At 44.3% G+C, this 1,152,798-nt stretch overlaps 15 protein-coding genes, 2 long non-coding RNA genes, 5 other non-coding genes and 2 pseudogenes across 39 annotated transcripts; 13 read left to right on the forward strand and 11 right to left on the reverse strand.

The window, feature by feature from the left end:
• Nucleotides 1-10,006: 10,006 nt before the first annotated feature.
• GCC1 (GRIP and coiled-coil domain containing 1) lies at nucleotides 10,007-15,213 on the reverse strand. The gene is made up of 2 exons (XM_058297326.1): nucleotides 13,731-15,213; nucleotides 10,007-12,872 (listed from the first exon to the last, which is right to left on the reverse strand). Exons 1-2 carry the CDS (start codon nucleotides 14,760-14,762, stop codon nucleotides 11,577-11,579), a joined length of 2,328 nt encoding a protein of 775 aa, XP_058153309.1. The 5' UTR covers nucleotides 14,763-15,213; the 3' UTR covers nucleotides 10,007-11,576.
• Nucleotides 15,214-17,885: 2,672 nt separating this feature from the next.
• ARF5 (ARF GTPase 5) lies at nucleotides 17,886-20,952 on the forward strand. Its single transcript, XM_058297327.2, has 6 exons — nucleotides 17,886-18,090; nucleotides 18,614-18,694; nucleotides 19,025-19,134; nucleotides 19,612-19,683; nucleotides 20,224-20,349; nucleotides 20,474-20,952. Exons 1-6 carry the CDS (start codon nucleotides 18,024-18,026, stop codon nucleotides 20,558-20,560), a joined length of 543 nt encoding a protein of 180 aa, XP_058153310.1. The 5' UTR covers nucleotides 17,886-18,023; the 3' UTR covers nucleotides 20,561-20,952.
• Nucleotides 20,953-22,344: 1,392 nt separating this feature from the next.
• Nucleotides 22,345-32,142, forward strand: FSCN3 (fascin actin-bundling protein 3). Of its 3 annotated transcripts, none has more exons than XM_058297328.2 (7): nucleotides 22,345-22,624; nucleotides 23,672-24,368; nucleotides 24,679-24,797; nucleotides 27,412-27,571; nucleotides 28,018-28,188; nucleotides 28,486-28,686; nucleotides 30,666-32,142. In XM_058297328.2, exons 1-7 carry the CDS (start codon nucleotides 22,481-22,483, stop codon nucleotides 30,941-30,943), a joined length of 1,770 nt encoding a protein of 589 aa, XP_058153311.1. In that variant the 5' UTR covers nucleotides 22,345-22,480; the 3' UTR covers nucleotides 30,944-32,142. The 3 variants fall into 3 exon arrangements, with proteins under 3 accessions (XP_058153311.1, XP_058153312.1, XP_004471715.1); XM_058297329.2 differs by having other exon boundaries at nucleotides 22,345-22,573; XM_004471658.3 differs by having other exon boundaries at nucleotides 22,346-22,624; nucleotides 28,481-28,686; nucleotides 30,666-31,150.
• A 3,639-nt stretch (nucleotides 32,143-35,781) lies between these two features.
• PAX4 (paired box 4) lies at nucleotides 35,782-41,023 on the reverse strand. Its single transcript, XM_058296549.1, has 10 exons — nucleotides 41,011-41,023; nucleotides 40,493-40,623; nucleotides 39,492-39,707; nucleotides 38,577-38,652; nucleotides 37,907-38,029; nucleotides 37,598-37,680; nucleotides 37,156-37,225; nucleotides 36,834-36,889; nucleotides 36,429-36,570; nucleotides 35,782-36,112 (listed from the first exon to the last, which is right to left on the reverse strand). The coding sequence occupies exons 1-10, from the start codon at nucleotides 41,021-41,023 to the stop codon at nucleotides 35,931-35,933; spliced, it is 1,092 nt and encodes a 363-aa protein (XP_058152532.1). The 3' UTR covers nucleotides 35,782-35,930.
• A 10-nt stretch (nucleotides 41,024-41,033) lies between these two features.
• On the reverse strand, nucleotides 41,034-103,202 carry LOC105747411 (uncharacterized). Of its 4 annotated transcripts, none has more exons than XR_011648859.1 (4): nucleotides 102,954-103,202; nucleotides 102,652-102,727; nucleotides 66,772-66,910; nucleotides 41,034-41,121 (listed from the first exon to the last, which is right to left on the reverse strand). It is a non-coding gene; the product is annotated as an uncharacterized lncRNA (long non-coding RNA). The 4 variants fall into 4 exon arrangements; XR_009185880.2 differs by lacking the exon at nucleotides 41,034-41,121 and adding an exon at nucleotides 63,542-63,966; XR_009185881.1 differs by lacking the exons at nucleotides 41,034-41,121; nucleotides 66,772-66,910 and adding exons at nucleotides 99,429-99,902; nucleotides 100,802-100,876.
• On the reverse strand, nucleotides 44,871-49,695 carry LOC101425316 (adenosylhomocysteinase pseudogene; annotated as a pseudogene).
• LOC111758682 (small nucleolar RNA U13) lies at nucleotides 96,856-96,958 on the reverse strand. The gene has a single exon (XR_002792867.1). It is a non-coding gene; the product is annotated as a small nucleolar RNA U13 (small nucleolar RNA).
• Nucleotides 103,203-103,381: 179 nt separating the features above from the next.
• SND1 (staphylococcal nuclease and tudor domain containing 1) lies at nucleotides 103,382-553,569 on the forward strand. Its single transcript, XM_058297330.2, has 24 exons — nucleotides 103,382-103,719; nucleotides 140,210-140,359; nucleotides 148,035-148,155; nucleotides 152,607-152,685; nucleotides 155,287-155,447; nucleotides 156,216-156,307; nucleotides 156,864-157,022; nucleotides 158,240-158,346; nucleotides 160,127-160,217; nucleotides 176,073-176,186; nucleotides 266,715-266,804; nucleotides 305,830-305,930; nucleotides 349,104-349,214; nucleotides 365,710-365,782; nucleotides 392,049-392,190; nucleotides 454,393-454,502; nucleotides 535,628-535,816; nucleotides 543,097-543,238; nucleotides 546,447-546,570; nucleotides 547,453-547,522; nucleotides 548,595-548,708; nucleotides 550,133-550,336; nucleotides 552,793-552,837; nucleotides 552,943-553,569. Exons 1-24 carry the CDS (start codon nucleotides 103,402-103,404, stop codon nucleotides 553,006-553,008), a joined length of 2,973 nt encoding a protein of 990 aa, XP_058153313.1. The 5' UTR covers nucleotides 103,382-103,401; the 3' UTR covers nucleotides 553,009-553,569.
• Nucleotides 254,222-254,702, forward strand: LOC139438980 (double homeobox protein A-like; annotated as a pseudogene).
• LRRC4 (leucine rich repeat containing 4) lies at nucleotides 456,305-494,701 on the reverse strand. 3 transcript variants are annotated; one of them, XM_023592632.3, is made up of 2 exons: nucleotides 491,938-493,799; nucleotides 456,305-459,543 (listed from the first exon to the last, which is right to left on the reverse strand). In XM_023592632.3, exons 1-2 carry the CDS (start codon nucleotides 493,703-493,705, stop codon nucleotides 459,488-459,490), a joined length of 1,824 nt encoding a protein of 607 aa, XP_023448400.1. In that variant the 5' UTR covers nucleotides 493,706-493,799; the 3' UTR covers nucleotides 456,305-459,487. The 3 variants fall into 3 exon arrangements, 2 of the variants coding, with proteins under 2 accessions (XP_023448400.1, XP_004471714.1); XR_011648860.1 differs by lacking the exon at nucleotides 491,938-493,799 and adding an exon at nucleotides 460,758-460,843 and having other exon boundaries at nucleotides 459,460-459,543; XM_004471657.5 differs by lacking the exon at nucleotides 456,305-459,543 and adding an exon at nucleotides 494,004-494,701 and having other exon boundaries at nucleotides 491,572-493,805.
• Nucleotides 553,570-726,062: 172,493 nt separating the features above from the next.
• Nucleotides 726,063-728,350, forward strand: LEP (leptin). Its single transcript, XM_004466467.1, has 2 exons — nucleotides 726,063-726,206; nucleotides 727,991-728,350. The coding sequence occupies exons 1-2, from the start codon at nucleotides 726,063-726,065 to the stop codon at nucleotides 728,348-728,350; spliced, it is 504 nt and encodes a 167-aa protein (XP_004466524.1).
• Nucleotides 728,351-766,582: 38,232 nt separating this feature from the next.
• LOC111766057 (U6atac minor spliceosomal RNA) lies at nucleotides 766,583-766,709 on the forward strand. Its single transcript, XR_002798219.1, has one exon. It is a non-coding gene; the product is annotated as a U6atac minor spliceosomal RNA (small nuclear RNA).
• Nucleotides 766,710-781,773: 15,064 nt separating this feature from the next.
• On the reverse strand, nucleotides 781,774-812,776 carry RBM28 (RNA binding motif protein 28). The gene is made up of 19 exons (XM_004485115.5): nucleotides 812,529-812,776; nucleotides 808,797-808,955; nucleotides 808,140-808,234; nucleotides 807,188-807,263; nucleotides 806,698-806,790; nucleotides 805,877-805,948; nucleotides 804,149-804,332; nucleotides 803,838-803,980; nucleotides 802,165-802,237; nucleotides 799,263-799,372; nucleotides 796,414-796,487; nucleotides 795,631-795,766; nucleotides 794,600-794,664; nucleotides 792,657-792,815; nucleotides 790,679-790,828; nucleotides 790,291-790,365; nucleotides 788,025-788,281; nucleotides 786,242-786,341; nucleotides 781,774-784,293 (listed from the first exon to the last, which is right to left on the reverse strand). Exons 1-19 carry the CDS (start codon nucleotides 812,644-812,646, stop codon nucleotides 784,159-784,161), a joined length of 2,274 nt encoding a protein of 757 aa, XP_004485172.2. The 5' UTR covers nucleotides 812,647-812,776; the 3' UTR covers nucleotides 781,774-784,158.
• A 3,894-nt stretch (nucleotides 812,777-816,670) lies between these two features.
• On the reverse strand, nucleotides 816,671-826,050 carry PRRT4 (proline rich transmembrane protein 4). Its single transcript, XM_004466451.3, has 4 exons — nucleotides 825,318-826,050; nucleotides 825,126-825,230; nucleotides 824,698-824,817; nucleotides 816,671-819,026 (listed from the first exon to the last, which is right to left on the reverse strand). Exons 1-4 carry the CDS (start codon nucleotides 825,967-825,969, stop codon nucleotides 817,201-817,203), a joined length of 2,703 nt encoding a protein of 900 aa, XP_004466508.2. The 5' UTR covers nucleotides 825,970-826,050; the 3' UTR covers nucleotides 816,671-817,200.
• Nucleotides 826,051-855,511: 29,461 nt separating this feature from the next.
• On the reverse strand, nucleotides 855,512-871,196 carry IMPDH1 (inosine monophosphate dehydrogenase 1). Of its 2 annotated transcripts, XM_058297331.2 has the most exons (16): nucleotides 871,005-871,196; nucleotides 866,960-867,058; nucleotides 864,636-864,684; nucleotides 863,098-863,199; nucleotides 862,831-862,905; nucleotides 862,364-862,570; nucleotides 862,123-862,210; nucleotides 861,165-861,364; nucleotides 860,362-860,452; nucleotides 860,046-860,141; nucleotides 858,632-858,775; nucleotides 858,388-858,532; nucleotides 857,651-857,794; nucleotides 857,452-857,535; nucleotides 856,911-856,927; nucleotides 855,512-856,247 (listed from the first exon to the last, which is right to left on the reverse strand). In XM_058297331.2, the coding sequence occupies exons 1-16, from the start codon at nucleotides 871,172-871,174 to the stop codon at nucleotides 856,147-856,149; spliced, it is 1,812 nt and encodes a 603-aa protein (XP_058153314.1). In that variant the 5' UTR covers nucleotides 871,175-871,196; the 3' UTR covers nucleotides 855,512-856,146. The 2 variants fall into 2 exon arrangements, with proteins under 2 accessions (XP_058153314.1, XP_058153315.1); XM_058297332.2 differs by lacking the exon at nucleotides 856,911-856,927.
• Nucleotides 871,197-932,504: 61,308 nt separating this feature from the next.
• Nucleotides 932,505-936,994, forward strand: LOC101421143 (uncharacterized). The gene is made up of 2 exons (XR_009185882.1): nucleotides 932,505-932,841; nucleotides 933,748-936,994. It is a non-coding gene; the product is annotated as an uncharacterized protein (transcript).
• A 32,128-nt stretch (nucleotides 936,995-969,122) lies between these two features.
• Nucleotides 969,123-988,657, forward strand: GARIN1A (golgi associated RAB2 interactor 1A). The gene is made up of 5 exons (XM_004466443.3): nucleotides 969,123-969,396; nucleotides 970,682-970,866; nucleotides 971,674-971,914; nucleotides 974,298-974,416; nucleotides 988,322-988,657. Exons 1-5 carry the CDS (start codon nucleotides 969,244-969,246, stop codon nucleotides 988,515-988,517), a joined length of 894 nt encoding a protein of 297 aa, XP_004466500.1. The 5' UTR covers nucleotides 969,123-969,243; the 3' UTR covers nucleotides 988,518-988,657.
• On the reverse strand, nucleotides 988,126-988,232 carry LOC111766054 (U6 spliceosomal RNA). The gene has a single exon (XR_002798216.1). It is a non-coding gene; the product is annotated as a U6 spliceosomal RNA (small nuclear RNA).
• Nucleotides 988,658-1,034,693: 46,036 nt separating the features above from the next.
• LOC139438932 (uncharacterized) lies at nucleotides 1,034,694-1,038,716 on the forward strand. Its single transcript, XR_011648761.1, has 3 exons — nucleotides 1,034,694-1,034,838; nucleotides 1,036,211-1,036,318; nucleotides 1,038,607-1,038,716. It is a non-coding gene; the product is annotated as an uncharacterized lncRNA (long non-coding RNA).
• A 504-nt stretch (nucleotides 1,038,717-1,039,220) lies between these two features.
• GARIN1B (golgi associated RAB2 interactor 1B) lies at nucleotides 1,039,221-1,052,810 on the forward strand. The gene is made up of 7 exons (XM_058298049.1): nucleotides 1,039,221-1,039,602; nucleotides 1,040,666-1,040,850; nucleotides 1,041,975-1,042,227; nucleotides 1,046,772-1,046,884; nucleotides 1,048,327-1,048,370; nucleotides 1,051,037-1,051,204; nucleotides 1,051,930-1,052,810. The coding sequence occupies exons 1-7, from the start codon at nucleotides 1,039,354-1,039,356 to the stop codon at nucleotides 1,051,941-1,051,943; spliced, it is 1,026 nt and encodes a 341-aa protein (XP_058154032.1). The 5' UTR covers nucleotides 1,039,221-1,039,353; the 3' UTR covers nucleotides 1,051,944-1,052,810.
• Nucleotides 1,052,811-1,058,473: 5,663 nt separating this feature from the next.
• Nucleotides 1,058,474-1,088,920, forward strand: CALU (calumenin). 4 transcript variants are annotated; one of them, XM_071215262.1, is made up of 8 exons: nucleotides 1,058,513-1,058,587; nucleotides 1,065,266-1,065,325; nucleotides 1,066,506-1,066,737; nucleotides 1,071,502-1,071,695; nucleotides 1,075,614-1,075,780; nucleotides 1,076,472-1,076,532; nucleotides 1,085,069-1,085,268; nucleotides 1,086,500-1,088,920. In XM_071215262.1, exons 3-8 carry the CDS (start codon nucleotides 1,066,517-1,066,519, stop codon nucleotides 1,086,602-1,086,604), a joined length of 948 nt encoding a protein of 315 aa, XP_071071363.1. In that variant the 5' UTR covers nucleotides 1,058,513-1,058,587; nucleotides 1,065,266-1,065,325; nucleotides 1,066,506-1,066,516; the 3' UTR covers nucleotides 1,086,605-1,088,920. The 4 variants fall into 4 exon arrangements, with proteins under 4 accessions (XP_004463259.1, XP_004463258.1, XP_071071363.1 ...); XM_071215261.1 differs by lacking the exon at nucleotides 1,071,502-1,071,695 and adding an exon at nucleotides 1,071,235-1,071,428 and having other exon boundaries at nucleotides 1,058,515-1,058,587; XM_004463202.4 differs by lacking the exon at nucleotides 1,065,266-1,065,325 and having other exon boundaries at nucleotides 1,058,474-1,058,587.
• Nucleotides 1,088,921-1,090,395: 1,475 nt separating this feature from the next.
• Nucleotides 1,090,396-1,094,374, reverse strand: OPN1SW (opsin 1, short wave sensitive). The gene is given in 11 exon segments (XM_004463203.4): nucleotides 1,090,396-1,090,525; nucleotides 1,091,916-1,091,965; nucleotides 1,091,968-1,092,024; nucleotides 1,092,027-1,092,114; nucleotides 1,092,520-1,092,666; nucleotides 1,092,669-1,092,696; nucleotides 1,093,537-1,093,705; nucleotides 1,094,018-1,094,059; nucleotides 1,094,062-1,094,131; nucleotides 1,094,134-1,094,344; nucleotides 1,094,346-1,094,374. Coding segments are annotated over 11 exon segments (1,011 nt in total). The 3' UTR covers nucleotides 1,090,396-1,090,405.
• An 18,286-nt stretch (nucleotides 1,094,375-1,112,660) lies between these two features.
• TRNAP-AGG (transfer RNA proline (anticodon AGG)) lies at nucleotides 1,112,661-1,112,732 on the forward strand. Its single transcript has one exon. It is a non-coding gene; the product is annotated as a tRNA-Pro (tRNA).
• A 7,685-nt stretch (nucleotides 1,112,733-1,120,417) lies between these two features.
• On the forward strand, nucleotides 1,120,418-1,147,189 carry CCDC136 (coiled-coil domain containing 136). 7 transcript variants are annotated; one of them, XM_071215263.1, is made up of 19 exons: nucleotides 1,120,418-1,120,515; nucleotides 1,121,221-1,121,328; nucleotides 1,122,964-1,123,215; nucleotides 1,123,310-1,123,384; nucleotides 1,128,492-1,128,815; nucleotides 1,130,970-1,131,081; nucleotides 1,131,583-1,131,751; nucleotides 1,132,021-1,132,161; nucleotides 1,132,503-1,132,661; nucleotides 1,132,932-1,133,102; nucleotides 1,133,461-1,133,646; nucleotides 1,135,412-1,135,606; nucleotides 1,136,102-1,136,329; nucleotides 1,137,724-1,138,230; nucleotides 1,138,631-1,138,852; nucleotides 1,139,860-1,140,144; nucleotides 1,140,825-1,141,142; nucleotides 1,143,017-1,143,123; nucleotides 1,146,856-1,147,189. In XM_071215263.1, the coding sequence occupies exons 1-18, from the start codon at nucleotides 1,120,458-1,120,460 to the stop codon at nucleotides 1,143,116-1,143,118; spliced, it is 3,612 nt and encodes a 1,203-aa protein (XP_071071364.1). In that variant the 5' UTR covers nucleotides 1,120,418-1,120,457; the 3' UTR covers nucleotides 1,143,119-1,143,123; nucleotides 1,146,856-1,147,189. The 7 variants fall into 7 exon arrangements, with proteins under 7 accessions (XP_071071364.1, XP_058153318.1, XP_058153321.1 ...); XM_058297335.1 differs by lacking the exon at nucleotides 1,143,017-1,143,123; XM_058297338.1 differs by lacking the exons at nucleotides 1,135,412-1,135,606; nucleotides 1,143,017-1,143,123.
• Nucleotides 1,147,190-1,152,798: the final 5,609 nt, after the last annotated feature.

A 1,152,798-nucleotide genomic window follows, 5' to 3' on the forward strand; every position in this document is an offset into this window, starting at 1 on the left:
TATATCAAATGTTTCATAACAATGCAAAGTATTGGTGGAGGGATGATGTATGAGACACCTGTATGATGTTATGCATGTTTGTTTTGCAAGCTCACAATTTTTACTGTACACTGATTGTTTATATATGAATGATATACTTAAATAAATTTTTTTTAAAATGGAAAAAAAACCCCAGAACCAACAGGGTATAAATAGAAGACATCTATTGTAAAGAACAGACTCATGGGACTGAGAGCTGGCAAATCTGGCAGAGGTGATGTTGAAGTCCTGAGGCCAAATTCCTCAGGGGAAAGCTGGCAGGCTGGAAATCCAGTCAAGACTCCATGTTGAAGTCTTGAGGCAGAAATTCTGACTTCTGGAACCTTCCGTTTTTGTTGTTAAGACCTCTGATTGGATAAGACCCACCCATATTAGAGGGTAATCTCCTTTTTTTAAGGTCAAGTGGTTGTAGAGGATAATCTCATCTACAATATATCTCCACCATAACATGGCCAGGATTTGACCTAACAACTAACCTAGCCAAGTTAACACATAAAATTAACTATCACAACAGCCCATCTATGTGGCTAAAGCAGTTGATCCTTGCCTTGCAAGGTGCAATCATGATACCCTGCAGACTGAGTTTGATGTCCTGTCCCTCCCTTGTACTCTTCGGTTAGGGCACTTATCACACTGAATTATAATCATCAATCTTTGTATCTGTATCATCTATGAAACATCAATCTACGTTTCTTGATTGGATGAATTAGCATTGATATAACCTAAATGTTCCAGTCTTCACCTACAGGTGGATTAAAATTTAGGTCCATAAACACTAGCATTCTTAGGCTGGAGTTCCTAGGTTAGTTACCTTTAATCTGTCAAATCACTAGCACCAACCTGCCAGGCCTCTCCCCTTTCTCTTTCTGTAACTCTTTAAAAGACCCAGAAGCAGCATCAGGAGAGAAGGAAAGTTCTCACATTGATGGAGCTAGGGCCTGCAGCCCTCACCATCACCCTTTCACAGGTCTACTGCTGCTCTGCTTGCCCAAGCCAGGGGTGCACAAATCTACTCTGCCCACTGTCCAGCCACTGCTCCGTCTGGGCAAGAGCCTCTGCTATACTCTTAAGCCACATTTTGTGGTAGTCAATTTGTCCTGTGTGGATCTTACTTTCCTCTTGTTAATGGAAGAGCATGACCAAAAATATTCATTTCCTAGGGTTGCTTAACAAAGCCCCATCACTTGGGGGTGCTTACAACAACACAAATTTATTCTCTAACAATTCTAGGGGTTAGAGGTCTGAAATTAAGGTCAGTAGGGTTGTCCCTTTTAGGGACTCTGAGGGACAATCTATTCCATGCCTTTCTCTTGGCTTTTGGTGGTGCTAGCAATATTTGGCATTCCTTGTCTTGTAGATGAATCACCCCAATCTTCATCTCTGTCATCACTGTTGTTCTCTTCTTTGTGTCTTCGCATGGCCTTCTTACAAGGACACAGAGTCTTTGGCTTTAGGACCCACCCTAATTCAGTATGACCTCATCTTAACTTCATTTCATCTACAAAGAACCTATTTCCAAAGGTCACTTTCACAGATACTAGAGGGTTAGGAACTGAACATATATTTGAGGGGGACACAATTCAGCCCACATTACCAGGCTCCAACATCCCTTCCAAATCAAACTTTCTATGATTCCAAGTCACCCTTCCTCAATATCAAACCTACAAGGCGCTTGAACAGCCAGGTTTTTGGTCCATGCTTTTCTTCTGTGTAGGATGCACTTCCCCACAAGCCACTTGATGAAGGTCATATCATCATTCACTGCCTTTCTTGATCACTGTGGATCATTCCCTGCTTTTCTGCCTTCATATGACCGATTGATTCTCCCATTTTTCAGTGTTCAGAGTCTTCCTGGCATTGCAGTTTGGATGAACTTGCTGTGTGAATTCCAACACGCTGGAAGCCACTTCAGGCAAGAAAATGTAACTCATATTGGAGAAGCAAGAGGGGTAAAGGAGAGACATGCGAAGAGAGAGGTGTGGCGGCAGCACCACTCATACAAGGTTAGTGAATCTTTCCTGGTTGTTGGCTCAGGTTCTGAATCCCTAGGCCTCTTGGCCAAGTCTGCCATCCCACCTTGGGAAAGATCACAGGAGTCTGGCTTGTAAAACATCCATACACGGCCTGAGCCACCCTGAGGGCTGAATGACCAGGAGCTACTGATGTGATTTTGACCCCAAGTATCTTCAAAGTATGATTCACTGTTAGTCAAAAATGGTGTTTCCTTTCATTCTCACTGAGTTCCGTCCATACCCACATACTGACCAAGGTGCTAGAAGGGACCCCAGGATGCTTCCCTGCTAAGATTAGGTAGGAAGAGAAAGAAAGAGTGCCACTCTTGACTCATCCCTCATGTAAGGCAAGGATGTCCTGGTTAGTTCCCTCTCCAAAATTTGGATGGTCTGAAGAACCAAGGGCCAATGCAAAGAAAGGAATCTGCCTTTTGCTTTATGACTAGGCTGAAGCAGCAGAGAGAAGCAAACTTTCATTCTCCCGGAACTCTGCCACAACCATAGAAGGATGTGAAGGCAGAAGAAAGGATCTTGACCCCCTTGAGAGGTCAGGCAATGGAGGTGCCTATTCTCCTACACACACACACACCCCACCTCTCAAGTACAGGAGCCCTCCTTCCAACCTCATCTCAGCAGGCTGAGGCCCCATGCTGGGAAGATGTTCCAGCAGAGTAAACATGACAGCAGGGCAGGGTGCCCCCAGAAGGCGTGTGAAATAACTTGGACTGAGGCCTCATTTTCAGAGAGCTGAAAAATACCCCAACTCTAAATATTAGCACCTCAAAAACTTTGACTGTGGACAACACAGCCTCAGATAATATAAAATTGATGTATAGTCTATATTTTTTAAAAAGCATATTAACATAAAGTGGTATCAGTCTTCTGTTCATTCCCTCTGACATGAGCCATGCAGACATGCCTTTTGGTCCCTCAGCAGTAGACCATGTGGATGGACAAATTTATACTGAACCAGAGCTGGGCTCCATGTTCAAGTCAAAGGACAGGCTTTTCCTCCTTATGGTCATCAGCCTCTATGCAGTGTTCACCTTTCTGGGCTCCTGAACCGTGGGATTGCCAGAACCTCTGATACTAAAGCTAGCCAAGAGATGTGGATTCTAGGAAAAACCAGCTTTCACTATCCTAACACAGACAATACCGACTTATAAAAAGAGTGCATTTCAAAATTTTCAGTGTGAAAGAGCTTTGCTAGGAAAGGACGCTTCAGAGAAATTACAAGGAAGTCAGCTGCCAAAGAGAAGACTACGTGGACAAGGACCTTTTCTTCCCCAGCCCATGCCAGAAACACAGCCCCATCCATTTTTCAGTGAACAACACTTTCTCAGTATTCCACGTTGCCCTCTGCTGTGAGACAGCACACGAGCAGCAAAGGGTCTGTGCCATTTGGTTTAGATAATCATGAGTCTGAATCCTGGTTCTGCCACTACTGGCTCCTAGCTTTGGCCAATTCATCTTGCCAGGCCTCACTTTCCTCATCTGCAAAATAAACATATTACCTACTTCGCAAGGCTGTTGTGAAAATAATGTAGCGAGTGAAGAAGTATTTCAAATCTATTAAAATTAGCAAAATTAAAGAAAAATTATAAATCCCAATGTGGCAAAACTATGTTAGAAATGTCTTCTCATGCTTAATATCCAATGGCTTTGGAGGGTGTGATGGTTAGGCTAATATGTCAACTTTTGTGTGTGTGTGTGTGTGTGTGTGTGTGTGTGTGTGTGTTTTACATGAGGTTTTACTATCTTATAAAGCTCCATGTTACATTTTATAACTTTCTGTCGAGTAATATACATGAACTTAGACTTTCCTTTTTTTTAATCTGTCTTTGCAAACTTTTTTTTGTCTTTATTTTTTTAATATTACATTAAAAAAATATGGGGTCCCCATATACCCCCATCCCCCTCACCCCACTCCTCCCCCCATAACAACAATCTCTTCCATCGTCATGAGACATTCATTGCATTTGGTGAATACATCTCTGAGCACCGCTGCACCTCATGGTCAATGGTCCACATCATAGCCCACACTCTCCCACAGTCCACCCAGTGGGCCATGGGAGGACATACAATGTCTGTTAACTGTCCCTGAAGCACCACCCAGGACAACTCCAAGTCCCAAAAACGCACCCACATCTCATCTCTTCCTACCCCCAGCAGCCACCATGGCCACTTTCTCCACACCAATGCCACATTTTCTTCGATTACTAATCACAATAGTTCATGAATAGAATATCAGTAAGTCCACTCTAATCCATACTCTATTCCTCCATCCTGTGGACCTTAGAATGCTTGTGTCCACTCCACATCTATATCAACAGGGGGCTTAGATTCCACATGGATGCAATTCTCCTGCTTCAGTTGCAGGCAGTCTTGGCTCCCTGGTGTGGTTGTTGACCTTAATATGTCAACTTGACCAGGTAATGGTGCCCAGTTGTTTGGTCATGCAAGCACTGGGCTAACTGTAATACAAGACATTTCATGGACTTTGATCATTAGTGAGTTGATTGCCATATATTGCTGATTACATCTACAATCAACTGAGAAGACTGCCATCAGCAATGACAGAAATCTCATCTCATCAGCTGAAGGCCTTAAAAGAAGTGATTTCAGAAGAGATTCCTATTTCTACTCTACTTCAGTTAGCCAGAGTCTCCTGGGAAACTCATCCAGGACCTTCATCAGAATCCCTGGATTGCAGCCTACCTATGGAATTTCAACTTGGGCATCCCCACGGTCGCATGAGACTTTATAAAATCTCATATTATTTACACATATCTCCTGTGGGTTATATTTCCCTACAGAACCCTGACTAATACAGTGGGAATGCTGGTGTGGCCACTGTGGAAAAGAATTTGGTGGTTCCTTGAAAAGTAATCATAAAACCACTGCATTACCTGGCAATCCCACTTCTATGTATGTGCCCCAGGGAGTTGAAAGCAGGGAGTGAAACAGATGTTTGCACACCAAAAGTCATGCAGCATTGTTCACAGTGGCCAGTGGGTGGAAGCAACCCAGGTGTCCTTCACCGCAAGAGTGATGAATAGAAGGTGATGTATCCGTATGGTGGAATATTGTTCAGCCAGAGAGGAATGAAGTTCTGATTCACATATTGCCACAGAGATGAGCATTGAGGACATCAGGTTGAGGGCAGTGGGCTAGACACAAAAGGACAAATATTGTTTAATTCCACCTACATGAAATACCCAGAATACGCATTTGCAGGATATGCAGATTCATAGCTACAGAAAGCAGTTAACAGGGCCAGGGGCACGGGGATTGGAGAGCCAAGCATAATGGGTACAGGATTTCTGTTTGGAGTGATGGAAAAGTTTTAGTAATGGATGGTGGTAATGTAATGTAGCATAACACTTTGAATGTGACTAATGCCACTAAATTGTGTGGTTGAGATGGGAAATTTTAGGTTGTATTTATGTTACAATTTAAAAAACTAAAGAGACAATGACAATTAAATGCAATACATGATCCTGGACAGGATCCAATAATGGAGGAGAAAATGCCCAAAAGGACATTAGGATAATTGAAAAATAGAATATAAACTATGTTTTACAGCAATGAACTTGATAACTGTACTTAATGTGGTTACATAAATAAGTGAATATCCTTTTTCTTAGGAAATATACATGGAAGTACTAAGTGTTAAAGGAACAGGATGTGTGCAGTCTACTCTTACATGTTTAGGGGAGGGAGGGAGGAGGCAAAATATTAAAAGTTGGAGGGAAGTGGATGTGGCTCAAGCAGTTGGGCACTGGCCTACCACATGGGAGGCCTGGGGTTCAGTTCCCAGTGCCTCCTAAAGAAGACAAGCAAGACAGAGAGCTGGTACAGTGAACTGATGCAACAAGGAAACACAATGAGAGACACAATAAGCAGGGAGTGGAGGTGGCTCAAGCCAATGGGCAACTCCTTCCCACATGCGAGGTCCCAGGTTGGGTTTCCAGTGCGTCCTAAAAAAAGTGAAGATGAGCACACAACGAATGGACACACAGAACAGACAGCAAGCACAAGCGGGGGGAGAAATAAATCTTTTTAAAAAAAGTTGGAGGGGGCAGATGTGGCTCAAGCTGCTTCCCACAGGGGAGGTCCTGGGTTCGATCCCTGACCCTGGCTCCTCAAAAAAAAAAAAGGTGGTAAATCTGGGCATCTGAGTAGGAGATATATTGGGCTTTCTATTATTTTTGTATTATTATTGTTGTAACTTTCCTGTAATTTAAAATAATCTCAAAATTAATTTTTTTTTAAAAATAGGGAAAATGCTAGCAATCTGTTTCATAGCAGGCATTTGATAAGATAGTCACTATTTTTCTGTTTACAGCAACATTTGTGGTTAAGAAATGCTGTGTATCACTTAACTATCCTTAAAAAATAAAAATTAAAAAAAACTAAGTTAAAATAAAGAAACGCTGAGCTTAAGTCCAGAACACCTCAGTTTGACTTCCAATTCTGCCACTTAATGTTTTTGGGATAAAAGGGTAAGGTATTTTAGCACTTACTTGGTTTCAGGTAGCGGGCTATCTTTTTTTTTTTTTAAGATACATTGATCACACAAAATGTTACATTAAAAAATGAGGTTCCCATATACTCCCCACCCCACCTGAACCCCAATGCTAGCTCTTTCTGTATTTTTTCTGTAATCTAAAGCTATAGCCCTGAAATAGGTATTATCCCCAGTATGAGAAAATTAAGTTCAGAGAGATTACATAATATAGCAAGGTCACACTGTGGGCAGGAGGTTCAACTGGGTTTTCATCTCAGAAGTGTCTGAATCTAGTTCCTATCTCCAAACAACATCAATCTCGGGCAAGCAGGCTGCCTGGGGAAAGCAGGAGAGCAGAGTGGAGGGGAAGAGTAAAGGTGCTTGAATACTTAGTCAAGTGGCCCACTCAATAGGGTTCTATTTCCAGTTCTTTACCACAGGTTAAAGTTTGAACACATTGTAGCAATAGCTGGTACCAGGCTCTCCTTTTATTCTGTTAGAATGATGTGAGTTCTAATATTAGCACACAGAAACCATAGGACAAAGAAGCTTTAAGGCTCTTAGGAACAAGGAGTGGCCTGTTCAACTCTTTAGTGTAGCAACTTTGCTTGGCTGCAATTGATAGCTGGAGACCAGTCCATTTCAGCCTGGAGATCGGATTTTCCATCACTAGAAATCACCTATGGAGACAAGAACTGAAAGATGCCCTGATCCTCCTGGATCCTGAGGAAGCAGGAGCACATCCAGATTAAGTGAGCTTTGGGCTTGGTGGGTCAGACCTGGTTCTGACATCTACTAGTTACATGATCTTGGGCAGATTTACTTTCTGTGTTCCCTCATCTGCAAAATGGGGGATAAGAGCACCTGTTAGAAGTAAGCAATCTAAAGGGTATAAGGGCTCACCATGGTGCCGGCATCCTTGACAAGCATTAAACAGCCTGTGGAAGCAGCTTAACAAGGCCTGAGAGCCTTAGTGTGCTGGGTAGCAGCTAGGGACTTACATCAGGGGAATGATATATGGACATGTTTATTCCCCAGACTGGAGGGACCTAATGGGGGGACCCCTTCAACTGAGTGGTCAGATCGTCTTCCTGCCACTTTCTCCATCTCTTCAAGTTGATCCTCCTTTGATGTGGGTGTTAAGAATTATATGAATAAGGTTCTGTCTCATTACCTTATTGACACACCTTATTTACTGTCTGACAGTCTGGATCTAAAGCCTAAGAAAAAATTCTGTTTCTCTGCTTCTGATCTCAATTCTACTTTCATTCTCTTTCCCTTTTCCTTTCTTAAGATTCTCTCTTACAGGCAAACCAGTCAAATGATTGGAAAAACATTTTGGGGAAGGGGTGCAGAGACAAGGAACTTTAAATTTATGCATGTCTGCGTTAATGATGCTGGTTTCTGGGGTCCAACTGTCTTTAAGGGTTGGAATGAACCACGTCTTCTAGTTTCAACTGGTAGCATTCACAGCCTTAATTACATTCGAATACTTAAAATTATTAATCAGAAGCTGACTTGCTTTTTTTTTTTTTTTGCCTGTCTGGTGTCTTTTGAAAAGTCACAAGTGAAATTTTCAGTACTAAAAAAAGCAACTGTGACTATGGATCTTTCTATTCTGGCCATACCACCCAGAAATAGCATAATCATGAAACATCTTATATTTAGGTAGATCAAGGTAAAGAAATTAAGGGAGGAAAGAGGATTTGGCCCAATGGATAGGGCATCCGCCTACCACAGGGGAGGTCCGCGGTTCAAACCCCAGGCCTCCTTGACCCGTGTGGAGCTGGCCCATGCGCAGTGTTAATGCGCGCAAGGAGTGCTGTGCTGCGTAGGAGAGCCCCATGTGCCAGGAGTGTGCCCCATAAAGAGAGCCACTCAGCATGAAAGAAACTGCAGCCTGCCCAAGAATGGCGCTGCACACATGGAGAGCTGAGAAAAGATGACAAAATAGGGAAACGGACTTGGCCCAGTAGTTAGGGCATCCGTCTACCACATGGGAGGTCCGCGGTTCAAACCCCGGGCCTCCTTGACCCGTGTGGAGCTGGCCCATGCGCAATGCTGATGCGTGCAAGGAGTGCCCTGTCACACGGGGGTGACCCCACGTGGGGGAGCCCCACGTGCAAGGAGTGCACCCGTAAGGAGAGCCACCCAGCGCGAAAGAAAGTGCAACCTGCCCGGGAATGGCGCCACCCACACTTCCCCTGCTGCTGACGACAACAGAAGCAGACAAAGAAACAAGATGCAGCAAATAGACACAGAGAACAGACAACGGGGGGGGGGGGGGGGGGGGGGGTTAAATAAATAAATCTTTAAAAAAAAAGATGACACAATAAAAAGAAATGCAGATTCAGTGCCACTGATAAGAATAGAAGCAGTCACAAAAGAACACACAGCAAATGGACAGAGCAGACAATTGGGAGGGGGGAGGAGAGAGAAATCAATCAATCAATCAATCTTTTAAAAAAAATTAAGGGAAAGTCTATAATTATTACTTAGTTATCTTGGTGTCCTCAGAAAGTTTTCCAGGATTCATGAACTCTGAGTTTAAGCAGAGTAACACATTCCTAAGGATCAGAGGTGGCTTAAGCAATTGGGTACCTCCCTCCCACATGTGAGGTCCTGGGTTTGGTTCCCAGTGCATCCTAAAAAGAAGACAAGCAGACAGAGAGAGCACACAATAAGCAGAAACAGAAAGCAGACAGCAAGCACAAACAACAGGGGGAGAAATAATTTTTTTTAAAAACATGCATAAATAAATTACTTTTAGAGTTTGAAGCAGTAATTATAAAAGTTTCAAGTCCCCCCACTAAACCATGAGAAAGCTTTCTCCCGTGTTGCTGCCTACACAAAACATATACATACAAAGGCTAAGAAATTTGTGCTGTGAATTGAGGCAGCTGAAGCACTGAGGTATTCCTCCCTGGATTCCCGTTCGTGGATTCATATACTTCCACCCTCACGTTCACCATTTACATTTATACTGTATTTGTGTTTAGATATACATACCATTAAGAAAGACAGAGGGGAAGTAGATGTAGCTCAAGCAATTGGGCTCCCGTGTACCAGGGTTCGATACTCAGGGCCTCCTAGTGAAGGCAAGCTGGCCCACACGGAGTGCTGGCCCCGTGCAGAGTGCCAGCCCATGCAGAAGTGCTGGCCAAAGTGGAGAGCTAATGTGGAAAGATGATACAACATAAAGAGATGCAGAGGAGAGACAGTAAGAAACATAGCAGAACAGGGAGCTGAGGTGGCACAAGAGAATGATCATACCTCTCTCCCACTCTGGAAGGTCCCAGGATTGGTTCCCAGAGCCACCTAATGAGAATACAAGCAGGAACAAAAGAACATACAGCGAATGGAGACAGAAAGCAAACAACGTAGGGAGGAGGGAGAAATAAATAAATCTTTAAAAAAAAAAAAAAAGAGGTCAAGTCACTCAGGGTTAATGATTTCATGGTTTATGTTATCATCATTTGCACACATCACTTCCCTTCTATTAACTCCGTTCACTGTTGGTAGATACTCCAGGTCACCTAGCCTCCCATTCTGAACACTTAATTAAAGTCTTCTGCATCCCAAACCCTCAGAAAATAGATCTCCATGGGGAAATAACAGAAAGACGTTAGTCAACTTAATGGAAAGGATCAATCTTTAGTATACAAAGATCTCTATAACCAGCAAGAGAATACAGGGAAAAGGAAAAGATTAGAGAACTGACACTGGTTGAAGTTTTCTGAGCCCCTCCTTTCCTTAAGAGCAGAATGAATCTACTTACAAGATCAAATAAAAGAGACCCCTGTGAAGAAGGAATAGTTACAGTAACATGCGTGGTAAGATGAGGACTGTAGACTAAAATTCTATTACCTCCCTAAGGGGTCGTGAAAGTCCCCTGGTGACAATAAACTAAGAGCACCCTGGAAGTGGAGATTTAGCCAGAATGTACAAGGCAGGATGTACCCCAGTCCAGCCTCAGCTGACTACGAGGCAGGATGTACCCCAGTCCAGCCTCAGCTGACCACCTATCACTTTCCTATAAAGACAGCAGCAATCTTTTGGAATACTCTGAAGCAAATCTCTCCTCTCTTGTCTCTACAAAGGCAGAATGAGCAGGTAGCAAATCTCTGCACTAATTCCTTGTACCTAGGCAGGATCAAGAGTTTACCAATCCAACCCTTCTCTGTAAGAAACAAGGATTTTGTTTCTTAGTGAAAGTTCAACACTGAGGAAAAGACAGCATGGTCATTCACTAATAACTTCAGCTCAACCTTAGGAAGATAGAAAAGGCAGAGCCAAGCATGAGAGGTCTATTTTAACCCTACCCAGGCCCAGAGCAGGTCACTCAGGAATCTTCTTAAAATCAAAATGGTGCTCAGGGACCTCTCTAGGATCTTCTCGAGTGTATGTTTTGTCTAGATTGCTTAGGTCATGCTCACGCTCTAATCAGACCAAGCTTTCTGGTTTTAACATGAACTCACTATTCCTTGACCCTCTGGACTAGTGGACAGTCTGTCACTATGTCAAACTTCTTGGCCCTTTCCAGCCTGGATTTATGTCCCCAGAGAATAGGGGCAGCAGTGGACCAGACTCGGACTCGGACTGTGATGAGATGGAGTAAATGGTCACTGTGCATCACAAAACCATGTTTAGAAATTAGTTGCCTGAACTCCCTTTGGAGTCACATTTACTCCTAGCTCTAAGCAAGGAGCATGATATTTAAACAATCTTTTTTAAAAGATTCTCACCACTTCCCCAACTTTTGTACCTCTCAGTCCTAACTTCTCCCCCAAAACCCCGACACATACACACACGCCACAAGAAGATGTCTCAACATTTTAAGTATCTCTAGGGTCCAGATGCATTAATGGCATCCCACAGTAAAGACTCCCCTCCTAGGTCAACACAGTGAAGAAATAAATGATAACGTAAGAGAAAAGGCAGGGACAGTAGAAACCATAGCCTGCTCCTTCCCACATAAGAGAGGCACAAAATCTCAGAAGTCATCAAAAACAGCATCATCTCTTGCCAGAAGGCCACCAGCTACCACTGGCTGGAAGCCGCATTATCACTTGTTTCTCCTCTGGACTGAAGTGCAAGATAGTCAGAATGGCTGTGAGTGTCTGCTGGCGGCCCAGCATGTCAGGCAAGGTCAGGAAGCGGTAGATGATGTTTTTGAGGTATTCCAGGTTGGCTCCCTCCCTACTCTGGTCCCTGATGTTCTTTTCAATGTGGCTCTGCAGAGCCCTGACCTCCTCGCGATGCCGTTCCCCCTCCTCCAGGAGCCGATCCTGCAGCTGATGCACCTCCACCTCGAGCCTGTGTTTCTGCTTCCTCAGCGATGTGATCTCCACCTCCTTACGCGCCAACTGCTCAGCATACAGGAAGAAAGTGGGCTCATTGGCTGCAGCAAGTTGCAGCGCTTGGGTCAGGCTATCCAAGGCAGATGTATCAGCTGGGTCCCCAAGACCCCCGCCACCCACAGGGCTTCTGCGCCCCGGCAGCGCAGAGGACAAGGCCACAGAGCGCAACTGCTCCAGCTCCAAATCCTTCTCAGCAAGCACAGCTAAGGCGCGGTCCCGCTGCTTGTGCAGCTCTTCCTCCAGTTTCAGCGTGCGGTCCCTGAAGTCCAGCTGGCTACGCTCCAGCTCCTGCCGGTGGAGTTGCTGCAGCCGGGCCAGCTCCTGCTTCCGGTCCTCAGCCTCCTGCTGGTGCTGGCGCTCAAGCTCCTCACAGGACAGCCTCAGGGAGATATACTTCTCCTTCAGCTCAGCTAGCTGTTCCTGGGCTTCCTCCAGTTCCTTTGCCAGGTTCCCATCTTTGGTGCTCTTGTTCTTGAGGACCACCTGGGCCCTCACCTTGTACCTCTCAAACTCTTCCTTCAGCTGTTTCAGCTCCTGCTGGTAGTAGAGCGCAGTAGCCTTCTCCCCATCGGCAGCCTCTGAGCTGGGCATTATCTCCAGGTCGCAGAGCTTCTCCACATCCAGGGTGATCTGGCTTTTCCTGGCTGCGACCTGCAGCAGCCTCTTTAGTTTCTCCATCTTATCCTTCAGGACATTGACATCCAGACTGGACTCCTCTCCATGGCTGTCTAGAGGGGACCGGCTAGAGGCAGCTAGAGCCAGCGTCTTATTCTCCATGTCCAGCTGCATAATGCGTTCCCTCAGCTTCTGGATAGCCAGCTGGTCCTTCTGCTTCGCTTTCTCATAGGTGCCCAGCAGTTCCGATACCTCGGATATTTGATTCTCCAGGGCTGCCACCCTCTGCTCTTCCACCTGAGCTTGCTGACGGAGTTGCTCCTCTGCAAGGGCTGTCTGCAAAATAAGAGAAGAGACAGAAATGTATCCAGAAAAGAAAGCCCTATAGCAAACTTTGAGAAGGCATGAGAGGGGACCAAAAAGGGCCACAGGATTGGGACGGCCTGGCAAGAATGGGAACAAGGGATTTTTCTGCAGATTCAGGTGCTAACAAAAGTTCTGGTAGCTTGCTTACATTCTGTTCCCAGAAAGATATTATACCAAACAATACTGGACATCTTTGTTTATTTGTTGCTCTTCTGCTTTAGTGCTCCCATTTTCCTCCCATCATACACCTAGCTCACATATAAAAAGTATTATCTTTGCTTAGTAATGTACCACCCCAAGTCCTACTAAGAAAACAATTTTACCATGAGAAAAACACAAAACATATTTTTCCCTTTTTCAATATTCCTAGAATATTGTTTCTAGAAGTTTCTAGAAGTTCAAAACTGAGTTGGAGCTCTCTCCACACTAAAAGGATGCACTGTGAAATAACACACCTTTCCAGAGCAGGCAAACCTAAACTGAAAGCAATTACAAGAGGTTGTTTCTTTGACAAAATCCCTCTATACCCCCTCAGCCTTCCTACACACTGCCCTTCACTTAACAGTTAGCACTATACTGCTTCACAAAGTACAGGCATAAGATGCCTAACTCCCACCCAGCCTACACTTAGAAATTCCACATCCTGTTGGAAGCTGGATACCGTCATCATGCAGAACAGGATTTCCCAAGATTAACTAAAGGAACTTTTCAGATAGCATCAAAAATGCCACTCTAGTCATTTAGCTCTAACTACCAAAGGAGGAAAAACCCTAATATTTCCCACCATAAGTTAAATGACTAATGTTTGAAAGAAACGAGGATAATTACCTTCCTCATTTCTTGCTGCAACTGAACCTGGAAATGGCTCTTGAGGTAGGCAGCCTCTTCCTGAAGTTCCTGCAGCCGGGGGTCTGGCTGATTCTTCTCATCTCGAAGAGCCTGCAGCTCACCCTTCAGCATCTCCACTTCCCCGGTCAGCTGCTTGGTCTGCAGTTCAAACCCTTCTATCTGATCAGCTGCATATGACCGTCCCACCAGGGCTTCTCGTGTCTCTTCCAATCGCAGCTCCAGCTCCTGGCGCTGGGTCCTCTCCTCCTGCAGCAGTTTCTGGAGCTCCCGCAGCATCAAAGCATGGTCACTCTGCTCTTGGGCCCTATCATGCTGCTGTGAGATAAGTCGGGCTTTGGTTTCTGCTATCTGCTCCTGCAGCCCCTTCAATTCCCCCTCCAGGAGGCCCCTCTCCTCCTCTGCCTTTTTATTTGCATCCTCCAAGTCCTGTTTCATCTTCTTCTTGTCAGCCAGGTAAGAAGCCTCCATGCGGGACTTCTCCTGGGTGACTGTAGCCAAAGAGCTGGTTAAAGTAGCCAACTGAGTTTTCAACTGGTGCAGTCGTTTGTCTGCCTCCCCACCGGTGGACGGCCCATCCCCACTACTACTGCTAACGCCACTCTCCGACCCGCTGGCCTCTTCGGACTTTGAAGGTGGTGGTCCACGGGCTGGTCTGTCATCTTCTACCCCAAACTCACCCTTGGCACTGGTGAGACTGGCCGCAGTATCCAAGCTGGTGGCAGTCCCAGTGCTATCACCGCTGTGAGTGGAGCACCGGTCATCAACAGGGTCAGGAAAGGTGAGGCCTGCTGGCTGGACATCTGCGAGGCCCAAATCCGCCTCATGGGACACCGACAGCACTTTAATGCTGGCCTCTAGAGCCTCTTTCTCCTTCAGGAGGCTTTTATAAGCGCGCACTACATCCTTGAGCCGTGCCTGGTACTGGAGAAGCTGCTTCTTCTGCGATTCTATGGTATCCAGCAGGTCCTTCTTGCTCGGGCCGCCCCCGAAACTCATCCCAAACTTCTCCATGAGCGTGCTGGGCGGGCTGCTCCACGTCAGCGTTCTGGCAGCCGGGGAGAGAGACTGGAGCTTACCGGAAGCGACGCGGAGAGTTATCCAACCGCGGGCCGCACGCCTGCTCCTTCCAGCTGTGCGGGACTGGATGCGGGGCGATGGAGCAAGCTGGCAGGGGCGCCCGCGGTCTTCCAGGCCCGGAAGTCCTATCCCCGACGCGGCGAGTCCTAGGCGCGTCCAGGCGAGTCCTATCCCCGACGCGGGCACGAGACGAGCGCAACGCCAGGGATCGCCCGCACTGGCACACAGTAGTCACTCCGCCTCCCGGCCCACCCGGCCCACAGCAGCCCAGGCCGACCCCCTCCCCTCGGCCGAGGCTCCAGCCAGGGCTCGCGCTGGGCGCAGCTCCATCCCGATTTCCAACTCCTGCGCGGTGGACAACGGCGCTTCCGGGCCCGCTGGAAGTGACGACAGGGCGCCGCCGCAGGCCCCGCCCCCAGCGGGTGCGAGGTGGGCGTGGCTACTTCAAACAGTGAGCGGGGGTCGCGGGTCGACGGGGTTGTGGGTAGAGGGCCAGTCTTGCCAAGGGCGGATTAAGCCAGGTCGAGGACACCAGGAAGATGTTTGTATGGTGAGATCAGGGTGCCTGAACTTGCCCCTCAGGCTGCGATCAGCGAGAGACAGGGGACCTCGTCGCACTGCGTTCCTACCAAACACCTGGGTGGGCGGCGCGCCCCCAGTATTTGGGACCGAGTGCAACACTCTGTTTTTGGCCACGGAAAATGCAATCCTTTCTAGCACAGTGCTTAACACCCAATAGTCATATATAATATAATAATTGTTAGCACCCTTCTTGAGTTCATTCAACGAATATTTACAGAGAGCATTTTACAGTTATGACGTCCATCCTGAGTGCCAACTATATGCCAGTAACCTCACAAGAGTTTTGTTACCGAGTCTTTACAATAATTTTAGTCCGTATTAACAGTTTTACAGACATGGAAAGATGAGGCACAGAGAAGTTAAGTAACATGTCCAAGGTCACACAGCTAGTAAGTTTAGGAATCCTATCCAGATCAGCCTGACTCTTAGCATACCAAGTGCTGTATTAGGTGAGAACACCGTGAAGGAACATGGTCCTCCCCTCAAGGAGCTCAGAATCTAGTGAAGAACCAGACATGAAAACACAAATCCTGTTATCATACCAGTATTTACAGATATATTCAAGCTAAAAGGGGGGAAGGCTTGTCTAGGGTAGGTGAAGACTCTTGGGGAAAAGACACTGATTTTGAAGGATAAGTACTGATTGCCCATCTAACTAGAGATGAAGGAAACCAGCTTTCCAGGCAGAGGGAAAAGATCCCAAGGACTCCAGGGGCATCAGAAATCCTGGCTCACCCAGGCAACATTAAGAATCATCTCAAGGCAGTAGCTTAGTGTATGTGAAGTAGGTGGCAACAGATGGGGATGGCACAATAAGTGGGGGCCTTGATAAGGCATTTCAATTTTCTAATGGGTGATAGGAAGACCTGAAAGGATTTTAGTCTCAATAGTAGTACCATCAAGACTTGTAAGCCAGGGTGGAGTGACCAGGAGCAGGAGATGGGTGAGGAAGCTCTTCCAGTCACAGGGAAGAGCTAGTAGTAAAATACCAACAGGGATGGAAAGAAGGGTTGATAAAAGACACAACTAGTTAGATGAATTCTAACTTGGTGAACACTAGTTGTGCCAATGTAATAATATTGATAGTCTTAAATGTACTGTTTGACCTTGTGAGAGCGTTATTAAGAATGGAATATGTGGCTGAAGAGTAAAGGAAAATCATGCCCTCAGGTATACCTGGTTCCCAAACTCTGTTATCATTCCAGACTTTGTGGGCCAGGATGGGGCAAGCCCTAGAATTGTGTTCAGTCCCAGTTTCTTTGTGGCAGATAGCATCCAGCTGCATAACACAAAACATTCATATACCTTACCTCATCATTTTAAATCTTCACCATAATCCCCTGAGATAACTAGGGCAGCTATTAGTGTCCTTTTATAAATGAGAAAATGACCGAGTTGTGAAGAGTGTTCAAGCCAAACTCTCAAAAAAAAAAAGGCAGAACAGATTGAAACAGAGACTTGGCACACTGCTGGTACACAGGAGGAACTCAACACATATTCGTTGAGTGAGTGAATGAATGAAGGTTCTGATTCCCAGCCCACCTAACCACGTCTAGTCCATAAGCAATTAATCCTAGATGCCCACTGAGAATCCAGAATAGATAAAATGCCTGCACTTATGCCAGCCATCTCTCTATCAGTCCAGTTGAACCCAACAAGCATTTTTTAAGCATAAGTTGGGTGCCTGGTATTGACCCAGTCTCTGCCTTAGAAGAAATTTAAGTTCATTCCTATCTTGCTAGTCCCCTCAGATGCTAAGAGGGGGGATTACTTGTGAAGTTCTTTGGGTCTGGGGAGGCAAGATCCCCGCAAATCCTGGACAGGTGTGCATTAATCTGTGTCCCATGGCTGCCTGGGCCCAGATTGAAAGGCAGTGTTCCCAGGGCAATCCAGGAGAAGACAGGGCTCTCGAGCACTCTAGGAAGGGGTCTGCGACCACCCCACCCGGGGCTGGGACTCTTCCACTGGTGCTAGTGACTGGGGAGCTATGAAGCAAGCATTGTAAAGAACCAGGAAAGCTAGCTATCATTCGGGCATCTTCTTCACCTCCGGCGCACTCCTCACGCGATTCCACAGCCACGTACTCACCCACTATGCGCAAAGCTCCTCACTAGAAGCGGAGGAGGCAAAAGCGAGGCATAGGAGCCCTTCGCCGAGTTTCCGCTCTCCTAGGGACAGTGGCGCACGCAGGCGGTGCAGCTAGAGTGGGCTGGAAGCAACAGGACCTTCCGTGCGCCAGCGGCCGGCCACAGGGGCCGCTGGCCGCGATGCCGCGTTTCCGCGGCCCTGCTCGGGCTGGTGGTTCGGCGGCCACAGGCCTGACAGGCGAGCTGGAAACAAGAGGCCCAGCCCCGTTGCTTCGTCAAAGCCCGCGCGGGGGGCACGTTCAGCTTCGGCTTCTCCCCGAGCCGGGGCCGGGGAGGCCGCGGGCGGGGGAGGCGGAGCCGGGCGGGGGCGGGCCCGCGTGACGTGGGGCTGGCGGGGACGCGCGGAGGCGGCGGCGGCGGAGCCTCCTGCTGCTGCCGCTGCTGCTGCGCCCCATCCCCCCCGCGGCCGGCCGCCTCCTGCCCGCACCCGGCGTCGGTGCCCGCACGCCCGCCCCCGGGCCCCGCCATGGGCCTCACTGTGTCCGCGCTCTTTTCGCGCATCTTCGGGAAGAAGCAGATGCGGATCCTCATGGGTGAGGCAGCCCGAGCGCGCGGCCCCGGACACCGCCCCCGCGCGGCCCTCCCGCCCCCGCGCCCCTCCGGCCGGGCTCACCCGCATCTCTGACCCCGCGTCACCCACCTCCTAGACCCTCAGGGCCGCTGCTCTCGGGCAGGTCCCGGTCTGCAGCACCGTCCCTGGGGCCTGAGACAGGGACGGGGTGGGGTGATGCTCCGTCCGCCCTGGCCCGACTGGTAAGAAGGGAGGATTCCACCCTTGGGGACGACTTTTACAGGAGCGCGGCCCTCCTTCCGTGCCCCTTACTCCCCTCACCCCCAGCCCCTGTTCTCTCCCTTCTCGCCCACTTTGGGGGCAGGAGTTGGCGCACAGCAGCTCGACTGCCCTCCAGGCCCGAGGGTAGATAACAGCGCACCTGGAGGCGCTCGGGCTCTCCTCTCCGCCCCCGTCACCACCCGCTGTCCTGACCTCTCCCGTTCCCTGGTCTCCAGGGGGCTCCCTCGTTCTCATCTCAAGCCCTCTGTCCCTCTCCATTGCAGTTGGCTTGGATGCAGCTGGCAAGACCACAATCCTATACAAACTGAAACTGGGGGAGATTGTCACGACCATCCCCACCATAGGTGAGCCCGGGAGCCGGAGCGCCGCGGGGAGCCTTCTCGGTGTCTGCTCGCCGTTCTGCGAGGCGGTTATCTCCCTACCCGGAGCTGCCCCTGACACCTGATATGGCTACTTGAGAAGTGGATCTGGGTATCTCTACTTGCCCGGGGATAGTGCCGAGGCGGGGTGGATGTGCTCTAGCCCCGCCGCAGCTGCGAACTGCTTCCCTCTGAGGTTCTTGTCCCCTGGATCTTGGTCCTTGCAGGTTTTGTGTCCCTGCTGACATCCAAGTAGTAGTCGTGAGTTCTTTCCTTACAAGACTTTTTCCCGTATTTTTGCCCAATTATCCGCAGGCTTCAATGTGGAAACGGTGGAATATAAGAACATCTGTTTCACAGTCTGGGATGTAGGAGGCCAAGACAAGATTCGGCCTCTGTGGCGGCACTACTTCCAGAACACTCAGGTACAGGGTTGGACTCCCCAACCCCAGGGAAGAGATATTAGGGCTAGGAGGACTGAGAAGGTAACCTAGGCTGGGCCCCCGCCCCCACCCCCATCCCCTGCTCCTCTTTCTTGGCCAGCCTGTGCTCATCCTTCAAAAGTTGTCTCAGCCTTCTGCTGAGATTTCCCCATCTTAGACTTCTCCTGAGAAGCAGGGTTCTGGGTCCACACTGCTTGGTTTAACTCTCATCACCTATCTTTATTGCCTGTTCCTTGGACGTCTCTTTGCTAGACCACTTGTTCCTGTAGAACACAGGCCATATCCTTTGCTCTGGTGTCTCCAGCTTGTGCTAGGACTTCTTGAGAGCCTTAGTGGAAGCTTAGTGGACAAAAGGGGTTTAGACCTGACTACAGAAAGGAAGGTGTGAGAGAGGAGCAGACTAGAGTACATCCCAGTTGAGAGAGATTGTTCCTCTTTCCTTTCTTTCTTCCCACCCAGGGCCTCATCTTTGTGGTGGACAGTAATGACCGGGAGCGGGTCCAGGAATCTGCTGATGAACTCCAGAAGATGGTGAGCACCCAGAGCCCTGGGAACTGAGCCCTCACTTTGGGGACAGAGACATGTCTGTGCTGATGTGGAAGTCAGGGAGCACCTCACCGACCTTGGAGGCCAGGAATGTGCATTTGTCTTGGTGGACACAGGCCTACTGTTTATCTCACCCTGTTTTCGGTTTGTAACAGGATAAAAAGCACAGGGCTGGCTTTTTTCTTGAATTCTCATACCTTCACATCCAAATCTGAGAAGTTGGTAGGGAGCGGGGATTTATATGTGGTGGGGAGAAGCATCATTCTTAGATTTTGGTGTTCCCATTTGGAAATTTGGTCATTTTGACTAGGGAATGTACTCAAATTAGAAAAAATGCCTTTCCTGGACTTAAGACCTTGGAGCCTTCAAGCTCATTTATAACTCTACATCAATACACTACAGGAAACTGTATTTTCCCAGAAATAAGGTAGAAGGTAGAAATGGGCACTCGCAGCACAGCAGGGAGGAGGGCCTCTGGAGATGCTGGTAGAATGACAGTTTCCTCCCCTTCTTTTCCCCTCTTAGCTGCAAGAGGATGAGCTGCGGGATGCGGTGCTATTGGTGTTTGCCAACAAGCAAGACATGCCCAACGCCATGCCCGTGAGCGAGCTGACGGACAAGCTGGGGCTACAGCACTTACGCAGCCGCACGGTGCGGGTCCCCCCTCCCCCACTGGATCCTGCCTCTCCCAAAGGAACCAGAGGCTGAGGCATGTGTGGAAAGACACGCCCTTTTCTTCCCTGCTGCTGATCTCTTCCTTTCCTTCTTCCCACAGTGGTACGTCCAGGCCACCTGTGCCACCCAAGGCACAGGACTCTACGATGGGCTGGATTGGCTGTCCCACGAGCTGTCGAAGCGCTAACCAGCCAGGGGCAGGCCCCTGCTGCCCAGAAGCTTCCTTGTGCATCCCCGGGATGACCAGACTCCCGGACTCCTCAGGCAGTGCTCTTCCCTCCTACTCCTCCTCCCCGACAGACTCGGGCCTCTCTCTGTTCCTGCTCCCACCTGCATGTTCTCTCTGTTGTTGGAGCCTGGAGCTTCGCCCTCTGGGCACAGAGGAGTCCCCTCTCCTGCCTGCTGGGACCTGTGGAAGGGGTTTCCAGAGGAGGAGCCGGGATCTGGGTTTCCTTTTGTTTTGTTTTGTTTTTTCTGTTTTGGGTATACCCTTGGGGCCAGGTAGGGGGAAGGTGAGGGCTCTGGGTGGTGCTATGATGTGGCACTGAATACTGAGTAATAAATTTGCTGTGGTTTGTACACTGTGTTGTCTGTAGCCTAGAGGGACATGGGGAGGGGTGGGCTGGGAGTCCTGGGAGAAAAGAGGCAATATGGGTGAGGCTCAGAGCAACTGAGGCTGCAGGGTCTCCCCGCTCCCCGCATTGCTGCCCTCATGTAGATTGGCTTCTCCCTCCTTTCCTGTTCTTGATGCTGGAAAAACTAGGGGTTCCAGTGGAGGAAATCCCCTTCCTTCCCCAACTCCAGGGGGCCTTTGCTGAAGGTAGCAGGAGCTGCCTTCATGATTCTGTAAACCATATAACTCCCCTTTCCCATCTACCTCCTGGACACTTAGAGTGGTGGTTCTTAATAATAGCTATGCACCTTAAAATTTGAGGGAGACAGACTATGCATTAGAAATGCACCCCAGGAATTGTGATTCACTGGGACTGGCCCGAAGCCCACTAGTGTCCCCATTCGCCTTATTTTAGAAAACTTTGACAGAGCTTGGGGGATTATGATCCCTTGTTCACCACTGAGACTTTCTTCCTAAGGGATGATCCCTCCTATGGGGAAGAGGGAGGCACAGGTAAGAATCCAGGGTTGCGGGCCATTCTCCTATCGTGGCTGACTCTGCCCATTTCCCTTTGGCTCCCAGCAAAGCTTTAACAAAACCCATAGTCTCACCACCATTTTTTTTCCTTTCTTCTGTTTTCTCTCATTTGTCAGTTTCTCCGGGTTTGGGGCTGGGTTTTCTGCACGAGCTTTTCAGGCAGTGAGTCTCAGAGGCTCTTAGTTAATGGAACCCTGGAGGGGGCTGGTCTCAGGTCCGTGGCGCTGTCTGCCCAGTCAGCTGCCCTCCCCACCAGCAGTGCAGCTGGGGGTGGTTGAGGGGATGCCCGCGGCTCTCTCCTAGGCCCTTCGCCTGGACCTGGTCCCGAGCCATCCCTTCCATTTTAGGAGGAATTTGATCCTCATTGTTCATCTATCCAGGGTTCCTCACTCCCTGAGAAATAACCTCTGAGACATTTTGGCCTCGTCCTCCCAAAAGCCTTCAAAGTTCATAGATTTTTCTCAGCTATCTTGAGCTAAAAAAAACCCACTTGCTCCCCAAGAGGGTCAGCTGAACCCATCCATGCTCTAGGGAGTTAAGAGGTTGGTCTTTATCCTGGTATCAAAGTGAGAAACAGGGCAAGAAGGGGTGGGACTTGCCTAGAGTCCAGTGTAGGCAATGGCATGGACCCAAAGTTCTGATTCGCAGTCCTACCTTACTGGTGGCATAGGAAAGCGAACGCCAGAGGCCCTGGACCCACCTCCTCTGGGACTTGGATTGATGTTGCTGGGTCAATGCCCTGTCCCCATGTGGTGGGATAAGAGGAGCCCCCACAGTCACAATGCTCCCGGGTCACAGAGGCACTGGGCCCTAGGCCAGCCTGTGCCTGGGTGGTTCCCTTTGGGAACATCTTCTGGTGGGTACTACAGGGCTCATTCCGGGCCCTATGGCCTGTGGACCCTTGCCACCGGGGGGAAAGCTGGGCCGGATCGAGTCATCATCTGTGGCACCGGCCCCATGGAGGAGGGGGAATGGATGCAAAGACAACCCAAACCCGAGGACCTGAGGGTTGGGCTCATCAGCTGGGCAGGAACCTACCTCACTTTTGAGGCATGTAAGAATACAGTCACTGCTGCTGCAAAGGGTTTGGGCAGGAGACAGGTAATAAGGCACACCTGCACTGGAACCAGTTTTCCAAATGGTCAGGCTCTCTTTCAGAGGGCCGGGGAGCACAGGGTACATGCTCAACCTTATCACTTTTCTAGTCTCTGCCTTAGCCAGGCCAAGACCCTCTACCCCAGCCTTTTGCCCATGGGTCTCCATGGCTCCATTTTCCCATCTCTAAACCCTATTCCATGAAGTGACACCTCAATTTTGCCTTCCGGCCTTGTCGTGCTCTGGTTGCTCAGAGTGGTTGTGTCATCCCAAAGAGGAGAGTTAGAGGGCCCAAGCTGGAATGCAGGATTGTGGGCATCCAGGAGAAGGTAGACCAGTGAGGGTACTGCAAGGCCCATATTTTTGTTCTCGTTGTAGATTCGGGAGAATGGGGTATGCTAGAAGCCCTAAGACAGTAGGTTCTTCGGTTTAGAGAAAGCCCTAGGCACCTCAGGGTGGATGCCTGAATGTGGCAGGATCAAAGTCCTCCCACTTAGAAGGTTTGACAACTGCTGAACCAGACAATTACATCTCAACTGTCCTGCTCCCACTGTTATCTCTGGAGACAGTCCCTCAGGGTAACCCAGGCCTGCGTATAAAGGGTCTTGCTTTCCTCCTACCTCAAGACGGAGGTGGCCCTTAAGGAGGAAGGTGTTGGTTAAATGTGATATCTGGGGTCCATAACAAGGACGGGAAAAGACGAACCACAGCGTTTCTTGGAAAATTTCTTGGAATGGGTACTGAAGGAAGAGATCAAGGGAGGGAATACGAAGTTTATCTTCTGTAGTTGAAGGGGTGGGAGGACATCTGGAACTTTTCTTTAGAGCTTGAGAGGTCCTCAGGCTCCAGTGGGGAGGGGACTTGAGCTATTCTGACTGCTATGGGTTGGGAGGGTGGAGGGGCTGACAGCAAAGAGGACAGCAGAGCTGATGTGAATGGGAAGGGGGATGGTCTCCACGAAGGTGTTGGGGTGATGCCAGGGGTGATGGTTGTAGGGATCTGGGAGCAGTCACCTAGCAGTACTGATTTCCATCTTCCTCCTGATTTCTCCAGACCTGGGAGCTCCTGGTGAGCAATGAGCAAGAGACACAGGCTGTGGTACGACTAAGAAGCTTGCAGGGCCTCTATCTTCTGTCCGAGGGGAATGGCTCTGTGTCCTACGGCCGGCCCAGAACCAGCCACCAGGGGTGCTTCCTACTCCGTTTCCACCGGAACTGCAAGTGGACGCTCCAGTGCATAATCACTGGTCATTATCTGGAGTCCGATGGTGAAGATGTATTCTGCAACTCCCGGGTCCTCTCAGCCTACCATATGTGGGCCCCCCGGCCAGCCCTCCATGTGCACATCATCCTCTACAGCCCTCTCACCCACTGCTATGCCCGGGCTGACCCCACTGTGGGTCGCATCTGGGTAGATGCGCCAGTCCCCTGCCTGGAGGAATGTGGCTTCCTGTTGCATTTCAAAGATGGATGCTACCACCTAGAGACCTCTACACACTACTTCTTGTCCCACCTAGACCGGCTGGTCACGCAGCCCTCATCACAGACAGCTTTTCACATGCAAGTGCGGCCTGGAGGATTGGTGTCACTGAGCGATGGAGAAGGGGGCATGTTATATCCACAGGGCTCGCGTCTGTTCCTGGGCTTGGGCTCCAGTCCCGTTAGGGGCCAGGAGTGGTTCAGCCTGCAGCACTGTCCCACCTGGGTCAGCCTCAAGTCAAGGGCTCGGAAGTTTGTCTCAGTCTTCTATGGCAAGTGCTGGGTCCAGCTCAGCCACCACAGAGGGAGGAAGGGCTGGTTATTGAAAAAAGGGAAATGATTTGGGATCAACAAGGAAGTTTCTGAACCTGCTGATAGAGAAAATCCTGGGGACCCAAGAGAATCTCTTGTGCCACGGAGGACAGAAAAGCAGGGAGATGGGCTGTACAGAAAGTCACTTGGGGAGAAGGAGGCTGAGGAGGGAAAGCAGAGGGAGGTCCCCAGCAATAAAGCTTGGAGGAGGGAATGAGACTGAGGGTGAGGCCAACCTCCAGCTTTCTCTGACCTGTTCTTCCTCTGCAGATGTTGAGGTGTGTGCTGCCTCTGAGCGCTTAACCCCAATGTCCTTGTTCCAGTTCGAATGTGACCACGAGAGCCCCACCTTGCAGCTTCGTTCAGCCAATGGCTGTTACCTGGCCCAGGTAAGACCTTGGATTTCTGAGCAACAGGAACCTGAAGCCCTGAGCTCTCCCTCTCTAAACTCTCTTTCCCCTTCCTCAAGGTAGATGACCAAAGGTGAGGTGAATTGTGGATGCCCTTATCAGTGAACTTTCATTTTCATCCAATGGGCCTATTTTCATCTAATAAGACCTCTTTTTTTAAAAAAAAATTAACTTTATTGAAGGATACTTTACATACAATGCAATGAATCCGTTTTAGGTGTTCAATTCAATCAGTTTTGACAGATGTATATATCCATGCAACCAGACCACAATCAAGCTAGGGAGTATTTCCATCAACCCAAAATTCCCTCTTACCCCTTTGCAGTCAGTTCTACACCACCCTTGACTCCAGACTACCACTGATCTGTTTTCTGTCACTATGGGTTAGGATTTCTTATTAATAGAATTATATGGTGTGTACAGTATGTATGCTTCTTTCACTCAGCATATGCTTTTGAAATTCATCTATGATCTTGCAGGTATAGGTAATTCATTCCTTTTTATGACTGAGTAGTATTCCATAACACTGTTCATAAACACAAATGTAATTTGTTTATCCATTCACTTGTTGAAGAACATTTGGCTTGTTTCCAGTTTGGGTTATTCTGAATAAAGTTGCTATGAACATTCATGTACAACGCTTTTTACTTTGATTTATCTTGGGTAAATACCTAAGAATGGAACTGCTGGATCATATGATAAATGTGTGTTAACTTTATAAGAAAATGTCAAACTGTTTTCTAAACTGTACCATTTTACATTCCCGTCAGTAACGTATGAGTCTTCTAATTGCTCCACATCCTCGTGAATGCTTCCTATTGTCTGTTCTATCCATTCCAGCCACTCTAGTGGGCGTGTAATGACATTGTAGCTTTAATTTGCATTTCTCTTGGAATTAGTAATGTTGAGCATCTTTTCATGTGCCTATTTACCATCTGTATATCTTCTTTGGTGAGCTGTCTGTTCAGATCTTTTGACCATTTTTAACTGAGTTGTCTTATTATTGATTTGTGAGAGTTCCTTATATATTCTGAATTCAAGTTCGTGACCAGATACATGTACTGCAAATATTTTCTTCCAATCTGTAACTTTACTTTTCATTTTCTTAGTTGTGTCTTTCGAAAAATAAGAGTTTTTAAGAAATTCAATTTTTCCATTTTTCAAAAGTTGTTAGTGGGGTTTTTGTTGGGTTTTATTTTTTGTTTTTTTCCCCAAGAAAGCATTGCCTACCCAAGAGTTGCAAAGATTTTCCCCTGTGTTTTTTCCTAGAAGCTTTCTGGTTTAGCTTTCACTTTTATTCGGTGACCAATTTTGAGATTATTTTGGAGTAAGTGTTAGTTGGTGTATTAGTCAGGCGAAGGTGTGCTGATGCAAAATACCAGAAATGGGTTGTTTTTTATAAGGGGTATTTATTTGGGGTAGGAGCTTACAGATACCAGGTCATAAAGCATAAGTTACTTCCCTTACCAAAGTCTATGCTCACTTGTTGGAGCAAGATGGCTGCTGACGTCTGCGAGGGTTCAGGCTTCCTGGGTTCCTCCCTTCCAGGGTCTTGCTTCTCTCCAGGCTCAAGGTTCCTTTCTTCCCAAGGCTTGCTTCTTCCTGGGCTCAGGGTTCTTCTCTTCCTTGCCTCCAGCTTAAGGCTTCAGCATCAAAACTCCAACATCAAAACTCCAGCGTTAAGAACACTTAACTCTGTCTTTGCCACGCCTTTTATCTGTGAATCCCCACCCTTTGGTGACCACCAAAGGGTGCCCTACTGGCACAAGTGGTTTACATAATTACTTAATGAAGTAAATCTATGAATCCAATATAATCTAATATGCCCAGAGGATCAGTTTACAAATATAATCCAATATTTCTTTTAGGAATTCATCAATGATATCAAACTGCTGCAGCTGGTATTTTTGTTTCCATAAGGACATCCAGGATCCCCCCCCTTTTTTTAATATTTATTTATTTATTTGTTTATTTATTTCTCTTCCCTTCCCCCTCACCCCCCTGCCCCGGTTGTCTGTTCTCTGTGTCTATTTGCTGTGTCTTCTTGTCCGCTTCTGTTGTTGTCAGCGGCACAGGAATCTGTGTTTCTTTTGGTTGCATCATCTTGTGTCAGCTTGTGTCAGCTCTCTGTGTGGGTGGCACCATTCTTAGGTAGGCTGCACTTCCCTTCGCACTGGGCAGCTCTCCTTAGGGGACACCCCTGCGTGTCAGGGCACTCCTTGCACTCATCTGCACTGCGCATGGGCCAGCTCCACACGGGTCAAGGAGGCCCAGGGTTTGAGCCGCGGACCTCCCATGTGGTAGATGGACGCCCTAACCACTGGGCCAAGTCTGCTTTCCCCAGTTCCCTTTTTAATGCTGATCCCTGAGATATAGCAGATTGGGGGAAGGGAAGAAGTGGTGAGTTTGTGGATGGGGAAGTGCAGAGCACACATGTTTTCCAAAAAAGAGCCGAAAGCATAAAACAGTCCCTGGGGGGATGAAAAAGGCTGATGGGTGGGATGTGGGGAAGAGGTCTAGAGTAAAAATAATAGGAAGAAAGCTGAGGTTTTTGGTCCTAGCTCCCACGCCCTGTTCCCGATATCCTCTCCAGAGGCACCACAGAACAGTGATGGCTAATGGACACCCAATGGAGTCTGACACCTTCTTCCGTGTGCACTGGAATTGTGGCAGAATCATCCTGCAGTCCTCCAGGGGGCGCTTCCTTGGCTTTGCAGCCAATGGCCTGCTGATGGCCAATGCCACCATTCCAGGTGAGCAGAGCAGCCCTTGCCTGGTCATTCCGAGTTAGAGATGCTTTTACAGGGAGCTAGAATCAGGCAGAGCACCAGTGTTGGGGGTCAGAAGATCTGGGTTTGTATTCTTGCTCAGCTACTGAATTTTAGTAGTCGCTTGGGCAAACTACCTCTTTGAGCCTCAGTTTCATGTTCCATAAAACATCTTCACCGGCTAAGCATCAGATAAACGAACTTATCTCAAAGGAAGGAAGATTGTGTATCTTTCTTGAACTCAGCACTATGCTAGGTACTTTCACAAACACCTCACAGGCTCCTACCATAGAGCCAGGCATCTAGGAGACGTTCAGTAAATGTTCAAATATTGACCACGTCCTTCCGCAATTAGTCTTTCCCCTCCTACTTCCATCTGGGAAGACATCTAGAGGCAGCCCCTCCAGATAACTCCTTCCCATTTCTCTCAGGCCCAAATGAGGAATTTGGGCTTCGATTAGCCAACCGCCCTTTCCTCGTTCTGCGGGGTCGGTACGGTTACGTGGGCACCTCATCAGAACACGACCTCGTGCAGTGCAACATGGATCAGCCCGACTGCATTCATCTGCTGCCCTGCCGCCAGGGTATCTACCACTTCCAGGGTAAGTAGCTTCTCCCCCCGCCCCCCACGGTCACAGTCCTGCCCCCGACTTAGCCCCAACTCAGACTTCAGGGCCGGCCACCCAGGCCCTGTCTTCATGAAAGGAGAAACAAGGTTTCTGTTTCTTTTCACACTTCAGGTCCCCCCAGAGTGGGCTGGCAGAACAGAAACCAGTAGAATCCCTGATGACCCTTGAGTTTCCATAGAGGCCAGTACGGCCCAGGCAGGGTGGCCAGGGGAGAGTGACATCCTGCCTGAAGCCGTCCTCACTGACCTGAACTCTACCCTCTCAGCACAGAGTGGATCCTTCTGGTCAATAACATCCTTTGGCACCTTTCGCCCTTGGGGAAAGTTCGCCCTCAACTTCTGTATAGAGCTTCAAGGGAGCAACTTGCTCACGGTGTTGGCGCCCAATGGCTTCTACCTGCGAGCCGACAGACGTGGCACCTTGTTGGCAGACAGCGAAGACATTACCAAAGAGTGTATCTGGGAATTTTAGGTAAGTTCGAGTGGTAAGGACCCAGGGGCTGTGAGAGCAGAAACTGAGGGACAAGAGGAGAAGAGGCATATGATAGTAAGACCACAATGCAGTCCTGGGCTGATTTCCGTCCCAGGACTTAATCAATTCCAGACATTTATTCCACTTCTTTGCCTTTCCTTACTAGGCATCTAAGTCTGGACTTGCTAGAAGGGAGAATAAATCATATCTGGTTTCTCACTATTAAGCCACACTGACATATGTGTTTGCAAGCAAGCCTAGAGGGAACAAGGCGAGTTGTCCTTGGGTATCTCTCTTCATGGAGATCCAGAATATAATTCCCTTTTCAGGAAAGAGAGGTGATTTTGAGGATGCATGCAGGTGAAAGATAATCATGTGGATGCTTTCTCTCCCTACCCATCTTGACATCTGGCATGCTGATGCCTCCCAGATATTTCACTCTGAACCTCCCAGATATTTCAGCTCTGAACCTTCTCCTGATGTCTAACTTCATCCCTTTCCAACTTCCTGAGAGAGGGTTTACTTGATTTTGTCCTGCCATTTCCTCAAAATCAGCATAGCTGAAATTAGACTACTTATTCTCTCGTCCAAAGGTAATTCTCTGCTTGCTGCTCAAAACCTCAGCATCATCCCCTATTCCTCCCTTTGGTGCCCTTCATCAAGCCTCGAAAAGTCTTGGGTACTTCCTTAACGATGCTCTTGTATATTTTCTCCTTCTTGATTAGCCTTGCTAGGACTTGAGTCCCAGCTTTTCACCAAAAGTTTGCCCTGTTTGCAGAGCTCCCCAGGAGCACTCCCTGCCATCAGATCCGACCCCATCCAATCTCTTCTCCACACTGCCACTAAATTAGCTCTCCTAAAACGTGGCTTCCATTCCATCATTCTCTTATTTACAACTCGTCATGGCATTTTGTTGCTCTTAGTCCTGCCCCTTCACAGGTGACTTCACTTTCTTGGCTTTAAGAGTCAAAAGGATGTTGTGAGTACAGTTTTAGTTTTGACATCATTGGACTGGAATCAGTCCTTGCATGTATGAGGTCCCAGGTTCAATCCCTGGTACCTCCTATTAAAAAAACAAAAAGTAAGGCTTCAGTCTTTATTAGCTCTGTAACCCTGGGCAAATTGCTTTAGCATTTCTAGGCCTCAGTTTCCTTACTTGTAAAATAGGAATAATATCTACTTCACAGGATGTTGTGAAGGTTAAAAAGAAAATCTGAATCTAAATTTAGATACTCAATGCATACTTCACTCCTTCATGTTCAACATTTTTTTCCTCACACCTCAAATACTTCCATTTCCTACCAATTTGCTCTACAAACCTTTACTGTGGCCAAACTGGGAAAAATTAAAATGAAATCACCCTGGGCCTCAATTTTCTTATCTATTGCATAAAGAGTTTGGATTAAACTAAATTTCTCAGGCCCCTTCCGGGTTATAGTAAACAATATTTTACAGTGGTTGAGCTCATTTCTGGATTCAGAGAAACCTGAGTTCTAATTAGGTTTTTATTCGTTAAACTTGTTGTTTGGCTTTGGGAAGATTAACCTCTCAAAGCCTGTTTCTCATGGGTCAAATAGGAACATAGTGTCCATCTCATAGGGTTGTTGTGACGATTACATGAGATGATGAATGTAAAATGCTTATAAAGAGCCTGGCAGGGAGAATGCTCACTGACTCTATTAGAAGTCTTTCCCAACCCAGCTCAGTTTCTTAGGAAATCTTACTTGTTGAATACAGTCTCCCTGTGAACTCTGAAAGCATGTTTTTGCACCATTAATTTCATTTTTATAATACTTCTTACTGCTTTCTCTTAAAAATTAACTTCATATATGTCTAGTTCTGATCCCTTATTGAGAATGGGACAAATCATTTTACTCTCTCTCCTCCCACAGTATCTTACCAAGTTTGCTCCCAAAAGTCAGAAATAAACAACTAGCTGGCTGATTGCTGAAGGTTTCTATTTCATCTTCCTTCCTCAGGTCAATGGGATGTCACCCACCGAAATCTGAAACCCCCAGGAAAAACTACTGCATTAATCAGAACAGGAACCCCAGAGTCGAGATCCACGAGAAGACTATCTGTTATACAACTTTTCCTACCCAGTTTAGCACAACACCTGTTTCAATCAACAATACATCACAACAGGCCACCCCCAAGATCCTTTTGTGAATCTGAGTTAGTACAGAGTAGAGATCAGGGTGAGGGTGGAACTAAGACCCCAGGCTGCTTTATGTTTTATCCAGAAGAGGAGGGCTGAATGGTAACCAGTTCTTCCACTGAGCCTCCCCATCGCCACCTAAACACCTAGACTATTCCCAGTGACCCAGTGAAGAGCCAGCCTTGCCCTGAGGAATTCAAAATCCAGACATGACTCTAAGTGTATCCTTTTGATCTGGAAAGATTGAAGGACTGATACTCCTTTGGGCATAGGTAATGGTAATAAAACCTTATGCCTTATAGTCCATCCCCCTGCATTTTACCACCCTTTGATCCAAGGGTGGGATCACAGGTTCCTCCCCACCACTTCCCACCCTTTACAGGGAGCTGAAGTGCTTTTCCCAAAGTCCCATAACTATCCACCTCAGAGCTGGGCCTCTGACTCAATTCTTCTGACTCTCATGTCCATTGTTCTTTCCGTGAAAGCCAGGTGCCACAGTCTTCTGGCTGCCAAAGCAAATACAATGCAATGGGTTGACTTATACGATGGGAATCTATTGGCTCATGGTTTTGAGGCTAGGCAAAGTCCAAAATCAAGGGGTCATCAAAACAATGCTTTCTTCCAGAAAACTTGTGTTCTGGAAATGGCTGTTAGTGATCCTTGGTCCTTAGCTTTTTTATCACATGGCAATGCACATGGTGGCTTCTCCTGGCCTCTCCCTTCTCTTCTATCTATGACCTTCAGCCTCTGGCCACTCCCTCTGTGGCTTTCTCTCTCTCTTTGTTGTCTTCCTTACAAGGCCTTCAGTAATAGGATTAAGACCCATCCTGAGTCAATTGGGCCACACCCTAACTGAAGTAACTTCAACAAAAGGTCCTATTTATAGTAAAAGGTCACACCCACAGGAATGGATTAAATTTAAGAACATGTTTTTCTGGAGTACATAGCTCCAAGCCACCACACAGGGCTTACAAAATGTCTGTGATTCTTGCACTATCTTCTTGATCTTGAGCCTTACCTACCATCTGCCCTATTAATGTTTTTATTGACATATACTCTGAAATACATTTATTTAGAAAGGAATATTTTTATAACTATCATAAATGGAAAACTAGAATCACTTGCCATACCTAGAAAGTGATCATAAAAACAAAAACAATGTCCACACAATAACCAACAAAATATTAAATTCCCATCCTGGAGAGTACTGCTATGTTCTCTAATAGAGTGGAAAGAATATCTAGTGTACATAGTCAGTGCCTAATAAAAGAAAACAGACCAATACACAAAGTCCTTGATATAAATACTTGTCCTTATAAATCTTATTCTTATAAAATTGAAACTTAGCTTAATAATATCTATTGTTTAAGAGCTACCTCCTGAAAATCTCCTTGCTACTCAAATTTGGCCTCTCCCTAAGCCAAACTCTGCAATAAACTCACCACTTTCCCTCCCCCCTGGCATGGGACATGACTCCCAGGGATGAGCCTCCTTGGCACTAAGTACCAACCAGTGATGCATTTGGAAAGAGACCTTGACCAAAAGGAGGAAACCTTAAATACAAATGAATTTTTACAGCTAAGAGATTTCAAAGTGAGTCAGGAGGTCACTCCAGAGGTTCCACTTATGCACATCTCAGACAGATCTCACTAATTGCCACAGTAAACAAAGCCTCAAAGAGGGGTGTTCCTGAAGGCTCTAGAGACATGTGGACACTATAGGCAAGGCACACAACCCCATGAAACCAGCACCTTGTTGGTAGACCTTACCTTAAAATATATTATAACCTATTTCCCCACTGTAACAGAGTTAAGCTCATTTATAATTTCCCTACACATGATTCTTCTACCTCTTTTATTTGAACCTTTTATTAGCACTACACCCATTAAATATATGTCCCAAAGCCTTAAATCGTTGGTCTGTTCATATGCCAGTTGAGCCCTGAATCTCAGGAGAGTTGCAGCCAACACCTACTCTCCAATTCATCAGGCTCACCCAGGACAATTAACAAAAGGATAATGATGGACAATGCCCATCCCAAAAAGCAAAGTGTATCTACAACTGTAAGCAGAACAGTTCTTTCCATCTGCCCTATAAGATCTAAGCCCCCTCTCAATATGAAGCAGAGCAGGTATTACCATTCCCAAATCCTCAAGAGTGAGGAATGAACAAGCATAAGGGGAATGCAACCATGGACCAAAGTAGACGTTATTATTGTAGTAAGGGAAGATTTATAACATTGATATAAATATAGTGGTTACCAGAGGTTCTGAGGGGAGAGGGAGGGAAGAATAGGTGGAACGTAGGCCATTTTTTAGAGCATTGGAATTGTTTTTGCATGATATTGACAGACCATTATATGTTTTGTCAAAACCTATAAAAGTATGGTGCAAAGTAGTAAGCCATAATATAAACTATAGACCATGGTTAGTAGCAATGCTCCAGAATTTGTTCATCAGTTGTAACAAATGTGGGGAGTAGGTGTGCCTCAAGCAGTTGAGTGCCAGCTTTCCATTTGGGAGGTCCCGGGTTTGGTCCCTGGTGCCTCCTAAAAGCAAAAAACAAAACAATAAGCAAAAAAAAAAAAACACAACAACTCAGGGGAGTCAATGTGACTCAGTGGTTGAGCACCAACTTCCCACATAAGAGGTCCCAGGTCCCGGGTTCTATTCCAGCTCTGGTACCTAAAAATAAGGGGGGAAATGGATGTGGCTCAAGCAGTTGGGTGCCTGCTCACATGGTAGGTCCTGGGTTCAGTTCCTGGTGCCTCTTAAAGAAGATGAGCAAGAGAGTGAGCTGGCACAATGGGCTGGCACAACTGGCTGGAGTGATGAGCTGACACAACAAGATGACACAGTGAGGAAAACACAATGAGAGACAACAAACAGGGAGCAGAGGTGGCTTAAGTGATTGGGTACCTCCCTCCTACATGGGAGGTGTCCTGTGTTTGGTTCTCAGTGCCTCCTAAAAAGAAGACAAACAGGGAAACGGACTTGGCCCAGTGGTTAGGGCGTCCGTCTACCACATGGGAGGTCCTTGGTTCAAACCCTGGGCCTCCTTGACCCGTGTGGAGCTGGCCATGCGCAGTGCTGATGCCTCACAAGGAGTGCCCTGCCACGCAGGGGAGGAGAGCCGCCCAGCGCGAAGGAGGGAGCAACCTGCCGAGGAATGGTGCCGCCCACATTTCCCGTGCTGCTGACGACAACAGAAGCGGACAAAGAAACAAGACCCAGCAAATAGGCACAGAGAACAGACAACCAGGGGAGGGGGGAATTAATAAATAAATAAATCTTTAAAAAAAAAAAAAGACAAACAGACAGCGAGCACAAACAGTGAGGGTGGGGTGGGGAGGAGGGTGTGAGAAATAAATAAAATAAATCTTTTTTTAAAAATTGTAACGGATGTACCCCACTAATGTAAGATGTTAATAATAGGAGCAAATGTGAGAGGGGCAGGCGTGAGATAAATGGGAATCCCCTATATTTTCAATATAACTTTTCTATAATCTAAAACTTCTTTAAACATAGTTTGAAAAAAAAGAAAACAAATACAATGAAAATAAAACTATGTTACCAAATTCTAATTAGATTTCCCTTGCCTGCTGAAAGTTCAGAACCTGAGGTTTCCTTTCCCTTTGGTAAAAAAAAGGAGATAAACAAACTTAAAGTAGGATCAAAATGGACTTTTTCCTTGATGCACTCAGAATCGAATGGGAGTTGAAAAGGGAATCATTTTCTCACTTCTGACATTCAGGTCCTTTCACTGACCTGAATGGCTCATTCTCAGACAGCACTGTGCAGTTTGTCACCCCACAAAACATCACCCATTTTCCTGGGCAGTTCTGTCCATGAGAGACTCCAGCTGCGGGTTAGGGAAGGCAGGGCAGGGACAATGCATGCTCTATTTGTCCTTGAAGTTTCACTCTAGAGCTGCACTGCCCATAGAGCTTTCTGCAATGATAGAAATGTTCTATAATCTTTAATGTCCAATAAAGTAGCCACGAACCACATGTGACTATTGGGCATTTGAAGTGTGGCTAGTGCAGCTGAGGAAATGAACTGTTCGTTTCATTTATTGTAATTACATTCTAATAGCCAGTGTGGTTGGTGGCTATTGTAGCAAATAGCACAGCTCCAGAGTATTTGATGATAAAAAGACCCATTAAAGGACACCTTCTGGATCAGTACCTCTCCCAGATGAGATAAACAAACTTGTGCCATCCTCCCCACCCTCTGCTCTGTTTTGTACCATCATCATTCCTTCCCCTGACCTTTAAAAGATGGAATGAATTTGGAAGGATGATTCCTTCCCCATTCAGGATATCTTCTTCTTCACCCCCTTTTCCTAACATTTCTCCCTTTTCCCACATCCCGAGATTTCCCAGGAGGAGCCTAGGGTTTTCTCTGCTGGGGGACAAAGTTGAGAAGATTTGGAATTTATTGTCAAGAAGAACCAAGCAGACATGCCCTTAAATGAAAAAGCAGAATATGAAAAGTGGCTTTTCCATTCTGTTTGCTGCTATGTCAAAAAAAATACCTATGCAATAATGGAATTGTTACAAATTTTCTTAGATATGATAACGGTAACGTGATTGTGTGAGAGAGGTCTTTATTTTCTGGAGATGCATGCTGAAGGACTTAAGGGTGAGATACCATGACATAGCAACAACGTGTGTGTGTACATATGTGTGGGCATATGAATATCCAAATACCAACACAGGTAGATGAGAGATTAGATAGCTAGGTAGCTAGATGATAGATAGATAGATACATACATACATGCATGCATGCATATATACATAGATGACAGAGCAAGTGATATGGAAAACTGCTCATAATTGTTAAATATCAAGGTGGCTGCATGGTGTTCATAGGAAAAACATAATGGACAACAGAAACTACTACCAATAAAAAATGTTTTATTCCTGCTGAGGTCCTCTTACATGAAAGTAGGTGGGCGTCACGTATCCATCCCTCCGGGCAGGCGACGCATAGAAGGGGCAGCAAGGCCCATAAATGAGGGAGCACGGCAGGCAGGAGGCAGGAGTGGTGATATGGGGAGGACAAGGGCAGGGCGGTATGAGAGCCTAACTACCCATCTCCTCGCCTCTCTGGCCCTCTTCCCTCACTCCGGGCATTACAGCAGTGGACAGCCAGGCCACAGCAGGGTCTGATGGGCACCAAGACTGGTGACAGGGGCAGTGAAGGAGGGGCAAGGATGGCAAAGCAGTACTGAATCCAGGAAACTCGGCTCTGGGGAACAGGTAGCCTGCAGAGACAGAGAGGGTGAGCTTGGCCTTGTTGCTCCCACCCCGACTCCTTAACCCTCAAAGTCATGGGAGGAGTGAGGGGCGAGACATCAGATCCTTACCCAGGATACCCGGATATACAGTACACACACTCGAATCCCAACCCACCCTCTTCTGCAGCTACAGCAGTGGGACCTCAGGCTCAGGGGTAGAGCCCCCACAACTTTGTGGGCCATGAAGGAGTGAGGAGGGCTCTATCCATGCCCTCCTGCAGGTCCCAGTGTCAGCCAGCCCTCCCCTCGCCCTGCGGGACGGAGGCCTGGCCCAGAGTCTTACCCCAGCAGGACTTGAGCCAGGCTTGGGGCGGCGTGGCATTCAGACAGCTGTCTGGTGCTGTGCCCCAGTACAGGTGGTAGCAGGAAGGACCCAGAGGTTTCGGGGCAGGCAGGGCTGCTGAGGGCACACTGCCAGGGGGCTGCTAGGAAAAGCAAGAGGAGACTCAGCTGCCAGTGCGGCCTCCTGGGTAGAAGGACTGGGGCCCGGGGCTGCTGCCACCCAGTCTGTATCCTGCACAGCTGCCAGAGCTGCCGTTCAGAGAGCAGACCCTGGCGCATGCTGCCCTCTGGAAGCGTGCACTTCGGGGTTCCTGGGGAGGGGGGAATGGGCTCAGGCCTTCACCAGGAATGGGAGAGGGAGGTGGTGAGTCTTTCAGCCTTCCCAGCTCCCTCCCCTCTTGGGTACCTGTGCAGAGCCGATCCCTGCGGAAACACTCGGCCCAGTCAGACTCTGGGAAGCACCTACAGGGTGAGAGTGGACCCCCTCAGGCAGGGCGAGGGAGAGAAAAGGGAGGTTAGATGCAGGGAGTTTCTAGGAAAAGCAGCAACTTCTGGCCAAGACGGGAGTAGATGCATAAGAAACCTCCAGGAATGGAAGAAGGATAAAATCCCAGGGATGGGAACGGGGACACTGCAGCCCTTAAGGACAGAAGCTGAGTGCATTCATTACCAGGCATGTGGGAGGTGCCAAGGAAATGTTAGGTGGATGGATGGATGAGAGAAATCACCTGGCAGCTGCGTTTCCCACTTGAGCTTCTCTTGCCGACGCCATTTGGCTCTTCGGTTGGAAAACCAGACCTGAGGGAGGGGCCCCAGAGCCGGCTGTGCTCTCTGAGGCGTGGCTACCTGTTGCTCTTTTCACATGACCCTGGCCCCGGCTCAGAGCGCAGACCTTTCCTCCAACCTGAACCGACATCCCCCTCCCTGCTCTGGCCTTTGCTCTATCCCCTTCCCCAGCTCAAAGCTGGGAATGCAGAAGAGAGGGGAGCCATGAGCAGGAGGGGGCCAGGCCCTGTTCTCTGATTTTTGCCCCAAACAAATTTGTGCCCTCCTTCTTGTCTCCCGTCCCCCTCACCAGAAGCCAAAGCCCGGCCAAGTTCCCACTCTTTCTGCAGGGCTCGTGGCCTGCTCCCTGTGGTTTGCACGCACCATGCCATGGAGGTCACTCACCCTCACTGTGTCCTCGGACAGAGAGGTGGCAGCAGCCAGCTTTCCACGGGCCACCGAATCAGGGTACTGACCACGCTGGAACTCTGTAGGGACCAGGGCTCACACGGTGAGGGCAGGGAGAGAGAGGCAAGGCATCGGGCTCCATCTCAGCTCCCCTACCCCCTGCTACAACCCCAAACTACCCTCCTCCCCAAGGCAGGGCCACCCCAAGCCTCACCTCTCAGCCTCCACCCACATGCCCCAGGCCTCAGGGCCACTGCCTCTTTCCATCACACCCGCGACCAGGACCCAGTGCCCCAGCCCCAGCACCTTTCTCCAGTGCCTGGGCCTGGCTGGAGGAGAAGATAGTCCGATTCCGGTGGCCGGTCCCTGGGTGGGGACCCCGGGGCGTTGCAGAGCCACTATGGGGAGTAGGAATTGGAGCCAAAGCAGCTGCAAAGGAGGACAGGGGTTGTAATGGTTTGTGAAGATCATTCCTTTAGGCACATTGGGGTCCCTGCATCCCTGCAACCAGGGACCAGGACAGCATGGGATAGAAGCAGAGTCATCGGATGGGGCATCCAGTAACTTGGTGGTGGCTGCAGGGGCTCGATGCCGTGATGGGGTGAATGCTTAGTGTTTTCAGGGAAACAGTAGCAAGGTTGGCCCAGATTTGGGTGATTCCACAGAACCTGAAGGACACTCAGGCTGTGCGCGAGGCAGAGTGGGGGAAGCGGGCCATCCTCAGCAGGTCCTGTAAACATGCTGGGAGTTTGGGACCTGGATTCTGTCCTGCTATCAACTACCTGGGGACCTAGAGTAAGTCACTTCATTTCTGTCTTCTGCAAGGAAAGAATGAGTCCCCACCATGCCCTCCTTACTGGGTGGCTGTGGGTGATCCAAGAGATCTTTGTCTCAAAGACAAGAGTCTTTGTCTCAAAGACAAGAGGTCTCTGAGAATTTAGCTCAGATTATCCCAGGGGGCAGCTCCAAGACCCACCTGGTGGCCTGAGCTGTGCCCAGGGCAGTCTCTGGTCCTCCTGTAGGGCCCGCAGGACTCGGTTGATGGAGGAGACCTGGGTGTGTCAGGGTGTTGAGTGGGGAGGCGGTGCCCCTGCGCAGGGTGATTTCCCCCATAGCCTTTGTCCTCTTCTGTCCCCACCCGCACATCATTCCCTCCTCTCTTTTCCCATGCTCTCTTCTCACTTCCTTTTTTTTTTCAATGTTAAATTTCTTTTTTTAATTGTTTTTTTAAAAGATAGACCACACAAAACGTTACATTAAAAAACATAAGAGATTCCCATATAAGCCACTCCCCATCCCACCCCCGCTCCTCGCACATCAACATCCCCTTTCATCAGTGAGGCACATTCATTGCAATACACCCTGGAGCCCTGCCACACGGCATGGACCGTACTTTACATTGTAGTTCACACTCTCCCCCAGTCCGTCCAGTGGGTTATGGCAGGGTAAACAATGTCCTGCATCTGTCCCTGCAATACCATTCAGGACTACTCCAAGTCCCGAAAATGCCCTATATCACAACTCTTCCTCCCTGTCCCTGCTCTCAGCAACTCCTGGGGCCCCTGTCTCCATGCCAATGATACAATTCCTTCCATTGCTAGACTCACACCAGTTCTATAGTAGAATACCATCTACTCACCTCCTTTACCACTGCTTTTCAGAAGGGAAATTTCTGGGACAAAAGAGATACCAGAATCCTGTATTTTATGCATGATTGTTCTGTAAACCCACAACTTCTCTAATAAAGAAAATAAATTTTAAAAATTAAAAAATATTGGCCAAGAGCCTTGATACCCAGACTGGGTTGCCCACATTACCAAGCAAGAAGGAATCTTCTTCTGCCCAGACAGCCTGTCTGCCAGCCCTGGTAGGGGTAGAGGAGGACACTTACACTGGGAGTCTTGTCCTGGGTGCAAAGCCCTTCAGCGCAAAGCTGGCGTTGGATCTCCCAGGCAAAGAGAGCAGGGCACTCCCCCTTCAGCTGGGCGATTCGAGCTACCACAGGCGGTGTGGCCAGACGTGGCTTACTTCCCCCAATACCTTTGGGCTCCAAGACGCCCGTACGGTGGTAACGCCCTAGGATCTTGCTCACACAGCCATTAGATACCTGGGTCAGGTGAAAAACAGAGGTAGAATACCAGTAAGTCCACTCTCATCCATATTTTATTCCTCCATCCTGTGGACTCTGGGATGGTGATGTCCACTCCACCTCTAAATCGAGAGGGGGCTTAGATCCCACATGGCTAATGGGTGTTATTGGGGTGGGGTATATGGGAACTTCTTATATTTTTTAATGTAACATTTTATGTAATCTACATATCTTCTTAAAAAAAGACAAAAAATAAAAAATTTTTTAAAAGAATGAAAATAAATAAATACATACTTGCATACCAAAAAAAATAGGATGAACGCCTCCTGGGTGCTGGGTAGCTAAAAACAACCAGTGTCCACCAGACGAGACTAGCTGTAATACTTTTCAACACAGTGACAGGGACATACAGCCAATTGAAAGATGCTTTATAATGCTTTTGTTAAAAAAATGTATTTATTGCCTGAAACTTGTTGAATTTTCCCTCAAATTCAAATAATACATTAGGTAACTTCATTTTAACATTAAAAAAAAAAAAAAAAGCAGAGGCAGCTAAGGCATGATGGACAGAGGGTGAGCGTTCCTGGGGCAGAAGGAGACAAAGCGTGACTTTCTGCAGGACCAGGCCACAAAGCTGAGAGTCCAGCTTCACCTTCGGGTGCCTGTAGCACCCCTTCCCCACCGTCAAGAGGGTCTTTTAGGAGAGCTCAGGACCCAAAGGCCCTGAGTCTGGAACAGTCCAACTCCTGCTTGTAACGGGGGTCCCTCCTTCCTGCTGCTTGTCCCCATCACTGGCACCCTACCTTAAGGCTCCGTGAGATGTCGCAGGGCCGCATCCCACTGACCGCGAGCCGCACGATCTGCTGCCGGAGGTCCTGGGGCAGGGGCCGGCCATTCACAAAGAGGCCCCCCAGCTGGTTCACACTGCTGATCCCTGGGCACGAAAAGGAGGCATCCGCACACCACCTTTCCCTCCTTCCTTGCCCATGTGTGGCAGGGAGAGCCACTCCTGAGAGGTTCCTCAGGCCCCTCCGGCCTGGCCTCCCCAGGATCCTGCTCCCCTTCTGCTCTCAGGGTCCTCAAAACATGCCATTTTCCTTGGGGGCTGGCTTAAGAGTGTATCTTTGCTCCTTGGCTATATGTGCTGACTCTTCTGATCCAGAGCATGAAGCAGGATGGAGCAGGGAGGAGTAACTAGGGGAGCACGTCCCCCAGCTCATTGGCCAAAGGCAAGGAAGCCATGTTGATGGAGGCAAAGCCCGGTGTGCTCCCCTCCTCCTGCCCTCCTCTCTGTTCTTCCCACTTCTCCTAGGCTTCTTACCGTCCTGCTGCATGCTCCAGGCTGGCCCGTCTCAGAAGGACAGGAAACTAAGTGGGAGGATCGGGAATGGGGTTCCTTTGAGGAGCTCCTTTTCCAGCCTTGGTACTGGGCCTGCAACAATAGGGGGTTATTTGGGTGAAGTCTACTGCTTAGGATGTAGTGTTTTGTGATAGAGGGACAGGTTTCTAAAATTTGCCAGTAGATTAGAATAAAAATAAATAAAAAATTAGAATTCTCTTTACTTAAACCTCTGTTTGATGAATGTAAAAATCACAGGGAGCCCCCCAAGGACTGGATCTCCCTGGATGTCCTGGATAAGGGAGTGGGAGGCTACAGAGTTCTTAGTTCCCACACATCCATTACCAGAGGTCAGGGAGGTGGGAAGGGAATGATGCTTTCCAGTGCCCAGGCTTTCCCTTTTCCAAATGAACAACTGATGTCTCTGACTGGCACCCTTGGGCCAGGGTTTTTGCCTTCTGGGCTCAGACTCATAGGGACAAAACCAAAACTTAAGATGTTCTTCCCAGCCAGGGAAGGCCACCAGTGACCAAAGATCAAGTTGTTTGGTCCAAGACTGGAGACCCTGAGGTCTCCAAGTTCAGAGCCTGCCTTCACCATCAGGCAGTTCTTAAGGTTATGTTCTCCAAACCACCAGCCAGAATGCTTCATTCTGAGCACCACAGGGGAAAGTTTTGCTCCTGTTTTTCATACTCCCCAGGAAGGTCCGGGGAAATACGGGGCTCAGCTCTCTCCTAGGCATACTGAAAGTAGAGATGAACAAAGTGGAGTCAGTCCTGTCCTATCCTGGAAGACACATCTCCTGACCTATAACCTGCTGGGGTTTTGGTTCCTGTTAACTCTGAAGAGTTCCAAATTTCACCATGAGACTCCATTCTCAGAGACCTACTCTCTGGGATCACTCATTCACTCAACAAACACTTAGGGAAGGCATATTGAAGGGAGGGAATGAGAAGCAGGAGAAAGCTGTTTGCTGACTGGCTTAGAAACCATCATGCACACAAGAGTTTCTGAGAAGCAAGGGACACAGATCATGGCCACCATGTCTTTCTTGCTTTCATCAGCAATTAGTAGTAGTCCTTAAATTAAAAGTGCCTGCTTTCATACCTGAAACCCTGGCCGGGCTGGAGGTCACCCCAGGGAGCCGCTTAGGTCTAGAACATTCCTATAATAACCATGCCACCTTGCAATTATTTACTGAAAAAGTATCAATCACAAGCACACTGCTGGTTGTATGGGATGATGGGAGTAAAAGAAAAAGAGACAGGGTTTTTGCTCTCTATGAGATTACAGTGCAACTGGGAGAGAAGACTAGCACAGGTGAAAAAATCATGAACTCCCAAAGACTGTGGAATCCAGAGCCTAGATCTTAAATTCAGTTGCTAAATTGGCTTTTACTCACTCTTCTCAAGCAAGTACAGACACGTTCCCCTTCAAGCTCTCATCTTTCCAGAAAGTTGAGAAGGGAGGCAAAGGACCTTTCGAATAAGAAAACTGGTGGACAAATTGGTCTCACTAGTCAGAGACCACCAAGAGAGTAAAACTCGGGGTGACTGAGAAGTTAGTTCTTCACCAGAAGATAAAATCTCTGGCTCCTGTTTCTGGGACTCTCTTTCTTTTCATGTTTGTGTAATTGCCACCAAAGCAATGGAGAGAAGAGAGTCAAACTGGGGCTAAGAAGAGCAATGCCAGCACAGGGGGAAGAGAACAGCCAAATATCAGCCAAACCCTGAGTTCTCAATAGGACTCAGCCCCCCTACGTGACCAGAGCTCAGAGGAGACTCAGGTTCAATATGTAAGCCCAAATCAACTCCATGTCCTAACTCACAAACAGAAACCCCATTCTCAATAGCCTCATGCACACTCCTAACATACATATTAATTTGTCTGGTTAAGGAAAAGAAGGATAGGGGTGGAAGGGGTGGAAGGCTGGGTAGCTGCAAGGATAGAGGGGAGAAGTTGGGCTTGGCCACACAAAGACATGGATATGGCATGAGAGGCAGAGCAGACAATGAGCCTGTGGGGAGAGCTACCTGTGTGGAGGCAATGAGCTGGGAGCTTCGGTGGAAGGATTCCGTCCCTGATGCCCTCCTGTGGGCTCCAGGGGCAGCGGTCTAGTCCTGGGAACAGCCTCCACTCTGATCCTGCTTCAGTCCTGCCAGACTGAAGGGGGTCAGAGCTACAAAGAGCCTGTGCTCAGGAACAGAGGGCAGCCTTCTGGGAACAGCCAGTGATGTCACAGGCCATGAGCAGGAGAGAGGAGGAGGGACGTGTGTATGGGGCTGACTGACACTGGCCCTGAGGCAGGGCAAACCACAGCCAATGACCCACTGTGTCCTTCCATGGGGAGTCCTCAGAGCTAACCCGGTGCCCACCTACCACCCTCTCAGATACAGAGCCCAGTCTCAGGCAGGTTCCCAGGACCTAGAGTTCACCCACTTACATGCCAGTACCCCTGAAAGGAATGGGAAGCATGGAAGACGGGGTACGTCAGAACGTGTCTCCAAAGCTGTGAATGCACAAAAAGCACAAAGAACCACAGACACAAATTCCTAGCCAGAACATATGACTTTTCAGTCAACTCCTGGGTCATGAATGAATGACTATAAAAGATAAATAGACACCTAAACACTGACCATCTCAGCTCCTAAAACTCAGAAAGAATGAGGGAACATGTGTAAGAGTATGTGTTACATAGCACCAGTTTTCCCCAGAGAGTGTATTCACCAGTTCTCCAACTGGCTCCTGGTAAAAGGGGGATCCTGGACTTTGTAGCACTGGCAAGGTTGGCAGGGGTGGGAATGAGCCTTTGGGGGTACTTTGGAGATGCATGTGGGGTGTTTATGAAGAGCTGTGTTTTTTCTTCTCCCATCTCTAGATGTCATCAGACATCAATTAATGTAGTATACCACTTTAATAGAACGAAGGGGGGAAAAAACTACATGATCATCTCAATTGATACAAAGAAGGTATTTGACAAAAATCCCTCACCCTCTCTTGATAGCTATCACCAGGCTCTGTCATCAATGGCACTCCTGTTCCCACAGAGGACACCACAGGTTATCTGGTCATTGGTGGGATGGGATGGGGAGCCGGGTAGGTGGCTCCTACAGGGTATGAGGCTGGAAGTTGAACACAGCCCCAGCATGTGGCAGCTTTGTGACCACTACCATCTTGGGCAGATTCCTTGCAGGTGTAAAGGAGCAGATATGGAAAATCGTCTGCGTTCATTCCATATCTAGGATTCTGTGGGACCCTCAGGCTGAATGTAAGCAGGATGTGGGGCAATAAGAGGGGAAAGAATGGATGTCATGCTTTGGCTTTCAGTGTGGGGGGTTGCCTTCAGCTCAGTCCTAGGGTTGGGGTCTCTTGTTCTCAAAGAAAGGCCAAATATATCAAGAAGTGGATTTTCTACTTTGCCCCCACATGTACTTCCCTCCTCCGCCAGCATCCTCAGGCTGGTTCAGGGCCCGGTGGCCCAGGGGAGGTTGCAGCAGCTGGTTTCAGCACCATGGGCAGGATAGCTCATGCTTCAGTGCAGACAATTCAAGCCCAGGGCTGCTGGGCACTTCTGGTCACTCTGCTCAGCCTTGCTGATGAGAGGAGGTCCTGAGGAAGGCTTGTGGTACACTGGGAGCCTTGTTCTTAGTCTCCCTTTCCAGCTGCATCCCTTCCCCTGGGTCCGTCCCTGGATATGGGGCCACAAGGCTCCATGCCCGGACCCGTTGTTCCCATAGCCAGCTGCATGAGGGTGGGGATAGGGGTGTCAGGGGAGAAGGTGCAAGCCCTGGCAGATGGTGATGGCAGCGATTTCCCCCATAAACCACCCCCTCCCCCCACCTTTACAACGGGCTCTCGGGTCTGAACAAACAGAGGCTTTCGACCTAGAGGTGATCAGGGGAGGGAAAAGGGGGAAAGGGCCCTGGCAGGGGGGCCTAGTGATCCCAAAGGCTCAGCCACTCAGCCCTCTGCCCAGCGCGCCAGACTGTTTGAGGAGCAAATATCTGCCTTCACTGTCTGATTCTCTCAACCGCCCCCACCGAGTTCGGGACTAATTGTCCCTCATTAACTGGGACCAGGCCCCAGGTTGTCGCCAGCCCCCGCCATCTGCTCACAATTATACATTAACTCAGAGGTCTTGCCACCCGCCAGCCTGGCTGTGCGCCCCTCTCTGGGGTTGCCCATTGCCATTCCATCCTGTCCTTCGCCCTGAGGTAGAACTCTGGTCGCTGGTTTCTTCTGCTCTTGGGAGCCTTTGGTACAAAGCCTCCTAGCTGTAGAAAAAGGTCTGTCTTCAGGAGAGGCGTCGGGAGTTCCCCTGCTCTCCTCTCCGTGGCAGAAGGCAATCCAAGCCTGTGCGTAAAGCTGGAGAGGGCAGGGCGCGGCCAGCGCGGAGATCCTGCTGGTTTTAGGCTGCCGCCTCTGGCTCTGGGCACCTGTTGGGGGAGGTGACACCAGTTCCAAACTCTTTCAATCCCTCCCTAAGCCTCCTTTTAGTGGTCTGTGGGGTTCTGATCCTCATCTTCCCTCTCTTCAGAGCCCCATCTCCTGCCGACCTGCAGCTTTCCAATGCGCACCTTCGCACCATCTCTCCAAAACCGCTCTCCAACCCCGTGCGCCTGCCCGTTTAAAGTCATCGCGGTTCCCTTCCTCCGAAAGCAGGGCGATTCTTCAAGTTCCCTGGGTAATCCTGAGCTCGGGATTCCCACCCTAAAGTGCCAGCACTCCCCACCTGTACGCAGTCACTTCACACGCCCAGCCCAGACCTGCTCTAACATCAAAACTCTCTCTACCTGCAAATCCCTGCGGTTTTTGGCTCCGCTTCTTAGAAGGCTGGTCACCCAGTTCCCTCCCTCTGAACACAGCATGGAGAGTGCAAAGACCACATCCTCCCAACCACGGCTATGAACTGAGGTGGAGGAAAAAAATCTTTTTTTCCTCTTTTTCACCATGAGCCCCCAACCTCTGAGCTCTTCTCTCAGGATTAGCGTGGGTCTGTTGTTGAGTCTGCACTGCCCTAGACAACTCCCAGCAGTCACGGGGAGGCAAGGCAGCTGGACCCAAAGGCCTAAGGAAGCCAGGAGGGGAAAGCCCCAGGGCAGGGTGGTCACATGATACTCTATAAGCTGCTGTGGAGAGTGCCTCCCGGTCTGTCCGTGAGCGCACCAATCTTCCCAGTGTGGGGAAAGTGCTCCCTCCTGGCTGGGTTTCCCAATATCCACGATGGTAACAGAAAACCTGAAATTCAGTCTGTTGACTGGGAACTGCCAGCTCTGCTTTCCTTATAGCTTCCCCTCTACACTTCGCATGGAGTGGGGGATTTGGGGAGGCAGATAAGTTTTCTTTAAGAAAAAAATTTAGAGCAGTTCTAGATTTATAGAGAAATTACAAAGATAATACAGAGTTCCTATATACCCTATACCCAGTTTACCCTATTATTGTCATCTTACATTAGTATGGTATATTTGTTACAATAATCAACCAATATTGACATATTATAATTAAAGTCAGTGGTTTATTCAGAGTCCCTCAGTTTTCCCTTAATGTCCTTTTTCTGTTCCAGGTTCCCATCCAGGATATCACTCGACATTTAGTCCAGCCTCCTTGGGCTCCTCTTGGTTCTGACAGCTTCTCACTTTTCTTGGTCTTGATGACCTTGAAGGCTTTGAGGAATACTGGTCAGGAACTTTACAGAATGTTCCTCAGTTAGAATTTGTCTGATGTTTTTATCACTACTAGACTGGGATTATGGGTTTTGGGGAGAAAGACCGCAGAGGTAAACTGCCATTTTCATCACATCATGTCAAGGGTACAGGCTAAACATGACCAACATGACTTATCACTGCTGATGTTGACCTCCATCACCTGGCTGAGACAGTGTTTGTCAGGTTCTCCACTATAAAGCCACTCTTTTTTTCCCCTTTCCATAACATGTTCTTCTGAGAAAAGTCATTGTGAACAACCCACCCTTAAGGAGTGGGGTGTGATGCTCCATCTACTTGAGAGTGGGCTATCAATGTAAATTATTTGGAATTCTTCTGCATGAGATATTTGTCTTTTTCCCTCATTTACTTATTCAACCCTTTATTTATATCACTAAAGACTTCTGAACATTTCTTTTATGCTTTGGGTTATAACCCCATTTTATCTTTTTGCTTGAATTGTTCCAGCTTTGGCCATTAGGAGGTCTTTCAGTCAATTCCTATATCTCTTGGCTTAAACCCACACTGTGGGTAGTTTTGTTGTTGTTTGACTACCTCCTTACTTTCTAGCACACCAGGCACATCTTTGTATAATCCTAAAATCAGCCATTTCTCCAAAGACTCCTGGTTCCTCTTATTGGATAATGGTATTAGAAACAAAGATCTGGGCACTAGGTGTGCTTGCTGCTGCTAGGGTGTTGTTGCTTCTAGGTCCTTTCAGTTGACAATGCAAGGAATTATATGTCTGTAGACTGACCACTGTATATATACCTATCTATATGAAACCATCTTTGTCTGTATTCAGCTAAACATGAGTTCATACTGATGTCGCCAACACTAATCCATTATTACATGGATCTTTTAGCCTCTTATCTGTAAACTCCCACTCCAAAGCCCGAAGCCGGCGGGGGCGAGTCCAGGGGCCTGTGGGAAGAAGCAGGGGTAGGGGCAGGAGTCGAGAGAAGAATGGAGGCAAGACAGGGTTCTGATCAAGCCTCGTTTATTGGGGGTAGAACAAGGGGATTTATACTGAGGGGAGGGAACGTGACCACAGGTGGCAGGCTGGTCTCACGGGTGGCAGACGTCCAAGGAGGGGATTGGCTGAAAGTTCGTGCCGAGTCTGCAGAGTTTCGCGCCTTGTACATGCGTGCTGCTGTGGTTACCAGAGTTGTGGCGGGAAGGAGAGAACAAAGAAACAAGGAGGAAGAAGAAGAAGGAAATGGAGGGGCAGGGCTGAGGTAGTTGTGAAATCCGCCCATGTTGTTGGAGGCTGTAAATAGATTTCACAGCGGGTGGCTCCCCACACTCCAACAGTGAACAACTTAATTCCTATCATCCATCATCCATTTACTTAATGGTTCAATTTCAGTATACATGTATAGCAGTATCAGAATTGTTAGCCTGTTCCCCCATGGGACAACCTTATCAATTAAAATGCAATGTTTATATATAATTTATTTTATTTTTTTAGGCACCAAAATTTTTAATTATCCACCTTCCTGCTCTCTTTTAGCACATTATAAACCAAATTATTCTCTTTTTGACTCAACATTGTGATAGGAACCATCATGTTACAAAGTGGTGGCAATCCTATGCGTGTTTTTTACATTTTTCTGGCTCTTGTCAACCTCTGGCTGTTGGTTCTCTTTTCTCCTTAACAGTTCATTCTAACCACTGTAAAATGGAGACTCAATACCAACTTCATTGTTCTGAGGTGTAAGAGAATGCCCAGCACTAAAGTAGGTCCTTAGAAGCATTCAAATTCCAACAGTTCCTATCTGCCCTTTAAGACTGCTTTTACTCATCTGTCATGGGCTGACAAACCAGTGAACCTATAAACTAAGCACATGCGTATAAAGTCCATAAGGCCCGGTAAAGACTTAGATGGTAAAGTGACCATCTGCTGCTGACTTCCAACCGAAGGACTGACTAAATGAGCAGTTCCGAGACTCCTGAGCTCATGGTTTCCTGTAGTTTCTCCCTTATACCTCTGTTGTGACCAGAACTTGAGAATTTCTCAATACCCTTGCCACACTTGAGGCCTAATGCCACACATGAGGGATGCAGTAGAGACCAAAGACTGAGTTACCAGCCCTGGGGAGTCAATGGTGGGGGGAAAGGGGGAGGATAGGATGGACAATGACCAACCACGTTCAAAGTTGGTTCCATTTGTTCTTGGATGGAGAGGTGGGGCCTGGACAGTAACACCAGATGGAAGACAAAGGGCAGGCCAGGCTCTCAGTAGTGATGATGATGACATGGGCACCAAAACCCTGAGGGCCTGGGCACAGCCCTTGCCCGTGTCGCCATAGCCCACCACCAAGCCATTTTGCCTCAATCATCACATCTGTGGCCTGCTTGATGTTATCTATGAGAGACTCCTTGGCAGCCATAGAGGTTGTCAAACTTTCTCTTGGTGACAGAGCCACTGACATTGATGGCAGGCACCTTAAGGATCCTGGTGTCTGTCATAGAGGTTGTGGACCCCAGTTGTGGTCTCCTCAGAGATGCCTTGGATGCTTGACAGGAGCTGTGGGTACTTGGCGTGGACGAGATTAGTGAGGTCACCACCATCATCCAGAATTATGTTGAGGGTCCTGTCCTTGAAGTACAGGGTCTGCTTGATGCACCACCAGTACTTCTCATCTCTTTTACCCTTTAGTTCCTATGCTAGAATGCCAGTCTTGGTGATGGCCACTGCAGCATGGTCTTGGGTAGAGAAGATGTTACAGCTCGACTACTCTACCTCAGCACCCAGGGTGACAAGGCTCTCAATGAGCATGACTGTCTCCGCGGTCATGTGCAGGCAGCCAGCCATGTGGGCGCCCTTCAGTGGCTTGGAGGCTGACTACATCTCCTGCATGTGCACCAAGCCTGGCATCTCTTTCTCTGCAATGTTCAAGGCCTTGGGTCTTTATGAGGCCAGGCTGACGTCAGTGACTTTGTAGGGTAGTTTGTCCGACATGCTGGTGGGGCTTCCACACGGAGTGATGGGTATGGACATAGGGGGCCGCCAAGCCTTGGACTGGGAACAGGAACAGAGCAGGTGGTGCTGGGCAGGGGTATACAATTTCTTTTATCTTTAGCCTCACAGCTCCACCTATTTCCAAATTTACTTAAATTAGCATTCCCCCCAACTCCTCAGTGAGGTTGTTTCATAAATTTATAATGCAGTTAGGCTGTTTTGTCTCATTCTGCATTCCTTTTTGGAATCTCCCTGGTTGGGACATTTTTTAAAAATTTGCATACATTAAGATTTACTCTTTGTGCTGTAAAGTTCTGTAAGTCTTGACTAAAATGCATAGTGTCTTGTATCCACAATTATAATATCAAACGGAATAATTTCACTGCTCTAAGAAATCCCTGGTTCTCCATCTATTCAACCCCTCGCCATCCCCCAAACATCAGGCAACTGCTGATCTTTTTACCTTTGCTATAGTATTGCCTTTTCCAGAATGTCATGTACCTGCAATCAGACTGGCTTCTTTCACTTAGCAATATGCATTTAAGATTCATACATGACCTTTCATGACTTGATAGTTCATTTCTTTTTATTACTGAATAACATTCTATTATAAGGACACAGCACAATTTATCCTTTCACACTGACAAACATCTTGGTTGCTTCCTGTTTTGGATGATGATGATTAAAGCAGGCTTTTGTGTAGACAAAAGTTTTCAAATCAATTGGGTAACTATAGAAAACGTGATTGTTGAATCTTCTGGTAAGACTATGTGTAGCTTTCTAAAAAACTGCCAAACTATCTTCCAACGTGGCTATACCATTTTGCATTCCCACCAATGAATGAGAGTTCCTCTTGCTCTCTACATATCCTTGTCAGCAATTGATTTTATCAGTTTTTCATATTTTATTCACTCAAATAGGTATGTAGTAGTATCTCGTTGTTGCTTTAATTTGCAATTCCATAATGACAAAACATGTTGAACATCTTTTCATATGCTTATTTGCTATCTGTATATCTTCTCTGGTGAGGTGTCTGTTAATATCTTCTGCCCATTTTTAAAACTGGGTTCTTTGCTAACTGTTGAGCTTTAAGAGTTCTGTGTATATTTTGGATATAAATCCTTTATCATATATGCGCTTTTCAAATATTTTCTCATAGTTTGTGGCTTGTCTTTTAAGTCTTTAAATAGTGTATTTTTTCAGAACAGAAATTTATTTTTAATAACACTTTTTTTATTAAAGTTAAAGATCACATAGAACATTACATTAAAAAAGCATAAGAGGTTCCCATATAACCCACCCCCCACCCCCATCATTTTTGTAAATTGTTTTTTTTCGAAGATACATACATCACAAAAAAGATTACATTATTAAAAACATAAGCGGTTCCTGTGTACCCCCCTTCCCCCCATCCCACTCCTCCGACACCAACGACCTCCCCTATCATTGTGGCACACTCATCACACTCAGCAAACATATTTTCGAGCACTGTTGCACCACGTGGATAATAGTTTACTCTGGAGTTCACACTCTCCCCCAGTACATTCACTGGGTTACGGTAGAATATATAATATCCAGCATCTGACCCTGCAATATCATTTAGGACAACTCCAAAGTCCCAAAAATGCCCCTTCATCACATCTCCTTTTCCCTCTCCCTGCCCTCAGCAACTACTGTGGCCAATTTCTTCCTGTCAAATGATACAATTTCTTCTATTATTAGTCACAAAAGTTTTATAATAGAATATCAGTAAGTTCACTCTAATTCATATTTTATTCCTCCATTCTGTGGGCCCTGGGTTGGTGATGTCCACTCCACCTCTATTTCGAGAGGGGCCTTAGATTCCACATGGATTCCACTCCTGCTTGCTGTTGTAGGCACTCTCATTTCCCTGGTGTGGTGATTGACCATCTTCACCTCCCTGTTAGCTGACCTGAGTAAGTCCAATGAACCAGCGAGTAGGAGTTGCAACTCTGCTGAGGCTCAGGGCCCAGCTGGCACATGACAGTCCAGAGATTCAAATCTCCTGAGTATATACCAACACTAGCACCAACCAAAGGTTCAATTAAAGTGACAGAAGAGGCATGTGAGAAAGGTCACATCTGAGTCCAACTCCATCACACTCAGGGACACAAATTCCAAAGTAGGACCCACTGACATGGTACTGAGCTCCAGAGCTATCTGCCATGACCATATCCCTGTGGGTCTCTGTAGCCCTCAGGAGAACCAGTACCTGGGGTTGTATCCACTTTGGCTGTTTCTGGGGTCTAGAAATTTTTTATTTTAATAAATTTTAATTTATTAACTTTTTCTTTCATGGACCATGCTTTTGGTGATGCTCTAAAAATTTACTGCCAAACCCAAGGTGTATTAAGTCAGCCAAAGGGGTGCTGATGCAAAATACCAGAAATCTGTTGGCTTTTATAAAGGGTATTTATTTGGGGTAGGACTTACAGTTACCAGGCCATAAAGCATAAATTACTTCCCTCACCAAAGTCTATTTCCACATGTTGGAGCAAGATGACTGCCAATGTCTGCCAAGAGTTCAGGCTTCCTGGGTTCCTCCATTTCCAGGGTGGGTTTCTCTCCAGACTCAACTGCTGGACTTTCTCCAAGGCAAGTTGTAGACTATCAGGTGAAAAGTTCTCTCTCTCTCCCAGGGGCTTCTGCCATGTCTAAGGAGCAGTCTCTATTCCTCTGTGTTCTTCTCCTATGTGTTCACTTCCCAGGCTCTAGCTCAAAACTGCAACATCAAAACTCTAACTAACTCCTCTGCTCTGCCACATAGTTTTATCTATGAGTCCCCACCCTGTTATCTGTGAGTCAATGTTCTACTGACCTGGTCCAATCAAAGCCCTAATCATAATTTAATCATGCCCAGGTATAGAACAGTTACAAACACAATCCAATATCTATCTTTGAAATTCATAAACCATATCGAACAGCTTCACTGTCATCTGGATTTTCTTCTTGCTTCCTTCTAGAAATTTTATAGTTTTGCATTTTACATTTAGTTCTACAATCGATTTAAAATTAATTTTTGTAAAATATAGAAGATCTGCACCTAGTTTAATTTTGATTTTTGCATATGATGCCCAATTGTTCCAGAACCATTTTTTTAAAGACTATGCTTTCTCCATTGAGATATCTTTGCTCTTTTGTCAAAACCAGTTGATTATATTTGTATGGGTCTATTTCTGGGCTCTTTAATCTGTTCCATTGATCTGTGTATGCAATCCTTCACCAATATCATACTGTCTTGATTACTGCAGTTTTATGGTAAGTCATAAAATCAGTTGGTGTGAGCCCTCTAACTTTGTTTTTCTTCAGTATTTTGTTGGCCGTTCTACGTGTTTTGTCTTTCCATATAAACTATAGATATTTACAAAATAGCTTGCTGAAATTTGGGTTGGGGTTGCATTGAATCTGTAGATCAATTTGAGAAGAATTGACATCTTAATAATATTGATTGTTCCAAACCATTTACATGGGCTATTTCTCTATTTATTTAGACCTTCTATGATTTCTTTCATCAGAATTTTTCCTCATATAGATCCTGTGCATGTTTTGTTAGATTTATTCATAAGTATTTCATTTCTTAGTGCAATTGCAAATTCCAGATTCCAACTGGTCATTGCTTGTATAAAGGAAAGCAAGTGACTTTTTTTTTAACTTTATTTTGTACATTTAATAATTGAAAATATGAACAATTAAAAAATGAAAAGAAAACACAGTTGAATAAAAATATACATTTCTCAATTAAATGTACTGAATAACTATAAAAAAATCTTTAAATCATACAATATGTTACACAATATATTTGGTTCATTGTAACACAATCATAAGGTAATTGTCCTTTTGTGCCTGGCTTGCTTCACTCAACATAATGTCCTCTAGTTCATCCACATAGTCATATGCTTTATGACTTCATTTCTTCCTACAGCTGTATAATATTCCATTGTGTGAATAGATCAGAGTTTGTTTATCCATTCATCTGTTGATGGATACCTGGATTGTTTCCAACTTTTGGCAATCATGAATAATGTTGCTATGAACATCGGTGTGCAGATGTCTGCTGTGTCACTGCTCTCAATTTTTCTGGTATATAACCAGTAGTGGTATTGCAGGTCATGTGACAAGTCTATATTCAACTTCTTTAGGAACTGCCAAACAGTTCTCCACAGTGGCTGTACCATTCTGCATTCCCACCAACAGTGAATAAGTGTCCCTATCTCTCCACATCCTCTCCAAAACACTTGTTGTTCTCTGTCTTTTTAATAGTGGCCATTCTGATAGATGTGAAATGATATTTCATTGTAATTTTGATTTGCATTTCCCTAATCATTAGTGATGTCGAGCATTTCTTTATGTGTTTTTTTGCCATTTGTATTTCTTCTTTGGACAAATGTCTATTCACATCTTTGGCCCATTTTTTAATTGGATCATTTGTCTTTTTATTATTGAGTTGTAACATCTCTTTATATATCCTGGATATTAAACCCTTACCAGATATGTGATTTCTAAGTATTTTCTCCCATTGAGTTGGCTGCCTTTTCAACCTTTTGACAAAGTCCTGTGAGGTGCAAAGGTGTTTAATTTTGAGAAGGTCCCATTTATCTATTTTTTCTTTTGTTTCACATGCTTTAGGTGTAAGGTTTAAGAAACCACCACCTACTACAAGGTCTTGAAGATGTTTCTCTACATTTTCTTCTAGTAGTTTTATGGTCCTGGCTTTTATATTTAGGTCTTTGATCCATTTTGATTTGATTCTTGTATAGAGAATGAGATAGGGGTCCTCTTTCATTCTTTTAGTTATGGATATCCAGTTGTCCCAGCCCCATTTGTTGAAGAGATGGTTTTGTCCCATCAACATTAACTTGGTAGGTTTGTCAAAAACCAGTTGACTATATAGGGTGAGGGTTTATTTCTGGGTTCTCAATTCTATTCTACTGATCGATGTATCTATCTTTATGCCAGTACCATGCTGTAGCTTTGTAACATGTTTCAAGGTCAGGCAGCGAAATTCCTCCCATGTCACTCTTCTCTTTTAGAACGCTTTTGGCTATTCAGGTGCACTTTCCCTTCCAAATGAATTTGGTAATAACCTTTTATAATTCTGTAAAGTAAGCTGTTGGGATTTTGATTGGTATTGCATTGAATCTATAAATCAGTTTGGGTAAGATTGACATCTTCATGATATTTATTCTCCCAATCCATGAACACAGAATGTCTTTCCATTTGTTCAGGTCTTTTAAAATTTCTTTTGGCATTGTTTTGTGGTTTTCTGCATATAGGTCTTGTAGTTTTTTGGTTAAATTAATTCCTAGATATTTGAATCTTTTTGTTGCTATTGAAAATAGAATTTTTCAAATTTCTTCATCAGATCATTCAGTACCAGTATGCAAAAACATTACTGATTTTTGCATGTTGATCTTGTATCCTGCCACTTTGCTGAACTCATTTATTAGCCCAAGTAGCTTTGTCGTGGATACTTAAGGATTTTCTGAGTACAGGATCATGTCATCTTCAAAGAGTGAGAGTTTTACTTTCTCTTTTCCTATTTGGATGCCTTTAATTTTTTTTTCTTGTCCAATTGCCCTAGCTAGAAACAATATTGAAAAACAATGGTAAGAGTGGGCATCCTTGTCTCGTTCCTGATCTTAGAGGGAAAGCTTTCAAATTTCCCCATTGAGTATGATGTTGGCTGTAGGTTTTTCATATATGCCTTTATCACATTGAGGAATTTTCCTTTAGTTTCCATCTTTTGAAGTGTTTTTATCCAAAAAGGATGCTGGATTTTGTCAAATGCCTTTTCTCCATCGATTGATATTATCATGTATTTTTTTTCCTTCAATTTGTTAATGTGGTATATTACGTTGATTGATTTTCTTATGTTGAACCAGTCTTGCATACCAGGAATAAATCCCACTTGGTTGTGGTGTATAAGTCTTTTGAAATGCTGCTGGGTTTGATTGGCAAGTATTTTGTTGAGAATTTTTGCATCTATCTTCATTAAAGAGATTTATCTGTAATTTTCTTTGTTTCTCTTTTTAATTTTTTTCCTTTTTTTAGTTGTCTTTTTCTTTAAAGATACATAGATCACAAAAAATGTTACATTAAAAAATATAAGAGGTTCCCATATGCCCCACACCCCACTCCCCCCACTCCTTCCACATCAACAACCTCTTTTATCATTGTGGCACATTCATTGCATTTGGTGAATATACTTTTGAGCACTGCCACACTGCATGGATTATAGTTTACATTGTAGTTCACACTCTCCCCCAGTACATTCAGTTGGTTATGGCAGGATGTATATTGTCCAGCATCTGTCCCTGCAATATCATTTAGGACAACTCCAATTTTCTTTCCTTGTGGTATATTTATTTGGCTTTGGTATTAAAGTGATGTTGTCTTCCTAAAATGTGTCGGGTAATTTTCACTCCTCTTCAATTTTTTGGAAGAGTTTAAACAGGATTGGTGTTACTTCTTTTCAAAATGTTTGGTAGAATTCACTGGTGAAGCCATCTGGTCCTGGACTTTTCTCTACTGGGAGATTATTGATGATGGATTCAATCTCCTTAAATGCGATTGGTTTGTTAAGTTGTTGTATTTCTTGTAGCATCGGCATAGGTTGGTTGTGCATTTCTAGGAATTTGTCCATTTTATCCAGGTTTTCTAGTCTTGGTATACAGTTTCTCATCATATCTTATTATTGATCTTCTCAAAGAACTAGCTTTTGGTTTTGCTGATTTTCTCTATTTTTTTGTTGTTGTTCTCAACTTCATTTATTTCTGCTATAATTTTTATTATTTCTTTCCTTCTGCTTGCTTTGTGATTTGTTTGCTGTTCTTTTTCTAGTTTCTCTAGTTCAGTTAAATCTTTGAATTTAGCTCTTCCTTCTTTTTTAATATAAATTTCCCTCTCAAGACTGCCTTCACTGTATCCTATAAGTTTTGATAATGTTGTGTTCTCATTTTCATTTGTCTCACTATATTTACTGGTTTCACTTGCAATTCCTTCTTTGACACACTGATTATTTAGGAGTGTGTTTCTCAGTCTCCACACATTTGTGAATTTACTTTTTTCCTCTCTATTATTGATTTCCACTTTCATCCCATTATGATCTAAGAAGATGCTTTGTATAATTTCAATCTTTATATTTATTGAGAGTTGCTTTGTGCCCTAACATGTGATCTATCCTGGAGAAAAATCCATGGCCACTTGAGAAGAATGTATAACTGCTGAGTTTTGATACAGTGTTATGTATATATCTGTTAGGTCTAACTCATTTATCATTTTGTTCAAGTTCTCTGTTTCCTTGTTGATCTTCTGTCTAGTTGTTCTACCCAATGATGTGAGTGGAGTGTTGGACAATTATTGTAGAGATATCTGATTTCTCCCTTCATTTTTTCCAGAGTTTGTCTCATGTATTTTGGGGCACCCTGGTTGGGTGCATAGATATTTATGACTATTATATCTTCCTGGTAGATTGTCCCTTTTATTAATATATAATGGCTTTCTGTATCTCTTATAACTTTTTTGCATGTAAAGTCTGTTTTGTCTTATATAGTATAGCTACCCTTGCTCTTTTCTGGCTACTATTCACGTGGAGTATCTTTTTCCAACCTTTCACTTTCAGCTGATTTGTAACCCTGGGTCTAAGGTGAGTTTCTTGTAAGCAGTATTGGATGGCTCATGGTTTTTTATCCATTCTGTCAGCCTGTATCTTTTGATTGGAGAGTTTAATCCATTCACATTCAATGATATTACTATAAATGCACTATTTACTTCCTCCATTTTATTCTTTGGTTTTCATATGGCATATCTTATTTTTGTCTGTCTTTTTACTCTTTTGGTTATCCTCTCTGCTATTCTCTCTTCTATACTCTCCTCCAAACCTGTCTCTCCTGTCTTTTTCTTTCAGGTTCTAAAGCTTCCTTTAATATTTCCTGCAAAGGTGGATTTTTTTTTGGCAAACTTCCTTAGTTTCTGTTTGTGAATATTTTATACTCACCTTCATATTTGAAGGACAATTTTATTGGATAAAGAATTCTCGGCTGGCAATTTTTCTCTTTCAGTATCCTAATTATATCATACCCCTGTCTTCTTGCCTCCAAGGTTTCTGAAGAGAAATCTGTGCTAAGTTTCACTGGATGTCCCTTGTACATGATGGTTTGCTTCTCCCTTGCTGCTCTGAGAATTTTCTCTTTGACATTTGACATTCTGAGTAGTATGTATCTTAGAGTAGGTCTATTTGGATTTATTCTGATTGGTGTATGGTGTGCTTCTTGGACATGTAAGTTCATTTCTTTTGTGAGAGTTGGGAGATTTTCAGCTACAATTTCCTTAAATACTCTTTCTGCCCCTTTTCCTTTCTCTTCTCCTTTTGGAACTTCCATGACATGTATGTTGTTGCATTTTGTGTTGTTGTTCTACTCTCTGAGCCCCTGATCAATTTTTTTCCCATTCTTTTCTCTCTGTTCTTTCCTCTCCATTTTTAGCTGTTTTGTCTTCAGTATCACTTATTCTTTCTTCTATTATTTCTAGTCTGCTGTTATATACCTCAAATGTGTTTTTGATCTCATCTGTTGTGTCTTTCATACCCATGAGCTCTGTTAATTTCTGTTCGGGATTTCAAATTCTTCTTTGTGCTTGCTCAATGTCTTTTATTTTTAAAGATTTATTTCTCTCCTCTTCCCCACCCCCCCAGTTGTCTGCTCTCTGTGTTGATTCACTGCGTGTTCTTCTGTGACCGCTTCTATCCTTATCAGCAGCACCAGGAATCTGTGTTTCTTTTTCTCGTGTCATCTTGTGTGTCAGCTCTCCATGTGTGCAGCGCCATTCTTGGGCAGGCTGCACTTTCTTTTGCACTGGGTGGCTCTCCTTATGGGGCGCACTCCTTGTACGTGGGGCTCCCCTACGCGGGGGACACCCCTGCATGGCATGGCACTCCTTGCATGCATCAGCACTGTGCATGGGCCAGCTCCACATGGGTCAAGGAGGCCCAGGGTTTGAACCACAGACCTCCCATGTGGTAGGTGGATGCCCTATCCATAGGGCCAAGTCCACTTCCCTCAATGTCTTCTTTTTTTAAAAAAAGATTTATTTATTTATTTATTTCTCTCCCCTTCCTGCTCCCCCACCCCGGTTGTCTGTTCTCTGTGTCTATTTGCTGCGTCTTCTTTGTCCACTTCTGTTGTCAGCAGCAAGGGAATCTGTGTTTCTTTTCATTGCATCATCTTGTTGTGTCAGTTCTCCATGGTGCGGCACCATTCCTGGGCAGGCTGCACTTCCTTTTGCACTGGGTGACTCTCCTTATGGGGTGCACTCCTTATATGTGGGGCTCCGCTACGCAGGGGACACCCCTGCGTGGCATGGCACTCCTTGCATGCATCAGCACTGTGCATGGGCCAGCTCCACATGGGTCAAGGAGGCCTGGGGTTTGAACCTTGGACCTCCCATGTGGTAGACGGACGCCCTAACCACTGCGCCAAGTCCTCTGCCCCCCTCAATGTCTTCTTGATGTCATTTATTTCTTTGACTATATTGCCTTTTCTTTTCTTTCTTTTTTTTTTTTTTTCTTTTCATTGCCTTTTAACTCTTTAATTTGATTTTGGAAATTTGTGTGCATCTCGCTGATTAGTCTCCTCAAATTCTGCAAGTCTTCTGGGGCTTCGATATATTCTTTTCCTTGGGCCATGTCTCCTATTTTCTTAGTATGCCTCATAAATTTTTGCTGAAATCTAGGCCTCTGATTAGGATGTAGTTTATTCAGATGCTCAATTTCTTTCTCTTCTGTAGGGACTTAGTGGCAGGAGGCTATGTGTTACCACTGCTCTTTGATTCCTAGCTTGACCTGGATTGCTAGGATTGTCCTACTGGTTGCTCAAACCTGGGCACTGGAAGTAGTCATTGGTTGTAGAGTCACTTCCTAGGGCTTGGGGAGGGAGGTTATTGAGGCCAGAAAAAGCCCCTCCTAATTATATTTAATTTTCTCACATGCACTTCCTTGGTCTGCTGGCAGATAGAACTCCTTGGCAGCTCTCAATTCAATGCCTGATCAGAGTATATTTGTTGCAACACAGACCAGATCCAAGTGATAGAGTTTCCCATATAGTGGCTTTGAGCCCTTTAATTCAAACTTTCTCTGCGATAGTTCTCTAACCTTCTCTGGAAGCCCCCTCCCTTTTCTGGGGTTGGAAATATTTCCACTCCCTCTGAGTCCTCAACAATCAAGTCCCTTTTAGTAGAGAGAAGGATATGGGGAGGATTTTATATCTTTAGCCCCTTAATAGCTCCAAGGCAAACAATGACACAGCCCCCCACCTGGCCTGGAGGTCTCCTGGGACACAGCAGACCAAATTTGTGAGTCAAAAGCTGGGTCAGGCTTAGGCTGTGTCCCTCTCTCTCCCCTTTCCTGGGGCTAGAAGAGAGGGAGGTTGTAAGGGCGGGATTTCTCCAGTCCTTCCCAGGCTCCCAGGACAAACCAGTGTGTGGTCCCACCTGGCCTGGAAGGGCTTATGGGACAGAGCAATACAAATTTGTGGTAAGAAGCTGAGTCAGCATTAGGCTGTGTCCCTCTCTCTCCCCTTTCCTGGGGTAGTAGACCCCTGGAGCCCCCTTTGTCTGTAGTCATAGGCTCAGAGGCCAGAGAATTCTGAAGTGTCTTTAGCATGGGGGATGGTGCTGGCAGCAGCAGTCACTGGTTTCAACTCACAGTTCTCTCATCCTGATTTCCTTCCTTTGTCCCTCTCTCCTCTGGGCAGAGTCCAGACTTTGCCTGCTGTCCTGAACACTAGAAGATCTTTTTTCCAGGCTGTTTCAGCCTGTCTTCTAGTTATTTTTCTGGAGGAGAAGAGTCCCATGTCTTTCTAGTCCACCATCTTCCCGGAAGTCAGCCATTGACTTTTGTATATTAACCATGTATACTTCAACCTTGCTATTCTTTCTTATTAGGTTTTGTTTTGTTTTGTTTTGTTAATTAATTCTTAAATATTTTGTACACAATCATGTCTTCTGTGAGTAAAGACAGTTTTATTTCTTCCTTCCCAATCTGTATACCTTTTATTTCCTTTTCTTGTCTTATTATACTAGCTAAGACTTACATTACAATGTTGAATAGGAGTGGTGAGAAAGGACATCCTTACCTTGTTCTAGGTCTTAGGCAAGAAGGAATTCAGATTCTCACCATGAAGTATGATGTTGGCTGTAGGGTTTTGTAGATGTTTTTTAGCAAGCTAAGGAAGTTCTCCTCTATTCCTAGTTTTAACTGAGCATTTTTATTGTGAATGGGTATTGGGTTTTGTTAAATGCTTTTTCTGTATCAATTGATATGATAATAAGATTTTTCTTTTTCAGCCTGTTGATGTGGTGGATTACACTGATTGATTTTTGAATGTAGAAAAATCCTTGTATAACTAATAAATCCCACTCAGTTTTCATATATAATTCTTTGTATACATTGTTCAATTCAATTTGCTAATATTTTGTTGAGGATTTTTGTATCTAATTTCATGAGAGATTGGCCCATAGTTTTCCTTCCTTGTAATGTATTAGGGTAACATTGGCATCATAGAATGAGTTAGTAAGTGTTCCCTCAAATGGCCATTTTTTAAAAAGATTTATTTATTTATTTCCCCTTCCCCCCAATTGCTTGAGCTGGCTCTCTGCTCTCTGTGTCTGTTCATTGTGAAACTGCCTTCTTTTTTTTTTTTTAAAGAGGCACCAGGAACCAAACCTGGGACATCCCTTGTGGGAGAGAGGTGTCCAATGGCTTGAGCCACCTCTGCTCCCACTTGTTATGTCTCTCATTGTGTCTCTTCCTTGCATCACTTCATTGCATCAACTCACTGTCTTGCTAGTCTTCTTTAGAAGGCACTGGAAACCAAAGCTGGGACCTCCCATCTAGTAGGCAGGGGCACAACTGCTTGAGACACATCTGTTTCCAGGCAGACACTTTTGAAGGTGAGGGCAAGTTTTCTCTTGCGGATGTGACTCAGGCTGAGAAACACACAAAGTTCATCTCCTGTATATCATCCAGGACAGTATAACAGTGACTAATAGTGAGACTTTATGCTTCAATTTTCCACATCTATAAAATGGGGATGACAATGATGGTATCTACCTTATAGGATTGTTTTAAGTATTATTTAAGTTTATATATGTATACATCTTTCTTCTCCCATCATGTTGAAACCTATGAAAACATGTTTTAGAGACTTGCCCTCCAAAAATTTAAACTTTCTTTTTCTTATTTGTGTTATTTAAGATTCCCTTTTTCCTAATTTATAGCTATGGTACTAAGGAAATCCCACATTTTAGGGAAATCTACCTTTTATTTCCAAAGTGACTTGAGTGAAGGAGATTCCTTATCACAGGTGATGGACTGGGACTAAGTGAAAGGCAGGCAAGCCAGTGATGGGAAGTGGATGTGGCGCAACTGATAGAGCATCTACCTACCATATGGAGGGTCCAGGGTTCAATACCCAGGGCCTCCTGACCCATGTGGTAAACTGGCCCATGCACAGTGCTGCCATGCACAAGGAGTGCCATGCCATGCAGGGGCACCCCCACATAGGGGAGCCCCATGCGCAAGGAGTGCGCCCCACAAGGAGAGCCACCCCATGTGAAAAAAAGCGCAGCCCACCCAGGAGCGGCACCACACACATGGAGAGTTGACCCAACAAGATGATGCAAGAAAAAAGAGATGCAGTTTCCTGGTGCTGCCTGACAATGCAAGCAGACACAGAAGAACACACAATGAATGGACACAGAGGGCAGACAATGGGGGGAAAGGGGAGAGAAAGAAATAAATCTTAAAAAAAAAAAATTCATGGAGTAGGAGAAAAAAGGGGAAAGTCTGAAGGAGGAAAAAGAAGGATATGGGAGGAGCACTAAAAAAAAAAAAAAAGACATGGATACTCCATTCTCTCAACTGCCTGCTGCAGCATCTATCCTACCCTAGGAAAGACAGAGTGGGAGGACACAGTTGAAAAGCCTAGAAAAACCGTGAGTTAAGCCAAACTCTGTCACTTATTTGCTGTGGAACTTCAGTTTTCTAATGAATAAACTAATGTTAGTTAGCTGTTTTCTTTTTGTCTTAGGAACTGATTCCATTGTTTTATGAGCACCTTTCCCATGGTAATCCCTAAGCACTGAGACCTAAAGAGAAATAGACAGGTCCCTCCCAAGCTGCATCCCAAGAGAGGAGCATCTTCTCTTCTGTCCTGACTGGGCCCTTCTTCCTGTCAGGGATCCCAGAGCAAGCGCCCTGCAAAGCAATAATTTGGCTACCTCCCACCAACATGTTATTTCTCCTTTCACCTTCACTGCAACCTCTTCTGGGATCATTTCACAGAGCCAACACCACTTTGAATGGGCCATCATGTTCTCATTGGTGTTAATGAAACCTGAGTCTTATTTTAGGCTCATTCCCTCTCCATGAAAGTTCTAGGCTGCAGTGTAAGGTAGAGATAGATTAAGCGCTGTACAGAGGTCCATTGACAAACACAGTCATCAAGTTAGCTGGCTGCCTCCTAAAACACCTGACCAAAGGACCAGATGCACTAGCCAAAGCACTGGGCCAAAGCACTGGGCATGTCCTGGCAGCAAGGCCTCTGCTGGGCAGGCAGGGGGCAGCATTTGGCCGCTGAGGACCTGGCAGGAAGGAACCTTTAAAAAAAAGCAATGGACCTGGGCTGGGACAGATACAGACTATTAAAGCAAACCCCCTCCTTAAAAACCTTTCCTAGGACTTCCAAATCTTTTCAAATATTGTCATTCCTGTCTTAACCCAAGAAAGAGTTTAGAGGCAATTAGAGGCAACTCCCTCTAATTTCAGATTTGTAGGAACAGAATTTCATTTTATTTTCTTTTTGCAGGAAAAAAGACAAACAAATTGGATAAAGGAGAAAAATAACTGAGGTCTTGATAAAAGTTTCTCTGGGAGGAACCAGAGAATTGCCACAATGGCTTACAACAGTGACTCATCCAGCCAATCATTTTGTTTCTAAGAGTGGGGAAGAAAAAGATCATTGATGAGAAAAATAAAAGATGGGTGGGGAGTGAATGTGGCCCAAGTGGTTGAGCACCTGCTTCCCACATGGGAGGTCCCAGTTCTATTCCGGTGCCTGCAAAAAAACCAACCAAACAAAAGCAACAACAACAAGCAAAACAAATGAAAAACCAACTCAGGGAAGCTGATGTGCAGTGGTTGAGTGCTGGTTTCCCACATATGAGGACCAGGGTTCAATCCCCCGCTCCTGGTACCTAAAAAAAAAAAGTGGGTGGGTAAGAGTTCTTTTGAGATAAGGAAAAAAAATGGGCATTTTCAGTGAATGTGATTAAATAGAGGAGGTCTTTAACACTGGCACCAGTACTTAGGAATAATTGTGTAGGGTGGACTGGTTCTCTAAGAGGCTTCCAAAATAATGCCCCATTGACAAATTCACTAACAGAAGTGCTAAGTGCTTAGACTTAGAAGTCAGACAGACCTGTGTTGTAATCCTGTCCTCCTTAGCCTCAATTTTATTGTCTTTTGATTTTATAATAGAAACAGCAATATCTACCTACCCCTGAAGTTATTGCAGCAATTTCATGAGATTTTATATATGTAAAAAACATCTGGTCCTGTACCTGCCCCATGGTAGATAATGAATAAATAGTAGCTACTTTTTAATATATTTTTAATTTGTTTTTAAAAGATAATTAGATTGCATAAAAAAATATAAGGGATTCCCCTATACCCCACTCTCCACACCTTCCACTTTTCCCTATATTAACAACTCTTTCATTGAAATTGATGAGCACATTTTGGAGCATTGCCACTAAGGTTGGGTTATATTTTAAATGGTAGCTATTTTAATTTTAATTTACTTGAGCACCAGTAGGGAGCAACAAGAAGTCTCTTAGCTTTAAAATATTACAGATACATGGACTATACAGGTACAATGAAATGGTACACAACAAAACAAGGTTAAACAAAAAAAAATTCAGGGAAACGGACTTTGGCCCAGTGGTTAGGGCGTCCGTCTACCATATGGGAGGTCCGCGGTTCAAACCCCGGGCCTCCTTGACCCATGTGGAGCTGGCCATGCGCAGTGCTGCTGCGCGCAAGGAGTGCCGTGCCACGCAAGGGTGTCCCCCGCGTGAGGGAGCCCCACGCGCAAGGAGTGCGCCCGTGAGGAAAGCCGCCCAGCGTGAAAAGAAAGAGCAGCCTGCCCAGGAATGGCGCCGCCCACACTTCCCGTGCCGCTGATGACAACAGAAGCGGACAAAGAAACAAGACGCAGCAAAGAGACACCAAGAACAGACAACGGGGGAGGGGGGGAATTAAATTAAAAAAAAAAAAAAAAAATTCAAACAGGATAGAGTCTTTGGCTGCTTTTCTGGACTGCTAGTTTATGACCACATGGAACTCTCTTCTATTCATTCTTTCTCATCTTTGTGAATTCTGATCTGGAGACTAGAAAGGTATAACTATCAATCACGCTGTCAGTGAAGAGAAGTTATTTGTTCTCTTTCCACTTTGCACCCTGGGTTGGTAGAACCAAGTCTTGTAGAAAAGCAGCAACACTATTCCCTGAATAACTGGTTAAAGCTGAAGTTCTGGGATCCTCCTGAGCATTGTACCACCAGCACCTCCTATAGGGAACTTCTCCTGAGAAATGTCCTTTTTGGAAGCTGGGAGTGTGAGGGAGGTGACAGCCTGTGAGTGCCCAAGCACTTCTGGGCTGCATTGTTGGGAAAAAAACCCACCTCTACCACCTACTTCCTAACCAATCACAATTCCTTTCTTTGAGCACTTACTACGCTCCCATTACGTTCTGACCCCTTTTCTATCTCTTGCATTTCTAGCCTTAGAAAATTTTTACACCAATATGAGGTGGAGGCTGAAAACCCTTAAGATAAATAATGCATGGGAGCGTTTTTTTTTTAATTGGAGGGGAGTGTGTTTAATTATAATTTATTTTTAGATTGAAGGAATATGGAAGAGAAGAAAGGGGAAGGGAAATGAGTGAATAATGGAATCTGTAGCTATAGACATTAGGGTAGCTGAAAAGAATTTCCCATCTGTCTGTCATGGACAGGAAGAAAAAATTGATCTCATATCTTTAGAGAAGAGCAGGCTGAAAATCCAACTTCTTTGGAACCCCATGGGTAGTAACCTCTGAGAAGAGAATTTATCCTAATCCTTCTAGGGGAACTAAAAAACCAAGATGGGAAGATCTACAGTTACAAGTAAAATACACTAACATCCTCATGTTTGCTCCCAAAGTTGGGAATCCAGGGTCCAAAAAAGATATTCCTCTTAATTACCTTGTCTTGGCCACAAGAATAGGATGGATGGGAAACGGACTTTGGCCCAGCGGTTAGGGCGTCCGTCTACCATATGGGAGGTCCGCGGTTCAAACCCCGGGCCTCCTTGACCCGTGTGGAGCTGGCCATGCGCAGCGCTGATGCGCGCAAGGAGTGCCCTGCCACGCAAGGGTGTCCCCCGCGTGGGGGAGCCCCACGCGCAAGGAGTGCGCCCGTGAGGAAAGCCGCCCAGCGTGAAAAGAAAGTGCAGCCTGCCCAGGAATGGCGCCGCCCACACTTCCTGTGCCGCTGACGACAACAGAAGCGGACAAAGAAACAAAAAGCAGACAAAGAAACAAGACAACAGAAGCGGACAAAGAAACAAAAAGCAGACAAAGAAACAAGACGCAACAAATAGACACCAAGAACAGACAACCAGGGGAGGGGGGGACATTAAATAAATAAATAAATCTTTAAAAAAAAAAAAAAAAAGAACAGGATGGAAGTGGGAAAGTTTAATTTTGTCTGACTATCACAATGAAAAGGGTGGCAAGCCTAGAACTTGGTTTGGAGGAGAGGGCTGAACTGGGAATAACCAAATGAATGGGTAATATAGGATGTTCTGTAGAGATTCAGTCCCAGTTTGGATTTGGCTGCTTGAAGAATACAATTTTAATCTTCAAGGCCTTATGATTTTGATTTTATCATTTGGTTTGCAGTTTAGAACTCATACGTTCTGGTAGTTAGAGGATATTCCAGATCCAGATATTCACTTACCCTTCTACTTCATTTTTTATAAGGATGGGGTATAAATAGCAACATTTCCAAAAGAAGACTTGAGGGAAGACAAGATGACATCATCACAGTACCTCCTGGAATTGCTCATATTAATGTGAAAGATAAGGCAAACAGGATCCTAGAAGAAAATATAGGAAAAAATATCTTTATGATCAAATGACTGATAAATGCTCCAATGACTGATAAATGCTCAACCTCATTGGAAATCAGGGAAATTAAAATCATAATAAACCTCTTGTGTTTATTGTTTTTTAATGTTTTTTAATGTAACATTCCTTGTGATCTATTAACTTTAATTTAAAATTTTTTTTAACAAATCATGAGATACTCCTACCCACCCAACAGAATGACTAAAATTAAAAACGTTGACTAACAAACGTTGATGGCAATGTGGACCAACTAGAATTATCATGTAATGCTGGTGGGAATCTAAATAAGTACAACCACTTTGGGAAAAGTTTGGCATAATCTACCCAAATTAAAGATATTCATAACCCATGACATCTATATATATATTCCCAACAGAAATGAATGCACGTGAAGGTTTATTTGTAATACCTAAAAAGCAGATGCAGGTCTGTCCTAGACACTACTGCTGTGTAACAGAACATTCCAACCTTAATGGCATAAAACAATAACCATTTTACTATGCTTATAGATTCTGTGGGTTAGGTTATGGAAAAGGCATAGAGGGAAAGCCTTGTCTCAGCTCCACAATGTCTGGGGCCTTTGCTAGTAAGACTCAAAGGCTGTGACTTGATGGGGAGGGGATGGAATCAGTTGAAAGCTTGTTCACTCATACTTCTGGCAGTTGATGCTGGCTGTTGAGTGGGAACTTAGCTGGGGCTTTTAACTCAGAAGGCATGTTGCCTTTCCATGTGGTGGCTTGGGCTTCCTCACAGCATGGTGGCTGGGTTCCAAGTTCAAGGATCCCAAGAGAACCAGAGAGAAGTACATGGCATTTTTATGACCCAACCTTGGAAAATACAATCTGCCATAAAACCAAATGTACAGAAAGCAGCAAGAAGGCAGCAGAGTAAGGAGCTCCAGGCGTTAGCTCATCATATAGAGCAGTTAGTAATCACGCAGAGCTATCTAAAGCACCTGTTTGGAGGACCCAGGAGACCAGAAGAGCATCCTGCAACATCTTTAAGAGAATTGAAGAAGGAGACTGCCTAACTGCAGAGAAGATTCATGAGTAGAGCACTATACGCTGCGGAGGCTGGTGCCCATTCTCTGCTGGTGGCAAAGTTGCCTTGAGATCTGTTCCTTGGCTGGAATTGGAAGGTCCATTTTCCAAAACAGGGTAGGAAGAGACAGTTGGGTACCAACTTCAGCTACTGATTAGTAAATTCAGCTGGCTAATGTATAATCCTAAGAATAGTTAAAATTCTGACCTGAACCTGTTCAAATCAGAACAGTGTTGGTAGCCATCATTTTAACTCCATCCCTGACATGAGGGGAAGTGCAGCAGACTGGAAATCACAGTACTGGCAGAGACCGGCTTGTTTCCATCCAGATCGGATTGAAGCTGTAGCCTAAGTTCCAGCCCCACTGCTGACAGGGAGGAAGCTGGGGGACCTGCACCAGCCTCCCTGGGAACTACAGGCCACACCATACTCTGACCGTGCAAGCTGCCTTTGGAACTATTCTGTGGCTAGAGTTGGAAGCTCCATTTCCCCAAAAACAGGGGAGGAAGAGACAGTTGTTATATTAGTCAGCCAAAGGGGTGCTGATACAAAATACTAGAAATTGGTTGGTTTTCATAAAGGGTATTTATTTGGGGTGGAGCTTACAGATACCAGGCCATAAAACATAAGTTACTTCTCTCACCAAAGTCTATTTTCACATGTTGGAGCAAGATGGCTGCCGATGTCTGTGAGGGTCCCAGGCTTCCTGGGTTCCTCTGGGCTCAGCGCCTCTGTTTTCTCCACAAGGTCAGCTGTAAACTATGAGGCTCTCTAGGCTTTGCCTCTCTCCACAAGGTCAGCTGTAGACTGTCAGGCAAACAGCTCTGTCTCTCTCTCTGGGACTCCAGCTTCAGCATAAGACTCCAACATTGAAACTCCAACATTAAAAACTCTCAACTCTGCCCTTTGCCATGCCTTTTATCTGTGAGTCTCCACCCAGCAAAGGGTGGGGAATCAACGCCCTACTGGCACAAGAGGTTTACATAATTACTTAATGAAGTAAACCTATGAATCCAATATAATCTAATATGCCCAGAGGAAAAGATCAGTTTACAAACATAATCCAATATTACTTTTTGGAATTCATCAATAATATCATACTGCTACAGTTGGCTGCTGACTTAAGCTACTAATTGGTAATTTCAGCTGGCTAGAGCATAACCCAAAGAACAGCTAAAGTATGAACCTGTCCAAGTCAGAAAGAGGCTGGTAGCCACCATTTTGACTCTACCCCCAGTGTGAGGGGAAGCTGGACTGATTGAAAATCACAGTGCCCTTAGGGACTGGCTTCTTTCCACCCAGATCAGATTGCAGCCCTTGTCTAGGCTTCTGTCTCACCTATGGCAGGGAGGAAGCTGGTGGGAACTACGCCAGCCTCTCCAGGTAACTGCAAGTATTTTGGGCCAACACAGACTGAATATACAGACACCTGGGGCTCCATCCCCATACCCCAATAAGATATGAAAGGAGCTGTGTTTCCTCACCTTCTCTGGGCAACTGCAGGCACTTTCAGACCACACAAACTGGTTTGTTGTGTGCCTTCAATTCCATCCCCATCCCTCCAACCTTACAGGTTAGGAGAGGGCTGGGGTTTCTTCAGCCTGTCTGGGAAACTGCAGGTGTTTCAGTCCACACAGACTGGATACTCGGGTACCTTTAGCTCCATCCATACCCCCCAATAGAATAAGAGGGAAGCTGTGTTTCCTCAGTCTCCTAGGTAACTGCTGTTCTTTCAGCCAACACAGACTGAATAGTCGGATACCTATAGCTCCATCCCTGCCCCCAAGTAAGGTAGAAGGGAAACTGTTTTCTCAGCCTTTCTGGACAATGGAAGGCACTTTTGGCCTGCACAGCCTGGATTGATGAGTACCTACAGATCCAACCCCAAACGCTAATAGGATAGGAGGGGGCTGGTGTTTCCTCAGCCTCTCCAGGCAATGGTGGGTACTTTCGGCCTACAGACACTGAACAGTTGGGCATTGTTCGTTCTGTTTCTACTGCCTCAATGGCAGAAGGGACAGTACTCCCTCAGCCTCTCAGGGCAACTGCAGGCGCATTCCACCCATATGAATTACATTGTTGGGTAGTCCAGACAGTCCCTGGCCAGAGTGGGGGGCACGATGTCTGTTTATTCAGGCAACTGCAGTCATTTCAGACCCTCATGGCATAGACTGCTGCCCACACTTGCAACTCCATATTCCTACTCTAGGCAGGGGAGCAAAGGGCATGAAGCTTCATAAGTCTCTCTGGGCAACTACAGACAGTCTTGTCCTGCATGACTTAGATTATTACACATGGCCGTGGCTCTGTTCCTACCCCTGACAAAGGAGAAAGGTAGAAGAAGCTTCATTGGTCCCTGGAGCAATGTGGGCAGTTTCAGCCTCCACAGCTTACAGCACCAACTACATTCTTGGCTCCTACTATACAACTAACAAGGGAGAAAGGACAAGAAAGCCCTAAACTAGGGAAACAGACTTTGGCCCAGTGGTTAGGGTGTCCGTCTACCACAAGGGAGGTCTGTGGTTCAAACCCTGGGCTTCCTGGACCCATGTGGAGCTGGTGATGCAGTGCTGATGCGCGCAAGGAGTGCCCTGCCACGAAGGGGTGTCCCCGCATAGGGGAGCCCCACGCGCAAGGAGTGCGCCCCGTAAGGAGAGCCACCCAGCCCGAAAGAAAGTGCAGCCTGCCTAAGAATGGCGCCACCCACACAGAGAGCTGACACAACAAGATGACGCAACAAAAAGAAACACAGATTCCCGTGTCGCTGACAACAACAGAAGCAGACAAAGAAGATGCAGCAAATAGACACAGAGAACAGACAACCAGGGTGGGGGGGAAGGGAGAGAAATAAATAAATAAATAAATAAATCTTTAAAAAAATACATCTAGTAAGCCAGATGCCAAGACACCAACAAAAAATTACAATTGATACCAAGAAACAGGGAGATATGACCCTATCAAAGGAAAAAGATAAGCCTCCAGATGACATAAAGGAGTTGAGACAACTAATCATAGATGTTCAAACATCCGTAATAAATTCAATGAGATGGCTAAAGATATTAAGGATATTAAGAAGATATTGGGTGAGCACAAAGAAGAATTTGAAAGCATACATAGAAAAATAGCAGATTTTATGGGGATGAAAGGCACAGTAAATGTAATGAAAAATACACTGGAGGCATATAACAGCAGATCTGAGGAGGCAGAAGAAAGCATTGGTGACCTCGAAGGCATGGCCTCTGAAAGCAAACATACAAAAGAACAGATGAAGAAAAGAATGGAAAAAACTGAACAAGTTCTCAGGGACCTGAATGACAGCAAAATACAGACAAACATACCTGTCATGGGTGTCCCAGAAGGAGAAGAGAAAGAAGAAGGGGCAGAAATAATGGTAAAAAATTTCCTGACCCTACTGGAGGACATAGATATCCATGTCCAAGAAGCACAACAAACTCCCATCTGAATAAATCTGAATAGACCAATTCTGAGACACAGACTAAACAAAACATCAAATGCCAAAGACAAAGAGAAATTTGAGAGTAGCAAGAGAAAAGCAACGCATAACATAAAAGGGATGCTCAATAAGATTAAGTGCTGATTTCTCATCAGAAACCATGGAGACAAGAAGCAATGGTGTGATATATTTAAAATACTGCAAGAGGAAAACTGCCAGCCAAGAATCTTACATCCAGCAAGATTTCTTTTTAAAAAATGAGGGCAAGTTTAGAATATTCACAGATAAACAGAAACAGAGAGTTTATAGCAAAGAAACTGGCTTTGCAGGGAAAACTAAAGAATGTGCTACAGACTGAAAAGAAAAGACAGGCAAGCAAGGCTTGGAAGAGAGTCTAGAAATGAAAATTATATTAGTAAAAATAACTAAAAGTGTCAAAAGAGTGGTGAAAATAAAATGACAGATAAAACCCAAAGGTCAAAATGGGTGAAATAAAAACTGCCCTTAAAATAATAACATTGAATCCTAATGGATTAAATTCCCCAGTCAAAAGCAGACTGATGGAATGGATAAAAAAAATATGAGCTACCTATATGCTATTTACACCTATTTACAAGAGACTCACCTTAGACCCAAGGATATCAATAGGCTGAAAGTGAAAGTCTGAAAAAAAAAAAGATATTCCACGCATACAGTATCCAAAAACAGCCAGAGTAATAGTCTTTAAAAGACACTAGAAATGTGCAGTCTGAGGAGGAAGTCAGGAAAAAATTTACAATAGTGACTGAAAGAATCAAATATTTAGGAATAAACTTAACCAAGGTTGTAAAGCACTTGTCTTCAGAAAACTACACTGCATTGTTAAAAGAAAATAAAAAAGACCTAAATAATTGGAAGAACAGTCCATGCTCATGGATTGAAAGACTAAATACAATTAAAATGTCAATTCTACCCAAACTGATATACAGATTCCATGCAATCCTGATAAAAATTCCACCAGCATTTTTTAAACAAATGGAAAAAAAATTATCAAATTTATTTGTAAGGGTGAGGGGTTCTGAATAGCCAGAATCATCTTAAAAAGGAAAAGCAAAGTTGGTATACTCTCACTTTCAGACTTTAAATCATATTCCCTAACTACAGTGGTAAAAGCAACATGGTATTTTTAAAAAGATTTTTTAAAATTAATTTCTCTCCCCTCCCCCCCCACAGTTGTCTGTTCTCTGTGTCCATTAACTGTGTGTTCTTTTGTGATCGCTTCTATCCTTATCAGCAGCACCAGGAATCTGCGCTTCTTTTTGTTGCGTCAGCTCTCTGTGTGTGCAGTGCCATTCTTGGGCAGGCTGCACTTCCTTTCGCGCTGGGCAGCTCTCCTTACGGGACACACTCCTTGCATGTGGGGCTCCCCTATGCGGGGGACACCCCTGAGTGGCATGGCACTCTTGTGCGCATCAGCTCTACGCATGGGCCAGCTCCACACGGTCAAGGAGGCCTGGGGTTTGAACCGCAGACCTCCCATGTAGTAGGCGGATGTCCTCTCCATTGGGCCGAGTCCACTTCCCACAACATGGTTTTGACGTAAAGATAGACACAAAGAACCGGCTTGATGGTTCAGAAACAGATCTCAAATCTATGGTCAAGTGATTTTTGACAAGCTTGACAAGCCATGCACCTTGGGCATTCAGTCTATTTAACAAATGGTGCTGGGAGAACTGGATATTCACAGACAAAAGAAAGAAAGAGGACCCTTATCTCATATCTTATACGAAAGTTAACTCAAAATGGATCAAAGACCTAAATATAAAAGCAAGAACCATAAAACTCCTAGAAGAAAATGTAGGAAAATATCTTCAAGCCTTGGTGGTAGGTGGTGGATTCTTCAAGGAGTTAAGAGGAGGGCTGAGAAGTACTACTGATGCTTAATGTATCTAGAAGTTTTAATTAACTTGACAATAAAAGTGTGGAAATGGATATAGTTAATGGTAATACATTACAGTGAGTAGCAGCTGGTTTATAAATAGAAAAGTGACTGGAAAGGGTAGTCTGGGGATATAATGTCAATTGAAAGAAAGCTAATCTAGGGACCAAATAACAGTAAACCCAGAGGTGGATGAGAACTGTGGTTGATGATACACATACAAGTGTGTCCTTCTGTGAGCTAGATCAGATGTATGTCACTATTGCAGGGTGGTGGGAAGGTAGAGAAGCATGGGAAAAATACATTTGGTGCGACCTATGGATTGTGGTTAACAGCAATACTATAATATTTATGTATCTATGCCAAAGATGGACTGTGTTGATAATGGGGAAGTATGGAAAAAATGTGCCACTTTTTGGTGGTAAAAGTCTGATGATATTATCTGATAATCTGTAACAAATGTTCCACCACAGTCTGATATGTTGGTGAAGTGATGTTGTATGGGAATTCTACACATAGAATGATTGTTTTGTAAGATCAGAACTTCTGTGAAACTATATTTAAAAAATAATAAAAGGATGGGTTGGGGGAAAATACACCAAATATAAGATACAGACTATAGTTATTAGTAAGATTTTTATGATATTCTTTCACAATTTGTAACAAAAGTCTCATAACAATGTAAGGTATTGGTAGTGGGGTGATGTATGGGACCCTTGTATGATGTTATATATTTTTTTGTAAGTTTACCACCTTTACTATACAGTTACTGTTTATGTACACTCACGTATGAATAATATTCTTCAATAAAAATTTTTAAAAAGTTTTTTAAAAAATGTACATCTACAGTGGAATAGATAGATTGTGGTATACTCATTTAACGGAATACTCTACTACAATGAAAATGAACCAACTATAGCACATGATAATACATTGATGACCTCACAAACGTAATGTTGAGAAAAAAAGCCATATGAAGGAATACATAATGCTTAATTCCAATTTCATAAAGTTTTTTAAAAAGTAAACTATAGTATTTCAAGATGCATGCTGCCTTTGTTTGCCAAGCAATTATGACAAATAGCATGCAATGGATTGGCTTAAATAACAGGAATTTATTGTTTTATGGTTTCAAAGGTTATAAATTCAAAATCAAGGAGTTGGTAAGAACATGCTTTCTCCCCAAAGTCTGTACCGCTCCAGTGCTGGCTTGCCACAGTCCTTGGGGTTCCTGGGCTTGCACCTCTGTCTCCTGCCCCATGGTGATCTCTTGCTTCTTGTGTCTGCTCTTCTGGTTTCCACTAATTTCTGGCTTTTGCTGCCCTCTGGCATTCTTGACTGTGTTCAAATTTCTTCTGCTTGTAAAAAAAACTCCAGTAATATGGATTAAGGCCCACCCTGATCCAGGTGGGCCACACCTACATAGGATCTTAGGAGATCCTATGCACAATGAGAGTACACACCTTATTTGATAACACATCGTCAAAGAGTACTATCTATAAATGAGTTCACACTTACAAGAATGAAGATGAAGAACCTGTCTTTGTTGGGGTACAGTATTCAGTCTACCACACATGCTACGATGGTAAAACTATAAAGGAAAGCAAGGAAATGAAACCATACAAGTCAGAATGGTTACCTTTTGGGGGGAATAGCTAGAGCAGCATGTAGGAAGGGGATTTCTTTGGGTACTGGTAATGCCCATTTCTTGACTTAGGAGGTTAATTACATTGATAATTATATTTACATTTGTGATAAATCATTAAGTTGTATATTTTATTTTGAGCACTTTTATGTGTCTTATATTTCACAATGAAAAGTTTAAAAAATGAGTGTTCTAGCATTGAGAACTAGTTTACTTGAAAAAGAATTCTTTATGAACTCTAGACATCACCCAGAAAATTAACTGAGCATTAAACTGTTTCATCTCTACAAATTCTGTTGGGTTATTTATTATTTTTTAGATGATCACATTATTGTATTTAGGTAAATGTCCTTATTTTTTTTTGGAAATGCCTGCTTAAAGTATTTAGGGGTGAAGTATTATGTTCATAATTTATTTTATTTTATATTATTTTTTAAAAGATTTATTTTTATTTATTTCTCTCCACCACCCCTTCCCCCCATTGTCTGCTTTCTGTGTCCATTACTGTGTGTTCTTCTGTGTCTGCTTGTATTCTCATTAGGCGGCTCTGGGAACCAATCCTGGGACCTTCCAGTGTGGCAGAGAGGTGATTACTCTCTTGTGCCACCTCATCTCCCTGTTCTGCCATGTCTTCTTATTTCCCTCTTCTGTGTCTTTTGTTGTGTCATCTTGCTGCACCAGCTCTCCATGTCATTCAGCACTCCTGTGTGGGGTGACTTTATCACGTGGGGCAGCATTCCCACGCAGGGAGGCACTCCTGTGTGGGGCATCATTCCCACATGGGCCAGCACTCCACATGAGCCAGCTCATCAGGTTCGCCAGCTCACTGCATGGGCCAGCTTGCCCTCACCAGGAGGCCCTGGGCATTGAACCCTTGACCTCCTATATGGTAGACAGGAGCCCAGTTGGTTGAGCCACATCCCTTTCCCTCATAATTCATTTTTAAAAGTTTTAGCAAAGGGGAGCAGATGTGGCTTAAGCAGTTGAGCACCTGCTTCCCATAGGGTGGTCCCGTGTCCAATCCCTGGTGCCTTCTAAAAACAAAACAAAACAAAAAACAAAGAGCAAACAAATAAAAAATAAAAAAACAAAAAACAACTCAGGGGAGCCAATGTGACCAGCTTCCCACGTATGAGGTCCCAGATTCAATCCCCAACCCTGCTACCACCAAAACAAAAAACAGAAAAACTTTAGCAAAATTACATTAATAAATGCACACATATTACGTATTTAAATGAAATAGGCAAAATATTAACAATGATTGCATTTCGGCAGGGGGTATATGAGTGTTCATTGTACTATTCTTTCTACTTTTCAATATATTTGAAAATGTTAGTAATAAAAAGTTTTTAAAAGACCTATACTAACCATTTATAATAATGTAACAGACAGTAGACCATCTGGAAGAGACTAATTCATTACCACTTAGCTGGGGTGGGGGGCACTTCTCTCTTCCTACAACTAACCTTATTGTACTCCTTCATGATGGTCTGCCCCAACTCACTTCAACTGTTGGATTATTTTTAATGTATACATGTATTCTAACCTAGAAGTAGTCAATACACATAACTATATTTCTGTCCTAGATTTTTATGTTGCACTATAAAGATAGTTTATATATATGTAATTTTGAATAGCTATCTAGTATTACACTGTTTTCAAACCATAATTTTATCAGCTATTTTAATATCTATGGGATTTTTAATATCTATGGGATTTTGATCTTCATCATCATCATGATTTTAAGTGAACTTATTAAGAACTCCCTACATCTCAGTCACTCTAAGTAGAACTTTTTGTTTTATCTCATTTACTATCACAACAATCCACTGAGATAGGCATTTTAAAGAGGAGGAAATAGAGACTTAAAGAGGTTAATAACATTCAAGTTTCACTAAGAATTTATATCTTGACAGTGCCCTTATACCATAATACTTCTTTTGAACTTCTCTCACCCTCCCTCCCACCCTTTCCTGACATTTAAAAAAATGTTGGGAGGTGTCCCAAGGTGGAATTGTCAGGCCAAAAAACATGAGTAACTTTTGAAGGCTCTTATATATATTCCAGATTATTCTGCATGTACCCTGAACCAATTTACAAGGATATCAGGAAGTTTTCTGTGAAGGGTTAGGGTCAGGTAAAGTTTAGGGAATTCAATTTTAAGGCTTCTATTTACATATTCCCTCATGAAGATGGTGTGTGTTGCTAAATTCCTGAATAGTATCTTCTGCATTTGACTCCATTAGTATCCTTGAAAAAGTCTTGTTTGCCCTTTTTTGAATATTTTTGTTGACTGTCAGTACCTAGAAGAAAGGAATTACATAGTTTGATCCTCTTCTCCCTCTAACTATTTTTCAAAGTCTTTTTCTACATATATTGAAATGATCATGTGGTTTTTGTCCTTCATTCTATTAATGTGGCATATTACAGTGGTTTCATTTCATATGTTGAACAAACCTTGAATTTCTGGGATACATTCCACTGGCCATAACGTATAAATGTTTTTATATGTTGGTATATTTAGTATGCTAGTATTTTGTTGGGGATTTTTGGAGCCAAATTCATAAGAAATACTGATCTGTAGTTTTCTGTTCTTGTGATGTCTTTGTCTGATTTGGGTATCGGGGTAACACTGGATTCACATAGAGGGCTGGGAAGTGTTTCCTCCTCTTCCATTTTTTGGAAGAGTTTGTGAAGGATTGGTATTAATTCTTCTTTACATGTTTGGTAGAATTAACCAGGCAAGCCATCTGATCCTGGACTTTTCTTTGCGGTAATTTTTTAAATTACTAATTGTGGTGGCTTGGAGCTATATACCCCAGGAAAACACATTCTTAATCTCAGTCCATTTCTGTGAGTGGACCTATTGTAAATAGGAACCTTTGATCCATCCACCTACTCCAGTTAAGGTGTGGCCCATCTGAATCAGAGATGGGTCTTAATCCTATTATTCAGTCCTTTATAAGCAGAATGAAATTCAGATACACACAGTGAAAGCCATGGGAAGAAGCTGAAAGTCAACAGAACCCAGAGAAGCCAGGAGAGGCCACCATGTGCAATGCCATGTGACAGAAAAGCCAAGGTCCAAGGACTGCCAGTTGCCAGCCCCAGAAAGCCACAGTCTTCTGGGAGAAAGCATTGCCTTGGTGATGCCTTGTTTGTGGACCTGTAGCCTCAAAACCATGAGCCAATAAATTCCCATTGTTTAAATGAGCCCACTGGATGATATTTGTTTTAGCAGCCAGGAAGGTAAGACACTAATTAAATATTTTTTCCTTGTCATAGTCCTATTCAGATTTCCATTTCTTCTTGAGTCAGTTTAAGTAATTTGTGTCTTTCTAGGAATTTGTCCATTTATTCTAAATTATCTAATTTGTTGGCATACGATCGTTCTATTTTTAAACATTTTTCCCTTTTATAATGATTGATTTTCCAACTTTCACTGTTACAATCGAATATTATTCCTTTAAGTTTTATGTGAGCTTTTCATAAGGAATAGTCACCTTTCTTTGTCTCTTATAAGAATCTGTTAAAAACACTGCCTAAGGGAGCAGATGTGGTTCAAGCAGTTGAGCACCCACCTCCCACTTGGGAGACCCTGAGTTCGGTTCCTAGAGCCTCCTAAAGAAGACAGACAACTGGCAGACCCATGAGCAGACATAGAACAAAACAAGAAAGCAAGACAACGAGCAAAAACAACAACAACAACAACTAGCAAGACAACGAGCAAACAACAAGCAGACAATGAGCAAAAACAAATGGGCAGGGAGTGACTGTGGCTCAAGCAGTTGAGCCCCACCTCTCACATGGGAGGTCCCGGGTTTGGTTCCCAGGACCTCATAAAGAAAAAAAACAAAACAGACAATGAGCAAATATCAAACAATCTATGTATCTTTAAAAAAAAAAAAGATAATAAAAAAATAAAAATATGCCATTAAACTAAAACCAAAACCAAAACAACAAACAGACAACTAGCAAAAACAAAACAAAACAAAAACAATGAGCAAACAGATGAGGGAGTCATCTCAAGTGGGAAAGATGTATTTAAAAAACAAACAAACATTGCCTATTACTCATTCTTTTTATAAAGAATCATGTAATGAAAATCCTCTGGAATTCAATGACAAGGGAAAGATATGTCTCATCTGATGAAATAATGTTTCTTTTGATCAGACAGTGAGGATTATATAAGCTTAACATGTCCTCTTAATTTTTTTTGCCTTGGTTGTAAGTATCTCTGAGCCAAATTTAAAGTTCAATCATCATAATTATCACATTCTGAATATTTTTTATTAGAAGGCTCTGACTATTTTATACTAGAAGGTAAGTTCCTGTAGGGCAGGGATTTTTGTTCATTTTATTCCCTATTATACATCCAGTGCTTAATACATAGCTGTTGGGGATTGAATCATGTGCCCCCAAAGACATGCCCTGTCATGTCCTGTCTTGTGGGTATAGACTCATCTGAGAAGATCCTATTAAGATGAAACCTAGAGATTCAGGTCTCCTGAGTATACACCAACCCCAGCACCAACCACAGGTCCAGTAAAAGTGACAGAAGAGGCATGTGTAGAAAGGTCACATCTGAGTCCAATTCCATCACACTCAAGAACACAAACTCCAGCTAACAGGGAGGTGAAAAAGGTCAACTGCCACACCAGGGAGACAAAAGTGCCTCCAACTGCAAGCAGGAGAATTGCATCCATCATCCATGTAGAATCTAAGCCCCTTCTCTATATAGAGGTGGAGTGGACATAATCATCCCAGGGTCCACAGGATGGAGGAATAGAGTATGGACTAGAGTGAACTTACTGATATTGTACTATGGAACTATTGTGATTAGTCATGGAAGAAATTACAGCATTTATGTGGAGAAAGTGGCCACGGTAGCTGCTTAGGGTAGGGAGAGGAAAAAGAGATATGATGTGGGGACATTTTCAGGACTTGGGTGGTACTGCAGGGACAGATGCTGGACACTGTATGTCCTGCCATGGCCCACTGGGTGGATTGGGGGAGAGTGTGAACTACAATGTAAACCATTATCCATGTGGTGCAGCAGTTCTCCAAAATGTATTCACCAAATGCAATGAATGCCCCATGATGATGAAAGAGGTTGTTGATGTGGGAGGAGTGGGGTGAGGGGGTGGGGGGTATATGGGGGACCTCCGATATTTTTTAAATGTAAAATTTAAAAAAATAAAGAGAGAGGAAAAAAAAAAAAGATGAGCCTAGGACTTCCAGGAAGATGGCAAGACTAGAAAGATATGGGACTCTCTTCTCTCCCAGAAAAATAGCTAGAGGACTGGCAGAAATGGCCTGGAGAACATCTTCTAGGTTATTCTCGGGCATTGGGGCCAACAGCTATAGACAAAGGGGGGCCCCAGGGAATCCACCTTCCCAGGAAAGAGGAGACAAAGGGACATAGCCTAAGTCTGACTCAGCTTTTGACCCACAAATGTGGTCTGCTGTGTTCCATGAGACTTACAGGCCAGGTGAGGCAGCACCACTGTTTGCCTTGGGAGCCAGCAAGGGACTACAGAGATCTGAACCTTTCAATCTCCCTCTCTACTGACTGGGACTAGTTGTTGAGGATGCAGAGGGGAGTGATAACGAGAACACAGCTTATCAAAATTTATGGGATACAGCGAAGGTAGTCTTGAGAGGGAAATTTATAGTCCTAAACATCTATATTAAAAAAGAATAAAGAGCTAAACTGAAAGAAAACTACACAGGAGAGGAGTAGAGTTGGAGTTTCAAAGCTGGAGCCATGGGAAGTAAATATACAGAGAAGCAGATACGTGAGGAAAGAGAGAAGGCTCTATTAGACATGGCAGAGGTCCCAGGAAGAGACAAACCATTCTGTCGAATAGTTTACAGCTGACTTTGTGAAGAGAGCAGAGCAGCTGAGCCCAGAGAGAAACGAGCCCTGGAAGAGGGATGAGACTTGTTCCAGCCCACAGCGATACTGGAAGAAGCTGGGACCACGGAGTCTTAAGAAGAAGGCTGGACCCTGCGGACGTCAGCAACCATCTTGCTCCAACATGGGGGAACAGACTTAGGTGAGAAAAGTAACTTAAGCTTTATGTCCTGGTACCTGTAAGCTTCTACCCCAAATAAATATCCTTTATAAAAGCCGACAGATATATGGTATTTTGCATCAGCACCCCTTTGGCAGTACTAATACACTACCCAAACTGAATTATAGATTCAATGTAATACCAATCAAAATTCCAACAGCCTATTTTACAGAAATAGAAAAGGCAGTTATCAAATTCATTTGGAAGGGAAAGTGCCCCCAAATAGCCAAAAACATTCTGGAAAAGAAGCACAACATGGGAGGACATTCACTGCCTGACCTTGAAACATATTACAAAGCTACAGTGGTCAAAACAGCGTGATAGTGGCATAAAGATAGATACATTGATCAGTGGAACAGAATTGAGAACCCAGAAATAAACCCTCACCTATACTGGTTTTTGACAAACCTATCAAGCCCACGTTAATGAAACAAAACAATCTCTCCAACAAATGGTGCTCGTAGAGCTGAATATCTATAACCTAAAGAATGAAAGAGGACCCCTATCTCACTCCCTATACAAGAATCAACTTAAAATGCATCAAAGAGCTAAATATAAAAGCCAGGACCATAAAACTACCAGAAAAAAAATGTAGGGAAACATCTTAAAGACCTTGTGGTAGGTGGGGTTTCTTGGACCTTACATGCAAAGCACGTGCAACAAAAGAAAAAAAATAGATAAATGGGTCCTCCTCAAAATGAAACACTTTCCTATCTCACGAGACTTTGTCAAAAGGGTGAAAAGACAGCTGACTCAATGGGAGAAAATATTTGGAAATCACATACCTGATAAGGGTTTAATATCCATGATATGTAAAGAGATGATACAACTCAACAATAAAAAGACATACGTCCCAATTAAAAAATTAGCAAAAGACTTGAATAGACATTTCTCCAAAGAAGAAATATAAACAGCAAAAAACACATGAAAAAATGTTCAACATCCCTAATGATTAGGGACATGCAAATCGAAACTACAATGAGATATCATTTCATACCTCAATATGGTCATATATTAAAAAGACAGAGAACTACAAGTGTTGGAGAGGATGGAGAGATAGGGACACTTATTCACTGTGCTGGGAATGCAGAACCATACAGCCACTGTGGAGGACTGCTTGGCAGTTCCTAAAGAAGTTGAATATAGACTTGCCACGTGACCCAGCAATACCATTACTAGGTATGTACCCAGAAGAATGAGAACAGTGACATGAACAGACATCTGCACACTGGTGTTCATAGTGGTGTTATTCATGATTGCCCAAAGTTGGAAACAACTCAGGTGTCCATCAACTGATGAATGGATAAACAAACTGGTGTATTCATATGATGGAATATTATGACACTATAAGAAGCACATGACAATCTGGATGATGGACATTACACTGAGTGAAGCAAGCCAGACACAAAAGGACAAATGATGTATGATTGCATTACTATCCACTAAATAGATTGTGTAACATGCTGTATGACTACATTGATATAAAATGTAAATATAAATAAAATTTTAAAGATGAAATTTGAGTAGTGGTTATGTAGGGTTAGGGAAGGCATGCTAAGGGCTGTGGAGTTTTTCTTTTTGCAGCAATGAAATAAATTTAAAAATTTGTTATAATGAATGCACAATATTGTGATTATACTAAAAGCCACTTATTAAATACACATGCCTTCTATTTTATTTCTAAACTGCCTCAAATCATTTTAAAAGGTTATGGAAAACAAGTAAATAAATGGGCATTCCTAGTCAAGACTATTTTATGTCAAAAAAAGAATTATTATTATTGAAATAATGAAAATGCTCTAATAATGATTGAAGTGATGAATGCATAACTCTGTGATTATACCAAATACCATTGATTGTATACTTTGGATTAATTGTATGCTTTATTAATATGTATCAATAAAATTGATTTATTTTTAAAAAATGAAGACACTGAGTGAGCACAAAGAAGAATTTGAAAATCTGAATAGAAAAATAACAGAGCTCATGAAAATGAAAGACATGATAGGTGAGATAAAAAACACATTAGTGGGAAGCAGATGTGGTTCAACCAGTTGAGTGCCTGCCTACCACATGGGAGGTCCTGAAGAAGATGAGCAGATGCTGCCCCCACTACAATGAACTAGACACTGCCCCCACTGCAATGAGCTAGATGCCTCCCCTGCCATAACAAGCAAACACCACAAGCCAGCAGATGCTGAAGCCTGCAGCAAGTGGATGTGACACAGGACATTGGGCACTCAGCTCTCATGCAGGAAGTCCCAGGTTCAGTTCTCAGTGCCTTCTGGAGAAGGAGAGCAAAGAATGAGCACACAGACAAGAGAACATTCGGGAGGGGGAATAAATAAAGAAAAATAAAGTAAATAAATAATTAAAAGAAAACTGAACAAACAAAAACTACTTTGTTTCTCTTTTTTTGAAATTTTTTATCTTTTTTTTTTTTAAAGATACATAGATCACATAAAGTGTTACATTACAAAATACGAGGTTCTTGGGAAGTGGATGTGGCTCAACTGATACAGTGTCTGCCTACCATATAGGAGGTCCAGAATTTGAACCCAGGACCTCCTGGCCTGTGTGGTGAGCTGGCCCATGCACAATGCTACCATGCACAAGGAGTGCTGTGCCACACAGGGGTATCCCCCAAATAGGGGTGCCCCATGTGCAAGGAATGCGCCCACAAGGAGCGCGGCCCCATGCAAAAAAAGCACAGCATGCCTAGGAGTGGTGCTGCACACATGGAAAGCTCTTGCAGCAAGATGATGCAACAAAAAGGGACACAGATTCCCGCAAGAATTCAAGTAGACACAGAAGAAGACACAGCAAATAGAAACAGAGCAGACAATGATGGGGGGAGGTTCCCATATGCTCCACTCCCCACCCCACCCCTCTCTTCCCACATCAACAACCTCTTTCATCAGTGTGGTACATTCATTGCACTTGATAAATACATCTTCAAGCACTGCTACACCACATGGATTATAGTTTACATTGTAGTTTACACTCTCCCCCAGTCCATTCAGTGGGTTACGGCAGGATATATAATGTCCTTCATCTGTCCTTGAAATATCACTCAGGACTACTCCAAGTCCTGAAAATACCTACATATCATATCTCTTCTTCCCTCTCCCTACCCTCAACAACTCCCGTGGCCACTGTCTCCACATCAATGACACAATTTCTTCCATTGCTAGAGTCAAAATAGTTCTATAGGACAATACCAGTAAGTCCACTCTAATCCATATTTTATTCCCCCATCCTGTGGACCCTGGGATGGCGATGTACACTCCACCTCTAAATCGAGAAGGGGCTTCAATCCCACATGGCTGATGGATGGGGTTCTCCAGCTTGCAGTTGTAGACTCTCTTGGTTCCCTGATGTGGTGGTTGACCATCCTCACCTCCCTGTTAGCTGACCTGGGTAAGTCCAATGTACCAGAGAGTGGGTGTTACAACTCTGCTGAGGTTCAGGGCCCAGCTGGAACATGGAAAGTCCAGAGATTCAAGTCTCCTGAGCATACACCAACCCCAGCACCAACCACAGGTTCAGTAAAAGTGACAGAGAGGCATGTGTAGAGAGGTCACATCTGTGTTCAACTCCATCACACTCAGAAGCACAAATTCCAAAGTAGGGGCCCAATGGCAAGGCGCTGAACTCCAGAACCATCTGCCATGACCATACGACCTGGGTGTCTCCATAGCTCTCAGTAGCACCACTATCTGGGGTTGTATCTACTTTGGCTGTCTCTGGGATCCTGCTGAGACATGCATAAGTGTGACCCTTCTGATGACCTTCCCACTTATTTTGAAGCCTCTTAGCCATATAAACTCATTTGTCTTTACCATTTTCCCCTTTCAGTCAAGGTGTTTTTCTAGTTGCATCACCAGCTGGTTCTTGGTAGTAATCCCTTGGCACCAGGGAGGCTCATCCCTGGGAGTCATGTCTCACACTGGGGGGAAGGTAAGGTATTTACATGCTGAGTTTGGCTTAGAGAGTGGCCACATTTGAGCAACATGGAGGCTCTCAGGAGGTAACACTAGGCACCCTGCAGCTCTAGGCCTAGTTGAAATTTCAAGCACTCAGGCTCATAAGCATAGTCATCAGTATCAAAGACCCATCATTGGACCATCTTTCTTCACTGGTCTTTGCCCTTAAACTAGGGGGATTGTTGCTGTTCCATTGGGGAATGTGACAGAGCTTCCCCAGATGGGAAATCAGCACTCCCTCAGTTGTCCTGTATAACTCTACATACTATGACAATACCCAATGAATATCCAAACATATTTATATACCCTATATGAATGCCCTGGAGAACTCCCTCCCACCTATGCATCCCCCATAATGACACCCCACACCAGTGCTCCTCCCCTGCCATGGTTGAACCCCTCCGTGATCCAAAATTTCTTCAAGAATGAAGCATAATATATTGCCAAATTCAATTAGTAGTAAAATCAAATAGTAATGATAGGTTTAAAGATTAGAAATAGAATTTTAAAACCCAAACAAACAAAAACTACATTGTTTCTTTAAAAAAACCTTTTAGAGGTATACAAAGCAGACTCAAAATGATAGAAGAAAGAATAAGTTATAACAAAGACAGAATAGCTAAAATTGAAGAGAGAAAAAACAGAGAGAAAAGAATGGAAAAAAAATTGAGCAGGGGCTAAGGGAGTTGAGCAATAACATGAAATACAACACATGTGCCATGGGAGTTCCAGAAGGAGAAGAGAAAGGAAAAGCAGAAAAAAGAGTATCTGATGAAATAGCCAAAAATTACCCAACTGTCATGTCAGAATGAAATTTTATGTCCAAGAAGGGCAGCATACCACAATCAGAATAAATGAGAATAGATCCCCAAGACACATACTCCTCAGAATGCCCAAAGATGGAAATTCTCCTCTAACTGCTGAAATTATTACTTCTTTTAAATTCTTCAACTGATTTTTTTTTTTTTTTTTTTTTTTTTAAGATTTATTTATTTATTTAATTCCCCCCCCTCCCCTGGTTGTCTGTTCTTGGTGTCTATTTGCTGCGTCTTGTTTCTTTGTCCGCTTCTGTTGTCGTCAGCGGCACGGGAAGTGTGGGCGGTGCCATTCCTGGGCAGGCTGCTCTTTCTTTTCACGCTGGGCGGCTTTCCTCACGGGCGCACTCCTTGCGCGTGGGGCTCCCGCACGCGGGGGACACCCTTGCGTGGCACGGCACTCCTTGCGCGCATCAGCGCTGCGCATGGCCAGCTCCACACAGGTCAAGGAGGCCCGGGGTTTGAACCACGGACCTCCCATATGGTAGACGGACGCCCTAACCACTGGGCCAAAGTCCGTTTCCCATTTCTTCAACTGATTGAATGAGATGTCTCTCATTGTTGAAGGAAGTCTCCTCAGTTGGTTCTAGATGTCATCAGCCATAGATGCAGCCAACTTACTGATAATTTAAGTATACAAAATGTCCTCAGTAAAAATCAGGCCAGTGATTGTTTAACCAAACAACTGGATACCATCACTTGGCCAAGTTGACACATAAATGGAATGATCACACCGGTCAACAGGAGAAGAGAAAGCACAGGTTCTTCTCTGATGCTCCCATAACCCAGATATGTGCCAGCACCTGGGTGCAGCAGAGCTTTACACTAGGGATCTGCATTCCACTGGAGAGACACTATCTCCTTGTCATGCTCCTTATAGATGACAAGTATCAGAAAAACAATCTTGTCAATAGAGAATTCCTTAAGCTCATTGGATACCAGGCAGTCTGGACTGGGTACCATCTCTTTATAGGGGTTATCTAAGAATACATGCTTTCCAGTATTTAGAGATCTGGGAATTTATAGGAAGGCTTCCTTGCCAGCAAGAGGAAGCCACCAATTCCATGGGAAGTTGAGCTTGGGAAGCTCCTCCTACTTGAAGAAGGGAAGCTCTCAAGTCTCAGCTAGCATGCTTTTTTCAAACAAACCCTAAAGGACCTCCTAAGTCACTTGCAGGTAATCCTGATCCTTGTCAAATTGGTCCCTTAAAGTACTGTGTGAGGCTATACATGAGCTAACTTACTCTTTGCCATGGCCCTGTGGGGTTAGTTTCATCCTTATTTTATGGATGAGGAAAATGTGGTTCCTTTTTGAAAGAAGGCACACTATAATTTACAAATAAATACTTACACATTTGGAGGACCAGCTATCTAGAGCTGACTCAGAAACTAAAGTCACTGTGTTTGGGGGAATCAGAGGGAATTTGAGTGAACTGATAACATATGCAGAGCAATGATGTGGCAGGATCCTACTCATAATGTGCAAATGACCTGGCTTCTAGAGTTACTCTGTCTCTCAGTAGTTTGGTAGTATTTGGCAAACCACTTATCAACTCTGTGTCTCACTTTTACTCATGGGAATATGAGAACACCACCATTCTTTCACTGATTTATTGGTTCCTATTTACAGGATGCCCACTATGTGGTGCTAGGTCACAGAGGTGAGAAGAATCAGACACAGACCCTGCCCTCCTGGTACTTATAGTCTAGAGCTGTGTTGTCCAATACAGTAGGCACCAGCCACATGTGCTACTGAGCACTTGAAATCTGGCTACTCCAAAATGAGATTTGCTGTAAGTCGCATATTGGATTTCAAAGACATAATGAGGAAAAAATGAATGTGAAATATCCCAATAATTTTTTACATTGATTATATGTTGGAATAATAAATATTTTGGATACATCGAGTATAATAAAATGTATTGTTATAATTTAATTCATTTGGCTCATTTTACTCCTTTTAGTGTGGGTTACTAAGAATTTTTAAATTATGTAGATTCAATTACATTTCTTTTGGACAACATTGGTCCAGAGGGGGAGACAGACATCAGTCACTCACACATAGAAATGTAACCCCACAAATAAAAATAAAACTTCAGCTGTTAAGAACTACAAGTGGTAGAGCATGGTGCTAGGAGAGATTTGGCCTGGTTAGGGTGAGGAAGTATTTTTCAGAAAGTGTTCTTACAGCTGACATCCACAGGATGAGTAGGTAAAGGGGAGGGACAGAGCTCCAGACAACAGTGAAGAGCTTGTGCCAAGGAACTGTAATGGGAAAGAACACTTTCTTTTTTATGTATGTAAATATCACATAACTCTATGAGTGTTTAGCTTGTTTCAGTTGCAGCATAAAGCAACATCCTCTCCTCTGAAGCACTCTTAAGAGAGCTAACACTTTTAACTGCATTCTATTGAACAATGGAGTGTAGTGTAATTTTAGAATTAACTTGCCATTTCATAAAATCACTTCTTATTTGAATTTATGCCACTCACAAATACATGAAATAAAGATTTTGAGTGAAGAGGGAAAAGATTATTTTCTGCTTTTTTATGTCTCTCGTATTTATGTGGGATATGGCTGAAACAAGGCATTATTCAACCTTTGGGTGAATTAAGCTGGAGGAGATCCAGAAAAGGGTACCTGGACCAAAAAAAAGCACAAACACTGCCTATCTTAAAATTCATCCTGAGAAGATGTGCTTCCCCTTCAAACTGCCACCTGAGGCCTGGCCTCCTATCTAAGCCCCACCCCTGCCCTTTCACTCTCAGCAAAGGACAGGGCTGCCTGGACCCTCTTCCTTTAATCCTGGCTGCCCCACCCCCACACATTCCAGTTACTCTGTCTCTGTGCATCAAGTCCAGGCCCATTTCTCCACTTCTTGCCTTGATTCCCAACCCTTGCCTCTCACTCAGATGCTGACTTTTGCTTTGCTTCTTTATTGCTCTGGTCCCTCAGCTCCAATAGCTGGCTCAGGCTGTTGTGGTAAGGTCCAGCCCACCCTCTCCAGAGACCAAGCCTTAGTTTGGATCAGCTCCTGGCTATGCCAGGCCACCACCTGCTTGGAAAAAGCCTTTTCTTCATTACTGAGGTCACTCTTCTCAAAGGATTCGTCCTGTCCTCTGACTCCTGAGTCCTTAGCTCCTACTTCATTTAGAAGATGGAGACCATCCGATGTGACCATCTCAACTTCTTTCCTCTCCTCCTCAAAATGTTCCTGCATTATTATAGGACAACTCTACTTTACTACTGACTTTAAATTAGAACTGTTCTTCTATTAGAATCCCTAATAATGGATAGGAAATTTGCCATCAGTCTGGGTCTTTTTTTTTTTTTAAAAACATTTATTTATTTCTTGCCCCCAGTCTGGGTCTTTGAATTATTCCATGTAGAAAGTCACCAGCCTGGAATATGATATGAGAAAAAAAAATTCCTCTACATTATTTAAGTCACTGACTAATGTTTGGTTCTTTCGATTCTGTAGCTGGCCTATCCTAAATAATACACAAGGGCAAGCTAAAGTTAAGATTTGTGGGGAAACGGACTTTGGCCCAGTGGTTAGGGCATCCGTCTACCACATGGGAGGTCCGCGGTTCAAACCCCGGGCCTCCTTGACCCGTGTGGAGCTGGCCATGCACAGTGCTGATGCGCGCAAGGAGTGCCGTGCCACGCAAGGGTGTCCCCCGCGTGGGGGAGCCCCACGCGCAAGGAGTGCGCCCGTGAGGAAAGCCGCCCAGTGTGAAAAGAAAGTGCAGCCTGCCCAGGAATGGCGCCGCCCACACTTTCCGTGCCGCTGATGACAACAGAAGCGGACAAAGAAACAAGACGCAGCAAATAGACACCAAGAACAGACAACCAGGGGAGGGGGGGAAATTAAATAAATAAATAAATCTTTAAAAAAAAAAAAAAGATTTGTGTAGACACATACAATTGTTGGCAGGAGTTAAATAAAATTCATGCCTTAAATGAACTATCCTTTATCTGGATCTGTCCAACCCATTACTCGTTTCTGCCCCCCTTTCCCTTGCCAGCCTAAATGCCTTCCCAGTCTCCCCTGCTGTGTGAGGCAAGGCCACATGACAGGGAATTCTGGAAAGACTTTTGCTTTCCTGATAAAAATGGGCAGACATTTCTGGCACTGGTCTTTTCCCTCTTCTTGCTATGATGTCTGGATCTAGAGCAGCTATCTTGCAACTGCAAGGGAAAAGTCAAGGGAATTGCAAAGATGTTCATCCTGATGTGGTTGAGCCTCAAAACAAATACTTCCAAATTCTTGATATGTGAAAGAAAAAAAAAAATTATCCTATGGTTAATCTAGTTTGTTGCTAGATTGGTGCAAAAGGAATTGCAGTTGCGGACCATGAATTTTAAATCATTATAACTAAGCTCAAACACATCTTTATTAATCAAAATAGGAACCATTACAATCAACACATTTTTGCTAATGAGAAATAAGTTCTTTTATTCCTGTAGCATAAAAATCCAAACTTCAGGATTCGACGAACTCTTGGAAAGCACTTTCCGCATCCTGCTGGTTGTGGAAGAGTTTTCCCTGCAAAAAGTAGTCAGGATGCTTGAAGAAGTGGAAGTAGGTTGGCGAGAGGCCAGGTGAATATGGAGAATGAGGCAAAACTTCGTAGTCCAATTCATTCAACTTTTGAAGTGTTGGTTTTGCGACGTGCAGTTGGATGTTGTCATGGAGAATAATTGGGCTCTTTCTGTTGACCAATGCTGGCTGCAGGCGTTGCAGTTTTCGGTGCATCTCATCGACTTGCTGAGCATACTTCTCAGATGTAATGGTTTCACCAGGATTCAGAAAGCTGTAGTGGATCAGACAAGCAGCAAACTACCAAACAGTGACCATGACCTCTTTTTGGTGCAAATTTGGCTTTGGGAAGTGCTTTGGAGCTTCTCGGTCCCACCACTGAGCTGGTTGACGCTGGTTGTATAAAATCCACTTTTCATCACACATCACAATCTGATAGAAATGGTTCATTGTTGTTACATAGAAAAAGGCAATACTTTGAAATGACGATTTTCTTTTTATTTTCAGTCAGCTCATGAGGCATCCACTTATCGAGTTTTTTCACCTTTCCAATTTGCTTCAAATGCCGAACGACTGTAGAATGGATGACATTTTCTTCAGCAACTTTTTGTATAGTTGTGTGAGGATCAGCTTCAATGATTGCTCACAACTGGTCGTTGTCAACTTCCGATGGCTGGCCACTATGCTTCTCATCTTCAAGGCTCTGTTTCCTTTACAAAACTTGAACCACAACTGCACCGTATGTTTGTTAGCAGTTCCTGGCCAAATGCGTTATTGACATTACGAGTTGTCTCCTCTGCTTTATGACCCAATTTGAACTCAAATAAGAAAATTGCTTGAATTTGCTTTTTGTCTAACATCATTTCCATAGTCTAAAATAAACAGCAAGCAATAAGTCATTAGTAAAAAAACATAAAGCGAGAAATGCACGTTAAAATGATGCATAACATAACCACGTTTATTTAAGAATGGATGCCAACATCAAACAGCAAATTTCAACAATGCAAAAACCACAATCACTTTTGCACCAACCGAATACTTGCTGAAGCATTCTGGATTCTGAGTCTGACTTTAGGATTCTGGAGACAGGGAGAAAGGAGACCTTAGGTTCCCTCCTAGCTCATCCGTCTCCATTTGTAGAAACGAATCAGAGACCTAGACCAATACACTATGCCATCCTGTAATAAAGCAGGTGCAGTTGGCTAGAATTTTTTTTATACTTTTTTTTCTTAGAAACTTGAGTGTGGTAGGCAGAATCCAGGATGATAAAACTTGATAGTGCTTAAAGACAATGGCAGTGCTGGAGCAAATCAATATACAATTATCTAAGGCCACTGAGAACCCAGAGGCACTGATTAATGATATTCAGGATAATGGATGAAAGTTGGTCTGGCTGTTAAATGACAGCAAGACAGGATTGATCTATTAATTAAAAGTTTTGTAACCATTGCTCATTTTGTATAGCTGTATAAATGCCTATCATACCTTCAGTTCCTCGATAGTCAATTACTATATAAATAAGGAAAATTGGTGTTCTGCCTTAAGGTTTGAGAAAAATTTCTAAGTCTCACAGATTAATTTATTTTTCTTTTCTGTTTAAAACAGGCTTTCAGTTCCACATAATAATGCCATAAAGTAAACTTATTTTGTTGTTTCATAAAATGGCTTTTATAATGGCATATGCCATGAGTAGCATTTTAATCAAGTTCAAACTAAACAAGGCATATAGAAATAGCCTAATTTAAAAACCTACATAGAAAATGATGGAATCAGATATGACAACAAGATTCAAGTTTAGTCACCTAGGCCTGCACTGTCGATACAACATCTACTAGTCACAGGTAGTTATTTAAATGTAATTTAAATTAATTAAAACAAAATAAAAAAATTCAGATCCTCAGTTGCACTAGTCACATTTCAAATGCTCATTAGCCTCATGTGGCTGGTGGCTACCATGTTGGATAGTGCAGATATAGAGCATTTCCATCATTATTCTGGATAGTGCTGCTCTAGACACCTTGAGTTTGTGAGGCTTTTCTTCCAATAAAGAGAGAAAAAATGAAGTAGCAGCTGAAAAGGAGATCAGGGCCAGAAGGTGAGGGCCTCATGTGCTATGTGAGGAGTTGAAACTTTATCCTGAAGCCAAGGGGGAGCCACTGTAATTTTAAGGAGGGAATTAATGTGATTTGGATTTGCATTTTAGAAAGAACATTAGGCAAACAATATGGAGAATGGGCTGAAGTTGGAGGCAAGTTGGGGAGAATGGAGGCAGGGAATTACTCCTCAGGGTTGTTTTCTTTTATTTCCTCAGAAGAAGCTTACTAGACCACTGAATATTCTTCCTTTGCCCAGCCTCTGGATTCTACAGGCACAGGTCCAGAATGAAAGGGGAATGTTTGGCTACTATAGAAGCAGGCTAGTCAAATAGTTAAGAGCAAAATATTTATGGTCAGAAAGATCTGGGTTCAAATTTTGCTCCTTATTGACTGTTGACTTAGAGGTAATTGCTTGTCTTTTCTAAGCATTAATGTCCTCCTTTGTAAAAAGAGATTAATTAGGGAAGTGGCTGTGGCTCAACCAGTTGGGCTTTCGTCTATCATATGGGAGGCCCTGGGTTTGCATGCCGGGGCTTCCTTGTGAAAGCAGGCTAGCCCGCCCAGCCTGCAAGTGCTGTGGACAGCTGACTCAGCAAGGTAACACACACAAAAAAGGGAGACAAGCAAAAACACAGAAGAGTGCGCAGCGAACGGACACAGAGAGCAGACAACACGCAAAAAGCCACAAAGGGGGGAGAGGGGATAAAAGAAAAGAGCTTAATTATATCTACTTCATCTGGTTGTACTAATGTACTGGTTGTACATTATATAATGTAGGTAAAGCATTTGGCACAGAGTCTGTTTAGCACTCACAATATTTCGGCCATTATTATTGCCAGGGACATATTTCCTAAAAATAGGGGTTTTATATATTTTTTTGTCTTTATTTATTTTTTTAATATTACATTAAAAAAATATGAGGTCCCCATATATCCCCCACCCTCCTCTCCCCACTCCTCCCCCCATAACAACAATCTCCTCCATCATGATGAGTCATTCACTGCATTTGGTGAATACATCTCTGAGCACTGCTGCACCTCATGGTCAATGGTCCACATCATAGCCCATACTCTCCTACAGTCCACCCAGTGGGCCATGGGAGGACATACAATGTCCAGTAACTATCCCTGCAGCACCACCCAGGACGACTCTAAGTCCTAAAAACGCCCCCACATCTCATCTCTTCCTCCCACTCCCTACCCCCAGCAGCCACCATGGCCACTTTCTCTACACCAATGCCACATTTCCTTCGATTACTAATCACAACAGTTCATGAATAGAATATCAGTTAAGTCCACTCTAATCCATACTCTATTCCTCCATCCTGTGGGCCTCAGAATGATTGTGTCCACTCCACATCTATATCAAGAGGGAGCTTAGATTCCACATGGATGCTGGATGTAATTCTCCTGCTTTCAGATGTAGGTACTCTTGACTCCCTGGTGTGGTGGTTGATCTTCTTCACCTCCATGTCAGATGAGTGGGGTAACTCCAATAAACCAGAGTGTAGGAGCTGAAGTCTGTTGAGGCTCAGGGCCTGGCTATCACATGATCAGTCCAGAGATTCAGGTCCCCTGGGTATACATTAAACCCCAGCACCAACTACAGTTCCAGTAAAAGTAAAAGAAGAGACTTGTGGACAAAGATCACATCCAAGTCCAGCTCCATCTCACAGAAACACAAACTTCAAAGTAGGGCCAACTGACATGGCACTGAACTCCATCTGCCATGACCATAGAACCTGTGGTTCTCTGTAGCCCTCAGAAGAACCAGTACCTGGGGTTGTATCTACTTTATCTGTCTCTGGGACTCTGCTGAGGTGTGCATAAGGGCAACCCCTCTGATAACCTCCCGGCTCTTTTTGGAGACTCATAGCCATATAAACTCATTTGTCCTTTCCATTTCCCTCTTTTCTTCAGGTGGAAAAGCATTTTTAACTCCTGGTATTATATGTAGATTGAGATATTTTGCTGGTCCGAGTTGACCCTTTTATTCAAGTCATTTTCTAGTTGAAAGGACAATCTTATAATTGTACTATTAACTATTGTCCATACATACAACCTAAAATTTCCATTTTAACTACATTCAAATATATAATTCAGTGCTGTTAATTATGATCACAATGTTGATCTACATCACTAGTATAGCAGTTTGGTATTATTTATGAATTCCAAAAATAGATATTGGATTGTATTTGTAAACTGGTCTGTTCCTCTGGACATAGTTGATTGTATTCAGTTCAGAGGTTTCACTTGATTAAGTAATGATTAAGACTTTGATTGGGCCATGTCAGTAGGATGTTGAGTCCCCTGGACCCTTGGTGGGCAGGGACTTACAGAAAAAACAAGAGGAGTTAGTTAGAGTTTTAATGCTGGAACCTTAGGAAGTAAATAAACGAGAAGCCGATATGTGTGGAAAGAGAGAAGCCTCTGTTAGACATGGCAGAGGCCCTGGGAAGAGAGACGAGCTGTTCACCTGATAGTTTACAGCTGGCCTTGTGGAGAGACCAGAGCAGCTGAGCCCAGAAAGAAACAAGCCCTGGGAGAGAGACGAGACTTATCCCAGCCATCAGCTGATATCGGAAGAGGCTGGGAATACAGAGCCCTTAGAGGAAGAGGAAGCCTGAACCCTTGCAGATGTTGGCAGCCATCTTGCTCCAACATGTGGCAACAGACTTTGGCGAGAGAAGTAACTTACGCTTTATGGCCTGGCACCTGTAAGCTTCTATCCCAAATAAATATCCTTTATAATACCCAACAGATTTCTGGTACTTTGCATTAGCACCCCTTTGGCTGACTAATACAACTACCATACACAACAAAATGTTTCCATCATCTTAAATAGAGACTCGGTACATTTTAAGCCTTAACTCTCTATTCCCTATCCCCTCCCACCCTGGTAACCTATATTCTAGATTCTGACTCTCTGAGTTTACTTATTCTAATTATTTCATATCAGTGAGATTATACACTATTTTTCTTTTTGTGTCTGGTTTTTTTCACTCAACACAGTGTCTTCAGGGTTCATCCATGTTGTTGCATTCTTTCCTTTATATGGCTGAATAATATTCCATTGTGTGAATGTACCACAGTTTATTTACCCATTCATCAGTTGAGGGACACATAGGTTGTTTCTCTTTTTGGGCAATTTTGAATAATGCTGCTATGAACATCAGTGTGCATATATCTGTTCGAGTCCTTGCTTTCAATTCTTCTGGAAATATACTAAAAGTGGGATTGCTGGGCCATATAGTAATTCTATACTTCCTGAGGAACTGCCAAAATGCCTTCCACGGCAGCTGCACTGTTTCACATTCCCACCAAGAATGAATATAATGTTCCTCTTTCTTCACATTCTAACACTTGTACTTTACTATTTTAATATAATTAGCCATTCTAGTGGGTGTGAAATGGTATCACATTGTGGTTTTGATTTGTATTTGTCTAAAGGCTAATGATCATCTTTTTATGTGCTTATTGGCCATTTGTATACTTTCCTGGGGAAATGTCTATTCAAGTCTTTTGCCCATTTTTACATCTAGTTGTCTTTTTGTTGCTGAATTGAAGGATTTCTTTATATATTCTGGATATTGAAATCTTATCAGATTAGTGGTTTCCAAATATTTTCTCCCATTATGTAGGTTGTCATTTTACTTTCCTGATAATGCTTCTGGAGCTGCAAAAGTTTTAAATTTTGATGAAGTCCCATTTATCTTTCCTTTGTCATTGTTGTTTGTGCTTGGGATGTAAAGTCAAGGAACCATTGCCTAACACAAGGTCCTGAAGATACTTTCCTATGTTTTCTTCTAGTGTTGTGGAATTTAAGAGAAGTTCAATTATTTGAGTATAGAGAGGCCAGGACTCAGGAATGATTTTGAGAAGGAAAAATGGTTTATTGACGGCCGGCCGGACTCGGGAGCTTTCAGTTTGAATCCCGAGCCCCGAACAAGATTTTCAAACGTCTTTTATACAGAGAGGAAAGGCCAAATGGTCCCTTTGTTTCAGTTCTCAATAGGCTTCAATTAGCATATATCTCTTTCACATCTTAGGTAAGCTTTTAGCAAGGACTCCAGACATTCTAGATAAGCCTTGGTTTTTGCATTTCCCCTAAATACTTAAAGTTTATAGCCCTTGCTTTGTTAAACATTTCCTGGGACTGGAGCCTGCTTGTCACTGTCCCTAAGGGCAGGACTGCAGCCCCCCACCGTTCCACACCCACAAGTCAAACAACTTAGTTATCTCTGAAGAGACACAGAGCCTTCCACCCATAGCCCACATCACTAGAAGTTTGATATTTCTGGCTCTTGCATTTAGATATTTGATCCTTTTTTTTTTCTTCATGTTAGATTGGTAATGAGCTGACATTGTAACAAGTTTGAGGGAGGCACATCTCACACAAATGTGTGAATACCCATTCATCATGCTTATGTACCACAAAAGGATCTATTTGATCCATTTTGAGTTGATTTTTTGTATATAGTGTGAAGTAGGGGTCCATTTTCATTCTTTTGCACAGAGATCCAGTTTACCCAGCACATTTGTTGAAGAGACTATTCTTTTCAAATTGAATGGTCTTTGCCCTCTTGTCAAAATTCTTTTTGGCCATAACTGTGAGGACTGATTTCTGTGAACTTAATTCAATTCCATTAGTCTATATGTCTGTTCTTGTGCCAATATCATGCTTTTTTGATTACTGTGGCTTTGTAATAAGTTTCAAGTTTGGGAAGTGTGAGTCCTCAGACCTCATTCTTCTTTTTCAAAACGGTTTTGGCTATTCAGGACCCTTTACCTTCACATATAAATTCGATGATTGCTTTTCCATTTCTATAAAGAAGGTTGTTGGAATTTTTTATTGGAATTGCATTGAATCTGTAACTTTGAGTAGAATTGACATCTTAACAATATTTAGTCTTCTAATCCAAGAACAGGGAAACGGACTTGGCCCAGTGGTTAGGGCATCCGCCTACCACATGGGAGGTCCGTGGTTCAAACCCTGGGCCTCCTTGCTCCGTTTGGAGCTGGCCCATGCGCAGTGCTGATGCGCGCAAGGAGTGCCCTGCCAGGCAGGGGTGTCCCCCGTGTAGGGGAGCCCCATGCACAAGGAGTGCACCCGTAAGGAGAGCCGCCCAGCGTGAAAGAAAGTGCAGCCTGCCCAGGAATGGTGCCGCCCACACTTCCCGTGCCGCTGACGACAACAGAAGTGGACAAAGAAACAAGACGCAGCAAACAGACACAGAGAACAGACAACCGGGGGAGGGGGGGAATTAAATAAATAAATAAATCTTAAAAAAAAAAATCCATGAACAGAGACTGTTCTTCCACTTATTCAGGTCTTCTTTAATTTCTTTTAGCAATGACTTGTAGTTTTCTGTATACAAGTCCTTTAATCTTTAGTTAGATTTATTCTTAGGTATTTGATTTAGTTGTAAATGGAATTTTTACCTTGACTTCTTCCAATTGTTCATTACTAGTGTAGAGAAGCACTGCTGACTTTTGTATGTTGACCTCATATCCTCCCACTTTGCTGAATTCATTTATTAGCTGTAGGAACTTTGTTTTGTATTTTTCAGGAATTTCCAGGATTTTCTGCATATAGGATCATGTCATCTGCAAACTGGGAAATATTTGCAATATTTCCTTTCCAGTTTAGATGGCTTTTATTTCTCTTTATTGCCTAATTTCTCTGGCTAAAACTTCCAGTAGAATGTTAAATAACAGTGGTGACAGTGGGCATCCTTGTCTTGTTCCTCATCTTAGAGGGAAAACTTTCATTTTTTTACCATTGTGTATGCCAGCTGTGGGTTTTTCAAATGTGTCCCTTATCATGCTGAGGAAATTTCTTTCTATTTTTAGTTTTCTAAATGTTTTTATTAAGAAGGCATGCTGGATTTTATCAAATGCCTTTTCTGCATCAATTGAGTTCCTCATGTGTGCCCCTCCCCCTTTATTCTGGTAATATAGTGTATTGCATTAATTTATTTCACATATCTCAGATAAATCCCACTTGATCATGGTGTATAATTCTTTTAATGTGCTATTTGACTCAGTTTGCTAGTATTTTGTCAACGATACAACTTTTGGTGTCATTATTCAAATTGAGATCCACACTAGGTAAGAGCAGGTTTAGGAAGAACTATATGGGGTTTCTTGTGAAACATACTTAATATGAATTCTCCAGGTGACAGCCATAGGCAGATAGCCAGAGAATCAATGGACATATAGATCTGGAGCTCAAGAAAGAGATTTTAACAGGAGCTATATATTTGGCAGTCGTTGACATGCAGCTCCAGGAGGGCATAAGATGCCTTAGGAAGAATGTTGAGAATTTAGAAAAAAGAAGATGCCTTGAAGAACATCACTATTAAGGACAAGCAGAAGAAAAGTCATTCACAACTAGGGATATGGGAGAATACAAGGAGCATGTGGTATCTCAGAAGGAGAAAGGAATTTCAAGAAGCAAATGGTATCAATTGCTGATTAGAAATCAAGCAAAGTGAAGGCTGAAAAGTGTCCACTAAAGGTAGTGACAAGGAGGTCATTAGTGACCTTGGAGAGAACAGTTTCAGTAAATTGGGCAATAGTCAGAGTACTGTTGGCAGAGGACTGAATGTGGGGTGAGGATGTAGAGGAAACTAACATAAAGAATTTCAATAAGGTTTGCTTGTGAAGGGAGGAGATGTCTGGCAGGAGAAGTGGAGTAAAGGAAAGGCTTATTTAATTAATTATTACAAATGAGATATTTGAGGATATTTAAATGCTAATGAGAAGAATCCAGGATAAGTTGAGAGGCTGTAAAACAAATAAACAAAACAAACAAAAATAAAACAAAGAGAGGGAATCATCTAAAAAGAAATGCCTTGCAATTGCACTCCTACGTATTTACCTAATGAGTTGAAACTCGAAAACCTGCAAATGAATGTTTATAGCAGCTTTATTTCTAATTGCCCCAAATTGGAAGCAATCATGATGTCCCCCAATAGGTGAGGGGTAAAATAACTATGGTACAGCCATACAATGGAGCAATATTTAGGAATTAAAAGAAATAAGCTATCAACTTATAAAGGCATGGATGAACCTTAACTGTATTTTGCTGTGATAGTTAGCCTAATGCGTCAGCTTGGCCAGGTAACTGTTGGCTCAGTTGTTTGTGCCCAGTTGCTTAGTCAAGTAAGCCCTGGGCTAATTGTAATACAAGGACATTTATGGACTTTAGTCACCAGTGAGTTTACTGCATAGGTAGCTTATTACATTTACATCAATCAGGGAGATTGCTGCCAGCAATGTGTGATGCTTTATCCAATCAGTTGAATGCCTTAAAAGTAGTGATTTCAGCATTCAGAAAGAATTTCCCAGCTCTTCTTTGGACAGCCAACTCTTCTGTAGTAGACTGTAATGGTGGATAAATGACATTAAGCATTTGTTAAAACACATAGAACTGTACAACACAGAGTGAAACCTAATGTAAACTATGGACTTGAGTTAATAATGATGTGTCAATATTGGTTCATTAGTTGTAACAAGTGTACCACACCAATGCAAGATTTAATAATACTCTGCATAATTTTTGTGTACTTTCTGCACAATTTTTCTGAAAACCTAAAACTGCTCTAAAAAAAGTCTATTAACAAAGGTGTCCTTGAAAAGGTGGAGGGGATGGATCAAAAAAATAGAGGGAGAGTTTAGCCTAAGCAGGAGAGAGTTTTTTTATTTGAAAACAAGGGTGAAGAAAAGAGAAACCAGAAGGAAGATCAGTTTTTAGATTTGGTGTTGGGAAATAGAATTCTTGGTGCTTCTATTGCTTCTATTATTTCTCTGAAGTGGGAGGCCTTACCACTATTTGAGAGTGTGGAAGACAGTGGTGTTGCAGTTAAGAGGAGAATAGAGAAGGTTTGAAACAGACCATTGTAATTGGAGACCAAACTGACTGAAGAAATAGAAGAAATTCCAGGCAATGTGTGAGGGCCCATGGATTCACTGTGGCACCAAACTGCACAGTTTGGTGTTTTCTCTAGCTAAGGAGGTAAGAATTGGGGAAGGCAAAGAGATTTACAGTTACAGTTTTGAAAGTTTGTTTGCAATGGAATAAAATCAATGGAGATTAGAGATGATGATACTGGTAAGAGAGGGGTTAATAATGGATGGAGTCTAACCAAGATTGCAGGAAAAGGCAGAAAGCACTCCACAAAGAGGGTAGAGGACTTCAGGGACTTTGAATTCCACTTAAAAATTAAAAATTAAAGAACAGTTTGGTAGGTAGCCTCTAATGTGACCTCCAAGGATTCTTACCTCGTGGTACTCATGCTGTTATCCTCTCCCCTTGGTTGTAGACTGAACCTGTAGACTGGACCTAGTGACTTGCTTCTAATGAATAGAATGTGGCAAAAGAGTGATGGAATATCTTTTTTTTTTTTTTTTACATTATTAGACATAAGCTTTTTTTATTGGGACTTAAGGACAGGAGAGGGTCTCAGAGAATGAAGTTAGTGCATTGCAAAGAGGGGGAAAATGAGGGACAATATATAGGATCTCAGAACAAAGACACTTCCTGACAGTTTCTGCTCGGGTCACATGAAGCACAAAAAAGGGGTCTGGTGATGTAGTGTAGGAAGGAATTGTACAGCTTGGAGAACATTACAGTCTATGATACCATCTGTACACTATTCTTCTGTGCAGAGGTCTGTTACATTTCAACTTGCGTCTTGGAGAATGCAGGCGGCTGCTTGATACGGGCTGAGTTTGCCTTAGGGAGGGGACCCACTGGACCCCACAGTGACACACTTGGAGAGTGAATGTAGCTCAAGTGGTTAAGCACTTGCTTCCTACGTACCGAAGTCCTAAGTTTGATCCCGATACCTCCTTTTGATTTTATATCGGTGAGACCCATGTTGGATTTCTTACTTGCGTGGCCACATGGCAGAGGAAAAATGACAACAGCAGTGCGCAGAGGGCAGGAACAGGGATCCACAGGTGAGAGGGTGCACGATAGTGGGACATCATTTCTGATGATATGTTTTAAAAATGTCTGGCTTCCATCTTGCTTGTCCTTTTTTGCTCTCACGTGTTTACTTTGACGGAAGCCAAACACCATGTTGTAAGCTGATATAACAAGGAACTGAGCCAGTGAGGAACTGAGACCCTCAGTCCAATACCCTTGAGAAACTGAATCCTGCCAACAACTACATGAGCAAACTTGGAAGCAGATCCTCCCTCAGTCATCCAAAGGAACATTTAGAGGAGCCCACAGCCTCCTGCTGAGAGAGATACCTTGATTGCAGGCTTATGAAAAACCTTGAGGCAAAGGCACCCAGTTAAGCCATGCCCAGATTCCTAACTATTGTAACTGAGACAATAAATGCTCATTGTGTTAATTCCTTAATTTTGGGATAATTTCTTATGCAGCAACAGACAACTAATACAAGGTAGAAGAGAAACAACTGAATTAGAAAAAAGAAAGGATAAAAATTGTGATAGAAGAATGGGTTACTTGAGCTTACAATTTCAGCCATGACGCAGTTATAATGGTTCATCTGTCCTGGAGAAGGTGGCCAACTAGTGCAAAGATCAAGTTTATTGAAAGTGTGGTCAAGGAACTGAGAGGCCAGGGTATTGAATATGTCATGTTCATAAATGCTGATGTCATCTAGAATGACTGGGTGGAGAAGAGTGTGCATCAGGTATGAAAACTTTCAAAGAATGACAGGATGCGAGCTGGGCAGGGACAACGACCCCAAAGAGATGGAGAGGGGCATAATCAGATGGAAGGAGCCTCAACAAAAACTTCTTTTTTTCCAAGAGAACAGCAAAAATGTGGTATGGAAGGGGCAACAGGATCTAATAAGATGCTGCCCCAGAACAAGAGCCTAGAATAGATGAGGAGTGGGAGAATGAGCAGACCACCTTTTCTTGACAGAGCTGCAGAAGAAGTGAAGTTTCTCGGCTTAGGGGCAGGTTTTATGATTAAATGACAATATCTGTAAGGCCCTTGGCTCTACATTGTGGGCACTCAACGAATATTAGTTCTCTCTAAACATTCACTTAAGATTTTTGTGCCCTGATTCTTCCTCTCGCCCTCTCCCCTTTATTTAAAAATGTGGGGCTATGGATGAGATTAGGCGGTTGGAGTCGGTGGGTCTCACCACAGTCGGTTCAAGTGTTGCCTCCTCCTCCCGGCCCAGGGAGAGCGCGCGGCCGGTCTCATTTCATCGCCATCAGCTGCAAGATGTAGAAGAACGAGGGTCAATCCGCGCCATGTACAGGGCATGTCACCCTTTTAAGAGAGATTTACTCCTTCCTTCAACAAACATTCCAGAGCCTTGCAAGCGCTAGATAAGACTGTGATGTACACGCCCGACCGTTCCGAGGGCGCGTAGTCGCGTTCTGCGTCAAGGCCAACAGCTGTAGGTTTCATAATGCTGACTTTTCCAAGTTCTTCCCTTACTTTTTAGCTTAGATAAAATGTCGGAAGTCGGTGTGCATCCCGCACTGAGATCTCAACTGGACTCGGACTGACGGGCCCGGGGTTACCAGCCCGCGCTCCCACCTAGGAACGCGCGGATCTCCTCCGCCCGCGTCCACGTGGACTCCCGGGCGGTCCGCTGGGTGGAGCGCAACGGGTGGGGCCAAACCCCTGCCGCTCCCATGGCCCCCCGCGCCCCGCGGCCAGATGCTGACGTGTCCTTTCCTTTCCACTACACCTCCCGACACTGCCTACTCCTGCTACCCCGGAAGTCCCGCCCAGTACTTAGTCAGTCACCGCAAATCAGCTCTTCCAGCGCTTCCCGGAGCTCGCCACCCGAGTTGGGAGCAAGGGGCGGGGCCCCGGGAGCAGCGTGCCTATTGGCTCGAGGTCCGGCGGGCTCTGGGATCTAATTGGCCGCAGGGCGGCGATGTCCTGGCACGCTTGCGCGGCGAGTAGAACGTGTGGCGGCGGCGGCGGTGATAACGTCTCTTCTTTTTCTCCCAGTTCTGCTGCCACTCTTGTGAACACCGGCGCGTCCGTCCGGTTCTTCGCCCGCAGCTTGCAGCCTGCCTGCTCGTCGCTGCGCCGCCTTTCACCAACACCGACACCCACATTGACACCTCCAGCCCGGTGGTCCGTAAGACTTGTTACCTTGCCGTCTTCACACATGGCCTCCTCCGCGCAGAGCGGCGGCTCCTCCGGGGGACCCGCGGTCCCCACCGTGCAGCGGGGCATCGTCAAGATGGTGAGAGCAGGGCCCCTGGCACCGAGATTTCCGCCCGTCTCTGGGCGAGAGTCGGGCACTGGCTCTTCTTCCCCTCCCGCCAGCCTGCATGGTCTCCTAGATCCTCTTTCCTCTGCCCCCTTCCTCACTGTACACTCAGTCTCCGAATCCTCTTTCTAGACAGAACCTGACATGTATTCCCCTTGATTCTTACCTCCCGGACACCCTAGCATCGGGTGTCACAGTGATTTTTTTGTGGTCGCGGCACTCGGATCTCCTAATTGCTTACCAGGACAGATCGATTACTGATTGACTAACGGAGATAATTCTCTGATGTCCGACCTCGCGTAGCTGCCCCACCACCCCGTCCATTTTGACATCTGCTGAGCAGTTTGCAAATTTTCGAGGTGCTTTTACGTCTCAAATCCTACCATCTGTTCTTCTCTTGGACCCTGGGAGTACTTGGCTATCATGAAGCTTCACTTGTTTGCACTTGTGCAGAATTACTTAGAAGTTTTCTTAACTTTCTGGCCCTCCGTTCTTATGTTTCCCTCCACCTCTTGTGTGAAGTCTGTAGTCCCGAGAGCTTCTGATTTTGTACTCCCACTTATTTTGACTCTTAAAGTGTTAGGCCATCAGGACTCCTAGCGACCATTATTGCTCCACCACCCCTACAGTTAAGGAGACACGTTTAGAGTGGGCAAGCGACTCGTCTAAAGTCACATGGTGCTTTGGATTTGGATTGGGGCCAGATCAGAGCCCAGTTTTCTGACTCCCAGTACAAGGCTTTTACCATAATAGATTCTGTCGGATTTAATACCCCCTCATTCCCTACATTCTTGGATTTTGAATTTAAAACCCCACTAGGTTCATTAAAAATTTACTCAGCTCCATGACAATTTTGTAGTATAATTTTGGAATAGTACCAGATTTTCTGGTTGTGATGACCTCAAATATCTAGATTTCATTTCAGACAGCTATTCTGACTTTTTGAACTGTAACTATCCTTTATGACGTTATCCCAAGTGCCACAGTTTTTTCTGTTTCTAGAAAAATTTTAAAACAGCCTATATTCTTGACCCATTGTCTTTCACAGGATTAAAACATTCTGCAGTTTGTGTTGTGTGTGTGTGCACTCGTGTGCACCCGGGTGCACATGAGTGTCAGATTTCAAGGTGGGTGTTTTGGTTATTTGTCCCACTAATTCTCATATATTCCTTTCTTTAGTAATATTCTGCTACCAGCATGGATACTTGGGGTTTTCAGTATTTTTTTTTTCCTGACGTTTATACAGAACAGAGAATCAGAATTTATCAGAACTTGAATAAGAAGGAAATTTCCAAGGTCCACATATTTTTTCCTTTTTGAAATATTGACCTGATCCATGAAAGGATTATTCTGAAGTATGGCTCCTTGTTCACTGTCTTTTTTATTTGCAGTAATTTTTCCCATCACCATAGGAACAAAGCATAGATGGGATGTCCGGTGGTGGGATTGGTAGCACTGAGTGGATATTTCTGAATTTTTCCTTTGCAAAGGCTTGATTTTTTTTCTTAGGTCCCTCTCACTTGTGGGGTGGGAGCAGAAATGAGGTTAACATATTTTTGCTTCTGTTAATGCTGGAGACTTCCAGAACATCTGGATTCTATGAGGGGAATGTTCCTGCCCACAGATTACCCCCATGGATACTGAGTATCAGCAGTAGCTTGTTTAAGTGCTGTGTCTTGGGCTGATTTTTCTGCTTTTATCATCTCAGCTGTAATACCTAATAAGTAAATATGATTATTGGCTACATTTTACAGATGTGTAAACTGAGATTTAGAAGAATACATAGTTTACCCAAGGGTAGGCTCTCTTTGTTAGTAATAAGAGGCAGAGTTGGGATTTGAACCCAGGCCTGTCTGCGAAAGCACATGCTTTTAAACATGTTATGATGCCTCTGACTCTAGGACTCCAGGATGTGACTTTTTAATGTGGAGGGCAGGGTCTGTGATGTATGGCTGCAATATGGCAGGAAAGTGAAGCTCCCTATTAATTGAGTTGAGAAAAGATTAGGCATTACTCCTTGTGTCATGTTCAGGGGGCTGTTATTGTGGTAAGTGAATTCATTTAGTTGTTGTGTGCATAGCAGTGTGGTGTGGAAGATGTGTGAGTTTGGGATGAGGCATTTAGAATTCAGTGATTTGAGTAAACTATGCTAATTTTTTTACTGCAGGGGGTGGGGGTTGGTTACAGGCAGGGATTAGAAGGAACATTCAAGGAGGGGAGCCGGACAAACTGCAGAGCAACAGGCAGATTTGTGCCAGGCCTGAAATCCTTGTCTAGAATGAAAAATCGGCCACTGGTAAATTGCTCTGTGTGAAGCTCTTCTGCTAAGCAAAGTTGTATTTTCCTGGAGAGTGACCATTTCCAGTGGTACTAGGAACTGCTTTGTAAGAACTCTACAAAGGAAGATGGAGCTCTATGACAGAGGAAAGTGAGAAAGAAATGGTTTGATGAATAGGAAAACACGAAGGCACTGCTTTTCTGCTTTTTGAGAGAGGAGCAGAAACTGGAACACTGACTAAATAGAGGTGTTTTTTTTCATTGTGAGTTCTGTGGATTTGTATGGATTCAGGCTGAACTGAGGACTGAAATGGTCTAGGATTGAGGTTTGCTACAATGGAGAGGAACAGTCCTTCCTCTTTTTTTTGGCAAAAGAGAGCTGTAGGACCATGGAAGGTACAAGTTTCTTCTGGACTCTGCCTTGGAATCCTAGGGAGTACATGTTCCTTTTTTAAGATTGAAGAAGGATCAAGTTGTAAAACTGTGTTTCACCAGTTTTTTATGATGGTGATGATAGAGTCGGTGCCTGCTATTGGGAGTGGGGGTAAAGGGACAGAATTGGTTCCGGAATGTGTTTAAGGAAGAAGTGGGCAGTGAGTTGACAGAAGCATTTTGGAGCTATTCTTTTACTGAAAAGGCAGTGAGGATGATGGAAAACGAGAAGGTGGATTTATATTTTCTGAGTTGGGAAGAGACTGGCAAGTGCGTGGGCAGACAAAATATTATCTGGATAACTGAATGTCTGTCAAATTGATCTAATTTTCTCAAAACTCTCAAGGATTTTAACCTCTGAGTTTCTCTGAATAATTTCCTAGACCTTTGGCTGCAGCAGAATATTATCAGTGAATGTTGAAAGAGATTGGAAGAAATCTTTGAATTTAGTGTAAAGTTCATTCACTCCACGTAGCAGCTACTTAGAGATGGCTATTTTCCATGATTTTACTGACCTGGTTCACTTTGTATTTTGGGGATAGAGCCCTTTTCTGTCACTTTCACCCTAACTCTTTTAACTCTGTATGTTTGAATGTCTTTTCAAGCAGGAGTATAGAGGTTGCATTTGTAATACAGAATAAATTGGCCACAGTTCTTGAATCTTCTGTGCTTATCAGAAGCAGCTGTGGAAGGAGCATATCCTATCCTGCCTATCATGTAGAAAGCCAGAGGGAAAACAATGCAAAATCCCAGTCCCCCTACCCCCAACATTTTGCCCCATTTAATAGCCACAGAATCCCAACTAGTCTTATGTTTTATCCTAAGAACCATGATACCCCTAAGGCAGGAAAAGGGGCACCTAAAGGAGAGGAGTTGGCTATAATCTTCTCCTTCAATAGTACCTGTGTGCCATGTCAGTTGGCCCTACTTTGGAGTTTGTGTTCCTGTGTAATAGAGTTGGACTCAGATGTGATCTTTGTTCACAAGCCTCTCCTGTTACTTTTACCAGACCTGTGGTTGGCGCTGGGGTTTAGTGTATACGTAGGGGACCTGAATCTCTGGACTGTCCATGTGATAGCCAGGTGCTGAACCTCAACAGACCTGCAACTCCTACACTCTGGTTTATTGGACTTACCCCACTGAGCTGACATGGAGGTGAAGAAGGTCAACCACCACATCAGGGAGCCAAGAGTGCCTGCAACTGAAAGCCGGAGAATTGCATCCAGCATCCATGTGGAATCTAAGCCCCCTCTTGATATAGATGTGGAGTGGACACAACCATTCCAGGGTCCACAGGATGGAGGAATAGAATATGGATTAGAGTGGACTTACTGATATTCTATTCATGAACTATTATGATTAGTAATCGAAGAAAATGTAGCATTGATACGGAGAAAGTGGCTATGGTTGCTGCTGAGGGTAGGGAGTGGGAAGAAGAGATGTAATGTGGGGGCATTTTCAGGACTTGGAGTTGTCCTGGGTGGTATTTCATGGACAGTTACCGGACATTGTATGTCCTCCCATGGCCCACTGGGTGGACTGTGGGAGAGTGTAAACTGTAATGTGAACCATTGACCATGTGGTCCCACAGTGCTCAGAGATGTATTCACTAAGTGTAATGAATGTCCCATGATGATGGAGGAGGTTGTTATGGGATGATAGGGGTTAGGGAGGTTGGGGGTATATGGGGACCTCATATTTTTTTAATGTAACATTAAAAAAAAGGAAAACAAAACAAAACAAAAGTTGTACTTGTGCTGCAGGTTGGTGTAAAGTGAGATGTAGACTTCCTAGTGAGTAGCTTAGTGGAAATTACTTCACTGAATGGTTGTAGGAAATGCTGTCTATTATTTAGTTCACTGTACCTAAGTTTTTGAACTAAGAAGTATCTGTCTTTCAAGAGTGTGGTTGAAAAAAAGAGTACATAAAGACCAAGAGTAGTCTATTGACCTCATACTGTTGAAAATAAAGTAACTTTCTGTCCTACTATTCAAAGGACGCTGAATAACCAAACAGTGTTTTAGTAGGGCCATTTGCAAAGAAGTAGTAAGAATAGGATGAAAGTGTTTTTTCTATACTCTTAAAATTGCTGGCTTCCAAGCAGGCAAGCATGGTAGCTTCCAAGTAAGTCTGGAAGAAAAAGGAACACTGAGGTTTTATTATATCTTAAAGATTTCCTGTCATTTTTCTGCGGGAAGAAGAAGAGTTTGTCTAGTTCTAGTTATGCTAACTATGACTGCTTCATATATTAACTAATGAAATAGATTGATAAGAAACCATATTTCTTTTCTTGAACAAATATTTATTGATCATTTGCAGTGTATCAAGCTCTGTTCTGAGCACTGAAGATAAAGTGGTAAAAAAAAATATATTCATGCCCTCATGACTCATGTAGGAGACAAATAAACACATAAATAAAACTAAGCATACTTTAAGACAGGGATTCTTTCATTCCATGGACCCCTTTGCCAGTCAGGTGAAAACCACGAACCCTTACTAAATCCAGACTATACTGCGTATTATTTAATAAATATATCACAACTGTACCAACATGTCCCCACAAAAATATTGTTTTTGAATTTCAGTTCAAGCTCATGGACCTCTGATTAAGAACCCCTGGTTTAAGATGATTTCAGGTAGGGTGATGGGGCAGAGTGGTTGGGACTAAGGGGGGTGGTGGCTCCTTTAGATCGGGTGTTTGGGGAAGTCTTCTCATAAGGTGACATTTGTACTGAGACCTGATGAACATTAAAGAGCCAGCTGTAGTGGAAGTGTTCTCAGCAGTGGGAACAGCAAGTACAGAGACCCTGATTATTCTTCATTGTTTTTACAGAAGCTGTTTAATTTCTTCAAGTTCAGTGCCCCACCTAATAGTATAGGCTTAACCTGGTTTATTAATATGTGTGTTTGGGGGTGATAAGGGGCAGAAAGTCATTTGAGGTGATCAATGTTCTGGTACCCTGGTGAGATCAATAACTGACATTAAATCCATTAAACAAATGTAAAAAAGTGGAGACTGGTAAGAAAAAAAACTTGCTCTTAGTCCTATTCATGTTTCTTACAGGGCCAAGACTAAGGTTTTCCGACTTCCTGTTAGCCGGTCCTGTGTGTTCCCAAGATCTTTTCTTCTAATGGAGGGGACCTGGATGTAAAGATAAATGCCAAGAGTGACGAGAGCTAAATGGCATCTAGAACTTGTCAGTGTTCATACTTCTGTTAACCTTTTGTGACTCCATGAAGTTTGCTGCTGCTCTGGCCTCTGGCAACATTTTTAGGCTAGCGTGCTTTAGCTAATATTGGTGAAAAGCAAAAGTAGCATGCTTCAGAACTCAAGCTAATGGTCAGGAAGGAACTAGCTCATTCACAGCATGGCTCAGTTAACATGAATGGAAACTCCTGGGGTCAGGTAGTGACATGTGTGATATTAAGTGGGCAGATGATTTGGTGAAGTCTAAGCCCTACTTTACTTGGAAAATGAAATTGGGGATATATGTGGAAATTTTAGTTCCCACCTGTAGGTCAAAAAGGAAAATTGGCCAGGTTTTAAATCCAAGTGCGAAGGTTCTAAGACCTGTTGTGCAGTCACTTGTCTGTGTGGGTGAACTATCCACCTGGCAGGTATAGTTCTAGCAGAAGGCACAATAAATATCCTTTGGGGACTGGCCTTTGGATTTATTTTATTTCATTTTTCCAAGGAGGAGCAAAGCTGAATATTCTAGGAGATTCTTTACCTTATTGGGGAAGAGGAATGAAGTAAAGGAACTCAACTCTTAGTGAACTTGTGTAGCTTTTCCTCATTTCTTTCTGGGAGATGGGTATATACCCAGTGTCTGTTGCCACTTCCTCTCTTGGGAGACTGACATATGCTTTTTGTTTTTACAGCAGAAATTGATGTGGAATCACAGGTTGTGAACATTTGGTGCAGATGGAGTGTTGTGGGATTTTACTTATTTTCAGTAAGGCTCAATATGATAAATTAATGTTATGTTTTTCTCACTTGGCTCTAATGTTTAAGGAAAAAATGAACATTGGTTTCAATTGGCATTTTTTAAAAATGAGGAATTTAAGCACCTTATAGGAAAAAGAAATCTAATGAAAATTTAGGTAGCATTTACAAATGGCATTTTTGAGATGTTCTGTCTGCGATATAACCTGACTTGACATGTTTTCCCCATGTATGTGCTTATAATGAAAGACTCTTAAAGTACTGTCTTCTCTCTTTATGCCTCAACAAATTTTGAAGTGCTTTAAGTTCTTTTTATGTGGAGAGAAGTCTGCCGGGGACAGTATTGTCATACCAACCTCATAGGTAATGGGAGGAGATATGCAAAATCTGCACTTAAAGTTAATCTAATTTACTGACATTTTCCCTGGCAAGTAGCCTGCCACGTAGCCTGCCACAGAGAGAGATCATTGGCCTAGGAGTTGGGGGACACGATTCCTAGCTAAGGTGCTGCTGTTCTCCATTGTGAGTGATATGGGGTAAGATACTCTACCTTTCAGACTCTTTCTTTTTCTCTAAAATGAGATGATTGGACATCACTGTCTTTTAACTCATTCCAGTCCTGAAAGACTGTTGTTCCATAAGAAACCTTTAATTTCATATCTTTTAGATTTGATGCAACAAAGCTGAGAAATCTCATTCCTTATGGCAGTCTTGACTTTGAATTGCCGTTTACCATGCATGAAGCATGTTTTTCTGTTCCCTCTGCTTGGTGGGTCCTCTCCTTCCCCTTCCCCAGAAGGAGGATTAGTTGAAATCTGGATTTCTAGTGTGAAAGAACAGACGATTTGAATTTGGATTAGACAAAGTGAATGAATGGTGAGCAGGTAGGGGGTGAATAGAAGTGAGGAGGGGTTTCTGACTTCCTCTCCGTGGTGGTATCAGGATAGACCAGTGGGAGTGAGACCAGGAGGAGCATGGTGCCAGGAGGTTTTGTTCACCCAGACCCACTTCTTCAGAACACCCTGACATTCCCCTGGAGCCACAGGGTCTTGATTCGGGAAGGGAAGGAATGACAGGGAACTCAGGGAACTTGTTGCTTAGGCATAGAGGCTATTGTGGCCCAGCTTTTGGCTGGAGAGATTCTGGCGGGAGGGCGAGGCATGTTAAGGTTTCATGCTCTGCTCTCTGTGCTTGCAAGCTAGAGCCTCTTCCTTCACATCATTCTAATCATCTCCAGAATGTTTCTATTTCAACTTAATGTACAAGAATGTATATCATCATCTTCTACTCTTGGTAGTTCGTCACATGGTTTCTTTCTTCCTTTCTGGGAGAGGATTTAGAGAAGAGAGATGGAAAGAGCCCAGTGATTTCCTGACCAGGTATTTCATCATGACTGCCTACAAGGCCTTTCAGAAACTCTAAGTTAGGATCTCTGAGAGTAGGGCCTGGGAATCCAGATTTTTTAAAGCACCCTCAGGTGATTCTGAGTGAGTCAGTTTGGGATTGACTAGACTGGCATTTGGGACCCTCTGATCTTGTTTAATTCCAGTATTACTTGAAAGGGCAGGAAACAAAGATGTGGGGGTGAATTTTATATTAGGGGAAGAGAGTGGTTTCTCTCTCTCTCTCTCTCTAGCTCTTTTGATGGTTCCCAGGTTGTTTTATTTTGCTTTTGTTTTATGGCTCGATATTGGTTTGACATTCTCAGGGGTCCATTTACTGGGCTGACATCCTTAGGGGCCCATTTACAGTGACTCAGATCCTATTCCTGGGTCATAACTGACAGCTGAGAAGTTGTTTTATCTGCCTGATATAGGCCATATGCTCATTTTAATACTCATCTGCCTCTTTTTCTTTTAATTTGCGTAGATTCCCAAGATCTTTGTATAATTTGGCACCAGTGACTTGGCACATTCCTGCTATGGAATTCTTTAGTGCTGTCTACAAATAGGAAGATTTCAAGTTCCTCACTTTATGTTTTAGCAGTCCTGAGGAGCCACACACTTTTGCCTTTTGATTTAACTGTCTATTTATAGCCATCCTGTTTCTTATTTATAAGCCCCATTTCTGACAACAAAAAATACACAGTGACCTCTGCCGTGGTCTTCGGGTTTACTTTTGATTCTACTGGCTTGTCTAATATGGAAATAAAGTTTACTTATAATTCCCAGTTCTTTGATACCCTGTGATTAGGGGTTATATTTGCAGGTGCTTTGGTGACCTTTACCTGATTTGCCCAACAGTTTTTTGGTTTATCCTCAAATTCCTTTAAAATGCTCAGGTGGAGGCCATCCAGTATTAGTAATTTAATAATTATTGATGTTAAAATTTTGACTTAATACTTTTAAGACTTCAAATAATATAGGAGGGAGCAGGTGTGGCCCAAGAAGTTGAGCTCCTGCTTCCCATATAGGAGCTCCCAGTTTGGTCGCTGGTGCTTCCTAAAAACAAAACAACAAAAACAACAAGCAAACAAATGAGAAAAAAAACAACTTCAGGGGAGCCGATGTGGCTTGGTGGTTGAGCTCTGACTTCCTGCATATGAGGTCTGGGGTTGAATCCCCTGTTCAATCCCTGGCCCTGGTACCTAAAATAAATAAAATAAAATAAAAAATAGTGTAGAAGTATGTAAAGTAAAATATGAAAGTCTCTCTCCCTCTGCCCTCACTGCCCCCAGTTTTCGACCATACATTCTCATTTCCCTAAGGAGATATTAACAGTTGGAATGTTTGCTTCCAGAAATTTTTTCATGTAGGTACACATCTATCTCCTTTTCTTAAGAGACAGAAATTTAGTCATACCATTAATATATTGTCCTGCAACTTCTTGTTTTTAAAAATTAACTATCATGGCTCTCTTTCTAGGCCATATTTATAAATCTGTGTCATTCTTTAATGGTTGAGTGGTATTCCATAGTTTGGGTGCATTATAATTTTTTTGTTGACATATGTTGATATGGTTTTCTACTATTTTAAACACTGCTGCACAGATTGAACATTCTTTTATACATATATTGTTCTTGTGCTAGAATTTCTGTAATACATAGTCCTGGAAATGTGTTTTAGTTTGCTGAAGGCTCCTGATGCAAAATACCAGAATTAGTTTGGCTTTTGTAATGGGAAATTTATTAGGGCTAAAAGTTTACAGTTCTGAGGATGCAAAAATGACCAAATTGAGGCATCATCAGAGGCTTCATCAGAAATGCTTTCTCACCAGAAGTTGGCTGCTAGCAGATCCTGGAGTCCTGCCACTTGGTGAGGCAAAGATGGCGGGTCTGCTGATCTCTTTCTACTTTTTTCTGGAGCTCAGCTCTAGTGATCAGACATCTCTCCCTGGGCCTTGTCTCCTTGTGCCTCTCAGGGCTTTTCTTTCCTACTGCAGCTGTAGGCAAACCTGGAGTCCTCTCTCTCCGGGTCAAATGGCAGAGCTCTTTTCTCTCTTCCGCAACCCTGCCCCTTCTTTCCTCAGTTTGCATAAGACCCAGAATCCCAGCAAGAGAGTGGAGACCTAACCTGGGTTATGCCTCACTGACCAATCAAAAGCTCTAGAACTGATGAAGTGATCTAATTAAGGGCCTCTTAACTGAATTTAATGCAATCAAAGGGCCCCACACTCGCAGGAATGGATTAGTTGAAGAACAATCTTTTCTGGGATTCACAAAATTCAAATTGTCACAAAGTATAATTACTTGTACTTCTTAATAAACATTATATAATTATATAGTTTCTTGTACTTCTTAATAAACATTATATAATTTTGGTGGTGGGGGAAACTTTACTTGCATTGTCACCTGCTTATTTCTTCCAAGTGCCATCTTAGGTAAAATTTAGGGCAAAATACAATGATGTAATTTTCATATTCATTTATTATTTCATGTTTGGTAGTTTTATTTCCCCAGTAAGAGTATTGAAAGCAGAGACCAAGCTGCTTTGTCTCTTCTCTGGGGGATCAGTGAATAATTTCTTTTTAAAGGTTTATTTATTTACTTATTTTTATTTATCCCCTACCCCCCAGATGTTTCTCTCGTCTGTCTGCTTGTTGCTTGCTGTTTGCTCACCTTCTCCAGGAGGCACTGGGAACTGAACCTGGGACCTCCTACATGGGAGGTGAATGTCCAATGGCCTGAGCCATATCCGCTTCCTGCGGGCCTTGGCCTCTGCTGGCTTGTGGCATTTAGCTTGTTGCAGTGGGTGTGGCGTCTAGCTTTTTGTGGTGGGTGCAGCATCTGCTTGTCTTCTGTAGGAGGCACTGGGACCTGAACCCAGGACCTCTCATGTGGTAGGTGGGTGCCCAATGAGCCACATTTCCTTCCCAAATAATTTCTTTTTAATTGCTTGGCGACCCCCCCACCCTTCCTCAGTTCTTTAAGTTCTGGGCAGTCTTAAGTACTGAAAGGCAGATTAAGCTCTTTTGGGCTTGCCTTTATCAGTTTTATTTGGAATCTAGAGAGTAATGTCCTGTGAGGTGAGAGGTAAGGTCATGTTAGAGAATTATGACTTTTTTCCCTACCAGCTGGCACATGGCTCTTCCTCTTTTTCCCTTTTCTTCATGGGTGAGAAGGTGAGGGTTGTAGGTAGTAGTGAGAGAACATCCTTCATGGGGAAGCACTTTATTGTAGAGTTGTTTGGACAGACTTCACTGAACTAAGGTAGAATTTGCAGTCTCCCAGTAGGGGTCATCCCAGCCCTGGTCTTGGTTTACTACCTGTTTCCCATGCTTCAGCTGTGTCTGTGCACCCCTGCCATGGTTTTGGCGTATTTGAACACTCATGGTTTTGGCGTATTTGAACACTCCCTTTACTTTTATTGATTTTTAAAAAAAATTTTTTGACAAGCAGCTTTTTTTTAAAGATTTATCTTTTATTTATTTCTCTCCTCTCCCCCTCCCCCCAAGTTGTCTGCTCTCTGTGTATTCTTTTGTGATAGCTTCCATCCTTATCAGTGGCACTGGGAATCTGTGTTTCTTTTTGTTGCGTCATCTTGTTGTGTCAGCTTTCCGTGTGTGCGGCACCGTTCCTGGGCAGGCTGCACTTTACTTTGCGCTGGGCGGCTCTCCTTACGAGGCGCACTACTTGCGCTTGGGGCTCCCCTAGATGGGGGACACCTCTGCGTGGCAGGGCACTCCTTGTGCACATCAGCGCTGCGCATGGGCCAGCTCCACATGGGTCAAGGAGGCCTGGGGTTTGAACTGTGGACTTCCTATGTAGGTGGACGCCCTATCCATTGGGCCAGGTCCACTTCCTGACAATCAACTCTTTAATTTAAATATTTGTTTGAAAGTAAAATTCATTTTGCTATTGAAAATGGAAAAGCCATTATTACTTGCCATAAACAGGAAGTACCTAACAAAAAAACAAAAACCACATTAAAATCAAAATAACTTGTTAAATTCCAGCTAGATACTGTTTTACAGAGTATCTGCACAAGTTTAGCAAGTGGTGGAGAGGTGCAAAAGGCTTCCTGGCACCAAACTGAATGAGACTTTCTTAATAGGAAGGACTGAAAGAGCACTGACAAATTCTTATGCATGAGCCAGTACTGTATTGTTAATTACTGGTACAGTACATATAGTGTTCATGTATCACCAAAAGGTTTTTATTTTAGGCTAATAAAATGAATTTATTGGGAAATGGGGGAAAGACATAGCTTGCTGAGAAATGGGAGAGAAGGATGGAAATTATGCACAGAGATTTGGTGTGGGCTCCTGTAGGCAGAGGGAGCGAGCTCTTCCTTGTGTGGTCACCTTTTGTGCAATTAATTATTCCTCCCCATGCTAATGCTAAAGGGAGGGGCCCCAGCTGTTACTGTCTACCCCACCAATGGTGGGGGCCAATGATGAGGACTGCCAAAAACAGTTGTTTTTTATTTTATTTTATTTTCAAACCAGGCCCACACTTTGGGAAATAGTGACCTGTGTGTTGCTGTAGCACTGACTGATTTTCTGGGTCGGCTGTGGTTGAAATCAGCTCCACTGGGCACTAGCTGTGTAACCCTCCGCACGTGTTTTACCCCTGAAAGTCCAGCTTCACCTGTAAACTGGGGATAATAACAGTATTCACCTGGTGAGGCTGCTGCTGCTAAGAGAGGAATGCATATAAAATGCTTAGTGTGGTGTCTGGCACATGCGGTGTTCAGTCATCTTTAGCTTTTTTGTCCTGTGGTGTCCATCTACCTACCTGTCTTCCAGATTAGACGGGGATGAAAACATTTTTTACAAGTAAAAGAGCCCTTTACCTGGCCTCAGGACCTTTGTGAGGCTGAGGCAATTGACATCCCAGTCTGCCTAGACTGTTGTGGTTCATCCCTGTTTTCCTAGCATAATTATCAGTGACACCCCTTTTCACTCTCAGAAGTGTTCTAATTTGTGTGATAAAATGTGTGCTTAATAGGGTTTAGTAAAAACAGATCTGGGAGAAAGATAGTGGAAAGTGACATGATTCATAGGGGCCAATAAAAAGTAGATATTCTCTGAGTCTCCCTGCTAGGATGACCTGAGAATCAGAGGCCTCACTGCTGAGAAGAAAGAGGCTGTCATGGAGAGTACACAGAGTGTAGGCTTGGGATCCCCAGCTTGTGAGCTTAATTGTGGGTAACACTTTGGGCTGGTGGGATTTTAGTCATCACCCTCATAGAACATTGCTGTTAACTGGAGGCAAGCAGCGGAGAGAGGATCTTGTATTTAAATGTTGATGGTATTCTTGAAGAATGGATGGATGGACTTGAAAAATCAGATATGACTTTTTAGATTAGTTTGTTTCTTTTAAAAATCAAAAGAGATTTTGAGGGAGGCAGTGGAATAAAATGGATGGGAGAAAAGCAGGAGAAATGGTGAAGTACAGGTACGAGTACTCAGATGTTCTTGAAAGCAGGTATGAGCAATCTGGATTCAGTGTGCAAGGTTAAGGCAATTTGCCTAAAATGGCCAAGGGTCGCTAGAAGTTTGTAGTGAGAAAGGGAAAAGAAATGAGGCTTGTAAATCTTTGTTTCCAGTCTCTGGAATACACTAATGGGATGTTTGTGAACTTTTAAACCTTTTGAATTCTTTTCCACGAGGAAGGCAAAATCTATTGTTTTACAGCCTGTAATATCAGGGGCAATTTTTTACATTTGGCAACAACCCCAAACAGTGAATCATGTGATAGTGAAATTTATCTGCTTACCTATTAGGACTCTGTTCCAGGTCTTAATGAAAAGATGAGTGTATTCTGCTCCTCCCCTTTACTTTCCTCTGTGTGAAAGGTAGAGGGAGACTCTCCGAAGTCTCTGGGGCCTGGAATCCCGCTGAGATCTATTATCCTGCATGCAGTAATTGCTTGTGTTATTACTCTTGGCGGGTGAGCCCTTTTGCAGCCCAGAGGCCAGGAGGCTTCTTCTATTACTTAAAAGCTGAGTTATCTTGTTAAAACTCCTCTCTTGTGAGAGCTTTAGAATCCTATAGGCTCTCTGCAGGGCACAGGCCCAGCTCCCGCTTAAGCCTGCCCTGCCCCTGTGTTAGTCATCAAGATTCCAGCTCCAGAGGAATAATTTCTGTTACACTGAAAGTTTAGGACTGCTAGCTCAGAGTGGTTGTTTTCCATTTAATTCTTAAGAGTTCCCCTATTGGTACTTTTGATGAAAGTACCTCTCTTATTCTTGTGTCCGAAGAAAATGTGTTTCTTTGCTTATCAACAGGAAAAGCTGGAAGGCACTGTAGAGAAAACAGCAAGTTTAGGACTCAGGTTATTTGAGGGGAAAAAACGCAGAACATTGATTTTTGAGAGTTGATAGCACAGGGCTATACATAGTAACAGTGCCCCATGAGTTTGCACCATCCATAAGCTCATCTGAAATTTCCTAGACTTTACATGCTGAAGAGGTTAATTTATTTGTTATTCATTGAAGAGAGTGCTTACCTCCAAAACTAAATGAGGAGAATCATAGAGCTGGGCTTTAGTCAGAGCATAGGGTAGGTAGAATATCACTGATGGGTTTTATAAAAATGGAAGAGCAGTCTCTTAAGGGTTGACCTGAAGTGAAGGTATTGCAAGTAAATTCCAGATTGTGACTACAGAGCCTTCTGTTCAACTTCTTTTTTTTTTTTTTTAAAGATTTATTTATTTATTTAATTCCCCCTCCTCCCCCGGTTGTCCGTTCTCTGTGTCTATTTGCTGCGTCTTGTTTCTTTGTCCGCTTCTGTTGTCGTCAGCGGCAAGGGAAGTGTGGGTGGCGCCATTCCTGGGCAGGCTGCACTTTCTTTCGCTCTGGGCGGCTTTCCTTACGGGTGCACTCCTTGCGCATGGGGCTCCCCGACGCGGGGTCACCCCTGCATGGGGGCGGCACTCCTTGCGCGCATCAGCACTGCGCATGGGCCAGCTCCACACGGGTCAAGGAGGCCCGGGGTTTGAACCCTGGACCTCCCATGTGGTAGACGGACGCCCTAACCACTGGGCCAAGTCCGTTTCCCTCTGTTCAACTTCTTGAGGAGGTGTGCACCTTACAAGGGAGGATGGAGGTGATTGGGGCACTGGCATTATAGTGGAGAGGGAATGACCAGTTCTTCTTACCTCCAGCTGTGTTAGGGACTTCATTTTTATTCCTTTATGATAGGCTCCCTAGGATTTAAAAAAAAAAAATTTTACTGACATAGTTCACAAACCTTATAATTCACACATTTTAAGTGTGCAATTCAATGTTTTTTAGTAATTTTTGCTCATTGTCTGCTCATTTTTTTTTTTTTTTTAGGAGGCATTGGCAACCAAACCTGGGACCTTCCATATGGGAGGCAGGAGCTAAACTGCTTGAGCCAATCTGCTTCTCTCCCTAGGATTTTTTTTTTTTTTTAAGATTTTAAAAAATTTATGTCCCCCCCTTTCCCTCTTTCTGCCTTGCTGTTTTTGCTGTGTTGTCTTCTTTTTTCATTTTCTCTCCTCTAGGATTTACCAGGATTCACTCCTGGAGACCTCTGATGGGGAGAGAGGTTCCCTGTCAATTGTGCCACCTCAGTTCCTGGTTTCTGCTGTGCTTCATCTTGACTCTTCCCTTGTCTCTCTTTTGATACGTCATCGTCTTGCTGTGTGACTCACTTGCGTGGGGCACTGGCTCACCCCACAGTCACTCACGCAGGCACTTGTGCAGGCACTGGCTCACCACGCGGGCACTCGAGCGGGTACTGGCTTGCCACGAGGGCATGCTTTCTCTTCTTTTTCACCAGGAGGCCCCAGGGATCAAACCCAGGTCCTCCCATATAGTAGGCAGAAGCTCTAACACTTGAGCCACATTTGCTTACCCCTCCCTAGGATTTTTTTTTTTTAAAGATTTATTTATTTATTTAATTTCCCCCCCTTCCCTGGTTGTCTGTTCTTGGTGTCTATTTGCTGCGTCTTGTTTCTTTGTCCGCTTCTGTTGTCGTCAGCGGCACGGGAAGTGTGGGCGGCGCCATTCCTGGGCAGGCTGCTCTTTCTTTTCACGCTGGGCGGCTTTCCTCACAGGCGCACTCCTTGCGCGTGGGGCTGCCCCACGCGGGGGACACCCTTGCGGGGCACGGCACTCCTTGCGCGCATCAGCACTGTGCATGGCCAGCTCCACACGGGTCAAGGAGGCCCGGGGTTTGAACTGCGGACCTCCCATATGGTAGACGGACGCCCTAACCACTGGGCCAAAGTCCGTTTCCCTCCCTAGGATTTTAATGCATCAGCTTGTTAAGGAAAATTCGGGATGGTACATTCAGGCAGCGATCAAGAACTCTGAAATGTTTACGGTAGATTTCTGATTTGTACCTATTTATTTTGACATTAAAATTGACAGCATTTCAAATTAGAAAAAGTTTGCAAACCAATTTGAAAAATTTAATTGGGAAAATTAATGCTTTTCATGTATAGCTTTGAAGTTGGCTTAAGATATTTTTGCTTCTCCAGTCCTGCGCATAAGCCAGATATTCTTTATGGGCATCTTTAAGGATGATTCACTGAATAATACTGAGTATTATGCTCAATAATCTAGCATTGCTATTGCTGCAGGTTACTTTTAATTAAAAATTTGCATGACTTTACAGAAACAAACACGAGGAACACTAAAGGAAGTAATTTCCATTTCTCTTCAGATTTTTTAAGGTCTTTGGTATGCTTTTATTTAGCTGTATCTCATGTACAGGCTCCCCTGCCCCCTTTTTATCATTTGGTTATGATTAGATATTTTGTACAGGACACATTTTCCTTACCAAGGGGTAATGTTGTGAGGAGGGAGGTAAGAGATGACAGCAGCTATAGTGACCGTCCTAGTAACACAATAGCTGCACTTTCTCTCCCCGCCCCGGGTCAGGAGCTGTGGCTGCACTTCTTTTTTCTGTGGGCATTGGAGCTGGGGAGGAGTAGATATATGAACCCAATTAACTGAGCAGCCCTGGAATGGAATGGGATCCCAGGACTCTCCAGCCTGCTTTGGCTACCCCTGCCTCATCCTCCTCTTCACCTGAAAGAGAGGAGGAAAAGACTCCTTCGCCATCAGGAATACTTTTTTCTTGGATTATCTTAACTGAAGGCTTGTATCTTTGGGGAGCTGTCTCCTCTATCTGCAGTGTCAGTACATAAATTTAAGAGAAGTAAGATCTTTAACTTCCTCTCACATATGTGCCACCTGCAATAGTTCTGATACATAGAATGGGCATGTATACAAAATGCCTGTGAATAAAACACCTTGTCACTTACTGAAAACCCTCAAAATGGGCTGAGGCGAGGTAACTTTGAGGTATATATTTTGAACTGTTTAAGAATTGGTATTTTAAAACAATATTTAAGTGCTTTCAAATATCTGTTAGTCCCAATACCGAATTTTTGGACAAGGGTTCCAGTGCATCATTGTTGCAGGTAGGGCATTGGAAAACACACAAGGCCCTTGGAATTGGCAGCCCTGCTCATGGCAGAACACAGAAACACCTCTAATACTTTGTGCACATATAGTGCTTAGAATAGACCTTTATATCAAAGTCATAAAGTCTGGTATTTGCTCTTTTTGGTCCTGCATTATAAATTGCTACATCAGCTTTCCTCACCTGGGATTGGGGCTAGGGTGGGAGGATTTTTGAGCCTATCAGAGATAGCTGCTACATGGCTTGATGGTAGGCTAAGCTTTTTAGTTAGTTAGTGCCTTTTCCATGGCACACTTCCCTTCCTGTCAGTGTGTTCTTTACCCATCCACTTACAGTTCTTATAGAACTTATAGTTCTCTGGGAGTTTTTCTTTTCCAGAGATAAAAGGAAATGATGTTGTTCCCTCATTGCTGTTGGTTGAGGCATTCAAATATGTTTTTGTTACCATGGTATTTGGTGTAAATCCAGAGAGAGTCTTGCCTATTAAACAATAAAGAATACATGTAAGAATCATGGAGAATATAATCATAGAGAGCATATGCTCAGACACAGAATATCCCTTTGGGGGGGATATAGGAAGTGACTTGAGGAAATGGGAAGACAACTAACAGTTAATTGGGAGACTCTCCAAATTGGTCTGGGATAGAGATTGGAGTGATTTCTGTTGAGAATAGAGTAGGCTTGACAGTGCAAAGGAAATAATAATCAACTGAGTAGACTTCAGTGAGATATTCTTGTAGGAGGGAACAAGGGAAATTCGACTACTCATAGTAATTGGACTGATGAGGAACCAGGCTGGAGAAAATGTTACCCAGAATAGCATGAACCTCCTAGGAGAGAATGAAATGATACTGAAGAAATTTGGAGATGCGCTAGAGAGGGCAGAAAGAATAGGTTGGGCAAGATATTGAACTCTGGGAATGGGAAATCTAGATGAGGGGAACACTAGGTGAGGAAATTTAAACTGTTATTGCCTGTAGGTCATACTGGAGGAGTGGACGGCCTTAGTGGAAGCCTGTGTTGTCATCTGCCAGGAAAAAAACAGAAAATGTAGCTGTGAGGGCGGCACATGCTCTTAAAAGGGTGGCTCTTGTTCTCTTCAGCAAATACACTAAGCTGCTTAGGGACAAGGATTGTTTCTTGATTGTTTTTATACATTCCACAGTCTAGTACTGTGCTTGATATGTAGTAGGGCCATTTATCGAGTACAAAAAAACAAACAACTTAATGCTTACTTAGTCTCGCCTATTGTTCTGGACTCTGGGTCTGAAATAGTGAACAAGAGAGACATGGTCCTTGTTCTTATGGAGCTTCCAGCATAGAGAAGATCGAAATCAAACAGTTAATTAGATGACTATTTAATATTGTGATAAGTTCTGTGGGAGAGAAGAACAGTGTCCATAGCACATATAGCAGAACAGTCTGACCTCTCTGGGAATCTGGAATGCCTGTGAGGAAACAAAGTTTAAGCTGAATTTGTTGGGGAGTTTGTGTTTCTGAGACAGGCAGGTGGGGGTGGGGGTGGGGGTGGGATAAAGGGTCAGGGAATTTGTGCACAGGAATCACCTGGTGGCCTTGTTAAAACTTAATGCAGATTCTGGGGTGGGGCCTGAGAGGCTACCTTTCTAACAAGCTGCCAGCTGATTATGACACTTCTCATCTGAAATTTCCTTCAGAGGCTTTCTGTGACTTCTTTCCCTCACTTCTAGAAAGCCTTTTTTGTTCTTTTGCCTCAATTGAAAGATGATAGGGGTTCATCTGGGTCATGTGCCCCCAGTCTGTAGCTATGGTATATGCAATGATGTAACACTATTCGTTCCTTTCAAAGTGTATAGTTGAAAGAGTAGAGACTCTTATTCTTCCTGCCCCTCCATGTGCCTACTGAAAATACTACTATACACATGGCTTTGCATTTTGATCTGGACAGCCTACATTGTAGAGAGGGCCCAAGGTATGAGGGGAAGGGGAAGGAAATCTTAGAGCTTGGTAAGGGAAAAAAGAAAATAAAATCCTAAATTCTCTATCCAGTGTCCTGAAAATTAAATAGAGAATTTCTCTTGGCATTTTCCCAGTCTTTCCCATAGTTTCTAGATTAGCATGGGGGACTGTTGTCTTTTAATACTCAGGCATTGTATTTTTTTTTTTTTTAAGGATTTGTTTTTATTTTTATTTATCCCCCCCTTGTGGCTTGCTTGCTGTCTGCTCCCTGTGTCCATTTGCTGAGTGTTCTTCTGCTTGTCTGCTTGTCTCCCTTCATTGTGTCATCTTGCTGTGCCAGCTCTCCATGGGCGCGGGCTGGCAGCTTTCCGCGGGCACGGGCTAGCTTGCCTTTACAAGGAGGCCCTGGGATGCTAACCCAGGGCCTCCCGTATAGTAGACGGGAGCCCAATCGACTGAGCCACAGCTGCTTCCCTCAGGCATTGTTTTTGATAATCTGATTCCCCTTTGTTAATAAAGCCACCTTCCAGGGGTAAAGGGTTTGCAACAAGATTATAAGACTTCGCTTAAACCAAAAGTATATTGCCTCATAAGAAAAGTGCTAAATTACTATAACTCTGAACTTCCACCAATTATTCCTCAAAACTTTTAGGGACATTGTTTAAGGGGTTACTGGCTTTTCTGAATATAGAACTTATTTAGATTATATTTATGTGTAATTTTTAGAAACTCCCACCAGATAATTGGCATAGAAGGAGAGCCTGGTTTCCCTAAAATCTAAGATCCTTTCTTGGCGTTGGCCTGTTTGAACAGCACTTTCAGAGGAGGTTTGAATTGTGTGAATTTGAGAGCGTCTAGAATTTTTTTATTTTTTGAGGTTCCGGTGCCAGGGATTGAAATTGGGACCTCATGTGTAGGAAGCTGGCATTCAACTACTGAGCTATATCAGCTCCCAGAACTGATTTTTACATTTGTTTGCTTGTTTTTTTTTATGAGGTATCCAGAACTGAACCTGGGACTTTCCATGTGGGAAGCAGGTGCTCAACCTCTTAAGCCACATCCATTCCCCTTAGAATTTTTTTTTAAAAGAGTTATTTATTTATTTATTTATCCCCCCCTCCCCGCCAGCCCCAGTTGTCTGTTCTCTGTGTCTCTTTGTCGCATCTTCTTTGTCCGCTTCTGTTGTTGTCAGCGGCACAGGAATCTGTGTTTCTTTTTGTTGCGTCATCTTGTTGTATCAGCTCTCCGTGTGTGTGGCATCATTCCTGGGCAGGCTCCACTTTCTTTCGCTCTGGGCAGCTCTCCTCGTGGGATTCCCCTACGCAGGGGACACCCCTGCATGGCACGGCACTCCTTGCGTGCATCAGCACTGCATGTGGGCCAACTCCACACAGGTCAGGGAGGCCCGGGGTTTGAACTGCGGACCTCCCATGTGGTAGGTGGATGCCCTAACCACTGGGCCAAGTCCGCTTCCCTCCCCTTAGAATTTTATTTGGAAGAAGAAAATGAACTATGGCAGATATTATCCTTGTAACATGGGGGTGGGGAGAAAGAAATTAACAGACCTAGTTCTAGTGATTTGTTTGTTTTGTCATTAAGGATCTAAAACAGCAGATAGTAGTTTTAGACCCTTAAATTAAAAACAAAACCACAGAAACTTTTTATTTTGAAATAATTTCAAACTTACAGAAAAGTTGCAAGAATAGTACACATATCTCCTATATACCCTTCACCCAGACTTCTCCAATTGTCTTATTATCCTCTTGGTATTTATTCATATTTATTTCTCAACTATTTTGAGAGTAATTTGCAGGTATGATGTCCCATTATCCTTTAATACTTCTGTGTGTATTTCCTAAAAGCAAGAGCACTTCTTTGCATGACCACAGTACAGTCATCAATCAGGAAATTAATATGGATCTGTTACTGCCATGTAACTCACAATCCCTCTTCACATTTTGCCACTTGTTCCAGTAGTGTCCTTTTAGACCCACGATCCGGTTGAGAATCATCTTTTACATTTAGTTGTCTTCTTTCTTTAGTTTCTTTTTCTTTCTTTCTTTCTTTTTTTTTTTTTTGAGGTACTTGGGCCAGGGATCGAACCTGCAACTTCGTATGTGGGAAGTCAGCACTCAAACCACCGAGCCACATTGGCTCCCCTAGTTTCTTTTAATTAAGAATAATTCCTCAGTCTTTCCTAGATTTTCATGACTCTGAAATTTCCAGAGATTACTGGCCAGTTACTTCATAGATGCTTCCTCATGATTAGATAAAGTTAAATAGTTTCGAGAAGACTACCACATAAATGATGCTGTGTTCTCCTTAGTGCGTAATAGGTAGGCATACCATATCAATTGTCTGTTACTGGTGGTGATAACTTTTACTACTAGTTTGAGATACCTGTGGGGGTTTCTCCAATATAACATTAGTCAAATTCATCTACCAGTTTTAGAGCCATTGATGATTATTGTGTAAATCAATTATTACTGTGACGGTTGCCAAATAGTGATTTTCTAATTCCAAATTGTGCATTTATTAGTTGTTGTTCTACTCATTCATTCATTCTCTTATAATCCATTGCTATTATTTATTTTGGTTTTGAAGTTGTCCTAGTTTTGGACAATGGGAGTTCTTTTAAATTGGTTCTTTTGTCATTTTGATGCATTCCCATCATTCTTTGAGCACTTTCTTACTCTGACACAGCAAGATATTCCAATTTATATTATTTTTTCCTGCCTTCACCCTGGAATCAGTTCTTTTTTTTAGGGATCCTAGTTTCTTTTAGTGGGAAATGGTATAAGCCAAGATTTGGGCACTAGGTGTGCCCATTGCCATTGCGGGCTATTAGTTTTTAGACCCTCTTAATGGATGGAGTTAGGAAATAATGTGTGTGTATAATGTTACACACACACCTGTATTTATATATGTGTTTTTAATTAGCAAAGTTGAGTGTTTACAAAACAATCATGCATAGAATACAGGATTCCCATAAGTCACTGTATTAGTCAGCCAAAGGGGTGCTGATGCAAAATACAAGAAATGGGTTGGTTTTTATAAAGGGTATTTATTTGGGGTATAAAGCATAAGTTACTTCCCTTACCAGTCTTTTTTCAAGTGTTAGAGCAAGATGGCTGCTGACGTCTGCGAGGGTTCCGGTTTCCTGGGTTCCTCCCTTCCAGGGTCTTGCTTTTCTCTGGGTTCAGGGTTCCTATCTTCCCAGGGCTTGCTTCTTCCTGGGCTTAGGGTTCCTCTCTTCCTGGGACTCCAGCTTAAAGTTTCATTATCAAACTCCAAAACCCTCAACTCTGTCCTTTGCCATGTCTTTTATCTGTGAGTCCCCAGCCACCAAGGGGTGTCATTAGGGAAGCCCTAATGATGTGGCTCAATCAAAGCCCTAATCATAACTTAATCAAGCCCAGGTACACACCAGATTACAAACATAATCCAAATCTATTTTTGGAATTCATAACCATATTAAACTGCTATAGCCACCCTATTAGTAATATCTTGCATTAGTGTGGTACATTTGTTACAATTGATGAAAGCACATTTTTATAATTGTACTATTAGCTATAGTCCATGGTTTAACTTCGTGTTCACTATTTGAGTTGTGGAGTTCCATGGATTTTTTTTCTCTTTGTTATAGTAACATATTTACAACCTAAAGTTTCCCCCTTTACATAATTCAGTGCTGTTAATTATAATCACAATATTATGCTGCCATCACCATCTATCACCAAATCTTTCTGTTGTTCCAAAATAGAAACTCTGTTAATCCATCACTCCCTGCTCCCTATCCCTACCCCATCTGTATCTATATTTATATGTATTTAAAAGCAGGAGTTCACACTGATACTTTAACTTCCAATCCAACAGGTCTTTTTTAAATCCTGCCCTTTCTGTATTTGTAACTCCCCTTTCTAACAGTGAGAAACCTGGCTCTCATTAGCCTTAATATATTATTTGCTCAGTTCCCCTGTATGTAACCAATTCCTTGATTGTACCAATTGAATCCTGAGCTTCCAGTGCCCTTGTCAGCCTGCGCTGACCAAGAGGAAGGGGAATTTAAAGCTTTTTGACCTGTTGGTAGCTTAAGGCGATTTGGTGGCAGAAATGTTCACCCTCAAAACAAAGACTGCCTACTCAGAAAACTGGCATCTTCTCTGTTTTTGGAGAAAAAAATGCTTTGCTTTTGGGCCTGTTTTCTTTAAAATATTCTTAACTTCCTTTTAAACTTTTCAGAAGGCAGTTCTTGAGCTGAGTTTATCATTATTTTCCTCCAAATTCTGTGTGATTTTGCTATGTGTCTGGTATTGAAATAAGGCACTTTAAAAGTAATTTCTAATTTTTCTGTGGTTTATTTAGCTAAAAAATAATTTTTTTCTAATTATAACATCTTGACTCATTAAAGGTTTATAAATCCAGCTATATATTATGTGTTTGAATCCTTTCTTCTGTGAGAATGTTGCCTTTGAGAGTTGTGATCACTGTTAAATGTAGGTTTTCACTGGCTATTCAGAATCAAGTCTCACTGATATATGATATCTACATTTACATACATGTATGCACCAGAGTTCTGGTTTCTCTGACCTGGTACCACCATTCTTCAAGAAAGTAATAGGTAGTTGTTAACCTTACTGTGTGTTTCAGTTTGGTGGTCTGTTTCTTCTTTATACTTTGTTTTTCCAGATTATAACACTTCAAGAAATTCAGACTTATTTCCCTTTTTTATCATAGCAGATGTATAAAGAACTGTGATCACTGCAGTAATCTTCCTTTACCTTTAATATTCTGAATTCTTGACACTAAACATTTGAGAGTTCAGAGTCCACTCTGAAGTAATATTCTTTTTATATTCTGGAGTCAATTAATTTTTGGTCTTTCTTTAGCTAATTGTCAATATGTAACTTGCCTACTCTGGAAATTTTTAATACCTGGAATGGATTTCTCTGAAATGAGACTTCACATTTGCCTGCTATTGATGGCTATTTCTTCCTGACCTCTTTTTTTTTTTTTTTTTTTAAGATTTTAAAAAATTTATTCCCACCCCTCCCATTGTCTGCTCTCTGTGTCTATTTGCTGTGTGTTCTTCTGTGTCCACCTGCATTCTCAGCAGCCCTGGAAATCTGTATCTCTTTTTTGTTGTGTCATCTTGCTCCATCAGCTCTCCATGTGCACAGTGCCAGTCCTGGGTGGGCTGCACTTTTTATCGTGCGGGGCGACTCTCCTTGCGGGGTGCACTCCTTGTGCATGGGGCTCCCCTGCATGGGGGACACCCCTGTGTGGCACGGCACTCTTTGTACACATCAGCACTGTGCATGGGCCAGCTCACCACACTTGTCAGGAGACCCTGGGTATTGAACCCTGGACCTCTTATATGGTAGACTGACGTTCTATCAGTTGAGCCACATCCGTTTCCCTCTCACTTCTTGAGTAAAATGTGTCTTGATCTGCTGGTCCTCGGCAGCAGCTTGGCTAGGTGTGTGGTAGTGAGATTGTGGCTCTGCAGAGGACCGTCATCCTGGAGACAGTTCTGACATTAGGTTTGAGGAGATCTGGTCAGTTTCATCACGGTGAATCTTTATTTGTGCAGCAGCTGAGCTGCAGGCCTGGTGTAGTTGTTCTGTGTAAGTCCCCAACTTTTGGTCCATGGTCCTCATCTCATATTTAGTATTTGGAGCTTATTAGCAAGCATACTTGGAAAATTTGTGTTCTAGCCCTGATGCCAGCATCTGACTGTGCCATAGTTTTCTCATTGGTAAATTGAGGATAATATTGCCTGTCCTGTGTACCTCAGAGCATTGTTGTGAGGATTGAAGAGGGATGAAGAGCAGAGAAGGGAAGAGGATTGTTACTGAGGACCTGCTAGGTGTGTCTCTAAGGCATCTCATTTAATGATCATTACAAGTCAGGGAAGATGGTAGCTTATTACCCTCTTTTATAGATGAGGTTGTATCACAATGTCCAGAACAATTTTCACTCCAGGTCACATAGCTTATATGTACTCAAGTTGTGCCCACACTGAAGTCTGTGTCTGATTTCAGAACTCTTGGTCATTCCACTTGACTATGCTGTCTGAGGTTATGATTGTCAAGACATTTTGTGAAGGATGAAGTTCAATACAGATTTAAGATAAGATACTTACTACCGTTATTTCTGAGGACAGAGATTCCGATGTGTTGGCATGTAGGTTCACTTTTCTAGAGAGTGGGTAGATATATCAGAGAAATTGGATTACAGGTTGTTTATCTAAATCTTTCTGATTGAAGTTAGTGGTGGGAGAAGTTTCATAGTTTCGATAATTAGTTTTATGCTTCCAGAGGAAATGTCTTTCTCCTCCATCTTTACTTTATTTTTTTTAAAGATTTATTTTATTGTTTATTTCTCTCCCCTTCCCCCCCGCCCCTGTTTGTCTGTTCTCTCTATTTGCTGTGTCTTTGTCTGCTTCTGTTGTTGCCAGCGGCACAGGAATCTGTTTCTTTTGGTTGCATCATCTTGTTGTGTCAGCTCTCCGTTTGTGTGGCACCATTCCTAGGCAGGTGCACTTTCTTTCATGCTGGGCGGCTCTCCTTATGGGGCACACTCCTTGTGTGTGGGACTCCCCTATGCGGGGGACAGCCCCGCGTGGCACGGCACTCCTTGTGCGCATCAGCACCGTGCGTGGGCCAGCTCCACACGGGTCAGGGAGGCCCGGGGTTTGAACCGCGGACCTCCCATGTGGTAGGCAGATGCCCTAACCACTGGGCCAAGTCTGCCGCCTCCTCCATCTTTACTTTAGACCACACTTCGCACCATTTCTTGTAACAACAATAATGGCTCTTATTTATTGTGTCCTTTTTGGGCTCTGTGCTAAGTGCTTTATTCTCTTCATGTCTCATAACGATTCTCATGGATATTCTTATATATTTATTTTATAAATGAGGACACCAAGGCTAATAGAGCCAATTAAGTAACTTTCATTGTCACTGCTGACATTGATTTGATTCCTAAGCTAAACTCTTATTGCTGTCCACTGTTCTTCTCTGATTATAAAATGAGCAGTTTGTATAATTTGAAGTGGTCTCTGGAGTTTATTTTTGCTGTATACTTGCTAAAAACTCCTGGGACTACCATATAATTACTTGGTATCTCAGCCCCTTGTCTTAAAGCTTTTTATCAGGGGCTTGCAAACATATACTGTAAAAGTCCATATTGTAAGTATTTCAGGTTTTGCAGCCTTTGGATCTCTGTTGCAACTACTTAACTTTGCCATTCCAGTGTGAAAGCAGACAATATGTAAACAAATGAGCATGGCTATGTTCCAATAAAGTGTTATTTATGGATGCTGAAATTTGCTTTTCCTGTTATAAGTCATGTAATAGTCTGCTTTTGATTTTTTTCCAACCATTTTTAAAAAACCGTTTTTAGCTCACAGGCCATACAAAAACAGGTGGTGGGCCAGATTTGGCCATTGGGCCATAGTTTACCAGTCTCTGCTTTGTATCATTCTGAGGTTTTCTTTCTTTGTGTCACCTTTTCCTGTTTCTTTGTAATATTGGACTCTTAAGTCTCTGCTTGCCTCGTTTGTGGTAGTGTTTAATATATGTTGGTTTGACTTAGGGCAGCCAGCTCGTGGAAGCTTTACTTGGTTAGTGACTTGGGCTCTGATACCTGCTCTGCTTGCACATATAAATGAGGATTTTAATTGCAAAAAGATGTAATCAGTAGATTAGCTCAGATACTATTTTAACAGAAAAATCAACTCCTCAACTGCTTGTTTCTACATATATAGTGGAATAGTGGGATTGGAAAGTTATAGTTCTTGTCCTTGCTCTACCATCAATACCATGTTATCTTAGGCAAAAGTCACTTCACCTCTCTTGCCTTTAAAATTTTCATCTGTAAAATAAGAGGGCCCAGATTGTATGCCCTCTTTAGCTGGTATCTCTCTATAGTTAATCATTATGGTCTCTGAGATTTAAACTTCCCTGTTTCCAAGCATGCCTAATTTGTGGTACATCTGACTCAGGAGGCTGGCTCTGGAGTAACAGCTTGGGCTTGTCTGATGGATGTGCCACCACACCTGGAAGACGTTGAAATAGGGTGCCACAAGGTCATGGGCTTTCAGTTCATTTTGTTTGAATGTTGGTCACTCTAATTTAGGCTTGCCTCTTGCTCTTGCCAGAAAAAGAAAAAAAGCTGGCTGTGCTGGAGAGTATTCTGGGAAAGACCTCCCAGACCATGCAGCTTATGTTCTTTGGAGATTGCTTGCTCTTTGTCTAAATGACTTTTTAATTCTCAAGAGATGATGCTTCCTGTGGAGGCAACCGTTCTCTCTGCCAGGAAGCTTTTTCCTGATATACTTTAAGTTTTCTCCAATATAATTTCACTTCATTACTCTTGATTTTATTCAGTTTCTTTAGATGTTTTTTGGTTCATTAAAGTGTAATTAATGTGTCTAAACCCTTCCCACCCTTTTTATAACAGTTTCTTTCCATTCCCTGATGGTGTTTTCAGGTATAGAAATCATCTTGTCTAGAGGAGAGTGTCTACCTGCTGCTTTGTCTCTCTGAAATACAGCCCCGGCACATGTGGCCCTTGGGTTGTGACAGTTGCAAGCTTCCAAATGGTATTTTTTTTTTTTTAAGATTTATTTATTTATTTATTTTTCTCCCCTTCCCACCCTCCAGTTGTCTGCTCTCTCTGTCCGTTCGCTGTGTGTTCTTCTGTGACTGCTTCTATCCTTATCAGCGGCACCGGGAATCTGTGTTTCTTTTTGTTGTGTCATCTTGTTGTGTCAGCTCTCCGTGTGTGTGGCGCCATTCCTGGGCAGGCTGCACTTTCTTTTGCGCTGGGTGGCTCTCCTTATAGGGTGGTCTCCCCTATGCAGGGGACATCCCTGCATGGCACAGCACTTCTTGTGCACATCAGCACTGTGCATGGGCCAGCTCCACACAGGTCAAGGAGGCCTGAGGTTTGAACTGCAGACCTTCTATGTGGTAGGCGGACTCCCTATCCATGGGGCCAGGTATGCTTCCCTCCAAATGGTATTAGGAATCTTGCAGCCTCATTACTCTCCTGGTTTCTTCTTTATAGTGAAATACACATTTTGTGCCTTTATCTTTTGTCTTTCCATAATGGGCTCTAAAATAATTTTTTAAATTTAGATATAATTCAGATACCATAAAATTCACTCTTTTAAAGTGTACAATTCAGTGGTTTTTAATATATTCATAAATATCACCACTATCTAATCAGAACATTTTTGTCACTCCCAAAAAGTCCTGTACCCACTAGCATTGATTCTCATTCTCTCTTCTCTCAGTCCCTGGCAACTACTAATCTATTTCCTGCCTCTATGGATTTGCCTATTCTGGATTTTTTATGTAAATGGACTCACACAATAGGTGGCCTTTTGTATCTGGCTTCTTTTCACTTAACATTTTTTTAAGATTTCTTTTTATTTATTTCTCCCCCTCCCCTTGTTGTTTGTGCTCGCTCTCTGCTCTCGGTGTCTGTTGTATGCTCTTTGTGTCTGCTTGTCTTCTCTTTAGGAGACACCAGGAACCAAACCTGGGACTTCCCATATGGGAAGGATCCATTCGCTTGAGCCACATCTGTTCCCTGCTTATTGTGTCTCTCATTGTGTTTCATTGTTATCTCCTCGTTGTGTCATCTTGTTGTGTCAGCTCACCATGCCAGCCCATCACATCAGCTTGCTGTCTTGCTTGTCTTCTTTAGGAGGCCCTGGGCCCAAACCTGGGACCTCCCATGTGGTAGGTGGGCACCCAACTTCTTGAGCCACATCTGCTTCCCTCCATTTTTAATCATACAATTTAGTGGTGCTAATTAAATTCACAATCTTGTACCACCATCATCATCATCCATAACCAAAATTTTCCTATCAATTCAAACAGAAACCTCGTACCAATTAAGCACTAACTCCCCATTCTGCACCCCACCTGGCTCCTGGTAACCTGTATTCTGTGAATTAGCATATTCCAGTTTTTTCAAATAAGTGAGATGATACAGTATTTTTCTTTTTGTGTCTGGCTTATTTCATTCAGCATCATTTGTTCAAGGTTCATCCATGTTGTAGCATGCATAAGAACTTCATTCCTTTTTATGGCTGAATAATATTCCTGTGCAAGCTTGCGTGTGTGTTTGTGGGTGTGCTTGTGTTTTGTGTGTGTGTATGTGTTTTGTTCATTCATCTGTTGATAGACACTTGGGTTCTTTCCATCTTTTAACTATTGTGAATAATGCTGCTATGCTTTTATTTTTCTGGGATATTTACCTAGGAGTAGAATTGCTGGGTCCTTTGGTAACCCTGTATTTAACTTTTTTAGGAACTACCAGACTTTTTCAAAGCTGCTGCACCACAGCAGTGTCTGAAGGTTTCAGTTCCTCCAATAACACTTGTTACTGCCTATCTTACTGATTACAGCCATCCCAGTGGCTATGAAGTGGCCAGTATTCCCTCCCATACTGTAGGTTGCCTTTTTTACTTTTATTGTTGTGTTCATTGAAACACAAATGTTTTAAATTTTGATGAAGTCCAATTTATATGGTTACTTCTACTTTTGGTGTCATAACTAAAAGATGCATTGCCTAATCCAAGGTCATGAAGATTTTCACCTATATTTTCCTCTAAGAGTTTTATAGTTTTAGCTCTTAAATTTATGTCTGTGATCCATTTTGATTTAATTTTTGTGTTTGGTGTGAGGTAGAGGTTCAACTTTATTCTTTTGTATGTGGATGGATAGCTAGTTGTCCTAGCACCTTTTGTTGAAAAGGCTATTTTTTCCCCATTGAATTATTGACCATAAATGTATGGATTTGTTTTGGGCCTTCTTTTTGGTATCTTTTAGTGTTCATCTAGCGATTGCCCTTATTTTTTATATTGTATCTTAATATTGACAGATACTGCTTTTCTACTCTTAATCCAGTTCTCCTTGCAAAGCCAATAAGGCCAAGATAAGTTTTGCTCTTGTGATGGGGCAAAATACTGGCTTTGCCAATATATTTGTGAATCTCCATACCATCAGGTTTTTTTTGCCCTAAATATAGGGTAGCTGGATTTTTGGATAGTAAGTTTTTTATCTTCAGGTATGAGTGACCTGTTGGTTTTAGAGTTAAGCACACCAAATCACTTATCAGAATCTAGTGAAAATTTAATGTGATTTTCCTGTTGCCAGGCAACATTTTAGTGGCTGCCTATAAAGTGTTTCAGCTTAGGTAAATTTCCCAGTAAACCTCTAAGTGGGTTTGAACAGTTTGAGTCCCCATTTTCCTCTCAGCTGGCTTGATTCAGCCTTTGTAAGCATCGATTTGTGCCCTGAAGCTAGGTCCTCTGAATCACAACACATCCCCCTGCACCCTTTATTGGCAGAGTTGAAAACTGTCTAATCCATAACCTCAGTCAAACTGACTCATTGTGACAGTTGTTTTCACAAACCTCCTGCTGTATCAGGTGGGTCCAAGATAGTTTTTCTAGACTGTATCATTTTATTAATATAATTGGATAAAGCAGTTACCATATGACTTGCTTTCTATGCTCTATAAATTAGCAATTAAGGATAATTACTGCATCCATCAGTGTTTGCAATATGAGTTCAGTATGGCTTCGGCAGAACAATCATCTGTGACAGTGTCCTCTCAATCTTAACATTCTTCTGAAATTGAAATTCCGATATAGCAGGGACAGATGTAGGACATTATATATCCTGCCATAGCCCACTGAATGGACTGGGAGAGAATGCAAACTACAATGTAAACAATAATCCATGCCGTGCAGCTGTGCTACAGAATGTATTCATCAAATGCAATGAATGTACCACACCAATGAAAGAAGTTGTTGTGGGAAAAGCCGGGGTGTGGGGAGTGGAGTATGTGGGACTCTCCTATATTTTTTAATGTAACATTTTGTGTGATCTATGTTCTTTTAAAAATAAATAAAAAATATATTATTTTTAGAAATTCTGATAAAGGAACAACGTATTTTACTTGCTCTGTTTTTTGTATGTCTGTCTCCCCCCAAGAGGATATCAGCTCCCCAAGAGCAAACATTTTTGTCTCTTTTGTTTCACTGCATATGCCAATTGCCTACAATTCCTGACACCTAGTAGGCACTTAGTAAGTTTGTATTGAGTTGCTAAATGAGTAAATGCATCAATCATTGAATAAAATTATAAAATAAATTAGATGTCAGGACTTTCAGAAAGGGAAAATAACTTATTCATGGTGCTCAATGAGATGTAAGTTAAGTCTGATGTGTAGACCCTTGGTTTTTTTCATATTTTACCTAAAGTCATTTCAGGTGATTCTCCCTCCACAACTGCAGCTATATCTCCCTGACTCCATTTGGTGGGGAACTTTCGATAAGGCAGGGCCATTTAAATTATTCTTATTAAGGGAAAATGCGGAGTAAAGATTGTTGAAAAGGCAGACGGGTGGAGAAAGCTTAACAGCTTGGAAGATGAAATGGAGATGACAGAAAGGAGGTGTTTGATGTTTTGAACAATTTCAGTTCCTATAGAGGGAAACTAATTTTTCCCTAATAGAAGCAGGTCTCTCTGTCTGTAATGGCCTAGAGACACTGGCCTTTCCTATGTCTCCACCTAACAACTTTCAAGGCCATGCCAAGTGAGGGGGAGAGTTACAGAGAAAGAATTGGACATGTGACCCTCCTTTCTTCCCGGAGGAATAGTAATTGCAATGCCTGTCACAACGAATATCTATTCTTGTTGCTTGGGTGGCTGAACTGGAGCCTGCTGTTTGAATTTGTATACGCAATAGTATAAAGGGTGTAGAGCAGCCTCTAAAGTAAAAGTCATCTCTCTCTAACACTACTTCAAGCATTGACTGCTGCCTAAATGGCGTATTTGGTGCAATAATGTGAAGAGGTTCTGAAAGCAGGCTTCGAAATAGCATTCGGGGACAGGACAGGATGTACAAACGAGTTCTGCAAAATTGCTATGCACAAGTTGTTTGCGAAGGCTCTTAATAGGGCCAGAATAATAGTTACAAACCCATTGTCCTCTAGGGATCTGGTTTACTAGGCACAGCTGTTAGAGGTACCCCCTTTCTTATATTTCCAGGGAGTTCTTATCAGTCACTCAGTTCTTGAGCTTTCACTGGCCTTTTTGAGGCATCAGGAATAAAGACGGCTTACTAGACCAAATCATTGCATACTTAGCATTTACCTTGGTCAGCCAAGGTGAGTTTTCTTGTAAATGGGCCTTAGCTTTTCCAGTTGAGCTTTACCAAGGGGTACTGTGGCTCCTGGGAATACTTTATTACATTTTTGTATTATTAATGAAACTGAAATTGAGAAGCAGTCATTGCCGACAGATACTGTGCTTTGCGTGCTGTGTACAGCCCTCTTTGGGAATTGTACATGAGTGATGTTAAGGGCAGGTATTCTACGGTATGGTGCTATTCTTGCTATATGTTTTGTTTCTGCCATGTGTGAAAGAGAATCAATTATAAATGAGTCAGAGCTGAATCTTCCCCCTTTTTTCCTGTAAATGCAAAGGGCTTTTTAGGCTTCCTTGGCCCTTCTTATTTCAGAAACTTCAAGTGTCCTCTGCCCTAGTATATCTGTTCTTTCCAGGCTTTGCTTTTTTGATAGCTTGTCTGTTTAGAATGTCAGTTTCCTGAGATGATGCCCAGGCCATGGGTTCTCAGGGGAGACTTTTTTTTTTTGAGGTACCCAGGCCAGGGATTGAACCCAGGACCTACGTTGTGGTGGGAATCTGGTGCTCCACTACTGAGCCACATTGGCTCCCCTGAGTTGTTTTTTTTCATTTGTTTGTTTGTTTGTTTGTTTTAGAAGGCACTGGTAACCGAACCCGGGACTTCCCATGTGGGAAGCAGTGCTCAACCACTTGAGCCCCATCCACTTCCAGAATAGACTTTCCCTCCACATCCCCCCGCCCTGCTGTTTTTGTTGTCTTTGTCCATTCGCTGTGTGATCTTTTCTGTTTCTCTTTTTGTCTTATCTTCTCATCTTTCTCATCTAGGATTCACCAGGATTCGGTCCCAGGGACCTCTGATGTGAGAGAGGTGCCCTGTCAATTGCGGAACCTCAGTTCCCGCTCTCTGTTGTGCTTCACCTTGACTACCCTTGTCTCTCTTTTGTTGCACCATCATCTTGCTGTGTGACTCACTTGAGTGGTCACTGGCTTTGTTGTATGGGCACTCAGCTCTCCACACGGGCACTGGCTCGCTGTATGGGCATTCATGTGGGCACTTGTGCGGGCACTTGACATGCCACATGGGCACTTGGCTCAACGTGCAGGCACTTGGCTCACCACGTGGGCACTGGATACCCGTACAGGCATGCCTATTCTTCTTTTTCCCACCAGAAGGCCCCAGGGATCGAACCTGGGTCCTCCCATATGGTAGGCGGAGGCTTTATCACTTGAGCCACATCTGCTTCCCTCAGAACAGACTTTTAAGGGGGTTGTTTAGTTGGAAGTTGTAAAGCTTATATGCGGCTAACACTTGATAAGAAAGGATAAAAGTGATTATATAATTTTAACAACAAAAAGATATGCTCTCTGACCTGAGTGGAGAGCTGGACCACGCCGAATGCTGGCCCATACGGAGAACTTCAGCAAGATGACGCAACAAAAAGAGACATAGAGGAGAGACAGTAAGAGAGACAACAGACCTTGCAGCTGCGGTGGCACAAGAGATTGAATGCTTCTCTACCACTCGGAATGCCCCAGGATCAGTTCCTAGTTCCACCTAAAGAGAAGACAAGCAGGCACAGAACACATGACAAATGGATACAAAGAGCTGACGAGGGGGGAGGCATAGATAGATAGATAGATAGATAGAGAGATAGATAAATCTTTTAAAATAAGGAAAGCCGTGCTGTCTTTGACTCGTGTGATGTCGCCAGGAGGAGCTGTCTAGGCCAAAGTAACTGGGCTTAACATACTGGGGATACTGAGACATTAATCAGAACAACTGTTTTTTTTTTTCTTTCTTTCTTTTAAAGTGGAATTTACATATTTTTAGAACATATCTATTTGTTGGACAGAGTTTCCATAAAAAGGTAGTGGAATAGATAAATGTATTGTGGCATATTCATATAACGGACTACTGTACAGTTGTGAAAAATCAATAAACTATAGTGTTTTACTTCTACATAAATAAGTTTCACCAAAGAAATGACGAAAAGAAGCAGTATGAGTCCACTTTCCTCAAGTTCAGAAATAGGAAAAACAAAACCATATTGTTTCAGGGTGCATATGTAGATGGTAAAACTACAGAGAAGCAAGGGCAGGATTATCACAAGGTCAGGATAATGGAGGGGGGGTTGGGGAGAAGAGACTGCAAGTGGAAAGGGGCAGTTCTTAACTTGGGTGGAGGTTCCTCAGTTGTTTGCTTTTCTTATTCTTTAACATGTATCTGTATGTTTAAATGCACTTCTGTATTTTAACTAATAGTTCACAATTTAAAGTATTGGTTAGAGTGGAGAGGTAAGGCAGAAGTGTCTATGGAGTGGCTGTAGATAGCAGTGGATTCGCTTTGTACTCCTTCCTCACTTGATTGTTTCCTTTCCTAGGATGGTTCCTTTACGGGGAACCCCAGGGTCTTGTCTACCACAGGATTCTGTGTTGGTAGAACCCGCCAACCTTCTGTCTACTAACCTGTCAGCTCTTCCTCGCTTCCAAGCATAGAATTGTGTCTTTCAGCTCTAGTGAAGTTAGTGTTAAACCCACCTGTTCATTGTATCTTACCTCACTGAGCAAAGCTCATTTGAATAGCTTGGGTGGTGTTTGTCATCTTTTCCTGTACTCCCCTTCTTCCCTTTTCCCACTTGAAATCCTTCCTTCTTCTCCCTGCAAACATTTAAAAATTAAATGTTAGTGAGCTTTAGAGCTTTTTTCACAGCTGCAGTATGGTCTATGCCTACCACCTTTGATTAGAAAGATGAAAGGAACTGCTGAGCTTAGGAGCCTTAAGGTGCTTATTAGATTCTTTTTTAATCATGTAGGTTCTGGGATTTTGCAGTTTACTTGTGTATTTCTCTCTTAGCCTAACCTTTGAGTTTTGGCCGTATAGCAGAAGCATAAACTCTGGGCTCTGAAGTCCTGGTTCCACATTAGCCTTGGGCATGCTCTGTTCCTCCTGGACGGTGTGTAGGGGCTTCTTCCTTCAGCTTCCCCTTTACTTAGACTTTCCATTGTTAGCTTCAGTCCTAAAATAGAATGTGTGGCTGGAGATGATAACTTTTTTTTTTTAAGAATTTAAGATTTTTAAATTTTTATTTGTATTTATTTCTCTCCCCCCTCCCCAGTTGTCTGTTCTCGGTGTCCATTTGCTGCGTGTTCTTCTTTGTCTACTTCTGTTGTTGCCAGTGGCACGGGAATCTGTGTTTCTTTTTTTTGTTGCATCATCTTGTGTCAGCTCTCTTGTGTGGTGCCGTTCTTGGGCAGCCTGAACTTTCTTTCGCGCTAGGTGGCTGTCCTTAGGAGGTGCACTCCTTGCACGTGGGGCTCCCCTACGCGGGGGACACCCCTGCGTGGCACGGCACCCCTTGCGTGTACCAGCACTGTGCGTGGACCAGCTCCACATGGGTCAAGGAGGCCCGGGGTTTGAACCACAGATCTCCCATGTGGTAGGCGGATGCCCTATCCATTGGGCCAAGTTCACTTCCGGATAACTTCTTACTAACAGAAAAAGAACCTAAGTGGTGATACTAGGATGGAATTACATTAGTCCCCCTATCTTCCAAGCCTCTTCACCCCAGTCTATTTTATGAGTTCTGTATCATTTGTTTAGTTCTTGCTTCTATTTCTGGGTCCATCATTTCAGAATTTGACCCAAGTTTTATGTAGGTACTTCTCTTACAAAATTGAAAACAATCCTGTTCATTTAATTCCTGTTTTATTTATTCCTTCAACAAATATTTGAGTGCGTCTGAGGCGTCAGGTGCTACTCTAGGAGTTGGGAATAGAGCAGTGAACAAACTACATTACTGTGATATTACCTCTAGATCTCTAATTTCCTCTTTTGTTTTCCCCCACATAGGTCCTCTCAGGGTGTGCCATCATTGTCCGAGGGCAGCCTCGAGGTGGACCTCCTCCTGAAAGGCAGATCAACCTAAGCAACATTCGAGCTGGAAATCTTGCCCGCCGTGCGGCCGCCACACAACCTGATGCAAAAGATACCCCTGATGAGGTAGGTACCTCCTGAGGTCTTCCTGAGGCCATGAACCAAGGTTTCAGCTCAGTTTCTTCCTTGACCGATGTGGTTTTGATGTGCTCCTTTTGTGTATTTTGAGTATTTTGAGATTGGAGGACTGATGCCTCTTGATATGTCCACAGTGGCTTGCATCTGTTCTTTATATATTCACCACCTTTAGCAGCTGCCCTAGTCTCAGGGCTTATTCTCATACCTTTTTTCATACCCTGGGAGCCTTTCTAGGTTTGTTGGTGTTTTCATTCCTTATTCTGTTGAATAGGTTAAGAACATTTCCTAGGTAGTCTCACCATGAGGTCACCATTGGTTGTGGCAGGGTTTCTTCTATATTTTATTAATTTATTTTTTTAATAGGTTTTTCATTCATTCATGAAATCAAAATTCTAAAGGATACACAATGAAAAAGCGAGTTCTTCTCCCCTGAGACAACTGATGTTACCTGGTGTCTTCGATCTGCTTCCAGAGATATTTAATGCCTGTATAGGCAGACATACATACATCGTCCCTGTCCCCCCTCTCTTCACTTTCACAGATGGTAACACTCTGTAAATGCTAAGCTCTGTTAGGGAGATTCTTAATTTAGGATCCATGTACCCTAAAGGTCATTTGTGAACTCCATGAAATTGCAAAATTTTGTGTGAACATCAATTTTTTAGGGGAGGGAGTTTTTATTAGTTTCTCAAGACAATTTGTGGCTCAGTAGTAGTCAAGAACTATTGTGGTATGGTGATATGAGAAACTGCTTCTGAGCTTTTGTCCTCCCTCCCCTCCCCTCTCCCTCGCTTTCCTGACAGTGTCTGGCCTCCATGCCTTCTTTTTGGTAGACCTTTGATCCCTGAAGTTCCTATCTCTCCAGGCAGGCAGCTGCTATGGTTCCTAATGTGGCATCTTTTAGTTGTCTTTTATTTAAGCAGAGCATTTCGTTTTAAAATCTGTAATAAATGACATTTTGTTTGAATTAAGCCAATATGAGAGAAAATTTAGAAAACAGAGATAGAGAAAAATCACCCATAATTCTACTACTAACAGGGATCATTTAGTTTCTTGGAAAAATGGCTAAGTACAGCTAAATCAATTCTTTTTTCACTGGTCCTATATCAGTGACCACAAGTCACTAATAAAGAGACTAATAATAGCATATACCTCAGTGTTGTTCAACGAGGCTTGAACAAGATAACATGAAGTGCCTAGCACATGCCTCTAAAGTGCTTAATAAATGTTAGTTGTTGTGATCACACGGCTGCTTACTTGTTAGTTACTGATACTACAAAGATTCCTTCTGCTATTAGACCATGCACTGAAAGGTGAATCCCTCTCAGCCTTTCTCAATTTTGGGTGCTAAGTTTTTTTGAACGAACATTTTGAATAGTTCTTTTACTTTCCAATTGTGTGTTATGTAACAGATTGCTTCTGCAGGAAAATTCTTGACCCCGACTGGCTAGAGTTGATTACCAGTTCATTTCTCAGAAGGAAGAAGCAATGTAGCTTTTCAGAAAGAAGGTTTGGGTTTTAATTTCCTGGTGGTGGATGAGAATCTAGGGCAGAGAAACACAAAGCCAGTTGGAACTTGTTCTAAAATATCTTAACTGTATCCCATGTGACAGGATAGTAAATCATCACCAGAACTATCCTAGATGAAATGATACCATGTAATAGTCTGGTTCTAGCACATTATAGTTCCATGTATTTATACAGTATAGAGCTTTTTGTCTGTCTTCCTGAGGAACTCAGTCTTAGTAAGTTTCTTCTGCTAATTAATTCCTCAAGGTTCCTGTGAGGTGATAGCTGTAGATTTCCTCCTTGCCCAGTCTCAATATTTCTCCTTTCTGATAATCCATTCTTCTCACCCTGCTGTGATCTGGTGTTTTCCCTATTCTGCCATCAAAGCTGTTGTGATGCATTACCAGTGAGGCCAACTGGTGGTAACTCAGATAAGAACCTGATTTCTGTTATCCTCTTCTCAGCACCCCACTCCCACCCTCACAGGTCTTTATCAAGACCTAGAGATTTTGCCTCCTTAAAATCTCCCTTATCCATCCTTGAAACTTCTTTATAACTCTGTTGTTCTTTTTACTGCTCTGATAGTGGGCTTAGAGTGTTGAAATGGTAGATTCTTTGCCTTCATTCTCCCTCCCTTTAATACTTCCTTCATATGCTGCCAGATCTTTTTATTTTTTTAAACAATAATAATAGGTAATAGTAATTGAATGCTTATATTGTTAACATTTTACATGGATTATCTAAATAAACACTCAAAGCAATCCTGTGAAGTGTATATTGGGATTATCTCCCATTTGTTGGTGGGGAGACTATTTATTTATTTTTAGTGTTGGACATTCATTGCCATTGTTGAACACATTTTGGAGTATTACCATGAAGTGTGGATTATAGTTTACATTGTAGTTTACACTCCCACACAGTTCTGTAGGTCATGGCAAGATATACAATGGCCTATATCTATTGTTGCAATGTCATTCAGGACAATCCTAACTCCTGAAAATGTCCCCATATTACACCTGTTTTCTCTCTCCCTGACCTCAGAACCATCAGTGGCCACTGCCTCCACATCAATGATAGAAGTTCCTTCATTGTTAGAATCACAATGAGTCTATAGTAGAATACCAGTAAGTCCACTCTAGTCCATAGTTCATTCCCCAGTCCTAAGGATTCTGGGATGGTGATGCACATTCAGCCTCTAATTGAGAGAGGGCTTCAGTCCCATATGACTGATGGATGGGACTCTCTTGCTTGTAGTTGTAAACTCTCTTGGTTCCTTGGTATGGTGGCTGTCCATCATCACCTCCTTGTTAGTTGTCCTGGGTGAGTCCAATGAACTGGAGAGTAGGTGCTGCAACTCCGTTGAGGCTCAGGGCCCAGCCACCACATGGACTTCCCAAAGATTCAGGTTTCTTGGATGTACACGTACCAACTCCAGCACCAACTATAGGTTCAAATAGAGGGGACACAAGAGCCATGGGAAACCACAACTGAGTCCATTTCTGTCACACAGGGGAGCACAAACCCCAAAGTAGGGCCCACTGGCAAGGTATCAGCTCCTGAGCTCTCTGCCATGATCATAGTGCCTGGTTGTCTCCAGAGCCCTCAGGAGTCCCAGTATTTGGGGTAGTGTCTATTTGACAATCAGTGAGATCCTGCTGAGACGTGCATAAGCGTTACATCTGGAATGACCTCCCCACTCATTTTGAAGTCTCATATCTGTGTCATTACCTTTTCCCCTTTTTGGTCATGGTCTTTTTCCAGTTGCATGCCTGATCTTTTTGAAACATAATTTCATTTTCCCATGCTCGCTGTTATTCCCACACACTTCGGTGGTTCCTGCCATTCCCAGATACTTCAGGGTTCCTCATTACTGCTGTGACAAGTCTAAATGCCTTACCTGGGATAAAAGCCCGTTTCTGATTTGACTTTCATTGTTCTCCTGAACTGCTCTAGGATACTAAACCCCAACCATGCTGAAGTGTACTCAGCTCTTTTAACAGGCCACCTGAGTCCTGCCTCTTCATGCCTCAGTTTGTGCTGCTCCCTCCAGAAGGAGTCCCCCGACCTCCCCCCAACTTCTATTGCTTGGTGAACACCTGTGACCTTGTAAGATTCAAGCTCCTCTTAGAAGTCTCACCTGAAATCTTTCATACCCCATCTTTGTTGCAGTTATAGCATATATTTTTCTGTTTCTGTGTCTTTCTCTACTAGATTATCTGTTCCTTGAAGGGAAAGGGATCTTTTCTCTCCTATCTTGGTAACTAGTAAATACTTGGCACAAAGCAGGTATACAGTGAATACACATGACAGTGACTGATGAGGGAAAGAACCTGAGAATCTCCTTTTTTGGAGGTCTTTGGAATATGCAGAACTCTTTGGCTTTCTGTTGCTTTGGAGGATGATGCCTAGTTTTTTTTTCATATTCAAGTAGGATCAAGGGCATTACTACTTATTAGCTTTCCTTTGTATTATTGTCTCAAATTTCATTCACTTGCTTATTCTTTGCCTTCCCTCAGGGTATCTTCTTTCAAAGAAATTTAGCTCTCTCCTAAATCCTGTGGCAATAAAGGCAGCTCCACTGTATGTCCTAGTTGTCGCTGCCTTGTTCCAGACTAATCCCCAGTGTTGCCTAGCTACTCTAGGCAGCCTGGATACTGCATTGATGGGCACTGTGGGAATTACAGATTTATTTCCCACAGATTTATTGAACTCTGCTGTGTGTGAAGCTCTGTGTTGGTTTCATGAGGAATATAGAAATGAGTGAATGTCATGGTTCTATGCTCAGTGAAGCGTTTGTGGATTGGGGTGTTGGGAGAGAGATGGCAGAGAGGAGTTAGTTACATATACAGGTGGTATGGCTGGGGTGATTAGGAGGAGGCACAGGAAGTATCGAGCTTTGGGCCACATATGAAAGGAGCTAATTTTCTGGTTTTACATTGTTTTGAGATCCAGTCTTGTTCCAGTAATTTTAGGTAGTACACCTGGGCCAAAGAGAAGATGGTAATTTAAAAATTCCATTTCAGTGTGGTAGATGTCAGAACCTTGCTTGGAGTCTGGAAGCTGAGATCAAGCTGCCAGGTTGCCTGCTACTGTGCATTCTAACAGGAAGATGTAGCTTGGAGTCTCAGCCACTTACAGGCCACTTTTGAGATGGAGCTCCAGGGCATCATTTGCAGAGACCACAGTTATTCTTCCCATCAGGCCATTCTGGGCCTTATGCGGTAAATACTCTGAGCAAATTTCCCTGTAATTGACTCAGAGTTGTTCTGGGAGGTCCTGTTGGGGCAGTTTCTCTGGATAGCCTTCTGCCTGGCTGTCTACCGTGTGGACAAATGGAGAACCCTGGCCTCACTTGTGCAAGGATTCTGTCCTGGGGTGCTCCGTTGCCTTTGTGAGGAGTGATGTAGTTGCTTGCTTTCCTGCATAGCTCCCTAAGTTGCCCATTTGCCTCTTTTCTTAGCTGATATCTTGTCTAGTTTTGAATTTTTACAAACCCAGATGGAACACAAATGAGAAGGCTGATTTAAGAAAGGAAGATTGCAGAAAACTGGCGGTTTTGTTTCGTTTTTCCTTTCTTTTAGAGTTAGGTATATTCTGTTTTAAGAGCTGCAGTTTGACTTTCTCTTGCTGCCCCAGTGACTGACCAGCTGTAAAACATGAGGTCTTAGGAGGAATGTGTTCTTTTGAGTCTTAAAAGTGTATAGAGACCTGCTTGGTTGTAGGAATTAAAGGGTTCCCCTCAGGACTTGGAGCTGCCCTGGATGGTGCTTCAGGGGCAATCACCGGACATTGTAAATCCTCCCAGGGACCACTGGATGGAATGTGGGAGAGTATGGGCCATGATGTGGACCATTGACCATGAGGTGCAGAGATGCCCAGAGATGTACTTACCAAATGCAATGGATGTGTCATGATGAAGGGAGTGAGTGTTGCTGGGGGGGGAGTGGTGGGGTGGGGGTGGTGGGGTTGAATGGGACCTCATATAATTTTTTTTTTAATGTAATATTTTTACAAAATCAATAAAAAATTAAAAAAAAAAAGAAGTAGGAAAAAAAAAAAAAAGGGTTCCCCTTAGAAGCTAGATGTTTTCCTGTGAACTGACCCTTGATAAATGAATTTTCACCAGTCTCTGCTTCTTTCAGGAGCCCATGTCTTGCCAGAGCTTTTAAAATTATTTGGGAAAGCAGTGTGTTACTGAATTTTAGATATTTGTGTGGTCCCCAGGTTAAATCCTAAGCATCACTATCGCAGGGGATGCTTTTAGAGTAAGTCGATCAGTGAAGGATCAACTTAAGCAATAAAAATTTGGGAGGCTCTATTAATTGGCTCACTACTGATTTCTGTGATGTGGTTATAATTCGGTTCATTTATCAGTCATTAGACTTTTTTGTTTTTTTCTTTTTTAGGGAGTGGTGCAAGGAGTAAAAATTGGACATAAAAATATGGTGAACTCTATATTGCCATTGAGTGACTGGTTCTTTTGCTTGTTTTTGCCTTGAGGAAGAGAACATCAGATGAGTGAGCATGAGCTGGTTTTTGTGTTTTTGAGAGCTCTTACTCAGGATCAGTTCTTCCTAGAACTGTTGACAATTGTTGCTATGTAACAATACTGTTTTTGTGAATGGCAGCTCAGTGGATTGGTGAACTTGCCACCTTTTGATTGGCTTCTGGTTTCTAGGAGGGTCTTAATGGGTACTTTTTTCCTACTAGAAAAAATTTTTTCTAGTAGAAAAAAAATTGAATAAACCCATGGAATAATGTTGATGGACTGGGAAAGGTAGCAGAGGTTTTCTTTCCAGGCCACCAATTTACTGTTTTGCCTCTACTATGTGTAGCCCAAGTTCTATGGCTTCAGGAATATATAATAGAGAATATGAGAGCAGAGGTGACTCAAGCTACTGGGTCCCTCTCTCCCACATGGGAGGTCCCCTGTTTGGTTCCCAGTGCCTCCTAAAAAGAAGACGAGCACACAGTAAACAACAGGGGGAAGAAATAAATAAACAAAATAAATCTGTAAAACAAGGGAATCTGTGTGTATCATTTATCACTTAACCTTTTTATACTTTGCTTTTTTCTGCACGTGAGCTCTTACTGACCATATATAAGCTCACTGAACTCTTCCTCCCTTCCTCGTCATTTCTGTCATAAGAGAACTTGGCATTGACCCAGGTCAAGACTCTTAAATTGGTGCCAGTGGCCACTGACAGGGCTGCTTCAGCAGAGACACCTCCCTTTGTATATACCATCCTAGAGGGGATGGGCTTGGGGATAGGGCAGCACCATCCCTTTGCAGATTGCCTTGAAATCACAGGGAGACTCTTCTCAGTGTGTAGATATATGTATGACTCTCCCCTTGGGCAGGGTATTGAATAGGTGAGAGAAGAACCGCAAATGTCAAGATAATCCCTTACCAGGTCTTGCTCTTGGTGTTCTCCTCAAGAGTCTGGGACTTGTAAAGGGTCCCACTGGTGCAATTTCAGAGCAGAAGTAGAAGAGAAGGCATTTGGGACACGTGGTTTTTGTCCTTCTCAACTCTGTTGCTATTCTTGAAATAGATGGGAAAGTGACATAAACAATTCTCTTCCTTGAGCTGAAGGCTAACCTGTAATAATAGCTCTGGAATCTTTGCCACCACTCAGCACTGTCTTGAACAGGTTTTGGGCACACTCCTGCTGTTTTAATAGTTAGTGAAAGTGCTCTGTACACTGGAAGGAGGTGAGCAAATGGAGGTGGTGGTTATTTATGATTTCCCTTGGGCTCAGTGGGTTCCTTAAGCCTAGACTCCCCATTTCAGGGAGTGGGTTGGTATAGATCAAGCATTTAGAGTAGTGGCTGGCACATGGTAAGTGATAGAAAAGTGTTGATTATTATTATTCATGAAGAAAGCTGTAACTCTGAATAGTGATTGGGGAGAAAGTATTCCTGCCAGTGTCTGGAAAACTGTTTTCAGGGTCTGTACTAGTCCCATCTTCTTTTGAGCCCACTAAGTATATGATCTGTGTTGTGTGCATTTCATTTTTATATTCGGTGTCTAGCACGGGGCCAGGATGTGTTAGATACTCAAACATTTATTGAAGGAACAAAGTTGCTTGAAGTGCTGATTGTGGTCTGGAACTAGGCTGCTCCCATGTGACACATTTGTTTTGTCTTTCAGCCCTGGGCATTTCCTGCACGAGAGTTCCTTCGGAAGAAACTGATTGGGAAGGAAGTCTGTTTCACTATAGAAAACAAGACTCCCCAGGGGCGAGAGTATGGCATGATCTACCTTGGAAAAGGTGAGCGGGAAGGAGAAGAATATGTATTTTTCTGAGAGTCTCAGGCTCCTCTGAAGATGAGTTTTTGTCTGGTGTAAGGCCAGTGTGGGTTCTGATGTAGGTAGCTCCAGGGCAATTGGCTGTCATTGTCATTGGAAGTACTTTGGGTGCTGGAACACAGGGCATTTAGGTTCAGAGGAACGCCCTCTACATTCCCCTTGTTTACTTCTGTGTCTGCTATCTTGGCCTGGTTTGGGTGTATGTAGTGTATTCTTGTATTTAGGCCATCACTCCTGGACCTCAGTGGCTCTGTGCTTCTAGATCACAGTGCTAATTGAATTCCTATAGATTTCCTATTATCTTCTATTTCCTGTATCCATCTTGTGGCTTTTCTTCTCCTCCTGGGGACTCTTTAGGAAAGAAAGATTTGTTTAGGGCCTCTGGTTTTTCAGCAACCCACATGTTTTGTAGAGGAATAGAAGGAACACGGCTTTGGAGTTGTATAGATGTGGATTAGAATACTGGCTCTCCTGCAATATATCCTTATTTCACTTCTCTAAAGCCCTAGTTCTTTCATTTGTCAAATGAAGATAATTCTGTTTTTTACAAGTTGTTTGGAGAGTTTAGATAGTATATGTAAAGCACCTAGCTTTGTGTAGCGTACTCAGTAAACATATTCGTATATGCATGCACACACAAACACCCCTATTGTTTAGGTAGGGAAGATGGCTCATGGGATGTTAGGTGTGCTGGTCTTTTGCTGGTTGTAGAGGGAAGATAATGTTGAAGAACAGAGTTTGAACAGAAATAGAACCTGTAAAAGTTGGTAGAATGTTCTCCAGAAAGCAGCCTGATGAACATAATCAAATTGTGTTCATATGGAATTACTTTGGGAACAGATACTTTCTAAAAGTTGCTGTGATTCTTTGATATAGCAACCTTCCTGATAGCTTATGTAACTGAATTGCTTTAAATAATCTGTTTGACTGGATAGGTAGTGATGATTGTAAGCAAACTGTAGAATGTGGCAAAGCTAATAGCATCTTTAAGATGCTATGATTTTAATTGTGGAGATCTTAGAAAAATGAGTTAGAAATGACCTTGGAGGCATTTTGCCAAATTTCCTACAATAGAGAGAGAAACATGTTTTTCACCCTCCCAGAAAATGACACTGTTTTTTGATTGACTGGAAAGTTTTATGAATACATGGAATCTTTTTGAAAAGGAACTAACCGAATTTGCCTTTTATGCATAATTTAGACACCATTGTAGGAAACTTAAGCATTACTGGCTAATAGAAGTGCACAGTTTTCAAAATGCAGTTATTGGGAAGTGGATATGGCTCAACCAGTTGAGTGCCCGCCTACCACGGGAGCTTCTTGGTTCAGGTCCTGGTGCCTCCTAAAATAAAACAAGCTTGATGCTGCCCCAGCAGCAACAAGCAAATGCCACAAGCCATTAGATGCTGCAGCCCACGGGGAGCAGATGTGGGTTAGGCCATTGGGCACTTGCCTCCCATGTGGGAGGTCCTGGGTTTGGTTCGCAGTGTCTCCTGGAGAAGGCGAGTAAACAATAAGCAGATAGATGAGAGAATCATCTGGGAAGGGGGGTGGGATAAATAAAGAAAAATAAAGTAAATCTTTTTTTAAAAAATGCAGTTCAAGGATAAGATTACCTAAAAAATTTCAGTTTCATAACAACTGCTCAATCTTTGGTTATCTCATAAGAGACCTCCTTGGAATATAGATAATTGCTGGCTCAGATGTTTCTATAAGGAGACCACCTCTTTAGAGTTCATAAATAACCTTGGTCTTAGATTAAAATGGCCAAATGGTTTATGTTAAGAGAAGCTGACATTTAAAATGATCTGAAATTGTTTAATAAAAGCTAGTTTTTAAAACTGACTCGAAATACAAACTGGATACAATTTAGTATGTTAATATACTAGTGTTTAGAAGAAGACTTGACACATGTAGGTGATCAATAAAGATGTACCTAAGAGATGATTGAAATTACCTACATCTTTCAGTTCTAAAGATAAAGAAATGGCTTAGCATGTAATATTTTCACCCATGTATTTTACCCAGCTCTTAATATTAATTCTAATGAAAGGAAACAGTGACTTATTTACTAGTCATATATTTATCCTATTCATGGCTATTTACTATGATGGGGGAGAATGGGAGAATTTGAGAATTTGTGATAACCTAGAATTTATTTTAAAAAGATGGTTAGTCATTCAACTTTTAGAACGAATATAGTCATCCACCTGCTCTGAGTACCATCCCCAGTATAAGGAGTGAGTCAAAATATTTGTGACTTGATCAGATTCATAATTTTATAAGTAATAATCAGATTCTTGGCCAACAAATTTCTGTTTTAGTTTTCTGTCCACCCCTTTAGTTGCCTTCTTTAGGAGTAGGGCCCAAGGGAATGTATATTCTCCTTTTTGAAGGAAAAGTCAGAACAACTCACTTTTTAGAAGTGGGCCTGTTGACAGCAGTTTGGAGTGCTTAAAGACAATGTCTGAGACCTATTGGATCTGCTATCAATGGGCTAGTTTGATGGCCACTTACTTCGTTTTTTCCTGGGCCTCCCTCTTTCTACCCCCTGGCCTCTTGGTACCATACTGTTCAACTTTTACCATACCTTTGTGGAATCTTTTCTTTTGACTTTCCAATCTTTGGAAATTCTGTTGTTTTGGGAAACCTGTTGCTATGATAGAAACAGTTTAGTGTTTACTAATGTCAGACAGGCGGCGGACTTGGCCCCAGTGGTTAGGGTGTCCATCTACCACATGGGATGTCCGTGGTTCAAACCCTGGGCCTCCTTGACCCGTGTGGAGCTGGCCCATGCGCAGTGCTGATGCGCGCAAGGAGCGCCGTGCCATGCAGGGGTGTCCCCCGCATAGGGGAGCCCCACGTGCAAGGAATGCGCCCCATAAGGAGAGCCATCCAGCATGAAAGAAAGTACAGCCTGCCCAGGAATGGTGCCGCACACATGGAGAACTGACACAAGATGACGCAACAAAAAGTAACACAGATTCCTGTGCCGCTGTCAACAACAGAAGTGGACAAAGACACAGCAAATAGACACAGAGAACAGACAACCGGGGTGGGAGGGAAGGGGAGAGAAATAAAATAAATAAATAAATAAATAAATAAAACAACTAATGTCAGACAGCTCTGCGTCAGTGTCTAGGCACAGTAGTAGCCTAGATGGAAAAGGTCATGTGATCCAACTCAGCCTCTGAACCTAAGCATTCTTTGAATAAATAGCATTCACCTCAAGTATTAGGAAAAGAGGCTTACCATCAGCTTCTGCAGAAATTTGGTTGTGCTGATGGTGAGGCATTTAGGATGTGTGTGGGGGCAGTGTGTGTACTTAATCACTTGCAGAAGTAGATGTATCATTTACTGAATATAAATCTTATGGAGTTTTATTCTGTGCTGATATTACCCATCAGCAACTGCTGTGTTTCAGTTTATCTAGGAGCTTGTTCTCTGCCATATGAAAGACTTTTATGCAGTGATTCCCTCATAGGAAGTTTCCCTTTATTGTTTTGGCTGACAAGCAAGATTTAGGAGACTACACAGAGCCTAAAGCTTTTTCAAGAGCATGAGAATGCAATTAATGTTCCAAGTGCCCGGGTAGAACCTCATCAGATTGGGTTTTATGTTTAACTTCATTTTGCTCGAATGTATGAGAGGCTAGAAATATAGATGCCGTTCGCTCAGTTTCTCTGTGAGAGCAAGAGAAAGTCTTTGTCAAACAATATAGCTCATCTTGGTTCTCTCCAACATTGGAGCAGATAATAGGACATCCCGGGACTGGATTGGAGCCCCTAGTGTAAAGTGGGATAGACAGTCCTAAATGAATCTATCTGATTGTACAAGGTGTGGGGCCTAATTTAAAAATTTTTAATTCCTGCTATGTGCTTGGCACTGTTTGATGATTTATAAACATTATTATTTAATTCTCAAAAGAACTCATCAAGACAAGTTCTGTCCCTATTTTATAGATGAGTAAATTAAGATGCTAAGAGGTTAAGTATCTTGTTTGTCTAAGATCACTGGCTGTTAAATGGTAGAATTTATATTCAGCCTCAGGCCTCTACTCCTTAGGCCAGTGCTCTTTATACTTTCCTGGACTGCTCCATGTGTCTTGTTCTCTTGTCTGTCTCCTTTAGTTTTTGAGATTGCCTTTGGCCTGGGAGATACACTAGAAAATTAGAAACAAAGTCCTGAGAAGATTTATTTTAGACCTTAGGGTCCTAGAGGCTGGACATTTTGGGAGAAAAGGTTTTCAGAAAATCCCAGAGCTCCATCTCTACCTTGTCCACTTCTTTCGCAGCATCGTTCTCTTTGAAGAGCTAAGGTCAAAAGTGGTCTCATTTGAGCTCTATTGCTATCAGAGGCAGGGTTGGATCTTGTATTTAATTCTCTTCTTTTGCCTCCTGCTTCTTTCCTCAGACACCAATGGAGAAAACATTGCAGAGTCTCTGGTTGCGGAGGGCTTGGCCACTCGACGAGAAGGCATGAGAGCCAATAAGTAAGTATTTATTACTCTTCTTACTCTCTGACTCTTACGTTTTACTGTGAGAGCTGTGGTTGCTCTGAGGGGGTTGAGTAGTCAACCACCAGGCTCTTTGCTGCCTTTTCATCCCAGCCCCTGGCAGAAAATGGGTAACTTTAGGTGCTGTCATGGCTTCTCAGACATTCCTTCCAAGGTGTGGGTTATTCTGAGGCAGGTTATCACTTAGCATCCATGAGTGATGTTTGACTTTTGTGACTTCTTTAAAAACAGACTGAGAATTAGGCATTTCTATTCTTCATAGTCACAGGAGTTAAATGGACTATGTTACATGTCATATGTAATTAGTTTCAGAGTATTTATTCATCCATCCATCCATTGCAAAATATTTTTTGAGCACCTGCTGTGTACCAGGCTGTTCTGGGCACTGAGAATATAGCAGTCAGCAAACAGATGTAGCCTCTGCTAACATTTTAATGGAGAAACAGACAATAAAACCAGTAAGTAAGTAGATATGGAGTATTATTCCATTCTCTTGTGCCACCTCAGCTCCCTGATCTGCTGCATCTCTTATTATCTCTCCTCCGTGTCTCTTTTTGTTGCATCATCTTGCTGCACCAGCCCTCCCTGTGGGGCAGCACTCCTGCATGGGGCAGCACTCCTGCATGGGACAGTACTCTGTGCACACATGGGCCAGCTTGCCTTCGCCGGGAGGTCCTGGGCATCAAACCGTTGACCTAATATATGGTAGATGGGAGCCCAATTGCTTGAGCCACATCTCCTTCCCTGGAGTTTTATTTCAGGTGCAAGAAATAAACACAGTGAAAAATAAGTAGGAAGGAAAAATAGAATACAAGGCAAAATCTGCAATTTGGAATCTGGGGACACTGACAAGGCCTTAGTTCTGTTTTGAAAGTCAGGGAAAATTTATCTTCAGAACCTTTGTCTGCTTTGGTCCATAAATCTGTAGATACTTTAGTAGGTAAAAGTGTATTTGATTAGCTAATGGCAATGTGAGCTTGTTAGAAATGAGTGTTAAGAATGTTAGCCATGTAAGGTTTCTAACACATGTGTCATGTTGGAGTTCACCAGCGTGGGCTCTCAGCAGGATGGATTGCTGCTGGCTTTAATTAACACTTTAGTTTCGGAAAAGTGACAGGCTACATCAGTAGCTTGGAGGCAAAGTTACTGTTAAATCCTTAAGTCCTTGCTATATTATATGTAGCTACAGAAAAGGCTTTAGTTAAGTTATGGCCTGAACTATTGCAATAAAGAGAATGAACAAAGGCAAAAATGTACCTTTCGCATTTTTCCTGCCTTCATAGCCCTTGGGCCCCAACTCATTCAATGTATACTTCTGTGGTCCTTTGTGACTGCAAGGGGACATTTGCCGGAACCTTCAATTGGGATGTTTGCATATGGGGATTTATTGAATTAAGACATTTATTTTAGATGGTGTTTTTGGAAGCATGTTGAAGTGTATCTCAAAGACAATTGCTGCATGATTACTATTGTAATGTTTTTAGGAATATAGTTTGCAACCAGAATGAAGAAGCCACAACAGGATTGTATCATCTCAGTGAAGAAATTTCTCCTGGAATACCAATTTCTCTTTTTTCTCTAAGGTTTTCTTGACTTAAGGGTTTTTGTTTGTATGTCTGTTTGTCTTTGTTTTGTTTTTCTCAGTTTCTACATTGGCTTCTATCTTTTAAGCCACATTTCTTCATCTAATTTTGACTGCAAATTTGGATCCTGGAGGATGTAGTTGTCTTTTTGTTTTTTTTGGGTTTTTTTTTTGCAGGGGGTGGGTGGGCGGGGTGGTGGTTTAAGATTTCTGGTGAGAAATTGTATATCATCCCTGCCTAGAAATTCTACTGATTAAGGTGACAGATTCAGTTTATTCATAACGCCATTGATAATACCAGGTATTTGAGTTGATGCAAACTCTGTTCATTTTAGTTTAAATATGAGAGAAGGAGACTATGTATGCAGAGTTTTTTTTTCCACTTGCTTTGATTCTGTCTACTCACTTTTTGGCTGCTTTAGTATGTAGTTTCGTTTCCTCTGTGATGAAATAGGAGTCTTCTGTTTAAGTTGCTTTTGCTTAGCTGGCCTTATTGAACGGGCAGTTAGTTTTGGGGTGATGTTATATGTAGTAACAGTATTTTCTTAGCACCCCCCAACCTTGTTCTCTAGCCTGGCAGAGAGTAAGGATTGTCCTTAGTTACCTTCCTTGCACCGAGTCCTGCTAAGCTGGTCCTGGATTCCAGTTCCTGAATCTGGGATGGTTAAATGAAGTTAAACCCCCTGGAGCAGCTCACCTCTGAGCACCACCTTGTTCTTGTCTAACTACTGATGATGGCAGTACTAAAATATGTGTTCTCTGAAGTTTTTCATCTAATGCTCTTATAGTTCAGGTTTGAGGGAAGAAGTCTAGAATCTGGAAATTGCGCTCATTGTGGTTTTCTGGTTTGAGGCTTGGGTTGTAGATCCGGGGGCGGGGGGCGAGTTTTGGTCTCCTCATGTGAAGAAGATGCCAAAGAAACCCAGAGTCAAAGAAGAGCCTCATATTTCTGTTGTGAACTCACTAACCACAGGTCTTTAATTTTCATGTCCCAGTCCTGAACAGAACCGGCTTTCTGAATGTGAGGAACAAGCAAAGGCAGCCAAGAAAGGGATGTGGAGTGAGGGAAATGGTTCACATACTATCCGGGACCTCAAGTATACCATTGAAAACCCACGGCACTTTGTGGACTCACACCACCAGAAGCCTGTCAATGGTAAGGTTGGAGGGAAAGGACAGAACTGATTCTGGGTGATTTCTTTCTATTTCCTATCCTTGCTTCTTCAGTTTTATGAAATCTGAAAGAGAAACTTTCTTTTACTTACCTAGTATTCACAGGAAACCAATGAGGTTAAAACAACACCGTAGTATTTAGAAAGAGATCTTGAATTCAGTTCATGAGGTTACATTAGATGTGTTTTGCAGAAGCTTGTCCCTTACTGTTGCATGGTAGTAAATCATTGGTATTTTAGTAAATCATTGGTATTTTGCACATTGGGGATCTTCTATTCTCTAAAAGATGGCTACTTAAATATCACCCCTGAACTTTGGGAGTAGAAGACATGTACACTGTATACAGATAAACGTGTATACATATTTATATGCTCTATAATTTTTGGCCCTACTTTGAGTCCTTGTTAGCTGCAGACTCAGTGAAATAAAATTATTACCAATCTTGAATTGTTTATTATTTGCCAGGACCTTCTGAGTACCTGGTCCATAGGTGAGCAACCTTGCTTACAGACAGCAAAGTTTAGGCATGAGCCCTGAGCTCCGAGAAGTTTCAGAAAATGTAGGTCTGATTTATATTCCCCAGGAATAGTTAGTGGAAAAGTCAATGTGTGAACACTTGTTTCATTAGTTCTTACAGGGAGGCTTTCTTACTGAGTGTACTGGGGACCTGAGTTAAATGTGAAATGATTGGGTGTTGTTTATCCCTGGCACAACTTTGCTAATGACTTAGGCTATTTCTCCTGTCATGCAGCGATCATCGAGCACGTGCGGGATGGCAGTGTGGTCAGGGCCCTGCTTCTTCCAGATAACTACCTGGTTACAGTCATGCTGTCAGGGATCAAGGTCAGACCACACGGGGCTGCAGGGTGGGTATAGGGTTTATGGAGGTGCTCAGCTATGGGTTGATTATTTACGTGGTCATTTTGGACCTGTTCTTTCTTCCTAGTCGGGACCATTAACATTGTTGAGGATATGTTATACTTGTTTTAGTTTAAACTTTGCAGAGGGACAATTGTAAATGGAGAAAATAAGCTTTTATTTTTTTGGTAATCAGGGTTTGTTTGGAGTGGGCTATGCTGAGAGATTGTTGACTCTATTAATCTGGAAAGGAGGGGTAGGAGTTCTAAAGTTTGCTGAGTGTGGGTTGTCTTAAAGTATCCCTTTTGTTTTTTGCAGTTTTTTAAACTTTTTTTTGGACATTATTTCAGACTTACAGAAATTTGTAAAAGCAGCCCAAATAATTTCTCTATATCCTTCACCCAGATTCCCCAAATGTTAACATTTTAAAAGGTTCTAATTTGAGACCTTCCTCAGCCTAGCTTTTGTGGTGCTTGCTTTTTTTGAAGTCTCAGTCTGATGTGAGAGGCTGCATTTCTCACCTGCCTTACTTTTGCTTTAGTGCCCAACTTTTCGACGGGAAGCAGATGGCAGTGAAACACCAGAGCCTTTTGCTGCAGAAGCCAAATTTTTTACTGAGTCGCGATTGCTCCAGAGAGATGTTCAGATCATCCTGGAGAGCTGCCACAACCAGAATATTCTGGGTACCATCCTTCATCCTGTAAGTGTGCCTGAGCAGGGAGCACTGCAGGGGCTGGGAGTAGGGGGGCCAGGGCTTCATCTGGGGCTTGAAGGGCTGCAGTTTGCTGTACTCTGTTCTGCTCTGTATTTAAGATCCATTTAATGGTCTTGGCGGGATTATCACCTACTGGTTTTGAGAATTTCATTGGGGAAGGTATCAGTTACCTGATAGAATTGGACAAATCTGTTCAACTTCTCACTTTCAGAAAATTAGTATCAGGTATTGGTTTATAAGGGAGAGGGAGAGCCCTGTCACTTATATTCCAAAGTATTGGCCTTAAAAGTTGCCAGTAGTGTTGGGAGGTTGCCACATTGATTAGTAGTGGCACTGAAACTTGTAAAATAGGATTGCATGTAGGTGTAAAAGTCAACTGTTTGGAGTATTAAAACTATTGTTAGGAAACTTTTCTATGGAAAACCTGTTTTTTACTTTCAGGCCTTATGCAGTGTCCTCCTAACTCTACTTTTAAGTAGAAAATAGGTTCTTTATATTCTTTTAGTTCTGACTATGGGGAGTTTTACCGTACTGTACACTTTGGTTGGTTGTCTCTTCTTTGGCAGGATATGACCTTGTTAAATGGATTTTCTTTCTTGTAACCTTATGTCCAGTTCAGATTTAAAATGGCAGTAGTGAGAAGGCTTGGAGGCTTGGTGTGGAACGTGTCAAGGTCTTATCTGTTTTTTCTTGAATGCTAGCTGTTTGGCTGTGCCCTGGCAGATGGCTCTGTGTTATAGTAGAATATGAATTGTAATTCATTGGGCAAAATGTAGTTTAAGTTATTCCCTACTCAGCCCATTCTTCAGCTTTCCCCTTTTGAAAAGGGGAGGAAGTGCTGATCTCAGGGAAGGGAAAAATAGGCATAATCTCTACTAAAGATTAACATCCTCCTCTGCCCACAAGAAGAGCTATTGAAATGTCAATTCCATTCAATGCCAGTAACATTTATCCTGCTCCTGTTAAGTGAGAGTTACTGAGCAGGGTATTGTGGGGATGTGAAGCCAAGGCAGTTGAGAGGAGCTCCAGAATGGAGTCTCTTGTGTTGGGGTTGTTACTTAATGAGAGCATGTACTCTTATTTTTTAAATGAGCTGCCAAATAGATTGTGGCTATGTTAATTGTTCCAGAAGTTGAGAGAAATGGGTTCTCTTGTAATAGAATCTAATTTGTGCCTAACTTCCCCTGTGCCTTGTTTTTCAGAATGGAAACATCACAGAGCTTCTCCTGAAGGAAGGTTTTGCACGCTGTGTGGATTGGTCCATTGCAGTTTACACTCGGGGTGCAGAGAAGTTGAGGGCAGCTGAAAGGTAAGATGTGTTGGGTGAGCTTTCCAATGAAGAATCTTGTTAAGGATCCTTAGGGGAAGAAATCCAGTGATCTCCTTTCACCTATCTATGACAGTATCTGTTTCAGTAAAGGATTAGAGAAATCCAGATGAAGCTAGGATTTCATTGAGGAATGTCTTACTTATTAGGCTTTTTTCAAGCTCCCCAATTAAGTTCCACATTTGAGGCATCTGAAATGAAATAAATTTGAAACCCACCTAAGGAAGATAAATTGCCTCACAAGTACTCCTGAACAGGCAGGCGAGAGCAGGTGTATGATGGGTCATAAGCCATTCAGTGTTGTTGTGAGATATAAGCTCTAATTTCTTGAAAGTGTGTTTTAGCTTAAGTGCTAACACACTGTGAGGTTCTTTTATCATGGTGTTGGGTAGTGCCCTGTGGTTAAGCAGATGTAGTTCCAGAAAAATGGCTGTGGAAATTCTAAAGCTCAATGGTTAAGGAAAGTCCCAGTCATCACCTCCCTAGCAGAAGGCAGCAGACAGCTGGTAATGATCTTCTACTCTTGGGCTTGTTATGTAGCATATTTTAATCTTAGACTTGTAATGGTCTTGATAATGCTTTACATTTTTGCCTTTGAGACTTAGATCTGAGGCATAAAAACAAGAATTAAATGATTGTTGGCATTCTTCCCTTTTCATAGGTCTTTTGTAGCCTGGAAGCAGAAATACTTACAAGACTTCATAAAAGTAGATACTGTCTGATGAAAAATGCAGTGATTGCTAAATAAGCAAGCAAACTTTAGCTCATTTAAGTTGTTCTGCGATTAAAGTAGAAAGATACAGTACCCTTATCAGTTGTAAGATATTAATGCCTTTCAAAGATAGTGTTCCAAATACTTCTGGTTACTCTCTGAAGTTCAATTTTGTTTTTTTTTTTGTTGTTGTTAAAAGATATCACCATTGTAAATTATCATTTTGCTTGATGGAAAAATGTACTGTCTACATTTTTCATAGCAAGTAGAAGATTTTAAGGGTTTTTTTTTTCACATTAAAAACAGGTTTAGACTAAGAAATGAAAATCATATTTTAGTAATTTGTGATTTTTAAGACAACTCTATGGATTTTTAAAAAATCTGCATATATCCCATTTCCTACTCAAAGACTGGCTCAGAAAATACCTCCTGGGCTTAAAATATTTAAAAAAAATTTTTCTGCAAACATGATTTTCTGACTCTTGTCAGTGAATTTCTCTTGGGCTTTTGTCCATTTTTCTTAGTCTTTAGATGTAATATAGTAGCAGTTGCATCATGTCATCCACCTAGGATTTGGGTGGCTGATAACTTTTATAATTAAGATGGGTATTGGGCAGGCCCATTCCTTTTTAAAAATGCTTGTTCATTGTTTTTTGTTGTTGTTTATTTAAAAATGGTTGTTTAGATATGTATGTGCTTCCCAGTTAAAAGAGCATTTGCTGTGTGTTTGTAACCCAAGTGCCTAGCTTTTGTCATAGTCACTCAGGATACTGGATGTCAAAGAGCTTATTTTCAGATGGACTTGTACTGACTCTGGGCTTGAAAAATTAAACACCCGGACCCCAATCCAAGAGTTATGTTGGATATTTCCAGTTGCTGTACACTTTTTTTAATATAAAGAACTCTTGTGGTTTGACTAGTGTTCTTTTTCCTGGGAGCCTTGTTAATGAGCTAGGATAGGATTCTGTATGCTTGCTCCCATAGTGATGGTGGATTCCATTTGCCCAACTAGTCTGTTTGAACGATCTTGCATCCCTTGTTTGTTGCCAGATTTGCCAAGGATCACAGGCTGAGAATATGGAAAGACTACGTGCCTCCCACTGCTAACTTGGACCAAAAGGACAAGCAGTTTGTTGCCAAGGTGAGTCATTCTCAGCATCTTGATATGCTTAGTGTATGTTGCCAGGCTAGTGAAAATACAAGGATTTGAGCCATCAGAAATGCTTCAGCTCTTGATTATTTCAAGGCAAGCCAGTAGTGTATGTATGTGTGTTTATTGTAAGGATTTGGAGACCATAAGAACTTCAAAATTTCTCACTGTGAATTAGAAGCTTAGGGATTGTGGACATTGCCATCTTAAAATATCTCATTTTTGGGGGTTCTTTTATCTGTTTAGCAGGTGACTTTCTCTATGCTCAAGTATATATGATCTTAATGTTTCTCTTCATTCTGTTTAGGGACTCTTGGGGTTTTGAAGTTTTTCTAATGTAATGTTTCTTTCCAAGAGTTCTCCCCAGCTGCTGTGTCCTGGGATGAGTTTCTAAAAGGTACTAGAGCTACTGAATAGGTTCCTTGTCATAATATGTTTTTCTTTAGTTGCACAGTTTGGTACACTGAGTGGCAGACCTGTTCTCCTTGCCTCCCCAAAATACCGTAATGTTTTCCAACCTATTTTTATGTTTGGCAGGAGATGCTGGAAGCTTTGTTTTTATGGGGCTAAATATGGCAAAATATCTGTATTCTCTGAGGAGTGAGTGTCTGGTCCAGTGTCCACTTTGAGTTTTGGATGCGAAGCCACTAGGTGGCACTGTTAACCTGAGAAATTCCGAAATTGTTTCTCTTAGCATGGTAAAATTTCTGCAAAGTCTCTGAGGAATTGGCTGAATTTCTTCTTCACTGTCTTTTTTAATGATGTCCAAAGCAGTAGGTCACAGAGTGCTCAAGTGGTTTCTTTTCCTCTTTTAGTAGGTGGTCTCCAAGTAGCTGTCACTTTAACCATAATCACCCCTTTTAGTGGGAAGGAGTGATAGTAGTTCCTGGTGGGATACTCCCCTATGCATTTTTCAAATCTTGACGTAGACCAGATTGGACCCCTTGATTCCTTTCTGTTTGAGGACTGGGCTAGCTTGGAAACATGGACATGGGCCACCCCACCTCCTTGGACCTCGCTTGGGTATAATTATGTTTTCTGTAATCTGCTCTGTATTTTGAGACCCAATTAAAAGGTGGTCATTTACCCAATAAGGGGCAGGCCTTCCATTTTTCATCATCATCTCTTAAGGGTCTTTGATTTTAGTGATGTCAGTGTAGGACTATTTGTTATCTGTTTTTTTTCCCTCACAGTGAGGTGTTTTTCATTCCAATGGGGTTTTAGTCATTACAATGCCAGAATAGAGGAGATTGCCCCTGGAAATCATCTGACTGAGGATTATGAAGAACAGTCAGTCTCTGGTAAAATCCTAAGCATAAATTTAGGTAACTTGGATATAGGTCTGCTTAAAGAAAAGAGAGAAAAATGTGTTAGGAGGTAAATGGTTTTAACAGCAATTGAGTTTTTAAAATCTTCAGCATTATTTTTATTTTTTAAAGAGAAAACAAGCATAAAGAAAATAAGGAAATACACCCATACTCTTACCACCAAGATGAACCACCATGACATAGCCTTTTTTTTTTTTTTTAAAACAAAGTTGATTGTGTTGTCTATAATGGGTTGGCAAACTGTGGCCCATGGGCCAGTTTCAGCTGAGAACTTGTGTCTGTATGACCTGCAAGCTAAGAATAAATTTTACATTTTTAAATGGTTGGGGAGGAAAGAAAGAAAACAATATTTTGTGGCACAAGCAAATTACATGAAATTCATATTTCAGTGTTATAAATAAGTTGGAACATAGCCATGTCTATTCCTTTACCTGTATCTGTAGCTGCTTTTGTGCTACAGAGGCAGAGTTGAGTTGTTGCAACAGAGATCATAAGACCTGCAAAGCCTGAAATATTTATTCTGTCCCTTTACATAGGTATTTGCTGATCCCTGATCTGTATCATTTCTTCTCACAGTACCTTGGAAAGTGCTAGGAAGTTTGTGCAGAATGTCAATTAAGGCACTGCTTCTTTCATTAAGAAGATCTGCCTATTAAAAAAAATGTCAGGGAAGCAGATGTGCCTCAAGTGATAAGACTTCTACCATATAGGGAGACTTGGGTTCAATCCCTGGGGCCTCCTGGTGAAAAAGAAGAAGAGAAAGCTTGCCTGTGTGGTGAGCCATTGCCTGCGCGGCAGGCCACGTGCTCTTATGAATGCCCACATGATAAGCCAAGCGCTCACGAGACGAGCCAAGTGCCCATGTGAGCGCCCACGTGAATGCCTACGCAGCAAGCTGAGTTCCCCTGTGAGTGCCCTTGTGGTGAGCTAGTGCCCACGTGAGTGCCTGTGTGGCAAGCCGAGTGCCTACATGGTGAGCCAAGAGCCAGCGTGAGCACCTTCATAGGGAGCCTAGAGCCAGCGTGAGCGCCTTCATAGTGAGCCAGGTGCCTGAGAGGTGAGCTGAGTGCCCACACAGCAAGCCGAGTGCCCGCGCAGCAATCCGAGTGCCTGTGCGGTAAGCCAGTACCTGCTCAGGTGAGACACACAGCAAGATGATGATGCAGCAAAAGAGAGATGAAGGAGATAGTCAAGGTGAAGCGCAGCAGAGTCCGGGTACTGAGGTGGTACAATTGACAGGGAACCTCTCTCTACATCATAGGTCCCCAGGATCGAATCCCAGTGACTCCTAGAGGAGAAAGATGAGAAGACAAAAAGAGAAATAGATACAAAAAATCATACAGTGAATGGACACACAGCAAAAACGGCAGGATGGAGGAGGGGGAAGGGGAGAAAATAAATACACAAAATTTAAAAAGAAATCAGAGTGCTTAGTGAAGTAGTTGGTTTATATTCTGGCACAAGTTCCTTATGTCATTGCAAATTGGCAACTACTTTGAGTAGCCCTGATCTGTATTCTTTTTATATAATTTTTACATTTTTAAGTTTTTGTTTTTCATACATAAAAGTTTAAAAGACTTCTATAGGCTTATTAAGAAATGTAGTAGTCTGATTTCTCTCTCCCTGGAGATAGCTGTTTTCAACTAATGACTAATCTTTTTGTCTGAATAAAATGTTCATGTTTCTATTTCTTAATTTTTATTTTTAGGCATTATCTCTTTCCTTCATGTCATAGAGGATGAGGAGTTAGTTTTATTCACTCAGACACATATACTAGTGGGTGCATGTACTCTCCCCCAGTCCTTCCAGTATAATTATATCCTAATTTTGGTTAGATTAATGTTTACTGTTTATGACTTTGTAAATGTTAGTTGCCACTGAACCATGTAGTGGTTATTATGATTACTTTTCATTCCCTGCACAATTTCTTGTTGTCCCTGCAGTTAATAATTTTAAAAAATTGTTGTGTTTTTCTGCATGCTAATTACTAATTCAACCCCCAAACCTTTTTGTCTGCTCTCAAGACCCTCATTCAGTCTGTTAATTTCGTCATCTTCAGTAGTACTTTCCTGGAGCCCCATGACTTGCACCAATCTGGACTGGTTCCCCTTTTTGCCTGACCCTTGGGATTCTCTTTGCCTTACTCCTAGGTTGGAACTGTGTTTACTGGATGCCATGACTTCCTCTTTATGGTTGATTGCTTCATTTTAGTGACACATACTCTCTTGCTTCCTGAGAAAGAAAGCTTGGGAGGTAAATATTTTGAGATTTTTTATCTCTCTTCTACACTTAGACTCGATTGATAGTTTAGTTGGGTGTAGAATTTTAAGTTAGAAGTCATTTTCCTTCAGAATTATAATGGCATTATATAGCTGTCTTTTAACTATTTTCTAGTTATTGGTTTACTTTTTAAAGAAGCTTGAAGCCATTCTGATTCTTCATCTTCATGTGATTTGTGTTTTCTTTCTAGGAGCTTTTAGCAAATTCTTTTGGATCTTAGCATTTTGAAATTTCACAGTGATGTACTTTGTTTATGTATGAGCATATTTCAGTGTTTAGTCCTTTAGTTCTGGGACTTTTTCTACAACTCTGTTGCTATTGGTTTACCTCTAGTTTCTCTGCTTTTTTTTTTTCTGCAACTCCTGTTATTTGGATGTTGGAATTTATGGTCTGGTCTTGTAATTTTTCTTCTTCTTTTCCATCTCCTTGTTTTTTTATTCTTTCATGTTTATCTTTTAGTCCTTCTACTCAGTTTTTCATTTATGATGCTGTATTTTTAATTACCAAGAGCTCTTTGTTCTCCGAATGTTTCTTTTATTATTAAAAAGCAAATAACATCCTATGTTTGTTTCATAGATGAGTATCATCTCTTAGCTCTCTAAGGAAGTAATTATAATTTTACTTGAAACCTTCCTGCACAGTCTCCATATTCTCAGGGTTGCTTTGGTTGTTTTGATCTCTTATCTTTCATATTAGAGGTTTTCCTTAGAGGTCTGCTGATCCTTGGTTATCTGCCTTATTTAAGAATGAGTAAAGAACCTGTGTATGGTATTTTGGGAGAACATCTTGAAATCTTAATTTTTGAACCACTCCTAGTTTTTGGCCATCTTTTCTTCCCTTCCCTTCCCTCTTCCCTCTTCCCTCTTCCCTCTTCCCTCTTCCCTCTTCCCTCTTCCCTCTTCCCCCTTCCCTTCCCCCTTCCCTTCCCTCCCCTTCCCCCTTCCATTCCCCCTTCCCTTCTCCCTTCCCTTCCCCCTTCCCTTCCCCCTTCCCTTCCCCCTTCCCTTCCCTCTCTTTCTTTTTTTCCTTTTTCATACATTTAATAAAGCATACAAATCACCCCAAGTGTACAGTCAATTGTATGTGGTATAATCACATAGTAGTACATTCATCACTTCAATCATTACTAGAGCATTTCCATGATTTCAATAATAATAATAAAAAACAGACAGAAAACTCCAAGAAAATTCTTCACCTATTCGTTACCCGCTAGTTGAGACACCTGATGTGGATAGTTTCTGAATCTTTTTTTTGGGTGGGGTCTGTAGAGAAAATCAGGTTCATTATTGAATTTTCTCACCACCACTAAAATCTGTGGAGTCAGTTACTGCTCATCCACCTTTCTAGCTTCCAAACTTCTGTTACTGTTTTTTTTCATTTTCTGTTTTCTTCTTTTGGGCTCGTGCCAAAAAAAAAAAAATCCACTTTATTTTCATTTAAGAAGGATTTGGGGTGGGAGCCAAAGTAAACATTTGCGTTTAGTGTTTTAATAGGTATACAGTATTCTATTGTGAGGTTTTGTCTAATTTATTTAGTGAATTTGCAAGAGGTTAATATTCATATAGTTTATTATTTTTCTGTTGTTTAGAAAATGTCTGTTTGAATATCCTTTTTACATAAATCTCCATGTAAATGGCGCTTATTTCCTTAGGAATGATTTGGAGCATATTATCCAGATAGCTCTCCAGAAATGTTAACCAATGTATACTAATAAGGTGTTTTGTTTTTTAACATGTTGTGGGACAGGGGTTGGCCAACTTTTTCTTAAAAGGCAATAGAGTAAATATTTTAGACCTTGCAGGCCACACGTTCTGCATTGTAGCTTTTCAGCTGCCATTGTAATGTGAAGATAGCCATGGACAATAACTATATAAGTGAATGGGCCTGGCTGTGTTCTAATAAAACTTTATAACAGTATACAGCTGGCTGGCTGGCGCTTGGCCAGAGATTGCCAACCCTCCTTGTAGAGCACTGGCTATCAGCATTAAATAGGAAAGGAAAAAATTACCTGCATCACTTTTTCTACCCTAGAACCCATGTGCAGTTTTGTAGGTATTTTACCTGATTTAGATTTTCTGTTAAGGCCACACTGCCTTTTGAAGGAACTTAAAAAGCCCTATGCTGTCTTGGTCCTTTATGAACATAGTTTGGCAGTCTTGCAAGTCTTGGCTGAAGGATTCTGTTCTGAGGATCATGGAATTATAAGACCTGGACAAATAGTCGTATTCTCTTGAGCAGTTACCTTATTTCTTAGTATTTAATTATACAGGACTTTTCAGAATAACCTGAAAAACCTGCAAAAGATGATATATGTCCTCTTTAACCGGGCTCCTCTGGGGCTTTATAATTGATTTCTTGAACTATTGCAAAACCCTAGATCAGAGACTGCCCTGAGACTCACTTCTGAGAAATTTGAAACTCAACAGTGCCTTCTCATGATATACATATGCCTGTTGAAAGACTGGTTTCCATCATCTGCTTAAAAGCAGTTTTACTTCTTAAGGGATGAAATGCAAGGGAGGACTCTCCTTGTCTCTCCAGGTTAGCAGAGATGCATGTTCACTTCACAGCGATTAGCTGAGCCTGCTTGAGACTTTTGTGCCTGTCATGGCCTGCCAATTTCCTGCCTGCCTTCCCCTTGGCGTTTTAGCTGTTCTGTGCTATTTGTTACCATATGGTCCCCTGAGCACGTGGCTTGGCTTCCCTGACCTGCTGCTGGATCCTTGGGTCTTGCAGATTTTCCAGTCCTGAATAACACCATGGAGTGAGGTGGCAGCATGTCCTCGAGGTGGAGTCTTCGCACTGCCCTTCCGGACTGTGGGGGGGTTCAGCCTGGCTAGCTGTACACATTAGGTAGCTGAACAAATGGTCCCTGAACTTTGAGAAGATGCAAAGAACTAGGAGTGGTTTCTGTCTTCAAGAAGCTTACCTTCTGGGAAACAGACTTGGCCCAGTGGTTAGGGTGTCTGTCTACCACATGGGAGGTCCGCGGTTCAAACCCCGGGCCTCCTTGACCTGTGTGGAGCTGGCCCATGCGCAGTGCTGATGCACGCAAGGAGTGCCCTGCCACGCAGGGGTGTCCCCCGTGTAGGGGAGCCGCACGCGCAAGGAGTGCATCCATAAGGAGAGCCGCTCAGCACGAAAGAAAGTGCAGCCTGCCTGGGAATGGCGCCGCCCACACCTCCTGTGCCGCTGATGACAACAGAAGGGGACAAAGAAACAAGATGCAGCAAAATAGACACAGAGAACAGACAACGGGGGGGGGGGGGGGGGGGGGGCAGGGGGGGTTGGGGGGGAATTAAAATAAATAAATCTTTAAAAAAAAAAAAAGCTTACCTTCTAGGGTTCTCTCTGGGAAATTGTCCTAAGTGGTTAATTTTTTGGCATTGGAGGCTGTGTCTGATTGTGGAATTCAGGATATAAGTTATTTGTGGATGTAGTGGATTCTAGAATTTATATGGGTTGGCCGTGCTCTTTTTTTGCTGCTCTTCCAGTCATAGCTCTGAATGTCTGAGTGGAGTTCAGTATCATATCTCTTTGAGATGGTTTTTAAGCAAGAATACTTTTTAATATTCTTGGTATCACTTAGACGTTACCAGTAGATTCCTATCTGGTAATATGGAGAAAACCAAAAAGTACTAGCCACTTTTTGGCTTTTTTGTTGTATGACTTTGAAGTAAAAAGGAAATCCTGGGATTGTCTAGCTAGGAAGGTAACCTCTGCCAGAACCTAAAAGTGGTTAACAATTGGTTTGCCGTTTAAGTTAGTCAACCAACTCGCTGATAAGAAAAAGAAAATGATTACATTAGAAAAAAAAAGAAATGTGTATCTGGCTTTTAAAATAAAATGACTTAATTTTTTAGAATAGTGTAAGTTTATAGAAAAATTGAGCAAATAGCACACAGAATTCCCCCCCACCACACCTTTCCTCTTATTAACATCTTACATTGTTAAGCCATATTTGTTACAATTAATGAACCAGTATTGATAAATTATTATTAACTAAAATTCACCTTTGGGAAGCAGATTTGGCCCAACGGATAGGGCTTCTGCCTACCACATGGGAGGTCCAGTGTTCAAACCCAGGGCTTCCTGAACCATGTGATGAGCTGGCCCACACGCAGTGCTGATGCGCACAAGGAGTGCCGTGCAATGCAGGGGTATCCCTTGTGTAGGGGAGCCCCATGTGCAAGGAGTGCACCCCATAAGGAGAGCTGCCCAGCACAATAAAAGTGCAGCTTGCCCAGGAATGGCACTGCACATACGGAAAGCTGATGCAGCAAGATGACGCAACAAAATGAGACATAGATTCTGGGTGCCGCTGACAAGAATACAAATGGGCACGGAAGAACACACAGCAAATGGACACAGAGAGCAGACGACTGGGGCAGGGGGGAAGGGGGCAGAGAAATTAAAAAAAAACTTTTTAAAAAATAAATAAAGTTCACTGTTTATTCACATGGCCTCAGTTTTTTTTTAATGTCCTTTTTCTGTTTCAGGATTCCATCTCAGAACCCACCTTACATTGGTTGATTTTGTCTCCTTAGGCTCCTCTTGGCTAGGACTGTTCTTCAGACTTTCCTTGCTCTTGATGACCTTATCAGATTTGAGAAGTACAGGTCAGGCATTTTGTAGGATGCCCTCTGTTGGGATTTGTCTAATGCCTGGCTTCTTTTTAAGTATTTATTATAGTATCTAGTCTGTTTAGTTGTACTAAGTGCCTAGAGGTGCTTGCCTCAGGAAATCGTTGTCAGTTTTGTGTCAGGAACACAGGGTGGCAACTGTACTTTTGTGGAACACTGAAACATTAGCTATAGGACATTACTTTTAACAGTTATGGCATAGTCCTTATTTCATACACTTTTGCTGTTGCTTCAACAGCTTTTCCAGGGGAGAATAGACAAAACGTACAGCCTTAGGCGGGCAGAAAAGAAGATAGCTATCATGATTTCAGAGTAGAAAGGGCGTTTTTATCCTATTCTCATTGGGCCTATCAAGGATACTCCCCTGGTGCTGCCCATAGAAGCCCATATGGGCTGATGGTCCTTTTGTTCTTACCTAGAACAGGTTATTTTGGCAGCTTTGGAACCATTGGGGATTGTGTCTGGGGGAGCTATTCTGAGGGTTGCTGTAGCCCAGGGGGCTCCATTGTAAGGCTCTTTTTGTTGTTTTATACATGCTGCAGGGTTGTAAGAACCTTAATAACAACAGCTCTTCCCCACCTGGTGAGTGCTGTGGAAGGGCTCTCCAAATGGGGGGCGAGAGATAGGATGGATGTCCCTTGTCCCTAACAGAACTCTGCATTTCTCTCAGCTTGTGTTAGCCCATAGGAAGCATCGTTAAACCACTCATTTTTCATTTTACAATTGGACTTCAAGAAATGGGTTAGAAATTGGGTTGCGTGTTTTGTGTCTAGTCAGTGACTTTTTGTATGTATTCCTGGTCTCGTGCCTTAGGGTATCTCTTGGTATGTGTGTGTGATATGGTGGGTATGTGTGGGTGGATTGATTATGGAGATGTGGAGAAAGCAAGTGGTGTCAGCATACTTACAGTTACCCTGATGAAAAGCACATAAGAAAAATCACTGTTATAAATGTGGTCTGTGTTGGTGCTGATGAGGAGGCTTTGGATAGTAATTGATTTTGCATTTTACTTATTGCATAGGACGTGACTCTTAACCAATATTTTATTGCTTATTCGATGGCTCTCCTCAGGAGCTGCTTGTTCTCTTGTCAGTAATAACACAATTTACAGAGGAATAGAAACCACAAATTCCACTCACATTCACACACACAGGTACATACACATGCACTTAGCCTACACTCCTTCACCAGAAAACCATACCTCCTTTACCTGGCAGCGTCAGAGTGTACAGTTCCTGAAGAGGAGGTTTCTAGTCAGGGAGATGTCGAGCTGAGAGTCTGCTGCTGTGGCCTAAAGTTTATAGCTTTGACAATCCGTTCACTGAGACTGCTGGTAATGCATTTTAAGGGGTGATGAATACCAGTGACTTGTCACTGGGGTATGCTTAGATCTTCACATTCTATAATCAGGGGGCAAAGGTGTGAGCACTGTGATACTTTCTGTCATTTTATTCCTTCCTGAGCTTGACTAGGGAGTGGAGAATGTCTAGATATATCTCAGGTCTTGATTATAGGCATTTCCCTGTTTCTGGTTATTGACAACTTGGTAAGAGTTAGTTGTGGTGTAAGAGGCATGTGTCGATCTGTCCAGCATGGGGACTTAGGGAGTACTGTAGTATGTGTGTGTTTGACCCCTGTTATCCTATTATCCCTTGGGCATTGGACCTGTACTTTTGTGGGAGAAGCCGTATTGATTTGCTATAGTAGCTATTTTGCTCAATAGCAAAAATTGTGGAATTTTTTATTTTCTTTGTCTTGAAGGTAGAATAGTAGAATAAGACAAACTGTGGCCACCCTGACCCCCCTGGTTGGTCTGTTATCCATTCTGTAATTTACCTCCTTTTTTCAGCCAAACATGGACTTTTGAAGGATGAAGAATAGCAGGGGTCTTTCTAATTTGGTTATTTGTTCAAACCCTACAGGCACCCTTTTAAGGAGAGTATGTATGGGAGATTCTGTTACAGTGGGCATTTGTATTGGCATTTTTGTGTATTGATGGTAATGGGAATAAGATCTTCCACTCGTTTTGTTTTTTCTTTCAATTACAGAATTTGTATTTTTGGTTATAACCTGTTTTTGTTTTTTTCTAAACTTGTTATGTTGAAGTACTTTCAAACTTAGAAAACAGTTGCAAAAATAATGCAAACTTCATACAGAGAACTCTAACATATCCATACCTCACCCCAAGATACCCAGCTCCACCAATTTTAACAATTTGCCACATTTGCTGTATCTTTCTATCTACCCATCCACCATCCATTTTCTCCATCCGCCCATCCACCCACCTACTACCCATCCATCCATTTTCTGAACACTTGAGTGTAGGTTGTATATATCATGCCTCTTGAACACTTACTACAACCACGTATATTTCCTAAGAATAAGGACATTCACTTATGTAACCATGTTAAGTGCATTTGTCAAGTTCAAGAAATTTAACATTGATATAATGCTTATATTATATATTCCAATTTTTTCCATATGTCACAGTAATGTCTCTTTGAGCCTGTATTCCTTCCTTGCTAGATCTCTTCCAGGATCATGTATTGCATGTAATTGCCATTGTCTCTTTAGTTCTTTCTTTTCTTTTTCATTTTAATTGTGGGAACATATATACAACATAAATTTCCCATCCCAACCACTTCCCAGAATACCATTCAGTGGAATTAATTACCTTCACAATATTGTGGTTCCCTCACTACCTTCCATTAATTAAACTTTTTCACCTCCCAGAAAAGAAACCCTATTCCCATTATGCATTAATTCCCCATTCCCCTTACTCTCACACTACTGGCAACTTGTACTCTAATTTCTGTTTCTATGAGCTTGCATATTCTCTGTTTTCTTTGTTGGCACCATGAGGCATAATTTTAATATCCTAAACCTGTTTCAGTCTCATTTGCTTTGATATCAACTTAACTTCAGTAGTATACACTAACTATATTCCTATACCCCTTGTCTCTCATACCTTCATGTAATTCTTGTCACAAATGACATATTTATATATTATAAGTAAAAAACACTGGTTTATCATTATATTTTTCTTTTTTTCTTTTCTTTTTTAATTTTTTTGAGGATACGTAGATCACAAAAAAGGTTACATTAAAAAATATAAGAGGTTCCCATATACCCCGCACCCCACACCCCCTCTCCTACTACATCAACAACATCTTTCATCATTGTGGCACATTCATTGCATTTGGTGAATATCATTACATTTTATGCATTTGCCTTTTAGATCCCATAGGAAATAAAAGGTAGGATTACAAATAGTGCCGGCATGTTTACCTATATTGTTACCCTTACCAGAGATCTTTATTTCTTCACGTGGCTTTGATCTCCTGTCTATTGTCTTTCCCATTCAATCTGTAGAACTGTCTTATGCATCTCCTATATGGCTGATCTAGTGCTGATAAATTCCCTCAGCATTTGTTTAACTGGGGATATCTTAATTTCTCCCTAGTTTTTGAAAGATAGTTTTGCTGTATATAGAATTCTTGGATAACAGTTTTTTGCTTCAGCACTTAAAATATGTCATTCCACTGCTTGTCTGCCTTCATGGTTTCAGTGAGAAATTGGCACTTATTAGTCAGGCTTTTTTCTATGTGACATTTTCTTCTTTCTTGTGACTTTCAGAATTTCTCTTTATCTTTGGCATTTGAGAGTTTGATTATAACATGGTGTGGTGTGGGTTTATTTGGGTTTATCCTGTTTGAGGTTCCTTGAGCATCTTGTACATGTATATTCATGTCTTTTGTTAAATTTGGGAAGTTTTCAGCCATTATTTCTTTGAATATTCTCTCTTTCTTCTCCTTCTGGGACTTCCTCAATGCATATATTGGGACATTTGATGATATCCCACAGGTTCCTCAGGCTCTGTTTACTTTTCTTCATTCTTTCTTCTTTCTTGTCCTCATTTTGAATGATTTCAGTTTTCTTATCTTCAAGTTCACTGACTCTTTCTTCTGCCAGCTCCAAACTGCTGTTGAACTTTTCTAGGGAATTTTAAATTTCTATTACTATGGTCTTTAGTTCTATTTGGTTTCTGTCCATAATATCCATCTCTTTCTCTCTCTCTCTCGATATCTCTTTGTGTTCATCTATCACTTTCCTGATTTCCTTTAGTTCTTTGAACAAATTCAGGAATTTTTTTTTTTTTTTAAGTCTTTGATATATTCTGGATTTGGCCCTCGTTGATGGCTTCTAATGCTTTGACGTCTCCTTTGCCTGGGCCATCACTTCCTGTTTCTTTGTATGTTTTATAATCTTTTTTAGTTTTGAACATCGATATTTTGATATTTTAATGAATTGTTCCTCGAAATTAGAATATGGAAAAATAGGAACACTCCCTCACTGTTGGTAGGAGTGTAAAATGGTGCAGCCTCTGTGGAAGACAATTTGGTGGTTCCTCAGGAAACCAAATGTAGATCTGTCTTATGGTATGGAAGTCCTGCTACTATTCAGAAGAACTGAAAGCATGGATATGAAGAGATATTTGCACACAAATGTTTATAGTGGCATTATTCATAATTGCTAAAAGATGGAAGCAACCTAAGTGTCTATCAACGAATGAATGAATAAACAAGATGTGGTATATTCATATAGTGGAATATTATTCAGCTGTAAGAAGAAATCAGTTGGGGAAGCTCATGACAATATGGGAGATTCTTGAGGACATTATCATGAGTGAAATGAAACAGACACAAAAGAAGGAATGTTGTATGGTCTCACTGATATGAACTAAATACAAGGAGTAGACTTCAGAATTGGGTTATGAGGTATAGGTTGGTTGGAGATGGATTGTGGGCCAAGAGTGGTGAGCTGATGATGGATGTATGTAGAATGTTCAGTAAGGTCAGATGTAAATATGCTGTAATGGCTGGACTTGATGGTAACACATTATTGTGATTGTGGCTGAAACAAGTAGTCTAGTACTTCCCCCACCTCTCCGCTGCCCCCCCCCCCCACCGCAATGGCTCTCCTGTTGGTTTGCTCATTGTTTGCTTATTGTCTGCTTGTTGTCTGTTTGTGTTTTAGGAGGCATTGTGAATTGAACCCGCATCCTCCCATGTGGGAGGTAGGCATTCAACTTCTTGAGCCATATCTGCTCCAGTCTACTGCTTTTTAAGGAGCCTTTTTCTTGATTTGGCACTTAACCCTGTTACTGCAGTCCTTTACCTATTTCCTAGAGCTTTGAGAAAGATGTTTCTGACAATTCTTCCTCATTGTTCAAAGCTTCTGTTGGAGGACAGAGCCCTGAAGCATCTCATTCTGGGCCTAAAGTGGACTGGGTTGTTTTTTAAGTTCTGTACTCATGGATTGCTTTTGTGATTGGGCTGCCTTTCAAGGGCTCTTTAATTTAGAGTATCCTTTATCATAACCCTTGGTGCTACCCATACCTAGGTAATCAGAGCAAACCTAGGTCAGTTGTGACCATAGATCAGGCCATTGACTTTTCTTGATCTGTACCATGTTTTTCTGGCCAGGTGAGGTTTGGGTTCTGGCTGTCTGGATTTTAGTGTTTAGGTTTTATGATTCTAAAATCTGTTAAAAAGATGATAGTGGAATTGCTCTAAGTATTTGAGACTGACTTTTTGCTGCTTTCAGGGTTGTAAGTTAGTCTTAGGTAGAGTAGAAAATTGTATTTAATTTTCCCACCTTTCCTTAATCTACTCAGTTCTTTCTTTCATTACTTTTCTGGCCACTGAGCTGTTCTTATTTACACTACTTCCATTACTTATGGTGGTAGACTTAGGGGTCTCTTCTCATCCCATCCACCAATCATAGTCACCCTTCTGTGAATTTATATCCTGATTCCAACTGTCATCTTACCTTTTTTTTTTTTAAGATTTATTTATTTATTTCTCCCCCTCCCTCCATTGTCTGCTCTTTGTGTCCATTTGCTGTGTGTTCTTCTGTGTCTGCTTGTATTCTCATTAGGCGGCTCTGGGAACCAATCCTGGGTCCTTCCAGAGTGGGAGAGAGATTATCGTTCTCTTGTGCCACCTCATCTCCCTGGTCTGCTAAGTCTCTTATTGTCTCTCCTCTGAGTCTTGTTTTGTTGGCGTCATCTCGCTGCATCAGCTCTCCATGTTGACTGGTACTCCTGCATGGGGCGGCACTCTGTGTGGGCCAGGTCGCCACACAGTCCAGCTTGCCTTCACCAGGAGGCCCTGGGTATTGAACCCTTAACCTCCTATATGGCAGACAGGAACCCAATTGCTTGAGCCACATCTGCTTCCCTCATCTTTCTTTTTCATCTATTCTGTATGATGGCACTCACACCTGCTATTTCCTGTTATGCTTACATTCTCCCGTGTTTTTGCTTTTCAGTTTTTCTTTATATTGTCTCTTAAAGCATTCTTTACACTTTTTGGAAAGGTAGGGAGTAGAGTTGCTGTTTTTGGAGGACCCTGCAAAAATGCATATGTTCTGTGATCAGAGGTTTGAGGACTCCCAGGAAATAGTGAGGCCTCTGTTAAGATACTTATCATTGTGATATCCATGATGGCAAAATAGGGTCTTCACACTGCTTTTGTTTTATGCATAAAAAGAGGGGGGCAGTTTTGCCAGTCTACCTTCATTATGTGGCAGTTAATCCTGAATTTTGTTCAGCTTCATGGTGGTTCCTCATGGGGCCTGTTGGAATCCCAGAAGAGATGATTTTGATTCTGCAGATGAAGTGGATTGTGACCGTGTTTTGTAGCCAGTAGCTTCCTATAGCAAAGTGTTGCTTGCAAAAAAACTAAACAGCCTTGAAACAACAGGCTCTGAATATAATTTGGTGAATTGTAGACTGTTGGCTGAATTATGGGTTCTAGTTATAATCCTGATGTGGTAAAAGCCTGGTTTGAATGAAATTTTATTTTATACATCTGATGAAGTGTTCTGATAACCTCCACAGTGGAATATTTGTGCTTTTGCTCTTTGAATAGATAACCTTGTGAGTTACCTCAGCCTGGAAGTTAATCTTACTCAGCTGAGAGTGAGGTCCCATATTTTCAAAACAACTGCAGTGGTGCTCTAAAAAAGTGACTTTCAGAGTAGCTGAAGTACTATCTTGGCAATTTAGTGTTTTTCTCTGTGAGATTAGCAGCTGAGCATCTCTTTTTCCCAAACTAAGATGACAGTTCTTTTTGCCCTTCACTTGCCTTTGATTTTTCTGGTCCCTATTGGTCTTCCCATTTTGTTTTTTTCTCATATAGTGCTGCTACCTTCTTCTAATTCAACCCTTGCCTCTTTTCCTAGATTCACATTGAGATAAGGATTTTATTTTTACTTGTTTAAAGGAAAATCTTCAATAGCATGTAAAGACTGGATTTCCAGTTCTTAAGCTTTGCAGTTAATCACATATTGATCATCCTTATGAATGATGTAGATTCAGCCTCATTGAGAAATCACAATAAAGTCTATGGTTATTGATAATTAGAGCATAGTTTTCTTTGATATTGTTGTGCCATGTAGGATGACAGTGGATCTACTACAAATGGCTGTTGATGTTACTTTTCGGCAGTGACTGTGGTGGATGGACCTTGCTCCCTAGCATGTCATGGGGCCATCAGAGTAGGTTTAAGATCTTTGCCTTCTTCCCACAGGTGATGCAGGTGCTGAATGCTGATGCCATTGTTGTGAAGCTGAACTCTGGTGACTACAAGACCATCCACCTGTCCAGCATCCGACCTCCAAGGCTGGAGGGGGAGAACACACAGGTGAGAAGAGGGAGGGAGCAGAGCCTCTTTTCAAAACCCATAGGAAAGAGCTGGAGAATTGGTTTAGTATGATACGAATGTGTAGGGATGCAAAAGGACAAGAATTTTAAATCTCCAAACTATGATTTCCTATATTTACAGCATAGTTACCACTGGATAAACCTCTGTTTTCTTCTGACTCACCAACCCCGTTTTTGGTGGTCACTTCTGATGCTCCTCTTCGGGGGGTTGAGGAGAGTTTTGGTTGGGATATATGTGGATTTATGAGTTTTAGTTGTTAACAGGGTCTTATTTCTTTGTAAATAAGGAGAGGAGAATATCTGAATCTCGCATGCATGGTAGTAGGGCCTGTTTCTACTGGTCATTTTGATTTGACAGTTACAGATGTTTTTGCTTTAGGAAGGAATGAATCTTGGTATATAATATATTCTCTGGGTTTTCCTACTCACCTTTTACAAAAGGTAACTATAATTATGTTATACTGTTTTCTACCATTTCATGGGTCTTTTGGCTGCAGAGGAACTTATCTGACCAACATGTATGATTGGGCATATCAATTTTGAGAAATTATGCTCTGGATGAAAATGTGGTAAGTCGGTATTCAGCTTGAGGGTAGGCAGCTTTGTTTTTGTTTTAAATTTCATGGTCATTTTCCATCTATATGAGTTATGAGGGACTGGGTTTAGGGGTTGAGGTTGAACGTTCTTTTTATTTGGTCATGTCTTATTTTATGCTCAAGTATCTTTTGCCCTCTAATAACTAAAGTGTGTAATTGTATTGAAGTTATAGAACTAGGTCTTCTATGAGAGCCAGTGCAACAGGCAACTGTTTAGGCTGTTTTGATTAATTACACAGTTTGTGTGTTATCTACCTTGTTTATTCTTTGTTAGGTCTATAGATGTGAAATTTGCTTTTCTGATGTTTTGCACATACACATGTCTTGGTACATTTGCAAGTTGAAATTAATGCCCTGTTTTCATTTATGTGAGAGTTTATAGACAGCCCATAAAAGTAAAATAAACATACCATGATTGTCTTGAATCAGATCTTGCATAAAAAACACAGGATCGGTTATTTGAATGTCTGGCCAATCAGTTCATTTTCTCCTTTTTTTTCCCCCATAGAGGAAGCAATTTGATGCAGCAAACAGTATTTTGGCAAGGTTGAGAATTTAAATGCATGAAAGCCCAGAAATGCCAAAATTAGGTTCTCTAAGTAACTGTAGCTCTGCCTCATTGCACAGAGTAAATATACAATCTCCAATTTTATCAGTATTGGGAGTAGTCCATAGTTCTGCATCTGTCCTGTACAGTTGGAATTAAGGTTCCCACAGCAACCACAGCTTTGAAATTCTTGAGCATTAATTTTTGTGCCTGCATCATCAGCCAAAACATTATGTTATTAAAACTCTATAGCAGAATTTTAAGCAGTTTTCAGGGGGTGGGGACATTATAGCTTAGGTAGGATAATAGTAGGATTTTTGGAGTAAAAACTAATCTACTGAGAATTTTTAGTTTTTCTAAGATATTTTGGAATGCCTCAGGGAGTAAAAAATGGGCTTTTCTTAGTCTAATGGTTGATGAGAAACTCTGTTAAAAAAAAAAAAATATATATATATTTTTGACCTAATATATTCAAAATATTATTTTAACATGTAATGAATATAAAAAATTAAGGAGCTATTTTACAGGTTTTTTTGTTTTGTTTTAGTAGGTCTTTGAAATCTAATATGTATTTTATACTTGTGATATATTTCAGATTGTTTTAAATGTATTTCAAAGGTTCAGTAGCCACATGTGGCTAGTGGCTTCTGTAATGGACAGCACAACTCTGGAAATTCATATTCATGTATTTACTGAATGCCTACTTTGTGCTGTGGGGATGTAGCTCATGGAACCACTGTTGATGGAATTTCAAACTCCAGAAGGGAAATACACAAGTAATTTTATTTATGCTAAATGCGATGAAAGGAAGACTTAGAATTCAGGAGAATGCGTACGTATTCTGGGAAAGCTTCTTGAAGTGACATTTAAGTTGAGGCCTCAAAAATGAGTAGGAGTTGGTGAGGTGAAAAGTGGGCAGAAGATAATTTCTGACAGAGAGAACAACAATGAAAAGAATTGGGGCAGTTTGGGGAATAGAGAAATGGCCACAGTGGATGATGCCTGAGTGCTGTGAAACCTGAGTGGTGCCTAACTATAGGCAGGGCCAGCTCATGCATGTCCTGTGAACATCTCAGGGTACTTATGAAGGGAGAGAGAGTATGGAGCCTATGATGAACTACAAATACTTTGTATTATGACTGGAATAGAGGACAGATAAATGCTAGGGAGTGGTAAGAAATGGGCTGGGAGTTAAACAGGGAATTCATGCATGTGTATCATGCATTTTGGATTTTGTCTTGAATTTCAAGAGACAAAAGTAATTTGCATTTATAAGAAAAGATCATACTAGACAAAATCTGATCTGCAGCAAGGAGTTCCTATTTTTCCTTTGGTGAGCCTCCTCGATCTTTCAAGGACCAGAGAAGGAGAACATTGTATGAATGAGACCTTGTGGATGTTGTGTCAGCACCCCTCTTTACACAGGTGGATCCAGGGTACTTGCTTTTCAACTTACAGAATTCCCCACAGTTCTTATAATGAGTGGAAAATTCTGTTCTATGCCTATCTTAAGTTAGCAGAGATTTGCAGTATAGGTGTAATAGGAATAAAGATTAGGCATCCTAGCATGGCTGGAAAGACTGGGCAATCAGACATTCCCTTGGAGACTTGGGATTTTAATTTCATTTACTATAGACCGGCCAGCTACTGGGGGAGCCCAACAAGTATTCAAGGCCTAGATGTTGGGATTATGACCTCTGTTAACCCATAAAGCAACTTTGTACAAATTAGACAAATGTATTCCTTTCTTCTGTCAGGGAAGCTCTCTGCCCTTGCCCCTTGTTCAAATGCCCTTGTGCAAGGCAAGGCTATGTGCCAGTCCTGTTTAGTACAGAGGTGATAGAATCACCAAAGAAAATGTCTGGGAATGGGGAGTGATGGGGTAGTTGCTGAAACACAGGGTACTTGGGAAATATTGGAGATGAAGGGGACAACGACACACTCAGGAGATTGCCTTCGGTCTAATGCTTCACATTTTCTGGAGGTCAGAAACTTTAAAATGTAAGGAAAAATAACCTGGTAGCTTGTGACACCAGAGCTTTTCCTAAAGAGAAGAACAAGGTGGGAGAAGGTGCAGATTAAGGAATTGGAGTAGGTGGAGTGGGATCGTCTTTGGCATAAGCTTCCTCAAGGGTGACCTGATGGTGTGCTGTCCTGCTGTGGCCAGGCCTTCCTGCTTGCTCCCAGATGATGACCCATCAGGGCAGGAAGGAAAATGGGATTCTTCCCCATACCCCATAATTTCTGCTAGCCTGGCATCAACTGATAGAGATAGATCTTCTAAGACATGTATGTGTTGTGGCTGTAGGAGGGTAAATATAATCTTTTCTTTTTTTTTTGGTACACAGCGACAAGTTCATTTCTCTTAAATTAAACATGAAGAAATGTGGTTTTGTCTAAGGGTAGCTGTTACTTCCACTCCCGCTTTTTGGTTATTTGATGATTGTAGCCAAATGGAGGGCTTTGGCTCTCTAAAACAGCGTGGTCAGAGGAGCTGCTTTCACCCCAGGCAGCCTTCTTCGCAATATTACCCAGGAATTCTTTGGTAGCCACTGCTTCTGGATTTTCTTTAGGGCTTGGTTGATTGCTGGAAAGCCTGACAGGAGAGTTAAAAGGCACAGTGTGTAATATTTCCCCCAGGAAGTTTCCATCTGGGCATGTCTGGTGTGGTGGGTAATGTTTCTGTGGCGCTTTGCTGCCGGTTGAGTCAGCTGAGCCCAGTGCCGCTCTTTGGAGATGTTAACACCTTGTGGCCGAGAGCCAGCTTGGATGACACACAGCACTCCAGTGGACCTGAACTTGTGTCAGGACTTCTCCAGAGGCATGGTTTGTTTTATCCAGTTGCTTGCTGGGAGGAAACAAGTATTAAGTCTTGGAGAAAGGCTATGGGTTTTCTAAGGTATGGCTTTAAGGGAGATAACACATTATGTAATCTAGGGACTTCCTAGAGGGTGTTTGCTTTGATCTGAAACTGGAAAGCCTAGTGCTGTGATGCCCAGGGCTGCTGTGGGCTTTGTGTTACACTTGGAGTGGTAATGACAAAGGAAAGACAGCCCCTGGGCATCCGGTGAAGGGACTGACTTATTCCCCCTGAAGTCAGCTCTTGCTGTGCTATTGTACTTGGAAAAGAGATACAGAGCTGAAATTTACCTTGAAAGCAGGTACATAATTTACCCCAACCCCTGGTGTAAGGTGTAGAAAATTTGCTTTCAGTTACAGGGCCTTTTCACTCAAAATCCTTTCCAAAGACCTGCCTTTCTCTTTCTCCCTCTCCTCTCTTTGCCTTCCCCACATGCTTGGGCCTCTGGGAAATGTGGAAACTGTAGCCCTGTGCTATCAGTTTCTATTCATTTCCCTCCCCCTCTCTTTCAGCCTCCTCCCTGTGAACTTATTTACGATATAAACTTTCTTCCACAGCAGAATTTCTAAAATGTTCACACCTGGATACTAAAGGATCAGTTTGGTTAAAACTGCAATCTGCCTAATTATCCAGTGTCCTTGCTTCCTTTGTTTTGGGTGTTTATTTCCCAGGCCTGATCCTACTGGATCTCCTGTTGTAAAGAGCTGAAGGTAGGTGCATTTTGGTGGTGCCCTGGGATTCTTAAGTGTTTTTTTTTTTTTTTTTTTTTTATCAGAGGCAGGACATTTTCGGGTGCTAATAACTCCATTCATTGTACAGAGCCCCAGGGTGCTTTGCCATTTAGACACGATTAAAAGAGGTTCTCAACCTATTCCCTCCAGTTCTAAAAGCAAGATGACTGGTCCCTGTGGACCCTAGAGCAGATGATGCTCTGCCACTGAGATGCAAACCAGCAGAGAGCTGTGGGGCTGCAGTCCCTAAGTGAAGTGGGGGCAAACCAATAAACCCACTGGCTGTGATCTCACGCTTGTAACTCGGAGCATAAGGCAGATAGCAAATTAGAGAGGGACTCCAGCCTGGTGTTAAGGACCTTGGAGAAAAGTGAAAGCTCTTTGAAATGGATATGGCATTTCACTGGTTTCCAATGGAGAGATTTTGGGACTGCTGCAATGTGATCAAAAGACATAGAATATGTCAGAGCTCTGGCAGAAGCATTCTGTACCAGTTTCAGATTTGTTTGATCTGGACATTTTTGAGAACACTTAAAACCTTCTTTATTAGGGGACTGAAAAAAATTTACTGTTAGGAGACTGTGGGTGGGTCTGACCTCATCCAAGATTTCAGTATGTATATATCCTGTTTTGTAAGATTAATGTCTAGCTTCTGCCACTTAAAACATGGTTGTGACCTCTTCCTAGACTGGAGTAGGTCAGTAACAGTCAGTGGGAGCAAGCCTGACTCCTTGTGATGAGGGCAGAGCATTTTGGTATCTGGATAGATAGCAAAATCTCCTAAAATGCACATTCCACTGATCTTCGTAACAGAACTTTAAACTGGAAAAGACAGCATGTGCCTTTCTTACTCTCCTTTGATTTGCTTTCCTTTCCCTATTAAAAGTGATATTTCCTTTAGTTCATGCATCCCCTGCCCCATGATCTTGCTTAGTCCCTTCAAATAATTTTTGTGGGAATTTACAGTTTACAGTCTCCTAGTGGGTCTTGGTGGTTAATCCTTCCCTGAACCATGTGCGTTTACCTCTTTAATCCGTCTCTCTCTCTTCTCTATTTATTTCAGCACCACTGTTACACAGTTCTATATTCTTTTCAATTTATCTAAATCTTCCTACCACTGGTGTATTCATTCATATTTCTTGCCTCTCCTTAGCCCCGTGAGCTGCAGTAATTCTCAGTTGTTTCCAGAGTTGGCAGCACCATGTTATTTACTGTCCTTTGACTGCCCAACATCCATGCTGTGCTGAGGTAACGTTTCTTGCCCTGGTTCTTGAGGGTCCTTTTAGCCAGACACCTCCATACATATAGCTTTCCCCTTTGCCCCTTCCTGTACCATCCTATCCTACAGGTGTAGTTTCCATTGTAAAGCCCACATTTCATTGAGGGCAGCAATGGAATGGTGTTCCCAGCTTCATAGCCCTTCTCAGAATCTAACAGAGCACTGTGAAGAAGTAGGTACTTAATAAATATTTAATTGAAAATATCAGCTGAGGCATAAGACCTAAGTCCATTGTTTTTGAGTGGCATCATTTTACCACCTACCAGTCTGTTGCTAATCTCCTCGACTGCATCTGATAGCCATTCCAACTTGAGCCCCAGTGTACTGGTGTCTAAAGTTCCCAGGAGGGAGGTTTTACACTCTTGTTTTTTCTCCCTGCTTCCTAATTGGATTGCTTATTTGGATGGCTAGGTCACACATGACTTAGTTTTCTGTAGGCACTTCCTCTTTTCCACTCCCAGTTTCAATCTAGTTGCTGTCACTGGGTTGACTTGCCCTCCCTCTCTCCTTGTGGTGGTTTTCCTCATAATGTGTATTCCATTAGCACACTGGAGATTGAGTTCAGTCCACCAGAGGGGTTAATTTCAGGATTTTAAGTGCTTTTGAAAATTGGTTCCCAATTGACTTTCTTTTTACACCTCCACTCTAACTAATACTTTTCTGAATATCTTTGTTGAATAGCAGCTCAGATATCTGGATTTATTGACATTTTTATGTTCTCTTTTTCTGAGGGATATATATATATATATATGTATGTATCTTTATATATCTTTTTTTTACTGTTGTCAACCTTTTTGGTTGTCAGATTATTTCTTCGTTTGGAACTAATTTTAAAATCAATTAGAGAGCTTTCCTCTCATCTTGCTCTCTTTATTTATGAGATACTGATTGCAGAGCTACCTATACTGTGTTTAGATAAATTACCTTTTTTTTTGGCATAACATTTATATTCAAGGCAAGTTTAGCACAGTCATCCAGTGCCTTGCTCTTTTGAGGGCCAGGGCTGTAGGTTTCAATCCTTGGTGGGTTTATTAGCTTTGAACAGGAAAAAAATTTGTTCAGTTCATAAACCAAACATCTAAGTTATTTTTATTAATAAGGTGTGTATAATTTTAGAAACAGTATCTGTCATCCTGACCAGTATGTGTGTGTTTGGTCACAAGGGGGACTTAGACTGGGTGATGGATTATGGATGAAGCAGCATCAGTTCATGTCCCTGCTTTAGCAAAGGCTTTTCAGAACCGATACTAGATGGGGAAGCTGAAGGACATAGATGCTTGCTTTTTTTCCTGGCAAATGACAGACCTATTGCTTAGGCATATTTTTGATTTCACTTTTCATTTTAGCCTTCCTTTAAAAATCTGCAGTCAGTATATAGGATCTTCACAATTTAATCCGTTAGTGTCACCATCTAGTATATCAGTCTGTTTTGGGCTGCAAATGCCTTTGCATGGTTTGGTGGTGTTTTTGTAGCCATGGTATATTGCTGGTTCACAGTAGGATTTCTACTTACTTCCGCTGTGAAGACTTTCTGAAAACTTTGTTACTTACCTTTTCATTTCTCTGCTAGAATTAGTTGATGTAATCTTCACCCATGTTTTACTATATTGGACACTTAGTGAGGCCAAGCAGAGATATCCCCTTTATGTGGAGCATTTGCTCCATCTTTGCGTTTACACATTGGTCCCCAGAATTTGGTCGAAATGACTTTCCTGCTGGTTTGGGATGACCCACATAATAGATGCCTTTTGTTTCTAGTTTCTGCTTTAAAATGTTTTTTCCTGCCTTTTCCCCTTCCCCTTTCTCTTCCCTTCCCTTATTTCCTTACTCAGTTTGATTTTCTAGGTCAAGAAAATTTCCCATTTCTTCACATTTGTTTCTCCCTCACTGACTCATTGATACTCATGTTTGTTGTATAACATCTCATTGGATTCTCATTGGCTATCTTTATGTATTGGTTGCTCAGCATCTGGGGGTAGGGGAGGAGCAGACAGAGTACACTGACACTTGACTTTCTGATTCTACCATTCTACATTCCTAGTACATTTTCTCATCATTGCTTGGGAGACTGGAGGAAGGCTTGCCTTTTTCATGTGCTGTTATAGTTTATAAGGTGGTCAGGAGTTAGGAGAAAGCCACATTCTTATTCATATGGTGCTGTCTTCAGCATCTGCTTATCCAGCTGGAGGGGCTTGTTTTAGAAAGACTGCCGAACAGAAGGCTGTAGGAGGATCTCTGCGGAGGGCTGCTGATGTGTTGCCTGCCCAGGGCTCCTCCCTGGACACCCTCGGCTGGGGCTTGAGGCCTGCTTCTAGGGTGGGGAGCAGACTGTACTATGCGCCCTGGACTTACTGGACCCTCTTTCCTCGTTACCTCTCACTATGTATAGCTGCTGTGAGTGAGTGCAACGTTCTGCATGGGAGGGCTGGCAGACAGTGTCATTTGCAGCTTCTGGCCATTGAAACAGCCAGCATTATTAGACCAGTTTATATTTTAAAATGAGGGAGACCTGATGTCACTCAAACCAGCTTATTTATCCCTTTCATATTTCTTATAAAGGGGAAAGAGTTGCCCCAGTCCTTTGCTCTTCCTTTCAGTATGTATTAAACTAACAGCTCAGCAGTTTCCTCAGGCAAACATCCTGGTCTCCTCCTTCCCATTTGAGCTGGGCTCTGTCTTGGCTTTGCAGATTGCTCTGTGACGCCCACCTCTTTGCTCTTAAAGCTTTTTGGCTTCCCTCTCCTTCCCTCATCCCCTCTCAGAGGAGTGAATGGTTCTTTCAGATGAGGCACTCCTGTTTGTATATCAAATTCTAGTTATTCTCGAGGTGCTTAGACTCAGTAATATAATAGTCAGAAAAATATATGCTCATTGAGAAGCCATTAAGCTGCTTGAGTTTGTAATAGCATCTGGGCCTATTGTTATTATTAGGTATCCCTAAAATATAACAGGTAGATAATAGTCTTTGGGGCTCTGTTGGAGAGATATTTCTCCATCCTGCAAGATACACAGTACCTGATATTGTAGATGGAACCTGACAAACTGAAAATTCAGCATAATAAAATCCTAAAGCCTTTCATCTCTCACTCTCATCACCCAGAAAGAAATGAATTTGGAGGGCAGAAGCTGTTAATGTTTAATATCTCTACCTTGTCTCTGGGTCTTGGAATGTAATCAGATATGCCCAGGTGGGAACATTCACTCTCTCTCCTTGCTCCTGTGCCCACCTAGGAGCAGGTGGATTTGGAGACTGGTGGCTTGATTCTGCCACCTTTTCCCAGCCTTGCACCTCACAGCAAAGTTTTTTATGCAACTAGGTACAAGTTCTTTTGTTTGTTTGTTTGCTTTTGTGTTTTGACTTGGGATTGTTTCTACAAGTATCTGAATTGTAAGAGTATAGATTTGTACTCCTGCTAATTGATTTTTCATTTGGAGTTCTTCGAATGGTAGAGTTCAAATGATCTTCCCATCGTCCATTGTGCTTCTCTCTATTCCTGTCTCCTATCCTCCCTCCAGGAGTGTAGAGGAGAGTTTGTAAACCTTGATTTGAATGATGAGGGTCACTCCTGGCGGTTTGGTTAGTCACTGCAGATATTACAAAGGAGATTGTTGCTCTTCAATATAGCTCTCATGTCTTGGGTGTTACACTTACTCTCTTTGCTATGCTTTGGGTGTTACAGGAGCTTGTGAATGAGTGCTTACCTTGTTGAAGTTCATTGTTGCCCTTTAGCTGTCTTGTTTTGTGTTCAGCCAGTGTTGGGAACTTTAACGTGAATTTACTACTTAAAAGCAACAACAAAAAAGTTGGATTGCTCTAGTTTTCTTGTGCAACCACATTTAAGCTGCTTATTAAATGTAATTTTATATTTTGAAAAACTGTATCTGCACAATTTAACCAAGACTAATATTTCCTTTTGTTACCAGAATTTATGTAGATCGTAATTGGTGAAAATCTTAAGATATTGATTTGAAGAAGATACCTGACCAGTGTCAAGGGGAGTCTTTGCCTTTAAACGGTGCTTGAACATGGGCAGCATGCAGATGGTGGGGCAGAGTTTTCCTCTGTCTGCCTTGTTTGTGATGTCAGGTTTCAACCTTGGTGTTTGTAAGTAATGGCGCAAAGTGTCAAAACTCTGGTTCTTTATGAATTGTAAGGTTTACTTCCTTGGTGCCTGTGAGAGAAAGTAGCTTTTAGACAGTTGCAGCTTCAGGATTTTTTGAAGCTTCTTTCTTGCTTCCTTTCGTTGCCATCTTCACACCCTTCCTCATCCTTCCCCTCTCCCTAGCTTGGTCCTTGTTAGTTACTATCTTTGGGGGTCATCAGGATTTATAAAAGGGAGTGAAGAATGAAGAAAATAATTTTATTTCCCTTTTCGCTCCTTTACCTTAAGTACACATTGACTTCGATTGTGTCTGTTTAGCGTAATTGGATCTGGTTAATTCAGAAGTGCAAAGATCTTCATGGTAGTAGAAGGAACTGAGTAAAATGCAGCAGGACATTTAGGAAGTAAAATCTAAGGAAGCAGTTTTGAACTCTTGCATCTGTATCCATGTATTTATATCTCTTACAGCATTGTAGTGATGCTAAAGTGACTTGGAGTTCAGAAACTGGGGAGTAAGGACTCACTGCTGCTTTTGGCCGCTCTTTGACCTTGGGTCATCTCTCTTCTACCTCTCTCCCCTTCCATGCTATGAAAATGATGTTCACATGTACTGCTTTGATAAGAAGTACTACAAGGGCAAGTCATTTGATTAACTGTTAGAGTCACTGCAAAGTTAGGGCTGCCAACATTGATGCTTCTCATTTACTACAAATGAGGCCTTCTGGATTTGCATAGGACTGCTCTGAGGATAAAGATTTAAGTGACTGTTGCTGCCATATCCTTTTTTTAAAAAATAGAACCCACTTCCTCATACCAAAGGAAACTTGAGCAGTTCATGGAATCTTTGCAAGCCTGTTTCCCCATCTACCCAACAGGGATAGGACACTGACATTGCCAGGTGGTATGGGGATTAAACAAGGAGGGGTAAGCCGGGTGCCTCAAACTCTGAGCAATGGCAGGTACTCAGGGGCGACCCAGACCTCCTCAGCCCCTGCATGGCAGGGCACTCCTTGTGCGCATCAGCACTGCGCATGGGCCAGCTCCACACAGGTTAAGGAGGCTGGGAGTTTGAACCGCGGACCTCGCATGTGGTAGGCGGACGCCCTATCCATTTGGCCAAGTCCGTTTCCCTTGTATCTCTTTAAGTCTTGCTTATTATATGATATTTTCCTGGTAGTAATCTCACTGAAACAGTCCAGCCAACCCTATGATGAGATTGGATTTTCCCTGTTTAATAAGAATCTCAGTATTAGTCAGTTTGTACAGGTTTCTTAAGTCCTATGAATACATCCTTCTAGATACTTCATTATCAGTTTAATTTTCATACATTATTTTCATACTTCAACCGCATTAGATAGATGGCTTAGGCTTCTGATATATTTTCTGCCTTAGAAAATTTTTCTTGATTATAAAAGTAACATTCGTTTTTATAAATTTTGGAAAATTTAACGAAGAAAATATGAATACTTAAATCCCACCACCCTGAGGCAACATCACCACTGTTAATATCTCATGGCTTCTCTGTGCTCATGTTTTGTAACTGAGCATTTCCCTTGGCCTTTAAATAATTTTCTAAAACATGATTTCCAGTGGCTATGTAATTTTTAATAATGTGGATGTACTATAATTTATTTAACCAATTTCCTCCTATTTTTAGATATGTAAGTTGTTTCCAATTTTTATGATTATTATATCTTCATTCTTAAAGGAGAAAATGTGCCTTGAAGTAGAAAGTCATTATTTTCTTAGCTGAAAAGGTTCATTCAGATCCGAGGAGGCTTTTAGGGAGTGGTGCTGTTGTACAATATATGAAATGCTTACCACAGTTACATGTTCCCAAAGGGGCTGATATTTAGTCCCGCTGGCAGTACACTTTCTAATCACCTAATTCTTTATCTATTTGTGTTATTTAGAAGCAGGCTGTGATCCAGGCCCTTTGTGTTTTGTTGCCAGGACTCCATCCCTCCCCCACGCCCCACCCCCAACAGCTGAATTATGTGGCTTCTGAAATAAAGATAGAGTAGATGGGTAAATCTTCTCCCAGGGGCCACTGCACTTTTCTTTTGCTCTGACTGAAATGTAGTGAGACACTTTTATGTGAACACAAAGCCTCTTTTTGTGCTCTTGTGAGTTCAGCCTGCGGTATTTACTTGTTTAGGCACCTGTGCTACTCTATAGTTTCCTTCCACAGTGCCGTGCAGTTGTGTTTGCACAATTACTATGCAGATTACTAAATTGCACGCTATTGTGATTAACAGAAATCATTCTGAAGGAAATGTATGTAAAACAATTATATTTAATTAAAACAAAACAGCATTAGTGGTCTGCAGATAGGAAAATCATTATTGCTAGTTGAAAGGAATACACCATGCCCCCGTCTTGAGGAGGAGGATATTGAGATTAGGATGCTGCCAGTTTTTAAGGAAATGAGCCTTTTCCACAGCCATGCTCTTTCTCTGTCTGTGAAATCTGAGCACTGGAAACATAGTTTTGATCTTAAGAAGAGGTATGGTATTTACAGGGAGTTAAGGTTCAAGTCATTGAAGGCTCTCACCTGAAGTCAGCATTTCAACTATACTTTAAAGCAAGAAGTTGAAAAATGCAGACCCAAGTACCTAATGCTGTCTGTGTTTCTTGTCTCCTCTGTTGATCTGTTGCATTTTCTTTGGTTTGGTGTCTTGAGAGCATAAAGCATAGACTATTATAGTAGTCCAAACCCAGAAGTTACTGTTGCTCTTTATATAGTTCATCTGTATGGTGTAATTAGAAGATACTCTCAGATCCTCTAAATTGTTCACAGGCACAATTTTGCATTCTTCTCGTTATTTCTTTGTGTCTTTCCTCTGATTATCAGTGTTTGCTTGGGTGTTCTTGTTCACTTTCCCCCCACCCAAGGATTAGGTCATTGACTATTGCGATTGCCTTCCCTCTGCCCCTGGCTGGCAAGCTCCCACTACACTGAAAGCCGTTTAAGGACCAGCTGCTTGTCCAGTAGACTCCATCAGCAGGTGAGAGGGCCCAATACCATCCTTGGCATATCTTGACTGTGTTTTACTCAGGCTCTCTTTCAGATTTCCCCTTTCCTCAGGGACTATCATTTCAACAGAGAAATCTGTTTCAGGGACTCCTGCAAGACCAGGGAGGATGGAGAGATAAGAGCTGAGTTCTCAGTCTCTGGCTTACTGTAGGAAGACTGTATGATCCAGGGCTGGTCTTTTGCTCTATTTCCCCCATCTTCCTGCTTCTACTTGATATATCTTCTTCCCACTCCCCCATACTAGCTAAGAAGAACTAGCTGTAAGAACCAGTAGAGGGCTTTGGAAGGACACTCCCAGGGATAGTTGTGTTGGATGCATGAGAAGCATGCGTGGAGATATTTTAATTTGTGCACAGGTGTGTAGCTTGGAGCAACATTGGCTCCCTCTGGTTTGTTTCTGATGAAATGGAGAGCAGTAGGTTCCCACTGAAATATGCCTGCAATTTCAGAAATAGAAGAAATGGGTTCAGGTGATCATTCAACAACACTGTGCATTTGTCCTTCCCCATGGTTCTGAAGAAGAAATTAGTATATTGGTCATTTTTGTAAAAGTAATCTTAGCTCATAGACTTCCTGCCACACTTGAGTAACTTTTAGAAAGTGTAATATTTTACCCAAATCCCAATAAATTGTAGGTGCTCTTTTTATATTCCCTTTACTGTCCGTTTGCTGATGAGTGATATATTTATGTGAACCCAGAAGTCGGATTTATTTATTTATTTATTTATTGTCTTTTACTACTTGCTTCTCCCTAGTGCTGGGTGCCTTCCGAGGTCTAGGCAACCCACTATGATTTTTCTGGTGGTAATCATCTGCCCTTCCTGGGCCTGCATCCTCAGGGACTGCTTTGAGTTTTCTTGGCTTTAATGAAACTTCAAGCTGTCCTTCCCCCTGGATGGGTGATAATAAATCCACCCAAAGTACCCACCAAGGGACAATATAACCCATTTTGGGGTATATAGCAGATCAGTGGATAAGAACCAGCATCCTGTCCCCCAGGTCCCAGGGACAACTATGAAAAAGGTATAGAAATGAAAATGTCAGGGAAACGGACTTTGGCCCAGTGGTTAGGGCGTCCGTCTACCATATGGGAGGTCCGCGGTTCAAACCCCGGGCCTCCTTGACCCGTGTGGAGCTGGCCATGCGCAGTGCTGATGCGCGCAAGGAGTGCCGTGTCACGCAAGGGTGTCCCCCGCGTGGGGAGCCCCACGCGCAAGGAGTGCGCCCGTGAGGAGGGCCGCCCAGCGTGAAAAGAAAGAGCAGCCTGCCCAGGAATGGCGCCGCCCACACTTCCCGTGCCGCTGACGACAACAGAAGCGGACAAAGAGACAAGACGCAGCAAATAGACACCAAGAACAGACAACCAGGGGAGGGGGGGAAATTAAATAAATAAAATAAATCTTAAAAAAAAAAAAAAAAAAAAAGAAACAAGACAGCAAATAGACGCAGAGAACAGACAACCAGGGGAGGGGGGGAAATTAAATAAATAAATAAATCTTTAAAAAGAAAAGAAAAAAAAAAGGAATGAAAATGTCAAATACCAAATTGGAATCAGTTCTTTTGCTCTTGGAACCTGTTTTCTTAAACCTCTTGGCCATGGTTCATTTGCTGGTCAAGGTACTCCAGAAATTCTTAACCACTTGCCATTGTCTGGGCAAGAAATCAGGCTGTTGCTGATGAGTATGGTCTCTGAGATGTTGCTCTTCAAATCATGGAACCCAGTTCTTAAAATCATGGAGGTAGAAGATTGGTCGTAAGAGAGCCTCTGACACACTTTGCACGAATGCACACACACACACACACACACACACACACACACATACCCATTTGCCAGCAGAAAGCAGTTGTACATCTTCATAGCAGATTCCCCCTTGGTAAGCCTGTGTTCAGGTTTCTTTCTATAATTAAATTCTCAGTATTGCCTGCAAGCACAGGGATCAGATGTTGTTTTAAAATTTGGAGCAAAACAGGTATCTATAATCTCTTTTGTTCTAAGGGTAACTAGCTGCATTTTTTTTTTTTTTTAGATGGACAAATGCCTGGCTTTTTGTGTATGTAGGGGGCGGAGGGGTCTTTCTCGTATTCTCAGAGCAGCTATTGAATGTGAAAGGCTGAACAATAGGACCTATTTTTTTTTTTTTAGCCAGTAGCTTGGTTATTTTTTTTAACATTTATTTTTTATGTGTTGATTAGGAATTACAGAATGAAAAGCACACACAACTTGGAACACAATAAAAGATTAATGAGAAACAAAGTCATGAACTCATCAGTATCTCAACTGCACTAAATTACTGCCCTAAATGAATCACAGTAACTCATCTGTGCATCATATAATGGAACTGTTTATTGCCTATTTCCGATCTCACTCTGTGGCAACATGGCTCAATACGCAGAGCAAGACAGTAAAAGTGTTGTTGATGCTTTTAATGCAGAGGTTCTCAACCTTGGCTGCACATCAGAATCACCTTGGGAGCTCCTATAAAGCATATATCCCCAGCACCCCAGATCTGAATCAGAATGTCCAAGGGATGGTCCCAGACAGCTTCTTCTGTAACCCTCCCCCCTTCCCATCAAAGCTCCTCTGATTCTTCTGATGTGCAACCATAATTGAGGACGATATGTTTGTGTGCTCTTGGTGACTGTGGTAGAAGTGGATATAGGGTGGGATAAGACTCTGGGTGGGGGCTTGTGATCGAACGTGATGGTGTCTAACTCAAAATCTAGTAAATGTTCTAAATGTTGTTTGGCTTGCCTTCAGAATTATATCAAGTAATCAAGTTTTGTACACTTTGGGAAATTTTTGCTTATTCCATAATAAAGATGTCAGAGCCACTCATTTCTTAGATGACGAGTTTAAATATTCCCCTTCTGGGCAGTTCTTTTCTTATATAACATTATTGCTTATTCTGTCTCCTCTAGAGATAGGAAGACAAAACCATTATGACTGTAATAGTATCTGACTTTTCTTTCCTGTCCTATGGTTTTGGCCAGTGGTTGCCTTTAAAGTCATAATGTGGCCATGGATTTGAAACTTATCTGGGAAACATTATTTCTTCCTTAAGAATGCCTGTAACACAGTCAGGATTCTTATGTGGGATTTCATCCCAGTCCTGGCTCATCCTATATATAATTAACTTTGGAAAGAAATAAAAACTGAAATAACTCCTTTAAATATTGAATGGGATTTTTTGGGGGAATTCTTCTTACAAGATGGTACCTTGAAATGACTCCCCATCCCCTTTTAACATTTGTTTATTTTTTGCTTTTTTATTTAATATTTTTTAACTATTAGAGCATTTCCTTCAAATCACCTGGGGTACTTAAAAAAAAAAAACGCAAAAGAAGCAAACCAATGTCAAGGCCTCAACTCAAAGAGTTGAATCAAAATCTTTGGGTGTGGAGCCCAGGCATTGTACCACAGATGATTCTAATTCTCTAGAGTATTGCTTGGTGGTGTGCTTCTTGGCCAGCCCTTCTGCCTCTTGCTGGCTCTTTCTTTACATTGCACTCAACAGTGAATCAGTTATGGACCCTGTGAGAAATACTAATTTCTCTACTGCAGATGACTTTAAAAGGCCCTCTTGGTAGAGTGGAGCACAGATTACTTGAACTTTGATTCTAATAAATGATAACCTGTGTGCTTATTTAGTTCTTTGTGGGGAGCTCAGCTCTCTTTAAAAGTCTTATTAGGGAATGGATGTGGCTCAAGCAGTTGAGTGCTCGCCTCCCACATGGGAGGTCCCAGGTTTGGTTCCAGTGCCTCCTGATAGAAACAAAAACAAACAAAAAGCAAAACAAATGAGAAAACCAATTCACGGAAGCCAGTGTGGTTGAGCCCAGGCTTCCACATACGAGGTTCTGAGTTCAGTCCTGGCCTCTAGTACCTCAAAAAATAAAAATAAAAAATAAAAAAGCCTTATTATTAATCATTGCGGTGTTTCTCTGGTGTCAGGTAAGGGATTCCTGGTTGGTAAATCTACCACCCTGAAATTGCTAGGCTCTACTATCTTGTTCTCAACTTGACCCCTCTGGGGTTGGGTTTGTAAATGCCTTTCTGATAACCTGAGCACTAAGATTTACCACCCAGCTTTTCTTAGCCAGACAAAGCCCTACCCCTGCAAGGACTTCAGAAAGGTTTTCTTCATAACCTTTGGGATGAGAACTACTTGATGGGCAGCTGGGTGCTGGATGTGTGGGTAGTCTTAGGTGAAGAATGTTATAATGTTAGGGCTAGTATATAAAAGAGGGCATAAAAGCTTGACCAGAATATAATATGAGCCACCAAGATGTGTCTTTGGCTGATACTTAAATTGCATCACATTAAAGGGTATTTCTCATTCTTCATTGTGATGTCACCAAGGGCAGAATAAGTGTTTTCAGCAGCTTTGATCTTTTGAACTTTCCCTTTCCCTTAGGGTCACTAGGGATAGTAACTCAGTGACTGTTTCACATTCTGAAGAGGCAAAAGACCTCTCTGTTGGTGGACTTCTTAGGAGAGTTACTGCCCTGGTTCCACTGTACTTTTCCTGAGTTTTTAAAAATTTAATTTAATTTTAAATTTGGAGTAAGACATTCATTTTAACCCCTTCTGTGTTATACTTAAGAGTAGAAGGTATGGAGGAGGGGGTGTATATAACAGAATGTGACAAACATCATATTCTTTTTCTTGTATGAATGTGCTGCACTAAGAATTGTTCATAGAAAGTATTGTAAGGATCTGGACATTTTCTAGCAGTATAGTTCTTCAAGTGGTTATTTAGTCCTTCCTCTGAATAGTGTATTGTGTTGGGGTGAGGATGGGTACAAAGTTACATGAGATGAAGCTCTGGTTATCAGAAATTTACCTTCTAATTGTGAGAACAACTCAGTCATTTCAAACAAGGCATCGTATGATAACATGCCACGAAGGATACAATCCAAATAGGGTTTAAAAGGACGGAGAAATCGCATCCGATTTGTTGTCCTTTGCCGCTTAGATTCAGGTGGTGTTCTTGTTTATACGTCTCATGAGAGAGAAACCACACATAGGCCATCCAGAGACCCATTCTCTGGGCTGAGTTGTGGAGGTAGCACATGGTAAACCCTTCCCCTCTCCCCAGTGTTATTCTTGCTGCAGAGATTTCTGCCTCTGTTTTCTTTTCTGAACCCTTCAGTCATTCGCAATATTGCAGGAGCCAATCATGTATCAAAACAAATAACGACTTAACTTTCCTTCTGAGGAAAAGAAAAAATAAGAAGAAAGATCCCCAGATTTTGGAGAGCTTGGTACCAGGTAGGGAACTGGACTGTAAGCTAGTCAAGAGCCCCATGAACCCACATTATATTGGTCATTCGCTGTATGTTTTAGCCGCTCAAATTTGAAGACAGTCCAGTTTCCAGGAACCTCAGTCTGCAACGTGTTTTCCTTTGAAGCTCTGCTTTTTACCTAGACAGTTTGTGAAGGCCACTCCTCAGGCAGCCCTTGTCATGTTGCTGAACGTCAGCAAGCATTTACTGTTACTACTCTGATGTAAGGGAGAAAGGTGATACCTTTACTTTCTAGCAAAATAGCCCCTGGCTTTTGGTAGCACTACATTTAAGGTGAGTGCCCTCTCTCTCTTTTTCTTGCCTTCCTTGTCCTCACTGTCATATTTATAACCTGTCCCTTCTGGAGGTTGCTTTTGTAAAAGGCAGTGGAACCATGTTTTGAACAGACTGGTGTTGATTGTGAGCTTGAGATGCTCACCTTGTTTCTTAGGAAGAAGTTGCTGATTGATGGTTTCTGGTTATTGAAAGAAAGTACTATTGATTTTTTTTTTTTTAAAGGGGAGATTTTGACTTGAACCATGTAATTATATTGCCTGTCATTCTTGGATTTTATCATAGCTTGAGCATATTGTAATTTTCAGTACAGTTGCCATATTAAAATTAGGCAAGACAATTATGGTAGTTATAATGGTAGAATTCTCACCTGCCATTGGGGAACCATCTCATTTCCCAAGCTCTGTACCTCTCTTTTATCAACTGGTGTGTAAATTGCACATAGATGCAAATATTTTTCAAATATATAATGCTGTTCTAATGGAGAACCTAGAGTTGTCATAAAAAAACCCTTTAAAATTGAGTTTATATGTAGTGATTTTTAATGATAGTAGATTATAATATATTTTTTGTGGTGATGATTAAGTTGTAAGTTTAGTCAAACATCTGTTTATTTAGCAAAGTGATCATGAATATTCCCTTTGCAATTAACACTGATTTAGGAAAGATCTATATTTGTAATTAATAGATATTGAAAGTGTGCTAAATATATTTAGGCGCTTGTTCTTTCCTATTTCTTCCATGTCTTTTTCATTTTATTTTTTTTGATGGACTTAAAGACATTCTTCTACTTTTGTTTACTTCCCTTTGTATATATAAATTATTTTTTTAAAAAAGGTCATACTGTATGATGAAATACTTCCTAAGTCAGTCACAGGTTTTCTTCTTACATACCGATGCATTGCCAAGGTTAGAGTTGTTGCATGTTTAGTGCATGGAGTAAATGCTGCTGCCTGAATGGGCACATCTCCTGGTCTGGCCTGGAAGATCACAGCACAGGAAACATTTCAGGATGAACTGGACCACTCAGGTTCCCATGAGGATACAAAAATGATGGTGTGCTCATTTCCTCTTTGTTGTTCTATGTTTCCTCTCAAATCACCTTTGTGTGATCCATCTTTTCCCTTTTTTTGTGGTCAACAAAATAATATACTTGATGAAGTGACTTGTCAGATGATGAACTTTAATCTTGACCCTCTTTCTCTAAATTAGGAAGTTCAGGTGCAGAAAGGGAAATGACTTCTGAAGGGTACAAAAGAGATAGTGGGAAGAGAGATTTTGGAGATGTAATAAACACCCCTAGTTACAAAGATATAACTCGCACTTCCTCTGAATGCTTAGTTTGCCACTTGGAGCAAGTTGACCATATCCTGCAACTGATTATTCTCCTCCAAGGGTTGTCTCATTTGGGTTTTGCAAGTCCCTGAATTAAACATCCTTGGTAAGTGGAAAGATACTCATGGGAAGTGATGCTCATTCAACTGTGTGAAGATTTGGGGAAAGGAGGGAAATGAGATTTGATTTAACCCAGAGATTCAGCATTTTAATTTGTGGGCAGCTTTAAGAATATTGCTCTGTCTTATTTCAAAATTCTACTGCTTTGGTTACCAGAATCTCCTTGGAGTGGTGTGCCTACCATACCATGCCATCTGTGATGTGTGATGATGAAATCTTAGCACACTGGGCATGTGAGGTTAGGTTAGGTACCTTTGAAAATCTGTAAGGATTATGAGTAGCACAAGCTTCCTGCTCTCCTTTCAAGTGTTGCCACAAACTTATCTAACCGTGATTTTAGTCTTCTTTTGATCCCAACTCAAGATCTGTGATCCCAACTCAAGAAGTCTTGCATTGTCTGATTAAATTCTGACTATCAATGATAGTCCTGGATTGGCTGAATCTACTTAATGGATGAATTTTTAAGGGAGGTCTCAGGCCTAACGGTCTCTATCAGAACTCCTAACTGTAACCACTGTCTGACTGGCCCCTCATATCGCTTACTTTAGAAAATTTTACGACGTTTTTTTTTTTTTGAGGTACTGGGGATTGAACCTGGGACTTCATATATGTGAAACAGGTGCTCAACCACTGAGCTGCACCCACTCCCTGAGGAGGCCGTTTTGGAGTACTCAGTTTAATCTACTGAGGAGGTTGTAGTATGTATGTATGTGTGCATGTGCTGCACTTATGTGCACACCTGAGTATGTGTCAATGTTTTATGTGTTCCCTTACTTATAAGCACCTATGAGGAGTGGGGAAGCAGTAGGCAGTTCCTGAAGGAGGTGTTTGTGGTGGTGAATTGTGCATCTTTAGAAACATGTTTGTTTTTTCTTTCCATAGTTCATAGAATGAACTCTGATCACCATTATGATGCATAGCAATTTTAAAGTCACTTAAGAAATTACATAGCTTTGGCCATATCATGTTATAGAAGCAGGCAGAGGTTTTAATTATCTTTTCTTTCCTTACAGAAGCAAGGTTCATGGTTAAAGATTTCATTCACCTCTTTTTTGCCAGCTAACCTGGGTTTTTGAGCTCTATCTATTGTGGTCTTATATCTATTTCCATAACAACCGGTTGTTGTGCCTCAAACTCTATGATTTGAGGTGAGAGTGAGTAGCAGCAGCCAATGAATGCTTAAATGAGAAACCTTTTCTGAGGAAGGTATGAGATATGGAAAAGCAGAATGGAAACCTAGACATCCTGCTGGTAGAGAAGTTTCCCTCCTCACTTTTCCGAGCCTTATTTCATTGGGAGATACTACTGATTGATTTATTTGGCTGGCCTTTTCATACTGTTTTTCTTTGAAAATTCCTCCTTTGATGTGAATAACCTGGAAGCAGCCTGAAATTTCACTTAAGTGTGGTGCTGTCATAGGCTTCAGGACTGATGTCTGATGTCGGTAGTACAAAAACACCTATTTATGCCCTGCCTTACGTGGCTTTATTAATGCCCAATCCCTGTTCCCCTTCAGACCATAGCAATGACTGGCCATTTTGAGCTTGTGGTCTGTAAGTTGGAGATGTGACCAAGTAAGGCTACGAACATTCCACATTAGCACCTAAAGTAGTCAGCTTATGCTACTAATGTTTGACTACATTCAGTTAGACTTGGAGGCCAGATGCTCTGTACTTTGGTAGTACATTTTGTTTTTCTGTATTTTCTGTATTATTAAAGTACTTTTAAAAACTCATGTTGGAGTAATTGTATAAATACCTTATGAGTGACTTTGGAATCAGTACACATAAGGTGTTTTTTGATTGTGTGTGTGGAGGACGTTGATTGGATGACAGAGTTAAGAGTTTATATATAACATACAGGGAAAATGGTATTTGCAGGGCTACTATCCAGTTTGGCCAAGTGACAAACACTTCTTTTCCTTTGAAAATTATGGACATGCTTGTGTGCCCTATCATTAAATGAACTGTCAAAGGCCTTGGTTCCTATGCTCTGGATATTAATAGCACATGTGGCTGTAGGCAGGCCTCTGTTAAGTGTAGTATTGCCTCTGGCAATTCCTGCCCTTGTCTGTCTGAGGAATCATGGACTTCAAATAATTTTTGCTTCTGCTTTTCACTCATGTAAATTCCCAACAGTTGCGCTAACATAGCAAATTACCATAGTACACTGCGTCTCTTCAGGGCTTGGATGGTACTGCAAGGAACTGACCTCAAGTATATATTATATGAGGGTTAGAATGCTTATAGTTCTTTTTTCTCAGCATTGGTTTTTGAGGGACATTTCTGGGAGGATGAGTTCTCTGGATATGAATGGTTTCTTCCTGCTGGAGTCAGATAATCCAAAAATTTTGTTATCCAACCTGGAAGATTCTGTAGAAAATATGTTTTTCAGCTGACTGAACCATTATCAGAGCTTGGTTATGACATATTTGACAACATTGAACATCAGTGCTTTGAGGAAGGACTGTTTTTCTAGGTCCACAGCATGGTGTTTTCTATTTTTTCTTAGGTACAGGGGCTGGGAAACGAACCCGGGACCTGCCTTGTGGAAAGTTGGCACTCAACCACTGAGCCCCATTGGCTCCCCTGAGTTTTGTTGTTGTTGTTTGCTTGTTTTTTGTTTTGTTTTGTTTTTAGGAGATACGGGAAACTGATCCCAGGACCTCCTGTGTGGGAAGCAGATGTTCAGTTGCTTGAGCCACATCCACTCCTGGTGTTTTCTTATAAGGACTAACTTTTTAGAATATGGCCACTGTAATATTTCTTACCAGTGTTTTAGCTAAAGCTACTTGAGCCTTTCCATGATCGTTGTCACTTACTTAGGCTCTATTTCCTTTTTTTTTTTTTTCCTTTTATTTGGCTAATATAGGAATGACCTCTAATAGACAATAGGGTACCATGATAATTGTTAAATGCCATCATTTATTTTTATATGATCAAATGGATGGTGGCCCAAATGTAGTTATTACTCCTCCTCCTCTCCCCCCCCCGCCCCTTTTCTCTCTCTTCTCTCTTTCTCTCTCTCTCTCTATTTTATTAGGAAGCATCTTGGTCTCTTACATCTTTTAAATTTATTTTGGTAGTCAGTTGTCTGAGTCAGTGTTGTGCTAGTCAGTTTCTTTGGCCTTGTTTCTGGCCCAGTGGGAACACAGGAGCTTACATGAAAACAGGATATTGAAATGAGAATCTGGCATTCATGAGAGTCATTCTTTCTTGGCTGGACCATGCCTCTGATTTTTTGTTTTGCCCTCCTGGCCTGTTCTCCTGTATCTTTGTGTTGACTGTTCAGGTGATGTCTCTGCGCCTTTCTTAGGATGTGCTGTGGAAGCAAAGCTGATGTACATGGTACTCAATTTCCACCCATCCTGATACCACAGCAGCTAGGTGTATGCTAGTGGTTGTTTGTCTGACGTGATAGCCATAAAGTCCATTAACCTCTGATGTATGTTAAACATAAATCCAAAAGTTTTCTTAAAGGTGCCATAATAATGTGTGTAGGCTAAGTACCTCTTGAAAGTTGAAAACGGATGAAATGTCTTTTTTCCCTTAAAGGAATTTTTAATTCTGCTGTGACAAGCATAAATGCATAAAAAAGTTTTAGAAAGTAAGATGGAAAATTAAAAATATATTCCCACTTCAGTAGAAAATAATTTCACAAGACTGCATGAATTGGTCTGTGAGTAATTGTTATAGTTGTTAAGAGGCAGGAGAAAATGTTTGAAGATTGGTTGGTGGAACAGGATGGCTCAGTAGAAGAAATAGCATTTGAGCAGGTCTTGAAGGATATGTCAGGGAATAAGAAGTTGTTCTAGATCATGGGTCTCCAAACCATGAATACTTATTGTAATCATGGAGAAGCTAGAGAGAGAGAAACAGAATGCTGGTACTGCTCTCCCCCTTCGAGTTAAAATAGAATATTTGGTTGCAAGGGGCAGGGGGAGATAGAGATGTGGAGATATTTCTGAAATCTCCCATGATGATTCAGATTTAGAGCTAGCCTCAAGAACATAAGGCTACATGGCGGCGGACTTGGCCCGGTGGTTAGGGAGTCCGTCTACCACATGGGAGGTCCGTGGTTCAAACCCCGGGTCTCCTTGTCCGTGTGGAGCTGGCCCATGCACAGTGCTGATGCACACAAGGAGTGCCCTGCCACGCAGATGTGTCGCCCACGTAGGGGAGCCCCACGTGCAAGGAGTGCGTCCCATAAGGAGAGCTGCCCGCGTAGGGGAGCCCCACGGGCAAAGAGTGCGCCCTGTAAGGAGAGCTGCCCAGTGTGAAAGAAAGTGTAGCCTGCCCCGGAATGGTGCCGCACACATGGTGAGCTGACACAACAAGATGACACAACAAAAAAAGAAACACAGATTCCCGTGCCGCTGACAACAGAAGCAGACAAAGAGGATGCAGCAAATAGACACAGAGAACAGACAACCGGGGTGGGGTGGGGATGGGGAGAGAAATAAATAAATAAATCTTTAAAAAAAAAAAAAGAAGATAAGGCTACAAAGGTAGCTTGGAACCAAATTTAAGAGGTTATTGAAAGCCTACCCAAAAAGAATTTTGGCTTTATTCTGTGGGCAGTAAGAAGTCGTTCAAGGTTTCTGAGCAGAGGATTGATATGATCAAAGGGTAATTTAGATGGCGGGCAGTAGGGGGAGTTTAGTCAGTGAGGATGTGTTTTGGTGGTATTAATGATGGGTGGAAAGTCTGAATTAGGTAGTGGGCATGGAGAGGAAGGAAGACATGCGAGAATGTTCGCATCAGGGAAAAATCAGCAAGGTTTGTTGATTGATTAGTTGTAGAACAACAGAGGTCAATTTGTTATTAGAGATTTAAGATTTTGAACTAGGTGATTAGGTGTTTACTTAATAAAAATAGATAAAATGAGATGGTTTGGTAGACTGGGTAACCTCGAGAAGTTCTTTTTCAGACATGTTGAGTTTGAGGCACAACCAGCAAATGGAAATGCTCACTCAGGGAGTTGGAAACAAGTGAGGCTTAGTTACCTCAGCAAGGTTTTGTGTGGCAACAAAAACTTTTGATTCAGCTGCATAGAGGTTCATTTGTTAATCTAGTAAAGAGTTACACATACTGCAGATGGGTTCAAAGACTAAGTATTGAGAATGTGGGAGGATTGGGTTGGAGGATTTGGAGGCATCCTGTGCTGGTTTCCATGAGTGAAGAGAGTCGGAGCTGGACTACAGGTGGGAGAGGTTGAGGAAGGTTATAAGGTAATATAGGTCCACAATCCCTTGTCAGAAATCCTCAGGGCCAGATATTTCTGAATTCAGTTTTTTGGGTTTTAGAAAGGTTATGTGGATATATATATATGTGGTATATTAATTATGTAATACCCCTTGTGGGGCTGTGGGTTAAACGTGAATATTTCTGCAGTGAAATGTGAATATTTACATAAAATGGGAAAGACTTTAAAGTAGCCAAATAATTTTTTGGTTTTCAAAGGCTTTTGGAATTCACAATTGTGGATAAAGGATTATGGACCTGTGGTTTGAGGCTTTTCTGTTAGAGAATCTTGACAAGGAAAGCCTCCCCCCTCCCAATATATATATATATAGAGAGAGAGAAGGGCAGGGTGTCAGATATTCAAATGTAGGAAATTTCTTCTTTTTTTTAAAGATTTATTTCTTTCCCCACCCCTCCACCCCTCCCACCTCCCCACTCCCCTCCACTCCCCTCCACCCCAGTTGTCTGTTCTCTGTGTCTGTTTGCTGTGTGTTTTTCTTTGTCCGCTTCTGTTGTTGTGAGCGGCACAGGAATCTGTGTTTCTTTTTGTTGCATCATCTTGTTGGGTCAGCTCTCCGTGTGTGTGGCACCATTCCTAGGCAGGCTGCACTTTCTTTTGTGCTGGGCGGCTCTCCTTACGGGGCGCACTCCTTGCGCATGGGGCTCCCCTACGTGGGGACACCCCTGCGTGACAGGGCAGTCCTTGTGTGCATCAGCTCTACGCATGGGCCAGCTCTACACGGGTCAAGGAGGCCCGGGGTTTGAACCACGGACCTCCCATGTAGTAGACAGACACCCTATCCACTGGGCAAAGTCCACTTCCCGGAAATTTCTTCTAAAAGGAAAATTTGTGCGGTGACCTTCAGACTATCTGTACCACCCCCTGTGTTTCTCCTGGTTATATGTATGAATTGGGAGATGGTCTAGAGGTAGACCTTGGAGATTTAAGATTTTGATATAGGTAATTAAGTGTTTACTGAATAAAAATAGATAAAATGAGGTGGTTTGGTAGACTGAGTAACCACGAGAAGGTGGTTGGAGAAGGCTTTCCAAGGCAGACTACCCTTTAAAAAAGGAGTTTAGCCCAGGGACATTCTTTCTAGAGCCACTGGCCTCAATGTACTTATTTTGTTTGAAAGATAATGGTGTGGGGTTCTGTGTGACTCACAGCAAATATCCCTACTAAAGCAAATCCTTGGCTAGGGGATGATTTGGAAAATAAGGAGTGCCCTTGCAGTTTTCCAGGATTTTTGTTGCGAACAAATGACCCTGTTGCATTCCCTGGTTACTCAGCACCCTCTGGACAGTGGCCTAGTCATGGGCAATTGGCTGTCCAAATAGCGTGTGCAGTTTTGCAGCCGTAGCTCTTAGTGAGGATGAGGCACAGTGCTTCCCCAGCTGACTGCTCGCAGGAGCATTACCCAGTGTGCAGCTGTTGCCTGAATCACAAGTAGCATTCGAATGTCAGGCTGGAGCTTGCCCCACTCCCGTTTCTTTCTACTTGCTGCTCTGCGAATATCTGATGGATAGGGCCCTGTGCTGGCTGGAATCCAGCTAAGCCTGCCATGTTGTTAGATGTAGCATTTCAGCCTTTCCCACCCTCCCCCTTCTTTTTGTCAACATCCTAGGATATTATCTTCTAATCGAGCTGGAAAGTTTATTCCAGTAGGGACTATACTATTGGCATCTTGTGGTTTCTAAAAATGAGTGTGTGGAAATTTGGAGGGATTGGGTGTGTCAGTAAACCCAGCGGTAGTGAGTTTTGTTGTGGAGCTTGCAAATGCTTCTATTTACCAGTCATTCAGCAACACACGGGTGTATTGAATACCTATTTTGTACCAGGTGTGGGAAATATAAAGATGAATATAACATTGCCTTTTTCTTCTGGAAACCCAGCTCTGACTAGTTATTCCAGTGGTGAGCTTTAGGATTTAGACTCTAATTATTTCCTTTGGTGAAGCAGAAGGGGAATTTAGAGAGTAGAAGGCAGGAGTTAGGTATACTTTTTCTGTAAAAGACCAGATAGTAAATACTTAAGTAAATTTTAAGCTTTGCAGGCCATAATGTTCCTGTCACAACTATTCATCTGTGATGTTTTAGTTGAAAGAAGCCATATATATTACCTAAATTAATTGGTATGGACACTGAATCTTATGTAATCTTCACTTGTCATGAAATACTCATCTTCTTTTGATTTCCCCCCCTAACCATTGAAGAATGCAAAAACCATTTATTAGTGCACTGGCCATACAGAAGCAGGCAGCAGTCCAGATTTGGCCTATGGGCTACAGTTTTCAAACCCCTGGTATAAGGTGTTGGGCACTGGTCTCTGTTTCCAACTTGGTTTCCTTTTCTTCCATTGTTGTCTTCAGGAGTATTTCTTCACAGACAGTTGCCTTAGCATTGATCAGGTGCTGTTTTTTTTTTTCTGAACTCCTGTTTGTGTAGTTTGGTAGTGTGCAGACAAACAAAGTATTGACCCAGTGATTCTTAATTCACTCCCAGCTTCTTTCTGTTTGTTTACTTTTAGGGACAAGTAGGGTCACTCTTCAGAGATGCTTGGGCCGAAGGCTCAGTGCCTGCTGCTCGGTAACGAATTCCTGTCAAGTGTCCTGACTGACTTTGATCTAGAGAAGACTGGGTTCAGACAGAGATGTTTTAAATTCTTACTGGAGTAGTTGTGCTTTAGGGAGGATGATCTGAATGGAAATTTTACTCACAAGCATAATGATAATAGGAACCAATGCACACTTTTCTCTCTTGAGAAGCAGAGGTAGTGTGGAATAGGCCTTTTAGAGCTGTGGATACTGGGATCCAGGTTTTGGTATGTTTGTTTGGCATGAAAATTCAGACGCTGACTTTTCCTTAACTTTTTTTCCCCCTTCTTCTCTCTCACCTTCTCATTTCCTCTTCCCTGCAGTCATATCCTTGCTTATTCTATTATTGGTTGCATAGCAGAACTGGGATTCGGAGTGAGGCAAGAGAGACTTAGGATGCCCGGGTGCAGAGTGCACATCTCATTTCTGTCAAATCAATTGATACTTTCAGAAAATCCGGAATGTGTAAACAAAGTAAAGTGGAGTGGTCTCATCTATGAATTTTCCTTCCCTCTTTATTATATTCATTGAGGTACTATTTGTTGTATCCTCGTATCTCTTAGGACTCAAACTGTTTTTTTTGTTGTTGTTTTTTTGGTTTTATTTTGACACTGAAGTAGGTATCAACTCTGATTATATCCTATCTCTTGAACCCTGTACAGCTGATAGCACTTTGCAGCAATTGGTAACTGTTTAAATGTTTACCTTTCCTTCACCATACATATCCAGATCACAGAGAATAAATTTTTTGACTCCAGAAAAACCAAAATAGATAGATTTCTAAAAATTAGCTTTCTTCTTAATAGAGCACCCTTGAACACTCAGAGATGATTTCTTCATATTTTATTCACAGTTTGCCCAAAGAAGATTATCAATTAGAAGTGAATCAGAACTAACAGGCTGATATAGCAAGAGAGGAACCAGAGAAACTGGACTCTGAATATGATTTGTCATTTTGCACCACAATATTTTGTTTTAAAAATAGAGAATTCTTTCACTGTTGGAATTGTATAGATTATCTTCTTGAGTGATGGTTGAGGAGGTCAGGTAGAGTAAAGGAATTTTGCTTTCTTAAAGTGAGCCATCATGCTTTTGCAGATCTTCTTTTGCCTCTCTGATTGAATGTTTTGTCCCTTTTCCAAATAGCATCAATATCCTTGATGGAATCAAATTTCCTATAGCCTTTGTTCAGTCAGTTTAGTCTAAGTTATGTTGCAGTAACAAAAGCTTGGCGGCTTATGACAGAAAGGCTTATTTCTCCTTCATAAATAGGCTATGGCTCTGCTTCATGCTATCTTCATTTTGGGACCCAGGCTGAAGGATCATTATCAGGGACCTTTCAATATCATAGTTTAGAGAAAAGAGAGGCATAGTAACAGAGCTGACTCATGTTGCTTCTGAGTTCCCTGGCCAAAGCAAAGTGGCGTGGCCACCCCCTAGGCAGAACATGTAAGTCACTTGGCCAAGCCTGACCTCAGTGGAATGGGGGAATAGTGTACTCTCCTAGGAGGGATAGGCAATATTTTGAAATGGTATAACATACCACAGACTTAATGGATGACCAGATTTATTCAGCCTCAGATGCGAACCCATATTCTTAACTTCAGGAAAAAAGCTGAGAACTACTCTTGGCCTGCACAAGTGTAAGACTGCAAAAATTTCACTTGTCTGATGGGTCAGTAATCATAACATTGAAAGCATAAAGGGATCTATTTGTCAAGTTGTGGGTCTTTCTTTCACTAACATTTTTCACTTTCTGAAAGCTTCATTTCTTTTAGACCTAAATAAATTCCTTTGGGTCAATGATCTTGTTCTAATTTGCGTAGCTGTACTTAACTCTGGAGCTAAGATGAAGGGTGATTTCTGTAACCTACAGAAATAATTGGCACATGTCTTTTGTCTGCCACCAATTTGAATTTTGGGTAGTTGACGCCAAGAGGTATATTTTGTAACTGACATCTACTTCTTGCTGCCTGAGGTAGCTGAGTAGATTCATACTAACTTAATTTGGTGCAATGTTGCTTATATTGGGTAGCGTGGAGCCCAAGAATAATGCCTTGTTCTTATATGTCAGAGGAATGACAACTAAATGCCAACCTTCGGGCATTTTTAATGTGTGGAAGCAAAAGGGTTTGTTTCTCTTCCTTCCTTCACCCTCTTTGGTGAAGGGGAATAACATTTAGTGGTTTGCTCATAACATTTAGTGGTTTGCCCTGCATAGACTGCTGATGCTGAAACCCATTGTGAAATCTGACCATATCTTTTGCCCTTGCCAGTCAGGCTGGGGGACCTCAAAAAGTTAAATCTGCCTGTGTCAGAGACTTCTCAAAATACAATCCTGCTGATGCTGGGCAGCCATAGGTGCTTTGTATTGGGGAGTGAAATTTAAAATGTCTTTTGCTGCTAGCAAGCCTAGGATGTATGCAGAGTATCTGTGTCTGTGCCCTTCAGAATGTGCAGCAGCCGCCTGCAAATGATTGTCTAATTTGATGTGGTGGCTCCGTTTGAAAGCGGAAGCTGCTCGTTTCAGACCGGCTCCCTGTAGGATAATGAATTGTCATGCCTCTGCTGATTATCTAACAAGTTTGTACAACGTGTAACACAAGCTGACAAGACAAACAATTTTATTAATTTAAGCCTGCTGCTAATGGGATTGCAGTGCTATATGAATGTAGGAGTATTATATACAAATTTGAGTGTGCTACCCTGCAAATACTTACAGTCTGGATTTGATAATGGGAATAATCTATAATTTTTAAAAACAATGTGTATTGTTTCCATTTGTCCTCAATAAAATAATATTCATTTGTATTTGCATTGAAAAATACTTAAGTGTTCAGGGATTTATGGAGCTCAAATAAAATGAGCCGTGTTTCAGCCTTTGAAGTATTAGCACTGATATAAGCAATTCTCTCATGCTCTTATATATGAACTGGACAACTTGAGGTAGTTGAATCTTGGATTGGTTGGCTATGATTGATTAACCATGTTTACAAAAGGAATTCACCATCCAAAAAAAACTGGACTAGTTTGGTAGATAAGAGAGAGTTTCCTATGAACTCTGTGTAATCTTATTCTGGGATATGAGAAGTGTGCTCCCTAGCATGGAAGAATGATCCAACAAAAGAACCAGGGAGTTTCAGAACCTGTGGGACTACATAAATGTTGGAATATTTCAGCAAGAGCGCTGAAACTTCAGAACTAGGACAGTAACAGTGGACGTCTGTTTTCAGGATATTGGATAAGGAATGGAGCCATGTTTTATAGCCTGTCAACATGCAGCTGTTTAGAGAGTACAGGCTATACATGGTGCCAAATTAATGCATCAGGCAATCAAGAATTTAGGGCACTGGTATTAAAAAAGTCACTTGTGTTCTTATTAGTCTTAGTAAATCTAAGTTAGCAAGCCATCCAGGCCCTGGCCTTAGTAGTGTCAGCTTTACATCTCACAGTATTTTGAGACTGTTCATCTCAACAATTGTGATGTTGCTGCATGTTAGCCTGGTACCTTACCTCCCTTATGATATCTGCTTTAGTAGCAACTTCTGACCTTTACAGTGTGTTTTGCTTTATGTATGTATGTATGTATTTATTTATTTATATTTTTAAAGAAGCCTTAGATTCCATAAATGATACATCAAAAATATAGGGGATTCCTTTATACCCTACTGTAGCTGTTTGATATAGTTATGAATTCCAAAAATAGATACTGGATTATGTTTGTAATCTGGTCTGTACCTGGGTGCGATTAAGTTACGATTAGGGCTGTGATTGGGCCACGTCAGTAGGACATGGCAAAGCACAGAGTTGAGGGGTTTTTGGTGTTGGAGTTTGATGCTGAAGCCTTAAGCTGGAGCCTTGGCAAGTAAGCTCACAGAGGAAAGAGAAGCAAGCCACATGAAGAGAGGAACCCTGAGCCCAGGAAGAAACAAGCCCTGGTACAAGAGGAACCTTGAATCCAGAGAGAAGCAAGACTCTGGAAGATAGGAACCCAGGAAGCCTGAACCCTCGCAGACATCAGCAGACATCTTGCTCCAACATGTGAAAATAGACTTTGGTGAGGGAAGTAACTTATGCTTATGGCCTAGTATCTGTAAGCTCCTACCCCAAATAAGTACCCTTTATAAAAACCAACCAATTTCTTCTATTTTGCATCAGCATCCCTTTGGCTGACTTATGCACCCACCTCTCCCCCTCTGTCTCCCCAACTTTTCCCCATTAACAGCATCTTTCATTAGTGTGGTACATTTGTTACAATTGATGAACACATGTTGAAGCATTGCTACTAACCATGGTCAATAGTTTACAGTATAATTTACACTCTATACTGCACATTTTTATAGGTTTTGGCAAAATGTATAATGGCCTTTATCCATCATTGCAGTGTCATTCAGAATAATTCCAATGTCCCCAAAATGTCCCATGTAACACCTATTCTTTCCTCTCCCTCCCCTCAGAACCTCTGGTGACCACCTTTATTTCAGTGTTACAAGAGCTTCCATTCCTAGAATAATAATACATCTACTTTAGTCCTGGTTGTATTTCCCCCCTTATGTTTGTTCATTCCTCAATCTTGAGGATTTTAGGATGGTGATGCTACTTTGTTTCTGATTGAGAGAGGGCTTAGATCCCATGGGGCAGATGGGTGCAGCTGTCTTGCTTGCAGTTACAGATATTCTCTGTATTTTTGGGGATGGGTGTTGTCCATCATCATCCTTGCCCTGGGCAAGTCTGATGAATTGAAGAGTGGGTCTTGTAACATTGCTGAGATTCAGGGCTTAACTGGCATATGAACAGACTGAAGACTTAAGTCTCTTAAATCTTATGTATTTAATGAGTTTAGTGTTAATTATAGGTTCAAATAAAAGGGGCAGAAGAGCCACGTGTAGGGAAATTATAAATGAATCTAACTGTATTGCATTGGGGAACATATATTCCAAGGTAAGGTCCACTGACAGGGTGCCAAATTCCTGAGATGTCTGCCCTGCCTGTAGTGTCTAGATGTCTCTAGAGCCCTCAGGAGCACCCCTGCTTGAAACACTGTTAATTGTGACAGTCAGTGAGATCCTGCTGAGATGTGCATAAGCTTAACCTCTGGAATGACCTCCTGACTCCCTTTGAAACCTCTTAGCCATAAAATCTAATTTGCATTTAATATTTCCCCCTTTTGGTCAAGGACTTTTTCCAAATGCATTGCTAGTTGGCACTTGGTAATAATCCCTCTGTGCCAGAGAGGCTCCTCCCTGGGAGTCATGTCCCACCCAGGGGTGGGGGGAGTTAGTGAGTTTATATGCTGAGTTTGCTTAGAGAGATGCCACACTTGAGCAAGAAGGAGTCTTTCAGGAGGTAACTTTTAGGCAGTTGTATGTTGTTTTAAAGCATGTATGGGGGGGGATGTATGTTGTGCAGATAAGTTTGATAAATGAATTTTGTATAACTTTATCACAAACTAGAGAATAGTTTGGGATTGTGGTGAATTTCCTGTTAACGATTGTTATTCTTCTGAAGTGAAAGATGTAGAACCTCTGGGCATATCAGTGAACTTACCCCTCTCCTTTTGTAGCCTCCTGCTTGTGTTGAATTCCTTCTTATCACCAGTCTCTGCTTTATGCTTTAGCCATTCTTCCAGGATTTCTTTCCTTAGAATGCATATTTCCTAGGATCAGTGGCAGCATAGAACCTAGGTTTCCTCAACTCCTATATGTCACCCAAAACAAATTAGATATGTGGCCTACTTATTTATTTAGTTTTTATTATGTATTAAAGTTTGCCACTTTTACCATTTTTTTTTTTTAAAAGATTTATTTATTTTATTTCATTTCCCCCCCTACCCTGGTTGTCTGTTCTTGGTGTCTATTTGCTGCGTCATGTTTCTTTGTCCGCTTCTGTTGTCGTCAGCGGCACGGGGGAAGTGTGGGCGGCACGGGAAGTGTGGGCGGCGCCATTCCTGGGCAGGCTGCTCTTTCTTTTCACGCTGGGCGGCTCTCCTCATGGGCGCACTCCTTGCGCGTGGGGCTCCCCCACGCGGGGGACACCCTTGCGTGGCACGGCACTCCTTGCGCGCATCAGCGCTGCGCATGGCCAGCTCCACACGGGTCAAGGAGGCCCGGGGTTTGAACTGCGGACCTCCCATATGGTAGACGGACGCCCTAACCACTGGGCCAAAGTCCGTTTCCCCACTTTTACCATTTTTAAGTGTACATACAGTGACATAAATTTTCACAATGTTGTACAATCACCACCACCATCAATGACTGAAATTTTTTCATTGACCCAAACAGAAACTGTATCTCTTAATTCTCCATTCTTCCTGCCCCTGATAACCTCTAATCTCCTTTCTGTCTTTATGAATTTACATATTCCAGATATTTTTTGTATAAGTGGAATCATACAATATTGTCCTTTTGTGTCTGGCTTATTTTGCTTGGTGTAATGTTTTCAAGGGTCACCCATATCGTAGGCATGTACAGGCACTTCATTGCTTTTTATGGCTGAATAATATTCCATGGTAGGTATGGAACATGTTTTGTTTACCCCTTCATCTGTGGATGAACAATGGATTGTTTTCACCTTTTGGCTATTATGAATAATGTGCCTATGAACATTGATGTGAAAGTGTCTGTTTGAGTCCCTGTTTGTATTTCTTTTGCATATATACCTTGGAGTGAAATTGCCGAGTCTTATAGTCAAATTTTATGTTTAACTTGAGGAACTGTGAAACAGTTTTCCCATCAGCAGTGCACAAGGGTTCCAATCTCTCCACATCCTCACCAACATGTATGTATTATCTTAATGGGTGTGAAAGCCTCTTCATTTTTATCTTCATTTTTAAGAAGTAGAATTGCCAGCCGCTACCAGGAGTAAAGTATTTGCACCGTGGTACAAACTTCAGGTCATCTCTAGATGCTACTCCCAATATTAATTAAAGCAATTCATTCTTTTTTTTTTTTAAGAAGGTACTGGGGATTAAACCTGGGACCTTGTACGTGGGAAGCAGGTGCTCAGCCACTAAGCTACACCTGTTCCCCTAAAGCTAGTCATTTAAATGTAAATAGTATTACTCTGCCTAGCTCTTGACAGTTTCTGAAAGCTTTTTAGAAAGAAACAGATCCCTTTTTTTTTGAGGTATACTGTCCAGGCCTGTGTGTAAGGGCCATAATCTTAAGTGTATAGCTTGATGAATCTCTACGTATGTAATATGTATGTACAAATATATCTACCACCCAGATCAAGATATAGACTATTTCCAGCATCCCAGAAGTTTCTCTTGTTCTCATCCCACAGAGTATTTTTCACTCTTTGAATTAACCATTATTCTGATACCAGTTATCAATTTAGTAGTACCTGTTCTTGAACTTCATAGAAATGGAGTCATCGAGTAGGTATCCTTTCTGTTTGGCTTCTTTCATGATATTGTTGAGTCACAAGGTAGAAGAATGTTTCATTTGATTAGATACTGCCAAGCACTTTTTCAATGTGCAGTATATTATTGTTTGGGTGCATTCATGCTGCTACTTGATATTTTTATATTTTCAGTTTTTTCTATTCTGATATGCTTATGGTGGGATCCCATTTTGATTTTAATTTCCCTGATTACTAATGTGTTAAACATTGTTAGACATAATGTTGTTGGACATTTGGATATTCTCTTTTGTGAAGTGCTTGTTCAAGTCTTTTGATAATTTTTTAAAGTGTGGTTGTTCATTTTCTCTTATCAATTGATAGGCATTCTGTATATATTTTTGATGATGCCACTCTTTAGTTGAATATGCACTATGAATATTTACTTCTAGTCTAGTCTACTCTCAGTGGTTAACAGCCTTTCTTGAATATTTCTGGAAACGTAGATGTCTCCTGTGTTCTTACTTTTTCCTTTTATTCTTTTCTTTTCTGCTTGTTCTCTTCTCTTTATTTTTGAGAAGCTTCCCTATTCTTGGTGCTTTCTTCAGGTTGAGTCAATAGTTATTATACAAATGTAGAATAATCGCTATAAAGCACCATCTGTATACAGCACCCCAGTGCAATTTATTTCCTTCTCAGGTTAACTTGAGGCTTCCTTGTTATGCACTCCCAACCCCACAATTTATTTTGGAGAAAGTTAAATTAACCTTAATACATGGAAGTGGTAGTAGTCACCATCTGTTTAGAACTATCTGGAAGATCTGAGTATTTTAAATACTTTAAAAAAAAAATAACTATTTCAAATTAAAACAAAAAATAACAGGCACCTCAAAAAGTTATGGAAGCAGAGAACCAGCAAGATGGTGGCAGAGTGAGGAGCTCCTAGAGTCAGCTCCTGCTACGGGGCAGTTAGCAAACACCAGAGCTCTCTGGAGCTAGCTGAAGCACCTGTTTGGGGGCTCCAGGAGACCAGAAAAACATCCTGCAACATCCTTGAAGGAATTGAAGGAGGAGACTGCCCATCTGCCGAGAAGACTCATAAGTAGAGTGCTCCACGCCCCGGAGGCCAGTGCCCATCTTCCACTGGAAGCTGTTCTGCGGCTGGAATTGAAAGCTCCACTTCTCCAAAATGGGGGAGGAAGAGACGATTGGGCACCAATTTCAGCTACTGATGAGTAAATTTAGCGGGCTACAGTATAATCCTGAGAAGAGCTGAAGTTTGAGCCTGTCCAAGTCAGAAAGAGGCCGGGAGCCACCATCTTAACTCGCGCCTGGCAAGAGGGGAAGCGGGGCAGACTGAAAATCACTGTGCTGGTGGGGACTAGCTTCTTTGCATCCAGATCAGATTGCAGGTCTAGCCTAGGCCCCAGTGCCACCTGCAGCAGGGAGGAAGCTGTGGAGGCCAGTGATTACCCTACTCTGGCAGCATGAGCCACCCCAGGAACTGCTCTGTGGCTGGAATTGGAAGCTCCATTTCCCAAAAACAGGGGAGGAGGAGATGGTTGGCTGCCAATTTCGACTACTGATTGGTAGACTTTGCTGGCTAAGATATAACCCTGGGAACAGCTGGGGTGTGAACCAGCCCATGTCAGAAAGAGGCCAGTAGCTGCCATTTTGACTCTGTCCCCAGCCTGAGGGAAAGCCAGGCTGACTGAAACTCTCAGTGTCCACAGGAACCAGTTTCTTTCACTCAAGCTGATCAGCCTGCAGCCTACCTAGGCTTCAGCCCCACTTCTGGCAGGAAGGAAGCTGAGAAGCCCTGCACCAGCCTATACAGGTAACTGCAGGTAATTCTGGCTGGCATAGACTGAAAATCAGAAGTCTGCCAGAGTCCTGTATGATATATGTTTGTTTTGTAAGTTCACAACTATTATTATACACTTATTGTTTATGTATGTTGATATATGAGTGATATACTTCAATAAATTTAAAAAGTTATGGAAACATTACTCCCAAAAAGTTGTGTTCAGGCACTATCTTGGACCCGCACTGCATAGATTGCTGCCCACACCTGCAGCTCCATCCCTGTCCTGGGCAGGGGAGAAAGGGATGTAAAGCTGTATCAGTCTCTCTGGGCAGCTACAGTCTATGCCTGCACTTGGATTATTCCACATAGCTGTGACTCTGTCCCTTTCCCTGGCAAAGGAGAAAGTTGGAAGAAGCTTCATTGGTCCCTGGCTCAAGGAGGGCAGCTTGAATCTCCACAGCTTATAACACCAACTACATGCTTGGCTCCTATTGCACAACCAGCAAGGGAGAAACAATAGGAAGCCCTAAACTAAAGAGAAAAACTGCACCCAGAAAAAATATTCTAGTAAACCAGATACGAAGACACGAACAAAAAATTAAAATCCATACCCACCAAGAAACAGGAAGCTATGGCCCAGTTAAAGGAACAATATAAGCCTCCAGATGACATAAAGGAGTTGAGACAACTGATCATAGATGTTCAAACAAATCTTAATAAATTCAGTGAGACGGCTAAAGAGATTAAGTATATTAAGAAGACATTGGATGAGCACAAAAAAGAATTTGAAAAAGAGCAGATCTTATGGGAAATAATATTTTGACAATGCTCTTTAATCATTAGTTTAAAAGGTTTAACAATAATGCAAGTTATTGGTGGTAGGGTGAGTTATGAGAGTCCTGTATGATATATATGTTTGTTTTGTAAGTTCACAACTATTATTATACACTTATTGTTTATGTATGTTGATATATGAGTGATATACTTCAATAAATTTAAAAAGTTATGGAAACATTACTCCCAGAAAGTTGTGTTCAGGCGTTTTCATCTCATCCATTTCCAACTACTAACTCATTTGTTCCTCCAGTGCTTAGAAAGATACAGATATGAACACAGATTAGCTAAGGTCTTATTAAATACATTTTTTCATTTGTCTAAAAACTGCATTATTGATTAGTTACTGTTATTGTCTCCATTTGACAGATGAGGAAATTAAAGCTTATAGAGGTTAAAAGATGTGTCCAAGGTCGGTTAAAAAAGAATGAAGGAGCACATATTTGAACTCAGGTCAGCTTGATGTCTAAGCTGCTGTGCTCTTCTTTGTCTGCGCGTCCTGTGGAGGGGATATAGGCATGTTGGTGAAATCTTAACACTTCATGCCCTCCCTTTGTTCATGGCTAGGCTCACCCTCCCTTCCATTTTCTTCTTTCCTCCCTCCTTCCACAGTTATTTCAATGAGCATTTACTATGTGCAATGTACATTGTAGGAAGAAAGTTGTAAAGGAAAAAGGCTTCTATGATCGTGTAATTTACATCCCATATCCTATTCCTTTTGTGAATTGCCTCTGTTGACTTAGTGGTTCATAGTATACCAAGGGACTTATCTTAAATTTTTAATTTAATAGCTTGCATACATAAATAAAATTGTGTTTCTCTAATTTTTTAGTAATCATTTAAAAATGTCTGATGTATATGGCAGGGTTTCAACAGGGTTGAAACTCCTGTTTGTTTCAACATTTATTGCTACCAAATTATGTAGTTTTGATAAATGTGAATTGCATTTTTGTAGTTAAACATTGATAATATGTTTTAATCAATATGAAGACCATTTTTATTTAATGAAAAATTGAAATAAGGAATTGTCAAAAGGAGACGCAGTTGTTAATTTCAGATTTTTAAAGTAAGGGATATACTCTGCTTAATCTCGTAGGGCCAGTTTTAATGAGTAGATAAGAATCATCTGAATTTAGTATGTGATTTAAGATGGTGTTTATGACTTTTCTTTTGTCAAGTAACTCGTTTCCTCTTTGTAATTAATATTTTGTGGGGAGGTACTTTGAAACTTTGTAAATTCTCATTTTAAAATCAAACTTTCAATTCATTTATTTATATCAGTATGGACTCATAGCTTCCTACTTTATTCAATGAGTTATAATCCAACATTATTATTTTTTGTTTTCATAAGCAAAATTGTCCCTGCCTTGACCAGTGAAAGCTCTTTTAAACTGCCTTCTGTTTCCTTTTGACATCTCTCCATCATTCTTTGATCACTTTATTGCTTTCTGGCTTAAAATATTCCAGGATTATCTTGTACTATTTCTACCTCAGCACTGGAATCTGCCATTTCACCGAGAAGTCTTGTTCCTTTCAGTAGAAAATGGCATTTAGAAGTCAAGATCTGGGTACTGGGGGTGCTCATTGCCATTGGGGTATTGCTTTTTCCTAGGCTACCTTAGTTGACAGAACTAGAGAATATTTGTATGAATGCACATACATACATTTATGTCCATATTTATTTATGCAAAACACCATGACTTCATACCAACACCTCCAATTCCAATCCAACCTCGCAGGATTCCTCTCATTTTTCCTCTTTCTGTATTCTCTCTTTCTCTCCAGTGCTGAGAACCCTGACTTTGTTATCTTTTACTTATTTGATCTGTCCCCCTATGTGTTCTATTTCTGCTGCTACCCCTCTTTTGGGTAGACACACTTTGGTACCCTATCAAGTTATGTCCCTTACTACATGGATACCCTGTTCAACATTCTTGGTCTCTTCTCCCCACCAAGTTGCCCCTCTTTGTGGCTGTGTTTCTTACCCTGTTTGGGCTCTGACTCATCAGAGCATGCTCTCTCTCTGGCCCCTGGAACTACATGCCTGAAGTGTGCTAGACATGCAACACTGGTCCACTTGCTTGTGTGGATGGATTTAGGCTTCTTTAACTTGAAAACTTCTTTAACTTGTTCTGCTTTTTTATTTCTTAAGAGATAGGGTGACAAATGGACAGGGAATGGACTTTCAAGGGTTGGTCTAGTTTATATCTGAAACCAGTTTTACTACCAGTTCTGAGACATTGAGAGCATAACTAAATTTTAATGTTTTGAATCTGTAGAATGGGCATAATAATGCTGACCTTTCACTGTTGTTGTATGGTGAATGAGGTTAAGTAAGATAATGTGTGTAAAGCACCTAGCATAAAAGACATCGACAAACATTTCTGTCTTTTCTTCTTTTCCAAAGAAATCCGATGTTTGTTCATAGTGAATTAAGGGAAAGTATTTGTTGGCCTTTAATGATACTATAATTATTAATAATTTTGAACTTATGCATAGATTATAAAAAATTAGTCCTGATGTTAATTTATAATTTCATAAGATTCTCAAAAGGCATCTCTCTGTTTTGTCTTTTTGTGTCTTCTCTTTGCTATTAAGGGAAAAGCCTCTACGTACTTTTTTTTTTTTTTTAACCTAATTATAGTCCTTTCAGGTGGTAGCTTTTTGCCTGACAATCCCTCCCATCATAAGTTCATTCATGATTCAAGCTTTGAGGCCCTGCTGCATGTCTAAGCATTTAATTACTTATATTATGAGAATATGAAACTGATGAACTAGAAACTGCATTATAATTTCAAAAAGTATTCTAAATGAATTTGTCGGTCATAAGATTTTGTTTATAACAATATTTTTATAACCCAAATCAAAACTATAAAAAATTCCAAAAATAGATTTGAAGTGGTTTATTGCTATCCATATACATCTTAACTAGGTCTTCTGGAAAGCACTGTTTTTAACACTTCTCCATCTGGTTTTCTAGGCCACCTAGGTCTGTCATTTTGCCTATCAAGTACAAGATTAGAATACTGAAGAATTTTGAATATTTTGCTTGCATCTAATTACAACTCAGCCTTCCTGGCTTCAACTAAATTAACCGTCCTCAAATCCAAAAATGTTTCTTTCTATGTGAGCAGTGTGAAGGTGTTGGGGAGGGGAATACTTTTCACACCTATATTTAAATTCCTATATAAAGGAAATCTCTAGATTTGATGGGGTTAATAACTAAAGCTAGATTCTTTTTGGAATCTCAGCGTTGGAAAGGTATGGCCACCATTTCATCTGGTATATTCATAATCTCTTCCATTCTTTTCTAGACTTTTCAGCTTTGAGAATCTGAAAGTTCTTGTTTTGATAAAATTTCTTTACCCATAGTTCAAAACCAGCTTCTCTCTGCTGGTCTCTTGGCCTCATTACTAACACCGATCTTTTCTTAAAACCTGTTAAGAATTAGCTTCCTCCCCCTGCCAGAAGCAAATTCCTTCCTCTTCTTTGTTCAAAGTCCTTGTGTCTTTTAAAAATACTCTGTTTCAGTTTATCTTTGAAGGCAAATCTTTTGTAGAGCAGATATGATTGCTGTAGCATTCTTCAAAGTTTTGTACCTTGATGCAGTTTTGTTCAAAATTAACGTTTTTGAGCATCCTCAAGAATTGTGTTCCAGAAATCAGTTAATTAAGATTAAATTGTGTATATTTGATAATGATGCTCAAAAATACCTGGAGCCCTCATTTATAGTTGTTCTTGTAATGTGGCAGAAAGAGTTTTGGTGTGAGAAGAGATCTGAATTCTGTTCTTTGATCTCCCACTTACTTGTTTTGTGGTCACAGGTGAAAAGCCTCACTAACCTCTTTGAGCTTGATTCCATTATCTGTAAATGGAAGGGTTTAGACTAAATCAGGAAGACATTGTGAAAATGTCCTCATGGGCGAGACTGGTAACATGAATGTATTAGGAAGCCAAGTTTATTAGAAAGAAGACTTTGCCCTGGACTTTATGTCTGAGTCTACAGTGAGCCCCAAATTAGGCTTGATATTTGACGCTGACTCTTACCTGAGGCAGGCTTGACATTCTAAGTAACTTATACATTAAACTCGTAACTGTCTCACTTTTGTAAAATCCTACTCATTTTATTTTTTCAAGGAATAATTATGAAAGAAATTATGTATACAATGGCATCATGTATTTGCTCTGGGGACCAAGCAGCCAAACTGGCTTAATAAATGGGTGGCTCCCTAAAATGAACATAATCTTTATTGGAGTGTCACTCTTTGGGAGTACTATCCAAGGAAGGAATTTAAAGGAAGAGTCACACTTTGTGCCTGAAGATGCTCACTCTAGCAAGATTTCTCAGAAAAATTAGAAATAGTTTAAATAGCCAGAAAAAGACTAGTTAAGTAAATTGTGTAAATATAATGGTCCATTAAGATTTTTGAGTTATAGCTTTTAGTAAAGTGAAGAAATCTTATGTGTACAGGTTGACTTTTTATATATGTATGTAACTATGTATTCTGATTGTGTTACTACCAGGATTATGAAGATTATATATCTCCCTAGAAGATTATGTAGAGTACAATGTTAAGTGATCAAAAAGGCAAAGATCATTTTTTATATTTTGTTGTTATAAATCTGTAAAAATATGTGAGCATATATGGTAAAAGACTAAAAGGAAAGTGTTTTAGGACAGATTTAAAAATTGTGTTCAGGTAAGGAGTTGAACAAATTTTTCAGTTTCCCTAAAGGTGTTTTTGTTTGTTTGTTTTTTTAACCAGATTTACTTATCTAAATGACTCTCCTATTCAAAAGATGATCTTTGACCAGGAAGCATTAACGCTCAGCATCTCTTATGCTCTTAGTAGCTGCCATCTCTCTCAGTGGCATTCTTCTGAAACAGTGGTTCTCAAACATTAGTCTGAGGCCCCTTTATGTTCTTAACAGTTATTGAGAACCCCAAAGAGCATTTGTTTATGTGGACTATATACATTGATATTTACTATGTTAGGAATTAAAATGGAGGAATTAAAAAATATTTACTTAATTCATTAAAAAATAATGATAAGTCCATTGTGTGTGAATACAAATAACACAGTTGAGAAGAGTGAACCTGTGTATTTTCTCAAATCTCTTTAATGTAGGACTTAATAGAAGACAGCTAGGATCTCATACTACTACTATATCATTTTCATTTAATATGTTAAACTGATTGAAGTATTTGAAGAAATTCTGTCCACATATATAAGTAGTTGGTACAGGGAAGACCAGAGACCCTTGATTTATACATCTAGAATGCTTCTCTACAGCAACAGTATTTCCCAATTGACGTTGTGACATATATATTGAATTAGCCACCGGGACACTTCAAAGTCTATTGACTTGAAGAGTTTGTGGCTATAGATTGTTGATAAACAATTCTTGATTAGATTTATTCCTAGATAATTCTTTTAGTTGCTGTCTCGTAAATAGATTTTTTTTCTTGGACTTCTGATTGTTCATTGCTAATGTATAGAAACACAGCTGATTTTTGCATGTTAATCTTGTACCCTACCACTTTGCTGAATTCATTTATTAGCTTTAAGAGCTTAGTTAAGAATTTTTCAGGATTATCTCTGTATTGGATCATGTCATGTGCAAATAGGGAATGTTTCACTTCTTCCTTTCCAATTTGGATGCCTTATCACTATTTCTTGCCTAATTGCTCTGACTAGAACTTCCAGTATAATATCGACTAATAGTGGTGACAATGAGCATCCTTGTCTTCTTCCTGGTTTTACAGGGAAAGCTTTCAGTCTTTTACCATTAAGTATGATATTGGCTATAGGTTTTTTATATATGCCTTTTACTGTCTTGAGGAAGTTTCCTTCTATCCCTAGTTTTTAAAGTGTTTCTGTTAAGAAAGGGTGCTAGATATTGTCAAATACCTTTTCTGTGTCTTTTGAGATGATCATGCTTTCTTCCCCTTCACTGTGTTAATGTGTTGTATTACATTAATTGATTTTCCTTATGTTGAACCACCCTTGCATACCTGGGTGAATTCCATTTCATCATGGTGTATGATTCTTTTGCTCTTGGATTTGTTTTTTGAGTATTTTTGTTGAGGATTTTTACATCTATATTCATAAGAGATATTGATCTGTAATTTTCTTTTCTTGTAGTATCTTTAGCTGACTTTGGTATGAGGATGATATTGGCCTCCAGAATAAATTAGGGATGCACCCTCCTCTTCAATTTTTTTGGAAGAGTTTGCTTAGGATTGGTGCTAATTCTTGGAATATTTGGTAAAATTATCCTGTGAGTCCACCTCGTCCTGGATTTTCTTTCCTGAGAGGTTTCTGACAACTGATTCAATCTCTTTACTAGTTATTGGTTTATTGAGTTCTTCTATTTCTTCTTCTTCTTTCTTTCTTTCTTCTTCGTCGTCGTCGCCATCATCATCTTCGTCGTCGTCATCTTTGTCTTCTTCATACCGAGGCCAGGGATTGAACCTGGGACCTCGTATGTGGGAAGCTGGTGTTTAAATTGAGTCACATCAGCTCCCCTGAATTGTTTTTTTTTCATTTGTTTGTTTTTATTTTATTTTTTCAGAAACAACAGGAACTGAACCTGTGACTGCCACCTCCCCCATTTGGGAAGCAGGCACTCAACAGCTTGAGCCACATCTGTTCTCCTTCTATTTCTTCTTGAGTCAGTGTAGGTAGTTTGTGTATTTCTAGGAACTTTTCCATTTCACCTAAGCGATCTAATTTGTTGGTTTACAGGTTGTTCATAGTATCTGTTTATAACCCTTTTTATCTCTGTGGGATCAGTAGTAATGCCTCCCCTCTCATTTCTGGTTGTATTTATTTGTATCTTCTCTCTTTTTTCATTGACAGTCTAGCTAAAGCTTTGCCAATTTTACTGATCTTTCCAAGAAACAACTTTTGGTTTTGTTGATCCTTTTTTTTTTTTTTTAATTCTCTTTCATTTATCTTTGCCCTACTCTTTGTTATTCCCTTCTTTCTGCTTGCTTTGGCTTTAATTTGTTCTTCTTTTAATTCTTCCGGTTTTGAGGTTAGGTCTTTGATTTGAATGCTTCTTCTTTTGATATAAACAATTTAGAGCTATGAATTTCACTCTCATCATGCCTTTACTGTATTCCATAAGTTTTGGTATGTTGTATAATTTTATTTTTATTTTACCATGTTCTTTCAGTTTTATTCTGATCATCAATGCCTCAGAAGCATTTACCATTTTAAAAACCAATTTAACATTATCAAAAGGTGATAGTCACTTTAATCCTGTTTGCCTTCCCACCACTGTTAGGAGCCTTCATTTCAGGCCATGTAGACAAAGAGGGCCAGCACCACATGGATGACTGGCTCCACCACTGCAAAAATGTCCTATTGGACGTCTCCAAGGCGCCTTCAAATAGGTAAGATTTAGTTGTGAAATATAACCCAATTGGAACATTGATCATTAAAGCAGTAAAGAATAGGCGCATTTTCAGTGTAGGTGCTAATGAACTTTCAGTTCTGAATTCAGGGTGGTCGAAACGCATTCAAGGCCACCTTATCAAAATGCTCCTTGGCGCCAGTGTTCCAGCAGCAGGAGCTTGGTGGTGACGGGCTGAGCTGGGCGCAGCAGGGTGAGGCTCCGTATGTTGTATTTTAATTTTAATTTTTCAAGATACTTCTTGACTTCTCTTTTGATTTCCTCTTTAACCCATTGCTTAAAAGCATGTTGTTTGAGTTCCACATATTTGTGAATTTTCCATGTCTTCCTCTTAGTGATTTCTAGCTTCATTCCATTGTGGTTGGAAAGATACACTGTATTATTTCAATATTTGAATTAATTTTATTTAATTTTATTTTTTTTTAAGATTTATTTATTTCTCCACCCCCCCCCCCCGGACGTTGTCTGCTCTTTGTGTCCATTTGGCTGTGTGTTCTTCTGTGTCTGCTTGCACCCTTGGCGGCACCAGGAAACTGCGTCTTTTCTTTGTTGTGTCATCAGCTCTCCGTGTATGTGGCACCAGTGTGGGGCAAGCTGTGCTTTTTTTCACACGGGGCAGCTCTTCTTGCAGGGCATACTCCTTGCGCGTGGGGCACCCCCACGTTGGGGCTTCTCTGTGTGACATGGCACTCCTTGTGCACGGCAACTCTGTGCATGGGCAAGCTCACCACACGGGTCAGGAGGCCCTGGATATCGAATCCTTGTCCCTCCCATTTGGTAGGCGGGTGCTGTATCAGGTGACCTATGTCCGCTTCCCTTTTTGAATTTATTGAGACTTGTTTTGTGACTTGTTATGGTCTATCCTGGAGAATGATCCGTGCACACTTGAGAAGAATTCTGTTGTTATTGGGTGAAGTGCTCTGTATATCTCTGTTGGTTCTAGTTAGTTTAGTGTACTGTTCATGTCTTGTATTTCCTTATTGATCTTCTTTCTAGATGTTCTGTCCATTATTGAAAGTACTATTAATGTAGAACAGTCTAATTCTCCCCTCAGATCTGACATTATTTGCTTCGTATATTTTTGCACTCTGTTGTTAGGTAAATATACATTTATACTTGTTACATGTTGTTGAATTGACCCCTTTATCAGTATATAATGACTGTCTGTCTCTAATAACAGATTTCTGACTATTTTATCTATTAGTATAGCTACTAATAGAAAAAGTTCTTTTTCTTTTTTTTTAATTTATTTTTATTTATTTAATTCCCCTCCCCTCCCCCGGTTGTCTGTTTTCTGTGTCTTTTTGCTGCGTCTTGTTTCTTGTTTCTTTGTCCGCTTCTGTTGTCGTCAGCGGCACTGGAAGTGTGGGCGGCACCATTCCTCGGCAGGCTGCTCCCTCCTTCGCGCTGGGCGGCTCTCCTTATGGGTGCACTCCTTGCGCGTGGGGCTCCCCTACGCGGGGGACTCCCCTGTGTGGCAGGGCACTCCTTGCGCGCATCAGCACTGCGCATGGGCCAGCTCCACACGGGTCAAGGAGGCCCGGGGCTTGAACCGCGGGCCTCCCATGTGGTAGACGGACGCCCTAACCTCTGGGCCAAAGTCCGTTTCCCTTTCTTTTTAATTAGAGAAATTAAAGGTTTATAGAAAAATCATGCATAAATTATAGAATTCCCAAATGCTCTCCCTTACATTCAGTTTTTCTTATTATTAACTCTTTCCTGACTATAGTCCATATTGTACTTTAGGGTTCACTGCTTGTGTTTTACAATTTATGACTTTTTAAAATATTTATTCTGGTAACATATATACAACCTAAAATTTCCTCTCTTAATCACATTCAAATAAGCAATGCAGGGGTGTCAATTACATTTATAATATTGTATTATGATTACTTCCATCTGTCACCAAAACTTTTCCATCATCCCAAAACAGAAAGTCTGTACTAATTAAACCTTAATTCCCCATTCCCCACCCCACCCTGGACCCTAATAACCTGTATTCTAATTCTAATTATGAATTTGCATATTTAATTATTTTGTATCAATGGCATCATACAATATTTGTCCTTTCTTGTCAGGCTTATTTCATTCAACATGTCATCAAGGCTCATCTATGTTGGAGCATATATCAGAACCTCCTTCTTTCTTAGAGTATATATTTCATTATATGTCATTACCACATTTTGTTTATCCATTCCTCTGTTGATAGACACTTGGGTTGCTCCCATCTTTTGACAATTGTGAATAATTGTACGAATGACATGGTGTTCAAATATCTTTTTTGAGTCCCTACTTTCAGTTCTTTTGGTTATAACCTACATGTGGGATTGTCTAAGCTTAGCTTTCTGAGGAACTGCCAAACTGCTTTCTGCAGCAGCTGCACCATTTTGCATTCCCTACAATGGTTAATGGTGAACAAGTGTGCCTATTTCTTCACATCCTTTTCAACACTTATTTTCTGTTTTTAATTTTTAAATTTTTTATAGTAGCTATTCTGGTGAGTGTGAAATGTTATTTCATGGTTTTGATTTGTGTTTCTCTAATGGCTAATGATGTTGAACATCTTTTCATGTGCTTATTGGCCATTGGTGTATCTTCTTTGAAGAAATAACTATTTAAGTGTCCAGTTTTGTTGTTTTGTTTTGTTTTGTTTTTAAGGCAAGGGAGTAATGAGTTTTTTAAGAAGTAGGAAAACGAGAAAAGTACATGGTCTGAGGCATGGACTGCGAGTGTGCTGCAGAGTGAGACCCTCCTGGGCCATTTTTTAATTGGGTTGTTTGTTTTTTTGTTATTGAGCTGCATGATTTCTTTTTATATTCTGGATGTTTAGCCCATATCAGATAAGTGGGTTCCGAATATTTTCTTCCATCCTATAGGTTGTCTTTTTTTTTTTTTTTTAAGATTTATTTATTTCCCCTCTTCCCCTTCCTTTCCCCCCACCCTGCTGCTTTTCCGGTCTGTATCCTTTCACTGTGTGATCTTCTGTATCTATTTCTCTTTTGATTTTCTCATTTTTTCTCCTCTGGGAGTCATTGGGATTCCATCCTAGGGACCTCTTGATGTGGAAAGAGGTTCCCTGTTAGCTGTGCCACCTCAGTTCCTGGTTTCTGCTGTGCTTCACTTTGACTCTCCGCTTCGTCTTTCCTTTGTTGTGTCATCATCTTGCTGCGTGACTTACTTGCATGGGCACTGGCTCATCATGTGGGCACTCAGCTCGCCACGTGGGCACTGGCTTGCCGTGTGGGCACTGGCTGACCATATGCATAATGACTCATCACGCAGGCACTGGCTCACCATGTAGGCATGTTTTCTCTTCTTTTTCACCAGAAGGCCCCAAGGAACGAACCCCGGTCCTCCCATGTGGTCCACGGAAGCCCTATGACTTGAGCCACATCTGCTTCCCTAGGTTGTCTTTTTTACTTTAATGATAAAGTGCTTTGCACAAAAGTTTTTAATGAAGTTTCATCTATTTTTTCTTTTGTTGCTTGTGTTTTTGGTATACAGTCTAAGAGACTAAGAAGCCATTGCCTAGCACAAGGTCCTGAAGATGCTTCCATATGTTTTCTTCTAGGAATTTTATGGTTTGGTTCTTATATTTATGTCTTTGATCCATTTTTGAGTTAAATTTTGTGTATGGTGTGAGGTAGGGGTATACGTTCATAGTTTTGCATATGTATATCTAGTTTTCCCAGCACTACTTGTTGAAGAGATTGTTCTTTCCCTACTAAATGGACTTGACAACCTGTCAAAAATCAATTGGCCATAGTTGTGAGGATTTATTTCTGAATACTTGATTCCATTGGCCTTTGTGTTTGGTAATAGTAATTTAATATTTGTTCATTGATTTATTGACATTTGATAGCAAGTGCTCTTTTTTATCAAAGAAAAATGTGGACAAAAATCCAAAACTGAGATACTCTATTTACTAACTTACTTTTTGGTAACATTGTTACAATTATTTTTTAAAATTGTTATGATGACACTTTTTCTACACTCTGTTTCAGAAGTACCATTGTTCTATAAGAGCATAGTTTCAGAACTGCTGAAATACGTTGTTAGGGCATATTCTAACTTTGTGTATTGATATGAATATTTACTGGATATCATACCAATCCAATCTGCATATTATAGCTTTTACAACAGTACCCTGAGGGTTGTTACTGACTTTTTACTTATTGATAATGAAAACGTTTTAACTTTCTTATGCCAGAGGAGCTCTCTCCCACCCTTCCTTTCTAAATAATGTGTGGTTTCATATTTCTTTGGGTAAGCTTCATGGGGCAAGTGCAGAGTGTGTGTGTGAGAGAGAGAAAGAGAGAGGGAGGGGGGAAAGAAAGGGAGAGGGAGAGGGAATTATTTTAATAGGGCGATTTGGCTTTTTATGGTCCTTAACTCTGGGAGAAACTCCACATCCTCATTAAGTTTCTAGTGTTGCTGTATTGCAGATGCTGCTGAAGGCTTCCTCTGCTCTGAGCCGCCATCTTCAGTTTGCTTGATGTAGAGTAGAATAACAAAACTATACCAGATCAGAACCTTGACTCATTTGACCCAGGTTATTATCAGATGCCTTTTAATGCTTACATATTTGAACTTGGCTTTGAGAGATTTTTAGGAATCTTTTTCCTTACTTACTTGCTGTTTGTATTTCTGTTTCAAAATGATGGATTTGGGATCTGAAAAGAATAATTTTTAAGTTGGTACTAAACGTTTCCAGGACTGGTTTGTAGGATCAAATATGAGTTTTTCAAGTTGAAACCTTTTCTAATGGGCTCCTGGGAAATGTCTTAGCTAAATTGCAACAGTGACTGGTGAAGTCAATCGAGGTAAATTGCTCCCGTTGCTGAGGGTTCAGAAATCAGGCAGTTGAAGCTAAAATTCCAGAGTAAATCGGGCAGAACTATTGCAGATGGTTTCCTCCTTGAATAGAGAAGGGGTCTGGTGTCACTGTTGATGAATGGAAGGATATTAAGGCCTGATTTTTGTAATGAATTGATAAAATGCTCTTTGAGAGGCTAAAGAGAAATTTATGAAAAGACCATCAGAATCATTTAGGTGATTCTTTTCAATATCGGCTGCAAATATAGTCCAAAAACACACGTGATAACATTGGACTATCTCTTAGTTTATATCAGAAACGTAGCACCAAGAAACATTTGGTAATGTTTATTCCCAGTGAGCTGAGTTATGTCTAGCTTAAATTCCTACTGTGTATTTGAGGAAGTCATTTAAGCTCTCTGCAAAATGAAAATAATAATACAACACAGAATTGTGTGGTCCGATCAAGTCTTTTGTAATTGGTAAAACTATATATACTAACAACATCTGTTCGTTATGCTGAATCTCTGGTAAGTGCAAGAAGTACTGAACTAAGGACCAGCTTTAAATCCTTAAATTAAGGATATTGTGCCTGGGGCCTTTCTGAATCATGGTTCACTGAGTTGGTGGGTTACACTGTGGAATGTGTCTAGGATTGCAACTTTTGGGTATTCTCTCAATAGAGAAAATTTCTTTTATTTTAGCTTTCTGTGTCTTGGAAATGGTTCCTTCCAGAAGTTTTTGAGGCTCATATCTTTCATTTACCTGGGAGGATAAAGGACATGATGGCCCCCTTAGCTGATGAGAATTGCCTAACCATCACTTGTAAGGGCCGAGCTTAATATAATCAATAGGTTTGCAGCTCTCCCAGGTTCATTAGAAGGTCTTATTTCCTTTCCTTCTTCCTTCATCTATAAGCACTTGGATTGTTTTTTCAACATTCACATTTTAATATTACGTACTTGAACTCCACATCATGTGATTAGAAAACCAAAATTCATGCTTACTGCCAAAAGTTGAAATTGCCGTAGAATTGCTATGATGATATCAATCAACTCTTTTGCCTTCTAAGATTTAAGAATCTGGATTGATGATGGGTTGATTTGGGTTTGTGTGAACTCTCCTTCTATAGAGCACTACTTAATAGTCCCTTTCTAAATTCTGCCTCCTAGAATTATTCTTACCACTAAATATTTTCCTGTTTTTTCCTACCACTCTGTCCATGTCTAATTTAGGCTGAGTTCCTCTGGACTCTAGTGCCTATGATCTGTGGTTTGAAAAGTGCTGTGTACTTTTATAGCCTCTATAAATAACAAAATATAGCTTATGGCAATAACACTGTGGCACCCTGCACATTCAGAATGTGTGTGTTAGAGGAAAAGTGGGGGAGAGAGACATATATCTTGGGTATGAAATGGCTGGCATGTAGAACTAGTCATTGCCTCATACTCATCAGCTGCGCTTCTGATTTTTGTTCATTTTTTTTAGCACATGACATCCCTTTATCTCTGGGACATTTTGTAGATAGAAACTAGGTTTGGTGATATTCCCCTCTTTCACTCCCCTTCTACCTTCCATCCCCCAACCCCGCTTTAAAAATAGCAGAGTTGTAGCAGGAAAAGTGTGGTTTCCATTCCGATGTTTGCATGCTAGGGGCCCAGCCTCCTTCCCGGTCTTCCTATTTATTTCAGTGGATTACCACAGAGGCCTCCACATATCTGGGCGATGTGAAGCCAGGAGTGAGAAGGTATTTCTATGAATCCTGTCAATAAAGTTTGATGAAATGCAAATGTTAAAATGATAGACTTCCAATTAAAAGGCTCCAGCAGGGAGTCTGTTTTGATAATGAACGTGATTAAGAAGGCTCTATTTTTTTCTTTTGGTATGAGTGTTCCGTAAAATAGCTTGTTTTTCTGTCTGTAATTGTACCCTGCTAATGAGGTTCTAGTAACTCCTGGGTTCTAATAATGATTCTAACAAATCTATTAGTTCTCTTCCATTGCAGTGATCAATGTTAGGGACCTGGAAGAACACAGTTTCTGGGTGGCAGTAGCATGGAGGGTCCTTAATGCCGGCTGTCTCCTTTTCTCCCTCATTCTAAGGAATCAACATGAGTAAATACGTCCTTTAAATTCTGTGTTATAGGTACAGCCTAGGTCTGGGTAAATGGCCAGATATATGGGGTTTATCAGCCTTCATGTCTGAAATCGCCTTCAAAACTTGCAAGTTATGTTAATAACAGGTCTAGCTACATTGGTTTTGGTGTGTAAAGGGTACATGCCTGAAATCGCCTTCAAAACGTGCAAGTTATATTAATAACAAGTCTAGCTACATTGGTTTTGGTGTGTAAAGGGTATAGGCAGAATAAACAAATCAAGAATTAATTGCCGACTGGGAATCATGTCGAAACCTAATATCTAGAGAATGAGTAGCTTCTCAGCCAACATAATCTTGGGCATATATTGAGCTCAAATAATTGTCAGTGATGGGCTGCCATGTTTATCTCTCAGCACCTCATTAACAGCCTGTCACCCTCCAGCTTTCCTTTTTAGATCAGTATTTGTCTTCTCTCTCATTTTAATAGAAGTCTTTCTTTTCCATGTCATTTTTCTACCTTGTTCACCGTTCATTCTCGAAGGACCTAGGTATTTGTTTTGCATCACTTTTCCCTTGTAACAGACATGAGCTGGAGTACAGCTGTAGAGTAAGAGGATTACAAAGGCGATAGTAACTATCCTGGGGGTGCTCAGTGACTCAGAATGGGCACCAATGTTGCTTGTTATTTTGGTTCATAATTATCTCTTATCTTCTGAATGTGGCCTAGTCAGTGTAGTCACTTGTGTGCAATCATTCGGTGCTATCATGGAACACAGGTTTTTCTATGATCTTGGTATTCGAGGAATTTTTTTTTTTAAATGAAGGGAAGAAACTAGCTTAAGATTTGGAGGTGATGAGACTTGTCATTGTGTGAGTGTTCCTGTGGTTGGAGGAGCCATTTTTCTCTGATTACAAATTTCTATAGGTGGTGTTCATATTCCCTGTAGCCAATCAAATAGGGGACTTGGGCTTTTAATTTGAATATCAGAATGACAAATTAGGGTGGCATTTTATCTTACTGGAGACTAGAGTCCAAGGTCAGAGTATGAGATGAAAATTGTATATAGTAAAAATCACCTTTGAAAATTCTTACAGTATCATTTTGCACAAATGGGGAGTGCTCAAGGACTCAGAATGGTCACCTGCACTGTCTTGGAACAGTTTAAAGTCAAGTCCTTCTCTCTGTCTTTTTTTATTTTTACAATTATTATTATTTAAATATATATATTTTATTTCTTTTAAAAAGATACTTAGATTACACAAAAATATAAGGGGTTCCCATATGTCCCACTGCCCACATCTCCCACCCTTCCCCACATTAACAACTTCTTTCAGTAGTGTGGTACATTCGTTGCAATTGATGAACATATTTGGAGCATTGCCAGTAAGCATGGACTGTAGTTTACTTTGTAGTTTATACTCTCTCCCACTCAATTCTGTAGATTACGGCAGGATATGTCATGGCATGTATCTGTCATTGCGGTGACATTTAGGACAATTCCAAGTCCCAAAAATGCCCCCATATTACACTCTTTTTCCCTCTTGCTGCTCTCAGCACCTCCAGTGGCCACTGTCTCCATATCAATAATGTAATTTCTTCCATTGCTGGAACCACAATAAGTCTATAGTAGAATACCAGTAAATCCACTCTAGTCCATATTTTATTCCCCTTTTGAGTGGAATTGGGAGGAAGCAGGGCTAGATAGACAGCTAGCAAATTTCAAATTAATTTTCCCTCTCTCTGTCCTTGAATAAGTTAAATATGTATGTGGGGCAATTTCTTTGTCTTCATTGTACCTCTGGAGTTCAGAATAAATTTCCCCTAGAGACTTAAGTACCATCTGATTCATACAGGTAGGTATTAGGAGGTATTGTCATCACGATACTACTGGGGAAAATGTGTTGGCTGTACATGCAGAATTAAGAGCAGTAAACAGAGAGGGCCTTGGTTTGTTCCTAGAGGCCCAGAAACATTAAGTTGAATGTTTTAAAGAAGTGGCAGTGCTGAACAGCTGAGCCCTGCTTTCTTGGGATGGTGACTAATCAGAAGCCTGCACTGTCTGTCCATAGGTCAGGTGGTGTATGTTCTTCTTAGTCATAGGGTCGGATGGCAACATATATGCCCAGTTCTGTTTAACTTTTTTTGCCATTACAGAGGGACTTTTCCTACCTAGAGTAATGAGCTATTGCCGAATTCTGAGGGCTGTTTTGGTTTCTCTCTTGTACCTGTCCAATTAATTCTGGTATCTCTTTTCTGGCAGCCTTTCCCTTGTATCTCTTCTGTTAGGTATAAACTGATCACTTTCTGTTCCTTGTCCAAGTCTATTTATTCTGTGTGTCTTGATCTTAAGTGGGGTCTTTGAAATGTACCTTTCCTTTTCCTTGCATAATGTTGGGAGAGTTTTTTCTTTAAAAAAAGATTGTACGTGTATATGTTTTAAATATGGAATTTCATATGTATGTGTCTTCTCATATCTTCTCTACTTCTTTTTCATTGTAGAGGCAGCTGTATTAACTGGAACAGTGCCCTTTTGTAGCCCACTGCTGGAGTGTGCATTACTTAATCCGCTGTAGCTTTTTAAACTCCCAGCCTGTAATGAATTAAATAGTTTTTGACTCCTCCTGATAAGGATATTTATGGGTCAGGCTGGCAGAATTCCAGAGAAGCACATTGGTTGTCTCCTTTGAGTTGAAGCTTTTATGTAGAGGCATCTTTTTGAATGGAGGGAAATGAAAATGTTTTAGGACCTCTTGCTGCCCCATGGCCTGCCAAGCCTTCCAGCTTTATTCCGTTTACCATCACCAGAGCGCAGGATGCCAGGCAGCAAGTGCTGAAGTCCAAAAGGTCTTAAATCCATACTATTATGTTCATTCATGCTTCATTCATTCATTGATCTGCAATACCTTTGTAGAATTAAATATTCTTCAGTACCATATGAGTTACTTAGAATATACAGAGATGTTTCAGAACGCACATGGGAGTGGTGGGTGAGTGAGGATAAAATACAGATAAATACAATGAAATCAGAATAAAAGTGCTTTAGGAGAGGCGCTGGATACCAAAGAAATTCACAGGGAGAAAGAAGTTTGAGGGTTGGGACATTAAATAGCTTGATAGTGTTACAACTGGTACTGATAATAAATAGTACATACCAGTATACCATTTATCATACATTTACTCTATGTTGTCTACTCTCATCAGGCACTGAGCTAAGGACTTTGCCTGTACTCTTTAACTGATTGCTCCCAAAGTCAAAGCCCTAGGAGGTGAGGCTTTTATCATCTTTACTTTACATGTTAGGAAACTGAGGCTTGGAAAGGTTAAGTTACGTGTGCAAGGTCAAACAGCTGGTAAGTGGAACCCTTGGGCATTGAATTCAGACTGTACATCTACCACTGCAACTTACTGTTTAAATGCTCTCGTTTTTTAATTTGGTGTTGTATCTAGGTCACCAGTCCCTCCAATTAAAAAAAAAAGTGCAGTGAAATGAATGTGTTGAGTAATTCATGTTGTGCTGAATGCTTATTGCTATTTCATACTATACACTTAATTGCTCCTATTTGCTTATTGCTTAATTAAATCAAATGCAGTGGTCCCTTTCTCATCTTTCTGCAAAACTGACCCTTATTTACTGTAACGTTAGAAGACCAAAAAGAGGAGAGTACATTAATTTAAAATTTTGGTGGCAAAAGTTCTCTGTGGTAATGCTTTCTTTACGAGTGCACTAATAGCTCTTTGGTCAAAGCATGTGTCTGGTGGGATACAGCTATTCAGCCGTGGAAGCATCAAACAGCTGTCACTGTGTAGCATCTTTTCCAGGTACTGGGATGACATCTGGAATCAGTATTTTAGTGTAAGAGAAATGATTCTTGCTAGTTGTGTTGTCACAGAATCATACATCAAATAGAGCTGGGGGCTGTGTCTCTGCCAATTGCCTTTTGATCATTATTCACCCTGAGTTAATACAGAGAAAACGATCAGCTTGGAGCCACAGGCTAATTCTTGACATAAACGTGCTATTGGTTTCCTAAAAGATCAAATTTAAGTTTCTCTATTTTCCGTGGATAAATATAAGTGCCTTGGATGGGTGATGTGTGGCCAAGCTGTAAGTTACCTTTTTGTTCTTCCATGTGGTTGGCACAATATAGTCTTAGCCATTTGAAGTCCACGTGCAGGTAGAGTGATCATACTTGACATGAACCATACAGAGTGAAATATAAGGGGTGGGAATAGCTATTTAGTAGTATTTGCCAAAAAGGGTTTTCAACTGTGATGGATGAAAAATAAAGCTTTACATATATGGAATACATCCTACCTTCTTGACTTTATGGAGTTATAAAAACTCTCAAAAAAATATCCCCCTCCCCCCTTTCTTTTCTTCACATTTTAACATCTCTGACTTGGGAATGAAATTTCCAGCCATAATTGACAGTACTATTTTTAGTAGCATATAAAAGAATAGTTGGTCTTACAATAAGTGGTATCTTAGATTTGATTGAATATGATAGCCAGCTTATGCATCATTATTTGGTTCTAACCCCTACTCTCATCTCTATTTCTATCACCTTGGTTGTTTGCTCAGCAAATTTGGAACACCTGAGTTCTTTTAGTTCTGGCTTGGCAATGTATTTAAAAAGATGTGCTATTCATTGTTCATCATTGGTGTTTTCCTACCCATTGGATAATTTATGTAACACTTCAGAATTATATAACATTCGAGAACTGTGGGTGATGGAAAAGCTGATGTCTAATTTAAATGCATCGGAAGCATAGTCTTCACAAATATAATCAATGCAGAGGGACATTAGAGGAGGGGAGTGGAGCATATATTTCAGGGAAAACTCATTTAGATTTAATGTTGTTTACCTTCACCAAGATAAATAAAGAGAAGTAACTATGTCCTTGAATCTTAGAGACTAAGACCTGGAGGAGACTGTGAGAGTGTGTGTCTTTTCTCACTAGTCAGAATTAGATTTAAGCACCACAGATAATGATTCTTTTCCTTGTTAACAAAGGTTTAGTATCTCTTCACCCATTCTGTGAGATAATTTTCCTTTGCTTGCAAAACTTCTACAGTAGATAGTGGACTTTGTGCCTTCAGTTCTAGAGAGATGGTTCTCTCTCTCTCGCTCCCTCTCTCTCTCTCTAAAAGCAGTTTAATGTCTTTGTTTTTTTTCCCCCATTTTAGATATTATTTTTAGGGTTGGAAGAAATGGAGCAAATTAGATCTAGTGTTTGTTTATACCAGATATCTTCATTCCTAAAACATAACCGTATTATTAGAAATCATCAGAAAATATTCCCCTAGTTTATTAAACACGTTACTTGTGTTTTTTTAGATCACCAAGTGATATACTTAAACAGACATCTTCATGCACTATCTGGCAATCAGATCACATGAGACAGAGACATTTGACACATTTGCGTTTATAGCAGAAAGAACCCTCAGTCAATTTTCACAAAAGTGACAATCTCTGAGCATTCACTTGACTCTCAGATGATGTATAACTGTCTTCAATTTCATTCTCAGCGATATAATAGATCTAATATTTGATTTCATTTAATAAGTATATTTAACTAATAATGAAATTTATTTTCTATTTGTTTTCTATTTGAAAATCTAGAGTGTGGGCTCTGACTTTTTATTGTCTTCTGAATTATACTAACTATATGATTTATAAAAATAGTTTGTGTAGATATGTAAATGAGTGTACATATACAAATACAAGTTATATTAAAGATCATAAAACATCTTTAAAATGATGGTGGCTTGTGGGAACAAGACTGATACCCTCTAGAGTTCACTTCTGACTTTAAAGACAGTAAAGCTCTGTTTTTTCCTTTGTGGATATAAAAGTAATGTCTAACCTCCCTGAATTCAAGCAATATATTTGAGGATGAAAATTCTTGTTAATGAAATTGGGAGTTATTGATGGATTTAAGAGTCAGGGCTGTTATGGAATATATATGTATATGTGTGTATATGTATAAGTCAAATTAAAGTAAACCCTTAAGGATAGTGTAGCAGAGGTCTTTAATTATAAGTGTTATATAAAATGTGTGATCAGGGTATTGTCTATATGCATATGAGTATAGTAAAGAAATTGAGAGAGTTTTTTTTCTTCTTTTTTCTTGTATAATTCCAGTTACTATGTCATTTAGGCCTCCAAGCACAGGAGATGATGGTGCAGAACAGTGGATATTTCTTTGTAACCAAGGATTCAATGCATTTATGATATCAGCCAGCAACAGGAATGAGGATGCTGGGGTTGTATTCACTTTCCTGTGCTAGTGTTTATGCAAAAGAGCTCCCATTTCACTTTGACTAGGAACACAGATTTCTGATCAGGGATCTGTTAGTTTTAGGAAAATGTTGGCCTTTAACCTTTGGTGGGATCTTGTGGGTTCAGGGAAAATGCACCATGCTCCCCTGCTAAAATTTAGCCAGTAGGGCCCTTTTGATCCTCCCCCACAAATACCGAATTTCATAACCCTTACATTAAGAAGTTATCCACTGACTTAGCTTGTTAAAAGGGAAGTTGCAGTTGTTGCAGCTTATCTGATGGTCAGGCCACTTACTGCACTCTCCTGCCCTCCTTTTCTTTAACAAGTAGAGAAAAATTCCTATAGAGATGAAATGAAGTCTTAATATGCCAAAGGGGTTGAATTTAGGGGGAAAACTATATTGCTGTGTGACTTGACATCTTATTATATGTAAAATATCATCTTAGCGTTGGCAGAAATGAGCATTGAAAAACTCAGGAAGAGCTGATAAAGTTTGGTGTTAGGGAGGATTTGTTGAGAGGGGGCCACTGTGGAAATCTAGATGCCTTTAGTCTTACAGCACAGACTTGGGTATCTGGTTTTTTCCTGCTATTGAATAAGTGCAAAGGGAAGTTTGGTTGTCCATATTTGGGGACAGGGTCAGGGTCAGGAATGGGCAGTAGGACATAGATTACTCCTGTGCTGAATGAAATTAGATACTACATTCCTGATTTCAAAAACACATAACTATTGTATACTGTAGATAGAAGATATTTCATGGTGTGGAAAGGTAAAGCGCAATATTTATTTGTCACTTTGCAAAAGAAAATTGCTTGATTTTTGAGATTTTTATACTATAGCATAGACATTTTTGACATAACAGAGCACGTAAGAAGCCTTCAGACGTTTCATGACTGAGAAGAAAGGCATTGAAAAACTGTGTTTTTGTTGTCCATTAGCTGTAATTCTGCCTTTTACCTTAAAGATGGCTCAGAGGCTTTGCTAAAATGAAATGACCCTCTTCCCTCCCAGCCGTACTTGCTCAGCCTAGTGTCTCTAGAGATGAAGTTGGGCTTTTTAAGAAGTTTACACTTGTTTTTACATTAAGCCACCTTACCATCCTCATAGTGATTCTTTTTTTTTTTTAAAGATTTATTTATTTATTTAAACCCCCCCCCTCCCCTGGTTGTCTGTTCTCTGTGTCTATTTGCTGCGTCTTGTTTCTTTGTCCGCTTCTGTTGTCCTCAGCGGTATGGGAAGTGTGGACGGCGCCATTCCTGAACAGGCTGCACTTTCTTTCGCGCTGGGCAGCTCTCCTTATGGGGCGCACTCCTTGTGTGTGGGGTTCCCCTACGCGGGGGACACCCCTGCGTGGCAGGGCACTCCTTGCGCGCATCAGCACTGCGCATGGGCCAGCTCCACACGGGTCAAGGAGGCCCGGGGTTTGAACCGTGGACCTCCCATGTGGTAGACAGACGCCCTAACCACTGGGCCAAGTCCGTTTCCCCACATAGTGATTCTTGACCCTTACTGGTCAGGTTTGTTCACCCCCTTGCCAATCCCATTTACATGTGCCTCTGTATGCTTGTGTTGTCATTGTTATGGTTTCTGAATTGAGTACTGTAGAAAGAGGACAGATTTTTGAAATCTGAGTGACCTATTTCAAGATAAGCTCTGTGTCTTAGTAGTTGACTAACCTTGGATGAGTTATTCAGCATCTTAAAGCTCTGGTTTCCTTATCTGTAAAATGGCAATTTTGTTGAATTTCTAATCTTTGTGAATATTAAATGAATGTCACATAGTGTCTGTACCTATTAGGAATTCAAATGTTATGTTGTTATTTAATAATTATTTTCGTCAGTCACACATATTTAGTAGCTCTGACTCATTTTGGATCCCTAAATAACAAGGTGGCTAAAAGCAGCCTCTAGCTTTTTCATTTATTGCACGTCACCTCACCAAGTTAAGAGCTGCTGGCCTCTTCCCTTGGGTCCAATGGGTTTCTCTCCTGTTGATAGACTTATAATAATAATCTTGGCTTTCATTTTGAATGGCCTATTCTCAAGTGTCATTTTAACTTGGTTTGTTATGCTAATGAGTTAACAAATAATGTGCTTCCTAATTAGTCCATATGTAATAAGGCTAGGTAACCACCTGAATACTTGCATACAAGATTTTCTACATAAAAATCTGTCGCTGAGCTTTGCACCATGGGGAGGAGGGGATTGTTGCTGCACATCAAGAAATCTATTCTCTCTCTAACATGAATAGTAGTAACATATTACACTAGAGTAAATCATGAAAGGTAGGGATACATGGTTGTTGGAGTCATTTAAAATTGGTTTAGACAATGTACTGTTGAACAGTATACCTTTTGAGTAGTTTTGGTTCTGATTGCATCTTTCTTCTCCCACTAGTTTCCTAACTATCCTCCTATCTTCACTTGTTTCCCCCCTTCCAGTTCTATATGTGACTACTAGATCAATCTTCTTGAAATATACCTCTTATTCTGCCATTCTCCTTATCCTAAACTTTTAAAACTTTCCCATTTCATAGAGAATAAGGGCCAAACCCTGAGGTCCCCTTTGGTGTGACCTCAACTTCCTTTCCATACATATATATTATGATGCCCTTTATATACTATTTGCTTTCAGAGTGGTTTTTAACAGGGGGAGTTTGGAAATGTGCTGGGCTGTTATTTTGTGTGCTGTGTCACTGGGGTGGGACACTGATGTCATTTACTGGGTGGGGGCCGAAAGTGCAAAATGAGACAGTCCTGACTACTGAAGATTTGACCTAGACAAAATGGCAGCAGTGTACCCATTGAGCATGATGGTGCAATTCTACCAAGATGGATCATGGTTTCCATATATGCTTCATGCTTTCTTCACTTTATATTTTTCCTAATCTGCTTCTAACCTGGATTGCTCTTTCCCTTTATCTATGTACAAATATTACTCATTCTTCAAAATTAAGGTAGATATGACCAACTCCATGAAGCTTCCTCAGATCCTTTGTATCAAAAATAATTTTTCCTGCTTAGCTTCCATCACATTTTATCCAAATATATGGTATCATTTTCCTATTTTGCTTTGTAGGTCCATGCCTTATCTTCGTTCCTAGACATTTGTTCCTTTGAAGGAGCTCATGTTTGATTCTTTTTTAAAGTACCAGGGCTGGGGATTATACCTGGAACCTCATATATGAGAAGCCAGTGCTCAACTGCTAAGCCACATAGGCCCCCCTGAGTTAGTTTTTATGTTTGTTTGCTCATTGTTTGTTTTTAGAGGGCACCAAGATCTGAACCTGGACCTCCTATGCGGGAAGCAGGTCCTCCTATGTGGGAAGAGGCTCGACCTCTTGAGCCTCATCCACTCTTGATTAAATTTTGAATCCCTAGAATGCAGATTGCTTTACAGGTCATAAATACTTGTTTTACAAGCATGAATGAAGAGGTCTGTTTCTGTCTTGAAGCAATGGCAGTTTCAGATATGTTTCTTGGAAGTTTCCTTACAAGGGTTGAGTCATTTTGTGGTAGTTTTGGTTATTCATGTTTTATGATAACTATAACATCACACTAGTTTTCTTGACTAAAGCATGGTAGCTTCTGCTTGTGAAATATAGCCAACCCTATAAACAATTAGAAGATGATGATAAGTAGGACCCTGTCCTTTGGAAGAAATAAGATAGGCGCCTGCATTCATTTCACTGGCTAAGATAAAGGAATATCACAATTATCAGGGTCTTTTTTAAAGTGCTTTGATCCAGTCTCCTGTTGTTACAGTTATTGTTTGAGGCCCAGTGAGGCTAAATTGTCCAAGAGCAACAACATGAATTGCAGTGGAAGGAACTTTAGCATTGTTATATTTCTATTTTCTTTGATATCTCAAATATGGACTTAGAATCACCTGTCTCTTCAAAGATGGCCTGTTTTGTAATTATTCTTCTTGACATAACGAAAGCCTGTCTCAGTGTTTGCTGTTTAGAGTTTAACTCACCAATCATAATAACACCATTAGTCTTTCTTATCTCTTGTGCTAAAATTGTTTCAATACCCTAACTGGCAAGTGAGACAATGAGAAAAAGAAATTCTTAATTTTAGATCTCCTTTTATCCAGTTTGGTCATTTAGAAGATCAGAGCAACAGTTGGTGAAGGATGGGTTTCACTATGCACTGTGGATTTAGTAGCCTAAACTGTGCTGTGGTTGAAAAGCAAGTTGTTAGTGATTCTGGCAGTTCCTGGAATCCTGCTGAGCTACAGAATACTCAAGTTTTATAACCTGTTTGTTAGGCTGCGCTGCAGAAAACTATAATATTTCCTCACCAGTGAAAAAGTTTATTAGGTTTGTTCTGCCTGACGTCAAAGGGTAAGATTAGGATCCGTGCATGTAAGTCATAGGGCACCGTATTTCAGCTTACTACAAAAAGGGACTTGCCACCTGTCAATAGAGAGAATGGGCTACACCAGGAGGTGTTAGGCTTAGACTGAATAACCAAATGGTGGGAATGTTGGGGGGTAGGGGGCGGGATTTGAACAGTGACTGGGGGGCTGGACTTAGAATTTCAAGTTCTCTTCCAGCCCATAGAGCCTATGATTCTGTGGTCTTTAATTCATGAAAATGATGAGATCAATTGATTCATTCACTTAAAAGTAATGCATCTGTAGTTATCTTTCTATATACTCATTTTAAGTAAATCAGCTGGTTCTTGTTGAAGCTGCCTGTAACACATGGCCATGAACCTGGCTACCCTCTACCCCCATCATATTAATTGATATGATTGAATTACAGAATTCATCAACAAAAATGGAAACCAGTTCATTGCCTCTGATACTGAATTTCCTTTATGTGTTGTAACTCATACCAATTATGCCAAGTCGTAGGGGCAGAGATAATAGCATTTGTGGCTCCTTAGAAATTAAGAAAGGAAGAAGAAAATGGTTTTGCTCTTTTAATTTTTTATTTGGAATAGAAATCAGGGTCTGAATCTTACTTCACATTTTGATTTATAAGTCCTACCTTTTATCCCAGGAATATCTTTTGGTTAGTCAAATTAGCTAGATGCTTATATATTTGATAGAGCTATTCCTTCTCATTAATAATTAACAGTAAAAGCAATCATAATGCAATAACAATTCAGTAGTAATAAAAGTATTCCAAAGCATGTTCTGATTTATTAATCTCATAAATTCCATGAAAATAATTACCTGGATTATTCTCAATAATCATTTCACACAGAGGAAAAACCAAGATACTGGAATTAGGTAATTATCTGCAGAAACTGTTGGAGATTCCCTTTTTCCACTTAAGACATGTCCCCACAAAATTTTATCCAGGTTACTTTAGACCAATTACTTTTTTTTTGGTCTTTATTTTTTTTTAATGTTACATTAAAAAAATATGAGGTCCCCGCATACCCCCATCCTCCTCACCCCACTCCCCCTACAACAACCTCCTCCTCCATCATCATGGGACATTTATTGCACTTGGTGAATACATCTCTGAGTACTGCTGCACCACATGGTCAATGGTCAATTACTTTTTGATGATGAGATCATCAGTAACTATTCTTAGTCCAATACCTTATTTACCTGTCTGATTTCCTCTTGTTTCTTGATTGCCTTGCCAAAGCAAGGAAGATTTAAACACAGTGACCTCCTTTGTGGTGGTTGAGGATGATCACAGTTAAGGTTTGATTGTTTTCTAGGAGGAAAGGGGAAGAAGTTAATTTAAAAACATCTTAACCACAACAGTAATTTCTATGATACATTTGTATAAGTTTGAAAACCAATCCATGGCCATACATTCTGAAATTTTGCCAGGGAAAAGATACTGGCCTTTAGATGAGATGTGCAATTCCTTTGAGGTTAAGACATTTTTCAAAAGCACTGGGAGTTTATTTTTCTATTTAAGCCTCATTCTGTCATAGGTTACACAATCCTATAGAGGCCAATATAGGTTCTTAGTTTGCTGAAAATAGACTTTAATTGACTACGGTACAGAATAATGATTTTTAATTTGGCAAGAGTCATAATTCAATCAGCCTATTAGGTCTTTAAAGTTATGTGGAAGTTAGAAAAAGTGACTAAAACACCACTTGGAACACTTTGTTCTTCCTCAGCAAACCAAGGCCATGGACCCCTGTATATGATTCTGGGACCTGTATACTGGAACTTTTGGTCATTTTGAGTAGGTGTGCATGTGATGGTGGGAGTGCAGATGGAGCGGTGTGCTGGCAGGTGCCCCACTTCTGAAGAATTCCAGCCAGTCATATTCAGTGGCCTGAACCGAGGTTTTCAAATGTCTGTTTGTTGTAGAAGACTAGAACTGCCCAGCAGGTGAGGCATTATCTTCCCCTTGCTGACGTTAGGGCCTCCCCACTTTGCTAAATAGGAAAGAGACCTTTTAGGGGTTGTGTAGTGATGTGTACATGACCAGTGATTTCCTCTATAATTCAGCAAAGATACTGCAGGAGAGTAGGCTCTCTTAAGAATCTGCTTTTAGGAGATTAGGGAGGGAAAATCAATTGCCCCTATATTTCCTTTAAATAGTTGTTATCACTCTTCCTTCTAAAGCATGCATGAGTCCAGTGTGGTATCATCCCTTCTCATTAGGATACGTAGAGCTATAGTTACAGTTCCCAACACACGTTGAGCCAGCTGTACCTGTTATTACAGAAGTGAAGTCTGACAGCTATTCCCAAACCTCTTTGATATCTCTTGTTCTATGTACTTCAGCCTTTTTAGATTTTTGAAGCCTTATTACATATTAGCAATTTTTGCTCAAAGGGAAAGGGCTTCTTCTTCCTGGTGATTGACAAGATACTGATCAGCAGACACTGATTAGCAGCATGCTCTGATTTGCATTTTCCCCTGATGAAAATTGTGCCAACAAGACTAACATCTGAGTGCTACAGAAAAGTCATTGGGTGTCATAGGGAGATGGATTTCCTTCCATTTTTAGCAATGATATGCTTATACCTATTATTATAGAGGTTGGGTCTTTTAACACATTGTTCATTAAGGTTGTCCAAACTTTAGGGAATGACTACAGGCCAAGTACATTTACACAGTCTTGGGGACCCTCGTAGCGGCCATATTTGGAGTTTAGCCTGAGCTTCTTTTTGCTCTTTTTCATGAAAAAGAAATCATTTCTCTTTAACCAGCAAGGATTTATTGAGCATCTATCTACCTAGGTCTTTTTTGACTATTGCCTTGAAAATTCTAAAATTTCCCCTGGTTTGGTTGTGACTTTAGCCATGTTATAAAATAATACAGTTTGGGCTTGGGTAATTAATGTTCACTAAGCTGGCCATATACACCAGCTATTTCATCTTGACATTTTTCATTGTGCTGACAGGAAATATGTTCATTTGAAACCTTTAGGTTCTTTGATATTTATGGTGTAATCTGACCACAGCCAGATGATAAAGGTTATTTATTGAAATGTAGAGTGTTGGAAGGGGATAGTTTTTGGAGAAAGCCAGGAGCAGTGAGACTGAAGAAACCTGGTAGTCATAAGAGGGGAGTTGATTTAAAGGATGGCCTTTTAATTGACCAGTGGAAGGAAGGAAAGGGAAGTGTAGTAGAAGTTAATTGAATTATGAACAGCATAGAGTGAAAGAGGTGGAGCACTAAGCCCTTCTCTAAGACTGCTTAATGATTACTTGGGTTTTGTGGGTTGGTTCTGGTTATACAAAGACAGAAATGATATTGATTCATCTTGTGAAATCTTATACATGATATTTAAAGAAGGAAAGAAAGAAAATTCTTTATACAAGTGTATTAATGGTGAGATGACCTTCTTTAAACCATTTCATCTACGATGGCCACTGGGGAACTTGAGCCATTTAAGACTTTTGGCCTGAAAGTAATTTAACAATGCATTATCTTTCTGGTTGACTATAATTGCTAGATGTTTGATAGTCATGAAATTTAGTTAGCATTCTTGCTGTTGAATTGATTTTTTATGTTTATCTGCAAAACCTCAGATGTGTGTCCAAAGCCTTGAATGCTTTCCCAGAGTTATCCATTGTATATTCCCTAGATTGGAAATATCAGTTTTACAGGCTAGCACAATGATAGTTAATGGTGGCAGACAGGATAGTGTTTAAGGGCAATATGTATTGGATACTTAAATTTTTCTATTATCTGACTCTTGGCACAGATCCTTGAATTTAAGTTCTACTGAGATTGCAGGGGATCTGGCTTCCTTAATAACCCAAGCCATGTAACATGTTTATTTAGTCCCAGACCTTCCTGTGCCTTTCGGCTTTCTAAACATGTACAGAAGATAATAAAACAATTTTGATTTCTACCTCTACATTTGCTTGTATTTAGAAAGAGGTCTAAAAAATGTGAGGGACATTCTCAGGGTGCTTAAGGCCGAAGCAGACCAGTTTTTTGATTTGTTGACATCAGTTTTTTGTTGTTTGTTTTTCTTCTGTGATGTTTGTCCTCTCTGATTATACTTCAAGACTCAGGGTTTTACCACGTTTCTACTTAAAGTTTGGGGCTAACTTTGGTAAATCTAGGACTCTGTAAAGGTTAGTCTGTTTCATACCCATATTGTTTTCTCTTGAATTTCATTTTAAATAGATCACTGTATATTTTAGGCATATGCAATGTCTTCTGAATGGCTTCTTGGATAAAATACATTGTTCAATTAGATTAGTAAATGAAATCACCTGGGTTACTGAGCATGACTCACTTAAAACCTCATTAGAACGCTTTCTCTGTCCACCCTTTCTTAACCATATAGTCTGCTGGTTTGTAGTATTTGAACTTTGTGCAAGTTATAGAGATCAGGATTTGGGGTAACAGCCCCCTCCTCAAGACAAAATATGGGGATGGGTTTCTTGTCTGCTTTTCCTTTGATCCTGTGCTGTAGGTTTCTTAACTGCATGCTTTTTTTCACCTAAGAAAAGAGTTAAACTACAAGGAGTTTTAGAATGATTAAGTAGATATTATGTCATATACATAATCTATATGGGTTGTCTGAATAAGAAGATCCTTTTTGGTAGGTCCAAATTTGCATATTTGCTTAGAGTTTCCCCATCATTTTTTCATGAGAAAGCTGGTATATACCTTAAGTTTCCTACCCTTGTCATGCACCTCTCTGCTCCTTGGAACACTTTCTCCTGGCCCCCTACCACTCACAATTCTTAGATTATGACCTAGGGGTGGTGGAGTGGGGAGGGATATAATCCGTAATCATTGAGCACAATATAAAGCTGCTGAAAAAATGGCATGAAAAAGGAGCCAAGTCCTCAGTGTTTTTTTTTTCAAAGCTCTTGAACACATTGGCTCTACTGGCGCTAAATTAAATAATGATAATCTGTTGAATTTACAAAGACACATTTTAAAGGCATGGGAGATACAAAGGGAAAAAGTATAGCTCATCATTATAATGTTGTTGGAATGCTGCTAATAAAATTGGCTATTGGTAAATCAATTTATGTTTTAGATGCACTGGGAAGATAACTGCATTAAAAAAACTTTTTAAAGTTCCAATGTAGAAAGAAGAATCTTCTCATAACACAAATAATCACTTGTAATGTTTTTCTGTTCAGTTGGGTTTTTCTTGCTGCAGTAAGTTTTTGAACAGCATCACTTGTATTCAGTTTGAATTGATCGATATAATTGGCAGCTGAATGAATGTTTGCTTACCTCTATAAGAAGAAAATAGACAGAACACAGTGTTGTAATTTACCAAATATGAACACATTGCCATTTGGGGGACTAGTTCTATGTTCTTAGAAAATGATCCTAGGCGAAAACTTTATTGCTAAAGCCTGTAATTTAGATATATTTCCTGTAGATTCAGGTAGATTCAATAGTTGTTATCTATTCTACCTGTTCAAAATCCATTTGGAGGGGTCCAGTTATTTCATATTTAAAATTCTATATTTATAGGTGAATAGAAGTTCTAGAAAGGGCTGGAAAGATTTGAGGGGCCAGGGGAGGTAATAGGGGTGGGGGTTGGTGGTGGGGATGCGTCAACAGCTTTGTCTTAAAAGAACTACAACCATTTCTGGCTACCGTTTTTTCCCCCCTAAAGTTATTAATTTTGGTGGTGGTGGTAGTGGGAGGTGCATAGGTTCAGGCTACTGCCTCATCAGAGTGTGGTTCTGTCTGGCATTTCTGGTTTATCACAGTATACTAGATACACGATGGTGGCTGCTGGGTGCGGGGAATGGGAGGAAGAGATGAGATGGGGAGGCGTTTTCGGGACTTGGAGTTGTCCTGGGTGGTGCTTCACGGACAACTACGGGACATTGTAGATCCCCCCAGGGCCCCCTGGATGGAACGTGGGAGAGTGTGGGCTATGATGTGGACCATTGACTATGGGGTGCAGCGATGCCCAGAGATGTACTTACCAGGTGCAATGGATGTATCATGATGATGGGAGAGAGTGTTGCTGTGGGGGGAGTGGGGGGTCGGGGCGGTGGGGTTGAATGGGACTTCATATTTTTTGAATGTAATTTAAAAAAAAAATGAATAAAAATTAAAAAAAAAAGTATACTGGATACAGTTACCTTCTAATTTTAAGGCAATATAACTTTCTTGATGATAAGAATGGGAAATTGGTTACTTATTTGATTGCTTTGTGATCCCAGTGCTGATGTCTGAAAGTCTCCCAAGTATTTCCTTTCTCTTAGCTCCTCTGAATTTAGGAGACAGCTCTAATTTTGAAATTTAGCTTTCCTTTCTTTCCCTTTTCTTTTTGTTCTTCCTTTCCTGCTTCCCTAGCTCTCAGTTTGGATTAAAACTTAAATAACTTAGACCTAGAAGACATAAGACATTTGCACAATTGCAGATTTATTACCTTTGCATTTTTAAAAGTGAACTTTTAAAGGTTTCTTTTACATTTTTTAAGATTTCCAAGTATTGCCATACTGACAATTATGTTGGAGGAGGGAAGGGCAAAAGAGATCTCTTCAGAACTGTTTTAAAGAGATCTATCTTCTATTTCCTTTCTGTGACCTCATTCAGTCACCATATTTCTACCTTAAAGGAGGATCTAAGGAATACCATGTATTCTTACTGTTAAGATTAAGGGATGCAGCTTTGATGTGCTCATGCCCTTGGTTGAATGTGAATGTTACAGCATAGCACATTTTTAAGGAATAATAGGAAATTGACCCATTTTTATAATAATATTTACAGACTTAGGAGCATTTCAAGCTAGAAGGAGTATGATTAGATCTTGCCCCCTTTTTTAAACAAGGGAGGAAATTGAAGCCCACAGAGATTAGGTAATTGTATTCAACAAACATTAATTGAGTGTGTACCATATGTCAGACCCAGGACTAGGTGCTGGGGGCTACAGAGATGAATAAATTGATGTCCCTGTTGTAGACTATGCATAATTCTCAGATCATACATTTTGTGATTAACAGGACAGGGAGTAGAATATTTATGAATCATTCATCATCAAATCTTTATGTTGCTTTGACAAAAATTATCTCAACCTTCTGTCTGTCACCTACCTTTTAATTTACTCATTCATTCAATAAAGATGTTTTTCTCATTTTTAAAACAAAATTCACTGTTTTCCCTTGGCCTTATACCCTTTTTGGCTATCACTGTCTCTCAAAATCTTAATGTCCCCTAACCATCTACATTTTATCAGCATTTCTACCCACTAAAATCTGACTGCAGCTGCTCTTGCTGAAGTTCTTTTTTTTTTTTAAAGATTTATTTATTTATTTAGTTCCCCCCTTCCCCCAGTTGTCTGTTCTCTGTGTCTATTTGCTGCATCTTGTTTCTTTGTCCGCTTCTGTTGTCGTCAGCAGCACGGGAAGTGTGGGCGGTGCCATTCCTGGGCAGGCTGCACTTTCTTTCATGCTGGGCGGCTCTCCTTATGGGTGCACTCCTTGCGTGTGGGGCTCCCTACGCGGGGGACACCCCTGCGTGGCAGGGCACTCCTTGCGCGCATCAGCACTGCGCATGGGCCAGCTCCACACAGGTCAAGGAGGCCCGGGGTTTGAACCGTGGACCTCCCATGTGGTAGACAGACGCCATAACCACTGGGCCAAGTCCGTTTCCCTTGCTGAAGTTCTTGACACCTCTGCTAGGCACATTTCAGTCCTGATGACTATGCCCTCTTTGAGTGTTTCGACTCTGTTGTCTCATCTTCCTTCTTAAAACTCTGTTCTCCTTTGGATCGATTGTGCCCTGGTTCTCCTACCTCTTCTCCTTTTTAGTGTCCCTTAGTGCTTCAGCTGCCCAAATCGGCCATGCTTCTGTACGTCACTGTAGCAGCTGGTTTTCTTTCAAGACTTAGTTCAGATATCTTCTCTTCATGAAGCTTAACTGACCTTTTCAAGAACTTGGGCACTTTCTTCTCTGCCCTTATAGCACCTTGTGTATGTTTCCTAATTCTGTAATTTTTTGGACTGCATATCAAGTTTCTCCTTTGCACTCTTTCTCCCTTGAGAACAGGGACATTTTTCTCCAGCGACTGTCATTTAATAATGTTTTTTTAAAAATGTAGTTTCACCCAGGATGACTTCACACTTGCTCAGGCAAATTTGGGTGAAGTCCTCTCTGCCTACCCCTCACTCCTCTCACCAATGTTCCATCCCTTTTGTCTCTCGCCCCCTCTCTACTGGATTAGAGGAGCTAAGCCAGTAAGTTGTTGCCAACAAGCAGTCTATGGTGATTCGCTGTTAATGGTAGATTTATAATTCTATCAATTGCCTGTCAGTATATTAATTCAGTTAAGAAGCTTAAACATAACCCTTAGTTATATTCAAATCGATTGGCAAGCCTTTTTTAAAATTAATAAATTATACATGCATAAACTTGAGCCTAGCCCTGTCTGATTAAATCTGAGTTCATAATTAGTGTGGGACAAACAATTGAAATCATTTACAGCTAAAATAAAGAGCCTCTACAGTTATCATCATGGGAATGAATACCCTCTACCACACTTACATAATGGTATTTACAGGCAGTAATTATTTCCATATGTAGTTATGACCTAAACATCTGTGGGCCCCAGAGTGCTGGGCAGTACGCCCAACATGTAAAAGACACAAGTTCTGCCTTTAAGGAAATACAGTGTACTGCAGTAAATAAAGTCATGCAGGTTGGTTTTCCCTAATGCCCAATCATTCATCTGCTTGTTGTGTGGTCGCCATAGTTCTTTTGAGCTAGAATGTTTTTCTCTTGCTTTCCCACTTCATTTAGTTGTTGACCCTTTTTCTTTTGCCGTGCACTTGTCCTTGATCCAAGTGAGATCAGTAAAGCCAAATCAAGGTTATGTGACTGTTAAACTGTTCAGAAATAATTATTTGTTAGTTTTGTTTTGTTTGTTTTTTAACTTCTCATAGCTTTTTATTTCTGATTAGTACTGATAAAAAGCCTTCAGATTATACCTTATTTTTTATCTGGTCTGGAGGCTGTGGTATGGATTTTTAGGCTGTTGGTTCTGAATTTTTTATTTGTTTGTTTTTTCTTGTAACCTCCTGATCTTGGGTTATGTTCAAATCTCTAAGATTTATTAGGTGAACATTCTGTGGCTAGGTCGCAAGATGTTCTAGCTTCTCATTAGCAGTGACCCTGGATAGTTTTCTCACATGCAGCAACATTTGTTAGGAGCTGCCCAGCATCCTTGTCATCATCTAGTAGTGAGGCAGAGCTTGGGTTCTAGGTGAGGAGGTGACCGTAGGCATATCTTCCCAAGGGTGAGTGCTTTGTAGTGATTGCTCAGACTGGCTCTGGTCTATAAGCTCTAAACTTGTAGGCCAAATAGCTTTAGGGCATGGAAGAAAGGCAAATGACTGGTTTTCTTTTGCTTTCAGATATTGGCTAGGTATCATAGTACAGTTAGATGCATTGGTACAGAATCCAGCAGCCATGGATTTTGGAGTCAGTTAGAGTTCAGCTTTTGGCCCTGCCATTTTCTACTGCTGTGAGCTGGGATTTAAATTACCTAACCCCCGAGCCTCTTTGTCTTCATCTGTAAAGATGAAGATAGTATTTGCTGACTGTTGAATTGTTTTAAGGATTAAGTGAGTTTAGTGGGATCAAAAAGGTGAGTAAGATGCTATTTCTGATCTCAGATAGCTTCTAATCAACTCTGGGGTACAGAAAGACTATCTACTGACTTGGTCAGATGTACTGTGAGAGAAGAGAGTAACTCTGATTCGCGCACTCAGAGAAGGTATCCTGGAAGGGTGGCATTTAAGCTTTGCCTTTCAGAAGGTTCAGTGTTTTACTAGACAAAATCTTTAACACTAAGAGAACAGTCACATCCAGGCAGAAGAAATAACGTAAAAAGAGGAATTGATGATTGAACCACTGGGTTGTTCAGGAAGCATATGGTTTGGAATATAGTTGTTGGAACCACACCTGGATTAGCATGCTTGGTTGTGTCTCCAAATAAAGACTAAATAATTTTTTTTTTGTCGTCAACTAAAGGATCAGGATTCATATTTGACAGTTCTCATGTTAACTTGGAGTTTGAATTTGATAGCATGACTGATGTGTCTCCCAGATTAAAGAAATCAACAGACTGTTATCCTGTATGGGCCCTACCTTTTTTGACAGCTGATTTAAGAAATGTGTCTGGAATCCGTTCAGTAATATTCCATGATAAAGATATACGATGGCAAACCTGGGGTGATTTTCCCATTTCTCTACCTTGCTATAGTAGAAAACTGACAATTTTTTTCTGGTATTACAGGCCTCCTGTGAGTTGTGCCATCCCCACTAATTCTCCCTTTATTTAGATCCCTCTTTATGCAATATAGTAACCACGTTGTCACATGTAAACTAACTTCTTTTCCCTCTTCCCCATGATCCTGAGTTGAGAAACCATGAATGCAGCCTGTGATTGATCTTTAAAACTACCAAATGGTTCAGTCCCCATGAGAGTGTCCAACAACAGGTCAGACAGAAAAAAAGTTATAAGCTACATTGTTCCCTTATTGTCCAGTTTTTATATGGTGTAAGAATCCATGATTAGATACATATTGGCTTGAAAGTCTCTACTTTGTGATTATCAGTTGTTAGATCTTTCCAGCATCTCCCTGTCATCAAATATTTTAACTTTTGTAAACTCACTCGTCATGTGTATACTCTTCCCAATTTTGGGGAGTCCTTTTATGCACATTTGTATACTGTAGGTGTTCATGTTCTGGGCGGCAGGCCAGGTGGAGATAGTCTGGAATTAGGTAAGAGGCAACATTCTCGGAGGAGACTATTGGTTACAAGTCTCCTTGGACTGCTGCTATCTGATGGCTGTAGTATTTTTGACCAGTTATATACAAAGGGTTTTTGCCACGGTATCAGGATCCAGACAGGTGACAGACACCATAACATTATTTTAGAAGAGAGAATTTAATAAAAAGAATTACTGAGCTGATATGAAAATACTAAATAGTAGCTTACTAAATAGAACCCTACAGTAGCATGGAGCTATTACAGGAAAGCAGCTACTATGTCTTGGACTGGAGGAATAAAGAAAGGGTATCAAAACCATGAAAACTTAGAAATTTGAAGATGGACACCTTGGAATTGGCATTCAGACAGCTAATGCCTATGTTGCTAAGCTCTGAGGAAGTAACTCCATGGAGCTGGACCACAGACTTTCTAGGAGGGGCTACTGGTTGACTGATTCTGGTGACCCCGAGGCATTAGGAGGCTGTTTCTGGAACAGCTGGGAAAACTACAAGCTATAGTCAACTACTGCTGGGAACAAACTGCCATTGCTGGGGAGAAGAAGCGAAGCTTTGGAGACGCTGTCAGGGATAGGAAAATGTTTGTCTCTCCTTCCTCTAGCTGTTCTGACTTCTTCTAGCACCCCCTGTTGGGAGAACCTAGCAGAGAACCAGCTGGCCAAGCAGAAATTCCAGCCCCAGTATCACAAAAAGGAATTTAAAAAAAAAAAAAAAAAAAAGTTTGAAATTGACCAACGGTAATTTCATAACTGATTCAGCTACTACTTTTTTTTCTTCTTCAGCTGCTAGTATGTCCAACTTATTTAAGCTTGGTTAACATTCCAGGAGCTTGTGGCTTTGGGTGGGCACAAATTATTTGATGTTGAAGTTAAGTGACTTTTTAAGGTCTGTGAGGGATTGCATGTGGGACAAAATGTGAGCAAAATGCCAATGGGTAATTTGTTAATTCTTGCTACCACTGTGGTGGCAAGGCATATGATATGGAGAAACTAGCATGGGCTTCAGGGTCAGGCAGATTTTTAAAAAATTAATTGTATTGATACATATTAATAAAGCATACAGTCCCTCCAATGTGTACAATCAATGGTATTGTAATACCATTACAATCATCACATAGTTGTGCATTCATTACTTTAATCTTTATTAGAGAGTGGTATTGCTGGGTCACTCTCTATTCAGATTCCTTAGGAACTGCCCAACAGTCCTCCACAGTGACTATACCATTCTACCTTCCTACCAACAGTGAGTAAGCATTCCTATCAGGTGGATCTTTATTGGTAACTTATGCTCTGACCTACATGGTCTTGGGCATGTGATTTCTCTGGCACCTCACTTTTCGGTTCCTTACTTGGTTCTCTGTGAAATGAACCTAAGAAATTTCTGCTTTATTGGGTTGTTGTATGAATTAGAATTAATATGTTTTAAGTGCCAGCATATTGAAGACACTCATATGGTTTGTGGTGTTTACATTGTTTGTTTGTTTTTTTACCAAAGTGTTATAGAAATTTAGAGCAGAGCTAACCCTTTGTTCTTGAAGAGTAAATTTGGAAAGCTGAAATAGGGAAGGTTTGTCACAATGGGACGGTGATGTGATTGAACTAAAAATGGTATTAAAAAGGCACAATTAAAGGGTATAAACTTTCATGGCTAGAAGGATAAGGAAGTTTCGAAAGAGGTTATATAAAGCAGGATTCTCAAACCAAGGCACCCATCTCAGGTCCCTTGACATTCTCCATGGGCACGAACAGCTGTGGGTGACAACCATGATTATAGAGTGAAAGGTTCCCTATTCTGTGCCTTCCTGCCTCCTAGTTCCACCACTCCCCCCAACTGTTATGGGGCCTGGTTACCTGCCTACTTGATTGTTAGGTGTAAGCAACTGTACAAAATAACTGCAGCACATTCCTGAATCTGTTTACTTCAGATCGAATAATATGACAGTCTAGTTTCTAGGAGTAGCCTCTAGAAGCTTCGTCGTCAGGCTTGTCGAGGTCGCTTCTTGCAGTAGGGCAAAGCATACTGTGTATATGAAATGAAATTGCCTTGGCAGCTGGGTGCTGAATCAGAGTGTCTGTGCTGTTTCCAGTTCTCATAACTTTGCCCGTATTTCTCCATGGTAGTAGTGAGTGATAAATATTGTAGTTTTCTGATTGATGACAAGTAGACTATATGATTAAAGAAAGTCATCCTCGTTCTGTAAATTTAGAATGATATCTGTCCTGAATAGGTACAGGCTTCATTTTATTGTATATTTAAGTACAGGTTGAGAATGCTTTGAATTTGGTGAATAAAATATGTGGTACTAGATTTGGCAGCCTGATTTAGACCTTGGAGTGATGCAACTGGCAAGGCAGAAACTCAGTGTCTATAGGGAGACCTTTCTGCCATGCACTTGCATAATTCAGCCTCATTCTTTGAATGCACAACAATTTATTGCACAAATTTGACTGGAAATCTGGCTCAACTGAAGGTTCTACTGGCATCAGCTAAATAATGGTGTCATATCCAGCATCATTTTCCCTTCTGGGTTGTTCCAGGAAGAAACTTTAATAATAATAATAATTTTTTAATATGGTGAAGAAAGGAAAACATTCACAAAGAAGCATTTCTGTAACAAAATGATATTATCTTCTGAATGCGTTCACCCGATCCTGCTGTTTTTTAAAGAGAAAATTGGTTTCCTGTTGTAAGATATTTATTTTCTTTTTCTCCTGTTCCTTCCTCCTTTTCTAGAACTATGGGAGGGCTTGTGGCACATCACCGTGCTGGATGGGTTTCATCTGGCTTGTAGCCTGTACTTTAAGTAACGGGGTTGTCTCTTCTGAGGGCATTGGCTCTCCATTTTTAGTTTGGGAATGAAGGGTAAAAAGTGTAGGAGAAGATTTCTCCATTACTAGAAAACATGATTTGGGGCCAACTGGTTAATTATGAGCTTCCAGTGAAAAGGAAGGGAGTGCCAGGAGGGCAGAGCCAGTTGTGATATACGGGTCCCTGCCATTGCCGGTTACCACAGTGGTTTCCATTACCTCGCAGATTTCCAGGCTTGCTTTTGTCCTTGGAGGATTCTTTTTCCCTGCTCCTTTTTCTCTTCTGCTTTAAAACTCTGGTTTTCTTATTTGCAGATTTTTTATGTGCATGGCCTTTCCAGTGAAGTTTTCCATTTACATCGATTCACATTAGCAATCAAACTTCAGAACTATTAGCTAGATAGCAAGAGACCCTTCTACAAAGACCCTAATTATTTTTTATTTCTTCTCAGCTCCACTTGCTCATTTGAACAGGATATGAAGAGTATGTTTTCTTCAGCAAAACTTCATGTGTGTTAGCATCATTGCAGATTAGCCTTTTCAGAACAAAGAAGGATTCTATAACCTTTCACTGCCCTTTCCTTTTCTTCTTTTCTTCCATCTTAAACACAATAAATACCACCCCAGCAAATGCCCTTGCTTAGACTTTGGTCTTAATTTCATGAGATTTTTGGGAAGCTGGTACTTTTGGTTCCACATTAGGAGATTACCTCCTTTTAGATTGTAGCTTAATATTGCACTTATTTTAGTAAACCATCCCAATGGAAATATTTTCATCTCTACCTGTACTCTGAATGGTATTATACATGTTCTGCAAGGATTTCTGATAACTGTTAGGTACTGATAGATTGGGAGAGGGAGATGTTTTTCCAAAGATCCTAATAGAATTAATTATGTCAAACCTATAGTTTTAGAGAAAACAGAAGGTTGCTTTAAAGTCTCACCCGGGTCAAAAGAGAACATACTGCTTATTTGTATTTTGTAAATTCAGAGTTTCCTTAGCATCACACAGTGAAGTATGAAGATTACTACTTTTGCACTAGTGTTTTTTATAAAGAGTGTAGAATTTGAAGTTGTTTGATGAGATTTCTAGTCTTGAAACTTTTAATCCATATTCATTAGTATACTTATATATAGTACAGAACCTTATTTGATCATAGTAGGCAGAAAAGGTTGAGACATTAGGAACATTTGCTTCTAACTAGTGTTGTGAAAGTGGCTCTTGTTTGATGCTTTTGCTAAGAATACAGTGAAGCTGCAATGATACTGCCTCCCTTTTTGATTCACTTTGCTGTTTACTAACCACTTCCATTTATTCCCTAATCACCAGAGCTGCAGTGTCAGTTTTCAAAAAGAAATCTTTTAGACGCCCCTAGTCACATGCTTGAACACCAGAAATCCCTTCCAGCATGGCTCAGGACAACTCCATAGACAAGGTCATAGCTAAATATCGAAGGTGCACCTGCACCAGATTCACAGTGGATCACTTCAGAATCCTCATTGACACTTTCAACCAAAAACCTTTTCCAGGTTATGCTACCAAATAAAAATCTGCTTTAGAAATTAACACTGAAGAGTCTAGAATCCAGATTTGGTTTCAAAATCAAAGGTCTAGACACCCATTACAGAAAAGAACAGAACCTGGAGAGGCTGGAGAATTGGCACCAAGACCATGGGGGAGAGTGCCCTGAAGAGAAGATTCAAGCTAGAGAAACCAGATGGTGCTGTACTTTCTATAGCTCTTCCCAGTTGTGCACTCTCATAAAGGCATTTAAGAACAGCCGTTACCCTGGGATTGATTCCAGAGAACAACTTGCTAAAGTAATTGAGGTTCCAGAGTGTAGAGTTCAAATTTGGTTTCAGAACTGAAGATCTAGGTTCCACGTCTAGAGAATAAGGGGGCCTGGTGAGGTCTTCATAGAACAAAGACAAGAAAAGAACAGGGTCAAAATCTCTGAGATTAGAGTGTTCACGGCATAGAAGCCATACAAAATGGCACCAACCTCACTAGTTATTTCTCTGGAACTAGAATGGGGTGTCCAGAAATAAGTTCAGTGTAAATTATATCATTACCCTGGGCCCCAAATCTTTCTTTCCCACTCTTGGTGGGAATACACCCTTCCTCTGAGACTCCAAGTTGAGCCTTCTGGAAATGGTATATAGGATTTGAGAAGGGAGAGACAAGTCCCAGGAGCACACTCTACAGCCCTACTACCCAGCCTGATTCTAGAGTTCAGCAGAGCTTGAGGTCACTGGAAATAAAATGCATACATATCATTTTGAAATCATCATTGTAATAATTGATTTAGGCAACAATCATCAGCATATGTGAATATTTTATGAAAGACATATTGTCTTTATAGGAATCTCCCCTATAGTTTATTAGTCATAAAAGGGAAACTGCTAAATTTTCAGTGGAGAAACTTGGCAGGCTCCACCTTAACCAGGTGGTTGAAATTCACTTCACTGGTAATAAGTCATACTGACATAAGGTGCCTTCTGATATGATGCACCAAGAAGGAGACAATGTCCCTTCTGTGGTATTATTGCTCAAAGCACATAAGCTTAATTTAATTATAAGGAAACACTAGACAAACAAAACTGAGTGACTGTCTACAAAGTAGCAGACCTGTACTCTTCAACAATGGATTGAATAATTTCAATAACAGTGGAGAGACAGTATGTTAACACAGAAAATATTTAGAAAGTAAATCTCCCCAAGAGTTATCTTTTATGCATAGCATGCGCTACCAGAAAGACAAATTTATAAGCAAAGATGCTCAAGAAACTGGTAACAGTAGTTATCTCTTAGGAAGAGAGGTGTGGAACTGGATTGGGAGACAGAACTGTTGTTCACTTAGATTTTCCCCCCTCAGCCATTTTCAGGTGTACAATTGGGTGACATTCCTTACATTCACAATGGTGTGCTACCATCACCAACATCCATTGTCCAAACTTTTTCATCACCTCAAACAGAGGTTCTGTGCCCATTAAATAATAACCTCACCCTCAGTCTGTGGTAGCCTGTCGTCTGCTATCTGTCTCTATGAAGTTTGCTTGTTCTAGGTGTTTCAGATAAGTGAGGTCACATACTATTTGTTTTTTTGTGTCTGACTTGTTTCATTTGCCATGAAGTCTTCAAGGTTCAGCCATATTGTGACGTGTGTCAGGGCTTCATTCATTTTTGCTTCTGAGTGATATTCCATTGTGTATACATCCCACATTTTGCTTATCTTTTCATTTGTTGATGGACACTTGGTTACTTCCACTTTTGGCTATTGGGAATAGGGCTGCTATAAATATTGGTATACACATTTTTAAAAAAAAGATCTTTAGATAGGCCTTTCTGTTTTCCCCATTTTATTCACTCAATATGTTAGCATTTGTTTGAATTTTTTTGGCTCTATGCTAAGCCCTTTCAGGAGACTATTCAGATCTTTTTTTTTTTTTTTCCTCTCACATAGATCTTCCTCATGTAGTCTGGTAGAGAAGATAAGACCTGCATATAAGTAATTAAATTATAGTAATACAAAGCAGAAAGTGATTAGTGCTATAACTTTGGCTTATCTCTTCTTCTGTCTCTTGACATTTTAGCTCTTGTTAACGTCTATGTTAGATAAAAAACGTAGCTAAGTAGCTTTGCTTTTTAGGAACCCTAAACCTGTAGATTTGATTTTCCCATGGAATTTATATTTGCTGGAATATTCCTTTACTTTGCAGGAGTTGCCTTATTTTGAACCAATAGATTTAGCCTTTTCTGATTTTTACAAGAGTTTGAAAAAATTTTTCTCAATTTTCACTGGAAATTACATATAAGTGAAAGAATTCTTAAATTGAGGATTCTTCGGAGGAAACTGAGGCAAGCCACCAGCTAGGAGGCCAGCAGCTGGTGCAAGAATCTCTTTCTAGAGCCCAGGCTTCTATTCTATTATTCAAGCTTTTCACTTATTCTTGATTATTTGTCACCATTAAATACTTGAAGAATGTTTGATTTCAAGATCCAGGGGCTCTCTTTTCATCTGTGACTTCAGGGATACTGAGCTTGAGCTTTGTTTTCTTTAAGGATCTGGTGCCCTTTTTGCCTCATTATCCCAGACTTAATAGCTAGAGCCTCACTTTTCTTCTAGGAAAGGTGGCACGGCATGGACTTTGTTCCACCTTGGAGCAGATTTTTATTTTCAGAGTACTTCATGGGCAGAAAAAGTTTTTGTCCCTTTACAGGTGGGAAGCCATCTTTTTTCAGGGGAAGGGAAGATGGGGTAGGACCCCAGAATCTTTTGTATTTTAGGTTTTCTTCATTGGGTCTGGGAGCAGCTTTGCTGCTGGCCACACAGCTTCCTACTTTGAGCCTTTGCTTTCTTTGGCATTTGGGTCCATGAGGGGATAGTGCTGTTCTTTTATTTCATTCTTTCTTGTATTCCTGCAGAAGTATTTGTAGCTATGTGAAGAGTCTGTATATAGTTTGCTACTTGGATAATGGTTTTGGATTCCTGAGAGCCTTTAAACACCTTTTTTATTCTTAAAGTCTTGACAGGGTCTTAGGGTAGAGAAAAGGCCCAGTAGTTGGCCCCTTTTATTTCTTCCCCCATCCTTATTGCATCTGAGCAATAAATAGCTAGTCTTTTGGAAAATATTCTTATTTGGCTAATGTAACTGTATAGAAGAGAAGTCTCCAGACAATTTTTTTTTCTTACATGACTGTCTTGAAAATTGTACTTTAATTTGGTGTGTGCAAGTTCCTGTGGAATATAATCATATGCTGTGCACTGGAGATAACGGGAGAGTCCCTTCAAGGACATGAGGCTGCCGAAATTTGCTTTGCTTCTTTCACTCTTTTGATGCTGTGGAACTGCTGTACTGGCAGTTTGCCAGAAGACATTTGGGATGGTTTCTTGGAATTGCCACTTCCTCTCCTATTCTGCTGTCACCATGGCTCATCTGGGTCCTGACCACTGGCTGTCTATGGCCTGGGGCTAGGCAGGCCAGGAGGATCTGCCTATTCCTGCTGTTCCCAGCTGGGCCAGGTTGGTTTTCTCTGTTAGATTCTCATATTCCACATTCAGTTTTCTACTAGTTGAAGTTAAGTTATATATGGAAATCTGTTTTACCATTGTAGCCCGATTTTTGTCTAGGTTCTTGGCTAAGCTACAAGAGATGAATTTTGAGATCATGAAGGATTAGTCAGACCAGTAATTTATTGAGGAATGGTGAGAAGAAAAATGGGAGAAAATAACAGATAATGGATCCCAGGTAGAGAGGAAAGGGGCTGAAAAGTAATAAAGAGGGCCAGTTTACAGACTACAGTTCCCCATTCTAGATTATAACTGCCCAGTTTTTACTGTGTGTTGATCCAGGCAGGGGGCGAAGAAGGCCACAATAGGGAGTTTTTGCTTTTGGTGGGTTTGCTTTTTAAACCATTAATTGTTCTGCCCATTTGCTAATGACGTGGAAGGAGTCCCAGCTGTTTGCTGTTTTGATTGGTTACCACCCATCAGTCCTCCCGGAGGGCCCAATGATAAGGCCCCTGGAGAATATCCAGGGCTTCTAGCTTCTGGAGGAAATCTGGTTCTGAACGGGAGAATCTCGCAGGTTCTTCTAGCAGCCATCTTGGGGGTTGAACGGGAGAATCTCACAGGTTCTTCTAGCAGCCATCTTGGGGGTACCGGAGAACACGTATTTAATGGCATGCGTTTTTCTGCCAAGTTCCAGATCTGTCAGTTGTTTCCATCTAGCCTGCTTCACTGTTACTAAATATTTCAAGTCATCTTTTCTGTATAGAAGTTTCTGTAGTAATGAATTACTTCCAGTAGCATATACTCACACCAACCCAAACTTGCTTATTTTTATGAAACTGTTTTGACATTAATCAAGCTTCACAGTGTGACTTTCCGACTTTTAAAAATTTGACCCTCTTTTTGTTTTATTGCCTCTGATTTAAGTAGGGCCAAATGCTTGAAATATTTATAGTAGCATTTCTCAAAATTTGGCCCACAGACCTCTTTGCTACTTATTAAAAATGCAGATTTGTAGGAATCATACCAGACCTACTGACTCAGAATATCTGGTTGTGGGCTTGTCAGTCTACATGTTTCAAAGCTCCCAGATAATTTTCTTTAGGCACACTAAAACTTGACAACCACTGACGTGGCAACTGCCTTTTGGCAATAATAAGCCAAGAAGGTGCAGTGTTTGGCCCACCAGGGATGAACCTCTGGTACATCTGGATCAAAACTTCAGCTCTACCATTTCTAGTTACCTGATGTCAGGAACATTACTTCTTTAAACCTTACTTTCCTTGTTATAAAACGGGCATAATGATCCTTACCAAATAGGATTGCTGTCAGTATTAAGCCTACTTGATACGGTTGTTGTCAGTAGCTCTTATTATTATGCCGCAAACTCCAGTGCTTTTCACACGTGTGATTCTTAAACGTAGGATTGGCAGGATCAAAGAGAGTTGTAAAAAAATGTGGAAATTTGAGGGTCATATAAAAGCAACAAAACATTTATGGGAACTAGTATCTTACATAACTATCCCCTTCCAATCCTACACCTATAAATTGTTAAAATTAGGTTTCAATTTTTATTTTAGAAATTTGATTTGAATTTTTATTGTTTTACCATTTCTTCTTTACTTCCCAGAAATATGTATGAAATGCATTGCATTGTGAATTTGGTCCTTACCCAGACTCTCCCTTTGCATTAGACTCTAGTTACCTTTAATCAGTATTTTGAGGAGGGAGGATGAAATAGAGCTAGTAGAGAAATATGCTTTCTTTGTAACATCTCTTAGAGAGGTGTTTGGGTATTTTGGACCTTCTGTGTATCACCCTTTAGCTATTGTGGTACAAGATATCTTCTGTTTGGCCTACTGTAAGGTAGTTACAGTTTTATAGCTCTCTAGTTAGTGGACCTTCGTTTATAGAAATGTGCAACTGTATGTGTTAAGGACCATAAAACAGCGGATATCCCTGCGGATTTTGTCTCCTGACTGCCAAGGGAATTGAAAGGTCCTTGATTGTAAATATGCTCAAGGCATGTGGTAATGTTCTTATTTTAAGTCTGTAATTCAAATGGAAATAGCAGCCTTTATTTATTAAAATGGCATGTGTGGCAGGGCAACTGGGACTGATCCATTATTTACTGTTTGAAATCTTATCCATTTTAATCTCATCATATCTGTTCTTATTTTAATTCAACAGTCAGTTTTAAGATCTTCTGGAGATAATTCTGCTTGGCTATACTAATTAATATATTACAGTTTGAGTCTCTTTTGAAAAACAAAAAGCAAATTAGTTTTTGACCCTGTTTATTTATGGGTATATTTGTAGTTAAATATTCCTTTCTGCCCAGATACATCTATGAAAACACCTTTTTTTTTTTGGTGTTGAGGGCTGGGGGGTTGGCAGAATGGAATTTAATGCATTTCTTATAAGGAAAAGAATGACCAGTCATTTTGTTGCTAAGAGGTATAAAAGTATGAGAGATGATTAGGAATGCAAAAAGTTGACCGAAGTTTGGGGATTTCTTTTCCCTAAACATTTTTGGCTTAAAAAAACAAAAAATCCAGACTTAAACATCTGGGTTCCTTTTTTCAGTCTTGATAGTATCCCAGAATTACTTCAGAGTTTTTTTTTGTGTGTGTGTGTTTTGTTTTGTTTTGTTTTGTTTTTTTGAGAGATAAACCTTTATAGATACATTTGAAAGTCCTTTGTACTTGTCCTGGACTTCATTTCTTTTCCCTCTCCTTTTCTTTTTCTACCCACAAAATATCAGTAAACATTATCTTGGCTTTCTGTGCATTTTTATACTTATATCTCTATAAATAATACATTGTTAGATCTGTACTTAGAGTTTTACTATCTCATTCTACAGCTTGCTTCTTTTTCTCAGTATTTTTCAAATTTGTTCATGTTGGTACGTTGCCCTAATTCAGCTTAACTACTGGGTAATATTGTATTGCATGACTGAACATAAACAATGTGAACATGAATGTTCTTATTCTTGTCTGGCTCTTGTGAGGATTTTCTAGGGTGTATGTCTAACTCTAAGTGGAATTTCTTAATGATAGGAATGCATATTTTCACCTCCATCCAGATGCTGTCAAGTAGCACCATGCCAGAGTGCCAACCAATGCGATTGAACCAATTTCTATTCCCATCAGCAAGTAAAGGGCATTCCCATTTTTCCCCCTTTTAAACTTTTGCCAGTATAATGGATGGGATGTAGTAGTCTCAATTTAAATTTCCCATATTATTAATGAAGTTATACTTTTTTTCTTCAAACAAACTTTTTTTCTTCAAGCAAGTATTTCTTTTGGGAAATACTTGTTCATTCCTTTTGCCCATTCTTCTATTAGATTGTTTCTCTGTTTTTTGTCTTGTTTTGTTTTTTCCTTACTGATGTGTAGGAATTCTTTTCTTCCCTTCTTTAGTGACCAAATCATTTAATCAGAAGAGAACTTCCACCACCTCTCCCCACCACCTCTCCCCACCTAGAAGTGCCTGTATCCACATACCTGTGGGTGAGCTATAAATCATCCTTATTTAAAGCCCCTCCCTCCATGCCTATTTAGGGACATTGCTTTAGCAGTTCTTGCCTCTCTTCTATGTTATTACCTATTTGCTCACCACTAGATTGTTGCCTGTTATTTCTACCATCTGAAATAAAAAACAAAAAAGTTTCTTTTCAGTTTGCTTTCCCTGCAAGCTACCACACCATCTCTTTGCTCTACTTTGCAGCCCAACTTCTAAAAGCATCTGTGTATATATGCTTTGTCTACTTCTTCTTTTCCTGTTCTCTCATATATCCATTCTGAGTTCCAGTCAGGCTTTTGCCCCTATTATGCCACCAAAACTATTTACTAGTGACCCACAATTTGCTAAATACAAAGGGAAAATTTCGGTCCTCATCCCCTCTGCCTTACTGTGTGGTGTTGATCACAGTTGACCATTCTCTTGGCTTCCAGGACATGGCACTCTGCTTTTCTCCTCCTCCACTCACCATTGGCTCGTTCTCAGTCTCCTTTGCAGATTCCATTTCTTCTTTCTTTTCTTTTGATGTTACAATGCCTCATTCCTTGGTCCTTTTAAGTCTCTTGGCTTTAAATATCACCTATATGTAAGAACTGCCAAATTTATATCTCCAGTTCAGATTTTTCTTCCAGACTCCACACTTGTATAGCCACTTGCCTACTTTCCATCTCCACTTGGCTATCCTGTAGACAGCGTAAACTCAGCATGTCCATAACTGAACTCTGGATCTTAACCCACTACCTACAGTCTATTCCCCTTGTAGTCTTCCCCATATTATTTGATGGCCATTTCCCTACTTTCCAGTTGCTTAGATAAAACATCTTGGAGTCATTTTTCACACCTCATATTCCATCTCTCTACTTTCAGAATATTTCCAGATTCTGACACTTCTTACCCCTACCACCTTAGTATAATCCAGTATCATCTCTTGCCCAAATTACTATAATAACCACCTCTGTCTGTTCTCAACATAGCAGCCAAAGTAAAATTCTTTTCCATGTCAGGCCGAACTGTCCTCATCTTCCACCACCCTCTCCTCGCTTACTCTGCTCTAACCCTCATGGTCTCTTTGGTTCCCTTGAACCCACCAGGCAATGCTCCTAATTTAAGGCCTCTGCATTGCATTCCTTCAGATGACTGTGTCCCAAATGTCCTTTGTTTGAGTCTTTGCTAAATTGTAATCTTCTCAATGAGGTCATCATGTTGAAAACCGTGATCCTGCACCACACCTCAGCCCTTTCTCATCCTGTTCTACTTTTTCTTTACCCATTTCACTTATCACCTACTTACAGTTTGTGCTTTGACCTTTTACTTTGTTCATGATGTCTTTTCAATGCAGAACTTTCAAAGTTTAATGGTTCTACATTTATCATTATTTTTCATAGTTTGTGTTTATTTTGCCTTTTAAAAGAAGTTCTGGGGAAACGGACTTGGCCCAGTGGTTAGGGCATCCGTCTACCACATGGGAGGTCCACGGTTCAAACCCCAGGCCTCCTTACCCCGGGCCTCCTTGACCCGTGTGGAGCTGGCCCATGCGCAGTGCTGATGCACACAAGGAGTGCCCTGCCACACAGGGGTGTCCCCCGTGTAGGGGAGCCCCACGCACAAGGAGTGCTGCCACATAAGCAGAGCCGCCCAGCGCGAAAGAAAGTGCAGCCTGCCCAGGAATGGCGCCGCCCACACTTCCCGTGCTGGTGACGACAACAGAAGCAGACAAAGAAACAAGACGCAGCAAATAGACACAGAGAACAGACAACGGGGGGAGGGAGGAAATTAAAATAAATAAATAAATAAATCTTTAAAAATAAATAAATAAATAAAAGAAGTTCTGAACTATCACCAGGTCATTACATTTCTTTGGTTAAAGCTTTTAAGGAAAGACTAGAAAAAGTTGCCTCTGAAAACAGGTTGAGAATAGGACCTTGATTGGCCTTCTAGTCCCTCCAAATGAGCATTGACCAAAGTCCCCATTGTGAGGTGCGATCAGCCAAAAATAACTTAACAGGAAAAATGCCAGGGGTTCTTCAGATGCTGAGATATGTGGGTGGTGGACCTCCCTCCCAAGCTGGTGAGAGGCACAGATGACGGAAGTTCTCTCTCCCATATCTAATATGAGTCATTGCAGGGCCTAAAAACAATGTCATTTCTCAGGATGAACAGTGATCACAGCACATATTGGCTTGTGTATTATCCACCCACCAAATAAAGCAAGCATTCTTTTCTATTTTTATTTTTAAAAAATATTTCCATGTAAATTAGAATCTAAACTAGACAGTCCTTTTTAGCAGGCAAGATTTTCAGCTAAAGTCCTGTTTTCTCAGAATACATTCCATACCTCAATTGCCTCTTAGAGATTTCAAAGGCTTTTATGTACCTGGTAATTTGGAGGAATTGCTTTTATTTTGTGGTTTTTTAGGGGCTTTTAATATCTCTCTTGAAAGATGTTTGTAGATGTCAATAGCTACCGGCTCTGTAGGGTTAGAGTAACAAGATCATTCTGTTTTCACTTGTGTTATCTTGTTTTCTGCTTGTACTATTAGTTTTTTCCTAGCTTCATGAGAGACATGTAATCAGACTCTGAAGTTGCCCTGTTTTTGATTGGGGTGTTTGTTGGTATAGTATTTATTTTCTTTCATTCTTTGGAGGGTATTTTGGCTTGGCGTAGTTCTGTGGGAGTATTTTAAAAACAGGATTCTTGTTTAGACAGCCATTTTCACACATTTAGTTGTACCTCATCTCTTGATCTTCATTTGAGTGCTCGTTGGAACTGTTTTCCTTACCTTTCATTCATCAATTTGGACTACCAGTCAACTGACATTTCCTCGCACCTCTATGGTTCTTCAGAATAAGGAGAGGGTAAAGTTCAGAAATTCAGTTCTGTAGAAAATTATGAAACTATATAAGACAAATGTCAATATTTTGTTCAATTCATTTTTTAAAATGTTCACTTAGACTGTGTAACCACACAGCTATTCTCTGTAAATGGATTGTCCTCTGATGCTTGGTGAATATGAACACACTGGCTCTTTATTCCTGAGGGCTGATTCTGATAACCATTGATTTTATCTTTATTAAAAATCATGTTCATTACTGGCACCTAGCAACTTCTATCTAGCAAGCATTCTTACTGTATGATTGAGTGTCTTCATAAGTTCTGTTTTAGGGCTTATAGGTTATACTAAGCTCCTCAGTAAGTTTCTAATTCATGGCCCACAATTTTCATTTGGCTTTCAGGATGTTTATAAAAGATCCATAACCCTGTCCATCTGTCTCTTAGGTTACCCAGCACTCTTCCTTGCCCTGACAACACTCAACACATCCCGTTTTCCTTGTTTATTCCTATAATAAGAAAACCTCAATACTATTTTGTTCCTTTAAAGAGTCTCATGTTTAGGGCCATACCTTGCTTATTCAAAAGTTGACATTAAATATAGGCCTGTCATCATGCCGTGGCCTCCCATACGACCTTGAGGAGAGCTTGGCCATACCAATTGTTCCCCTCGAGAGTATGTTGGTTCCTATGCATCATTTGGGAGAAGGAATAGAGACTTGCCTTCTTTTTGAAAGGTGCCTTGACTTCCTAGAAGGAAGAGCATTAGAATGAGGCTTCTGCCTTTTTTGTTCTGTTCTGTTTTGTTGTAACCAAATGGAAGAATGATAATGAATATGAAGTTGAGTAATGAATATGAAGCCAAAAATTTTCTTGTAACTGAAAGAAATTATCTTTGCTCTCAAAAGAAATTTTCTTGGTGATGTTTGAAATGTTTAAGTGATGTTTACTGGACACTAGTGCTTAGCTTGTATCTAGGACAAAACATCTATTTCATCCCTTGATCTCAGTATAGTCATTAGGCTAAGTTAATTTTAAAATGGGGTATTAAAATGATAAAGGTTCTTTATTTAGGAATAGGCAATTATGAACAAAAATCTTTTTGAGTATTGAATGGATTATTCAGAGATATCTTGTTTGTCAGATGGTAATATGTGGCAAACATGACGTTAGGTGAGCTAACCATACAGGATGAGGAAGGAATGGCATGGCCCTAGGTTTGGAATTAGTCCTTTTCTCCTTCCTTTCTGTGTGTCCTCCCCCCCCGCCCCCCCCCCCCAATATTATCTGGATCCTGGAGTTTCCCAAATCTGTAAATCCAGTCTTATAATCCTAACATATTTGATTTTTATATATCATTCACACATTTCTTTTATAATTTTACTCATCCTACTGTCACTTATAGTGTATATACTGAGAGAAATGTGTGGTGTTTGACTCTGGGTCTGGGATCATAGAAACAACAAAGTACAGGGTCTTTTCTCATGGAGTTTATAGATTAGTGGGAGAGAGACATTAAAGTGATCACACCAACTGGTCTAGTCAAGATCTCCTTATTTCCTAGTACATCTTCCACCCTTCCATATCTCCCACCAAAAGGCAAACTTCTCATGACTTCTTCCACCTGTCATTATGACGCAGAATCTTAGATTCCACCTCTTTATCCCTTCTATCTACTCTATTGTCAGTGCCTATTAATTCATTTCTTAAAATGGTTCTCATAGCTCTTAAGTTTCTACCCATTCCCATTCTTGTCACCTTTATCTAGTCCTCATATAGCAGTAGCCTCTTAGGAGGAACCAGGGGCCTGTGAGATGGTTAAGGAAGCATGTGTGTTTGTGTTAACACAGTGTTTATCCTGCTGCATTCATTTTGCTTGTTCTGTTTTTCTCAACTCTAATATTCTTCCTAGTTCTTTCCTATCCTGCAAATTCATGTTAAGTCCTACCTTGTCAGTAAAATATTCCCTGAGTACTTCTTTCTTTTCACTTCCTTGAACTCTTCCAGCACTTATTCCCCAGTCTATATCATATATTGACACTTAATCAAAATTGCTTTTGATTTCATATCTGTTGGATTTCTCTTATTACTATTTTAGGTTGCAAGATTACAGAGTGCTTTGTATGGGGCTAATGATTGGTAGGTGCTTAGTAAATGTGTACAAAATAATAAGATTCGATTTATAGAGTATCTATAAATATTTAAAGGGCCTAAACACTTGCTGAGCTACTTCTTTACCAGAGTTGATATGGCCATTTCCCTGTTAATGAACATTTAGATTATTTCCAATTTGAGTAATTATAAACATTCCTTTGTTTATTTTTGAGCCTTTTCTGTGAAAAACATAATCTTATTCCCTGCATTTCAACCAAATATTTATTAATCATTTACTATGTGTCAGGCACTTACTTGGTATTTGTGATTCTGGGAGCTAGAGAGCTGATTTCAGATACCATTGGCAGTATTGGTGTTTTTATTGTTGTTGTTGTGTTTTTGTTTTTTCCCCATCCCTGATGTGGTATTTTATTTTGCTTATAGGATAAGAACAAGAAACTACGTCCTCTGTATGACATTCCCTACATGTTTGAGGCCCGGGAGTTTCTTCGAAAGAAGCTTATTGGGAAAAAGGTAAGTGTTGACAGGAACATATTTGCAAGTGGTTGAGCTTGATCACTTCCTTTGGAGGGTATTATTTTTAAGCAAGGCCCTTTACTTGGGATGGAATCCCAGGGTCCAGCAGATGACAGTCCTCCATGGAGTCTGGCAGGATTACTTTGATATGAAGAATGGTATAGCTATATATCAGGAAATGGTGCCCCTTAGGAGGGGTTTAAAATTGGGGCCCTGATCACAGTGTGATTGCCAAAACTGTCACAACATATTCTTTCCAGGGTTCAAGCTCAATTCCAGTTTTAATAATTGCACATTGCCCTGAGCTGTAGTCACTTGGCTCTCGTTCTCTCTGACCACTTCCATTAGAAGTCTGATGCTAGTGAAGGAAGGTTTGCTGCTTTTTTCTGTGTCCCTTACTTTAGAGGGAGGATTGTAAAGGGCTCTCCTGGACTTGGGAACATGCTTACTGAAATATAGGCCATGGTGTGAGTGTCACCTCTACTTCTCTGGCTTGTAAAATTCAATACAGTTTCTACTGCAGGTACCGTGGGGACTTTCTTATGGGGAAAGCGTCATAGCTTTCTGGTAGTTCCTTTGGAGATTTTTGTGTAGCATATTGATTTTTTTGTCTAGTGTGACAGTTCAGAGGCCCCAGAGTACATATCTTTGAGTTCTTAGTTCTAGCATAATATTCTGTTGTTCCGCACCCACCTGCAGAATTTGCCATTCTGGGAGAATGGTAGTAAGCCTTTGGGTAGCCTCTTATCCAGCTCCCTCCCCGCCCACTTCATGTTCTGGGCAGCTCTTTGTGTCTGGGATGAACAAAGGAAATGATGGGCTGTTTCCTTTGATAGTAATTGAAGGAAATCTGTTCAAGGAGTGACTGTGATTCATGTTTTCCTTACTTGGCTTCAGTGGGAATTTTAGGGAAAACAGCATGTTTTGGGTCGATTTTTATTTACCTTTCTAAGGTAGGGCCATGCCGCTGTATGTTTGTCCTTAACACAGTTAAACCATGTTAGTACTCTTAACCTAAGTGAAGATTTTTAAACATTGGTGATATGACAGATTAGATAGGGCTCTAACTTTTGAACTAATGCCAAAATATGTCATAAATATAACCAGTTTTATTATACGCCATAGTCACGAGAATGATGAATTGTAGCAAGGGATTTTGAGGTTGGGCATAAGATCAAATTGCTAATTTTGAGTTAGAAAAACCAAACTAAATTCCCTGAAATGAGTATTATATCTCCTCAGGTTCCTTTAGAGAATAGACTCATTTGTCATTGTATAAAACTTGACAGAATGCTGTATTCATTCATGAAGTGTAGTGTGAATGATGGCTTTAAGCCTCTTTCAATTTCTACATCTCCTGTTATCTGATCTAATGTCCAAAACATCTCAATTTCACCAAGTTGATCTCATTTGCTAGCTCATAAACAATAGCATATAGAGAAACAAGGAATTCCCTCCCAAATGTAGATTTTTATTGAAATCCATCTAAAATCAGAGTGGAAGAAGGGACATTGTGAATTTTATTTGTAAGCACTGGGTTAACGGCATCCACCTGGTTTCTTTGAATATTGCCCTATCCTGGCTGTGTTTCATCCCTGGGACCATAGATCACAGCTTATTGCTGCAGCTGTTGAATAGTTCCAGAAGGTTAGCCCGGGGCTCTGCTCTCAAGGACTTTGTGCCAGGCCTTTGCAAAGTCCTCTATCTTGGGATAAAAGGACTGACCTCAGGTGTCAGATACTGTGGCAATTCTTAATCAATTAGGTACTTTCTTGGTGGGTGAAGCCTTGTTTACTGAGTTCCTGTTATCAGATTGGATTCTCTTAGTGCTGAGCCCAAGTGTTGTTCCCCTTGGTGCACTGTGTAAATGATGAATACTGTATCCCTGAGTAGGAAGTAGGATTCGACTCAGCTTTTCTGGGCTGGCAAGTTCCTGAAGCAAACTGCTTTTCCTGACTCACCACCTGAAACCACTTGCCTGTCTTCTGGGCCCATCAGTGTGACAGTGAACACCCATGTGCTCTTGCTTCTGGGAGCAGACAGGGCAGTTGCTGCCTCAGGGGGGTGGCTAGCACATCATTACACATTTCTGCCAATTCCCTTCAGACCTCTGCAGCTGTTCAGCGCGGCACATGGTGATTAAGAGGCGCTGAGAGGGAGCATGTGTGCCTATGTGCCTCTGTGCACGAAAGCTGATCAGGGCAGCCTGTCACAGCTTAAAGAAGATAATGGAGATGAAGCGTTTCCTTTGGCCACACTACTCTTTGACCAACATAGAGAGTTGACAATTTTGAGAGATTTCTAGAAGGTAGAGAGAAATGAGATTGAAGGTAAATCACAATGGCGTTTTGTTGGATTTGGCAGCCTCCATACCAATTGTACAGATTCACTTTGATTCTCCCAAGGTTTAATTCTGGCTAAATGCCTTTGTTGAAGTAGCCATTTACCTCTCTGACCCTTGCTTTTATCATTTGTGAGCTTGGAAAATTTTTTACCATCTCTCACATGGGCTTGTTTTGAGCATCCAGGATGACTATAGTCATTCCTGTTTTTCCAGATGCCAATAAAGTATGCTTTTTGTTTTGTTTAATGCTATTGTTTTTGTGTAGAATCTAGCATAACCCTGTTTTTTCAGTTATGTTTCATTACTGGCTCTGGAGTCAAGAAAAGTGAGTCCATGTGCAACTAATCTGACTGGCATGGTCACTGGGGTAATTTTCCATTATCTTCATTGTTACTGTTCTTTCAACCCATTGCATAGATTTGGGTGGTGGTTGGTTAGAAGTGACATCTGGGCTTTAGTTTCCACAAAATGAGTCTGTGCTCATGCTACTGTGTGTGTGTGTGTGTGTGTGTGTGTGTGCATGCACATGTACATGTATATTCTGAAAGTGTTTCAGGAAATATATGAACAGCCATACTGCTGGTAGAACACCCCATCCCATTTACCATATGCCATCTGTTTCACTAAAATCTTGACTATGGAATATTCTTGATAAAGAACTTTTTTGCTAATTGCTCCTGGAGTTCTTCAAGGCCCCAGTCTAATAAAGAATCCATCGTAACTTCAACACATCTTTCAATTTTCCAGAATGATAATATAGATGTATGAGTAGGACAGTGAAATTGATGCTTTTCCAAAAGAACCAAGGCTACAGTTTTGTAGCAGAAGTAATTTCTTTGTATATATATTTTACTTACTGCTTAGAGAAGGTCAACCCATAGAAGCAAAGAGTTTGTGTACCAAAGTCGTTTTGCACTCAGTGGAATAAGGTAGTGAAAAAAAAAACCAATTGTTATTTGGATTTTCCGCAATTATCTCATACAGTATTTAAAGTAGGGTTTTACAATATGTGTGTGGAGTGTGTGTTTCAGAGGCACCGGTGATTGAACCTGGGACCTCATACATGGGAAGCAGGCACTCAAGCAACTGAACTACACCCGCTCCCCGAGTATATATTTATCCATGTAATACAGCATTTGCAAATGGCATATGAATCACTCTTGTAACTCCTGTCTCTTAATTTCTATCACCATGGGAACCATTGTGTTCAAAGTTAGAATTTGTTTGGACAACTGAAGGGTCAAAAGTGGTAGATAAGATGCAATTGGAAAAAGCCAGAGTGCAGTGAAATTTCTTCCCCTGGGGTTAGATTCTCAGGTCAGGCTGTCCTTTCTCCACAGGGCCCTCTGACCAAAATAGATGCCTATTCCCTAAACGGTTTTTTTCCACCATTTCTGCTAAATAAGCCTAACTTTGGGTACGTGGCTCATTTGTGAAGCAGCAGCTGCTTTGCCTAGTTTTTGTGCCTTTCAAATGTGTTTTGTGATCCAGGCTGGCTCTTTTTTAGGCACTTAAAATTGGAGTAAATGCAGACATTTGGGAAGTTACGTGGCTATAAATCATTCAGTGAGTTATTTCAAATCTAGATTGCTCTTTTCAAAATCCCTCTCCCCTGAGGTATGTACTTTTAGGGTGTCAAGCACTTTAGAACAGTTGGGAATGACCTCCAATACCAGACTTAGGAATCCAGAATATCTGAGACTGAACTCATGATATTCCATCAGAAAACCTTACCTCCTTTAGTGTTCTGGGAGTCACAGCACTATCCATGCCATCTGAACATCTTTGACAATGCCCTCTTCCCTTTAACCCCTTTTATTCCAATCTTTTACTAAGTCCTGCTGAATATCTCTCTCAAATATTTCTTCTTCTGTCCATGGCACTGCTGCTACTTTATTTAATCTCTTCTCACTTCAGTTCCTTCTGTCATCTTCTTAATGGCTTTCCCAAGTCATTCTTTCCCATGATAGTCTCATGGAGTCCTTTCTCCATGCTCCAGCCAAAGGGAGCTTCACAAATGCAAGTCACACCTTAGGCAATCTCCTCTGCCTAAGACTTTGTTGGCCTCCCATTGGCCTTCAAGGCCCAGCACAGCCTGGTTCCAGCTGCTACTCAGATATAACCCTCCACCCCATCCCTCATCCTCCTGGCCACCTTTCTGGCCTTTATTAAGTGTCTGGAATACATTATACTCCCTCTCACCTTGGGACTTTCGCACTTGCAATTTCTTCAGCTTGAAATGCCTTTTGTTATCCGTATTTCCCTTTCCCCACATACCTTCTGTTTATCTTTCCGATCCAAGTTAAATGTAGCTCCCTTGAGGAAGTCTTTCCTGATCATAGCGTGCAATGATATATTTGAGAGATTGTATATTTAAAAACTGTTTCCCTTCCTAGATTTATTCCATTAGGCTGATTAGGGTCCACATTTGTTTTGCTCACCACCTCAGGGCCCAGTATAGTTTATGGTGTACCGTAGGTACTCAGTATATTTTTTACTAAATTAATCAACTTTAAAATGACGTTGGGCTAAGAGATATGGAGACGTTTGTGCACTCATGAGAACAAGAAAGGGAGAGTAGGACCCAGTAGATTTTCCCAGGGTTAGCCATAGCTACAAGAAGCAGGTTGAGAGAGCCTCCTCGCTTGAGGACACTCAAGTCAGTCTGGAAATGGTTGATACTATATGTGACAATATTGTCTCTATTCTGTGTTAATGTGCTTTTATGAGCCAGGTTGGCAACCCAATTACTGTGTATAGCCTTGTTTTTATGGGATAAAATAAAGTATCTAAATGGACTTTGGGAGATGTAGCTCATTTTTTATTTAGTGGCTGCCTTTGTATGATTTTTATGCCATTCAAATTTGTTCTGTGAACTAGACAACTTTTATTTTATATTAAACTTTGTATAATGCCTATTCTTTCTTAAAGGGTTAGAACTGTCATTAAGTTTTCTCCATGTGGTAGGCATTGAATTCCATGAACTTTGTGTTCATTTCAATTTTCATCTCCACCCTGCAAAATATATGTGGTTATTCTTATTTTATAGGTAAAGAAACTGAAGTGCGCCCAGATGCCATGCTTTTCTCCGTTGTGTATACTGAATTATATGCAGATAGCCAAGTTCATAACTGGGGGAAATGTCAGTTATTGTTTATAAACATGTACCTAACATGCTCGTAGAAGTTGATTCTCTTCAGCTGCCCTATCCTTGTTTGCAGATACCAGGAGGTGGTAAAAGTGCCATGTATCAGGCTTGTGGTGGTTTCAGCCCTTTAGACATTATCTCATTAGTCTTTGAGATGTCCCTATGAAGTGATGTTTCATGAAATTGTTCTTCAGAGAAGCCAATGTCAGATTATATGTCCTTCTCTTGGCTACACAGACAATGTGAGATCATAGGTAACATTGGGAAGCCAATGTTGAGGTTTAATTTTCCTCTCTTCAGTCTCTTGGTGTAGGTGAGACTGTCCTGGGATTTGGAAAAGGGAGGGATAGGTGTTGCCATGTTGCCTTTTTATCTTGTTGACCCAGAGCCAGGGAGAGGTTGAGGCTCACTCTAGGTACTTGTTTGCCTGTGCAAGGACAAATATGTGAAGATGCCAAGGAGGAACATTCCGTAGCCAGAGCTTTTTTATATATGTATATATAAATCAATCAATGTTACAAGTTACTCAGATAATATGAGATAAAAGCCACAGTAACAATAAATCTGCTTTGGTCAGTGGTTAACCACCTTCCCCAATTTTTGGCCCTTCCTCCATCTTGAGGGATTTGGCACTTTTTTACTCAGCTAGTGATAGCTCTTCAAGGGCATAGTGCTTCCTTGCGGAGGAACTCCTTCGCCCTTTTTCCTGACTGTTTAATAGGGTTGTCATTTTCCTTAAAAACACTTGTAGGGAAGCAGATGTGGCTCAACTGATAGAGCATCCACCTACCATATGGGAAGTCCAGGATTCGGTCCCCAGGGTCTCCTGCGCTGTGTGGTGAGCTGGCCCACGTGCAGTGCTGCCATGCTCAGGGAGTGCCGCCCTGAGCAGGTGTGGTGCTGCCCACACAGAGTGCTGATGCAGCAAGATGATGCAACAAAAAGAGACACAGATTCGGGGAGCCACCTAATGAGAAGACAAGCAGACAGAAGAATGCACAGTGAATGGACACAGAGACCAGATAATGGAGGTGGGGAGGAAGGGGAGACGAAAAAAAAAAAAACACTTGTTAAGTTCTGTCTCTCTCAGTGTGTTACTCAGCTGTGTTAAGTACAAAATTGGCAGTCTGGAGATTCTCGTTCTTAATTACCTCTAATGTCTTTTAGTTTAGTTTTTACATAGCATTTCCTTGGTCATCTCCACATTTTCCACTTCATATTAATTTGATTCACTCACGCTATGGAAAAATCCTTTACATTAATGATCAAAACAGGCCCTAGAGGTTGTGAATGCTTTGTGATTTAAATTGACAAGTTTTTATGAGGTTGCTTGGCCTTGCTTTCTCTGTGCCAGCTGTTACCATCAATTGTGGCTATAAATTTTTTGAATAAATGACTAAAGATACTCACCAAATTGAGGGATGTTTTGAATGACTTGTAAATTCTGACCAGGCCTTTTCCTAGTAAGAGTTCCCACTTAAAAGGGACAGGGAATGTGTCAGTATGGATTGAAGACCAGGATTCATTTTAGATGTTCTTTTTACCCTTTGAGTTTCGAGAATGATCCTAATCTTTTACTCTTTGAGTCATTTGTTCTCTTGTGTGGTAGGGGTGATTAATAGAAATAACTCTGAAGTAACCTGTTTTGGAAACCCAGTTGTTTGCCATCCTATTGCCACCTAAATGCCCTTTTTGATATTGAGTTCTTTGTTTTTGCCTGCAGATTGTGAAAAGTACCTCTGTGTTTTGGGGCCATCAGGATGTTGAACTGAGCACATAACTCTTTGGTAAAGTGTGGTATTTGAATGGTGTATAATGTAATATACTCTTCAGAAAGCATCTCTACATTAAATGAGCAAATAGAAATTTCATTTGCATTCCTGAAAATTTCTGTATGCTCACTTGTGGGAAATGATTTATTAGCTACTAGAATACTTGAGAGATTCTCCTATCTCTGGGTTAGGCCTCTTATATTACTTTGGTTATTATTAAAGACTTTCTCCCTTGGATTCCTAAGTTTCTCATCATTTCCTGGTGAAGTTCTTTCATTTTCCCCATGATTGGTGGTCAGCTTGTCTGAAGCCACCAACTCCTGATCTGATTATCTAGGGTTCTGAAATCTTGTCCTGGTTATTCTCTGCAAACTGAGATTTTATTTTAGGGGGAGATTCGTGCTAAATAAGCTCAGCTGTGTTTGTGGGTAGGCAGAAGACAAGCTTCCCCCCTTCTTCCCGCCCCCATTTAAAAGATAACCCTTTTGTGCCAAAAACCCTGTAAAATATGCTGAATTGCAAATCTTCCAACTTCCTGTACCTCCTGATTTATAGAGGATAGATTCTTTTTGAGCTTGGCCTCAGATGCTTGTGTGCAGAATATCTTCTGTTTTAGGAGATTGTAAAGTGAGACTAGGTACAGCTGTGGTCAGTTGGGGCAGAAACCCCACTCTTTTTACTTTTTCTCAATATTTTTTTCCCTGACCGTTTCATTTTCTAAGGGCCTCTATAGGAGTTAATGTTTATCATTTTCTGATAAGAAAAATTTTAAGGCCAATACTTCTTATCTGTTTGCAAACTAACATATCCCTCAGAGGTTAAGTCCAATTTGAGAACACACAGTTTCCAGGGTTTTTTTTTTTTTCTTTTCTGTGTGACCTTTGTTTTTATTATGTTCAGTGAAGTTAGGCTAATATTCAAGTTGTTCCAGTATTTCTTTCCAAATGTGTGAAATAATTTTTGGAGAAGGTAGCATATGCAAGGGTCTCTTGATTCTAAGGTTCGAATTCTCTCAACTCTTAACAGCTAGATGACAGAACTGATATTTTAGGGCTGCGATTTCTTAATTGAGGTCATGCAGTTGTAAATTAAAAAAACATGAGCTCCTTGTTGCAAATGTATTTAAATCTGAGGTGAAGCCTTTTGCTCTTATCTGAAACAAGTTCTTTTATTGCTACCTGGAATTCTCTTCTTTGCTTTTACTTTTGCATTTATCTCTTCTGCAGCAAATTCTCAGATATTCCTAAAATGCTGCAATTTTATCCCAGGAGAACTGCTGGATGAGACAATCCTTCCTAGTGTTTTCATGTATGGAGATGATAGTTGGAAAGCAATTTCGTTTCTTTATATATCTGACTGCTCTATTTGACTGATAGCTGGACTTCTCGTTTCTGGGTTTGCACATTGGTAATGAGCTTCTTTGCAGAGGTAATCCATGGGATAAGTAGGATTTGATGATGTAGATGTTCTTTCACCCCTAGTTCCCTGTCTGTCTTGTATTGTTTTCTTTGTGATTACTCCCCACCCCCCTTTTTTTCTGTCTTTATTCCTGGATGGTCATACCTTCTCTTCTCCAGCCCGGCTGACAGTCAGTGTGGAGTGATTGACACACTAGAGCACATACTTCAGCCCACACTCAGACTTGCCAGTTTTCACCTCTTTTCTCCTGCTTCCCTCCCTTGAAGGATGAATGCTGATATCCACTTGAGAATGCCACTGTCTAATGGTCATCCTAGTCACAGTGCCCCAATCACTTCTACTTCAATAATTAGCAATGTTTTGAAATATGACACACCTTGGGGGAATCATACCTAGCAATCACTTTCTAGGTTGATGAATAGAACATTAGGAATGGTTAGCACAATCCCATCATCTGGAGCACCGTCTCTAACATTTTGTCTGCTTCGAGTGAGTGTTATGTGGTGATACGCAGGAATTTTCTTCTGTAACTATAAGAATCCCAGATTTGTCCTTAATCTAGTCTTAGACTGGGCATTTTTCCTACAATTTTGCTCTCTCACCTCATCTAGCTTTTAACCAGTGGTTAAAAGGTAGCCTTTCTCTAGGACATGTGTCTTCAAATGTTTTTTTGTTTTTTGTTTGTTTGTTTTCTGATTCAAGTGCTGATGTTTGTTTTTCTCCACTCATCAATTCACTAAATTTTGAAAAAATAACTTTAGGAACCCAAATTCATCAAAATGATTGACTCCTCGATATCAGCAAGGTGCTTTTTGATGTTTTTCACCAGTTTCTCTCCATTGCTGGTGGTGGCCTTTGCTTGTTGCTTGCTGCTAGCAGTATGGAAGGAAAGCAGCATGCAGTTTGCACTCCAGGGCATGTAAGAGTTTTTGAAGATAAAATAGATGAGTTCTGTTGTTTTTCTTTGGTATTTCTGGTTTGGTGGTAGCTAAGAAAAGCTTTCTACAGGAAAATGGTAATAAGATCACCAAATCTAAACAGATTTATCATCTCTCCCCTTTCAGAGAGTGAAAGTGATATTGATAGTCTTTTATATACCCTCCTTAAAAACACAAATTGCTCTTCTTTTTTGTCTCTCTAACCTCCTTATTGTCTTCTTCCTTCACTTTCTGCTTATTCTTCCTGTTTTTCTCCCCTTCCCATTGCCTTCCATTTTTCATCTCCTTTCTCAAAGGTGCTTAGCCATTCAATGTGAAGCAATTTCAAACTTGTAAGTTTGTAGTACCTCTCATTTTCTAATGTTTACACCCCATCTGCCTTACTGTCTGACTTGGCTGTTGCAGAGGATCCCTGGGACCTTCCTGGCCTTAAGAGGAAGACAGTGATTTGCTAAATGCCATTTTTTCTTGTTTCTGCTCTTCCTCTCAGCAGCATGAAACTTGAGTCATTACCAAAGTTGATATAAAGTTAACTTCTCTCTCAACAAGGTCCCCTTAGTTTGCTTGATGGCTTCAGTTTTTCCTTGGGGCTTGGGTCCTCCTGGATGAACATATAGAATTTTCAAGGCCAGATAATATGATGCATTTAAAGCTCTCTGTCTGCTTTAACACTCCTTTCTTGCTGCTGTGGGGGAAGGAAAAGCATAGTTGAGGAAGAAATTGTGTCAGTCACCCCTTTTAGTTGGATTTCCTTACCCTTGAGGGATTCTAGTTGGCCAGTGTATGCATTTCCTTGCTGGGTACTCTAATGACATGTCAGCTTGATGCTGCCCCAAGCACCAGACGCATGTGGGCTGCTTGGACATTGTATCAGTGAATAAAATAACTGTTTGAATGACACTGTGACCTGCTTTAGAGTCTCTGAGAAGCACATTTTCCTTGCATGACCTTAGCCTTCTGAATTTCACATCTGGATTTAGTAGTTTCTTCATTCTGTCTCATCATCTCTGTCCTGTAACTTGATGTGTCAGGGTTGATGGGTAGCAGTGAAAGATTGATTTCTTTTTGGGTCCTCATATGTTATTTTTGTAGAGATTACTTTTTTGCTTTGATCCGATTTTCATGACAAGGCAAAAAGATCCTTTTTCTTACAGGATCTTTTTTTTTTTTTTTTTTTAATTTAAGTTTAAACAGCCAGGAAGACATTTTTTAAAAAAGAATTTTGTTTCGTATATCATAACATGTTCTTTACGTTTTAAAAATAGATGTTGATACCATTTTTGGAAAGAACATATGTGGCAAAAGCAGGGATTCTTTTTGTACTTTTTTCCTGAAGATTTTCAGAGCCTTATCAAGATACTAAATGGTTTGGTTGTTTTATATACTGAAGCAGACATTTTGAAGTCATTTGGCAGGAAAGCCAGCATTGAAACATAGGTTATTTTTTGACAAACTATAGTATAAAATGGGCACACATTTAAATTATTGAAAATATTTTCCTTTTCAGATATTTTTATTTACTAGGAAGCCAAAAATATTACTGTAAGTTTTTCTCTTTACATTTTTTTGTCATGTTCATTTTTTAATTATTATTTTGAATAGGTAATACATGCACTTGTTTTAAAATTCACCACTGTTAAAGAATATACAATTCAAGATATCCCTTAACCCTGGTCCTTCACCCATCCAGTTTCTGTCCCTAGAAGCAACCAATCTTACCTTTTCTTTGAGAATCCTTCCAGAGATATTTTACGCCTAGACAGGCAGATGTATTTATAGGTGGGTGGCTGTTTTAGTTTCCTAGGCTGCTCAAGCAAATACCATGAAATGGATCTGGTTAAACAATGGAAATTTATTAGCTCTCAGTTTTGAGGTTAAAAGAAAGTCCAAATCAAGGCATCATCAGGGTGATGCTTTTTTTTTTTTTTTTTTAAAGATTTATTTATTTATTTAACTCCCCCCCTCCCCCGGTTGTCTGTTCTCTGTGTCTATTTGCTGCGTCTTGTTTCTTTGTCTGCTTCTGTTGTCATCAGCGGCACGGGAAGTGTGGGTGGCGCCATTCCTGGGCAGGCTGCACTTTTTTCACGCTGGGCAGCTCTCCTTATGGGTGCACTCCTTGCGCGTGGGGCTCCCCTATGTGGGGGACACCCCTGCGTGGCACGGCACTCCTTGCGCGCATCAGCACTGCGCATGGGCCAGCTCCAAGGGTCAAGGAGGCCCGGGGTTTGAACCGCAGACCTCCCATGTGGTAGACGGACGCCCTAACCACTGGGCCAAGTCCGTTTCCCAGGGTGATGCTTTTTCTCCTGAAGACTGTGGTGGTCTGTTTTGGCTGCTGGTGATCCTTGGTCCTTAGCTTGTTCCATATTCCATGGCAAGGCACATGGCATCATCTCCTGGTCTCCCCCTTCTCTTCCCGTTTCCATTGATGTTCATCTTCTGGCTCCTCTCTCCATGGCTTTTCTTGCTTACTGTGGTTTTCTCTCTCCTGTCTGAGTTTCATTCTGCTTATAAAGGATTCCAGTAGTTGGATTAATCCATCCTGAATAAGGTGGAGCACTCCTTAACTGAAGTAAACTCATTGAATGGTCCTGCTTACAATGGGATCACACCCACGGGAATCAATTAAGTTTAAGAACATGTTTTTCTGGAGTGCATACAGCTCCAAACCACCACAGTGGGTGTTCTCCCTTTTTGCCCAAATCAAAATACAGATACAGTTGCATATGTACAGCTAAAAATACTTTCTTTACATTTTTATTTATTTTTTATGTGCTTAAAAGGACTAAAGGGTTATCACTGTTGATTGCACAATTTATGGAAAATTTACACTTTGCCTCCAAACTTTCAGCCTAATTTTCTCTATGGCCATAATTTTTCTCCTTGAATATACAATTATGAATTCTGCTAATGGTGGGGATATTCTCTTTCTATCCTTGTTTATGATACTCTGTTTTGTTTTGCTGTAAGTAACATTTACTGCCCACTTTGTCAATCACAAAAGCAATATTTGTTAATTCTAAAAAATATTTTTGAAAAAAAGAAAGGAAAACGACTCTACCACCCAGATAAAGCTTCTGTTTAATATTTGAGTATAGTGTATATTATTCCAATCTTTTTTGTTCATTTGGATATTGGCATAATTTTCAGCTTAGCTTATAACTATATGGTGCTTACTGTTTTGTAGCCTTCAAAATGATAATTTCTCTGTGTCTTTAGATCCTCTTGTACATGAGGGTTTTGTATCATTTTAATATCAAGTGCATACTTAATAATCTGTGGTTGGCTGTTTGTGGTGGTTTAGAGCATGGATTTGGAACCAAGTAGACATGAGTCTAGATCTCCAGGGCAGCATTATCCAACTCGAGGTTGTCATGTGCATTAAATGAGGTAATATGTGTATTAGTCAGCTCCAAAGGGTTGCTGATGCAAAGTACCAGTTTTTATAAAGGGTATTTATTTGGGGTTGAAGCTTACAATCACAAGGCTCTAAAGAGTCCAATTGAGGGTACCATAAGAGGTATTTTCTGACCCAAAATCTGTTGCCACAAGTTGACACAAGATGGCGGGCAATATCTGTGAGAGTCCAGCCTTCCTCTTTCCTGTTAAAGCTCTGTGGTCCTGTTCCTTCCGATCTCAGCTGTGGGCTGGAGGGCTTGTTTCTTTCCAGGCTCAGCTACTCTGGACTCTTCACAAAGTCAGTTGTAAACTATCAGGCAAATGGGTCATCTCTCTTCCTGGGGCCGCAGGATCAAAGTTCATTCCTCTTAATGTCTGGAGCTTTTTCTGTACCTCTGTGTATTTCTTCTTCTGCGTATCTACTTCTGTGTTCTCCTTGAGAGAATGTCTGTTTATATAGCCCACAACAGGGGCAGGGACTCAAACTGAATTGCCTTAATGACATGATCAAATCAAAGCCCCAATCTTACATAATTTCATCAAAAGAATCTCAGCTGAATCTAATACAGTCAAAGGATATCATGCCCAGAGGAACAGACCGGTTTACAAACATAATCAAATATCTTCTTTTGAATTAATAAATAATATCAAAGTGCTACAATGTGTTAAGGTAAGCACTTAGTGCAATGCTTGGCACATCATAAGAGCTCAATCAATGATAACAAACTTCTGAGTCAAGATATAGGAAAATTAAGAACAGGGAACAGTATATAATGACCAATAAAATGAACTATTTCTGTGTTATGTCCTGATGAGGTTGAGTGAGGGAGAAAGGGCTAAAATGAGTAGTGTGGGAAAAGGGGCATATCAAGTGAGCAGGAGGAAGAGGGTGGTGGCCAGCATTTTATATTCCTTAGTCCCTGTTGCCTACAAGAGCAATCTAAGAAGACTAGTCTGTGCTCAGTGTCCCTGACTTGGATCTGCCTGCATGATAGAGTAAGTAAGAATGGACCTAGGAAAGGGGGAGTTGGGAAAGCTCTTAGTATCTTGTTTTCTGAGATTCCTGGCATGTTTTTCACAGCCTGGTAGAGTTCCCATGGGAACCAGGAGGATATCTGATGAGAACTTAATTTACTTGTGACCTAAGGAAGCTAAAGAAAGAGCAGTGTATCTTCCATCTGGGACCTTTTTTTAACCCCCAGTCTCACTGAACATCTCAAATTTCGAGTTTGAAAGTATAGATTCTTGATCTCCTCCTGAACTTACCTAGCCAACTATAGCTATTTGACCAAAAGTAAAAGCCCCTTCTTTTCAGCTCCCCACGTGAATGCATATTTGAAAATATTATTTGCCAGTTTCACACATTTGTTTTTTTAAAATCTTATCCCCCCCACCCCTGCGGCTTTTTGCATGCTGTCTGCTCTATGTGTCCATTCGCTGTGCGTTCTTCTGTGTCTGTATTTTATTTTTATTTATTCACCCCCCCCCCCCCACCCTTGCGGCTTGCTTGCTGTCTGCTCTCTGTGTCGGTTCACTGCGTGCTCTTCTGCGTTTTTGCTTGTCTCTCTTTTTGTTGCATCACCTTGCTGAGTCGGCTCTCCGCAGTGCCTGGGCTGGCAGCTCTCCGCAGCATGTGGGTGAGCCTGCCTTCACAAGGAGGCCCTGGGACGCAAACCCAGGGCCTCCCATATGGTAGACAGGAGTCCAACTGATTGAGCCACTGCTGCTTCCCCACACATTTGCTTCTAAAAGCTAGATTAGTACTTGAGGAGTTGCTGATGAATTCAGGTATTTGTTAAATTTGAGGTAATACTATGAAGTGAATTTATTTCTGATCCCACAGGCAACATATTTTGTTTAAAGTACTTCATGTTGATATAACTTGTTATGGTTTGTATTATAGAGTGATGATTTTTGATTGCTCATGTCATAGTCACACTTAAGCAATTAAGGATTTACTTTGGGTAGTATGTTGAAAGCAAAATAAAGTACAAATGACGCTTTATTTTTAAATGTAGGCAAGCTAGTTATGCAAATACAGTGTTGTATTATTATGCTGTCCTTTTTCCATGGTATTACCTTTAGGTTTCCAATGATTTTAGATGCTATGTTTTTAAAAATTAAGTTACTCTTAACCAACATTTTGATTGAAATAAAGTATCTGATTTTATATTTATCCTCAGCCCAGAAAAAATTGTCTGTCAGTTCTAACAATTCTTCATAGAAAGGCTGCCAGTGCCTCATTTTAGGAAGGTTTTGAGCTTGTATTTTGTTTTTATAAACATGTAAGCTACTTCCCTAATGTAGATTAAATCTTCTTTCCCTCTTTGTTCATTGGAGGCAGAACTAGTGTTCAAGAATGCTTCTCTTATTTTCCTTCATGTTACTTGAAATTTTATCACCCATTTCTATTAAGGACTAAACCAACTTTTTGGCTTTAGAATTCACTTCAGCTATCATATAACTTGTAACTTAAATTTCTGACCTTTACCCATTTTCATTGTGACCATCACTTTGTTCTTTTTATCACTCTGGTAGGGATAGCATTCCAGGTGCTAGGAATAGATGGATTCCTTTGCAATTTGCACAGACACAGGTCTCCTTATGCATTAAGCTTGCTTTAAAAAAAAAAAAATTGCTGAGCACTGGAGTATCTTCATTTTTGTTAGTTCTAACCATCCTGCCACTTTTTACCATCCTACTACCTTAGTTCTTGACTGTGAAAAGTTTCACAAACCTCTAATTGTGACCTTTTCCCTTTGTGCATAGCCCTGTTGACTTCCATTTCAGGTTGAATATTTGCCAGAATTTTGGTCTTTTTAAAAAGACCAGTGCTGATCTTGCGCGCAGTGCTGATGCGCGCAAGGAGTGCCGTGCCACACAGGGGTGTCCCCCGCGTAGGGGAGCCCCACGCGCAAGGAGTGCACCCATAAGGAGAGCCACCCAGCGCGAAGGAGGGAGCAGCCTGCCGAGGAATGGCGCCGCCCACACTTCCCCTGCCGCTGACGACAACAGAAGCGGACAAAGAAACAAGACGCAGCAAATAGACACAGAGAACAGACAACCGGGGGAGGGGAGGGGAATTAAATAAATAAAAATAAATCTTTAAAAAAAAAAATATTATGCACAATCATAATAGTTTTGTAAGTTATCAAAAAATAAATAAATAAGGGAGCAGATATAGCTCAAAATGGTTGAAAGCCTGCTTCCCATGTACGAGGTCATGGGTTTGATCGCTGGTACCTACTAAAAAGAAAAAAAAAGCAAAGGGAAGTAGGAACATGCTTTCCTACATCAGTGAATAAAAATTTCCAACATGAGTGAATAAAAATTCACTGATTGATTACACAATGCCATGACAAGCCTTTTGGAGAACTAAGGGAATTTAGTCTCTGCTATTGTCAGGATATACCAGTTACTCCTATTTTAATAGACTTTATTTTTTAGAGTACTTAAAGATTTACAGAAAATTTATGCAGAAAGTACAGAGTTCCCATATAACCCTTCTCCCCTATAGTTTCTCCCATTCTTAACATCTTTCATTAATGTGGCACATTTACTACAATTGATGAACTGATATTAATAAATTATTAACTAAAGTCCATAGTGTACATTAGGTTTCACTGTGTGTGTGTGTGTACAGTTTTATGGGCTTTGACAAATACATAATGCCATGTATCTACCATTGTAGTATCATACAGAATAGTTTCACTGCCCTAAGATTGCCCTGTGTCCTACCAATTCATTCTCCCTCGCCCAGGTAACCCTTTACCTTTTTACTATCTCTATAGTTTCGCCTTTTCCAAAATGTCATATAGTTTGGAATCATATGGTATGCAACTTTTTCACATAAAAATATACATTTAAGGTTCCTCCATGTCTCTTGCTGGCTTGACTACCCTTTTTTTTTTTAAATATCACTGTATAATAATAATTCTCTAGTGTATGGATGTACCACAGTATAGTAACCTTTTGAAGGACATTTTTGTTGCCCCAAAATACATGAGGCAAACATTGGTAAAATAGATAGACACCTCTACAATAATAATTGCATGCCTGTGGGAACTAGAAAGAGACCAACCAACTAAATGCAAAGCAAGCAGAAGAAAAGAAATGATGAGAGCAGAAGTAAATGAAATTGAGGGGCAAAAAACCACAATGGATAGCATTAACAAAACTAAAAATTGTTTTTTTGAAAAGACTAATAAAACTGACAAACCATTAGCTAGACTGACAAAAAAAGAAGATACAAATAAATAAAATCAGAAATCGGAGGGAGACATTACTACTGATCCCACAGAAATAAAAAGGATCATAAGCAGATACTGTGAACAATTGTACACCAACAAATTAGATAGCCTAGATGAAATGGAAAAATTCCTACAAATACACAAACTACCTACACTGACTTATGAAGAAAGAGCTCAGCAAACCATTAACTAGTAAAGAGATTGGATTCAGTCATCAGAAACCTCCCAGCAAAGAAAAGCCCAGGGCCAGATGGCTTCATAGGTGAATTTTACCAGTCATTCCAAGAAGAATTAATACCAATCCTGGGAAAACTACCTAACTCATTCCATGATGCAAAAATCCGCCTAATACCAAAGCCAGAGAAAGATGCTACAAGAAAAGAAAATTATAGACCAGTATCTCTTATGACTATAAATGTGAAAATCCTCAGCAAAATATTAAAGTCCAAAGTTTACATTAGGAATTTAAGAAGTGTTAAGGGCAAAACAGCATCTACCTGTCGATAGATAATATTGAGTACTTTTTTTTTTTTTTAGCACTTTTAGAAAGAGTAGTTGGTCTTTTAAGAAGCCTAATAGGGGAAGCGGATTTGGCACAACTGATAGGGCATCTGTCTACCATATAGGAAGTCCAGAGTTCAAACCCAGGGCCTCCTGGCCTGTGTGGTGAGCTGGCCCACGCGTAGTGCTGATGCGCACAAGAAGTGCTCTGCCATACAGGGGTGTCCCCCGCATAAGGGAGCCCCATGCGCAAGGAGTGCGCCCTGCAAGGAGACTCGCACCGGGGAAAAACAAGCACAGCCTGCCTAGGAGTGGTGCCACACACATGGAGGGCTGACGCAACAAGATAGCACAATGAAAAGAGACAGATTCCCAGTGCTGCTGACAAGAATGCAAGCGGACACAGTAGAACACACAGCAAATGGACACAGAGAACAGATAATGGGGGGAGGGGAGAAAAATAAATAAAAACCAAATCTTAAAAAAAAAAAAAAAGAAATGTAATAGGTCATCCACCCACCACCACCACCACCCTTTTTTTAAAGGTACTGGGGCCAGGAATTGAACACAGGATATCCCTTGGGACGCAGATGCTCAACAGCTTAAGCCACACCTGCTCCCACCCTTTTTAAAAATTAAAATTATCTAGATAATTATAAATTATTTTATAGTGACAGCTACTTAGATTTTTAAGTATTTAACTTAATGTGGTATATACTTGATTTTGAGTCCCATGTATTTTATCTCATTTAAAAATTCAAAGCAACAAAACAACAACAAAATTCTCTTTTTTCATTGCTCTTTTTTTTATTTGTGATTTGCTTTTATATAATGAGCAAGAATTTTAGCTCCAGGGTGAATAGTTTTGGAGATACGACAGTCAATAACAGAAGTTAGAGGCCTCTGTCTCTTGGCCTTTTCATCAACTTCCCTTTCACCCACCTTCATTGTGTCCCCCATTTACTTAAGGCTAGCGTCTAAATTGTCTCAGACTTAGACCATCCTTGGGCTACAGCTAGACTGTAATTCTCTCCAGGTGTCTAACAGACTTGATTTACTAAAATGATGTTGATTCTGTTCCTTTTACTGCAGTTTTGGATTCTCCCACTAAAGATACTATTTTCTTTGATATTTAGGATTTTAGTCATAATTCTTTCATTAACTAGCTGTTTAAATTTGGGGAAGTCATATAAATTCTCTGAATTTTTTCTCTGTGATAATTGTATATGCTTCTCCTAGGTGATAAGTATGATCCTTTTTGTTCTGGTTTTAAATAAAACTTTTTTATTTTAGCTTTATCCATTAAGCTCAGTTAATTAAGAGTTGGAATAAAAAACGAAATTTTAAAATAATTATATAATAAAAATCTACATCATTAAAATAATTTTTACTGTATAGATATATTTTCTGTTTTCACTCTTTTTATAAACTGGCCTAATTCCAAATATTATGACTTTGCCATTTGTATTTCTGCTCTCAGAAGACCCCTGGACATAATTTTTGGGCAAGTGTTTAACCTCTGTGAAGCATTAATAGCTATTGTTATAGTTGTTGTTATGTCTTCCCAGTGTTCCACATCCTGTCTACTAAGCAGCTATAAAGAAAACTCCCAATGTTCAAAAGTGGCAAAACTGTATAGCAAAAAAAACGATAAAATGTTCCCACTTACAGATAAAGATTGATGATATATTATGAAGTTATTAAAAATTGTATATACACCTCTTTTTTAGGATGGGAGTTTACCTATCAATTCTTCTCTGTTCTCCTTTCCATTTGTTTCAGTTAGTAGACTTTCTGACATGTCTGGAAATTCCTCTTTACCCAGAGGTGTTTTTTCCTAGACTTCTGAGTCTCATACTTATCATTGACTATGCTAGTCATTTCATTGCTGAATTCTCTTGTTTATCATGATACTTATTCACTGGAAATATACTAGATGTCACTATAGAATACTCATTTTATTAGATTTGATAAAGCATTTTAATTTATAGCCTGTCATTTATACCATTTATTATGCAGGTTCTATTTATTAAGCACTTCATTTTATTTAATCTAAGCATGTACCTGTGTCTCTTGGTTTGTCTGAGAAAATAGAGATAATATATTATGGACTCCATGCTTCCTGTTTCAGCAGATAATTAATTATCCTGAAATTTAGTAGTTGTTCCTTAACACATTTATTTGCACTGTTATGCTTTTTAAAATTTCTTTAACATATATATTTATTTAACATTTTTATTTGCTCTTTTTTTTTAAATTTCTATTTTGTATGTATACCTGCTGTTTTTTTGTGAAATGTGTTCTAAGCAATTGGGTATTAGACTATTTTGATTTTTCATTTGAGATTGTCAAAGTCTTTCCTATAGGCAGTTTGTATGGAGATCTTGGCTGATGATTGCAACAAACCCTTGTCTAGAGTTGGAAACCTCATTTGCTGGTTTTCTAGTATTTGGAGGTGGTACTTCTGTGTGATCTTTGTTGTTGAATGAGGATTACCTCCCTTACTTCCTGGGCATTTTAACGTTACTATCTAGAGCTGCTGAAAGTTTTGACTTCATTCCTCTTTTCCTAGAGTTGTCTAAATTTCTTTCATATTTCTATAGTGGCAGATTATTGCTAGATATCGTCATTTTCTCCTTAGGCTTGGCTTTCAATGACCAGGATTATAAATGTATAACTCATTAAGTTATGTAAAGAGTAAACCAGCTTCCCTGTTCTTGAGATATTAATGCCTTATCTTGTGCTAAAATACATAGTGACTTTTCTTTAATAGTACAAAAATGAAAATTCTGTATTGCTAAGATATTTACTTTGGTTTAGGAATTTTCACAGAAATTAAAATCACTGATTACGCAGAAATTTCATTAGTAATTGGTGGAAGGTTGCCTTTTTGCTGCATTGTCATGCTTTTAAAAATTACAGAGCAGAGCTCATTGGGTCTTTTCTGTTTATTCTTCTATTGCAGTGTTGTAGAAAAAAATTTGTTAAGCAGTTTTATTGAGATTTAGTCACATACCATATGATCTATCCAAAGTGTATAATCAATGACTTTTAGTATAATTACAATGTTGTGCATTCATCAACACAAAAAATTTTAGAACAATTTCATTACTCCAAAAAGAAAAACTCCACACCTCTTAGCATTCCTTCCCTAGCCCCATATAGCCATTAATCTAATTCCATTTTTATAAATTGATTTATATTTACTTTTTATATATACAATATGTAGAAAATTTTATTATTAATTTTTGCACTGTAGACCCTTAGAGGTCAGGGGCAGGAGAGGAGTCAGGTTAACTGATATGAAGAGCATCACAGAGAAATTAGTGCAGATGACATATCAAGGAGAGATTCATTGCTGTGTATACCAAGGATAGTAACCAATATCTGAGAGGCCTTGAAAGTTGAATTACAGTCTGGTTCATTTTAAGTGACCAAGAGTGTGTGCAAGAAAATTTGGAAGCACATGCAGCAGGTGAGGGTAAAAGCCTATGGGTACTGTCAACTATCCCTTAAAATAATTTCAACAGGATTTTTCTGTAGTTTCTATCTATGATTTTTTCATCCTTAAAGGGGTTGTGCTGTTTATCCTGAGTAAATGACCTGCTGTGCGAAAGTTTGCTTTCCTGTGAAATGGCTGCTTGATTGGTTGATTATTTGGGACATCCCTTGAAACTTAGGCATTGAACAATTTCTTTCTCATTATGAGAGAGTGACTTTTTTTTTAATGGATGTGGTTGGCGTTCTCTGAAATGGAAAGATTAGGAGATTGAAATATTCCTATTGTGTGATTTGCCTTCATTGGCTTAGTTTGCGTTTGTTAATGATAATTCTTTCCCACGTGATTTCAGTTGTTCTTCGTAAAGCAGTGGATTACAAACTTTACTAAGCAAAAAAAAAAACAAAAAACAATCATCTAGAAACATATATGTTCCCAGCCCTCTACTCCTAGAGATTTGGATTCAGTAGTTATGGGACCAGGGCTCAGGATTCAGCATTTTAACCTGCATCTCATGTGATTCTGATTCAGATGATTCTTGAACCACATTGTAGAAGCAATTGCTTTTTTCTCAGTTTCAACTTCTTTGTGTAAGGACAGAAAATGTCTTGGTTTTATGTTGCAATCAGAAATATACAGGGGTTTCCTCTTTGGCCACAGCATGAATTCTTCCCAGCCTAGAAAGCTTTCACTTCTGCTTCAGTTTGAACCATCTTACGTGTTTGGTAGCTCTGCTGGTGTAGCAGGTTGAGAATAGAAAAAAAAGAGAGCGCTTCTCATAAATCAGAAAACATGCTTGCATTTAATAGCTTATTTTCTACTGTTCTGCGCAAAGGAGCAATATACTTTGTTTTGTTTAACTGTTCAGGAAGACACCTTTTTTCCTTAGGCCCATCCTTACTCTAGAACCATTTCAACCCTGGAAAGTATTCAGAATGGCATCTGCCAACTTTCTTTTTTGCTAGAATGAGGAGATGATTTTTCTTGACATATCGTCTGTTTTTGGTGACATGTACTTTTAAAAACAGCTTTATGACAAGTTATAGTTGGGAGGGTTGGTTAACCCCCCACCCCCACCCCCTGGGGCAATATTGACAGTAACTAAATTTAGGCCAGAAACTTGAGCTGTGGCTCTCATCAAAATCCATGAGTAAAGATGCCCATATTTTACTTATTAAAACCAACAGAGAAGCTCCTTTGTTTTACATACTTATTACAAGCTTTTGTGAGATCTTTATACCCTCTTCCTGTTTCCTTTCCTTGTGATCCATGACCCTTTGGAAAGTGATACTTGGACTTGGACTTACCTTTATCAAATTTCTTTCTCTTATTATGGCTGCAGTGTCAAAAATACATCTTCTGGGATAAATGAAATGTGTTATATCCACACATTGGAATAGTATTCAGGCATAAAAAGGAATGAAGTTCTGAATCTTACTACACAGGGATGGACTTTGAAAACATTAAGCTAGGTGAAAGAAGCCAGACACAAAAGGCCACATATTTTATTAATCTGTTTATTTGAAAAGTCCGAATAGGCAAATCTATAGAGATAGAAAGTAGGTTAATAGTTCCCAGAAGCTGGGGAAATTGGTGACATGGAAGTGACTGCTTAATGGGTATGGGGTTTCCTTTTGGGGTGATGAAATCTTCTGGAATTAGATGATGGTGGTACAACATTGTGAGTATACTATAAACCACTGAGTTGTACACTTTAACATGGTTAAGATAGTGAATTTTATGTTGTATGACTTTTATCTCAATTTTTTAAAAAGTACACCTGCATGTTGGTGGAGTGGCTGCTGAATGAAGGACAAAAAGTATTTGGTGTTCCTTGTTGTGTTGGTTGCATTTTATCCAGTGATAAGCGTGACGATGGAGTGGCAGTTGAAATATAGGAGAAGAAGCTTTATTAAGCGAAGCATATACTTGCTCAATGACTTGCTAATTCATGAAAAGTTGGATTGGATTATCACCCTTAAATTCTCATTATTAATGGGAATATGAGGGTTTGGTTAATATGCTTGATTTATTCCAGTCCCTTTTGTAATCTCTTGTCTGTTTATGATAGTTTTACTTAAACTTTTATTAAAAATCTCCTGTTTTTCCTTTTTTCGGAAACTAGTTCCTATTTGTTGACTCCAAATAGATAACAAACCTCATATATTGAAATTTCCTAATTGTTGCAGATACGAATGCATGAGTAATAAGAGTTCTTATACAAATAAAGTGGTGACTGTGGAGTCAGATTATTGGTACACAAAACACATTTTGCCCTATTGTATTCTGTTCCCTATATTAGCTGCTGCTTTTGAAACAGGGTTCCATCGGCACCTCTGCCTGACTCCTGGTTGCTTTGCTCTTTATTTCTGCCTTATGTTAGAGTAGAAAAGGAATCCCCATGGGCTTACATTGTTTTTATTGACTCTACCATGATGACTTAGGGAGACAAGTGAAATGAATCCAGTTTGTTGCAGTGGGAAGACAGGGTTTCTTTTCTGCTCTTTAGATGGGACGCAGGATCACGAAAGCACAAATGCGTAAGGTGCAAAGCCCTTCAAACATTAGCTTTCTATGGCCTTACCATAGAGGAGGAGCTGCTGGCTAGTCCACTGTAAAACATTGGGGTTTAGTAAATGATCAGTGGCAAAAGAATATTTTATATTCTTCACCTGCTTTTCTCCAGTGCTATTAAGGGCTGCAGCTTGTGTAACAAACAGCAACCAGTAGTATCAGACTGTCAGTGATCAGCATGCCAAAATGCAGTTCCTTAGTATGTGACAGGTAGAGAAAACATATGGCAGGCAGGTGGTGGTGGCAGCATCATTATCAGCTCCCAGTGAGATTGGCAGTTCATTTGCAGATAGTGATGCCCACCTGCCATGGCAGCTCTACAACACTGGACACCCGGAAGCCCTCACAATTGTGTCCTTCTCACAGTGTTTAGCCTGCCCTTTAGAATCCTTATTGGTTGGCAGAATACCACTGAGTGGTGACCCTGGGCTCAGCCTGGGAACCAGTGTGATTAAATAGATACTCAACATTGAAGACCCTGGTTGTGAGCAGGTCAGTTTTTGCTGTTGTTTTTTATGAAGCGTATCTTTTCTTTATATATTATACTCCTATTAACCATTTTTATTTTTCTTAAAACTTATTTTTTTCCCTTTCAAATATAATTAAAAAAAAAAATCTCAGAAATATATGGTGTGAAAAATTGAAAGTACCTTCTGATTGTACCTTCAAAGGTAAGCCCTTCTCATGGCATTGGGGATATTCCTCCAGTTCCCTTTTCTATATGTTACTGACTTATGTTCCAAAATAGGATGATAGTATATGTACCATTATGCATCTTGCTTTTTTCTTTTGGACATTTTTCCATAGCAGAGTGTATTATTGTTCTGCCTTGTTATTTTAAACAACTGCATTTTGTATATACTTAAATATATTTAGTAGTGCTGCTAATGCACTGGTGAGAAAAAATTAGACCTGGTCACTGCCAACTTGGAACTCATGATCCAGTTTGTAAGATTTAGATCACAACTTGTAATTATGCATTTATGTCTGACTGTCATGAATTCATTCCAAGGGCAGGATGCCTATACATACATCTTTGTTTCTGTAGGCTAAATTCCTTCAAATGGAATTGCTGGGTCAAAGGATATCTACATGTTAAATGTAGTAGAATTACCAGCTTGACCTCTAAAGATGTTTTCCCAATTTAGATTCCTGCCAGCAGTGAAAAGTAGCACTTAGAGGGACACATGAAAATTGAAGGTTCATTAAACAGAAGCATGGACAACAGTGATTAAATTCAGCAACTGGAGAGCTAGTTAGAGGTGGGGAAATTATGGTGGGAAACAATGAAAATTCCCCAAAAGTATAGATCTGCAGGTGACAGGTGTCCGAGGGCCATCTAGTCCTCATAGAGGAAATGTGTCAGAATACAAGACATTCAAAATAATTTGTCGACTTTATAGGAAAGCAGTGAGCTGAGGGTGACTGCAGAATACTCTTATCCTTTTTCTTTCTTTTTTTTTTTTAAGATTTATTTTTTATTAATTTCTCTCCCCTTCCCTCACCTGACCCCCCAGTTGTCTGCTCTCTTTGTCCATTCACTGTGTGCTCTTCTGTGTCAGCTTATATTCTTGTCAGCAGCACCAGGAATCTGTGTCTTTTTTTTTTTTTTAAGATTTATTTTTATTTATTTCTCTCCCCTTTCCCCCTACCCCCCAGTTGTCTGCTCTCTCTGTCCATTCACTGTGTGTTCTTCTGTGTCTGCTTGTATTCTTGTCAGCAGCACCTGGAATCTGTATCTCTTTTTGTTGCGTCATCTTGCTGCATCAGCTCTCTGTGTGTACGGCGCCATTCTTGGGCAGGCTGCACTTTTTTCACACTGGGCAGCTCTCCTTACGGGGTGCACTCCTTGCACGCGTGGCTCCCCTACACAGGGGACACCCCTGCGTGGCACGGCACTCATTACACACATCAGCACTGCGCATGGGCCAGCTCCACACGGGTCAGGAGGTCCTGGGTTTGAACCTCGGACCTCCACGTGGTAGGTGGACACCTTATCCATTGGGCCAAATCCGCTTCCCTGTATCTTTTTGTTGTGTCATCTTGCTGCGTCAGCTCTCCGTGTGTGCGATGCCATTCCTGAGCAGGCTGCACTTTTTTCACGCTGGGTGACTCTCCTTACAGGGCACACTCCTTGCCTGTGGGGCTCCGCTACGTGGGGGACACCCCTGCATGGCATGGCACTCCTTGTGTGCATCAGCACTGCGTGTGGGCCAGCTCACCACACAGGTCAGGAGGCCCTGGATTTGAACCTTGAAACTCCCATGTGGTAGGCGAATGCTCTATCCATTGAGCCAAATCCGCTTTCCTCTTATCCTTTTTCTATAACTGCCCCTGAGGGATAGCGAAGAAGGTACATTTAGTTAGACTTGTGATACCTAGACCTGCAGTTTGCAGTTTAGAGAGTTTGCTCTTCCTTTTAGAAAGCAGAAAAATAGTGAAATAAATGTTACTTTTCATATCCTAAGAAAGGTGGAGTAATTTTTCCTTCATGACCACCTGAGACCTCTTTTATAATGGCTTATTCATTGGACATGTCTTTTAATTGTTACTGACTTTGGGGAGCCATCTTTTTCTTGGGACTGTGCTGGAAGGGTCCTTTCGAAGCACCCAAGGGATTCAGGTGTTGGCTGGGTTTAATATTACGAGGGATGTCTCACCTCTGCCTGGCTCATGCTGCTAACTTGTTGCCTCTCGAATGGGTAGGCAGAATAGCCCAAGCAATATTTTTGCTTCATTACTGTGATAACTTAGGAATTGAAACTAGAGAACTTGTTTATACAGTTGCCCAGAGCTAGCTTACTTTGTGAATTTAAGCTGTTGGGGTAGAAGGGCTACCTTTGACCTAGGACTTTTGTTCAGTGCCCACCACCTAACTTCTGAGTGTGTATTTGGGGCTGGGAAGTTGGCTGTGTGACATAGATGCTGTTTTTCTAAACGGGGTTACAAGTCAAGAAACCTGAATTTGGACTGGACGTGGATGCCATAGAGGATGACCTTTGATCAGTGACTATGTGTCATTTCAGATTGACTTGAGAGCTTGTTTGGAGGTTCTAGCAGGGGAGCACAGCTACTCGTATACCTTGACTGAAGAACAGTTCTCCTCTAGTGGGGAAGGTCGTCCTCTTTGACTGAGCGCGCAGCTTCAGGAGGGACACACACGGAGCAGCGAGGGAGGAAGGGGACACCTGCCTAGCCAGCCAGATCAGCCGAATCAACCCTGGCAATCAGTGGGGTGACAAATGTCGCAGCCAGATCACCCTCATATCCTTGGAATGACTTTAGCTATTTATTTATTTTAATGTATTTTCTTTATCTCTTTCCCCTTCCCCCCATTGTCTGCTCTCTGTGTCCATTCGGTCTGTGTTCTTATGTGTCTGCTTGCATTGTCAGCAGCACTGGGAATCTTATTCTTTTTGTTGCATCATCTTGCTGCATCAGCTCTCTGTGTGTGTGGCACCACTCCAGGGTAGGCTGCATTTTTTTTGTGCTGGGTGGCTCTCCTTGCGGGGCACACTCCTAGCTAGCGTGTGGTGTTCCCCTCTGTGGGGGGCCACCCCTGCATGGTAAGGCACTCCTTGCCCATGGCAGCACCGCACATGGGCCAGCTGCACACTGGTCAAGGAGGCCAGGGGTTTGAACCGCGGACCTCCCATGTGGCAGACAGACACCCCAACCGCGGGGCCAAGTCTGCTTCCCCAGATTGACTTTAGGTGTTATTGTTCTGTGCATACTCTGCCTTTGATCAAGGACTTTCATTTCATTTAGTAGGCCTTCATCTTCTGCATGAGATACACGGAGAGCATGGTGCACATAAAAGAAGAGAGTCCTCTGATGTTGACACCTGTCTATCTTGGAATATCTTCTTAGCAACAAAACTGAGAGTAATTTATTTAACACTCTCCTAAGTGCTGTGTCCTTGGGCTATTTCTCTTTTGTGCTATTATCACCTGTTCCTTAAGAATTATTTTATTTTTCCTCATAATTCTCTGAGGTCAAGATAGACTTTATTAGACCAATTAACAGTGCTAATGTTAATTTACCTGAATTCTTATTTCCCTTGTCAGAGTAACTTCTAAATGTCAACTCCCAGACATGCTGGATAAATGGGTGTTCTCTAAACTGTAGTGAATGGAAGATGGGCCTTTCCACACTGACTTTGCTTACTCAAGTAATACCTAGTCCCTAGAGCAATAGGAATTTATTGGATCTCTTGGTGGAATGAGCACTTTAGTTTCCCTTTTTGTTCTTTTTGTTGTTTAGGTCTCTCGTATTTGGCTCCCCCCGCCCCAGTAATTCTTCTTTGAGGTCATTAAGCAAACTCCCCCTTTTAATATCCTTGTACCTTCCATCTTCGTTCTCTTACTGCTGTTGTCTTAAAGACTGGGTGGCATTGTGTGTATTCTGCATAAAGACACAAATATCTCCATATATTTGTGCTGCTCGTGTGGCTGGAAGTCCTCCAGGGAGAGTTTTTGATGAAGTCATTTAAGTTCCCCTGACTGCTGCTGACCTTGGAAATTTTGGATACAGATGACTGTGATTGACACGTGTATAAAGGAGAAAAACAACCCACACTTGACTTCTGTACTTTATAACAAGGCCATGAGAGATGGTAGCTCTGACGAGGAGTAAGAAGGGACACACTCACATTGGGGGAACAAGGGAGTTTCCAGCGGCATCTCTGGAACCCTCTGGCATTTCTTCAGCGTAGGATTAAAATCAAGTATTCAAGTGAGTTGTGCCAGTGATTTAATAGTGGGTAAGGTAATGGTTGGAACATTAGCAGAAACATAGATTACATTTTTTAGATGTATTTGTAGACGTAGAAGGACATTTAATGAAAATTCTGGCAGCTGAGGTTATTTTCAAATAGTGGTCTTTATGTTTTTCTCTAAGATACTCATAGATTTATTCTAAATGTTTTCAGTTGTCAAAACTATACTTCTCTAATGACTCCCACCCTGCCAAGATGGCTCCCTCATCTGTCTGCTCATTGTTTCCGCTTGGTGTCTGCTCACTCTCTGGTCCTTGTGTCCACTTGGTGTCTGTTCGTCGTCTTTAGGAGTCATCGGGAACCAAACCCGGGACCTCCCATGTGGGAGGCAGGTACCAGCTGCTTGAGCCACATCCACTCCCCCTGATGACTTTTATGTATGCCTATGCTTTACCTCTATACAAAAACTATGCAGTACATTTTCAGACCATTTTAATGTTTCTACTGCTTTTAGGTTATTATCACTACTACTGGAAATATTTGCCAAAGGCTTTCATGTGTGTTAGTGAATCTTGTGCCTGTAAATAATTAAATATTTATCAAACAGAATGTTTATTGGGGAGCACTTAAATCAATGCCTGATGTCACATAAAAACTTCTAGCATATTCATGGATCCATGAGTAAGCTGGGTTTTCTCTTTCTCCTCAAAACAGGTGGTACCACAGGTCTGTCCAGTAGGGAGGTTCATTTTGTCAGAAATGTATCAAATAATGTGAGAAAGCTGCTTGATGCTGTGCTTATAAAAGTTTGTAAGCACTATAGGTTAACATTCCATTGATGAAAATGAAATGTGCTCAAAATAGTTCTGTCTGTGTGTGGGGGACGTGGGAAGGGTGATTGTAGATGGGAGAGAGCAGCATAAATACATGTGAATAAACAACCAGCCTTAGCACCTAATTACAATGATTTGGAAAGGGGGTGTGACAGAATATATCTAGCAGCATTGGAGAGGTAGAAAGGGAGCATTGGCTTATGTATCTTTATCCTTGCAGTGTAGCTGAGATCACAAAATGTATAATTTTAAAAAATATGTATGTGAAAAGTGCTTTTAATTTAAGATATACCGAAGCTCAAAGATGTCTTAATGGAACATATAAATTTCAGCTTTTGATGTGATTATAAAAATAAGTAGTTTGTATCTACCAATTGTTCATTTTCTTTCTAATATCAGTGCTCAACAGAGGCATTAACTAAGAGCAGACATAGTTTTAAAATGGTTTTCCAGCCTCATTCCAGTCATTTTTCATCCTTAGAATAAATTCCATTCACCAAGTTAAAGAATTCTAGAATTATATTGGCAAATCAAGAATTAGTAAAATCTAGTCATTGAATTGATGGAAGTCACTGAAAAGGATCTTTTTTTTTTTTAAGATTTATTATTTATTTATTTATTTCTCCCCCACCCCGGTTGTCTGTTCTCTGTGTCTATTTGCTGCATCTTCTTTGTCTGCGTCTGTTGTTGTCAGTGGCACGGGAATCTGTGGTTTTTTTTGTCACGTCATCTTGGTGTGTCAGCTCTTCGTGAGTGCAACACCATTCCTGGACAGGCTGCACTTTCTTTTGCCCTGGGCGGCTCTCCTTACGGGGCGCACTCCTTGCTCATGAGGCTCCCCTACGCGAGGGACACCCCTGCGTGGCACAGCACTCCTTGCGCGCCTCAGCACTGCGCATGGCCAGCTCCACACGGGTCAAGGAGGACCAGGGTTTGAACTGTGGACCTCCCATGTGGTAGACGGACGCCCTAACCAAGTCCGACGCCACTGAAAAGGATCTTGATTGATCATATTATTAAAAAGAATGGTAGTTATAGATCAGAGGATTGTTTTTTCCTTTGTTCAATTTTATTCTCAAACCTGAATTTTTTTTTTTTTTTTTTTTGAGCTTAAAAGTATATGACTGGGAAGTAGATGTGGCTGAAGTAATTGAGCTCATACCTACCACATGGGAGGTCCTGGGTTTAGTTCCCAGTACCTCCTGGAGAAGGTGAGCTGGCGCGACAGGCAGGTGTGGCGAGGTGACACAGCAAGATGATGCAATAAGGAGACACAATGAGGAAAGACAACGAGAGACAAACCAGGGAGCTGAGGTGGCTCAAGTGATTGAGTGCCTTTCTCCCACATGGCAAGTCCCAGGTTTGGTTCCTAGTGCCTCCTAGAGAGAAGACGATCGCAGAGAGCATGCAGCAAGAGGACAGAGAGAGCAGACAGGGCCACAAACAGCAAGGGGAGAGGGAATAAATAAACAAAATAAATCTTAGAAAAAAAAAAGTATATGACTTACCTTTCTACAGTAGTTGGATAATAAATTTCTTTTAAAATGTAGAATAATACCTAGTTATTCATGCCATATTTTTCATCCCTAGTTTAAGAGAGTTTATAAAGATTCATAAAATAAAATCTTACAGGACAATAAAGGTGAAAGAACCAAAAAAGGTAGAATGGAGGAATGAGGTAAAGACTCTTATTAAGCCTTAACACATAGCCTAGAATTGTATAGGCCAATGTGGTGGCCCTAGCCCTTTGGAGTTACTGAGCACTTGAAATGTGGTCAGTTCAAATGGAGACGTACTGTAAGTAAAATACACACTAGATTTCAAAGATGAGGGAGGGAGGGAGGGAAGGATTATCTCAATACTTTTCTTATTTTGGTTATATGTTGAGATGATAATGTTTTTGATAATTTGAGTTAGGTAAGAAATACTATTAAAAGTTCACTTTTTTTTTTAGTATCTTCCAATATTGCTACTAGAACTTTTTTACATGTATGGCTCTCATTTGTGACTCTCATATTTCTATTAGACATTGCTCATCTAGATATATATCCCATATATTTAGAATAATTATGTAAGTGCTTTTAGGAGAGAGAAAAGATCAAGAATACATAGTTTAAATATTGAGGAATATTGTAGAAGCGCATATTAAGTCCAAAGCAAATGGAAACTTGTCTTTTTCATGTTCATTGTCTTCCTAATTTAATAAAGCAAGAAATACCTTGCCCCAAATATCTCTAGTTAACCTGTTAATTGAGATAGTGTTTCACAACATACTGCTTCAATTATGTTTGGTTGTGGGGAGCCACCCGCTGTGAAACCTATTTACAGCCTCCTACAACGGGCGGATTTCACAACTACTACAGCCCCGCCCTGCCACTTCCTTCTTCTTCTTCTTTGTTTCTTTGTTCTCCCCTTCCCGCCACATCTCTGGTAACCACAGCAGCACGCATGCGCAAGTGCGAAACTCTGCAGACCCGGCGCGAATTTCTGCCAATCCCCTCCTTGGACGCCTGCCACCTGCAAGACCAGCCTATCACCTATGGACATGCTCCCTTCCCTCAGTATAAATTCCAAAGCCCTACCCCCAATAAATGAGGCTTGATCAGAATCCTGTCTTGCCTCCATTCTTCTCGTCTCCTGCCCCCACTTCTTCCCCACAGGCCCCTCGACTCTGCCTCCGCCAGTTCTGGACATTTGGTAAAGGAAATATCCAATAACTGGTGCTTGCAAAGTTCATCTGGAAAATGTCTCAATAAATACTAAATAGTCCTGGGTGGTGCTGCAGGAATGGAAGCTGGACGTTGTGTATACTGTTGTGGCCCACTGGGTAGACTGGGGGAGAGTGTGGACAATGTGGACCACTGTCCATGTGCTGCAGCGGTTCTCCAGAATGTACTCGCCGGGTGCAGCAAATGTGCCCCAATGATGGAAGAGGTTGTTGATGTGGGTGGGTGGGGTGGGGGATATATGGGGACCTCATATTTTTTTAATGTAGCATTTAAAAGAAAATAAAGAAGAAAAAATATATTAAATAGGTAATCATTTTTTAAAGTAAGCCCTACTTATTTCAAGTTGGGATAAATATGTATGAGGTCCCTATTCTTGTTTGCTATGGCTCCTTAAGGAGAAAAGTATATTTGAAACTTTCTGCCTCATAGTTTAAGTAAACATATCTTATCTGTACATTAAAAATTTACCGAACAATATTTATTAGGGAACAGCGATCGTGTGTGTGCATGTATGTATTTCACAGATACTTACTTAGTATTTACTTTGTGCCAGGTACTGTTCTAAAAAAAAAATCAATACATGTTTATCTGAAAATAACTAACATTTACAAAGAGCTTTCTTTAAGTCACATTCTTTTATATGTATGTTAATACATTTCTTTCTAAGTGCATTAACTGTGTAAGATAGGTACAGTTATCCCTGTTAGTTAAACTGAAGCACAGAGAAATTAGGTAATCACCCAAGTTCACAACAGTTCATATGTAGAATTGCTGGGAACCAAACCTAGCAGTCTGAATCTTTCAGAGTATATCTCAATCTAGGCTATGTAAATATTTTTTTACTTGCTTTTGTCTCTAGGCTGCCTTAGTTGGATGTAGGCCAGATGAAATTTTCCGTAACTACCTAGAAATTCTTTCTTGAGAGCAAGGGGTCATATAAGAGCTAATTTGGAGAGGCAGGGTTTTATTGCTGCCATTTGTGAATTTATGGTTGACTCTAGTAGAATAGTGGGTAGTATTATGTGGTGATTATGCAAAATAGCCTCATATAACCATCCTAGTTATAGTAAAAACCAAACTCATGCTACAGCCTGAAAATGTTCTGGTTATGCATTTGTTTTTCTCCCTACCTCATCTTTTACACCTAGGTAGTTCACATTTGGGTGTTTTTATTATCATTAATGTCATCATAAAGTCTATGGAGTGCCTTTGGTGGTTTGACACTTTTCTAGTGACTAGCTGTGTGAAGAATATCTGTAGATTCCCAGAATTCCTTAGGTGTGGTCCAAATAGAATTTAGTACAATTCCATCGCACTAAACTGCTTCCAAACTTTATAAGAGGTTGAGATAACACTTTGGTCATGTTTTAAGTTCCCATCTTAGTTCCTCTGAAGTGTCCCTGAAATTACTTCCAAGGAACATTCCACAATCCAGTGGACCAAGGATGAATCAGATTGCCTGCTACCTTTTCTCAAATTTGAGAAACAAATAATATGAGAAATTATGTATATATCGCTTGACTAATCAGTCAAGGGCAACTCAGTTTACATCTTGAGCTTTATTCCAGTTTCAAAATACTGCTCCTCGCCCTAACACACCACACGATGCACAGCTGTGTAAAGCAGCAGAATGGTCAACCCACGTTGTCCTTGAATGCCTAGCCTTATAATTTATAAGGTGTCTGTGGCAGTTTGAAATTATTTTATGAATCCCCAAAATTGAAAGATTATGTTTATAAACTAATCTCTTCCTCTGGTGTGGTACCCTTTGATTGCATTAAATTCAGCTGAGGGGCCTTTGATTAGATTATTTGATCAGCTCACTTTAAGGCTTTTGATTGGACTAAGTCAGTGAGGCATGACTCAGGCTGAGTCTCTACCCCCTTGCTGGTTCTTATATAAATGGAAACACAAAGAGAGACAGAGGAAAACGTAGCTGCCATGTTTGATTCTGCCATGTGAGAGAGAGGATTTAGGAAGCTCCCAAGAGGTTCAAAGAGCTGAGGCTCAGAAATAAACAAGCCCTTTACCTGGTTGCTCACAGCTGAGCTCTAAGAGATGGTAGATTCTGGAGGGGAAGGCAGAGACCTCCACACTGATTGACTGCCATCTTGTTTCACCATGTGGCAACAACACTGGAATCAACAGTAGCTGACATTGGTGGGAAGGTATCTCTACTGATGCTTCGATTTGGGCATTTCATGGCCTTAACTGTATGCTGTAACCCCCATAAATTCCTTTTATAAAAACCAACAGATTTCTGATACTTTGTATTGGCAGTCCTTTGGCAAACTAAAACTGTGTCCTTCAGAATTTTACATCTGATGAAAGAGTTCCCTGATTCATATGTTCATTCATCAAACGCATATTTAATGCATACTGTTTTGCCAGGCCCTGTGTCAGGTGTTTGGATAAATAAATGACATGGTCTCCATTCAGAGTTAGATGATGTCCCAGAGTTCTAGGCTGTTGCTCTTGTTTTCCAGATGAAGAAACTGCAGCTGAAAGATGTGATGTGACTCATTTGTAAGGGAGGGACAGGTAGAACCAAGCAAGACAACTGAGACCCCTTGTGGTCATTGCAACAGACAGGATCAGGCCCTGGGTGGGTTAGATGGCCAGTGTGCATATGTGAAATACTTGGATACCAACTGTTTCGGGAATATCTTTGCTTTAACATGAGGAATACATCTATATCAATAATCCATTTTTTAAACTCATGCCTTTCCAAATGAACTTACCCACAAATGCAAAATCCAGTTCATCATTGAACCAGATGAAGACATTACCAAGATTTATAGTTTCAGTTGAAATTGTTTAAGCCGTCCCTTTTTTTCCAGTATATGACAGACAGGTCAGTGATGGTTATCTAGAGATGAAAAGCTCCAAGATAAGGGAACAAATCTCAGAATCCACAGGAGAGGGACATAAATGGGAATTACAAATTGATTTTAATTTCTGGTGTGTCATAGCTGCCTGCAGGTGTGTCTCTTGGCTGTAGGCTATTCTCGGGGCCTCATTTGTATTTGAGATTTTCTTTGATAATATTCCCTTCACTCAGAGCTCTTTAATCTCTGACTTATTTTCAGTTCCCTTCTCTAGAAATAGGAAAAAATTAATTGGAAAGCAGATACAGTTGTTGGTTCTTTCACTATAGAAGATGAAATTTTTGTTCTTCTCATTGATGTCCCTGAAGGACAGTTTTAGGATATTGCCTCATGTCAGCCTTCTGGACTGAAAGATGCACAGGTGTTCACTTTTGTTTGTTGTTGTCATTACTCCCCTTCACCTTCACTATCTGCCACTATTCATGTGGCCACCTTGGTGACTTAGCACTCTTTCTGAGAGAGACTGGTGTTCCTCTGTTCAGTGTGTCTCTGCTAAAGGACTGCTGTCCCAGCCCTGTGTGCATGATGAGGAGGATGTTTGGCATTGGTAGAGGCAAGGTAACCTTGATATTCACTTAGTTTATTTTTAAGCTGGGCATGATTTTTATACTCCTTATTAGCAGAATTGAGTACCTGAACTTCTTATGGATTGGGTGAACACATGAGGGTATGTGGACTTCTTTCTTCATCTCCACATATTTATTGATTTCCCACAAATGCCCCAAATTGGATCATACCCTGTGGTGCTGTCCTTTAAAACTTGGTCTTGAGATAGTCTACATTCCATGGTGTGACCACCCTTGCAGTTTAGATTTTGTACATTTTTTTCCTTTCTTCCCCTCCCCCTCCCCCACTGTCCTTTTTTTTTGCTGTGTCCATTCGCTGTGTGATCTTCTGTTTCTATTTCTCTTTTTGTCTTCTCATCTTTCTCCTCTAGGATTCACCAGGATTCGATCCTGGGGACTCTGATACAGAGAGAAGTTCCCTGTCACTTGCGCCACCTCAGTTCCTGGTCACTTCTGCACTTCACTTTGACTCTCCCCTTCATCTCTTTTGTTGCATCATCATCTTACTGCATGTCTCACTTGCACAGGCACTGGATTACCATGCGGGCACTCGACTTGTTGTGCGGGCACTTAGATGGCACTTGGCTCGCCACACGGGCGCTACAGTGGGCACTTGGCTCACAGAGCAGGCACTTGGCTCATCTCACAGACATGCTTTCTCTTCTTCTTTATCACCAGGAGGCCCTAGGGATTGAACCTAGGTCCTCCCATATGGGAGGCAGAGGGGAACCTTATCGCTTGTACTAGATTTTGTAAATTTTCGATTTCCTGTGTGATGTCACCCTGACTCCAGCAGATGTCCAGGTGCTTTCCTGACCCTCTTCCTCTTTCTGAAGCTGTAGGTTAGTTGCATTAGGGCAGGAAACTGAGGCTCTAAGAAGCAATTGACTTGCTGTGGAGGCTTGCCCAGGGAGAATTTTAGCATGTATGAGTTTATTAGTCAGAAGTCCTGGCGGATACTTCACCCCTTCTGAAGAATTTGAGTCAGCCTTGCCTCACAGCCCTCCCACTCCTTGCCTTGTCTGTTGCCTATGTTAGCTATGGCTACCTGTATATAGGGGAACTCCTTAAACCTCTTTGTTGGATGGGAAGTGGGTTTGGCTCAACAGATAGAGTGTCTGCCTACCATATAGGAGGTCCAGGGTTCAAACCCAGGGCCTCCTGACCCATGTGATGAGGTGGCCCACAGGCAGTGCTGATGTGCACAAGGAGTGCCGTGTCACACAGGGGTGTCCCCAGCATAGGGGAGCCCCACGTGCCCTGTAAAGAGAGCCGCCCAGTGCGAAAAAAGCACAGCCTGCCCAGGAGTGGTGCCGCACGCACCGAGAGCTGACGCAACAAAAAGAGACAGATTCCCCTTGCCGCTGACAAGAATACAAGTGGATACAGAAAACATATAGCAAGTGGACACAGAAAGCAGACAACGGGGGCGGGGGGGGGGGGGAGATAAATAAAAAATAAATCTTTAAAAAAGAAAAAAAACCTCTTAGTGGGAGATAAGTTATTCCACCCCATCTGATCACTTTCCTCATATTTATGTTTCTCCTTAGCTTTAGAGAAGTTGATATGACCTAGTAATTTCAATGTAGACAGCTGGCTTTAGGAGTCATCTTTATATCTCCTTCTTTTCTGTGTTAACGTGTTATGACAGTACTTCCTAGTGAAAGAGGTACCTTAACTTTAGCTCTTAATTGGCTTTCTCTCTGATAGGGCTCCTTTTCATTGCATCTAAAACATGATTAGATGGAGTGTTCAAGTGAGTGATTTGACAGTTGGAATTTTGAGGCAGCTGTCCTTTTCCAAATTTCCATATTCATTTTAAAAATTAGTTTTTGAGGAACAGTCAGTTTGAAAGGATTCTAATGGTGCTCACCAGCAGTGTGGCTGAACTTAATGCCTGCGCTACATGCTGTCTGTAAAGCTTATCGGTGGGAACTAAAGATATGTTTAGAAAGGGGAACTCTGGACTCAGATTTGGGGGGTGGTTTCAGGCTGCTTGCTAAAATGTATCTCTTTGGCCCAAGTATGTAAACATTGATTATGACTCAAGCCAAGCATACACCTTCATTCTATAAAGGCAGATTTCTTGTGACACACAGCTATGATTGTCTTAAAAGGCTTCTTAAAGAAAAAGCATTGTTTAGTCTGCCTATATTAATTTTTTTTGGTGTTCTCTTTTGTGTACCAGAATTGAACAGTTTTCCCATTTATGTTCCTAAACTCCTAGATTCTTTGTATGCATATCTTTCCCTCCCTACTAGGCTATTAGTTCCTTCAGTGGGTAGGCCATTTCCTACTTCCTGTTAGATAAATATTAGTCTTTCTTCAAACTCTTTGGGCAGAAGAGGACTTCAATTAGTTCTTTTTCTCCTTGTGTTCTTCAGTCCTTCCCAATCTGAGTTTAATTCCTGGAAAAAGAATCAATAGTGGTCTCTACTTTTGGCAGTAGGAGGCTTGCTGGAGAGAGAAATGGGACTTGTTCATTCAAAACTTAAAGGTTCTTCTGATCCATTTTAGCCTTGTCCCCTACCTCCACCCCCACCCCCAAAACAACAATAACAAAAAGCTGTATTAGTGCTCTCTAGGGAAACAGAACTGACAGGCGTTATCTGTAAATAATAGGAGATTTTATAATATTGTCTTATGCAACCTAGGGGATGCACAAATCCAAATTTCATAGGGCAGGCTGCAATCCAGACTCTAGTGTTGAGTTCCCCAGGAGACACTGGCTATCTGAGGTAAAGATGGGGATTCTCTTGCTGAATGCTGAAGTCACTTCTCCTTTTAAGCCCTTCAAATGATTTGATGAGACAGCACTCATTGTTGATGGCAGTCCCCTTGGCTGTTTGTAGATGTAACCAACCATCTATGCAGTCAACTCACTGATGATTAAAGTCCATGAAATGTCTTGTATTACAATTAGCCCAGTGTTCACATGACCAAACAACTGGGCACCATTACCTGGCTCAGCTGACACATGAGCCTAACCATCACAACATCCTAACTACAAATGTATCAGGATTGGTGTTAGCTATGTCACTTTGATGGATATACTGTGAAACTAGTCTTAAACATCTTTGTGATTGTTTCTTTGAACCTTGGTCCTTGAGAAGTTGTGACAGACAAAGGGGTCTGACCCAAAAAAGGTTAAAGGACAGCTTTACCACAGTTTCTGGGATTTGTACATGTGTTGCAGTCCTTTTCTCTGTCAAGTATAATTTCTGTGGGGCCTTAAATGTTTAGCCAATTGTCTTTCTCATTTGGTATCACCTATCTTTTAATTGTTACTTTTTAAAATCTTAGGCCCAGAAAAATAAAAATGTAAGAAATTTCCTTTATTAAAAAAATTTTTTTGACAGTCTTTTACAGTTGTCCAGGCATGTGTGATTGCTAGTGAGCTATGTTGCAAACTACCAGCTCAACTCCCTTCATTCTTTATTTCCAGGTCAATGTAACTGTGGACTACATTAGACCAGCCAGCCCCGCCACGGAGACAGTACCTGCCTTTTCAGAGCGTACCTGTGCCACTGTCACTATTGGAGGAATGTGAGTGTTCTGGCTGGCACGGACTTAGACACAGTCTCAGGAAGTTCATAGTTCTCCACTTATCCAAGTCTGTCCTTCCATTGGCTCTCCTTTGTTTCTCTTCCTTTTGCTCTTGCCACAGTGTTTATAATTTTTACGCATAGTACTCTGAATTTGCAACGTATACATTATAAAATAATCTCACTAGCTTACATATACTTCCATTGTTATTATTTAAATTTTCCTGTGTACTTAGCACTATGTAGTACAGATTAACTATTAATAATACCATTGATTGAGTGATAACTAGGCCTTAGGTGTTATCCAAAATTTAGTTAGATTCTCTGCCTATTGGTTTAGGAAGTTCACTTGTGTACACAAACACACACACACACATGCACGCATGCACATGCATGCAAAAGAGAAATGTGGTTAATTGGACATTTTCTTTGTATGGAGATGTATAATCACTATATAACAGAGTCGTCTTCTTCTACTATGCTGACTGTATCCCGATTTTTTTCCAGGATGTCTTGGCAGCCTGGTTGATGAACAGAGTTTTTCCAGGGAGATATCTGATAGGGAACAAGAAAGCCTGCTGGGTCATGCTTCTACAATAAATATTAAAACAGTCAGTCAGTCCACAGTAGCAGTTCTTACTCTGCATAAAATATACCAGCATGGTAATTGTTTCCTTCTCTATTTAACGATCTTAACTGCTGTTTATTACCAAACTGGTATTTTTCTTTTCTTCTGAGGGGGCAAAGTGGAGGGGAAGAAAAGAATAGGTTTCTCATCAAAACAGGGCTCATGTTATTGAAAGTACAATGAAGCCCTTTAGGAGATACCCTCTAAACTATAGCGTGCCTCTCAAAGGAAGGAGGATCTTTCAGACATTTGGCTTGAGAAAGCTCTCCCATGAAAGGGACCTCTTTGCCCTCATTCTTGCTGTCACATTTTGAAATGACTCTCATTAACCACTGTCACCACTCCTGATTTTATTAATGTTGTAATGTCCACACAAGAATCAGAGGTTTTGTCTTTACCACTTGAAGCTCAATACCAAATTCTGATGCCATTACCATAACACTATGGCGGGACAGGTTTTGTGAAAAACCGTTCTTGACCAAAATAAATTTTTTTGACAAATTTTTTGAAATGTTAAAAAACTAAGACATAGTTCAGTCATTCTTCTATCTCTATGACTTGCAATAATGATTTATTATCACTTCTTAGAAACTCTATATATGCTTCTTGACTTTGGAGAGCTAAAAAGCTCTCCCCATGATAAAATTTTGCAGTCACAAACAGGGAGTGCTGGTTCTAACACTCCACTAGAGTAGATCATCTCATTTACTTAGTACTGAGGTATATATATTTTTTAAAAAGTCTACACTGCTTAAAATTAGTTATTGTGGGAATGTTTTCTAGGGATTTTTTAAGTAGACAATTTGAGACAGCTGATTTAAAAACTTTCCCAGGATAGGATGTTGTGACTGTGCTCAAGAATAAAACCTTGAGAACTCACCTGCATCATTCTTGGCCTTGACTGAGTTTATTCCTTTGTATGTTTCTCTCCAGAGGTGGATGAGTCTCTGATCCAGCCAGCGTATTGGCTAGATTCCTTCTTTGCAAGAAGGTGTCAACCTTGTTTTGAGTTTGGTCAGTTAGTAACATGCTGATGTGGTCTTAATTAACTGCAGAGAATATCTGTACTGCAGGTTTATGCTAGTGATGATAGATAACCTTGACCTTTCTGTTCCTGAATTCTTATAATTGGGTTACACAAATGTTCGCATGATTTTTTCCAGAGGGCTATATACTGTATTTATTCTTCTAAATACTTAAGTTGTCTCCTCAGATGAGATCAGCCTGGCAGATTACCTGGAAAGCAGTATGAGTTTCCTCATAGAATTTTTTTTTAATTGAATTATATTCTAGAGAAATTTACTGATAATGTTGAGTTCACTAGTAAGTAAACTCCCTAAAGTTAGTGAATTTTATCTCTTTATTCACTATTGTATCCCCAGTACCCAATTATAGTTGGAGCTCAATAAAGTTGTCCAGTGACTTGTTGAATATATATCAGGTTGTCCCCTTATGGAGAATAAATAACAGGGAGTACTTAGCTGTCTTATTGCCTGGAATAGCTGTTTCTTTTGAGCTGCAGGTTGTTTTTATTTAGTCAGTACTATGAAACTTGTAACTGGTCATTTTAATTTTCTTCTTTTGTTTGTTTTTCGGAATTTCTGTGCCAAAGATAAACCATCTCTATAAAGTGGACCTCATAGCATGCCTGTTGTGCCCTCACCTTACTCATAGCTTCTGTTTGTTTTCCCTTTGCCTTGATTTTGTTTTTATTTACCTTAAAAATTTTTTTCTATCGTTTTGCAAGTCACTTCAAATAATATTGTGGAAAAGTCAAGGTATTAATAAGAGTAGTATCCACATAGTGAGCTTATGTTTAGAATCAGGGTATACTAAAAGTCTTCTATCTGGTGTTATGGTTAGTCACAAACATTGGTTAAAGAATAGTATTACTTGGACTCAGATGTGACTTTTCTACACATACCTCTTCGGTCATGTTTACTGAACCTGTGGTTGGTGCTAGGGATGGTCCATACTCAGGAGACTTGAATCTCTGGACTGCTCATGTGCCAGCTGGGCCCTGAGCCTCAGCAGAGTGGCGACTCCTACTCTCTGGTTCATTGGTCTTACCGAGGTCAGCTAACAGGGAGGTGAAGATGGTCAACCACTACACCAGGGAATCAAGAGAGCCTACAACTGCAAGCCGAGGAATTGCATCCATCATCCATGTGGAATCTAAGCCTCCTCTTGATCTAGAGGTGGAGAAGATATCTCCATCCCAGGGTCCACAGAATGGACTAGAGTGGACTTACTGATATTCTACTGTGAAACTATTGTGATGAGTAATAGAAGAAATTTTAGCATCGAGGTGGAGAAAGTGGCCACAGTAGTTGTTGAAGGCAGGGAGAGAGAAGAAGAGATGTGATGTGGGGGCATTTTTGGGATTTTGAGTTGTCCCAAATGATACTGCAGGGTCAGATGCTGGACTTTATATATCCTGCCATAACCCACTGAATGTACTGGGGGAGAGTGTGAACTACAGGATAAACTATTATCTATGTAGTGCAGCAGTGCCCCAAAATGTGTTCACGGAGTGTGATGAGTGTGCCACAATGATGGGGGAGGTTGTTGGTGTGGGAGGAGTGGGCTGGGGGGTAAGGGGTATATGGGAACCTCTTATATTTTTTAGTGTAACATTTTTTATCTTCAAAAAAATACAATTTACAAAAATGATGTGGAGAGTGGGTTATATGGGAAAAAAATAAAGAAGAAAGAAAAAAAAGAATGTTATTACTTAAAAAAGAAAAGGAGATATATCTCAATATATTGTAGTTTCATTTAAAACATAAAGGGTACATAGATATATAAACATTTAGGCAGTGTGGATCAACTATTTGATGCTGAGATATATTTATAACTTCTGGTTTAGAATAAGGACTTAAAAACACCAGTCATAGAAGAGAACCCCACTTTTTTTGTGATGTACCTTCCCTTCAGCTGTTAAAATTGTCCTGCTCATATTTATTTTGTAGCCATTTCTATAAAATCTTTTTAAAGGATCCAACTATTTTTGTACATATAAGTTCTTCCTTTGTGTACTTACATTTCAATGATTTATACAATCTCTAATGAAGTACATAATTACAATAATGTACACAACCAGCATAAAAACATTCGTGGACAAAAACAAATGACACAGCTGTTTTGTACAGAAGTGCTTAGGTGTGCTAGAGTGGTCCTCAGTAGTCATTGACCAGTGCATAGGTTTTGCTGAGGTAATCGTGTGTGTGGGTCAATTAAATAAAGTTTAGTCATGAGAATGTCCGTGGTATTCTTTGCCTCTCTGAAAGGTAGGCCTTGTTCAAGCTTATAGAATTATTGTGAGATTAAAAAGAGATCCAGTCTACATAATGCCTGTCATAATCTGTGGATTTTCACATATGTTGTGAGTTTTCCTTGTAAGTCTTCATAGTAACGAGTGGTTTTCCAGTTAAGAGATCATCTGGACTCCTCGGACTGTAGAACAGAATCTCCAAAGCTGGTTTTTCTAGGGATATGAGAAGAAAGAGAGAGATGAGATGGAGTCTCTTATTGGGCTATTTCAAAGTGGAATTTTAGGTGTATTTTCATGACAATATGTGTGCATTGTCTGTATCTTCCCTCAGTATAGTTTAGTCTCATCCTTTTCTGTTTCTCCTTGGTGTATGGGCAGGAGGTGGTCACAGGATCCTTGTGGAGGCCTCTGTGGTACAGCACAGGCTTCAGCTCTGTATGTCTTGCCCTCTGGGCAATCAATGAAAACGAGGTTCATAGTTACTTTAATAGATTAAAATTTTTTCCTTGATTAACTTGCTACAGAGTTGGCAAGAGCTGTTATCTGCTAATCAAAACAGTTTAAATAAAAAATAAAAAGATCAAACTTTGAGCCGTTTCTCATTCTCTGGCTCCCAGGTTAGGAATTAGCTGATCCTTTTAGGCCTGGTTTGTGACATGAAGCTGTCAAGATGGCGCTTCCTGTTAATTACTTTTTATTGTATTTAAGTCACTTAAATAACTCTTCTTGTGATTTAGTCCTCTATGTAATTAGCTTCAATGATTAAATCTTGTTCTTTCATTATGGCCAGAGCTTTCTTGAAGAGTGAGATTTTCCTGAGGTGACCTTTCCCTGGACTGGACTTCCCAATTACTCTGAGCTCCAATTTGGCAAACCCATACAATCTATTAACTGGTTGCCTTTGTCTTTCTGCATATCACATTTTCAAAGAAATGTGTTAAAAGAAAACTTGTTCACATTTGAAAGGGAGTTCCTAAAAATATATAGGTTAGGGTCAAACCTCACACATTCATACCCATATCTGCACCCCCCCAACCCTGACTCTGGAAAACCATCACATATCCAGAAGATATGGTGTTGCCAAGGTACTTCCCCTTTGTTTCCTATTATGTGGAGTATTTCACAGTGGCGAGCAACAAGAGACATGGCTTAATTTGTTAAAGGAGAAAATAAATGGCACTAAGATTGATCATGTTTATTTGGAGAGGGAGTTTGGTTTTTCAATGGTTTTTACTCTTTGGAAAGTTCCAGTCCTTGATTCCCTGCTTTGTCCCTCTCTCTTGCTCTTCTCTGTGATCCATGTATTACCTTGGTACTCGAGTACTCAAGCATGAAGCCTTCTTACCAGAGACATCATCAGAGATCTGTTGGGCTTGGAGTATCTTAGGTGACACTTTGGCTCTAAGGATTATTATCTGGCACACTCAAAACTGTCTCATGTAGGTTTGTTTGTTTAAGATTTATTTTATCACTTCCCCATCCCAATTGTTTGTGCTTGCTATCTGCTCCATGTCTCTTCTTTTTTTAGGAGGCACCGGGAACTGAACCCAGGACCTCTCATGTGGGAGGCAGGTGTCCAGTCACTTGAGCCACCTCTGCCCCCTGCTTCTTATGTCTCTCATTATGTTTCTTTGTTGTCTCACCTTGCTGTGCCAGCCCATAGGGTCAGCTCACTGTCTTCCTTGTCTTCTTTAGGAGGCACTGGGAACTGAACCCAGGACCTCCCATGTGGTAGGCAGGCCTCCAACTGCTTGAGCCATATCTGCTTCCCTCAAAGCTGACTTGATGAACTTCTTTTGTTTGCATCTCTTTATTTTTTTTTAAGATTTATTTTATTTATTTCTCCCCACCCCCCTTGTTATTTGCATTTGCTGTGTCTGTTTGTTGTGTGCTGGTTTTCTTTTTAGGAGGTTCCAGAACTGAACCCAGGACCTCTGATGTGGGGAGGGAGGTGCCTAATCACTTGAGCCACCTCTCCTCCCTGCTTTGTTGTGTCTCTCATGCTTTCCTCCTTGCATCTCTTGTTGCATCAGTTTTCTGTCTTGCTTATCTTCTTTAGGAGGCATCAGGAACTGAACCCAGGACCTCCCATGTGGTAGGCAGGAGCTCAATCGCTCGAGCCACATCCACTTCCCTTTTTGCATCTCTTTAGATTTTTCATAGACAGAACTTGATTTATTGTATTTATATGAATGAGACTGTTAAACATGTAAGAAATAAGACTTCCTTTACTTCTTTTTTCTTTGGTTCCAATTTACAGTAATGCTTTTTCCAGCTATTCTTCTAGTGACTTAAGCGTTAGGTTTAGGTCTTGTCCTTGTTCCGCTAGAATAATCCTTTTCTGATCCTACTTCAGTTTTTCCCAGTCACAGTAGGAATAAATGTCATTCGATCCCCAGATTTTCTGGTTTGGGTTCCCTAGCTTTAAGACTTTGATTGTCAAGCCTAGCCACCTATCTTTTGGAGTTTTCAAATCTTAAAACATACTAATATTTGAACTTCAGTCTGAACCAGGAAAGAAAGTGGCCTCTTAAAACCTTTTTCTCTGGCCTAATGTTCTTACTCAGAGAAGCCCACAGCCAGGAAGCTCCTCTTTCAGCAACTGAGGAAACGTGGCGGCAGCGCTAATGTCAGCAGCCTGGCCAGAGGGTGGGGTCTGTGTGGTGGTCCCACCCTTTTCTCCACTTCAGCATATTTGAGCACATTTGCTGGTTTTTGTCTTTTTTTCTGAAATCAGAAACACTCAACCAGCTCTACCACCCTTAAAATGAGCTGGTGGTACGGCTTTCTGGAAGTCATAATCTACCAATTTATATAACTGTGTTATTTCTGTTATGTCTAGCCACCATTCTGTGGACATTGGAAACGTTTAGTCTACAATGCTTTTTAAGGAAACAAGTGAGTAACTAGGACTTTCTCCTGGTAACTCATAGTATAGCAGTTGTTTTAAAAGACCCTCATCTTAGTTTTTATCCCATAAAGCACCATTAGAATGAACCTGGCTCTTGCACAGGGTTTGGGTTTAGAGTCAGGAAAATACTGTTGAGTTTCAGACAAATCTGTCACTTTTTCAAATATTTTGTAGCTAGCTATCATAGAAAACTCACACTCTCAGGTATTTTCCTTTAGAAACTTCTTGGCTTCAGATTTCTTTATAATGATTGTATTAGTTAGCCAAAGGGATGATGTGATGCAAAGTACCAGAAATCTGTTGGCATTTAGAAAGGGTATTTATTTGGAGTAAAAGCGTACAGTTACAAGGCCCTAAAGAGTCCAACTCAAGGTACCAGAAAAGGTATTTTCTCACCACAATCTGTTACCATATGTTGAAGCAAAATGGTAGGCAGTTTCAGTTAGAGTTCAGCCTTCCTGTTCCCCTTAAAGTTCTGTGGGCCCAGCCTCTTCCAATCTCAGCTGTAGGGTGGAGGGCTTGTTTCTTTCCAGTCCTGCTCAGCTGCTCAGGGCTCTGGTCACTTTAGCTGTAAACTATCAGATGAATAGCTCAGCTCTCCTCTTGGGGCTTTAGCTGTCTGAGCCCTCTTCTTTGGCATCTGTGGAGCTATCTTCTTTGGGCTGCAGAATCCTCTTCCATGTCTATGGCGCTCCCTTTCTCTGTGAATCTTCTATATGTCCATTTATATAGCCGACCAAGGGGGCAGGGACTCCACCTTGAGTTGTCCTAATGATGTGGTTGAATCAAAGAGCTAATTTTGATTTTATAAAGTCCATCTTTGGCTTTATATCAGTCAAAGGGCATCACTCCCAGAGGAACAGACCAGTTTACAAACATTGTCAATATCTCTTTTCCAAATTCATAACTAATATCAAACTGCTGTAACCATCATCTCTGTATGGAAGTTCAGTTTAATTGAGAAATTAAACTTTTCATAATGGTATCCTTGAACCATGCAAATTAGCTCATGTCCTTTGCTGAGGTATTTGAGAGCTTTTTTTTTCTTTTACAATGTTGATTGATTAGAGTGCCAGGTAGTGGGTGACCTGAATTCATGTATTGAGCTATTGGTGGCCAATTGGAGAAAACTAGAGACCTGGATGGGGCTGTAGCATATTGTGTCTTTATGGAAGACTTTATGAAACTTTAAAGTCTCTTCAGGTAGATTCAAAGCTATGCTTGAACAGTTAATTTTCTCAGTTTTTCCTGGGAAAAATGGTGGTAATGGTAACACAACATTGTGAATGTAATTAATACCACTGATTTATTTATTTGAATATGGGTAAAAGGGGAAATTTTTGGTTGTGTATATGTAACTAGAATAAATTAAAAACAAAAGAAATCCCCCCAAAACCATAGGTGGAGTGGATGTGGCTCAAGCTGTGTAGGGCCTACTTCCCACATGGAAGGTCCTGGTTTCTGTTCTTGGTGTTTCCTAAAAAAAAGCAAAAACAAAAAGCCAAACAAAAAACCAACTCAGCGGAGCCAGTGTAACTCAGCGGTTGTGCGCTGGCTTCTGTCATAGGAGGTCCTAGGTTTAATCCCCGGCCCCCAGTACTTCAAAAAACAAACAAGCAAAAAACATAGGACTGTACAACACTATCAGTGAACTCAAATGTAAACTCTGGACTATAGTAATACATTTATAATATTCTTTTTTTTTTTTTTTAAAGATTTATTTATTTCCCCCCACTACCACTACCCTCCAGTTGTCAGCTCTCTGTGTCCATTCTCTGTGTGTTCTTCTGTGTCTGCTTGCATTCTCATTAGGCAGCTCCGGGAACCAATCCTGGGACCTTCTGGAGTGGAAGAGAGGTGATCATTCTCTTGCACCACCTCAGCTCCCCTGTTCTGCTATGTCTCTTATTGTCTCTCCTCTGTGTCTCTTGTTGCATCATCTTGCTGCACCAGCTCTCTGCGTCAGCCGGCACTCCTGCATGGGGCAGGCGGCACTCCTCTGCAGAGGAGCATTCCCACGCAGGGCAGCACACTCACGTGGGCCGGCACTCCACATGGGACAGCTTACCACGTGGGCCAGCCTACCTTTACCACGAGACCCTGGGCATCGAACCCTGGACCTCCTATATGGTAGATGGGAGCCCAACTGCTTGAGCCACATCCGTTTCCCAATATTCTTTCATCATTCGTAACAAAGGTACCTCACTAATGCAAACTTTTAATTGGAGGGTGGTATATGGGGGCTTTTTTTTTCTGCATGATTTTTCTATAAACCTATAACTTCTAATTAAAAACAATTATGAACTTAGAAAATTAAAAATGAAATAAAGGAAAGCTGACTGAAAGCACCTAGTTTTGATTAACTCTTCCTCCTCTGATTTGTGTTAGGGATTAGAACCTTCAGTTTCAATTATAATTTGTAAGTCTAAGGGACCAGGGTGGCTAGAGTAACAGGAAGAAGGAACTGGCCTCAAAATCTCTTTTGCTCATATTGCTGGATTTGGGTGTGAAGTGTTTTCCTCGAAGGCTTGTGTGTGTACTAGCATGTGTCAGTCTTTGTGGAACTTTAAAACCTGTGACAAGCCATCTCAGTTCCTAGAGCAGAGTTGTAACTCTTATAGCTCTATGGATGGCAGTGCCCTCCTGGGCTCCTGAGACAGGCCTTAAGGGCCAGGAAGTCATATGAGGGTCTATTACAAAGAGATTAGGGGCCTGGGGGCTGTTCCTTGGGAAAGTCCTGCTAGTATACCGTGGAGGGCCTGGGAAAGTGAAGCTTTTCTCCAGATCAGGAGAGCTCATCATAAGGAAGATCGTCCTGTTCAGAGATACAGGTAAGTATATTCCCATCATCTAAATTGGAGGCCCAGTTTGAAAGAGTAGACATATTGTACTTCCATGGGCCCTCAGCGATGGACTGGGCCCAGACAAGGTGACAGGCTGCTGTTTCTATCACTGTCTACTGAGAACAATAGAATCATGTGTTTATTCGTTTAACAGATATTTATTGAGCATCTACTATGTGCCAGGCACTCAAGTAAAGTAGTGAACAAACAACAGACTGTTCCATGTATTAAGTGTCCCCCACCTGTAGTTTGTTCTAGAAATTTTGTGGCAAAATAACTCTTCACTGAAGCCTGTTTGTCTTTTTCCTCCTCAGAGGATAGTTCCTGGGCTATTCAATGATTGAAGTGTTCTGTGAATCTTGACAAATCACTGCTATTCCCACACTGCTCTATCTGCTGGGTCCAGTATCTGTCTCATTTACACTACTATTCACATTCACCCTTTAAGCCTCAGTTTCTGATATTATTATTTTAGTTTCAATAATAGTGAACCTTAAAATGCTCAATCTGTTTCTGATAAATGGTTTATACTTTCCACTCTAAAAGATAAAAAAATTACAACAGTTTCTCCCTTTCTCCTCCTCCAATTACAAGACATTTTATTTTTTCCTATTACCAAGATTTCTATCGTTTATTGCATTTTTCCTCTTTCACTGCAATTGTCATCAGTTTTTTCTATAAGTGATCCTAAAAATTTGACCCCCTTCCCCCAAAATAGTGGTTATAATATATAATTGTCTAAGTATTATTCCTGGACCAAGAAGTATGATTGTTGAGTTAGATCTAGAGAAAAAGAAGCAATCCTATATCACCACATTCCCAAAGATATATTATATTAAATGGATTCACTCTTTTTCTTTCTCCTTTCTGTACTTTTTCAAATGCAGTTGCCACTTATATTTCAAACCATCCTTTTTGTGAGATATTTCCTTTCATTTTGCTGAGGAGCCTTGAGTACTTTTTTATGTGTGGGTGCTAAACTTTGAATCCTTGCAGGACTGAAAATATTTGTATTTTTGATTGTTAGTTTCATTATAAAATTTTAGCTTCAAAATATGTCTTTTTTCCCCCTCTATGATCTTTGAAGACATTGTCATCTATTGTTTTATCCATGCTTACCAGAAATTTAGTCTCCATTTTTAGAAATATAACTTCTAGAAGTTTTTACAATTTCCTGGTTTTAATTTGCTGAAAATTTATTCAAGTATTTCTAGTTGTATCTTACTTTTTTTTTCTGCTGTATACTCAGTGGGCCTTTTTAATTCTGAACACATGTCTTCAAGTCAAGATTTTTTCCCCCGATATTTCATGGATTATTTTCCCTCTCTTTTTGCTTCTGTCCTCTGCTTCTGGAAATTCTGTTACTGTTGTACCTTATGCTTCATGTCTCTGTACCTTTTCTTTCATTTTTCTCAAAGCTTCCTTTGCGTTTTGTTCTGCATTCAAAGACATTTCAATTTGATCGTCTAGATTACTGGTTAAAGCTAGTCAGCCATGCATATTAACTTATTCTCATTTATTTCCATTCTCTTGCTTATTCAGTCATCTCTCACATTCATTTACTTATCATTAGTTCATTTACCAAGTATCTACAGTATTCCTACAATGTGCTGAGCATTTTGCAAGGCATCAGGAATACATTGGTAGTTCCAAAATGAAAGTGGTTTCTGCCCTTATAAAATTTACAGAGCCTATTCTCTTAATCCATTTTGTTTGTATTTCTGCACTCATACTTAAATTCTTTTTCTACTTGTTTTATTTAGTAGCGTCATGTTCTTGATTTATGAATGAAGTATTTTGTCTGATATCTTTGAGAATATTATCTAAATTTTTTAATCCTTTTCTATTTCCCCTATGTTTCAGTGCTTTCTTTGCCCATTTTCTTCCTTTTCTTTCATAAGTCCTCAAATATTTTGTGAAGAACACTAATTTGATTAAAATTTGCAGTTGGCGTGGTGTTCCTCTGCAGCTGTGTAGATGGCAAGCCTTTGTCATGAAAGGTGGAAGTGGACAGGGAGCATCAGAGGCAGGCTTTCCTGTAGGGTTCCTTAAAGTGTCTGGGCCTGTAGCATGGAAGAAGCTGGCAAGGTGCAGATTCCACTGAAATTACCAAAGCAAAAGGGGCTTTCTTCGGCAGATAGAGGCTCTTAGTGTATTTCACTGGGGTGGCTGGGGCTTATAATGAATGCATTTGGCCTAAGCTGTCTCACATTCTGTGCCTCTGCTTTTCTCTTGGGTGACAACATCCATTTAAGGCCCTTCCCCAGTCAAACCACCTACCATCTGTTCTGCCATAATACGTGTTACTTTAAAATGAATTTTTCCTTATGATACTGGTAAATTCGAGAATTGCTTTGGTATAAAGTAGAAGTCATGTTCATAAATGATATTCCCAAGTACTTGAAAGTGTTGACACAATAAGGGCTAAGCCTTCTCACAATTATAGAGAGCCCTTCAGCAATATGTAAGACTTAAAAAAGAAAAGCCTGAAAATCTAAATTTGAAGAATCTATAGCAGTAACTTCCTTCATTGTAAATTGTGACTACTTTAGTGGTTTCAAGAACCTTTCTGCTTTCTGCTTTGTTAAGCTCTCTAGCAAGCTGCAAGTGTGATTGGAGAAGCTGTGAAGACACTACCTCCACTATTAAAGCAATGGATTAATGAAATAAGGCTATGCTCTGGATCACATTTTAAATTTTGATTAAAGTATTCTCTATTAGAAACAAAAGCCCTCTAGTACATTATCCAGAAGCAGGAAGCATAATAGCACCAAGATTTAAGACCGCTCTGCCAGTAGAGATTTAACTATACCTGTATAAAAATTAGGATTGTTTTTACTAGTGACTGTTTTACAAAGTTCCATAGGGTTTAAGTGGCCTTTCCATAACTCTATGTTTCCACAAGCCCTGTTTGTTTGGCTCTCCCTCCCTCCCTCTCTCCCTCCCTCTTTCTTTCATGCAGTTTTATAGAATATAAGTTTTTTAGAAACACACATACAAGTATTTAATGGTGGGAATACCTGTACTTTCTCATAAGAGTATTTCTTGGGTTTTAGCCAGGGATCAAAGTCCTCTGCTCATAGGAACTCTGGGGGCATCACAGAGAAGGGGAAGAGGCTGGCAGGCCCAGTTCTTCAGAATGTGGTTCCTGATTCACTGCTTACATGATGCTGTCAAAGCCACTCTGGCACTTTGTATTCACCACTAAAGACCCCTTGGAGCACCCTTACTTCTTGGTGTTTGTGCTACAGTTTTCTAAGCCAATCAGATCCCACTGCTTACTGTCTATGAGAATGTCCACGCACTTCCTTGTTTTCCAACACCATTAGGGCTTTATTCTTTTCCTTCATTTCAGTGGCACCTTGTAAAAGGATGGGGATATGTTCTCAGACTGTGTTCTCAGTCTGCCATTATGACATCAAGCATCCTTTATTCCTTTGGATAGTAATTGATATGGTAGATAGGACATTTGGCATGGTTATTGTGGTGGCTTAAGTCACGTACTCATGTCCTTAGTTTTAATTCATTCCTGTAGGTGTGGAACCAAATTATAAATAGGACCTTTTGATGAAGTTACTTCAGATAAGGTATGACCCAACTGAATAAGAGTGGGTCTTAATCCTATTACTGGAGGATTTATAGAGAAGGCCACAGAGAGAGAGATGTCATAGAGAACAGCCAGAAGCTAGAAATCCAGGCAACCCAGAAAAGAAAGGAGTAGACACCACTGTGTGTATTGCCATGTGGCAGAAAGGCCAGGAAAGCCCCAAGATTATGGCCAGTTAGAATATACAGACCTGGGAGGAGCAAGCCTTCTAGCCTCTGAAACGATGAGCCAGTAATTTCCTAATATGAAGCCAACCCCTTGTATAATATTGTTTTAGCAGCCAAGAAACTAAAACATTTACCAATAAGCAGAAATTCTGGGTCTTTGATATGCTCTTTTCTTAACACCTTTCACTGTCCAATTGCTGTGACCAGCAAAGTGGCAAGGGAAATAGGAGTTGTTCAAGTTTATACTGAGTGGTCTTTTTAAAAAGTAATGAAAATTTAGTAACATTTTGAAAAGTTCAGAAAATAGAGAGATATTACCTATGATTTCATCTTGCTAATATAATCATTTTTTGGAGTGGGGGAGATGTTTTGTGTGCTGGGTTTTTTGTTATTGTTGTTGTTCAAGAATTTAGTTTAGAAACAGAAAACTTTTGATTACTTGGCATAGTGTTGAGATGAGGTCTAAGTCATGTCATTGTTTAGATCTTAAAGTTCTTTGGATATTTTTTCAAAGTAGGCTTTGGAGATAAACAGACCTAGAGTAAAATTTCAGCTCTACTGTTAGATAGCTGTCTACTTGCTACTTATATAACCGAAATGGTGAAAGGGCAGAGGCTACTGACTTAGTATTTTGGGGAATAATTTTTTCTACACTCCCACCTTAAAAAGGCTTACAAAAAATCATGCTCTGTGGAGCTTTTAGAATGATCCTTATCAAATAAAAAACAAATCCAAACTCACAGGGCTTGGATAAAAGTTAACATTTTCACCCTCTTTGCTATCTTTGAATTTTTGTGTGTTCAGTGAAAATGTGTTTTCCCAAGAGGGAAACAATTGGAACTTGGAGGGATTTAATAAATATTTGTGCCTTGAAAAGAATCTGTATGGTAGAATTTGGAGATGTGTAAGAGCATGAGATTCAGAAAGGGTAAAGGGAATATAGGATGGCCCTTGATCTGGTTTCCAGTGTGGGTATAACAAGGAACTTTTGTCTTTCTGATTTATCTGCTTACATATATATAAACTGATTCAGCAGAATGGTGCCTTAATATGAATGTCTGTTGTGGTAAGATTTTGATTTATAAACCATCACAAATCAGGTCAGTATTAGAAGGAACTATATTGCAATTCTTACACCATCCATCCCTACTTTTTCAAAAAGAAAGATAGAAAAATAAGAACCATTTCTGCATTAACTGAAAAATCACTTTTTTATAAAAACTAATAATCAAGTAATGCATTTATTACTGTTACAGCTTTCTCAGAAACCTCCTCCTAATGTGTTCCTTCATGTGCCACTTAACACAGCCTGTGGCTATGGAAAGACGGTGGAGTGAGGGCTGACCGCAGTGTCTCTGTAGTGGCTTATTGCTTTTCAAAGGAATGAATCAAAACAACCCTGCTCTCCTCAGAGAAAGGGATAGAATAAGGATTTTGGAAACTCTTAGCCTTTTGCTGGCCTCATTTGTTGCTTAGACAAGAACTAAGAATCATTAAATGAAAAAAATACCCTGATTTCCAATTCTTAGGAAAAATATTAAGCATATTTTCCAACAGAAACAATTTTATTTTGGCTTCGTTATTTTTATAGGTGGGGACTAGTTTCTAGAGCTTTTACCTGCAGAAAATTCTATACTTTATGCAGGGAAACTCTAAAGCAGCTGCCACACTAGACCTCACAACACTGACATTGGGCTTGATCTAGGTGGTAATGGATTCTAGGAACAAAAACTACCACTCTCCTATTCCTATGGTGCCAGCTGGCCGGAATGTGGGCCATAAACCATAATAGGGAAGTTAGTTGAATTCGGTTTTGTCCCTCCCCCTTTAATTTTTCACCCTTGTGAAACAAAACTTTTCTTGAGCCTCTATCCTAAGAAGTAAGCTTGTGCCCCAACAATTTTCTTTTAACCTATCTAGAATGATTGGATTTGGTAGAACATAGAATTATTTCTCCAGTTAGTAGAGGCTCATAATTTCTCAGAGCAGAATGATAGCCTTCTAGAATCTAGATTATTATTTTGGGTTTCTTTCTCTAAACAAACCCATTGTTTTTGTAAAGCAGCATTTACATGAACGATAGGGGATTTGGAAATGACTCTCTGGGGCTACCCCATCCCCATTTTGGTCTTTAATAGCCCTCTCTGGTTTGGCTGGTTCTACTTTCACTGTCAGAGCCTATCATTCCAGATGCCATTATGTAATTTTCTGTCTTGGGGTGTGTGCTTGTGTGGGTGGTGGTTTTGTTTTGTTTTTAAGTGGTGTTTAATGTCAGGCTAATAATAAACTGGGTACGTAGGCCTGGTTTTGTCATAATGGCCACGAGTTTGCTTGTTTGTCCCTTGTTCCCTTAAGAGGCAGAGAGCCTCCCCTTCCCCCAACTAGAGCTTGCATTTTGGAGGGGCCCCTTATCATCACAGCTGCCTAAGAAATGCCCCATGGCAGCTGGCAGATCTATTCTAAAGAGACAAGATGAGGAAATCTTCTCCCTGTTTGCTACCACAACAGATTACTTGGCTTCCTGTGACCTAAATAGAACCAGTAGGAATAAATTTGCTGTTCTTGAAACAGAATTCCAAAGTTTGGTCTATTTCCTACACACAATTCTTAGATTCTTTTTCTTAAAGTAGGCCAGGTTCTTTGACACAGTTATAATTTGGGGGTCCTTAAGTTGCATTAAGCCATTCATGGATCCTTGAACACTTAAGGAGTATCTGTTAGTCTAAGTCTTCTGTCTGGGCACTGTCTCACAAAACTGTTGAATAGTCACCTGGGACACTTAAATAATGGTGTCCCATATTTAAAATCTAAATACCAATGTCTGATCTTTTAAAAGTACTGATCTTCACTCCTAGAGATTCTGATTTAATTGTACTAGCATGGGGCCTGGCATTGGTATATTTGAATGGGCATTGTAATGTGAGCCAATATTGATAATCATTGTGAAAGGTATGTGTAGAGGAAACAGGAGAGTCCAAAACTGACATCCCTCTTGATTCTCAGATAAAGTCCCCAGCAGATAATAGGAATTTTTAAAACCTTACAAATGTATATTTTCTAAGAACACCTTCAGGCCCTAAGTACAGTCTCTACCACCATTAATTTCTCTCATACCAACTCCATTCAGAAAAAGTATGATGGAAGAATAATATCCGGGCTGAGAGGGTGATATGTATTTCTGTCTCTTCCTCCAGCTTAGAGTGTGACCTTGGCAAGTCATTTATCCTATTTTCCTAGAGCCCTTGTCTGACCTTTTTTGAAGGAGAAAGTAGCATAAACAATATTGCTAATATTCTACTTTCTTAATGTTTCTCCTCTTGGTAATCTAAAATTCCTTTAAACCTGTTTTCAGCTCCTTAACCCAGAGGGGCTGTGTTTGGGGGTGGGAGAGAAGCAGTAGTAATGAAGACAAACGTTTTCAATTATCTTTAAAGTCTAGCCATCCATGGATTTTTCCTTTTGTAGCCCTCCTTCCCCATGCTCTTGACCTTAAACTGAGTAGGTTTATTTGTAGGCCCGTGGATTTGCAAAAATGTGCTTAAGGGGGCTTGCCCTTCATTCATGTAATCAGACTTTACTTAAACTGTTAGTTAACTCCTAGTGATCTCTACCAACTGGTTCAATATTCTTGAGTTAAATTGCTTACTTGGGGGGACAATGATATAGTGTGGAAAGAGCTTTGAATTTAGACTTCTTAAGGTTTCTTTTAAATCTTATCTGTAACTGATTATCAAATTCATAGACTTTGTCTGGTTAGCACTCATTGTATTATTCGTTTCAAAAAAAATTCTTAACTGTAGCTGTTAGATAATAGATGTTTTGTTTGTTTTTTCTTTAAAGATTTATTTTATTTATTTCTCTCCCCTTCCCCCCCACCCCCCAGTTGTCTGTTCTCTGTGTCCATTTGCTACGTGTTCTTTTCTGTCTGCTTCTGCTTCTGTTGTTGTCAGCAGCACAGAAATCTGTGTTCCTTTTTGTTGCATCATCTTGTTGTGTCAGCTCTCCTTGTGTGCAGTGCCATTCTTGGGCAGGCTGCATTTTCGCGCTGGGCGGCTCTCCTTACAGGGCGCACTCCTTGCGTGTGGGGCTCCCCTATGCGGGAGGCACCCCTTTGTGGCACGGCACTCCTTGCACATATCAGCACCGTGCGTGGGCCAGCTCCACATGGGTCAAGGAAGCCCGGGGTTTGAACCGCAGACCTCCCATGTGGTAGACAGACACCCTATCCACTGGGCCAAGTCAGCTTTCCTAATTTTTGTTGTTGACCTTGTTGCTAACTAAGCAAAACTCTTATCTCCAAGTGATTGATACTTTTGTGGGTGAAAAGAAATTCAAGTATAATTTGTCCATTTGTCAGGCTCAATACATATGCCAGTTCTAGAGTTTATTAAAGACTGAAGCCAGTGGTTAAATATCTAAGAAGCCCTAAAGTTTATAGTTTCTATTTTGGACAGTAGACTGTTGTATCTGAAATTAACAGATAAAACAGTTTCTGTTTTAATGACTGAAGCATAAGTTTTGGCAACCTTTATTCCAAATCAATATCCTGGGTAGATTTGTTGGGTTTTGTTGATGCCCTTCTTAATATAACCCCATTATGACACTTTTTCTTTTACACTTTTGTATTTATAAAAGGGGCTTTTATTCAGCTATTAAACAAAGGTATGTGGCAACCTAACCAGTACCATACTGTTAAACATTTTGAATATCATTCCTGGTTATAACATGTAAGAATCTAAGAATTATATCACCTGGTCTCAGAGAGTCCTTTTCAAGGCTTGCTTTCAAGAAGAGATGTCAATCTTATTCTCACAATGGTTAGCAGAAAGGGAGGTATCAAAAACAAGGAATGTTTCTATTTTAATTTGAATACTTCGAACTGGAATCATTTTCTGTATCTTGCCCTACAGTGTTGAGCTAACAGAGTGTGGCTGAGAGTGGTTGCCTGTAAAGCGTTTATCTCACATTGAGCATCTACTTGGTGGCACTTGTTTTTCTAAGGAGTGTGCCACCCCAGGATAGAGACTAAAACAGAAAGTTGATGTTCCTGGAGGCTATATTCCCATTCATAAATTCAGAGGAAAAGTGGCATAGATAGATAGGCCATGGCCATGCCTGCTAATGCCAGTTTCATGCTTTGTTTCTAAATTTATTGAGAGCTTTTACTGCTCATATTGATAGGTGATCTCCAGCAATAAGACAGTATTCATTGGAAGTTAGCAGATAGTTCATTAGGGTCAACAAACTCTTACCTGCCCCCAGCCAGCCCCAACTACAGTTTACCTTCTATTTACTAATGCAGTAGTCTTTTTCTGGGAAGTATACTTTATTTATGGCACCACCAAAACCCATGAGCTGAAGAGTGAGTTCACCTTTCTAGAATCTGGTAAAGACAGGGAGAGTAGAACTATTATTAGACTGTAATTATTCTAGAATTTTCTACGCTTGTTCCCTGGGCTCAAGGTATTAGTACCCCTCTTCCCTCAAACGAAGATAAAACCAGAAGGGATCAAATTTGGCCACAGTGCAAGGACTCTCGTCTCCCTCTGAGCAAGTCTCTAGGAAGATATTCACCCTGGAATTCTGTACCCTGTAATTGCAGGATGATTGTTTCCCATATAGAACATAACGTCTATGTTACCCATTCTCCCTTTCCTCTGTAATAACAAAATAGCTGCGATTAGCCATCCGACCAGTTTGGAAGAAGAAAAAAAAAATCAGGTAATTTGTTGCTAGATTGGATCTTGTTTCTTTCTAATCAGCCTTGTAATGTATTGCAGACATCACTCTCCACATTGGCTACAGAAGTGATTTAATGTGGGTTTTTAATGACTCCTCCATTAATCCTGGTATTCTGGGATTTAACACTTACTGGCCTCTGACCATGGAAAATGATGAAAACTTTGATTTCATACATATTGGATAACACTGGACTGTTGCCACTGCCATGAATCTTGCCTCTGAGGTGTATATGATTTAGAGTGCCGCAGATGGACGGGTGCTCTCCCAGGCCGTGCACTGCTGCTGAAAAGGTGAATGTGATATCTTTATCAGCTCAGGGTGACCTCTTCCCAGGACAGCTGGATTCAAAGCAAGGATTTCCACTGATAGCTTTGTCTACTAGACAGATCTCTGGACTTGTAAAGTCAAGCTTCACCTTTTTAGCTATTTCCTAAAAGGTGCTTTCTTTGAGAACACATACTTGAGTCTGAATGTTGAACTTTTTCTTTTTTTGCTTCTAATAAAGCTATAGAATATTATAATAGGAAGACATCTTAAAGAGTATCTAATCTACCTCTCTCATTTTGCAAATGAAGCAAGTGAGTCCAGGAGGAGTGGCCAAACTAGGCCATAATAAGGAAAATTAGTAGTAATAATTAATAATAAGGAAAATGAGTAATAATACCAATCACCAAAACGTACACTACTACTACATGCCAGGCAGGATTCTAAAAATAATAATTTGTTTTTTTCCTTACAACAGTGTGGTGAAGTAAGTAACACTGCACAGCAAGTCTGGTATTCTACAAAGCTTCTCTGTGTACATCCTGCTTATGTTAAAAAGAGATGACAGTGCTTCTTGCTTTCCTTACTCTTAGTGAAAGCATGTTCTTTGGAAAGAGGTGCTAGCTTACTTAGTATAGGATCTTGTGGTCAGCATATTTATACCCTGAATAAATGCCGGGTTCTCTTTTCACTCAAGATATTATTGCTCAGGAACGAGGAAGTTGTGTTATACTTTGAGTCTTCACAGAAGCTCTCATATTACCTGAGGAGGTGCTTCCTCAGTTGCTTTCTTGTGCACATAACAGTCTGATACCTCAGTCAGTGCTATAGGAAGGCCATAATACAATAATTAAAGAGGAGCCAAACATTTTTACACAGGTATAGTTAACTATTCCTGTGAGTATGCCCTACTTGCTGGTGTTGGGTGTCATAGAAAGTGACCTTTTAAAGCTCACTGAAGAGCAGTGGTTTAAGGCAGGGATAGATCAACTTTTTCTGTAAAAGGCAAGTTAGTAAATCTTTTCAGCTTTGCAAGCCATATGGTCTCTTTGGCAACTACTCAGCTCTGCCTTTGTAGCAAGAAAGTAGCCATAGATAATTTGTAAACAAACGAGCATGGCAGTGGCAGTGGGTCCTAGTTAGCTGACTCTTGTTCTAAGGAGTTATCTTGCGGAGATAGCAATGCCTAATACAGAGCAATACATGATACAGAGCCGAATTGGTTCTTTTCTGCTTGACTTCAAAGACCAGTTCCTGAGAAGGACTATCTAGTGATCATAAGACTTTAAAGTTGTAAGACAGGATAAGGAGTGCATACAAAATGAGGGTCAGTCACAAGGTCTTTACAATCATAAGATCAAGGTTATATAGTTTTGCAATCATTATCAGAGATCACAGCATCTGGATTCTACTTCAACAAGTTTGGTAACTTTAGGAATTTACTTTTAACAATTTAAAGAAAGTAAAAAGACATTTACGTAATGATTCAGAAATCATAATAATCATTTGTTCATTCTTAACCTTTGGTCATACTCGTATGACAAATGGTAAAACCAGACATCAGAATGTTACGAAAATGGATCTTTGTGAACTTAAGAATGTCTCATGTTCTGAAAGAGCTATGCCTAAACATTTAAGAAGATTTTAAGAAGATGAGAGAAAGTTGTTTCAAAAAGAGGCTCTAGGGAAGCAGCTGTGGCTGAAGTAATTGGGTGCCTGCCTACCACATGGTAAGTCCTGGGTTCGGTACCCCATGCCTCCTAAAGAAGGCAAGCAAGACAACAAGCTGATGTGATGGGCTGACGCAGTAAGATGACGACACAACAAGATGACGATAGAGCAGACAACAAGTGTAAAACGAGTGGGAAGAAATCTTTTTTTTAAAAAAGAGGCTCAACTGATGATGTATATTCTGGTGTTGAATACATCTGTGGAGTTTGTCTAAAATTGTTGAAATGTAGTCATTGAAACAAAACCATTAGAAAAGGCAATTACCAAATTCATCTGGAAGGGAAAGTGCACCCAAATAGCCAAAAGCATTCTAAACAAGAAGAGCGACATGGGAGGAATTTTACTGCCTGACAGTGAAACATATTACAGAGCTACAGTGATCAAAACAGCATAGTATTAAAATAAAATAATATTTTTTAAAAAAACAGCATGGTACTGGCATATAGGCCCATCGATCCATGGAATAGAATCGAGAATCCAGAAGTAAATCCTCACCTATACAATCAACTGGTTTTTGACAGACCTAACAAGTTAATGTTAATGGGACAAAACAGTCTCTTCAACAAATGGTGCTGGGACAACTGGATATCCATAACCAATCTATCTCACTCTCACTCTCTATACAAGAATCAAATCAAAATGGATCAAAGACCTAAATATAAAAGCCAGGACCATAAAACTACTAGAAGAAAATGTAGAGAAACATCTTCAAGACCTTGTAGTAGGTGGTGGTTTCTTGGACCTTCCACCCAAAGCATGCGCAACAAAAGAAAAAATAGATAAATGGGACTTCCTCAATATTAAACACCTTCGCACCTCACAGGACTTTGTCAAAAGGTTGAAAAGGCAGCCAACTCAATGGGAGAAAATACTTGGAAATCTCATATCCGATAAGGGTTTAATATCCAGGCTATATGAAGAGATGTTACAACTCAACAGTAAAAAAACAAATGATCCAATTAAAAAATGGGCCAAAGACGTGAATAGACATTTGTCTAAAGAAGAAATACGAATGGCAAAAAAAAACACATGAAGAAATACTCAACATCACTAATGATTAGGGAAATGTAAATCAAAACTACAATGAAATATCATTTCACACCTATCACAATGGTCACTATTAAAAAGACAAGAGAACTACAAATGTTAAAGAGGATATAGAGAGATAAGAACACTTATTCTCTGTTGGTGGAATGCAGAATTGGATAGCCACTGTGGAGGACTGTTTGGCAGTTCCTAAAGAAGTTGAATATAGATTTTCAATGTGACCCTGCAATACCACTACTGGGTATATACCCAGAAGAACTGAGAACAGTGACACAAACAGACATCTGCACACTGATGTTCGTAGTGGCATTATTCACGATTGCCAAAAGTTGGAAACAACCCAGGTGTCCATCAACTGGTGAATGGATAAACAAGCTATGGTATTCACAGGGTGGAATATTATGTAGTAGTAAGAAGAAATAAGGTCATAAAGTAATTGACAACATGGATGAACCTGGAGGACGTTATGTTGAGTGAAGGAAGCCAAACACAAAAGAACAAACACTGTATGATTGCATTACAATGAACCAAATATACTGTGTAACATACTGGATGATTTAAAAAAATTTGTATGTATATAGTACAAAAGAAAAAAAAGACGTGGGGAAGAAGAACATAATGAGAGGCACAACATAGCAGGGAGTGGAGGTGGCTCAAGTGATTAGGCTCCTCCCTCTTACATCAGAGGTCCTGGGTTCAGCTCCTGGTGCTCCTAAAGAAGAAAGATGGGAAACAGATGTGGCTCAAGCGATTGGGCTCCTGTCTACCATGGGAAGTCCTGAGTTTGGTTCCTGGGGCCTACTGGTGAAGGCAAGCTGGCCTGTACAGAGAGCTGACCCAACAAGATGATGCAACAAAAAAGAGACATGGAGGAAAGACAGTGAGAGACACAACAAACCTGGGAGCTGAGGTGGCTCAAGCAATAGAGTGCCTCTCTCCCATGTCGGAAGGTCCTAGGATCGATTCCCCGTTGCGTCCTAAAGAGAAGACGAGAAGAGAAGACAAGCAGATGAAGAAGAACGTGCAGTGAATGGACACATAGGGCAGAGAGCAAGCACAAGAGGCAAGGGGAAGGGGGGAGGAATAAATTAAAATAAATCTTAAAAAAAAGAAAAAACATTAGTAAATTAAATACTATAAATATTTGACAATTTCACTTATATTTGAAGAGTTTATATATTCAAGATGAACAAGAAACACTCCCCCACCTCCACTTTTAAAAAATGTTCTATTAGGAAATCTGCTGTCAGTTTATATGCAAGTACATTATCTTTTCCGTTGATCCCTACTTTACAAAAGCTCAGTTTTTGAGAAATGGCTGGTCTGGAAATTGTTTTCAGTGGAATATGATAGCTTTCCACTTCCTTTTATTGAGCTGTCTCTCTAGTGGGTCACTGGCCGTGGAACAGGCCCTGGAACAGGCCACCATTTCCTCTGTTTGGGTGTAATCCGTTCGTTCTTTATTGATTGTGTTCTCTTGGTTGTTCGATCCCAAGAGCATGTCCTTGCTTTTCTGGGAGCTGATTCTTATTCTTTAATGCCAGCCAGGTCTTGCTATCTAGAATGCTTTTGAACCTGTGAAACAGCAGTTTTTCCTGTTCGAATTTTAATACTTTGCTATCTCTTTTGTTTTCCTATTTATTTATTTTGTCTTTCTGCCTTTTGTTGCTCTCACTGCTTTCAACACTGACAAAGTTTTCTTTTTTTACCTTGGTGAGATTTTCAATCTGATCTGGTTTAGCCAGGCACCACCCTGCATGGTGAGATTTGGTGGTCTGCCAGAGCCAGTTTTATTTTCAGCCATGCCCCTTTTCAGATGCATCTGGATTAACAGCTGCATACCCACTCCTGAATAAAGTGGGTTACGAAGCTTCTCATCAGTGAAGCACCTGGGCTCTTTAGCAAGCTTGGGGGTAAATTCATGGATCAGATTCAGTACCAGCAGGGTGGGAGGACCAATTTTTATTGGATCAGTATAAGCCTTATGAATGAGGGGGTGAGTAAACTAGTGTTCTAAGAAAGCCATTTGTATCTGTTAAATGTAAGGGATTAGATTATCTGTCATTATGCTAATTTTGGGTAACAGATGGTAGAAATTTCTGCATCTCAACAGCAGTATTCACCATGGGGGGAAATTAGCTTGCACCCAGATCAGCAGTCAGGCAGGAATTCCATTGAGAGAGAAACACTGCTGGTGATTATATTAGTGTGTCCCTCCGAGGACATTCGCATATATGCTGGGTTTCGTGAATCTCTCTGTGGTTTACAGACTCTCGTTTATGGCCCTTTTTGCTCCTACTTGTAAAGAATTTGGGGAAGTTTCTCTTCATTTGGTTTATTTAGGAAGGTCAAAATTGGAAGTAGGTTAGGTGGCATAAAGAGCATTATTGTATCATATTTTTCTTCTTCAAAGGAAAGATGCCATCCAGATATCAAAAACATTGTTCACTGTCAGTCTTTAGAAATGAACTTCAGTAATTAAATGAGAAGCAGAAACCGGATGTGCTTTTTTTTTCTTTTCACTTTATTATTTTTTTTCTTTTTTTTTCCTTTATTTTCTTTTAAATGTTACATTTAAAAATATGAGGTCCCCGTATACCACCCACCCACCCCCACCCACTCCTCCCACATCAACAACCTCTTCCATCATCGTGGCACATTCACTGATGTGGTGAATACATTTTGGAGCACTGCTGCACCACATGGACAGTGGTCTACATTGTAGTCTACATTCTCCCCAGTCCACCCAGTGGGCCATGGCAGGACATACAATGTCCAGCATCTGTCCCTGCAGCATCACCCGGGACAACTCCAAATCCTGAAAATGCCCCCACATCATATCTCCTCTTCCCTCTCCCTACCATCAGCAGCTACATGGCTACTTTCTCCACATCAGTATTAAAATTTCTTCCCTTACTAATCACAATAGTTCCCCAGCAGAACTCCAGTAAGTCCACTCAAATCTATACTCTCTTCCTCCATCCTATGGACCCTGGGATGGTTATGTACTGTATGTGCTCTTAAGTGCCATATTTTGCCTCTGATATGAGATTTTTAAGAAGACTTATATCTTTTGTTGTCCTGTTCTCTAATGGTTGGTCTTGGTCCTGCTATTTTTTCTTTGTAGAGATTTCCTTTCACTATTTTGTTAATTCATAGTCTCTCCTATCCTCTGCATGCTCTTATTTTATCTTTGCTTAGTTCTACTCCCAATTTACCATATACCTGCTTTTCTTTTCCATCAGTATATTCTACTCTCATCTCAAAGCCAACATGCCTTACACTAATGCAATTTAAAAATGGTGCCTTTCAAATTCATGTGCCCCAAGAATCATGTGTAGCTTATTTAAAAGCACCCAGGCAACGGACAGTACTCAACTTTCGTAGTACTTACTAACTTATAATCTTCTCCTATAATATGATTCTGTTCCTTTTCATATCAGTCATTGACGTACAGAGGCTTGTAGAGAAGTCAAGAATCCCAGACCACAGGCATTGTGAAGGATTGTCCAGGTTGATTGGACAACTGTCAGAATTGATCACCGATCATCAGGCTATAACTTGAGAATTAGTTTTAGCCATAGTTATTCGGGCTTAATGGATCCTGGAAACTAGGAACTGACTATCTTTAAACCTGATTGGTGCTTTAGTTCCCACGAGGAACTGAAATAACTGAGAATGTTAAGTCTCGCCTGCATGACCATTGGGGTCTTGGGAGAAAGCAGTATATTTAGGAAGGTGGTTGGTTTAGTTGTTGATATCCTAAAGGATTCTGTCATCAGTTCTTTCCTGTTAACATTGCCATCACTCTACTCTATGCACTCAACAACTCAGATCTACATTAATGCGATAACCTTCTCTATATGCCTTTACTAACTGTAAACTGCTTTCCAGCTCTTTGGCATAATGCTGCTGGATTGATTTTCCACAAATGCTGTTTTCATGTTGTTGTTTCACCACAGCAGCTATTTTGCACTTTCACAGTGGTCTTCAATCAAGCCCCCTACTCTGTTATCTCTCCCCTTGCTCTCAGCAGACAATCTCATCTCCTACTTTACGGAGAAAATATAGGCCATCAGAAAAAGGCCTTTAACTTCTTATTCTCTCAGCCCCAAACTTGTCTACCCTTTTTGCTTCCTTTTCTCCTTACCTCCCATTTCTGTAGAAGTTTTGGCCTTCTGCCTTTTCAAACTTAAGTTTTTCTGTCTGCATGCTCTGGATTCCATTTCTTTTGGTCTCCTGGGGATTTTGTGCCATGAGTTATCCCTTGTCTTTTTAACTATTTTTAAAAATTTTCCTTCACTCCTCTATTGTATCTTCTCTCCTTTTGTTCCCTAAGATTTATTTATTTTTATTTATTTCTCTCCCCTGTTCCCTATCTCGTTGTTTGTGCTTGCTTCTTCTGTCTGTGTCTGTCTTTTGTGTGCTTTCTGTGTCTGCTCTTCTTTTTAGGAGGTGCTGGGAACCAAACCTGGGTCCTCCCATGTGGGAGGGAGGTGCCTAATCCCTTGAGCCACCCCTGCTTCCTGCTTGTTGTGCCTCTCATTGTGTCTCCTTGTTGCATCATCTTTTTGTTTAAGCTTGCTGTGCCAGCCTGTTGTGTCAGCTTGCTTTCTTGTTCATCTTCTTTTGGAGGCTCCAGGAATTGAACCCAGCACCTCCCATGTGGTAGATGGGCACCCAACTGTTGAGCCACATCTGCTTCCCTCTGTTGTCTCTTCTTGACTTCTCTTCATAGCTGAGTTAATTTAAAAATTAAAATAAATTTTAATTCCATTTTCATTGAGATTCACCCCTTAACCTTCTGGCTTTGACCAGAGAGCTTACCGGAAGCCCATGGCTTCCCTCAGGATGTTTTTCAATACTTACTTTTATAAGCTCTCTCTGTGGTATTTAGCTCTTATCACTGTCTTCTTTGATATTTTTTTTCTGCCTTTTCCTCTTTCCACACTTTCCTGGATTTTCTTTTATAACTCTGATTATTTCTCCTCAGACTGCTTTGAGTACTCCTTAAATATCTGTGTTTCTTAGACTTCTGTCTTTGTCCCCCTTCTAACCTCTTCTTGGTCTCCCTCAGTGACCTCATTTATCCCATGGCTTCACCTTTCATGCTGCTTATTCCCAAATCTGTGCCTTTAGCCTAACTGTTCCCACCAAGCTCCCCACCAGCATATCCAACTGCCAACTAGATATCACAGCCTGGGCTCACCTGGCACATGAAAGGACAAAAAATTTAAGTGTCTGGGACACATATTTAACAAATATAGTGCTAATTATAGATTCAAATAGAGCCATGTGTAGGGAAACTATGAATGAGTCTAAGTCTGTTACAGTGGGGAGCATAGATTCCAAAGTAAGACCCAGTGATAGGGTGCTGAATTCATGAGATTGTCTGCTCTGCTTATAGTGTTTGGATGTCTCTAGAGCACTCAGGAGCCCTGCTGTTTGAGGTACTGTTTACTGTGACAGTCAATGAGATCCTGCCAAGACGTGCATAAACATAACCTCTGGAATGACCTCCCGACTCGCTTTGTAATCTCTTACCGTAAAAACTCATCTGTATTTAATATTTTCCCCTTTTGGTTAAGGTTTCTATCTGGATATATTGCTAGTTGGTGCTTGGTAATAATCCCTTGGTGTCAGGGAGGCTCATCGCTAGTAGTCACGTCCTACGCCCAGGGGAAAGTAGTGTGTTTACATGCTAGGTTTGACTTAGAGGCCACATTTGAGCAACAGGGAAGCTTTCAGGAGGTAACTCTCAAGCAATATATAATATTAGGCTAAGTTTCAATTTCACAAATAAAGGTTCATAAGTACAGTTGTCACTACCAAGGGTCTGGTATAATGGTCTGTCCTCCTTCACTAGGCAGTGCCCTTGTACTTGGGGAATTCTTGCCATTCTATTAGAGAATGTAACAGGACTCCGCAGGATGGGGATTCAATATTCCTTCAGTTATTGTGTGGGTCTCCACCCACCAAGACAATGCCCCATGAACATTTGAACATATTCATATGCCTTAGAGGCATGCCCCAGGTACACCCCTCCCCAAACATTTCCCCATCACTGACACCCCACACCAGTGATCCTCCCCTGCCATAGTTATGATCTTCTGTAATTTTTCCTCTATTAATGTGTTAGTATAAGATAATGTCTTATACTTTGCTCTCCTTTAAAAGAAACAAATAAAAAATAAACTCTTCCAAACTGTGAAATATGCTTTTAGAAAGTTGATCTCCACGTGTGAATTTTGGAAAACAAAACGAATTAGGTAAACTAAACTGAAACCTAATAAAGACCAATAATTGGCGGTGGACTTGACCCAGTGGTTAGGGCATCCGTCTACCACATGGGAGGTCCGCGGTTCAAACCCTTGGCCTCCTTGACCCGTGTGGAGCTGGCCTATGTGCAGTGCTGATGTGCGCAAGGAGTGCCCTGCCGCGTAGGGGAGTCCCACGCGCAAGGAGTGCGGAGAGCTACCCAGCGCAAAAGAAAGTGCAGCCTGCCCAGGAATGGTGCCGCACACACGGAGAACTGACAGAACAAGATGATGCAACGAAAAGAAACACAGATTCCTGTGCTGCTGACAACATCAGAAGCGGACAAAGAAGACGCAGCAAATAGACACAATAGGGGTGGGTTTGGGGTGGTACATTGAGCTCCTGGGAAGAGAAAATTCTGTATGGCTTTCATCAGACCCTGTAGACTGCTGAAAACCTTATTTTGGCACCTACCTCTAACTCTGGGCCTGGACTACCAGGTTTCTGCTTTAGAGGAAAGCATGGCCTTTGTGACTTATGCCAAGGGACCTTATTTTTTTTTAAGCTTCTGTGGATGATACCTCATAATATAAGTGTTAAATCAGTTAAGATGCTTTTGGTTTTAAGGAATAGCAAAAACTTTCATTGTCTTAATCAATAGGAGGGAATATTAGGAAGTTATAAGGAGCTGATAGAACTGGCCTAAAACTGGAAAATAGATGGGAACCAAGAGCTCCAAAGGGCCAAGAAATAGGAAGCAGAATAATTATCTTTAGTTAGGAGCAGTCTGGGTAGGACACCATTAACCACCTCCACTGGGCACTGCAAACCAGCAAGACACCACTGTAAATGAACTCTGATTCTCTTCTCTTCTTTGGCAAGAGCATTTGACAAAAAGCTTTTTGTCTTTACCCAGGCTCTTAGGGACGGTTGTTGTAATTCTGATGATTTGACAGTGTGAGGTTGGCATTGCATCCCATTAAGACTACAACAATGGAATATTATCCTTTGTAGAAGGGGGGAATGACAATTGTCCATTATTTCTATTGTTTAATATATGGCTATTTGGCTTTCAAAGACCATACTGTCCACAAAAGAATAGATATCTCTCTTAAGTCAGTGACCTGAGTTAAGAGTCTGGAAAATGCTAGTAGCGGAAGGAAAGAACTCCCTGAGTTGTACAGTTCATATACTTCTCCATCACTGAGTGACAGAAACTTGAGAATGTTCTCACCTTATGCCTCTACCTACACTATTCATGTTGCTCTTTTGTAAAATTTAATTTCTCAAAGTTATCCTTTATAGTAAGAGGTGCATAGAAAATAAGGGAAGAAGAGCATACTTATTTCTATGGTGAACATTTCTACTTTGTATTGGAATATATTTTGAAGACAAAAAGGTAATCAGGCATTTTCAAACCATTACTCCTCACCCTCCTTCCCCCAAATTCCTTTGAATCCCCAAAGGCAGACAAATGATTGTGCTGATGTGTTATAATATATATAAATAAGATTGGTCAAATTTATAATATGACATGGATAGATTATTTTTAATGTGTTGATAACATTTTCAATATACTATGGGCATGTAAATAATACATGTGCACAATATATTCCTATTTTATGGAATTTTTTAAGGAAATAGGCTCAGAGTCAGAAGTTGCTTAGAGTGATGATGTCACTCTGTTTTCCTTAGATAAGACATTTAAAAACATGCTGTTTTCTCTCTGGATCTGTCTTCTGTATATGGAAGTATTCGTATTAGTTTATCTTTGCACTCTCTTCTTGCTTAAAAATTCCTGTGACTCAGTCAGTTATTACTTTGTTTTCATCCAACAGCCCACAGATCCCCCTGGGAACTCTGTGAGTAAAATCAATCAGCTAACCAATAAATATTTATTGAGTGCCCACTAAGTGTTTGGCCTCTTCTTAGATCTTTGGGGAATATGATCTAGTTGGAAAGACAAGATATGTATACAAAGAAAGGTAAAAACCTACAGCAGTAAAAGCTGAGTAGTACAGCCAAAGGCATAGAGGAAGTGAGAAGGCATAGCATGGTTTGAGGTTGTAATACAGCAGAAGTTGAAAGTATTTTATAGGGTTAGAAGGATATAATTAATAAGAATTAAGAGTTTGCTACCTTGGAATTTCTGGTGCTGTTTAGTTAAAAGAAAACTGAATTTGCAGTCAAAATGTGACTTCTATTCTTAGCTCTGCCATTTACTAACAACACTACTGTGGCAAGTCTGAAACTAGTTCATCTTTTTTGGAAGAAATATGTACTGACCACAACCTCTGTGTTGCTAGACATGGCTATGAGTCTCCAAAAAGAGCCGGGAGGTTATCAGAGGGGTTGCCCTTATGCACACCTCAGCAGAGTCCCAGAGACAGATAAAGTAGATACAACCCCGGGTATTGGTTCTTCTGAGGCTGTAGAGACCCACAGGTTCTATGGTCATGGCAGATGGAGTTCAGTGCCATGTCAATTGGCCCTTCTTTGGAGTTTGTGTTTCTGTGTGATGGAGCTGGACTCAGATGTGATCTTTGTTCACAAGCCTCTCCTGTTACTTTTTCCAGAACTGTAGTTGGTGCTGGGGTTTACTATATATACCCAGGGGATCTGAATCTCTGGACTGACCATATGATAGCCAGGCCCTGAGTCTCAACAGACTTCAGCTCCTATACTGTGGTTTGTTGGACTTACCCCACTCAGCTAACATGGAGTTGAAGAAGGTCAACCACCACACCATGAAGCCAAGAGTGCCTACAACTGAAAGCAGGAGGATTGCATCCAGCATCCATGTGGAATCTAAGCCCCCTCTTAATAGAGATGTGGAGTCGACACAACCATTCCAGGGTCCACAGGATGGAGGAATAGAATATGGATGAGAGTAGACTTACTGATATTCTATTCATGAACTATTGTGATTAGTAATCAAAGAAAATGTGGCATTGGTGTGGAGAAAATGGCCATGGTGGCTGCTGGGTGTGGGGAATGGGAGGAAGAGATGAGATGTGGAGGCACTTTAGGGACTTGGAGTTGTCCTGGGTGATGCTGTAGGGACAGTTACCAGACATTGTATGTCCTCCCATGGCCCACTGGGTGGAATGTGGGTGAGTGTGGGCTATGATGTGGGCCATTGACCATGAGGTGCAGCGGTGCTCTGAGATGTATTCACCAAATCCAATGAATGTCTCATGATGATGGAGGAGATTGTTGCTATGGGGGGAGGAGTGGGGTGAAGAGGGTGAGGGGTATATGGGGACCTAATATTTTTTCAATGTAATATTAAAAAAATAAAGACCAAAAAAAAAAGAATTAAAAAAAAAAATGCCTGTCCTGTAATAGATACCCAGGAGATATTCATTAAATCTGTAATTACCCTTTGAGTGAAAAGGGTAGAAATGGTTTTAGTCATCACATGTTTACAGCTTAGGAGTTGGACGAATATGATTTTCGTTTTTATTTTTAAAATGCCATGTCGCTACACCCAGCCTCATTGTAGCCTTTCTTATTAGTTATGGCTCTGTCACTTAAATGCTTTGTAACCTTTCTGTGCCTCAGGTTTCTGGTCTGTGAAATAGGGATGATAACAGTTCCTACCCATCAGTAGTTCGTAAACATTAAAGGGGTTAATAAACGTGAAGCTTTTAAAATACTGTTCAATAAATGTTAGATTTTCTCCACTTCCTTCTATCCTCTACCTTTCCCATATCCCTCCCTTTTCTTCCTCTCCTTCTTTGCCTTCCTTCTTTTCCTTCTTTCTCCCTCCCCCTTTCCCACCTCCTTCACCTCCTTTTTCTCCCTCCATCATCATCATTTCAGACATAAGTCAATGTTTGTCTCCATATTGTAACTTTTCAAACATGTTTTCCATGATAATGGTGGGTTTGTGAATGAGGATTACTTGCCAGATGCTTTAAGAGGATGAAACTGGTAGTGTTCAGGATTGGTCAGTACTATAGAGAGACCAAATGAAAGGAGGTGTGGGAGCTTCCTGCTGAAGCAGAGAGGAAGGATAGGAAAGAAAGCATTCACGAGGGAACATTCCAGGCTTGAGTTCACTAATTTTATGTGAGATTTGAGACAAATTCAAAGATAAGAGAGCTGCCAGACCTTGGGAGTTTATGGCCTTCCAATTAGGGCTGTTGGGAGAATGAGCCGATTTGATGGGTTTCAGAAAAGCTCAATCCAGGCAAGTGAGTTTTACTTTTAAAATGCTAAGTTTTATATGATAAGGAGTTATACAAATTCACACATCCTGTAAATAGTTGGAAATGTGTGGCATATTTAGCAATGAGTCGACCAGTTTGGCCTGTTTGAAAGTACTTAATTTCCTAGATGACTTACTTTCCTCAAGCTAGATCTAATATTAATTTGGTTGTATCGTTTTTGAAACTGACTACTCAAGTGAAGGAAGCATGCTTGTCTCATAGAGGGAGTGGCACTTGGGAAACCTACCCCCTATTCTATCATATACTGTAAGGGAGATTCATATAAGTTGATGCAGTTTCCTTCTGTGAAACAGACATTCTTTTATTCAGTGTCCTTCTCCTCCTCCCCCTCTTCTTCCTCCTCCTTCCCCCCCCCCCCTTTTTTTTAATTAAAAGGAATGGAGATCGGGGGTGATATTAGATATTTGAAGACCAATATCATTTAATTCCTGGTCATATCTCAGGTTCTTCTCCTATGTCAGCTGAGGTACAGACAACCCCAAATATTTTGGTGACTTAGTGGAAATGCAGTGATGCTCAAGGAAAGCTGGCATAATGGAGTATAACACCACCATTTTGCTTGTTTTATACAGCCAGAACCATGGTATCGCTGAATAGATGAGCTATCAAATAAGAGATGGCAATACGATTACAGTACTGCAGAAATCCTGGAGGCAAAATGAAATTGTCTTTTTAGTAAGGAAAGAGATAACTATTTGATGTTATGCTTCTTTCCCCCTCCTTTCTAAATCACTTCATCCCATGTTTCCAACACTGTTCTTTCCAGTAGCCAGATTCATGAAGTGGGGTAAGTAATTCTACCAATTCTGAGTATATTTCTTTTTTTTTTTTTTCCTGAGTATATTCTTGTCTCATCCTCTGCCTGTTGTTTTTTCAGGAGCTTGAGGGTAGGTGTGTCCATGTGTATGGCACATGTGGAAAGGAAGCAACAGGGATGCACTGGCTCAGGGACACCTGGCAGTAGGGAATTAGCTAATCTTGGCAGGTTGAATATGAAGGGGCATCTCTTCATCACCCATGTTTAAAAGCCACATCCCTGGATATCTTGGTTTTCTTTCTCTTCTTCCCAAACTGAAGTATACTGCTGGTGTTCACTGGGGTGTGACCACTGATGCTAAAGAGGCTTTTTTCAGTGCTCAGGAAGAAGCCTCTTGTTAATGAGGTTTGGATGAATATGTGCTGTAGGGATTCAGGGATTTGTCTGTCTACAAAGCAGTGATATTTTTGTAGAATGATTTTTCTTTTTCGATGTTTTTCTCTCTCTCACCTTTCTTATTTTTTCCCTCCCTCCTTCCTTCTCTCCCTCCCTTTCTTCTTTTAAGTCTTTCTACAAGTCTTGTTCATGCCTCTCCATTGGTTTCAGTCTAACCATGCATCCTTCTAGGTTCTTAAAATTGGAGTAAGTCCATTGTATTCTTCATTGTTTTCTTTTTACTTCCCCCTCCCCATGAGGAAGAATGATTAGGATTCATTAAAGCACAAAGACCATACAAAGAGCCCTTGTTCCCAAGAGTTCTTGATTTTCCTATTTCAACTATAATCTCTAGAAAATGTTCTCATTAGCAAAGTAGTTGTGTTTAGAATCACAGAATTGTACATATTTTGAATGCTCATTAAACATGAACTAAAACTTACTGGAGAATTTTGTTTGGGAAAGTACTTCTTTTGCTTGATTTGCTTGTAAGACTGTTCAGATCAGTCTCATTCCATACTTCCCCATTCGTAAGTCTGACCAGCTGCTTTTCTATAGGTTGTACTGTCATCCTATAAAAGCCAAGTCTATCTCAAACCTGAAATTGCCAGGTTCTTGCCTCAACCTGGATATTATAGGTCTTAGTGTCAACTTCTAAGAAGGTCTGAAAGGAGCCTAGCTTTTGGGTATGCTAGCCATTGAGCATTTTTTCCACTTGTTTACCGTCTTTTTGACTGGGTAGATTGCATTCTGTGTGTGTTTGTGAGTTTATTTTTCTCTGTGTGTAGGAGCAAAGGTAGAGCAAATATTCTGAAGAAAATAGTCTTCCAGTTGTGAGCTTTCTCTCTCCTTACTGAATCTTTTGGTGACCTCTCTCACCTTAATTGTCTCTGATCTAGTTACAGTTACAAAGAAAGATGTCAGCACCCTGTAGCTTCCCTAGTGGTTCAGGCTCACGGTAGCATATCCCTTCGATAGCTGACTAGAAGTGAGATCAGCCATCTGGTATATTAGAGACCAATATTGAAGCTCTGTCATGTGGGGATCTCTTATCTCAGCACTTGAGAATGCCTGCCCTTGTTGTGAAGGTACAGCAATTGTATTAAGGGAAGTGGAAGCAGTTTTCCAGTATAAGACATTGGAGCTTTTGGGTGTTATGAGTGACATAAGCCTAGGCTTCCTGCCTGATAACTTGTTGGATCCATGTTCTCTCACGGTAAACAGTCATGGGGTGCATTTTGTGCTTAGTTTATAAAATTTGACCACAGAGCCTTGAAGTTATTGTAAAGACAGTATGTGTGGAGTATGTGTGTGCTGTGTGTGTGCATATGCCCACCTGAGATGTCTATCTCTACTCTAGATGACATGACTGTGGTGAATGAAATGACCTGTTAGTTTTCAACCCTGTGCCTTTAGTTTTGACTTAAATATATTGCAGAGACATTTCTTTATGGGTTTGTGTTATCTGAATATGTACATACATGTGTGTTTTGCCTTAGGAATAAATTCTGCTTTTGTAATCTCCATGGACACTTCAGTGACTAATAAAATGTAGATGGTTTTTAAGTGGAAAATGTTAAGCTCAAACAGCAAGATAAATAAAAATCTGTAAGACCACTGAAATTAATCTGTTAATTTTGTTCAAATGGAGAATGAAGCTAGGGCTGTGTGTGTGTGTATACAGCACTATTATTCCCTGTGCCTACTCTTTTGATATCCATTTAAGCCAGGTTTAATTTCATCAAGTAGCATTATTTGTTTTAAAGTATCCCTATTGATAGGCACTAAGTCATGGAAGCCACAGAATATATGCGTGATTGAATGAGAGAGAGAAGAGTGTGTGTGTATATATATGTATGGAAAGGGCTTTTTCTTTACTGCCACTGTTGAAATATGTATTTCCCTTTGATTATGAGTATAACTGGATAGGCAAGTGCACAACTCACAGTCTGTATCTCTGATGAAACAGTAAGATTATCCCTAAGAAGCTTTCTCTGCCTCTTCATAGTTTGGGTCTATGGGAAATTAGTGGTAGGTGGTGTTAAGGGGATGAGTGGAAAAAGTTTGGTCTTGAAGCTTCTAGGGCCGAGCAAAGTAGGCATCTGCTAAGTAGGGGAGTCTGGTTTAGGGAGTCAGAGCCCAAGCAGGGTGGGAGGATGGTTCAGGGGCAGGGTGCTGGAGCCTGAGCTTAAGGGCCAGCAGTGCAAGGTCAGTTATGTACAGGGGATTGATCATATAAATAAAAGTATTAAGGATAATGTGAGCCAGGTTTTGCACTGCCAGAGAAGGTCTTTACAAATGTGGAAAGGAAAAAACTAGAAAGAATCCTGTAGGATTGTAGGTGTTTGGTGTGACCTCATGGTATGTTCATTCAGGTTCCCAAAGAATCAGGTGCCAAGATGGGATTAGACATGCAAGAGATTAATTGGGGAAGAGTCTTCTGAGGGAAAATGTTAAGGGAGCTGAAGGAGGCTGAGCAAGCCATCAGACTTGCAATGCAGTCCTAACCCCTGTGGAGAATGAAAGAAAGGAAGGAAAGTTGGACAAGAAAAATATAAACTGTGGAGCAGTTCTAAGAAAGTTTCAGTGAAGTTGATGAGTCCTTGAGCCAAAGTTGCCCATCAGAAGAGTCCCATGTCTTCCGGCAGCAGGAATGCTTTTGTATCTATTCTGTACTCGGTCATTGACGGGGAGCAGACAGTGGGAAGCATAGCCTTGGCTGAAACAACAATGATGGATTTCAAAGCACTGCAGCCGGGGCTGTCAGTTATTTACATTTCCTATAGTCAGAGATCTGGGAGGCACATTTTCATGACTGCCATACATGTTTTTAAGCAGTTATAGGTAGATGTAGACATAAATGTAGAGAAATGAATATAGATGTAATTGTGTGTGTGCATGCCTGTGTGCACACTCTCTATATAGTATATATACAAGCATATGTTTTCTAGCTCTGTGGCAGCAGTACTCTAATAGCAGTGAGCATACTTAGCAGCCTGATCTTGGTTTCTAAATACCATTTTCCTCTAAAAGGTATCAGAGCTTCTTAGATAGATGGCTAGTTCCAGAACTGGGGAATACAGTACAAGATAAGCTGGGAACATCTCGTGCCAGAAAGCAAGGATGTGCTCAGAGAATGATGGGGACTTATCCAAAGGACACAGAAGCCAGCTTGATGGGGCTCCCACTGGCCAAATTGGGAACAATTAGAACATCAAAATAAATAATGGTTGTAGTTGATTATAACCCTTTGAATAAAATGGGAATCCATGAGTTCAGACTGATATAAACAAATAACTGCCTTACTTGAGAGTCGGGTGAGAGATGAAAGTTACATAGTTCGAAGTGTCTCGTCACAAAATACATATTAATTACAAAGAGGAAGAGACTAGCTTTACAGAGGAGAAGCCTGGTAGACCCCACCCTAATCAAGTGAGCAAAGTGCACATCATGAGTGTTCACTGTTTTATAGAAGGCAAAGGGAACAATATAACATTTCTGTGATATTCCTGCCAAAGGTGCATAACTTGAATTTAATTTGAAAAACAAACCAAAAAAAACGAATTTGGGAAACATCCAACAAAAGAACTGGTCCATACTCTTCAAAAGTGTCAAGGTCTTGAGAGTCAAAGAAAGGCTGAAGAACTATTCCAAACTAAAGAGACCTAACAACTAAATGCAACATCTGATTCAAACCTACATCCTTTTTCCTTCAATACACTATTGGGACAATTGGCAAAATTTGAGTACAGTTTGGATTTTTTTTTTAAGTATATCATTCATATATTAATATACATAAATAATAAATTTATAATAAAAGATATAAATTTATAAAACAAACAGGTGTCCCACATATCACCCCACCAACACCTTGCATTATTGTGAAATTGTTACAAACTATGAAAGAGCTTTGTACAAATATTATTACTAAGTATAGCCTATATCTTACATTGGTATATTTTGGGTTTTTGGTTTGTTTGTTTTTTTTTTAATTTTTCTCATATCCTTTTTTTAAAACTTATTTTTTAATAATCTTTTAAAAAAGTTAATCACATCACACAAACTGTTACATTAAAAAACATAAGAGGGAGGCGAACTTGGCCCAATGGATAGGGCGTCTACCTACCACATGGGAGGTCCGTGGTTCAAACCCCGGGCCTCCTTGACCCGTGTGAAACTGGCCCATGTGCAGTGCTGATGCACACAAGGAGTGCCGTGCCACGCAGGGGTGTCCCCCATGTAGGGGAGCCCCACGCGCAAGGAGTGCGCCCCGTAAGGAGAGCCGCCCAGTGCGAAAGAAAGTGCAGCCAGCTCAAGAATGGTGCCACACACACAGAGAGCTGACACAACAAGATGACACACCAAAAAGAAACCTAGATTCCCGGTGCCGCTGGTAAGGATAGACGCGGTCACAGAGGAACACACAGTGAATGGACACAGAGAGCAGACAACTGGGGGACTGGGGGGTGCTGGAGAAGGGGAGAGAAATAAATATTTAAAAATAAATAAATAAATAAGAGGTTCCCAAAAAACCCACATCCCCCCCCAGCCCCATCATTTTTTAAAATTGTATTTTAATGGTTGTAATATGTCCATTTTAACATCCTGATCCCAATGGTTATTATTATTATTATTATTACTACTACTACTATGTTGGAGAAACTCTTGGGTTTGTAGGAAATGCTTATCAAACTATTTGGGATGCTGCAGCATTTCAGCTACTTAATCTCAAGAAGGGGAGGGCATTCTTTACATGCAAGTTTTTTGTAAGTTTGGGTTGTTTCAAATGCACTGTGAATTAGTCTGGGTAATTTCAGACAATGCCCTTATATAACCTATCAATATATTGTTTGTTACTTCCCATCTTGCAGGAGTGGGAAGACTGAGAGGCTCAGGGGAAAGACAGGCAAATGCGTGATCAGTGTAACTGAGATCTACTCCTTTCGAATCACACTCCTTTGTGTGGGTATAGAACACCTTTTCTCTATGTTGGCAGCATATAGCCGCCCGTGGCTCCAAAGGTGTTTCCTAATGGGAAAGTATGAACATATTATAAGCTGCTCACTGTGGAAAGGAAGGGGAGGGGGAGTGGGAGATGTCAAAGAGAAAGCCTGTGTGTGAAAACCCATGTCTCTTGTGTTTATATCTGGACCCACATGATCATGCCTCAATGGCAGGTGTTCTCTTCTAATAAAATCCTAAATTTCTCTTTTGGTTTGGAGAAGCCTCCCTCCCCCCTTTTTTCCCCCTTTATTTTCTTTTAAGTGTTACATTAAAAAAATATGAGATCTCCATGTACCCACCACCCCACCCACGCCACCTTTCCCACATCAACAAAATCTTCCATCATTGTGGCACACCACTGCGCCCGGCGAATACATTCTAGAGAACCGCTGCAGCTCATGGACAGTGGTCCACATTGTAGTCCACACTCTCCCCCAGTCCAGCCAGTGGGCCACAACAGGACACACAACGTCCGTCTGTCCCTACAGCACCACCTAGGACAACTGCAAATCCTGAAAATGCCCCCACACTGTATCTCTTCTTCCCTCTCCCAACCATCAGCAGCCACCGTGGCCACCCTCTCCACATTGCTACTACAATTTCTTCCCTTACTAATCACAATATTTCCCCATCAGAACACCAGTAAGTCCACTCTAATCCATACTCTATTCTTCCATCCTGTGGACCCTGGGATGGCTATGTCCAGTCCCCCTCTTTATCAAGAGGAGGCTTAGATTCCACATGGATGATGGATGCAATTCTCCTGCTTGCAGCTGTAGGCACTCTTGGCTTCCTGGTGTCGTGGTTGACCTTCTGCACCTCCCTGTCAGCTGGCCAGGGCTCAATCCTAACACTAATTCTTTTTGTGTTTCTTGCTGATACAGAGAGATGAATTCCTCCTAGACCTTAGTACTCTTTTTATATGCTGATTGTGCCAGGCATGTGTAACTGGAGTAGTATTACTGATGCACTCAAAAAAGTGGAACGTATAAACTTGTTTAAAGCAGTATAATGTCATGGCACACAATTTACTGTTCTCTTTTCTTTTTGGGTAATTAAAACAGCACAACAGTGTCAGATTCTGAGCCATCTTTGGCCAGGGGGGAAAATCTCCTGACTTTTCCATAGCAGCCGAAAGAAATGAATGAGACAGTCAAGAGCATGAGTCTAGGCAAATTCCATTCTTTCTCTCCCTTTTATTCTCTTTGTAAATTCAATATAACAGACAGGACAAGAAAGACAAAAGCTAGTTAAGGCATGCAGAAAACTTTTGTCCTTAGTTCTATGCTGGGCAAGTTTCACTAATATATGCTTAGGAAATATAGGCTTAGGATCATAAATGATGTTCCATTGGTGTATTTCCAAAATGATTAGGTGGTCCAGATATTCCAAAGAGCTCAACATTTTCAGGATGTAGTAAAACAAAATTAAAAGAATATACGGTAACTTCAAAAAGCTGCCAAATGCCATATAGCTCATAATGCTGTGGGTTTTGTATGTATCTTAAATAAGTTATATCATTTCATTCAGAAAATATTCACTACATGTTTTCTTTGTGCCAAGTTCTGTGCTCTTGCACTGGGGTACAGAGCAAGAAAGATGTGACCCTTCACCTTTCAAAGCTTATAATTTAGTAGTGAAGATAGACTATGAATTAATCATTACAGTATAGTGTGATAAGTTATCATAGGAAAGCACATAGCAAGAAGAAAATACATGTGATATGATTCTCACATGCTTGGTGCTAAGGGAATGCCCAATAAATGACAGTTGTTATTATTTCACTTATTTTTTTACTGTCGTTACTACTGAGCACAAGCACCACAATTGTTCCAGGAAAATCTGTAATTAGGGATAAGCTAGCTGAGAGAACGTGGCTTAGACTTGAAGCTTTAGAGGGATGGGAGAAGAAGATATCAGGGAGGGTATGGTGAGATGGGAATCTCAGGCCTTAGGAACTAGAAAAGGTTTGTAGATAAAATCTGATAGGATAAAGAGGGCAAGAACCATGGAGGATATGGGAAGGATTGTGACCTTGGTTCTCTGCTGGCCAGGCAGGTACCCAGTCAACTCTGGGAATTGATATGAGAGCATGAACAGGAGTTGATCCTTAAGGCATCTGTGCTGTTTTGTTTAGTAGTAGTTTCTAGCTTTTCCTATAGTCGTGATTTGCGTGAATTTTCTCTGCCTGCTCTGCTGTTCCAACTTTCTCTCCAGACCCCGTGTATTGACTGTAAAATGTCAGTGTTCGTAATTCAAAATGCAGCAACAAATATGTGTTGTTCTTTTGGCTTTTTTTTTTTTTAATTTCTCTCCCCTTCCACTCTCCCCCACCCCCACCCCCAGTTGTCTGCTGTGTCCATTCGCTGTGTGTTCTTCTGTGTCAGCTTCTATCCTTATCAGCGGCACCAGGAATCTGTGTTTCTTTTTGGTGCGTCATCTTGTGTCAGCTCTCCGTGAATGTGGCGCCATTCTTGGGCAGGCTGCACTTTGTTTCACACTGGGCAGCTCTCCTTACGGGGCGCACTCCTTGCACATAGGGCTCCCCTAGGCGGGGACACCCCTGCATGGCAGGACACTCCTTGCACGTATCAGCACTGTGCATGGGCCAGCTGTACACGGGTCAAGGAGGCCCCGGGTTTGATCTGCGGACCTCCCATGTGGTAGGCAGATACCCTATCCATTGGGCCAAGTCCGCTTCCCTCTTTTGGCATTTTAAATCCCTAAGAAATCATAACCTGTCAAAAGTGGAGCTGGCCCCCACCCCACTCTCCAGTGTGCTTCGGTCGATGGTGGATGGAGACTCTCTCCTGCCCTGCTCAGGCTTCTTGGTAACACCCTTAGTTAAATCCTCACTGTGGATCAACATACACATCTGCTGATTTGCGGCTGTTGCGTTCTGCATGCTGCCAAACCCAACTTTGCGATAATGACAGTGTTTGCCAGCACACTTATGCAGTGACTCAGGAGACAGCGTGGCCAGCAGAGCAGCCTCTTTGTGGGAGTGGATTTTGAGAAGTGCTAATTCTGTGGCAGTTTGGAGATATTAATATCGTGCTGGCAGTAGATAAACAGACAGCAGAGGGGCATATAATGAGAAGAGAATCAGCTTCAGCATCTTTTCCTCCTTTCCTACTGCACATATTTTTTTCTTCCAAAAAAGTATGTTCTCCTGGGTTTGAACCCTTAAGTTGCTTAAACATACACATAGACGGGTTAGTCTAGCTCCCAGAATCTCTAAAGTGGTGTGACTTTCTTAGAATCACTAGTATGTTAAGAGTTAACTGCATTTTCAAAAAACACTAAATCATAGCATATGGTACTGTATCCTATTGCTTTCCATACCCCCCTCTCTAAAGGGCACCTAACCAGATGGTTTGCGTGGAGCCTTTGGTGTAATTATGACAGACACAAAGAGAGACATAACCACCACTCTCCTTCCATAATATCATACCTCTTGCTTTCCAGTATTTACAGTTAAATTTTGGAAATTGATATTTGCAGTTGTTGGCTTCGTATCAAAGGTCCCTTTCCAGATTGGGGAGGAACAATGCAAATATGCTAACTAGAATCAAGTATATTTACATAAATTCCTTACTCTGTAATCATGATAAACCAAAAAGAAAAAAAAAAATCACACAAAAATATAGATTTGAAATAATAAATAGCACCATTGTATCAGATAATAGTTTCTCCTCTCCTTGACCCTCACTCATTTGTGGCTCTTACCTTCTCAAGCCCACTTTGGGTGGGATCTACTCTCAGGATTTCTGATGAGAAGAGAAGGACTTTAAGTTGCATTAAACCAAGGCTTTATAACATTTCCAAACCTGAACAAGACATTTTCTAGTCACAGTATAGACTATAAAGGAGATTTGAAGAAATTTAGGTCATGCTTTTATGTGTTTAGTTTTTATCTATGCGCCTGATATTTTAGAGCAGACTTTTCTTGAGGGTAGTGGCTTGTTTATAACATTCCGTAAATAGCCAAGCCTAATGCAGCCTTTTCACAGATATTTTCTGCTAGTTTTTATGTATGGATTGATACAGCATGTGACTGTACTAACCAGAGAAATGCTGAGGCAGGGAAATTTGTTATTCAACCTTTTATTTCGATTTCTAGCTTAGGAACTCATTGGTCTTGAAATCTTGGCTTCTCCCTCCCTCTGCCAGAATGCCTTAAGACCTCCAGGTGCTAACCGTTATTATTTCTGTTGACGGTGCCCCATATGCACTGCTACTACTCACTGACCTATCTTTTTCTGTTACAGAAACATCGCTGAGGCTCTTGTCAGCAAAGGTCTAGCCACGGTGATCAGATATCGGCAGGATGATGACCAGAGATCCTCACACTATGATGAGCTGCTTGCTGCAGAGGCCAGGTGAGATGAATAATTACTGTAGCAAGCACATTGGGACCCAGAGCCCCACTTTCTTACTGTCCCACTGTCCTACCTATCCTTGAGCAAAATGTGTTAGAAAACAATATGCTAAGAAAAACTTGGATCCTTTAATTATTCCAATTTTACCCCAGAAAGGAGAAGAGAGGCATGCTTTGAACTTGCTCTCTAACCTTGATTAAGTACACCTGGGCCTTTTTTTAACTCTGTAAAATAAATATATTATATAGATAGATGAGATATCCCTATATAGATGCTATAAAATGAATTACGGATGAGAAAGCACCATGTAGGATATTTTTATTATCACCATCATCATCATCTTTCCTTGAACTAACAATGAAACTCTTCTTAGGTGCACAGTACATTTGCCTCTGTTTCTTGCATCCAGAAGCCTCTACTCCTCAGCCCCTCCCACTTATCACCTCTAGACCTTTTGTCATGTACAAAGGAAATGAAAACATTTATTAGGAAATGAGTTTTGGTTCCACATTTCTGACAGCTGGCAGCAGAGCATTTGAGAAGCCCTGTGACATTTTACTTTTGTCCTTCATCCTTGTGACTGGTTGCCCCAAGGACATGCATACTGCTCAGCAGTATTTCTTGCCATTGACAGTCCTCAAGGCTCTTATTCAGGGAGAGTGTCACTGTGTGGTGCTGATAGTTTTGAGTGATCCCTAAACTTCCTGGGAAACAAAGCAACAACTGAGTTGCTATTGCTGGGCTGACTTGGAGAGCTCAACAGACTGCTTGGATCCAACTAAAATGTTTGTAGGCTCTTGCCTTGATCAATAGGTCTTCTGAGTCATAGGGCCCACTTAGTTTTAGAAGTTTGGTAATTGCCATGTTATGCTGTACAGTTAGAGAAGGAATGACTTTGGGTACATGTTAACTAAAGTCAGCTTTAAACTTTTGTCATTTAGATCACTTCTCTTGCTCTTTGGCCCAAATATTGCGTTGATATGTGACATTTACTTCTAACACCATGTCACATCCTGATGGATAGAGCATCTGTAGAATGTCACACAGATTGTGAGCTGAGAAATCACTGTCAGGCTGCTGTGGCTTTTTAAATTCTTTCTTGTGGGCTTTTCCCAATAGGCCCTGTTGGCCACAAAGAATTTAGTGAGACTATTAGTACATTTGGATTTTATGGCTCATTAATTGGCCAGTAAAAAGTAATGTGATATATAGTCTAGAGCTGGTTTGTCTGTTAATCCTTCCTCACTTGTTCATTCTTCTTTCCCTGACAGAGAGGCCAGCCAGGTAGGCATAGGAAACACAGAGTGGGCAATGTGGCTTTGTATTTCTTAGTATTGTCGAATTATCCAGCTACTTTAAGAAATGGGTGACCATTAAACTGCATTTTAAGTGGGCTGGGTCCATGATGGGCCTAATCTGATGGTAACTTGAAGGATAGTTTGCATGTTCCCATAGTAGCAATGGCACTGTACAATACAGAGTCAGGGCATAGAGTCATATTTTCTGTCCTGGGTTCTCTGCTACTAATATTCAATTCTGACAGGCAGGTAGGCATGAAAATAATTTGCAAAGCTGCTCTGGAAATTGAAGCCAGAGTAAGTTTTTTTTTTGTTTTTTTTTTTAATGCTGTTAGAAATAGCTTTGTTGTGCTATAATGTTTAATGAGTATGCATAGATACTGAGATTTTTTAAGTTTAAGGTTTTAAGAAGAAAACAGCCTCTCTAGGGTTCATTTTGAGCTGATGGAATATAAGAAGATGCTTGTCTGCTAAAGCAGGGAATTGCCTAGAGATAATTGTGTTGAGCCATTGCTTTCAGACTGATGGTGGAAAAATGGACTTCCGGGTCATTGCAATGTTGCAGGTTGGGTAAACGGAGAGAAATTAACCACTTCCCAAGCTTGTGAGCCATTGTCATCAGGCTCTGCAGACCTTATTAAGAATTAGGAGAAATGGCCCACATGAACTGTTGGTTGGGTTGTCCTTTGGAGCAGTATTGTCAGTGAGCCCCTGGATGGTGGCCCAGTGTCATCTTCCACATACAAAATCCCATGTAAAGTAAGATCCAGGAAAGGCTGACCACCTGCCAGATAGGTAGGTTGCTCTCATAGCCATTAAAAAATATTATCAGTGCAGAATGCCCCCTTATTTTGAGCATGATCAAATTGATCTCCTTTTTTTTTTAAAGATTTATTTATTTCTCTCCCCTCCCCCCCGCCCCCCAAGTTGTCTGTTTTCTGTGTCCATTCGCTGTGTGTTCTTCTGTGACCACTTCTATCCTTATCAGCGGCACCAGGAATCTGTGTTTCTTTTTGTTGCGTCATCTTGTGTCAGCTCTCCATGTGTGTGGCACCATTCTTGGGCAGGCTACACTTTCTTTTGTGCTAGGCTGCTCTCCTTACAGGGTGTAGTCCTTGCGCGTGGGGCTTCCCTGTGCGGGGGACACCCATGCGTGGCAGGGCACTCCTTGCGCGCTTCAGCACTGCGCATGGGCCAGCTCCACACGGGTCAAGGAGGCCTGGGGTTTGAACCGCGGACCTCCCACGTGGTAGGCGGACACCGTATCCATTGGGCCACGTCCGCTTCCCTAAATTGATCTCTTTTTAAGACCATCTATTTTATGACACTCTCCTTTTAGTTTGCCAGTAGTTCAAAGCACTCACTTCCCCTATGGCCCGCTCCCCATGTTCCTTTAGGTTTCTTACTTGCTTTTGTCACATGATAGCATGTCAGAGTTCTTTTTACATGCCTCTCCTGCCTCTGATCCTGTCTTTTGAAAATGATCTGAGTTTGGGGTTGTTTTCCCCTAGATAGAGTCACTGTATTTTTTTCCAGTTGAACTGTCTTGTAATTTTATGCCCCTGTCGATGCAGTTCCTCTACCTCCCAGCTTAGTGTCCTCTGCAGAGCTCATTAGTGATTGTTTACTCCTTTCCTGGGCCTGAATAGAACCCCTAAACAAGAATGGCCTTGGTGTTGACCCCAAGATTCTCACTGCATGGACTGTCACTTAGCTGCCTTTTGTTTATCATTCTTCAGTCACTTTTTAACCTTCAGTGATTGTGTACCAAACCAACCCAATTTGAATTAATTTCCCAAGTAATATTTCTTGAGGTGCTGTATTTAATGCTTTAGCAAAGGCCAAATTAATAACATCTGCTGTGTTTGTATCAGTTATTCATCCTGGAACTCTTTAGGCAAATGCTAGGTAGTTCGAGGTTGCACAGCCATTCTCTCTAGTTCCTTGCCACAAGGTGTCGATTCCTACAGCTTTCATTGTCCCTGACCCCTGGTTATCTGCTTTCACTCTGGTTTTTGCTAGTGATGTTGGTGATGGCACATATTGCTCTTCTATTGACTGTGCTTTCCAGAGCATTGCTCTGCCATTAATCCTTTTAGAGAAACATTGTAAGTTTTGGGGAAAGGGCAGCCGTTAACTTGTCTGAGTTCTCGGGTCAGTGCAGCTGCCTGCCCAGGAGTTGATGAGCTTTCTCAGGGCTCTGAGGGTGCTTCTTCCTTGAAGGCAGTATGAGCCAACCTTTCCTAGATCCCTCTGATGAGAGCCCTGGGAGTGGTGTGTTATGAGTTCATTGGGAGACCAGTAGAGACAGAAAGGGGAAGGAGAATTCTACTCTGCAGTTGGCTCGTTGCTCTCCAGCCTGTCCATCTGCCTGCTGGAAACAAGCTCATAATCACCTCAGCAGCACTGTTTAGTTTGCTGACTCTTCAAGAGTCCTTCATTCAGATGCCTGTCTGCTTTTGGAAAACCCTCATTATGCCTCAAATACGTGGTACATGTAGAGGCGGCCACATCTTTTATGTTTAAAGGGTAAATAAAGCCCCAATTCCCAAAAGGCAGCCTTCCTTTCTGGGTCATTTGTCTCTCACCAGTTGCCTCCTCCCTCAGTACCTTGTGTCCTGGCAAGATAAGATTTTGACATTTTTGCATTTACTCTCAGGCCTTGCTTCACTCATGGGCTTCATTGACATGCCCTTGCTTTTGTCCAGGGTTCTGAGAGCTCCAGTATATGTCCCCTGTCTTTCAGAACTATCTTAGGAGCAGCTAACTTACACTTATTGGTGACACTCCTGAACTGGGCCCCCCTTTTAGAGGCATTATGGGCTCCTTAAGGAGTGTGACACATCATTTTTTTTCTGTGCCATCACCACGTTTCATCCCTATTTGGCTTTCTAGCATTTCCAGTGTTTCTCAGTTGGAATTTGCTAGTCCCAGTATAGCATTCTAAACTGAAGGCAGGGCTTTGGACTCCTTTGGAGGCTTTGCCAAGATATTGAGCCACCATCAGAGCCATTCCTACTTCTAAATGCTTATAAAATTTCTCATATACTCAATTCCATATATTTGGTATAAGACATCCAACTCAGTTTTGGCCAGGACAGAATGTGACTTCCTGTAGCATGCTAGATATCTTACAAGTGACCTTTTTGTTGAGCACGTCATAGATAGTGAAGACTGTCAGTGGTTGAAGTCAGATCAAACCTGGCTCCATGTCATGTTTTTCTTAGGTATGAAACACGGGGGATATCATTTGTGTGTGTCCTCCTGAAGCTTCTAATACATTTATCTGCAGAGGTAGTATTTTAAGAATTCCTAGAATCTGTGGCTCATTACAGGAAAACATGTTCACAGTAATGTTAGTTCAAGATTGGAGCTTTATTCCTTTAAGGTACCTTCTAATTCTAAGATTTTGTGACTTCAAGAGAGGATGTGTATTCAGAAAAGATATTGATGCCCCAGCTTAACTGTGGAAAAGCAATTGTATTGGACATTCTGGTGTCTGGGCAGATTTAAATGAATTTAGATTCATTCTGGACTTACTTAATGAGGTTAGGGTTATCTTGTGAGAAGAGAAAAGGGCAGGCTTTCTATTATCTTTTTGCCTATGTTCTATGTCTTACCCAGCTCACTGCAGACTCAGAAAATTGTGGTGGTGTCCTGTCTTTAAGAAGCAAGCACGAACTTACCTCAGCTTTGACTTACTCTCTCCCTGCTCCCCAACCTTGTGGCCCTCCATGGTTGAACAAACCTTTCAACTTTCCCTTTCTTTAAAACAAATGAACAAAACCAAAAACTAATGCTCCTGCCTTGCTGACTTCAACATCTCCAGTCTTGAAACCCTGTATAAACAACAGTCCTTGATTTAAAAAAAAAAATTCACCAGCAATCTCTGGCTTTTTTTCAGTGGGGTTGACATCACCCTCCCTATTGTAGGCTTCTCTCTGCTCGAACCTTTAGGAAATCTGTGTTGGCACTTCATCACAGATTTTGATAAAAAGGCTATAAACTTGGTAGCTTTTTCTTTCCGAGGCTAGTATAAGCCGTTAGTCTTAAGAGGGAAACTGTTTTAATAAAGAATCTTTCCTGGTGGTGCAGTTGCTGGGGGCTGTGGTGGGTTTACCAATTTCCATTCATTTATAAGAGTGATTTCTTAGATATATTTTGTACTTCCATTGAAGTGCTTTCTGTACCAGTGGGAAAGAAGTGCCATTGGTCTCCCACTTTTAATTTAACCAGAGCAGCTGCATTTTTTGTGTGTGGCTTACAGACAAGGGTTTCTGTTTCATTTCAATAAGGAAAAAAAGTTGAAAAACTTGTGCTTTAAGAAACAAAAACTTTTTTATAGGATCCTTTCTACATGTATCTTCAATTTTGTTGGCATTTATAATTCTGATTATAAATAAAATGTAAAGAGTTGCTTGCTAGCACTTTCTCTTGCCATGATAAAACATCCAACTGAAGGACACTCAAATGGAACAAGGAAGCCTCAGAGTTTGACACAGCTCATACTTGTTGAATGTCTTGGTAAGAAGAAAGTTTCATTTCCATGCCAGTCTAGTGAGAAAATTGACGTTGAATTTGAATGTGTTCTGAAATTTTAAAACAGATTTATCCTAACACAGGGTAGATTATATAGGCTCACCAGTTCTCCAAGAAAACAAACCATTACTCTCACTGTCAGCAACTGTTGTTCAAGTCTGGTTCACCTTGCATGCGATGGCTTTGCATTCATTTTTCTTCTTTATCCTCATTTTTCCTGAGTGTATCCTGAAACAAAAAAGATAATAGATTCAATCCTTATAAAGCATGCCTTCTAAGAAGGATAGGCATTAAGCAAATCCTTTTAATAGTACCCCTGGATAGTGCAATTTTTTCTATTTCTTCTCTTTTCTTAGCCCCTCCTTTTTTTTTCTCTCTACATTATTAGCATGGCCTGCCTTACTTTTTTATTCCATCTGTCATTTCTGTTAAATTTTCCCATGAGAGCATCTCCCAGAAATTCATCTCTTCTGCCTAGTCTTCATTCTCTTATCTTCTCGATAGTTTAATGGTACATCTTTAAATAAACCAAAATTTCTCACTTTGAATCTAATGACCTTAAGTCGTGCAAATTCTCTTTTAATAAAACTGGAATCTACTGAATACTGTGAAAAACAGCTTTGATTTGAAGTTCTTTTCTTTCTTTCACTGTTTAATTGTAGATTCCTGTAACACTAGGGTTCTGTTGAATTTTTAGCTGAAACATCATAGAAAGGCAGGGATTGGGTGAATTATCTTCTGCCCTCTTCATCCAGCTGCATTATATCATGCCAGGACAGGTTGGAAGCCAGCACAGAGAAAAGAGACTAGCTTTTCTCTTAAATACCAATAATGGCTTTCTTTCTTCTTTAACTCGGGAACTGCACACCCCCACTACATTTTGGGTTTGAAGTTACGTGTCATAATCATGCAGTTGCTAATGGGATTCAGCACGTGTCTGTGGGGGGTTTCTTTGTTGGGGAATAGGGTAGATCAGCTATTGCAAATGGATGTGATAACAGGAAAATGCATTGAAAGAGCTGGTGTGGGGAAGTGATTTGATGATACAGCTGAATATGGGGAAATTTAGCTTTTCCCTTTCTTCAGAAAAGATGATGCACTCAACATCCAAATAGCAGTAATCAATCTGCATTTAAGGCAGCACAAATGGCCACTTCTGGAGAGCTGTATAATGTCTCCATTTCCAAATAGTTTTCTCCTTTAAGATATTAAGAGGATCTCTCCATGCTTTTCATCCTGTCCTTTTCCTTCACCTCTACCCGCAGTCCCTTCTGGTGTAATTCAAGCTGTGAGACTTGTCTTGATGATAAGTGTGAAGGGACAGGAGTCAAGTTTGAACCCATTAGGCTTATCTCCTATTTGGTACACAAAGTTGTGCAGGTCATAGTCAACTGATGAACTGGTAGTAAGAAGTTCTCCCTGCCCAATCTTTTCTGTACTCATGGTTTATTTCTTCAGGTAACTATTCTAGACTGACCGTCATAGATGATTTGATTCCCCCCATCTTTTCAGCTGTGACCATTTGTCAAGAGCAGCTTTTCCATTCTTTCCCATCTCTTGGCTAAGAGGCTCTTGTACCTTTCACACAACCCCACAATATTTGATACATTTGAAGATTTTCATACTGAGGAATATCATTTCAGCTCACAGTAAGTTGTAACAAAAGTGGTAACACTTGACTCTTACCTTTCTTATATGCCTGTAACTTGACTCCCCAAACCAGTGGTTCTTAATATCTTTGTCTTTGGGAACTTGTTAGAAATGTGAATTATTGGGTCCCAGTAATCTCATCATGTCCTTCAGTTGACTCTGAAATTTGCTGGATTTTGAGAAAAACTTTGAGAACCACTGCCTAAAGCAATTCCTAATTAGTGTAAAACAAATCAATGTGTGTGTCCTTTTATGGCATATAAACAATTTGATCTTCATTGGAGTTATAATCATAACTATAAGTAATAAGAAACAAGGATGAAATGGACGAGCTTTGGATTTTGGTAGCATGTCTGAGCAGTGCCTTCCCTGTGGTCACAGCCATACTTGTTTTCCACTGAGCCAGTTGAACAGCTCTTTATTTCCATTGACTCCTGCCTCTTTTCCTCTCTCTCATACTCTGCATTCATAGCTCCTTAATTCAATTCCCTTTGAGTAGCCTCCACCAGCTCTTGGCTAATTTAATGTGAAATCATCTTGAGTGTTGCTGTACTTGCTTGATTTCACTTATCTGCAATGTCAGGTGGCTGAGAGGGTCAGAAAGCCGTCTCTTTAGGTGTATCCCTATCCTCCTTTTCCTATATCCTTGGAAATCTCTCAGGAGGACTATAGTCTCTGTAATTAATCACTGATACATCAGTGCACAGAATTTTATAGCTGCTTGTGGAAGGGCAAGTCTATTTCATAGCTTTCTTTCATTTGTAGAATTCTTTGTATATACATATTTTCTTATAAACTCACACATTTCTATTTTATCCTAAGTTGCCTCTGATACCCCCTCCAGCTTTGGACCCAGAAATTAAAAAGAATTACTTCCTTTTGTGTGAACTATTTATCAAAAAAAAGAAGAAGAAGAATTCCCATTTCTTTTGTTTTTGCATCAAATTCAGAGTGCCAAATTCTTAGAAAATGGCATTGAATCTTTTCCTTTAGGACCCACTAAATGTATCCCACTTTGGAAAACACCATTTTCCAAAGTGTAAGTCAAAGAACTGTCACTTTTTATTAAGTCAAAATACATATTCAGATTTTCATTGCTGATTTGTCATTTAACAGTAACAAATATTTTACCAGGTGCTTTAAGATAAATGCACATGCATGATCTGGTGGTGAGTTGGCTGAGCAAGTAAATAATTGCAAATATAATTGCAAGAGTGGAGATCTATATGGGTAGCTGGGATGCATAGGGAAAAGAGCAACTAAATCAAAGAGATATTCCCAGATAGAGTCCATGAGGCATAACCATGTTCTGTCTGGTTCACCATGGGAAAGGGAGATGGAAAACAAATACTGCTTCCTTGCCCTGTGACACAGCAGTGCTATTTCTATGAATTTTTCCTAAGGAAGTAATTATAGAGGTACCCAACAGTTTATCTAAAAACTATTCCTATGGTATTATTTATAATACTGGAAATATTATATTCATCAAAATATATAGCTACAGGGGGTTGATTAAATTATGGAACATGCATCCATATAATGGATTTACTGTGCAGTTATTTAAAATGTAAAAAAATCAATGACGTTAATGTTCATTTAGCTTTTATTTCGGGGGGAAAGAAAGCTACAACACTTTTTACACTGTGGTGCTATTTTTTTTTAAAGTGTAAGAGGACGGGGTATGTGTGCATAAGCACTCAGAAGATATGTTAGCAGTGTTTATATCTTGGAATGTGATTCTAGATCATTGTTCACCCTATTTTTTCTCTGATGGACATGTATGGCCTTTGTAATCAAGATCCCCAAAACCATAAAACCAATGTCATTCAGACAAATTTTAGCTATCATTGCACCTTTCCTGGTTTGCCTGAGTTACTATTACAAATATCACAGACTGGTTTTGGCTTAACAATGGGAAGTTCTTGGCCCATGGTTTTGAGGCTAGACGAAGTCTAAAATCAAAGTATCACAAGATTGTCTTTGCCTGTAGTCTGTATGTTCTGGTTCTGGCTACCAGCAATCATTGGGGTTCCTTGGCTTGTATCTCTGTCTCCCATTAAATGGCAGTGTCCTCTTCTTTCTGCTCTTCTGGTTTCTTCTGACTTCTGGCTTCTACCTGTGAGTTTCTCCGACTTCCTGCTTCCAGTTTCTTCTCCTTATAAGACTTGCAGTAACTGAATTAAGACCCACCCTCATTCAGTTGGTCCAAAACTTAATTACAAATAACATTTTCAAGAGGTGCTATTTATAGTGGGTTTACACCCACCAGGATGTTGATTTACACCAATGGTAGAGGGTGACTGTGGTTAATAGTACAAAGATGAGAATGTTCTTCCATCAACTCGATCAAGTATACATTACTCTTACAAGAGATTAATAATAGGGTAGTATATGGGGGGGGTAGGTAACTAATGCAAACTATGTACTATAGTTAACAGTAATATTGTAATATTCTCTCATCACTTGTAGCAAAGGTACCATACCAATGCTAAGTTTCATAGGGGAAGAATTAAGGGTATAGGGATTTTCTTTTTGGAGCAATGAGAACATTCTCAAATTGCCTGTGGTGATGAATGTACAAGTCTATAATTATTCCGAGAACCATTGATTGTACACTTTGAGTGGATTGCATGGTTTGTGAATAAAACTCTTCTTTAAAAAAAAATAGTATGGCCAGAAAGGTGGGCAGAAGCCAGTTCATGTCAGTCTAATTAAAGTGTTGACTTGAGATATTTTAAAAAATAAAAAGGAGCCTATGTTGGAGTACATAGTTCAATCTACTACACATTTCACTTTTCTGAAGCTTTGTCTTCTCAAGAAGAGTTTAGGCTAATAATGACCATTCCTACCTATCTCTGATGTTCTTTGATCCTAATCTGGGACAGCGGAGTTCACATATCTTTCATAACTGGGTTTCTCATCATCTCTAGCACTGAGATGTTGTTCTCTGCTAAAGAACCCATAGGTGCCCATCCCCCACCCCCAACTCAAACTACTATTAAGATCTGCCATAACATGTCTCTATTTCTTCCTTATGTTAGATTTAGACAAGATGATGGCCTAGAGTTCTTGGTTATTTGCTTTAGTGACTCATTGGTCCACCCACCTCCCCTTGACCATAGGACTCAGTTTCCTCATTTCTGGTCTATGTGCTTCCATCTTTTCTGTCTTATTAGTAATTTTTATTTTCATTGAAAATAAAATAAGGGAAGTGGATTTGACTCAACTGATAGAGCGTCCACCTACCATATGGGAGGTCCAGCTTTCAAACCCAGGGCCTCCTGACCCATGTGATGAGCTGGCCCACGTGCAGTGCATAAAGAGTGCCGTGCCACACAGGGGTGTCCCCTGCGTAGGGGAGCCCCATTCGTAAGAAGTGTGCCCTGCAAAGAGAGCCGCTCCATGCAAAAAAAGTGCAGCCTGCCCAGGAGAGCTGACGCAGCAAGATGACATAACAAAAAAAGACACAGATTCTCAGTGCTGCCGACAAGAATGAAGTGGACACAGGAGAGCACAAAGCGAATGGACACAGAAAGCAGACAAGGGGGGCGGGGGGGAGAAATAAAAAATAAATCTTTAACAAAGAAAAAGAAAATGTAACTGCATATTGTCAGCCACCCAGCTCTGTATCTACTTTTTTGAATGTCAGGACCCTGTTAGTTCCTCCAGCTCCTAAGGAACCAGGAGAAAGTCCAAAGGAATTGTTCACCACTGTCATGTTTCATTGATACCTGTATTTGGTTCATGCTGAAATACCATTTTTGTCAATGTGACCTGAAACACAGTGAGATGTACTTTAGAAGTTTATCAAGTTATTCACTCTTTGTTCTGCTTTTTAACCTTTCTATTGGAATTATTTTCCTTTCTCCTCATTTGTCCTATATTCTCCACTAATAGTTCCTTCCAATCCTGCAACTTGGATGTGTTTTATTGTTTTTGGTGGTCAGAGCTTTGCTTCCACCCTGTACCATTCATATTGGTGCCCATCTTCACTTGTTCCAAGGGACTTGAGTGGGGATGAGAGGCTTTTGTTCTTGATGTTCCTCTGCTTCTGCTCAGAGGCCAGGCAGCAACTTCTTCTACCATTCCTAGCAGGAAAACCAATGTGCCTGAGACCTGGGTCTTGCATCATAAAACTGTGGGTCGAGGAAAGCAAGCAGGCCTAATTCTTTTGTCCTAGATTCACTTTTACTTAATCTGTGTCTTCAATTTGAAATATTTTCAGCATTCTGCATTAGATTAGTCTGCCACAAGGCATTTGTTCAGCTTTACTAGTCACACAGTAATTGAATTAGATGATCCTGAGTATATATAATTATGTGACCATTGCTCTGTGTTAAATGCCATAACAAATATTAAGGACAGAATCCTAACCCTCAAAGGGCCTGTAGTCTAATCATACAGATAAAGATTACTTTGCTGTAGGTCTACAGAGAAGCAAAAATTCTTTACATACTGCAGTGTGGACCTGGAAGGACAGATAGGAAGGATCAAAGGGAGGACAAAAGCCCAGAAGGATGCTTACAAAGAACAACTTGCACTGTAGGAAGCATGCAGGAAATGGACCCAATGGGATGAGAGGGAGGAATGATGAAACCATGTTAATACATTGTGGAGGTCCGTGAAAGCCAAGCTTAAGAATTTTCAGTTTGATGCAACAGGCTGGTGGTCTTTATTTTGGGTAGAAGCAGGGGAGCAAAATGATGTATGTTTGTTTGTTTGTTTGTTTGTCAGAAGCCATATTGCAGTGGTGTGCAGTATCAAAACAAAATGGTATATAATTTCAAAAAGGACTGAGTAAATTTAGTTAAAATATTCCTGAAATCCTCTTGGAATAAATTGATTAGGGCCTGGATCAAGATGGATACCAAAGGGCCAAGTGGACACTAGTAGTAAGGGAAAGAATATTGGATGGAGGGGATAAAGCAATAGCAGAGTTAGGGAAATTTTGGTCCCTAGTTATCAAGGAATACCTTGTTAAAGGGAACTTATGGATGAGAAGACATATTCAAGGGCTCCAGATCTCTCTCTTGCCCTGTCCTTTCCCTGTTATCTCTCTGTTGTGTGCCATTTCTGCTTTCTATCACTTTATTGCCTTTAGATCTCTCTTATGATAGTAGGTAATTTTTGCATGGAACTCTGATGAAAGCTCCCACTCCCCAGAAAAATTTACATACATATTTCTACTACCATTTCAAGGTAGTATATAGATAATTCAGCATGCCAATTGAATCTCACTTAGATCCCAGGTTAAGAATTCCTGATGTGACAGCTATTTTATGATCTTGGTGAGATTGGATCTAACCATGCATCCATGCATACTTTGACTTTTTTGGGAAACTCTCAAAATTATTTCTACAGAAATAACAATCTGTATGTGGAGATTCTAATGCTGTAGGGCTGGAGCCATGGGAATGATCTTGCTTTAACATTGTATTGTCTGTTTTTGCAATACTGTAAGTTTTATCTTCTAGTGGGAAGGCAGAAGCATCCCATCCATAAGAATTTCAGACTTGGCCATTTAAAGAAAGAAGTGTGTTTTCCAGTGATTTGAGTGGGGTTCCTCTCCATCCCTGTAGCATTCCTCAGCCCTGTAGCTTCTTTAAGCAACCTAGAAAGCTGAGTTTTCATCCCCCTTTGCCCTGTTGCCCTTTCTGTGTATGTCATGCACTGACTTTCCCTGACTGGTGATGATTCATGTCCATTATTGACACTGCTGGTCTTTTACCGACTTTGTATTGCTGCTTCTTGGAGAAGAAAGCTTCTGAGAGGAAGCAGGCTGTGCTCTAACCCCCCACCCCCACCCCCTCTATCCCCCCCACCCCCGCTTCCATTCTCCTGGCCAGCCTGAGCCTTTGTGAGGAAGCAGCTATTAAGCAGACACAGCAGGTGAAGTTTAGAAGTCAGGAGTTTCATTCCTTGCTTAATGAAAAGGGTTGTAGAGCTGTGGTTGCAGCCTGCAGGGAGAGGCAATGTGGGGAGGAAGATTTAGTGTTTGCTCTGTGGATCTGGTGTCTGGAAGCAATCCTGGCTACCTAAGACTCCCATGTCTCAAAAGACAGAGTTCCACAGACATATCACATATCAACTAGTTTAGGTAAGATGTAGGGGGAAAGCCCCACTGAGAAGGGGTGACAATAAACAGCACACTTTGTTGTCAGCAGGATCTGGATCTCCACATTTTTGTTTGCTCTATTTCCAATTCTAGGGAAGCCATGTCTTAGATTCCTGAGTCCTAGAACAAGATCACTTATTCCCTTTTACACAGAACTGAGGAAAAGCTGCCACTTCTGGTTTTTGCTCCTTTTCTGTTTGCTCCATACATGTGTGAACTCCTACATTGGGGCAGCTCCCCCAGATACTATTTCAAGTAGAAGCTCTTGCTGTGGCATCAACCTTCCATCAGGCTCAGGGAGGCTTTCTGGTGATGGCTCATCCTGAGTCATTTCCACAGCGGAAACAAGAGCCAAAGCAGCCTCGGCCCAGGAAAAGAAATCTTAGCTGAATTAGACCATTTAGCTCATTTCTCGGCAATCCCTCACATTTGGCAGCCTGGGTCTAGTGTCCCACTTAGACGTTAGAGCGCTTTCTAGGTGGGTATCATTTTAACTTTATGGTTAACTACATGTTATTCACCCTCAGTATTGCTTTTACTTTGTTGATAACTCACAAAATAAGAACTTTCTCAGTTTACATAGGATATTAAAAAGCTATTTTCTAGCAGCCTCTTGAATGTGCCTGAGATTGATCTAATTTAATAATCACTGTCCCTAAAGTATGAAAAAATTAAGTCTTCAAAGATTTTTCCAAAATTAATGCCTGGATGCAAGTAAGTGCCCTTTTTTAGGAAGAAGGCAGAGAATAAATAAATAAGTTGCTCTTACAGAAAGACTTAATTTTAAGGAATTCTGGGTTGTGTGTTTTTTGTTTTTTTTTTTAATATCATGTGTACACTATAATCTAAGTTTTCAGGTTTGGGAGATTGTTTATTTTTCCCTTTTTGTATAGTGTTGATTAAGTCCTGGATTTTTGCATATGGCAGAGAGCTACTTTAGGGTCATAGAGAATAGAACTTAGTTTGCCACCTTGGTCCTTTTAACCCAAGAACCTTTGCTTTCTAACTTATTCTGTCCAGCACCTATACTGTTTCTTCATAGTATATAAGATATTCTCCAGGCCCCAGGAAGGGCCACAAGTTCAGCAGTGCTCTAACATGAATCTGTCTGTTTATAGGGCAGTTTCATTTATTTTGGTTGTCCTTGTTGTTAAAAGAGGATAAGGCTGTAGGCATTTTGTACCCAGAGGACCTACAGAAAGTTTAGCAAGCCCTGCCTGGAAGGAAGGTGAGTTTCAATCAGGGTGGAAGTGAGCTTGCCTTGCCACACAGAGGCTCCATCCCTAAGGCTGTATCTTAGCATTTATTTCAGCAAAATTGGGAGAGCCTGGAGGAGGCAGAAGAGGTTATAGAAATAGGATGCTGACAGTATATAAGCTGGGCTTTGAGGGGTAAAAGAGTTAAATTGTTTGTTGACTTCTAGCTAATGGTTTCCCATAAAAAACCATCCTCTGGTCCTCTGCTTTTAGCTTGGAAATCCCAAGGGACAACAGTGAGCCCAAGTCAGTGATCACTAGCATGATCCCTGAATAATAAATCACTAGATTCCTAAAGCTGAAGCCCTTGATTCAAATTCAGGAGGAACCACAGGATTTAAGCAACCAACTTGGAAATCTTTTCTTGCAGTTAGCAATTGGGATCAGAGTGAGTGCATATGATTTTTTTCCCTTTTTAATTCTGTACTTTCATTTCTTTCCGTCATCATGGAATGAAAGCTAGATATGAGGAAGCATTTGTTGGTTCGTTTGTTTCTAAATTGAAGGCATTTCAAATCAGTTGCAATATCCCAGGATGGAGGAAGGAAGGAGGGGTGGATGATAAAGACCCAGGTATGTTAGAAATATGATTGTTCCATTCCTCATAGGAAATACCCATTTGGTTTAAGTGGGTTTGATTTAGAAAGGAAGGCCCCTGAAAGTAACCTCTTCAGAGCAGTGTCTCAACTGCTCCTTAATTGAGAGCCTGAGTAGAAAGAAGATAGAGATTTGGCTGCAAGGGTAAGGACCACACACACTCACCCTGGTCTGGGCAGTTTTCTCTACTCTTTTTTTTTTTAATTCAAAAATGCTAAAGTAGCTAGTTAGCAGAGCAAGTATACTCTCTAAATTCAAAACCTTTTCCTGCTTGGGTCTATAGTGACTTTCTGATTTATAATCAACTTTTACCCTATAGTCCTTCACTGTTACATGAGTGATCATGCCCAGTTATCCTTAGAAGTATATCCCTGCAGCTACCACTCAAGGGATTAGGAGATAAAAGGTAGGGGATTATAGCATACCAGCCAGTGGTGGGATGTATGGCATAGTCCCAGAGACCCCCATTAAATCCACTGTTATTACAACCTGATTGTAATCAGACTGATTAAAATTGAAGCTTAATGTCAGTTATGTAGCATTTACTTATTTTTTCCTCTACTCTTAAATGACTTTTCTGTACAATATTGCTTCATTCAGGGCAACTTATCTTTTTACCTGGGAGGAACTTATTTCCATTAGAATTGGAACACTAGCTACATATTTTGCATTTAAAATGCTTCATGTGATTAAACCCTGAAAGAAACGTTATTACTTCTGTTTCTTACAAGTGTGCTCTTCCAACTGATTCTTCTTTTGTGCCTGGAACAATGCCTTTAATTTGGAAACAAGTACAGGAGCTCTCCTATTACAAGGCACCCTCCTAGCTGAAACTAGCAGCGAAGTGCTGGTAAGTGGGTTTACAAGAAGAGCAGATTTATATTCTCTCCTCCACCAAATACTTTTGCATAGCAGTGTACGGTGTGACTTGTATAGATGGCTGGTCACCATTTTAACCACTGTCTCATCTCCCCCATTTTCGTACTCTCTTTCCCATTATGATTTTTATTTTAATCAGTTGTTTTCTTCTTCCTTTACAGAGCTATTAAGAATGGCAAAGGATTGCACAGCAAGAAGGAAGTGCCTATCCACCGTGTCGCAGACATATCTGGGGTGAGTCCTGTCGCTGAATGGAGCTGTGTGGCTTAGAGGCACCAAGAGCTTGTCTGCCTGTTCACCAAAGGACTACAGCTTATGTGTGTTTTCTGTAGCTTGTTTCTTTTCAGCCACTGAATGTGACTTTTTCCAGGGCTTCTGCTTCTGCATCTCTACGGATCCTGTTTTATTTTCTGGAAAAGCAGGATTTAACCTAGGGCATAAAACCTCATTTTGCATTTTGTCTCTTCCCCTGAATCATCTCTGTGCTGCTTTTGCATTTTTAATTATTATGAGTTTGAAGATATTTCTTCCCAGTTGTATTAAAATTACCTTTTTTTAAAATCCCTGTTTAATTCTAACCATGAGTGGGAAGTCAAGTATAGGTTTTAGGACATTTGAAGAATTGATTGTGATTTTTTCTCAGCTTCTTCCTCTGGTTGCCTGCAGGTGGGAGGGAATCAAGAAATGTGTACCCATTCTGAGATAATAGTTTCAGAAAAATTGATGACACCGAGTTACCTTTGAGCCCCTAAGAGGCCGTATCCAAATGATTATTTAGTGATGATGACTTTACTCTCGAACTTTCGGATCTCTTTGGGCTGAAGAGATCTCTTTGTTAGTTGAGAGGATTTATTCATTCACTCGTTTACTCAACAAATATTTATAGTTTACTATGTACCAGGAACTTCTCGAGACACTGAACATATAACAATGAACAAAATCGATAGTCTCTACATTGAAGTAGGAGAAAGAGACAATCGCAATGTCAGGTAGTGACAGTTGCTATGAAGAAAACTAAAACCTGCTAAGGAATTGTTGATCAGGTGGTCAGGGAAGGCTTGTTGGCTCATGGATTCACCCTCTGTTCCTGAGACACATTCCATCCAATTCAGCTCCTGTAATCACTAGTGGTTGAGGAGAGGATCCAGATTTGTGGCATATAGGAAGGCCCACATAGCCCAGGAACAGTGAATGGGGAAGGGCTAATAAATTTTAGCTTGGACCCTAAGTATTTTTCTTGGGCACCAAGACTAAAATACTCCTGTTAGCAAAAGCTTCTAGAGCTCAGCCTAGCCCATGGCAGTGATGAGTTAGTATGTGTTATCTTCCTGTTACGTTGTTTTCTCAGGCATGGCTGAGTCTCTGCCTGTTGTTCCTTGTAATTACTCTTTTTCTATGTGTGTAGCCAGCTTACCCTTGCCTAGATGTAGGAGTTGGGCGTTTCTTTCTCTATAGCCAATCATTGCTGAGTACACGTTAAATAACATTACCTATATCACATGAATTAGACTTAAGAACTCAGTGCCTCTATTAAATGAGTTATATACTGCGATACATGTTCTTTATGGCTTAGAATCCTGAGAAGCCAGAAAAGAGGTGTTATTGACCTTTGTCCCATAGCTGACTTTGGTGTATATCTGCTCAGGCTGGATGTTTATAGGTGTGAGTCTCCCAGTGCAATAATATTAGGCCTCTTTTCCCATAGCTTATCCTGCCGAGTTATTCTTTGCATGTATATTATTAATTTCTGTATGTTTCAACTGTGGCATTCTCAACACTATTTTCTACAATATTGTTCTTTTGGTGAAGATGGAGTAATCATAGGGAAGTTTTGTGACTGTTCAATTGCAGGGAAAAAATATACATAAATACCTTTTTTTAGAAAACACAACAGCACAATGGAGCGTCCTTGAGACTAGGACTGTCAGACAGGACTCATTCAAACAGCTTCTGCCTACTCTCCAGGATGTTCCAAAGTTGAAATAAACCTTGGTGAGAGGTGCTCTCTTCAGCTGTGCTATTCGTGTTCTTGCTCATTTTTGTTGCTGTCAGTTTAGTGTTTTTTTCCCCTCTCTCTTATTCTCCTTCCCCTCCCTCGCCCTGCTGTTTTTGCTGTCTGTATTCATTCACTGTGTGATCCTCTCTATCTATTTCTCTTTTTTTTGTCTTTTCTTCTTGTCTTTCTCTTCTAGGATTCACTGGGATTCAATCCTGGGGACCTCTGATGGGGAGAGAACTTCCCTGTCAATTGCATCACCTCAGTTCCTGGTCTCTGCTCTGCTTCACCTTGACTCTCCTCTTCGTCTCTCTTTTTGTTGCTTCATCATCTTGCTGCGTGACTCACTTCTGTGGGCACTGGCTCACTGCACGGGTATTTGGCTTGCTGCAGGGGCACTCGGCTCACCATGCAGGCAGTGGCTTGTCACACAGGTACTTGGCTTGCCACTCGAGCACTCCCATGGGCACTCAGCTTACCACGTGGGCACTCAGTTTGCTGCGTGGGTACCCACGCGGGCACTCAGCTCACCATGCGGGTACTGGCTTGCTGTGCAGGCACGTTTTCTCTTCTTTTTCACCAGGAGGCCCCAGGGATCGGACCCGGGTCCTCCCACGTGGTACGCAGAGGCCCTGTCACTTGAGCCACATCCACTTCCCTCAGCAGGTTTTTGAGGTTGGGGCACATCTGCTTGGAGCTGTCCTTTGGCACCTGCCAGTGTCAGGTCCTAGTGGTCTTTATTGCTATCTTTAAATCTTACGCTGCCGCCTACCTTAATGCTTTCTGGTGTTTTCTTATTCCTCCATTTTTGTTTTTGCTTAGTAAGGGATTGTGTGAAACTTGGTCATTTTTCTCCTTCCTTCTCCACATCTATCACCTCCCCCCGCCAACTGTCGCTCATACCAGTCTTTATTTGCTTTTCTATATGGGTTTTGGAGAATTGGTTTGCTTTTAAAGTTATTTAAAAATAAATGCCAGTTAAATTTCCCTCAGAGGAAAGCATGAGCAAGTGGGAGATGGAAAGTGAAAAAGCTATTCAATTTAAATAGTTGTCAGATATGACCTTGTCTGCTGGTATCACAAATTATTCAACTTAGATTGCAATATTTTGTGTGTGTGCCCTCTCTAAGATAGGAGTTTTGTCTTTCCCCACTTATAACCTTCCCTTCTGTCCATGTTGTGTTAAGTGTATGTGTATGTGTTGGGTACCCTTGTGCTATTTAAGTGAGGTATATGGGTTTTTCTGCTTCCGGATTTTGCCTTCTGAGAGACAGGTAGGCATCTTACAGCGTGATGAAGGGAAAAAACATCCAGAATAAGGCAATATAATATATAAATACATAATTGTCCCCTAATGGTTTCTTAATCTTTTTTTAATCTTTAGCCTTTTTGTTATTCCCGGATTGATCTCCCTCTTATTTGCAGGTCGTGATAAATGGAAGCTTTTGTTGAACTGACAGTGTATACAATATGCTGCCAAAATAATTTACTGTAAACTGGTATTTGTGTGTAATACCTCTTACCACCCTTTACCCCACCCCAAAACACATCCGTGGCAAAAACAAACAAACAGAAAACCCGAGAGAGAAAAAAAAAGATGGGCATAAATAACTAACATTTTGTCTCCTAAACAGATTAGAGAAATATACTGTGTGGAATAAGTGGTATCATAACTTTGAAATGAATAACTTGTAATTTTGGCCTAGTCCTAAAACACTAACTTTGGAGATGAATTTCTACCCAACATCCATTTCTCTTCTTCTGCATTCTCAAAAATCATTTCACAGGGTAGGGTAAGGGTCAGAGTGCATTAAAATGCCTTCCTATGGTGACTAAGCAAGCATAAGACCTGCTGAGCTGACTTCATATAGTAGCAAGTAAGTAATCCACACACCTGGGTGAGAGGTTGACACTCTACTTTGGCAAGTGAGGCACTGCTTCTGTGGTGATGAAACAACAGACATTTTCCTGTCTGTTCATCAGCTTTCTCTGGAGCAGGAAGCTGGTCAGTTCTTAGCTATTAAGCATGCTCTCTGACTTGACGTTTCTGCTATCCCAACCATGCCTCTGGCCACCCTTTCCCATATGGAGAGCTGATTACAGTTTACTGACTTCTCAGAAGTTTTAGGGTAGCTCCCAGCTTTTGGGTTGTTTGCTTTTTGTTTGTTTGTTAATATGGAATATCTTTGATGTTACTTTCCAATGAGTGTTGTCCATAAGGTAGTGAGAGCACCTGCGTTCTGTAACAGTCTGGTGTCTTTTCAGGCCAGGATGCCCCCACTTTTGAATGTGAAACCAACTAAGAATTTGACTGAATTGGTACTAGCTCTGATTTGATTTGGAAGATGGTCTTGTGGTGACTGCTTCATTATTAGTCGGTTTTGTTTTTCCCTGATCCTGTCCCAGTTCCCTCCTTCGCTGCTGTACACAAAGCTGGAATGTGTGTGTCAGTGGAATATAAGGCTATTCTTTATCTTAGGTTTATTATTGGTTTTGCTGTAGCCTGCTCTATAATAAATATGATCTCCTGCAGATAGAGTGTAAAACAGGCAATAAAACGGAGCTGGTGCATGGCTTACTGTTGTTCTGGTAAATCAGACAAATCAATTATGGCTCTGAGGCAAGAGAAAGCCCCCCACCACTTAGACTGTGCCTGGGCACACTGATTTCTTCCTCCACTTGTGCGTGGATAGTACCCAGCGAACCTTGGTGTCGGTGGCGGTGCATGTTTGAATTTTCCTCATTTCCTGTTGCCTCTGTTCTTCCTTTCCTGTACTTGAGGAGTTAGGTTGTTTGTTGAAGATACTGTGAGAGGCTAAATAGAGCCTAAACCAGCATCCTCTTCGGTAATGCTTCTAAAAGGCCCACAATGGGTCCAGAATTGGAGTGGGGGGAGGAGAGTCTTTCTCTAAATATCTTCTGCTTGTCATCTGTTAATTCCACTCCTGTTTTCCCTCTTCTTCTCTCCTTCCTTGCTTTCACAAAATCCTGGCATTTCTTTGCTGCTACTGGGCACACATGGACATTTCTGGAGCTTGGTTTCTTGCTTATATTATCTACTAACTTTTCTGTAGCCTCCTGTATCCATGACTGATTGTTGGAGATGCATGGTACTCCTGGTGAGAAAAGGCCTGGAGCTACCAAAGACTACTTGCAGGTTAGGGGGTGTTATGGGGGTGGGATGTCAGACTTTTTAAGTTACTCTATTTCAGCTTGAAATGAAGACTTGACAGACTTGACCAGTGGGATTGTAACTTGCACAAATATGAAAGGATTGAAGTAGTTCTTGAAAGCACACAGTAAAAGGGCAGGATTGTCTTAGCACTTCCTCCTAGGCCCTCCTTTGACTTCTTTTTTTCTTCTGTACCTCTTGAACTTGAAGAGCATTGTCTGCTTTTCCTTAGGGTATTTGAAGCAGTCCTCCTTTCTCTAAGAGGCTTGGGGACCTTTGCAGGAGTTCTCTTTCTGTAGGTACCACATGGAGTTGGGCTGCACTGAAAGTTGTTTTTGTTTGTTTTTGTTTTTAGTAACATTCTTAAATGTTTCCTCAATAAATCTGAAGAAAATAAAGGCAGCACAGTACCAGGGGCTTCATAAGTTAAGTCTGTGTTAAGTTGCAGTTTCTTTTATATATCTTCTGGCTCACTTAGTTAGAATTTTCTTTTTAATCTCAAAGGATTCTGAAGTTTCTTTCAGCTTCCTTTCTGTTCTACCTAATCACTGGTAATTTGATGGAACCGAGGCTCCTTTCTCACTTTGTTTTGTATGGTTTTTTAATGTCCCTTCCCTCTGGTAGTCTCCCTTAGCCCCACATCATGTCCTGCTGTCTCTTTTGTGCTCACTGCAGTGTGAGTGGTGCAGACAGCACAAGGTCTGCCTCGTGGATTTCTGTGAACTTGAGGGGTTGCCTAGCGGGAGAGCTCTGTGCACACCGTAGCCACCTGGCGCCACTGGCCCTGGAAGAATCAGGAAGGCAGTCTAAACGAGCAGGCTCTCTGTCTGCTGAACTTGCTTTCTAAAGCACGGTGTGTTCCGTTAATGTGATTGATCTCCTTGAGGGCAAGCCACTGATAGTGTGAGTGTTGGGTTCTGACCTCTCTGCTATGTTTGATGGCTGAAGTTGTTGCGAATTTAGAGGAAGGTGTGGCTCTCTGTGCTCCCTTCTTCCTCTACCTCCACCCAAAGTTTCTTGAACTCTAGTTGGACTGAAACATGCAGCTAATTGACTTGGAGTCTGACTGTCCAGAAACATGCGTGTACCCTCTCCCTCTGTCCCCCCACCCCCTTCCCTTCTCTCTTCTAAAACCCCACCTCTGCACAAGACTCAGATGTTGTTAAGGAAACCTTGATTGTGTCAGAGAGGGTTGCTTCGGCCATTTGCTCTTACCCGAAGTGTTGAGGACATGGCTTTATCAGCTTCTGTCCCGGGTTCATATCAGCCACATTAGTCCTAGTGTCACATGTCCAATTCTTCTTTTCAAGACTCTCCTGTTGAAACTTCCCAGAACTACAGGGGTATCCCTTTCTCCCTCTAAAGAAATCTAAAAGCATTTCTCCTTTCCATGGGAATAGGAGAGAAGTTTATCTTTTCCAGGTTGTACAAGTTTCTGGTTGAAAAGTGGAAAGAAATGCTGGAATTTTTTTTCAAGATTGCATTTCAACATTTACCACTACTAGTGATAGTTACGTTTAAGGACCTCCTTTCACATATTTTAACCCACTTTTCCACGTAGTTTTGTTTCTTTTGTGTTCTTTGAGCCACTGTAGGGCACTAAACTTAGGACATAGTCTTTTACTTCTTTTATTTACTTGGGGGTACTCTGAGTACTTGTTAAAGACTTTGCAAAGGGCAAGAAGATTACTAATTATCCTTTCAATGGAATCCTGGGGGTACTTTCTATAAACTCTTTGAGGTTATCTGATCCTATAGGGTTCTATTTGTTGTTGGCTGGGCTGTTTTGCACCTCTACAGAGAAAGGATTTAACTTGTGAAAGCCTGGTGGTGATGCAAATGATTCTTTTTCGTTGAAATGTGGTCCTGTAGAGGTACCCTTGATTTCCACCCTGTAAAAGAAATGATTTCAAATTTGACAATTTTACCCTATAATTTTGCATCTTTAGTAAATTCACGTCAGCAAATCTGATTACCGATACTATGTCTGCTTTTCACATTCTCCTTTGAATCAGTTGTGAATTTTTTGTTTTGTTTTGTTTTTCTGTTTCGTTTTGTTTTGTTTTGTTTTTGAGAAAAGCCAGCATAAAGCAGTTTTATTGCAGTAATAACTCAAAACTCCTACGTGGTGCAGGAGATGGGAGGGTGGGGCAGCAACAATTTCTCTCACCAAATTACTACACAGGTCAGCAAAGGGGTGTGAGAAGGGGAAGGAAAAGCCAGGAGACTTTGAGATCAGCAGTGGGGGCTGAGCATCAAAAACAGGAGATGCTGAAGCTGCAATGATTTTCTTAAGAGACTACGCTAGGATTTGTCAGACGGCTGGGCTTTCATTGGGTGGTGTCTACAAACAGCACTTTCAGTTGAAACTTTCAATTAAAGTTCTTAAAATTTAGGAAGTGGTGGTGCTTTGACAGCTATGAGAGAGTAGAAAGTCCTGAGAATTCATTAGAAAAAACTACAGTATGGAAAAAAAAAAAATAAGCCAGGCAGTGAAAAAGGCTTCAGAGGTCCCTGCTGGCCTGGGGACAAATCCCTGTAGTAGCCAAGGTCGCAGTTAAAACTATCTGCTTTCAAAAGGCAGAGGGTTTGAGGGGAGGATAGGGTGGTGCTGGTGGAGGCAAAGGCTCTCCACTTTCCCACTTCAGTTTTGGGTAGGGCTTTTATTTCAACCCAAGGGCATCTCTCAACTTGGAGATTCAGCCCTCATCAGCGCCTCAGGTCTGCTATGGCTTTGCCGTGCGTCAGCAAGAATGTTTAACATATATAATAGACAAAAATTTCACACACACCCCAAAAAATTAAACGTTCTTGCACCCCTCCCCCCAAACACCAATTCCTATTCTAAAGGTAACCCATTATTTGTACTGTTAATACCTGAACATATACTTAACTGGAAACCTATATTCAAATTACTGAAACTGAATTGCCACACCAAAACAAAAAATAAATAATTTGAGATTTATTACTTATTGTTTAAGACATGTCAACATAGATGAAGAGAAAGGGAAAAAGGAAATGGGAGACGTTGGAAGCAAAGCTGAGTGACAGAACACATTCAGTCTGCGCAGATGTTTATACAAAAAGTATAGTAGAACATCTGGAAAAGCTCCATATGTGTCTGGTGGCTCCTGATCCCTCCACAGCAGATCCAAGCGGAGGGAGAAGGCCTTACCTGCCATTCCAGTTTTAGAAGCTCTGTGTCAAAGACAACAGTGGCATTTGGTGGGATGATGCTGGAGTGACCAGTGGCACTGGAGTCATAGTCTGGGGAGATAGTATGGCTCTCTGACACACACTCCTCTGGGCAACCAGCCTCTGGTCTCCTCCTCCTTGCCTATTATAAACTTTAAGGGCTTGTTTCTGTCCCGAGAGGAATCCAATGTCTTTCCATCCCTATGTAGTGCACCAAGCAGGTCTGGCCACGCTGCAGATAGGTGCGCCGGTCTCTGCGGAGATGGTCTCCACCTGTCCTCCCATGGCAGTGACAGACGCTAGGCCGGCAGTATGGACCTAAGGCAGACATGGCTGCATCCCCATATGGTGCCTGTGTACACATGTGCCCCCTCATGTCTGAATCAGTTTTAATATCTTTCTGGTTCTCATGTTAATTAATGAGTTAAAATAAAATTTTGACACGTTTGTTTTATATTTATCTAACAGTCTTGAGTTTTACCTTTTTGAAAATTAGCCTTTGGGAGTGGGAGCAGTTGCAGAAACGAGAAAAACACAAAACCATTTATAACAGTGGTCAATAAGAGAAGACATAATTATGTGCTTTTGGTTGCAAAAGTTCTGAAGTAAAAATGTACCTTTCCCTTGCAGAGTGTCTGGTTCCATGCCTGTACTTGGACTACCATTTCGTTCACAGATGGCTTTTCTTTTAGAAAATTCAGGCAGCATAGCATATAACCTTGAAGGGATATTGGATGTTAGAGACAGGGTACAGTGTTTTGTCATTTGATTGGTACGTGTCAGCTCTGCAGTATATCACTGCTGTAGATGTCTTTGATCAGATGACTTTCCCATGGGTGGAACACAGTTAGAGGTAGGACTTCGTTAGTTAATGCTTCTCATACCAAAACACCTTCCTCTCCAGATAATCAGACTTGATACATCACTGCAGTGAATTCTGCTTTCAGGATGTTTTCTTCTATGTGTTTTTCTACTTTCCTTGCTATCCCTTATTTAACTACTTCACATACAGGAATGCATGGACTCAAACTCCTTAGAAACAGGGTCCTAGCTTTCATTTATGTGTACTGAGCTATAATGATTTTTGCATTTTTTCCTCTGTTCAAAGAAAGGAGAAAGGGAAATTGAGGGAGACCAGGAGCATTTCTTTCTAAGGAGAGTTGCCTCTAGTAAAGATTCTGCTGTATCTGTTTCATGCTCTTCTGTGTTCTTTCCCATTCTCTAGGTATGTGTGGATTATTCTCTTTGATTCTATTTCATGAGACCAAATTGGTTAAATGAGCCCATTACAGGCTTGGCTAAATGACTGCAAAGGTATTTTAAAGGCAGTTGATAAAATTCCTGATTCCCAGGTTGGCATGTGTGATTGGGTTGTCTGATCTGTCCCATGACTGCTGAGGGATGTGATGAAACTGGGAATATTTCTGCCCAGGCACTGTTCCACTGTCTACATCACCATCATAACACTACTTAGCCCTAGATTGAACTCATTTTGTCCTGTGACTATTGCCTATATAAACATCTCAATAGTAAGTCATTTTACTAATGTAGACATTTCTGCTTACCTATATTTGAAGGCTTTATTTAGCATGCTTCCAACATATTCCTTACAGAATTTATTTTATAGAATTTTGGACACTCAGTGCAGAGTTGGCATCCAGACAGACATTCTTAAATAGGTGCTCAGAGTTTCTTTGGACTACCCTAGCAGTTTTGTACCTCAGTTCTTCAAGAAATGGTGTTCTCAGGAAGAAATGATAGAATTTCTAATACAATATCAGATTTGGATGATGTCTGAGAATATAAGCTATTACCAAGGTTTCAAATTTGGAGGAAAATCTACGTCGTATTGATTGTGCATTACTGCAGCATGCCCAGATACTTTACCCACAGGAAAGCCTATTTATTTTCTCCATATCAAATTTAGTATGTTCCACTATTTAAGGTTCTCAGTCAACTGACTCTGACTACATTGCTAATTAGCACTTGCTGAGTGGCATCTCTTCTTCTAAGAATACTGTTTCCTCCTCTCCTGGCCATGCCTCCTCCTTCATCAGTGCATGTCTCTTCTTCCCAGCAACTTCCTCTCCTTATCCCCCCTACCTTCTGCTCCTGCCTTTTCTGTGGCATTTGCATAATTAGTTACTACCTTGTTTTTGCATTTGTTGGTGTTGGTAATCCTTCCCAAGTTGTTTGATATATGTGCAGTGGTTTTCCTCACTAGTTTCTAAACTCCTAAGAAAAGGAGACCATTTGTGTATCTCTTCACAGTAACTAGTGAGTTGATTTGCCAGGTGATGAGCTACAGCAGGATGAAATTGTGTTCAGAAAAATATGACCCTGGCTGATTGGTACCAGATTAAATTTTTTTTTAAGATTTATTTTTTTAAATTTATTTCTCTCCTCTCCCCCCCCATTTATCTGCTCTCTGTGTCCACTCAGTGTGTGTTCTTCTGTGTCCATTTGCATTCTCATCAGCGGCACTGGGAATCTATGTCTCTTTTTGTTGCATCATCTTGCCATGTCAGTTCTTCATGTGTGCAGCTCCACTCCTGGGCAACCTGCACTTTATTTCGTGCAGGGCGGCTCTCCTTGTGGGGCACCTTCCTTGTGCATGTGGCTCCCCTATGCAGGGGACAGCCCTGCATGGCATGGCACTCCTTGTGCGCATCAGCACTGCACACGGGTCAGCTTACCACATGGGTCAGGAACCCTGGACCTTCCATATGGTAGGCGGATACTCCATCAGTTGAGCCAAATCCACTTCCCCCAGATTAACTTTTTTGGTTTGTAACTAGAAGTGGACAGACTAGAAGGCTGTTGCCGGAAGAGAGTGTATTTTTTAGAATACAGAGGCAGTATGGAATTGTGATAGTAGTGTGGACTCTAATGTTGGATCAACCAAGTCCAAGTCCTGGCTCTATTGCTTATTAGTTTGTCCCTTTGAGGAAGTTACTTAACTTCTCTGTGCATCTTTTCCCATCTGTAAAACAGGTGTAATAATGGTACTTACCTCATTAGAATGTGACAGGGATTGAATGAATTAATGCATGTAAAGTATTTAGGAAAGTTCACATACTAAGAACTTCACCGAGCACAGTCTTTCACATGGGGGTAGTGATTATTATTAACTGGCTTAGCTTTCTACCTAATGCCCAGTAATTTCTTTATAAATGATAACTGCCACAATCATCATCATCGTAGTATTTATATTCCAAACTCTTTATCCAGTTCACGTCCCCAATCATACTCCTTCCTCCCCTCAATTCTTTACTGCATCTTTATCTCTCACTTGACATTTGACAATGTTTGCCAGCTCTTGCTTATATTTTAAATAGGCCTTTGTTGAAGAAGTGGATGGATGATCAAACAATAAGTATTTGTGGAGAGCTTATTATATACCAGACAGAAACCAAATGTTGAAGATATCACATTTTTTTAAAAAGTTATAGTCCTTATACTTACAGAGCATATGCATTTAGTTTTATAATAACAATTGTCATAGAAGTACAGAGATCTGCATGTGTGTATACTGATGGCCATAGTTTATTCTAGGTAGTCAGAGAATAATATGAGGCCAGAAGGAGAAGTTAGGAGAACTTCAGGACTGAATGATCAAACCATGTACAAGAAGGTCGTGAGGTAGAAAGGTGCTTGCGTCCAGAAGGCCAGTATTGCTGGGATGTGAAGGTAATGTAGGAATGATAAATCATTTGGACTTTAGAGTCCCTTGTAAGGATTTTGAATTTTTAAAATTTCCCCTAAGAATGGTGAGAAATCACTGAAATGAGAGTAGAATAATTAGGTCAGTGTTTTATATTTTTTTTTACATGGAGCAATCTCACATGTAGTTTCAGGTCAAGATTTTTTCCAAGTCACTTCACAGACTTTATTACAGTGCCAAGAATATTTATTTGTCTCAGAATATATTGAAAAATTGTAAAGAACTGACTCACTCTAGATTATGTTGAATGCTGGCTCTAAAAAACTGGAGTGACAATTATCTGACCAAAATAATTTGTGAGCTTATCTGGGCAAAGCTGAATCAGCCCTGAATGTTAGTCTGTTTTCTTATTTTAAAAATAGAAACTTAAAAATTTTTTCTTTATTTCAAAACTTGTTTTAAATTGCTTATTTGGATTTTTTCCCCCTATCTTGAATAGCATTGATTCTATAGCTAAATCATTTCATAGTCTGTGATTATTTTCTTAGACCAATTCCATAAAATAGAATACTAGGCCAAAGGAGTGTGTGTGTGTGTGAACATCATCATTCTATAAATCTTTATTGAGTAAATGATTAGGTTTGTAATTTGAAGCATTTCTTCTTCAAAACACTGACCACCTTCTGTTTTAATCAATAATAAATTTCTGCTATGATAGTTTCTTCAGGTCATAAACCTGGAACTTTCTCTTCCAAATGTTATAATTTTCTCTTTTAAAAATGTAGGGCTTTGGGCCATGCAACATGAGGCAGGGATACAAGCCTAGGAACTCCAAGAACTACCAGCAACCAGCACCAGTATGTTACAGACCTTGGGGAGAAAGTATCGTTTTGCTGACACCTTGATTTTTGGACTTAAAGCCTCAACACCATGAGGATACTGAGGGTTTCTTGAAGAAAGTGACTCAACCAAGGTCTCATGACCAGTAAGAGGATGTGAGCACATGATTGCAGAGCCAACACTTAATATTCCTAACTAGTCATCCATGTAGACTCATATTTAGATGCCCTCGTTACTGCAAGATGCAAGGCATAAGAAGGGAAGGAAGAGCCCTGTCCCAATCAAGATAGCAGAGTGAGGGAAACGGACTTTGGCCCAGTGGTTAGGGCGTCCGTCTACCACATGGGAGGTCCGCGGTTCAAACCCCGGGCCTCCTTGACCCATGTGGAGCTGGCCATGCGCAGCGCTGATGCGCGCAAGGAGTGCCGTGCCACGCAAGGGTGTCCCCCGCGTGGGGGAGCCCCACGCGCAAGGAGTGCGCCCGTGAGGAAAGCCGCCCAGCGTGAAAAGAAAGAGCAGCCTGCCCAGGAATGGCGCCGCCCACACTTCCCCTGCCGCTGACGACAACAGAAGCGGACAAAGAAACAAGACGCAGCAAATAGACACCAAGAACAGACAACCAGGGGAGGGGGGGAAATTAAATAAATAAATAAATCTTTAAAAAAAAAAAAAAAAAAAGATAGCAGAGTGAGGTGTTTTATGTCAATGTCCCCCTACGAAAGGTTTGAAGAGACAGCAAGAACTGGCAGAAAGATCTTTCTCAAAGCTCCAGAAAACAGTAACTAGGGATTGCTGTAAGAGGGCAAGCGCTGAATCAAGATAAAGGCCACTTAAAAGTGGTAAGATCTCTGACATCCTTGCTGGACCCTTGCCTCCCCTTCTTGGGCTCAATGTGGAGCCACCCATACGCCCAGTGCCAGTCCAAGGTTTCTGTTCCAGAGGAAGCAGAGCAACACTTGTGCACATACTGGGAGCATGTATGTCTGGCCCAATCTGTCTGGTGGTAGCATGAGGGACTCAATGTCTTAGAACTTGCCCTATATGTAGAGGGCAACTCACAGAGCTCTCCTACAGAACGCTGTGGGAAAGCAGTCAAGTGGCTCCCTGGGGCAAGGGATTGCTACCTGTAGCACATATATTGCAGTACTTGTACCTGCTAGTGCTGGACTATGAGAAAATTGTTTCCTAGGGAAGAAGAAACATTTGTGTCTGTGCAAATGCAGGAATTCAGTTCCTAGGGCCACATGGGCTTGCCCAAGACAAAAGGGATATGTAGAATGAATGAGGGAGACCCCTTCACTTTGGCCTGGATCTATTCTCTAAACTCATTATATGGATAAGCTCTCAAGGAGAACACTGGCACAGGGTGGTCTTTTATTTACTTACTTATTTACGTTTTTATTTGTTAGCTCCTGGCATTCAAGGAAAGCTCTGTCATAGCACTAACTGGATATAAGCTTAAGCCTTGGAGCTTAAGTTTTAGTGATAACACATTAAAATATCCAAATATCCAGGCTTCAAGAAAAGATTACAGAATGCACAAAGAAACAGGAAGCAATGACCCAGGCATAGGAGAAGATTAACACATTAGAAACAATGAAGAGGATCAAACCTGGGACATTCCAGACAAAAAAAAACTTTTTTAAATGGTCCTAAATATGTTCATTGAGTTAAAGGGAGATATGGACCAAAAATAAATAAAGAAAATCAGAAAAAAAGATAGATGAACACAAAAAGAATATCATTGGCAAGATGAAAGTGATGAAAAAGAACCAAACAGCTGAAACCACAGTAACATTAAAAATTCCCTAGCCAATTGGCACTGGCAGAGGAAAGAAACAGTGAACTTGAATTTAGGACATTTGAAATCATCCAGCCTACGAGCATCAAGAGGAAAGAATAAAGAAAAATGAACAGAGCCTGAGGAACCTGTGGGGACGCCATCAGGTGTGCCAGTATACGCATTGTGTGAGCCCAGAAAGAAGAGAAAAAAGGGCAGAGAGAATATTCAAAGAAATAATGGTTGAAAACTTCCCAAATTTAATGAAAGACATGGATATACACATCTAAGATGCTCAACACATTCCAAACAGGATGAACTCAAATAGACCCACTATATGCCATGCAATCAAACTGTCAAATGCCAAAGTTAAGGAGAGGATTCTGAGAGCCACAAGAGAGAAGCGGCATGTCACATACAGGGGGACGTTGATAAGATTAATTGCCATTGCCTCATAGGCAATCATGGAGGCAAGAAGGCAGTGGGAACGTATTTAAAGTGCTGAAAGAGAAAAATTGCCAACCAGGAATTCTATATCTGACAAGCACTGTCTTTGAAAAATAAGGAATGGATCAAGACATTCCAAAATAAACAAAAGCTGAAGGGTTTTGTCACTACTAGGCCGGCCCTACAAGAAATGTTAAAAGGGTTCTGTAGTTTAAAGGACACTAGACAATTGACTAAAGCCCCGGGAAGAACTAAAGATCTCCTGTAATGACATGGATGAATATAATTACCAATACTGTGATTTATTTATTATCTGCTTTTATTTCCTATAGGATCTAAAGGACAGATGCTTAAAGCAGTATGATAGGGAAGCAGATGTGGCTAAAGTGATTGGGCTTCCATCTACCATATGGGAGGACCCGGGTTCGATCCCTGGGGCCTCCTGGTAAAGGTGTGCCCACATGGTAAGCCAGGCCAATGCGGCGAACCACGCAGCAAGATGATGATGCAACAAAAGAGAGACAAAAGGGAGAGTCAAGGCAAGATGCAACAGAAACCAGGAACTGAGGTGGCACAAGTGACAGGGAACTTCTCTCTACATCGGAGGTCCCCAGGATTGAATCCTGGTGAATCCTGGAGAAGAAAATGAGAAGAGAAGAAAAAAAAGAGAGAGAAATAGACACAGAAGATCACATAGCAAATGGACACAGACAGCAAAAGCAGCAAGGTGGGGTGGGAAGGGGAGAAGGAAGAAAACATGTAAGGATAAATCATTGGTTTTACACTTAATGTATAAATATGTAATTTGTGGCAAGATCTACATGAATATGGGGAGACAGAGAGGTATAGGAACATAGTTTATGTTGTTGAAGTTAAGTTGATACCAAAGCAAATGAGATTGTCATAGATTAAGGATATTAAATTTATCCCCATGGAAACCACAAAGAAAATATCAGAGAATATGCCAACTCCTAGAAACAGAAAGTAGAGTACAAATTATGGGGAGTGGGAGATAGGGGCAATGAGGGGTGTTTTAGTTTCCTAGCTGCTAAAACAGACAGCATACAACAGATGAACTTAAAAAGGGAATTTATTGGTTTTCAGTTTTGAAGCTAGGAGAAGTCCAAAATCAAGGCAATGCTTTCCCCCCCTGAAAACTGTGGTGTTGTGGGGCTGGCTGCCAGCGAACCTTGGGTACCTTGGCTTTTCTCTTACACGGTAGTGTACCTGGCAATGTCCTCTTCTTTCTCTTCCCTTTCCCTGTGCCTTCCGGCTGCACCCTGTGGCTTCCTACCCATGTCCAATTTCCTTTTCTTATAAGGACTTCAGTCATATTGGATTAAGGCCCGCTCTCATTCAGTTTCGGTACACCTTGACTAATAATATCTTCAGAAGTCCTATTCACAAATGGGTTCACACCCGTTTGGATCAGGGGTTTTGACCTGTACATCCTTTATGCGAGGGACATTATTCAATCCAGGGAAAGGAGTTAATGAAAAAAAATGAGTGTAAGATTACTGTTTGGAGTGAAGGGGACACTCTAGTACTGGATGGTGGAACGGCAACTGCATCATTGTGGATGTAATTAATACCACTGAATGGTCTGTTTGGGAAGGGTTTAGATTTAGATTGGAAGATTTGTTTTATTTATGTTTCTGCAACTTGAAAGTGACAGTTAGATGCTATACATGATACTGGATGATATCTAAGAATGGAGGAGGAAAGATTCAAAAAGACATTATTGGGACGTGAAAAAATTGGAATATAGAATAAAATTTATATCAATGTCAAATTTCTTGAACTGGATAACTGCTAATGTAAGGTGATTGTATTAAGTGAATATCCTTGTTTGTAGGGTATGTACATAGAAGTATTGTGTGTTCAAGAAGTATAACGTGTTCAACTTGCTCTCAAATGTTAGAAGATAGATGATAGAATGACACAGCAAAGATGGCAAAATATTAAAATTGATGGATCTGAGTGGGTGGTGATGGTAGGGTATGTTGGAGTTCTCTGGAGTTTCTATTATTTTTGCAACTGTCTTATACATTTGAAGTTATTTCATATTAAGTTTTTTTAAATGTAGGGCTTTAAAAACACTAGACATAAGAGAAAAGCTTTTACTTAGGATTTATTGGACCTAAATTGGTATGTCTGCTGGCAAAAATGAGTGTTCAAATACTTCTAGGAGCTGTTGAAACTATTTTAGCCATCTAACCTTTATTAACATTTATTTTGATTTTTTTATTTAATGTCATAGGCTCCCTGTGATTTCTTTTTTCCATCCTTTTCTGAAGTTGCAGTCTTGTCTTGGTTAGGGAAGAGTTTAGCATGACATCAATTTCCTTGTCCCTGAATCCTTACTTTGCCCATGAAATGAAAACTTGTGCTTTACCAGACTGTCTTTTAAATTCTTTGCTCTGCACATATTATTTTAATTATCTCTCCAGCCATTTTCTGGTTCTATAATAAAGTCTTACCTCTTGCCTATAGAGACATTGGAAGTGATAAAAATTGATTGAAAATTTTTAGAGAAAAAAATAGCATTTCAGATCTGTAAGTTAATTTTTCATATCAGGCTTGTAATTGAAATCAACATCTCTGGTTGATAAGCTTTATTCCATATTGTCAACTGCAACATAACATGTATAAGCTCTATTTTGTAGGCTAATCTCGTGTCCCATTTCCAAAATGTCCAAGATGTTTATTGTGATATTCCTATAAAAATTCATTATCATTTGATTCTTATGAAAATAATAACAGAGTTGTTAAAAATCTAAATAGATTTTAACTATTTTCTTGCCAAGTTAATAGTTTAATCAGAATAATTAGGATGTTTATAATTTGAATAAATTGTGTGTTTTTAGAAAATATTTAACATGAAAATAATTGAAAGGTTTGCCTCCTTGTGCTTTAAGCTTTAAGCTTTCCTATAAATAGTTTTTCCTTACAAATTTTGGAACCACTATCTCTTATATTTGTATTTTTGCATAGTTCAGTTAAGTTTCATAATAAAACAAGACTTCTTAACATAACTTAAGTAGCCAGTGGTATTAAAATATATAGTTGATAGCTATCCTGCTGGATAATTAAAGGAATTTATCTCTTGATTCAAAGTACTTGTGAATAGGATAGTCTTTCTCCTGAATAAAACTATAAAAGCACTCCTGTTTACTTACTGACCTTAGGTAAGACATTGCCTCTAAGAAATACTAGGATGTTTCTTTAAAAAGAACAGGGAGTAGTAAACCAACAAAGAGAAAGGCATGGATCCAGGAAATACAGTCCAGGACAGGAAGTGGAGGGAAATTTCAGTATTGGTGGAGGTATAATACGCCCAGGACATCTTTTGTGCAATAGACCCAGCCAATCACTGTGCAGAAGTCAGCAGGAGGGTGGAAAAACTCCAAGAGATGATTCTGGAAGGGGGGGGGAGGGTCAATCTATCAGTATAGATTACCGGATGTATTTGGCAGTGTTGAGAACTGTAGGTTGAGTGAGTGATACGTTTGTGAAAAACTAAGCAAACAACAAAATGAATTCTCACTCAAGGAAATGAAAATTGTGCAAAAGAGGTAAAGTTATTATGGCATATTTGGTTTCTCAGTAGCTACAGTTATAGTATTATACATGGTGAATATTGATTTAACCAAAAATTGTAATAATAATTTGTTGGGAGGTTAAAATAAAGGGAAATGGGGAAAGGGACAGTTTCAGGTGAATTAGGAGGGAAGTGGGAACAAGGTGAGGTTTATTTGTGGTTAGTTTTCTGGGACAACATGAATTACCTGCCACAACTTTTAGACTGTGCTGGGGGTTAGCAGGCCTGAGGAGGAACACTGCTTGGCACCTCTGGCATTGTCTCGATGGGCTTATCCTAGTTAGGAAAGGAAGACGAAAGAGTGGAAGAATAGCAAGCCTATATAGTTGAGACATTCATATTATTTTACCTAGGTGTATACTAATTCCACCCTTTTTGTAAGTGACACAGATATATAATAAACTACACTTTCTTTGCTAACCTTAGAAAAAATCTTGTAGAATAAACCAGGCCATTGTATTTCATGTTGATGATAAAATGCGGATTTTCCACTAAAAGGTAATGACTTCATTTCTAAAGACTAAATTGAATGATTCTCACAACATAATTTCAACTGGTAAAATTTGGGAAGCCGAATGTCATTCAATAAAAGAATGAATAATCTCTGGGCCTGTATAGAATTTTCATTTTTTGAGAATTGGATATTATTTTATTCCTGTTAAGCCATATTACATGGTTTTGTTTCAAGGTAGAAGGTTGTCAAAAGGAGTGTGGACTTAGTAGTACGTTTTTCTTTATTTGAACAAAACATTTTCTCTGCATAGCCTGTGTAGGATGGACATACAAAAGATTTCTTTTAGCCATTGTCTAAGAATTGATGATACTTTCTTATGCTTCTTTTGGGAAACTGATAGGATATTTTTTTTCTATTCTTTCCCAACCCATTGCTTTCTTTTCTAAACCATTTTCTGCTTAAAAATTTTGCAGTACTTTAATGCATTGAATAGCTAACTGTATTAAAGTAATTTAATACAGAATTAGAGTGCTTAGCTCTGAACTTGTTATGTTTTCTGAGCTACTTACAAACTAGTTGACTAGAAAAATACTTCTTATTTAAAAATTGAAATATTGCATATCCTGTGTGCATATCCAGGTGTGTTTTTGTTTTTAATTTTTTTAAATTAACTTTTAAGTTCTATACGGTAAAATTTATAACTTTAGTGTCTTACTGTACAAGATTTGTGAAACACATGTTTTGAAAAAAATGTACATGTGTAACTACTGCCATGATTGCCATCATCTCAAAAAATTCCTCCGTCCCCTTTGGAGTCAACCCCTAACTGTACTCCTAGTCCCTGTCAACCACTGATCTCTGTTTTGTCCCCATAGTTTTAACCTTCCAAAAATGTCATATAAATAGAATCTGGCATTTAAGATTCATCCATGCTGTTGTCTTTTTCCCTCCCCTCCCCTCCCCCTTTTCTTTCCTCTTCCTTTTCCTTTTCCTTTTCCTTTTTGTTCTTTTTTTCTTGGGTGCAAGGGGCACAGAGTAGTAATCCATTGTTTCATTGTATGGCTGTATTACAGGTTTTTATCCATTCCCCAGTTAAAGGGTATTTAGGTTGTTTCCACTTTTAAGTGATTGTGAATGACACCCAGGCTACAGTTTCAGGGTCCCTGATCTACTCCTACAGCATGATTTGACTTTATTTTAGTCACACTGCCTTGTCAGTCAGAATGCTACTTTGTGTATTTTCATTCTAAGCACAAGAATATTTCTTCTCAATATTTGCCAAGCCCTGGTTTCTTTTCTCAGCATTGTGTATTATAGAAAGTAAGTGGTAGTGGGTGGCAGACTTGGCCCAGTGGTTAAGGCGGTTCAAACCCCGGACCTCCTTGACCCGTATGGAGCTGGCCCATGTGCAGTGCTGATGCGCGCAAGGAATGCCCTGCCACACAGGGGTGTCCCCTGCGTAGGGGAGCCCCACGCGCAAGGAGTGCGCCCCATAAGGAGAGCCGCCCAGCGGGAAAAAAAGTGCAGCCTGCCCAGGAATGACACTGCACTCACAGAGAGCTGACACAACAAGATGATGCAACAAAAAGAAACACAGATTCCTGTGCCACTGACAACAACAGAAGTGGACAAAAGAAGACCGCAGCAAATAGACACAGAGAACAGACAGGGTCGGGGGTGGGCGGAGGGGAGAGAATAAATAAATAAGTAAATAAATCTTAAAAAAAAAAGAAAGTAAGTGGTAGGCAGGAATATCTATAATATATTTATAGATGCTTGTCCTTTACAAGGCTCTTAAGGCTCTTAAAGTTTTGGGAGATTTCATTTCTTAGAAGTCTGAATGCTGAGTAATTTTTTGTTGTCATATTCGGGAGGTGAAGCTATACTTGACCTAACGTTCTATGCAGCTTCCTACTTCAGTTTGGTAGTAGTTACATTCTGGCTTCATCTATCCCTCAGTCTGTCCTTGTCTAGCAAGTTCCCTTTTGGAAACTTTTCTTAGCCAGGCTGCCCATCCCTGGTAATTGGTCAGGGACTAGAACCAGAGAAGAAGCGGAAGATTGTACTCTCTTTTGAGGGCACCACAGATTAGAATGTCAGTCCCCCAAGCTCAGAGCTTTCTTTTAGCTCAGTGCTCCTACAAATGTCCTCTTAATTCTTGTCCTGCAGGAGCGGAGCCCAGAGTCATAACTGGTTTCTCTGATGGGCTGACATGTTGGAGGCCTGAACTAGGTGCTGTGCCAACTAAATAAACAATGTGAGAATCTGTAAACTGCAGACAACACTTAATGAAAGCTTATTGATGGCCCAGCTTCAGTACCTTTTTTTTTTTCCTGTTTCTTTTTAATGCTTTTTTTTTTCTGGAGTATTTTTCTCTTGAGTTCTCTCCTCCATTCACTTCATGCCTATTATTAAACTTGGAACTCACTGAAGTTTATCACCTCTGCAATCTCTATCCTTCCACCTCACACATACCTCATCCTGAAACTTTGAAAACCAGCCAGCGATGTTGGGTTTAGAAATTTTAAGTGCTATGTGGTGATGCTGGAGCAGGAGGGCATTCCCGAGTGTCTCCCTCCAGGGCCCCATTTATTTCAAGAAATTATCTTGTTATACGGGCTGCCTCCTCAGAGACAGTCATAAGCCCATTCTGTGAATTAAAGTGCCACTTTGGGCATAAAGCCCAGGAAGTAGGAAAGTAGGAGGAACGTGGAGTGATGGGTGACTTTTTTTCTTTTTGATTGGGGTTGTAGTTATGATATGCCTTCCATGTAGCTGCAGAAGTAATCAATTCTTCTGGTCTGCACTTGCCTAAAAAGGTAGATAACTGTGGTTATAAGCTATCATAAAGCACCTTGAAATGAGAGAGTACCTTTGCTTCAGTATCCTGAGCAATTATTTCCATCTCCACCCTCTGATTTGTATCTATTCTCTTGTTCACAAAGATTTGCTACCTCGGTATTAAGATTGGTTGGACAATCAGCATTGTCCTCTGGAGTCCTTTGACTCAAGTTGGCTCTGCAGGCATGGGCTGTAGATTTCATGGTTGTACCTCCAGGAAGTTTCTTCAGGTTCGAAGGTTCTCTTTTGAGTTTGTTTTCTCAAGTGCTGGTGGAATACTCCCAAGGTACCATAATAAGCTCTGCATGTATTTGTTTTTAGTTCTTCTTCCTATGATGTTAATTAAAGAGTGATTGTGATGATGAGAACTAATTAATGAGCTTCATCATTAACAGTTCCCATTTGAGACTTGCACATGATAATCTTGAGTGGTTCATTGTTAACTAATAGATTTACTCTGATTCCCGTTTCCCTGTGCGGTTTTGTGTGCTGTGATGTTTGCCTTTCATCAGCCCTAGCTATTTCAATGCCTGATATATGGGGATTTTCAGTGGAAAGTTCATAGGATTCATTTTACACAATATCTAGTGCAAACTGGCAGCCTTAACCTCTTTTCCAGAATCCTCAGAACTTTGCTGTACGCAAACTCGGTTCTTCTAGGATGCCTATGACCTGGCTGCTAAAGTAGTGTTTTCTTGGACAGCTTCTCTCCTGTGCTTGCTAAGTAAGAATTCTGACTTCTTCCTATCCCGTAGGATTCCCACTCTTCCAAGCCTGGTGGTTAATTGTACTAAATTATTTCAGAGATACACAGCAAGATTCTTTGTAGGAGTAAATCGCAGTTTGACTGCTGATGGGGACTTCTTACAGGCATAGACAAATCTATCCACATTTGGAAGAGGTTTGGACTGACAAGCAAGAAGTAGGGGGAGTGGGAGTTTATAATGAAGGCGTTTTTATAACCTTTGACTTTCTTTAAAACCCTGTTCTGTAAGTTTGAGGTATAGATTTTAACATCCTTCGAAATGAAGTCAACCCATGTACATGTGTTGCATGTGTTGCACCATTGCTTTCTCAATTTCAAGGTGCACTGAGGAGGCAGAAACATTCCTTAAAGAGATGCCATCCACAATAGCAGGTTAAATGTAGCTAATACAACCTTAAATTAGCTTTTCAAAGAGTACAGGAAAATACTTACGTATGGTTTGTTTTGGAGCACAGGTAATGTGAAAACTGCCAGTGCAACAACACAAGAAAAGACGTCTGATCAGAAATAATGGTTGCTTCTCGATTATTTACACCAATGGAGGGGAATATTGGTACAGATAACAGAAAACCATAGCTAATTTATCTACTTAGATTCTCAAAGCCTTGAACCAGTGTGGTTCATAGAAAACTATGGCAAATAAATTACAAGATCTCATGTAAATAAGCCACAACATAGAAAATCTGGGGATAAGAGTCTGCATATGGACTTCAAAGCAGAAATATTTGACATTTAATAGTCTTAACCTAGAAATGAAGCAGTTTGGGTCACAGCTCTTAATGCTATTTCTTTAAATCAGGGGACTTTAATGTTTATTTTTAAAAATACATCCTAGTGTGGAAAAATTCTAAAAAAATCTTTTCATTTCACTAACTTTCTGTGGACCCTGTATCATGGTTATTGGAGGATGGCATGTAAATGACATCTTTGACCTTTATCACTTTATTATCTTTAAGATCCACTCTAACTCCTTGGTATGTCCTGAACTGTTGATCTCTATTGTACTCTTGTCTTTCATTGCTGTACTTGCACAGGCTCTTTGGAAGACTAATCACTGAACCGTATTTAGTCAAATTTATAGTAATATTATCAGAATTCCTAAAATAAATACTTTCTGTAACTAAATTAGCAAGGAATTCTTTATGGCTACATCTCTGTCAACCTGAAGGAACTTGTTGATCTGCCCTATCTTCTTTTCATTTGAGCCACTGAAACGAATACTAGAGATTTCAAGAATTATTGTATTGAAAATCAGCATGCCAGGCAAAGCAGACACTTGGACTCAATGTGAGATGGCAAGAAAAGACCAAGGCCGTTGTATTGCTGTGACTGAGATTTGAAAGAGCTGACACCTTTTGGTTATTACATTCAGTTTAATTGACTTTATAGACTTTTTCACTCCTAACATCTGTCAATTTGGGTGAGGTTTCTATCTTTTCTTCCATATGGATGGTCCATGTGCACCTCATCTCATTCTAGTCTTTGGAACACTTGCTTGAGAAGATGGGGGGCTCCATGTTTTACCTTGAACTTTTGCCTCTGGAAATAAATGTGGCCAGTTCTTGTAGGCTTTTTAAATTTGCTGTCATGGCTTCAGTTGTTGAAGTTGGCTCTCAGCTCTAGTCTTTTTTTTTTTTTTTTTAATTCATTTTTTAAAATATTACATTAAAAAAATATGAGGTCCCCATATACCCCCACCCCCCTCACCCCACTTCTTCCCCCATATCAGCTCTAGTCTTTAGCATGATAAATGGCATGTCCCATTCTTTTTGCCATCTTTCCATATGTCCTTTCCGAAAGAGGGCTGTTGAGTTTTGGATTGAGACTTAGAAAGGAGTCAGGAACACGTATAGATTTTTATGACATGGATCACAGTGAGGTCCCTTTCTTTTTCTTACTTCTCAGTCTGTGTATCTTTTTTGATCAAGTATGTAATGGGTTAGCAAAAAGGAAGTGAGTCTGCTGCAGCACGTTGATCCACTCTTTACGGTGTGTTTTTCTTCTGCAGTGAAGACTTCCTTGTTGGTCTTAACATTGAAGGCATGGCTTTGCCTGTGTGTACACATGCATGCCTGCTATTGTTATTCTTTCTTTAAAATACATACAAAAGACAATGCTGAGTAAAAATCTATTTCTAAAAATTATAGATTAAGCCAGTTTTAAGGTAAAAGCTCTTCTCTTTGGAGACATTAGGTTGCCTCAAGATTTGTGATCATCAATTTGGTAATTGTTGTTGACTTACTGGCTCAGCTCATGTATAATGTCCCGGATTTAGACTAGTATGACAAAAGGATTTTAATCAGGTATTGCTTTCTTTCCCATGGAGCATTTGTCTTGCTTGACTGTTCTGGACTTCAGCCAGCTGCCAGAGAGGCATTTTCATGCTATGTATGTACAGAGTAGAATGTGTTCCTGAAGTGTTTGCTGGAGGAGTTTCTAACCCACTAAAGTTCACTGTTACCTTACCTTTTACCAGTATGCCATTCGAGATGCTGAGAATAGATGACTGTCTCTCCTTTTCTTTCAGTCTGTTTGATAGGAAGGGTGAATCTCATTACTATAAATATTGTTTTCATCCTAGCTTACCTCACTGCTTCTGAATGAGAGGGGCCCCTTTGGCTGCTGAGAAAACTCTCAAATACTTGATGGCTTGTTAAATTTTCATTATCTAATGTGCATTAATTTAGATACAATAGCTCTGTTGCTAGGAGCAGAACTAGAAAGGAAGAGCTTACAGGAATGCTCACTGCTTGTGTCACAAGAGTCAGGAAAGTGTGCAAAACTTGCTATCTTCAGAGGCAATTTACAGTTCTGCTGGCTGGACTGAAAACCTGAAATTCTAAAATCCAGCGACTATTCCACCAACACATGCCATGCGATATTTTAATGCTTTTAATTAGCCTGAGGGACTGAAAGGATTTGATGGCTCTTAGTTCGTATGTGGCAGAGAACTCTGAGGTTTTTGAAATGTCCAAAACTTCGTAGTCTTGAGGGGAGAATGCATGAACTTTGTGTTGATGCATGAGAAAAGTTTTCAAAGTGCTATGCAGTTTTATGTATTTTTATATTGTTTCTATAATTATTCGTGCTGACGTGATATGGTATTTGTCTCCATGGAGCACATCCTGCTGTTACAGATTTCCCTGGATGGGAACTGGAACAGAATGGCCAGGTACGGACTCATCCCTGAAATGCACAGAGAGCAAGAGTTGCTGTGCTAGTGCCCAAATAAGGCTGGGCTGTTCTCAAGGTTAAGAAACAGTGAGCTCTGGATCTTACATAACCAATTTAAGATTGAAAAATGAACTACTTCTGGTTTCCTGGGAAAGGGGTTTTAAGGACCTTATGATACAACCTGGCAGCCACAATTATTTTCCCCTTTTTAATAGAAATTAAGGGTTAAATTAACCTTCATAGAAAGTTAGTATTGGTCTTCTGACCCCCTTTTCCTTCCTGTCCTCGAGGAGTGAAATTCTCATTTTCAAAGCCCCTTCCTAACTCATGTGCCCGTTGAGTGCTTAGTACCTGTAAACAGAGGGAAGCAGAGAATCAATGACAATGTTCAGGAAACTAGATTAAATATATTTCTTCTAATGTAGTCACATGGCTTTCATGTCTATGTCATGGTGTGAGACATGCTTGATAGTATCAGGTTGTCTGCCTATCTCTTTCTAGGCCAGAAACATTCACCTGGGGTCCACTGCTTTTTTTTTTCAATGATTCTTTTCTTCTTTTCTATACCAGGATACCCAAAAAGCAAAGCAGTTCCTGCCCTTTCTTCAACGGGCAGGTCGTTCTGAAGCTGTGGTGGAATATGTCTTCAGTGGTTCTCGCCTCAAACTCTATATGCCAAAGGAAACCTGCCTTATCACCTTCTTGCTTGCAGGTAAGTCTTTGTTTTATATGTTACTCTGAAAATTCTTCCTGGAGCTCAAAAGTCATCCTTGGAGGCCACATGCCCTCCTTTCCTTCTGTTTTAGATGGGACCGGGAGCCTACTTAGGTACTTTAATCTCTAATTGGGATGTAGACACAGAATGTCTAGATTTGGTCTACCTGTCACTGCAGACCCAGCGATGTATCTTCTTCCTATTTCTCATTTCCATCAACCACAGGAGGTCAGAGGGAAGTAGTTTGAAGGGCAACACATAACCTCAGACAACTTGAGTGAAGGGAGTCCCAAACATTGAAAAGTGATGAAATTCCTGTCATTGGTACTACCCTTTTGAGAGAGACCACCCTGCCATCGTTTAGCCATGGGCAAGCCTGAGAGGAGCTGAGACACCCTGCCCTCGTAGCTCCCCAGGCAGTGTCGCTTGTCTCTCTTTTATTCTTTTCAAATGTCATTGAGATCCAAATCCTTTTTGAAGCCTCAGACATGACATTACCTTCAGTCTCCTGCATACACTATTTCTCTGTTGCACTAAGGTTGACATACTAAGGTAAGCCTTCCTCCTTTCTTTCCTCACTGAATGTATATCTTTATTAGCCTGTCTTTTGTGCTTAATATGTCATAAGCCAGAAGAACTATATATGTACTGTGCTCTTTGAGCAATTTACACTTATGCATTCAAGGGGAAAACTGCTTCATTGGTTTCCTGCTGGGAAATCATAAAGTTATTTATTCATAATCAGTACTTCTCAGAACCTGTGATCTTTAAGAAAAAGCTGTCATTTTGCTTTAACCCTCCCCACCCCTACACACACGCACATTCGCTCACAAAGGACATGTTCCTTTGTGTCCTCTGGTGCATATTGCCTTTTTGTTGCTGTCCTTTTGCTTCAGCAGTTCTATTGAATTTTTTGCTAGAATTTGCTATGGGGGAAGAAAATGGAGCCATGTTTTCTGCCCCCTACCAGATTGCCTCTGTCCTCTTTCCTCAAAGGTACAGGTAGTTTCTTCTCTGAATAAGGGCCTTCCTTGTGCCCCAGTGAGTTAGACTGAGTTATAAGTGAGATAAATAAGTCATTGAACACATGACCATGAAGCTCACTGTTGCTGCTTGGCTGTCAGTTGTGGTCGAGGCACTCTCACATGCTGAAGAAGGTGATGATCACTACACAGCTCTGCAGGCTTTCTGAGGGATTAATTGAGGGATGCCACCAAGCTCAGGGCAGCTATAGAAGAGGAGAGCCACAAAAAATCCATACCTTACTGGAGGGCTACACTTTGGTTTCTCCCTATATGAGCTGTGTTAAACTGAGGAGTAGCAGTGTGAGAGATGCCTTGCATGGAGCCATTTGCACCTTTTTCTTAAGATTTCTGTTCTGAAAATGTTTCTTAGAGAATTCTTGTTGGTATAGAATTAGAGGTATGTATTCAACTCATCCTCAGCTCTACATCTGAAAAACAAAAGCATCCTCTGGGCACTGTAGAGCTTTATCCCGGAGACGTAAAAAAAGAAACAGTTTTATTATTTCTCTGCAACTTGGCCTGAAATCTATAGGGGAAAGAAAGCATTGAAGCTCTGGCTTCTAAAGTCAAAACTCCCTGAATGGAGCTGGCTCAGAGCATAGACCTATCTTCGCTTGAGTTTTCTGCCGAATCTTTCTACTTTTACCTTGCTTAGACGTGATCAGTCTGATCACTAGACTCTGCATCAGCAGGTTCCTCTGTGTATTTGGCATTCTTCTAAGCTTAGCAATTCATAAGTCATTCCCTGAGTTAACTTAGATTCTGAAAGGTAGAAAACTCAGAAGAAAATGCATGATAAAATAATAATAATAAACTTTTGCATTTTTCTCCTGCCATACTATAAACTGTTATATTATGCATCTTTTGGCTTCCTGGCAAGGATACAAGTTATTAAAATGTCTTAGGAGAAAGCAGACTGGCTCTACAGTGTGTAAGCAATGCTGTTAGGAAGGTTATTTTCCCTTTTCAAGCTTTGCTTTACCTGTCAGTTAACTGGCTGTTGTTTCTTGCCTCTCAGGAGTGTAGTGAGGGTTTAATGAAATGAGTAAAGGGTCCAGAACAAGCCTGACATAAAATAGGTACTCAATAAATATTTGTTTCCTTCGTCATACAAAGAGTAAGTGATTTTATAATTCAAACTTGCCTTATCACTTATGTGAATGGCATGGTTGTGCAGTGTTTGCACATAGCTGTGGCTCTACCGTAGATATTTTGGATTATGCTTTAATTCAAGTTTGGAAATAGGTCAAGAAAAGAAGCTGTTCGAACCTCCTCCTGTCTGAGTAACAAGCTCACTGAAAGGAACGCCACTGGCTTTACCCTTTGAGACACTGGAGCAAGGGACTCTGCATTGTTCTGAAACCTTTTCACAAAGAACCCAGACATAGATAAGACCTGGTCTTCCCTACGGTCCCAGGTTTCAGGAAGTTCTAGAGGACAGACAGACATGTAAACATACTGCTGGCTTGGGCAGTACTCTCATCCAAGTATGGCTTGGATGAGATAATAGAAATATCTACAAAGCACAGAAATAGCACCGAGGTCGGAGTGATTAGTTATTTAGGTGGAAATCTGAGATACTTCCCTAAGGAGTTAATCTCTGAGCTGTGTTTTGAAGGACAAATAAGAGTTTGCTATGGGGGAAGGGAAGGAGGAGGAGAGGAACAGTCTAGGTAGAGATAACAGCATATACAAAGTTGTAGAGGTGTGGTAGATCCCGGTATGTCTGGACAACCATGCACCCTTTGGTATTGGTGGAGTATAAAGAGCAAGGATGGGTAGAGGGTGAGATGAGGCTATAAGCACAAGCAGGAGCCAGTTTTCCTCCTTTGGAATATTCTGTGGACCCTCAGAGTGGCTGAAATGTAGTAAGCAAGATAGCGTATGCTCAGACTTGGGTTAAGGATGTTTATTTTGGTGGATGTATTGGAATAAATGAAGCTGAATGCTGGGAGAGCAGTTAAGAGGCAAGAGGGAAGGAGTTCTCAAATCTGGCAGTGGAGAGGAGAGGTTGACAGGATATGGGGATGACTGGAATATTTTGGTTTGGGACAGTGGGCATCGTTGAATGTAGGAGAGAAAGAAAAGCTTTCTTGAGTAATTGGGGAGGAGGGTATATCGTGATTCCACAATCAAGGGTAACACAGGAGTAAGAATAAATTTTAGGAGCAAGTAATTGGTTTGGTTTGGTTTGGTTTGGGCACATAATATTTAAGGTATCTAGGGTTATCCAAGTAAAAACACCCCAAGCTCAGCTGACAGGTCTGCACAAAATATTCAGGCACATGGGCAATAATCAAAACTGTTTCAGTGCCTAGAAGACAGGTTGAACAGGAAGAGACAAAATCCCGGGAAAACACTAACCTTTGCAGAATGGGCTAAAGATTTGTATGTGGGTTGAGAAGACCAGTCAGAGGGTTAGGAGGAGAATCATGAGAGAGTGATCTTCTGGAAGCCAGCAGAGGAAAGAATAGCAAAGTGTCAGCAGCGTCAGATTTTACCTTAAAGATTAAGTAAGTAAGTACTATGAAGGGGTTATATACTATTTGTCGATTAGTAAAGTCATGGGTAACCTTTGTCAGTGCAGTTTCATCAGAGTTGAGTCAGCTCAAGGCAGATCACAGGTGATTGAGAAGTAAATGCAGGAGGTAAAGAACAGAATTATCTAAGGGACGTTCTCTTGAAAAGGAGAGCAGACAAGTGAAAGCCACAAAGGGTCAGGGTAACATTTTAAGAATGTCAGCATCTTGAATGCTTTTTTATAACTCTAATTTTTAGTCAAAGTCGAAACAGAAAGTGTCTTGTATTTTCAATATATCTATTGTTTTCATAATACGAATTATAGAATGTAAATCTCAAGAAAATCTTGGCAAATGAGGATGATAAAAAGGTGGAGGGAGCAGCTGTAGCTCAAACAGTTGAGCTCCTCCCTCCCACATGGGAGATCCTGGATTTGGTTCCCCGTGCCTCCTGAAAAAAAAAAAGGCAAAAAACAAAGAACAAGCAAAACAAATGAAAAAACAAACTCAGGGAAGCCCATGTGCCTCAGTGATTGAGCACTGGCTTCCCATATACAAGGTCCCAGGTTTATTCCCTAGCCCCCATTACCTCAAGAAAAAAAGAAAGAAAGAAAAAAGGTAGAGTAAGAAAATTAAATAGCAAACATAGGTTTAAAAATGTTGCAAGTCACTGATTTACATTGTGAGGAGAAACAACGAAAGGATGCAGTGACTAAGAGAGACAGAGTGAGTGAAATGGATGAAGAACATGGGTCCCTTAGACAGATCAGGACCTCCTAGTCCTGTGAACTACAGAGCTGAAAGGAGTTTAGGTACAGACATAATGGCTTTGACTCATGACTTCGATTTTCACTATGAATATCAAGTGGTAAAGGTTGGTGCTTTGAGAACAGTGACAAAGGTTGGAATAGCTGCCAAGGGTCATGGGTGTAGGGACTGGCCCAAGACCAGTAAAAGGATTGACTGGCTAAAGAGAATATGGAGATTAGAAGTCTTGCATCTTGCCCTATAAATCAGCAGCAGTGTGTATTGGTTCTTAATTGCTCTGCTGCTGAAGTGTGGAAGATGGATCCAGCCTAACGGCTTTGAAGAAGGCTGTTGAGTCATCAGCTGTGGGCTCCACCTAGGGTTGGGAAAGAAATGAGGCCAGAGAAGGGAATGATAAACGGAGATGGAGGAGGGGAACTTTAACACAGTGCCCATTGTATTGTAGATGCTCAATAAATGATAGCTGTTACTTTTTATTATTGTTGTGTTGGATGGGTTTTCTACATGGATCTTGAAGTATCTTGATTCAAATGGAAAGGTAACTATGCCTGGTAGGAAGGAGTAACCTAGGGAGTGGCCCAAAAGAAAAAAAAATTCAGAGACAAGGAGGAGGAGAGTAGAATAAAACTAGCTGATAGAACTTCTAAGAGGTTGGGATTTTAGCACAAACAGGAGGTTAATGTTTGGATGCCAGGTGATGCTGATACTTACCCTGCAGTCCCCATGATTTAGGATGTATGTGGAGAAAATAACTTGTAATGGGGTAGTTGTGTGGAGGAAGTGGTCTGTGGAGAGGTTAGGATATAGGGGCAGTTCATTTCTGCGTTATGGTGCCGCACAGATAGTGATTGGAGACGAGGAGTCAGGAATGGTATTTTGCCTTTGGGTGGTGATGGGCCTGTAAGCAGCCTTCCATCTCTCATTTCCTCACTGTTGGAGTAAAGGCTAGTCTAAAGACCTTTTTCAGGTTTCCTTCTTAAGGTTTAACTCTTTAAGCTAACTCTTTTCTTCACTAATCCTGTAGGTGGACAGTTCTTATCCTAATAGGATAATTTGAAGGACAGTGAGATTCTTGTGGACCATGGGTCTCCAGTGCTTGTTGGGCCTTTATGTCCGGTTATATCCTGTGAAGAGCTGATGAGTAGCTGGGCAAAATTTGTGCCTATTGGGCATGGCCTCCACTATAAAGTCATAGGGTTGTTTGAACAAAGTTTTTCTTCCCAGCAGTAACTCGGCACACCGGACCAAGATGACAGAAGTTGACAGCAGGAATCCGGGTTTCTGTTATCCAGTTTTCCTTCCCCAGTATCTTTTGTAGACTAAGCTCACAGGACTCCTATTCGGTAATTAGTTTTTGTTCTTGATCATTTTGAATTTGAAAAGTTTAAAGAGAATTTTCAGAAATCTAGGCACTCATTCCTGCAAAAAAGAGCTAGGTAACTAGCCAATTTGTGTATGTTTCTCTGTACCCATCATTAACAACATTCAAATATTCATGTGGGTTTGTTCACCTGGACAGTGATCCTTATGGTACAGCTCTGCAAGTGTCTGTGGGATGCCCTCTATACAGCGTAAAAATGGCATTGTATTGAAAATGATGTCTCTGCTGCAAGGAGTGAGTTAAGTTGTGATTCTCAAGGGGAAAGTCAAAATAACTGTTGAGAGCCATCCCTTATGTGCTGTTCTCATTAATCCCAGCTTTTTGGAGAGCCCTCTGGACTTCAAGGTGGGGTGGACACTTCCATTTTTATGTGGGTTTTTTTGGGGGCAGACGGCCCCACAGCTTGACAGGGAGTGGCATTTGGCCGGAGCCAGCTGGCCTCTTTGTCACGGTTCCTGCACCCCTGTATGTGGAATGATTGTGTGGTCAGATGGGATAGCAGGTGGGGCTGGGGAAAGTCAGCTGTAGCTAACAGGTCAGTACCTCCTGAAAGCTCTTGCCCTTTAGTCCTTTAAGCACCTGGCTTAGGTTTGGTTGGTGAGCAGGTGACTTTACACCATCAGAACTGAGAATGCTCAAGGTCCCTCTGCCTGCTGCTGTGGCCTCCTCCTGTGCAGACTTATTTCAGTCTTGGAGGCAGTCATGGTCAGTTCTTGTCCTGAGTTAGCAGGGAAGCCAAGATCCCCAGGCAGCCTGATTTTTTTAAAGGCATCCTTTCTCTTCATCTGGCACTTAGTGAGCCCCAAACATCTCCTTCATTAGAACAAAAGTGATTTACCTGAAGTCTTTATTATTAGTTTATTTTCATTTGACATGTGTCACATTTTTCTTTTGTAACTTCTGTAAAGAGAGACCAGGGCACATGTTTGTAAATGGCATAGCCCTTGACATGCATTTTTATTTATTGGCACCAGTGGGCACAGAGTGTGTATCCTATCACAGTGGCCTTTATATTAGGTATTCTTATTTTTAATTACTTTCTTAGCTCTTCAGTATCAGGGTCATGCTGAGCACAGAGTTCAGGAAGTCACCATCTTGGCTGGCTAAGCATGGTAGGTATTAAATTAGTGCCTATAAACCAAATACTTTCTCTTGGATTGAAAGAGAAAATAATTTTAGGTTTCAATGCAAGATGATCTAAGGAGTCTTATATCAGGTATTTTGAGTCTTCTGCCAATGCACTGTGTGACCTCACCCCCTGTTGCTTCCATGTTCTTAAAGGTGGTACAGCAAAATGTATGATGCATTGCAGACTGAGGCAGGTGGGGGCCTGGAGAGAACGGATGTCAGTCACCTTGAATGGAATTCACAGTGCAAACTCCTTAGAAGGCAACAGCCACCCAGCAGGGGGTTCCCACGTGGTGACTTATAATTTAGCAGGTTCCTAGTCATATGAAACAACGCTGGAGAACGAGACTTCCCTTTGCTTGCCCCCTGGCATTTTTTCATTTTTTTTCCCTCTCTTTGATTATAGCACTATATTAGAGCTACGTTATGTATGGAAAGGAAGGCATTGAGAAGAGGTTCTAGCTATCTGGGATCTGATCAGTGTTGGAGGGTGTATATATGATGCAGTTAAAGATTTAGCTCTGTGTCCTTCCACCCTGGATGCCTTTGAATGAAATGTCTCATTTCCCCCTTTCTCTTTAACATCTCTTCTCCAGCCAGTCCTAATAAAGAGTATCAACTGCCTGTTTCAATAGACCAAAAACTTCTAATGAGAGGATGGGAGGGGAGGGAAGGTGAACAGGAATATCCTCCTCATCTCCTGGCCCTGGGAATGGTGGATCCCCATTGATTACCAGTGACTAACCAAATTACACAATTAAAACCAATGTATGTTTAAGTGAGAAATCCCATTCTCCTATCACAGAGGTGCTAATGAATCAGGCTGTTATTGTGGTTGTGTTTGTTGGGCTTTCTATCCTTAATTAAGCAATTACAGGGTCTGCTGATACTTATGAATTCCTTTCAGATCCTTTAATTGAATTGCAACTTAATGGATATTAGTAAAGTGGGATATTCTTTCTCTTGGGACTTCCCAGTTTGATTCTATCCCTATTGCTACTTGCTTTCAGTTGGGCCCCATTATTGGAAATGGGCAGCTTTGACCTGAGACTTTTCTAGGGCTGCTTTAGGGCTTCATTTTTAAAGATATTCATTATATGAATTGTAAGATATTTATCATATGTCCATGACTTGACGTCCTGGAGGGTGGCTTATAGGGAAAGGATTAGTACAATAGAGCAGTGCTCCCATAAACAGGGAGCATTTTTTAATGTGGCCAAAATCTTCGTGAGTCTACTGTAAGAGAAGAAATCTTTGGTAGATTGTGGCTGATATGTAAATTAATAAAATAATTTCTGATCTTAAATAAGTTCTAGTTTGAGGGAAGCAGACTTGGCCCAATGAATAGGGCGTCCACCTACCACATGGGAGGTCCGTGGTTCAAACCCCGGGCCTCCTTGACCCATGTGGAGCTGGCCCATGCGCAGTGCTGATGCGCTCAAGGAGTGCCCTGCCATGCAGGGGTGTCCCCGTCATAGGGGAGCCCCACGCGCAAGGAATGTGCCCCGTAAGGAGAGCCTCCCAGCGCGAAAGAAAGTGTAGCCTGCCCAGAAATGGTGCCGCACACACGGAGAGCTGACACAACAAGATGACGCAACAAAAAGAAACACAGATTCCTGGTGCCGCTGATAAGGACAGAAGCGGTCACAGGAAAACACACAGTGAATGGACACAGAGAGCAGACAACGGGGGGGAAGGGAGAGTTATAAATTTTTGTTTTTAAAGTTCTAGTTTGATAGTACAGGCAGCCACATGAAAAACGTAAACAAGGAAAAGTAAAATAGGAATTATCAAAAGTTTAGGCACCATACCATGAGAGTGCAGAGGAAAGAACAGTTGATTGGGAAATGGAAAAGACTTCCCAGGTGAGATAGCATTTGAACATCCAAAAAGATCTAAAACATTTTCTTTTGGCAGATTGGGTATGATTTGTCTAGGCAAAACTGGTTTACCTTTATCAGTGGTTCTAAAAGAAATGGATGTGCTCATCAATCATTTTTCTCTCTGCTTGCATATATCCTTCTCAGCTCTCGCACCATTGAGTATTCAGTGCTCTGCCCTCCACTCCCTGTCTCTGCAGGCATACTATCACCCACTGGTCCTTTGAAGGGAAGCACAAACCTGCGATTACTGCCTGATTATCTCCCATCTTTAGATCGTGAATCATCCCCAGAATGAGCCTCATCATACTTCTGGGTCATTCAATCTCATGGTTATTTGACAATTTTTTATATATCCACTAGGCATTATGCTAGGAATATAGAAATGCATAAGATGTAATTCCTCCCTTCAAGCAAAGTACTTGTGTCTACTAAAGTAAAGAATACGTAGACATGATGAAAAAATACTTTTAAGAAGAATAAGTGTACAAGAAATAAGCCTTCTTGGTCTACAACCCAGAAGTATGGGAAGCAGAGTGGCCAGAAGCAGAGTTGGGTGGCTCAGCCCAGGTCACGGCAGGCCAGAAGTAGACATCCCATATGAGGATTCCCCTTTTAGGAAGGATATCAGCCAACTGCAGGAGGATCAGAGAGAGTGACCAGGATGGCAAGAGATCTAAAAATGCCAATACCTGTGGTCTAGTCATAAGAATTAAAGGAAAGACTTCCAGGATATATTGGAGTGTTCCAGGATGAAAGAGGATGGAATAGATTTGTCAGTAGTCATTTCAAGTTTTTTGTGTGTTTTTTTTTAATTGAGGCAGAGTAATAAATAAAATCATCAATAAAAATAAAATTTGTTCAACATAGTTTAATGGCAGACATAGACCTTGAACTAAAACTCTTGAAGACGGGTCTCTGCTCTCCTCCTTCCTAGTTAATTATTTCCATCAGACTGGCTTGCTTTATCTTGGTCTGAGGCTGGGGACCTGGAGATGAGGGCCCATATGGGAGTTCTGTGCCAGCCTGTCTAGGGGCTCCTGTAACTAAGAGAAATACAGTCCCAGCGGTGCCCACCTTCTGTGTTGTCAGACTGCCGAGGCCTCCTATTGGGGTGTTCAGCCCTCACCATCTCATTTGGATTTCGTGTGTCAGGAAAAGAAAGGTGTTGATTCATCCTCAGCTTGTTTGTGACAGGCCCATTGGTAGCCTCTGGATAGGTCAAAAGGCAGTGAAAAGAAATCTTTCCTCCTGAATCCTTTGACTTCTGCCTTGTACTCATGCTTTTTATACCCTTACTGCTTTTGAGTTTTAATATATCTAAAACAAAGGGCAGAAGTTTTCCTTGCATATGCCTTTTGGGCAAGGAAAAAATATCCTGGATCGGGTTAAGGCCTATCATATGTAGAGCTAATAAAAACCAGCAGAGTGGGTACAAAAGGGTCAGTCTTGTGAGCCTTTCCCCAAAGGTTTCTTTCTACTTGCTTCACCTCTCCTCCTTCGGGATTCTTCTGAGTCTGTTTTGGGTGTGTGGGCTGCCTTCCTAGTGGGCATGGGGGAAGGAATGAGAAGCAAACAGAAAACTGATAGCTTTTCTTCGCTGGAGTATTTCCAACACAAGCACCTGTCTCTTTGGTTGTGCCCAGATGTCTCAGTTCTGGTTCCATTCTTGTGGCTTTCCGAGAAGAATAAATTTAGGGTGGATTTTTTAACTCCATCTTGTCAACCTGTTGGCCTTTCCCTCAAGCCATTTAGTAATCATGGTGGCTAGTAGCCACACCAGGAACTGGGCTACCTCCCACCTTCCCCTGCCCTGGTGGGGGATGGTGAGGACGTCTCACTTGGCCAGTCTAATAGGAGAAAAAGGCAAGAGATGGTTGCAGGAGAAGGAGTGTAAATAGTTTGGTAATTTGAAATTGAAGAGAAATGCTTTGAAATCTGGTAATGGGCAGCCCCAAGGTGAACAGTGCACACCGCCTACAAGAAAGAGTTAATTCTGGTTGCTATGGGAACCACCTCTCCTATCCCCCCTTTCAGAGATTTGACTTGGGTTTTTTTGTTTTTGTTTTTTAAAACATTCAAAATAGTTCTTCATCATTGAGAAAATATCTTTGTCCCCTCCCCAAAACGTCTAGGTCATTGCTCATCTTGGATTCCTTTCAGAAAGTTTTCCTGAGGCCCTGGCTTTGCCAGCTTGTGCCTGGCTCTTTGTATAAAATTTGCATGAATAGCTCTAACATGGGAATTGGGACACACTAATATGTCCAGTTTGGGTATCTAGCCCAAGCACACCTTCCTGTTGACCTTGAGGAGACACCACAGATTTTCACTCAAGTTGCTGGATAGACCCACTGCCTGCATAGTGCATTTCCTCATACCCCATGTATGGGGGTTCTAGAAAACCCAAGGAGCCGCTCTCAGTTTCTTTGTCATGGGATCAGTCCCAGATTCTGATGCAGGGCTGCCAAGCATGGACCTTTTAGGGGCGAGAACAATTCACAGAAGTTCCTTTCATATTGGAAGGCATCTGAAACATAACCCCCTTCTCTCCATCATGTTTTTTTATCATTAAAGCTTTTTCCCATTTATTAAATCACGCACTTAATCTGGACGGTCTAAATCACTATCTCTCTTCAGTGGCCTGTGAATTCTGGACATAAAGCTCCCTGCAAGGTTGCTTTATAGGTTTTGGAGAAAACTCTCTGTTCAAGCTTTCTGGATTCTCCATCATTTTTCCTTATTATTCTTGTGTTTTACAGTAGCGTTCCTGGATAAATCCTAGAGTAACTCCTGTGCCTACCTTTACTATATATAGGAAAATATTTAAATCAACTAGTTAGTCTGTGCCCTGTGGAGAAGTTCCTATAACCTGCCCTTGTGTGCCTCCTTTCCCAAGCTTGTACATCTGCTAGTGATTTTTCCAGGGTTAATTTGGGTGTTTTTATTTTTAAATTGGAACATGGTGTCTGTCTCTTTTCTGTGTGTGTTTTGGATGCAGCCCCTGTGCTAGGCATGCGGTTATTAACTCCACTGATATACCAGTTCACTCATTAGCATTTGCATTTTAAATTACAAGCTAGAGCAGACGAAATTTATGCTATATTTGTACCATTGCCTTCTTCATGAATGATGTCGTATGTGCAGGGACTGCAGAAATAACTCCTCTAAGGCCCTGGTGTATTTTAGTCTCTTTTTCAGCAAACTGTGATTTCTTTTTTTACCCTTGATTCTCATTGTTTGATAGGGACTTATTTTTTATTCTTTTCCAAGTTTAGACCTGTTTGTGACTGCTGCTGATTGGGAAATGCTAATGACAGACCAACCCGTCATATCAAAATAGGCCTATTACGTAGAGTGGCCGTCTTTCCTTTTTCACATGGTGCTCCTTGCATCCCGCCTACTTTGATTAGACAGGAGGGAATTTTTTCCTCCATCCTCTGGTTTGGTGGGTGGGAAGACTTGATAACGGATACTTGCTCTTGCTTATATTCTTGCTCATATCCTCCTTTTTTTATAGTTGATTTGTCGGTGGTTATTTTTTTAACACCTGTTATTGCTTGCCACTGCAAGGGGAAATAGTGTCTGCCTTCAAGGAGCTTATTTTTGGCAAGAAGCATTTAGACTGCACTACAATACAGCATGTAATTAAATGCTAGTTTATAAAATACCAGGTTAGAGGTGGGTTCTCCTCAACTGAGAGTAGCCAGTAGTTAAGTCCTCACAGAAGAACTTTTGCCACCTGGCATATGGTACCTTCATCACTTAGATCATATGACCCAAATTTGGAGCACCAAATCAGAGGTGCTCCATCATGGGTCATGGACATGTGAGTGGAGCTCTCCTTGACTTCCCCAGTTTTGCTAACTTTGTCTTTGGCAGCACATTGGGGGCAGAAAGCAGAGCTGGTAGATTGCTCTGCTTTCCTGCCATTGTGCTGTTTCTCTGTAATCTCTACTTTCTGCTCCCCTCTGATCAGGGACTCTTCCTTTTGGTGAATTCTCCCTTTTCAAACAGATCGTGAAAAATCCAGAGAAGTCGCACTGGAAGTAGCAGAAGTACATTCTGAGTAGAAATAGAATAATCCTACCATTGATATAAAAGATTTTTATGTCCCTACCTTCTTACTTAGGGTCTTCTCCCATGTAGTCCTGATTTGGTAACTAGCAGCGGGAATAACCAAGACATAAAGAGTTGCCTTTGAGGCTGGTGATATGTTAGCTCAGTACCAGATCCCTTTTAGGCATCTCATTGCCACCTAGGGCATGTCATAGAATAATAAAATAATTGTAACCTACCTCCCTGGTTCTTCTCTTATAGCGAAATAGTCCCAATTTTTGTCTGTTATGCATTTTGATGGATTCCATGAGCTCCAAGCTCCAAATATGGGCCTTTGGACTTATCTTTTCCTCTCGTCTTTAGCTTCTTTTGGTCTCTGTGCCTGCTCTTCAGAAATTACATTGTTCCTAATAGGGCATGCCTGGAGGGTGTGGAGGGGATGAGTGGGTCCCTGAAGACTTGGGAGTGGCAAGGCTGAGTGGGAGGTAAATTGGCTGGCATCACCTGTGCAGTTAGAGGAAGGTTCATTTGGATTGCATGGCAGCAGGCATCTAGAAGGCACTCAGATTTTTCATTCAGATAACATTTATAAATACTACTTAACCATGCTGATGAAAGCAGTTGAGACAAACAGCTCGCTGAAGACCTGAGGAAACCCGGGGACTGTATTCCATTTTTTCATTACATTTGTTATCCAGGTGAAAGGCTGACTGCTGCCAATCACTCCTCATCCTGCTGTGCTCGTGCTCCAGAGGAGGCAGTATGTGGCTTTCCTGTGTTCCCCCAGCTGCCAAGCCATCCAGCGCTCTCGTGGCTTTCTGCGCCTACCTCCACTATGTCGTTAGCTTCTGACAGAAACCTTGAATTAAGTGGGTTAGGAATAAACTGCTTGAATGCGTTTGTGCAGATAGCTTCTCTCACCAGCTCTCTGAAGTGCTTTTTGAAATACACGGGAGCCCTTTGTAAGCTGCCTTATAAGCTGTGAAGTCCATTGTTGCTGCTCTCTGCAGCCAGCCCGTCTCTAACCTAAGTAATGTCTCCTTGGCTCTGGGCCAGGGCTTGGTATTGGAAACGCACGTGAACAGCAAAGCCGCCCACCAGAGTCACTAGCAGCTGTTGCAGGTTGGAGGATTTGCAGAAATTGAGATTACTGTTCCCAGATATTGGCAATTGCCTGGTGATGAATGACCGAGTCTGTGCGAGGGGACTCTGTATGCTTTCCTTCGGCCTTTTCTTCTCAGCCCTCTATTGTAGCGCCTGCTCAATAGCTCCGTTGTGGAGGAGGGTAGCTGAATGGAGGGGTGAGTGGTCTGCCTCTACTGCCATTCCCTCCCTCAGTTGGCCTCAACAGAGACATTAATAATAGCTCTTTGATCCCCTGAGCTGGCCCTTGGGGCAGGAATTTGGTAGCACATAGCACAGATGCCAAGGGCTAAGAATCCAACCTTGAGAGGGTAGAGTGAATGGTGGTTCAATTATGCTGCTGCTTTAGTCCACCCATCTGCACCAGAATACCCAGAGGGCAAGGCCACAGATCCAAAAAGGTCTATAAGAGTCATAGTAGGTGTGTTTTTTTCTGGTATGATAGCCCAAGAGTGAAAATGTTAAGAGGATGATGCCACTTTATATAATTTCTTCTTAGCACATATACTCATGCATATTTATTTATATCTGCATATGCTGAATCCCATGTTACATTGCCATCTTTCTAGAGATTAAACTGAAAAGCAATAGGAATGAACTACCTCTGTTAAGAGGCTTCTACCGTCCCAACTCCAAAACCTGCCATCACTTTCTATCATGCCTCCTTTTCATTTTCTTTATAGTACTTGCCACTGTTTGAAAATATGTAGTTTGTTGGTTTATTTCCTTCGTTTATTGACTCTTTCCATCCCTAGAATATGAGATACTGGAGGACAGGAACTTCACCTGTCTGGTCACTGGTGAACCTACTGTGGTGTTAACTAGAGTAGAACCTAGAGTAGAACCTGGCCAAGAGTCAGCACTCAGTAGATAGTTCTGGAATGAATAAATGAACACTGCTGTGTCTGGACTAACACTCAGAAAACCAAATAACCTCCACTGTTCCCACAGAGAATGAATGCTAGACCCACAGCAGTCCTGAAATCACAAATAGAACACCAAAGTGGGTGTCTTACCAGGCGATCTGGATTACAGCTTTGATCTGTCCCCCAAAGCCACTCAGTCTTATACAAGTCACATAACCTCTCTGAGCCTTAGGTCTTTTCATAGTGTGTGTATTTGGGGGCGGGGGTGGGGGGGTTGGATTAGGTTCTCTATCTATGGTTCATTCCAGGTCTGAAGTTATGATGGCTGAGACTGTTGGCTCATTTAATTCTTACCGCAACCCTATGTGGTGCTTACCATTGTATAGATGAGAAACTGAGGCTTCAAAAGTTAACTTGCCAAATAAATAGCAGAGCACATGCTCTTGGTCCTACCATATATATATATTTTCATTGAGATCCAGGGCCCTTATCAACACTGAACATGTTTACAAGGTCTTACCACTGACAGTTCTCCAGGTAACAAGGGAGCTTTCCAGACTTCCCTTAGTTCATTCCATCCACCTATGCTCTCTTGCTAGCAAGGAATAAATCTGGCACTGCCTGTCTCTTAGACGACCAGAAGCAAAGCTTAAAGAAGGGGCAGTTGGCGTGGCTCTTGTTAGGAAATGTAGTGGGTGGTTTGAAGGTTTGAATTTGCTTTGTGGCCTCAGAGCTGACACCAATAGGGATACGTCTAAGATGAGAGCATGGCTAGCACATGTGATTGTGGGACAGAGAGCAGGTCAGACCTGTGGGATGGGCTTATGAGCAAGAGCATTTATGGATAAATTAAACTTTAGCCCTGAGTAAGCAAAGTCCTAGGCCAGTTATTACTGTTCTGGCACTTCTAATGGGCCCTATGCAACCCTTATAAATTATTCAACTCCTTTATTAATAAAAGGCCAAGCAACTTGCATATTCCTGGTGATACTTAAGTATATAGCTTGGAGAGAACAGGTTAGAGGGACAGAATATTTGCTGACCACCAGGGAAACCTCTCTTCTCATTTGGGGGTGAAAGAGTTAAACTGTGATAGCTTGGGTAGCAGACTTTCGAGAGAACAGCACAAAACTATGTTGGAAAGTTAACACTAACAAGGGGCTTTCCTCTGAGGAAATGCCTGCTCGAGTTCCCTCCACTGTTGCATCTGATTCACCTTTCCCAATGTCCTGATTATGGCAATTAAATGCCCCGGGAGAACCAATAGGTAAGCATCAGAAGTTGATGTATTTGGGGTTTTTTTTTTGTTTCTGTTTTTAATTTTTAAGATTTCTTATAACTTTTTATTTTGATATAATTTCAAATTGACAGGAAAGTTGCAAGAATAGTATGAAGAGCTTCCATTTAACCCTTTGTTGAATTGCTAACATATTGGCCCAATTGCTTTACATCTTTGTCCCTCATGTCTATTGAACAGCAGATTTTTTATTTCCATTCCATTCAGAACATACCTGAAAAGTTCAAGAGTTCACCATACATTTTCCATGGTAGAAACCATGGTGTTGCCACAGTTGGGAAGGTGAACTGTGGCAATCAAACTTCCTGACTCTCCAGGGAAACTCCTGCTTTCAAGTCCTCTGTTCGAATTGCTGGTTAAGTATCAGACCAGTTTTTCTAAATATCCTTCTAGCAGCTATGGGGCTTCTGTCAGACCTAGATATTTCCAGTCATGAGAGAACCTAGAAACTGGAAGTAGCTCCTAAGTGAAGTACTTTACAGTGAAGAACTTTTCAGTCTGTCTGGAAGCCCCTGGGAATATGCACATCTCAGTCTATCTGCTTGTTTTCCCTCCAGTTTTCATGCTGCACCTAAGAATGATAGGGGACTTAAAATCTTTTTGTTTCAGATTTCAGTAAATAATAACAAAACTATTTGTTCACATATACCTCTAAGCATGCTTTGGTTCTGTTACTTAAAGGTGCTCTGGGAGTTTAGTCTTTTTTTTTTTTTTTTTAATTTGCTTCAGTTTTATTTTTGCCTATTAACATCTTGTAACATTAACATACATTTGTTCAGTCTCAAAGAAAAAGTCTCACATATGCAATATTGACCTATACTCATATTTCACATGAGGTTTTGCTATGCTATACATCCCATGTTACATTTTTTAGCTTTCCTTCTATTTTTTTTTAATTGATTTTATAAAAATGTTACATTAAAAAAAAAATATATATATATATATATATGAGGTCCCATTCAGCCCCACCACCCCCACCCCGCTACTCCCCTCCCAGCAACACTCACTCCCCTCATCATGACACATCCATTGCACCCGGCAAGTACATCTCTGGGCATCTCTGCACCTCATGGTCAGTGGTCCACATCATGGCCCATACTCTCCCACATTCCATCCAGTGGGCCCTGGGAGGATTTACAATGTCCAGTGATTGCCCCTGAAGCACCATCCAGGGCAACTCCAAGTCCCAAAGGCGCCTCCACATCTCATCTCTTCCTGCCACTCCCCATATCCATCACCCACCATGTCCACTTTTCCCACTCCAATGCCACCTTTTCTCTGTGGGCCTTGAATTGGTTGTGTCCGTTGCACCTCTTTGTCAGGAGGAGGCTCAGATTCCACATGGATACTGGATGCAGTCCTCCTGCTTTCAGTTGTAGGCACTCTAGGCTCCATGGGGAGTTTAGTCTTGATGGACTACCTGTTTTAGCTGAAGTCCAGCTGCTGAAAGCCATGGGACACCAAAGACAGAATTCTCAAGGCTGATGCTTGCTACCATGCCAGCTAGAAAGCATAACAACTGGTGTCCGAGGACTTTGACTCTTGTCTCACATTTCATGGCACGAGCTTTTTAAAGAAAGACTCTTCTTTTTTCATAAACTTTGTACACTCATATTTGCTTTTCCCCATCTAATCTGTCTTGTGTCTCTCTGAGTTGTCACTAAAATGATTGCTGTGTTGGTATATGTACCTGTCCTCATTGATAACATCTCTTTCACCTTCTCTAGGCTCTTTTTTCTCATTCATTGGCAATTGGTCTTGACTTTATAACAGCCAACAACTGTCACTGACACCACTCTTGTTAGCATTTGTACCTTCTTTTGCCACCGTTGCTTTCCGTGATCTTGTATAGGCCTGCAAGGAGATTGTTACCTGTCTACACAGCAGGAAAGATTCAGTTTAGCCAAGTGGGGATAGGATGCCTCATTCTAAGGTAATAAATAGGTGAAAGATGAGTTTGGAATGTTTTAAAGGAAAATGGACAGTAGAAACTTAGCTGGACAAGAAATGGAAGACCTTGTTTGTTACCCTGACTCTGCTGCTTGCCGTAGGACCTTAACCAAGGGCCACATGGTGTCTGTCCCTGTTTCTCTGTCTCTTGTGGCCTGTACTCTTCTCTTAGGCTCTACCCCCAGATCATTAACCCCAGGTTATTGTGTGGCCTTGGGTTATATTAAATGGCAACTGACGTTCTTTTAACCAAAATGCGTGATCTTATGAACTCTTCCCCTTACTGTTAAATTTTGAGTTTGAAATCTAGCCAGCCCATCAGTAAACTGGGTAGATTGAATTTTCACCCTGACATACATGTAATCTGTCTAAGTCAGAGATGACAGCTTAGAAGGCATCCTATGATTTTTCCCTTAGTTCATGGGATAAACACTGTTAACTGGATGGTGGAGCTCAGTTTTTAATATCCTGAGCAAAAAGGTGAGCTAGCCAAGGGCTAATGCTAATGCCATCGATCCGGTTCTCCAAAGAGCAATTAGAGCCCCATTGAAGTGAGGACCCTGGGCTTTTGGCATGGACCAGAGAGAAGTTAAGAAGCTGGCTTGAACTGTCCTGTCAGCTTCTTTGGAACAAGCTGTTTGTTTGGGGTGCCCCATTGTGCAGCAGTTGTCTCCCAGATTTCTGTGCAGGATCTGGGCCCCTACCTTGCCCAAGCCTCTTATTCTTGGTTCTTTTCTTGGTGGGATTATAGACTCATTGTGCTAAGCATTAGCTTTATCTGGGACTTGTTTTTCTTTGTCATGTGCCCATTTGTAAAGCAACAGATTTAAACAGTAAGCTGAGAGAGACATAAGTTTAAAGTTCTGTTAGAATGCTGGCTCGCCTACTTCACACATGTGTTATATTAAGGGTTCACCTTTAGCAACAGCCCAATTAAGTAATTGCCAATACTGCTTATGTGTAGTGTGGGAATGTTAACAGTTGCTATGAGAAACTTACCTTTTGCATTCCCTGACTCATTTTACATGAACAATGCAAATGTGAAGACATTGGAAGGGGAGGGATGAGATGACAGGGAGCTAGCATATAAATGAAATCCTCTGCTCTCTTGATTCACGTTGAATGGTAAGTTCTCAGTGCTCATTCATTTCTTTCACCTCATGCCCTCCTGGAAGTTTGTTTTCCCTAAATCCTTAAGAAGAAAACAAAATAGTTTGACCTTTATTTGATCTAAGTTAAAAGTAGTTCAAGTTCATTACTTAGCAGGAAGAGTGCCTTTAATGAGCCAAGTTTGGAGGAGATAAATTTTAATCTCTTAATGTTTGGAAAGAGATCAGAAGTACATACACAGTGAGAAAATGCGTGTACAGCTTTAACTGTTCCAAACGGAATCCCTCTCCCTGCAGCATTTCAGACAAAAAAAAAAAACTGTGTGGGTTTCTTTTGTTGTTTTGGGTGTTTTGGTGGGGGGGTGGTTGGGGGGTAAAAGAACATCTCATCTGCAACATGTGCCTGTGTGTTCAATCTTGAATTTTTTAAAAATACCGTTTACTAAGTAGCTGAGAAGTCATCTTTACTTAAGTTTTGAACTTCATCTAAGAGCAAAATCCTCTTAGAAACCAAGCTCTTCCCGAACCAAGCTCTTCCCGAACCAAGCTCTTCCCGCTCCTTCCTAGCTTCCTCTCTGTTCAAGATTTGGCCTCAGTACAGGGTTAAGTGTGGGTTTGATTCTCTAAAGAAGGAAAAGGTGCTTCCCTCAGCCTTTGTCAGCGCTAATCGCCAGCTGTGTTTAATGTTCTTTCCCTTGTTACTTGGTAGGCCCGGTTTTATGCTGAATAGAAGATAAAGCATGCTTATGGGCCCCCCCACCCCTACACACACACTTCCCTCTCACTCCTGCTCCGCTCAATGTTGAAAGAAATTGGAATGCTGGGTCAGGAGTTCTTGATTTGCAGTTTGGCTTGGAGTTTTAGAGGGACTGTAGGCACCAGGACTCTGACGTGAGCTGGACTGTGGTAGTACTACTTGTTGCTCGGGGCAATAATGTGTCCTCAGAGTGTTGGGGTGTTTCTGCAACCTTTCTAGATGACTGTCCCCAGATAGTTCATCACTCCCAGGTAGTTCAAAGTCAGTGCTGCTCCCACTTTTTTAGTAGGTTTGGAATAGGGCCAGAGGTGGTGCATTTCTAAGAAGTTTGCAGGTATTAGCAATGCTGCTGCTCTACAGACCACACTTTTGAGTAGAAAGGATCTAGATTTCCTTCCCTCCCTTCTTTTCTTTTTTCCTAGATTTGGGGATTAGGAAATACCCATTTGTTTTCATTTCCTTGGCTACTCAAGCAAATACCATGCAATGGGTTAGCTTAAACCATGGAAATTTATCACCTCACGGTTTTGAGGCCAAATGAAAGTCCAAATCAAGGTGTCATCAAGGCGATGCTTCCTTCCCAGGGACAGCCTTTCTGGGGGCTGGCTGCCAGTGATCCTTGTTCCTGGGCTGTTCTGTCATGTGGCAGTGCACGTGATAGCCTCTCCTGGCCTCTCCCTTCTCTTCCAGTTCCAATGACTTTCAGTTTCTTGCTTCCCCTGGCTTTTTCTTTCTCTGTTGGAATTTCATTCTTCCCACAAAGGACTCCAAGTACTAAGATTAAGACCTATCCTGATAGAGGTGGGCCACACCGTAACTGAAGTAACCTCACCCAAAGCTCCCGTTTACAGTGGGTTCACACCCATTGGTTTATAAACATGTTTTTCTGGTGTACATCCATCTCTGAACCACCACAACATTGTATGCACAAAGCCATAGTGGTTAAGAGAACAGATTTTGGAGCCAGTCCCCGTCTACTCTGAGTTTAGGCTTCCCTACTCACTAGGTATATGAATCTTTTTCGTTTCCTCATAAAAGAATTGGGGATAAAATATCGTTATTGTGATCATTAAGTAATTCGTGTAAAGGTATCTTCCACCCATAAGCATCCATAAATCATAGTGGCTATGATTTTTTAAAGGCCCTAGAGCTTATGCTACTGTTGTGGCTGTCCTCCCCAATTAGTGCACCAGTTTGCTTAATTCTGAATGGTAGTTTGAAAGGAGGTGATGAGTAAAATAAACTTGCCTTACAAAAGTCTAGGAAGTGCTGGACAGTTCAGTGATGGCTGTGGATCACAGAGGGTAACGTGGCTTTCGCTCTTAGATATACCCCATACCTCCAGGCATTGGAATCCCAGCATTCAAAAATTACAGTTGCCAGGTTATTTATAAGTACCACAAAAATTGCCCTCTCTGGGTGCCATAGAAGTTTTAATCTTTCATTACAGTGGGTTCACACCCACTCGTTTAAAAACATGTTTTTCTAGTGTATCGTATAAATGAGACAGCATGTATATGATATAGGCAAAACCCATGGTAGCCATTTGGAGTTCAAACTTGATGCACGATTTGAACTTTGTCCCCCAAATACCGTCATCTGGGGAGACCTCAGACTTATGCCATTTTAAGACTTGCTCTTGAACCAGTGTTACACTTGGCTTTCCTTCCCATCAATGAAACTAAAACTATATTCTCGTTTTTTATGTTCCCCTTCCTATTGCTCAGATTAACCCCTTGTGTATTCTGAGGCACTGGAGCCCCCAGTGGAGCACGCTAAGCTGGTCTGTTGTTACGGCTACTTCATGCTGAGCTGTAATAGAAGTTTCCTTCCTTGATGCCCTAGTCTGGTCCTCTTTGGTGTATAGCAAAGTGGAACAATTAGTCTGCTACATTAAAGGGTACCCAAGCAAATACGATACAGTGGTTTGCTTAAACAACAGGAATATATTATCTCATGGTTTTGAGGCTAGGAAAAAGTCCAAGACATCATCAAGGCAATGCTTTCTTCTAGAGGACTGGCATTCTGGGGCTGGCAGCCAGTGATCCTTGGTTCTGGGCTCTTCTCACATGGCAGTGTACATGGTGGCCTCTCCTGGCCTCTCCCTTCTCTTCTAGATTCCATTGGCCTTCAGCTTCTTGCTTCCTGTGGCTTTCTATCTTCGGTCTAAATTTCATTCTGCTTATAGAGGACTCCAGCAGTAGGATTGAGACCCATCCTGACTGTGATGGGCCATACCTTAACTGGAGTAACCCTATCAAAAGGTCGTACTTGTAATGGGTTCATACCCATGGAATGGATTAAGTCTGAGAACATGTTTTTTATGGTGTACATAAAGCTCTAAACTACCACACCTCCCTTTTAACCATCACATTCTATTCCCTCCCAAAATTAGCTTTACTCTCTAGAAAGAATTCCTTTTTGGAAGGAGGATCACTCCATTTTAAGAGTCTGTATCCTTCTGTTCATCTGAGATTTGATCCGCAGCTATCCTTGCTACCAAAAACCTGACTGACTTGATGTAGAGCATGGCTGAGATCAGACTCTTTCACAAATCCTTGTCACTGTCCTTCGTTGGTGGTGAGTGTGGGAGCCTCAGCAAATATCCTCAAGTATGGTCTTGTATCACTGAAAAAGCAAAAAAGCTGCTTTCTCTAGCCAAGGATCTTTTAGTTCTTTTTCAGGCAAGATTTGGGTCTGGATGTTAGAAAATCCACATTTGCCACAATAAAGGAGCTAGCTCCTACTCATCCTTCATTTCTCAGCTTAAACACCACTTTTTCCTGGAGAATTTTGCTGACTCTTAGATTAGATTAAGCCATCCCCACCCCCTATCATGTCTTCCCATACTTCCCTTCCTTGTATTTCTTATTCATGTAGGCCTTTTTCAGTAGACTTTATACTCCCTGAGACTGGACCTTTGTGTTTCTTGTCTCTTTTGTATCCCCAGTTGTATGTCCATGGCACATAGGAGGCACTCAATAAATAAATGTTGAATAAGTTAAAATTTCATCTATTGTAGGAGCCATGCATTCTTCAGTCAGAAATAGGGAGTGAGTGAATGAATGAATGAACAAATGAACGAACAAATAAATATTCCCTCTCCCCCCTTATATACAAGTTTGTTGCCTGGCAGCTTTTTATCTTCATTTCTGTTGGATATAATTTCCAAGATATTCTGTTCTGTAGCCCCATTTTGTGGCACCAACATGCCTTTCTATTGTTCTCTTACCAAGACTGTACATAAATAGAGATCATCACTGATCCAGAGAGCAGGCAGTAGCCACAGAGGGTGCAAATTGATGCAACAAGCTCAGGGAATGTGAGAAAGCATACTTCATTGAGAAACTATTAGTTCTAGGCTGAGAATTAAGGACGCTTAGCTTTCCAGTATCTTTTCAGACCCCATGGCCTTAGCAGCCTCTGGAAATTCCTGAGCAGAACCATCAGCCACCGAGGAAAGCAGCTACTTTAGATTTTATGGCTGTTTGCTCTAGTTTTCTTGAAAGTAACTCATTTTTTACATGACATCCTACACTAGTCTAGACTTTTTTCTGAATATGCTTATCAAAATTGAAAATGTCAGATACCCAATATTTTGAAGCCAGTAATTAACTAGGACATTTTTATTTATGCAAATACCTATAAAACATCCTTTTCTTTATCAATACAATCTTGATCCTTTTTCCTCATGTGAATGAATCTAACAAAAGTTAAAAAAAAAAAACACATTTCATTAGAAGAAAGCCTCCGTGATCATGTGTGTAACTCGCTCAAGCATTTCCTCACCCCCCTACTCCTGAGGTCTGCTCATTAGAGCAGCAGTCCAGGTACTGGAATTCTCTCTTCCCTTTAGCTGAACTTTTTCTCCCTCCTACTTGATCACCCACATACTTTTCTCATTCGGGGATTCATCTTCCAATCCTTTTTTGTCCCAATCCTTTTCATCTTTGTCCCTCTTTCTCTTCCTTTTCCTTCCCCTAATTTTTTGTTCTCTCCTCTTTCCTCTAACAGGAAGGGAGGGCAGGCAGAGGGAAGACATTTGTTGTGCATGAACTGTGAGCCACTCTGAGCTCAGAGCTTTGACATGAAAAATTAAATGATGGGCAGTAAAAGCAATACTGAGTACAAGGGAGAGTTTTAAATGCTTTTGATAAAATAAATTTTTACCTCATCAGTGAATCCTTTTCACTTAGATTTGAAGCTATCGGAAAACAAGTCTTGTTCATTTTTAGTTATTCAGAGGCTACTTATCCAATTTGGCAATTACCACTTCCTTCTCTGCTCTTTCCTGCTGCTACTCTCATCCTAGCCTTTTCACTGTTCCTCCTTCACCATGGGGAAGGAGAGAGGAAAGAAAATAAAGTTTCAACAGTACATATGTTACTACTCTTTTTATTTATTTATTTATTGCCCCCCCCCCCCGTTGTCTGCTCTCTGTGTCCATTCGCTGTGTTCTTCTGTGGTGGCTTCCATCCTTATCAGTGGCACCGGGAATCTGTGTTTCTTTTTTGTTGCATCATCTTGTTGTGTCGGCTCTCCGTGTGTGCGGCGCCATTCCTGAGCAGACTGCACTTTCTTTCCCGCTGGACGGCTCTCCTTACGGAGGACACCCCTGCGTGGCAGGACACTCCTTGCGTGCATCAGTACTGCGCGTGGGCCAGCTCTACACGGGTCAAGGAGGCCCGGGGTTTGAACCGCAGACCTCCCATGTGGTAGGCGGACGCCCTATCCATTGGGCCAAGTCTGCTTCCCACTAGTTATTCTTTAATTTCATAAGATTATTGTGAGGTAATAGGTAAAAACTGACAACAGATAGGTTTGGAAAATTGGATTAACTTTTTAAAAATTGTTATATTCTTATTAAAACAGTCAATAGTTGATTATCTTTTGGGGGGGCTTTAATAATAGGAATTTTATTTGGGGTAAAAGTCTACAGTCCAAGGCTGTGAAATGTCTAAATCAAGGCACAATCGAGCTGCTTTCTCATCAAAGTCAGCTACTGGTGATCCTGCATCCTGCATTGTGGCAGTCAGGCATATTGAAAGGCCTTGAGTTGCCTCATGGGCCCAGCCCCTTGGAGGCCTCTTTCCGTGCCTCTGTGGTCTGCTGATTCCAGGCTCTGGGATCTCGCTCAGCCTCTTGGGGCTTCTCTGCTTTTCTGCAGCTGTAGGTGACCCTGGAGTCCTCTCTCCTTTCTCTCACATGGCTGGAATAAAATGGTAGCTTCTGTTTTCTCACTAGGGCAATGTTATAAGCACCGTGTGGTATTCAAGAAATACTTGATGTGGGCAAATATGGACTCCCTGATTGATGCAGGCCAGAACATAGTAGGGTGACTAGGTGAATACCTCATAGTGAAACTGGCCTGACAGAACCTCTCTTCCTATCTTCCTTCCTTCCCTTCCTTCAACAAATCTTTATTAAATATAATCTGTGCTCTGAGAATTACAGTCTTGAACATACAAAAGCACACCTGGGTTTTTATAGAGAGGTGACATACTGAAGATCTTATCTGTGGAAATACGTCTCTTCATTTCTCCCAAAGTGCAGAAAATAAACCTTGTGAGGGCAGGAGCCTTTTGTACTTACCCACTCAGGTAAGATAGTCCCTCCCCCATTTCTGCTTAAGTTTTTCTTATCCATGATTAAGCAGTGGCTCTGCTGATCTCTTGAAATAAGAGTTGAAAGAAACACTGGGGAGATTAATCTTGTCTTTTATTCTCTTAGGTCTTCAGCTTTGTGTGTAGCAGCCATTTCTCTTTTCCCCTAGAAACTCATCCTCCATCCACATGACCACTCTCCAAGAGCTTTGTATTTGTGTTGGCAGAAGTTAGGGTTTGGAGAGCAATACTTCTTACAGATTAATTGCCAAAGTAATTATATTGCAAAATAATACACATGATTGATACTTAATATATCCCTCTCCAGGGAGCTGGAGAGCCTCATTGATTTGGAGAGATGAGCCAGTTGCTTGTTGAGGAGCAGAGTTTTGTCTGAAAAGGCAAATTGACGGCTGGCCTTAAAGGCAAGGAGCAGGTGATGGGAGGGGCCTAGAATACACCACTGTCATAGTGAAGGGTGTTGGCATCAAGAATGTCCCGAAAGCCCCACTTCAAGATATCGCAGATCTCTAGGAGATGGCAGGCAGCATGTTCTCTTGTTCAGGCTTACAGCCTGTTCAGAATGAGTAGCCCTGGTACCTGCACAGAGCGGTACTAGTAAAGGCCCTCCTCCTGCCCTCTTACCACCCAGCTGGCACGGGTTGGAAGAAAATTGGGTGAAGAGCAGCAGCTCTGGGAAGCCTCTCCTTCTCCATCCTTGTCGAGCAGGGCACACGCAGCCTCTCTGTGTGGGTGATGGCCACATAATGAGAATGCCTCATTTATTTTGGGTCCATGAGCTTGCGTAATGTGCCTATTTAACTCCCTCCTAAAAGTGCTTTTCAGCCCATGAGCAAGTAACGAAGCCTACTAAATCCTGCCTCTTCTGGGCACAGTCGAGTGTTTAAGGTTGTTCCTGCCGCTGTGTATTTATGGAGAGGGGCTGGAATTACGTTTGTCTCTGTTGGTTAGGGCACTGATATATATCTGCCTGCGTCTCCCATGGAGAGCTGCACCTTATCTTGTGCGAGAGAGGAGAGCACATCCATAATTCATCCTGGCCAGGGGGTGGGGGAAGAGGCCCATGATTATACATATGAGAGAGACTTAGGGTAAAATAGTCTAGGATTTAAAACAGGAAAGAGAAAAATGCAGTTACTAATGAGCTCTCCTTAGGATGGCATGCTTTGACCTGTTTGCTGGAATGCCTACCTTCCTTTTTTTAACTGTGTGTTTTCCTTTTTTTTTTTTTTTTTAAAGATTTATTTATTTTATTTCTCTTCCCCCGCCCCCCACCCCAGTTTTCTGTTCTCTGTGTCTATTTGCTGCGTGTTCTTCTTTGTCTGCTTCTGTTGTCAGCGGCACAGAATCTGTGTTTCTTTTTGTCGCGTCATCTTGTGTCAGCTCTGTGTGTGCGGCGCCATTCCTGGGCAGGCTGCACTTTCTTTCGCACTGGGCGGCTCTCCTTATGTGGCAGCACTCCTTGCGCGTGGGGCTCCCCTACGCGGGGACACCCCTGCTCTGGCAGGGCACTTCTTGCGGGCATCAGCACTACGCATGGGCCAGCTCCACACGGGTCAAGGAGGCCCGGGGTTTGAACCGCGGACCTCCCATGTGGTAGATGGACGCCAGGACCTTGATAACAGATAAACTGTTATGTTTCTCTGCCCTTAAAATATAGGACTGACAAATTTTAAAAAGATGTAAGAACAGAAAGGTAAGTAAAGGGAGAGTGGCATAAAAGACAGGCTGAGTTCTGTTGTTATATTGTCCTTGGTACTGGCCCTTGGAATTTGTGGGTGATTAAAATGTAGGACTCCTTTTGAACTTCTGAAACCCGGTCTTTTAGGGACCAACACATACCCCATTTCTGTTTTGTTTTATTTTTTTAATATTTATTTATTTATTTATTTCTCTCCCCTTCCTCCCCACCCCTGTTGTCTATTCTGTTTGTTTGCTGCGTCTTGTTTCTTTGTCCGCTTCTGTTGTTGTCAGTGGCACAGGAATCTGTGTTTCTTTTTGTTGCATCATCTTGTTGTGTCAGCTTTCCATGTGGGCGGAGCCATTCCTGGGCAGGCTGCACTTTCTTTCGCGCTGGGCAGCTCTCCTTATGGGGCGCACTCCTTGCGCGTGGGACTGACTCCCCTACGCAGGGGACACCCCTGTGTGGCAGGGCACTCCTTGTGCGCATCAGCACTGCGCATGGGCCAGCTCCACACGGGTCAAGGAGGCCCGGAGTTTGAACCTCGGACCTCCCATTTGGTAGACGGATGCCCTAACCACTGGGCCAAGTCCGCTGCCCTACACCCCATTTCTTGAGCATAATGTTAGGGATCCATAAGTGTTTACAGGATCAGTTTATTCTAGTCTTCCTTCTAGTACAGGATTCCACTCTCCTGACTAATCTTCCTGCTTCTCATGACCTTTCTGCCTTCCAGGTACCAGAGACATCTCTCTAAAATATACATCTGCTCGTGATATTCCCTGCTTATAACTTGTCGGTGGTTCCTTTATCTTCAAAATAAGGCATTCCCGGCCCTTCATGATCTGGGCCCTGTTCATCTTTCTAACCCCACCTCCTTCATCTTCCACCAAGCCGAGGTACTTAAAGTGTCCACAGCCATCCATGCTGACTTCAGGGCTTTTTCTCACCTGCTCTTTCAGCCTAGAGTGGCCTGGCCCCCTTACTCCTTCCTTCACAACCTCTTAACCCCCAGGGACCTGGTTTAAGTAGTCTCCTTTATATTCTCAAAGAAACCTGTTTAGCATACTAATTATCTGTTCATGTGTCTGCCTTTTCCACTAGACTGTGATTTCCTTGTTCATCTCTCTGTGCCCAGGCCTTAGCACGATTGCTGGCACATAGCCAGCTGCAAGCCATGTATGCTGAAGAATTGGAGCAGGGAACACAGGTTGTCGGTGGTAATCACCTTCCTGGTCTCTGCCACCATCTCCTTCCTGCATGACCTGTGTGTGCTCCTGAAATCCAGAGCCTGGGCACCCCCTCCCCCACCCCCCACTGTGTACAGCAGGACTCTGGAGGATATGGCCGATGGATATCTCAGCTCTAGGGGCTGCAAGCCCTTGTTGGGGAGACTCTTGTGTGACTCTTTCATCAGATTAAATGGGTTAGGCAGTGAATGCCTGAATAAAGGTGAGGATGAGGATCCAGAAGGTCTGTGGAAGTTCAGGCGAGAAAGCGATGACAGGGTTGGAGTGTTTAGGAAAGGCTCTGTGGAGGACCTGGTCTGCCAACAATTATTTCTACCCTCCTGCTTGAGTTCCAGGAATAAGAGCCAACCACAATTTTGGACTATTCATCTCATTGTAGGCTTGAACACTCCAGTTCGGGAGGTCTGGTGGTAACAGCATGTACATGCACATATTGTTTGCCACTTCTCCCTCTCTCTCTGTCCTCCTCCCTTTTTTTATTTTACTTCATATCGCTGTCACAGGATCTCATTTATTTGTTTATTTCATTGTGTTCTTCCCCTCCTCAGAATACAAGGTCCACGAGGGGCGGGGTCTTGTCTCTTCATCCACTGTCATATCTTTGAGCCTTAGAATGCTGCCTAGTATGTAGTGGGCATTGAGTCAGTAGTGACCATTTTCCTAAACAAGGAAACCCTGACAGGTCCTGTAGAAACCTAGCATTGACTCTTCATTATTTTGTAGCCAGGGAAATAGCAAATTATCAAAACCTGTGAGTTTTAGGGAGTTTCTATCCCCAGCTCCCCAAGAAAGTAAGTACAGGTATGGTTTCCTTCAAAGCATCTTGCCATGTTTCTCTGCTACTTCTGAGCCAAGAAATAGAGGAGGGATGGTGTTAGGACCACGTCAGCATAGTGTTTGGAGCTAGCAAAAGCAAAGCTGGATACACTACAAAAGCAGCCAGGCTGGTAAAACACTGATGAGTGTCTCCTACTGCTGAGGTTCTCAGCATGCTGAGTGGAAACTTGCCCTGGTGATTCCTGATCCTTCTGAGGCACTACACCTCTGTGGGGAGCAGCCAGTTTGATGGCCATGTCATCATGAGAGTACCTTTGATGAACTGCAACACACTCCCTCATCTTCCATCGCCATAGCTCTGCCCTCCTGTTGGTTCAAAACAGGGACTCCTCTAAGTTTTTGTTTCTGACCACCATGTTCCTTGGAAAAAACTCTTGTTTCTTTACCACTTGGTATGTATCTTTTAAACAGCAGTGAGAGTGTGGGGTTTGTTCTTGCTGGTGTTGGCTATACAATAGAAGTTTTGGACCTTCCAGGGCAGAATGTCTCAGGATTCTTAGCCTAAGAGCTGTCCTTGCCACCCAGTTTTAGAAAGAAATGGTTAACTGTTCTGAATAGCAAAATGATCATTCCTTATACCACCATGTCCTTTCTTGGTCCCCTTTCTCTCTTTCAGATCATTAACTTCTGCATTGCCCTCCCTTGCAGAAAGGACCACAGAGCAGTAGGGCCAAGAAATGGGCTGCCTCCCCATTTCTTGGTACCACCCTGGTCCTCTCCATCAGCTTTCTATAATGAGAGGTCTATTTCCCCTTCTTGGGCAGGCCAATCAGGAAGACCATGGGAGCTCTGAGGGGTTAGACACCCTGCGTTGCTTAGGGCTGGTGCCACCCCATCTCAGGAAGCAGATGTTTCTCCTGCTGTATCATTTTTATCTTTATCTGTGTTCAGCATCAATGTAAACCTGTTTGTTTGCAGTGTTTATTCTCCTATTTTGTTTTGCACCTCCTTGTGCATGGTCTGGCTGTGAACTCTTACTTTAGATCCTTTGGCCTGAAAAGAAAGGGGAAAGAAGATGGGAGGAAGTCCAGATAAGCTTGATAATCAGTGCAATGGTGGTGGTTTTATTTCCTCCTGTTTCACTTAATCTGATTAGGAGTGACCTGGGACTCTTGAATGGAAGAAACCCCTTTGGGGCCTGAACTTCAGCAAAGTGGGCATAGCCTTTCCTGTTTTGAAATGATGGTGACAAGAAGTATTTATACAGCCTGGTCTTGCTGATGTTCTTCAAAGCTCTCCCACCCTTTATTCCACCTTCATTTTCTGCCCCTGAATTAGGATTTTATAATACCAGCCAATGTTTATTACTTTTCACCAATGTTGTATTACCGCCTTTATCATGAATTGTCTGATGTTATGTAATAACTCTATTATGCATTTTAATTTTTATCCCCATTTTACAGGTGAGGAAACAAAGATCAGTTGTCTCTGTAAAACGCACCCCTGGAATAATTCAGGGCACATATTGCATAGCCATGCATGGTGGTCCTGAGAGGCAGAAGGAGGGCTAAACATGAACCACTTTACTCTGGAGTGTCTAGATTAGCAGGAATGGTAGTAACGGGCCTGAAAGGCCAGAGTTCTGGTTCCTCAAAAAAGTTCAAGAGAGTACGTGAAACCACCAGATATATAGAACACATCTTTCTAGATTTATAATTTTACCTCAAGATTTTTGGAGGAAAGAAAATTTACATTAAAACAAATTTCAGTATTTGCTTAATTTTTAAGATAAAATCCTAGGTTTTGCAGAAAGCTTGCCAGTCTTGGGGCTGCTTGCTGGACTCCCCTGCATGTACACATTTATTTCATCCCAGCTTATGTGTCCAGAGTGCCTGCGCCTTTTCTGTGGAGCTCTGCCTATTCTATTTTGAAGTGGCCACATGGGTCTTTCTCCACATCAGCAGTTACCTTCCCACAGGCCACTGCAGAATATATAGGGGAGAGATGTAAACCATTGGACAGTGTTTTGAGTAAATCAGTGACTTCTCTGCACACACAGGAAACGTGACCTGAGATGAAAGATAGGGACATAGGGATGAGGAGAGAACACACAGCACATGGGCATGTTTGCTGATCCTACTATTATTACCATGCTAAGGCAGTGTGAAATTAGCCAGTTAATAAAAATGAATCTACCATTGGAAGCTACACTTGTGTGGGGCTTTTTGTTGTTGTTAAATTGCCTAATTGAACACCACCCTAGAATGGTAGTGATCATAATAGCAGCAGCCCACGGGTTCAGGAGAAGGTGGGATGATTCCCTCCAGAGCTTCCCCAGACATTGCTGCATGCCCTGGGTCTTTCCTCTCTGAAAAAACAGATACAGAGTATCCAGACATCAGCGGATGGGGCCCATGGAGTTCTGCAGCATGCTAGCCTCATCTACGTGGGTCATGGGGGTACCACATTGCAGTCAGTTTTACATACACTTTCCCACATACTTAGCTTCTACTATGTATTTATTCATGCCCAGATGCCCTTCTAACATTGGGCTTTTCAGTTCATTCATAGTAAAAGCTGGAATTCTTCCTGTGGCCTACAAGTGTGGCTTGTCAACCCTCATCCCTTTTTTCTTTCTTGATCCCATTTCCACTCACCTCTCTCCTCCTGTCTTGAGACCTTTGCATTCTCTTCTCCCCAAGTATCCTCATGACTCAGTCCTTCAGCTCCTTCCTTCCTCCCTTGCATTTCTTATTTCTTTTCCACCCTGATGGAAAGGCATAGAAATAGGTATGCTCTCATAGCTGCTGCCCATTTGTCCTCTGAAACTGACTGGGTGGGAAGATGAGGGGAGACAACATCTGTGTTTCTGTCACTTTTGTCCTTTCCCAGGCCTCCCTGAAAGTATCTGGGCCATATCACCATTGCTGGTAGAGTCCAAAAGTCCAAAGCTGGACTTTTCCTAGCTCCCATCAGAGTTCTGTTATTTCTTCCCAGTGTTTTAATTTCTCAGGTTTCTAGAATGGATCCTTATTATTGATTTCTAGACATACTGGGGGCATAGGTAGCACCTAAGATAGCCCACATTAGCATTATTGGTCCTTGCTTACTAAACACCAGTAGTAACACACACACATACCCTCCCCTCAGTCATTGTAGCAACCAGAAATGCTCCCACATATTTCCAAATACTCTTTAGGGTTGATACCACTGCTGGACACGTCGAAGAAGCTCATTGAACTCCAAGCCAGATAAATCCAAATAGACCCACACCATGGCATATTGTAATCAAACTGTTGAATGCCAAAGATAAAGAGAATTCTAAAAGCTGTAAGAAGGAAGCAATGTGTCACATATAAGAGAGCCTCAATAAGATTAAGTGCAGCCCTCTCACTGGAAACCATGGAAGCAATGGGATGACATATTTAAACTGCTGAATGGGAAAAAAATTGCTGATCAAGAATTCTATATCCATCAAAAATTTTCTTTCAAAAATTAGGGAGAGATTAAGACATTCCCAGATGAACCAAAGCTGAGGGAGTTTGACACCACTAGAGTGGCCCTATAAAAAATGCTAAAAGGAGTTCTGCAGATTGAAAGGAAAGGACAGTGGACAATTGATTAAAGCCACATGAAAAAATAAAGATCTCCATTAAAGATACCACTGCTGGTTGAGAACTGCTCATGTCTAGTAGAAAAAGAAAGAAAAAATTTTGGTATAGTCATCTAGAAAAAGGATGAGTGCAGAGGTTTTGCTGACCAACAATGAGGCCCCAACTGAAGTTAAGTAAAGATGAGTTAATAGTGAAGTCAAATCAGCTTGGTTATGACTTGTTCCATTCAGCTATCTTCTACAGCCCCAGGGGCATCAGTAGCTGAGAAAATAGACATTACATCTGTATTCACCATGATCCTTTTATGTCAATCTGTGAAGAAAAATCAGCCATGTTGCCATCTATATTCAGATCTTCTCTGAGTTATAGTTTAGGTGAGAGATTAGGACCAAACTCTGAGAGCCTTTAAGGGATTTATCAGTTGCTTCAGTGTTCCCTCAAAATTGGAATGAAAGCTCAACTTTGATGACATTTAGTACCAGGCTGCCAGCTGCCCAGGAACATCTTCAGAGGAGGCGTAGAGAGACGTCTTGGGAGAAAAGTTTCTAGTGTCAAATAGGTCCTTCACTTCCCAGCTGGACTTGGGAGGTGGAGGCAGGTCCGTTGCAGAGGGTACCCCAACCTTAAAAAATGTCAGCTTCCTGCTCCTGGTGTCACTCTCCTTTCTGACTGTGTAAACACACATGTGGGCCCCTGTAAGTCTTTCCACAACCACAGCATATTATCTAGATAGTTACTAACGTGTGGGTAATGTAAAATATAAACATGCAGAATTAAAGCCCCTTGGTCAATTTGGGTCCATAAAGTTTTAATATATTAACTAAGTTTATTTCTGAAATAATCGTCTATAGTTGATTAGTGGCAGTTTTTTCCACACAGTAACTACAAACATTTTGTTTGTTTGTTTGTTTGTTTGTTTGTTTGTTTTACAAATGGGGTTACATGATGGTGAGATTCAGGTATCTTCTTTTTGAGCTGTTTGAAAAACTAGCTGAAATTTGAGATTAGAAGAAACGTGGGGATGAAAGCAAAAGAAATACATTCTTTGATTGTTTGCCACTGTACCAAACACGTGCAAAATGCACTCGTTTTCAAGAAAGGAGGGAAGAAAGCAGAGCTTGAAACCAAAACAACCAAAATTTGAATACCATCTCTGCCATGTGAAGTTGTCTAATCAGCCTCATTTTCTTCTATTGCCATCATCAGCTTCTTTTTGTTCTGATGCTTCATTTTTAGTATCCTTATGGGCTTATGAAAGCAGAAAGATTGTCTGGGTTGGAACAAGTTTCTCTACCATTTCCTAAGTGTCCATTCTCAACTGAAATAAAGCAGAGCAAATGCCAGTGTCCTTTGCTGGCCCTGTGAGACCTACTTGGAAGAAGAAGAAATGTATAACTTATCAAACTAGATATAAAATCAACAAAGACAACACCTTCCTTCAACACTGTGTTTGCCCTTTGAGAGCTAACTGGACTGACCATTTTCAGTACCAGTGAGTTACAGTGATCAGATCCAATAAGCATATTAAGATCGTGTTGCATAACTCTTAAAAGTTATTAAGACAGTATAAAGTTAGGAAAACGTCATTTGTTCATACAATTTATGACTTTTCCCATTATCCAGAAAATAATATGAGAGAGTTCTGGTGTAAAGCTGCAGCACTCTTTGCATATAGGAGTATGGTGGAGTCTCTCCCAGCTTGGAATTGCTGTGCTGTAAGGAAGTTGGGGAAAGGGAATGAATATAGCCAAATTAATTAAACCTTGAAACCCAAATTGTGCTGTGTAAGCAGATTGACTACAAATCAGATAGAGAAGTGTTTGCTAAAGAATACACAATCTCAGTTGAGGCTGAACAAAACCTGCCTTTCTGAACATATATTTCTTTTGATGTGTGCAAAAACTTGTTGCATTTCCACTCCCTTGGTCTCAGACTTCTTTGGCAAAAAGTTTCATCCATCTGTGAAGTGAACTCAAGAGGAGATTTCCCCAAATGGCAAAGGGTAATCTGTACCAAATGTAGGTAAGCCTTTTGGCAACCAGAAGGTAGATGCATATGGCTTTTCTGGTTTTTGGGATACTCAGATTCCCTGTTTATTTTTTTTAATAGTCAACTTACGTTTCATAACGGTATTTATGCAAGCATATATAAATCCTGGAAGATTAGGTCTTCATTTGGGTCATAATCAAGTCCAGGTTATTATCCAGCCCCATCCTGCAAACAGCTTCTGACAGGCTTTCTGGAGCAAGCTTTGAAAATTGTTCAGCTTCTGAAAGAAGTTGAGCGGCATTGCCATGGCCACAAGTTGTGTCAGTTCCACAGCAGGACCTTCCTCTGGACTTATAGCTCTACAATGTGTTCTCTAGCACAAACATTTTCTTCACTTAGATACTCACCTTTTCTGAAATGATTGCTGTAGCTCAGAGTCAAAGCTATATTAGTCATCAGTTCAACTGACACTGTGATCTGCTGAAGGCTATAGAAAACTTTATGAATATATTTTCCTTCGTAGAACCTCAAGTCAAATCTGTGATTGCTTTATAGTTTGTTCTGAAGATTGCATTCTATTGGATCTATTTTTCTCTAAGTCTTTCCACAGCCTCAGGCCAAAATCATTATGTTCTGACCTGAGCAAGGAGAGTGGGTCAGCTGTATTCTGAGCTGTGTAAAATGCAAAGCTAGTACAGGGTGCAACAAGTTGTTCCCTTTGGATGAAGTGTAGGCAACCAGTGGGGGAACACTGTGCAAGGTACACAGTTGAAGTTTCAGTATTTGTCAACAGATGCCAATACTGGCATTTTGGCTGCAACATTTTCTCCTTGTGTAGGACTTCCATGAATTGCAGGATGTTTCGCTAGCTACCCCTCCTGAATGCCATAGCTCCCTTCTGCCACTTGGGAACATTGATAAACCACCCCCACAATTTTCCATCCATTCCCAGGGAGTGTGGTTATAGTCCCCAGGTGAGAACCATTTAGAGATGTTAATTGGTAGCAGTGTTAGAGAATGACAAAGGAAGGAACCAAGGAATGGTTTTCCCAGTTTAGGTGTCCGCAGTCATCTTCTTTTCAGTAAGATCAGTATTTATTGACAGTCACTGCCATGCCACCGTGATGCCACACGCACAAGTTAGTGGTAGGGATGGGGGTGGCATATATAAATTGGTTTTCTCTGAAATCACCATGGAAAAATCAGCAAGGAATTTAATTTCTACATTCGTGTAACTATCACTTGTTGCCAACTATGCTGTATCTTTCTGGGACCATGAATAACTAGCAGCTTGATTCACTCCCTTCCTAATTTCCTAGCTGTTGTCTGTTCTTCATGCTTCACAACCTCAATCCAAGCCCTTTCTTCCTATTCAGCACCCTAGCCCTCCTGTCTAATTCTTACTTTTTCCATGCTCTTTAGAATCAAAACTATTCTCTGATTTTATTGTATTTATCCATATGAAATATTTCTTGTAGTGCCCTGCTTCTACATTGGGGTGTGGTTTTTCTCCATTTGCCAGGAAACTACACTTCCTAAAAATGCTTCTGAAAGATCCAAGAGGTATCTTTTTGTTGTTTTTAATTTATCAAGAGGTATCTTAGACGTCAGTAGGGTCATTGGATCACCCATCCATCACCAGTGTGGCCATTTTCAAGCAGTTGCTTGGACCATGGCTAAATATGCTAAAGCTTAGGACAATTATCATCTGCAAGTATTAATTTGTGTTTTTACATACATTTTCCCTGCAGGATGCTTATAACAACACTCTAAGGTGGGGAGGACTGTTATCATCATTTAACAAGTAAAAACACTGAATCAGAAAAGTTGTCCCTTGGCCAAGGTCACACAGCTTTATTAGAGATAGAATTGGCACTTAATACTCCACCATTTTCTCCCTCTCCTTTCAGGGACTGAGGGAGGAGACCAATTTCATTTGTCCTCTTTGGATGTCAGAACAATGTTTCTTTTTTTAAAAGAATATTTTAAGCTTTTCAATTCTAATCTTCCATTGAGACATGTTCTTTATTCTTCTGCCAGAGAATTGTGACCTCCTGTCAATCAAAATATCTCTGTCCCCCTTTAACCCACTCAGCTCTTGATTTTGAATGTTGTTCTCAGTGAGGCAGAGACCTGCAGTTCATGTTGCCCTTTACATGGATACAATGTTGGGGAAAGCCATTCCTGTGATAGTAAGAAGTTCAAGAGTTTTGTAAAGTGGGGAAAATATATAAAGTAGTCCATTTTTTATTCTTTCAGTCCCTTTCCAACTTCTGTGCAGAAGGTTTGATGATTAAACATTGACAGGGAGAAGAAAGCGATGATAATGGTTCTCAAATAGATCACAATTTTAATTAAGACTGAATATGACTGATAACATGAAAAGCTGTGTTCAGATAGTAGTTATATTTACAGAGTTTGAGTAATTATTGCCTTCTTTGATGTCTGTGAAATTATAACAAAATCTGTTGAGATAGAGAATGCACCAAAAGCCAGTTGCTTTTCTGACTTACAACGTCTAAAGAGACAGTATAGTACAAAGGTTTAATACTGTGTTTCACATGGGTAACATACCAGCTGTCATGTATCCTGAACTGAGCTGTGGTTCTCAGAAGGAACTTTTGACCAGCCAGGAACTTCTGGCCTGCCACGGCATGTCTGTATGCCTTGGTCTTGCTCCACTCCCAAATATCATAGCACCCTTTTGCCAGAGTAAACACTGCAGCATCAGTGAACCACCTCCAGCCACTTATTACTTGTTCTCTAAGACTGACCTCCAGGGTTGATGCCACAAATCCTTCTCTCCCTCCTCTGTGCTCTCATAGCGAGCTCTTCTGCCTCTATCATTGCGTGATCCCACTGCTTTGGAGCTGTTTCTTTGTCTGGAGCTTTGACATTTGGCACATCAAAGAAGCTTAGGAAATAGTTGATGAGCAGCTGGTCTGTTGATGAAGCTACCCACCACCAAGTCCTGAGGAACATGTCACAGTAGAGTATCCATTTCTCTAAAGTCAGTCATGCGGGTGGCTTAGTCCAAGGAAGGAAAGAAGGTGTGCTGAACTGGTTCCTCTGCTTATACCACACCTCCACCAGAACCTGCTGGCTGACTTTGTGTCCCCCTTTGGAACGTGTGGAGCAAGGTGTTAGATAAGAAAAGGCAAATAACTAAAAAGAAATAATGCTCTGTTTTTGTTCTTGACTCTACTTCCTCATATATGAAATGAGAAAGTTGGACAAAGGTAATCTCCAAGTTCTCTTATAATTACAAGTGTGGAGATTATGTCCCATTTGAGGGAGGCACTTTTAGTGTAATTATAACCAGCATGAGTTTCAGAATCACAAAAATAGGCTGAAATTCTGGATCTGCTATTTATAAACCCTGTCGTCTAGGACAACTTATTTAATCTATCTTTCCCTTAGTTTTCTCGTCTGTAAAATATGGTTGCTTTAAGTATTAAATAGCATGATGCAAGTTCCTAGCACAACAGAAGTTAGCACTCAAAATTGTAGTAGCTGTTACTGTTTTACTAATTTCTTCATAATCAATATGGATATTCTCTTGATTTACTTCAAAAATCTTTGACTTATATATAAGCCTAGTTTTGCTAATTCCAACTGTTTCCTAGATGTTTAAAAATCACCTAGCATAGCATGTCAGACTCTCCACTTAGGAAAATACATCCAAACACAAAACTCCATAGGATAAATTCATAGGCAACCTGAATACACCACACTGCATTTAACCTGAACTGCTTCAATACACTAGAAGAACTACTGTTTGTCAAAAGATATGGCTTATAATCTGGATTTTATTAAGAAGTTGCCTTTTGATCATATGTAGTAGATCCTCTAACGTCTCTGAATCCCAGTTCCTACCTCTGTAAAAATATGGAGTTTGGGCTCAGTTATTACAGAGGTTCTTTGCAGCTATAAAATTTTGTGATTGTGTGAACGTGTAGGTGATGTATGTATGTGTCTTTACTGCCATTCCCTTTCTTTTGTGGGCTGAGAAACCCAGGAAAGGCAAGCACTGTGATTCTGTTTCCCAGGTTTTTCTTGAGTTTCCATGTGTCAAAGGATAATAGTCAAATGCATGTGTTTTCTAGGCCCTGTAAACTCTGCTACCCCTCCTGTATCTTTTGAGCACTGGTGTTAGCCCTTTTTAAGAAAAAAAGTTTTTTTTTTTTCCTACTAACTTTGACCCTTGATTCTTGTCTATTTGAATTTTCTTTTGTTTGTTCTCTCCTGATAGATATTGAATAGGTAGGGGGAGCAAATGTGACTCAAGCAGTTGAGCACCTGCTTCCCACATGGGAGGTCCTGGATTCGGTTCTGCTGCCTTCTTAAAAAAAACAAACAACAAGCAAAGCAAACAAGGAAACCAACACAGGGAAACCGATGTGGCCCAGTGGTTGAGCACCCAGCTTCACACAAACAAGGTCCCAGGTTCAATCCCCAGCCCTAGGTACCTCAAAAAAAAAAAAAAAAAAAAAAAAAAAAGTAGCTCTTTTAGTTTATTAACCACTGGCTTATGGGTAATAAAAATGCTGATTAGGTCCAAGTGTGGACTGTCATCACTTGAGCATTTTCACAGGACTGCAAGAGCAGTGAATTCAAGTACTCAGATTCAAATTCATCCGTTTCTCCAGTAAATCTTAACTGAGCTTCTGCCCCCAGCCCCAAGCCACCCTTTGCATCCTTTGTGGACAGATTATTTTGCTGGAGTTCACCTGAGTCGTTTATATGTCGCTTTACTCTTAGCTCAGTCTCTTCGCTATTGGGGGTGGTTACCAACCTTTTTACAAACCACAGAGAGCTGTAGGCCTTCTCCCCCAGAAAACAGCAGCTAGATAAGGAGAGAAGAGGGGTGTTTCTTTTTTTTTTTTTAAGATTTATTTATTTAATTCCCTTCCCTCCCTTGGTTGTCTGTTCTCTGTGTCTATTTGCTGCGTCTTGTTTCTTTGTCCGCTTCTGTTGTCGTCAGCGGCACGGGAAGTGTGGACGGCGCCATTCCTGGGCAGGCTGCACTTTCTTTTGCCCTGGACGGCTCTCCTTACTGGGCACACTCCTTGCACGTGGAGCTCCCTACGCGGGGGACACCCCTGCATGGCAGGGCACTCCTTGCGCGCATCAGCACTGCGCATGGGCCAGCTCCACACGGGTCAAGGAGGTCCGGGGTTTGAACTGCGGACCTCCCATGTGGTAGACGGATGCCCTAACCACTGGGCCAAGTCCGTTTCCCTCATTTGCCTTTTCTTATCTATCACCTTGCTCCACACGTTCCAAAGGGGTACACAAAGTCAGCCAGCAGGTTCTGGAAGAGTGGTGTGAAAAAACACTGTTATTCAAAAGGGCAAATTGTTTAATACAGCTGGCATGTCTGCTACAAGAGGGACAATGGCTAAAGATTAGTTTGGAAGGGTAGATAGCCCAGTCCTGGAAGGGCCTGTATTTGTGCAAGGTTGCTTAAATCAGATCAGTCATTGGTGACTTATTTTGAGTCATGCACATTGCTAGTGAAAAATGAATCTGAACAAGGTGATGGGTTTTCTCTTTAGAAAATATGTGTACACACAAAGACTTACCCAGTCATGACCCCCAGGTTAAAAACTCCTCTAAGTTATAGGAAGTGATGAAAGATGGGTGGTGTGTGATCTCATTTTAGGTATGACAGTATAGTACACAAATCTTAAGTATTATAGTTCCATGAATTTTTATGTGTTTACACCCACATGACCACCACCTATATCAAGATAGAGAGCATTTCTAAGCACTCTAGCAGGCTCCCTCATGGCCCTTCCCTCAAAAATAGCCAATGTTCTGACCCATCTGACCATAGATTCCTTTTGCCTTTTTTTGAACTTCATAAATGAAAACTTACAGAAAATACCCTTTCATATTTTCTTTTTCTCAACTTCTATGAGATTCATCCATGTTGTGGGATATATCACAAGTTCCCCTTTTACATTGCATTATGTACTTTTAAAAGATTGTTTTGGCAATCCATAGTGTGAAAAATAGATTGAAAAGGATCCAAACTGAAGTCAGTAAATGTGGTTGGGAGGGGGTTGCAATTCACCTGATTAGAGATCATGACACCTAACTAGGCTACAGAACAAGAATGGAAAGGAAAGAACAGAGCTGAGAAACATTTAGGAGAGTTGTTTTGTTTTGTTTTAAATTTATTTTATTTATTTATCCCCCCTCCCCTCCTGCTGCTTGCACTCACCATCTGCTCTCTGTGTCCATTCGCTGCACATTCTTCTGTGTCTACTTATCTCCTTTCGTTGCGTCATCTTGCTGTGCCAGCTCTCTGCGGGCATGGGCTGTCAGCTCTCTGCAGGCATGGGCCAGCTTGCCTTTACCCAGAGACCCTGGGAATCAAACCCAGGGCCTCCCATATGGTAGACGGGAGCCCAATCACTTGAGTTACATCTGCTTCCCTAGAAGAGTTTTGAATCTATAGAACTTTGTTGATCCATAACAGAGGATAACAGAGAAAGGGGTCAGTTTTTGGTTTGTAAATAATACAAGGTTACAGGGAGAAGTGATGACATATTTTGGCAATTTGAATATGAGGTGCCTGTAGATTATTGCATGTCTAGATGATTTCAATAGAAAGATCATAAATGGAGAGAAAGAACTAGTGAAACTTAAAGCCCAAGGAGTGAATGTGATTCCCTGCATTATCGGGTTGAAGTAGTGAAGGGCAGCTGAGAACAGTCAGAAGAGGATCTGATAGCAGAGATTTAGGGAGGCAGGAGGATGGCCTGGGAAAAGGACTAAGAAAGAGGCCAAGCTTGGGGCCTGGGGAGTAGCCACTGGGAAGAGGAGTTGAAGGTGCCTTTGCTGAGGTGTTCTGTCACACCTCTCCTTTCCCATCTGCCCTCATTCACTGCTCTTGTTCTTCAACTTTATCCTTCCTGCAGCTTTATATTATATCTCTCTATATATGTGCCTGTCTTCCACACTGAACTTTGTGGATTGAAAGCAAGAGGCAGGGAGTGGGATTTCCTCTGCTCATTACTGTCCAAAGTCCAGCACAATATGCCTTTCTTAACTAATAAATGGTGAATAAATGTCCAAGTTATCTTAACTTCTAAGGCAGCCCAGAAATGTCTGACCTTCCCTGACTGCCTGACCTTCCCTGACTTCCTCGGGGGCTCTCTTGCTGAGGAAGCATAGACACAGCTGCCCAGCCATGTGCCTGCTTTTTGGCCAGGAACAGGGACCGGAGCAGGAATGGGTTTAAAACGCAGGTCTGCAGAGCCTCAGGCAGTGAGCGGTACTGCATTGCTCAGAACGCCCTCCTCTTCTAGCATGCTAGGTGGCTTCTTCCACTTACATAAGATGCGTGTGTTCTGGCAGGCAAGGGCTGCCTGAGTGAGTGTTTAGTAAAAAATGATTTGTGTGGAGTTATTTTGAGACCCCAGAGGAGGGAATGGCAGCCAAACCCTGCAGTATTTTAAACTACATCACTCATCTAAAAAGGTTAATACATTAGAGCTTCTCAGCCAGAACATTGGTAAAAGGAAACTAAGAATGTTAGGGCCCCATCCAATTAGAAACGCCCTTTCTTTCAGTCCACACAAAGTGATTTCAGTGGTTTGGGCAGAACTTGATGCTTCAAGATACTCACACATGCATTGCATTCCTTGTTCACCCTGCCTCCCCTGAAGGCTTGACGTGGCCATGCAAGGATTCTTCCTTTGGGATTGGCCTGGGCTCCCTCTTGTCCACTGCACAGGTAGCAATAGATAGAAATGAGCCCCCTTTTTGGCAGCCCAAACTACCGCCATCATTTAGGTGATTGGGCTTCTTGAGGTGCCAAACGGGTGAGGAGAAATCCTTCCCTTTCTAAAGCATTCCCCTTTGCTCCCAACTCCAGTCCGTGAACAGCTGCCTGCTAAGGTTGGGTGAATCACAGAGGATAGGACTTTACAGTTAGTGACATTAGGGGAGACAGCGTCCATCTGAAACCCCTCTCTTGTTTTTGTTTTTCTCTTGGCTGTTTTGCTGTGGGATTTGCCTCACCATTCCACCACCCTCTTGCTGACGGCTGTCCTCTTTACCATTCAGGAGCTGGTGTCTCCCTAGGATGGCTGTCTTGGGATGGAAAAGGCCTTATTCATTACCCCCACCCCCAGGTCCACAGTTGTATAGCTGAAGAGTTCCTTGTGCCAGGAGATCTAATTGCCTTTGGACCTCAAGGGATCCATTTGGGCCGAAGGGCATCCAGGTACTTGCTAGACCTCAGAGGGAGTGCCTGGGGGGGGGGGGGGGAACCCTATTCATAACTGTCTATTTTATTTTATGTTTTTAGAGGACTACAATTACTTTAATGCAGGGTTCTTAACAAGGGGTCCATGAGCTTGAATTGAAATGCAAAAAAAAAAAAAACAAAACAAAACCACAATCTCATGGGGATGTGTTCAGGCAGGTATGATGTATTTATTAAATAATACACAGTATAGTGTGGACTTAGTAAGGGGTCCCTGGTTTACACCTGACTGGCAGAGGGGTCTGTGGAACAAAAAAGTTTAAGAACTCCTGCTTTAATGGATAAAAAAATATGGCACCAAATAAATATAGTTATATAAAACAGGAAGCCACAAAACATACAACTTCCGGGTTCCCCAAAGTACCCCACAAGGCCATGCAGTCCTACATTTTCCTTTTAATTTAGGTGGCTTTTCACAGGCCTCATATACCCCAGCACTAGTTTTACTAGGAAGATATGAAAGAAGGCACACTTCAGGAGAAGCATTATTGGGGGGGAGGGAGGGTTTTGGGTGGAGGGTAGGCTTTGAGAGAAAGAAAGAAAGATACCAGGGGGAGGGGTCAAGATTACACACACACACACACACACACACACACACTTGCACCCCTGAGGATCCAGTAACTGCCATCTGAAATAAAAGGCTTTAGCAGATAGAGTTTCTTTATTTCCTTTGCCCTGGAATGAGACTTTATTCTCATGCTGTGTATGCTGTGCTTAGGAGACTACCCGTTCTTGCCTGTGATGTAACTCCTCCTCAGACTCTCACACTAAATGTGTTTGTGCTCCCTGACAGGTGGGTACAGCCCTGCTGCCATTCTTCCATAAATGTGTGTTTCTGATTCAGGTCATGACGAAGCTGCTGTGTCCTGCCATGGGCCTGCCTGCACCCATGAACTCAGTCCCTTCGGTTCCTTCAGCCCCTCCTTCCTCTTCTTCTTCCTTCCTTTTCTCCCCGTCATCCCTTCTTTCCTGCCCTCCTCCCTGGAGTGACTGACCGCATGCAGATGTGCACTCTCAACACCAGGAGTCATCATCCAGCTATGTCCTTGCTTGAGCCTTGTGTTCAGGAAGTTCATTCCTGCCCCTAACACTCCATTGCCTGTTCCTCAGCTGTCATGATTAAAATCACGATTTGGGGCACAATCCTCACCCAGGTATCTGTGCTTAGAGCGGTCCTTCAGTGGTGTAATAACAAACATACTAGAGCAGCTTTCTTCTCACTTGAAGACAGGCCCAGCCTGGTGGGACAAGTTACTTTCTTCATTTGGCTGTAAAAAATCAGGAAGCTTGGCTGTGAGGTACCTGATCTTTTTCCTCCCTGTCCTCTCTTGTCTCCCTCCTATCACTTGAAGCTTTGTGTCCAGCATCACAGTTGAAATCCTGGTGCTTTGGTGCCCAGTTGCCACACTGACAGAAGCTAAAAAGCCTCAATTAAGTGCAGGCCTTGCTTTCACTGTCCCACTGGCCACAAAGATGACTGAAATAGCCGTTTCTGCAGTGTTCCATCCATGGAAATTAAAGGATGCAGAAATCTTTTTCTTGCTCTCAGGTTTCCCAAACAGGAAAATAATCACTTCAAAGACCAGTCTTTACCTGAATTTTGCAAAGTGGATTCTAGACCTTGGTTTGGATTTGCTATTCCTTCTCCTGGGGAACCCAATTAATGAGAGAAGGAAATGAAAAGACTGCTTGTCACCACCACCCCCACCAGGGTCTCTACCATGTCTGGGGTTGCTACCCAAAGACCAAGAGTGGAAAGGGACTAAAATGAGGGCCATGGGGGGCATTCCTGCCTCCACCCCACCCCTCACGTAGTTCCTCGAGAGCTTCCCTTTTTCCTTAGCCTGGGGATTCCTTCTGCACTGACGGAGCTATCTCTGGCTGCAGTGCATCCTGTCTAGAGGAAAAGTCTACCTGCTAGTTGGGTTGGGAGGACTGGTGTGCAGGCACTCCCCTCCCCACCCACCCCCCAGTCATCCAACAAAGGCAGGATATTTCACAGCTTAAGCTTCCTCCAGCTCATGAGAAGGACTGCTCCCCATTGCACACCTCCCTCTGCCATCAGACCTTTCTTAACTAAAGCAACTAGAAAGATGTTTCTGATTTGAAGCTGCTCTTCAAGTTCTATAGGTTTAAATAGGACAAAAAGTATAATGATAGGAGATCAGATCCCATGTCTCTTGAGGCCCTGGAAATGTTTAGTCTGGAGAAAATAAGACATGAGAATGCGAGGAAAGAGCTGTTATAACTGTCTTCAAATATTTGAAGGGCTGTCAAGTGAGTAATGGATGATTCATATGGTCCCAAGGAATTGGACCGGATCTTAGAAGGCTTAAAATGTCAGACTGTGGAGCTCTGGTTTTATTTGGTAAACTATAGGAAACCACTGAAGGCTTTTGAACAGACTATTGTACTTTAGGAATATGAATCTGGTAGCTGTGTGTAAGATAAATAAGAGTACAGAAAAATGGAGGTTAGCTTGGTAGATTGGTTAGAAGATTGTTGGCCAGAAGTAATGTGAGCCTGAATAAGCCGAGTGGCACTGGAAATTGGGAGGATGTAATCAACTATGAGAACATTTACAGAGGTAAAATTCATGGAATTGGTAGCCTATAGCAATTGCTGGGTTATGTGGATAGAGTAGGGAGGGGTCAAAGATAACTGAAGTTTTCTGCATAGAAGATGATAGTGCTGAAACTAGAAAGAGGTGGAGGAGATTTAGGAAGAAAATGAATGTGTTAGTAAATGTTGAGTTTGAAGTCTTGGCAGGACATTCCAGGGGAGATGTCTGTCTGACATTTGGGAATTGAGCCTAGAGCTTTGAGGAGCGTTCAGGATTACATGTGTGTGGGTTCTGCATGTTCAAGGATATGGAGACCATGAGAATGGATGAACAAGGGATAGTACAGAGAGAATCAAGAAAGGAGCTCAGACTCTCTAAGCTAAACTCAGCATATAAATGCATTACCTTCCCCCCCAGCGTGGGACATGACTCCCTGGGCTGAGCTTCCCTGGCACTGAGGGATTACTACCAAACACTAGCTGGTGATGTAACTAGAAAGAGACCTTGGGGAAGCAGATTTGGCTCAATGGATAGAAAACCAACTACCACAAGGGAGGTCCAGGGTTCAAACCCAGGGCCTCCTTACCTGTGTGATGAGCTGGCCCACATGCAGTGCTGACGCGTGCGAGGAGTGCTGTGCCACGTAGGGGTGTCCCCCACATAGGGGAGCCCCATGCACGACGAGTGCACCCCATAAGAAGAGCCACCCAGCACGGAAAAAAAAAATGCAGTCTGCCCAAGAGTGGCGCTGCACACACAGAGAGCTGACGTGGCAAGATGCCACAACAAAAAGAGACACAAGTTCCCAGTGCCACTGACAAGAATACAGGCAGACACAGAAGAACACACAGAGAGCAGACAACTAGTGAGGGGGGAGGCAGTGGAGGAAAGGGGAGAGAAAGAAATAAAAATAAATCTTTAAAAAAAAGAAAGAAAGAAAGAGATCTTGTGCGGTGGCTTGCTCGGTCGGTAGAGGTGGGGTCTGGCTGCGGACGAGGGGTCGGTCCAGCTCAGGACAAGGGGTCGGTCCTGCTTGGGACGAGGGGTCAGTCTCACAGGGGTTGCGTGGTTTGGCTGACGGGGTCGCCCGGCAAAGCCGGCGACGAACTGGGGACAAGGGAGGCCAGGCCCTTGTCGGGGGCTCTCAGGACTGGAGGGCGCATGGCAGAAGAACTACCGCGGAGACGAGGTAAACACGCAGGTCCAACTTTATTGAGGGAGAGGCAGCAGCTTTATAGGGGCTAGGGAAGGCTGATTGGTCGAAGCCACGCCCTGTTCTGATTGGTTGCCGGAGAAAGGTCAGTGGGAGGTACTGGAAGGGGGAGGGGTGGTGGTTAGGGATTGGCTGTTGCTGTTGCCAGGGGAAGTGGCAGGGTTTAGGGATTGGTGGCTGCTGTTGCTGGGGGAAGTGGCAGGGTTTAGGGATTGGTGGCTGCTGTTGCTGGGGTAGAGGGCAGACTTGAGTTTCCCGCCCACGCCTGGCTATTGCTGCTGTCGGGGGGAGGGGAAAAGGCGGACTGGAATTTTCCGCCCTGCGCCTGTGCAGGGAGAAAGAAGAAGGGTGCTGCCCCACAAGGCATCGTGTGGCGCCATCCGGGAGGAGGGACGGCCGCGGAAGCATGGCTGCCGAGAAGGGGAGACCTGAGGGCACTCTGCGGCCATGCCAAGCTTCCTTCAGGGGTGGCGATGGGCCCGACCAACCACCCTATTATGGGGGCAGCAGTTTGGAATAGGCCTACCGCGGCCACTGCCCCTCGCCAGGCCAGCAAACCACACTTCAGCCCGAGGGGTGACCGCAATCTTGAATAAAAGGGTCAACTCAGACCAGTAGAATATCTCAGCCTATATGTAGGATCAGCTCTTAAAAACTGCTTTTTGACCTTGAATAAAAGGGGGACAAATGAATTTATATGGCTAAGAGTTTTCAAAAAAGAGTCGGGAAGTCATCAGAGGGGTCACGCTTATGCACACCTCAGCAGGATCCCAGAAAAAGCCAAAGTAGATACAACTCTAGGTATTGGCTCTCCTGAAGCCCATGGAGACCCACACAGTGTATGGTCATGGCAGATGGATTTGGAGCTCTGTGCCATGTCAGAGGGCCCTCCTTTGGAATTTGTGCTCCTGAGCGTGATAGAGCTGGACTCAGATATAACCTTTCTACGCATGCCTCTTCTGTCACTTTTTCTGAACCTGTGGTTGGCACTAGGGAAGGTGTATACCCAGGGCACTTGAATCTCTGGACTAGCCATGTGCCAGCTGGGCCCTGAGCCTCAGCAGAGTTGCAGCTCCTACTCACTGGTTCGTTGGACTTACCCAGATCAGCTAACAGGGAGATGAAGATGGTCAACCACCACACCAGGGAATCAAGAGTGCCTACAACTGCAAGCAGAGAATTGCATCCATCACCAATGTGGAATCTAAGCCCCCTCTTTTTTTTTTTTCAAAGATTTATTTATTTATTTCTCTCCCCTTCTCCCCCCCCCACCCCAGTTGTCTGTTCTCTGTGTCTATTTGCTGCGTCTTCTTTGTCTGCTTCTGTTGTCAGCGGCACAGGAATCTGTGTTTCTTTTTGTTGCATCATCTTGTTGTGTCAGCTCTCTATGTATGCGGTACCATTCCTGGGCAGACTGAACTTTCTTTCGCGCTGGGCAGCTCTCCTTACAGGGCACACTCCTTGCGCGTCGGCTCCCCTGTGCGGGGACACCCCTGCGTGGCATGGCACTCCTTGCACTCATCAGCACTGCATGTGGGCCAGCTCCACACCGGTCAAGGAGTCCCGGGGTTTGAACCGCGGACCTCCCATGTGGTAGACGGACGCCCTAACCACTGGGCCAAGTCCACTTCCCCTAAGCCCCCTCTTGATCAAGAGGTAGAGTGGACATCACCATCCCAGGGTCCACAGAATGGAGGAATAAAATATGGATTAGAGTGGACTTACTGATATTCTACTATAAAACTATTGTTACGAGTAATAGAAGAAATTTTAGCATCGAGGTGGAGAAAGTGGCCTCAGTAGTTGCTGAAGGCAGGGAGAGGGAAGAAGAGATGTGATGTGACAGCATTTTTGGGACTTTGATGTGTCTTAAATGATATTGCAGGGTCAGATGCTGGACTTTATATATCCTGCCATAACCCACTGAATGTACTGGGGGAGAGTGTGAACTACAGGGTAAACTATTATCCATGTGATGCAGCAGTGCTCCAGAATGTGTTCACCAAGTGCGATGAGTATGCCACAGTGATGGGGGAGGTTGTTTGTGTGGGAGGAGTAGAGTGGGGATGTGGGGGGTATGCAGAAACCTTATGTTTTTTAATGTAACATTTTTTGAGATGTATGTATCTTCAAAAAAATACAATTTACAAAAATGATGGGGGTGGGGAGTGGGTTATATGGGAACCTCTAATGTTTTTAAATGTAACATTCTTTGTGATCTATGAACTTTAATTTTAAAATTTAAAAATTAAAATTTTAAAAAGTAAAAATAAAAGAAAGTGGAAAAGGCAAAAAAAAAAGTTGGGGGGGGGCACTCTTAGGATAGAACTGAGGCAACAGCAAGAGTCATGAATAAAGCAGCCCACAGAGGTAGGATGGCCAGGAGAGAGAAACACAAGGAGGAAAGAATTTCCATAAGGGTTGGTACACAGTGTTGAATGCCACATACAGATCTAGTAGGGGCCCTTCTGAGAAGAGATTAGCAGATTTACTAGTGAGGAGATTACCTTTCCCAGTGCAATTTTCAGTGGAAAGATAATAGGAGTATAGAATCTTAGGAACAAAGGATTTCTGTGCCAAAAGTGTGATAACGAAAAAATACTGTCTGGGGTGGAGGGAAGCAATTAGGATGAGGGGACAAAGAATGGCACCTCTGTGATTTCCAGAATTAGAGGTATGAGAAGTGATTTTTTGAATGGGTAAATCTGAGTATATAGGAGGAGGGTAGAAATAGAGGGGATAGTTCACAAGTACAGGAAGGGGCAAACTCATAGAGTAGGATCCAGGAGGGGTCAATGTCACCTGCCTTAGACAGTTTCCCTTGAGCCATGGTTTCTTTCCTTTTATTTTCTAAGTTATGTGACCACAAGCTTTATTGTTGTTGTTTAAGGTATTCTTAAACTGTCACCTATACTGATATTATAGTTCTGCAAAGTTGAATTCTGTCTTGCCTGGTTTTGTTTTGTTTTGTTTCTTGAACCAGCATGCAACATCCTTCAAAACAAGGGTAGACAAACTTTTCCTCTGTAAAGAACCAGATAGTAAAGAGTTTAGGCTTTGTGGGCCACCTGGTCCCAGTCACAGCTCTTCAGCTCTGCCATTATAGTATGAAAAACAGCCATAGACAATGAATAAGTGTGGCTGTGTTCTAATAAAACTTTATTTATGAGCATTGAAATTTGAGTTTCATACACCTTTCATGTCCTTTTTTTTCCCCAACCATTTAAAATATAAAAACCATTCGTAGGTCATGCAAAAACAGGCAGCTGGGGAAGTGGCTGTGGCTCAATCAGTTGGGCTCCCGTTTACCATATGGGAGGCCCTGGGTTTGTGTCCTGGGACCTCCTTGTGAAGGCAGGGTCACCTGCGTACTGTGGAGTGCTGCCCAGCCCACAAGCGCTGCAGAGAGCCAACTCAGCAAGGTGACGCAACAAAAAAGGGAGATAAGCAAAAACACAGAAGAGCATACAGCAAATGACACTGAGAGCAGACAGCAAGCAAGCTGCAAGGGAGGAGGGGGAATAAATAAATAAATACAGACACAGAAGAATGCACAGTGAATGGACAGAGCAGACAGCACACAAAAAAGCCACAGAGGGGAGGGGGATTAAAAAAAAAAAACAAGAGGCAGCTGGCCTATTAGCCCATAGGAAATAGTTTGCTACTCCTGCTTTAGAGTATAATAACCAAAAAAATTGAATGCCATTCTTTACCTATCGTCCATAATTCAAGCTGCTCATCATCACAGGATCTATGTATGTCAGAAATCAGCCTGTGCTCTTGAAGAACCGTGGCTTTTCAGAATTCCTGTCCTTTTTTGCTTGCCCTTTTTTTTTTTTTAAGTGAAGTTTGTGAGGTAAAGGGGCTCTTACTAACAGTTTCTCAACTCTCGTACTTTTTATTCATTCCCTTTGGTTCTTGGATCTTAGTATTCCTGACACTGATTTTTTTCTTCTCCAGTTCCACTAGCTGAGTATACTAATCTCTAGACATTTGGATTTCACTTACCTCAGGAGGAAAAGCACAGAACATTTTTTTTCAAGTGAAAGCTCAAGAAAGGCAGTAGTTTAGAGGTGTGCTCCATACAATGCAGAACCATTCTGTTCAAGTAACACAACACAGCTTCCTTTAGAAAAAGTCGTTCTAAATTTAAGTAAGTAGCTTTTACATTTGACTGCCAGGTATGTGCCCAATTTAAGTAAGTAGCTTTTACATTTGACTGCCAGGTATGTGCCCATGTACCTTCTGGAAGCTTGTACTTGCAGGATCCATAGGAGTAAATTCTATGGTTTTCTCCTCCACCCCACCCCCCAGCTCATCTCTACCTGCCCAGACAGTGGATTCAATTTTTCCCCTTTATCTATCAACTTGGTATTTAAAAAAGACCAAGACTAGAAACCCTTCAGTGCCAAAAATGAAAAAGGGAACAAAATAAATTTAAGTTTCATTTGACTCAAAGATAAGGTTACATGTTTAAAATAAGTCAGAGAAAGCAAAAATCAAGGTTCTCATAGAAACCAACTCCCCCTCGTCACTTACATGTTGGGTTTGTGCTTGTTAGGTGCCATCTCCACTCTGCCAGTGTTACATAAAAGCTTGAGCCATATAGGAGCTTTCTTGTCATTTGAAAGACCTTTCTAGCCCTAGCTCTTGACCTCTGATGCTTTCTATTCTGTGAGTTTGTTAATGACGTTATGAGATTATTTTGATTTGGGTAATGAAGGGAAGCCCAAGGGAAAAAAATATTTGTGAGGCCCAGATCTGTCGCATGCCCATTTGTTTCATTGTGCTACTAGTAGACAGTGACATTTTTGCAGCTGCTGGGTTTACAGACCCCCCAAAATGGACATGTGTATTGGAAAGCAAGGACATGCCTTCTCCAGCCCCACCCCACCAACTCACACCCTCAACCCCCAGTTCCCAAACAAATCCCCAAAGGCAGCCTGGGCTGGCTTGCTCATTTACAGCCGTGCTCTTGGGATGCAACAGGAAGGGAAAGGCCTCTTTAATCAGAGAGAGGTGGGGTTTTTTTCCTCTTTCAAAGTCCCATTGTTTTTAGATCTTGCTCTGCAATTGAAAGAGTTAGAAAAGGTTATTCTGATGCCAACCCAATTGTTAGCTGCTGCACCAGCCCCAGATGAAAAACCTTTTCTCCTGTTTGGGGGTGATTCTTTGGCAACTAAATTCAATGATAAATCAAACTTACTGAAGCCCAGCTAGACTGAGATGGAGAAATCCAGTATAAGGCCTCTGAGCCATTCTTTCCTTGCCTCCTCTTGGACAGTGGGCAAGGTTTTAGCATTTAACACTTCACTGGCCTTCAAGTCCTAGAAGAAAGAGTTATTAGAGCCTCGAAAACTCACCAAGAGAGTCGACTAGTATGCATAAGAACCTTGGAATAGAACATTGCTGTAAAAGGTTTGTTTCTTCTAGGTTTTCTCTTCTCATTCATTTTGCCAAAAATTATTGAGCATCTACTTTGCATGAGATACTGGGAATACAGAGAGAAGGAATAGCCCTTCTATCAAACACCTGCACAGTGGGGCTCTACAGTTACCAGGCCAGCAGCAGCTAGAGATGGGACAGAGACGCCACCCTCTCCTAGTGATAACACTATTTATTATGACTTGTTCGGAGAAATTCAAGGCATGGTTAGAGCTGAGCACTGCACCTCCTTTCTATAAGTCCCTTCCCTTAACATCCCTTCCTTTCTTCAAGGGAGCTACAGTTCCCATCCCTTTGTAGACTCTGTCTTATTGCTCCTGTTGCCAATTAACTTCAGTTTCTGCCCTTTCAACAAATGCATCCAACATTACAAAATTAGAAAAATCTAATAAAAATCTACCCTAAAAAATTGGAACTATAAACTAAAAACAGCTTGACTCTCAGCTCTTGCCCAGTTCTGACTCCCCTGACTACAGTCACCTGAGGAGTTTGATCTCTTTAATTAGGATCCCTTTATTCTGATCTTTGAAAGAGCTTTAGCAGTGACTTTTTCCAAAATTGGCCCAGAAGATGATACTTCCCCTGAGGGAACCAAGTGGAGGTTTAGAGAACAAGGGAGAGAATAAAGAATTTGAGACAATGCAAAATCCTTGTTTTATTTCTGAACTTTTTAATACAAATTGAGGCCTCACACCACGTAGAATAAACTCTTAGGAGCCAATAGATCTACTGTTTGCCTTGCTCTTTGGGCCATTTTAGGAACATAAAAATGTAGGACCAGCTGGTCCTAAGTGGGGTGGTTTGCAGTTCTTAATTGTTAACTGATTCATCGACCTCATGTGCAACTTGAGACCTCCAGATTCTTTCTCTACCTTAAAGCTTAAGAGAAGGAACTAAGAGCAAGCTTTTGGTGCAGGAGCTGTGTTACAGTTCTGAATGTCAGCAAGGTGAACTGATCTGACTTTGCACGTATATTCAGGTGAAATTCTGCCTCTGCATTTCGTGCTGATAGTTTAGGACTTCTTGATTTTGTTCTTGATGCTTAAGGAGTAAATAGCTATATATTGTTAAAGTTAAGAATTTTAAAAATCAGCCTGGTCATAGTTAAAAGCATTGCTTTTCTTGGGCTACATACAGAGTTTAAGTGTCTCTCCATGTGTAGTGGGTTTTTAAATTTTTGTTTTGTGGTGGTGGAGGGGCAAGCTGGAGGGAGAAAGTATAGAAATGGAAATAATTGAATCTGGGAGTAAAACTCTGCTGAGAGTCCATGGATTATAAATTGACTAGCTGCAGCAGCAGGAATTTGTGAAAAGGTATTGGAATGCAGTCAGTGTGACAGGAAGCTTATTTGGGTCTTCTTTCTGTGCCTTGCCTTGTCCTTGACGTTTTACTCCAGGACCATGTGTTTAGAGAGAAGAAAGAGGTGCCACAGTTCCCCATCTGGGAAACGCACTTCTGCATTCTCACAGAGGGTCTTGGAGACCAGGGACGAAGATGACCCACAAGATGAGATGGTCTATTCACTTGTCCCCTTCCCAGTTCTCTGTTCCCCAAGTTTACCCTCAGCTCCCCTTTATCTGTTAGCCAGCCATGTAAGTAGCACATGAAGCCTGTTTTTGTTCTAAAGTCTCACCAGATTTGCCCCTCTACCCCCACTATGGTTTGATCAACAAAAATTGTGTTGAAATTTCAAGGAACAGTATTCCAAGCAGAGATGCGTCAATTTGAATATAATTAAAGAAGTTTTTCCCTAAATAGGGGAAACAAAATCACAATTCACTGGTCTGGCTTGCTTTCACTATAAACAGAGCAGTGACCTGTGACCCACCTTCCAGCTTAAGTATTGAATAGCAGCATTTTCATTTCCACTAAGAAACTTATTTATAAACCCACTAGTCATTCCTACACCGAGTTTTTCTGATAAGTAGTCCAGATTTTCTTTCCCCTAATAATTACACCCCCTGTTTTCAAGCTAAGCATTTCCCCCTCCTTTCTTGTGTTTACACCTTTCAAATATTTGCAGATTGTTATCGTGTCACCCTCTTAGTCACTGCTTAGCCGAACTATACAGATTTAGCACCTTTTATCTTTTCCTTTTTAAAGGCAGGCCTCCCCGCCCCTGAGTCATTTTCTGCTGCTCCTCTTTAAATGTGTTCCAGATTTCTGCATTTCCACGGGGCCACAGCTTCCTAGAGCTGAATACAGGGTCACGAGTGGGAATTGTTTTGGAAAGTAAACATCTTTGCTGTGTTCCAGCCTCAAGTCTCTGACATTGCTGGCCAGTGCCAGCTGCTTGTTCTCTGTGTTTAAACTGCATTCCCTCAAGCGTGCCAGTTTAAAGCCCAGTGGAGAAAATGGGTGTAGCTGTTCTTTATTTTTCTCCTTTGAAGTGTTATGTAACGATGGGAAAGTGGGATGTATGTACTTAAGGATTCTGCCAGCCCCTCTCCTGGTATTTGCATAAACCAACTCTCTTCTCCAAATGGATTAGGCCAGACTTCATCTAACTTCTATAACCGTGACTTGCATCCGTTCAGTAGCCATTTCTTCCTTCATGTGTTGCTTCTTTTCAGATGTGTTTTTCACTAATATCCATTCATTTAACATTTATCAAAGATCTGCAGTGCCACTGTGTGCTAGACAGTGTATTGGGTGCTGGAAAGAATAAAATCTGAATATGCGCGTGCCTTTCCTAAGACATATTTTGGTTTTAGTTTTAGTTAATTTGAGCTTTAAGTACCTCTTCTCACATAGATTGTCTCAGAGTGATGATGAGAGAGAGCAGATTTTAGAAATACTCATGAAAATCCAAACAGGATTCCTATTGTGGTGAGCCTCACCGATCCCAGAACTGGAGGGTGATTCTGAGTCTGAGGTTTCCTCTGGGACTTTTTTGTAGATCTCCACATTAGGGCTTCAAGGTTAATGCAAGTTAGTCCCCTCTGCTTGTGGCCTCCCTTTTTCTGCTTCCTGATGGGCTTACGTGCTGCATACTACTCAGTTCAAGTTCCAGAAAGAGAATATTATCAGCTCATCTGATAACGTACCATTTCTGTTTGGACAGAGCCGTGTTCTCCCACTGCTGGCCTGACTGTAGCTAGGCTTCCCGTGAATCACATACAGCAGCAACTCTCTAGCCCTCACTGCCATTCCCCACCTTCTGTTCTGACCCCTCCATTCCCGACTTGTAGTGAAGGGAGAGGACTGAGGCCAGGGTCAAATTCTGCAAACTCAGCTGCCTGAGGCTGTTCCCATGATTGGCTTATCCAGTACATTCTGCAACCAATGGGCTCAATGTTAAATTCAGTTACCAATTATACTCTATGCAACAGTAGGAAAAAACGGTGTTTTCAAGCTGGTAATTAGCTTCATAAGCCCAAATCTTTTTTGCTCATCATTGAATCCCCAGTTTCCAAATAGTGCCTAGCCCAGAGTTGGTACTGGTGGTTTTTGTGAAATGGAGGGAAGGAAAGTCTGCTTGGTGATTTGTGGTATTTTTAAATATCCTAAGAAGGCAGAAGGCCTCTATGTCTTTCCTCTGTAATGTCTAATGAAGTAATTAGAACACAGTGGGCATATAATAAACATCATTGGTTAAGTCTTCAAATTGGTTTTTGTTTCCACTGGAGTTTTGTTTCCTTTGGCTAATGCCTGGTCACTCGTTTCTGATACTCAGAACCTTTGGGAATCTAGCTGACACTTCTAACCAAGGCAGATTTGCCACCCTTCCTATAGCTCCCATTGGAAAAAGCAAATACACTTTGAGTCCCAAGGCTTAATTATCATAAAACTCAGCATAACAGTGTAAAATATTCAGAGCGATATATAATTCACATAACCATCAATCGAATCTCTTATATAGCCATTACCATGTCATTAACAAGAATTTGTACTTCTTGATTCCAAAGCTGACTGACCAAAGTGTTTGTGTTAATTGACATAGTTAGTCAGTGTCTCTAAAGGTATAATTTTTTTCTAATAGAATGATTGCTCTATATCCTAGCATTTTAAGTTTGAAATGAAGCATCCTGTACTCTAGGAGTCAAGTCTCGGGTGAGGAATCTCAAAGGGGCACAACAAAATTGTGGAATTTAATGGCCAGAGAAGACTTTAGAGAACCTTCATTTGAAAGACAAAGTGCATAAGGCCTGGAAAGGTTTAATGCTTTGTCAGTGTCAGAGCAGAAATTAGAACCATGATGTGCTCACAGCTAGTGATGAACTCTCTCATCCTACGCTGTACAAAATCAGGCAAAACACTTTTTAAATTTAATTTTGCTTTCAATATTCTTGGTAGCCATTCATAGCCCAGAAAGCCTAGAAAAGGTATGAAAAATTATGTGGTTTTTCCTATGGGCGTATGGGATTATAGGGATTTTAAAGAGACAAGGAGGCCACATGGAGCAGTCAAGAGGGTTTGTGTCTTGCTTACCACTTCTATATCTGCCCTTGTTGAAATTTAGCTGAAAAGGCCCCACTGCAGCCTCTCTTTTCATTCTGGCATATCCCATAATACAGAGTGAAAAATGCCCAAGAATGAGGAATGGGTATTTTTAATTTTTTAAAAAAATTGTTTTTGTTTTGAATGGTTTGTGTCAGGGGTAAGCTTGGCACTTAACCCGCATCTGTGGCATTTGAAGTACAGCAGAGTTAATACGTCCTTATCAGCAGGCAGCACTGCACTGGTACGTTATCTGGAAAGACAGCTATTAGAGGTAATATGCGCTATCCAGAATTACGGGCACTTCCTCAACTGGCTGGGGAGAGCTTCTGGAACTCCAGCGATGTATCTCACTTCCTACTTACAGTGTGAGGCCCGACCTGACTTGGGAGCACTCCACTACTGCCCGTCAGCCCGCCCAGCTCAGGAAGAGCAGCCGAAGTTCCCTTTCTGAGATCTCAATTTTCCTTCCTTTTATCTCTTTTCTTTTTCTGTTCTTCGCTTTTTCTTCTTTCCATCTTACTGACAATAAAGCAGCACAGCGGGAACGCCAGCACAGGAGCGCAGTACTTGCTTAAGTAAAGGGTCAACATGGACTGGCTTTCCTTCCTGCCTGAGCTCTGGGTAAAGGAGGGCATAGCAGACCCCTTTTTGCTGACAGCAAGGCTCCACCCAGTTTTCAGCAGTGACAGCTGTCTTTCTGGCTTTGGATTGTTAATATATTTGGTCTCCTCTCTGTTAGTGGATGGCATAGTTCCCTTTTCCTTGCTCCATTGGGACACGAAAGCAAGTCCAGAAGCTGATAAGCACTCTCTTTGAGTAGCCTTTTAACTCTCCGAGGTCATCAAGACCAGCTCTGTCCCTTCCAGCCTTCTCTCCACACCTCAGTCTATACCACTTTTTTTTTTTTTTTTTTTTAAAGATTTATTTATTTATTTAATTTCCCCCCCTCCCCCGGTTGTCTGTTCTTGGTGTCTATTTGCTGCGTCTTGTTTCTTTGTCCGCTTCTGTTGTCGTCAGCGGCACGGGAAGTGTGGGCGGCGCCATTCCTGGGCAGGCTGCTCTTTCTTTTCACGCTGGGCGGCTTTCCTCACGGGTGCACTCCTTGCGCGTGGGGCTCCCCTACGCGGGGGACACCCTTGCGTGGCGCGGCACTCCTTGCGCGCATCAGCACTGCGCATGGCCAGCTCCACACGGGTCAAGGAGGCCCGGGGTTTGAACCGCGGACCTCCCATGTGGTAGACGGACGCCCTAACCACTGGGCCAAAGTCCGTTTCCCTATACCACTTTTTTAAGCTGTGGCTTATGCCCCACTAGAGGTCTTAAATAAATTTAGTGACATAACCACCTTTTTAAAAAATTATTATTCATTAATGAGATAGGATAGAGACTATCCGAGTGTGTAACACATAGATTAACCACTGGCTACATAGAGGTGTATTTACTCACATATAAGTGTGTAGATAGCTCATGATTGAAAAAAAATTAGGAAAAAACTGGCCTACACTATGCTTCATCTGCAGAAGTAGCTTGGCTCAGCAGATCTCTGAGAGGCAGACACTCAACAGCACCTTCCATGTGCCAGCCCTGACTTTGAGCCTCATCTGGTAATAGGTCCCCTGACCCTATTTCTTAGTCCCAGTTTTGGTATCCCATGTGTAGTTCCCTTTATTATATCTAGCAATTCCCCTACTTGGAGGCTGGAATCTGGGCTCTGAGCCTTAGTCTGACAGTGACTGAGACTCTGCTCACAAGCCCTTTCTGACAGGCCACCCCAGTGCCCAGCACCTCTCTACTCCGACTGAGAAGGAGCAGCTGTACCCGGATTCCCTGACTCTGCTCACCTGCCCAACAAGAAACTGGTTGACCCAGGGGTCAGAACTCACACCTAGTCTACCTTATAATACCCTCTGGTTACAAAGTTCAGTCTCCCAAACTGGACTTCTCAGTAGCTATAGCACCTGACAGGCTAAGAGTCAAGCACGCCACTGAGTAGCTTTGGGATTGGAGCCCTATGTGCCTCATCTGTAAAATAGGGAAATGCCAGCTCATAGAGAATAGAGGGTGTTTGGTAAATATTCATTTTTTTCCCTCTTTGTTCTTCTAGCATTTATACCCTTTGGTGCCTGCTCCTACAGAGTCTGTTCTTAAGACACAGCTCTTCGCTGGCTAGCTTAATAAGTGCATCAGCTAAGCCATGATTGCCCCTGAGCCTGAGATATGACAGTGAGATGGGCTTTGACTGGGAAGGGAGGAGTTGGTGAAATAATAGATAACACTCTTATTCTCAAGCAACTTTTCTGTTCCTTGCTCTTATCTACCTGCCTAGATATGTTTACTTATTTCCACTTGGACAAGGAAGCAGCGTATTTCAGGTTCTTCCTCTTGAAGAGCTGGAGCTCAGTTGCTGGGACATGGGGAAGCAACCTCACAAAGGTCCTGCTTTGCCTTTTAGTCTATGTGAAGTGGTTAGGGTTTGGCTTCCACATGCCCAGAAGACCCTCTCCTGAAAGGTGTTTTGGTTGGCTCAACCTCAGCTTGATTTGCTTCACTCCCTGGACCCACTGAACCATCTTCTTTTCTCAATTTAATCACCTGGTGGTCTTCCAGGATTCAGAGATTGCTGCAAGGATTTCAATACCAAGAAAGTGACAAAGGGATGATGTGGGTACATCTTCTTAACTAGTGAGACTCAGAGATCTTTTGTGTCATCTCAGTGAAAATTCTTTCTCAACTGTTTATTCTTTACTCCTAGTTTCTGCCACCCAATACATTGCCCGAGCCTCGTACCAGTTCTAGCCCCAAGTCATAGCAGCACCAAGGCCCTCGCCAGGTTGGAAGGGCTGAGCTTCTCTTCCCCCCAAATGGATGCTACGGGTCAGAAACAAACTGAATACTTGCTTTAGAATTATCCTTGCTTCTGCAACAACACTTTATGTATGGTCATGTGGCATGATAGTTCAATAAAATTGTTTATTTTTTCTCTCTCTGACAATTCTATTCTTGCTTAGTTTGCAGATATAAAATGAAAAGCGTTTTTGGCTATTGATGTGAAAATCATGGGCTATATTCCCTTCTACTTTATTCTAGCCCCATCTCTCCCTTTAGAGTTAATCTCAGGCTCTTTGGCTCTTTGAGTGTATTGCTGTCTATTACAAAAACAAGTTCCATTCCTCCTCTGCAGCCTGGCACTGAAGTGCTGGGAGTGAGGTGGCCCTGGTGAGCATCCTCCCCATGTGACACTTGGGTAGGCTCTCCAGCTATCCTGTCTTTGCAAGGGTGAGAAAATGGTCACTACTGCCATCTCAGGTTGCTTACATGCTGCACAGTGTCTCTCTCTCTCTCTTTCTCTCTCCCCCCCTCCCTTCTTCCTGATGCTGCACTCAACACCTACCATTTCATTTGATATTTGATGTGATTTATTCCATCTGTGAGGTCTTGAGGCTCAGAGAGAAAGCTCTGTTCTTGATCTTCTGAAAACCCAAGGTTATAGGCCTGAAATCCCAAGGCACAAGCTATTCCCTTTCCTCTGAGCTTTATTCTTGAATCAGTGCTGTGACCAGAGCAATGAGCAGCCACCTAGCTTCATCCATCAGAGATGTCCCTTCTGTCCCATCAGGCCTTCTTCCAAAAGCTCCCTGGCAAATAGATGTTTATAGCAGCCTTGATACCGTGCTCCTTGGCCTCCCCACATCCTGTCTCTTGTTAGAGTCTTCTCTCTTATACCTTCACTTCAGGCTGTTTGTAAACAAGGGGTAACAGAGGGAGCATCCAGCAGTGATTCAGAGACATGGGCAATAAATGCATCCTCCCCCATATTTCAATCTTTGCTTTTTCCTATGTCTCCAGCCTACATCAACATTTTGCCTTGTAATTATAGCTACAGTATAAATTTCTGTGAATTACTTGTCTTATTTAGACATCAACATGTGACATATTTCATGGTCGATAACAGATGACTGCTGTTAGTGATAAATATTTCTAATCAATGATAGAATCAAAGAAAGAAAAGGTAGCCAAAGTTGGTTAGTGAGCCTCTGTACAAAATACCATTCTTGGATACAAAGAAGTATGAAGGATGGGCTGTCTGTCCTCAGGGACCTCACAGGCTGGTTGTGGAGTCAAAGATGACCTGAGGTTTTGATAGTGAAATAATAGCTTAAATATATTGAACTTTTCTATGTACCAGGCACTGTACTAAGTATTTCGCATATGTAATCTCCCTTAGTTCACCGAACAACCATATGAAGTAGATCTTTTTTTTTTTTTAAGATTTCTTTATTTATTTCTCTCCCCTTCCCCCCCCCACCCCGGTTGTCTGTTCTCTGGGTCTGTTTGCTGCATCTTCTTTGTCCGCTTCTGTGTTGTCAGCGGCACAGGAATCTGTGTTTCTTTTTGTTGCGTCATCTTGTTGTGTCAGCTCTCCGTGTGTGTGGAACCATTCCTGGGCAGGCTGTACTTTCTTTCGCGCTAGGCGGCTCTCCTTACGGGGCACACTCCTTGCGCGTGGGGCTCCCCTATGCGGGGTCACCCCTGCGTGTCAGGGCACTCCTTGCGCGCATCAGCGCTGCACATGGGCCAGCTCCATACAGGTCAAGGAGGCCCGGGGTTTGAACCGTGGACCTCCCATGTGGTAGATGGACACCCTAACCACTGGGCCAAGTCCCCCACCCTGAAGTAGATCTTATTATACCTGTTTTACAGATGGGGAACCTGAGGCTTTGAATAGCTCAGTAACTTGGCCAGGGTCATGAAGCTAATAAGTAATAGAGTTAGGATGTAACTCTGGCTCCAGGCACCAAGTGCTTCATCAGTATTCCATTTTTTCTGTCCTTCATTCTGAATGAAAAGAATAATAATAATGGTACTTTTGTCTAAAATAAAGTCAGAGGATATAGTGGGAAGCTTATTTGAAGAAAATGATACTGGGTTACTTTTGAATTTGCTGTTGAATTTGATATGAAAGTCAGATAGTAAAGAGAAAATGTCTAGGAGTCAGCTGGAATGCCTCTCAGGAGGCAGAATGGCTGGGGGGATCAGTAAGATGTAGGTGAGAGAGCCACTTACGCAAGTAATGGTTAAAGCAGAGAGACTATGGACTGAAAGGAGCAAAAGGTACGAGATGAGGATTCATCACAAATCTTGCTGTGTGTGTGTTTCCTGCCCATCTCATTTGGAATGCTCCTTTCTACCAGATCTTCCTGGTAATTACCAGATGCTGTGACTGGGAGCCCCTCTCCATTGACGTTGCTGTGATGGTGTTGGTTTTTTCCACCTGGGGAGGACTAAATCCCTCCTCCACTTCTACCTCTACCACAGTCTCAGATATGATGGATTTGGCTTTAAGATGTGCCCTGTTGGAAGTATCAGGGGCCCATTCTTGCTGGACAGCAAGTCTAGTGGGCTCCTTTTTACCACAAATTCTCCTTTCTTCCTGACATAGGCATTGAATGTCCCAGAGGAGCCCGAAACCTCCCAGGCTTGATGCAGGAGGGAGAGCCCTTCAGTGAGGAAGCAACACTTTTTACCAAGGAACTGGTGCTGCAACGAGAGGTAGGACATCATCCAGTTGCTTCTTGTATGGGGAGGAGTGAGAAAAGGGCTCACTTGGTCTGGTGCTTTTCTGCCATGATAGAGATGAATCGGTCACCTCTTCCACTGCTCAGCCTTACATACTGATGACCCATTCTTGAATCTGCCTACATCTTATTTCCTTGAGCCCTGCATCAGCTGCCCCTCAAGTCACTTCTCACTTCTGGTGGCCTGGGGTGTGTAGTGAACACCAACCCAGCCTAGCCAGGATCCTAATGCTGAGAGCTTACAGCTTTGCAGCCCTCCTCCTTTGAGAATTAACCTGAGCTGCCTGCCTCCAGCTGAATTTAGAAGCTTGACTAACCCTGTCAGGGGCCAATTTTCTTTGAACATTTATTTGTATCTTTGAGTAATTGCATTTTCTGTAGCGGGTTTTCTGACTTAATTTAATTGTATTTCTGTTTTGCCTGTTGGGTTGGCTCTTGCAGGCAGGATTTAGGCTTTCACTTGGTTTGGTGCCCTTCTACCTGATCATTTTTCTCAAGTCTTAGTCAACAGATCTGTATTCTTCCCAGGAGCATACCAGCCATTCCTCCTGCTAGGTGAGCCCAAGAAAGGAACACTGGGGTGTGTGCTGAACTGGCCTAGGAGTTTGGATCTGCTTTTGCCCTTGTTTCTTTTGCAGTTAAATCTATAGGGTTCCGCTAGCCTTCATTCAATATCATAATTTGCCCTGAGCACAAGGTTATGGGGTCCTGGAGATTAATTCTCTCATGGTGTTTTATAGGTTCTTGGGCTCAGACATGTGTGCTTCTCTGGGATGTTAAGCTTCAGCATCTCTCAGTTTGATTTGAAGTACCTGCAAATGTAATAGGTGTGAGAGGTACAGGAGAACAAACTAGCCCAAGATGTTTGTGTTGGACTACCCTAGTCTTGGGAGAACAACTACTTTGTCTTATGACTAAGCAGTTTCATTGCTGTTACTTACCACCCTTTGAGATTTCCTTAGCACTTGCCTTCTCATTTTGTGAAAGTTAAGTGGTATGGCAAAACAAATGCTGAATTCTCAGTTCAAGAGATAAGGGTTCCAGTTCCCAAACATTAACTGTATCTGCTGGGTATGGCATCTGCTTTGTTGGCCATTGGTACAGTGGTTGGCAGGAGAACAAGACTGGGTCTAACAAACCCTTATTCATACCGTCAGCTTCCTGTTGCCCTCTATTTTGCTTTTATCAAAAAGTAGAAATCCTTGTGGTGTACTCAGAGCCTCCCCCACACCTCCATTTTTTAAGTACACAAATACAGCTTTAAATTGTATCAAAGATAGCCGTCTTCTAGAGAAGTATTTCAAGAATCCAAGCCTCAAGCCATCCGTTGGTGACTTGTCATTTTGGAAGTAGCCCAAGTATTAGGTAAGGGGCAAATGTTGTAGAATTTCCCTCTGTCTCTGTGGTCCTTCGATAATGATCTGCAGAGTGGCACTGTCGGAGAAGGCAGAGTGATTCCACTCAAGTTCATGACTGAAGGACAATACAGAGGAAGCAACAGCAGATTTTATTTTTAAGCTAGAGATTCATTGTATTTGTTTGTTGGGATATGGTAGAGAGAGGAAATATCCCTCACTGGACTGCCTAAGGCATTCTTATCACTTATTCTCTAAATCAAATTTCTGTTTTGTCTCCCATTTCTCACCATAAGTCATCTTCCTGTTGTTTTACTTCTTCTAAAATTTCTATATCTTTCTTTTTCAACTCTTGTTTTCCCAGCCACTTTTCTTCCCGATCATGTTTCAGGCCTGCTGGTGATACCCAAAAGTACCAGAGGGTCAACGAGAATACTGACCATTACGAGGAGCGAGTGGCCAAAAGCACTGTTACTCTGCCTCGGTTATTGTGACCTTACCTGTGTCCATATGTTTGTTGACATTTGACTGTTGAAATAGCAAAAATTTTTCCCATCTTCTTTGATGTCCCTGGCATGTGAACAAGTGTGCAGAGCCATAGTCTGATCAAAAGTTGGTATTTACCATTGTTTGTAGAGGCCCAATCTTTCATAACCCTTAAGTTGGGGGCCTTTCACTGAAGAATCTTTCTGTATTTTGTTAGCTACTTACACAGTTTCGTGGGCTGGATGTTTTGAAAGGACTTTGTCCAGAAGAAAGAAGAGTATGGCCTAAACTAAATACAATACAGGATTTTTACTAAAGGAACCAATTGTAGCCTACTCTCCTGGGCATTTCCTTTCCTATAATAACATCAAAACTGTTTTCTGAAAAGTGTAGGAATGAAGAGAGATTTCATTTCATTATATTGATGTTATATTTTACCTTGCATAGTCCCTTAATTTTTCTTCTGTAAGTTGTCCTGGAGATCATATCTCTTTGCCCCCCTCCTCCCACCCCACAAGGATCTAGAAAAGGAGAAAAGCCTGCGGCAGACGTCTCTGCCATGCTTGGAAGGAAGCATGGATTGCCTGCATGTGGCTCCAGAGCCTCCTACCTTATATAGCTCTTACCTTCAGGGCGGCCTCCGTTGTACTGCATTCTACTTCAGGAACTCTTCTTGAGCTCAGCAGTGGCTTTGATGACCCCAGTCAGCTGTTTTTTCCTACCTTATGCCTGTTCTCTTGATACCAGATTTAGCTCAGATAACCAGATATGATTGTCCTTGGTTCTGCCCACCCCTCCTTTTTAAATGTTTTCAATTTTGTTTTTATTATTTTATTTTGGCCAGGATTTTTCTACCCCAGCATGCTTTTCCCCCTTCCTCTAAATCTTTCATCATACGGGAAAGGAGGAGCTCACAGGTTTGATTTCAGAGCACCCACAGAGGCACAGCAGTCAAGTTGGACTCCCACAAGTGAAAGCACGAACTTACTTGAGGAGAAAGACATGGAGTAGGGTAGGGACTGTGTAATGGACAGTGCCCTTAGGTCAGTACCCTGCCAGGGAGAGGAAAGGAAGCTGGCGTGCAGGGGACCTGGTGCTGAAAAGTGACACTGTTTATTAGGCGGGTTGTCTTGGCTTTGGGCAGCCAGTGCAAGAATCCCTGCCTGGCTCTTTCTCTCTTTTGAGTGAAGACAGGAATTTTATTCTTTCCATCCCGTGGCCTCATGGAGCCTGCACAGTGTGAGATAAGTCTTTTCTCAACATTTTCAGTGGCTAGGTTTAGCATGGAAGGCTGGTCACCATTATCTTGAGACTGAGGAGCCTTGCTTTCCTTAAATTTGTTTTACAATGATCCTAGTCAACATTGAAATACCAGCATTTCTAGCCATCACTCAGCTCCATTTTCTCAAGCATCTGTCCTGCCACCTCCCATTGCTTAGGGATTTCTTCTTTTTTTCCATCTTTCTATGTGGTGCTTCTCAGCTCCTATTGGCCTTCGTTCCTCTCCCCAAGTTGGGAGGCTGGGAGGCCTGTTCCATTTCAGTGATCTGGGCATTCTGTGGTGCTGCCAGCGCCAGAGCAAGAAGAACAGTAAGTTAGACACCGTGTCATTACCTGAGTCACTTTCTAACCTTGAAGCCCAAAGCAGCCAGGCAACACTCAAAGGAAAGCCAATAAACTCAACATTTCTTCCCAGCCTGACTCAGTTGGTGTGCAGCAGTGGTGGGCAGATTTGGCCCACTGCCTACTTTCGTAGATAAGGTTTCATTGGAACACTACCACTCTGATTCTTTAATATTTTGTCTATGACTGCTTTCTCTCTACAAGAACAGAGTTGAGTAGTTGCGACAGAGACTGTGTGGCCAAAAGCCTAAATTGTTTACTATCTGTCCCTTTACCAAAAAAATACGCTGACCTCTGCTGAATAGGATATAGTGAATGAGAAGATAACAGGCTCAGGCCTGTTATAGCCCTGAAAGTGACAGTTTGCTCTCATGTTCCCTGCCATTGAGGCTGTTTCTGGGCCACACAACACAAGATCAGCATGCCTGTTGCTATCACCCTGACTGTGAGCTTCGAATGCTGTGTCCCATTGGATACTATGTGCTTGGTGACACCCTCCCTCCCCTTCCTCACCCCCCTACATAGGGCTGCCTCTTTCAGGCAGTTCCCTGCCATGCTGCCAAGGACAGGAAGATCTGGTGTAATTTCCCAGATGGGGAGTTGTGCCTGTTGTTAGTATCCTCCCAGAACTGTGATAAGAGACAGCAGTAGCTAATGGGTAGATAACCAGCGTAAAAGTGAAAACTCTTAGGTTTTCACACTCCAATTAACATGTGGTCTTGGGTAAGTGATACTCTTTCTTGCCTTGGTATTCCAATCTAAAACACTGATCTAACAATCCCAAGCCATTCTCTCCCTTGCAGTAAATAAAATAGACATTTGGGATCTCTTCATGTCTTCTTAAATTTATCATTGCCTCCGTTGAACCCTCTTCACAGTTCCAGACTGTAAGAAGTACAATTCCCTGGTGATGGGGAGGGTAGACAGGGGCATGGTGATCATTTCCAAGGTCATTTCTCAATGACCCCTTTGTCCTCTGAAACCTCAGAAGCTGCCCTTTGCTGCTGCATGGAAAATGATGTCCTCATGCTGGATAGCCCCAGCTGAGAACCTAGACTGCTGCCCTGACCTATTTCCCTTCTTCCTGATGGCATCAAAAGGGAGGATGTTCCCCTGGGGAGCTCATTCTGCAGGCCGCAGTGGCCAGGACTCAGTCCTGGATTCTCTCTTCCTCCCACCACCCCCTGCTTTCTAAAAACAACAATACATAAAAGTATTACAAGTAACTGTTGTTGTTTGAAGGAAACATGTTTTATGTTTTAGGGGAATGTGAACCCAGCAGGGAATATTGGTGTGTGTTTATGGAGGGGTGGATGGCTGGAAAAGAAAACATAGCATAAAGGGAGAATGACTGTCCATTTTAGCACCAAGTAGGCTTCATCCTGTTTGGAAACGATGGTCTAAGCCATCTAATAATGATCTAAACCTGTGTTCCTCCCAGCCCTTCTGTCAGTTCCCCACAATTCCCCACAAGCATTGGGTGGTAGCTGATCTCTCAGCCCTTCTTGTTCCCTTCTGTCTGTGCAGGTCCATTGTCTGTCAAGGAGTCACCTAGGAGGAGGAACAGTAGCAAAGTTATATCTCTGGATCAAAAAAAAAAAAAAAAAAAAAAAGAGGCTAGCTCCAGCCACAGGGGGAAATCCAGCAGGTAAAGGACACCTGTTATGGGTGAATCCAGTGAAACACTGTTCCCTGGCTCTTCATGATTGCCATATCCCTTAGTAGCCCTTGCTGAGCCACTAATAAGATCATAACCCCTTTCTCTCACACACATTCTCTAAGTTCAAACAACTTTTTAGTTTGAGGCTATTTCCTTTGAAGGGGACTCAGGTAAAGAACTCCTGTCTTAATACTGGTCAAACTTTACTTTTACATATCAATTCCTAGTTTAAAAGAACTTTCATTTTGATATTTCATTTTAATGTCACAGCAAAACTGATAAGAAAAATATTATCCTAGTTTTACAATTCAGGGAAATGTGATGCATAGTAATTCTGTTCACAGAGCTAGTTACAGGTCACATATTAAAACTCAGATGTCTGCATTCTAAATTTGGTGCTTTCACGCTCAAGTTTTGCCAATTTTGCTACAAGGTATTCATTCTTTCAGTCATACTTTATCGTTTCTCAACCCTAAAGTATCTGGAATTAGTTAATTTGCAAAGGACATCCCTGAAGGGCCAGTGTGTTGACTGACAGTAGTTCATCTTCTGTAAGGAATCTTTGATTCTGATTCTGATTCTTTTTGGGATGTGCTCAGGACTTACAGAGAGGTCTGAGGGATTTGGTATGGTCATGCGGCTCCTAAAAGTTTACTTTGCTCTTGTCATAGTTCTTATATCTTTTGACTGCCTGATTCCTGCTCCATCTGCTGTTTGGCCTTTGTGGGTCTTCCCTTTTGTATAATGTTTTCTCTATTACCTAATTTGCCACTAGGATAAACTCTAATCTCTTGGGTTTACCTATATTCTTGATGACCTCTCCTTCCTCCTCTGTCATTACTTCTCACCTTGAAATTTGTACTTCTTCAGAACTGGCCTCTGAGGCTTGCAGTTCTCCATTTATACTGTTTCCTTTCATCTTTCTCATCCCTTAGGTCAGTTTATGTTCTCTACCCAGTATATCAGTCATCCCCCTTCCTTACATGGCCTATTCTCACCTGTTGTTTAGATCTGCCTCTTTTCCAGCCTTGCTCTCCCAGGCTTGGAAAAACACCCTTGCTTTGGCACACATAGCACCCTGTGCACGTATCTAGCATACATTCACCAACTGTATTGAAGACATCAGTCTGTTCATGTTGTTTTCTCCCCACTAGATTGTAAGCTCCTCCGAGGACAGTAACCATGTTTTTATCTTTGTATACCCAGTTCCTAGTATATAAGAGATAATATATATTTATTAATCAACTAATTAATTCCCCATTACCTAATTCTAGAGAATTAGAAGAAAGGCCTGCTTTCTTATTGCCCTTAGAGTTTTTTGGGAAAGCTCTCTTAAGCTCACTGTTTGCACGGGATGGAGGAGGGTTTGAAGTACTGAGGCTGATGCAAGAAATTCTAATTGAAGAAGTCCAGAACCAGTACCTGCCTGAGCTCTGTAACCCTGACTTTCTGGGTCTCCCTCTCTGTCCAACCAGGTTACGTAGAGGTAATGATCTAGCAATGTGCAAATGTTTTTAAATAATTTCAGTGTTCAAATAAAAAACATTCATGTCCCTTCGTCCAGTCTCCTAATATAGGCTATTCATTTCGTTCCCTCCCTGGCTATGTTACCCATACTCTGTACTTCCTTGGATCAGGCCATTAAATGAGATGAAGAGTTCATTTTGAAGTTTCAAGACAACAAATTCCTGTTTGGAGATGGGTTATAAGCACCATGTGACTGCAGACTGTTTCTTGTCCACTTATAGTCCCTTCATTGTTAGGGCTCCTCTAAAAGACATGGAAAGAGGGTAGAGGGCCCTCAAATCACATTCCAGCTCCTAAAAGAAAATCATATAATGAGAAGAGGTGAGGTAAAAATAAAGAATGGAGGACATCATCCCCCCCCCCTTTTCGCCTTTCTCTTGGCTTCTCCCTGCTCAGCTTTTCAACTCCTGAGGTAGCTTGGTCTCCATTTATCAGTGGCTTTCCCTGAGCAAGGTCAGCAGCATGTGCTGATGGGTGCCAACCATGTGCTGGCTCCAGTGGGATTCCTCTCAGCAAAGCTGCTGGCTCAGCTAGGCTGTTGTCTGTTTCCCTATTCTTTCCTAACTTGCATAGCTAGTCAAGCGTAGAATTCCATCCATTCTTCTGAAATAGCTGCTGGGCCTAATTTTTCATTGACTTGGCCAAGATCCTATTACCTGTAATTATGTCATACAGGCTGATTGGTCTAGGTTTGATAGACCTCACTGCCTTCCAGAGGCACAGAGTATTCACATCCCAGGCTAGCTGTTGAGATTAGAAGAAGGCAAGATTTAGGACTGCAACAGATTTGGCCTCCTTGGAACATGTAAGATGGAAGGAAGGTGTCAAGGATGTTAATTTTACCCCAGGAAAGAAAATCCTTTTCAGCAGAAGTATCCCCTCCCTTCCCTTGGGAAACTGGTCCCTATTATTGTAAAACTTCCTTGAAAGACTTTTATGTTTTCTCTACCAGGTCAATTTGATTTTCTTACTATTGTTCCTACCAGTTAAAGAATGTATGAGGTATAGTCCTTGACCCTAACAATTTACATTTCTTCCCCCAAGTAGAAGCCTTGGCAATGCCAAGGCACTCCCTGGCACTTATTTTTCCTCTCCATCTTTACTTCTGACCCAGATCAGTTCCAGAGTAAAGATATGGAAGATTCAAACATGATTTCCTCTTGCATCTTTCTACAGAATGGTCAACATTACTTATTTTGAATCTCATCTAAATTGAGGCCTGTGGGATGTAGTTAGTGGTCACTGATTGCCATTGGAAAATACATTTACTGTTTCAGTCCAAGATTATCATTACAAATACAAACACATGGAAAATCCTCCAAACAGAGTCTTGCTGAACAGAAACCCCTGGTACCCATGGTATTTAATACTGTCTACCTACCTGACATGAAATGATGTTCTTTATGACCCTGTCTGTCCCTATGGAAAACAGCTAGTGCCAGGCAAATTCAGCCTCCTGGTTTACCTCCCTTGTAACCGTGTAGTATCTTTGACCCAGAGCAAAGAGAGTTATGTTAACAGGAGAGAAAGACTGTTGGATGCCCTTACAGGTGAGGTTTGTTCTAGAAGAGCTGGGTGTCATTTATTTTCATTCCCCCTAGTAGCAACTCCTAGTTCTCTTTAATCATCCTGAATAATCACTGCTTTTCTTGAGCTTTGGTGAGAGTTCTCTAAAAATAATGAAAGCTAATATTCGTAATACAAATAACAAGGTACCAAGAAGAGCAGCTTGGAATTTCTGTTTTTCAGGTGAGATTCCTTATTATAGTTTGTCTACTTCCTTTTTATTAATATCTGCTGACAAGCAGATCGTATTACTTTCCATGGTAGAGAAGGCCTCCTTCAGACCTGCTCAGTGTCTGTTTCTAGGAGATCTTTACACAGAACCCGATATATTGGCCAACTCAATGTAGACTTGAGTATGAACTTTCATGCCTTCTTCCTCCCTGCTTTGTTTGCCCTCATTATTCCCATTCAAGCCCACTGTCTGATGTTCATAACTTCCCCCTTGGGATTGCATAATTCAGCTGATATGTTCTTAGAACACAGCTGATATGTTCTTAGAACACAGCTCTTAATCTACAATAACAGGGCGACCTGAGCTGCCAGCGAAGAGTAAGCAGTTTGTAGATTGCATTTGATCTCCAAATAATAATAACATTCTCCTGGTGCTTCACTTGTGACTCCCCCAAGGACACAGGAGTGACTGTTCAGGTTGGGTGAGCTGACCTTAACTCTGCCCTCCTCTTGCTGCTGGCGTGCCCACTCCTCGTGTCTGATGCCAAGGACTTGACGGGGAGAATCTCTGTCTTCCAAACCTGGTTTTATTGATGAACTTCCCACTTGCTGCTCCACCCGTGACAGTTTCTGGTCAGCTGAACTTAAATGGAATTGGAAAATGAAAGTGACCAATAGTCTCTTATGAAATGCTGTGGTGTGTGAAATAAGATTACGAGCAAGCTTGAGAATTAACAGCATAGATACCCTAACTGGCCTGAACCAGAAGTATCATATATTCAGGCAGGATAAGCTCATTCTTATCAGGTAAGATTCCTTATTAGAGTCTATTTCCTTTTTATTAATATCTGCTGACAAGCAGATCGTATTACTTTCCATGGTAAAGAAGACCTCCTTCAGACCTGAGGGACCATCTCCACAACGTTTTAAGGTTATCTTTTCCTTCCTAATCACTTAACACAAACTCTATTAGTAACATCTGAAGAGCCAGATGCAGGTTCTCATTCCAGCTTCACCATTTACTGTGTGACCTTAGACAAGTTCCTTAACTTCTCTAAACCCAGGGCAGTCTAAGTGCAGAATAGAATTCACTGTGAATGGTGTCTCTAGTTTTGTGCAGCGCAGCAGTCCTGCTAAATAAAACCTCAATTGCCTCACTTATATAAAGAGAGCACCTCCTCTAGAGGGTTAGTATGAAGGTAATGTATATATGTAAAGTGCCTAACAGATAACCTGGCAGATATTAAACACTCAGCAAACTATAGCTTATATCATTAATTTTATTATTCTCTCAGGGTTTAACTAAAATCTAGGATTAGAATTTCGGTATGGATAAAACACTATACCCAGAGTAAGGAGGTAGGCTACGTAGGGGGATGTATGTTGTGAGCAGCACTCATTTTGGAATCAACAAAGAACAATTCACAGTCCTCTACAGTGCTCTTTGTTCCCAAACCTTTTTTTTTAAGCCAGTGATGGCAGATACATAGGTGCTACTCCCCCTCCAGTGTTGCACTTGTTGCACAACATTGCCAGTCAGTCATAGCTTTAGATTGGGGCTCAAAATCTCAAACCACGGTTTCCAGAAATTAACAGTTGAATAGGTGTGGCACTTGTATTGAAACCTATTTACCATCCTTGCTCTCTAAATTCTCAAAAGAGCATTTGATTAAGTACCATTGATGATTAGCCTATCTCTTTTCTACCTATTGAAAGACAAGGTCCCTCAGCCTCTGCCTCTATGCAGCCCTCTACACATCACAACCATTTCTTTCCAGGTAGTATCACATTCAGTGGAAAAGCAGGTCTGGAGGTAATGTCACAGTCCTGAACTATGCAAGGAGCTTTTCTAGGCTTGACTGTGGACAGGTAAACCCACCCATCACCAAGAGGGGGAAGACCAGGACTCCACAGATACCTCATAGAGTCCTGTGAAATAATGGCTTGAGTATCTTTGCATGCTTATACTTCAGCTGCCATGGGGGTCCATGGAAAGATGATCTGCCAACAGCAAGGGCTCTGTGTGCTTTCTCTCTTTATACACAGGGCCTCTGACTTTGCTATTTCCCAGTGCATGTGACAGGAAAGTGAGGGAGATAGGGATGTCTTATCTAAATCCTGACTGCCTAGTCCTTCCTTCTCATCTGATAAAGTAACAGTGCTCTTTTTTGCCCCCATATGTCCAAGCTTGCCACAGGTTTGTCCTTGGTCTGACTTAAGTTGGAGAATTGGAAGAGTTTAAAGAAAGATCTAGTCATTAACCAGGATTGAAAGGGACAGGAAAGAACCCCAACAATCCTTTGTGATAGTCACTACACCAGGAACAAGAACTATCCTTTTTGCCAGGAATGAAAAGTTGAACTAGAAACAGCTTCCTTATGACATTTTTCTTCTCAGATTAGCATAATTATGCCTCCCTCCTCTTCTTCCTTTCCCTTCTCTTGATACAATGGAATTCTATTTAATGGTCACCAGAAATGGCACTGGATGTACAACTTGAGATGGAAGATCATGCGATTAAGAACAGCAGGTTCCTCCAACCTCTACCTGCATGGGCCACTTCTCTGCAAAAGCCTCTACAGTGCTCATTCAGTGCTGGAGTGCTGTTACCTCTCCAATTAAATAAATCTAAAACTACTGACCCAGGATTTTTATGGCAGTGCTGCAGCTTTATATGAAGAAATGCAACAAATTGTCCATTACCACTGATTGGATATGGATTTTTGGCCTGGCTACCTGCCACTTGGTAATTTTAGAATAGGGTCCCTTTTGGAATTGGAAGATTCCATGTAGAAGGGTACTGGTGTTTGCTAAATAGTTGTTCCTTACTGCCATCCCCTCGCACAGCCATGGTTCCTACCTCCCACGTATAGGGCCTGTCTCGGTCTGCCTAGCAGAGACAGCCAGAACTCGTCCTTCTTCAGCTTACAGGGCTGCAGACGTGGCCATTTCCAAATGCCCAGGGTGCACTTAACCACTTCCTCCTTCTAATCTCAGCACTTCCACTCTAAACACATCAGCAGCTTTGTAACTTGCATTTTATTTTGCTTTATGTTTTGGCCCTTCAGGTATTTGTGGGAGGAAGGTGGGGAGAATGGCAAATTGTGTTGTCACTGATTTCAGAATAATACAATTATATACTGAGTCATTGTCTCTGAAGAAACATTTAAGCAGGAGTTCCAGGAGCATCCCAAAGGGCTCTCACTGTTTTCATAAATGGGTTTTTAGGGTTAGATTCTGTATCATATTTGATTCTGTTACCACCTGCCTTATTTCACCATCTGCAAAATGGAATACTAAGCTCTGTTCTGCCTTGAGAATACTGAAAGATTTGTCTAGAAAAAGCTCTAGGTTTGGTGGAGTTTAGTGGACACTTAAGCTTGGTGATGGGATTCCTTAGAGACCCCAGTTATTCCCACTTAAGTAGAGAAGGGTTGCTAAGCACCAGATGACTGATAACTACACGCTAGCTGAGGGCACTGTGGGCCTGGAGAGGGACCTTAGGTCAGACAGTTTGTTCTCTCACCAGACTTGAATTAATTAGGCCCAATTGAGGGAATAAAACTTACTGGTCTTAAACCCTGAGATCTGATCATTCTTTATCCCAGCCAGCTAAAGTTTGGCTGATATTCCTTTTGTCTCTGCCATAAAATCTGTCTGCCTTTTTCTTGATCTAAGCAGGGTATTGGCTTTGGTTTCTGATAAGCAGCATATCCTAAGCAATCTGTCCCAGAAGATTTACGGGGTTCTCTTATACTTCCTTATAGCTAACTGGTTACGCTAAGTCCTGAATTGAAGCCAAAAATCAGACTGTTGTCATGTCTTCCTGAAGGAAAGAACTGCTATGCCCGTCTATCATAATATTGTTTTCTGGTTCTCTGGGTAAGACCATAGTTCCAAATACCGTTTGTCATCTTACTTGTCTGAGTGTGGTTATTATTCTGTTTCCCCCAGGATTAAGATCAGACCTGTATCACTCAGGTCTCTGATCTTTGTGTCATGTCTCTTCAGCCCATTGTGCTTCAAAGGACAGGCTTGAGCCTAGAAGCCATGACCTTTGTTATATCAAGTATGAAGCAAAATAGTTTCACTCTGTCTGCTGTCTATCCAACTTTTCTTTGCATTTAACCCAGAAAGTATTAGGTGGTACCTAGAGATTGGCCTTGAAGCTTCTGATTCTTGCTTTCTCATCTAGAAAGCATAGTCAGTTGTTGAGATAGCCCAGCCCAATACCCTGAAGTTTGGCAACTTCAAAATTTCATAACCAATGCAAGGTGGTGGTGGTAGGGTGGTGCACAGGAATCCTGTATTTTATGCACAATTGTTTTATAAACTCCCAGCTTCTCTAATTAAAAAAAAAAAAATTCATGAGGCCTTGCAATACAGGCTTCTAGCCTTCCATTAAGAGAAGCCACATACTCTCACATGCCCTGTTGCCCCAGTGTGGTGCAGTGGGAGGCACATAGGCTGCTCTCCGTGGCCAGCCCTTCAAGGCATGAGAAAGGGCCCTTCATGACACCTCCACCTTGCACCCACACTTGCCTAACACCCCATGACTGGGAGAGAAACTCCAGGGAAATGCAGCATCTTCACACTGCCCAGAATTTCTTTCATCTGCCCTTCCTCTTTCATTGTTTCACCCTCCTTGTGTTTCTGTAATTTGTACAGTATTGTTGAGAGGTGTTGAAGGGATCAAAAGCAATTCACCTTTTCCCTTATTGATTAACGTGATGGCAAGGAAAAATGGCAGGCAATACCAATTCATTTATCATGAGATATCCATTGCCTACCAAGCCACCAATGACCTCTCCCTCTGTCTATTATGTTGCTACTCTGCAATTGGAATTACTCCTATTTCCAGGCTGGTTTAATAGGTATGAGAGAATCACTGTTTCACTCCTATAATCAACACCGGGTGAGCAAGGAGTCTGCAGGTAATGAGTAAGAACCTATTCTTTGACTCTGGCTTTGAGGGGTTGGTCTCATGTGCTGTACTATCAAGAAGAGGCAACATAGCACTTCCCTCACCCCTGCTTTTCTAAAAGGGCACAGCTTTCCTTTAATATCTATTTTTCCACAGAATGTAAATTTTGTATAGTGAATGAAAAGTCCAGGACCCTTGTGAACTGGTATCATTTTTCTGAAGGTGCAAAGATTTGTCATTCCCTCCCTGAGTCTTCAGTTAGTAGCTCTGGCTTACCCTGGGGGAATTTCAGGTTCCCAGGGTTGGGCCTGAATGGAGGGGAAAGGAAAGGCTCTCGTGCTTAGAGGCCCCTGTATCTACCAGGGGATGAAGAATGGAGAGAGTTTCTTGTCAACTTCTTTCTCCAAGCATGGTACAGGCGTGTGCATATTGCTTTCTCCCTCAGTGGGAAAGGTGATGAGAACCCATGCATCCCCCTATGACACTTCAACTTCCATACAATGAAGAGCTCATTTTTTAAAACTCTGCATCTCTTTTTCTAAACCTTTTCCCCGGAACATTTCTCTCTCCATCTGTCTCTACCTTCTTGACTGACACATCCTTATTACTTCACTCACCTGGTGGGAAGCCCAGGGATTCTTGAACCCAGGGCTCTTAGAAGGGATATTAGCACTGACTGCAAAGCCAAAGCTTGGTTAACCCAACTGCTTCTTCTCTATAATATGTTGTGTTTGAACTTTGTTGGCTCTTCAGTGCACATACTTACACAAAATCAGCTGTTCTCCATCATGCCCAGCAGGGTGGTTAAACCCTCTCAGCCCCTCCATCAGTGCTGAAGTTTGTTGCCTTTACTGTAGATGAGTCAATCCCCAGAAATTCCTGCCTGTGAAGAGTTTTGGCTGAGGAGGCAATATCTGGAGGACTACCCAGATTTCTACCACCCAGCAGAAGGAGCCACTTACCTGAATGGGCAGCTAATGGTGACCAATGGGAGTTATGGTTCCCAGAACGTGAGGGAGGTCGCAGTGTTCCGTGTCACCCCAAGTACACAGCCGGGTTTCTCCAGGCAGGCCTTGCCATCTTGGCCCATGTTTCTTTAGTGCCTTGTAGGTTGTGGTCACTATTTTGGATGTCCCTCTCCCAACAGGGAGATTTCACTAGTAACCCAGTGTTGCTATGTCAGGTAGCTCTGCAGTCTGCGGATGGCAGACCTGAAGAAGGCAGCCAGCTCTCTGTGAGGCTGGTTAATTACATGTGAAGCTGCCAGCAGGACGGTTGTTCTTTTCCCATGGATCATTAATAAATCGTTCTGGCCTGCATAGGTGTGGCTGAGGAGGGCTCTGACAATTCCATCACCTCCCTCAGCTTTGTCAGACCATTCTTTCTACTTTTCAGTCTAAAGCTTTTTAAAAACGGCTGCCGATGAGGTAAGGGAGGGATATGGAGAATCTATTTCCCTTTAATGTACATGTTTTTCTCCTAAGCTGGAAAGTGGCCTCCTGCTTTCAGATCATCTTGGCAGTCAGAATACAAAGGGTTCAAGGCTTGCCATGGGTGGGAAGTGCTAGTGGCTCAGCTCCTAATATTTGCAGCAAACGACAGACTGGGCCTGATTTGGAGACAAGGCAACTAGTGCAGCAGATGGCAAATAGTCCTGCTCCACTGGGGCCTGAGATCAGCACCATCTTCTTCCTTCAGCCAAGGCAGCCTCATCCCTGGTATGCCTGAGTACAGAAGGCACTTCTGGTTTTTTAGAAACTTCTTATAGATGAAGATCGAAGAAGGCAAAGCAAATATAATATAGGAAACAGTCCAGTTAAAAACATTTTCCTGTCAAACAAACCTAAAATAGAGCTTTTCCTTTGTCAGCTAGAAGAATTTAGAATAGAAATCTACATTTCTCCATAGAGCATTGAGTGCAAAAATAAAAAGCTGATTATAAATAGAATTAAGCACGACCCATTCAGTTTCCAAGGACTTGAGCATACAGCCTTCATGATACTGAATTAGAGCTATCAGGGCTCTAGAGGTTATATATATATATTCCAAATAGTCCAAACATTTCACAGCTTGAGAAAACTGAAGCATGAGGAAGTTAATCGGGTGGGTATATTCACATAGTAAATTCATGGAAGAGCTAGTCTTCATGTCTCCACATTCCCATTGTCTTGGTCTTAACCTTTACCCCAACAGTGCCCCCCAGATCACAGCTACCCTCACCTACTCACCCATGTGAAGCACAAGTAATAATCTGAGACGATGACAGTGGCATATAAAAGGGAGTAGGTGTGACAGACAGACGGAAGAGGTAAACAAGTGAATTCTCTAAATTGTATTGTTTTAGTGGGAAAAGGACAGGAGTCTAAATCAGAGGAAGGGTTCTTCTGGGGCCTAAGCATTCTGTGAAGGAAACACTCCCTAGACGGGTGCAAAAATGACAGGATGAGAGGGCATGTCAAAGTGGGAAGGGTACAGGTGTCTGGCAAATCTGAAATTTTCAATTGCTTTTCCTCATATGCCTAGGAGAAAATCTCCTGACTTTTCATGCCAAAATTTAAGTTTTCAGAAGAACCTAAAGGGAACAACCAATGAGTGCAAAGCTGTTATGAGTTGAGAGGGGTTTGGTGGGGGGTTTTTTCTTTTTCTTTTTTTTCTTTTTTAGAGGCTGGGGAGGACAGAAGGGTCACATTGTTGTTTTGTTTTGTTAACTGAGGGAGTTGGGAAGAGGTGAGGTTTCCTAACTGGGATTGCCCTTAAACTCCCTAGCAGGAATCTAGCTGAATACTCTGTTCTGGTGGAATTGACCCAGAGCCATACCTTGCCCCCAGCATCCCAGGCTCTGAGGGCTGCCCTCTGCTTTCACGGGAGGAAGACCTGAAAGCCATGCCATATTGTCAGGGTCTGAGCTTACTGCTCAGTCTCTCCCACTCTGTAACTGAGGCTGGTTACCCATCTTGTTAGCAGTGACGTCTGTATGTCTTTTAAGGGGTTGTCAAGTGGGGGAGGAACAAATCACATTTGCCAGCAGTTTAATTTTATTAACTCTGATTTTTTCCCCCTTTTCCAAAGCACAGCTAAATGGAGCTAAACATACACATGGGCTATAATTAGTCTTGATGGTGTGGTAGAGTAGGGAAGGCACAAACATAGAGGTTTATCTGCTACCTAGTAAACATAGGGAGGTGTCAGGGCTGGAGAATTCAATAGTAATAATAAGCATTTATATGGTGCAATGACAACTTTGATACAGGGCATAATTTTCTGGGGACTGCTACTAATTGTGCTTCTGCTTGTGAGCGGCCCCCTGGTGAGGGGCTTGGAACACCATGCAGAGTTAAGCTATATTAAACATCAATTAAAACAGTGTAAAATAGAAACTGAATAAAATATGCAAAGGTCAGAGTGACTGTGAACATACAGACAAGGCCCTGGGAAAAAGGATTAGGACCTGGAGTAAACCTGGGGCCCTGATAGATCCAGGTTCCTAGTTCCTCTTAGCTGCTCTGAGCTTCAGGTTTAGTGCATTTGCTGGAGAGCGAATAACAGCACCTTCTGTCCCACAAATTCAGTTCTTCCTCAGAGAGGTCTCAGAAATTGCCATTGTAGTCAGCAAATAGACATGAAGAAGACAACCCAGACAGTCTATCAATGCTGTCCATAGAACTTTATGTGGTGATGGGAATTTTCTTTATCCGCACTGTCCAATATAGTAGCCACTACCTATATGTGAATATTGAGCACTTGAAATGTGGCTAGTGCAACTGAGAAACAGTTTGTAATATAATTTAATTAATTTTAATTTAAATAGTCACATGTCTACCATTATTGGACAACTTAGGATTCTAGACAGTCCCAGCACTCAGGAAATGTTAGATTTGCCTTGCAGTCTTCTTCCTGAACAAATATGCACCTTCCCCCTACCTCTGACTTTTTTTTTCTCAGTACATTCTCTTTGACCAATACCCTGCATGCTCTTCACTTAAGTTTCCAAATTCTTTCATGGAAGTCCCACACAATGCCAAGAAATAAGGAAAAGGATCAATGCCTGAATCAAAGCAGACAGCCTTGGCTTTATCCTTGCCCCCTTTCTCCCGATAGCTCTGGTCAAGCTAATACCAGGTGTTTCCCACTCTCCCAGGCAGAAAAGAAGGGACTGGTTTTTTTTGGACCTCAGGCTAACAATCACAGATCTGCGGAGCTGTCATTGTTCCCACTGAACATCTGATTTAGTTGCTGAGTCTAACTCTTGAGTTCCCCAGAACCTGCAAGGATTGCACAATTCCCAGGTCATCCGGAGAACACTCACCTGATATTCTTTGATCCTAGTGGCACCTGAGTTGAAAAATATGTTTTCCCATAGCTCTTTCAACACTTGTTGAATGCATGTAATGAATCCCTTCAATGAAGTGACATAATATAGTGGAACAAAGCACTACGCTTGCAATCAGAAATCTCATGTTTAAGTCCTGCCTCTTCCATGACCTTGACAAAATCTTTAACTTCCCTGTTGTTCCATCTTCACCAATAAAGATAAATGTGTTAGACTAAATGACCTCTAGGTAGTGAGAGGACATAGAAAACAGATTCAGAGAAAGAGCTCCTTATTGCAATTAAGTCCAATACTACCCTTCATATGTCAAATCTATATTTAAAAACAGCTCTTTCCTGAGGCCACCAAGAGGCTTCCCTTGTGTCTAGTTAGCAGTGACCCAAACCTGGAAATTGTTGACCAGCACCACAGACAAATCCTGAGCCAGACTGGATGGCATTACTTCCTGTAGTTATAATTGTTTTCCTGTAACCCTCAGGGAAGTCAAGAACTCTCCCTGATTACTTCTGAGTCACCCTCAGAGATGGCATTTTGGCCTCTTTCAGAAGAAAGCCAGGAGGTTTCTTGGCTTGGGTAGGTTTGGTCCATAAAGCAAAAGGGTTTGGAGAGTACTTGAAGTATGCAGCTCTCCATACTGGATCGTGGTTATTCGCTAACCCTTCTCCACCCAGCAGTCACTAGTCACTGCTCCAGGGATTGTCCCTAGCCGCCCAGAGCCCCTGGGGAGCTGCCAACACTGCACAGCTCACAAAGGGCCCTGTAGCATCTCTAATTGAGGAGCTGGTGAGCAGGACGCCCTCAGTAGAGGTATTTTTAGCTGCAGTGATACAGTCTCATCTTCTTGGAGGATGTTTTGTTTAGTTATTTTTTTCAAATGAAATAAATAAGTAAAATTGAAGACTGGTCCCTATACCCCAGTGCCAGCACCCAAGAAGTTTTGGCACACCCCTCACTACAGGCCTTTGTAATTAGTCCTCTCTGACAACAGGTGAGGTGAGTTTGCCCAAATATTACACCAGAAAGACAAGTGTAACAGAATGAAGAAGAGTTAGAAACAGAGAGGAAGAATAACAGGGACTGGCCTGGTATGGAGGTGCTGAGGGCCTTGCGAGCAGCCTAGGCAGCTTAGAACTACCTTTCTTCCAGGACTCTCAGACCCTTGATGGATCAGGTGGATTGAGTAGTGGGCCTTGACTCCTGAGGCTCAGGCAGCCTCGCAGCATACAAAGGATTCTGCTCTGTGACTTCCTGACTTCCTTTTTTTTTTTTTTATTTCTCTCCCCTTCCCCCCCCCCCCCCCCCCCCCCCCGCCCCAGTTGTCTGCTCTCTGTGTCCATTCACTGTGTGTTCTTCTGTGACCGCTTCTATCCTTATCAGCAGCACTGGGAATCTGTGTTTCTTTTTGTTACATCATTTTGTTGTGTCACCTCTCCGTGTGTGTGGTGCCATTCTTGGGCAGGCTGCACTTCATTTTGTGCTGGGCGGCTCTTCTTACGGGGCGCACTCCTCGCACGTGGGGCTGCCCTACGCCAGGACCCCCCTGCATGGCAGGGCACTCCTTGCACACATCAGCACTGCGCATGGACCAGCTCCACACGAGTCAAGGATGCCTGGGGATTGAACCACAGACCTCCCATGTGGTAGGCGGATGCCCTATCCACTGGGCCAAGTCCGCTTCCCTCCTGACTTCTTAATGCTTTCCTTTTCCTTCCCTTCACCCTGTTATGTGACTTGTCACGTTTTCCATGGCTTTTTTTTTTTTACTATGTACTATGAATATTCAGGAGCTAGAGGACATCCATGGAGCTCATTACAGACCAGGATCCTGGATTGGTCAGGGCAGTGGTTCTAAAGCAGGGGTTCTTAAGCAGATTTCAGGGGATCCTGAGCTTGAATTGAAAATTAAAAAAAAAAAAACATTATTCTTGTGGGGATGTGTTGGTGCAGGTGTGATATATTTATTAAATAATACACAGTATAGTGTGTAGTTAGTAAGGGATCCGTGGTTTTCACCTGACTGGCAAAGGGGTCCGTGGAACAAAAAAGGTTAAGAAGCCCCTATTCTAGAGCCTGCCTGCACTTGGGAGTTGGTGGAGAGGGAGAAGAGTAGAAAAGATACTAAAGTTACAAAGATAAAAGATGCTAAAGATACAAAGCCTTCATCAAACACCTGCTTTTTTATTTTTTTAAGTACCCCAGATGTATTAGATGTGACAAAGGAATTATCAGCTTTGTTAGATATGATGGTATTGTGATTATATAAGAAAATGACTGTATTTTTTAGAAATGCATTCCTGAAGTATGTAAGAGTGAAATGACATCATGTCTGGGATTTTGCTTTAAAATACTTCAGCAAAGGAAAAAAGGAACAGATGAAGTGAATGTGTCAGTCTTGGTAATTGTTGAATCTGAATAGTGAGTATATGAGAGTTCATAACTAAAGTGTTTGAAATTTTTCATATTAAAAATATTTTAATAAATTCTTTAAAAGCTTTTGAAAACTCCTCATGATTCTTATGTACAGCCTCAGTTGAGAATCACAAGTTTAGGACATTAAATTTGGATCCCCTACACTGCATAAAATCAGCTTTGACTCTGGACTTTGTATAACCTAAAACTGATCATTCAGGATATGTTTTCATTAGTAATCTGGACCCCAAACTCTTGGGTGAGTGGGGGACAGGATGGGCACAAAAACAAACTCAGCCTGTGTCTAGAATCAGAATTCAGGCTTGGCCAGCTAGACAGTGTTGTCTTTTCCTGAGTGACTTCACCATCACCTGGCCCTGAAAACTGTTGTGCCTTAGAGCTCAGCTGCCAGCGCTTGCATGCACCACCCTAAGGCCCTCCCTTGCTGCACTATTCTCTTACATCAAGGAAGTAGAAGACAATCACAGTATGACACTCACCACAGGAGAGCCTGATTTCCCCAGTGTTCCATACTTTACCATGTGGGATTTTGCTAAAGTTGAGAGGGCTGCCTTGTACCTCCCTCCCCTTCCCAGGGGTCCTCATGCTCTCAGCCCTGTGTGTGTGCATGTATGAGGGCACTTTTATGGTTTTAGTTCCTATTCCAACTCCCAAACAGTATTTTGGTCTGGGCTGCTCAGCAGGTGGGGAGAACAGCAGCTTGCTGCAGCCAAACTAAATGGAGCTCTGGAGTTGGGACTGGAAGCTTCCATGCTACATTTGCACATGACAGCCTTGCTTAGGACCTGGTTTAACATCTTTTTATTCAGGGGCAAGCTGTGATTTCTTTTTTATTCAGGGAAATTTGTGATTCACAATAACCTGACTATGAAGCTGGTCTTTGTGTTGCAAAGGGAAGCTGAAGCAGGGAGAGAGCTACAAAGTTCCAAGATTACTGAACCAGCCCAGAGCTTTGCCACCAATAGACTTTACTGAGAGTCAGGGTGCCCTGAGACAGTCTTCTCCTTAAGTGCCAGCATGATAGCGATGTAGAAGTCACCCCCTGCACCTCTGTAGGAAGACCTGAAGCTTCTCGGTCTTCCCAACAGGGTCTGAGTTAGTATTGGTCCTACACATTCTAGTGTCTACATCAAAACTCACACTAGGGCACTTCTTTCCCCAGCCCAGTCAGAAGAACAGGCAGCCTAAGAAGCACTAAAATTTAAAATTCCAAGCCATATGGCTTTCTCTACATTCCTTCACAGAACTATTTGGCTGAGAGAAGGCAGACGCTTTCCCTGACCCTGCCTGGCTCCCTACAGAGTGCTCCATCAGTACATACTGCCACTCTTGGGCTATGCCTCGTAATTGGGTGTCCCATTTCCACCACCCCACCCCATCTGCGCCTACCTGAGCTTGTCAAGTCTTTCATCTCTGTTATTCCCCAGCACCTGGCACTGGGCTGGTCACTGTATACTGGTTCTAAATAAGCATACAAATGAATAAATAAGCAAGAGTGAGGCTATGGTGGTGAGTGCCATAGCTAAGGGTCAGAAATCTAACATTTTAAAAATTTCTTTTAGAGCCCTCCCTGAGTTAGCTTATAAGGTAGACTCTGCCTAGTTATGGAAGGTGTCTGTCTCTCTTTCTCTCTCTCTGACTAGAAATAAACATGATATTTGTTTTTTTCCCACTCTTTTGAATGAAAGGTGGTCTTTCTGTGCCCAGAGGTCTACTATTTAATATTCATGGGCCTCCAAGCAATCTGTCTTCCCTCCTTCCTAGACTGGACTTTGAGGAGGGTGACCTGTTTATCAGAAGATTGTATCCACACAGAGGTACCAACCATTGTTTTCCAAGGGCAGTCACTCAGTGGACCAGCTCTCTTGGATGTTACTCCTCTTGAACCTGAGTGAAACTTCAGGGGCACTAGATCATCTTAAGCAAGCCATGTACAAGTGCTTCTGGGTTAGTGACAGATTACTGTCTTGCCAGTCAGAAACCAGTCTGACCATTGAGTCTTCTCCCTTCCTTCCGCTAGACTCTAAAGTCTAAAGTGGAGGCTCTCATCATGGGTGTATCCTAGAATCACCTGGGATGATTGTTAAAAATATTGAAATCCAGTCCCCATCCCCCTAGAGAATCCAATGTACTTGATCTAGACATTGGTATTTTTTAGCAGCTACCTCAATGCTGATAAGGTGTACCTGGGGCCAAGAACCAGAGTCCTCACTAGAAGAGGCTATGGAAGCATCCTCTCTGAACATCCCACTACAGGAGCCCCTTCCCTGAAGGAAGGTAGAATATTGGAGTATGTATTTGCCTGTTCTAGACACCCCTGCATTGCCACCCCAGCTAGTTCCAAGACATAACTCCTATACTGTGTAATTGATAGTGTTGTGCCCCTACCATAACACACACAGGCCACTGCTTCTTGACATTTGGCAGGTGAGTAGAGGGGAGATAGCTACCTCTAGATAGTTGTTCAGTTTTGTTTGGGAGCCATTAGCAAGAGAGAACAATCTAGAGTCATCTCTGCAATTTGATGCCACAAAATACAATTTAAAAATTCTGGCTCAACACTAGGCTGCATCTAGCCCACCAGCTCCCAAAAAATCACATCCTACCCATTGGAAGCAAAAGAGCCTACCTTAGCAATGAAAGGCAAGGCCAGATACCAGTTGAAGTCCCAGTCAGCTTCCTACCCTCCCTCCATATCTTGTCAGTTATTTCAAGGTTTAAGTCCTTATTTGTGCTCTGCCTACTTGGCTGGCTGTTCTTGCACTTGAGCGGCTTGTTTGCCTGGACAGGTCCAAGCTGTCTGAGCCATCAGCAGCTGCACCTCCTCCCTCGCACCTTCTGTCTGAGCCAACCTTGATTCACAGTAGTGCAGATGGCCTCAGCCTTATCCAGCGATGTCTGCCACTCCCATCCCCTCTCCTGTCCTCCTTTCCCAGAGATGTGAGGCTGGGCCAGGCTTGCCAGCCGATCAACCTGGAGCCAAGATGAAGACTACTCTTAATCCATGCTCTGGCATATTAACTCAGGTGATGTGACAAAAAATGTGTCTGGACCTTATAAGACAGGGTTTAGCAAGGTTGGGTAGAAAACACTTTCCAGTCTGCATCAGTGTTCATCTCTTTTTGTAAGTGGCCTTAGTACCATCCACTCTGCTTCCTAAGTAATTATTAGGAGCTTAGTGAGAATCAAAGGAAAGAGCAGGTGTCAAAAATCACCTTCTTTTCCTACTCTTAATACAGACTTAGGCAATTTCTCAAAATACTATTCCTCAGTTTTTCAATTCAGTTCAAAGTACAGAAAGTTAATACAGCATTGCAGTCAATCTGTTTCCCTTTTCTTCTTGTCCCTCTCAAGGAAAAATGAAGGGATTGATAAGTGTGCAAAGGGTCTTGGGAAAGAAGCTGCAGCAGCCCTCTAGACCCCACTCCCTACGCTGCAACTCCACCTTTCCCTGGGCTGGCTCACTACTGAACAGAAGCGTGGAGCTGCTTGGAGCGTGGAGCATGGGGTGTCATACCTAGCAGGCCCTGTCTGAGAGATCCACAGCCATCACCTCCGGCAACAGCATGTAGAAAGGATGCATGCTGGCATCATCTACTACACTTTCTGATGGCACATACACCGTAAAAACTTTGGGACCCCTGCAGCCATCTGGATGCCATTGGGCAAGAGTTCCAATGTGCAGGCTAACCTCAAACTAGAATTTAATACATTCACCCTGATGCTTATTAGCTGTTACACTCATTATTTTCAGGCTTTTTCTCTATGAGAAAAGGCTGTGCTAATCCTAACGTGCCTGAACAGGGAAGTATTTAAGCCCCCAAAGCCAACCCTTTTTATAGGGCATATCAGGGTTGAGATATTTTCTACTCTCTACAACTTTAGGTGTTTGTTTCAGGATAAGGATATTTTTAATCTTTGATAATGATAAAATATCTTTACTGGCACCAAAGCTTACTGACTAAAGACAGAGGCTACTTGAAGGGTATCTGCTTCTATCCCTGGAATTTGAAACTAGTCATGTGGTGAACTCTCTTATGCCCTAGTGGTCATGGGGCCATGTGGATGGAATGGGATGAGGGGGCTTCCCCGATTCCACTTCAGATGTCATGGTTACCTCTACAGTCTTGGGGTACAACATAGGTAAGGAAGAAGAATCCCTTACCAAAGTGGAGCACCTAAAAACCTTTTTATTTCTCTAAAACCACATGATTGATTTCACCAAAGTGATCAATTTCAAATTCCAGGGATAGAAGCATATCCATCTTGCCTCTGTCTTCTTCAGTCTACACTATTCTTCATGCCCTACTGGGCTTATCTGGCATTATATCCCTGCTTTCTCTTCCTCCTAGAATTGTTGCTTAACCTCTTCACCACAGGCAGCATACTCTCTGGGATCTGTTTTCCTCTCCTTGTATCTGATCAAATTTTAGTGCTCTGCCAGCTTACCTTTTTAATCCACAAATTCTGGTCGTTTGGAAGTGCTAAATTGAGAGTGACCTGCAGGCACAATCCAGGTTCTCAAGGTGGGTACCAAGGACCTGAGCTGACAATATTTGTCCTAGCCCCTGAAGAAACCACCAGAAATTTATAGCCAAGAACAGCCAACAAAAACAGATGGCAGATACAGTAACTCTCCTTTCCCCACCCCTACCCCCACCCTCACCCCCTTTGGGGTAGGTAGGAAATGGCCCTGGAGCTGCTCAGTGCAGTGTCAAGAGGACTGCAGAGCTCCAGGCAGGATGCTGTCCTCCCCAGCCAGTCCCCTCATAACATAAGAGTGTCCAGGGGCTTGGGGTTTCAGGTCAAGGTTCTGCCACAGTCTCCTACCCTCTGTCCTCTCTGTGACATTATGTTTAAACCTGCTTAGATAGGGACCTGCAGAAGGCTGCCATAGCCACCAGAGCCACCTGCACTGCTCAGGTCACCTGGTTTGCCTGATTTTGGCCAGGATGCCCTGGATTTTTTTTTTTTTAAGATGCATAGATCACAAAAAATGTTACATTAAAAAATATAAGAGGTGCCCTGGACATAAGGGATCGCATAAGTACAACTAATTGCCCAGGAAGAGTTTCCTGTTGTCCCAGTGCATGACTACCTCTTAGGCTCCATGTGTTGCATCCACTAAAGTTTTAGGCATATAGAGTTGGCTCTGTTCTCTCTGGGGGAAAGTAAGGGTAAGAGTCCCCAGAAAAGAAGAAGAATGAATTATAAGGATCCTGATAAACTGCCTAGGCATCACCTTGTTTGGAGTTATGGGTTTGTTTTTCTATTATAAAAGCTACTCTTGCCCACTTGAAAGAGATTAATTTAGGGACCTTAATTATTAAATGAGTTTCTGGTAGTGGTAACTGACCTTGAAGTCTCTAAAGAGCATTCTGCATCCATAAGGCCTGAGACAGCCTGATGTCAGGCTACCACCCCATTCCAAGGCTTTGAATCAACTAAAATGTTGGGAAAACCTATTGCCTTTTTAAAATACAAGACCATAGCTAAAGTTTACATGGATGTTGGGTCCAGCAGGCATTTTCTCTTCAGTATTGCCATAAAATCCTTTGATTCTTGTGTTAAAACTTCTAACGATATGTGGTGGTTCCAAAACTTGCAGTCAGGTTGATGGCTGATTTTATGGCATGCATGAAAAACAGATTTGTTAATATAGATTGTTTTTGTATTCTTGCTTTGAGTATTCTCATGAGCACTTATTATGACTTTAAATATGGCCATTTTTTAAAATGTAGTAAAATCTTTTAAAAATAATAGTTTAATTAAGGGGGTGTTCAAAATGGAAAAGCCCACCATGCAGCCCCTTGTGTCTCCCACTTCCCATGCCTTATCTGATCCCACTTCAGACTATTCACACACACACAGAAAAGCCCTGTCCTATAGCTCCAGCAGCAGTGTTACTCAAGGGCAAAAACTTTACCCTGGTATTTTGTCAACTGGAGCAGTGGGGCCCGAACTTCCAGGAAGAAAATGAAATGACCTTGTGGGGTTGAAGGTTCAGCCCTGCGGGCGTTCGTTTTGATTGTTAATTTCTTTGTGTTAAATGGCTGTAGTTGCTGCTGAACTTCCTTGCCTCTGTTTGATGGTCAGGTTCTAGATCCACTGGGCATTCGTGCAGGGAAAGAGGGAGAGAATGCTTTGCGTCTTTATTCTGGCACTTGTAAATGGTTCTCTCTCTCTCCAGCATTGAGTTGCCAGTGGGGAACTGCTGAAGTAGCACTCTGGAGAATCACCAGGGAGACCCCTCCATCTCCTGCCAAGCTAAACAAACCCTGCCCATGCACTATTCTGAATCACACCTCAGTGCAGCTTAGTTCCTTCTTTCCCAGCACATCACAGGGGAAAGCCCTTACAGTAAAGTCCTGGGTATCAGTAAGAGAAGGCATTTGAGGAGAAACAATTGATGTAGGAAGGGGGAGTGCCACTCAGTCATCTTTTAAGTGGAAAGGAAAAGGTCAGCGGAACTGTATGGGGACTGGGCTGGGTTATTGTTGACTCTGATTTGCTGCGGCAAAGGGCTCACTGGGTCCAGCATTGGATATTGCCAGCCCCATCCAGCTGCTGACAGCCAAGCACAAAGAAATGCATGCTCTCTGTACACAGATGGGTTTGCATGTCAGCATGAACACATTTTTTGCCCTTGCTCAAGAAGGGCAGCCCACTACACAGTAATTTAATTAAATTTGCCTCCCTCCATGGTCCACGTATTTGTAGAGGTTTACAGGGAATGAATCTGGCTGAGGAGTTTCACCCTGCCGCTCTGGCACTGACCCAGAGCCAAGCCAGAGTACCATAAAGGGTCCTGCCATCCTGAATATGACCCAGGGCATCTGTCTGCACTGCGGGCTCTCTGGCCGGACTTCCTGCTGGCACATCTGGTAAGGCAGCCTCTGGAAGCAGTCTTGTCTCCATTTCAGGGAAGCCACTAGGGGCAGAATACGGGGACATCCCACCCCCTACTCAAAAACCTGCTGGCACCAGCAGCCTTAGGAATAATGAGAGCCACAATCTTGCACAAAAAGATTTCAGTGCATCAGAAGGGAGAGGTCAGAATGAAAGGAACACCCCACCCCTGTTGACCGCAGCCTCGATAGTAAGCTAGAACTCCACTACTTTCAGTGTGTTAGCCCACATCCCTGTATTTCTGCCCAGGAAATGATCAATATTCAGGGACTTGACATTTATTCTCCTTCCTATGCTTCTAATGAACTTACTACCCCATTTCCTACCCCAAATGCTCGTCAGTTTTGACCTTTATGCCTGAGTTTAACCCCAAAAACCTCCTCCTGCCTCCCAGCCAGCCAGCTGCTCTTATATTGCATTCATCAGAGCTCCTCACCTCACACCTCAGTTTTTACTTTCTCTTCTCTTTTCCCCCTTGTACAGAGTGTGGCCCCTTCATCTTATTACTAACCTCTGACCTGGGTTTCAGCCTAAAACATCCTAGATCAGCAGGAACCATACCAGCAAGAGAAGGGCATTCTCTTCCATTATCTTTCTCTCCTGCCACATCCTCCAGGCTGGCTAATCTCTCCTGTGTAATGATGGCAGCACCTCTGAGAGAAAGGGAATTTCTCTTGCACAGTTCATCTCAACACCAGCAGAACACAGGCTGTTGCTTAGGAGTGGGAATCATTAGAGTCAGGTCATTATTGAAGGGGACTGGTCTCTAGGGGAGCCAGCAGAAATTACTGCTCCTTAATAGATGGAAACTCATTTGCTTGAAGCCCCCGCCCTCTTCTTTATTTCTCTGCATTTTCTACCTCCCTTCTCTTCCCAGCTTTAAATTTGGAAAGAGAGGTAACTCCACCCAATCCAAGATGCCAAATTTCTGCTAAATTAACTTGGTTAAAAGAGATCCCTGACTGAAAGTGGCTGTTCCTTTAGAATGTTACTATTGGGACTTTGCTTGAAACCATCATGAAGGAGTCCGATTCTAATTAAATGTACGTGATCAAATTATAGCCAAGGCCACGCCATTTCCCAAGAGAGGATTTATTGAGATGGGAAGAAGGAGAGACAATTTACTTAGCTTCTTTGACTCCTGTTTCAGAGCAGGCCCCTTGAGTCAGCCTGGGCTGGCTAAGCTTTCCTGATAAGAGTACCCTTGCAGCACTAGGGAAGGTAAAGGAGATGGAAGCAGGACTCCAGACTCCTCTGCTTCTCTAGGGGTCTTCATGACCTTGAACAGACCTCTAGAGTGATTTAACCTCTGCAAGCCCTTCCCACACTGGGATAGATGGTCTTTACCTTACACATCTTCACTCTCTTAGGGTAAAGGGGAAGGAGAGTAGTATAAGAAACAATGGCCTCTTCCAGTTTATCAGCTCTTTACACTGCCATCAGAACTCACATGCCCTCAAAACACTTGTAGTTGAAAAGAAAGGAAAAGTTGCCTGATTTCTCAGCTCTAGTTGTTTGAATGAAATCACGAGTGGGCATTGTCTCAGAGCATTAAACACAGGTAAAGTACTGGCTTGAAAGGCCTTCTCCTTCTTCCTCCCTTCCTAGAAGAGAATTGCATAGAATTACACAACTCCAGGGGATTGCACAGACTTGCACATCTCTGGGGGACACCAATTGCATTGTAGTCTCTAGAGTTAAAAGTCATGGTGGCCCTCCTAGCATTTGATGTATTGCTGGGTTGAGAACTCAGAGATCCAAGTTCTGGTCTCTCTGCATCACCAGCCATGTGATACTGGGCACATCTCATCCCTGAGCTTCATTTATCTCATAAATAAAATGGGAGTGTTCCATTAGACAGTAAGTTCACTCCATCCACATCCCTGAAGTTAGAAGCCATAAACCATCATTCTGTTCTCAGTGTTCATTGTTGTTCCAAGGTCAGCCAGTCTTGGTAACACACTCATGATGTGAAGGTGCCCTCAGCTGATATTAACCACTGGTGAGGGCAGATGTGGGCTTAAAACAAGAATGGAGAAGAAGGGTTAAGGAAAGGGAAAGCTACCTAGCAGGCACAATGGACCAAAACAGGAAAAGCATGGAATAGGCCAATCCCTTATTCTTCTTGTGTTCTTGGTTCCTCTGTGGCTTCAGAACCTTTTTTCTGACACTCATGCATGCAGTACACCTAGTAGTTGAAATTACTTCCATGAGAGAAAAAAAATGAAGTGCTGACATATCTCAGTCTTGCCATGTCCCTCTAAGTCCCCTCTTCCTGTTTCTAATATAAAAATAGTCTGGTAGGTCTTCCTTTCTCTGCTCCCTTTAGCAGACTCTTCCTTAGGCTTTTCTTTTCCTCCCTCCTCCTTATTCCAGGCTCCCCTTCCCCAGCTTTCAGAAGATGAATTGGAAGAATATGCCATCATGTCAGAAAGAAGCCATTGTCAATTCACACAGGCAGGCACTAATAGGATAAAGCATTATCCGACTTCCTTTAAGTCCAGAAATTAAGTCTTCTTGCAATGGTAATAGATTATAACTTGTAAGCACTGCAGCTGGCATGCTGCAGACACAGGCTATTAGTGTCTCGGACCTCAGCTCCATTCCTGGGTCTTTGCTGGGCCTGTTGTGAGGGATGGATGATCATCTGCATTGTCCAGAGACCTGGCACTGGGTTCTTGGCTAGAACTGCCTCTGTGGAGACTTGCCTATAACTCATTCAGTTCACTATGGAGGGAATCTGAGTGGGAGAAGCCGCCTGAATGGTCGTAAGGAACTTGGATGAGTGGGTAGGTAAAGGGAGGAAGCCAGAGCCTTAAAGTCTGCGAAGTAGCCGGAGGCCAGGAAACCAAACTTTACCGGAGGAACAGTTAGTGTATGAGAGCTCTTCCCAGTCATCCTTGCTGACTCATTGAGCAGGTAGAGTGACTTATCTAGTGATTAAATCGGCACCAACTCAAAGACACAGGGAACCCAGGGTTAAGACCTTAAAGGAACTGTAAGAGACTATAGATTGAGGAATTACCTTAGAGGAAAAACAGCCCAGGAACTCTTGAAAGAAAGAGCAGAACCATCATTCTTCTAGAATGGATCTTGCAGGAGTTCCTAGGTCCTAACATGGTAGAGGATTACACTCAAATGAGGCTTATTGGAGAGAAAACCTGATATGAGAATTAAATGGAGTTTGCTTATTATTGACGGGGATAAGAGAATGGATGCGCATTAAAGAAATAAGTGGACCAAGGACTGTTCCTTTGGTAATTAAATTAATATAAACTTTAGTCATGGCTTAAGTGTTGTTCCTGGGTACACAGGATGAATGAACCTGAATTACTACTCTGATCTCATCTGGCCTCCACCCCTGGCATTAGAGTAGTCTGTCTTCTCAATGCTTCCCTACCCTAGGTTAAAAACTCTCCTGAGTGCGTTTAGCTAGGGAAGACAATGCCAATGCCATCTCCTCAGATCCTAACTTCCTTTGACAAGAAAGCTTCTCCAAGGGGAATTACCCCACAGGCCGATGCCTAATCTCTCTGACTCACTTCAGGGTCCATGTGCACTGAATGCCTAGCCATCATTATTTTTATGGGAAAAATGATTTATACAACACCCTCCCTCTACAATAATACTCTTTTCATGATTAGACAGGTAAGTGTTCTACCCTATCCTCTCACCCCTGCTGTGCCTTAATGGAAATGAAAAGGCAGGTTCTGTAAGCACAGCCGCACCGTCCCCCCCCCCAGGAACCTGTCAGGGTAGGATTAGCTGACAGCCTCCAGGGCTAGGCTGCTTCCCTAAGCAATGGACAGCCTCCAAGATAGGGAACAGGACTGGTATGGGTAGGTGGTTTGTACCAAGTTGGCAGGTACCAGAAGATAGAACCTGTGATCATCCTTAAATCTAATTCCTCATCTAATTTAGGAAATCAAAACGCATTATTTCTCAGACTTCTCCTGGAAAGTTGATCTCCCTGCTTTCTTATCTGTTCCATGCCATGAATTGCACAGTAACAATCCTCCCCCATCCAGGGTCCAGCCAGCCTCTCACCTGCTAAAGCAGAGGGAACCTCCTGGCTTTCCTCCTTAACTGCATTGCAGACCCTTTTCCTGTACCTCTGCCATATAGTTCCCTTCTTCATTCACTTTTCCAAATTATGGTGGTTTTTTTTTTTCTACTTTCTTTTCTCCACACTCTCTAGCACTCCTTGGAAGCCCTGAACAACCCTCTCTGGGCTACCTTCTCCTACCTGGTACCCCCCTTTTGCCCCCTGACCCCTAAGGCTTGATAGTCAGGAAGTATTTGATCACTGATCTTCTGATTAGTAATGCTTTCACTGCACCCTGACAGGAAAACAGGAATAGGTAGAAAAGACTATGAAGTTTAGCTTTTTGGTAAAGGACCAGGGCTTGCTGGGTAGATGTACCTTGTCCCCAGTTTGTGCACCAGCAGTAGCAGCAGCACATTCTTCTGACTCACCACAAGGAAAGGTAGTCTATTCCTGGACTAAAGTGCCTTGGGTCATCTGTACAGCTCATTTAGGGATCACAGGGTTTTCCTGGGAAGAAAAGTACAACCCACCTTGACCACAGTGTTTAGGCTTATAGATGGTGCTGTCCCTGACTTTTTGATAACCATCCTTCTTCCATGGAATACCTCAATAAGCACGTTCTGTTTTGAACAGGAACAACAAAGTTCAAGAATAGGGATAGTGGGAAACGGACTTGGCCCAGTGGTTAGGGCGTCCGTCTACCACATGGGAGGTCCGCGGTTCAAACCCCGGGCCTCCTTGACCCGTGTGCAGCTGGCCCATGCGCAGTGCTGATGCGCGCAAGGAGTGCCCTGCTACGCAGGGGTGTCCCCCACGTAGGGGAGCCCCACGCGCAAGGAGTGCGCCCCGTTAAGGAGAGCCGCCCAGCGCGAAAAAAAGTGCAGCCTGCCCAGGAATGGCGCTGCCCACACTTCCCGTGCCACTGACGACAACAGAAGCGGACAAAAGAAACAAGACGCAGCAAATAGACACAGAGAACAGACAACCCGGGGCAGGGGGGGTGAAATTAAATAAATAAATCTTTAAAAAAAAAAAAAAGAATAGGGATAGTATGGAGACTAGTTTATTGGGCTATACCCTTACATATATATATAAATATATATATATGGTAAAATAATAACTACCACCTGTATAGCAGTTACTCTATGCCAGGCACTATTCTAGGAGTGCTTTTATATATGTTATATGTGTATGTATAAAATTCAGTTGTCACAAAAACCAGTGAAGTAGTGAGGTGTAGATATTAATATTGTCAGATTTTACAGATGAAGAAATTGAGGCAAAGAGAAGTTACTTACTTGCCCAAAGTTATAAGCTAGTGAGTGATAGAGCTGGGGTTTAAGCCAGGAAGACTGGCTCCAGAGTCTGTATTTGCATGCACTACACTATATTGCCTTGCACATTTGTACGTTTCACTGATCTAGTTCCTGAAACCCTCATCCCTGCTCCAAGGAAGTAATGTACTTCATTTTAATTTAAAGGGAAGATGAAAACAACCATAATCCACTCCCCAAACCATTCTTCCTCCTGCAGGGGAAAAGGGTGCTTTCTGAATTGATGGAGACCAAGAGGGGTGCTTTAGCCAAAAGCTGCCTTGCAGTTTAGCTGAGGCAGGATTTAGAAATGGCGTGAACAGTCCCTGCATTAGCCGATGGCATGGAGTGCTGAGTGCCAGCAGAGGAGATAAAATCAGACATATGTTTAGATATAAATGTTCTCTCTCTCTCTTTTTTCTCTTCTCTAATTTTAAGCCCCTGCTGCTTTGTTGCAGTAAAATGCTGGAGCCTTAATTGTGGGCTCTGGCCCCCTGAGGTAGAAGCCTGGGGTGAGTGAGAACTACTTGCCCTCTTCCATTCTCTGTCTGTCACAACTAAAGGAAGCCAGAGCTCTCTACTAATGTCCATGGACTCTGGCCCTCTTCCCTGCCAACAACAGGAATTGTCTTGCAGGACTGTCTGCCACATTGTACCTCATGGTACCCAGCAACTGGCTGGCCTCGATAATGTTAAACAGCCATGATGAAGCTAATGTCTCTGGGCCTTAGAAACTAGCCCATACACCTTCACTGATAAGAGGATGCAGCCTTATATTGAAGGGTGAATAAGACTCTTGAGCAGATTATGGGAGTGACAACCACAGCATGGCACTTAAATAGCTAGGGTACATGCAATAGAATGGAGGAGTTAAGGAGCCCCCTGAAATTCTCATTGTTGAGCCAAGTAAGCAGAAATCACTCCACTATGGAGACTTGCTGTGCTTGGTACTCTTAAGAAATCTGTCAGTCCTCTTCAAATATTCCAGGGTCGAGGATGGAAGGAGGCCAAACCACCTTTTCCACTGTGATCACTCATCCTTATCTACTTCACCTTTTCCCCTTTCACAGCCACCCTCTGTGAAATCCTGCAGTTTCTGCCTGCCATGGGACCTAAGAATCAGGAAACTATTGTGTGCAGTCCTGAGAATCCAACCCCTTGGTGAGCACACATGGCCCCTGGGCCAAATGTGAGGCCCCTAAAGTCAGGCCTTGGAGGGTAGTAGAGGTGGTTCTGAAGGAGACAATACTTGGAGGGAAAAAAAGAAAACACAAGGTATCTTTAGGAAGGTCCCATTTTTATTGCACATTGGCAAGGGAAAGAAATGTGTTCTTGATACCAATAAGAACCTAAGTGAGAAAATAGATTTGAGTCAAGAGACCTGGATATTAGTCCCACCTCTTCCACTAACAAACAGTGTGACCTTGGATATGTCTTTCAGTTTCTCTGGGGCTCAGTGCCTTGAGCTTAAAATGTGAAGGGATTAGACTAAATGATTCTTCACAGCGTTTAAAAAATTCTGTAATGAAAATTCTCTAACTCCATATAATCATCAGCAGAGTCTTTCCCTGTAACATGTTGCTATAATAACACCCCCCACCCCTACCCCACCCCGAAGAGCTAGCTACCAGCCCAGATTCCATTCCCAGGTAACAGACCTTACAGTTTGGCCAGGCCCTACGAATGAGTTGCTATTCCAGCAGTCAGGGCTGCATTTCAGTGATGAGATTCCTCCCTGAAAAGCTGTCCCAAGTGCCTGCTACAGAGGAGGATATACTCAACATCGCTAAGCAGCATTACTGCTCTAAGGGCTGAAACAGTGTCCCAGGTGGAAGGGTAGGCCCACGGCAGGGAGAAAGCTCTGAGGATACTTATAACTACGAACCTTATTCTCAGTCTCCCCCACTCCTTTGAGATTCCTTCTGGAGAGCATTTCTCCCTCAGATTCCAAGGCCTGACTATGCTCAGCCCCCAGGACAAATCCAAGGCCAAATCACGGCTGGGAGCCTTTGTTCTTAAGCCCCTTTCCCAGGATTGTTTTAGACCCCTTTCTCTAGTTCCTCTCATTTGCTTTGTTCAGCTTTGGACCATTTATCAGTCCAGAGCTACTATATAGTTACATGATGGCCTTAGATAGCTGCCAAAAAAGGAGTATTAGAATAGTTCCACATTCCATTTTTGAAGCAGCAACTTCATATCTTCAGCAGTTGCCTCTGAATGTGTACCCAGGAAGTTGTTCTTAGGAGCCTGAATTGAATCTTGTGGCACTTGTAAAGTGGGTAATTTTTTGCTTTTTCAACTATTCCTAGCCAAGTCTCACCCTTTAGTCTGCTGCAATTTTCTTTTCACTAAGGGTAGGGTGGTAAAGAAAAGGGCAGAGGGAATGTTTATTTGGAGCCTAGAAACTTGAGTGGCAGTTTATTGTAAGTGGTTACCCATGTACACATGCTGCCACAAGCATCACAAAAATGATGTATGTTCCCAGGAGGAGTAAGAATTGGTCCTTTCTTAGCCATTCTTTAAGTGCTGTAAAGTGCTGCCTGCCCCTTTCCCTCTTAGTGCCAGAGAGATCACACCCACTCAGTCCTGATTCCCTGCATTAGTATAAATATTAGCACTGAAGAAATGCAGGGTATAAGTTCATGCATCCTTCCTGGACGTCATTACTCAGTAAGCATCAAGAGACAGACACCTACCAACACCAAGACATGTTTTGACTATTTAGCACCCAGAGAACAGGAACACTGCCTATGGGAAATGTAAGCCTAACTACATTACTGCAGCCTCTTAAATTCAGGTCCCCCAGGGTCCTTGGGTAGAGCTGGTGCTGCCTGACCAGCAGCTTCTGCTGAGATGGCATTTAACTTCTGGCCAAGTCCCAGAAGCTGAGGCTGACCCATTTCCCCTGCTTTTCCAGGCATAGGGAAGATGGTTTTACCCCTTGCCCCCCCCACACACACACACACAAAATCCAGGGACTAATGCACTTAGCTCATAAAAGATATACTAGATTTGGGGTGCTTTTTTTAAGCTAAGGAAGGGTTATTAACAGCTTTAAACCCATAGTTTAAAAAAATTTTTTAACATTGTCTTCCCCTCCTACCTTATCTCACCCTTCCCCTTTCCTTTTTTTTTTTCCAATTTTTTTCCTTTAATAGAAATGACTTGGTTGATGCTTGTGAGAACCTATAGATACAGGGTCTTATTCAATTTAACCCTTTGGGGACATTGAATTAAAAATTGAACAATATTTATTAAAATACAAAAATACACTTTTCTCACATTACAATCAGTGTTCTTTTGTTGGCATACCCCAATCCCCCCACCCATCCCACCCCCTTTCAAATCAGAACCCTTTATTTTCTTTTAAAGCTAAAATAATAAACGAAAGAAGTTACATCATTAAATGGACTAGAATAACAGAGATCTCTGCCTTCCCCACCCATACCCACCGTTTCTGTTCCACCACCCCCTGAGGCTTGGGAGAAGGAAGCCTTCCCTCATTGTGCTACATTCAACAGGACTCCATGCAGAACTCCCTCATGGGTGCATGTGGGTCAACTTTTGTTTTAACTGTGGGTTTCACATTTTTGTGAACCATCCTGGTAGGAAAGGCTTCATTACTTTAAATGAGCTAGTGCCTTTTGTGTCTCTCTCTTTTCTCCTCTACTCATGTTCTGCTCCCACCCTTTCACTACAACCAGTTGACATCAGCTGTAATAATCCCTAATGAATCAGCATTTAGAATAGTCACCAAATCACAAGCATGAGAAAAGCTTCCACTCCCCCAAACTCCCCAATCCCAGCCTTTCCTCCTCCCTTTCCACCTTCAAACAAACAAAACCTTTTTTAAAAAAAATCGTAAAATGCCATCTTTGTCTACAATCATTTGTCAAATACCTGGAACAACAGGTGGACATGGCACAATGCTAATTTGTGGCCTCCTGTGAATACATTCTCTCTGCTTCTCCTCTCCCTGGTGATGCTTCCCTTCAGGGGCCTCCTCCTTCCCACTGGAAACCCTGAATACACACATGCCTTGCACGGAGTGGGTTAAGCCCAACTGCAGGAATCTGGTGCAGTGTGAAAGCGTTTGACTGAGAGCTACGCCAGCTCCCTTCCTTCTCTGCTCCTTCCTAAAGCGCTGTGTCAGGCAAAGCACATGTGTGTCCCAGCGCACAAACTGAGGAGACTTGTACACATGGACAGGCATGCACACTCAGCCCTTTTAAGGGTTCATTTGAATTTTAGTGGTTTTCCTGTTTAAAATACATTTACAGATCTATCTTCCCCCAGGTCTCAGAAGAAAAAAATTTGTTGGCTATCAACATTTTGGCACAGTACAAATTCTTGGTACTTTTTTTTTTTTTTTTGTATTTTTTTTTAATAAGATAAATCTGCAAAGTCAGCTCTCGGTTTAGAAAGGTGTTTGTAGAAATGGGTATTTACCTATATCCTATGAAGCATCTTCTAAAAAATGACAGATTCAATCTATCCCTCCCCTCTCCGCCCCCCCAGCAGCCTCCAGGCCACCTCTTTAGTGATGTTTGTTGTTGCTGTTTTCGTTTATCTTAGCAGTTTCAACCTTACACCAGAAATCCCTTCTGGTAACATGGCAAGTTGACTTGTGACTTCTTGCCCACAACATTCCCAAAATTCCCCCTCCCCTCCCCCTTTAAATAGAACTTACAAGTTAGAAAATAGTTTTGTTTTGATTTTTTTTTGTTTTCAAATTTTAATATAATCTGTTTCTTTTACCAGCCCATAGATTTAATATATAAGCATATACAAGAAAAAGTCTCTCCCCACTCTGTACAAAAGTTGCTTTTTTTTTTTGTGCATTCTATTGCATTTTATAAGTTTATGGGGGGAGGGGGGGTCATATTTGAGTTTCCTGTACCTTGTCCTTGGTATGGGTCTGAATTATATAAGGTTCAGAGATAGTGGTGACTGTGGGGTGCAGAGAGTTCCCCAGGCTGTTTTCTGTCCAGTGGGCCCCATGTGCTGGTTTGTAGGTGTTGTAGTTAATGTGGTCATGAATTGTGGGCAGCACTACTGCCCCCTCACCTGATACACTGGATGGAGCCGCCGTTGCTGCAGTGGATGCCGCCGCTGGGATGTCTTCATCTACCTGGATTATCTCAACTGTCCTGGCAGCAGTGACTGTACTCCGCTGCTGGTGCCGCTTACGAAGTTTATAGAAGACAATCAACATGGCGGCAGCTAGCAGAGTCACTGCCACAAAGCAGCCAATGATGATCTTGGTGGTCTTCATGACCTCATCCAGGCTGGTCTGTATCTTGCCATTTTCTGCCGTGGGTACCACCACCTGCTTGGGCACACGAGTGGTCTGAATGAGCACCGTGGTAGAGGTGGTATATGCCGGCTGGTAACCAGTAGACGTGGTAGGTACTGGCTTGTACTTGCGGGTGGTATCCTCAGGTGAGATCTCAGTGGTTTCCACTGTGACTGTGGTAAAGAAGCTGTAGTTGGAGGTGTTGAGCTCGGCCGTGCTCACATTGAGGTAGGCCGAGGCATTGGAGTTGCCTGCCACATTGGTCACCATGCATGTGTATACCCCAGTGTCTGAGAGCAGCACATGGGAAAAGTTCAGGGTGCCATCGCTGAGAACAGAGATCCGTGGGTGGCGGGAGGCGTGGCTGAGCACTGTTCCATTGGGCAGCAACCACTTCACAGAGGACATTGGGGGAGTCCGACACTTGAGTTCTGCCATACGACCCTCAGAGATATTGAGGTCCCGAGGTGCATCCATGATGAAGGGGGCAGAGCACTGGAAGGAGGCCTGGTCTACCTCCACCAGGTAACGGCCTCTCATGTGCATGGGAGCATGACAACGGCCACAGCATGTAGAGTTGGTGGGTATATACTCCCGAAGCCACCAGGCTAGCCACAGGATGTCACAGTCACAGTTCCAAGGATTGTGGTGTAGGTGCAACTCCACAAGGTACCTCAGTGGGGCGAAGAGGTCATGGGGCAAAGAGGAGAGGTTATTGTGGGCCAGGTTGAGTTCTACAAGTGAGGCCAGCCCATCAAAAGCATTCCGCTCAATTGAGCTGACCTGTGAGTTCATGACCCAAAGCTTCTTGAGGGAGCTTAGGCCATGGAAGGAGCCAGGCCTGATCTCAGGGAAGTGGTTCCCTGACATCTCCAGCTCCTCCAGCCCTACCAAAGGGGTGAGATTGGGCATATCTTTAATGTTGCACATGCCCAAATTTAGGTACTTGAGGTTGAACAGTCCCTCAAAAGCCCCCTCAGAGATATACTCCAGCTTCTTGAGTTCCCCCAAGTCCAGGCGCATGAGGGAGGGCACCCTGTTGAAGGCATACGAGGGGATGGATTCTATGGGGTTGTTGCGGAGCCAGAGCTCCCGCAGCTTGGACAGGTATTCAAAGGCCCCACTCGGGATGACTGTCAGCCAGTTATCAAACAGCTCCAAGGTGTTGAGGCTGGCCAGGCCGTTGAAGGCCCCCACCTCTATCTGTCGGATAGAGTTCCTGCCCAGCTGCAGGACTTCCAGGTGGTGGAGGTGGCGGAAGGTGTCAGCCTGAATCATCTGGATATTGTTTTCCATGAGGTTGAGGTACCGGGTGTTGGAGGGAATACCCTGAGGGACCTCGGAGAGGCCCCGGCGGGTGCACACCACCTTGCTGAACTGGTTACTGCAGGAGCAGACCGAGGGGCAGTTCTGGGGCCCGGCTGAGGCGGCAGCAGCGATGGCTGCACACAGAATCCACACTTGCGCCGTGAGGTAGACGACGGGGAGCAGGACGGCATTCCAGGTGTGGTGCACAGTTACCTGCCACAAGAGCTTCATGGTGTGGCACGTTCATAATTCACCATCGCCTGGGATTTTGGCTCGGAAAGGAGAACCAGCCCTACCCCGGCTTAAGTGAGCTAAGAGCTCCTCTTTCCATCTGAAGAAGGAGGTGGGGAGGGGGCCATTAGAGAGACGGAGCAGATCGCCACATACCCCCCCCCCCAAAAAAAAAGATCGTGCCAAACTAAAGAGTGGCTCCTCATCTCCCAGCCCTCCCTCTTAAGACAAGCCCTTAAAACGCTCATACTTTCTCTCCAACATTATAACCATTCCCACCCAATTCGCTGTCACCTACCTCGAAAGGAAGGAAGGAATTGGCGTGGGGGTCCTTAAGCTTTCTGCACAGGAGCTGGGCACATCGTTTCCATTTTCACTTCTTAGTTTTAATTAACAAAAGGGGGAGTAGTGAGGACAGGGAGGGCAGGGGAGGGGAAGGGAGGGTGGGGGAGACAAAATGGCTTCTAGTAAATCCGGAGCCAGACTCCGCGCGAGCGGTGGAGTTGAGGCGCACCAAGGAGAGCCCAGGCCCGGCGGGCTATGCAGGTGCATGCCCCCCCCTCGGCCCGAGGAGCGGCGCCACCGGCGCTTCCCTGCTTTGTCCTTGGACCCTGGCACCCGCTCGCACAAGCCAGGGGGGGAGACGCTTCATCGCCAAAGTGTGCCCCCGGCGCCCCCCACAGCCGGCTCCCTCCGCGGCCTCCCGGAGGGGAGCGAGGGGGCGCCGCGAAGCCTCCCAGGCCGCGCTTGCTTCGTGCTGCGCTGCCCCTTCTCTCTTGGCCCAGCCGCTCCCGGCTGGCGGCAGCCGATTGCAGTCGTTAGCTCGTGGTGCTGCGAGGGTTAAAAGGAGGTGTTCGAGGTTCCTTCGCCCTCCCGAGACACACACCCCTTTTTTCCTCGCTTCTTCTCTTAAGGGTTAAAAGGAGAAAAACTGGGCTTAGTTTTCCAGTTCGCCGTTCTTCGGCGTGAGGAGCAGTAATCCGTCCAGCCCCCTGAGGGGCAGCGGCGCGAAGGGAGCGCCGGGACCAGGTCCGCTGCCTGGAGAAGCGTGCGGCGGCCGGGCTTCTGCCCGCACCGCAGGCCCCCTCAGGGAGTCCGGGGGCGGGAGCGGGTCCGGCGGCGGCCCCCGGCGGCGCGCAGCCTCCCGCCGCCACCCGCGGCTGCCGGGCCCCCGACGCGCCGCTGGTTCTGCCTTTGTGCGGAGGGAGCGAGTTCGGGGCTTCGGCTCCTGGCGCCTTCAGTGGCCCGGCCGCCCGCGGACTGCTGCAGCGGCCAGAGCGCTGGCGGCGGCGTGAGCAGCGGGGGTCGCAGGTGCAGGAAGCGCTCGCGAGCCCGGGAACATGGTCCCGGCTTCCTAGCGGCGGCGGCAGCAGCGGGCCCCCTGCGCTCGGCGCCCACCGTCTCCTCCTCGCGCCGGGCTCGCGGTGTTGCAGGCAGCAGCCACGCAGACTGCTCTCTCATCCTTTTGTCCTTCAGTCAGAACGTGAATGTACTGCTGACGCATACTGTTCTGGGGAGAAGATTAGCGTGATGCAGTGCTCTTATGTATTAACACCGCTCCCCCGCCGCCGCCTTCCCTCGAGGGGTTAACGCCAGAGGCTTCCAGCGCAGCGCTGGCCCGCACCGCGCACTGCCGCGCGGCGCTGCCAGCCCCGGGGCTCCGAGCCTTCGTCCGACTTCCTCGAGCCTTCGTCCGACTTCCTCCGGTCCTTCCTTCCTCTCCCCCACCCCCCACCCCCCTCCCCAGGCTGCCTCCTCCCCACCCCCTCTAGATGCGGGGAGCAGGGCTGGGTGCGAGCGGGCGGGCGAGCAAGCCAGAGTGAGCGTCAAGTGAGCGGCCGCGCGCAAGTCGAAGGCGTTCGCAGCTATTTTGGTCCCGTCGGAGGGATCGGCTGGGTGGCCGCTGATAGGCTGGAACCGCGCGGGGCTGCAGCAGGAGGGCCTGCGCCGGACCCCGCCCTTCGCTCCACACCGCACCCGAGCGCTGGGCGCTTTCTCGCTGCTCCCGGCGCGGTGGGCTTAGGGGCCGGGAAGCCGGGGGCGCGGTGGCCCGCGGCGGGACTGCTGCATTTGGCCGGCCTCCCGCCCGGACCGCGTCATCCTCACCCCCGCCGTATGCGGACGGCGCGCCTCGTCGCGCGGCCGGGACAACGTACGCAGAGTTCGGAGCTGCCCGGCGGGGACGCGGGGGCGGCTGGGGCTGCTTTGGAGCCTGAAGACCCGGAGCCGGGGCTCAGCGGGCAGCCCCGTCCGCTGCTACATGCAGTTACCTAGCTTTTCCACCCCCTACCCTCCCTTGCAGATCTCCTCACCCTTCCTAGGCTTTAAATAATCGTTTTCTTAAGGAGGGTTTCGGGGGAGGGAGACAGTCGCAGGAAAGACCAAATGCGAAGAGCCAGGGCCACTGACAACCTGGGATTGAGGTGAACTCCACGGCTCAACCTTTTCATTCATGAAGCCGCAACCGCCGCCTCCCACTCTGCGGCCCTGTGCCCTCCCTTTGCTTGCCCTCCCCTACGTCTAGAAAAAGGTGGTGGGCGGGGGGGAGGTGAGGGGGGGGAGTTCTTAAGCCTTCCTTACCTGTTCTGGGGGCTTCACCAGCCCCTCTTTTTTGCGGGGACTCCCCGAGAACTGCGTAATAATCTGGAGTAGTAGCATTTCTCTGGGAGCGGAGTCCTTGTTCCTGTTTCTGGTTAAATGGAAACCTTGGGGCATTCAACAAACCTCTGTGGGAGAACACGACTTTTCCACCCTGGAAAAGACTGCTCCTTTCTCTACCAAATGAGGATGGGGTGGCCTGTCGCTAAGCCCTAGGACAATGGTCCAGTGATATGTGGCATAGATTTAGTGTCCCATTCTTTAAAGGGCTGTTGCCACTTGCGCAACACCCCACGTCCATCTCTAATAAGCTTGCTTGTTAAACCGTTATCATCTTAAGCAAGAGGAGGTCCTGGGTTCTACCACACTTTTATCTTAGTATTGTTTGCTGCCCTGAACCTTGTAAATATGCCATGGAATTCCTGATGTTCTAGAACCAGTTGCATTGTAGGCAAGTTGGATTTCCCATTCTATTTGCAGTCAAACAATAACATTAATAGTTAATATTTATTGAGCCTCTAATCTGTGTATACCACTGTTAATCCTCCCAGCAAGCTTATATATGTTATAAATGGGTTAAATGTGTTGCCTAGAGTCACATAATAAGTGGTGGAGCTGAGATTTGAACCTGGCAGAGCTTGGATATCTAAGAACTTGGGCATGGGAGTGATTCCCAGAGTCGCTTATTGGAATGTTTATCCACTAGGTGCTCCCACCAAACCAAAGCCTTTATGTATCTGTTCTCATTTAATCTGTATTTACCTTACCCGTTTTACAGATTGAGGGTTCAGGCATGTATGTAACTTGTTCAAGGTCATATACCCAGAAAGCAACAGCTAGTATTTCAGTCCACATCTCAAACTGGAGTCCAGTGTTTACATCACTGTAACAAAAACATCCCATGTCTCTACTCTGAATAGAGTAAATGGTGGAGGCAAGATGAGGGTGAAGAGTGCATGAAAGTTCATTGAAGGGTCTTTGAGAGATAAATAAATTGAAAGGTGGTTTGGGAGGGACTGGGGGGAAACAGATCCTTTATTTAACTTGTATACTTACAATGACTAATAAAAAGGAAGGAGAGAGATGGAGGTATGTCGAACTCTGATACTAGGGTTTAATTCCATCTGGACTCGTGAGTGGTACATTTTGCTTTCTTGACAGAAGCTCCATCTGCATGTCCTCATCTTCAAGCAAGACACTCCCCTCTTGTAGACCCAGAAAATGTGAGCCTAACCTGACAGGGATCTCTAGAAAAGACTCAGAAACTTCCTGATGGGAGAGTCCTCCATGCCACAGCTGGTACTGAGTCATGCCAGAGGAGACCCTGGTCCAGGTCTGGGTGGCCTGATGGAGTATGGGTACCCTCCCTCCTCAGGCAAAAGAAAGGCTCTGCCTAGCCTCATCGGTTCAGCTCCAGGCCCAGCAAATGAATAATTTTGCCCTCATACTGTGAGGGTAGATGAAAGGTTGGGCTGACATGGGTCAAACCAATGTTTAGTAATGAGATTGTCTCAGTGTACTTTTGTAGATTTTTGCCCAAGCTCCATGCAGCCCACGAAGCTCTAGGTGGGCTAGGAGAGCACTATTTTAGATAGACCAGGGCTAAAGAGGATGCTGGGGGGCCATCCCAGCATAGCCCTTCTGAACTGAAACCTCTAAGCCTGGTAACTCGAGTACCATCTAGCTGTCATCTCTTGCTTCTCACAGCCCCTGATTCTGACTTTTTCCTTGATTTGAAGTGGTCCCACTGAGGAATAAAAAGGGGCTTGAACCTTAAGAGGAGAGAAGGAAGAAATGCTGGCTTGAGAATGTTTTCCTTTGCTATGCCCAGAGAGATTGCTCTGATAAAGCCAGAGACAGCTGAAGAAAGCAATATTGATTGGGCAAGGCCTATGTCAGGAGCTTAGTATCATAAAATGAGCCCTGGACTAAGATTGTGATTACTTGAGTCCTAATCCCCTTTCTGCCATTGATTAGACATATAACCGATCTTAAGACAGCTCTGAGGTTCAGTTGTAAAATTAAGGAAATGGACTAGCAAATTCATTTCGGTGCTTATATTCCACAATTCCAGCCCCTTCTCAGATATGTAGCTCTGTGCAGAATGTTGATCCTTTGGGATTATAGCCCAGTGTTGGAAATGAGCCACAAAGTTGAGGAAAGAATGCTTCCTTTAGTTTAATATAGAGGTCCACAGTGCCAGAGCAGATGAGACTGTGTTTTCCCAGCTACAAAGAAGGATCATGGATCACATAATGTTAAAAGTAAAAAGGACCTTAGAGATCATCTGCACATAACCTCTTATTTTACAGATGAAGTAAATGAAGCTAAGAGAAGCAGCAGAGTGACTTACCTAAGCCAAATGACTAATACCAGAGTCTGTCCCTTCTGAACTCAGCTCCTCCGTCAAGATGACAGACAGTATATATCCAATTGACATTTAAACCTGGGACCTGACAGACGTTTCCAAATGCCTGTCTTCTGTGGCCTTGTATAGAGGTGCTATAATTAGATTTTACTTGACTGGGATAAAGATGGGTCTTCAGTGGAGCCACCCTGCCATTCTAAGTGACTTGGGCTCCCTAATGGGAGGTTGAAGAAATGGTCATCCTGGGACTGAGGACTGCCTGGCTCAACCCTGATAATTGGGTTTCTGGTAAGGCCTGGGACTAGACCATTCCACACCCTGACATGCATCTTTGAGGCAGTATCCTGAATAGCCACTAGATGTCCATAATGCCTCATAGGGTTTGCCAAGAGTGTGCAGACTTTGCCAGTGGACTATCTTGTCTCCAGTGGGCCTTTGGGTCCCTTAAGGTGGGTTCATCAGTGACAGGAAGAGCACGTGTTCCCTTGAAGTTCTAGTTCAGGGGTTCTTAACCTTTTTTGTTCCATGGAGCCCTTTGCCAGTTAGGTGAAAACCACAGATCCCTTACTAAGTCCACACTATACTGTGTATTAGTTAATAAATATATCACACCCGCACCAACATTTCCACACAAGAATAATGTTTTTATGAATTTTCCATTCAAGCTCATGACCCCCTGAAATGGTCTGTGGACCCCTGGTAAAGAACCCCTACTCTGGTTCCTATTTGTCATACTGTTGGGTGGCCAAACCCCACTCAAGCACCTTTTCCATTTTTATACTCTTTTATACTGCATTTTGAGCTAAGATCAGAACAGGAGCAAAGAATACAAAGAAATTTGAGAAACAGAAGAAAAGGAAAAAACAGAATGGAAACTTCATAAAGGGAAGACACCAGCCAATTCATGAATTAGTAATGATAAAACAGTTTGAGAAATGGTCTACATGGAAATACGTACCTCCTCCTACTCAAGGCAATGAACATATCATGTGTGTATGCATGTGTGTGCTCCTCCTACCCAAGCCAGTGAACATGAAGTGTGCATGTTTGTGTGTCTCTCTATGTGGGTAGGGGGTCTGGATGGGCTTGGTATATTCAGTTTCTCATATTCTCTCATGTGCAAATACCACTCCAGGGGCAACTGGTCACATAGTTTCTGTTTAATGGATAAAGTCACTATTGCACAGGAGGGTTCTTTTTCTTGCCTGTGATCCCATGGTGAGGCTGTGGCTGTGCAGTTAGTACATATAGCCACAAACGGTCTGAATTTTATTCTTTACTGTTTCCTCAATGAGTCAAGGCAACACAGCTGTTCCAGAGTTACCCATTCTTCCAGTACCCCAAGAATCTGCTCTTCTTTTCCATTAAGGACTCTGCTCTGAAAGAAAGTAAAAAGGGAGTGGACAAAAAAAGCATTCTCCCTGCAGGTCCCATCCAAAAAAATTTCCAAAAACCTCATCCAAGAAAAGACAAGATGCTTAATAAGAATGGCAAAGAACTATAGAATGGAAGGGCCTTCTCTCCTAAGGTGAGTTCTCCAGGGCTTGCAGTTTCCCTGTGGCCTACCAGGGCTGCATGGAAGGAGAAACCTCTCTACTTCCCCACTGCCTCCTCTTTTGGAATAGCAGCTTGATACCCATTCTGGCCACAAGCGCCTTTATAGTCAAACAGGCCTGAGAGGCCCAGCTAGGAGCCTTGAAAACATCTGCCTGTGCAGGTGCGCCGGCCTACCACAAGCCCTGTTGTTTAGCCTTCCCTTTGGCAGTCTGTGTATGTAGCACTGAGAACAGTGATGTTAATAGCAACAGTTCCTCATGCTAAGCAAGTTACACATTAAATCCTCACAAAAGTTCCCTGAGGCAGGTACCATTAGATTCCCCATGTTGTAGCTTTCTCAGAACTGAGGAGTGACTGCATTAGTTTCCTGAGACCTCTGCAACAAATTACATGATAGGCAGCTTAAAACAACAGAAATTTATTCTTGCGCAATCCTGGAGGTTAAAAGCTAAAAAATCCAACAGGGCTGCATTTCCTCCAGGGGCTTACCTTTTCCAGCTTTTTCCAGTGGTTTTGACTGTGGTCACATTATTCCATTCTCCACCTCTGTGATCACATTGCCTCCTCTTTTTCTGTCGCTGTCTCTCTTCTGTGTGTCTTATAAGGACACTTGCCACTGAATCTCTGCATCTCAAGAACCTTAATTATATCTGCAAAGGCCCTTTTTCCAGATAGGGTGGTAGACACCAGTACTGAGGGTTAATATGTAGACCTTTCTTTGGGGGGCAGGGTCGCCATTCAGCCCACTACAATGACAGAGCCGGATTTCCATCTTTCATCTTTCCGGAGCCCGAACAGTAAGCCCCTGTGATACCCATTATGTACCATTTAAGGAGAAGGGAACCAGCAGGTGACATTCACCTGTGCCTATGCTTTTAAGGGGCAGAGAAGCCATGTGTGAGCTAAACTGCTACGGGTCATCCCAGTGGGAAGGGAGAGGATGCAGTTCGGAAGCAGTGTGAGCTGGGGGAAGGTAGCAGGCTTGAGTAATCAGTCTTGTTATTTTGTTTCTCTTGACTCCCTTTTTTAACCATGTTTTCACTCTTTTGTTACATGGCATCTAGATTTCATCCCAAATGTCTTTTTTTTTTAAGCAGTTTTATTGAGATACATTTACATACCATACGCTGTATCCAAATTATAGTCAATGGCTTTTAGTATAATTATGACCACAGAAAATTTTAGAACAATTTCATTACACTAACAAGAAAAACTCCACACCCCTTTGCAATCACCTGTCAATCCCTCTATCCTTCCAGAGCCCTACATAACCACTGATCTAATTCCATCTTTATAAATTGCTTTATATTTACATTTTATACAAATGGAATCATACAGTATGTAGTACTTTGTGTCTGGTTTCTTTCACTTAGCATAATGTTTTAAAGCATGTAAGCATTTGCCAGTAATACTAAAGTATTGGCATTTCTACAAAATTTGGCTTAACTGTAATAGCACAGAAATGTTCACCTTCTTGCTCATTGGAATTATGGGTCACCTCAAGATCAGAGCCAGCAGGTATAAATGTGAAACTGACAATTGTGAATAGAATGGCTTTTCAAGTACCTCAGACATAACTTTGATATTTAATCAGGGGTCCATGCCTACAATTAGCCTTCCCTCTCTCTCTCTCTCTCTCTCTCTCTCCCCCCCCCCCACCCTATCATACACACATGCACACACATACACACATATACAATGTGTGTATAAATTCATTCATAATTTGGTTGGGGGAAGCCTAAACCTGATTTCTACAATATATTACATAGAAGCTTTAAAAATCTTTTCTTTTCAGTGAATGCTGTCAGGCATTGGACGATGGTGATTGTGAAAGTTTTCTGGAGTCAAGCCTGGATTCAAATCCTAGTTCTGCCTCTTACATACTGTATATCTGAGTTGTTTTCTTATTTAAGTCTCGGTGGGCTTAATAATATATTTCCATTAGGTTTTGTTATTTATTTGCTTAAAATGATCTGCTATCTTTTCATAATTCAAATAACAACCACGCTGCTTACCATGGCCCTTCCTCCATCTCTGGCCTCATATGTTATCACTCTTCTTCCTCATTCCCTGTATTTCAGATACACTGATCTTCTTTCTTCTCCTGGAAAACTCTAAGCTGGTATTCCTCTTTAGGGCCTTTGTGCTCTCCTCTGCCTAGAATGTTCTTCCCTCACATCTTCAGCTGGCTGGCTCCTTAAGCTGGTCTCCTCAGAGCAGCTTTCCATGACTACAGTCAGAAGTAGCCCCACCAACCACAGTCAACATCACCCAGGTTTATTTTCTTAACATTATCTGACCTTATCTTGTTTTGTTTGTTTACCCATTTATTGCCTACACACCTCCAACAGAGGCCTTTCCAGTCTTGTTCCACTACCTAGATCAGAGTAGTTCAATAGTTGTATTAGCCAAAGGGGTGCCGATGCAAAGTACCAGAAATCTGTTGGCTTTTATAAAGGGTATTTATTTGGGATAGAAGCTTACAGTCATAAGGCTCTGAAGAGTTCACATAAAGGTACCATAAGAGGTACTTGCTCACCCAGAGTCATTTGCCACGTGTTGAAGCAAGATAACAATTATTATCTGGGAGGGTTCAGCCCTCCTTTTTCCTCTTACGGCTCCTTGGTCCCAGCTTCTTCTATCTCAGCTGTAGGCTGGCGCAAGGCTTGTCTCTATCCCCAGGGCTTGTTTCTTTACAGGTTGGCCTGCTTAGGTCTCTTCACAAGGTCAGCCGTAGACTATCAGGCTCATTTCTCTTCTGGGGTCTCTGCTGTGTCTAATGGAGCCTTCTTTCTTTTCTCATTTATCTGCTCCTCTGTGTGTCTACTTCCATGTGAGAGTCTGTTTTATCAGCCCGGCAAGGGGGCAGGGACTCAGTGCTGAGTAGCACTCTAATGACATGGTTGAATCAAAGCCCTAATCTTAACCAAATTTAATCAGATGCCTCAGTTGAATCTAATGCAACCAAAGGAACAGACCAGTTTACAAACATAATCTTTCTTTTTGGAATGTATAAATAACATCAAACTGCCATGATAGTCATTGTATGAATTAGTTATTTCAAAGGAAAGAGAACAGTTTTTAGATAGCCCAAGTGGTTAAGAGTCCAGGCCTCCCTCATGGTATCTGATAACCCTAGCTCTGCTTTGTAATTCTTTGAAAAGGTAGGTAAAAAATTACCAGCTTTAGTTTTTTTTTTTTTTTTTTTAATACTGGGAAAGTTAGAGGATCCTAGTGATCTTAAGATTTTCTCCAGTCCTTGATTTTTAACATTCCTAGCCCCTTGGTGACAAATTATGAATGAGAGTTTTATAACAGTATCCCAGAGGCTTATAGGTTCTTAACAGTTGTAAATGTGATGAGTTAGCAAATTAGTATGAGTACACAGAGATACATTCCTGTGCTCATGTACACATGCCTGTCATTTTCAAATTTGCTAAAGTGCATTTTCTCCAAAGGGAGTGAGGGCTTTTGAGCCTGAAATAGGGAACACCAGGACAGTAAGATCAAATGCTTTGAAAATGTCTGTGCCAACGCTTTTTGCTAATTAAAGAATGTTAGGAAAATGGCCACTAGCAGCAGTAAAAGGCGCCCCATTACCTCACTTTATGGAGAGCTGGGTAAATTTAAAGGCAGCTATAAATATCCCACTGAGTGCTTGAGCTATAACATCGTTGGAGGCACCAGGCTGGGCAGTGAGGAGCTCAGGGCTTCTGTCCCCTTCTGTCCAGGGGCCTCATCTCTAGTAGCTGTCAGTCCCCAAATCTTGCATGACTAAAGCACAAACAATCCCATCCACAGACTCTTAATTTAAAACACTCAGGGAGAGACAAAGCAAACAGATATACAGGGAGTCTGACTAGGAACCTGGACCACTTGGGTCCTTTTCCCATGACGGCCTTGACTTTCATTTCCTTTTACCTTAAGAAAAGATGTTTCTTCTTGCTGTGACTCTATTTGGCCTGAAACTGGGTGAGTCCTCTTCTGTGTTTTCTTCTTGCATCTCTCGCCCATTGCCTTCAAACGTTCATAATCCCTTTGGTTTGTAGAATGGTGCTATGTCAGCACTGCCTTCTCTCTGCCAGCCTTCTTGATCTGTTGTTAGGTTTTTTTGGTATATCAGCATCACTAACCCTCAGGCTGCCTAGCACAGTTTTTTAGTTGTTTCAGTTTTATGCAGCCAGTCTTCAGTCTAGCTGGGGTTTCCTAATTCCAATTGGTATAACCTAAGTTCATCATCCAGTAATGTGGGCTTCTCCTCTCAGAGTGTTTTTTGTCTGATCTATTGAGTTAGAGGACCCATAATGAAATGTGGAGTTGAATTTTCTCTCTCAGTTACTGATGGGACCATCCTCACAGACCATCCTCAAAGATGGATATGCCCCCACCTTTGAGCGAAAGGTCAAACTCATTACCCTTAGAGGTAGGGGGAGGTAAAGCATTAGGAATGCCAAGGCAAGACCAGCCCGGAGCTCACACCACCGGCTTCCCTATGAGTCATCAAATAACTGATGGGTGGGTTTGGCTGACACCCAGGTTTCTGGGTACCACATTCCTGTTCCATTATGATGTGAGCCTCTTCAGAAGTTAGATTAATCCCACCTCCGGCCTGCTCTTGGCCCATGTTTTTAGATATATTTCTCTCTGCGATGCTTCCAGTGGGAATCACCTTTATGTCTAGAGGAATTTGGGTTGGGAGACTATAAAATAAAGGAGCTTATATTCATCATATTCTTTCTTTTATTTACTATCTCACTAACACACAGTTCTGAATTTGGCCAGAATGAAAGTTTTTATTTACTTATTTAATTTTTAACCAAGGGTAACGTTACTACCTCGAGCCTTATTCTCTCTTACCCCAGAACCCCACCCCTGGCTATGAACACCCATTCTTCAGTTTCTGCCTCACTACCAGCCAAGCATGCCAAGCAGTATGCTCTTAGAAGCCTGTCGTATCAGTCTACTTTAAACTGTTTCTCTGAAGTACACCAGAATGGAATAGCTCTGCTTCTGATGAGGGGTACCAAGGCCCCACATTTTGCAGGGTTACCAGCTGGGGACCTCTGGGGACCTCTTACCATGTTGCCTGGACCTGGTGATAATTCTGCATCACTTTCTGGGTGACTGGGGCTGGTTTTTGTGGTAGCTCAATGAGGCCAATTGATTTGTATTCAGTGCACAAGCCCTGAAAAAAAGCCTGTGAGGAACCCTGCCAGCCAATAACTCTGAAAGGATTCTTTGTGTAATTGAGCAGTCTCTGGGCTGGACAGGGGCTCCCCTTCCATCCCCAAATGGCCTCTCTGGCCCAGCAACTTGGTGGTACTTGGCGCTGGCACAGCGCCCTTGGGCGATCCCTCCCCAAGAGACCATTTTGGTAGCTCAGACATACGCAGCAATTTGCCCTGGCTTCTGGCAGCCTGCCTGCAGATACCAGTCAGTAGGATCTATTCAAGGCTGTATGTGTAGAAGAGACAGTAAGCGAGAGAAAATATGAATATGAGCAGACTGACCAACCAACACACTGGGGACGTTCTAATTCTTCCTTCTAGAGGGAACCTCAGAGGCCTGAGAAAGATGTGGCCCGTGTTTAGTGCCCTACTGCTGCTCATCCTCCTGGACCATCCATCTTTCTCTCAGCTAGCAGGGCCTCGTATTGGCCTGAGCCTTTTTGATTTCCTAACCAATTAAAGCAGTCTTTTGCTCCTGTGTCTGAAAATAGAAATAAGATCCTCTGCTCCTATCATCTGGCACCTGCAGGGTAAAAGTTTTGTTGTTGTTGTTCTTTGTTTTTTATCAGATTGAAGACCAAGAGGAAGTCATGCTCTAATGTGACAACAGGAACTTCTGGCTTCAGTGCCACCAGTAACAACACCCCCATTTTCAATTCCACTTAAGGAGTTGGCTCCTCTCAGTCTGAGTCTGTCTCTTTTAAAGTGTTATTTGGTATTGTGAGTAGTCTAGACACATAATCTGAACTTGTTTGTTTAGTGGTGAACAAGACCATTCTAATTAAGTACCATTTTCTAGGAAGGAAAAGAACTAGTGGGTGTTCTCTAAGACCTCATGCATGAGCCTGGAGGACAGTAGCACTGGCAAGGAAGGTGGGACTTGGCCTTAGTCTTTGGCCTCTGAATAGCTCCACACTGGGCTGCATCCCTTCGTGAGAGCAACCACTTCTGGGCATGGCTCACCACACCAAGCCAAAGAGGTCAGCTGAATTCTCCCTAATCAGGTGACCCATGTCAGGGCTGACGCTAGTTCCCCCTACCCCTCATCCTTCATTGCTGCTGGGTGTCTCACACTGACTTCACCTTTGCCAGGGTTGAAACCTCCTTGGAATCACACCTGTCGTAATTAACTTGAATATACTAATCAGAGCCTGCTATCCAACTTTTTAGACAAAAACATGACCAAAAATTATAGTTACCCATATTTAGTCAGTCATAAATAATGTGCCTGTACTATACATCGCGAAACTGTCCATTAAATAGGACAGCATTATAACCACACAAATTCTTTTTTGTTTGTTTTCATATTATTTTACGAGAGACAAGGGCTAGGACAGAGAGAAGGTCTGTGGGCCTGCAGGAAGCAGGGCCAGCCTTGAGAGAGAGACCACAAGCTAGCAGAATGAGGTCTCCTGCAGTAGCCTATACTCAACTTTTCCTGAGGATCATTTGGTCCCCAAAAGGAACAAAGATAACGGTCCCAGTTGGAGACTCGTCCACGTACTCGGTGCTTTCGCAACTGGATACTTAAAGAGGGACAAAAGCCAGGGAAATGTTTCCATTTAGATGAATTAGAGGTTTTCCCAGACTCACCTCTTAGCCCTAGTGCCCAGTCACCACATTTGGGTCAATAGCACTTGTGTTTGCGTGTCATTCACTTCTCCACTTGATGCAGGCAAGGAGCTTTGCATCTCAGGCATGTAACACAGCAAGATTTATTCAAGCCCTATCCACAGAGGAATAGGCAGGCTCCTAGAGACACAGGGCTTAGTCAAATGTAGCCCTGCCCACTTCACAGACTTTTGTCCCCTAGAGTAGACCAGGTGAGTAGACAATCTGAAACCAGTGACTTGAAAGCTGGTTACTACAGATTTTTTTACATGGACTCCATGCATGCACAGCACACTTTTCAAAAATCTTTCCTTACTGTCATCTTGCTGGAATCTGTCATTGTTTTTGTCACAAAGATCATAAAAAGGGGTTTAGATTAAAGAAAGAGGCTTATATTCCCTCTCCTCTCTCTTCCCCCACCTCTTAGCTCTCCTCTTCTACTCCCAAAACATATAACTTACAGGAAACTTCAGGAAGGGTCTTGTGTTCTTTTTTTTTTTATGCTTGAAGGTATCATAGCCATTTCCCATTTAGTCCTTTTATTCCCCCAGATGGTTCATATGGAATAGATAAAATGAATCTGTTTCTGTACTGATGGCCCTCGCTCCGTCATTCCATGCATTTGCCTCTGTCTCCTGCTAATGCCATTTGAGTTTCTAAAACCCTTATTTTGCAAATCCACTAGTGTCCTGAGTTAAGCACCCGATTACAGGATTAGCAGAGATTATAGAGCCTGTCTGATGTCTTCTCCAAGCTTTGTATCAGATTTATAGCTGTGAAATGAGGAATTTGCACATTGATAGAATGGAAACTAGAGGCAGAAATGAAATAAGTTGATATGGGGCGGGGGGGAGGGGGAACAACATAATCTCTTGCAGAGTTGGAGTAGTATAAGCCCTAAGATTTGGATCAGAACCAGTCAAGGATCTGGAAACCCAAGTTTTCTGAATCTTGCTTTCATAACTGTACTGGACCGCCTGTGCCCTCTCTTGTAGACTGGCTTTCCATAGACTCTGAACTGGTATTCTTCCTTCTCCCTACCTGAGTTTTTCATCAGAATGGAACTCTAAGCCACACTCCAGCCCTCTGCTAAGAGCTCTCCTGTCATCAGCAGTCCCTATGGCTTCCATCTTATCAGTTTCCTTAGACCATTCCTTCCTCTACATTGAAGAGTCTAAGAGGCTGAAAAAGGGACAGAGATGGGCTTGGGGCACAAAGCAACCCCTGCCATTCCTGCCTTATGCCTCAGAAATATTCAGGGATTCAGCCAATTGGGTTTGTGATGGAGGGTTTAAAAAGACATTAAACTCTAGTGAAAGCTCATGGGTCACTTTAGGCTATAGATATATTTTACACTGCAAGTAATAGAAAATCCAAGCAGCTTAAATCATGAAGTTTACCATCTCACATAAAGGTAAATCAGTCCCAAGGTAGGGCAGCTCCAGCTCCAGAGTGGGTTGCTTCAACTAGGATGTGGCCCCAGGTCAGAATCAGGCCCCTAGGTCCTTGACTGCCTTCTCTTCTCATTCTCTCGGCATGACCGTAGTACCTTTCTTGGATGCATCATAGCTCCAGGTATTGCATGCTCAAACACCAGTCTCCAAAGGCAGAGGAAGAATAGTTTCTTTTTTTTGTATCTTTTTAAAAGCAAATAAACCTCTCCCCCAAGCCTCCCAATTGACTATCTCTTACATCTTACTCAGATTTGAATGACTCACCCACACCTAATCCAATATGTGGGACCAAGAAAAGAACTCTCTTCCCTCAGCCCAGTGGTTGGTTGAGATCTGTGATTCAAAAGGCCCATGTATTTGAATGGAGAAAAAATTACATCTTCATCTTTATTTCTCTCTAAAATTTAGCCTATTCTTTGAATATAGGCAGCAAATTATAGTAATATTATTAGCCCATCTACTCTATCACTAATGAAAAACACAAATATTTTACTTGTAGGAAAATTGTTTCCTCTTATCATTACTTTGAGATTACAGTAGTTTTAGACCTACTGCTAGGTCTCATTTAGTATGTTAATAAATACAGATTTACTATATCTCAATTTGGGTGGGTTTTTGCAAATATACTAGTTGTATATCAGTTTAGTTGGTTTCCTTTGCAAAGCTATGCATTTTATTTTACGTATTTAAAGACGTTATTCAGGAAGCAGACTTGGCCTAATGGATAGGGCCTCCACCTACCACATGGGAGGTCCAAGGTTCAAACCCCCGGCCTCCTTGACCCATGTGGTGCTGGCCTATGTGCAGTATGGATGCACATAAGGAGTGCTGTGCCACACAGGGACTCCCCTCGCGTAGGGGAGTCTCACATGCAAGGCGTGCGCCCCGTAAGGAGAGCCACCCAGCCTGAAAGAAAGTGCAGCCTGCCCAAGAATGGCGCCACCCACACGGAGAGCTGACACAACAAGATGACGCAACAAAAAGAAACACAGGTTCCCGGTGCCATTGATAAGGATAGAAGGGGTCACAGAAGAACATGCAGGGAATGGACACAGAGAGCAGACAACTGGGGGGGTGGGGAGGAGAGAGAAATAAATATAAATAAATAAATATTTTTTAAAAAATAAATAAAAATAAAGACGTTATTCTTTGAAGGGGTCCATAGGCTTTTTGAGGCTGCCAAGGGATTCCTGGCACAAAAAAATAACTTAAACCTGTCTGCATTTACCAGAGTCACATACAGATAGCACAAAGAACCATGATGGGGTGCTCCCAGCAGGGAGAAGGAAGGAAGAAATGCCTACTGAGAGACAAACCAGTATCACTTAACATAAATGAAAGAAAACCTTAAAAATAAATATAGGGGAGCTGATGTAGCTCAGTGGTTAAGCGGCTGCTTCCCATCTATGAGGTCCTGGATTCAATCCCTGGTACCTCTCCCCCTGCCCCCCCCCCCCCACACACACACACAAATTAGATACATACATACATACAAAGAATACAGAAGAGTATTACTGAATTCTGGCTATACCCTATCTGCCTACTAGGCTCTGAGCCTGAGGCCTGCCACCCCCCCCCTTTTTTTTAAGAGGTACCAGGGGTTGAACCTGAGGCTTTCTACATGGGAAGCAGGCACTCAAACCACTGAGCTACACCTGCTCCCCTGCACTTTCTCTTTTGTTAAAGAAATGCTAAAGTCAGAGGTAGGAGCCAATGGAACTTTCTCCTTAAAATAATTAGAGGAGTTGAGAAATCATTGAAAAGGTTATAACTTAGCTTGTGGTTCAATCATTTCATGCCCTGTCACTGGCCCACCTAAAATAATTTCATCTCTTGGGAAACATAGATTTATTATAGTTTCTTCATTTTGTAGATTAGTGCTACCCACCCCCAAAGAAAAAAAAAGAGTTAAGGTTAGTATGACTTATTTTTGGTGAACATATATCATCTTTTAACGATCACCACTTTCATCTTCAAAGGACTCATAAACCACGCATCAACAGCAGGTTCTGGAATTCGGTCCATGACAAACATGAGGCTCCCTTGTCTAATTCATGAACTTCAGCATTTCTTTGGTCCTTTCTGTCCTGCCAAGGTCAGACTAGCATTTACCTGTCTCTATTGTAACAACATCATTTCTGTTCTTTGAGAAACCCAGGAGAGTACAGAATTGTGATCCAGCAACTGTTGGTTGGTTGAGCTTGGTATTTCTCAGCAGGTCGTTGAGGGTAAAGGAATTGGTCTTAGAACGAAGAGGCAACCCTTCTTGGCATAGCCCCAAAGCTCAAAAGAGGCAAACTGGATGAGCAGAGACCCTGAAGATCAGACTACAGGGAGCTACTCCAGGCAACTTAGGCCCTGGTCTGAGCAGGACCAAGAGAGTACAATTCCAGGATGCAGAACCAAGGGGTGACTGGGTGTTTGAGGGCTGGAAGGGAGCGCAGAGCTCCGAGCCCATCCCCCACCCCATCAAGCTGAGGAAGCGCAAACCAGAAGAAGTTAAGTGGCTTACTAAAGCCATAGTGGCAAAGCTAAGGCTAGAACCCAGAGGCCTGGCTCCTGCCCTGAGCTATTTCCACTCATACTTCATTCTCAGAGAAACACATTCTCGTCCTTCTGCCCAAAGTGTTAAAATCAGGCTGGGGTGACTCCCCCCATACTCTTCTTTTATCTCACTTGTCATTGTTTCACCCCTTCTCCCTTTTGCCTTTCTTCCTCTCATCTTTCCTCACTAAGCATCTCAAGTCCCTCATCCTTGTCCACAGCTCTACTTCTCCTGAGCCCTCTCAGGATTTTAGGGCCTTGCGCCAAAGCTGTGAGAGAGGATGTTCTTTCTGGTAAGATTAAATAAACCTTCATGTCCCATGGACTTTCCCTTTATATAATAATGTTGCTTATAGGCAGAGGAAGAGGAGAAGGAAACAGTTCCCAAAAGAATGTGGGGGGTGTATGCTTACCTCCTTCCGAAGATTCTAGTCATGGGGTGTAGTGGGCTCTGAGGCTCTGCAAGTCTCCTCTTCTCCCATTCTTATCCGGACCTGCCTCTGGCCACAGAGAAAGTGAGAAGCAGAAGCTCTAGGGGGCCATCCAACCACAGCTGCAATTTCCAGGCCCTGAATTAGAAATGGCAGAGATTTGTGTGGTTTTGTTTTAATTCAGGAAACCCTGTTGAGAAAGACAGGCTGGCACTTGATGACTATGCTTTTGCAAAATTTCTCTTTGAGCTCTGTTAGTTATATTCATGTTTACACTTTGTGTGTGCCTTGTGGGCATTTGTGTGCATGTTTGTATGTGAGTGTGCACTGGCAACTCTGGGGAGCATGCCTCATGCTCAGCGCTTCAGCTGAGACGCTTTTCTTAATGGTTTGAAACGACAACTGTTATTGTCTTTCAGTTAAGTGGTTCAATTAGCACTGATTGGAAAGTGTGGGATGAACTGGGGAAACACCGCAGCCTGTTTGGTAACAGCCTTGGGAACGGAGGGAGGGATGGAGGAAGGGAAGGTGTTGCCGTTGAAAACGGCTTCTCAGGGGGGAGCCTGGCCAGCTGCATTGGCAGGGGAGAAAGCTGCCGGAACCAGTTTTTGTTTCTTGAGGCAAGAGAGAAAGCTATTAGGAAAGGCATACCGTTGAGAGATGCAGGGTGTATATGTATCATACCTGCTGCTGTAAGAGATCCTCAATTCTCCAAATAAAATATTAATCACTCCTCTGTGTCCCACCTCCACCCTGCTACTTGATGCAGTGCACATGCAGTTACTAGAGAGAGAATTCTCTCTCTGGTTTGCAGCTCCTTCTTCCAGCTGCTCCTTTGGGTGTCTGTTGGTCATTTGGGGAACAGCTCCTTTGGGGAAGGTTAGCACAGTTGCAGAGCCTGTTCCTCAGGACACTGCTTTGCAGAGTTCCCTAAAGGCAGTCTTAGATATTTGGCCCTGTAGCCATGGGGGTAGATTTAGGGTTAGAGCTCTTAGAAACTCTCCCTGCCCAGTGTTTCCCCTTAATCATACCTCCCCCCTTTTTGCCCCACTAACAGAAGCAAAGCCAGCATCATTTCAACCCTCAGAAATTTTCCTTCTTCCCTTTCCCATCCAGATCTGCATTTCAGAATTCTGTGGAGGGCTCCATGATTGATGTCACTGTGAAGTTCCCCAGCTTCTTCCTGCTTCTGTCTCCCAGCCCTCATTCTTCTAGGCCCTTCCTCTCACAACTGCTCATTTTCCCAAGCTACCCCCATTCCTCCAGGACCTTCTAAGGAGGTCAGTTTTTCCTTTAGATGCCATCCTGACACAGGGCCCACCAGTTACCCACTTCCCTTCCTCCCTTTCACCTCTGGTCCATTGTGATTCCAAGAACTTTCAGCTGCACAACCACCTGTTCTCAGTTCTAAGCCTAAGGGAGCTTTAAGACTGCGGTGCAGCAGGTGCCCTAAGGGTTAGCAGTATGGAGTCCTGACTGAAACAAACCTGCTTTTGAATTCTGGCCTTGTCACTTACTAGCTGCCTGGCTTTATATCTAAAACACTTAGCTCTTTAACCTTCAATTTCCTCATCTGTAAAATGGGAGTGATAACATTGAGTAAAGTTACAGGAACAAAGCCAGAGCACCCTGGAGAGCAGGAGGGGATAGAATGATGAGGTGAAGGAAAGATGGGAACAGAGGATTTCTGGAGATGTAAAGGTGAAGGAGGTTCTAAGCTGATGTCTCAGGTTCACCAAATCAAAGCTTGCCTGAGACTGTGGTAAACACAAACACAGGAAGGCTTTCCCAGAGAGCACCACGTTCTGTGTCAGGAAGAATTGACCTTAGGGACACCCTCTAGCCTAGGCAGATCGCCTCAGGTTATGAAAGGGACCTTGCCACCCTGCACCAGGGTATGCAAGGGGAGGAGCTAATAGAAAGAGACCTAGGATACTCAGTTTACCCTGTTCACCCTTTTCTTACATATGAAGGATTCATCTGTAACAATTTGTTAGAATGCCCCTATGAAGACAAAGACTTTTTGCAAAAAACACTGTATCTGGGTTTTCTGGCAACCTTAACTCCACTTTTATATCATTTACAGATAAATTGAGTGAGTGTGACTTAGCAGGTCCTGAAGCAAAACATCTCATAAGGAGTCCCACACCTCATAATTCTCTTCCTTGCTCCTCTTCCCCTGATAGCCCTTCTCATCCCAAGAACAGAAAACCTCTGCAGTTTTATCTTCACTGATGTGAACATTCCATTCCTGTACTGCCGAACCATACAGAGAGAGGACCTTATCATCATATACGGTCCTGGGTAGCTAGACCCCAGAGAGTCCCACGTGTCCCTCAAGTCCCCAGGGGCTTTGCTATTGGCACAGTCTCTGAGAAAAGCTCAGTTCAGCCTCAAGTTCCTGAATGATTTTCTGGTCCTCCTTCCTACAGTTCCCCCTGATCTTTAGCCCCAAATCCCTCTTCCATTTATCATGTTGCCTGCAAATCCGCTTTCTGTGCTTCTGCCAAGATCCTTCTCTGCATTCCCATAGCCATCTACCTGTGACCCAGCCACCCTTCCCCAGAGAATTTCTATAATTATTCGAGAGAACCATTGTTCCAAGAAGATAGGCAGAGCTCCTGAGATGAGGAGCTCTGGGGAGGGGACAGAGCCAAGTCAGCCTTCCTGAGTTGAGAAAGAACATATTTCCTAGATGATTTCTAATTTCTTCTGTCCTGTCTCCATTTTTAATGCAGAGCTTGCCCCCAATCCTTCCCTGAGTCCCTGTGAATAGTAGCTCCACCTGCTCTGAAAGCATTGAGTCCTGGTCAGCCAAATGAAGGAGGGCTCAGAGCTCAGAGGGCGGAACTTCCTTCTGCTCTGCTTTGCCCCCAGGGCTTCCCACAGGCTCCCAGCTGAGGGAATTTCCTTCACAGCATTGTTCTCAAATCCTTCACCCTTGCGGCATCTTGGAGCCACTGTGCTTGTTTGTGTTTCTGCCCCGGAACTGTCGTCCTTCCAAGACCCACCTACCACATTTGAGATGAACAAAACTATATAAAGGAGTATTTAGTACAGAAAATCAAAATGTCTTAAAAGTATGGAGAAAGATGGGCTGTAACTTACAATGTGAAATGTAATTTACCAGTTTTAACAAATGGCAGTGTCCTGTGGTCGAGTTCAAAAAATCAACTGCACAATTACAAGATGAAGGTGACCTAGCTTGACAGTAATTCATTTGAAAATTACCCCAGGGGGCTTTGTTTGCTACAATCTGTGTGCACTAACAACAGTGTGAAGTGACTGATAAAAATTGCATTAATAGAGAAATAGTATAGATTGAAGGAGGTAATTATTCTGTACTGGTTTAACGACACCTGTGAGAACGTGTTCAGTTTTGAGCATTGCGTTTCTAGGGAGTTCTTGATAAATTGAGGCACATTCCTTGGAAGGAACCAGAGTGGAGAAGAATATGGGATCTAGGTCCAGTGACTAATGGAAACTACGGGGGACAGAAGAGAAAGGACTGAGTCGGCATTTATTAATAACTCGAATGGCTGTTGTGTGTGTTTTTGTGTGACGTTTTTATGTGCTTGCTATGACTAAACATTGAGCTGCATGTTTTCTCATGTAAGCCTCACAGCAGCCCTCTGAGCTAAGTGATATTTTGGGCTCAGAGAATTTGCCCAAAGTCACCTTCAGGTAAATAAGAGTTGCTCCAGGGTGTAAAAATTAAGCCAGTAGGAGGAAATACAGGTTGACGGGTTTTACCTTGAAAGAGGGCTTTCCTAACAGTGAAGCGGGTGCTTCTTGCAGTAGCAAAGCTGTGTGTTACTGGAATGTTTTAATAGAAGCCGATTCTCTCTCAGAGGTGTGAGCAGGACAGAAGGTCCAGATGACGTTTGGTTCAGGTGGGGTGTTCTCTAACTCCCTAGGGCTTTCTCAGGGCACATCAGGCATATGGGGGCTGCTAATGGTCCCAGGAGGGAGGGCTTGACCTTCCAGCTATCCTTTTCTTTGGCTGGGGTTTATAGATTCCAGGCCATTTGTGCCTGGCTTTGCTCCTGTTAGCTTGTCTCAGTATTCTGAACAAGCTCCCAACCTGGCAGCTTGTCTGTCAAGGTTGGATTTGTCTTTTTGCCCCCTTTTTACCTACTTCCATTGCCATAGCTTGTCTTCCAACCCAGGAAAGGGGTATTTTGAAGAAACTTCCCCCATCTCCTTTACCCTGTTGATACAGTCTTCCCCAAAGCAGCAGCCACTGAGGGGCATAGCTGTCCTGGCCCCAGACAGAAGCGTCTCCCGAGTGGGGGTTGTTGACGAGGCCTGTGTTTGTATCTGCATGCTCACACTGCAGCCTGATCGATGCCTGTCAGAGCTCAGCAGCAGAGTGACAGCTGCATGCCGGGCTGTTTGCTGAACACAACTCGTCTGTCAAGGGAAATCAGACGAAGTGCATCTCCTTGTCCAAAGTCTGGCCTGCTGGGCTGTGTCTGGAATGCCAGCCTTGTGTCCCACCCTACGTTTGTGCCCTGAAAATAATTTGCACTGGAATTTTGGTGTTACATGCAGAGGTTCTCCTGGAGCAAGAAAATTATAGTCAATAAAATTATATGACTGGACCAGTTACCCAGCTCCTACTCTCTAGGAACTTCCAGTTTAGAGCTAGTGGCTGCTGGAGGATAGCACAGGTTTAGAGTGTGAAACTTTGACACTTTGTTACCTTAAAATGATTGGCATGTGGAGCATGAATCAAAATGGATTTAATGAAAAGTTTTGCAAATGTATTTTACGTAGGGTGTGGCCAGATTAACTGAATGTGTGGCAGCCATTTGATGGGGAAGGGTCTCATCAGAGGAAACTTAACCAACTACATGGCAAGTATGGGGTTTTAAGGCTTTCATAATTGACAGGGACAAGTTTTGGCAGAGGTGCCTTGTTCATAAACCATTTGGAGTTGCCAGAAGCTCTGTCACCCTAGAGCTACCTCTTTCCTCTCTCTAAAGCCTCTTTTATCTAATACAAGCCTGTACCTGAAACTTAAAGAAGATCCTCTCTAGCCCCTCAGCCACTTCGGCACTTCCATTTCCCAAGGCTGCTGGCTCATAAGTGGAGAAGTCTACCCTGTCTCCCACCTCTGGCAGGAGCTGTGCTAGGTAATTCTCTCCATTTTTCCTTCCCTTCAGGGGTTTTGAATGACTCTCAGATGTCAAAGAAACATATTGTAGGAGGCCAGTCACTTTGGAAGATAATCTCTCTTTTTTTCCCCCACAAGTGGAAGACTATGAAACATAAAATTCAGACATGGGAGTGGGATGTACGGACAGCAGGGGAAAGAGGTCAGCCCAGGAGGAAGAGGGTAGAATATAACGGTGGAGAGAGGTGAGGTTTTTCCAGGACAAGGGAGATGGTACAGAACTGGCAAGCAGAGGACGGAGATCCTATGTGAATGAAAGACCAGAGAGAAGTCACAGGTTTGGAGGGGCTCTTTTTTTCTGCTGGTCCTCAAAGGGCCTTTCAAGCTAGAGGAAGCTCCTCTGGTATTGCTCCCTTGAGGATGCACTTGCTGCAATCAGTCCCCCCTTGGGTCCCCTCTTCACTCTACCCTACTTCAGCAAGCTGAGCTCTCCTCCACCCAGGCCTGTGGAGTGCAACAGTCAAAGCTTTATTGCCCACACAAAGGAGCTGCTCTGAATAAAATAAAATAAAACAAGGTAATAGGAATGGCAGGGACAGGGGACAGGCCCCCCAGAGAACTGGGCCTGCTGCTGCCCATCTTCCCAGCACCACTGATCACCGTTAAAGCCATTGTCTGTAAGTCATCTGTAGTCCCCTGGACCTCCTTTCTGGGCCTAAGTGAGTGACCCACACAGTGGTCAGCTATAGCAGCAGCCACAGCATGTTCAGAAGCTTGCTTGTTCAGAGCTCTGTAGACCAAGTCCTCTGGGCCTTCTCCAGGGGAAGGCCCTCCAGTGGCCACAAGGCAGGGAATAGAGAGGTGATTTCCCCTCCTCAGACCAGCTGGGATGGGGAAGAAAAGGGTTCTGCCCCAGAGATGATATCTAGTCTGTGTTCCTTAAAGATGAGTGTTCTGGTAACATTGAACTAGCTGGAAGAAGTGGACCCATGGCTCTGTAAATGCCCAAAGGGAAGTAGTGTGAGGCACAGCACCTGATTGACTGTCCTGTCAGGCCGCCCACCCCACATGTATATTCTGCACAGCAGATATTTATGCCTTGCATGGCAGTTGGCATTAGCAGTGGTTCAAAGTCTCCAATCATTTTCCTTTTGTCATGTGGCATGTCTGGCCTTTTGACCAGAGAGCTTTTAAATTCTCCTCCCCAGCCCTCCTTCTCCTCCCGCTCTCCCTGGCTCCTCCATCCCCAGGCTTGATCCAGACTTGTTGATGAGCCTGGGCTTTCCCCCCACACATGAGGCACTCAATCTTTCCTGCCTGCCTCACGACCCACCATCATTTCCTGAGCTCACCTACGCCCATGAATGCTTAATTTAAAACTTCTGCTGCCTCTCAGCAGTCTGTAATTCTGAGGCCGATTTCGACAGAGGAAACAAAATGGGCTGATGAATGTATACAGAAAGGTGAACAGAAAACCATACACAGCATCTCTTGAGATGTGGGAAAGCCTTTCTTAACCATTCAGTTTAATAAGATGGATATCTGCAGTGGAGAGTTATTCTAATAGGATGGATATCTGCCTGATCTCTTGGCCTGCAGGATGGTTATGAGTTTTAAATTTCCTCATCTCCACGGCAATACACTCTCTGGGCTTTTCGGTTATAAACTTAGATTTCAGTTGAGGAAGCTGAAAGGATTTTGTTTTGGTCAAAGGAAAAAGAAAAAGGCAGATGCAGTCGGGATTTGGAGGGCTGGAGTCATGGCAGACTTGGCTCGTCCTTCAGCTTTGCCTTCCCACAGCCAGGGCAGCTCTTTGGGGCCAGCGTTTCTCTTGTTCTTGTCGTCTCAGTGTCGCCGATGTTCCCACCACATGGATCTAAAGGAGTCCTTGTTGGCATTCCAAAGGTCAGAGCCCCTCTCTGGGTGTCTGCCAAGGCCTTCCTCTGCAGCATCAAGGGAAGCAGGGAAGGAATGGACCAGGCAGGATCCACCGGCCCTGTGGAAGGGGGGCGCCCCAACCCAACCAGCTCCCGCTAAAGGCCCAAGAAGAGGCATGGCGGCCAGTGGCTCTCCCAAGCAGCCAGGGAGGTCAGGATGAGTTCTCGGGGCCGGCCTCATGCTGAGCGATCAACAGAGAAGAGACGCAACGCGGCCCAGAGGGTAATGAGCCCAGACACCGCTAACTGGAGTGCTCAGCGTGGGATCATTGGGGAAACGAGCTCAGGCAAATCTGTGCTGAGGGGAATCGCGACTTTCTTAATGACTTTTCCTTTAAACTGACACATCACCCCTTGTCCCAGCAGCAGAGCAGCCAGGGCCCGCAGGAAGACAGATGCCTCTCCCAGGTCCACTTCCTGCCCTTTCTCTACAGGCCTTCATCCCTGACGCCCAGCCCCTCGGGGGCCTCCCACTCCTTGGGCCACAGCCTCAGCTGCTTCTGAAAACTCTCGGGCATCAGGGAATTTAATTCTCCCAGGCGTCAGCAGTGTTACTCTGCCACTGGTTAATGAAAAGAGCCAGGCTCTGGAATTAGGCAGGACTGAGTTCAAATTCTGACTCCTCTACTTACAAATGACCTTGACAAGTATTTACCTCTCTCAGCCTCTCCTTCCTTGTAAGTAAAGTGAGACTAAAAATAACCACTTTACAGGATGGTTGTGAGGATTAACTAAAGCAACATGCACGTCTGTGTACCTAATTCAGAATAGGGCACATAGCAGGGACTCAATAAATGTTAGCCCCTTCCCTGTTCTCTATAATAAAGAGCTAATGGTCTTTCCTTCAGATAAGAAATTGGACAACTGCAGAGCCTTCTTGCCTGGAGCATCTGTGATCCACCCCCTGCCAAGCCTGGCTGTTAAAACCTGTTGTCAGGGCAATAGCTAAAAGGGGACAGCAGTAATGTGGCAGGTCATCAAAGTACAGTTTTGCCCCAGATACAATATTCCAGGGTCCATGCTTGGATCAGTAATCAAAGAAGAAAAGGCCTTGTTTTTCTGAGATTAGCTTGCTTTTATGTTCTTTGAATTAAACATTCTTAAAAGCAAAGATAAATCAATAGATAAATGCCAGTGATTGGCATCAGTCGTTCCTTCTCATTCAATTCATTTGACAGACACCTATTGACCGTTGCTATGAGTCAGGCACTGTACTAGGAGTTGGGGCCACAAAGTCAAAGAACTATGTTCTCTTCATTCAAGGAGTTTGCAGCGCAAGAGCTCTTCTCTGACCAGAGTACAGTGATACTTGTTCTGACCAGGTTGCACAGGAGTCCCTCAGGGCACACCGGAGATGGTGCCCTACCCAGATTGGGGTTCAGAAAAGCCTGCCTGGAGGAATTGCTGCTTGGACTGAATTTTTAAGGATAAGTAGGCATCAGCGAAGCCAAGGTTATAGGAAGGACATGTATTCTAGAGAGGGATACCAGTGTATCAATTAGGATATGTTGCTAGTATTCTTTTCTTCCTTCTTTTCTTCCTTCCTTGCTGCATTCCTAAGAATGTACAGAATCCACCCCCGGTTCCTGTGTCCCACATCCATATCAGAAGAGATGTGGGCTCTGATTTGTCCTATCATTCCATCCCTTAAGGTCGGCCTTCTCTGGTTTGTCTTCTGAGCCCCTTGCTTCTCCCAGCCTCTCCTCCCTCACTTGTCCCCTCTTTCTCTGATATCTGCTTGCCCCTTCACTGACCTCAGCCTCTTTCTTTTCTAAAATTCTAAGCCCTTTCCTTAGTGCCCACCCTCCCAGTTACGCATTGTTTCCAAAGCATGAGCAAGGCAATTCGATATGCTAGAATGTTTGCCTTTCTGCCCACCTGTGATGTCCCACCAGTCCTTTAAGACCCTGCCCCTCCCCTAAGAGCTTCCTGACTCTCCAGCCCTCAGAGTTGGCTCTCTCCTTTGACCCTTCTAGTACCTGCTTCCTGTACCACTCAGTGGTCATGTGTTGTCCATGTTATTTTGTCATTAAAACGTTATGGGGGGCTGCCATGTCTTCGCAATTAAACCTTAAGCTTTTTGAAAACAGTGTGTTTTTTTTCTCCCTCTTTTGGATCTACCACAGTGCCTACTACAGTGCTTTTCTACTTAGTAGCTGCCACATTACTTCTTGGATGGTCAATTACAGTAAGTCCTAGGTCTCTTTACCTATGCTTAATGATTTTTGTACATTTCAGTTCTCTCAGCATTTATCTTCCCATTTTGAAGACTCCTAATCATTCTAGATGGTATCATCTCTGTAATCAGTTCAAATAAGCATCCCCAGTCCTTCTGCAGCCCCGCTATATATTTCTGAAGATGCAACTCTGAACCACAACAATCTTCGTTTGCATTGTACATTGTATTCTATTATAACTTTTACCTGCATCTTTTGCTGCTTGCCTGGCCCTAGAAACTGTCTTTGTTAGGAAAGCTCTGGACAGCAACCAGGAATTCAGCCCTGTGGACTGTGCTGCCCAGAAACAAAAGAGCCCTGCCAAGCATGGTCTTCCCCAGGAGCCCAGGATCCTCCTCTGTCAAGCAGGCACCTTCCAGCACTGACTAGAGAACCCTGCTACACATGGAGGTTGGGAATGGGTTTAAAAGTAACAGGTAAACAGCCTCATTAGAAAAAGTCCTTATACGAGCAGGTTGATGCAGGATAGAACATGAGCACTAAGATGGAGATAATAGTTAGGAAGAGTGTATCAGAGAAGGCTTCCTAGAAGACGACAGGGGTATGAGGATGCCCCTTGCAAACAGCTTCACGTGGTTATCATTCTGTACTCTTGGGTAAAAACTTCCCAGAGGATATCGCCTTATCATCCCTTTGCTGGTAAATAAACAGATCTCTGCCTGATTGGGTTCTGCCACCTCTATGCCTCCCTTGGCAGTGCAGGGGCTGCTGCTTCTCTGGCTTTTATGACTGTGATGCAGGAGATTCATGGCATCAGGGACAGGCAGGGCTATGGGATGCGGTTTGGTGGCATACACAACAAGAAGGCTGGCTGGAGCATTGCAGAGGTCCTTGAAGGGGTTCAGAGGAAATGGTGAGGTGGGGTGTGTGAGCACCATCTAATACACTTTCTTTTTAAGAAAATGCAAGATACAAAACAACTCCTTTGACCGCACCCCCCACTCCCACCCCGTCTCCCCCGCCAGGTCTGTGGGAGCACCTACTTGAGAGTAGGATGGGGCTAGCCTTTCCCTTCTGTTTGTTGCTCCTGGCCTTCCTACTTGGCACTCTCCTGCCCACCAGCCCCAGGCAGCAGCTTTGAAGCAGTGGGCAACTGAGAGCAGCTCCAAAAAGCACTAGAAGAGAACACACTGCCTGAATGGTGTTTACCCCAAGTGGCAGGGCAGTGGTGGGAGTCTCGAGGCTTTTTTCCAAGTGCACTGTGGCAGGGAGTCCATGGAGGGAGCAGCTGCATTGACAGCCATAGCAGCAGCCAAACTGTCCCTGTCAGAAGAGCCTTGAACAGGCAGCTAGGCTTGTGCAAGGCTCAGGGCCACTGCCCTGCCTCCAGAGGCAAAGAGACTCTTCCACGCCTACTTGTGGCTTCTTGGACATCTTAGCCAGAGATACTGAGCATCTCCATTTCCTCTCTCCGTTTCAGAACAGGCCTTCCTTGGTGGAATGATCCCCACACAGAACAAAGAGCAGATGTCATAGAATTCTGCTTCATACAACAAAATCGGGAAGTGGAGCAGGGCAAATGAGGCCACCCTGGCCCCGTTTGGGGAAACACAGGCAGCTACTCCCTGCTGGAGAATGGGGCAAAGTCAGCCTGAGCAGAGAGTAGGGCTGACGGACCACCCACTAGCTCCTGGGACCTCGTTAAGCTGAATTGAATTGGGGACGTTGGGCTGAAATGAGAGAGAGAGACATAATTGAGATGAATGGGACCCTGGTTCCTGTCAACAGGATGGGCAGAGAATCACACCAGCAGCCAGGCTGCTGACCCAGCCTACATCTCCTCCTTTCCTGTCTCTTCCTGTCTGTGCCTGTCCTCTCCCTCCACTGACTTGGAGAACTTTCAGAAGCTGATCACAAGGCCCAAAAGAGCATCAAGAGCACGTACCATTGGCAGGGGGTAAGGTGGAGAGGAAGGGGTGTATGGTCCTAGTGGGAGCAAGCTGGGGGGTCACCATGTCCAGGGTGCCCTGCCCACTGCTGCCATATGAGGAGGAGGAGGGTGGGGTGGGCTCTCAGGACAACCCCAGCCCTATACTACGAATTTGGGAGCGTTTACGGAACATTCAAGCTCTACTCTAACAATGAAAGAGCTGCCATGTTTTCACTGTCATTAGCAAGAAAAATCAACAGCAAGAAAGCCTAACTTCAAACTACGGAAGAGGGCAGAAGCTAGGGTCATTAACCAGGCTGATTCTGGCCTCTGGCATGCTGCATTTATCCTAATTTCATGTGTATATGTACAACCCTTATAATGGGTGTCTTTTACCCATGGGCTTTTCTTTGCTTTACTGAGAGGCCAGAAAGATCATGGGCCCTCCAGGTTATACCAAACAAGATTCCTGTTTTCCTGTAAGAGGGTAAAACACAACAGCCCTCACACCCTTGGCTGAGGGTTGAGCTCAAAGACCAGTTTCAAGGGCTCAGCATCATCTCAAAGGATATTTTATTTTCCCTGCTGTGTACAATATGTTTGAAACAGAGTTTGAGAACATGTGTCAGACACAGCCAAGGTCCTCCAAAATGACCAGATCTCCTCTTTTATGAAACTAATTGCAGCTTCTTGGTGAGGTGGGAGGGAAGGACGGAGCACTTTTTCTCTCAGTGTCTGCCCAGAGGTGAAGATTCTCAGGGCTCCTGCCAGCCTACAGCAGTGCCTTTGCCTGAATCAGAAAACAGGTGCCTTGCCCAGGCATCACACAGTGCACAGCTCAGTGAGGATAATGCTGCCCCTTGGTCTGAGACACCAGCCTATGCCAGGGTAGCAGGTGAGTAAAGGGTAGGGGACTTCAGAGGAGACAACCTTCTTAGCCAAGCTGATGATAAGAGAAGTAGGAAGAGGAAAGGCGAGAGTGAGAGGATCGCCCTCTCAGCTGTGCCTTCCCCACGGCTGATCTCACGGTGGTGGGGGAGGAGTGGGCAGTCCATGTGTTTACGTGGAAATTGTTTGCTATTTGTTACATTTAGTTAAGCAAATTGCTGATCCCTAGCTGCAAGTGTAGACTTTTTATCTGTTCACGCTCTTCTCTTTAGTGCCTTTTTCTGGTCTGCAAGAAGGGATAGGCATCTGTATCCCTTTATCCTAGAGACCAGATGATGGTGGAAGAGAAGAAGGAGCATGTGTCCCATTTCCCCCAGTTTAGGACACTCCTGCTCTATCCTTAAGCTTTTGAGTGCCATCCATGGCCAAAGCCCAGTTTCGTGAATGCCATAGTGGCAGAGCCAGGGATTGGCTTCCCAATCCAAACCCCAGATTCCCTCAAACCACTCAACAGCATTTGCCTTTCCTTCATCATTTCCATGTCCTCTAGCAGGGCCTGAGACCCCCAGTATCCCATTTCAAGGCTTTCTCAACCATTGTCCTCATTGTTCCCTCAGGTCTCTCTGTGGCCTGACGAGCACCACCTCACCCCTCGCTTGAAGGACTTAGTACTAGGCAGTGGCCTGGTTTCAGGCTAAATGGCACCTCTGCCCTCACCCAGCCTCTGCTCAGTCTTGTTAGTGCCTATCCTGTCCTCAGAGCTCTTGCTCTAGCCATGTCATGTCTGCTTTTTCTCTTCACCCCTTCCTTTCCGAGGGATTATATGGCCTGGAGGTGGTTGATGTGTAGGAGACCAGAGGGAGGCATACACAGCCACTGCCTATACTCATGCCCAGATAAATAGAGACATCCATCCTTGCTCCAGTTATACTCAGTACAGGCAAAGCCAAGGGCCAAATAGCCCCTTCTGCTCATGATATCTGGACTGCCTCGGAGTCATCTTGCTGGCTGCACTGACTGAAGGGGTTCTACCCCTCTGGGCTCCTGTTAGCAGGCCTGCTGGGGGAGGGGCAGCTGGGGGTCAGCCCTCTCACCTTAGAGAGGCTCTCAGTGCACCCCTTCTCCAGTCTCTGGTGCCACTGGATTTTCTCCGAATCAGTTTTCTGTCTCAGGAACTTTCCTTCTCCTAGTTCACTGCTGGGCATTTGAGGAGGCTAGACCCTTTTACCTTTCATCAGCTATTGAATAAATGCTTACCACAAGCTATTAATAAGGTGCCATTAATAAATAATAAGTACCCATTGTAACATTGCAAGAGAGGAATGAACTAAATTCTCCGTGGCTGGGTGGGTAGGAGTGTGTAGGTGAAGTGGTAGGAAAGAGCATGGCAGCCAGAGGGGTGGTGCATGCAGAGGCTTGGAACAGCGTGGCCGGTGTGCAGAGCTAGAAGTGGTTTGGCATGAGTAGAGAAAAAGAACAAGGGCCAGAACGGTTAAATTTGAGACCAGGTAAGAGCCAATTATGAGGCATTCATACTCTATTGTGCTAAAGAATTTGAACTTTAGGATTTCGTAGCATGTTAAAGTGATCAGATTTGGGTTTTGGGGGGCAAATTACAACATTTATTGATGTTACTAGATGCTAGACTTGAAGTGTTTATGGTTGAATCAGTTCACTTAATCTTCACAAAAGCACTTTGAGTACACACCATTATTAGGTCTATTTGACCAATAGGGAAGTTTAGACCCGGAGAGGTTAAATACCTCACCCGAGGTCACATAGCTCAAATTATGGAGCAGGAGTTGAACCCAGCTACTCTGGGTTCTGCACCCACCTCTGCGCCACACTGCCCATGATAGGCCACACTGCACAGGACTGCGGAGTGACCATGAGGCAGGACTGGTGGCCAGGATGCCAGTGAGGAGAGCAAGCCAGGCTGCTGAACTTAGGGAGTGCAGCAAGGGTAAGGAAGAGGGGAAGAATTCCAGAGACATTCATGAAATAGAACCAGTGTGACCTGGAGATTGATTGTGAACATAAAAGGAGTCAAAGATGATTCCTAAGCTTCTCCTGCTACTGATCAGGATACGAGATGGAGGTGAGAGAGCAGGATTTATAGAGAAGGAAATAGGTTCAGTACCAAACTCGTTACATTTCAGATTTATCTGGTGGAATTGAATTCTGAAGAGAGGGCTAAACTTGAGGTATAAGTTTTGGTCTCATGTAATTCAGATGGTGGTAAAATACAGGAGAGGAAGAGATTGCTCTGGCAGAGTCTACAACTAAAAATGGCATCCTGAGGCATATCCATGTTAAAGAGCTATGTTTGTTGAGGAAGAAGTCACAACTGAGCTCCAGAAAGAGCAGGGAGAAGTCAAAATTAGGACTCACAGAGACTTCGAAAAAGAGTTTCAAAAAGGAAAGGGGTGCTTAGCTTTGTCAAATCATTTGAAAGGTCAAAAATAGTGAAATCTAAGGAAAAATCATTAAAATTGGCAATTAAGAAGTCTTTAGTGACCTTTGAAATAGTAGTTAACTTTGGTGTATTGCCAGTGGTAACCAGCTGTGTTGGATGGGGAGTTACTCAATGGCAGAATACTCTGTGCATAAAAAGAAAGAGGTAGACTTGGGTTATGAGGTCAAAGCAACGTTTTCTAAGATGGGCAAGATATTTGTTGGTGAGGAGGTAGATGCTGTTGGCAAAGGAAATTGGAAAGGTGATGATAGAAAAGAAGCTATCTGATAGAGATAGGGTCCAAAGGAAGCAGAAGATGTGATCTAGAGCCAGGTTTGTTTGTTTTCTGTCACTTGGAAGTGAAAGAAGGCACTATGGATGCCAATATAAAGGCAAAGGAAAGAACTGTATGGGTCCCATAAAAACCCACAGGGCCCAGGTAAAGAATCCTGAGAGTTGAGTTAGGCAAAACAGCGGGCACAGGGCAGGGTCTGTACCTATCCCCAGAACAGGCCTTGGGATCAGTTATGTGACTACAGGTACCTGCAAAGGGAAACTGACAGTTGAACTGAACCAGCTTGTACAATACCTAGTGCCTTCTAGACCAGGTCAGAGATTTGAGAACCTCCTGCATTTCCTCTATCAGTCATGCACAAGCTGATTTCCTTCTCCCTCCTACCTGGTTCCCAGCCCTGAAGTCAGAGGGACTCTGGCTGGGCTTAGGAGACCACCTCTGGGCCTGACCTCTGGCCCAAGCCAAGGGTTGGAATAAAGAATGTTTCTTTTGAGCTGCCTGATGAAAAGCAGTCTTCATTCCTCTTTTTGGCTAGGATTGCTTTTTCCACATGGCGAGGGAGCATGAGGACGAGTTGGGCCATTCAGGTGTGTCCAGCTTTCAGAAGGAATTCCAAAGCCTACCTCCAGCTCATGGAAGCTTTGGGAAAGGAGGCCAACAGTGGTGTCCTAGCCAGGGCCAAGGGACAGAACAAGAGCTCCCCGGTTTAGCCCCATTCCTTGCGTGAACCTCAAGAAAATGGGGGTTGATCTCCCTCTGGCTTCCAGCTCCAGCCCCAGGTTTTCCTGGGAAGATGAACAGTCTGCTTTCCTTATTGTCTGCACCAAAGGAACAGATTGTGTCAGTTTGTAAACTGTGTTACCACTTGCAAAGGCCTGGAGTCAGCAGGTTTGCATTCCCGCCAGGCTCAGACGGTGCTGATGGCCTTGGCTGCTGCCTGGCTGCCTCAGGCAGGACCAGGAGCTCCCCAGTCATCCCACCCTCTTCCCTGAGGTTAAGGAAACAGCATCCAAGGAGAAAAAGAAAGAAATCCTGAACTTCTAGTAGAGCCATCCTGCTCACTGTAAAAGCCTACCCTCTCAATTTCCAGGAGCTTCTCGGCCCCTTTTGCCACTGTGCCAATCTGGGCATGACTTCCAGACATTCCTGGGACTTTGGTTTGGCCCAGAGAGCAGGTTATCAGGAAAGGGGTTTTCTGGAGAGGCAGCCAGCCATATGGGCTGGACTTGAAAGAGTTATCTGGTCAGAGGTGACGGGGAATTAGGCACGGAAGAACTGGCAGGCCTGTCACCACCATTCCAGGGACACGTGAGAGATTTGCACTACTGCCTGCCTCTCTGCTACCCCCTCCCTTCAGGGCTGACAATAATGAGACCCGGGTGGCATTTCATGGACACTGCCTCTCTGGCTTTGGGAGCATTGCGTTATTAAAAGCATTGTGTTAACGTGCTCGTCTCTGAAAGAAGCTGTGTGTCTGTGTGTGGCTGGCAGTTGAGAGGACCAGTTGGCTATGTTAAGGTAACATTTCTCTTCAAGTTAGTTGTTCCAGCTGCAGCAGAAAGCAGCGCAGCTCCATGATTCGGCTCCTTCCACATAGTAGGACAGTAGCCTCATTTGTGCTCTGGTTGCTCAGGATCGCTACTCATGTTCCCACAGAAAGCTGTAGCTGCAATGAGCATATTGGGAAGATGCTGGAATGCCTTGAGCCCAGCAATTTGTTCAGGTCCCTTCTCTCCATTTCCTACCTTCTCCTTGCTGGAGGTTTTCCCACAGGGCTGGAGGATTAGCACGCCAGGCCTTGGAATCAGGGCTTCCCACTCTCCCATTTAACCCACTACCTATCTTCTCTCTCATCCATTCCCAGTCAGCTACCTCCCGCTCATACGTACCACCCCCCCACCCCCCAAGTCACATAAAACAGAGTAGAAAAGAACCCTAGAAGCCTGGCTCATTTCTCTCATTTTACAGATAAAGAAACCGAGCCCAGAGGAAGCTGTGTGTACCCGCCCGTAGGCGACGCAGTTGGCGCCTGGATCCCAGTCCTAGTCCAGGGCTTCATCTGTCCTCCTCGGTGCCTTCTCCCCACATGAGCTTCATTTCTGTCTTTTTTCCCTAGTTGCAGGCTTCTTGCTGTTTGTTGCTGATGGCTTCAAGAGTTTTTAAAGCAGGAACATGACCAGACACCATGTGGGCAGGAAGGCGACTACTACTGCCTGTGAACCCTGTCGTGGGGTCCTGACAGGTCCCCAGAGGCAGCCCTGGTCTCTCCTGCTCCGCCATCTGGAGGGACTCAGGGCACCACCCCTGCTTTTGTACAGGACGTCTTCCTTTCCAGATGCCCCAGGGCTGGGGTGTGCAGTGCTGCTGCTCTCTTGATCTGGGAACTGGCCTATCCTGCCTGAGGCGCTTGGAAGGGCGCATCCCCTGCGGCTGTTTACCTGGCATTGGGCAGCCTCCACCTATAGGGCTGAGGCTCAGTAATCATGCTGCCTCAGGCACTGTGCATAGCCCAGGCCAGCGTCCTTGGGGAAGATAGTGCCTCTTCTCCACCTCCCCACAGCTGGGCACACACTGCCAGTAAATCCCCTTGCATGGAATACTTCCCCTTGGCTGACCTGAGTCATCACATAGAGCATGCAGCTCTCCTGGTCTACATTTTTTTAATTCTTTAGCCAGCAGTACCCTTGCCTTATTTAAGCCAGCCTTTCAGTGGGTAACCTCCAGTGAAAGACCCCTCACCTGCACCCCACCCCACCCCACCCCACCATGATCCACAGAAGCTTCTGGAGGAAGATCTATGTGATGTCTTTTCAGTCTTGCTCCTAACTCAGAGCTGCTAGGCATCTAGCTTGGTTCGGGGACCAGAAGAGTTAGGACACAAATAGCTAACTGAACAAACAGGGAGCCAGAAGCTCCTCGGTGGTCTGAAGGTGAGGCTTAAATCCCCCCAGTGTACACACACAAGAAGTTACATTTTACGAAAGTGTTCAGAATCTGAAGCCTCATTGGCTGGGGGGGGAGGGGGAGGCGGGGGGTCAGGACAAGTTGAGAGAGAATGGTATTCTTTCTAAAAAACACCAGCCCTTGCCAGGCATTCACTGCTCTTCCTACACACCCCCTCAGCTAATCCCACGTGCCTTGCCTGCCCCACACCAGGCCCCAGGCAGAGAATTCAGGAAAAGGATTCAGCCCCCGCTGCCTGCTTGATTGAAGTAGTTGCTGTTTTAAGGAGCTGGACAGAAGCCAGATGAGGAAGAAGGGGGACAGTTAAGAGGTGGGGACAGGGACAGAGCATACCAGGGCACTCATGTCGTTGAGAAGAGAGCCACAGAGATTGAAAAAAAATACATGGTCATGACCAAGGTTTCACAGAATAGCCAAGACCTTCTTTTATACATGGCTCCAGTCTTCTCTGGTATCTTAACCCACTTAACCTAACTTAAACTTATATTAGGCAGGCCTCCTTGGAAAGGTTCCAGTTGTCTGAAAAAACATATTTGCTAATAAAACTTTTCTTCCCCCCAGGGGAAAAAAAATGCCTGGTCACCTTCTTCCCATCCTCTTCTTTTGTTCCCTGCGGTGCGGGAGCTGGAGATTGCTCCAGTTCCCATTTTTCCAACCCTCCATTCCTCCTCTCCCACCCCTCAGCTTGGAATGGTGAGTCCACAGCCCAGCTGGGTGGGCACTGAGCTGTGAGCCTTGCCTAGGCGTGGGGAGCTCTTCCTCAGTAATTAGGAGACATGCAAATTAACAACCTGTGCTGTTTGTATTAATTTGGTAAATAAGCCAGAACAATTTCATTAGTGGCACATTAATGTGCTTAGGAACAGGAGGACGTGTCCCACTGTGAGGCAGCAGAGCCCACAGACAGGCCAGGCCCAGGGTGGCTCACTGTGTTCCACATGGCAAGGCCGGCTGGGCGGCAGCCCCCCTCTGGGGTGGGGAAAGACCCCCACGCTGAGCAGAAAGGCTTCTGTCTGTATGCCGGTGGAGGTGGGGACAGTCACACACATTAGCTCTTCCTGTCAACCCCCTCTTGCCTTACTTCCCACCCCTTTATTTAGTGTGAGGACCCCAAGGTGTAAGAAACCCAAAGCTTTTTGGGGAGGGGGACACGAAGGAGCTCATTTCCAGGGATTGATCTTTCTGATGAGTCGACTTCAGCACACAGCCCTGCTGAGCAGGACTGCTGCTGACGATGTAACCGGTCCCGTGAGTCTCCTTCAATGGGCATTTACTGAAAGGAAGAGGAAGCAGTTTTACTTGACCTCATTTAATACACAAACCCTTCAGGTAAGGAGTGGTCCCCTCATTTCACAGTGAAAGAAACAGCCTAGCAGAAGTAATGCAACTTGCCCAAAACATCAAGGCTAGACCAGGACTTGACTCCAAGTTTGTCTGACTCCAAAGTCCGTACTTTTTCTACCAGTTGGTGGACCCAATCAATATGCCCAGCTCTGGAGAAGATCCTCCCGTGTTGCTAACAGTCTAGCTGGAGAAGGAGGACATTTGGAAATGAAATAGCTGTGCCCACATAACTGATGGTGATGCTGATGAACTCTTCAAAGCGCTTAACATAATGTCTCTATTAGCTCATTTAACCCTGATAACAAATCCTTTGAGGTAGGTACTATTGCTACCCCAGTTTTACAGAGGTACAGAGAAGTTAAATGACTCGCCCAAAAGCTCACGCAGGTAGTAGGTGAAGGAACCCACCTTTGAACTCAGGCAGTCTGGTTCCAAAGCTGATGTTCTTAGCCACAGTGTAGTATTCTGTCCACTAAATGCCCTACGTGGCAGGTGTTGTAGAGGGTGGCTCACTGTGGGCTGAGGGTCAGGGACGCCTTTACAGAGGAGGTGGGTTGAAGCTGGGGAGAGCTGTGCTCACAAGGACTAGTCTAGCCCCCGTGTTTAAAGACCACAGAATCCACACGTGCTCTGCCAGCATCAAGAATCAAAGGGCAGGAGAGGCTGGCAGACCCGCAGGGCCCACAGTGAGGTGGCACTGTAGTGTCCTTCAGTGCCTGAGATCAGGCCCAGCCTCGAGGCATCTAGGCTGCCTGCTTCTGTGCTTAGGAGCACAGGAGCCACCCGGGCTGTCAGGCAGTCCCCCCTCCCCAGAGCGGGCTGGCTGCCATGGTTTCAGCTTCAGTAGGTGCACTGAAGAGAGCGGGAGTGAGGAGAGCCAGCACCTGTCCCTGGCTGAGGCTGCTTGTGTCCATGCTTAACACGCCTTCTGTGGCACCCTCGAGGCCGTATCAGCCCACACGTAAACACACACAAGTGCTCACACACAGGGGAAGCCCGCTCCCAGCCATCTGGCAGCTGTGGTAGCCACCCCACGCCTGAACTCCCTGACCAAACATGCCATCGTAGGAGGCCTCCCAAGGAGACTGTTGAGTCCAGGTTGCTTCCCTGGGAAACTCCAAGATGGGGAAGAGATGAGAAGCCGTATTAGATAGCCCTTTGCAATCCATACAGCATTCCAGATACTGTCGTTCATTTGATGTTTGGAAAAGTGAGTGGACAAGAGGCGATTTCTTATGTATTTGACAGGAATGAGCCCTTCCCTTAAGTCTATCTTCAGTCTGAGGCAACTTGTAGGAAAGATACATAAATTAAGGGAAAATATCAGAAAAATTAGATTTTTAAAGTTGAGCAGAGAAGTATAGCATATATAAACAAAGACCCACAGAATGTTACAGTTAAGCCACAAATTCCTGGGAGTGAATGTATAAGAGAAACAGATTTGACTTTCTTTTTTAGGGAAAACAGTTTTTTAGCCAAAGCATTTCATCTTTAGCACTGTTGTGTAATTGATTGCTTTTCCCTTGTATTGTGGCCACTTATGTACGTCTCTCATCTCCCTGCCATATCCTCTGGCACACCCATCTCTGTGACCCCCATGGTACCTCATGTAGACCATATGTTCAGTTGAGGCCATTCCAGGCAAGAAGGGTGAACACACATATCAACCCGGGAGCTCCCTGCTTTCTCCTCCCATAACTGTCCCAGAGAAAAAAAATAATTAAGACCTTCATCTTCAAACTGAAGTCCATGTACCCACCCAGCCTGGGGTATGTCCACAAGGATAGACACAGTGTGGGGGTTGGCTTAGAGAGGCCAGAAGCTGGAAGCCTCAGAGCAGCAGGAACAGTTGCCCAGCCCCCCTCCACAGAGCCCAGCCCACCTTCCCCCGAGTGCCTTTGTTTGATTGAGAAATTACTGTAGTGGCAGCCACGTGTAATAAAAGGGGAAGCAGAGACCCAGAGGCGACAGCTTTATCTCCCTCTACAACCGGGATGGATTCCATGGCAGCTAAGTGCCCAAGGCCAGGGATTTATTTCTTCTGTGGCTGGTCGGGCAGCGACTTGTCAAGCCCAAGTTAGCGTATCAGCTGCCGGCAGGGAGAGGCTGGTTAAGTGAAGTCAGTCCTCCCCTGCCAAGGAGAGCCCGGACTGCTCCCTGGCAGTGTTGATATCCAGATGTGGTTGCTCTCCCTGGGTTCCCCCTTAAGGTGAGCCCTTGAGAGGGTTGAGCATGTAGATTTTGGCTGCAGAGCAAGGGGTGAATTTGGTCTTCGCCCTGTGCAATGGGGTCTAGAGTAGGAATCTTACAGGATGAGAGAGCTCGCACCTGCCTGGTTGCTTCTGCAGCCCATCTCTGAAGTGCCTTTTAACCCCAGTAATCTGATGCCGACAGGGAGGGACGTTGAGCTCCTTGCCCCAGCTGCACTGGCCCACCACAGCCTGCCTGAGGGCTGCCAGGGCTGCCCCCTGGCCCAACAGTGCAGACCTCCTCATTTCTAGGGAAAGGACACTTGAAGGGGAGAACTGGCATGGGCCTGGGTGTTGGCCTGGGAGCTGTACCAACTTCATTTGCTTTCCTCTGGGGCATAAGGAGGCATCTGAGGAGCCCTGAAATACGTGGAACTCAGTGGTTTGGTGGGAGCCATCCTCGGCAGCCCCACACAGCCTCTTGCATCATGAACTCTCAAACACAAGGCAGACAGCCTCTGTTTTTCCTACTGCTTCCCCAGAATTCCTCTGGGATCTGCTGCTGCTTGTCTGAGTGTGGTTACTAAAGCTTATGAAGAAAAATAAGAGATGCTCTTCCCACAAACCTGCTAACCTCTTCCTCCATCCTTAGCCCTCTCGCTGTAGGGGGTGCTCGGCCCTCCAGTGGCTGAGCTGCTCCTCGTGCTCCAGGGCCCTGGGCGTTTGCAAGGCAGCACAAAGCTCTTCAGGAAGTCTGTCACTCACCTCGATGACTTGTTGCCTTACTAGCTGGTGAACTCTTCAGGCCCCTGTTTTTATCAGAGGTATTGATATCTGAGCTCTAGTTTGTCCACCTGCCCTTCTCTCTGACAAATGCAGGTCCTCTGGTGAGTTAATCAGAGAAAGGGAAAACACATTTAAACATCTACAGGTAACTCATGCTGGTTCTTCCTGCTTCTGCCCCATAGCACTGTGGTGCTGGTACTGGGAAGGCCCAGCCCAGCAGAGGCCAGGGAGACCCAGTGTTCCACTTCCACCCAGGCTCTCCCAGGGATCTGCCGGGTCACACATCCTGGATCATGGAATGAGCTGGCACTGACCCAGAGGGAGGCAAGGACAGGGCTCAGAGGTTTACTGGGGGAAGAAAGGACTCCTCCTGAGACAGAAGGCTACGGAAAAAGGGAAAAGGATGGAGGAAAATCTTTTCTACCCCCAACTAGGATACATTGTTGAAAGATAGCAGACTGGAAGCCAGGGAATCTGAATTCTGCTCCTAGCTCTGCCCCTTACTAGCTACACTTCCCTTCTCTGGGCCTCGGTTTCCCCATCTACAAAATCAGCATTGGTGGACTGGATCTTTTTCCTAACTTTGCTAGACTCTGCACATTCCCTGCTGGACCACACCCCAACTTCCAGCACTGTTGAACTTGGATTTCCACTAGATTAACTATCGGCCTCAAGTAGGAAGAGGATATTGAGGGATGGGAAGAAGCCAGGGTCCTGCTTCCCTGGCCCCACCTCTTCTTTTCCTCCCTGCCACCCAAGTCACCTCTGTCTACTTCTGGAGTTGCATGTCACCCAGCACGTCCCTGTTTGGGCAGCACTTTGCCAGGTGGGCAGGCCGCTCCCCTCCCCACCCTCGTCCCCCTAACCCTCTGTGGGAGGCTGCTGCCTGCCACTGGCTTACTCCAGGCTTTAGCGAATTCCCAGGTATTTAGACATTTACTTTATTACTTCATCAAGCTTTCTGAAGCAATTTATATTAATATAAGTTTTTACATTGGGAAGCAAAGCCTTTTATAGCCCCCTTTAGCAGGGGAAGAAAGAGGTCAGGGAGAATCAAAGAAGAAATTTATCCTGGGCCATTGCCTTCATGGGATGGGAACACAAGGGAGGTAGGAGTTGATCAGCCCCCGTGACAGGCACATCAGGAGGCTGTCCCCTTGGAGGAGCAGGGTCAGTGGTCTGGTCTAGGGTCTTGGAGATGAGGCCCCCAGTGGAGCCCTGCAGGAATCCCTGAGGGTTCTTAGGTCCAGCCCACAGCACAAGGCCTCCAGGGCTGGGCTTATGGAAGGGACCACAGCCTTCCATTGCTCCTTCTCAGGGGTAGCCCTCCTGCTGGATTGGCCCCATCACTGCCCCTGTGTGTCAGTGCAGTTCTTATCTGGGTCTCTGCCTGGCCTGTCCTCCTCCCTCCTTACCTGCTTTCATTTGGCAGCCACTTTAATTACCTTCATTAAACATTAATTCATTCAGCTCTTGGAGAAGAACAGTCTTCCCTCTCCCCAGGGATTGCTTCGCTCCCTGAGGGCCCCCCTATCTTTCTAGCACAGAGCTGGAGGTGGATGCTGAAGAAGAGTGGGACGTACCCAAAGCTAGCTTTGCTTTTTTATCTACTTCTCACTCCCATCCATGCGCTTGCATGCACACACACACACACACACACCGTGGACTTCCTCATATAAGCTAAAGAGAGTTAGGTTTACCCCAGTAGCTCTCTGCTACAAGGAAGGGAAGGGGACTTGAGAGGAAAGGGGAGTTTTGAGGTTGCTTCATCAGTGACATATCTATCAAGGATGATTTGGGGATGTGAGAAGTTAAAGAGCTTAGATCCAACATTCAGAGCCGAAGTGAAGAGTTCTAAGAGGGGTTAATAGCGCAGGAGCTGCTGCGACAGGCTCCTGCTGTTCTGCTTAAGACATCCCCTCTCTAGTTCCAGGGCCGGTGAGCAGCAGCATGTGCTCAGCCTCAGAGCCTCTGCCCCCGCTTTCCCAGCCGCCACACACCCAGGAGGGGGCCCCCTGCAGGCTGACGCTTCTCCTTTGTTCCCCAGGTAGAGGTGGAGGTGGAGAGCATGGACAAGGCTGGCAACTTCATCGGCTGGCTGCACATCGACGGCGCGAACCTGTCCGTCTTGCTGGTGGAGCACGCACTCTCCAAGGTCCACTTCACTGCTGAGCGCAGCTCCTACTACAAGTCCCTGCTGTCTGCCGAGGAGGCCGCCAAGCAGAAGAAAGAGAAGGTACACGTGGGCAAGCACACCAACGGTGGGGAGGATGCAGGGCCGCCCTCCCCGCTCTCACTAACACTGCAGCCTCCATGGAACAGACCAGCCAGTTTAGTCTGCCCACTGAATGGCCAGGGAGGGTGTGAGTCTCAGACCCCAGACCCAGAAATATGCATGACCAAGGCCGTGGCTTCCAGTTTAGGCCCTATCAGTCGTGAGCCTGGTACAGAACTGAGGTGGGCACAGGCGGGCCTGTTCTGGGGGACCTGGAGCAGATAGCTGTCTGGAAGGTGACTTTAAAGAATGAGAAAAACCACTGGGGGAGCCTCTGGTGAGGAGGGTGCTGGGGAGTCTCTCCTTCCCCAGCCCTGACCCTTCCATTGGTGAATCTGAGTTTCCTTCATGTTGCCCTGCAGGGAAACCCATTTTGGAAGCTGCCCCAGGAGATGCATAAAGCTGTTAGAACAGCAGATTTACAGCCCATCAGTCTCTGCAGACACTGCATTGAGGAGACAAGGGGGTGGGTCAGAAAGCAGCTTTTGGAAACAAATTGACGATTAAGGAACCCAGTGGTTTGGTGGTGGGAGCCAGCATCAGCACCCCCACACTCAGCCTGTCATCACTGACTTACAGCCTGGCCCCGATAATGGGGATAAATCAGCTGGCCACCAATTTGTCAAGGCTTCTCTGAGCTTGAGGAGGATTTCGTGGGACAACCGTGCTGAGCCATAAATTTGTTCCAGGAATAAACGTTTCCATCCCCATGGGATAGCCATCTGGCTCACAACTTGCCTCCCAGAGCCAAGGCCCAGACACCTGCCAAAAGGAGTGGGGGTCTGTGGGACCTGGAGAGGGCCTCTTTCTTCGCCAGCTCTCCCCCCAAAGCAGCCAGCTCCTCCCTCATTCCTCACTCCTCTTCCTCTTACCTGCCTCCAAGAAGGAATGCCTTGCTTTCCTCAGGGACCGCCCTCCTGGATCATTCTGTATCCTTCCCATCCCCTGGGGGCTAGAGCAGGTAAGAAACCCTTTGATGGTAGAAGAAGAACAGAGGTAGAAGGACTTGGGGAAGTAGCCCAAAGGGCCAGTGCAGGTGAAAGGGACTGTCCCTGCCCTGGAGGAGCCAGCCGCCAAGAGCCCTCCGAGGAGGCATTCACTTTCCTCACATTCTGCTCACATTAAACCCTGTCTTCCTAGAGTGATGGGGTAAGTAGGCAACCTTGGCTCCCACAGGAAAGGGATTACATAGCTTCCTCGTGGATTTCCTATTGGTGACAGCTTAACTTAAGGCTGCCACCTCCGTGTGCTCTGCCTGCTGAAGGGAGATGGAGGAGAGGTAACGCTGGGACCTCATGTGCAAAGGGCTGAACCTTCACAGGACAGTTAGCGGAGGGGGGTCAGTTTGGCAAGCATCAGCTTCAAAGGCCTAGATTCTGAAAGCATCTTCGCCCCCGGCCCTGCTCCCCAGCTCCCCAGCAAGTGAGCCTAGAAGGCTGCTGTTGGCATCTGAGCAATCCTTCCACAAGGACCCAGGGTAGGGCAGAGAGGAGAGTCCGGCCTCAGGTAGAAGGGTGGGTCCCTTGCTATGCGCTGAACTGGTCATCATCATTTCCTATACACAGGGTTTGTCTGAAAGAGCCCAAGTCATCACTCACTGGTGCCACGTGATAATGCTAAGGAGTAATTACCAGTGATTAATTACTTATGCGGACTGCGTGTTTTTATTCCAGTCAAATTAAAATGCAGCTCATAGCCCTCAGTGCCAGGTCTTGCCCACCTCTTGCTCCCCCACACACACACATGCCTGTCCTCCTCAAGGATCCTGGGAGAGCCCCGGGTGGTTTTCTTCTCCCTTTGAGGCCGATTCCCAGGAACAGCATTGGCAGAGCTTTGCAGCAGCCCTCAGAGTTGGCTTGACTTGGGTGAGAGGATTCAGTGGTCAGCAGAGGACCAGTAAATTGTGTCTGAGGTATATAGCCAAAATCCCAGCCTTGTCCCGTTTGTGAACCACGAGGACTGTCCTTCGCTGTGGAGAGACAGGCATGTCTGGGGTTAAGATCGTGGTGGAGGCAGGACAGTGAGTGTTCAGGCCTGCAGGCTAACCAAGGGAAGCTAATACTGAGATTATGTGAGGCTGGGAGCATTCGGGAGTCCTTGGGTGTGATTACGTGTGCCTGCATTGGTGAGGGTCTGGCTAGGGAAGCCTGACTGTGCTGGTTTCCCAGCTACAAGGACTTAGCCACCATCCTGCAGGCTCATTTCCTCCCTGTGTCCTGCAAATTCCTCAGCGAAGAGGCTGGTAGGACCGCCCCTCATCTGCAGCAGGCAAACCCCCTGTCTCCATTCAGGGATCCCAGGCAGATCTGAGAACCAAGGCGGGAGCCACAGATGCCAGATGCCTAGGCTGTTCGCCCCCCTTTGCCAGCCCCAGCAGGGCCCTGGACAGGGCTGGATTGGCCATTGATTGGGATTTATTGAGCTTGGCTTCCCTGCCACGGGCTTGAAGGCCTCTGCCACCCTGGCGCCAAGCCAGCCCCAGCACCTTGAGAGCAGAGTGATATTAAATGGAATTTAGAAAGAAAAGGCTCCAGCCCATGGATCCCCAGACCCCATTCTCCACCTCCTGCCAAGGGGAGGAGCTGGAGCTCTCCAGGGAAGAAGTGCAGGGGAGAGGAGGAGGGCCTAGGGCAGGGAGAGACCAGGAAGAGAGCCAGCCTTGCCCTTGACCTGGCCTTGCCCATGGCTGGGATGGGAGGTGGGGGAGCTTCTTCCCTGGGGCAGCAACAGCAGCGCCGTTAGGCTCCCTTGAGTTTGGAAGGGGCCTTGGCAAGACAAGACCCTTGCAGGGGAACTTGCAGGGCAGAGCGGCCTGGAGCAGATGAGGAAGGCGGGTGGTGCTTCTCTTGCCCATTCCTGACCTTCAGGGTCAATAGCCAGGTGACAGAAGAGGGATAGCAAGGGCCCCGGCTCAGGACAGAGCTCTGTCACAGCCCCAACCTTTAAGTAGGAGAGATGCTGTCAGCCTGTCAGGAGTCAGCGAGGAGCAGGCACAGACCCACCTCATGGGTGAGTCGCCCAGCACCCACCCCTATTGTTTGTGGGCATAATGACTGTTCCTTCTGGAAGGGAGTTTTGGGATTTTCTCCTCATCTCCCGAGGTCCTAGAAGATGCGCATCAACTATGGGGATTCACACAAAATGAGCCTCTAGTCAGGCATGTGAGCTGTGAGAGCGCTTGTCCTGGCTGTGGGAGAGGACACTGGCAAATGTCCTGCCAGCCTATGTACATGTCTCCTTCCTGCATCCGTTCTGCAGAAGGGAACATCCATCAGTTGAGGTCCACACCTGCCCTTGTTCTAAGGGGGAATGGGCAGTCTAGCCTCCACCCAGCCGACTGACCGCTCCTTCCCACCAAGAAGCCACCTGGCCAGGCCACATGGCCCTACTGGTCCCCAGGGGAAGCAGGAACTGCTCTTCTCACTTGTTCTTAAAATTAGTTCCTTTATCTGCAGAGCAACTCTCCTTCATGTGCCCTTTTTTTGTTTTTATTTATTTTTTAAGATTGATTGATTGATCGATTGATTGATTGATTGATTTCTCTCCCCCCCCCACCCTGGTTGTCTGTTCTCTGTGTCTATTTGCTGTGTCTTCTTTGTCCACTTCTGTTGTCAGCGGCACCGGAATCTGTGTTTCTTTTTGTCACATCATCTTGTTGTGTCAGCTCTCCGTGTGTGTGGCACCATTTCTGGGCAGGCTGCACTTTCTTTGGCGCTGGGCGGCTCTCCTTACGGGGCACACTCCTTGTGCGTGGGGCTCCCCTAGCGGGGTACACCTTGCGCGTATCAGGCACGGCACTCCTTGCGCGTATCAGCGCTGCACATGGGCCAGCTGCACATGGGTGAAGGAGGCCCGGGGTTTGAACCGCGGACCTCCCATGTGGTAGATGGACGCCCAAACCACTGGGCCAACTCCGCCGCCCTTTTTTTTGTTTTTAAAGATTTATTTTTTTTATTTATTTCTCTCCCTTCCCCCACCTCCCACCCCCAGTTGTCTGTTTTCTGTGTCCATTTGCTGTGTGTTCTTCTGTGACCGCTTCTTTCCTTATCAGTGGCACCGGGAATCTGTGTCTCTCTTCGTTGCATCATCTTGCTACCTCAGCTCTCCATGTGTGCGGTGCCACTCCTGGGCAGGCTGTACTTTCTTTTGCACTGGGTAGCTCTACTTACGGGGTACACTCCTTGCATGTGGGCTCCCCTATGCAGGGGACACCCCTGCTTGGCATAGCACTCATTGCGTGCATCAGCACTGTGCATGGGGCCAGCTCCACACAGGTCAAGGAGGCCCGGGGTTTGAACCTTGGACCTCCCATGTGGTAAACGGACGCCCTAACCACTGGGCCAAGTCCCCTTCCCCCTCATGTACTTTTTGGATGCGTTTTGGCAACCTCAGGCACCAGCCACCTTAGGTAAGAGATCTTCCTTCTGTTGACTTTTCCACCGAGGTTGCCACACCATACACCACACTCCTCCCCTCACCACAGGAACTGGGACCTGCCTTAGGAATAGCCCCATTGCTGCCCGCACTACGAGTGGGAGCAAAAGGGCACCTCCCTGAGGCTCTCGTTTGCATCATCCATGACCTCATGCTCGCTGCCCACCTGAGTCCTCCAGGGCAGAAAGTTCCACCCCCTCCCCCCAGGAGGAACCTGATGCTGTCGCCTCAGGCACTTTTACTTGAGGAGTTAGCAGTTTCTGCTCTCACCCTGTCAGTCTGTTCCCAGTTCATCAACACTGCTGAAGTGCCTCCTTCCCCCACAGCCAAGGGAAGAGGGCTGGGAGCAGGTGGGGTTAGGATCGCAGCCGTGAGCTGCTCCCAGGCTCCTTTCCCACTCAGAGGGTGCAAGAAGGAAGAGCAAAGGGTAGGAGACCTACTCCCTTGGTCTGGAGAGCAGAGTGAGTGTTGATAGTTTGAGGGACCAGAGGGCTGGCTGGGTGCTGGCTGGGAAAGGTGGACCTAGGGGACAGCCTCTTCTGAGCCAGGACAGCCGCTGGTAGGGAGGTGGCAGGAGTCCGCTCCAGCTCCTTTAAGGCAGTGCTGCTGGTCTCTCAGAGGCTGTGTGAGTCCAGTCCATCCTCGGAGCTGCAAGGGTCTCTGAGGGGCTGGGTGCCCAGAACATGGGTGGGAATGACTGGCAGAGGTGACCCAGCCTCAGTAGGAACTCAGCCTGGAACTGGAAGCATGTGGTTATCCCCCCGGGGGCTCCCAGCATTCCAGGCTGGGCTTTTGATTAGAGAGGCCCTTTCAGAGGGAGTCCAAAAAGACCACCTTCCCCATATGGACAGGTGTACCCTCGAGGGATTAGGCCAAGGGTCCGATCTTATTGGAGGCAAAAGCTGGGAATGACAGTCCTGCCGCCTGCCTCCTCTCTTCCTGCCAGCCAGGCTGAGGTGTTGGAAGGAGTCGCGTGTGCAGAAGTCTCTGGGAAGTGGCAGCAGTGATGGAGACAGGTGTTAGGGTGTCTGGAGCCTGGAAGGTGAGGGGGGGTCAGGAGCTGTTTGGGTTAGAGCCCAGCCCCAGGCCAGGAGCCCATAGGCTCAGCCTCAGAAGGCACTTCTCTGAGTGGGATAGCAAGAAGTTTGGGCCTAGGAGAAGTCTCAGCCATGCACTGCTCCCGGCGGCCTCCCCCGTGCTCAGAAAGCCCATTGCTCATTCCAGCGCTCAGAGCTCATGCTTCCCCTTCTAGCGAAGGACACACAGTCATGCCCCATTAAAGGCAAAAGCATGGGCCCTGTGGGTGTCACCCAAGGTGGTTTGAGAATTCCATCATTCTTCCTCTTAAGCTGCTTCCTGGGGGCTGCCCAGGAATCTGCGTAACCGCCTAGAGGCAGGAGAGTGAACCTCATTTTACAAGGAAGGAAAGGAGACTCCAGGATGGACATGGCCTGACCAAAGTCAAACAGCAAATTGAAGAGTAGTGAGGGGGAAGCAGATATGGCTTAAGTGATGGGACTCCTGTCTGATATATTGGAGGTCCAGGGCTCGATTCCCAGGCCCTTCTGGTGAAGGCAAGGCCCGCATGATGAGCTGGCCAAGTAGAGAGCTGGCCCGCATGGCAAGCTGGCCCGAGCAGAGAGCTGGCACAGCAAGAAAATGCAACGGAGAGGGAGACAGGAAAGACAATAAGAGACACAGCTGACGAGAGAGCCACTGACTTCTTCCACTGCTCAGTGCAGTCTTTTGTCCCCGGAGGCCCAGTCAGTGCTAAAAGGCCCTTTGAAGAGCTCTAGAGCCCAGCTGCTTATGATCATGAACAAGCCTGTGTGCCTCAATTTCCCCCTTTGTATTCCCCATTTGGTGATAGTATTACCTACTCAGAGTGTTGTTGTAAGGATTAAATGAATTAATATATGGAAACAGTTTGGAATGGCACCTGGTACCTAGCAAGCACATAAGGTTTTGGCTAATGCTATTTACCATCCCGTGTGTGTGTCTGTAGGACCTGGTGGGTGGTCCAGTCCTGCGCATTCCCCCGCCACCCCCTTCCTGCTGCTCAGCTGGAAAGCCACCTCCTTCCCTGCTCTGACAGGCCTCGCTATGTGGATAATCTTCTGGCCACAGGATTGGACTTGACGCGCTGTCACATTGAATCAGCTTCTGTGCTGCTGCAGCCCTGACAGCGGAGGACTTGGGGAAGGGAGAAGAAGAAGGGTGGAGAGGGGCGTGGCCCAGCTTCTGAGCTGAGGTCAGAGCAACCTGCTTGGGGTGAGGTGGACAGAGGGGAAAGAAAAGTTGCTGAGAGAGTCATTCTCGCCCAGTGAGGAGACCTGCCGGCCCTCCCCGACATAGCCCAGGTCTGTCAGTGGGAGAGCCTCTGGAGCACCTCTAGAGTGCCAGGGACCCATGGCAGTGGGAGGGCCTGTGTGTTGAGAAGCAAAGCCCCCCCTCTTTGAGCCCCACAGAGGCCTGTGGGAGGAAGATGAGGAACCAGAGCCACTAGAGGGACAGGGAGAGAGCCCAAAGCCAAGGCAGTCGGAGGAGCTACTCCCACTCCCTAGGATGCTTTTCTCTATGGCCCTTACAATTGAGATTCTAACTCCTCAGGCCTGGGGTGGGACCCAGGAAGCCACATCTGTAATTGGCTGCCCACTGACTTCTGATGCCTGCCAGAATTGGAGAGTCTTTGGATCAGAAGAACATAGAGGGCCTTCCCTCTCCCTCGGAATGACCTAATGCCCTAGGTGAGCCAGCTTGCCCAGCACCCTTTTTCACCTCACGTCCTAATCCTGACTCCGCCGCAGGTCTGGGCCCACTACGAGGAGCAGCCCGTGGAGGAGGTGCTGCCGGTGCTGGAGGAAAAGGAGCGATCGGCCAGCTACAAGCCAGTGTTTGTGACCGAGATCACTGACGACCTGCACTTCTATGTGCAGGATGTGGAGACGGGTGAGTGTCCAGGCCCAGCCTGCTTCCAGGGCTTCCAAGAGCCTCTGCCGAGTAGCAGACAGCTATTGCTCCATTCCCCAGGCCCCAGGCCTCTGGGCCCAGGAGTCATTTCATGAACCGTAAGTGGGCCCTGGAGTGGACTCAGACATGTAGGCGAGGCTGAGCAGGCCCACTGAGGGTGGTGAGATAAAATATTTTATCCGGGGGTGCTTCCAGACCTTTAGGTAATTGTTTTCTCCCAGATGCCCTTGGCTGGGCTGGGTAGGGCATCAAGATTTGCAGCCCTCGGGGTCTCTCAGGAAGCACTAACAGGCAGCATTCAGCCCCTCACCCCCTCAGGTTCCTTGGGAAAGCAGGAGGAGGAGGGAGAGCCTGGGCTTGTCTCTGCTGGGGTTTCTCCTCTAGAGGTTACCATAGCCCTGAGTGGTAGCCAGTTTCCATGGAAACAGACCGTGCTCCAGGAAAAGTCATCTCATGGGCAGTCTTTCAGAAGTACCCTCTCCGCCTGCTCCTTCTCCTGCATCTCTTCCTCTTCCTCTCACCGGCCCCCTCCACCCTCAGGCTCTTCACACCGTGGTGGGGGGGTCCCTACGCAGAGGGCAGAGGGCAGGAGAGATGGCTCTTTCATCAGCTGTACCACAGGCCCTGCTGGCCCTACTTCCCACCTCTCTCCACCCTGACCTCCCTCCTTCCGGTGTCCCCCTGTGCAGGGAAACAATTCAGTTGGGGCAGAGAGAGTTCTTAGATGAGCCTCTGGGTTCAAGGAGGCAAATCCTTGCAAGGAAGAGGGGGCAACCCCACAGAAGGCAGGGTGTGCTCTCCAGCCTGCTCAGCCAGTCGCCCCAGCCACCAGTCCCTCTCCAGACTGCTAACAGCCTCGTCTCAGCCACTTCCCCTCTAATGATATTTCCCAAGCAGCTGCTTTTGTGACAATGTCATTTCACACACACACACACACACAAAGCCTTACCGTTCCTGGCCTAGCAGGAAGGAAATGGAGGGAAGGAGTAGCGAGGGACCTGATTAGCCTTCAGGATTAGGTCCTCTTGAGGTCAGCCACCATCCTGGTAAAAGCTGGGGCAGCAATTGCTTTGGAAAGGTCTGGGTTGCGTGACAGCAGGAGAGCCTTATAGTGGTCATCTAAGTAGGAAAGGATTGCTGCTCCTGAGGAGAGGAGCCCGTTAGAATGGCTCTCCAGAGAATCCCCCCTAGCCACTGGGTCCTGCTGGGGATAGCCTGCCTCGAATAAGAACAGGGCCCTGGTGTCTCCAGGGCCCCAGGCCCTCCAGGCACATGCTCTCTGCTGCCCTCAGAGGCTTCCTGCTAATCCCCAGCACCCAAGCTGGCTGTCTCCAGGATGCCAGGGGACTGAAATGAGTGGTATCCACAGCAGAAAACAGGGCCAGAAAGAAAGGAGGGAGAATCACATACTCTTAAAATGTGGAGGAGGGTGTGAGGTGCTTCACGGCTGCCACCTGTAGGGCTGTGAGCTCCAGAGAGCCCTGCCCCTAGGTAGTGCCATAAAACCTGTGCAAACCAACCTTGGTGCCACAGCTTACCTCTTCTATAACCTTTCACCCTTCTTGGGCGTTCCTCACAACCTGAGCCTCTTCTCTCTACTGAAGCTTTCCTTTGGGAAGGATCTGATTAAAACATTGGCATTAGCTGGAAATTACCCACCAGGCTCTGTGTAAGGCCCTCCCAGAGTTCTGCTTCTGTTCCCTTGGAATACAAAAAAGAAAAGCAAAATAATAGACCAAGTACGGGAGACACTTATCTGTGTAGAGACTCATTCCTGGTCGCTGGAATTTTACTGTTTGTGAGCAAGAAGTCTGTCTAAGGAGAAGTATAGCTGCTTTAGCACTGGGGGGTGGGGGGGCTGCTCCCTAAGGCCCTGGTCTCATACAGTCTTGTGAATGCAGGGACAGTGGCCGTGCAGAGGCCTGAGAGTGGACACACATCCTATGGGCACTTGCAGAGTTCATTTTCAGTGCAGTTGCGTTATTAAGCCCCTTGTATGCACCAGGGATTCTGCTAGGCCTCGTGAGAGTAAACAAGAGTGAGCTATGGTCTGTGCCCTCAAGGAGCTCAGTGTAGTAGCAGAAACATAAACATGGACAAGGAACTCATAAGGCCGACTGTGGCAAGTTAACAACAACAAACTTGTATTAAGCACCTGTTACAGTGTGGCATTCGGCCCCGAAGCTATGGAGAGGAGCTGCACGTTTGGACACAAGGAGCTGCACTCCTCACGGGTCTGGCAGGGAAGGGAGCACAAGGGGTCTGATGCTGAGCCAGAATCAGGGCCAGAAAAGGATAAAAGGCAAAGCCACTGGGGAGAGCAAAATGCAGGAAGACACTAAGGAGGTGTTGCCAGACCTAGCAAAGCCTAGCAGATGGCAGTAGGCCCATCAGCCCAAGGGAAGGACCGGTCAGGAGAGGAGAAACCCTTCCCCTACCTGAGAAGAGCCCCAGGCTTGGATGATGGGAGGATGGAGCCCAGCCTGGCAACACTGGAAGTCCAGGTCAGCACATGTCTTCCAGGGTGATAAGGGTCAGAGAGGCCAAGTTTTGAACATCCCAGATCCCTCCCCTGCCTTCTATGGCTCAGATTCTGAGGCCCTTTCCTTGTCTGAGGTTATGTGGGGCCTCTCTGTCATCTCTACTTTTGCCCCCTGGAGCACACTGGAAAGAGCGGTCTGATACCCAGGCCAGGAGCTGGTCTTTGTAGGAATGGGGTCCAGGCTGATGAGCTCGCACCCTGGGGGAGGGTGTTTGAGCTTGTCCTTGTCCATGTCCACTCACTTGCTCTACCTCCCTAATAAAACCCAGGTACGGGAGGCTAGCAGTGCTAGAGCTAGAGCCCTGAAAGTGTTCACTTCCTCAAGGGGAAAAAAAAAGCCCAGGTGCATTCCCTAGGACTTCCATGGCCATGGCCAGTAGCTTGGCAGGCCGTTTGTGTCTGCAAGCTCCTTAAGTGTCAGCAAGTCACCAGGCACACTAGAAGGCAGGCACTGTGAAACCTCTTGAGCAGGGACCCAAGAGGAAGTCCCAGTGTGGGGTGGGAACAGAGCCACTGCTGTGGATGCCTCATAGAATTTCCCATCCTACTCATTCCCCAGGCTCCTCTGCCTCCCCGACCCCATCTAGAAATGAGGCTCCAAAGAACATGGCACTCAGGTTTCACTTTTCTCTTCCTCCCCGGCAGGCACTCAGCTGGAGAAGCTGATGGAGAACATGCGAAATGACATTGCCGGCCACCCGCCTGTAGAGGGCTCCTACAGCCCCCGCAGGGGAGAATTCTGCATTGCCAAATTTGTAGATGGAGAATGGTAAGCCTCTTGGAACCGAGTCCAGCATAGAATGGGAGTGGTAGCCAGTCTGTCCTCAGGGCCAGGCCCATGAAACTACCAGCTGGATCTCAGGCGTTTGCCAAAACTGGCTGCCCCTGGGTTGTTGCCAACCTCTGCCAGCTCTCTGGGGTGGCCCTCTTCATTGTCCACAGCCCACCTGGGGCCCGCGTGCTGACCCATGCACCCCCCGAAGTCCAGTGAGCCTCACGGATGGCAGGAGAAGTTGTGTCCCTCCCTCTCCCCTGGGAAGCTCCATGGTGGCAGCCCTGACTGGCAGGCTGGGCTCTCCCACACACCCCTCACCCCACTTAGTCATGTCACTGAGGGGAGGGACAAGGCCGATTCTCGGTGAGCCCAGAGCAGCTGCCCTGACTCGCCACCCTGGCTGTCTGGGCCGTCAGCAGCTGGCTCTCTCGGACCGGGAGAAGGTCACTTGTGTCTGATCTTCCAAGGGTAGGGCCCGTGGCCTTCCCAGAGTGACGAAGTGACTTGGATGTGTTCCCTGCTGCGGCCTCCCAGACAGATCTGCTGGCTAATTACAGCTGCTGTTTAGAGTGCGGGGTTTAAACAGCAGACATCAATCTAGTCATTAGTCTTGCTGCTTTATGCCCCAAGGACACATTAATCTGCTCCACAGGCTCCCTTCTCCCTCCCTCTGCTCCCAGCTATGCTCTGATTCCACGTGATGGAGGCCACAGCGCTGGGCTGGGCTGCAGTGAAGTCCAGGAACTGCCCACTGACACCCCTGGCGTGGGTTCTGAGTCCTAGGCAGGGAGATTTCTGCCCTCTGCCCTGCCATCTCTCAGGCTCCTCAAACCCCTCAGAGTGCTTCCTTGAGCTCTGCCCACGATGCCATTGCAGGTACCGCGCCCGAGTCGAGAAAGTGGAGTCTCCTGCCAAAGTCCACGTCTTCTACATTGACTACGGCAACGTGAGTGTTGGGGACCCGGAAGTGGAGGAGTAGGTGAGGGAGGGGCCCCAGGGGCTGCCAGGACCACCACACACAGCAGCACCCTGGGCCGGGTCAGCTTGCTCTTCAAGACTAAGGTCCCTCTGAGCTTCGACGCCCTTGCTGGTGGAACGGGGAGCATGTGGGCTCTAACGTGGGTATAACGGTCCAGGACCCTGCGTGCAGGCACACTGGTGTCCCTGGTCCCATCTCACCCACGGTTCCTCCTCTTCTGCCTCACCTCTCTGAAGACCTGGGCCTCTTCAGCACCCTGAGGCCCTGTCCGCTCCGGGCTCCTGGGCCTCATGCTGGATGGGGTCTTGGTTCCATCCCATGACCCAGCATGTCCCCAAACCCAGGCCTGCTGAGAAAGGACAAGCAGAAGTGGCAGACTGGCCAGTACCCTTGAGAGGAAAGTATCTCAGGCTGGGCCTGCAAGCCTAGGAGATTCCCTGTTGAAAAGCAGCCAGCAGTGGAGAAAGTTGTAATGAAAAAACAGTGATGCTCTTGAGGTGTGGCTATGGTTGTCTACCTTCCTTCCTTACCTGCCTCAAGTACTAGGGGTGAGGGTCCGTTAGCCAGGGAGCTGAGCTGGCCTGGGATGATCCCGCCACGCCAGGGCCAGAACCACGGACCCTCATCTTGGTCTGCTTTCCGAACCAGCAGCTAGGGCCCCCTTAGCCTGTGGGAAAGTAGAAAGGGAACACATCTCAGAGGGAAGGGAATGGGAAAGAAATGGAAGCCGCGATTAGAGTCTCATTATCACCATGACAGTAGGGAGTCCCTAGGTGTGCCAACACCAGACTTGGGGTGAGAGGGTTTCACAGCTATCCACCTGCTGCTGGGTTCAGTAGGGCATGAGTACTGTCCTCCAGGGCGTCGCTGACTGGGGAAGCTTGTGCACCTGGTTACATGGTACCAAGTCATGGGCAGGGGACAGGGGATGGGAGGGCAGGCAGAGTTAGAATTCCCAGAGGCTTAGCCACAAGAGTTGTCCTATGAGAGCAAGGGGAGTCGAGTGTGTGATACTATTTGCCTGATATTTCCTCTGCAGAGAGAGATCCTGCCAGACACCCGCCTGGGTACCCTGCCACCTGCCTTTAGCACTCGCGTGCTGCCCGCTCAGGCCACAGAGTATGCCTTCGCCTTCATCCAAGTGCCCCAAGATGTGAGTCGAGCCATCTAATTTTCTTCTATGGGAAAAGATGGAAACGGTGATGGTTGCTGTTAGTAGCAGGAAACAAGTGCTTTAGGACTCAAGAAATGGAATTGGAACTTGACAGAAGGGCCACAGAGGAGGTGGCATTAGAGCATTTGAGCTAATTCTTGAGAGATGGGGTAGTCCTGGTGGTCCAGGGGGCTTTTGGGAAAGGACTCATCCACCACAGCTGGATCCCAGGGGGCTTGCGGGCAGTGGCAGGAGATGAGAATGGAAAGGTAAGTTAGGTGTTAGGTGTCACAGCAAGGAATTTGTTCTTTGTAACATAGACAGAATTTTCAGTACAAGTGTGACATGGTCAGACTTGATGGGAGATGGGGATGGGAGAAAGATACTGTGGCAACTTCGGGGAGGATACCGGGGGCTTGAAGGAGAAAAGGAATCTGAGATGGCACTAGGATTTCTCATGAGGGTGACTCTGGTATTGACTAAAATAGGGAGGAAGAGAAGAAACAAATTAGGTATCTGTGCTGCCTCCAAGTGACTTTATAGTTTTCAGTTTGGAAGTGAAATGGAAATTTGGATTTGAATAACCAACACTGTGGGAGTGTACACAATTGTCTAGAGTGAGTGTGTGGAAGATGTGATGACAGGGAAGGAGCCTGGGGAAGTGCTGGCGTTCCCACCACTCGAGGAAGAGGAACCCCAGAGACAAACTGTGCGGGAGGGGAGGGGAGGGGAGGGGAGGGGAGGGGGGGAGGGGAGGGGAGGGGGGGAGGGGAGGGGAGGGGGGGAGGGGAGGGGGGGAGGGGGGAGGGGAGGGGAGGGGAGGGGAGGGGAGGGGAGAGGCAGCCAACAGGATGGTGGGAGCTGACGCCACCTACACAGGGTGCTGAGAAGCAAATGGTGGGGGAGGAGCCAGCACCTTTGAATATTTTCTGTCTTTTGATGCACTTCAGTGAAGGGAAGAAGAGGAACAAGAGAAGAAATTGAGAACAAGTATTATAACATAGGTCAAGGGAAGTCTGTGGGGCTGGGGAGGCATGAGCATGAAGAGAGCCCAAGGCTCAAGCAAAGGCCAAGAAAGGGCTCCAGTGGGGGTAGCTGTGCTAGAGCAGGAGCCCACAGAAGGCAGGAGATGACAGGGGCCAGGGCAAAAAGCCCAAGGGGTAGTCTGAGTTAGGAAAAAAGCCCCCTTTCCTCTGACACATGGGCAGGGACTAGAGAGGATGGTTTCCTGTGGGGGTAAGGGAAAAGAAAACTTGATGTCCTGCACCTGCTTTCTTCCTAATTAGGGTTTGACATTGAGGTGGAGGCCCCTGCTGAGGGGACATTGTTGGAAGTCCCCGGACAGGGCTCAGAGCCCTGCTGCGCTGGCTCTTCTTTAGCTTGAACTTCCCCCTCCCACTCACCCGGTTTTCACCCTGCTCCAGGAGGATGCACGAACAGACGCCGTGGACAGCGTGGTCCGGGACATCCAGAACACTCAGTGCCTGCTGAATGTGGAACACCTGAGCGCTGGCTGCCCCCATGTCACCCTGCAATTTGCTGATTCCAAGGGGGATGTGGGGCTGGGCTTGGTGAAGGAGGGGTTGGTCATGGTGGAGGTGCGCAAGGAGAAGCAGTTCCAGAAAGTGGTACGTGAGATAGGGACATGGGCCACCCGCTGGGGGCAGACCCTGAGCACCCCCCCACCCTCCATCACAGATCAGGGGCCCTGGGGACTGCACCAGGAGCCAGTGAGGGAGCAGGGAACCTGCCATCCACTGCCTCTGCTGGGGAAAGATAATGGATTTGGGTTTGTTGGGGTTTAAAAAAAAAAAAAGGCTAATTACATCCCAAATTAATTGGCTGCGGGTTTGGCTGAGAATGCAATTGCAAACTTGCAAACTAGAGCAAAAAGTTTCCCTTTGCGTGTACCCCCAGGTGACAAGCTAGAAAGTTTTTGCTGGGCATGGGATGGAAAGGGTAGAAGTCTCTTTCTGTCTCTTCCATCCTCACTTCCTTTTCTCTAACATGAAACCTGCAAGTCGATAACCCAATTCCTAGCACCCAGTGCCACTGGAGCTGCAGTTGTCCAGGGGGCAGCGCCAAAGGGCCCAAAAAGACTCTGACACCATACCCCTCCAATGTGTATGAAGAGACCCAAGATTTGGGACTGGTATATCCTGCCTTCTCTGATTATGGGATGTCTGGCCTTAGGAACCTGTTTAAGCCTGAGCGTCTCTATTCCCCTACCTTGCTACTTGGGACGGCTGACCATGAGGCTCAGGAGAGCTGATGACCTGTGAAATCACCTTGCACTGTCCAGTTGTTGACCATCAGGATTGGGCTCTGCACACCACGCATCCCTTGCCACTTGGCAGCGTACTCATCCAAGCCACCTCCCTCTCACCAGGCAACAAACCCCACTAGAAACTAGCCCTGCTCTCAGCTGCTGTGAGGAGAGGAATGCCAAGTCAGTGAACTCTCTTAGAGCTACAGGCTGGTGGAAAGCTCCTGCCTGTCTGTAGCTGCCTCCTCCAGGCAGGAACTGATAAGAGGGGAGTACCAGCTCCTCCCTCATGTTCCCCCAGAGACGAGGGCTGAGAAAGGCAGGGCATGGAAACCAGAGCCTCCTCTCCTTTCCTTCTCTCTCCATTTACCCTTTGCTATCCCCTTTCACCTTTCCTGTCTCTCCTGACACCTCACTGGCTGTGCAAGTTATTTGGCACAAGACCAGGATTCCTACCATCTCTCCTCTTAAGAGGCCTGGTCCCCGCCTCCCCCCCTCCCCTCCCCCCCCCCCCACCCCCGAGCTCCCCTTGGAGCTTGCTTCCCTGTAGAATTAGAAATGTTAATGTCCCCTATATGACATTCCCTGTAATGCCCCTGATGTCTAGAAAATTCCTTTTGAAATACACACTTAACATAACTCATTCATTCTTTCAGCTAACATTTATTGAGAGCTGTGTTAGTCAGCCAAAGGGGTGCTGATGCAAAGTCCCAGAAATCTGGTTTTTATAAAGGGTATTTATTTGGGGTAGATTCCAGGCCATAAAGCATAAGTTACTTTCCTCACCAGAGTCTCTTGCCTCATGTTGGAGCAAGATGGCTGCCAACATTTGTAAGGGTTCAGGCTTCCTCTTCCCCTTCAGGCTCTGTCATCCCAGCTTCTTCCAATATCAGCTGGAGGCTGGGATAAGTCTAGTCTCTCTCCTGGGGCTCGTTTCTCTCTCGGCTCACCTGCTCTGCGCTCTCCACTCTCCACAAGGCCAGCTGTAAACTCCCTGGAGAACAGCTCGTCTCTCTTTCTGGGACCTCTGCTGTGTCTCTGAAGCCATCTCTGTTCCTCTGAGCTCTCCTGCGTGTTTACTTCCCAGGGTTCCAGCTCAAAACTCCCACCTCCCTTCTTTGCAGTGTGGTTTCTCAATGTCCTACTGACATGGCCCATTCAAAGCCTTAATTATTATTTAATCAAGTGAATGTGAAACCTCTGAATCCAATACAATATTATATGCCCAGAGGAAAAGACCGGTTCACAAACATAATCCGATATCTATTTTTGGAATTCATAAACAATATCAAAGTGCTACGAGGGCGTAATATATCAGTGAACAAGGGACGACATTGCTTGCCTTTGCAGAGCTTACATTCAAACATGAGCAGACAAACAATAAAAATAAACATAATGAGTGAATTAAATAGAATGTTAAAACATGACAAGTGCAACAGAAAAATAAAAATAGAAGCAGAATAAAGGGGATGGGTGCCAGGTGGTGGTTGTAATTTTAAGTGAGATCATTTGAGCCTTCATGAAGATGGTAACACCTTTTCAGAGACTTGAAGCAGGTGGAATAGTTAGCGGGGGTGGGGTGGGAGGCATGAGGGAGAAGCGTGTTTCGGGCAGCTGGAACAGCCCGTGCAGAGAGTCGGAACACTGGAGACCAGTGTGACCGTGAACTTTGGAATTGGCTCTGAAGAGATGGGATTCTCCAGAGGGTTTGAGCGGAAGAGTGAGATAGACCTGACCTAGACATTTGACAGGGTCGTTCTGGCTCTCAGTTGGGCGCACCCCTCTCTTGACCACCCCTTTCTTCTCTTGTCTCACCAGATCACAGAATACCTAAACGCCCAGGAGTCAGCCAAGAGTGCCAGGGTGAGTGTTTTCACCTCAAGAGCCCAGAGGGTGCTCAGAGAAGGGGGCCTGGCCTCTGGGGTGGAGCCCCATCCCTGAAGGCTCCTATTCTGTTTGCTCTTACAGCTGAACCTGTGGCGCTACGGAGACTTCCGAGCCGATGACGCAGATGAGTTTGGCTACAGCCGCTAAGGAGGGCGTCAGTCCCGTCCAGCCCCCAGCACCGCTCTCACCAATACTTCCTCTGCTGGGAAGGGGTTTTCAACTCATGAACCCAGAGAGGGGGTGGAGGTTGGGTCCAGCTTTGCTTCAGTGTATGGAAATGTCCTGTAGGGTGGAGTCTGGGCTGGGGTTGGGGTGAGAGGAGCCAGAGGCCTTCTGGAGGCAGGGCCCTTGTCCTTTTGGTTAACAGGCACTGCCTTCCATAGTCTCTCCCAAGAGAGATTTTTTTGTGTTTTTATTTTGGGGTTTGTGGGTGTTTTTTTTTTTTTTAATTGTCCTCAAATCAGGAAGAAACATGAAAGACTGTCTTAGTGGAGGGAGTAATCCTGGCAGCCACGGCCAGCTGCCAGCCACCACCCCACCTCTATCCCAGACTGCCCTTCTTCTCCCAGCTCTCTGTCCAGCTGTTGATTATGTGATTTCTCTGAAATGTCCATTCTCAAATGCCAACGTGTCCAAATCTGTCCTCTCAAGAGCCTTCCCCCATTCTGTATTTAAAGCTTTCAAGGCCCAATAAAATAGTATATGCTATCTGCAGCTCGTTGGTCATGGTGGAGCCCACAGACTGGGATTTCTGCAGCCCCAGCCAGGAGGGGCCCCAGACGTCAGGGTAGTCATCCAAATGCCTGGCCACAGCCCCTAGAACAGCCAGTAGGGGAAGCAAGGCAGCTCAGGCAGCTCTTATAAAGTTCCTAGGGCTTGGTGGGCATCACTTGGCACTGTGGCCATCATGCAAAAAGCTGGGGGGCCTCTCTTTTGACTCACCATCTGAACCCTATTGTACATGGCCACCCTCAAGAAACTTAGGGATTCAGAGCAGCTCAGCAAGAGTGCCCAGGATGGGTTGCACACTGGGAATGTATATACAGGCCCGTCAGGGAACCGCTGGCCCTGTCCTTAGACTAGCCATAGTACCTGTCAGCTCCTCCAGAGCCCCTGCAAGGATCCAAAGGGGAATCAGTCAGGAGAAGTGAGGTGATTTCCCTAATTCCTGCTGTGCCGGGAGTCAGGGCTAAGTAAAGCTTGATAGGCTGGCACAGAGTGGGTTAAGAACGAGGGGCCCCTGCCCCTGCCTGGCTCTTTTTAACAGCTCCAGTATCAGGGCTTATGTTCATTGGAGAAATGAGGTGGAAGGACAAGGATGCTCTGAGGTGGATCAGGGCCCCCAGCCAGGAAGAGGCCTGTCTGTTCCAGGTCAGCCCTTGTTTTTTTTAACTTGACAAGGTGTATACCCAAAGGCTCTGAAGGGAGAGCTGGCCCTGGAGCTCAGAAACCCCAGGCAACTTCTAACTCACAGGGAAGGAGAGAGATCCTCAGAGCAGCCACTGCAGTGGAAAATTAGGTGCCTGTTACCCTACTCAGAGAATGGCAGAGAGAAGAGAGAGGAGAAGTAGGTATGTATGTGATGGAGGTGGCTGCTTCCAGCATCCACAGTGTCCAGGAGAGCTGCCCTGCATCCTGTCTCCCTGCCCTTCTTTCTTCCCACACCGCTTCACCTGTGTGGCCTCACTTCCCAGGCACACGCTCTGGTAAAATACAATAGCACGTCTTCCTGGCCAACACCTCCACACCAGCTCCATGCCCTGCCTTGGCCTTCTGGGCTGGAGTCATGCTCAAACCACCATGTACCATTGGTGCTTTGGTTTGGGAGACGTCAGTGTGGGAAGTGAGGCCTGGCTGGTCTGCTCCGATTCGTAAGCCAGAGATCTTGGGCCCCGGAAAATACTGACTCCTGGCAGTTCTGCCCACAGAGTTCTGGCCCAGGCTTCCCACAGGGCTCCACTCAGGACTCTTATCTTTAGACAAAAAGAGATGTGTGCTTCCTGAACCCAGGGTGCACTAGCTAAGGGGAGGGAAGCAGAAGTGTTGAGTCAGTGCAGCTCCAGAAACCACCACACTCTCTATCTCCTCTTAAGGACTCACCGTTTCTGCCTCCAGTCTCTCAGGGTTGGTCAGACAAGTGCTGATGCTAAGTTTTGATCCAATAAACTGGGTTTCCCCTGACTCTATAGTACCTTAGGAGAACCAAGAAGTCTGCAAGAGTGTAGCTGATGAATCGGTGTGCACCTGTCCATCTAGCCTTTCTCCTAGAGAGGGTGTCCTGCCCCCTGCAGCAAGCCCATTAGTACCGTGCTCTCATTTTCTTTTATCCATGGCAGAGGCCAGTCTTGGAGAAGAGATGCCAGTCTCACCCATTTCTCTACCTCCAAGGTGTGCCTGGTAGGGCCAGGATGTAGGTCAGTGTGGATTTACCATGAACACAATTGGCAGCCCACCCTTTTATAAAAGAGTATGAAATCATCTCCCTGTCTTAACAGTTGCCTTGGTTACATCTGTGCCTAAAGACAAACCCTCCTTTAGCTCTCCAATGGAAATTGTGAACCCTCCCACTTCTTATTTTCTTTCTCTTCCAAGGCTGGTTTAGACCAAGGTCAGAGCAGTCACCCAGGAGGAAGGCACTGCTTCTCCTTGTCTGTTTTTGGCCCAGCTTGTCTGGTACATTCTCAATTTCAAGAATTCCAGTTCAAGAATTAGCAATCACCAGCTTGGTGTTCCTCTCTCTGCCACATCTGTTGAGTTCCTGAGGTTTGTTCTGGGTAGGGCGGGGACTATGGTGAAGCAAACCAGACACATAGGGTGCAAAATTTAAGGAGGCACTCACTGTCGGTTATGCAAGTGCATCTGCATATTTTATTTTTATCACATTGTTGAGGCCAGTCAGCATCGGCACTTGGACAGGCTTGTAAATAATAGGAAAAAGCTCCCCAAAGATCCTTTCTCCACCTTAAGTTACAAAACATGCTCCTTAGCCTCGAGATAATAGATTATGCTTCTCCATGTATATTTTCAGTTAAACCACAAAATCTCTTGGGGCAACTATTATCCATCCATCCATCCACCCATCCACCAAATGTGGATTGACATCAAGATAGTAGCAAGCATAGTGTTGAGCCCCATGAGTGCCAAAGCCATCTCTACAGGCTGTGGTGTCCAGAGACGTGCAGTCTAGTGGAGGAGGCAGCAGATGGTTGTAAGATCCATCACAAGCCACAGCGGTGTCTTAAGTGCCCCAGGATTTCAAGAGGCAAATGCCCTGGCCTAGGTGGCTGGGAAGGCTTCAGTGAGGAAAAGGATGAGTGGAGGCTAACAGACAGCAGGAAAGCAACATCACTAGTTTCTGGCCAGGCTTTGGAAGGCTCCCAGTCTTTAAGGGTTGATGCAGCAGAGCCCAGGGTTTTAGGTAGCCACCAGGGGATTATCCCTGCAAGAGAAGCCTCTCCAGCGATACTCATCTCCCTCCCCCTTGCCTGTGTGCAGGACCATTCAGGGAAGGCAGGCTGTGGAGGGAGGGTTCGCATGGCTGCCTCCACTTATTTATTGGTTTGGTTATTTCCACCATCCTAGGGAGAAAGTCAGTGGACCCCTTTTCTTGCATTAACCCATGTTGGGAAGCAAGAGGGAGGGGCTGGAGAAACTGGTGCCTCAAGAGTGGTTATTGATGTCCTAATTACAAGAGGATGCTAATTTAATTTGAACCTAATTACAGTGCACTACCCTGGGTAGCATGTGTTTTAATAATTAACGTCTTTCAGATATGTAGGAGTATAATAATATTTACACTGGGTTGGCCAGCAGCCTGGGGAGGCGGGCTGGGGGCCCACACGCCACCCTCCCCCTGGACAGCTTGGCTGCTAGCAGGTGGGGAAGATGGCACATGAATCTTGGTTGGCTAGTGTCTTGTCTTCCTCCCCGGGGAACATGCTTGAGCTTCATTTCAGGCCACTTCCCTGACCCAGCAGGCCACTTCGCTCTGTGGGATGCCGGACTGGAATTGTGAAATACATCAAGACCGGCAGGATCAGATCTCAAGGCTCCAGCTCCAGCCCCTCCTCCCCCATCCTACTCCACGCCTCACAGACTGGGATCCTACTTCTGTCTTCCTCTACCTGCCTGGACCCATCCAGGAAGGGGTTTATTTAAGGGGGTGCTTAGGAGGGAGGACATAGAGCTTCTTGATTTTCTTCCTTCCTTTGCCTTTTGTTTTGTTTTTTGTTTTTGTTTGGTTTTTTGTAACATTTGTAAGGAAATACACCTTTCAAAATGTGAGCAGATTATAAGGGTACAGTTCAGATTTTCACATATGAACATACCCATGCAAACAACATGCAGATCAAGAAACAACATCATCCTCACCTCGTAGTTCTCTCCCCAGTCACTCATACCCAAAGGGAACCATCTCTTGACTTCTCTCCCAGCTGATGACTTGTGCCAGATTCGTTTGCTTTTGTGTTTGTTTTGTTTTGTTTCTTAGTATTGTCTGGCTTTGAACTTTACATAAATGGAGTCACAGTATGTGTGTTTTTTTTTTTTTAAGATTAATTTTCTTTATTTCTCTTCCCTTCTCCCCCGTTGTCTAATCTCCGTGCCCTCTTGCTACACGCTCTTCTGCGTCCGCCTGCACCATCAGGCAGCACTGGGAAACTGCGTCTCTTTTGCTGCGTCATCTTGCCACGTCAGCTCTCCACGTGTGCAGCGCCACTCCTGGGTGGGCTGCGCCCTTCTTCACGTGGGGCACACCCCCTGCACATGGGGCACCCCTGCAGGGCATGGCATTCCACATATGGCAGCACTGCACGTGGGCCAGCTCACCACACGAGCCAGGAGGCCCTGGGTTTGAACCCTGGACTTCCCACATGGTAGGCAGACGCTCCATTAGTTGAGCCACTTCCACGTCCGGGTATGTGTTCTTATGTTCCTGATTTCTTTCAGTCAACATTATGTTAACGCCTATGAAATTCATCCTGGTTGCATCATCTGGTTTTGGTGTGGGCTTTCCCATTTCTGTGTATTCCATTATATGAATACACCACTCCTTGATTGTTTTAAACAAGTCAGATGCCCAAAAGCCTGTGCTGGAGCCTGAGCAGTCAATGGCTGCCCCTAAAGGAGAAATCTGCTCATCTTCCCTATGCAACCAGAGGTGCAGCAGGGGGACAGGAGGTGACATTATATGAGAAGGGACCCAGAATAAACACTGTGGTTGCCAGCCTGGCTCCTGTGCCCAGCCTTTGGGAGCTTCAGAGGTGGGGCAAGGATCTGTCAGCAAGTTCTAGAAACCAAGCAGAGGAACCAGGGGCTTAAGAGGTGGTCTGAGGGATCTTCAGTGCCTACCAAGAAATCTAGACCAGTGCTGCTCCAAGTGTGGATGGCAGAATCACCTTGGGTGCATGTTAAAGCACAGCTTCCTTGCTGCACAGTGTGAGCAGGGTGAAGGTAGCAGAGCAGTCACCACCAGTGGCAGTCTTGCTATGTTGGGGTGCTACTCCGGGCTGCATAACTTCAAAGCCTGCTTCTCTGCCTCACCTAGAATTCAGGAAACTGTGTAATATCCCTTATTAAATTCCTTTTTGCTTAAACTAAAAAAAAATTTAAAACACAGCTTTGGGCGGTGGACTTGGCCCAGTGGTTAGGGCGTCCGTCTTCCACATGGGAGGTCCATGGTTCAAACCCCGGGCCTCCTTGACCCGTGTGGAGCTGGCCATGCGCAGTGCTGATGCACACAAGGAGTGCCCTGCCATTCAGGGGTGTCCCCGCGTAGGGGAGCCTCGCGCAAGGAGTGTGCCCCATAAGGAGAGCCGCCCAGCGCGAAAGAAAGTGCAGCCTGCCCAGGAATGGCGCTGCACATACGGAGAGCTGACACAAGATGACGCAACAAAAAGAAACACAGATTCTTGTGCTGCTGACAACAACAGAAGCGAACAAAGAAGAACACACAGCAAAATAGACACAGAGAACAGACAACCGGGGTGGGGGGGGATAAATAAATAAATATTTTTTAAAAAAACAGCTAAACAGCTTCCAAAAAGAGTGCTAGAACTATATCAGGGGTGGGGGAGTGAGCCAAATCCTCATCTATCATAGCAGGAAGACAATGGATAATGTCTGAAGTTGATAAAACAAAAACTAGCCTATTAGCAGTAAGATGGTAACTACCAGAAGATCTAAAACACATGATTAAAAGTGGTGGCTTGTAGGTAGCACAATTGGCGTTGGGAAGTGCTGCTCTTTTTTTTTTTTCCTGAGGTGCCAGGCCAGGGGATTAAACCTGGGACTTCATGTGGGAAGCCGGCACTCAACCACTGAGCCAGTCGGTTCCCCTGAGTTGGTTTTCTCATTTGTTTGCTTGTTTTTTTTGTTTGTTTGTTTTGGGGTTTTTTTGGTTTTTAGGAGGCACCAGAAACCAAACCTGGGACCTCCCATGTGGGAAGCAGGCACTCAACCGCTTGAGCCACATCCACTCCCACTCCTTTTTATTATGCTTCCCTGTGTACTCTTCAATTTTTTACCCACATGTAAGAGTTTCTGGTGATTATTTAAATTCATTATCAGGTAAATATGCCTTTATCTATGTTCTGCTCCAGACCTACTACCGCAGAAGCCCTATGGACCTGGGAATCTGTACTTTAACAAGTTTACTCAGTGATTCTGTTGAGTTCTCAAGTTCAGAATTAGCTAACACTGTCCAAACTCATTTTACAAGATGAGGAAAGGCAAAGTGACTGACCCAAGGTCACACAGCTTACTAACGGCAGGGCCAGAAATAGAAAACCAGTCTCCTGGCTCCAGGCCTGTGATTTGGCTCTAGATCACGGCTTTCACCTTGGTGGATAACCGACTCCGTGGGCCTGGCCCTCAGGGATCTGGGGATGAGCAGGGGCCTGGTTCAGCTGGGCTGCTCTTGTCCAGGCCCAGGGGAGGCGGGGGCTCTCCTGCTGCCGGCCCAGAGCCCTCAAGTGGTAGAACGCATGGAGCCACTGTAACGGAGTCTGATGGAAACTGGCACAGGCACAGATACGGCAACATCTTTTAGTAATTTTCTTAGAATGGAAATAGGCCTACCCCGAGCTGTCCATACCCTCCGGAGAGGTAGCGTTTAATGAGCTACTAGTTCCAGGCACTATGCTAAGGCTGGGATAAGAAGATGAATACATCCTGGCCTCGGGGGGCTCATAGTCTACTGAGGACAAACGTCCATTACAGCAAAATATGATTAACTTTACCTTAGAAGCTATACGTACAAATCTATTGCATCAGCTTGTCAGGTTGACAGTGCATGGCAGTTGGCCTCCTGGTTCTGTGGTCAGTGGACACTTGCACATGTGAGAACATACCCAGCAAGAGTGTTCATAGCAATTCTGTGGCCACACACAACCCACAGATAAATGCTAGAAACAATGTTGAGTGAATAAAGCATGTCTCAGAGGACTTCATACAGTATGATGCCATTATTATAAAGTTCAAAACCAAGTAATATATGGCTCAGATATACATCTCCGTTGAGCTACACAGTTTATTATCCAAACTGGGATGTTCTGGGGAGTGAAAGGGGATGCTGTTAAATCATTACATCCAGACCACATTACAGCGAGACCACATCCTTCTAGTTTCTAGACATAAACAGAAAACCCTAGGTAGATGTAAAAATGTTCAAAAGCAAAAAGATGGTAAACACGGAAATCAGCCCACTGGTTCTCTCCAGGTGAGATAGGGATTCTGGGAGACATAAGTTACTGGCAGCGTTTTAGGTCTTTGGTCTGGGAGGTGTGTCCTTAGACATTGGTTATATCATTAAGTAAAATGGTGGGGGAGCCCAAAGGAGAGAAGATGATTTTTTTCCTGGGAATTAGGTAGGGGTGGTTATCGGAGAAGCCTCAAACCTTCCACAAGGACGTTTTCAAGTACAAGATGGTAACTCCCACAGGAGTTTGCCAGATGACAATGGGACACAGTGAGCGAAGCTCTCTCCTTTCGGGGGCTCCTGAGAAGGCTGCCTGGGTTCCAGGATAGTGCGTGCCCACAGAACTAGAGGCCAGAACTTTGTCCTCCGCAACCGTGGGTGTGATCAGCTGACGCCCCATCGCCCCTTTAGAAAAAGCAGCCAGGACAGGGAGGGAAGAGCTGAGCAAGGCCTGCGCAAAACTTGCTTGACATCAGGGTCCCAGGACCTTTTTTTTTAAATTATGCAAATAGCTTACCTCTTGTGGATTTTTAAAAATCTATGCAGCCATGAACATCACCATCCCAGAAGGCTCCCTGACAGGACCTCCCCCAAGCAACCCTGGGCAAGGGGGACCACACAGTTGCTAAGGAGTTAGTCAGAGCACCTACAGCTGGGGCTCCAGCCCCACCACGGCTGCCTCAGGACCTTGGACAAGGTCAGCAGGAGGCAAGGTCCCTGTCCCGCCACCTGAGGGCCTTGGCTGCATCCTGCCTGGTGGCACAGATCTGTGATACCAGTCGATGGAGTCCCTGGGCACAGCAGCTTTGCCACGGGAGCAGGTGATAATTGACCCAGTTCAGTGAGCAGGAGGCCGCGGTCCGCAGGAGTCATCTGCCTCTCCCGCAGCTGTCCAAAGTGCCACAGGTCCAGGCCTGGCGAGTGTGCAGCAGGGGGGACAGAGCCTGTGGCATTTACATTTCATCTTCTCAGTCGTCTGTGTTGAGAGAGGAGAGGCTAAAGCGGTTAATATAAAAGGCTTTTCTGTTTGGCTTTGGAATGTGTTTGCAATTCAGCTCAGCTGTGGTCAGGAGGTCTCTGAGCCTCAGAGACTTCACAACAGAGGAAATGCTGTTGATGGGGCAGGAGATGCTGAGCAGGCCCTCCCTCCCATGGGACTGCAGCCAGCTGCCCTGCCTGAGTTGGCCTCTCTCTGGCCACCCTCTCTCCAGGCCGTCCTGCAGTGGGTGGTCAAAGGATTTTTGCTGGGCCTTAGGCTGCTTTCTGAGGTCGGGTCAATAATGTCAACCAGATTAGTAATTATCAGACTGAGTTGACGCTGGCAGTGGTGCGGCGCAGTGGTTGAGGGCCTGGGCTCTGAAGGCAGACAGTTGGGTTGAAGTCCAGCTTGCCATGTACTAGCTAAGTGCCCTTGGGCAACCTATTTTCTCTGAGGCTGTTTCCTCCTGTGTCTAGAGGGCGGGCCACACATCTGCCTCAAGCCACCGGGTTTAGCTCGTCAGCCCCAGCAGAGCCTCCTCCTTGGGCTCTAGCACACAGGCCTCCATTGGTGTGAAAGGGAAAGTGGCTGTCTCAGGCACACCCTCCTGGAGAGCAGAACCTGAGCTGGGCTGTGCAGAGGGCAGCCTCAGGTTCATGGTGAGGGCACTATGGCAGGGAGGAAATATTGGCACCCATATGTGGGCACTTACTGAACCCTCATCATGTCCCATCACAGTCCTGAGGTCTGAAGGGCACACTCTGGAACCCCACAGCGTGACTGTTGAAGACATTCCCATTTAACAGAGGGTGACTGAGTCCTGGAGAGGTCAGTGCCTCTTTCAAAGTTATACAGCGTGAGGCAGGTGAGGCATGGACTTGGAAAGCTGCACACAGGCCCACCATTCGAGCCACTTATGTGACCTTGACCCCTAATGAGAGGGTCTGTATGAGCAAAGACAGGACCAGAGCTGGGTTCACCAAGCCAGCTGTGAACCTCTACCGCAGGGGGTGGGGGTGGTAAGGGGTGGGACAGTTTAGAGAGAGAGCTCCCAGAGGGGCAGTAGCACATACATCCTAGGCAGTTTAGTGGGGCTGGGAGAATAGCAATGGGGCATTCTGTAGAGGACATCCCCTAGGGTGAGACCTGAGGCAAAGACCAGAAACAGTGCCTTGTCCGATCAATTGATAGTGGCTCCCTGGGGCGCTGTCTAGAAAAGGATTCTAAGGTCATGCCAGAAAGTCAGCTGTAATCAATTATTGATGTCTGCCAAGAGTATGGGAAGGGGGAGCAGTGAAGTGTGTTTCATGTACTTGCTAACTTTGCCTTGACATTTTCATGGGAAAGATTCAGGAATCCTTTAATCCCATCCAAGCCGGGTCACTTCCATAGCATCCCTGACAGCAGACATCAGCCTCTGCTTGAACAGACCTAGTCAGTTTTTACTCTGTCGCTACTACCTAGTTGCAGTCCCCTGCCCTCCAGACACTGACTGTGGATATCATCAGCAAATATTCAAACCTGGAAACTTTAGCAAAACCTGTTTTCTTGGGGAGGTTGAGGCCCTGAACCTGGAAGTAACTGCGCTTCTTGGGCTGTGCCCGTTTCCTGAAGAACAGCCTATCCAGCCTTTGCTTGTTGGAAGCAGAAATCCCTAAGCCCTGTATTGCTCCAAGTTAATGCTTCCTTAGCTCCTTGTGGAAACGTGTGGCTCTGTTCTACTGAGTGTGGGCAAGACCTGGCCTGGCAAAACTTGGGGCTGGTCAGTCCCTCATTACCCAAATGGACTTATACATGGCCTTCCCTTGTGCGGAGCCTATGCCAAGCAAATGGCATGCCTGCACCCCTCGGTCACCCTGCAGTGTGGGCTGGTCCAAGACCTCAGGCCGATTGAGGACTCCCACCCAGTCCCCTACGCCCTTACTCGTGCGGCGGCGCCCCCTAGGGACCCAGGCGAGGCGGCGGTGGCAATGACCCACTTTGCTTGGGCTGCCTTGAGACCGGGCTGGACTCGGGTGGTGGGTAGCTTGATGGCAATCTGTGTGCTGCTTGTGTCAAGCAGCGTAGGGGGGGGGCCATGAGTGGCGGTTCTTCCAACAACACCCGCCTTTGGGTTCCTAAGCAAAGGTTGGAGGCCCGCTGATCTGGTTTTGGCTGGAGCTTCTCTGCACCTCCCACATCAAAACTTCGCAAAACCTTCCAACCAGAAAAATTGTCCCCGAATTTTGCAGTTGAAGAAACTGAAAACAGAGGAGGGGAAAGGACTTGGACAAGGTCTCAGAACCAGTTAGCTGCGGGGCCCGCGTTGGAATCTGGCACCTTCCTCCCGGCATCCCTGCCCCGGCTCGTGGCCTCCCCTCCAGGGCACCCCTCTCCCTTCCCCGCCCCTGGCATCCCAATGCCAGCTCCTCGGCCCGCCCCCGCCGCGGGGGTGCTTCCACCTTGGCTCACACAAAATAACCAGAGGGAATCGTGTAATTAGGAGGCGGCCCGAGGCCGGCGGCCCGCACGGGGACTCGCTCGCGCCCCGGGGCGCTGTCAGGGAAGTCCCGGGGTGGGCGAGGCGCGGCGGGGGCCCCGGGGGGCGCTGGGCTCCGGGCCGCGCCGACGCACAGCACCCCTCCTGGGCAGGCCGCCAGAAGCTCCCTGTTCGCGAGGCGCGGGCGCGAAGGGCGGGCCCTGCGGCCGCGGGAGAAGGCTGCGGGTCCCGGGAGGGCTGCCTCGGCCTGGGGCTTCGCCCGGGGCGTCCCGGGACGCGGGCTCCGCGCGGAGTGACCGGATCGCTGAGAGCAGCGGCCGAGCTTCGGCGGCGGCGCAACTCCCGCGCGCGTCCCTGCGGTGCAGCTCAGCCCCAGCCGCGGCGGGTGCCCACCCCGGAGAAGCCCACCGCTTCTCGGCAGGCCAGGTCTGCCCTCGTGTAACATAGCCTCCTGGTCCCTCCGCCAGCACCTCCCTCCTCGCAGGACCCGTGTCTCTGGGGACTTGTATCACTTGTTCTTAACTCTTCTTTCCCCCGTGCCCCTGGTCCCCCCACCCCTGTTGCGGGAACTGTGATGCAGTCACCAGATCGCTCTCGATCTCTTGCTGGTCTCCACTACAGAAAACTCTCCATAATGCCTCTTCCGCAGGGTGACAGCGGTCCTCAGAGCCTGGCTTCTGGACAGCCAGGCTCCAGCTCTCCTGAAACAGCAACTCTGGAACTGGGGCTCAGCAGGTGATTCTGAGGCACGCTGAAGTCGGAGGACTTCATTCATTCACCACCCACTGACCCAGCGCTGCCAAGGGCCACTGGGGGAAGCTGGGGTCGCTGCCCCGCCAGCCCAGCACTCTGAAGGCACTGTCCAGTGTCTCATTTGCTCCAGTGCAGACCTGGGAACCGGGAGCTGGGAAGGAGCCCCCAGGTCCAGGCCAGGAGGGAGGTGAATGGTTGCGGAGGGTGTGCCTGTCGTGGAGAGAAGCTGCCAGGGTCTGCGCTGGGCGCACGGCACTCACCAGCACAGCTGTACGGACAGAGAAGTGACCTTCCTCTGCCCTGGCCAGTGAGGACAACGCGTCTGGAGGTTCAGGGGTCCTTTGCCCTCTGCAGAAGGAAAGCAGCCTGAACGGGTGGGCAGCCAGGGGTGGGGTTTTTCTACAGAGGATGAGGCAGTCTTTCTTCCCCAAGTAAGGGCCTCTATGGGCTGCCACCACCTGGGAGGGAGCTCAGGGGGAGGGCCTCTCTGTGGGAAAGGGCAGGGTTCCAAAGGAGAAGCTTTATGGGGTGGGGAGTTCCCCTGGCAATGAGAGAACAAGGGAGGGACAGCCCCAAAAGCCAGTTGGGTCAGGTGAGTGGGGCTTAGCTCCAGCATGGAACATAGCTTTCCTTGGCTCCATCCAGGCAGGCCAGGAGCTCAGAGAAGTGGGGATATACCACCCCACCCAAACTGTGGCATCCCCTCGAACCTGATGCTGCTTGTTGGTATTTTGGGCACCCAGAACCCCTGCCTGCCTCGAAGCTGATGACCAAAATTTGTACCCTGATCCTGATCTGATCGCGCGGAAAATATCTCACCATAAATTGGTATGCCATGGCAAACAATTAAAAGAGAAAAATAAACCTCTCTGCAATCTCGGGGTGCTTAGAAATGAGGAATTACAAAGTGGCAGCATGAAAAAATTATATAAAAATCTATTTTTACATCACAATAATGTGCTTTTATACGGGTAGTAATTTCTGGATGTGCAATAAAGTGGCTTTTACATCAGACAGAATCAGAGTTTATAGGCAATCGGTGCTTTTATCTAGGAAAATATAACTCATTTGTCCTCACACCATCCATCCTGCAGGCAGCAGGCCTCATATTCCCCAGCACCATCGTTATTGAGGAAATAATTATGCAATTAAAGTGTCAGCCCTCTGGCCCTCCAGGAGTACCTAACTACATCTTCCAGCTTCTGTCACTGGCGCCTTCCCAAAGGTGAGACAAGCAGGCCGTGGGTCCAGGGCATGGTCTTGGAGGGGCCAGGAAGATGCTGACCACTGTCTCCCTTGGATCAGAGAGGATCCTGGTGGGCTCAGAGAAAACACCGGAGAGCCAACAAGCACTTCACAAACACGGAGGGTCAGCTATGGGCCAGGCACTGTCTAGGAACCTGGGGTCCTGAGCCTGGCTCTAAGAGCTCACCATCTGTGAGAGCTGTGCCACAGCAAAGGTGGATCCAAAGAGCTGAAGGGCAGTAGGGTGGGATGGGGTGTGGCATTGACCCAGGCCTCTGTGAGGAGGGGGCTAGGTAGTTGAAGGGGGTGGGGAGTGAACGCATGAAAGTGTGTCCTAAGAGAGTAGGCTCAGCCCAGGTTTCCAATTGTGATTGTGGCAATGAGACAGGCATATTGGAAGACATGGTAGCTGTACTCAAATGGAGAATGTTGGTGCTGAAACTGTCCTTAAATATCTCGTCTAACCCATAGCTTTATCATCAAGTCCCAGTAGGAAATAGGGGTCACACACAAACTGGGTAATTTTTTTTTCTCTCCCCTTCCCTCCCCCCCCAGTTGTCTGCTCTCTGTGTCCATTTGCTGTGTGTTTTTCTGTGTCCACCATGTCAGTGGCACCTGGAATCTGTGTCTCGTTTTGTTACATCATCTTGCTGCATCAGCTCTCTGTGTGTGTGGCGCCATTCCTGGGCAGGCTGCACTTTTTTCGCACTGGGCAGCTCTCCTTATGGGGCTTGCTCCTTGTGTGTGGGGCTCCCCTACGTGGGGGACACCCCTGCGTGGCAGGGCACTCCTTGCACGCATCAGCACTGCGCATGGGCCAGCTCCACACGGGTCAGGAGGCCCTGGATTTGAACCTTGCACCTCCCGTGTGGTAGGTGGACGCCCTATCCGCTGAACCAAATCCGCTTCCCCAAACTGGGAAATTGAATGTTCAGTAAGGGAATATTCACAAGAGTATATGGGCAGAGTTTAGGGAACTCAACAAGCTGTTACCACCCCTAGGCCTGAGGGGGAAAGGGGTGTGGGCAGCTAACAGAGCCCCAGAGAGTAGCTGTGGGGAGGCCTTCAGAATGAGACAGCCCACCTATGGCCATCTGAAAAGCTGAGAAAAGAAGTCTTCAGGGAATGAGACGCGTGTCTGATACATTTTGATGGGAGAAAGGAGCCAGAGGGGTAAAACTCCTACCCGGCTCTCCTCCCGCCACCCTCCAGTCTCCTGCCAGCACCTCCCAGGGCCCATCCCCTCCCAGAAGCCAGGAGTCATGGGAGCGTGCTCAGCCTCCAGGACAGGGAAAAGGGTGGAGAAGGGTACTGAATGGATCCAGACGGACAAACGGAAGACATCCAGCACAGAAACACACTGGGAATTACTGAACAGTCTGGAAGGTAGGCAAAAATGTAACTGTCCATTAATGATTACAATTAATATTTCTATGCAGTGAAAACTTCCTAGTTTTTCTTTAATTTTTACTTATTTTTAAAGATTTATTTGTTTACTTATTCCCTCCCTCCCCCATTGTCTGCTCTCTGTGTCCATTTGACATGTGCTCTTCTATGTCTGCTTGTCTTCTCTTTAGGTGGCACTGGGAACTGATGCTGGGACCTTCTGGAGTGGAGAGAGGTACTCAAACTCTTGTGCCATCTCAGCTTCCTGGTCTGCTGCATCTCTTATTGTCTCTCCTCTATGTCTCTTTTTGTTGTGTCTTCTTCTTGTGCCAGCTCTCTGCTTGGGGCAGCTTGCCACAAGGACCTGCTTGACCTTAACCAAGAATCCCCAAGAATCGAACCCTGGACCTCCCATACGGTAGATGAGAGCCCAATCACTTGAGCCACATCCACTTCCTTTTCCTCTAATCTTTAGTTTACCAGAGCTTATGCTCAATGCCAGCCTTGATAGTCCTACATGACCCCATGTGCTGTTTCATGGCCAAAGCCTATCTAATCTGGTGAAAACAAAGTCTGGTCAGGTAGCATAGATAAGGTGGAAACCAAAATGGCCATTCTGGGAAGTGAAATGGCAGTTCTGAGACAAATTCGGGCTATTCTTCCCCCGTGGTCCAGCATTTCTGCTCCTGGCATGTTCCCCAAAGAAATACTCATGCACACTCTCAGCAGGAAACAGGCTTGAGGACATTTATGAGGATTTTCCTTGTGGTGGGAGACGGAAGACCCATCCATTCCTGGGAGACTGGGCTGGTAAAATGTGGTGGCAGCAAGCCACATGCTCTGCAGCAGCTAACAACCAGGAAATAGCTCTTCACTTAGAACCTAGAAGAGTCTTAAAACAGGGCTGAGTGGGAAAAGTAAAAGAGAATGGGAGCCATAATTCTGGACCACTTCAATAGATTAAGGATTCGCGCGCACACACACACACACACACACACACACTTGCAAGCACACTTACAAACCCAACCCCTTAGAATGGTTGGCTTTGGAGAGGAGGGGAATGGCGTTCAATGGGGATAAATAAATAAACAACCCAATAACAAAAACTGAGGAGGACTCAGGAGACAGAACACCTGGGCACAAATCAAGGCAGCTTTGCCACATGACCTCTGGCATGTTACTCAGTTGTTTCCCATGAATTAGGAGGTAGCAGTAATGAGTAAATCCCAAGGCAGGACCTAGACCTGTCTGAGACTCTAGTCCAATGACACCTGTTCCCAGGTAGGATTCACAAAGGCCTTTGGCCCCTCAAGTGCCAGATGGGGCTGGGGGTTTGGGGAGCTGGGGGTGGGGGGCGGTCGTGCAAGTTGCCTGGGGGTGACCGGGTGATGTCCAGAGCTCTGACAAAGGCCCTCAGCTCAAACATCTCTCGCACTGCCTGCATAGGACTTGATAATCCACCATTAGGGATTCTTCCCCGCACCCCAGTTGAAGCCTTTTCTCTACTAAAATGCAAAATATATCCCCCACCCCAACCCATTTTGTTGTTAGCAGTCATTAACAGTTTCAGTCATTAACTTCCAAGTTGGTTTGAATTTGTTTATAGGATTGGCTCGATAGCACCTGAAAAGCTGAGAAAAGAAGGCCTAAGGGAATGAGACACTGAGACACGTGTGTGGTGCATTTTGTTGAGGAAGGAGAATCAGCTTACAGAGAATGTGAGTTTGAAGGGAGCTACTCAAGGTGGGTAGGATGCCCTGAGCTCTCAAGGGAAGGTACCTCCCTCACCTGGAAAAGAGCCCACCTGGGGGCAGAAGAGGTGAAGACAAGTGGTTTGCCAGGTGCTGGCCTGGGGTCCTGACACCCCCCCCCCAGTTCCCCACCCAGGTCCTATGTGGGTGGTCACAGCTTCTCAGCTGCTTTTAGACCTGGAGCCCTTCCCTTTCACTTTCTCCTCTGCCCAGTAGCACACATTCTGGAGAACTTTGCTCCAATCCCTTTTCTTCACATTTCTTCTTTTTTCCTGGCTCTCCTGCCAGAAGGGAGAAGAAGGGCTTGATGTAAACCCTTACTTATGCTCAGAGCTCAGACGTCAGCCATACTCCTCGTTTGCACCAGGACTCGGAGGTGAATGACCGACCTAGCATAGAAGCAGGTCTCTGGCAAACAGCCCCTTCCAGCAGCCTCGTGCGCCCTGACCTTGCCGCTCCTGACCCTGTTGCCCTGCAGTTAGGGGAGAAATCTAAATAAGAAGAATCTCTACAAGTACCTGGCTGACCCAGATCTTCCCATGGCTCAGTCAGGCCATTTGGCAGAAAAGGGCACTTGAGGCAACAAACTGCTTAACTCTTCTTGGATACAAAGGGCCGGGCCGGCAGCAGCACCAGCCAGGGCAGAGATGGGGCAGGAAGCCGTGCGCCCAGTGCCCAGCTCACACCTTCCTCTTGCATCGTGGTGCCAGCCTTTCATGATGCCCCCTCCAGGGCCAGAGGGCGTGGAGCCCCAAGCAGTGTGGGAACGCCCGAGGCCCCGGGACCCCTGGTGGGACCCCCCCTGCCACCAGCCCCCTGCCTCGCCCTGGGGAGACAGAGCCTCCTCTTCCCGCCTCCCGGGCTGCGGTCTCTCGAGCCCGTGTCCCCCCATGGTGATTTCATGCCCCTTGAGATGGGCAGTCAGAAATAACAGACACACAGCAACCTGCCCAGCGCCTGCTGCTGCAGCACGCGGCTGCTGAGGTGGCTGCCTGGAAAATAAACCAATTCCCAGCCCTGGTGGGGAGAAATAACAACATCAGCGAGGAGCAGGAGCTGCATCTTGGTCTGCAAAGCCCCAGCCAATAAGTGGGCTAAAAATAAGCAGCCTCTCCCTGCCGCAGCGGTGCCCTCCTTTCCCTGACTTGCCACATGGGCTTCTGGGGCTCTGGGCGGGTTCCTCATTGCCAGGCAGCTGTCTGTCTGCTCCCGGTGCCACCTCCTCACCCCTGCACCGTAGCAGCTTCCGTCCCATCTGCCCAGCGGGTCCCAAGCTCCTTGCAGGGGAACCGTGGTCAGACCAGCAGCCCCACTGGAGTAGCCCGAATGGGGGCAGCCCAGGCAGAGGAGGAGAGATGAGGGGAAGGGGGGAGAGGGCCCCTTGCCTCCCTCAGGCTCCCTGAGGGGCCTCGGCCCAGGGGTTCAGCCCAGTTGTCCACACTGAGTATCCACTGACGCTGGCGGAGGACGCGTTCTGAGCCCATGTTGGAGCTGAGCCCCTTGGGAGCCCAAGGATGAAGGCCCCGGGCCTGTGTCTGAGCATGCGGACCCCTCCCTGGGGCCCTTTTTTGAGCAGTCTGTGGGCTCAGGGAGGCGGTCCTGGGGCAGGCCCCGAGCCCGGGCCCCTTCCCAGGCCTCTGGCACAGCCCCATGCCTATATGTGTGCCTGGAAAAGAATGAGTTTGGATTTTTTGTTTGTGTTTTAAACAAAGAGTGAACATTTTAGTAAAGAATTGAGTGAATATTCTGTGAAAGAGCCCCCTGGGAGTTGGGGTGGGATGTGGATTTGTCTCAGTCATGCTGCCACTGCTGCAAACATTTCAATAATGCCTCTTTGGAAGTAGAGTCTGAACGCAGCATCGCCGAATGAGTCCTGAAGCTGCCATTTGAGCACACGCAGCGTGGACTCCTCAGGCGAGCCCCCCGCCCCCTCGCGCCTTGGGATCGTGCACACACAGGACCCAGGCACCTGCCCCACCGGGGCGTCCAGCGGGCCCCGGGCTCCCCGCACTGCTTTCCTGGAGTGAGGCCAAATGCTTTCTCACCATCTTCCCGCCTTCAACCCCTTGTCCTCCCTCAAGAGCAAATCACTCCACTCTCCAGCTTAAAAACATTCAAGGGCTTCTCAGAATGCTTGGCCTGCCCTTTTTCAGCCTACTCCAGCTTCCTCCTTCACCCACACCCCCAGGCATCCTACTCCTCAGCATCCTAAACGCCTCCTTTAGCGAGCTAAACTGCCTGCTAAAATGCTCCGAGGCTCCCCCACCGCTGTGCCTTTACTAAAGGTGGATCCTGCTTCCTGGAACAACCTTCCCCACCTTCTCTGACTCTTGAAATCCTGCTCATTTTTCAAAGCCCAGCTCACATATTACTCTTTATCCCCAATTCATCCCAGGGAAGAATTGCTCACTCCTCTCTCCTTGTATCCTCCTTGTACGTAGATCATGCTTCTACCACAGGACCTGGCGTGTCTTATTACAGTTAATTTCTCACATATCTCCCCTGCCGGATGGCCAGTTCCTTGAGGTCTGACTGAGAGCCATGCTTGGCACACAAGAGTTATCTAATAAATACAGCCAAACTGCAGTCAACCTGCAGTCCCATGATCTTGAACCTAAATGCTTTTTGTTGCAAGCCATTGAGACTTTCAGGGTGATTTGTTACCCAGCATAATTGTAAATAGCTGACTGAGACAAATAGGTCCAGGGAGACTGGGGCAGTGTGGGGCTGAGAATGTGGCACTGACAAAAAGCGTAGTGAGTGACTGAGTACTGACGTGAGGGGTGAGGTAAGTTTGCTCTGAGTGCAGTGATGAAGGGCACTGGCACTGAATCAGCCATCCAGGTTCACGTCCTGGATCTGCCACTTACTAGCCACATGTGTGTATCTCTGGCTAGTAGAAACATGTGTATGTATCATCTATAATAAAAGGGCCCACCTTGTGAGAAATAGGTGAGATAAAGCAAAGCAGGGAGCCTGGCACACTGCGAGGGCTCCAGGCACATGCACCTTCACTGTATCTCCTGCGCCTCCTTCCCTGGTCCAGCCAGTGGGCTCTCTACCCAGTTCTACCTTAGCTGGGTCTGTCCAGAGTAGGTCCAAGTGAGGAAGGCAGTTTTCCTTTGTTCATGCCTCTCTCTAACTTGGATGCTTCGTGAGAGGCAGGCAGCAGCCCGTGCCCTGTCTTCTCCAAAGAAGAACTGAGCATGGCTTCAGCTCCTCACTGTGAAGCATGGAAAAAGAGTGAGTCACAGCTCAGGAAGGAAGGACTTGACAACAGCGAGGAATGGGATGGCGGTGATGGTGACAACTTATGTTCCTGCTCTTGTGAGTCATGTAGGCCCACCACAAGCTTCTGGAGATGGACAAGGGTTTTGAAGTATCAATCTTCACCTTCCCGTTGATTACAATCAGCACAGTCATTCTACCACATCCCCAGGAAGCAGGGACTGTGGGGATTCAGAGAGGGGGTGGCACAGGCCCCACCTTCTGGAAGCTTCAGGCTGGCTGGTGTGGCCAGAGGAATTCAAGAAATAGCTGATTAATTCATGGCACCCTGTAATGACAGGACTTGTGAAGCAGCTGAGCAGAAGATCCCTGAGGAAGGGAGACCGGAATTTCCAGGGAATACGTGAGAGGGTCTAGAAGGATAGGAAGGGCTTGGATAAAGGGAGAAGGGTGTGGAGCTGGGCATCCTGGTTCCCTTGGGCTCCCTGCTACCCTCTCCAAGGGGTCCACCCGTGTGGGAAGCCGCAACAGTCCCACTGCCACCGCAGCCCTACAGTGGAGTTCCCAGGAGGGGCCGGGCCTCCCTTTCAGGCTGGGCTGGAAAAGTCCCTAAACAGGGAGTCCCCTTCTGGAATGCCATTTCCCAGGGCTCCCAGCACCTCAAAGTCAGAAATGGGGGTGGGGGTCGACTCCTGTACACACCTGGTGTCTCCAGGTGCTGGTGCCGGCGTGGATGGGGGAGTCGCAGCTCCCAGGGCTCCTGTCCCCACTGCAGGCCCAGGAAGAGGTGGGCAATGGTGAGAAAGCCTGGCCGGCCAGACTGGCTGTCCTGGCGCAAGCCACTGTCCCCTCACCACACTTCCATTTCCCCATGTGGAAAATGCAGAGCCCGCCATCTTCCTGTCACCACAGGGTTAGCACAGTGGAGGAGAACGACCCGAGCGGGAAGTGCGCTGGGCGGGGTGAAGGGCTGGTTAAGGTGGTGTTAAGGCACGGCGCCTTCTTCCTCTTCTGGAAAGAATTCCAGGCACATCGGCCCCTCCAGTGGGAGGCAAGACCTTCTCCCACCTGTGTCCCCACCACCGGGAGCACAGAGGCCGCTTAGTAACCATTTACCCAGGGACGGCCACGGGCCGGGCCCGCTCTAAGTGCTTCAGATGCCTTCGCCATTCACCCTGTGAGGTGGGTTCAGTTACCTCCCATTCTGCAGATGAGGAGCCTGAAGCACAGGGAGGAAAAGTAACGTGCCCAAGGTCACACAGCGGCTGAGTGCTGAGGCCAGGTTTGGACCAGGCCGCTTGGCCAGAGCCACGTTTATGAACCACTCTCTTATACGGCCTCTGCGTCTTGGTAGATCCTCTGTAAATCCCAGGGGCCGCCTGAACTACTCTTAGCCCAGACCCTGTAACCAGGAAAATCGAGATGGGGTGAGGCCCCAAGGGGTACCGCAAACCGCTTTCCTGTATGGCGCTCAGTAGAAGCCCCCCGAGTGACCTGGGGTGGGGGCAAGACTAAGAGAGACTCGGGGAGCAGGGACTGGGAGAGAAACGACTGAAGCCAAGAGGTGCTCGTGGAACTGAGAGCAAATGCGAGGCCAGGGAAGATGGGGCTGGAAGGTAAAGTGCAGGAAATGCTCCTTCGAAAATTATTTCGAAGAAAAGGGAAGAGAAGGACCCTAGAGAGGTGGGTCGATAAAAAAACAACAAATGCGCCCGGCTGCCCCTCAGTGACCTCGTGCGCCCTGGCTCACTCCGTACTCACAGCTCGCACTCCAGGAGGCCCCCAAATGTGAGGAAAGGCCGCCCGGGGGCATGTGCGACGTCTGAGATGGGCCAGTAAGAGCCACATCTTGACCTGAATTGACGTCCCCCCCGCGAGGGCCACTGGGGGCGTGGAGGGGCCGGCTGGCCTGGGCCTGCGGTGCAGGGTGCTGCCTCTCCTGGGCTCGGCTCCCTTCCGGGCCAGCCCGCGGGGGCTGCAAGCGCCTGGACAGCACCTTCCTTCCTGGGTGGGGCACCTCAAACGAGGGGAGGCTGGGAAAAAGCCGTCCTCAGCTAGCGCCGCCCTCCAGCCTCAGGTCCTGCCCACGGGGCTCCCCAAGAGGGGCCGCGCTCAGCGGGAAAGCGGCCTGTGGGGGGCGTGTGGGGGCCGGTTCTCGCCCCTGCAGTGCGCGGCTGCAGGCCAAGCCGCCCAGGGAGCCGCCAGGCCCCACCTTGTGTCCTTCCCCGCCAGTGTGTCTGTCCCCACCACACTGGGGAGCCTGGAAGGCCGGGAGCTGATGCTGGCTGTCGGATCTCCGCCGGGCCTTCTGTTTGAAACACCCCAACAGCCTTTCTGTGGGGTGTCTCCACGCGGGCCAGTTTGGGTTTCTTCCGCGCACGGCGCCTCAGGGCAGGGAGACTGCCATGTCCTGGCCGAGGCTTCCGGGCGAAAATTCCTTCCAGTGAGCAGGCACAGGCTGTACCGCCTCCTGTGACCCGGCCTCAGAGGCCACCTCAGACCCCGTCAGGACCTCGCCCAGCACGGATCCCCAGCCTCCCCTGTCACAAAGGTCCACCCGGGTTCTAGGGAGAGGAGACATGACCCCTCCCTTGATGGGGAGGTGTTTTAGTTTTGGGGTGGCTAAAATAGATACCCTCCAGTAGGTTGGCTTAACACCTGGAATCTGTTGGCTGGCGAGTTCAGAGGCTAGAAGGCGTGCTTCCTCTCCCCGTCGGTGTCTTCTGGCTCTGAGGTTCTTTGGCCTTCCCATCGCACGGCAACGCACGCTGCGGTGTCTTCTCCTTCCTCTTCCGGTTCCACGGACTCCAGCACTGGCTGGTCCCCACGGCTTCTTTCTCTGTGGCCTTCCCTATAAAAACCTCCAGTGAAAGGATTAAGAGCCATCCTGATTTAGTGGCCACATCTTAGCAGAAGTAACCTCATCAAAAGGCCTTACTTACAATGGGTTCACACCCACTTTTCTGGGGTACAGAGCTCCAAGCCACCACAGAGGGTATCAGGGTCACACTGTGAGAAGAGCATCTGGGACGGGCGCTGTGGTCGCAGCCACCTGTGGAAAGTGCAGTCGTCACCCCAGGCTATGCCTACAAATGAGGTAACTCTTCCTTTCCTGTCCAAGTCATCATGGCACAGCTCCCCAAAATGCTCTCCTCCAGATATACCCGAGTGTACCGAAAGTGCTCTATGCATGCGAGCTCTTCCCTTGATGCAGTGGTCTCCTACCCAGAGGTCATGGAACACAAAGGCCAAATTAAGATTGTGAAATTATATGGCTTATGAAATTATAAAAGACACAGCAAGAAGCAAGGGAAAGGAAAGGCAACCTCTGAGCTAGGGTCCCCACAGTTCCTGACTCCTGGGGTGCAGTGTTCCCGTGACCTGTTTCTCTCTGAGCATCAGCCTTGCCTGCTGATCATGGGGTTTCGTGGGCCAGATCAAGAATGGGCAAGGGGCTCGGCAGTGAGAAGGTGCCTGCAGCCAGCACTCACTCACTCATCGGAGGAGCAGGGACACGTGCCCCTGGATGCAGCTCTCACCCGAAGAAATGGGGACGTCCTCTCCCCAGCTGGACTGTGGGGAAGAATAAACGAGGTAAGGGGGCTTGGCACTAGCAGGCGCTCAATGAATTATTTGTATAATTATGATTCTCACTGGTGGGTGAGGCCCCCACCTCACTCCGGCCTTGAGAGTCCAGAGGACTCTCCCAGGGCATGGGCAGGAGGCCGTGGCGCTAGGCCTGGGCTCCTGTGGCCCCTTTGACCATTTTCCATCTTCCCTTTCTTCATGAACTGTGATAATTTAACAACCTCAGGAGCAAAAAAAAAAGATAGCTGGGGGAGCAAATATGGAATAGCTTAAATTAAAATTAAATTGGAATAAATTAAATTAAATAGGCAACTTTCCGGCGCTCATCTCTCAGGCCAAATTATTGCAAAGCGCTTCCGGCTGCGGAGGAGACAGGCCCTGGTGGTGGATTCTGGCGCTTCCTGGCAGGACCTCGGAAGCCGGCATTGGGGGCTGTGCCCCTGTGGCTGCCTCTGTTTCCCTTTCCGGGTTGGGGGAGGTGCTGGGGCGTGCAGGGGCCAGAGGCTCAGAGCTGAGCACGCCCTCCCCTGCCTCCTTCAGCCTACACGTCCACACTAGGTCCCATGGAGGGATGCCTGGGGACAGACATCCCCTGCTCCAGCCCCCTTGGCATGAGGAGAGGCATCTCTGATTGGGGGCAGAGGGGTTTAGTGCACCCACCTTGACCCCGTGGGTTTCTGCAGACTAAACAGAGGGCGGTAGGGGCAGGGAACTGTCTGCTTCCCAGGCTCAGGCCCTCGGCTGCCAGAGCGCCCCTCCCAGGCTGCCTTGGGCGCCACAGGCCAAAGCAAACCAGATTCCAGGTTAGGTGGGTGATTCATGAGACTTGTGCTCCTTTCAGCTCCCCATCAAATCCCCCAGGGTCCAAGGTGGAAGAAAATTTGCCACAAGCATAGGATTTCTTTCAAGTCCAGATTCAGAGTGAAAAATGCACGTGCATTTTGCATTCTGCCTCATAATATATTCGTGTTTATTTTCATGTGTAATGTTTTAGAATATGTACCCATGAGTGAGCCCGACATGCCCGGAGGCTGTGCCCTTTTGTCCCGGAACTTCTGGCAGCCCCTGAGTGAGACCCAGTCTCACAGGCCCTCTGCACCCCCACCCCTACCACCCAGGCTGGACTCCTCCGAAGGTGGGAACCCCCGATTCCGAAACTGAGGTCACCAAGGGCCTAGATTAGTGACAAGCCAGGTTCTCACTGCAGGGCAGGGGCATGCTCTGGGCTGGGGTGGGGGCACCCTCCTTCCCTCAAGAAGACCCTGCCCACCCCTGCCCTCCTCCCTCGTGGCAGTAGACCAGTAGATCCAGCCCTCGGGCCACCAGGGTCTACCCCAACATCTGGGCTGGAAGAGTCTTGGAAAGCAAGAATTTCAATTTCTGCATTTTACAGAGGAGGAAACTGAGGCCCCAGGATGTCACAGCCTCCCCAAGTCACAGAGCCAGCGGGGGCTGCTCAGGGCCAGGCAGGGAAGCGCTTCTGATGACCCAGCAGCTACAAAGGTCCAGGGTGAGCAAGCAAAACCCATGCTCCCTCATTCCCTCCCCCAACTTAGAGGGTGATGAAAACCCTCCCCAGGCTGCAAGGAGGCTGATTAATTAATTAACCCTCGTTAAGGGCTCAGGCACAGGCTAATGGGCAATAGGCATTCTCATTATTATTTTTAATCAGACTTTGCAATTTTATAGCTCCCATCACCCAGGGCTATTGAGTGTCTCCTGAAGTTAATTAAACCTGCCAGGGATGGGTTGTGGGGGGTTGAGGAGACAAAAGGTTTGGGATGGGGGCGCCTGGGGATCACGATTCCCCTCAGGGCTTAGGCCCAAGGCCCACTTCAGGGGAAGAGCGAGAGGGTGAGTGGGGGGTTGCCTCTCAATGGTCCCAGGACCATCCTGCCCTGAGGGAGACAGGAATGGCAGGAGGGGCGAGGCCAGGGTGCAGGGCTCAAGTCTATTGACCTCTCCAAGCAGCGGGGAGCATTAGGAGCTAGAGCCTGAGAGTAGAACTTCTCTTGGTCTCTCTAATTTTCACTGGGGAGCACCGCTTCTTCTCATGCCCTTATTTTATTTCACTCATTAAGTCAAAACGTCTATTCTTAAGCATCTTGGGTGTATCGGCCTGTGCCAGAAGCTGGGGACAGATGAGTGGCCAGGCTGGTCTCCGTCTCCTGGAGTTCACTGCCTCCTTCCTTCCCGGCCACATCCCTGCGTCCTGGGGGCCTTCTGCCTCGCCTGCCCGTTCCCTTGGCGCTCGCTCGGCCCTGGGCTCCGAAGCTGAGCAGGCGTTATGGGCAGGGTGGGCCTGCGGTCCAGTTGGGGCAGTGATTTTAGCGTGTGCCTTGTCACATCAGAGGTCCCTAAGGATCCTGCTTCCCCGCTTTTCTACTCTGCAATTGGAATCTCGACAGCAGTTGGATGGATCCCAGCCCTTCATGAAGACTGCAGAAGGACTCATAGAATCCTACTGAAATGAGAACCATACACAGTTTAAACAAAATGATGCACAACAAATTATGGGCAATAAACAAGTCATTCTGATATAAATTCATATCTTTATTTTAAGTTTGAATTAATTTCAGCTACAAATCAATCCATCAATACATTCAAAACTCTCAAAAATAAAAAAATTAAATATATGTATTTGTGTGTGTATACATACATATATATATATATATATATTTTTTTTTTTTTTTTAAAACGTACCAGGATGGGGAATTGAACCTGGGACCTTATGCTCAACCACTGAACCACATGGATTTCCCAGATATTTTTTAATACTTTAAGTTCCATGTAGATATACCCACAGAAAACATATAGTATTGTGCTGGGTGTGTGGTTTGTAAAAAAAAAAAGAAAAAAATGTAATTGGGATCACTTAAATTCTGCAACTGTCTTTTTCACTCAATGATATTTTTAATTTTTCTATCTGTACACATTGATACATTTAAATCAGGTTTGGGAGGAAAACAGACACTTAAAATAGTAAAAGTTTTAGTTTTACCTAACAAATAAATCCAAGGGGATACAGAACAAGTTTGGTATGGAGATCCCATAAAGTCAACAAGAAACTGGGTTTCTCTCTTTCTGTACTGTTTTTCTTGGTGTGTGGCTTTTATCCTCAGGATGTGCTGTACTCCCTGGAACTTCATCTTAATAACAATGTAAACTCTAAAGTGTCTAAGATAAGTCTAATAAAAATTTCCAACACCTATCTGGAGTCTTCCTATCCATGAATATGATATAATTTCTATTTACTCAGCTCATTTTCTTGCATATTCTTCAGGAACAACCCTACTTGGTCATTGGTTGATTAGTATGTTTGTACCTATGTTTATAGATGAGAGTGGACTATGGTTTTTCCTTTGTGTTTTCCATGTATGCTTTTAGGACCAGACCGAGGCTATCCTCAGAAAACGAGATTGAGACTTTTCTATAATTTTCTGTGCTCTGAGATGATATAAGTTGTGCTTTTTTTTTTCCTCTGAGGACTGGGGCCAGGGATTGAACTGGGGCATCATGTGTGATCAACCGCTGAGCCACATCAGCTTCCCTGAGTTAATTGCCTCGTTTGTTTGGTTGTGGGGTTTTTTGTTTTGTTTTGTTTTTGCTTTTAGGAGGCACTGAACCTGGGACCTTCCATGTGGGCAGCAGACCCTCAACCACTTGAGCCACATCTGCGCCCATGGATGGGCATCCTTTAGTAATTTGAAAGTTTGGTAGAACTTTATTTATTTATTTATTTAAAAGATTTCTTTTTTATTTATTTCTCCCTGCCGCCCCCAGCCCCCAGTTGTCTGCTCTCTGTGTCCATTTGCTGTATGTTCTTCTGTGACCGTTTCTATCCTTATCAGCAGCACCGGGAATCTGTGTTTCTTTTTGTTGCGTCATCTTGCTGTGTCAGCTCTCCATGTGTGCGGCGCCATTCTTGGGCAGGCTGCTCTTTCTTTCGTACTGGACAGCTCTCCTTACGGGGCGCACTCCTTGCATGTGGGGCTCCCCGACGTGGGGGACACCCCTGCGTGGCACGGCACTCCTTGTGCGCATCAGTACTGCGCATGGGCCAGCTCCACACGGGCCAAGGAGGCCCAGGTTTTGAACTGCGGACCTCCCATGTGGTAGACGGACGCCCTATCCATTGGGCCAAGTCCGCTTCCCAGAACTTACTTTAAATACCGTCAGAATCTGACACCTTTAATTTTGGTCATTGACCACCATTTCAGTTTTTTCTATGTTTATTTGTCTGTTTGGACATTTTAATTCTTCTTGGACTTGTTCTGGTAATTCAGTTTTGCATAGGTGTTCAAATATATTACTAAAAAGTTGTATTTCCTTTTTCTATTTTAAAATCATTTCTATCCATAGTTACATACATTTTTCATTCTTAATGCTGTGTGTTCAGCCTTCCCACTTTATTCTTGATTACACTCATTGAAGGTCTGTGCATATTACTGATGCTATTTTCTTTTAGATTTTATTTTTTTGTTTATTTCTGTCCCCTCCCTCTCATTATCTGCTCTCACTGTCTGCTACCTGTTTTCATTCATTATGTGCTCATCTTATTTTTACAAGGTACAAGGAACCAAACCCAGGACCTCCCATGTGGGAGGGAGGTGCCCAATGGCTTGAGCCACCTCTGCTCCCCACTTGTTGTGTCTTTCACTGTTTTTTCCTGTTGTGTCTCTTTGTTGCATCATCTTATTGCATCAGCTCTCCACATCAACTTGCTGTCTTTCTTGTCTTCTTTAGGAGGCACCAGCAACCAAACCCAGGACCTCCTATGTGGTAGGCAGGCGGCCAAACTGCTTGAGCCACATCTGCTTCCCTACTAATGTTTTTAAAGAGCCATTTTTAGTTTTGTTGATCAATTCTTCTACTGTATTTCTCTCTTTCTTTAAGTCTTGCTTTTATCATTAATTCTTTCTACTCACTTTGTCTTAATTAGTTGTTCTTTTTCTAGCTACTTAATTAAAAATCCTAGTTCATTTATTTTTAGTCTTATTTTTTAAAAATGTATTAATGGCTATGCATTTTCCTGAATATAACTTTTGCTGGGTCCCACAGGTGATGCACTACTCTTATTTTTGTTCAGTTATAAATAATTGGTAATATTCATTTTTTTCTTAATCTAAGTAATTTAGAGCTTTTAATGCTTATACCTTGAAATCTACTTTGGCTTATATTAACATTGCTAGTTCTGGCTTTCTTTTTAAGAGATTTATAACTGATATCAATCTGACCTTATGATTTTGTAGGTAATATAATTTTTTCTTCATAGAAAATTCTTAATTTTTATCTTTATTCTTGCTCTTAAATTATACAAAGATATGTCAGGATATGACATTAACTGATAGTGGACACTTTCAATCTGAACTGACAGCTTCCTTGAATTTTGGGAAATTTTATATCTATATTTATATTCCATATTCCATTAAATATCTTTCCCTTTAATCTCTCTTTTTTCTCCTCTGAACACCTATGAAATGGATGTTGGAATTCCTGGATTTGCTCTCCATGCCTGTATCTTTTCTTTCATGATTTGCATAATTTTATATCTTTCTGCTGCATTCTGGAAGAACTTCTCACTTCTATCTTCCAGCTCACTAATTTGTTCTTGAAGTGAGTTCCTCCTGTTACCCCTCTTACTCACTTATTTTCAAAAATTAAATTTTAATTTCTATGTTCCCTTATGAATATTTTTCTCAATAAACTTCTTGTTCCATGGAGGATGGAGCATGTTTAGTATTTGTTTTAAAATTCTGTTCTGTCCACTCTGTTAACTGTTTCCTCAGACATTAAATTCTTCCATTTGCTGATGGATTTAATCAGTGTGGTTTTCCTTAAATGACAACTGTATGGGGTGCAATTGCTGTCAGTGAGTGAGAGAGGATGGCTATGCACAACCAGATGGGGTCCCTATCTGAGTCTTCCAAGTGAACTTGTTTCCCGTTCCTCCCAACAGGTAGGGCTAAGGTATGGCCCCTGGGTTTTCATTTTGTTTTGTTTTTCCAACCTAATCTCTCACACTCATTGCTTCAGTTGAGGCTAATACCCAAACTGTTTCTGTGTGACCCAGACTGCAGTGTGTGTGTGCCTCACACTTATGCCCTGGCAACCTCAACCAATCATCCAGTCAGTTGCCCTTGGGTCCATTCCTCCCAGGATTCACCCCACTGGGCATGAAGTTCTTTCTGGTATTTCAACACATACTATCTGTTATGGGTCAAGTCATCCTTGTGTAGTGTATCTGTTCAATAGAAAGGCTCAAAGCCTTTTCTTATTTCAGTAACTTTTTCTTTAATTATAACTTAAATATATATATTTTTCTGTTCCATTGTTTTCTGCTTTCGAGACTACAATTATGTGATGATGGATTGCCTTTGCCTGTCATATATTTATCATTTTCTCTAATTTTTAGAAATACTTTATTTCTGTTTTATTTTGTTATCTTTTTTTTAGCCAATTTTTATTGTCTTTTTTTTAAAAAGATACATAGGTTGCACAAAATGTTACAGTTAAAAATTTGGAGGTTCCCATATACTCTCACTCCCCACCCCCACCCCTACTCCTCCCACATCAACAACCTCTTTTATCACTGCAGCACATTCATTACATTTGGTGAATACATTTTGGAGCACTGCTACACCGTATGGATTATAATTTATATTGTAGTTTATACTCTCCCCCAGTCCATTCCGTGGGTTATGGCAGGGTATATAAAGTCCTGCATCAGACCCTGCAATATCATTCAGGACAACTCCAAGTACCAAAATGCCTCCATATCACATCTCTTCTTCCCTCTCCCTGCCCTCAGCAACTCCCGTGGCTGTTTGTCTCCACATCAATGATACAATTTCTTCCATTGCTAGAGTCACAATAGTTCTACAGTAGAATACAAGCAAGTCCACTCTAATCCTTATTTTATTCCTCTATCCTGTGGACCCTGGGATGGCAATGTCTACTCCACCTCTAAATCAAGAGGGGGCTTAGGTCCCACATGGCTGATGGCTGGGATACTCCTGCTTGCAGTTGTAGACTTTCTCGGTTCCCTGGTGTGGTGGTTGACCATCCTCACCTCCTTGTTAGCTGACCTGGGCAAGTCCAATGAACCAGAGAGTAGGTGTTGCAACTCTGCTGAGGCTCAGGGTCCAGGTGGCACATGAACAGTCCAGAGATTCAAGTCTCCTGAGAATACACCAAACCCAGTGCCAACCACAGGTTCAGTAAAAGTGACAAAAGAGGCATGAGTAGAGAGTTCACATCCGAGTTCAACTCCATCACACTCAGAAGCACAAATTCCAAAGTAAGACCCACTGGCAAGGTACTGAACTCCAGAGCCATATGCCATGACAGTAGGACCTGTGTGTCTCCATAGCCCTCAGGGGCACCAGTACCTGGGGTTGTATCTACTTTGGCTGTCTCTGGGACCCTGCTGAGACATGCATAAGCGCAACCCTTCTGATAACCTCCCGACTCATTTTGAAGTCTCTCAGCCATATAAACTCATTTGTCTTTACCAGTTCCCCCTTTTATTCAAGGTCTTTTTCTAGTTGCATTACCAGCTGATGATTGGTAGCAAACCCTTGGCACCAGGGAAGCCCATCCCCGGGAGTCATGTCCTGTGCTGTGGCGAAGGTAATGCATGTACATACTGAGTTTTGTATAGAGAGTGGCCACATTTGAGCAACATGGAGGCTCTCGGGAGATAACTCTTAGTCACCCTGCAGCTCTAGGCCTAGATGAAATTTCAAGCACACAGACTCATAAGCATAGTCATCAGTATCAAGGGCCCATTATTGGACCATGTTTCTTTACTGGTCTTTGCCCTTGCACTTGGGGAATTATTGCTGTTCCATTGATGAATGTGACAGAGCTCCCCCAGCTAGGAACTCAGCACTCCCTCAGTTGTCGTGTGTAACTCTATCTACTATGTCAATACCCAGTGAATATCTGAACATATTTATATACCCTACATACATGCCCTGGAGAACTCCCTCCCACTCATGTGTCACCTTTTCTTTTTATATGGGTCTATAGTTATTGATCTTTGTCATTTAGTCTTAAGTTCTGAAATGGGCTTGTCTTTTCTTTTACAGGAAGTAGAAGTAGGATTTACCTTTTAATAGAATCATCCTGGCTGCTGTGTGGAGAATAGACCATGGGGGTGGAAGAGAGGAAGGAGTTAGGAGGCTATTGCAGAGGTCCAAGGGCAATGTGGTAGAGGTGGCTATTGTGAGAAGTATTGGTTTGAAAGGTGTTATACTGACACAATATGCTATTGCATAGAGAGACAGGGAAATCAAGCATTTGAGCCACTGGATAGAGATGGTATCATTTCCTTAAATGGGAAACACTGGAGAAGGAGCACCATTAGGAGAAAAAATTAAGAATTTGGTTTTGAATACCTTAACTTTGAGATTTCTCATAGATGTTCATTTAGAAAAGGCAATTGTATATTTGTATCTGGAGTTAAGGGAGAGGTTGGGGGTGAGGATAAATATTCAGAAGACCCCAGCCTGTAGTATGCTTGGGACTAAAAAGAAATCACCTAGTGGGTGAGGGAATTAAGGAAAGAGGAGATGTCTGAGCTTGACCCTAAAGCCCTCCACCATTGAGAGGTCATGGAGATGAGGAGAATCAGGAAGGGGTAAACAACCACATCAAAAGCTGCTGAGAGCAAGAAAGAGGAGAACTGAACATGGGAAAGTAGCTGATGACCTTACATTGTTATTAGAGTAGATGAAAGAATAAATGAATCCTTCCTTTCTTTTTTTTTTTTTTTTTAAGATTTATTTATTTATTTAATTCCCCCCCTCCCCTGGTTGTCTGTTCTTGGTGTCTATTTGCTGCGTCTTGTTTCTTTGTTTCTTTGTCCGCTTCTGTTGTCGTCAGCGGCACGGGAAGTGTGGGCGGCGCCATTCCTGGGCAGGCTGCACTTTCTTTTCACGCTGGGCGGCTTTCCTCACGGGCGCACTCCTTGCGCGTGGGGCTGCCCCACGCGGGGGACACCCTTGCGTGGCACGGCACTCCTTGCGCGCATCAGCACTGCGCATGGCCAGCTGCACACGGGTCAAGGAGGCCCGGGGTTTGAACCGCCGACCTCCCATATGGTAGACAGACGCCCTAACCACTGGGCCAAAGTCCGTTTCCCCCTCCTTCCTTTCTTCTTTACTTTTTTCTTCCTTTCTTTCTTTCTCTCTTTCTTCATTCCTGAATAATTCAGTACAAAAGCTATGGTGGATCTGGGCCATGTAAGCGTCCAAGGTTGGGGGTGAGGGCACCAGCCTGGTGTGAGGAGTTCTAGGCTGAGTGGGGAGGCAGGACATCTGTGCAGGGGCTGTGGTGGCGGAAGATTGGCTACATGTGGGGATCGATTGAATAAGCAAATATATTGAAGGTAATGGGGCTCAGGGTCCTCGCTGTAGGACAAAGGCTTATAAATATGAAAAGGAGAACACTGGGAAGAATTCTATGATATTGGACTGGAATTGGACACATCAGTATGAATCAATGACTTTTAATGTCTATGGATAGATATAGAAATAAATTTAGATAAGAATTGGTGTAGAGAGAAAGAGAGTGATGTTTCTAATTTCACCCACTGAGGGGGCCTGGGAGCAGCAAGATACAATAGCAAAGAGCCCACCAGTTTTACCATTGCCCTCCTAAAATGAACTAGGGTTCCTTGGAGAAATAACTGATTAAAGGAGTTCTCACTGGTCAAATATAGGGCTATTTGAGCATCAAATTAAATAACAATAACATTATAACCCACTATATAAAATAAGAATCCATGAGACTATATGGAAGGAAAGAGAGGAAGGAAGGAAAGGAGGAAGGGAAGGAGGAAGGAAGGGAGGGAGCAAGGGAGCGAGGGTCTTTTCCTTAGAATGACAACTGAAAAATACAGAAGGACTGATGGAATTGGGAAATTTGGCCACCCTCATAGTCATCATGAGCTCAGTCAAGAAACATCAATGGATTTTTTTTTAAGATTTATTTATTTATTTATTTCTCTCCCCTTCCCCCCTGCCCCGGTTGCCTATTCTCTGTCTATTTGCTGCGTGTTCTTTTTGTCTGCTTCTGTTGTTGTCAGCGGCACGGGAATCTGTGTTTCTTTTTGCTGCGTCATCTTGTTGTGTCATTTCTCCGTGTGGGTGGCGCCATTCCTGGGCCGGCTGCACTTTCTTTCGTGCTGGGCTGCTCTCCTTACGGGGCGCACTCCTTGCACGTGGGGCTCTCCTACGCGGGGGCACTCCTTGCGCGCATCAGCACTGCGCATGGGCCAGCTCCACACAGGTCAAGGAGGCCCGGGGTTTGAACCACGGACCTCCCATGTGGTAGACGGACGCCCTAACCCCTGGGCCAAATCTGCTTCCCACATCAATGGATTTTAAAACTAGTGAGTGATAGTTTGAAAAGTAATAGGATATGACAGAGCTTCAAAATGTATATTGATTACCAAAGAATTGAGTGGATTTTCAGTGGAGAAACCTGACAGACATCACCTCAATTAACTAACAAGGTTAACATCAGTAATGAGACAAATTGAAATCATGAACTACCTGCCAAGATTCAATGAGAAGAATGCAGCATCACTTCTGTGATGTCCTGCCAAAGGTGCATAACCTGAATCTACTCATGAGGAGACATCAGACAAACCCAAATTGAGGAGCATGCTACAAAATAATGGGCCTGTAATCTTCAAAACTGTCAAGGTCTTTTAAGTCAAGAAAAGACTGAAAAGATGTTCTAGACTGAAGGAGACAAGACAACTAAGTGAAACATCTGATCTTGGATTGGATCCTTTTGGTATAAAGGACATTGTTGAGACAATCCATAAACTTTGAATGGAGGGTGCAAATTAGAAGGTAGTCATGTATCAATGCTAATTTCCTCATTTTGCTGGCATATTGTGACTATTAGAATATCTGTGTTTAGAAGAAAAGTACACTAAAGTATTCTTGGGTGATAAGGCATCATGTAAGCAACATGCATTCAAATAGTTCAAGAAAAAGAGAGTTTTACACACTGTTCTTGCAACTTTTAAGTTTGAAATATTTGAAAAGAAAAACAAGCAAATAAAAATACAAGAAAGAGTACATTGGTGAGGAAGCCAACAGACAAATCCAAAAAGTGGGACATCATATATGACAGATGCCTAGGTTTTTTCAACTTACCAGTGAGATAAGAAATATAAGGGGGTGGAGGGGGGGCATGCTCCAGATGGAAAGAGACGTTAGAGACACAACAAACCAGTATATATCTTGATTTTGTTAAACTAGCTTGGAAAAGACATTTTAAAGATAACCATGGAAATCTGAATAGACACTTTTAGATATTACTGAGTAATTATTCCTAATATTTTAAATGAGAAAGTCATTGTGGTTATGTAAGAAAAGTGCATTTTTTTTCAGGTTCATTTTGAAACACATGGACATGAAATGATATGATAATGATTCAATTTGTTATTTGGAGGTTCATTTTACCAATCTCTCACTTTTGTCAATGTTTAATATTTTTCATAATTAAAATAAAAGGGAAGATTAAATGCAGAAAGAGGATATGGGAGTCAAAGAAGTGTTTTTCTTTCTTTTTTGTGTTAAGGTGAAAGTCACATAACATAAAACTAACGTATAATTCAGTGGATTTTAGTACATTCACAAGGCTGTGCATCCATCATATCTATATAGTTCCAAAACTTTTATCATTCCTAGAGTAAACCTCAATCAACCAAGCAGTGCTCCCTGTTCCTCTCCCCTCACCCCTCAGCTCTTGGCAACCACCAGTTTGCTTTCTGTCTCTGTGGATTTACCTATTCTAGTCATTTCATATAAGTGGAATCACACAATATGTGGCCTTTTATGTCTGGACTTTTTTTCACTTAGCATGATGTTTGCAAGGGTCATCCACATTGTAGCATGTATCAGCAGTTATTCCTTTTTTTTAATCTTTTTTTTTTTAAGACAAATAGATCACACAAAATGTTACATTAAAAAATATAGGAGGTTCCCATATACCTCCACTCCCTACCTCTCCCACATCCAAAACCTCTTTCATCAATGTGGCACATTTATTGCATTTGATGAATACATTTTGGAGCACTGCTTACACAGTATGGATTATAGTTTACATTGTAGTTTATACTTTCCTCCAGTCCATTCAGTGGGTAATTGCAGGATATATAATGTCCTGGATCTGTTCCTGCAATATCATTCAGGACAACTCAAAGTCCTGAAAATGCCCCCATATCTCACTACTTCTTCCCTCTCCCTGCCTTTAGCAATTCCCATGGCCACTGTCTCCACATCAATGATACAGTTTCTTCCATTGCTAGAGTCACAATAATTTTATAGTAGAATTCCAGTAAATCCACTCTCATCCATATTTTATTCCTCCATCCTGAGAATGTTGGGAAGGCGATGTCCACTCCACCTCTAAATCGAGAGGGAGCTTAGATCCCACATGGCTGATGGTTGGGATTTTCCTGCTTGCAGTTGTAGACTCTCTCAGTTCCCTGGTGTGATGGTTGACCATCTTCACCTTCCTGTTAGCTGACCTGGGTAAATCCAATGAACTGGAGAGTATGTGTTGCAACTCTGCTGAAGCTCAGGGTCCAGCTGGCACATGGACAGTCCAGAGATTCAAGTTTCCGGAGCACACACCAACCCCAGCGCCAATCACAGGTTCGGTAAAAGTGACAGAAGAGGGCAAGTGTAGAGAGGTCACATCTAAGTCCACTCCATCACACTCAGGAGCGCAAGTTCCAAAGTAGGACCCACTGGCAAGGTACTGAACTCCAGAGCCATTTGTCATGACATACGACCTGGGTATCTCTGTAGCCCTCAGGAGCACCAATACCTGGGGTTGTATCTACTTTGGGCGTCTCTGAGATCCTGTTGAGATGTGCTTAAGCGCGACCCCCTGATGACCTCCTGACCCATTTTGAAGTCTCTCAGCCATATAAACTCATTTGTCTTAACCATTTCCCCTTTTATTTAAGGTCTTTTTCTAGTTGCTGGTGCTTGGTAGTAATTCCTCGGCACCAGGGAAGCCCATCCCCAGGAGTCATGTCCTGCACTGGGGGGAAAGTAATGCATTTTACATACTGAGTTTGGCTTAGAGAGTGGCCATGTGAAGAGGTAACTCTTAGGCACCCTGCAGCTCTAGGCATAGAAATTTCAAGCCCACAGGCTCATAAACACAGTCAATCGTATCAAGGGCCCATCAATGGACCTCCTTCTTCACTGGTCTTTGCCCTTACACTTGGGGGATTGTTGCTGCTCCATTGGGGAATGCGACAGGGTTCCCTGGAATGGGAACGCAGCACTCCCTCAGTTGTCATGTGAAACTCTACCTACTATGTCAATACCCAACAAACATCTGAAAATATCTCTATACCTTATAGCATGCCCTGGAGAACTCCCTCCCATCATTGACACCCACATCAGTGCTCCTCCCCTGCCATAGTTGAACCCCTCTGTGATCCAAAACTTCTTAAAAATGAAGTCTAATATATTGCCAAATTCAATTAATAGGAAATTGAAATAGTAATGATAGGTTCAAAGATTAGAAATAGAATACATAATAATTTAGAAAAACTAAAATAAAGTGAAAAATAAATTGGGATATTAAAAAATGAAAAATATCATAGAAAATATCTTTTGACATTTTGCCTTGCATCACTGTAATAGGTTTTGCCCTGTACAGACAGTGGCAAGGCAGCAGTTATTCCTTTTTATGACTAAATAATATCACATTGCATGGCCAGAGCACATTTTTTTCATATTCACTGATGGGTTTTGGGTTTGTTTCCACCTGTTGGCTATTGTGAGTAGTGCTACTATGAACATTTGTGTAAATGTATTTGTTTGAATACCTACTTTCAACTCTTTGGAGTATATCCCTAGGAGTAATTGCTGGCTCATATGGCAATTACATGTTTAACTTTTTGAGGAATTACCAAACTGTTTTCCATAGTGGCTGTACTGTTTTACATTCCCACCAGCAATGATGGTTCTAATTTCTCCATATCCTTGCCAACACTTGTTATTTTCCATATGCTTTTAAATCATAGTCATTTAGTGGGTGTGAAGTGTGAGTATTTTAATTACCATCATGGCATATTTGTATATAGGAAGGATTTAGTAGAGAGAAAAATCCAATATATAATGGAGAGGGGGGGAATCATTGCAGGCAGAAGTCCTTGACTTGGCAAGAGAAGATGGAATGACTATAGGTATTAATGAGGGGCTGCCCATTTCTTGACACAGAGGAAAGGCAGACTATAGCTTGCGGCTGCTGCAAGCAGCTCTATAGATGTGGTGGTGGGAGTGTGGAAATCCGCTTTCCATTGATTGTATTTCCTTAATGTAATAAGAAACAAGGGCATCAATTGGTAAGAGCAAAGAAGTGCTAGAGATTTTAGGAGATGCAAGAAGGTGTGAAATTTTCAGCTAAGAGAGTAAGAAAGTACATTGAACAGGAAATGTAGAAGGAGTTAGTGAGCCCCCATTTCGGAGTTGTGTTCATGCATTCAAAGTACAAATGGTCAGCTCCCTTCAGCTGCTCAAGAAGGGAAGTGGAAGACAGGGAGAATTGGATTTAGTCAAAGTTGGAGTTTGGTCAGGGACATACACTGGGAGAGAGCTACAAAGAAAGTGAGAGATGATTATAAAGATAGAATGGTCATATCATGTTGGAAAGAACACTAGAAGGAATTTGCTGAAAATATGGATAATGATGAGTGAGTGGAATGCTTAAATGGAAATTTTAGAGGGATGTCGGAATCAGTAAGGACAAAGTCCTTATGACCGTGGAGTGGGTGACTTCGGTGAGTGGAAATTACTGAAGGAGAAGAGGTGAAGGAATGGAGAGGTTGGGGAATTGGATGGATTGCCTACTTTTAATTTTGGCAGTCATATTTTTAATTTCCTAAACTCTTGTTTTCTGTTCCTTTTATAGCTTTCTGTTCTTGTTTTATGGCTGGAAAATTTTTCTGAATCTTTCTAGAATTCTACAGTTTTTTCTTCATTAAAAGTTTTTCTTTTGTTCCCTTACATTATCTTTATTTCCTTTGAGATAGGTTATACTATTGGTTTATTTTCATCATTTTCATTTGTGCTGCTTATTTCTTCAGAAGTCTGGAGATACACGGTTGTTTGTTCATACTTCAGAACAAAGGACTTGGTGGTTGGAATGGGTTTCCTCTGTTGTTTTGTGAGTAAATTTTGTTTTCTTTCCTGGATAGAAAGGTTCTGTGTGACTGGGTAGGGCTTTTCCATTCTTAGGCTCTTTTGTGTGTGTGCGTTGGGGGTGGGGGGGGCGGTGCAAGCCTTCAGTCTAAATGAGGAAGACTGTACTCTGCAGAACCCAGCTCTTCTCAGGCAGGTTATCAATTATTCTAGAATAAATCCCTGTGGGTTTTTTGTTTTGCTTTTTACACCTTTTTTATTTTATTTTTTTCTCTCCCTTTACTTTTTAAAAAATGTTACATTCAAAAAATATAAGAGGTCCCCACATACTGCCCACCCCCCTCAGCCCACTCCTCCCGTATCAACAACCTCTTTCATCATCATGGGTCATTCGTTGTATTTGGTGAATAAGGCTGGGCTGGAGGTGAGTGTGTATTGGGTGTGCACTGGAGGGTGCTTTGGAGGCAGGGGTGAGCTTATATCACTCTTCCTAAATAGACCTCAGTTTTCTGCCTCATGTCCCCTCTGCCACCCCCCACCCCTCCCACACCCCACCTTTCCCCCACCTCCGCTGCCTGCTATCAGGAGCCCAGAGCTCCAAAGAGTTCAACTCCTTGGTGGGGGAGGTGTCAGGGCTGTAGTTGTTCCCACATTTCCATTTGCTTTCTGTCTTCCAGAAATGAGTTAATATCTCATTGCTAATCAGCCCCACCCCACCTCCACCCCACTTCCACCCCAGATCTATCTGTTGGTCTTGGATTATTCCCTTTTTTTTTTTTTAAGATAATTGTAGATTCACATGCAGTTGTAAGAAATAATACAGAGAGATCTCATGTATCCATGACCCAGTTTCCTCCAATAATAACATCTTACAAAACTATAATATATCACAGCCATTTTGTCATGACACAGTGCAGTACGGTGTCAATCGACAGGGATCCAATTGACTGATCCTGACCAATTTCCCCAGGTTTACTTGTACTCCTGTGTGAATGTGTGTATGTATTTAGTTCTGTACAATTTTATCACATATGTAGGTTTGAGTATCATGCAGTCAAGAGACAGAATGTTTCCTTCACCTTCACCACAAGGATCTGCTGCCTGCTGCCCTTTTATAACCAACCCCACTTCCCTCCCACTTTTCCCCCACCCTCATCCTTAATCCTTGGCCACTGCTAAGTTTTTCCCCATTTCTGTAATCTTGTCATTTCAAGAATGTTTTAGAAATGTGATTATAAAGTATGTAACCTTTTAAGATTGACTTTTTCGACTCAGCCTAATCCTCTAGAGATTCACCCAGATGTGTTGCATGCATCAACAGTTCATTCTTTTTTGTTGTTGAGTAGTATTCCATGGTATGGATGTACCACAGTTTGTTTAACCATTCACCTGTTAAGGGACTTCTGGGTGTTTTTCAATATTTGACTATTACAAATAAAGCTACTGTAAACATTTGTGTACAGGTTTTTGTGTGCCTGTAAGTTTCTATTTCTCTGGGATAAATACCCAGGAATGCAGTTGCTGGATCATACGTTCAGTTTTGCAAGAAATTACTAACCTCTTCTCCAGCAATGTAAAGTGACCCAATTCCTCACAGCATTTGGTGCAGTCACCAGATTTTAGCCATTCTGAGAGTTTGTGGTGATAACACACTGTAATTTTAACTTGCATCTCCCTCATGGCTAATGACATTAAACATCTTTTTTATGTGCTTTTTGACCATCTGTATAACTTTTTATGTGAAATGTCAGTTCCTGTCTTTCACCCATTTTCTATTTGGATTTTTGCATTTTTACTGTTGAATTTTTAGAGTTCTTTGTATGTTCTAAATATATTCACTTGGGGTTCTTCTGGAACCTCACATAGTCCTTTGTCAGACATGTGGCTTGCAAATATTTTTTCCCAATTTGTAGCTTGTCTTTTCATCCCCTTAAAGGTTGTTTTGCAGAGTAAGCAATTTTAATTTTGATGAAGTCTAATTTGTCATTTTTTTTCTTTTTATGGATCATCCTTTGTCAAGTCTAAGCACTTTTTGCCTAGCCCTTGATCCTGAAGATTTTCTCCCATTTCCTCCCCTAATAATTTATAGTTTTATGTTTCGCATTTAAGTCTGCATTTCACTTGGAGTTACTTTTATTTTTTTAAAGATTTATTTATTTATCTCCCTACTCCTCACCCCATTGTCTGTTCTCTGTGCATTCTTCTGTGTCTGCCTGTCTTCTCTGTAGGCAGTACTGGGAATTGAACCTGGGACATTCCAGAGTGGGAGAGAAGTTCTCAATCTCTTGTGCCACCTCAGCTCCCTAGTCTGCTGTGTCTTTTATTGTTTCTCCTCTGTGTCTCTTCTTCTCTTTTTTTTTCATTTTTTATTATCTTTTTTAAAAGATACATAGATCACATAAAATGTTACATTAAAATATATAAGAGGTTCCCATACCCCCCACTCCCCACACCCCCATTCTTCCCACATCAACAACTTTCATTAGTGTGGTGCATTCATTGCATGTGATGAGTACATTTTGGAGCCCTGCTACCCAGCATTAATTATAGTTTATGTTGCAGTTTACACTCTCTCCATGTCCATTCAGTGGGTTATGGCAGGATATATAATGTCCTGGATCTGTTCCTGCAACATCATTCAGAACAATTCCAAGTCCCGAAAGTGCCCCCATATCACATCTCTTTTTCTCTCTCCCTGTCTTTATCAACTCCCATGGCCACTGTCTCCACATCAATAATGCAAGTTCTTGCATTGCTAGAATCACAATAATTCTGTAGTAGTGTACCAGTAAGTCCACTCTAATCCATATTTTGCTTCTCCATCCTGAGCACCTTGGGATGGTGATGCCCACTCCACCTCTAAATTGAGAGGGGGCTTAGATCCCACATGGCTGATGGTTGGGATTCTCCTGTTTGCAGTTGCAGACTTTCTCAGTTTCCTGATGTGGTAGTTGGCCATCTTCACCTCCCTATTAGCTGACCTGGGTAAGTCCAATGAACAAGAGAGTAGATGTTGCAACTCTACTGAGGCTCAGGGTCCAGTTGGCACATGGACTGTCCAGAGATTCAAGTCTCCTGAGCATACAGCAACCAAAGCACCAACCACAGGTTCAGTAAAAGTGACAGAAGAGGCATATGTACAGAGTTCACATCTGAGTCCAACTCCATCACACTCAGGAACACAAATTCCAAAGTAGGGCCCACTGGTAAGGCACTGAACTCTAGAGCCATCTGCCATGACTGTAGGAGCTGGGTGTCTCTGTAGCCCTCAGAAGCACTAGTACCTGGGGTTGTATCTACTTTGGCCTTCTCTGAGATCCTGCTGAGATCTGCATAAGTACAACCCATCTGATGATCTCCTGACTCATTTTGAAATCTCTTAGCTGTATAAACTCATTTGTCTTTGCCATTTGTGTCTCTTCTTGTTGCATCATCTTGCTGCACCAGCTCTTTGCTTGGGCCAACTTGCCACATAGGCCAGCACTCCATGTGGGCCAGCTTGCCTTCACCAGGAGGTCCTGGGAATTGAACCCTGGACCTCCCATATGGTAGATGAGAGCCCAATTGATTGATCCACATCTGCTTCCCTTGAGTTACTTTAAAAAAAAAAAAAACAAGAGGCGGCGGACTTGGCCCAGTGGTTAGGGCGTCTGTCTACCACATGGGAGGTCCGCGGTTCAAACCCCAGGCCTCCTTGACCCGTGTGGAGCTGGCCCATGTGCAGTGCTGATGTGCGCAAGGAGTGCCGTGCCACACAGGGGTGTCCCCCACATACAGGAGCCCCACGCACAAGGAGTGCATCCTGTAAGGAGAGCCGCCCAGCACAAAAGAAAGTGCAGCCTGCCAGGAATGGTGCCGCACACATGGAGAGTTGACGCAGCAAGATGATGCAACAAAAAGAAACACAGATTCCCGTGCCGCTGACGACAACAGAAGCAGACAAAGAAGATGCAGCAAATAGACACAGAGAAGAGACAACTGGGGCAGGGGGTGGGGGGGGGGAGGGGAGAGAAATAAATAAATAAATAAATCTTAAAAAAAAAAAAAAGATGTGATGTGTATTAGTCAGCCAAAGGGGTGCTGATGCAAAACACCAGAAATCTGCTGAGCATTATAAAGGGTATTTATTTGGGATAGAAGCTTACAGTTACCAGGCCATAAAGTATAAGTTATTTCCCTCACCAAAGTCTTTTGCCACGTATTGGAGCAAGATGGCTGCTGACATTCGCAAGGACTCAGGCTACCTGGGTTCCTTTCTTCCCAGGGCTCGTTTCTCTCTGGGCTCAGTTGCTCTGCTTTCTCTACAAGGCCAGCTGTAGACTATCAGGTGAATGGCTCTATCTCTCTTCCCAAGGCCTCCGGCTATGTTTAATGGAGACCTCTCTCCTTCCTCACATATCTGCTTCTCTGTGTGTTTACTTCCCGGGCTCCAGGATCAAAACTCCAAACTCTCTTCTCTGCAGTGCAGTTTCTATGTGAGTCCCCACCCACCAAGGGGGTGGGGACTCAACATCCTATTGACGTGGCCCAATCAAAGCCTCAATCATCATTTAATCATCGAATATGCCCAGAGGGACAGACCAGTTTACAAACACAATCCAATATCTATTTTTGGAATTTCATAAACAATGTCAAACTGCCAAATGAAGCTTAGGTCGAAGTTCATTTTTTAGCCTATGGATGCCCAATTGCTCCAACACTATTTGTTGAAAAAGCTCTCATTCCTCTACTGAATTGCTGTTGCACCTTTGTCAAAAATCAGTTGGAAAAAAAAATCAGTTGGGCAAATTTATGTTGGGTCTATTTCTGGATTTTCTATTCTGTTCTGTTGATCTATGTGTCTATTCTTCTGGCAATACCATGCTGTCTCAATTACTGTAGCCTTTCCATATAAATTTTAGAATAAGCTTATCTACGTCTAGTAAAAAAATCTTGCTGGGATTTTGACAGGAATTGCATTAAACCTATAGATCAATTTGGGAAGAACTGACAACTTAAGTATGTTGAGTCTTCCAATCCAGGAACATGGTATTTCTCTCCAAGGATTTAGGTCTTCTTTGATTTTGCTCATCAGCATTTCATCATTTTAATGAGATATAGGAAGGGCAGAAACAAGTGCGCATCTGATGCTTTGAGCTGGAAGCCTGGTGTAAATTTCCAAGATTCTGCTTTACTAAAAATTGGTAAAGACCTCAAATAAGCTTGGCTAAGAGAATTGTCTTAGTCTGGATCATACGAGATTGTTCTTGAGTCACTCATTTTGTATTGGTCCTTTTCGTTGTGCTCCTTGAATTCTATTCTGGGATGGTCTCTCCTTGTATCTATGCTCTCGGCTTGTGAGTTGCTCCAAGTTCACTACAGAGTCTTTGCTGCTTGGGATGCTATGGAGACTTCCCTTCCTTCCAGTGGGCTCTGCAGTCTCTACAGTTGGTAAGTTATTCTTGGGAGGCGGTGGTGGTGGCCACTTTCTACTTGCTGGTCTATGGATTTCTGAAGACCTCTATTGCCAGTGCCCTTATTATACTCCTCTATGACTATCTGAGTATGGGTAAGGGGAAGTTGGGGAGAAGGAAAGAGGAGGAAGATGGAGAATAAGGTAGATTATTCTTTTCACAAAAGGAGGGTCACTTTTGTTTTAATAATTGATTTTATTTTTGAACAGTTTTAGATTTACAGAAAAACTGAGACTATAGTATAGAATTCCAAATGTACCCCATGCCAAGTTTCCCTTATTATAAATATCATAAATTAGCTTGGTACATTTGTTACAATTAATAAACCAATTATATTTAATTAAAGTTTATGGTTTATAGAGATTTGCTTAGTTTTTACCTAGTGTTCTTTTTCTGTTCCAGGATACCACATTACATTTAGTCATCATGTCTCTCCTTAGGCTCCCTTAACCTGGGGGTTTCTCAGGTTTTCTTTGTTCTTGATGTCCTTGGCAGTTTTGAGGAGTACTCGTCAGGTATTTTGTAGGATGCCCTCTATTGGAATTTGTCTGATGGTTTTCTCATGATATGACTGGGATTATGAGTTATTGGGAGGAAGATCATAGAGGTAAAGTGCCATTTTCATCACATATAGTGAGTACATACTATCAACATGATTTGTTACTGTTATCATTGATCTTTTTTTTAAAAGATTTATTTTTTATTTACTTCTCTCCCCACCCCACCCCCATTGTCTGCTCTCTGTGTCCATTCTCTGTGTGTTCTTCTGTGTCTGCTTGCATTCTTTTAAGCGGTACCAGGAATCTCTCTCTTTTTGTTGCATCATCTTGCTGCGTCAGCTCTCCGTCTGTGCGGTGCCACTCCTGGGCAGGCTGCACTTTTTTCGCAGCTCTCCTTGCAGGGTGCACTCCTTGCATGTGGGGCTCCCCTATGTGAGGGACACCCTTGTGTGACATGGCACTCCTTGTGCGCATCAGCACTGCACATGGGCCAGCTCACCACATGGGTCAGGAGGCCCTGGGTGTGAACCCTGGACCATCCACATGGTAGGCGGATGCTCCATCAGGTGAGCCAAATCTGCTTCCCATCATTGATCTCGATCACTTGGATGAAGTAGTGTTTGTCAGGTTTCTCCAGTGTTAAGTAATTTGTTATATCCCCTCTTTCCATGTTGCACTCTTTGGAAGGAAGCCACTATGCACAGCCCACACTTAAGGAGGGAGTTATGCTCCACCTCCTGGAGGGGAGAGTATCTATATTAATTATTTTAACTTCTTCTGCACAAATTTGTCTCTTCTTCCCAATTTATTAATTTATTTAATCATTTATTTATATAAGTATAGACCCATGGATATTTATTTCATACTTTGGTTTATAATTAAATGCTACTTTTTTATTTACTTGCTCAAATTCTTCCAGCTTTGGGAGCTCTTTAGGTTGGCACCTGTGCTCCTTTGACATTCTCTCATCAATATGTTTTTTTTTTGGGGGGGTGGGGGTTAGGTTTGTTTTGTTTTGAGCACTTTCTTACTTTCTGACTCTTCAGGATGCTCTAGGAACATCTTGCATATTTCTGGCCCCAGTCCTGGAATCAGCCACTTCTTCAAGGAGCCCTGATTCCTTTTATTGGAGAATGGAACTAGCAACCAAGATCTGGGTGGACAGAAGCATTTTTTAAAAGCTTACAAGTTGTGAAATATACCACACATACAAAAGGGTGTATATAATACACACATTCAATTTAACGATTAGTTATAATTTTTGTGTACACCATGTATTCACCTAGGTTAAGATATAGAATATTATAAATGCCTTCGAAGCCCATATGTGCCCTTTGTCTTTCTCCAATCGCAGCCCCGTCTCTTCCCAGTGGTAACCTTTATCCTGAAATTTGTACTATTTCCTTGGTTTGCTTTTTCTCTGTAGTTTTGTCTATGTATATTTGTCTCTAAACAATATATTGTCTAAGTTTGCACGCTTTTGAATTTTCTATAAAAGGAAAAATACTCCATGTAGCCTTCTGAGACTCAGCATCATGCTTTTTGAAATTCCATTTTGATGCTAGTAGCAGGGATTCATCCATTCTCATTGCTATTTAGTATTCTAAGTAGAATAAACCACAATTTATTTATACATTCCACTATTGCCAGACATTCTTCTGGTGCACACATAACAAGAGTTGATCTGAGTTTCTCTAAGGCATATATTTAAGAGTGGACTCGATGGGCTGTTAAATCAGCCTTAGCCATCACTTATCTTTGCTGTGAATCCAGCTGCAGCTCACCAGCCTGAGCTCGGGCCACTGCTGCTTCTGTTGAACCAGACAACTGCCATTGTCTCCATTGTCCCTGCCGGCGATGCTAGGGCTCTGCAGTTGGAGCCCTGAAAACTGTGCAGAGCTGCCCCTGGGCTGAGCAGCAACAGCAGTGGTGCTGGAGAGCTCCCTTCAGAGACCTTGTGATTTTTTTGGGGGGTGGGTTGGGGGGGAGTGCTCTTTCTTTCAGCGTGCACCGAGTTAAGGCAGGGTGGTTCTGAGGATTTATCGAGTCAGTGAACAACTCAAGACATAGCCCTAGTTCTCTCCAGGGCACACCCACACCACCAGGGTGGCTGCAGCAGATGAGGTTTAGCTTCAGCTGCCTTTGAGCTCCATTCTGTGCTCTAGCCCCTGGCTGAGTCGGGCTTGCTGGGTCAAACTCCCTTCTCTCTTAGAGAGAAGTGTTTTTTCCAAGGCCTCAGCATTTCCTGCCTAGAGTGTGGTCTCCATCCAGCAGCCCCTCTGCCAAGCCCACAGATTTGCGTGCATGTATCCCAGGCCCAGCATGGACAAGGGTAGGTTGATTTGCCTCAGAAGGTGCCTCAGCACCCACAGGGGGGCCTGGGGGAATGTCTACCAAGGGGATCCCTGCTACCTACCCGGCTATGATGAGCATCCTCCTAACTAAAGCTTTACCCTCAGTGCTCGATTATCTTTAGCTTGAGTCTTAGAGGGCCAGCGGACCACCCCTTAGCCCCTTTCTTGGGAAATCATGCCTTCCCTGCACATAACCCATCCTCACTCTCTTGAATTTTTGTAGTTCCTAGGAAAGGCTTCTCCCCTAAACGAGAGAGGGGATGGGGGTGGGGAGAGAGAATATTGGAGGGAGGGAGAAGGAAAGGAAAAGGGGGACAGGGATAGAGAGAGAGAGATGGCATATGAATGAGGGAGAAGCAGGAAGGAAACTCATTTTGGGGTCCTGTTGGAAAAGCCCCCTTCCCAAGACCCGGCTGTCACAGGGAACACAAGCCCCTCCTGAACCTCCTCCAGCCAGGAGCCGGATGCGAGCGGCTTACTGTGGACTGGGGGTGGCCCTCCTCCCCTCTCTGACTGGAGAGCGCCTCGGTCGGTGCTCCACTGCCCCCGGGGTTGGCCTGCGCGGGGCTGAGTGGTCCCGGCCTGGGGAGGGCGCCGCGCAGTGCCCAGAGGTCCCACGAGGGGGCGCGCGAGTTCAGTGTCTGCGGCGCCGGCCGAGCGGGAAAGCTCCGGACGCCAGGGCCGCGGGGAGACGCCCGCCGCGGGCCCCAGCAAACAACACGCCGCTGGTGAGGGGGACCCGCCTTGCATTAACCAGCTGGGTGAGCCTTCGAAGCCTCCTTTCCTCCGGCCTACACTGAGAAACGGGACTAATTGAGGCATCTTTTCTACAAGAGTAGTTGTGAGGATAAAAGAGATGCTCTGTTAAGACCTCAGAACAGCACCCGGACCCCAGCAGGTTCTTGAACCCCAGCAGGTTCTTCATAAGCCTCAGCTGGTATTGCTGTAGTACTTCCCACACAGTGCAGTGGGAGTAGTGTCCTTGTTTGACTTTCCAGTAGATGGTGACCCCTCCAGGGCGCCGGCCGTTTCAGTCATCTAGAGCCATGCCTGACGTGCTGTGCCTGGGCTCAGCACGTGTTTTCTGGGGACCGTCTTCCTGCCTGGGCCCCGGCTGACAGCTCTCAGGCCTCACAGCTCTGCCCGCTTTCCTCCCCACTCCCTGCCGAGGCGGGAGACCCCTGCGTCCTCGCCTCTCTTCCCTGGTGGAGCCAGCTGCCAGTCTGCCTCCCAGGGGCTGCTGTCTCCATAAGGCTCCCCTGCGCAAGCCTTGCCAGCAGCCGTGACGCATGCCCCGCTGTGCCGTGTGGGAGCACAGGCTCAGGCACAAGAGAAACTTCCGCAAATGACCACTTTATTACTTACGCAGCACAATTGGTGCCTTTCCATGCTCGTTGATTCCAAAGGTCCCTTCCCCACAATGGGGAACTTTTGATTCTCCAGCCGTGTTCCCTCCATGAACCTGGTCAGATTTTTAAGCCATTGATGGTGGCCCATGAGTCAGTAAATAGGTCCACAGGGGTGCATGGTTCTGAGTGTTCCAGGGCTAAGAGATCCGCTCACAGTTTGGCCTTTTGGGCACCCTTTCCAATGCCAGAGGTGGCACAGAGTCTGCCTGAGGCAAGGGAAACAGCGGCTGCTGCCCAATGGATGCCAGATGGCATCAGCTTGGCCGGTCCACCACTGATCCAGGGATGAGCACCCAGTGGGGCATCCTTGAGTGGGGGTCTCCAGGATGCAGTGCATGGAGGGAAGGGCTGTCGTCTGGTATTACAACAGGATCACTGTTGAGGGGGCCTGCGCCACCCCTTCATGCAGGGATGTCACTCCCCGGGCACCCGGGTGTGCACAATCCTGAACGTTCCACTTCCATTTGATGACGCTCTGTTTTAGGGCACTGCCTGGGTAAGTGTTCCAATTTACTCAAGATCAAAGACATGATGGGGATTTCTGGCCTCAGGGGGACCTGGAAGCTCTGAGTGATTCTTTCCTTTTCCACCAAGACCCAACAGCACAGCAGAAGTTTCCTCTTGAAGGGGGAGGAGCTGCAAATGAGAACTTCTTGGTCCAAAACCCAGGGGTCTGTGATTTCCTATTGCTCCCTACTGTGCCAGAGGGATCAGTCGGCATGGGTCCAGGTGTCAAAGAGCAGGCGCCAAAGATCACGAGGCAGCGTGGCTGAAACAGCTGCCTTTACCTGAGCAGAGCCCACTCCTCCATTCCCCAGTGAAAAGCACCTGCCTTCTGTGTCATCTAATATAGGGGTGCCAGGAGGATACCCAGATGAGGAATATGCTAGTGCCAGTATGCAATGAGCATAATGTCTGGGACTGCAAGCGCCAAAGGGAGCACTCCTTGCATTCGAGCCCCAGTAGGATATGGGCAGCGGCCACGCTCCACTTGCCTTGTCATTGGCCACACCAGGCTATTATAGGCAGAGATAGTGGAGCGGAGAACCCCCACAGGCAGAAGTTCCTTTATGAGTTCAGTAATGTCCTTTTCCCCACCAGGCAGATAATATTGCCACTGCTGGACAATGCGGTGAGGAGATGGGAGCCCTGGGGTGCACGGCCTGTCACTCACCCAACTGTGATGGCCAGAATTTGCAGGGATGGGGGAGCACATCCCCGCAGTCACCACTGGGAGGCGCAGTGGTGCAGGACACCAACTCTGACCACGCATTCCCCAGCGGGAAACGGGGCCACGATGGCAGACAAAAGGCCTTGGGGACCCACCGACAGGGTAGGCGTAGCCTCTCGTCCCATACCCATGTGGAATGCCCAGAACGTCTCAACGCCATTCTCCGCCTCCTTCCCTTAGTGTCTCCCGAATTAGGAGTTACCAGGGAGCCTGTGTCCAAAAGGGCTGTAAAGGTTTGTTTGCTGTCCCCAAATCATGCATGCATGGGGCATAAGACCTTCAGTCCCGGGGGGTGGTTGGGACTCTTGGGCCCACCTCCTGGGCGATTTTTAATTTAGTCAGGCCTGGGGAGAGAAGTCCCTCCCGGGGTCTGGACTCCTCAGTTGGGTCCAAGGCAGAGATGGGAGATCTGCAGGTTCCCCCTCCTCCTTTACTGCCCGTAGCTGGGCTGTCGGGAGGGGGCCAGGCAGGGGCAGATTTTCCCCAATGAGCCCCCTTATATTTTCCCCAGAATTCTTCATGGGAGGTCCCATCCGTGGGACTCCTTGATTTAATAGCCACAAGAGCATAGCTTGGTGACTGGGGTGGGGACTGCACGAGCAAGGTGCGGCTGTCTAGCCAGCCTGCAGGTCGCAGGACCGCCTGGGCTAACTGGCGCGTTCCTACGCCCACCGGCCTGGTTCCCCCACCGGTCCCCGCGGCGGCCTCTCCCTTAGCACGGGAGCCTCTGCCTCCAGCAGGGAGGGTAAACCTGCTCAATTGCATCTCCAGGGGAAGCCCTGGGGTGAGGAACAGAATCACCCTGTCACCCCACTCGGGGGCCCTTTCTAAAAAATTCATCAATGTTTTGCCACAAAATGGGACTCTGGTGAGGGGCCAGATTCTTCCATTGGTGGTGGAATGTCCATACCCAACACCCCGTTGCCTCAGCATAACCACGACTTCCTCCTCCCTATCCAGGCTTAGTTGAAATATGGGAAAATGTGTTCATCAAATGTAATGAATGTATGACACTACTGAGAGAAGTTGCAGACATGGGAAAAGTGGGGGGGGGGGGGTGAGGAGTGGGGCGTATAGGAACATCCTTTATTTTTTAATGTAACATTGTGTGTGATCTATGTGTCTTTTAAAAGTAAACCAAAAAAAAAAAAAAATATATATATATATATAGGAACATGGGGAAAGTCACTCAGAGTGGGATATGCTCGTCTGACCCCTGAAAGACCCAGTCAAGCAAAGGTTGTGGCTGTCCACGCCTGGCTGTGGTGCCTGTGGGGGCCGCATGGGCAAGTACTCCCTCCTCACCCCTGCTTCTTCCCTTAACCACACCTGACGAGACACTGTTGGAGGACGGGGTTGGAGGCGAGGCGGCCAAGACCCTTTCACTCAACCTGGTTGATCAACGTGGAAGTTGCTCCCTCATTGTAAAGCTGGGACAGCCACAAGAGGAGACCCTCTCCCCATATCTATCATTCGTATCCCGCATCTCCTTCTCTGCAAAAGCTCACACTTTGGTTTTCACCTCCATCTTTACTTCTAGTTGTCTACTGAGTAATGATCAGCCTCCCACTAACCACAAAAGCAGTCTGGGTGGAATGAATGCAGGTGTGACTGGTTCCAGAATGAGAACAGATATAAGAAGCCATGGGCCGGGGGAGTGTATGCCGGGCAGTGGAAACCCAACTCACTGATGTCAGTGTGGAGCTAGCTAGCCAATCCCCTGGCATTTGAGGGAGCATTTTCAAAGTCCCGTGTGTGGCCACCCTCCCACCAGGGGATGGAGACAGAAGCCTAGGGGCAGGGGGCCCTGTCACTGAGGATCCCTGCCCTGACAAGCACCTGGGACTGCTTGCTCCAGGGGGTTCTGGATTTAAGGTCTAGTCAAGCCTTTTTGTTGGCTCTAACATCTCTGTGGGGCTGTGGGGTGGAACCACAGTAGAAGAGGAGGAGGGGGTAGGTGAGGACGGGGAGATGGCAACTGAGCGTGTGTCTGTAATGTCCCCAGCAGCTCCTGATCTCTGCATGCACATGGCCCCAGCAGGTGACCCACACCCAGGAGGGCTGCTCCCTCATCATCTGCCTCACTTCACCCAATCTCCCCTGCTGACCCCCTTGCTCCACTTTAAGAGTGAATCTTGTGGACGACACAGTTTTTGGCTCCTGCCCACTCTGAGGTGCTCTAGGTTCTCAGCTCAAGGCTGAACATTGCCATGGCCAGAGGTATTTAGAAACAAAGAGTGGAAGAGGGTTGAATGGAGTGGGGGTGGAGAGCTCAGCCAGGCCCGCTGGAACGGACCCCCTTCCCAGCAGCCCTTGCAGACTGGCTTCAGCCTACATCCCAGGAGAATTATGGGCCCTGAAGTTTGACCATATCATCAATTTAGCCACAGCCCCTAGGTTGGCCCAGAGTGTTCTCAAGGAGTTTTGAGACTCAGCCTTTGCTTGAGCAGCCCAGTAGTTTCCCCAAAGTCACTGGACCATCCCACTGGACCCCACACCTGGTGGTGCAGCCAGAAAAGGAAAGTCCTGTCTACACATCAGAGCTCTTGAGGGAAACAAGCCAGCTAGGCCTGGGGGTTCAGGCTCCCTTGGGCCATGCAAGAGCAGGCCTTACCTGGCCCTGACGACGTCGCATGTGATTTCAGCCTGGCTGGCGCTTCCGACTGGGCAATGACCTCTTGACTAATGCCAGGCCCCTGCGTGGGTGTGAGGGGAGCGCTAGCTCAGTGAGGTCCCTGCCTTGCCTCATAGAGGGCACACATCCTCTAGTCCCTGAACTTTGTCCATGAGTAAATGTCACAGAGAATCCCATTCTGAGACACCCTTCTTCTGTGTTCTCCAACCATTTAGCAAATGTTTACTGGTCAACTAATATGTCCTGATCTCATGCTAGATGCTATGGCTGTAACAGTGAGCAAAACCTAGCTGACTTCTGACAACCAGGAGCTTAGTCCAGTAGGGAAAGGTGGACAATTAAAAAATAAACAGATAAAAATTACAGAACCAATTGTGTTAAATCTATAATCAAAAGGTGAAGTCATTACAGATCTCATTAATTTTTATAGGACAGTTTAACAAATAGTTTTAGAGAAATGTGTTTAAGAGACTTAGGCAGATGTTTGAAGGAAGGCTTTTTGTTTAAAAAGAATGGCAAACAAACAGCAACAACAATAGGCAGAAATAAACCAAGAAGTAAATATCTTGGAAATGAAAAAAATATTGAAAAAATGCAATAGGATAAACTCTGGAATCAAGGCAAAAAGTAAACTAGTGAATCTGAAGATAGTACAAAAGAATTAGACTAAAATGCAGCACAGAGAGATGAAGAGATTTAAAATAAGGGCTAAGACACATGGATATTTGACTGAAAGAGGCTACAACATATATAAAATGGGAGCCCCAGAAGAAAATGGTAGCCATAGAGAAGTAATATTTAGAGAGATAATAACTGGAAATTTTCTGCACTGAAAAGGAAGTGATTTTTAAAAGTTAAAAATGCACACAAGTCGCCAAGTTAAGTAAATAAAAACATAGGAAAAGCTATCACAGAGAAGAAATATAATATCCCAAAAGGTATGTCCATTAGACTATCAGCAGACTGTTCATCAACAATAACACCTGCTAGAAACAATGGAGTAATATCTTCAAAGCCCTGAGCTTGATATGCAGCTAAATTAGCATTCATGAGCAAACACAATGAAGATGTTTTCAGAGATACAAAGACTAAGAGAATTTACCTTCCACAGATGTTCACTGCAAGAAAATGTAATTCAATAAGAAGAGAAATGAACTCTGAAGGAAGGTGTAGAATACAAAAAACTGTGGGGAGAACATGTATTGATAAAATGTTAGTAAATTTAATTAAATACTGATTTTAAAAAGAAAGCTGTGTGTCTTAACAAAAGTGGAGCAAACTTTAAAAAGACAATAAAAACCTAGGATGGGGTAGTGTTCAGCTGGTGATTAAACTAAGCTAAATGAGCTTGTATTTGAAAAGAGAATAGAAATACTAAATTTTTGACATTGCTAGAATAATTATAGTTAAACATGTATATTAAAAATCTAAAGGCAATTATTAAAATAAAAGATATACAATCCTTATCTTCCAAACCATCAGAAGAATTGTAGGAATCTATATCAATCCTACAGAAGGAAATAAAGGAGGAAGGAAAAAGCAAATAAAAGCAGTTGTAACCACATACTACAAAATAAAGTGGCAAAAATGAGTTCAAATACATCAAAAATCAAATTAAAAATAAATTATTAAATTCACTAGGTTGAGTTTTTTAAAAATCCAGCTCTATGGTGCTTATAAGTGCCCACTTAAACCCACAAATAAAGATTGAAATTAAAGACATGGAAAAAGATATATAATGAAAATACTAATCAGAGAGAGTTGATAAAGCAATTCTAATATTGGACAAAGTAGATTTTAAAGCAGACATATTAATAGGGATAAAGAGGTATGTTACAGGGAAGCAGATGTGGCTCAACTGATAGAGCATCCGTCTACCATATGGAGGGTCCAGGGTTCGATCCCCAAGGCCTCCTGACCCGTGTGGTGAACTGACCCACGCAGAGTGCTGCTGTGCGCAAGGAGTGCCATGCCACACAGGGGTGCCCCCATGTAGGGGTACCCCATGCACAAGGAGTGCACCCTGCAAGGAGAGCCACCCCGCATGAAAAAAAAGCACAACCCGCCCGGGAGTGGCACCACACACATGGAGAGCTGATGCAGCAAGATGACACAACAAAGAAAGAGATGCAGTTTCCCAGTTCCACCAGATAGTGAAAGCAGATGCAGAAGAACACACAGAAAATGGACACAGAGAACAGACAATGGGGGAAGGAGAGAGAAATAAATAAAATAAATCTTTAAAAAAAAAAAAAAGAGGGACACTATGTAATAATATTAGGAACAATCCACAAAGATTTAAATTCATATACTTGGGAAGTAGTTGTGGTTCAACTGATAAAGCATCCACCTACTGTATAAAAGGTCCAGGGTTCTATACCCAGGGCCTCCTGACCCGTGTGGTGAGCTGGCCCACGTGCAAGGAGTGCCGTGCCACGCAGGGGTGTCCCCCGCATAGGGGAGCCCCCATGCACAAGGAGTGCGCCCCTAAGGAGAGCTGCCCTGTGTATTAAAAAAAGTGCAGCCCGTCCAGAAGTGGCACTGCACACACAGAGATCTGACACAGCAACATGATGCAACAAAAAAAGTGACACAGTTTCCTGGTGCCACATGACAAGAATGCAAGTAGACACAGAAGAATACAACAGCAAATGGACACAGAGAGCAGACAATGGGGAGGGGGGGAGAGAAATAAATAAAATAAATCTTAAAGAAAGAAAGAAAGAAAAAAGAAAGAAAGAAAGAAAATAAATTCATATACTTGTATTCATTTTGCAATATAGTCTAGAATATATAAAGCAAAAACCTGAAGGAATTACAAGGAGGAATTGATTAAACCATAATGATATTGGGAGATTTTAAGACATCTCTTGTAGAAACTAATAGCTGTCAAATTAACAGGGAGATCCAATAGCTAAATTTAGCAAATGTACCAAAGAAAGAAAGAATATACAGTCTTTTCAAGAACACAAGAAACATTTTAAATAAAGTTTAAAATATTGATATCCTAAAGACCATTTTCCCTGACCACAGTGAAATTAAATTAAATTCAGTGATTTTAAAAGTATAGGAAAAATAAGCCAAATACAACCTTCACATTTTGAAAATGTACTCTTAAGGAACTTTGGTTTGAAGAGGAAATCAGATGGAAAGTATGAAGTATTTGTAATTGAGTAACAATGACAGTACTACATTTCAAAATTTATGGGATGCAGTTAGAGTGGTACTTAATGATAAATTTGTAGTCTTTATTAAAAAACAAGAGAAATTAATGTGTTTACTTCAAAGAGTTGGAATAAAAAACAATGAAAAAACAAATGGAAGGAAATAATAAAGCCAAGAACAGAAATTAATGAAGTAAAAAAGAAATAATTGAGAAAATAAACAAAACAAAAACTGGGTTGAGAAATAAGAGAAAAAGCACAACAAATATTCAGAACGAAAAATGGTATTACTGTTACTACAGATGGCAGAAAGACTAAAAACTCATCAGATTAGCTGGGCACGTAGCAATCTAAAATTAAGAATTACATTTCCCAAACTCCCTTTCAGCTAGGTGTGGCCATGAAAATCAGTTTTGGCCAATGGCATATAAACAGAAATGCTTTGTACAGCTTCTGGTATGTATCCTTTAAAGGAGGAGGGCATGCACTTCTCTTTCCTGCTTCCTGGATGCAAACTTGATGTCTAGAGCTAGAGCAGCCATTTTGGACAGTGAGATGTGAGGCAGATAGAAATGAAAGGAGGGAAGTGGACTTGGCTCAACTGATAGAGCATCCAACTACCATATAGGAGGTCCGTGTTCAAGCCCAGGGCCTCCTGACCCATGTGGTGAGCTGGCCCATGTGCAGTGCTGATACGCACAAGGAGTGCCCTGCCACTCAGGGGTGACCCCTGCATAGGGTAGCCCCACATGCAAGGAGTGTGCCCCTATGGAGAGCCACCCTGTGTGAAAAAAGCACAGCCTGTCCAGGAGTGGTGCCACACACACAGAGAGCTGAGAGCTGATGCAGCAAGAGGACACAACAACAACAAAAGAGACACAGATTCCCTGTGCCGCTGGTGAGAATGGAGGCAGACACAGAAGAACACACAGCGAATAGACACAGAGAGCAGACAATGGGGCGGGGCGGGGGAGGGGGAATGGGAGAGAAATAAATAAAAAATAAATCTTTAAAAAGGAAATGAAAGGAGCCTGGGTCCCTAAGGACTTGGAGCTGCCACCATAGCTTTGGTCTGCTGACCCAGACTCTAGTATTGTGTGAGAGAAATAAACTTCTGACTTGTTTAAGCTGCTGTTGGGGGAGCATACTCCACCACTTATAGTGAAAGCTAAGTGGTGTAAAACAAAAGGGAAACTCCTTAACCTGATAAAGGGAATCTGGTAAAAACCCATAGCAAACACAGTATAGAAGGCACTTTGGAAGCATGCCTATTAAAATAAGAACTAGAACAAAGATCCTTATTAGCACCTCTTCTACTCAGGATTGCACATGAAGGTCTACACAAAATGACAAAAGAGAAAAAAGGTGTAAGAGTTGAAAGAGAAAACACTATTCTTGATGCAGATGTAATGGTTTTTTACGTAGAAAATCTAAGCTTTCTAGTAAAGATTCTGTTTTGAGCATGTGCATCTAATTTTGCTCCCTTCAGAAATGCCATTAAAACTATGGTAAAGAGATTTAAGAAATAAAAAGAGGAAAGGAACAATAAAATTTTAGAATATGAAGCTGCTGACTGAGCAGATCTAAGGAAGCCATATCCCAAATTGGCAGAGGATACGTGGGGGCACCACCTGGTCTACCAGCAGCGTCCTCAAAAGGCTCAGAAACCGGCAGCCCGTGGTACCACTGAGACTGGGCATAAAGGGTGGGGCTAACTGCTTAAAAGCTATTTAGGAAATGGTTAAACCTTAGATGTCAGCCCTCTCCATACTCCACGCTGCTGAATGCCCCCTCCAGTCTGGCAGAAGGCTAAGGGCTTATTTTCTGGATTGAGGAAACCAGGTACAAGGTGTGTATCCGAAAAAAAAAAAAAAAAGGGAGGAAAATTAAGTTAATATGTGTATGTGTTTCATGAATATTGAAACTACCTAGCCTTCTTTCCCTTCTAGGCTCCCAAGAAGAAAGACCAAAACATCTTGACACTGGGTACACTGAACAGGTCACCCAGATGACTCCACAAAGGAGCTTAAAGTCAACAAAACCCTATCTCTGTGTGGTCACAGCTTTCAAACAGCTTTGTGGCCTGTCATTCACTCACTCACTCATTCATTCACTCACTCGCTCACTCACTTATTTATTTGTTTGTTTATTTATCCCCCTCCTTGTGTGCAGTCGCTGTCTGCACTGTGTCCATTTGTTGTGTGCTCTCTCTGTCTGCTCGTCTTCTCTTTAGGAGGCACTGGGAACTCCCATGTGGGAGAGAGGAGCTCATTCATTTGAGCCATCTCCACTCCCTGCTTTGTTGTGCTTCTCATTGTGTTTCCTCTTTGTGTCTCCCTGTTGTGTCATCTTGTTGCATCAATTTGCCATACCAGCCTGTCATGCCAACTCACTGTCTTACTCGTCTTCTGTAGGAGGCACCAGAACCTAACCCGGAACCTCCCATGAAGTAGTTGGGAGTTCAATCACTTGAGCAACATCTGCTCCCCTGTGGCCTCTCACTCAATCACAAACAGACAACCAAAGATTATCAACATCTGAAGAAAGCCTCCAACATGAAAAATTGTGTAATGGTTTGAAGCTTTATGGACCCCAGAAAAGTATGTTTTTAAAGCTAATCCATTATTGTGGGTATAAACCTATTGTAAGTAGAACATTTTGATTAGGTTACTTCAGGTAGGGCATGGTCCAGGGTGGGTCTTAATCCTCTTACAGGAGTCCTTCATAAGAGAATAAAATTCATACAAAGGAGAGAGAAAGCCACAGAAGCAGGAAAGTGAAAGTAACAAAACCCAGAAGAGAAGGGAGACCACAGACACCACCATGTGTCTTGCCGTGTGACAGGCGGAGTCCAGGATCGCAGGCAGCCAGTCTGTTGGAAGACAGCATCAGCCTGGAAATGGCAAACTTGTAAACTAATAAATCCCCATTGTAAAAGCCAACCCATTGCTGATATATATATATTTTTAGCAGCTCTAGCAAACTAGAACAGATAGGGACCAAAACAATATTGAAAAGCAAACTAAGGGAGCAGGTGTAGCTCAGTGGCTGAGCACCTGCTTCCAATGTACAAGGTCCCAGGTTCCATCCCTGGTACCTTCTTTAAAACACACACACACAAACTAGCCAAAATAGAAAAAAAAATTTTAAACTATCATAAATACCCTCAGAGACAAAAGAGAGCCTGTTGCATCTATGAAATGAGAACAGGATGCAGTTCCATTTCTTACCAAGCTGCTGAAGTAGCACTGCTTCTCTAGAAATCAATGCCAGAGGAACTACATGGGGCAAAAAAGCTCTGAGGACCTCCTGGGATGTTGCAGTCTTTCTCTTGCTTCTCCTCTGCTATTACTTTGGGATAAACAGGACTTGTTCTTTGTACACTTGCTCTGACTCAGACCTCTGATCCAGGGGTCCTCCAGAGTACTATCAGGTGCCACATCCTTATGAGGAACTGAGAAAAATAGTTGGGACTAATTATCCTTTCTTTCCCACCCATCACTCTCCACAGTCCCAGGGCTAAGGAATTATAATCCATGATGTATCACCTTCTTGTGCTATTTCTCCATGGGGAGAAGGGTGCGAAGAATGATTCAAGAAGTTGTGTTAGGGGCATGGTCTGAGGTTTTCTGGTATCTGGGGCTCTCCATTCTATGACTTATCTGCCCCAGCCTCATTTCCACAAAACTAATTGGGACTGACAAGCACAGAGGACTGGCTTTCTGCATTGCCTGGCAGAGTCACTGGTGCCCTAGTGGGAAATGAGCACAGAGGAGCACAAATCTTTGAAAAGAAAAACAACATATTGGATTTGAGATTCCATTAGAAGCAGAAATATTAAAACAGATGGACCAACATTTTCTAATTAGCCTAATAAACAGAGAAAGATAAAATGATTAGCAAGATGAAACAAAATATGAAAACATAAAAAAGAACCAAGCAGAAACACAGTATTAAGTATGAAAAATATAATAGTTCAAATATAATATTCTGTATGGAAAATATAATAGTTAAAAGGAACCACAAAGCACACAAGATAATTACAAGCTGTGGAATAAGTTAGAGGGTAAGATTGAGGAAATCTTCAAGAAGTAAGTAGGGAAGAACAAAGAAAAAGAAAAGAGAAAAGAAAAGCTAAGAGAGATGGAAGTGGCTAAGACCAGCCCCACATTCAAGAGGAAGGGGAATAGGCTCCACATTTTGAAGGGAGAAGTGGCAAAGACTTTGTGGATCTATTTTAAAACCACCATATCAGGACTGAATTTTATTTTAATGCATCCTGTTTGGGATAAACAAAAATTGCTGTCTTTCATTAGTTTTTGAAAATTCTTAGTCATTAGCTCTTCAATTATTGTTTCTCCTCCATTCTTTGTATTTACTCCTCTGGAGTCTTGTTAGACATATACCAGGTTATCTCATAGCTCTTAAACTTTTTAGTAGTTTTTTTTTTTTAAAGATTTTTAAAATTTTATTTTATTTCTCTCCCCTGCCCCCCCCCCCACTTGTCTGTTCTCTTTGTCCATTCACTGTGTGTTCTTCTGTGTCTGCTTGTATTCTTGTCAGCAGCACCAGGAATCTGTGTCTTTTTTTGTTGTGTCATCTTGCTGTGTCAGCTCTCCATGTGTGTATTCCCACTCCCGGGCTGGCTACACTTTTCTCGTACTGCGCAGCTCTCCTTGCGCGTGGGGCTTCCCTATGTGGGGGACACCCCTGCGTGGCACAGCCCTCCTTGTGCACATCAGCACTGCATGTGGGCCAGCTTACCACACGGGTCAGGAGGCCCTGGGTTTGAACCCTGGGCCTCCCATGTGGTAGGCAGATGCTCTATCCATTGAGCCAAATCTGCTTTCCTTTAGTAGCTTCTATTCCTGGTCTGTGCTGGATTATTGATGATATTTTCAGCATTCTCTCCCAGTTCACTAATTCTTTCTCTTAAGTCTTCAGTTGGGTCTAATTGGCTATTCAGCCCACCCTGACCTTTTTTTTTTTTTTTAATAAAATTATGTTTCTCATTTCTAAAATTTCTACCTGTTTATTTTGTCAGTTCTTCCCAGTCAATTTTGATAGACTTTCATTGTCAGCCCATTTTTGTGATTCAATCTTTTATTTCCATATACACCTCCTACATCACTATTTTATACTCTCTATCTGTATCTGAAGATTCCAATATCTGATATCTTTAGGGATCTAACTTTGTTGTTGGTTGTTTCTCCTGAAGCTCACTCACAGGTGTTTGTTTCCCTGTGTGTCTGGTGGTTTTTGATTGTGAGCTCACACTGACAGATATTAATCTGTGGGGATCCTGTGGAACTTAATTGAGGATGACTTTCTACAGAGAATATTTGTATTTGGTTTCTCTGGATGTCAAGGGATATACCAACTAGGGCCACATAGCCATCGTCCAGCTTATTGCAGAGTTTGGATTTAGTTCCTCCTAGCTGCTGGCCCAAACTTTAGTCTCGCAAAGTTTATCTTGCTGCACGTATCTGTATGGACGCTGGTCCTCAGGCCAAAACCATCTTTCCTACATGATTATAACTTTGCACTTTGGTTTCCACTCACTTGATCCTATGGAGATTTCACTTACTTCCTGCAATCCCAGCTGTACAATAATTATAGCTTTTTTAGCAGGATATAAATACATAATTGTGGCCACAAGATTTTAGAGGATATAAGCCACTACTTCCAGAAGTAGAAATTCCAGGAATTCTTTACCATGAACATGTCCAGAAAAACAAATGGAACTAGTAAGAGAATTCACCCATGTTGCTAAAAAAGGCCAACCTAGAAAAATTCATACTATTCCAATACACGAGAAATAACTAATTAGAAAATATAGTGGAAAAATATCATTCAAAATTGCAATAAACTTTAAGATCCTTGGGAATAAATCTAACAAAATATATGCAAAACCTTTATGGAGAAAAATCACAAAATATTATTGAAAGACATAAAAAGAAGATCTGAATAAATGGAGATTTAAAAGTGCTCATGGGTACTATTCATGGACCAGAAGATACTATCATAAAAGTGTCATACTTCTCAATTTAATACATAAATTGAATGCAATACAAATGAAAGTTCTTGCAGGATTGCTTGTGGAAATTGACAAGCTTATTCTAATATTAATATGGAAGGACAGAAGAAAAAGAAAAGCTAAGACAATTTTGAAGAAGCATAACAAGGAGAGGGGGGACTTTCCATACTAGATATCAAAGGTTTTTATAAAATTTACAATAAGACTGTACAGCACTGGCAAAACAATAGAAAAATAGCCTCACAGTTTAGAATAGACTAGAGTTCTGTAAAACACACATTCATATTTGGAAACTTGATATATGAGAGAGTTAGCATTACATCTGTAGGGAAAAGAGAACTTTTTAATAGATTACGCTGGGTCAAATGATTATACTAATGGGACAATCCATCTTGATAGATACCTTATAAAACCATATATAAACTTCCAAAAATTGGGAGAAGTTTTGCAATGCAAATAATTAACAATGAATTAACATCTAGAATACATTAAAAACTCCTACAAGTCAACTTTTCGAAAATCTCAGTAGAAAAATGGCAAATGATACAAACAGGAATTTCACAGAAATGAAAACTCATGTGGCCAATAGGTATCTGGAAAACTACGTAGCCCAATAGTAATCAGGAAATTGCATATTAAATACACATTAAGGTATTGGTGTCAAGTATTAAACATTTAATGTTAATAGAAAATGTTGACAAGGATGTGGAGAAACGGGATCTCTCATACACAGCTTGTAGGAGTGTAAACTGATATAAACACTTTCCAGAGCAATTTGGCAGAAGTTAGCTGAGCTGAGGGGCATATCCCTACACTCAGCAATTCCACTCACGGCATATTCCCTAGGGACACGTTTAGATATGCATAAGGAGACTGTGCACAGGAATGCTCACCCCAGCACTGCTTGGAATAATAAAGAAACAGAATCACAGGAGAATAGATAAATGGTGATGTGTCCATATAACAGAATAATGCAGCAGTTAGAGCAAACGGACAAGAGCTACATACATCAACGTGAATGCATCTAAAACCACAACGTCTAAATAAAGTAAGCCACAGAAGAATGCATAATGTATGATACCGTTTATAAAAAGTTCAAAAATATGCAAAACAAGTCTAGATATTGTTTATGGTTATGGTTACTGCATATATTTGTAGAAGTTTAAAAGCATAGATGGCAAGTAAATAGAACATAAGGATTGATAAAACCGATATTTAATACAGTGGGTACATGGAAGTTTTGTTGTACTATTCTGTTTTCTTGTCTGAAATTTTGAAATATCTCATTGTTAAAAAAAAATTCTACTGCTGTGTGGAGAATGGATCAAAAAGGAGCAAGACCGACTGGTGGCTTTGCAGGGATGTGGGTGGCAGACGATGGTGGTTGGACCAAGGGTACAGATGGGAGTATGGAGGTGGGGGTGGATTTTAGATTTGGACTTGTGGACTAGATATATTTTGTTTTATTTTTACTTTGTTTTGCCCTGACAATTTCAAATGTTGTTATTGGTGTGGGGAAATAGCCTCCTTACACAGTGCTGGTCAGCTGTGATTGGGTCAATGGCTTTGTTGGCAACTTGGTGTTAACTCCACCGCTGATTAAGCCAGTGTACAGGGAGATACGTTTAAGGACGTTCAGTGCGGCGACCACCCAAATGTCTGTCAAAGAAGGATACACAGGTAGGCCGTGGTGCACCAAGAGACTGGAATCTCATGTTGCCTGCCGTAGGCCTTTGCCAGACCTATGCTTTGAAGTCTTGAGTAGGGCTCGAGGCACAAAAAGGGGATGGCAGGGGATTAGGACTATTTCCAAGGTGAAGCAAAAGATTATGAGCCCCCAAACTGCAATGCTGGCTCTGGGTTACCACGTGAGCCAATGTGGCCTCTCTGAGCAGGGTGCCTGGGGCCATTCAATCTTTTAACTATAAGGAATCCTCACTCCTGATGGGGTGCTGGAGCAGGGGAGGGGCAGATATGGAGTACCGAGACAGGAGAGTTCTGTGGGTTTGAACCATCAGGAAGCCTTGGAAGGAAACTTAGTCAAGTTCAGATTCTCTCCAGGTCTTCAACGGTGGCAAACCCCTGCAGTGTGGGCCTCACTCATCACATGCAGTTACAAGAAGAGAGCTAAGTTGGTATGTATGAACAGGGGTGGATTTAAAAAATAATATTGAATGATAGAAGCAAGAAACCAAATGATGTGTACAATATTACACTGGCTTACAGAAATCAAAACTGCTAAACAAAATTATATATTTTCTGTGCAAACAATTATGTATATAAAATGCATTTTTAAGGATTGAAAGAAGCTCCCCAAATTCAAAATAGTGTTTCGCCTGGTGGTGGGAGGGGATTAGGATAGGGTGGTGGTAGAGTTCAGCAGAGACATTAGATTTATTTATCATGCCTATTTTTTTTTGTAAGGGATATGGTACTCATACATCACTTATGTAATTTTATAAAGTGTAAACAAAACACAAGTCATAAAAGCAAAAATGTAATACAGGAGTTATATCTTGGGTGTGAGAATAAAGATGATAGCATCTTTATCTTTGTACTTTCTTTGCCTTATTTTGATTTTTAAAAATCCTCTCAACTATTTACCATTCAGGGAGATTTTGAAGATTAAGCAAAGTACTAAACATAAACTGTACTGAAGATTAAAGTGCATTACAGGGAAGCGAACGTAAAGGTCCGCGGTTCAAACCCCCAGCCTCCTTCACCTGTGTGGAGCTGGCCCATGCGCAGTGCTGATGCGCACAAGGAGTGCTGCCCCACACAGGGGTGCCCCTGGCATAGAGGAGCCCCACGGGCAAGGAGTGCGCCCCATAAGGAGAGCCGCCCAGCACGAAAGAAAGTGCGGCCTGCCCAGGAATGGTGCCGCACACACGGAGAGCTGACACAACAAGATGACGCAACAAGAATAGACACAGATTCCCGTGCCACTGACAAAACAGAAGCGGACAAAATGAAGAACACACAGCAAATGGACATAGAGAACAGACAACTGGGGCGGGGGGAAGGGGAGAGAAATAAATAAAATAAATCTTTAAAAATAAATAAATAAATAAAGTACATTATAAATGTAGGATTCCAATAAATATTTGCTGATTTTTTTAAAAAGTCAATGGAACCAGAGAATTGGAGACAACTCCTTTGGGAAAGCTGCTGTGAATTGGAGCAGACATTGGGCTTCTGCCATGCCGGGAAGGAGCCAGGGATGTGGGTGGGTGTGGGGAGGAAGGTGGGTGCTGTCATCTCAGTGGGGTGAGGGTGGGGTTGACTACTGTCAAGAACACAGGCTTTTGAATAAATCAGTGGGCTCGAGGTTCTCAAACTCTGCACATTCCAAAGAAAGGATTGACCTCTGACTGGCTCACCCCTGAGCCTGGGAATGTCCTGCCTGGTAAGGGTGTGTTTATGTATCTGGGCCCTTGGGTCAAGCCAGATAGTTTATTGCTAACAATGGGATTTACAATGAATGCCTGTTTTTTTCACCTGGGGCCCTGGGGCCCTGGGCCCAACCCGGTCAGCTTCACTTCTGGCTGGGGGTAGAGGTGAGGTGGGCTGGAGACTGAGTAGCTAACAGTCGCATGAGCACTCTATGCCCGTTACTGACCCCCCAATAAAACCCTGGGCACCAAGGCTGGGGCGAGCGTCCTGACTGGCAATACTTCACAGATGGCGCCACACACTGTTGCTGGGACCATTAGGTGCTATCTGTGAATCCGCTGGAAGAGGACTCCTGGAAGCTTGTGTCCGGTTTCTCCCTGGACTCTGCCCCACATGCCTTTTCCCCTAGCTGGTTTTAATCTGTATCCTTTCACTGTAATAAGCCATAACCATGAGTATAGCAGCTTTTCCGGGTGCTGTGAAGCCTTCTAGCAAGTCATTGAACCTGATGGATGGTCTTGAGGATCCCTGAATTCTTAATCTGCCTCAAAGTCTGCTGTAAAAATTTCAGGCATGTAACTTAAATTGCTTGAGCCTCAGTTTTCCCATTTGTAAATTAAGGACAATAACGCTGAACCTGCAGAGATCCTAATAATCCTGCCCCAGCCCTGGAGATCTTGAACTGGTTTAGTTCAATCCTCCAAGTGAACACTCCTTACAACCCCCACCCCAAGTGCATTCAATAGCTAGGACCCCACTTGAGCGGTAAGAAAGGCTGGGGAAAGGGAGGAGCCTGGCTGAGTGGTGCTCATACAGACAGCCAAATGGTAGACTGAGCAAAGCTCCATCCCCGCTGGTGGTTGTGGGACCAGGCTGACAAAAAGGGCAGCGACTGGGACGCATGAGTGTGGTGTGCCAATAACCATTGGAACGGAGGGAAGGCTCTCCTGGGAAATGACTCCATTTCCACGGGGCTCTGGATTTTCAAATCCTCCTTGCAGCAGTTCTTGGCCAGGTTACCCTCTGCCTCTTTACAGGCAGTGCACACTGCTTCCTCAGGAAACCCTCTTCTCCCTTCTTATTTATTTCCTAATAACACCTGATGGTCCATTAACCTCGGAGACTAGTCAAGCAAAAACTAGTAAGCCTCCAGCTCTTCCAGAGCTGCAAAGCACAGTAAGGCTGAAGATCACAGGAACTTGCACACCTACTGCAAAGGAACCAAGATGTCGCAACCCCTGGTACCTAGTAGGGACCTAACGTTATAGCAAAACGCTTTCCTCCCAGCACTGAATAGGCAAGATATTAACAGGCATTTAATAAATTGGGGGGTTGCATGTAAACAAATTAAACAGGTTTATTGCAGGAATGGTCTAAGCCTTTCCCTTCTGCACCTTGTATATTTCCAAGGAGATACGGTGCAACCATTTCCCTAAACTTCTGGAACTGTGGGGCCTTTGTGTAAGGAGCGCCTGAGTATCTTGTGGAACTAGAGTCTGAGGAACGTGGTTCTGAGTATTGGGCTGTAGGGAAATGGATTACGTGGTTGGATTATGGCTTTCTTTGCCACCCCTTAGTGCAGGCTTCTGTACTATGGCCGCGGCAGGGGGAGCATCCCCCAAGCCCAAAGCACCTGGTTTCACCCTCCTGGCATAGATCATGGATTCCTAGCCATGACAGGGAGAGGGAATCACCTGGGGAACTTGTTCAACCCACCCCACCACCCCCTCAGCCTCCCTCTCCCCACCTGTCTGCGAGCCCCCAAGGTGATGGCACCTCCGCTCACTCTCCTCTGAATCTGTAGCTTTTCATCCAGGGCCTGATGCCTAGTGGGTGCTTAATACATCTTAAGCACATCTTAGTACATCCTACTACATCTTTCAGCCGAAATACAGGTCTTCAACTGAGTATGTTTTTAAAAAGATTTTCTTCTTTCTAGGGTAGGATATGTTAAAGCTCCTTGGATATGAGGAAAAATGGGTAAATTGTGTTGGGTTGATGAGGAGAGATATACAAATATATATACACACACATACATATAAATAAAAGTTCATGTATATAGATAATGAACAATTTAATGAACAATTTCCAGACCTAGATAAAAATAGAGAAATTGTTTAATGACCTCAGTGACCAGGCTTAGCTAACATAGGCTAGCTTCTGACATGTTGAGCAGGGTTTGCAGTTTTTTTTTTTTTTAATTAAATGTTTTGAGATCATGGTAGATTAAAATGGAGTTGTGGGTGGGGGCGGTGGGGTTGAATGGGACCTCATATTTTTTGAATGTAATATTTTTTTAAAAAATGAATAATAAAAAAAAGGACAAATACAATAAATACAGGATCATTAAGAATTAAAAAAAAAAATGGTGTTGTAAGATACATGACATAGAGATTCCTTGTACTCTTCACCCAGTCTCCTCAAACGAAAACATCTTACAGAACTCTGATACAATACCAGGAAAGCGACAATGATGCAATGCACTGCTCTTGCTCATATGTCCTCAGTTTCACCTGTCCTGGTGTGTGTGTGTGTGTGTGTATTATAGGTCTACACAATTTAATCACCCACGTGGGTTCATGTATCCACCACCACCATCAACATACAGATCAGTTTCATCACAAGTTTCTCCCCCTCCCTCTCCAGCCCCTGCCTGGGGGGTTTGAGCTGAAGTGTGAGAGACTAGGAAGGGGGTGTGTTCAGGAAAAGGAGAGGCAAGAACCCGAAGGCTGAGGCAGCTGCAGTGGGGAGAGGAGCTTCTTGGACAGAGGAGAGAAGCTTAAAGGAAATTGTGCTGCACAGTGAGTGATGACTTCTCCACTTTTCCAGAGTCTAAAGAGTCACCTATCCATTTTTTTTGGAATTCAATTTGGTTGAGGAAAGTGCTGAGGTGCTAAGTCTGGTTGGAATTCCTAATCAGGTTCAAGGGAAATCTCATCCTTACCACTGTCTAGACAGGGGATGAGCCGGGAATATTGTCTCCTTTTTATTTTTTTGGTAGTTCTTCCAATGCTCTCTTTTAAAAAATTATTTTATAATTGTGATTATGTATATATACATATCGTAACCAGGAGATATATAAGTCTCATAAAATTTGCTATTTTGACCATTTTTAAGTGTGCAATTCAGTGATATTTATCACATTTACAGTGTTGTGCATTCACCACTTCATTGCTGAAACTTTTTCATCACTCCAAACAGAAACTCTGTACCTGTTAAGCCAAAGCTCCCCATTTCCCCTCCTCCCGACCCTTGCCAACCTGCCATGTCTTTTCTGTCTCTGTGAATTTGCTCATTCAAGAAATTTCATTTAAGGGGAATCATACAATATTTGCCCTTTTGTGTCTGGCTTGTTTCACTTAGCATAATGTTTTGAAGGGTCATCCTTGCTGCAGGTATCAGAACTTCATTCCTTTTTACAGATGACTAGTATTCCATTGTATGTATATACCACATTTTGTTTATCTATTAGTGGACATTTTTAAAAGATTTTATTTCTCTCCCCTTCCTCCTTCCTCCACCCCCCCCCCCCCCAGTTGTCTGCTCTCTGTGCCCATTTGCTGTGTGTTCTTCTGTGACTGCTTCTGTTCTTGTCAGCGGTACCGGGAAACTGCATCTCTTTTTTGTTGCATCATCTTGCTGCATCAGCTCTCCGTGTATACAGCACCACTCCTGGGCAGGCTGCACTTTTTTTGCACGGGGTGTCTCTCCTTACGGGGCGCACTCCTTGAGCATGGGGCTCCCCTATGCAAGGGACACCCCTGCATGGCATGGCACTCCTTGCGCGCATCAGTTGCATGTGGGCCAGCTCCACACAGGTCAGGAGGCCCTGGGTTTGAACCTTGGACCTCCCATGTGGTAAGAAGATGCTCCATTAGGTGAGCCAAATCTGCTTCCCTATTAGTAGACACTTTATCCCATTTTTTTCTTTTAATAAACTCCACACATTGTGGTTTTGTTAATAGGTATCGTTAGTACTTCTCTCTTTTTAAAAAATTAATTAAATTTATTTATTTATCCCCCCTCCCCTTGCTTGCTTGCTTGCTGTCTGCTCTCTGTGTCCATTCGCTGTGTATTCTTCTGTGTCTGCCTGCTTGTCTCCCTTTGTTGGGTCATCTTGCTGCACCAGCCCTCCGCCGGGGCAGGGGCTGTTGGCTCTCCGCAGGCATGGGCCAGCTTGCTTTCACAAGGAGGCCCTGGGATGTGAACCCAGGGCCCCCCATATGGTAGATGGGAGCCCAATCGATTGAGCCACAGCTGCTTCCCCAGCCCCATTTTTGAAACAAGAAAAAGATCAAACAGCAGTGACTTGACAAAGGCCACACAGCTTGCAGGTGTGAAGATACAACACTCTCTGGCCTCCAAATCAAGTCTGGCTAAGTCCACCAAGATTTAACTTGCGCAAAGTTTTAATAATAGGGTGGTATACAGAAACTCTGCATTTTATGCATGATTTTTCTGTAAAGCCTACATGCAAAAAAAAAAGATGCAACTTGAAACAAACCCCTGCTTCCCCCAGATCTCCTCCTCCCAGGAGCCCTGTCTCTGTAAAGGGCACCACCGTGACATCATCAACGACTCCTGTCTTTCTCTCACTCCCACGTCCTGTACATCAGCATGCCCTTGCCCACCCTCCAAAACACATCCCACCTCCTCCACAGCACGCACACTTGCTTAGTCAGGTCTTAATCACCTCTTGACGGTTTCTTTTACAAAATCCTCTGTGGAGGTCTGAAGCTGTATGTAACCCAGAAAAATATCTTCTTAAATTGAGTCCATTCCTGTGGTTGTGAACCCACTGTAAATAGATCCTTTGACGAGAGTTAAGGTGTGCCCCCACCTCTGCAGGATGGGGCTTAAGCCTCTCACTGGAATCCTTTAAAAACAGAATAAATAGAGAGAGAGAAAGCCACAGAAGCAAGAAGCTGAAATCAATGAAACTCAGTAGAGAAGGGTAAGACCAGAAGACACTGCCACGTGCCTAGGCATGGGGCAGAGGAACCCAGGATCACTGGTAGCCTGTTTTCAGGAAGAAAGCATCGCCTTGATGAGGCCTTGATTGGGACATTTTCCTGGACTCTAACTGTAAGCAAATATATTCCCATTGCTTAAGCCATACCATTTATGGTTTTACTTTAAGCAGCTTAGGAAACTAAAACAGCCTCCTAACTGATTTCTTGGATTCAGCTGTCGTCCCGCCTGAGTGATCTGTCTAAACCAGGGAGTCAGCAAACTGGCCTGGAGGCCAAATCCGGGCTGCTGACTGTTTTTCTACAGTCCCTGAACTAAAAATGATTTTTACATTATTAAACGGTTGGAAAAAATCAAAGGTATAAGATTTTGTGACACATGAAAATATGAAATTCCAATTTTATTGTCCGTAAATGAAGTTTTACTGGAATGCAGTCAGCTCATTCACGGATGGATCATCTGTGGCTGCTTACGCAGAGCCGAGGAGTTGTAACCGAGATGGATGGTCTGCAAAGCTGAACATGTTCACTGTCTGGCCCTTTGCAGAAAATCTTTGCCGACACCACCCCCTGCTCTCTCCTCCTGACACTTCCTCTCCCTCGCGGAGAGAGTCCCAGAGTCCTTGCTCTGGCCTGAAAGCCGCATGGTCAAGTCCTGCCCAATGCCTGACTCACCTCCTTTCACTCTCCCCTCCATCACCACACTACAGCTGCATGTTGTACATGCGAAGCCCTTTCCTTCTCAGAGCCTCTGAGCTGCTCTTTCTCTGTCGAATGTTCTGCTCCTTGCATGACTGGCTCCTTTTTTTCCAGCCTCAGCTCAAGTGCCACCTCTTCAGGGAGGCCTTCCCCTTAGTTACTTCATCTCCATTTCCTGTTTATTGCCTGTCACCCTAACCAGGACATAAGCTCTGTCCGGGTAGAGCACATATTAGAGTCTCGAGAAATTTGGGCGAATGAATGACCGACTGAATGAATGAGGTTTTCTTTGGCCCAGGAGCTGTGTGTCCATCTTCCTAGAAGGATTACTTCTGTCTCCTGAATTGAGCTTAGTCACTGCAATTCCTCCTCAGCGTTTTCTTCTCCACTTGGACCCACTGCTGTTATTAAGCTTGAGGAGTTTCGATTCCCAGGAAGTTAGCTTCTGAAGGAAATGAGGCCGTGGGAACTTAGCCAGTTTAAGGAATTTAAGGCACTTAACCAGTTCTCAGCAAGTGAAGGGGCCTCTTCCACTATAAAGAGCCCAAACTCATAAAAAGGATGAGTTATATAAAATCCGAGTTTTATGGTTAGTGTATTAGTCAGCCAAAGGGGTGCTGATGCAAAATACCAGAGATTGGTTGGTTTTTATAAAGGGTATTTATTTGGGGTAGGAAGTTACAGATACCAGGCCATAAAGCATAAGCTACTTCCCTCACCAAAGTCTATTTTCACATGTTGGAGCAAGATGGCTGCCGACGTCTGGGAGGGTTCAGGCTTCCTGGGCTCCTCTCTTTCAAGGTCTTGCTTCTCTCTGGGTTCAGGGTAACTCTCTTCCTGGGGCTTACTTCTCTTTCCTCTTTGTGCTTACTTTCCCAGGGCTCCAGCTTAAAATTTCAGCATCAAATTCCAACATCAAAACTCCAACATTAAGAAGTCCCAACTTTGTCCTTTGCCATGCCTTTAATCTGTGAGTCCCCACCCACCAAAAAGTGGGGACTCAATGCCCTGCTGGCACAAGAGGTTTACATAATTACTTAATCAAGTAAACCTATGAGCCCAATATAATCTAATATGCCCAGAGGAAAAGATCAGTTTACAAACATAATCCAATATTTCTTTTTGGAATTCATCAATAATATCAAACTGCTACAGTTAGTATAAATATACACAGTTTCAACTTGCTTGTGTTTCTAAGTAACAGAAAACAGCCTCAGTTAATAAACACAGCAGTTTGCAATGTCCTGGACAGTTAGTGTGGGAGTGTGATATTTGATGGGATGATGACCAGGCTGGGTGGGATAGATTATACTGCAATAATAATAATAATTTTTAAATACCCAAATTTCAGTGTCTGAAAAAAACAGAGGTTTATTTCATGCTCATGAGGCGCCTCCATCCTGGGGGACAGGGGCTTTTGAACATGGTGGCCACTCAGGGACCCAGGAGGACAGAGCAGCTGCTGGTTGCTGGGCCAGAAAGAGACCTCTGCCTCAGTCTCCCATCAGCACTTGAGTGCTCTGATCCAGAAGTGCACAAAGCACTTCCTCTCACCAGGCAGAACCAGCCACTTGGACTCACCCAGTAGCAAAGACCTGGAAAGCAGAGGGCTGGGAACATATGGTGACAGCAGCAATGAAAGCTATGCAGATTGAAGAACATTTGTTCTCTTTAGAGACAAAATAAGACCAGGTAGGAGAAGAGGAGTAGAGAAAGACGGGTGCTGAGAAAGTTTTGTAGGCCCTTAAAGGCATGTCTGTGAGGCAGACAACTGTGGTCACACTTTCCTGTTCATCTGAGCTGGAAATTTCTGTGTCATCTATTGTCGCAGTGTTTTGAAAAGCTGATTATTTGCTATTCATAGCTCTTCAATGATTCTTTACTCAAACTTTTACAGCAACCTTCAGAGTGGGTGAGTGACAGCTATCCTCTTCAGTGAAACTATTCTCCAAGCTCTTGCTTCAGTGAGCAGAGGTATTATGTCCCCTGGGAAGCAGACCAAACCAAGGCATTGAACTCTGCACCAAACACATTTGCACACAGTATTCACACTTTCTTAGCAGTAAGGATTCTGGGTGAGTAAAACAATTCTCAGATTTCTCTTTAGGGGTGACCCCAAAATGTGTTTTCCAGTCTTGGCCAACCTTTCCAGTTTGGCTAGTCTCTTCCTTTGGAGCAGCATTATCCAATAAAACTTTCTGCAATGATAGAAATGTTCTATATATGCCCTGTCCAGTATGATAGCCATTAGCCACATATGGTTCTTTAAATTCAAATTATTTGAAATTAAATAAAAGTAAACATTCAGTGCCTCAGTCACACTAGCACATTTCAAGTGCTCAAAACCACACGTGGCTATTGGCTACCATAGTGAACAGTGCAGCTTTGAAGTTGAAAGGAAAACCATAGCTTTGTATTCAGCCCTTACTTCTGATGTGCCAAAAAAAGATAGCCTTGTGTCAGAAAGACCAGTATAAATGTTGTCATCGTGCTTCAATTCCAACATCTCCTTCTGGCTCACACTGCCCTGTTCACCTCCTTTTATCCAGGGAAGATGTCTAGACTGTGCCTGGTACAAGAGTGGCCTGTAATAGGATGGGAGTAAGGACCACTGACCAATGAATACTATGTCCATTAACCGGCCAGAGCCCAGGGAGGTGACCTGTCTGGGGTCTCCACGGGAGCAGTGGTGATTGGTGAAGCCTATCAGACCGCCTCCCTTGGAATTGTAAAAGGCTTGACGGATCAGCAGTGAGAGGAGGTAGGAGCAGGCAAATAGAAGCAAAGCAAGCTGGGTTCATGACAGTGGTCCTATTCTCATCCCAGTTCCCAACTACAAACAAGCAAAATGAAATAAATACTCTTTCCCTTAAAGTGGACTTAGTGACTATTCTTTGCTTCCAAAAAAATTATGTAACTAAAATTTTGCTACTCAGAGTTTTTCTTGGCACGGTTACCATTCTAAGGGATGACTTGTGGGAGCCTGTCCTGTACACTGCAGTGTCCTTAGCAGCACCCATGGCTTCTACATGCAGTAGCTCGCACACCCTCCTCCCTGTCCCCCAGTCATGATACCCCCAGTTAATGTCTCCAGACCTGGTGGGTCATTTCCCTGACTATATCCCAGATGCACCTCCTCTGGCCTCCTTGAGAAGGAAATGATAAGAGCAGCGGTTTAATCCTAGCAACATCACAGCTCTCCCTCCCTCTCTTCTCCAGGCTAAATAAAGAAAGCTTTTTTAGTCTTCTTCCTAGAATCTGTTTCACAGATATTGATGGAGACATCTAAAGATGGGTCTGGTACCATTTGGTCCAGAGGAACTCTGTTCCCTTAACTCTACCTATTTATAGAGGCAGGAGGCAAGAACGTCTGTGCAACCACAGAAGTAGAATCTCCGTGGTCAAGAATTCAGACCCGCTGAGTCAGCAAACTGCTAATATACAGAAAGGTGTGTGTATGGGCGGGGGCCAGGAGGAAGGGGGCGGGGAGTAATCCTTCAGGCCCATTGAGCTTTGTCTTTTTCCAGCCCTTTGAGCACCCCAACTCTTTCCTAGATCTCTCCACTTGGCATTTATTCTCAGGCACATCTCAGACTCAAACACTGAACTCATTGTCTTCTTCCTCAAATCCACGCTTTTGCCAGTATTTGCCACCGCATCCAACTAGAGCCTCGAATCAGAAACCTGAGAGTCAGCCTCGACTCCTTCCTCTCCCTCACCACCCCCAGCTAATCAAAAGCCCAGGGCCGTGAGTTCTGCCTTCCTCGAGCCTGCCCACTTGCTCCTTCCTCTCTGCCACCACCCTTGTCTGTGCTCCCTGGACTACTTTATTAGCCTCTGACTTCTTAAACTGTGCCCATGTCTGTTCTTCACAATGCCGTCAAAAAATTGGAATGTCTTGTGTCTGCTTAAAACCCTTCATTGCCTTATGAAGTCCAAAATCCTTACCACTTTTATAAGGTTCTCCAAGATATGCCTGCTCAGCTCCCACAGCTCAGCTCATTTCACTCTTCCTCCCACATTGTTTGCTCCAGCCCCAGCATTCTTTCAGCCCTTCCACGATGTCATGCCCCATGTGGACTCGGGGCGTTTGCACGTGCCATTCTTTATGTCCATCCCATCCTCCCTGCCCTTCTCTGGGAGAAATCCTACCTCTCCTTCAGGTATCAACTTGGACATCACTTCACAAGGAGACTTTCCTGTCCCATCAACCATGTTAAATCTCCTCGTTAAATCCTCTCTCAGTACCTTGTAGTCCTGTTGTCTTAGGTTCAATTCCCCCAAAAGCAAAGTATGACCAAGGACTTGGGTAGTGGCATGCGTATGAGATGAGATCACACAAGTCAGGAGTGAAGAAGTAGGGAAAGTGTGACAAGGAGGAGGCAAAGCCAGTCGAATGGGGTGTTATTGAGGGTTCCAGGTTTAATTTACAAGGAGAGTGACTCCTCTACACCCGCCTCCCCACATTTCCAAGAGAAGTCCCACTGAGTTGGAGAAGGCCCTGAATAGAAATTAAAAACTGGCAGTGCACAAGTTCCAAGGGGGCTGCTGCCGGCAAGGGTGGATTCTGGGTTTGCGTGGAACTGGGCCCTGCAACTGCAACTGCAATCAGAGGTGGGCAAGGGACTGTGACACCGGGGACCAAAGGCTCTCCACGCTCGTCTCCTTCACACGTTACTGCACCTTTTCATGTTTGTCTTCCTTCCTTCATGAGCGTAGTCAGTGTTGGTCTTGTTCACTGAGTCCTCAATGCCTGGCCTACTGCCACGGAGACCACTGTAGCAGACAATCGGTGATCAATTAAATATCTGCAGAATTGAAGTGAACTGAATTGGGGAGATAGTGCCCAGGAGAAAAGAGCCCTAAGGTCCTGCCCAGAATTTAAGAGCCCCCCATTCTAGATGAGATTTTAAAGTATTTTATGGATTGAACTTTGGCTTTTTTGTTGTCTCTTCATTTTTAATCAATTCAGATTTTCTTTCTGCTCTGGAAATAGGCATCCTTGCCTCACCTGCACCCTCCCATCCTATCTTGCCACCAAGATCCCATTACTAACTCCCTAAACCAACCCTCACTAGAGCTTGATTACTGAAAGTGCCTCGAAACTTCCTCACTAGGAACCTCGTTATAATGATCCTATTTGAAGCGTCTGAAGGGGGCTGGGGCAGTCCTTGGCTGGGTTCGTTTGCTCAGTGCAGCAGAATAGACAAGACACACGCCAGGCCAGGAAGGAGACGTGCCTTTATTTGCCAGCAGGAGGCTGGAGATGTAACAGATCTCAAATCAGCCTCTGTGATAAGGGTTTTTCTCACAGCCTTTATACACCGTGAAACAAAGAAAGTTAATCATCAGGGTGACTTTTCTAAGAAGGGTCTGGAAAATTAGTTTTTGGCTTCCTCAGTTAATCTTAAAACATGCTTGGCACCTGGGGCCGGGCAGTCTTGGGGTGATAAGGATGGGAGGGTGGTATGATGTGAGGGTATAGATAAAGAGTTTAGATAATGAGTGAGGCAGTGCATAGCTATCCATTCTTTGGTGGCGTTAAATCTGGTTCCTGTTAAATCTGTAGCTGCGTGTGCCTCCTGGCATGTGAGCAAGAGTTACATTGAATTTTTCTAGCATTAAAAGGTGTAGTACGATGCCTTAATATTTAAGCTATACTGGGTTTTTCTAGTACTACACATCTCCCTCCACATCTGTCCTCTAGTCACAGAGGAATAAATGTCCCTTGTCCTATGTCTTCAGTGATCTTTATTAATGTGCTGCCCACATAACTGTGAGCTAACTACACACCAGGAAAGGGGCTGCATTCTGTGGCTACAAAGCCAGTCAGCTCTGTGCTTGTCTCCCAGGAGCTCATAGAGGAAACAGATAAATAAATAACAGTAGACTCTAAAAATGTGATCAGTTCAGGGATGGAGGTGGGCGCAGGGTATCACGGGAGGGCCCTGGAGAGAGAGCTGCTGTGGATTGAATAGGGTCCCCACAAAGACGTGTCCAAGTCCCCAGTCCTGTGAGTGTGAGCTCATTTGGAAATAGAATTTCTGAAGATGCTACTAGTTAAGGTGAAGCCAAACTTGATAGGGTGGGTCCCCATCCACATGGCTGGAGTTCTTACAAGGAGAGAACATTTGGACAGACCCAGATGACCCATGAACAGACTGAGAGGTGGCTTGTGGCAGGGCCAGGGATGGAGTCATGGGTTGGGGGCACACCACAGAGGAAGTGGGGTCCTGCTGATGCTTCTTTTGGGAGGCCCACCCTCCAGAACTGTGAGACAAAACTTTGCTGTTGTTTTAAGCTGTCCCATTTGCAGTACTTTTTCACAGCAAACGAATCTCGACTATATCTGTGAAATGTCTTCGCCTTTTCCACACTTTGAATCACAGGCGTGAAATCCCATCAGATTCCCAAGTCCTGCCTGCCCTGAAGGGGACGGTGTGTATACTGGTGTATTGGGAAAAAATTTTGTGAGTGTTGTTCAAATCGAAAAATGAAATTATTATGCAGGAAGATTTGCTAATCAGCACACCAAGGCTTAACTGGTCAGCACTTCTCACATTTCAGGAGGAGCAATGAGAACTAGAACAGTGGGCATATTGAGGATGTTTTGTAAGAAATAAGAACATTCTGGGGAGTACTGTGGTCCTCCCTGGCCACTTGCTCAGGAGCTGACACATAAACCTTGGAATGTACTGCCCAGAGAGTGTTCTCTTCCTTCCTGAGGAGCCTGGCCGCTTGCTGGGGAACTGATGTAGTCCTCGCAAACTGGCGTCTATAGTAGCGAGTTCATTGATTATGAGCTCAATAAAAGGACAGTCCCTGGTCAGGCCAGTGGAAGTCCCACCTGGGAGAGGGTGCTCTGCCCAGGTGTTGTTTTCAATCGAGATTCCAATATCGGCTGCTGATTTGGGGCTTCTCTGCCATGAGCTAGATGTTGGTGAGTTTGTATGTAAGAATGTTCTATTTCTCTGTTATTATGTTACTCTGATCAATACTGATTCAATCTTTTGACTGGTTATATTATTCTTGTTTCTCACTCTAATTGGTAGGATAGACTTATGAAACTAGATATGCATATATATATTTATTTTGCATCCAGTCGGGACTCTGGCTGGAGGTGGGCCAGGTATGTCGGTATGTCCCCTGGTTTGGTGAGCATATAGCTATAGTATATATATATATATATATATATATATATATATATATAGTAAAGGATTATGATGCAGCAGTTGGACCCCTGTTATTTTATATTCTCCCAATTATTAACAAAAGTTTAATAAAATAAAATATATGTCTGTGTATTGCTTTCTTATGCTTGAGTTGAGTTATCGTATCAATCTCTCTTTATATAGCAAAGCATTAGCAAAGCATTTTATTTATTTTATTTTTTTAGGATTTATTTTCTTTATTTCTCTCCCCTTCCCCTCCCCCCCCCAATTGTCTGCTCTCTGTGTCCATTCACTCTGTGTTCTTTTGTGTCCACTTGCATTCTCAGCCGCACCGGGCATCTGTGTCTCTTTTTGTTGTGTCATCTTGCTGCATCAGCTCTCCATGTATGTGGCACCACTCCTGGGCGGGCTACACTTTTTTGGTGCAGGACGGCTCTCCTTGTGGGGTACACTTGCACATAGGGCTCCCCTACACGGGGGATACTCCTGCGTGGCATGGCACTCCTTGCGCACAACAGCATTGCATGTGGGACAGCTTACCACACGGGCCAGGAGGCCCTGGGTTTGAACCCTGGACCTCCTATATGGTAGGTAGGTGCTCTATCAGTTGAGCCACATCCCCTTCCCAGCAAAGCATTTTATCTAGCAGAATAACTGGGATGGGGGCTGGGTGGGCAGGAATCTTGGAGCCACCTTAGGATTCTGTCTATTGCAGCCCATAAGTCTACTCTCCTGTCCCATATTCAGAAACAAATACTTTTCCAAATTGACTTCATGTTTCAAACTTCACCATTTAAAGAAATGAGGTAGCCACAGAGACTGTGAGCTTTCAGCCAGTATCTAAATACCTCTTCTTTTACAGGAGTAGAATCTCCTTCTACCACGAGTGGGGGGGTCCCATAGAATTTTTATCTGGGTACAGGACCACCACAGTGGATTGAATAGTGGCCCCCAAAGACAACACCTGGAACCTCAGAATGTGACTTTACTTGGAATAAAGGTCTTTGCAGATGTAATTAAGTTAAGGACCTTGAGATGAGATCACCCTGGGTTTAAGGTGGACCCTAACTCTAAAGACTGGCATCCTTAGAAGGAAGAAGGAGCATCGCGACATAGAAATGCAGAGGGGAAGGATAGCGTGACGAGGGAGGCAGAGACTGGAGTGATGCATCTACAAGCTAAGGAACATTGTGCATTGCCCATGGCCACCAGAATCTAGAGGGGGAGTGGAGCAGAACGGGTCTGCAGAAAGAACCAACACTGCTGTGTTCTTGATTTCAGATTTTTGGCCTCCAGATGGTGAGAGAATAAATTTCCATTGTGTTGTCACCAATTGAGGGATAATTTGTTATAGCAGTCATAGAAAACTAGGACAGCCACTTAGAACAGGGACCACATATCTTAGCTTTCCTTGCAGCCAAGTGTGGCCACGAACTAATCTCTGGACAATGGAATATAAGTGGAAATGACTGAGTAGCACCCACAAGGAACTTCCCTCAGGAGACCCTGGCTCTTGCCTTTTGCTGTTTCTTCATTACTTTTTCCATTCAGTTGCTAGAACCCAAATGCCACCATTTGGTACCATGAGAATTAAAACCACAGTGCAAGGATGGCAGATGAATGAGCTGGATGGAGCCTGGATCTCCAAGGACTTTGTGGATCAGAGCCTCCTTACCAGCTTTGGGCTACGTACCTCTGGAGAAATAAACTACTTTGTTCAAGCCCCTGTTGATTCTAGCTGTCTGACTCTCACAGTTAAACATAATCCTAACCAACGTAAGGGTTATTTCTTTAGACTCCCCAGACTTAAAAACAGAGATTTATTTTTCTTTCCTCAATCCCCCTAAGCTTTTATGTCCACCAACGTCCCAAATCCTGTTGATTCTTCCTTTGCACTTCATCTCACACTTATCCCTTCTTTTCACTTTCCACTGCCTCTTCTGGGCCCTCCTAATCCCAGAGTTCTCCTGAATCCATCTGCCTTCCTCCAATAAAAGCTGTACCACCCCTAGATTCCTGTGGTATTTTGTTCATCATATCACTCCTTGTCCTCAAACCCCAAAACCTGGGCTCCTGTTGTGCTTAACAGGATGAAGTCCCAACACTTCATCCTGTCTTTAAGCTATTCCATCATAGAGCCCAGTGAATTTTGCAGCTTTATCTGATATCTGATATGGATCTGCCTCAACATGCAGGAGAGCTCCCCACATGGCTCATTCCCTCCCGTTTTGGTCTTTGCTTTATGTTAGATGTTCTCATCACTGGCTGCACATAGAGTCACCTGAGTGCCATTAAAAATGCCCAGTGTGCTAATGCATAGGCCCTGAATGCATTATCTCGCATGAGCCTGTGAAACGTGGGTCCTTCCTACAGAAGACGGAACCAGAAACTCAGGAAGTACAGGACAGTATTCCAAGTCAAACGGCAGTGAGTGGGGAGCCAGGATCCCAGAAGAGAGGCCTCTGGAAGCTTCCTCTAAACCACTACTCTGTCGTCCTTTGAGCTACATTACAAATGTAAAATAATCTCACAGAATGGTATCCTTAGCTCAGTGCTGTCTTCTACCGAGTGGAAGCCAGGAGAATTTAGGAAAGCAGACTGGTGGAGAGGCAATTCGCCAGCATGACAGAGGAGAGGAGTGTGGGCAGGGAGTGAGGGCTTTCCAAGGCCTCGCAGATGCACATCTAGAGACTGGCAAGCTGGTTGATGGGTGCTATGGTGCCTCTAGGTGACAGGTTGGACCCACCAGCTGTGGGAAATGTCAGGAGCAAAATCTGGGCAGGACCTGGGATAAAACTTGGTCAGAGAATGGAAACTGAAAGGGAAACAATTTGGGCAAAAGTGACATTGGACCACTTGAGGTTGGGAAGAACGTAGGGGGCTGCAGGACCCTTGCTTCATACAGGGGACTGCCAGACAAGAGCAGCTATAAAGGCATGGGATGGAGGTCTGCTGGGCAGGAGAGGGCCTGTGGCCACCAGAGGCCCAGCCAGTGGGAGGACGCACTCCAAGGGAGCAGCTCGTTCTGCCAGCTGCCCACCCGCAGCCTCTGGGTTCAAGGGGTTATGGCCAGGTCAATTTCCCCTGAAGTCGTGGGTGTTAACAGGTCTCCACATCTGTGCTGACAGCCCTGCTTGGTTATCTCATGTCACCCATATGTGACCGCAGGTGGTGGAACAGTCCCAGCAAGGGGGCACCACTCATCTTGAGTTATACCGTGAGTTAGTGACAGTGCTGGGATTAAAAACCAGTTCTCCTCATTCCCAGCCCAGGACTCTTCTTGACTGTTGTCCAAGCTAGCCACTTTGCCTCTGTGGGGCTCAGATCAAGGCCTCCGGTGTGTGTGTGGTCAGGTGTGGCTCTCTTCTGGGACTGTCTGTGTTCAGCAGCTGAGTCTTTTCTTGCCACCTAAGTGAGTGCCAATGCAGGATGTCACTGGCCCTCTGGTCCCATTGCCATCAGCATGGCACTGTGAGGTCAGCTGGGCCACAGGGGAAGCCTGGTGTGAAGATGAGTTCTGCAATGAAACCTGCTGCCCACATGATCAACACCCTGGTCTCCCCAGGCTGGAGGGAGAGAGAGAGAGGGTGAGGCCTATTTCAGAATGTGGTTGCCGTGGACCGGCCAGCCAAAGCTGTCAAAAAACCAAAGGACTCTTTCCAAGGAACTCACCATTCCTGCATCCTTGCGGAGGGGTGGCCATGACCACTTCGAACCTATTGCAGCCCAGCTGACTGGGGCAGGGGTGGATGTCTAACCTGCAGATCTCTAGATACCCCTGGAGCCTAGGGGTAGTGTCAAACAGAGGCTCTGGTCAACCAGAGACCCTAGTAATTTCCTGGGTCATTCTAGTTCTGCCCTTCTTAGTGTTTGAACTGGAGATGTGGAAATAAAGATAAGGAAGCAGGGACAATTGAGTTGATATGCAACTCAACTCAGGTTCCTTGGAGCTTCTGCTACCTTGGGGCTACCAGATAGCCCAAACAGTCCACAGAGCCCCCTGATTCTCAAACGGCCTTCGCAGTTTCCAGAGTCTGCCATTTTGAACTTGCCCAGAATTCTAATTTCCTTATTCCTGTGCCTCCTCATGGCAAACCCTGACACCTGAGGCAGCCTGAGTGAGTCCCTGTTATCAAAAGGGCCCTATGATGACAGCAAGAATTCAAGGAGCATCTCAGGGCAATGTGGAGGATGGCTGCCTGTCCCTGTACAGAAAACCCCTCTATTCCCCACCTTTGAGGATAGAGGGTGTTATATTAGGACATCTAGCAGGTCTTCCCCAAATTTCACAGGGCTGGGTCCTGACCCTTGGACACTCACAGGCTGAACTAGATGTGCTGACAGGACTGGGATGCACACCGAGGCCATCAGGCCAGCATGTGGGTGGGAGAGAGCAGGTGGGTGGGTGGGAGGAAGCTGGTGGCTGCCACTTTTTCACTGGCTGGGGCAGAGCCCCTTGCTGCCTCCCCATCTTTAGTTTACTGTTGTTCCCTGAGTAGCAGACATTATTACTCAGCCCAGTAACATCATTACTCATCTGATGAGGCTGGGCTATGTCTTGTGGATTTTTTTTTTTTTTAAAGATTTATTTATTTTTATTTAATTCCCCCCCTCCCCTGGTTGTCTGTTCTTGGTGTCTATTTGCTGCGTCTTGTTTCTTTGTCCGCTTCTGTTGTCATCAGCGGCACGGGAAGTGTGGGCGGCGCCATTCCTGGGCAGGCTGCACTTTCTTTTCACGCTGGGCGGCTTTCCTCACGGCGCACTCCTTGCGCGTGGGGCTCCCCCACGTGGGGGACACCCTTGCGTGGCAGGGCACTCCTTGCGCGCATCAGCACTGCGCATGGCCAGCTCCACACGGGTCAAGGAGGCCCGGGGTTTGAACCGCGGACCTCCCATATGGTAGACGGACGCCCTAACCACTGGGCCAAAGTCCGTTTCCCCTGTCTTGTGCATTGTGAGATACTTGCTTTCCTGCCCGATAGGCAGTTTGGTAGATTGGACCCTAGTTGGCCTCTGCCTTCTCCCTTCTTCCCCTCGTCCTCCCAGGTTGCCCTAAGCACACTACCAGCACTTCCCTCAGCTAGTGAAAGCAGGAAAGAAGCTTCCACCAGGGAATCCTGCCTGGGGCTGGGTGCAGGAGGGCCTTTCCTTTCCGTTTGGCAAGGTCTCTGTCACTATCAGCACTCACTCTCCTCCTCAGGCCAGACCTGTGTCTGAGTGACAGTGAGAATCTGCAGAGTTCAGTTCGAGAAACATGGGATTGCCTTCTGTACCTGTGCAGGGCCAAGCTGAGCCCATGTGGGGCACATGGAGATGGGTAAGACCCAGTTTCTGCTCTAAGAAGTTACAGCCCAGCAGGGGAATGTACCACTTACATGGATGGTGATAATTTAGGGCAGAATCTGATCAGAGCGGGGGGTAGCAGTTCAAAGTAGTCCAGAGAAGGGCAAGCTCATACCCCTGGGAGCAGAGAGACCTTGATGGAGGAGTCAGCATTTGACCCGGGCCTGGTGGGCAAGGTAGAAGCTGACATGAAGAAATAGATGGGAGCAGTGGGCCTGGGGTAGGAGGTTCCCAAAGGAGGGACTACCAGCCCTTGGTTCACCTGCAATGACTGTCAGCTCCTAAGTCAGGTCCTATGCCAGAAGAGCCGGGGACTACAAAGGAGTGCCACTTGGCCCCTGCCAGGGTCCAGAAGGAGAGGCAGACGATGGCTACAGCTCAGGGCGGCAGGAGCTGTGGGAGTCCTAATCACACAGCCTTGGCGCTGGTTCTGTGGGGACACGTGGCTAGAGAGGGAGGCAGAGCCTGGGGATGAGGACCCCCCACTCCAGCTCAGACCAGAGTCTAAAGGTATTGGGTTTTCGTGAAGAGAAAGTACAGATCCACACTTTCCTGGCCAGGACACCTGATACCACCATTCCCCAAATGTCCCTTAACCAGCTTCCCCCAGACGTGTCACCAGGGAGTGTGTAGCTGGTGGGGACTGTGGGTTTGCTCACAGTCTTACCCCCTTAGATGGTTCTAAGGATAGGGGATATCATTTCTCCAGCACATTCTAGGTACCCTCTCTTTTCACCTTCACAGCAGCCCTGTGGAATGGGCTTTATGGCTCCGTTTTACAGATGAGGTCACTGGAAGGAAAAGGCACATGCAGGGATGGCCACACAGCCCACAAGTGGCCAGGCCAGGCCCGCCCTCTCTGAAGCTTGCTCTTCCTTCACTACAGGGTCTGGCTGGGGACAGCTGGGTTTGCCCAGGAAGGCCAGTGCATGGTTGCCACCAACTCTGTAGTCAAGACAGGAGGAGGATACCTAGGTGCTATGGAAGAGACAGGATCCTTCCCCTGGCTGGGAGGTGGGAGCGGTGGGTGCTGTGTGAGCCAAGTCACTGCCTTGAGCTCTGCTTGCGAATGCAGAGGCAGAGACGAGGACCCTGGAAAACGTGTTCTCAAATCTCAGTCACACTCCCTTCTCCCAGCTGCAGTGAAGCAAGACGAGCCCAGGATGAAAGGAAACAGAAGAGACTTTTCTCTGCACCCTTCGCAGCGTTCCTCAGCGGCCTCCGGGAGGAAGGGGAAGACTGAGTCCCCTTAAATGGCCCTCTCTGCTCCCCCCGTCCGCCCTCAGGGGCGCGCGGGGAGCCCGCCGAGCCCACTCTGCAGACGCGCGCCCTTCTTCGCCGGCGGAGCTCCACTGCTCCACGCGCCGCGTCCCAGCCTCGGCTGACCGCCGAGCGCTAAGCACTTGCTATTTTCAACTGGAGGCGCTTTCTTCTCACCCTCCGAGAGAGTCCCAGCCAGGGACCGGGTCAAGGGAGGACGAAGAGCTAGAAAAGAGCCTCTGAAGTCGTGCGCCCCCCTCGGTTGGCCCGTTCCCCCAGCCCCATCTCGGTTCCGCCTGCTCCACCCAGCGAAGGGCGGGAAAGGTGCCTCTCAGAAAAGTAGGGAGCTCCCCGGCCCAAACGATTCCGGAGCCTACGACAGCAACCCTGTCCCCCAGTCTTTCCGTCCGAAATCAGAAATCAGACCTCCTTGCCCGAAGCCAGAGAGCGCCGGGGCGCCGCAGCGTGGCCTGGCCCACTCCCAGCTGCGGGGAGCCTGCAGGTTTCGCCACAGGGGGTCCCTGGCGGAGGGGGGCGGGGGAGGAGAAAGGGCAAGGGTGTGCCCGTGACTCCGGGAGCAGGTCGTCCGGTTTGGGCCCGCAGCTCCCTGTGAGTCGGGATGAGCGTGGGTAGGGATGGCTGTGGACCCGCCCCGGAGCGGGGCGTGGGGTTGCGGGAGCTCGTCCTTCAATCCCAGCCGGGCGGTAGTCCGTGATCCGCACCTGTCCTAGCGCGCCAGGGATCTGGGCACGGCTCCCCCACCCCCGCATGTCCTTGTAAAAGTCCGAAGGTGGGGAGCGTCCGCCGGGCATAGCTAGACCCAGGTGTGGTGTGCACGAGCGTGTGAGAGTCTGTCTGTGGGTGGGTAGGTGGGTGTGTGAGCAAGGCAAGTCGAAAGGGGTCTCGGCGTCCCCGGCACCCTCTCTCCGGAGTTCTATATTTTGCCTTCCTTTGTTCTCAAAATAGCTGGCGAGCGAGGCCCGCGCGGCCCTCGGGAGGGTGGGGGCCGTCGCGCGCTCGCTGGCGCGCGGAGTTAGCTGTAAGGTTACAAACAGTCTCTCCCAGCTCCCCCGGCCTGAATTAATGTGTTACTATTTCGGGCGCTCCAGTGTTTCCAGGGGAAACCTAATGACGCAATGACGTCAATGCAGGTCAGCAGCAGACTTTGCGGGAGGGCGGGCAGGCTCCCGGCTTTCAGGCTCCGCGCAGTCTGCGGGCGGGAGGGCGCCGGCGAGGTGGCGCGGGCGTCCGGGCGCGGGCGCGGGGGTCAGGCCCAGGGACAGGAGGGTGCTTCCTCCCAGCTCCCGGGATTTCCCGCTGCGCGGGACGGAGTTGCCCGTCTGCATCCAGGAGGCGGCGAGGAGGGCAGGCGGTGTAACCCCGACTCCCCACCCACCTTTTCAGGGGGAACCAGAGGAGTCAGCAGGTCCGGATTCGCTGAGGGGGCTTTACGCGAGGCCTCTCACGCACAGGTACGCTCTGATCCTCGGGGTGCCCCCAGTCTGGGGGAGGGAGACACACTCATGTTCACACTCCCGGCCCTACCCCTCTCGTGTCCTGGCTCCATAACTGAGAGTTCTGGGTGTGTGCAACCTAGCGCCCGCAGCCTGTCTTGTCTCCCTCTCTCTGGGCACAGGAACTCTCTGTCTGCTCCTCTCCAGCACTTTTGGTGGTCGTAAGCCAGGGCTGGGGGCTTCCCATTGACCGCACCTCTCCTGGGGCGCTGAGGTATAGAAGAAGCAAAGTGGAAGGAACGTCCGGACCAAAAGGGCAATGGGTTGCGAGAGCCTTGGCTGCCTGGGGAAATCCGGTCCCTCTGAGCAGGGCTCGTAACCCGGACTGCTTGCGTGTGCTTGGTGCATGTCTGCTCCGAGAGCACTCCCAGTGTGTCCGCGGGGTGTGTATGCACCTACGGAGTCCGCTGTGTGTGCGTGTCTGCGCCATACGGGTGAGAACACCCCTTGGACCCCTTCTGGATGTGCACCGGGATACCTGGCAGTTTGGGAGCTGGGAGGGACGGGCCCAGGACCAGGGCCTCTTCCCTGCTCATCTCCCACAGTTTGTCCAGGTTGCTCCTACCCCCAGACGAGACTTGGCCCGCTTTCTCCGCGCTGGCCTTCTTTTCGCCTTCATTCCCTTGTGCCCTTTCCTCCTTGGCGCCTAAGTAGAAGGGGGAAATCCCTTACCACCCACCCGCCTCTCACCGGGTGGAGGCGCAGGCTCGGCTGACTGCTCTCCGCCCCTTCTTTCCTCGCTCTCCATTTTCAGCACCTTGGTCCGGACAGCTCCACGCCCAGTCCCTGACCTCAGAGCTAGCACCCTCCGCCGGTGGCAACTAGCTCATGATTTCCACCCATAGACTACCCCCTACCCGACCCCACCCCACAAGTACCGCCCCCACCTCCCCATCCCGGCCCTCTGTTCTTTGGCCAGGAGCTAGAAGGGAAGAAACCAGCCTGGAAAACCTGACGCTGACTAGTAGGCATTGCCATAGCCCGGCCTGGCTTCCTTGAAGGGATTTCGACTCTGAAGAGTAACTGTTAAGTCCCTGACCAAGCTCCCCTTCCCCATCCCAGGTCATTAGAAAAGTGAATAAAGCAAGACTCCTTCCCCAAAAGGTGAGCCTGCCTACAGAAGGCACTGGTGGGGTCCATGATGTTCTGGATTCTAGAAACACAACTGGTGGCCCTTGACATCCCCTACCAGACATCTCACAGTCCCTCTTCCTTTGTTTTTCCAAGTCCAGGCTTCAAGTAGCAGAGGGGTTTGGGGTGAATCCCACTTACTTCTCCATCTTTCCCAGCAATCAGAGAGGGCAGAGCTGATGTCTCAGGTCTGCTCCAGCTGCAGGGTCTCTGGACATGGTGATAATCTGTGTGGGTTCTCAACAGAGCTGAAACCTGGGATGCCAAAGGGGCCCCCAGAAGTGATTTTTGCAGCAACAGAGCTTCCTGCAGACTGCACTTACTGGCTTGCGACCACACTGAGACTCCTGAGATAGCTCCACCTCATACCCCATCTCTACTGAAATCCTTGATACACAAAATCTGCTTGTGACTTTCTCCACTCCTGGATTCCTTTGGCTGATGAAGCACCAGATATTGTCCAAGATACCTCTCTCCACTTCATTCAGTTGTCTCCTTACTGTCATCCCAACTCCTCCAGGAAGAGCAGAAAGGGTCTGCATGATGCCCCATCTAACTCAGGCATGGGTGAGGGAAGCCAAGGAAAAGTTACCTCTCTCCATCTTGCCCATACCATTTTGTATACCTTTGGCCAGCTGGAAGCTTGTGAGCCATTTCCCCTATCTGGGAACCAGGTCACTCTTCCTCCTTAAGATAGTCTTGTCCCTCAGGCAGCAGTGATAGGACAGCCTTGCCATGTCTGGCTGGGGGGCAGATTTGGGTGTTGTCTTTTTCCATTGAGCCCACTGGAGGCCTGGGCCCAGGAAGGAGAGTGACCTTCACAGAAGCTCTGGGACCTGGAGGACGGCATGCACACTGTCAGCAGGAAACAGCCTTTTCTCCAAAGCAGCCCTGTTCTGTCTGCTGCTAAGCTGCCAGGAAGAGAAGAGAAGCCCAGAGGCTGGGGACAAGGGAGACAGGGACAGCCACCCTAGTTTCCTGGCACTTCCTTCTCACAGGGTAGACTCCTAAGCCCTGCTTCTATGACATCCTCACAGTTTCCACGGGTCTCAAGCAAAGTCAGGAAATGGCCATTCTCCCAAATGAATTAATTTCACGAAAGAGCTGTGTGTGACCTGGTTTAGTAAGTGGCAGTATAGGCAAAACAGGCAAACAGCAAGGGGATGTGCCTTCCTCTAAAGGATAGTGGATAGTCTCTCCAGGGTCTTTGCAGTCAAAATTCAGTCCTCTGGGAGCAGTGGTGCTACCACCACTTACCTTGGCCCACTCCTGGTCATTCTCCCAGCTTCTCTGGCTCCCTGGCCTCCCTCTATACTCAGTTAGATAACATCTGACTGTGGCATCAGGGGAAGCTAGCCAAGGTCAAGCAGGTACCGAGATGTTTGCCCTATTGGTCTGAGCCTGTTTTCTTCCTGAGTTGTGCAGAGCTGGAACACGGGGAAGGAGAGCCAGGGAAGGTGAGGGGCTCTGCCCTGTAGGAAGCCCACATGTGACATTGTACTGGGTGTAGGGGAGAGCCCAGGCCTCTGCAGTTGTCCTTGCTGGACTGCAGGCATCATGGACCGAAGGAGCTTCTGGTCACCCAAGTCTCCTGGGTCAGGTGACTCAGCAGGGAGCTGGACTAACAGCAGCACCATTCCTAGCACAAGGGGCCAAATTCTCCCATGGACTCCAGGCAGATTGCTTGAGTCCATATGAGCCTCAGTTTCCCCATCTGCATAATGGGGATTAGCTGAAGCAGGGGTAGTCCTCGCAATTTAAGAATCTGCTAGTTCTGAGGATGCCTGACCCTTGCATTAGTATCTGAAATCAGAGATAGCCAGGAGAGCTGGCTCTTCTGTTCTCTAACATACCCAGGCTCCTGAGAGGCTTGGATGCCCTGGGTGATGGCAAAGGCTGACCCCAGGTCCAGCTCCAACTTTATTGCCTCCTGTCCAAGACCATCTGCTGCCAAGTTCTCAGTCTCTTTCTGTGGAGGGAAGTCCAGGCACCCCCATTCAGGAAGACAAGGAGGACCCCCCTCCCAGAAGGACAGGGACTTAGAGCGTCAAGTACAGAGCCCACAATCTTACTTAGCTGCCTCTGGCCCTGTGCCCACTCTCATTTCATCTTCATGGTACCCTGTAATATGGTCACATTTCACCAATGAGGAAACTGAGGCTGGATAATTTGCCAAGACTATCTAGATCAGGCTTGGAGCCAGGTCTCCTGACCCTATAACTTGTGCTCTCTGCCACTCCATGCTGTCCCTCAGGGGACTCTTTCCCCCCCACCACTACTTCTCTAAGGTGCAGGGAGTGAGCTGGCCCAGCAACATGGTCTCCAGCTACGCATGGAAAGCCCTTTGCCCTCTTCAGGGCAAGAGAGACTAAGGCCCTCTTTGGCTCCTTTTGATTCCAGATTGCAGAGCTATGAATGGATTTGCATATGAAGTCATTTGCATTTCTGATCCGAGGGTAGGGAAAGAAGCATGGATTCCATTCCAGCCCAGCCCCTGTGGGCTGTGGGCTGTGGGTAAGCTGTCCTTTCCTGGCTCAAACTTCTCACCAGTAACCACAGGGGGTTGGGTGAGCTCTAAGACTCTTCAGCTTTGTTGGGCTATGAGTCCTTAAGGCCTCTAACTGTGGGATGAAAGACTCCAACCTCGCAGGTAGAGACTTCGGAAGGAAGGTGTCAGGTGGGCATTTTTATTCCTGCAGAGTTGGGATGGTGGGACAAGACCCTCCTGCAGCCACCAGCCCAGTCACGCCCCACACCTGCTTTGCTGGGGAGACCTAAATCCAGAGGATGCTCTGGGAGCAGAAAGGTTATATAATTTTGCTATCTTGTTTACAGAGCCCTGCAGGCCCAACCCACCCAGGTCACCTCACCCTCCACGTCCTGCTTCATCTCCCCAGGCTTGAGTCCCTGCCACAACTTTTGTCTTATTTTCTAACTTTTAATTTCGAAATAACTTCAAACTTACAGGAAATTGGCAAAATTAATACCAAAAAATACATAGAACTCCAACATACCTTCCACCCAGATACCCCAATTTACCAACAATTAACATTTTCCCACGATTGTTAGATCTATATCTGTCTTTATTTTCTAAACATTTTGGAGTAGGTTGCACTCACCATGCTCCTCTAACCCTTAACAGTTCCACGTCCCTTTCCTAAGAATAAGGGCTCACTTACGTAACCTCCTTATGTACAACTCTCAAGTTGAAGAAATTTAAGATGGCTCTAAAGTATGCAGTCCCTATTCCATTTTTTCCAGTGGTCCCAATAATATCCTTTTGTTGCCATACTTTTTAACTCCCTCCTTCCCCTCCTGTAGGATTGCCAGATTTAACAAATAAATATATAGGATGCCTAGTTAAATTAGAATTTCAGATGAATAACAAACAATTCTTTAATATAAATATTTCTCAAGACTCCCTGGTAACCAAGACCCAGAACATGTCTACATTAGAATCTGCCCCCCACCCCCACCCCATCCCACACCTCCCCTCTCCTTGAGGTCCAGGGTTTCTGCTGCCTCCAGGGGTAGGTGTGTGCCAATTTGGTCCAGGGGCTTTGTGTAGATGACGCAGACAGAATAAAAAATAATAATACTGGCAGCTGGTGAAACAGATCCAAGCTCATGCAGCTGGGGTCGCAGGCCAGGATTTGAAGCAAAGCTCATCTGTGTTCATTTTGTGTGCTTCTCGCAGCATCAGCGTAAATTCAGAGAGACAGCTCCTGAGAGGGGAGCCTGGAGGCAAACACGCAGGCCACAGCCATGGGTCTGGGGCAGCAGCCAGCATGCGTTGAGAGGGCCCATGTGCCCTGTCCCTGGGAAGGGCTGACCGACCCACGGGCAGCATCCGGGCTGCAGGCCGGCCTGCTTTCAGGAGTTTTGCTTGATCCTCTCCCTCTGCCTGCGCATGGTAGTCTTGTGGTTTCCCCTGTGGAGGGCTGGGTAGCTGCAGAACACCCTGCCCCCAGCTCGGCCGACGTGGGAGCTCATGCATGGTAGAGGCTTCTCCGCAACCCCCGGAGGTGACTGTGCCCTTAAAGCCAACCTAATGGGGGACACACAGGTGGTCCCCTCACATCAGAGAGTTGAGACAGGCTCCTGGGTGGGCGCTTCTCCAAATTCCATGAGTCCTGATGATTTCCAGAAAACTCCACTAAAATTGGGGTCAGGAGGGCACCTATCTTAAACCTCATTTCAGAGATTAACTTCTCCAAGGTTAGGCAGTGCGTGACGGACAGCCACGGTTGAGGTCTGACTGCACACCTGCTCTTCATGCTCTGAGGACCTTTCCAAATCCTGCACTCATGATCCCTCAACTGTGTTGCCATTTCTTGGTGGCAGGGCAGAAAGCAATGGCTCTCCTGGCTGCATGTTAGAATCACCTGGAGAGCTTTTTAAAAACAACTACGATGACAACAACAATTAAAAACACTTCAGGTTCAACCCCCAGAGATTCTGATTTATTTGATCTGGGTTGGGGCCCAGGCATTAGTAGTTACTAAAATCTCCCTGGGTGATTCTAGTGTGCACCCAGGGTTGAGAGTCAAAGAGGTAATAAGAGATGGCCTAGGGCAGTAGTTCCTAGATTCTAGTGCACATTGGAATCATCTGGGGATCTTTAAAAATTGTTGATGCCTGGCTCCCTCCTCCCAACATTCTAATTTAATTATTATGGAAGGCAACCTGGGGATCCAGAGTTTTAAAAGCTCCCCAGGTGATTCTAATATTCAGCAAAGTTTGGAAACCATTGGCACAGGATAAGGCCTTGCTTCTCCAAGTGCAGTTCACAGAGAGCAGCAGCATCGAGATCACCTGGGAGTTGGCTAGAAATGCAGAATCTCAGACCCCACAATGTACCTATTGAATGGATTCTAAATTTTAACAAGATTGCCAGGTACTTTGTATGTGAATTAAAATTTGAGAACTCTGGCCAAGGAAATGATGTGATGGGGAGGGCAGAGGGGGAGTGTGGTGGCATAATTTTTAAATCAATCCATCTGCTCTTTCATTTCATTCGTTTTATAGACAGTCACTGAACACACTATGCTCTGGCATCATACTTGGCTCTTAGTATTCAAAGATGAATAGGGCCGAGGGGTGGGGCAAGGACATAGCTGTCAGCTATAGCACAAGGGCAATAGCAGCACTGAAAAATGCTTGAAATGCAGGTTGTATGGGAGAGCACAAGAGAAGGTGCTCTTTACTGCCCAGAGGACTCAAACACCTTCACCGACAGCTTTGCTGTCTGCTAATGAATGAAAAGGAATTGGTCTGATGAAGAAATGAAATTTGATTGGAACGCTGGAGGCAGAAGGACCAGGCTGTGCGCAGGAATGGTTTCGCAGGGCCAGTGTGTGCAGGGGTGGCTGAGCCTCAGGGTGGCTGCTGCAGAGGGGGCAGGGCTGGAAGGTGAAGGGCCTTCTGTGCCCTTCAGGGGAGCCTCGGCTTAGCTGTGGACAGCGTGGAGGCTGTAGGTAAGGAGGAGAATACCATGAATCTGATCGGCCTTTTTGGAAGAGAACTCTAGACACTGTGGGAACCATGGAGACCAGTTAGAACTTTTGGAACAGTTCAAGGTCTAATGATGAGAGGGTGGTGGTAGGGGAGCGGGAGAGGCAAGCTGGGCTCAGGAGGTGGTTCTGAGAGAGGATTCACAGGATTTGGGAGCAGATTGCACATGTGAGGATGGGGGAGCAGTTGAGCATGACTCTCAGGTTTGTTGTTTAGGTAACAGGTAGAGGTAGCACCAGTCAGTGAGATAAAGAACACTGAAGGCAGAGCAAGGTAGGACAGGTTGAGCAGGCAGTTGTATGTTTGGGACTGGAGCCAAGGAGAGAAGCTGAATCTGGATGTGGATCTGGGAGACAAGAGACTCCAGGGGCTGTTGAAGCATAAGCGAGGGTGAGATCGTTAAAGAAGGAAAGGTGGAAAGAAGAGGACGGAGTGCACAGAGCACTGGAGCCTCACTATTTGAAGAAAGGCTGGGAGAGGAGGAGGAAGAGAGGAAAGGAGGCTGGAGAAGTGAGGAGGAACCAGCAAAGACAAACTGGAAAGACAGCATCAGAAAAGAAAAAGAACCTTTGGATAGAGGGTGCCTGAAAACCAAAATGGACATTCAGGAAAAAGTGCACGATTCATGGACTAAAATGCAGTAGAGAATTTAAAGCCAGATTTGATAATTAGGTTACTAGTGACTTCGGCTTCAATGGCATCGTGGGGGGAGGGACCAGATTGCAGTGGGTCAAGGGCGTTGAGAAAGAGGACACGGCAGGTATAGATGAATCTTCCACATTGGTGGGAAGAGAAAGGGGGAGATAGAGCAATAGTTTTAGAGAGAGGTAAGACTAAGGAGTTTGTGTTTCCTGTTTAGGATAGAGGAAAGGAGCACGTTTCTGAGCTGAGAGGGAAGAGTTAAAAGTGGTTAAAGATGCAGAGGGAGAGAGACCGCTGAGAAGGCTCCCAGAAGCACCACCAACGCTGAGAGAGGAGTTAATCTTGGAGAGGAGAGGGGCCTTAGCTGTTCCCATCGATATTCTCTGTGTTCCGGCACAAGGGGCAAGGTCATCTGCAGCGAGCAGAGAGGACATAGTGGGGAGGGCAGCCTGAGCTGACCGGAAAGGGTCTGGGAGTGGGAGAGAGCTGATTGAGCCAGTCAGGCGGGAGGCCCACATCTGCCCCGTCTTGGCATTGTTCTTTCCAGCCACGGAGGCCCCTGGAGGCGAAGAGAATGGAGGTAGCTGGTTTCCTTCAGGGTTTGGAGCTTGGCCAGGCTGAAGGACAAGCGAGGAAGGGCATCGAGGGGGCTGCAGAGAACACAGTTGATGCCTTCGTCTTCCGGCTCAGGATGTCCTGCTCTTGCCCCTAGGAAGGTGGAGTTACGCCTCTGCAGGGAACCTCCTTCATGAGGGGGAAAGACGGGGCTGCTGGGACCTTGGCTGTGCTGGATCTGTTAGGAAGGAGGAAGCCCCCACAGATGGCCCCAGCAGGAGCTGTGCTTTGTCTCCACCAGGCCAGGTGGCTCTAGAGACTGTGGAGCACCAGCCTCACCCACCACCTGCTGATGCTCCAGCTCCTGAAGGAACAGAGTCCCAGGGCTGGAAGAGACCTTCCTGATCATGGAGTGCAGGGGGCATTTTGGAAATATATAAAGGCACTTTCGATTGTCACGGTGATTACAGGCGCACTACACAAAAACTTGTCCTGCATCTCCCACAACTTTCAAATATCCTGCCGAGCACAAAACACCTGTTCATAATTACCTATGGACTCTGGTGTGAACTTGTAAACATGGTTGAATTTCCTAGGATTGTTTCTGTATGTAAAAGGAGGGAAGATTGTACTTCAGAACTTTACTAACCATTGTGTGCTATTTTGGAAAATCACATCTCTGACGGCAAAGCTCCCCATGGTAACACCTGTTTCAGTCTCCATTTCCACCAGTTGCATTCATGATGGTTCTGCAGATAAATGCAAGCATTTGACTGCTGCAGTCTATTATGCCTAATTCCTGAGCATTTATATGCTGAAACATATATGCTTATATTATAAATTACAAGTCAATTAGGAAATGATATTATTTTAAAAATATGCGCTTTTAAAAAGCAGGCTTTACTCTATTTTAGTTCAGGATAGTAACAAGGATATTATAAAATATTTTCTAGAAAAGAGGGTGTTTAAACCCTGATAGAGTTAAAATGAATCTAGTCTAATCTCCCAACCAGTGAGTTGAATTCTCTCTATAGCAACTCTAATAACTGGTTGTCCAAATCAGCTTGAACATGTCCAGGGCAGGGAATTATTAGCTTTCCAGATAGCCTGTTCCATTGCCAGGGAGCTCGCTGTTAAAAAGTGATAACATAGAAGGAGCTATACCTATCAATGTGCATCTTCCACTCTCTCATTGGTCCTAGTTTTTTCCTCTGAGGCTGCATGGAAAGTGTCGATTCTTCTTCTACATGATCTCTCCTAGATATTTGTAGATGGCCATAAACCCCATGCACCTCCCCTACCCCAGCCCCTCCACCTTCTCTTTCCCAGAGAGTATATCTCCAGGCCTTTCATCTGATCTATATGTTTCCCTCTATTACACTGGCCAGTCCAGGCCCCAGACTAAGCATGAGGGATTCAGAGGGACCAGTGAGTTCAATTCCACTGAATGGATATTTTACAGACCACTGATCTTATACCATTCACTGTGCTTGGTTCTGGGACATAATTTAGAGATAGCTGTTATTCCTGGGAGCTCACCCAGTGGATGAAACAGTCATATGAAATGGCAGATTGGATTGTTATCATCCTACTTTCCCAAGACCCCACGAAACTTATAGGAAGGGAATGGGAAAAACCTACAATGATAAAGAGAACATGGGAGAGCTCATCAGATGAGACATTCCACAAAATTCTAGAAGACTAAGAGCAGGTGGAGGGGTGTGGAATGATCAGGTAGAAAAGTGAGGAAGTATCAGCTTAGAATGTTCTGAGAGGGGGAGTGGAAAATGAGGGACCTATTTGCTTCTGCAGAAGTCTTGAGAGAGAGTTCCCAAGTGCCCAGGTGGGTCAGAAGGCAGGAATGAAACCTGGTGCCAGAATGGGTCTCAGTTGACCCCTACCACCAAACAGAAAATATTCTCAGCTAGGGTTCTACCCCTTAGCTGGGTGACTGAAGCTTTCTAGGCAGGTGAGGGTTCCCACATAATAGCCAGTTTCCAGTGAGCACCCCAAGCCCATGCTCAGCCACTAAGAAAATACCAACCACATCTAGTAGCTCCCAATTGACTTTTCAATGTCATATTCTTAAACATATGAATAGAGATAGCCGAAGATAATCCATCCTCAAGAGGAGTCTCCAACATGGTTGAGACTGAGAGAAACAAAGAGAAAACATCCCTGAATGTATCAGTCAGCCAGAAAAGTGCTGATGCAAAATACCAGAAATCAGTTGGTTTTTAAGGATATTTATGTGGAGTAGAAGCTTACAGCCACAGGCCATAAAGAGTAAATTACTTCCCTTCTCAAAATGTGTTGCCACATGTTGGGGCAAAATGGCTTCAGGTCTCTGAGAGGGTTCGGCCTTCCTCTTCAGGCTCCATGGTCCCAGCTTCTTCTGATCTCAGCTGTAGGCTGGTGTAAGGCTTGTCTCTCTCCCCGTGGCTCAATTCTTTCCAGGCTCAGCTGCTCTGGTCTCCACAAGGTCAGCTGTAGACTATTAGACTCTCTCTCTTCTTAGGGCCTCTGCCATGTCTATGGAGCCATCTCTATTCCTCTGTGTTCTTCTCCTGTGTATTTACTTCCTGGGGCTCCAGCATCAAAAACTCAGCTCTCTCTTCTGCTGTGCCATTTTCTCTGTGAGTCCCCACCCACCAAGAGGGCAGAGACTTGACATCCTACTGACAGTGGCCAAAGGCTTAATCATAATTTAATCAAGTAACAGCGAAACCTCTGAATCTAATACAATCTAATAAGCCCAGAGGAACAACAGTTTATAAATACATCCAATATTTATTTCTGGAATTCATAAACAATTGCAAACTGCTACACTGAGGACATGGAAATAATGGAAGGAACAGAAATGAACTAAAATCAAACCCTACAAAACCTCTAATTAATGTCTAAAGAGACATTATTTAAGAGAAAAACTCAGAGAGCAAGATAAAGCCCTTAAAACAACTCATGTCCATCAACAAACAAGTGGATTTTTAAAACGTGGTATATACATACAATGGGATATTATTTGGCCATAAGAACGAGTTTTGAGACATGCCACAACATAGAAGAACCTTGAAAACATTATGCTTAGTGAAATAAGCAGGGCACATAAGGACAAATACTGTGAAATATCACTGATAAGATATGACTAGTATCAGCAAATTTGAAGAGATAGAAAGTTGATTAGAGGTTACCAAGGAAGGGGGAGAGCAAGAGGGAATGTTTGGGGGGTGGGGAGTGATGGGATGTCACTTCTAAGATTTAGTAAGAAATTTTTAAAAAAAGAGTTCTTGGAGATTAAAACACTTTGGGGTAGGAACAGGGCTTAAGCAACACGAATTTACTGGTTCATGGTTTTGAGGCTACAGTAAGTCTGAAATCAAGTTATCAGCAAGGCTCACTTTCTCTCCAAAGCCTGTAGTGTTGTGGTGCTGGCTGCCGGCAATCCTCGGGCTTGCTGGACTTTTCCTTCCCATGGCCATGTCCTCTCCTCTCTCTCCCAGGTTCCCACTGCCCAGCAGCTTCTCCCTGTGGCCTTTTCTGACTTGGGTCCAGTTTCTTTCTCTTTATAAGGCCTCTGGTAATTCAGATTAAGCCCCACCCTCCTTCATTTGAGCCACAGCCTTAATTTAAACCAACATCCTCAAGAGTCCAGTTTACAAGTGGTTCATGCCCACAGGAATTGAAGTACAGAATTCAATCTACCACAGAAACCAAACACAAAAAATCACGTATTGTATGATTCTCTCTCTTTTTTAATTAAAAGAGTTTTAAAATGGCACCCAAATAAAAATATTCAATAGAAATGAAGATAAAGTTAAGGAAATATTACAGAAAGTAGAAGATAAAAATTCCAGAGAAGTGGAAGATAAAGTTGAGGACATTTCTGAGAAAGTAGAATAACATGACAGAGTTGGAAAAGATGATAGAAATGAAAAGAGAATCTGTTTATTGGTTCACCTGGAACTAATAGGCATCCTAGCAGGAGAGAACAGAAAAAAATTGAGCGGAGAAAACTATCAAATAAATAATAGAGGAAAATGTCTCAACCCTGAAGATTAGAGGCTTTGAGATGAAAGAGTCCACTGTGTACCCAAGACAAACAATAAAAATAGATCCACAGCAATGCAGAGCAACAGAAAAGTTCAGTATACCAGGGACAAAGAGAATAACCAAAACACTTCCAGAAAGAAAATATGAAAATCCCAGTTGGCATTTCAGTGGCATGAGAATTCTTAACTACATGAAACACCAGATCTTAGAATGCAGAGAAACCAGGCCTTTAAAATTCTGAGAAAATGCAATTTCAACCCAGAATTTCAACCCCCAGACAAATTATATCAAGGAATAGGGTAGAATAAAATCATTTCAGATATCTAATGACTCAGCACCTCCTATTAGGAAGTTATTATAAAATAAATGAAGCCAAGAAAGGCAGCTATGCAATCCAGAAACAGTGGCTCCAGCCTGGACAGCAGTGAGGAGAAGTCCCAGGCTAATAGCTGTGGCGTGAGCCCAGACAGCTGCCTGCCCACGTTGGAACTGAGGACAGAGGGCCCATGACCAGGGGTCTCTGGAGAAAGGGAGATGCAATAAAATATCAAGATTTTGAAAAAAATATGGAGGATTATTTAGAGGAGATCATGGCAAAAAAGGAAATGAAGACAATCAGAATTCCTGAAAAACCAAAAATCTACACATGTGAAAAAGAAAATTTAATCCTTGTACCATAAATGATTCTGAAATAACAAATATTGTTTATTTACCCCAAAACAGTGCTAGAATGGGGGAGAGATAAGGTGTGAATAGGGTAATAAAATTAAACCTTCATCTGTTCCATAAAGGAGCAAAAATTATGTATACATTTGATAATCAAGAAATAACTTTAGGGAAGCGGACTTGGCCCAATGGATAGGGCGTCCACCTACCACATGGGAGGTCCGTGGTTCAAACCCCGGGCCTCCTTGACCCGGGTGGAGCTGGCCCGTGCTCAGTGCTGATGCGCGCAAGGAGTGCCCTGCCACGCAGGGGTGTCCCCCATGTAGGGGAGCCCCACACGCAAGGAGTGCGCCCCATAAGGAGAGCCGCCCAGTGCAAAAGAAAGTGCAGCCTGCCCAGGAATGGTGCTGCACACACGGAGAGCTGACACAACAAGATGATGCAACTAAAAGAAACACAGATTCCCGGGCCGCTGACAACAACAGAAGTGGACAAAAAAGAGCATGCAGCAAATGGACACAGAGAACAGACAACTGGGGGAAGGGGGAAGGGGAGAGAACTAAATAAAAATAAATCTTAAAAAAAAAAAGAAATAGCTTTATAAATATATTATTTAGAGAATGGAAGTAAATGCCAGAAGAAACAAGGGAAGTGACTGCCTCTGTAGAATGGGACTGGGGATGGGCAGAGGTGAGCTGGGTTGGTTTTTATTCATTATCAGCCTTTTGATACAATTTTATTTTTTAACCAGGTGCACATATTGGTCTGATAAACATATGTGTTTGGTTTTTTTATTCCCCCTCCCCTTGCAGTTTGCTTGTTGTCTGCTGTCTGTGTCCATTCACTGTGTTCTCTTCTGTGTTTTTTTTTCACTTGTCTCCCTTTTTTTGTTCCGTCACCTTGCTGAATCGGCACTCCTGGGGGCTTGCGGGCTGGCCGCTCTCCAAGGCATGCGGGTGAGCTTGCCTTCACAAGGAGGCCCTGGAACACGAACCCAGGGCCTCCCACATGGTAGACGGGAGCCCAACTGATTGAGCCACAGCCGCTTCCCTTATGTGTTTTTTTTTTCAACCTCAAAAAAAAAAAAAATTAAGTGATAGGTGATAAGATAGCCAGGCAGCATGCTCTGAGAGCCCAGAGAAGATACACTTGACCTAGACCCATAGCTTGGAGTTGTGGTTAGCATAACGAGCAGCAGGCTTCAGTATTCCTAGAGCAGAGAGTCCAGGATGGGCTGTGGAAAAAGTGAGCAAGGCTAGGGCCAGGCTGTGAGGAGCCCTGTAGACCTTGTCAGGAACTTGGCCTTTATCCTAGTGGCAATGGGGAGTCACTTATGGGTCTTACGAAGGAAAGTGACATGACTGAATTTCTGTTTTGGAAATTCATCTTGTGAACAATAATTTTGGAAGTTGGATCTAAGAGAGTTAAGAATGGAGAAAGAAAGTGCATTTAGGAGGCCACTGCAATAACTCAGGTGGAGGAGTCATGAGAGTTTGAAGCAGAGCAATGGATGGAGAGGGGGGCGTGGAAGGCAAATTAATGTAAATATTGAGAAGGTAAATGTATGGCAAGACTTGATTGACTGAATGGGCTGGATGAGGAAGAGAAATGAAGTTTACCTGGGAGAAGTGGGCAGATGATGGTGAGGAGATGACAGGGGACAGGCTTGATGGTCAAGATGATAATCTTAAATTGAGTTTGAGATGCCTGCAGGCAACACAAGTGGAGATGTCTAGGAAGCTGTTGAATATACAAAGTGAATGCTCTGGGGAAGGGTCTGGGGAAGGGGAGCTGTAGACGTAGGAGACATCTGCCAGTGGTGCTCGGTGAGACTATGACAAGGAAAAAAAATCTAGATGTTAGCATTTGAAGGGCAAGCTAATAATGCTCCAGATAAGACTGAACATCTTTTCATATATTCAGGAACCCTTTGTATTTCCTCTTCTACCTATTGATTAGTTTTCTATTTCTATTTATTTCAAAACAAATCCATCATCTAGTTTAAGGATAAAGTTATAGAAGGATCCCCATTAAGTAAGGAGAAGTTAGATCAAGTGTTAACTAAAGCATTTAAACAAGAGTAAGAAATGAAGTTCCAATTTAGAAAACAAAGTAAAATTGTTTCATTAAGGCGAAATAATGTGATTGCATAACTTGAAAACCCAGGAGAGACAACTAAAAAAATCACAATTATAAGAATTCTGTAAGATTTCTGATATTAAAGTAATATGGCAAATTAATATATTTATAAACAACCAGAAGTTAAAAAAAAAGTTCAATGGACAGGAAAAAAAACGATTGCAATGGCAATCAAAATGCAAGGTCCATATAAAGAATCTTAAAACATTATCGAGGGACACAATAAAAGAGCTAACCGGGAAGTGGATGTGGCTCAAGATAGAGCATCTGTCTATCATATGGAGGGTCCAGGGTTCGATCCCCAAGGCCCCCTGACCCATGTGGTGAGCTGGTCCATGCACAGTGCTGCTGCGCACAAGGAGTGCCGTGCCATGCAGGGGCACCCCCGCGTAGAGGTGCCCCATGTGCAAGGAGTACACCACGCAAGAAGAGCCGCCCCACGTGGAGAAAGCACAGCCCGCCCAGGAGTGGTGCCGCACACACGGAGAGATGATGCAGCAAAATGACGCAACAAAAAAGAAACACAGTTTCCCAGTGCCGCCAGATAATGCAAGCGGATTCTGAAGAACACCCAGTGAATGAACACAGAGAGCAGACAATGGAGGGGAAGGGGAGAGAAATAAATAAATCTTAAAATAAAATAAAATAAAATAAAAGAGCTAACCAAAGAGGAAATGAAAAACCCTGTTCTTGGATTGGATGATGTTGATCCTGAGTATTATAAAGATGTTAACTCTTCCTAAATTATTCATTACACTTAAATACCTAGGTAATACCTAGATAATTTTTCTTGAAGCATGGCAAGGTTATTCTCAAGTTCATAAAGAAAAATAAACATGCATGAATAGCCAGGAAATTCTCATAAAGACTCATAAGAAGAGAACAACCCTACCATATGTGAAAACATAATTAAGACAGACACTGGAGAATATTCAGTCAGACCAATGGAATGGAGTAAAGAACTCAGAAGTGACCCAAAATTATATGGGAATTTAGTTTATCATAAAATGACATTTCCTATTAGAGGGGGAAAGATAGATTGTTTAGCTGGGACTATATCTGGATATAAAGTTGATTCTTTACATCAAAATAATCGAGAAAATATTTAGAAGTTAATACTGACGCTGTAATAGAACTAGAAGAAAACATGTGACATTTAAATATGTATAATACATAATATGTTATTTATTATATAAGTATATAGACATAATGTGATATATTAACATACAAACATATCAAAATATATAACATACAATATAGTATTTAACTATTCTATAACACAATAAAATGACATATTACTTAAATACTATATGCATGTTATATAGATATATATAATATATAATCTTATATATTTTATATTATATATATATATATAATATAACTCTGCACTCCTGAAATTATATAAGAAAAGACTGATTAACAATATAAAATTAAAATATTTCTGCATGGGAAAAAAGCAAAATAAATTTAAACAAATAATAAATTTTAAAAAGATATATGCAACATATATGCCAAATTCCTACTTTATTCTATATAGCTTGTTTATTTATTTCAAATAAATATGTAAAAAAAGAAAACTCAACTGAAAACTGGGCAAAGGGTGTGAACAAAGTTCCCAGATAAAGAAAACTTAATTGCATCAACAGGGCTGAAAATATAATCAACCTCGTCTATAATGAAGGAAATGCAAATTAAGTTTCAGTGAAATGTCATTTTTTACCCATCAGCTTGACAAAGATGACCAAGTTTGATAGCACAGAATACTGGCAAGGATGGGATAGGGTACTCAGACGTTATTGGTGGGAGAGTAAATTGGCATGACCAAGATCTATTGCCAAGTGGAAAAGACAAGGATAGCACAGTGTAGAGATTGCTACCTAGCAACTGCATTAAAACAGACACACACACATTTTGTATCCTTGGAAGAACACAGAAGATAGAGATATCAATAGTTGCCTCCAAGGAAGAAAACCAGAAACTAAGGAACAATGAAGCGTAGGAGACTCATTTTTTATCACAGAGACTTTGCATGCTCTGAATTCTGAACTATGTGCATATATACTATGTGCATATACAAATAATGAGATCTGTTTGTTTTTAAGGGCAGGCAAAGTAGGACAAGTCTACAAAAGGAAACTGAGAGCACTAGTCAGAGAGGGTGGAGAACCAGGAGAGGACAGCCGTGGCACCAGCAAGGGGAGCTGAAAGTTGTCTGCTGCCTGTGGTATTATGGAGGTCAGATGTGACCTGGGGAGGCATTTCAAGGGTGAACCAAGGAAAGAAGCCAGATTTCAGGGCCCTGAGGAGTGAATAGAGTGGAGTCCAATCATTTGAGCAAACTCTTCCTTTCTCCTTCCCTCCCTCCCTCCTTTTCACCCTCCTTCTCTTCTTTCCTCTCTCCCTTCTCCCTCTCCCCCTCCCTCCCTTCCTTCCTTCCTTTATTTCTCCCTCCTGTCTTTTTTTTAACTTTTTATTTTGAAATTTACAAGACAGTAAAATATTTACAAGACAGTAAAAAAAAAAAAAAAACCCATACAGAGAATTCCAAATACCTCTTAGCTATCCAGATTCCTGCCTTTCTTTTTAAAAAAGAGAAATGATTTTTTCTAATTTTTAAAAGTAATATTTACTTCTTATGAAAGTTATTCAGAAAATACAGAGAGATGAGAAAGAAAATTAAAAAATCACCCTCAGTCTTATATCACCCAGATAAAAATCACCATTAACATTTAATATAAATTCTTCCAGATATTTTCCTAATACATTCTTTTGCAGTGGTATCCTACCCTGCATACTATTTTTAATTTGCTTTTTAACATTTGATATTTCTTTCCTTGTCACTAAATATAGATCTACATCATTTTTAACATGTATATGCATCATAATTCATTTACACTATTGACTAATATTTAGGTTGTTTCCAATGTTTTGCTATTATTAACATTAATGTTAAATACATATGTATAAACATCTTTGTGAACTTGAGTATTTCTATAGAAAAAAGTTCCTAGAAATTTAATTAAGTCAAGGTGTAAGCACATTTTAAAGGCTCCTGATAAACATAATCAAATCATTTCTAGAAAAGTTGCAACAGTTTATCTCCCACCCGTTTTTCTTCATCTACATCTGCCTTAAGCATTACCATTCTTTTTAATCTTTGCTTTTCTTAGAGCCTGAAAATTAAATCTCATTGTTGAAAAAGAATTGCCTGTCCTTGTTTCTTTGATTACTCGTGAGACTGAATATCTTTTAATACAACCATTGCCCATTTTATAAACTTTGCCTATTTTCCTATTGGATGGTCAAAATCTATATTGTTTTGTAAGAGCAATTTATATATTAAGGAAATTAATCTTTGTGTGTCATATTGCAATTGTTTTCCCAGTTTTTATTTTTAATGTCTATAATTTTTAAAACTACGTATTATAGAAAATGTCATCTATTTCAGGTATATAGTGGTTTTGACCTATGGAAGTTCTTAATGTTTCAGTCTATCAAGTCAGAAGGTAACGGTCTCCCTGGCATCCCAGCACCTCTTATAGAGCAGTACGTTCTTTCCCTGCACTCAACTGAAATGCCGGGTGGAGTTTCTATTCTGTTCCTTCGATCTGCACAGTCCCTTATTGCTGCAATTACTGTGAGCTTAAATATTTTTTTCATATTTGATATGGCAAGCATCCCCTGCTCAAAACCAGTCTTAGTTTTCTCCAAATTTTCTTGAGGATTTCCTCACATTTATTCATCCAGATTAAAGTTAGTTTCATTTTATCAAATTCTCCTTGAAAACTCAGTTGAGATTTTGATTACAATCTTGGGAAATGTATAGATTAATTTGGGAAAGACTGACATTTTTACAGTACTGAGTCTTCGTATCTTGAAACACTTTATGGCTATTTATTTGCGTTGTTCGGTAGGGTGTTATGTCTTTTCTTAATGAGGTCCTCCACGCTTTGTGTTAAGATTCTTCCCAGATACTTTCCACTTTGGTTGCTATTATGAATGCAATCCTTTTTCCTACCTGGTGATTTTCTAACTGGTGATTGCCACGATAAAGAAAAGCTATTAAGATTTTCTGTATTTCTTTGTAACCATCTCTCTTATTAAACACTCTTATTAATTATAATAATTTTCCCTTTATTCTCCTGGGGTGTCTATGGAGTCAGTCAGGTTTTGACTCTCTCTTTCCAATAATTATATCACTTAAAATTTTTCTTTTATGATTACACTGACTAGAACTTACTTCCAAAACGGTATTTCATGATAGCTTTAATCAAGGATATCCTTGTGCAGTTATTGGATAATGTTTCATCTTTAAGCATGGCATGAGCTCCTGGTTTAGACATTCTTTATCCCGAATTAGCTCTCTATTCCTCGTTTACTAAGAGGATTTTTAAAAAGCATACATCAGATTTTATCAAATGCCTTTTTGGCATCCATCATATATTTTTTTCTCCTTTGATCTGTTCATGAGATAAATTGCACTAATAGATTTCCTGATGTTGACAGTCTTCAAATTCCTGGAACAAACCTCACTTTGTCATTTATATGATTATTTTTTATCACTCTTCTGCTGAATTCATTAGTAACATTTTCTTTTTCCCATTCATGTTGGTGTATGTACAGATAACGTTTCCAAAAAACTTAGCGGAGAAGAGGAAGAAAGAAAGAGATCTGAAGCCCTAGAAAGACTCAGGCTTAAGGAAATGCATATGTTTCAAGCAAATTAATAGGCTTTGGGGACATAGCCAGGAGAGAGGAAGAACTTGAGGATGTAAGCAAAAGAGGGCATGGCTGATGGAACAAGGTCTCAGCAGAGAAAGGAGGCCACCCCAAGAGGGGCTGGTGGACCGTGAGCAGGAGGAGCGACTGCCACACTCTGGGCCAGAGGCAAAGGTCCAGGGTGGGGCACTGGGCTGCAGGGGCTGAGGCAGGAGGACATGGGCCGGGTTTCACCTGGAGGCTCAGTTGTCCATAGGGTCAAATGAGTGGACGGAGGCTGGAGGTGAGTTGTGAACGTGGAGAACACGTGCTGAAAGGAGTAGGGGACAAATCAAGGGCTGCGGTGGAGAGCTGAGGCTGCAGACCTTGATTTTATGGGATTGCTCCTTCTGGGAGACTGTGGGAGTGGAGGAGGACCTGGGGTCTTGAGGGATGGGTGGGGTAGGCAGCCAGTGAGGCCTGGGAGCTGAGCCACCCAGCTTGTAGGCAGCGGGGATGGGAAGCGAAGGTGGAGGACTGGCAGCCTCACACTGGCTCTCTTGGGGAGGTGCTGGTCTGAATTTTAAATTTCTACCTTGAGGCAAAGTTTTCCATTTGTGTTCTAACACAAAGCAAACAGGATGCGTGGTGGTTTGAGCTTGATAACTTCAGCGACTGCCTTCATGCTCTGCCACGTTTTTAAGGGTTTTAAGACGTCGTTTTGTGTGCCCGTTGGGACAGCAGGAAGTGTGTTCTAATGTGGGAGAAACGCTGTGACATGGGGGGCCTGTCAGCGCCTGCTCGCAGCTCAAGGTGGTTAGCACGTCGGCGGGCTGAGGCAGCAGCCCGCTCCAAGGACTGGGAGGATGGGGCCGGTGGGCATGGACGTGGGCCCGGGGTGAGGGCGGCTGAGGGGCTGGACGTGAGGAGGCCCGGGGCTGCGGAGGCTGCTGCGTGGACCCTGCACCACCCTAATGATGCCAGGTCTTAGGGTGGGCGCTGTGGTGGTTTGAGGCTGTGTGTACCCCAGAAAAACGCGTTCTTAAATCTAATCCACTCCTGTGGGTGTGAACCCATAGTGAGCAGGACCTTTGGATGAGGTTACCTCAGTTAGGGTGTGGCCCTCCTCAAACAGGACGGTCTTAATCCTATTACTGGAGTCCTTAATGCGCAGAATGAAATCCAGACAGAAGGAGAGAAAGTCAAGGGAAACAGGAAGCTGAACAGCAACGGACCCAGAAGAGATGAGAGAGACCTGTGTGCCTTGGCTTGTGACAGGCTGAGGCTCCAGGGCCACCAGCAGCAGCCCCAGAACTCCACAGTCTCCTGAAGAAAGCCTTGATGATGCCCTGATGGCATCAAAGCCGTGAGCGAATAAATTCCCGTTGTTCGACCCCACCCATTTCATGCTATTTGCTTGAGCAGCCCAGGAAACCCAGACAGGCAGGGAGATGGTGAGGCAGGGTCAAGTCTGCAGTGAGTGTGCATGAGTGCCCAGGAGGTGGGAGAGTGACAGCACTCAGGAGGCTGAGGACGGGATGGCTGGAGAGCGGGCGCCTGGGAGGAGGGGAGGAAGAGGAAGGTTTTGAGCATCGAGGAGAATGCTGACTCACCCCAGGCCCATGGTGGGGTTTGAGCCTCCCTCCTGAGGCAAATGAGGCCCGGAGGGGGGCAGTGATGGCCTGAGGTCTGTATTAGGGTTCTCTAGGGAAACAGAACCAGCAGGAGATATCTGTAAATGGTGTGAGGTTTTATAAAATTATCTCACTGACCATGGGAATGCACAAGTCCAAATTCCACAGGGCAGACTGCAAACCAGGAGCTCCGATGAGGTCCTCGTTGAGGTCGCTTGGAGGAGCTGTCTGTCTGAAGTAGAGATGGAAGTCTCTCTCTGAATGCTGAAATCGCTTCCTCTTTTAAAACCTCCAGCTGATTGGATGAGACATCACTCATTGCTGATGGCAGTCTCCTCAGCTGATTGTAGATGTAACCAGCCATCTATGCAATCAACTCCCTGATGATGAAAGTCCATGAAATTCCCTTTTATTACATTTAGCCCAGTGCTTATTTGACCTAACAACTGAGCACCATTACCTGGCCTGGTTGACACATTAGCTCAACCATCAGAAGGTCCCCCAGCTAGTGGGTGGCAGAGTCTGGGCCTCCTTAGAAGAGCTGCTTCCTCTTGAGGGGCTGAAGTTAGCACCAGGCTGCCTGGGGCGAGGCTGACCCATGGGCATCGCCTCCCCTGTCCTGTCAAGACCCAGTGAGAATTCAGCCCAGAGGCCTCCGTCTGCCACTCCCTACCCCCAACACCCCACCGAAGGGGCTCTGGGCAGCCTGGGAAGGGGCCCAACCCCAAGGCACCCATGCAGTCTGGGAGCACAGAGATGATGCAGCCCTTCAAGGACCAATGGATTTGCCACCATTCCAGGGCAACCAAACCCTCATCTCCACATCCTGGCTTGTTCATCTGGGGCTTGTGGCCCCTTCTAGATGACAGAGGGGTACAGTGAGTATGGGGTTTGGTTCAAATCCCTGTGTGTCCTTGGGCAAGCGACCACCTCCCTGAGTTTGTTTTCTCATCTGCCAGAAGGGGACGATACTTAGATTGTATTCGCCTTGCCATGTGCTGTCATGATCAGAGGACAGCACTCACGTGTCAATGGTTGGATTCTCTGGGAAGCTGACTCTGAGAGGGAGAGATTAGCATGCAGGATGTTTATTTGAGGAGGGCTCCCAGGAGCAGCACCTGTGGAATGAAAAGTATGGAAACAGGACCCGGCAAAGGGAGAAGACGAGCTGCGACGCAGGCATGGCAAAGGCCTCAGCCCCACAGGGACTTCTGAACAGAGATGGCCCTTCAGAGCTGCCCGGAGGTGGGGCCAGGGGTGGGGGCTTACACTCTCACTTCAGTTGATCACTGATGTGGGGTTGCCCTTGGAAGGGCACATGGCTTCGTACTAGGCAAGGACAGGTCCTGAGGAGGGTGGCAGCACTGGGGCAGCTGGGGAAAAGCGTCCTTCACTTGTAAAGGAAGGTCTGGGCATTGCTGATGCAGGTGAGGCGCCTGGCATTGGTGGGCACTTATCGAATTTTACTTATTATTGCCATGGCTTCAAGCAGACCAGCCGGAGCTTGGTTCGGCATGGGGCAGCCAGAGCATGGGCCGGTCCTGCTCAGCCCTGCAAGGATCGATTCAATTGTAGTGGGGGTGGGTGGGGCCTGAACACCCTGCCATCGCAGGAAAAAAATGTAGACATCCTTTCTGAGGTAAGAGTCCAGTTCTTATCAGCTTTCCAAAGGAGTCTGTGACTCCAGCTTTTAGGAACCATCACATTTCAAATGGAGAAGGGTTTTATTTGCCTCCCCCTCCTCTAGTCCTTCTATAAGTGCCACACCAGTCCCGACCAAAGAGGCCACGGTTTGGTATTAAATGCCTCTCCCCCCACTCCCCGCTCCACCACTCACTGTCTGTGCGGCCTTGGGCAAGTGTCTTTTGTGGGCCTTCATTTTCTCTCCTGTGAAATGAGGATAACTACCTATGTGACAGCTGTATCTTGAAGATGTATTGAATGAGATGGTTTAGGGAACTGCCTTGCACAGTGTGGGAACAGAGTAGGTAATTCATTGACAAAAACCATTTTCTTTCTGAGATTCAAGCACACTAGTCCGCATCTGCAACACACCTGAGCATGACTAGGGGAAGTCTCAAAACCAGGAGGGCTCAGTTCTAGGGGCTCCCCACACTGGGCCAAATGTCTGGCTTTTGTCCCTCCCGGTGGCTGTTCCCACGGAGAGGCTGGAGCCCTCAGTGGGTGACCTTGCCTGCGGCGGCTTGCTCAGTCGGTAGAGGTGGGGTCTGGCTGCGGACGAGGGGTCGGTCCAGCTCTGGACGAGGGGTCGGTCCCGCTTGGGACGAGGGGTCAGTCCCACTTGGGACGAGGGGTCGGTCCGGCAGCAGACGAGGGATCGGTCTCACAAGGGGTTGCGCGGTTCGGCTGACGGGGTCGCCCGGCGAAGCCGGCGACGAAGGGGTCGCCCGGCGAAGCCGGCGACGAAGGGGTCGCCCGGAGAAGCCGGCGACGAACTGGGGACAAGGGAGGCCAGGCCCTTGTCGGGGGCTCTCAGGACTGGAGGGCGCACGGCAGAAGAACTACCGCGGAGACAAGGTAAACACGCAAGTCCACTTTACTGAGGGAGAGGCAACAGTTTTATAGGGGCTGGGGAAGGCTGATTGGTCGAAGCCACGCCCTGTTCTGATTGGTTGCCGGTGAAAGGTCAGTGGGCGGTACTGGACGGGGGAGGGGTGGTGGTTAGAGATTGGCTGTCGCTGTTGCTGGGGGAAGGGGCAGGGTTTAGGGATTGGTGGCTGCTGTTGCTGGGGTGGAGGGCAGACTTGAGTTTCCCGCCCACGCCTGGCTGTTGCTGCTGTCGGGGGAAGGGAAAAGGGCGGGCTGGATTTTTCCGCCCACACCTGGCTGTTGCTGCTGTCGGGGGAGGGGAAAAGGGCAGACTGGAATTTTCTGCCCTGCGCCTGCGCAGGGAGAAAGAAGGCATCGTGTGGCGCCATCCGGGAGGAGGGGTGGCCGCGGAAGCATGGCTGCCGAGAAGGGGAGACCCGAGGGCACTCTGCGCCCATGCCGAGCTCCCTTCAGGGGTGGCGGTGAGTCCGACCAGCCACCCTATTATGGGGGCAGCGGCTTGGCCTACCGCGGCCGCTCCCCCGCCAGGCCAGCAAACCACGCTTCAGCCCGAGGGGTGACCGCATTTCCCCCTTCTTTTCAAATAAGGACCAGGATGGCAGCAGCAACAAGTAGCTGAGGCCCAAGAGGCAGTAAGCAATGAGGGAAGCGGGGCTGAAGAGGGAGGTGAGTATGCCGGGGATAAATGTACAATTTGGGGGGCAGTATCTTGCCGTTGCAAGCAAGGGTGGCCAATGTCCAATTCTTGTTGATCTCGGTGGCTATAAGGTCCATCTGCTTGTTAAAAGTCCAGGATGACAGCGCGTTACAGGTAGTTGATCTCTTCTTGGCGGCGAAGAGCGGTAGAGGCAGACTGTGTGATGGTCTGGAGGATCGCAGCGGTGAGGACAAGTCGCGTCAGGGCACCAGCGACGGTGGTGGCGGCAGCGTCGGGAGTGGTGGAGACGTAGGCGAGGACAATAAGAAGGCCAAAGTCTTCACGGGTGCGAGAGAGGCCGATGTTAATGGGGCGGGCCGACATGGGGCGGCCCAATCTGCAATGCAGTAGGGGTTCAAGCGAAAAAAGGAGGGGGGCGGGGGACAAGAAAGGACGCTTTGGATGGCTGAGAAGAGGAGTGAGGTCGAGACAGGAGGAAGCTCCGCAGAAGTATGGGGAGCTGTTAAAAGCAGAAACGTTATTAGATGCTAGAAAGCAGGCCGCAGGCCGGGGAAAGCAGGTTGCGGGCCGTTTCGCGGGGCTGGAGCTGCTTGAGAGCGATGGCGGCATGGGGGGCCGTGGTTACAATCTTCTGGGGTGGTAGTGGCTAGACAGATGGCGGAAAATATTATCAAGAAAGCAAAGGTTATGAGAAAGAAATAGAGTATTAAAGGCTGTGGGGGAAGTGAGAAGATCATTTAGAGGATAGGGTTGAGAATGGTATGTTTAAGACAGAAGCTTTGTGGTTTGTAGGAGACTGCTTTATAAACGAAGGAGAATGAGGGCAGTAAATATAGTAACGATAGATAGGAAGATGACAGTGAGGAGGAGTCTTTGTTTAAGGTTTCAATCGTCCGGCGCAACAGTGGCTAGGCCGATAGCGAGGGGTGTTGCTAAGTAGACAATGGCTGCAAAGACAAAATCATCCTCTGTTTCCTTAAGAATAACTTTTCTTTAAATACTTAGTAGCATGCAATATTAGAAACCGTTTCCTAAAAGCAAGTTGGCAGGGGAGCTTGGTTGCTGTTAATCTTTCCTGTTATAAAATTACCTTTTATTATTATTATCATCAATTTAGTTTTATATATATATATTTAAGAATGACCTTTTGGAATTAGCCATTTAATACCTTAATGTAAACTATTGAAGATAAATTTTATCTTTACAGAACACATTCCCTTATGTAAAGTTATCACAATACCTTTTACACTTGCCGCATGCAAATTAAGTTTCAAGAGTTTATGAAAAATTAGCCATCTTACTTTAGGACAAAATACGTCTTTTTGCAAAACTTATTACATTTCCGTTAGCATTTTTACAAACTTTTAACCTTTTTAATATTCATATAAGTTTTACATTCTTTATATTATCCTGTGAAGAAAAATAAGTTATTCATTTTAATCTAGGCAAGAACAACTTTTTATGAAGACGTACAGTTAATTTTGTTAATTAAGACTTACAATTTTTTTTAACTGTAGATATCTTATTAACATTTAAACTTATGTATTAATATAATAAACTTAAGTATTAATATAAGCGCTTATTTAATTTTTGGCCATTTGAATAGAGCTCTTTTAAAGATTTCTAGTAATTTATATTTACCATCCGGAGGTATCACAATATACGTTGACATTGAACGAACAGACAGACAAACACAGAACAATTACAACACATTAACAGAAATATATAATTTATTTACAGTTGACTCATAATTCTTACTTTCTTGGTATAGCTGCTTTTAAATCTTTTTTTATATAGCATATCATAGATTATACCCTTCAAGATTTTTTCTGGACTTTATGTTGCCTGTAATAAGCCAGGAGGGAATCTTTTACCTTCCTGCTCCACAGCAAAAGTGACCCTATCTATAAGGCGAGTATAGGTGTCCGGGTCCCAAAGCTGACACGTGGTAAGCCACAGATTAAAGGGGAGAAGAAGGTCCCAATATACTTGAAGCTGTTTGAAAGAGATCTTACACCGGTGAGTGTCTAGGAGACCGGCGAGAGCCCGAACTTGTGGGGCTTGCTTAGCAGATAGGATGTTACCCATTGCTAATGGCCTTTTGGAGCCGATAAGAAAAGGGGCCCTTACCTTGAGAGCGCGGCGATGGGAGCCGAGGTGCGCGGTGAGACGAGGGGTCGGAGCCGGTGGGGCTCCGACGGTGGTCGCGGGCCAAGAGAAGGCCCCGACGAGGGGAGGGCGGGACGACGAGCAGTGGAGCAAGGCAAAGGGGAGCAAGCGTGAAGGGGAGGAGGCAGAGGTGAAGGCAGGGGTGGAGGTGCTCAGGCACGTGCTCCTGAGAGTTTTATTGGCGCCTCTTAATCATAGCGGGTCGGTATAAGCCCCCGACATGGAAGGAGAAAGCCATCCAGCGATTCTCCCAGACCGCCGTGGATCATATGAGGTCGCCAAGGTTCAGGAGCAGCAATGCAGAGCGAAAAGATAGGGGTGAGAAGAGAGGAGAGCGTAGGGCTATGGTAGGATTACTTCAGACGTGCAAGCGCGCGCTCCCGAGAAATCCAAGGCTCCTCTTAATCATAGCGGGTCGGTATAAGCCCCCGACATGGAAGGAGAAAGCCATCCAGCGATTCTCCCAGACCGCCGTGGATCATATGAGGTAGCCAAGGCTCAGGTAGCAGCAATGTTACACGAGAGAAGTCCCAAGGTGAGAAGAGAGGAGGGGGTAGGGCTGTGGTAGGATTACTTCAGACGTGCAAGCGCACGCTCCCGAGAAATCCAAGGCTCCTCTTAATCATAGCGGGTCGGTATAAGCCCCCGACATGGAAGGAGAAAGCCATCCAGCGATTCTCCCAGACCGCCGTGGATCGTATGAGGTAGCCAAGGCTCAGGTAGCAGCAATGTTGCACGAGAGAAGTCCCAAGGTGAGAAGAGAGGAGGGGGGGGCTGCCAGGTTATGAAGTGAGGCTGTGGTGGGGTTGCCTTGCCCCACGTTGTGCTGTGGTGGGGTTGCTTTGCCCCACGTTGGGCGCCAACTGCGGTGGCTTGCTCAGTCGGTAGAGGTGGGGTCTGGCTGCGGACGAGGGGTCGGTCCAGCTCTGGACGAGGGGTCGGTCCCGCTTGGGACGAGGGGTCAGTCCCACTTGGGACGAGGGGTCGGTCCGGCAGCAGACGAGGGATCGGTCTCACAAGGGGTTGCGCGGTTCGGCTGACGGGGTCGCCCGGCGAAGCCGGCGACGAAGGGGTCGCCCGGAGAAGCCGGCGACGAACTGGGGACAAGGGAGGCCAGGCCCTTGTCGGGGGCTCTCAGGACTGGAGGGCGCACGGCAGAAGAACTACCGCGGAGACAAGGTAAACACGCAAGTCCACTTTACTGAGGGAGAGGCAACAGTTTTATAGGGGCTGGGGAAGGCTGATTGGTCGAAGCCACGCCCTGTTCTGATTGGTTGCCGGCGAAAGGTCAGTGGGCGGTACTGGACGGGGGAGGGGTGGTGGTTAGAGATTGGCTGTCGCTGTTGCTGGGGGAAGGGGCAGGGTTTAGGGATTGGTGGCTGCTGTTGCTGGGGTGGAGGGCAGACTTGAGTTTCCCGCCCACGCCTGGCTGTTGCTGCTGTCGGGGGAAGGGAAAAGGGCGGGCTGGATTTTTCCGCCCACGCCTGGCTGTTGCTGCTGTCGGGGGAAGGGAAAAGGGCGGGCTGGATTTTTCCGCCCACACCTGGCTGTTGCTGCTGTCGGGGGAGGGGAAAAGGGCAGACTGGAATTTTCTGCCCTGCGCCTGCGCAGGGAGAAAGAAGGCATCATGTGGCGCCATCCGGGAGGAGGGGTGGCCGCGGAAGCATGGCTGCCGAGAAGGGGAGACCCGAGGGCACTCTGCGCCCATGCCGAGCTCCCTTCAGGGGTGGCGGTGAGTCCAACCAGCCACCCTATTATGGGGGCAGCGGCTTGGCCTACCGCGGCCGCTCCCCCGCCAGGCCAGCAAACCACGCTTCAGCCCGAGGGGTGACCGCACTTGCCCAGGTCTTAGAGAGAACACCTGCTCAGGAAGAAGCCAGTGATTAGCCCAGAAGCAGTCTCAGAAGGCCTGTCCACCCGGACTCACTGCCCATCCCCATCTCCATTTCACAGAGGAATGAGCTGCACCCCTCCAGGCAAGTGCACTGCCCAAGGTCACAGAGTTGCAGCTGGTGAAGCTAAATTCATTCCTGGATGCCACAGGCCGGCGACTGTGAGGGAGACACTGGAACCAGGCTGACTCTGGGTGCACATCCTGGCTCAGCATTATTTTACTCTGTGCCTCGGTTTCTTCATCCTAACAATGAGGCAAACAACAGTTCCTATCTTCTTGGCTGTTGTGGGAACAAATGTCAAGTGTGGAGAACAGGCCTGCTCTTGTACAAGGTGGGCTGCTGTGTGAGTGGATTATTATTATTTGCACCACACCTTCTGGGATTTGAGCGCCATCAACCTTTCTCACCGCCTTGAGACATCATTCTCCATATTCTCTGCTTCTCCTTAAAATGTGTTGGTGTTTCCAAGTGGATTCCAAGGGGCTTCAAGTGAGCCCCTGTTCCCATGTCCTCCTGGGTCTTTCAAGGTTTTTATTTGCTTTTCTCTCTCTCTCTAGTCAATTCCACTACACTGCCTCCCTCTTGACAACCTGTGAGAAACAGCCACATGGTCCACCACCCTCCCCAGCAGCCAGCCTGTCTTTCTGCTGCTTTTCCCTTGGTTAGGAAACTTCAAAACACAAAGCACCTCGGGCTCACAGCTCGGCCTTTTCCCCTCCTCACTGCTCCCCATGCCGTCTCCGGGTTCTGCAGGGTTCTTTCCCTGCTCTTCTGGGGTCCCTGCGGCTGCTCTTGCCCTTTCTGGGAAGCCACCGTTTCCAGCACCCTCAGCGTGGTGGCTGCCCTGCCCTTGCCCTTGCCTTCCGGTCCGCGGTGTCCATTCCCTGCTCCTCACCCGCCGGCAGGATGGCTTGGCCCGCCCGCTCCCTGGCTCCTTCCCAGGCCACAGTCTAAATCTCCATTGAACGTCGCCTCCTTGCACATAAGTTAGCTCACCTCCTGGTTCTTTCTCAGCTAACTTTTTTCTCCCAGGCACGAGGTGGAAGGAAGCCTCTTAGGCTCCCCTAGGCCCTCAGGCCCACTTTCCACCCTCAGGGCAAGCCCCGCCCCGCTCCGTCTCCAGCTCTTCCTTCCTCTCTTTCTGTTTGGTCCTCCTGTTTCTCCATCATTACCAAAAAAAAAAAATTTTAAGTTCATTTTTTTCCTATTGGCAAATAATACACACTGGTGGTAGAAAATCTGGAAAATAGAGAAGAGATGAAAACAAAGAAAAAAGCACTGACAACTTCACCAACCAGAGAAAATCACTGCTAATATTTGGGAATGTATCATTTCCATTTTTAAATATATATATAAATCTTCAGTTTTTTGAATTGAAATAATGCATTCAAACTGTTTTATAACCTGACTTTAAAATGTATCATGAACATTTCCAGGTAGTTAAATATTCTACTACACCTGTAGTTTTTCATTTAAAAAGTATAAGTAATTTTATGCATTGGATAAAACTTTAAGACATATCACAGGTCGAAAATGAAAGGGAAGGGAAACGGACTTGGCCCAGTGGTTAGGGCGTCCGTCTACCACATGGGAGGTCCGCGGTTCAAACCCCGGGGCCTCCTTGACCCGTGTGGAGCTGGCCCATGCGCAGTGCTGATGTGTGCAAGGAGTGCCCTGCCACGCAGGGGTGTCCCCCGCGTAGGGGAGCCCCACGCGCAAGGAGTGTGCCCCGTAAGGAGAGCCGCCCAGCGCGAAAGAAAGTGCAGCCTGCCCAGGAATGGCGCCGCCCACACTTCCCTTGGCTCTGAGGACAACAGATGTGGACAAAGAAACAAGACGCAGCAAAGAGACACAGAGAACAGACAACCGGAAGGGGGGGAATTAAATAAATAGATCTTTAAAAAAAAAAAAGAAAATGAAAGGGAAGATTTATGACAAGAATGGGCAGTGCAGATTGGTAGGGGCAGGTTGGATTATGAAATAAAAAGGTGTGGGGACACTTGGTTATATGGGGAAAAAATGATATTGGATCTATGCCTCTCACCTTTCACAAAATCTAATTCCATTTATATTAAGGACTTAAATGTAAAAGGCAAAAATTATGAAACTTGTAAAAGATCATATAGGAAACTATCTTTATAGTGTTGAAATAGGAAAAGGTTTTCTAAGGAAGATGCAAAAAAGCACAAACAACGCAGGAGAGGGTTGGTAAATTGCTGTTCATCAAATGAATCACAAGAAATCATAAAAGTCACAAATAGGGAGAAAATAACTGCTATAATAATTAGACCAGCAAAGGCCAAGCGCCATCAAAATAGAGACCTACAAATCAGTAAGAAGATGACCAACCAAAAGAACAATGGGCAAAGGACATGAAAAGGAATTTCACTCGCTGTTCACATTTATTTATTGAAGCTTATTCCCCGGCTAAGCACAGTTTACCTGCTGGGTTATATTGATGAATAAATTAGACTAAGATCTGTGCTCTCATGGAACTCGCATTCTAGCAGGGAACACCGATAAATAGTAGATATAAGAAATAAGCTCATTATAAAGTATACTAGAAGGTTAAAATGCTATCACAAAAACAAAAAATAGAGCCCAGGAAAAGGGTGGGGGAATCCTGAGGGGCAGTTTTACGTAAGGCCTAAGGCAGTTGGCGTAGGCCTTGCGGTGAAGTGAGATTTGCACAAAGGCTGTGGCTTCAGCCAACAATGGTGTGTGTTGGCCTGGGGGGCCTCAGGTCACCAGTGCTGCCTGGGGCTCCCCATCCTGTGCCCTTCACTTCTCTCACGGCCTTTTCCTCCTCAGCTTCATTTATCACTCTACAAAGAAGAAAATCAAATTGCCAAAAGGGAAGTCCGAAGGGGTGCTAGAGAGCAGAGAGAAGTGGGGACAGAGGCAGGAGCACAGAGTCCTGGGGAAGGGGATCCCGGGGAAGAGATGCGTGAGCAGGCGGGAGGGAAGGCAGAAGAGGGGTGGGCAGCGGTGATTGGCCTGCCTTCAGGACTTCACGTGGCCTGTGCTTTGGGCCCAGACTCTGGAGCTGACCTTTGCAGTCCCAGAATTGCAACTTCCTAGCCGCTCACCGAGGGGCCTAATAGTAGGTTGATTCCTTGACTCTGCCTGCCAGGGGATCCCGGGAAAGTTTAAGGCTCCTGGCCCCTCTAGGTCCAGCAGCTGCCCACTGAGAAGGCCTCTAGGGGACTTCTCACGCCCTGAAATGAGGTCACAGTGCGTGGTGGGCTGGGCCTGGAGAGTGAGCTTGGCGATAGGCCCGCTCCTCGAAAGGCAGCAGGCCAGCTCCCTGACAGGGCTGGGAAACACCTGCAACCCCTGTGCATCCGTTTCCCCGTCCCCAGGACTCCCTCTGGGCCAGCTCCTCTGCCTGCAGCTGCTGGACAACTGGCTTCCAGTGGCTGGCTGTTCCCTTGCCCGCAGTTCAGGGCCCCAGGCCATCTCTCTGCGGATCCAGTAACACGCCTGGCCCACCGCTGGGCGCAGCACCATAACGGTCTGTGCCATTTTATGTGGATCCCTGTTCTTCCCAAGTTGAAAGGGAGATGATTCCAGGCCTGGCCTCCACTCCAAACGGGGGGCGAAAGGGTCTCTCTGCACACATGAATATTTGGCTCTTGGGAAAAAGGTCTTTTTCCCCGAGGTCAGGTCCTGGAGAGCCTCAAGCAAGAGTGACGGCTTTCAGGTTTTAAGGTCCCGCATCTCAGGGTCCAAATTTCCAGAGTTAGCAAGTTCAGAGGGGTGGAGTAGGAGTGGGAGGGTTGGATTTCAATTAGCATTAGAAAGAAAGAAATCAGGAAACTCAAAAATTATTAATAGAATGAAATTCTATAAACGGCAATACCTCAATTCATTCAGACCACACAATAGCTTTTTTCTCTAAATTCTTTCCTGAGCAAGAATAACATTCGGATGTTAAATTGAGCAACAATGTTATTCTCCTTAGTTTCATTTTATGGCTAATGAATAACTGTGAGGACAATAGCAGTTACAACAGATCCGGAAGATATTATTACCGAGCTGATAAAATAAATACTGATCTAAAAATTAATAAGTAAAACCTGAATGAGAAATATTTCTATTGTACACAGACTAAGGAAAAAGTAAATGTTAAATGGAAAAAAATGACCAGGAACAACTTATTATCAAGTAGGTAGATAAATCAAGAAATATCAAGCTAAAATGGAAGAAAGATATAGAAAAAGTGATTCACCAGTTGATGGCGTCATATTATAAAAATGCCCATTTCGGCAGGGATCTGCATAACAGGAACAGATCGGAAGTGCATTTGAAAAGACCCTCTCCCAAGCTACCTGGGCAGGGAGGGTCTTCCGGAGAAGCCGCAATTACAGTAGCAACGATAGCGGCCTGTAAAGGGAGGGGGCTCAGCCGCTGCCGGCTGCTGGCAAATCCCACTGCAACAGAGGAGGACCCACAAGCAGTGAGAAGCAACCTCTGAGCCGGGGCCACATGCTCCTTGAATGAGAGACAAAGCCCAAAATCAGCATTTGTGATGGGGCCGCACCCTGACCCCCTGCAGCTTTGCCCACAGAAGGTTGGCCAAAAGTCAGAGTGCCTTCAGGCTGAAGGCCTGGGCCAAACGCCTTGCTGGCCTCTCCTCTTGCTGGTCCTACCCAAAGTCTATCCACCTTTGCTTGCAATGACTCACCTCTCTTGGTCACATTTCCGGTCACCGCTCAGCTTCCCTCTGCATGATCCCCTACCCCCACCCCACCCAGCTCAGCAAGACCCGGGGCGGTGGCTGGAGCTCCCCTGGTTAATGACTGCCAGCGTGGCGTCTTCTCTCTGAAGCATTAACAATTTAGGGTAGGTTTCCCTGCGGATGCTGACGCTCAGAATACTTACAGGCTCTGGTCCCAGAGATGACCTCCAGCTTCTTATTTCCAGCCCTTCCCTCCCCTCCTCCCTCCCTTTCTTTCCTTCCTTCCTTCTATCTACATCCATTATACATGTCAACTATGTGCTGAGTGTACAGCAGTTAGCAAGGCAGAGGAAATTTCTGTCCTCATGGATTCACAGTCTAGTGGGACAGTCATTAAACAAACAAACAACCACCACCACCAAAACCCAGACTAATAAAACTATATTTGCAAATGGGGATTAAGTGCTGTGAAAAGTACATGGTGCTATGCAACAGACTAACAGGGTGGATTTAATTTGGGTGCCTCGGGAAGGTCTCTAGGAGGGAGTGCTAATTATGCTCGGTGCTGCAGGCTGTGTGGAAATGATCTAGGTGGTGTTCCTGGCAGAGGGGACAGCAAGGGCAAAGGCCCTGAGGCAAGCGTGGGTGTTCAAGGAGCTGGAAGAGGGCCAGAGTGGCCCGAGCCTCGGAGGAGAGGGAAGGATTGACACGGGGTGAGCCCAGGGAGCTGGGCAGGGGCAGGTGCTCATGCATCGGTTTAATTTTAAGAGCGGTAAAAAGCCATCCGAGAATTTTTTTTTAAGCAGGGAAGAGAAAGACATGAGAAGATTTGCATTAAGAAAATAAATTTTTGTGGCTGCAGAGGGACGAGTAGAGTGGAGCGCCAGGCGAGGATGTGAAGGGAGCAGGCAGGGCAGCTGTGGAGGAGGGATTCCATAGGCCTGGGGCAGGGGAGTGGGAGGCGACAAGTTGGTGGATTCAAAATACATGTAGGGGGCGCGGATGTGGCTCCCACCTCCCACTAGTTCCCAGTGCCTCCTGGAAACAAAATGGCAACAAGAACAAAAAACAAGCAAAACAAACGAAAAACCCAACTCAGGGAAGCCTATGTGGCTCCGTGGTTGAGCACTGGCTTCCCACATACGAGGTCCCGGGTTCGATCCCCGGCCCTGGGTACTCCAAAAAGAAAGAAAGAAAGAAAGAAAGAAACATTTAGGGTTTTGAATCCCTAAATGCAGGTGCCTGTGGGCGCCTCTAGCTTTACGGGCAGGAGCAGCCTGGAGGGCGGAGGCTCCGTTCACAGAGGTGGAGACCCCCTCTCTCTTGTGCCCGGAACTCTCCTCTTTCACAGCTAAGGGGCATTAGTTCTGCACTTTGAGAGACAGGAGCGTCAACTCGGCCCTTTGAGGGAGACACGGTGATCTGCCCAGGGTCACCCAGCCAGCAGACCGAACTGGGGACAGAGCCCGGGGCTCTACCTGTGGCAGGCGTCCTCCCCTTTAGGGCACTCGCTCCACCTCTCCTGCTCTCAGGGGAGAGCCAGGGTCGCTCCGGGGTCTGCTGGAGGCCACGTCCTGTCGCACTCCCCTGGTCCCTCTCCAGAAATGGGAGCCCTGCCCAGACCCGCTCAGCCCTGCTGGGGCTGCTCTGCACAGCAGCCCAGAGCTCAGCGGAGGGGTCCACGGGTCAGCGAGACGGGCCACCGCGCATGCCCCCCCCCTGCTGGAAGTCGGCTCTGTCAGCCTCCAGCCTCCCTCTGCCCCGCCTGCTCTTCACAAAGCACGGTTGCTACAAAGTCCTACACTTGAGAGCTCAAGGTGACCTTGGACGTGGTGAGTCTTCAACATCTGGTTATTAAACTGGCCCTGGAGTATGTGGGTACCCCTGTGTCCTCATTGCTCAGGCCCCTCTCCTGGCCCCAGTGATGCCCACACTGCCCATTTCTGTCTGTTACAGCCTCATGAACTTGCTGTATCCAGCTCCTCTTGCCGTCCTTCTCCATCAGGTCCCCCTCACCTCTCATCAGGGTTATCGTTGAGCCGCTAACTTGTCCCCAACCTGCAGCCTCTCCCTCTTCAAGTATTTTCACAAAAATGTCCTGCTCAGAAACCTGCAGAGGCTGCTTAGTGCCCGCTGGAGTAAGTGCACACTCTCCCAGCCGGCACGGAAGACCGAGCCTCGGCTCTAGACTCCTTCCAACCTTTGTTCCATGTCTCCTCCTGCCCCTCTGGTTCAACACCAGCCCCCCATCCTTCCAGGCGTGGCTCAAATACCGCCTCCTCTGTAAAGCCTCCCCAGGGTCCCCCTCACCCAGCCTGCGAGTCTGCCCTCGTGGGCACCCCCGCAGCTCTGGGACCCTCATGCGCACCCATCGCCATCGCCTAGCCCAGTCTGCTTGTTCGGGCTGGTCCACCAGCAGAGGTGGTCTCTGGAGGGAGATGAGGCTTTGCAGCTCAGAGCTGGGGAGTGAGTTCAAGCGCCCTGGGCATCCAGGGGCACATGCTCACGTTCCCTTCCGTGGAGGGCGGGGTCTGCAGTGGGTCCGTCTCCGCATCCTGAGCTGCCGGGCTTCGCTCCGAACAGGTGCTCAGCCGAGTCTGGAGCCCAGAGGTCTGAGCTGCAGGAGTTTAGGGAAAGGGCCTAAGGTTCCAGGGAAGTTCCACAAAGGAGGTGGAATCCGTGGACAAGAGCAGGGGGAATCCGTGGAGGCTGAGGTTCCGCTGGGGACGTGGGGAGGAGGACAATGGTGAGGACGTCCTGTGAGGGAGGAGGAGGGAATTCCTGCGGCAGGGAGGGAGGCGCCTCCTTGGGACAAGCATGGGGCTGGGGGGGGCTTGGAGAAGGGAGGGTGCGGGGGTCTGCTGGGGTTGGTTGGTGCTGCCTGAGCAGAGGGGGTGTGGGCAGAAGAGCTGGGAGGACGGCCTGGGGCCGACACTGAGCCAGAGGGAGCGCCCCTGCCCCAGCCTGTGCCCCACCAGACCATAGATGCTGGGCCGGGCCCACGGCAGCCGAGGGGCCTGAGCTAAGCCCTTTCCGCAGCCTGCTCCAACAGCCTGTGCGGGGCGAGCTGGAGCTGGAGAGCGAAGCCAAAGACCGCTCCCCTTGCGTCATCTCATATTTTTATGCTTGCCAAATTCCAGGAGGAGCACTGGGGAGGTAGGAACGTCAGCAGTTTATTACCAGGGGGGCTGGGGGCCAGAATCAGGACCGTTGTGCTGATCCTGGCTGGGGGGAAAGGACCTGGGAGATCTAAGAGGTCTTTGGTGGCAGCACCTGGGGACTGACTGTGGGATGGGGAGAGGGAAGTCACAGGGACTCTGAGAGCCAGCCTGAAGGCCAGGCTGCCGCAGTCGGGACACGGCGGACTGCCCAGGGGCGGTGGGCCTCAGACATGCACTCGACCTGGGAGGAAGGAGGCCTCTCTCTAATCTGCACAAAGGCTCCGTTTGGGCTAGTCAGGCCCTGGCCCTGTCTCCCCTCCCATCCCTCCCAGCCCTCCCCGTTCTCCAGGCCCTTGCTGGCTTTCCCTGACAGAGACCTTTTCCTCCTGCATGGCCCATCCCACCTGCACCCCCACCTCCAGACTTCGAGGCCTATTTCCCCTTCCCCAGTTCCATTTCTGTGAGATAGAGTGAGCTGATCCCAGCCACTGACAGCTCTGCGGGAGGATGCTTCAAGACCCTGTCAGCTGTTAACTCTGAAAGGAAAGCTTCATCACTATCAAACTGAGAAGGAGGAAAGGAGGACAGGAGTTAGGGGTGGCAGTGGACGGTGGAAAGGAAATGAAACTTTCCTATGGCCTGCTCGTCTGAAAGGATACTTGCAGGGAAGCTTTTCCCACCATAAATGCCCAAACCAGGGCGGGTTGGTCAGGAAAATTCTGGAGGTCACTGGTTTGGGAGGAAAGGTTATGAGTTGTCTTCAACAAGCGTACGTTTCTAGAAGCAGGAGGAAGAGCATGTGGAGTTGTTCTGTTGATGGAGCAACCAGAAACTTGGCCAAACTTGCCGTCCATGTGAGCCATGGATGTGTCCATCAGAGATAGGGGGTGAGTGAGGACTGGAAGGCAGGCTGTGCAGAGAGGACAGAGACTACTGTTGAACCGCCCAGCACATCTGAGTGCTCTCTGCAGTTTGCCAAGCACAGCTCCCATGTGGCCTCATTTCATCTACGCATTCTTTCAGTAAATACCTATTGTATTAGTCAGCCAAAGGGGTGCTGATGCAAAGTACCAGAACTCTGTTGGCTTTTATAAAGGGTATTTATTTGGGGTAGAAGCTTACAGTCACTAGGGCCTAAAGAGTCCAACTCAAGGTGCCATTAGAGGTACTTGCTTCCCCAAAGTCATTTGCCCCATGTTGAAGCAAGATGGCAGGCCATGTCTGCGAGGGTTCAGGCTTCCTTCTTCCTGTCAAGGCTCTGTGGTCCTGGCTTCTTCCAATCTCAGCTGTAGGCTGGTGCAAGGTTCATCTCTCTCTCCCCAGGGTTTGTTTCTTTCTGCTCGGGTCTCTTCTCAAGGTCAGCTGTAGACTATCAGGCTCATCTCTCTTCCCAGGGCCTCTGCTGTGTCTAATAAGCTGTCCCTCTTCCTGTGTTCTTCTTCTCTGTGTGATTACTTCCCTGTGAGCATCTGCTTTATCAGCCCACGAAGGGGGCTGGGACTCAACGTTGAGTTCCACTCTAATGAATCAGAGCCCTAATCTTAACTTAAGTTCATCAGACCTTTCAGCTGAATCTAACACAATCAAAGGGTTATCATGCCAGAGGAACAGACCAGTTTCCAACATACTCTATATTTCTTTTTGGACTTCATAAATAATATCAAACTGCTATACCTACTGACCATCTGTTATGTGCCAGGTATATCTGTAGGCACAAGAAATACAGTATTGAATAAAACAGATAAAGTCCTGCCTCATGGAAACAAATTAGAATAATGTCTGGCTGTGATAAGTATTATAAAGTCTAACCAAGTAGGTGAGGGATTAGAGAAGAAGGACATGAGTGAGTGAGTGTGTGTGGGATATTTAGTTAATGCCATCAGGGAAGGCTCCTCCTATAAGGTGTCATTTGAGAAGAGACATAACAAGTAGTGTAACAAGTAGTGGAGTAAACCCTGGCAAGAGCTTCCAGGCAAATGAAATGGCCAGTGCAAACGCCCGATGGCAGAGGCATGGTTGGTGCAAAAGTTGGCAAGGAGGCCTGTGTCTGGGGAGAAGCGAGTGAGGGTGAAGGAATGAGGTCGGGGAGGTGGGGGTGGGATGGGGTGGGAGACCCTGAGGCAGACCACACGCCCCAGGCCCTCATGGCACAGCTGTCTGCTGCCCTGGGGTTTGGCAGGCTGGAGTCACCTCCAGGTATGGGCACTGGGCCCAGAGATGCCCACTCTTTCCTCCTTCCCTCCTCCCCTTTCTCCACACAGGGGCAGGCGGCATGGACGGCGCCGTGCTCCCCCTCATCTGTGACGATGGGTCCCACGTCCAGGTCTTCCCTGTACCAGGCGCAGAGGCAGGGCCAGGGTCCCCAGCCGCCCCTGCTCACCGGCTCACTCAGGAGAAGCGGGGCAGGAGCCGTCTCCCTCCTGATCTCTCCGGGGGTCAGGAGGCAGGACCGACGGGCAGCAGACAGGCAAAGCTGCCAGCCCGGGGGCCTCCTCCAGCCCTCGTGGCCGTGGCCTCCTGGGATCATCTGGCTAAGGCAGGTAAGACCCAGGCCGGGGTGGTGGGTGGGCTTCCCGAGGCTCTGCTGACCTCCCGAGGCTCTGCTGACCTCCCGCTCCAGGCGGCAGGAGGCCTGTGAAATGCGGGTGGGGCTCGCTGCCCCTTGGGGGAAGATTAGTCAGGCCCTACCGGCCTTGCGTGAGGACCCCTCGCTTGGCCAAGCCTCAGGCCAGCCTGCAAGTCCACAGGCGTGTCTTCAGAGGCCTCATCCAGGCAGCCTCGACTCGCGGCTCTCAGCAGTTTGTGCCTCTGGAAGGGTCCCGAGGGGCAGCTGGTCCCCAGCTGATGCTGGGGTGCCAAGGACGTTGCTGGGGTCCATGTGCCCACCCCCAAGCGTCACGGCCACATCAAGACCCCGGGGCAGGCTGGCTGACTGAGCCCAAATGCAGCAGGAGACTCAGACACTCCAAGGGAAACGGGAAGTCAGGGCGGCTTGGAAAGTGGAAGGGAGGTGTGCAGGCTCCGCTGGCCGCCCCTTAGCACCCCGGCCAGGTAAGCAGCAGACGTGGGGTGGCTGGAGGGAGAGTGACGGCTGCGAATCCTGCTGCCCGCCCCCCTACCGGGGCTGCCCCCCCCCCCCCCCCGCCCCAAACCTCGCTCTCCTCTCACCAGGTGCTGGCTCTGCCATCCTCACGGGTCTGCCGCGGGCAAGCTGAGCCCTGCAGGCGCCGCAGGCCCCCCCGCCTCCCTCCTGCCGCAGCTGGGCTCCGTCTCCTTCAGCTCTTTTTGCGGTCTGGGCTTGCTGTTCTCTCAACAGTAGTCAGGAAGCCCTTACCCCAAAAAGTATCTGCGGGAGACCTTATCCACAAGGAAGACCCCCAAGGCTCCAGGTAAGTCACACACCAAATCCAGGAACAAGTGGGACTGGGACCCCTTTGAATTTCCCCTGCAGTGGCTGGGTGACCTTTAGGAAAGCACTGAGCCTCTCTGGGCTGTATTTGAAATTATTTGCTGGTAGACAGTGTCTGGCGGGATATTCTACAAAGTAAGGAAGAAAAGGAGGGGCTCAAATGAAGACCAGGGAAAGCCGTGGAGGACGCCGGTGGCCGGGTTCTCTAGCCTCGTGTCCTCTCTCTGCGGATCATGTCCCCCTGAACTCCTTTTGGGGAATTACCTCTCCCAGGCCGTGGGTGTCCCCGGTGGGGTTGTCACAAAAGGGGTCCTGTCCTTGCTGGACACAAGACCCAAGACACCCCTGGGAACTGGCATCCCACGCAGAGTGTAAAAGATGGGGAACAAAAGGTTGATGCTGAATTACCCCAGCAGCTGTGCTGACAAGAGACCGTGGCCTTCTGCCACCGCGCCCCCGAGTTGTCTGAGGTCTGCCCTTTCCTAGCCTGGACCTTCCACCACCCCCTTCACACCATCAGCCACCCTCCAGATCCTTCACACAAGCTCCTTTATTGCTTCAGTGAAGCAGAGCTGACTTGTTTGCCTCCAATAAAAAGCCTAGAGAGAGAGGCCTGGAGAAGAGGACAGTGGCCCACGGGAGAGGCCCTCAGGACAGAGCACAGGGCAGGGCTCTTATGCGAGGGTTGGGTTAGAGCCCAAGGAAACTTTCCCAAATGGGAGAACGGTGTTGGGACAAAGGGCAGTGGAGGATCCATAGACAGAGAGAGTCCAAGGATAGGTCAGTGCGGCCCTCCCTTTCCAAAGGGGGACATAATGGGTTATGACCGCAGGTGGCAAGGGATTCCCCGTCCCTACTGCCTGATGCTGGGTGGCTGGGGGATTGCTGTTGGCAGCTGCAATGAGGCCAGGGGACAGGTCAGGGACCCCCGCCTTGGCACGCACCTCATTTGTCACCCCTGAGAGGAACTGAGCACCTTGATGCTTCCTGGCCATAGAAGAGGCCAGGCTCCAGCCCCCTCCCCATCTGGAATCCTCCTGCTTGCCCTCGTGGCTGCTTGCACCTGAACAGGCCGAGTGAGGGGGCCCTCTGGCTGTTAAGGGTCTCCCCAAGCCCTCTGGCTGTTAAGGGCCAGGGCATCAGTTACTGCCATGCCAGAGCCACCAGCCGCAAGAGACAAAGAAGCTGGATATTCCTTCTCCGTGCAGAAGCCCTAGAGGCAATTCTAAGGCAATCCATGAACTAGTGCTCAGCCCACGAGAGGCCAAAGGTGCTGAAGGGTCGTGAAGGGCTGGGAGTTAAGGAAGGGGGACTGGGTTTATGGGTCCGGGAACAAATACTGTGGGTGTGTGAGGCAAACTGAGGATCCACCTGGGGCAGCCAGATGTCAGGCGAAGAAGGCAGGACGACCATTGCGGGGTGGGGCTGACATTCTCCTGTGACCTGGCCCGCAGCTACCCTGATCTCACCATTAACTCCCCCAATATCTCCCAGCTGCGCCCCAGGTCCTGCTCTGCCCAGGGCTCACCTGCACCCGATGGCAGTTATGCGGCTCAAGGGTGGCCCCGTGTGGTCATGGTGGGGCAGTGCACCTCACGGCCTCGGAAAGCTCCACTCAGGCCACTCCGGGAGGATTTAGCCTGAGTCTGCGCTGGCGGCTGCACTAGGAGAGCACGTCACGCAGACCTTTCCCAAGAGAACTGGAGTTCCTGTGAGAAGCAGTCCTGAGGGACATAGCCGAAGGGGGTGGCGGAGAGGGGAGAAAGGGAGGGAGAGCAGGAGGGGAGGGGGAGGGAAAGGCTGCTGGAGGGGAGGCGCCCCCCAAGGGCGGCTACACACCGGGCCTCTCTCCTGGGTCTAGGCCACTTTTCTTGGGTTTTGTGTTCTTTGGATTTTTTTTTAGAAGGTACTGGGGATTGAACCTGGGACCTCAAACATGCAAGGTCGATATTCAACCACTGAGCTACACCTGCTCCCCAGAGGCGCTTTTGTTTGTTTCTTTTTAGGATGTAGCAGGGATTGAACCCAGGACCTCGTGTATGGGAAGTGCACACTCAACACCCAGCTACCCCCGCTCCGCTGGGCCAATTTTCAAAGTGGTCCAGGCGTTCGATTGCCGGCAGCCCTTTTCTTGAGCCCTTCAGGCTGCGACTCCACTCGCTGCCATTCCCAGGAATGAGAGTGGGGCTCAGGGAGGGACCGATATTCAGATCAGGCTCCTGTTTCCAGTGTGAATGGAAAGAACCTGGACTGTAGAATCAGTGGCATCTGGATTCAAATGTCTGGTGTTCCCAGGACCAGCTGAGTTGATAGAGGCTACGGTGGGGGCTCTTGTCTCTTTGTAGATAACCTAAGCTGTGTGTGTCAAACAGTGAAAGCTGCAGCCCTGCCCTCGGTAACCATGGCAATAACCCCAGTCCTGGGAGAACAAGTAAGCAATGTAATCTCTATAAACTTTAAATATTCAGGGAAAATGCAAACCAAATGTGTTAAAAGCTTACATGGAACATATAAAATTCATGCTAAAAGCTTAGCTAAAATGTGGGGGTTATGTGTTAATTCAAACTTACTGAGCACTGAAACAAAGCACCATTTAACTCTTCCTCTGTATAAAAGGAACTCGAAAACCTTATTCGGGGCTCAGGTTTTGAACAGAAAGGTCCCGAACCCAGCCGGTGGTAAATAAATTCTCTTTTCCTTCCCAAAATTATTACTGAGTCCTGGCCTTTCCATAGGCAAATAATTGAACCTCTAAGGACGGCTCCTACAGAGTGACCTTGGGAAACCCTTTTACCTTCTCTGTGCTTCCGGGCCCTCGTCTGTAAAATGGGGGTGGTAACACCGGGGAGAGTAGCTGAGAAAATAATGTCGGCGCAGTGCAAGGTCACTACCCTAGAAAGGAAGGCCCGGCTGTCTGGGGGTGTCTGTCTTTCCACATTTGTGTGTGTCCATCTGGCAGTTAGTTGTTTGGCTGAAATCAGCCACAGTTACTCGTCTCCCGCCCACCCACCCAAACAGGCAGTGGGTGTGCTGCCAGCCCGGGTGTGCGCCCAGGATGGGGTGCACTCTGGGGAAGGGTTGCCCACCTGTCCTTGAGTGAGGAGAGGCCCCCTGCGCAGGAAGGACGTGCGGGGAGAGCTAAAGCAAGTCAGAGGAGCAGGCTCACCTCAGTTCTCCCCAGGACCCTGGAGCAAGAAGGAGGGTGGCGGGGGCTGCCAGACAGAGAGAGGCCATCACCCCCTCCCTGTCACCTCACCTGCAGGTCAGCAGAGCCTTTGGGGAGGGAGGGAGGAGATGGGAAAGTGGCAGAGAGGGACCAAAGGAAAGTCAAGAGAGACAGGGAAGCGATGCGGCGAGCCTGAGGCCTCTTCCCACAGAGGGAAGCTGGCCAGGGGCTGCAGGCCCCTCTCGGACCTGTTCACGTTGCCCGCAGCAGAAGCTGGCCAAGGCGTCCCCTCTTCCCGAGGCCGAGACCCAGGGCCCGATCCAAGCTGGGCCGAGCTAGTGGTGTGTCCTGGCACGATAGTCTCTTTCCTTCTCTGGGCCTCAGTTTCTGCATCTGTAACACGAGGGGAATGTGCTGGGTTCCTTCCAGCTCGAACATGCTACAGCTCCTCCCCTCCCAGGCTCCCCTCCCACTTGGAACCAGGCCGACAAGGACTGGGATCCAACAGGTGCCCCTGAGGGTGGGAGCCACCAAGGGCAAGGGACGAAGCTTCTGGGCACGCCAGCCCTGGCTGAGGTAGGCACGCCAGGCGCTGGGAGGGAGGCAGCAGAGAAGGTACCCCAGAGAAAACCCGTGAGCTTCCCCCGAAGAGCAATTTAAAAGGAAATGTCAGATACACCCGGAGCTATTACACCCTGTAATCCTGACGCCATGTAATCTACATACCAGGTGATGCTATCACAAGTGTGTACGGCAACACAGCCATGTGTTAGTTTTTTTTAAAGATTTATTTTATTTATTTCTCTCCCCTTCCCCCCTGTTGTCTGCTCTCTGTGTCCATTCACTATGTGTTCTTCTGCATCTGTTTGCATTATCAGGGGGCACTGAGAAACTGCATCTCTTTTTTGTTATATCATCTCGCTGCATCAGCTCTCCCTGTGTGCGGCGCCACTCCTGGGCGGGCTGCGTTTTTTCTTGCCTGGGCTGCTCTCCTTATGGGGCGCACTCCTTGTGCATGGGGCACCCCTACACGGGGGACACCCCTGTGAGGCAGGGCACTCCTTGCGCACATCAGCACTGCGCATGGGCCAGCTCCACACGGGTCAGGAGGCCCTGGGTTTGAACCTTGGACCTCCCATGTGTAGGCAGACGCTCCATCAGTTGAGCTACATCCACTTCCCACTGCCATCGTTAATCTAGATTGTGTCTTTCTCCTCAGGGACGAGCTCTCAATCCCAGCCAAGTGCACAGAGCTTCCCTGGTTCTTTCCATCCATGGTGTCAGGAGGGCCAGGCCTGGGGGAAGTAAAGATGGGAGGGCCAAAGGGCCCCTGGAAGGAAGCCTTCATGTCAACAGTAGTGGAAGGGACAGTTGTCACGAGGTGCGTTCATTTCTGCCTAATCTGGGGTAAGATCTGAGTCCCTGGTAGCTGCTGTCCACCCAGCACTCCCCCATCAGCACCTCTGTTTGGACTCTCCCTCCCTCCCCCTGTTTAACCTTTCCTTCGCTCTCATTCCTCCATTCCTGTTTTCTTCCCTTCTTTCTTTCCCAGGGTCTGCCAAGGACACCCTCAGACATGGTTCTTTCCCATCAGAGACCCCAGGGATTTGGGGGTGCCCATCCTGCTGGGATGAGCTCCTTAGCTGCAGGGCCTGGGGCTGGAAAGGGGGGCAGCGGCAGCCGCATGAGGTAGGGGCAGGACACTGAAAGGCCTGTGGCCAGGGGCATTCAGGCCAGGGGCCAGGACATCCACTACAGCGTACCACCTCGAGTGCACCTGCGCCAGCCCCCACGGCACGAAGCCTTCTGGCTGTTAGAGCAGGGAATCTCTTTCAGGGCTCCTTTTGAAGAGGTAGTGTTACTGGATTTTGTCTAGTTCTTGACTATACTGCAGAAATGAATTTCTAGAGCACGTTGGGTGAGTTAGGCCAGTAATTTATTCAGGTAGGGAGGGAAGAGAAACGGGAGAAAATAACAGAGCAGGGGTCCCAGGAAGAGAGGAAGGGACTGAAAAGTGATAAAGAGGGCTGGTTTACAGACTACAATTCCCCATTATAGGTTGTAAGCCCCCAGGTTTACTTGTATGGCCACTTGGCAGAGAAAAAATGGCAAGAGCAGTGCGCAGAGGGCAGGAATGGGTCCAGAGGTGAGAGAGAGCAAGAGTGTTTGTTCAGGCCCGCTGGGCTTTTTGAACTGCTAATTATCCCACCTCTTTGCTAATGGCAGGGGAGGGGTTCCAGCTGTTTGCTGTTTTGATTGACTACCCCACCCATCAATCCCTTAGTGAGGACCCAATGATAAAGTCCCTAAGGAACATCCCTGGCTTTTGCTTGCATCCAGAAGAAGTCTTTGTTCTGAATAGCAGAGTCTTGGGGAGGGTCTCCCAGCAGCCATCTTGGGGGTTACTGATGTCCGCGTGGACTTCTTGCCAGGTTCCAGATCCATCTACTGATTCCCTATCTTAGTAGCCTGCTTAAGTGGGATTTTTAAGGTTCAGGCTACAGGGTCATTCTCACAATCCAGGAATCCCTCCCCAAGCTCCATGCTCCTGGGCTCAGCCTTCTGGAGCAGCAGTCCTCTAAGACAACCACATCGGCATCTCCTCGAACCTTGTTAGAAATGCAGATTCTCAGACCCCCGTGTCAGGGTGTCCTGGAGTGGTTTGGGTCAGGTCAGGAGAACCAACAGCTCACAGCACCTCCCCAATTCCACTTTTAGTGACCCTCACTTTGGTCCCCACCCCCCACTCAAATCAGTGCTTATTTTTCTTTTGAGTACCCACTGTTAAATAGTTTTCAGCACTACCGGGTCCCATCCAGCCCTAAGTCAGGAGCTCTGGAGGGGGTCCCTGCACACTGTGTTTTCACAGCCTTCCAGGTGATTCTGAAGCACATTGCAGTTGAGAATCACTGTTCTAGTGGGTCAGCCCTGGTGGAACCACCAGAAGGAAGGTATCCAGGGTTTGGGGATGGAAAAGGGGGATAGTGGTGTGGCTGAGGAGTGTGGCTTTGCAAGGAAAGCTTGAGAAAGGTGAGGAAGGGAGAGGTAAGTGCACCACACCTGGGGCCGCCCTGCGGAAGCCCAGCCCTCCGGGAGCCCCTCCCCCACACACTCGCAGCGGGGAGACCCACAGCGGGGGGACCAGGAAAGGGGGGAGGCCTGCTGAGTGGGTGGAGGGCAGCCTCCTGGAATGTTCCAGTTTCTCCTCTTCTCTGGATAAGGAAATGGGATCAATTGCTCTGAGAGCGAGGGCATAGAATAATTGGCTGGAAAATGTCCCCTAGGAAGCCTATTTCTGCCACCAAGAAAAACATCTATAAGCATTTTGTTGGAGATGCAAGGGAGGGAGATCCTGAGAAGTTTCTTTCTGGGAAAGGATGAAAAATGGAGAACCGTTAAGACCATACCATTATTATTCATGTAAATATGTAAATGTGTGCAAAAACGCCATCGGAATTTCCTTTTTTTTTTTTTTCAATTTGGAAATACATCAAACATACAGAAAACTATAGGGAGTAATGTAACAAAAGCCTCGTATCCACCATCCAGAAATAGCAAATGCTAATGTCTGGCCACATTTATGTCAGATTATTTTTTAAAAGAAATAAACCCTTATAGACACATTGAAGTCCCCTTTGTATCTCTTTTTAAAATTCTTTTTTTGTTGTTGTTGTTCATTTTATTTTTAGTCCTCTTTCCCCACCCCTCGGCTCCCTTGTCTACCTGCCTGTCTTCTTTGGAGGCAAGGGGAGCTGAATCCTGGGACCTCCCAGGGGAGGGCGTGCCCCCCTGCGAGAGCCACTTCCGCTCCCTGCTGCTGGCGTCGCCTGCTGTTTGCGGGTCTCGAGCCCAGCCGGCTCTGCTCCTGGCAGCGGTTGCAGCGTCTTGCTGCTTGCGGCTCTGCTGTCTTCTTTAGGCGGTATCGGAATGGACCGAACCTGGGACCCTCCCATGTGGGCGGCAGGCACCCAATTGCTTGAGCCACATCCGCTCCCTTTGTACCGCTTTTCCTCCCCAAAAAGATGCAGCGATTTTCCTGAAATTGGTAGGTGTTTTCCCCATCCATGTGTTCATACGTAACTATTACCCATAAATTATACCTAGCAATGCTTTGAGTGTTTCTTACTTTACAGAAATGATGTAACACTGAACCTATACTGGATCCCTTTTGTTCTCACCTAACATTACGTTTCCAGGATCTAGCCATGTTGAGTAACTCATGCTGATCTAGTTCATTCATTTTAACCGGCGAATGATATTAAATTGTACAAATAAGGCACAATTTATCCACTCACCTACTGGTGGGCATTGAAGTTGTTTGCAATTTTTCACTGTCACAAATAATTCCACAGTGAACTTGTTTCTTTAGAGTATCTCCCTAGAAGCAGTGTTTCTGGGTTGTAGGGAGCATGCATTCTCAGTTATATGTTGTCCATTAGCTTAACCGCACCAGTTCACATTTCCACCAGCAGCTTATGATAAATCCTAAAATGCTCTTTATTCCATGTGTTTTTGGGTTGTGTTCTTTCCTGGATGTGAAAGCAATTATAAGGATTTTCTTCTGCTCATTCCCAACTCCGTTTCCCTAACTCTGCTTTGCCCATAAAGTCTTAAATTCTTCAACCATGAATTCATCACTGGGGTTTTCCAGAATCTGAACTAGTGACCAAGAAGGCATGACTGGTATGTGTATAATGGGGTGGAATGGTGGGTATGCGTTTGTGTGTGTGTGCATGTGAGTGCATTTGTGTCTATGTTCGTAGCTTTGTACCAAAGACAGTTAAGGAATAAGGCCTGGGAAGAGTAAGACTTTCTGCAGCATCTTTTCCACAATGCATCAAAACCAGGAGAGGGGGTGCCTGATATGACCCAGAATCTACTTTCATGCTGTTGGGCTGGGGAAAGGCAGTCCCATGTGCTTCATCTGGGGTAAAGGGCTGACTCTGTGGCACAGAGTCTAAGAGCTCTCGGTCCTTGCCAGGGCTGCGCCCTGCATCTGGGCCTGTGGGGCTGGGAGAGCTGCCCAAATCCTGGACTGGGTGGTGATGGTGGAGAGCCTCCCTCTGGGCCACTGACCCTGCCACTCAGCACTGGGCCCATCCCAGACCTGGTCTGAGTCCCCGTGTTCCCAGGCCCTGCAGCAGGGAGCCTTCAGGGCCTCCGAGGTGGACAAAGGGGGGTGGGGCAGGGGCGGATTTGGGGGTGTGGCCATTTAAAAAAATCACCTGTCTCAACCTAAAGACTGGAGAGACAGGAACCTGAAGTGAGCAAAAGAGTATACCTCAGTCAGGTGGAAGTACCTGGGACTTGATCCAAGGACTGCTTGGGATGGGACTTTTGAGATCCCAGCACCCTATGTGTGACCAGCTGGATTTGTTCATGGAGGGTGTCTGTCCTCTCTCAAAAAGATGAAGCCCAGAATCCCTGCTGCCTTGTTCCACAGACTCCTTTGGGCCCCCGAACGGTCTTCGCCCGTGGGCCAGGGGTGGCCTACTCCAGGCTGGAGGACGGGAAGCTACGCCTGTGCCAAGGGTGTCTCAGCCGAGCCGGCCCCGTGGAGCCCCACCCACCACCCAGGGAGGACGCGCAGAGGTGATGTCACAGCCTCCAGTTGCAGAGGAAGGGACAAGCTGGGAAAAGGGGCCAGTGCCAGTGACGGATGCCATGACCGAGATTGGTAAAGAAGTGTGGAGGGCGAATGAGTCAGCAGTGAGCTTAAGCAATGAACAATTGCACCATGGGGTGTTTCTCAAATTCTTGTCTACTTTTAGAAAGTATGCAATGCCATTCCATGGGCATCTTGATTCTGAAATCGCTAGAGAAAATGTTAAAAATGCTGTGGGTAAAGATGTGCCCACACTTACCTCTTTTCTAAAACAATGGTTACCAGTCGTGCAGCCTGTCCTTAAGCAAATATTTTAACCTGGTTGTTCTTTAGTTTCCTCATCTGTAACATGAGGGGAATGTATGAAAAATACCCCTGCAGATTCCTCCCGGTGCTGACATTCTCCGCTCCGTGATTTGACGAGTGATACAATGCTCACATTCTTCATACAGCTGGGTCCACACAATGCCAGGACAACTCGCCAATTCAGTTAGTGTGGACAAAATGTTCTCTCCAATCAATTCTTTGGCTCAGAGTAGATAAAGCAACCAGTTAATTGACATGAGTTTTCATTTCACAACTGGTGGCTCTGGCATCATCTTGGCCAGCAGTTCTCCAACTGTGGCGTCCTGGCATGCTGTGTGCCTGGAGCAGGTCTGAGGTGTGTCATAGGCGATTTGCTCCTAATAAGCACTTGAGGTTTTCAAATGATGGATGGCTTTTTGCTCAATCAGAACAGATTTGGTATATCCCTCCATCCTGCCTCTGTCACTGCCTTGCATTCCGATATGTCTCCCTGTATGGGAGAAAAAGCAGTGGATTGCAGCTGGCAGACCAGGATTGCCTGTAGCCCTGAGCAACCAGGGATCCCCACGGGGGGTGTCCTGTGTCATGTATGTGAGTGTCGTCTCTGGCCTGCAACGTGGCATTTGAGGATGGCTGATGGAGACCCCTAGATATAGGGTTGGATGTCAGGTGTTGGAGACTCAGGGCCTGGGGCTCTCGATCGAGCTGTGCACCGTGGCCAGCATCCTGTGATCTGATCACCAGCCAGTGAGGAGTGAGAGTGTTCAGCAGAGTACAAAATGAAGGGCCTATTCATTGCACCTGTCTCTTGATCCAAAAAAAATTATTTCGTCATAATCTTGTCATGGTCAGGAAATGGTACGGAGTGTGAAGTTGTGTTTATTGAGCATGCAGGTACCAACCCCTATTGCCAGATACTCATGGCAGATTTTTTTTTTGGAGGTACCAGGGCTGGGGAATGAACCCAGGACCTCGTATGTGGAAAACCAGCGCTCAACCACTGAGTCACATCTGCTTCCCTGAGTTGGTTTTTCCATTTGTTTTGCTCATTGTTTGTTTTTGTTTTTGTTTTTTTGGGAGGCACTGGGAACCAATCCCAGGACCTCCCATGTGGGAGACAGGTGCTCAACCACTTGAGTCACATCCACTCCCACTTGTGGCAGATTTTAATGCTGATCACCATGTTCTTTGTGACCTAGTAGGATTGCAGTTCCTGCCCCCTTGTGGTTTGAAAGAGTCATGTAATATTCTGGCCAATGAGTTGTGAGTAGAAGTAGACTCAGTGCCAGGGCATTTAATTGCTAGTTTTAGATCCTTCCGAGCTTCCTTTCCCTCTTCTATGGGACCAGAAACTGTCTGGTCCCATAGAACCCATCATCAGCCTTGGTTCTGGGACATTATAGAGCAGAGTCCTCAGCCAACTTTTGGCCCTTGCAATGCATCACATCTAAGGATGAAGTCAGATTTTGTTGTTGTAAACCACTAAGATTTTTTAGGGTCATTTGTTATTGCAGCACAAGCTAATTTGTGCTGACTGATACAATGTTTTACCTAACATAGTAACATGGTAGAAAATTGTGAGTTTTAGAATCAAAAAGACCTGTGCTTGAATCTCATAATTTTTCTGAGTTTTACCTGCTTCATCTGTAGAATGGCAGTTATGACTCCTACCTCATTGTGTTATTAATTTTGGAAATAGTATTTTGAAAATACCTAGCACAGAACTTGGCACATAGTATATGCTCAGCTACAATTATTTAAATTTTATTTATTCCTTTAATAAAGAATATTTATTTATTCCTTAGACCTATGAGCAGAGAAGAGACCATGGGAGTATAAGAGAAAAGATAATTTGTTATCGATGGAAAATATTGGCCAGGGACCCCAAGGATAAGTGGGCTTATGAAGTCGTCCTTGCTAACCCTCCCCTGATGCTCAGAGATGCTAGGGAAGAGAGGAGTCCCCTGGGAGAACATTTACAATTTAGCCTTTCTAATGCCAGAGGCGGCAGCTTTGCTTATTGGAGTGATTATCAACACATTTAGCATATAAAATAAGAATATGGCACTTTTACAGTCAAGTTAATTAAAACTTCTACACACATTAAGCATCAGTAGTTCTCAATACTCCTCTTGTCTCCTAATAACCTATGCTGTAGGTTTTAACTCCATATCTTTATTCTTCATTTTTAGTTCATATTAATGAGACGATGCAATATTTGTCCTTTTGTGTCTGACTTATTTTACTTAGTATAATGTCTTCAAGATTCAACCATGTTATCACATGTGTCCCAGTTTCATTTCTTCTTACTGCAGCATAGCATTCCATCATATGTATATACTACATTTTGTTTATCCATTCATTGGTTGATGGATATTTGTGTTGTTTCCATCTTTTTGCAATTATGAATAATGCTGCTATGAACATTGGTGTGCAGATTCTGTTTGTGAACATCAGTGTGCAGATGTCTGTTCATGTCACAATTTTTAGTTCTTCTGGATATATTCCTAGTAGAGGAATTGCTGAATCATATGGCAGGTCTATTTAGCTTCCTAAGGAACTGCCAAACTCTTCCACAGAGGCTACACCATTTTACAATCCCATCAACAGTGAAGGATTGTTCTTATTTCTCTACATCCTCTCCAGCACTTATTGTCGTCTGTTTTTTAAAAATAATGACCATTCTATAATGTGTGAGATGATATCGCATTGTCGTTTTGATTTGCATTTCCCTAATAGCTAGTGATATGGGACATTTTTTCATGTGCTTTTTAGCCATTTGTATTTCCTCTTTGGAGAAATGTCTATTTAAATCTTTTGCCCATTTTTTAATTGGATTGCTTGCTCTTTTATCGTTGAGTTGTCTAATCTCTTTATATAGAATGGAAATCAAACCCTTATTGGATATGTGGTTTCCAAATATTTCCTCCCATTGGGTGGACTGCCTTTTCACCTCCTTGACAAAGTCCTTTAAATCACAAAGGTGTTTAAGTTTGAGGAGGTCCCATATTTCATGTTTTCTTTCATTGCTTGTGCTTTCAGTGTAAAGTTTAAGAATGTACCACCTACCACCTGGTCTTGAAGATGTTTTCCTACATTTTATTCTAGGAGTTTTATGGTCCTTGCTTTTATATTTAGATCTTTGATCCATTTTGCATTAATATTTTGATAAGGTGTGAGATACCTGTCCTCTTTCTTTCTCATGGCTATGATTATCTACCTCTCCCAGCACCATTTGTTGAATAGACTGTTCTGCCCCAGCTGGGTGGGTTTGACAGCCTTGTCAAACATAATTTGACCCTAGATGTGAAGGTCTGTTTCTGAACCATCAATTCAACTCCATTAGTCTATGTGTCTATCTTTTTGCCAATGAAGTTTCAATTAACTGTAAATGTGTGGAAATGGACAGAGTTGATGATAACACATTATAGTGAGTAGCAGCTGGTTTATAAATGGGATTGTGGCTGAAAGAGTAGTCTAGGGATGTATATGTCAATTGAAAGAAAGCTAAAGAATAATCTAGGGACTGAATAACACAGTGAACCTAGAGGTGGATGAGAATTGTAGTTGATGGTACAGCTGCAAGAGTGTCCTTCTGTAAACTAGAGTGGATGTACCGTCACTATTGCAGGGTGGTGGGAATGTTGAGAAGGACGGGAAAAATACAAATGATCTATGGACCATGGTTAACAGCATTACTATAATATTCTTCCATCAATGCCAAAGAGGTACTGTGTTGATAATGGGGAGGATATGGAAAAAGTTTGCCAAATGTATGCTATGGACCATGGTTGGTAATTACAGTCTGATGATATTATCTCATAATCTGTAACAAATATTCCACCACAGTGTGGTGTGTTGGTGAAGGGGTGTTGTATGGGAATTCTACACATATGCGTGATTGTTTTGTAAATTCACAACCTCTATAATAAAAATATATTTTTAAAAATAAGAGGTCAGTTTGAGGAAAAATACACCAAATGTAAGATATGGAATATAGTTATTAGTATTTTGCCAATGCTCTTGCATAGTTTGTAACAAATGTTTCACAACAGTGCAAGGTGTTGGTGGAAAGATGATGGATGGGAACCCTATATGATGTTATACATGTTTACTTTGTAAGTTCACAACTTTTACTATACATTTATTGTTTACTTACGTTCATGTATGAATGATATATTTCCATTTTAAAATATATTAAAAAAATATATATGGCAGTGGAACAGGTTGAACATCACTGCTAATTTCCCTGAAGCTAGTTATCCTACCGATCAGCCCAAGTCTTTCCTAAAGGTTCAATGAGCTAAACTCCTCTCTTAAATCAACCAATTAGTAGTTATCATGACCATTTCAGCTGTCTTGCCTAGGAACTGGGAATAATCTGGAGAGGAGAGGGGCCTGTAAAGATGGAAAAGAGAACATGCTAGGGGTGGAGGATGAGTGAAGGGCCTTCATCCTGCTTCCCATGGCACTTCTTCCGTCCTCACCAAGTCTGGTCCAATATGGGAGCAGGTGCATAGCCAGGGAAGCAGGTGGGAAACCATTCCAGTTCTGCATGTTCCTTCCCTCCACCATAGCCAGACACTCTAGAAATTCTCAAGTTCCAGGGCCAAAGCTTGCTGCAATCCCCATCTCTATTTAATCAGGGGGAGCATGTTACTTCCAAGCACAACTTTCTCCACGATCTGCTCCTGGATCTCTGTTTGCCCCTGAAATACCACATGCTAGCAATGGACTTATTCTGAACATCCAATGACCTGCCCATGGAGATGCTCAATTATCTGGGATGGAAGGTCCCTGGACATAGTCATGTATGTCGAGTACAGACAGCCCGTCATTGTCCAGGGAGGCCTTGACCTTCGCCTTGACCACCCTGCCATGAGCAGTAGTTCAGACAGGAAGCAATGGTCAAAGGCGCTCTCCCAGCCTATGTGGAATGAAAAATAAAGAGATGCCCAGTTTCAGACAAAGCACCACATGCTTGGGCAGCTTTTATTCCACCAATCAGTCATTGCGGTGACTCTCACCTTCAGCAAAAGGTTGAGCCTTCTAAGTTAGGATGACTTAGCAGAAGTATGTGTTAGATGTACATGGATTTATGGCCTGTGCTCTCAAGGTTACAGCACGGTGAGAATGTGAGGTAAGATTGTGGAATTGAGCCCTGGAGGGGCCAGTCAACCTCATTTTGATTAAGATCTCAGACTGTGTCCCTGACAAAGAGTTAACCCATGAAATGGGCTTCTGTGACCATGAGAGGGGCAAGCAGTGGTGTGTAGGAGTGGCCTCAGGAATTTTGTCAACCAGTTGTTAAACCATTGGAACTTAGAAATTACTATGGTGGGAGTATTTACACCATGGAAATCAGCAAACCCTACAAATAAGCGTTTTTGTTTTTTGTTTTGTTTTGAGGCACTGGGGGCCAGACATTGAACTTGGGACCTTGTATGTGGGAAGTGGGTGTTCAAACACTGAGTCACATCAGCTTCCCTGAGTTAGTTTTATCATTTGTTTTGCTTGTTGTTTGTTTTTGTTTTTTCAGGAGGCACCAGGAACCAAACCTGGGACCTCCCATGTGAAGGCCAGAGCTCAACAGCTTGAGCCACATCCACTCCCTGTTTTGTTTTGTTTTGTTTTGTTTTGTTTTGTTTTGTTTTTTGAGAGCCAGTTTACCAAGGTATGGGTAGCTTCTTGGAAAGCCATTCCCTTCAATGGAAAAACTCTTCTGGGAATGGTATTAGAGGAACCACTTTTTTTTTTCTTAATTAGGCTAGTAAAAAGAGTTTATTAAGATATGAGAGGGAAGCGGATGTGGCTCAAGTGATGGAGTTTCTGCCTACCATATGGGAGGACCTGGGTTTGATCCCTGGGGCCTCCTGGTGAAAAAGAAGAGAAAACTTGCCCACGCAGCAAGCCAGTGCCCATGCAAGTGCCCGCGTGGTGAGCCAGTGCCTGTGCGAGTGCCCATGTGGTGAGCCAGTTCTCTGCACAAGCGAGTCACACAGCAAGATGATGACACAACAAAAGAGAGACAAGGGGTGAGTCAAGGTAAAGCAGAACCAGGAACTGAGGTGGCACAATTGACAGGGAACCTCTCTCCCCATCAGAGGTCTCTGGGATTGAATCCCGGTGAATCCTAGAGGAGAGAAAATAAGAAGAGAAGACAACATAGACAGCAAAAACACAGGGCAAGAGGAGGGGAAGGGGGGAAAATAAATAAAATCTTTTTTAAAAAAAGATATAGCAGCAAAGAGAAAAGTATACACCTGAGACATGGATGCTGGTGACCTCCAGGCCAAGAAGTGTGCCTTTATTAAAGCCGTGACCTCCTCTCCTTTCGAGGAATCACTTTTATATATGGGGAGAGCGTAGCCCTCTACAGCCTTACACAGCTTCAAGGACTCTTTAAAATATAAAAATAACATAAAAGAATCTTTAACATTGACAGAAACTTTGACCAGATAGGAGGAGGCTGTGGGCTTAGTTCCCATGCTGAGATTATAAATTGATAAGCTTTAGTGGAAGTGAAAATTACGTATCAATGTAGGGTTTTATAGAGCTGTAGGCATCTGTGGTAAAGGTTCTATTAAGAGCCTTTATCGATTTGTCAGCGGAACAGTGGTCTCTCGTTGATGTGGCTTCCAAGAGGGGCCGCGGGTGGCCCCAGGACCTCGCAGAGGGGGGCTGGCGTGGCAGCGGCTGGAGCCCGTGCTGCCGCAACTGCTCTGGGAGGGACACGGAGTCCTCAGTCGGAATCATCAGTCTGCTTGTTACCTGCTCTTGTTTATCATTCAGTTTTGCAGGATAATTGGCAACTTTCCACTCTTCGTTAGACCCTCAGAATCCTGCCTCAGATTCCTGACACACAGTCATCCAGCTGCGAAGGCAGAGGCTGGAGCCACGCGGCCTGAGTCAGAACCTCGGTGGTGACCGCGGTGGAAACCAAGGCCTTGCAGTCAGCTTGGCCTTCCAGCTGTGGGATCGTGGGCAAATCCTCATTCCCCCTGTGCCTCAGTGTCCTCATCTGTAAGATGGGGGCAAAAATAATATTCTTTCTCATAGGATTATGGTGAGATAAAACAAGGTAATGTAGTGATAAGCACATAGCACAATGCTCAGCAAACAACCTCCCCGGAAGCAGAGCCAGCTTGGGCACACCCTGAGTTGGAGACAGATTGGCTTGCCTTGATACTGGGTGGGTGGAGGAAGCTGAGGGGAGGGGGCGGGGGTGCCTCGGAGGACAGGGTTTCTCCTCTCCAGGTGACCTGCACTGTGGGGGAGCAAGTCACCTTACTAGGACAGCTCTTCTTGCCACCAGGGTCTATCCCTCACTTGAATTCTTCTCCCTTCTGGTTGTTCCCAAACATCACGAGCCCTTTCTTCTCTGGAGAAGAGCATGTGCTTTAATAAGATAACAAAGTGGAGGTCGGATAGAGAGGTGGCTCTTAGCGAGCTCTCAATAAATGTTAACGATTTCTATATACACAGCGTCCACAAGCAGCTGTCACCCCACCTGCTCCCGGGGCAGCTGTGGCCACAGTATTGAAGCATAATTTGGACACTTCTGATAGGAACATCACTTGGTAACTTTATTGGCCAACTTAGTTCAGCTTTACTGAGGGGATGAGCTCCATTCAGGCTAAAGTCTTCTTCAATCTTTTCCCAAACTCCCAGGATTAAACAGACGGAAGTGCCCCCAGAAAGACCATGCCAGAACACAGCAAACTCCAGCACAGCAGTCCTTCCTGCGTCCCAAGGCCTTCTCTGCAGATTGTGGACGCAGTGGCTTCCTTGCTCCTCACTCCCTTTCCCCCGCTGCCCCGACTCTCTTTGCCCCACCATGAGCAGTAGCTCTTGGGGACTTGGTGAGGGAAGTGGAGCCAACACCTGCCCTGACCCTGACAGGAGCGTGCAGGCTGGCAGCAGTACTTAAACGGCAGGAAACGGGCTTTGGCACATAGGTGGCCTGAACCCAGAGGTGATGATCCGTGTTACGCTGGGATTTTGCCCCATTGAGTCAGGTCTGCGACTTTTGGGCCACAGAGCTAAGTATCTGACTTCCCAGGGGCTTCCCCCTAAATTGACTGAAAGCTCCTTCAGCACTTTTATATCCCCCCATTCCCTGGGCTCCTGCAATGCTCACGTAGAAGTCACCTTACGTAAACTTGTGGTTAAAAGGACTACAAAAGGTGCCTTCTGGGGTGGCCTGCTTTGTAATTACAAAGGAGCAGGCTTTGCAGAGTCAGGCCACATGGGGGTCAGTTCCCAATCTAACCGTATCAAGGACCTGGTGGCTAAGGGACCTTTCGATGGAGAGTAGTGATAAGTTTAGCAAAGAGCTGAGGCTGAGAAAGGAATTTGGGTAAAGAAAATCCTCCTGCTGATGTGGGAGAAGGTAGTCATGAGTTTCAAGTATTCTGGAGACAGCACACCTTACTATATATATTTTTTCTCCTCAAGGAAGAGACTTCAAGGAAGGGCTGAGACAAAGGAATGCAGAAAAACCTAAAACCTTCTTCAGAGAGCTTGTGAGGAACCAGAAAGAGGTCCTTAATTAAACATCGGAGATCAAGGCTGGAGAGAAGCTGCCCGTCAGGACTCTTGGCGATTCTGACCAGATTCGGCACATGCTGAGAAAGTTAAAAGATTCAGAGTTGGGAGTGGATGTGGCTCAAGCAGTTGGGTACCCATCTCTCACATGGGAGGTCCCAGGTTCAGTTCCTGATGCCTCCTAAAATGAAGACGAGTAGACACAGAAAGCACACAACAAACAGCCACAGAGAACAGATGGTGAACAGAAAACAACGAGGAGTGGGGAAATAAATAAATAAATAAATCTTAAAAAAAAAAAAAGATTCAGAGTCAATTAATTCTACCCCAGCCTAAAAGCAACAACCAGGATTAGAATGAGTAGAAAATGGCAGCACCTGTAACAAAGATAGTGGTTTATGCCTAAGTGTTGACATTTCTTCAGACCATACTCCAAATACAGAATCCTATTTTAAATTAATATATTTATCCTTTGTTCTTGGTTATTTTAACAAAGAGCTCTATTTTAATTTATTTAAAGAACAGCAATACCACTAGAAAAGTATGTTTCAATTACTAAAACCTTTGGGGAGCCACGCAATTCAAACTCAACTGACTACCTCTGGGCGGTTTGTACAGGTAAGGAATCTCAAAGGAAATAAATAATTTGCCTGGTTCGAGTGACACAAACCAATAAAGTCCGCATAACTTTGTTGATTATAATATTTGATCAATATTTATTTACACACCAGAGCCTGGAAGGGACAAGCTTGAAAATATAGAAAACGAATGTCCTAAAGCACACAGTGAGCGGGAGACGAGGCGCAGCATTCCTGTGAAATAGTGCTGCTGTGCTTCATGCAAAAAGCAAAGTGTAACAGGGTGTATGGTCAGAGGGAGGCCCGGACTCCTGCCAGACCCTGTCCACTGGCTCGATTTCTTTTGAAGGAAGAGATGAAAGGAATGTTCCCCCCAAATCCTCAGACACACACAAAGTACTTTCAAGTGAAGGGTAGCAGCAGGCTGTGCAAGGGGAAGTCTGACCCCTTGGAGGCTCCAAGATCCAAAGAGAGATCCTTGTGGTCCTGAGTTCCTGGAGGAATGCCTGTGGTTCAAAGCACAGAGAAGAAAATACCCAGAGCAGTTAGAGAGCCCTGTGGCAGACACACTTACCCCTCACCGAACACCCATGTGCTCACCCACATCTCCAGCCCTTTGAGGCAGGGGCCATGTGGCTGTTCGTAGACATGAAAGTGATTTCTGGAAAGAAGTATGTAAGGCCCGTTGCCCCCCACACAACCTCTCTCTCTCCTGCCTCGGGGGCCCTGGGGGATGTTGAGATGTGGCGCAGGGTACAGAGCAGAGCTCCTCCTCTAGACTACGCTGGACATACCACGTGAACACGCAGTAAGCCTCGGAGGGGTAAAGCATTGATTTCCGAATGCCTTTGCTCCTGCAGTTAGCCTTCCTTGATCTAGTGTGTGCATTCCTCTTTCCTGGTACATTTTCGGCTATCAGACTGGGAAACAATAGAAATTCTGCTGATAACTATGGTGTGAACTTGAAGAAGTCACAGTTCTCTGGGCATCATTTTCCTCATGTGGAAATTTAGAGCATTAGATAAGCTGACTCTTCCACTCTATCATTCTGCAGTTCTGTACTTCTGAAAATTTCAGTGTAATACTGAAAAGTTATTAGTTTTGCCAGGACTAATATCTGTCTGCCTCTATTTATCTACCTATTTACCTCTCCATCCACCCATCTCTCTAACCATCTACCCATCCATTCATAAATCCATCTATCCTCCCATTCACTCACCCACCCGTCCATCCATCCATCCATCCACCCATCCATCTATCCATCCATCCATCCATCCAATTTTATTCCTCGTTCCAAAGGGAGCTGGGACAGCTGAAATAGTGTGTGGGACTGAGCAGTTTGTCTCCCTTTCCATGAAGGCTCCCAAAGATCCTGGCCATCCCTTGCCCAGGGAAAAGTAGAGTGGATCTCTGGGCCTGAACGTGGAGAGGGGATTGGAGTCAAGCCTGGGCATCTCAAAGGGACCAAAGCCAGGCCACGAGCTGCTCCTCTCCTTCCACATTCCACAACATGGCCCCTCATCCACATACACTTTTTTTATTAATAAAGATTTATTTTTTATTTATTTCTCTTCCCTTCCCCCCCCACCCCCACCCCCGTTGTCTGCTCTCTGTGTCCATTCGCTGTGTGTTCTTCTGTGCCCACTTCTATCCTTATCAGCGGCACCAGGAATCTGTATTTCTTTCTGTTGTGTCGTCTTGTTGTGTCAGCTCTCTGCGTGTCAGCTCTCTGTATGCGGAGCCATTCCTGGGCGGGCTGCACTTTCTTTTGTGCTGGGCGGCTCTCCTTACGGGGTGCACTCCTTGTGCGTGGGGTTCCCCTACTCAGGGGCACCCCTTGCACGCATCAGCACTGCGGGTAGGCCAGCTCCACACGGGTCAGGAGACCCAGGGTTTGAACCACGGACCTCCCATGTGGTAGATGGACGCCCTATCCATTGGGCCAAGTCCGCTTCCCCTACATACACTTTTGAGCAGCCAGAGTGTTAGAGGCTTGGAGCTTCAGGGATTGCTCCCCCTGAGCCTCCTTCCTCAGCTCACAGCCATCGTAGCTCAATGGGCCTCATGCCCAAAGTGGAGACTCCTCCCCTGGGCCAGAAAGCAGCCCAGAGGTGACGTGGGACCACAGGACTTAGGAGTCAAGATACAGGCAAGCTTTTCACCATTCCAACCTCAGGATCCTCACCAATAAAATGGGAATAATAACATCTGCGTCTCCTGCCTCAGTGGATATTGGAAGGCTGAACTGAGAACAATATATGCAAAAGTGCTTGGTGAATGGAAAAGTGCTATGCAAATATGAGGCGCTGTTACCCAACATTCATTCATTTCACAAGCACACGTCCTGCCAAGCGCTGTGCTAGGAAGTGGAAAGACGGGGATGAAAGATGCAATCTGTTCTCCAGGAGTTCTCAGTCTAGCGGATGAGACAGACAAATGCAGGATTCCACGAGGGTGTGGCGAGTGCTCTAACAGAGGCTTGTCCAGGGTAAGACGGGAGCACCGGGCAGCCGCTCCTTCCCATCCTGGAGGAATGGGGACGGCTTCCTGCAAAAGGCGACACGCCGGAAGGATGAGCAGATTTAGCGAGATGAAAAAGGAGGGGAGGGTGTGTTCTAGGTGAGGGATGTGCAGGTGCAGAGGCAGGGGTGAAAGAGTCCAGTCTCGGTGCTCCTCCCTCCCTGCTGACGCTATCTAGGACCAAGAAACAGGGGGACTCACCCTTGGTCACAGCAGGGTTCCGTGGAAAGTCCTCCACGCCGCACAGCGAGCAAGAACATGCCCGTTCCTGGGGCACTGGGACACGGAAACACGCAAAACATACTCAGAGAAGCAGGCACGTGCAGAAATTTAGGACCCTGCCCTGAGTTTCTTAAATAAACATTAAAAGGCACACGCCCCATCATTCCCAAGCACTCATTAAACATTTAAGGCCTTGCTTGCTCAGAAGGTGCCAACACCAAAGGCTGTCATAGCTCACACGCCCAGAAGCTGTCCCTCCTTCCTGCTAGTCCCCGACTTGCCCAGAGCACCCACACACACCCGCAGCCCGGTCAGCTCCCCCTGCGCTGACCCCAGCCCCCCTGCACCCCCTTCCCGGATGGTGCCATCCTGATTATCTGCAGCAGGAACACCCAGAGCTTGGGGAGATTAAGCAGCAACTGCGGGGTGCTTTGCAACCCCCCGCCTCCCATCCCCCATTCTTTTTTTTTTTCTTTCTTTCTGGAGAACACTGAGCAGTAAAGGCTAATTTATGAAGTCCCTAAAGATCCGAACTTTCTACAGAATTGGCTGCAGCGTGCAGTGGGTTAGAGTCTAATTCGAGTGGAGCAGAAGCCATGGGCTGGGCTGGGCTTGGGGCAGGGGTGGGGTGAGGAAGAGGCGGGCTGGGAGCCTCCCAAACAACCTGCCTCCCCGGCTAGGCGCCGAGAGAGGACCCCGAGCGTGTCTGGGTTGGGGACGGAGAGGGACGGGAAGGCAGGGGACCCCCGGGCTCTGTGGCTGGAGTCACCACACCCCTCAGTGCCCACCTTCTCTCCCCGCCCAGGTCACGGCCCAGTGCTGGGAGCTCCAGCGGGGCTCGTCCACCTTGCTCCACTTGCCCGGGGTCACGAGCTCTAATCCAGCCTAAGTCTACTCTGCCCCCCAGATCTTCTTCCCGCCTTGGGTCCTACCGCCTCCCCTGGGGTCAGACATTCACACCCCCGCCCCAGCAGGCGCCGCAGGCGGTCCAGAGCTGGAATTCGGGTTCCCTCCCTGAGAGGGCCGCTGGGACCGCGGAGGCCGAGGGCGGCGCTTGCAGCAGGCCTGGGAGCGCGGAGGGCCCAGGAGCCGCAGCCCTGCGAGGGCAGACCCTCGGCGGAGAGGCCGCTCCACCAGGCCTGGGCCACCGCAGCAGCAGGGCCCCTGCCCCGGCCCCCGCCGCTCCCCCGGCCTCCCCAGCCCACCCTCCTTTCTGGGCTCTTTGCCCCAGGCTCAACTGCTCTCTTCCAGGCATTGAGTGTTCAGCTTCTTTTGTCTTCCCCTGCAGAGGGTAATTCTACTCAGCAGCTCTTTTCAATTTGCATACAAAGCCGGCGTCCTGGCAGCTGTGGCCGTTCACAGGTTTTCCACCCACCTGCGGAGTCCCTTTTGTTCCCACAGTGAACCTTATTCATCTGGACCCCATTCATGACATTTTTTTTTTTTTAATCTTTTCCCTAGACAAGGGCTTGCTTTTCCTGTGAGGAAAGAGTATGTCCTGTAAACTTGTCCACGAGGATGCTGGGAAGCATTTAGCTGCCTTGCGAGCAGGAGTTCCTCCTGAGCAAGAAAGCTGGTGGACTGTCCTGCGTCCTCCCTCCCCACCACTAAATGGGAATCCTGCAGAGGGCAGGCCTGCCGCCCCTGTCCCTGCCCTGAGACAGCCGGGGGCCCTCTGCTGCCCAAAGGGCTGGGGCTGGGGAAGGGGTGGCCCAGACAGCAACTGGGTTTTAGCCTCTGCGCTCGAAGCCTCCCTCTTGGCTGCGCTTCAGAAGCTTTGCCTGGCGAGTTTTAAGCCTCTGTGCTAACGGTAGGTCCCACCCCGGAGACTGGTCTGCGGTGGTGCCCAGGGCGTCAATTTGCCTTAAAATCTCTCAGGATGGAGATCCTTTGCCACCTGTGTCGTGAAGGCTGAAGAAGCACAACACAGGGCAGGTGCTCTCCACCTCGGCTGCTCCTTAAAGCGCCTGGGGAGCTTTTAAGAAAGCCTGATGCACCACATCAAGCCCAGCAATTCTGATTCTGTCACTGGGCTGGGACCTGGGCACCAGGAGCCTTGAATGTGCATCTAGGGTGAGAATCAACAGGACAGGGGATAGTGCCTAGTGCCCAATCTGCTGGGCAACTTTGGGCGATTAATTAACCTCTCTGAGCCTCGTTTTTCTCATTTCCACCTTGAATGATGTTACCTGTCTTGCAGGGCTGACTGCATCTGGTGCATGTGGAGGCTTCCTCTACCCTCCCTGCTTAGCCTGGGTTAGCTGGTTCAATAATCGTCCTTTGTCCAAAAGTGTAAATTTACCATCAGTAATTGACTATGTTACCAATAATCATTAAAAGGTGCTGCCTTTAAGGGACGTGGAAAAGAGGACAACCACCTCAGCCTGTCCTTCTGGTTTTGGGGAAGTATCCTGACAGTGGTGTCTCTTTTCCTTCATCTCATAAAATCCCATTTCAGGTCACTGACACTTTTTTTTTAAGATTTATTTTATTTAATTATTTCTACCTCCTCCCTCGTTTGCACTTCACTGTCTGCTCTCTGTGTCTGTTTGTTGTGTGCTTGTCTTATTTTAGGAGGCACCAGGAACTGAACCCGGGACTAACCATGTGAGAGGCAGGCACCCAACTGCTTGAGCCACAGCTACTTCCCATCATTGACACTTTTGAATCAAATTTCAGTTGATTAAATTCTACCAAAAACTCCAGAGGAGAACTCTTTGCATATATTTGTCTTGCATGCTAGATCTTAGTGTAAAGAAATGAAGTCTTTTGTGTTGAAATAATCATAGTTGTATCACAGTATAAATGTGAAGCGACATGGCTCAGAAAATGAGCTTCAAACTTAAAATCAAATCATGAGATTTCTAAACCATTTATGTGCTTTTGGCCAGTGCCCTTCACCTCTCCCAGCCTCCATTTGCTCGTGGAAATTTTAGATCGCTATTCTAAAAAGTGGAGTTGAAAATATTGCTGCTACTCTTTCTGCTCCTACTACTACTAGCTACTACTAACTACCATCAACAACAACAACGGTGTGCAGTTCCATAGCTCCTGCCTGATACCAACATCAGCTGCACGTGTGGCTGAGGGGCTTTTAAAGAACTTGTTCCAAGCACTTCCTTCCATCAAACTTTCTGAACCTGCTATTGGCATTGCACTCTATTAAGTGTAGAGAGGGATGCAGATAAAATAGACATGGGTTCTGCCTGCCTGCTCTCAAATAGGCTGTGGTTTGGAAGTTCAGGTAAGTTGCATCCACTAACTCTAACACTGTAGAAAGGAGATCCAGCTGCGGGGCAGGGTAGGCTTGCTAAAGAAGGTGGTCTTTTAACTCCATCTTGAGGAGGAGCAGAGTTTGGCTAGTGGGAGAGGAAATGCCCAAAGTCAAGGATGCCAGGGAGCTGCGGATGGATGGGAGTGGCAAGTGGTTTAAGTGAAGGGTGTCAAAGGGTTTCCAATGTAAAGTACCAGAAATTTGTTGGCTTTTATAATGGGGATTTATTTGGGATAAAAATTCACGGTTCCAAGGCTGTGAAAAGTCCAAACTGAGGCACCATCAGCAAAGCTTTCTCACCAAAGTTATCTTCTGTTGATCCCGGCGTGTTGCCACGTGGTGAAGCAAGATGGCCGCCGATCTGCCCCGGTCCCAGCCTTCCCCTCCGAGATGGCTGCGACCTGCCGCCGTCCCAGCCTTCCCCTCCAGGCTCAGCATCCCCTCCTGAGCTGATCTGTGGGCTCAGCCTCATGGAGTTTCGTGCTCTTTTACATGGCAGGGTCAACATGGCGGTTTCCTTTTCCTCCAGAAAGGATCCTACACTGTACACTTGCATGGGCAGTAGGGTGCCAGCGACCTTGATCTGAAATGTGGGAGTAGGTGCAGGGACTGTGGGGGTGGGTTGGGGTTTGTCATTTAATTCAATACTTACTGATCACTAGCTGGATGTGGGGGTGCAGAAATGAACAGGATACACCCATGCCTCGGGGGTGCAGTCTGCTGAGAGAACACAGCCCAGAAAATGTACTTCCCCAGCTCCAGCCGGGCAAACCTGGAACTCCCTTGAGAGCTACAAGCAGGGTTTTGAGCTAGAAAGAGGCTGTCCTTTCTGGGTTCTCCCCCTTTAAGGCACCTCTTTCACCTCTGTGGAGCTGCTCACACAATTTCACCAGCTCTCCTCAGTTCCCGCTTGGGGGTACAGTCATTGCCCCAGCTCTCCAAGGAGCACGGCTTCCTGGCCCCTTGTAGGCTTTCTCTACTTTCTGCTACATCCTTATTCTAGCCACTTTCCTTCAGCACGTGAGGAATTTCCAAGGTGCCTGGTGGGACCTGCCCACCTCCCTGCAAGTGGTGTAGCTGTGCCTTCTCAGGTCTGCAGGAGGGAGAGTGGTAACAGGGGCTCTCATCTGCACAGTAGATAGCCAAGGCCTTAAACATATGCGTACCTGTTGACGCAGGTTTTAGAAACGATCCTAAGGAAATAAGCATGAAGATTTGCAGAGATGTATCTGCCAGAGGATGCATGAGAGCCTTGTTGGTGAGAGGGAAGATGTCCTGGAAGAAAGAAAAAGTTATGCACCAAAAATATGACACTGGGGATTTTAGGTAGTAGAATTATAGAAAAACACAAATTATCTGGTCTGGAGGTTTTTGACAAGAAATGCCCATTACTTGTATAGTTAGAATAAAAGATTCTACATTTTTTCTTCTTTTTTTTTTGCAGGGTCAGGGTGGACACTACATTTTTAAAAGTATCTCCCCAGGTACTGGACAATGACTCGCATCTGAAATATGCCCTGGCAGGAGCTGGAGAGTGCTGAGAGCAAGCCGAGCCCAGGACGGTCCTCCTGAGCGCCTGGGTGCTGGGTCAAGCTGCTCCGCTCTGCCCTCCCCCACAGGGGCCCTCGCAGCCACGCCGCTTACACAACGGGCTGCACGAGAAATGTGCTTGGCGGCCTTTCCCGGTCCTGGCAAACAGATCTTCCAACTCCTCAGCCTCGTTACAGGCTATGATGGGACAAACCAGGACTCAGGCCAATGGTGGCGCAAAGGCAGGATGGCCAGATTTTCTGGTCACTGCATTCCACTCAGATGAGCAAACGCATTCAATCTCCTTCCCTGCCTGAGGGCTCAGGCCTTGCGAACCAGGCACCTTTAGGGAGCCAGCCTGCCTAACCCCCCTGGCAGCGTGGTGAAAGCGCCTGCTCTAATTACTCATTAGCATTTGTCGAGTGCCTACTGAGAGCTCTACTTGTAATAGCCCAGTGATCCTCCAACAACCCTGCGAGGTGGTACCTTAATGCTATCATTACAAAGAGGAAATGGAAGCAGAAAGCATGTAAGTAATTCACCCAAAGTCACACACTAATAAATGGCAGAGCTGGGCTTCAGACCCAGGTGGTGCGGCCTCCGGTAATTAGTAAGCCTGCGGTAGACAGTCGAGGGCAGGTCATGTTGCCATGGTGATTTTGAGTTGTGATTCTGAGTTGTTTCCTGATGTTTTCCTGGAAGACTGTGGTTTCCTCAAGGGAATGAACTGCGCCTTTCCCTTCTGTGGGACCACAGAGCTCCCAGCGCAGAGCTACCTTCCAAGCGACCTGTGGTCTGGGCACCTGCCGCCTGCCTTCTTTACTTCTCTACCTGCAGGGGAAGTGCGTACATTCTCACAGAGCTAGAAGTTTGTCTACGCAACCAGTCTGATAAACCACCTCTTGAGGGACAAACCCTGGACCGGCGACCGAGACGTCCTCAGGATGGCACAGATCAAGCGATGCTCGGGCTTCAGTAGGCCTCAAGGGTTCTGGCTGCTTCCCAACAGCAGCTTTCCAAATGCCCATCCAGCCCCAGGTCCCTGGGGAAGATGAAGCTCTAGGAAAGATTATGGCCCGAGTCCTTCCACTCCAATGGGGAAGGGGACCAGGTAAGAGAAAGAGGTGCTGCCCAGAGGGTGAGCCTACTGGAATCGACCTCTTGGCTGTGACTTCTGTCTTCGGGATATCCAGGCTGGATTCCAACCTAGGATGTAAGATGCTATCACCGGAGTCTGGGAAGATCAGCACAGAAACATGAACAGAGGTTATCTCAGCGTGGTGGGATTAGGGAAGACATTTTCTCCATGGCTTTGCTCCCCTGCATTTTTTAATTTTCTGCAGTGAACATGATTATTTGGGCAATTGAATAATTTGGAGAGAAAAATAACTGTACTCGCTCTGTTCCTTGCAGAGTTCTTCCCAAACATATGCAGTCGGCTAAACACCAAGGTGCCCTCCATGTCATGTGGCTTCCTCCAGAGCACCTCTTCTCACCAGCAATTTCCCTTCCTCACTGTCTCCTTCCAGATCTTCTAATGCACATTAATATAGCAAAGCCTTGCAGATTACTGATCGTTTTCCAGGCCTAAGCCTGCTGGCCCCCACAACTCTGGTTTCAGGAGAAGTTTCCTTCGTGTCTTTACAGGTGATGCCTGAATCCACATCTCCAGGTCAGGCCCCTCTCCTGGACTTCAGTCTCAATTAACTGCTGGGTACCTGCAAGCAGATGGCCTCCACGGTCACGTTCACGGGCATATGAGTCCTGCCCGTCCCCCTTCCCTCCACACTCAGTCACCTCCCGGTTTCTTTGTCTCTGCCACCCGCACTGTCATTGAGTTTTAGGCAGCAAGGTTTATTGAAAAGTGACTCCTTTCCTCCCCCCAAGTTTGGCCATTCAGTTTACAAGGTGGGTGTTTTTTTTCTCTTCAAAATGTCTCTTAGGTCTTTCTTCTTTCTCCCTGCTCTACCCCTCGCTGAGCTCCTGAGTCACTGCTGAGGTCTGAGACTGTATCTGACTCATTTTTGCATCTCCAGCATCTAGTCCAGTGCCCAGCACACAGTAGGCTCTCAATGTACACTTCCTGGTTTCATTCACTCAACTGTGAACGCAAAGGTGGATGACCTTGTATAATCTGTCTCCTTGATTTAAGTTTTTTCTTACGATCCTCCCTCTATTTCTCTACCAGTTGAATCTCCCAAAATGGTGCCTTGCCCATGTGAACCGCCTCCGGTGCCTCTAATGGCCCCCCACAGTCTGACGGTCAAGGCCCTTCAAACTCCAGCCCCTTTTTGCCATTCTAGACTTTGTCCTCTTCCTCGGTGAGACTCCCTCCAGCTGAGCTGGCCCCTCAGTACCCTCTCCTGTGGCTCTGTCTGATCCCCCTCTGCTCTCTCTGTTGAATGACTTAGCACCCCGCACTGACGCTTCCTACTGCCTAATTTTTCATGACTTGAATGTGGCGTCCATTCCTGTAGTGGACTGATGGCAGCAATGGCCCTAACTGTTCATGCCTCCTTATTTTGCTGCTTTTCAGTAGTCTCCTCTCACAGCAAATCCAGGCATGGCCAGGGGACTTGCTTTGGTCAATGGGAAAACAGTAAATGTGACGCTAGCAGAGGCTTGAAAAGTGCTGGCAAGGGGGGGGAGCTTGCCCTCCCACTGCCCTTGGGAACCCCGTGACTGCCACCACAAGACCAAGCCCAGGCTAGCCCTGTCACCTGCATCATCCCAGCGGAGGACCCTCCAGCTGCCAGATATGCCAGCAGGACCACAGGCCTGCACGGACATCCAGGTGACGACAGTCCCTGAGGGGGCAGGGCCAAGCAAGCAGAACAACTGCCCAGCTGGGCCAGCCTGAATTTCTGACCCACAGGATTGTAAGCTAACCAAATGGCTGTTGATTTAAGCCACCGAGTTTTCGGGAGGGCTTTCATGTCGCTCCGAGTCTGTGAGGCTGGGAGTTTGTTGACTGGAGGAGGAGATGCTACGGGAGCCACCTGTGGACACTCCCCTGGTAGAGCTGCAGACATCCTGATGGACATATGAGAGCATCCACTAAAACCTTTGGTTTATTTCTCCCTCGTTTGCTTAAGAAGTTCCATAGTGTGGTCGGGCGGAGGGGTAGGGGGAGAGGAGATGAGGGAAGGGGAGAGAGAAGACAGTGTTAGGTGTAGCCTGTGTGGAAACTTCCTGGGGAGTGTAGTCCCAGGGCCCAGCCAGGACAGAGGTCACCAGATGTGGCTCGGGGAGGCTGGATCACTTGTCCAAGAGCCCAACGCAGGCTCGTGTACCCCATTACAAGACCGGCCAGGACGAGGGCGTGGCCTCTAACTGTCGAGGCCCATGGCTTTCCCATTTGTGCACTGCCCACCGACTGCAGCATTCAATAAACGTCTGTGGACAGATGTGCGGCCAAGCTGACTGCCCCAGGGAGATGGAGCCAAAACCCTGACTTTGTTAGCTAGCCCTTCTCTCCCGGCCAAGTTAGCCAGCTTGGGGGCTGGGGGAGCACAATCTAACATACCTGGTAACCTCGCATTTTCAGCAGCCGAGACCTCCGAGGGCAGGGCGGCCCCCATCCCTCCACTGTAAGGAGCAGTCCTTCCTAAGGGAGAGCGGTGTGCGGGAGCCGGCGTTCAGCTTCGCTGTGTCCGTCCACCTTCCTCCCCTCCTCCTCTAGCAGGCTTGCTGGGAGCTCAGAGGCTGAGCCAGGAGGGCCCACGTGGAGCCAGGGGAAGTGGAAGTCTGTTCTTTGAGGAGTCGGAATAAATAAAATAGATTAATTGTTAATGAACAAAATGATTAGGCAGACCTAGAGAAAGTCAAGGAACAGACAAGAGCCAAGAGAGATGAGGAGTCTAATGTGGGCGTGAGCCCCACGGAAGGCAGCAGGCCTCCTGCTGGGCCGTCCGTCCACCTGCGGCTCTGCCAGGGTGGCCTGGCCCCTGGTCCTGCGCCTCCTCTGAGGGCTTTCTCAAGCTGCAGCTTTCTCCCCTGCTCGTCAGAAACGTGTTAGGATGAGGTCAGGGTCACGCATTTAGTTAGGCATCTATTCCAAAGATATTTCCTGAGGACCCTGCTACGTACCAGGCCCTGCTAAAAACTAGGAAGACAAGCATTTGCCCAAAGCTTCTTCTTTTAACAGTTTTTTGAGCCCCGGGCTGACCAAGTCGTAGCACTCATGGATAACCCTCATGATGGAGACCAAAAAATTGGACAAATCAGTAATTAAGCGGATTGGTTATAGACCGTAGTTTTTGACTGGTGCTGTGCAGAAAGCAGTGGGGTGCTCTGATAGACAATGACAGGGAGAACAGAGCCATGAGCAGGCAGATGACCATCCGCGCATCTGGCCTGTATTTAGGGAGCACCTGCTATGTGCCCGGTGCCACGCCAGGGGCCAGGAATGACCTGGTGAATGAGGAGCAGCCTTGCCCCTCACGGGCCACTCACAGAGCAAAAGAACCAGTCCAGTCCACATGCAAAATAAAACACAAGAATTCTGAGAAATAATAGACCAATTGTTTGACTGAAACGTCCACTTGTATTTTAGTCTAATCTTTCAGGCCTGTGTCAGACCCCACCTCCCCCACCTCCACGTGGGGGGAAAGGCATATATCTCACCCGAGGAGCTGCTTGGGAGCAGAGATGTGACCCTTGCCTGCCTCTCTTCTCCCTCAGCAGGTCACCATCAGTCACTCGACAAAGCCCTGGGCTCTCTGAGGTGACCTTCGCAGCCCGGCATATCCACGTGAACTTGCAGGTCTAGGCGGAGGTCAGTGACTCACCACCGAGACAGAGCAGCACTGCAGGGGCCATCTGGACGGTGGCCAGGTGGCAGCTAATGCCTCAGGTGTAGAATGATGTCTTTTTTCAGACCTGGAACAAGGAAATGCTATGTAAGATAAGGACAGACGAAGCGACCAAAAACAGGGCCTGGCCCAGCTCTATCACTCACTTGCAAGGCCCTTGTCCACTCTGGATCTCAGGTTCCCATTTGTAAAATGGAAATAGTAATAACCTCCTCCTCCTCTTTTCGGGGGTAACTGTCAAAATCAGATGAGATCATGAGCGCCCTACAAAAAAATAAAAAGCATTTGAATCCAAAGTTTTATCAAGTTTAGAGATGGAATTATTTTTTTTTAATTGTGAAGTTTGCCAGCGTTCAAAGAAAAGGAATTTTTAAGTTTTACTCTTTATTAATAAAGCCAAGTCTATCAAATTTTGATAATACTCCACTGCTGAGTGTAGCAAGCACTTTTTGATGAGCCATTTCTCCTCTCCTTCCCGACTCGCAGAACCTAGTTCTTTCAGCTAAAACCCCAGCTTTCCCTGACCTCGGGACAGGAGGCTCCTACTCCAGCCTCGGGGGAGGAAAGATGATTGCTCTAAATCAGTCCTGGCCATCACATTCCATGTTGCCGGCAATTGGTCTTGGGATGGACAGAAGTCCCAGTTCTAGCCAATAAGAAATAAAGGAAAGTCCGACTTCCCTTCCCCTACTAGAAACAAAGAATTTCAAGAGAAAAGTTTTTGCCTCTGCCCCACCCTTCCTACTGGGGGGCACTGGCATAGGACAGGATATCTGAAGGGGTAGCACCTATTTGTAACCATGAGGCCAGAAGCACAAAGACATAATAGAAGAGCAGAAGCCCAAAAAGAGCAAGATTCTTGATAAGGCCCCTGAGCTTCTGCGCCTGCCACCTCCAGGCTTCTGCTTATAGGAAAGTTAAGGCTGATAAATGCTGAAGACACTGTTATGCGAAGCCAATTGTATGTGTGAATTGGCACAGTCTCTAAGGAATGTAAGTTGACAATATACTTCTATTTAGAATGCACATGCCCTTTGACTTGACAATTCTTATCAGAATTTCTCCACAGATGTACTCACATAATTCTCAAATTAGTATCTTTAAATGTATTAATTACAGCATGCATTGTACCATCCATACGAAAGAGACTAGTTAGATTATGGTGCATCTCTAAAATGAAACTTTAAAACCCTGCTTTTTAAAGTGGGGGTGACGGTGCTGGAATGTGAGGGCGAGCAGGGTTTGGGGTCGTGTTGGACTATCCATGGATGGGGGTGTGGCGGGGAGGGCTGGAGGAAGCAACAGGTGAACTCTAGGGATGTTTAGGTCTGTGGTTGAAGCTACAATGGTGGGGAAGTTCTTTTGGCAAATATGGCAGGGGAGGGTCACTGCTGCAGTGCGTCAGTGGTGCGGGGATGTGTGGGAAAGGGTGGCCTGGACAAGCTTCTGTGGAATACAAATATGTGCACCTTGTCACAGGGTGTTATTTCAGTGGATGGAGACCCACGCAATAAACAAGAAAATATTAAACTCCCATCCTGGGGAGTCCTGCTCTGTTCTCAAATAGAAGGGCAAGAATCTCCTGAGTACATAGGCAGTACCTAATAAAAGAAAATAGACCAGTCTGTCAAGTCTTCAATATTAATGCATGTAACCATGACTCTTATTCTTGAAAAATGTAAACTTAATGGTTACCACAGGTCCCGAGGGCAGAGGGAGGGAAGAACAGGTGGAACATAGCGCATTTTTAGGACATTGGAATTGTTCTGCAGGATATTGCAATGACGGATAGAGGCCATTATACATTTTGCCAAAACCTATAAAAGTGTACGGTGCAAAATGTAAACCATAACCTAAACCACTGACCATGGTTAGTAGCAGGGTTTCAATATTTGTTCATCAATTGTAGCAAATGTACCATACTTCTGTAAAATGTTATTAGTAGGTGAAAACATGAGAGGAGGCGGGGGTGGATATATGGGAATCCCCTATACTTTCTATGTGACTTTTCTGCAAACTAAATCTTCCTTGAAAATAATGTAGGAAAAAAAAAAAAACCACTGGGGGAACCTACAGAAGAAATTATCAGGATACATAAAAGATAACAGCTCTTATAGCAATGAAAGGCACAATGCAAAAAAAAAAAACCCACTTCATCTTTGTTTTGGGGGAGGTTTCAGATTGCAGATGGGTCACTACTGTGGCAGGGACGAGCACTGGTGTGGGGTGTCAGTGGGGGGATGTGTGGGGAAGGGTGAACCTGGGGCATCCTCTATGGAATAAAAATGTGTTCATATGGTCATGGGGTGTTGTCTTGGTGGGTGGAAACTCACACAATAATCTACAAAACATTGAATTCCCATCCTGGGGATTCCTGCTACATTGTCTCATAGAGTGGCAAGAATCTCTAGAGTACAGGGACAGTGCCTAGCAAAGGAGAAGAGACCATTACACCAGGCCCTTGGTGTTGATACTTGTACTTATGAACCTCGTTCTTGTGAAATTGAAACTTAACCTACTAATATATATTGCCAAAGATTTACCTCCTGAAAGCCTCCTTGTTGCTCAAATGTGGACTCTTTCTAATCCAAACTCAGCATATAAACTCACTGCCATCCCCCCCTGCACCCCGCATGTGACATGAGTCCCAGGAATGGGTCTCCACTGCACCAAGGAATTATTACCAAGTTCCATCTAGCAATGCATTTGGTAAAAGACCTGACCAATAGAAGGCAATATTAAATACAAGTAAGTTTTTATGGCTAAGGGATATCAAAATGGGCCGGGAGGCCATTCCACAGGCTATGCTTATGCAACATCTCAGGAGGGTCTCACTTACTGCCACAGTAAACAATGCCTCAAGCCGGGGTGCTCCTAAGGGCTCTAGAGACATCTGGACACTATAGGCAGGGCAGATAACCCCAGGAAATCAGTACCTCATCAGTGGGCTTTACCTTGGAATATATGATAACCTATATACCCTCACATAACAGAGTTAGACTAATTTATAATTGTCCTACACATGGCTCTTATGCCCCTTTTATTTGAACCTATAATTAGCACTCTATTTGTTGTAGCCATTTTATATCGTTATGAATTCTGAAAATAGATATGGATTGTGTTTGTAATCTGGTCTGTACCTGGGCATGATTAAGTTATGATTAGGACTTTGATTGGGCTACATCATTAGGGTATGGGACTCACAGATAAAAGACATGGCAAAGGACAGAGCTTGAGGGTTTTTTGTTGTTGGAGTTTGATGCAGAAGCCTTAAACTGGAGCCCTGGGAAGTAAGCTCACAGAGGAAACAGAAGCCAGCCCCAGGAAGAGAGGAACCTTGAACCCGGGAAGAAGCAAGCCCTGGGAAGAGAGGAATGCTGAACCCAGAGAGAAGCAAGACCCTGGAAAAGAGGAACCCAGGAAGCCTGAACCCTCGCAGATGTTGGAAGCCATCTTACTCCAACATGTGAAAATAGACTTTGGTGAAGGAAGTAACTTATGTTCATGGCCTGATATCTTACACTCCTATCCCAAATTAATACCCTTTATGAAAAACAACCAATTTCTGGTATTTTGCATCAGCACCCCTTTGGCTGACTAATACACCCATTAAATTTTAAGTTTTATGGTTATTCATAAGCCAGTTGAGTCCTGAATCTCAGAGTTGCAGCCAGCATCTACTCTCCAGTTCATTGGACTCACCCAGGACAAGTAACAAATGGATGAGAATGGACAATGCTCATCCCAGAGTATCTACAACTGCAAGCAAGACAGTTTCATCCATTTGCCCCATGGAATCTAAGCCCACTCTCACCTTGCAGCAGGGTGGGCGTCACCATTCCCAAAACCCTCAAGATTGAGGAATGAACAAACATAAGAGGGATTGCAACTATGGACTAAAGTAGACTTATTATTATTCTGGTAATGGAAGAATTTGTAACATTGATATAAAGATAGTGGTCACCAGACATTTTGAGGGGAGAGAGAGGGAAGAATAAGTAGAACAGGGGACATTTTTGGGACATTGGAATTGTTTTGCATGATATTACAATGATGAATACAGACCATAATACGTTTTGTTAAAACCTATAGAATTGTGCAGTGAAAAGTGCAAACCAAAATATAAACTATAGACCATGCTTAGTAGCAATGCTTCAATATGTGTTCATCAATTGTAAAAAATGTACCACACTAATGAAAGATGTTCATGGGGAAAAGTGTGGGAGGGAGAGGGAGTGGGGTACATGGAAATCCCCTACATTTTCAATGTAACATTTATGTAACCTAAAACATCTTTAAAGATAAAGAAAAAAAGGATTGGTGCAGGTCTATATTGGTAAGAAAGATACTTTCACTAGCTATATTAAGTGAAAAAAGTGAGATTAATAATGGTCAAAGCTGGAGATTTGTTATGCCAGTTTTTCCTGTAAATATAGAGATTTGAAATTTTCTAAAACAAATTCAAAGACAAGGTACCGGAACAGTAGTATGAACAGTATAACATCGTGTTTGTGTGTGGTTTTGTTTTGTGCATGTGTTTTTAAGAAAACACACATGAAGGATAGAAAAAAACTATCTTTGGAAGGGCACATCAGAAATTGCCAACAACAGTTATTTCTGGGGAGAGAAGGAAGATTGATTAGAGACTTTCTCATATTCTTCTGTCCCTTTTGAAATTTTTTAACACTGTCATCTACTATTTCTTTCAAAAATAAAATAATCTTTAAAAATCAACCAAATGCACAAAAAAATACAGATAGGTGATGCAAAGCTAAACAGGCACACAGGCAGTCCACAGCCTTTGCAATGGTCTCCAGGCCCCAGTCCAACCAGGGGTGATCCCTGCAAATAAGCCAAGTCTTCTAGAGTCGAGTTACACAGACATTGGCAAGGAAAGCTTTAAACAGCACCAAGTGAGGGCTACAGACAATATATGGGGTCTGGGGGTGGGGAACCCCACCATTTTTGTGGGTTGTAAAAGACTTCTTAAAAATTAATCCCATTGTAGACGTTTTTTTAAAAACATAAAAGCACAAAGAAGAGATTAAAAATCATTCCTCATCCCATTTCTAGTGACAACTGCATTATATTTTGGCATATGTTTGCATCTGTGTGCATATGATCAGGAAATACTAACCAATCAAAAAAATCTGATTTTTTCCAGTTTACAAAATATAGCTATTTTTCTACATTATTAAATACCACTTCACTACATAATTTTTAATGGCTGTATACTAGGCTAATGTGTGGCTTTTCAATACTCTTACCAATTTCCTATATTGGACATTTAGTTGGGCTCAACCTTTTCAGTGATGGATTGTAAATCACATTCAATACCCCAAATTTCTCACTTCCCCAGATAGATAGCTCAATTTATTTTCTTCCATCCTTCCTTCAATAAATATTCATTTATTATGAGCAAAACAAACGGGTTCAAACACAGCGACTGTAAGAGACATTCTTGAGACATTTGGAGAAATTTGAATTTCATGATGTTAAGGAATTATTTTTGTATGATGATGGTCTTGTGGCTATGTAGAATTTCTTCCGTGTTTTAGAGACGCATGCTGAAGCATGTAAGGATAAAATGTCGTGGTGTTTGTAATTTATTCTAAAACATTTTAGCCAAAAACAAATAAATAAATAAATGAAGCAAATATGGGGGAAATGTTTAATTGTTAAATCTAGATTTAACACGGTATATACCGTGCTTCATTATACTAGTCTCTACTTTTCCATGTGTTTGAAATTTTCATTAAAATATGTTTGTTTGTTGTCTGTTTTAATGAAATCCTTTGTGCTAGCCACTGGGATGAAAGCTAGGGAACACAGCAGTGAGCAACAGCCTGGCTCCGTCCGGGGGCCGCTCAGCAGCTCGGGAGCGTGGAGACGGGAAGTCTGTCACGCGATGCGCTGGGCCCGCTGTTCCCGCCCCCCTCCCCCCTTTCCCAAGTTTTAAAAATTTACCTTCCCAGTGGCGGTGAATCCGGAGGAATACGGAAACTGGGGCGCACTACCATGACACGTGTCAAAAATCAGTTCCGTGGTCCGTGGAGGGCCTGGGGTTCGAAAATCTTGTCCCGGGCACCCCCGTGCGCATGGCACCGCGACAGTGACAGGACTGAAGCGTGGACGGCCTGACCTCTGCCCTCGGCTAAATCTCGCGGAGAAGGTGGAACAGGTTACCCAAACCCGACCGAGGAGGCGAGTTGGAAACGGCGACTGGGACAAGCTCCCTCAGAGACGGAGAGAGACCCCAGTGGAAGGGGGGAGAGGCTCTTAGGGAAACGATGGGGGGACCCGCCCGCACCCGCACAGAGGCGCTGGCAGGCACAGCGGCCCCGAGGAGCCCAGGAGCAGGGCTGTGTTCCCCTGCATCAGGGGTTGGCAAACTTTTTCTGCAAAGGGCCAGATAGTAAATATTTTAGGCTTTGCAAACCAAGAAGTAGAAAGGGAGGCCATTATGTAGGTATTTATATAGCAAGAGAGAACATTTCCCACAATTTTTTTATTGACAGAATTTAAAACTTCTTTATTGATGAACACCAAAGAAACTTGAATTTCATATAATTTTCACATATCACGAAGTATTTTTTTTTTTAAATCACTTAAAAATATTAAAACTACTTGAGTTTGTGAGCCTTACCAAAAGAGGCGGCGGTAGGATTCGGACACTGGGGTGGACGGTCCCTTACATAAAGGGCTGGTACTTAGCAGAAGAGTTGATTTTTGGAGCCCAAAGGTGACCCGAACGGGCCTCATCTCACAGTTGGCGCCTGGGTTCCTGACTCTGCCTCTTACCAGCTGCGGGTTCTGGAGGGAGGCAATCTCCCAGGACCTCAGTTTCCTCATCCCTGAAGCGGGAAGATAACATCAATTCACAGGTTGCGATGTGGCCAGTAACGCGACGCCTGGGACAGCCCCCTTTATACACAGGAAATAATGGGTGGAAGATGGAGGGTCGTGGCACGCCCCGAGCGCCCCCCAAAAGCCGCAGGGCCCGGTCCTCTTACAGGCTTCAGGAGCGAGCCCCGCGCGTAGCCTTGGGGACAGACTCCTGAACTAGGAGTCGTGTGTCTCCGGGGAGCGCCAATCTGAGACCACCGCCCTGAGCGTGGGAGCCCGGGTCCTCGCGCGCCAGCGGCAGTGGGAGCTGAGAGCGCCCCGTCCCGGGTGGGCGCCTGGAGCTTGGCGAGCGCCCCCTCGAACCCCGGGCTCCCCGGGCCCGAACGCTGTGGGTCTGAGCGCCGCGGAACCGGCAGCCGGCTGGAGACTGTCGCCGTCCACCGAAGCCGGCTGCGCTGGCCTCGCCGTCGGCGCGCCCCGGAGCAGCGAGGGAGCCAGAGCGGGTCCCGCAACAATCCTGGGGTGGCAGCCCCAGCCCCCCGTCGCCGCGCCCCGCGCGGCTCGAGGGCGCTGTCTCGAGAGGTGGATTCCCGTGCCACAGAGCGTGGGAAGCTCTGGCAGGACTTCGAGGATCTCTCGCGCTTGCCGCCGTCCCTAAAACTTTTGATACGTACGCAAGGGTGTGCGTGTGGCTCCTGGGACAGCGGAGTCCCTCTCGAGGCCGCCCGGGGCCCGCAGCAGACGGGCTAGCCCGACGCTGCCCAGCCGGGCGGGGCGGAGGCTGGCGCTGGGGTGCGCCGGGGCCTGCGGGCCCGTTGCGCAAGTTCTGCTCGGGCGGCTATAAGAGGGACGCGCAGGCATGGAGCCCTGAGGAATCGCGGCGACAGCAGCTGCGGCGAGGTAAGGCCCGGGCGCGCTTTCTTCTCTGCCGGTCCTTCTTAGAAGGCCACAGCACCCCCCACTCCAACCCCGGAAAAACAGAGGTGGACGGGTAACAGGGTGGAAGACTTGGCTCTGGGCTATGGTAGCATTGCACCGAGTTCTAGCCAGGGGGAAGGCGGCTGGCAGCTGGGGAGGGTTGGATTCCGGGCTGGGCTGTGCAGGTGCCCACGAGGTAGGAGTGTGCACTCACTGGTGGAGACCTTCAGAGCTGCCAGCCCCACCGGGACCAAGGTGCTTTGGAAATTGCCTTGAGCACATCCCCAAAGGTCAAGGTGCCACACACACATACGCACACAAAGGAGGGATTCAAGCTGTGGGTGGGGATGGGACGCGGGTGCAAAGGTTCACTTTCCAAGAACTAGACATAGCTTTGCTCTGCGAATAAGAACACAGGCATGGGTTTGCACCACGGGCCTGATCTGGGTATGCAAGGTATGAGGACAAGGACAAGGACAATGATGGAGTAGAGGTGGGGAGAAATACTGTCAGGAAGAACCCAAATCTCAGGCCCGGCCTCAGAGCCATGCAAACTGCCTACTACACGATGGATAAAATGGGGTTTCTCCTAGGGCCCAGAACCGTGGTCATGGGAAATGCCTGTCACCCACATGTTGCTGACTGTTACCTCGTCCACGTACGGCTGTTGGCAGGTGGGCCCTGAGCAGACCTACCAAACCCACCCATAGCCTTCCTTCTCCAGGGGGCTTGATTTGGGTTTCATTGAGGGCATGGTAGCCTTTACCCTACTCTTTCTATAGTTTAAGGATGACACTTTAGAAAAGTGACTCCTTAAATATGGTTTGAAATAAGCGACCTGGCTGTCATTTGAGAATAGCAGCTTTGGAGGTGGCAGGGCAATGACCTGGTTACGTGCAGGTGAAAAGCCGGAAAGGGCAGGGGCTTGATGGTGCCACCCCAAGAGCAGAAGCTCGCTGGCTGTCCTTTGCAGGGTAGGGATTTATGTCTGTCCTCGCGCATGTTGTTCTGTAGTGCTCTGAGGGGGACAGGTTGGGGAGAGGTCCCCCAGTCTCTTTCCCACCTGAGTACTCTGCAGAACCAAACCCCCAAGGAAGGCAGCTTTTAACAGGCCGGTCCCTCCCATCCCAACGCCCTCATGAACGGAGAGGCCAGGCCGAGCATTAGGCAGGGGGAGAAGCCAGAGACCCGCAGGGGAGGCCTGGGGTTCTCTCCTTTTTTCCAAGCAGTTGAGGACCTTGGGCTGAGGGGAATGTTTCCATGTTGGCCAAAGGAGCATCCTTCTCATATTTTGTACATCTCATGCCCAAAATAACTCTTCTTGGTATTTGGGGGAAATATTTTCCTCCCCCTCCGTTCTGGGAAATGGCTCTGAGCACCAAGGACAGAGCCAGGAAGATTGCGTTGAATTCCTGCCCGTCAGCCCTGGGCGAATGCCTGGGTGACTGAGTGGCCAAAGCCAAGTGCAGGGGGAGGCATTTGGGAGAGCTCTCCTCACCGAACTCAGGTCATTGCTCCCCGCCTCTACCTAGATGCAACCCAGGGGGACGTGGAGGTCAGGGAGAGAGAAGGGGTCTCCAGGGAGGGAGGGTCCTTGTGGCTGTGCGTCCTTGAACAGCATGCATTGTGACTTAATAGAAAACCAGTAGACCTCTTCCTCACCAGTGGTAGGATTCCAGGGGCTGCGGCTCCATTCTGGCCTGCCAGTGGAGAACCTTGAAATTCTTGTTTGAACACACACCTGACTCAGAGAAACAGAAAGAGAGATGACTGCCCTGTTTCCATTCTACTTTATAACACATCTGATGCCTGGGCCCCCAGAGTTTTTGACACTTATTATGTGTGTGAAATCAGATGCACCTTGCTTCTTGGCAAACTGCAACTTGTGACTTCTCCTGCTCAGTTTGTTAGCTCTCTGGAACCGAATCTATAGCCAGTGTCAATGCCGACATCTCACTGATACCACAGAGGATTTAGTCTCCTTCCGTGCACACACTGCTTTTGTCCTCTGGAGTACCCCAGGCTGGCGGGGCAGGAGGCGCGGAAGCCGGGCTCAGGAATGGGTCCGAGGCAGGGGGGCCTGGGGACATCAGCCAAGGTGGAGCAGAGCCCAGGAACCTGATGGGAACCTTGGCCTGCTTGGGTGGCAAGGGACACCTAGGAGGTGCAGCAAGGAGACCGAGGCCTCCGTGAGAGGAAGACCTGGATATTGAAGAGTTTCCTGGCTTCTTTTAAAAAGCGTAGGAATTTCTGTTGGGTGAAGGTGAATTCTAGGATGTAATTTCAAGGTGGGAGCAGGTGAGCCATCAGAGAGGCTGGCTAACCAGGTTAAAGAATAAAGACCTGGCCTGGGAAGTATGTCACTTACTCATCAAATATGCCAGACCCTTGGTAGGTGCTGGGATACGTGACACAGCCAGCACTCCTGTACCTGGCAGGCATCACTCACTGACTGTGGCACCCCTGAGCCTGGCTGGAGCTTCACGTTCCCATCAATTCAGTGCTCCGGGGAGCCACCACCAATGGATAAGAGGATGCAGGACTCGAGACCCATTTGCTGTCCCTGAGAATGTCTGATCTAAGGGTAGTTTCTGATGTACAGGAAGACTGTTTAAGCCCTTACCCCCACACCCTGGCTAACAGTTATGTATGTCAATATACTTCCTTCTTTCAGTTAAGCATGTTAGTGTGCTTTCTCAAATGAGCTACTTGGTTGCAAAGAAGGGGGAAACCACTCATGCTAGTTCGGTGTTTCTTCAAACTGTATAATGTGGCCAACATTTAAAAAAATAAGCAAGATGCTCAGAGTAAGGGTGAATTTTAATTTTTATTTATTTTATTTATTTATTTATTTTTTGTGGACTAGGGCTGGGGATTGAAACCCGGACTTCATATGTGGGAAGTGGTGCTCAACCACTGAGCCACATTGCCTCCCCTGAGCTGGCTTTCTTGTTTGCTTGTTGGTTGTTTTTAGGAGGCACTGGTAACTGAACCCGGGACCTCCCATGTGGGAAGCAGGTGCTCAACCACTTGAGCCGCATCTGCTCCTGCATTTTATTTCTTGAGACTGGCTTCACTTATACGTGTATCTGTCTGTGTCCTGGGTGTATTCAGAAAGTTGAATGTTGCTCGAGTGCGTAGAAATGGAAGAGTGTATCACACGGGAGCCTGAGGACAGGAGGCTCATGAGGACTCAGAACCAAAAAGGTCTGGGACCAGACAGAAGGTCAGGAACCAGAGTGGTGACGGTCTCCGTCTCCCGTGCACACAAGGCCAAACGTGACCGCCTCGGAGATTCCAAGCCCTCAACAGAGACAGATTGAGCTCTCTGAACCCCTCCTCTAAATCCCTGGGACTGCAGCTGCTTGATCCAATCAGGGGCTGGAGGAGGAAGGGATGAGGAAAGGAAGGGAGCAGGGGAGTAGGAATCTGTAGCCCACTTTGCACCACTGCTCAGGCGGCTGTGGCCAAGGGGACTGCTGTGTCAATGCAAACATGGCCAGCAGGGCGCACACACCCGTGTGTGTCCAGGTCTCAGAATGGAGGATCCTGAGTTGGAGAGATTCCCCTGAGCAGGTGCTTGTGGAATTAAGTCCAGGACAGTCTAGTATCAGCCCCGGAGCCTCACACACTCCACTCTCCTACCATGTTGCATCCTCCCAAACCCACCAGGGTTTCCCTCAGCGCCACACATGCCCTGAGCTGGGAACGCCCCGCCTCCGCGCCTGCCCATGGGACACGCCTGTCCTTCAGCCTCAGTGCAGATGTTGCCCGCTTCGTGATGCTCTCCCCACCGCCCCAGCGCTGCCCTCTCCCCTCTGCTGCCTGGTCCTCCACTCCCCCTTTTATCACATTCATCAGGTGGTGTTAAAATTATTTGTTAAGGGGAGTGGGTGTAGCTTAGTGGTTAAGTGCCTGCTTTGCTTATATGAGGTCCTGGGTTGAATCCCCAGTACCTCCCCCCAAAATAAAAATATAATGATTTGTTAAGCCCTGCAGGGGGACTAGTGGCCCCAGCCCCACATGGACGGGGCTCATCCTCCCACGTGGGACAGAGGGGCGGTTGAGCGGGTGGGGATGGGGGGGAGCTCATGGGTGAAGGCCACCAGCTTCTTGGGGAGGTAGAAGGCAGGTCTGTCTGTAGAGAGTGAGAAGGCAGGGGTGGGGCGGGAGGCCAGTGTGGAGCAGAGAGGTGTGAGCAGCCCAGCTGGGGTGGCCTGGAGAGTCCGCTGAGGCCCAGGTGAAGGCAGAGAGCATGAAATTGTGGTGGGGTTGGTGGCGCCTTCCTATGAGCCCCTCCTGCTGGCCTCCAGCCTGTTTTCTGTGATTACCTTCCCGTGAGTCACTGCTGCCCTGGGGGCTCCGTTGTCTGGTTTTTCTCTTTTCTTCTCCAGTGCACCCCTGGCAGGGGATGGTAGTAGAGATGATGGGGAATGGTGGGCTCTTAATTAAAGGAGAAGGAAGGCAGCTTGAGGCAAAAGCTGGTGAGCGCGGCGACCCAGCCAGTGGTGAGCAGGGAGGAGTGGGTGGAGAGAGAGACGCGGTGCACGCAGTCCAGCGCTCCCCGGCCGCCCTTCTCCCCCTCCAGGCTCTCCTTGAACAAATTCAAGAGACAGAATGTTGTGTCAACATTTCAGCAGTTCATCTTTTAACTCTTAGAAAATAACAGCTCCTACGTGTTCAGAACCACTTTGGAAGCTTCTGGGGAGCAAAGGCAGCCGGCTGATGGCTGACAGAGCCCTTCTCGCTCCCCCCACCCTGCTCTCTCCACTCCCTCCTGCCAGCAGCTCTACCCAGGCCCACCAGGTCTACACCTGCAGCCCTTTCTTTCCATTTCCATCGTCAGTTGAACAGGTCCACCTGAAGTTACCAGGACTTGCAAATCAGCATGTCCAAAGCCACCTCCTTCCTAAGTCTCTCCTTGGGTCTCTCCCAATTTGTTTCCATCCTTCTAGCCGCCCAGGCTGAAGACATTAGCTGGGAAGTGGTCAGTGCTCCTCGCTTCCACAGAGGGACCTCTCTCCTCCTTACCTGGCCCTCACAGCCCTCCCTAGCTCCAAGCCAACCCAGCCCCAGCCCTGTCACCTGTCTCACCTCTCACGCCAGCTGTGAGCCAGTCTCCTGAACCCAACTCTGTGTCCCCACAGGGCTGCCCCTCTCTTGCACCTTCACAAACCCAGTACTTCTCCCTTCTCACTCCCTTGTCAAGGGCTGCCACCTCCATGAAGCCTCTCTGATTGCCTAGTTGCAAGAGCTAGTAATGGCAGCTAATATTTATTTGTCAACTTATTAATACTATTTATTGAGGTTAACTATGTGCCAAACACATTAGCATGTTACATGCCTTATCTCATCTTACCCACATAAAGGCCACATGTGGGACCTGTGATTCGTGTCATCCCCATTTTCCAGCTGAGAAACTGAGTCTCCCAGAGGTTAGCCAACTTTCTCAAGATCCTCTTCCAACTCAAAAATAACATAGGTCTGCTTAATTCCGGAGTTCATAATTTTAAGCTCTATGGCCCTGGCCCCTGCGTTATCTGAGGCATTTTAGTTTTTTCAATGTTCTTCCTTGCATTGTAATTAATTATGTAAATAGCTGATTCTTAAGCCAGTTCCTTAAGAGCAAAGTTGTTTTCTTTGCTCTTATTTTCAACAAATGATATATGTAAGCAATTGACAAAATCAAATACTGTGGCATACTACCAAGCTTTCTGGGAAAACCACCAGCCTCCCGCCCCATCCTCTACTCCCAATTCCCACTTTCCTGTGGTTCTATGTATTTTTCATCTCTGTCCCTGGCCCACCATGGGTGACCAATATATGTTAGGGGTCGACCATCAGATATATTTTAGGTAACGATTATGTGCCCAGCCTTATGCTTGATGAAATTGTATTTGCCATCTTGAATTATCTCTCCCCTCCCCAAATCCTTAAACCTGCTCTTTCCAAATGCTCTTCCCAGCCTTTCCCCATCCCCATCTGGGATCCCAGCCAACACCTCCTCCCCCCAACTCCTGAGACTCAGGTGAAAGGTTGGAGACACGGTGTCTCACTGGAGAATCAAGGAAGACTTGCCGTCTACTCTTTTCTGATGCCCATGTTGGGATGTGTTAAGTTAGTGAGCATTAAGTTTGGCTGCATTTAGCAGAGACCCAAAATAATGGTAGTTTAAACAAGACAGAGGTTATGGCTCTCACGTGCGAGAGTCCAGAGATGGGTCGTCCAAGGCCAGTTTGGCGTCTTTGCTCCTCCAGCTCCTTGCTCCCCCATTCACAGGGTGCGGCTTCACCGCATGGCTCAAGATGGTGCTAGAACTCTGGCCACCGGCTGGTGCCACAGGCACATTCCAGGCATGGGGTGGTGGGAGGCATGGAAAAGGAGGAGGCAAAGGCACACCAAAGGGCCCCGAGAGCTACCACATGACCCTTCTGTGTCATTGCCCATACCTAGTTGGGAGAAGCTTAGAGAGGTAGTATTTATTCTGGACGCTCATGACCCTTTCTAAAATTTGGGAGTCCTGTTATTGGGGAAGAAGGGAAGAATCGATGTTGGGGACAACTAGCAGCCTCCACTCCAGGTCTGTGCACTGACGTGTTTGTGTGTGTGTGTGTGTGTGTGTGCGTGTGTGAGTGTGATGTGTGTTAGTGGGGCAGGTTCTCGCCATCACTCTGATCTCCAGTGGACCTGTTATCACTTCTCTCTGCCCACTCTGGTGGCTGCCCCCCCATGGGTCTCCCCTAAACCCAGTCTCTTCTTACCTCTTCAGCAGATTACTTAGCGACAGCTTCTCGATTGCATGTCTCAAGGAATTGCAGTTGATTTGCAGCATCCACTGAAGCATGTGATCAGCGGTAATAGAGGGGGCTTGTAAAACTGTTTTTCCATTCAGGTAGGAGAGGGTGGCCATTATGTGAGAGTCACTCTGACCAGAGTTAATCTGGTAATAAATTCCCTTGGGAAGAAGGGTGGTGTCAACATGTGAATCCTAGAAAAGGAAACAGCTCCATCTTGTGCCACTGGGGAAGACCCAGGCAGGAGGGAAGCATGGGCCAAATGCTCCGGTGGGGTTGGCCTCGACCCAGGGTGTGGTCCAGCTTTTCCTCCTCACTACCCCCGGGGGAGGGACTTCCGCCCATTTACCCTTCCCAGCCAGGTGCTGTGATGAGCTCCGCTTACAGATGGGAACTGATGTTTTAGGGAAGTAAAGTAACTTTCCCAGAGAAACCCAGAGGGCAGGCAGAGCCCCACAGCCCAAGCCTGGGGCCCTGACCACTACACTTTCCCGCCTTTGCCAGGGCTTTGTGGAATCAAGACGGGGTTTATTAAAATCCAGTGCACAAACATGAGGTGCATTACTCAGACAAAAGATAGTTAATGGAGGAAGTCTTCATTTTTTAGGAGTGAAAAGAAACCTCAAACCATTGGAACTGTCCCCCAAATTCCTTAGTATTTTTCATAGTGAAGTTGATAGGAGGATACCATTTCATTGCCTAATTTTTGGGCACAGTATTTGTCCTCAAGGGCCTCTTTCCAAGAGCTGCCTTTGATTGGGATTTGGGGGTGGGGGAGAATGATAATTTGGGCTTTCTCTTTAGAGGCTGGAGAAGCTGGTGTGGTGGGGCAGAAGACCCCGGCTACTCTGGGCCGGCAGCACTGGGTTTGCATCCTGGCTCTGCCGCTTCACCTGTTTGTCTTTGGGCAACTTAACTCTTTTTCCTGAGCCTCGTTTTTTTCTCACCTATAAAATTTAGATAAAAACATACCTTTCCCTTCTTTGGAGCTGGTGTTTCTGCGTGATGGAAATGGACTCAGAGGGGATCTCTTTTCACAAGACTTGCATGCTACTTTATTGGAATTGTAGTTGGTGCTGGGTTTAAGATATATGTAGGGGATTTGAATCTCTGGACTGATAATATGACACCCAGGCCCAGAGCCTCAACAGACTTCAGCTCCTACACTTTGACTTATTGGACTTACTCCACTCAGCTAACATGGAGTTGAAGAAGGTCAACCGCCACAACATGGAGCCTAGAGTGTCTACAACTAGAAGCGGGAAGAGTGCATCCAGTACCCATGTGCAATCTAAGCCCTCACTTGACATAGGTGTGCAATGGACACAACCAATCCAATGTCCACAGAGAAAATGTGGAATGGGTGTGGGAACGGTAGCCATGGGGGCTGCTGGGTGTGGGGAACGGGAGGAAGAGATGAGATGTGGAGGCGTTTTCGGGACGTGGAGTTGTCCTGGATAGTGCTTCACGGACAATTACGGGACACTGTAGATCCCCCCAGGGCCCACTGGATGGAACGTGAGAGAGTCTGGGCTATGATGTGGACCATTGACTATGGGGTGCAGTGATGCTCAGAGATGAACTTACCAGGTGCAATGGATGTATCACGATGATGGGAGAGAGTGTTGCTGTGGGGGGAGTGGGGGGCGGGGGCGGTGGGGTTGAATGGGACCTCATATTTTTTTTTTAATGTAATTAAAAATAATAATAATAAATAAATATTTTTTTAAAAAAAACATACCTTTGAACAAGGATTATAAATAATATATAAACAGATGGCTCGTTTTTATTATATTGCCAGAAAATGAATTATACCAACATTGCCACCTACGGACAGAAAATATATTACCTGTTTTTTTATCAAGAGTCAGATAAGGAAGAACACAAAAGGCAGAGATGAATTTTTTTTTTACCATCTCCAGAGGCTTCATCCTAATATTTACTTACATTTTATTATTATTTCAGGCTCATACACACATACTTAACATGGATGATTGGCTGTAGACTTGCCTACATTTAACTTTATTACCATTTGCCTCATGTACCTCATTAAAACTTTGCTGCTTAATCAAGAATCTGCCTATTATTAATTTTAGAATTCATGATTCCATGACTTGGAAGATTTTCTGGCATCCTGAATGTACACGTCATGCTCTTCATGCCCCCGGGCCTTTCCTCTACAGAGACCACCTTCTGCTCTTACTAATCCCTACTCAGGCTTTAGGTCCCAGCCCGGCTGTCACCTCCTCCAGGGAGTCCCCTGCATATGCCCATGGTATCTTATATTTGCCCTTCTATACTGAAATTGTCCCGTTGCTTGTTTGTGTCTCCTATTAAATTGTGAGCTATTTGAAGGTAGAGCATATGTGTTGTTCACTATTATGTCCTTGGTGCCTGGCTTTGCGTCTGACATATTATTAGACCCTCAATAATTGTTGGTTGAATTCAGGCTGTTCCCAATGGGAGACAAAGGAAGTAATAAAGCAAATGATAAATGCTGTCATGGAGATACAAACAGGCTGCTGTGAGAGCACAATGGGAGGACAAGTAACATAATCTCTAATAATAGGGTACTAATAGAGTGCATTTCACAACACCTTTTAAAGCTCTTCCACCTGCATTATCTAATTTGGTCCTCATGAAAGCCTGGAGATTGGTATATCATGGGTAATGAAGGTGGGGGGGTTGCTGCTATGTGATATGACTGTCTTGCAGCTACTAAATGACTGGATTCAAACCAGACCTTTTCCCTGAAGCATGCAATAAAGTCCACATCATTACAATTTCCATTTGACATGCCCTGGCTTACCGCTCTGTGGTTTACAACACTTCACCATGGTTTCATTGATCAGGCCTTGCCTCTTCCCAAGGGAATGCATTTCATTAATACCTTTCTAGATAATGAATTATCTTTGACTTTGAGGAGAAGGTAGCCAGGGTAGAAAGCAAACCTCATTTTTTCCACATCTGGTAATACAGTTTATATCAGCACATGTGGGTATCTTCTGAGATACCAGTCTCTTGCAGTGTCTGATTCCTTCTGTTTTCAGGCCCGAGAAGTACGTCCTGGGAAGGAAAATGCACTGTGGACCCCTGTGCCAGCTCCTGTGGCTCTGGCCCTATCTCTCCTACATTCAAGCCGTGCCCATCCAAAAAGTCCAAGATGACACCAAAACCCTCATCAAGACAATCGTCACCAGGATCAATGATATTTCACATACGGTAGGAAAGGTCTGGGGGTGGGGTGGGGGAACTCGAGGATGTCCTACCTTGGATAATCCCAGCCCAGCGCTGGCTTCTGGTGGGACTGGAACCAGCTAGTTGAAGGAACACTTACTGAGCACCTTCTGAATGCCAGGCACATAATGGAAACTGGGGATTTGAGAGCTCTGGGTTCCTTACCTTCCTGATGGTTCTTTTGGCCCATCTACCTGCTGGTATCCAGGTGCGAATGATGTGAATTTTAAACCACCCTAAAAGCATATAGGTCTGCCAGGTATTTTCATTAAAAATCATGGTGATTTTCTGCCGTCATGAGGCCACACATGCTTATTTTCACTCCACCAAGGGGAACCCAGGCCTCTGAGGTTAGTTGAGGCACATCCAACCCCAAGTAAGGTCCACAAACAATTCTGCCTCTTCTCTTTCTCTCCCCTCTGTCCCCACGGCCCTCGCTTCCTTCTTCCCTGACTTTGTTTCCTTGAGTTATCCTGTTGAGGACCAAGGAGGCCGTGAAGGTTTTGCATCCCGTGGGCAGATGACCAAGCCAACAGCACCCCTTGGGCTCCTCCCATCTCTGGAAGGCGCTGTCATTAGGCCATTCTTCCCAGTGTTAGCTGAACTCTGGCCATGTGGCTCGTCCCCCCACCACTGCCTTTCAAGGCCACGTGGTCGAGCAGGGTCTGCCGTCTTTCACAAATCACCCTCTCTACATAGCAAACAGCTGTTGACACTCCTCTGGCTCTCTTCTCTGGGGTCAGCGGGCCTAGACCTGCAGCCCTTTCCCAAATGGGGTCTGCATTGAAACTGGGGAGACTGCACATGAATCTTCATGCCTCTGTTCAGTCTGTGAGATCTTGAGCTCATTTCTTAATGTCCTTAAGCTTTGGTTTTGTCTAGATAGTGGGGTTATAATACAGTCTTTGAAAGGTGGTTATGAGACTTAAATTAGATAAAAGAGGTAAAACACACACGCCCTTCACAGAGCTGGAGCAGAGTGTGCCCTCAGTAAAGTCTTGCAGGTTTTTTTTTTCTTTTTTGTGGCCCCTGGCCTTAAAAGTCTGCTTGGTCATCATGCATGAGGCAATCTGGAGACTTCCAGATGTTTTGGCCACTGTGGATGTCTACCAGTGGCGCTGGGCAGCCAAGGAGGGGGTAGGTGACAAGAAGCAGGGATGGCTCGCAGCTAGACAGGGTTTTGAGCATGTCAGAGAGAAGAACCCTTAAGTCTCCTTGCTTTTAGAGCAGGTCTTCAGCAAGGCTGCGCATGTATCGCAGCTTGTGCAGTGCAGGGACTCAGTCCTCAGGCAGGCAGGCAGGGGAGAGCCCCTCCTGGTAACCAGAGTTGTTGGAGCAGAGGAGTAAGATGGGGCATTCATTGGGGGACTACAGCCTTGATCCCTAAGGAGGTGGGACTGCATGGAGAACTGAGCAAATGGAACTGGACTGGGAGGGAGAAGTGTGCTGAGGGTGGATGGGAATGAGGATGGTTTGGGATTTGAGGGGGAGGACCTTGGGTGCCTTGGGGAATAGCAAGTAAAATGACTTGAGTAAGTTGGTCTAGGAGTGCAGCGAAGGGTGGTTGGGAAGGGCAGGAAGACAGGGATCCAGGAGACTGGCTGAGAAACTCGACAGTCACCTGGGCACAGCAAATAGGGGTCTGAAGGGGGAAAGGAGACCACCAAGAGAATGAACGTCCACCTTCTTGGAAAAGGAGAACGAATTTTGGAGAACTGCTCTCTCTCCTCCCTTGCTGAGCACTTGCTCTCCCTTTTCCTCCCGTACAGCAATTGGTCCCCTCCAAGCAGAGGGTCACTGGTTTGGACTTCATTCCTGGGCTACACCCTGTCCTGAGTTTGTCCAAGATGGACCAGACATTGGCAATCTACCAGCAGATCCTCACCAGTCTGTCTTCTAGAAGTGTGATCCAAATAGCCAATGACCTGGAGAACCTCCGGGACCTTCTCCACCTGCTGGCTTCATCAGAGAGTTGCCCCTTGCCCAGGGCTCGTGGCCTGGAGACCTTGGAGAGCCTGGGTGGTGTCCTGGAAGCCTCGCTCTACTCCACAGAAGTGGTGGCCCTGAGCCGGCTGCAGGGGTCCCTGCAGGACATGCTGCAGCAGCTCGACATCAGCCCCAGGTGCTGAAACCTTGCAGGCCCCTCTTCCCTCAAGCGGGGGGCGTGGGGAAGTCGAGGGAAGAAAGTCTGGCTCCCAGGTGTCTCCAGAAGAGAGCCTTGCGTGAACATCATTTATCTAGGACTCTAGTCCATTTCTCTCTCACTCCTCTAAGCCACCCTTCCAAAGGCATAAGACCCCAAGTATGTTGCTTGAAACCAAAGATATATATATACATGTTTCCATGCTCACCAGGAAGGGGGCCTGTTCAGCACACAGTGGATTGTATTCGTGATCATCAAGAGTTATCCTGTCCTTGCCCCGCTCACTGCGTGCTTTGGTGTGACCTGGAGTGATTCAGGAGCCTTTGGGTGATCAGAGCAAGGTTCCATCCGAGAATTCTGGGGAGCACCATGAATGCTAGATCCACACGACTGGAAATCCCAAGCAACACAAGTTGGATGTGCTTATTTATTATGCATTTTATTCTGGGTGGATCTGAAGCAAAGCATCAGCTTTTCCAGACTCTTTGGGGTCAATCCCATCAAAAGGCCTGACTAAGGCAAACCCATTTTGAGTGACTTGAGGGTTGGGATAGTCCAGCAAGAGCCAGCCGAGATGGCACTCGTGACTAGTTTACTGTGACTGACTTTAAATTAAAGTGTTTGCAATGGCATTGCCTCAAATGGGCCTCCAAGGGCCAGGTCATTTTAAAAAGAAGACGTTGAACTCTGTCAAATGTAATATGAAATTGCGTGCACCCAGGGGTTGAGAATGTGTTGGTGGGTGGAGGAAGGATCTGGAATGTGTTTTCTGAATGTTTGTGTGGCAGGTTCTCAGGAAAGGGTGAGGTCAGTGTCTCATCTTTGCAATTACTTAGGAGGTTGGGTTGCATGAAAATAGCAAAGGAGGTGACATTTCAGGGGAGCCGTGGGGTTTTGCAGGGCCTCCACGCAGGGAGCTGTGCTGAAGCAGAAGGTTGTTTTGGGGGCAGGGTGAGCCTGGCCGCCTCCTACTGCTAGTCTTTCCAATCAGGGAGTGAGGGTCCCACACTCAAGACAGTGCTCTCCCCAAAGCAGGGCTTGGTGTGGCCCCCTGAGAGGTCCAGGGTCGATCATACAGCAGTGTCCCTATTTGAGATTTGCATACCAAATTGGGGTTCTTGTCTGAGTAGATCACCCAAAGAAAGCCATTCCTTGTCCCACTCCCCCCAGTTCTGGAAGGATTTTTCTTCCAGTGGGAAGGCAAAGCACAGGAGGTCTGTAGGCTTTAGTGATGGTCCAGGACCCCGGGCCAGCCCCAGGATTGCTCCTCCCGCTGGGGTCACGTTCAGTGGAGATGATCAAGGAGGTTTGGGTTTTTCCACCATCCTGCTAGCATGGCATGGCTAGCAAACCACGGGCAACGGATCTTTCCAAGGAAATCTGAGTCAAAGCCGTCAACTTTAAGACTGAGCACGACTGCATGCTCAGCTCTGAATGGTGCTATGGGCTAGAGAAGCTCACAAAATAAATGTTAAAATTCAGTCCTGCCCTCAGGAACCTCCTTCCAAATGGCAAAAGCCCCCTCGCAGGTGTGCGCCCCCGTGGCATTTCACCCTGGCAACCGAAAGAGCTGAAGAGCACAGCCCTCCGCAGGGGGATGGCATGAACCTGGGGTGGCAGTGCCAAGGGGCCCACAGACCAAGCCTGCTTATACTCCTTAGCGTCTGTACTTTTCAGGGCCTGTTAGCGCCTGTTACTGTGTAGCCACATCTCTTTAGAGCAGTGTAATTGTGAATTTAAAGATAAGACTGGAGACCATGGGAGCCAGAGGCAGCAGAACGAGCTCAAGCCCAGGTCCTGGGCCCCCGCTCTCCCTACAGTGCCGGGTGTTGCTCTCTAGAGGCGCAGACTGGGTTGGAGCAGGGGAGACCAGGAGAGCTTTCTGGAGAAATTCTGGAGGTAGCTTTTGAAGGAAGTTGATGAGGCAAGGAGAGAGGAGGTGGTTTTGTTGGCAGCTTTGGTGTGTTGCGACGCAAAGGTGAAGGTGCAAGCTATGAGTTACGCAGAAAGAGATGAGAGGGGAAGGGGACATGTTAAACAGAAGGGCAAAGAAGTTTGATAATGAAAGAATGACGAGTTGGAAGTTCTAGAGTAGAGAATTGTGTGATAGATAGGACGACCTGCTCAGGCGAACGAGACCAGCCAGAAAGGCTGAGATGTTTTAAGCCTTTCTAGCACAAAAACCTGACACTATGGATCATTCCTGTAGAGTGAAACTTCCCAAATAAAAACGATTGTCTTTTTTTTATAACTGAAAAAAAAATTTTTTTTGTTAAAAAAGATCTAAATAAATTAACTTTGCCTCCTGCTCTTTGTTTCTGTTGCCTTTTGTGGAGAGGCTTCGGAAGAGCTGTTTGTGTGTAACAGGGCAAGGCTTGGCTCGTCTCCATCCATCGCTGGGGTCAGCTCCGCCCCGGGCTTGGCCACAGCCTGCCGCCAGTTATTCAGGCTAAAGGATTACCCCCAAAGCACAGAGCTGGCAAAATGAGCACATTCAGCACCAAAGTCACTTGAATTCTGCAAATCAACCGTCAGAAGTACCAAATTATTTCTTTTGAGGCAAGCAAACAATCAAAAAATATGCAGCCAATAACAGACCCGGTCAGGCACATAGGATTAAAAAATATGGAACTTTTCTCATTGCAGGCACAAATCTCTGCAGTACAGTTAGGACCTGACCGTTTAAACCCAAGTCTCGGGGAAGTGGGGTGTGTGGAGGGACCTGGAGAACTGGCTGGACAAAGCGATTTCAGGGACCCTCGACCAGGGTTGCAGGTTGCTCTGGAGATAAAATGAGATAATGACCCAGCACGGTGTCCCGCTCACAGTGGATTTACGAGAAACTTCCTTCCCTTCATATCACAATCAGCAACAGGCTTTAAATGCCAGTGGCCCTGGACCAAGGAACACGGGGATGTAAATTCCTCTTCAGTATAGACCGGACGGCCAGGTCCTTCCTGCAGACTTGCTTGAGTGGGGGGAGAAGGGGGCGCCGAGCTCCTGAAAGCGGGTGGTCGGGTGCAGCCAGGCAGCCCTCGTTGGTTACTTGGCGACTTGGCGAAGGGGCTGGCCTCCCTGCTAGTCCGAACTCCTTTAGCTTCCTGTGACAGATGCCAAAGAAAAACCAACTTAAACAAAAAAGGACGGTCCTGGCCCACCTCACTGCCCTGCTTTCCTCAGCTGTCTTCCTTCTCAGGCATCCTCTTCCTCTCCGTGGGGTGGTGAAGATGACCTCCAGCCTCCCCAGGTTTAGGGAGTTTCGATGCCAGCACAAATTTTAAGGGGGGCTCTTATTGGCCAGTCCTGGGTAACATGCTCCCACCTTGTTGCTGTGCATGGGACAGCCTCACGTAAAGCACCAGGGCTGAGATGCGGGAGCAAGAGTCCCATGGTAAGCTGCCCAGCCAAAAAAGTAAAACGTAAATAAAACAAGTAAAAATTTTAAAGATAAAACCTCTACTCCCCAAAACATCCCATGCTATCTGGAGTGCCATGAAGTTCACGACTTGGCTTGAGGAGACAGTGAGTCCCACCCTCACTGCTGGGCCCCCACCCCAGGCGAGCCTCATCCTGCCAGTCCTTGGAATCTGGTCCACCTCCCCTCACTGGGTCACCCTGCCCATTTGCTGTTCATTATGTGGCACAGAAATCGGTGCCCTTGCAGCCTCCAGCCACTGGCCCAGTATCAAGAATGCTTTCTGGTGTGGCCCAGAAGCTGCCTCTTCCCCTCTTGGCCATAGACCTTCCAGTATTGGAGAGCCCTGTTCCAGCCTCCCTTTGTACTTCCTAAGTGGTATCATTTCAGAGATAAGGAAACAGCGATTTGAAGAGACTAAGGAACCTGCTTAAGGTCACACTCCTAATGAGTGTCACAGTGGGGAAGCAAATCCAAGCTGCTGGCCCCAATACATATGGAATCTAAGCGCTTCCACTGGAGAGCTCCACATGCCCCAGCTGACGCCTGGCTGGGAGAAAACCTCCTGACCCCTACCTCAGCCCCCAAATCAAGTCGTGGATTCCATATAGAGACACAATCCTGAGGTACCAGGATCCCTGCCCCTTGCTGGATTGGAGCTCCCCGCCCCCCCCCCCCCCCCCCCCGCCCACACACACCTGCTCATTTGTTCCCCACCCTCGCTTCCCGTAAGCACGGGGGGGGGGGGGGGGGGGGGGGGGGGGGACATGGTGCCCTCAAGAGACCTGGGTCTAGAAGTCGGGGCGGCTGGGAGCACTGGGCAGGGCACCAGGGCAGAAACAAGATTCCACAGAGAATGGGGTGAGTAGAAGGGGTTAGGAGCAGGGGGCCGATGGAGGTGGGGAGGTGGTGGGCAAGTTCCTTTTCCCCAGCCAGCTGCATCTCCAGGGTGCCAGGGTCCCTTTCCAAGGCCTCTCCCTGCTTGACCATGGGGGTGGCTGTGCTCCACACTCTATGCCCACTGCCTCTTCTTTTGTCTGCTCCCCTTCCCCACAGCCACAGCTGGCCAGTGGGGCTGAAGGGGAGCCAGGGCTCTGGGCTAGCAGCTTTTCTCTTCTGACCGTCTTGAATGACTGCCTGGCCTTGGGTGACTGCGTTCACAGCTCTGAGCATTGAGTGCTTCGTGTGTGCCAAGGGTTGGATCTGCAGAGAATCTGCCCTTCCCCCACTCACCTCGCTTCAGCTTAACCTCTGGCCCCAACCCAGAGGGTGGTTAACCCTCAAGCAAGTCACTTAATTTCTCTTGCCCTCTGTTTGTCATCTGTGCAATGGGAGTAAAAATTACTACGTTCCTCATAGGTCTTTTTAAGATCAGGTGAGAAAATGTTATTAGCTCAATGACTGATGTACGGAAAGCACTCAAAGCATGTGGTTGTTCTTACTATTATTAATGTGTGAGGGAAGCAAAAGGATGTGACTTACTGTAGAGACACTTTCGATGGCCTCTACCCGCCTCTGAGTTCAGCCTGAGCTGCTCCCTGCTCTCCCCTCATCTCTACACTTGTCTGCCTCCGGGAGCCCTCTCAGCCCAAACTGGGCAGCCCAAAAGGGAGGCGGGGAGCAAAGGCACCAGGGAGCACTTCTCAGCCTGGGAGCGGGGGTCTGTGGATAAATGCCCCAGTCTGCCCCCCTCTGCAGTGGGATTGAGTCCTGCTTGCACACGATAGCCACCAGGTCAGGGAGCCACTCTTGGATGGTTTCTCCTCCTTCCCCGACTCACTCTCCCCTGCCCCTTCACTCCTGCTCCCCAGGATCACCTTCCTGATAAACCACGTGCACCAGAATCCTCGACTTGGCTCTCGTAGCATCTGAAGGAAGATATTTGCCCAGAAAATGGACATGGATTTGGGTGCGAGGGGAGCTGTGAGGCAGGGTGGGTGTGACGGGAGCTGCGAGGCAGGGTGGGTGCGACGGGAGCTGTGAGGCAGGGTGGGTGCGACGGGAGCTGCGAGGCAGGGTGGGTGCGACGGGAGCTGTGAGGCAGAGTTCCAGAAGGTGCAGGAGCCACAACCAAAGCTCAGAGGAAGACTGAGTCCCCAGGAATGAGCCCCAAGAGAGGGGCCCTTGGGAAGAGAGGAACCCCCGCAGAGAGCTTGAGACAAGAGAGGGGGCAAGGACAGGAAGAGGAATCCACTAAGATGGAAGACTCATAAGATGAAGAAAGAGGGAGGAGGAGAATGAAAAGAAGAGTACCCAAAGTTAACACCTTCTGATTACTGACAGGGAGAAAAGCTGTTCCCAATCAAAGTCTCCGTTATTGAATCGTTTCCCCATGAACTACCTTCTTAGAATAACGGGACCTAACAATGACAGTTCTTTCTTCCACTGGGCCCCCCACGTCCCCTGTTCCACCTGTCCACCAGCTCATGTAGGGGTTTCCCCTCCACCTCCCTGAGGCAGGGTCTTGTCACCCAGTGCCTGGCTCAGTGTCCAGCACAACACAGACCTTCCACTCTCGTTTGGTGACCAAAGAACTGACACTCTTGTATAACAAGCCTATTATTTACAAGTTTAACAAGTTCTGCAAAAAACCTGAAAACAGCACTATTAAGGAATTAAAATTTTTGTTAGAATTTGGCTCATTCATAATCCACTCAGCCAACCCCCTTTTATTTTTTTTTAGTTCAAAGATAGAGATCAAAGGCAACTGCAAAAGAACTTTGAAGCAATGAAGGAATCTGAATATGGACTCTGTTTTATAATATAATAGATGGTAAGGAATCTTGTTAATCTTATTAGGTGAGATGATGGCATGGTGGTTAATTAATTTTAAATGCTTCCTTATTTGCTAGAGATGCAAACTGGAGTATTTTAAAGTAAAATGTCCTGATGGTTGGGATTTACCTTAAAATACTTGAGAAAATAAAAGTGAAGGGCTGAACAGTATCCATGGAATGTTGATAATGGTTAAAGCCAGGTGACAGGTGCACGAGAGTTCCTTATCCTAGCCCCTCTACTTTGGGGTAAGCTTTTTTTGACAAGGTACATTTGCTGCCGCTGGCCCGCCCTCCATCCGCCATCCTGGGCATTGTGCAGCATTGGGAAGGAGGAGAAGGAGGGTGAAGGGAAGAGGAAGAAGGAGAATCTGATGTGGAGCCCAGCTGTATTTAACTTCGCATTTGAATTCACTGCCTGGCAGATGTCCCTGGGCCTTAGGGGGACAGCAGACTGTCAGTGTGGGTGTGAAACAGTGAGCAAAACAGAGCTTTAGCAAACCAAACAGGGAGAGAGTGGTGAGAGCCAGCTGCAAGATGCTGGAGAGGCAAGTGCTGAGACTCACAGGAGAAGACACAGGAGCAGCTGAGAGCCCCATCTCTCCAGCCTCAGGCTGCCCTGTGGAAGCCGACTCACCCCTGCCTCTCCCCAAAGGGAAATCATGGCGCCCCAGCTTTGCAGCCATCCCTCCACGTTAGATGCGCTGTATAGGGAGAGAAGCCCTCAGGCCACTTGTGAAGGCAAAGGGGGTTCCTGTCTCCTCCACCCTTTTAGTTATTGTAAACTGAGGCGCCTTATCCCTATGTCCCTATGTCCCAAACCTGGCCCCTGGTGTTTCTGAGACGTGCAGCCCTGTGCTGGCTCATCCATTTCTCGCTTGCTTCCTTCAGGCCCCTCCCGATGCCACCCCAGTCCCCAACACACACCCTGGAGATAAGCTTCAGGAAATGCAGAGAACTGGGCTGAGCTGAGGGTGCGGCAGGCCCAGGGGTGCACTGAGAAGGCAGCAGGGCTTCCTCCTGAGGGTTTGCCCTCAGCCAGCCAGCCAGGCCCCTGGGCACTGAGTGCGGCTGAACCAGCCATGGTTTTCCTCTCACAGTTGGCTTTTCTTCTCGGGCAGGCATCTCGAAGAGAGATCACAGAGCAGAAAACCAGCCCTGACTGCGCCCGTGATTCCTGGGCATACGTCCTCCTTCCAGCTCCTCTGCTCACCACACGTGGGGTAACTAGCAGCTGCAGGGTGAGCCAAAGGAAGCGGAGCCTGGGACAGCAGAGAAGGGGAAGACCGCACACGCTTCCTCAGTGGGGCGTGGACTCTGACCCCAAATCTGGAACTAGTCTTCACAGCCCTGCAATTATTGGGGGTTCAGGGAAATCATCCAGGAACTACCCTCCATACTTCATGGGGGAGGATTTATGATCCTTCCCACCCCGGGAGCATGGCCGTGTGTTTATTAGTCATCCCATCTGTTGGACAATGGAACTGAGACCCAGAGGCCACACAGGACTTGCCCAAAGACTCGTCTCTGAGACATAGAGCCTGGGCTTCCTGAATCGCAATATCCAGCTATCTTTTTCTTTACCCGTGCCATCCCTACCCCAAACACTCACATATAGATCTCCAAGCATCTTCTGTTTGTCACCCTACACCCACTCACCCCATCAGAAGAACAGTCAGAAAAGCACCTGCTGGCCATATCGCTGTCCTAATGTTGAGGACCCTGCGAGCTGGGTTGGCTGAACACAAGCACAATGTAAGTAGATGCCTGCACTTGAGTGTCACCAGGGTTTGCCCAAGTTCTGCAGACCTTCCCCATCAGTGTTGCCTGAAGCGCCCTCTATTTGCCACCCATCCTCCTGTTTCTCTTAGGTGAAGAGCTCTTTAAATCAGTCATCAATTACCTCTCCTCACCCATCTAACCTCCTTAACGGCCACTCATTTTCCTTGTATATTGGATTATTAATATTTACACACACACATGCACCCCACAAGAATGTAAGCTCTAGGCAAGCAGGGATTTTGTTCTTGGTCTGTTCTGTTTACTAATATATCCCCAGTGCCAAGGGCAGATTCTAGCACAGAATAGGTGTGAAACAAATATTTGTTGACTGATTCAGTGTCCAACTTCCAAGAGCCGAGGCCCTGGGTACACTTTGCATTTGGCCCATTGAGTTTAGGAAAAAGAAAAGAACCTTGAGGGGAGGTAGAATTCTGAGCAGTCTATACACTTAGATGATCACAAGCCAGAAGTGGCTGCTAAAGTCTTGTCACAGGGACAAGATTTGAGGGAGATTGGGTGCCAACAGGTAGACTCTAAAACAAGGCAAATTTGGGCTTAGTATCACAACTGGAGCTGCCCTGCAGTGGAAGCGCTGTGGGTGGATTGTTGCAGTTATGCTGTTCATGAGTCACGCCTTCTGGTATCTACCCCCCTAGGAAGTCTCCTCCCACACTGTCTCTTGGCTTGGCCATGTAACTTGCTTTCCCCAATGAGACAATGGAAAATAAGACACAAGCAGAGGCTGGAAAAGTAACTTGTACACAGAAGCTTGTCCTCTCTTGCCACTGGTAACCCTTCAGCCACCAAGTGAACAAGCTCAGGCTTGCCTCCTCAAGGTTGAGGGACCACATGGAGAGTGGACCAAGCTATCTTACCACATGAGTGAGGCCATCTGTGATGGGTAATTTCATGTGTCCACTTGGCACAGTTATACTGTCCAGTTCTTTCATCGAGCAAGCCCTGCCTTGATTGTTACTGTGAGGGTATTTCATGGATTTAAATCATTAGTCAGTTGATGGCATCCATGGCTGATAACATCTACAATCAACAAAGGAGACTGCCTTCAGCAATGAGAGGAGTCTCCTCCTCCAAACAGTTGAAGGCTTTACAGAGAGAACTGAAGATTTCAGCAGTCAGATCTAGAAGAGTTTCTATCTCCACTTCAGACAGCTTCTCCTGGGGAATTTATAATCACGTTCATCAGTGTTCCCGATTTGCAGCTTCTCCTGGGGAATTCAATGTCATCTCCCTCAGAGTTTCCACCTGCAGCCTGCCCTATGAAATTCAGACTTGTCAATCTCTACAGGAGTGAGGCAATTCCTATAATAAATCTCTTAATATTTACATATTATATCTATCTAAATCTATATCTATATCTAGCTAGCTATCCTGTGTGTTTCTCTGGAGAACCCTAATATGCCATCATAGACTATCCAGCCTCAGCCTATCTAGCCAAGACCAGAAGAAGCACCCAGTCAACCTACAGAATCACAAGAAATAATAAGTGATTGTTGTATGAAGTCGCTGAATTTAGGGGTATTTTGTTACACAGGACAAGCAAACTAATACAGGGCACCTTGGAAGGTAGCGAGTTCCACATCACTGGAGATGTTCAAGCGGAAGATGATGACCTCCAGTTAGGGATTGTATTGCCTAGGACTCTTATTTGCAAGTGACAGAAACCTCAGAAACCTGAAGTGAACTGGTTAAAACATACCAAAAGGAATTTATTGGCACAAATAATCGAAAAGTTCAGATGTGCATGTTCAGACTCAAACCATGTCAACAAGAATCCTTCTCTCAGCTCTGCTGCCTTCAATATTGGCTTCATCCTTAGGTGATGGCAAGGATGGACACCAGTAACTCCAGGCAGTATGGCAGCTCCTGAGGAATGAGAACTTCTTCTTCCGACTGCCCCTGGGCTGCTTGGATCGCATGCTTATTGCTGAACCAATCACAATGGCCAGAAGGATGCAGTACTCTGATTAGTTAGGTTTGAATTGCCCCACTTGGAATGAGAATGAGGCAGGAGACGTTTCCCAAAGGAAAAGAGGTTTCTTTTACCAAAAAGGCAGAAACAGCAGGTGACCCCTCCAAGAATGCACTGAGCTTCTCTTGCCTGGCCCCTCTGTATCCTGACAGCTTTCCAGAGCCTTGTTCTTTCTGAGAGAAAAAGAGAGGAAACTCAGCTTTGACTCTTTTCATCCTAGGAACCCACACCAGCTCTGGCTGCCTCTTAACTTCAACCACACACAACCAGTATTAAATAAAAAATAATTTTTGCCCCCAGGCTTAGAAAAGGGCAGACTAATTGTCCTTGGCTCTGAGAGCTGCTTCTGTTAAGAATGGGCCACATTTTTGTTATTGGTTATAATGGATTGGACCTTTATATTAAATCATCCAAATTGTCACTGCAGTCATTGTGGTTATTTTACTGGTCTCTCTCCTTTGTCTGGGGTCACTCTTTCTGTTGGGAAAATTGGTTCTTTTTTCTTTCCTCCCTTAATGGAACTCATGTTCCTGACACTTTATATTATAAGGGATGGCTGATCTGGCTACTTTACAATCAGAGGCACCTTACCATGGAAAAAAGAATTTCACATACATTATTGCATTTGGTTCCCACAACAACCAGGGTAGAGGACAGCAAATAGTGTCAAACTCATTTTCTATAGATATGGAAATAGACCCCAGAGAGGTTAAGTACCGGCTAACAGTCATATAATTATGTTGCCTTGGGTAGCAGGAAAATACTGGCAAGGAATAAGCAGGCATTTATTCAAGGCTTTATTTAACAAGATCAAGCTTTATTGCTGCAAAGCTACCGCAGGGTCACTTTCCCAGCTCCACTTCATGTTACTGCAAAACATGTACTACAGTAGCTTGGAAGGACCAAAACACAAGCACGGAGTCGCGGTGCCACCGAAGGCCGTGACAGAGCCCTGCCCGGCGTGCCTGCACTTGGGCTCACCCACGAGCAAATCCAAGAGGTGAAGAGCAGGCCTTGGCTCAGGGCAGGCACCTAGGGGCCCACACCTATGGCTCGACCCTGCTCTGGAGCTCCTCCACCCCTACCCAGCTGCTTCTCTCCTCCATGGGGCTGGTAACCTTGGGCGGGGTGGGGCTCTGGTCACAGAGAGGGCAGAGGCAAGTCTGGTAGGGCCGGGAGTGCTGGAGAAATCCCCTGTTCTCAGGCCTCATCTCAAGTCCTGAATGGAAACTACAGCTTGAAATGGCGGGGGGTTCCCTTCCAAGGACTCGCCTCTGCCCACCCATCACCTTGCCTTCCCTCTCTGTTCCTAGCCCCTGCACTGCAGGACCTGGACAGAGCGACAGCTAGCGGTCTGCCTTGGTTTTCTCACAACTCATAAATCCTACTCGTTAACAAAGGAAGAAAGAGAGCCAAGGTGGTCAGAGGAGACGGTGTCACCACTGTCCCTCCAGTTGTGGGAGGAAGAAACTCTGAGAAAGTGGATCCCCCCCCAATTCCTTGCCCTGCCCTTAGGAACCTCAGGCAATCCTCTCCTGGCTGGACGCCCTGCCTGGGTCCTGGGTGAACCACAGGGTAGCAGGGTCAAGGGCTGGGCAGGAGGGAAGGGGTCCAGTCCCAGGAGCACTCTAGAAACCACTCTGCTTCGGCCCCAGGCCCCACTCTGGGGTTTGGGTAGGACACAGCCCTTCCCAGCATCTTTGTCTGAGGTGAACAGGACAGGACTTATTAAATCCTGCAAGAGCCAGAAGAGAAGGGGCCCCCTCAGCTCATTCGGCCTGGGCCTAGGCAAAGACTGATGAGCAGGCTGTGCTGCTGGGAGGCAACTATTCTGGAATTCCTTGCCAGGCAGCAAAGAAAAAAGAGGTGCCAGAATTTCATCTATCTAATAGGATTTGTTTTTTCCCCTACAGGAGAAAAACCCAATCACACCTCCTCCCAATTGGAATATCTGCAATTACCCACCCCAACCCCGTAAGTGGAAAAAGAACGCCAGGGCTAATCAAATGACATCACTCTGGGAACCCAACGCATCCCAGCGCCAATCTTTTTGAAAAGCCCCATATGGGAAGCTACAAATTCAATTTGTCTTGTCTAGGGGAAAAGTGAGTTTTAAACATGTTGTCAAAAATGCTATCTTATGTACCAGACATTAGTGATCCAGAACAAACATCTTGGGAGAAAAATTACTCTGCAAACTTCAAGTATGAGGCTGCCAAAGAATTGGGAATTTATGCCGCAATCCAAGCACAGAGAGTCCACACTGGACACCCACGTGTCCCAGACTGGACCCCAGAAGACTGGGTGCCTCAGGAAGAGCTCTGGTTCCTGAGGGTCCAGCTCAGCAGCTTCCCTCCAGGACACCCCGGCACAGCTCCCCAGACCTGCAGTGTCAGCTTCTTCCTCCTGGGCTGGGCTGCCAAGGCCTGAAGAACTGTAACTTGGGTTTGCCCTTGGAGCCAGCCTGGCCAGAGAAGAAGCTCAGTTTCCACTGGGCTTCCAAGCCGGACAGACACTGATGCTGTTAGAAGGACAGCTTACAAACCCTGGAGGGCACTGGATGTTCTCTTCCAGGACAGGCTGGTGGTGTAGAAAGCTCCTGGGATTGGAAGTTGGGTTCTAATCCCAACTCTGATGGTAGCTGGCCAGTGCCAAGTGACTTAGGCAAGTCCCTTCCACTCTTTAGACCTTAGTTGATAAAACAGGGAGTTGGATTTAAATGACATCCAGAGTCTCTTTTAGGAAGCAGACTTGGCCCAGTGGTTAGGGCCTCTGTCTACCACATGGGAGGTCTGCAGTTCAAACCCCGGGCCTCCTTGACCCGTGTGGAGCTGACCCATGCACAGTGCTGATGCACGCAAGGAGTGCCCTGCCACGCAGGGGTGTCCCCGTGTAGTGGAGCCCCACGCATAAGGAGTGCACCCCGTAAGGAGAGCCACCCAGCACAAAAGAAAGTGCAGCCTGCCCAGGAATGGTGCCACACACACAGAGAGCTGACACAACAAGATGACGCAACAACAACAAAAAGAAACACAGATTCCTGTGCTGCTGACAACAGAAGCAGACAAAGAAGAACATGCAGCAGATGGACACAGAGAACAGACAACTGGGGTGGGCGGGGGAAGGGGAGAGAAATAAAATAAATAAATCTTTAAAAAAAAACCAGTCTCTTTCAATTCTATAACTAACATCTTTGCTCTCTTTCAGGAGTCTGTAAAGCATAGTGTATTAAAACTGTCTTTCAAATCAGCCTGCTTGGGTTTGAATCCCAGCTCTGCCACTTTCTGTGTGACCTGAGCAAGGGGACCTCACTTCTTTGTGTTTCCATTTCCTTATCTATAAAATGAGGATGATGATATTACCTATCTCATAGCCTTATGAAAGGATAAGATGAATTAAATATGTGCAAAGGGCTTTGAAGAGCTACAAGCATGTAGCTGGTATTTATTGAGCAACTACTATATGCCATGCCCTCTAGTAGGCACCGGGGATACAGAAATGAGCCAGAGAGCCATGGTCCCTGTCCTCCAGATTGTCATCATCTCCTAGCAAAGCATTGCCCAGGAGGCCCCTCTCAGATGACCACATGTTTATTACCTAAGGGTGGAATGAATCCAGGCATTCTGCCTCTGGTTTGGGGTCGGGCAGAGAACAAGTCCCACTGCTCATCTCCAAAGCACACACCAGCTACCTCATGTTTTGACTTTTTCCCGTCTCTGCCTCTTTACTGCCTTTCCCTCTCCTGATTCCACTTAAAGTCTAACTTCAAAAAGACTAGAAATAAAATCGCCAGTGAAAGAGACTTTCCTCCCCTCGCTTTCCCCTTCCTCTCTCCAGTCCTCTCCCCAGTCTCCACTTGTTCATATTGCTTCACTCCATCTCACAGCCGCACTCCAGATGCCCCATTCGGGGAGCTCTGAGATCCCTACTCTGCTAAGAACACACTCTGGCCTCGCTCTTCCTAGAACCCGACATAGCCATAATCTCCTTGGTTAGTGAGGACATTCACTGCGGGAACATTCGACTGTGTTTTCCCCGGGGGGATGGGGATGGGAGCCAGAGAAATTGCTCAGCTCCTGCACAGTCAGCGGGGAAGGTAATAGGGATTTCATCTGGGCACTGCCAAACACAGATGAGTCCCTAGCCCAGGAAGGAAGACAAGCAGCTGCCGTCTCAGAGGCCAACTGCAGCCTGCAGGGAAAGGAATGTGGCCCTGGCCCAGAAAAGGCAGCCCCAAGGGGTTCACCCCAGTAGCTTGGAGATCTGGGGCTGCCCAGCCCAGGCGGGCCAGGAGAGTTGGTTGATGGATGTCTCTAATAGACATGTTGGGGAGCTGGCACGGCAAGTGTTTACACCCAAATGCACATCGGCTGCTTAAGGAATTCCCAAATCCCTCTCTGGAGCCTAGATTATGAAAAACCCTTCTAGAGGAATCCTGTGGCCTCCCTCGCCGCTATGTTCATCCCTCGACTGCCAGGGGTAGGGGTATTAGTAGGGGAGGGGTGCAAATGGCCGTCCTTTGGCCAATTGTGGCAGGTTCTGGATAGGCAGGTTAAATTATGGTATGTGAGGAGCTGGGGTGAAACAGTTGTTTGAAAGCAATTATTGAGCACCTACTATGTGTCAAGCCCTGTCCCAGACTCTGGAGAAACAAAGACTCTGGAGCAAATCAAGGAGCCTTTAGCTTAGCAGGCACACAGAGGCAGAGAGGAAGGAGCGGTTCCCTGAGCTGTGCAAACCACGTGATCTTTTCTGTTCTGGTTCCCTGGCTGCCCCCCTGCCCCCCACACACACACATACACACACACACACACACACACACAAGTCTTCTCAGCAGGTATCATAATCCTTTTACCATCTCAGTGATGAATAGTTACCTCTAGCTTGATTTGTTCAAAGAGGAAATTCTTGAAGCCCTCAAACCCTCCGATGGTAAAGGGGTGAGGCTATAATGGCAACGTTTTGGACATTCTTCTAGATGGGCAGGTTTGGGGAGAGAATGCCCCCTAAGTCACTCGCTGTCAGAGGTCAGGACACCTGGGATGAGGTCCATGCCCCGCCTCATTCAAGCTGAAGCCCTCCCACCTCTTTCCCTGGGTTTTGGAGCATCTCAGCTGAGATGACGTGCGTGACAGGAAAGGAGAAGGTGCAGAGCTGGGCGCAGCACCTTCTGCACTTCACATGAATAGTCAGTGTTTACATTCATTTACATGTAAATAGTTGTTGAACGTCATAAAATATTTAGTGAGGAGAAACAAGAGAAGGAGCCCTTGGGCCGAGGTGTGTACTGGGGGAGTGAGGTGGGGTGGAGGGGTGACTTTGTGACTGTCACATATTCTAGTCCGGTGCCTGGAGGGACAAGTGCCTGAATGGGCGACCTTAAGAGCCTTTTCTACAACAGGCTGGACGGGAACCAGACCGCCGCGGGGCTGGGCGGGGGAGGCCGTGGGTCTCACGCCCTCGGCCGTGGCTTTTCAGCCGATTTAACCTCGATTTGCGGCCAGCACCTAGTAGCTGCCCAATAACCGCGGGCCCGCCCTCCTGTCCCCAAACACCTCCAGGACGATGCGTCCCGGTCACGACGGCTCTTGCGGGACTAGCGCGCCTCGGCATTGGGCCCTTCCCTCGGCTTCCCACGCCCGGCGGCGCTGGGCCGGAGCGGCCCCGCCCGGGCCTCCACGCCCGCGGCAGGTCCCCGCGGCAGGTCCCCGCGCGGCGGGCGAGCTCGGCGGCGCGACCTTCCCGGCTTCTCTGCTGCCCCCTGCCGCCCACCCCGGGAACCGCCGCCGCCGCCGCGCGCCCGAGGCTGCGGATTCTCGCTCCGCCTCCCGACCCCCAACTGCCGAGAGCGGCGGGAAGGCGGCGAGTCCAGGGTTCCCGGAGGCCTCGCGCCCAGCCTGACGCCGCCCCGGGTCAGGGCTCTCCCGGCGGGAATCCGCAGGAGGCGCGCGGCCCTGCGGGAGAGTTAATAAAAAGACCCCACTGGGACGGAGGCCAGACACGGAGATTCAAAGCCTGACATTTGCTTTACTTGCTGTGTGGACCTGCGCAAACGTGTTCACTTCTCTAGGTGTCTGTTTCCTCATTGGAAAAGTCAGCATGCTGGTCTACATTTCTAAATCTTATATTCTATGATTCCAAAAAATAAATGAATTAACCGGGAAGACACCCAGTAAATCACTGAGCAGCCTCGATAATTTGCCTCTGAGCCAACAAGCCGATATTACCATTTTGAAGAACAAGTTTTATTGCATTGCCAACTCAGATGATTGGTAGCTCTCTGCAGCAGTGTTGAGACGAGTCTGAAGTCATTTCTGGGTCCTGCAGGAGGCAGGACGTTATGGGGTTAAAAAGCGGCTCCAGAGGCGCGGGTTCAAGTGCCAGCTCAGCACTTGAACACACAATTAATTACCCGCTGTGCGATCTTGGGCAAATTGCTCAATCTTTCTCAGCTCGGGGAACCGCAACGGTACCTGCCTCTCGGACTTGGTCGTGGGAATGGAATGAGATAATTCACGTAAAACCCTCAGTCGGGTGTGGGGGACCAGGAGGGAGGCGTGGCGGCTCAGGGGGCTTCCAGTCGACCCGTTTCTCTGAACTCGAGGATCACCGGGGCCGCTCGTCCCCTTGCTCCCGGAAAAGGGATTGGGACTCTCACAAGGATGGAATCGATTCCGTCCAAGCGCCCCAGGTGAGGAGCCACTCCACCCCCAAATCAGCGTGCAACCGTCGAGTTCTCGTGTCCTCTTCCCTCTTTTTTCTTAAAGGGAATTTATCATTACAGGAAATGCCTTCGAGGCCCCGCCCCCTACTCTTCACGGAGCCCCGCCTGGACCCCTTCCTTGGGCTGAAGGGAGGGAACTGGGGCTGCAGTCGCCCCTGCTCTGATCCGCTCGGGTTTCTGCCCCGTGCGGGTGGGCGCGGGCCTCTCCCCGGCCCGGCGAGCGCGCGGCCCTGCTGGGTTGACCGCGCCGCGGCGCCGCGCGCCCCCCCAGCCCGGGAGAGAAACGCGCGGCCGCCACCCGGCCTGTTGGCGCGGAGCCGCGCGCTGAACTGCTGGGTTTGGGGAAAGAATTCCAACCGCTCAGCAAATTTGCCTTTATTGTTGTGTGTCTTGCCTGTTGGCTCTTTTCGCCCGGTCTCTTTTTCCTTCTTCTCGAGTCAGCAATGCCGAGACCAGCCAAGCAGATGGGGCGAGGGGGGAGTGGGGCGAAGGGGGAGTGGCGCTGCTTGTGCACCCCCAGGTCCCCCTGCGTCGGCGTCCCTCTTCCCTCGGCAAGCTGCGGGACGCGGCGCTTCTGGACCTTTTTTCTGGGGGAGGCAACTGTTTGCCCGCCCCTCGAAGGCCTGGTCCAAGGGCACTGGCGCGGGAGGCTGGGCGCTGGAGCCGCGGGGCGCACAGGCCCCTGTGAGCCTGTGGGCTCTCGGCGGGCCTGCGGCTCCCTTCTTGGCCACAGTTTCCCCTTTCTCATTGTACCTGGATAACCTCGGACCCTTTTCTACATGCTTTACATTTAACTCATGTAATTCTTACAACTCTGTGAGTAGGTCCTATTTTTTTCTCTCTCTTAATTTTTAAAAAATGTTCTATTAAAAAAATATAGGAGGTCCCCATATACCTCCCACCCCTCTTGCCCCACTTCTCCCACATGAACAATCTCTTTCATCATCATGGCACATTCATTGCATTTGGTGAATACATTTTGGAGCACTGCTGCACCACATAGATAATGGTTTACATTGTAGTTTACACTCTCCCCCAGTCCACCCAGTGGGCCATGGCAGGACATACAATGTCCAGCATCTGTCCCTGCAGTACCACCCAGGACAACTCCAATTCCTGAAAGTGCCCCCAAATCGTATCTCTTCTTCCCTCTCCCTACCCTCAGCAGCTACCGTGGCCACTTTCTCCACATCGATGCTACAATTTCTTCCATTACTAATCACAATAGTTCCATAGTAGAATATCAGTAAGTCTACTCTAATCTATACTCTATTCCTCCATCTTGTGGACCCTGGGATGGCTATGTCCACTCCACCTCTGTATCGAGACAGGGTTTAGATTCCACATAGATGATGAATGCAATTCTCCTGCTTGCAGTTGTAGGCACTCTTGATTCTCTGGTGTGGTGGTTGATCTTCTTCACCTCCGTATTAGCTGGCTGGGGTATGTCCAAAAAACCAGAGGGTACAAGTTACAAGTCTGCTGAGGCTCAGGGCCTAGCTGTCACATGGACAGTCCAGAGATTCAGGTCCCCTGAGTATACACCAACCCAAGCACCAACCACAGGTCCAGTAAAAGTGACAGAAGAGGCATGTGTAGAAAGGTCACATCTGAGTCCAACTCCATCACACTCAGGAACACAAACTCCAAAACCACATTGTCAGTCAGCCCCCAAATCAAGGAATGATAATAAAAAACAGAGATAGCAAACCATCTACACAGTAATTTTTCATCTGTGCTTTAAGATTTGAAGGGATATTTGGAAGGTCCCTGTCCACAAAAATATTACCCTACACTTAGATCTAACTGTCTAATGCATGATTCTTTCTTTTGAATTAATCGCTGTCCTCATTCAGGCTTGAGCAGATACATCTAGCTGTCTGGACCTTACATGAGTACAGTATGTCCTATACAATATTTGGGACATATTTATACTCCCCCAAAATGAGCCTTTTATCTGAAATTCAAATTTAACTGGGTGTCCTATGTTTTTGCTTTCTAAATCTGGCAATCCTAGCCCTGTGGACTCTGCTGAGGAGTTTAGATTTTATCCTGTAGGGAATGGGAGACCTTTGGATTGTGAACTCTGAAATATTTGGTCCAAGCAGTCCAGGCTTATGGCCTGTGGGTGTCAGTGCCAAGTCTCTGCTTGTGGCCCCAGAGTTAGTCTATGAGGTGTAGCCAACTGTATTAGTCAGCCAAAGGGGTGCTGATGCAAAATACCAGAAATTGGCTGGTTTTTATAAAGGGTATTTATTTGGGGTAGGAGCTTACAGGTACCAAGCCATAGAGCATAAGTGACTTCCCTCACCAAAGTCTATTTGGAGCAAGATGGCTGCCGATGTCTGCGAGGGTTCAGGCTTCCTGGATTCCTACTTTGTTCTTGGGGCTTGCTTTTCTCTGGGTTCGAGATTCCTTCCTTCCTGGGGCTGGCTTCTCTTTCCTCTGGGTGCTGACTTCCCGGGTCTTCAGCATCAAATTCTAACATCAGAAATCCCTGCATCAAAAGCTCCAACTCCATCCTTTGCCATACCTTTTATCTGTGAGTCTCCACCCACCAAGGGGTGGGGACTGGGTGAGGACTCCACACCCTATGGATAACTCAGTCATGCCCAGGTACAGATCAGATTACAAACATAATCCAATATTTCTTTTTGGAATTGATCAATTATATCAAACTGCTACACCACCCACCAACCTACTCTCTTGAGTGGCACTGACAGGTTCAAGTAACTGCCTGAGAGCCTGGGTCAGAGTTCGGTTCTCTATTTATACCCCCAACCCCGCCAGCTCAGTACGCCCCCTCAAGTAAGCAGCATGCCCTTCAGCCGGTACTCTGGGATGCTGCAGAGGGAAACCACTTAGTATGGGGGGACTGAGTGAGACAATCCCACAAGTGGACTTAAACAGAGGCTCCTTCTTCCCAAGGCCCCCTTCCTTGCCCCACCAGGGAGACAAAGGATCCTGTCTGAAATGGGTGTGGATGTCCACCCCCTCATAGTCAGCATTGTGTGGGGTGTGGGGTGTGGAGCCTGGAGTGCAGTGAACAAGGCTTGGAGCTTAGAGACTCCGATTCTGCCTCCAGTGTTCTCAGGCAATTCCAAACCATTCAGAGCCTCAGTTTCTTTATCTGCAAAATGGGGGAACTAATAATACCCAGATCACCCCATTATGGTGAGAGTTAGATGAGAGAGTACCTAAGACATCTTTTTGCCTCAAAAATTAATGAAAGGTAACGGATGTGGCTCAAGCAGTTGAGCACCCATCTCCCACATGGAAGGTCCCAGGTTCAGTTCCTGGTGCCTCCTGAAAAAACAAATACAGACAACAAGCAAAACAAATGAAAAAACAACAACAACAACAACTCAGGGAAGCCGATGTGGCTCAGTGGTTGAGCTCTGGCTTCCCAAATATGAGGTCCTGGGTTCAATCCCCAGGCCCCAGTACCAAAAAAAAGAAAAGAATGAATGATGAACAAAACATGCCGCTCCTCAGCCTTCCTGCTCCCTCACCCCCACTCTCCATCCACTGGCCTGCCTTCCCCTCAAACCTCTCCTGAATCCCTCTCCACAAACACCCCCCCCCCCATGGCTCTGGGTGGCAGTTTTCCCACACGCTGTTCCAGATTCTCTCAGGTATGGGGTTTGTCCAAAGCCCTTCCCTACACACCCTTAATTCCATCCTGTGAGAGAGAAGAGAAAGACAGGGACTAAGAGGCTGCACAGTGTCACTTCCAGGTGACGATGCTGAGTCACCAGTGGACACGGCTGAAGACCCAGTAGATCTTGATGTTCTGTTCCCATGTATCACATGTTTATTGAGGGCCTTTTATGTGCCGGGCCTGGGTGAGGCCTTCAGGATACAACAGTGAGCAGGATAGGAGGTTCCTTGCCCTGATGGAGTTTAGAGTTTAGCAGGAAAAACCCAATTAGATAAGTAATGACAACATAACGTGATAGGGTCGTGTTGGGGAAGGGATACTGCTGTGGCATAAAGCAGGAGCCCCAGAGACAGATAAAGTAGATACAACCCCAGGTATTGGTTCTATGATTCTATGGTCATGGCAGATGGAGTTCAGTGCCATGTTTGTTGGCCCTACTTTGGAGTTCATGTTTCTGTGTGATGGAGCTGGACTCAGCTGTGATCTTTGTCCATAAGCCTCTCCTGTTACTTTTTCCGGATCTGTAGTTGGTGCTGGAGTTTAGTGTATACCCAGGGGACCTGAATCTCTGGACTGACCATGTGATAGCCAGGCCCTGAGCCTCAACAGACTTGCAACTCCTATACTCTGGTTTATTGGACTTACCCCACTCAGCTAACATGGAGGTGAAGAAGGTCAACCACCAGGGAGCCAAGAGTGCCTACAACTGAAAGCAGGAGGAGTGCATCCATCATCCATGTGGAATCCCCCTCTTGACATAGATGTGGAGTGGACACAACCATTCTAAGATCCACAGGATGGAGAAATAGAGTATGGACTAGAGTAGACTTACTGATTTTCTATTCATGAACTATTGTGATTAGTAATCAAAGAAAATGTGGCATTGGTGTGGAGAAAGTGGCCATGGTTGCTGCTGAGGGTAGGGAGTGGGAGGAAGAGATGTGAATGTGGGGGCATTTTCGGGGGTTGGAGTTGTCCTGGATGTTGCTGCAGGGACAGTTACCGGACATTGTATGTCCTCCCATGGCCCACTGGGTGGACTGTGGGAGAGTGTGGGCTGTGGTGTGGACCATTGACCATGAGGTGCAGCGGTGCTCAGAGATGTATTCACCAAGTGCAATGAATGTCTCATGATGATGGAGAAGGTTGTTGTTATGGGCGGAAGAGTGGGGTGAGGGGGGTGGGGGTTATATATACCTGATATTTTTTTAATGTAACTTTAAAAATTAAATAAAGACCAAAAAAAAAAAAAGCAGGGGCCCAGCCAAGTGTAGGGGTCAGGGGCCAGGGTCAGTGAGTAAGTTAGGAAGCAGAAACCAGGAACCGAGCAGAAGAGAGCAGTCTGTCTTGAGAACAACGGTGGGAACTACACCAGAGGTCAGGCAGGTAGGGGCACACTGGTTTCAGTGGTGACCCTGAGGATAGGTTCGCCCCCCCTTGCTGGGCTGAGACTGGAGGAGATTGAGGAGGCAGAAGAGGCAGAAAGAGGATTCCCAAAAGTGCAGCGGTGATGGCTTGAGGGAGGGCAGGCCTGAGGCTAGGAGGGAAGGTGAGAGGTTTGTACTCAGAGCCTGGAGAGGCCTGGGATAAAAGTCAGCTGAGGTTTTTAAGGAAGTGGGCGGAGCCCGAATTCAGAGCAGAGTTTATGACAGGTGCCCAGGCCTCAGGAGCACAGGGCTTCCTTCTCAGCAGGAGGGAGGAGGCGGGGCAGCACCCAGGCTGTGGGGTGAGGGTTTGCAGCCCCGGGGCTGAGGAAGGGCTTTCCCCAAGGCTCCTATCTCATCTCTGATGCAGGGGACAAGGTCAAGCATTGATGCGGTGGGCAAAACTGGGGGGGCTGGCCCAGCCTCTGCTGGACTGGCTCGGAAAGCCACTTGTTAAATGCCCAGGAATTTGCTATCCAGGTGTTAAACATAGCTATTATTAAAAAGTAAATTATAATAGATCCACACAAAAATATCCAACTGATTTTTTACCAAAGCTCAAAAGCATTCCATAGAGGAAGGATTGCACCAAAGATGATATACAGATGACAGATAAACACATGAAAAGATGTTCAAGATCCTTAGTCATCAGGGAAATGCAAATTAAAACCACAGTGAGATATCCCTACACACCTACCAGAATGACTAAAATAAAAAATAGTGATAACACCAGATGCTGTTGAGGATTTGGAGAAACTGGATCCATCGTATATTGCTGTTGGGAATGCAAAATCATACAGCCACTCTGGAAAAGAGTCTGGCAGTTTCTTGCAAAGACCTATGCTTACCATACAACCCAGCAATTGCACCATTGGGCATTTATCTCAGAGAAATTAAAAGTTATGTTCTCTTAACAACCTGTACACAAATGTTCATAGGAGCTTATTCATAATAGCCCCTAGAAACAACTCGATGTCCTTCAACAATAAACTGCCATACGTCCACACTATGGAATACCACTCAGCAACAAACCAGAGCTAACTACTGATAGATGCAACAACTTGAGTGAACCTCCAGGACATTATGCCAGTGAATGAGTGGAAAGACCAACCCCTAAAGGTTACAGACTATTTGAGTCAAGTCATATATAACACTCTTGAAATGATACAGTTATGGAGATGGAGAAAGATTGCCAGGGGTTAGGGAAGGAGGAGGGAGGAAGGGCCTGTGGCTATGGAAGGGGGACCCTTTGGTGATGGAATAGTTTTGTATCTTGACTGTGGTGACAGGCACACAAATCTACACATGTGATAAAATTGCATGGAACTAAATACACAAACAAGTACAAACAAATCTGGGGAAATCTGAATAAAATTGGTGGTTTGTGTCAATGTCGATTTCCTGGTTGCGATTTTGGACCCTGTGGTGTTACCTTCAGGTAAAGGGTAGAACGGACTTCTCTGCATTATTTCTTACAACTTCAGGTGAATCTATAAGTACCTCAGAAGAGAATGCTTTTAAAAATTAAATTATACAAACTTAAAGTATATTTAAAAAGATAATAAAAACTTGCATCACTTCCTATTTATTGTATTATATGTCACTCTCTGTGCTCTAGAGGTTATTTCTGTCAATTGTATCTTTATGGTAGCTAATGTCATATCACATTGGTGGCTTGAAATTGGCTGTGATGGGAGTATTTGTGTCACAAGAAAAGTCCAACACTACACAAGTGTTCCCAAGCCCCTCCAAAGTCTATTGTTAAACCTTTGCCAGCACACTACCAGGCTGACCCGAGGAGGCGGAGTCATCGCTGAGGAAGAGAGAAGCACGAGCTGTCAAGAGGAACAGAAGCAGCTGTCGTGGGCCCAGCTGAGGGTTGAGACCATGACTTTATGGTCACCCAGCTTGCCCCGCATTTCCATAGGCCCTTGCCAGTCTGGGTCTAGGGTTGAGGTTTTGCGAGGTACCTGAAAGGGAAGGACAATGGAGAGAGGGAGTTAGGAGACAGGCACTTAGTGCTTGACACTGGAGCCTGGAATCTGAGCTGGAAGGAGAAGGAAGAGAAGGCAGCGGGGACTGGGGGATGGGTACCGAGTGCAGGCATCCATGGGCTGGAGATCCCAAAGAGATGGAGGAGCCGGATATTACGAGAAAATGAGCTAGAGAGCGGAAAAGCGGGGGCTGCAGTCAGAGCGTACAACCATTGAACACATCATTTCAGAGGCGGCACAGTCGTGAGATGATGAAAGTCCATAGCGTGGCCATGGTGATGGGGGCTGGCGTGGAGGGGAGCAGAGCGGAGGAGAGGGCCTTAAGGACAAGGAAGCCCAGAACAGAGAGGTCATGGGCAGGGCATGACCATGGACGCTGACGTCTCCTGGGATTGTGGCAGGACTTGGAAGAAACACTGGGAGAGGGAGAAGGGAGAAGGGAGGAGGGAGGACAAGAGGAAGGGAGAGGAAAACACAAGAGGAAAGAAAGAAAAATCTCTTCTTAGGCAAGGCAAGAAAGGGAGACTAATATTAAAATTGGAGGATGCTTGGGGCATCCCTTACCGATGCGAAATGTCTCTATTTTAATATGTAAAAAGACAAAAAGATAAAGGGGTAGGGACAAAGGGTATAGGAACATAGTTTGTGTTTGCTGTTGAAGTTAAGTTGGCATCAAACCAAACAGATTGTTTTTTATTTAGGATGTTAAATTTAACCCCCATGGTAACCACAGAGAAAGTATCAGAAAATATTCAAACTCATAGAGACAGAAGGTGGAGTGCTATTAGGGGCAGGGGCAATGGGGAGTTAAGGCAGAATGAGTACAGGATTTGTTTGGGGAGATGGGAAAGTGTTATCACAAATCTCTAATAGTGAGATTTCAGCTCTCAGTGGATGGTTTTCTTTTTGGCAGAGAAGAGCTTTTCCTTTCCTCCCCAAATTGCCCCACTGGCACTAGTTGCTTCCCCTGGGCAGTGTGGCTGGGCCCACTTCTACTCCTTGCTGTCAGCTAAGCAGCCAGTGAGTGCCAGCCACCGTGCTGCGCTCTTTCCTGGTAGCTGCTCTCTTTTCAGCCCTTGGAGGGAGGGACAGTTGTTATATAAAAGGGCCCAAGTGACCCTGCTCAGCAGGGGGCCAGCCTGGGCCCTGGGAGCTGAGCCCATTGCCCGCCTTCACCACAAACCCTGGAACTGAAGTAACAGGCAGGCGTCCTCATCTCACCTGCTCAGCTTGCCCCATTAATCCCTTTGGACAAATGCTTCCCAAATCTGGCGCAAAGCTTGTGCCTAATAATCAATCATTTCTCTTGTTTTGTAGATAAAGGTAGGGATGGAAAAACCCATGGACTCCACTTTGAAAAGAATTTCAATTTGGAGGCAAAGGAGGGGTGGAAGGAGGAGAGAGGTACATGAAACGATTCAGAAACAGCTGAACTTTGAAAAACCGAAGAAAAATCTCTCTGTGAAGAAGGGCATTTTTAAATGACGCTATGCCAAGGGATTGAAAAATTGCTCCTGAGGAGAGGACATCGGCAAAGGGAGCAGTTCAACTGACAGGGCAGACAGAAGAACTGCTGGGAGGACAGTTTGTTCAGAGGCAGCAAAGGAAACCCAGAGCACTTTCTAAGTCATGGAATTCCAAGAGGTCACTAAATTCTACAGCCACTAAATATGATAGATGCCAAATATGGCGGCCACTAAATCCTTCAGCTTCTAGATATCACAGCCACTAAATACTAAGGCACTAAATGCTCTGGCCACTAAAAATACAGCCATGAACCTTATGCTCAGACATAAAATGTTAGTACTATTACTCCAGTAAACTAGGCCTAAGAAAGAGCAACAATGCATATTAAAAGAATAACAGCTTTGGGAGAGGATTGTGGGAAGATAGCGGCGTAGGAAGCTCCGGGAATCCGTCCCTCCACCAAAACAACCATTGAATTGGCAGGAACTGTCTGAATCAACTGTTTTCAAAGTCCAGAGTCTACTGGAATACTGTGCAGCATCCAGGGAGAAGTGGAAGGCAGAGGATAAAACTGCTAGAGATACAGGGGAGTTCCACCCTCCCTGAAGCAGCTGCCACCCCGCTCCGCCCAGCCTCATGGCAGGCTGCGGTGGGGACTAGAACTCAGGTCCTGGGGCATCTTGCAGGTGCCAAGGTGAGTGAAAAAGCCCTAGTTCTCCAAATTCCGAAGGCAGACCTCTACCTTTGATCAGCTACTGCAGATCACCAGGGGCCAGCTTGGAGGGAGGTCATCGTTCCAACCTGGATTGGGCAAAGGCGGGGAAGGAATCTTAAAGAGCGTAACCTTCCTCAAGACAGCTAAAAGGCTACACTAACTGGGCAAGTGCTGGGTCAAGAAAACGTAGCTTCCATCGCCATAGAAGAAGCTCCTGGTGCACTTACTGGCCCTCCCCAACCCCTCTGCAATGCAGGGTGGAGCCAGCTTGGACTCCTTTGTAGGTCCTGATCCTGTTCCAGGCGGAGCAGAGTAGCCCCAGTACATAGACTGGGGTGCGTGTATGTCAGTGCCAATCTATGGGGTGGAAGTCTGAGAGACTGTCTTGCCTTCCCAGAGTTTGTCCTGGGCATAGAGACAGCTGGGATAGTGTGAAAAACAATTAAGTTGAAGTGGCCTGGGGCAAAGGACTACTGGCAATAAGTCACTCTAGAGAACAAACTCCAACTCCTGTTCTCTGTAAACAGGGAATTTCTAAGGTCTCTAGCTAGCACAAGCCCAGGAATGAAGCAGGCCCTGCTGCAGCTCTAAGCAGGCTCAGGTAAGACAGAGACAGAAAATGCACTTCCATTTTCCTTGGGCTGATCTTCTTGCTAGGAGGGCTAAGCTCTGAAGGACATCACCAGCTAAAGAAGAGCCTATTTGCAGACAGTGAAAGATGCTCTTTGGTTTGGTTTTTTTTTTTTTTTTTTTTAATTCTCCTGGCATTCAAGAAAATCTCTGTCATATCACTAGCTGGTTACAAACTTAAGGGACAGTCCAGGGACTAAATCCCAGTTAACAATTTAGAATATTAAAATGTACTGTATGCAACAAAAGATTATAAGACAAACAAAGAAATATGAAATGATAGCCCATCCAAAGGAACAAGATAAAAATCCAGAAACCGTTAATGAAGAGGATCAGATTTTTGACCTCACCACACACAGACTTTTAAAGAAATCAACCTTAATGTACTCAAGGAGATGAAGGAAAAAAACAGAGAAAAAAACTAAAGGATATGAAAAAATAGAACAGCAAAAACAAACAAAAAACCAAAAACCAATGAATAATATGGGAGTTTCTCCAAAGAAATATTAGAATTGACTAACACAGTAACTTAGATGGTTTCAACAGCAGACTGAAAGGCAGAAGAAAGGATCAGTGATCTCAAAGAGAAGATAGCTGAAATTATTCAGGTTGAGAAGCAGAAAAGAAAATTATTTTTACAAAAAGAGTGAACATAACCTAAGAGATTTGGGAGACACCATCAAGGGTACCAATATAAGCATCAAAGGAGAAGAGAGAAAAGTGCAGAAGGAATATTCAAAGAAATAATGGCAGAAAATTTCCCAAATTTAGTGAAAGACCTGAATATGCATACTCAAGAATCCCAATGAACTCTGAACAGGATAAACTCAAAGAGTACTATAATTAAACTGCCCAATGCCAAGGACAAGGAGTTGCAAAAGAAAAACAGAGAGTTATGTACAATGGTAACCAATAAGATTAAATGCTGAGTTCTCATCAGAAACCATGGTGGCAAAAGGCAGTGCTCTGAAATATTTGAAGTGCTGAAAGGAAACAATTGTCAACCAAGAATATTATGTCAGGCAAGACTTTCTTTAAAAATGAGGGAGAGATTAAGACATTCCAAGATAAACAAAAGCTGAGGAGTTCATTATCACTAGACCTGCCTTATAAGCAATGATAAAGGGAGTTCTTCAGACTGAAAGGAAAGGACACTAGACAGTGGGTCAAAGCAGCATAAAGAAATAAAGACCTCTGGTAAAGGTAACAATATGGGTAATTACAAATGTCAATACTATTGTATTTGCTGTTATTGTATTTGTTTTTCACTCATACTAAAATGCAGATGCATAAAAAGTAATGATAAAGCAATGGTTTAAGACATACAATGTTTACAAATATATAATTTGTAACAAGTGCAAAAGAAAAGTGAGGGAACAGAGGGGTATAGGAACAGTGTATGTGTTACCCTATGGAAGAACATTGGTGTCGAGTCAAATATGATTGTTATAGATTTAAGATTAAATTTTAACCCTGTGGTAACCTGAAAGGAAATACATGAAAAATACATTCAGAAAAAAATGAGAAGAGAGGCAAAATGGTACAATACCAAAAAAATTTCAAGTAAATATGAAAGTAGGCATTAACAGAAGAATTAAGGGTCAAAAAATGTATAAGACTTACAAACACAAAATAGCAAAAATGGCAGAAGTAAGTAATGCATTATCAGTAGTTACTTTAAATGTAAATGGATTATACTTTACAGTCAAAAGGCAGAGATTGGTAGAATGGGTTAAAAAGCTAGAGCCAGCTATATGCTGTTTAAAAGAGACTCACCTTAAATTCAAAGACATAAGTCAGTTGAAAGTGAAAGGTCAGGAAAAATCTGCCATGCAAGTAGTAACCAAAAGAGAGCTGCAGTAGCTATAGTAATGTCACATAAAATAGACTTTAAGTCAAGAACTATTACAAGGGACAAAGAAGGTCATTATATATTGATAAAGGGTTCAAGTCAACAAGAAGATATAATTATAAGTATTTATGTACCTAAAAGCACAGTCCCAAAATAGATGAAGCAAATACTGACAGATTTGAAGGGAAATATAGAAGGGTCCACATTTCAATATACCACTTTCAATAATGGATTGAACATCTAGATCAATAAGGAAATAGAAGATTTGAATGATATTGTAAACCTACTAAACATAACAGACATATGTAGAACACTTCACCCAACAGCAGCAGAATACACATTCTTCTCTAGTGCACATGAATCTTTCTTCAGGATACACCATATGTCAGGTTTCAAAACAAGTCTCAATAAATTAAAAAATATTGAAATTATACAGTATATCTTCTCTAACCACAATGGAATGAAGCTAAAAATCAATAGCAGAAGAGGAAATGGAAAATTCACAGATATGTGGAAATTAAACAACATACTCTTAAATAACCAATGAATTAAAGAAGAACTCACAAGGGAAATTAGGAAATATCTTGAGGCGAATGAAAATGAAAACACAGTATACCAAAACTTATGAGATGCAATGATGGTAGTGCTGAGAAGGATATTTATAGCTCTAAATGCTTACATTAAAAGAAGAAGAAAGATCTCAAATCAGAGACCTAACATCGAAACTGAACAATCTAGGAAAAGAAAAATAAATTAACTCAAAGCAAGCAAAAAGAAGGAAATACAAAGATTAGAGCGTAGATAAAGGAAATAAAGAATAAAAAAAAAATAGAGAGAATCAACAAAACCAAAAGTTGGTACTTTGAAAAGAGAAATAAATTCAACAAATCTTTAGCTAGACTGAAAAAGAAAAAAGAGAGAGGACACAAGTAATTAAAATCAGAAATGACATTACTACTTACTCCATTGAAATAAAAAGGACTGAAAAAGGTACTACGAACAACTTAATGCCAACCAATTAGATAACCTAAATGAAATGAAAAATTCCTAGAAACACAGAAACACACAAACTACCTACAGTAACACAACAAGAAATAGAAGATCTCAACAAACCAATAACTAGTAAAGACATTGAATTGGTAATCAAAAATATCCCAACAAAGAAAAACCCAGGACCAGATGACTTCAGAGGGGAATTCTACCAAACATTCCAAGAAGAATTAACACCAATCCTGCTCAAACTCTTCCAAAAAAAGTTGAAAAGAAGGGAATAATCCCTAATTCATTCTGTGAGGCCAGTATCATCTCGTACCACAGCCAGATAAAGATACCACAAGAAAAGAAAACTACAGACCACTATCTTTTATGAATATAGATGCAAAAATCCTCAACAAAATATTAGCAAATCTAATCCAACAGCAATAAGAATTATACACCATGATCAAATGTGATTTATCCCAGAATCCAATAGCAATAAAAAGAATTATACACCATGATCAAATGTGATTTATCCCAGATTTTCAAGGGTGGTTCAACATAAGAAAATGAATACTTTTTGTGATTGTTGTTGTTGTTGTTGTTATTGTTGCATCATCTTGCTGCGTCAGCTGTGTGTGTGCGGCCACTCCCAGGCAGGCTGCACTTTTTTCACACAGGGTGGTTCTCCTTACGGGGTGCACTCCTTGCATGTGGGGTTCCCCTACATGGGGGACACCCCTGCGTGGCACGGCACTCCTTGCGTGCATCAGCACTGCATGTGGGCCAGCTCACCACACGGGTCAGGAGGTCCTGGGTTTGAACCCTGGACCTCCCATGTGGTAGGCGGAAGCTCTATCCATTGAGCCAAATCCACTTCCCAAGAAAATGAATACTTTTTAAAAAAATTTTAAACAGTTGTGTTTTTTTGAAATATATTCACATATCATACAATCTATCCAAAGTGTATAATCAATGGCTTTTCATATAATCAGTGTTGTGCATTCACCACAAAAAAATTTTAGAACAATTTCATTACTCCAAAAAGAAAAACTCCACACATCTTAGCAGTCACTTTTCAATCCCTCTTTGCTTCCCCAGCCTTACACAACCACTAATCTTATTCCATCTTTGTAAATTGGAAAATCAATACATTTAATATACCATATTAACAGATCAAAGGAAAAAACCACATTATCATCTCAGCTGATATGGAAAATGCATTTGATAAAATCCATCACCCCATCTTGATAAAAATATTTGATAAAACTAGGAAGAGAAGGAAACTCCCTCAATATGATAAAGGGCATACATAAAAACCTGCAGCTAGCATAGTACTCAATGGTGAAAGACTGAAAATTTTCCTTCTAAGATCAGGAACAAAGTAAGGATGCCCACAGTCACCACTATCCTTCAATATTGTACTGAAAGCTCTAGCCAGAGGAATTAGGCAAGAGAAAGAAATTAAAGGTATCCAAATTGGAAAGGAAGAAGTGAAACTTTCCTGTTAAAGACAACTTGATCCTACATACAGAAAACCCTGAAAAATCCACAATAAAGCTAGTGGAACTAATAAAATGAATAGAGCAAATTAGGGGGCTGCAAGATCAAAACCCCAAAATCAGTAGTGATTCTATATACCACTAATGAACAAACTGAAGAAGAAATCAAGAAAAAAATTCCATTTATGACAGCAACTAAAAGAATTAAATATCTAGAAATAAATTTAACCAAGGATGTAAAGGACCTACATAGAGAAAAGTACAAAATTTTGTTAAAAGAAATTAAAGAAGACCCAAGTAAATGGAAGGGTATTCTGTGATCATGGACTGGAAGACTAAATATTGTTAAGATATCAGTTCTACACAAAGCAATTTACAGATTCAATGCAATTCCAATAAAACATCCAATAGCCTTCTTTGTAGAAATGAAAAAGTCAGTCATCAAAATTACTGGAAGGGTAAGGGACCCTGAATAGTCAAAGCTATCTTGAAAAAGAAGAATGACATTGAAGGACTCATACTTTCTGATCTTAAAAAGTTATTACAAAGTCACAGTAATCAAAATAGCCTGGTACTGGCACAAGGACAGACATAGACCAAAGGAACTGAATTGAGAGCTGAGAAACCAGCCCTCATATTTATGACCAACTGATTTTCCCCCTCCCTGTTCCCCTCCCCTGCCCTGCTGTTTTTGCTGCCTGTGTCCATTTGCTGTGTGATCTTCTGTATCTATTTCTTTTTTTGTCTTCTCATTTTTTTCTCCTCTAGGATTCACTGGGATTCGATCCTGGAGCCCTTTGATGTGGAAAGAGATTCCCTGTCACCTGCACCACCTTAGTTCCTGGTTTCTGCTGCACTTCACCTTTACTATCCCCTTCATTTCTCTTTTGTTGCATTATCATCTTGCTGTGTAACTCACTTGTCAGAGCACTGGCTCACTGTGTGGGCACTCAGCTTACTGTGTGGGCACTCAGCTCGCCATGCAGGCAGTGGCTTGCCATGCAGGCACTCTATCTCTTTTTCTTTTTTACCAGGAGGCCCCAGGGATCAAACCTGGGTCCTCCCATATGGTAACCCTATCACTTGAGCCACATCCACTTCCCTCAACTGATTTTTGACAACGGTGCCAAGTCCACTAGATTGGGAAAGAATAATCTGTTCAACAAATTGTGCTGGGAAAACTCAATCTCCATTTGCAAAAGGATGAAGGTGGACTCCTACCTCACACCATATACAAAAATCAACTCAAAGTAGATTTAAAGACCCAGAACCAGAACTGTGAAACTTCTAGAAGAAAATATAAAGAAGCATCTTCAGGACCTTGTGTTAGGCAATGGTTTCTTAGACTTCAAACCCAAAGTGTAAACAATAAAAGTAAAAATAAATAAATGGGACCTTATTAAAATAAAATACTTTTGTGTATTAGAGGACTTTATCATGAAAGTAAAAAGACAACCTACAAATGAGAGAAACTATTTGGAAACCACATGTCCAATATTCTCTGTAGATTCAGAATATATAATAAGATCCTACAACTCAACAACAAAAAGACAAACAATCCATTAAAAAATTGACAAAGGACTTGAATAGACATTTCTCTGCAGAAGATATACAAAAATGACCAAAAAGCACATGAAAAGATGCTCAGCATCATTAGTTTTTAGGGAAATGCAAATTAAAACCACAATGAGATATCATTTCACACCTACTAGAATGGCTATTATTCTAAAAATGGAAAATTGTGAATGCTGGAGAAGGTATGGAGAAATAGGAACACTCATTCATTCTTGGTGGGAATGTAAAATGGTGCTGCTGTTTTGGAAGACAGTTTGGTGGTTCCTCAGAAAGTTAAGAATAAAATTACCATATGACCTGACAATCCCACTACTAGATATATATATCCAAAAGAATTGAAAGCAGGAACTTGAAAAGACATTTAAACCAATGTTCAAAGCAGCATTATTCACAATTGCCAAAAGATGGAAGCAACCCAAGTGTCCATCAGCCAATGAATGGATTTTAAAAATGTGGTATGGTATATACACATAATGAAATATTATTCAGCCCTATAAAGGAATGAAGTTCTGATACACATGACTACATGGATGAACCTTGAAGACATCATGCTGAATGAAATAAGCCAGACATAAAAGGACAAATATTGTATGATCTCACTGATAAGAAATAATTAGAATAAGCAAATTCATAGAGTCAGAAACTAGAATATAGGTTTCCAGGGGCCAGGGTTGGAATAGGGAATGGGGAGTTAATACTTAAGTTGTACAGAGTTTCCATTTGGGCTGATGGATAAGTTTTGGTAATGGATGGTGGGGGTGGTAGTGCAACATTGTGTATGTAATTAACAGCACTGAAATATATATGTGAATGTGGATAAAAGGGGGAATTTTAGGTTGAATATGTTACTAAAATAAAACTTAAAAATAGACCTACAAAAAACATAGGACTATGTAGCACAAAAAGTGAACCCTCAGAAGCAGATGTGGCTCAACCACTTGGGTGCTTGCCTACCACATGGGAGGTCCAGGTTGGGGTCCTGGTACCTCCTAAAAAATAAAGAAGACAAGCAGATGCCGCCTCCCACCACAACAGAGCTAGACTCCACCCCTGCCGCAGCAGAGGCCACAAGCCAGCAAGGCGAGGCAGCCTGTGGGGAACAGATGTGGGCACTTGCCTTCCATAAGGGAGAACCAGGGTTTGGTTCCTGGTGCCTCCTGGAGAAGGTGAGGGAACAACGAGTGGATGGTTGAGCAAACCATCTAGGGAAAGGGGGGATAAATAAAGAAAAAGTAGAAATTAAAAAATATCTTAGGAAAAAAGTGAATTCTAATTTATGGACTAGAGTTAATAATATAGTTATAAAAATGTTCTTCATTAGTTATAACAAATGTACACACTAATGCAAGGTGTCAATTATAGGGTGGCATATGAGAACTCTGTATTTTACCCATGATTTTTCTGTAAACCTACAACTCCTCTAATTAAAAAAAAAAAAAAGAAGAAGAAGAGGGGGAAGCAGATTTGGCTCAAAGGATAGAGCATCCACCCACCACATGGGAGGTCAAGGGTTCAAACCCAGGGCCTCCTGACCCGTGTGGAGCTGGCCCATGGGCAGTGCTGATGCGCACAAGGAGTGTCCTGCCACACAGGGGTGTCCCCTGCATAGGGGAGCCCCATGTGCAAGGAGTGCACCCCTCAAGGAGAGCTGCCCAGTGTAAGAAAAGCTCAATCTGCTCAGGAGTGGTGCCACACACACGGAGAACTGACACAGCAAGATGATGCAACAAAAAGAGACACAGATTCCAGGTGCCACTGACAAGAACACAAGCAGACACAGAAGAACACACAGTGAGTGGACTCAGAAAGCAGACAACTTGAGGGGGGTGGGTGGGGGCAGGGGAGGGAAATGAATTAAAAAAATAAAAAAATAATAAAAAGGAAAATAATAGCAGCCTTACTTGAAATTGGTCAAAATGGAAAATGTTATGTTGTGTATGTGATACCCACAATAAAACATTTTAAAATAAAAATATCAATTAATCAATAAACAAATAAAATAACAGCCTTGGAGTCCCTGAACTCATCTGTTTGGCTCCATTGTCTCAGTAGCCAAGATAAAATAACAACGGACAAATGGCAGGTTGGGGTTGGGGGCAGGGCAAGGGGGAAGGTATTAATTCACGTCCACGTGAGGCCAGCTGTAGCAACTCCTTCCTGGGGTTCTTGGCAGGCCCAACAATACTTGCTCTGAGTGGGGGCTTCCTTCAAGGTCTGGAAGCAATCTCACTCTCCCTAGCCCCGGGAGCTGGGATTGGGCCAATAAAGGACCTTGCCCCAGTCCCTACCCCCAGTCCAGTTGGGTATGTGTGTGTGAGATTGCTTTCCTCTTTGGCTACACTTTTGGCACATAAAACTCTACTCTTTCTCATTGATTCATCTGAGCTTGGGGACCAGGCAACTCCAAAATTACCCATGCACTTTTTTTTTCTGTCAAGGTGGATGTTTGTAATCAAGATACATTTGTTTTGAGATGTTTGTTTATTCACTGCGTTTGGGGATTTGGAAAGGAGGGGGAGTGGGGTTCTTTTCTGTACAGATTTTATTAAAGTGACTTATCTGTTGAACTTTCTACATTGTGGCCGGCTTCCAAGAGGATCATTCTGAGTGTCAAAGGAGAAGCTGCAGGTCTTCCAAGTCTCAGAAATTACACAATGTCACTTTTGTCACATTCTATTGGTTAATAGAAGTAACTGAGCCATTCCATATTTAACCGGAGAAGAAACAAACTCCACTTCTCCATGGGAGGAGTAGCAGAGAATTTGGAGCCATCTTTAACACTGGTCTAGTGACAGCTATCGTGGCCACCCAGGTCCCTTCAGGACAGAAGTATGCATTTCTGTGTTGGGGGTGCTGTCTGCTCACAGAGGCTCTCTCTCCAAAAATTGCCCTCCCCAAAGTTAAACCCCCCTCTCCAGGGGCAGCCCTTGATGGCAGCCCCATCCAACGACCGGTGGATGTGTCGGGTAGAACCCGGTCTCCTCACTTTTATTTGGAAAACCTCTGACAGGCTGTCCCAGCTCTTGATCTCCCAGTGGGATCAGCTGATGGCTCTGCCGCCCCTGCACCACAGTTGAAATTCTCCTTCTGCCCAATCCTACTTCCCATGCTCTCTTCTATAAAGGTGCTATTCCCTGAGAGCACGTGCCAATAAACTCCTGCATGCAAATTTCTGTCTCTAAGAGTTTCCCCAGAAACCTGACCTAAGTCAAGGGAGGAAGGGGAAGAACTCCAATTGGAGTATGTAGAGTTTAAGATATTTTCCCAATCATAATCAGAGCCTTCTGCAGGCAGTAGGATTTGAGGGAGAGTCTGGGTCTGTGATGAAGTGAGAGATTCATATGGATGTACCAACATTTACTTAACCAATCCACCGATGTTAATCATTTGGGTTTTGTCCAATTTTCATTGCCCACAGCTCTGATCACTTTTGTTTAGGATAAATTTTGAGCCATGAAATTATGAACAAAAGAATATGAGCATTCTTGAGGCTACCAATACTTTCCACTCCTTTCACACTACATTTACACAGCATCCTCCTTCAGTCAAATTCTCTAAATTTGCAAGATTCTTGATTTGGGGAAGGTCATTGATTCAGCTAGAGAGTTAATTATTCATTTGAATCAGTTTGTGCAAAAAGCTCCAGAGAGCCCACAAAAATAAATTGAAAAGCTATTAGAACTAACAGGCGAATTTAATAAAGTGGCTGGATACAAAATTCAATAGCTTCCTCATCAACCAGCAATAACCAATTAGAAAATACAATGGGGGTAGGTGGATTCAGGGGAGCAAAGAGCACAGTCACAAGGCAACAAAACAACAACAAAAATGTGAAGGATAAAGCTATACCAACAAACGTGGGAAACCTATATTTTAAAAATCTAAAAACTTTAGTAAAACACACAAAATATTTAATTACATAGAAAGGCACGTCATGTTCCTAAATGGGAAGACAGAATGCATCGTAGAGTTAGCTTGTAGAGTTAATGTATTTCCAATAAAAGCCTAAGGAGATTTGTTGTTTTGTGGCTTTTTCAGAAGAAATACATTGGCAAGAATAGCTGAGAAAAAAATTTAAAGGTAAATGCAGAGGAATTGTGACCTCTTAGATATTTAAGTACATGCTGAAGCTAATATAATGAAAACAGTGCAGCCCTAATGTCCGAATCTAGTGTCTGATGGAGGCAGCATGATGGGATAAGTGGTATTGAGACAATCATTAACTACTTGGGAAAAAGTTATACCTTCTCAAATAAAGGCCAGGTAGATCAAAGAGTTAAACAAAAGGAGTTAATAATTAGGTGGTATGTGGGAACCCTGTATTTTATACATGATTGTTCTGTGAACCCACAACATCTTAAAAAAAAAAAAAAGGTTGCTGTCATTGGTACGGAAAATGTGGCAAAACGTTAAAAGTTAAATCTGGGTAGCAGATGCAGCTCAAGTGGTTAAAGCGCCTGCTTCTCATGTACAAGGTCCTAGGTTCAATCCCCTGTACCTCCTAAAAAAAAGGTTAAATCTGAGTATCTGGGTGGGATGTATGTTGGAGTTCTCTGTATGGGTTTTATATTATTTTTGCAACTGTCCTGTAAGTTTGAAATTATTTAAAAACAAAAAGCTTTTTTTAAAAAAGGGTTAAATATATAACTTACAACCATTCTAAAAAGTCAAAGAAAATATAGGTGGACAATGTATGTTTTCAAAAGCAATGGAAATTTTATAAGCATAAAGGTAATGGAAAAAAAAATCCAAAGGGAAAAATCAATAATTTTTATACAAAAACTTTTAAACAATTTATCAAAACCAAAGGATAAACAGCAAACTGGGGAATATAATTGCCACTTGCCACTTTATACATGGCAATGATACATGGCCACTAAGCGGACTTGGCCCAGTGGATAGGGCATCCACCTACCACATGGGAGGTCCACGGTTCAAACCCCAGGCCTCCTTGACCTATGTGGAGCTGGCCCATGCACAGTGCTGATGCATGCAAGGAGTGACCTGCCATGCAGGGGTGTCCCCCACGTAGGGGAGTCCCACGCACAAGGAGTGCGCCCTGTAAGGAGAGCCGCCCAGCACGAAAGACAGTGCAGCCTGCCCAGGAATGGCGCCGCACACACAGAGAGCTGACGCAGCAAGATGACACAACAACAACAACAAAAGAAACACAAATTCCCATGCCGCTGACAACAACAGAAACAGACAAAAAGAAGAACACGCAGCAAATGGACACAGAGAACAGACAACTGGGGTGAGGGGGGAAGGGGAGAGAAATAAATAAAAAATAACTAAATCTTAAAAAACAAAAGAGTTCCATCATGACTGGAAAAAATATATATATATAAAGAGAATTCTGGAACTCCAATAGAAAATTGGGTGAAGAGCACAATCTGCAGAATATATAGGACTATATAGAAAAAATAGTCAACCTCACTGGTAATCAAATGCATACAAATTAAAAGAAGATAAATTTTGCCTTTCAAAGTAACAATATTCTGCATGATTGTACTCGATATTGATAAGGGTGCAGTACAACCCCACAGGTCAGAGAACGAATTTGTACATTTTTTAGAGGGCAATTTGATGTTATGTATAAACAGATTTTCAAAAACCCTTACCCTATGGCCCAGTAATTCTCCTTCTAAAACTATCTTGAGGATACAATTAGAAATTTATACAAATATTTATCTACAAAGATGTTCATCGCTGCATTATTTATAATAATGAAAAATTAGGTGTTGTATGAAAGGAGAGAAGGTTAGCACTCCCCTTGACAAGGATGGAAGAGGCCCTCAGGCCTATACAACACGCATACGGTTAAGGCATTGCCACCTACTTCGTGGCACCTAACCACTGTTTTTTGAGATGTGGAGGCATTTTCGGGACTTGGAGTTGTCCTGGGTGGTGCTTCACGGACAATTACGGGACATTGTAGATCCCCCCAGGGCCCACTGGATGGAACGTGGGAGAGTATGGGCTATAACGTGGACCATTGACCATGAGGTGCAGCGATGCCCAGAGATGTACTTGCCGGGTGCAATGGATGTGTCATGATGATGGGAGAGAGTGTTGCTGTGGGGGGAGTGGGGGATGGGGGCGGCGGGGTTGAATGGGACTTCATATTTTTTGAATGTAATATTTTTTTAAAAATGAATAAAAATAAATAAATAAATAAATAAATGAAAAATTAGAACAGCTCAACTGTCCAAACAATTAAAGGATCATGGCACATTCACATAATGTTAAATTATGCAACCCTTAAAAATGGTGATTAAAGTCAAACGGCATACTATTATGAAATTATAATCTAAACTTTGTAAAACATATAACTGCAAGGGAAAAAAAAGGGTTAAAATGAGTCAAAATCTTTATTTCCTCTGGGCAGTATGATTTATGGATGGTTTTAATTTTCAAAAATTTTTCTTCTGCAGTTTTCAGATTTTCTCTACTGTCATGTACGATTATTTTTATAATGAGAGAAAATGAACACATTATTTTTAAATGCCTCCTATTGCCTTTCTTTCTTCTCTCCACAAATAAAGTGCTACTCCCTTAGAATCAAAGGATCTCTCATTATTTTGCCCTTCATTGGGAGTAAGAGATGCACAGGCACATGACACACGTGCAAGGTTTCTCCTACAGCAGTTTGTAATAGAAAAAAATTGGAAACCAGTGAAATTTCCATCCAATAGAGGGCATTAATAAATTATGGTACATAGATAAAAAGCTATGCAGTCATGAAAAAGAACAGGATGACCTATGTGACAGTTTGAAGCTGAGTGGATTCCTGAAAAACATGCCCTTAGCGTGAACCCATTCCAGTGGGTGTGGGCCCTTTTTGATTGGGTCGATTCAGCTGAGGGCCTTTGAATGGATTGCAGGACCCAGGGTGGGTTTTGGTCCTTTTAGAAGCAGAGGAAAGCAGCAGACACACAGAGAAAAAGCCACAGAGATGGAGAGAAAGAACCCAGGAGCTCAGAACCCGGGAGAGAGGAAGCCACAGACGGAGCAGCCAGAAGCTGAAGCAACAAGCCTGGTCAAGGGAAACGGATGTGTCTCAAGCAGCTGGGCTCCCGTTTACCATATAGGAGGTCCAGAGTTCGATGCCCAGGGCCTCCTGGTGAAGGCAAGCTGGCCCACATAGAGTGCCAGCCCATGCAGGAGTGCCGCCCCATGCAGGAATGCTGGCCGACGTGGAGAGCTGGCACAGCAAGATGATGCAACAAGAGACACAGAGGAGAGACAATAAAAGATGTAGCAGAAAAGGGAGCTGAGGTGGCGCAAGAGAATGATTGCCTCTCCCACACCAGAAGGTCCCAGGATCGGTTCCTGGAGCTGCCTAATGAGAATATAAGCAGACACAGAAGAACACACAGCGAAGGGACACAGAGAGCAAACAATAGGGCGGCGGGGGTGGGGTGGGGGTGGGGGAGGGGGCAGAGAAATAAATAAACAAATCTTTTTTTTAAAAAAAGACCCAGTCAAGAAGCAGATGCTTCTATGTGTCTTGCCATGTGGCAGGAGCCCAGAATTGCCCAGAGCTAACCTTCGGTGAGACAACATCTCTGATGATGCCTTGATTTGGCTTTTAACCCAATAAATTCCCACTGTGAAGGCAAACCCATTTCTGGTATATTTGCTCCCAGGAACTTTTAGCAAGCTAAAACAATCTCCTAGAGATATCACAAAAAGAAAAACCCATGGCGCGAAACACTACATCGCTTAGTCTCCCCTACGTGGCCTATGTGCTTATAAGCGCAGAGAAGACTCAGGAAGGTCACACAAGGTACTCTGAGTCATGTCTCCAGGGAAGGGAATTCAGTGGCTGCAGACCAAGGTTGGAAGGAATATATTTACTCTATCTTTTGCATGTTGTACAGGATGAATATGTTGCCTTTTTTTTTTTAAGAAAAAAAGAAAAGGTCAGAGACGCTCTCTCAACCTTTCCCTGGAAGTCCAGATTTCCTGGTTAAAATGCTGGCAGAGTATGGAAGCACATCTGACACCTCATGTCTTCCCTGGCTAGTTTTTACAAGGGAAGCTCAAGTTGGAGGCACAAGGGCCGTGTGAGCTTCTTCCCACCAGAAGCTCTGCTCTCTGCCCCCCGTCTGAGGCTGTGAGCAGGACAGGGGTGAGAACCTGGACATGGAGTCAAACATCTGGGTTGAGTTGGGGCTTGGTCACTAGAATGTAAGCTCCAAGGGAGCAGGAACTGGATTCTGTTCAGTGCCATCCACAGGTCCTGGCGGCGTGTCTGTAGAAGCAGGTGCTCAGTTAATACTTGCTGAGTGAATGAAGGTATGACCTCTCATATGCCTTTCCTTTCTGATGATAAAATGACGATGCTGACAGCATCCACCTCCTGGCCTTGTCGGTATTAAGTGCCCGTGAAACTCTACACGATGCCTGGCAAGAGCTCAATAAGAGGTAGTTATTAATATTGGGTTACATGTTGGCATAGAAGCCTGTTTCCTTATAGCACATTGGCAAGAAGGTTTCACCTCACATGCCAACTCCACTTGACTGGGTTCAGTTGCCGAGGTCACTGTGTGGAAGTCTGCGGCAAGGCTGGGCTGGATGATGGGGAGGCTCATGATCAATTGGAAATGTTGACTATGAGCAAAGGGTGGAGTAGGGTATCTGGGTGCCCCTTATTTGCCATTTCCATGTTACCGCACTTCAATCAAGGACCTCCTCAAATGGCAAAAGTGGCTCCTCAAAAAACTAAAAATTAAGACAAGGCAGATTCCAGCTCTCCCTGCAGCTTTGGTGCAGAGAAGGAAAGGCCCCAAGGAGCTGAGCCTCACCCAGGGTCACAGGCCAGCGTGATTTGCAGCCTTCCCAGGACTCTGGCTGACCTTCCCCATGGGAAGGCTCCTTTGCCTCTGACAGAAGAGAGGTGGAAATTAGCCAACCACCCCGAAAGAGGATTAACCCCTTCTAGGACAACCATCCTTTCTTCCCTTTCCTCAAGACATTGGGGGCCAAAGGCATCAAAGAGACCCTTTTCCCCACATTCCCCAGGCCTCTGCCACTCCTGCAGATCCCAACTGGGATCAGAAGGAACCCTGGCCTTTCCCTTTGGCCCTGTAGCAGCCTTGCTCACTGCCTCCCTGGGAAGGAAGGACACTGGTCCCTTGTGAAGGTGCAGCTATTGTCCAAATCTCACCTTGGGGCTCCACCTCAGAGGCCCTGGGACAGGACCCTGGTAGCCTGTGTGGCCCAAGAGTGCCGCCTTCCGCTTCCCAAGTATATAAACCGAGGGCACAGACTGGAAGTCCTGGGGCACAGTGTCGCCATTCCAAGGACAAGCATGCTTCCTGAAATGCCTGGGACCCTCCCCTGGATATCACTCTCACTGCGTTCGCTCTTAGGAGCCTGCAGTCTTCCAAGTATAACCTGGGCGCTGGGCAAACAGAAAGCCAGATACCCCACCCCACCCGCCTTCCTGCAGCTCCCAGTCCAGCAGGGAAAACAGGCCCAGGTATAGAGACTTTCAATTCAGAGCGGTTGGCAAACCTCAGAAGGGTCCCCCGGCACTTAGTGTGCCCAGAGGGCACTTGCTCAGTTAACAGTCCTCAGCCTAAGTACAAGTGTTCGAAGCTAAAGCGTTGCTTGGGGAGGTGGTGAGTGTCCCATCACTGCAGGCCTGCAAGCGAAGGCAAAGGGACCTCACCTTCCACACAGAGATTTCCCTTCTACCAGCTGCGTCGGAACCTCTGGGTACGGGGCTATGGAGAGGGAAAGCATTTTATTTAATTAGATCATCTTTAGCAGGTGCTGGGTAATTGTTAGCTACTATTATTAGCTCTTATTGCTTGAGTTAAGTTTGCCCACCCTCTTGTGGAGAGGAAGGGAGGAGGCAAACAGTTCTTCCAAGAACCTGTCCACTTCCCTGTGGATGGGCGCCAGGCGCACCCACGCACAGCTGACCCCGGGGCAGACTCCACCCGGCTGGGGCTGACCGCAGTGATTTCCTGGGCAATCACTTCAAGGCTAATGTCCCTTTAATAGTCCTCAACAAATTGCCATGACTCTCCCCAGAGGTTTTCATGACTATGGAAAATAAATAGCCATTATCTGACCTCCAGGGGAATGAAGATGTCTGCAGGATTCCAGGAATGGCAGTTATGAAACCGAGCAGAGCCAGTACACCCTTTCGGTTCAGGCAACCCCAACGCTGAGCCGAGGTATGGAGCCCTGACTGCTGCCAAGAAAATCACAAAATAAATGTACTGGTAGCACAGTCTTTCTTTCTACCTGTTTTTTGTATAGATGAGTGCATTTGGCTTCCGGCAACACAAAAAGAGAGCGGAAAAAAGCTTTTACAAAATGATGACTGGTTACTTTTGCCATGGTGTAGGCAGGAAAGGAGATGGCCAAGTAAAGGGCTTAATTTTTAAGTTAATAATTTATCATAAAATTTTGGCATTAATGATCACATAAGGCAGTTTTAAAAGGTTTTGTCATTCAAAGAATGTGTGAGAATGAAAATGTCCTTCCTTTTCTTACAACCTACTTTGAAAAAGGGAAAATATTTTTTTTTTCCTAGAAAGAGTTGCTGTACCTGGAAAGTGTTTTCTTTCTTTTTTTTTTTTTTTAAGATTTATTTTTTATTTATTTCTCTCCCCTTCCCCGCCATTGTCTGCTCTCTGTGTCCATTCCCTGTGTTCTTCTGTGTCCACTTATATTCTTGTCAGCAGCACTGGGAATTTATATCTCTTTTTGTTGTGACATCTTGCTGTGTCATCTCTCCATGTGTGCAGCGCCACTCCTGGGCAGGCTGCACTTTTTTTGCACTGGGCAGCTCTCCTTATGGGGCGCACTCCTTGTGGGGCTCCCCTTTGCAGGGGATACCCCTGCGTGGCACGGCACTTCTTGCCCACATCAGCACTGTGCATGGGCCAGCTCACCACGGGTCAGGAGGCCCTGGGTTTGAACCCTGAGCTTCCCATGTGGTAGGCAGACACTCTATCCGTTGAGCCAAATATGCTTCCCTGGAAAGTGTTTTCAAATACAAGATAGGTAGGCCCCGTGGACACAGAGCTCAGAGCGGGTTGAGGCCTGCTCTGGTCCCAGCCCAGGCAGCCGAGGGACTCTAGGAGGTCTGGACTTCTCCATATACTGTTTATCAGCTGTGGACAGGGATGACAATAACTACTCGGTGATTGGCTAGGACAGGATTGTTGTGCCGATCAAGCGAGATTAGAGATATGAAAGGGCTTTGAAAAAGTAAACGCCTAAGCCAGGGAGCCCATGCTCAGCCAGTCTTCACGCAAAATGGGCAATGCCCAAAACACAGCACACGCCAAGCAGCCTCATGATGACAACTCTGCAAAACCGTGGGGGAGCGGCTCCTCCTCCCGTCAGCAAGAGGCTGCGAAAAGCCCAAACTACAGTCAGTTGTCCTTGGGTGTGGCCTGATTAAAAGGACCTTTCCAAGTGAAGACCCATCTGGTGTGAACTTCCCTGAACACTAGTCACTTAGAGGAGCCTACAAGAGAAGGGGCCAGGTCTCCAAAAGGTCACTAGTTTAACAGGCAGCACTGACTCCCTTCTGTTAGCACACAGTCATCAGCGGCTAACCATGAAAATCAGTCTAATGATTGGCTCCCAGGAAGCAACAGAACAGACTTGAAGGATGCAAAGAAAAAGAGACTGGTAGGTAGGGCAGAATGCTATTGGGTAACTCAAACAGGAAGCAAGCATTTTCCAAAGCAGGGGGCTGGCCACTCCCAGAAACTGTGTGATCAAGCGGCAAGAGGTCTGCAGCCCTGATGTGCTGCTGATAAATGTTTTAACAACTGGCCCTCCAAGATGTGCAGCACAGAACTTACAAATAATAAGAAAATATGCAATTTTCTTTATTGCAAATTCCATATGATCAGTTGGTTCTTTTCAGAATGTTTTTATTGTTATTTTTTTATTGACTCTTGCATCCACTGGGAACCTATGGTTGCAATTCAACCATAATATGACAAAATCAGCACTGATTCAGCAAAAAAAGTCACTCATGTCGCTGATGAACGAGTGAGGCTCTGTCATGGTGCTGGCTGACATTTTCATTTACTTGACAAGTAAGATAAAATAAAATAACAAAGACATATGTTGGAACTTGTTTGTCAACGGCATGAGCAACTTCTTTGCAAAATCAGGAGAGTCTTCAAATACAGGAAGAATATTTCCTCAATTTTTTTTCTATTCATAGCATAATGACTACAGACGTCATATCTTACAATTTTAATCTGCATTATTAACACCTTCCTCATCACTTTCTTAAGTCTATTCAATTAACAAAACAATAAATGAAGTCCTGATATGTGGTGTTTGCCAATTTTCACAGCGTAAATATTCACTTCATGTGTGACTTCAAGCTACCAGACTGACTGGCATCATCTGCAGAGTTGCGAAGAGACAGGCAGTAGCACACCATTATATGGTATTTCTACCACGTAGGTACAATAGATGTAAATAGCTTCAAGGCATTGATAATAGTAAATTGTAGTAAAATATTAGAAAGGAATGAGTTTTGAGTACTTATTACCTATTTTAATATAATTGATTTGATTTTAAGTTTATAGAATTTAATTATTATGTCTGTATAGCAACTAGCTCATAATATTCCTAAAAATTTAGCACTTGGCTCTTGTGAACTGGTACAACCTGACCCCAATATAATACACCACTGGTTGGTAGCCACGTGCGCAGTGCCCACAACCATGCTTGCTCCAAAGGGTGCACTTGAGTATTTTTCAGTTGAAAAGTGCATGCAGACAATGGAGTGTTAAACCAAGGAGAGGGGAAAAGGAGAAAGTAGAACTGGAGAGACAAGCAGAAAGAGAAGTGGGAGGGACATTTGAGCATCAGTCTCTTACGACTTGGATTTCTAACACACACAGTTCTCGCCGTTCATTCCTGTAGCACGGGGACAGGAAGGCAGGGGCCTGGCCACTTGGCAGATTAAGCAATTGGCAGGGGAGCTGCCGGTGGGTCGAGGCCCAGACAATACCGCAGGGGAGAAGAGAAATGGAGTGGCAGAATGAGAGGTACTGACATTTATTGAGTATCTACTAAGAAAGGAACCAGGCTGACCAAGAAAGTAAAAGGATAAACAATAAAGACAGGTTGGGGGGACCAATTACTTCAGCAGATGCCTACTGTCGGTATATCCTTCATCCTCCTCCTCCTCAGTAACTCAATACTCACTAAGGAAAACTATGTGGCAGGCCCCAGGGCTGGGGCTATAGGGAGCTAGTTCCTGCCATCAAGGGATTCACAGTCCACTAGGGAAGACAAGACCTAAAGAAATGACCAGTATTCAACAGTAGCATATGCTTTGTTGAGTGGGCAGGTGCCAATCAGTTAAGTGTGCTAGGGATTCAGAAGGAGGAATCACCATGAACTGGGATGGTTGAGATACCCTGGAAGAAATCAGGTCTTGAGCCCAATCTCGAGTGGAGAGGAAGGGCAGGGAAATTAGTATAGATGGACAAAAGAACAGCAGCAAGAACGCAGGTGGTAGTGTTCAAGGGACTGTAAGCATGTTTATTGTTTTTTTTTAATATCGTTTTGTATTTTGAGGCCCTTCATATACATCACCACAAGAAGGACTCTGTTGTCCTTTACAAGCCCAGCTAAGCCCTGAAACAGATGGCCTTTGATTTTGACAGTATTAAATGAACTCCTACTATGTATAAATCACTATTAGGTGTTACAAGAAATGTGGAAAAGTGAATAGTCCCTGTCCTCAACGACAGAAAGGATTTTCCTTATTCAAATGGCCAGTGAAGAAGATTCCAGGACGACTCGGTGGCACTGAAGTCCTATGTGTGATAAAAGGCATCTGGCTCTGGCTAACATAGACAAATCTCAATAAAACTGGATTTCCATCTATCAGGATACTCCATTTGGGGGTGGTCCAAAGGGTATCTGGTGACTCCGCAGTTTTCTTCTCAGAATTGCTTACCAGGCTCAGCAGGTCTTGTGTCCTTCAAATTCTTCCTAGTATATTACTTCAGAAGTACAGAGGCTTGTCCTTAGCCAAGCATGAGTTAGTTCAGAATCCAAGCCAAAACAATTGCAGACTATACCTGTAACTCAACCCATGCCTGAGACACTTAATAACTGCAAATGATGGCCGTCCAACTCTGCAAGTAATCCTGGAAAGGAAGACGTACCAAGACAAAAAACAAAGAAGGAAAAAAGGGCAATGCTTATAAATGTCTTATAAATTGATCAACCCTGGGCAGAGGAATGTTTGAAAATCTTTAACCTAAAGGGACAAAACAACCTCATCCTGGCCCTTGAAGTGCCCATGAAAGCTGAGTAGGAGGAAACAGGAGCTGAGCATCACCCAAGACAAGTTGAAAATACAAAGTCATCTTAGGCATCCTCATAGTCCAACCACGTGGTCATTTCCAGGGAGCAGTCTAGAGAGAATTTCAGGAACATTCGTAGTTGTCTGGACAGAGTTGCTACTTAGGTACTGAGGACAGAATGAGCAGATGAACTGTCAGCGACTTTTAAAAAAAGGTATTGCAGGGAATATTGAGCAGAGAATTGGTTACTCTGTGAACTGGAGAGCTTAAGACTAAAGGTTCCAAGAGGTCAGCACTCACTGTGGTACTTTGACCTCCTAACTCCTCAGACCTCTGGAGGCCAAATACCTAATGAAAAGGGGATCTCAGGAGCCTTGAGATTCTGGGCACTGAATTTTTAGTTGGAAAACCTCTTTTCACGGCAAAAACATACCAAAGGGCTTTTGGAAGAATCTTGAAGGACAAATTCATATGCCCTAACTTTGTAACAGAGCTGGGGATCTCATTTCAAGGCCAGTGATGAATAATCCTTGGCACAGAAGGGCAGATTTTTTTTCCTTTATTAGAGAAGTTGTGGGTTTACAGAAAAATCAGGCATAAAATACAGGATTCCCATATGCCACCCTATCACGAACACTTTGCATTGGTGTGGGGCATTTGTTACAGTTAATGATAGTACATTTTTACAATTATACTATTAAAGGCCATGGTTTAACTTAAGAGTTCACTCTTTGTGTAGTATAATTCCATGGATATATTTTTTTAATTTTTATTCTGCTACCATATGTACAAGCTAAAATCTGGCCCCCCTCCTTTTTTTTTTTTTGGTCATTGCCCTATTTCTAGCTTCTTTCATCTGTGTCTCTTTTTGTTGCGTCATCTTGCTGCGTCAGCTCTCCATGCACACGGTGCCACTCCTGGGTGGGTTGCGCTTTTCGCGTGGGGTTGCTCTCCTTGCGGGGTGCACTCCTTGCTCGTGGGACACCCCGATGTGGCAGACACCCTGTGTGGCATGGCACTTCTTGCACGCATCAGCAATGCATGTGGGCCAGCTCACCACACGGGTCAGGAGCCTCTGGGTTTGAACCCTGGACCTCCTATATAGTAGGAGGACACTCTATCAATTGAGCCACATCCGCATCCAACATTCCCCATTTTAATCATATTCATATACATATTTCACTGCTGGAGTGTTCACAATATTGTGCTACCTTCACCACCATCCATACCAAAACTTTTCCTTCATTCCAAATAGAAACTCTATATTTTAAGCCGTCATTTCCCATTCCCTATCCCCACCCCATCCCTTGGTAACCTATATTCCAGATTATGACCCTCTTGAGTTTGCTTATTCTAATTGTTTCAAATCAGGGAGATTATACAATATTTGTCCTTCTGTGTCTGGTTTAGTTCACGCAAAATGTCTTCCCAGTTCATCCATGTTGTCGCATGTATCAGTAATTCATTCCTTCTTATGGCTGAATAATATTCCATTGTAGGTAAATAATACATTTTGTTTATCCATTCATCTGTTGACAGACATTTGGATTGCTTCCATCTTCTGGCAATTGTGAATAAGACTGCTATGTACATTGGTGTGTATATATTTGTTTGGGTTCCTGCTCTCAGTTCTTCTGAGTATATACCTAGTATCAGTATTGTTGGATCAAATGGTGATTCTATATTTAGCTTCCTGAGGAACCACCACACTGTCTGCCACAGCATCTACACCATTCTACATTCCCACCTGTAGAAATAAGTGTTCCTATTTCTCCACATCCTCCCCAACACCTGTAGTTTTCTGTTTAATAGTGGCTAGTCTAGTAGGTGTGAAATATCTCGTTGTGCTTTTGATTTGCATTCCCTAATGGCTAGTGATGTTGATGTATTTCCTCTTTGGAAAAATGTCTATTCAAGTCCTTTTGCCCATTTTTAAATTGGGTTATTTGCCTTTTTACTGTTGAGTTGTAGGATCTCTTTATATATGCTGGATATTAGACACTTATTGGATATGTGGTTACCAAGTATTTTCTCCCATTGAGGGCTGCCTTTTCATTTTCTTGACAAACTCCCTTGAAGCACAAACATTTTTAATTTTGAGAGGTCTCATTTATTTTTTCTTTCATTGCCTGTGCTTTGGGTGTAAAGTTTATGAAACTGTTGCCTACCACAAGATCTTAAAGATGTTTCATTACATTTTATTCTAGAAGTTTTATGGTCCTGGTTCTTATATTTAAGTCTTTGATCCATCTCGAGTTGATTTTTATATAGGTTGTGAGATAGGGGTCCTCTTTCATACTTTTGGATACAGATATCCAGTTCTCCCAGCACCATTTGTTGAAGAGACTATTCTGGGAAGTGGATGTGGCTCAAGTGATAGGGCCTCCACCTACCATATAGGAGGACCTGAGTTAAATCTCTGGTACCTCCTAGTGAAAAAGAAGATGAGAAAGCATGCCTACACAGAGAGCCAGTGCCCACATGGTTAGCCAGTGTCTGTGCAAGTGAGTCACACAGCAAGACGATGACATGACAAAAGAGAGACGAAGGGGAGAGTCAAGGTGAAGTGCAGCAGAGACCCAGGAACTGAAGAGGCATAATTGACAGGAAAATTCTCTCCATATCAGAGGTCCCCAGGATCGAATTCCAGTGAATTCTAGAGAAAGACAAAAAGAGAAGACCAAAAGAGAGACACAGAAGATCACAACAGTGAATGGATACAGGCAGCAAAAACAGTAGGGTGGGGGAGGGGAGGAAAAAAAAGACTATTCTGTCCCAGTTGAGTGGACCTGACAGATATGTTGGCCATTGAGTGCAGGTCTGTTTCTGAACTCTCATTTTTATTCCATTGGTTAATATATCTATCTTCTTGCCAATACCATGCTGTTTTGACCTTTCTAGCTTTATAATATGCTTTAGAGTCAGGTAGTGTGAGTCCTCCAACTTGGTTCTTTTTCAAGATGTTTTTGGCTATTTGGGGCCCCTTGTCCTTCCAAATAAGTTTGATAATTGGCTTTTTTTATTTCTTCAAGAAAGGCTGATGGGATTTTTATTGGGATTGCATTGAATCTATAAATTAACTTGCATAGAATTGACTTCTTAACAATATTAGTCTTCCTTCCCATGAACACAAAATGTCCTTCCATTTATTTAGGTCTGCTTTGATTTCTTTTAGCAATGTTGTGTAGTTTTCTGTGTACAAATCCTCTACATTCTTGGTTAAATTTATTTCTAGATATTCGATTCTTTGTGTTGCTATAGTAAGTGGAATTTTTTCTTGTTTTCCTCCATACTTTGCTTATTAGTAGTATACAGAAACACTACTGAGTTTTCACACATTGATCTTACATCCCACCACTTCGCTGAATTATTAGCTCTAGTGACTTTGTTGTAGATCTTACAGGACTTTCCATATATAGGATCAAGTCATCTGTAAATAGTGAAAGTTTAACTTCTTCCTTTCCAATTTGGATGCCTTTTTATTTCTCTTTCTTGCCTAACTGTTCTAGCAAGAACTTCTAACATAATGATGAATAATAGTGGTGACAGTGGCCATAACTGTCTGGTTCTGGATCTTAGAAGGAAAGCTTTTGTTCTTTCGCCATTGAGAATGATGTTAGCTGTGGGTTTTTCATATATGCTTTTTATCATGTTGAGGAAGCTTCCTTCTATTCCTAGTTTTATCATGTTTTTATAAAGAAAGGATGCTGAAATTTGTCAAATGCCTTTTCTGCAATCGATAGAGATGATCATGTGATTTTTCTCCTTCGATTTGTTAACATGATGTTTTACATTAATTGATTTTCTTGTGTTGAACCACCCTTAGATACCTGGGATAAAACCCACTTGATCATGGTGTAGAATTGGTTTAATGTGTTGTTGGATTCTATTGCCAATATTTTGTTGAGGTTTTTTTTTTTTCCCCCCACATCTAAATTCATTAGAGATTGGACTGTAATTTTCTTTTCTTGTAGCATCCTTCTCTGGCTTTGGTATTACGGTAATGTTGGCTTCATAGGATGAGTTAGGTAATGTCCCCTCCTCTTCAATTTTTTGGAAGAGTTTGAGCAGAATTGGTATTAGTTCTTTTTGGAATGCTTGGTTAGAATTCACCTGTGAAGCCATCCTATTCTGGGCTTTTCCTTGTTGGGAGGTTTTTGATGACTGATTCCCTTTACTTGTGACTGATTTTTTTTTTTTAAGAAGGTACCAGGGATTGAACCTAAGACTTCATACATGGAAAGCAGGTGCTCAACCACTTAGCTATACCTGCTCCCCAGGTTTGATCTGTTGAGGTCTTTTGTTTCCTCTAGAGCCAGTGTAGGGTGTTTCTGTGTTTCTGGGAATTTATCCATTTCACCTAAGTTGCCTAATTTATTGGCATACAGTTGTTCATAGTATCCTCTTATGATTCGTTTTATTTCTGTGGGGTCAGTGGTGATGCCCCTCTTGTTTCTAATTTTACTTGCATCTTCTCTTTTTAATTTGTTAGTCTAGCTAAGAGTTCATCAATTTTATTTTTCTTCTCAAAGAGCCAGCTTTTGGTTTTGTTAATTCTCTCTATTGGTACACTTTATGGTGTTGCATAGGTTTCTTACGGTATTTTCACTTTTAATATTTTTTGTCTTTCTGCTCTTCGGCCTGACTCATTTCAAATGTCTTGTCTTCAGTTCACTGAAGCTTTCTTCACCAGCTCCAATATGCTCTTGAGACTCTCCTGGGCATGTTTCCTTTCAGTTACTGTGGTTTCAATTCCAGTAATTCTGTTTGGTTTCTTTTTAGTTTTTTTCTTTCATCTCCTTGAGCATTTTTAAGATCATTTTTTAAAAGGGTTTGTATAGTATGGTCAAATTCTCACCTTCTTCATTGGCATTTTCTGTATTTTTATTTGCTTACTTTGGATGGGCCATCATTTCCTGTTTGTCTTGTACTGTTTTGTTGCACACTGTGCTTTTTTTCAGGTACTAAGGTGGGGGATTGAACCTGGGACCTCATATGTGGGAAGCCAGCACTCAACTGAGCCACCTTGGCTTCCCTGGGTTGGTTTTCCATTTGTTTTGCTTGTTGTTTTTATTTTTATTTTTTCAGGAGGCACTGGGAACCAAACCCAGGACATCCCATGTGGGAAGCAGGCGCTCAACCGCTTTGGCCACATCCACTTCCTGGACACTACATTTTAATATGTTAACTCTGGGATTTATCCCTGGATGTGTTTTTAACCAGCTGGTGATGAAAAAGATTTTCTTGAGATTTAACCCCGCCCCCCTCAGGTAGGTCTGCCCAAGGTGCAGGGTCTGCCCTGTCTTTCTGGGCCTGTCTTGTTCTGGGCTTTTTTTTGTTTTGGCATTCCCTTATTTACAGGTTTTGGTTGTCTTGCTTTTCAGGAAACAAACCTTCCACTCCTGAGTATTTGAAACCAGCAGTTCATCCCAGGACTGTCCACCTTTATAGTTTTGTGGGGTTTTTTCCAAGTAATTTTATTGACATATAGTTCACAACCCTTTAATTCTACATTTTAAGCATACAATTCAGTATTTTTTAGTATTTTTTGCTTACTTTGTTTTTTGCTCATTGTCTGCTTGTTTTTGCTTTTCTTTAAGACACCGGGAACCAAACCTTGGGAACTCCAATGTGTGAGGTGGGCACTCAACTGCTGGAGGCACAGCCACTCCCTGCTCATTTTGGTTTTGCTCATTGCCTGCTAGTTGTTTTTGCACTTTTTTTTTTTTATCGTCTGTTTTTTCTTTAGGAGACACTGGAAACTAAACCCGGGACTTCCCATGTGGGAGGTGGGTGCTCAAATTGCTTGAGCCACATCTGCCCCACTATAGATTTTTACACTTCTTTCATTATCATTATGCTTTTGCCTAGAGGGCAAATTCTGGAAGGTCACCCTGGGGAGGACTTTCTGAACTCCGTCTTTCCAAGCCACAACAGGGCCAGGGGCCCACAAACAGGGCACAGATCGGCTCCAAAGTGCCCTGTGGAAGGGGTCAGGAAGAGTGCCAAAAGCCTCTCTGATGGTTGCCCAAGGTTACGCTTTCCTGGCCTGCCCAGCAAATGCAGCAGAGGAGGCACCATTTCTAAATCTCCATTGACTGTGCCCCTGTCCATGGAGGGTTGAAACAATGGCTGCTTGCAACCTTTGTCCCAGGTGGGTAGAAGCAATAGCTGCCCTCAGAGCCTGGACCCAGCAATGCGAATTTGCTAATCAAAAGCCCTGATCAGTGATTGACTGTGCCCACCCCAGTTCCTAGGGGAGAGGATTTTTATATTCCTGTCACCAGCAGCTAGCCAGAGTCAGGACCCTGCAGTGGCCTGCAACAGGAGTGGGGGATGGGCATTGGTAGATGCGGAGGGGGAATTTACAGGTCTTTACTGGAATTTATCAGCCTCTTCCTCCTGCTCTTCTCTGGATGCTGTAGTGTTCTTCTGGCCTCCGGAGTTTCTAAATGGTTGTTTCAGATAGCTCCTGCCTGTTGAATAGTTGTTTTGTTGGAAGGACCGAGTCCTGGAGCATCCTACTTCACCATCTTCCCCGGAAGCCTCCTGAGTAGATTCTTCAAAACTACCAAGTACCCCCAAAAAGCAAAAAAAGAGCCAGCACACAATCTTGAGATTCTTTATTTAAAGTAAATATCTTTGAGCCAGAATACTGCATAATCAAAGCAGGAAAGTGCTCAGAATACTTTGCTTGTTAGTTTGTTTAACAAAGCAGTCTGTACCTTAACATTTCTATTAATTTAGAAAGCTCCTTATTTCATGAAACATCAAGTTCTGAACTGAACTAGAAGCAAGCACAATTCATGCTGAATTACTACTCCCAAGGCAAGGGATAAACGAAGCTGATGAAATCACCCATGGTAAGGTGTCCCAAAGGAAGATACCATATATGGAGTCAGACTGTGGACAAAGATGATTCACCTTCATATTACTCTTTTAAATAATAGAGCAATAACTTACCAAGCAACTGAATGCTTTAATATATTGAATTGCTAAAGCTGTAAAAGAAATATAATCTGAGTCTAAGAGAATCTAGAAAATCTATCTGAATAAAGACCAATTTATATCTATACTAAATGTTAAGATATTATCTTTAAATGTTAAAGATACTTGTATAGACTAGGAGGAAAAAATGTCTGTTGGGCAGACAGAGTTGGCCAAGGGAAAAGTGGTAACTGACAGCAGGCTGTGGATATTCTGACAGCCTTAATAAAGTATCTTACTCCTTTCATATTGTACAGACCGTCCTAGGACAAATGTGTTACTAGGATACTGCAAGAACATCTGCAACTCCCAATGCTGCACTCTCTCAAGGTGATCCCAGATTTATAGCCCGTCTTTTATTTCTCTCCAAAAGAAAGTTTAAATATTTTCACACTCTCCTTCAATCATATCTAAATTAAGAATATTTTTGAAAGGAAAAAAATAAAAGCACCTCTGAGCATTCATTGGTTATTGCAATGAAATAGCCATATGCCTAGGCCAGCAATGGCTCTGAAGAAAGCACTATCTACAGTGCTTGGACTAGGGAATCGAACACTTTGGGCTATATTTCCCATTCTTTCTTTGGCCTATTGAATCCTGTTTCTTCCTTTACTCCCTTGTTTTTTTCATTCAACTGATATTTACTCAGGACCTAATATGCGCCAGGCTCAGTACTAGGTGCTGTGTCTACAGAGGTGAATGAAAAGATAAAATCCCTTTCACAAGCATACATTTTAGCAGGGGGAGACAAACAAAAAGAAATAAAAAATACCACTTAATGATGGGGGTGAGTGGACAGGGTAGAGGGGAGGGGAAAGCAAAGTTCTCCTTTAGGTGGTCAGGGAAGAGCTCGAGGAAGAGCTGACAGCTCAGCGGAAATTTGAGTGATGAGCAAAAAATCTGAGGGAAAATCTTTCCTGGCAGAGGGAAGAGATACAAAAGCTCTGAAGTAGTAAAAAGTCAAAATAACTGAAGGGCTGTGTAGGCAAAAATGAATGAAGGGAAGAATGGACAGAGATGAGGTTGGGAGGGTGGGAGGAAAGAAGAACCTAGGGCATTGTATATTATGGGAAGGAGGAGAGATTTCAATGTGAGAGGAGAAAACCACTAAGGGTTTAAAGCAGGCCTAAGCCATCTTAGCCAGGGGACCGATCAATGAGGATCAAGTGTACGAAGAGATGAACACAGAGAATATGTGAACATAGAGAATCAGATGTTCTCTAGAAGGCCACCCATTAGGTAATGGCAGGTGAGGCTAAAACCTAGGCCATGTTACTCTGCTTATTCTACCACACCTACTATCTCTCCAGGTCCTCAGGAGGATGTGCTCTATGAGAGGAAATGCAGGTTATCAGCAGCCAGGCTAGTGTCTGTGAGCCACTGTGAACTGATCTCTAACCATCTACCCACAATTATCCACTCATTTGGCAAACAATTATCAGGTGTTGCTCCCTGCCAAGCCCCACTACCCTCCATTATTTTCCAAGTTTCTCTCTCCACCCTTAGAGATTAGGTTGGAAATAATTTTTCTCTGCTCTTTGTCAACTCTCACAGTATATAGGACTAAGTAACTGAATTAAGAGTCAGGAATGTCAAAAACCTCATAAATAATGAAGGATTAGTATACATTAGAAATGAGATGATCTGTTATTCAAAAAGCCACAAAATACCTCCTTTAGATGCTTATATATATCTTAAAAATTCAGCACTCAAGGATGTTTCATAATTATTTGCACCTGAGAAAGAATAAAAATGGACCTACAGACACAACTTTACAAAATAATTTGGATAATATACAAAAAGGATCATGTTATTTCTCTGGAATTTCTCTTTGTGGTTAAGTAACCACCCACCAGAAGAGAAACTAAATTTAGATCAGGGAGCCTTCCCACCAAGTGGCAGTACACTCAGGGATTTCTTTCCCCAAGTAAAAGATGTAAGAGGGGAACCAGCCTGGGAACTTTACCAGAAGCACACAATCCAGCTTCGTATCCAGTCTGCTGCAATCAGTTATCAAACCATTTACTCCTCTTTGCAAGAGGAGCTCCTGAAGAAGGTCCCAATAATTTCTGCTTATATTGTTCGACCAGTTGGTTGAATCGGATTTCTGTCTTATTTCCCTTAGCTTTTTTCCTCGGTACCTACAAATGAAAGAAATGAAAACACAAAGTACTGAATTTCAAGCATTAAATACTACCTTACCCTCAGGCCACCCAAAAAAGAAAATAAGTAGGTGTCCAGTGTTTTTTTCCACCAGGAAGAGGTAGACTTCCAGAGAGTGACCCTTGGAGAGAAAAACTCAGAAAGAACCATCCATTGGTAAGAAGATAGATCAGGAATGCAGAGGAGAAGAGCCCCTGTAAACACTGTACAGGTGTTTCAAAGGCCTTGCCCACTCTAGCTCCCAAACGCTGACTTTATTCTCATCAGCAGACTGGTCAGCCTAGTTTGGACATTCTCCCTTTTTTTCCCTCACCAAGAATTACCAAGAATCACTCATAGGATTTCAGAGATAGATATCTATAATGTTATGGTAGAGGTCAGAAATTCCCAGAGACAAAGCCCTTGAGTAAGATGGAAAACTAGTACTTCTTCTATCCTTCAAAGAAAGGGCCTAAGGAACAAGAAAAGAAAGATTGACCTCAAATATTCAAGAATGTAGGACAACCATTTGCTACTAAAAAGAATTAAGTCTCCTTAGAAAAATGGCTGATTCCAGAACTGGCAAAGAAATATGTAAGATGAACCTGGATTATCTTGCTGCACTAGAAAGCAAGAATTCCACCAAAGTCAAATAGAGTCATGTCAGAAGGACTCAGGCTACTTAAAGAGGCTCCTCTGGCCTAAGATAGGACAAGAAAAATGAATGCATTTCATGAAAACACATCAAGTATATAAAACCCAGGAATTTACTGGTCACCATATGAGGTTGGTAGGTCACCTCATTATTCTGAAATTGACAAAGAGAAAGAACCAAGCATTTAACCTGACCTTCCTATACAAATGGTATTTTGGGGTAATCAAAAAGTTAACAAAGGAAAATTCTTCTTTCTAGAATTCTACTGAAAAATGTAAAAGGAATGATAGAATTTAAAAATCATCATTCTGCAACCTGTCATGAAATAATGGCTCTAGGTAACAATCAACAATGGCTGCTAAAACCATTAGGTAAAATGGAGTTGGGAGACTTTGTAAATGAAGAGATAAAGTAGACAACCCCATACTACTACTGATCAATCTTAGCATCAATAAAAATAGTTAGGTAACCAGACATTACGTACCTTGCGATGTGATGCAACAGGAAGCACACAGCACCACCTATGAAATATTCTTGCCAAGAAAACTGAACTTGAATCTAATCAAGGCTCTAAATCTAACTATCAGTTTATAAGCAATATGGGGTATTAAAGGAATAAGTTAAATGATACCACAAGGAAGCAAGAATCCAAATTCAAACTGTAATTCATTTTAAAAGGCAAATAAGCTGGTTTCTCAAACAAATTAATAGCATGGATTAAAAAAGGAATAGTGGTAGTAAGGAGGGGTAGCTATTATAAAATAAAAAAAGATTTAAGAGATAAAATAACAAAATGGGACTTTGTTTTGAACCTGATTCCTACTAATAATCAACTATGAAAAAAACATTCTGTGGCAATGGGAGAAATTTTAATATGGGCTGCATATTAGTTATAAAAGACATCTTATAATTTCCTTAGATAAGACAATGGCATAATGGTTGCTTTTTTTTTTTAAAGGCCCAATTAATTAGAGATGCATTCTGAGGTATTTATATGTGAAGTGGGGTTTGCTTTAATATACTATGCAGGGGGTGGGGGAAGCATCTTGAGAAACAGGTAAAGCAAGATAATTATTGAAGCAGAGTAATGGATACATGGGGGTTCATTTTACTATTCTACTTTTATGATCATGTATCTCAACACCCTCTAAAAAGCTGCAGTTCTGTATGTAGCTGCCTTCCAGAAGCACCCCTTCCCCCACTTTTTTTCAACTAACCAAGGAACAAAAGTAGCTGCTAACCTCAGCAGAGCCTTGCCATACCCAAAGTGCCTTGTGTCCTACACAACTCACCTGCTTGGGAGATAATTTCTGTTTCTCTTGCTTCCACTGGTTTATCTGGGGCTTTGGCTTTATGGGAGGGAGAGCCTTCACTTTGCCTTTGTCCCGCAACCTGAAATTAGATGTCCAGAGGAAGTGGTCATGCTGGGTCTCTCCTCTAACTGACACCCCTGAGGTTCTCTTCAGCACAGAAGATAAAATTCTTTCTATTACACTGGCTTTTTCTAAGCACATGAAAAGTTAACTCATTCTAAAAAGGAATACTGTAAAAGACTATCCTAAGGCCTAACATTTGTATCCTTATTTAACAAATCCTAAAAATTTGTACTTCTGTATATAGCACTAATGAGTTGCCACAAACATAAACCACAAGGGAACCTCAAGGAGATGGGACACGGCTGACAGTTCTCTGGACTGGAAGAAGTTCTGCAAAAGAGAAGAACACTGGCATGAAAGCCTGTCCTAAAAGATTCCTTAGAGGGCCCCTCTGCGAAAGAGTAACATCTCTGCTGGTGTGAAGAGGTGCAGCACTAAGCACCCCTTTCATCTGAACAAATGTCACAAAGGAAAGAGCTAAGAAAAAACAACCCCACTTAGTGACAAATAAGCACATGAAAAGATGTTCAATATCATTAGTCATTAGGGAAATGAAAATCAAAACCATATGAGATTTTGGTAATGGATAGTGATTATAGTAGCACCAATATTGTAACTGTAACAAGCGCCAGTGAACTGTATACTTGAAAGTAGTTAAAATGGGAGATTTTACATTGTATATGATACCACAATAAAAAATTTTAAAACAACAGAAAACCCATAGAACTATACATCACAGAGTGAACATTAATGTAAACTATGGACTTTCGTTAATAAAATAATTATTAATATAATAATATTGGTTCATCAATTGCAATGTGCACCACGCTAATGTAAAATGTTAACAGGAAAAACTGTGTGTGGGGTAGGATATAAGAACGCTGTACTTTGTATGTAACTTTTCTAAAAACCTACAATTGCTCTAAAAAATCGAGTCTATTAAAAAACAAACAAAAAAAACTACAATGAGATACCATTGCATACTCATGAGGATAGCAAAAATTAAAAATAAAACAAACAAAATAGCGAGTGTTGGTGAGAATGTGGAGAAACCTTATGTACTGCTGGTAGGAATGCAAAAATAGTTCAGCTGCTTTGGAAAAGCATGGTGGTCCCTCAAAAAGTTAAACACAGAACTACTCAGTATTTCCACTCCTAAGTACATACCCCAAACACACACTTGTAAACAAATGTTCACAGCAGCACTATTCACAACAGCCAAAAGGTAGAGACACCCAAATGTCCATCAATGGATAAAGAGTGGAATACACACATAATAAAATATTATTCATCCTTAAAAAGGATACAGCACTATGCATGCTACAATGTGGATGAACCTCAAAAACATGCTAAGTGAAAAGTAGGATGCAAAAGGTCGCATATTATTTGATTTCACTTATATAAAATATCCAGAGTAGGTAAATCCACAGCAATAAGAAGCAAATTGGTGGTTGCCAGGGGCTAGGGGCAAGGGGAAGGAGAAATAACTGCTTAATGGGTAGGGGGTTTAATTGGGAGTGATTAAAACGTTTTAGAACTAGACAGAGCTGGTGGTTATAACACTGTAAACACACTAGATACCGCTTAAGTGTTTACTTTAAAGTGGTTAATTTTATTTGAATTTCACCTCAATTAAAAAACAAAAATGCAGCCCCACATAGAAGTCACCCATGTTCTATGCTGCCCTGCTGCACCTCACCTGATTTTGGGACCGCGGTGTGAGGGGAGAGCCAGGACCTTTCTTCTTTTCTTGCCATCAGGCAGCTCCACCTGCTCCACTTCAGCCTTGGTCTGGAACCCTGTCCAAGAGGTGGAGTCCTTCTTCCTCTTCTGCTCTGGGGAGGCTGTGCTTTGTCCCTGTGTGTGGTTTTGAGCTGCCTTCTGTTGCTGGTCTTTCCTAGGCTCTGGTTGCTCCTTCTGGGAATCACCAGTTGTAGAGTTTGATCTCACTTTTTGCTGCATAAAACAAGAGACTATCATCTAGTTTCTGGATGAGGTTTGGCTGCTAGAAACACTCAGAAGAGGCACTTTATGTGAGCATGGTGAAAGATGGGGAACTTGCCCCCACACAGTTGGAGTCTAAAGGAAAGTGAATACAAGCAGTTTACAGGTTCTGCCATAGTAACAGATGTTTACTGGATGGGGGACACAAAACAACCCTCTCTCCCACTCATCACATAAGAAACAGAGGAAAAACATATGCCCACAACTCAAAAGCCAGTAGTTTCAGAATCAATTCTGAAGCAATGACTTAAAGCAGTAAATGACTCTACATCTAGGATAACAAAGTTGCCTGAGCAATGACCTGATCTCAGGTATTCCACCCTATGGCCATTGTATGAAAGACGAATTGCTCATCTATTGGTCAGGAGCTCATGGTACACACCATAAAGACGCCAAATGTCTGGTATAGATGTAAATTAAGGTACAATATCAATGAAAGTGATTCATATGAGAGTCATGGTATCAAAAATAATGTGGTCCTGGGAAGTAGATGTGGCTCAAGCAGTTGGGCCCCTGCATACCACATGGGAGGGCCCAGGTTCAGTTCCCATTGCTTCCTAAAAATAAGCAAGACCGCAAGCTAACACACCAGGCTGGCATGCCGAGCTGATGCAGCAAGAAGACACAATGAGAAAACACAATAAGAGACACAACAAACAGGGACTGTATGTGGCTCAAGCAATTAGGCACCTCCCTTCCACATGGGAGGTCCCAGGTTTGGTTCCCGGTGCCTCCCAAAAAAAAGATGACCAGACAACAAGTGCAAACATTGAGGCGGGGGGAGCAAGAAATAAATAAAATCTTTTAAAAAAAGAAAAAAAAAAGAATAATCTGGTCCTAAATGTCCTGGGGGCAGATGGGTAAGAGAGTGTCTGTGTTGTCAATGCAGCATGTGAGGCACCTCCCATGTACTGTCTCACTAAAGCCACACTTCAGTCATGTGAGGAAGAGGTTGTTGTCAATTCCATTTTACAAACTAGAAACTGAAGTTTCACAGAGGTAATAATTTGCCAAGGAACATGAAGCAAGAAAGGGGCAAAGTCAGTCTGAACATGAGTATGACTGGTTCTCAGTCTTTGCTCGCTCCTCCAAACCATACTTGATTGAAAACAGTATTAAAACTATCAGTCAGGGAAGCGGACTTGGCCCAGTGGATAGGGCGTCCGTCTACCACATGGGAGGTCCACGGTTCAAACCTTGGGCCTCCTTGGTCTGTGTGGAGCTGGCCCACGCGCAGTGCTGATGCACACAAGGAGTGCTGTGCCACACAGGGGTGTCCCCGCGTAGGGGGGTCCCACGCGCAAGGAGTGCGCCCCGTAAGGAGAGCTGCCGAGTGTGAAAGAAAGTGCAGCCTGCCCAGGAATGGTGCCACACACAGAGAGCTGACACAACAAGGTGACACAACAAAAAGAAACACAGATTCCCGTGCCACTGACAACAACAGAAATGGACAAAGAAGAACATGCAGCAAATAGACAAAGAGAACAGACAACTGGGCGGGGGGAGAGAAAAATAAATAAAAATAAACCTTAAAAAAAAAACAACAAAAACTATCAGTCAGCATACTTCTGGAGCCATCTAAGAAGAAAAGAGAATTACAAGATCAACAGCTCAAATCTACAGGTAATTTAAAACCTTAACCATGGCTATTAATTTTGACATGTTCCATCACTAAACAATGTACAAGAGCTGCTGGTTGATAATAACATGGGTCTGCTCCTTCCTTTCCCTTCAATGGCACTATCGGAAGATGGGCCAACAGAAGAGAGGATGGCCTGGAGAACCCTGGGAACTGAAAGTAACAGGTCACCAAGAACCTAATGAGGGAACGACCTACTCCAAAGGAGCAGAACCACAAACTGAACAACATAGAAGAGTTAAATAAGAAAGAGAGAAAAGAAAGGAAAAGGAGGGGATAAAGGAAAGAAAAGGAAAGAAAAGAAAACATTTAAGTTCTGTACCAGGCTGCGCTGGATCCTTGATTCCTTCATTTTAAGTTTCCTTCGATTTTCCAAAGAGAATTCCACTATCGGTCTCTGTGTCAGAAGGAGATAGGCGTCACTGATTAGATTTCTTAACCTTATGAGTGCAAATAGCTGAATTCCCAGCTACTGCCCCCTTTCTACTAATACTAATCATTCCTCTACCTGTGGGTAAGGGGCCAGTTCTGGAAGCAGTCTCTCCAATCTAGACTTGCTTCTAATCATCTTATTACCTACTCATTCCCTCCATCAACTTGGCACCATTTAAATATCACCACTTAAATATCAGAAGATATAGGACATGAAGAAGAAAGTTTTCTACAAGTTGCCCTTGGGGGAACAGATTTCCCAGTAGGATGAGGCTCACCTTCTGAGGCCCAAAGATCTCTGGATTGTTGTTGATGTGGCGTAGGGCTGTCAGGGCATGCTCATGCTCCTGGAACTCTGCAAAGGCATAGCCCAGGGATTGACCCTTAATTTTCCCATGAACTCCTTTAAGATCTCGCATCACCCTACACTATGAAGAGAAAAACAATCAGTAATTATAGAATGAAAGGCCTTCCCTGACATGAACTGCTGCATCAGATTTAATAAGAAACTGAATCTTCATCTGCACACCATTTTAAGAACTGTACTGGAAAACACTTATGAGCACTCATCTCAGAATACACTTATGAAGGACACAAAACAGATGAAATCAACATTTTCTTGTTAAGAGTTTACAAACTAAACTACATATCAACAGAGACCGATAAATAGGCATATATTTCCTAGGGGGGGGAATTACAATAGGTAACTTTTCAGAATACATACAAGCTGAGATATATGGTAGTTTAGGTTATACAACAAATTATCTCTGAGGATGGAGTACTGTCTATATATCTCAAAAGTGAAGAAATCCTTCAGAGAGGAAATTATTGAACAAGGGAAGGAAGGAGGTCTGATGGCTCTAGATAAGAAAGACATTTCAGGCACAGGGAAAAGCCAATACAACATATGGTCAAGAAATACAGTGAAAGGTTTCACATCTCTTCGCTTTCAACTCAGATTTCTCTACAGTGATATTCTCCCCTAAACCCTTAAAGTCCAACATAACTGGCATCCTGAGGCAAAGTCATGGTAGGATATTTTGGGGAAAATGATCATTTGCATACTATGGCTCCTAGAAGTTGTAGTTCCCATGTAAGGGAGAAGCCTAAGTACTGGAGACATGGATGTTACATTAAATACATGTCAAATATCTACTCTGTGCCTAGAACTGTGTCATGTACTGGAGGCCAATCAAGAGACAGGTTCCTGGTGAGACGATTAAACTTACAAATATGAAATAATCAGAGAAAATTCAATTATAATGCAAACATTGTAAAATACACATACATTTCTCTAAATCATGACAGGTCTTAAATGTGCACTTAGTATTAATACTGTAGATGTTCATGTGAGCAATTACACAACTGACCCTAAGCCAGTAACACTGTGGGTAGTTTTACTAAGTAGGAGTAGAGTCTGATATATGCTGATGTAATCACATTCTCTTGTGTAATGCCCCAGATACCAATATCATTATTTTGAAGAGGATTTCAGGGATTAGGAAAAGTTTATGGTGTTGAAACAGAGGAAAGCTGACCTACAATATTGGCTATATCACTTTTTCAATAAAAACTGATTGAGAGATTACTATGTGCAGGTACTATGCCAAGGATTGGGAACACTGAGATAATACCTCCCCTTACAGAGTTCACTCTAGTTGGGAAAAATGACTGAGAGACAATTACAGGATGGTTTCATGTTAAGTGCTGCAACAGAGGTATGCAAAGGGCATTGGGAGGGCCAATGAGAGGTTTCTATACCCATACAATGCCTAAACAAGTCTTAGCGTGAAACCAGCATTTTTCTAACACAACTGCTGAAGATCTGTGGGCTCCCTGCTCTCACCACAGGGCACTGATGAGTCTTTCTATAGGGGAAGAGTCTAATTGGTAGTAAAATGCTCTTCAAAAGAGCAAAGCACACATTATTTTCTCTGCAAGAAAATTAACATTACAGCACCTCGTCTAACGCTGAGCACACAGCAGGCATTCAATAAATGCTTACTAAATTAATTCATGAAGGGCAGAGAGTTCCTCACATTCTGCTGCAATTTGATCAGATGTGAAAGGAAGTTCTTATAAGAAAAAAACATGAAAACTGCCAAACTCAGTGTTTCATACTGACAGTGTGTTCAAAGAAAACCTACTATCAGTATGCTGGTACTATCGGCACAGCTGGCATCAAAGGCTGAAATAAACATTTGCTCTGACTCAGGACGAACTCAAAAGTTTCAGGTGGGCAGAACCAACTCTCACCTCCTTGAGGCGCATGCCTTTCTCCCCTCTAGTGGCATTCAGCAGCAGTTTTCTGAGCTGTTTGTCATCAACAGCCTTTGGGAGATTGTGCAGGCAGAGCCTGGTTCGGGAGACAAAGATATTCTGATCCTTGAGTTTCTGATGCTTCAGTAGCTCAAACTGAAAGAATAACAAATAGTTAGTAGAACAAGCCACCCTTTAGAAAGGGAGGTTCATCATTCTCCAAAAGGAAAGAACCACAACCCCTATCTAATAACCACACATATAGAGAAAGGAGGGAAATCACCCACTTTGCAATCTTACAATGTCCAGCATGGGGAAGAAAGATTCAGGGAGGCAAGATGGCAGATAGGTAGTAAGATCATGGGCTCTGGAATCAGGCTTGAATTAGAAATCCAGCCTAACTGAAGAAGTTAAATGAAAATTTTTAAGCCTCAATTTTTTTCATCTATAAAATGAAACTATAGATCAAAAACTGTAACAGAAAATTACATAAAATATATACATATAATACCAACCTCTCAGCACTGATGTGAGGCTTAAATGAAAATATACATAAACTCTCTACCTCAAAACCTGACCCAGAGCAAATAATAAACAGTATGGTTAACTTTTAACCCAGTTCTTATCCACCTACCAATTCAAGCCAATTACTAGTTCTTCCATAAGGAAATGGAATTTATTTAAAGAATATTTGATAGAATATTGTCCTGTCTCAACTCTGCCACCTTGAGGCAAAGGACAGTCCATGGCTACAGAAAGTATTTTGTTCCTTAACTACGATGCCACAAAATACCAGTCCAGAGGCAAACTATCTCTGAAAGGATGACATTCTCCTAATTTGTTTTTCAGAAGAGTTTTAAATGAATTTTTTTTCTTCTATCAAGTCTTATTTCTGATACTTCTTATTTGCTAAATGTACCAACAAATCACAAAATACACAAATTTTCTGGAAATGAACATCAAAGGAAAATCTGAAGAGGCTATTATGCCTAAGTTCAACAGGAAAATATGTCCCTGCTATGAATTTATATGTATATTTACAGTCTAGTGAGCTTTTTGCTAGTAAAATTATTTCTAAGAGAAAATTTGAGAGTACTAATCTAAAATCTGTGACATGGAAAAAAGATACACTGCCTATTGCTGTGATTATCTTCTCATTTTTGCTCCTAGGTTTGCACTTTAAAGTACCATAGCTAATTCTGCTAATACAGTAGGCATCTTTACTACTGCAGGGTAGCATAGCTTTTTGAAAGTAAGCTACATGGGCAAAATAAAAATTACTGGAAGGGAGTGGATGTGGCTCAAGCAATTGAGCATCTACCTCCCACATGGGAAGTCCGAGGTTCGGTTCCCAGTGCTTCCTAAAGTTAAAAAAAAAAAAAATTACTAGGAGCTAACATTACCAAACAGTAAAGAAACTTAATGGTATCAGTTGGGGAAAAATTCCCATAATGTGTTCTCCTAGAATGATTCTGTAGTCTGTAGCTACCACCCCCACCTCCTGAACCAAGTGACACATCTTAGCTACCTTCAAAGGTCCAAATCTACTTTCTTTCCTAGTAACTCCAGCATCAACTGATCTTTATGTTTTTCTTCATTTATACAGACATCTGGTTATATACAATCCCAGTCTGTAGGTCCCTTCTGCATGATCTAGCAGCATACTGTTGAGCAAACATTTACTGCTGAGCATTAGGAAAATAAAGAATAAGACCTTGTTCTTACAACAGTATATAATGGCCAATATAATATGTACAATGTTGAATTATTTGCTAGTTCACCTTTGTACTTTTCTCTAACAAAACTGTGAGTAGGATCTGTGACCTATACTTAGCTCCCTAGTATTCCCTACCACCTAGCATACCTAGAATTCAACACTTACTTCTGATTGATTTATAATAAGCCATGTGATACGGAAGGCTGGTACCTGATACACTCACCCGCTCTCTTTTGGCCATATCAGCAGCACTCACACCCTCCGCAGCCTTCGTTCCAGCACGAATCACTATAGAAAGTGGGAAAAAGGCCAAGACATCACCAAGGGAATTTTCACTGAGCAACAAGAGGAATGTGATTTGAATGATGCAAACTCTTTATACAGGGCCCAGAGGACTATGCTGGCCAGGACAAAGTGGCATTTGGTTAAATCCAGAAATAGGCTACAGGGCTAAGTTTTGGGTTCAGAGCTGCTCTCAAGGACTAAAACTGAACATTTTGTGATTTTGTTTCTGTTTTCCTCCCCTCCCATCAAAGAAGCTTCAGGTATACATACCCAGAGTCAGATGGAGAGGCCTAGAGGAAGTTCTGAAAATAAGTATATTTCAGGCATTTGAAGAACAAGTATAACACCCATAACCTGCCCATGGAATTAAGCTGTTCCTCAAAGACTTGGGGGCATGGGCCATTTCCAAGTTGTGAGATAAGACAACCTAGAAAACAACCATGTTGCCATATACAGGCCTACTGTCAAAGGCTAAGAAGCTGATTACTGGTTATGGCTATGCAGCTGTGCAGAAGGTGGGTCATAACATTGTGTGACCTAGAATAAGGGATTTCTGATTATCTTTCTTACATTAAGGGAAAGAGGCTGAGTATACATTTTAAATCCATGAATAATCTAAAAGAGTACTTTTAGTCATAATTTTCAACTCCTTCAGAAACCCTCTTATTAGAAATGATGACAAGAAGCAAAGGTATTTCGAGTTTTTCTTCCCTCTTTGCCCTGTCAATCCTCGAACGATAAGGTCTAAAGGCAAGTAAGCAGAAAAGAAAACAGGACTAGTTAATCCACAAAATGAGTAAGAGGTTTTCTAACAGAAAGCTGCATCTGCTTAAGTAGAATAATAGTTAAAGAGGATATCTGGGTTTCTAATTTGAAACACAACCCTAACACCTACCACCTCCGGATTACTGACATGGCACAGGGCCAGCTAATAAGGAGCCTGGTCCACTCCTCCCTTCCACTACTCACAGCCTTCTCTGGCCAGATAGAGGTTCCGGGTCCCAGTTGGCTTCTTCACCTTCTTCATCCGAAGCTTTGCAGCTTCATCACGGGTCACTGCCAAGTCAACCTTGAGCTGCCGGCCATCCAGTTTAAGCCCACCACCCTGTAAATGATTGCAACTCTAGCTCTTGAAATACTTAAGTAGAAACTAAGCATCTGACAAGAAACACCAAGGAAAATAAAGCAAACTCCAATTACGCCATGGAACCCAACCTCCAGGATGTTTTAGCCTTACAATATTTAGTGTATTTAGTACAGCAGTCCAAAAGGTCACATATGTACTTAGGGTAGCCAGCAGTAAATAATCATTTTGTAGGAGTTGATTAGTTCCAAAGAGGCCCAAATTGAGGAAAATGGTATGTGAACAAATTTTTAGTATTTTAGAGAAAGCTAATGAAATGTTAGTTTTAATGCTACTCAAGAGAATTTAAGAGATATCAGTACAAGATAATATCCTAAACAACTTATATTTGTTACAGAATACACATAAAAATTCTCTATAATAAATATTACACAATAAAAATCAAACACTTTTATTACATGTGGTTCCTCATCTATAAGACAGTGATAATACTTGGATCTACCTCAAAAGGCTGATGTAAGAATGAAATAAGGCAATGCATGTAAGCACTAAATGCTCAATAAGGGTTAGCCTTATAAATAATATAAGAAAGTTTATGTAAACATCAAAAGTTACCTCTAGGAGTCACTATCACCTAAGTTATAGGCTAAAGGAAATGTCTTCCTTACCTCAGTCTCTGGAGAAGCAGCTGCTAGGCATTTCTGAGCTGCTTCTTGAGTCATGAACTGGGCAAATGCACAACCTGCACAAAAAGACAAAATACTAGTAAGACCTCAAATCCCATGGCCCATCAAGAAAGCCAAAGACAATACCATAAATGGTGGCAGGTTGATGAAAAGTGAAGAGTAGGATCCTTTTATTAAGTACTATATGACAGGCACTGTGGTAGGCACTCAAGGTTTAAAGACAAATAAGACAGCATATATGCTTTCAATGAAATTTTATTACTTCCTTAATCTTTTCCAATACTTCTTAGAACTTTAGTCTCATCATCTTTCTCCTTAATTGGAAAGGATAGAGGAATTCTAGCCCAACATTTAATTCAGCATCACGTCAACAACAGCATATTAGGGGACTAAAAAAATGAGCCACTTATCCCTGAAATTACCCACAGATCTCACTGTCATCAGTTACCTGGGAGGCACTGGTTAAGGGCAAATCTGCCTCTCCAGGTACAAGTCTCTGGTCTCTATCACAGGAATATAGCAATGAACCATTGAACCATGAGCTCAATTCTTGGCTCATGCTCTAAATTCATCACAAGGCCCAACTTGTGCTGGTTAGATACAGGGTCAACCAACCCAGCCTAAGTACTGCTGTAGAGATAAGGCAGCATTTTCAAGCAAAGGAAAAAAAATTACCTTACAATAGATTCCAAAAAAGAAATGTAAGTTTTATAATTTGTGTTATTTTCACTATAACTTTAAATAATCTTTCATATATGAAAACAATGCCCTATTTCCTAAAGCTACTGGGACATCACTTCTCTGCCCCCATATAAGAATGAATGGCAGCAGGCTAACTGAAAGGACACACGTGGCAGGCCAACCCAAGCGTACCCACCTAGTGAGGTCTTCCCTACCTCCTCCAGGTAGAGCCAAGTGTTCTCACTTGTGCCTCCCTGAGAAGCCTTATACCTCCACTATAACACTAGGTGACATCTTCCCAAACAGACTGAATGCCTCAGGAATAATAACTGTGTTCCTCAGCTGTTTCTGCACCTACCACCATGCCTAACATTAACAGAAGATACTCAATAGAAATAAATAATAAAGAAGGAAATTAGGGGAAAAAATGTTTCTAATAAGTAACCGGACTAATCATCTAAAATGAGGAAAACAGGTCCTACTCTCTGAATGGATAAGAATTTTATCACTGGAATTTTTAGGATCAGTACTCAGTTCAGTCTTAACATTTCCCTTAAAGTTTTCAGATGACATTTAGCTCTTTCAGGTAATGAAATGGCATCCTGACAGGGAAAAACTATAGGAGAAGCATAAGTATGTGAGTAGGCAGAAAAAGTGTCAGGAAAATTTAATGTGGGCTGGGAAAAGACAATGCTTTAAGAAAAAAATAATTAAACTATGCTTAAGATCATTAACTGAGTGTTAATATTAGCAAAGAAAGAGATCTAACAAGTCAATTTTAGACTACACCCCAAAACTATAAACCCAATATGCTACTGCACTAAAAAAAAAAAAGGACAAAAGATGCAGAATATCATCAAAGTAAAGCAATCTGGAACATTCTATGTAATTTAATTCTAGTTGGTCACTGTAGAAAAGCATAATGGAAATGGAGAAGGTCCAAGAAGTGTAACTGAACATGAGAGCTGAAGAAACTTTAATGATTAGTCTAGTTCAGGGGCTCTTAACAAGGGGTCCTGAGCTTGAATTGAAATTCAAAAAAAACAATATTCTTGTGGGGATGTGCTGGTGCAGGTATAACACATTTATTAAACAATACACAGTATAGTGTGAACTTAGTAAGGGGTCTGTGGTTTTTACCTAACTGGCAAAGGGGTCAATGGAACAAAAAAGGTTTAAGAAACCCTGCTGTAGTTGAGAACTCACTCATTTTACAGATTAGAGACTGAAGTCCAAGAGCGTGAAAGCGGGGGGGAAAAAAAATAAACTAAAGTCCACAGTGGTTAAATGATTTGCCAAGAATCACCCAGATAGTCTACGGCACAAGAGATTAGATCCTAGTCTCTAGGAAGCAGTTCAGTGCTCTTACCATCATATAGCCTTTCTGATATTCTTTTCCACTGAGTAAAAAACAAAATGATCAGGTCTCATCAATTTGGAAAATAAGAAGCTTTAGAATGGAGGCTCTTTATCCACAGATAATCTCTTAGAAAGCCCATAAACCCTCAGAAGTTGCATTTTTTAATCTCAAAGGTTTCAAAGCCCATAAAAATTAAAAACACATTGTTTCAGAACAGCTGTAGTCAATGAAATCAGCTTATGATTTGATTATGATATGGGTTGAAAAGATGCTTACCTGATTAAGTATACTAGAATGAGGAGTGGTCAAATCTTAAACCTCAAAAGAAATAGTTTTAGGGGAAAAAAATGAAATCTAAGGAAGAAGTCCTGCTATATACGGTTTTCCTTTTGACTGATGCCACTGCAACTTAGTTATTCTGTCAGCTTTCATCTCTGACAAAAGCAACTGAAAATGATCCCAGTAATCATAAACAACAGAGAATGATTAATACCCATGAAATGCTATCACATTTGAAATTCAAAGGAGAATAACAAATGGAATTCATTACTCTAAAGTAAATAAGCAAGGGCTAAAAAGTATAGACAAAATTATAGCTGGCAGCACCATTACAGAGGCTGAGTTTGAGGTCATGGAAGACAACCTGAGAACGTCCTTGTGCTTCTGTAAAATACAGAAACCTGGGCTGGATGGACTGTGAAGCCCCTAAGAATGGCACACATTATACTCTCATGTAACCCTGTCAATGTCCATGGCAGAGTCCGAACCCTGACTAGCTGACAGCAAATACCTTTAGAGTGCTCTGTGTCTGGATGTAAGACAATGCAGACATATTTGAGATCTCCAAATTGCTGGAGGAGCTCCCCAAGTTGTTCTTCCTCTGAGTCAAAGGACAGGTTTCTACAGGAGATAACCAGAAGGTCATGAGAGATCAATTTCAAAAATCAGATCCTGTGTTTTGGTACAAGGTGAGTTAGACATCAACTGTGGTCCCTAATTTACTGGGGACCACTCATCCTTGTTTAGAAATAACACCAATACATGGGGGTGGCCTCCAATGGCCAGGGCTCTGCTACATGACTCTGCCCCTCAGCCACAACTGACTGATGACCTTCCTATGTCAATCAGATTCTCTCTCCCCCAGGAATTTGAAATTTAAACAGACATGTACAAAGATCAGAAGCTGTAAATGCAGATTCACTTCAAAATAGCAGTGCCCCATCCAAGGGAAACGTCTGGGGTTCTGGAAGTATTCTATATCTTGGTCTGGGAGATGGTTACATGGATATATACATACGAAAATTTTCACTGAGCTGTACATAGATTCATGCACCGTAAAGAAAAAAAAAAGGATGGCATCTGTACAGAAAAGACCCATAGCCTCCTACTGCTGGGGTCCCAGAACTGCCCAGATTCTCATTCCCTTCTTGAGGTTTGCTCTTTGATTACTTCTTTGATTCTAACAGCCACCCCGGTCATCCAACAAACCACCTTTAATTGGCCAAAATTAGTTCTTACTACAACCAAAAGACTCAGGAGGGGAGTATGGAACGTCAAACATGCACCCCCTGTCTCTCAACATTAGCCATTTTCTCCTCTGTGTTGCCATGAAATCCAGATTTCAGTTGAAATTTTACAAAAGGCAGAAAACACTTCAAAATAAAATTCAAGAGCAAACATGGTTACATTTGCCAGCTAAGTGCAAAAAAACACAAAAACAAACAAACAAAAATTATTCTCTCAGTTAATCTTCCAATAATTGGAAGATTTTATTCTCCTCAATTTTAACACAATGTAAAAATTCCTCATTTCCCCAGCTATGCATATCCTTCTGGGTCTAAGATAAACAGTCTCTTAGAATACCTGTAATTTTACTTGTCTTTCACTCAATTAACAACCCCATGAATGATTCTCTCATGAAGTAAGCCAGATAAAAAAGATTTTCTGCAATAAGACATATCCTACCCACATTATTTCGTCTAATTTGTCTCATCATGTGCATAGGTTTCTCTCTTCCATGCCTTTTCTTTCCCTAAGTTCATTATCAATAAAATCATATTTAAGGAATGGTATCCTTGGTATTGAGGTCACAGGCTTCTGAGTATGATGCATTGTCCTGTTAGACAGAATTCTCTATGAATACAAAATTATTTCAAAGGCAGTTCCAAAAAATGGTAAAAACAAAATTATGGACAGATATGCTTTCAAGTGGGAAAACAGGCTATAGCACAGCATGTATCGTCTAAACACATCTTTTAAATATTTATGATATGGGTATGTGTGTGGGTGTTCTCTAAGTAGTGATAATTTTTTTTGTCTTTATGCTCATTTTCTAAATTTTCTAAAATGAACTTACTTGCATAATAAAAACAATCTTAAAAGATTGTACAATATTATACAAACCTTAAAAAAAAAGACCCAAATGGCCCTTGCATGTTGATACTTAAGAAAATGAAGGGAAGGCATGCCTGAGGTATACCGAAGATATCCTGAACTTACGAAAATCGACTGCAGTCAGTAGCACTAAAACAGTAATGGCCGCGTGAAATAAAAACCCAACTCCACCCCCACTCCTACCTCCAGCTTTCCTGGAAACAGACAGGATGGCTTACTTTATTCTAAACACTAATTTAAGAGATAAGGTAAGTTAGGCATGCAGGCAAAAACTGGGACAAGTGGCACTGCCTCTTCCCAGCATTACCCTTGAAACTGAGGCCAGGTGGGAGCAGGTGTAGCTCAGTGACTGAGTGCCTGCTTCCCATGTACCCCATGTATGAGGTCCCAGGTTCAATACCCAATAACTCCTTAAAAAAAATAAACGAAGGCCAGGAGCAAGATGTTTCTTACAGTTAAAGGATCAATTTGCTCCAAATAATGATAATGGCACCCGAATTACAAAGAATGAAGTCTGAATGAAGGTAAGTGTAGCAGCAGTTTGATATGGTTATGAATTCCAAAAATAGATACTGGATTATGTTTGTAATCTGATCTGTACCTGGGCCTGATTGAGTTATGATTAGGGCTTTAATAGAGCCATGTCATTAGGGCATTGAGTCCCCACCCCTTGATGGGTGGGGATTCACAGATAAAAGGCATGGCAAAGGACAGTTGCAGATTTTCTAATGTTAAAGTTTGATGCTGAAGTCTTAAGCTGGAGTCCCGGGGAAAGAGATAGAGCCGTTCACCTAATAGTCTACAGCTGACCTTGTGGAGAGAGGCAAAACCTAGAGAGCCTCATAGTCTACAGTTGACTTTGTGAAGGAAACAGAGGAGCTGAGCCCAGAGGAACCCAGAAAGCCTGAACCCTTGCAGACATCAGCAGCCATCTTGCTCCAACATGTGGAAATAAGACTTTGGTGAGGGAAGTAGCTTATGCTTTATAGCCCGGTAATGGTAAACTCCTACACCATATAAATACCTTTATAACGCCCAGCAGATTTCTGGTGTTTTGCATCAGCACCCCTTTGGCGATTAATACAACAAGTTATCAGGACTCTGCTAATTCTCTTCTGTGCTATAGTTCTGAATCTTCTACATTTCTGTTTGTTATATTCCTGGGACCAAACGTGTTAATGGTATCAGAGGCGTTTAACTTTCTGGCCTGGTCACAAGACTACTGCAAAAAAACCCGAAAGAAACAAAGCCTATGAAAGCAACAGGAACATCAGTTCTCTTGACGTAGAAAGGCATACCTGATAAAAACAGTTTTCCCTTCATTCACATCAGAGGGTAATTTCCTCTTCTTTTTCTTTGAGACTCGTGCATCTACATAAAAAAAAAAAAATAGTGCAAGCCATAGGACAAGGGCTAACCTGTTAATACATAAAAATTGGGCATAAATTAAGAAAAGAATCCAATTTAAAAATGAACAAAGGATATGCAACTAAATCTATGAAAAGATGTTCAAAATGACTTATAATTAAAGAAAAACAGCACAAGAAATAACAACACTATTTTTCACCAATAGATTCACAAAAACTAAAAAATATTCATGAAATCCAATGTGACAAAGATGTGGGAAAAGATATTCCCATACACTGCTGTGAGAGGGTAAATTTTTTATAAATATAATTTAAAACATGTAGGCCCTTTGAGAAGAAACAGACACGTAAATATACGCTATATTGTATGTGTGCATATATATAAATATGTGTGCATTTGCTTATAAATGTATTACACATCTTTAGAAAGATACACAAGAAACTTTAAACACTGATTGTCTCTGGGGAGGGGACCTATGAGTCTGAGGATCTGGGTGTAAAGGAAAATTTAAATGTACATATATATACATGGAAAATTTCTGGAAAGACACATAAGAAACTGTTAACAGCAGTAACTCTGGGGAATTACTGAGGAACTTTTACTTTCTATATTATACTCCACTGTATTTTTTATTAACTTTCTTTCATCATGTATTGGTCCTATTATTTTTTCAAGAGAAAGAATGATTAACAGACAAATGAATCTGGGTCTCACAGTCCCTTCAGTGTAAAAGCTTCCTCAATTCACTGGATATCATTCTCTCTTCACGAGTAAGTGTATTTCCTTGGATTTATTATATAGTCAAACCAATATGCCAGACTTAGAGAAAGGCAGGCAGAAGGGAGTAACCCTGGTAGTTAAATAAAAATCTCCATCCAGGCAAACAAAAAGACCAGTTATTGGCTGTTCCTCATTTTGTAATGACCTGACTTCCTCAATACACAAGTTGCATTTACCCCTAACATTTTCAATAAAGGTAGGGACTGATAACAGTTTTACAAAATGCCAAGAGGCTCTTTACCCACAACCCAACTCAAAAGAACTGTTTAAAATTCACCTTGGTTTAAGATGCAATATCCTGTTTTTCCGGTTATTCATTCAACTTGGATAATCGAGAGAGAGAGAAGTAGTGCCTCAGCATTTAATCTAGGTTTAAAATTCCCTAAAAAAGACTCTTAGCCCTCAAATACCAATCCAAACTCATTAAAAAACAAACAAAAACAAAACAAAAAAACTTTAGAAGAAAGAAATATAAAGGTTTTATTTTCAGCATTTAAACATAAATGCTGGGTCCTTGGAGTCCTATATAAAGGGATACCTGAGTAAAAAGAGCAAGGCATATAGAAGGACAAACACTACGAAATAATTAGAAATAGCAAATTCACAGAGACAGAAAGTAGAATAGAGGTTGCCTGGGGATGAAAGGAGGGAGACAGGGGGAGTTGCTGGTAGGTGGATACAGAATGTTTGTAAATTGTATGAATTGTAAAATAAAATTTAAAAAATAAAGAGAGTGAGAGAGAAGTAAAAAAGAAGCCTGAGCTGAACCTACGCTCATTTCTCAGTAACATCTTTAGAAGCATTTACAAAGATCCAGGCAAACCTTCACCATCTTGTTCTTCAATGTCAGTATCACTCTGAGCCAGTTCCTCTCCACCACCAATACTATCTCTTTCCTCCAGGTCACTGTCCTCATCAGAAAGATCTTCTTCACTACCTTCTGCAGCTGTTGTTCTCTTGACTGCTCTGGAATAGCACAGTTCAGAAGTAAGGATCTGGGCTGACAGAGAGGTTATTCAACTTTACTACACATGTCAATTCTGTAATGATGGGAGCAGGAAAAGACATGGTAATTTTTCCTCTCAGAGACAATCCTAAATCTTCTGTTTTCTCAGAACAGGCTGAGCTGCTTACCTCTTCTGAATTTTCATGGGCTTGGTCACCTTCGACTCTTCATCCTCTTCCTCCTCATCTTCACCATCATCATCACCATCAACCTCAATATCATCATCCTCCTCTTCCTCTTCCAAATCTTTTTCCTCTCTGCCAGCCTCTTTACTTAATTCCTGATCTTTAGGTTCTAGGCGCTTCTTTTCACCTACAGAGAGAGGTAAATAAAGTTAGGAATTCGTTTATAGTATCCAAAAAAAGGCTTTTTAACATCAGTAACTACTACCCCAAGTTCTTAGTTCCTTTGGTTTTGAAAATCTCATATATTTTTCTCACTGTATGAAATAGGAGAAGTATAAGGAAAAAATGCAAAAGAACAAACAATAACAAATCTTCATCATTCAGATTCCTTTGGAATTTGTTAATTCATCAGAAGGTTAATATCACTCAGAATGAGAGAAGTAGCAAATGACTTACCCCAAAGATCCTACCACTTATACACCATGGCCAGCAAAAAGCTCACCCTGGAGTCCAGCTCTGAACTTCTACCTCTGAGAGTTCTATCCTCTGAGATCCTGGTGACTTAAAAGTTAATTGTTTTCTACACAAAACTCAAGTTTTGTTTTATGTTTCCCTATTTTTAATGTTCTATCACTCCCTATTATGAAAAACTGTGAAAGGACAGGAAATACAGGGGACAATGAACTCAGACCCCACTCCTCACTCACATCGTTACCTTGAAGTGGGCTTAGACTAAAAAGATTCTATGTTTTGGAACCAGATCACCAAATGGTACCGTATGAATTGACAAACAGCTCTGAGATCATTTCTCAATCAACTAGAATTCAGTTTGTTTTACTCCTAAATCTCATTTCTTTGGTTAATCTTAGGCTTCTGATATCTCCAGCTCCAAATTCTCACTGACAATCAGGTTCCTTTTTTAAAGTTGTGGTAACATATATATATTATATGTTTTTATACCCACACATACATACCTATAAAAAACACAAAATTTTCCATTTTAACCATTTTTTTAAAGGTACATCTCATAGGTATTAATTACATTCACAATGTTGTGCTACCATCACCACCATCTATTACCAAGACCTTTTCAAGATCACGAGCAGAAATTCTGAACCCATTAAGCAGTAACTTCCCATTGACCCCTTGCTCCAGTACTTGGTAACTTCTAATCTACCTTCTGTCTCTATGAATTTGCTTATTCTAGATATTTCATGTATGTGGAGTCATATAATAGCTGTCCTTTTTTGCCTGTTTATTTCACTGAACATAATGATTTCAAAGTCCATCCACACTGTAGCATGTATCAACATTTTACTCCTTTCTAAGGCTAAAAAATATTCCATTATATGTATATACCACATTTTGTCTATCCATTCATCTGTCAATGGATATCTGGATCCCTTATACTTTTTTTTGAGGTACCAGGACCAGGGATTGAACCTGAGACCTCATAGTGGGAAAACCAGTGCTCAACCACTGAACCACATCAGCTCCCCTGAGCTGGTTTTTCCACTTGTTTGCTTATTGTTTTGTTTTTGTTTTTTGTTTTTAAGGAGGCACTGGGGACCAAACCTGGGACCTCCCATGTGGCAAGCGGGCACTCAACTGCTTGAGCCACATCTGCTCCCCCTTATACTTTTTACCACAGGCATTAGAGTTGTTTTCATATTTTCCACACTCTCATTCCAGGGCAAATAACCTCACTTACTCAACTTCACCACATCTTACCTGAGGCAGAAACAGACTGTGTGTCTTTATATTTATCCTTCGCCACGGCCCAATCCACAGCCACTGTCCGCCCTGTCAGACAGAAAAATGACATCAGAAAGGCTTTCCTCCTTTTAACATCCTTATCTCCTGAAAATGACTTCATAGTCACCAAATATAGTAATGGAACCAGTGAATTCAGAGAATGTCAATCCTTAAACAAAGCTCCCAGCGGCTATCTACTCCTTTTAACCTTTAACCTCTTTATCAATGAAGAGAAATTTTGCCTTTCTATGCAGGCACTACAACTGAGCAAAAAATAAAGGATTAGCACAGTGCTTGCAGTTAGACTAATAAGCTTTCAGTTAGACTGGTAAGAAGCAAAATAGGTATTCTGGAATATTCTGCACCCTACTCAGGTGCCAGGAATTTTCTAAACCAATCTCTTCTTTAGGCATGGTACCTGGTAAATCAACACCTAGAGTAGGCTTACAATCAATTTAATAGCCTAAGGATGCTGAATAGTAACCGTAAACAAGAAAGAGGAACCTGCAAATCCCAAGTCCCCTAGACACCAACCTGCATCTATCAGTGATTGTTTCAGGGGCCTTTTTCTTAGGGATTTAAAAGAACACTCATTAGCAAATAAAGAAAAGAGAATCCTGGCATGAGTTCTTTTGAATTTAATCCTAAAATCAAGTACTAGGAATACTAAACCACAACATATATTAGCAGTGAAACTCTCAGGAATACAAATACGTTTTAAAAACGGAGAAAGTGGGTTATTGTGATAATTCACCCAAACATCAGAAACATCAATAGTATAAGTATAGAAAACTTACCTTTTATCTCTTTCATGTTCATGCCTTTGAGAGCTTTTCCAGCTTCCAGGAGGTTCTTGAACTGAACAAAAGCAAAGCCACGCATCTTTCCATCTGTGTGCACACATATAAAAGTTAGAGCCAGCAGGTGAGAAGCCAACAGAACACTAACATTTAGATGGAAACCACAGCAACTTGGGCTATCCCCAAAGCTATAGGATACGTTCTCTTGCTTAATATTCTCTCACTTGAGCCTGGGGAAAGCAATACATTTTCTTAAACTGCAGCTAATCTTCTAAACTAGCTTTGAGCTAAGTAAAAATATCATTGGGGGAGGAGGTATTATTATTTTTGTTTTCATTACTTATCAAGGACTATGCCAGATTTATATGTATCGCATAATTGAAGACTGTGACATGGACCTGTATTTCTATTACAAATGGAGCTTAAATCACAGATAACATAAAAAAAGACAAGTTACATAATCTTAATCTATAAGGTTTGCTAGTACCTGGCTTCCTGGGGATGTTTACTTCCAGAACAACTCCAAACTGAGCAAATACTGTCTTCAAGTCATTTTCTGAGCACTGAGGCCAAATGTAAGGAAAAGAAAAAAAAGATATAATCACATAAAACAAAACTACTACTAAGATAATTCATTAGGAAGAGCGTGACTATTTTTATTCCTTTTTCACTTTTGAGACTAGGACACTAAGCATTTCTAGATAGACGACATCTTCACTTTCTATCTAAAAGACAAAAGGGGGAAGCAGACTTGGCCCAGTGGTTAGGGCGTCCATCTACCACATGGGAGGTCTGCGGTTCAAACCCCGGGCCTCCTTGACCCGTGTGGAGCTGGCCCATGAGCAGTACTGATGCGCGCAAGGAGTGCCCTGCCACGCAGGGGTGTCCCCCACGTAGGGGAGCCCCATGCGCAAGGAGTGCGTCCTGTAAGGAGAGCCGCTCAGCACGAAAGAAAGTGCAGCCTGCCCAGGAATGGCACCGCACACATGGAGAACAGACACAACAAGATGACGCAACAAAAAGAAACAGATTCCCGTGCCGCTGACAACAACAGAAGCAGACAAACAGAAGAACAGGCAGCAAATGGACACAGAGAACAGACAACTGGGGCGGGGGTGGGGGGGAAGGGGAGAGAAATAAATAAAATAAATCTTAAAAATAAATAAACAAAAAATAAAAGACAAAAGGAGAGAAGTCAAAGAGCTTTTTCTCCCCTCCCTTTTTTTGGTACTAGTTCCCCTAAAAAGAATGCATCTTTACACTTAGCATCCTTAATAAGTTCTGGTTTATAAAGGTCCATTGTCTGAATTCAACTGGGCTTTGGTTCAGTTCCAGAAGGAATTAAGCCCAATTATACCATCTTGGTAAGGAGTTCCATCAATGAGCATATTTAAACTCCAATAGCCTTCACAACAGACATTGTCAAATTTTTTTCTTACCTTAAAGCTCAGGTTCCGAATAATTAATCTGGCTTTCTTATCTGCCACTTTGACTCTTTTAGGTTTCTGCTCCTTTTTTGGGGACTCTGAGTTTTCTAAAAGTAAAAGACAATGAAATAATAAGTCTGTGCTCCAAAACCACCTGCCTATAGGCCCAGAGTATCACGGAAAAAAATCTACTTGCTACAGAGGGCATTTACCACAGAGTTAAGCATGGTAACACCCCAGAACATCAGATTTTCCAGACTTAGAAGTAAACCAAGGACTAAAATGAGTAACAAAATACATTGGATGATTTGGGACATCAAAAGGAAATTCAGGGAATGGATGTGGCTCGAGCAGTTGAGCTCCTGCCTCCCACATTCGAGAGGTCCAGGTTCAGTTCCCAGTGCCTCCTGAACAAAACAAAAAACAAACAACTAGCAAAACAAATGAAAAACCAACTCAGGGCTCAGTGGTTGAGCACTGGCTTCCCATATATGAGGTCTTGGGTTCAATCCCCAGCCCCCGATACCTAAAAAAAAAAAAAGAAGAAGAAAGAAATTCAGGAAGCTTTAAGTGCTGGGAGCTACCCCTATGCCACTCTGCTTCTCTTTTATTATCATAGTAGTCCTCCTCACTCTAGGGGGAAACTCCCTTCAGGGACTAAAAACTCACCATTTTTCCCCTTTTCCTTCAATTTGTTCCTCAGTTTTCTCTTGGCAACAGTCACATTGATCTTGCAACCTTCAAAGGTGGTGATCTCCTTGAGAGCCCTCTGAACATCTTCCACCATGGAAAAGGTGACATAGCCAAAGCCTCGACATGTCTTACTCCCTAAACAGTGTGGGAAGGAAGGGGAGTGGGGGAAAGAAGAGATAACTGTAAGCTAAGAGCCCTAAACCAGTAAAGCTTAAAGCTACATACTACTAGGCCAAACTGTTTTCAGTCTGTCTGAAATTTCAGAAAGGAAAGAAACAAGGTTGGTATTAGTAGCCCCCGACCCACTTTGCTCCGAACCTATTAGCCTTCTACCTCTTCTAATTTGGCATCTTCTGTTAGGTTCCTTTCTAGATCATCTTAAGAATATGAAGATCCATGATATACATTAGGTCCCCAAAGAAGAACACAACACCAAATAAAGGGAACATCTCCAGAGAAGGTAAGATACATATGGTAGCTTCAAAAATTAGGTATAATAAAGCAGTCCTCTGAATAGATCAGCAATGAATGAGCGAAGCCCTGCCAAAGCACCTCAAACAACAAACACTGCTTCAAGAACCAGAAGAGAATATCACCATCATTATCAACTCCTTAGATTTCAATATCAAATTAAACCTTTCCAAAGCAGCTGTAAATCTCATCTCACTTTTTCTTCAGAATATATCAAAGAAGGAAAAGTGAAGATAATCATGTCTTCTTTCCAAATGAGTAATTGGTTATGTCACACAGAGAGTTAGTAACTGAATTAATTCCTAATTACTGGCCCCAGATTCTTTCCACATGACCCTCAAAAATTTAATGTCTACAGAAAAGGATATTAGCACAAAGCAGTTAAAAGTTATAAATAACTGTAACCCATCTTTGCCCTTTCTTGGTGTGCTTTTTTGGCCAACATTTTTGTAGAGTAAAATTTTAAGTAACTGCATCAAAAAGGAAAAGGCAGAACAAGTCATCTGCCTACTATTTAAAGAAGAAAAGGAAAGAGAGTTTACATATTCTGCTTCTTTTTCAATTATACTCCAATCTGCTTCAGGGTACAAGCCCTTTAGCACAGGACACTGATCCATATAATTGGCACTTGGTGCCAGGAAAGTATACTGTGACATGGCAAGTGGTTTCATTTCTCTTGGAACTCCTTCCTGCCCACTCATCTTCCAGGAAATAAAAACAAGAAAAAAATCAAGGCTCTTCCCAATCAGTACAACCAAACAGCTGAAAAATATGGAAGTTAAGTACCCAAATAAAAGCAAGTTCTCAAAATAAATACCATGCATTCCATATGTCTGCACAAGGCACTTTCACATACATTTCTTTTTTTTTTTTTTATTGACTTTGTAATAATATTACACATACATTTCTTGAGTCCTCACAACCACCTTGTGAAATTATTCCCATCTTAAAGAGAGGTTAAGAGACATGCCACTACTAATGAGTAGAACTCACCCCACATTCCCTTCCTTCCATCCCACTAAATACAGCACTCTGCAAAATCTCTCAGCTGTCTAGATAGGAAGGGGCATCTTTTTAAATGAAAAAAGACAATAAGGAATTCTAAGGATTTAGAACACATACACAAGGAATAAGGTTGCAGTCTATATTCTGAGGATCCAAAGCAAAATTCCCATTCAATGGCCTGTTCTTCCCTGGAAAACAACCAACTGGCCCGCTATAGCATGTTTCTCAAAATTTTATTTAACCACAACCCCAGGAAGGAATGTAATTTATATCAGAACCCAGTACACACATATATTCTTTCTACAAAACAGAAATTAAAGTTCTGTGAACACTTATCCTTTACCATGTGTGGATGTACTCCTCTATTTATTTCATTTTTTAAAAATTCTAGTCTTGACCCACTCAAAATTCACTACTGGATAATGAACTGCAGTTTAAAAAAACATTGTTGCATAGCATTCCCATTTTCTCATCCACATATAAGTACTTAAAATGACAAAGAACCAGGCAGGTGCCATGGCTTGTATAGCAATCAGAGCCATGTTGACAATCCTAAAAATAACTTGTTACAAAATAGAAGCTAAGGATGGGGTGATTATTACCATGCTGTTAGCCTGCCTACTCAAACACTCAGATAGATACCTAGGAAGTTTATGGGTAGGTGTAAGAGATGCCAGTTCCCACCAGTTCTGCTGAGAGGCAAAGAGGCAGCCATCTACAGAGACAGCCTGGTGATTTGGAGGGAAAGCATGTGCATATTCTGGTTAAGATTAGGTGCCCATCTTGGGTGATCCTTGACAATCTAGGTAAGAAGAAAGCCTTCTACAATTAAAACCCTTCCGATTTTCCTTTCCTCTAATACATGCCACCCTCCCTGACAATATGACAAGTATCAAACAGAACAAGAAGCATAAAGCAGTATTCTACAAATCAATAAATCTCTCCAGCAGCTCAACCCCAAAACCTTGGGACTTAACCCCTCTTTTTCTTTCACAGCTTATATCAGGAAATGGTTTCAGCTCTACTTTCAAAAAGATTCACATTCCAACCAGTTTTTACCACCTCCACTGCTCCCATCCTGGTCCAAGGCACAAGGATCTCTCATCTGGATTAGTGCAAGAGCCTAACTGGACTCTCTGCTCCTGTTCTGTTTCCCAGCAGTCTATTCTCAACACAGCAGCCAGAGAGAATCTTTCAAAATGTAAGTAAAATCATACCACTCCCTACTCAAACCCTCCAGCGGTTTGCTATCTCAGAGTAAAAGCCAAAAGTCCTTGCAATGGCCTATAAGGTCTCACACGATGTGATCCTGTTTCCTCTCTGATCTCATCTCCTAATTCTCTTTCCTTCACTGCACTCCAGTTACCCGACTGATTTGCTATTTATTATTCCTCCAAAACTTGCACCTACTGTCTCCTCCACCTGGATTGCTCTACCCCGAGAGCCACATGCTCAATATCACCTGAGTCAGGCTTTCTCTGGTCACCCTACCCATCTTTCCCCCTAACCCCACCCCAGACTTTCTTTCCCCCTTTCCTGACTTATGTGTTCCTTAGCAATTATCACCATTATCACTAGACATTTTGCTTATTTATTAGCTGGTTTTCCCCATGTATTGAAGACACAGCAAGGATTTTTTGGGTTTTTGCTTTTGTTCACTGCTATATCCTCAGGACACAGAACAGTGTCTAGCACGTAGTGGGCAATGAGTGTTTTCTGAATAAACAAATGGGTGAATGAATGACAAACTGGTTAAGAGCTCTGGGTCTAGACATCAATTTCTGGGTCCACTACTTAAAAGCTGTAAGAATTTAACTAAAGCTACTAAATTTCCCTAAGCCCCAGTTTTCTCATCTGTAAAATAAGAGTAAGAATACCCATCCAACAAGATTACTAAGAAAATTAAATGAGATAACCCAGAACTCGGCACCCTGCCTGGCAATCTGTTGACTTCAATAAATCTGACTGATCTTTGCTAAAAGTTAGCTATTTATTATGGAAACCCGCGTTAAGAAATGGGCAGCGCTATAAAACGTTAAGGGGATGCATTAACTTTTACAAACCGACGCCCAGGGACCCACAGAAGGCAGAGTACGTTTGGAAAAGAAACTCGATTCCCAGTCCCTTCTTCTAAGGGCGAGTAAAAAAATGTCTCCCTGAAGTCTAGAAGAGTGTCCTTGCCCCCATCCCGCTCCCAGGAAACCCCAGCCCTATCCTCGACCGCCCCCCTACCTTTCTCGGTCACCACGAAGCACTGCTTCACTGGCCCCACCTGACTGAAGAGCTCCTCCAGCTGCTCACTGCGCGCCGAGGGCGGGAGGCGGCCCACAAACAGGGTGAGACCCGCCATGAGGCCGGGAGACCCGCGGCGGGGCGAGCGCGAGCCAATCTAGCCGACACGGGAGAGGGGAAAGGACAGCATCAGCAACCGGACCACGCCGACTGCTGAGAGACTCCGGAAGTGCTCGTCGTTCAAAAGGGTCCGGAGGAAAATGTGGTGGAGTGGGGAAAAAACGTTCCGGAATGGAAAAAAAAAAAAGCCTGCCGATCTGGGGGCGGAGCTCGTTAAATCCGGCTCCACTCCTTGTTCCAGCCCCGCCTCGACAATGTGCGGAAGCTAGGCGTGGTTAAATTCCTACGCTGCTGAATATCTAACCTCCTGGAAATTCATCGGGACAGGCAGAGGAAGTCGTTTTTACTCTGGGTCTAACCCAGGATCTGACATAAAATGGGTGTTTAATATATATGTTTTCCACAGTTTCCCAGATTACATGCACAAAATGCAGCCAGAACACACAGATACCACATACATAATTCGGACAGTTCTCACATTCTCAGAGAATATCAGACATATGTCACACTCGGCTTATAACAGTTCAGAGACAAATTATAGACACTAAAGTACACATAAACCCAGGTCGTACACAATCATTATTCTTCCAGTAAATATTTATTGAGCTCCTACTATGCACCAGGCACTAGGGATAAAACTGGTCTCTGCCATCATGGAGAATTCAGTCTAGTTGGGGAGACAGGAATTATTACTTTTTTAAAATCTTACAAATAAATCACACCATGCACTCTGTGTAAGCAAATCCTAACACATCCAAAGCAAACATAACATCCAGCTTATACACACTGACCTAGGACCCAGGGTCCCATAGGTCAGTTTATCAGACAGACCCAAGGCTAAGGGCACCCACTGTCCAGGAGGAACAATGGGTACTCCTGATCCTAGAACATAAAGGGTGTTTGCCATCACATGAGTCCGGAACTGACCTGCGTGCAAGACTACTGCACCCTGTAGAGTGCCTAGCTTATAGAAGTACCCAATGCATTTTAAAATAATTACTTTTAAATAGTAAGGACATGAACACCTGGTAGGTAGAACATTTAAATGTACAAAAGGCAGAGTGAAAAGTTTCCATCTCCTTCAGCCCCATTTACAGTCAATATATTTTGGCCAGATGGATGACTGGTTAACAGTGAAAGGATCTGATAGTGAGGCAGATTTATGAAGTCCTAGCTGCAGGTAACTATATGATTTTTTTTTTAAAGGCCGCAGTTATTTTTAAACACATAAATTCAGTAAAGGCATTGAAATACAAACCAGATTCTTAATGCTACTGGGTTAATCCTATCCAGGATAGAGAGAGACAAATAGACAAAGGAAATGAGATGGTCATGTGGATAAGTTGGTTTGGAATTCCACATTCCTCATTCTTTATTCTTTCCCTTCCCCACCTCCCACCCTTAGGAATAAAAATTCCATCTCCAAAGGCTAAATTGCAAGCCACAGGGCCCTAGCAATGGGAAGGCCTTCTCATTCCTGCCTGTAGTGTGTACAGAAAAAAGAACTGGGAGAAGGGTGTTCCGACACCCCCTTTGCGACACTCCCTACAAAGAGAAGCTTTATATATATCAGCCCCAAATCTTCCTTAAAAGACAAAAGCGAACTATATCCCTGTGCCCATCAGGGGGCAGTAACTACCCACCGTGCTGAGTTCTGGGCTCCTAGAGAAGGACAGCAGTGCTGCTGAGATTTTCTACCCTTCCCAAGATTCAGACTTGGCTCCCCATCTCAATCTCCCAGCCTCAACCTCAGCCCCATCCCCTCCGATCCTCTCAAGAGGGAGGGCAAGTGGTTCTTCAATCGGGATTATTTGCTCATCCATCTACCCAGGACACATGCAGGGTTCTTTATTAAATACCGTGGTTCCCTTCTCCACACCAGCAACGTGGCTTCCAGGGGGAAATAAACGACTAGCTGCCCCCTCATCCATCACTGTGCAGGAGCTGGGAAAGGAAGTAAGAGAGGCCTGGTCTGCTCTCAGCCAACTTCTCCCAGGCTCCATTCCTCTGGCTCCACACCCTCTTGCAAGCCAAAATTTCTTTTTTACCACCACATACTTCTCGTTCTTAGCACTCCTCACAATTGTAATTAATTACCTGTGCTATCGTGATTAATTATCCATGTGATAAGTTGTTTAAGGTCTGCCTCCCCCTCAAAACCTTCAACTTCAGTAATTCAGGGAGGGTGTCAGCTCCATTCACCTCTCTATCCTAGCACCTAACACCATGTAAGCACGCCATAAATCGTTTTATGAAATTGAATGAAGAATGAAGGTGAGTTTGTCTCTCAGTCTCCCACATTAGTAAGAATTGGAACGGAAGGCCGTATGTATTAGTATCTGGGAACTACCTCTGGGTAAGAGATGAGGCTTGGGACAAAGGGAAGGGGTGTCTCACCACAGTCCCAGCCTCTATGGCACCAAAGGGCTAAGGTAATTCTTGCTGAAGGAAATCAAAGCTTAACTCAAAAGAAGTGACGGGGCTGATGAATGCCAAGCTGTAATCCCCCACCTCACCAATCCCATTCAGAGCAGACAGAGGAGTATGTGAGTGTGTGTGTGTGAGAGAGAGAGAGAGGGAGGGAGGGAGAGGGAAGGAGGGAGGGAGGGAGAGGGAGAAAAAGAGAGAGGGAGAGAATGGGGATGTGTGTACATGAATCCGAAGATCATTCACAGGGAGAATGTACGCGAGAGAACAGCTGGCAAGGATCAGGGTGAAGAATAGAGGAGTTGAGTGTGAGGAAAGGTGAATGAGGGGCAGATGGAAGGGTAAGTGGGGAAGACAGGGAGCAATTTCTCAGAGTAGCAAGCACTCCTTCCATGACACAAAGCAGCTCCGATACTGGGTCTGCTCTGGCCGCTACGACACTGGTGAGAAATGCCTGTAATTAGGAGGCTGGCAGTTCTCTGGGCCTCAGCCCAGAGTGACGATGCAGCAAGAATTTCTGAGCCGAGCCGAACCAGGTGATGGAGAAGACACAGGCAGAACACTCCAGCCCCATCCCTGGGGGGTGCCATGCCTGCACCACCCTCCTCTTACTTCCCTTCCTGCTATGACCCTCCCTCTTCCCCAAACATCACTGACTCCTCTCCTCCTTCTGAGGTCCTGGGCCCTAGATGCTCCTCTCCACCAGGGAACGTCTTCATCTGCACAGATGTCACTGCTTTTCTTCTCCTATTCCTGCATTGAAGAAGAATTACTCTGGTTCCTGTTTTTCCGCTTCAAGCCCAGTGTGTGTGCCCCTGCAGGTCTTCCTGTGATGAGGAGGACATTTGCCAAAACATTGCCAGATTCTCACTTTCAAATCTAATACATGTTTTTGTGCCACTGTGAACTTCATGCATTTTAGTCAAAAGACAAATGCACACTACAGAGCTCAGAGCCAAATGCTCCAGGCAATGGAGGGATTACCGAGTGTCTGGTGGCTGGAAATGTCTGTGAGAATGAGTTTTGCTTTCAGAGCTGAGGTGAGGCTGAGCGTTGGGGAAGGAAGACAGGCTTTCCCCAGGGAGGATGCGCACTTATGGGCAATAAGTACTCTGTGGGGGAGTTTTGAGTCAAACCTTGAAAAGATCCTACTAATGGGTGAAGAAGATAGTTTTCTCTTTGTGAATTCCAAACCCTGGCAGGGGGATTGCTGAGGATCCCAGCTTGAGATGATCAGGCCCTTTTCAGTGTGTAGCAGCATTTCCATGAAGGACCTTACTAATAACTAGGAACTGAAGCCAGGGAAGTGGGCATTTCCACCCATGACTGAGTTTCTGCCTCATCTCTGGGAGCTGTGTTGCATCTCTGTGAAAAACCACCTCCCAAGGAGTCAGAAGGGTCTTCAAGGGGCGGCTCCCAGGGCCCTCACTACTCACAGCCACAGGACAAGACCCCTTTGTCCAGGCAGGAGTCCAGGTCACTGGTGTCTGAGGTGGACCCATTCCACCCAAAAGCTGCTTCTCTTCCACCAGAGGTGGAACCACTGCGGCTGCTGACTCAAAACCTTTCCAAGAAGGTTAGACTTTTCTCCTCTGAAAATATTTTATTGATAAAGTAACTCTGAACGTGCTCACTTCCCGCCCAAATGCTATAAAGTCTCCTAGGTGGGCCAAGGACCTTTTGGTGAAAGGTCACTTGGAGGACAGGGCGTCTCACACAGGTGGGGGGATTCCTGGACATGGTAGAGGCAGGTCTGGGGACTGAGGCAGGTCTAGAGGTCCTCTGAGCTCAGCCCCTCTCACTCAGCACCAGAGTGGGGAGTACTTAGTGGTCAGGAGTGGAGCACCTTGGAGCTTTATTGCTGGTGAATGCCAAGGAAAGTGGGGCCCCTGCCAACCTAGTCTTGTAGCTGAGGGCATTCGTCCTCAGGAGAAGAGGTGGCACCAATTCCCAATCGACAGAGCCTAACTGCTGACCTACCCACCCAGAGGCCCCTGGCTGGGGAAGGAGGTGTGGAGAGGTATCTGAGCCAGGCAGGATTGGGGAAGGGTTACAGTGTGCAGGTCTCGGGCAGAGTGGGTGCCAGAAGGGGGCGTATGGCATGGACAACCAGGGGGCCACCTCTTCACAGGTCTATGGTATCGCTGCCCATGCTCAACTCGTCGATCTGTCGGCAGGCGTCCAGATACTGCGCCTGCAGCAAGGCCTCTTCAGCCTGCAGCTCCGGAGCAGGCTCTGGGGAATCATGGGAGGGTGGGGACAGGGCCTGGTAGAATCCTGAGGCTGGGAGGCTGGGGCTGCTTCGCGAAGGTCGCGGGGGGCTGAGGACACAGACCAGCGGGCAGCGAGGGGGCCTGTCGGGGCTGGAGCAGAGCAGCATGGACGAGCTGTCCCGTGAGAGTCCGTACAGCGAACCGGATGAGGCACTGCTGCCCGCGGGCCAGGCCCGCGGGGAAGGGAGCTCCGGAGGCGCTGGGGAATCAGGGGTCTCCTCTGGCCTCTCGCTGGGCCCCGCGGCCCGCGTCTTCGCCCGGAGAGAGGTGGTGCGGTAGAGGCCCAGCCCAGGCGGGGCTTCCTCGAAGGCAGGGCCCTGGAAGAGGCCGGGAGCGAGTAAGGCCTCGCTGCAGAGGGCCTCCTCGATGCTGCGCCGCAGGTTAATAGGAGAGGGGGGGCGGAAATCCACCGTGTAATCGCTGCACGGGGAGGAGGCGGGGGAAGGCGCGGGGTGGGCGGCGGCGGCGCCGGCGAAGCCCCGGCTGCCCTGGAGTAGGAGGTCGGGGCCCGGCTCGGCCAGGGCGCACAGCTGCAGCAGCTCCGCCTCGCCGCGAGCGATGGCGCCGCCCGGGGGCTCCTTGTCCGGGGGCCCCGGGGCCCAGCCTCCGGGCAGCAGCGGGGCGGCGTGGCCGGGAGACAAGCGGAAGAGCTTGGCCCAGCAGCGCGGAGGCACGCGGGGGCTGCAGAGGGCCGGGTAGAGGCCCAGCAGCGCCAACGGCAGCGCGACGCCCACCTCGCCCAAGCGCAGGCCTAGCTGGAAGGCCCACCAGGGCCAGGGCCCCTCCAGGCCTGGCTGGCCGCCGTAGCCCAGGGCGTGCAGCACCTCGTAGCCCTGCAGGGCCCCGCTCAGCAGCCCGAAGGTGCCCGCCACCGGGGCGGTGCGCGCCGCGCGCCTCCAGGACTCCCGCGGAGCGAAGGGACTGCGGGCCTGCGGGAGCGGGGTGGCGCCCTTGAAGCCAGACCCTCCCAGGGGCGCCCCGGCCCGCCGCCGCCTCCCCCTCCAGCAGGAGAGCGCCAGCAGGAGCCCCGAGAGGAAGGCGGAGAGAAAGGCGTGCAGCCCGCGAGAAGCGAGCCGCAGGGGCCGCAGCGGGCGGTGGGCGGCACTGCCGAGGGCCGCGGCCGCCGCCAGCCCCAGGCCCAGGAGCAGCAGCGCGGCCAGGCCAGCGGGGCACCGCGGCGGGCGCGGCCGGGCCAGCAGCAGGCAGGCCAGCCCCAGGCCACACGCCAGGCAGGGCAGCGGGAGATCCTGCAGCAGCAGCCAGGCGAGCGCGGGCAGCCGGTCCCGGTGCCCGTAGGCGTCGTAGAAGAGCGGGAAGGCCCGCGTGGTCCCGGCCGAGAGCAGGAGCAGGTCCAGCAGCGCCAGGCAGGGGGCGCCGGGCGGGCAGCGCCAGGGCAAGAGGGCCAGAGCCAGCAGCGCCAGCAGGGCCACTAGGCCGAAGAGCGCCCCTACCCCATACACATGGGCCTCCCAGGCCAGCCCCCAGTGAGCTCTGGCCTCTTCCCAGCCAGCCTCCAGGGTGAAGAAGAAGAGGGGCAGCGAAGCTGCAGGGGGCTGCTCCGCGTGCTCAGGCAATTCTCCAACGCTGCAGGACCCTGGCCCACACTCTGGCTGCACCGAGGGGTTCCCACGGCTGCCTGGAGAGTGGTCATCTGGGCCAGTAGTGGGGACGGCAGCATCTGTGGACAAATTGAGCAGCTGAGACAATTATGCAGCCCTGACCCTGCCCATCCCACAGCCAGTAGCCTGTATGCCAGTCAGAGAGAGTCTGTCCAGGAAGCACTTGTCTTAATTATGAGAAGTCACTCACCTACCCGCCTCTCACTGCCCCTCCCCCATTCAAATTCCTCATGCTTTAGTCAGATCTCCCTCACCTCCCAGCTCCCTGCTTTGCTCCTTTCCCTTCATCATTCTGTGGTTCTGCTCAAAAGGGTTTCAAAGAATTTTTACAACTGGAAAGAACTGTAGAAGCCCCCTCACCAGAAAGGAAGCTTTATGAGAACAAGGATTTCTGCTTGTTTTGCTCACTTCTGAGTCTCCATACCTAAAACAGTGCTTAGCACATAGTTGGTATTCAGAAGGTATTCATTAGGAAATGAATCCTTTTATTGGCCAGATACTGAGGCTTCAAGAGGCAAAGTGATGTGTCCAAGGTCACAGAGGAGCAGAGATGCAACTAGAATTCGGATCTGAATCCAGATCCCTTGAACCCCTTTCTGCTATTCCAAAGCATCTTCCTACTAATTTGCTTACCTCTTGATCTACACCCCTAACTTCCAACCCCCACCGTGGTACTGGAAACTTTCCCTGCCCTTTTTCACCTGCTCTCCCCTTCTCCTTGTCTCTTCAAGGAAGAACTCTCTGCGCACCGTCCCCCCCCCCCCCGCCCCCTCCCCCCCACACACACACACAGAGCAAGGGTAGAAGGAAGACGGTCCTGCCCCAGCACTCTGAGAAGACAATCCTCCTTCACTGGCCTTCCTGTCGGCTATACCCTCAATCCCTTGGGCCTGCCCATGACTATGGCCCCCACCTTGACTCAACCACAAATCCATTGGTCTAAGGTTCTTTATACAGACACCCCTTTGGTTCTCACCCTATTTTAAATAAGGTGATATTGAACCCCCAGGAAGGAGCAACTGGGGAAGATCATAGTGGGATAAAATGCCATCTGAGGGAGGTGCTCTGGGTTTGCTAACTCAAGCCCCCTGCTGCATCCTCTGCTCCCATAAATCTTTCCCAAATTCCCTGGGGAAAGCAAAGTCAGCTGAGAATGGGGAGCAAGTTCCCTAATTCTACTCTTCTGGAACAAGAGGAGAATTAGAGTTAGACCCAAGAATTCTCCCCAGTGCCAGGCAGCAAGGGAAGATGCGGGATGCTGAAACTCTCCCTGCCCCCCACCTAGCAGGCTCAGCAGATTTACAGCTGCAGGCAAGAATTGAGGCAGAAAGGGTGGTGATGAAGGATGGGGACAGCCTAGTGGGGTGGGGAGGTGGATAGGAGCAGCTGTGCAATGATGGGGGAGGGTCTCCTGACAACCAGACTTCTGCCCCAACTGCCTGACCATTGCCAAGCCAGACAATACAGGAAGACACCAGAAGCAGCCCTCCCCAGGCACTGCCAGCTCATGCTGGGGACATGCCCAAGAGACCAATCTGGAGAACAAGGAAAAGGAGTGAAGTGTCAGAAAACAGCTTTGGCAAAAGGGGAGGGAAAACTGGACCTGGAAAACTGGGGTGGGCAGACAAGGAGCAGTCAAAAGTTAAATACATGTTCTAGGAACTAGAACAAATGTACAACACTCTTACAAGGTGGCAAAAATATAGTGATGCATGGGAAATATACAATTAATGTAATTTATAGACTATAGTTAACAGCAAAATTGTAATATTTGTGCATCAGTGTCAAAGAAGATACTATATCAGTGCTAAGAGTCAATAATAGTGGGATATGGGATTTTTTTCTTTTGGACTAAGGAAAATGTTCAAAGGTTTACTGGGGCAATGACTGCACATCTCTGTGATGAAAGTGAGAGCCACTGAGTATACACTTCGGATAGAATGTACAAGGCATGGGACTATATAACAGTGAACCATGTGATGGAAGATGGACTGTAGTTAACAGTACAAATATGAGGGTGTTCTCTCATGAACTATACCAAATGTACAATACTAATACATAGTGTTAATAATAGGGGGTGTATGGAAAAAATATACCAAGTGTACACTATGGGCCATAGTGGTAATAGTTTGATCATGTTCTTTCATAGTCTGTAACAAATGTTCCACAACAATGTAAGATGTTGGTGGAGGGGTGATGTATGGGAATTCTGCACATTATGCATGATTGTTTTATAAGCTCACAACCCCTGTAATAAAAAACAAGTTAAATACACACAACTCAGTGCCAACTGCACAAAAATGGCAGCATGCACCCTGGTTCCAATTCCATCACATTCCTCAAATTTGAAATGGGTACAAGTACCTAGCATGTAGGGCTATTATAAGAACAACTGAGACAAAGTGTGCAAAGCTATGTAGAGTGCCTGGTGCATAATAAGCATTCAAAATATTGCAATGACAGACGAAGGCCATTATATATTTTGTCAAAACCTATAAAATTGTGCAGTGCAAAATGTAAACCATAAGGTGAATTATAGGCCATGGTTAGTAGCAATGCTTCATTGACTGTAACAAATGTACCACACTAATGAAAGATGTTGTTAATGGGGGAAAGTGTAGAATGGGGAGGGGGTGGGATATATGGGAATCCCCTATATTTTTGATGTAACATCTATGTAATCTAAATCTTCTTTAAAAGTAAAGAAAAAAAATAACCATTCAATATATGATTGTGGTATCGTTATTGGCTAATGTTCATCACTGATCAATCATCAGTTTGTATTTATGTGAGAGCATACATTTCTGTAATTAAGGACTGCTGTCTATGGCAAAAGTTCTTTGCACATCCTAAACTTTCTTAGAAAGACAACAGTTCGCCAAATGAGTGAGCATCAATATACTGTCTCACTTTATGAACTCTGTTTGAAGAACACCATTCTGATGGGCTAAACCCTAACCACCTAAAGGAGACACAAGTCACCAGTTAAATGAGGAACCATTCAGCTGGGAATAGATGGCTTGCTGATGAGGGATGGGCATCCTTCTGACGTTAGCCGGATAAACTACCCACACCTCCTCCCTCACACCTCCATCTTTGGTCTTCTCAGGTGCCCTTGCCTAGCTCACTTCCTCTATAAAATGAAAGGGTTTGGTCTTTCCTTGACCTTTGTGGGCTCAGCAAAAGGCAGGGAGGCCGTGATCAGGAGCCCCTCTGTCTGCACAAGCTTGTCACCCCTTGCCCTCTCCCCCTTGCTCACTGTACAGACATGCTCTCAGAGGTCTGCTCCACCTCATCTTCCAGCTCCACTTGCACCACTGGGCCACAGGAAACTCCATCTCTCACCTCTGTCCCAAAGCATTATGACAACTAGAACACATTCCAACAATCACAAGAAGCCAGAAAATGAATGAAAAACAGAAAGTAGACAAAGTACAGGCACAATTCAGGTCTCAAAGGAAGGCCTTCTGAGTTAGGAGCACTGCTTCCAAGTTCAGAGCATCCCCATGTGCCCAGCACTGTGCCAGGTGTGGGTGGGGACAGGCAGTAGAAAACCCTTCTGCCTTTGAAGGGTCCATTTCTGGGACATCCCCAGAAGGAATCTTCAGTTTCCCCAGAAGACAGGGCTCTGGCCTCCTTTCCCAGGATCCTTCTCCTGAGCAGGCCTCCCTCCAAGGTGGCCCCATTCTAGGCCTGCTGCCCCTCTTAGCCCCAGGGGTAAGGGAGGAGCTAGGATGTCAACGTGAGTAATCGGTGAGGCAGGAGCAGGCTGGAGAGGGGTAGGGGGTGAGGAGCAGGCTCACTTGATGTGAAAGCCAGGCCTGATTATCCACCAGCTGCCCAGATCAAAGGGCGGGGGAACCACATAGCCATGCTGGATGCCGGATGCTGCAGCCTGTTTAGTGGCCTGGCCCCATCCCTTTCCCTCACCCACCTCCAAGATCATGGGGAACTGATACTCTTGGTAAGGGTGATATTCAAAATATTTAATGACTGGAATGGCATAGGCACCAGCCAGTCAGAACAGACGCCAGCCAGGGTGGCGGCCCGGGAGTGGAGGGAAGCTGTCAGGGGGCTAAGGGCAGTGGGACTCAGCAAAGCCTTTCAATCCATTCACAACCTGTGTAACTCTTCTGGGGTGTACAGCCTGGATGCAAGCTCTGCCCAAGAACAGCCGGTGAAGGGCCAAAGTTAACCCCACCTAGGTTAGAAAGATCCCAGGGGAGACACAGAGAGACTCTCTTCATCCCCAAACTGCCCCTGTCCCCAGCCCCAACATACACTTCTGGTCTGGGCGAGGCCCATTGGCCTTTCCTCCAAGAGGCCTGCAGCCCTCCTGGGTTTATCCAAGAAAAGCCAGGAAGAGGCCTGGTTCCTGCAGTCACCAGTGAGAAGGGGGAGTGAGGGTGGGGCGGCCAGCCTGTCAAGCTGGGCTGCTTCTGATACTGTCCAGATTCATTAAAACTGCCTGGCCAGTGCTGTCACCAAAGCTGACAGACCGCTGGCCAGCATCCTTCCCCTGAGGCCACAGAGCCCACCCCCCATCCCACAGCAGCCCCTGCCCCTGCTGCACACTGAGCTAGACACAGGGGGTGGCAGGTCCCTCATCCACATGCCAAAGGATTGCAGGGACTGTCGCTGGAGTAAGAGAGTCAGTTGCTGTGTTAAGTCTGGAGCTGGAAGAAGTTGGGGTGATAAGTGGTTTGCTCTGTGGAGCCAGCTCCTAGTGGGGGTGGCCAAGAGGTTTCACAACCACATTAAACCCCTCACAGAGCAAAGCTGGGCCTGGAGGTCCCTCTCCATAGCTCCTTTGGCCTCACCTATCAGAACCCCAAGGACCTGGGCCCTCTGTCCTGTGAGTTATGTGTTCTGGAGTAGACATGCATGTCCCACCAAATCCTGGGGCCAGGGTTGGGGTATCTGAGAGGTAGGGTCTGGAAGTGCATTTGGGGTACTATAGGGGAAGAAACAAGGTTAAGAACTACCATTTAATCAGCTTCTAATTTATGCCCAGCCTCATGTCAAGGGATTGTTTGTATTATCTAGAATTGCTAGAATAACTGCAAAATAGGAACTCTTATTAAATCCTATTGAGAAAACCTAGGCTCAGAGAGGTTAGATCATCTGCTGAAGGTCACTCAGCTAGTAAGTAAGCTTACAGCTTACTGGACTTACAGAACTGGACTTACAGCCAATTCTACAAGATTCCAGAGCCCGTGGCTTTTCCTCTGCACCACTGGCTTGTCTATGGGGGTGTTCTGAGAGGTTCCATTGGATAAGGGTGGCACCTGTCTGCTCAAGCTCTCTTCAGTGTCACCCCAATGAGGGACCAACTCTGCCCACATGTGACAGCATGTCGTGTCAGATCAGACTGCCAAGGAGAGAGTCCCAAGGTTGGGGACACAGCCAGGCTGTGGAAGGCGGGGTATTGTGCTGTGGCAATCATGAAAGAGTTCCTGTGTCTGTATGCCTCTGATACATTTGTCTGCTTCCTGCTCTGCCTGGGATTGCAGCACTCCCAGAGGACCATTACTTAACTCTGTGTGGGACCTTCCTCAGCAACACTGGTTCTCAGACCATTAATATATATCTCCATGGTGATGATGAAGATAATGGTGGTTGTGATTATGATGACAATGAAATAAAAGGGTCCCAGAACACCAATGAGTGGCTTGCATGTCATAAAAGTTCAATCAATAATTGTCAAGTTCAAATGAATTGAAGAGCTACCTAGTGATCCTGTTGCAATGGAGGTAGAGCTTAGGGAAGCAGCTGGGTCCAGCAGGCTTGGGCTTGAGAGCTTCCTCTCCAGGAGAGACGGAGTTGGGAACAGAGTGGTGCCAACAAATCCTGTACAGGGAACACAGGGGGCTCGAATGCCATCCTACTAGCTGACCACGGCCTCTGGAGCTTTGGAGAAAAGCCCACGTCCTAAGGAAGCCACAGCCCAGAAATTGTAGCCACAAGCACATCGTGCGCTAAGCCAGCAAGGACCAAGCCAGGCTCAGCAAGGCAGAGGACGTTTCTCCAGAGGAGCAGTGCCTCACATCCCAGGGCTTGGGAGAGGCAAAGGGGGCCTCCCTTGAGTCAGGGAACATACAGTGCTTGGCATGTAGAGGTGCTCCGAAAATGTTTGTCAAAATGAAATACACACTCACCTGGAGATTCTGAAACTCCAGAGACAGAGCTCGGGGATGTTGTTGCACTTGGGGAGCTTGGGCCAGAGGAGTTCCGGAGGGGAGGCTGAGTTGTGCCAAAGAACCCTGCAAAAGGAACTGGGGCTGAAGCTGCCTCCTACCCGCCAGGGCTGCCCAGCAGGGGCTCTCCTCAGGCTAGGGGTGGATACTCACCAAAGGGTCCCAAGCGCCCAGCAATCTCTGCCAGGCTGGCCCGCAGGCTGGGCAGCAAGGGCAGGGTCCGATGGCCGAGAGTGGGGGCCGCGGCTGCCCTCAGCGCCACATCGAGCTTCAGCTCCAACTCGCCCTGGTGGGGCCTGGGGGCACTAGATGGAGGTGCCGTAGCTATCAGGGCGGTGTCCCAGGTCCTGGTGCCCACCCTTGGCTGATAGGGAGCAGAGGGCTGGTCCAGGGCCCCAGGGTGGGGGGATGTGGACTCCAGAGACAGGGAGGAGGCCCAGGGCACAGAACTGCCTTCGGCAGAGCCCCACTCTGGGACAGAGTTTCCTGGGGAGCCCATCAGCAGTTCCCAGAGGGAGTCAGTCCTCAGCCCACTGGCGACCTCTTCCTCCCGCTCCCGGCCCAGCCCGGGAGAGAGAGGCTGGGTCTCCGTGACAGGGCTCCCCCAAGCAGCAGCAGGTCCCCGAAGGTGGAATTTGAAATTCAGTCCCAGGTTAAGAGACAGCATAGAGGCCTCACTCTGCGGTGGTGGGGCCAAAGTGGTGAGCAGGGCATCAGAGACGGAGGAGGCAGGCTGCGGGCCCACGAGAGCGGCGAGCAGGGCCCAGCAGAACAGCCCCAGCCCCAGCCAGCCGTGCCCGGCCATGGCCCCACGCCGGGGGCAGGAGTCAGGCCCAGCCTCTGTGGGCAGGGCTCAGTTCTTCAGCACCTTGTGAGCGTGAAGGTCCTGGAGAGAGGAGAGGCCCTATGAGCCCTGGCCGCCGCCCTCTTCCCTTTCCCAAGATCACATGCCCCAGAGAGAGGCTTCTGATCACAGAGACAGGTGGCAGGGGCAGGATGCAAATTGTTCCACCCAAGGAGAGAGAGTGACATGATGGCTCTCCTGGCCAGCATCTTCCTGTACATTCAGGCCCCAGCCCAAATCTCTCCCCTGCAGTTTCCCTTCTCTTCCAGCTAAGGCCCCCTCCCACTAAATCCCTGTCTCCCCCTCCTGCTTAACCTGGGAACCTGGATCTGAAGAGGTCTGATTGCAGCCAGAGCCCTTCATCACTTGACTTTGGCAGAGAGGAAGGATCTGGACTCCCAGACTCAGATTCTTTCCCTCCCTCTCCCCGCCTCTTCTTCCCTTCTTTTCCACCCTCCAATATTTATAAAGGCCTACTCTGTGTCAAGCACCCTTTGGTCATACAACAGTCACCAAGCCATTTGTCACTGATGGGTCTCTACCATCCTGCCTCGGGCCCCAATCTGAGGTGCTGACCCATCATTCCCTCAGGTCACTGGAGCACAGCGTCCTGGGAGGGGCAAAGGACCCGATGAGTGATCTGACAGTGATGGGGAAGGCACCCCAGGCTCTGAGCAGAGCTGCAAGGTGCCGGGTCTGGCAGCTGCCCTGTCCCTTCAGCCCTTCCCATCTTTCCTGCTCCCTTCCCTATAACCCTGGAAGTACTTGGGGGAGGGACAGCTTGGAGCTCTTGACTTCCTGGGAGAGAAGACCAGGCAGGCAAGCTGGGCAAAGGGCTGCGGCCACAGACTCCCAACCACCACCTCCCCAACACCTCCCACTCGGAGCCAGGGACACACGTGCATCTGGCACCCTTACATCACACACAAAGCCACACCTAGCTCCTGTGACAGGCTCACCCACTCACCTTTCACACACCCTTGCGCGCACACACACATTCTGTCATGCTGCGCGCCCCCTTACTTGTACACGGGTTCAGACCCAAGCTCTGTGAGCTCCGGGCAGTCTCTCTCTGTCTCTTGTCGCTGTCTCTTTCCCCCCTCACTGACACACACACAGAGACACGCAGTCTTTCACACTCCATATAGACACATCACACCCTGTCATCCCCCTACACACACGCACACCCCTACTCGCTCACCCGCCCCCCGACACACACACACACACACACACACACTCCCCAGCCCCGACCTGCCCACCTGCTCTGCACGCTCCCTCCCGCAGGAGGGTCTCCTCTGCTAAGTCCCCCGAGAAGGGGCAGTGGCGACCGCCCAGGCGCCCAGCTAGGCAACGCTCGGCAGAGTCTCGCCGTTCCTCTCCGTCGCGCCCGGAATGGAGATCCGGAACCCCGACGCCCCCTGGGTTTGTCCGGAAGACCGCGGCTTCGCCGACCCGCCGACCCGGGTCTGCACCCCGGCCGGGCTCGCGGCCCGCAGCGCTCTCCCGCGGCGGGCGGCCGGGGCTCCGCGCTCTGCGCTCCCTCCCCGCGGCGCCGCCTCCTGGCTCGGAGCCTTGCTCCCCAGCACAGCCGTTCCCTCTCCGGGGCTGCGCGGCAGCCGCGCTCGCTAACGGCTCTCCCTCCCTCCCTCCCTCCCTCTCCCCTCCTCTTCCTACCCACCCCACCGCCCGCGTAACCCCACAGGCTGGCGGGCGGGCGAGCACAGCAGCGCCCCCAGCCGCGGCCGCCTCTGTGCAGGTCGCCCCCCACCTCTCCACGCGCGCTCATTCACCCAGCACTTGCCAATCAGCCGCAGCGAGCGCGGGCGCCTCGTTCCCAGCCTGGCGCCGGCAGTCGCACACTCCCCGGGCAGCCCATCACACACATCCACACTCACGCCTTTCCCGGGAAGCACGCCCGCAGGCCCAGAGCATCGCGCGCACACACGCGCGCGCGCGCATCTCCAGACACACAGGCGCGCTGGACCTGGCAGTCTGTCCCAGGATGGCACCCCAGGCAGCAACAGCTATTACGTGTGTTAAGCCCTTACCACGAGTAGAAGTGTAATAGGCACTTCTTACACTCCTTTTCTCATTAGTTCTCACCACAGTCCTGTGGGTGTCTAGGATTAGTATTATCCCCAATTGCAGATAGCTAAATTAAGACTCAGAAAATTAACAAATATGCAGAAGATGATGCAGCTTGGCAGAGATTTGAACCCAGTCTCTGCCTGCCTTTCCAGCATCTGATGGTTTTCAACAGTGGTATTGCTACACAGGGGGGCTTCCAATACTTCCCAAGTGAACTGCCCAATGCCAATCCACGTGCAACGTTTCTGTTTGCTAAAACTGATCTGTCAGTGACACCTGGAGTTTCAGGAATGTCTGCCAGGAAGAATGGTGAGCTAAACTGCTTTTGAGAGGTGGATTACAACTTGTTTCCAAACAGATATGAGAGGAGAATAGTGAAGTCAAAGAAAAACCGCGCAGCCTCACCGGAGTTTGAGAGTCCAGGCAAAGACTGATGCCGCATTGAAAATAATCAAGAGATAGTGAGGTCACCGTGGATACTCCAGGGACCCTGGTACATTGTAGTAGTGACTGGTTTAAGCAGTGCCGGCTCATTTATGTTGTTTTGAGTCTCTAAATCCCTTGAAGTGTTGGTATTTAAAAATATCCAGAGAATATAAAACACCTGAAGCTCCCTATAAGCTATAAAGCTGCCTCTCAAAAACCAGTCATCTCACGGTAAGCCTAGCACGGTGCCGGCTGCTTTATGAGAGTCCCCTCACTTCTTCCTCATCAGGAGCCAGAGAGGGAGAGATTATTGTCATCATATTATAGCTGGGATATTGCTCTGAACCTCCTTTCCTTCTATTCCTCTCCCTTTCTGCTCGGTAAGATTGGGGGTAGGTGCTTAAAGAGTTTCCTAAGGAAAGCTGCCTCAGTTATTGAGAGCTAGCATAGCACTTTGCCCATGGTAGATGCACAATGAATATTTGATAAATATATAACCCATGAATGAATGATTCTGGAGTCATTCAAGGACTCACTCCCTTATCACAGAGTCCCCCCAACTGATGTAAGATAAAATCAGAAAATAAAATAAAAACAAAAGTAAATAAATACACACACAAAAAAAGATAAAATCAGGCATCCACAGTAGTCAAAGATGCAGCCTGGGACTTATTCTGGGTCTCTCTGCAAAGCACTGCAGACGGTACTTGCTAGATGTACCCTCAGGCAACTGCTCTAGGACCCCTCTCTAGCAGGACTTCCAGTCCTTTAGGGGATGCCTGTAGGCTGAGGACTGGGATGTATTTAGCCTCTGGTTTTTCTCTCATATATTTAATAGAAGTTATCCCCCTGGAGATGTTTTCATTGAATCCTGGTCACAGAAAAGCTCATTTCCTGCTAACCATGTTCACTTAAAGACTTCCAAATTGAAAGATAGAAACAAATAAATCCCAATACATTAAAATAGCAAACCTCCATAACCAAGTAGGGTTATTCCAGGAGTTATATTAAAAATGTATTGAAAAGGAAGGTTAGGATTCTGGGTTAAGATGGTGATTGAATACATACATCTAATTTCTCTCCCTCCAAAACTCCACTCAAACTTCAGAAAAGAGATTTTTTTCCCCCAAGATACAAATCCACAAGGATGAAGAGAGTAGGAGATAACAGTGGCAGAAATTTTAAAAAGCAAACAGCCATGTGGCATGTGGTTTCTGACCTAGTAGCTCTGAAGAAAGAGACATCCCTGACTGGCAGAGGAGAAAATTGAGAGCCAACTTGATTTATACTGCAAGGTTCTCAGAAGGCACAGAAACTGACAGTCCAAGGCAGGTAAAGAGATCACTAAAATAAAGAGGACTAGTGTGAAAAGCAGTTGGATACTTAGCTATGAATAGCGCCCCCAACCATAGCCTACATCACCCTAACTCCAAGCCACTCGGCAGCTGTCCTTCTCCTATCCCAGCCAAAGATGGGGGATTTTCCTATGAAGAAGGTGAAATAGAGAGTATCTGGACTGGGGTAGCTTTAGGGACAGTTGTGAATAGAGATACCATACTGAAAATAAGAGGACTAAATGCCCATGTCATACGGATGCAGAATGTGGAGACCCTGACCTTCTACCACCAGCAGCAGGATCTTTGTCCTCTAGTCCTGAGTATTTCATCAGCCCAAGAAGAAATATCTAAAGATACTGACATAGGGGATTCTCCAGTGAGAGCACCCTGTAGTGGCAAACCGAACCTGTGAGCTCAGAATTTCTAACCATAATCCATCTTAATCATAATACTTAATCTTAATCATGATCAGCAGTCAAGGATTATCAACAAAATCTAATATGGAAGAGAGTGACAAAACTAACAATTAGAAAAAGTAACTTGAAAGAAATAGATGACATAGAGAGAAGAAAACTTTTGAAAGACCGTTGTTAATGTTAATATCCTTAGATAAATAGGAGTAGATACTACATCCATGAAACAAGAACAGAACAATATACAAAGGAACATTTAGAGAACAGTAACAGCAACAATGACATTTTGGAAAACAAAATCATGACAGTAAAAACAAAAGCTTTGATAGGAAAATTGGTAGGTAAAAAGTTAATTAAATCTCTTTAGGAAGTAAAGCAAGCCTACTAAGAAATGGAAAATGCAGGAGAGAAAAAAATAACATTAGAGGACAATTCCAACAATTCAATATCATAATAATAGAAGTTCCAAAAAAACAAAACAAAATAAAACAAAAAACTAGAGGAAAATGGAAGGGAGGAAATCACTGATGAACTAATAAAGGAAAATTTCCAGAATGGACATGAGGTGCCAGATCAAAAGAGTGGGTTCATCACCTTTTATAGAAGAAAATAAACCCAAACCAAGGCTAATTAAAGAGAAGAGTCCACAAACTTCCAGAAAGAAAAATCAAATAATTTACAAAGGATCAGGCTTTGGACTTCTCAGCAGCAACACTGAAAGCTAAAAATAATGCCTTAAAATTTTGAAGAAAAATATTACTTTCAACCTAGAATTTAGACTCATCCAAACTATTAATCAAGAATAAATATATTTTTAGACATATAAGATTTGAAAAAATTTATCTCCCACACACAATTTCTGAAAAAGCTACTGGAGAAAGCATTCCAATCAAACCATAGAGTAAACCAAGAAAGTGGAAAATGTGGGATGAAGGAAACAGGAGACCCTCCACAGGAAAGAAGCAAAGGAATTTCTTGGAAGATGGTGAAGGAAAATCTCAGGATGTGAGCTGTGCACATGGAGAGGGCCACCAGTCCAGACTGGAGCAGAGTAACCAACTCAGGAGGTTGACATGTTGATGGTTGTTATCACCAAGATCCCTGCTGCCAGTGAACCATCTTTAGAAACTCAGGTCAGAATGTGTGGGGAAGGGAAAGCAGATTTGGCTCAATGGATAGAGCATCCGCCTACCACATGGGAGGTCCAGGGTTCAAACCCAAGGCCTCCTGACCTGTGTGATGAGCTGGCCCAGACACAGTGCTAATGTGCGCAAGGAGTGCCCTGCCAGGCAGGGGTGTTCCCTGTGTAGGGGAGCCCCATGCGCAAGGAGTGCGCCCTGTAAGGAGAGCCGCCCAGCACACAAAAAAAGTGCAGCCTGCTCAGGATGGTGCCCCACACATGGAGAGCTGACACAGCAAGATGATGCAATAAAAAGAGACAGATTCCTGGTGTCGCTGACAAGAATACAAGCAGACACAGAAGAACATACAGCAAATGGACACAGAGAGCAGACAACTGGAGGGAAGGGGGGCGGGGAAGGGGGAATAAATAAATAAATAAATCTTCAAAAAAAAAAAAAAAGAATGTGTGGGGAAGCCTGATCCAGACTCCTGCTGTACTTGCTTGATCTTGACCAAGTGCTTCAAGGCCCTGTTACCTGGCCAGAGAAGTGTTCCTATTAACCCAAGAGGAAAATAGGAGTGAACTCAGAAGCAGAGAACACAGAGCAGCCCACCACCCTGACCATATTCCATCCATTGTCTAAGGTCTGACACAGCCTCGCCAGATGCCCTCACCATAGTGAGCTGTTTCCCAGGACTCCTGGATGACCTTGCCCAGAAGAGGTTCTTGCCAGCTCAGGGGAGCCAAAACCATACCAAGACCCAGAGGTTCTCCTCAGCATCTCTTCTCCTGGGAGTCTTCATCTGGTAGTAAAAATTTGTTCTGTCCTTTCACAGGATTACGCTTGCTTCTAAGCACTGTTTAGGAAGACACACATATGTGATGAAACCATAAATGCAAGTGAGGGAAGGATTAACCTAAAAGTCAAGAGAGCCATTCACTGGGGTGGGAGCAGTTATAACAAGAGAGCCAAAATATCATTACTTTGTGAACAACAGAAAACCATTAGAAAAAAACGTAATTAGGTTAAAGCTAACAGGAGACTTGTAAGATACTAGTCATTTTCAACAGCTTTTCCCATGTGGTCAATACATGGAGCTCATTTGATTGTTAGTTTTAAAAGAATACATACAGGGAGCAGATATGGCTGAAGCAGTTAAGCACCCGCCTCCCACATGGGAGGTCCTGGGTTTGGTTCCTGGTGCCTCCTAAGAAAAACAAAAACAAACAACAAGCGAGTAAATGAAAAACCCACTCAAAGGAGCTGATGTGGCTCATTGGTTGAGTCCTGGCCTCCCACATATGAGGTCCTGCATTTAATCCCCTGTACTGGTACCTCAAAAATAATACATATACTTCTTTCCCCATATGTTTTTATATACTCTTCTGCATGTATAATACATTTCACAATAAAAACTTTAAATGTCTTAATATAATTTATCACTAGATAAAGAAAAATACATGCTCTTTTTAACAGATACGCAAAAAGAATTTGGTAAAATTTAATATTCATCTTGCATAAAAATGTAAAAATTCAAAAATGAAAAACGGAAGGATATCTTCTTAATTGAGAAAAAGTTGTATTTTAAAAGAAAAGTTAAGCCCATACTTTTTTTAAAAAAGACTTATTTTTTTTATTTCTCTCCCCTTCCCGCCCCCCCAGTTGTCTGCTCTCTGTGTCCATTTGCTGTGTGTTCTTCTGTGACCATTTCTATCCTTTTCAGCGGCACCGGGAATCTGTGTTTCTTTTTGTTGTGTCATCTTGCTGTGTCAGCTCTCTGTGTGCGCGGTGCCATTCTTGGGCAGGCTGCACTTTCTTTTGTGCTGGGCGGCTCTCCCTACGGGGCGCACTCCTTGCGTGTGGGGCTCCCCCACACGTGGGACACCCCCGCGTGACACAGCACTGCTTGCGTGCATCAGCACTGTGCACGGGCCAGCTCTACATGGATCAGGGAGGCCCGGGGTTTGAACCGCGGACCTCCCATGTGGTAGGCAGACGCTCTACCCATTGGGCCAAGTCCGCTTCCCTAACCCCATACTTAATGGTGAAATATAAGTGTAATTATCATTAAAATTAGGGGCATAAATGTTCTATCAATGCTAACATTTAACTTTGTTTTGCAAGTTGTAGCCATTGCAATAAGATGAGAAGGAAAAGGACGAAGGAAGAAGGTTGTGGAGGAGTACAAAGAGGAGGAGAAATAAACATAAACTATTTTAAAAGAGTAAGAAAAGCCAAAATATCATTACTTTGTGAACAACAGAAAACCATTAGAAAAAAATGTAATTAGGTTAAAGCTAAATAGCCCCATTAATAACTTTTCTAAAGAAGAATTGGAAGAAAAATTTCATAAAATATAGGCAAAATGCTTTTTTTAAAAAAAAAAAAAAGAATAAACACTAAAAAATTCAAAGAACTTACATGAAGAAAACTGCTCAGCTTGATTGAGAGGTGTTAAAAGAGGCCTTGATGAAGGCAGAAACAAATCTTGTTTCTGGATAGAACCTTTCATTATGTTGTAAGGTCATTAATCCTCTCCAACTTGATTTATATGTTTAGTACTGTTAAAACTAAAACATCAGTGATCTTTCTTTTTTTACTTTGCTATAATTATTTTGAAGCTCATCTGGAAGAGTAACAGGAAAAAATCTAAGAATGTTCTGAAGAAGAAAGGTGGGAAATGGGATGTCGGGGGGAAACTTGCTCTTTTGGATAGCATGTGTTCATTTATTTACATACCTATTAAACTATATTACAAAGCTACAATCATTTTTTAAAAAACTGTGATGCTGACACAAGGATTAACAGGAAGGTCAGTGGAACGAAAAGCATGGTCGGAAGCAAGACGCTGATGTGGCAAGCAGCACCGACCAAGTTATACCCCACTTCTCTGGTCTCCACAGCAGTTCCTCCATGGTTGTCGGCACCCCTAGTCTCCAGTTTCTTCCCCACTGCTCCAGTCTGGCTTTCATTCCATGTCTCTGCTAACTCAGCTCTTGTCAACTTATCGTGACTTTCGGGTTGCAGCCGAATCCTGTGGACCTGAGGCCTCTTCTTCCCTGACCTCTGACCTCCCGATTCCCGTGACCACTTACTCTGCCCCCCTGCACCCACTTCTCCTGGCTTCCGAGGCAGGCACTCTTCCTTTACCACTCTGCCTTCTCCACCTGCATTCTTTCCTAGGGTAATCTCATCTAATAACCTGGCTCTAGGTAAAAACACTTACCTCTAAGCTCCGGACTCATATTGTTCAACTACTCCGACTAGACCTCTAAAAGATGCTTCAAACTTGTCGTGTCCAAAATAGAATTCTATTTCCATCATTTATTCTCTCTCACCAAAACAGAAACAGCTCTACCAAAAGAAATTTTCCTTTATTCTTCCCCATTCTTTCCCACTTTGCTTAAGAGCACCACCTTTCAGTTGGTCTAGCCAAAACTCTGTCTTTTATTCCTCTCTTTACTCAGCCCTACATCTAATTCATCAGCAAATCTTGGCACCTCCATCTCTAAAATATTTTACTCATCAACCATTTTTCACCCCTCCACTGGGCACCATCACTAGCTCAGCTAGATTATTGCCATAGACCACCAGTTTCCTCTCTTGCCCATCTAGTCCATTCTTTACCCAGCAGCCAGAATGATCTTTTTTTAAAAGAATTTAATTAATTAATTTCTCCCCACCCCATTTGTTGTTTGCATTTTCTATGTCTATTTGTTGTGTGCTGGTCTTCTTTTTAGAAGGCACTGGGAACTGAACCCAGGACCTACAATGTGGGAGGGAGGCGCCTAACCACTTGAGCCACTTCCATTTCCTGCTTTGTTGTGTCTCTCATTATGTTTTCCTTGTGTCTCTTGTGTCATCTTGTTGCATCAGCTCACCACACCTGCCCATTGTGTCAGCTTGCTGTCTTGCTCATCTTCTTTAGGAGGCACTGGGAACCAAACCTGGGCCTCCCGTGTGGTAGGCAGGAGCTCAGTTGCTTGAGCCACATCCACTTCCCCAGAATGAGCTTCTATTTATTTATTTATTTATTTATTTACTCCCCTTCCCCTCCTCCCACCCTGCTGTTTTTGCTGTCTGTGTTGTCTTCTCTTCTCATTTTTTCTCCTCTAGGATTTACTGGGATTCAATCCTGGAGACTCCTGATGTGGAGAGAGGTTCCCTGTCAACTGCACCACCTCAGTTCTTGGTTTCTGCTGTGCTTCACCTTGACTCTCCCCTTGTCTCTCTTTTGATGTGTCATCATATTCCTATGTGACTCACTTGCGTGGGCACTGGCTTACCATGCAGGCACTGGCCCGGGCACTGGCTCACCGCACGGGCATGCTTTCTTTTCTTCTTTTTCACCAGGAGGCCCCAGGGATCGGACCTAGGTCCTCCCATATGGTAGGTGGAAGCTCTCTCACTATAGCTACATCCGCTTCCCCAGAATGAGCTTTTAAAAGGATAAATCAGATCACATAATTCCCTCTGCAATTACAGTAAAATTCAGTTGCCTTAGGAGGTCTACAAGGCTTACTTACATGGTAGGAAGCGGACGTGGCTCAGTTGATAGAGCGTCCACCTACCATATGGAAGGGTCCAGGGTTCCATTCCCAGGGCCTCCTGACCCATGTGGTGAGCTGGCCCATGCGCAGAGCTGCCACACGCAAGGAGTGCCATGCCACACGGGGGCGCCCCACGTGCAAGGAGTGCACCCTGCAAGGAGAACCACCCCGCGTGAATAAAGCGCAGCCCGCCCAGCAGAAGTGCTACACACATGGAGGGCTGACGCAGCAAGATGACACAGTTTCCCGGTGCCACCGAGGGTACAAGGGGACACAGAAGAACACACAGTGAGTCAACACAGAGAGCAGACAACACAGGGGAAGGGGAAGGGGAAGGAAATAAAATAAATCTTAAAAAAAAAAAAAGGCTTACTTCCATGATATTCATCTCATACAATCTGCCGCTCCAGCCTCCTCTGTCCCATCTCTCCATTCACTACTCTCCAGGCACCTTGCCTTTCTTTCTGTCCTGCAAACCCTCCAAATTGTCCCTCCTCAGAGCCTTTTCTGTTCCGTCTGCCTGGAAGACACTTTGCCGGGATCTTCAGATGACTAGTCCCTCCTATCATTAGAAGATCAACTCAGATGCCACTTCCCATTCCTTTGTTTTCCCTCGCTACCTAATCTGATCCTTCTTGTTTATTTACCTACTGGTTATTGTCTGGCACCCCCACACACACACCCTGAGAAGAGTATAAACTCTTATGTATCTTATTCGACCTTGTATCTTGAGCCCTTAAAAGAGTGCTTGCTTTAAAAATAATAATAATAATAATAAAAACCAAAAGAAAAAAAAGAATGCTTGGTATCTAATAGGTAATCAATTAGTAAATGTTACTTTTGTTAGACAGTTGGATTTATGAGTCTGGAGAGCTCAAGGAAGAAGTCAGATCCACAGATGTAAAATTTTAAATTACCAGCATTTTGACTGCTAGAGTCACAGGAGCGGATGAGATGATCCAGAGAGAAAGTATAGGAAGGAAAGAGGGGTCAGCTTGTGGATGGAGCCTGGGGCGCGTCAACATTTAAAAGTCATGGGAGGGGGAAGTAGATGTGGCTCAAGTGATAAGGCCTCCACCTACCATATGGGAGGATCTGGGTTCAATTCCTGGGGCCTCCTGACAAAAAAGAAGAAAAGAAAGCATGCCCACGTGGTGAGCCCAGTGCCCATGTGAGTGCCTGCACAGCAAGCCAGTGCCTGTGTGGTGAGCTGAGTGCCCGCACAAGTGTCCCTGTGGTGAGCCAAGTGCCTGTGTGATGAACCAAGTGCCCAGGTGAGTGCCCGTGTGGTGAGGAAATGCTCGCACGGTGAGCCAGTGCCCACATGGTGAGCCGAGTGCCCACGCAGAGAGTCGAGTGCCCAAGAAAGCTGAGTGCCCACGCGGTATGCCAGTGCCCATGCAAGTGAGTCATGCAAGATGATATGCAACAAAAGAGAGAGTAAGGGGAGAGTCAAGGTGAAGCACAGCAGAGACCAGGAACTGAGGTGGCACAATTGACAGGGAACCTCTCTCCACATCAGAGGTCCCCAGGATGGAATCCTGGTGAATCCTAGAGGAGAAAGATGAGAAGAGAAGACAAAAAAGAGAGAAATAGATATAGAAGATCACACAGTGAATGGACACAGGAACAAAACCAGCAGGGCAGGGAAGAAAAATAAAATAAAATTCTTTAAAAAATAAAATGAAAGTCATGGGAGGAGAGTGGATGTAGCCCAGTGGCTGGGCACCTGCTTCCCATGCATGAGGTCCTGGGTTCAGACCCTGGTGCCTCCTTAAAAAAACCATGGGAGAAGGAACACTAGAGACTGACAAGGAGCAGCCCATGAGACGAGGATTGTTTTCTCAGTGACATCCTTATATTTCTTTATTGGCATCTCCACTTAGCGGCCTGACAGTCATCTCAAACTTGTTCTGTTGAAATGGAGCTACTTGTTTCCACCTTCCCTGTCCCCCATCTGTTTCCCCCCAGTAAATGGCACCACCACCCACCTCCTCGCACAAGCCAGTCAGAGCATCATGCCTGATTCTTCTCCCTCACTCCGTACTGAATCCATCAGCAAGTCCTCCAACATATGACCTCTTTATTCAAAATCCTCCTCAATACATAAAGACTTCATACAAAGTAACAAGAAAAATATAAAATAAACAACAGGCTAGAGATGTGCTGTCCTGATGTTCTGTTCCAAAGCCCTTTTAAGGAACACCCCCCAGCCCACCGTCTCTGTTTGGGAAGTAATGGTTATGCTTTGTCCTTTCTAGAGCCTCTTCTCGGCCACTAGAGAGGAGCAGGAGCAATTAGCTATGACTTAGGGCCTGTATCCTGATGGGGCAGGACGAGCTGGGCTCTTAGATCCTCTCTTTCTGAGTGTTAGGAATTTAAGTAGAACTACCAAGAGAATTTCCAATTTCCTACTCAGCAGGGGAAGTGGAAAAGCCACAGTAAGCCAAACCATGTACCAGCCAAAAATTCTGAGTTAGCAGAGGACACCTACGAGCAGAAAGAGGAATGAAGACACCAGGCATCACTCACCCGCTCCTCACGCATTCCAGTTCCAGACTACATATGCCTCTTCATGAAACTCTCATTCATTTGAGGGAAGGTAAGAGAGTTTCTGTTCCTTGCAATCCAATTAGCAACAGCAACAATAACCAATACTTATTGAGGGCTTAGTTTGTATCAAATGCAGTTTAAGTACTTTACAAGTAGTCCCTCATTTAATCCCCACAACCTCCCCTCCATTTTCACAGCTAGATGTGGAAACTGAGGCACAGGGGCCAGGTGACTTTCTAAGGTCCCATAGTCATGAAGTGGCACAGTCAGATCTGGACTTAGGCAGGTGAGTGGGCAGTTCACTGGGACGTACTATAACAGTTTGATATGGTTATGAATTCCAAAAATAGATATTGGCTTATGTTTGTAATCTGGTCTGTACCTGGGCATGATTGAGTTATGATCAGGGCTTTGATTGGGTCATGTTGTTAGGGTGTTGAGTCCCCACCCCTTGGTGGGTGGGGACTCACAGATTAAAGGCATGGCAAGGGACAGAGTTGAGGGGTTTTTGATGTTGGAGTTTTGATGCTGGAGTTTGATGCTGAAGCCTTAAGCTGGAGTCCTGGAAATTAAGCTCACAGAGGAAACAGAAGCCAGCCCCAGGAAGAGAGGAACCCTGATCCCCGGAAGAAGCAAGCCCTGGGAAAAAAGGAACCTTGAACCCAGAGAGAAGCAAGACCTGGAAGGGAGGGACACAGGAAGCCTGAACGCTCGCAGACATTGGCAGACATCTTGCTCCAACACATGAAAATAGACTTTGGTGAGGGAAGTAACTTATGCCTTATGATCTGGTATCTGTAAGCTCCTACCCCAAATAAATACCCTTTGTAAAAACCAACCAATTTCTGGTATTTTGCATCAGCACACCTTTGGCTGACTAATACACATACTAACAATGAACAATGCCTGAAAAACACTCCCCCTCATTGGTAGTCACAGAAGACACATAAAACTAGACACCATTTTCACTTGTCAAATTCTCAAATTGTATTTTCTTTTTTCCCCGTTCAATAGTATTCAGTGCTAGGGAAATGGATATGGCTCAAGCAACTGAGCTCTCGCCTACCACATCGGAGGCCCCTGGTTTGGTTCCCAGTGCTTCTTAAAGAGGATAGAGAGCTGGTGCAACAGGCAGGTGCAGTGAGCTGACAAGGCAAGATGACGCAACAAGAGACACAAAAGAAGACAGTGAACTGACTGCGATGGGCAGGTGCAGCAAGCTGATGCAACAAGATTATACAACAAGAGACATGGGGAGGAAAAATATAATGAGAGACACAACAAAGCAGAGAGCAGTGGTGCTCAAGCGATCAGGCACCTCCCTCCCACATCAGAGGTCCCGGGTTCAGTTCCCAGTGCCTCCTAAAGATACAGCACACAGTGCAAACAACAAGGGGGTGGCAAGGAATAAATAAATACATCTTTTTAAAAAATAATATTCAGTGCTAGCTAGCAAAAGTATGGTGAAAAGAGCATATATGTATATGGCTGGAACAGTTTACAATGGTACAGGCTTTTTAAATGTAATTACAAAAGACACCAGAAGCTTTTTTTTTTTAGGAGGCACCAGGAACCAAACCCAGGACCTCTCATGTGGGAAGCAGGTGCTCTTCTGCCTGAGCCACATCCATTCCTCACCAGAAGCTTGTGTGTGTGTGTGTGTGTGTGTGTGAGAGAGAGAGAGAGAGAGAGAGAGAGAGAGATACCTGGACAAGGGATTGACTCCTGGACCATGTATGTGGGAAGCCGGTACTCAACCACATCAGTTCCCCTAGAAGCTTTTTAAAAGTTCATATCTTTTGATGCAACCATTCCTCTTCTAGCCAATAATTCTATGTAAAAAATCAAATATTCAGGAAAAATGTATGTACTAGAATATTCATGGCAGCATTATGTGTAATCACAAAACACAGGACACTCTCATGTGGTCTAACAATAGGGCAAGAGCTAAATAAATTATGGTATGTCCATAATGCAAGTGTTACAAATAAAGTTTTCAATATTTCAATAAAATGGAAAACCACTATATAAAGCTCCTTTTCAAAGCAGGGGGAACTAAAATATAGACAATAACAGCTGCAGGATATAAAGTCATATATAAATAATACCACTGTCATGTTACATTTATATATACTTATGCATATATATGCTTAGAAAAAAGACAGGAAGGACATAGACCAAAATTTTAACAGTGATTATCTTTGGTTGCTAAGAGCATGGGTGGCTGTCATTTTCTTCTTTATATTTTTTTGTGACTTCTTAATTTTCTGGCCTGGACATCTTTTGTAAAAAAAAAATAACTTTATTCACATATAGTTCACAAACCTTATCATTCACACATTTTTAGGTTACAATTCAATATTTTTTAGTATTTTTTGCTTGTCTGCTTGTTGTTTTTATTGTGTTTGTGTGTTTGCTTGTTGTTTTTGCTCGTTGTCTGCTTGTGGTCTGTTTTCCTTAGGAGGCACCGGAAACTGAACCCAGGACCTCCCGTGTGGGAGGCAGGTGCTCATTTGCTTGAGCCACATCTGCTCCAGGATACACATACCTTTTTAATCAGAAAGAAATAAGTGTGTGCTTTAGATTATAAACAAAACAAATTGCTCAGGTAGGTGTCTCAACACCTTAAATATCTCCATCACCCAAGAATCCTGTGATCTTCCTGGACCCCAGACTCAGATTCTCCTTACCTCTTCCCACTGACCCCAGCTTCCATCTTCTTCCCCACAGAGCCCCCCCCCCTCCCCACCGTCCCTGTATAGCCTCCCTGAGCTCAGCGTGTCTCCCTCACTCCCTCACCAACCCCCTCACCAACCGCGCTCTAAGGCTTTCTGCCCCCTCCCCAGGCAGAGGGGGTCTCCAGCGAGTGCAGGGATAGGGCCTGGGGCTCGCACGCGCACGCATGCCCGCACACCACTTGAGAGTGGGGCTTGGGCCTGGGGGGATGGTGGGGGGAGAAAGGGGGGAAGGACCACGGCAGAAATTAGCAAAAAGGGGTAGGTGGGCATCTCAGCCCAGCTCTGGGGGGCTGCCCCCTGCCCCGCAAGTCAGAGCACCTCCCCAGCACCCAGAGATGAAGGAGTGAAACAGAGCGGCGGTGGGCGGCCTGGAAGAGAGGAACAGAGACGGGAGCAAGGGACCCTCCCCCGATGCTGTCCTTCCCTCCTGCCGCCGGCTCTCAGGGCTCGGGAGCTGGAAGGCAGAGAGGGTCTCCCCAGTGAGCTCCTGCTTGTCATCTCTTTGCTGCTTTAGTTCTTGGGGATTAGGGATGGATAGGACAAGGGTCAGGGACATCTGCTGCACACGTTACTTTGTCATTTAAAAAAGAAAAAAGGACTGTGTTTTTAATCTTTTGACAAGGACAGCTGTTCCCAAATGTCTGCTTTGTGGGTCTCTGTGTCTTCAGCCCTTAGACCTAACCCAACCTTTAGGGTATCAGATTCCTTATTTGCAAAATGAGGATAATAATAGTACTTCCCTCAGAGTGGGGTTCTTAACAAGGGGTCCGTGAGTCTGATTTGAAATGCAAAAAAAAACACATTATTCTTGAGGGGATGTGTTGGTGCGGTGTGATATATTTATGAAATAATACGCAGTATAGTGAGGACTTAGTGAGGGGTCTGTGGTTTTCACCTGACTGGCAAAAGGGTCTGTGGAACAAGAAAGGTTAAGAACCCCTGCCTCAGAGGGTTAGGGGACCATTAAATGCGACAAAAGAGAGAGAGGGCTTTGAAGAGTGCCCGGCACAGACAGAGAAATGCTATGTTTGCTACTATCATTATTATGGCATTATGATTCCAGGAGTGAAAAATAATGCTGCTCGAGCAAGTAGAGGATGTGGAGAAGTTTGGGGCCACTGAGCAGAGGAAATTGGTGGGGGCAGCCAGGAGGGGGCAAGCACAAGCAAGTATGCAAGTGGCTAGCAGGGGAGGAGTGCCTCCCGCGGGTTGAGCTCCCGATGCACTTGAATAGCAGGTAGAGATAAAGACGCTGGGGTTTGGTAGGAGCTGCGATACCATCTGCAAGATTGATCTGTTTAAGTTTTATAGGGCAGAATAGGCCCCAGGGAAAACTGTCCTGGTTCCCGGTCCCAGGCGAAAAAGCACGTGCCCACTCAGAGCAGAGGTCCCCTAATCCTGCCCCACCTACCCTGCCGCAAACTCAATGGGCCACCCACTCAGGGTCAAGGGGGACAGGGCCGTAGGTCAGCCACGCTGGGGATTGTGACCCGAGCCCCTCCTCCGCGTGAAGGCCGGCTGGGCGCTGGCTTCTGACAGCCTGAAGGCTCTCCACAGGTGCCTGGAGGACTCAGCTGTCCCCCCAGCAGGGAGGTGACGACCTGCAGCCCCCAGCCATTCCTGCGGTGACCTTCTCCCCGCCCAATTCCTCAGGGCCGGTGCAGAACAGAGGAGCAGCGAGGGGCCTGTGGGGGCCAAGGGAGGCGCGGGACCACCCTGTCAGCTTCCACGTGAGGACTGGTCAGCAGGTCGACCGGGAAAGGTGGGGCCCCCGCCCTGTACTGCCAGGAGCCCCAACCCACGTTTGCCTCCCCCAGCTCACCTCGCCCCCCGTCTTTCCCCCGCAGCCAAGAGCTGGAGAGAAAACCTCCTCTCAGCCCACTCCCTGTTTCCTGTGAGATTTGTCTTCATTATGTAAATGGCAGGACTACTAAATAGCAAAGTCGATGCTGGGGACACTCGTCCACCTTACCCTGGAGAGGGACTGGCCGGGAGGCTGAGGCGGGGCTGGGGGAGGAGGGGGCCCGCTCTGGTCTGCTGGGTGGGCTCCATGCCTGGGCTGCTGCGGGAGAAGAGAAGAACCCAGCTGGCTTGTCCTCTGCAAGCCCTTCCGGATGACCTCCTTTCCTTCTGTCACACACACACACACACACGCACGCACACACACGCACTCACACACATCCCTTCTCCTCCTTCCTGGACTGTGTGTGGGAAGTTTGATCTCTGGAGCACAGGTGATGGATAGAAACAGCTTGTGTCCTACAACTTTCCGTCCCCTAGGCCCCATCCCCTCCCATTCCATCAGGTGTAGCCCCTGATCAGGTTGCCCATGAGAGCATGGGGAGCAAGGAATGCCACTGTTCTTCCCTGAGTAGGAAGAAGGACATGGGTGACGGGGGCAAACTGGGAATATTGGTGTCCAGGCTGCTGGAACAGATTGCTTAAAACACACTTCCTGTTTCACAAGGTGAACAAACCCTTTCATAGATCTGCATCCCAAAATCAGGAATCCTAATAACGTGCCCGAATCTGCCTCACTTGGAAACGAGAGTCCTGTGTTCTAGTCCTGCCTGGGGCAAAACTGTGACGAACAGGGTTTTTGTTTCCTAGTTAAATACCACATTTAAGCAAGGGGTTGACTTAAACAATGCGAATTTATTGACTCAGGATTTTGAGGCTTGGAGAAGTCCAAAATCAAGCATCATCAAGGAGATGCTTTTTCCCCGAGGACTGTGGTGCTCCGGGGCCGGCTGCCGAAGACCCTTGGTCCTTGGCTCTGGCGGCAGGTGACAGTGCACGCGGCGTCTCCCCCACCTCACTGGGCTCCTTTGACTTCCAGCTTCTGGCTAGGCCCTTGGTGCTCTCTCTCTCTGTGACCTCCCCTGTAAGGCTTTCAGTAAAAGATGACGATCCCTCCTGATTCAGCTGGGCCACATCTTGACTGAACAGATCTCCTCCAAAGGCCCTATCTACGAGGTTTCACACCCACAGGAAGGTATTTGTTTATGCACGTTTTTCTGGGGTACAAAGCTCCAAGCCACCACAAATGCTCCACCCCTTCTTCTTTCAAGGGTGGGCCCTGCTGATAGGAGAGTGAAGTCACGTCTGCCAGGGTCTAGCACAGGAAAAGCTTAGAGGGTGGAGACCGCAGAGGTTCAGGGCAGGCAGGGGCTCGGGAGGTGATGGGGAACCTCCCAAGGGGAACGCTGGGGGGCTGAGGTGGGAAGCCTGCCCCATCCCGGCCCCCCTAGCAAGGCTGTGTTCTGCTCCTGTGGGTCCAGGCTCTGCCAGCGGGAGGAAGAGGGAAGAGGGAGCATAGAGAAGGACCCACTGTGGGAGCTCAAAAGGTCTTGAGTCATTGAATGAATGCAAAGGAGGGGTAAGAGACAAAGGGGGGCCCAGGGCCTCTAGTGCAGGGGTTCTTCACCTTTTTTGTTCCACGGACCCCGATGCCTGTCAGGTGAAAATCACGGACCCCCTACTTAGTCCACACTATACTGTGTATTATTTAATGAATATATTACACCCACACCAACACATCCCCACAAGGAATAGTGTTTTTTTTTTTTAATTCTCAATTCAAGTTCACGGACCCCCTGAAATTTTTCTACAGACCCCTTGGTGGTCCATGGACCCTGGTTAAGAACCCCTGCTCTAGATCCTCACTATTCAAAGGGTGGCCCATGGGCCAGCAGCGTTAGCATCCCCTGGCTGATGAAAAATCTCGGGCCCACCCCAAGACCTGCTGAATTACAACAGCATTTTCTCAAGACCTATTGGTGAGTCCTCTGCCCAAACATTGAGTGTGAGCCTGGCTCATCCACAGCAAGGAGCCAGGGTTGTACTAACATCCCATCTGTCTCTGCTCACAGACATTCAGCCTCCTTGGTGACTTGACTTGACTTGAACCAGACTGGTGGTTTGAAACGGTGTGGATCCCCAAAATCATGTTCTTAGAGCTAATCCTGTCCCATGGGTGTCAATCTACTGCAAGTAGGACCTTTTGAATAGGTTACTTCAGTTTAGGCATGGTCCAGGTGGGTCTTAATCTTCTTACTGGAGTTCTTTATAAATGAGAGACAGAGAGAGAGCCAAGGAAGCAAGAAGCTAAAAGGAAGGAAACCCAGAAGAGAAGGCATAGCCCAACAGATGTGCCTTGCCACAAGACAGAGGAGTCCAGGATTGCCAGGAGGAAAGCTTCGCCTTGATGTTGCCCTCATGTGAACATTCTCACGGCCTTAAAACCAAGGAAGCTCAAAACTGTACACTTTTGAGCTAATAAATCCCCATAATTAAAAGCCAACCATTTTATGGTATCTGCTTTGAGTGGCTTAGCAAATTAAAACACAGCGCCTGTGGCCAGGCAGGCCTGGAAATGTCCTTCCAGAATGCAGAGCAACAGCCTGGGATGGGGGCATCACGGGACAGCCCTTGTCCCACCACCTTCCCATAGCCTCCTCTGGCCTTGGCCCCTGGTGCTGATGAGCCAGACTGTTGGGGAAGCGTTTAGAGCTTGGAGTCCAGGAAGAGGGACAGAGGACAGCCCCCACCAGTATTTCTTGATCCTTGGAGATCAAGCCCACTCTGAGAATCTGGTGGAAGCTGTGCTCCCTCTGCCCAGAAAAATGAACAGACACGCACTTTTGCATGTAAGGTTGGGGAGTCATAGGTCCCCCAGAGCCCACCCATAGACCCCCAGCCCACAAAATCCTCTCTCTAAACTTCAAGCCCTGTGCCAGCATCCCAGGGGATAAGATGCAATCCCTGCCTCAGGGAGCTGGAGGCCAGACCAAGATGTGAACCCAAAAGGACTCAAAGCCAAAGCAGAGGGGAGCAGGTGGGAGTTCCCAGGAGAGAGTCAGCTTTGGGGTCATGGAAAGCCCACAGGTTTTGGAGTCAGCCAGGCTCCTCAGCTACACAGTGGAGACTCCTGCCCACCCCTAGAGATGACATGAGAAAATGCCAGTGAGGTTTAGCATGGAGTGTGGGTCATGGTGAGTGTGCCACAGATGCCCCTTCCAGGTGTGGAGGTCAGCAGCCTGGCTAGTGTGGTGGGCTGAAGAACGCCCTTCAAGGAGGCCCATGTCCTAAAGTCCAGAACTGTGGGTATGTTCCCTTATACGGCAAAAGGGACTCTGCAGGTGTGATGAGTGAATGATCTCAGGATGGGGAGAGTCTCCTGGGTTCTTGAGTGGGCCCAGGGTAATCACCAGGGTCCTTATAACAGGAGGCAGGGATGTCCGAGTCAGAGAAGGAGCTGTGACAACGGAAGCAGAGGTCAGAAAGCGCCTTGAAGACGGAGGAGGGGGCCATGAGTCAAATAATTGAGGCAGCCTCTAGAATGTGGAAAAGGCAAGGAAACCGATTCTCCCTTAGAGCCTCTAGAAACAAGGCAGCCTGCAGAACTGTAAGATCATAAATCCATGTTGTTTCAAGCCAGGAAGTTTCTGGTGACTTGTTACAGCAGCAAAAGGAAACTAATACACTAGGTCTTGCCAGAAAAGGCCAGGGGCTGCTGGGGTGAAGCTATGGTGCAGGAGGGAGGTCTGGGGGGAATTCTGAAGGGCAGGGGGAGGGAGGGAGGAGGGGCCGGGCACAGAGTGCTCAGCCTGTGACCTCACCCTTGGCGGGCCACGGCCGCCCTGGCATCCGGATGCCTGTCAGCCCGGGGTTACATGCCTGACTGGGCCAGAAAGGGATCCTGTGCGGCCAGACCCGAGGCAAGGACAGGGCTGTGGCAAAGAAGGCTGGGTGCCAGGGGAGGGAGCCCAGTCACCCCCAGGGCTGCAGAGGACATCCAAGTGGAGGGCCAAAGCCAGCAGGGGCTGGCGAGGTACCTGGTCACCGAGGGCCCCTGCCAGCTCCACCCTGCACTACCTGTCTCCTACCGGGCATGAGGCATCCCCTCCGAGGGTGACTCTGGGGAAGATTCCCCTTCCTCGGCTTCTTTTTCTCTTTTCCAACCCTGGGGTTTTCTGACATCCCCTGTGATAGGTGGAAGGAGTAAGGACTTGGGGCAAACGAGCTAGCCCTGAGGTCCTAATCTCAGCTCTGTGGTTTAGCAGCTAGATGACCTCAGGCAAATCACTTGCCTCTCTGAGTCTAGTCTTTCCTCCGGAAATGAGGATGATAATAGCCCCACTCTACAGGTCTGCATTAAATGAGATAACCCGTGCAAAAAGTGTCCAACAGAAGAAAATCCTCACAGTGCAGTGAGTCTTTGTATTTAGGGACAGTCTTTATGCACACACTGTTTGGCCAACAAATACTAAAGAAAGTTTATCTCCTCTAGGAGCTGCGGAGCTCTTCCAGGGGAGCCTGTGTGCTGCCCACCTGTGCATCCTGCATCGCTACACTTAATAGAACAGAGTAGGTGATGAATTCATGCTTCACATGTTCGTTCATTCATTTGACAAGTATTTACTAAGTGACACAGTTTTAGAAGTTCAAGACAGCAATAGGCAAAATGGCGGGAGCAGACAATGTCCGTTTACACAGAGAATACGCTTGCGATGTGTCAAGGAATAGAATAAAGCAAGGAAAGGGAGCACTGGTGTGGGTGTGGGGGAGGGAGGTGGTTTGCTGCTTTGCCCAGGGCCATCAGGGAAGGTCTTTCTAACCAGATGCTACTTACGCAGAGACCCAGAGACCAGAAGGAAGTGACAGGTGAGCCCCATGGATCTTTGGGGGAAGTGGAGGGAACTTGCTTGATAGGCCAGCAAGGAGGCCAGCAGGCTGGAACAGAACAGGTGAGGCGGAAAGAACCGGGAGGGAGCAAAGTCCAAGATAATGGGGACCAGACCGTAAAGGACCTTGGAGAGTGTGGTAGGGAGCAGAGAAATGGCGTGCACTGCCTGATCTTTACAAGGGTCACCCCAGCTGCTGGCGTGGATATACTCTACAGACAGGCAACAGTGCGGGCGGGGAAACCAGAGCCCAGGCAAGAGATGATGGTGGCCTGGGTCAGGGCTGTTGTGGGAGAGATGGGAGGAAGTGGTCAGGCTGCTGAGATATGATATGACGGCCGAGCCATACAGCATTTGCTGATGGAGTAAACTTGGAGAGTGAGAGAAAGGGTGACTCTGACGTGTGTGTTTTTTAATCTGACCAACTGGAAGATTGAAACTGCTGTTTTTTTTAGATGGGATCATTTTGAGGAGGAGCAGACCTGGGAGGGTGGTGGTGGGAACCAGAAACTGCATTGGCTATCTTTGGTGTGAGATTCCTGAAGCTTCAACCACTGAGCTACCCCCAGCTCCCATGAGTTGTTTTTTTGTTTATTTGTTTGTTTAGGAGGTATAAGGGATCAAACCTGGGACCTCCTACATGGGAAGTAGGCGCTCAACCACCTGAGCAACATCCTCTGCCGAGATTCCTTTTCAATGTATGGGTGGAGATGTCTTGTAGGCAGGTGAATGCAATTGCCCGTGGGGTGAGAATAGATTAGGAAAGTGAACGGAATTAGAATCCTCTGAATCTCTGCCCCTTAACCCAGGTGAAGTCTGCTTCCTCCTCTGCACAATCCTTGCCTGCTTCTCTCCCCAAACACTTTCCGGGCTCCAGCTTTGTGCCCTTCTTGTGAGCTCTTCTGCCTTGGTTTCAACCTCCAGAATTCCCAAATCTGCTTCCCTCCAGATCCTTTCCTCTTCAAAAGAGGGAAGCCCCACAGCTAGTCAGGGGAGACCCCGAGCAGAGGGCACCACCCTGGCTAGGCAAGGAAAGGACATGGCTGCAAGGAGCTGGGCTTGTTCTCACCTCTCCCTCACCTCCTGCTGCTATCCCTGGTTTCCGATCAAGGCTCGTCCCAGCCCCCTTCATGGCCAGCTTCACTGGGGGACTTGGATACTTTGCATGCACCAGGAGGCACCTGTGGGTGGAGGCGGTCATCCAGGCATGCCCGGCTGCTCCTCACCCTACTCCACCTCTTACCAGCTGACTTGGGCAAACCACTCTATCTCTCTGAGCCTCCTTTTTCTAGCCATAATACAGGAATACGTATTTCTGCCTTATATGATTGCCATGGATCAGCCAGTGCTGTCACACTGACTAGTGCATCGTAATAAATGGCAGCAGAAAACCGGTCTGTTAGACCCTTCTCCCCTCCGCTGGCCAGCCCCTCCTTTCTGATACTTGAATTACTTTACCCTCATGCCCTAATGTGCTCCAGATGCCAAATTTTACTATGCTCGTGGGCAACTAGGGAACAGTTGCCAAGGGCAGGGCTCTCAGAAATGCAGCCTGTTGCCTAGGCAACTGCCCCACATCTGGTTCCCTGGAGTCCCACAGGCTGGTGGGTTCTGGCGCCATCTGCTGGATGTATTGCAACACTGCTTCTGAGGCACCCAGACCAGGGAGTCCTGCCACCACGAGGAGGGACACAACCCTCTGTAGCCCCTCTTCTCCCCTCAACGCTTCCACTGTGAAAGCTCTTCGCTCCGTTTTACCCCAAGGGTTTCCCAGAGACTAGAGGCATGCAAAAGAGCTGGAAGCACTGGAGACCATGGGGAGGGAGGGGAGCCTGTGCTTCCCCACGAGGAAGGAATGAGGCAGGGAGCAGGGCTCCAGGCAGTGTGGGGTCCAGAGGCAGCCCCTCCCCTCAGTTGACCTTCTGACCCTCTAGATCTGACACAGACTTTGTTTCCCCACTAGCCCACGTTGCAGGGAGCGGTGGAAATGAAGATGTTAAAATAGGGGGTGGAAGAGGACGTGGGGGTCACAGCCAAGCCTTTAAGCAACATCCTGTCCTGACCGCCTCCTTCCTCGAGCCAGCTCAGCCCCTGGTCTCCCCCTCCTGACTTCCCGTTCCTTCTCCAGGAGAACCTTCCTGCCCACTTAACTGACGCGCCTGCAGTTTATCAGACGAAGTCCTTGGCGCATCTCGTTTCAGGGCAACCACCCTGGGCAGAAGATGAAGAATCAGGAAGAGGCACTGCTCTCCAAGACCAGGGCTCCTGGGGTCTGATGCTCCCTGGGCAGTCCCCACACTTGGCCACCCTGTGGTCGGCCTGCCCTGAAACGTGGAGGGTCAAGTGGAATATCTGAGGGTGGGGTCAAAAGGTGGGGGCCTATTGGGGCACCTCGGGAGGGTGCTTCTCTTTCCATAGTTAGGATCACAGAGAAACTAAGGCACAAAGAAGGGGAAAGGACGGTTTCTGCCAGTCCCCACGCAGCACACCCCTTGTTACCCAAGTGCCCTCTCCCCAGCTCTCGCTGGGCTGGGGGCATACCTGGCACGGGAGCCAGGCTCTCAGCCCAGAAGCTGATATCGCCAGTGAACTTACGACGGGTGGAGCGAGAAAGTGGGGACCAAGTTCTCCGGGGCCCCTGACCCGCCCTTCTTCCCTTCTGCTGAGCTGGAAGGTAAGCGAGGAGGAGGCTGGTGGCGGTGACTGCCGCGCCCTGAGGACAGCGGGGCTGTGGGGCTGGGCCTGGGGGAGGCTGCAGGGGGCTTGAAAATTTGACCCTGGCACTACCCAGTGTCCAGATCCCCGGCCTCCAGACTCTTCTCAACTGGAGCAGAAGGGAGGTGGGGGTGGGGTGGGAGGGTAGGTTTGGGCTCCCAAGCCCTGAAGAAGTGCACCTGTGTGTAAGGTGGGTGCATTAGTCAGCCAAAGCGGTGCTGATGCAAAGTACCAGAACTCTGTCAGCTTTTTTTTTTTTAAATATTTATTTATTTAATTTCCCCCCCCTCCCCTGGTTGTCTGTTCTCGGTGTCTATTTGCTGCGTCTTGTTTCTTTGTCCGCTTCTGTTGTCGTCAGCGGCACGGGAAGTGTGGGCGGCGCCATTCCTGGGCAGGCTGCTCTTTCTTTTCACGCTGGGCGGCTTTCCTCACGGGCGCACTCCTTGCGCGTGGGGCTCCCGCACGCGGGGGACACCCTTGCGTGGCACGGCCCTCCTTGCGCGCATCAGCACTGCGCATGGCCAGCTCCACACGGGTCAAGGAGGCCCGGGGTTTGAACCGCGGACCTCCCATGTGGTAGACGGACGCCCTAACCACTGGGCCAAAGTCCGTTTCCCTCTGTCAGCTTTTATAAAGGGTATTTGGGAAGCGGATGTGGCTCAACTGATAGAGCATCTGCCTACCACATGGGAGGTCCAAGGTTCAAACCCAGGGCCTCCTGACCGGTGTGGTGAGCTGGCCCACGAGTGGCGCTGCTGTGCACAAGGAGGGCCGGCAGCCCCATGCGCAAGGAGCGTGCCCTGCAATGAGCCACCCTGTGCGGAAAAAATGACAGCTTGCCCAGGAGTGGCCCTGCACACACGGAGAGCTGATGCAGCAAGGTGACTCAACAAAAAGAAACACAGATTTCTGGTGCTGCTGAGAATACAAGCAGACACAGAAGGCACAGCAAATGGACACAGAGAGCGGAAAACGGGGGGAGGGGAGGAGAAGGGAAAGAGGGGAAAGGGGAGAGAAAATAAATAATAAAATAAATCTTTGAAAAAAGAAAAAATAAATAAAGGGTATTTTTTGGGGTAGAAGCTTACAGTCATAAGGCCCTAAAGAGTCCAACTCAAAGTACCATAAGAGGTACTTCCAAAAGTGGACATAATGGACAAAGGGTATGGGGAAAGGCAGGAAGAGATGAGAGGTGGAGGCGTCTTCGGGACATAGAGCTGCCCTGGATGGTGCTTCAGAGGTAATCACCGGACATTGTAAATCCTCACAGGGCCTACTTGATGGAATAGAGGAGAGTATGGGCCATGATGTGAACCAATGTATATGAGGTGCAGAGGTGCCCAAAGATGTACTTACCAAATCCAATGGATGTGTCATGATGATGGGAACGAGTGTTGTTGGGGGGGGGGAGAGGGGGGGTGGGGGGGTGGGGTTGAATGGGACCTCACATATATATTTTTAATGTAATATTATTACAAAGTCAATAAAAAATAAAAAAATTATAAAAAAAAAAAAAAAAGCTTATAAGGGAAGCAGAGAATAAAGTGACTTACTGCATGCTCAGAAAAAAAAAAAAAAAAAAAAAAGAGGTACTTCCTCACCCAAAATCATCTGCCACGTGTTGAAGCAAAACAGCAGGCAATGTCTGTGAGGGTTCAGCCTTCCTCTTCCTCTAAGGATCCGTGGGTCCAGCTTCTTCTGATCTCAGCTGTAGACTAGCATAAGGCTGGTCTGTCAGGAGGGCTTCTCAGCTGCTGTGTTCTCTTTAGCTGCAAACTATCAGGCTCACTCTCTTCCCGGGGCCTCTGCCATGTCTATGGAGCGGTCTCTCTTCCTCTGTGTTCTTCTCTGTGCATCCACTTCTCTCTTCTTGACTGAGCGTGTTTATACAGCCCACCAAGGGGACAGGGACTCACCCCTGCACGCCCTAATGACATGGTTGAATCAAAGCCCGAATCTTGATTTAATGAAGTAAAAGTGAAATCTCTGAATCTAATACAGTCAAAGGGGTATCAACCCAGAGGAACAGACCAGTTTACAAACATAGTCAATATCTCTTTTTGGAATTATACATAATATCAAACTGCCACAGCAGGGGTAGAACCTAAAGAGACAGGGGGAGGGGGCGGGGGATCGGGTACTCACAAACCAGGAGGGATCTTGAAAGAACAAAAATCTCAGCTTAGGGTTGGGGGAGTGATGAGGGGGTGGGAGGGAACTGTTCTCTCCATTTCAGTGCTCCCTTTGGTCCTAAACCTCCCTCCCAGCTGTACAGAGAAACTGTGGAGGATCAGGGGCCGCTGAATCAAACACAGCCTCTGCAGGTTGGAAGCCCACTTCCTGACTGGCACCAGAACCGCAGAAGCTGAAAGGGACCTCAAATAGCTAGTCCAGCCCCCCTAAACCACCCGGTCATTCCATCTGAGAGCCCCTGTTCCCAGCCATGGAGGCATGGGGAAGTGGGGCCAGAGGCCAGGGCTGCCCAGCCGTCCCCCCGCGTGCCTGCTGCCGACGCAACGGTGGCCCGCTCTTCTGCTCCATCCACCTGTCCTGCTGGCTGGGCCCAACAGCCCCACGGCCTCCCGCCCACTGTCCTGCTCCTGCCTTGGCTTGGGGCATGGCCAGCAGCCCAGGCCAAGTGTCTGGAGCTCTGCCTGGCCTGCGGCTTTGATGAGCTGGCCATGGAGAGCACGTCGAGCCACTTGTGTGCCCACGTCAGGGACCAGTGCGGGCAGCTGGGGTGCTGGCGCTGCTGCAGGGCCCTGGGGTGCTGGCCGGCCACCTGCAGGTGGTGCATGCCCTCTCCCTGGGTGGCTGCAGATACTGCTGCTCATGGGATCTGGGCACTGCAGCAGTGCGGTCATGTCTTCACCAGCCTGCTGGTGGACAACCTGGACCACATGGCACTAGGTGAGTGTGCCAGGCCGAGGGTGAGGGGGCACCTGGGCCACACAAACTAGCCTGGACTCCAGCTGGACATGCCATTCCACTGACAAGGGGTTGGGATTTCCGTCTGTCCTGAATGTGGCTCTGGGTGGCCTCTGAATGGCCACCTGATGTGGCCTTCCTAGCCAGTGTGTGTTCCACTTGGGCTCCCCCTCCTCCCCCACAGATCCTACTCCCAGATGTGCAGAGAAGAGGTGGGAGGGGTTGGGGGCAGTCCTGTGTGCATTTACCTCTGGGAAAGGGGAGGGCAAATAGGACATGAGACTAATTTACTGAGCACATATGACTTTCCATACCTTCTCTTATATCATCTCCACCCCCCCAACCCCACCCCATGAAGTAGGGAGGTAGGTGCTGTGTCACCTGGAATTCTTAGATATGCTTTGCAAAGAGTCTCAGCAATCATGGAATGGGATGCACAGATTTTCTCTAAAAGTGGCTCTCAAACCTTGCTATGTATCAGAATCACCTGGAGTAAAAACTCAGAGCCCTAGACGCTACCCTACTTCAGCAAGCCTGGACTTCCGTGTTCATTATTAGCTCTCCAGGTCATTCTGATACACGCACGATTTGAGGACCACTGCACTTGAACTTCCAGAAGAAGGGCCAAACTAATGCTCACATACGACACGGGTCACCGACTTACACAGTAACCCATTCCACCGTGCTAATGGTTAGAAAATTCTCCCTTTGAACCACTCATACCCTTGATTCAGAGCATTTATCTAGTATCCCTTAGATCTTTTCTATTTCAGTTGCTGGCCAAGGTGCTGCCAGTGTTTATTTGTAAAGTCTTGTACAGGTCAAACCATGACACAGGCCTCTCTCGCTCCATCCTCTCTCATATTACCACCCCCTGGCATCCTTCTCCCTCCCAGCTGGGTCACCCCAGGCTCTTAGGTGCTCACCCAGGCCACAGACCCTCACAAGCCTCGGGACTCTCGGTGACCCATTCATTATGCAATAGCTCTCGGGGCAGCTATTGAACCAGATCCGAAACCACCCTCCAGTCCCGTCACCCAACTCCTTCCTTCTCATCCCTGAAGATGTTACAAAGCCGGCCAATGCCACAGTGAAAGGCTCACCACTGGCCACAGGTCCAAGTGGCCTGGGGCGGGGTATCAGCACGGTGTGCCAACAGAGGGCTGTGTGAGCCCCTCCCCTGTAGTCATGGAAACACTTCCAACTCTTCACTAACCACAAACAAAGACCTTCTCCACCCTTGGTGCGTCCCTACTGCCAGGGCATCCCCAGGCATCTTCCTTGCTTCTGGTCCTGACTGGTGTCTGTACCTCATCAGGACAGCTGCGTGCCCACTGCCCAACTACAACAGCAGCAGCATGGGAAGGCAATAAAATGTCCCACTCCTCAGTGCAGCAGCTCAGGTGTCCCTGCTGTCCGTGCTGGAGGGGCTTGAGGCTGGGAGGCGAGTCCTGAGCCCAGTATGAAGAGGGGGAGCTACTGCCCACTACCTTGCAGCACAGGCGTGTTCCAGCTCTTAAGCCTGCAGGCCCGGGGTCCCGGGGTCAGGGCCACGGCCACACTCTATCGCCACCTGTGCCCGTGCTGTCCTGTTTGGCATTATGAATCTGCGGTCGGTGCTTTCTGGCAGTGGTCCATGGGGCCCACCAAGCTGGTCTTGTACAGCCATGATGACCCCCCCCTGTGATATGCCTGCCTGCAAGAGCTGCTGGCCCTCTGGCAGTGGGCAGGCAAGCTGGGGTGGATGCTGGCTGAGAAGGCCTCCTGCCGTGCGGCCTACCCCCACCAGCACCCCAGGAGTGCTGCGACGCCCTCATCACCTCCCTGGGGAGGGTGGCACTGGTGCTTCCCCCAGCCCAGCTGATGGGACCTGGGCTAAAGCTCACCACTAAGATGGAGGCCAGCCACCCAGTGGACAAGGGACAGACTTGGGACAGTTGAGGCATTGGGACCTGTTTGATTTATTCAGGTTACTTAATATACAACGACACAAGTGTGACCCCAACATGTGCAAAGTTAAAGCCTTCAACTGCAGCTGCGGGCAGAGGACAGGAATGGTACACCTGGGGGTGGGTCAGGAATGATGGGCAGGTGGCCGTGCTCAGGGCCACCTCCTCCCCGGCCAGGGACAGGGGGAGCAGCCTGAGGACCAGGGCCCAAGGGTAGCCTGGGGGCCGGGGGGTGGGAGGGGTGTGGGGAGGGGGCAGAGACCTCCCCCTGGCCCAGTTGGGGAGCCCAGAAGTGCCCCTTGGCCGAGGGGGCAGCAGCCCGGGAAAGGAGAGCACCATTTCCTGGGGGAGGGAGGTGCCCTACGGAAGCCAGGAGGGGCCACCTGCTCCAGGGGTGGGAGCCGGGTGGAGCAGGCTGCAGCGAGAGACCTGAGGCAGGCGCAAGGCCTGAGAGCCTGGCTGGCTGGGCTGGGGGCGCTGAAGAAGCGGGAGCCCAGGGGCACTCCCAGGGCAGCAGGGAGTGGCCCGACTGCAGGGGGATGCCCGGGGAGAGGCTGCAGACCCCTCAGAGCCCCCCTCCTCTCTCCCTGGCAAGGCGCTGGGGAACCCGTAGTGCAAATCTGTGGACCGCTCAGTTACGGAGGGAGGCTGCGCCCAGGGAGGGGCCTGGCGGCGCGCCCCCTCCCCCTCCTCGGCCTCCGCCGCCGTCTTCAGTACAGCCGCTTCTCGTAACTGCGAGGGCAAGGCGAGAGGGGGACCGAGAGTGGGTGTGCGGCCCCTGCCTCCTTCCCCAAATCCTCGTGCCCTCTGCAGCCGGCCCCCCAGATGTGGGAGAGGGCAGGGGGCTGCAGAAGCCCCTGCCTCTCAGCCGTAGCGCGGGCAGGGGGAGGGCGGAGCGCAGGCCCTGTGCTCGCCCCGAGGAGCCGGGCCAGGTCCAGAGGGGTCCATGCTCCCCTCGCCACGGCCACATCGGAGCGAGCAGATCGCCCCAGGCCCGGGGTGGCGATGGCTCGGGCAGGCACGGGCGGTCCTCACCCGGCAAGCTCAGGCCCGGGGCGGATTCTCGCTGCTGCGCGCGGCCACCCCAGCCTGCGCGCGCCGCTGCCTCGGCCCCCCGTGATCAGTGGGTCCAACCCAAGACAGGGCGGCCTCAGGCATCTCTCCCGCATCCCGGGGGGGCTCCGTGTTTCCGCCGGATGAGGGGATACTGCTGCCACTCCCCCACCACGGAGCCGCGGGTGGGGGCCTGGGAGAGCCCAACGTCACGGTCCACGTCCCACGCTCATACCCCAGCGCCGCCCCCAGCCCAACGCCCCCCCCCCCAGCCCCCCTGCCCCCCCCACCCAGCCTGCCCCTGCTCTACTCTACACTGGCCCGGGCAGCGCGGTTACTTACACGGCAGAAAGGTATAGCTACGGGAGGGTGGGGCAGAAAGAGACACAGGTTAGATGGCCGCGGAGGCCTGGGGAGACAGGGCCTCTCGACTAGGGTGGAGCCGCATGCCTGCCGCTGCCCACTAACGCTGCCCCCGCCCGCGGTCGCCCCCGCGCTGGCCCGGCATCTGTCCCTCGCAGAGGGCTCGCGCCCCCAGCCTCTGCCTGCCTGCCTGGTGCCAGCACCAGCGAGAGCCCAGCACTGCCAGCCCCCTGCCACCAGCCACCAAGCTTCTGAGCAAGCAGGGGCCCGGGTGCCTGGGTGGGGCCCGGGGGAGGCGTCCGAGGGGAGGGGAGAGGCCTGCCTGCACGAGGCTAAAGGACAGGGTTCAAGGGTGGGCCGGACCCTCCAGGAGAAGGCGAGGAGGGCACCCTGCAGCAGCGCCCGTCCCCGGTGGAGATGGCCCACGAGGTCCCTGGAGCCTCAGCTCCGCCTCAGAACCGGAGTCCCACCTGCCCGACCCAGGCCCGGCCAGCCGCGGCGAGGGGGCCATCTCACTTACGAGTGCAGGCCGTGGACGCCACCCTCAATCTGGGCCGACATGGTCCGCTTCTCAAACTTGAGCTCTCCCGAGTACATCATGGACCTGGCAGGCAGGGAGGCGGACAGGTCAGGGGCACCAAGGGCCAGAGATGAGATGCAAGGAAGGGGGTGGGGTCCAGGGGCCTCCCGGGCGCGCCCCTGTCCAGGACAGCACTCACCGCAGGACAGACAGGCTGCGGGCGCCGATGTCCTGGCAGCCGTGCTGGATGCCTGCTATCAGGTAGGGCACAAACTTCTGAATGGAGCCTTTGTCCTGGATGGAGCCCGACACACCCTGTGCGATCTTCACCTTATCCCCCTCGCTGCGTGGAGGACGAGGAGACTAGCCAAGCAGCTCAGGGGACCCCACCCCACCTCTCGAGGGAACACAGGGGACACCTGGAAGGACCCTCCAAGCAGCTACTCATTGGGATATAAAAATCCTCAGGTTCCTGAGACGCCCCGACTGAGACAGTGAATGAGATAAAGAGGAAGAGGAGAAAGAATCAAAAGTGCTAGCAATGCATAGAGGGGGGCTGGGGACCCAGAGGAGAGGAGAGCCAAGAGAGAAAATGTAGCATTCAGGGGAAAAAGGAACACAGGGGGAGGTTTAAACTTGAGAAACCAGTCGAAGAGAAGACGGGGATTGGAGACACTGTCACAGCTATTTCATTAGCTTAACTTGGAGGTTTCTTTTTCTTCCTTTCACTTAAAATAAACATTTTTTTAAAAAGGCATAGAATCCACATCAGGAGGCCCAGATACCAGTTTCAGGTCTGCCACTGGCCCCTGGTACCTCAGCTTCCAGATCTATAAAATGGGAATTGGGTGCCACAGTCGTAAGATGACGACGGCACGCGGGCCCTGAAGGGGGGTGGGCTTATCTGTCTGGGGAAGGGGCTCAAGGGCAGGGCACCTGAAGTATCGCTTTTGACTGCTGCTGCTCTTCTCCATGGCATCCAGCGAGCCCATGCCCCGGTACTTCTTGAGCCGTACCCCGTCGGAGAAGAAGTACTCGCCGGGAGCCTCGGTGGTGGCGGCCAGCAGGGAGCCCATCATGACTGTGGTGGCAGCGGTCAAGGGGTCAGTTACCTCCAGCCACAGAGCCCACCTGCCGCCCCTGCCCGGCTCCCAGCGCCCTGGCCGACCCGCCCTCTCACCTGTGGAGGCGCCGAGGGCCAGGGCCTTGACCACGTGCCCCACGGTCTGGATGCCGCCATCGGCTATGACGGGCACACCGAAGCGCCGGGCGTACTCGGCCACCTTGTACACGGCCGTGCCCTGGGGCCGACCACAGGCCATCACTGTGGGGGGGAGGCAAAACAGAGCCGTGTCCACAGCAGCGCAGGGGCCAGGCATCCAGCCAGCTAGGGGGAGGCTGGGCGCCCAGCGCTGCCCTTTCCCCGTGTGTCCTACCTCCACTGGGGGGGGGGGGGGCAGGGACGGGCTGGATAATATTTCTGAGGCATAAGACAGGTGCCAGCAAAGGCCACCAGGGGGACCCTCACTCTGGGGGCCTAGGCCAGCCCATCCCCCCAGTGCTGCAGGAGATTCCCACGGGTGGGCGGGGATTAGTTCTGGCCTGCGGGGTGCAGCACCACCCTGGAAGGCACTGCTGGGGCCTGGCAATCCGCAGCCTCACCTGCTCTCAGCCATGCAGGTTCCCTTCGAGGCTTTCATTTGCAAACACTCTTAGGATTAGACATTTAGGACTTCCTGATGGATGCTGGTTTTCTGATATCTCTGAATTTCTTTAAGTTTAACTGTTTATGTTCCTTAAGGATTAGGTTTGAAGTGGGAAATCTAAGGAACCAGCAGTCATCAGGGATGGAGGTTAAGGCTGGACAAACTAGAGAAGGAGTCTTCTCTGACTGTCCCTTTTGTCTCCCTGGTCCCTACTGGACTCCAAGGCTTAGAATAATGCATGACACATAGTAGGAGCTCAGTAGAGAGTTGCTGAGTGAGAGAGGGCCCACGTCCCACCACAGTGGTCAGCTAAGGGGAAGAGGAGAAACACAAGTACAGGCTCTGAAAACCCAAAGGTGGAGATGTTTCGGGTGGAAAAAACCAAATGGGTCACTCAGAGTCCTAGAGAAACGACCCTCACTGGACAAGCCAGGCCCCGACTGTTCCAGGCCCACAAGCCAGACACCAGGCTCTTGGGAGCACCTCTCAACCACTGGCAAGGGGGTACGGTATCCTTCAATAGTCAGAGACGTTGTTTCCATGTTTTTAGTAACTGCCTTTTCACAAAGCTCACCCAAACCCCCAGCTGGTTTCTAACGCATACCTAGGAGAAGAAGTCACAGCAGCCTCAGGCCTCTGGCTCAGGCCACCTTGACAAGTATCTGAGAAGCAGGCCGGTGCCCTAAACTCCCAGCACCCTCATCAGCTTACACCTGCCTCCCCCAGTTGGTGGGCCCCACAAGGCAGACTGTGCCTGGGTGACCCCGGGGAGGGGCCTGACAGAGAGAGCACTCAACATGCACCTGTGGACCCAGAGGGGGCCCGGGGCCTGGGTGGGGCCAGTGGGGTGGACAACGGGCAATCGCTCAGCCTCCTGTTGACACCCACCTTCTTGGGTGATGCAGATGGAGCCGCAGCCCATGCCCACGCGCAGCCCGTCCACACCAGCGTCAATCAGGTTCTTGGCCTGAGCTGCTGTCACCACTGCAGGTGGGAGGCAGAGGGACAGTGTGAGGGTGGGAAGCTCCTGTCCTGCCTGGGGGCTTCCTGGGACCCACAGTTTAGCATCCCCCATGGTGGCCAAAGCCCTCTGCCCCCCTGCCAGAAGCAATGGCAGCACCTAGGGGTGCTGAAGGACAAAAGAAGGGCTACATAGTGAGAGGGCAAGGGCGTGGGGGGAGCCGAGAGAGGACCCCGGACTCACCATTCCCACCAATCACCTGCAGGTGGGGGTACTTCTGCTTGATGTAGTGCACCATGGCAATCTGATACACGGAGTTCCCTTGGGAGGAGTCCTGGGAGAATGGGCACAGGGAAGCTTAGGTCTAGACAGCTGAGGAGCCGTGGGGGAGGGTGTCCTTTAGGGACAAATCCCTGAAATCAGGAAAAATGTTGGGAGGATGCTTTTTTTTTCTCCTGGGAAGACACTTAACAGCTTCCAGCTGATTTACTAAGGGGTCTGCTTTCCCCCAAAGGTTGTGCAGAAAAAGCCCTTCCATTCCCATTGTATGGACTGATCCTCACGGCAGGAGTCACTGCCCGGGGCCATATTCTGCTTCCACCAACTCACCAACCCGGTAAAATTACTTAACCTCAGTTTCTTTTCCTGACGGGAGGGAATGATAACTGTATCTCTCAAAGGGCAGCCAAGGGGACTAAATGAGGTCATACAGATAGAGTCTTAAGCGCAGTGCCTGGCAGGCACAGGTTCTCGGTGAATGTGAGCTATAATTATAACTATTATTGTCAACTCATGAGCGAGGGAGGCCCTCCCAGGAGCCCCTGCTTTGTCCAGAGTGCTGGTGACCCTCCAAATTCTGACACCGGGGAGTGCCCAGAAGCAGAGAGGAGGAGCGCCGAGGGAGGCTCGCTGACCGGTCCAGGGTCGGAGGAGCCACGCAAGGCCAAGGCGGAGCTTCCCGAGCCTCTCCTCCCTCCGCTGACCTCCCTCCTGGCTCTCTCCCCTGCGGGGCCCACCCGTGGGGCCTTCCTGCCAGGCGTCCTTACCAGTACGATGACATCAGTACCCGCCTGGGTGAGCAGGTCCAGGCGGTATTTGTCATCCTCACGGGTGCCCACGGCCGCCCCACACAGCAGCTGCTTGTGGGAATCCTTGGAGGCCAGAGGGTAGTCCCGGTTCTTCTTCAGGTCAGTGCGGGCAATGATGGCCACCAGCTCGTCACGGTCGTTGACGATAGGCAGTTTCCCTGAGGAGGAGCGCACAGGTGAGACGAAGGCGCAGCGTTCTCCGCCTCTGCACCTCGGAGATGCAGGCGGGTGTGGTCTGGGGGGTGTCCAGATGATGAAAATGGGCCATGGCCGTATTCCACTGCATTTCCCACACCAGCCACTAGGTGGCAGCACCCACCCAGGAAGTGTTCCCAAGAATGGGACCTCTGCCTGGTGAACAGGAAGCAAAGAAGCCTCCCAGTCGAGGGGATGCAGGGGGCGCTTCCTGCCCTGCAGCCGCCTTTCACCTGCTGGGCCACGGTGCTCTGAATCCCCCTAGCCAGGGCACAAATGTGAGGCTGTCCTGCAGGGGAGAACACATTCCCCGACCAAAGCCACCCCCAAAGAACTCTCCAGCACTTTTCAGTGTATGCCACAGCAACCTAATGCACAGTTCCTAGGTCAACTAAATTTAACTATGGGACTTCTCAGAGTCTTTGATGAAGCCCTGTTTAATAAGCTAACCTACAATTCTTTCAAAAAGATGAAGAATTTAGAAATATGCATTTCTCAGATTTAAAAGACCATGGAGCACTTCAGAGGATAAACGTTTTAGGAAACATACTGTGAAGATGCTGAATTAGGGACAGGTGTTCCTGAGCCAAGAAAGGGCACCCAGGACCTGTGCTCCAGCCTGAGATGATTCAAACCTTCCCTAAGGCCCAGTCTGGTTGCTGGGGTACAGGGCGCCAGGCAGGGAGGGGGGTCCCTGAGTTTTCTGCCCATTCCCGGGTACCTTTCTTGCTGCGCTGCAGGATCTCATTTGCCTCTTTCAACGTCACGCCCGCTGGAGCCACTACCAGCTCGTTCCGCAGCGTCATCACCTGTGGGGCCGGGAACATTTGCCTGCAGGTTGGCAGGTGAGAGAGAGGGGCGCCGGGCCTCCCTCTGGTCCCTGGTCACAGGCACCAGCCCGAGGCCCTGGGGCATGGGTTCCCCTCGGCACCCTGGCAACGCGTCCCCTGCCCCACAGGCACCTCGCTGAGGAGGGTGGTGTGGTCCTTCTCGGCAAGGAAGTCGATGTCCCGGGAGGTCACGATGCCCACCAGCTGGCTGCCCATGGTGCCTGTCTCCGTGATGGGGATGCCGGAAAAGCCGTGCCGGACCTTGGCCTCCAGCACGTCACCCACGGTGTGCGAGGGGCTCAGCACCACGGGGTCCGTGATGAAGCCCTGCTCAAACTTCTGTGGGCAAAGGCAGGGGAAGGGAAAGGCTGGAAGGAAGCTGGAGGTGCAACGCGGCTGACCACTGGACTCAGGGCCCTCAGTGAGGCCAGGGACCAGTGGGTCAAGGAGGGTTCCACCCCGTGCCCCCCACAAGGGGAAGGGCAGCTGGGACCCCATGGCCATCAGCCACGGAATGCACCAGCCCGCAGAGCTGGGATGGTCTGTGCAGTGGCGGCTGCCGGGGCACCTTCTTTCTGGGGGCGGGGCCTGGTACTTGCCTTGACCTTCCGCACCTCATTGGCCTGGAACTCGGGGGTGCAGTTGTGGTGAATGAAACCAATACCTCCCATCAGCTGGAGTGGAAGGGCAGTGTGGTCAGCCCCAGGGATGCAAAGCTCCCACCGCCCAGCCCTTCTCACCCCTGCCCGCCTTTCCTCGCCAAGCCTGCCCCCCACTCCAGCTCTGCCTGAGGCCCAGCCCCTTGGCACAGCGCGGCCCACTCTGTCCCCTCGACCCCGGGCTCTCCGTGCAGGTGCCCGACTCACAGCCATCGCGATGGCCATGTCGGCCTCCGTCACAGTGTCCATGGGGGAGGAGATCAGCGGCGTCTTCAGAGTGATCTTCCGAGTCAGGGCTGAAGTCAGGTCCTGGGGATGGAGGCACGGTCTACGTGAAAGCTTTTGTCATTCGCTCAAACACATACCAGGGCTTCTACATGGATCAGCACCAGGCTAGGCCCCAGGGATATCGCAGCAAACAGGGCGGATAGAGTCCCTGCTATCTACAATGGGGCTTATGTTCTAATTGGGGAAAAAAAAAAAAAGGTAAACATGAAATACGTATACAAGAGGATCCAGATAAAGGCTACCAAGGAAAACAAATGAAGGTCAAGTGCCCACTGGAAGGAGGTAGAGGTCTGGGTGGGCTGGGGAGTGACAAGTGGGAGCCAATCAAATGAAGATCTGAGGGGGCACCCTCCAGGCAGAGGGAGCTGTGCACGCTGAGGCCATGTAGCGGTTTGAAAAGGCAGGGCAAATTTAAGAGAGAAAAGGAAGGCTGGTGGAATCGAGTAACAGGAGAGAGGCAGCAGTGGAGAAGGGGTGAGAGGAAGGCAGAGGGCAAGGTGTGCAGTAAACTTTGCTGAACTGAGCAGCTGAACCAAAACCACTTCCTGGTTGCTGTCATAAGGAAGTCATCCAGAATAACCTGAATTTCCCCTAAAAATCTGCCTGAGTCAGCACTGGCAGCACATGGCTATACGTAAGCTTCTCCGACATATGGGAGATCCAGGCACTCAGGCACCTCTGGCCCTTCAGGAGAATAACAGCCAATAATAAGAGCAAAAGAAAAGAAATCAAATATTTTTAAAAATGTACATGCAGAGGAGCAGGTGTGGCTCAGTGGTTGAGTGCCTGTTTCCCATGTACGAGGTCCTAGTTTCGATCCCCAGTACCTCTTTAAAAAAAAAAATGTACATGCATATCATCATGAGATATGCTTTTTTTTTAAATGAGTTGACACATGTCAGCACCACCTGGCTATCATACACTAACTGCAGAAAGGAAACTGTTTATTCATTTGGCTCCTTGCTGACCCACTCCTGTAAAGCAAGGTGCTGTGTCCTGATAGATAGCCCAAACCCAACACCTTCAAATCTTTCTGCTAGTTCTAGTTCACTGTGGTTCAAAGTCTTCATAATTTTAATGGCTTCTATCACATCCTTGCTCAGGGGTCCTGATAAAATCCAATCCTTCTGGTCTATCCTGACGAGGTAGTTACTACACCCACACCCACCTGGTCCCTGAGGCCTGGCCAACTTCCCCTCCCCCCGCCACAGGTGGCATCAATGATGCAGGACTCTGGCCCTGGGCCAGGCCTGCCCTTCAGGAGCCCCCTGCAACCCCACAGCTCCCTCTGCCCCAGGAGGCACAGGCAGAACCCACTGCTCTGTGCCGTTTCTCAGGCAGGCATGAAGGCCACGGCCAACACAGTCCCAAGAAGGCTTGTCCTCAGGCGAGAAGGCAGCTTCTTCCAAACAAACCCAGCCCCCTCCCCACGCCCTTCAAAGGGAAGAGGCACTCACCACCTCATCAGCTATGAAGTCTATGAATCCCGGGAGGATCAGGAAGTCGCTGTAATGATAGGAAAGTGAGGGTTACTGAATGGGGAAGGGTGCCTGAAAGTTAGGATCTGCCATGCCAGAGGAAGCAGCACGGGGGCGGAGGGCAGGCCAGAGGGCAGAGGCCGGAGCCCTCTATTCCTGCTGCCCCATCGGGGCTCCCTTGTTCTCCCCACCAGCTGGAGTCCTGCTGGCTCCAGCCAAAGACAGAAGGTCTGTGGACCCGGGGCACCTACCCAGCTAGGGGGCGTAAAACATCCACGGCCTGCAGGGCTCAGACTGTCATGGGACACAGGAGTTCCCATATCGCCACATAGTAGATACAATCCCTGCCCCTGGAAACTTCCCCACCTCAGCTGCATGGAAAAAATATACCAAGTCTATGCTATGGACCATAGTTTGTGGTAAGAGTCTGATCATATTCTTTCATAATCTCTAACGAATGTTCCACAACAATGTAAGGGGTTAGTGGAGGAATGATGTACGGGAATTCTATACATTGTGCGTGATTGTTCTGTAAACTCACAACTTCTCTAATGAAAAATAAAAAACCTTCCCATCTTGATAGGGAGAAACAATAAATAAATACAGGGGATGCACCTGGGAACACAACACAGCCAAGGATGAGCCGCACACCCAACTGCCTAGGCTGCCTGGTCACAGGGTTCAGAACGGCACAGAGGGACCCCAGGGTATATCTGGACACAGAGCAGGCCCAAAGTCAATGTCAGTTGAGTTGGAAGGCAGCAACCAACAGCCCAGGCCTGGGATGGGAAAAGGGAGGAAGGAAGCCTTACAAGTTAGGACTAGGGCCCAGGGGCTCCAGCCAAGGCACAGCAGCTGCCAACTAGGGTGGGCCATGGTTCCAGCAAAACCCAAAAGGAGAGTGCAGGGCTGCCCGGCTATGTCAAGGTGCAGCGTCACAGTCTGAAATCTATCCTGCCTGATAACAGACCGGGCATCGACAGACACACCTAAAAGCAAATGCACTCCCAACTCCGTTGAGCAAAGCAGCACACACCCCCAGTGCTGGAAGGAAAAGACAAGTGTAGCTTGCCAGGTCCTGCATCTCAGGGCATGAGTGGATGGGGGAGAGGGTGGCCCTCAGGGATGAGCTCCAGGGTGGGTGGGAGGGGTAGGTCTTTAATCTACCCTAGGAGTTGCCCTAAGAGACAGCTGGTAAAGAAACATACCAAAGATAAACTCTCCCTCATCGCCAAAGAGCACCCAAGAAACAAAGAATTTTAACTTGGCAGCCCTTCTGCACAGTGAGGAGGTGTCTAGCTCACTGAGAGCTCAGAAGAAAAATGCTGGAGTCTGGGCCTCTAGGCATTTCCCAGGTATTATACACACCAGTCACCTGGCCCACACCCGGGCTAGGGCAGGCAAGAGGAGACACTCCTCAGGAGAGGCAGGTCTCCTGGTGTCGGGGAAACTGCAGATCAAGCAGGAATGCTTACAGGCAAAGGCAGGGACTGGCAGGAGTCCGGCAGGGAGGCTTTTGGCTGGCCAGAGTCCCTACTCTGCCCCAGTCCCAGGCTCAGATGCTCCATCCTGGCAGGGACAGAGTCTTGCAGGCAGGCGGCAGGGCTGGTGCCAGGCCCGCAGCCGGCAGGACAACTGGCCTAGGGCCCAGGGAAATGGCAAACTAAGAGGGGCAGATCTCCATCCTCCTCCAAAATCCCCTGCCGGCTGGGCTTGGGGGTTGCAAGCCACACAAAACTTATGGCTCAAGGCGACACCAGTGTCAACCTGTAGGCAGGCAGGGGCACAAGTGAAAGGAGGGCTGAAAAAAGAGGGATCCATCCCACTGCCCGGCTGGGCCTCTTCTGAGGGCAACCCACAAGCAGTTGCCTTGCTGGGCTCCAGAGCCCCCTCTGCCCTCTGGTGATGCAAGGAGGGAGAAGGCGCTTTGGCCCCAGGTCTAGGAAAAGTCTCCCCATAACTCTCACATCTCGCGTCCCCATACGCCCGAAGGCTCCTCCAAGCGGCCAAGATGCCCAGGAGGAGGAGGACGGGGGACAAGCCGGACCCGGATCTGGCGGGGAACCGGGCACGGCACCAAGGGCCGCGATGTCACTGTGCCACGTCCCTAGGCTCTCGGCGTGGGCCGCCCTTCCTCCCTCGCCCAGCCCCCCTCACGCCCATGTCTCCAAGTCGGGCCGGGGAACACGGGCGTCACCGAGGGGGCGGCGAGGGGGAAGCCGTGCACGTGCAGGGCCCGGGCCGGGGCATCCGTGCGCGCTCGTGCGCGCACGGAAGTGGGGGCCGAGACCCGCCGCGCTTACTTATAAGTGAGGCCGTCGGCGCTGGCGAAGAGCTGCTGCGCGGTGAGCCCATCCTCGGGCACGTAGCCGGTGCCGCCGCTGATCAGGTAGTCCGCCATGCTGCCGGGAGACGGCGACCCGGCATCAACACCCGCGCGGGCCGCCCCGCCGCCGCCGCCGCCGCCGCAGCTGCTGCTGACGCCGCACCGCGGCCACGCTGCCGCCGCGGGCCGGGCCGGCCGGGGGCGGGGGCTGCGGCAGCGGCGGGGCGGGCCCGGCCGCCGCCCTGTCCTCCCGCCCCTCCCTCGGGAAGCCGCTGCCTCCGCCCCGCGCCGCACAAAGGGCTCCACGAAGCCCGGCCCAGCGCTCGCCGCCGCGCGCACGCCCTGGGCCCGCTGCGCAGCCACCGCGACTCCGCGCGGGCCGGGGCGGGGAAAGGGGCGCGTGGGTCCAGTGGGTCAGGGGGCTGAGCCAGGGCGGGACACGCCCCCTCCGCCGCTCCTTCTTCCGCCCCCTAGAGACTCCCCCATCCCGCCCCGCGCCCCAGGTTCTCCCCCTAGGGCCGGGGTCACCTTAGCCACTGAGCCCCCGCCGGTGTGAGCTTCCTCTTCCCCTCTTCCCAACTCCCAGGGGTACCTCGGACAACGTTTTGCCTTTCCGCAAGCCTAATTCCTGGGCTCGGATCAGGGACTGGCGCCCTGAGAAACTGGTTTGGGCTCACAACTCTCCAAGGCACTGGAGGTAGAGGCTGTACCTTGGGGCAGGGCACCCTGCTTCATCCATCTCCACATCAGCCCTAGGGGGCAGGCATTCCGAACAGTAACACTCGTGGCCTTGGAACCCTCTGGAGTTTACAAAGCATTTTTCATCAGTGACCACATTTACTCCACAATCTATTAATTGCTGGTTATAGGTGTCCCCACTTTACTGATACAAAACCAATAGTTCAGAAAAGGGAGGAGAGGGTTGCTGCTTCTGACTGCCGGCCCAGTGCTTCACCCTCCTGCCCTCGCCCCTGCTCGGAAAGTGGTGCAAATACAAAGGTCCGAACCCCAGGGAGGAAAGTGCGTTAGTCTTAGGGGGCAGAGTGTGGTGAGCAGATGGGGAAGGATCACAGGCCTGATTTAGACAAATAAGTATGCATATAAATTAGGATAGAGGCTAGGAAACTTGAAAATTTCTCAAAGCAGAAGTATGGTGGCCCTGAGTACCCTGGGGGCAATAAGGCTATAAGGCAAACTGATTCCTGTGGTGACAAGTGGGGTAACAGGGGCAGACCCTTCCCTCTTGGGACCAGAATTGCTAATGCTACTCCTGGACCAGCAGCTGGAGAGTGAATCCCTTGCACCCAAACTCCACTTTCTCCTCTTTGTTCTCCTGTGGCTCCTACTGCTCACTTCTTGGGGAGCTGGAGAATGAGGCAGGGACAGAGTTCTCCCCCTGACACGGTGGCTGCCAGAGTGTTCCTCCCTCCCCAGCCCTGGGAGGCCAGGTTTGTTTACCTCGCAGCAATGTGGTGGCAGCTGGGGCCCAGGGGAGGCTTGGCCTCCAAGCCTTGAGGCTCCCTGGGATGCCCAGCCCTCCCCCCAAAGACGCCCGGGAACCCTGCAGGGAAAAGGCAGACGGATCCATCTGTGTGCGGAGGGAAGGTTTCCCACACAGCTGGGGCGAGGAGGCCAGCTAGAGAAGACTCATGATGTCCCCTTCACTCTTACCTCAGGGATATCACAGACCCCCAGGTCTGACAGTTGGAGCCCAAGCTTCCCTCCCCCTCAGAGGAGACCAAAGGACTTCTGTCCTGGGAAGGGAGGAAGTGGGGCCTGCTGGGTTTTCTGCCCAGTGGGGCTGGAGCCAGCTTGCAGAGCTACCTGGGAAGCCCCTCTGATTCCTCAGCACCCGTCGGCCTTCCTCTCCTGGGTGACCTAGAGCCAGGGCAGTGAGGCCAGTCAGAGGTAGCAGCCTGGTCATTCAGAGCTGCCCGGGGGCACCGTCCTGGCCAGAGAAAGACAGGGCCACGGTGGCAACTGCAGGCACAGAGCACAGTGGCTGTCCCTGTGGTCTCTCGGAGGCTACTATTTAGGGTTCTCCCAGGGTTGAGGCCCAGCAGCTGGGCTCAGCCATGGCAGGTAGTCTTAGCATAGCATTTGCCCCAGCCTAAAATGCTGGGGAATCCAGGGGAAGAGGCTGTCGGGCTGAGTCAGGGGGAGGGCTGCCTCCCTAGAGACCACAGACCTCTCCTCACTGCCCTCCTCCTGCCTGCCCCCCCACCCCCCTTGACTTGTGCCAAGGGTTCATTACTCTAAGCCTCTGGGCTCAGCCCTGGGTTAGGCTGTCCTTTTCTGGAGACTCTGTTAATCCATCTCCCCACCCCGACTCAGGCTTTCCTCCTCTCTCTTCCTGATCTTCCCCAGCTGCTTCCTCCACGGGGAGGAGACGCCGGGGCAACCAGTGGGCCACCTTGGCTGGAAGGGCTGTTGGTCCCCTGAGACTTCCCACCTAGCAGCTGTTAGGGTGGTAAGACAGGAAAGCAGGGGAAGTGGGGGAAGAGTGCCAGCTGGGCTTGGAGGTCCAGGCAGGGAGCCCGGCGGTCTCTATGTGGTCTAGGGCTGTGTGAAGGAATACGATTTCAAAACACTTTTGTGGGGAGATTTTGGGGCAGAGCTGAAGAAGAAGAGGTAATACCGGCATTGGGTTGCTGAGCTGGGACAGGGGACATGGCTTGCCCTAGTTCAAGCCAGGAAGCAATAGCACTGGCCTCAAACCCAGGACTTGGCATGGATCCCTGTCTTCTTCCCACAGCTCCAGGCTGGTAGAGGCAGGTAGAGGTCTAGCTTGCAGGTTTTGAATCTCATTACACATAGGGCTGGGGTTCAGGTTTTACACAGCCTCTTTCAAGCCTGAGTGCAGGGTGGGGATGGCTCCTTGGTGCAGAAATACAATCTGGAGAAGGGATGCTTGCATAGCCCGTGTGAACACTGGAATGATACGCTTCCAATACCTGCTCTCAACAAGGCACTGCCTCCGTCAAGCCCCCGAGCACCTGCAGCTTGCTCCCTCAACTCCTGTGGCCCCTCCCTATCACCCCGGGCCTCGGACCACAGTAGCTGGATTTCTAGGATGGGAGGAAGGAGAGGGGGTTGGCCGAGCCTGAGTCTACAGTAGAGGGGCAGTGGGCAGGGGCAGGCGGGGCTTCACAGGCTAAACCGCTAAAGCTAAACCGTTAAAAGTTCTTACATAAGCAGCCCGCCCCTGGGCAAAGCTGCAGGTCTAATTCCCCACCACCACCCTTCCCCACCCCCAACTCAGCTGCCAGGTCACCTCCTCAAGCTGCTGAGCACCAGATGGGGCAGAGAAAGAAGTCCAGATCCTCTGGACCGGAAGGACAGTGGGATTGCATTTCAAGCTGGGATACAGTCCAGAGATTAGCCGCTGTCTCCTTTTCAGGCAGTCCCCCCTCCGGGCCCAGCTCAGTACCCTCTCCCTTCCTTCAGTGATCCCAGCAGGGAGTGCTGAGTCTTAGTGGAGACCCTGAGGTGAGCGGCGCTGGCAGCCTCCTTGGACCAATGTGTATGATGAGGAGGGGACCCAGCCGGAGGAGGCGGTCCATCTGGACATCTACACCTGTCAGTAGGACTCTGAAGATAGCCCTAGGAGAAAATTGCTAAGGAGTAAACAAAGTTGGACAGGAACTCCAAAGAGAACCCCAGGAGGTGGGGCCACTTGGACCGGGTGTCATTGGATGTGAAGTCTAGGTCCCATTCAGAGCTAAGATTTAGGGAGCGTTTTTAGGACCTGCTCCTAAAAACTCTTCTACCCATGCCCGCCGCAAGCCCCGCAAATGCAGCGCCAAACCGTTTGCACAGTGCCCGCCTGCAGCCCCAATCAAAGCCGGGCGCGTGGCGTCTGAACCCCATTTCAGGAAGTTGGAGGCTGAGGCGGTGCCAGGGCACGGGTGTGTGGCGCCTACCCCTCCCTTCTCCCGCAGCGCCGCCCGGTTCCCCTGGCCACCTCGCCTCTAGGCCGCCCGCCCCGGGATGCGCCCCGCACGAGCTGCCCTGGGCGTCACCTCTCGGGCTCGTAGCCGGCCTGCAGCAGGCGGGCGCTGTACCGCTGCGCCGCCGTCTCGTGTCCCGGGTGTTGCCGGGCTCCGGACTCCGGAACAGCGGCGGCCCCGCCTCCCTGCAGCGGTGGCGGGAGCGGCCCCGACCCCGGCGGCGGCGGCAGCGGCCGCTCCATGCGGAGGCCGCAGCTCAGGACCGGCGGGAGCCTCTCCCCTGGAGGCTCCCGGGGCCGGGGCTGGGGAGTGAGCGCCGCGGAGGCTGGAGGGGGAGCGGCTGTGGCCTGGGGGGCGTGGCCTGGGCGCCGGGGGCGGGGCAGCCTGGTGTGGGAGGACGCGGAGTCCCCCAGCGCACGGCCCTCGCCCGCGCGCCTCCGCGCCTCTACGCGGCTACCCGGGCTCTGCCCGCCCCTCCCATCCCCGAAGCAGCGAGGGCGTTCCGGGAGGTGGCCGTGGGTGTATGTCTCCCAAGAATAGAACTGGAAAGGACCCCTGCCCCTTGCCCGCCCTCCGGACCTCCAGTTTCTCCTGGCCCCTTTAGTGAAAAACCAGAAGAGGAAAAGAGCAGAGCGGCTGCAGAGGCCCGGGCTCTCTTCGCGGCCGGGAGCCTATCGCCTAGGTCTCTGCCTCCTCCTGTGTTGGGCCTCGGCTCCTTACTGCATGGTCTCCTGGAGCGCCTCCTACCGGCCGACCGCCGACCTCCCTCACTAGGGTAAGATGGGTGGGGAAGACTATCCATCGCCCTTGCCTACACTCTGACCCTCAACACACTCCTCCTTAGACTGGAAGAAAACAGATTTTCCATAGCCCTCCCCCGCCACAGCCTGAAGGTGGAACACACAGGGCTCCAGGCTCCTTAAGGATAAGCACCTTGTCTTGGTCCTTCAGGGTATCCCATAGCCAGGGAGAGGGTCTGAACACATGAGGTGCTCAAACTTATTCATCAACCTACTAGAAAGCACGCCTGTCCCTCCGTCATCATTGTCATTTTCATTGTCAACAATGATTGAACACCTGGCAAAGGTGGCAAGGAAAGGGAAAAGTCCTGTCTGCCGGCAATTGTGTGTGTGTGTGTGGGGAGGTGGGTCAGAGCAGATAGAAAACAAACAGCTGACAATTCTTACACCATATGCTTAAGAAAATTACTACCAATCTGAAGAACACAATGATTGAGTGTTGTTAAGATGCACTACAAATATCTCAAAGAGGCAAAGCTAGGATGATCTAAATTGTACAGTTATAAAGTCATTTTTGGTCCCTATTCATGAAACAATCACTCTGTACAAGAAAGAAGCCGACACACAGCAAACTGGGCAGACTAAGACTACGTCCTGTCCTCAGGGGGACCCAGGTCCAACTCTGGGCTTTACTTCTCACTGTGTGATCACCCCAAGTCAGAACTCTCTCTGAGCCTGTGTCCTCATCTTTTAAACCGGTTAATAATATCTACCTTACAAAGTAGCTTTGAGATTAGCAAGCTAACACACATGAAGTTCCTGGTGCATTGTAGGCACTTAAGAAACAAGTCACGAATATTGTAAACTAAGTAAGCTAGAGCTGTGTTCTGTACTTTCAATCCCCAGCTAAATAAAAGATATTATAATTTCTCTTATATACTCATTCGACAGTGTACTGGGCACCTCCCATGTTGTGCTGGGAGTGCAGCCGTAAATGAGATGGTCCTGGCTCTGGCTTTGTGGGCCTTAGAGTCAGGAGGGCAGGGAGGCAGAGACAAAGAGAATACAAGGTAAGGAGGCATTTGCCGGCGGGGGGATCCTCTCCATACCTGAAAGTGCTCAGGCTTCTGGGCAATACACGGGACACATCCAGATGATCTGGAAAAGAAATGAGCCAGGTATCACTTCAAAGACCTTTGGAACTAGGCAGGATATAATAAATAAATAGCACAGGCATTGGAGGAGTGACTGAGACTCTTGTTAATTCACTACTGAGTGGCTCTGTCTTTTCTCCCGAGCTCACTGACTGCGAATGAAATTGCTAGCACACTATTCATTATAATAATCACATTATGATGGGAAGACCTGAGGGCCTCAGTGTTTCATAGGAAAGGATTTTACTTGAGATCTAGAACAGCAGGTCTTATCAAGGGCTATCCCCTTGCCCCAAGGGACATTTGGTTCTGGAGACTTTTAAAAGAGCTACCCGGGAAATTGAACCTGGGCGTGTTAATTGGGAAGCAGGTGCTCAACCACTGAGCTACACCCGCTCCCTGGAGAGGTTTTTTGGTTGTTACCATTGCTGGGGATGAGGGGGTCGTGTTTCTGGCATCTAGTGGGTAGAGACCAGGGATGCTAATCAACAACCCACCATGCCTGGGATAGCCCTTTATTTACAACAAAGAATCATTGGGCCCCCGTGTCAATAGTTCAGAGGTTGAGAAACCTGGTCTAGAGGCACTATTTGAAGAAACCAGAGCTAAAGCAAAACTACTTACTCTTCCTAATGGAGTCAGGACAATGAGCTCTTTCTTTCTGTTCAGTACATGAAACATAAAAGAGCCATGTATCCTCACTGGACTTTAGATTCCTCATCTGAGAAAGGAGAGGACTCGATTAAATGATGTAGAGGATCCTTTCCAGTTAGAAAAAAAAAGTATATGAATAAAATCTATTTATAGGTTTAAGACGGTCTTAGGATCCAATTAGCAGGGTCTGTAGGGGCAAATGGTGGTGATCAGCCAGCGTGATAGCCTCCTCCCTCAGATTTCCTGAAGGCATCGTCAATTCCTCAAACATGCATGGGCATAGACGATGAGCAAGTTGCTGTGCTAGATATTAGAGGGTGCAAAGGGGATGAGACACAGTTCTTGCCCTTGAGTTACACAATGTAGGAGGGCAGAAAGACCAGGGTAAGGGTAAAATGAGAGAGAAACTAATGGCGGAGGGAGGACCGACATCACATACTTACCTCACTGCATTCCATTCTTGACACCCACTTCTCAGGCAAGGAAACCAGGGCTCGAGAAAATTACACGCAGCTTGTCCACAGTCAGAGGGTGATGGCTGGTGGAGGCCAGGTGAGAGCTTGAGCCTTCTGAGGACTTGCCACCTGGGCAGTGCGGTGCACAAACAAAGGCCCTGGAGATCAAAAGGAGGGAGACGGTCCATCCTGAAGGGAAAACAGGAGAGGTTCCTGGGGCAGGGGAAACACTGGAATCTCTTAAATATCTTCCTGGTAACTCTTCTGTTCTCTTCCCTCCTCCCAAGCCTGACGCCATCAGCAGAGAATCTAATACAAATCACAGCCCATTGCAGTGAACTTCAAAGGATGGTTAAGATTATTTTTTCATTCAGATTTTTTTTTTAATTTTTTAGGAGGTACCAGGGATTGAACCCAGGACCTTGTACATGGGAAGCAGGCGCTCAGCCACTTAAGCTATACCCGCTCCCTACAGTTCAGATTTTGATCTGAGGAAATAGCACTTGAAATAATTGGGCTTCAGTTTGGAAACATTTTTGTTTTGGGATTACATTTATTGCAATAAAATTTCTCTGGTAGTCATAGCAAAGTTCCTTGCTACCAATTATATTGTTTCTCAAGATCTGATTGTAGGAAGAAAGTGGACTGACATTTTAGGGCCAAATATGAATATTGCCATCCCATCAAAGTGTAATTTGGGCCTTGTACTTTTAGCATTTGAAAAGTATGTACTGATTTAGTCAAGTGATAATTTTGGAGCACATGACATGTCTAACAATGTGGTAGGCACGGCAGGGCATATTAAGGAGTCTAGCCAGGAAAATGAAACATGAAAAGCTAAGTAACAATATGAAGCAATGGTTCACGACTTGATTTGGCAAAGTTTGGAGGCATTTGGGTTGACACAACTGGAGGGGTGCTCCTGGCATCTGGTGGGTAAAGACCGGAAATACTGCTAAACATTCTAAGGTGCACAGGACATACCAGCCCCCCACATCAAAGGATTACCAGGCCCAAAATGTCAATAGTGCCGACAGCACGAAACCCTGATATAAGGCAATTATGTGCTCATTGGTTCATGCCAACTGTGAGCACCTTAGAAGTTTTTAAGAGACCCAGGGCTACCCACTGGAGTATATAGGGGAGGTTTCATAGGAGAAGAAGAACTGGACCAAGTCTCTGAAGGAGAGTCAGGATTTAGGAAGGGAAGGGGCCTGAAGAGGACCTTCTGAGGAGGGACAGGCATGGTCAGAGTGCTGAGATGGTGCAAGCCGGGTTTCCAAGAGCAATGAGCAGGCCATCCTGGATGAAGCTTTACTTCCTCTCTGCAGCCTCTGTGCTGGGTCAGGCAGATCCTGTTATCCCCATGTGACAGATGAGGAGACCACAGTGTAGAGAGGTTGGGAGAAGTCCCTGTGGTGATCGCCGAGCTGGAATCAAGTGAAATCAAGTGGAACCTTGAGGAGCATCACCCAAACAAAGCTTCCTTCTGCCCTGCATGCAGCTGTCCTGACTCTGGAACGTCACTGTCTATTTATTTAAAAGAACACCCTGTGGGAAAAAAAATAACCAAAAGGAAAAAATAATAATAATAATAGAACACCCTGTGGTAATCCAAACGCACACACTTCCAGAGCGAGGAATGGAGAGAGAGGCTGGTAGAAAATGGGAAGGGCACAAACACGTGAATGACATGGAAGCATCAGGGAGCTGGAGAAGAAAGCCCTGCTGGTGCAAAAGAACACTCATGGGCAGCTGAGGGGTTGTCACAGCGAAGAGAGAAGCCGTCAGGCCCTGGAAAGTGGGGGAAGTAAGGAAGTAAGTGTTGTCAGAACAGGCGAAACTGGGAGAAAGCTCACCTGGGGGAGTGAAAGGGAGACGGGAGTTTCCCTTCAGACACTGCGGAGACACAAGGGCAAGAGCTGATGCGTATGTGGGAAGGAAGGAGGGGCAAGGTCCATGGGCAATTCACACATGCCCTCAGTTTCTAGAAGTCTGTTCTGACTGAGCAGTGTCACTCTTTCATTCTGCGTTTAGAGAAGCAGCGGCCCTGAGGTAAAGCACCCTGGAGCAGGCTCGTCTGAGGGGGAGAAGGAGAATGAAGAGCAGAAGAAAGAGTGAGGAGATATTTGAGGCCAGAGGAGATGGTGTGGGGGACGGGAGTAGAGGGATAAGAAGTAAGTGCATTGCTGAGGGCTTGCTCAGAGGCAAGGCGTCGTCCAGCTGTGCCCAGATGTTGAGGTGGTCAGGGGAGAAGCAGCAGCAGAAATTAGAGTGTCGAGCGGGAGGTAGAGCCCCAAACCTGGGTCTCACGTCACGCCTGCCAGCCACCCATATCCAGGTGTTAGGGGGCGGTGGAAGGACATGAGGCCCCAGGCCCCAGCCCCCTTACTCTGCTCCCTCACCCCTCCTTGTCCCAGCCCTGGCCTCCAGGGCCTAAATGGTCTGAAAGCTTTGCCCTGCTTCGCGCAGCTGTCGCATGCTTTGGCATCACCAGCTAGGGTGTGGTTAGGAGCATGCCGAGTTGGTGCCGGGGCGGGGGTGGAGGTCGCAGAGTCGCGGGTGCCAAGACCACAGCAATTCCTTCCGCCCGTGACCACGGCATCTCCTGCACACGGAGACGTCCTTCCCCTCACCCCCAGGGGCACAGGGGTCACCAAGACCTGCCTTTAGGGACAGTTCTGCCCACCCTCCCTCACCTTTATTTCCAACTGTTTCCCAGCCTGACCGCAGGAGAAAAATGTAAGCAATGTGCAAGCCACACTTTTCTCTTGCTGGGAGGCCCTGACATTATCAGAGCCACAACAAACCCCGGCCTTCACCCCAACCCACGCCTCGAAACCCGCTCCCTGTGTGGGGCTTGAGAGCAGAAGGACGCAGGGTGCCGTGCCGGTGCTGCCGATGTGGGCCCAGGGCAGGAGGGAAGGCCCCCACCCCCGTCACCCCATTGTCCAGCCCGGCGGGATTTCCGTCCCCAGGGTGCTGTGAGGGCAGGAAGGGCTCCATGTTCCTGTCCAGGTTCAGAAGGACAATTGGGCCTCAAGTTCCGAAAGAGCCCCACCCTGCCTCCCGGCCCGCCTGACTCCCTGCCCCCTGCCAGGTAGAAGAGCAAGTAGCCGGTGGGTTTCAGAACAGAGGGCAGGGGTGGGGGGGTGAACGCGGCTTCCTCCCGGTGGTGAAGGCCTGGCTGTTGGGCTGAAGTGGGGGAAGGCAGCTGTCCTGGCTGCTCCCTCCCCTCCCCTCACCCAAGCCCAGATCCCCTCTACCCAGCGCCCTCCCCACACTGCTTCCCACTTGCCTTGTCAGTCCCAGGGCACACCTGGGAGAGGTCCCTTCTCTTCCCAGGCCTCGAGACCCCCGTTGGGTCCCACCCCCTCCCTCCACTCCCTGTGTCACCCCTGGGGACACGCTGCAATTAGGCTGCCAAGGCCAGAAGGAGGCCTCAGGGGCAGCAGCGATCAGCCTGGAGTGGCATGACCAGTCCTCCTGTTTCCAGCCCCTCCCCACAAATACTCAAGCTCAGACCCCAGCTCAGTCCTCAGGGTCAGTGTGAGTGGCCGCCCGTTTCCTGCCTGAGACTTGGCCTCTTGGCGGATCCCCAGGGCCCAGAGCGGGCCTGCAGCTGCACCTGGTTACCTGCCGGCAGGCGCCGTATCCACAGCATTGCCCTCCCCTCCCTTAGGAGCGTCTGCAGCTTAGCCCAGGGACGCTGGGGAGGCCTGAGGCACAGAGGTACAAGGAAGGGCAGCGCTGGGGGTGGGGCTGGGGCAGGCAACACCTCTACCCCCTCATGGGCACAGAGGTGGCCTGGCGACCCCAGGCCCGGGGGAGATCCTTCATGGCTCCAGTCCCCGTCCTTGTCACCCTTACATTATAGTGCCTATGCTGTCCCCACTGTCTGCCTTCAGTGCTGTGGAGCCCTCCCTACCACGCCACCCCTTTTCCAGGCAGGGCTGAGAATGCTCGGGTGCGCGTGCGTGTCCGGGAGAGGAGTGAGGGAAAGAGGAGAGGCCCTCTGGCTCCCTCTCCCTACCTGCACTGAAAAAGAAAAAGGGTACATATCTGCAGACCTGAAATGCCGTGAACTTCTACCCTGCTTAGTTTTCAGCCATCCAAACCAAGAATTCTCTCAAGACCGAGAGTAGATGTAGGAAGTGATCTGGGTGGTGCTGCAGGGACAGATGCTGGACATTGTATGTCCTGCCATGGCCCACTGGGTGGACTGGGGGAGAGTGTAAACTACAGTGTAAACCACTATCCATGTGGTGCAGCAGTGCTCCAAAACGTATTCACCAAATGCAATGAATATGCCACAATGAGGGTATATGGGGACCTCATATTTTTTTAAAGTAACATTAAAAAAAAATAAGGTGGATTAATAGATGGGTAAACATATATGTTAAAGCAGAAGGTTAAGATAATAATAATATGGAGATGGGAATTGTTGCATTTGTGGCACATTATTTTTCACATATATTCTTAGAACATTCTAGTCCATCAGAAATACAATGCAGTTAACAATAAACTCCCCTGCATATAAATTTTAAAAAAGAAGTGATTTGGAAAGTTCACAGCACCACCGACTTGCAACAGAGTGGGTTTCTGTGGCCCTCCCGAAACTTGAGTCAGCGGGGGAGAGGCTCAGAAGTGGGGTGTCTGGGACAGGCCCATTGAGCACACAGGCAGCTCTGCCAAGGTCTCCCTGAGTGCTGGCTGGGGGGGGACCCCAGCCCTGGTCCCGGCCTGGGGAGGTGAGGGGCAGCGGGAGTGCGCAAGGCTTCTGCAGCAGCTCTCTGCACTGAGCAAGCGTGCTGTCCTCCTTCCCTGCCCCGGGACACCTCAGCTCTGGCTGCTCACACTTCTTGGTTTAACATCCATTTTTCTGAAGATCGATTGTCACTCTGATGGAATGTATTAAACGCTATGTGAGGTAACAAATGAAGTAAGTTTTCACTGGAAAATGCTTTGAAGAATGTCAAGGACTACAGATGCAAGTCATTTTTCTTCCTGAACCTAGCAGTGCTCTAGAGGTCCTTGCCCTGTCGGAAGAGATCAGAGCGCTCGTCTAATCCAACTCCTTCATTTTGCAGGAGAAATGAGGCTCTGTGACGTGAACTGGCTTTTCCAAGGTCACATGGCATGATGAAGCCAGAACTAGAACCCTGGACAGGTAGCTGACTAGGCTGTGACATTAAAGCCATTCCACACAACAACCCTGTGAAGTAGGAATATTCATTTTATAAATGAGGAAATTGGGGCAGAGAAAGTTTTTTTTCATTTGCATTTTAAAACCGAAATGTAATTTACATACCGTAAAACGTCACCATTTTAAAGTGTACGAGTCAGTGGTCTTACTATATTCACAGGGTTATGCAATCATAACTAAGTCCAGGACTTTTCATTGCCCCAGAAAGAAACCTTGTGTCCATCAGCAGTTACTCCCCGTTTCTCCCTCCCCCCAACCCCTGGCAACCACTAAGCTACTCTCTGTCTCTATGGATTTGCTTATTCTGGACATTTCTTATAAATGGAATCATATAATGTGTGGCCTTTTGGGTCTGGTAAATTCACTCCTTTTACAAATTCACTTGAAGTTTTATTTACATTTGGTAAAATTCCTTCTTCTTGATACACAGTTCTGAGTTTTGAGAATATATAGTCATGTAACCACCAACACAATCAATATATAGAACAGTTCACATCACCTCATGCTGCCCCTTTGTAATAAATCTTGACGACCCCAGAGCTGTTTTCTATTTCTAAATTGTGACTTTTCCAGAGTGTCCTGTAAATGGAATAATATAGAGTTTAGCCTTTTAAGTTTGGTTTCTTTTATTTGCATAATGCATTTGAGATTCATTCATATTGTTGCACATACAGTAGTTCCTTCCTGTTTAAAGCTGAGTAGTGTTCCATTGTGTGGATGGACACAATGTTTGGATTGTGTGGATATCCATTGTGTGGATACACACAGATTGTTTATCCATTCACCAGTTGAAGAACATTTGGGTTGATTCCAGTTTGGGGCAATTTTGAAGCTGTTATAAACATTCACATACAAGTTTTTGTATAAACATAAGTTTTCATTTCTCTTGGCTAAATAGGAATGGAATTGATGGGTCATGTGGTAAAAGTATGCTTAACTTTATAAAAAACTTCTAACCTATTTTCTGATGTAGTTGTACCATTTTGCATTTCCAGCAGCAGTGTATGGGAATTTCAGTTGCTCTCCATCCTTGTCAGCACTTGGTATGGTCAGAATTTTCATGTTTGTTTTCCATTCTAATGGGCATGTATGAAAAAAATTTTTTTTAATTTGCTAAAAGTCATATTGATAGTAAGTGACAGAGCCAATATTTATTTGAAATTTATCTGTCTCCAAACTCTATTCTCTTTCTACAACACATACTACTACTCAATGTGTTTACTCTCCCTTAACTCAGAGCGCAGTGCTGGATAGTGGTATCAGACAGGATAGCCCATGCTATGTTGGCAACAACAACAAAACCCAACTCTCAGTGCATAAAATAAAAGGTTTATTTTGCATTTACCCTGCCTGTCCATCGTGGGTCAGGTAGGACCTCTGCTCTGGGTTCTCCTCACTCGAGAACTCAGGCTGATGGAGCAGTTATGGTCTGCAACACTGTCATTTGCTGTGGCTAGGGAAAGAGAGCTTTGCAGGTCTCACATAGGCGATTTTTTAAAAAAGATTTTTTATTTATCCTCCCCCCTGCCCCCCCTCCCCCGTTGTCTGCTCTCTGTGTCCATTCACTGTGTGTTCTTCTGTGTCTGCTTGTCTTCTCATTAGGCAGCTCGGGGAACCAATCCTGGGACCTTCTGGAGTAGGAGAGAGGTGATTACTCTCTGGCACCACCTCAGCTCCCTGTTCTGCTCGTCTTCTTATTTTCTCTCCTGTGTCTCTTGTTGTGTCATCTTGCTGTGCCAACTCTCCATGTTGGCTGGCACTCCTGCCTGGGGCCGCATTCCTGTGCCAGGCAGCACTCCCACGTGGAGTAGCATTCCCACACAGGCCAGCACTCTGTGTGGGCCAGGTTGCCACGCGGGCCAGCTTTCCCTCACCAGGAGGCCCTGAGCATCAAACCCTGGACCTCCTATATGGTAGACGGGAGCTCAACTGATTGAGCTACATCTGTTTCCCTCACATAGGCAATTAAATGCTCCAGCCTGGAAGTGATACCATTAAGTCCACTTACATCTTATTGACTTTACTAGTCCTATGGCTGCACCCAATCACAAGTGACCAGAGACTAGGGCGTGTAATCCTACCATGAGGCCAGAAGACAGAGGAGGGAAATTTTGGTGAACAGCTTTAATGTCTACCATATGCATTACAAATACTTGTTGGTTATTTATTTTAAAAAGATTTATTTATGGGAAGCGGACTTGGCCCAATGGATAGGGTGTCCGCCTACCACATGCAAGGTCCACGGTTCAAACCCCAGGCCTCCTTGACCCCCGTGGAGCTGGCCCATGCACAATGCTGATGTGCGCAAGGAGTGCCCTGCCATGCAGGGTGTCCCCCGCATAGGGGAGCCCCACACGCAAGGAGTGCGCCCCGTAAGGAGAGCTGCCCAGGGCAAAAGAAAGTATAGCCTGCCCAAGAATGGTGCCGCACACACGGAGAGCTGACGCAACAAGATGATGCAACAAAAAGAAACACAGATTCCTGGTGCTGCTTATAAGGATAGAAGTGGTCACAGAAGAACACACAGCGAATGGACACAGAGAGCAGACTACTGGGAGGGGGGGAGGGGAGAGAAAGAAATAAAAGATAAATCTTAAGAAAAATATATTTATTTTCCCCTCCCCCCGCCCTGCTGTTCTTGTTGTCTGTATCCATTCGCTGTGTGATCGTCTGTATCTATTTCTCTTTTGGTCTTCTCTTCTCATTTTTCTTCTCTAGGATTCACCAGGATTTGACCTTGGGGACCTCTGACATAGAGAGAAGTTCCCTGTTAGCTGTGCCCCTCAGTTCCTGGTTTCTGCTGCACTTCATCTTGACTCTCCCCTTCATCTCTCTTTTTGTTGCGTCATCTTGCCACTTGATTCACTTGCGTGGGCACTGGCTCACTGAGCAGGCACTCAGGTTGCATGTGGGCACTGGCTTGGCACATGGGCACTGGCTTGGCATGCGGGCACTGGCTCACCACTCAGGCACGCTTTTTCTTCTTTTTCACCAGGAGGTTCCAGGGAATGAACCTGGGTCTTCCCATATGGTAGGTGGAAGCCCAGTCACTTGAGCCATATCTGCTTCCCCTTGTTGGTTATTTAGAAGGTACAGGACAACACTAAAGAAAGAGGGACCCAGTAAAGTAATGCATTATTCCAAAGACTGGTTCTGCCCAGGATTTTTAACACCCTCTTCACAGTTGCCACTCCAAGCCTTGGCTGGATGCAGAGGCCCAGCAGCTACACAGACAGCCCCTCCAACTGTCCTTTTCCTAGATTCAAAAAGTGCTCACCTGGGGAGTTAATACTTAACTGATACAGACTTTCTGTTTGGGGCTAGGGGAAAGATTTGGTAATGGATGGAGCTGATGGGAGCCCAACATTGTGGATGTAACGAACACCATTTGATTGTATACAGTACTTGAAAGTGGTTAAAATGGGAAATTTCATGTTTTATATGCTACCACAGTAAATATTACCACTACCCCCTCCAAAAAAAGTGCCCACATGGCTTAAAAAGGTAGCTCCCATTAAGGTCCAGCAACTAGCTGTAAATCCAGGCCCTAACTCCATTCCTTGGATTCATATTCTCACTCAACCCTGCCCTGATTCCCTTTGATTTGTGACTAGGGGCGGAGCCTTTTGCCTCTGTAAGTGGGAGGTACTCCCTGAGCCTCAGGGTCAGAAAGGCACAGGGCAGCTCCTGGGGTCAGGGAGCTTAGGAATCCATTCACTTCCAGAAAGGCACTTCTACACAACCTTGCCTGAGGCCTTGGACTAGAGCTGAGTCCATAAACCAAAGCTCTGGAGGACCAGCACAGCTGGGTAGCACAGTGACTGACCATGAGATTAGCAGGCAGAAGGCCTGGCTGCAGCGCTTAGCTTCTCCATAGCAGCTAAGTGACCATGGCAGGCATTCTCTGAGTTATTCATCTGAAAAATTAGTGACCTCTGTTAACATGCTATGAGAAGTAGCAATTTGTAAATGAAGCCCCTGGCACATAGTTACTTAATAACTGGCAGCTTGGGAGTGGAGGTGGCTCAAGTGATTGGTGCCTCCCTCCCACACGGGAGGTCCCAGGTTCAGTTCCCAGTGACTCCTGAAAGAAGGTGAACAGAGAGAGCAGACAGTGAGTGGAAACAACGGGGAAAGTGTGTGAGAAATAAGTAGATAAAATAAGTCTTTTTTTTTTTTTTTTTTTTTAAAAAAAGGGCAGCTAATAGTCATGATACTTGGAGCTAAATAGAAACTCATGCATTTTCACACAGACTGCAGACTACGGTTTGGGGGTTTCAGACTTGATTTCCCTTCCCCTTGAACTGTGTTCCGCTGAAACATATTGCTCATGGTTAAATGAGGGCTTTCTTTCCTAACTATTGAAATACCTATTTCATTGTTACACACGCATACCCAATTTGCATGGCTTAAATATAAGCCTAATAAGCATATCATCAAAAGTCAAAATGGTGATTAAAGAAAATGAGAGACTTAGCTAAAATCTTCTGTCAAACTTTTACGAACAAACTTTGCAAATAAAGATTAGTTTTAATTTCGTTAACACTTTTTATATTATGGTCCTGGCTTCGAACTTTTTTTGTTATTTAATTTCCATTTTATTTTTTTCCAGAAACTAGTTTTTCTTCGGACTGTAAGGCCTCGGCTCCCTGCCTGGGCTCGGCGGAGGTGGTGCGGCAGCCCCCGCAGGTCTAGGTGGGGGCGGGGTGGGGGTGCGGTCCTCCCGGGCTTCACTGAACGGTTGCTGACTCCCTTGCTGGGAATGGCACAACTCACGCCGAAAAGGAGTTTCACACGGTTTAGGAAGCACACAGGTGTAGGAGGCTCTTGCTTCGTAAACGTCCCTGACGGCTGGGGCCTCCTCTATGTTTCAAGGACTAACTGCTTACTGGCCTCAGCCTTGGGCAGGCAGCGGGCACAGGTCGTGCTGCGAATGACTGCACGTGGCTGCGGCCTTTTTGGGCACGACCGTTGTTCCTTCTTTTCTTGTTAATCCTGGAAGTGAACTCTGGAGAGTGTGGCTTTAATCTTGAGTTTTATAACTATGTATCGTGGTACAGTGGCCAATATAGGTAAATAAAATCTTGTAAACATTCTCTTAAATTTTTTCAGGACAAATGGGCTTGGATGGCAGTATTCAAACCCATGTCCGGGGCCAAGACGAGGCTGCCCCCTTCTGGGATTTCCCAGTACTGCACTGACCCCAGAGGCAGGGGGGCTGTTGACCTTCCTTGACTGGGACCTCGCCAGGGATAAAGGGGCGCCATCCCTTTCCATCTTCTCAATCTTGGATATGAGTCTTTCTGTGGTGCATGGACCCCCACAGGGAAGTGGCCTTTAAGCGTTCTGAGTTTGGAGAAGACTTTCTGGATTATATTGGTACAGTACAATACAGGTTAAAAAGTAGTTTCACACACATTTTTTCATGCATCATGATAACCCTACGAGTTAAGACAGGTCATAAATTATTACACGTCTTTTACATAGAGGAACGCAGGCTAAGAGAAAGTAAGTGACTTGCCCAAAAGCACACAGTCACTAAATGGGAAAGAAATTTTAGAAACTAGGTCTTTGGATATCTAGGTTTGTGTTCTTTCTTCCTAACCATAATACAATTAAATATATATGTATATAAATATATATATGTGTGTGTGTGTATATATATGTGTATATATATCCTATTTACTATGTGCTAAATCAGTGATTCTCAATCTGGCTGCACCTTATGAAGAAAGCCCCGAGGGGGTCCCTCAGGGTTCTTGCATGGAGCAGTTAGAGTCCACTAATGAATTAATGTAAATAATCATTTATAACCATGTATGTTGCTGGTGGGTTTCAGGTTCTTGGCTACGTTGCAGAAAGGAATTTAAGAACGTGCTATATTTTAAGCAAACAAGTAAAGAGTTTATTGTAAAGCAAAAGAAAGTATACACCGGAGACAGGGTGCAGGCGAGCCCAGGGGCGCCTGGCTGGGGTCTGCTGCCTTGCTGCAGGCCGGCCTTCCCCGCCTTCCTTCCTCGGTGTAAACGAAGGCTGGTGAGTTACGACATTCTCTTTGGTTCTGCTAGGCAGAAGGATTGGAACCACATTTTCATTGGTTCTGACTGTCTACCCTGCTGAGTGGGGCCAGGAGAGGGGAAACGGGCTTCTCCTTATCTATTGTCTTCAGGTATTCAGACTTGGGCGGTTGATTCCTCTTGGTGGTGGGACTTCCCTCTGTCAGGGGCAGGCAAAGATTAGCCCCCTAGAGCAGGAGTTTTACACAGAACTGACTGTTTTGTTTTTATCACCCTACGGCTTTCCTATGGCACCCTTTTTTTCCCTCAGGTCCCTGTTCTAGCCTGCCCCATATAAACTAGTTATTTTACCTTCAGACAAATTTTACCTTTAAATAAGCTATTGAATTGCAGTCAGCAACTAGCAAAATTTACTTCCACAACCCTTCTACAACTTTCCATATGCATTCAAGTCTTGTTCTACATACTTCCACCCTGATTTTATGAAATCCAGCCATCTTATTTTAGGACAAAACACATTTCTTTAATTAAGCTTTCACAACCCTTCTACTTCTTTCCATTTCCATTTAAGTCTTGTCTTACATCCCTCATTTTGTTCTGCAAAAAACTAGTCATTTCACTTTAGGCTAAACAATTATTTTTAAAGGATGTTTGTAGAAATAATTTTATTAATTAAAAATTTATAATTTTATCTTAAAGATTTAACAGATTTAATGTTAACTTATTAGTATCCTCATAACCCAGGGAGATTGCACCCAAGTAGGATAAAATTAAAATAATATTTTACATAAGAAATGTTTTCTTTTTTCTTTTCCTTTATAGGAGGTTAAAACCTCTTTGTTTTCATAATACCTTAAAATTATAAATAACCTCAAAAGCATACTATTAGGCTCTGGAGAATCTATTTTAATTGTTTTATTTGTTTTAATAATAATTTAGAAAAACCTTTTCATAGCATTAACAAATCTCTGTACTGAAATTTGGCCATTGGATTATTAATTATTCTCATCTCAAGGCTGTTAACTTAATTGGGGGAAATGCCTGTGGCTCAGGCAGTTGAGTGCCCCCTTCCCACATGGGAGGTCCGGAGTTAGGACCCCCAGAGCCTACTAAAGAAAGAAAAACAAACTACAAGCAAACAAATGGAAAAACCAACTTAGAGGAGCCAATGTGGCTTAGTGGTTGAGCACTGGCTTCCCACATCCAAGGTCCCAGGACCTGGTACCTCAAAAAAAATTTTTTTTAAATTTAATTGGGGAATTACAGGACAAACTATGCAAACCAAGGTTTATTTTCTATTGTCCCCTCTGTCCCTGAATTTGAATTTCCAGGCCTTGTACACAGAATTCTAAGCTAAACTAACATCTCCCCCATTTTTCTGCACCCAGTCCTTCCCCCATAGTTTCCCTCAAGTAGAATTCAGTCCAGGTTAGAAGGCCCTGGGGGTGGGTAGTCCAGGAGCCTGGTAGTTCCTCTATTTGGATTTCTATGACTTTTTCATCCTAAACAAAACTAATTATTCAAGGACTGAGTATTTAGATTATAAGTTTTAAAAGAGCACTAGAAGCTCATATATATGTGCGTATTTAATTTTTTAACAATTTGAATAGCATTCTCTAAAAAATTTTCATTTGTTAATTTGATGTTACCATGGGGAGATATGAAAATATACACTGAACAGCTAGATACAAATAGAGATTTAAACACAAAAAGACAAAACTCTAGAGAGGAAAAAAAACAAAAAAAAACGAAAAAAAAAGGAAAAAAACACAAAACTCACCAATTTAACTTATAATTCTCATTCTCTTACCAAATAAGTTTAATTGTAAAATGACATTACATTCAAGAGATCTCCTTGAAAGCTATTTCTGATCATTCTAATTTGTACTGTGGCCATGCAGTTTTGCACCAAAATTTCATTCTTTGTAGTCATTGGCTTATAACCAAATTGTTCCCAATACTTTAAAATACAATCTACAACATTTTCCTTTACTTCAGAGCTCTGCTTGTTTCCCATTTCAACTTTCAGACAGAGCTTGGATGAGTAAAACCAATTCCAGTGTATTTCCTTCAAGCTCAGGCCCAATGGTGAGGTTTCCTGTACCAAGGGGCTGCTCCCACTAGATGGCCATGGGTCTCTGGGCATGACTGCAACCTGCAGTCCTCAGACCCATTTCATCCCCAAAACTAGAAACCTAGAAGCCTAGAAACCAAGTGCGGCTTGCTGCTTACATCTTCAGGAGGAGATTTAAGCCATCATCCCCAAACCAAGTTAATCTTATACTTACCGAGGTCATTGAAGTCTCAGGGAAAACTGATTACTCTCCCCAACTACTGCATTCAGGATCCTCCACCCTCAGGGCGGGAGCTCCTCCCTCCTCAGTCCTCCAGATGACAGGACTTCTGTGGCCACTGGAGTGGAATACTGGATGTCCCACCCCAGGGTTGAGGATTCCACCCGACCATCTCCTCATAGGGCATGAGGTCCCACCTGGGGTGCCAGATTGAAGGAAACCGCGCAGGGGTCCCTCTGGGTTCTTGCCCCAGTAGATGAATTGGAGCCCACATGGGGATGGTCAGGAGAGAAAGCAGGTTTATTAAGGCCAGGGGAAAGACAGGAGGTGGGGTGTCTAAATCTACCTTCCTGAACTAGGGGAGCAGTTTTTATGGATTCAGATAGGGGAGGGTGGAGTGGTTACCATCAGATGGCAAGCAGGGTGAAATAACCATAAACAGGGTTAAGTTCAGTTTAGATGATCACAATAGCAAGTATCTACCCCTGTCTAGAGCAGGGGTTCTTTTTTTTTTAAAGATTTATTTATTATTATTTTAAATTTATTCCTCTCCCCTTTCCCCTCCCCACCCCATTGTCTGCTCTCTGTGTCCATTTGCTTGTGTCCATTCGCTGTGTGTTCTTCTGTGTCCGCTTGCATTCCTGTCAGCAGCACCAGGAATCTGTCTTTTTTTGTTGCGTCATCTTGCTGCGTCAGCTCTCCATGTGTGTGGTGCCACTCCTGGGCAGACTGCGCTTTTTTCCCAGTGGGCAGCTCTCCTTACAGGGCGCACTCCTTGTGGGGCTCCCCTACGCAGGGGACACCCCTGCATGGCAGGGCACTCCTTGAGCGCATCAGCACTGCACATGGCCCAGCTCACCACATGGGTCAGGAGGCCCTGGGTTTGAACCCTGGACCTCCCATGTGGTAGGCAGATGCTCTATCAGTTGAGCCAAATCCACTTCCCTAGAGCAAGGGTTCTTAACCAGGGGTCCATGAGCCTGAATTGAAAAAGATCAATTTATCTTTATTTTCTCTGGCCTCTAACTGAAATCTAGCATTTCTTTCACTTATGAGTGTATGCAATAAATTACAGTAGTATTCATTTCATATCACATTACCATTGTTGCATATCTGAAAAATTGCTTATGCTCACCCATACTTCAAAATTACTGTAGTTGTAGACCTGATGCTAGTTGAGTATCATAAAACTATCTGCTGCTACATTCTGAGAAGAATGTGGTTTTTACTTGACTGGCAAGGCGTCTGTGGAATAAAAAACAGGTAAGAACCCCTGGTCTAGGGAAGCAGATGTAGCTCAAGAGATTGGGCTCCCCCCTACCATATGAGAGGTCCAGGGTTCAATTCCCAGGGCCTCCTGGTGAAGGCAAGCTGGCCCGAGTGGAGAGCTGGTGCAGCAAGGCACAACAAAAAGAGACACAGACAAGAGAAGAAGACACGCAGCAGACCAGGGAGCTGAGGTGGTGCAAGAGATTGAGCACCTCTCTTCTACTCTGGAAGGTTCCAGGTTTGGTTCCCGGTGCTGCCTAAAGAGAAGACAAGCAGACACAGAAGAACACACAGTGAATGGACACAGAGAGCAGACAATGGGGGGGAGGGGAGAGGAGAATAAGTGAATAAATAAATCTTAAAAAAAAAAGAACCCTTGGTCTAGAGTAACTATAAACAGATGAGACCTGTTTAGTACTACCATCACAATAGCAAGTTTAGGCTAAATCTAGCCAATTTCAGCAATTTCAGATACTAATCTTTTGCTGTTTTATAATATAAAGTCATCTATATAATGATTTTGTAATCATAACTTTAATTCTTAACTCTCAGTTATAGTTTCAGGCCTCATTTTCACTTCAAAACAAAATGGGCGCTTTTATTTATCCACGAAGCTACTGAAACTATTTCCGCGTTAGGTGATGGAGGCAGGGACCGCCTCAGTCAAGACCCTGGTGTTCCCAGATAGCAAGGTGCGGTGGATTCTAATTGCTGTGGTTCACTTAAAGTCTCCTGGGGCACTTAAAAATTAACACCCATGCCTGCCCACCTCCCTCCAACCAAGGAAATCAGAATCTCAGTAGGGGGCTCCCAGGCTCGGTGTGTTTAATGAGCTCCCCCAGGGGGACAGCGTTTAAAGCCATTGTGTAGGTGCTTTATAAACGCCATCTCACAGTCATCAGCTGGGCATTATTGTCCACGTTACAGGCGGGGGAACGAGGCACAGAAACGTTAATTGTCCGACTGATCTTGTGTTACCGGATTTTGTCTAGGTTCTTGACTGTGCTGCAGAAATGAATTTCAAGAGCACGTCAGGTGAGTCAGGCCAGTAATTTATTCAGGCAGAGGGATGAGAAATGAGACAAAATAACAGACCATGGGTCCCAGGTGAAGAGGAAGGGGCTGAAAAGTGATAAAGAGGGCTGATTTACAGACTACAACTCCCCACTATAGATTATAAATCCCCAGATTTACTTGCGTAGTGATCCAAGCAGGGGGGAGAAGGTGAGAGAGAGAATTCAGGCCTTGCGCCTGCTTTTTGAACTGTTAATTCCACCCCTTTGCTAATGGCAGGGGAGGAGTTCCAGCTGTTTGCTGTTTTGATTGATTATCCCAGCTGTTTGCTGTTTTGATTGATTATCCCACCTGTCAATCCTCCATGAGGGTCCAGTGATAAAGTCCTCGGGGAATATCTGGGGCTTCTCCTGGCTTCTGGAGGAAGTCTTGTTCTCAATGGCAGAATCTTGGGAGAGTCTTCGAGCAGCCATCTTGGGGGTTGCTGATGTTCATGTGGACTCTGCCAGGTTCCAGATCCATCTATTGATTCCCTCTCTTACTAGCCTGCTTCACTTGTATAGGCTCCAATACCAAGGTTCCCAAACAGCACCAAGGTGCTCCTGGTCGCCACATGAATCCACAGGGGTTCCACAGACTATTTGAAAAATTTTGAGAACCACTGCAATATTTCTGTTGGACAGCACGCATGAATTACTAGCCCAAGATAATTGCTCAAGGGAGTTTACCTTTTCTACAATAGATGGCGCTGTATTCCCATCAATGACGTCATATTAAGCAAATTTGGACTTTTCAGCCTGAAAAGGAACAGGAAATTAGAAGGGTGGGGTGCATTCTGCTTCCAAAGTTAGAGAAAGTGTGCTGTGTCTAACAAATGCAAATAACCCATTAGTAGGTAATTGAAGAATTAAATAGAGTTTTTTCTTTCCATTTGTATTTTTTTTTTTCAAAAGGATAAATTGTTTTTTATTCTTTGGTTGTTTGAACCTAACTACTTAATAAACTGAGATTTATGATATTTTTTTAAGAAAGTCACAGACATACTAGAGGTAACGCTCTAATGCCAAGGTCATACAGTAACAGCGCAGAGGTAAGATTTGAATTTGGTTAGTCTGACCCCAGAACCTAAATGCTTAACCACTTCTCTGAAGTGGGCTCAATCGGTGTTTTTCTTGTGTGTCAGATCCTAGATGCCAAACCCTAAATTTTGAGTTGGGAGTCAACCTCCAAATGATAGAGCAGACATAAATTAATTACTTATCAGGGCTACAAATTATTACAATATCCTTTGGCAATTTACATAATGTCTCTGAGTTTCAGTTTCCTCATCTGTAAAATGAGGATAGCACATTCTACACTACAGGGGGGTCACAAGGTTTAACTGAGATGAAAATAGTAAAGCATCTGGTATAGAACAGATACTCAATAAGTGCTCCTTCTTTTCCTTCCTTCCTTCATTATTTTCATAATAGAACCTGATGGCATAGGGACACACCAGTTCCCACAGATGTGTGAAACACACGCAATCTGACCATCTGGGTATGCCCAATCCTCTACCTCAAGCATATTTATACGTACATACATACATACAGTCACAGTATTTTGGCCAATTAAATCTGTGCAAAATAAATTGATGGACGAATGAAGCAAATTATTCTCAGACTCACTCTTCTTTCTGCACATATCTTCCATGAATGGCTACTGCTATTGAGACACCTTCTACTAGCCTCACAGAAGTGTGCAGACTCTAGAGAACCTCCATTTCCAGTTGCTCATTTTACCACTGTATATAATACCACTGGATACAAGGGCTGCTCTGGGCCTAAAAATGTCCTCCATCTCATCACAACACTCCAGCCATCAGTTCTGGCAGCCTCAGCCCCAAAACAGTTTCCCACCTCCCCCCGGGTGTTATTTGCAGGAGGAAGGCCCCACACCACCCAAGGTGCCTGAGCTTTCACTCTTAAGAAATGATATCTTTGGGCCTATATATATACTTTACAACGTATTGGTCTAAACAATGGGAATTTATTGGCTCACAGTTTTGAGGCTAGAAGTCCAAAATTGATCAGCAAGATGATGCTTTCACCAGAAGACGGGTGTTTTGTGGCTGGCTGCGGTGATCCTGGCTTTTTCTGTCACATGGCAATGCACATGGCGGCATCTTCTCTGGGTTCTGTTGACTTCCGGCTTCTGGCTGCTCTGGCTTTCACTTTGCTTATAAAGGACTCCAGTAATCCAGACTAAAACTCATCCTGATGCATGCGGCATGGATGAACCTTGAGGACATCATAGTGCGTGAAATAAACCAGACACAAAAGAACAAACATTGTATGATCTCACTGATTGGAACTAATTATAATAAGCAAACTCATGGAGTTAGGATCTAGATTATAGGTTGCCAGAAGATAGATCAGGGGTGGAGAATGGGGAATTGATGCTTACTTTATACTGAATTTCTACTTAGGTTGATTGTAAAGGTTTGGAAATGGATGGCATTGATGGTAGTACATTATTGTGAGTGTAATAAATCAGCACTGAATTATGTATGTGATGTCGTTGAAGGGGGAAGCTTTGGGTCATGTATGCTACTAGAAAGAAAGTGAGAAGATAAAACATGGGACTGTATAACATAGTGAACCCTATTGTGGACTATGGACTAGGGTTAATAGTACAAATATAAGAATGTACTTTCATGAATTATAACAGATATATGATGCTAATACAAGGTGTTAATAATAGGGTGGTATTAAGGGAAAAATACAACTAATGTAAGCTGTGGACTATAGTTAATAGTACTAGTTTAATATTCTTTCATCAATTGTAACAAAGGTACCACACTAATGCAGAATGTCATTAACGGGGGTATATGGGAAGGCTGTAGTTTTTACATGATTTTTCTGTAAATCTATAACTTCTCTGATTTAAAAAAAAAAAAAGACATGTTATACAGGCCTGTGTATTGGGTGATTATTTATTTATTTAGGAGGTACCGGGGATTGACCGCAGGACCTCATACATGTGAAGAAGGCACTTAACCACTGAGCTACACCCACCTCCATGTATTGGGTGTTTTAAATGAACTAATCCATGTAAATTGCTTCACATCGTGCCTAGAACACAGACTCTCTCAATAAATGCTGTCTACTACTGTTTTTTTAAAAGTACACTTTTTTTTTTAAAGTGCTACCATCAATAGTAACAAATGTTCCACACCAATCCAAGGTGTTAATGGTTGGTGTGTTCGTCAGCTAAAAGGGATGCTGATGCAAAAGACCAAAAATTTTTTGGTTTTTATAAAGGGTATTTATTTGGGGTAAAACCTTACAGTTATAAGCCCTAAAGAGTACAGCTCAAGGTTACTTCCTCACCCAAGGTCAGTTGCCACGCGTTGAAGCAAGATGGTGGACAATGTCTGAAGGTTCAGACTTCCTTTTTCCTCTTAAGGGTCCATGATCCCAGCTCCTTCCAATCTCAGCTGGAGGGCTCATCTCTTTTTCCAGGGCTTTCTCAGTGCTGCAAACTTTCAGGTGAATGGCGCATCTCTCTGCCATGTCTATGGAGCTCACGCTCTTCCTCTGTGTATCTTCTCCTGTCTTCTTCTTTGAGTATCCATTTATATAACTCACAAAGGGGGCCAGCACTCAAACTGAGTCCCCCTAAGGATGTGGTCGACTCAAAGCCCTAATCTTGATTTAATCAAGTAAATGTACAGCTTTTGAATATAAATCAGTCAAAGGGTATCATGCCCAGAGGAACAGACCAGTTTACAATCATAATCAATATCTCTTTTTGGAATTCATATATAATCCCAAACTGCCTCAGTTGGTCTATGGGAATCCTGTATTTTATGCATGATCATCTTGTAAACCCCCAACTTCTCTAATAAAAAAGTTAAAAAAGACAAAAAACCCTACTCAACCTAATGTATAATGGTGCAGCCTCTGTGGAAGACAGTTTGGCAGTTCCTCAGGAAACTAAGTATAGAACTGCCCTATGATCTGGCAATCCCTCTATGAAGAATATATTCAGAAGGATTGAAAATAATGATATGAACAGACGTTTGCACACTGATGTTCATAGCAACATATTCACAAGTGCCCAAAGATGATGTGGTGTATACATATGATGGAATACTATGCTGCTGTAAGAGGAAATGAAATTGGAACACATATGAAAACATAGATGAACCTTGAGGACTTTATGCTGAGTGAAATAAGCCAGGTATATAAGAACAAATATTGAATGGTCTTACTATTATGAACTAAATATGAAGAATAAAACCTAGAGTATAGGGAAGTGGATGTGGCTCAAGCGACTGGACTCCCGCCTACCAAATGGGAGGTTGCTGGTTTGGATCCTGGTGCCTCATAAAAAAGACTGCGGGCTGGTGTGATGGGCAGATGCGGCAAGCTGACACAACAAGAGACACAAGAAGAAAAAACATAATGAGAGACACAACAAAGCAGGGAGCAGAGGTTCCTGGTGCCTCCTAAAGAAGACAGTGAGCTGTGCTGACTGGTAGGTCACACAATCTACCAGTGATGCAACAAGAAATGTGGGAAGGAAAACAGAACAGAGACAAAACAAAAGCATGGAGCAGAGGTAGCTCAAGCAATTAGGCACCTCCCTCCCACATCAGACGTCCAGGGTCTAGCTCCTGGTGCCTCCTAAAGAAATAAGGAAGACAGAGATACAGCAAATGAGAAACAACAAGGGGGTGGGGAGAAAGAAATAAATTTTTTTAAAAGCCTAGATAGGTTACTAGGAGACAGAATGAGGGCTGAGAAGGGGTACTAATGCTTAATGTATGTAGAATTTTTAATTAACTTGATGGTAAAAGTGTATAAATGGATAGAGTTGATGGTAACACATTATGAGTATACCAAGATGGCTGGTTTATGAATGGGATTGTGGCTTAAAGGGGTTATCTAGGGATGTAAATGTCAATTGAAAGAAGCTAGAGAATAATCTAGGGACTGAATAACATAGTGAACCCAGAGGTGGATGAGAATTGTGGTTAATAGTACAAATACAAGAATGTTCACCTATGAACTAAAGCAAATGTATGTCACTATTACAAGGTGGTAAGAATATGGTGATGCATGGGAAAATACAATTAATGTAACTATTACTATTAACTATAAACTATGGTCTATAGTTAACAGCAGAATCGTAATATTCTTGCATCAATGTCAAAGAAGCGGGAAGCAGATGTGGCTCAAGTGATTGGGCTTCTGCCTACCACATGGGATCCTGGGTTTGGTTCCTGGTGCCTCCTAGAGAAGGCTAGCTGGCACGGTGGGCAGGTGCAGCAAGCTGACTCAAAAAGATGATGCAACAAAAGAGACACAAAGAGGAAAGGCAATGAAAGACACAACAAACCAGGGAGCTGAGGTGGCTCAGGTGATTGAGCGCCTCTCTTCTACATGGGATGTCCTGGGTTTGATTCCTGGTGCCTCCTAGAGATGATGAGCAGACACAGAGAGCACACAGCAAATGGACACAGAAAGCAGAGAGTGACCTCAAAAAATGAGGTGGGGGGAGATAAATAAATAAAATAAACCTTTAAAGAAAAACAAGCCAAAAAAAAACCCCTAAAAACTTTCAAAAAGTTAAAGAAGGTACTATATTGGGGAAGCAGACTTGGACCAATGGATAGGGCGTTGCCTACCACATGGGAGGTCTACGGTTCAAACTCTGAGCCTCCTTGACCCGTGTGGAGCTGGCCCATGTGCTCAAGGAGTGCCGTGCCACGCAGGGGTGTCCCCTCCGTAGGGGAGCCCCACGCCAAGGAGTGCGCCCCATAAGGAGAGCATGAAAGAAAGTTCAGCCTGCCCTGGAGTGGTGACCGCACACACGGAGAGCTGACACAGCAAGATGATGCAACAAGAATAGACACAGATTCCTGCTGCCGCTGACAACAATACAACAATGGAAGCGGACATGGAAGAACACGCAGTGAATAGACACAGCGAGCAGACAATTGGGGTGGGATAGGGTGGCGGGGGGAAGGGGAGAGAAATTTTTTAAAAAAGTACTATATCAACTCTAAGAATCAACAATAGATCAAAGCATCTTTTAAAAAAAATTATATTTAAAAAAAGAAAAGGGTATGGAATTTGTTCTTTTGGACTAAGGAAAACTTTCAGAAATTTACAGAGGCAATGATTGTACAACTCTGTGATGAAAGTGAGAGCCTTTGAGTGTACAATTTGAATAGATTGTATAAGCCATGGAACAGTATAACATGGTGAACCATGTGGTGGAAGATGGACTGTGGTTAACAGTACAAATATGAAATTTCCCTCATAAACTATAGCAAATGTACAGTGCTAATACATAGTTGCGACGGCTTGCTCGGTCGGTAGAGGTGGGGTCTGGCTGCGGACGAGGGGTCGGTCCAGCTCTGGACGAGGGGTCGGTCCCGCTTGGGACGAGGGGTCGGTCCCACCTGGGACGAGGGGTCGGTCCGGCAGCAGACGAGGGATCGGTCTCACAAGGGGTTGCGCGGTTCGGCTGACGGGGTCGCCCGGCGAAGCCGGCGACGAAGGGGTCGCCCGGAGAAGCAGGCGACGAAGGGGTCGCCCGGAGAAGCAGGCGACGAACTGGGGACAAGGGAGGCCAGGCCCTTGTCGGGGGCTCTCAGGACTGGAGGGCGCACGGCAGAAGAACTACCGCGGAGACAAGGTAAACACGCAAGTCCACTTTACTGAGGGAGAGGCAACAGTTTTATAGGGGCTGGGGAAGGCTGATTGGTCGAAGCCACGCCCTGTTCTGATTGGTTGCCGGCAAAAGGTCAGTGGGCGGTACTGGACGGGGGAGGGGTGGTGGTTAGGGATTGGCTGTCGCTGTTGCTGGGGGAAGGGGCAGGGTTTAGGGATTGGTGGCTGCTGTTGCTGGGGTGGAGGGCAGACTGGATTTTTCCGCCCACGCCTGGCTGTTGCTGCTGTCGGGGGAGGGGAAAAGGGCGGGCTGGATTTTTCCGCCCACACCTGGCTGTTGCTGCTGTCGGGGGAGGGGAAAAGGGCGGGCTGGATTTTTCCGCCCACACCTGGCTGTTGCTGCTGTCGGGGGAAGGGAAAAGGGCAGACTGGAATTTTCCGCCCTGCGCCTGCGCAGGGAGAAAGAAGAAGAAGGGTGCTGCCCCACAGGCATCGGGTGGCGCCATCCGGGAGGAGGGGCGGCCGCGGAAGCATGGCTGCCGAGAAGGGGAGACCCGAGGGCACTCTGCGCCCATGCCGAGCTCCCTTCAGGGGTGGCGGTGAGTCCGACCAGCCACCCTATTATGGGGGCAGCGGCTTGGCCTACCGCGGCCGCTCCCCCGCCAGGCCAGCAAACCACGCTTCAGCCCGAGGGGTGACCGCATTTCCCCCTTCTTTTCAAATAAGGACCAGGATGGCAGCAGCAACAAGTAGCTGAGGCCCAAGAGGCAGTAAGCAATGAGGGAAGCGGGGCTGAAGAGGGAGGTGAGTATGCCGGGGATAAATGTACAATTTGGGGGGCAGTATCTTGCCGTTGCAAGCAAGGGTGGCCAATGTCCAATTCTTGTTGATCTCGGTGGCTATAAGGTCCATCTGCTTGTTAAAAGTCCAGGATGACAGCGCGTTACAGGTAGTTGATCTCTTCTTGGCGGCGAAGAGCGGTAGAGGCAGACTGTGTGATGGTCTGGAGGATCGCAGCGGTGAGGACAAGTCGCGTCAGGGCACCAGCGACGGTGGTGGCGGCAGCGTCGGGAGTGGTGGAGACGTAGGCGAGGACAATAAGAAGGCCAAAGTCTTCACGGGTGCGAGAGAGGCCGATGTTAATGGGGCGGGCCGACATGGGGCGGCCCAATCTGCAATGCAGTAGGGGTTCAAGCGAAAAAAGGAGGGGGGCGGGGGACAAGAAAGGACGCTTTGGATGGCTGAGAAGAGGAGTGAGGTCGAGACAGGAGGAAGCTCCGCAGAAGTATGGGGAGCTGTTAAAAGCAGAAACGTTATTAGATGCTAGAAAGCAGGCCGCAGGCCGGGGAAAGCAGGTTGCGGGCCGTTTCGCGGGGCTGGAGCTGCTTGAGAGCGATGGCGGCATGGGGGGCCGTGGTTACAATCTTCTGGGGTGGTAGTGGCTAGACAGATGGCGGAAAATATTATCAAGAAAGCAAAGGTTATGAGAAAGAAATAGAGTATTAAAGGCTGTGGGGGAAGTGAGAAGATCATTTAGAGGATAGGGTTGAGAATGGTATGTTTAAGACAGAAGCTTTGTGGTTTGTAGGAGACTGCTTTATAAACGAAGGAGAATGAGGGCAGTAAATATAGTAACGATAGATAGGAAGATGACAGTGAGGAGGAGTCTTTGTTTAAGGTTTCAATCGTCCGGCGCAACAGTGGCTAGGCCGATAGCGAGGGGTGTTGCTAAGTAGACAATGGCTGCAAAGACAAAATCATCCTCTGTTTCCTTAAGAATAACTTTTCTTTAAATACTTAGTAGCATGCAATATTAGAAACCGTTTCCTAAAAGCAAGTTGGCAGGGGAGCTTGGTTGCTGTTAATCTTTCCTGTTATAAAATTACCTTTTATTATTATTATCATCAATTTAGTTTTATATATATATATTTAAGAATGACCTTTTGGAATTAGCCATTTAATACCTTAATGTAAACTATTGAAGATAAATTTTATCTTTACAGAACACATTCCCTTATGTAAAGTTATCACAATACCTTTTACACTTGCCGCATGCAAATTAAGTTTCAAGAGTTTATGAAAAATTAGCCATCTTACTTTAGGACAAAATACGTCTTTTTGCAAAACTTATTACATTTCCGTTAGCATTTTTACAAACTTTTAACCTTTTTAATATTCATATAAGTTTTACATTCTTTATATTATCCTGTGAAGAAAAATAAGTTATTCATTTTAATCTAGGCAAGAACAACTTTTTATGAAGACGTACAGTTAATTTTGTTAATTAAGACTTACAATTTTTTTTAACTGTAGATATCTTATTAACATTTAAACTTATGTATTAATATAATAAACTTAAGTATTAATATAAGCGCTTATTTAATTTTTGGCCATTTGAATAGAGCTCTTTTAAAGATTTCTAGTAATTTATATTTACCATCCGGAGGTATCACAATATACGTTGACATTGAACGAACAGACAGACAAACACAGAACAATTACAACACATTAACAGAAATATATAATTTATTTACAGTTGACTCATAATTCTTACTTTCTTGGTATAGCTGCTTTTAAATCTTTTTTTATATAGCATATCATAGATTATACCCTTCAAGATTTTTTCTGGACTTTATGTTGCCTGTAATAAGCCAGGAGGGAATCTTTTACCTTCCTGCTCCACAGCAAAAGTGACCCTATCTATAAGGCGAGTATAGGTGTCCGGGTCCCAAAGCTGACACGTGGTAAGCCACAGATTAAAGGGGAGAAGAAGGTCCCAATATACTTGAAGCTGTTTGAAAGAGATCTTACACCGGTGAGTGTCTAGGAGACCGGCGAGAGCCCGAACTTGTGGGGCTTGCTTAGCAGATAGGATGTTACCCATTGCTAATGGCCTTTTGGAGCCGATAAGAAAAGGGGCCCTTACCTTGAGAGCGCGGCGATGGGAGCCGAGGTGCGCGGTGAGACGAGGGGTCGGAGCCGGTGGGGCTCCGACGGTGGTCGCGGGCCAAGAGAAGGCCCCGACGAGGGGAGGGCGGGACGACGAGCAGTGGAGCAAGGCAAAGGGGAGCAAGCGTGAAGGGGAGGAGGCAGAGGTGAAGGCAGGGGTGGAGGTGCTCAGGCACGTGCTCCTGAGAGTTTTATTGGCGCCTCTTAATCATAGCGGGTCGGTATAAGCCCCCGACATGGAAGGAGAAAGCCATCCAGCGATTCTCCCAGACCGCCGTGGATCATATGAGGTCGCCAAGGTTCAGGAGCAGCAATGCAGAGCGAAAAGATAGGGGTGAGAAGAGAGGAGAGCGTAGGGCTATGGTAGGATTACTTCAGACGTGCAAGCGCGCGCTCCCGAGAAATCCAAGGCTCCTCTTAATCATAGCGGGTCGGTATAAGCCCCCGACATGGAAGGAGAAAGCCATCCAGCGATTCTCCCAGACCGCCGTGGATCATATGAGGTAGCCAAGGCTCAGGTAGCAGCAATGTTACACGAGAGAAGTCCCAAGGTGAGAAGAGAGGAGGGGGTAGGGCTGTGGTAGGATTACTTCAGACGTGCAAGCGCACGCTCCCGAGAAATCCAAGGCTCCTCTTAATCATAGCGGGTCGGTATAAGCCCCCGACATGGAAGGAGAAAGCCATCCAGCGATTCTCCCAGACCGCCGTGGATCGTATGAGGTAGCCAAGGCTCAGGTAGCAGCAATGTTGCACGAGAGAAGTCCCAAGGTGAGAAGAGAGGAGGGGGGGGCTGCCAGGTTATGAAGTGAGGCTGTGGTGGGGTTGCCTTGCCCCACGTTGTGCTGTGGTGGGGTTGCTTTGCCCCACGTTGGGCGCCAGCTGCGGCGGCTTGCTCAGTCGGTGGCGGTGGGGGTGGTCTGCCCCACGTTGGGCGCCAGCTGCGACGGCTTGCTCGGTCGGTAGAGGTGGGGTCTGGCTGCGGACGAGGGGTCGGTCCAGCTCTGGACGAGGGGTCGGTCCCGCTTGGGACGAGGGGTCGGTCCCACCTGGGACGAGGGGTCGGTCCGGCAGCAGACGAGGGATCGGTCTCACAAGGGGTTGCGCGGTTCGGCTGACGGGGTCGCCCGGCGAAGCCGGCGACGAAGGGGTCGCCCGGAGAAGCAGGCGACGAAGGGGTCGCCCGGAGAAGCAGGCGACGAACTGGGGACAAGGGAGGCCAGGCCCTTGTCGGGGGCTCTCAGGACTGGAGGGCGCACGGCAGAAGAACTACCGCGGAGACAAGGTAAACACGCAAGTCCACTTTACTGAGGGAGAGGCAACAGTTTTATAGGGGCTGGGGAAGGCTGATTGGTCGAAGCCACGCCCTGTTCTGATTGGTTGCCGGCAAAAGGTCAGTGGGCGGTACTGGACGGGGGAGGGGTGGTGGTTAGGGATTGGCTGTCGCTGTTGCTGGGGGAAGGGGCAGGGTTTAGGGATTGGTGGCTGCTGTTGCTGGGGTGGAGGGCAGACTGGATTTTTCCGCCCACGCCTGGCTGTTGCTGCTGTCGGGGGAGGGGAAAAGGGCGGGCTGGATTTTTCCGCCCACACCTGGCTGTTGCTGCTGTCGGGGGAGGGGAAAAGGGCGGGCTGGATTTTTCCGCCCACACCTGGCTGTTGCTGCTGTCGGGGGAAGGGAAAAGGGCAGACTGGAATTTTCCGCCCTGCGCCTGCGCAGGGAGAAAGAAGAAGAAGGGTGCTGCCCCACAGGCATCGGGTGGCGCCATCCGGGAGGAGGGGCGGCCGCGGAAGCATGGCTGCCGAGAAGGGGAGACCCGAGGGCACTCTGCGCCCATGCCGAGCTCCCTTCAGGGGTGGCGGTGAGTCCGACCAGCCACCCTATTATGGGGGCAGCGGCTTGGCCTACCGCGGCCGCTCCCCCGCCAGGCCAGCAAACCACGCTTCAGCCCGAGGGGTGACCGCACATAGTGTTAAAAATAGGTGTATTTTAGTTTGCCTAAGAGTTTCTGAAACAAAGTACCAGAAATGTGTTGGATTTTATGAAAGGGATTTATTTGGGGTAAAAATGTACAGTTACAAGACTGTGAAAAGTCCACATCTGGGCACTGTAAATGGTGCTTTCCCATTAAAGTCAGCTGCCATGAGAGGAAGCAAGATGGCTGCTGATTTCTGCTGAGGTCTCTGCCTTTCTGCAGCTGTAGGCAAAACTGGTGTGGGGCTTGCCTCCTCTTGATCCTCTCTGTGGCCCAGCCTCTTGGGGGCTTTGTGCTTAAGTGATCCTCTAGTCCTCTCTAGTGCGGCTGGATCAAATATGGCAGCTCCCTTTTTCCTGTGTCTGTGTGTCTCTGTTTTTATCAGACCCAGCAAGGGGGTAGAGACTCTAACTGAGTCGTGCCTCACTGATGTATTCCAATCAAAAGCCCTAAAGCAATTTTATCAAGTAATCTAATCAAAAGTCCCTCAACTGAATTTAATGCAATCAAAGGATACCACATCCAGAGGAATAGATTAGTTTAAAAACATTATCTTTCTCTTTTTGGGATTCATAAAATAATCTTTAACTGCCACAGGGTGTATGGGAAAAGTATACCAAATACAAGCTATGGAGTAGATTTAGTGGTAACAGTTGATATTCTTTCATAATCTGTAACAAATGTTTCACAACAATGTAAGGTGTTGGTGGAGGGGTGATGTATGGGAATTCTCCACATTATGCATGATTGTTTTGTAAGCCCAAAATTTCTCTAATAAAAAATATATATATTAAAAAAAACACCAACCTGATTCAGTTGGGCCACGCCTTAACTGAAGTAACATCTTAAAGAGATCTTCTTTACAATGGCCCACACCCATGAGGACGCAGTCCGAGACCAACAACATGTCCAAATGGGTACACCCTTTAATCCACCACAAGACTTTTATAAAATAGACCTCTTACAAGAGGTAAATCCACTTGGCATGAGGTTGCACTTCAGGTCATTTTCTGGGGAGGAAGTGGAAGAAGCAGCAGTGTCTTTAACATATTCATTTCATAAATATCTAGTGAGCATCTACTATGTGCTAGGCACAGAGGCATGGATATGAATAAGACCCAGGCATTGACCCCCAAGGCTTCTAATCTTGTAGCATGAGCAGCAGTGTGAGCAAAACAAATTGTACCTGTAACCTAGCAAGCACCTTAGAACAGACATGAAGTTTCTAAAGAAAAGCACAAAGCCCTGTTGAGTTTAATTATCACCAAAACTTCTGCTCTTTCATTTTAAAGAAAATGTGTGATGTATCCTTGTAATGTTTCACTCATTCCCTATTCTTACCACTGTGAAATGTAGAGGCATGAGGCACAATATTTACTTAAATGTTAACCAGAGCAGAAAACTAGAAAAGCTTCCCAAAACCCTTTCCAAGGGTGTCGATCTATGATTCATTTTCTTTATTTCAAATCATGTCAATGATTAATTTTGTTTCAGACCTGCATAAAAACATAAGAAGACCCCTTATTAGATCTCCTGTCCTCCTCCGGCCAATAAGCCCCCTTTCCTTCCCAGCCTCGTTCGGTGTGTCTGTCTATTCTGAGTGATGAACTCATGGACCATTCCGATCTCCTTCAGTCTAAAGAAGGACACAGACTGGGAAACAGACGATTAAAATCCCATATGTGTATGTTACTACAGGGAGGAAATGCAGATATTATGGCAGCACGTAAGAGAGGCATAGAACCCAGACTTGGAGGACCAGCAAAGACTTCCCGGAATAAGTGGCATCTATGCTGAAACCTGAAGAGGAGGGCTTAGACTGGTAAAGGAGGCAGGGAGCGTCGTGGGCATTAAAAACAGGACAGCACAGGCAAGAGTCTAGGTATGAAAGAACTTGATGTATTCTGGGAACCATAGATGCACTTCACTACTCTGTGAAGAGCTGGGGCATGCTTATGATCTCTTGCATCTTCTTTCAAGTCCAAAACTTAGCCAAACTTTTACACTTAACACATGCCTACTGTGCTCCCTCCATGTGTAAAGACCCTTGGCTGGTGTGCATGTGTGTGAAGAAACCTGCACACCATGACAATATGTGCCCCATGTAGTCTTCCCACATCCACCGGGGTCTTCTTTAGACTCCAGGGATCCAGGCTAGCGTCCTAATTAGGTGACAGGCCTTCCTCATTGTGGATAGGCTTTGGATTCCAGCAGTTTAGTTAAGGAAGTCCATGGCCTGTATTAATCGCTCAATTGCCAGAACTGATACAGCCCAGCAAGATGGCGCTGCCCCATTCTATGTTTAAGAGGCCTAGAGACAGCTCATTGTGATCATCAGAAACTTAAAAGTAGGGAAGGTTGGAAAAGAAGATATTTGGTTTTTCACTGAGGGTTGGACACCAGAATTCTGACTATGGTTGAGGGGAGGATTTTGCTCTTAAACCCCTTGGCACCCCCAGGTTGGGCAAGACTGGAGGTAGGGGTGGGTGGTGTTACAACAGCAAGTCCCAGCCTGCTTGCATTCTCATGCCCACATGGTAGCGTCTGGGCATGATGCCCAGGTCAGTCCTGACCCTACTCCCACCGTGGGACCCTGAGCTGCCTACTGTAAAACACCAATCCACCTTTAAAAAAATGACTGTAACATTAATCAGGATAGAAATTGCCCCACCTCCCCCACCGAACAGATACTGCTCCAGAGAAGCCACTGAAAAATCAGCTGGCTGCTCCGCTTGACCTGTGTGTGACCTATGCCCTTCTCAGCTTTGGGGAGAGACTCCATCACTTTGGACCTCCCTGCCTAGCCCACGGTGATGACCTCACGGGTGCCGGGGAGGCTTGGCTGGGCCAGGACCTTTCACCTCCTTCCTGTACACTCAGTTTCCTGCTGCAGCCAGGCGCCCCTCGCCGGCAGCTGCCTGTCACGCAGGCTGGCTCTTCTCTGGAGTTGGGCTGGACTCTGCCTCCCTAGGGGCATCCACAGTTGCGGCCCAGGGGTTGGGGATTCTCTCGGGCTCCTCCCCAGGGATTGTCCAGGCCACACCAGCAGCGCCTACAGGCTCCTCGGGAAGGCAGAGCAGCTGCCCCCCTGAGTTCTGGGACCATCGCCTTCTGGAAGCTCCTGCACACAGAGGAAAGTCAGAGGCGGGTCTCCCTCTGAAGGCACTCGAAGACCCCGCTGCTGAGACCTGAGAAACGGTGGCTTCTGAGGTGACTGGGGATCTCTTCCTATCTGTAGGACAGCGCAGACCTGGTATATACTCAAAATCACCTCCTGTCTTCTCCCCCGCCTCGCAAGTACGGTTTCTGGTTCTGCAGTCCTCCTCCCCTCCTCAATGCCTCGGCTAGAGGGTAAAGTGAGGACTGGCCCCTTCCCTTCACGGGTGGCCAAGGGCAGTTCCCGGCTGAGTCAGCCTGGCAGGGAGAGCGCCGCTCTGGGCCAGCGCAGGGCTCAACCTCCCCAGCAGGAATCACCAGCTCACTTCCCTCCTGCACTGGGGGGCCAGGGGTCAGCAGAAGGCGGGAGCGGGCCTGGAGCTGAGTGAGGAGCTGCGGGCAGCAGAGAGGGCTACTCTGGTCCCCACTCAGCATTGCTGGATGCCAGGCCCATGAAGCAGAAGGCCCTGCTAGACCCCAGCTGGTCAGAGTGCCTCGTTTACATTTACTTTCCTCCTAAAGCAAACAGTACCATACAGGCACATGTCATTAAAAGTCCCTGGCTTGGGACGTGGACTTGGCCCAGTGGTTAGGGCGTCCGTCTACCACAAGGGAGGTCCGCGGTTCAAACCCCGGGCCTCCTTGACCCATGTGGAGTTGGCCCATGCTCAGTGCTGATGCGTGCAAGGAGTGCCCTGCCACGCAGGGGTGTCCCCCGCGTAGGGGAGCCCCACGTGCAAGGAGTACGCCCCGTAAGGAGAGCTGCCCAGCGCGAAAGAAAGTGCAGCCTGCCCAAGAATGGTGCCACACACGTGAAGAGCTGACACAACAAGATGACGCAATAAAAACAGACACAGATTCCGGGTGCCGCTGATGAGGATAGAAGCAGTCACAGAAGAAGACACAGCAAATGGATGCAGAGAGCAGACAACTGGGAGGGAGGGGATAAATAAATAAATAAATCTTTAAAAAAAAAAAAAAAGTCCCTGGCTCAGGACTTCCCTAGTAAAATACTTAATGCTAAGAGGAAGGAATTGTCTGCCATGATGGTCACCTACCCTGAAGAAGGTTGCTGATATATAGGTACATGGCTAAAGTAGGTGAAAGGCTATGTACCAGAAGGCATAAGTAAGAGGACGAGTATGAGGAATAGTTAAGAGCATGGATTTTAGTGTCTATAACTTAGATTTAAGTCCCAAGTTTGCCAGTTTTTGAGGTAGGTGCTTTCATTGTATCTCAGAGATCAGTTTCCTTATCTTTAAAATGTATAATTATTATTATACATTAGATTAAATGAGATAAACTATGGAAAGGTCTTAGCACTGTGCCTGGCACATAATATGTGCTCAATACATGATTTTAACAGGTGTCTTTCATGGGACAACACTTTATCCTAAAGGATGGGATTCCACAAAAAAGGGAAGATACTTTGGGGCAGGCAGTTTTGTATTGCTGTCCAAATGATATTGCATAGGCTACAATGCTTCCCATCTACTGTTTTCCTTCTGGATAAAACAGTTCTAATCAAAGGCAAGCTAGGGAAGCAGATTTGGCTGAATGGATAGAGTATCCGTATACTACATGGGAGGTCCAAGGTTCAAACTCAAGGCCTCCTGACCCGTGTGGTGAAGCTGGCCCATGCACAGTGCTGATGCACGCAAAGAGTGCCGTGCCACAAAGGGGTGTTCCCCACGTAGGGGAGTCCCACATGCAAGGAGTGCGCTGCCCAGTGCGAAAAAAGTGCAGCCTGCCCAGGAGTGGGGCCGCACACGTGGAGAGCTGACGCAGCAAGATGACGCAACAAAAAGAGACACAGATTCCTGGTGCCGCTGACAAGAATACAAGCAGACACTGAAGAACACACAGCAAATGGACACAGAGAGCAGACAATGCGGGGGGGGGGGGGGGAGGGAGAAGATAAATAAATAAAAAATAAATCTCTTTTAAAAAAACAAAACAAAACAAAGGCAAGCTAGGAACTAGGATGCAAAAAGCACTTCCTAAAACACCAGACAAATCAGTTCTCCCATCTCTCACCAGCCCTTCTGCCCCCTCCCCCCAGGTTCCATCCCAGAGCCCAGAGCCACAGGCCTGAAGGCAACATGGATGCCGCTGTGTTGACTTCACAGAAAGTCCATTGCCTTTTTTCTTTTTAATCATAAAGTTATGGAGTCTTCCCTTACTTTTTATCCTTGTTGCCTTAATCCAAACTAGAGTTAATTTTTGGAAGAACCAAAAAATCTCATCTGAGACTGAAAAGATGAATAAAAGCTTATTGGAGTTAAAAAAAACAACAACAGGTCTTTTCATATATTGGGAACAGCACTGGCAAGGTTCAGAGAATTCACACAACATGGTGTTCTGTTCTATGGAACAACATGCAGTTTCGTGTTGGAACCTAGGTCAAGCTGAGGCACTGTGGTATAAGAGTAGCACATGAACTCAGGGGCTAGACTCCCTGACTTTGAATTCTAGATCCATCACTAATATTAGCTAGTTACATATTTTCTCTGTGCCTCAATTTTTTCATATGTAAAATGAGATGATAATAGTAACTTTCCATCCCAAAAAGTTTAGGAGGATCAAATAAGGTGATTTAAGGAGAGAACTTAGAACAGTGCTGGCACACAGTAAGCATTGTGTAATGTTAGTAATTACTATGTCCTACTTGTGTGTGCTTTGGAGCAGCCCACACCGTTCTTTCACTATTCAACCCCAAGGATTTCCCGTACAGGATTAATCTGAAATGACTACCTGTTGTACACCATCCAAATACATTAACCTATGCTCATCTCTGTATTAATGTTTTGGTAAATTTCTTTTCCAGCACTGGCCCAGGTATGGTCACATCAAAATAGAGGGAAGTTTACTGCAGAAAATCTTGTGACTTACAATGACTCAGTTATTCATTCAGCATTTGGTCACCAAATATTTATTAAGTACTCACCACGTATAAGTCACCATATTTCCTAGGTGTTCTCCTAAAGCTGTGTGTAGGAGAATTAGGTAGCAGTCATGACCTTTACCTCCAATATCACTTCCTGGTTCCTGAATAGTTCAGCATTGATTTTACTTCTTTCATCCTCTCTTAAAGATAATGGATTCTGACTGGGTAAAAGTTCTTGGTTACCCAGAGAGGTCATACTGCTGATATCTAACAGCAAGAGGAATTCCATTATCTGATCAAGTCATCTTCTGGAGCACACGGACCCATAAAGGGCTTTAGGGAGGGCTGGCTGTGAACACTAGAAATCTTGCATTTGTGCATTTTTTCCTTTGGAGTTCCATTTCAGGCAATATAGGAACTAGATAATAGGCTAATCTTCCTGATATGGAACACATAAAATATAAAACATTCTCTTACTTTATTTTTTTGATTGAACCTGGCACCTCATACATGCGAAGCAGGCACTCAATCACTGAGCTACTCTGCTCCCCAGCATTCTTTTAAATGATAATAGAACTGAAAGAAGAAGAAAAAAAGGAAACCAACAGGGGCAGAAAATAAACATATTGCCAAAGATAAACTGAGGCATTTAAAAATGTTTGTTGAAGTTTATTTGGGCAACAAAGGATTTCCTGATAGGGCAGCACCAAACCAAAAGTGGTAAGGAACCCGGAGGAAGGAGTGTGAAGAGGAAGCTCGTAGAGCAAATTGAAAGCAAGGGAGGAAATGCTTAATGGTCGACATTAAGTTTCCATTTTACACAGGGGACACTTACAAAGTGGGGAGCAGATATACAGTGATTAATATGGTATGTCCATTTTGATAAGCTGCTTCTCCTGGCTAGAAACTGGTTTCTCACCAGGCGTTCCTTATCTGCAGTTCTGTAGAGTGCTTCCCATTGTTCCATTTTCTGAGAGCCCCAGCAGGTCAATTGTTTTTTTTTTTTTTCTAGAAAACCCTTTCTCAGAAAGGGGTCCCTCCTGGCAATGCAACGCTCAATGTATCTGACCATTTTATTTTACTTACTAATACAAAGAAAAGAAATAAAGAGAAGCCTGAAACTCAGAGTTTTTCCAAGTGGACGGTGAAGCTGTGACTGATCTGAAGCTGGCTAATCTTGATAATAACCAAGTCTGATACAAAGCTGGAGCCCTCAAGGCTATCCTCTTAAGGAAGTGCGGAGAAACCTGGCCATCAGCACAGTGAGCCATGTGTCTGTCTCATAGGGTCACGTGCCTGAGAATTTGTAACCGTAGGCTTCAGGTGCGGTTTGAGAGTAGAATGGATACTATGCATGATCTTGGAAAACATGACACCGGAGCAAAATGCGGGTTCTTCTGCCCTATTTTATACCCATGCCCCCAACCTGTTCAGCCTCTTAATGTTTATTAATGAAGGAACCTGAGCCAGCACAACCCCAATTACTCATTAACATAAACTGCTAAGCCTGGATATTATAAAACTATTAAGATTACTGCAGTTCCAGGAGGCAGATTTTGGATGCACTTTATTTACCAGTTCCTGAGACATCAGGGTTTCAAAGAGAAAGTTTATTTGCTTGTGCATAGCAAAGGAGGTCAGTGGACTAAAGGCCCCTAAGGACCACATCCGCTTTCCTATTTGTTATTTCTTAACCCTCGGTTTCAAACATAAGATAAAACATAAGAATTAGTGGATTGGTGGTTCCTTGAAGAAGCTTTATGTAAACCTTTTCTGGAGGAGTTACATCATAACCCAGACTGCACACAAAAGTCTGGACAAGTAAAGCTCATAAACAAAAAAATAAAAAGTAAAAACTTGGAAATGAGCCTCCATGAGTAAATACGAGCATGCCCAATAAAAGCAGCATGAGACCCTTTCCAGCTTCGGATAATAGAATTGTTAGATACAGAGTAAAAAATAAGAATGTTTTAAATGTTTAAAGAAAAATAAGAAGAAAGTGAAAATATGAGGAAGGAATTATATGCTATCAAAAAAGATGAGGGAGGTTTGGAAAACAAATCAAATGGAACATCTAAAAATGAAAACCATAATAATCAAAATTTAAATTCAAGGGCAAGTTAAACAACAGATTAGATAGAAGAATTAGTGAACTAAAAAAAGAGAAAGATCTAAAAAATTCGTAAAATACAGCAGAAAGGAAAAGGAAAGATGAAAAACCTAATAGAAAAATTAGGAGATATGAAGACCAGAATGAAAAGGACTATCATTCTATCTCATGGGAGTTCTGTAAGGAGAAAACAGAGTGAATAGAGAGGGGCCATATTCAGAGATGGTGGCTGAGAATTGTCCAGAAGTGAATGGCATGGCTCTTCAGCTTCTAAAATCAATGCAAGCTAGAAGGCAAAGGAACAATGTTTTCAAATGTCTGAGAGTAAATAACTAGCAAACCAGAATTTTATACTTAGCCAAACTAGCATTTAAAAGCAAGAGCCTACATATGGGAGAAAATATTTGCAAATCCTATAAGGGATGTGTATCCAAAATACATAACTGTTACAACCCAACAATACAAAGATAAATAACCCAATTTGAAAAATGGGTAAAAGATTTGAATAGACATTTCTCCAAAGAAGACATACAAGTGGAGAGTAAGCATGTGAAAAGATGCTTAATGTCATTAGTCACTAGGGAAAAACAAATCCAAAACAAATCGGGACATCACTTCACACCCACTAGGCTGGCACAAATAGAAGAGATAGACAATAATAAGGGTTGGCAAGGATGTGAAAAAATTAGAACCCTCATACATTGCTAGTAGGAATGTAAAATGATGCAGCTGCTTTGGAAAACAGTTTAACAGTTCTTCAAAAATTTAAACATAGAATTACCATATGATCCAGCAATTCACTTCTAAGTATACAGTCAAGAGAATTGAAAATATAAGTCCACACAAATATTTGTATGCAAATGTTCATAGTAGCATTATTCATAATAACTCTACTGGGTCTGACACCTTTCACGTAGTATAATGTTTTCGAGGTTCAACCATGTTGTAGCATGTATCGGCACCACATTTCTTATTATGTTAAATCATATTCTGTTAGGTTGGATATACCTCATTTTGTTTATCCATTCATCAGTTGATTGACACTTGGGTTGTTTCCACTTTGGGGCTGTTATGAATAATGTTAAATTTCATTTTGAAATTTGTGTATGTATCCACTATTTGAACAAAAAGAACATGTCACCAATTTGTCAGTATAGTCTAAGACAGTGCTTTCCATCTTAAAGTTCTGAATTTGTAGTTGTTCCTGGGAAATCCTCTTCATAAGCTCTGGGATTCCCTCCTCCCTCCCACAACTGTCCCCAAGCAAAGGTAGCTTTTCTTCCTTTGATCACCAGACTGTCACTAAATTAATTGCTCCCATAAACTCAAAGTTCTAAGCTAGATGATACCACATAGTTGTAGTAATTTCAATTTACACACAAATAATGTCTGAGTTTTAATAATGTAACCACCTTGGACTTGTATAATTTGAAAGAACTGGTAGTTTCTGAGGTGGGACACCGGGTGGGAGGCTAGCTCACCAGAGCCTGCAAGGAGGCTCTTGCAAAAGAGTCATGGACCCTGTTTTAATTACCTGTTTCTGAGTAAAACAACACCACCCCAAAGCTTAGTGACTTAAAATAACAGTTTCATTGATCATGATTCTGTTGGTCAGACATTTAAGCTGAACTCAGCAGGGATGGCTTGCCTCTGCTAGGCTGGGGCTAAAGGGTCTTCCAGAGCTTTACTCCCAAGCCTGGCCCTTCAGCTGGAATGGCTGAAACAGTGGGGGCTGGCTAGGCCTCTCTCTCTCTCTCCATGTGGTTTCTCCATCAGAGTAGCTAGACTTCTCCATATGGTGACTCAGTGGGGCTCCAAGAGAGCAAAAGCAGAGGCTGCCAGGGAGCTCCAGGCCTTAGCTGGGAACTAGTATAGCATCACATCCCTCACAGTCTATGCTCTAAGGAAATCGCAAGAACTACCCAAATTCAGGGGGAGGGAAACAGACTCCTTCTCTTGATGGGAAGAACAGCAAGCAAGTACAGGGATGGAAGAAATTGTTCTGCACCGTCATTGTAGACAGTCTCCCTCAGACCTCTGATTTGTTCCATAAAAGAAAGAGCCCTTTTGGGAAGTCTGACATAAGAGACATGCTCTCTCATTTGGGCCACTGCTGTTATACCTGCTAGAACACACCAATAGAGCTGCTCCCTGTCCCTAACTAGATGAGGGATTTCAGTCTCCTCAGGGGCCCTCCAGTTTCAGAGACCCTTATACTAACCATCTTCAACAGGACAGGGCAGCATGGCTACAATTTGATGGTTGTTGTAGGTAGTAAATGGATACATGATGGATACATGGTGGATGCAGAATTTGGTACCAAGGAGTGTGGAAGTGCTTTTCCAATTACCAAAATGCTGGAATGATTTTATAAATGGGTAAGGAGTATTTTTTGGAGGAGTTGTGAAATGCTTGATGGAAAAGTCCAGATCACTGTGGGAAAATAATTTGAATTGCATTTGAACTTTGTATGACCTTTTCCCTATTATTGTAGATGTTGCAGTTGTTCCTTATTATTGTAGATGATGTTACATTCTGATAGCAAACAGCTGCTTGGTAGTTTCCAAATAAATACGATGTGGAAACTAGGGTTGAGGCTCTCAGTTCCAGAAGCTGTGAATCCCCTGGTCCCATCTTTATCTCCTCTCTTTATCTCCTCATGTCTTTCTCTCTGTCCTTTATTTCGTAAAGTTCTGTGTTGCTTTCCCTTCTAGCCAACCTATCACTGAGCTGATTACAGCAACTGGTGTCCAACATGGAGCCCAAAGGGAAGCTCAGCAGATCACTTTGAAGAGACTGTTGATAACAATATGGATGCTAAATAGACTTTTTATAATGTCTTAGAAGTAAATGATGAAACTATTTTTGGAAACTGGAGGAAAACTGATCGTGTTTTTGTTTTAAGATTTATTTATTTATTTCTCTCCCCTTCCCCCCATATCCCTGCCCCAGTTGTCTGTTCTCTGTGTCTATTTGCTGTATTGTCTTCTTTATCCACTTCTGTTGTTATCAGCGGCATGGGAATCTGTGTTTCTTTTTGCTGCGTCATCTTGTTGTGTCAGCTCTCCCTGTGTGCGGAGCCATTCTTGGGCAGGCTGCACTTCCTTTCACGCTAAGTGGCTCTCCTTATGGGGCGCACTCCTTGCTCGTGGGGTTCCCCTATGCGGGGGACACCCCTGCATGGCACGGCACTCCTTGCGCACATCAGCACTGTGCATGGGCCAGCTCCACATGGGTCAAGGAGGCCCGGGGTTTGAACCGTGGACCTCCCATGTGGCAGACAGACGCCCTAACCACTGGGCCAAGTCCAACTCCTGATCTGTGTTTTGAAGTCATAGAGAACTTAGCAAGATTAACTCCTGGTATTGTATGGAAGGCAGAATTTGAAAGTGGTGAGCCTAGGATTTAGCTGAAGAAATTTCCAAAGTAAACTCAGAGAATGTGGCTTGGCTTCTGCTTGCAGGTTATAGCAAAATGCTAGATGAGAGAGATATGCTAAGGACTGAACTGTTGGGCACAAAGAAACAGAAACTGATTCCTGAAATTCCAAGCCTCTGGTAATCAAGCTCCCAGATGATAGTTCCCCATTTGGAGACTTAACTAAACTTGGAACTTGTAAATCAGGGTAGAAAATGTAGTTATCTAGGAAAGACTTGTGGAAAGTCTTACTGTCTGATGGCTTGGACCCCTGTTTCTTACATGGTAAACCAACAAGGTTTTTGAGAGAGCTGTATGAATAAAACCACTGTCAGCCTGGAATAAAAGGGACATGGAAAGGAGAAAATGAAGGGGAAACAACTTCAAGAAGAAAACCATGAAAACTGAGATCTGGAATTAAGGCATCACCTTGGGCCAAGAGAGGAACCCCACCCATGTGCACAGAGAGGGTGAGTTTGCACCAGCAGTTGAAGAGGGTGGATGTTCCCACCTGATGTTCAGGGAGAGTTTTGCCACTCCAGGGTACCAAGAGGGTGGAGCACATTCCCCATAGATTAGGGTGGTTAAGGTCAGCATCCCACAGGTCTGAGAGGGGTGGACCTGTCCCCCATGTATTAGGGAAGGCCAGGTGGTCAACTTGTTGCTCTGAGAGGGTTGAGCATGTATGCCGAAGGTTAGAAGGAATGTTGTCTTCACATCACTGTACTAGGAGGATTAAGACTTAACCCAAAGATTGGTTAAGGTGTGGCAATCACCCCAACACTCTTGGAGGGAGACTCTGGAGCTTGGTCAACACCCAGATGCTTGATGAGGATGGAACCAAGAAAATGGCTGTTGGGCAAGCCTATGGAAAGGGCAGGTTCCTATAAGGCCCCAAGAAGAAGAAACCATCATCTTAAGACTGACTCTCAGACCGAAATCAAATGGAGGATGCCCTGCAGGTTTACTGAACTGTAGAGGACGCATGACTCATGTTTCCCTCCCAATTTCTCCGTATTGTAATGAAAATGTTTATCCTTTGTCCATTTGTGTATTGGAAACATAAGTTTCAGAGGTCTATAGCAGATGGGACTTTGCCCCAAGACAAACTATATTTCTTTAATTTGATTGTGGTATGATTTAGTACTTGCATTGTTACTGATTTAAGGTTTTTTCAAATATTGTAATATCTTTTTGGAATTCAGAGGGTGGAGTGTAGCATTTGATATGGTTATTCATTCCAAAAATAGATATTGGATTATGTTTGAAATCCTCCCTATACCTGGGCATAATTAAATTATGATTAGGGCTTTGATTGGGCCATGTAATTAAGGCATTGAGTCCCCACCCCTCAGTGGGTGGGGACTCACAGATAAAAGGCATGGCAAGGGACAGAGTAGAGGGGTTTTTGATGTTGGAGTTTGATCCTGAAGGCTTAAGCTGGAGCCCTGGGAAGTAAGCTCACAGAGGAAAGAGAAGCCAGCACCAGGAAGAGAGGAACCCTGAGCCCAGGAAGAAGCAAGCCCTGAGAAGGAAGGAACCTTGAATCCAAGAGAGAAGCAAGACCCTGAAAGGGAGGAACCCAGGAAGCCTGAACCCTCACAGATATCGGCAGCCATTTTGCTCCAACATGTGAAAACAGACTTTGGTGAGGGAAGTAACTTATGCTTTATGGCCTGGTATCTGTTAGCTCCTACCCCAAATAAATACCCTTTATAAAAATCAACCAATCTCTGGTATTTTGCATCAGCACCTCTTTGGCTGACTAATACACATGGGGTTAATTATACTATTTTCTCTATTTTTATAAATGTTTGCAAGTTTCCATAATAGTTAGTAAAAAAAAAAATTAAGTTCTTATAAAAAATATTCAGAGAAGAAGCTCATACCATTATGACTTCACGATGGTTCATACCTTTTACAAGTATTTCATATTACTTTATACTATTACTGTAATGTATTAAGGAGAAAATACAAATAGGTGAATTCTAAAAAATTACACACATCCACTGGTAGGTTAAATTTTTCAAATTCAATACATCATTCCCAAGATAGGTTTAAAGGCATATATTTTAAATTCATGGTCTTAGAAATATACATACATTACACTAGGAGTCACCTGCAAGTTTAAGAATTAACTGAGGGGAGTGGATATAGCTCAAGTGGTTGAGTGCCTGCTTCCTAGTACAAGGACCTGGGTTCAATCCCCAGTTCCTCCTAACAACAAAACGAATGAACAAACAAATGAAAATACCAACTCTGCGGAGCTAGTGTAGCTCAGAGGTTGAGCACCGGTTTCCCACATATGAGGTCCTGGGTTCAATTCCCAGCCCCAGTACCTAAAAAAGAAAAAAAGAATTTACTGAAAGTGAAACCAAACTTTAATAGGGAGTTTTCTGCTTTCTCCAAGCTCATAATTCTTCGGATCAACACCTTTCCCAGATACCTTTCTATGAGATCATTATATATATATATATTCAACATATTTGAGCACCTATATTAAGTGCTAGGCCCTGTGCACATAATAATAATTAAAAAAAGACACAAACCTTGCCCTTAGTAAGCTTATATTTGGAAACAGGCTATTACAGAAAAAGTCCTAAGATTCTAAGTGTTTGTATAAAAACTTTTATTTTAAAGAAAATTTTAAGAGTTGGAGGTCATTGTGAGACAGCAGATTACATTTGATTTGAAGAAATTATTTCTTATGTGCTCTCTTTCTCAGTTCTGAGTGCCTGAATTGTTATATCTCAAAGGATCTGGTTCAAATGCTAAATTTAATGCTAAGAGGATACAGAAACACTGAAATTGGTATAAGGAGCTATATTAGTCAGGGTTCTTTAGCGAAACAGAATCAACAAGACATATCTGGGAAGCAGATTTGGCTCAATGGATAGAGCATCCACCTACCACATGGGAAGTCCAAGGTTCAAACCCAGGGACTCCTGACCTGTGCGGTGAAGTTGTCCCCCACATAGAGGTGTCCCATGCACAAGGAATGTGCCCCTTAAGGAGAGCCACCCCGCACGATTAAAGAGCAGCCTGCCCAGGAGTGGGGCCGCACACATGGAGAGCTGATGTAGCAAATGACACAACAAAGAGAGACACAGATTCCTGGTGCTGCTGACAAGAATACAAGTGGACACAGAAGAACACACAATGAATGGACACAGAAAGCAGACAACTGGGGGCGGGGAGAGAAATAAATAAAAAATAAACCTATTTTAAAAAAACCAAAAACTAGACATGTCTGTCAATAGTATGAGATTTTATAAGAGTCTCTCACGCAGCCATGGGGATGCACAAGTCCAGGTTCTGCAGGCAAGTTGCAACCAGGGGCTGCAATGAAAGTCCAGTGAAGGTTCTTGATAAGTTCTGGGAGACGTTGGCTGTCTGAAGACAAGATGGGAAATTCTCTCTCAATGCTGGAATCATTTCCCCTTTTAAGGCATTCAACTGATTGGGTTAAGTGTCACTCACTGCTGATGGCACTCTCCCTGATTGATGTAACTGTAATTAGCTATCTATGATTTACCACTGCAGTAAAGTCAATGGTGACTAAAGTCCATAAAGCCCTTGTATTACAGTTAGCCCAGTGCTTGCTTGACCAAACAACTGGGCACAGTTACCTGGCCAAGTTGACACAATAGTCTAACCATCACAGGAGCTACGGCTAAATTTCAAAGCTTAAATCCTTTTCTATGAACTGTAAACCTGAGGGCTTCTTCCCATACCCAACCTAAAGCTTTACCATTAATAAACCACTTCTGAAACAGCCAGGAAGTTCATTATCTAGCATGGTAGAAACATCCTGTGGACAGTATCTTCAGGCCCTAAATGATTCCCTAAGTCTGGCCATTACACAATGTATTTCGATTGGCTGGATTCCTAAAGATCTTTCCACCAACTACAATACCTTCAGTGCAGCACACGTTATCAGCACAGGCTCATTCTATATTCAAAATGTTCAATTATAGTGCTAATGCTGTCATTTTTTGTTAAGATAATAATAGCAGGTATGAACGGCTCTTTCTGTAGTCTAAAACCGATCAAGTAAAGAAGAAAGTAGGCACAGATATACCAAAATATTTCATGCTTAAAGATAAATGTATTTGGTTCTTTTCCATGCAATCTATAATAACAAGATATCTATATGCTTTTTTTCCCCCCCAAATCAACAGTTTGGGACAACATTTGAGGATTCAGTCATCCTCCATGATAAGCCATCTTGTGATGTGTTCTGATAAGCATCATATATAGAGAGGAAAGAAGCATTCTTGCTAACCCAAGATTAGCCAAGTAGGGGGTGTACGATAATGTCTATTGTCTTTTCCATCACCATCAAGCTCTAATTAGGGCCATAGCCAAAAAATACCTACAGAAAACCTTTCAGATCAGCCATTGCAGTGAGGAAGGTATGAAAGATGAGGAAGAGAGACTCAACATCCTATGATGGAGGTTAGAGGCTGCTGGCTGGAAAAACACAACTGAGACTTTCTGATGATGGAAGAAAAACAAAAAGACAAGAACAATGCAAATGAAGCTGTCCTCCTTAGGATGCCCTGCCAAGAAGAAAGTCTCCAAAAAAAGCCCCAGTCACAAGAACATTGTTCTTCACAAATGATACCACCTCCTCAACTTTGCTTTTGACTTCAGTAGGCATTTGGTTGCTCTTACAGATTTTCAGCTGCTCCTCGACTTTTTTCATATCCTTCTCTACTTGCTGCCAGTTAACCTTGATGTACCCAGTATGGTTTGCAAGGTTAAGGGGGGAAAAATCCACCTCCCACAGGTGTTGTAGCCAACTTTCCAACCTTCTGGAATATGAAACTTGTGCACCATCCAGTGACACCTCCAATTAACAGCTGGGTTGCCCTGCTGTACTTTTCAGCAGAGGTCCCAGGTTCCTGCCCAAACAGCTTGCACCACCCTGGTTGCTGTTTAGTCAATTTTGCAAGGTTCAGTGACTCCAAATTTCCTTCAAAGTTTCCTTGAATGGATGCCACAATTTTGGCATGCTCATCTGGCAGGTACACGCAAAGGAGTTCTGCATGGAGGCATGTGACGCCACTGCCGTCATTTGGCTTCTGGCATGTGGAGCAGATGTCAGGGATCTTTTCTTTTTTATTTTATTATTTTAGGAGGTATCAGAGATTGAACCCAGGACCTCCTACATGGGAGGCAGGTGCTCAACCACTGAACTACATCTGCTTTTCTGTATAACAAAAAAAACTTGATGACAACCACAGACTCCCTCTCAGTAGGGTCCTAGTATATCTGGATAATCAAACGACTTAATTTTGACTACAATTATTTAAGTTAACTTAGGCTGCTTAAGGCAGAGAATGCACTTCCTTGTGGTTTATCACCACCTAGCAGTACAAACCTGGCATATCATTAATGTTGAAGTGAATGAATGAATAAATACTAGTTCTCACATGTTAATCAAAATCTCTGGTTGGCAAATATTTTGGAAGAGGCAAAATAAAAATGTGGATTCATGGAGAAAGGCTAATTAAAGTAGTCTTTGCTGTGGAAACAAATGGGAATCTCTGTCTTTGGGGAACACAGGAGTTTGGCCTGCCTGCCAAGTTACTTCTTGGGTAATTAATCCTAACTGGAAAGCTGCTTTTCTGGGGCTTTCGACCCCCTGCTGGGCCTTTGCTCCTCACCTCACCCCTGGTTTGGCTGAAGTTACCCTCAACACCTGGAGCCCTCAGGGCACCCTCCCTAGTGACAGTGCCCTACAGCTGTGTTCCCATTCCCTTCTCCATGATCCAGCACAGCTTTCGGGTGTCCTAAAATGAGTTAATCTGGCGTATTCCTGCAAATGTGTAAATGGTGACAATGTGTGTCAGAAATATCCCCTATTCTACAGATCACTCCACCCCAAACTTGCTTTCTGGGTTATTGGAATTCACTTTTCCCAGAATCTCTGGAGGATGACAGTGAATTCCTAGAACTTCTAACTAATTTCCTCAGTTTCTTCCCTGGGTTCCCCGCTCCACCACACGTACATATGAACACTGTGCTTGGCTGTAGCAGGTCTGCTTGTGTATCCAGCAAATGGCAGTCATACTCAGCTTCAGTCTAGTCCACACACACATACACTCTCTCTCTCACACTCACACACACAGCCCATTTCCTCATCTGCAAATGGACATAATACTATTTGGATTGTGTTTGCATGGAACATTTGGAAAATGGACACTTTCACACACTGCGGCTAGAGGGGCTATTTGATAGTATGTAACAAAAGCCCCCAAAATATATGTCTTCTGTTTTTCACTTTTATGAATTAATCTTAAGGAAAGACTAGGACAAGTGTTCAAAGATGTAAGTATAAATTATTTATCGGGGAAGCGGACTTGGCCCAGTGATTAGGGCATCCGTCTACCACATGGGAGGTCTACGGTTCAAACCCCGGGCCTCCTTGACCTGTGTGGAGCTGGCCCATGTGCAGTGCTGATGCGTGCAAGGGGTGCCGTGCCACGCAGGAGTGTCCCCCGCGTAGGGGAGCCCCACAAGCAAGCAGTGCGCCCCGTAAGGAGAGCTGCCCAGTGCGAAAGAAAGTTCAGCCTGCACACACGTAGAGCTGACACAACAAGATGATGCGACCAAAAGAAACACAAATTCCCGTGCTGCTGACAACAGAAGCGGACAAAGAACACGCAGCAAATAGACACAGAGAACAGACAACTGGGGCAGGGGGCGGGGGAGGGGGGAGAAGGGGGGAGAAATAAACAAATAAATCTTCAAAAAAAAAAAAAAAAGGGTGACTTCTCACAACAGCCCTGCTTGGTGGGGAGCTGTGCTGGCCTCTGGAAACAGAGGCGGACTTAGCTCCTTTCCGAGCTCGGAAAAAGTAGGGGAGCTGCAGGCAACTCATATTTACTATTTCCTGGGTGACTCACTAATCCAACCAAAGAACCTTAACTTCCTGTCATAATGAGCCCAATACACAGCTTTGTATACACAAAACACCAACAGTCTCATGCCCCTTGACTAAGACACCTGTACCAGGAGGCGATGAGAGGTCCATGCCCAGACCCACACAGACCCACAGGAGTCACACAGACAATGAGAACATGAACGGGTTCAGAGCCACCTACGGCACACACACCTGTCCTACTGAACACACCCAGAGCCAATTAAACACCAAGTTCATGGTTTTGGGTAGCCCCATTTTGAGCGAGTCCCATCACTGCCTGCTTTTTCTGCTGTCAATGGAGATTCTCCACATCCCTTTTCTTCCTTCTCCTAGACCTCTCCTTGTTCTGTAGAAAGAGAAGAAGCAGAGGGCCGCTGTGGATTTATTCTGGAGGCCTGAGGGAAGGGAGGCTGCAAGTACCCCATAAAAGCAAGAGTTTAGTTAGCTTAGGGAGTTTAGTGCTTGCAAGTAACAAGACAGTGGTCGACAGAACATCTGGTCTGTGCAAGACCGAGGAGATGATGTACTTTCAAATCCTAAAATAATCCTTCTTCTCAAAGTGACTGCAATCTAACAGAGCAGATAAATGAATGTGTAAAATGTTTGTTAGACTGTCCTAGAATAGTACAAATAGTTCTCTAGACAGAATGCTTATCGGAGAGGCATAAACATGGAATGCTATGGCATCAGCAAGTGATACCCAAATATACAAAAGAGTCAGGAGTGGGGTTCTAGGGAGGTTTCTAGAGCCAAATGGGAGAACTAGGAGCCTGAGATGCCAAGTAGCTTTCGCGGCTTTTCAGTGTCTGTCAGGCTGGGGTTTTGTTGGGGGCAGGGCTGAGGAAGGACTGGGCCTTCCTCGCTTAGGGGAGGGAGAGATTCTGGCTGGACAGCCTTTCTCTCCTGCCCTCTGGTTGTAGCCAAAGCAGGGTCATTCAGGAAAAGAGGAAAAGAGTAGGGGTCTCCTCAAAAGCCGGATGCCCTCTTCCCTTCTTCACCCCCTTACCCCTCAGCAGCTTCTGCCCTTCTTGGCTGGGATAAGGAAGAGGCAGCAGGATTGTCCCTTGTCCTCCACTAGCCGACTTGGAGCAGAGCCATGGAGTTAGTGAGCTGGCAGTAGAAATGTCTGGGCATCTGTGTGTGGGGGGAGAGGTGCCAGCCACTAGGAAGAGGGGGAATGTGCCCATGCGCACACATGGGTAAATATAGAACGTGGGTGTGTAGCCACATGGGGGTGGGGCAGGGAGAGGAGAAGGAAGTGGCTGTGGTAATTGTGAATGAAGACAGTGCAGAAACCTGGAGAAACCCCTTGCTTTCCAATCCCCCTAAACCAATGTCTACCTTTCTGCCAGGACTGCAAGACACCAACCTTCCTGGAACTACTGCAGCTGCGCCAGGCAGCAGGAAGCTGGCTCCAGGCCTGGCCTGTGCACAGCTGACCTGGGCTCTACATCCTCAGAGCCCACTGTGACGACCAGGACAAGGTGACAGGAAGGAGGGAGGCCTCCTCTACATCTTTTTTTTTTTAGACTTATTTTTTATTTCTTTCTCTCCCCTTCCCTGCCCTCCCCCCTCATCCCCCCCAGTTGTCTGCTCCCTGTGTCCATTCGCTGTGTGTTCTTCTGTGTCTGCTTGTATTCTTCTCAGGGGCACCCGGAATCGGTGTCGCGTTTTTGTTGCGTCATCATGCTGCGTCAGCTCTCCATGTGTGCAGCATCATTCCTGGACAGGCAGCACTTTCTTTCACACTGGGCGGCTCTCCTTACGGGTTGCACTCCTTGCATGTGGGGTTCCCCTATGCGGGGGACACCCCTGCATGGCAGGGCACTCCTTGAGCGCATCAGCACTGCGCATGGGCCAGCTTATCACACTGGTCAGGAGGCCCTGGGTTTGAACCTTGGACCTTGCATGTGGTAGGCGGATGCCCCATCCTTTGCGCCAACTCTGCTTCCCTCCTCTACATCTTAACATTCAATAAGTTTATGATTCCATGAAGGAAGGAGAGAGTAAAGTGTCAACACATGGATTTATCCTAAATTTGTTGGGTAGAAAAAAACATGATGGACAGTGCATATATTAGTTTTCTAGGGTTGCTGTAACAAATCGTCACAAACTGGGTGACTTAAAATGACAATTTCATTCTCTCACAGTTCTGGAGGCTAGAAGACCAAGATGTAGGTGTTGGTAGGCCATGATCCCTTTGAAGGCTCTAGGGAAGGAGCCTTCCTTGCCTTTTCTTAGCTTTAGGTTGCTGGCAATCCTTGGCATTCCTTGGCTTGTCGTTGCTTCACTCCGATTTCTGCCTCATCTTCATGTAACTGTCTTCCCTCTGTGTGTCTGTGCCCTTGTAACCAAATCTCTCTCTTCTTATAAAGATATCAGCTACTATATTTAGGGCCCGCCCAAATCCAGTTGATTTCATCTTAACTTGGTTACATCTACAAAGACCCTATTCCCAATAAGGTCACATTTACAGGTACCAGTCATTAGGACTTCAACATATCATTTTTGGGGGATACAATTCAACCCACAAGAGAGAGTTGTTTTGAGTCACTTTCCCTTTTTGGTTCTTATTACCTACAGAAACTAAGGCCTAGCTAGATAGTCTACAAGCCCTAATTGAGATAAGGAAACAAAGACTTCTTCACCCCAAATCTTTCCTAAACTTTTTCATGAACCTGTTTTTCTCAAAAACATTCATGGAATGTTTCTTCTTCTTATAATACATGCTTATAATAGAACATTTGAAACTATAAGAAACTATAAAATTAATCCACAATCCACCACCCAGACAGAGCAACTTTGAGAACTTCCAAAGGCCTTAGACATGTCTACTGCAGGATGCCCCACTTCATGTTAAAATGTACCCACATCAGTCTTGGTGGGGTGGAGAGCCACACAACTGAAAGAATCATCCTGGGGAGTTGTGCTACATTCTCGAACAGGGCAGCAAGAATGCCCCAACTGCAAGGGCGGTGCCTAGTGAAGGCTGAAGACCATTATGCCTGGCGCAGGATATTGATGATTATACTTATGAACCTTCTCTTGTGAAATTGAAACTTAGCCTAGTATTATATACGGCCTAAAAGTTACCTCCAGGAAGCCTCCTTGTTGCTCAAATATGGCCTCTCTCTAAGCCAAACTCAGCATATAAATGCACTACCTTCCCCCTGGGGATAAGCCCCCCCTGCCACCGAGGAATTATTATCAAGTGCCAATTAGCAAAGCATCTAGAAAAAAACCTTGATGAAAAGGGGAAAATAGTAAGTACAAATGAGTTTTTATGGCTAAGAGATTTCAAAGTGAGTCCGGAGGCCATTCCAAATGTTACGCCTATCCAAGTCTCAGGAGGATTCATTGACTGCCACAGTAAACAGCCTCAAATAGCAGGGTCCTGAGGGCTCTAGAGGCATCCAGAAACTATAATCAGGGCAGATAGCTCAGGAATTCGGCACCCTGTCAATGGGCCTTACTTTGGAATTTATGCTCTCCATTGTAACACAGTTAGACTCATGTATAGGTTCTCTACAAGTGGCTCTTCCACCCCTTTTATTTGAACCTATAATTAGCACTATACTTGATAAATATATGTCCAAGAGATTTAAATCTTTGCTCTGTCCATATGCCCAGTTGAGCCCTGAATTTCAGCAGAGTTGTAACACCTACTCTCCAGTTCACTGGACTCACCCAGGACAACAAGGAGATGATGATGGATAACGCCCATCCCAAGAAACAGAGAGTGTCTGCAACTTCGAGAATGATAGTTCCATCCATCTGCCCCATGGGACCTAAGCTCCCTCTCAATTAGAAACAGAGTGGGCATGACCATCCCCACATCCTCAAGACTGGGGAAAGAACAATGACCTAAAGTAGACTTATTACTATTCTACTATAGATTTATCATTATTCTAGCAATGGAAGAAGTCTTATCATTGATACCAAGCCAATGGCCACCAGAGGTTCTGAGGGATGGGAGAGGGAAGAATAGGTATAATATAGGGGCATTTTCAGGACATTGGAGCTGTCCTGAATAACATTGCAGTGACAAATATGGGCCACTGTATATTTTGTCATAACCTACAAAATTGTGTGGGAAGGAGTGTAAACTATAACATAAACTGTAATCTGTGATTAGTAACAATGCTTCAAATATGTGTTCATCAATGATAACAAATGTATCACACTACTGAGGGATGTTGTTGATGTGGGAAAGTGTAGGAGGGGGAGGAAGGGGGCATACGGAACGCCTTATATTTTTTATGTAACATTTATGTAATCTAAAGTTTCTTTAAAAATAAAAAAAATTAATTGAAAAAAAAAGTTATTGAAGAAGTGGATGTGGCTCAAGCAGTTGAGTGCCTGTTTCCCACATGGGGGGTCCTGGGTTTGGTCCCTGGTGCCTCCTGAAAAACAACAACAACAACAACAACAAACAAACAAACAATAAAACCAACTCAGGGAGCCCTTGTGACTCAGTGGTTGAAAATTGGCTTCCCACATATGAGGTCTGGGGTGGGTTCAAGCCCTAGCCCCAGTACCTAAAAAAAAAAAAAAGTTATTGAGTCAGTTGCAATTCCAGAATTTACAGGAAGACATTTTGTAGACCACTGATTAAATGTTTATTAATTTTTTTACTTTTAAAAATATTTTTGGAGTCAATTTATTTTTTTTCCCATATCTCAAATATTTTTGAGAGTCCTAGAAAAGTCTGCAGGCCCCAGGCAGTGGCCTTTTGTGACTAATGAATAAAAGGGACTTGCCTAGAGAAAAATGTTAATATTTGATAGTATATATAGTCTATATATAATAATGAGTCAACTCTCATTATTTGTGGTAGTTCTGTTCTATAAAGTAACCACAATTAGTGGATACTGAACCATTGTTCTGTGGGGGAAATACAGGGTTAGGTAGCTATGAGCCTCTGGTCATAACATTTTCATTAACTGATTAATACATGACCTTGCTTTACTTTGCTTTACTTGTGTTTCTGTTTAAAGACACATTATTTAATATATAGGTGATTCATTAACATTGAACTCAAAGCCAACAGCACTATAACTCATGTCTGAACAAAGCTTAACAAACATGTATTTTCTCTGTAAGGCGCCTCACACCCTTCTTGCACTTAGGAATAGTAGATAGCTCTTCAGTACTAAGTCTGGGGGCCATTTTAAACACCAAAACCACCAAGAAAAAAAGCACCAAAAAAAGGCAAAAAACACGGCAGCGACAAAACTGTAAAAAAAGACACTTGTTTATACCAGAAGAGTTGAAACAAGAAGGCAGAGGGTCTCCTTGTTCAACCTTAGCTGGACTCAATTTTTTGTTGCTTGGTGTATGTCTGTGAATGACTGTGAAAGTGTTGCACATATTGATTTTAGGGTTATGAATAAATTTTAGTGAGTAGGCAAATTTGCAAATATGGAATCCACAAATAATGAGGATCGTCTGTATATGTATTTATTATGGTCAACTTATATGCCACATATAGTGTTGAATACTTTTTTTGTTCTACTCTGCATTGTTCTTTAAGTCTTTCCCAAATAGGCCCTGGGAACAGAGGCCTGTTGTGCCTGCAGGACCTGCCCCCCCCCCACTCACCCCAGGGCATTCTCCCCAGACTATTGCTCTCAGTGCAGGTTCTGGAACCACACATCTCTAAAGTAGAAAAGGCTTGGGCACAGCTTCTCTCCACCAGCCTAGCCTTTCACATGTGAGAACACTGAGGTCTGGAGTAGTGCCTTGCCGCCAGTGGGTGGTTGGTTAGTGCTGGAACTGGACTGAGAATTGAGGCCCCAGGCCCACATACGTGGTGAAGAAGCCACTCTTTGCCTTGGATACACTCTGCCCGTTTTTGAGGCTTGGCCCTTACTTCATGGGACACCGTCTCTTATGCCTCACGTCCATAGTCCTCCCACTCCAACCCTCCTCCTACTAGCTACATCAAGCTCTAGCTTCAATTTCCCCATCTAAACTTACTTGGCCATTTTCCCTTCATTGCATATCTGTTGTTGTTCCAATGTTGCTGAAGCTATTGACAAAATGTTGGTAAATTTTAATTTTTTTCTGATTGTAAAAGCAATAGGTATACATGGGAGAAAGAAAAGAAAAAAGTCCGTAATTCTATCACCCAGAGATGATCATTGTTATATACAAATACTAATAAATAGCACAGCAAATACAAATAAATAGAATCATTGAGCAGCTGTTTTGTTCTTTAAAAAAACACTATGAAATAGTTCAGATAAACAAAGAAATGTTATTCATTCATTCAACATATATTTGTTGAGCACCATGATGTGCCTGGCACTGTTCTAGGTGTAGGTATACAGTAATTAACAAAATAGTCCAGGGAGCAGATTTGGCCCAATGGATAGGGCGTCCACCTACCACATGGGAGGTCCAAGGTTCACACCCTGGGCCTCCTTGGCCGTGTGGACCTGGCCCACGCGCAGTGCTGATGCACACAAGGAGTGCCCCTGCCACGCAGGGGTGTCCCCGCGTAGGGGAGCCCCACGTGTAAGGAGTGTGCCTCACAAGGAGAGCCACCCAGCGCAAAAAAAAGTGCAGCCTGCCCAGGAATGGCGCTGCATACACGGAGAGCTGACACAAGATGACGCAACAAAAAGAGACACAGATTCCCAGTGACACTGACAAGAATACCAGCAGACACAGAAGAACACACAGCAAATGGACATAGAAAGTAGACAACTGGGGTGGGGGGAGTGGGGGTGGGGGGAGCAGGGGTTGAAGGGGAGAGAAATAAATAAAAAATAAAATCTTAAAAAAAATAGTCCAACTCCTTCTCCTCAAAGAGCTACATTCTGGTGGGGGGAAATAGATAATAAACAAATAAGTATAAAATAGGCTTGGTGGTGTTGAATACTACAAAGAAAGAAGCAGAGAGAGGGAGATAGGGAGGACGGTGGTTTAACTTTACGTCAGATGATTAGGAAGGATTCCCTGAGAACTGACATTTGATCACACATTCATTTAACAAATATTTATTGAGCATTTAATATGTTTCAGACACTGATGACACAGAAGTGAATAAAAGAGACATTCTTCTCTGGGCCACTAGTCCTTCACTTCACTGCAGACAACTTGCTCTGCTCTATTTAATGGCCTGAAGACTGGCTTGTTCAAGGAAAGGGGAAGACAAAGAACTACTCTTAAAATTTTAGTATGAACATTTTAAAAGTCTAAAATTATTCAATATCTCACTTCGTCCCAAATAAAAGGACTTATCACTCCCACTTGTTTTTATTTACCAATTTTTAGTTCACCTAATTATATTTACTTTCCCAAATTAATCACTATTATTAAAAATTGTTTTTATTTTAAATTTGTTATAAACATGTTTTGAGTGGTCAAAATTTGTTTAGATTTATCCATATATTTTCTAAATGTTTACTCCCCATTCCTTTTTGCATGTAACTACTTCCTTCTGGGTTCAGTTTTCTTCTTTTTCAAATGGATACTTCAGAAGTTTCCTTAGTAAGGATCTGTGGCAGTTAACTTCATTTTTGTCACCTGAAAATGTCTTTAATTTGCCTTCACTATTTTTAAATAACAGCTTTATCAATATATAAATTTATAGCACACAGCTGCATGAAACCAACACCTCTTCAATGGACCCTATTTGATAATATATGATCATCTGTTTCCCCAATATAACAGAGTTAGAGTCATTTATAAATTCCCTACTTGTGATTATTCTACCCCTTTTATATGAAACTATAATTATCATTATATCCTTTGAATATATGTCTCAGAGACTTAAATCTTTGGATTGTTCATATGCCAGTTGAGCCCTGAATCCCAGCAGAGTTATGGCCAACACTTACCTACAGTTCTTCATACCTGCCCAGGACAACTAACAAAATGACAATGATGGATAAGCCCCATCCCAAAAAACAGGGAGAATCTACAACTACAGTTCCTTCCACCTGTCCCATAATATCTAAGCCCTTCTCTCAATCTGAAACAGAGTGGACACCATCCCAAATTTGTCAAACCTGAAAAATGAACAAACCTAAGGGGTTTGGGGTAACCATGGACCAATGTAGATTGTTTTTTTTTTTTAGAAGATTTATTTATTTCTCTCCCCTTCCTCCCCCTCCCCAGTTGTCTACTCTCTGTGTCCACTTGCTGTGTGTTCCTCTGTAACTGCTTCCACCCTTATCAGCGGCACCGGGAATCTGTGTTTCTTTTTGTTGTGTCATCTTGTTGTGTCAGCTCTCCGAGTATGCGGCGCCATTTCTTGGACAGGCTGCACTTTCTTTCGCACTGGGCGGCTCTCCCTATGGGGTGCACTCCTTGCGAGTGGGGCTCCCCTACGCGGGGAACACCCCTGCATGGCAGGGTGCTCCTTGCGCGCATCAGCACTGCGCATGGGCCAGCTCCACACGGGTCAAGGAGGCCCGGGGTTTGAACCTTGGGCCTCACATGTGGTAAGCCCTATCCATTGGGCCAAGTCTGCTTCCCAATGTAGATTATTACTGTAGGTATTATGTGGTAATGGAAGAACTTTTAACACTGATATAAATATAGTGGTTACCAGAGATTCAGAGAGGAGGGGGAGAGATGAATAGACAGAACACAGGGCATTTTTAGGGTTTTGGAATCGTTCTTTATGATACTGCAGTGATGGATACATAATATTATACATTTGTCAAAGCCTATAAAAGTGTACAGCACAAAGTATAAACCATAAACTATAGACCGTGATTAGTAGCAGAGCTTCAATTTGGTTTGTCAGTTTTAACAAATGTACCTCACTAAGATGTGAATAATAGAGGAAAATTTGCATGTGGTGGGTGGGGGTAATATGGGAATTTCCTATATTTTGATGTAACTTTTCTGTAATCTAAAACTTCTCTAAAAATAAAGTTTAAAATGATCCAAAGAAAAAATATAATTTATATACTATAAAATTTACCCCATTTAAAGTATACAAATTCAGTGGTTTACTGTATAGTCAGAGAGTTGTGCATCCATCACCACCATCTAATTTCAGAACATTTTCATCACTCCAGAAAGAAACCCCATACCTGTTAGCAGTCACTCTCATTTCCCTTCTTCTCTCTGCTTCTGGAAACCACTAATCCACTTTCTGTCTCTACCTATTCTGGACATTTCATGTTTCATAAAAAGAATCATAAATATGTGGCCTTTTGTGTCTTGCTTCTTTCACTAAGCATAACGTTTTTGAGGTTCATCCATGTTGTAGCATATATCTATACTTCATTCCTTTTTATGACAAATAATATTCCATTGTATGGATGAACTACAGTTTATCCATTCATCAGCTGATGGACAATTGGATTTTTCCCACTTCTTTTGCTATTATGAATAATACTACTATGAACATTCATGTACAATTTTTTGTGTGAATGTGTTTTTAATGTTCAATTGCTGGGTCATGTGCTAACTCTAGATATTGAAACACAGCTTTCAACCAAGGTTCCATTTTGGTTTACATTATGGTTTATATTTTAGACTATAAAATTTTCTAAATTTTTAGTTATCTTATGTTTTACATTTTAGCCTATAGACTTTTATACATTTTTGGTGTAATTTAACATGTTCTATATCCATCATAGCATGATCTTGTGTAACACTTCCATTGCCCCAGAGTTACCCTAATTCCATCTATTCAATACCTCTCTCCCCCTCCCCACAGCACCCACAGTGACAATATTTATTACGTGAAGGACCATATTCACAGATACTTGCAACAGTGTTGAGGGCTTGACATACTCGCCTGCCCTAACCCATTGGGAGCCACCAATTCTCTTGAGAGACGCAAATCCCTCTGAGAACATCAATCCTCCCCAGGATGTGGGTATCCCGTCACACTTATTGTATGGGTCTAAGAAATATTTACTGAAAACCTGCTATGTGGTAGTAGGTACTAGGAATGGAATGAAAGCAAAATCAGACCTGACAGTGCTCTCATTCAAGCTGTCAGACTTTTGAGGGGATGCAGACATTTATACACACCACAGTAGGGATTCCTAACCTTTTTTGTTCCACATACCCTTTTGCTGGTCAGGTGAAAACCATGGACCCTTACTAAGTCCACTCTATGATGTGTGCTATTTAATAAAGATATCACACCCACACCAACATGTCCCCACAAGAATAATGTTTTTTTGAATTTCAATTCAAATACAGACCCCTTGGTAAGAAGCCCTGCCCAAAGGTAAGGTAACAAAGTAAGAGAGAAATGTAAATCAAGCTACTGGAGCTCATAAAAAGGGTCTGAGGGTCAGAACAGGGTTCCTGGAGGAAATATGCTTGAATTGAGATATAAAGATGAGTAAAAGACTAGGTGAAGAGAAATGTCTTTCACGTGGAAAGAGTGGCATTAACAAAGAAGGGAGGTAATAATACCTACCTCACAGAGTTGTTAGGAGAATTATGTAAAATAACATATATAATGCATTTTTTGCAAAATACTTGGCACATGCCAGATATTTGGTGAATGTTTATTTTGTTCCCACTCTTCTTTATAATCATGGTAAATGTTAAAATTCCAGATACCCAAGCAAAACACTGCCATCCTAGTTATGCCCTTACTTTAAATCTCTCTACCACCCAGTTAGTGCTCTTTCCCCATTTCCGGGCTCCCAAACACTGCAGTATATTTATCATATTCTATCTTAGGAGCTAATTAGATGAACAGCCATCTTTTTTTGTCTTTAAAATAGACTGAAGTACTTAACATCCATTATTTAATATTCCTAACAATCTTAGTAGGTAAGAACTATCATACTTTCATTTTATAAATGATGAAACTGAGTCAAGCAAAGGTTAGCTAAATTACACAAGGACAATAGCTAGCAAATCGTAGAGAAAGATTCAAACTCAAGTCCTACTAATTTCTACCCTACCCTGCCTTGGGCTATTATCTTTTTGTTTACCCAACCAGGTGAGAAGCTCATTAGAGAACAAAAATTGCTTTCATACTTTTTAATATACTATTAGCTACTGTTTATTGAACATCTATTATGTGGCACACACTCTGCATGCATTATTTCTAACGCCATAACCCTCTGCTTTATATATTATTTTCCCTTTCTTTACAGATAAGGAAACTAAAGCTCAAAGAGGTTAATTAGGGGTACTGTTGTAGCTCAAGAGGTTGCTCATCCGCTTGGCAGAAGCACGTTATGAGGTCCTGGGTTCAATCCAGGCCCCGCCCCGCCCCCACACACCCCCGCCCCCGTATCTTCTTAAAAGAAAAAAGAGGTTAATTAACTTGTCTAAGGTGGTGTAGACGGGACTAGAATCCTGGTCCGTAAACCCAGTACCTAACTCAGAGAAGATAAGAATATGTGAGTTTTTAGATGGGAAAGCACAGGGCCATGCTCTCCCAGACCCTCAGTATCTTCAGCTGCGAGAGAGATTTGTTGGATAGGTGCCCATCCAATCCCTCCAGCTGTGAGAAAATAGAAATTTGGAGCTCACAAAAGAACCCGAAGGTTACATGATTCTTGCACTCATTTACTAATATAGACTACATTGAATAAAGTCCCTCAATGAGGCTTTTGTACAGATAGTCCGTAAAGTTTGTTTTTAAAGTGTCTGCCTGCTGCCGGCTGGCACGTCTCCAACACCTCTTTTCTCCTTTCCCAGCCCCTCCAAACCCTTCCGCAACAGGCCACAGAGAGCCGGGGAAGTAGAGGAAAGGTCACAGAGGGAGTGGCTTTGGCTCCTCCCTTCCCCTGGGCCAGAAACGCCCATTCCGTCCTTTTCTGCAAAGCCTGGCGGAGCTGTGAGCTCCGTGCCTCCCGCCCACGCAGCCCCGGCACTTGACCCAAGCGCGCGGGACCCAGCTCAGCGGACCTGCCTCGAGTCATCCCTGCCCGGGAACTTTGACCCACTGCCTCCTCCTCCCCAGAAGGCGGCTGAGTTCCCCACAGCATTCCCTTCCGCGGCGCGCGGACGTTCCCAGGGGGCCTTCGCACCCCCGATACCTCCGCAGGACTTTATATTCTGAGCTCTCACATTGGTTGTCCTCACGACGCGGCGGGGCTTGCTCATTAAGGCTTCCTAGCCCCCAAATCTGGGGAGAAGGCCGGATGAGTATTTCTGACTCCCTAGCTCTTCAGTTCAAGATGAAAAGCGTCTTTAAAAATCATCCAGCGCTAATGCCCTAATTTTAGAGGAGGAAACAGGCCTAGTGAGTGCAAGTGGCTTGCCCATATGCCGTTAGCAGCCAACACCAGGGCCAGGTATTTCCCATTTTCTTGCCATGAAAAACTCACAAGGAGCAGAACTTAAGACGATGCAAAAAGGCCTCACCATTTCAGAGATATGGATGGCAAATTAGACTTCAGGACTTGAAATTGGGGGTGGCAGTGGAGTGGCTGGAATCTTGGTACCTCAAAGAGGTGAAAAACAAAGCCTGTTTTGGTTCCTTCCAGCCCTGAAATGGGGTAAATACAGGTGTGGGGATGGGGGTCTGATGCCTTCTAACAGTTTGTACTTAGTTGAAATCTCTGGTGAAGAACCTATTTACCTCTGCCCGGACTTGGGTCACCTCAGGTATGTGTTTTTCCCACGGACTTGGTCTGGGGAAATGTGCTTTCTGGCTTCTTGAAAAGTTTTCTACGGCAGGAAAAGGCAGTAGAAGCTAACACACAGGGTTAGCGCAACGCCAGACCTCAATGACTCAGAAGCGCACCGCATGTGTCCTCCGAAACGGCTCTGCCGACACGACCCCGCGCCACAATCCCCAAGCCCTGACCCCTCGCCTGGCCGACTGGGACGGCGTACGTGCTTCAGGGCGCGTGCGCGCCGCTGCCAGTGCGCGTGCGCGCCTCTCGGGGGGCGGAGCCGGGGATATAACGAGGCGGTGCGGGGCCGGCCCAGAACTGCGCTTTGCTCGAGTCTGGGGTTTGAGTTCGGAGGTGGGGCCGTGTGCGTTAAGGACCGGCGCTGCTCAGTGACAGTTTTCTTTCCGACTCCTTCGCGACTGCAGGCGGACCTCTCCCAGTCCTTCTTTCTCGAGGTGAGCGGCTTTGTGGGTTTTCCTGGCTCCTCCCGCCTCCTTCCTGTCCCCAAACTCCTGGGCTGAGCTCCGGCCCGCCGCCTCTCAATCCCCGGCGGCGCTGCGCAGCGGGGACCCGCCCCCTCGCCCCAGGGTCCCCGGTCCAGAACCCCAACCCAGTTTTCCAGGGATGGCCCTAACTAAGGTTATTAGCCTCTGGATCCACGTGGCTTGCCCCATCCTCCCCAGTCCTGGGTTGGGTCCGTGCCATGCCTTCCCAGAGCACCCGTAACATCTTCGTGTTAACAGCACTTGGTGAGCTGTGTTGTATGATGACTGCTTATTTTCTTGGCTGTCTCGCCCAGCACTAAGTTCCATGAGGGTCGGATTCATAGCTACAGGATTTACTGTGTGGCCCAAGTACCTTATAGGGGGGCCCAACACATTATTTAGGGGATATTTGTTGAATGAGTGAACTTGATAGATGTGATCCTCTCAGAGTTACTTTGATTTTCAAAAAGTTATTGATGAACTCGAACCCTACTGAGGTGTGGGGAGACTTCTAGGCAGCTTGTTTTTCCAAGGACAAGTTCTTATATCTCCCTCCCTTTCTTCCAACAAAAGTATTTGGCCTGTACACCAGGAAGATTATTTGTCCCTGGACTGTAGTGCTTGGACTGTGCATTGCTCCTGGCAGGAATAAAGCCTTCAGAAGTAAATTAAGAAATGCTCTTGAAATAATCCAAGAAACAAGGCTGGCCCTGCAGCCATGGGGTTTAACAGTGTAAATATACTTGGAGAGTCTGTTGTGGAAGAACGTCCACTGGTTGCTGTTTCCTTGCTAGCTTCTTGGAAATTAGAAGGGTAAGGGTTAGATGTTAGTGTATCTCAAAAGGCTGTAGATCATCCTCTCCTCTCTTTTCTCAGGATCCAGAGCCCTCCAGAAGCAGAAGGCAGCTCTACCCTTTCTGCAGCGGAGTGGGATCCTTTCGGCCATGAAGCATATGTTGAACCTCTACCTCTTGGGTGTGGTGCTGTCCTTGCTCTCCATCTTCTTTAGACTGATGGAGTCACTGGGAAGTTTACTGGAGGGCCCGTCGCCTGGGAGTTCCTGGACTACCAGAGGTCAACTAGTCAGCACAGAGTCCCCCAAGGGTCTTCCAGACCACCAGTCTCCGCCCAGAAGGGTGCTATAAGACCTCTGTCCACCAGAACTTTGGAACACTGGTTTAAATATGTCCAGCCAGGTGTCCCAGTCCCTAAGCAGACAAGCCTAGGACACCAGTGTTATCAGAGAACTGACTGTTCCTGGGCCTTTGAAGGTCCTCTCCTTGATGCTCCTTGTCCTAGACAAAGAGCCTGTTTAACCCACAGGTGTGAATGGGTTGCCTGGGACTGTGGGGTGGTATGATGTCAGTCATTTCCCCAGGGTCTGTTGTATGCTTTGCTGTCTTGGACAGTGTGGTTGTGCCTTTTCTGATGGGGCCTTTGCTGCAATATCCGCTGTTGGGAAATGGAGATGTGATTAATCCTACTTAAATGTCTTGCAAAGCTGCCTTTAGACTTGGGTGTCTTAATAATTAATTTGGTGTTTGATCTGTCTGCTATGAGAGCTGCTCTGGGTTTGGATGACAGTCAAGACAGGTGTGGGGGTTGGCGGTGGGGAAGGGGAAGGATGCAATATTCGGTGTCCACTTCTTGATGGTTTCATTTCTAAGTCCTTCCTCCAACATAGTGTATATTGTGTGTGTGTATTGGTCTGAAGTGGGAATAAAGCCTTACTCAGGACCTGGGCATGATGGCCACTATGTGGCTTAAAATAATTTTTCTAATACAATAAAGTTGAATATATGTTTCTAGTATGTGTCAGGTTGATTTTTGCCTTGGAATTAGTGCTAGAGAAGGGTCTTCATTCCTAGATCCGAGTTTTAATATCTTAAAACTTTGAAACAGGAGTGCTTAAGATACTTTATTTAAAACTTAAGGTTGATAAACTCTGAATTTGGAGCAGGTTCACTTGGGTCTGCTCAGTTGTCTGAGCCAAGGCCAAGACTATTACCATCCTTTCTTGACTATCCATTTCTAAAGAAGAAAAATGGTTTCTGATCTAACCTCACTTTGAATCCTGGGAAGGGGCAGGGGAGAAGGGGGAAAGACAGTTCAGTAGGCCTTTGGCGTTTTTCTTCTATACTCTTAAATGTCATTACTTATCCATTGGAATGATTGCTTAATTCTGACTGTTCTCAGGGTCAGCTGGTAAAATGTCCCCACATCAATTATGATTATTTCTGTTCTTTCCCCCAGATCTAAGAAGCTTGGCCTTTACGTACTCAAAAATGGTGTTTTTTTTCTTGTATCTACACCCCTCATTCCCTGCCCAATGTGCAAGTGTATTCACTTCTCTGTTTACATTTTTGTCTTGGTGTGTGCGTCATCTTATGTATGATGAGTTAGATATATTTTTGCCAACGGTAAGAATGGAGTGTGATGTCCACTGCTTTCACAAATATTTCTGCTAAGCTAATTCCTGTGTGTGTTCCAAAACGTAAGTGTCACAAATCTCACCCTAGAAGTGCACTGTTTTTTTTATTATACTGTGGAAGTCATTAGCACCTTTTTACCAAGTACTTCCAGCTTCCCAGCTTTTGGACATAAGGTAAAATTGTACTCGTTCCCTTTGTGGCTGGCTGGGCCTCTGAATTGGCTATTGTCATTCCAAACGTTTTTCATTTTGTCTATTGTCAGTTAGAGATGAGAAGCCTTTGCTCCAGCCAATCATGCAAGCCTACGCATTTCTATAGTCTCTAGATCCCTTATGCCTGTTTGCAGGCTGGCCGGTTTTCTGAGCTCTTCTCTGCATGTGGTGATTTGCCAATGACAACCAACAGTTACCAATTCATGCTCATAAAGTTCTGTTCTCTGACTGCTTCTCCTAGATATACAGACTTATTTAAAGCATCTGTCTTCTAAGTTATTGCTGGCAGTAGTTCCACCAAATATTTTGCTACTGTATAACGTGGGCTGCCATCCTTTTAGCTTCCTAAAAGTTCTTTTTGCTGCCCTCCACCTGCTAATGTCATATATACTAGGGTTTTTAAATTTCTCTCCCCTCCTCCCAGTTGTCTGCTCTCTGTGTCCATTCACTGTATGTTCTTCTGTGACCACTTCTATCCTTATCAACGGTACTGGGAATCTGTGTCTCTTTTTGTTGCATCATCTTGCTGTGTCAGCTCTCCGTGTGTGCGGTGCCATTTCTGGGCAGGCTGCACTTTCTTTCACGCTGGGCAGCTCTCCCTACGGGGCGCACTCCTTGCACGTGGGGCTCCCCTACACGGGGGACACCCCTGTGTGGCAGGGCACTCCTTGTGCACATGAGCACTGTGCATGGGCCAGCTCTACATGGGTCAAGGAGGCCGGGAGTTTGAACCGTGGGTTTTGTTTTTTTGATATGCAACATCTCTTCTAATTTCCAATTTCTGTATCAGGATACTTTTGGTTAGGCTACTCTGCAGCAAATACCCTAATATCTCAGTAACTTAGAAGAGATTTATTAATTTATGTTATGTGTCCCTCATGGGTCAGCTGGGGATTCTGCTCCTAGTTGTCTTCACCCTGGCTGATGGGATTTCGACTAAAAAGAGATTTAAGGGCCCCTGATTCTCTAGGCAGAAAAAGGGATCAAAGGAGGTCAAATGCCCACTTCATTGTTAAGGAAGATTGTGGAATGTGAACCTGATGTTGTGGCTGAATGGAATTCTTAGGTCGTCTCCTTGGGGAGTGCGTTCCACTTACGGGCAGGATAGGGAGCTGAATGATTGTTGACCAACTACAAGGTTCATTAGTGGAGTCATTCATGTTCTCTAAGTATTTCTGCCCCCTACTTTCCAGGCACATGATAGAATTTCACTCTGACACCCTCATGGCTGGATGAGGCCATGTAATTCCGGCCAATGATTTGTGAATGAAAGTGACTTGGTCAAGTCTAGGTGGGATTATTTAAGTGCTGGTTCAAGACCCTCCAAAGCTGTTTTTCCCTCTGCTGCAGTGACCAGCTGTGCTCCAGATGGAACTATTCCATTAATGTAGGTCCTGTAATGAGGATACCATGAACAGAGCTCCCAACCAAACCCTGATGAACATTTAGTGTAAATGAGAAATAAATATGTTATATTAAGCTACTGGGTTTTTTGTTTGTTTTTTAAAGATTTATGTATTTATTTCCTCCCACCCCCACCCCCATTGTCTGTGTGTGTTCTGTGTCCACTTGCATTAACCAGCGACACTGGGAAACTGTGTCTCTTTTTTGTTGCATCATCTTGCTGCGTCAGCTCTCCATATGTGCCGCACACTCCTGGGTGAGCTGTGTTTTTTTCACACAGGGCAGCTCTCCTTGCAGGGCGCACTCTTGCATGTGGGACACCCGTACGTGGGGGCACCCCTGCGTGGCATGGCACCCCTCGCGTGTGGCAGCACTGCGTGTGGGCCAGCTCACCACACAGGTTGGGAGGCCCTATGGATTGAACCCTGAACCCTCCATGTGGTAGATGGATGCTCTATCAGTTGAGCCACGTCCACTTCCCTTTGTTTTTTATTGTTGCTGAAGCATAACTTAGCCAATTTTAACTGATATATTACACACAAAGGTGCCCATTGTCACTTCTGCTATTCAACATTATACTGGGAGTTCTAGCCAGAGCAATTAGGCCATGAAAAGAAATGAAAGGCATACAAATTGGAAAGAAAGAAGTAAAACTACATTTGCAGACGACATGATCTCAAATAAGAAAACCCAAAGACTCCACAAGAAAGCTACTAGAGCTAATAAATTCGGCAAAATTTCAGGGTAGAAGATCAATATGCAAATATCAGCTATGTTTCTCTACACCAGCAATGAACAATCCAAAAAGAGAATTAAGAAAAATTCCACATACAATAGCATGAAAAAGAATAAAATAATTAAGGAGGTAGAAACCTGTATACTGAAAATTACAAAATATTGCTGAAAGAAAAAAACAAATAAATGGAAAGACATCCTGTGTTTATGGACTGGAAAATTTACAGTTGTTATATTAATTGTTAATATACTTAATGTGCTGGGTAGCATAGTTATTACCCTTTCACTCCTTCACCAGAAGTCTGTCTTGACTGACTTCAAGGTGGGTGATGTTTTAGTCAGACTTGGATTTTTTTTGGATGTGACAATATGCTGAGACTGGCTTATAAGCAACCCAGTTTTATGCAGATCATGATACACTGAGACTAATGAGGGCAAGAAAAGGAAAAAAGTTTCCCAAAATGTTTTTGCAGAATATCACTAATATTTAGCTAATAGGTGCAAAAGTATATTTAGGGATCTCTATATCTCCCATTTGGAGATTTACAATGGACAGTAACATTCTAGTCAAGGTTCTGGAAAAATGGTCAAAAAAAGTATTTTTACTTTAATCCAATATCTCCCAAATATAATTAGTATAGAATTCATTTTTCATGGAAGATGCTTTGGGAACCCTGGAATGTAGGATGACTGTAAAACCCATTGTTACTGTTTGGTGAACATTGAGAGGACACTGAATATTATTACTGGAAAATATGACATACCTCTTCATGAGGAAAGCATTTTTTAAGCAGTTATATTGAGATGTATTCATATACAATCCACCATCCAAGGTGTGTAGTCAGTGGCTTTTAGGATAATCACAGTTCTACATTTATTGCTACAATTTTAGAATATTTTCGTTCCTCCAAAAAGAAAAACCCCATACCCTTAGCAGGTACCTCTTGATCTCGCTATCCTTCCCCAACCCTACATAATCACTAATCTAATTCTGTCTCTATAGATTTATTTATATTTTATACAAATGGAATCATATCATATGTAGTACTTTGTGCCTGGTTTCTTTCACCTAGCATAATTTTTTCATGAAGAAAATATTTTAACTTCACCTTCCAACTAGGAAGAACTCTTACCACGAAAGAAACATGAAAAAGATAAAAAGCAAGGTGGGAGTTGGGGAGAACAATAGCCATAGAGAATAAGAGAATGCTGAACTTGCAGGAAAGCAGAAAAGAACTAAAGATGCAGGACTCTGGCTTATTGGAGAGACAAAAAAACACTGCACAGACAGAGCCTGTAGTTGCAGTATGTATTAAAGGGCAGCCTTCCAAAAAGTCAATAGAGAAAAACTCAATACTCAAAGACTGAATAAACAAATACTAGAACTTATTAATAAGGCCTTGAAACAGGAAAAGGCTAGGACAAAGTGATTGGTACAGAAGGGACTCAAGACTAGTTTAGAACTAGCCACTTAGGCACACACTAGTTAAATGTTATCCCAAGTTATAAGTGGTACTGGAGAGTGATGTGAACAACAAGGCTGATCTTGGTACTACTGCATGTCATCATTTATTTTATATAAACTGTTATAGGTGAATATGTGAAATAACCTGTATATTCATTTCAAAACAAAGTGCTTTTCTCAACTTCATATATCCCTGAGTTAAATAAACCCACAAATTGAAAATCTAAATAGATCAATAACTAAAAGAGATTGAAAACAAAGGTATCATTTCACAAATGGCACCTGGCCCAGAAGGTTTTATTCAGTGAGTTCTACTGAAACTTGAAGAAACAGGTAATGTTTGCGTGTTTTTTAATTTCCCTAGGGGTGAGGAAAATAATATAAAACTCTTCAATTCATTCTACTAGGCTAGTGTAGCACTTTGATATTATTTATGAATTCCAAAAAAGATATGTTTGTAAACTGGTCTATTCCTTTGCTTGTATTAGATTCAGCTGAGATGTCTTTGATTTGATTCGACCATGTCAGTAGGGTGTAACTCAGGGTTGATTACCTGCCCCTTTAGTGAGCTATATAAACAGACACTCACTCAAGAAGACACACAGAATAAGATACAGAAGAAGAAGAGAGAATTTTGTCGGTTTTGATCCTGGAGCCGGGCAAGAGATGAGCCATTTGCCTGATAGTTTACAGCTGACTTTGTGAAGAGACCAGAGCAGCGGAGAAGCCTTGAGAAGCGAGCCCTATGCCAGCCTACAGCTGAGATCAGAAGAAGCTGGGCCCATGGAATCTTAAGAAGAAGAAGAAAGGAGAGACCAGGGGAGATCACCCACCATCTTGCTTCAACATGTGGCAACTGACTTTGGTGAGAAATCAGCCTTGAGTTGGACTCTTTAGGGCTTTGTAACTATAAGCTTTTACCCCAAATAATACCCTTTGTAAAAGCCAACAGATTTCTGGTACTTGGCATCAGCAACCTTCTTAGCTGACTAATACAGCTAGTATACCCTAATGCCGAAACAGGATTACAAGGACAGCATACTTAAAAAAAAAAAAAAAAAGACATTACCCAAAGCGATTTACAGATTAAATACAATTTTGATTAAAATTCCTATAGCCTTTTTTGCAGATGTGAAAAGCCAACCATCAAATTGATAGGGAATGGCAGGGAACTCTAAGTGGCAAAACCATCTTGAAAAAACAAATTTGGAGGACTCACACTTGGCAATTCGAAAATTTACTACAAAGCTACAGTAATCAAGAGAGTGTGGTACTGACATAAAGACTGACAAATAGACCAATGGAATAGAACTGAGACTTCAAAAATAAACTCTCAAATCTATGGCCAGCTGATTTTTAACAAGGGTGCCAGGTCCACCCAATGTGGAATAGTCTCTTCAACAAATGGTCCCGAGGAAAATGGGTATCTAAATGCAAAAGAATGAAAATGGATCCCGACCTTACATCATAGACAAAAATTAACTCAAAGTGGATCAATGACCTAAATATAAGGTGTACAACCATAACATTCTTCGAAGAAAATATAGTTGTAAATCTTCATGATCTTCAATTAGGCAATGGATAATTTTTATTTTATTATTTTTTTTAATTAGAGAAATTGTAGGTTTATAGAAAAATCATGAAAAACTACAGCATTACCATATACCTTCCCTCGATTATTAATACTTTGCATTAGTGTGATACCTTTGTTACAGTTGATGAAAGAATATTATAACTGTACTATTAACTATAGTCTCCATGTTGTCACTTATACCAGAACTTCATTCCTTTTTACAGCTGAATATTCCATTGTATGTACATATTATATTTTGTTCATCCATTCATTGGTTGATGGCTATGTGGGTTGCTTCCGTCTTTTGGCAATTGTGAATAATGCCACTATGAACGTTTGTATGCAGATATCTGCTCAAGCCCCTGAAATACCTGCTTGCCATTCTTTTGGTATATACTTAGTAGAGGGATTGCTGGGTCTTATGGGAATTCTCTACTTAGCTTTATGAGGAACTGCCAAACTGTTTTCGACCATGGCTGCACCATTTTACATTCCCACCAGCAGTGAATGATTTTCCCTATGTCTCCACATCTTCTCTAACACTTGTAATTTTCTGTTGTTATTTTTTTGGGACCAGGGATTGAATCCTGGACCTTGTATGTGCAAAGTTGACACTCAGTCACTGAGCCACATTGGCTTCCCTGAGTTGGTTTTAAAGATTGTTTTTGCTTCTTGTTTGTTTTTATTTTTTTTCAGGAAGCAACAGGAACTGAACCTGGGACCTCCCATGTGGGAGGCGGGCTTTCAACTGCTTGAGCCACTTCTGCTCCCCCTGTCTTTTTTTAAATGGTAGCCATTCTAGTGGGTGTAAAATGATATCTTGTAGTTTTGATTTGCATTTCCCTAATGGCTAAAGATATTGAGCAGCTTTTCCTGTGTTTTTAGCCCTTAGTAGCTCCTCTTTGGAGAAATGTCTATTCAAGTCTTTTTGCATTTTGTAATTGGGTTGTTTTTCTTTTTATTGTTGAGTTATAGGATTTCTTTATATATTCTGGATAGTAAACCTATATCAAATGATTTCCAAGTATTTTCTTCCATTAAGTAGCTATCTTTTCACTTTTGTGATAAAGTCCTTTGATACACAAAAGTTTTAAATTTTCATGAGGTCCCATTTATCTATTTTTTCTTTTATTGCTATGCTGTGGGTGTAAAGTCCAAGAAACCATTGCCTAACACAAGATCTTCAAGATGTTTTCCTACATTTTCTTCTAGGAGCTTTATAGTCTTGGTTCTTATATTATATTTAGGTCTTTGATCCCTTTTGAGTTAATTTTTGTATATGGTACGAATAGGGGTCCTCTTTCATTCTTTTGCATATGGATATCCCAGCACCATTTGTTGAAGAGACTATTCTTTCTCAATTAAGAGGACTTAGCAGCCTTGTCAAAAATCAGTTGGCCACAGTGAAGGTGATGGACCATTGACAGACCCTTAATAGTGATGCCTGTACTTACAAACCTTTACTTTTTAAATTGAAATTTAGTGTAGTATTATGGGGTGCCTAAGAGTTATCTCCTGAGAGCCTCCTTGTTGCTCAAATGTGATCTCTCTCTGAGCCAAACTCAACATATAAATGTATTACATTCCTTCCAGCATGGCACATGACTCCTGGGGATGAGCCACCCTGGCACCAGGGGATTACTACCAAACACCAAATATCAATGCAACTGGAAAAGACCTTGACCAAAAGGGGAAAAGGGTAAAGACAAATGAGTTTATATGGTTAAGAGACTTCAAAGTGAGCTGGGCCAGCGGCGGACTTGGCCCAGTGGTTAGGGCGTTCGTCTACCACATGGGAAGTCCCCGGTTCAAACCCCAAGCCTCCTTGACTCGTGTGGAGCTGGCCCATGTGCAGTACTCATGTGCACAAGGAGTGCCCTGCCACGCAGGGGTGTACCCCACATAGGGGAGCCACATGCACAAGGAGTGCGCCCCGTAAGGAGAGCCCGCCCAGTGCGAAAGAAAGTGCAGCCTGCCCAGGAATGGTGCCGCACACACGGAGAGGTGACGCAGCAACATGACGCTACAAAAAGAAACACAGATTCTAGTGCAGCTGACAACAGCAGAAGCAGACAAGGAAGAAGACACAGCAAATAGACACAGAGAACAGACAACTGGGGTGGGGGGGAGGGGCGGGAAGGAGAGAAATAAATAAATACGTACATTATTAACAAAAAAAAAAAAGTGAGTCGGGAGATCATTCCAGATACTACGCTTATGCACATCTCAGCAGGATATATTGACTGCCAAAGTAAATATTGCTTCAAATAGTTGGGCTCCTGAGGCCTCTGGAAACACCCAGACATTATAGTCAGGGCAGACAGCTTAGGAGTTTGGCACCCTGCTGGTGGGCCCTACTTTAATTTATGTTTGCCAGTGTGACACAGTTGGACTCAGTTGTGGTTTCCCTACACGTGGCTCTTCTGTCCCTTCTATTTGAACCGATAGTTAGTACTAGATGGGTAAGGTATCTGTCCAAGGGACTTAAATCTTTGGACTTTCCATATACCAGTTGGGCCCTGAATCTCAAAAGCATTTCAATACCTACTCTCCAGTTCATTGGACTCACCCAGGACAACTATCAAGATGATGATGGACAACAACCATCCCAAGGAACAGAGAAAATCTGTAACTGCAAGCAAGATAGTCCTATCCATCTACCAAAAAAAAAAAAAAAGCAAAGAATCAATTGGCCATAGATGTGAAGGTCTATTTCTGAACTATTAATTTGATTACATTGGTTGATATCTCTATCCTTGTGCCAGTAAAGTGCTGTGTTGACCATTGTAGCTTTGTAATGTGCTTTAAAGTCAGGAAGTGTGAGTTCCCTAACTTTGCTCTTCATTTTAAAGATGATTTTGGCTAATCGGGGTCTCTTACCCTTCCAAATAAATTTGGTAATTGGCATTTCCACTTACGCAAAGTAGGCTGTTGGAGTTTTGATTGGGATTGCATTGAATCTATAAATCATTTTGGGTGAATTAACATCTTAATGATATTTAACCTTCCAATCCATGTACACAGAATATCCTTCCACTTATTTAGGTCTTTGTTGATTTGTTTTAGAAAAGTTTTGTAATTTTCTGTATAAGTCCTTTATATCCTTGACTGAATTTATTCCTAGATATTTGATTCTTTTAGTTGCTGTTGTAAATTGACTTTTTTTTTCTTGATTTCCTCCTCAGAGTGCTCATTGCTAGTGTATAGAAACATTATTGATTTTTGCTTGTCGAGCTTGCACCCGGCCACTTTGCTGAATTTACTTACTAACTGTAGTAGCTTTGTTGTAGACTTTTCAGGACTTTCTATATTTATAGAATCATGTCATCTGCAAATAGAGAAAGTTTTTCTTCTTCGTTTTCAGTTTGCATACCTTTTATTTCTTTTTCTTGACTAACTGCTCTAGCTAGAACTTCCAGCACAATGCTGAATAACAGTTGTGACAGTGGGCATCCTTATCTTGTTCCAGATCTTAGAGGGAAAGCTTTCAGTCTTTCACCATTGAGTATGTTGTTAGCTTTGGGTTTTTCATATATGCCCTTTATCATGTTGAGGAAGTTTCCTTCTATTCCTATTTTTCTAGTGTTTTTATCAGGAAAGGATGCTGGATTTTGTCAAATGCCTTTTTCTGAGTCAATTGAGGTGAAAATGTGGTTTTTCCCTTTTGTTCTGTTCATGTGGTTGTCTTAGTTTGTCATAGGGCTGCCAATGCAAAGTACCAGAAATGGGTCGATTTTTATAATGGGAAATTGTTAGGAGTAAAAGTTTACAGTTCTGAGGCTGTGAAATGTCCAAATCAATGCACCATCAGAGATGTTTCCTCACAGGGCCAGCTTCTGGTGATCCTGGGGTCCTGCCACGTGGATAAGATGGCCCCTGATCGCTGCTGAGTTCACTGCTTACCCTCCAGGATCTGTTGTCTCCTGGAGCTCAGCCGTAGGCAACCAGGCATAGGGCTTGTCTTACCAGACCTGCTCTCAGTCTTGGCTGCTCTGCTTTCTTCCTGAGTTCAGGATCTGTCAGACATGTGGTTCATCCTCTAAGCCTTGAGGTGCTCCGTGGGCCCAGCCTCTTGGGGGCTTCGTGCTTAAGCTTTGGCTGCTAGTGACCTCAAGTTCTCTCTCACACTGCATGGTCAAAAATGGCAGAGCTCCCTTTTTCTGTGTGTGTCTCTCTCTGTCTCCATTTATACCAGGTCCAGTAAGAGGGAAGAGACTCAACCTGAGTCACAGCTCACTGATGTAGTTCAATCAAAAGGGTCTCACACTCACAGGAATGGATTAGTTTAAACACATAATCTTTATTTTTCGGGGATTCATAAAAGAACTTTGGGGAACAGATGTGGCTTAAGTGGTTGAGTACCTGCTTCCCACGTACAAGGTCCCGGGTTCAATACCTGGTACTTCCTAAAAAACAAAAACAAAAAAATCTTGAAACTGTCACAGTGGTGTATTACACTAATTAATTTTATGTTGAATCAGCCTTGAATACCTGGGATAAAGCCCACTTGATCATGCTGTATAATTCTTTTGATGTGCTGTTGTGTATTCTTTTTGCAAGAATTTTGTGGAGGGTTTTTGCATTTATATTCATAAAAGAAATTGGTTTGTAATTTTATTATAGTTTCTTTATCTGGCTTTGGTGTTAGTGTTATGTTGGCCTCTTATTTTTTTTTTTTAAGATTTATTTTATTTATTTCTCTCCCCTTCCCCTAACCCCCACCCCAGTTGTCTGTCCTCTATATCCATTTGCTGCATGTTCTTCTTTTTGTCCGCTTCTGTTGTTGTCAGTGGCACGGGAATCTGTGTTTCTTTTTGTTGTGTCATCTTGTTGTGTCAGCTCTCTGTGTGTGTGGTGCCATTCCTGGGCAGGCTGCACTTTCTTTTGCGCTGGGCAGCTCTCCTTACGGGGCGCACTCCTTGCGCGTGGGGCTCCCCTACGCAGGGGGCACCCCTGCATGACAGGGCACTCCTTGTGCACATGAGCACTGCACGTGGGCCAGCTCCACACAGGTCAAGGAGGCCCGGGGTTTGAACTGCGGACCTCTCATGTGGTAGACAGAAGCCCTATCCACTGGGCCAAGTCCACTTCCCTGTTGGTCTCTTAGAATGACGTAGGTAGTGTTCTCTCTTCTTCAATTTTTTGGAAGAGTTTGAGCAGGATTGGTATTTAATTCTTGGAATGATTGGTAGAATTTTCCTGTGATGACATCTGATCCTGAGCCTGTTTTTTGGGAGGTTTTGGTGATTGATTCAATCTCTTTACCAGTTATCAGTCTATTGAGGTCTTCTATTTCATCTAGAATCAGTATAAGTTGTTCATGTACTGTTAGGAATTTGTCCATTTCATCTAGGTTATCTAATTTGTTGGTACACAGTTGTTTATTGTAACCTCTTATTATCTTTTTTATTTTTGTGGGGTCAGTATTGTCACTCCTCTCATTTCTGATTTTATTTATTTGCACATTCTATCTTTCTTTGTCAGTCTAGCTAAAGGTTTGCCAATTTTAATGATCTTTTCAAAGATTCAACTTTTAGTTTTGTTCCTGCTCTCTATTGTTATTTTTATTCTCAATTTCACTTATTTCTTCTCTAATTTTTGTTATTTCTTTCCTTCCACTTGCTTTGGGGTTAATTTACTGTTCTTTTTCTAGTTCCTCCAGGTGTATAGTTACGTTTTTTATTTTAGCTCTTTCTTTTCTAATGTAAACATTTAGGGCTATAAATTTCCCTCTCAGCACTGCCTTCACTGCATCTCATAGTTTTGATATATTGTGTTCTTCTCATTTTCATTTGTCTCAAGATATTTGCTTATTTTCCTAGTAATTTCTTCTTTGACTCACTGATTGTTTAAGAGATGTGTTATTTAACTTCCTTATTTGTGGATTTTCCAGTTTCCTGCCTGTTACTGATTTCCAGTTTTATTCCATTGTGGTCAGAGAAGATGCTTTGTATAACTTTAATCTTTTTATATTTATTGAGACTTATTTTGTATTCCAACATGTTGTCTACCCCTGAGAATGACCCATGTGCTCTTGAGGAGAATGTATATCCTGCTGTTTGGTGGTTCAGTGTTCCCTATAAGTTAGGCCTAGTTCATTTATTATATTATTCAAGTTCTGTGTTTCCATGTAGATCTTCTGTCTATATGTTTTATTTATTGATGAGAGTGGTGTATTGAAGTTTCCAACTATTTTTGTAGAGACATCTATTTCTCTCTTTGGTTTTGCTGGTGTTTGCCTCATGTATTTTGGAGCACCATGGTTAGGTGCATAAATATTTATGATTGTTATTTCTTCTTGGTGGATTTGCCCCTTCTATTAATATATAGTGTCCTTCTTTGTCTCTTGTCACAACTTTTGACTTAAAGTCTATTTTGTACAATAGTAATACAGCTACTCCAGCTCTTTTTTGGTTATTATTGGCATGGAATATCTTTTTCCACTTTTTCACTTTCAATCTATTTGTGTCTTTAGGTCTAAGGTAGTCTCTTATAAACAATATGTAGTTGGGTCATGCTTTTTTTATTCATTCTGCCACTCTGTGTCTATTGATTAGGAATTTTAATTCATTAACATTTATTGTTATTACTCTAAAGACAATACTTCAACCATTTATCCATTGGTTTTAATGCATCTTTTATTTTTTTTCTTCTCTTCCTCTACTGCAACCTCCTTTTCTGTATAGTTGATCTATTGTGATGTATTTGATACATCCCTTTCTCATTTCTGTTTCTGTATATTTTTAAAGTACTTTCTTCATGGTAACCCTGGGGTTTGTATTTCATAACCTACACCTATAAGCTGCTAATTTGAAAAGATACCAACTCAGCTTCAATACATTTTCTCTTCTCTCATGTCGCTCCATTTCCCCACTTTATGTTGTTTTTGTCCCATATTACCTCTTTTTCCTTTTTAAAAAATTTTATTCAAATGTATCATTCATACATGAACATACATAAACTTAAGTGTTTAGTAAAAGTTGTGAATTTATAAAACAAACATGCATATCATCATACAGACTCCCATACATCTTCCTACCAACAACACCTTGCATTATTGTGAAACATATGTTACAGCGTTTCTATGCTACATTACCTCTTTATATTTTGTTTGTCCACTACCAAGAAATATGCCTTTTTCTTATTCAATTATATTCTAACTCTTACAGGAATTAAAGAGTAGAGTTGTATTTTTTTGTATCTTTATTTTTTTTTAATGTTACATTAAAAAAATATAAGGTCCCCATATACCCCTACCCCCCTCACTCCACTCCCCCCATACCAACAACCTCCTCTGTCATCATGGGACATTCATTGTACTTGGTGAATACATCTCTGAGCACTGGTGCACCACATGGACAATGGTTCACATTATAGTTTACACTCTCCCCCAGTCCGCCCAGTGGGCCATGGGAGGACATACAATGTCCAGTAACTGTCCCTGCAGTACCACTCAGGACAACTCCAAGTCCTGAGAGTGCCCCCACATCACATCTCTTCTTCCCTCTCCCTACCCTCAGCAGCTACCATGGCCACTTTTTCCACATCAATTGTTACATCTTCTTCCATTACTAATCACAATAGTTCCAGAATAGAATATCAGTAAGTCCACTCTAATCCATACTCTATTCCTCCATTCTGTGGGTCCTGGGATGGTTATGCCCACTCTACCTCTATTTTGAGAGGAGGCTTAGATTCCACTTGGATGCTGGATGCAATTCTCCTGCTTGCAGTTGTATGCACTCTTGGCTCCCTGGTGTGGTGGTTGACCTTCACCTCCCTGTTAGCTGGCTGGGGTAAGTCCAATAAACCAGAGTGTAGGAGTTGCTAGTCTGTTGAGGCTCAGGGCCTGGCTATCACATAGACAGTCCAGAGATTCAGGTCCCCTGAGTATACACCAAACCCCAGCACCAACCACAAGTCCGATAAAAATAACAGGAGAGGCTTGTGAACAAAGATCACATCTGAGTCCAACTCCATCACACTCAGGAACATAACTCCAAAGTGACATATCACTGAAGTCCATCTGCCATGACCACAGAAACTGTGGGTCTCTGTAGCCCTCAGAAGAACCAATACCTGGGCTTGTATCTACTTTGGCTTAGAGTTGTATATTGAGGACACAATACTATGGGTTTTGCATTTACTCTTTTTGTTACCTTTACTGGAGATCTTCATTTCTTCAAAGTACCCCAAGCCACTGTCTTTCGTCCTTTCCTTTCAACCTGCAGAACTCCCTTTTTAATTCTTATAGAGATGCTTTTTTGTTGACAAACTCTGTCAGTTTCTGTTTATCTGTTAATATTTTAAACTCACCTTCATTTTTGATGGACAGTTTTGCTGGATAAAGAATTATTGGCTGGCAATTTTTCTTTTAGTACCTTAAGTACATCACACCACTGCCTTCTCACCTCCATGGTTTCTGATCAGAAAGTGGCACTTAGTTTTATTGCGGATCCCTTGTGTGTGACAAATTACTTTTTCTTGCTGCTTTCAGAATTCTCTCTTTATCTTTGACATTTGACATTCTGATTAGTATGTGTCTCAGAGTAGATCTAATAGGGTGTATTCTGTTGTGCGTTTTAGACGTGTATATGTATGTCTTTCACAAGAGTGGGAACTTTTCGGCCATTATTTCCTCAACTATGTTTTTTTGTCCCCTTTTCTTTCTCTTCTCCTTCTTGGACATCCATGATGCATATGTTTGTGTGCTATCCTGTGTTCACTCAAATCCATGAGACACTGCTCAATTTTTCCTATTCTTTTCTCTGTCTATTCTTCTGACATATAATTTCAATTGTCCTGTCTTCTCTTCATTGATTCTTTCTTCTGCCTCTTCAAATCTGCTTGTAGCAATTTGATATAATTGATGAATTCCAAAAAGAAATATCGGATTATGCTTGTAATCTGATCTGTACCTGGGCATGATTGAGTTATAGATTAGGGCGTTGGTGGGTGGGGACTCACAGATAAAAGGCATGGCAAAGAAGAGAGTTGAGGGTTTCTGATGTTGAAGTTTTGATTTTGGAGTTTGATGCTGAAGACTTAAGCTGGAGCTCTGGGAAGTAAGCTCGCAGAGGAAAGAGAAGTCAGCCCCAGGAAGGAAGGAACCTTGAATCCAGAGAAAAGCAAGCCCCAGGAATGTAGGAACCCAGGAAGCCTGAACCCTCGCAGACTTTGGCAGCCATCTTGCTCCAAATAGACTTTGGTGAAAGAAGTAACTTATGCTTTATGGCCTGGTATCTGTAAGCTCCTACCCCAAATAAATACCCTTTTTAATGCCCAGCAGATTTCTGATATTTTGCATCAGCACCCCTTTGGCTGACTAATACACTGCTATTGTATGACTCTAGTGTATTTTTAATCTCCATTATTGTGCCTTTCATCCCCATAATTTCTGTTATGCTTCTTTTTCAACTGTCAATTTCTTCTTTATGCTTATACATTGTCTTCTTTATATCCATATTTTCCTTCCATATCCTTAAATTCATTTAGGAGATTACTGTGAACTTCTTTGATTAGTTTTTCCAAATTCTGTCTCCTCTGAAGTTTTAATTTGTTCTCTTGACTGAGCCATATCTTCCTGTTTCTTAAAAGGCTTATAACTTTTTGCTGAAGTCTGGGCATCTGATTATTTTGATGTGTTAACTCTGAAGGTCAGTTTCTCTCTCTTGACTAGGGTTTTATTGTTGATTGACTTTGTATTAAGGCTCTTCTTTGACATTTGGTTTAACTTATTCTGAACCTTTAGAGTAGTAGCCTATGTTTAACTGTTCAGGTTTTCTCTACTCTTCTTCATCTGTTTCTTGCCCTGGATATGTGATACAATTTTCATACTTGTACTTTGTGTATAATTGTTTCACCTCCAGGAGAAAGCTCACTTTCCTCTATTCCTTCTCTGGAAATATTGACCTATTCTGTTTGTTTTTGTGCAGAATTTTTTCCTGCAGCTCTTATGGTATAATTCTCTCCTACACTCTGTGCCCCCTTTTCCTTACACTTTTCAGTTCAGAAACCTGAAAACTGTCTCAGGTTTCCCGTTTTATGATTATTTCTTCTGTGAGCCTTTTCTGCCTCTGGTTTCTTCCCAGTTAGGGTACCCTCCCAGGGGACTCAGATGGGATTCATCCAGAAAGGTAGATCAATCCAGAAAGGTATGTTTTGTGTTAAAGTGGTCCAGCAAACTGAGATGAAATTGAGTGTGCACATCTCTAGCCAACAGTTCTACTGTGGTCTCTATACCGCCCCCCCACTCCGGGTTCCTTTTGTATGCTGTACCCCTCAACACCTTCTGTTCTGCCCTGGGTCTCTGCAGACTTGGGTTCCCTGTGCCTGGATACCGGTGGCATTCTAACTTGCTGCTGTGAGGGGCTCCGTGGTCTGCATCCAAGGCAGGGGGGACCCAGTTCAGTATTTCTTGATATAATTGGCTCACTTTCAATGGAAGCATCCTTCTTCTCCTTATTTTACAATTATCACTCATAGCACAGCATCTGTCACAAAGTGCTCCATAAATATTGGATTCATTTTCTTAGACTGGATTTCAGTCAGTGTGTGCCAGGAAAAACAACAACATAGGTTTGTGGGCCTGATGGCCAAGTTAAAGAATTTCCTAGAAGAGGAAACAATGCGAGCAAGAGTATGGAGATGCGCCTATACATATCACATTTAGAAAACTCCAAGTACAAATTTTAAATCCCTGGGCATTATTAGCTTAAAGCCTGAACTCTAGTGCCATCTAGTGGGGTTTTCTAAGACGGGAATGTGTACTTTAAATGACATGCCATGTAATGCTTTACGGGTTTGAAGTACTGTGACTCCAAAGTTTAAGATAGATATCAGAACATTAAGGGTCGGAAGGACCTCAGACATAATCTAGTCTAGCACTGTCCCATAGAAATATAATGCAAGCCACATATATTATTTTAAATTTTCTTGTGGCCACATTAAAAAAAGTAAAAAGGATCAAAGATATTTTTAACATTTAATCCAATATATTCAAACATTATAATTTCAACATGTAATCAACATAAAATTATTTATTGAGATATTTACTTTCTTATTTTTTTGTACTAATTCTTCTAAACCTGGTGGTGTATATATTACCCTTACAACATCTCAATTTGGATTAGCCACGTTTCAGTTGCTCAGTAGCCACATGTGGCTCATGCCTACTATCTTAGTGCAGATTAGCCCAATCTTTTCATTTTACTGCTGGGAAAACAGATGGAAGGAAACTAAGTGACTTAGGCAATAATATAGAGCTAACTGGTGGTTAATTCCCAGTAAGTGACTCTGTTCTCTCTATCATGCTTTTATTCCCCCTTGTTTTTAGGACCTTTCAAAATGCAGTGTAGTGAAGCATATCAATAATGAGCGGGAAACGGACTTTGGCCCAGTGGTTAGGGCGTCCGTCTACCATATGGGAGGTCCACGGTTCAAACCCCGGGCCTCCTTGACCCGCGTGGAGCTGGCCATGCGCAGCGCTGATGCGCGCAAGGAGTGCCGTGCCACGCAAGGGTGTCCCCCGCGTGGGGGAGCCCCACGTGCAAGGAGTGCGCCCGTGAGGAAAGCCGCCCAGCGAGAAAAGAAAGAGCAGCCTGCCCAGGAATGGCGCCACCCACACTTCCCGTGCCGCTGATGACAACAGAAGCGGACAAAGAAACAAGACGCAGCAAATAGACACCAAGAACAGACAACCAGGGGAGGGGGGGGGAATTAAATAAATAAATAAATCTTTAAAAAAAAAAAAGAGCTAATTATTTTTAACCCCTGAGACAGTTTTTGTGGACACACTTTTTTTGTTGTTGTTGAAGAAAAATTACTGTGAATAAATGTAAAGTTAAAAATGGGTATAGCTTGTGAGAGTGTGTGAATGCTGCTCTGCCCATAGATCCTTAATAATGACTATAGACTTGATTTGCTTTTATAGCAAAAATGTACCAAATTAATAACTCATAATTCATCACTTGAACACTGTTTTTATGTTTCCTTCTAGACCTTGTCCATTTGCATGGGGCATTTCTATGTTTTTGTAATAGTATGAGTGCATTAGTATTATGACATACAGAATTAAATAATTGAGAAAGTAGTGATTTTATATAATCTGAGGAATTCTAAACTTGAGAACATTCTATTCATCAGACATCAAATATTAAAAACTAAAGTGTTCAGATTTTAATAGATTTTAGGTGCCCAGAGATGAAGAAAATTAATAATTGAAGGGGAGAATGAAGAGAATGCTGGAAATGTGCTAATAGTGCTTCAAAGGAAAACAAAACTATTATTCAGTAACCAAAAGGGAAAGCTGCTTCCCTCCTCTTTTTATGTAATGCCTTCTCTTTTTAAAAAGACATTTAGGCAGCGGACTTGGCCCAGTGGTTAGGGTGTCCGTCTACCACATGGGAGGGCTGCGGTTCAAACCCCGGGCCTCCTTGATCCGTGTGGAGCTGGTCCACGCTCAGTGCTGATGTGCGCAAGGAGTGCCGTGCCACACAGGGGTGTCCCCCGTGTAGGGGAACCCCACGTGCAAGGAGTGCGCCCCATAAGGAAAGCCACCCAGAGCGAAAGAAAGTGCAGCCTGCCCAGGAATGGTGCCGCACACACGGAGAGCTGACACAAGATGACACAATAAAAAGAAACACAGATTCCCGTGCCACTGACAACAACAGAAGTGGACGAAGAAGATGTAGCAAATAGACACAGAGAACGGACAACCAGGGGGGAGGGAGGAGAGAGAAATAAATAAATCTTTAAAAAATAAAAAATAAAAAGACATTTATTCATGTTATTGTTGGTAGTGGTAGATTGTATTTTTTGGATTACTGTATCAGTTGTCTATTGCTGTGTAACAAATTACCCCAAAACTTAGCAGTTTATAATAACAGACAGTGATTATCTCATGCAATTACTGAGGGTCAGGAATCTAGGAGGGGCTCGGCTGGTGGTTCTAGCTCAGGGTCCTTCATGAGGTCACAGTCAAGATGCAATTGGGACGACAGTCATCTGAAAGTTCACTGGAAGCCAGAGGATCTGCTTCTAAGCTCATGCATATTGTTGTTGTTGGTTGGTCTTAGTCCTTGGGTGGCTGTTAGCCACAGACCTCAGTTCCTTGATATGTGGGCTTCTGAATAGGGCTAGTCGTGACATGGCAGATGGCTTCCCCTAGCGTGAGTGGTGGGGGGGGAAGAGAGAGAGAGAGAAGCTTCAGTGCCTTTAATAACCTATGTTAATGTTGGAAGCAACACACCTTCACTTCTGCCTTATTCGTTTAGTCACACACACCAGTGCTGGTCCACTGTGGGAGGGGACTACTCAAATGTGTGAATACCAGCGGGCAGGATCAGGGGGCCATCTTGGAGACTGGCTACCCCAGTTGCCTTTCCTTTTTTACTTGCAAGGACTTTGTTACTACAAGGTGACTGTGGGCTTAATTCAGGAATACATGTGGTGCAGGTCTTTATTATATTGCCTTCACAGTAAACAAATGAATAGATTGTGGCCAAGATAGTTATAGAGTAGAATGGAAAATAACAAAAGAAGAATCAAAATTAATAATAATAAGGGAGTGGATATAGCTCAAGTGGTTGAGCACCTGCTTCCCAATTATAAGGTCCTGGGTTCGATCCCTGTAACCCCCTAAAATTAACAGACAAATGAAAAAAACCAACTCTCATTGGGGAGTGGATGTAACTTGGTGGTTGAGTGCCTTCTTCCCAGGTACAAGGTCCTGGCTTCATTCCCCAGTACCTTCTAAAAAAAAATTAATGTAATAGAACACTCAAAGTCTGCACAAGCACATATAGGAATATGTGTTAAGGAAAACTGAAAAAGTGACCTGAAAATCATCCTTGTTAAGGGGTTCTTGGGAAGCGGACTTGGCCCAGTGGTTAGGGCGTCCGTCTACCACATGGGAGGTCCACGGTTCAAACCCCGGGCCTCCTTGACCCGTGTGGAGCTGGCCCATGCGCAGTACTCATGCACACAAGGAGTGCTGTGCCACGCAGGGGTGTCCCCCATGTAGGGGAGCCCCACATGCAAGGAGTACACCCCGTAAGGAGAGCCACCCAGTGCAAAAGAAAGTGCAGCCTGCCCAGGAATGGCCCCGCACACAACGGAGAGCTGACACACAAGATGATACAACAAAAAGAAACACAGATTCCCATGCCGCTGACAACAACACAAGCGGACAAAGAAGACGATGCAGCAAATAGACACAGAGAACAGACAACCAGGATGGGGGGTGGGGGGGAGGGGAGAGAAAGAAATAAATCTTTTTAAAAAGGGGGAGGCCTTCTTAATAAGGGATCCATGAGCTTGAATTGAAACATTATGAACATTATTCTTGTGGGGACGTGTTGGTGCGGGTGTGATATATTTATTAACTAATACACAGTATAGTGTGGACTTAGTAAGGGGTCTGTGGTTTCCACCTGACTGGCAAAGGTGTCTGTGGAACAGAAAAGGTTAAAACCCCTGATCTGAATTAATATTGTCTACAAAGTTTGAGAGGTTTGATTTTGGCTATCATGACCTCCTGAAGACCGAGGTAGGCCTGGCTAAAAATAGTTTAGAAGAACTTAACCAAATCAGGGCTGGCAAATAGACGAGAGATTCAAGGTTACTTTAAAAAAAGAAAAAGTTTAATAATTAAAGTATTTATTGATAGTAATGGTGACACAAGGTACTTATTAGTATGGGATACTCTGTATCTGTTAATTTTCTTTCCTCTTCTTATTGTTTTCTTGAGGTGAAGTTCACATAACCAAAAATTAACCATTTTAAAGTGAACAATTGGGGAAACGGACTTTGGCCCAGTGGTTAGGGCATCCGTCTACCACATGGGAGGTCCACGGTTCAAGCCCCGGGCCTCCTTGACCCATGTGGAGCTGGCCCATGCGCAGTACTGATGCGCACAAGGAGTGCCCTGCTACACAGGGGTGTCCCCCGTGTAGGGGAGCCCCACGCGCAAGGAGTGCACCCATAAGGAGAGCCGCCCAGCGCGAAGGAGGGAGCAGCCTGCCGAGGAATGGCGCCGCCCACACTTCCCGTGCTGCTGACAACAACAGAAACGGACAAAGAAACAAGACGTAGCAAAAAGACACAGAAAACAGACAACCAGGGGAGGGGAATTAAATAAATAAATTAATTAATTAATTAACAAAATAAAATAAAATAAAGTGAACAATTGAGTGGCATTTAGTACATTCATAACGTTGTGAAACCACCACCTTTATCTAGTTACAGAACGTTTTCATCACCCCAAAATAAAACCCTAGTCTTAGTTTGCCAGAGCTCCTATGACAAATATCAAACAATGGGTTGGCTTAAATAACAGACATTGTCTCATGGTTTCAGAGGCTAGAAGTACAAAACCAAGGCATCAGCACAGCAGTGATCTGCTCCTGAAGTCTTCTGCTCACATCTCTGGCTCCCATTACAAAGTGATCTCTTTCTCCTTGTATCTGCTCTTCTGGTTACCATTGGTTTCCAGCTTCTTCCTATGGCTTTCTCCTTCCTTTTTTTTTTTCTTCCTTTCAACGAATCAATTTATTGATTCATATTAATAAAGCATACAATTCATCCAAAGTGTACAATCAATGATATTTGGTATAATCACATAGTTGTACATTCATCACTTCAATCATTATTAGAGCATTTTCATTATTTCAATAATAATACTAATAAAAAATGGACAAAGAAACAAGAAAGTTCTTCACCTCTCAATCTGTTTTCCCTGCTGTATATAGCTGCTTTTCTAGCCATTCCTTCACAATTATTTATTTATTAAGCAGTTTTATTGAGAGATATTCACATACCGTATGACCTCTCCAAAGTGTATAATCAATGGCTTTTAGTATAATCACAGTATTGTGCATTCATCACCACAAAATTTTAGAACCATTTCATTACTACAAAAAGAAATACTCCACACCTTTTGGCATTCTTTCCCCAGCCCTACACAACAACTATTCTAATTTCATCTTTGTAAGTTGATTTATATTTACTTCGTATGTATATATATAATCATACAATATGTTACGCATATTGTATATTTAGTTCATAGTAGCACAATCATGCAGTATTTCTCCTTTTGTGTCTGGCTTGCTTCAACAACAATGTCTTCCAAGTTCATCCATGTTGCATTATGCTTTACAACCTCATTTCTTCTTACGGCTGCATAATATTCCATCATGTGAATCCACCACAGTTTGTTTATCCATGTATCAGCTGATGGACACCTAGGTGGCTTCCAACTTTTGGCAATCATTAACAATACCACTATGAACATTGCCAAGCAGATGTCTGTTCATGTCATTGCTCTTAGTTCTGGATATACACACAGTAGTGGTATTGCAGGGTCACATGGCAAATTTACATTCAACTTCTTTAGGAACTGCCAGACAATCCTCCACAGTGGCTGTACCATTCTGCATTCCGACCAACAATAAATAAGTGTTCCTATCTGTCCATATCCTCTCTAACACTTGTAAAAATTATCTGTTTTTATAATAGGGTCCATTCTGATAGGAGTGAACTGATATTTCATTGTAGTTTTGATTTGCATTTCCCTAATCATTAGTGATGTTGGACATTTTTTCATGTTTTTTTTCCCCATTTGTATTTCTTCTTTGGACAAATGTCTATTCCAATCTTTTGCCCATTTTTTAATTGGGTTGTTTGTCTTATGATTGTTGAGTTGTAACATCTCTTTATATATGACAGATATTAAACCCTTATCAGGAAAAGTTCTGTGAGGTGCAAAATTTTAAAGAGGTCCCATTTATCTGTTTTCTTTTGTTGCACATGCTTTGGGTGTAAGGTCCAAGAAACCACCACCTACCACAAGGTCATTAAGATGTTTCCCTACATTCTCTTCTAGTAGTTTTATGGTCCTGACTTTTATATTTAGGTCTTTGATCCATTTTGAGTTGATTCTTATATAAGAGTGAAATAGGGGTCCTCTTTCATTCTTTTGGTTATGGATATCCAGTTGTCCCAGTTTCATTTGTCGAAGAGACTCTTTTTTCCTGTTAACATGGACTTGGTAGGTTTGTCAAAAACCAGTTGGCCATAGGGATGCATGAGGGTTTATTTCTGGACTCTCAATTCTATTCCACTGATCGATTTTATCTGTCTTTATGCCAGTACCATGCTGTTTTGGTCACTATAGCTTTGGTTCTTTGGGTGTACTTTCCCTTCCAATGAATTTGGTAACTGCCTTTTCTATTATCATAGAGTAGGCTTTTGGAATTTTGATTGGTACTGCATTGAATCTATAAGTCAATTTGGGTAGGATTGATATTTTCATGATATTTAGTCTTCCCATTCATGAACTTGGAATGTCTTTCCATTTGTTTAGGTCTGTGTTGATTTGTTTTAGCATGTTTTAGCACTATTTGGAAGAGTTTAAATAGAATTGGTGCTAATTCTTTTCAAAATGGTTGGTAGAATTCACCTAGTTTTGTTAAGTTTGTATATTTCTTGTAGCATCATTGTAGCTGTTTGTGCATTTGTAGGAATTTATCCACTTCACATAGGTTGTCTAGTTTGTTGGCACACGGTTTCTCATAATAACCCCTTATGATCCTTTTTATTTCTGTGGGGTCAGTTGTAAATTCCCCCCTTTGATTTCTGATTGTTTTTATTTGCATCTTCTCTGTTTTTTTTCTTTGTTAGTCTAGCTAGTGGTTTGTCAATTTTCCTGATCTTCTCAAAGAGCTTTTGGTTTTGTTGATTTTCTCTATTTTTTCCCCTCAATTTCATTTATTTCTGCTCTAATCTTTATTATTTCTTTCTTTCTGCTTGCTTTGGGATTAGTTTGCTGTTATTTTTCTAATTTCTCCAGTTGTTCAGTTAGATCTTTGATTTTAGCTATTTCTTCTTTTTTTAATATAGGCATTTAGGGTTGTAAATTTCCCTCTCAAGATTGCCTTTGCTGTATCCCATAAGTTGTGATAGGTTGTGTTTTCATTGTCATTTGTCTCAATATATTACTGATTTCATTTGCAATTTCTTCTTTGACCCATTGATTATTCAGGAATGTGCAGTTTAGCCTCCATAAATTTGCAAATTTCCCTCTTCCTTGTCTATTATTGATTTCTAGTTTCATTCCATTACGATCTGAGAAGGTGCTTTGTATAATTTCAATCTTTTTATATTAATCGAGGGCTGCATTGTGACCTAACATGTGGTCTATCATGGAGAAAGATCCATGGGCACTTGAGAAGAACGAATAACCCACTGAGTTTGGGTGCAGTGTTCTGTATAAGTCTGTAAGGTCTAACTTGTTTATCATATTAAGTTCTCTGTTTCCTTGTTGATCTTCTGTCTAGTTGTTCTATCTAATGATGTGAGTGGTGTGTTGAAGTCTACAGCAATTATTGGAGAGATGCCTATTTCTCCCTTCAGTTTTGGCAGAGTTTGCCTCGTGTATTTTGGGGCACCCTGGTTAGGTGCATAGACACGTATGACTGTTATATCTCCTGGTGTAGTGTCCCATTTATTAATATATAATGGCCTTCTATATCCCTTATAATTTTTTTCATTTAAAGTCTGTTTTGTCTGAAATTAGTAAAGCTATCCTTGCTCTTTTTTAGTTACTATTTGCATGGAGTACCTTTTTCCAATCTTTAACTTTCAGTCTGTTTGTATCAGTGAGCCTAAGGTGAGTCTCTTGTAAGCAGCATAAGGATGGCTCGTGCTTTGTTTTTTATACTCCCCCACCCCCCGCTTGTGGCTTTTTGTGTGCTGTTTGCTCTCTGTGTCCATTCACTGTATGTTCTTCTGTGTCTGAATTTATTTCCCCTTCCCCCTTGTGGCTTGCTTGCTGCCTGCTCTCTGTGTCCATTCACTGCACTACAGGCTCGTCTGTGTTCTCGTTTGTCTCCCTTCTTTTTTGTTGTTGTTGCGTCACCTTGCTAAGTCAGCTCTCCATGGCGTCTGCCGGCGGGGCAGTGTTCTGCAGCTTGCGGGCGAGCTTGCCTTCACAAGGAGGCCCCGGGATGCAAACTGAGGGCCTCCCATATGGTAGACGGGACCTCATCTGATTGAGCCACAGCCATTTCCTGGCTCATGTTTTTTTATCCATTCTGTCAGCCTGTGTTTTTTGATCGGGGGGTTTAATCCATTCAAATTCAATGATATTACTGTAAAGGCATTATTTATTTCTATCATTTTATTTTTTGGTGTTCATATGTCATATCCTATTTTTGTCTTTTTACTCTTTTGGTTATCCTTTCTGCTATTCTTTCTTCTATACTCTCCTCCAAGCCTCTCTCTCATCATTTTCTTTCAGGCTCTAAGGTTTCCTTTAATATTTCTTGCAAAGGTGCATTCTTTTTTTTATGAATTCTCTTAGTTTCTGTTTGCTGTGAGTGTTTTAAACTCACCTTCATATTTGAAGGACAGTTTTGCTGGATAAAGAATTCCCAGCTGGCAGCTTTGCTCTTTCAATATCCTAATTGTATCATACCACTGTCTTCCCGCCTCCACGGTTTCTGAAGAGAAATCTGTGCTAAGTCTTACTGGATGTCCCTTGTATGTGATGGTTTGCTTCTTCCTTGCTGTTCTGAGAATTTTCTCTTTATCTTTGACATTTGACATTCTGAGTAGTATGTGTCTTAGAGTAGGTCTATTTAGATTTATTCTGATTGGGGTATGGTGTGCCTCTTGAACATGTAAGGTTATGTCTTTCATGAGAGTTGGGAAAATTTCAGCCATTATTTCCTCAGATACTCCTCTGCCCCCTTTCCCGTCTCTGGAACTCCCACGACATGTATGTTTTTGCGTTCTGTGTTGTCATTCAACTCCCTGAGCCCTTGCTCATTTTCCCCCCATTCTTTCCTCTCTGCAATTTCAGCTGTTCTGTCTTTGATGTCACTTATTCTTTTGTCTCTCATTTTGAACCGCTGTTGTATGCTCCTAATGCATTTTGTATCTCACCTATCAAGCCTTTCATTTCTATGAGCTGAGTTACTTTTCTATTCAGGTTTTTAGATTCTTCTTTGTGTTTACTTAATATCTTCTTGATGTCATTTATCTCTTTAACTATATTGTCTTTCAACTCATTAATTTGATTTTGGAAATTTGTGTGCATTTAATTAATTAGTTGTCTCAAACCCTGTGTCTCTTCTGGGCTTTGATATATTTCTTTTCTTGGGTCATATCTTCCATTCTCTTAGTATGGCTTGTAATTTTTTGCTGATGTCTAGGCATCTGATTGGGATGGTGAGTTTACTGTGATGCTCAGTGTCTCTCTCTTTCATAGGGATTTAGTGGTGGGAGGCTGTGTGTTACTGCTGTTCTTTGATTCTTGGTTTAACCTAGGTTGTTAGGATTGTCCCTGTTACTAAAAACAGGACTCTGGACCCAGGAATGGGTTGCAGACCTCCTTCCTAAGGTCTTGGAGAGGGAGGCTATGAAGGCCAGTAAAAGGCTCTATTTACTTTTCCTCACTGTGCACTTCTTGGTCTGCCAGCAGATGGCGCTCTTTTCACACCCTTCTCGGTTTAATGCCTGGTTGGAGTGTTTGTTGTAACATGGACTGGATCAATCTGATGTAGGTTCCTGCCTGGAGCCTAAGAGCTCCGTAATTCCAACTTTCTCAGAGACAGTTCTCCAACCTTTGCTGACAGCCTCCTTCCTTTTCTCAGGTAGGAACAATTCCACTCCCTTCTGTGTCCTCAATAATCAGTCCTGGTTAGTAGAGAGGGAGACTGAGAAGGTCAGATCTTTTTAATGCCGGGTCTCCTTAATGGGAGCTGGCTCCCAGGACACATAATGGCACGGTCCCGCCCTGCCTGGAAGGGAGGTTAGACACAGGAGACCAACTCTGTCCTGAAAATGAGTCATCCTTAGGCTCTGTCCTTCTCTTTTCCCTTTCCTGGGGAGGTGGATCCCTGCAGCCCTGTATGTCTGTAGCTGGCCAAGGCCTGAGAATTCAAAAGTGTGTAGTGGAAGCTGGCAGTCCTAACTGCTGCTTTTAACTCAGTTTCGCTGTCGCAATTCTTTTCCTTTCTCCCTCTTCAGGGCTGTGTCCAGCCTTCCCCTGGTGTCCTAAGCCCTAGAAGATTTTTTATAGGCTGTTTCTGCCTGTCTTCCAGCTATTTTTCTGGGAGAGAGAAGAGTCCCGTGTCTTTCTAGTCCACCATCTTCCCATAAGTCTCTTTTCTCTGACTTTCTGTATCCAGATTTCCTCTTTAGAAGATCTCCAATAATAGAGATTAAGACTCACCCTCGGGCGGCGGACTTGGCCCAGTGGTTAGGGCGTCCGTCTACACATGGGAGGTCCGTGGTTCAAACCCAGGGCCTCCTTGACCTGTGTGGAGCTGGCCCATGCTCAGTGCTGATGTGCGCAAGGAGTGCTGTGCCATGCACGGGTATCCCCCGTGTAGGGGAGCCCCACGTGCAAGGAGTGTGCCCCATAAGGAGAGCTGCCCAGCGCGAAAGAAAGTTCAGCCTGCGCAGGAATGGCGCCACACACACAGAGAGCTGACACAACAAGATGACGCAACAAAAAGAAACACAGATTCCCATGCCGCTGACAACAACAGAAGCGGACAAAGAAGATGCAGCAAATAGAACAGACAACCAGGGTGAGGGGGGGAAGAGGAGAGACATAAATAAATAAATAAATCTTTTTTTTTAAAAAAAGGCCCACCCTGATTCAATATGAACGCATCTTAACTCATAATAGCATCTTCAAAAGGTCCTATTTACAACAGGTTCACACCCACAGGCATGTGGATTCAGCTTAAGAACATGTCTTCTGTTGGAGTACGTGATTCAATCTCCCACAGACCTCTACCCATTAAGTAATTACTCCCCATTCCTCCCTTCTCATGGCTCCTGGCAACCACCAATCTGCTTTATGTCTCTGGATTTACCTATTCTGGACATTTCATATTAGTAGAGTCATACAGTAGGTGGCCTTTTGTATCTGACTACTTTCCCTTAGTACAACATTTGCAAGGTTTGGTACTTCACTCCTTATGGCTGAATAACGTTACATTTATTTATTTACTGCACATGATGAGTATTTATTTCGGGGGCTTACGTGAGGTCTTCATCCTCAGTGCACGTGGATGAACTAGTTCCCAGCCTAACTAGGGCCTCGTTCTTGTCCTCAGAGGTGGGAGGAGAGATGGCACTTCCAGGCTTGACATCCGCAGTCACCACCAGAGGAGGGGGCCTTTTATGGGGCATGATTACAAGCAGCTAAGGGAGGTTGCTGCTTTCCAAGGAAAGCACGAACCAAAGGACAGGCAACAGATTCTAAAGGAACATGTTTTCAGCAAGGCAGGAAAGATTTACTGATATAGGGGTGATTAGGACAAGATCTGTTGATTAGTCACCACTTTACTACCAGTTCCTGAGCCTTACCTTTTTAACCGTTCAGGGATTCTGCTCCTCTTTGGAGTGGGGGAAGAACTGGAAGGGCTGGGGGAGAAAAAGCCACATATGCTGCCACACGAATAACAGATGTTCCCAAAGAATATAGAACAAATGAAGTAGATTTGATAAAATAGGGGGAGAGGGGGTCTCAACTAAAACAAGTTCTAAGCTTGTGTTATAAAACCATTTGCAAAGTACATTTGTACATCCTATCTCACAGTGCCACAGCATAATGCTTTCTACATGGGTTCATTCATTTAGGTAAGAATTATTAAGTGTCTGCTGTGTTCCAGGCACTATTCTAGGAATTGTGAGGACAGTAGCAAACAAAACAAGTTTGCCTCCTTGTGAAGCCTCTGTTCTCATGGGAGGAGATAAACAGTAAACATATAAATATGGAGTATGTCAAGATGATGAGTGCTAGGGGAAAAATAGAGCAGAGTCAGGAAGTAGGCAGTGTTTGAGACAGGGAAGGTGTGTCATTATTTAGGGTGACGAAGGAAAGCCTTATTGATAAGATGTTAATTTAGTAGAGGCCCAAAGAAGTACAGTGGCAAGTAGTGTCGTCATGTAGTTATGGGGAGTGGAGGAGGGGTTTGTTCCTGGCAAAAGGAACAGCCAATTCAAACACGTGACTCTGAATATATGTTTGTCATATAAGAGCAATAGGAACAAAGCTGGTGGGGATGAGGTGACAAGATAAAGGGGAAGAATTTAAAGAGATGATGTTGGAGTGGCCAGGGAATCAATCCATATCCACTTAAGGCTACCAAAGCAGAACTTGTGTGTGAGAGAGACAAGCTAACATTTAACTTGTACACAGTGGCCAGTAGGCATATGAAAGGATGTTTGACCAATTTATGAATCAAAGAAATAAAAGTGAAAGGTTTTTTTCATTTTTGGCTTGATAAATTTAAAAGCATGATTATATATCATGTTGGTAAAATTAAGAAATTGGTCCATATTACATTCTGCTTGTGGGGAGTGAACATTTGTACAATTTTCTAAACAATGTATTGTTTAGAAAATTTATATTTTAATTCTTTTTGATCTTGTCCATCTTATTTTGGAGAGTTTATTCCCATAAATTATCAGAAAAAATTTAAAGATATAGTTACAAGGAAAAGTTTTATTATATCATTACCTATGATAAATTTTAGAAATTACTTGAGTAAAATAATTTCTATTACATTCACTTAATGGTGTATTAGTGATGTGGGATTTTCTCTAGGTTCTTGGCTAAGCTACAAAAAGTGAATTTTAAGTGCAAGCCAGTTTAGTTAGGCCAGTAGTTTATTAAGGAATGGAGAGAAGAGAAATGGGAGAAAACAGATCAGGTGGTCCAAGTAGAGAGGAAAGAGCTAAAAAGAGATAAAGAGGGCTGATTTATAGACGACAATTCCCAATTATAAATTACAAATGCCCAGGTTTTACTTGCGTGCTGTTCCAGGCAGGGGAAAAAGTCAAGAGCAGGGTGTGTTTAAAACAAACAAAACAAACAAATAAAAACTATTACCTGAATCCCCTTGCTAAAAGGTAAGCTTTTTGTTTTGTTCTTTGATGTATCTCAAGCATCTAAAATAGTGCCTAGCATATAGTAGGTACTCTATCTAGGTGTTGAAGGAATGAATCTCAAATCAATGGAGCAAAGATGTATTATGTACAATAAATGGTGTAGATTGCCACCTGGGGAAAAATAGACAAGCACACTGGCTCTAGAAATCACATACCAGAAAAATATGCAAATCTGAGTTCAAAAGTTTGGTAGCACACTTGAGGGGGCAGGCCTATGAGAGGCAGGCACTCTTAGACATTGCTAGTGAAAGGTTAAAAAAAATCTGTTATGAAGGGCAACATGGCAGTATCCATCAGCATACAAGCTCTTTGGTCCAAAACTCTACTTCTAAGAATTTATTCTCATACCAATCAGGTTTAGCTAGGTTATTCTGAGATAACAATCTCAAAATTTCAGTGCCTTAGCATTATAAAGTATTGTCTTGTTTAGCTACATGCCCAATGTCGGTTGGCTGGAAATTAGGATATAAAAAGAAAAAAGGAAGAGTTTAATGTAATATATGGAAAGTGTACCTAAATGATAGAGAAAAAACCAAAGTGCAGAATAATGAGAATAGTATGCCAATATTTCTGTAAAAAGGGACATGAAAAGTTATTTGTTCTATATTTGCTTAAATATGTATAAACATTCTCTAAAAGGATAAACAAACAAAAGCAACAGTGGTTTTATTTTTGGGGAAGGATAGTTGGAACCGAGCCAAAAATGCTGGGGTGGGAAAGAGACTTTACTATCTCCCCTTTGATAATTTTGATGTTTGTACCATGTGCATGTGTTTCTTGTTTACAAAAATTTACTTTAACAATCAGTATAATCAATCTTTTCCTTTTCAAATTTTTGTTTTTAAAAAAGCCTGCTAGAGTTTTGATTGGGATTTCATTGACTCTGTAGATAAATTTTGGGAGAATTGACATCGTAACCATATTGAATCTTCCAGTATACAAACATGGTATATCTCTCCTTTTCTTGCTGTCCTTAAGGCATTTTTTGTCTATGTTCATGAGTCTATTGTTTTTTCCTTGCAATGTCTTTATCTGGTTTTGGTATTAGGGCAATGATGGAGTCATAAAATGATTTGGGAACTGTTTCTTACTCTGTTTCATGAGTTTGTGTAAGATTGAAGTTATTTCTTCCTTAAATGTTTGATAGAATCCTTTAGTGAAGCCATAAGGACCTGGAGTTTTATTATTTTATTTGTGGGAAGATATTTAATTACAAGTTCATATATATATATACATATATATATGTATGTGTGTGTGTGTGTATATATTCAAACTTTTTGTTTTTCCTAAGCCAGTTTTAGTAATTTCTGTTTGAGGGCATTTGTATGAAGCATCTAAGTGTCAAACTCGTTGGCATGGAGTTGTTAATACTCTTTATTATATTTTTAAAATCCTTAGGATTTGTAATAATGTCCCTCTTCCTTCCTAATATTGGTAATTTGTGTTTTCTGTATTCTGCCTCGGGAAGCAAACAGTTATCTGCAAGAGGTCCCTGACCACAGGCGGACAAAGCTGATCAGACCACTTCTAGAGTTAGTGATGATTCTTGTACATTAATCTATCTGTATCTCTTCAAGGGTAGGGACATTTCCTTTTACCTTTAGGTTTTCATTCTATACCACTGTACCTTGAATTTGCTTCTGAGTAATTATTAATAGAGCTGTATATATGATATTTCCCGAACACTTTTCTATTTTAAAATGTATTTATTTAAATAAGAAACACATGTTCCTGGTAAAAAATTCAAACAGTACCAAAAAAAGTACTGTTTGGAACTACTTTGAAAAGTAGAGTGAAAAATAAGTCTTTTTTTTTTTTTTTTTTTTTTTGCCTATTACCAATCCTCTCCCCTTCCCAAGGAAAGCACTGTTAGCATTTCTTTTTTATCCCCCCAAAAGCTGTCTGAGAATGTTCAAGCTTCTTATGTGGGCATATATCCCTTTCTTTCTTTTATACAAGTAGTAGCATATCATATACACTGTTCTGCTTTCCTTTAACTTAATAATAAATATTGGTGATCATTCTATATCAGAACATTTAAAGTTGCCTTACTCTTTTCAAGACTGCATAATATTACCCCATGTGACTATATCATAATTTATTTAGGGGAGTGACTGCGGCGCAAGCGGTTTAGTGCCTGCTTCTCACATGGGAGGTCATGGGTTTCATCCCCAGAGTCTCCTAAAAATAAACAACAAGCAAACAAATGGAAAACAAAACAAAACAACTCAGGGGAGCTGATGTGAGTGCTGGCTTCCCATGTACATGTCCAGGGTTCAATCCCCAGCCCCAGTATCTCAAAAAAAAACCACTTTTTAAAAAATTTAACTGATCCCCTGTTAATTGTCATTTAGGTTGTCTCCAGTCTTTGGTTATAGCAAACAATGTTGCAGTGAATATCCTTACTTAAAATGCCTATTTCATAAGTTTTTGAGGCACTCTAGTACATGGGGGACCATGATGATGTTCTCTGTGCCATTAAAATGGTTGAAAAGAAGAGGATGAAAAATGTCAAAGACAGAGGGTACTATGATAAGAAGGCAAAAGTAGCAACCTTAAAAGTTGTTTGAATGTTTGAATTTATGGTGTTATAAGCTTTGTATCAATAAAAATTATAAAAATTAGTTTCTTCGTCTAATAAGCATTGCCTTAGGAAGAAATAAGCCAATAAACTGTATGGTCCTGCTCATGATGTAACAGCTTTGAGGAACAGACTAATGAGAAGAAGACCTCACTCTTGGTGGTACGAGAACCACCAGGAGATTTTACCCCAGTCGCTGCGAGACTACAGTAGCCTCAAGAGCTTAGAAGACATGAGAAAAATGACTCAACACCTTGCCTTGTTCCTTGAATAAATACCAAAGTGAGAGCTTCATAGCTGTCCAGCCATAGTCTGAGTCTAATATCGCATCCCTCTCCAACTTCATGCAACTTGAAGGTCATCCTTGGGTGAAAAGTTTTTGTTCTAGTGCCAAGGATAGATCACTGGGGGCGGGAAGGAGCACAAGTGGTGTGCTCACAAATGCTGACAAAACCGCTCTCAGAGGAAAACAGATGCATGTGTATATATAAGCATATATGTTTTTACTTAATAAATTTTACTGACATAAAATCTGTATATCACACAATTTACAAATAACCCAATAAAATACACAAGACTCTATTGTAAGTTTCATATAGCCCACAGATTCTTACAGAAAACTTTCATTGATTTTTGTTTGACTCTTGGAGTTATAGCCAACCTATGGTTTGCAACTGATGAATGAGTGTAGTTCCGAAATGCATGTTGGTTGATATTTTCATTTTCATTAATGAGTAAGGTGAAAGTCAAATAACACAGATTTATGCTGGGATTTCATCTGTTTGCCAATGCCGTGAACAAATTCTTTGCTAAAAAATCAGGTATTTCCTCAGAGTTTTGTTGTTGTTGTTGTTCTCATGATATAATAGCTGCAGACACAGTATTAAGTTTAATCTGCATCATTACCATTTTCTTCTTCACATAAACCAGTAAATCAAGACCAGATTGTAGCATTTACTGATTTCTGTGAGGTAAGAAGCTCCCAACGTGGCTGATTTCAGCTACCAACATGAAGTAGCTGCACTGGGAAGAAATGCGCAATAGCACACCCTCATTTGCTAGTTCTACAAGGCAGATACACTGTATGCAAATACCCTCAAAAGCATAGAAAATAGTCAAATGTAGTAAAATAATTAGGAAGTGATGCGTTTTGGATATTTTTCACTTTGTTTTTATAATATAATTTGTCTAATTGTAAGCTTATATAATTTAATTTTCAGCGGAGGCTGTGTTTAGTAACTGGCTTGTAAAATTTCTGAAAATCGAACAGTTGGCCCTTGCAACCCGGTTTGAGCTGGCTGCAACACACCATCCTGCCACTACCTCTGCCTTTACCTGCTGTTTCCAAATAAATAAGCCACTTTTCTTTGATAACAACCTAGTGTATTTTGTGTATGTGTGCGGGCTTTTCTTTAATGCTCAGTTTATCCTGTGAGCCGGGGTAGGCAAGATTGAGATCAACTGCTTTCCCCTGCCCTTACCGCCTCCCGCCAGGTCAGGGCCTGGCTTAGGGTGACCAGTTCACACTTACAAGAGTTTTTGAGGGAGGCCTTCCTGTGAGGGGAAGACCACCAAAGGCTGGAGGTTTGCCCAAGAGCCTTCCTTGCTATTGTGGCCCGCTCATTGCTGTCTTGGGATAATAACCTTGAGAGAGCAATTTTCCTTATATTTGGGGAAAGATTGAGTGAGTGAATAACGGCATGGCTACATTACTGAAGGGTTGAGGCTCGTAGGAAAGGGGGAGAAAAGAGTCCTGCTCATCCCAAATCCTCCTCTTCTGCCCCGCCCCACCTCTTTCCTGCTGTTACCCTCACATTCCTTGATGTCATTCATGCCATTGTGAGCTGACGGCCCCCCAGCCCTGGAGGACAAGCCCGGGGGTAAGGAGGGTAGGAGCTTGCTGGGGCTGGGGGAGTACTGGCCACACCAACACCGTGGAGTCGGGCTGGGTCTGCGTGGAGCCCCAGAGATGTTTCCCAGCCCATTCTTCCTAAGAACCAATGAGCAAAATTAGGGGCCTCCCACCTGAGGTCAGGGAACCAGGCCCTGGAGTGGAACTTGGGGTAGAAAATGGCCTTCTTTGTCAACTGATTCATTCTCCAGAATACAACTTGTTCCCTGACTCGGCGGTATTTGAAAGCAACTTCACCCAGGTACCCTTGTAACGCTCAGGATCAGATCTCCTTCCGTTTTCTAAAACCTGCTCCTACGGGTGGGCCATGAGAGGCTGTGGCCTTTAAAAGCCCTGGGAGGGAGAAAGAAGCCATCACGGCTAGAGAAAAGCAGAGGGTCTGGGTCCCCAGGTCACGTCAGCTTGTGTCGACAGCACCTCGGAGCCTCCTGCAGGGAGGTGCTTCAAGGAGATAGATTTATACCTTGAAAAAGGAGAGGTCAGAGCTCACATTCCAGATGGGAGCTTACTCCAGCTGGGTGGTGGGAGAGAATGGAGGTTGCTGTCAGAATCCCTGCTTTGAAATTCTGTCTCCTGGCTCTGGAATGGTTTGGAAATAGCCTTGTTTGAAAGCAGGGCCAAAATTCTACCAGCCCCCAAAAGGGTGACAGTATGACTGTTGGAAGTGAGCATTTGTGGTCTGGGGAAACGTGGAACCCCTGGGAGTGTGGGGTGGTCGTTCTAATGTGTATCAAATCATCAGATCGTATCAAGGAGCTGCCTGCCTCCCCCTAGTGCTCTAGCCTATAACCCTTGAACCTGTACTCCTTTGCAGGCGTGGCACAACCAGTTCATCAGTCAGCCAGCACGTACTAAGTGCCTAACGTGTGCTGGGTAGGAAATGCTAAGAGATCAGATAGGCTCTCTGACCAAAGCCTATGAATGTGTAGGTTTACAGGACTCGTTATGAAATGGTGCCTGTCTAAGCAAGTTCTCTGTCGGACTAGCCGCCCCCCAAGGCCTGAGTACAGACACGATAAGGGAATTCAGGTCAGTTGAGATGGCTTCCCCTAAATGGGATCTTAAGCCATTCTTTGAGGTATTGCTGAGACTTTAGTAAGAGCAGGGAGCGGATATTCCAGGCAGAGGGACTTCTAATTACCTAGGGGCTCTCTGGGTGCAATCTCCCTTCCAGGCCATTAGAAACCAGCGCTTCTCCAGAGGAAGGGGGAATAAAAGTTCAGTGCCACTCAGCTTTCTCCCCCTAGCTTTTTCTTACGAGTGCATCCTTCGACAGTTAGATAGTGCATCTTTTGACAAAAGTGCAGCACAGGGTTCCTGTTGCCAATGAGCTTAATGTTTGTTTGGGGAGACCAACAATAAAGGTCAATAAGGGGTGACAGCCCAGCCCAGTGTGCTGCACCGCGACAAGCAGCACAGTGCTCCTAGCCTGCCGCCAAGATGTAGTCCTCCTCTCCAGCACCTGTATGCTCCCACCCCTTGGCTTTGCCTCTCACTGACCCCGGTACCTGGGGGCTGGTTTCCAGGTCACCAAGCCCGGGAACTGGATGGATGTCTTTGAAGGGTCTACCACCGTGGTCCTCGGGGTGACCTCCTCCGTGCCCTGCCTGCCACTACCCAACGTCCTCCTGATGGCCAACATCACCTGGCCCCAGGGTCCATTTTCCACCTGGAGTAAGCCTGGTGATGCCCCAGTCATCACCCTCAGAAGGTAAAGAAAGGCTTGAGGGAGGGGCCAGAAGGGGATTGAGTCGTCAACTGGTATTTGCTTGTTTTGCAGCTGAATTTTAGATAAAAAGAAAGGGCAGTGTTCTTTGGAGTATAAACAATGTAGAATTCATTTATTCATTCATTTAACAAACATTTACTTAGCATCTATTATGTACCACGCACTGTGCTTGGTGCAGGGGACAGAGCAATCTACAGTCCCTGTGTTATGGACCCTTTGTCAATAGAGCCTTTGTCAATATAGCTTAGGGAGTTTCCAAAGGAAAGGTGAGGAGTGTGAAAGTCAACCTGGATTATGAGGTATTGAGATTGAAAAAGAAAATACTCTATGTTTAGGAGACGAGGGAGCAGACAGTCCACCTTTCTCCTTGTCCCGCAGTGGTCCCTCCCAGAAAAGCCCTGAAGGAGCCTGGCAGCGGAGTCAGAAAACCTTAGTCCACCTCCTGCTTACTGAGATCTAAACTTGGGCAAATTATTTAGGTTCTATAAACCTCAGTTTCAAAAGCTATGAAATGGAACTGTCCTTCCCCCATCAAAGGGTTGTCGTGAGGATTAAATGAGATATTAGACATCGAACATTAGCTGTTGGTACTTCTTGTCCAGTGAAGTACAGGAAATCAGAGAAGAATCAGCCCTCGTAGTAGCAGTTCCCGTTCTAGGACCATGAGATTTCTCCCTTGGGGTCTCCCAAGAATGGGAGGCCAGTGAGGCTGCACCGAGCTCTGGGTAGGCACCAACACGGAGGACTGAAGTCCCGGCTCCACTGTGGAAATGTCTTGATTGTGTCCAGGATTCTCCCCCTGAAGTACGTAGAGCTCCAAATCTGTGACCGGCTCCAACGCATCCTGAGGGTCAGGACCGTGACAGAGAAGATCTACTACTTTAAGCTCCACGAAAAACACCCAGAGGCTGTGTTTCAGTTTTGGATTCGCTTGGTGAAAATTCTGCAGAAAGGTCTGTCCATCACTACCAAAGACCCAAGAATCCAATTCACTCACTGCCTGGTACCCAAGACGTCCACAGATACAACGGTAAGTGGGGCCCTTCCGTGACCTGTAGCAGCAGGTGTCAGTGGGCCACTCGGTGAGGACAGATGGACATCGATGTCCAGTGTTAGGGGGCGAGGAATTATTTTTAAGGGTCAGTGATATGCACACATACCAAACAGAGGTCTACAAATGTAAGAAGCCAATTAGTTTAGGTTTCTTTTTAAAGCACTATCAAGTACTTAACTCACTTAAAATCTGTTGTGTTTTTATTTTTACTATTTTTTTACCCAGTCTTTTTTTTTTTTTTTTTTTTGAGGTCCTGGGGGCCAGGGATTGAACCCAGGACCTCGTATGTGGGAAGCTGGAGTTCAATCCCTGAGTCACATGCCCTCCCCTGAGTTGTTTTTTCCATTTGTTTCGCTTGTTGTTTGTTTTTGTGTTTCTTAGGAGGCACCGGGAACCAAACCTGGGACCTCCCATGTGGGAAGCAGGCACTCAGCCACTTGAGCCACATCCACACGCCCACCCCAGGCTTGTTAAAGTAATAGTGCTCTTTGAAGAAAATCAGAAAAGTACAGGAAAATCACCCTCACATCTCTCCAGTCTGCAACAATCACTTTTTAACATTTTGGCATGTTACCTTCCAATTTTTCTTTTTAAATTAATTATTATTATTTTTTAGGAGGTACCTGAGATTGAACCCAGGACCTCATACAACCACTGAGCTACATCTGCTCCCTAAATTAATTTTTAATTTCCATGTTTGAGGACACATTTTACATACTTGAGGATATATATATATGTACTATAGATCTACCTTTGAATGCTGCTTTTTTCACTTTAAGTACATTTAAATAGCACACTTCCAAGATTTATTAAAGCTCTTTGTAAATGTCATTTTGGTGTTTCATACTATTCAATTGTGTAAATGAATTAAGATTTATTTAACCATCCCCCTGATAGTAGACATTTGGGATTGTTTCTGAGTTTTCATTATTGTAAATAATGCTAAAAGAAGCATTTATATATATTGTCCATGTTTCTAATTGTTTTCTCAGAATAGCTTTTTAGAAGTATAATAGTAGTTGAAAGAGCATGAACATATTTAAGGCTTTTGATACATATTGCCAGATTACTTTCCATAAGGATTATACCACATTATACTCTTACCAATAATATTAGTATCTGTGTCACTGTATCCTACCACAGTTGAGCAGTATATGTTTCAATAACATTTCTAATATGTCAGGCAAAAAGTGGTATTTCTTGGATTTCCAATGAGTTTTAACATTGTTATGAATATATTTATATTTTTTCTTTTTGCACTGACTGTTTGTGTTCTTTGACAATTTTTCTATTGGCATCCTTGTATTTTTCAAAATTGGTTGGTAAAATAAACCTTGTTTTACATCCAGAATGTTAATCTTTTAATATTTTCCCAAGGATGTGTTATTGTCTGTTAGTTTATTTAAGGTGTTTCTTTCTTTTTAATAGATTTTTAAAATTTTAAAAAAGATACATAGATCATACAAAATGTTACATTAAAAAATATAAGAGGATTCCATACACCCCCACCCCCCACCCCACCCCCACTCCTCCCACCACCAAATTCTTTCATCAGTGTGGCACATTCATTGCATCTGATGAGTACACTTTGGAGCACTGCTGCACCGCACGGATTATAATTTGCATAATAGTTTACACTCTCCCCCAGTCCATTCAGTGGGTTATGGCAGGATATATAAAGTCCTGCCTCTGTCCCTGCAATATCACTCGGGATAACTCCAAGTCCTAAAAATGCGCCCATATCACACTTCTTCCCTCTCCCTGCCCTCAGCAACTCCTGTGGCCACTGTCTCCACATCAGTGATACAGTTTCTTCCATTGCTAGAGTCACAATAATTCTATAGTAGAATATCAGTAAGTCCACTCTAATCCATATTTTATTCCTCCATCCTGAGCACCCTGGGATGGCGATGCCCACTCCACCTCTAACTCAAGAGGAGACTTAGATTTTAAGGTGTTCTTTGATGCACAGAAGGCCTGTGCCACACCTGTTTAATGTAGAAGGGATATAGACTGGGTTTCAAAATTCCTCTTTTCTTTTAAGTTGTATGCTTTAGGTATATTATCACCAAATTTAAAGTCAGACACATCGCTGCCCACTTTTTTACAGCTCGACTGCTCTGGTTCTTAATGTTTTAAATCTTGTGCTCTGGACAGAGTAGTCCCAGCAGCCCATCAGACGGAGGCCATGATTCTGCCAGGGGCCCCATTCTCAGTCTGCTGGTTCTGGGGCTTAATTCTTAAGGAACAGGTTTCCAGGGCTGCAAGACCAGGTGTGATCCTAAGAGCTCCTTTAAGGTCCTGCCCCCAGGGGGACCAAGAACTATCTGGTGACCTGACTGTCCATCTCTCCATCCAGCCTGAAAGCAGCCTCTCGCCATCTTCCCAGCCCAGCGAAAGCCTCCTGCTGCTGGCAGCTGAGCAAACCAATGACAATTTGTTGCAATTCTCAGAACAACCCAGCGTGACAACAGCCAGGTGGGTACCCTGGGCAGTTGGGGGCAGCATGGGCTTGTGGGGTCAGAGACACCCTGTACCAAACCTATCGCAGTTCCTTCTTTTTATTCTAGACGAATATGCATATAACTTTCCTCCTCAACTTTCTTATAAGCCTGTTCTTGAAAACAGGTCTGTGGTTGATTGATCTGAAATCTCCCTAGACAAAGCCCAGTATTTTCATGTGGCAGATGTTCCATAAAAGAAACGAGGGATGTGTAAATTAATTCAGAGGAGGGTAATTATGCGAATAAGCCAGGCTCCAATCCTAACTCATAGGGGTCCCTTGAGAAAGACAATCCTTAATTCTCTTTGCTTCACCCACCTTTACTATGCAATGGACCGAGTAGACAGCAACCCAAAGGGAACACCAGCACTGGCTCCAGGGTTTTAGTAATTTACAAAGTCACTGTATTAGTCTCTTTTCAGTAACAAGTGATAGCAACTTAATGCAAGTAGTGCAACTAATGCATTGAACAAGTACAGCTTGTAGAGTATCATCAAAATGCAAAATTAGTTTTGTCTTCCAAAACCTCTTTATAATATTTTTTAAGATTTATTTTTTATTTACTTCTCTCCCCTTCCTCTCCTCCCCCCCCCCCCCCAAGTTGTCTGCTCTCTGCGTCCATTCACTGTGTCTTCTTCCGTGACGGCTTCTATCCTTATCAGCGGCCCGGGAATCTGTGTTTCTTTTTGTTGCATCATCTTGTTGTGTCAGCTCTCCATGTGGGCGGCGCCATTTCTGGGCAGGCTGCACTTTCTTCCGTGCTGGGCAGCTCTCCTTATGGGTGCACTCCTTGCGCGTGGGGCTCCCCTACGCGGGGGACACCCCTGCGTGGCAGGGCACTCCTTGCGCGCATCAGCACTGCGCATGGGCCAGCTCCTCACGGGTCAAGGAGGCCCGGGGTTTGAACCGCGGACCTCCCATGTGGTAGGCAGACGCCCTAACCACTGGGCCAAGTCTGCTTCCCTCTTTATAATTTTTTCAATGCGGGAAGTTTTCCCCTTGCCACTGGATAAAAGCTGGTTTTCTGGGCATTCGCAATAACATAGGGGCTCCCTCTGAGAATATAAAAAGTCCTTTGTCCCTTTAAATGGTAAAAACAGCCTCAGTCTGAAATTAAAATGTCCAGTGCTTGAAAATTACCAAAACTCTGTACTTACAATCACCTCTCCCTTCCCTCAGCCTGGCCCCACACAAGATGGTTTTTCATAGGGAGGGGTTTTCATTTCTGTTCCCTAATGTTTAAAGTGACTTTTTCTCTTAGGAATTTCTTTGGGTTCTTTGAAGTCCTCTACCTAGTCTCTCGACTGCGTCAACTCCTGGGATTCTGTAGCTCCCTTTTATTTAGACATCATCTCCCTCAGGCCCCGCAGGGGTCCCTAGATGTCAACGTCCCTCATCCCTTTCAGGGAGTCCTCTTTGGTGGGACATAAATTTGCTCCAGGTTCTCTCTCTGGTCCTCAGGAAATGTCTAACTGTACTTTGATCAGTCACTGCAGGGGAGGCCAGGACTCCCTAAACACAGAAGCAATTCCCCTTGCTCCTACCATGAAAGCTCGCTAGCCCCTCTCTTCTGCCCTCCGGGTTTCCTAGGCAGAGGTCATACCTCGTCTACTGGGTCTCCCAGGCCCCAGGGGCACAGCTCAAGCTCTCTGGGTCATCCCAGGAAGCCCGCCATTTGGGCCTGAAGAAAAAGAGGCAGTAGCTTTATTCCAAGGACTCTCTTCCCACATCTTCCTCACAAAATCTTCTCTGTTGCCACTCTTCCAATGCTTTTGAAATTTAACAAATTTTTTAACTTTTTATTTTGAAATACTTTCAAACTGACAAGACAGTTACAAAAATAATACAGAGAACTCCAACATACCCCTATCCCCCAGATTCCCAGATCCACCAATTTTTAACATTTGTCACATTTGCTCTATCATCTATTTTCTGTACACTTGAGTGTAGTTTGTCTGCATCACGCTCCTTGAATACATATTACTTCCAGGTATATTTCATAAGAATAAGGATATTCATTTATGTAATTTTACATGCATCTATCAGTTCAAGAAATTTAACAGTGACATAAAGCTGACAGTCTATATTCTGTTTTATTCTTATGTCTCAATAATGACCCTTTGAGCCTTTTCTCCTCCTTTGTTAGATCCCATCCAGAGTCATGGATTGTATTTAATTGTCATTGTCTCTTTGGTTGCTTTCTTAAAAAAATTATGGTAATGTAATATATTACATGAACTTTACTATCTCAGTGACTCCCACGCATACCATTCAATGGTATTAATTACATTCACAATATTGCAGCACCTTCCATTACTAAAACTTCCTCATCTCCCCAAACAGTAACTCTATGCCTATTCTACATTAACTCTCCACTGCCCTCGCCCTCCACCCTGGCAACCTGTACTTTAATTTTTGTCTCTGTGGTCTTGCATAGTTTCCAATGTTTTCTTTGTAGATTCCATAGGGTTTATATTTAACATCCTAAATCTGTAACAATCCTGTTTGCTTTGATACCAACTTAACTTCAATAGCATACAGACTATGCTACTATATCCCTCTATCCCCCTTTATGTAGCTCTTGTCACAAAGTACATATTTATTATGAGTCCAAAACCACTGATTTATCATTACATTTTATGCATGTTCCTCTTAGATTCTGTTGGAAGTAAAAAGTAATGTTACAAACCAAAATACAATAGTACTGGCATTTATATACACTCATGTCATTACCCTTACCCGAAATCTTTATTTATTCTTGTAACTTCTCTCTTGCAGTGTTCAGAATTCTCTCTTTATCTTTGGCATTCAACAGTTTGGTTATAGTATGATATGGTTCATATCTATTTGGGTTTATCCATTTAGAGTTCATTGAGTGTCTTAGATGTCCAGTGTATATATTGATATGCTTAATGGTGTCCCACAGGTACCTCAAACTTTATTCACTTTTCTTCATTCTTAATGCTTTCTGCTCCTCAGACTGGATGATTTCAAATGTCTTATCTTCAAGGTCACTGATTCTTTTTCTGCCATCTCCAATCTGCTGTTGAAACCTTTAGGGAATTTTATTTTCTTGTGGTCTTCAGCTCTGTTGGATTCCTTTTCATAATTTCCATCTCTATTGATATTCTCTTTGTGCTCTACTATCATTTTTCTGATTTCTTTCAGTTCTTTGTCCATGTTTTCCTTCAGATCTTTGAGCTTACTTAAGACCATTTTTAAAGTCTTTGTCTAGTGTATCCCAGATCTGGTTCTCATCATCAATGCTTTCTTTTTTTCTTTTTTCTTTTAAGATTTATTTATTTCTCTCCCCTTCCCCCCCCCCCCCCCCCCCCAACCCCAGTTGTCTGTTCTCTGTGCCTATTTGCTGCGTCTTCTTTGGCACGGGAATCTGTGTCTCTTTTTGTTGTATCATCTTGCTGTGTCAGCTCTCCATGTGTGCAGCACCATTCCTGGGCAGGATGCACTTTCTTTCGCACTGTGTGGCTCTCCTTACGGGGTGCACTCCTTGCACATGGGGTTCCCCTACATGGGGGACACCCCTGCATGGCATGGCACTCCTTGCACGCATCAGCACTGCGCATGGGCCAGCTGCACACAGGTCATGGAGGCCCGGGGTTTGAACCGTGGACCTCCCATGTGGTAGACGGATGCCCTAACCACTGAGCCAAGTCCGCCGCCTCAATGGTTTCTAATGCTTTTATCTTCTTCTTAGCCTGGGCCATTGTTTCATGTTTCTTTGTATATTTTTTAATCTTTTGTCGAAACCTGAGCATTTTGGTACTAATGTTTTATCACTGGGATTTAGTCTCAGAGGCATCTTTTCATTAAGCTAATGTTATGATAGCGCTCTCCTTGAATGCCAGGAGCCAACCAGAAAAAAAAAAAAAAAAAGGCAGGGGGTGGGGTATAAAATAGATAACACCTTTCCCAGCCTTTGCAGATTGACCTGTGCCCAATGCTGTACTTCAGGGAGAATAGTCCAAGCCAAAGCATAGGGGTCTCCCTGATCCTTTCTGTGCATGTGTTTTGTCTGGGGCTTGTGTGTGTGTGGCCATAGGAATTCCCCCACTTACAGGGATATGAATGTCTCCTCTTCCCTAGGACACAGTTTACTTATGGTCTGGGGCACTGCACTGTACATGCCCTACAGCCAACAATCCCTTGCCCCAAACAGAATGACCTGACTGCTATCCACAGTGTTCTGTAGGAGAGCTCTGTGAATTGCCTTCCACATGCAGGTCAAGTTCTTGGATGATGAACCACTTAGGCTACTACAGATTGGGCCAGACATACATGCTCCCAGTCTATGCATTAGGGTTACTCTGCTCCTTCCAGAATCAGGATCAGTGGTCCACACTGGAAGCATGGGCCTGCTCTGTGCCAATCCAGTGAGGGACGGGGGAAGGGCCAGCCAGGGCAGCACTCCCTATTACTGTAATCCTTTACTGTTTTCTGGAGCTTTGAGAAAAATATTTCTGCCAGTTTTTGCTGGTTGTTCAAAGCTTCTGTGGGAGGACAGAGCTCTGAGGCATCCCACTCTGCTATCTTGATTGGGGCAGAGCTGTTGTCAATGCTTTTATAGCCTTTCTCTGGGGGCAGGGGTCCCGAAGTGTCCAAAAAAAATTATTTTTGACCCTCTGCTTTGAGAATTTGTATTCTGACCCATCATCTCTTGCCTCCTTGTGACTTGTAGAAAGTTTAGTTTTTCAGCCTGTTATATCAACTTAATGAAAATTAAATTTAGGTCTTTCCCATTTTTAGTTCATTTTTATAAATTAAGGTAAAGGTCCAATTTCATTCTTTTGAATGTAGATATCCAGTTTTCTCAGCATTACTCCTGGAAAAGATTGTCCATTCCCATTGAGTGGTCTTGGCACTCCTGTGGAAAATCAGTTGACTATGTGTGTGAGGTTTATTTCTGGGCTATCTATTACATTCATCTGTCTGTCTAGTCTTATGCCAGTATTACACTGTTTCGATTACTGTAGCTTTATACTAAGTTTTGAAATTGGGAAGTGTGAGTCCTCCAACTTTGTTCTTTTTCAAGATTGTTTTGATATTCCATATGAATTTTAGAATGGGTTTTTCTATTTCTACAAAAAATGTTATTGGAATTTTGATAGGGATTGCATTGAATCTGTAGATGGCTTTGGTTAGTATGGTGGTTTTGTACATCAGAGACACATGCTTCTTAAACTTAATCCATTCCTGTGGATGTGAACCCATTGTAAGTAGGATTCCCCCAACCCTTAGATGGCTCCTTCATCTGGTTGCTCATTTCTGCTCATTGTCTTGTGCTCACTATCTGCTCATTGTTTTTGCTTGTTGTTTTTACTTGTTGTTGCTGTTTTTTGTTTTTGCTTGTTGTCTGTTTTTTTTTAGGAAGCACTGGGAACCAAACCCATGTGGGAGGCAGGCACTTAACTGCTTGAGTCATGTCCACTCCCTGTTTGTCTCTTTTTTGTTCTTAGTCTGCTTGTTGTTTTACTCAATGTCTGCTTATTGTCTGCTCATTGTTCGTTTGTCTTCTTTAGGAGGTACTGGGAACTGAACCTGGATCTCCTATATAGGAGGTGGGCACTCAACTGCTTGAGCCACATCCACTCCCATAAATAGGATTTTTTGATGACATACATTAGTTAAGGTGTAGCCCAACTCAATCAGGAAGGGGCTTAATCCTATTACTGGATTCCTGTGTAAGTAGAATTAAATTCAGACAGAAAAAAAGCCATGGGAGGGAAGCAGATGTGACTCAAGCAATTAAACTTCTGCCTACCACACGGGAGGCCCCTGGTTTGGTTCCTGGTGCCTGCTAAAGAATACAGCGAGCTGTCATGATAGGCAGGCATGGCAAGCTGATGCAACAAGACACAAGAAGAAAAACGTATTGAGAGACACAGCAAAGCAGGGATCAGAGGTTCTTGTTGCCTCCTAAAGAGGATGAGCAAGACGGTAAGCTGACGCAATGGGCAGGTGCAGCAGGCTGACAAAACAAGCTGACGTAACAAAATGAGGCAACTAGAGACACAAGAAGAAAAAACACACAACAAAGCAGGGAATGCACGTGGCTCACATGATTAGGTACCTCCCTCCCATATCAGAAGTCTTGGGTTCAGTTCCTAGTACCTCCTAAGGAAACAAGGAAGATGAACAGACACAGACATACAAACAATGAGGGGGTGGGGAGAAATGAAAGAAAAACAAGCCATGGGAAGCAAGAAGCTGAAGGTCAATGGAAGGTGGAAGAGAAAGGAGAGGCCACCATGTGCCATGTGACAGAGGAGCCCAGGACCAAGGATCACCAGCAGCCAGTCTCAGAACACCAATCTTCAGGAAGAAAGCATTGCCTTGGTGATGGCTTGATTTGGATTTTTCTTAGCCTCAAAACCATAAGCTAATAAATTCCCGTTGTTTAAGCAAACCCATTGCATGGTATCTTAACAATATTAAGTTTTTCAATCCATGAATATAGGGTATCTTTCCATTTATTTAGGATTTCTTTATTTTCTTTCAGCAATATTTTATGATTTTCAGGGTACAAGTTTTCGACTCCTTGGTCAAATTTATTCCTAAGTATATAAGTCTTTAGCTATTGTAACTGGAATTTTTCTTAATCCCCTTTCCAGATTGTTCATTACTATTGTAAAGAAATACAACTGATTTTTGCCTATTGATTTTGTGTCCTACAATTTTGCTGAATTAGTTTATTCTAACAGGTTTTTCTTTTTGGTGTATTCTTTAGGATTTTCTACATATAAGATCATGTCATCTGCAGAAATCATTTTACTTCTTCCTTTGCAATTTGGATGCCTTTTATTTCTTTTTCTTACCTAATTCCTCTAGCTAGAACTTCCAGTACAATGTTGAATAGAATTAGTGCAAGCATTCTGGTCTTATTCTTGATCTTAAAGGAAAAGCTTTCAGTCTTTCATCATTGAGTATGATGCTAATAGTGTGTTTTTCACAAATGGCCTTTATCATGTTGATGAAATTCCCTTCTATTCCTATTTTATTGAGCATTTTTATAAAGAAAGGGTGTTGGATTTTGTCAAATTTTTTTTCTGCATCAATTGAGATGATCATGTGGTTGTTTTCCTTCATTCTATTAATGTGGCATATTACATTGACTGTTTTTCATATTTTGAACCCTTCCATTCTGGTGATAACTCCTTCTTAGTCACTATGTACAATCCTCTTAATATGCTGCTAAACTAGATTTTTAGTATTTTGTTGAGGATTGTTGCATCTAGATTCATGAAGGATAATGGCTTATGGTTTCCTTTTCTTGTTCTGTCTTTGGCTTCAGTACCAGGATAATACTGGTCTCATAGAATAAGTTAGGAAGTGTTTCCTTCTCTTCAATTTTTTGGAAGAGTTTAGTAAAAAATGATGGCAATCCTTCTTTAGGTGTTTGGTAGAATTCAACAGTGAATCCATCTGGGTCTGGGCTCTTCTTTGTGGGTATGTTTTTTGATTACTGATTCAATTTCCTTATTTATTTTGGTCTACTCAGATTTTCTATTTCTTCTTAAGTATTGGTAATTTGTGTGTTTCTAAGAATTTCCCCATTTCATCTATCTTATTCAATTTGTTGGTATATAATTATTCATAGTACTCTCTTATAATCCTTTTTATTTCTGTAAAATTGGTTGTATTGTCGTCTACTTTCATTTTTTTTTAATTCATAGTTTTTTTTTTTACTTCATTTTTTAAAAATATTACATTAAAAAATTATGAGGTCCCCATTCACCCCCTCCCCCCACAGCAACACTCTCCCCCATCATCATGACACATCCATTGCATTCAGTGAATACATCTCTGGGCATCGCTGCACCTCATGGTCAATGGTCCACATTATAGCCCACACTCTCCCACGTTCCATCCAGTGGGCCATGAGAGGATCTACAATGTCCGGAAATTGTCCCTGCAGCACCACCCAGGACAACTCCAAGTCCCGAAAATGCCTCCACATCTCATCTCTTCCTCCCATTCCCCGCACCCAGCAGCCACCATGGCCACGTTTTCCACACCAATGCCACATTTTCTTCGATTACTAACCCCAATAGTTCATGAATAGAATATCAGTAAGTCCATTCTAATCCTTACTGTATTCCTCCTTCCTGTGGACCTTGGATTGGTTGTGTCCATTCCATATCTATGTCAAGAGGGGGCTTAGATTCCACATGGATGCTGGATGCAATCCTCCTGCTTTCAGTTGTAGGCACTCTTGGCTCCATGGTGTGGTGGTTGACATTCTTCAACTCCATGTTAGCTGAGTGGGGTAAGTCCAACAAACCAGAGTGTAGGAGCTGAAGTCTGTTGAGGCTCAGGGCCTGGCTATCATATGGTCAGACCAGAGATTCAGATTCCCTAGATATATCTTAAACCCCAGCACCCACTACAATTCTGGTAAAGTAACAGGAAAGGCTTGTAAAAAGAGATCACATCTGAGTCCAGCTCCATCACGCAGAAACACCAACTCCAAAGAAGGGCCAACCGACGTGGCAGTGAACTCCATCTGCCATGACAGTAAAACTTGTGGATCTCTATAGCCCTCAGAAGAACCAATTACTTTCATTTTTGAGTTGGTAATTTGTATCTTCACTTTTTCTTTTAGTCAATCTAGCTAAAGTTTTGTCAATTTTGTTGATCTCTTCAGAAAACTATCTTTCGATTTCATTGATTTACTCTATTGTTTTTTCTATTCTCTGTTTCATTTATCTCCATTCTATATTATTTCCCATTCATACCATTCTCTCTCCCTTATAGCCATCTTAGTTCTACAAATAAATACATTTAGGGCTCATATCCAGTTCTTATGCTGACATTTATCCAGTTATTTTAGTTGCTTTAAGTCCTTGCTCTAGCAGATTCCTAATGATGGACTCATGGGTGTAATATATTATTCCCTGATTTCTTGCATGTTCAAAACAGTTTGGTACTTTTATAATTGGAAGTCATTTTCCCTCGATATAGAATCCTTAATTCATAGTTTCTTTTCTTGAGTATTCTAAGCATATCAATCCAATATATTCTGTCATAAAGCATTGTAGTCTAAAAATTTGATGACAATTTTATTTTCTTTCTCTTGTAAATGACTTAGTCCTTTTGCCTGGATGGCCAAAGGAATTTTTTTTTCAATTTTTAATTTTTCCTTAGAGGACAGTATTTTTACTAGCATATATCTCAGTATTGATCATTTTTGGTTGGTTTTACTGGATACATGTTATGCTCTTTCAAGATAGCTTGAATTTAAATTTAGTTTTTTTCTTCTTTGGATACTGTTGGAGATTGAATCATATTCCCCACAAAAGACTGTTCATGTCCCAACCCCAGTCCAATGGGTGTGAACCCATTTGTAAATAGGACCTTTGAAGATGTTATTGGTTAAGGTGTGCCCTATCTGAACAAGGTGGCCTCAATCCAAAATGTCTGAAGTGTTTATAGTCAAAAGAAATTGGACACACAGAGAAGCCATGGGGAGCAGGGAGAAGCTGGAGCTCTTTCTGGAAGAGGAAAGAGAAAATGCCATCATGAGCATTACCGTGTAACAGAAAAGCCAAGGACCAAGGATTGCCAGCAGCTAGCCCCAGAAAGCTACAATCTTCATGAAGAAAGCATCATATTTTTGAAGCCTCAATTTTGGACATCTTCTAGCCTCAAAATCTTAAACTAATAAATTCCTGTTCTTTAAGCTAACCCACTGTATGGTATTTGTTTTAACAGCCAGGAAACTAAAACAGATACTCATATTATTTGTATGTTGTATCATCTTTGCCTATCTAATATATCTGTCACTTTCTCTTTTTTTAAACTCTCTTTTTAACCTTCTGTTTCTCTTGAATCATTATCTGTTGTGTTTGTTTGTTCTTGTGTTCTTCATAGTTTAGTCTTGGTTTTAGAGATAGTATATTAGTCAGCCAAAGTGGTGCTGCTACAAAACACCAGAAATCAGTTGGGTTTTATGAAGGTTATTTATTTGGGGTAGAAGCTTACAGTTACTAAGCCATAAAGCATAAGTTACTTCCCTCATCAAAGTCTCTTGCCATGTGTTGGAGCAAGATGGCTGCCTTGTCTACAAGGGTTCAGGCTTCCTGGGTTCCTCTCTTCCTGGGGCTTATTTCTTTCCAGGATCAGCTGCTCTGCTCACTCCACAAGGCCAGCTGTAGAATTGTCAGGCGAACGTCTCATCTCTCTTCCTGGGACCTCTGATGTATCTAATGGAGCCTTGTTGTTTTCCCTGTGTGTCCCCACTCACCAAGAGGGTGGGAACTCAACATCCTTCTGACGTGGCCCAATCAAAGCTTTAATCATAATTTAACCAAGTAAGAGTGAAACCTCTGTATCCAATACAATATATTATGCCCAGAGGAACAGACCAGTTTACAAACATAATCCAATATCTATTTTTGGAATTCATAAACAATATCAAACTGCCACAAATAGTTTGGTTTCTTAAAATTTTCAAACTTTTTTCTCAAGTTCTTGAGTTTTTTGAGTTTTTAAAATTCTGACATGTTGTTATTTCATATTTTCCATAATTTCCTTAATTTCTTTATTTCATTTTGAAATGCTTCATTGCAGTTTTCCTTTGTTTGTAAACACATCTTTCTAGTTGCTTTCATTATCTATAAGTTTTTATTATGTTCTATATCCTCTTTCTTATATAACTTTGTACAGGATTTAAACACGATCCTTTTGTGGGCTTATTTTATGTGAAATTGATTTTCTGAATGTTTGGGAAGGAGGGCTGGGTTGGCATAGCTTTTCTAGCTTTATCTATGGTGTTCTCTCTTGTTGCTTTTGTGACGTTCTTGTGACTATACTGAGATTCCCTGGCTGCATTGCTGTCCCCTATCTTAAGTCGACCATTCTCTTTCCTTTGCTTCTATTGTCCCTGTCCTGCTCAATTTGGATTCCACTTCCAGTGATTTGCCTTAGCATGAGGCTTTGTCCTGTAAGGGTGCTTCTTTGGCTGGTTTTGAGATTTCATAAGGCACATACTGCTCCGGCTGCTTCAGACTTTACCACAGACCTCTTCCACTCATTGCTCTTCTCAAATCAGTCTGCCACACTTTCCATTGAGTAGCTATGGTAGATTTAGGAATTCTCCATTATCAGGTACACCAGATACCCTGCTGCATCACTCTGCTTCCTCTCCTGAAAATACTGATATCATGTGGATGTTGTAGCTGTCTGGAGCTGTAATTTTTAATTGTGAGCTTATCTAAAAGAGGTCTTTATCTGTAGGACTCCTGTTGTCTTGACGTGGGGAAAGGAGACCCCAGAGAACCATATTCAGTTTGCTTTTTCCAACTGCCTCAGGGATAGTAATGACTTGAGAGAATTTTTTTATATTATTAATAGTTTCTCAGCTTGGGAGTTCTTGAACTATGTGTAAGTTCATAGCTCAAGCCAGTATGAAGATGGACCCAAAGAAATTACTTTTCAGGAAAGACTTTCCTTTTGACTTTAAACTAGGCTGATATAGGAAGCTTCCTTGTGGCACTGGATGGATTTCTTTATAGTATATCTGTTCACTGAAGGTGTAGTTTTGAAAGTATGGAATGTATGCAAATGTCCCAGGTTCAAGGCTTTATCTCCTGTCTCACATGGCCATCAAAATGCAAGCTTTTAGTTACCAAGACAAGCAAGTCCCTCAGGACAGTCCCAGCTTCAGCTTATATTCACATCTCCAGTTTTTAGGCCACTCTTAGTTTTGGGCCCCTGGGATTTTCTTATATTTTTTGTGAATTTAACAATGCATTGAAGTTATGTTGATTATATTTTATCCAGTATTTCTAGGTGTTTTATAGCATGGAGGTTTTTAGATTATTCAACCATATTGCCAGTCTCCAGTTAAATAATTCTAAAATTATTTCACTTTAAAAATTTACTGCACTTATCTCTGAATAGTAATGGTGTGAGTGATTTTTGTTTACTTTTGGTGCTTTTTATAGTTTCTATTTTTCTTTTGAAGATAACATGCATTCTACTTATAATCCAGAGTTTTAAACAAGTTAGCCCCCCACACACACACACTTTTAGACACACATAGGTTGCAATTACTCTTTTTTTTTTTTTAAGATTTATTTATTTCTCTCCCCTTCCACACTCCCCACACCCGCACCCCCCCCCCCAGGTTGTCTGCTCTCTGTGTCCATTCGCGGCATGTTCTTCTGTGACTACTTCTATCCTTATCAGCGGCACCAGGAATCTGTGTTTCTTTTTATTACATCATCTTTTTGTGTCAGCTCTCTGTGTGTGCAGCGCCATTCCTTGGCAGGCTGCACTTTCTTTGGCGCTGGGCGGCTCTCCTTATGGGGTGCGCTCCTTGCAGGGTGTGCTCCCTGTGTGGGGGGCTCCCCTACGTGGGGGACACCCCTGCATGGCAGGGCACTCCTTGGGCACATCAGCACTATACGTGTGCCAGCTCCACACAGGTCAAGGAGGCCCAGGGTTTGAACTGCGGACCTCCCATGTGGTAGGCGGACGCCCTATCCATTGGGTCAAGTCCACTTCCTGCAATTAGTCTTAAGTTATTATTACTGTGAAGAACTGATTTGAGATTTTCTTTGTTTTTAGTCTGAAGTCACCACCTGTCAGGTTAGAGTGGTTATCAGGCCGATCCCAGTGTATTCAGATTTTGCCTTTGAGTCAACACATTAGGGACTCAATACATAAAAACAATGCTTAAGATTTGAGAAAGTATCTGTTCCACTTCTCAGCTAATTATTCTTAGCTCCACCCTTCCTCCTTTTTGCTTTCTCCCCTCAAGTCACTCTTAGATACATCATACCATAGATATGTGTCATCGATGGCCATCATTTCCATATACATATCTGTGTCCAAGGGTTTTGTTTTGTTTTCTTTCTTTGGCTGTCTTTTTTACTTCTTTAATTTTTTTATTAGAGAAGTTGTGAACTTACAAAACAATCATGCATAATGTGTAGAATCCCCATCCATCACCCCTACACCTACCCCTTACATTGTTGGGGAACATTTGTCACAGATTATGAAAGAACATGATCAGACTATTACCACTAACTATGGTCCATAGAGTACACTTGATATATTTTTTCCATGTACCCTCTATTATTAACACCATATATTAGTATTGTACATTTCAGTTCATGAGAGAACACTCTCATATTTGTACCGTTAGTCACAGTCCATCTTCTACTACACAGTTTACCATTATACAGTCCTATGCCTTGTACATTCTATCCAAAGTGTACACTCAGTGGCTCTCACTCTCATCACAGAGTATGCATTCACCACCTCAGTAAATTTTTAAACATTTTCCTTAGTCCAAAAGAAAAAATCTTATATTCCCTATTATTGTCCCTTGGCATTGACATAGTACCTTCTTGCAAGAATAATACAGTATTGCTGTTAACTATTATCCATAAGTTATATTAATTGTATTTTTCCCATGCATCACCATATTCTTACCACCTTGTAATAGTGTCGTACATTTGTTCTAGTTCATAGAAGAACATTCTTGTATTTGTACTATTAACCACAATCGCCATCCATCACTGCGTTTACTATGTTATTCGGTCCTTAGATTATTCTCTAGCTTTCTTTTAATTGACATTTACATCTCTAGACTACAGCTTTCAGCCACAATCTCATTTATAAACCAACCTTATTCATCTCACTGTAATGTGTTACCATAAAAAATATAGAACGCTTCACGAAGTTGCGTGTCATCCTTGCACAGGGGCCATGCTAATTTTCTCTATATCATTCCAATTTTAATATGTGCGTTGCTAAGGTGAGCACTGTGTCCAAGGCTTTTCAATTAGATTTTTAACAAAGTTTCTTTTTTCTTTTATTGCTTTCATTGGCTCCAAATTCCTGGACACTAACAGACATACCAAGATCACCACTGAAAAGGACAATTCCAACAGCAACAAGACACCCTCAGAAACGGCAAGTCCGATCAGTCTAAATATACCCATGAGAGCCACCTTGAGCCACAGCCTCTGGGAACAAGAGAACTCCGGAGAGCCCGCCATCGAGACGCCTGTAGCCAGTGCGCTAGGAGACAACTTTTGGGGGCCCTAGCACACACCTTGGCCTCAGTGCCTTGTCACAGCTTTCTGTAATGCCATGTCCCTATTGTGTGCCAGCTGACCGTGGGAGAGGCGAGATGGCGTTATACCAAGGTGCTTCTGCACTTCTGCTAATAAACCTCCTGGCCAGTCCCTCTTTGTGGTTGGTTGTGCTACAGGGAGGCTTTCAGTTGGATAAAGACAAGTTAGTAGCCAGAGCTCATTCCCTGGGAAAAGAAGTTGAAAAAAAATTGCTGTTTACTCAGTTGAAACCCCAAAGCAGCCAGACAAAGTCAAGAAAGTCAGTCCAGAGAAAAGGGCCTCTGGGAAATAATCCAACTTCCTGTTTAAAAGGGTAGGGTACCTGAAATGGCAGAAGGCAGGGTTGCTACAAGCCCAAAGTGAAAAATATAAAAATAATGAGGGCCAACTGGGGGGGACCTTTGTGTTACCTCACTTGTTTTGAGCAAGAAAGTGACTCCTCACCTCCCCACTCCCTGCATTAGTGTCAAAGCTATGAAGGTTCTCCAAGGGTCATACAAACTTCGGTTGCTAATGGAGACATGGATTCTGATAAGGGAGATGATGTTTGGGAGTCCTGACTGATTTGACTATTACTAACGAGAACCTGATGAAAGCAAACTAGGTTATATTGTGAATATTGGGAATGAGGGTAAGAGCTTTGGCCAGCCTTTAGACAGGTAGAGAATATTTACTTGAGAAATAATACCACAAAGTTCAACAAGTATTTATGGAGCTCCTGCTGTGTGCCAGGCACTGTGCTAGATTATGGGTTCATTAACGAGAACAAGACCAATAGACAAGTTACCTGCCTTTAAAGAGGGTTTGTAAGAAATACCAAACCCTATTTGGAGACATAGGAAGGGTACTAAGGTTGAGGTGAACTTGAGCCACCTGTCTGCAAATGAAGGCTGGAGGACCTGCATTCCTGTATTTTGCCCTTTGTGTGATGGGGTGAGGTGTGCTGAGCCAGAAATCCTGGCTGGATTGGTTTGGGAAAATAAAAACATCTGAGCTGAAAGGATGCCTACTGTTTGTAGAGTTCTCCTGTCCCAAATAAAAACCAAAATAAACTGTATTTCGACTTGTTACAATCAAATACTTTTTAAAAAAGAACTAAATAAGGTGTATACATTGCAATTAATGGATGTATCTCTTAAGTCTCTTTTAAATGCTTAGCCTTTTTCCCTCTGTGATGGTTGGGTTAATGTGTCAATTTGGCCAAGTAGCAGTGCCCGGTTGTTTGGTCAAGCAAGCACTGGCCTGATTGTTACTGTGAGGATGTTTCATGAACTTACATCATCAGTAAGTTGATTGCATCTATGGTGAGTTATAATCAACTGAGGAGATTGCCTGCAGCAATGAGAGATGTCTCATCCAATCAGATGAAGGCTTTAAAAGGAGAAGTGACAATTTCAGCAATCAGAAGAGGGGATTTTCTTCACTATTTCAGTCAGCAGCTTCTCCTGGAGAATTCATCTAAAACCTTGATCGGAGTTCCCAGCTTGCAGGCTGCCCTATGGCATTTGGAGTTGTGCATCCCAATAGCCGTGTGAGACAATTTCATTAAATCTCATAATATTTACAGATATCTCCTATCAATTGTTTCCCTAGAGAGTGCTGACTTATACACCTTCCATATTTTTCCCCTTGCAATTGTTTGTGAAGAAACTGGATCATTTGTCTGTTGACAGGGATTTTTTTTTTTTAAGGCATTAACCTCACAGGAAAAACTGAGTCAGAGAGAGGAAAACAACAACATTAACATTTTTGGAATCTGAACAGAATTATATGTATAGTAACTAACTTCAAAAGCCCAAGAAAGCTAGACTTTACATTGGCAAATCTGGAAATCTAAAAAATAACCCCAGACACATACAGGAATTGGCAGTTTCTAGTACCTCTGAAAATAAAGATAAAGGTAGTTCTGAAAATAGGAAGACTGATTGAAAGTCCACGTAAGATGAAGTTGGGGGAAACGGATGTGGCTCAAGCAGTCGGGCTCCTGTCTACCATATAGAAGGTCCAAGATTTGATACCCAGGGCCTCCTGGTAAAGGCAAGCTGGCCCATGTGGCAAGCTGATCCACTCCGAGTGCTACCCCACACAACAAGTGCCGCCCCACGCAGGAGTGCCAGCCCATGCAGAGAGCTGACACAGCAAGATGATGCAACAAAAAGAGATGCAGGTCGCGGACTTGGCCCAGTGGTTAGGGCATCCATCTACCACATGGGAGGTCTGCAGTTCAAACCCTGGGCCTCCTTGACCTGCGTGGAGCTGGACCATGTGCAGTGCTGATGCGCGCAAGGAGTGCCCTGCCACGCAGGGGTGTCCCCCGCATAGCGGAGCCCCATGTGCAAGGAGTGCGCCCCGTAAGGAGAGCCGCCCAGCGCGAAAGAAAGTGCAGCCTGCCCAGGAATGGTGCCGCCCACACGGAGAGCTGACACAACAAGATGATGCAACAAAAAGAAACACAGATTCCCGTGCCGCTGACAACAACAGAAGCAGACAAAGAAGATGCAGCAAATAGACACAGAGAACAGACAACCGGGGTGGGGGGGAAGGGGAGAGAAATTTAAAAAAAAAATAAAAGATGCAGAGGAGAGACAATAAGAGATGCAATTGACTAGGGAGCTGAGGTGGTGCAAGAGAATGAGTGCCTCTCTCCCACTCCAGAAGGTCCCAGGATCAGTTACTGAAGCCACCTAATAAGAATACAAGTAGACACAGAAGAACACACAGCGAATGGTCACAGAGAGCAGACAATGGGGGGGGGCATAAATAAATGAAATCTTAAAAAAAAAGATGAAGTTAGACCTCCAAATCCTCTCCCTACAACTAGAAGACTTGCAATTTACCTCTGGAAAGGAAGAACAAAAATAATTTTTGCATGGGAATACCAGGCACAGCTAGGGGCAGAGTTATCATACTGAAAACAGGAACTGAGTGAAAGTCTGCAAAAGAAGAGTGATACACACCCCTTCCCAAAACTCTGTTCCACACTGGACTCCCTGAAATGATTACAAGACAGACATGCATCCTTAGGTGGAAGACTGGAAGATTCTATCCCAGAAAGTCTAAATAGGGGTCAGCAAATCCAAATCTGGCCTATGGCCTATTTTTTTTTTTTTTTAAGATTTTTTTTTTCTCCCCCCTCCCCCCACCCCCCGCCCCAGTTGTCTGTTCTCTGTGTCTATTTGCTGCGTGTTCTTCTTTGTTTGCTTCTGTTGTTGTCAGCGGCACGGGAACCTGTGTTTCTCTTTGTTGCATCATCTTGTGTCAGTTCTCCGTATGTGCTGCGCCATTCCTGGGCAGGCTGAACTTTCTTCTGTGCTGCGCAGTTCTTCTTATGGGGCACACTCCTTGTGTGTGGGGCTCCCCTACGCGGGTACACCCCTGTGTGGTATGGCACTCCTTGCATGCATCAGCATTGTGCATGGGCCTATGGCCTATTTTTGTGTGACCTAAGAGCTATGAATGTTTTTTACATTTTTAAAGAGCTATTTTTTAAATTAAATTATTTATTATCTAGCCCTTTACAGGAAAAGTTTGGTGGGAAATCAATAGCTAATACCCAGAATTGAAAAACCAAGGAGTAGCAATCTGAGTGTGTTGTTGAGAGATTTGAAGGTTCAAAGGTTCAAAGAAATATTTAAAAGTGCTTAAAGTAGTTATTTCTGAGAATGAGTGAGTAGGACCCAAAATGTTACTGTGTAGACTGCCATTCAGTGTGGGCTTCCTCAAATTCAATGTGGAGTGAAAAAAGCAAGTTTCAGAAGAACATGTAGGCGGCAGACTTGACCCAGTGGTTAGGGCGTCCGTCTACCACATGGGAGGTCCGCGGTTCAAACCCCGGGCCTCCTGGAGCTGGCCCATGCGCAGTGCTGATGCGCACAAGGAGTGCCCTGCCATGCAGGTGTGTCCCTCGCGTAGGGGAGCCCCACGCACAAGGAGTGCGCCCTGTAAGGAGAGCCGCCCAGCGCGAAAGAAAGTGCAGCCTGCCCAGGAATGGCGCCGCACACACGGAGAGCTGACACAACAAGATGACACAACAAAAAGAAACACAGATTCCCGTGCCGCTGACAACAACAGAAGCAGACAAAGAAGACGCAGCAAATAGACACAGAGAACAGACAACAGGAGCGGGGGAGGGTGGAGGGGAGATAAATAAAAGAATAAATCTTTAAAAAAAAAAAAGAACACGTAAAGCATAACACCATCTATCCAAAGTCATCGTCCCTGTCCAAAAACATGTAAGCATGCAAACAACCCACAAACCACTGAAGGATGGGTATAGAGACATACAAATATAGATGAGACATAGAGCTAGAGGAGGAAGTAGAGACAGGGATAGGGATATAGCTAGATATAGATATATAATGATGTATGCATTATTTTTCTATTGTGTAACATATTATCCCAAAACTTAGTGGCTTAAAACAGCATGCATTTATTATCTCAATTTCTATGGACCAGAAGTCTGAGCAGAATTCCAGGCACGACTTAGTTCAGTTCTCTGCTTCAGGGTTTCTCACAAGCCTGTAATGAAGGTGTTGGCTGGGGTCACAGTGAATTCAAGGTTCAACTGTGGCAAGATCCACGGCCAAGATCATTCAGGGGCAGGACTCAGTTCCTCAGTTCCTCGTGGGCTCTTGGGCTGAGGGTTTCAGTTCCCTGCTGGCTATTGGTCAGAGGTCACCCTCAGTACCTTGCCAGAGGGTCTTCTCCATCAGAAGGCTGTGACCCTTGGCAGGAGGAAACTGCCCCTCGTGGTGGCCTTCTGTCATCTACTCGCTCCTGGTTCCAGTAACTACTCCACCCTTCCCCTTCAGGCCCGGGGGCTGTGGCAGCTACTGTACCCAACCCCAGGCTGCTGCGCTAGCCTCCTTTCCCTACAGGCCCCGCTCCCTTGCAAATCAGCCCTTTGAAAATACCCTCCCCTTCACGTTATCCTAGTTGCTAGCGTGCCATCTGTTACTGTTGAGATTTTCACCCATACCGTATCCAACCCCTAACCCAGCAGAGACTGATCATCCTGCCAAGGTTTATCCAAGTGAAGTGATCGCCATTTGAGACATTGAACTTCCTGGCATCCATCCATCCCATTCTTTTTTTTTTTTTTTTTGGAGGTACAGGGAATTGAACCCAGGACTTCATACATGGGAAGCAGGCACTCAATCACTTGAGCTCCCATTCCCGTTCTTAATAGGTGTTTTATTTCCATTGGGGAATTTCTGCACTTCCATTGTGGGTAACCCTGATCAGGACAGTTGACTTACATCCCAGAAGCCTCAGAGGTCAAATTCAGTCCCTCCCTGTCCCTGGTGCAGTCATCAGCAGTCTGTGGCGTGAACGAAGCCTGCACTCTTCCTGAACTTTGTTTGAGCAGAGATGTCACGCGTGTCCGCGGGGGCAGCGTCCTGCCCAGGCAGCTCGGGCGGCGGCAGGGCTTTTCTTCAGCTTACTGCCCCTCCACACTCCTTCGGTCCTTCCTGTGCTTACGACCCGGGAGTCTAACTGACGTGGCACTGTTACCAGAAAAGCGGTGCTGTGTAAGCAAGCACACATGGCAACTGCGTGTGTGCTCTGGGTTAAATTGTGTCCCCAGAAAGGATAGTTTCCAGTACCTCAGAATGTGACCTTATGGGGCAATGGGGCCGTTGCAGAGGGTTTTAGGAAGAGGTGGTGCTGCAGTAGGGTGGACCCAAACCCAGCACGACTGGTGTCCTTGTGAGAACGAGAAGGGGAGAAGGCCATGTGCAGATGGAGGCAGAGACTGATACGATGAATCTCAAGACAAGGTACCCAGGGATGGCGGAAAGCACTGGAAGTCGGAAGAGGCGGGGAGGAGTCTGCTCCCGAAGCTTTCAGAGGGAGCACGGCCCTGCCACCACCTTGATTCCAGAGTCCAGACTCCAGAATTGTGAGACGACATGTTTCTGCTGTTTTAAGCCACCGGTTTGTGACACTTTGTTGTGGCAGCTCTAGCAAACTAAGACAGTGTCTTATTTGTTTTTGTATCCTCCAGATCTGTTCCTAAAAGACACCTAATTAAAGCTTGTTAAATAAATCTATTTCCACCACGGCCAGCTCTGGCCACCCACATTGTTCCTCTCCTCAAACAGGGGAAGGAACCACAGCCTTTGCTGAATGGCCTTATCACGGAAATTGATTTCCCTGAGATTATTTCTTAGATGAAAATAACACCACACAAAGGATTGTTCAAGCTTTTAATGGCGATAAAACATCCCATTTAAAAGAGAAAAGAAGCAAAACATTGTTACCCAGAGTCAATTAAGGCTCACCAGGACATGACATTTGAAAAACAATCCCCAAAACATGTAAAGTGTGCTTTTTAAAGTTTTTGAAAGGGAATTCAGAGAAAAGAGAAAATATCCTCAAGGAATAATGCCAAGATAGACCCATTTAAAATGTGTGATGGAAATGAGACTATAGCTACACAATTGTTCTTGCAAGTCTTAAGAAAAACAACAAGCAGCTGGTGAATTAAGACTCCCCTGGCGTTGATGAGACAGCAGGTAAGGGAATCAGAGAACCAGGGAAGACTGAATATGTAGAAAGAAATGGTTCTGGGATTCACTAGTGAACTCTCAGAACCACAGAAGATTGACTCAGAAATAGTAAAAACAACCACAAGGGCTTAATCTTCAGAAATCTAAGACCTTGGTTTGAAAAGAGGGAAACAATCACTGAGAGTGGTAATGCTTTATAATTTCAAATGAACATTTAGAATTATGAAGGCTAAGGGCACTTGCTGAGGCTATAATTTGAATGGAATCAACCAGAAATGCAAAAATCTGGAGATGTTCTGAGATGTTCACTGTCTCTGATTCCTGCCTGACTTAAATTGGTTTCTCCAGTGGGGATACAGGTAATTTTAAAATTAAAATGTCACTAAAATTTTTAATTTTGCCTAAACAAAATATTGCAAAAACAACTGGAGACATACTACATATTCATGGCATGCAAAAAAATATTCAAAGATGGATTATTCTAAATTGGTTTTCTAGCCCCCGAAAGTCTCTAATCAAACACGATGCCTTGAACAAAGAAGAAAAGAATTTCTGTAACATCCGTTTCTCCCTTCACTGCTATTCAAAGGCGGTATTTTGATGGGAGAAGGATGTGGTAAGAGGATTGTCACACACACATGCTCACTCAGGACATTCCATTTGTAAATTCTTTGCATTTTTAAAAATGTCTCTACAATCTACAATCTACTATAATTCTTATAGTTATGTGAGATAGCTGTTAGTAGTAGCTATACTTGCCAGTGAGAAAAGTAAAGCCCAGGACAGTTCAAGTGATCAACAAGCCACACGAGTCTAAGGGTGAGCTTGGGCAGCCCACGATTCTCCAAGTCCAGCTGGCAGTGGGGTGAAGGCCCCAGGCTGCCTTCTTACAGGACAGCCCCGTAGTGCCCATTCCTCTCCGCTGTCATCACTGGGACCTTTTTTGACAGGCTCAGCCCACACTGGTCTCTAAGCAACACACTTGAGGGAAGGGAGTAGCGCGGGGGTTTCAGCTTTCAGCAGGTACTGTCTGGTGTGAGCCATATTCCTGTAGCAGGCACGGGGATAGGCTCACAGGCTTGGCTCAGTGCTGCTGGGATTAGAGCCCTTCTCTCACCCCTGCACAAGCCTGAGGCTCTGAAGCTGCCCTGGTGACCTCTTCGCAGGCTCCTTCCCTGAAAGGCTGGACCAGTTTCCCCTACAGTGGGCCTACCCAGTAATATCACCAAATAGCTAGTGTGCACATTTCTCCAATTGTCTCCATTTTCTTTTGTAGTAGACAGCTAAATCTTATCCTTTAAGCAAGTTTCTAAAGAAAATATTTAACCATTTCCTTAGGGAATTTTCTAAAATGCCACAACATTCTCTTTCCGCCTTCTTAAAAGGACAGTCTATGATTTGCTTGGGATGGTCCTCCTCACGCCCCTAATCTCGTCCCTGGTGGCCAGGAAACCAGATGAGTGTGTTCCTTGAAATCCTTTGTAATCCAGATAGCTCAGGCCTCTTGTCCCTCAGAGATGCAGGCATCCGTTTCTCATCCCCTCCGCTCAGTTCTGCCTCCAGCCTCAGTATAAGCCATCGCTGCTTTGTGCCCAACAAGTGTGACCTCAGAACTCTCTCCTTTCATCGATTCCTAAAGAAGTCTATACCAAGTCAGTTGTGAGTCTGGTGGACTCCACTGAAGATGTAGGGCCACAGAGCGGCCACCTACCAGGACCGCCTCCATCCTGAGGGCTCCTCCTGCTCCCTTCCAGGCCACCTTGCTGCCAGCCCTTCCCCCAGCTCACTTCCCAGCTCCAAACTCTTCTTCCCCAATCACGCAGAGAAATCCAGGCCACCCAGCTCCAACATCTAAACGAGATACACACACGCAGCAAGCAGCTCAGCAGAGGGCCCAAGATCAAGAAGAGCCACCTTCTAAGAAGGCATTTAGGATCATAAATACATTTTAAAAGTAATAAGGAGGGCAAGTTTCTGTTACCTGTTTCTAACTTGAGTAAGTAGGCTAAGGATGAGAAAGGTGCATTGGTTAGTGTTCCTATAACAGAGCCCACTGTAACATAAGTAATAATTCTTATAAGGCAGCATTCCATAAGGGTACTGTTGACATGACTCTTTCCTCTCTATGCATAAGAATTTGGTAGATTCCACCCAGTCCATGTATCTTTTTATAACAATACACGGAGGGGCACTTTTCTTTTGAGAGGTTTTGAACACAGTAAAAGGGTTTGTTGAGAATGTCTAAATCCACACCCTCAAATGAAGACTAAATACATTTTGCCATGCAGTTAACTTGGACGTAAGTATAGTCACCCAACAATGAAATCTATGCATGTAGTTCTGAATATCAACTTTCAGCCATCTGTACTAAAGACTGAAAGTTTCTTTGCTCAGATCTTGTCTGGACTCCTTTCTTCCCAGGTCTGTTGATCTTTGTGTGTCCCATGTTGTTTTCACAGGGTGTTGCTTTCTGGCTTCAGGGTCTACACCACTCAGCCATGTGTTTAGCTGTAACCCAACAGTGACTTAAGCAAACAGGGGTTTATTCTCTTGAGTCTTAGGAGTAAAGAAGATCATGAGTTCACTGTTTCTAACCTTTAAAGAAAACATGTTCCATCTGTGCAGGTCAAACCAAGCCCTTTGCTACTATGCTGGATATCTGCCCCTCTACCCAGACCACTCTCCACCATCCTCCAGCCTGCTTTCACCCCAAGGCCGACTTCTAGGGACTGGGTCAACGGGTTCCCATACCCTCTGGCTTTGGTTGGGTTTGGCCAATGCGGAAGGAAGAGGATTGGGTAGGAAGAGCCTCAGACTACCGCACAGTTCTAAGAACATTTTGGCAGGACTGATGAGCTCTCCAGCCAGCGGCTCGCTAGAGGAGCCCCATGCCTTGCGGGAGTGGGCCTCCCTCAGTACCACTGCTGTGCTCAGTCACGGGCTGCAGCAGCTGCGTGAAACATGGACTCGGTGGCAAATGCAATGGTGGATCCAGAGGGGCCACAAGTGGGGCCATCCGTCCATTTACTCCTCGCACTAGGAGATCTGAATGGTGCATATTCATGACCACCAGGTGGTACAGATTACCATTTACTTGAACAGAGACCACTTTTTTCCCCACTTAATTTCTATTATTACCCCCTTTAAAACTAGCATTGTGAATGCAGTTTGGAATAATGATATAAACCTGTCTTGAACATTTTTATATTTTTACCATTTACCTTTTCCAATAGACTGAATTCCATACATAGACTACACATTGCAAAGAATAATACATTTCATAAAATTGCTTCTTTCTAGTTTGAAGTAGCACCCCAATGAACTGTGCATACTTGCTTGGAACCTCTAAATTATTTTGTCCTTTGTGTTTTTTCAAACTGCATATCTTCCTCTCTCTTCCTCCCTCCTGATTTGGCCCTGTAGTCCTCTTTGTCTGCTTGGCTATTTTAGATGTTGTATCAGCTTTTTCTAGTTCCTCTTTCTTTCCTCCCTCAACTTAGTTTTTTTCATCTATAGACTGAGATGTTAGACCCGGTTGTTATCTTTTTCCAAGATTCTAGATCAATGAATCTCGGGGTGGGGTTGGGGGTGGCGAGGGTAGAACCTGCCATTGGAGGTGTTTGGGGTTGTTTAAGTGATGGACAGTGTTTGGGGGAGCCACCATAATTGGAATTGAACTGCACTTTGGGGTGAAGTCCAGCATGCCAGAAGTCCTGCAGAGAATAAAGAATTATCCTGCACCCTTCAGATTTCCTTACGTCATCCTGGATGTTCTTGTAGGTCAAAAGCCTGCTTACCACAACCTAAGTCTAGACTCAAACTGTGGTAAAACCAAAGTTTTGTTTGTTTGTTTTGCCCAATTTTAATATATACGGAATTTCCAGGAACGTAAACACCATGTAAATTGAGGGAAGATGATACTTTGTTTTGTTTGGCACCTGAACAAAAGTTGTTCACCATTGGAAAAATCGTGGCAAAACTGATGATAATACACTAAAACCTATTTAATAAATGAACTCAGATAAAACAGACTGGCCATTGGGACAGTTTGAAGCTTTTTGTGGATCCCAGAAAGGATCGTGTTCTTGTAGCTAATCCATTCCTGTGGGTGTGGGACCCTTTGAGTGAATCAAATTCAGCTGGGGGGACTTTGACCTAATTACTTCAGTGAGGCCTGACCCAGGGTGGGTCTTGTTCCTCTTGCTGGAGTCCTTTATAGATGGAGGACTAAAAGCACAGAGACTCACAGAGAAAAAGCAGCAGAGACAGTGAAACCCAAGAGGCTGAGAGAGAGGGCCTGGAGGCCAGAGGCTGGAGTCAGCAGAGAGAGCACAGAGGCATGGAAAGAGGCCCCCAAGAGGCTGAGAGATGAGGCCCAGATGAGGGAGAAACAAGTCATTTGCCTCATCACCCATAGCTGAGCTCAGGGAGAAAGTAACCTGAGCAGAAGGCAGAGACCCAGACGGAGAGCCGCCATTGTGCCTTCCACATGGCATGAGCCCAGAATGGCCAGGAGCCAAGCATCAGTGAGACAGCATCTCTGACAGCATCTCTTAATTTTGGACATTTTCACAGCCTCAGAACTGAAAGCATTTAACCTGATAAATACCCATTATAAAAGCCAACCTATATCTGGTATATCACTTGCATCAGCTTTTAGCAAACGAAACCAGCCATCATTCCCATCCCTTACCCAATACTGTTCTTAGTACGGTTCCACTCGGCAGTGAAGGGCTTGGAGGGGAGGGCAGAGCCGGAATGGAAGGACAGGCACCCAGTCTCGGAGGCAGAGGGTCGCTCCTCTGGGTCTGGTATCAGGCCAAGGAAAGGGGTGCCAAGGAATCAGTCCTGGAATCGCTGCCACCTCGTGGAAAATCCCTACCAGCCACAGGACCCCGATTTTTTTCCACAATGCTTTGGAAGCTGAGAAGGTCAAAGTCACAAGGTGGCGCCACACCTTAGCTGAAATACCAGTGGTTTGGATCTGCAACTCCCAGCCCCTTAGCTGAGCAAGCTAACCCCAGGAATTGTACTAATCTCACAATAATGCCGCTCCAATCTTTACCCAAGATTTTGGACCCCACTTATCAATCTGGATACTGTTTTGAGTAGCCAATTCCCTACACCTTTACCGGTCTATTTTTGTAGCTATGGCATTCTGGATACAAGCAATCTTTTACATTTCTATATTTTCTTTATTTCTAGTGGAGTCGTGTACAAGCATTTACATATTGGAACATATATATGTATTTTTTCCTTTATATTACAGTTGCGGCATCATATTTATTTATTTATTTTTATTTATCCCCCCCTTGTGGCTTGTTTGTTGTCTGCTCTCTGTCCATTTGCTGCGCGCTCTTCTGTGTTTTTGCTTGTCTCTCTTTCTTTTGTGTGTGTGTTACCTTGCTGAGTTGGCTCTCCACAGCAATTGCCGGCCAGGTGGCACTCCGCGGTGCTTGCGGGTGAGCTTGCCTTCACAAGGAGGCCCCGGGATGGGGACCCAGGGCCTCCTGTATGGTAGGCCGGAGCCCAACTGATTGAGCCACAGCTGCTTTCCATCATATTTATTTTTAAAAACTATATGCATAGGGGAGTGGCTGTAACTTAGTGGTTGAGCACCTGCTTTGCATGTATAAGGTCCCAGGTTTAATCCCTAGTACCTCCTTAAAAAAAAAAAATCATATGCATAGATAAAATATTTTCACTATGAAATTTATTTCAGGATGGTGAAAGATATGTTACAAAATACTTGTCATGAAAAGGGGACTTGGGCTAAAGAGACCCATGAGAGTTATGGTCATGGCCGATGGGGTTTACTACCAGGGCAGATGGCCCCTCTCTGGAAATGGTGTTTATGTGTGATGAATCTGGACTCAGATGGGATCTCCCTTCATAAGACTTTCATACTAATCTGCTGGAGGTGCAGTTAACGTTGGGGTTTAAGATATAGTTAGGGGATTTGAATCTCTGGACTGATAATGTGAAAACCAGGTCCTGAGCCTCAACAGACTCCAGCACCTACAATCTGATTTATTGGACTTACCACACTCAGCTAAGATGGAGTTGAAGAAGGACAATCACCACACCATGGAGCCTAGAGTGATTACAACTGAAAATGGGAGGATGGCAGCCAGCATCCATGTGGAATCTGAGCCTCCTCTTGACATAGAGGTGCAATGGACACAACCAATCCAATGTCCACATAGAAGAGGTGGCATTGGATTGGGAAAAGTGGACATGGTGGACGATGGGTATGGGGAAGGGCAGGAAGAGATGAGAGGTGGGGGCGTATTTGGGACGTGGAGCTGCCCTGGATGGTGCCTCGGGGGTGATCACCGGACATCGTGGATCCTCACAGGGCCCACTGGATGGAATGGAGGAGAGTATGGGCCATGATGTGGACCATTGTCTATGAGGTGCAGAGGTGCCCAAAGATGTACTTACCAAATCCAATGGATATGTCATGATGATGGGAACGAGTGTTGTTGGGGGGGGAGAGGGGGGGTGGGGGGGTGGGGTTGAATGGGACCTCACATATATATTTTTAATGTAATATTATTACAAAGTCAATTAAAAAAAAACTGAAAAAAAATAAAAATAAAAAAATAAAATAAAATAAAAAAGAAAAAAAAAGAAAAAAAAAAAAAAGAAAAGGGGACTTGGTGTGACAGGGTTAGGAACCACATGTTGGAGTATTGACCGTCTCCTTCATACTCCCTGTAAGTCTGGTGATACTTGCACGACAGCTGCAGTTTAGCCTCCCGAAGGCCCTTGCCTCAAAGTCTTTTTTCTGTCCTTGCCTCCACAATACTCCACCGCAACCAGGTTCAAGTCCTCAGAGTCGTCTTTGACTCCATATCACCTTTGTATTGCATATTTAACGAGACAGCTGAATTAAACTCAACAATCATTTTAATGAACTTTTGTCTTATGATCTTTATGAAAATTTTCGATTATGCATTTCAAAGGTAATATTCATAGAGATTCCAGTAATTCAGAAATAAAGTAATTTCTGTGCCCATCCATCCACTCCCCTAAAACCATTTGGTTGAAATAACCACTTCAATAAGCTTTTTACCTTAATAACTCATTTGCCCTTTTGTAACCCAAGAGTACTAAAGATTCTAAGGTCATTGTTTCATTTGTCCAAATAAAGGGACTCAAGCCCTCAGGCTGCCCTTACTGAGAAACCCAACATCTTTCCTGTCGTTACTGAGGATTCCAAGGATGCTTATATTCGACACACTCTGATTTCTAAGTCCTACAGTTTTGAACTATAGCATTTTTGTTATCATATGATTCAAAATATTTCCCATTATAATTTCCTATTTGACCCATATTTTATTTATATATACGGCTTTAAATTTCCAAACATGTGGGAATGATCTAATTATCTTTTTGCTTGATTTCTAGCTCAAATGCATTGTGGTCTAAATTTTAATATTGTTATATCTATTCACTTATTTGAAATTTGCTGAAACTTGTCTTATTGCCCAGAATCTGTCATCTTTACTTATAAATTTTCCATTTATGCTTAAAAATAAAGCAGATTCTGCAGTTATTGGGTATACTATTCTCTGCGTATCATCTATTCAGTCAAATGTGTTAATTATATTACTTAAGTCATCTCTACCCTTACTGATTTTGTCTGCTTATTCTATCAGTTACAGAGAAGCATATTAAAATCACCTTCTGTGAGCATGAAATTCATGTTTCTACATATAGTTCCCTCAATTTTATTTTATGTATTTTGAGGCTATGTTGTTAGATACCTATACATATGAATTGTTTTGTGTTTCTAGTGAATTTAACTTTTTATCATTACTCAGTGGTCCTTTTATATTTCTAGCCATGTTTTAGGGGTTAAAGTCCATTTTGATTATTAAAATAGCCCATTAGCATTCTCTTCGTTAGTATCTGCATAGTGTACCTCTATTGTACTCTTTTACTTTCTTTTTTTCATTCTTAATTTTTTTAACAAATCAATTTTATTGATACATCTTAAAGCATAAAATTCATCCAAAGTGTACAACCATTGGTATTCGATATAGTCACATAGTTGTGCATTCATCACTTCAATCATTATTAAAGCATTTTCGTTATATAAATAATAATAATAATAAACAAAAACAGACAAACAAGAAAATTCTTCACCTCTCAATCTCTCTGTTTCCCCTGCTGTACATAGCTGTTATTTCTGACTGTTCTTACACAATTATTTATTTATTTATTATGACATTTTATTGAGATGTATTCACATACCATACAATCTATCCAAAGTGTATAATCAATGGTTTTTAATATAACCACAATGTTGTGCATTCATCACCACAAAAAATTTTAGAACCATTCCTTTACTACAAAAAGAAAAACTCCACGCCCTTTAGCATGGCTTCCCTAGCCCTACATAACCACTAATCAAATTTCATCATTACAAATTGATTTATATTTATAACTTTGTATAAATGGAATCATACAATATGTTACAAAATATATTTACTTCATAGTAACTCAATCATACAGTATTTGTCCTTTTGTGTCTGGCTTGCTTCACTCAGCATAACATCCTCCAGGTTTATCCCTGCTATCATATGCTTTAGGACTTCATTTCTTCCTACAGCTGCATGTATTCCATCGTGTGAATACACTATAGTTTGTTTATCCATTCATCAGTGGATAGACATCTAGGTTGTTTCCAACTTTCGGCAATTGTGAATAACGCCACAGTGAACTTTGGTGTGCAGATGTCTATTCATGTCACTGCTCTTTTTTTTTTTTAAGATTTATTTATTTATTTATTTCTCTCTGCTTCCCCCCACCCCGCCCCTGTTATCTGCTCTCCTATGCCCATTCACTGTGTGTTCTGTGTCTGCCTGTGCTCTCAGAGGCACCAGGAATCTATGTCTCTTTTTTGTTGCATCATCTTGCTGCGTCAGCTCTCCGTGTGTGCAGCACCACTCCTAGGCTGGCTGCGCTTTTTTTTGTGCGGGGCGGCTCTCCTTGCAGGTTGCACTCCTTGCGCATGGGGCTCCCCTACGCGGGGGCACCCCTGTGTGGCATGGCACTCCTTATATGCAGCAACTCTGCGTGTGGGCCAGCTCACCACATGGGCCAGGAGGCCCTGGGTTTGAAACCTTGGTTCTCCTATATGGCAGGTGAATGCTCTATCAGTTGAGCCACCTCCACTTCCCAATGTGTCAGCTGCTCTTAATTCCAGTACCAGTAGTGGTATTGCAGGGTCTTGTGTCAAATCTATATTCAACTTCTTTAGGAACTTGCAAACAGTCCTCCACAGTGGCTGCACCATTCTGCATTGCCACCAATGGTGAATAAGTGTTCCTATCCCTCTACATCCTCTCCAACACTTGTAGTTCTGTCTTTTTAATAGTGACCATACTGATAGGTGTGACATAATACCTCATTGTAGTTTTGATTTGCATTTCCCTGATCATTAATGATGTTGAACATGTTTTCATATAATTTTTTGCCATTTGTATTTCTTCTTTGGACAAATGTCTATTCAAGCCTTTTGCCCATTTTTTAATTGGATCATTTGTCTTTTTAGTGTTCAGATGTAGCATCTCTTTACACATCATAGATATTAAATGCTTATCAGACATGTGATTTCCAAATATTTTCCCCCATTGAGTTGGCTGCCTTTTCACCCTTTTGACAATATACTGTGAGGTGCAAAAGTGTTTAATTTTGAGGAGGTCCCATTTATCTATTTTTCTTTTGTTGCATGTGCTATGGGTACAAGGTCCAAGAAACCACCACCTACCACACAGTCTTGAAGATGTTTCCCTACATTTTCTTCTAGTAGTTTTATGGTCCTGGCTTTTATACTTAGGTCTTCAATCCATTTTGAGTTGATTCTTGTATAGGGAATGAGATGGGGGTCCTCTTTCATTTTTTTGGTGATAAATATCCAGTTCTCCCAGCACCATTTGTTGAAGAGACTGTTTTGTCCTGTTAACAAGGACTTGGTAGGTTTGTCAAAAACCAGCTGACTGTAGAAGTGAGGGTTTATTTCTGGACTCTCAATTCTATTCCACTGATTGATGTGTCTATATTTATGCCAGTACCATACTGTTTTGACTACTGTAGTTTTATAATATATTTCAAGATCAAGCAGTGAACCTCCCTTGTTGCTCTTCTTTTTTAGCATGCTTTTGGCTACTTGGGTGCACTTTCTCTTTCAAATGAATTGGGTAATTGCCTTTTGTATTTCTGTAAAGTAGGCTATTGGAATTTTGAATTGAATTGCATTGAATTTAAAATCAGTTTGGATAGGATTGACATCTTCACAATATTTAATCTTTCAATCCATGAACATGGAATGTCTTTCCATTTGTTTAGGTCTTCATTGATTTCTTTTAGAATTGTTTTGTAGTTTTCTGCATTTAGGGCCTGTAATTCTTTGGTTAAATTAATTCCTAGATATTTGAGACTTTTTGTTGCTATTATAAATGGAATTTCCCCCCGATTTCATCCTCAGATTGTCCAATAATAGTGTACAAAGACATTAGTGATTTTTGCATGTTCCTCTTGTATCCTGCCACTTTGCTAAACTTGTTTATTAGCTCAAGTAGCTCTGTTGTAGACATTTCAGAATTTTCTAAATATAGGATCATGTCACCCACAAATACTGAGCATTTATTTTTTCTTTTCCTATTTGGATGCCTTTTTTTTTTTTTTTCTTGTATGATAGCTCTAGCTAGAACTTTAGTACAGTGTTGAATAACAATGGTGACAGTGGGCATCCTTGTCTTGTTCCTGATCTTAGAGGGAAAGCTTTCAGCCTTTCTCCATTGAATATGATGTTGGCTGTGAGTTTTTCATATTTGCATTTTAGCGTACTAAGAAATTTTCCTTCTCTTCCTATCTTTTGAGGTGTTTTTATCATGAAAGGATGCTGGATTTTGTCTAGTGCTTTTTCTGCATTGATTGAAATGATCATGTGCTTTTTTCCCTTCAATTTGTTAATGTGGTGTATTACATTGGTTGATTTTCTCATGTTGAACCAGCCTTGCACACCAGGAATAAATCCCACTTGATCATGATGTATAAGTCTTTTCATATGTTGTTGGATTCGATTTGCAAGTTTTTTGTTGCAAATTTTTGCATCTATGTTCATTAGAGAGATTACTCTAATTTTCTTGTAGTGTCTTTACCTGGCTTCATAAAATGTGTTTGGTAATTTTCCCTCCTCTTCAATTTTTTGGAAGAGTTTAAACAGGATTGGTGTTAATTCTTCTTGAAATAGTAGGTAGAATTCACCTGTGAAGCCATCTAGTCCTGGATTTTTCTTTGTTGGGGAATTTTTGATGATGGATTCAATCTCTTTAAGTGAGATTGGTTTGTTAAGTTATGGTATTTCTTGTAGCGTCAGTGCAGGTTGTTTGTGTATTTCTAGGAATTTTTCCATTTCACCCAGGTTGGGCATACAGTTTCTCATAATACCCTCTTATGATCCTTTTTATATCTGTGGGATCAGTTATAACCCTCCCCCCGCTTTCATTTCTGATTGTATTTATTAACATTTTCTCTATTTTTTTCTTTGTTAGTCTAACTAGTGGTCTTTTGGTTGGGGAGTTTAATCCACTCACATTCAATGACATTATTGTAAATGTATTATTTACTTCCACCATTTTATTCTTTGGTTTTCATATCTCAAATCATATTTTCATCTGTTTTTACTCTTTTGGGTATCCTTTCTGCTATTGTTTCTTCTATATTCTCCTCCAAACCTCTCTCTCCTGTCTTTTCCTTTCAGGCTCTTAAGTTTTCTTTAATATTTCCTGTAAAGTTGCATTCTTTTTAACAAACTCTCTTAGTTTCTGTTTGTTTGTGAACATTTTATATTCAACTTTATATTTGAAGGACAATTTTGCTGGATAAAGAATTCTCAGCTGTCAGTTTTTCTCTTTCATCATCTAATTGTATCATACCACTCACTGTCCTTACCTCTTATCTCTTTTTCCCCCGTTCCCCTCCCCCGCCCCTGCCCTGCCCTGCTGTTTTTGCTGTCTGTGTCCATTCGCTGTGTGATCTTCTAAATCTATTTCTCTTTTTGCCTTCTCTTCTCATCTTTCTCCTCTAGGATTCACCAGGATTCGATCATGGGGACCTCTGATATGGAGAGAGGTTCCCCGTCAATTGCGCCACCTCAGTTCCTGGTCTCTGCTGCACTTCACCTTGACTCTCCCCTTCATCTCTCTTTTGTTGCATCATCATCTTGCTGCATGACTCACTGGCATGGGTACTGGCTCACCGTGCAGGCTCTTGGCTTGAGGCATGGGCACTCAGCTCACTACAAGGGCACTCACGCAGGCACTCGGCTCACCATGCAGGCACTTGGCTCACCTCATGGGCATTCAAGCTTGCCACACAGGTACCTGTACGGGCACTTGGCTCATCACACAGGCACTCGCGCGGGCACTTGGCTCACTGTGTGGGCACTCAGCTCACCACACAGGCACCCATGTGGGCACTCAGGTCACCACATGGGCACTCAGCTTGCTGCATGGGCACCCACATGGGCCCTCGACTTGCCGTGCGGGCACCCAGTTCACCACTCAGGCACTCGGCTCACCACATGGGCACTAGCTCACCATGCAGGCATGCTTTCTCTTCTTTTTCACCAGGAGACCCCAGGGATTGAATCTGGGTCCTCCCATATGGTAGGTGGAGGCCTTATCACATGAGCCACATCCACTTGTCTCTGTGGTTTCTGATGAGAAAACTGCACTAAATCTTACTGGGCATCCCTTATATGTGATGGTTTGTTTCTCCCTTGCTGCTCTCAGAATTTTCTCTTTGACATTTGATATTCTGAGTAGTATGTGTCTTGCAGTAGGTCTGTTCAGATTTGATTGGGGTACAGTGTGCTGCTTGGACATACAAGTTCATTTCTTTTGCAAGAGTTGGGAAAGTTTCAGCTATTATTTCCTCAAATACTGTTCCTGCCCCTTTCACTTCTCGTCTCCTTCTGGAACGTCCATGACACATATGTTGTTGCATTTCATGTTGTCGTTCAACTCCCTGAGCCCCTGCTCATTCTTTTTCTATTCCTTTCTCTCTCTGTTTTTTCTTTCTTCAATTTCAGCTGTTCTGTCTTCAGTATCACTTATTCTTTCTTCTATCATTTCAAGTCTGCTGTTGTATGCCTCTAATGTGTTTTTTTTAAGATTTATTCATTTTTTCTCCTCCCCTCCCCCTGCCCTGCTGTTTTTGCTGTCTGTGTCCATTCACTGTTTGCTCTTCTGTATCTATTTCTCTTTTTGTCTTCTCTTCTCATCTTTCTTCTCTAGGATTCAGAGGGATTCAATCCTGGGGACCCCTGATGTGGAGAGAGGTTTCCCTGTCAGTTGTACCTCTTCAGTTCCTGGACTCTGCTATGCCTCACTTTGACTGTCCCCTTTGTGTCTCTTTTGTGGTATCATCATTTTGCTGTGTGACTCACTTGCATGGGCACAGGCTCACCATGCAGCACTGGCTCACCACATGGGCATGCTTTCTCTTCTTTTTCACCAATAGGTCCCAGGGATCTGCTGAGACCAGCTCAGCAATAGGTTTACATGAAGGGAAGGTGACACAGAACTGAAGAAATAAAAGGACAGAAAGAAAGACACAAGAGAGAAAATAAAAATGGGACCAGGGGACTCAACAGCTTCTGGAACTGAGAGCCTCAACCCTAGTTTCCACATCACATTTATTAGAAATTAGAAAGCCGTAGTTATCTCTGTTTACTTTCAAGGCTGCTTGTTATTAAAGCTGTAGCACCTGCAATGCTGGGGAACAAGCCATACGAAGTTCAAATGCTTCCTCACGCAAACAATTTTCATGCTGACCAGACAGCGTTCCATCTAGTCAAGGCTGGTGTTCCTAAGCTCACACTTTTTATCTGCATTATGGAAATGTTTCAACTTCAAGCCAGGTTTCCACATTCAAATTCAAGCTATTTTCCCACAGGGATCGAACCTGGGTCCTCCCATATGGTAGGTGGAGGCATTATCACTTGAGCCACATCTGCGTCCCTCTAACATGTTAGGTTTTTTTTTTAAAGATTTATTTATTTATTTATCTGCCCTCCCCCCACCCCAGTTGTCTGTTCTCTGTGTTATTTGCTGCATGTTCTTTGTCCGCTTCTGTTGTTGTCGGTGGCACGGGAATCTGTATCTCTTTTTGTTGCGTCATCTTGTTGTGTCAGCTCTCCGTGTGTGTGGCGCCATTCCTGGGCAGGCTGCACTTTCTTTCGTGCTGGGCCGCTCTCCTCATGGGGCGCACTCCTTGCACGTGGGGCTCCCCTACGCGGGGGACACCCCTGCGTGGCATGGCACCCTTTGCGCGCATCAGCACTGCGTGTGGGCCAGCTGCACATGGGTCAAGGAGGCCCCGGGTTTGAACTGCGGACCTCCCATGTGGTAGATGGACGCCCTAATCGCTGGGCCAAGTCCACTTCCCATCTAACATGTTTTTGATCTCACCTACTGTGTCTTTCATTTCCATGAGCTCTGTTACTTTTCCATTCAGGATTTCAAATTTTTTGTGCTCATTTAATATCTTCTTGATGTCATTTATCTCTTTAGCCATATTGTGTTTTAACTCATTAATTTGATTATGGAAATTTGAGTCCTCTTATTAATCACTTCTCTCAAATCCTGCATCTCTTCTGGGGCTTTGATATATTCCTTTTCTTGGGCCATGTCTTCCATTCTCTTAGAATGGGTCATAATTTTTTTCTGACGTCTAGGTATCTGATTAGGATGGTAGTTGTATTAGCCAAAGGTGTGCCAATGCAAAGTACCAGAAATCCATGGGCTTTTATAAAGGGTATTTATCTGAGGTAGAAGCTTACAGTTTTGAGCCCCTAAAGAGTTCAACTCAAGTCTGTTTTCTCACCCAAAATCAGTTGCCATGTGTTGAAACAAGATGGCAGGTGATGTCTGCCTGGTCTCTCCTTCCTTCTTCCTCCTAACGGTCCATGGGCCCAGCTTCTTCAGATCTCAACTGTAGACTGGTATAGGGCACAGCTGCCCTGTTCTCTTCAGCTGCAAAGTATCAGGCAAATGGCACATCTCTCTTCCCTGGGCCATGTTATCTCCTCTTGCTCTTGTGTCTTTTTCTGTGTGTCTCCTTGAATGAGTGTCCATTTATATAGCCTACCAAGGGGGCAGGAACTCAACCCTGAGTTACACCCTACTGATGTGACTAAACCAAAGCCCTAACCTTGATTAATCAAGTAAAGTTTAAACCTTTGAATTTAATACAATCACAGGATATTATGCTCAGAGGAACAGTTTACAAACATAATCAGTATCTTTTTTGGAATTCATAAATAATATCACACTGCCACAGTAATTTACTCAGCTGTTCAATTTCTTTCTCTTCCATAGGATTTAGTGACAGGAGGCTGCTTTTTGATTCTTGGTTCAACCTGGATCATTAAGATCGTCCCTAACTCAAAACTGGGCCCTGGACCCAGGGTTGCAGACCCACTTCCCAGGGCCTTGGGGAGGGAGGGTGTAAAGGCTGGAAAAAGCGTCTGTTATTTACTTTTAATTTTCTCACATGCACTTCCTTGGTCTGCCAACAGATGGCACTCTGTGGAAGCCTTCTCCGTTCAAAGCTTGTTCAGAGTGTGTTTTGCTGCAACCTGAATTGGATCAATGTGATAGAGGTTCCTGCCTGGAGGCTAAGAGCTTTGTAATTCAAACTTTCTCAGAGAATTCTCCAGTCTTCTCTGGCAGCCCCATTCCTTTTCCTGGGTGAAATAATTCCACTCACCTGTGTTCTCAACAATCAGTCCCTGTTAGTAGAGGGAGACTGAGGAAATCGGATCTCTTTAGTCCTGCACCTGTTTAATCCCTTTTCGGTTTCCAAAGCATACAATGGCATAGCCCCACCTGGCCTGGAAGGGCTGGTGGGACAGAGCCGACCAAATCTGTGGGTCAGAAGCTGAGTTTGCCTTAGGTTGTGTGTGTCTCTCTCTTCTTTCCTGGGAAGGTGTGTCCTCAACAATCAGTCCTGGTTAGAAGAGAGGGAGATTTAGAGAGTTGGATTTCTCCAGTCCTGTGCCACTCCAGTCCTGTACCAGCTCCCAGAGTAAACAACGGGAAGGCTGGGTGGGACACAGCACACAAAATTTGTGGGTCAAAAGCTGAGTCAGCCTTAGGCAGTGTCCCTCTCCCTCCCCTTTCCTGGGGCGGTGGATCCCTGGAGCCCCCTTTGTCTGTAGTCAGGCTCAGAGGCCTGAGAATTCTAGGGTCTTTGGTGTGGGGGGAGGATGCTGGCTGTAGCAGCCGCTGGTTTCAGCTCACAGTTTTGCCATTGTGATTCCTTTCCTCTGTCCCTCTCTCTTCTGGGCAGTGTCCAGCCTTCACCTGGTGTCCTAAATCCTAGAAGATCTTTTTCCAAGTCATTTCAGCCTGTTCTCTAGATATTTTTCTGGAGGAGAAGAGAGTCCCATGTCTTTCTAGGCTGCCTCTTCCCAGAAGTCCTTTTCTTTTGCTTTCAACCTCTCTATTTACTTAGATGTTAGATGAGTACATTGTAATATAGATAATAATAATACCTATATTTTAGAGTTGTTTTATAGATTAGAGGAGTAATATTAGAAAGTACAGTGTGCCCAGCACATAGTAAATTCTTGTTAAATATTTATTATTAGAGAAATATAAAAAAATAAGTGATGACTACAGAATGATAAAGGAACATATATAATTTTTTACTACCACTAATTCTTCCAATACTAGTTCTGTATAAAAACAGTTTCCCCCAGTAATTTTAACCCCCTTCAGAGGCTCTAGAGTTGGATCTGTTCCCTGCCTTGTCCAGCATTCTTTGGCTTATGGCTACTTCATTTATCTTATCTCTGTCTTCATACCACCTTTTCTTCTGTGTATGTGAAATCTCCCTCTTAGAAGGATTCCATTTAGTGTGCACCTGGATAATCCAGAATAATTTCCTCATCTCAAAATCCTTAAATTAATCACATGGCAGAGACCCTTTTGTTGTTATGTAAGATAACGTTCACAGGATCAGGATGTGGATATCTTTTGAGCAGCTATCCAGCCTACCACAATTATTTAATGTGTATAATGTGTAAATCCATGGAAGGACTAGACCTTCCTCTTTAATCTTCTTCTAAGTGTTCCTTTGAATGAAGACGATCTTTACAATAACTTTGCCAAGTTCCTAACCAAAGTAACCTTTTGAAATTGCATTGAATTTATGAATCAATTCAAGGAAAACTAATATATTTACAATATGTGACCTTCCTATTCATGAATTTATTTTTACTAATTCAAATAATTTTTAAAGATTTATTACTTATTTATACCCCTGCCCCTCATTGTATGCTCTCTGTGTCCATTTGCTGTGCATTCTTCTGTGTCTGCTTGTCTTCTCTTTAGGCAGCACCAGGAACTGACCTTGGGACCTTCTGGAGTGGGAGAGAGGCCAGCTCCCTGGTCTGCTGTATCTCTTATTCTCTCTCCTCTGTGTCTCTTTTTGCCGTGCCAACTCTTCTGCTTGGGCCAGCACTCCACATGGGCCAGCACTCTGCATGGGCCAGCTCGCCATGCAGGTCAGCACTCTGCATGGACCAGCTCTCCATTCGGGCCAGCTTCCTACTTGGGCCAGCTGCCTTCACCAGGAGGCCCCAGGAATTGAACCTAGACCTCCCATATGGTAGATGGGAGCCCAATCGCTTGAGCCATATCCGCTTCCCTCAAGTAATTTTTATATCTTTCATTAGAGTTCTATAGTTCCTCAATGTTCTGAACATTTCTCATTTAAAAATTCTCTTATGTTTTTTTCTGTTACTATTGTGAATGGAATTTTTTTCTACTGTTTGAATTCTTTCCAGGGCCAAGGGGAGGCCCTGGATAATTACAAACAGGCTTCCCCATTGGTCCCTGATAACCCCAATCAAAAGGCCTCACCATTGGCCCCCACCATTGGTGGGGTAACCAGTAATAGCTGGGGACCCTCTCCTTACCATTAGCAAGAGGAGGAGTAATTAATAGCCTAATAAAGGCAATACGCAAGCCAAATTGCTCTATCTACCTAGAGGATCCCACATCAATTCTCAGTGCATGTTTCTGCCTTCTCTCCCACTTCTCAGCAAGCTCTGTTCTTTCCCCCATTTCTCAATAAATTATTTTTGCTGGCCTAACTGAACTGCCATGCTCTTAAATTCTTTTATGCAACATAGCCAAGAACCTAGAGGAATCCAACACTTCCCTGGCTTCATTTGGTGAGCCAGCCAGGAGTTCTAGAGGCAGGTAACTTTCTCCAACACCCAACAAGGACTAGTGAATCTAAACTTTTAATTATAGCCTGTCTGTGCCCTCTTTTTGTTCTGCCATTTTAAAGTATTTCCTGCCTAGGCTCCCACAGGACATAAACCTGGTCTGTCCAGACTTCTGGCTCCCTCTTCAGAGGTCATAGGGGTAAGCCCCCAAGCCGGGTAGGTCCAAGGAAGTTTTGGGTGGCAGGTGAAACTGTTCTTGAGACCTGACTGGGCATGTGGCCTTAGTCAAGCAGGAGTCCTCCAGGAGTCTATCAGGCCCTCTCTGTGAGTTCAGAATGGTTATTACCCGTTGTTATCATTTCCTCAGGCCACTACTTAACTCCTTTTAATTAGACTTGCCTTTAATCCTCCAGCTAATGTTGTCCTCATTTTGCATCTGTGAGATGCTTTAGAATGACTTAGAAACTAAGAATGCATTTGTTAGTGAGGCATGAGTCCCTCCCTCGATAGTACCCTGAAGTTTTGCTCCTTCTCAGCCCTAGGAGAGCCCTGAGATTATCTTGGGGGGGGGGGCCTGATGCTGTTTGCTGGCAAGTCACAGGACAATTAGTCTCTAGTTTTTTTAATGGGCTTTTAATGTCAGGTTTAAGTAAGGAACTCAGCCCCTGGCAGTGGCTCTGAGGTGAGCTCACTCACAGCCATATGCAAAGTTGGCTAAAGAAAGGTCCGTAGCCAGCCCCTTTCCTAAGGTCAGCCTGGCTTGGGTGTTCAGTCTGGGAGCTGGACCCAGATGTTCCCAAGACCTTTAAGGCGCTGGAGAACCCAGAGACAAAGAGCTCCTGATCCCCAGAATGTGAGGACAGCGAGCAAGGCTTCTGATATACAGGACGCTGGATCAGTGAGCAATCTGTTCAGTCAGGTCTAGCAGTGGGATGCCATCCAGACGTGAATGCATTTTATCCTCTCCTAGGATAATGGGTGGCTCTTCCAGCATTCCAGCAGACTCCCCAATTGGGGTGCCTTCTCAGAAACAGGGATGATCTACCTACTGATGGTCTAAAAAGGAAGAAGCAAAAAAATAATAATTTTTTAAAAATGCTTAAAATTTTAAAAATCAAAAAAAAGGAAGAAGCTAATCTCTCTTTGCAATACCACGTGATCACAGTACAAGTTAAAGGATGGCCAGGAGTGGCTGCTAAATGGGACTTTCAATCTGAGCCCTATACTTCAGATAGCCCTACTTTGTAAGAGGGAAGGAAAATGAATAGATAGTCCTTAAATATAGCTTTTTATAGCCCTATACCATAATAAGAGCCTAAGGGGTTCTTGTCAGCTGTGCTATGCAGAAGGAAACCTCAGAGCACAGAGTAAGCCCCCTCTAAGGAGGAAGAAGCTATCTTAGATGACTCCCTTCTTAGTGACCCACCTTGCTATGACCTGGCTCTAGACCTGAAAGCTCCTGTAAACTCATCTCCAGCAGGGGCTTTGTCCCCTCCCTCGTATGCCCCGAGGCTTAGTCCTGTGGGTCATACCGGAACAGGAGCCTCATTCCACCTTGTTAGGAAATCTGAGCATCTCTACCCTTCAAGGGAAGTAGCTAAAGGGGATGCTGGAACCATTAGGATGCATGCCCCCTTCTCTATGGCTGACCTGGCATAGTGCAAAGGAAAGTTAGGTTTGTTCCCTGAGGACCCCACCAAATTTACTGAGGGATTCCGGCACTTCACAATGGTCTTTGAACTAACATGGGTAGCACATACATTATTCTTTCAACTTGCTGTACCCCAGAGGAAAAGCACCACATCTGGACTGAGGTCCAGGGTAGGCCAATAAGCTGGCTGCCCAGCAGCCTAACCAGTATGCAGTGGGAGCAACAGCAGTTCCTAATAAAGATCCCAGGTGGAGCTAGCAAAGGCGACAGGCAGGTCTGAAGGCTGAGACCTTTGGACCACATGTCTCCTTGAAGGGTTGAGGAGGTATATTACCAAAGCAGTCAATTACAGTAAGTTCAGAGAAATTACTCAGGGGCAAGACTAGAACCCAGGCTTATTTCAGGGAAGGTTGGTAGAGGTAATGAAGAAATATACTCTGGGGAAACGGACTTTGGCCCAGTGGTTAGGGCGTCCGTCTACCATATGGGAGGTCCGCGGTTCAAACCCTGGGCCTCCTTGACCGGTGTGGAGCTGGCCATGCGCAGTGCTGATGCGCGCAAGGAGTGCCCTGCCACGCAAGGGTGTCCCCCGCGTAGGGGAGCCCCACGCGCAAGGAGTGCGCCCGTGAGGAAAGCCGCCCAGCATGAAAAGAAAGAGCAGCCTGCCCAGGAATGGCGCCGCCCACACTTCCCGTGCCGCTGACGACAACAGAAGCAAAGAAACAAGACGCAGCAAATAGACACCAAGAACAGACAACCAGGGGAGGGGGCGGAATTAAATAAATAAATAAATCTTAAAAAAAAAAAAAAAAGAAATATACTCTGGTAAATCCTAACTCTAATGAAGGACAGATCCTCATAGCAACTTACTTCATCAGCCAGTACGCTCCGGATCCATAAGAAGATGCAAAAGCTTTCTATGGGTCCCCACACTCCTATGAACACCCTTTTAGATACAGTCTTCTCAGTCGTCACCAACTGAGAGCACACTGCCAAGGTGGAAAAGATAAGAAGTGGTAGGGTAAAGACCAGAGAACAGGCTCACCTTTTGCAATTGCCCTAAAGGCAACCGGTCATCTCAGGGCCACCCGAGATCAAGCTCCACGTCAGCAGGAACATGCTTCAAGTGTGGAGGGTGGGCCACGAAACATGGCTGTCTCAAGCCGCCTTGCCACCACCAGCCACCAGAGCTGGCCCCAGGTGCGGAAAGGACAGGCACTGGGCCTGGGAATGCACTGCTCCCCAAAGAGGGAACAGGGCTCCCCCGAGAGCCCTGCTCACTGCCCCCAAGGAGGACTGAGGAGGCCCGAGGCTAAGCATGGGTCACTGGACAACACGGTGAACTCATCAGGAGGAGGAACTTCGGGTGACCCTTGACATGGCTGATACTATTGTTAATTTCTTAATCGATACTGGAGTTACTTGTTCTGTCCTAACCTGCCCCTCTGGACCTCTTTCATCTTGGTCGTGTGTTATAGTGGGAGTTGATAGAAAATCAAAATCTAAACCTTTCCCCTGCAGACTAGGAAACTTCCTAATAAGCCATCAGTTCCTATTTATTCCAGAATGTCCGTTCTTATTAATGGAACGAGACCTTCTCCATTCCCTAGGGGCTACCATTCAGTTAGTAGACCCCAGCATGAACCCCCAGGTGTATAATGCCTTGGAAATGAGGGTGGGTGAGCCTGGGTTTGAAACTATCTATCTGCCTGTAGTGTTAGCATCAAACGCAGGGACCCCACTAAGTGAAATCCTTCAAGAAATAGCCAAGCAAATAAATTCTTTGATATGGGATATGGGAGTTCCAGGTCTGGCACTCTGGTTTCCCCTAGTTTCCATTGCTTATAATACCAATCAGCCCTACCCTCATAGAAATCAGTACCCTCTTAAGGAGGATGCTGTTAGAGGCCTCCACCCATGATTAAGAAGTACTTGGAGAATGGCTTCTGACATCCTGCCAATCTCCTTGCAACATGCCCATTCTTCCTGTAAAAAAACCCTACAGCACTTACCGGCTGGTTCAAGACTTAAGAACAGTCAGTAGCTTTGTCATACCCATTCATCTGGTTGTAGCCAACTCTTGTACTCTTGCTAAAACAGGCCCCAAAACTGCTGCTTGTTTTATTGTTCTTCACTTAAAGGATGCCTTTTTCTGCATTCCTCTCACCCTGGACTCCCAATTCTTTTCTGCCTTTGAATGGCAGGAGTCCAACTTTAAATCTCCAGTCCAGCTTATGTGGACCATGTTGCCACAAGGGTTACGAGACAGCCCCCATATTTTTGGGACCGCCTTAGCTCAGGACATAGCTTATCTCCAGTTGCCTCAGAGTGCCCTTTTACAATTTGTGGATGATCTGTTGTTTTGTAGTCCAACAAAGGAAATTTCCAATGCCAGCACCATTTAGTCCTTAATTTCCTAGCCAATAGGGGCTACAGAGTGTCTGCATCCAAGACACAAATCTCTCAGTGGAAAGTCTCCTATTTAGGGTTTCTTCTTACCATTGGTGAAAGGTGTCTCTCTCCAGAAAGCGCTCCAGCCACCGCCAGTATTCCCCAGCCCCAAAGAACCAGCTGTGGGCTTTCCTATGGATGGCTGGCTACTGTTGACTGTGGATGCTCAGGTTTGGCGAAATAGCCCAGCCACATATGGTGCCACCACAGGGTCTAATAAACAACCCTGAGAAAGGGGAACAGACCAGGAAACTCCCTTCCATACCTTAAAACATGCCTTAATTAGCGCTCCAGCCTGAGGAATTCCTAACCTAAACAAACATTTCTTTGTCACTGAGAAGGGGGTGGCTCTAGGAGTGTTAGTCCAGAAATGGGGCGAGATTTCTTGAGCAGTATTTCATTTCTCTAAACCCGCAGGGATGGCCAACTTGCCTGAGAGCACTAGGGACAACTGCCCTTTTAATTGAGCAGCCACTGAATTAACCTGGGAGCAGCAGTCTTCCCCCCACACCAGGTGAAAAACATGCTTGAGACCAAGGGCCACCAGTGGTTAATTAAATACAATTACAAAGGACCCCCGAGGTGCAGCTACGGGTGTGTCAAACCCTCAGCCCAGTCACCCTGCTACTGGCAGAGGACCCAAGGTCAGATCCTGAGGGGCCCCTTCTCCACTTCCGCCTTGAAACTCTTAACCAAAACTACTCGAGCAGCCAGATTTTAAGGATGAGCCTCTAGCAAACCCAGACTTTGAGTGGTTCAGAGATGGAAGTCATTTTATTAGGAGAGGAATTAAAAGGGCAGGCTATGCAGTGGTTTCTCCATTTGAAACCATAGAAGCCAAGCCGTTCCCCCTGGAACCTCACCAAGGGCAGTGATCAACCCCTCCTCAAGTTTACAACCGGCAGCTGGGAGAAGACTTCCAGGAAGATGGAGGACTAGAAAGACATGGGACTCCCTTTTCCTCCAGAAAAATAGATAGAGGACAGGTTGAAAACAGCCTAGAAAAAAGATCTTCTAGGGTTTCGGACACCAGGCAAAGGCTGGACACCACCCAGAGGAGAGAAGGATAAAGGAAGGAAATCACAACTGCAGAACTGTGCATCGAAACCGGCTGCTGCCACTGGCGGCACCTTCCTCCACACTACAGACACTTCAGAATTCTCAGACCTCTGGGCCTGTTGCTACAAAGGGGGCTCCAGGGATCCACCATCCCAGGAAAGGGGAAAGAGAGGGACACAGCCTGAGGCTCACTCAGTTTCTGACACACAAATTTGTCCTGCTGTGTGGCCTGAGCCCTTCCAGACTGGGTGGGGCTGATCCATTGTTGGCCTGGAATGCCGGGAAGGGGCTAAAGCTATACAACCTGCCAATCTCCTCTACTAACTGAGACTGATTGTTGAGGCAGTGGAAATATTTCCTAACCAGGAAAAGGGAAGGGGCTGCCAGAGAAGGCTGGAGAACTGTGTCAGAGAAAGTTTGAATTGCAAGTTTCCTAGCCTCCAGACAGGAAGTTCTATCACATTGATCCTGTCTGTGTTGCAACAAATACGCTTGGACCAGGCATTGAACTGAGAGCTGCCAAAGAGCACCATCTGCTGGAAGACCTAGGAAGTGCATGCAAGAAAATTAAAAATAATTAGGAAAGGCTTTTCCCGGCCTCTATAGCCTCCCTCCCCAAGGCCCGAGAAAGTGAGTCTACAACCAACTAGTGGGTCCAGTGCCCAGTTCTGAGCAACCAGCAGGGACAATCCTAACAATCCAGGTCAAGCCAAGAATCAAAAAGAAGTGGTAATACAGAGTCCTGCCACTAAATCCTTACAAAAGAGAAAGAAATTGAGCATCTGAGTAAACTACATCCTAATCAGATGCCTAGACATCAGCAAAAAATTACGAGCCATACCAAGAAAACAGAAGCCATGGCCCAAGAAAGGAATATATCAAAGCTCCATAAGAGACACAGAATTGAGAGAACTAATCAGTAAGATGTGAAAAAATTTCCAAAATCAAATTAATGAATTGAAAGACAATATGGTTAGAGATAAATGACATCGAGAAGACATTGAGGGGGAAACGGACTTGGCCCAGTGGTTAGGGCATCCGTCTACCACATGGGAGGTCCGCGGTTCAAACCCCGGTCCTCCTTGACCAGTGTGGAGCTGGCCCACGCACAGTGCTGATGCGTGCAAGGAGTGCCCTGCCACGCAGGGATGTCCCCTGTGTAGGGGAGCCCCATGCGCAAGGAGTGCGCCCCGTAGGGAGAGCCACCCACACTTCCAGTGCCGCTGACAACAACAGAAGCGGACAAAGAAACAAAACGCAGCAAATAGATACAGAGAACAGACAACCAGGGGAGGGGGGGATTAAATAAATAAATAAATCTTTTTTTTTTAAAAAAAAAAAAAGAAGACATCGAGAGAAGACATTGAGGGAAATAGATTTGGCTCAATGGGTAGAGCATCCACCTACCACATGGGAGGTCTAGGGTTCAAAGCCAGGGCCTCCTGACCCATGTGGTGAGCTGGCCCATGTGCAGTGCTGATACATGCAAGGAATGCCGTGCCACGCAGGGGTGTCCCTCATGTAGAGGAGCCCCATGCAGAAGGAGTGCACCCCATAAGGAGAGCCTCTCAGCATGAAAAAAGTGCAGGCTGCCCAGGAGTGGCACTGCACACATGGAGAACTGATGAAGCAAGATGACACAACAAAAAGAGACACAGATTCCTGGTGCCACTGACAAGAATCCAAGTGGACACAGAAGAACACACAGCGAATGGACACAGAGAGCAGACAACTCGGGGGCAGGAAGGGGAGAGAAATAAATAAAAGATAAATCTTTAAAAAAAAAAAAAAAAAAAAGAAGACATTGAGCAAGTGCAAAGAATTTGAAAGCCCGAAAAGAAAAGTAACAGAGCTCATGGGAATGAAAGATGTAACAGGCGAGATCAAAAGCACAGCAGACTCGAAATGATAAAAGAATGAATAAGTGATACTGAAGACAGAACAGCTAAAATTGAAGAGAGAAAAGAACAGAGAGAGTAAAACTGGTAGCTAGGAAAAAAGCTAACATTTACACAGACTCCAAGTATGTTTTTCTCATCTTCCATGCCCACTTGGCTATGTGGTAAGAACAAGGCTTGCTAACATGTAGGTCCATCAATAAAGCACAGGCAAGAATTCCTGGACCTACCTGAGCAGGGGTTCTTAACCTTTTTTGTTCCACAAACTTGTTTGCCAGTCAGGTGAAAAACCACAGACCCCTTACTAAGTCCACACTATACTGTGCATTATTTAATAAATATATCACATCCACACCAACATGTCCCCACAAGAATAATGTTTGTTTGAATTTCAATTTAAGCTCATGGACCCCTTGTTAAGAACTCCTGTCTAGAGGTTGTTCTGTTGCCCCGAGAAATAGCAGTTACGTTTTGCCCAGGGCACCAGAAAACAGACACTGCTATAGCTAGGAGAAATGCCCGAGCAGAGCAGCAGCTAAAGACTGGGGTTTACAGTCTCTCTCCTAGCCCTTAACCCAGAATCTATCCCCTTACCAAAGGTTCCAGATTATATCCAGAATGAGAAAACTAAATTGGCTAGCCTAGGATACCGTACTTGAAACAAATTCTGGCCAAACTTTGCCAGGATACTCCATCACCTGGGTTACCAACCTACTTATTGCTTTGCTGAGGCTGAGTGTAGCTCCAAAGGACCTGCTTTAGCTTAGCCCCTTTGAGATGATCAGTGGGCAACATTTCCTCACCCAGGAACTGGTAGTTGATCACGAGACCCAGGAACTCACCAACTATTTTATCAACCTAGGAAAAATTCAACAAGTTATCCAGGAGCTTGGGAACAAAATCCTCCCTAACCCCAACCATGAGTTGCCTGTGCCTAAACTTAAACTGGGAGATTAGGTTCTGATCAAAACCTGGCAGGAAAATAGGCCTCATTCCCAATTAGAGCCAAAGTGGAAGAAAACCTACTCTGTGGGTCTGATCACTGCCACAGCTGTTAAAGTTAAAGGAATTGCCAGCTGGTTGCACTTATCCCAAGTGAAGCCAGCTGTCCAAGGAAGTGCCAACTCACCAGTGCACCTGATGAAACGTTCAAGTGCCAGCCATTGCACGGCCTGACTTACCTCTTCAAGATGCAAAGTGCCAAAGCCAGTACATAAATTGTGTGCTGTTCCCTCTAACTCTAGCCCAAATGAAGCTTCCTGTATTCTACTACATCATCCTATGGCTAGAGGGAGGGCAAGTCAGACACCCCTTAAGAAATCTTGTCCAAAAAGCGGTTGACTTAGCCAATAAATCCTCATGTTGGCTCTGTGTGTCCCAAGCAGAGATATCCATAGCCTGGCCATCTGTTCCCAAGTACTGGGCAATCGCTAATCTCATGGTCCAGCCTATTGCCACAATATCACCCTGTGCAGGGGTAGAATACCGATAACCTATCAACCAGCTTCTCACCATACTCCCAGCTAGCAGTACCACTTTAGATTCCAAGGCTTAGAACCTGCCTCTCTCCCTCTATCGGGAGCTCTATATCCTTCAGTTCACATACCTAACACTACCTTCCCCATCTGTATCTACTCCAAAGCCTCCCAACACTCTTCCTCCCCTCCTTTCCTGGGCCAACTTAATTCTACCTCCTGTACCAACGCCTTCTGGATGGCCCTCCAACCAGTCAAACACTGTTATGCTGACTGATACCCCTTGATTGGTCTACCTAACCCAGGACCCCATCAATGCTACAATGCTTACCAGCACCAAAGACCACTCAAGGCTCAGCAGCCTCGGGGAGGAGTAGTAAGGTACTTAAATGCTACCCAGTACCGTTGGGGATCCCTACTAGCTCTTGTAACTCTATACTTCTAAATACAACTTATGCCAACCAAAGCATCCCACCAATGATGCCACAGGCATGTCATAAACCAGACCCCTATGGCCTGGGAGAAGTTAACTTTGTTTGGGACACCCAGAGAAGCATCCTGTTTCATGACCCAGGGCCCAGTGGAGGTACGTCAGTACTGTCTGCTAGCAGGTTAACCAGTGAGCAGGCAACTGTAAGCTCTGAAGAGGGCTCCAGCTCACCAGTAACTAATCTCACATTTTCTGCTACTTTAAACTCTCAAGATGGAATTTTCTTTCTCTGCAGAGACAAGGCCTACCTCACCTTGCCTCCCCTTTGCACAGGTGTATGCTCACTAGCATACATCATCCCCTTCGTCTACTATGGTCCTGAAAGCCTCACCATGCCATTTCCTGTATTTTCTCATCATACAATAACCAAAAAGGCAGTACCTCTTCTCATTCCCCTCCTAGCTGTTCTAGGCATAACCACTGCTGTGGGAACTGGGATTGGGAGTTTATACCAAACCCACCAGGTCTACCACCACCTCTCCCTGGAGTTAACCAACTGCAAAGAAGAAACTAGCCGTGCCTTAGAAGTCCTAAAACAGCAAACAGTCCCTCTTGCTGCTGTGGTCCTGCATATTCTTGGGTGCTAACCATGCTACCGGCAGCACAGGGAGGAACATGCCTGTTTCTCAAGGGGAATGCTGTTTCTATGTAAATCACTTTGGAATAGTCCTAGACAGCACCTAAAGCCTCAGGATGAAGCCCACCGACTTCAGGGGGATGCAGCCTCTGGAGGCACCTGGCCTGTCTCATGCTTGTGGTCAAGTGTGTCAGGGCTGGCCCCTTTTGGGCTCTCTTACCACCATCTTCTTTATCCCTGTAGTGGTGCCACGTATCTTCAAATTCTAACTAAGTTTACCTCTACCAGAATCAACACCTTCCAGAACTAGATGTTAGTCGTGCGGGGATTTCATACAGTTCAACCACAGTGTCAGACCTGTCTTTCCTCGACCTCAATAGAATAGCCAGAGAGATTTACGCCCTGTCAGGCAGGCACTACTGCCCTAACCAGCAGGAATGACCATCACCCCTCAGCACCCTTTTAAGAATAAGGGTGTGAACTCTCTGAGGGGGGAGTTGAGGCAGGTTTATACAGGGAAACAAGGATCAGACAAGCCACAACATGGCCACAAGACCCCACCGGAAACCACCACTACTGAAAACAAAGCCTGGAGCCCTGCTGAGACCTTGACCACAAGGTCCCCATTGGGAATCTTTCTGGGGCCAGGGGGAGGCCCCGGATAATTCCAAACGGGCCTCCCATTGGTTCCAGATAACCCTAAACAAATTGGGCCCCCATTGGGCCCCCCCCATTGGTGGGTTAACCAATAACAGCTGGGCTTCTCCCCTTAGCATTAGCAAGGAGAGGAGTAATTAATAGCCCAATAAAGGCAATCGCACAAGCCAAATCACTCTCTAGGCCTAGAGGATCACATCAAATCTTAGTGCGTGTTTTCACCTTCTCTCCCATTTCTCAGTGAGCTCTGTTCTTTCCCCCCATTTGTCAATAAATTCTTTTTACTGGTCTAACTAAAGTAGTATATTCTTAAATTCTATTTTGTGACTTAGGAATCTGATACTTCCCAGTCTTCAGATATTCTCACTGTTTCTAATATTTTTCCCATTTACTTTCATGGGTTTTCAAGGGTTATCAGAATGTAATTGTAAATAATGGTTTGTCTTCTTTTCACTATGCATAGCTTTTAGTTCATTTTCTTGTCTAATTGCATTGAATATCACTTTTAGGGAGGGGAAAGAGTGATAATGAGTAGCTTTATCTTTCTCCTGAACTCAGTGTCAACATTTTCATTGCTTCATAATGAGCTGGGTTGGTAAAAGATATATTTTTTATTGTGTTAAGGAAGTAGCTGTCTATTTCTGCATGATTAATTTTTTAAAATCTGGAATTAATGTTGAATTTTAGCAAATGTTTCTAATTTTGACCTTAATGGAGATGATTAGATGAGATTTTTTCTTTTGACCAATGAACATGGTGAATTGTAGTTATATAGATTTTGTAATATTCAGGACTTCTTGCATTCTTTAATAGCTCCACTTAGTCAAAATATATTTTTTTATATTCAGATGGATTCTATTTACTACCATTTTATTTATATGTTAAAATGTGTATTATAATGTGAGATTGAAACCTACACATAATTGGAATCCCCAAGGAAAAGGGAAAAAACAGAGCAAGAGAAATATTTTAAGAAATAATGGTCAAGAATTTTTCAAAATTTATGACACTTGTACTACTGATCCAAGAAGCTCAGAGAACACAAAACAGGATATACCAGTGCACACACATACAATACTGAGGCATTTTAAATTCAAACTGTTGAATACAAAAGAAAAAAATACCTTGAAGGAGGCAGAGAAAAAAAGAAACATTACAAATAGATAAAAATTACATCAGAAACCACTCTAGCCAGTGGACAATGGAATAACTTCTTAAAGAGCTGAAAGGAAACAAAAGAAACTGGCAGCTCAAAATTCTCTACTCAGTGAAAATATCTTTCAAAAAATGAAGGCGAAATAAAGATGTTCTCAAAAACTGAGGAATTCATTGTCAGCAGATCTACTCTAAAAAGAAATGTTAAGGAAAGTTCTTCAGGCATGAAGGAATATGATATCAGAATGAAACACAGAGCTACAAAGAGAAATGAAAAGGATTGGAAATGGAATAAATGAAGGTAAAATGAAATTAAAATTTTTAAAACTTTACTTGCCCTGAAAGAAAAATGACACCTAAAGCAAAAACTGTAGTCCTATACTGTGGGTTAATAGCATGTGGAAACAGCAGCACACAAGGTGGGAGAAAGGAATTAAAATGTCTTATATATGAAGCAATAGAATATTATTTAAAGGTAAATTCTCATTAATTAAAGCTATATATTGTGAACACCAGGGTAACCACTAAAATTTTTGGAAAAGATGCTTTTATACATTTTAAATACATTATATATTTATAAGACAACAGAGATGATAAAATGGAATCATAACAAATGGTCGATCAACCCGAGAAAGCAGAAAAAGAGAATGGGGAAAAAAAAAACAAGGAAAGAACAAATAGTAAACAGTAGATTTTAATCCAACTAGGGCAATAATCACATTAAATGTAGATCGTCATTCTAAACACACTAGTTAGAAGTCAGAGACTGTCAGATTGGATGAGAAACAAGCCAACTATAATATAAGTTGTCTACAAGGAAACCACTTTAAAAATATAAAGGCAGGGAAGCGGACTTGGCCCAGTGGTTAGGGTGTCCACCTACCACATGGGAGGTCTGCAGTTCAAACCCCGGGCCTCCTTGACCTGTGTGGAGCTGGCCCATGCGCAGTGCTGATGTGCGCAAGGAGTGCCATGCCACGTAGGGGTGTCCCCCACATAAAGGAGCTCCATACACAAGGAGTGCGCCCCGTAAGGAGAGTAGCCCAGCGTGAAAGAAAGTGCAGCCTGCCCAGGAATGGTGCCACACACACAGAGAGCTGACACAGCAAGATGACGCAACAGAAAAAAAGAAACACAGATTCCCGTGCCGCTGACAACAACAGAAGCAGACAAAGAAGAACATGTAGCAAATGGACACAGAGAACAGACAACTGGGGTGGGGGGAGGGGAGAGAAATAAATAAAATAAATCTTTAAAAAATATATATATGTAAGGGCAGAGGGAAGTAGAGAAGGTAAAAGTAAAAGGATGGAGAAAGCTTCAATGTGCAAATATTAAACAAAAGAAAGCTGGAGTAGCTATATGAATATCAAAGTAGACTTCATGAAAAGGAAGAAAGAAAAAAGAAAAGGAAAAAGGAAAAGGAATACTATGAGAAAAAAAGTCTTAGCCTCTATTGACAACTCCTGCCTGAATCAACTACCACTCTGATGGTGACAAATGCTAATTTTTCCATATTTTCCATTTCCATTATTCCTTCTACAAGTATTGGTTGGCATTCTACCATAAGGAAAATCTTTCCCTTATTCTGCATTCATTCGTTTATTCATTCATTCAATCAGTATGATTCATTTTTACTGATTTCCTTCAAAGTTTTGTAATTCATTACTCTTGTTATTTGCTTTGATACTCAAATTGTTTCAGATTTGGCCAATGGTAGCACCTTCAAGTTGGCTTCTGTGTCCTTTTGACTTATCCACATCGTTCTTTGAGCACTTACTTCCTCTCTGACAAAACAAGAAGTTTCAGGTTCATTTTGTACTTCTCCTGGTCCAGTCTTGGCATCAGTCATTCCTCCAGAGAATCTTGGCTTTTTATAGTGGAAGATGGACTTTAGAAGACAAGATCTAGGCACTTGGTATGCTTCTTGCTTTTTTGTAGTCACTGTTTCTAGGCCTTCTCTGTGGACAGAGTTAGACAAGAAGACAACAACACACACGTATGTGTGTATATAGATATCGTGAGATTGGAATGGTAAATGAATTTACTAACCATCTTGATTTGCTTGAGCTTCCATTTTTTCCAGGGAGGTTAACTGAAGCGAGCTGACATACCAACAGTCAGTAAGTTTTGTATATCTGTACTTCTGTGTTTCTGCGGTTTGTGTCTTCCTGTTTAATGTATATTTTCCTACCTCTGGATGGTATTTTATAAATTAACAAATGAAAATTCTTAAAAGAGCTCTATTCAAATTGCAAAAAATTATGTAAGTGCTTATATTGGTAAATGAATACTCCTGGAGGCAAAATTAGAAAAGCCAAACAGGACAAAAAGTCATCTAAAATCAGACTAAAGGAGCTATTTAAAGGAAAGAAACTAAAAAGGCTTTTCCCAATTCTTCCATAATCTTTCTATAGCCTATCATGCCCTGAGGGTCATCTCCCAACCTTAAAATGGGTTTGGGAAGCTGGGAGACCGGCTGGGTATGGAAAGATAGGGGAGATGTGAGTTCAGCTAAGAATTCTGGGTACTAGGCCTGGAAGTTAAAATAATAGGGACAGAGGCAATATTACAGAATAAACCTCGTTTTATATAGTCTGTCCTGTACTTCTCCAATTAAATTTTAACAACTTTGAGATGAGAGTAATCAAATTTCAGTAAGTAATGAAAAGGTCCTTAAAAGCTATAGAAAAGGTTTTCTAAACCATGATTGAAACAAATTAAATAATTATATTCTCCAGAACCTGATAGATAGTATGCTTTTGGTTTTTTACAATTTTCAGATATTATGAAGTTTTAAGGTATTATGAAAACAAAGAAGTTTCAACCTAAGGAAGAAAAAAACATTTCTTGCATAATCATTTTGTTTTTATTCTACTCAGGTATGATCTTCCTAGGTTTATATGATACTACTAAAATAAGGTAGCATTAAGTCTGTTAAATTTTTAAGATGATGAAAATTTTAAGATTTTGGTTAATGAAATTAATTCTTTTGCCTAAAATTGAAATGACTCGTTTTTCACAGAACAGAATGAGTGGTATGAGACTTAAATGGATATGAAAGAAGTAGAAGAGTTGTGAATGTTTGTTTAAGGGAGTGTGCTTTGTCCTAAGATAAGTGGCTGGTTTTCATAATATCAGGATAGAAATATGTAGGACAAAATTTGAGCATATAACAAATTGTAGAAAAGTTAATGGAAGTAAATTTTGCTTATTACTGGCTATAATTCAATAAGCTTATTTACAGGTAGAATTTGTCTTGAGATGAAGTAACCAGTATATGTGGTTATGGCTGGTTATGGAAGTTTGCAAGAGTATTTTTCCAAATTGAAAGATTACAATGTAAATGACTGATTCTGAGAAATCATTACTAAGCAAAAATCTAGGAGGTGATGTTGATAACACAAACTAACTTTATAGCAAAAAAAACACAACTATCCTCAATGTTTATAATCTATGCCAAAATTTGTTTACCAAATGATTTTCTAATGCAAAACTAAAATTTAACTTTCTCTCTGTTAAAGTAACAGTTTTCTTAAATGGCTGGTCTGTTTTGAGTGGAAGGATATAAAAATCCTTTTGTGATAATCAATGTATGTGTGTGTGTGTATATATATATATATAAAGAAGGAAGAATCTGTACATTATCAGAATGACCTCATCATATCCCTAATGGTTTAAATATATATATACAAATATATATATATATATATACACAAATATATATACAAATATATATATATATACCCACACACACAGAACCACTGCTGTTTTGGAAGTTAAGTCTTTTCCAAACTATTTTACTAACTTATTGGTCACTGTGATAAAGAGAGGCCAGCTTAAATAAAATGTCCAGCCCTAACAACCTTTAATATCCTAATAAAATCCTTAAGGATATACTTAATTGCAAACTATAATTTGTTCTTTCACCTTGTAAAAAGTAAGGTGCTGAAATACATACACTTAATATATGTAAAAATCTGTATTACAATTACCACTCTAAAGTTTTGATGAATTACCCACATTGTTAAAAATAATATATTCTTAAGGTGGGGATATTAATGTTCTGATAAGCATGTAATATATTAAGGTGGCGGTAGTAAGAGGATAATCTTGATTCCATTGGGAATCTCCAGTTTTCATAAATTTATTAGAAAAATGATTTTCTTCCAGTATTGCTAAAGTTTCTTTGTGGTAGACAGTATCTTTCTAAAAGAAGAAAACAAAGAAAAATGTAAATGTCTAATCTACTTACATATTTGGGGATTGTATAAAAAAATTCTTAAAGACTTTTAAAGTTATCACTGTTCTATCCTATCAGCATGATGATATTGTTGGTTATAGTTATAGTTATTCTTAGAAAAATATGATGCTATACAAACAACCAAAACCTCTTCTCAGTTACACTGTTTTGCTCTGATGCTCCTCTAGAAGAGCATGCAGTCACCCCCATTGTAAACAAGAAGAGACTTTAAAGGAAAAGCAAGGCAAAAGTTATGTTTTACCTGTTTTGTTTTTATAATTCTTTTTTTTAAAATTTCTCTTCCCTCCCATCCCAGTTGTCTGTTCTCTGTGTCCATTTGCTGCGTGTTCTTCTTTGTCCGCTTCTGTTGTTGTCAGTGGCACGGGAATCTGTTATGTTGTGTCATCTTGTGTCAGCTCTCTGTGAGTGCGGTGCCATTCTTGGGCAGGCTGAAATTTCTTTCATGCTGGGCGGCTCTCCTTATGGGGTGCACCCCTTGCGCATAGAGCTCCACTACGCGGGGACAACCCTGTGTGGCACGGCACTCCTTGCACACATCAGCACTGAGTGTGGGCCAGCCTGTTACATGGGTCAGGAGGTCTGGGGTTTGAACCGTGGACCTCCCATGTGGTAGGCAGACGCCCTATCCGCTGGGCCAAGTCTGCTTTCCTTTTGCCTGTTGATTAACATAATCTTGGTAAAAGAGTAAAAGTAAAATGAAACAAAACTTCTACTGTAAACTATAATTAATAATCTCTAGAAATAGCTTTATTTAAGGAAGTCAGGGCCTAAATTGTAAATTCTTGCAGCAGTCACATATATTCCTGAGCTCTGATCTTTCATTGTTATTTCCAAATCCTGAGATGCTTTGCTCTTTAGGTATAACCTAATAGCTCCCCAGAATTTAAGTATCTGCATGATACCTGGAAGCCAGAGTTAAAGTTAGGCAGCTCTAAAAGTGATGAAGAAGCAGCCCTATAGTTTAGTTACACAAAAAGAGTGGCCATAGAGGGGCTACCACAGTGTGGTAAAACACAATGGGCATTACAGCCTGCTCCTTCGGAGAGTTAACTTATGTGGAATAGTGAGCCAGGATCTTGCCCATTCTAAGCAAATATCTTCAGGCCTATGGAGAAAACTCCACTGCTATATTACCCACCGGAGAAAATCCCCCCTCCCCTTCTGGGCAACGACTAAACATTTGTGCTTGCACCCTTAGGCTTCTTTTCCAGATTCACTGGGCTTCTTCTAATTTCTTCCTAGACTGGACTACCACTGTAGCAACAATCCATGATCACCTGGACTGTTAGAAGTGCAGATGTGTACCAACATCCAGCATCTCTGGTCTCCCCTGAAATGTCCTTCCCTTATCTTTTTTAAAAATTTATTTGTTTGTTTGTTTGTTTATTTATTTTTCCCTCCCACTCCCCACCTGCTGGGCTGTTTTTGCTGTGTCCATTTTCTGTGTGATCCTCTGTATCTGTTTCTCTTTTTTGTCTTTTCGTTTTTCTCCTCTAGGATTCACTGGAGTTTGATCCTGGAGACTTCTGATGTGGAGAGAGGTTCCCTGTCACTTGTACCACCTCAGTTCCTAGTTTCTGTTGCACCTTGCCTTGACTCTCTCCTTCGTTTCTCTTTCGTTGCATCATCATCTTGCTGTGTGACTCGCTTGCATGGCACTGGCTCACTGAGCCGGCATGCTTTTTTAAAAATTTTATCAGGAGGCCCCAGGGATGGAACTCGGGTCCTCCCATATGGTAGGGAGAAGCCCAGGCACTTGAGCCACATCCACTTCCCCTTCCCTTATCTTTAAGACAAGAGCTGTCCCTCTAAATGGCAACTCCCAGAGCCGGGGAACTCCTATATTTGCTTATCTTGTTGTTTACATTGTAGCTGTGGCTACAGTAAGGGCCCCCAACCCATTCCACGCTCAGGGCCGCTTGTGGAAGAGGTGGCGGAAAGACTGTGAGAGTTGTGGAACAGGGTGGTTGCCGCATAAATAACTTTGCATTTTCTCCCCAACCCTTTCAGTTCTTTCCTCCCCAATCTTCTGCAGCTAGCACAGTTAAAACCTCTTCCCTAGGGCTCCCTAATTACTCCTTCGCCTTCCAACTGTTTGTGAATTAAAAAGCAGGGAATGCCTAGGAGGTATTAACCCAAAGACATGCTGATCTTTATCACCCCATCTGCTCTTACAGTCAGACCCTAGAAGCAGTAAATCTGGCCTTCCCTCTGCCTAGTGCAGTTAGTCATTGCCACTGCGACTTTGGCTCAGGCAGTCTCTGAAGTACCTAGACTCAGCTCTCACAATTTTTGTGCCTCATAGTGTGGAGACCCTGCTAAACAGCCATCACACCCAGCGTTTCTCTGCAAGCCATCTGATACACCTAGAAGGCTCCTTGTTTAAAAAAAAAAAAAACCCTAATATTTCAATTGAGCATGTTAAGACTCTCAACCCTGCCACTTTCCTCCCTGACTCGGCCACGAGAGATGACGCTGAGCCCCAAAACTGTGTCACCCTTCTTGATTCAGTTCTCAGTGTAACCCCTCTGAAAGAACCTATATCTGGTTCACAGACAGATTCTGGTATCATAATAAAAAGGTATATCTAGTTGCAGGATATGAAATAACAACCTCTTCTGAAATTCCCTTCCCTGAAACTTCCTCAGCTCAGCAGCAGAACTCACAGCAGTTAGGCTGGCCTTCCACTTGGCAAAGGTAAAGCAGTTGTCATTTTACACAGAAAGGTGCTATGCCTTTGGAATGGCACATGATTTGGGCATGCTCTGGAAACACCAGCCCATCAAAAACAATCTTTGAGTAAGTAAATTTCTCCAAAGTCTTTTGCTGCCCAGGGCAGTAGCAGTAGTGAAAACTGCAGGACATTCAGGAGAAGCCCAAGGAAAGGCACTGGCAGGCACTGCAGCTCACGGGGCAGGTGTGGAACACGTCCTACAGGCCACTGGCACCTGCCAAGCCAGCCTGCCCTCCCCCTCCGCACTGTGCCAACGGGCCCCAAGGGCCGTGCGTAAATGACATTGTACAAGCCCAGCAAACTATGTCGCCCCAGATCTCAGAACTCCGGAGGGCCAAGTGGGGTGTAAAGATCCCCATACTGGACTTTGGGTCAGCCCCAATGCTTTACTCGTCTTTCCAAATGTCCGCACTCTCCCAGTGATGACTCACCTTCACACCCGAACTCACTGGGCTCCTAGGAAGCTTGAGATTCTTGCGAGGAGATATTGGTGGGAGAAATTTTAAATCTGCAACTCAAGTAGCAGCTGCAAGCTGCAGCCCCTGCCCTTAATATAACTCTGCTCGGCCCTTTCAGCCTGCCCCTGACCTCCCGCCTTCTCCACCGCCTGTGCAGCCAATTTGGCTGTACCGGAAACAGCATCTTTGGAAGCATGGACTCCAGTCTTGGTAGAAAGGACACTTTCAAATCTTCCTTGCAACCTCCACTGCTGCAAAGCTTCGAGGAATCAATTCCTAGATTCAGCTATACATCTAAAACCAGCCCCATACCCGAGTGAACCACTGAAAGCATCTGAGACCTGACCCTGAAACTGCACAGGGTCCAGAAGCAGCCGGCATCTGAGGCAGGCAGCTCTCCCGAGACTCCTGATGTGGGCTGACACACCTAAAATCCTTTTTGTCTCTTAAATGCATCGTTCTCCCCCAAGAGCAAGAGCACCCTGACTAGCCCCCACGGAGCCCTTGTTAGCTCTGTTACCTATTTGCTTATTCTCTCATGGACCAAAGACTTTCCTGTCTCCCCTCAGGTTTCTCCTGCCTCTGCAATACCGCCCTAGGGCCTGCAGCATTCCCCTGCCTGCTCGCTGACCCAGAGCCCGATGGACAATGCCCAGTTGGCTCTGTAATAGACCCCAAATTCCACCCTACACCCTGACCTCTCCCACATGAAATAAAAGGGCTCTCAGTTTAATTTTGCTGGAATAGGGCTCAGACTTGTCCTTTTAGCCCCCTGGGTAAGTTTTGGACACCAAGAACATGTCATCCACAACCTCAGTGCCACCCTCGGAGCTGTAGCTCAGGAAACAGGGCAAGTCCTGCAAGGACTAACCCCCCTCTCAATTCCCTCGCAGCCATAACCACGGACAATCGGACAATCGATTAGCTTTAGTCGCCTCCTGGCAGAAGAGCTGACACCCAAGGCCTGCTGACCTCTGCCGGAAATCTACAATCCTACAGCCACAATCTGCTCCCTGGTTAACAAACTGGGCCTCAGGGGCACCCTGCCCAAACAGCACCCAGAGCCCCTGTAGTCCACGCAGCTCACGGAACACATGTCCTAATGATAAATCATGCCCCCTTTCTCCCTCCCCATTCCCCCACACCTCTCCTTTGTCTCAAGCAGCCATAAAAGCTGCTTCCCAGCTCACCCCTTTGAACAGAAACCAATTTTGGTGCTGCTCCTGCATTACTGCAGTTTTAGCTCAATAAGCTTGCTCTGCACCCCGTGTTTTCTAAGACTTTTATTTTCAGCACAACAGTACATACACATACACAACAGTACGTATACATATATTCCCCATCTATTCATTTATCTCAAGGTTCTTTCTACTCTTCCCCCTTTCCATATGTCTAAGTTTCTTCTCCAACAGTGAGAAAACTGACTATGATTATTCTCAATATACTCACTTATTTGCTCAATGTATCCAACCTCCCAACCACGCCGGCTGATTCCTTCACCTGCCACCTCTGTGATCCCCTACTGAGCAAGCCCTCAGCCTTACTCACCCCCCCCCCCACCCCTGCATCCCGTATTGCCCTGAGATTGGCGAGGCCTCTGGCAATCCACTGTCAGGCCTCCATGTGGCATCTCCTTTCCCCCTCATGGCCTCACAGCTGGGTGTCGCCAGATCCCCTACTCTGGGAAGGGAAGATGGGAAGGGCAATGCTGTACTTTTGAAGGCTTCCTATTGTGTTATTTAGATCCACTCTTTTGTAGCCTAAAGGTACAAGGGGTGCTGAGGACTCCGGTGGGGCTGTTTGCAGTCTTTGTTCTAGAGGACTGGGTTATCCTTCCTATTAAATACCCTGTTGCCTAGTTGGGGTGTAGCCTCTTCTCCCACAGTATTCTTTCTTTCAGTTCATCTTGATGACATGAAAAATGGTGAGCCCAGCTGGAGCCTTGCTGCACCTGGTGAGACAAGGTAGATGGGGCCCTCTCTCCTTGAAGGCTTTTCTTCTTATTGTTCTCAATGAGCTGATAATTCACTCCCTTGGTTGGTATTTCTCTGAATTAGGGGCAGGGGGTGTAATTTGTGAAAATATACAATTTTACTAACTACCCTTCTTTCCCTGTTATCAGGCCATACTCAAATGTTCTTTTCTCCTACCCTTTGACCATTATGTAACCCCTTTCCTTGTTACTTAGTCAATAGTTAATTTTTTTGCTTTATAAAAATATTTATTATGTATTTAGTGTGTTTGTTATGGGGAGTAATTCTATGATACTGCTTTTTTTGCAGAGGCTGCTAATCGTCCACCAATATCCATTGGCCCCTTCTTCTTTAAATAATAAATAATAAACTCTCTGTTTTAGCTGAGCTCATGACCATCCAGCTAAAAGCTGCATTTCCCAGCTTCCTTTGTACTTGGGTGTGGCCATATGACTGAATTCCGACCAATGAGATGTGAGTAAGAGTGATTATGCCATTACCAGGTCATACCCTTCAAAGGAACGAGTGTGCACTCCTTTTCCCTTCCACACTCACTGGCCAGGATATGAACATGATGGTAGGATCTGGAGCAGCCACCTTGGAACCCAGAGAAGGAAGCCACATGTCGAGGACGGCAGATACTCTCCTAGTTCTGGACTGCCTACCTCTGGACTGTTATGTAAGAGATAATCAAGTCGATCTTGTTTAAGCCACTGTATTTTGGGGTCTTTTTGCAACCTAGACTATATCCTAAGTGATACAGCATCACACCTGCTATCTTTACCCAGAAGCCTGTACTTCCTCTTCATTTGTACTTCTTTATACTTCCTAATTTCAAATTTTATATTTTATGTTCCCCTTTTTAAAAAATCAGACAAGGGGAGCAGATGTACTTCAGTGGTTGAGCACCTGCTTCCCATGTACGAGGTCCCAGGTCTAATCCCTGGCACCTCCTAAAAAACAAAATAAAAACAAATAAACCACCTCTCCCTGGGGAGTGGATGTAGCTCAGTGTTTGAGTATCTGCTTCCCATGTATGAGGCCCTGGGTTCAAAACCCAGTACCTAAAAAAAAAATCAGCTAGTGGCTTTTTCCCTCCCACCAGAGTACCAATTTAGGAATGTACTTGTTCTAGTGAGCTTAGAATTTTAAGATTATTTTTGTTACCTTTACACTTTAATGCCATTTATAGAATTATTGGGTCATACCCTTTGCTCCTCAAGATTCTTCTACATTGTTTCATTGTCTTATGTCACCTGAAGTTCCTGAAAAGAAATCTAAGGCCAGTCTCTCATTTTATTCCCTTTGTTAGAGTGTGTCTTTTTCTTCTGTCTGGATGTTTGTAGATAGGATACTTTTGTTATTCCTAAGATTTAGGAATGCCGCAAGAACTATTCTGATCTCAATGTTTTCTATGCTCAATTTACTTGGAAAATAGCAAACTCAGTTCATTTGCCCAATTTGGTCTTTTTTTTTTTTGTTTCAGGAAAAGTTCTTATCTTTTGGATATTTTTTTTTCCAATTACATTTGTTGTCTCTTTCTCTTGGAGTCTATCTATTTGTTGGATCTCTTAAATACCAATCATTTTCTCTCTGTCATGTCTTTACCAGTCTTCATTGCATTCTGTATGATATTCATGTCACCAACTGCATTTTCTGCCTTGTCAACTCTGCTTCTTGTGGTCTCTAGCGTGACTTTCAGATATTTAGTAGTTTATTCCTCTATTTATTTCCTTACCTCTTCCAGTTCCCTTTTCATCTTCTTTTGGCATCTTTGATTTGTTTGTTTGTTTGTTTCACAGCATCCATATAATATTTAATTTCCTTGAGAGTGCAAAAAGATTCTGGTCAAAGATTTTCTTCTATTACCTGGAATTGTTTTTTTTCTGATATATATTCTTTATATGTATTTTCCTCCTGACATTCTTTGGGAAAGGAGAGTAGTATCTTATATAAATTCCATGCTAGATTTTTACTGAAACAATGACTATTTTAAAAGACATGTTTACCTTGAATGCATTCACCCTTTAGATATAACTTTTATTTCACAGGAAATACAGTGGCTAGAGAAGCAAGCTAAATACTGCCTCAAGGAAGCAACCAGGCAAATTCAGAAGGTGGGATATTCTGTAGGACAGCTGACTCAATTGCTTCCAACTGTAAGTGTGCTTTAAAAAAAAGTAACTATAGTAGATTAAGATTAATTAAAAAAAAATGTAAGATTCTGGATTGGATGCTGATTTGGATAAACCAGCAGTAAGAATAATTGGGGTTAATTAGAGAAATTTTAGTATGGCCTGGAAATAAGATGAGATAAAATGAGATGTAATGAAAATATACTGAAACTCAAAGGTCGAGACTGTTGACTGAATTGAGTAGGTTATAAAACAATTTTCAGAGCATGATGTCATTTTGGTTACACACACACACAGTGATTACAGTGTTCCGTGAGGTAGGAATATGCTCATTTTATGTTGTTTCTATTTTATTTTCTACAAAGCACACATGCACTGCTCATATAATAATAATAAAGTTCTTTTTAAATAGTGACAATGGATTCAGTTAAATGAAACAGACTTAACACAAGATCATTAAAATCTTGAGCTTCAGGTCCCCTTATTTACATGACCTTTCCAAGGCCTTAGGAGAACCTCTAGAAATTTTATATCATATTTTTGTGTTCTTTTTTAAGGGTCTCCCACATTGTATAAGCTTTAAGCCCCACAAAACCTGGGTCCAGCCCCAACTGACAACCAGGCATCTCGGTCACTCCTGAGCAAGCTTTGAAATGATACCTAACTCTGCCAAAGTGGCTTTAGCCTCAAACCAAAGGATGATCGATATAGTCGAGGAAACTGTCACCAAAGTGCTCATCACCAGATGTGCAAAGGTCGGTGATTATGGCAGCATCATCATCATGGAATACACAGAAAAGGCCCAAAAGCAATGAGTTTTCTTATATTACTGAAATATACTTTTCACAACTTTCCCCAGAAGCTACAGTTTATAATTGTTAAGACCCTGAATTCCTGTGAATTGACCCTATTTTCTTCATTGTTTAGAGTTACTAGGTATTATTGATAAATAGTACAATCATTTGCTATTGAACTAGTCCTGAAGAACAGATAGGAGTTTTAGAATTATATCAGTTTTAAGTCTGGCTCAATATGACAAAACCCAAATTTATTTCACACATTTAAAAGTCTGGAGGTCCACAATCAAGGACTGCTATAGTAGTTTTGTGATCATCAAGGAACCAGAGCCCTTCTAGCTTGCTATGATGCCATCTTTAGTGTACCACTTCATGGCCCAAGAAGGCTGCTCAAGCTCCAGCCATCAAATCTGTGTTTGAGCCAGAAGGAAAAACCAAGGAGTAAAAAAGAGCATGCCCCCTTTTTTAAGAATTTCTCACAGAAATTACACCTAACAGTTCAGCTTACATATCTTTTGCCAGAACATAGTCACATGACCTTATCTAGATGCAAGGGAGGTTAAGAAATGCGATCTTTGTTCCAGAAGATCTTGGGCCAATTAAAAATCAAGTATTCTATTACTGGGGGGGGGGGGGGGGGCGGGAAATGGAGAGAAAAGACATTGGGATAGACAACTAATCATCTACCATATGGTTTCTAAAAAGATTCAGTGTATCAGATTTTTGAGGTTTGATAGAGCCAAGGAGGGGGAAGGCAGACCTCAAAGTATCATTTCTATAATTGCTTAGCACCTTGAGCTGAAAGTCTCACTTTCTCACAATTAACTTTCTAGACTTGGTCTTCTTCCACTGAGGGATGAGGAACCCCAAGAAGTTGGCCTAGTAGAGCTGTATGGAAAAGAGAAAAAGTCATCTTTCCAATTGATGGAGACTTTGAGATGTCTGAATGGCCAAATCTATCCACACCACCTGCTTCCGGGCTTACAATAAGCTATATTGTTACGGTTAAGCTTTAACTACAAAAAGCAACCTATCAGTCTATTAATGGCCATCATTTTTTTACTGTGTGCTCCATTTCCAGTCTGTTTCTAGGAAATGTAAACCACAGAACTTGGTCTCTGACCACGGTCTTTGAGACAATTACCCCAGAGCACATTTTTCCAACATAATAAACAAAAGAATGTGAGACATGCGAGCTTAGAAGTTGCTTGACGAACTAGCAAGAAGCTGTTACAGGTGCTTCAGCAGCGAATTGATGACCTCAGATGAGCAAAGCCTCATGACCTCTTAGCCCTCTCCCTGACTTTATTATGAAATGACAAAAATAAACCTCCGTGCTTTTACTTGGCATATATTGCTTGTCATAAACTCATTTTCATTTGTCCTTAATACATTGTGAAATTTTGTCCAAATTGGAATTCGTTTCTCCCTGCAACGGGCTTGTATAGTGGTCAGCCTGCTTGGTTCATGCCTCTCGCCGAGCAGCCCCAGGATTTGGGCTCTTTCTTCCCCCAGGTCAGGGACAAGGAAGACTGTCAACCTCTGAGAGGGGAACGGCCATTTGATTCCGTCAGCCAGAGGAGCTCATCAGGGGTTTTAATTCCTCCCAGCTGGCACCCTCACAAAGTCAGCCTCTGGGTAAGAAACGAATTACTTCCACTCTTTCTTCAGATTGACCTCCTAAGGGAAATGAAGGCGGCAGGAGCAACCAGCCAGCAGTCAACGAGCACAGAGCCGCTGCCTACAACCTTGCATCTCCTTCCATAGCCAGTAAAGGCCCCTGCAGAGAAACCGGGGCAGGGGCGGGGTGGGGGGAGCACATCATGCCAAGTTCAGGAAAACTGGATTTTAAATGGACAAACAGCCTTTAAAACTGTTTGGGGGTAGGTTGCATTAAGAGGAAGGCGGGGGTTGAAAGGCAGGGAACGGATTTTCCCCTTAGCAGCAGGAACTTCCCAACAACCCTCCGTGCTTTCTGCCTGGCTGGCAGCCTTCTCAGCTAGTTCTGGGCGAGCTCTGTCCTGTTGTCCAGATCAGGGCTGGAGACTGTCAAGGCATCCACAAGTCATAGAGTACTCTGGAGGGGAAGGGAGGCTCCTCTGCATTTCCCTTTCCTGCAGGCGCGCCCTGATTTCTCCTGATGTCATCCATTCATCATTGTGAGCTGATTGACATCCCAGGTGTTGGCCAGCAGCCCGAGGCCAGGAGGAAAGAGAGAGATCCCAGGACAAATGTGCAGCAGGCCCCTAAGCATGTATAGAAATGTTGTCATCAGTTCCACGTAGAAAGCCTTGGTGGAACTCAAAGAAGACAGTACAAGTCACAAGATCCTATCCAGCCTTCCCTGCCCTAAATTCCTGGGAAGAATTCAGGGGCTTCTTGACTGCGGATGGGGAGCCAAACCCTGGAGTGGGCCTTGGCGTGGAGGAGGGACTGCTCTGCCAGATGGTTCATTCTCCAGAATTCAACCTGTTTCCTGACTCAGTGGTGTTTGAAAGCAACTTTGTCCAGGTACTCTTGGGCCACTCAAAATGACACTCCTTGTTTTTTCTAAGCCTGTTCCCAAAATTTGGCCAGGAGAGTCCGTCCCCGGGACTGGAGTGAGAGCTGAGGCCGGGAGAAGCTAGCAGAACTGGAAAGCAAGGTCACCCAAGGCAGGCAGGGCTCCTCCGGCAGACACTTTCCATCCTGGGAACAGGGTTCAGGTGTGTTCTGCTCTGAATGAAGGGTTCCCTGTTCAGAGCCCCCCATTGATTTCCTCCTTCAGGCTCTCAGCCTCAAGCAGATGAACAAAAAGGCAATGAAATGAAATTCCCTCCAAAGGTTAGGAAAAGAAGTGCCGACTGGTGAAAGAACAGGAGCTGGGGACCCACAGTACCTGGGCTCAGATTCCAGGTGTTGGGAGGCATCACTGTCAAGTAACCTAGTTTCCTCAAGTCTAAAAGGGGTTGGCCTGAGCTCAGGATTAAGTGCAAACACAGGAGGCAAAGTCTTTAAGACAGCAGGTTCTCAGTCATTGCACTGGGCTTTCATCAGCCCAGATGGAAACTGGAACCAGTTTCAGAACTTTGGGGTTGAAAGGGCTCTCCAGTGCAGTGAAGATGCAGCACAAAGGAGGGCCAAGAGGATATGCTTTTCCAAGAAAAGCCAGGAAACACTCAGGAGCAGACTCAGAGAAATGCTAGGGATGGAAGGAAACCCCTGTTATGTAGTTCCTGTGGCAGTGGTTCAGAGTACGTATTGCCGTCGTTTAACCAATACAGGTTACAACTGGTTCTCCACCCAGACTTCTACCCTACCACCACCCGGGGACATTTGACGAGGACTGGAGACATTTTTGGTTGTCACAACTTGGAGGAGGGGGTTGCCCTGAGCGACTAGTGGTAGAGGTCCGGGCTGCTGCGTAACATCCTACACTGCCCAGGACAGTCATTCCCCTCCCCGCCACACACACACCCAACTGGGAATTATCTGACCTGAAATGTTAACAGGGCCACAGTTGAGAAAACTTGGGTTACAACATCCTGCTGCCTCTGTGGTATGCTCCAGCTGTGCCCATGGGGCTGTTTTGCAGGTCAAAAGGGGCAGAAACTGGATCGACATCTACAAAGCCTCTTACACCATGGCCCTTGGGGTGACCTCCTCCGTGCCCTGCCTGCCCCTCCCCAACATCCTCCTCATGGCCAGCGTCAAGTGGCATCAAGGGCAGAGCCAGACATGGAACAGACCACCTACAGCCCCACGCATTGTCCTGAAGAGGTAAACACCGATGGGGGCAAGGACAAAGGCTTAGGGTGGACCTGACTTGGGGGCTGCCTTGTAGGTGAACCTGTGGTGGGGAGAAAGCAGAGGAGTCATGAGCAATCACATTGTTGCTTTAGACAACAGTCACCCAACAGGCAGCCTGGAGGCCTAGTGGAGCAAAGTCGGGGTGCTATGTGGACAGGAAGGGGGGCCGAGTCTACCTGCCCACCGTCCTTCTTGCTGAGTGCATAAGAAATCTCTTGGCTTGAGGCCGAGGGACAAGAAGGCAGTGAGGAGCGCTGTTGGGAGATAGAGCTTCTAGTACTTAGTCTGCAACTAACTGGACTCAAATAATTTTGAAGTCACAAGTCACTCGTTGCACCTGCTTTCCTTTAGGTAAAATGAGTGTGAGTGTGACTAAGTTTTATAACTGTAATGTACAGTGACAGCCTGCTTGTCTGGGATGAAGTAGCCCTTTTTGATGTTTGAGCCCCTTCAAGCAATCTAAGAGTCTCAAAATAACTCCAGAAGTCAAGGAAAACCTTTTCCTTTCTCCATGCTGCCTCGGTGATAAAACTCTCCATTATGTTCCGAGTGTACCTGTAGCAAATACAACCCATCCCCCACTGACTAATTTTGTTAGATCCAGAGCCAGCTTCTTGAATTTATCTCCTTTGGGAAGAGGAATTGAGGTATCCAGCGTCCTGAATGGATAAGCTGGATAGTGGGGCCAACTCTGTGGCAGAGCAGGGCAGCTCTCCACGTGCTCTCATGAAGGAAAGTGCAAAACCCTATAACCCCAGTCACTTAGCCCTAGACTGTGTCTCCCAAGCAGGGTCTAGGAAACCCAGCGGGAGAATCACAGCAAGGTAGATGGAGGTTAAAATGTAGATACCAGGGCCATATCCCAGACCTACTGAACCTGAATCTTTGGGAGTGGGATACAGGTGTCTGCATTTTAAACAAGCTCCCATTTGAAGCTGGTCTCCCCAAAGTTTGAGCACTGCTGTGCCAAGGTCTCTGTATCCCTACCACAGGGCCTCCAGCCCCACCGCTGAAGGATATAGTCCTGTTTCAATGAGGTCGAGGTCTCAGCAGAATAAATAGAGTTGACAATAAGGCTACCTTCCTGCCTTCAGGATTCTCCCGTTGAAGTTTGTGGAGCTGCAGGTCTATGATCGCTTTCAACGCATCCTGCGGCTGAGGACAGTGACCGAGAAGATCTACTACCTAAAACTCCATCCTGACCACCCTGAGACTGTGTTCCACTTCTGGATCCGGCTGGTGCAGATTCTGCACAGGGGCCTGTCCATCACCACCAAAGACCCTACGATTCTTGTCACTCACTGCCTGGTACCCAAGAACAGCTGCAGCCCCTCAGGAGACTCAAAGGTAAGTGAACACCATTGCCAATCCAAGGCCAGAACAGAGAAGTAGAGCTTAGAGGAGCTCATATGGGAGCATCCTGTGAGGATGATCTCTGTCTTAGGCCTTTTTCTTCCCTACAGCTTTATTGAGGTATAATTTACAACCATAAAATTCACTGCTTATATATGAGCAATTCAATGCTTTCAATAAATGCAGGGTTGTGCAATCATTGCCGCAATCCAGTTGTAGACCATTTCCTTCACCTAAAAAGTTCACTTGTGCTGGTTTGTAGTTATTCCCTATTCCAGCCCTAGGCGACCACTTCTTTCAGTGTCTACAGATTGGTGTCTCTTAGATATTTCATGTAAATGGAGTCAGACAATAGTAGTCTTTTGTGTCTGGCTTCTTTCACTTAGCATATATCTGAGGTTTATCCATGTTGCAGTATTTATCAATAGTTCATTCCTTTTAATTGCTGAATAATATTCCATTGTATAGATGTACTATATTTGTTTTATCCATTCACTGGTTGATGGACATTTGGCTATTATGAATAACACTTCTCTGTAGAATACTATTTGTGTTTGTGTGGACATGTTTCATTTTCTTGGGTAGACACCAAGAAATGAAATCACTGAGTCCTATGGTAAGCTTATGTTTAACTTTCAAAGAAACTGGCAAACTATTTTTCAGAGTGACTGCACAATTTTGCATTCCCTTCAGAAATGCCTGAGGATTTCAGTTTCTCCACAACTGCTTCAACACTGTATGGTCAATTTTTTTTTAAGTATAGCCATTCTAGCAAATGTGTAGTGCTATGCTCATTGTGGTTTTAATTTGAATTTCCCTAACAGCTAATGATGTAGAACCACTTTTCATGGGCTTATTAGTAATTCATATGTGTTTTTTGGTGTAATGTCTAATCTTTTGCCCATTTTTAAATTGGGTTTTGTCCTTAATTGAGTTGTAAGAGTTCTTTGTATCATCTCGATACAGGTCCTATATCAGATACATACTTTGCAAATGTTCTCTTCCAGTCTGTGGATTGTCCTTGCATTTTCTTAATGGTGTCTTTTGAAGAACAAAAGCTTTTAATTTAATAAAGCCCAATTTATCAATATTTTTCTTTTATGGGTGTGATGGTTAAGTTAATGTGTCTACTTGGACAGGTTATAGTGTCCAGTCATTTGGTCAAGCAAGTACTGGCCTGATTGTTACTGTGAGGACATTTCATGGATTTAAATCATCAGTAAGTTGATTGCATCTATTTTATATCTACAATCAACTGACGAGATGGCCTTCAACAATGAGAAATGTTTCATCCAAACACTTGAAGGCCTCAAAAAGGAGAAGCGATTATTTCAGCAGTCAGAAGGAAGAATTTCCACCTCCCCTTCAGCCAGCCAGCTTCTCCTGGGGAATTCATCAAAAACCTTCATTGGAGTTCCCAGCTCGTGGTCTGCCATATGGAATTTGGACTTGCCCATCCCCACAGTCACATGAGATAATTCTTGTAAATGTCTCATAATATTCACATAATATGGCATATCTATACAATGGAATATTATTTGGCAATTACAAGGAATGAACTATTGATAAATACTGCAACACGGGTAAACCTCAAAGATACTGCTAAGTGAAAGAAGCTAGACACAAAAGACTACTATTGTCTGGTTCTATTTACAAGAAATATCTAAGAGAGACAAATCTAGACACTGAAAACAGTGATTGTCTAGGACTGGGGCTAGGAATAGGAAAAAACTGCAAACTAGCACAAGTGAACTTTTTAGGTGATGGAAATGGTCTACAGCTGGAGTGTGGTGGTAATTGCACAACCCTGCATTTATTGAAAGCATATATATATCCTAGTCAGTTCTGTTTCTCTAGAGAACTCTAACTAATACAGCTTTGGTACCAGGAGTGGTTCTTGAGAAACAGAATCTTAAGGATGAGATTTCTGAATTGGTTCTGGGGGGTTGGGAATTTTTCCTGTAATCTGATTAGCTTCAAAGGCACTAATGACTCTATTTCCATCCATTAAGATGGCATTGATAGTTCATGGTGTATGTTGAAAATAGAGATGAATAAAATATCGCCACTGAAATAGGGCTACTCAAATGCTTATAAAAAGCAAGGTTTAAGCGAGACTGTTTTTAACACCTTAACAGAGTTTTGTGGAATTAAAAGGTATAATAATGTTGGCTAGTTTTTCCTAAATATGCTGATTACCTCAAGGCTTCAAATTTGTAATTTAAGTGCTACATAAAGGATTTGAAAGTTTCTATGTGTGCCCTGAAAAAATATATAGATGACATGATACTGTATCTAGACAATCCCAAGGAATCCACAAAGCACTACTATAACTACTAAATAAGATTAATACACAAAAATAAATTCTATTTCCATATGCTATCATGAATGATCCAGAAATGAAGCCACAGACTTGAGATCTCTGTAAACCAGACCCAGAGTCTCATTGTGTGAGTGATTGCATTACAACCTAAACTAAATTCTCAATCTTGTAGGCTGTCTGCTATTAAAGTGAGGGCATTGATTGGAAAGGAATGGGATCCTGAAAATTGGAATGGGGACATATGGGTTGATAATGATGCAGAGGGGATGTTGAAACCCCAAATTCTGCTAAATCTTTGCCAGATAAACCTTCCTAAGTATTTTATTCTTTTTGATGTTATTATGAATGAAGTTGTTTTCTTAACTTCATTTTTTTTAAGATTTATTTTTTATTTCTCTCCCCTTCCCCACCCCCCCCCCCCCAGTTGTCTGCTTTCTGTGTCCATTCGCTGTGTGTTCTTCTGTGTCAGCTTGTATTCTTGTTAGCAGCAAAGGGAATCTGTGTCTCTTTCTGTTGCATCATCTTGCTGCGTCAGCTCTCCATGTGTGCGTTGCCACTCCTGGGCAGGCTGCACTATTTTCACATAGGGCAACTGTCTTTACAGGGCACACTCCTTGAGCGTGGGGCTCCCCCACACGGGTGACACCCTTGCGTGGCACGACACGCCTTGCGCACATCAGCACTGCACATGAGCCAGCTCCACACGGGTCAAGGAGGCCCGGGGTTTGAACCACGGACCTCCCATGTGGTAGACAGATGCTCTATCAGTTGAGCCAAATCCACTTCCCTTAACTTCATTTTTGGATCATTCATGATAGCGTATAGAATTTATTTTTGTGTATTAATCTTATTTATTAGTTATAGTAGTGCTTTGTGGATTCCTTGGGGTTATCTAGATACAATATCATGTCATCTATAAGAAATGATAATTTAATTTCTTCCTTTCCAATCTGGATGCCATTTGTTTATTGCTTTATTGGGTTAGCTAGAATCTCCAGTACAATGTTTAATAAAAGTGGTGAAAGCAGACTTCCTTGCCTTGTTCCTGATTTTAGGGGAAAAGAATTCAGTTTTTCAAGTTTGAGGGTAGCTGTGGGATTTTTAGGAAATGTTCTTCATCATGAGGAAGTTCCCCTCTATTCCTACTATATTGAGAGTTTTTATCATGAGGGGATTATGGATTTGTCAAATGATATTTCTGCATCTCCTAAGATGATCATATGGTTTACCCTTTTTCGCAGTTAACATAATATACTACATTAATTGGTTTTAGATGTTAAACCAACTTTTTGTTCCTGGGGTAAATTTCATATGGCCAACAGGCTGTGGTATATGATCTCTCTTTACACGTTGCTGGGTTTGGTTTGCCAGTATTTTATTAGGGATTTTTGAATCTGTGTTCATGAGGGGTATTGGTCTGTAGTTTTCTTGTGATATCTTTGTGATACTCTAGCTTTGGTATCAGAGTAATACTGGCTTCATTCTATTTTCTGGAAGAGTCTATGAAGAATTGGTACCTCTTCTTTGAATATTTGGTAAAATTCACCAGTGAAGTATGCTGGACCTCTATGCCTTGGACCTTTGAGCTTGATAAATGTAAGCCTGACTTGAGCTACAATATAAACCCCATGAAGGCAGGAATTTTTATCTCTGTGGTTCTATTATATCCCCAGTGCCTAGCATGTAGTTGGCATTCAATAAATATTGAAAGAATGTGGACAATATGTACAACTGGAGTACCTCTGAACTACACAGGCAACAGGAAAGAAATCCACTTACCCAGCTGTAAAAAGCAACTCAATGTAGGATTTTTCTTAGAGAAATTAATTTTCAAATCATTAGATTCCTATAATGGGTGTTTGTTTCCCCTACATTTAAGCATAAAAGCCAAGCAGTATAACCTTTATTAAGGCTTGTATTAATATATTATTCAATTTATATTAAGGTATATTAATAGGTTATCTACTAAAATATGTTAAAGTAGTCAATGAAAATATAACCTTAGGGCACCAAAGGATATTTATACCAATATAAATATCATATCATATCAAGGGATATGAACAAACAAATACATCTGAGTAGTTGACATGGCTGAACAATGGAGCAAAGTTTGAGTCCCAATGACTCAGGGTCTGGACTATGAAATTAGGAAATGCAGATATTAGGGAAAGTCCTTCCTCACCGACTTTGCTTTTTTTCCATATAATTAATACAGATGAAACCCCCAGTCTCCCAGCCCAGTGAGAGCCTCATGCAGCTGATGGCCAAAGGAGAGAGTGAAGCCCTCTCCCAGATTTTTGCCGACTTGCACCAGCACAACCAGTTCAGGTATGTGACTTAAATCATTTCTCCACTATCCCTTCCCACAGTCCAGTTGGTCTGGGCCCAGTTGGTCTGAGCCATGAAATCCAGAAACCAAATAACTTGGTTAATGAGTAGAAGGAGGGCACATTAAATACTGCCACTCTATATCTAATCTCTATCCCAGTTCTCTTTGCCATATTTCCTTCTCTACATGGCCACCATAGCAGGTTTGACTCCAGAGAAGGAATTTTACTTACAAAATAAAAAGGAACTCTCCAAAAATATTTTGAAGTGACGTTTTGGCTGTCTCAAGATGCTAAATCATTGTCTTTTATTACTATTCAAAGGACAGCTTCTGCTCATATCTCACTGGCCACAGTGCAGTCACGTGGCCATGCCTGGTTGCAAGGGAGGCTGGGAAACGCAGTCTCCATTCTGGATAGTCTTGTGCCCGACACAAAATCAGATGCTCTGCTCCCAAGGAAAAAGGGGAGAAAGGGATCTTGGGGATCTACTAGAGGTGTCAGGCACAGGCAGCTTTTAACACTAAGTCTGGAAGATCAGAGAAGACTAAGACCTGAAGGAGAAATAGGTAATAACCAGATAAAAGGTGGGGAAGAGCTTCACAGATTAAGAGAACAAATGGATACAAAAGCTGACGTTTCACTCCTAGGACGAAGCTTGTGAGTTGAAGCCAAGCTAATTAATTTAGAATTAATTTGAAGTGCAATGGGAGCCTGAGCAGGCTTTTCAGCCAGGGAAGTGATGTTATCCAATTTGCATTTTGAAAAGATCATACTAGCTGTGGCAGTGACAGCTGATTTGAAAGGAGGGCTGATAGGTATGGAGAGACCAGCTAGGAAGCCATAGCAACCTAGTATGGGAAAGAGTTGATTTTATAGCTTAGATGAGAAGTCTCATGGGCTGTCATGTACAAAATGGATTGTAGGGGTGCAAAAAATCGGGAAAAATTAATTTTTGCTTCCCTCTTATCTCAATAATTGCTTTGTATAAACATGCCTTCTCTTCTCTGATTTCTCAGAACAAAGTCCTGAATGATGATTTTTCTTCTCATTCATGGAGGTTCTTGTGTGGTTGCAGTCAGATCAGTTTTTTCACACTGGCAACAACACACAACTTACGGCAAAAAAAGTAAAGGGCTGAGTGAGACACAGGACCGAACAGATGGAATCACACCCACTCCCCCTCAGCAAAATCAGCAGCATGGTTCCTGCTCCCCACCATCCTACTCTATCCCATCTCCCCCTCCCCTAGATCTTCTTTTGGTACTTGAACATGTGTCACACCCACCCAGTATAGCCACAGCTGGCCATTTTCATATTTATATCTGCCTCTAAAGCTCTTGCATCAGGAAAAATATAATTATAAGGAAGATTTGAAATAAGAATTTAATGCTGCATTCTTTTTCTTTTGGCCTGCCTTTCCTGCTCTTGAAATGGCTGAAGTTCCAGGAGAAGCAAAAAGATGGAGACCAAGAAAGGTAGCTCAGGTAAAGGAGGACAGGGAACCCCTGTCAGGGAACTTTTGCACTGCAGATGAAGGAATATTTGACCCCTTCCAGCTGCCCTCTCCTGACTTTCCTTTCCTGGTGCTGTCAGGATCGACATCATATTCCCACACCCTAGGTTGAATCCTCTAGGCCCTTTGACTACCATTGTCAGTTTGGCACCAAGTCCTACCAATTTCCTTTCCTTGAAATGTTTCTTATATTCTTTATTTCATTTCTACACTTGCAAATCCCACCATAGTTCAGGCCTCTATCACCTTAAGCCTGGACTGCTGCAAGCATCTGCTAGTGCGTTCATTCATTTATTCATTCAGAAACATGTATTGGGCATCAGGTAAGTTCCAAACACGCATAGGCTTGGGGTCACCACGAAAAAAAGATGAAAAAGCTTCTTCCAAGGAGTTTATATAATTTGGTAGAATCAGATGCGTGAATCCCAACATTGCAAAACCTGCCCTTCTAGGAAACATTCAAAGCTCATACTGGGGTGCTGAAAAGGAGCACAAAGAAGGTGGCACCTCCCTTCTTACAGGAAGCTGTCTTGGAAGGCCTCCTGTCTGAGTTGAGTCATAGAGGATGAGTACGAGCAGTTGACCAAAGGAGACGAGGCAGGCTAGGAAGAAGAGACAGAATGAGTGTGTGTGAAAGAGCATGACACATTCTGGAAACAGCAGCTGCTTCCCTATTTTCAGGTCCTAGTTCACCCCAAAGCCACTCTGCTTCACACAGGAGCACACAGGAGCCCTCTGCTTCATCTTCTCTAGTCAAAGTTCTCTAGTCATCTTCTCTAGTCATCCTTCCCCGTAATTAATTCCCCGTCTGCTCTGTCCCCCTGTTGCTTTGCTCTAAATCCTACCTCTCCTTCTAGGGTTGACCTTGTAACACCTTCCTGCCCAGACTCATCTTTCCTTGGCCATACTCTCTTACATTACTTCCTAGTTGTTTCATAGGTGTAAGTTTTATTTCTTCAATGAATATTAACTTTTTTCATGCCTCTGAATTATCCACAGCTGCAGACATAGGGTTGGGAACACAATAGTTGCTCAATAAATGATCTATGCAGCAAGTCACTAATAAATTATTTCTCCATATTCACCCAGGAGGCAGTCAGAATATCACTTTATAGCATATTTAGAAATTTAGAAGAAGATGTGGATCTCAGCAGAGAAGGCAGGGGATCTCTGCCAACTTTCATCCAAACTGGGGATTATAACTCTGTGCAGGTGTTATAAATGGTGGTACAAATGGGTAAAGGGTCTGGATGATACGGATATAAGAAATAGTTAACTTTTCTCTCCACTTTTTTATGAGTAAAACAACAGCTGGCAGCTGACACTTGGCTTCAGCACTAAGGAAGACAGTAAGGAGTTGTGGGGAGAGAGGCAATGAGAAAGCCAAGGTTACTCAGCTTCAGCTAACTGTTTCCATGCTGGAACACAGGCCTGGAGTTGCTAGATACTCTTGATTTTTCAAGAAAAGCCAAAAAATCTGGATTTTTATTAGATATATCTAATTTTAAAAAGCCAATGTATAGTGCACAAATAAAGCATATCTGCAGGCCAAATTCAGCCTGGAGGCTGACAGTTTGCAATTTGGTTCTAAATGGTGAGTAGATTTTCCAAGTCTATTAATGTTTTTCCACGTTATGTGACTGATAACACAATGGTGATTCATTTCTCTGTTTTTTTTTATATTTTACATTTCTCTGTTTTACACACACACACACATTTAAAACTTACCCCATGAGATTAGAGTTGAGAAAAACAGAATATTTCAAACTTATTTCTGGGACTTAAGAACAGTTAGAATCTCAGAGTCACCAGAAGTACCACTCCTGAGATTTTCCTAAGCTGATGTTAATTAATCATCCTGGGATGTCTTCTGGACCCTTCTCTTTCCTCAAAACTAAAGAAACCCCTCTTTTCTCTTTGGGCCAGTTTGGAAGGACAATCTCACCCCAGCCTCTTGGAACTATGGATGGGAAAGGAGAGCTACATTTCCCTGCTTGTTGGAAAAACTACAGGCTCAAAGCTTACTGAAGTGGCTGATGCCTTCCATGCCCCATCAGTGGCTTGTGTGACCTATTACAGTGCTTCCCAAACTTTAATGTGCAAATACAAATATGAATCAGTGGGACACATGGGCCCAAGATCGTGCATTTCTAATGTGCTTCCAGTTGATGCTGAAGTTGCTAGACTATGGGCTACCTTTGAGTAGCCAGGGCCAGGTAGACCAAGAAGAGGCTTTGGCCCAGGCCATGCTGGTTCCAGGCTGTGGCAATTCAGCTGGTTGAATGTCCTGGGGAAATTTATACAGTTAACCTCTTTGAGCCATATTGGTTCCCTCCTTTGACCCATGGGCTCTGAAACTGATGGCCTGGGCTTGAATTCTGGCTCTGCCTCCATATTATATGTCCATGGTAGGTTACTTCACCTCACTGGGCCTCAGATTCCTCATCTGGAAAATGAGGATTATGGAGTACTGACCTCACAGGGTTGTTGTGAGAATAAAAAGAGTATTCATTAATCCAGGAAATTGTTGGCAGGGTGCTCGGCACAGAAGAAGCACCCCCTAACTGTTGGTTGTCATCTGTGGGAGTGTTCTGTGAACTAAAACACAAAACAAATGTGTATCCTTTCCTAACCTAGAGAAAGACACTCCCTATGAAGACCATATCCCTTGCACCCGAGACCTCAGTTGGAGGGATTCATTCACTTATGGAGAGTGGGAAAGAGAGAACCCATCTGGGCCGCAGCCACTCTCCCTCCTCAGCACTCTGGCAGCTGGCACCAGGCCACAGCTGGTCCTGCCCACAGGTACAGTGATGGAATTCATTGACTGCCTTCATCGGTTTGGGTCCTGGGGTCCAGGGGTCCTTGGGTTGGTTCCAGGATTCCAAGTCCTGGATGCTGCAGAAAGGTGCCTGCCACAGCTACCCCAAGCCTCTTTTCCCTGCCCATTTCCTCCCTAGCTCTAACTGCACTGAGTGAACCCTGAAGTATGGTACCCCTGAGAGTTCCTGCAAGCATCTCTAAATGGCTTTTTAGCTTGAGCTGCCTTCTTTCTGCTAGTCCAGGAGGTGCCAGAGGGCTTCCCAGGGGAGGTGGAGAGGTGGGGAAGGGTCTCCCTTTTCCTTTCCTAAAACTCTTAGAATTTTCTCATTGCTAAGGTTGGGGTACAGAGGGTCAATTGATAAGAAGTTAGGCTGGGAGGGCAAAGGTGGGGAGCAAAATCCTCTAGGGCCCAAGCCTTATCTCTCTGTGCTGCAAGGTTCATCTGTCCATCCATTCATTCATTTCACATTTGTTAATTCCTTCCTATGTGTGCCTGTCTGACCATAGATAAATACCTTCAGAAGGCAGGAGTAATTTATGTCTCTGAAAGTAAAATATTGTTCAGAAACCATTATCTCTTGTAAGATTTCTATTCTTAATAGAAGACAATTTTAAAAATTAAAATAAGTACCTATGTGCCCACAGATGAGCTTTGTAGGTAATTTAGCCGATTGACTATGTATCATGCATCTCCCCTTCACTCACAGGAAATTCTATTTGAAGCCACTCTTTCACACTGGGGAGGATTTATGCAGTCCTTGCCAATGCCACTCTGCAGCATCTGAGACTCTTTCTGGATGGAGGAGAGAAAGCTGCAACTAAGGAAAACCTAGAATCATCTCACAGTGACAGCATAGCCTTTCCTTGGAGAACCATTTAGGGTCAGGGCTCTGGATTGTACAGCATCATTCCAGCTCCAAGGAGCTTCACCACCCACCTGCACACCCCACCTCCATTCCACCGCCAGAGCAGGCACAGGAAGAAGAGTTCTCAGAATGGCTGGGACCAAGAAGTGGAGAAAAGGAATGAAAGGAAAGCAGGAGCAGAGGAGAGGTGGAAGAGAGCAAAATGGAGGTGAAGGGAAAGGTAGAGGCTGAAAGACAAGAGGAAAGATACAAAGAGAAGTGGTAACAGAAGGAAACAGAAGAGACTTGGGAAAGGAGACGAAGAGGCCAAGAGAAGAAACACACTGTTGAGAGATGCCTTGCCAAGTTTCTATTTACCTAATTTAAAACATGAAAATAAGGCCATATGCCAAAAAAAAATATTCTTTTTCTCCTCTGTTTAGACCACTCTGGACAAGCTAGAAGGGCCAGAAATGAATTCCAGCCTGGCCCCCTACACCCCATCCCCCTGCCTTTTTTGGGCAGTGTTTCTTGTTAGTCCTTCTCTTCTGATTCAAGCTTTGTACCTTTTTCTTTAACCTGATTCCTAACTTGGACTTGTTAAGCCAGGCCTGGTGTTCTGAATGGGGATTTGGGTTTGAGGCTGAAGTTCCTACAGGAGATAGTAAGAAGTACGTGAATTTCTCTTTGGGGTCCAGACTATCTAAGTTGCTACAAAAAAAATCTCAAGCCTTACAAACAAATACTGGCTCAATTTCTTTTGCATGACGCGCCCTTAAAATGTTGACATAACTTGTTAGTGCTTATTAAATTAGCAAATCCAAACAGAAGATACAGGCTCAAAGAACAAGGAGATCAGAGATTCAAAAAGCATAGATCAGAGAGTCACTAAGGAGTGTCTATCGGATGACCCATAGACTGACTGCTTTGTTTAAAATGCAATAAATTCAATAAAAACCAGTCTATGAGTATTTCAGAAAAGCTACCCAATCTCTAATTGGAAGGTATTTGGATGTTTTGTTTTAAGATATCCTACTGGTCAGAAGGGTCGTTCCTTTAATGAAGTGCTTTTCAGACTGAAGTAGCTGGAGGGCTGAAAATAAGCTCTGGGATCATGTCATCCTTTCTAAGTCTAAGCTACATGCTAACTCTTGGTGATTTCAATATCCACACGGGAGATCCTTCCCGTACCCTGGTCACTAATTTAAACTTCTCTCCTCGGTTGACCCTGTTTGCACATCCTCAGCCACTGACTCCCTTGATCTTACTAGGCTCTGTCATTATTAACTGCATCCCATCCATTGTTCCCACTCTCCAGCTATACCACCTCCTATTTTTCTCCCTGAGTTCAATCCTTCACCTCACTAATCCTACAATCTATTGCTCTTTTCACATTTTCACTATCCCTCTTCATTTCCCTCCCTAATGATAAATCATTATCACTCCCTTGCATGTGTCATTGCGCCTTTTGCTCAACACCTTTGTGTCTTCTGCTTTGTTCTACTCACTCGGCTAAATCCAGCTATCAACTCCATGCCTGCATCATGCCACTGAACTTGCCTAGGGGAAACCATGTGACATACTAATCAGTCCCACCTGAAAGTCATAATCACTAGCCTCAAGTGAGTCCTTATTGTTGCCTGGAAATCCTAATGCATTTCCCTGCTCTGTTGAATGGCTATTTCACTCCCTCTCTCTCTTCAAACCTCCAGTGCCTCCTGATGACCCAGCTTTCCATTTCACTGAGAACATGTTCCCATCTCCTCACCATTTCTACCACTTATCTGGAACCAGACCTATAGCCTCTGGCGTCTCGTTTTTACTATGGAGGAAATGTCCCTGCTCCAAGTAAAGTCTGACTCTCCCCTTGTGTACTAGATATCACATTCTCTCACCTACTCAAGGATAGTGCTCCACTAACTCTCCCCTTTTCCTACATCATTTTGTTTCTCACTACTAGATCTTTTCTATCAACAACAAACATACTGGTATTTCTCCCAAACATATTTCTTCCATTTAAAAACAGAATAAAAGGAAATCAAAACTTTTCTTGTCTTTCTGTCCCCTCTGATCCATTTCCCCCCAGTCCTTTAAAAATCATTTGAAATAGTTTCTCACCTCCCCTTTTCTCTTGAACCTCTCCAATCCAGTTTTGCTCCTACTACCCTACAGAACCTGTCAAAGTTATCAAAGATCTCTTTGTTGCTAAGGCCAAGGGTCAATCTGTCTTCCTCTCACTGCCAGCAGCGTGTGGCAAATGTGATCACTCCTTTCTCCTTGAAACACCTTCTTCACTTGGCTTCCAGGACATTGCACTCTCCTATCTGTTCTCTCCTCTTATTGGTTCCTCAGTTCCCTTTGATGCTTTCACATCAACACCCCTCCAACAAATCTGAACATTAGAAGTTTCAGTGCAGGGCTTGATCCTTGGACCTCTTCTCGTCAAAATTTATGGCTTTCATACCACAAATACACAAAGTACTCCAAATTTATATCTCTAATCCAGATCACTCTGATCTCCAGAGATACATACCCATTTGCCTACTTGACATCTCCATTTGGGTGGCTGATAGGTGTCTCAACATATCTAAAACTAATCTCTTGATATTATCCCCCAAAATGTGCTCCTCCCACAGTCTTCCCCATCCTATGAAATGGAAGTTCTTCTCTTCTAGTTACTTAAAACCTTGGATTCCTACTCTCCCATTCCTTACTCTTCCACCTCATGTCCAACCCATCAGGAAATCCTTTCTACTCTACTTTCAAAATATATTCAGAATCTGACCACTTCTCAGTATTTCCACTGCTACGGCCCTTGACCAAGCCATCCTCCTCACTCACCTGGATTATTGCAAAAACCTTCTAAATGGGTTCTCTGTTTCTAACCTTACCCTGTTCAGTCTAATGTGATTCTTTTAAAATCTTAGATCATGTTACTTCTCTACTCAAAACCTTCCAATGGCTTCCCATCTGTATTATTAAGGTAATGCTAGCTCTGTAAGGGATAACCAATAGAAATTTATTACTCACAAAATGTTCAAAAAAGATGTTACAGGTCAGTGAGTAGTTCTTTCAAAGGAACTGGGGCTTCTTGCATCCTGTGGCTTGGCCATTTACAATACATGGCTTCCAGGATTGCCACAGAAAGAGAAAGAGCTTGGAGGATTGCACATGACGGGTTTGCATGGCCAGGACTAGAGATAGAGTATATCTTTGTGTCTGCCTTCATTTGGCCAGAGTTCAGTCACAAGCTGAGGAATGTAATCTGTGTTACCAGGAGGAGACAGATTGGTAAATTTGGTTCTTTCACACCATCTCATTCATAATAAAAGCAAAGTCCTTATAGTCCTTATAGTCCTACATAGACTCACCACCCCTCTCCTACCACCTCTTTGATCTCAAGTTGTCTACTGTCCTCTATGATTACTGCACTCCAGCTGCCCTGGCTTCCTACTGCTCCTCAACCACTCCAGGCATGGTCCCAAGTTCAAGGCCTCTGCCCTTGCTGCTCCCTTTTCCTAGAATGTTCTTCAACACTTTCTAATGTTCATTTACTACTCAGCTTCATGGGCCTTCCCTGGCCATGCTTTCTAAAGGAATGGCAACAACACTCCTGATAGGCCCAACATTCCCTGTTCTCCTTCCCTACTTTTATTCCTTAGCACCTGTTACCACCTGTCATTCTATACATTTTGCTTTTTTATCTTGTTTATTGGCTGTCTTACCTACTCCCACACACTTAATATAAGCACCACAAGACGGTTTCGTCTATTTTAACTGCTGTATCCCCATTGCCCGGAACAGTGTCTGTCACACAGGAAAAGCTCAAATTCATTTGTGGAGTGTATGCTCAGTAACACCATATGAACAGAGTTGGGGTACCTAAAGGAGAACATCAACCTTTTGAGGCTGACACCATCATACCTACGACACGTAATCCTTCAGTGCTTCTCTCAGAGACAGAAGCCAGAGCTATATTCATTTATGCAAACCATGGTAACACTTTTTAAAAATTATTGAAGTATATCAGTTCATACATGAACATATATAAACAGTAAGTGGATGGTAATCATTATGAACTTACAAAACAAACATGCATCATCCCAACACTAACACCTCTCGTTGTGCAACATTTGTTACAAACCATGAAAGAGCAAAACATTTCTACTTACTATAGGCTGTATCTTAATTTGGTGTATTTTCCCCCAACCCACCAGATTATTAACACCCTGTTTTACTATTATATATTAAAGTTCATGAGAAGTTTCTCACATTTGCTTTGTTAACCACAGTCCATCTTCTACCACAGGAGTCCCTGTGTTATACAGTCACAGGCTTTGTAAAATCCATTCAATACACTCAGTGGCTCTCATTTTCATCATAGTGTTGTGCTGTCATCACCTCAGTCAATTTTAGAACGTTTTCATTACTTCATGGTGACACCTCAAGGCTGTTTCCTCCTTCACCTGCTGTTCAACTCTGGGACCATGAAGCCCAATCTACTTTTCTTTCAGAGAATTCATCTGTTCTCATGGCTCCATCAGCTGCTTCCTGGTGAATGACCACTTCCCTAAGTTCAAATATCTCTTCCAACCTATTGGCTTTTGCTTTTTAGATGCTCTGCTATCACTCTAGACTTAACATCTCTTCTACTCAGCTCCTTTCATATTCCACTCATTTAGCTCATTCTCCCTGTCACCTGTGATTAAAACTTTTCATTTTTGAGTGCTCTTCATTTCTTCCATCCAAGCAGTCACTAAGTCCAGGACTTGTCATTTCTACTTTTAAAAATTCTGTTGTATATGGCTTTTCATTTCCATTTCTCTTGTCCCGTCTAGGCCAGGCTCTTATACACAGAGAATCTCATGGTTTGAGGGCCCCATTTCTGTCAGAACTCCATCTACCTCATCCAACCTCTGCTAGAACCCTTCCAGGTTGGGTCACCTTCCCACAAAGCTGCACTTCTTTAAGGGAAGGGATCATGAATTATTTGTTGTGGCTTCAACACCTACCACAGTACCTGACTTCAAAGAGGCATTTCAAAAATAGTTTTTAAAATAACTCCTAAGGCAGCCTGTTCCTACAGATAATCCCTATTAGGAGATGAACCTCCCTGAAACAACCACTCAGTTTCATCCCCCCACCTTTTTTTATAACCCCCTCAGGTCACACCTGGCCTGAGAATTTACCTCCCACACTGTTCCCTACTTGTCCTTGTTTCTGTTAGTCCTCTTTTTGGACAGTCCTTTCAGGAGTTCCTTCATACAGCATTCATTATACCTTGTGAACCCTCTCTGGCTACCACCAAGGGTCATTTGAATTCCTGCAACATTAGTTGTTAACCTCTCATCTTGACCCATAAAAGCAAACTAACTTTAAAAAAAGAACTAACTTGCAGTGTATTGAACTCATGAGAATTCAGCTTGTCTTCTCAATTGGATTTTGACCTATAGAGACTTTATGTGCTAAGAACATGGCTTATATTCCACTTGTGCTGGAAACATAGTAGTCCTCATTTAATACTTGTTTTAATTTTATGAAACGAAAATGATTTCATGTGTTCCTCTTAAACCAGGAATCTGGGTTCCACCCATTTAGTTCACTTAAGCATACTGAACATTTATTTTGAACTGGGCAGTAAGCTCAGAACTGTAGATACAAAGATGAGTAAGGCTACCCCTGGAGCTTAGACTGAGGACAGATGTATGTGCAGCGTTTTATAACAAAACGTGGCACCATATACTTAAGATTATGAAAACAAAGTGCTAGGGAGGCAAGTTAAGTGAAGACTCTTTAAGCTTCTAGAGCTAACATCTGACTTGGAGTTCACAAGGTGAAAAATTCGGAATATGCACCAGGTTGAAGAAGTACCTCGATGAAGACCAGACATGTAAAAGAGCAGGCTGGTAGGGAACGCTAAAATGATGGTGGCCAGAGCGCCAGATTCACGTGGGGGAATGGTGGGAGATGAAGTTGAGACTCCTGTAGTATATCACTTCAGCGCAATAGTTTAGCAGTGGAGGGAAAGAAACTGGAACTTTCTACACACAGGTGGTGCCTGATACAGTCGGATTAATTCTGCCCCGGGTGCTTGCGGGGATGAAGATAACGAGCAGGGTAATTCAAAAAGCCCTGTGGAGCCAGTCTCGAGCGGTGAACAGGGACGTAGCTGCTGAATGGCCGCGTCCACACGCCACCGGGAGTAAGGGGCCGGGTCCCGCCATTCCCACAGGCCGGGGGACAAGAGCTAGGCGGGAATCCAGTCCACGCAACTCGTCGCGCTCACGGGGACGTGGCGCTTTCCAACCAATCCTGGTTACGCGATTGGGAATCCAATGGCTGTCCCGAGAAGCTGTGCGACCGTGGCGGGTTTGTTAATGATTGGTCCAGATACCGCCGGCGAAGCGGAAGGGGCGGGACGCGGATAGTCTTCCGGTTGGGCGGTGCTCGAGCGCGTGAGCTGAGCCGGTCGGAGGGCAGCGGCCACGGTAACCTGGGCGGCGGCAGCGGCGGCAGGCAGGTAAGTACGGCGGCGCTCGGTCACTCTCCCGCTACCTTGTCCGTTTTCTCTTTCTTTCTGTCCCAGGGCCTCGCTCCCCGCGCGGTAGGGACGTCCGGTGTCCGGGGCCGGCGTTACTCCTAGCATCCTGGCCCGAGGCCTGAGCCTGCCTGCGATCCCGGCGCCCTCGGCACGCAACTCGGGTAGGAGGCAGCCGCTCGCTTTCCCGCTCGCGCCAGGATCGAGGCTGGGTCCTGTCGGACTCGAACTTTTGGCATGCATCCTGGTGGGTGCTGTTTTGTCGAGTCCTTGTCCGCGTCCTTCCCCGGGCTCCGCCACCCACCCAGTCCGTTGGCCTAGAGGGTCACCACTCTTGTTTGCCTCCTGAAGGTCAGAGGGCAGCTGCGTGGTGTTAGTATACACAGTTCCCGGCCACCTTCTGTTCAGGGCCTGCTTGTATCCGCCAGCCCCGCCCCAAGGCCACATCTCGAGAGTAGGATGCGTCTGCCAAGAAAGCCTTGTTGGCTGACATGAACCGTGTAGAAACGAGAGAAATGAAGACATTGTGATATTTAAGTTTTAAAGAAAATATAAAGAAAAGCCTGTTTCGAGCTTCCTTGTTTTGATGTTATACTTCATGCCAGCGATGGAAAATCGTTTAAACTTCATTAGGCATAAAACCTTTTACCGTGTTTTTGTTGCTTCTAACCCCAAGCCCTCGTTCTGATTTTGAGCATGCTGTGTTTGGAAGTAAACTTGATTCCCTACAGCTGCCATGGTTAAGAGCTGCTATTGCATCATGGCAAAAGTTCCCTGGATCTCCTGCTAAAACTTTCGGGCCTTTGAATCTTACATTTATAAAGTCCCAGAAAAGTGTCTGAGAATGGAATGCCTTCACTTGCTAGCACGGATTCTTAAGTCAAGGTTAATGGATCCGGGATAAGGTGGCTCCTTAATTTGTTTTTGTTCTAATAGTTTTTTCGTGGAATTAGAGAACCTTGGAATCCCTGATTATTCTTTGCCATAAAATGAATCTTGACACAAGACAAAATGCATGCTGGACCTCATTCAATGGCTCTAGTTAACCAAGTACTGAACAATAACCGTTACTGAAGAATTTATGTGGTATAATGCAAATGAGGTCCAGAGATAACCCTTAGATTGTATTTGTGTGTAGAGAGGATGAATTTGCTTAGACTTAATCTGAGATTTTACACCAGTATCCAATAGGATTCTTTTGAGAACCACAACTAAATAGGGAGAACCTTGAGCTCACAAAGATATATTGAATGCACCTGATGGGTGGGTACTCAGAGATAGCTTTGAAACCCAACTCCTCATCTTCACTCTAAAGATAATTATTGTTTGCCTCCATTCTCCTGGTAGTGTGTCAAGACATAACTATTGATGGTACTTTATATACTTTGCAATCGTTTTTGCAGATTAGTGCATTGATATTAACATAGATTTTCTATGGGTGTGCCAGGGATGTTGGAAGGATGGGAACAGTGAGAAAAGGGTAGCCATTGGAGATGCTTGTTAGGCCATAAGGTCCTAGATCTTTTTGCTATCAATTTTTAAATATGGATGTTATTGATGCTGTAATTTATGTATTATGTGTTAAGACATCTGATATTACATTGTTGTCTGTTGTTGACTGGAAGCCGGATCCAGTTAGGAAGAAGATTTGGCCTGGGGAAGCACAGTAAGATGGGTAGACAGGAACTAATCACACCACTGCTGAGTAGCATCCAGTTTTTTAAATTTACTTTATTTGTACCTAAAAAGTGCAAGATACTGTATTAGGGACTATAGACAGGTATTAACTTATATTATCTGAGATCCCTGCCTTCCAAAAATGTAGGCTCTATAGGAACTAAGGAAAACAACTTAAAGCAGCTTATAATCGTTATTATGAGGTGGTTCAAACAAGTTTTATGAAAGTTTAGAAAAGTAGGTTAAGATCACTTCCAACTGGAGTGGTTGAAGTAGGTAGGCCTTTTCATCTAGGATTTTAAATTATTTATAGTCATTTGGCACTGAAGGGAGGTTAAGCTAAATATACTACCAAATTCTCAAGGACTTTATGCATGTTACACATTTACAAAATTATACAACTGCAGCCAAAACTTTTGTTCCTACATTTTGCATAGCATTTCTGTGGAGATAATTGTGTATTATATTTCTTCAACCAAAAGGAAACGTTTTTCCTCACAGAACTTCTAGAACTTCCTTCTTACAAAGAAGTTTTTTACTCTGTAGCCAAAAAAAATTGAAATTTGTGCTGGATTGTTTTAGTTATAGAGCTGATGAAGCCTGAGTAATGGTTTCTTTCATTCTCAAAGCTTTTCTTCTATGGCAATATTTTGCTCTTTTATATGGCTGCCTTGTAAATATATGTTCTCTGAACTAACATAAGCTCCATTACTAGAGAATGTCCAACAAATAATTTGTCAGTATCATAATGTTATCAAATCATGAAGGATGACATTATTACTTTAATGTGATCGTTCATTGGTCTGTAAGTGAAGAATGTTGGGTAGATAACCAGAAAATTTTTAATTTCTAGCTCTCAGTAATCCTGGGTTTTAATAGTTAAATTGTTCCTATTAGGCTGCCATTACCCACCTCTCCCCTAGTTGAAGTAGAAACTTAAGAGGGAGATCCTGCTTCTACTGCATTAGAGAGAAATAGCTTTTCTGCTGAATATCCAACTCAGAAAACTGGAATTTACCACCACATCCATTTCTCCCACTTGTTAACATGGAGCGCTGAGTCTTTGATCAACCAAAATAACTGTAGGATCTCTAAATGTTAATGTTCCTAAGAATTAAGTGTTCTGTGACCAGTGGATTTTTGCCAGAAATGACTGGGAAGGAAAGGAGAAAAATGATATGAATTGAGAGCTTTCAAAGAAATTTTTGAATGGATGAAATTGATTCTTTAAACATGTTATTAAAAGAAATTAAAACTTACACCATTAATCTTCTTCATAAACTATTGGAACAATTCTTGAAAATTTTGTAGAAGCCCACTATTAGTGATATATTGCAAAAGGGTGATAGCAACTTGGTATTTTTCCTATTCTAGCCCTTTAGTTTGCGTTTTTAACACGGCACTATCCAAAAGAAATAAAGTGCAAGTCATGTATGTAATTTTAAATTATGTTAGCCACATTAAAAAGTAAAAAGAAACATGTGAAAGAAATTTTAATATAATTAATATAGTATATCTAAACGATTATTCTTTAATTCTAAAATGAAGCACTTATACCACATCTTACATTGCAAGCTACACGTGGCTAGTGGCTACCATACTTGACAGTGCAGGTCTAGACCGTTGGTTGTTGTTTAATAAAAAATATTAGATGCTGTCCTTGATGGAAAAAAGCAAAGAATTTTAGAGATATAAACTTATATGTCATTTAAGAAATGGGAAATAGGGAGATGAATTTTTCACAGCCATTGGTTTACCTCCTAGATCACACAGTAAAAGCTAATACAGCTAAGTCCTCCATATATATACATACTATGTAATATTTCCCCCTAATTCTATTATCTGTTGAGGTATACCTGTGATGATAGAAGGAGGGAAATAGAGAAGGGTTATTTAACTTTTTATCGTTTGGTTTCAGTTAGATTGAAAAAAGTAGGATGCTTCAAAATGAACTTCATTAAATTAGTGTAGTTAAATTGTTCCTATTAGACTGCCATTACCTTTCCTTTCCCCCAATTGAAGTAGAGACTTATGAGGGAGATCTTGCTTTGACTGTTTTGTAGAGAAATAGCTTTTCTGCTGATTATCCAACTCTAAATCCATGTATATGGATTTAGGTAAGTATAAAATATAATACAGTTTCTTTTAGTGTTTATAGTCATAAAACAAGAAGCCTTTTGATAAAGTTTCTGGGTAGCCATGAGTTGGTTTATTTTATAAGGGCACAAAGAGCCTGTGTATATGTGTGTGTGATATATATACATTAAAGTTACTTAAAATGCTGGTTTTTCATTGCCCACTGCAGAGAGAGATCAAGAAGAGGATTGGGTAGGATCATTGGCTTTGTTCTTTTAGGCAAACAGTTTCATCTGTGGTAATAAGCTGGTTTTCAGGGTGACTGGTTGGTGAGGAAGCAGAAGCAACAGTGTAAAACTGTTAGAGAACTGCGTGGGTGAAGGAAAGAGAGGAGTGAGCTTGAAGGAATAGCAGGGTCTGGAAAGGTGGGGTTAGGGAAAGAGAGTTGGATAAATGATAGCTCACCTGGCTTTTAGCTCTCTCTTGAATTACTTTCTTATCCTTGTAGTTTTCCCTTAAAATCACAAAGTGAATCAGTCTGTTACCTTTCCAGGCCCTGATAATGTTAATGGGCTTAAACATTTATTCATCTTTAATATTTGTGATTTTTATGAGTCATTAGGGTATTATGCCATATTTTATTCTGGGAATGTGATCATTTATGAAATTTTCCTAAATAAGAAGTCTCCTCATCAGTAGGCATAAAGAAAATCCTTTCTCATAGTGACTATTGATTGCACTTCATTCTATAAGCCTCTAACATTATAGATATTGCTCGGGTTTATCAGAATACATCAATAGGATATACTACTGTTCCTTGTCTCTAATGAATATTTATCTGAAGAACTGTTTGTGGTTTGAGATAGAAGTTCCGTTTTGCCCTTAAATAAAGGCATACTCAGCTATAGTAAAAAAAAAAAAAAAAGAACTCAAAAGCATTTTAATTTGCTCTTTTCCACTGATTTTTTGGATCAGTTAGTTATTTGTATCCGGTAGGCTGAAATGTTATTTGCTTAGAGCAGCATATTACTTTAAAAATAGGATTTCCTTTATGTCTTCAGGATAGAAATGCACTCTTCCTTGAATTTCTTTTTTCAGCCCCGATTAATGGCTTGAAAATTATTGCTTTGCTTCCTAATATTGAAAAGTTGTTATAAAAACATTTATGTTAAAAAGCAGTACGCACAAAAAGATAATATACGTGAGAACATGCTCATTCTTTAAAATTAGATAACAGAGCAGAGTTCAGTATTAAAGATCACCTTCACACCAGCATCACCAACCCACCCCCCTCTCCACTCTGAGCCTAGAGGTTATCACTATTTACAGATGAATGTTTATCCTTCCACATCATTTTCATACATATATTATATTCTATACAACTATGAACAACATGGGGAGGTTGTTTAGTTTTGCTTTTTACATAAATGAGATCTTAAATATTGTTTTACAACTTTCCTTCTTGTTCACTTAGCATTTCTTGGTGAGGTCTCTGTTCTACCTCATTCTTTTTAACCTTTATATCAGGGATTCTTAATAAGGGGTCCGTGAGCTTGAATTGAAATTCAAATGGTGTGGGTGTGATTCATTTATTAAATAATGCTCAGTGTAGTGTGGACTTAGTAAGGGGGTCCGGGGTTTTCACCTGACTGGTAAAGGGGTCCGTGGAACAAAAAAGATTTAAGAACCCCTGCTCTATATTGTATTTATTCCATGATATAGATTTAATTTATTTTGCCTGTTCTCTTGTTTATTTTTTTTTCTTCAGTTTTTCACCATTATTAACTATCATCATTGAACATCTTTAAATGCAGATTTGAGTATTTCCATGGGATAGCATAAAACAGAATGTTGAACTTTTGGAGCTGTAACTAAGTTTTAACATTAGTGAAGTACCACCTTCTACCCCTTTCTCTATGGGTCTCATGGTGTTGCTTTCACACTGCTTCCTCTCATGGATTTTCATCATAGTCTTAACGTCCATCACATCATCAGTGACAGTACCCTTTTTGAGAATAAATGCCTGGGGAGTGACTGCTTCCCGTGCGCCCCATCTCCTTAGCTACATTTCTGTTCCTCTTACTGGCACTGTTCTGTTTACTCTAGAACACTCTCTTCTATTTCAATATCCTCCCCCTCCCCCCCTTTCCCCTTGATTCTGTACAATGCCCTTGTGTTAACCTGAAAATTGTTAATGGAGGCTTCAGGATGTTCCTTTGTATAATCAGCTCTTTAGGCTGTGCTTAGAGTAAACATACTTCTCTATTTGCTTACCTTACATCTTTACATAAACGTAGTCATCATTAACTGTGCTAAGCTTGTTTTTAGCTTATTGAATCCAAAGGGCAATACACTATAACTTGATATAGCTACTCTTTGGTGGCTAGAAGAAATATGGATACATGGAAATATGTATAACCTATAGATAGGCATTTTTAATTTCTTTATCCCCTGGCACAATTCTTTCCAGTCTAGTTCCTAAAACTTTGAGGCAGGATCAGTTATATGCAGTTCCTTCATATGTAACCTTTTGGATCAAATATTTTAAGCACCTCTTCCTTTTCTTTTTAAGCAGAAGTGTTGGTTTAAAGTACCTGCTTTTGGATTCAGTTCAGAATTGTTAAAGTTATTACTGTGGCTCTTTAAGGGTTTGGTTAGAATACTGGTTCTCAACACTGCTGTGCATGAAATTACCTAGCAAGTCTTTTAAAAATATTGATGCCTGGGGAGTGCTCTCAGATACTCTTATTTAATTGGTCAGAAATGGAGTTCAGGTGTCATTTAAAAAAAAAATCCTAGATAAGCCTAAGTTGAGAACTATTGTGTTAGAAGCTATGTTGAAAGAATTTTCTTGTTTTTTTAAGTATTTACATAGGACATGTGAGCCCTTAGAGTAGCTCCACTAGTGACTTCCTGGGGAAGATGAAGTCTGTGACTGATTTTCTCTAATCTACAGATTAGGACAAGGTATAATGCATTTAATTTTCTTGTGAGGCAGCATCCCTCTGTACTGTAGCCTCATGCCTAACCAACACCTACCAATCCAGTAAGGGAGCCATTGGTCACAAGGAAGATGAGTAAGGGATAATAGGAAATTGCAAAATATTATTCTCACTACAGGGGGGTAAAGCATTCAGCATCCATGCTCTTCTGGTAAAGGATTAGTTAAAATATGCAACCCTGGGAAAATCCTTCCCCTGGATTTTCATTTTTCATTTTTGCTCTAAGACCTTAACCTATCTGGACAGTACTGTGGGTTATCTATAGAGGATTCTATACAGATAGCAGTCCTGCAGCTTCTCCAATTTTTTGGTCACATTTTTTAGATAAACTGTCCCAGCCTCGTGCTTGTTCATAAGAATCACCTGAGACTCCAGAGACTGTAAGGGTATGGAGTAAGGGCCTGAAGGTCTGTACTTCAAACAAGTACTCCAGGTGGTTCTTGTGCCTGCGCAGGTTTGGGAAACACTGCTGTAAAGAAGGGTAAAGCAGTTGTTATCTATGGCCATACTATCTGAATGTTGGTTCTTTGAAGGTAATTTGAGGTTGTGCCTGGGTAGTATTTGGATGGTAAAAACTTGGTGCCATAGGCCAAGGAAACTGCTTGAATATTTCATTGGTCCCTAATCTGATGATCATCAGAATCATCTGAGAAGCATGTAAAACTACAGATGCCTGGATTCAACCACAGCAATTCTAATTCAGTAGGGAAAAAAAATTTTTTAATGCTTCCTTGGTGATTCTAATAACGAATCGGTTTTGAAGACCAGACTGCTGATGTGTAGTGCCAGGAGTAAAGGATTTGGAGTCAAAGGTCTGGATGTTAATATTAGCCCTTTCACTTTTAAGTCTTACAAACTTGGGTAAAAGGATTAAAGTTTTACTTTTGTATGTTTTTAGGGGAAATGACCTAGAAGGTATACATTTTGACCATAAATTCTCTGTTAGCCTATAATCAGGTGAAGGAACCTGATGAAAATTTCTCTAGAGAAATAACTACCCTACTTATTTTATGGATCAAGTAATAATAGTGGGGGAGAATATAAATGACTTGCAAAGATTTGGGTATCAAAATAATTCAACTGGAATTTGAACTTTTAATTTCTTGTTTAATTAGTAAGCATACTATCTCTCTGTTTTCTTTAAGATCTGATTATCATGGACCTGCGACAATTTCTTATGTGCCTGTCCCTGTGCACAGTGTTTGCCTTGAGCAAGCCCACAGAAAAGAAGGACCGCGTACACCATGAGCCTCAGCTTAGCGACAAGGTTCACGATGATGCTCAGAGTTTTGATTATGACCATGATGCCTTCCTGGGTGCTGAAGAAGCAAAGACCTTTGATCAGCTGACACCAGAAGAGAGCAAGGAAAGACTTGGGTAAGGAACCAGCTTTTGGGGCCTAGCTAGGATAATGACATTCTTTATAAACCTGCTAGTTCTTTTTTTCTCTTCTGGCTTGGTTGCCCAGTAAGGGTTGTTTTGAACTACATCTTCTGAAAGCTAACCACAGAATTGCTACCACTAAAAATTAAGAGCTTGCTTTCATACCTTTCTCCATTGAATAACAATCTGTGCCTCATTCTACAAAGCAAAGTCATTTTTGCATAAAAGTACCAAGCACTGCTGGAGGCAGCTTGAACTGTATCATCTTGATCCTGAAAGAATATTAAGTGGTGAGGCTTCTCTGCTGCTTTTAATTTTTAAAGACTGTGAGCTATTCCTGGTTATCCAAGTCAAGTTTTCGAGTGACTAATAAACTGCAAATTGGACTCCTGGGCTAATATCTGTAAAGTTTATAATTTCCCAGGTGTCTTTGACCCTCTTTGTCTAATTTAAAAAACAGTCAAACTTTGCTTATAGAAAGATATAATAATAGTTCTAATGTCAGAGTATTAGTTGCTGTTTCAATAACAGCAGGGCCATAGGTCTGTGACTTTTTCAGCAGTCAGCTTTTTTCCAGAATATTAGTTTTAAAGAGTTGGTTTGGTAGAATTTCAGTTGATTGTTCTCAGTGGGGTCTCAGAATATCTTTCTTGACTGCCAAAGCCTTGCAGTCAATTTAATAAAAAATTTATCTTCAACTGAGCACCTTTGGTATAACTTTTTGAACTATATTCAAGAAATTTGTCTGGAAAATTGTGCCACATCCTCTTTCAGGCATACCAGTTTCCAAAAATATTCAACCATCTCTTGGGTATGCTGTGATTATAAGACATAATTATTATTATTTTTATTATTTTAAAGGAAGTACCAGGGATTGAGCAGGTGCTCTACCACTGAGCTACACTTTGTACCGCCTCCCTTCTTGTGGTTTTGATTTACATTTCCTGAATAGCTAATGATTTTGAACATCCTTTCATGTGCTTTTTGGCCACTTGTCTGTTTTCATTGTAGAAATGTTTATTCAAGTCTTTTGCCCATTTTTTAATTGTTTTTTGTTGTTATTGAGTACAAAGATTTCTTTGTATATTCTGGACATTAAATCTTTATTGGATATGTGGTTCCAAATATTTTCTCCCATTGTATAGGCTGTCATTTTATTTCATGATAAAATCCTTTGATGCACACAAGTTCTTAATTTTAATGGGTTCCAGTTATCTTTTTTTCTTTCATTTATTTTACTTTGGGTGAAAAGTATACGACATTATTATGGGATAATTCAGAATAAATTTATTTATTCATTGGGCCATCTGCTGGCTGGAGAGTATAATATTTTATTCTTTGATTTGACAGAAATAATCAAAAGGCTTTGCTATATGGAATGAGCAACTACCCCAAAATATTTGAAAGCAGATGTAGAAAAATATATATATTAAAGACTCAGTCGTCTTTAGATTGCTTTTAACTTTCAGAGACCTCGTTTTAATCTTATAACTCTGCTAACATTCTGGGCTGAAAATAGGGATGCATGAGGGTGTTAGTCTTCATGTCGCACCTGTTCATTTCGTGTATGACCAAACCACATTTTAATCTGCATGTATCTCTTCTCAGAATACTCTAAAATGATGAAGGGCCCTTAGGCTTCATGTCATTTAGGGTAGATGATACTTTAATGAGTATGTGTTAGCTGTTTGCAGGTAGTGAAAAAGCTCTGCTGGCAGTTTTCAATGGAGAGAAAATGTTCCTTTTTGTCATTATTAAATATTAGTGAAAACTCAACCACTTGAATATTCTATTTGATTAGAATAAGATGATAAAATCATATTGCCATGAAATAAGTACTATTTGCTTCTTCTACATTATAAAGATAATGACAAGAGCCCTAGTTATGTGGCAACATACTGTTAGAAGCAAGAATCCCAGGTGAACTTTTTTTTTCTTTAATAACTTATTTACTGTGACAGTTCTAAACATTGTTTTGGTAGGTGATTGTACACCAGAGTAAATGTTTATTTAGTGGCATTATAACTATATCCGTAGTGTTTTCTGGTGACATAAGAATATAAAACCAATATAAAATTTACACTAATTTTTAAAGATCAGAGTTTAGTGTTCCTCACCTAAAAAAGGACTTGCCCACATCCAGTGTACTTTTACAACTACCAACAGACTGGGTGGCCAGCCTGATTAGAATGACTTCAACAGTTTTAAAGAGTTGCTCTTAAAGAGAGAAGTTGGGAAACGGACTTGGCCCAGTGGATAGGGTGTCCGTCTACCACATGCGAGGTCCGCGGTTCAAACCTTGGGCCTCCTTGACCCGTGTGGAGCTGGCCCATGCGCAGTGCTTATGCGCGCAAGGAGTGCTGTACCACGCAGGGGTGTCCGCCACGCAGGGTTGTCCCCCACGCAAGGAGTGCGCCCTGTAGGGAGAGAGCCGCCCAGCGCGAAAGAAAGTGCAGCCTGCCCAGGAATGGTGCCGCACACACGGAGAGCTGACACAACGAGATGATGCAACAAAAAGAAACGCAGATTCCTGTGCAGCTGACAAAACAGAAGCGGACAAAAAGAACACGCAGCAAATGGACACAGAGAGCAGACAACTGGGGCGGGGCGGGGAGAAATAAATGAAAAATAAATCTTTAAAAAATAAATAAATAAAAAGAGAAGTAGACCATGCAAAAGACCCTATGTGACTCTGCAAAGCCCGAAATATGTTATTATTTGTCCCTACATAGGAAAAATATGCCACCTGTTTGGAATATTTCTGTTGGAATAAATACAAGAGCATTCAGTCAGTTTTATTAAGAAAACCCCATTTTGAACATTTTCTAATCTGGACCATCCTTCTCTTTAGGTTATAATAGTTCAGAAAATTTTTTGCAGATAGAAGGGATTCTGATAACTTGCCCAGTGGCACTGGTGGTAGCCAGTACCATTTGGATTCCGTTATACATAATGCAGAATTTTTCAATACTAGTATAACTTAATTTGTTTATATTGTTTAAAATCTCCAGGGTTAAAGTTGCAAACAAAGTTTTGTCCTTATGTCCATGTGTGTAGAGGAAGAAATGACTTCTTACTGTTTACCTTTTCTATTAGAATTTTAGAGTAAAAACTAATTGACACATTTTCTGAAGGAAGATTTATGTTAATGATAGGATTGAAGTAATAGTTATGGCTAATACCACATCAATATAAAATTATTCTCTCTTCATAGTGTTGCTTGTACTCTGTGATTCTAATTGTTTTCTCATGTTGTATTCATGAAATGGACACAAACTAGGAAAAGACATTGTTTGCTACCAAGTGACAGTCTTTTTCAGTCCTGCAAATAAGAGAACATAGGAGTATACCAAAATTTTACTCCTGTTGGAAGTTTTGGTTTAAAGTTCCTAATTCCAAACTAGGCAGCTTGTTTGTATGGCTGTACATAGGTTGTTTTAGCTTCTCTAAGTAGATTATTGCATCTTTAAACAGGAGTATTTGTATCATGTGCATATTTTGAATTAAAATGACAAATTTGGAAGAAGCTCAAAAAGGAAAAAGTTGATTCTTTTGCTTTATCTGCACTCTAACCCTCTCAGCTTATTAACATTCTCATAATCAGAAATATACATTCTTCCCTTTCCTCAGAATTCTCTTTTTTTGGTTCTTTGTAAAAATCCAATTCAGCATTTCATTGTATAAGTTTCTAGCCATTTTTTTAGAATAAACATCTTTCTGTCTTTGTGTACCTGTTTTTTTTAAATGATCTTGTTTTGAGCTGTATGTGATCTCAGAACTGTTTTTATGTCCTTATAATTTTAAGTTACTTCATTTTTAAAGCAACTGAGTGTTTTTTTAAGTTTTATTATAATATTTTGAATTTTTTAAAAACCATGTTAGTGGTTGTGATTTTACTGAGAAACTGGAATTCTCTTCTAAAACCAGTGAAGACATAAAGATTTACATGATCTTTTACACAGAGTGGAAGATCCAAATAGGAATGAATATTCACTCCTCAACTCTGGCTACAGGCTGAAACCTACCTCTCAAGCAGAGGTTCTTAACCTTTTTTGTTCCAGGGATCCCGTTACCAGTCAGGTGAAAACCACGGACCCCTTACTAAGTCCACACTACACTGTGTATTATTTAATAAATTTATCACACCTGCACCAACATGTCCCCAGGAAAATGTTGATTTTAATTTCAGTTCAAGCTGACAGACCCCTTATTAAGAACCCCTGCTCTAAAGGGATATCTGAGTTCGCTTTTAGATCCAGGTGCACCGGTCATAGACTGTGCTTTCCATCTTTAAATGGCTCGTAACAGACTGGTATTAGGCCACTCAAAAAAATACTCAGTTGCTTTCTCTGGCATTTTCTTCTAGAAACATTTTTTAAATTTCCATTGCTTTAGCCCTGAGCGACATCTGTGGTCACAGAACACACCTGGCTAAGTCCAGAGCCTTGTGTCCTTTTAACCTCTTGCTGGATTTCTCTGCATTTTCTACAGAAAGATTGTAAGTAAAATAGATGGCGACAAGGACGGGTTTGTCACTGTGGATGAACTCAAAGACTGGATTAAATTTGCACAAAAGCGCTGGATTTACGAGGATGTAGAGCGGCAGTGGAAGGGGCATGACCTCAATGAGGACGGCCTCGTTTCCTGGGAGGAGTATAAAAATGCCACCTACGGCTACGTTTTAGGTAGGTCCCTACTGTCTGGGGGAAAAAGCCTTGTAGAGCCGGCACCTTGAAACGTAATTGTTTTGTCTTGTAGAATGATTGTAGATAAAATAGACACGGATAAAGATGGGTTTGTGACGGAGGGGGAGCTGAAATCCTGGATTAAGCACGCCCAGAAGAAATACATATATGACAATGTTGAAAACCAATGGCAGGAGTTTGATATGAATCAAGACGGCTTAATCTCCTGGGATGAGTACAGAAACGTGACTTATGGCACTTACCTGGGTAAGGGGCAAGATGTCAGCCTGACAGAGACCATGGCCTTGGGTCAAAGAAACAAATGGGTCACATGATAAAGGAAGAAATTGTGCTTATCTGAAGTAGTTTGATGATAAACTGACATCCCTCTATTTCACTAATTTTAAATTTGTATATTGTATATTTTTTAAATTTAATTTTGGTTTTCTTCTACATCTTTAGCATTTCAACTATATTTACTTTTTTTTTTTTTAAAGATGTCAGGCATTGAACCCAGGACTCCTACATAGGAAGCAGATGCTCAGCCACTGAGCTACATCCTCTCCCCAGTGAGAGTTGGTTTTTTGTTTGTTTTGTTTTCAGAAGGTACCAGGGATCAAACCCAGGACCTCATGCTTGGGAAGCAGGTGCTCAACCACAAGAGCTACATTCACTCCCCAACATTTTTTTGTTTTGTTTTGTTTTTTGTTTTTAGGAGGCACTGGAGATTGAACCCAGGACCTCATACATGCAAAGCAGTCGCTCAACAACTGAGCTACACCTGCTGCTTTTTTCTGTCATCCTTCATGGAAACTTATTTTTGGAGTAAAGGCTGCGTTGTTCCAGGAGACTTTCAGATGTCTCTTGACATGGTCACATTAAAGTGTGGGACCTGAAATTCAAACCAAATTAGAATCCTTTATAACTGGTGAGAATAAGAGGAAAATTACTGTCTTAATAAAATAAAGATCAAATAAAATAGCTTTCCTTGATAAAATTTAACTATTTCAGCATGTCTTCTTACTGAAGTTTGGAAATGAAAATTTCCCATTTGTTTTCTCTGGCACATAAGTTTACCAACCTGCTTTGCACATGCTTCAGGGCAAATGAATGTTACTTTGATTGCTTTCTGTTGGTTTGGTAGCTTGTATGCTTGGGCCACCTGTTTGTAATTTTCTTTCACTTATTACACTTGCCTGCTGCTGAAAATTAGGTGGTGATCTTACTGAATTGATGACCCAGGGTGCTTTGGTTAGTGACACTCCTTGGTTACAATTTGGGATGAGAATGAGTACTACTTTTCTGCATTTTTATTCTGGAAATGAGACATATTTTTCTGGATTAGAGCAGACATTCTCCGCCACTGACTAATAGACAGCGAATGTATAAAAGTCTTTTTTTTCCCACTGGATAGCCAGCTGTTCTTATTAATTATAGGTCTGCATGCATTTCTGGTGAAGAGACTTGTATTTCTGTGTGGGGCTTGTTCTCATTTCTAAGATTAAGAGTAGAAATCTCTCAATACTTGATTCTTAGCCAAGAACCAAACATACTATCCTTCACCCAATTAAGAACATGTGTATTTAAAAGTCATTGCAGATGGAGAGGCATCAGTGTTCTTGTTCTCAGGCCAAGACAACAACACCCTCCTGATTTGCTTGGAATTAAGGATAAATTTAAAGCAAAGGGTAGGTAGGCTATTAGTGATCTAAACAAAATAGTGTGCTAATAAATTTCAGCTCAGGCCTAGGAACTCACTTGCTCCTCCCCAGAATGAATCTTAAAATCTTTGTATGATTATGTGCATATAAATCCGTTGAGAGCTTGATTGCCTCACAGGCAGATGATTCAACATAATGGGTATTTCTACTGACTGAGACTATGCATAAGCTGAAGTACTGGCTGGAAAAGCAATGGCTTTATAAGGCATCTCTGTGAGGCAAGTGGGTGGACAGCTCTGAGGGTGTAATGAGTTGGCTTAGAGAAGTGCTGAGGAGTATTTTGAGAGTATGTATTCTTGATTCAATTTTGAGTTTAGGTATAAACCATCTTGGCTCTTAATAAAAATGTCTCAATCAATCTGCTTTCCACAAAAGACACATTAACAATGTCTCTGCCACAAGTAAGCTATGAAATTCTAAGATCCAACCTGCCTATACCAAACCTAGATCAAGAGCCTCCCAAAAGCTGTGTGCAGGCCAGCTAGGACAGTAAACTGGTGTTTAGGGTAGATACAGCACTTTAGTCAGTAAAAATAAAGTTTTACATCTTAGTTTTTTCATCCTTACATATGTGCATATGGTTACCAGGCTATTTGATTTTAATCACCATGTTTTTACCCCAAGGAGGGAGGACTCTTAGGTAAGAAGTCTTAATGAATAAATTGCCTTTCTTATCTTATTTGTTACATAGTTGGTACTTTTGCTTTATATTTGTTTAGAAGAGATGACTTAAATATCTGATCAAGGTGATATTTTCCTTAAGTTCTCCATCCTTAACTACTATGACTTAGAGTATCCATATATAAGGCCCCAAAGCCTCATGACGAATAAGCTGTCTTACTGATTTTTTGACACTCAACAAAGAATGAAGCTTCAAGCTGCTCAACTCTCAAAATAGAGCAGTAGTTTTTGTTTTTTAAAACTATACTTAGAGATGGAAACGGTGAACTGCACTATCACAGGTTAGCAGTATGGGTGTTACTATTGAAGGGCCCCCATGGTTCTTTTCATAAAACTAGTGCTGTATCTTTTTTACTTATCAATATGTTACAGAAACAATAATTTCTTTTTTAAATATTTTTTTTATTTTATTGAAGTTAATAGATCACAAAGAGCGTTATATTAAAAAATATAAGAGGTTCCCATATAATTCACCCCCTACCCTCCACCCCCATCATTTTTGTAAATTGTATTTTTTTTAAGATATGTATATCTCAAAAAATGTTACATTAAAAAATATAAAAGGTTCCCATATAAATTTCTTACCTTTATTGTGGTACCTTTTACTTATCCAAAGTTCTCCCTCTGTTATCTTATTTAGTCCACATGGCAACTCAAATTGAAAAGGTTAACTCCCCTTCACATTTTCTGCTTAGAGACTAAGTTTTCATCCCTCTCGATTCTTACATAGAGAATAGATAACTTCTGCTTATGTAGTTCAACATCTTAACAAATGGGTAGGCTAACTTCAATTTGGTTGTAGTCTAATTTTTATTTTTTAACAGCTTTATTGAGGTATAATTGATATTCAGTAAACTGGACATATTTAAAGTGCATAACTCATGAGTTTTGATCAGTGTATAGGCCCATGAAACCATCACTACAATCAGAATTATTCATTTCCTCGTGCCTGTTGTAATCCCTCTCACTTTATTCTTACCCTTTTCCAAGGCAATTACTAGTGTATTTTCTGTAACTTTAGGTTAGTTTGCATTTTATGGAATTTTCTGTAAATGGGGGGGGTGGGGCGAGGACAGAACCATTGTAATTCACAATAAATTTTCTGGGTTGGCTTAGAAAACCAATCTGTGACCTTTCAAAGCATGGTGCTCTTATTGCTTAAGTCCAAGTGGCTTTAATATGGGATAGAAGGCCTTTGGTATCTAGCTTCTTACAGGGAGCCTAACTTTTAATAAAATAGCAATAACTAGCATTTACTGCAAGCCAACTATATGCACTGTTTTAAACACTTAGCGCAGATGTATTATCTCACTGAAACCTCACAACAATCCTATGAGGCAAGGACCATTATTATGCCCATTTTACAGATGAAGAAACTGAGCAACAGTTAAGGTACTTGTCCAAGGTCACACAGCCAGGAAGTGGTAGAGTTAGGATTCAAACCCAGTCAGTGTTACTTTAGACCCACCACTGCCTCCCAGATGTAAACTAGAAAACATAAGCCCTGTAGTAGTCTGCACATCAGTAACAGAGTGAAGCACTTCATGTTGGGTTACATAATCCAGGAGCCAATGGCAAACATTTACTTTTAACTTGGGCTCAACTCTGAGGTCTTTGATTACTGGAGCTTTCACCTAAATTGAATGTCTGTACTGCTGCAGTTTTACTTGTACAAGTTACTTCTTCATTGATTGGTTTCTTTTTTGGAAATTGATTCCTCACCCAACAGGTTTCAGTGTTTTCTGGAAGTCTCTAAGAGTTGATCTATATTTTTGTTATCTAGATGATCCAGACCCTGATGATGGATTTAACTATAAACAAATGATGGTTAGAGATGAGCGGAGGTTTAAAATGGCAGACAAGGACGGAGACCTCATTGCCACAAAGGAGGAGTTCACAGCTTTCCTGCATCCTGAGGAGTATGACTACATGAAAGATATAGTAGTACAGGTGGGTGAGATCAAGGATTCTGAACAGGAGCTAATTTTTTTCTTTTTGTTGCTTATGCCGTCTTTCCTGCATATTTGGAAGAATGAATTGCTGTGCAAAGCCCTGGCCAGATTCAGAATCAAAACTCTGTTTTTCTTTGAGCTTGAACAAGTCATTTCTCTTAGGAGCCTTAGGCTTTCTCTTTAGCATGATAATGTTTTCCATCAGATAATATATTTTGTAATTTCACTGGGAGCTTTATATGGGCAAATCTAATTTTTTTTTAATGTCCCATGAATAGTGGTTAGACGTTGACTGAAGAATTCTCAGGAAAGGCAGTTACTGTTAACATAGCCTATCTATAGCTCTACATATACTCAGTGGTTACATTTCTTATTAGTATGACCAGCATGATTGGGCTACCAAATGATGGGCTTAGTGGGATAGTTCATTATTAAGCAGTGTTAGTTTTAGGTTGACACATAGAAATGACTAGAAAAATAGCAGTTCCCTGTAGTTCTAACCATACAGGCATACAAACATGCACACATATGCGTATATGTGTGTGTGTATGTATGTATTTTTTATGAATGATAAATATTTACCTAATTATTTTTAATGAGTGATAGTTTCTTAAACTAGGTACCATCCTGTCCTTGCAAATTCGCCAGGGACTAACTTTAATAGTCTCTCTTTGTTTTCTCCTGTCTAGGAAACAATGGAGGATATAGATAAGAATGCTGATGGTTTCATTGATCTAGAAGAGTACATTGGTGAGTCTCTGTTTCTGGTGCTTTCCTTAAAAGAAGCTGAGAACCTTTGGAGGATGTGATCACCCACAGAAACAATTTTCCCCATGGGTCAACTCTCAGCAGATTATTAAGCCAGACCAAGGGAAAACTAGTGATAAAGTATCCCTAAAAGCACTGTCCAATCCTATAAATGTGAGCTGTGTTAAGTAATTTTAAATGTTCCAGTAGCCACATTTAAACAAGTAAAAAGAAACAGATAAAATTAATTTCAATAATGTGTTTATTTAGCTTAATATTCCAAAATATGGTTTTAATATGTAATAAATATAAAAAATTGAGGCCTGGACCCAGCCAGATGGCAGAGTGAGAAGCTTCAGGGCTCTGATCCCCACAGAAGGTTTGAACAACCAGCAATAACTGGCAGAATCATCTTTCCTCAAAGCTCTGGAAAATAGTTGGACTGCCGTAACAAGGTGAGTGCTGAATCAAAGGGAAAAAAAAGTCACCTAAAAGCAGTAGAAACTTGTGGTGCCCTGGATGGCTAACCACTCCCCACCCCTCCCCCTCACTGGTTTGTTGCTGAACTGGTCTATGCTCCCAGTGTGGTTCCCTGGTCCTGGTTCCAGAGGGAGCAGAGTAATCCCTCATACATATACTAGAGCATGTATGCCTGATGCCATCTTCTGGTAACTGCCCAAGGGACTCTCTGTCTCAGACCTTGCCCTGCATATAGAAGGTGGCTCACCAGGCTCACCTACAAATCCTGTGAGAGAGCAGTCAAGTGGCTGCCTGAGGCACAGGATTGCTGGCTGTACTACATATAGTGCAGTGGCAGGGGCCATGTGGATACTGTTTCCTAGGGAAAGGGGTACATTCATATCCCTGTAACGGGGAATTCCTAGGGCCACAGGTGTATGCCCAAAACAAGATGCATGTACAGGAAGGATTAAGGAGACCCCTAAGTTTTGACTTGGAGCTCTTCTCTGAACTCATTTTATGAATAAGCTCTGAAGGAGAGCACTCAGGTCAATCAGCAGTGGCTGGGAAAGGTGTTTCCTTTTTTCCCCTTTTTTTTTTTTTTTTTTTTTTCCTTAATGCTGTTATTAGCTCATGGCATTTGAGGAAAGCTCTGTCATAGCTGGGTATATGCTTAAGGAACAGAGATACCTCAGGCTGTAATTCTAGCAGTGACACTTTAAAACATCGAAAAGGTCCAGGTTTCAACAAAACATACAAAGAAACAGGAAGCCATGGCCCAGGCAAAGGAGAAGATTAAAGAATTATAAACCATCAGTGAGGAGGATTAGATCTGGGACAGTCCAGAGAAATTTAAAAAGTAGTCCTAAATATGCTCAAAGAGCTAAAGGAAAGAAAATCAGGAAAATGATACACGTAAAGAGAATAACAGTAGAAAGATGGAAATGATGGAAGGGAATCAAGCCAAGCTAAAGACCACAATAACAGGAATTAAAATTCCCTAGAAGGATTCAGAAGCAGATTGGAATTGACAGAAGAAACAATCAGTGAAGTTGAAGATAAGACAATTGAAATCATCCAGTCTGAGAAGCAGAAAGAGAAAAGAACAAAGAAAAGTGAACAAAGCCATAGGAACTTGGACCCATTGAGAAAACTAATATACACATTGTGGGACTCACAGAAGAAGAGAGAGAAAGGGACAGAGAGAATATTTGAAGAAATAATGGCTGAAAGCTTCCCAGATTTAATGAAAGACATGAATATACACATCCAAGATATTCAAGGAACTCCAAACAGGATTAACCAAAATAGACCCACACTATGCCATGTTATAATCAAACTGTTGAATGACAAAAATTCTGAAAACCTTGAGAGAAGCAGTGTGTCACAAGGGAACTTCAATAAGATTAAGTACTGATTTCTCATTGTAAGCCTTGGAGGCAGGAAAGCAGCATATTTAAAGTACTGAAAGCAAAAAGTTGCCAACCCAGAATTCTGTATCCACCAAAACTTTTTTTTCAGAAATGAGGGAAAGATTAGGACATTCCCAGATAAACAAAAGCTGAGGGACTTTGTCACTACTAGACTGGTCCTACAAGAAACATAGTGTAGGGAAGCAGCTGTGGCTCAAATAGTTGAGCTCCCGTTACCATATGGAGGACCCAGGTTCAATAAATCCCCAGGACCTCACAGTAAAAAAAGGCGTCCCAGACTTGTGCAGAGAGGCGCAGGGCCCCCCACACAGCAAAGTGACACACCAAAAAAAGATGATGACACAACCAGATGGAAAGAAAAAAAAAGAAGCAAAGTATATGCTATGCTATTGAAGTTGAGTATGAGTCTAGGTTTTCTGTTTGGGATGAAGGGAAAGTTCTAGAGTGAGTGGTAGTATGAGTACTGCAACATTGTGGATGTGATTAGTTCCAATCAATGGTATGCTTGGGAGAAGTTGGGATGGAAATATTTGTTGTATATATGTTTCCACAATTAAAAGAAAGATAAACTAAAGAGATAGTGATAATTAAATGCAATACATGATACTGGATGGGATCTAAGAATGGGGGAGAAAAGGCTCAAAAGGACATAATTGGGACATAAGAAAAAATTGTATTCCAGACTATAAGCTTTTATCAATGTCACATTTCTTGAACTTGACAGCTGTACCTAATGTGATTATTAAAGTGAATATCTAGGGAAGCAGATGTGGCTCAAGTGATACAGCTTCTGCCTTCCATATGGGAGGACCCGGGTTCGATTGCTGGGGCCTCATGGTGAAAAAGAAAAGAAAGCGTGCCCACGCAGCAAGCCAGTGCCCATGTGAATGCCCACGTGGTGAGCCAGTGCCTGCGTGAGTACCTGCATGGTAAGCCAGTGCCTGTGCAAGTGAGTCACACAGCAAGATGATGACATATCAAAAGAAAGACAAGGGGAGAGTCAAGGTGAAGCACAGCAGAAACCAGGAACTGAGGTGGTGCATGCAATTGACAGGGAACCTCTTTCCATTATCAGAGGTCTCCAGGATCAAATTCCGGTGACTCCTAGAGGAGAGAAAATGAGAAGACAACACAGCAAAAACAACAGGGTGGGAGGAGGGGAAGAGGGGAAAATAAATAAAGAAATCTTTTTAAAATAATAATAAAAATGAATATCGGGAAACATGTGGCTCAAGCAGTTGGGCTACCACCTACCACATGGGAGGTCCCAGGTTCAGTTCCTGGGGCCTTCTGGAGAAGGCAAACTGACACAATAAGATTAGGCATCAGGGAAACGGACTTTGGCCCAGTGGTTAGGGCGTCCGTCTACCATATGGGAGGTCCGTGGTTCAAACCCCGGGCCTCCTTGACCCGTGTGGAGCTGGCCATGTGCAGCGCTGATGTGCGCAAGGAGTGCCGTGCCATGCAAGGGTGTCCCCCGCGTGGGGGAGCCCCACGCGCAAGGAGTGCACCCATAAGGAGAGCCGCCCAGCGCGAAGGAGGGAGCAGCCTGCCGAGGAATGGCGCCGTCCACACTTCCCGTGCCGCTGACGACAACAGAAGCGGACAAAGAAACAAGACGCAGCAAATAGACACCAAGAACAGACAACCAGGGGAGGGGGGGAATTAAATAAATAAATAAATCTTTAAAAAAAAAAAAAAAAGATTAGGCATCAAAGATACACAACAAACAAGGGAGCTGAGGTGGCTGAAGCGATTGAGTGCCTCTCTTCCACATGAGGGAGTCCTGGGTTTGGTTCCTGTATGAGGCTCTGGTTCAATCCCTGGTACCTCCTTAAAAAAAAAAAAAGTGAATATCCTTGTTTGTAGGTAATGTACATGGGAATACTATCTATTCAATGAGTATAATGTGTGCATCCTGCTCTCAGATGTTTAGAAGATGGATGGATGAATGCATAGATAGAGTAACAATGACAAAATATTAAAATTGTTCCTTTGGATATTGGGGATGGGTTATATTGAAATTCCCTCAGTGGGGGTTGTATTATTTTTGCAGCTGACAATACAAATTGAAAATTATTTAAAAATTAAAATCTTAAAAATCTGGAGATATTTTACCTTTTTTTTTTGCTAATAAGCGTATGGCATATCTCAATTTGGACCAGCCACATTTGAAGTGCTCAGTAGCAACATATCAGGAAGGCCTACTCTATTGGAAGGCGGAGATGTGATATACCCTGGATGCCATATAGAATGGCCAGCAAAGAACTGCAAGGAACTTAGACAATGGTTATAAACCCAGGATAAGGAAATAGGAATAGTGTAAGAGAGTGAAATGTGGGTGATTGACCAGGGGTTACTGATCCCTTTATAACCTTTTCCTTTTCTGTTCAATTTCTGTCCAGGTTTTCTGACTAGCTTCCTTTTGTTTTTGTTTGTCACTCCTTTCTACAGTTTGCCCTTTTATTTATCTATCTTTGTATCTGTCTATTTTAGGTATGACACCTTCAGGGCTAATGTCTCCTAAGTAAAGCTCTGTTTTTATTACTCTCAGAATAATTTTAAGATTTTACCATTGTTTTTAAAAAAGAGGGAAGTGGATTTGGCCCAATGGATAGGGTGTCTGCCTACCACATGGGAGGTCCAAGGTTCAAACCCAGGGCCTCCTGACCTGTGTAATGAGCTGGCCTACCCACAATGCTGATGCACACACAGAGTGCCCTGCCATGCAGGGGTGTCCCCCGCATAGGGGAGCCCCACGTGCAAGGAGTGCACCCCATGCAAGAAAAGCACAGCCTGCCCAGGAATGGCACCACACACATGGAGAGCTGACTCAGCAAGATGATGCAACAAAACAAAACGAGACACAGATTCCCGGTGCCGCTGACAAGAATACAAGCGGACACGAAAGAACACACAGCAAATGGACACAGAGAGCAGGCAACTGGGGGAGTGGCGGAGAATGGGAGAGAAATAAATTTTAAAAAATAAATCTTTAAAAAAAAAAAAAAGCTTCTTCTCTTACCAAATAATTGACCAAATTATTTCACAGTTATGGTGATGGAAATAAAAATGAGTGTGAGTAAAGGAGAAGAGATGGAAGGCATTTAAGACCGTAGGTGACCAATTATTTGTTACAAACGTCATTCTATTTTGCAAGATAACTGGATCTTTTTATATCTCATTTTTATTATAGTAGTTTATTCCACTGCGTTGTTAGTTTTGTTGTGCTTGCATTATCCGGCAGTACTAGAAAACTGCATTTCTTTTTCGTTGCATAATATTGCTGCATCAGCTCTCCCTGTGTGCGGTGCCACTCCTGGGCAGGCTGCACTTTTATCATGCGGGATGGTGCACCTTGCGGGGTACACACCTGGGTGTGGTGGGCCAGCTTACCACACCGGTCAGGAGGCCCTGGGTATCAAATCCAGGACCCTCCATGTGGTAGACGGTCACTCTCTGGGCTTTACCTGAAATATTTATATATTTTAGCCCAAAAGGGAGACTTAAGCCCTAGCTCTATCACCTGTCATTTGGTGACATTGAACATGTCATTCCTTTACTCTGAATTTTGTCTAATCTGACATGCAATTTTTTTCCAGAGTTATTCCACTTGAATTATTTATACTCCTTGAATAGCCATCACCCTTTTCTTCTAAGAGTTAATGATGTACTTGAGCTTTTAGAGAAAGGGGCTGAGCAATGGTAGGGTTTTTTTTCCCAAAAAATCCTTGTTTTTGTTTTAAGTGAGCTTCATCAGCACAGTAGAAATAAATACTTGGATGCATTTACTGAGCCTATTTCAAAGTTGAAAGTTTGGGAAGTTTAGGATTTTCATTCTTGGTTTTGCTATTTTATCACCACCATTAAAACTGAGGGATTCATTTGAACCTCTTGAGCAGAGGAAATAAGTTTTTATAACTAAGTACCATGCGTTCTCAAGCATTGAGGCCAAACTGGAGGTATTTCACCTCCTTCCCTTTCATATAGATTCAAAGGCAGAGAAATTATATCTTGAAAATATTAAAACTGTCGTGTGTGTGTGTTGCTTTCGTTTGCAGATCAGCAGCTAATGAAAACACATCCGGGATTCTTGTTGGGCTTTGTAAAGTTAAAATTGTCCCAAACAAGATGTGCCAGTTTCTGCCCTATTGAGGAGAGAGATCACAAAGAAACAAATGTTAGCTGCCTCTTAACATTTGGCATTAATAAGAAGCCCCCAAAGTTATACTATTGAACTCTTAATTTTTAAAATTTATTACAGAGCATCACAAACATACGCAGAATTAAGCAGAATAGCCTAACCCCATGTCCCCAAGCCCAGCCCCAATAGCCATCAACCCATGACCAGTCCTTTCTCATCCACATCCACTTCATTACCTCCTTTATTTTTGAAGCAAATACCAATCACCATCTCATTTCATCTTTAAACATTTGCTTTTGTATCTCTAAGAATTAACAGTCTCAATGGCAGAAAAAGTAATTCTTTAATATCATATATGTTGAATCCTTAGTAAATGGAAAATGAGGTTATTTTATTGTCTTTATTCATCTGGATTCAGAGTGCACTTTCACTATAGTGTATATTCTAGCTTCTATTAAAAATATCTCTTAAGGACACAACTGTTTCCTTTCTAATTCAGAGCTTCCTGATTTGTACTATGAACAGGTCTCCTCAGTCCTCACAACAGCTGGAGTAGAGCCCTGACCCAGGGGGCCATACATATACTATAGTTTCTTTCTTGAAAAAAAAATTGGCAAGCCCTGCTCTTATAAATTCCTTCAGAGTTAAGACAGAAGAAGTCTTCACTCTCACATTTAGAAAAGTGGCATACCAATTAATTAACTTAGAAGTGCTAGACCCTTAGACTTATATTAGGTGTGTTTCCATGTAGTACTTGAGTTTTTTACAGCGCTTAATTAGATGTAGCATAATTCAGGAGTGTTTAGACTTTTTCACTCACCTAGTTCCTGAGAGCATTGTGGCAAACAAGCAGTTATTTCCTTACACATTTTTAAGTTGGCATCTAAAATATTTGATTAGAAGTTTAAACAGTTGCAAAGAATAATCTCTGTGGGGTTATAAATATTGCTTTTTTAAAGTGCCTTATTAAATCTGGTAAAATTTAAATACCATTGCAACTTCTAACCTACCATCATTCGTATAAATAATTTGGACAAACCAACTTTAAAAAGTTAATAAACTAACATTGTAACTGAGTATATGATAATCATGAAATTGATTAATGTATGTTACGGCATTATGGTTGTCTAAGAAAATGCCCATAATTTTTAGAGATATGTTGTAAAATATATAGAGGATGAAGTAATACCTGGGATTTCCGTTGAATTAATTCAGGAAAAAAGGATTAGATGAGGCACATATTGGCATAAGTTTGATGTTGAGGTAAGATGATGATATGATAAATAGAAATTCTTTGGATGACTTTCTATTTTTCATATATGATTGATAATTTTTATAATATAAAGTGGTAATATAAGTAAAGTGCTTATTATTTTGTTTATGTTACACATAAATGTATCTCTTTGATACATTCCTTTAAAAGTAGTTTTTGTATCCATGGATGACAGCTATTGCTAGAGTAAGAGTTCAGCACTGATTCTAGTCCTAATTTTCTTTTTTTCCCCCACAGGAAGTTCAAAGATACCTTTTTTACATAAATTAAAAAGTTGATAGGAGTGGAAGCTTTGTTATAGCATTGTCACTCAGGTCTTTAAATTCCTTTAGAGTTATATGCCAAAAATCACAGTGATCTATAACCAAAAATTATTTTTAATTATCCCTTAACTAAAGCTTAAACCCTCCTTTTTGTTTTTTTGACAAGCAATTGGAAATGTTGGCATGCAAAAGAATTTGTTATCCTGTGTTTGAGGCATTTATATTTACTTTCTCAAAACCAACACTAGTATTTCTAATTATCCCTTTTCAACATCTTCAAGATTTTTACATTCTATTAAGTCAAGATGGATGAGAATATGCCTTTCTCTTGTAAAGAGAGGGAAGGATGCTTGTTTGAGGGGAGACAGAAAAGACCATAGGTGTATGTTCTTAAATTAAGCAGATCGGTTTTTAGAAAAAACTATGTGAAAATTGAGGATCTGGGAATTAATTTCTTCATAACTGTCCATTCTCAGTGTCCCCTTTACAGTGTTCATGCTTCCCCATGGAGCTGTGTGCCCCAGTAGAAGGCCCCTTTATGTAGTAATTGGTAGACAGTTTAAGCTTATAATATACACTTAAATTTCCTTGAAAATTTAACCAAATAACTGCAGTTGAGTTTACCTTGGGTAGATGCAGTGTAGACAACAACTATCTTAAAAGTTAGTCTTCATCTTGATACTAGCATCGCCATTATTTGTTTTTTGTTTTTTGTTTTTTGTTTTTTTAAGGTATCAGAACTCTTCTGTCATGTCCCTCAAAATCAGCAGCTGGAAATATGCTTGTTGTAAGATCAGTAATTGAGCCTTAGGAAAATGCCTTGCTTTCTGAAGTCTCTGCATAAAATATCCTTGTACCTGCTTATAAGGTACCAAATGGATGAGGAAGAAATATTAGACTACATTAGTATGAGGCATTTTTTTGTTAGAAGACAAACCCTTCTTTGTATGTATGTCTGTATACACAGGTGATATGTACAGCCATGATGGAAATGCTGATGAGCCAGAATGGGTGAAGACAGAGAGGGAGCAGTTTGTTGAATTTCGAGATAAGAACCGTGATGGGAAGATGGACAAGGAAGAGACCAAAGACTGGATCCTTCCCTCAGACTATGATCATGCAGAGGCCGAGGCCAGGCACCTGGTCTATGAATCAGACCAAAACAAGGTAAGTCTGGAGAGGCCCAAACATTCGAGCAGTGATCTAAGTCTGCTCTTTGGGGATTGCCTAAAAAATTGAACATTGGTCTTAATTAATCTAAGTGGACTAAGGATCTAAATTTAGCAATTAAAAACTTTCATGATAGCACTAGCTATCTGATCTCATTTTGAAAATCCCTTTGTCCAGTGTTCAAAGCATTGGAGGAGCTTAGGCTTCAGAAAAGATCCTCTGTATGTGGCCTGTGGTCAGCATACATTACCTGTTATCATTGGATCCTCCAAGAAATTTTCTGTGCTTTTTTTTGGGGGAGGGGGCAAGGGGTTCCTTTGTGTGTGAGTCTGTTTTTAACACCTGCTGCAGGGTTATTCTGCCTACTGAAAGCTATTTATTTCCTTCTTAAATCAAATATGCTTTTTAAAGGTAGATCCATTGTAAGAGGTTATAAATCGGCTTTTCTATGGAACCTGAAACAGTTGTCCTTGGTTAGTTATCTGAGGCATTCGGTTCATTGCAAGAGTGGCTTATCACTAAGCCCTGTCACCTTTTTCAGGGATTGGAATGCTCTGCATAGAGTAGCTGAAAATCAATCTAAAGCTGAGGGTTTTCAATTTTTATTTATTTTTAAGTATTTTAGTATTCTAAACATTCTTTTATCTAGTCTTCAGTTTCAAATGCAGTTTCTTACAGGAATTTTTTAGGGTCCATCTGTTCTTGATTAGAGTCACTTCAGTAGTCAGGTGCTATGTCCTGAAATATGTGAGAAAAAGAAACTCATTTAGACCTCCCTCGGGAATTTAGTCTAGATTAATTTTTTAGATGAGTGTTTTTTAGATGAATGGGATTGTGTTTGGAATCTGATTGGTGGCTAGTGCAAAATGGAGGTGAGGTGAAGACTATGCTTAAGATTTAGCAGATTTTGTTGTTCCTACTAGACAATGACTTGAGTCGCTTTGAAGTATTTTCCGTGTTGTTCTTGACCCTCTCTTACTCATTTGCAAGAGATGTCCCATTTCCATCCTTCCACTTTTAATTTTCTTGACAAGATACTGTCTTCATTGCTATTTTCTTCCTCTGTGTGTGTTGGGGGGGGAGGCTGTTCAGGGAATAAGAGTGGAGATCATATTTAACTTAGAATTAGAATCTTAAATCTTGATTAAATCTTACTGTTCCACAGCAGTGTTTCTGAATGGAATGGGAAATATATTCTGCCTCAATTCACTGCTCTCTCTAATTTCAGGATGGCAAACTTACCAAGGAGGAGATCGTTGACAAGTATGATTTATTTGTGGGCAGCCAGGCCACAGATTTCGGTGAGGCCTTAGTACGACATGATGAGTTCTGAGCTGCAGATAGAGAAACCCAAGTTTCTTCCAAAGTAATTTATTTTTACAGCTTCTGGTTTCACATGAAATTGTTTTCGCTACTGAGACTGTTATTTACAAACTTTTTGAGACATGGAAAGGCGTAACGAAAACCATCCTATCCCCATTCCTCCTCCTCTCATCAGGACTGGAGGGAGAACGTGCTTCTGATGAACAATTCTAATTACTACACTTGTGTTCGTGCATTTACACTTTGTATTATGTATAACATGTGTTTATTTTTGTATTTGTTCTCTGGTTGGGAATACATATGAAGGATCAAGAGCCTCACCTCACACTTGTAGGTAGACATTAGTCCTTCACTATTTCCCAAACCCTTATATAGTTTTTATAAGTTTTGATTACTCTTTCAAGCCTGAGATCAATAAATGTTCAGGGGAGAGAAAAGGAAAAAATATACCCCACAATCTATATTTAGAGAGATAATATTTAAAATCTTGCCATTGAAAATTATAACATTTCAGAGGTAATAGGGGCCACATATTCCTTTCAGTTGCTATGAATCTTAACAACTGGTCCTGGTATTATCTGGGTGAGGAAATATCCCTGTGCTATAAGAAAACTTGGCTCAACTTTTATTAGTCATCCCCTACCCCCACCCCAGTAGGAGTAGCTGCTTGAGGATTTTGTCAGGCACAGCTGTGGTGAGAAGTTAGGATCAGTGTCTTAAAAATCATCAAGTAATGAGTGTGATCTCTACATAGCTTTAGGTAGAAACAGCTGGAAAATTAAAGGAAAAATATAAGTGTTTTCAGGGCATACTTTTTTTTTCTGGTGTGTATCTGTTAAAATGCTCAAGATTGTCTTGCCTGTTGAGATCACTGCAAGTGCCCTGTCCTGGCTCCTCTTTCCCCAGAGGTTCAGTTGTACTGAGGAATTAATCTTGCTTTCACTGCAGTTAAGATTTACTCCTTTCCAATCATGTCATTGAAAGTGCCTTTAATTGACAAGAGAAATAATCACTGAATGGGGATTCTTTTAAACTCTTAAGATAGGGGGAGGTGGGGCAAATTTGTATCACCTTATATGATAGCTTAAAACCTCCCAAATCAGTGGGGACTTTTTGCTCCCCTTTCTGTTTTAGACAGTGGTTACATTGCAGTATATTAGTTAGGAACTTGATCACAGTGTTCTAATCTTATGGGCTGGTTTCCAAAAACTACATGCTGCTAAATTTACCAGGGATCCTCATACCTCAGAATACAAACCACTTACTACCAGGCCTCTTTCTGTATCAGCTGGAGAGCTTGAGGCTCGCTCAGAGATGAGAGGACCTACAGAGAGGGCTCTTTGGTTTGAGGACTGTTATTCACCCTTCCTGCCTTTGACCATCACTCCCCATTTTCCCATCTTCTCTGCCCCCATCCCCCACCACACCCCAGAAAAGTTCATCATGGATCAACAGGTTACCACATTCTTACAGAAGAGAGATGTAGAAAGAGCTGAAGAAAGTGCCCTCTGTTCCAAAATCCACTTTACCTATCTTTTATATAACATGAACTCTGTTTTGGTTTCTTTCTTACAGATGGGCCGTTTTTGAAAAGAGTTATTGTATTCCAAGTTTTTAGCCCTCAGGTTACTAAGACTAATAACTGTATATATAATCCTTTATTTCTTCATGTATCTTTCTGAATAATACCTTCTTCAGGTGGTGCTGGGTGGTTATTATAATTAGAACCTGGGTATGTCCTTTGGTCTTCCATGGTCATGTTGAGGTGGGCTACTTGGTATGATAAAAAGTCAAGTGTTATATAACTTCATTGAATTGAGCTCTTGATTAGTGGGTACACACATTTTCAAAGTTTAGCCCCAAAATAGGGTAATAGAAATTCTCTGCCCTCCAGATTTCTCATGTTTATCTTTAAGAAGACCAGAGATTAATAATACCACCACCCTGGCTTAGTGTGAGAGAGCATATCATGAACTGTGTGGTAGGAGAGCCTCAAAGCTCCCTAGGTACATAGGACCCAGACCTTAAGGTAAAGTCACCCACTTAAAGACAAATCTTAATCTACCAAGAAAACAACTCTGGATGATGTGGGCTGCTCAGCAGCAAGTATTTCACTCTAATCTCTAATGATCCCCTGGATTGTATTTTTGGTTTAAATCAAGCCTGAGGCTGGTGAACAGTAGCTGCACACCTACAATGTGTGATCTGTGAATGCTAGCTCTCTTGAATTTGGATATTGGTTATTTTTTATAGAGTGTAAACCAAGTTTTATATTCTATAATGCAAACAGGTACCTATCTGTTTCTAAATAAAACTGTTTACATTCCTTTTGGGTATGTCTTTCATTCTCTAAGAAATGAACTTCTGCTTATCATGGGTGCTAAAGAATGTCACAAGGGAACTCTCCTAAAAGGTTTGCATACCCCATCCCAAACCCAAAGAAGTTACAATCCTTCTCTAAATTGGTCCTATTTCTGAAATTTTCTAGCATCCTTTTTACTGCAGCAGTAACCCTTCTCTGCTCCTCTTAGGCCATATGCTTGGAGAATATCCCACTTGTTCATTACATAATTATCTGACACCAAACACAAATCATTTCTGAATGTGCACATCACATTTATCTTGATTTTTATTTCAAAAAGACTATGGAAGTTGGGCTATAAGGTAAACCAGTTTTCTTAACACTTGGTATAGTTTAGAAACAGTACTAAATTGTGGGAATTCATTTCAAAAACATGTAGGGAATTCAACTAATAAGCACACAGCTTAAGACAGATGTATAGGTTTAGTCGAATGGGGCGGGAGGAAAAAGAAGCACCTGGAATAATCCATCCTGGCTCAGGGGCATATGTATATGGCTGCCCATGCCAAAGCTGTAGCAATTATTGGCAGAGATAGTACAAAGAAATTCTTTTAAACTCAAATTTGGGGCCTAAAATCTTGGGGTTCTCCCCCCTTCCTTTGTCTCTCCCACTTCTAAAATGTTTTACATTTGTTCTAATTCAGAATACCATCAGAACAGATCCTCATAGGAAAAAAATGTTACTAAAAAGAGTTTGTTGTGTCCATATACTGGGGAAAAAATCAGCCTTAGTCCCTTATAATTGCCTTATTCATAGAAATCCATTCTTGAGGTGCCACAGATGGTGCCACTTTGTAGTCAAAACTGATGATTGAGGAAGCAGACTTGACCCAATGGATAGGGTGTCCGCCTACCACATGGGAGGTCCACGGTCCGAACCCCGGGCCTCCTTGACCTGTGGAGCTGGCCCATGCGCAGTGCTGATGCGCGCAAGGAGTGCCCTGCCACGCAGGGGTGTGCCCCGCATAGGGGAGCCCCACACTCAAGGAATGCGCCCTGTAAGGAGAGCCGCCCAGCATGAAAGAAAGTGCAGCCTGCCCAAGAATGGCACCGCAAACACGGAGAGCTGACACAACAAAATGATGAACAAAAAGAGACAGATTCCCGGTGCCGCTTATAAGGATAGAAGTGGTCACAGAAGAACACATAGAGAATTGACACAGCGGACAACTGAGGGGTGAGGGGAGAGAAATTAAAAAATAAATCTTTAAAACAAAAACAAACTGATGATTGTTTAAGTGGCCTTTGGGGTGGTCAAAGTAGTCCAAGCTGGGAATAGTAGCTTGTGGGCAGAAATGGAATAATAGGGGGGAAAAGGAAAAATTGAGTTTCCAAACTTCCCTATTTAAAAAAAAAAATTGTTAGTATTAACAGTTTGATTTTGGATGAAAATGGAAACTTACTTAAATGTAAAATTCTAGTTGATGCAAATGGGCCAGTATAGATTACTTAATTGGGGCCAACTTGGCTAGAAGATAAAGTAGAAACTTCATTTTTCTGAGAGCTGGTCATGTCAGATTCTTTTCTCGTGGAGTTCCCATACACCATCTCCTTTAAACAAGCTTGGAACTGGAAGGAAAGGGCAGAACTGGAGATAGCCCTCTTGGCAGACTAATGCAGAAGAGAGAACACCAGGAATAGCTTCATACAATTCCTTATACCTAGAATGTCTTCATATGGTTTTGATTGTGCCTTCCCAATCCTGAAAGCTAGCTAGATTGCAGTAGAGGACTACTTGCTACTCCTGGGTCTCCAATAATCACTATACCTTCTTGCTAATTCCAAGGCCTTGTTGTTGGGAAACCTCACAAACCAGGCTGCCTCCTGAGAGAGCACTCTGTTAAAGAGTGTGTCCCGGGGTAGGCCCGCCCAACCCACCATTACCAGAAGGTGCTCCCAGTTGGGAAGGACTGCCAATGCGGTTTCTATCCAGGAAGTTTCAAATTAGTGTTGAATCCATCTTTGGGATTGAGGAAACAAAAATAACTCAATATTTTCAAAGTACAGATTTTGCTCTACAAGATGGGCTCCTAAATTCATCAATTTTAGTTTCTTGTCAAATTGAGGATTTAAGATAGGAAACCTGCTGGTACCTTGAGATGATTATCTATTACAGAGTTTCATGCATGTGTTGTGATTTCTGTGCTTTATAGGCTTCTGCAGGTTAGAAGTTGGAAACGAAAGGATTAAGACCTCATAAAACAAGGGATGGAAGTTTAAAGGAACTATTGATATGTCAGTTTTTCAAGCTCTTTCCAAAAATGGAAAACTTTCATTTCTCATCCTGCCCTTTGGAGTAGCTTGATTTTTGTGGCTTAAGTTTTATTCTCCCTGAGTTCTATTTTCTTGTATATCTTTCCTCCCTGTGCTTAGTAAGGTCTTCCCAGCCTAAGGATCTCTGTGGCTTCTCTTTTCTGCCCCTAGAAACCTTCTGAGTAGAGCCCAAGGTGTTCTTGAGTTTAAAAAGTCGTTGCTAAGAAGAGAGCCAGGGTCTTGTGGAAGCCCAGAGTAAGTTCTTTTTTTTTTTTAAAGATTTATTTATTTCTCTTCCCTCCCCGCCCCCCATCCCACTTATCTGTTCTGTGTCTATTTGCTGCATCTTGTTTCATTGTCCACTTCTGTTGTCGTCAGCAGCACAGGAATCTGTGTCTCTCTTGGTTGCATCATCTTGTTGTGTCAGCTCTCCGTGTGTGCGGCACCATTCCTGGGCAGGCTGCACTTTCTTTCACATTGGGCGGCTCTCCTTAATGGGGCACACTCCTTGCTCGTGGGGTTCCCCTACGCAGGGCACACCCCTGCATGGCAGGGCACTCCTTGCGCGCATCAGCACTGCGCATGGGCCAGCTCCACACGGGTCAAGGAGGCCTGGGGTTTGAACCGCGGACCTCCCATGTGGTAGACGGACGCCCTAACCACTGGGCCAAGTCCGCTTCCCTAGAGTAAGGTCTTAAATCGAGACCTTCATCTGCTTGTTCATGAAATAGTAGATGATGGAATTGTAGATACAGTTGCCTTGGAAAAGGCAGGAATGGCAAAAAGCCGTAAGTCCAGCCCTCAGGGCACATAAGACAAAAGGATCCCATCATCACTACCACCATGCAGCTCACCTCCTGCTCAGCCTTCTGGGTTGGAGCTGACTCCTGCTGCTGAGCTACATCCTGGAGCAAAACACAGAGACCACCATGTCCCTCTTCTCTCTGGCCCATAACTCAGATCTCTAGACCATTTTCTCTCAGGGGAACATCCACTCTAATTGCCCCTCTTCTGTCTGGTTTCTGGCCTAGTCCCTGTGCCTCTTCCTCCTTGAGGGTGGCAGAATGGGACTTTTTGGGCTATGACATTAGAAGGGGCACATGTGTCTCTTGACATTCAGAATCCACCTCTTTGAGGAGGAGTGACTTACCCCGTATTATTCATTTCATCATTATATCCATCCCCACTTCCCTCACTACTTTGAGATAGTCCTTAGAGTTTATGGACATTTCTTGAATCCTTATGTCCAGAGCACTCACCACTCTCTCCCACCTAGAGCCCCCTGACCCACTCCTCCCAGACCATCACACCAGCCACTCAGCTCTGAGGGCCGCTAACAGCTGACAATAGAAGCAGAGGAGGGAGAGTGACAGACACAATGAAGCAGAAAATGTAAAGGAACGGGTATAGTACTCACTGCAATATTTGGTATACACACTGTACCAGTTGGGGCCACACGGGAACACTGCAGGTACTCAGGGATGGACCTACAAAGAATCAAGCACTCATTCATGGGACAAGCACTTACGGTCAGGCTTACCACAAGAATTAGTGGCGTGGAAGTTTAAGATTTATGAATTGTGTTCTCAGTTGGGAACTCAATGCCAAAAGACTGTAGAAGGGAGGATTTTCTGTCCTCATCAGCAAAAAGCTATAGCAATTCCAACTTCAGAGTAAACTTTAATACTTGTCTCCTACAGCCCCTTAATCTCACTACTCTATTAGCTTTTTTAAAATATTTTTAATTTATTTTTAAAATATATGTAGATTACACAAAATGTTGCATAAAAAATATAGTAGGTCCCCATATACCTCACTCCCCACACCCCCATTTTTCCTACATCAACAACTTTCATTAGTGTGGTACATTCATTGCATTTGATGAATACATTTTAGAGCACTGTTACACAGCATGGATTATAGTTTACATAGTAGTAGTTTACCCTCTCTCTCAGTCCATTTAGTGGGTATGGTAAGATAATATAATGTCCTGCATCTGTCCCTGCAGTATCATTTAGAACAATTCCAAGTCTCAAAATGCCGCCATATCATACCTCTTTTTCCCTCCCACTGTGTTCAGCAGCTCCCGTGGCCACTGTCTTCACATCAGTGATAGTTTCTTCCATTGCTAGAGGCAAAATAATTCTATAGTAGAATACCAGTAAATCCACTCTAATCCATGTTTTATTCCTCCATCCTGAGGGCCTTCTATTAACTCTTAAAATTAGAGGTCAAAGTCGAAAAGGTACTTTATACCCAAGCTCTCTTACCACACCACGTCAGCCTAAGCTCCTTGCTGAGTCAGCACCACTGCCATGCACCCACACCATCTCCATCCAAGGAAGGGTTAGATGAAGAAGCCAATACCAATAGTCCAGGTAGCCAGGACCATTGTCAAGGTATGGTTGGAGCTGAAACGTAAGTTGCCAAAGGGCTAAGAGATGATAACATAGTGCTCAGAGGCCAGGAAGTTCGATGATCAACCTGTTAACAGACCTGGGTAAAATATGAGGGTAATGGGGTAGACAGAACCAGCCTGGCAGGCAGAGTGGAAAAAGGATGGGGTGGAGCAAGTGCAGAGACAGGGTTGGACTGATGGTTGGAAAAAGACTTTGGGACTCAGATATCCTATTTGGGTCAGACTTCTGGTCTGGGCTGCATTGTACCCCAGTATTCAAACGAATACCAAACTGCTTTCCCCCAAGACTCCTTTAGGTGTCCTCTCCATCCCAACAGCCCAGTGCCTGGTTCCAAATCTGGAGCCGTGTCCTTTGCCTCCCTACCACCACCACCATTTCCCTGCAGTACCTGGTACAGAACCCAGGAAGGCCTCCAAAGCCAGAACAGCGGCCAGAGATGAAATTCCTAACCACTGGAGATGAAGACAGTAGAGACAAAGAAGATACAGAAGAGGAAGCCCCCTTCCCCCCTCCCAGGTATACACTGAACAGAATGTAGTTGAGTGACTTTCACAACTTTCTGTAGCACAGTGTGGCCACCAAAACTGTGGAATTGAATGGCATTCCTACAAAGAAGACAAACCCCATGAAGGCTGTCTGGAGGCCAAAGGCCCAGGAAGAGGCAATGTGGTACTAAGACCCATCCCACAACGCCACCGAGGAGATGTTCTTAAACATAAAACTCTTCCTCTGACATCTTGCTCATAACGTGTCCCCTGAACCCTCTGATTCCCCTTATCATCCGCCCACCACCCAACACAGAGATCCTCCTCCAAAGCCACTTTTGTGCTCCCTGAGCACAAAATCCCAGTACTAATCTCCAGTCTCTTAAAGACAGAGTTTGGAGTTAGAGGTACCCAAGATCCCACCTAAAACTTACTTTTGTGGCCCTAAAGCCATTACTGTGTTCTTCAGAGGATAAAAGATCAGGCTCAAGGAATCCAGATATGCAATGCTGGGTGCTGGGATGAATGAGAGTGGACTCGCTGGTGCCTGGGAAATGCTGACCCATATTCAGTGAAGATGCTTTCACCTGTTTCCTCCCTTCCATTTTTCTTTTTTTTTTTTTTAATATATTTACTATAATTTTTAAAAATTTTTTATCTTTATTTTTTTAATGTTACATTCAAAAAATATGAGCTCCCCATATATCCCCCACCCCCCTCACCCCACTCCTCCCCCCATAACAACCACCTCCTCCATTATCATGAGACATTCATTGCATTTGGTGAATACATCTCTGAGCACCACAGCACCTCATGGTCAATGGTCCACACCATAGCCCACGCTCTCCCACAGTCCACCCAGTGGGCCATGGGAGGACATATAATTTCTGGTAACTGTCCCCACAGCACCACCGAGGACAACTCCAACCCCCAAAAATGACCCCACATCACATCTCTTCCTCCTACTCCCTACCCCCAGCAGCCTCCATGGCCAATTTCTCCACACCAATGCCACATTTTCTTCGATTACTAATCACAGTAGTTCATGAATAGAATATCAGTAAGTCCACTCTAATCCATAATCTATTCCTCCATCCTGTGGACCTTAGAATGGTTGTGTCCACTTCACATCTATATCAAGAGGGGGCTTAGATTCCACAGGGATGCTGGATGCAATTCTGCTGTCAGTTGTAGGCACTCTTGGCTCCCTGGTGTGGTGGTTGACCTTCTTCACCTCCATGTTAGCTGAGTGGGGTAAGTCCAACAAACCAGAGTGTAGGAGTTGCAAGTCTGTTGAGGCTCAGGGTCTGGCTATCACATGGTCAGTCCAGAGATTCAGTTTCCCTGGGTATACATTAAACCCCAACACCAACTACAGTTCTGGTAAATGTAACAGGAGAGACTTGTGGACAAAGATCACATCTGAGTCCAGCTCCATCACACAAAAACACAAACTCCAAAGTAGGACCAACTGACATGGCACTGAACTCCATCTGCCATGACCATAGAACCTGTGGGTCTCTGTAGCCCTCAGAAGAACCAATACCTGGGGTTGTATCTACTTTGTCTCTGGGACTCTGCTCAGGTGTGCATAAGGGCAACCCCTCTGATAACCTCCCGGCTCTTTTTGGAGATTCATAGCCATATAAACTAATTTGTCCTTTCCAATCACCCCCCCCCGCCCCCATTTTTCTTTCTTTCATCCTTTGAGTAAAGCCATAGATGTCACCCTTCTTTCTCCATTTGGTTTCTGACACCATAGTCTTCTTCAGGTTTCTATACCCCATCTGCCCATCTGCAGAGAGTTGTTGGGCTCTCCACCATGCTGGGAAGCAGTCTCAGGCTCCAGGAAGCAGGGAGTGGGGAGTGACTTGGGAGCACCTTAGTAAATTCAGAGTATTCATGGGAAAGGACCGGGGCAACTTGACAATGCCTAGAGGTCCAGGGCATCTCTGAGCCCAGGCTGCCCCCATTTCTTAATGTTGAACCTACCCAGAGAGTGTACCTTTCCTACTCAGATCTCAGGCTGAGGTTGGTCTGCTCACATCATGCTCACACCTGTGCATGCCCTTAACTCAGCAGTGCATAAGTTGCTACAGTCTTCCTCCTGTCTGCTCATCCAGCTCCTGCCCAACCTTCACAGGCTACCTCACAAAGCCTTCTGATTAGCCCACCCCAGTGATGTCAGCTCTGCTCTGAGCTCCCTCTGCACTTAAATGTAACAGTACACTTTGGTCCTTATCAATGCATCTCCTCCCCCTCGCAGTAGACTGTTACCTCCCTGAGGCTAGTGATTTATTCACAGATAACAATTCAAATTATTCTATTACTTTTGAATCATTCTCAATACCTCCCACAAACTCAGAGTTGTTCAGTAACCTGAGGATGGCTTGAATGTGCCACTGAGAAGACTTCTGGCCAAGTACATTCACAATGTCCAGTATACAATCAATGTTTTTTCTTTAAGATTTATTTATTTACTTTCCCCTTCCTCTCCCCCACCCCTGCTGTGTTTGTTGTCTGTATCCATTTGCTGTGTGGTCTTCTGTATCTATTTCTCTTTTGGTCTTCTCATTTTTTCTCCTCTAGGATTCATGGGATTTGATTCTGGGAACCTCTGATGGGGAGAGAGGTTCCCTGTTAGCTGCACCACCTCAGTTCCTGGTTTCTACTGCACTTCACCTTAATTCTCCCCTTCGTCTCTCTTTTGCTACATCATCATCTTGCTGTGTGACTCATTTGTGCAGGCACGCACCCTGCTGTGCAGGCACTCTGCTTGCCACGTGGGCACTGACTCACCAAGCAGACACTGGTTTGCTGCTCAGGCACGCTTTCCCTTCTTTTTCACCAGGAGGCCCCAAGGATCGAACCCGGGTCCTCCCATATGGTAGGCAGGAGCCCTATCACTTGAGCCACATCTGCTTCCCACAATCAATGTTATTAGATAAGAGAAAAGGCAGGAAAAATGACATAACTAGGAGCAAAAACAGTAAATGGAGAACCTCTTATACATATATATATTTTTTATTTATTTCTCTCCCCTTCCCCCCACTCCCCAGTTGTCTACTCTCTGTGTCCATCCACTGTGTGTTCTTCTGTGACCATTTCTATCCTTACCAGTGGCACCGGGAATCTGTGTTTCTTTTTGTTGTGTCAGCTCTCCGTGTATGCAGCGCCATTCTTGGGCAGGCTGCACTTTCTTTCGCGCTGGGTGGCTCTCCTTATGGGGCACACTCCTTGCACGTGGGACTCGCCTACACAGGGGACACCCCTGCATGGCAGGGCACTCCTTGCGCGCATCAGCACTGCTCATGGGCCAGCTCCACACGGGTCAAGGAGGTCCAGGGTTTGAACCGCAGACCTCCCATGTGGTAGGCGGACGCCCTATCCATTGGTCCAAGTCCACTTCCTCTTATATTTTTTAATGTAACATTTTGTGTGATCTATGTATCTTTAAAAACAAAAACAAAAAATAATTTTTAAGTGACATCCACCAAACTAAAAAAACAGTAAATAGGCACACACCAAGACAAGAGATTACCAAACAAGGACTTTAAAGTAGCTATTATAACATGTTCAAGGATTAAGAGAAAATATGGGCATAATGAAAGAAGAATCTTACTTAACAAATATATGGAAACTATTTAAAACAACAAATGGAAATTGTAAAACAATATCAGAAATGAAAATTTCACTGGATGGGCCGAATAGCAGATTGAACATTGCAGAAGAAAAGACCAGGGAACTTGAAGAGAGGTCAATAGACACTATTCAAACAAATCACAGAAGAAAATGAACTGAGCCTTAGTAACATAATAACATTCATAAAATTGGAGACTCAGAAGAAAGGGATTGGACATAAAGAATACCTCAAGAAATAATGGGGGAAGCACACTTGGCCCAATGGATAGGGTGTCTGCCTACCACATGGAAGGTCCATGGTTTAAACCCCGGGCCTCCTTGACCCGTGTGGAGCTGGCCCATGCGCAGGGCTGATGTGTGTAAGGAGTGCCATGCCACGCAGGGGTGTCCCCCGCATAGGGGAGCCCCACATGCAAGGAGTGTGCCCTGTAAGGAGAGTCGCCCAGCACAAAAAAAGTGCAGCCTGCCCAAGAATGGCACTGCACACATGGAGAGCTGACACAGCAAGGTGACACAACAAGAAGAAACAGATTCCCAATGCCGCTGATAAGGATAGAAGTGGTCATAGAAGAATACACAGTGAATGGACACAGAGAGCAGACAACTGGGGGGGAGGGGGTGCAGGGGGGGAGAAAACTTAAAAAAAAAAAAAAAGAAAGAAAGAATGGCCAAATAACTTCCAAATTTAATGGAAAATATCAATCCAAAGATTCGAGAAGCTCAACAAATACCATAAACACAAATCTACACTTAGCCATATCACAGTAAACTTGCTTAATATCAAAGATAAAGAAAAAAAAATCTTGAAAGCATCCAGAGGAAAAAAAGACACATTACTATGACAAGTACTTCCAGTAACATCTCATCAAAAACATTGACGGTCAGAAGAAAATGGTGCATCCTTAATGGACAAAAGGGAAAAACTGTAAACCTAAAATTCTATATTCAGCATAACTATCTTCCAAAATTGAAAGCAAAATATAGTTTCAAATAAGAGCTGAAAGAATTCACCAGTATGCCTGCAATTACAAGAAATATGAGAGGAAAGTATTCAGGATGTAGGGAAATAATACAGATGGAGATACATATCTACACAAAGGAATCCCATAAATGGAAAATATATGAAAAAAATTTAAAAGACAACTTAATGGGACAACCAGCAAGATGGCGGCAGAGTAAGGAGCTCCTAGAGTCAGCTTGTGCAACAGGGCCGTTAGCAATCACCCAGAGCTGTCTCAAGCACCTATTTGGAGGCTCCGGAGACCAGAAGAGCATCCTGCAACATCCTCGAAGGAAGGGAAGGAGGAGCCTGCCCATCTGTAGAGAAGATTTGAAAGTAGAACACTCCATGCCACAGAGGCCAGTGCCCACCATCCCCTGGCAGCATAAGCTGCTTTAGGAGCTGTTCTGCCACTGGAATTGGAAGCCCCACTTCCCAAAAATGGAAGAAGAGACAGTTAGACACCAACTTCAGCTACTGATTAGTAAATTCAGCAGGCTAAAATATAACACTAAGAACAGCTGAAGTTTGAACATGTCCAAGTCAAAAAGAGGCCAGTAGCCACCATTTTAACTCCACCCCTGGCACAAAAGGAAGCTGGGCAGACTGAAAATCACAGTGCTGGTAGGGCCTGGCTTCTCTCCATCCAGATCAAAGTGCAGCCCTAGCCTAAGCCCCAGTCCCACCTCCGGCAGGGAGGAAACTGTGGGGATCTGCACCAGCCTGTCTGGGAAAATACAATCCAGTGACCATCCTGGTCTGGCAGAAGAAGCCGCCTCAAGAGCTATTCTGTGGCTGGAATTGGAAGCTCCATTTCCCAAAATGTGAGGAAGAGTCGGCCACTGCAGGTATATTTGGCTGGCACAGACTGAAGAGTTGGAAGTCTACCAGGGCAACTGCGGTCATTTAGGACCCACACAACGTAGATTGCTGCCCACACCTGCAGCTCCATCCCCACCCCAGGCAGGGGAGAAAGGGGCATGAGGCTTCATCAGTCTCTCTAGGCAACTACAGGCTAGGCCTGGACAACTTGGATTATTACACACAGCTGTGGCTCTGTCCCTACCCCTGGCAAAGGAGAAAGTTGGGAGATGCTTCATTGGTCTCTGGGGCAATGAGGGCAGCTTGAGGCTCCACAGCTTACAGCACCAACTACATCCTTGGCTCCTACTACACAACCAGCAAGGCAGAAAGGGCAAGAGAGCCCTAAACTAAATGGAGAAACTTCACCCAGAATAAATAAATTTAGTAAGCCAGATGCCAAGACACCAACAAAAAATTACAATCCATGCCAAGAAACAGGAAAATATGGCCCAGTTAAAGGAACAAGATAAGCCTTCAGATGACATAAAGGAGTTGAGACAACTAATCATAGATGTTCAAACAAATCTCCTTAATAAGTTCAATGAGATGGCTGAAGAGAATAAGGATATTAAGAAGACGTTGGATGAGCACAAAGAAGAATTTGAAAGCATACATAGAAAAATAGCAGATCTTACATGAATGAAAGTTGCAATAAATGAAATAAAAAATACATTGGAATCATATAATAGCAGATTTAAGGAGGCAGAAGAAAGGATTGGTGAGCTTGAAGAAATGGCCTCTAAAAGCAAACATACAAAAGAACAGGTGAAGAAAAGAATGGAAAGAATTGAACAAGGTCTCAGGGAACTAAATGACAGCAAGAGACATGCAAACATATATGTCATGGGTGTCACAGAAGGAGAAGAGAAGGGAAAGGGGGCAGAAGGAATATTTGAAGAAATAATGATAGAAGATTTCCCAACTCTATTGAAGGACATAGATGTCCATGTCCAAGAAGCACAACATACTCTCATCCAAATAAATTCTAATAGAACAAATCTGAGACACATACTAATCAGAATGTCAAGTGCCAAAGACAAAAAGAGAATTCTGAGAGCAGTAAAAGAAAAGCAATACATAACGTAGAAGGGATAGCCAATAAGACAAAGTGCCAATTTCTCCTCAGAAACCATGGAAGCAAGAAGACAGTGGTATGATATATTTAAGATACTGCAAGAGAAAAACTTCCAGCCAAGAATCTTATATTCAGCAAGATTGTCTTTCAAAAGTGAGGGCGAGTTTAGAATATTCCCAGATAAACAGAAACGGAGAGAGTTTGTAACAAAAAGACTGGCATTGCAGGAAACACTAAAGAGTATGCTACAGTCTGAAAAGAAAAGACAGGACAGGGAGGCTTAGAAGAGAGACTATAAATGAAGATTATACCACTAAAAGTAACTAAATGTCTCAAAAGAGTGGTGAAAATAAAATATGACAGATAAACCCCAAAGGTCAAAATGGGTATAAAAAGAATTGCCTTTACAATAATAACATTGAATGTGAATGGATTTAACTCCCCAATCAAAAACAAAGACTGGCAAAATGGGTAAGAAAATATGAGCCACCAATATGCTGTCTGCATGAGACTCACCTTAGACCCAAGGATATCAATAGATAGAAAGTAAAAGACTGGAAAAAGATAATCCACACAAGCAGTAATGAAAAAAAAAAACAAAACAACCAAAAACGCTAGAGTAGCTATACTTATATCAGATGAAATAGGCTTTATAATTTTTTTTAAAATTTCTCTCCCCTTTCCTCCACCCTCCCCCCCCCCCCAGTTGTCTGCTCTCTGTGTCTATTCACTGCATGTTCTCCTGTGTCCACTTTCATTGTTTTATTGTTGTCAGTGGCACCAAGAATCTGTGCCTATTCTTGTTGCGTCATCTTGCCGCATTAGCTCTCTGTGAGTGCGGCCACCACTGGGCGGCTCTCCTTATGGGGCGCACTCCTTGCGTGTGGGGCTCCCCTACACGGGGGACACCCCTGCATGGCAGGGCACTCCTTGCATGCATCAGCACTGCTCATGGGCCAGCTCCACACAGGTCAAGGAGGCCCTACATTTGAACCCTGGACCTCGCATGTGGTAGGCAGATGCCCTATCTGTTGGGCCAAGTCTGCCTCCCGAAATAGGCTTTAAAAGTCACTAGTGATGCACATTCTGAGTAGGAAGTCAAGAGGGGAAATTCCATTTACAATAGTGTATTAGTCAGTCAAAGGGGTGCTGATGCAAAATACCAGGAATTGGTTGGTTTTTATAAAGGGTATTTATTTGAGGTATGAGCTTACAGATACCAGGCCATAAAGCATAAGTTACTTCCCTCACCAAAGTCTATTTTCATGTGTTGCAGCAAGATGGCTGCCAATGGCTGCGAGTGTTCAGACTTCCTGGGTTCCTCTCTTCCAGGGTCTTGCTTCTCTCTGGGTTCAGGGTTCCTGTCTTCCTGGGGCTCCAGCATCAAAACCCCAACATCAAAAACCCTTAATTCTGTCCTTTGCCATGCCTTTTGTCTGTGAGTTCCCACCCACCAAAAGTTGGGGACTCAAGGCCCTACTGACATAAGAGAATTCATCAATAATATCAAACTGCTACAAATAGCAACTGAAAGAATCTAATATTTAAGAATAAATTTAACCAACAATGTAAAGCACTTGTATTAAAAAAACTACAATTCATTGTTAAAAGAAATTTTAGAAGACCTAAATAATTAGAAGAACATTCTGTGCTCAGAGATTGGAAAACCAAAAAAAAAAAAAAAGTCAGTTCTACCCAAATTGATATACAAATTCAATGTAATCTGGATAAAAATTCCTCTGGCATTTTAAAAAATAAATGGAAAACACAATTATCAAATTTTTTTGGAAGTGTAAGGGGTCCTGAATAGCCAGAAACATCTTAAAAACCAAAAGCAAAGTTGGAGGACGCTCACTCCTGGACTTTAAATCATATTACCTAGCTACAGTGGTAAAAACAGCATAGTACTGGCATAAAGACAGACACATAGACCAATGGAACCAAACTGATGGTTCAGAAGCAGACCTTCACATCTATGGTCAAGTGATTTTTGACAAGCCTGTCAAACACACCCAGCTCAGACAGGACAGTCCATTCAACAAATGTTGCTGGGAGAACTGGATATCCATAGCCAAAAGAAGGAAAGAGGACCCTCTATCTCACACCTTATACAAAAATCAGCTCAAAATTGGTCAAAAACTTAAATACAAAACCAAGAACCATAAAGCTTCTAGAAGAAAGTATAGGAAAATATCTTCAAGACTTGGTGGTAGGTGGTGGATTCTTAAAGGAGATAGAAGGACTGAAATGAACTACTGATGTTTAATGTGTGTAGAAGTTTTAATTAACTTTACTGTAAAAGTGTGGAAATGTATAGAGTTGATGGCAACACATTATAGTGAGGAACAGCTGGTTTATAAATGGGAATGTGGCTTAAAAGGGTAGTCTAAGGATGTAAATGCCAACTGAAAGAAAGCTAAAGAATAATCTAGGGACTGAATAACACATTAAACCCAGAGGTGGATGAGAATTGTTGTTGATGGTACAGATGCAAGAGTGTCCTTTGTGGGCTAGAGCAGATGTACATCACTATTGCAGGGTTGTGTGAATGTGGAGAACATGGGAAAAATACAATTGGAGTGACCTATGGATTGTGGTTAACAGTAATAATATAATATTCAAAGATGTACTGTGTTGATAATGGGGCAGTCTGGAAAAAGTGTGTCAAATGTACACTATGGACCTGGTAATAGTTTGTTGATATAGCTCATAATCTGTAACAAATGTTCCACTACGGTGTGTGTTGATAAAAGGGTGTTGTATGGGAAGCGGATTTGCTCAATAGATAGAGCATCCACCTACCACATGGGAAGTCCATGGTTCAAACCCAGGGCCTCCTTGACCCGTGTGGAGCTGGCCCATGTGCAGTGCTGATGCGCGCAAGGAGTGCCCTGCCACGCAGGGGTGTCCCTCGCGTAGGGGAGCCCCATGCACAAGGACTGTGCCCCATAAGGATCGCCGCCCAGCATGAAAAAGTTCAGCCTGCCCAGGAGTGCCACACACACCACACACACAAAGAGCTGAACTAGCAAGATGATGCCAGCCACACACACAAAGAGCTGAACTAGCAAGATGATGCAATAAAAAGAGACACAGATTCCCGGTGCTGCTGACCAGAATAGAAGCGGACACAAAAGAACACACAGCAAATGGACACAGAGAGCAGGCAGCGGGGAGGGGGGGGGGGGGCGGGGTTGGAAGGGGAGAGAAATAAATAAAAATAAATCTTTTTAAAAAAAGAAGGGTGTTGTATAGGAATTCAACACATGTGAATGATTATTTTGTAAGTTTACAACTTCTGTAATAAAAATACATTTAACATATAATATAGGGTGGGTTGGAGGAAAAATACACCAAATGTAAGATCAGGATTATAGTTAGTAGTAAGATTTTGATGATATTCTTTCATAATTTGTAACAAATGTTTCACAACAATGCAAGGTGTTGGTGGTAGGTTTATGTGTGAGACCTCTGTGTTGTTACACATGTTTGCTTTGTGAGGTCACAACTTTTACTATACACTTATTGTTTATGTTTAAATGATATAAAATAATAATAATAATAATAGGGTGGGTTGGGGGAAAAAACACGAAATGTAAGATACTTTGGTTAGTAGTAATATTTTAAGGATGCTCTTTAATCATTGGCTAAAAATGTTTCATAACAGTGCAAGGTATTGTTGGTAGGGTGAGGTAGAAGAGCCCTGTAGGATGTATGTATGTTTATTTTATAAGTTCACAACTATTACTATACACTTATTGTTTATGTATGTTTATGTTTGAGTGATAAATTTTTTAAAAGACACCTTATATTTAAAGCTAAAATAATTAAAATCATTAGGGGATTTGTAACCTGTTACAGTAAAATATATAACACTAGCACAAAGGATGGGGGAGGATATAATAGAAGTACAATGTTCTAATGTTCTTACCCTAACTGTGAAGTGGTATAATACTGTTTCAAAATAGACTAATAAGTTAAAGATGCATATTGTGATTCCAAGAGCAACCACTAAAAAACAGAAAAGTAGTATATTGAAAAAATCAAGAGAGAGACTGAAAATCCCAACAAATTTAAAATAATTGGAATTGTTCAAAGTATATTCTCTGGGCACAACAGAATTAACTTAGAAATTAATACCAGAGAGAAACAGATAGGGCTCAACAAACTGGGCTCCTGTTTACCATATAGGAGGTCCAGGGTTTGATGCCCAGGGCCTCCTGGTCAGGGGCAAGCTGGCCCACACAGTGAGCTGGCCCACGTGGAGTGCCAGCCCATGCAGGAGTGCCACCCTGCCTGGAAATGGAATCCCACACAAGAAAGCCAGCCCGCACAGGAGTGCCAGCCAACACGGAGAGGTGGCGCAGCAAGATAACGCAACAAGAGACACAGAGGAGAGAAAATAAGAAGACGTAGCAGAACAGGGAGCAGAGGTGGTTCAAGAGAGTAATTGCCTCTCTCCCACTCCAGAAGTCCCAGGATCGGTTCCCAGAGCCACCTAATGACAATACAAGCAGACGCAGAAAGAACACACAGTGAATGGACACAGAGAGCAGACAATGGGGTGTGGATGGGGGTGGGGGACCAGTGGAGGGGAACAAATAAAAATAAATCTTAAAAAAAAAAATTAATACCAGAAAGATATCTGGAAAATTCTAAATATTTGGAAATTAAACAGCATCACTTCTAAATAACCCACAGGTTAAAAAGAATACAAGGGAAATTGGAAAATATTTTAATTAAAATGAAAACATGAAAATTTGTAGGATGCTGCTAAAACAGTGCTTAAATGGAAATATAGAATTATATGCTTATACTTATAAAAAAGAAATGACTTAATTACCTAAACTTCCACATTAAGAAAATAGAAAATAAAGGGTAAATTACAAAGAACAAAGAGGGAAGGAAATAATAAAGATAAGAGTAAAACTCAATGATATCAAAGCCAGAAAAAATATAGAGAAAATCAGGGAAACCAAAAGCCAGTTCTGTGAAATGACCAATAAAATTGATAATAGCCTCACTGATCAAAGAAGAAAAAAATAAAGAACATAAATCACCAATATGAGGAATGAATAAAGGAACATCACAGCAGATCATACAGATACCAAAAAGATAGTAAGGCATCACTATCAACAAATTTTATGCCATTAAATTTAGTGGCTTAATGAAATTTGTCTTTGAAAGACAAAATTACTAAAGTTCATTCAAGAATAAATATATAAATCTGAATAGCCCTATATCTATTAAAGTAATTAAGTTTGTAATTAAAAGCTTCTAACAAAAAAATTCTAGGCCCAGATCAATTCAATAGTTAATCCCCCCAAACATTTAAGGACAAAAATAATACCAATTCTACACAAACTCTTCGGAAAATAGAAAAGCAACACTTCACAACTCATTTTACAAGACCAGCATTGCCCTAATACCAAAACCAGACAGAAATATAACAAGAAAAGAACACTACAAAGTATCCCTCATGAACATGGATACAAATTGAATCTAGAAATACATTAAATACATAATATAATATGACCAAGTAGGGATTACTGCTGGAATAAAAGGTTTCAATATTTGAAAACCAATCTGTGTAGTTCACTCTATTGGCAGACTACTAATGGAAAACCATATGCATCTCAATAGATGCAGAAATGTGGAAAAATCATTTAACAAAAATCCATATCTCTTCATGATAAAAACAGCAAAGTAGGAACAAAGGGAATTTTCTCATCTTGATAAAGGATACTTAGAAAACCCTCCAGCTAACATTTTACTTAATGGGGAAAAATGCTTTTGCACTAAAGTCAGGAAAGAAAGGAAGGATGTCCAGCACAATAAGATAAGAAAAAGAAAAGTATACAGATAAAAGGAATAAATAAAACTTTTTGTTTGAGATCATCCACATAGAAAATCCCAAGAAATCTACGAAAAAGATCTTGAACTAACAAGTGTTCTTAGCAAGGTTGTAGGATACAAAATCCTTATACAAAATTCAGTTGTATTGCTACATACCCCCAATGAACAATTGGAATTGAAATTTTAAAAACTAGTTTTTACAATAGTATAAAAACATGAAATACTTAGGGTTAAATCTAACAAAATATGTGCAATGTTTCTATGTTAAAAACTATTTAAAAAATTGCTGAGAGAAATCAAGGCATAGCTAAAGTGAGAACTATATAGTGTTTATGGAACAGAAAACTCTATAATTAAGGTGTTAATTCTCCTCAAATTGATTTATAGATTCAACACAAGCCCAATAAAATTCAACAGGCTTTTTTTTCCTGCAGAGATTGACAAGTGTATTGTAAAATTTATAGGTAAAGCTAAGTACCTAGACAATTTTGAAATAGAAGAACAAAGTCGGAGGACTTAGACTACCTGATTTCAAAACCTTCTATATAGACTTTACACCAAAAGCACAAGCGACAAAAGAAAAAAATAGATAAAATGGACTTCATAAAAATTTAAAACTTGTATATCAAAGGGCATTATTAAGAAAATGAAAAAACAGCCTATAGAATGGGAGAAAATATTTGGAAATTATATATCTCATAGGGTTTAATATCTAGAATATATAAAGAACTCCTACAACCCAAGGACAAAAAGACAAATGACCCAATTAAAAAGTAGACAAAGAACTTGAATGTTCATTTCTGCAAAGAAGATATACAAATGGCCAATAAGCAGATAAAAAAAATACTCAGAATCATTAGTCTTTAGAGAAATGCAAATCAATACCACAATGAGACCACTTCACACCTGCTAAAGTGGCTAATATTTTACAAACTGAAAATGTGTTGGCAAGAATGCAAGGAAATAGGAATCCTTGTACATTGCTGTGGAAAACAGTTTGTTGTATACTCAAAAAAGTAGTCTGTTCTCTGTGTCTATTTGCTGCGTCTTCTTTGTGCCCTTCTTTTGTCGTCAGCGGCACAGGAATCTGTGTTTCTTTTCGTTGCATCATCTTGCTGTGTCAGCTCTCCATGTGGGCGGTGCCATTCTTAAGCAGGCTGCACTTTCGCGCTGGGCGGCTCTCCTTAGGGGGCGCACTCCTTGTGCGTGGGGCTCCCCTACATGGGGGACACCCCTGCGTGGCAGGGCACTCCTTGCGCGCATTCAGCGCTGCACGTGGGCCAGGGGTTTGAACCTCGGACCTCCCGTGTGATAGACGGACGCCCTAACCACTGGGCCAAGTCCGCTGCCTGGAGACATTTTAAATGCATTAAATCTATAGTGTCCTTTTTCAATTTAAAATCGCTATTAATTTAGGGACTTAATTCACTAAGCCTTAGCAGAAGGCCATGCTAAGTGTTTTGCAACCTTAGCAATATTGAAACATTGGACCAGATAATTCTTTGTCGGGGAGGGGGTGACCCGTGCTTCTTTAGCAGCATCCCTAGCTTCTACCCACGAGGAGCGCTCAATGCCAGCAGCGCCCTCCCCCTGGGCCGTGATAACCAAGAATGTCACCAGACATTGCCAATTGTCCTCCGGGGTGGAAGCCCCCGCCACTCCCCCACCCCCATCCCTGCTGAGAACCAATGCTTTAGATTTACACTTACGATGCCGAACAAGAGAGAAAACTGTCAAGGGGGAATTTGTTTCTCCAGCCATTCTAATTGCCCAGAAAAAAGGAAAGTCCTAGAAAAAGTGAAGCATTACTGAATAGTTTCAGGGTTTTTCTTTCTGTTTTCTCTTTGGGAGTTTATTTGTTTCTATCTACCTTTTCCTGAAATAGTTTAAGGAAGGCTCACAGGAACCATGGGACATAGGAGAAATCATTAATCAAAAGTAGGAGCAAAAAATAACAATAGTAATACTTTTTTTAAAAACACAAATATAAAAAAAAAAGGAGCAAAAGGGAATTAAAGAGTTAGGAATGAAATTGAAGTATGCCCATCCTGTGAACTTGCTACCGATGGGCCACACATTTGACCCCATGCTTTCTAGCAACTACTCATTTACATAACTCAAAAATGTCCAGAAAAACACAAACCCACCATTCTTGGGATTATGACAGATAAGAACATCTCCCCAGGGATTTCACAAAGGATAAATTATTGTGATATAACAGATAATGTCTTCGACAACATTCCTGAGCAGACACAACGAGTTTCACAGAATTAGGTCTATTACTGACCCCTCTCTTTATGGCCTCAACACAGCACAAAGCTTGATTGGAACTGTGCATAACCGGACTCGTCAGGATGAGGTCTGAATATTGGGCTCTACTGAGCTGTGCTGACCCAGGGAATGTTTTGAACAATCTAGAGGTTTGAAATGCATTTCTCCCTATTCTTTCTAATCTCATTATTGTTTCTCTCTCCTTGATTTGTTGTTGTTGTTATTGTTGTTGAGCAGGGTACACATAAACACACACAGGGCTCAAAATTCCAAGGGTAGGGAAGTGGATTTGACCCAATGGATAGGGCGTCCGCCTACCACATGGCAGGTCCAAGGTTCAAACCCCGGGCCTCCTTGACCCGTGTGGAGCTGGCCCATGCGCAGTGCTGATGTGGGCAAGGAGTGCCCTGCCACACAGGGGAGTCCCCCGCGTAGGGGAGCCCCACGCGCAAGGAGTGCACCCCGTAAGGAGAGCTGCCCAGAGTGAAAGAAAGTGGAGCCTGTCCAGCAATGATGCCACACACACACAGAGCTGATGCAGCAAGATGATGCAACAAAAAGAGACACAGATTCCAGGTGCCGCTGACAAGAATACAGGTGGACACAGAAGAACACACAGCGAATGGACACAGAGAGCAGACAACTGGGGTGGGGGACGAAAAGAAAGAGAAATAAATTTAAATAAATAAATACAATCTTTTTTAAAAAAATTCAAAGGATACCAATGAATAATAGAGAAAAATAAATTTCCTTCCCATCCAGGCTCCCAGTCACCCAGCTCCCCCTCTCCAGAGGCAACCAGTATTAGCCATTTTCTGTGTTCTTGTTTCTATTTTACTTTTTATTTTTCCTTATTTATCCTCCCCTCCCCCAAAGGGTCTCTCAGCTGTCTGCTCATTGTTCTGCTCGCCTTCTCCAGGAGACACAGGGAACCAAACATAGGTCCTCCCACATGAGAGGCGAGAGCCGAATGGCCTGAGCCACATCCGTTTGCCATTTGCTGTGTTTTTGATAAATACAAGTGACAATACCCTTGAGGCATGTGTTGCGACAATGTGGTCTGCTAAATATCGATCCATAAGGCTCTCAAGACAAACTATGAGATAAGGAAAGAGTCGACACGCTCTTGTGAAAACGAGGAATCCTCCAAGGATTTTCCTGACCATAAAAGCCATCCTCAGGCCTGGGAGGAAAACCAAGACAGCTCCCAAAGGTAGAGCCACAATTCTCCCTAGAAAATTTGATTTGTGACCTTTTAAACACAGAGACAAACAAGTGACGGAGGGCTTAAGATCCTTCCCACAGAGCAAGACCATGGTGATTTTAACCTGGAAAAACAGAATTGAAAGTAACTGCCAGTGGGTTCCCACCGGGGCTAGTAGGACACCCCTATGGGCTGGCCACTCCTGCCTCTGACCCTTTCCCCCAGGAGGAACTTAGAAGTGGGGTGGGTGGGTTTATGACTGTCACACAGGGCAGAAGGGGTTACTGGTGTTTAGTGGACAGGACACCCCAGACAGACCCACGCACAGAACTATCCTGCCCCACATTCCAGCAGCACCCCCAGAGAGAAGCTCTGGCTGGGACCCAACATCGTCCTCAGCCCTGAAACATTTCCACTCGAGTCCCCCCAGGATCCCTAACTCTGAGCAGCCTCCCTCCCTGGCATACCCATGGAGAGGAACAATTTAGGAATGTGTGCTGAGGTAATGGAATGATGTATTGAGTGTGCTTTTATTTATAAGCCAGTTTAAAGCTGGGAACATTACTTCCAAAAAAAGTCTTTTTGGTTTCAGAACAGATGAGCTGCTGCTGCCTTTCTTTCTGGCCATGATTAGCAAGCAGAGTCAGTTGTCTGTTTTAGACACGCCGGGATGGAAAGAATAAAACTTCATCCCCTGGGTACAAAGGAATGCTGGTCAATTCATTCTCCCCATGTGTCCAAGAGAGGGGCTGGTTCCGTATGAGGCTACTAAAAGGATGGAAGGTGGGAGGGTTTCTCCCAGTCCGTGGCATCTCCTGGCCTGTGGTTTTACTTGAATGTCTGTAGCCATCAGTGATTTTTTTGTGTGTGGCATACTTGAGACTTTCGCTCATTCATTCATTCCACACACACTTACTAACTTCCACACACCCTGCAATGACAGTCCTACTGTGAGGATTAAATGAGACTTTGTTCATGAAGTGCTTACCTAAGGCCTGAAACAAAGAAATTCTTGGGCATCATTTGCATTATTAGCAGAATTGCCAAGTGCTGGGCCCAGGGGTGGACCCAAAGACCAATAAGACTTGTCTCTGGCCCGGCAGGGCTCCCAGCCTCATCAAGGGCACCCTCTCTGGAAATAGCATGATGGATGTGGTACAGGTACAGGGGAGGCTTAAAAAGGCCTGGCCTGGCCAAGGTTCCACTTCTGAGGAGGGGTCTCCCCCTCTCTCTCTTTTTTTTAAAGATTTATTTATTTATTCCCCACCCCCCTTCCCCTCCTCCCGCCTTGCTCTTTTTGCTGTCTGTGTTGTCTTCTCATTTTCTCTCCTCTAGGATTCACTGGGATTCAATCCTGCAGACTGCTGATGTGGAGAGAGTTTCCCTGTCAGTTGCACCACTGCAGTTCCTGGTTTCTGCTGTGCTTCACCTTGACTCTCCCCTTGTCTCTCTTCTGATGCATCATCACCTTGCTGCATGACTCACTTGGCACGGGGCACTGGATCATCATGCGGGCACTCACGCAGGCACTGGCTTGCTGCGCAGGCATGCTTTCTCTTCTTCTTTTTCACCAGGAGGCCCCAGGGATTGAACCCAGGTCTTCCCATATGGTAGGTGGAAGCTCTATCAGTTGAGCCACATCTGCTTCCCTTCCCCCTTTACTCTCATTTGGGAAATTCCCAACCTGAAGGACTCCCACCCAGACACTCTTAGCAGGTTTAGCTGGTGCTTCCCTGGCGGCTTCCCTGACTGGACGGGTGGGCAGGCTGGGAGAAGGGGGTACTTACAGGGTCTCTCTGAGCCCTAATTGGGGAGCAGTGTGTGCGGTGTTTAAAACCTTGGATTCAGATAAATACACCTCTTGTAAGCTGAATTTAGGTAAGAGTCTTTATCTTATGACGGGGGTGACATCTGTCGCACAAGGTTGTTGTGAAGGTTAACTATGACCTGCAAAGCCCAGAGCACACTGTCTGGCCCACAGTAAGCTAAAGGGCAGCTTTCCTGTGGTGTGTTTTCCAGTTCCCCTTGTACGGTGCTTTACAGTTTGCAGTGCTTTTGCCCACGTTTCTCTCTTATTCCTCACAAGCACCCCACGGGATAGACAGAGCAGGGGTTATTCAGCAGATATCGCCCAGCCAAGGGTGGGCTGGGACAATCTTCCGGGTCGGGCCTAGGAGTCTGATGGGGTTGGAGGGTCTTTTCTGGCGGACTGATGGTGAGTTAAGAAGGGTGGCTCTTCATGGGGCGTGGCAGATGGCAGACAGCCTCTCTCAGCCCCCGGGTTCCTGGGAAACAGGTGTTTGCTGGAGCCTGGCTCATTCTCCCTTCTTCCCCAGCCGCCCCTCCAGGAACTCGGCTTGGTAGCCCCCAAGAGGACTGGCTGCTTGTGGGGAGGAATGGGCCTCCCCGCTGCACCTGGGAGTGTGTGTGTGTGTGTGTGTGTGTGTGGCTCCACAGTGGGCCTGCTCCCAGGGAGGACAGAGCTGGTGGGGCGAGGCTTGCTGGAGTGTGGCTGGCCTGGGCGGGGAGCCAGCCTGGAAGGAGGAGGAGTGAGGCCGTTTATAGGAACCACAAGCTGCTGCCGATGTGGCAGGGAAGGCACATCTGGTCAGGCTTTGGAGGGTAACTACCACGGGCTCGTTGGTCTAGGGGTATGATTCTCGCTTAGGGTGCGAGAGGTCCCGGGTTCAAATCCCGGACGAGCCCTGTTTTTGTTTTTAATTTTTTTTCCCTGCCCTCCGCTCTCCCACTCCTGCCTGCTCTTTCAGGGAAAGAAGCAGAGAGTCTAGTAGTGTGTGAGTAAAGGACCCTGGTGATAATCTTATAGTCTCCCCATAAGCCTAATGTGTATTTACCCCATTACTTTCACTAAAGCCAAACTGAGCAAGAGGGGATTCTTATGGAATCTGGCTGAACCCGGGAAGGCTAGAACCAAAGGGCTACAATTTGTTAGGAAGAAGATAACCTCTCAGAGGCCCTCAGATAAAGAGCAAGCCATCAGGACAGAGATGTGGGCCTGAAGTGGAAGTCAGGAAAAAACAAGCTTTTATGTATGTAAAACCCAAGCTATGATATGCACTGAATTCCAAGACCAAAAGCTATAATTACAGTTATAATTCCAAGTCCCTGCTTACCCTTTGGCAAAATGGGGACAATAATACTTATTTCTCAGGATTGCTGGGAAGATGAAATGAATACTGTATGTGAGAACCCTTTTCAAATTATAAAGTACGGGGAAGCAGACTTGACCCAATGGATAAGGTGTCTGCCTACCACATGGGAGGTCCACGGTTCAAACCCCAGGCCTCCTTGACCCATGTGGAGCTGGCCCATGTGCAGTGCTAATGCGCAGAAGGAGTGCCATGCCACGCAGGGGTGTCCCCGCATAGGGGAGCCCCATGCGCAAGGAGCCCCGTAAGTAGAGCCGTCCAATGTGAAAGAAAGTGCAGTCTGCCCAAGAATGGCGTCGCACACATGGAGAGCTGACACAACATGACACAACAAAAAAAGACACAGATTCCCATGCTGCTGGTAAGGATAGAAGCGGTCACAGAAGGATACACAGCGAATGGACACAGAGAGCAGACAACTGAGGGGGGAGAAAAATAAATAAATAATCTAAACAAAAAACAAAAAGCAAATTATAAAGTACGTAATGCACCCTGACCCCTGAAACACAGAAACATAAGATAAAATAGGATTTAAAAATTAAAATATCAACAATCTCAAGTTTAAAAGATAAAGATTTAAAAAATGACAAAAAACACATGAAAAGATGTTCAACATCAGTAGCTATTAAGGAAATGCAAATCAAAACTAAAATAAGATATCATTTCATACCTATTAGCATGGCCACTATTTTTTTAAAAACTACTAGTTTGGGAGGTTTAGAATAAAATTCACTGTTGATGGGAATGTAGAATGAAGCAGCTGCTGTGGAAGACTGTTTAGGGGTTCCTCAGGAAATTAAATATAGAGTTGCCATATGATCCCACAATCCCACTCCTAAGTATATACTCAGAAGAACTGGAAATAGGGACGTGAACAGACATTTGCACACCAATGTTATAGAGGCATCATTCACAATTTCCAAAAGATGGAAACAACCCAAGTGTCCATCAACAGATGACTGGATAAACAAATTCTGGTGTATACATACGATGGAATATTAGTCAGCTGGAAGAAGAAATGAAATGGTAATGTATATTACAACATGGATGAACTATGAGGACAAGTTGAGTGAAAAAAGCCAGATACAAAAGGGCATGAAAGGACAAATATTGTATGATCTCACTAATATAAGCTAAATATAATGAGGAAATTCATGGAGTTAACTAGAAGATTGGTCACCAGAAGGCAGAATTAGGATAGAGAATGGGAAGCAAAGTTTTAGTTTGTGCAGAATTTGTAAGAAAGTTGATTGTAAATGTTTGGAATGTGATAGAGATGATGAGAGCACATCAGAGTGAATGTGATTAGCAGTGCCAATGTGGGGCTATGACTGCAGTGGAAAGCGAAATTTCAGTGTTGTGCATATCACTGGAAGAAAAGCTGAAGTATGAAATATGGGATTGTATAGCATAGTGAACCCTGTTGCAGATGATGAGTGTGGTTAACTAGTACAAATGAGAATGTTCATCCATAAACCAAAACAAATGTATGTTAATACTATAAGATGTTAAAGGGTGGCATTTGAGCTAAAATGCATCTAAAGCAAACTATGAACTGTAGTGAATAGTAATATTTGAATATTTCTTATCAATTTTTTAAAGATAGAGAATTATCCTAAGTGACATAAACCAGACATAAAGTACTGCATATTGGGAAGCGGATTTGGTTCAATGGATAGAGCATCCGCCTACCACATGGGAGGTCTAGGGTTCAAACCCAGGGCCTCCTGACCCATGTGGTGAGCTGGCCCACATGCAGTGCTGATGTGCGCAAGGAGTGCCGTGCTATACAGGGGTGTCCCCCCTGTGTAGAAGAGCCCCATGTGCAAGGAGTGCGCCCTGTAAGGAGAGACTCCCTGTGCGAAAAAAGTGCAGGCTGCCCAGGAGTGGCACTGCACACAAGGAGAGCTGACGCAGCAAGATGACGCAAGAAAAAAGAGACACAGATTCCTGGTGCCACTGACAAGAATACAAGCAGACACAGAAACCACAGCGAATGGACACAGAGAGCAGACAACTGGGGAGGCAGGGAGTGGAGAGAAATAAATTTTAAAAAAACTTAATGATGCATTTAACAGATTAGATTAAAGAGAGAATTAGTGTTCTGGAATATAGAGCTGATGAAATCATTCAAAGTGTGGGGAGGGGCATGATGACACAGAAAATATGAAAGAATAGTTAAAAGACAAGAGGGAAAGAAAGAGACAGTCTAATATATATCTAATAAGAGTTCCTGAAAGAGACCAAAAGAATAAGAGAAATGTAATTGTCCAATAGATAATGGTTGAGAATTTTCCAAAATGAAAGAAAGACACAAGTCCTCAGGTCAAGGAAATAAACTAAGTCCCAATCTCATAAACACATTGGGATGAAAATGCAGAATCCTGAAGAAGAGAAAATCTTAAAAGCTACCAAAAAGAAAATCTTTGCCTACAAAGATAATTATATTGGCAGCTAATTTCTTATTAGCAACAAAAAATTATAGAAAAAATTGAATATCTTCAAAAAGCCAAGAGAAAATAACTGTCAACCTAGAATTCTATGCCCACTAAATTATCATTGTCAGGATGTGAGATAAAAAGACAAAGACAGAGGATGATTACCAAAAACTTTCATTGAAATGCTACCTAACGACATACTTCATAAGAAGGAAACTAAACAAAGAAGGAAGGCATGCGTTGCAAGAAGGAATGGTGAATAGAGAAATGTATAAATATGTTAGTAAACCTAAACAACCATGCCCTTGGATATGACAATATTATGATAACAACCACAACAATATCAACAACTAATGGAGTTTAGAAACAAGGTAAGATGCTAAATAGGGAAAGAAGAGCAGAGTTAATATGTTCCAAAGCCTTAAAGTTATTCAGGCAGATGATGGTAATATTGATTGATTCATTTTAGACTTAAGTAAAATATGAATGTTAAAAATATATATATATAGTTAATCACTAAAACAATAGAAATAGAATGTGTAACTTCTAAATCAATGGAGGTCAGGGATAAAACAAATAAAGCTACTATTGGTGGAATGTAAATTGAGCAATTTGGCAATAAAAAGCAAAGTTAAAGATGCACACAGTGGGCCCAGCAATTCTACTTCTGGGTATCTACCCTAGAAAAATGCTCACATATATGCCAAGGAGGAATCCACAGAACTGTCCACTGCAGCATTATTTATAATATGGAAAACTGGCAACAGTCTAAATGTCCATTAGCAGAAGAATGAATAAATATATTATGGTATATTCAAACAACGAGATAGTATTCAGCAGTTAAAATTCATGAATTGCAGCAACATGTATAAAAACATGGATGGGGGAGTACATGTGGCTCAAGTGGTTGAGCTCCTGCCTCCCAAATGGGAGGTCCCAGGCTTGGTTCCCAGTGTCTCCCGGAAAACAAAATAAAACACAAACAACATGCAAAACAAACTGAAAAACCAATTCAGGGAAGCTGATGTGGCTCAGTGGTTGAGCGCTAGCTTCCCACATACAAGGTACTGAGTTCAATCCCTGGCCCCTAGGACCTCAAAAAAAAAAAAAAAGTCTAAATCTCAAACAAATATTGAGTGAAAGAAAGGAGGCTTGTGGAAGAATGTGTACAGTATAACATCTTTTAGATAGATTTTTTTAAAAAAAACACAAAGCAATACTATGTATTGTTTGTAGATACACACATATAAAGTAAAACTGTGAAAACATGAAAAAAAGGGCTGCCTCTGAATCAAATGTAGCAAGATGTTAACAGTTGTCGGGTTTCAGTGGTATGAATAGGGATATTACTCTCTGTACTGTAATTTTCTGCATGTTGAAGGTTTACACTTTTTCTTTTCAATGAGAGGATCTAGGCGTTTAGCAGTAAGAGTCACCAGTGACACCAGCATGCATTTTCCACTTGCCCTTCTGCTTTGCTCTAGATCAGAGGTTCTAACCTTGGGGGTCTGTGGAAAGATTTCAGGGGGTCCAGGAGTTTGAATAGAAAATTCAAAAAAACATTCTTGTGGGGACGTTTTGGTGCAGGTGTGATATATTTATTAAGTAATACACAGTATAGTGTGGACTTAGTAAGGGGTCCGTGGTTTTCACCTGACTGGCAAGGGGTCCATGGAACAAAAAAGGTTACGACCCCTGCCCTAGATTGAGAAGCTGAGGCAGAAGCATCTGATTAGCTAATCCCTGGTCACATGGCTGCAAGGGGCGAAGGCTGGGAAAGCAAGCATCTGGTCGGTGGGAGGTGACTCTTGTCCATTTAGATTTGTGCTGAGGAGTTTCCCAAACATGGAAAAGGGGTTCAGTTGGTGGATGGTCAGAAAATATGGTACATACCACTACACGCCCGTTTTGGCCACCCCAAGCTGCTGCTTTTCCCACTCAGCTGGGGCCCAAATGGACACTGGAGAGCTCTAGGCTTCAGCTCTAATTTTTTTTCTTTTCTTTTTTTTAAAAGCTACAATTCACGTAGCATACAATTATCCATTTAAAGAGTACAATTCAGTGGTTCCTAGTATCTTCAGAGTTGTGCAACCACCACCACTATCTAATTCCAGAACATTTTCATCACCCGAAAAAGAATCCCTATTCCTTTTAGCAATGAAGTCCTAGTCAGTCACTAATCTATTTTCTGTCTCTATATATTTGCCTGTTTTGGACATTTCATATAAATGGAATCAATATGTGATTTTAAAAAAATAAGGTAAAGGGGGATAAATGGCTGCATCAGAGCATCAATCCTCAGGAAGACTGATCTGCTGGGATGGGATTAAGAGGGAGGTTGCGTCCTGATTCCAGGGATTACAGGATTAATTAGGATCATTCCCCCTAAGGTGATCACCTGGCTGACCTAACCACGCCTGCGTTTTCTGAGATGCATCCGTGGGCCACAGACTACTGCCTGTGTGAGACACTCCTCATGTCTAACACCTTCTAAGCCCTTTCCTGACCCCCATCTTTTTTTTTTTAAGATTTATTTCTTTATTTCTCTCCCCTTCCCCTCACCCCAGTTGTCTGCTCTCTGTGTCCATTTGCTGTGTATCCTTCTGTGACTGCTTCTATCCTTACCAGCGGCAGGGGAATCTGTGTTTCTCTTTGTTGCGTCATCTTGTTGTTGTGTCAGCTCTCCGTGTGTGGGCATCATTCCTGGGCAGGCTGGACTTTCTTTTGCGCTGGGCGGCTCTCCTTACAGGGTGCACTCCTTGCGCGTGGGGCTCCCCTACGCGGGGGACACCCCTGCATGGCAGGGCACTCCTTGCGCGCATCAGCACTGTGCATGGGCCAGCTTCTCACGGGTCAAGGAGGCCCGGGGTTTGAACCGCGGACCTCCCGTGTGGTAGACGGACGCCCTAACCACTGGGCCAAGACCGCTGCCCTGACCCCCACCTTTAACACAGTACTGCTCTGGCCAGGGTTTGCCCAAGTTTAGGTCCTGAGAATAGACTGGTTCAGGTTGCCTCTGAACGTTCCCCAAATTAAGGTGAGCCAGGAGTGAGGGAGAGATAAGTACTGATACTCAGGATCAGCAGGAGAGTTTAGGGAGTCACAGTCAACAGTTTCCTCCCTTGGGCCTCCTTCCACCAGTCAAGGCCAACTGCTAACTTGACCCTGTGGGCTGAGCCAGAATCAGAAGGAGCGTGTTGGGAAGAACGGGCCAACCACAGGGCTTCCAGCAGGAGGCTCCACCAGTCCCCGGGCTTCTACGCACCCCACTACCACTGCCAGCCCCTTTCCACCACCCCTGGACAACTGCCGTGCTCCTCACGGCTGGACAGGCCTGTCTTCTAGGTATCTACCCTAGAAGAGGTCCGGGCAGGCTTCCTCAGCAGTCTTTCCCAAGACCGGGTCACCTGAGCCGCCGACTGCAGGAAACACACTTGATCTCTCTGCTCCTCATCTCTGAGAACTGAGCTAGGGGAGAGAAGATTGATGGCGAGAGATGGGGAGACAGACTTGTAGAGTCTATAAACAGCATTTTGTCCCCAAAGTGTGGAATCCTATGTTCAATGGTAAGACAGGAGCATGAACAGTAGAGTTGGGAGATTTACCTTACCTAATTTTTTCTAAGTATCAGACACTTGGTCAGGTGCTGGAGATACTAAGAGGACAAGATACTTTCCTACCTTCAAGAAATTGGGCAGACAGAAAAGTAAAAACTGGACCCGGATAACCCAGAGTAACTGGTGCTGCAACAGAGGAAAGGAGGGCTATTGTGGGGGTGCTCAGAAGGGGCCTCTAGTGAGGTACGGTGGTTGACTCAGGGAAGGCTGCCTAGAGATGACTCCGAACAGAGGGCTGAAAGGTAAGTGGACAGAGAAGGACTTCTTTCATGTGGAACAGCATGTGCAGACACAGAGGACTCGGAAGCCTGGGAGCCTGGGAGGGGTGAGCAGGACAATATAAGCCAGAGGAGGGATGGGTGCGCGGTCCTGACAGGAATTTCCCAACAGTTTTCTGAACGTGCTGGGAAGCCCCAGTTTCCAAGTGTTCTCACTTCTTTCGTCGCTGAGACCTGAAGAGAAGATGCAGATGCAGACGTTCCTTAAATAAATGGTTGAATACGTGAAATAAGGCCACTGGCTCCCAAACCGCCCTTCCGTGAGAGTGGGGCGGGGGAATGTGATGCCAGCAGGGACGGCAGGGCGTGGAGAGACAGGGCTCCTCGGGGCCACGGGAGAGCCCCCCTGAAAAGGCCTCTGGCTTGCCGGGGGCTCGGGGACGGCAAAGAGAACCCGCAGCCGGCTGTTCGCGGATCCCGGGCGGGGGGCTCCGTCCTCCCCACTCCCGCTGCGCGGGGGGGCCAGAGGCCACCGCGCTGGGCCGGGGCCTGCGGAGCCGACTGCGGGGATGGGGCGCCCGCCCTTCTCGGTGAGGCAGGGTGGGGAGGGCGCGGAGGGTGCGTGTCCGCGCGCCTGGAGGAAAGAGGCCGGGAGCGTTAGCGCGGCCTCGCCTTTTCCCGCCACCATCGCGAGCGGGGAGCGGCCCCGGCGCCCGGCGCAGAGGGAGCCGCGCGCGCAGTCGACTCGGGCCGGGCCCACCGCCAGCAGCAGCCCCAGCCGCCGGCGGCCCCCGGGCGCGGGGAGGGCGGGCTCGCGCGCGGCGGCGGGCGTCAGGTGGCCGCGCCAGCCCCGCCCCCGCGGCCCGCCCCCCGCCCCCGCGGCCCGCCCCCCGCCGCCCTGCGCGCCCCGCGCGGGTCCCCGGCCTCTCGGCGGCTGGCTGCGGCGGCGGCTCGTGCTCCGGGCGCCGCGGCGGCTGCGGGCGCGGCCATGGAGGGGGGCGCCGGGGCCGGCGCGGGAGCCGCGGGCTGGAGCTGCCCGGGCGCAGGTCAGAGCCGCCCCTCCCTCCGCTCCCCCCGCCGCCCCTTCCTCCTCTCCATCTCTCCCCCCTCCCTCCTCTGCCCCCCTCCTCGCCTCCCCAGCCGGCCTTTCTCATTCCGGCCCTCCACCCGACCCGGTCTCCATTTTCCCCACCCTGGCCGCGTCCTCCCTGGCAGCCCTGAGTCCTCTCCATTTCGCCCCGTTAGTACTCCCAGCCCCTGGGAGCCGAGCCCCGAGCACCCTCGGGACCCGGAGACTCCTGAGCGCGGGGCGAGGGCGGGAGGGACAAGGTGCCCTGAGAGACTGGGAGCGGCCCCCGAGCAGATTCCGCTACCCCCCTCCGCCTGCCCCCTCACCCTTTCAGCCTCTTCTGTCTTTGCTCACCTTCTACCTGTCCCTTCCGGACAAAATATATATATATATTCACGCACCCACTTTCTGACTGTGCAAGGGAGAGGAGCTTGGAGGAAGGGGGTGCAGATGAGTTTGGGGTGCAGATGAGGTTGGGCAACACAGAGCTGGGGTTCCTGGCAAGCAGTGCGTGAGCGGCGGCTGAGGGAGGGGGTCGCAGAGCTGGGCAGGGGCATCCACCGGGATTAAAAATCTCCGGGTTCCAAAAGGTTCGAGGGCATGCCTCCTTATCTTTCTCCTTCCATCCCAGCCCCCAGCAGCCCCTCGCATCCCACAATCCTTCCTCTCTCCCTGCTCACAGGACCGACTGTAACCACTTTAGGCTCCTATGAGGGGTCTGATGGTTGTGAGAGAAAGAGAGGCCAACGTTGGGGGTCCCTGGAACGTCGAGGGATGCAAGCTATGGAGGGTAAGTTTTCCCAAAAGGCTTCCTTCCCCCCAGCACGCTACTGATTTCTCTTCCCTTCTACATCCTCTCTGACCCTTAGCGCTCCCAGCCGGCCCACAACCCTTCCTCAGTTCACCTTAGCTCCCTTCTGTCTGAGCTCCATCCCTCCCCAGGGTTCAGGCTTTGAGGGAAGTCCTGGGGGCCTCCCTTTGGGGCTTCAGCCACCCAGCTAACCAGGCTGTGTGTCCCAGGGGAGCTGCCAGACAGAGAAAGACGCCTTGCTGGACAGCCTTTCAGCAGGGTTTATTCTCCCCGCCTACCGACCTAGATCCCAAGCTGTGTCTTACTTTAAAAAGCAGGGGTGTGGGAGAGGATATGGATCAAGCAGTTGAGTGCCTGCCTCCCACGTGGAAGGTCCTGGGTGCGGTTTCTGGTGCCTCCTGAAAAAACAAACAAGCAAAACAAAGTGGTTGAGTGCCGCAGGCTTCCGGCATACAAGGTTGGTCCCGGGTTCAATCTCCAGCCCCTAGTACCTAAAAAAAAAAGAAAGAAAAGAAAAGAAAAAACAGGGGTGTGGCTGTGGTTCTCTAGGATAGCTTACTGCCTGAAAGAGAGGGCCTAGGAAGGGGGCAGATGAAAAGGCCAAACTCCTACCACACCCATGTGACTTGGCAGGTGCTGCCAACACCATGCCCGGCGCTGCTCCGTTTTCCAGAACTACCTGTGAAGTGTTGGCGAGCCCCTCTGAATACGCGATGTGGGGAACCCTGATGATGCAAGGGGTCCCAGATGAACGTCAGGCTGCCAATGGGAAAAAATAATACCAGAGATTCATAAATTTAAACTAAGGCAAGCAGTCACCATCTAGGCAAGAGTTTGTTATTTAGAGGAACTGCATTGCAGCAAGGAAGGGATAATTGCAGCCAGAGGCTGAGGATCTGCACATCCCAGTTTCTTAGTGCATTAAATGGATAGGCTTTGTTTTACACACAAGTACAACCTAAGACTTCCCCGTGAGAACTGCCTGGGGACTCCCCTACACTTGGGTAGGGGAGAGGAGACCTCCTGGCATCCAACAGGGAAAAGGAGACTGGGCCTGGTAGAAAACTTCAAAAAAGCTATTTGATAATATACATTTGAAAGGGACCTGGTGTTTGCCCAAAACACTGAATCGTTTTGTTTGGATGTTTTCTTTACTTACTAAATGCTTTCTTGTTATCAAAAAACTGATTTCTCACAAGCTGCCTAGATAATTTTCTAATTGTCTGCCAACTCCCAAGCATAACTCTTGCCTCATTTGACCTAAAGACATGCCTAATGTCTGAATTCTTTCTTGGCCCTTTGTCCCACTACCCAGAGACCAGAACTAAAAGAACCAGGGAGCCTAGTGCAAGTCTGTGGCTGAGCCAGCACCTCGCCAGTCAGCTTGCCCAAAGGCAGGTGTAGGAAGGGGCAAGGGCAAAGGGCTGGGAAGGGCTACCTCCAAACTTGACCCTCATGCCCGGGGGCTCATCAGGACTGCAGGTCTTGCCCCTCCATGGGGGACACCGGGCAGCACTATCATACCGTCTCACCCTGGGAGAGTGAGTTCGAGGGCCCTCGGAGGACTGTGGAAAAGAAGGTGGCTGTGACTGATGAGGTGAGCCTCTCTCCTAGGGGAGGTGTTACTCCCAGCTCTCTATGAGGAGGAGGAGGAAGAGGAAGAAGAAGAAGAGGTGGAAGAAGAGGAAGAACAAGTGCAGAAAGCTGGCAGCGTGGGCTCCCTGTCGGTTGGCAAGCACCGGGGCCTGAGCCTCACAGAGACGGAGCTGGAGGAGCTGAGGGCTCAGGTGCTCCAGCTGGTGGCGGAGCTGGAGGAGACCCGGGAACTGGCAGGGCAGCATGAGGACGACTCCCTGGAGCTGCAGGGTGAGCACCTGTGTCGGGACCCCAGGGCCCTCGCCCAAAGGCTCTGTGCTCCCATGGGGCCAAGGTCTGACCCTGTCCCCCCCCCTCACTGCAGGGCTCCTGGAGGATGAACGGCTGGCAAGTGCCCAGCAAGCAGAGGTGTTCACCAAGCAGATCCAGGAGCTCCAAGGTAATCTCCAGGCCTAGGACTGGAGGGGAGGTGGCCAGCTACGTTGCTACCCAAGTACTTTTTTCCTGATAGTTTGATTGAAGCATGGCAGACAAAAAGAACCTAATTCAGTGCTTTTCCCTCATTTTCTCTACTGTTCTCACCCTTTTCTTCTTGTCTCTCCATTCTCTATCAACTTTCCTTTCTTCTTTGCATCTCTTCCTAACTCTTCTGACTTCCCCTTCCCTTTCTTGCCTTCCCTTCTCTTAACCTCCCTCTGGTTAACTCTCCTTTTTCTCTCCTTCAGCCCCTCTCTCTGCTCCTGCATCCCTTTGTTCTCCCTTTGTTCTCCCAGCGTCCTCTTCCAGGCCAGATTCCTTTTTCCTGTCTGCCCACCCCTCACCCCAAAAGCACTGTGGAAAAGGGCAGTGACCAGAGGGCCTCTGTGCATCGATTAAGGGGCACAGATGAGAATGTTTCTCTTGCTCCCTAAGACCTGAGCTTTTGGCCCAGAAATCCCTTCCTTCCAACGCCCACATCCTTTTGTCTCTGGGTAGCTACAGGACAGATGTCCCACATTCCACTGCACCACCAAATAAAGAGGCAGCTTTTGTTACTTCTGTGGGCCTCCGGAAGGTTTGGGGGAGCTGCCCTAGAAAACAGCAGGGACTCTCCAGGGAGAAGTAAGATCAAACCAAAAGAAAAGTATAAATGGAGAAAAAAGGAAGGCAGGAAAGCAGGCCTAGAGAGGAGCAAGCAAGGTTATAGGAGTGGGGAGGGAAAAAGAAGGGGACAGAAGATGTAAGCAAAGGTATATGCAGGGAAAGTAGACAATCAAGGGTGAGAGGAGAGAAATGGCAGGAGATGTGTCACACGGGGATGAGTGTGATCATGGGCCTCAGATCACCTAGATTCTTGGGCCCGGCTCTGCCACTTTAAGCTTTGTGATCTTAGGCAAGTCATTTTAATCTGAGACTGGGTTTCTTATCTGTAAAATAGGACTAATTCATTTGTTCATCAATCATTTATTGAGTCCCTGTGTACTTGAAAGACTAGCCATGACCAAGACAGACCAGGTATCTGCCCTAAGAGGCACATTCTAAAAGGGGAGGCAGAAAATAAACCAATAGCCAAACAATACAAATCCAGGGGGCAATAAATGCTATAAAGGCAATATAGTAATACGATAGAGAGAGATGGCATGGGGTGGGAGTTTGTTATAGATGGGTAGTTAGAAAAGTCCTCTTTGAGAAGGTGACATTTGTATTAAGAGCTGAATGATGAGAAGGATCCAGCCTTTCAAAAATCTGAGGGAAGAGTATACCAGGCAGAAGGAACAGTAATAGCAAAGGCCCAGAGGCAAGAATAAGCTTGTTGCGTTTGAGGGACAGAACAAAGGCCATGGTGGCTGAAGCAAAGTGCATATGGAGGACTCTGGTAAGAGCTTTCCCAGTGGCAGGCAGAGGCCTGATTACAAAGGCCTTCGAGGCCAGGGGAGAGGTTTGGCTTTCATTCTGAGTATATTGGAGAGCCATGGGAAGGCCTTAGCCAGAGCCAGGGTGAGATGATCTTCTTTACTTTTTAAAAGAGCACTTTGACCTGTGTGGAAATTGGACTGGGACAGGGGAAGTAGAAACGGAGTCTGGTCAGCAGGTTATTGCCATAGTTCCGTCAGGAGATGATGGTCGCTTGGATTAGGAAGAAATGGAGATGATTTAGAATATACTTTGAGGGTGGAGCCCTCAGCATGTGCTAATGAATTGGGTAAGAAAGAGGAAACATAACTTTGCCCTGAGAATCTGTATGGATGGTGGTACCATTTATTGGGATGGGGAAGACTTGGTAAGGAAAAAGTTTGGGGGCAAGGGGAGCCATTTAAAATTTAGATTTTGTACAAGTTGAGTTTCAGATGGCTATTAGACATCCAAGTGAATATGTTAGAAAGGCAGTTGGGTATGTAAATAGAGAACCAGGGGAGAAATGCTGGCGGGAGATATACACTTGGGAGCCATCAGCATAGATGGTATCAGAATCCATGGGAGATTGTGGGGAAATACAAGAAGGGGAGAGAAAAGGATTCAGTCCCAGACACACCAGTATTTAGAGGTCCAGTAGAGGAGGAAAAACGGGCAAAAGACAATGAGGTAGGAGGAACTGGAGCATATCAGCTTGGAAGTCAAGAGCAGAAAGTGCTTCAAGGAGATAATGATGAACTGTGGCAAAAGTTGCTAAGACAAGTAAGCTGGCCATTGGATGGCAAGATGGAGGACTCTGAGACATTTCAGTGAAGACAGAAGCCTGATTGGACTGGGGTTGAAGCAGAAATGGAAGGTGAAATGGAGACAGTGAGTACAGATAACTCAGTTTTGTTTTGAAGAGAAGCAGAGAAATATAGTAGCAATGGGATAACAGTAGTTGGAAAGGGAGAGATGGATTTATTTATTTATTTATAGACAGGAAACACTAAATCATGCTTGTATCATGAAGGAAAAGATCCATAAAACAGAAAAAGGCAATAACCTTTGTTTGGAGAAGGGACATTTTTCCTTCAAATAGGAAAAGGTCAGAATTGAAGAGGAGATGCAGGTTGGAAACCACCTGGGAAAACAAAGATCTAGAGCGACTCCCTACTCAGTAGGATTGTTTCTAGGATTAGACGTAATCCAAGTCAAGGGCTGCTAATCTACTACCCGGGCTGCGGGTCTGGAGGAGTCGCCGGCCCTCCCCGCCCGGCGGGAGGAAACCTGGGTCTTTGCGCACGCGGGTTGCCCGTTTCCGCCAAGAGGGGGCGCGCGCGTCTCCAGAGGTAGCTGGTGTTCAGAGGCCGTTCGGGCGGCCACAGCCCCTCGGGGGGCCGGGACCGGCCGGGCGGCGGGAGGCCCCCCCAGGGAGACCGCTTGCGGGGGGCCGACGAGATGGAGGCCATAACGAGTGAGTGAGAATCAACCCATCTGTTCCGCAGCTCGACTCCCGGGCGCTCGGCCCGTCCCGACCGTCCCAGACCCGCTGCCAACCGGCGCCAGCTTTTCCCAACCCCGACCGGCCCTTCAACCCCCGGCCTGGGCCCGCCCACCCCAGCTTCCGGATAAGCCCCTCCCCTCGGTCTCTAGGCCCCGCCCCCTCACCCGAGGCCGACCCTGCCCGTTTGTGTTCCTAATTAAGAGCTTTTCCTGCCTCTGGGAGACCTTACGCCAAGTCTTGCCCCTGCCTCCGTTCCCAGGTGGGTCTGAGGAGGCTATGTTTTCAAGACAGACTCCAGAGGAGAACCTAAGAGTGATTTGAACCCTGCGTCAAGTGCGTGTTAGGGAAGTGGAGGTCGATCTGACTCCCCCATCCCTACTCCCCACAGAAAGCCGGTCGCAGACTCGGGCACTAGACTGTAAGCGCCAAGAAGCAGGGACTTTCTTCTTTCAAATTCGGAGGAAGTCAGAGAATCTAAGTGGAAATGCTTGGGCTTCACGCAGAGTTGATCAATAAATCCTTGACTAGACCTGGGAGAGGAGGCAGCTAAGATCATTCTAAAGCAAGAAAGACTGGCAAGAGATGTGCCCCAGCTGCAGTGTGAGTTTGGAAGAATAGGGCAGGAGACCTTCCCTGAGACTTCTTGTCCACTCAGCATTTATACCTGCGTTATTGTGTTAAATTTTACTCTCAAAGTCTATTTCTGTTCTAATTAAAAAGCAAAAACTCAAACATAAAATGCTGTCCGCATGGTAGATATTCAGTAAAAGTTTACTGAATGCGTGAACCTCTACCTCATTTATGCATAAATATAGCAAATACTTACTGAATTTCGTTATGCCAGACGCAATACTAGATCCTTGGGTGATAATGATGAGCCAAACACACGTGTTCCCTGCCTTTCATGAATCTTGATAATCAAAAGAGGGGAAGACCAATATCATTTATATATGTGTGTATATATATATATATAAAAATACACACATGCAAAGTACAAAGTGCTATGAGAGCATTTATGGAGGGCTTCACTTAGTTTGGGGGGAGGTAAGGTGAGGGAAAGTTGAAATCTGTATGGTGAGTAGACTGTGCAGGAGTTGGGGGTGGGAGAGTTGGGAGATCTCAATCCAGTCCTCATTATTTCCCTGAACTTGACCCCCAAATCCTGAATTCTCTTGGTGTCACTGCATTTTACTCTCTCTCCACTTTTAGGCTTTCCTAATCCCAGATAGGTACCTGTGTCCAGAAACCCTGAGATGCTCCACAGATAGTTTCTTTTGTAAATCAGTATATATATATATTATTTTAAAGTACAGGCTAGTGAAAATTTAAGCAGTACAGAAATATATGATGTGGAAAATAAAAGTCTCCATCATATGCTGTCCTGTGCTTCTCAGAAACAACCATTCTCCATGATTTGGGGAACAGATTATTGAAGATATTTCTCTTTGTATATTTGTGTGTTTCTGTAACATACATCAAAATTTTTTCCTACCATATATTTTACATCTCAATTTTATTTCTAGTTAAAACATTATGGAAACCTTTCCATACCTTCTCTATAGATCCACCACTTTCTTTTAAATAACTGCAGGGTATCCCATTTAACCATCATCAATTTAAACAATCCCTAATTGATGGACATTTAGGTTATTTTCCCGTTTGGTTATCATGTGATGAACCTACATTTGAATTTCAGCTGTGAACTCTAAATTCACTGGTTGGGGGCCAGTACTTACCACAGGCAGTTCGTGGGAGCTCTGAGACTCTTGTTATTTCTGAGCTCCCAGGCTGAGTAAGTGAGAAGAGTCTGAATTTTTTTTAGTCAGGCAATTTTTGGAAAAGACACAGTGTGTCAGCAAAACACTATAAATTAGGTTTTGTGTTTAACTGTCGGGCAATTCCTTAGAAGTGCTTAAATTGTTCCTTTTGGGACCAGGCCTCAAAATCTACTTTTCTGTTGCACCTTTCTACATAGATTCACTCTCTATTCTCATTAGGTATTCCCTTTATTTCTTACCAGCTGGAGCTATACCTCTCTGATGGAGTGGAGACTAGATTGTCAGGAGTTTCCAGAGAAGAAATAAGTCTACCTTTAACTTTATGCCTCTAAGACACAGTAGATTGGGTTACTTATCTTCCTGACCATCACACTCTCTGGGCTTTGCAGGTGAACTGAGGTCTCTACGGGAGGAGATTTCTCTGTTGGAGCGTGAGAAGGAATATGAACTTAAGGAAATAGAACAAGAGTTGCACTTGGCCCGGACCGAGATCCAGACTCTGCGGCAAGCAGCGGAGGATGCCACATCTGAACATGAGAGTGACATCGCATCCCTGCAGGAGGATCTATGCCGGATGCAGACCGAACTTGATGACATGGAACGCATTCGGGGGGAGTATGAGATGGAGATCTCCTCCCTCCGTACAGAACTAGAAATGAAGAGCTCTGACCCATCCAACAGTTTAACTCTCTCGGATATCACTGAGATGCAAGGTATGAGAGCAGCCCTCCTCCTTGTCTGTCAGTCAATAAATCAAGCAGAGGAGATAATATATGAGAAGATGGTGGCAGGTGCTCTTAGGTTATGAATGAGGAACCTCGACAAAGAGTCTCTAGGTTGAATTCAAGACAATAAGGGAGAAAAACTTACCCAGATGTCACATAACCAGTCCACAGTGGTTTATAAAATAGCACCATGTAGATGTGCCCTGGGAATGCTTCCATTGGGCATTTGTTGATTTGACTGTGGGAAAGCCTTTCCTGGGAAAGTTTCCAGTTCCAAGATGAAAGTGGGGGAGGCTGTCACCTTGGAGAACTCTTTCTCCTAGTCTGGTAGCATTGGGCTTTGCCTGGATCGCTTTATGGTAGGCCTCCAGGCCTAACCCCCAGGTCCTAGGTTTCTAATTTCTTGGCTTCTTTAGCTCTCCCCAAAATTAAAGCTTTAGAAGTAAAAAATCAGAGCACAAGCCAGCTGGAAAGGAAGAGAGGTTATTTGTAGCAATACATGAGGTACCGAAAAGCTTAGAGCTCTGCTTTCAGACAGTGAGTCTCCCAGCTAGTTGCTAGGACTCATGACATCAGAGAGTTTGCCTTTATCCTGAGACTAGATTTATGATCTGGGTGTCATGGAGGACCTATATTAAGCCAGGCCAAGCAGAGGCAGTTAACAAGGAATCGAAGAACTGCGCATTTTCCCATCTGCATCAAGAACCTTTGGGCTGGTGATTCTAGGAGAGGCAGTGGAAAGGCTTGGGCTGGAGTTAAACAAACCTGAGTTCAGAATCTCATCTCCACTAATTAGTGGGATGAATTTAGTCTGATTATTATCTCTCTCTGAGCCTTAGTTTCCACATCTTTGAGAACTGAGTCAGTAAAGCCTTATAGCTGGACGGGATCCTGGCACAGGAAAAAGACATTAGGGAAAATCTAGTTTAGTTAATAGTAATGTACCAATGTTGATTCCTTAGTTGTGACAAATGTACTATGGTAAATGTAAGATGTTAATGATAGGGAAAACTGGGTGAGAAACCTCAGAGGGAACTCTCTTTACAACTTTTCTTACTCTAAAACCATTCTAAAATTAAAAGTTTATTTTAAAAAAACCTTTCAGGGTTATTTTGGGAATTAAATGAAACACCTTTCATATTGAAAGCATTCACACACTAACTGAATCTAAAGCTGAAACGTTCCAATCTAATGCATAGCACATGGTTGGTTTTCATTAAAGATCAGTTTCCTTTCTTCAGTGGTAAACTACAGTATTCCAAGGAATTCTGACTGAAAAAAAGAGCAAATGTTAGCAGTAACTTTTAGGGCATTGATCCTATAACAGGAAAGATAGGCCTTATGTTCTAAGTAAAGCAAGCTAATGTTTCTTAAATATGAGTAGAATTAATGTTCTAAGAAAAATTATTCTTACAAAGAAACAAAATATATGTGAGTGTTCGTGTTTATCACAGTATTAAAAAATTTTGAGGACTGGTACGTAGGGGCAAGTGCTGGGGCCTTTCAACCAGGTCCATCTTCAAATGCTTGAGGGTGATATGTGAGTCTGGTTGGGATGGAATTTTCTGTCAACAGATATAAGACCAGTGGGAGGAATTTTTTTACCACATCCATGTCAGTGTATTTGGTATGAAGATACAGGAAGTGAAAGGAAATTCAGTATGCCTGGGACTCTCTGCATAGTAGAGCCCGCACCAAATCTTGGTGTGTATTTCCATCTTTCTCCCCCATTTCCCAATAACTTCTTTTTGCTGGCCTAAAAAAAAAAAATAAAAAGCATACTAGGAAGGTAATCATGAACAGTTCAATAGAGCCTTTAAACACAGCGAGTCAAAAACTTAATTAAAGCCTCCAAAGCTCCTAGAACTTCAAGGGCCTGCCTTGGTTAGAGCGCTGAAGATTGGCACACAGGCCAAACATGGGAGAAAGAGAAGAAGGGTAGCTTCCTGAAAGAGGGCAAAGACCCCTTGGTGTGTGCAGTCTTCTGGGCCCTCTGCATGCACTCTCTCTTTTCTGTCTTCAGAAAAAAAAGAAGCTAGCTATTCAGTCTTCTGCTCTCAGAGTTCTAGGCAGGAAAATTGGGGGCTGGTCATTAGTGCTTTTCTCTTTAGGATCTCACCTCCCTCTGCTTGTCCCCTGCAGAAGAACTGCATCAACTGCGGGAACGCTGCCACTTCCTGAACGAGGAGTACCGGGCCCTGCAGGAGAGCAACAGCAGCCTCACAGGGCAGCTTGCAGATCTGGAGAGTGAGAGGTAAAGCCAGGAGGCTAGTGGGCTCTGTAGGCCTCTGCCTTGGGCTTTCCCCTGGGGACAGCCACTAAAGGAAGGTCCATGGGCAAGGATGCCATCTAGAATTAGGCATAGGAATCCAACATAGTTGTTTTAGGACTAGAGTTGAGTGAGTGCTAAATTTCAGTTTGCTTCCATTCGAGGCATTGGGGCTTGGTTTGCTCTTGCCTAGAGGGCCCAGTGGTGATTCCCTTGTTGTCTGCACAGCTTATTTCAGTCTAACAGACAGTGCCTCCAGATTGGAGCTGGCTTAACACCAGGTCCAGCGTCAAGCCCAGTTGGACTGCCATTCTTACATCTGCAGATTGAGGTCCTGGGAACATTTTATGTAATCTTCTAAACATGTTTATTTGAGGCTCCGTACTCTCTTTTTGCCTAAAATGAAGGCGTCAGGACCAGGCATGCTTGGCCGGTGATGCCAGGTAAAGCTCCCTCCCAACTTAGCTCTGGGGTTCTGGGTTACAGAACACGAAGAGCAACAGAAAGGTGGCTGGAATCCCATACACTAAAGAATGTGATGTCGGCAGAGTCTCAGACTTCAGAAATGGATTTCCTAGAGCCCGATCCTGTAACCCAGTTGTTGCGACAGCAGCTGCTGGGAGCTGAGGAGCAAATGCATGGCATGAAGAGCAAGGTAGGGCGTGAGGGGTGGAGAAGGTAGGCACCTTTCGTCGTCTCTCTTTTACCTTCTCCTGGCCTGTGGTAGGAGGTACTTCCTGGACGTTAGGTACAGGGCCGACACATAAAGCATGCACTTTGGCAGGAGGTAGTATACTGGGGACCTGTTTCCTTGCCTGATATAAATATTCCAATAGAAGGAATGCTACTCTTTCCTCTAGTCTGTTCTTGGAGTCCATGTGATACTTGTAGTAAAGCTGCCTTCCTGTTCCATTTCCCGCATAGTGTAAGGAATTGTGTTGTGAGTTGCAAGAGCTACAGCATCAGCGCCGAGTCAGTGAGGATGAGCAGAGGCGGCTGCAGAGGGAGCTCAAGTGCGCACAGAATGAGGTGCTTCGATTTCAGACCTCTCACAGTGTTGCTCAGGTAAACACTGACAGGGGAAGGGTGTTTGGGAAGGGCAGAAGGGCCTACCTTGAGTTGCTGTTTCAGGGGAGGATGAATGTAGAGAATAAGGTTGGGCTCAGCTGACTCTTGCCCTTGCTCCAAGGATATGTCTACTGGAGACCAACTTGAGAAGTTATATATAGCTTTGCATTCTAGAAAAGGTGGTCGTTATTGAGTGTCTGCCTCAGAGAAGAGGCCAAACCAATAGACCTGTGGGAGCTCCTCAAGATATCTGCTTCTCAGAAGAAACCAAACTGATCTGTAGAGGGGTCTGCTGTTTCTTGAGAGTAATTGTTCTACGTACATCCTCCCCACAACAGAATGAGGAACTGAAGACCAGGCTCTGTGCCCTTCAGGAAAAGTATGATGTTAGCCAGAATGAGCAGAATGAGCTCCTGAAGGTGAAGCTACAACTTCAGTCTGAGCTTCGGCAGCTCAAGGTCATGAAACCCACAGTCATAGAAAGCCAAAATGAGAAGGTAACAGTGACCAGGGGTGAGGGGACAACTCAGTGCTGCCTGAGGTTTAGGGGAAGGTGGGTGAGAGTAGACCAGCTGCCACCTGTACAGCACCACAGGTAAAATTCCAGCCATCCTCAAGGACTACGTTAGGTAAGAGGACAACCAGTAACTGAAGGGCAGGGAGGGGTAAATTCTTGAACTGTCAGTGTCTGACACTCAAACAGAAGAGTGAGTGGGTCAAGAATCTCAGAGGCACTGCCCAAAGCCCCACCCCACCCTCCACCATAGGAGTTAATGTGCCGGCTACAGAAGATGCAGCTCCAGTACCAGAACCTCATGTGTGAGAAGGAAAAGCTGATGGAAATGCAGCATAAACTGCAGGAGGACCTGCAGTGCCACGAGGCGGAGGTGCGGCGCCTTAGGGATATGGAGGCCTGCTTCAAGGAGAGCAATGAGAAGGTAAAAGGAGCTTCAGGTGAGGGAGAGTGTGGCAAGGCAGGCTCTTCTGTAAGGGTAACAGCGCAGTGGAGGAATGGGAATAGTAAGTATTTGGTGGCGTAGCTGTTGATGAGGGGGATAAGAAGGTACTTATTAGAAAGGTGGTCTCAGGGAATCACGATGCCTTTAGCTTCCTTTGATTTTCCATCAGACAATCAGCCTAGAGAAAGGAAGCCCCCAAAGTTCTGCATTTAGCGTCTCGGGACAAAACTGGGGCTGGAAAGGACAGGGGAGGATCCCTCTGTCCCTGCCTGAGAGGAGAGAGTGCAGCGGCAGGGGGCTATTGGGTTGATGGCAGGGCCTGCCTCCCCTGACCTAGAATAAAGAGATGAACACCCAGCTTCAGGAGCTGAAGCAGCTGTACCAAGCCAACAAGGATGAACAGGAGCGGCAGAAGCACATGTACGATCAGCTCGAGGAGGACTACCTACTCTGCCAACTGGAGCTGAAGAAGCTAAAGGCCAGCCAGCCCCTTCCAGAGGACAAGGAACAATGTGCTAATAAGGTAATTGTAGTTAGGAGAGGTGAGAGCTCCTGGACACCAGGGAGAAAGGAGGTATAGAGGCAAAAGATGAAGTCTTGATGGGCTTCCAGTTCAGTCACAGCTGAGTGTGACAGGACTGGAACCAGAGGCAGAGCCACGTGCTGCTAACCTTAAAACCATTTGCCTTGACATCAGTGTTGAGCCAGAGCCACTGCTTAGTAGGATCACTACATCTGGATCACAGTCTGACTGCCTGAAGCTTTCACACATGACCTCCACGTGTCTAGGCTTTTGTACACTGGTATTAGAACTGTAGTATCTAGTGAGTCACAGAGAAGTGCAGACTCATAGGTCCATATGCACAGCTATTATTGTTTGAACTAGAAAGAGAGTCCAGTTCCCTGAGGCAGACTGCAGATGTCCTTACAAGGGGGTTTGGTCTTATACGCAGAGTGCTGACTGGGTTTTAGAAGAACCTAGGCTCTGCCATGGATTTATTCTGTACCTTTGAAGTAGTTAAATTCTCTAAGCTTGAATTTTACCCTCTTTAAGTTGAGCAGAATACTATTCTTCTCTTGCTTCCTTGTAGTAATAAATCCTGGTCATGTTAAATAAGGCCTTATTCATTTTCTTTTTTTTCCGTAGTGTATAACAGGCAAATCATTATCGGTTACCTTGTGTTGAGCACTTTCAGCTCCCAGTCACTAGGAAAAGAAAGAGTCTTTTAAGTATGTTGGAGAAAAGGCATAAGATTCTCCAAAGACAGTGGAGATAGTCACATTCTGCCAGAATCCTGGGTAGCTCCGTTACGGCCAACAGCAGGCTGTGTCCCTGGAAAAGACCTCCAGCAGACACAGGACTAGGAAGTGGCTGCCTCATTTGGCTGCCTCAGAGGTCCATCTGCCTTTTTATACCCAGGCTCACACTGCCCCTTCCTCTACTACTCAATTTAGTGGCCTGGGGACAGCCAGCAATTTATACCATGACCCAAACACCACCTCATCTCCCAGGGAAAGAGACTGGGAAAGGAGAAGCATGCAGGCATAGAGAGATAGCTTTTTTTTTTTTTTCCTAATCATAAAATCGCATTAAGATTAGTCAGATAGGGGGTGGGGGGTATATGGAGACCTCGTATTTTTTGAATGTTACATTAAAAAAAAAATAAAGACAAACAAAACAAGATTAGTCAGATATTAAAAGACTTAGATTCTTGGAATCATTAGATGAAGTAGTCTTCTCAATGCAAATTCAGCAATAGCTCATACTTTTCTAAACATTTTAAGAGATGATTATGAAAACAAAAATGGGGAAATTAAGTCCTTATTGGTAAGGAACTATAATCAAGTCTAAAAACAACTAGGCATCAAGGGGGATCAGGAGCCGAAACTCCCAGCAGGGTGGGAAAATGGTATGCCAAAGGAAAGGGCCAGAGAAAAAGAAGGGGGTGGGGGAGGAGAAGGGAGAGGCATTGATAACTCTCCTCAAACTGCCCTCAGGAAGAAAGAGTAGAAGAAATTTCTAGCACAACCAGCCAACAGTCTGAAAGAGCAGCCTGCGGGGGTTTCCCCATTCAGCTTCTAGGCCTGGTCTGTAGCAGTACATACCATACGGCTTGGCTTGGGGTGACCTGGGGGTGATCTGCCCATGGTGACTGTACCAGGAGGGAAACCCTGGTGATTCTCAAGAGGCAGAGGAGAGCAGAAGCACCGTGCTAGCTACACAGTGCAAAGAAAGATCAGCTTACCTTACAGAGTAACCACACTTTCATACCCAACCCCATCCACAGTGTGATTCACTGCTGGCCAGACTGACAGAATTGCAGGAAAAGTACAAGGCCAGCCAGAAGGAGATGGGGCAGCTGCAGATGGAGCAGTGCGAGCTCCTGGAGGATCAGAGGAGGTTGCAGGAGGAGCAGGGCCAGCTGCAAGAAGAGTTGCACAGGCTCGCGTTCCCGCTACCCAAATCTGGTCTCCTTCTTAAGGTAATCACAGCCAGGGAATGCTAAGTATGGCGAAGCTACTTTGAGAAGCTTCCCAGGTATAACTATACCTGGGTAAAATAAAAGGGTAGAGACTGGATTTATTTTTCTAAACAACCACTCCTTACTTTATTGCCAATCTCCCCAAACCCCAAAGCAGAGTTCTAGCTGATTAGGGCCTTTTCTCATAAGGGCTTTAAATCTTAAAATACATTTTATACCTTGGAATCAGTGCAGCACTTTATGTTTAGATGTTTAGTCTATCTGGAGAAAACGTACTTGAACACACTTTGTAAAAACTACAAAATACATTCAAACATAAAACATTCTTTCTACTCATTAGCATGTCTCCATAAAAAAGACATCCCCCCCATCTCCAGTTTTGCTGTGCCAAGCCCACACAGGGATTCTTAAGGGAATGGTCTCCAGCAGGAGGCCTGGGTCTTCCCGTTTAACCACCACAAGTCCTTGCCTCCTTCCTTCCACTCTACCTCACAGAGTCAGGAGCTACTTACAAAGTTACAAGACCTTTGTGAACTACAACTGCTCTACCAAGGCATGCAGGATGAACAGAAAAAACTATTACAGCATCAAGAAGTTGTATTGAAAGAACAGACAGAGCTGCAGGAACAGCTGCGACTTTTCAAAGATTCTCATTTCCAGAAGGCGTTGAAGAATCCCGAGGATTCCAAATTGCCTAAATCCTCAAAATCTGGTCAGAGCCAGGTAACTATAGCAAAAGGCAGTGCCAGGCCAGGGGGCAGCTCTCCTGAGGACACCAACATCGAAGGGACAGGGGCTCCACAAAAGGGTCAGAGTTAGGAAGGCCTTTTGGCCAGGGCTAAGGAGGAGGCTGAAGCCCTCACCTTCACCAGCCATGCTCACTCTTGGGGTCCAGTAAGATGTGACCCCAGCCATATGCACAGCCATTGAAGCACTGCTCACACTTAGAACAGAACAGGAATGGCCCAGAAGTCTGTCGTCTTCTGATGACTTCATGCAACTCCTTTAACATATCATTTTCAAGGTGTATAGTATCAGTTTAGAATTTGGCTGGGTTCCTTCAGATTGATTCTAACTGTGGTACTCTTTCCTCATAAAAGCTGAAAAGAATACTTCCCGATTATCAAAATCTATAACCTTTTAGTGTTCTACATGAGGCAAATCTGAAGCCATTCACCTCCAAAGGAGGAAGTCCTAGCAAATGGAGTTCTGAGCACTGACCACACTATCTTCATTGGAACTTTGGTGGCAGTAACGCAGCCAGGTCATGGGGGTTAGACCAGAGAATTGATGCATCTCAAGCCCAGCAAGAAGGGCTTGTGTCTGTGACATCACAGAGATTTCAATACAGATTTATTCAGGGCTGAGGTCTTGGTCTGGGCGAGGAAGAACAGGTACAGTTTCAGTTCAGGCTAACTCTGTTCATTCAGTTATTAGACTGGACAGGGAGAACCAGGGAGTAGCAGAAGTCCAAGCTGGGAGAACTGGTCACTTTCCAGGGGCATCAGATATCCCACCGAAAGCCTGGGTAATGCAGAGACCAGGACCCAGAATGAAATATTACCTTAACCGATCAGCTCTCATCCTGGACATCAGCAGCCAATAAGCCTGGCCCAGAAGCCCTGGGAAGCATGCCCAGAGCCCAGATTTGGAATTGGGGCAGGAGGTACAGGGACTAGGAGTAAGACCTTGATTCCAAGTCCACATCTTCTGAGGAAGGAATTCTTTGTATGCTCACCTGCAAGCATAGGAATGATTTTAAATTTGGGTGCAGACTGAGCCTAAAAGTCGGGGTAATGGGTGCACCTGACTGAGAGGAGGGTGGGGTAGGAGCCAGGGTGTTCTCGAGACCCACTGAGCACTGTACAGCAACCAGCGGAAAAAAGGAACCCAGGCATCATGGCATATTTTCCTGGCGATGATTTTCTCAAATGAGCAAGAAACTGACACATGCCAGTTACCTGTAGGTTAGGTCCAAGACATAGACTGTGGTAGAACTGAAGTGGGGGTGTACAGTTCTCTCAAGTGTGCCCTCAGACATCTGCACTGGAGGGGTGCAGCTAGAAGGACTAAAATGTCTTAGAGTAACAATGTCTCCCTGCCCTTACCCCTGGCAGTCCAAGGAGCTCATCGCCAAGTTGCAGGCTCTGCAGGTGATGTACGATGCCAGTCAGACTGAGCAGGAGCTGCTGCAGCAGGAGCAAGGGAGGCTCCTAGAGGAGCGGAAGAGGCTACAGGTAGACCTGCAGCTTTGCCTGGAAGAAATGCAGCTGCTCCAAGTCCAGTCCCCTTCTATAAAAATGAGCCTTGAGTCCTACAAGAAGAGCCATGATAGCACGGCTGCCAGCAGCGAGGACTGTCACAAGAGTTATGGAAGCACCATTGATGACACTGAGGGCTATCACAAGTCTTACGGTAGCACCCTGGTCAGCAACGAGAGCTTTCTCAAGAGCTATCACAGTAGCATGGATAGCAGCGAGACTTTGAACAAGAGTTACTGCACCAGCACCAGCAGCATCTCCTATAAGAAGAGTTATGACAGCACCTGTAGCTCTGACTCCTATCACAAGAGTTACGCCAGCAGCAGCACTGACATTGACCCTGCCGAGCTGGAAGACATAGAGGTAACTGCCAGATGACAGGGCAGGCAGGAAAAGAAGGGCTCTTGTTAAAAAGTCCCCAGGGGGAGGGCACAAGAAGTGAGGTGGGGAGTGGGGTCAGAAGCTGAGCTGGGTGCTCACTGGAAACAAAGGAGACACTCTGCCCTATTATGGCCCCTGCCTCCCCCTCATGCCCCCTGATCTGGAGATGCTCCTGTCGGGATGGAGGCCTAAGATTCAGGACTCTTCATCAGCACAGCATGGTGCTCTTCATGGGAAGAAAAACGGTGCTCCCTCTGGGCAGCCTTAGGGCCTCATGACCAGAGTTCTGTACCCAAGGAAGAGCCAAGCAAGAGAGTGGGGTGGAGGGCAGCTGCTTCTCAGGGGGCCATCATTACTGCCCCCCACCCCATCCCCTCCACAGCATTTTGAGAAAACAGTTGCCAAGGTGCTGATCAAGCTGCAGACAGTGCAGGCCATGTACCAGATCAGCCAGGAGGAGCACAGCCTCTTGCAACAGCAAATGAAGAAGTTGCTGTGCAAGCAGAAAGAGCTGAAGGTAGAGCTGGATGCCTGTGAAAAGGAATACAAGGAGTGCCTAGAATGCCTTGAGAAGCCTGTTGCTCCCCAAAACGACAAGAATGAGGTAACTGCTATCAGGGAGGCAAGGTTTGTTTCTAGGAGTCTCTAGAGCCAGAGCGGTCATCTCCATTTCAGAGAGGATGAAGTGAGAGGGACGGGAGTTTGCTGTCTGCCAGCTCTGGATAGTGCCCTTTTCCTCATCAGTGGGACAGACCATGGTGACTGAATTCTGGGGTGTTGGGCAGGCTGCTATATCACTGCATCTTGTCAGTCAAATACATTTCTTGGGTGCCCACTATGCTGAGCTTTACTGGTCATCCTCTAAGGATGAGAAATGTATTCCTCTTCTCCTGGAGTAATTTTTCTCCTTTTCCCTTTGCCACTTCTGCTCCTTCTTTTACTTTGTCCTATTGTCTCCTCAACCAGATTGTAAGCACCTCGAGGACAAGGCTATGCCTTCTTCTTTTCGACCTCTTCTAATGCTGAGAAGAGTGTTATGCGGCGCTGGGAATGGGCTTGAAGGCATTGTCTCTGGCCAGGCATGGCTCACAGTCCGGGGGTGAGGGGTGGTCACCGTGTATGCACCTGGGGGAGACTCACAGTGCAGTCAGCACCTTGTATAGGCTGATTAGCATTGGTGCCTGCTGAGCAGATCACGGTGAGGGGAGGGCTGTAACTTGCTGCTCTTTCCACAGGGAGGTGCAGGGGCCAGTCCGTATGATCTAGCACTCTCAAGAGTAATTGTACCTATTAGAGGAATAGGGTGGGTGAAGTAGGGGTTTTCATTAAAAAGGACCGTGTAATAAAGCCATCCCCAGAAAGGTCTCAGTAGAAAACATAATTGAAATCATTTTTTTTTTGTCCATGTTAGATGCAAATAATCGGGAGCCTTAAGTTAGGGAGATTGTTTGCAAAACTCTTCAGAGGCTCGTTTCCTACAGCGTAATTTCTTCTTTATTGTCCGCTTTACCTGGGTTGTAAAAGGGATTTCTGAGGCAGTGACAGCCAGGCAGGACCCAGGCTGCCAGGGTAGGCCTGGCTCTGGGTAACTGCCCCCTCCACTACCTACAGATCAAAGAACTGCAGAGCAAGCTGCGGGAGCTGCAGCTGCAGTACCAGGCTAGCATGGATGAGCAGGGGCGGCTCTTGGCAGTGCAGGAGCAGCTGGAAGGACAGCTGCAGTGCTGCCAGGAAGAGCTTCGCCAACTCAAAGAGAAGAAGTCCTCTGTGCCCAAAGAAACCAGGGGGAAGAATGGCTATAAGAATATGAACGAGAATGCCAATGGGGTTAAAAATAAAAAGAGAACCGTCCCAAGCCCAGACAAGTCTGATGGCAGCTTTGAGACCAGTGACAAGGTGAGTTGTAACCTCAGTAGCCAGATAAGCAGCAAAGTGGAGGAGGTCCATGGAAGAAACACCATCCCCATCATCACATCAGTCAGGTGAGGTATTTGTAGAAAAGCTTCTGGGGTCCAGAGTAGTTCCATCCGAGTAGAAATTTGTTTCTCCCTTTTCCTGGGAAGCCACCGGGAGAGTGGAATACAGACAGCTCACATCGGGACGCCCCTGCAGGCCACAGCCCCCCGACTCAACAGCTGCTTCACTTAACCCCGTCCCATTTTCTGGGATCCCTGTTCTTCCCAGGCCACGTGCCCAGTCGAAGGACCAGATACATGAAGAGAGGAACTTACTCAAAGCAGTTGTGTACTAAGAAGTGAAACAGGACTGGGTAAAATAGGAGTTGCCATGCGAGGGACGGGAAGCGACAGTTGAGGTGCATGGCCCAAGAATCATTAGTGCTAGTAGCTGTTGGACAAGGGTTAACGGCAAAATACATGTTTTGGTCCAGAGAGACTAGGGGTGGCAGCTCTCTACCTGATACTCAGAGAAATTGGTTCCAGGTAGCAGAATAAAGCGCTGGGCCCTCGCACTATGCCAGGCTGGGAAGCCGAGTGTTCTTGAGGTGGTATGCCTTATACCAAGGGTGGGCACCTTCGTGGGTAACTGCACCCCCATCCCCTCCCTCCACCCCGCAGAATCTGGAGGTGGTGCTGTACTACAAGGCCAGCCAGAGGGACTTAGACAAGCTAGCCAAAGAGGAGGAGGAAAAAGAGGAAAAGGAGGAGGAAAAGGCTGAGGTGGAGGAAAAGAAAGAGGAAACAAAGAAGGAGTCCTGGGATGAACCAGTTCCTGAGCCATTAGATCTAGTGGAAATCGGGTCCAGAGATGACCAGGAGGAAGACTGTGAAGAGTTTCAAGAGCAGGAGTACAGGAAGGAAGATGAGGGCCACGACAACCCTTCCCCAGAAACCTCAGAGGAGAACAACCCCCTCCACCTTTCCGAGAGCAAAAAGGTAACTGATCAGACAAAAAAATAAATAAAAAGGTAACTGACCGCAGCCCAAGGCTGGATCCAGTGGGGAAGGGGCCCTAAAGCTCAGGTCCCCCAGTGTTCACATGTGACCCTCCCCTAGAAGCACCTTCTCCAGGAGGAGAGGGCGGCATATCCTGACCATGTCCTGACGCAATGCATGCAGGGCAGGTGGAAGTGGAGAAGGGGCTGAAGAGCGGTCCCCACGGGAGCAGGCAAGCACAGACCAGTGTGCCAGAGACCACTGTTTCCAGGCTGGGGCCTGTGGAGTGCCGACTCCTTTCATTTCCATGGTGACCCTGTTAACTCACCCACGACAGGAGGGTGCCCTCACCGTCAGCCTGGGCTTAGCCCTGTGTTCCTGTGTGCCCTGTCAGGTTATCCTCTGCTGTTGTGCCACACCCTCATGGGTGTGAGGGGAAGAAACCCCTTCCTTGTGGGCTTGTGTATGCAATGGGGTCCTGTATATCAGGGCAGGAGGGTGGGGGTTGGGGGCGACCAGTGGTGATAGTCAAAATATTTCATGACCTGTACTGCAGGAATATTGACTAGTCTGGGGAGACCAGCCTAGCCCTAACTCTTCAGTTGCTGGATCTTCCTGAGGTTGGCGTGGGGGTGAGCTAGGGAATGTGCCAGGATGGCAGGGGTAATTTACCAACTGTACAGAAGTATTTCAGTACTTTAATTACTGGTACATCTGTACACATACATCTCAGCTCAGTTCCTGCCCTGGGGGATGTTAAAGGGGACTCTGGTGCCCTGAGGAGTTTGAATGCTTCCGGAATACAGTAATTCTTCCTTGGGTTACCATAGAGGTGCTTTCTGTCCCTCTAAACACAGGGAAAGGAAAACAGGTGTCTTGTGGTGGGATGAGGCAGTCAACTTAAGGACAGCTGGAGCTTCCCAGCAATTCAGTCCATAGCACTGGGTGAGGATCCTGTGTGCAGTTCTGTTAACCTTGTGGGACCGTCACTTAGGATGTAAAAAAATAGGAGCACCTGCAGCCCCTTCTCCAGGTTTATATTTCTTTGAATTCGTATTTCACCACATGCTACTCAGAGCCTCCTACATTTCCGTATTGTGGTGCCACACTTCTAAAGGTTAGAGGTCCTACTTCAAAGAAGAGTTATGTTCCATGGGTCTACATATGGAAGTGTCCTTTGCCCTGGTGGGTCCAGCGTCTTCTGCAGACAACTCCACTGGCATGCATGTTTCCACCTGTAGGTCCAGTTTCTCTCTGGAAGATTGCACAAAGAACTAAGCCTTCTCCATTGTTAACTTGTCAAAGTGCATTTTGTCGCACAATTACAGCCTTAGCCTCCTAGGAGATTGTTGGCCCAGAGGCCAAAGTACTCAGAGACCTGATGGAAAGCAGACCAGAGCCAGGGGCAGGAAGGGGGGGGAGGTTAATAAGGGGAGAGATGACCTGGCAGACCCCTCACTCTCTCCAGAGTCATCCAGGAAATGTCTATGTCCTGCTCTTCTAAGGGAGCCTGACTTCACTCTGGCGAGTCACTTTTCTAGAGTCACTGGCCTACAGGAAAGGCCTAGATGCAGATAGCCCTGCTTCACAAGATATGAGAGGTATGTGACAAGCCAGAAAGCTGGACTCGCCACCTGGTTTTGACCTAAGCTGCTGCTCAACCCACTCAGTTTTACATCTTTGCAGGCTACCAAGTAGCAGAGAAGAAATACTGCTGCTCTTGCTTACCTGCTTTTTAACTTCTTGATCCCCTTCTCTTTTCCCTTTGTTTTATCATCTTCATTGTCTGTTGGATTCATGTGTTTATGTCTTTTCTTACCACTGCTCATCTCCTGGTCTCTCCTTGTGCTTCTTTCTCATTTGATATGTTGCAGCCATCCCCTGCCCCCGATCCCCCCATCTTCTCCTTGCCTCTCGTAGGCCTGGTGGTCATATCGGCTTTGCTCTGGTGCTGGTGGGCCGAGACGTCGTCCTAACGCAGGTACTGGTATTGCTTCCTCTCCTGAGGGTAGAGGGAGGGGCAGGTTGCCCTTTCCCTGTTCTCTTAGCTGCTTGCTTCTTGCTTTTACCATTTTATAACAGGTGTTGCTCAGGTCTGTTTGAGTTCCAGCTTTTTCTTGGGTTCCCACTACAAAGCCTGTAAAATCTCTCAGCACGTCTTGATAATGGATAGGGAGTTGGAATGCTTACCTGAGACACAGAGTTTCTGGCCTTGGCTGGGAAAACTCTGGATGACCCCAGCACTGTTGCTACTTTCAAGGCTGCCTGGCTACTTCTTATGAGCTGATGTTTGCCTGCAAGGCTGGCTTGGGCTCTGTTTGTCTTTGATTAACCTCAGAACCAAGCTTTCACTACCCTTGCTACCTAGGATGGCAAAATAAGGAATCACTTCCTCTCCCTCTCCCATTGCGTATGAGATATATGGGAAGAAGTGATCTGGAAAGCTGTGATCCCCTCAGCATCATTTTTATGCAGGTGGCCTCAATTTGTCCTTCAAACTTGATAAAAATGGATCTGAAACCTGTACCACATTATGCAGGTTCTACAGAAAAGTTCTCTGGTTTGGGACTTCTGGTCTCCAGAGAAATCAGAACAAAGAATGCCAGAAGAAAATAGTTTATAGCTTTCTTATCCCTTGCAGGGACCAGATTGCATTGTAATTGGCTTCCCAAGCTAGATTGGTCAGGGAGAATGTGTATTGGTGAAAAGTTCCCATTAACCAGAGACATAAGAGTTCTGAGGGAATGAAGACAGATACGTTCTGGGCACCTTCCAGTGGGCCTTGATCCACAGAATCTGGTCTGTCCACAGACACCAAATCCAGGAGGCAGAATGTGGCCTCGCAGCCTGAGGTGGAAACCTAGGGTTCCACCTGCCTTCGGGAAACCATCAACTCTCTTGGCCTGTTTTGGCTCCTTTCTCTTGCTCTTCTTGCCTCTCGCCCTCCCCAACCCTCTCTTCTCACATCCCTGTAAGTGAGGTTTAGTCAGTTTAATGTGGCAGCTGCAGTGTTTTGTCGGTGGCACTGCTCACTGTTTCCTTTTCTTTCCCTACTCTTTATTTTTCTTTTCCAACCTTTCTGCTTTCTTCTAGGCATTCTCGTTAACTCCTCAGGACAATCCGTAACTCCTTTAATGGCAGGGGTCTCTCCCTATAACTGTACACTCCCAGGTTTCTAAGGCCCTAAGTGAGAGAAACCCAAAGCATTCAGCTCTGTTTTGCCAACTTAAACCCAGTCAAGTCTGATCAGAGTGAGTGGGAGGAACTCCTGGGAAAGGTCTTCCTGGGGGAGCCTGTAAAGCAAGTACTCTGGCTAAGTCCCTTATCCAGGGATCGAGGCAGCATAGCATAGTAGAGAGTATGGCTGACAAGAGATCTGAAGAACCCGATTGAGTTCTGTCTTATCACAGGCTTTATCACAGTAAGCAAGATGCATAATCTGAATTTGAGTTTCCTTAAATATAAAGAAAGGATGATATAAAGTCTTTGCCTTCCTCACAGGATTTTTATGAGGATCAGATTAGTTAATGTATATGAAAGCACTTTATGTGTTATAAAACACCACATAAATAATAAAAAGAAGAAACACAATGCACCCTATGTACGAGGAGGCACTGTTCTATACACTGTACATACATTAACTCATTTAATCCTTGCAACAACCCCATGAGGTAGCTATTGTTATTATCATTTTATAGATGGAGAAACTAAGACATAGAGAGGTTAAATAATACAGCCTGGCGATCATAATTCAGATTAGAAGGACTTAATATTAGCAACAGGTAAAATTCCAATTTTATCCCCCCTTATCATTTATCCTCATTTTGAGCAATTTTTCTTGTTCAAGGAAAATTAAGAGGACACCATCCTTCTGTGTGTGCAGCCTTAGATCACATTAGCTCTTTCGGTAAATATTATCACATCATCAACTTAGTGCATGTATTATTTATAAAAATCCCTTAGCACACTGCATATGGCAAGCATCCTCTCCCCATTCTGTATCTGCAGTGGGTGTTTTCGAGCCAAAGGCAGAATTTTCCATTCATCCCAATTTAATGTCATTAGATATAGTCAATTCTAACCTGTGAAGTTTTGTTTTTGATGCTTCGATTCAGAATATTCCCTTTCCCTGCCAGCTTCATATCCTCGGGGGTGATGAGCACCTTCCGTATCTTCGTCCAAGTTACATCCGAGGACTGAGTCCTCTGGTGAGCCTCAGAGTGTTGTCTCTCCAAGTTTTCTTTCCTTCAGTCCTTTGGTCGTTGAACAAATGGTCATACAGCAAACTGTCCTGTCATCCTACCTTTATTTCCTCGTGTTATCTGCAAGGATACTATGGGGAAAATCTTGTTTAAGTCCAAAAGCAGTCCTTGATTAAGTCCAAAAGCATATTTCCTAGATCTTTCCATTGAGTAGCCCAGTCTGAAAAAAAAAGACTGACATGCCTTGCCCCTTTGGAAACCCAAATCTTCCCTTTACTACTCATCCATTCTGAAATCTTGCCTCTGCCTGGTGTAAAGTGCACCAGTTCACATTTATGGATTTCGGCTCTTTGTTCCTTTGAGAACATCAGGCAGACATTTTAATTAATGCACATTAGGATATAAACATGTAAGCATGTAAATATTATTTCTAGCACGGTTTTTAGTTATTTTCTTTTATTAGTTACTCCATATGTCCACTTCCAACACTTGTTTTGCTTTCCATTTCATATCTTCTGTTCTTCTTAGTAACTACTTCCACAAATTTAGGAGGTTTGTTTTTGGTCTTTATAGTTGGCTTAGAAGTACTCTTTTTTAGATCAGTTATTCTCTGAGCAAATGCATTCTTAGCACTAATGCAAAATATTCCATCCTCACTTAAAACCATCCTGCTACCTTAAGCCAGAGCTTATGATTCAAAATCCAATTCTGTCTTTCAATTTATACAATTTTTAAAAGTGGTAAAAGTAGGAGCTTTTTTCCCATGTGTTTTCTTGTTCAAGATTTCATATTCCCTAGAGGGTGCTTTTGGGGATCTCCTTATAGTATCACTTGGCCCACAAATCAGCAACATTATCCAGCAGTCAGCAGTGTCTGGAAGCCCCTACACACTCTCTAGCACATGCCCCAGGAAATCACTCAGCATGCTTGGTGACTGGGGAGTGTTTTAATGTCCCTGGCATCTTCCCTCCAGGTAACAGGTTTTTAAAAATTTTATCGACCAGTATCATTCTGTGTTGCTATTACCAAAGCTTTGGCTCCTTAAAAATCTCATATTTACCTGCACTCAATGATGCACTTTCTTCACTCCCCCCTCAGTCTATTTCCTGATCTTCACTTTCCATAAAGTCACTGGGTACAGCTGCTTTCCCCAAAGGTCCCAATTACCCGCTTTCTTACCATGACATCTAACACTTTCTCATTGTAACCATTTGGAAAATCTTTGAGGTCTGGCTCCTGAGCTCGCCTCCATATGCAGGAATTTGTATTCTCATTCAACGGAGAGAAATTGAAGTATGCATAAACGCAGCCACCTAAGGTGATACACATGAGGGTGCTTCAGATATCTAGTAGGGCTGGAGCCGAGAGATCACATTATCACCAGTGGTTACCCAGGAAATAAGAGAAACTGATCCATGATGTTCCTCTCCAGCACCAGTAGGCAGGTGATTTCTGACTTAGAGAAGGATTCTGAAGGCTGGCTACTCACGGTTTTCCTTTGGTCCCCACAGAACATGTTTGGGATGTGGAAGCCTCTGGTGTTCTTGGCTATTGCAGCCGTGGCTCTGTATGTGTTACCCAACATGCGACCACAGGAGACAGAGTTCTGCCTCATGGAGTGATGGCAGACCTGGGCCAGCCGAGGGGGCAGATCCCTGCTGGCACTACCCTCGGCTTTGGGCAGGACACACTGTGCCAGCGCCCCACCCCACCCATATGTCCATGCTTCCCCATCTCCTTGGCCTCAGACACCCAGGCTGGAAAGGCTCACGGGGAGCTGCTGGTACCCATCTCCTGCCTTGTATAAGAACCCAGGTTCCTTGCAATTAAATATCAACCTAATTACATGAGACTCTGTGATTTTTTTCCCTCCAAGATTTATTTTATTTATTTATCCCCACCCCCTACCCCCCGCCTCTTTGCACTCGTTGTCTTCCTCATCTTCTCCAGAAGGCATTGAGAACCGAAACTGGGACCTCCCGTGTGGTAGGTGGGAGCTCAATTTCTTGAGCCACGCCTGCTTCCTCCATGACTTTTTATTTGATAAATGCCTAACAACACATCCAGAACAGAGTGGCTCCCCTTTAATCAAGTACCTCACATGAGAGTTTGACTTCCCTAATATGATTTCTCACCCTACAAACCACCTCAAAAATAAGGTTGGCTCCTTGTGCTGCCACCTGAATTGCAGAATGAATTGGTCTGTACTTAATGCCTTTATCTCAAGGAATCATCTCGGCATGGAAAATGGAATGAATTTGGTACTTTGTGTGAGGGACCCAAATAACCTCCCCTTAGGTTCTGTGCCCACACTTATCACTACTGTAAGAGGGTCCCCCTAAGATCTGTGTAAGTCTTCATGGCTTAGCCCTTCTGATGTCTCAAGGAATTTGCTCTCAGAGCTGACTTATTAATGAGGTCCTGGCAGTAGACAGGTGGCAATCTTAAAAGGTTTAACTGAAGAGTTTAATGGAGGGACAACGTACAAAGCACAGTTAAGAGAACCAACAAGTACCCAGGCATTACCACCCCAGGCCTGAGGGAAAAGGGGAGAAAGCAAAAGCTGGAGCCATGAAAAGGCAGCCCCTGACAGGAAGGGTGGCTACAGGGAATGCGGTCCCCACCAGAGCCATGACGAAGTGGGAAAGTCATTTATTCCCCACCCTCTCTCCTCCCACCTGCCAGTTTCCTGTTGGTGTCTCCCATTGACAACCCCAACTGGAAGCCAGAAAGCAGAGGTGCCCAAACGATGTGATCTTGAGAGATCAGGGTCCTGGAGCTCAGAGCAGAGCAGAGGATTAAGAATGAATCTAAGTGGGGATAAACAGAATGACTGGGATAATTCATAAGGGTCCTGTGGATCCTTGAGCTTGTTCTCATCATGAATATTTAAATACGAAAGACCCTAAGTGTATTCTTTTTTTTCCCACTTTTTTTTACTTTTAAAAAGACCCTAAGTGTATTCTTAAGCCACAATAGACAAATGGTCCTCATGACTAATCGTTTCCTTGGGAACCCTTTTTCTGCCCTCTTCCCATCTGATGCCAAAGTAGTTTCATCAAAATATCTGAAGCAACATATGCTTATAAAGCTTGTGCTGTGGTGGGCACTGCTGAGCTCTAAAGGAATTCATTTCTTCTCCAGCCCTCTCCCAGGTGCAGTAGCCAGGACAGTCAGAATTAGATTTCTAAATTGTATGCAGCTCAAAGGAGCAAGAAGGCTCCACATTAGGAGGCCTGGAGCCAGTGATAAAATTGTGTCCAGTCCCCGGAATCTTCACCCTTGTAGACGTGGCTCCAACTCAGCGAAGTGAGGGCAGGGCCACCCGTGCCTTTAGCCTTCCCACTAAATGACTCTTTAAAGATAGGGCCGATTTAGGGTTTTCTCCCACTTGCTGGCGTGGTCCACAGACCTGCGGCACCAGCATCACCTGCGAGCTTGTTAGAAAGGCAAAGTCTCAGGCCCCACCTCCAGACCTACTGAAACATAATCTGCATTTTAACAAGATCCCCAGGTAATTAGCATGCATAATAAAGTTTAGACACTGTTTTAATCATCTGTAACCTAATTAAAGAACTGCGTTCACAACCTGCTTGGAGCCTCACCATGTGCTCTTGAGTGTGGTGAGACCCTTTACTTCCAGCCACCAGCTGGCTGGAGAACATACATGGTGAAAACAACTGGAAGATTATCTGTAGCTAAACATCACTGACTTAGACTTGGAATTAGAGGCCAAAAGAGAGACCAGGTCTGGTAGGCGGTCAGCCCCCAGGCAGGTAAGACCAGGCCCTCCCAGGCCAGAGCCTAGAGCCTGGGAATGGACAGGAATGTGTTTACCTGTGTTTACCTAACGGCTTCCAGCTTAGAATGCAGAGCTCCTCCCTGTAGGACACTTGCCTTTAGGTTAGTATAAGCCCCTCTGGGACCATTGCAGAGCCTCCTCCTCTTCATTTGGTTTGAACTTTGTGCCTCCTGGTCTTAGTGATACATTGTTACCAAAGTATATTCAAGAGGGAAGCGGACTTGGCCCAGTGGTTAGGGCATCCGTCTACCACATGGGAGGTCCACGGTTCAAACCCCGGGCCTCCTTGACCCGTGTGGAGCTGGCCCATGCGCAGTGCTGATGCGTGCAAGGAGTGCCGCGCCACGCAGAGGTGTCCCCAGCGTAGGGGAGCCCCACGCACAAGGAGTGCGCCCCGCAAGGAGAGCCGCCCAGCGCAAAAGACAACAATACAACAATGGAAGCGGACATGGAAGAACACGCAGTGAATAGATACAGAGAGCAGACAACTGGGGCAGGGGACGGGGTGGGGAGGGGAGGGAAGGGGAGAGAAATTTAAAAAAAAAATCTTAAAAAAAGTGCTGCCAGTCCTGATTCTGGCAGGTGGAGGGTTAGGGTGCAGATTTCTTAGAGAAGGGAAGAAGGGAGCAGTGTGGGGATCCTGACAATGGTCTCTACAGGGGCAGAGACAGGCTGTGAGGAAGGACCTGGCTCACCAGAACCCACTCAGTCCCCCAGATACCAGCAGAGGAAGCAAACTGACTTCTTTGAACCACCTGCTAGATGCCAGGCACCATGCTAATCATTTTACATAGGATCTCCTTTCATCTTCACACATTAAAAAATCCCAACGACAGTCTTATTAACTCCGTTTTACAGATAAGAAAACTGAGGCCCAGAATGGTTTTACCTCTCAAGGTTACAGAGCCAGCAGTAGAGAGGCTGGAATTCAGCCTGTGGATATTTTCCACTCTACCCCACTGTCCCTGGCACCCAGTTGAGAATCATAATCAGTATCATGGATTGGTCAGAGTGATACCAGCCTGGTTTCACCACAGGTGACTGTGGAAATGACCATGGTTCCAGAAAAGCAGGATTTTCAAACATGGCCCACTGTACCCACTTACGGCCAGTGCAATGGTGGTGGCTGACAAGCGGTGCCCCTTGATAGCAGAGAGGACCAGGTGAACAGCAAGGCCTCCCGGTCTCCCGAGACAGGTCAGCGGGTGGTGAGGCAGGGTTATAAATGGCCCAGGCCCCGGCCAGCGCAGCTGACGAAACCCCCTGTAAGCCCCTCTCTGTACGCCCGCCTGGCCCAGGGAGGGACACACTGGCCCTCCTCGGGGAGGAGTGCCCACTTGGCAGCCCCACGACCAGCATTGTGCACGGTCTGTTCCGGCCCATGTGGCCGGGCCTGGGGCTTGGGCTCATGGGCTATATCGGGGGCTGAGTCACCAGCCTGCGCCTGGGTCAGGCTGACTGTGACTGGCTGGCTGGGGCCTGAGTCAGGCCCCGATTTATCCTGGAGAGCAAGAGGCTCAGGTTTCCTTGGGGGGGTGAAGGGGTGACGGGAACCATCCACTGGCACACTGTACCCTCCTCGGCCGACCATTCACTCACTCCCCTGGGGCAGGCAGACACGCTGCTCCCTCCTGGAGTGAGATAGTGAGTAGAGAGAGCCAGGGGAGGCCATCCTTAGGAGTTCTTTGTCCACTTGCCAGCTTCAGTCTGAATTCTCCCCTCTCAACAGAGGCCCCCAACTGACGTGGGAACTTCAGGGAATGCCCACAGAACAGGAATAGGAGCCATTAGGGTTTGTAAACGGGCTCAAAGAGAGGAATCTACCCTTTCTCAGATTTGTACCTCAGTTTCTCCACCAGGCCTGCAGAGACAATATCACTGAACCTTGAGCTCCTGGCACCTCAGAGCTGAGTATCAGAAGTTTGCACTTTTACACACACACACTCACACACAGCCCGTGAGACCTAGCCCTGTTACTCACAGGAGCTGGGACTCTCTTCACAGCCTCTTGAGTAGATGGGTGGCACTGGGGCCTGATAGGTGATAGGTGGCTTGGGCCGAGGAACGAAAGTAGCTTGTGGGGGAATGAGAGCTCTGGAAATGGGGAGGGGGGTTCGCCAGCAGGAGTGGAATTCCTGAGCAGCTCGTCACAGGCAGCCGGCAGAACATGAGCCACAGGGCCCACGCTATTTATACCTCTCCTGTCACTACCAGGGCCCCCACAGTTCCCCTCCCCTCCCCCAGCCACGCACAGCCTGGCCCTTTTCTGTTTCTGGGCTCTTCTCTACTCCTCCCCGTCCCTACCTAGGGACCCGGCAGTCTCATTTAATGAGAAGGAAAATAAATCACTTATGCCCACTTTCACTCACTGCCCCCACAAAACCCCCAGACTTTTTTCTCAGCTTCATAAGAGGGATTATTACCCTTATTCTGCCCTTGGGAAGAACGCCCCCAAAGATGCCCACAATATCCTTCTTTTCTACCTAGCTTGGGGGAAGAGAGGAAAAAGGTAGAATGATTCACCTCTAAGGTCCCAGAACCTTCTCGAACCTCCTCAGTTGTCACCACATGGCTTGAGTTGGGGGCTATCTGGCTTGAAGAAACTCAAGCTCTAGGATGGCCCCCTACCCAGCTCAGTTTGCTGATGGTGAAGTGAGGGTTTGCATGCTTCCTTCAGATCCTCTTACCAATACGCCACCCCAAATTTATTGGGTCTAGGAAGGATGGAAATGTTGAGGAAGGATGGCCTCAAGGTGGGACCAGGAGACATGGAAAACATATATGCTGTAAAACTGCAGAATATATGTTTTTAATATATTTTTTAGCCCTTTCTCATTTCAGGTCAGCTCCTCTGTGTGGGTGCCTCAGTTTCCCTGCCCTCATAGCCACCCATGGCTCCCCCCAAGCCCAGTCCCGCCTAGGCGTCCTGGCTGGCTCTCTCAGGCTCTCCCTGACCTCTCTGCCCCTGGCCCTGCCCACCCGCCCCAGTCACGTTCTCCCTTGGCTGCTCTGGGCAGGGCTCTCCCTGTTTCTGTCTGTAATCCACCTTCTCCCTGCAGGGATCTGCCCTGTGGCCAAAATGGGCGCATTGCCCAGGGGGCTCCCTGGCACTAAAGAGGCAGAGTCTCTCCCTTCCCACTCATCACCTTGGTTGACTCAGACTGGGGGGGGGGGCCACAGTGCACAGTGTAACTCATTGGATACCCATTTCCTGAGCTCAGCTTCATTCTGACGGGATGAGGCCAAATGGGCTGGTGACGGGGACACTGAGTCAGGGGCAGCAACCTCAGTCTTTCTCCCAGCCTGGGTTTGGGGCCCAACTGAGGCCTTTCTACCCGTAAAGTGGAGCAATAGGGGAGGTACCCCCCACCCCAAGCCTTCTACCTAATTGGCCTGGGGGGTGTCCGTGCTTCCCCTCAGTCCTCACACAAGCACAGAGATTCCCTTCCCTGTCCACAGGTGGACAATACACTGGGCCAGAAGCCAGGACTCCGAGGCCCTGTCAACAGCACTGTCACCAGCTCATCCAGAAAATTCTGATAACATATCTGTGTGTGCGCGTTTCACCCTAACCACTGGCCTCAGTTTCCCCATTTATCTTTCACGGGCCTGTGGAGTGCGGAAGGATCATATCTCCTCTCTGACAATGCTT

This window comes from Dasypus novemcinctus, chromosome 5, assembly GCF_030445035.2.
Source record: "Dasypus novemcinctus isolate mDasNov1 chromosome 5, mDasNov1.1.hap2, whole genome shotgun sequence".
Taxonomy (NCBI): Eukaryota; Metazoa; Chordata; class Mammalia; order Cingulata; family Dasypodidae; genus Dasypus; species Dasypus novemcinctus.

Excerpts from the sequence above, each read along its gene's own strand:
- GCC1 (XM_058297326.1), bottom strand. The coding sequence starts at position 14,762 with ATGGAGAAGTTTGGGATGAGTTTCGGGGGCGGCCCGAGCAAGAAGGAC. Across the intron at positions 12,873-13,730 it reads TGCAGCAAGAAATGAGGAAG|ACAGCCCTTGCAGAGGAGCA; the intron begins GTAATTATCCTC and ends CTTATTTTGCAG.
- ARF5 (XM_058297327.2), top strand. The coding sequence starts at position 18,024 with ATGGGCCTCACTGTGTCCGCGCTCTTTTCGCGCATCTTCGGGAAGAAG. Across the intron at positions 18,091-18,613 it reads GCAGATGCGGATCCTCATGG|TTGGCTTGGATGCAGCTGGC; the intron begins GTGAGGCAGCCC and ends TCTCCATTGCAG. Across the intron at positions 19,684-20,223 it reads CTGATGAACTCCAGAAGATG|CTGCAAGAGGATGAGCTGCG; the intron begins GTGAGCACCCAG and ends TTCCCCTCTTAG.
- FSCN3 (XM_058297328.2), top strand. The coding sequence starts at position 22,481 with ATGGAGGAGGGGGAATGGATGCAAAGACAACCCAAACCCGAGGACCTG. Across the intron at positions 24,798-27,411 it reads ATGGCTGTTACCTGGCCCAG|AGGCACCACAGAACAGTGAT; the intron begins GTAAGACCTTGG and ends TATCCTCTCCAG. Across the intron at positions 27,572-28,017 it reads GGCCAATGCCACCATTCCAG|GCCCAAATGAGGAATTTGGG; the intron begins GTGAGCAGAGCA and ends CATTTCTCTCAG.
- PAX4 (XM_058296549.1), bottom strand. Across the intron at positions 38,653-39,491 it reads CCCAGGACAAGACTCCCAGT|GTCTCCTCCATCAACCGAGT; the intron begins GTAAGTGTCCTC and ends TGACACACCCAG. Across the intron at positions 36,571-36,833 it reads CAGGGATCGGCTCTGCACAG|CAGCCCCCTGGCAGTGTGCC; the intron begins GTACCCAAGAGG and ends TGCTTTTCCTAG.
- SND1 (XM_058297330.2), top strand. The coding sequence starts at position 103,402 with ATGTCCTGGCACGCTTGCGCGGCGAGTAGAACGTGTGGCGGCGGCGGC. Across the intron at positions 365,783-392,048 it reads GTGTCGCAGACATATCTGGG|GATACCCAAAAAGCAAAGCA; the intron begins GTGAGTCCTGTC and ends TTTCTATACCAG. Across the intron at positions 550,337-552,792 it reads AGAAGCAGTTCCAGAAAGTG|ATCACAGAATACCTAAACGC; the intron begins GTACGTGAGATA and ends TTGTCTCACCAG.
- LRRC4 (XM_004471657.5), bottom strand. The coding sequence starts at position 493,705 with ATGAAGCTCTTGTGGCAGGTAACTGTGCACCACACCTGGAATGCCGTC.
- LEP (XM_004466467.1), top strand. The coding sequence starts at position 726,063 with ATGCACTGTGGACCCCTGTGCCAGCTCCTGTGGCTCTGGCCCTATCTC. Across the intron at positions 726,207-727,990 it reads TCAATGATATTTCACATACG|CAATTGGTCCCCTCCAAGCA; the intron begins GTAGGAAAGGTC and ends CCTCCCGTACAG.
- RBM28 (XM_004485115.5), bottom strand. The coding sequence starts at position 812,646 with ATGGCGGGTCTCACCCTGTTTGTGGGCCGCCTCCCGCCCTCGGCGCGC. Across the intron at positions 803,981-804,148 it reads CCCATGAAAATTCAGAAGAG|AGCAGTCAAGAGAACAACAG; the intron begins GTAAGCAGCTCA and ends GTGCTATTCCAG. Across the intron at positions 794,665-795,630 it reads CTATCTGGCCAGAGAAGGCT|TGATTCGTGCTGGAACGAAG; the intron begins GTGAGTAGTGGA and ends CACTTTCTATAG.
- PRRT4 (XM_004466451.3), bottom strand. The coding sequence starts at position 825,969 with ATGGCCGGGCACGGCTGGCTGGGGCTGGGGCTGTTCTGCTGGGCCCTG. Across the intron at positions 825,231-825,317 it reads TGGGCGCTTGGGACCCTTTG|GGTTCTTTGGCACAACTCAG; the intron begins GTGAGTATCCAC and ends TTCCTTTTGCAG. Across the intron at positions 824,818-825,125 it reads TGGAGTTTCAGAATCTCCAG|GATTTGTTGGCACCACTCTG; the intron begins GTGAGTGTGTAT and ends TTCCCTGTACAG.
- IMPDH1 (XM_058297331.2), bottom strand. The coding sequence starts at position 871,174 with ATGGAGCGGCCGCTGCCGCCGCCGCCGGGGTCGGGGCCGCTCCCGCCA. Across the intron at positions 867,059-871,004 it reads GCCGGCTACGAGCCCGAGAG|CATGGCGGACTACCTGATCA; the intron begins GTGACGCCCAGG and ends GTCTCCCGGCAG. Across the intron at positions 864,685-866,959 it reads GCCGACGGCCTCACTTATAA|CGACTTCCTGATCCTCCCGG; the intron begins GTAAGCGCGGCG and ends CTATCATTACAG.
- GARIN1A (XM_004466443.3), top strand. The coding sequence starts at position 969,244 with ATGAGCAAAATTAGGGGCCTCCCACCTGAGGTCAGGGAACCAGGCCCT. Across the intron at positions 969,397-970,681 it reads TTGAAAGCAACTTCACCCAG|GTCACCAAGCCCGGGAACTG; the intron begins GTACCCTTGTAA and ends GCTGGTTTCCAG. Across the intron at positions 970,867-971,673 it reads CCAGTCATCACCCTCAGAAG|GATTCTCCCCCTGAAGTACG; the intron begins GTAAAGAAAGGC and ends GATTGTGTCCAG.
- GARIN1B (XM_058298049.1), top strand. The coding sequence starts at position 1,039,354 with ATGTTGTCATCAGTTCCACGTAGAAAGCCTTGGTGGAACTCAAAGAAG. Across the intron at positions 1,039,603-1,040,665 it reads TTGAAAGCAACTTTGTCCAG|GTCAAAAGGGGCAGAAACTG; the intron begins GTACTCTTGGGC and ends GCTGTTTTGCAG. Across the intron at positions 1,040,851-1,041,974 it reads CCACGCATTGTCCTGAAGAG|GATTCTCCCGTTGAAGTTTG; the intron begins GTAAACACCGAT and ends TCCTGCCTTCAG.
- CALU (XM_004463202.4), top strand. The coding sequence starts at position 1,066,517 with ATGGACCTGCGACAATTTCTTATGTGCCTGTCCCTGTGCACAGTGTTT. Across the intron at positions 1,066,738-1,071,501 it reads GAGAGCAAGGAAAGACTTGG|AATGATTGTAGATAAAATAG; the intron begins GTAAGGAACCAG and ends TTTGTCTTGTAG. Across the intron at positions 1,075,781-1,076,471 it reads TGAAAGATATAGTAGTACAG|GAAACAATGGAGGATATAGA; the intron begins GTGGGTGAGATC and ends TCTCCTGTCTAG.
- CCDC136 (XM_058297335.1), top strand. The coding sequence starts at position 1,120,458 with ATGGAGGGGGGCGCCGGGGCCGGCGCGGGAGCCGCGGGCTGGAGCTGC. Across the intron at positions 1,132,162-1,132,502 it reads CCTCTCACAGTGTTGCTCAG|AATGAGGAACTGAAGACCAG; the intron begins GTAAACACTGAC and ends TCCCCACAACAG. Across the intron at positions 1,138,231-1,138,630 it reads CCGAGCTGGAAGACATAGAG|CATTTTGAGAAAACAGTTGC; the intron begins GTAACTGCCAGA and ends TCCCCTCCACAG.